Below are 922,236 nucleotides of genomic sequence, written 5' to 3'. Positions count from 1 at the left end.
CTCTTGATAATTCGTCATGGTGTTCCTTTTGTTAAGCAACGAGGAGCCAACTTCCAGATCCGTGAACCATTGTGGCACCAATTTAGATCTAGCTTCCCTACCCCTAAGTGCTTTGAAAGGTGTGATTCCAGTTGTGGAATGAGGCGTCGTTAGATAGGCCCATACTTTCTTTTGTAAGAAAGCACCTACCTCAACATTTGTTGCAATGGCCGTTTGTACCCCTTCCTTAATGAAACGATTAGCCCCCTCAACTAATCCATTAGATGAAGGACTATAAAGAGCTACGCAACAGTGTTTAATGTCAGCCCTCTCAAGAAAATTAGTGAACTGCTGTGAGGTTAAATGTTGGCCATTGTCAGTAATGACATAACTGGGAGTGCCCTCAATTTTAAAAATGTTTTGAAGAAACGAAACAGCATTGATGGAATTGGCTGCTTCAACAAATGAATAATATATCCATTTAGAATGGTAATCTATAGCCACTATGCAGTATCTTTTGACTGTGGGTAGTATGTTAAAAGGTCCTGAAAAATCTAATGCAATTTTATCCCAAGGGAATTCTGGAAAAGGAACAGTGATCAAAGGTTTTGTGTGAACTTTCCAATGTTTATCTGATACGACACAACTTGGACAATTGTCTACAAACAATGCTACTTGTTTGTCCTTGCATGGCCACCAGAATATGTCTTTAAGAGTCTTGCAAGTTGCAGAAATCCCTAAATGGCCTTTGTGTGCAATATCTATAATCTTATCTCTTAATGATATGGGAGGAACAAACAAACCATTTCTTACAAAAAACCCCATTTTCAAACGATATTTGTTCACTGATTTGAGCAAAACTTTTTAACTCATTGCTCAACCCCTTATTAGCTGGCCATTTGCTCTTGTTGAAAATTTCCACTTTCTTAAGCGTTTCGTCAAGTTCCATTGCAGCGGCCCACTCCTCTTGAGAAATACTTCCATTACATTTATCGACAGCATCTATAAGACCAACTACACAATCTTTGTGGAAATCATCCTCACCTTCACTACAATCAGGCAGGGGTATTCGAGACAAACAGTCAGCACGAATATTTTTACCTCCTTGAATGTACTTGATGTTAAGATTATATTCTTGCAGTTTGGATAGTAATCCAACTAGTCTTGCTGACAATTTCCCTAGACCATTGCCACATAATAAAGAGACTAAAGGTTTATGATCTGTGAAAATCTCGCAACGAATACCCCAAATGTACGTTTTGTATTTCTGTACCGCCCAAACAATAGCGAGTGCCTCACGCTCGATTGTGCTATAGTTGCACTCAGTTGGAGTTAAAGTGCGAGAAGCAAAGGCAATGGTTTGTTCTTTACCATTTATCCATTGCCCAAAAACTGCACCAAGGCCTTTATGACTGACGTCCACTGATATAAAGGAATTCGCATTTGAGACAAATGGGTGTAGTGCTGGGGCATTAATAACCAACAATTTCACTTTCCCAAAAACTTCATTTAGAGTGTCACTCCAATCAAATCTTATACCTTTCTTAAGGAGATGCCTTAATGGTTGAATCACTTGTGCATACCCTGGTACAAATCTAGCATAATATTCACACAGGCCCAGAAATGAGCGCAGAGGTGGTGCATCACGTATTGCTTCCACATTGCAAAATTTTGGTTTGATGCCTTCTCGTGAAATGTTGTGGCCTAAATATTCAACATCATTGACCAACAATTTACATTTATTAGCCTTGACTGTCATGCCCCTGTCTTGTAAAATGGACAATACTTTCTTTAAGATCAAAATGTGTTCCTCTTCAGTTTCAGTATGTATCAATACATCATCCTGATATGCTTGTACCTGTGAGATATCACCAAATAAACTATCCATCAGTTTTTGGAAAACGCTTGCCGCCGATGCTAATCCAAATGGCAACCTTAAATATTTATAGGCTCCAAAGGGAGTCACAAATGCAGTAAGAACTTGACAATTTGGGGTGAGTTTAATTTGGTGGTAAACGGAGTGTAAATCTATAGTGGAAAAGAACCTTGACTTCCCTATCTTTGCTAACATCTCGTGTATAAGGGGTAAAGGATGACAGTCTACTAGAATATTTTGATTCAAAGACCTTAAGTCTACACATAACCTAAGATCCCCATTCCTTTTTTTCCGTAAAACCACCGGAGAAATCCATTCTGAGGAGTCAATTGGCGCTATTATTCCTTCAGTTTCTAAATTATTCAGTAGAGCTTTTAGATCCTTTCTGATAGTAAGGGGCACCAGCCTGACCTTGTGTATTACTGGTACAGGACTCTTTTTAAGCCTTATGTTATGTTCATACCCTTTTACCACACCCACTGTATTTTTGAACACGTTAGGGAAAGACTTTATGATGTTTTCCACCTCCATATCAGATTGGATACTTGCTACCATGCTCGAAGGAAGATCACCAAGGACAATTGGAGGGTCTTGACCAGGCCGTAATATGATACCCAGTAAGGCAAGATCTTTCCAACCTATGATGTCTCTTCCTTTAACAGCCACATACATTTTTGTCCTAACAGCTCTTCCTAGACACTCTAGTTTATCTAGAAAATAACCCAAAAGCTCTATATCTTGCTCTCCAAAAGCTTTGGGGTTGATATCAGGAGCAAATAGTGACATATTATTAGGCCAAAACTGATAGAATGTGCAATCCGCAAGAATAGTGACAGGGGCTCCAGAATCAGCCATTGCTGGAATTGTCTTTCCACCTATACTCATATCAACTAATGGCCCTTTGATAGGTTTCCCAAGTGACTCCGGTACTTCAATAGTGACCACCATATTTTCAAATTTTGTCGTACAATCTTGAACATCTTGTTCTTCTAATGAAATATTGGATACCCTGACTCTATTTGAATTTAAGTTTGTGTTACTCTTGCAAGATCCTTGGAAATGACCAATCTTTTGGCATTTAGTGCACCTTTTACCCAAAGCAGGGCAACTGGGGTTGTTCCCGATGTGACTTCTTGAACCACATCGGAAGCAAACCAATTGACCTCTCGAAGGTTGATTCTTGTAAATCCTATTTTTGTTATATGACTGCCTGTTAGTGATAGCACACACAGCATTCTCATCAGAAACCAGACTTACATTGGAGGAACACACCGGTTGTACAGATGTGTGTAAGTTAGAACCTAACGTTTGATTTGACTGACCAGACAACACTTTAGATGTAACAATCGACCTCTCGATGCTTTTCGCTATGTCGATTTGTTTCAGCTAAATTAGGATTACGTGAAGTAAGTAACCGTTCTTGAACTTTCTTTGAAAAACAATGGAACACAAATTGATCCCTAATGTAAGTATCAATCTCAATCTCAATCTCCAAATTCACACTTTTCAGCTAGTACTCTAAAAGTCGCTATGTAATCTTCTACTGATTCTTCACTGGATTGTTTGCACATTGCGAAATTAAATCTTTCAAGGAGGACGCTTGGAGTGTCAGAATATTGTTTAGCCATGCGTAGTTTCCCTTCGGTGTAGACATTCCAAACTGTGTCTTCAGCCGTAGGGGCAGGATGCCTTGGTAAATTATCAAAGACTCTGCGACCTGCTGTACCTAAATAGTTGACCAAAAGAGCTAATTTCCTTTTTGGCGAGTAATTGTCTGCATCAATGGCTGTGAGGTAATTTTCAAAATCTCTGAGCCATTCTGCCCATTTTAGGTCAGGCTTGCCTGCTTTCGGTAGAAATGGCGCTGGTTGAATGACACCCTGACTTGACGCCATTGAAAAAAAATGAATGTCTAATTATTATTATAGACGACAGTTGAGTTGGTTATGTTTGGAATGAGGAGAGGAACTTTTAAGAACCCCCCCCCGTTTATGTAAATATAACGTGACTCACTGTACTTAATTCTTTGAATTGTGGTGTGTGAATCACCGTGTCACACTAGCAGGCGTTGTTTTCTCCGTGTAGTTTCTCTTGTTTCTTTAATTGAAGTCACTCTTGTTGAACCAACTGCTGAATAAACGAATAAAATTTCTCCCAATTCAAAATGGCCGCCAACGTGCGTATGACAGCGCGTCAACGCGTCTCCCAGAATGCACCGCAGTCAGACAGAAGGAGGAAGAGCGCTGGAACATGGAATTAAGAGCGCTGCTTGGTATCACCTCCTTCCGAAAGGTGTCACGAGGTGAGCAATGGTGTACTTTCAAAATTGCTTAGATTCAACGGTTCCTCGTAATACGATACACTCGGAGCGGGACAAAGTCTTAAAATTTGCGTAAAATAACACCTACTTAGTGTAGTTCACCGACATTAGAGTTGAAGCCCTTCGTCGTGTGAGTTGTAGCGGCAGCAGATCCACGTAGAGTTACGCAAAATAGTTTCCTTAAATAGAGTCACATCCAGTAGACATATCGGATCAAATACAAAGCGACTCCGTTCCCGAAAATTTGTTTAAAACACTGCTGTTTCACAAAGTGGGTAGTCCAATGAAGTTTTGAGGGTCAGTTCGCTGTACGACGTCCACCCCACTCCTGGTACCAAATTGTAACAAGGATCCTTGCCATACAAATTCCAAGTAGAAGTTGAGATAATTCCAAAGTAGATTTATTGGAGTTGCATTCAAAATGTAAGTAATATAGGGAAACAGGAGATGACAGAGAAACGTCCTGTTCAGATCCAAGTCAGTCGATAACTGCCTTCTCAGAACCCCACCAACCATGACCTAGGCATGGTTCTAACATAGAATCATGCAATTAAAGAGACAACACATATTACCATCTAACATGGAATACTACAGGCTGCTTTCATAACGAACACAGTGAGTGGTTTGCAGTCCTATACTGTGTGAATGCCCGCTTTGAAGAACAGACTCTCCTGGGGGCTGCACCCAGCCGTTATCGGGCGTGTTAACGTATTTAAGGAACGTATGTAAATCTCCAAAGATAACCGACAGTCTGAACAGATAATTCGTCAAACAGCATATCTGCTCAGTTCTCAACAGATCCTTAACTAAACGATGTCAGTCAGTCATTCACCGATGTTTAATGTTCCAGTACTCCTGGGTTCACCCCTTCCCTACCATGAAATCCACCTCCCTCAAACCGATCTCACCTGACCCGACCCTCCCTCAAGTGCTGAGATCCGACCAGACTCCCCTTGCTGGATGTCCTGCTTGCTTTAGCAGTTTACTCTGGTGTAGAGTGGTGAATATACATCAATATTTATTATCTAATAGGCCTAACCCTCGGAGTCTCAAAGGCAGGCTAGGCTTCTGAGGTCCCAGTTCATGGTATGGAGCACCGATGTCTAGAACTTGTGGCATATTTGCTCCTGGGAGGTCCTTATATGAGTGGTCTCTTCAGGGGATCTGATCAAAGCGATTCCTTTCCTGACTCTAACCCATCTCACACTTGCTGCTTTCATCGTATCCAGACCACAATTACGAGATGACCTCACAGACTCAGCAGCTCTGACTGCCCCTAGAATGTAAATGTGGCAATGCTAGATAGCACCTTGCCAAGGGTTGTTGAAATAGAAAGTGACAAAAAAGGCAGTTGTAGATTTAAGATCCTTTATTAACAGAAGATCCCAGCCATCCATCAGCAGAGCTGCTTCCAACTGACAGGTACATTCAAGTAATCACATTCCGTCACCATAGAAACCCACAGCATGTGACATCATAGTGACTCCCCCACAGCTGTGCCTGTTCAGGACACAGCTGTGATTACCAGAGAACCATGCTTATGAGGAATACCACAGTAAACCTCTGACATTCATACACTTACTGAGAGCTGTGGTTAAAACGCCAACTTCGGAGGAGAGCACTACATGGAAGACCTGCTCCGACTAAAGCAAACCCACGAGGATGAGCTGTCTCTAAATCTCACTATTGTCCAGTACCTGTCGTGCACACATGCACTGGCTGATGGTAGCTGTGTTCACTCATATTTGCCCACAAGCATTGCTGAGGAGAGAATTAAGTATATTAAGGTTTCACCACAGTTTTAGGAAAAGAAAATGGCCAAGGCGTGTATTTATCAATTATTGAAGGATGTGATGTGAGAGCGGCCCTGTGTGGTTTAAGAGACTGGAAAGGTGATTAGCATTAAGGCAAATATTTCTTCAAATGTCCAATCGTGGTTTAAAGGGAGCATACATCTGAAAAATATACGGACACTAATGGAGAGAGTGAAACTAGATGTTTTCAAATTCACCACCCCAAACATGAATAACCAATTCAAGAACTAAAGGGTTGGACTATTGGTCACTATTTTTTATCACACATTTTATTGATTTTGACAAGATCAATAACATTTACTTTTGCAGTTAATACATAAGTCAAGGTAAGGCCCAAGCAAACCACAAATTAATCTGTGCTCTCCCCCTGGTAGCCTTGGCACAGAGAGGTCAGGTTTAACTTAGAGGCAATGTGTAAGTATTTGCCCAGCACTTCAAATAGTAATAAAGTGAAAAACGCCACACCAAAAGCATCCCTCATCAAGTGAGGAAAAATAGAGTTACGTATAATAAAACAAGATCAAAATGGCAAAAATCCAATCAGTAGAACAAAAGTTATGAATTGTAATTTTTTTTTAGCAACCATAGTGCCAAAAAGCATAAAGCGCTAACTATGCATATCTGCTTGCGCTTGACTCAGTGTCACCCTTTCAGGCTAACCTCATTGTATGCAGGTCGATTACAGTCACCAGCTTAGGCTGCTGAAGTTTACTGTCTCAAAATCCATGCCAAGAGTCCTGTTTGCAGCTGAGGGGGCCACGAAAACCAAAATGTTTGATTTCAGCTCGCTGTGACACACCAAGGGACCAGGACCTGAGGAGCACCTCTTGGGGTCAGAAACTCAATTCAGTGGGGTCAGGGGCTGGTGCAGGGTGTTGGGGAGCCTTTTATGTCCCTGGGGCTCAGATCAAGAGGCCAGCAGACTAGCTCTTGGAGTCACTCTGGTGTCCTGGGCTCCAGAGTGAAGCTTCCAGTCCAGTTCTCCTTCCCCGTGCAGCAGGGCAGCACACAGCAGGTCGGTAGTTCCTTAAGACAAGCAGTCCAACAAAGTGGCAGTCCTTCCAGCAACAGAGCAGTGCTTCGCCCTAGCAGAGTGTAGCTGTTTAGGAGGAATACACAAAGCCCATCTGTCAACTACAGCAAGCCATGTAACACAAAGACCGGCTGCAGGCACGAAAAGGACTAAGGCAACAACAAAATTCCAATTTTCTAATAGTGACATTTTCAAAATGGCAACTTAAAATCCCACTTCACCATAAGTTGTGATTTTTTTTTATTTTTTTTTAATTTTTTTTTTATACAATTTCAGAGACACCAAACATGAACGGGGGATCTCTTCTCATTTGGCAATTACACTCAAAAAGTGTAATAAGGCAACTCCAATGTTAGCTTATGGGAGTGGTAGGCTTTACAGTAGTGAAAAGCAAATTTAAGAGTTTTTTTCACTACCACAACATGTAAAACTTAAACGTACATGTCTAAACTTTTAAAAACATTCCACCCTGCCATCTGGGCTGTTCAGGCCCTACCGTAGGATTTACTTTTATGTAATAAAAGGAAGGTTTGGGCCTGGCACAGGGTTTACTTTGCTAGGTCGAAATGGCAGTTTAAAACTGCATACACGCAGACTACAATGGCAGGCCTGAGACATGTTTAATAGTGCTACATAGGTGGATGGTACAATCGGTGCAGCAGGCACATTAATAGCATTTTATTTACAGGCCCTGGGCACAGGTAGTGCCACTTTACTAAGGACTTACAACTAAATTAAATATGCCAATTAGGTATAAGCCAATCCTACCAAGTTTTAAGGAAAGGGCACAAGCACTTTAGCACTGGTAAGCAGTGGTAAAGTGCTCAGAGTCCCAAGGCAAATAAACAAAAAAAAAACACACCCCATCCAGCCACAAGCCAGGGTAGACTAACCAATACCTTGATGGGCTTCCCTGCGTAGGCAATAGAACATGGACGAAGGCCCTGTTATGCAGGGACACTTGTCAGTTCTTTGCCTCTCTGAACTCCGTTGGATCGCTCTATCTATACCCTCCTGAGCCATTGAAATATCCCATGGGGAACCCTTCTCCTAATCTGTAGACCCCCCCTCATCTGTGAAGCACCTAACCTTCACTTGCTCACAATTTCCTCCCAGTAGGCGGACAGTACCACCATGGCCAACAAAGTGAGGTGGCCCCTTTCTACCCCTTGGGTCAGACTTCTATCCCCAACCTAAGGAAAATTCTGCCCATAAGTACAGCAACCAACAGAGGCTACTGACAGCTGCCCGTGTCAAGAGCCAGACCATATGCCATCAAGGGTTCTCAGACTTCTGAGGTTTCTCAGTTGGAGGCAGTAGCCCCGGTGTCTTGCACACTACTTCCACTCTACCTTCCACTAGTTCAGTGGTGGCATTCTGAGACTGGCCATTCAGCCCAAGGTCTGTACCCTGAGGCTAAACAGGGGATAGGGCGAGTCCTCCCTCACAATGCCCCTCCATCTGGGCTCTCATGACCACCGCTTCGGAGTAGTACCCTGTAAACTGGATTGTCCCGTCGCCCTGGGCTGCCAACCCTCTCAGTTCTCCTGACACCGGGGGCAGCTAATTTCCCAGAAAGAAAATCCTGCCTTTTATCCCCATAAATACAAGAAAACAGTACTGACCTCCCTTGTCTTATCCAAATTGGTTTACTGCAATGGGTTGTATATTAACTTACAATCCAATTTACTTAGAAGGTTGCAGGCAGTACAAAACGCCACGACTAGACTGGTCTTGGATGTTCCTAAATGTCAGTCTATCAGAGCAGGCATTCGGGAATTGCACTGGTTACCAGTTGGTTAGCGGATCAAATTTAAGGCTCTTTGCACTGCATACAAGGCATTGCATAGAGAAGGACCACGATTTCTGTTGGATCTTTTTAGCTGGTATTCTCCCAACAGATCACTTCGTTCAGCAAATGCCTACCTGATGCCCACCCCTAGAATCAAAAGGACTAACGGGGGGGGGGAAGGAGTTTCAGCTATAACACTATAAAGGAATGGAACGCCCTTCCACTCTCCCTTAGGAAGACTTCATCCCTACTTGAGTTAAGGAAACTGCTCAAGACCTGCTTTTTAGAAATGAGCTTTTGCTGACACAGCATGGCAGACCGCAAGCGCCTAGACCCTCCGGGTAGTAGTGCGCATAATAAATTGTTGTAACATAACAGAATGCGGTCTATGGGGATCTGGGGACTAACTATTCCCCCTCCTCTGTGTCTCCTCCCACCCCACAACCAGGATACAAGAGCCATACGGTGGATATTGTTCTGCCCATTGGCTTGAGTTACCCTGCTCAGTGTACTGTTCTGGAGAAACTAGCCATTCCACTATTGTGGTCTTGCTAGTCTCTCACAGCAATGACTGGGACCCCATTCACTTTCACCTGTTGGAAGTGACGACTCTCACCTTTAGGGATCACAAGCTCACCCTCTGAGTCTATCCCCCAGAGATCATGGCTTGGTCTATAACCTGCACCTGCAGACTACTTACCCTTAAGGCCACATTGGTCAATCCTGTAACTGTCTAACCTGTGGGTGGTTTATTTGGACAGATAACGCTTCCCAGCTCGTGCCCTTACTAGGAGCACTCAAAGCAGTGGGTTTGGAAATGGGGTGCCCTGGGCCACTGCCCACCAGAAACTTCTCACTGTTTATCAGCATGGCAAAATGGTCTTCCTTCCCTCGCTATGTATGTGCTTCCACAGACTAGTTGCCCCATCTTCCGAAGGAATCTTGTGAATCTGTAATGCAACCTCATAAGCCTAGAACCACTTGTTGATATCATACCCCCGCACCAGACCTTTAGGGATATGGACCCTCTTATCTCCAGAGGGCACCACAGGTATGCTGTCACCATCACTGCTGGACCCTGCCTGTCTGGCCTTGATGTCCAGTTAATTTAGATTCAGTTCAACAAGATTTTCTTTTCCTTTAAGACTGAGCCTTCTTTCCCTTTAAGGCCAATTTCTTTTCCTTTGCCTCCATGACCAGTTTCTTTTCTTCCATCTTCAACTGGGCCATCTGCAGCTTGAATTCCCTCTCTGCCTTCCTTTCCATCAGCTCCTCTGGGGATAGGTTGTGAGAGGACACACTGCTTCCTGAACAGGTAAAGGATTTCTAGTCCTGGGGGTAAGTAATCCTTCCTCCTCAACATGATGCATTCCAAGATTCTCCTGCAGGTGGTGCTCTGATCCCTCCACATCATCCTCTCCCTCCTGGTCATCTGTTGTAACTGTCAATTAGTGAGGCTCCTCCCAAGCCCTTAAGTCCTTTTGGACGTGTGCCTTCCTGGTGCTCCTTTAGGCAGGTATCCCCCTATCCAGTCAAAACTCCTTAAACTTAGCCACTGCATAGCTCTCCAGATTGGAAGCTCATACTCCATCCTTGCAGGTGGGGCCATGGGCAAAAACAGTCGGGTAAGGTAGGAATTCATTTAGAAAAAAATAGCAAAAAGACCAATTGAGGAAAATTTAAAACTCTAATTAGTCTTGGATATGGGATGGTAGTGTACACAAAATCAATGCATGGCACTGCACAAACAAGTCCTACTCTCACTGCTGGTCACCAATATGAGAAATCCGGTTGTTGGTTTGCTGGGGTGTGAACCCTAGTCAAGCGGAAACCACAATCCTCGTCAGGGTAAGGCGCAAGCAAACCCCAAATTAACCTGTGCTCACCATCTGGTAGCTAGGTACAGAGCAGTCCAGCTTAACTTGGAGGCAAAGTGAAAGTATTTGTGCAACACTTCAGTAATAAAGTGAAAAACACCACACAAAAAGGATCCCACATCAAGTTAGAAAAAAAATAGTAAAATGTAATAAATGGAACAAGACTAAAATGAAATCCGAGCTGGAGATCTAAATTTTTAAAGATTTAGCAAAAATAGCGCCACAAAACATAGTGCCAACTTGAGATATTTGATCATGCTGTACCGGGTCAAAGTCACACTTTCAGGCTGATCGCAATGGTGCACAGGTCTACTACATAGACCAGGTTAGGACACCCGTAGTTTGCCTTCTCAAAACCCATGCCAACAGTCCAATTTGCGGTGGAGCAGGGAAAGCACTGTGGGAGGCTGTCAACATGGCACGAAGAGCAGGCCAGGCGTCGCAGATGGGAGTTGCATTGGATGTCCCCACTGCAGTCAGTGCTGTAGTGGGAAGGGTCGGGCTGGCGGTGCTTCGAGTTGAATCCCGGGGCGAGGTCTCGGTGCGAAGTGGTTATTAATTGTAAAGTGCATGGACTACTAAGGCCAACAAAAGTAAATTTAGCAAAACTAGGAAGAATGAAGGAAAAAAGTTCGGGGATAATCCTTCAGAAAGGGACAAGTCCAACATGGTGTATTTCAGAGGGCATCCTCAGGCTAAATATAGTGATTTCTCCATGCCCATGCAGTGATCCAGGCCCCTCTCAGGCTCCAGCAACACAGGAGGTGGGTTCCTATGTTCATTGAGATTGAGCTGCCCTCATCAAGTTTGAGGCCAGTATCCCTTGTGGGACTGCATAACCTAAACCCCTGCACACTGCATACTTTTGCAAGTGCATATGCTTGTTGGTGTTTACCGAACAAGTGAATTGGGCTACGAATAGCCCCAACTTCTGGGCACATTTCCACCAAAGAACTTTGGCCTCCTTGCATTGAGTGCTCCATGGTCCGTTGCTTTGTTAATCTGCTTGAGGTCCCCTCACGACTCCTGTGCCTCCAGCCTGTGGGTCGTCTTGAGGGTCAATACTATTTTTCCTGGGCTCCTCTGGTTGCTCCAGCCCTGCCCTGACTCCCCTTGCTGTGGTGAGTCCCCTGGTCCTTGCTGGGACAGACCGTAACCTTCCTTGACCTTCTTCATGAGTTGCCACTGCCAAGGCTTGTTGGTGCTACCACCAGACACAGACCCCACTGCAATTGACATCCATCATGGGACAGCTCTTATCCGGCTCCTGGTCATTCTCAACATCTCCTTGTCCCTGCAGCTGTAGAGTGAAGGTCTCCATCATCACACCTGAAGCACCCACATCGGTGGGTATTGTCTACCAAGCTCCTGGTCACTCCTGAGTGACCCAGACTCTGTCCCCTTTGCTTTCAGGTACTCTTCGACAAGAATCCACCTTTGGATTCCAACGGACACTTTTATTCTTTCCCGCAGTGACCTTTCCTTGAAGTCCTCCATTGAGATTGCCGGTTTCCTACACCACTTCAGCCCTATGTACCCGGCTTCCCTGGGATAGGTAACTCTGGTTTTACAATATCCACAGGTGGAGTGGCTCTCCAACCTCCTATGATCCAAAGGGCTTCCTCATAATCTACTGGGAAGAGTTCTTGAACTTGAAAACTGCAACCGCGACTCTCCCATTGAATTGTACGTAGCACGCGGTTGTGTTCTCACACTGCACCCGTCCGCCATTGGGTCTCTACTTACTCACCTTGGGTGGTCGTTGGGGTCCCAGTGATTTTACACCCTCTAGATACTGCCTTGAGTCGAGTCGTGGTTCTTATACCACTATTTTAGTATATGGTTTGATCTCCACCTGGAGCCCACTATATTAGTGTTACTTACGATTGTTTCTGTGCTACAGTATTGTGCTTTGTGTTTATCTACCTGTAGCAGATACTGTAAGGTATTTAGAGTGTGTTATAATAATAAATACATGTTTTTATAACCAATGCAATATGGTTGCATTCTGGAAAAACAAGCTGCTTAACATTCCTTCAAGACTAAGCCTGAAGGCTGCTTTCCACAGCTACCACTTGGATAGCTTTCTAAGGTTATCTTAGACCTCTTAAATCACCGTTAAGGTTGTTTGGACTGATGCAAGGTGCCCACTTTAATTAGTGGACATCATATACCAGGCCAACTTCTCACACTAGTGAACATACGAGAACATTATTTGAGAAATATTGTTACAAATAGATCTTATAGTACCAAACGATTCCCAGATAATAGCTGAAGTTAAATATTGCACACTTGCATCCCTATTTAGGGTTCAAAGCTCTTCTCCACAGAGATTAGCTTCTAGACTCTGGACTACCAAATGGCTGTAAACTACAATTATTTTACAAATATTTTCTAGCATAAGCAGAGGGATGCACCTTTATTAATATCCATATTGGAGACTGTATGTGCCCAAAATCCTTATGCATTTATTTGAAAGGAATTCTGTGGCAGACTAAGTTGAGATTTCTGTATGCTTTATTTTATTTCAGATTTACAACCAAATGCTATCAGGCTTCCTTTTTCCCAACAAAATGTCGCCAGCCAACATGTTTTATTTCAATGAACTGCAATTTCTTGTTATAAATTTCTCTTTGGACATCGATGTATGGTGATCACTTAATATAAATTACATTTATCCCACTGTAGGCTTCAGTTCTCGTACTAACACATATTCATTTGTTCTCAATAGTGGGGTTTATATTAACTGGGCTCCGCTGTGTCTGTTTAGTGCTTTTCAATTTCTGAACTAAATACTGGTGAACATTTGTAGCACAATGTTTAGCCTTTATAATCTATTGGTTCATATGCATACCAGTCTGGTCTCCATGTATATCTTAATGCTGTTCATGCAAATAACGACGGTCCCGAGATGTAATATTTTGGTTTAGGTGTCATTATATTGTCTTTTTCTCGTAAAGTTTGGGTAAAATACAACTACCAGGAATTTGTATTTTATTTATTTATATATATTCACTGGAAAAAAACGCAAAGGTTACATTGATGTTATAGTTAGGTTAGTTAGATTAATGTCAGTAACAACATTAACGTTTTGGTCTAAAAAAAAATAATAAGTTCCCAGTTATAGTCAGCAGGGCTAACTATGACTTGCTCCCCTGCCAGGCATTATGACCTCACATATTACGTCACTCATGACTTGTTCTATGACACTTAAGACATCACTGATGGCATCTCAAATGACATCACTAATGACTTCACTGATGACATCATGTTAAGAGTGTTAGTTTGTTTTACAGTTTACATAGTGGTGGGTAACAATCAAATTACTTTTCTACCTAAACTTGTACAGCCTGTGTACAGCTTATGGGCGTATGTGCTCCTAGTGCATCATAGGCGTGTACAGGTATGGAACATGTTACAAATCTTTGTATTAAAGAGTTTGTGTCCAGATGGCAGTTGATGACGTGTCCTGCGTGCTCCACACAAGTTGTTTTTTGCTTCTGCAGAAGGTTTCCAACATGGCAAAGATTTTACATAGTAGATACTGAGATATTGTAAGCAGCTTTGAGTTACCAGACAGGTCTGGTCTCAGAATGACAATTTCTACATAATATAGAAGACTGTGTGCACTAGGTTCAAACCTATGCACAGGTGCTTCTTTTGGTTGAGAAGATGGGCTATCTGTAAAGATTTCATGACCGCATGAAGGCTGCAGGTAGTTTGAATTTTAGCACCTTCAGACCTGGGTTATTTTTAGAGAATAGTTTCTTTTTTGACAAGTGTTGCCTAGAGTGAACACTGTTCTTAGTAGATACTTTGTAATAGTCCACTCCTTAATTTGTGCCAGTGGTTTCCGGCGCTTGGTTCCAGCACTTAATTGTCAACACAGGGGCTTGGGACAGTCTGCCACAGGATGCGCTGTTTGGCTAATTTAGAGATGACCACAAAAACAGCGAATTATTAAATGAATATACATTAAAAATTACTATTACATGCTGCCCAAGCCCCCCTTATAGCATTGGGGGCCTTGAAAAGTCCGAAAATTTGTAGGAGTGAGATGGTTGGGAGTTGTGTTGTTACTATCTTTGGCAGCTTGGCAGGGGCAATGTGTGAAGCAAACTGCAGTGGCCTTCTGACGAGAACCCTGGTACTTCTAATTTTTTACAAATTCAGCACTAGTTGCTGGCACCAGCTTCCTCTGGTTTCACACTTGGGAGCTGTTGCTCAAAGTTCACAGTGCAGAGCCAGGAACAGAAAGTAAGCAGCACTTAAACATCTGTGGTTCCCATGCCTTGTCCCTTTACTAGCCATTCAGCAAGCACCTGTTTGGTGTTGTATTTCTCATGAGAGGTTCACTGTCTGCAAACCTAGTGGTACAGAGTAAACTGGCCATGCAGTAAACACGTTTTACAGTACCCACTTTTCTACTCATATCAACTTTATTTCCTAATGTAGGATTGGTGACTGTGAGGGGTTTGAGACATATAAAAGCGGTCTGTAGTAGGGCACTAATTTTGAAACAGACATTGAGTATCTTGAGGAGCTTGACTTTCTTTTATCAATTGTATACCTATTGCACACTGTGTGCAATGAGGTTTCGCATATATCTGTGGTTGATTGTTAATCTATACTAGGCTTTTCAAGATAGCTCAGCAGTTCTCTAATCCTAGCTCCTCAGCAGTGTCAAGTACCTACAACAAACTGTAGCTTCCACAGGAGCCGATGCGTATTCCTCAATTCCCGACTACCCTAATTGCGAGTTTTGACACTCACAAGTAGGAGAGAGGGGGAAAGGGGAGTTGGAATGAGAAAGAGGGACTGCACTGCTTCTTCTTCTTCTGTCTGGATTCTAATCTTCTTGGTGTAGAACCCTGTAACAAATAATATCATGTAACACAGTTGTTTTCCATCTACCCACTATTTATTCCTCTACCACTCTTATGTTACATGTCTTTCCACAGTGATTTGCTGCTCTCTTAATAGTGCTAATCAATGCTTCTTGTTCTAGCTCTATTCTACTCTGGTTAGGTGTTGTGATGTCTTGTCGGATTCTGTAAGACAAACTGTATGTACTTTCTGTCAACTAACAATTCCCAACCTCAGCTTATCCCTTGGTTACCTTTCTTACACCTTAACCTGATGTTAGTTTTCCTTCTATACTTGTACTTTCTTGTCCTAACTGCCAGATGTAGTAGTACAGTTCTGATATACTTTCTCTTCTAGTAGTTCAGCAATTACGTCGAGGATGAGTGAAGGTAAGTACAATTTTATATATATATATATATATATATATATATATATATATATATATATATACATGCCTTTCTATTGTTCAGTCTTGTCTCTTTATACAATTATTTTCCATCTCCACAGTTGACTGGCAAAATAACCTTATGCAAATTGCCAATTGCCTCCTTGACTGAGAGGTATTTTGTAGTTTCAATATATCAAACTAATGCGGAAATTCTATCTCTTAGTAAGAGATTTCTTCTGAAGCCTCCACCAACCAGTTCTCTCAATTGTAAGCTTAATAGCATTAACAGTTCATACAAGAATTATTGCATGGAAAAATAGTATTAGCACTCTAGGGCGCCCAAGTATCGTCGAACTTCTCAGGAAGGCAGCGCTCTGCTCTAAAACTGCCTTTTCTCACAGGAATTCAGTTGAATTGCGCAACGGTACTCGCGAGCGGGCGCTTTCACAGCTGCGGTCGCTCACGAGTAAAAGACTAGACCGATAAACTCTGCATCGATCGAGTGCAGCCATCTTGGAATTCTGCGACCGCGTCCCTAATAGAATTCTCATCAATAGGGAGACCAGAGTCAGGGGAATGACTCAGCGCAGCCTACCATAGAGGGGAAGTGAGTGCTGAGGTCTGATCTGGCGTCTTTCTTGCCTAGGTACCCTTCTGAACCTTTCACTCCTGACACATAGTCCCTAGAGGCCTCCCCTAAATTATGCATGCAACTTGCTAATTTTTTTTACTACAAAATCAAAGTTATTGTAGAGGCCTTAAATGTCTCAGGTCTTGGTAATATCTCGGATACTAAGTGGCTGGATAGCCAGCTATCGATAGATGCCACAACAGTCTTGCTTCTTGACTGAATTAAACACCATCTCTCCGGAGGACTCCGCTAAATCTCTAAAATCCTTCAAAATCTGGTTCTCCAGATGATCCTTGGCCTCCTCATATCTTGGTGGCCAATCATGTGGATTTTAATCCTACTCTCAGCTCCCTCTTAAATGACTCCCTACGTCAATCCACTGTGCCCAGCTTCTGGACAAAAGGTAAGTTTATTCCACTCTTGAAAAAGCCTTCTGCCCACAAGGCAAATATTACTACATTTGTATGCACATTAAGGATTTTCTTTGGCTGCCAAGCCGTGAAAAAGTTCATTTCAAGGTGGTTTGTGATGGCTCATAGAGATTTTTAGAAGTCAGGCCCCCAATTTTTGGCCAATAGACTCCTACACTACCTTCCATCGAGATCTCTGCATTCCTCAGATGCCTTGTGCCAGGTGCCAAAAACTAGGAGGAAGACATAGTGTGGCTCTTCTTGCTCGGCCCTTGCTGCTTCTAGCCGGAATGAATTTCCTCTCCATCTATGGGCCACTAAAGATGAGTATCTTCAAACAGAGTCTAAAAAGCTGGTTGTTTGACCTTCTAATTAATCAATCTTCTGCTGACTAGTGGTTACTGGACCTTACTGCTGGGACACTCATTCGAGTAGCCATGTGCTCTACAAAAAGAAAAGGAAAAAAACTAAATAGGCTACCAGTAAACTTTATGATCGGGTTAATGCTACACATAATACATGCTTGCTGCAGCTAAGGGAGTTGTATCTGTTTTGGCATTAATGATGCTTTATATTATTCTGAGATACTTTCAGGCCTCTAAAGCCATGCTAGTTTATACAGTAATGTGTACAAAAGAAGCTTGGATGATGTCATGTGTGATGTCATCAATGATCCTACTTGAGATGTCATCAGTGATGTCATATACAATACCATAGATCATGCCATGAGTGAGTTAATATGTGAGCTCATAAGCAGTGCATAGCGGTGGCGCAAGTTATATTTAGCTCTACTAACTATAACTGGTGAATTTTTGTGTTTGTTCAAAAACTTAATTTTGCGACTGACATTCACCAGACTATAATTCGCTTTAACTTTTTCAGTGAATTTCTATATTTTTTTTTAACAAAACAGATCTTTTTATCACACCTAACGTTACTTTAACCTTTTGGTTCGTTCAGTGAATTTCTGTTTTTTTTTAAACATAGTTTTATTTTATTACTGCAATAAAGCAAACCTCCCTCTGTGCATGGTCTTCATCTTATCTTCAAAGATGTCCATTAATTCTAGAAAATAAGCCGGCTGGGCTCAATAGATGTTTGCACAACAAATACCTATTCCTAAATGAGCAATCAGAGGGTGGTAACTCCATTGAATAATGGATGGCACTAGTGTTCTAGTCTTCGAAATGTGTTTTTACAGGTGTGTCTCAACTCTTGCAAGGTGCTCATGAGATGCTCGTGAGATCGTACATTTATAAATGTTGTTCTAGTTTCTAAACACAGGTCGTTAATGTATGTCTTTTTATTTAAGTATTAAAATAAGGTGTAATTGAAATGACTATATTACATTTTTATTATAATATATAATTTACGCGATAAGCTCGCAAGTGTCAGGCGCACAGTCCCCAGAGTGCTGTCAGAAATGCCGGTTTCAGTCTCACGAGTACATACTCATGAATTTCATTTAAAAATCTTGTATACACAGATCAATTCAGTTGTATGTGTTTTATATAAATGAAAATTGTCATTCAAGACTATTTGCTTATTTTTTTATACCATAAACTCCCTTGAGACGGAAACACACACTCCCTGCATGCAGTCAGAGGGTTAAACTTCCTGTTTTGATTTCACAGACCGCTTGCAAGATCGTATTTTCGAAGTTAAGCTTATAATAATATCTTCTGGTAATGGTTATAATAATATCTTCTGGTAATGGTGAGGGAACTCTGTTTTTACAGATTTTCCCAGAGAGTCATCTAATGTCTGTTGATGAAAACATTCCAAACCTACAATACATTGTTCTTACCTTTTACAATAGGACGATACTCCCATAAGCCACTTGACGGAGCTGTGCGAGAGTAAAGAGACACCCATTAAAGAGTTTGATTGGTTAACCTCTATGTGATCACTTGTAAAAGAAAGAAGACACCCAGCTTCACCTATTTGTGATTTGGATCTTCAAGTGGAGAGATCTACTGAAAACTGTGTTCATTTTGTTATCAGGTCCTATTATTGTAGGAAAACTACTGCCATGTCTTCCGACTCTGATAAACAGGAAGCAGTTGTACCACCTCATCCTGCAAAGCCACTAAAAAAGTCTATTATTTGGCAGTTTTTTTTAGATGCGTCCAGGAGGAACGAAAGTTTCTGAAAAGTATGCAACTTGCAAAAAAAGAATTCAGCAGATGAAGGAGAAAACAAAACCCCATGGGGGCAACTGGCATGTTGCTCCACTTAAAATCTATGCATCCCCATAGACTTGCCCGTGCAGAGATGGAAAGAGGTTCTGAGATGGATAGCAGCTCAAGAGCATCTACATCCTTTGTCCCTGGGCAAACAGTCCCAGCTCAAGTTTTGTCTAGTCAGGCTGATTACAATCTAGCCTACTTAAGCAAGGCTTTGTTTTACTGCCTCTGCAAACAGATTATGTTTACATCAGAGGTCAGTAAAGCTGCTCAGGACAAGCTAGCTCAAGAACATGAATGCTCCCCCAGGCATTATTTTTTGTTGTTGATTTGTTTTATACATTTTCTTAATTTTTTTTTTTTTGAGTGGCAAAATGTTTTCTTGCCTCCATTTGTTATGAGGTAATATTTGTTATTGAAATGTTTTTCATCTTCTCCCTAAAAAAAAAAGTAACACATTTAAAAAAGAAAATAATGTTTGAAAATATAAAAAAGTGTATACAAACTATCATATATATATAAATATCACTATTTTTTAATACAAGTCACCACTAGAAAAAAGTCTTGCGAGAGTACTGAAACAACACCAACCCTTTCATTTATTTTCAGTCTCTCATGAGAGACTGTCCTCTGATATCTCTTTTGGATGACAGGTGTCTGTACTTTAGTGTTGAAAACAGTTGTAATCTCTGCTCAGACCTACGTCTGGGGTGATAGGTGTGCATAGTAGAATAAGAATAGAAATTTATCTCTCAGTTCGTAGCTGTCCTCGAAGTGATCAGTGTATATCGTAGCATGCGGAGAGAGACTGACATATGTATGGTAACCTCTAGGAGGGATAATGGGAGTTCTTAGTACAGGGTGGGGAGGGACTGGCCTCTTTGCCAAGACTTCTCTTTTGGATAATAGATGTGCATAGTAGAGAGAAAACAGGGACTGGTCTCTCTAGTGAGATCTCTTTCTTATATGATGAGTTAGCATACAAGGGTGTAGAAAAAAAACGGGCTTGTCCACTAACACGTCTGTCTGCCATAAGAGCTGTGCATAGTAGTATGGAGACACACTACCCTGAGTGAGATGTTTATATTGAGATGTTTCTGTTTTATTACAAGTCTGTGTAGTAAACTGTATTGAGAGCATATCCTCTCTGCTAAGACCTGTTTTTTTGGTGCTGAATACACTTTGGTCCTGATTTCGATGTCGTTAGGAAAGGCTCCGAACGGGATCCGGTTTAAGCGAATCCGATTCGGTGCCTATGTTTCCAACCAAATCATCCACTTTTTCGGACGACCAAGTATGATGCAAGGAAGCCGTCTGGGCTGACTGAATCAGTTCAGAACGCGATTCAAGCAGTCAAACTCATTCGGAGCCGAATTGTGCAGCTCAATGGGGACAGGTTCCGAACGAGGGAGTACGATGACCGATTCTGACAGCCGTACCGACTTTGTTTATCCGAGATGAAACTCCTGTGGGAATCTGACCTTGGGGGCCTGTAGTAGGCCCCCTTTCACCCAGGGCCCTCTGTATTGGTTGTGTGGGGAGGGGGGGGGGGGGTTTACCCATTGGTCCCCCTTTCCATGCATGCACAGTGTGGCTGGCACCATGGTGCCTGTAAGAGGGTGCACTCTTTTCCCCACCCACCCTTTTTTTCAATGAGTCTGTGTTCACTTTGGGTACACAGGCTCCCGTTTAATTCAATGAGTCCGCCTAAACCGATGCCGTAAACAAACGGACACATCATACTCAGTCTGTGGGGTTCCGGGATTGTGATTCGTACGGAAAGCTTTCCAGAACCAACTTGTCGGTTAGGCTTTCCTAACGATATCAAAATCAGGCCCTTAATCGGATTTGTTAAGGGTCTTATCTTGCTATTGAACCTTTTATTTTGAATAGCCACTGTGTGTAGTTGATTGTGTAAAGAGTCTTATCGGTCTCTCAAAATTCACTTTTCTGTCAGCAGTGTATATATTACAATTGTATTACTAGTGGTCTCTAACCAACGACATCTTCTGAGATTTATGGGTATATGACAACTTACTTAGCTTTCTCTTTAGACTGTTTTCAACACTAATAGATTATGATGTTCGTGTATATGGAAAACTACCCTCTTTAGTGAAATTCATACACACTAAAATAAATGTGTGTACTACACTGCATGAGATTACCCTCTCCAGTAAAAACCGCAGCAGGATTATAAAACACAATTCTTGTATACAGATAGAATAGCCTCTTGCGTGATAGTTCTCCCCAGGGTGATGAATGAATATATTAGACTATTATGAAAAACTTCAGTGTTCACAGAAATGTCCCTCTTGAATGATGAGTTGTACAAAAGAACTACATTCTCCTGATTTCTCTGTAAAGAGTAAAGCATGTATGTAGTAGGGTGTGGGGCGAGACTCCCCATTCAATAAAGACTTACACAATGAGTGTTTTCTTCATGTACATGAAAAGTCCATGACCGCCCAGATCAATAGATCTGGTACACTTTGCACCAGCAAACACAAGGAGATGATGGACGGAGCGCTGAAACTTTTCAGACAGTCACCACCCAGTTACAGATCTGGGTTGAATCCATCATAATTCTTTAGCTCACTTCGCCACCTCAGTTCAGACCCAGTCCTATGCAAATCAGTCTTGACCCTGTGCCTCATGGGAACAGTCCAGCCCAAACCGCCAAGCCAGGTCTTCCCTGAATCGGAAATAAGCATCCTGGGACCGGTTTCGTGCTATCAGCCAGGCTAGCTTGAATCTAGTGGCAAAGTGAGCAAGGGACCCACGTCTGGCCATACCCTGCCAACTTAGGGCGAACAAAGCAAACACAAGGAGATGATGGACGGAGCGCTAAAACTTTTCAGACACTCACTCCCAATCACAGATCTGGGTTGAATCCATCATCATTCTTTAGCTCCACCAGCACCCTCGGGCCCAGCTTGGAAGATCGGCATGTGCATGAAACCAAGGCAGGGATTACTTCCTCACACGTTACAGGCAGAGTCCACATGTTATGAAACGTTTTCAGCCTGAGCTCATATGTTATGAAACGTTTCCAGCCTGTTCCCATGTCTTGGATTCACACACATAAAAACTCACGTTAACAGAACGGTTTTTTCCCTCCATATGTAATCCAATTATCAGTGTTTGCGGGACATAACACGAATGAAGTGAACTATATATCTGTGTCTTTCATGACAAAATAGGAAACAGTACTGCAAGGTGGCATAACAGAACACAAAATATGTTTGCACAACATCACGTAGGTAGAAGCCAGTATATAGGGTAGATGCATCCAAGTCCAGCCTCATACATTCACCTCACAGGTGGAGACCTTGGCCCATTTCTCAGATTTTTACAGATGAGCATTAAAGTCCTGGAGCATTTTCAAAATTTCGTGCTTCAGTGAATATTTAATGTATTTAAATGTTTCAAGAGTATACATTCAAAATTGCTTTGATAACCCTTCTAGCTTTCCTACGAAATTCAATTGTCTGTAGTAGACTCTGGGAGGAAAATACCTTGCCTAGTAAGAGAAGGCACTACTGCAATACCTCAAAATAGTACCACACACTCATCTCTTCAAGGAGAATCCTGCTCAGGATTATAGATATGTATAATAGAGTGTATTAAACGACTGAGACCTTCACACAGACCGACTTGTTGGATGATAAATGTTAATAGGATATAGAGAAGAAGTGTTCTCTGCTGAATACTTTCAAAAGTATAACCGGTGTATGTAGTTGGAAAAACCGACCCTATTCAAGAATACTGTTCTCCAGCCTACTATGTGTATTTAGTATGGTGTACAAAAATACACAACTATACTACATCATCTCGTCTTAACATTATGGATATTTGCAGTAGAGACTATAGAAGAAGTTAAATGTTTAATAGGAAGTGTCACTATAGACTTACAATGATGAATGTAAGTAGAGAGGTAGCGACATCCCCACTAATAATGATAATAATAATGACACTTATAAAGCGCATGGTTACACTAAAATAGCGTGTCCCCCTGCTGAGCAGAACTCTACCTGGAAAGAGGATAGAGAGAGGAGCTATACCTGGAACAGCCATGTTTTCAGTTTTTTCTGGAAGAGAACCTCGGAAGATTCCGAAGGGAGAAAAAGAGAGAGCGTTCCAGTTCTTCGCTGCCAGGTAGCGGAAGGACTGAGCCCCCATTCTGACTTTGTGTGTCCAAGGTTTGTTGCCAAAAGAGGAAAAGACCGACCGCATCCCCATAATCGTTTAACAATTGGCACACAGACCACAAAAGGCAGAGAAGAGTAAAGAGATGTACTAGGTCCTTAAGTAATGATATACTGTTGTATAAAAAGTGTTTTTTTCCTTCTATGGAGAGTGATGGCACATATATATTGTCATAAAGATAAAAGATCTTTTAGCTGCTGGCGACCAATGTAAGGAGTGTCAATGCAGAGCTGCCGAGGTACATGTGTGTTGGTATAATATAGTGGACATGAACATAGGTAGAGCTGAAAATAAGGAACTACAGTAGTGGAGGCATGACCTAATAGTGGCTTAAAGAACTGTTTCCCAACAGTCTGCCGAAGAAGAGGGATGACCTTGCATGAATTTCTGAAGTAATAAAAGCAGCTAGAGGGGACCATGTCGATCTTGGCAGGAAAGGAGAGAAAGATGTCCAAAATCACTCCAGCACGCCTTACTGACTGGGCTGGGAACTATACCCAGCTGCGAAGGCCGCTAATTTGAGTTCCTCACATTAGCAGTCTCTCATATTAAGGACAACAGTCTTATGCCTGTTGAGCTTCAGAGTTGTTTTTTAATCTCAAGAATAACTGATGACATCCATGATGGAACATCTGCTGCATGGTGATCCAGATAGTCTTCAAGATCGAAGGTGATCTGGGTATAGTCTGCATATAACATCATTAAGAGCAATATGACTCAATAGGTGCAGAAAAGGAGTAATGTATAGATTGAAAAGGTATGCCTTAAAAATAAGATTGAGATACCCCTCACAAAAAAGGAAGACACAAATAATAGTTTGAGTACTTTTCCGAAGAAAGCATAAAAGCCAATAAAGACCTTTGTCACAGATTCCAAGATCATAAAGGTGATTGGGTATAAGCAAACCCAGTGTAGAAAAGTAACCCTGAGATCCAACCGAATCTTCACTCCTCATCCACCACACATCCCCAGAAACCTACAGAAGCACAGATTATCTGCCGTGAAATGACCTAAGGCTTGGTTGGCACTTGTCTAAAATATTGTGAGATTCTATGAAGGAGAAAGCTGCCTGTAGCAATGTTTCAATTTTTCTTAGAACATTTGAAATTATAATTTAAGAAAGAAAAAAAGTACACATACAGTATTTCAGAGGTCTGATGTTTGGCTTTTGTTTTTTGCTGAGAAAAGAAAAATGTTTTCCTAGAGGACATTTTGTGAGGTAAACCATTAGCTCCCACAATACTGATGTAGCTTGCTTAATCAGAACTACATGGTTTGTTAGGTTAATTGCTGTCACTTTAAAAAGCAAAGTAGTGGACTGTGTTGTAGAATCTAGTTGTCATTGAAAGGAGTTACTGGACTATAACGAGTCACCAGAAGATTGTAAGAGCAAGATAAGTATCACTGAAATCCCATTGGAGTAACAGGTGTTTGTGACCATTTTATGTACCCTGCAAGTATTTTATTATCACAGGTGCTGCAGACGCTTGTACGTATTCTTCTGAGATACAGATTGTGCTGGGGACACATTCCAGGCCCACGCAATCTCAACTGGGTAGCCTTTTATTTGCATGGAAACCGAACATAATAAATAAGTGAATGCCTTTGCCCCTGTGGCGTATTACAGGCATGGGTGATGAGGCTAACCAGTGCCTGGGAGACTCAATGGCTGTGTGGCACATAGGAAGTGGTGCACAGTCTGTCTGTCTAGATTAGAACAATGATCCCTCTTACAGGCAGCAATGTTTGTGATAGGACACCCCCCCCCCCTCCTCATAGACCCTCCATAAGGCAGGGCCAATGACACACTGTCTCTGCCTGTGGGATGTCCCTATGTTCTCTGGACACCCTGCAGTCCACTGCTTGCTGTGACCTATGTAACGGTGGTCTGAAATTGCTGCATCCTAAGTCAATGCAGCAGTCTCCACAACTCAGGCAAGCCTTGCACCTATGCACTTTTTTTTGGTCAGGTCACTTGTGTAGATTGGAATTTGAACAACTGTGTAATTGATGCTAGCAGAACAATATCAAAAACATATAATGTTTAATACAATTTCTTTTTTTTCTTTGCAGGCTAAAACGTTCAGTGGAGTATGACTGATATGCTGCTGATTAACAAAACACGTCTTGATATATTTAACTATTGAAAGTCATTACTGTTTCTGTAAATAAAACTATATAATGTGTCTTACAAATCTGTAAACTATATAGACAAATGCCATTATCTATGGAAATGTATGATTTTTAATGCTGGATCATTGATTTTTTTTCAACATTAATTTTCTGTACTGTTCCGAACCACATCCTAGGTTCCTCACGTTATTTTCGTGATACACTTAGGAATTCTTTCCAAGGACCAAGGAATTATGAGACTAGTTTATTGAGGCAAAAGTTATCACTTTTACTTGGTCCTTTCATCAGTATATTACTTTTTCAGGAATATGTAGAGCACTAACAAGGTGAGCGTCAAAATTGGGACAAATAATGTAATCAATGTTATTCTGTTTTGGCAAAGCAGCTGCAATATTGATTCCCCAAAATGTGAAAGGTAAAGACCTTTGGGTATGCAGATATTGAGTACAGCAGGTGTGTCCTTAATTGGCTCAAATGAGTAGTCGCATCCTTTTTTTTCCAAGTATCAATTGTTTTACAGTTCCCACTCAGTCACTAATTATACATTTAACTCATGTGGCCGTCCTGGTATTCTGTTATGGTTCCCACCCATGTTGACTAGCATTTGTCAATCTAAAATTAGAATGTGTTTCACAAGTACCAACTACCCCCCTGCCCCTTTTTCTCACTGATTCTCTTTCCTACCACCCTAAACCCCCACCTCATGGGTGCACCTCAGCAATCCATCAGAGTGAAAACAGATTATAAGAAAGATTGCCCAAAAAATAGAAGTACTAAGCTTCCTAGGTTTATTGTCACTAACAGTAAGAACATCTCACACCATTGGACTGGAGGAAATTGTATATACATTTTCAGTCCTTTACCCCCTTGTAGAAACTGCAGAACAGTATGTCAACTACAATGGAGGCTTTTTGTGAGGTGCATGGAAATTTGGGTAGTAAGACATTAAAAAGGAGCCACTGGATCTCGTCTCAGTAGTCGGGCAACTGAAAAATCATGCATTGACATAGTGATTGTTAGAATCCGGGTTCTCTGGTTGGCACAGGTAGGTACTTGTGACAAGCAGGGAACCTTTCCTCTAGTCAGGGTAAGGGGTTACACTACTAAAACAACTCCTTGCTCACCCTCTAGGTAGCTTGGCGCGAGCAGACAAGGCTTATCTCAGAGCGTTATAGGTTAAGCATTTGTGAACATATACCGTAACCAAGTGACAACACTACAAATGGACACCACACAGGTATTTATATTAAAAAGAAGGGTTCTTTATATAGGATTATCACAAGACCATTAAACGATTAAAAATACACAATACGGTTGCTTAGTTGGTAGAAGATTGCTTAGTTTCTCTTAAGTTCTTAAATGCGACACTTTAAGTCAATGTACCTTAGATGCGACACGCAGGGCAACAAAAGTGTTGCAGCGATGCAGATGCGTTGAAGTTCTTGGTGCAAAAGAAATAGACGGGATCTTCCAGATGCGTTACGCTTCTCCGATGTTGCGAGAAGACTTGACTCGATGCGTCAGCTACAGCGGCGTCACCCTTGACGAGATGCGACGTCAGCGGCCTTGGCAGCGGCACTCTTCTCCGACGTTGCGAGACGCTTCTGCTCGATGCGATGCTGCTGCGGCGACATCCCTTCTGCGAGATGCGACAACAGCGGCTCCGAAGGCGGCACGCTTCTCCGTGGATGCAAGGCGCTTTTCTGGATGCGGTGCAATGTGACAACTACGATGGCTGCGATGGTAACACGCTTCCTCCTCGATGCGAGACTCTTCTCTCGATGCGGTGCAATGTGATGGCTGCGATGGCGACACGCTTCTTCGGCCTTGCGAGACACTTCCGGAATGATGCGAGACGCTTCCGCTCGATGCGATGCTGCAGCGGCGACACTCTCTGCGAGATGCGATGACAGCGGCTCCGACGGCGGCACGCTTCTCTTCCTTGCGTCGCGCTTCCAGCTCCTTGCGACACGCAGTCCCTCAGAAGGCCCAAAAACAACAGCAGCAGTCACTTCCAAAAGACTCTGGGGAGCTGGGGGTGAAGTCCACTGGTCCTGGGACTTCGTTCAGGGGGCAAGCTCAGTTCAAGCCCTTGGAGATCTTTTTCAAAGCACAAGTTGAAGTAAAGTCTTTAGCCGTCTTTCTCCTCTCCTTCAGCAGCAAGGCAACCACTGCAGGCCAATCCCCCAGGTCAGGGACAGTTACTCCTCCTACAGCTTTCCCAGTTCCTTCTCTTCTGGCAGAGGTTCTTCTTGTTTCAGCAGGATCTAATTTCTTGGGAGCAGGGTCCCAATACTTATACCCCTAATTCCTTTGTTCCTCTGGGGTTGAGGGGCCTTTGCCCAGTCCAAACCAGTTCTTGAGCACTCTGTTGACATGACTCTGCCTTTCTATTCAGGGTGCAGGGCAGAGACATCAGCCGCTCCGCAGGAGGTGGAGCCAGTATTGTGGTAACAGAGCACAACCCTATTCAGAGCCCAGGTGTACTCCTCCCACCCATCTGACTGCCAATCTTCCTATTCACCACCAGGCTGCCTAGCCCTGCCCCTCTGGGTTTCCCCAGCCCTGTCACTCACGCAACCAGACAGGCAGCTACACATCATAGCAGAGGCGGGCTGAAATGGTCAAGCAAGCAAATACCAACTTTCTAAAAGTGGTATTTGCAAACACAGAATATTAAAATAAACTTTACTAAAAGATGTATTTTATTATTCTGAGTTCAGGCATACTAAACTCGAATTTCTACCATGTTCCCTGGGTCTGTTAGGATCATAGGATGTAACAATTCTAACAGCCCATTCTGGCCTATGGAGAACAGGTAGACTTACAATAGTGAAAAACGAAAATGGCTGCAATTCACTATTAGGACATGCCACACACATCAGGGCTTGTCCTACCTTATGCTTACAATGCACCCTGCCCTTGGGCCTACCATAGGGGTGACTGATATGAAGTTAAGGGAAGGTTTAGGGACTGGCAAGTGGGTGCACTTGCCCAGTCAGCATGACAGTACCAGACTGCATGCAGGTTCTGCAATGGCAGACCTTAGATACATTTTACCAGGCCGCTTCTGTGGGTGGCACAACCAGTGCTGCAAGCCCACCAGCAGCATTTGTATTTACAAGCCCTGGGCACTCCTGGTGCACTTTACTGGGGTCTGGCAGTAAACCAAATAAGGCAATCATGGAATCCAACCAACATATACATTTTACAGTAGGGAGAGCATATGCACTTTAGCACTGATCAGCAGTGGTAAAGTGCCCAGAGGCATAGAATAGCCAACAGGTCAGAAAAAGTACAGGTGGAAGGCGGAAAGTCTAGGGACCATCCGGCCAAAAGGGCCAGGTCCAACAGTGATGCTGTACCACTGGTGTCAAGTGGCGATGTATTTATCGGTTGAAGAGTTGGTTATCTCCCCGAATATGATCACTAGCTAAACTTTAGGGTGGTGATGACTGAGAATCCACCTAGTCTTGTATTACTTGATTTTACACTAATGAGTGTTGCAGGGATTCTGCACACACACAGAACTATGCGCAGGAAAACAGGGCCTCGGTGTATAGGGGTTGTACATTGCTACCACCTTAGTACCCAAAACCGACTAGCTTTAGTGTCTCATTTCCGTTTCACAACAAACAGGATTAAGAAGGAGGTGGATAATCCATCAAAGTACGTGAACCTAAGAATGCAATTCGTTCCAAAAGGTCATCCATATTGTTAGTAGAAAAAATGTATACCATCCGATCAAGTAGGCCGAAGGAACAGACGTGCTCCTCGTAATCTAATGCTTCCAAGATCATTTCTGGGCAACTTGCGTGATATTCGATGAAACTCCATCGCAAGAGGTTCTGCGCGGCCGCACAGATGTTCCACTCAGCCATGACTCCATGTGCAGCTGCACGCGCCATACAGCCATTGCCAGAACAGGCCTGCTCATTGGCCACTAAGGGACCCCTTAACTGGTCATAATCCAGGTCTGAACATGATGTATTGGAGAGGCATAAATCCGAAGCCCAATAGAAGGGGCAGCACTGACAGTAGAACACAGGTTGCATGCAAGTGAAGTAGGCACAGCGAAAAGTTAGTCAACTCATGCTAAGCATTGCTAATGGCAAGCATCCAAAAAGTTGTTACATTCGGAGACTGTACAGTTGCAATTAGTCTGGTCTGTGCATTACCACAAGATGCCAACCGCCATTGCGTAGCAGGAGCAGATGAATCAGGATTCCACCAGCTAGCGCCAGTAACAAAGGGAACCCTCCGAAGACGTTAGAAAAAATAGAATGAATAAAAGTCGGTATTATTCCAAAAATCTTCTGAATAGAAGTCACAAGGCCGGATCCAACATGTTTAAAAAAAAAAATGGTGTCAGTCACATTAAATATTTGATGTATAAGCTCCCCAAAATGAAGTGGGAGGTTCATGTTCAGAAGTGACTGAATCTCGCTAGATGTTCTAGCCACCTGCAATTCGAAGGTCTCTCGGGCCGAAGTGAGAGCCACTTTTTGTTGAAACAATAGTGCTTTGAGTTTGCTTAATTTGTTGAAATCTGTTTTCAAAGTTGGAATGGAAGGCAAAATGGAACTATCTACTTTCCCATGCATGGGCAGAAAAAGCATATTGCTACAACAAGTAACCCGTTGTGAAACTGTTACTATATAAGGGAATCCTGCCCGTAAACCACAGCAGTAGCGGGTGTTCAGAATAAGATAACTGCCATTAGTAAGCAAGGTAAAAGCAGGAATTATTGCTGGGACAGGAGTTTCTTTAAAAAAACAAGCAAGATTAGGTGCAGATACATTACAAGCGCCGTGCAACTTAATGTGTTTACAAACCAGGGAATGTCCTACTGTGGAATCGCAGTCCTCCCCTGTTAGGAAAACTTCTGTATCCTCCAGTTGACCTTTGTAAGTGAATGGTAACGACCACAATTCATGGAGAAATGCACTACCCAGGGGTTCAAAGCGGCCTATCTGGTAATGTTTCATACATGATTTAAATTGAAACAGTGAAAATGGGGGAGAGATAACCCCATGAATTACACATATAGCTGAATCTGTCTCCGCCACAGAAAATGGCAAGTGTTCTAATTGTTCAATGTGTAATAGCGTGTATGTAGCATCTTTCATGGACATAAATCTCTGTTTATCAGTTAGATTCAATGGTAAAAACAAAGCAGACGCATTCAAATAATCCCAAGGGACTTTTCCCATTTTGAGAGTCTGTAACGTCCATGCAAACTGCATCACTGATTGTAATTGATTTTGACCATGATATAACACTGATACAGCATTGTGAACAATATCAATAACAGATGAAACAATATTATCCAAGGTATAAATGCGTGAAGACATTGTATTGATACTATTGTCGATCACTGCAAGGACTTTTTGTCAATTTGCTGCAGACGAAGTGCAGCGTCAATCTGCGAAAGTTTCCAAACTTTATTGTAAGCTACATAGATAAACCTCTTTGTTCTAGGAATCCTGGGACCTTAGATAAAATCAGCCAAATTGATGTCCCTCGACAAGAGTGACAGGTGTTGTTTTTACTGACGACAAGGTGGAATGTTCCAACCATTGTTGGCACAATTTACCCACAGAGTATGTGGTGACCGAATGTGAATTTGGAAAATGAGGATCCGGTCCAGTCTGTGTGAAACCAGGCATTTCATTATAAAAACGCAGTTGGCATGCATTTGAATTGGTTTGCCACACTACTCATCCAGACGGGTCAACATCCGAGATAGTGTCATTTCGAAACAAAGCTTGTAATACATCGATCGAATAATTTGTTTGTGTACACCAATTGTCAAATTCCGCTAAAGATGGAATGGAGGGGATATTCACATTTTTGGCAGTTGCCAAGCCAAAGCAAGTAGTTTGGTGCACTGTATCATTTAAATATAATATTTGAGTTGGGAGTAGGCAAGCACGATGCAAAGCTTCAGTTCCCTGAACCTGCCAAGCCTTGGTGCCATAAATTGATTTCAAATCAATGGTATCTCTTCAGTGATCATAGCCCTGTTTGACCAATTCATTTCTGAAGGAATTGGAATAGATTAATTTAGTTTGGTTTAGAATAAATTTGGGCTGAGATGACAACTGCAGTTTAAAGAAATAGGATTCCGGACTGGACATGTTCTAGTCTGTGAAATAGGCGAACTTATCCCTGAGGGTTTTAGTACTCCCCTGAATGGGAATCCATGTTCCCATTGTGTGTAATTCAAAACTTCTTTTAACGTGTTTGTTTTGTGTAAGAAATGATGCCCAGAGTGTTGATAACAGAATAAATCAACATAATTGGCAGAATTTAAATATAAATCTTCAGCATCAAAAGCAGCAAAATACTTTAGATCAGAAAACAATGAATGTACTGCTTGTACATCCCAATCATCAGAATATGTGTCCTGTGTTACCACATTTCCTAAGGACACGTGAAACATGTATGGTATCTTGAGGACTTCTGTCGGGCCGTGAATTTTGAAAGCTACTCTATCCAAAATTATGCCATCAACAACCGGGAAAGCTGAAATATTCAAAAGAATTTGATCACGTTACATGATATGGAACGATTTATGAGGGCCAGAATTCCATTGACCCAGTCCACCCCAGAGCGTTCTGGCAAATAATGACCATTGATGAGCAAGAAAAATACTGTCACAAATCCAATCGACATGAAGAGGAAAATCAGGATAAGTACCAACCAGATGTAGGCACATAGGGGGACCAGTTAAGTCTTTTTGAACTAAGAGATGAAAATACAATTTTTTTGTCGAGGGAAGTGCCAAAGTGGAAGACGAGGATGAAGAGTCATAAGAGAAGCTCACTCGGTCCCCAAAATAACCGCTGGCACCCTTGTTCATTAAAGGTGGTAGGGCCGCATCAACTTGATGTGGTCGAGGACTGTTCAGCTCTTCACTTTGGGACTCATCCACAGGGTAAGTATACTCAGCTTCTGCGTTGGAAGAGGATGGAGGCAGAACAGGCAAAAGGACAATAGCAGTTTCCATCTCGCCCTCAGCTATACGGGCATTAGTCGAAGAGGATAAAATCACTGGATTCAAAGAGATAGCGTTGCATGAAACTGCATGTGTTACACTATTCAGATATGGCCAGACAGTGTAGCTCGACATTGTCCACTGAGATGTATCTGTTGTCTTTGCGACCAGGTAAAGGTGATAAAATGACTGTACGAGTACCCTTCAATCCAAGTACTGGAACCGGTGTACGATAAGAGGGAGCAAATTCCTTGTTGTTCTCCAGCTTTTCTCTTACCAGATCTCCAATCTTAGGAAGCCAGCCAGCAACCAGAATCAACAGTGCTGCATCATTGGAAGAGGGTAAATATTCAGTCGCATAGTTGTCACAGGTCTTTTGTACGTCTTATAATTTAGTAGAATGATTATCTACGTCAAAGGTTGTGGCAGCTGCCACAACGTCTAGATCATCAAGGTCTGGCACAAACATTTTAATGCCAAAGAGCATTTTGTATGGGGTCTGCCCACCCAGAGATCTTCTAGGGAGATTGAGTGCACGTTGAACTCTATACAAATGGGCCAGCCAGTTCCTGCTAGTACCCAAGACCCTAGCTGTCAAAGATTGCTTTAAGTCATGGTTCATTCACTCCACTATAGAGTTGGCCTCAGGCCTGTATGGAGATGAAAACTGCACCAGCACCCCCATCGCGTCCTTGTCCGCCTTAGAGGCGAATGCTGGACCTTGGTCCGAATGGAAGGTGCCACAGGCAAACATCCCGACGAAGACACGCAAATCTGTAATGACCTTTTATGCATCAGCACTGCGTTGTGGCCAAACCCAAAGGAATCTAGTGCACAAATCAACTGCAACAAAAATGTATTCATATGCAGTATCAGAAGAGAATGGACCGCAGTAATCAAGATATACACAGCCAAATGGCTGATTGGAAATACATCGTTGTGTTTGTGGTGGGCGTGAGACCGTAGACAGTTTGATTTGCTGACAAATGTCACATGAGAGTACGTAATTACGGGTCTGTTTATATAAACAATGTCATCAGTAACGTTACTGTAAAATAGAGACTGTCGCAGACACCCCGGCATGGGCAGGAGCCATGCCTTCATGTGAGGCAATGATCAAAGCAAGTCTGTGGTCCATGTTGGGAATCAGCCTATCCCCAACTGATGGTATTTTTGCATAAGGAACTTGTTCGGAAGATAAATGATAAGAATACTTTGAAGGCAAGCCCTGCAGATAAGCAGTTCCATCCTTCGTAGCAGCTATAGCTGCCAAAATGTCATTATCTATCTTAGTCATGGACCTTGTAACTGCTGCAACGAAACAAGTGGCTACTGCAGATTTGCCTGCCTCATCAGCCAAAGAATTACCAACAGCATGTGCTCCCACACGCTGATGGCCAAGACTATGTATAACCTAGGTCAGTGGCAGATGTTTAAGTTCCGCCACTCGAACCCAAAACATTTTATGCTTTATTGCGCTGCCTTTAGAGTCTCGATATTCATTCTGAGACCAAAAGAATAAGTTGTCATTAAAAGACTGAACACAGTAGTAAGAATCGCATACAATAAGAGTCTTAACATTAGGATCAGCAAACTCGATAGCTAGAACAAGAGCACGTAGCTCCACCAATTGTGCTGTACAGTCTCCAAGTGCCTGTGTATGCACTATGGAAGACTTCAATTCTCCATTAACAATTGTACCAGCCACAATAGCGCAAGCTGCTGAATAAGCGTGTTTGGAACCGATGGCTGGTTGAGCCGAGCCATCGGTATAAATAATACATTTGTACTCATCCAAAGGAAGCAACAACAACAGAGGAACATGTTTCCCCACCGAAACCAGAAAGACGGTCACCCAGGCCCTCGTCACCAGCCGACTGGACTACGGGAACGCCCTTTACGCCGGAACCACAGCCAAACTTCAGAAACGTCTTCAGCGCATACAGAACGCCTCCACACGACTCATCCTTGACATCCCTCGCCACAGCCACATATCTGCCCACCTGAGAAACCTGTACTGGCTCCCCGTCAGCAAGAGGATCACGTTCAGGCTCCTCACCCACGCACACAAAGCACTCCATGACATGGGCCCCGAATACCTCAACAACCGCCTCTCATTCTACACTCCTACCCACCAGCTCCGCCCCGCCAGCCTCACCTTCGCCACCGTCCCACGGATTCGCAGAACCACCACAGGAGGAAGACCTTTCTCCTACCTGGCCGCCAAGACCTGGAGCTCCCTTCCCGCACACCTACGACTGACCCAGGACCATCTCACCTTCAGGAAACACCTCAAGACCTGGCTATTCGAGCAGTAGCGGCCCCCCCCCTCCCTTCAGCGCCTTGAGACCCTCGCGGGTGAGTAGCGTGCTTTTTAAATGTATTGATTGATTGATTGATTGGTTCATACTGTAAAAAATCCTGTGTCTGAAGAGCTGGATCAAAGATAAATGTGACATCAGCCGATGTCAAAGAAGTAGCCCATTGTATCCAACAGGGATGTAATGCCTTAGAGTTGGGTACACTTGCCTTAGTCACTGCTTCTAAAGCAGGGAGAGGTGTGACCATAAGAATGCATTTTCCCTGTGCCAGTGAGCGCTCTTTCAGAATCGCCATTTGGACCGCCATCAAAACCTTTTCAACATTCAAAAATCGAATTTCAGCCGCAGTGTGCAAATGTGATTTGTATGCAATAGGTACTGTAACTCCCTCATTTAAAGTTTAAGTAAGTGAAACCCACCGTCCCCGGTACTATACGTATCACCAGGTTTGTGATATTATCATGCGTCAACAAGAAGTTAGTCGCAAGCAGATCTGACTGCAAAGATTGCAGAATAGGGATATGTTCCAGAAGCCAGCTGGCAGAAAAATATGTTGGTTGTATCAACGCGTAGAGCGGTTTGATACGCTGTGCATAATCCGGGATGTAAGTCCTCCCGGAATTCAAAAATTCCAGTAAAGACACAGGTTTCTTTAGCATAAACGGAGGTTGCAGTTGTGCACACTTCTCCAGAAAGTGGTGGCTAAGCCCCTGCCTTCATTATTTAGCTCTTCGCCCAAAAAAAGCACCACAAAACAAGCAATGTGGGATTTAGCAACATTGAATTTGTATCCATAGTCATCAAACTACAGAATAATGCGATCGACTCGGACAAGATAATGTGTAACAAAGAGACAACACGTTCAGCGAAAGCCCCGTGGCTATTCTTTTACCCCATAGGCAAACAGGTAAATCTTTTCTGATTTCCAAATGCTGTCAAGTCACGGCTCTCAGGAGCCAAGTTGCGACCATAAAAAACATTGGATATATCCAATGTAGTTTTGTATTGCTTACGAATAAGGCTGTTCACTAGCACAGAGCTTTTTGTGTTCTGTACCGCAAATGTACGACAATGACTATTCAAATTTCGAAAATCTAATGCAATGCTATATGACCCGTCAGGTTTTGATACGGGAAAAACAGGAGTATTCAACGGTGATACGCAGGATTCAATCACTCCGTGATACACCAACTGAGTTAGAATGTCACAAATGGGCTCTTTAGCATCTCGTCTGATTGGATATTACGGCTGTGGCTGTGGCATAGACCGTAACTGTATTTCATGTGCCGGTGAATCTCTATCCCAACCTACCTGATTACGGTACACCCCCGGGGCAAGGGCCAGAGCCCACTCGGATGCGTATGCCTTTGCATGTTCCTCAGGAATGTAACTGGGAAAAAAAGGAAGAATCGCCTTCTCCCCTCTAGAAGCGGTTAGCACAAATGGTGCAGGCCAATCTGCCTCTACCAACAACATGTCGTATGAAGAGGTGAGATTTTCTCAAAAAACTGCTGTGATTGTACACTGTAAATTGCGTTGAATTTGGAAGACAATTTCATAGAGTCAATCCGGGGGGGCAACTCTTGTATCTGCTGGTTCTACTGTAATGAATGTATCAGTTCCTCTCGCCTCCAGACAGGGGCACAGTGCCTCCCGCACTATGGTAACCTCCGCTGAGCTGTCGAGCAGAGTCACCACTCATGCCCCGTCTAGAAGTTGCATTCTCACCGTCTGAGGCATACTTCGCTCTTAAAACTGTTACTTTTTTCTTCTGATATGGGGGTCTAAAACGAGGCAGATCCACTTGTTTGGCTTTAACGTCAAACTGTCGAGGTTGATACGGTCTATGTTGTGGGGTCGCACCTCTGCTACGATCCTGGCGTTCCCCACCACTGATTTGAGAGTCCGATGTGTCCTGTAAAGAACGAGGAGAGCGCTGATCAGGAACTTAAAATCTATCAGGAGTATTGATTTTTGCGCGGTCCCGCAAGTCATAAGTATGCTCAGAAGACTGGTGTCGGTGAACCAGCACAAGAACCCTGCTTCTGTTGTTGATGCCCCTGTTTTTCATTTCTCCAGTTCGTTTTAGGAAAGAATTGGCGCCCCTCTTTATCAGTCTGGGCTTTTTGTTGAGTTTGAGCCTGAGTTTTTGGTTGAGTAAAAGGCCTAATTCCCAGACTATTGTGCCCTAAGGTTTTATAAGCTTTAGCAAAAATCTTTGGCAATTTGCGCTGTTTGTCTGCGTCAGCCACAGCCTCCAAGTGTTGCGCCACTTGTAGGCTCACAGCATCACCCTTAACATTAGCAAGGGTCATATCCCAAACAATATAGAACACTCCCACCAGTGTCATTCCCAACTGCAGGGCCGCTTCGGCCCCATGTTCATCTTGAACACGTTTAATCATGGAAGGGAGAACGGTCATTGAGGGGGTGCTGAAACACATTGAATATACCGCTGCCAACACTCTATCCCAAGTGCTCCAATCGGCTAATTCACGAACCAGGCCTTTAGGCAGACTCATGCTCAATATCCTGTGTTTCTCCACAGGCGTGGTATTTGGAAAAACAGCTTGAGTTGTCCAAACTTTTCAGCAAGCCAATAAGGAAGTTCATCCTTATTTGCCGACGGTTGCCCATCACAGAATTAATCATTAATGGACTGATGAGTACACCACCAGGTGCAGGTGGTTGCACAGCAACGCTAGGTGGTCCCACCTGGAAGTTGCGCTACATGAACTTAATAACAGCTCTATGTATACGTATTAAGGAAGTATGTAATATGCATAACTCTGCAACTGTAGTATTAAGATAATTTGGGTGTGGGGTATACCCAGCCAAAACGGGCCATGTGGCCCCATCTATTGATAAGTGGCCTAAACGGACCGGCTTAAGAGTATGAGGAGGGGAGCCATTAAACTATATTTGGTGTTGCCAAGCCGTTAGCGGAACTTCAAGAGATCTATAAGGTCTACATTCCCACGGTGCCGCTGTGTCAGTATACTCCTGAAATAAATTATCTGTTCCATCGATTGCCGGAAGGTGACTCAAGAATAAAATTCCTTGAAGCGGAATGCTGCATCCGCTTCAGCAACAAAAATAAGAGCAACACCAGCATCAGGGACTCCAAATTGAGCCAAATAAGCTTTGACTGTTGCGCAGTTAGGAGGAGCTATGACATCTGCCATAATCAATAGTAGAGTAGAACTACCTATTTGTGGCAGCGCAATAACCGGGTAATAAGAAAGACCTTTTAAAATTCAAGCTTGAAAAACCTATAAAATATCACAATATAGGAGGCTACACCGTCACAGCCATCTCCGGAAACAGAAGTGAGGGGATTGTGGACAAGCACAAGCACTACTCAGGAGTCTCGCAGGTAAGAACCAGACCAAACATTGGCGGCACCATGTTGCAGGGATTGTGCACATACACAAAACTATACGCAGGAAAACAGGACTTCTGTGTATAGGCGTTGTACCTTCCTACCATTTAGTACCCCAAATCCGACTATCTATAGTGTCTCATTCGTTCTTCTACATAAACCTGAAGCTACAAATGATTAGACAACCCAGAACACAACACTCCTGACTCTCTCAGGAATCACAGTAGCAAGACATACCCTTTTGCTCACTCACTCGTCCACAATAAGAATTGTCAGAGTCACTGCTATAGTTCAAAATTTTATTTATACTGTTGTGCTCTGTAATGCAGTATACGAGCCACTAACAGAAGTGAAATGCATTACCCTAATACAGTTAGAATTGTTACAATTCCATAGAATATAAAGGGGAATGTCATCATATACAGACAGTGGAAAAAGCACTTTAAGGCCTGCCCACCCTCTCCTTGGTAAGATGAAGTTTATTATATAAAGGAAGATCTCTGGGCTTTGTCAGCAGACCCCATACCTTAGTGCCTAGATGGAGGTTTTACATCATAGGAACAGCATAGCTCTTTTCCCTGGAAAGGTCTCTCTCCAAGTGTGTGTGAACAACATGCATCCCCGTAATATTAAAGCACGAGTTTCCAGCAGTGCAGCTGTGTTAGCATGTTTTGTCTAGGTGCTAGGGACTGACCAGAACAGAATAACAAGGGGCATTGTTTATCGACCTTGCACATCGTGTTCAGACTAAACTACAGGAATCAACAGAGAACGCAGAAAGCAGACAGTTCTCATGTGAAAGGCTCAAACAAGTCTTGCAAAATAAAGTCATGTAGTTATGTGCGCAAAAGCAGCATCATGGCTGCAGGGATCAGGCTAATTTAGCAATGCCGACAATTACCATAATGACCATATAACAAGAGCATGTGTCAAAATTCTTTAACACCCTTGATTAGGGGCTGTGGACTATGCTTCTATTTGAAGAAATACAAATACCTTTAATGTTTTTATAACTGCAAGACAGATTTAGTGAGGCAATACATTGTATTTAAAAAGAAGGATTAACAAAGCCAATAGGTCTGGTGATGACTGCCAGACGTTTGGCTTGGACAAAACCAGTTTTAGTTTGTAAAAATGTATTAAAAACATTATAAATGCATTTAACTACGGATGCACAGTGGTGGGCTGTCTTGCCTAGTAATAAAAACAGACATTTACCCCGCTTTTTTTTCCTAACCCCTTTTTTTAATGTAAAAAAAACCCAACACTATACTAAATACTAAATACAAATACACTACCCTACACATCACAAACTCTAAAACTACTCAAACCCTCAAACACTACACTACCCTAAACCCTAAATCACTACCCCAGCACGACACTGCCCCTACCCCCATCCCTGTCCCTGCTCCCAAACACTACCCTGCATGCACCCTTGACACTACCCTAAAGCACTACCCTACACTACACTATCACCACAACACTACCCTAAACCCTAAAACACTACTCTACACTAACACCACAACACTACCCTAAACCACTACCCCCAGCACAACACTGCCCCTACCCTAGACCCTTAAATACTACACAGCCCCTCTTACCTCTCTCTCCTCGGTTCCTGTGTTCTCCGGCTTCCTGCGTCGTCAGTGTTGCACGTCGTTGTGATGAAACGGAAGCGCGTCCATTTCCACACAACGATGTGGATAGCCTTTACTTCACAAGCGTTACAACGCATGCTATGTATCAACTTGCGTAGTAAAGGCTACGCGTTGTATCATCGCATGCGTTGTAATGCTTGTGAAGTAATGGTACACGGTGTGACAGCCGCGTACTAATGAATGTTTACCTTATGGTAGATCTACAGTATTGTCTTAGGATGCTAAAAATGGGCACTATAATAGCCCACCACAAGGCATTGTCCAACCATAATAATACAGCAACTAAACTATCAGGACGCACCTGCAGACTCCTGTGACCTGTAACCTGGATGTAGCTATAGATAAGTATTTTGTCGATCTGTAATCTTGTAGCGATGTTGTGTGACAACCAAAAGGCTGCTTCTATCTCACACACAACTTCTGGGGAGAAGAGTAGCACCTGTTTGTGTGTACCATATTGTACCTCTCTTGAGGTTGTGTGTTTGGAAGTCAGAAGGATGTGAAGAGATGGGAGAGAGACAGTACACCCGGCATCACCAGCAACAAAGATGTGATATTTCTTATGGCAGGTTTCTGTTCTAAATGTACTACAACATTTATACATACATGTATTGACTATTAGGGGATTGTGTGTCAATTATGTTGTAATGAAAGTATGTTTGAGATGCAACCCTCCAGATTCACAAGCAAAATATTATAATTTACCTATGAGCCACATGCAATCAACAGATGTGCAAGAGATGACTTAACCCCTTCGCTGCTAGGCCTTTCCCCCCTGTGCTAAGCCTTTTTTAGGCTATTTGGGGTCATTTGCGCTTAGGCCCCTGTAACTTTTTGACCACCTAAGGTATCCATGCCAAATTTGTGTCCTTTTTTTTCCAACATCATGGGGATTCTAAAGGTACCCAGGGTTTGTGGATTCCCCTGGAGGGGACCCAGAAATTAGCCAAAATGCAGGTAAATGTTTTTTTTTTTTGGGGGGGGGGATGAGAAAAAAGGGCTACAGATGAAAGCATCTGTTTTTTTCCCCCTGCAAATGGTATCAAAAAAGGATTTGTGGTGCTGAAATCACCATCTTCCCAGCTTTCAGGGACAACCAGACTTTTGTCAGAAAACAAACATATTTTACACAGTTTGGGCATTCTGGGACATAGCCTATTTTTGCTATTTTTTATGCTTTCAACCTCTTTCCAGCTAATGGTAGAAATGGGTATGAAAGCGATAATGGATCCTGGAAAACTATACATTTTAGAAAAGTAGACAAAATTCTGAATTCAGAAAGGGGTCATTTGTGTAGATCCTTCAAGGTTTCTTTACAGAAACTAACCGTTGAATATAGAAAAAATTGAAAATTAGTTGAAAAAACAGCCATTTGTGTCAACGTTTTCACCTGAAACTTCTTCCAGTTATGACAGCTGTTTGAAAGCAATATACCGTAAAATTTGCTGGACCTTTCTGGTTGTGGGGATATATAGGACTTGTGTGTTCACCAAGAATCCGACGCACCCAGAGCCAATAACTGAGCAGCGTCTTGCTATGGTTTTTATTATGTACTGGGTATATAGCAATTAATTTGGGAAAATATATACATGGAAAAATCGGTATGAAAGACACCTATGTATTTCTGAAATTGGAACAAAATATAGAGTTTAGAAACAGTAGATATTTGCACATTTCCGAAATTGTGAGTACCCATCCTAGCATGAGAATTATTGGTTATTTTTCAAAATGACTTATTTTTTATACAATGTCTTTCATTTGGAAGGCAGAAAAGCATCGAAAATCAATAGGTAATAACAGTTGCTCTACAATCCTGTATTACCCTAAGTCTCCCGATAAAAATGGTACCTCACCTATGTGGGTAGGCCTAGTGACCGCGACAGGAAACGGCCCAAAACGCCACGTGGACACACCACATTTTCACAGTGAAAACGGACCCTTTTTTTGAAAAGTGCCTAGCTGTAGATTTTCAACCCAAGCTCTGCCGCCACCTAGGGAAATGTAGCAAACCTATACATTTTTTAAAACTAGACACCTAGGGGAATCCAGGATGGGGTGACTTGTCTGGCTCTCACTAGGTTCTGTTACCCAGAATCCCTTCCAAACCTAAAAATTTGTAAAAAAAACAAAACGCATTTTCCTCACCTTTCTGTGGTGGAAAGTTCTGGAATCAGCGTGAATCCACAAAATTCCACCCACCCTACATTCCCCAAAGTCTTCCCAGAAAAATGGTACCTCACTTGTGTGGGTAGGCCTAGTGCCCGCAACAGGAAGCGGCCCAAAACGCAACGTGGACACAACACATTTTCACAGTGAAAACTGACCCTTTTTTTTACAAAGTGCCTAGCTGTAGATTTTGAACCCTAGCTCTGCCGGCACCTAGGGAAATCTAGCAAACCTATACATTTTTGAAACCTAGACACCCAGGGGAATCCAGGATGGGGTGACTTGTCTGCCTCTCACCAGGTTCTGGTACCCAGAATCCTATGCAAACCTCAAAATTTGTCACAAAAAAAACATTTTCCTCACCTTTCTGTGGTGGAAAGTTCTGGAATCTATGTGGATCCACAAAATTCCACTCAGCCCGCTTTCCCCAAAGTCTTCAGCAAAAAATGGTACCTCACTTCTGTGGGTGGGTCAAGTACCCGCGACAGGCAACGCCCAAAACCTATTGAGGCTACTTCAAAATTACCTATCCCAAAACAACCTGGTTTTGCAAGGGGGGTCCCATGAGTTTTTGGCCCCGAGCTCGGCGGCCATCTAGGGAAACCTACCAAATCCACACATTTCTGAAATCTAGACACCCGAGGGAGTCCAGCAAGGTATGGCTTGCGTGGGTCCCCCAACAGTTCCCTACCCAGAATCCCCTGCAAACCTCAAATTTTGTTGAAAAAAATCTATTTTTTCTCACATTTCTGTGTGGGAAAGTTGTAGGATTACCAGCCTGACACAAATTTCCTAACACCCAGCATTCCCCCAGGTCTCCCAATTAAAAATGGTACTTCACTTGTGTGGGTAGGCATAGTGGCTGCAACAGGAAATGGCCCAAATCGTACTGTGGAGACTTCAAAATTACCTATAACAAAACTACCTGGTTTTGGGGGGGGCACCTGGAGTTTTGGCCCCGGGCTCGCGGCCATCTAGGGAAACCTACCAAACCCAAACATTTCTGAAAACTAGACACCCTGGGGAGTCCAATGAGGTATGGCTTGCGTGGATCTCGCAAAGTTTCTCTACCCAGAATCCCCTGCAAACTGCAAATTTAGCTGCAAAAAACACTTTATCCAGATATTTTTGTGTGGAATCACCGTGGCGGCACAAATGTCCTACCCCACAGTGTTCTCCTTAGTGTCCCGAGTAAAATGATACCTCACTTGTGTGGGTGTCCAATGCAGAATTAACAAAAACGTTTTTTTTTTTTTTTTTAATGTAGCTTTTAGAATTCTTGGTGCTATACCCTTATTCCCTAAGTTTTGGCTCTTCCCAGTCACAGGCCCTTGCCCCACCCACACAAGTGAGTTATCATGTTACTCGGAAGACTGAGGGGAATGCTGTGGGGTAGGACATTTGTGCCGGCACTGTGATTCCACCCAAAAATATGTGAAAATGTTGTGGGGTTTTTTCAGCTAAATTTCAGATTTGCAGGGCATTCTAGGTAGGAAAATGTTGGGGGATCCATGCAAGCCATACCTCGCTGGTCTCACCCAGGTGTCTAGTTTTAAGAAATGTGTGGGTTTGGTAGTTTTCCAAGATGGCCGCCGAGGCTGGGGCCAAAAACCCAGGTGACTCCTCTTCCAAAACCAGGTTGTTTTGTGATAGGTCATTTTGATGTCTCCTCAATAGGTTTTAGGCCCTTGCCTGTCGCGGGTACTTGACCCACCCACATGAGTGAGGTATCATTTTTATCGGGAGACCTGGTAAAACGCTGGGTGGTAGGAAATTTGTGGATTCCAGAACTTTCCCACACAGAAATGTGAGAAAGTGATTTTTTTCAGGTGAATTTGAGATTTGCAGGGCATTCTGGGTAGGAAAACGTAGGGGGACCCACGAAAGCCATACCTCACTGGACTCCCCCGGGTGCCTAGTTTTCAGAAATGTGTGGGTTTGGTATTTTTCCAAGATGGCCACCGAACCTGGGGCCAAAAACCCAGGTGACTCCTCTTCCAAAACCGGGTTGTTTTGTGATAGGTCATTTTGATGTCTCCTCAATACATTTTGGGCCCTTACCTGTCGCGGGTACTTGACCCACCCACGTGAGTGAGATATCATTTTTATAGGGAGACCTGAGGGAACTCTGGGTGGTAGGAAATTTGTGGATCCACATAGATTCCAGAACTTGAGAAAAAAGTGATTGTTTCATCAAAATTTGAGGTTTGCAGGGGATTCTGGGTAGGAACACGTTGGGGGACCCACGCAAGCCATACCTCCCTGGACTCCCCTGGGTCTCTAGTTTTCAGAAATGTGTGGGGGCACCTGTAGTGTTGGCCCTGGGCTTGCCGCCATCTAAGGAAACCTACCAAACCCACACATTTCTGAAATCTAGAAACCCGCGGGAGTCCAGCGAGGTATGGCTTGCGTGGATCCCCCAACGTTTTCCTACCCAGAATGTCCTGAAAACCTGAAATTTAGCTGAAAAAAACACATTTTCCACATATTTTTGTGTGGAATCACTGTGGCGGCACAAATGTCCTACCCCCACAGCGTTCTCCTTAGTGTCCCGAGTAAATTGATACCCCATGCATAAAAAAGCTAGTGTAATAGCTGGCGCCTAGTGGGCTTTCTGCCCCCCGGGGGCAGATCAGGGGCCACTGCCCTTATCCGCCCCTCGGGGGGGGGGGGGGGGGGGGGAATGTAGCATTTTTGGGGGGAGGTGTGGGCATTGGCATGCCCATTCTGGGCTGACCTCAACCCTGCATAAAAAAAGAAAATCCTGAGGCCTAGAGGGCTTTCTGCTCCCCTAGGGGGGCAGATAAGGCGCTATTGCCCCAATATGCCTCTGGGGAGGGGCAGAAAGATTGTGGTAATTGGTTTTGGGGTGGGGCATTATTATGCCCATTCTGGGCAGCCTCCACCCCTATATTATATTTAAAAAAAAATCCCTGGTGCCTAGAGGGTTTTTTGCCCCCCGGGGGCAGATCAGGGGTTATTGCCCCCATCTGCCCCTGGGGGATGCAGAAAGACTGTTGCATTTTTTCGGGGGGGCATCTGCCTGCCCATCTTGGGCAGCCCCCACCCCTATCTCAATAAAAAAAACTGATTTCTAATGGGCTTTCTGTCCCCGGGGGCAGATTTGGGCTACTGCGCCATATGCCCTCCGGGGGGGCAGAAACAGTATAATTATACTGGGTGTGGGGGCATTGTCATGCACATTTTGGGCAGCCCCCACCCCAACATCAATTTAAAAAAATACCTGGTTTCTATTGGGCTTTCTGACACCCGGGGGCAGATTGGGGTCTACTGCCCCGTCTGCTCCCTGGCGGGCAGAAAGACTGACATTTCTCTGGGGGGGGGGGGCATTGCCATGCCCTTTTTGGGCAGCCCCCACCCCAGCGTTAATTAAAAAAAATCCCTGGTTTCTAGTGGGCATTCTGCCCCTTCGGGGGAGGGGGGGCAAAAGACTGACATTTCTCTGGGGTGGTGGGGGCATTGTCGTGCCCTTTTTAAGCAGCCCCCACCCCAATGTCAATAAAAAAAAAATCCCTGGTTTCTAGTGGGCTTTCTGCCCCCCGGGTGGCAGATTGGAGGCTACTGCCCCCATCTGCGCCCCAGGGGTGGCAGAAAGACTCTTGCAACCAAACAAATATGGGGGGAGCAAAGGTCCTTGCCCAAGGGGCCGCTTCCCCCTCCCTGGTGCTAGTGGGTGGATCCCTGCTTGGGGATCGCCCTACTGGGGTGATCCCCAAGCAGGGTAGGGTACCATTAGAAAGAGGAGATTCTCCCCTTTCCAACGATACCTCTCCAATCTTTTTTGGTGCTTGGGGGGCTGAGATAGCCCCACAAGCACCGAAACTAAGAAACCAAAACCGTTTCAGTTTCGATTTTCTTGCAATGACGATAGCGCGCCATGCACGCGATCGTCATTACAATGAAATCCAAAAATAGGCCTGGGGAGGTTGGAGAAGCTGTTCCCACCTCCCCAGGTAAACAAAAAAATGGGAGATTGCTCTGCTGTATGCAGCAGAGGGATTTCCTGAGCATGTGCTCATGACGTAATGGTTCCGTCATGAGCACACTAGAACTTGTGCTTGTGACCGAACCATTCTGTCATGAGCATGGAAGGGGAAGAGATTGCTGCTGTGTGTGCTTCCAGGAAAGGCAGCGTACACATCAATAAAGCTGCTACTGGAATTGCAGACCACTTGCATGTTGTTCGAGTTCCAGAGGTGGGTGTTGCAGAAAAGGTGTTTCCTTTGGGAGTTGGCTGAAGTGAAACATGGGTGCAATTGATGGAACCTTATAAATGGGTAAAAGTATAGAGTTCCTTAAATGCTTTGCCTTACCTCCAGCCATGGTAGCATGGTGATAAACTTTGCCAGTGTTGCATCTCAGTGCCTGCTGCCAGCATCATGATAGGTTTGCTTTTGAGATACCTAAGTTGTCAGAAGTGACCCGCTGTAAAGACACACTGGTCATGAAATTGAGACAAGCCCATATTTTGACATGGGCAAGCATAGAGTAGGAACAAGATCACCCGCAGGGACCGCGCCAATGGCATCGGAGGAGGAATAGCCATCGTCTACAAGTCCACCCTCAAGGTCACCACCCACGCAGACAACACCCTCAACACCGCCGAACACCTGCACTTCCGGATCCACACCGACCCCAACACCCCCCTCCGAGGAACCCTCATCTACAGACCCCCCCCCGGACCACGAGCACAGTTCAGCGACTCCATTGCTGACCTCACCAGCACCCACGCACTCGCCTCCACGAACTACATCCTCCTCGGGGACCTGAATTTCCACCTCGAGAACAACAACGATGCCAAATCCGCCACTCTGAACGAAAACCTCGCCAACCTCGGCCTCAGACAACTCGTCACCGCACCCACCCACGCCGCAGGCCACACGCTGGACGCTGTCTTTTCCACAACCACCCACGTCGCCTTCGACCACACCTCCGAACCCCACTGGACAGACCACCCCTGCATCCACTTCACCTTCAAAAAACCAACCACGCACCATTGCACCCAACAGCTGCCGCGCCACTGCTGAAACAATGTCACCGAAGACCAGCTGACCACCACCCTCGCCCAGAACCCACCTATCAACCCCACCTGCCCTGACGCCACAGCCCACAACCTCAGACAGTGGATCGACGACTGCGCCAACACCCTCGCCCCACTCAAGAGACCATCCTACAGCCACGCCAGCAGGAGAGCCACCTGGTACACCGACGAGCTCCTGACCTCCAAACGCGCCTGCCGGAAGTTGGAGAAGAAATGGCTCCACAAACGAATGCCAGAAAACCACGCAGCCCACAAGGACGCCACCCGCAGACATCACCACCTCATCAGACTTGCCAAGAGATCCTCCTTCAAAGACCGCCTGGATAACCACGCACACGATAGCAAAGAGCTCTTCTGCATCGTGAAAGAACTCTCCAATCCCGACGCCAACGACATCCCGCCCTCACAAGAACTGTGCGACTCACTGGCCGTCTTCTTCCACCGCAAGATCGCTGACATCGACGACCGCTTCAACTCCACGACCGCACCAACGATGCACGACTCCTCCCGCCCCGCGATCACCAACAGCGCCAACCGCCTGACCTACTGGGCCAACACCAACGACGACGAGACATGCAAGATCATGAACTCCATCCACTCAGGATCTCCGTCAGACCCATGCCCACACCACGTATTCAACAAAGCAGACGCGGCCATCGCACCCCAACTACAGAAGGTCATCAACATCTCCTTCGAAAAAGCGACGTTTCCGGAAAGCTGGAAGCACGCTGAAATCAACGCCCTCCTCAAAAAGCCCAAGGCGAACCCCACGGACCTCAAGAACTTCCGACCCATCTCCCTGCTCCCGTTCCCGGCAAAGGTCATCGAGAAAATCGTCAACATCCAACTGACCCGCCACCTCGAAGACCACAACATCCTGGACCTGTCCCAATCCGGATTCAGACATAACCACAGCACCGAGACAGCCCTCATCGCCGCCACAGATGACATCAGAAGCCAACTGGACAACGGCAAAATATCAGCCCTCATCCTCCTGGACCTGTCAGCCGCATTCGACAGGGTCTGCCACCGCACCCTAAAGACACGCCTCCAAGAAGCCGGAATCCAAGAGAAGGCCCTTGACTGGACCACGTCCTTCCTCTCCGGCAGAACCCAGAGCGTCCGTCTCCCACCTTTCCGGTCAGAAGCCACAGACATCATCTGCGGCGTCCCCCAGGGCTCATCCCTCAGCCCGACGCTGTTCAACATCTACATGGCCCCCCCCTCGCACAAGTGGCCCGCCACCACAACCTCAACATCATCTCCTACGCCGACGACACCCAGCTCATCCTCTCCTTCACCAAGGACCCTCACACCGCCAAAACCAACATTCACGAGGGCATGAAGGCCATCGCCGACTGGATGAGGAGCAGCCGTCTGAAACTGAACTCCAACAAGATGGAGGTCCTCATCCTCGGACCCACCCCCTCAGTCTGGGACGACTCCTGGTGGCCGACCGCTCTGGGGACAGCACCGACACCAACCGACCACGCACGCAACCTAGGATTCATCCTAGACTCCTCCCTCTCCATGTCCAAGCAAGTCAACGCCGTCTCCTCCTCCTGCTACAACACCCTACGCATGCTCCGCCGGATCTACAAATGGATCCCGACCGAAACAAGAAGAACAGTGACACAGGCCCTCGTCAACAGAAGACTGGACTACGGCGACGCACTCTACGCAGGAATCCCAGCCAAATACCAACGGCGGCTACAACGCATCCAAAACGCCTCCGCCTGACTGATCGTCAACGCCCTCCGCCGCAGCCACATCACCCCTGTCCTGAGAGACCTGCACTGGCTCCCCATCGACAAGAGGATCACCTTCAAGCTCCTCACCCACGCACACAAAGCACTCCACAACGCCGGACCAGCCTACCTGAACAGCAGACTCCGCTTCTACACCCCCACCCGCCAGCTCCGCTCCGCCAACCTCACCCTCGCAGATGTCCCCCGCATCCAACGTACGACCGTCGGCGGCAGATCCTTCTCTTACCTCGCCGCCAAAACCTGGAACACCCTCCCAACCCACCTACGACAGACCCAAGACCTACTCGCCTTCAGAAGACTCCTCAAGACCTGGCTCTTCGAGCAGTAGTGGCACCCGCCCCCCCCCCCCCCCCCCCCACCCCTCAGCGCCTTGAGACCCTCACGGGTAAGTAGCGCGCTTTACAAGTACCTTGATTGTTTGATTGATTGATTGAACAGGCCGGAGAGGAACAAACATCCTGCTCCCAGGGTGCAACCCTGTCTAGGATCACTTCAGGTGAAAAGTGGCATCTGGCAATTACTGCTTCACAGACCACCAATGATGTTGATCCTTTGCCTTTAAAATCTCTTCCTCCTCCTCAAATAACTGTTCTTGAAAATGACGGGTAAAGACATCCACTGGCTGCAACCCCAAAAAGTTGTTTGGTGTGTGTTTCTTTCCTTATGTGGTCAGCCTGCATGCGAGTGTTGAATGTTTCACTTGTTGATGGGTGGAGAAGTCACCCATTTTGTTGTAATTTTCCATCTTCCAGCCACTGCCCCACCCCTGCGTGTCTCCTACATATAACACAAAAACATATATCAAAATGTGCATCTCCACACAAGTAGAAGAGATGGGCATCTCTAGGTCACAACAGATCCCTATCACCTCTTGAATTCCCTAGTACATCATACTGTCTCATTTCATCTTCAACCTTTACATGGAGCCGCTTGGTGCTCTACTCACAGATACCAGCATCAGGATTCACCAATATACTGATACAATTCTACTTGTAAGTGTCCTCTACTTCAGCAATCCAACGCCTCAAACACTACCTGCACATCATACAGATCTGGATGTCCAGAGCCTATCTGAAGCTCAACCAAACAAAGACTGAATTCCTGTTATTTGCCAAGAACAATAGGGAGAGGATGTAGCCTTACGGCTAGAGCGGTCGACCTCGAAGCTGGGGAACCGGATTTGAGTCTCAGCAACAACGCTAAACATCCTGTGAGTCTGGGCAAATCACTTAATCTCCCCGTGCCTAACAAAAAAATTCATGTGTCCTTCTGTAATGAAATTGGTGCTCATGGAAAGCACTCTGGTACCCGAAGTCTCGGGACTAGTTCACGCTATATAAAACTCCCGAAAAAAACACACACCAAAAAAAAAACAATAAACAGCATACAGTACAAACCTGGCTCAATGACATGAGCATTGAAGCTTTGTACCCCAAACTTCATGAATGCCCAATCAATTGAATACACCCTGGGCACCAACTTCGCCCTCAAGGAACACACTGCCAAAAAAACAAAGATGGCCTAGTACCAGCTGTCTTTTCTAAAGAAAGTGTAAACATTTCTTCCACAAATCAACTGCAGAACCGATGTTCAAGCTCTTATACTCTCGCATCTGGATGATGGTGATGCCCTACTCCATGGCCTCCCAGGCTGCAGACTTCCACCCCTTAGGGGCATCCTACATGCCGCAGTACACCTCATCCAAGGACTAAAGAGATTTGATCACATCATCCCCTCTTAATGGAAATTAATTGGCTCCCTTTGCTGGCCTGCACCATCTTTAAAACAAGAAGCATAATTTACAAAGATATCATAACCAACACCCCTGCTTATCTTGCAGACAAGTTCACAATCTCTGGTGAATCTCTGCACAGCCGCAGCCAGGACACCATCAGTATGCAGATCAAGAAGTGTAAAAAGCAAGGCAGCAGGCCTTTTCCATCCATCAACTAGGATCTGGAAAATAATCCCTGTATCCACCAGGACCACCCCAATGCACCTCCAATTTAGGAAACAGTTGAAGACTACTGTGTTAAAATACATTGACCGTCCACATCTCAGCTTCCTATCATTGACGTTATGCTTGTTTTTGATTATGTACAGTCCTCTGCTTCCTTTTGTCTAGGTTTGCGATACACAAATACAATACCCATACATATCTGGTATGCCTATATCGCAGAAAAGATTGGAATGGCGAGATGTCAAGCAAGTGGTTTAAGAATTGCATCTTGTAGTAAGTAAATAGTAGTATTGGAGTACTACTTTAGGTACTCCAAAATGAAGTTTGTGAGATAGGTTCTATGTACCACATGTTTGTTATGGACTGCCTCCATCAATAATCTACTTGAAGGAAATAAATGAGGTGGTCAAAAGAAGTTCCAATCATCTCTCTAGATACAAGAGAAAGAAAAATGTATTGGCATCATAGAGTAAAGCAGCAATTATGATGGATGATCATCTATTGACTTTCAAAAGTGCAAAAGTTCAATCAAATCAATTCAATTCAAAACTTTATTCAGCAGCATTGTGGCAGCCATAAAAGTTATTTACGAACAGAAAATGTTAAAAACATTTTGCAGTAATGTGAGAACATGTGTTGAAACATATACACAGTCTGTACTGTAGGTGATTTTGTGTTCAGAGCTTGGTATTCGTTTAAGTGAAGTAGTTGGCTACTATAACAAAGCATCTATGTAACAAAATGCCCCTTTTGCATGATCAACCCCAGGTTTTTGGACTGATGATGATGTTTTTTTTTTACTTTGAAAGTGCGCTGAGGCCTGCTAACCTGACCTCTGTGCCAGTGCTTTGACCCTTAAAAGTATATGTTTGGTTGGTTATACTCAATGGTCATAAATTAACTTACTTATACGTCTCTGGTATATGGTACTAGGATTACTCCGAGTCTATAAGTTAAAGTGTCCCTCATGGATTGCAGCAATATGTGTACCACCACGATTGTGGCAAAGCATGGCTCTCTATCTAACATTGCTGGCAGGCAGAGCAGTTGCTGAACTGCTAACTGGACCTTGCCATCGAAAATCATGACTAAGCCCAGCCCTTCCTTTTAATATATAAATATTTCCTACTGGTTGGCCATCAGTAGGAAGTTATTGATAAGACCTAGGTCCTGTAGACAAAGATTTTATGTTTTGCTAATACATTGGGCACCTTTTGATGATTCTTCTCAAGATTTTCAAAACTAGTTTGCCACTCACTTGAGCTGCTGTCTGGAACGTTTTGGGGTGATCTGTTGAGCAGGGGCTGAGAAAAAGGGGGCGTCCCAAAACTTGTTTTCCCATGCAATTTCCCCTAGGGACTTTAGACATCACTACAGCCCGAACCGCTGAACGGGAATTGCACCAAATTTGGCAGAAAGCTATATCTTGGTTCACAGATTGTGCTTTTTTGTGATTTGGCATAAATCCGTTCATTAGTTTTGGAATTATTAAAGAAAAAAGAAATATAGATATCTAGGGAGGCGAATCCTCTGTGGATCTGACAGATCTCTTACTGAGAACTGATTGGCAGCCAACACTTCAACTAGGAAGTGTTGGCAGCCACCTTGGGACTCTCACTCAGCCAAGTCCCAAGAAAAAAGGTGAAAAAACTCATAAGGGGGCAGGGCACGAATACCCTGAACCCCTAGGCCTGCTGGTGAGGGTCCCAAAGGGACCCCACTTGGGGCCAAAAACGTTTTTTCTGATTTCCCCACTCTTGTTTTCTATATACCACTGGGTGAGTCAGGTTCCAGAGGGTGCAGTTAATATTCTAAAATGGGGAAGGTGGCTCATGAGGCCCCCCTCTCCAGGCCCATTTCGGCTCCGGACTATCTCCCCCCGCGGGCCTGGCCGAATTAATTAAGGGGACGGGGCTGTGCCATCCCCCTCTTGGGCCATATTCTGTCCCGGGGACCACCACCTTCCCAGGGGCCCGGAGGTGTATTTGGAAGGGGGGCCATACAGATCCCCTCCCCAGGTCGCAATCAACCACAGGGACCCCAACACCCAGGGCCTGGCCATGCATTTGAAAATGATGGGCCCGTATGGCCCTCTTCCTGGAGCCATTAATGGTCCTGGAGACCCCATCACCCAGGGCCAGGCTCAGCTATGCCCTGGGTGCCCCCCCCGAGTCATAGCGGTTTATTTGCCCACACTCTGGAGCAATTTAAGGCTCCTGCCAAGCGAGAGCACAGTCTGCTCCCAGCTGGGGGGGAACTTTAAAAATGCTCCCGCCAGCTAGGATAAGACTTTTCAAACAGATGAAAAAATTGCTTCCACACACAGTGTGTGTGGGAGCAATGCCTGCTCCCACTGGATGCGGGGAGCCGCTAAGGCCTTGGGGGGATTGGATCCCCCGCGGCCTCTTTGTAGTCTTGCCGTCTTTTCTATAGCCAGGTTCAGATTTTACACGCACAAAACCACAGAAATTCTGCAGTTATCGTTATACTTATCTCAGAAAACTATAGCTCGTGCCCAAAGGTACCAATAACTTGTGCCCTTGCCATGCACTGCTAAGTACCCCACATATTACATCACTGATCTCTCCTATGAAATAATTATTATCACTGCAACTTCTGCAGTAAAATTATTGGTGAGAAAACAGTGCATGGAGGGGGTGCGAGTTATAGTTTTGTAAGAGAAGTGTAACTGCTGAATATGGTTTTGTATGTGTAAAGTCTGAACCAAATAGAACGTCCCTGTTAATTTAGTTTTTTACTGAATTTCTGTGGTTTTTTAATTAATCGTATTTCCTAACTATAAAGTCCCTGTAACCTTTGTTTTTTTCCAGAGAATAGATATATACATATGTCATGCCAAAGATAAGCTTTTCAAACCTTAAGGCAGGGTGCTATATATTAAAAAGCAGAACATGTGTTTAGTATGTTCATGCAGTAAAAACCCTTAAATTGACGTTTTTACTGTAGAAAGGCCAAGTAGCCCCACTAGCGAGTATAGCGTTACACGCTGACAACTCAGCTATGCTAACGTCTGTATGGGACTTCCTATGTTGGTGCTTCAAATTATGAAAAAGGTTGTTACATTAAACCAGAATTGATGACTAGGGCAGATTTAATGTAGCTTTTATGTAAATTGCAACTTTAGATAGTGGCCTCTCTGTTTCCCAAAGATTTATAGTGACTGTTTATGGTTTTTAAATCAACAAAGGAGAGGGTGGACCAGGAGCCCGTTTAGTTGGAGTGTCCCCGTTGTTCCCAGACAAAGTTGTCTAGAGTTAGTGTTTTCGTCTGGGTAGTGGTGGAGCAGGCGTTGCAGTTACCACACGGGTAATGCCCTGAGACCGGTGGTAGGTTCCAGAGCCTGGTGTTCTGGGGGTTCTTCATTTTGTTCAGTGGGCGTGTGTTGACTAAGGTATCCCGTAAGTTAGACGTCCTTTTGAAAGCAAAACATAGTTGTTACAGGTTTAGTGAGTCAGTATTTAGGGTCTTCCAGTTCCGTCTAATGATGTTTTTAAGTTTGTTGGATAGGGGTGTGAAGGTGGTGACACACGTGATGATCTTACTCGGTTCTTTCTCTTTTGTTTCGAGGAGGGCATGTCTGTTATTATTCCTTGCTCGTTTTCTTGCCTTTTCTACTACCCTTTTCGGGTAGTGTCTGTTCCGAAGGTTCTTCACAAGGTGGTTGGCCTCTGTGTCAAAGTCCTGGGTAGTGGTACAGTTATGTCGTATCCACAGACACTGGCCATACGTAAGGTTCTCACGTAAGGCCTTAGGATGGTGGCTCTTGAAGTCTAACAGACTGTCACAATCGGTGGCCTTCCTGTGGAGTGTTGTCTTGAGTTCGCCCTCATCAAGGATGATTTTCAGGTCCAGGAATGGGATGGTTGATTCGCTTATTGTACCGGTGAATCGGAGGTGTGGATTGAGTCCATTGATCCATTCTAGAAATGAGTTACAGATGGTCCTAGATCCTTTCCACAGTATCAGTATGTCATCTATGTACCTCTACCATGTAATGAGGTTGTCTTTGTACGGGTTGTCGTCACAGAATATGTTCCTGGCCTCAAAAGATGCAATATACAGGCCCGCCAGGCTCGGCACAAAAGTGCTGCCCATGCTGGTACCTTGCATCTGATGGAAGATTGATCTTTGTACATAAAGAAGTTTTGTTTCAGAGCTATGGTGATCAGATCGCTGATGAAATCCGCCAGGGTGTTGGACTGTAGGTCTGATTCCTGGAGTAGGTGACCCACGACCTCGATGGTAGCATCCTGGGGGATATTTGTGTAGAGTGCTTCCACATCCAGGGTTAGAAGTAGGTCGATGGGTTCGATATTCTCCTCATTGATGACCTCTATTAAGTTGAGAACATCTCGTGTGTCCTTGAGGTACGCGGTGGTTGCCTGGTTCAAGGGGCGAAGGAAGTGGTTACTAATTTGGCTCAAGGGTTCCAGGAGTGAATCGATCCCGGATATTATCGGTCGTCCTGGCGGTGGGGTAACCCCTTTATGGATTTTTGGGAGGACATAGAAGTACGGCATCCTAGGGTTATCATTCACCAAAAACGCTGCCTCTTGAGGGGAAATCCAGCCCTCTACGCTCGCCTCGTTCACCAAAATGCCGATCTGCTTGAAAAGTTGTTTTGTTTTGTTGGGTCCTCGTTCAGTTTCCGATATTATTTGGTATTGTTCAGTTGTTTGTCACATTCAGCTTCATAGTCATTGATGTCCAGGAGAACCATGATGCCCCCTTTGTCCGCTGTTTTGATAATGATGGTTTCATCCTCCTTCAGTGAGTTCACAGCCCGACGTACTCTGTTCGGAAGATTGTTGAAGGTTGTGCCCTGTTCCAAACTGTTGGCCTCCTTCAGTACTGCCTTCCCGAATGTTATGATCTCACTTGGGACCATTGCGGTAGTCGGTGTGAACTTAGACGAATGTCTAAGTCCTAAATCTTGTTGTTCCGGTGTGGGTCTCCCCAGAAAGAACGCTTGTAATCGTATCTTCCTGAATAGTTGATGGAGTTCCTGGTTCATTCTGAATTTGTCCTCCTTTGGCGTGGGAACGAAGCCTAGTCCTAGTTGCAGGGCTGAGGTCTCGTCTTCGCTCAGTACTTTTTTCGAGAGGTTGACAATTAGGGTCTTGGGTGTGTCAGGCTCCTGGTTTGTCTCTGATGTTGTTGCCTGGCGTCCTGCCACTGCACTTGCTTCTGACCTCTTCTTTTTCTTCTGCCTCGCCCCCTGCCACTGTACTGAAAAGGAGGTGGTGGGTTTTGGAAAAAGGGTTGTGGGTAGCCAGGTTGTGGGTAACCTGGTCGTGGTCCTTGGAACGCTGGGTACCACATGGGAGCCTGTGGTGGATATGGTGTGTGATGGAATCCATACACCAGGGGTGGTATTGGGGGTGGAGGAGGAAGTAGACCAGGTTTGTTCTGGTTTCTACCCCCAACGTCTGTCACTCAAGTTGCTGTAGGCTGATTGTCCCGAGTTGTTTGAAGTCGTCGAGCCGTCATCAGAAAGGGCATCCGTGTCTGTGGTCTGGTAATCATCTTTTATATATGGATAAACCCTCTCTCTGTCGAATTTTTTCACATCCTTCTGGAGTTTGGATATCTTCTGTTGGAGGAGGTAATCCCGAAGCCCGGTCATCTTGGTGTTAATCTCTGCCAGGCGGGATTTGAATGCTGATATGTTGATACCTGCCATCAGACCGTCCTCGGCAATCTTAATCTTAATGATCAATGCTTCCGAGAGGTGTTTAGCTGTGCTGATGATTAACCCTGGGCAAAGCACTACGCTACGCCCTTTAGTTTGTGCTACTTCGCACTACTCAAATTGCACGTTACACAGTGCAAACACGCGTAGCATAGTGCAGCGGTTATTTTTTGCTTGCTCACGGTCCTCAACGTCAAGTTGGCGACCGCGAGCAAGCAAAATTACATCCCAGCGAGACTTTTTCCTCGTTCGCGATCAGCAACATCAAGTTGCCGATCGCGAGAGTGGAAAATAAACCTCCCGGCGAGATTCTCAATGCGGGGAGGTCAGGTTTCTCATTGCGAGTGGTCGCGTAAGCTCGCGACCGCTCGCGATGAGAAACTATCAGTCCGCGTTGAGAAAGCTGCAGCTTGAGAAAAAATCTACTCAAGCGGCAGAAAACTACAGCTCGCACTGTGCAAGATGCCGTTTTCAATGATTGCAGGATGCCGATGCTTGTCCGCACTGTCCAATCATTGAAAACGGCATCTTGCACAGTGCGAACAGGGTACTACGCTGTTCGCGAAGTGATACGCGTAGCTCGCGTAGTGCGAAGTGCACTTTGCGTAGCTACGCGTAGCGCTACTTCGCGAATTACGCCCAGGGTTACTGATGATCAGGATGAGCCAGTTGCGGGTGCACTTCCACGCGATCTGGCTCCATTCTCTCCTGAACACCGGGTCATCAAGGAAGATGCGTGGCGCAGTACGGATGATCAGTCCATTGGGTGCTGCATTGGCTCTAAGGTATTCAGTCATTATCTGGCCATGTAACGCTACCTTAACTTGGGCTTTTTTAAGAGAGGCCAGTGAGTTCCAATCCCCCTGAAGGCTTGTACCTGCCATGTTACCATCCGTGACTAGTAATGATGGGGTCTTTAAGATTTCTGAGACAATATCTTTGCCATAGGCGAGGTCTAGATTGTCCCCCATGTTGGAGGTGGTCATGTTCAAATGTGTAGGTGGAAGAGAAAGAAAAAGAGGGAGAAAGGGATCAAGAGTGGACAGAAGGTCCCTCGGCTGGGCCGCCGTGCTAATGCTAAATCAATAAAGAAGAGGGGGGACCAGGAGCCAGGTCACCACACCGAAAACTATGAATACTGTGCGGAGGCCACACTCACTTAATGCAGGCAGTCGCTGGTAGAGGGTAGGTGCTAATGAGCCGGCACCCGACGCAACTGTGAGTAGGAACCACCACAACGGTGGAGGAATGTACTTAATATACTCTATGCAACAGGCTTCAATAATCTGTTCCGCAATACCGCAGCTTATAGTCACTATTACTTTGTCCGTTTTTGGACTCTCTCCCCTGTTTATAGCCAATAGGGTGCGGGCATCCAGCAGACACTAGCCGTGGGACACTCCTCCCGTTTACGTGAGGGTAAGCCGGGCACTGCCTTTCACTTTGTTCTGTATGTGGTTCCGAGAGTATGTTTTTAACTTGTGTGGCTCCCACCAACATCTGTAACAACTGAAGATTTAACGATACATAGATGTTCCAATACTGGTTGCGCGACATACCATCGGTGGTGTTTCGTATTTCAATTTTCCCGGGAATGTCACGTACCATGCGTTACACCTGTACGTTTCGTTGAATTATTCTCTGCTTTTACAGACTACAACTACGGCAATCCCCCTCGGGGAACAAGCGGGATACCTAAAACGTAATAGCCAGACTCTGTGACCATTCCTCATGGCCTAACGCTTTAAAGGGATCTCCACATGTACCTTCGGGAAATTGTCTGATGACTGTTACTAGCTTCAAACTTAATCACTATGAGTTTGAACCATCATGTTCTAATATCCATTGGTGTAGTTATGTTGTTTGCAGACTCTACCCCGTTTAATGTGCAAGGTACTTCTTTGTCGAGATTTACACTACATAATAGGGAACATAGCCCTGTGGTTACCCCCAAGCCACTTCTCACTTATGTGGGTTACCATTTGTCACTCCGGAACCCCATTCTTGCGTGCACTACTATCACATCAGTTAGGTCCTGAAGATACGCCATTGATCATTTAGACATACCAGGCGTGAAACATGTTGACCTTTTGACAGTTACACGAGCACATTAAGCCTTACAGTAACTCAGAAACCTTTTGGTTTTTTAATCTACCAGGGGTACCACGAAAATTAAAGGGTCTCCTGTGGACACTCCTAGGTAGTTTTATTTATTTATTTTTGAACATCTTTCACTGCACGCACTTCACCATTTTTGCTACTGGACCCACCCCACACACCCACACTCACCTAATGGCTTTTCTTTTAAAAGATCTCCGTGAAAGTGACCCTTCGGGGGACCCGTCGGGCATTGCAGCGCCGGCCCGACGATGAGCAAAAGTCCGATGATGAAGCATGACATCCATCGGGGTGTGTGAGGGCAACTAAGAGGCAAGACTCCGCCCTCCCCTTCAGGATTGGATCCTTGATACTGGGGATGAACCTCTGCCTCTCTCTCTTTCCTCCTCCTCTCACCATCTACTCTATTCTCAATATTTCTCTTTGTTGATTGGGTGACACTTTGCACCCTCAATTCAGAACAGTGTCCCCTATGATTTAACGGTGTTTATGGTTTCTGACATTCTGTCCTCCTGGGAGGAGGTGTGAATGACTCTCTGGGGGGGATACAAAGGACCTGTCCTGAGAAGAGGTGTTACCTCTTTCTGGCAGGAAAGCCAAAAGGGGTGTGAGCTCAAAAGGCAAGCCTGAAAGGGGAAGCCAACTATGAAGGGAAAATTGTGGACACACACTAGAGGGGCTGCTCTTTTGTTCTAGTAGTCAGGCTGGTCCTGGGGACAGAGAGGGGGAAACAGTTGTCAAATCAGTTTTCTTGTGGGCATGTAGCCCTCAGGTAGCCACATGCCTAGGGTGGGCTACCAAGCTCCATTAACTCAGAGAGGGGTTCTGCCATCTTAGGTGTGGGCAGAATATTGCATTCTCGAATAGCTAGATTCCACACTTTGGTAGAGCTCATCATCCGGCGGGAGGGGACCTGGTAGCACATTGACTAGTAGTCACTGATGGCAAGTTGTGGGCATAAAAGTGGCACCCAGACATCAGAACATGTCTGCTTTGGAGAGAGGATCAAAGAAGGACTGCCCTGCTCTTCCCTGTACCTGGCAAAGAGGGGCTGCACCAAAGACTGGAATGATCCCGCTGATGCTTGGGCAAGCAAAGAGAGGTCTGTGCCTGTAGTGCCTTCTCGAGGAAAAGTCGTCCCTGAGCACAGACAGAAGAGGTGACTCCAAGAGTCATCAGCTAGTGTACGTTTTGGAACAGGGGGGGAATGTACAGCTGACTTTCCCGTTAGAAGGGGGTGAGGCAGGGCCTCGTGCTGGCCCCCTTTCTTTTTAATTTATATACTAACGGGCTAGGAGAAGCATTAGTTAGAACAACACATGACTTTCCCCACGTTGCCGGCCGACCCATCCCGGTACTTCTTTATGCGGATGACGCAGTCATGTTGGCAAGAACTCAAATTGCTCTCCAAAGGGTCCTTAATGGTTTCTGTGTCTTTATGAAGGATCTAGGCCTCAGCATCAATATCTCAAAGACATATGTAATGAGATGTGACCGTGGACCTATGCGAGCGAAGGATATCTTTGTAGAGGGGCAGAAATTAAGTTCAACGAACAGTTTTTCATATTTGGGCGTTATGTTTAATAATAACGAATCGTGGGCCCAAACTACAACTGCCAAAAAACTGATGCTTATCCGGACAATGAACGCCTTGCTGGGGTTCTCTAAGAAACTGGTGCGGAAACCTCCGGCAGAGCTGATACAAATCTACAGGGCAAGGTGTATCAGCTCCACAATGTACGGAGCTGGGGTTTGGGGACTAGTAAACACTACGCAGCTGCAACAAGTGGAGAATTCGTTTTTAAGATTTATATTATCCGTCCCCCCCCCCGAGTACATCAACTTTTGTATGTCATGAAGAGCTGGGTGTCCCTTTTTTATCTGATCTAATTAAAATAGAACCAATACTATTGTGGCATAGTATCTGGATCAAGGAGCAGACACAGTTAAACCGGGATATCCTCGCTGATTGTCTTAAACTAGATGGAGCCTTAAAAATACCGTGGATCAACTTTGTTTGTGATTTTATGACTAACCTAGGGCACCCAGAGTATTTTATAAACCCGAGCTCCTTGCAGAAGATTTCATGGGAAACATTAAAAAGAGAGGGGCTTTGCATGTTAGAAGAGGCCAGACTGTCTAGCGAACTCACTAAGCCCACTGTTAACCATCATCAAATGATTTTAACTACTTTTGGAATGGAGCCATACCGGTCGTATGTAACTGTTACCTTTGATAGAATGTTATTGGCTAGATGTAGGCTAAACACATTCCATAGAATGGTGTCGTGGCCCAGGATGAATGATTGGTCGAGACAACTTTCATCGTGTTCCTGCGTTAACCAATCACGCCAGTCTACAATCCACACCGTTCTCTTTTGTAAATTTTACTGTGAATTAGGAAAAGTTTGGCTGATCCCGCTCCTAAAATTTTACGGGCTAAGACAATGTCGTCCTTCTTTTTTAAAACTCCAATTATTGGATAATGATCATGTAGTATGGAGACTCTTTGTTCTTAAAGAGAGTATTTTTTTTTTAGGAAAAGTTTAACTACCACTGACGAATTATAATCTTTGATCGAATGGTTTTTAACTCTTTATTCAATAATATTGTACACTGTATAAAAGCATTTTGCACAACACGATAACTGCTAGTTTGCAATCTCTATTTTATTGAATATAATGTAAAAATGATTTTTAAATTGTGCTTTTATGATTGTAAATTTGTAACAATCGAATAAAGCTTTATGACCTGAACTGACTCCAAGAGTCAATTGGCTGACTTCCTGTTACAGCTCCAGGGCCACAAAAGGTGAATAATTCTGCCTTCACAAGTTGGGAGCCTCAATCGCTTGATCACCACATAAGCACAGGCTGGGAGACACACTCTTGATGCTTAAACATTCTTCCAGAGTCTGCTGGACCAGGGAGCATCAGCAGAGTGCACATTGGTTGTCAAGACGGACACTAGTCTCAGTTAAAAGGAACTGCTGGATTTGCTGTAACTGCAGAACAGTGGCAACTGTTTTTTAGCTGGATTCCAATCTGTCTTCGAGGGACATAGACATCTGTGGCCAAAGTCGACCCACCATGTTCGTGAACCGAGGGGTGGCCCCAGAAAGACCGCTGTCACCGGATCAGCATCCCCAGCATCCTATATCCCTTGGATCAGGGCCCTTCCATTGATTTCTATAGCAGTTCACCCATGGAGCCTGGAACTGGACTGGAGACTGCTTTGACTGCAGGGTAACTGTCCTGCTAAGCATTATTGGCCCCTGTGACTTGCCCGCTGCTAGAGATGGTCAACCAAAGTGGGCCCAGAGTAACTAAACTCACCTTTTCAAAAGTGTTTAAAAATTCTCCGCTAACCATGTTAGTTGCCAATTCTTGTTTGTAATTTCAATGAAAAGTAGTGATTTATTATTTGCTTAATAATTTATCTCCAGAATTCTCTGGAGGGTTTTTTCATTTTGATGTCTAAAAATCCATAAAAATAAGATCTATTTTCCTAAATTGGTGTCAGATTTTCCTTGTGTCATGTGTCTTCCTTATTAAAATGTTTTGGTACATCTAACTGCTTTGCACTTGTTCCTGTGAAAAAGCCTGACTTATTGAAGCCACAACTACCTCGGGTTGAGCCAAGGTTTTGCAAACAAGCCTGACAGGACCTAAGATAGAGTTGTGAGTGTATTACATGGTGAGGTTTGCACGGTCGCACAATATAATAGAACACTTTCCTCACAATCTGCTAACATCCATTAAGTGATGGATAGTAGTATTTGAAATGAGTGTTATATCATGATTGTCAATGAGCAAAATGCTCAAACCTCATAAAGAATAGAATAATGAACCAGGGAGAGAACTTGGGGAGAAACTAGGAATAGAGGGATAAAATCAAGGCAACGGTAGAACATACACCTGGTTTAGAGAAGGAAGGTTAAAGTATAGTTCAAGACCTACTGAAAGGGAATAAATGACCTGCTCAGACTCTGTTCCATCGCAACTTGGAATTAAATTCATTCAAGTGAAAGATGTTGATGAAACAGTTTTATGAAGTGCACAAATGCTCCAAGGAGTGTCCCCGCGCTAGTCCAAGAGCAAGCTAGATTACATAGTGAATAACCATGGTTTTAATCCCTTCCTAAAAATAGGTTCTGACATTTCTCGTCTCAGATGTATCTGGAGAGAGTTCCATGCAGAAGGCCCTAACAAGGAAAAAGGAGTGCCCTCCAATCCTTGACAGTCTCATTATCGGCACTCTAGCTAGAGCCAGATGAGAGGACCATAGGCTCCTCGCTGGATTGTAGAAAAGAATACGAGATGCCAGGTATCCCAGACCACAATTGTGAAGAGCCCGAAACATCATTACCAAGGCTTTAAACAGGCCCTCACAGGATCTGTGCGACTCACTGGCCACCTTTTTCCATCGCAAGATCGCCGACATCCACGACAGCTTCAACTCCTCACCCACCCCGACCACATCAGACAACTCCCTGAACGCCACCTGTACCAACAAGCTGTCCTCCTGGACACACGTCAACGACGAAGAGACACGCAAGATCATGAACTCCATCCACTCAGGATCTCCATCAGACCCCTGCCCACACCACGTTTTCAACAAAGCTGACACAACCATCGCGCCCCAGCCGCGAAAGATCATCAACATCTCCTTCGACAATGCAACATTCCCGGAAAGCTGGAAGAACGCCGAAATCAACACCCTCCTCAAGAAGCCCAAGGCAGACCCCAAAGACCTCAAGAACTTCCGACCCATCTCCATGCTCCCCTTCCCGGCGAAGGTCATCGAGAAAATCACTAACATGCAGCTGACCCACCACCTCGAGGACAACAGCATCCTAGACCCATCCCAGTCCGGATTCAGACGCAACCACAGCACCGAGACAGCCCTCATCGCCGCCACAGACGACATCAGACGCCAACTGGACAACGGCGAAACATCAGCCCTCATCCTCCTGGACCTGTCAGCCGCATTTGACACGGTCTGCCACCGCACCCTAAACACACGCCTCCAAGAAGCCGGAATCCAAGAGAAGGCCCTTGACTGGACCACGTCCTTCCTCTCCACCAGAACCCAGAGCGTCCGTCTCTCACCTTTCCGGTCAGAAGCCACCGACATCATCTGCGGCGTCCCCCAGGGCTCATCCCTCAGCCCGACATGGCCCCCCTCGCACAAGTGGCCCGCCAGCACAACCTGAACATCATCTCCTACGCCGACGACACCCAGCTCATCCTCTCCCTCACCAAGGACCCGCACACCGCCAAAACCAACCTCCACGAGGGAATGAAGGCCGTCACCGAGTGGATGAGGAGCAGCCGTCTGAAACTGAACTCGGACAAGACGGAAGTCCTCATCCTAGGTCCCGCCCTATGGAGAATGGGAAATGGAGAAAGCACAAACTAACAAGGGACATATTTCAAAGAAACTAATATATAGTCAGACCTACCATATATTGTGATGCATAGACCAAACTGACAAGAGAAGTTTTTTGAAGCTCTCCAAGACAGACACCATTCCACAGACAGACAACATCACTCCCCATCTTCGCAAGAAACCTCAAAACCTGGCTCTTCGACAGACCCCCTCCTTGATGGACTGGAACCTGTAATCGGGCCGGAAAACCGACGCAAATTTCACCAACCGACACGAACCCGGAATGAACCCGACTGACCCGCACCCGCGATGTCCGATCCACGCAGTACGATGCAATGCGTGTAAAACCAGACCGACTCACACAGAGACCATGCCGCATGACCGACACACACAGACAACCGGGCCCACAAGCAATAAAGACGTTCGCGACCGACGCGTATGAAACACAGAAGATAGGCAGTGTGAACGAGGCGGAGAAGCCCGCACGAGCCAACATCAGCGTCTGTTTCTGTCAGATGAACGTCTCCTTCATGCCTACAAAACCCAAAGGAAAAAAGACAAAAAAAGGACCAAACAAGCAATGACAAAGCCAATAAATATCAAATAAAAAAAACTGGGACAAAGACACACCCACAACTCCAACTATATAAAGGACTACAATCACTACCATCATCCCTTGCAAACAGGAGACACAGCCAGCAGCAAACAGCATTACACAGCAACCACAGACACACTCACAACTCGCCCATCACACAACCCACACACCACCAGCACCTCATCCAAAAGCCCACACACATACAGCCAGCAAAACCAACACCAACCCACCCTCACTTGCAACCTCACACACACATCCCTCACCACCACCACCCATCACCATACCCCCAAAGAAGAATCCAAAGTTCACAGATAGTGAGTTAGAAGTGCTGGTAGACGAGATCATCAGAGTAGAGCCACATTTATTTGGTACATTGGTCCAAAGGACCCCCATGTCACAGTAAACAAAGATATGGGTGAGGATTGTGGACAAGGTGAACGCTCAAGCACCAGCAAGGCGCACAAAGGACGATATCCAGAACAGGTGGTATGACGTGTGCAGGAGGGTAAAGAAACTCATCGAAAAAGATCACGCCCTGAGTCAGTGCACCGGCGGTGGCCCTCCTGTCAAACCAGTCTACTTCAGGACCTGGGAGGAGAAGGTGCAGGACATCCTACCACCAGAGAGCGTCCATGGGCTAACAGACATACCAGAGCCTGGTGAGTACACAAACAACATACGCAAGATTGTGTGGCAAGGGGACAGTGAAACCATGCACCGCAAGCAAAGCTACACTAACCAATAGATAATCATTCCAAGATGTGTATGCCAGTCAGACAAACACAATACCTGCCATCTCATAGTGACTTGGAACTGTGTCATGACATGCACCAACCTACAAAAAAATAGAGCAAGGCAGTGGCACAAAGCTAAATAGACACTGCCAGACAGTTTGCCACCACAAACACACTACCTCACAGTGCAGCTGACTGACAGGAAGGAATTGTGGGGTTGCAGGTGAAGTGAGTGTATCCAAAAGCATGATGGGGCCTGTAGTCACAGATAATGCTCCCCCTCCTGATTGGCACATCAAGACCTCTCTGAAACATGCCCACATCACAGGGAGTGGAAAATGACTGACAACATGGCTGACACTGGTCCTGCTGTGGGTAGCACAAGGCCCTGCTAGGGCATGTGCACAAATCAGAAGCAGGACACCGCTGACTGACATCCTGAAAGACAACTTGCACGCCCCACAATGGAAGCACGTTTCATGGTGAGATGTCTGGCTGGGTGGGAAGGAGGACTGACAGCTCTGACCATACTCACCAGCATGTGGAGACACACACACCCCTCAACACAAACTCCACATAACTCACCGGGTAGATTGCATTGACCCACACCTCTGTGAAATATCAGCAAAAGATACACCATACTGGGTGCTGCTGTGTGAAGCACAGTGCTCTCTTTGGACTTGTAACCAAACAAACACCAGGATTTCACAATCGGCCATCTTGCCATTGCTGTCACACCCCCTCACAGGGAAGCAGAGTCAAGAGGAAGGAAGTATGGGCATGCTGGGAAGGGGGGTGTAGCCAAGAGTATGATGGGAGTCGCAGTCACAGACAATCTACACCCACCCACATGGCCCAGTAAGCATACACTGAACCATGCTCGCCTCACAGGAAGAGGTAAGGGACTGACAAGATGTCTGACACTGGGCTCTGTTGTGGGGAGCACAAGGCCATGCTGAGAAATGGGCACCAACAAACACCAGGACTACACAGTCAGCCATCTTGCCATTGCTGTCACACCCCCTCACAGGGAAGCAGAGTCAAGAGGAAGGAAGTATGGGCATACTGGGAAGGGGGGGTGTAGCCAGGAGCATGATGGGAGTTGCAGTCACAGACAATCTACACCCATCCACATGGCCCAGCAAGTTCTAACTGAACCATACTCGACCCACAGGGAGTGGGAAGGGACTGATAGGATGTCTGACACTGGGCTCTGTTGTGGGGAGCACAAGGCCATGCTGGGAAATGGGCAGCAACAATATCAAACTCTGTCGTTGACAAGCTGGGAAAAAGCAGTGTACAGGCAGGCATCTGTTTGTAAAGTAGAAAATGTCATGTTTGTGAACCATTGATGCATGTAGAATCACATCGTGTGTCTCTTACAAACGCAGGTGGTGCTGGGCACCCAGCACCAAATGAAGAGGATTCCCAGTCCCAGACTCTGGCGGACACTGAGCTCTCTCTGGTTTGACTCTGTCTCTGTCCTCTTCGGATGACGACGCCCAACCTGGCCCCTCCGGTGTGAGTCATCATACAGCTCCAGCAGCATCAACATCTGCACCCCCTGTACCCACGCCTCCAGCATCTGGAAACCGACAGGGCACCCCCGCCAACACGGACAGACCAAGGCCACTGAACACCCACAGCAGAGGGACACAGGATTCCCCGGAAGCTACAGCAAACACCACCAGCAACACCACCCAAGGGGTCCCAGTGTCACCTGTGCGTGCCGCCGCTGGTCCTGCCCGTGTGGATAGGGGTGCTGGGAGGGGTGGGAGGCAGAGGGCGCGCCTTGCAGAGGGGTCTGGACTGCATGATGACTCCCACCTGGCACGCATCATAGATGCGTACCAGGATCGCACCGGAGGATTTGGCCAGGTAGTGGGGATCCTCAAGGACATGCAACAGGAGCAGGCTGCCCACCATGCCCGCATGGAGGCCAAGTGGGATGCCCTTACTGCGGTGCATCAGGACATACTCCAATGCCTCCGCCAGATCAACACAAACCTGTCCACACCTCCCTGTGTGGCCACAACATCTGTTGCAACACCATCTGCCAGCGCCACAGGGAGGGAGGGAGGAGGACTCTGGCGGAGAGTCCCTTGCACCGCAGAGGCCTGCACCTGATGATCCCCCCCCCCCCCCCAGGAAGAAGAGGGGTCATCCGAAGAAGGACATGTGAGAGGCAGATGTCCCAGCACATCCCCCAGGGCCTCTAAACCTGTTCTGGACAATGTTCTTTGTGCGCAACACGTTCACCTTGTCCAATCGCACACAACTCGCCCACATGACATGGAGGGTTCATGTTGGGCCAATGTAGCAGATGACTGTGGACTTTACTCTGGACATTTCATCTACCAGCACATCCAACTCTAATGTGAACTGGATTCCAAAACCAATGTACAGCACCCACCATCCTTTGCACTTTCCTCACACATGTTTGAAAATAAACTCACCAGTACACCATACTTGCCTTGTCATGTGTCATGGAGATGTCGATCTGCTACACAACACAGTGCATGCCAAATACTGCAACAATGTGACCAACGTAACGTGAGTCATGGTGATGTGACACATGTGAGGGAGACACACCACTATGGCACCACAACACATACTCACCATGGCCATGTTACTCATCCCACAAAATGATGGTGACCTGAAACACATTGGCATGCACAGACACAACCCCAACCCCAGTCAGTGGTAACAAGTCCACAGGTGAGGTAAGCAGATGTCAGTCAGATGTGGGAAGACAGACAACGCACATAACAAAGTGTAGCACAGGTTCATTACACACCAGCAACATGTTTATTCCACAATAGTTGCACGGTAATTCTACGTAACAGTGGACACACGCTCACAAAGTGTTGGAGAATTGAAGTCAAGGGATTTGTGGTAGATCAGTTGATGGGAATTGACAACTTCCACACTGGTGTTGGATTCTGGGTGTTGGGGGTCAGTGTTGACCAAACAACAGGCAAAGTACCCTGGGAAGGACAGACACAATACACAGTCAAAAGCACAGCAGAACAGGAGGGAAATGCAATACACATGCACAAAACATGTCGCAAGAAACCTACACAAAAACAAGTTAGCAGTACTACCCTATTGTGGAGTACACACCACCTGAATGGACACATCACTGCACGCATCCAGTCAAGTGGCACACAGACCCACTCAGACAGCAACAGAGCAGCCACAACACATTCCAGGCTACCTCCACACATTGACATAACAACCCTGGAAACTCACATTCAGGTGAAGAAGTTGTTGATGAGCTGTGAGCGGACGTCACCCTCATCCTCATCATCACTGGCATCTTGGCCCAGGCCGGGATCCTCCACAGATGCCGGAGGTTGGTCATCGTCATCCTGGATGAGAGGCACCTCCTTCCGCACTGCCATGTTGTGTAGCATGCAGCATACAAGGATTATTTTGCACGCCTTTGCAGGCTCATATGGTAGGGCCCCTCCGGTCTTGTCCAGGCAGCGAAAGCGGCATTTCAGGAGGTCGAATGTCCGCTCAATCACCCTCCTGCTTCGACCATGTGCCTCATTGTAGCACATCTCAGCTGGTGTCACAGGGTTCCGGAGGGGTGTCAGCAACCACGGCATGTTCGGGTTTCCGGAGTCACCTACACACACAAAAACAAGTAGCTGAGTTTTGTAGGAGTGCGGAATACAACATTGACAAACACACACAATGAGAAACAGTCAGTACACACCGACAAGCCAGGCATGCTGAGCTGGCATCTGTGACATCAGCGTTGCAATGCGACTACTCCTCATTATGTAGGCATTGTGCACCGAACCAGGGAACCGTGCACACATGTGTGATAGACATGTCAGCAAGACATACCACCAGAGCATTGATGGAGTGGTAGTGCTTCCTGTTCCGGTATGCCTGCCATGTGCCTGTGGTGGTATCAGGGCCACATGTGTCCCATCAATAGATCCGATGACGTTTGGCATCCTCCCCAGTGTATAAAAGGCATCCTTGATTTCAAGGAGTTCAGCTGGGCTAGGGAACTTGATGTACAGGGCTAGGAAATGCAACATCCCCTCCAAGACATCGCGTAGCACCCGACTAAACATCATTTGCGACATACCACCAGCAGTAGCCACAGTGTACTGGAAGGTACCAGTAGCAAAGAAGTGCAGGGCTGCCATCACCTTCACCTCTGGGGTCAGTGCTGTACGGTATGTCCGGCCAGATAGCAGATGTGGCGCCAACTGCTCCACCAACTCCTCAATCAGTGGCCTGGTGAAGCGGTACCCTCTGATGCAGTTGCGTTCCTGTATGGTCTCAAGGTCTGGGAATGGTCTATGGACAGCTGGTGCCCTGCAGCACAGAGATGCACAAAGGAAGATTGTCAGTTCATCCACCCATGTGGCCGTGACCAGGCTCAATATCACATGATATATCATGACATTACACAATGTACTGAGGTGTGTGCTGTTGGGCATGGACACATATGTCACCTACATGACCATCACCTCACATCTCAATTCCACATGTCCACATGAGTCTGATGCAGTGCAATGGCCAATCATCTGGTTGTGCCACCCAACCTATGTACTACTGTGACGTTCCAAACACACACCACAGTGACAAGTGAGACCTGATGTCTCCCAGGCATCACAGATCTTTGCCATGCAGAAACCCAGGGTCCCTGTATTGCCACATCGACACTGGCATGGACATAGCGTATCACGTACACACCACAAGGCAAGCGTAAGTCCCACAGGTAGTGGCCACTGTTGTTCCAGCAGGCTCCACATGTACATCTCTTAGACACACACACACCATCAAGGTTGATGCATATACCACATGGATGTGGAGACTGTCACCCATTGGGCACATTTGATCAGACACATCTGAGACACAACATGCACACAGACTGTGGGTGCACATCAGTATTTTGGCTACAGGTCTCACTTTGACGTACATGCCATCACCCCCTGGACTCAGGGTGTATGTGACATGTCCCAAACATATCCAACATAAAACTGTGTCCGTGACCCATGCCCATCACTGTACAATTGCACATCACAGTGGTAATGTGCATGACACACAAAGGATTCTGCACCCATGTACACGTGCACAGCCTGGGAGTGGCAGCACAAAAGTGCCACCCAACAAACCAAATGTGCCCCCCCCCAAACACCCAGGGAATGCAGCCTTACATGACATGGGGCACTGTGTGGCCAATGCTGTAGTGTGGTAGGTGTGCACAGGTGTCCCTGGCTAGTAATTGTGTGTTGAATCCGTAGAATAGTCACACCAATGAGGTCCGACGCGGGTGACATTGCGTACGCATTGCATGGTTCATGACCGAGCCGTGCGTACGCTTTGCCATTGAATACAATGAGGTCCGACACGGGTGACGGATGCTGATTCAAAACTTGTACGGGTTGTACACTGGAAATTCAGTTGGATGCCTACAACAATGTTGCAATTTCAAGTGTTTCATGAGGTGAAGATTTGAACGATGCGGAAGGTGTGTACGAATCGTACATTTCCATGGATTCGCCAGATTCATAGAATGCAACCGTGGTGGACCTATCACTTGGGACACATGGCACAGATTCTGCCTCTGCAGCACAGATATAAGGCTGGCTGGCCCCCAGGGAGCTCACTTGCCTGCACTACATGCTACTGGACCACATCCCTGCTACCACTGCTGCTGTCTCTCCATTCTCTGTCTCTTGCTATGGCACGTACTCTAGAGAGGGCCCCAGCCTTCACTGAGGAGGAGAACCAGGCCCTGCTGGACGGGCTCCTTCCACAGTACAGCAAGCTGTATGGGAAACCAGGGGAGCAGGTGAGTGTGCAGTCCACTGCCTTCCTAATTGTGCATGTTGTCTGACTAGCAGTACTAGCAGTGTGTACACCAGTGGCAAGCATTCTCACTGACTACTTTCATCCCCCAAAGTGTGTAGGTACATGTAATGAACAGGTGTCCTGCTGCTAAAGTGCATTAGTGCAAGCTTAAACTATCCAAACATTGTTAACATGTCAGACATGCAGGTGATTTGTCCTTCCCCATGGTTGCACTACCTGTGTAACTCATTTCCCTTTGTGATGATGACATGTATATCCAAATGTGTGCAGCACAAATCTGGGGCATGTGTGTTAATGTACTTTTAACCTAGTCATCCTCACAGGTTGATGTCCACCAGAAGCAGGAGATATGGCTGACCATCGCCCAGGCTGTTTGTTCGGTGGGGGTCTACAAGAGCCGGATCTGCAACTGCCAGAAGAGGTGGCAGGACCTTCGGGGCTGAACCCGGAGGATAGCTAGAGTCCAGCTGAAGTTGTCACCTCCGCGCAGGAGGGGCGAACACCGGATCCTGACCTCCCACATGCTCCGGATACTGGCGGTGGTCTTCCCGGACCTGGATAGGCAGCTGAAGGCCAGACAGCAGCAGGAAGGGGGTAAGTCCGTGCCTAATCTGTGTACTATGTCTGACATGCTAATTGCAGTCTTTTGGCCTGGTCACACTTCCACATTACGTAGGTCTTGTAGTCCAATACTCAGGTCCCTCAATTGTGTGATGAACCCTCCTCATCTGTTCCACAGGTGTGGCCCCTACAGTCTGTTGCTTGTATCACTAGGGCACTGTGTCCCTGCAGTCAGCTATGCTTCATCTACCGGACAGCATCTGTTCCCGTCACTCTGTTGTGTGTTTCATGGGTGGGTCAATTGTTTGCCCAATGCCTGAGATCTGACATGTGATCTGTGTGTGCCCTTGAGATGTGTTCCAATTGCTGGTCTTACTCGCCACATGTGGCTGGGGTTTTCCAAACAAACCCATGCAGCAGGGGACTCCAATTTTGGGGCCTCAGGAGTATGTATATCAAGTATGTCACACTTGCTTAACCACCTGACTACTGTCCAGGGCCAAACACTGTTTCATGGAGACCTGGGCAGTCATGCCTCCTCAAGCGCATTTAGAAACACTCTGTAATCCCACTCCTGTGTATTAAATTACAGGTTGTGCTTAGTGACATGTGCCCTCAGGTGTCTGCCTCTGTGTCATTAGGGTGTGGCTTGTTGTTACGTACAACTGGGGTGTCCATGATTCAGAGGGTCAGCAGGACATCTGAGATGTGACTGAGAGACAAGACCTGTGTGACATATAGGTGTGTGATCATCTGACAGCGCACAATGGTGTATGAAACTGTGTCCTTCATGCAGCTGGGTTACATGCATGGCAGACTGTGATGTGTTAATGTACAGGGAGTTGTGTTTGCAGAGACTCATATGTCTGATTTGCCTGATGTGGGGTCTTCTGGGTCCTGTATATGTTGTTTGCAGGGGATGGGCAAATGCGCCGGTCATCTGTAGAGTTAGCTTTACCCCTGAGCTAGGATTGTGAGTCAGTGCATATTGTTGTTGTCTGGATGCCCTGCCCCTGTGACAGAAGACAGTGTTGACTGACTTTCAGGGCATCCCAGTGCCATGACATTTAACTTGCTATGAGTGATCCTGCATTGTGTTCAAGTGTGCACCATGCACCCCATTGTGGTATTGCCCATCAGGACATGAGAACATCATAGTGTGTGTTGCTGGCATGTATCACAAACATGTGAAATGAGTCTCTGCCCATCCCTTCATCCGGACACCTGTACTGAGTCAGTAGCAAGAGATCTGCTGTGTGTATAGTGACATACTCCTACATGTTCACTTGCATGTCCAAATAATGTGTGGGTGGTGCATGTCGGCACATTGGGGTATTAGCATCCAACATGCAACAGACATATGTGTGCAAGTCAAGGAGGGATATGTGTGCCATGGTTGATGTTGAGAATGACAATTGGCCTATTCTAAACAGTGTTGGCACTTTGAGCTGTGTTCAGCTGATGATTGCCAGGGCTTGCCCTGTGATGTGATGTACTCACTGCGGTGTGTGCAGTCAGTGCAGGTGACTGATGTTCTCTTACTTCCTATTCCTATACAGATACATCCACGGCCACAGGAGGGGACAGCTCCACTGACCAGGAGGAGCCACAGAGCCTGACATCGACAGAAAGAAAGGAGTCGGGGGGGACCCTGTGGAATGGAGGGCGAGTGGAGCCACACAGAGGAGTCATCAGCACCATCCCCCAGCTGAGGGCCACAGCAGCTCTGATGATGACTCCCTTGTGGAGGCGGGTGTCAGCAGCCACCAAAGCCCAGCTAGTGAGGCTGTCCCCGCCACCGCCACCACCACCACCACCACCACCATCACCAACCTCCCATCGTCTCCCATCCCAGAGGTCCCTGTAGGCTCACATGTTCGTGAGCATGTCTCCTTTGTGCCAGGTACTGCACCCCCTGCCCCTGTGTCTCCTGCTGCTCTGAGTGAGGAGTCTGTGGACTTACTTAGACAGATCCATGTAGAGCAGACGTTGATTCTGAAGGTCCTCCATGCACACACAAGTCTGTTGACACAACTGGTGTCGTTCATGGAGGGCATTTATTCGGGCATGTCTGCCCTACAGAGGACCAATCAGTCCATGGCCTCCTCCCTGATGACAGCAGTGTCCCTCCTCCAACAGTCCCGCACCCCTCCTACTCCTGCACCACCCACAATTCCTAGCAGCCTACCTGTCCCAAGCACACAAACACCTGCACATTCTCACAGAGCCACAGACGGGCAGCACACAAACACCCAAACCAAGGTCTAGACGTGCACACAAGCAAGCGCAGGGGACTGATACCACACTCACAGGGGCTGGTTTTCAGACACACACACAGCCATCCAGAACTACTCCGCAGTCCTCCGAATCCTCTCCCTCCCAGCCCCCTTCCCTTGCCTCACCTGCAACCCCATCTCTCCAGAAGCTCTTCCTCTGTGACCTTGGCCTCTTCCCCACCGACCCAGCAGATCCTGATTACAAGGGGAAGAGGAAGTCCCCACACACAGAGGGGAGTGCCCCTCACACCCGGACACCCTCCCCCAGGCGCAGTCAGACTGAGACCCCCACCCGCAAGTCCCCCCGGAGCCGTAAGAGCAAGACCACCACGCAGCTCCAAGGCAAAGTCTCTGTCCTCCATCCCCCAGGCCACCACTCCAGAGGTTCCCCCGCCACTCCCTGCCCCAGGTTCCCCCACCCACATATACACCATCCCCAAAATGCTAAGGCCCTCCCCTCCTACCACTTGCTCCTCCACACCTGGTCAGACGGTTAGCGCCACTGATGTGGGGACCGTGTCTCCCCCCCCCGTCCTGCCCACCTCACCTGCACCCCAATCCGCTCCCATGGATGTAGGCACTGCAGTGGAGTCCACGACTACCCGTCTGACTTGGGCACTGCAGTGGGGACCCAATCCACTCCATCTGACCTGCCCACTGGAGTTGTGCCGGCACCCACCCCATCTGACTTGTGCCCCACAGTTGTAACTGCACCCACCACTTCAGTCAGCTCCACTGCAGTTGCAAGTGTCTCGCCTGCATCCACCCCCTCTTCACTGCCTCCTTCTGCAGCACCCTGATCCTGTCCCTGTGGTGCCTGGCCTGCTCCCATGTATGCCCCTCCGAGGGGATGACCCCGGTCCTTAGCAGTGCAGGCAAGCAACGTGTGACAGTTGTCACTCTAGTTCACTCCTTGGCATTTGGACATGGACTGGGCATTGGCCATTTGTTTGAACGAACGTTTAACTTTTAATATGCTGAATAAAGCTTTTTTCTCTATCCCTGTGAACTTGATTTAGCTGTTCATTATGTTGATGATGTTTAACATGCCCTTGCACCTGTAATGCTTGGTTTCCAATGTAGAATACTGATGAGTTGATGTGAGGTACTCCATGTGGTCCATGAAATATGTATCCTATTCTGGTGGGTATCCATGTCATCCTTTGCAGCTACCTGGGTGTGTCATGAGCAACTATTTGTGGACATCTCTGTGAACATTTCATTTGCATGGTCACATCTCTGGCTTGCATCCATGCACATATGATGTGCTTCCCATTGTCCAATTTGTCAATTTCACAGACTTTGTGCGCATCACCACTGGACCTACAGGTGTGGGCATCATTGGTATAGGAGCAACTGGGTCCTCTGTGCAACTTGCTGTACATATGTATTGAGTATGTGCAGATGACTTAGCGGAGACTCACGTACCCAGGCTGTTGTGACCAGAACCTTCATTGTGTGGTAACTGATGGCTAACTGACCAAGTGTTCTGCTGACATGAGTGAGACGTGCTGTGAATATGTTTGGCACAACTGGGCTTCCACAGGAGTTGGGTCCCCTCAAGTAAGTGTATTGTCCCGTGACATAGCCTGGGCCCATGGTGTGTGTTGTATGAGCATGTGTGTGTGTCCACATCCCTTTTCATACACAGGCAGTGTTCCCTTGATATGTGCCTGTTGTTGATGCTTGCTGAGTGGTACTGGGTTCATCCCACTACTTTGCCATGGGCTACCTGATGTGTGGGTGCATGACACACTACTGTTAATTGGTGTATCATCATTGGGATTTGTCAGTTCTGAGTGGTGATGATGTTGTCAGACACAGATGGGACACAGTCAGGGTTCCCCAAGGCACTTGTTTATTTGCAATGTCCTGTAGTTGCCCCTAGGTGGTACCTTTCAGTGACTGAGACATGTGGTTGTGTGTGTGACTGCTCCCACTTGTCGGGTTCAGGGCTGCAATGTTGGCAGATGTCAGCATGTGTGCCTTGTGGTTCTCCTTGGCTTCTGCATTGTCCTGGGACTGTGGCAGGTATTCTGAAGATTACGTGAGCTTTGACGTCATGGCCATGTACCGCATACTATGCAGTATGTCTGTTATTCCCCAGGGTTGTAAACTGTCCTTGTGTGATGAGTCTATGCACCTTAGTTCCTATCAACATTCCTGTGTTTGTCATGGGTGCATGTGCAATGTCACCTGTCCATGTGGGCTTCACAGATGCACATTGTTGCAGTTCAGGGTGTGTGGTGTTGAGGGTGGACTGATGTAAATGTTTGCATGGATGGTCCCCTAGCTCCCGTTTGTCCATGGATGAGGGACCATGCTGAGTGATTTGTGTTTGTGTGATGTACGTTTGTGGAACAGGACACATGTCTGGGTTTCCCAGTTTGTACGACATCTGCCTTTGTCATCACAGTGGAGGTGTCATGCATGCTTGTGTCACCCCAATGCCCGGTCACTGGGGGTAGTGCTGTTGTGTGTCAGTCTCTTGCTGTGTTAGTTGGTGTTCATTCTAGCTTGTGTCACATGTGTCTGTTGTGCTCCCTCTCATCTCACAATGCCCGATTGCCCACTAAGGGTGTCCCAATGATGGTTTACTTTTGTATGGCACTGTGTCCTCTTCTGTGTGTTCAACCCCCCTCATGTGTTGTGTAGTTGCCTGGGGATACTGAGACACACACACACATGTTGTGTCAGATGTGCAGTGTGAGGTTGCCTGTTTGTGATTGTGCATCTGCATCAGTGCATTGGTATTGCTGTCATAGGCCATTGTCTGGATGCTGTTTCTGTGATTTTCCTGCTGTCCCTGTGAGTCATATCACATCATTGTGCACATTCATCCTGGTTGTTAGGTGCCATTGCTGTCATGGAATGGGAGTTTATGAGCTGACACCTACAGTCTACACAGGTTGTTTTGATTAGTGTGTCTATTTTTGAGATGTGTGTATGCTGTGTGATGGTCACTTCTGCTCTTGTGTCATTCTACACTGTATGCATTGTCAGCCCTCATGTGTGGTGCCTGTCTGCACATGGCCGAGAGTGTGTTATGTTTTCAAAGCACTGTTAGCCTCACCACATCTCTGTGGGAATGGGACACAACCACTACCTTTTGGTCACTGTGATGAGGAGGGGTTTATACCCCATCACCACAATGCTCAACATCCGTCCCGGCCAAGAGGGCAGGGATAATTGATTATCTCAGTTCACGTAGTTGTAGTATCATCAGTTATTAGTGTATCCGCTCGTCTGTCCTTGACAATTATGACCAAATAAATTCCGAAGTTCAATTATGTGGAAGACGCACTTTAGTTCTTGGACGTGTTTCCGCGTCCCTCACCGGAACCAGTATGGCCAACTTCGGAATTTATTTGGTCATAATTGTCAAGGACAGACGAGCGGATACACTAATAACTGATGATACTACAACTACGTGAACTGAGATAATCAATTATCCCTGCCCTCTTGGCCGGGACGGTAGTATAACCGGTCCAAAGGTTGACCGTTCACCGTTGAAGTGCATTAGCCCTGAGGAAGTCGTGGGTTACTCCCGGGCGACAAAACACGTGTTGGCTGGACCAACAGAAGAAAGAACATTAAAAGACAAACAATTTTACTCTGTTGTGTTTCATTATATTGCTTTGCTTAATTTTGCCTGATATTGGATGTGTGCTTGGGCCTGTAGAAATGAATTGTGTGATACCTGTGATCACTATTGCTGAGGGGTGGATGATCCCTCTTCCCTGAGCACCGACAGATAGATGTACTTTAGTTACCTTATACCTAAATTAGTAAGCGCCACAGCCACACGGGGATAATTTCATCCTGTTAGTGATCATACCTCTTTAGGGTAATGCAGTTTGTCTACTGCGGCAACATGGGGGATGAGGGAGCATATATAACAACTGGTGTTAGATGTAGATGTGCCTATATTGTGCATGTGTTGGCACCTGGTACCACATATCTTCAAACAAAGCAGTCTGGAGAGGATGATGGTCAGTATCATTATCAGAAGTTCTGTGCATGTGTATAATAGTTGATGTAGCATAAAAGACAAGTGCTATAAGCATCAGTATTGCTGCACCAAGAAGAAAAAATAAAACTAAGGTACATAACTTTTCTCTTGTTGAAGCGGTGGAGGGAGCCTTTACTCTGATTGCTTCTCCTGTTCTCCCCCCTCTTTTTCCTGCTCGGTGTCCGAAGGGATGGATGGCACAGCTGGGGCCAAGTAGATGTTGGAGAAAGAGATCCATGGCTTGTAGCTGAGACTTTTTCACTCCAGTGACTGTGCTGTCAGAATCTGTCCGCTGGTGTGAACGTTCTTAAAGCAATTGGAGTTCCCAATGGCAAGGGTGACTGTTGGCCATGCACTGGAGGGGTGTTGACACACGTGTCAGCTACAGTGTATGCTGGTTAGAGATAAACGTTGACACTTGTGTTAGCTGAGACAAATAAACAGACATTTCAGGTTGTACTACTTCAGGTGCACTCCCAGTCTGCCACTTACGTCTAGTTAGTGACAGAACGGCATTCATCATTCTCCCTGTCACTATCTGATATGGGGTCAAATGGTGGTCTGACCCTGGGGTGCTTCTCAAAGTGAACAGTGCTAGTGGGAGACAGTACAACCATTTATTTTCCAATGTTTCACACATTTTACTTGTTTTATTTTTAGGAGGCTGTTGAAACACATCAGGATGTTATTATTTGGGGTTGGTAAGCTAATAAGAGTTTGTGTGTCATTCCTAGCAAAGTGGTGAGGTGAGAAAAGATATTATTGAGAGAAGTCTGTATGCCAATGTCGAATCTAATCACCCCAGGAATGCCCCACCAGGGCCTTACCCCACAGACCAGAAAAGTAACAGCAAACTTGGCATCACAATGGGCACAAGGTTTGACTTTATCAATGATGGCACCCAGTTCAAAAATGTTTGCCGACAGTCCCCAATGACCACCTCTGCCACTGATTCCCCCACTCCCACCCTTTAACAGTGCCCCTCAAGTCTCCATAAACACTCTCTCTCAGATTCATTTAATTCATTCTGTAGCATCACTCATATGAGGGTAGGGTGTAAAAACACTTCACACCACACCTACATTACATATAGACAATCAATTCCACACGTGTAAATCAATATATAAGAAATGTTCATGAGAAAGAGAACTACAAGGTGTAGGAGTCACAAGTCATCCATACTGATCGGCAGAATAGTTTAAGAGTGCATGATCTGGAGAACCACAAACTCAGCATTTAAACCGTTACACCATGGTTAGGAGTTCTCTTCATTAATAAGAATTTCTTTTGCAACATCAGAATAATGAAAGACAGGAAAACATATATCACTCTAATGTATACCTTGTAGTATTTCTACAGCTCTTTGCTGACAGTAACTTACTGCTATATATTATGAGTTAAAACTAAAAAAACTGTAACAAACAAAATGATCTTGCTGAAAAAACAGGAACCCATTGACCTATTTACATTGTATGCACTTTGTGATTTGCTGGAGGCAAGGAATGCTAGCAAATGCTTTAAAATCTATTATATACTTGGAAACGGCACCCTCCACCCAAAGTCCAGTGCCCGGTGTGGTAGCACCGGTCACACTACCCTAGAGCCGACCCTGATCCCAATGGAGGGCCCTCGGTGTCAAAGTATTGTGAAAACTATTACCTAGAAGGTGGAGTTGAATGAACCCTGCTGGCATACAGTAAAGCTGTGTACATACATTGTGGTCATCTCATGCCAGTTGGGAACAAACCAATCCTGGTGCATTTGGAGAGACATGTTGTCTTTAGCAGTGTGTAAAGGGGAATGTAGCTGGTTTAGGGCTGGTTTAGGGCCATAAGCAACAATGCTTGAATATATCTCTCTCTATATCAAATCTCTTCTTTTCCAGCCATCTCAGTTTCCATTAGTACCATACAGAAAGAGGCACTTTCAAAGTCAAGGGTGAATCACAACACATTTGTAAGCTTAATTTTTGTCACATGCATCACCCTTTTAATACCTTTTTTGTCCCTGAATTTTGCTCTGTGAAGTTAGAACGCTCTACAAAATGCCTCTTCTCAATACCTTTTCATTACTCTTGTCTCCTTTCTGATGTTTGCAGGAGTTTGGTGCCTTGCTATTCTCTTTGGTACTAATTTTCATCTTCAGTCAGACCTGCCAAAGAGGATTTTTGAACCCTTCGTGAACGATTTTCTCTTAGTTGGGGTAATTTCAAGAAGACACTTGTCACCTTTCAAGTATATTAGATCTGCTGTGCAGTGAGGCAATGACGCTACTGAGAGGAGTCGCCCTTTCTTCAGGCAGTCAGCAAGCAGACACACCAGACCTTCTAAGCGACTCCTCATTGAGCACTTACTTAGCCAAGCAATTGTATAGAAACAATAGGATGCAGGCACATCCTTTTATGAGGGCAGAGAACTCAGAGGTGACTTGAACTAATGGGGCATAACATTGTCACATGGCTGAACTGGCCATTGCGCTACTCTAGCATATTACACTTGGCCTCTGGGATAGAGGGGCTGCTTTAAAAGTTGGATGCTCTGATCCAACAATGAAAGCCTCAGTGGACACATTTGAGTGTTGGACTACTACTGCAGTGTGGAGAAGGGCTCTTCCGGTACTTTGTATTTCTTACAACACACGGGTCCCTGCCTCACTTCGCTTGAATGTCACTTTTGTCGACTTCCTCCCCTCCTTCCATTGCTGTCAAGAGACCCATAAATGCAAAAATGTAATAAATAAATCAACACATTTTCTAAAAATTTCCTTTTACCGCGTTCTTAGTTAATCAATCAATCCATCGCAGAACGCATGTCACCAGGGCTTTTCGCTGCGCCGTGGTGTACTTACCAGCTGGGCACAAAGCAGACACACAGGGCGAGCAGGCACAGCACTGTGCAGGTCTCCATGCAAACATTCGGTGACTCCCTGGACTTTACAGACACCGGCGAACACGTCTCCTACCCTGCCTTTGCAGCCTCTCTTTGCTGTTCTGCCTTCGCGTCCTCATTTGACTAAGGGGACGTTGCTTTCTTCCTCTGTTTCACATCATTAGAAATTTTTAGGTCTCGCATAGGGCAGCGCATGCGCTGCCTCTCCGAGGCATTAAGTAATTTGTAAATGTGTTGAATCTCCGCCTACTGCAGCTCTTTGTCAGTAATTGGTTCCTGAGCTTGTCTGTTTTAGTGTGTTGGTTTCTGACAGGCTAATGCCCTTTGTCGATCAGCCTTTACTTTTTTAAGAACGCCCACGCAGCACCGCCTAACTACAGTAAACATGCTTTATGTGGCATGAAGTGTTTCAGTTGGAACTCTTTTGTTTCTTTTCGTGGCTATTGCTGAAAGAGTTTAGCTGTGTTTAGTTTGAGGCATTGGAATGAAGTGAATTGGGTCAGTAGCGTGTTTTATTATTATAGCTGTGTTTACTTTGAATTGGGTCCATAGCGTGTTTTATTAGCTGTGTTTTCTTTGAGGCATTGGAATGGAGTGAATTGGTTCCGTACTTTTAGTGTACGATGGTCCGTTTCTGCTATTTATTTTGTTTTCATTTTTTTTTTCAGAACAGTTGCACTGTTATTTAGCGCGTTTTACTTATGTAACTAGAAGGGTTTAGCTGTGTTATTTTGCTGCATTGGAATGGAGTGATTTGGCTCGTAATTTTAGTGTACGATTTTCCTTTTTCTGCTTTTTTGCTTATTTATTTTCCCGGGAGAGTTGCATTGCTATTTAGCGCGTTTTGATTTATTTTCCCGGGAGTTTGGCTGTCTTTACTTTGTGGCATTGGAATGGAAAAGACCTTTCGCATCACTCTGTGTCTTCATTTGCATCTCTTTGAGGCTGGGAACGAAGAGATTACAATCTATACTGCCCATCTTAATGTACTTCATTATCTTGGCCTGGTTTCGGTTCTCAGCTGTCACAAACAAGTTGACGCTTGACACCATACCAGACTTTCTGTCTTCCGATTTTTTTACCCTTTTCACACATTATTCCCAATTGAAGGGCACTGCGAAGTGGCTGTGTGCGCGTAGCGTGGATGCGGGTAGGAAACCCTTGAATAATAGTGTACATGGGCGCAATGCTTCAGGCTCTTTTATAGTTGTCCCTTGTGCCTTTATGAATATATAACAAATGGCACACCATGTACTGACTTCGTAAGGATAGCAGGATGATTTGATGTGTGAATGAAGTCCCGTAAATATACGATCATACTTGATATCAGCAGCGAGCGTGAAGCGTGTTGATGTGTAAAATGGTATACATTTGCTGAAAACAAACGTTTCTTATTTACAACTGTGCTCGTGTTATAAGGAACATCAGTTTAGCCTTTGGTGCTGTTTTGTTGTTGTAACCACATGGGCTCACTGTTTTCGGGTGTTTTATACTTGCAAGCTCTAACTTTATTAATCCCTCTCGAATCTCATCCCATGTTCTAAGTATGTAAAGACGGCAGGATGATTTCATGTTACAATTTCGTGCTGTAACTATACTATCGCAGCTGATGTTAGCAGCGAGCGTGAAAATTCATCATTTTGTAGACAAGCACGCCGTCATGCATAAAACTAAACATTTGTATTTGAAACTATGCTTGTTTTATAGTGTATATGGGCTCAGTGCTGCAGGCATTTTTTTTAGTTGTAACTTCTGCCCTTATTAATTCACAATAAATGTCACATTATATTCCAAGTGTGTAAGGATAGCAGGATGAGCTGAGATAACAATTACGTGCTGACATTATACTATCACACCTGCTGTAATCTGCGAGTTTTGCGAGCATTGGAATGGAGTGATTTGGGTAGTAATTACTATCGCAGCTGATGTTAGCAGCGAGCGTGAAAATTCCTGTTTTTGTAGACAAGCACGCCGTCGTGCTTAAAACTCAGCATTTGTATTTGAAAATATGTTTGTCTTATAGTGTATATGGGCTCAGTGCTGCAGGCAGCTTTTTTAGTTGTAAGTTCTGCCCTTATTAATTCTCAATAAATGTCACATTATATTCCAAGTGTGTAAGGATAGCAGGATGAGCTGAGATAACAATTACGTGCTGACATTATACTATCACACCTGATGTAATCTGCGAGTTTTGCGAGCATTGGAATAGAGTTATTTGGGTCGTAATTACTATCGCAGCTGATGTTAGCAGCGAGCGTGAAAATTCCTGATTTTGTAGACAAGCACGCCGGCGTGCTCAAAACTCAGCATTTGTATTTGAAAATATGCTCGTCTTATAGTGTATATGTGCTCAGTGCTGCAGGCAGTTTTTTTAGTTGTAACTTCTGCCCTTATTAATTCTCAATAAATGTCACATTATATTCCAAGTGTGTAAGGATAGCAGGATGAGCTGAGATAACAATTACGTGCTGACATTATACTATCACACCTGATGTAATCTGCGAGATTTGCGAGCATTGGAATGGAGTGATTTGGCTCGTAATTACTGTCGCAGCTGATGTTAGCAGCGAGCGTGAAAATTCCTGATTTTGTAGACAAGCACGGCGTCGTGCTTAAAACTCAGCATTTGTATCTGCAAATATGCTCGTCTTATAGTGTATATGGGCTCAGTGCTGCAGGCAGTTTTTTTAGTTGTAACTTCTGCTCTTATTAATTCTCAATAAATGTCACATTATATTCCAAGTGTGTAAGGATAGCAGGATGAGCTGAGATAACAATTACGTGCTGACATTATACTATCACACCTGAAGTAATCTGCGAGTTTTGCGAGCATTGGAATGGAGTGATTTGGGTCGTAATTACTATCGCAGCTGATGTTAGCAGCGAGCGTGAAAGTTCCTGATTTTGTGGACAAGCACGCCGTCGTGCTTAAAACTCAGCATTTGTATTTGAAAATATGCTCGTCTTATAGTGTATATGTGCTCAGTGCTGCAGGCAGTTTTTTTAGTTGTAACTTCTGCCCTTATTAATTCTGAATAAATGTTACATTATATTCCAAGTGTGTAAGGATAGCAGGATGAGCTAAGATAACAAATACGTGCTGACATTACATTATCACACCTGATGTAATCTTGGAGTCTTGCGAGCATTGGAATGGAGTGATTTGGGTCCGTAGTTTTAGTGTACGATGGTCCATTTCTGCTATTTATTTTGTTTTAATTTATTTTTCCGGAAGAATTGTACTGCTATTTAGGTCGTTGTATTTATTTTACTAGAAGGGTTTAGCTGTCTTTATTTTGCGGCATTGGATTGGAGTGATTTGGCTCGTAATTACTATCGCAGCTGATGTTAGCAGCGAGCGTGAAAATTCCTGATTTTGTAGACAAGCACGCCGTCGTACTTAAAACTCAGCATTTGTATTTGAAAATATGCTCGTCTTATAGTGTATATGGGCTCAGTGCTGCAGGCAGTTTTTTTAGTTTTAACTTCTGCCCTTACTAATTCTGAATAAATGTCACACTATATTCCAAGTGTGTAAGGATAGCAGGATGAGCTAAGATAACAAATACGTGCTGACATTACATTATCACACCTGATGTAACCTTGGAGTCTTGCGAGCATTGGAATGGAGTGATTTGGGTCCGTAGTTTTAGTGTACGATGGTCCATTTCTGCTATTTATTTTGTTTTAATTTATTTTTCCGGAAGAGTTGTTCTGCTATTTAGGTCGTTGTATTTATTTTACTAGAAGGGTTTAGCTGTCTTTATTTTGCGGCATTGGATTGGAGTGATTTGGCTCGTAATTACTATCGCAGCTGATGTTAGCAGCGAGCGTGAAAATTCCTGATTTTGTAGACAAGCACGCCGTCGTACTTAAAACTCAGCATTTGTATTTGAAAATATGCTCGTCTTATAGTGTATATGGGCTCAGTGCTGCAGGCAGTTTTTTCAGTTGTAACTTCTGCTTTTATTAATTCTCAATAAATGTCACATTATATTCCAAGTGTGTAAGGATAGCAGGATGAGCTGAGATAACAATTACGTGCTGACATTATACTATCACATCTGATGTAATCTGCGAGTTTTGCGAGCATTGGAATGGAGTGATTTGGGTAGTAATTACTATCGCAGCTGATGTTAGCAGCGAGCGTGAAAATTCCTGATTTTGTAGACGAGCACGCCGTCGTGCTTAAAACTCAGCATTTGTATTTGAAAATATGCTCGTCTTATAGTGTATATGGGCTCAATGCTGCAGGCAGTTTTTTTAGTTGTAACTTGTGCTCTTATTAATTTGAAATAAATGTCACATTATATTCCAAGTGTGTAAGGATAGCAGGATGAGCTGAGATCACAATTACGTGCTGACATTACACTATCACACCTGCTGTAATCTGCGAGTCTTGCGAGCATTGGAATGGAGTGATTTGGGTCCGTAGTTTTAATGTGCGATGGTCCGTTTCTGCTATTTATTTTGTTTTAATTTATTTTTCCGGAAGAGTTGTACTGCTATTCAGGTCGTCGTATTTATTTTACTGGAAGGGTTTAGCTGTCTTTATTTTGCGGCATTGGAATGGAGTGATTTGGGTCGTAATTTTAGTGTACGATGGTCCGTTTCTGCTTTTGGGCTTATTTTTATTTATTTTCCCGGGAGTTTGGCTGTTTTTACTTTGCGGCATTGGAATGGAAAAGACCTTTCGCATCACTCTGTGTCTTCATTTGCATGTCTTTGAAGCTGGGAACGAAGAGATTACAATCTATACTGCCCATCTCAATGTACTTAATTATCTTGGCCTGGTTTCGTTTTTTAGCTGCCACAAACAAGCTGACACTTCACACCATACCAGACTTTCTGTCTTCCGATTTTTTTACCCTTTTCACACATTATTCCCAATTGAAGGGCACTGCGAAGTGGCTGTGTGCGCGTAGCGTGGATGCGGGTAGGAAACCCTTGAATAATAGTGTACATGGGCACAATGCTTCAGGCTCTTTTATAGTTGTGCCTTGTGCCTTTATGAATATATAACAAATGGCACACCATGTACTGACTTCGTAAGGATAGCAGGATGATTTGATGTGTGAATGAAGTCCCGTAAATATACGATCATACTTGATATCAGCAGCGAGCGTGAAGCGTGTTGATGTGTAAAATGGTATACATTTGCCCAAAACAAACGTTTCTTATTTACAACTGTGCTCGTGTTATAAGGAACATCAGTTTAGCCTTTGGTGCTGTTTTGTTGTTGTAACCACATGGGCTCACTGTTTTCGGGTGTTTTATACTTGCAAGCTCTAACTTTATTAATCCCTCTCGAATCTCATCCCATGTTCTAAGTATGTAAAGACGGCAGGATGATTTCATGTTACAATTTCGTGCTGTAACTATACTATCGCAGCTGATGTTAGCAGTGAGCGTGAAAATGCATCATTTTGTAGACAAGCACGCCGTCGTGCATAAAACTAAACATTTGTATTTGAAACTATGCTTGTCTTATAGTGTATATGGGCTCAGTGCTGCAGGCATTTTTTTTAGTTGTAACTTCTGCCCTTATTAATTCTCAATAAATGTCACATTATATTCCAAGTGTGTAAGGATAGCAGGATGAGCTGAGATAACAATTACGTGCTGACATTATACTATCACACCTGATGTAATCTGCGAGTTTTGCGAGCATTGGAATGGAGTGATTTGGGTCCGTAGTTTTAGTGTACGATGGTCCATTTCTGCTATTTATTTTGTTTTAATTTATTTTTCGGGAAGAGTTGTACTGCTATTTAGGTCGTTGTATTTATTTTACTAGAAGGGTTTAGCTGTCTTTATTTTGCGGCATTGGAATGGAGTGATTTGGCTCGTAATTACTATCGCAGCTGATGTTAGCAGCGAGCGTGAAAATTTCTGATTTTGTAGACAAGCACGCCGTCGTGCTTAAAACTCAGCATTTGTATTTGAAAATATGTTTGTCTTATAGTGTATATGGGCTCAGTGCTGCAGGCAGTTTTTTTAGTTGTAACTTGTGCCCTTATTAATTCTCAATAAATGTCACATTATATTCCAAGTGTGTAAGGATAGCAGGATGAGCTGAGATAACAATTACGTGCTGACATTATACTATCACACCTGATGTAATCTGAGAGTTTTGCGAGCATTGGAATGGAGTGATTTGGGTCGTAATTACTATTGCAGCTGATGTTAGCAGCGAGCGTGAAAATTCCTGATTTTGTAGACAAGCACGCCGTCGTGCTTAAAACTCAGCATTTGTATTTGAAAATATGCTCGTCTTATAGTGTATATGGGCTCAGTGCTGCAGGCAGTTTTTTTAGTTGTAACTTCTGCCCTTATTAATTCTGAATAAATGTCACATTATATTCCAAGTGTGTAAGGATAGCAGGATGAGCTAAGATAACAAATACGTGCTGACATTACATTATCACACCTGATGTAATCTTGGAGTCTTGCGAGCATTGGAATGGAGTGATTTGGGTCCGTAGTTTTAGTGTACGATAGCTCTAAAATTTACAAATGCGAGACCTGTTGCATTGTAAATGCTTGTTAAAAGTTGTAGACAGAACGGAGCGGTGGTGTGCAAGGAATGCTGTGTCTCGAAAAAGCCATTTAACTCAAGTCTCAAAGGTGGTTGAGCGCCCAACAGGTCTGCCTCGGTTCAGCGTGCTGCAGACCGAGGGGTAAAGGTGGGTGTGAGCTGCAGGGTGTTGATGGTGGCATGCATTGCTTGCTGCGGCTGCAAACCCAACAGGAGGTTTACTAAATTTCGGGACTCCAGACGTGGGAGGCGGGGAAGTATAGGGTTGGGTGAGTGCGCCTGGTCCTGTGAAGTGTACGACAGCTCAAGAGGCCCACATTTTGCACACAAATCATTTTAGATTCCATTCAAAGGGTTTTCTTTTAAAAATAAGCGCCATGTCTGTAGTCTAGCTTTTCGGGGTGGGGGGTAGGTGGGTGAATCACCAGCATGCTTCTTTATGAACAGCTGCCGATAAACCCTGACACAGCTGGTGACAAGTCTTGTGTGTCTGCCTGCCACTTGCAGTGCTTGTAAATTGGGATGCAAAACAGCTGGAATTTACATCGCAGCTTAGGAAAGTTAAAAGAGAATCAAGGAAGTCTGTCGCATTATGATTGTAAGCCTCTGGCATTTCAATGTCCATACAGGATAAAATTGACGGGCCATCACATGCTGTACAGTGTGATGGCCAACCAAAATGTTCTCTGAGTGAAATCGCCGAAAAGAGAGCTAAGCACACAAAGGAGGGACATTTACAGAAATGCACAAATAACAAGCCATCATTTCTAAGTGCCACAGGAAACAACCAATGGCAATTGGTGGGTGGGCCGGACCCATAGAAGAGGATACAACAGGTCCATCGAGGCTCGACCTAAAAATAATCTAAAAAAGCATATGGTTGAAGGGGCTGACCCACAGACCACTCTGTTTATTGTAAACAAAACGTTTTGCAGCCAGCTGCGTTTTGAACTGAGACCTAAAAATGGGGGTAAATCCACTCTGATCGTGGTGCTTGACACAATTTTAAAAAATGGTCTCTCTGTGGAAGGAAAAGAATTAGGAACCAAAAGAGAAAAACATATGAATGCTGTTTACAAATGTGATATGCTTTTTTTTTCTTTTTCCATTTTTTGCTACACTCAGCATATGAAGAAACACATCAGAATGACAAAATAGTTATTCTAAAACATACAGTTTCCTTTCCAGCAGATAAGGCATAGTTAACACCGATTTTGATTTAAATTACTTCCATACAAACTGTACTCAGCAATGTCTTTTTGAAAAAGCATTTAACGTGTTTTACTGGATACTTGTTGCACATGGATTTATATCACACAAAAACATAGGAGACTGATATTTAAGCCTGGAACCTATACATTAGCAAGACAAGGAAAGAAATCTAACATTATTATATCAATGTATGTTGTCCTTAGACCTAAAGGTGATGTGGTGTCAATTCCTAGGTGCTCAAGAATTTCTCCCATAAAGGAATTATTAGGTGGTACTGGTAGTCTACTGGGTTCAGTGCCGTGGGAGAAAACCTACAACCTGACTGTTATAAAGATGTACAATTAATTTGGGGACCTTTTGGGATTGATCACTCAGGAATTCTTGAGAAATGTGCCTCACTCAGTCAGTTACTTACATTTCCTTTCCTAACATTCAACATCATTCCTCACAAAATAGAAAATCCTAAGTTTATACACTACATAACATAAACAACATAAAACAGCAACATGACATTCATCTGTGGCCACATTTCTGTTTACATTTACATAGACATACTTATATACTCTAAACTACATACTAGAGCAGAAAGACTACTGCTCACCTCTCCCGGACTCAGGGAGGACAACCTTTCCCTGATTATACCTACAAACTCTGACTTCCAGACTTTAGTGTTCTGCTTTTCAGAATGTACGCTGGCTGTTCAGCCTTAAGTCCTACCCTTCCCCTGACCACTTCCGGCTACTTTTAGCCAGGTCCCTAGTATCTTCCAGACTTACCACCGGGGTCCTTCAACATTGTGTCAATACACAATCATGCATGCATATCTCAACATATACATAATAACATATACCATATTTTACTGTCAAAATGTTGCTTGCAAAATTAAAGGAATGGAGTTCGCACTGTTCCCACCTTTAATTATTCGAACTCCCAAGTCCTACTGGTCCCATAGAAATGAGAAGACTTTGAAAAAACTGTGTCTTCCGACCTTCTTTTAAACTGTGCTGAATCATTCCAAGAGGACATACAGTATTCTGGATGTGGCAGCAGGCAAGAAGAAGTGGAACTACTGGCTGACCCACCAATATGTGGGAGGGAAAATCTATTGAGCAAACACCAAGGAAAACAAGTTGACACAGCAATATGGGTTTATACTGTAGTTAAGATCAGTCACTACAGAAGAGATCAGTTCACCACCGAGGAGATGAACTTGATGTCTGGAGTTTTAGCTCAGAAGCAGCCCTATTTATTCTTCCAAACCACAAAGGAAAAGGTTACAAGTTCATCACTGATGTAAGCAATATTCACACAGGACATACATGATAGCATCAGTAGATGTAGCAATTTATCGGAAACAGAAGCGCAGGTAGGTGGGCCTAGCCTCAGATGATGAGTGTGGAAACCCCCTATGTGGGTTTCAGTTCTCGGAATTTAAGCGGAGCAAAGATATATTTATGTACCTGCGCACTCCGTGGTTATGTCTTGCTCAACGCTGATTGGCCAAGTTTATCTGACCTTTTATATGTGGTTTCTTCCATCAAGCCATCTAGCCGGTTAGGTGTGAAGCTGTGGTTTCTTCAGAAGCAAGTGACCAGCTATCTGACTATTAGGTGGGATATTGGCAAAAGAGTGCACCTGTGAAACAGTATGTACCAAGGCAGGATGTGCACCTGGTATTTCTTCCTATGAATGTGTTCAAGTTAAAGGTGTAAGAAACCGCAGCGCTTCAGAGGAAGCTTGGCTCATTCCTCTAGCAGATGGAGATTGTGGTAACCTGTTTTTGGAGGCTCTTCGCTTAAGCACTGATGGTTTCCTGAGTCTGGAGGGAGATAAGATCTAAACTTCATGCAGTAGCTCAACTTGCTAATTGCAAGATTTTTCCTGACCTGTTTCCTAACAAACAATGTGACCTATTTATCTCAGCTAGACATATTCAGCCTCATGCATCAACCCAAAATCCAGTCGGTAAAATACCGATTCGCTAATAGCTCCCGGTATTAAGTTAAAAATACCCAATCCAATGCATCAACCCAAAAGCAAAAATCGCTATTTAAGGAATCCTTAAATAGCGATTCTTTAAATAGGGATTCCTTAAATACCGATTCCTTAAATAGCGATTGCATTTAAGGAATCCCAAAGTGAGATTCCTTAAATGCAATGCATCAAAGTTAAAAAAATAGCGATTTCGCTAATAGGGGGAGCAAATTACCATGAAGATGAACTGCATGGTAATTTGCAAAAACTTTGAAAAATGCACTTTTGTGCATTTTTCAAAGTTTCATGTTGTGCACACACATGCCCTTAGAGCATGTGTGTGTGCAACATATGTGCACATATCATTTTCAGGGGTGCTATAGGGTGTCATTTTGACACCCTTGCACCCTTGAAATTGCATGAGCAATTTGCGAGAACCTACTGGTACTCGCTATTTGCTCATGCAATCTCCGATTCATTCCTATGGGCCTGGAGGCCCATAGGAATGATTGGGACGGCATTCCTTAATTGCTACTCGCTATTTGCTAGTAGCAATTAAGGAAAGTTAAGGAATCGCTATTTGAATAGCGATTCCTACATGCATAGCCTTTTGCTATTCCTTATTAGCGAATCCTTATTTTTCGCTAATAAGGAATCGCAAATGCTAATGTTGATGCATATGCCCCATTGTTCTCCTAAGTCACTACTTATGTGCAGAGGACTGTATTGTCACAGGGACCTAAAACTGTCTCTAACCTGAAAACTTTGCCTGGATGTCTCAGGCCTCAGAACTGTGTGTGTCTGTGTGTAATGTATCTCATTTTCCCTATATCACTACCGATTTCAAGGCTAGTCATCCACCTCCCGATTCCTGCATGCAGTAAGCCGATTCCTTGGTGGGCTTCAGCCGACAGGGACTGATCTTGTATGATTCGGAGCATTCATACAAGCATTCACTGCCAGACACACTTTTGTCACACTCTCTCCATCTGTCATAGCTCTTTCTCGGGCTCCTGACAGAGAAAAACATATATTTGCATTTCTGATATCTGATCCTGCAGCAGCTTGCTTGCAAGTCCCATACATGTGGCCAATAGGGCGGATTCAGGCCTCAATATAAGTAAATAGGAGAAATACATTCTCTCGATTATTTTTGTTTTATATATCTCACTTTCCTCTTCTAAAATGTTGGCATATATGGGTGTGTGGTTGGGAGTGTGTTGTTTTTGTTTTGAGCCTAGACAGGAAGCATTTTCATGTTTTGTGTGAAGATCATGGATGTCTGGTGATCGAGCTGTGGAAGGCATTGCCTGGAGGTGTGATGGTGTGTGAAAGACAGACACACAAATTATTATAAGAACTAACCAGTGTTGCCACAACAGAAGTGAGATGATGTGTGTCTGTTAACCAAAGTAGGATAATCCGAGATGGCCCAGTAATTCATAGAGCGAGATGCTCTAGTCAGAGATGCTGTTGAATTGAGTATAAGGATACCCAAAGCGCAAGTATGGGAATTGGTGACATAAACATCAGACCTGCCGGCTCACAGGTGCAACCGTGTGCCACACGATTTCTGCTCACTTCACACGGTCACGGGCTGAAAACAACTGTAAACAGTGGGTTTCCAGCTCGCTTTGGAGGTTGTAAGCAGCCAAAGTCCCTAATAGGTGTGAAAACACCCCATGACATGATTGGTGACAGCCTTAATGACCCTTTTTGGGGTTTTTTAGGTCGAGCCTAGGGCAGCGTGCATGCGTTGCCCTAGGAGATGACCTTTAGAAATTGGTCATCTCTTTTCAAGCACTCGTGCTTGTAGCGGCATCCACCTTGCGGGAGCGAGCAGCGGCGCGCAGGGGCCATCTGCTTTTGTAATTAACATGGCCGCGCGCGCTTTACTGTCGCTCCCCTGCCTGTGCACCTTTCATCGCTAATTTGCACACGTCCTTGCACATCCTAGATATCACGCTGCACCCCCCCCCCCACCCCTTTTTGTTTTATAAAACTAAGCATTTCTACCAGGGGTATGCTGCATTATTATTTTAAAATACTTGTGATTTCTCTGTGAAATGTGTATGCATCTCTCAATGTTGAATGGTATTTACAATTGTTTAGGATATTGGTGAGCAGATGAATTGCATTGGCGCGCGTCTCTTTCACCACTGCAGGTTGGAACCACGCACGCCACCCTCACCCGGCTCGTTACCTGTGCTCTGAGCCATTGTTCCTCGGTAGAAGCATGTAAGAGGCCCGTTCGCCTGCCACCTAGCACCGCCTTCTCCCATTGCTGCTGCAGCTGCCGTTGGTACAGCAATGCACGGCCATAGCCTGCAGGGGGCGCGAGATGCTCTCCCGCACTGCACACCGGCTTCGGCAAACATCGTCTGTGTTCGGCTTTTGCTTACAGTTAACTTTTTTTGGTTCAAATATCTTTATTTAGATATTCATGCAGTACAGAGAATAACATGCACGTGGTCATTTAGGAAAGACACACACTTGCGCCTAGAGCTGCGCACAAGTGATGCTGTTATGCACATGATGGTACCAGCAGCGATTTACAGTAAATATTTAACAACTCTCTACTACCACCTATAAACCAGCTTAAAAACACTGGTGTACCTATTCCTTCAACCTACATATATGACGCTGTTAGGACAGTGTTTTTTAAATTTCAGAAAAGTTTATTGTTTTCCTTAGAAAGAGCAAGTATTACGAAATTACATGAGATGCATTGAACAAAGTATTGTAATTAAAGACCAGAACTTCTCAGTGGGTTATTCCAATAATAGGTCGCTTATGGAAAGATGGGTGGTAATTCTCAGAGTTAGTTTGACAAACTTCATGTTCTGATCCAATAGAGCTGCCATGTTTTCAGACTGATTATTTGGGATATTTGTATGATTTAAGTTGGAGTAGGAGTGCCATTCCAGTGTCAAATGTGTGACACTTTTTCACGAATAAATGAAAACAATGACAAGTTTTTGAGTCCCTCTCTGTGAATTATGTTACTGCATCCAGACATTTTACAGGATGAACATATGGTGAAATCAATCCAGACCTACTCACGTTACTAATGGTTCTTAGTCGCATCAGAGTCATAAATAAAAACAAGCATTGGCATAGCCAATTGGTCTCGCCTTTGGGACCTTATAAGTATTTAGTTATGCAGCACAATATTCTTGGTGCAACATCAACTGTTGCTTAGCTAAACACTTATAAAGTCCCAAAGGCGAGACCTATTGGCTATGCCAATGCATTTTTGGAAAGGGGTGGGGAAAGGGCTTGGTGAGGGCCAGAGTACCTTTTAGTTAGCTCTGGGCTCCAGGCCCCGCCCCCTTCTTACAATGTGAAAATATTTTGTAAGTTAGCAGGTATGAAACATGTACAGCAAGGCGTAAAGCAATATTCAATTACACGAGTTAAAATACTCAAGTGTTACTGTGAGATTTCCGTGTGCTTCTCGCACAAGAAGAGGACGAGTGGTGACTGCTATTCTGCAATTATTACAAAAAATTTAACCCTCCATGTCGTAAATGTTTTCAGTGACCCAGTTACAAGCATAAAGGCACTTATAACATTTGACAAAGTAAACTCCTAAACTAAAACACGTGCTACATACAGTTCATATTAAATGTTTTTCATTCACGCCCTTTACGTTTTACAACAGCAGTTTTTAAAATGCTGTACTCCGAAGTGTACCAAACTCGCATTAACATAGGTGTCAGGTGACAGGCATCATTCCTTCCCGTGAGCGCGCTACCTCCCGTCCTTTTTTTATGTCTCTGTCTTGTGTGTACTGTAGTCAAAGCAACAGCAGTGGAAAGAGAGGAAGGACTGTCCAGTGCTTTCTCCATTGGTTGCTTCCCGGTGTTTCTTTTCTCATGGCTGCGGTAGGGAAAGGGGCTCCTTGCTGTCCTTCATTCCCCGGCTCTAAATTACCAGGTCCGCTCTCTCTATTCACTGATGTTCCGGAGGATGTGGGCACAGCGGTGGAGAGGTTGCTAACTGAGAGCCGATCTGCTGTGCCGCCGCAAGGGACCTTTATTATGGGGAGAGGTAGGAGTCTCTGGGTAGTGAAGTTTGGAGGCAAGAATATAGGAGACACTGCCTAAATTAACTACAAAAGATTACGATACTGAACTGAGTAACATTTAATTAAAGTAAATAAAATTAAAACATGAAGCATTCAATAATATCCCATTCGATTGCAACGTTACCACGAGTTACCCAAAATGTGTCAGTTTGCTATGTATTTTATTTATATAGCCTGAATTGTTATTAAATTGGAAGCAAAATGATTATATATTGACCATGTATAAGTGAGAATTAAATAGAGTGCAGGTCATGTGCTGAATTACTTTATTGTTTTCTCATACAGGGTGGTTAAGGAAAATGATACCCAATGATGTAAAGCAATGACCCGCGGATCACACAATTTGGTCAAGGGTGGATGCTGGGATTTGAGTCCATGACTGCATATTGTACAGTTCAGAGACTAAGATTATATCTTTCTCTCTTCCGTTTGACACCAAAGGTCCATGTTTTTATGTTCGGTTATTCAAGTATTGTTAGTCAGTTAGTTTTAGTATTTGTAGTTCAAAAACTACATTTAGCACACCTTAAATCAACCTGACAGTATATACATGTGCTTAGTAAAGTTGTGCTTTTTTATTTGGCATGTTTCCACAGGCACTGATGATCAAACTGTGACACAACATGCCTGTCTGAAATCCTGCTGCAGGCGCAATCTCTGTGGGGGCTCTGAGATCTCTTCACTTTTGCTAATTTTTTAATTGTCGTCATTGAGGTGTGACAACAGTAACATTAACATGAAATAGGATCTTCTTCCTTCACTGCTGGCTCGTCTGGCTTGACAAACAGACCAAATTTCGAAGAAGCTGAATACCTCTGTGTTTGCAACTAAATAGTTAACAACCACAGAGGTCATAGATCCCCCACGTCTTGCTCATGAAGTTACAGTATTTCAAGGAGATAGGTGATGTGTAGCATGGCTTCAGAGAGACATGTCTGTCTGCCACTGTCCAATTTTCAGTTTTCACTTCAAAATCTGGAGGTTATTTTGTGCTCTGCACATCACCTCCACACTTCAAAAACTGGGAGAGGGGAGGATAAATTCTCCCTGTCCCCAACGGTTTCTATTCTCATGAATGAAGGGAATGGAATGGAGCCACCAGTCAAATCCCGTGCTGAATTCAAAATTTGCGAACATACGTGACAAGAATTTTCAATTCTATTAAGGACAAGGAGGCGAGGATTATGCTTTCTCATTTCTTTATTAGAAATACTCAGCAGCCAATCAGAAAACAGTAGATAACGAAAAAACTACAGTACCCATAAACACTAGGGTATCACGTGGCTAACCATAGAGACCCATACTACAAAAGGTCCTGAGGAAAGTATCATATCCTCTTTCTTTGGTGAGTAACAGTTCAAGTCAAAGCAGTAAGTCCCAGAAAACGAAGAACAGCAGGGATACAGTAGAAGTCCACTTCGAACCAAACAGGAATCTGCAGCCGAACATCCATGAAGACAGGAAAGCTGCAAATCGGACGAACCAGAAGGAGCAGCAGCCGCTACTTAGGATCGGAACCTGAAAAGAGACATACAGCCGTAATACACATCCAGTAAATGGAATGAAGTCAGAAATAGAGGGGGGGTAGAGAAAAGGTACATTGCATTAAACAATAATCATATGCAGAAAACACAATATAAATGCAGAACAATTGCAAAAGATAATCACGGGTGGGATAATCCTCGCCTCCTTGTCCTTAATAGAATTGAAAATTCTTGTCACGTATGTTCGCAAATTTTGAATTCTATGTCAGGACAGGAGGCTCCGATTATGCTTGTTCAAAGCTGATCCACCACTACAGAAGCAATATGATCAATAGGTTGAAAATAGTAAGTTTTAAACACTGAGTCAGAAGACCAATCTGCGGCCTTCATGATGTCAAACAAAGTAACACCCATGGAAAAAGCCTTAGAAGCCATAGCCCCACGTGCCGAAGGAGCACCAAAAATAGAGACATCAATGCCGGCCTCCGACATGAGCCATCTGAACCAGCGAGCTAGAGTAGCTGGGGTAACAGGACGAAAAGGCTTCTGCAAAGCAATTAGTAATTGACCATGCCTATCTGAATGAAAAGGGGCAGTACATACCTCATAATCCTTGACACATTGAACAACACAAAGGTTGGGATGATTGGGAAAAGACGGATAGGTAATTTCAGAAATATTAGTCTTGGTACGTCTGGAAAGGCGAAAAGTGACACCCTCAGGTGTAAAACTGCGACCCGCCAGATCCAAAGCACGCACATCCGAAATTCGTTTGCAAGAGACAAGACAAAGCAGCATGGTCAACTTAGCAGACAGTTGTTTACGAGAAAGTAAAGAATTGGAAGGCCATGACTCCAGAAATCGCAAAACAACAGAAACATCCCATAAAGACGCGTACTTGGGACTAGGAGGTTTCGAAAGACGAATGCCCCTAAGCAATTTGGTAATCAGAGGATGTTCACCCGCAGGTTTACCATCGATTGGAATGTGAGCTGCCGAAATGGCAGAACGAAAATTGTTTACCGTGCAATAAGCCAAACCAGAGGAGGCAAGAAAATTAAGGATTAAAGAGATATCCGCTGAAGAGGGATCAGCCTCCCGCTGAATACACCAGTCACACCATCGCTTCCATGACCCTCGGTATCGCTTATGAGTATTGGGGGACCAGGCGTCACTGATAAATTTGGAAGCGTCAAGAGAAAGGCCTGGGAGCGACCAGTGATCCCCGAAATTCGCCACGCTAGCAGAAGGAGAGTGCCCGACAGAATCAGGGGATGCGGATTGCCAAGAGGATCCAGCAACAGGTTCCACTTCTGGGGAAGAAGGAGAGGGACTGCGCAACACATTTCCAGGAGAACCGGGAACCACGCCTGAGCTCTCCACAGAGGAGCAATCAGGATCAACTCGGATTGAAACCGTTTCGCACAAGCCAGGACCCTGGGAATCATCATGAACGGGGGAAAGGCGTAGCACAGGACCGACGGCCAAGTCTGGAGAAACGCGTCCGTGGCCAGAGCCAGAGGGTCCGGTCTCCAGCTGAAAAACAGCGGAAGTTGAGTGTTCAGACGAGAGGCAAACAGGTCTAAGTGGCAATGACCCCAAATCCGTGTGAGAGAGCGGAAGATGCGGGGATGAAGACGCCAGTCGCTGAAATCCCGCAGATGGCGTGAATTCCAATCCGCAATCTGGTTTTGGCGACCAGAAAGGTATTCGGCAATAACCGTGATCTTTTGTTGCAGACAAAAGTGCCAAAAATCTTTGGCGATCTCCGCTAATAATTTGGACTTCTTGCCCCCTAACTTGTTGACATACCTGACCGCCGAAATATTGTCCATGCGGAGAAGGATGCAACAATTGGAACGAAGAGGCGAAAAGCAACGGATCGCAAACGATCCCGCCAGAAGTTCCAGGCAATTGATATGGAGAGACAACTCCTGGGAGGACCAACGACCCCCCGTCGAGACTGGACCGCAGCGGGCTCCCCAACCCCACAGGTTGGCATCGGACTCGATCACTAGATCCGGAGATGAACCGAACAGGGCTCGTCCATTCCAAGCCTCCATGTGGTCCAACCACCATTGCATCTCCGTCTTTGCCTCCTCTGAAAGAGGGATGAGATCGGAATAACGAAGACCCTTCTGGAGATGACGTATCTTCAAGCGTTGAAGAGCTCTGTAGTGCAGAGGGCCCGGGAAAATCGCTTGGATGGAGGATGCTAACAGACCGACAACTCGTGCTAACGATCTCAGTGACACAGTCTGTTTGGAAATAACTGAATTCAACTCCCTCTTGATGTACCGAATTTTTTGATTGGGCAAGAGAAGTTGACATGAAATCGAATTGATCTGAAAACCCAGAAAGTCTATTATCTGCGATGGAGTCAAGATTGACTTTTGAGGGTTGATCAGAAAACCCAGAGATTGCAAAAGATCTATGGCCCATTCTGGGTGAGTCACCACCTTGAGGGGACAGTCTGCCAGAATGAGAATGTCGTCCAGATATATTATTAAGCGGACTCCCCGAGCGCGCAAGCATTCCACGACGGGCCTCAGAAGTTTCGTGAAGCACCAAGGTGCTGACGAGAGGCCGAACGGGAGAACTTTGTACTCGTACCAAAGCCCCTGCCACCGAAATTGAAGGAATCGCCGATGAGGCTTGAAGATGGGGATCCACAAATACGCATCCTTGAGGTCTAGGCGAACCATCCGATCCCCCTCGTGAAGCAGATCGCTTAACAAGTGAATTCTCTCCATCTTGAAGTGTCTGTACACGACACCTCCGTTGAACTCCTTTATATTGAGAACAAGGCGAGAGCCGCCCCCTTTTTTCTGCACCAAAAAGACCGTGCTGACGAACCCCTGGGGATGGCGAACAGTCTGTCTGAGTGCCCCTTTTGCCAGGAGCGACTGAATTTCTGCGGAAATAAAATCCTGGTCTTGAAGAGAAAAATGCAGAGGAGAAGGAAGGAGGGTTTGATGCAGGGGCTGATAAAATTCTATGTGAAAACCCTGAACGGTTTGCAGCACCCAAGCATCTTTGGAGATCAAACGCCAATTGTGGAGAAAAGATTGAATTCGACCCCCCAGAACCACATTGGAAGCTGGAATCAAGCTCACCTGAAGTGTTGGAATCGTGGTATCCACCTTGATGTCCTCCGGAACGTCCCTATTTAAATTGCCCTCTCCCCTTACGAGAGGGATAGAATTGAGCACGGGAGCTGAAACCGGAATCTTGTCCACCGCCTCTGTGGGACTGGAATCCCCTTTGAGAATTCTGGGAGCCACGGCCAAACGATCGTCCCCGATGTCGTCCGGCCCTGGCAAAAACGGGTCGAAAGGCTCGTCGCAGGGAAGATTGAGCCTTATCTAGGCCACTGAAAGTTGCCACAAACTTAGTGAGCTCCTTCAAAAAAGGATGCCCAAAAAGAAGCCCCTGAGCTAAAGGGCCGGACTCGGAAGACGAAAGTTCCGCTAGCTGAGGGTCTAATTTGAGAAGAATAGAGCGACGGCGCTCACTTGAAATTGCACAATTTGCATTGCCCAATTGGCAAATAGCCCTTTGAGCCCACTCTATGAGTTCATCTGGGTTGACAAGGGCTGAAGACTCTTTAGCCAAGAATCCGAGGTCTAAAATTTTAGCAAGTGGCCCTAGTAAGTCTAGTAACTTATCCTGGCAGGAGCGCCAAGATCGATCCAGGCCCTTCTTGGGGTCTTTGGCATATTTTTTCAGATATCAAACCATTGTTGGGTCCAGCTCTGGAGTGTCAGCTAAATGGTCTGCAAGATCCGGACGCGGACACTCAGACCGAAGGCGGGCCCTAACATCTTTCTCAAAAGGTTGCCTGATGTGAGCCTGAATATACTCCGCCACCGCCGGGGACGGAAGCCAAGAAGAAGAGTGAGGGTGAACAATTTCGGAAGGCTCAAAAGTCAAAACAGGAGGACGAAAAGGGGCATCAACATAATGTTCCTTGCGCCACTTTTTGCACAGTGGAGGAACATCTGGATCAGTGGAAGCTGAGGAGTGGGTACCTTCAGTGTCCGAGACCAAGCTGGTGGAGGCCGAAGCACCCCGTGAGGATAATTTAGGGGATTGATCAGAGGCGAAAGACTTGGCCAGTTTCTTAAAGTCTGATTTATGAGGATTAGAATGAGTCTCAGAGGACGTACCTGAGGCGGGTAACCAGCCTTGTTTCTTGGCGTAATGTGTCAAGTGACGCTTCAATGGATTTATAGCACACACAAGTGCCTTATTCACCGAGTGTTGTACACCCTGGTCTAAAGCCTCCACTAAATCCTGTTCCGAAAAACCAGAGGCGTCATCCTCATAGTAATAGTCATCTTCGTCCAAAAAATCATTCATTGTAACACAAAGTGTGACAGTTAAGCCCACAAGATGACAAAGTTATTAAATGCCAAAGGCACAATGCAGGGGGAGTGCAAAAACCCCTCAGCAAGCCAACAGTACAGAAAATAAACTGTCTACACTGTTAAAAATATTTTAAATGTGGAGGGAGGGCTTGCTGCGAAAAAAACCACACTCTAGGCAGAGCTTATGCTTAATTGTACAGCCCAACACACTTTCATATGCAGATGGCGTCAAAACGGGGCCAAAAACGCGAGGCTGTGGGCAGTGGTGTGTGAAACAACCTTCTTCATAGCAAAATGCGTATAAAACATCATTAAAATGGCCGCCGCGCATGCGCGGTAACGGCCGCCTCCGTGAACATAGAAAGGAGGTCGCGCACAGCGCGAGTCCTCCCCGCTCCACAAATATTAAAAGCAGGCGCGAAGCGCCCGAACGCCGGGGGGTGAACACACGCCCCCGCTACAAAGCCGCTGCAGCGCGCGGCTCGAAGACACCAGAAAGGGTGAAGACAATGGAAAACAAAGCGCCGCTACGAGACCTCAGCGCGGCTCGTAACCACAGCAACCAGCAATGCGGAATACCAACAAAAGGCAAGCACAAATCGCTTACAAAGCACGCGGCGCGAGCGTTAACATTAGAAACAATAACAGCACCATATAGGAACAAAATAGTAAATATATAAGCACTTAACTGGCTGCGGAGCAGCAAAGAAAGAGGATATGATACTTTCCTCAGGACCTTTTATAGTATGGGTCTCTATGGTTAGCCACGTGATACCCTAGTGTTTATGGGTACTGTAGTTTTTTCGTTATCTACTGTTTTCTGATTGGCTGCTGAGCATTTCTAATAAAGAAATGAGAAAGCATAATCGGAGCCTCCTGTCCTGACATAGAATTTGAGGGCACAGAGTGTTGGCTGCATTACTGCCTAGGTGACTGTGATATCTAGCAGCATTACTTAATTTGTAGACCTGTATGCTTCATACATGACACTTCCTCTGATGATAAAAGGCAAACGTGAAATTCCTTAATACGTCTAAGAATGTATCCCATAAGCAGCAAACAACAAAGTAAAGGAACGAATGTTTGAACTAATCTCAACAATTGGTGATCACTCAGGGCTGCATTCCAGTCTGTTGTTTGTGAAGCCCACTAAGCGAATGTAGCCAGAGATCAGCAACATGCAAATCAGTAGTGGTCCTGGTTACCAGAGGGTGAGATTAATTTAATTTAAGCATTCCACTCGTCACTTTGTTTTTTTGGTTTCCACTTTACATGAGAAGGGTTTTTTTTCCAGTTAGTTGCGCCATCATGCACATTTGAAATGGAAATGTTCGTATTTTACTTCCAATTAGTTTAAAAGCTAAACACATAAGCAGGCATACCCCTCCTTAAAACATGGACTCCTCTCTGGCTTTCTCCTCCTTTTTGACTTTTGCTCTTTCACTTGCATTGTATTTCATTATTTATTCATACTGTGTTTTTCCAATCACCATAGATATCGTTATATTTTCATGTTGGATTACAGCATCCTACTTTTTCTTATTTGCTGAAATACGGTCTCGGGGAAACTGCAAGCTCCCTTTCAATTATATGTCCTGTAAATGGAGATTCGGCTGAGACTTTACAGCCATGTTCCCTTAAATAAATCTCCCAAGCTTTAAACTTCAAATTCTAGATTTATCTTGGTAGTGAGCCCTGACCTTTTAACTCATTTTTGGCTCTCTATATATTGCAAGAGGAAAGTATAATTTGCGTATGTGTGGGTGTAGACATCCAGATGTGGGTGACACCTGAAAATTGTGAGTAGATAGGTCTGTAAGTTGGTTCTCACTTTTCCTTAAAGTAAAATCCAGAGTTAAAGCCATGGCCACATGAGAGGAAGATAACCCTTTGTAGTATTTCTTTTGAACATGTATAGGTGCATAGATGTTAATACACACCTCTGTGCTTTTATTTCATATACCACTTCTTCCCATCTATTGTAGATAAGTCGCTTTTGTAATATGTTATGTTATGTTTTTATACAGTGCATGTCTCCTAATTGCTATTATATGTCTGTGGATTTGATGGTCATCTTTGTGGTTCTCCTTCAATAGACCATGCCCTATGTAGTGAGAGTTGTGTTTTCTTGAGTGTTGAGTATTCCCTGTGATTGAATTTCAAAAGGTAGCATGTCTTTGTGACCTGTGTTCTCAACCCATTTGAGGTTGAGACTTTTTTAGGGTTTTCTTTTGAGGGTGTATCACTGTAGGGGGGCAGGTCTCTTGGCTGCTCTACCTCTACATGTCCCGTTTCATTGGCTTTTGGGACCTGGGAGACATTGTGCTGTATAAAGTCCTGTTGTAGCTGTTTCCCAGTAATTTGCTGAAAATGTTTGTGTCCACATTCAGCATATGCCATGGTGACATGTCCTGAAGTCATAGATGCCCAGATTGGAGTTGGGATCATCACTATCCTAGAATACCTAATGGACTGAGGCAAAATATTTATGCACATTGCTTCCTCCAGATCTTCCAATATTCTGTCCCTCACGGTGTCACAATACGTTAACAAAACCTAATTTGGGAAATCATCACCCAGGTTTATTCTGTGGACAGTCCTTAATGACAGCAAGGATCTCCTTCCTATTTAATGAAGCATCCATAATTACCCATCGCTTCTCTGGGAGTTTCAATGCAAGGGTGACTATATGACTTGATGTTTAGTCATTGTCTGAATTTGCGGTTATAGCGGATTCAGGTTATCATTAAACCTCTTTATGATGCTCTCATCATTGTGCAACATATTTGAAATTTCAAGGATGATGGGTACCATGGGGAAGGTTCCCGCTCCAGGTAACAGGCCAAGAGTCTTCTCTGTTTGTTGACTTCCTGTGGCACCATTTGCCAATATGAACTGTTCTGCTACATGTCCAGAGTTTCCATCAGCGTCTTTAGCCTGTTTCACATCTACTATCCAATCTTGCCCCCCTTTTCAGCTTCAAATCTTTTTCTCAGTCTAAGTTATACGTCTCAGGCATATAATCACAAGTCGTACTGTGTAGTGAAAGTCAAAATATAAATCTTATGCTTCAATAATGATTAATCCATTTATATTGTATTGGATCTTCATGCATTATTACACATTCCATTGTGAACTTGTATTCCAAAAATAAATTGATTCCAATGATATTTGAAGAACAAGATTACATATCTTAATCTTCAAATCCATTCATGAAATGCCCAATGCATTTTGACCAGGTAGTCCTTCGTCAGAGTCAATATATCTACCATTCCAATGCAAAATCTGGAACCAAACATAACTTAAGTAAAAAACTATGTATACACCTTGTGGCTTTAATGACTAAATCTGTTCATGAATGTAACCCATTTTGAAAAAGAGATTCAAACAGTGCAAAACCACATTGGCTTCATGATCGTTCTATCCATAAAAAGCATAACAGGCAACAAGTGCCAATTTTTAGACACTATAAAATGGTTCGGTGTTCCAGTGTGTTGGAATGAAAAATAAGAAGTAATCAGTGGGAAAATAAACAATAGAACAAACCACACACATGAAAATAAGGCTATACAGTACCTAGGTCTTTCGGCGCCACAATGGATTTAATTACTTCTAATATTACAGTTTTTTAATTACAATGAACCATTGAACAGAAGGTGAAAAAAAGCATGTGAATGTCAAAAATACCAACAAAATGGCACAAGTAAATGTAGTGTCGAAATATTAAGACATTTGGTTATCTCACATGTTTGTGAGAGAATTTACCATCGGACCGAAGGTCTATCATTTCTTAGGCGCCAGGTTAGTGTCCGATAACCATTACAGACCAACTAAAGGGTAGGGTTCACATATGTTGCTGTGTGCAAAGCGACGCTAGCTTTTGTTAGTCGTATATGATCAACACCCTAGCAGCCATATTGAAAGTGTGTAAAACATTCTTCTAGACTATATGAAAACATGCTATTTTGAAATGCAAGCCGCGGTTTGTCACTGTCGAGATATATGGATATGTATTGCAAAGACGTAAAATCTAATGATTGGAGAATCAAGTGCAACTATGAAATTTGTTGATAAAATAAGGATTGGTCATAGTGTGCAGTGACAAAAATATTGTGGAATCACATGAAATTAAATATCAATTGTGTATGAACAAATCCCACGAGGTGTCATTAAATGTTAGGGCTCAATTGTCGATGTATGGTAACTTGTGTGGTGTGTTCTTCATTGTTGTTTAGTATACATATATTAATTCAGCAAAGAAAAATCATCTACTTTAGTATGTTGGGCTGCTCATAGGAGAACTACTTACAGGTAGCTGGAGAAGCCTGGTTTATAGCATGGTGTACTTCAGTGCTCTCATTTTATTAAATAAGAAAAGTCCATCTGCATAATGCTATAATTTATCTACTCTTAACGAGGAGCAAACATGAGGTAATTTTAAAATGTACTTAATCATCTAAAAAAACAAGCTATTTCTATGCGATCTTTAAGTCCTTTTGTTTGTACTGTATCTAATCTTCATATCCAGTATAATTCTCTTTGTAATCTTTTTTTTTCTTCTGGTGTTCATTTCTGGATTGCTTTCCACTTGATTCAAAATCTGACATCTAAGCTGTGAGACGTTTTACCCAATTAGTTGCTTACACCAATTGATCTTTTTTTTATTGCATAAGGTTACTTAATATTTTTCTACTGTGCCGGATCACCAATTCACATTTTATTCACAAACGTTACAGTTATGCTCCCTTCTCTTATCATTAGATTTCATATCTTGGAGCACTTATATAACATCTGCTGCCTCTTATACGCAATACATATCCGCATATCTTCACAAAGTGACAAACCGCCACTCGCATTTCAGAACAGCATTGTCTTGAAGAATGTTTTACACCCTTTCACTATGGCTGCTTCACTGAAATGCTCTAGCACCGTTATGCACACAACAACATATGCAAACACCACCCTTTAGCTGGTACCTAACGGTTATCGGACACAAACTTGATGCCTAAGAGATGATGGACCATTTGATCTGAGGGTAAGTTTTCTCACTTTAATGAGACACAACCAAATGTGTTATTATTTCGACACCACATTTACATGTGCCATTTTGACATTTGCATGCTTTTTTCACCTTTTGGTCACTCGATTGTTGTAATTACAATATTAGAAGAAAGGCCCTGGAACATCTAGGGAACTGTATAGGCCGATTTTCACATTTCACAGGTGTAGTTTGGTCTATTGTTTACTATTTCAATGCGTACTTCTCATTTTTCATTACAACAAATTGGAACACCAAAACATTTAAAGTGCCAAAAAACGGACACTTCTGGGGAGGTAGTGCTTTCTATGGATAGAGAGCCCATGAGGGCGATGTGATTTTGCACTCTTTGAATCTCCTTTTCAAATGGGTTAAAATTGTAATCAATTCATTCTTGAAATACAAGTTCACAATAGAGTGTGTAAGAATACATGAAGATACAAAAAAATATAAGTGGGTTAATCAGTATTGAAGCATAAGGCTAATATTTTGAAAGGCTCAGCCTTGACTACACTGTGAGACTTGGTATTATGTTGTCTGAGACATATAACCCATATTGAGCATTGTTCTAAGGCCCCAGGACAACATGCTTGACAAGTCAACACAAATTAACAAATTTTGATGAAAGCATTACTGATCAGCAATGCCATAAGAATCATACACATCTTATTATTCTCTACAAATCTTTTGTTTATTGTCCACAGCCTTCTTTTCTAGAACCCATGAGTGCTGGAACTCTTCCAGTGGTATGCCTTCTCCCTACCAAGTTCATCGCCTCCCACTCTATATGCCCTATGGAACCAGATTCCACATTGACCGTGAAATAATAGACACTTACCCCAGTTCACTTGTAAAGTTGGGGGTATAATAGAGAGTCATGGTTGTGCCACCTTGTAGGGATTTGAGTCTCACTTTCCCACAATTCCACATTAGTATCAGTGGGCAGTGGTTGATGTTAACAGGTGGCCAAAGTGATGCAGTAAACTGTCTGCTGCCTAAAGTCTGAAAAGGGACCGGGCAACTAAAACATGCAGGTGGTGAGGATTTAGAACCAAGTTCATTCTGGTGCTTATAAACATTCAGGTTTCCCATGGGAGGCTGAGCCAATTCTGCATGAGTTCAGATGGTCTCCATGGTGTTGGGTCAGATGTGGGCCACCAGTACATATGGAATTACCGGACAGACACCTCCTGAAGGTGCAGGGTGCAACCACTTACAAGGCTCGAAGATTGAATGGAGTCACAGAATTTCTGCCATCCAACCACAGTCTCGCTCTCCTCCCACTGTAAATTCTGTGTGCTGCCAGCCTTAAACAAATACAGCCATTAGCCACTCTAGGTGTAAAAAGTGCCTTGAAGTTGGTTTGTATTTTCTGCCATAGCTGAAGCCAAGAGTTGGCTGTGTTATCACGTTGTTATGTACCATAAGCGTTGGGTTTGTGCTGGTTAATTGGAATTACTTTCTTTTCTGCCTATTAAGGAATTTCTCTGGTTGTGTGGTGGTCTCCTATTCCTCTCACCCATAGATTTTAATCGGATAGTTATATTGGCACCTGACACTCCTATATTTGTTCTAAGAGAGTTTCCATTGTGCTCCTCCCTTTAGAATTCATAGCATCATGTATTCAATTATGATTATAGAAGTTTTGGATATATAAAATGATACAACTTTTAACATTGTTTCTTAAATAAATTGTACAAATTTGATATACCAAAACATTTTCTTTTATAGGGCTGTGGCAAGGTCAAATACCTATGAAAAGCAATGCAAGCAATGTGCTTATAGAGAAGGCTTATGCCTTTTTTTATAATAGTTACCTACTAAAAACATGCAAAAATAATAGTTTGAGGGTTTTGGAAAAAAGAAATGAATACCACTATTACTATTGTGACTTTGTTTCTTTCATTTTCCTATTGTGCATTATGTGAAATATTCTTTCTATTTTTCTGTGGCTAGGTTGTTTAAATCTGCCCTGTTAATATTGTTGAGCTGTACTGAAATGGTAAAAGATACTAATGTTTTTGTTAAATGGAGCTGAATATTTAATTTTTGTGTTTTGGAATTTTTTTAATTAAGGGCCTGATCACGAGTTCGGTGGTCCATCGGACTGCCAAACTCATGGTGGAGGTACGGTGGTGGTTGGGGACCGCTGCACCAGTGGTCCGACTGCTGTATTAAACTACGGTGGTCAGACCTCCAAGGCACTGCCGCAAACGGCCAGGGATCCACAATCCCTGGCGGTGGCGCTGTGTTGTGAGGCCGCAATTTGATTGGCAGGGCAGCTGCGGCCTGGCCAAGCATATTATGAGTTTTCCTCTCCGCCAGGATTTCATGGAGGTATTCACGCCATGATATTCTGGCAGTGAGGAAACAAAGGGGGCCCTGCAGGGGCCCCTGTTGCCTCTGGGCCATTGAGTGCATGCAGGGGTGCAAACGGTGTGCCCCCCTGTGTGCATGCACCCCCTTTCCTGCACGGCATGGACTTAACAGTCCATGCCGTGCAGGAAAGGGCTTTGGCGTCCCCATTGCAGTGCCTTTTTCAAAGATGCTGCTGTAGGAACGCCAAAGGACAGCCTGCGAGACCAGGAGAAAAACTCCTAATCTGGCAGCCAGTCACGTTTGGCGGTGCCGGAGCAATGGCGTGCTGCCCCGCTCCTGCACCGCCAAACTCGTAATCGGGCCCTAAATCAAAATTGTACATTTATTATTAGATTGGTTGTATATCCTATGCAGCTTAGTACATAGATAAAGCAGGTATATATATCACATTCCATATGTCCGAAATGGTATAGGACCCTAACTCTATAGTGGAAACCTTTTACATTTTAAATGGCTAACTGAGTCATGAATCACTTTTTTATAGACACTTTTTAGCAAAAATAAAAATTGCCAAACTCATGTAAAAAAATTCTAAAAACGTGATTTACATTATTATTTAGTTAATATACATCAGTTGATAAACTAATATTTATTCCCATCGGTCAAATTATAAAGGCCCAATGTCTTAGAACCTTTAAATGGTAGATTATCATATTGGAAAAACAATGAATTACTTGACTGGTGATTAACCTGTGCACACATAATAGTAAGTACAGTGTAATATCGTAATGTTTCTTTATAAATGTATTTTTCAGTACTTCTGTTTTCTAATACATTTTCTTTTTATTGTGACTGCCACGTGCCCTCCTATGCTTTTAAATTCATTTATCCAGAAAAAACTTTCTGAAACGAAAAAGATTTTCACCATCGGAGTGGTTTTAAAGTGTCAGCGTTAATATTACTATCTACTGAGGTACGGGCATGGTTCTCACTCTTTCTGAACAATTACCTGTGACACTGCATGCATGAAATCATTTATCACGCAAAGGATGCACTTTGGGAACTTTGCCTTTAATTCATTGTATTGCAATGGTTTATATAATTAATGTTCTGTAGAATTAAGTGGGTGACCTGCAGACAAAGAGAAAAAGGTAATAAAATCCTGGAACTGCATATTGAATTAAAGCTTTCAGAGTGAGAATTTAATGGAGCTTCCAATGGCAATTTACCACAATCATTTTTAAGTATGTGCATGCAGAAAGATTACTTGATTTGTGCACGTGTTTCAGAGTCAATCTTTTTACTAGTCTGATTAGTGTGTTTTAAGTTTTCTGTTTGAATTGTTTAAGACAATCATTGAGTGTTTCTTGTTAGTGCTTGTGGCCGACTTTATGTATAGAACTGTGGTTTGATGTAATAATTGTTTACATTATATGTATTATATTTACTTTTCTAACACGTACTTATAAATCATGTATCGGTTAATTTTCTGCTGTTAAAAAAAAAAAGTTTTCAATATTATTTCATGCTATTTTCAGAGAACACTAGTTTAAAGCCCTAATGGTGCATTTCAAGTATAATAAATATCAATGTGAAAAATTACATATAAAATATTCTGGGAGCTAGCAGAACTAACTGTAGTTTATCAAAATCACAGGACAACTTTGTTTCAAAGTCACTAAAAACGGTGTGCTGATATGAAAATACCTGAGCACATACAAGCAGTGGGACTGTAGGACTGAATTTCTCTCTTTAGAGAGAGAGAGCATATATACTTTTTTCTAGAGGACTGACCAGTATTTAATATTGAAAAAGATGACTAGGTATTGAGGAATAAGGAGAAGAAGTAATTTTCGTAAACCGGATATTGATGCCCATTCCTAGTTTATTTGCGACAAGAATCATGCTTCGATAGAGCTATTCACACAGGTGTACAACACAAGGGGAGTGCTGAAGAGTACCCAAATGCATTTTTGTAATAATTTAGTGATCTTATTTTTGTTGTTGAAACGATCATGTATGACTATGAAACTAAGCTGTAAGAGACACGTGGCTCGAGCATCCACTGTCAAGCGTCAATCCCTAGATTTTGGCATAAGATACTCCTTGTGCTCCTTCAAATCAAGTGAGTAGTTCTTGTCTCCACCGAACCGAGTCCGGCAGCATACGGCCGCATCGTACTCGCTCGGTGGGACTGCTGGACTTCGGCTTGGTTGGAAAACACTCCGGATCCGGCCCGGTCGGAGAGCTTTCCAACCCGGATCGGAATCGGCCCCTTAGAGTGCATTCCAGTTATCTTTGATATAACATTTGTATCAGCCCTTTCAGTAGAATGTAGACACTAATGCACCATGTGTTTATGCTTGGAACTGTTCTGACAATGTCTGTTAAGAATCTGTTGTGCTGGGTTGTCATCTATATTTTTCTTTTGTTTGTACCTTATAATGCGCTACCAAGGGTTATACCGATTGTTTAAGACCTCTGATCCCATATCATAGGCCCAAGCTACAGGCGAGGGCCTAGCACAAGGAAGAGGGCATTTAACAACGTGTCTAGCCAGAGGCAGAAGGGCTATAAGGCTATTAGAACATTACACCCACTAAGGGTGGAATGTTCTAAATTGAAAAGGGAGAAACAGAAAGACAAGCATTGTTGGAGCAGAAGACTTATACCAGCTATTATTGTCCCTGAGACACTCCATTGTGTTCAGTTGAGCTCCCAAAATTCTAATGTTCTTGTTTTAGACTAAAGTGAATAAATACTTGGGTTGTGCGAAGTTTGCATAATTTGTTTTCACGTAATTGTGCATAATTTTGGGTAAAGTTTGCAGATTTCCGTGTAATTACATAAAACGTGGAGCTGTCATTTACCACTATAATTCCCAAATTATGCAGACTTCATTTAAATTTCACCCAGGCCAAGTAAAGAAGTTATCTGAATATTTTAAATGGTGCATTGTGAAAAAAAGAGAAGGAGAATTTTGAATTATCGCCTTGATATTCAAACAACTGATTATTTTCAACTTGCAAAAGCAACATAATTTTGTAATCCTGATTGAGCTACATAATGGGTTGTAATGAAGAGCATATCTGATTGGAGAAATTGTGGCTTTGTAACCCCTATTTGGGATAACTATTTTTTGTAATGCATTATTTGCCAACATTAATATTTTTTTCGGGGGGAGGGCAATAGTTTCTTAACATCTTTAATAAATTATACCAGTACATCATCTGTACATAGAATCTTTGTTATTAACAGTGCCCTTATTCTAGTAAAGTAAATTCTCTTCTCTGGTATTTGATTTTGTCTACGTCTCTTGCCTCTGACTGGTTAGAATAAAGATCCTTACACTCATCACAAAACACTTCTGTTATTTTCATCAGTTTTACAAGATGCTTTATTAATTTTTACCATTCCTTATTTTTTTAAAATAATTGAATCTACATTTATTTTTGTTACCACATTCAAATATTTTGATCTGGTGGACTCTGCTTTTCTTAACTACTGTTACTTTACTTTTCTGTTACCAGTTCTTTTTCTGGGTGAGCGTGCTGAGCCGGTCTTGGCTGTCCAGCTTCCTGGGTGCCGCGGGTCCATCACGTTGCCGGTGATATCTCCCACCCGTGATTGTTGTGGAGCAACTGGGCACAGTTGCCTAGTGCTTGAGGTTGCAGTCTCTCCTCATCGATGGGCCTCTTCCTGTGCACCTGCGGTTGGAGGTTGGATGAGGCGGTGTCTGCTCGGTACAGGGAGCGCTGGGATCCGCCCGCCCCGCTTGTACTTTTTGGAGCCTGTCTATACTTGAGTTGAAGTGGGTCGTCTTGCTGTTTTTTTTTTACTTGGGTCACATGGTGCCTCTCGCCCATGCAGGGCTCGCTTGGGTGCTTTCTTTCTGCTCTGTTCTCTTTTTGACCATTGTATTTGACCCTGGAGGGGGGAGCGCTCTGTGTTGGGCCCTATCCTGCCCACCATTTTGAGAGCTTCCTATTCTTTTTAACTTTTGGGCTTCACAAGATGGCGATTCAGCAGGCCTAGTGAAAGGAAAAAAGGCTTCTTTCAAGCACAGGTTTCTATTAAAACTGAGGTAGGACTTTGCACATCGCATAGAAATAGAAGAAAGTCTTCCTACCCTTTGCACCAGTAAGAATTCCACTGAGTCTTTAACTGGTCGGCCATTATGGTGCAGTAATTTTGGTGTTCCCCCAACCCTTTACTCCCTAAACTCACAATACTATCCAACTAATTGTCACATCATCCATATTTAAAGAATCTTTCCTCTCCCCCTACCCTGTACTAACCCTAGACTGCTCCTTCCCTCTCCTCTGACTCTAGCTGTCTCCGATGTGCATCCCTGCAGAACCACTCCTTACCGTAACAGTGCGCATTATTGACCCTCCTTAAAGCATTGATATTACCTGTGTGGTTCTTGGATATTGTGGTGGCTCTCCCTATGTAGCATTTTCTAACAGAAATTCCCTGTCCATTGTTTTCTAATCAGAAACCTCCCAGTCTTAGACTGCAACTATTCTATTCTTGTAACGGATCTTGTCTCCAACAAAACCCCCTCAAAATCCCCCTGCTTTCGGTAGTCATGGCCCAAACATTCGGAGCATTATTTATCCGACTAACATCTCTAAGAATGCCAAGAAACATTTCAAACATAGACTATTGAAACTTCTCCCTGAAACGCTAATGGTGGATAACTACCACAGCCTGTTTAGTACCTCGAAAAAAACGTACATTATATTCTACTCCAAACGTCCGACTAAATGGAAAAACATCTTCCTTCTCCACCTTCCGATTACTTAAACAATCAAAATTCCGTATGGAATTAAACTGACGACTACCCCCTCCCTTTCATTCAATGGGCAAATTGTTATATCCATATACAGGACTGGGAATATTCTCATTCAAGCATCTGACCCGCACCTCAACATTTTTGACAGATATTTCAGCACTATGGCCACTTTGCTCTCACAACTGGGCCAAAAATCTAAATCACCCCAATGGCCTCTCTCCTACGTGACTCAACTCACTCTACCCGATCATTCTCCCGTTCCTCCTCCTAACCCGCTATCCTTATTAAGGCCCTGCCGGAATTGATCCATCAACTCAATCTCCCCTTCCGAATCACACTGCCATTCCTTGCCCTCCTTACCGACTTATCTGCCCTCACCAATGTTCAACCTCTCTTAACACTATCCTTCATAACTCACATGCCTTGCCTAGGTGCGTGGGCCCCTCTCACAGACTGGCTTCAGCAAATCCTAGAGCTGATGCCTTCCCTCCCAGCAGTACTCCCTCTCCACCCTTGCTGATGAGATTCAACCTCAGACATGGACTCACCTCGCAAAGTAGAACCCCCTGCCCCCCATCCCTAGATTGACCGCATACTCACCAGGTCAGGTGGTGATCTCCAACGCTCGATCACCACCTGACCCAACCAACTTCCCAGTTTCACCTTTGAACACTCATCCTATTTAAATTGCCTTCTTTATGGTCCCCTACTGCTCTCTCCTCAATGAGCAGTGACACTGCAACTAATGAAGTCAATTTCAACCAGCACAATGAGGCTTTTTCCCTGAGAACACCTTCTTACAATTACTCTTCCAACTCGAACCCCCCACTAATGGCAGACCCTAAGCAAATCACTCAGAACTTATTAAATCCTAGTCCAAATGTAATTGACCACCATACTGTTGTGGGGTTTCCCTCCCCCATCATTGACCACCCACCTATTGTGGGGTTCCCCCCATCTACACTTATCCTCCTGCATCTCCCCTCACCCTCACTATGGGGTACCCCTCAAAATCTCTTGCAAGCACGGATTCTTAACAGAATAGAACTCAAACTCAACTCCCTAGCTACAGAATTGACATATCTTAGACTGGATCTCTCTAACCAGAACACCCAGACCCGCCCCTACACTTATGATACTTCACCTACTAGTTCTCCCAACATCTCTCAATGTCCCCCCTTGGCCGACCATCCCCCTTTCCAGGCAGGCACACAAACCTTACCGAGCTCATTGCTCTCTCTCCACTTTGGAACTAAACGCCCTTAGCAAATTCTATCTCCCTAAGTTTGAGGCGACCGATCATTTCCCCTCCTCCAACATCTCAGTAATAGTGGGCTTAAATCAAATCGAGTCCCTGCAACTCACAACTCACCCAGACCTCCTGCGCAATACACCACCTTCCACACCCTCATCTTGGCTAAGGATAAGCCTAACCTTCTTTTTTACATGCTCGTTAACTGCAGATCTGCAGGTCGTCATACTATGGAGATTGCGGAAACCCTCCTCAGCGAGGTTATTGACATTTCTTTCCTCACAGAAACCTGGCTCAATTACCATTCGATGGCCATCCTTGACCTACTTACTCCGCCTGGCTACTCCATCATTAGACATGACAGACCTGATAGAATAGGTGGAGGTCTAGCCATAATCCACAAAACCAAATTTCAATTCTCCCTTCAAAAGAATGCTGAATACTCGAACTTTGAATACCTCGACATTAAACTCAATGTCGAAGACTCCCCACCTATCAAACTGCATAATATCTACCATCCTGGCGAGCTCCTACCCTTTGCCGAAGAGCTATCTGACCTCGTTACTCATTTCTCCCGTTCTGACTCGAAGAATGAGTTTTTAGGAGATTATAACATTCATTGGAATATTGCAGAAGATCCCACTGTCAGGAGCCTCGCTAACCTTCTTGAGATTAATGATTTAAAGCAACTCTGCAGCAAATCTACCCATATCACTACACTTGACGCCACCATCACTAGTAATGATCTGGTCTCCCTTACTGACATCATACCCATTGACTGGTCTGACCACCATCTCATTCTGTTCAACATCTTGACCATTGTCTCCCCCCACCCAGTCTAGATAACAAACCAATAGTGTGGACCAGAAACCTCAAACGAGTCCCTCCAACTGAACTCGAGTCAAAAAGTCATGCTCAACTACAACTTCTCCCACTCTCCCAAAATGCAAACAAGCTTACCAACCACTTTCACAAGGCAACAACTGATGTACTTGACCAAGTTGCACCACTTAAACTAAAACAACAAAGAGCAATCAAATCTAAATCTTGGTTAAATCCTGAGCTCAATATCAAAAGAAGACAACTTAGACTAGCGGAAAGAACTTGGAGACACCACCCCTAAACATTACATTTAGGTCTCCTTTGATCTGCAAGGTTAGCTTCTAAGAAGCACATTTTCAGAGAAAAAGCATCTTTCGTCCGTTCCCAACTTGATCGTGCTAAAAATAGGCCCAGAGAACTCTTTAACATTGTCAGAAGACAAACCTCATCTGCCTCTCCTGACTTAATGGCCACCAATGAAAGATGTGCGGAGATTGCCAGCTTCTTCAAAATTGACCAATCCTTCCCTCAAACCATGGCTTTTCCTACTTTCCAAATCTCTCTTAAAAACTTCCCTTTCTCCACTTCAACCCTTCTTCCTGATCCTTTCTTCAATCAATCTACTCCAGTTCATACTGGTGTCACCCTTTCCAACACGCAACTGAAAAACGACGCCACTTGGACTCATTTCAAACCCATGACCAAGCTTGAAGTCTTTAATATCATTGCGAAATTAAAGCCGACCCCTCACACCAAAGACCCACTCCCAGCAAATCAAGTACACAACCTAAACTACATCATTGCCCCTTGTTGGACAAAAATTATTCACACCTCCTTTGCCTCTGGGTGCGTCCCTGATTCCCTTCAACTTGGGCAAATCACTCCCATTCTTAAAAACCACAATGCAGACCCTAATGATTCCAACAACCACCGTCCCATCTCTAATCTACCACTCCTAGCTAAAACCATGGAAAAATGTTTCTTACAACCACTCGACAGACACATAGCCAAATACAACCTACTGGACTCCTTCCAATCCGGTTTCAGGAAAGGCTGTAGTACTGAAACTGCCATGCTTAACATTACTGATGACATTCATCATTCCTTAGAGAATGGTGATTCTTGCCTTATTATCCTACTAGACCTCCCAGCTGCTTTCGATACAGTCAACCATTCATCCTTTCTAGAATCTCTCAGGTCTCATTCTGGCCTCAATGGCACAGTCCTAAGCTGGTTTACTTCCTACCTCCAACAACGAACACAACAAATTAAAATCAACTCCTACCTCTCCAGTCCTACTCCTGTCTCTCTGGGTGTCCACCCAGGGCTTAATTTTCTCCCCCTCTCTCTTCAACCTCTTCATGGAACCCCTTACTATCATTTTGACACAAGCCGGGATCAATTCTCTCCTTTACGCGGATGACACACAACTCTACTACAAAATCAAATCACACCGCAACATCCTTCATCTCAACAACACTCTGATCAAGATTAAATCCTGGTTTTACTCCAACCATCTAAAATTGAACCCCAACAAAACGGAAATCATTCTTTTCTCCCACCAAAAGTAACCACCTCCCTATCCAAAGCTGGATCACAGACCTCATAGCCCTAAACTGTCCACTCACTCTAGCCAACACAGCTGAATCCTTAGGTTTCATCCTGGACAAAAAATTGTCACTGAAGGACCAAATCAACAACTCAGCCAAAAGAGCATTCTACACACTTAAACACCTAAAAAAAAAATCAAACCCTTTATCCCTTATGGCGATTTCAAATAGGTCGTTCAATTGCTAGTCCTTTCTAAACTTGACTGCGGTAACACTATACTCACTGGAGCCCCTAAAACTCACCTCGCTCCCCTCCGATCCGTGCTCACCATGGCTGCCCAGCTTATGACTGACTGCAAACGGTTTGATCACATCACGCCTGCCCTCAAGTCCCTGAACTGGCTCCCCATCGAAGGAAGATGCTTCTATAAGACCGCCTGCATCACCCACAAAGCACTTCACTCTTAATCCCTGGACTACTTAACCAATAAACTCACAAAAGCGGGCAGTTCCGGACCGATGAGAAGCTCCAATGCTTTTCTCCTCGTTCCCCCGCTTCTAAAAAAGAAATTTACCCAGACTCGCTCCTTCTCAGGGAATGCTCATAGCATATGCAGTGCCCTTCCGAGGGACCTTTGTTGCAACACCTCCTATCCTGGCTTCAAAAGAGACCCGAAACACCATCTCCTCAATAAATACTGGAGCCCATGAATCTTACAGAACCATATATCTTTTGGACTCCCGCTCAGGTCATCCCTCTGCCGATCCGATGGCCTTTCTTTTTCCCTGTGTTCTCAATATTTACACTTGCCTTGCTCTCCATGGTCCCTTATTTATTTTTTGCTCTAACTACATTTCTGTAATGTCCTTTACTGTGTTCTGTTAATGCTGGCTCTAACCTAGCCAGTACTTTACGTCCCCTAATTTTGTTAATTGTTTTGGCCTCATTTCAGTTACACCATCCCTCATACCACTACATATGTTTCCTTGTTATATTTAATTGTGATTTCCTCTGCCATTTTTTAGGTCTCGCTGAGTCAGCGCGCATGCGCTGCTCGGAGAGACATTTTGTATGTGAGTTTTCAAAGTGCTGCTGGCTGGCCTAGCGCTTGCGTGCATGTGAGCGTGCACGCGCGCAGCTGCCATGCGCCAGCCAGCAGCACTCAGGAACGCCTTTAGTGCGTCATCGCGATCACTTTCGCTTTCACAACGATCGTGATCGCGATGACTTTCGTGGCCAATGCTTGTTTCAAGCTCGCATCCTTGTTTTTTTAGAAAGCATTGGCCGCACGCGCACACAACTCCCGCTTCTCCCCCTCCCCCACCACATATCGCGTCTCGCTGCCGCGCGCGCGGCCAATGCTTGTTTAGATCAGCTGCTTTGCGCCTGCCCCAGCGAGGCACCTTCATTGTCCCGCAGCGATCACAGGATCACCCACTATACCCCCTCCCCCAACACTGCCCTTTGCTTTCCTTCATATCCTGTCAGTCTACCATCAAGTCCCCAGCCTCCTGTAATACTAACTGTGCAGCCAGGTAGTTTATTGTGCATATCTCTACTCCAAACCTGCACTGCTAGTCACTTGCATTTCTGAGCGGATGGGAGTCTGGTGCGGAAAAACGGACACAAAAGCACCCCCTGTGATTGAAACTCTCCCATTTGACACGCAGCGCATGACTGCTCACCCACCACCATGCCAAGTAGAGTTAGTTCAGATACAATACTACTGCCACTTGCTGTAAGAGTAGTGCCGGCTACGGTCCTCCGCCACGATGACTCCCTCCTGCACGAAAGGCTCGGCTGCGGCCGTGGTGGAAGGGGCCCACCACAGCATTCTTAGTTTATGGTTGCTTCACAGCCTCACAGTGCTGCTAGACTGCACTGTGAGGCACCACCACTGCGGCGGTCTGTGTTGGGCTTCCACTGCGGGCCGATACTGTCACAAATACTGATCTCACAAACAGACAAAATCGCCCAGACTGTGGTGTTAGCAGCGACGGGCACACGGACTAATTTAAACTAGTGTCTGCGGGGACCTGACAATTTTTCAATCCCACACGATTGTCTGCCGGCTCTGACCTGGCTGTCTCAGAAGTAACAATTGGCCATTTTGGATATGGCCCACTCGTCATGTGACATGAACAGTCACAGAGAATTGGAATGCCCCGGCAAGGCGCTGGTGGATCAACTGAGGGCAGGCCCCGCCCCGGGTCTCGATATAATTGACAGCCGTGCACTTGTCTTCGCCCTATTTCTGTCTCTCTACTGCCACTCTGATCTTATAACGTTGTCTCGCCAGTGACAATCACCACAATCTGCTGTATCGGCCACCATCACTGTATCCACAATCTGGCTGTCTACATAACCTCTCTGTAAGTGCCATTCCCACATATACCTACCACTGCATCTGCCTCCCACCATTGTTTGCCTCCGCTTTATCTGTCACCAAATGCCACTTTTCATACCCTCCCTCTGTACCTGGCACCTCCTGTAAATTTCAAATTATTTTTATCTGCAACTGTATCTGTCAACCCTCCATTGTATATATCATGCACCATAGTTTTCACAATCGCCTTTACGTCTTCCACAGTATTTACTGTCCCTAATACCACTTTATCTTCCCCATGTTTTTCAGAACCACTGTACTGTAAGCAGCCGCTCTGCCACTTTCTCACTTCATCTGTCATCCCTATATATCTGCTACCCCGATGCACTTCCTTTGTCACCACTCCGTTCCTGTCACTGACACTGTCGGTCACTTATGTCTGTCAGGCTTCGCTGCATCTATCCGTTGTTTACTTCGTCAGCTCGCTTGGGGGAAGCACACAACAGTCCAGGGGAGCGCTGCATGCTCCCTCAGGTGTAATTTTCGTGGTGCTAATATGTTTGTCTACCTTGCAGCCCCTGTTCTTTTAGGGAAACAGAACTGTATTGTCAGCTTCTTACAACAAGCATTGGCATAGCCAATAGGTCTCACCTTTGGGACCTTATAAGTATTTAGTTATGCAGCACAATATCCTTACTGCAACAACATTAACTGTTGCATGACTAAACACTTATAAGGTCCCAAAGGCGAGACCTATCAGCTATGCCAATGCTTGTTTTAACTGTATGTAACCTTTGATCCTAAGATTTTTTGCCTCACATCTGATTCGATGTCCTTCATTGTATTGTGTATGTATCCATTGTTCCATTGATATTTGCCTCGCTTCTTGCTTTTGTAAAGCACTCTGATACCTCTGGGTCTAACCCGCGCTATACAAAACCTTTAAAATAAATAAATATATATAAATACTGACATTTGGATATTGTGATTTAGATGTTTTACATGTGTTCAGTTAGGCTATCTTTGCCTTTGTATCTAGCAATTTCAACAGTAGATTTTTTTCCTATAAAAGTTGTGATTTCCAAGTATTTCTTCGCCTTTGCCTTGTTTGCTTCATTCTTCAATGATATAGAAACATTTCCCTAACAAATGATTTGTATACCACAAACTACTTGAGGGTTAGTTTTTCATTACTCTGCTAAAAATAGAGATTCAATTCTTCTGTTGCCTCATGAAGTATTGTACACAAGATCAAGGAGGTATCTAGCTAATGTCCTCTAAATATAGTTGGCCTTCTTTGTATATTTTCCATAAAAAAATTCAAATGCTGCTTGATAAAAAATGTATTTAGCTTTGCATACAGCCTACCCATCAATTCTCAAAATGTAATGTATTCTACTTGTCTGAATTTGTCAGATTAGAATGTATAGTTCCTTAGATTTGTATTTTTGTATTTTTCCCCATATGTCTTTTATGTTATTTGTACTGGTGTTTATCAAAATCATTGCAGCTCCAATTTCTCTTATTGGGTGGGAGCAGAGAGAGCAATAATGCACTAAGCTGAGTGGAACATTCTACATAATTGTTCAGCATTTTGTCTATTGAGCAAAGGCAGTTTTAATTCTGTAACTTTGCCCTTTAATTACTACAATTGGGCATTATTTTAAGAGTTCTAAAAGTGGCTTTCACTTTTTTTGCAACAAAACATCTGTTGCTTTTGTATTTGTAGTCTCCCATGATGAGAGTATTCATTTGGTGCAACAAGACATCACCCTTCACAAAGCTTTTCCTTCATAACATGAATTTCTTAAGGGGAAAAAAATATCCGTTGTTAAAAATTCAATGTGCTTCAGAATTAACTTTCATTTCTTGACATCCTAGCCACTATATTCTCAGGCAAATGTGTAAGTATGTGTTGAACCCTATTCCCTTATATTTTTGTTTGTGTGTTAGCTCTAAATTCTAGGCTGTTAAAGGTATTATCAAGGTTTTATCTACTTTTCCTTTATGAGTATTGATATGGTTATACATGTTTGTAGAATCCCAGTTTCCAAGTAAAGATTTTTTGTGTGTTTTATGTCCATATCTACACCTATCAGCCCTACTAGAATAGCCTTTGATAGGTGTTCCTGCAGTTTTCAGTAGCAAGGCAACTTTAACTCTCTCAGGGGTCCCATGGCACAAAGTTTGGATTTCAAGCTCACATTTTCTGATTTTTCGATTTTGAGACACAATTTTGTCTGCATTTGCTATTAAATACTGTAGTCTTGCTCTCTCTTTCATTTCTATCCTCCCACTTAACGTTCTGTGAATTTAAGTCCATAACTTGGCCTTTGATAGGAAAACCAGCAACTCCAAGTTGAGCAATAACTAAAGGCTTCAGAAGCAAATTGACATATGCTATATGTCAAGAGTTAAAATGAAGAACAAAATACCCTTTTAGGTTAGTTATGCATTGGTAAGTTCCTTATGCAGCACCTAAATGAATCTCAAGTCTCAGAAGTTCAGTGTGCATAGGTCCAGATCAGAGCACCTACACACAAAGTTGGTAATCATGGAGAAAATCAGCAGAATAACTGCCATTAATTACTGTACCTCTGAATAGTGCTTGCATATGTGTGACTTTCCCTGAACATAACCCCTCTCTTAGACCTGTCAGCCATAGGCTGAACTTCTACTAAACATTTGTCTTCTCCCTTCCTGCTTGCTGAAATTAGATTTTGTTGACTCAAGGACTCTGCATTTTACCACTGCTAATCAGTGCTAAAGTGTGTGTGCTCACTACTTAAAACATGGCATAATTAGACTACTCATGAGTGGTACATTTAATTTACCTAGGTCCCTAGTAAAGTGGTACATCATGTATCCAAGTCCTGTAAATTAAATACTACCAGTGGACCTGCAGCACTTACTATGCCACCCACATAAGTTGCCTTTTAAACACGTCTCTTGAACTGCTAATTCGGCCTGGTTAAATCTGTCTTTTGCCAGGCTTTTAACTCCCTTTCTGGACCATATAAGTCACCTCTAAGGTAGGCCCTAAACAGGACATAGGGTGCACTGTAATAAAAAAAAGTTGGATATTTGCTCCTAAGTTTTACATGCCCTGGTAGTGTAAAACACAAAAATGTGTTTTTCACTACTATTATGCCTACCTCTCCCGTAGGATAACATTGGGTTACCTCTTTGCATTTTGTAAGTGATAACTTTTGTTTTGGAACAGGTATTAATATCATGCTTAGTGTCTAAAGAATTGTAATTTAACATCCTCTTTAATGGTGAAGTTGGATTTTAAGTCACAGTTCTGAAAATGCCAATTTAGAAAGTTGTCATTTCTTCCCTAACCATTTGGTGCCTGCAGCCTGTGTCCTAGGTCACATGAAAAGGTGTGACTGGCAGTTGGCCTTTATTTATTCCTCCCAGACACTAACACAAAAGGGGATTAGTTGCTGGCAGGATGGGCCATTCTGACAGTATGGGACGGGGCTGTGCACAGCCCCACTTAATTTCACAGGACCTGCCTCAGCACACTCACAAAGAACTTCACACCAGCCTTTTGCGACCCCCCAGATCCTATGGAGCCTAGGCAGTGAGGCAGTGAGGCAGTGAGGAAGGAAATTCCAGAACAATCTCTGGGGAGAAAACTCCATACGTTTCTTCCACTTCAAAGCTGGCACCAGGTATAAAAATAGGACCCTCAGACCCTCTCTTCAGTTCACTCCTGGACCTGCAGAGGACACTCAGAAGGCCTGCCCTGCACTTTATAGGACTGCCTTCCTGCTTCAGGCCTGGTTTTAACTTCATAGGACTGCCCTGCTGCTTGAAGCCTGTCTTGAACCCTCAAAGGACTCTCCTCCCTCTCACCTCCCCTACTTATTGGCAGCCGCTGTGCGGTTGCGCAGCGGATGCGCTGCCGGTGCGCAGTAGGCCGCCATAGGCAAGCCCATCTGCACCCATCCGCAACCCGGCCACGGCCAGCGCCAGGAACCCTTGACCTCCCTGTACCCATCGCTACGACACCACCACCCTCCTCGCACTCAACCCTGGAAGACTTAGAGAATGCCAACAGGCCTCGCCGAACACGACCCACGGCCAGTTCTCCTGCCTCCACTGCTGCCAGACCCTCACCTCAGCCTCCAACACTGCCGACTCCAGCACCGGCGACACCCTAAAATGCATCCTCCTCAACGTACGCTCCATACACAAACACACCATGGAAATCTGGAACCTACTCGACTCTCTCTCGCCCGACATCGCCTTCTTCACAGTGACCTGGACCAACGCATACTCTGCCTCCGACATTAGCACCGCCAACCCAGATGGATACAAGATCCAGAGGAAAGACCGCCCCAACCACCCAGGAGGGGGCCTCCATCGCCCACAGGAGCCCCCTCCGCCTCACCACCTCCAGCGAAACCTTCCCCTCCACCGAACACCTGCACTTCCAGATCCAGACCACTCTCAAAGCCACACTCCGAGGAACCCTCGTCTACAGACCCCTGGGCCCTCGAACACCCTTTGCCACCACCATCACCGACTTCATCGCACCCCACGCCATCGCCTCAACAAACTACATACTCATTGGAGACCTGAACTTCCACCTCGACAACCCCAGCGACCCTGAGTCCACTTTCCTTTGTGACAACCTCGCCAGCATCGGTTTGAAACAACTCGTCAACACACCGACCAACAGAGCAGGACACACCTCCGACCCCATCTTCGCAGCAGGAAACAGCGTCCAATTCAGCCACATAATGCAGCCGCCATGGACCGACCACCACTGCGTACACTTCACCATCAACAAACCCAAGGCACCCAAACCAGCCCCACGCCCACCACAAAGGAACTGGAGCAAGGTTACCGACGAGCAACTTAACTCCACCCTCACCCGAGACAACCACAACTGGGCACCCGACACAAATGACGCAGCCAGAGAACTCCACACCTCGATCAGTAACTGCACAGACGAGCGCCCCGCTACGCAACCGCGACAGACAACGCCCCAAGCAAGCCGCCTGGTTCACCACCGCTCTCCAAGAAGCCAGACCCACCTGCAGACGCCTGGAGATGAACTGGAGAAACACCAAGACAACCGAAAATCACACCACCTACATTACGCCATGACAGACTACCACAACCAGATCAGAGCCACCAAGAGAAACTTCACCCAGAACAAAATCCTGGCCAACTCCACCAACTCCAAGGAACTTTTCAGTGTCATTCAAGAATTGACCAACCCACGCATCGAAGCCACAGACATCACCCCCTCCCAAGACCTCTGCGACAAGCTTGGAACCTATTTCCACCTCAAGATCAAAAACCTCTACGACAACTTAATCGACCATCCACCAGGCGCTACAGATGGCCCCCCGCCCCCCAGAAACACCAGCCAGCCCACCATCTCCAACTGGACACCGATCACTGCCGAAGACACCGCCTCAACGATGAAAAGCATCCAATCGGGGCCCCCACTGACCCCTTCCCCCTTACCACAGAGCCGCAGCCACCATCGCACCCGAACTACAACCCACCATCAACACCACCTTCAAAACAAGCACTTTCCCAGACGACTAGAAGCGCGCAGTCAGACCCCTGCTCAAGAAGCCCACAGCTGACCCACCGACCTCAAGAACTATGGGCCCATCTCGCTCCTCCCCTTCGCAGCCAAAGTTGCAGAGAAAACAGTCAACAGGAAACTGACATGATTCATTGAAGAGAACGCCGTCCTCGACCCGTCCCAATCCGTCTTCCGAAGCAACCACAGCACAGAGACTGCCTTACTCGCCGCCACAGTCCACATCCGCACCCTCCTGGACCAAGGCCACTCCGCAGCCCTCATCCTACTCGACCTATCAGCGGCCTTCGACACCGTCTCCCACTGCACACTAGTGGCCAGACTACATGACGCTAGCATACAAGGAACAGCCCTGGACTGGATCCGATCATTCCTCACCGGAAGAAGCCAAAGGATCAGACTCCCACCCTTCCTCTCCGAGCCCACGAAAATCACCTGCGGAGTCCCACAGGGTTCATCCCTGAGCCCCAACATCTTCAACGTCTACATGGCCCCCCTCGCAGCCATTGTCCGACAGCACGGCCTCAACATTGTATCCTACGCGGACGACACCCAGCTCATCCTCTCCCTCACCAAAGACCCCTCCACTGCCAGACTCAACTTCCAGAAAGGAATGCAAGACGTCATAATCTGGATGACCAACAGCTGCCTGATGCTCAACGCCGAGAAGACACAAGTCCTCGTCCTCGGTACCACCCCTTCTGCATGGGACAGCACCTGGTGGCCGACCGCCCTCAGAAGCCCACCTACCCCCCAGACCACGCCAAGAACCTCGGCATCGTACTCGACTCATCACTCACCATGAACCGACGGGTCAACGCCGTCACCTCCAGCTGCTTCAACACCCTCCGCATCCTCCCGGCAAGACCTTCAAGTGAATCCCCCCTGAGTCAAGGAAGACAGTCATCTACGCACCACTCATCACCAGCAGACTGGACTATGGAAACGCACTCTACCCCGGCATCAACAATTCCCTACTCCGCAAACTCCAGACAATACAGAACACCTCCGCCAGACTCGTCCTCGGCATCCCCCGACACGAACACATCAGCCAACACCTACGAAGTCTCCACTGGCTCCCCGTGGAGAAAAGAGTCACTTTCAAAATCCTCACTCGCGCCTACAAATGCTTACACAACAACTCACCCAAATACCTCAATGACAGAATCAACTTCCATGTACCCAAAAGAAACCTCCGATCTACTAACCTCGCACTGGCTGAAACCCCACGCATCCACAGAGCCGGAGCAGGCGGAAGATCCTTCTCTCACATTGCAGCCATAACCTGGAACGAGCTACCAACAGACATCAGATGCGCCCCCTCCCTGAACACCTTTAGGAAGACCCTCAAGACCTGGCTCCTTAGCTAAACAGATCTGCGGACCACCCCCCCTCAGCACCTTGAGACCCTCATGGGTGAGTAGCGCGCTTACAATTCTTTGGTTGGTTGATTGATTGATTGAAAGGACTGCCTTGCTGCTTGAACCTCAGAACTACCAGTGTGACAACTAGTTTGCTGGCCTCCTGTTCAGAGCTACAGGGATGTAACCAGCTCTAATGAATTGAACCCTGCCTCAGACCCTGCCTGAAAGAAGTCCTGCCCTCCAAGTGCTGCCGACTCAGTCCTGGATCCTTGGAAGTTCTGCTAAAGGTGCCCAAATAGCCAAACTTGGGACTTAGAACATTTCTGCCAAAAAGTGCAGAGAACAGACAGAAGAATGAGCCCTGCCTGCTTGCTGATCCACCCATGGTGCATCGCTGGTCGGCCTGACTTTACGGAAGCACCTGCTATGTTTCTCTCTGTAGCAGCAAATCCTGTTCAGCTGCTTCTCATTGGAAGGGTATCGTGGAGCCCTCGTCGGCTAAAGCATGCAGCTTCATCCCACTGGAGATTTTTGACTTACTAAAGCGGAAAAATTGTGTCACAAACTGCCAAGTTGCCCATGTGACGGCAAATCTATACAATCCACGATGCACTTTATTCTTTTTTGTAGTTTTTACAAGGGTATCCGGAAATCAGTCCTCAAACCCCCTTTCTGCTTTTTAATTATAAATACGCTTTTAACTCTGTATGTTGTCTTGAAAATGTGAAAATCATAAATTCTGTAATTTGCTTTGTACAACTTGCAATTAGGAAAAGAAAAGATTATTCACATCTGGATGTTTTGCTATATGAAAATCTAGAAAACCATCCTTATGACTGTTTTTAATTATGTTTCCTTGATAAGATGTGACGCTCTGCACTTTAGGTATTACTATGCACTTTTATGCACCAGCACTTTTTCTCCCAAGACTGAATGTAATGTCCCTTGATCAACTTCATTGCATCTAGCACCCTAAAAAAGGTTTAATGACTGCCCTGTGGATTTTAAACATTTGGCAAATGTGTTTTAATAAATCTTCTCTGTATTTATATGAATTAGAAATGATAATGTAAATGTAGGAATGTTTTTATAATAGCATGCTTTTATGGTGAGCTTTGTTGCACCGAATAAAGCTGATTTTGACTTTGACTTCCAAAGAAGAGACAAAGTCAGAACATAGAAATCTTCACCACGACTGCGGCCAGAGGAGTGGCTCTCCAGTGGCAGCTCCTCCTCCTTGGACTCTGCCGGCTGCCTTGCCCCACTGAACATTACCTTCTGTGACATTTTTACTTGAAATTTCTTCTAAGTCCAAAGGTAGGCGGAGACCGGGCCCAATCCACCTGGTGTATCTAGTGCACTCCATTGCAGTCAGTCAAAACTTTCGACTTTTTCTTGTCTTTTGACTAGTCTCGAGCGACTAGATGACCACAGTTGGTGCTTTGATCTTTTAGGTGCTAGGGTTTACTAAAAACATTAATAAATTAATAACTCTGGTTCTACTGATTGGATTTTTTTTTGGGGTGTCAAATAATTTATTACATTTTAGCTCTATTTTTGTAAATTGTTGTGGGAATGTTCTTGTGTTGTGTTTACACTTTATTAGTGTCTAAGTATTGCATAAATTCTTTACACATTACCGCTAAGTTAAAAGTGACTGCTTTTGGGCCAAGCTGCCTGAGGGTTAAGCACAGGTTCATTTTATAAATTTTTGTGGTTCACCCTAAGAGGGATTGTGGTTTCTGCTAGAGAAGGTTTCAATTTCTAACACCCTCAATGGCCCACCACAGTGTGGAGCCATAATCTTCCATGTCAGAGAGGGGGAGTGAAGGCAGATTGCTGTGAGATTGATTTTATACAGTAGCCACATGCTGTAGTTTAGGATTGTGGTCATCCCATTGCATCATCAGCAAAGACAGCCCTGGAGAAGTGGTTTGAGTGCTCTAATGTTAGCAAAGCATGCAAGATGTCCACATCACTGCAACAAATATTTTTCTTTGCAAAGCTACAGCAAACATATTAATATCATTAATTCATCTCTTCTTCAGTTTGTAAAGAATTCCTCCACTTCAGATAACATGTTGCATCTGATAAATAAAAGTGATAAAAGCTGGTAGTTAAAGTGGAAACCTCGAGAGTCAAATACCAAATAACACGCCCAGGTGTGAAAAAGTATTTAATAATATCTCATTCATAGTTATGACAAGTCTGTTTGGCTCTTTCCATGATTCCTTCACTTGTTTAAAGTTCAATATATGATTGCCGGAAGAATAGCAATGTTCTAAATGTTATGTCCTAAAAACTATCACTAATAGCGCAGATCAGAATCCTAAGAAAAAGCGTTTGAGAACTTCATCATCAACAGAAAAAACTGAAGCACAGTTTAGCCAGCTTAAACACAAACTGGGCTCTCCTTCAAAAGGCAATCCTGTTCTGTTTACTTCCCCAGAAGTGGGTGAACAAAGCAAAACCAAAGGGGATGATGGACGGAGTGTTGAACATTGCAAGCACACACCCCCAGTCAACTGATCTGGGTTTAATCCATCATCATTCTTTAGCTCACTCCGCCACCCCAGAATAGCAATGTTCTAAATGTTATGTACTAAAAAATATCACTAATAGCGCAGATCAGAATCCTAAGACAAGCATTTGCAATGCAATAGGTCTCGCATTTGCAAGAGTTTAAGCTATTGGCATTGTAAATGACAATGCCTTTTATTTATCTGTTTTGATAATTAACACATAAATAAAAGGCATTGTCATTTACAATGCCAATAGCTCAAGCTCTTGTAAATGCGAGACCTATTTCACTTCAAAGAAGCGGCCGTCATTGTCACAGGCTGCTTGGAAAGTAAAAGCGCGCATGGCGCACTGAATATTGCAGGAAAGCATGTTGAAGGAGGCGGAGTCAAAGCCAATTAGGGTATGTATAGAATACAATCAATAGCTTTGCCATAAAAGGTGAAAGGGCATTTACAAATCAAGCCTAATCACCCTAAATGGTACAAGTGCAATTATACGTCATACCCAATAACATCTATTCCACAACGGTGAGCTAGGAGTTTGCAAAGGCTTTGTATTTTTTTTTGCATTCTTAGCCAAGCTCTGTGGAAAACGTTTGTGAAGGTTGCAAAGACTTTCGCCTTGACACTTGTGCAAACAATTGTGTCTTTGATGACAACTTTCTTTTGCACATAAAATTATTTAATACTGACAAAATGGTTCTGCATTACATATATTTAGAGGTATTTGAAATTTGCGTAATGTGCTTTCATGTTATCATGAAAAATTCAGGCAATATTGCATACAATTATGTATAATAAAGCAAACTTCGCAATTATGCACATTTTTTTTGTTTAGCACAGAATGCATCCTCACATCATTTTTTGCAGCAAGGACGCATTAATCAAAAGCACTGCAAAAAATATCAACTCGCATTCTGGTGTTCATGTGGATTTACGGTCATTTTTTACAGTGAATGCCGCTTAATTATACAAAGGGGAATGAATAATGGCATGATTTCAGGAATTTTACGCAGAAGAGAAGTAGAAACCCACCTCCCCAACAATTTGGGAATTTAGTATAATAAATGTAATGCGAATATCTCAAATTACGCAAAATACACCTGCTTTTTTTTTTTTGAAACATGTTTTTATTGCAGAGTTATAAACAAGGCATCCATTAAGTCAACCTGTACACGCATGGCATCTCAAAGCACAGCCGTTGTTATAAAAATGCACACAGCCATTCAGCCCACATCCCGGGGGCCGGGCGGCGTACCAGTACAGTGACTCAGAGTATCATGGCAAACACCTCATAGAAATGTCAGGTCAACAGCATAATATAGTATCTGCTTTTATACCCATCAAACTCCCTCCCCAAAAACGCCGCCAAGTATAGTCAGCCACTCAGAGTGGTTGGCACCAGTATTGTTCGTGTCCACAACATCAGGTCCACAATAGTGCCCTCCCGTGGTAGCAGTTCCTAAGGCCTATCGGTAATCACATTATATGCAAAATACACCTGCATAATTTAAAATTGGCCCAGGACAACATATATTATGCAATGCCATTGTGCATAAAAAATTCAGGAAAAGGTAAAATTGCCCTTAAATGTTCTGACTATTTTTTACCAGCATGGCTTGTTTAGAGTGAAAAATATCTCGCAATGCACTGAACATCATCTCACAATAAAGCACAAATTTCCCTCAGGATAAACTAAAAGGGAAACCTTCAGAGCCTTTGGGATGGTTGAAAATTATGAACATCGCACAACTTTGCTGACGGGCACACAAGCGTCACAGACTCATCCTGTGTTCCCTATCATCCTTATCCAACATCTGCAACTTCTTACAGAGGGAAAGATCTCTTGCAGGGAAGTGAAGCAGAAGATTGAAAGACTAGGACACAAGTAACAAATGGAAGTTGGACACCAAAGGAAAGCCTGAGGTCTTGTACCAGGTCTTGGGGTAGACTCAAAGGTATTTTTGGTGTTTTATGAATGAGAAAGGTAGAATGACAACTCACAAGTCCAGAGTGGAACACACAACTCCGCGCGTGCGTCAAGAAGTGCCCCAATCATTGGGATAGTTAGGCAAAACAACTGTGACAAAGCAGTTTATGCGAAAGTTAACAGAGTTATTCCAGCAGTTGCTAAACGGTGGCGTGCAGAAGCAAGCATTAGCAAAACCAATAGCTCTGGGTTTAAAGTGCTAAGGTATTTAAAGACAGGCATGCATAAGTATCCATTTGTGCATGCGTTAGCAGCGAGCAGGTGATGGAGGCAGAGAGATGTAAAATACTTCTTGATAAATTGCAAAGCATACACTCCGCTGGAGGCGGAAGAATACATTCAAACTGCCAATATCATTAGAGAGGAGAGAATACTTCTCTGGTGCGGCGGAGCGAAAAAAGTCAAGGGTTGAAAGGGGTGGAGCCAAAGCCCACTCTAAGCATATTAGAAATAAAAGGTCTATTTAGAGAGGTGCATTGTCAAATCCAGGCCTAAAAATAGCCTTTCAGGGGAACAAAAAGCATAGGGAAATTGTGGTAGGAGATGATGTACGTTGCCAAACCGATACCAAATATAACTCTGGAACCTGACTGATCATGCACATTGATACTACCCAAAACAGTTTAATTAATTTTGATATTAGGAGACCTACATCCCAAAATGGCAACTGTGTCGACAAAGGTTGGTGTGAAGTCATCTTTCACATTGTACTGGAATAGAACGACTGCTTGAAAATCAGAGAGAACTTATGATAATAGGAAATGTGCAAACCAGGAGTAGGTGCAACTTCACCCAAAGCTGCACTGTGGAACGGTGCAAAACGAATCACGCAATAAGAAGTTGGTGAATCAGGATTTGAAGGTCTAAAGTCCATACTGGGGCGTCCATTTTTAGGTCTTGCCTGCGACGGCACTCGCAGCCCAGACCAGCCGGACGGCAGGGCACAATTGGACAGACAAGGTAGCAAGTTTGAGCCTAACAGCAGTGGGGAAGGTACTTCCCTCGTGGTTATAGGAAAACCCAACACAGAGAACTCTATTTACCTCCCAAATTGATATGTATGATTTATGGTTTATCAAGGACGTGTGACAAGCTGATTTATGACAGGTTCTGTCAGAATGATGTATGACCCCCTCATGTCAAGGGGGAGGAAGTGCTATGCATACATGCTAAATAAAATTGAGGCCTATAATCCCAACAGAACACATGCCTCATGTTTTTATGATGTAAGAAGGAGGTTAAAGTGGGCCAAGTGCAAGACTGAATACAAACAAATAACAGCGCTTGCTGTGAAGAACCAGTTTTGCTTTGCTGTTTTTTTAGTAATGTTTCATAATATTGTTGCAACTTTAAACATTATTTTCCACTGTTTAATCACACTATTTTGCAGATGGTTGATTGCATTTCTTCTGATTTTATTATCAAGCTGTCTCAGCTGGCACGTGTTACGCTGACGTGCCAACACGCATCCATACTGCAGGCTTTATCAAAGCTTGCTCCCTTATTTTGTTCCCTGTCCAATAACTTAAATAAAAAGCCAATCGCAGGGCGTAGTAACCCTAAAGCTGGCCAGTGTTCAAGATGGTCTTGTGAACTGAGATTGACAGTACCCCCAGACCGGAACTCCGGAAGACAAAATCACGCGATAGCCAGCTTAGGAGAGCCTTCAACTGGCGATAAGTGTTTCTACGGATGATGAACAAGCCGATTAGACGGTCGTAGCAACGCGAGCAAAACACGTGTCGGCTGCCAAGGTTGATAAAATCAGAATTGGACTCCACTATTTAGAAAAACGTTTCATTAAACAGGAATGGGTGAATAAGGTTGAAAACTAAACGCTGGCTATGCAACTAAACTGGCCCATCACAGCAAGAATTTTAACTAAGGAGAAACAAAGCAAGTTAGAACTAGGACCTGCCAATGGCAGCTGTTGCGGGACGCGCGCCCCCGGTTCCGCCCACAAATAATAGCGGTCCTCCTACCAAATTGAAGCGGGCCACAGCTTGCATCGCGCTCGTCCAAAACCCTGAAAAGCTGCCAAACTATCCTCGGCAGCAATTCTGGTATGACTTTATTTTTTTTGTAAAATACCAATAGGCATTGGGATCGAACCCTGCCTGCCACCGCTGACGCGCCAAACATTGCCACGATGCCTCAACCAGCGCAGTCAAACTGCAGTATACTACATGCAAGATACACAGGGCGACGATGACGTGCTCACCTGAGCCCCGCCCCCAACCCACGATACACAGCGCGGATGACCGATCACCCGATAGCTTAATAGGACAAAAGGAAAAGTCTATTAAGATGAGGGAACCTCTTCGAAATTTATACAATTAATTTAGTTTTCCCTTTTTTTTTTTTTTAAATGTGAGGATCGAACGCAACCCACTCTAGTGCCTTTCACTTCGGCGAGGGTGACTGAGGGAGCACCGATGGAGGACAGCAGAGTCAGGCTGGGAGTGGTGCGAGGGAGATAGAAGTAGTAAACAAGCCCGCGAGTGCCACAGCGAGGCATGTGCTTTCAATTATCGCGCCCGTGTCTGGGCATGATAATTGAAACCACATGACGGCCAGTGCACGTAATAGACACCAATAGGCCATGGGCGGAGCAATGCGCCCGCCTTTGGCCTATTGCGTGCTCTCCTAAGAAAAAGATGATCGCAAATGCCAATACTGTGGACCAAAAGGAATCGCACATGCACGAGCGTGTGCGATTCCAGGGTCCGTTTTGGAACCCTCCACAAAAGGACTCTCGCTGCGCGAGCAGTGCTACGCACTGCATCGCTAGGTGCGAGACCTAAAAAAGCGTCTGAGAACTTCATCATCAACAGAAAAAACTGAAGCACAGTTTAGCCAGCTTAAACACAAACTGGGCTCTCCTTCATAAGGCAATCCTGTACTGTTTACTTCCCCAGAAGTGGGTGTCAGAATGACTACTGAAAGTCTTCTTCCCCAATTCACTAAAGATTTCATGAGTACGGCAAGTAGTACAACAGGAGTACTCTTAAACGTTTTTGTGAATCTGCCATGAAACGTTCAACTCCCTATAGTAAAAGTGCAAGGTGGGCCAAATTATTTCTGTTTGCACTAATAGTATGACTGTTGTGTGAAAATTCCCATTTTCGATGTTTTTGAGCCACTTCACAAAGGCATGTAAGTTGATGTTAAAGAATACTACAGGTTACTAATTTATGTACTCCAAAACACCTTTGTGAATAAGCTTTTACATATTTTACATGTGTAAGTTGGAAGGTTTTTTTTATATTTTATTTTTAAAACTACACTTAATTTTCAGCCAGAGATAAGGGAAGTTTCATTTAGTCACTGGCACAAAATAGATTTACATTTTCTCTGATGTAGAATGTGATAGTGATTATAAGCTCCTTGGATAAATGCACCTAAGATAGCAAGATCGTTTCATAGCATCAAGAGCAGAGCTCTTAATCCTCACCAGAGGCAAAAGAGTTAATTTACAACCAGGTGGGTAGACCGCAAGCCAGCTGGGGCAGTAGAGGCCTGATTCTGCAACGTGTGGCAGACTGTGCCCGCCATATTTTAAGTTCCCTGCTAAATGGGACAGGCCTTGAAACGTTCACACACTGACTGGGGCTGCCAGTCAAAGGTATGAGACAGCTGAGTGAGTTGAGACTCAGCTCTTGAAATCATGGTGATTTCCCCACTTCAGAAGACCAGCTTGGAAATTTGGGAGAACTGCTGATTTACAGTCAATCCGTCAAAACTCTTTATTTCGGCTATATGCCATATAAGAGGTATACAAATAAAAACATTAAAAATACTAAGTCAATGTGACTGTATGCAATATACAAAAGCAATAAAAAAGGCTAGCAAACTTCATATAAATACATTAAAATTAGTTAAAACAATCGATAAAACTGTATCCACATCATGTATATACAAATGTAACACTGCATGTAGAAAAAGATTCTTTGATTTTCAGAGGCCAAACAGTAAATCTATCAACTTTATACAAGGCACCAGTGCCCTCAGCAAGCTAGTGGGTTAATTGGAGTGTCAGCCCAGACACTAGTCTCACATGTGAGGATCTCCTAACGACTTTACATCGTTATTGCCCTTTCAAATGGCCAGTAATAAAACTTTTTTCCTGATTCACCACATAGCAAATAAATACCTAGTGACTACAAATACAATGTGCTTCTAGTGTCCGTTTGTAAAATTCTGCAGGCCTCCGTGCACTGTGTGGTTCCCAAGTTCCTGCAAATTGGTATAATCCATTTGGCCCTGGCCCTACTATACTCAGGACAAAAAAACGGGGCGTGAGACACCGTTTCTTCACCGTGGCCACAGGATGGGCAGAACGTCTCAGCCAGACTATCTGAAGTCACGTGATTGTTCGAATTGGTAGTCACACATGTCTAAAGTGAACATACAGCTTTTTGGTCACATATGGTTCGGCTTCATCTAAGACCTGCTCAGTTTTTACCCTTAAAAATGAATCAGTCAAAGAGCCCAGGGCCAAGCTTGACACAAACATACCAGATTTGAGGTTCCTGAAATGCCTCTTAAGCTCCAATTTGCTTTTTAGTTAACCAGTTCCCCCTGGATATTTCCAAAGTTTAACTAACCCCATGCTTAAAAGTGTATCTCTAACATATTTAATCCAGGGAAGGTTGGCAGCCTCTGGGAGACTAAATATCTATTCTAGGCCATAGGGGTAGTGAAGCAGTTCAGGAGAGGTTTCTCCAGTGCATTAATGGCCTAAATGCAATTCTTTCTGAGATTGGCCTGAGCCCAAGCAGACCTTAACGGTACCAGGGGAGTGCTAACCGGAAGGCTGAGCACTTGCCTCAGGAACCTATTCTCAACTACTTCTAAGGGTTTTGTGGCCTTATATCCCCAGAGCTCGACTCTGGAAAAAGCCACACCCAGTGCTTGATAGGTATATATCTGCACTATCAGAGTGACTGGTTTGAAAAAGAAGCCCCGGTGAACCTTTAGCAACCCAGCGGCATATTGCTCCAGTTTAAGCCTTCGTTTTGAGATATGTGGTGCCCACTCTAACTTCTTGTTCAGAGTGATGCCTAGATACTCAGATGGACCTTCTGTAGTGGGGACCCATTCAAGGTGAGAATTGCTTGTGTTTTACGGCACAGGTTGAAAACCATATACTTTGTTTTGCTGACATTTATTACCAACCTTATTTGCTGACAGAAACTACTGAATTCATCCAGGATTCTTTAATATGCCCATGGCCGATTTAGATAGAAGTAATGTATGTTTTACGAACATTAACGCTAGAACCCTCATATCTACTAATCTAGGGGTGTCAATATCACAGGTGTTCAGGAGAGCAACCAAATCGTTGACATACAATGTAAAAAGTGTTGAAGCAAGAACACAGCCCTGCCTAACGCCTCTATTGACTGGAAAGGGTTTTTTAACTTCTCGTAGCCGGCCACAGTTGACCTGGGCAAAGTTCTGTTCATGGGGCCTTTCAGTGATTCGGCATAACTAAATTGGGACACCCATCTCAGCCAGCACCTTCCATAACATTTCTGAGAACCAAATCGAATGCAGATCTTAGATCGACAAATAAAATGTAATGTCTGCCTCTTTCAATAACATTGGATTTCCAATATATTAGCTGCAGCGTAAACACTTGGGGCCCGATTCTGATGCGGTTTGGAAAGCTTCCCGACTGAATCGGTTTGGAAATGGTTTCTGACCCACTCGGATCGGGAGAGTCCCACCGACCTCGTATGATGCATCCAGATGTTTCAGGATACGATTTGGTTGGACTCCCATTGGCTTCAATGGGAGCATTTGTTCCCAACCGCATCGTAATTGGGCCCTCGGTCGGGAAAACACATTCCCGATCCGATTTGGAAGGAGCAAATTCTGTTAGGAGGCCTTCCTGACCGCATCGTAATCGGGGAGCTAGGTGGGAATGCTTTCTTACCGCATCAAGAATCAGGCCCTTGGTCTATTGTTGATGTGCCATTGTGGAATCCTGCTTGCATATGGCTTAAAATGTTGTTAGCTTCTAGCCATTCTTTTAGTCTTAATAAAAATGTTTCTACTAAAAAGTTGCTGCGTGGTGTCGATCTTGCTGATAAGCCTGTAATTTGCTGGCACCAAGTAGGAGCCCTTTTTGTATATGAGGTTATTTCTGCCACCGCCCAGGTTTGAGGGGTTGGTAGCCCACTCATGATGGCATTAAAAACTACCATGAGATAGGGACCCCAAACATCAGTCTCTGCTAGAAACAGGTCACCTGGAATTTTGTCTAAGCCAGGGGCTTTGTGCGAACAATCTTCCTAATAGCTAGGACCGCTTCATTGCATGGGATAGTCACGTACTCGTTAGTGGCGATGACCCCCTCCATAGCTAACAGTTGGGGCCTCCTTTCGAGGAGTGGGAGTACGGTATCTCCCGGAATTGGGGAGTACAGGTTTGTAAAGTGTGCATTCCAGTCATCGGCGGCAGTGTTACTTTCGATGGTAACAATCCCCTCAGTGTTCCCTGTGGCTACTATATTCCAAAATGCCACTTGGTCTTTGTCCTTGGAGGCAGCATGGGGTGACTCCCACCTCCTTTGATCCCATTCCCTCTTGGCATTATAGATAGCCCTTCTAAAAGCTGCTCTTATTGCTTGAATTGCACGTCTATCCTGGGACTTAATTGCAGTAATCAGATTGAATTTGGCAGACCTACAGTGGCTGTTAAACCACAATGGTCCTCACTCCCACAAGCCTAGCTCGGCAAAGAGTTGGTTATGGACTTCCCCAATCCTTTCTGATGAAGTTTCCTGGCCTGAGCTAGAAACTATATTACATAGGTCTCCAAGACTCTTCGTCACTAGCTTTTAGATAGACTTGGCTGAGTCCTGTGAACACGCCACTACACACCAGTTTATCCTGCACCTATTTGTTGCAAGTTAATATCTACCATCAAAGGGTTGCGCTTGCTTGGCTGTGAACCTGGTGAGGGGGAGGCCCAAGACTAGTGCGAGCGCATTATGGTCGCTATCATGCTTTGTAATGACTATCATGTCAGTGATGAATAGCCATATTCTTTTTTTTTTTTAACAACAGTTTTTATTATGTCAATCGTCAAATACAATGCAGAGCTCTGTAACCCAGAGGCAGGCTGCCACATGATACACAGGAAGTATTGCGTTGACTTTTGGTATATATATTATACATAACTGAAGTAATAAAGAAACAAACCCCCCAATGCACTGTCTTTGCACCACAAAATTAATAACATATATTTGCCTGCCCTAAAATTACATAGTCCGCCGGACCCTATAGGTCCCATACCACAATTTCTACCCAATTAACCCTCAACCGCCACATCCCCCAAGGCTGGGGGCTCTAGGTCCAAGCCTCTATAGGTCGCCCACCTCTTCCAAGTCTTAAAATGCTTCAGCGGGCACCCTCGAGCTTTAAAAATAGGAACCTCCAAACCCATATTGAAATCCAAACCATTTTTCCATGCCGAAAGCAATGGCGGGGTCCCAGCCTTCCATTTACGAGCAATGTCTCGTTTAGCCAGCGTTAATCCCAGTAGCATCAGATGGAGCTTATAAATATTTCCCCCCGCCCCCTCCATTATATGTAACAGCACCAATTTTGGGGAACAGGGGAGCTCCCACCCCTAGACCTCAGCAAGACAAGACAAAACCTCCCGCCAGAACCTTTCGAGCACCGCACACTGCCAAATCGTGTGGAACAGGGTACCATTCGCATGGCCTCATCGCAGGCATTGCGGGGTTGCTATCAAGCCCCCCTTCCACAGCCTGATGTGTGTAGGTAATTAAATTGGATCAGCCGAAGGCGCATGGCTGTTGCCGTCCCTCGAGGGGAGGCAAGTGCTTCCGTCCAGTCCTCTCCATCCAGGGGACCAAGGTCTTCCTCCCACATTTCCCTGAGTTTATCTAATGTAGTGGGGCAGTTTGTCACCAGGGATTGGTATATCTTGGAGATTTTATGGTCCCGCAGGTCACCCATAAACAATTTAGCTTCAACAGGACTGAACTCGGGAAGAGACTCCAAATCTGCAGCACTGCAAGTATTTGTAAAACTGTGTTTTCGCATCTGAAATTCATACTGGAGATCCTGGAAAGATTTTAGGACCGTGCCGCGCATTACGTCCCCTAAGATAGAGATCCCAGTATTTACCAATCTCGGTGTTAGACCTGGCACATTGGCGTGGGTCTCCAAATGCTGCTGGTGGGCTTGCAGCACTGGTTGTGCCACCCACAGAAGCAGCCTGTAAAAGTGTGTCTAAGATCTGCCATTGCAGAGCCTGCGTGCAGTCTGCTACTGTCATGCTGACTGGGCAAGTGCACCCACTTGCCAGTCCCTAAACCTTCCCTTTTCTCCATATCAGACACCCCTATGGTAGGCCCAAGGGCAGGTTGCATTGTAAGGATAAGGTAGGACATTCCCTGGTGTGTGTGGCATGTTCTAATAGTGAATTACAGCCATTTTCGTTTTTCACTATTGCAAGGCTACCTGTTCTCCGTAGGCCAGAATGGGCAGTTTGGTTATTACATCTTATAATCCTAACTGACTCGGGGAACATGGTAGAAATTCGAATTTAGTATGCCTGAACTCAGAATGATAAAATATATCTTTTAGTAAAGTTGGTTTTAACATTCTGTGTTTGAAAATACCACTTTTAGAAAGTAGGTATTTTCTTGTCTAACCATTCAAACCTGCCTCTGCTAGGCTGTGTATTCCCTGTCTGGAGTTTGAGTGCCAGGGCTGGGGAATTCCAGGAGACAGGGTGAGGTGTCCCAGTGGTGAATAGAGAGATCTGCATCTAGATGGGAGGGAGGAGTTGCACCTGGGACCTGAATAGGGATGTGCCTTCCCTCCACAATGCTGGCTCCACCTCCTGTGGTGCGTCTGATATCTCTGCCCCACACTCTGAAAAGAAAGAAGGAGTCAGGTAAACAAAGTGCTCCAGGACGGATCAGAACCGGTTAGAACAAGGCAAAGGCCCCTCTGCCTTCAGAGGACAAAGGATTTTTGGGTATAAGTATTGGGACCCTGATCCCAAGAATTTAGATCACTTTGGGAAACAAGAAGAAACTCTGCTGAGGAGAGGAACCAAGAAGAAGCTGAGGAGGAACTATCCCTGAAACTGGGGGATTGGCCTGCAGTGGTTGCCTACTGCCAAAGAGAGGAGATAGGAACTTTGTGTGTACTTTTGCTCAACTTGTGAAGGATCTCCAAGGGCTTGGAAAAGAGCTTGCCTCCTGCTGAAGTCTTAGGAGCAACAGACTTCACCCCCCCAGCTCCCCTGAGTTCTTTGGAAGTGCCTGCTGCTGTTGTTGGGCCTTCTGAGGGACTGCGTGTCGCAAGGAGCTGGAAGCGCGACTCAAGAAGGAGAAGCGTGCCTTCGTCGGACCTGTTGCCGTCGCATCGCGTAAAGGGTGTCGCCTCTGCAGCTGTCGCATCGAGCGGAAGCGTGTTGCATCATCCAGGAAGTGTCTCGCAACTCCGAAGAAGCGTGTCGCCATCACAGCCATCGTAGCTGACGCATTGCACGGCATCAAGAGAAGAGTCTCGCATCGAGGAAGAAGCGTGTCGCCATCGCAACCATCGTAGTTGTCGCATTGCACCGCATCAAGAAAAGCACCTCGCATCCACGGATAAGCGTGCCGCCGTCAGAGCTGTTGTCGTCGCATCGCGTAAAGGGGTGTCGCCGCTGCAGCATCGCATCGAGCGGAAGCGTCTCGCAACGTCGGAGAAGAGTGCCGCTGCCAAGGCCGCTGTCGTCGCATCGCATAAAGGGTGTCGCCGCTGCAGCTGACGCATCGAATTGAGTCTTCTCGCAACATCGGAGAAGTGTGCCGCATCTGGAAGATCTTCACGTCTTTATTTCTTTGCACCAAAATCTTCAACGTATCAACATCGTTGCAACACTTTCGTTGCCCTGCGTGTCGCATCTAAAAGGTACATTGACTTAAAGTGTCGCATTTAAGAACTAAAGAGAACTAAGCAAACTTCTCCCATCTAAAGTAACAGTATTGTGTATTTTTGTCTTTTAATGGTCTTGTGGTAAATATATAAAGAATACTTATTTTTGATATAAAACCTGCGTGGTGTCCATTTGTAGTGTTGTCACTTGATTACTGTATGTGTTCACAAATGCTTTACACACTGCCTCTGAGATAAGCCTGGCTGCTCGTGCCAAGCTACCAAAGGGGTGAGCAGGGGTTATTTTAAGAGTGTACCCCCTTACCCTGACAAGAGGCGAGGGTCCCTATTTGTCACAAGTGCATACCTGTGCCAACTAGAGACCCCCAAGTCTAACACTCTGAAACCCTCCAAGCCAGCAACTTGTGGCAATCTACCATTGGACCAAAGGTGAGTCTCCCTTGTCAGCCTGCCCCACCACCCCATCCCTCGCAGGGCCTGCCTCCACACCTAGAAAACCACCCTCGTGGCGGATGGCAGTGTCCTACGTATGGGAGCCGAGTACAATACCGTGTGTAGGGAACAGGATCCCATATGGCTCCGCTCCACCGAATAAGCGGGGTCAGATCGATCCCCATTACCACCATTCGTTCAATATCAGGAAATGCGAGGCCACATAGTAGGAGTGGACATCTGAAGCGGCCAGCCCACCACAGTAGGTGGACTGAAAACACATCCGTAGCGCTACTCTAGGTGCCCTTCCTACCCAAAGAAACTGTCCAAGGACCAAGTTAACCTAGCGAAACCAAGAGGAATTAACGGGGAAGGGATAATTCTGTAGCTGGTAGAGCAGACGCGGCAACAAGACAATTTTAAAGATGGCCAACCGACCTGGAAGAGAAAGGGGCATTTGAGACCAGGTCCTCAACTCGTCATGCACATGCGCCCAAACCGGTACAACATTACGGTCCCAGGACACCCCAGACATGAATGGCCATATATTGGCATTGACTACTATATAGTCCATCAAGGTGGTACTTGCCAGTCTATTAAAAGTGTGCCTCCCTTCCTTGTCTGAGCGAGTTCTTACATTACAGGTGCGCATGCTGTGGTTCAAAGACAGGGCATTAGGTTGGAGGACCAGCGATGACCAATTCTTTATGGGGCGTATTGCTAGATTCGAAATGTACTCTTCATCACAAGGTCGCTACTGGTAATGTCCCGGGGCTCAAACTAGCAATTAAAATCGCTGCCTACTATTTTTAAAAGTCCTACCGGGAGACCCGGCATACGGGATGTGAGCTGATCAACTGTTGGAGATTCCTGTCTAGAATAGATGTAATAGATACAGATTGCTAAGCCTGACGAAAATGAAAGAGTGACACAAAATGTGATCTGATATTACGTCAGCCTTTTCTTCTTTACAACCCAGGTGGGTTCCCACCCATGCCAGCAACCCTCTAGAGGGTCTACCCTACCCCTGGCTATAGCTTCTACACTAAATGTTGCAAAGCCAGCTTCCTTTACCTTTGTGGTTAACCAGATCTTTTGGAAGAGACAAAAATCAAACTAGTTGATAAAAAGACCCCAATCTGTGCTAGCTAATTTAGTGCTTAAGCTTGTGACATTCCATGACAAGACCCTTAAAGTGAACTTGGAATCTGCATCTCCTGGCACCTTTATGTCACCTACTCGAGACACTGTTTCATTGGGATTTGGTATTACAGCTGCTGGAAAGAAGGCCCTGATACTATGTTCACCAATTCTACTTCATACTGTGAATTGATCTTGTCCAAAAAGGATATACGTTCTACTGTAATGACCTCACCACCCTCCACAGGATCTGGTTCAATGCCTTACGTGGCTACCGGGGGAAAGGGTGGACTATCAGGCAAGGGATCTACTGGGAGGCCACCCAAAGATGTGCTGTGCTTATTTCTGTTGATTTGTGAGGGGGTCTACCACACTCTCAACCCCCGTTTTTCGATGCCCAATATTAGAACAGCCATCTGTCGTTCTCGATGGAGTTGAGGTGCGTGAGTCCTCCTTGTAGGCTAGTCAATCTACTTGATCAAGAACATCAAACCGATTGAACACAGGGACATTATATGGCCCAGCAGACCAATGCAGTCCAATAGGGGGGTACACTTGACCAAGTATGTTGTTGTGGCGAGGAACGGGTGCAAGACCTATGCATAGTGCACCTATGCAAGATGGCGGCTTGTAAAAATATCCCACAAGAAGTAGAACGAGAGTAGATTGGCCTTCTCGTATGTGCGCCAGATCAGATAACAGCTTTTGAACCAGGGTGGGGTCTTTGATGTTGATAATAACACAATCCCCTGGTCGATCCTTCCGACTTTTACCTATTCACCACACTATACGAGTAAAACGTATATTATGAGCCAGTGAAGCAGGGAAATTCTTATTCTTCGTGAGCCATTTCAGACACTTATTAACCAGTTTGTCATGTGTTTCTTTCTGCTCTTCACCTAGTCCCGGGACTCCTGTCAAAATTGCCACATACGAGCATGCCGCAGGGGATAGATAACAGGAAGATACCTAGTCTCTTATGGCAGAGCAACAGCCCCATTGCGCCCAGTGCTGCTCCCCTATTGGTGGTTTTGCATTGGTCGTTGTCCCCTCTCTGAGTTCTCCCTGTTTTCATTGTCTTGGTACTGCTGGTTGTCATTGGGACGTAACGGTTGCATTTGCATTGGTATTGCTCGTCCTTTCATACCCTGTTTGTACAATTGGGCAGTTTAGGGGGGCTGGCACAGGGTCCCCTCTGTCAGTAGACTGACGGGAAGTGGCAGGGATTTGTTGATGTCTTTAAGTACTTGATCCATCAATGACAAACATGGCCGAATGGGTGATAGTTCCATTCTCAAAACCCCTTCAACCCTGCCAACTAGCTCTTCCACCAAATCTGCCGCCTAGCTTAGTTTTGTATTACAATCTGTACCAACCGCAGTGCAGTGGGGTTTGCAGGCGCATGGGAGACAAATGGAGAGTTAACATGAGAACTATTCTTTGGCTGTTTATTTTGAACAGTCCTCACTCTTTTGGTTGCTTGCTGGTGCTCCTCATGCAGGATCTAAGGGAGTGGTATCCTTTGCAAATGATCAGATATTTGATGGAAGGCCTCCTTGGACACACTACGCTCTACCTCGGGGGGCTGCTCCCAGTTGCTCCCGGTTGGGACAGCCTCACACGGGCCAGGCAGTGATTATGCAAGCTCTCCAGGACCAATAGAGAGTTTCCACTCGATCAGCTCGATTTCATTAGCTACAACCCTAATCGCCCTCTAGAGCATTACATCTATCGAAGTTGACCACGTCCAACACAATGCCTACTGCCCTACTCCTCACCCCGCCACTCTGCCATACCTGCCCGTCTCCACGAGCGAGTCCGGTACAGTGATGGCGAGCAGAGACAAAAAAGCGGGCGCATCGTTAACAGTGGCGGTAGCCTCAAGAACCATGAGAGCCTTAGGAGCTTCAGCAGGTCCCCAGAGAAAGCGACGAATTCTGGAAAAACAGAATGAGTGGACTGCAGCAGGATCAGGATGAACCAGAAAACCCTGGTAGGCACCGATGCGAAGAGGGATGGCCACCCAAGGGATTGGAGGACTTTTTTGGCACCTCACCGACCATCAAGCAGCAACCCGGCAGCTGCAGCCTTCCCTCCAGCTCTCTCCTGGCATATGGGCACATGTGGCCGGGCTCGAGCAAGGTTGATTTACTGTGATTTTCCTGGTCTGCCAAACCCTAAATTAATCCATATGTCTCACACTCAACAGCTTGTCCTCAGATTTATACTATTGTTTCCAGATGACCAAAGTAATGTTTGGGCCGATGAACTCTATGGGGAGCATTTAGCATTCTTGGAAATTGAATCTCAACACTTAAACTATTTTTCAGTTTTGTGTGCATTCCCATTTTACATTTCCTGGTGTCCTTGTAAAGATTGTTTATTGCAGCGGCTATATCTTTAACATTTGTGCTGTTGACATATTTTACTTTGTTTCTTTAGCTTACATTCTTGTAATTTTCAATGTGTATGCCTAGAAATGAGTATTTTATTTCTTACCTTTTTTAATAGTATAGTGAATGTCTTGAACAGACGTTTATGTCCGGCTTCCTAATGAAAGGTTAGCTATGATAATTGTAACAAACTATTGCTTTCTCTTTATGTGTGAATTTTTGGTTAGCATGTCCATGTCTCTACACAGTGATGTTGATAGAGGTCTGAGAAGCACCCACCCCCTACGACTTCCGAAAGGAGGTGAAGAGTCGCCCCTTCAAAGGAACATCTTGTCCATATAAGTAGTCAAGTTTACAGCACAGCTATGATACCTCGTGAAACAGAACTATTATATCTCACTCACTCTGCACAGGGCTCTTTTGCTTTATAACTAGGCATGGGCTATGCAAGCACGAATGCATGTGTTCATGTGTGCATGCAGGCATACATACATAAAGGTTTTGTCAGCTAATTACCTCGCTCACCTCATGTACTGCTGCTATCTCGTTCCCAGGATGAAGTCTACAGTCTGCCTGAAGTTTGTGCACGCTAGATGGCTAAAACCGACTTTATTTGCCATGTTCCTTGGACACTTCTGACAACAGGGACTCATCCCCTAGGCCTTTCCATAGTTGTATCATTGTAAATGAGCGAGAGATTCCATCAGCTGAACTTACACTAGTGTTGATTGATACCAGGACTATGATCCATTCTCCCTCTTAGCTCAGACCGTTCTTAAGCCATTGCAAGGCGGTCTGCAGTGCTTTACAAAAATCACAAATAAGCAACATTGAAATACCAACCGAAGCAGTATCTGCTTCCTACAACCCCAAACCAAACACACTCAAAAGCATATATGACTGTTATCCCTGCAGTTACAAGGCCTCTACAGAAAAAAGAAAAAAAAAAACAATTTGTTTCGGAAATATGTTTTCATTTCAGCAAATGAGAATGTGTGATTTTCTAATCTGTCGCAGTAAATGGCGTATGGCCTTGTAACGAGTTTGTCATATAAGACGCAAATGGTGTTTGCACTTGAGGACATTCCGAGTGCGACAATAATTTCAATCCCACCGTGCAATTTCTCCTCGTGCAAATTCATCTAGTTTCTTAGGCGGAATGGAGAACAGGCGTCTTTACCTTCTGAGAAACCCAAATTACATGTTATCCCCATTCAGACACGTGGCACTTGGCATGAGGAGGCAATGCACTGGGGAAAAATTGCAAGGTCTAGTACCTGGGGCAGTTTTATGACTCTGTATTCCCCACCAGCCCTCAGACCAAGAGCTGAAATGGTCTGCCTAAGACTTCTCTTGTATCACCATCATTCTAGGTCCTGCAATTATGAAGGTGGAGAAAAATCTGATCACAATACTCTAACCACACACTGCACGAGCGCCCCTTGGCTCCATAAAAACATCCATCCTCTTGAAATCCCTCTGTTTAGTTGGCAAATCTCTGGTCACAAAGAGGCCCTTCTACCTTGCAGACAAGTGCTCAATCTCTGCCGGTATAGTATATATTGAAAAGAAAAACCTGTCCCCTGACGTTGACGGAAACAACACCCACTACAAAATAGCGATGCCCTGACTCTTTCATTTGAAGGAGGAATTGAAAAGGTATTTCTTCGATTCATTCCTCCTTTACTGTGGCTAAGGAATAACCTTACCAAAATTCTGTGATGTCTTCAAAAACTTTCCACCAATACCTTAAGTAGTCTTCCCACACTGTTTAAGTGTAAATGCCCGCTAGACTGCACACTTGCCGCTCATCCCAAAATCTTAGTTTCCAAAAGATCTGTGTACGTCAGTACATAGTATTTTATGTCCATGGGCCATATTAGCGTTGTCATTTTTTGCACCTGGCGCAAACCATGACTATATTTATGCACTGCCCCGAGAGCAGCCGCGAACTCGCGCTGCCCCCAGGGCAGCGCATTCATGTGAAAATACAGCCGCTCCGTGTTTTCAAAGTGCAGGCGGCAACCTGCCTGCACTTTTAAAGGGGATTAGAGTTCCTCTTGCAGGCGGGTGCAGTCACTGACTGCATCCTCCTGCAAGGGGATGTCTGGGGGGTCCATAGGGCCACCTTTCTTCCCTCCAGAGGGCTGTCTCAGGGGGCGCGCTCACAGTGCAACATTCACAGTGAGTGCGCCCACTGAGAGCTTCTTTTTCCTTGTGCCTGCATCTGTAATATAGTGCGGATCAGAGGCGCAACTAGAGCCAAATTTCGGGGGGGCTGACCAAAAATTTCGGGGGGGGGGGCTGAACTTTAAGAAATAGGCAGAGTGGAGCTGCAGGGGCTCTTAGAAGGGGTGAAACAACAGCAAGGCCTCATTAACATGCAAATGGTCTTTTAAAGACCTGTGAAGTGCTCGGGTGCGGCTGCTTTTTTGCCCGGGAAGGTGTCTCATCCCGGGCTGCCACACACGACGGGGGGGGGGGGGGGGGGGGCTGAAGCCCTGTGAGTCCAATGGGTGTTGCGCGCCTGGTGCGGATACAGAGGCAAAGGAATTCCCTCATTTGCATAGGGCAGGCCCCTATGCAAATGAGTGAACACCCCCCTGAAGGTCGCGTGGATATCACTGAAGAGAACGCACATGAGTCTGCACCCCCTTCTGCAATACCAAAGTGCCCCGGGGGCGTGCAAAGTGGGCGCAAACGTCTGTTTTTTCCCGGGGGCCCTTATTGTAATGAGTCCCCTGGTGTCCATGCTATTCCTACTGCCATTTATGTACCTCAGCTACTTCACAAAGCTAGCTCTGTGCTTAATTAATGTTTGTGGTAACATTTAAACAAATAATTGTCCTTCCTCTTTGATAGGGTAGAGAAATAATGACCTAATTTAATTTAGTCAGATGCCAGGAAACTTTCAGTCTTTGTGCGGGCTACATGAAATAGTCTGTGTTCTGGTTTAATGCGCCCTGCACTCCTCCATATCAGTTCTCATTTGAAGATGCATCCTGACAGAGTGGCAGCATTGTTACCCGACTTGTCAAAGTGCCAGCATTTCTGTAACACAATTGACCTTACGATATACTTGTCCTTTTACAGCGGCTGTTGTTTGTCAGTGGCAGTGCTACGAGAACATCTGCTTTCTTTCGAACCCTGCACAATTTAACTTCTCTGTAGGCATAAGACTCGTTTGCCAAAAATAGCGTGCTGACTTTTTATAGTACTGAGAAGCCTAGAGAACTTTATTTGTTTTAGTTCAGTTATTTGAAGGAACCAAAGGATGTAGGTTGAATCTGTCACAGTGGAAAGGATGGCAAGATAAATCAAAGGATAAGATGTTTTATCCAGAAACCAGGATATATAGATTTCCCACATTTATATACGTAGAAATCCAGACCACAGGTTGCACACAATTGACAGCAAGGTATGCAGAAGAATTCTCTTTTCTACACACGCCTGTTTAAATGCCCGCATTGCTAACCTTTGTAAAATCAATGTCATACTCCAATAGCATTTCCGCCAGGATTCTCCACTAGGACTAGCCCTGGGCTAAAATTCCGTTCCGCTCGCGGAAATTGCGATAATTTGATATTTTGACAAAATTTCAAAATTTCCGCAATCCACATTTTACCGGAATTTTTTTGCTTGCTCGTGCTGTAAAATAATACATTCTCGTGTGCGCGCGATCGCCTTACCTGAATCCCCGCGTTCGCCGACAAGTTTTCCCGATCCGGTCGCGTTCTCCACGAGATGTTGGATTGTTGGTAGCCATTTGCGCTGTCTCGCGACAGTTCGTGCCCGCAGTAACGCCATTCGTCGCGTGATCACGTCTTTCTTCTCGCGATCATGCACCGCGAGACAAGTGAAAACAAGATGGCCGCGCCCGTGAGCAACAGCATGGGTAAGTTGGCGAGCCGCGACCGCGCCGAAAATACCGCGAACGGGCGGGAAAAAAACTTCCGCATCTTCGCGATATTTCCGCGTGTTAGCGGAGATTTTTAACATTTTCGCGATAATTTGCGAAAGTGAATTTCGCAAATTCCGCCCACCCCTAACTAGCACGGTGTTGTTACCTACGCCCATTTCCCCATATCATTTGTATTTCAATAAGATACCACTCACCATGTTCTCATGCAGTTTCTTGTGTATAACTCCTCCTCTGTGACATTACCCTGGACCCTGTGACCTCATCCTGCCTTCCACAGGTGAGACTCTCATACTCTCCACATTTCTCTGTTCTCAGTTTGCCAGGATGATGACGGTCAACCTTGGGTGCCAACTGTTGTGAAGAAAGCCTGGCTGCAGATCACAAATGACCCAACGCTGAACCACGAGTACCTTCCTGTGTTGGGCAACCCGGAGTTCTGCAGAGCAGCCTTGGAACTGGCAATTGGAAAGGATAGCACTGCTGTTCTGGAAAACCGGGTATAATGTTATTGTAGTCTTATAATACACAGTCATATCTTTGCTTGTGCTCCGAATCTGTTACAGTGGCTGGAGGGGGATAGTGACCGCTCAGATTCTTTTTGCAAACTACTCGTAACATTAGGTTAGTTTTGTGTAAGTATAAGGATTGGTATGTAAAATGAAGCGAATTAAAGAAGTTATGGGTAAGCAGAAGTAAAAGGCAGAGGTAAAGAGAAACAAATCAGTTGCTGTTTATTTCAATTGTTGGTGCTGAAAGTGGGAAAGTAAATATACCCCTTCATCAAAAAAGATCACCTCAGTTTGTCTTACCATGAGGACATTTCATGCTCCTAAAACAAGTCTGTGCAAAGGTGACCAGAGAAATGTGTAGATCTTGGTGCAGAGAAAAGGATAAATAACTAAGTTACAGCTTATGCTTGGAGACTGGATGGTAAATGTTTCAGTTCAGGCTGTTCCAGCAACCTGTTAACAGTTACTGCAAAACAGAATTTAGTATTACCCTGAAAGGTCTGCCTTTGCACCTGAATTCTAGGATTATTGGGACTAGGATGTGCCTATTGTGTCCACTGTGCACCTATTGTCTATAATCACTTAAACACTAGCGTCTTGGTTTTTACTCCTCCATGTCTGATAGAGACTTCTAGCCGCAGAATCCATACCTTAGACTATCCCCAGGTGTCACACTGGATCTGGAAATTTTTCATGAGCTGTACCCCTGTGCCACGGTAGGTGGCATCATTCAGATCCGCGTGGAGTCATCTGTGCTGGAAGTGACTTGCACAGTGTGTTGTGATCAGCTGTTGGAAAGAACGAGTGGGTCACGGGCTGCGAAAGTGCTTTTTTAACCATTTGGTCTCAATATACTTTTAACTTTGTGGTGTAACGTGTAATTTACTGCTTTTAATTTTACTCACCCTACCTAGACGCCTCAGTCGCCATCGCCAGGAGCACTTCTCCCGGCTCCACTTCCTGGTGTGCGGCGCCCGTCCATGCGAGCGGGCCCGCCCCCATCTTCCTGGCAGGAGTTAGTGGTTAGCGGTCTAGCGCTTATCACCCTGCTGCCTACATAACGCACGCTGGCGCGAGCGCGCAGCATGTGTTGAGATCAGCTGTTGGAAAGAACAAGTGGGTCACGGGCTGCGAAAGTGCTTTTTTAACCATTTAGTCTCAATATACTTTTAACTTTGTGGTGTAACGTGTAATTTACTGCTTTTAATTTTACTCACCCTACCTAGACGCCTCAGTCGCCATCGCCAGGAGCACTTCTCCCGGCTCCACTTCCTGGTGTGCGGCGCCCGTCCGTGCGAGCGGGCCCGCCCCCATCTTCCTGGCAGGAGTTAGTGGTTAGCGGTCTAGCGCTTATCATCCTGCTGCCTACATAACGCACGCTGGCGCGAGCGCGCCGCGTGTGTTGTGATCAGCTGTTGGAAAGAACGAGTGGGTCACGGGCTGCGAAAGTGCTTTTTTAACCATTTGGTCTCAATATACTTTTAACTTTGTGGTGTAACTTGTGTAATTTACTGCTTTTAATTTTACTCACCCTACCTAGACGCCTCAGTCGCCATCGCCAGGAGCACTTCTCCCGGCTCCACTTCCTGGTGTGCCGCGCCCGTCCGTGCGAGCGGGCCCGCCCCCATCTTCCTGGCAGGAGTTAGTGGTTAGTGGTCTAGCGCTTATCACCCTGCTGCCTACATAACGCACGCTGGCTCGAGCGCGCAGCCGACGCGCCGAAGGCGCCCCAAAGGCAAGCCCATCTGCGCCCTTCCGCGCCAGGTTCGAGCCAGCGGCCAGGTCCCCTGCTGTCACCGGGCGCATACACTATGCACGAGGGACGCTGATGGACCTGCGACTGGGGAAATCCACACACTGTATCCCTGTCTCCGGGGACGAGGATACACAAAGGTGTTCCTGCCTCGGTTGTCAATATTCAGTTTATAGGGAGGTCAGTGAAAATGGCGTAGGGACGGATGGTCCGTCCTCTACGACTGGGGCCAGTGAGGAGGCCGGGGATGGGTTTTATGCAGGTTCTTGTGACGCAGAGAGGCGAACTACAGTCCCGGAATTAGTGATGAGCCCAGTGAATTACTTGGCTGGCATCCTCCTTAATTCCCGTTCTGTGGCCAAACACAAATATGAACTAGAATTGCTCTTAAACACCTATTCCCCTGATATGGTCTTTATCACGGAAACGTGGACCAGTGCGGCCTCTTGCCCGGATTGGAACATTGCCCTGCCCCCTGGTTATGCGTTATATTGTCTTGATAGAAAGGATTGCAGAGGGGGAGGCCTAGCCATTATTTATCGGGATAACCTGAAGGTCCAGACTAGGGTTGTTGAAAATTTGCATGCAGAAGAGGTGCAATTTAGTATCTATTTAAAAGATACAAACGTTTCTCATGGTTGTGAGAAAGTGGCTCTGAATATACTGTTCCCTAATAGGTACAGGGTGTACAGAGTCCACAGTCCCCCAGGGGCTGATAGAGGTTAAAGTTAGGTATGACCTTACTCTCTAAAGTGGTAGCTTGGTCGAGCAGTAAGGCAGTACCAGAGGACAGTGTAAAGCATTTGTTGTACACACTCAGTCAGCAAATGGTCTCACACACTCAATAACTGAACTCTAGGCCAATGGTTTATATATATAAAATATATGCTTGTTTTATTTTTAGAACCACAAAGGGAATAAAAATATACTTTCTCAGAATGAGAGGTTGAATATAAATACTTTTGCAATAAGCAATGGATTTTTGTACATAGTCACAGTTCGTTGCAATAAACAATCCTATTTCCTAAACATAACAATGCATTGAGCTCAATGGTAAATTCAGGTTATTTGTAATAAATTACTTTTCAGATTACTTTTGGAATTCCAGGTCTGGTTCCTAGATCCAGCCCTGGGACAATATTCAGAATCAAGTGGTGAAAGTCGACTTAATTACTGTACTGATTTTTAAATAATATTTAGCTATTTCAAAAGTTGACACTTGGAAAATATTTCAAAGAAAACATTCAATGGATCTCTATGGCAAGAAATTCAAGTTGCAGGTAGAGTATTTTATCGTTACTTTTGTGATCCAGGTCTGGGTACCTAGACTCAGCACTGGGGTCTTTATCAGAAACAGGTAAGTAATTACGTTTGCAGAAATGGTACGATTTAAAAAGAATATTTCAAGATTGCAGAAATCAACACTTAGAAGAAATTTCACAGAAAAGCAGTCAATGGTTTCCTATGGGAGAAAATTGGGTTACTGGTAAGTAGAGATGCGAGTATTCTTCCGAGCTAGTGCTGGGCACCAAGATCCAGCACTGTGAGCCCACCTGAGAACAGGTGAGGTTTTGCGTTTTTGTCGCTCGGCTGATTTTTAGTGAATATTTGAAGATTTGAAAAGTCCACACTTAGACGAAATTTCAAGAAAAAGCCAGTCAATATTACCCTATGTAGAAAATAGAGTTAGCGGTTTTCAGGTAAGTTCTCGACTGGCAAAGGTGGGGTTCTGGGCATAGACTCAGGGGTCACCCAAGGTCAGATAGGCACAGTTAGTTCACCCTCAGCGGCTCTAGGGCAGCCGGGTGCAGAGAGAGTTAGGCCCAATGTTAGCCTATGAGGAATAGGGGGGCCTGGTTTGGTGGCTGCTGACTAGCGGGCCACGCGGCTGTGGGAGCTGGGCTCCTGGTCACTCACTCAGGGCAAGTGGGGAAGTAGGCTAGTGTAGAGATTGCACTGCCAGGGCCACTCGGGCGGCTGGGTGCAGGGTGCTTTTGAGCCGTCGGGCGCTCAATGGAAATCAATGGGAATGTTCCGGTTAGGAAAAAGGCTGCAAGCTCGGGGACGAGGATGCTTCAGGTGCCACCACCACTTCGAGAGGTAAGTTGGGTAGTTGTAGGTTAGGTGGGTACCCCAGGATTGGGCACAGGGGGCCGCAGGGCGCCGCGTGCAGGGGTGCCTTTTGGTGTCAGGAATCTTACCCTCTGATGATCGCGGTTGGGGGGGGCACCTTGTTCCGAGGCTGCAGGCTTCTTCCGGAATGTCGAGGTGGGTCCTTGGGTGCCGGACTCGGGGTCACAGTCGCCGTGGGGTCGTCCTCAGGGTCTTTGTCCACTCCTGCACTGGCCAGGCTTGGCTGGTGCAGAGTGTGCTGGGTTCGCGGTTCCGGGCTGCTGCCAGGGGTTAGAAATAGGTTTCTGAGTAGAGCCTCTACTCATGGGAGTCCCAGGGGCTTAGAGCCAAAAGGTAGCCAGGTCCTCCGATGTTTGGTGAGGTTGCTGGCCACGAGAGATGCCGCGCTGGTGCAGGTCCGGGAGTTGACAGGCCGGTAGGGCTGGGGCCATAGCAGTTGGTATCTTCTTCCCTTTTTAGCAGCTGCAGGGCAGGTCTTTGTTCTTCTTGCTCTTCTCCTAGTTTTTCGAATCTGGAATCTGGGGAAGGAAGGTTCAGGGTGCCCCTAAATACTAGATTTAGGGGCGTTATAGGTAGGTGAAGGCCAGGAACCAATGGGTCCTTGTCCTGGGGTGGGTACACCCCCTATCCTGCCTCTCTCCTGTGGGGGGGGGGCAGTAGCCTAATTCTGATAGGGTAGGGCCTCCCATCTTCAAGATGGCGAGAGCCCGGAGATGTGTTTCACCTCGCCTCCCCCACCTGAGGGGTGGGGTGGGCAGGCTGGCACATCCCCTGCCCTTGTATGGGGTTTCCGGCCAAGCTTCCCGCCAGAGTGGAGGGTTGCAGTGGCCTGGGGAAACTCCAAATGGCGGCATGCCTTTGAAGCTTCCCTTTGCTCATCCTGGGGGAGGAGATTTCTCACCTCACCCAGGATGTGCATTGTTGCAGGCCCGGGAGAGCAGGGGCTCTCCCACCCAGGGGTCCAGCAACGTGTCCGCTGTGTGGCAGCCTGGGCAGCCTCAGAGCAGACGTGGATTGTAGGTCAGCTGTAAGGGGGCATCTCTAAGATGCCCTCTGGGGTGCTTAGTACATTAAATCCCACACTGGCATCAGTGTGGGTTTAATGTGCTGAGAAGTTTGATACCAAACTTCCCAGTCTTCAGTGTTGCCATTATGGTGCTGTGGAGCTCGTGTTTGACGAGCTCTCAGCACTATGTACTCTTAAATGGCAGCACTGCACTTACAGTGCCCAGGAATGGACCCGGGTACTGTAGGGGCACAGGGCTCCTGTGCCCACACCATAGGCGTAAGGCACCCAGCTAGAGGGGTGACTGACATACGCCTTGGCAGTGTAGGTGATGGGCCTGGCACACAGAGATGTGTGCCATGTCGACTCTTTGTTTTGTCCTGCACCCAGACACTCAGCCTGCAAAGGCAGTGTGTGTGTGTGTAAAGGTACAGGGCCTCTAAGGGTGGCACAACGAGTGCTGCAGCCCCTAGAGGCCTTCCCTGGCCACAAGGCCCTGGGTACCTAGGGTACCATTTACCAGGGGCTGACATGTGGCTAGGGTTTGCCAATTTGGAGTTTGTGTGTTTTAAGGAAGGAACATAGGCCCTGGGCACCTGATTGGCAGGAGTCCAGGGTACACTTAATCAAAGTACATTCAGCAATTTAGCAAAAAGTGGGGGCATACCATGCAAGAAAGATGGCACTTTCTCACACAACCCCCCCCCCCCCACCCAAACGAAAGGTGATGAGACTAACCTTGTCCTATTGAGTCTTCATTGTCTAAGTGGAAGAACCTGGAAAGTCCATCTGCATTGGCATGGGCAGTCCCTGGTCTGTGTTCCACTTCAAAGTCCATTCCCTGTAGGGAGATGGACCACCTTAGTAGTTTTGGATTTTCCCCTTTCATCTGCATTAGCCATCTGAGAGGTCTGTGGTCAGTTTGAACTAGGAAGTGGGTGCCAAACAAATATGGCCTCAACTTCTTCAGGGACCAAACCACAGCAAAGGCCTCCCTCTCAATGGCACTCCAACGCTGCTCTCTGGGGAGTAGCCTCCTGCTTATAAAAGCAACAGGTTGGTCTTGGCCTTCATCATTGGTCTGGGATAGGACCGCTCCTATCCCTAGCTCAGAGGCATCAGTCTGCACTATGAACTGCTTGGCATAATCTGGAGCTTTTAGAATTGGTGCTGAGCACATTGCTTCTTTTAGGGTGTCAAAAGCCTTTCGACAACTAACTGTCCAGTTAACTTTCTTGGGCATTTTCTTGGAGGTGAGTTCTGTGAGGGGGGTCACAATGGACCCATACCCCTTCACAAACCTCCTGTAGTACCCAGTCAAGCCAAGGAATGCCCTGACTTGGGTCTGGGTTGTTGGAGCTATCCAGTCCATGATGGCCTGGATCTTGGGCTGTAAGTGCTGTACCTGGCTTCCACCTACAAGGTGGCCCAAGTACACCACAGTGCCCTGCCCTATCTGGCATTTGGATGCCTTGATAGTGAGACCTGCATTTTGCAGAGCCTCTAAAACCTTCCCAAGGTGGATCAGGTGATCCTGCCAGGTGGAGCTAAAGACAGCAATATCATCAAGATAAGCTGCACTAAAGGACTCCAACCCAGCTAGGACACGGTTCATCAACCTCTGGAAGGTGGCAGGGGCATTCTTTAACCCAAAGGGCATCACAGTAAACTGATAATGCCCATCAGGGGTGGAGAATGCTGTCTTTTCTTTTGCTCCTGGGGCCATGCCAATCTGCCAGTACCCTGCAGTTAAGTCAAAGGTACTGAGGAATTTGGCAGCCCCCAATTTATCTATCAGTTCATCTGCTCTTGGGATAGGGTGAGCATCTGTCTTGGTGACAGTGTTGAGCCCTCTATAATCCACACAGAACCTCATCTCTCTCTTTTCACCCTGTTGATGAGGTTTGGGGACCAGAACCACTGGGCTAGCCCAGGGGCTCTTAGAAGGCCCAATGACCCCTAACTCCAGCATCTTGCTGACCTCAGCTTTGATGCTTTCCTTGACTTGATCTGACTGTCGATAGATTTTGTTTTTGACAGGTGCACTGTTACCAGTGTCCACATCATGGGTACACCAGTTTGTCAGACCAGGGGTCAGGGAAAAGAGGCTAGCATATTGTTGCAAGACTTGCTTGCAGTCAGTCTTATGTTGGGCAGAGAGGGTGTCTGAGAAAATCACACCCTCTACTGACCCATCTTTTGGGCTGTAGGATAGGAGATCAGGGAGTGGTTCACTCTCTGCTTCCTGTTCTTCAACAGTCACCATCAGCATGGTGATGTCAGCCCTATCATTGTAGAGTTTAAGGCGGTTCACATGGATGACCCTTTTGGGTGTCCTGCTAGTGCCCAGGTCAACTAGATAGGTGACCTCACTCTTTCTTTCTAGGATAGGGTAAGGGCCACTCCATTTATCTTGGAGAGCCCTTGGTGCCACTGGCTCCAACACCCACACCTGTTGCCCAGGTTGAAATTCAACCAGTGCAGCTTTTTGGTCATACCAGTGCTTCTGGAGCTCCTGGCTGGCCTCAAGGTTCTTGGATGCCTTTTCCATGTACTCAGCCATTCTGGACCTTAGGCCAAGCACATAGTCCACTATGTCTTGTTTGGGTTCTTGAAGAGGCCTCTCCCAGCCCTCTTTTACAAGACAAAGTGGTCCCCTTACAGGATGACCAAACAGAAGTTCAAAGGGTGAGAAACCTACTCCCTTCTGTGGCACTTCTCTGTAAGCGAAAAGCAGGCATGGTAACAGGACATCCCATCTCCTTTTGAGTTTTCCCCATGATCATACCTTTCAATGTCTTGTTGAATCTCTCAACAAGACCATTGGTTTGTGGGTGGTAGGGGGTAGTAAACTTATACTGCACCCCACACTCCTTCCACATGTGTGTTAGGTAAGCAGACATGAAGTTGGAACCTCTGTCTGAAGCCACCTCCTTAGGAAAACCCACCCTGGTGAAGACACCCAGGAGGGCCTTGGCTACTGCAGGAGCTGTAGTAGTCCTAAGGGGAATTGCCTCAGGGTACCTAGTGGCATGATCCACTACCACTAGAATAAACTTGTTCCCTGAGGCTGTGGGTGGCTCAAGTGGACCCACAATGTCCACTCCTACCCTTTCAAAGGGGACCCCCACCACTGGTAGTGAAATGAGGGGGGCCTTTGGGTGGCCACCTGTCTTGCCACTGGCCTGACAGGTGACACAGGAGCTGACAAACTCCTTCACCTTTTGGTGCATCTGGGGCCAGTAGAAGTGACTCACCAGCCTTTCCCCAGTTTTGGATTGCCCCAGATGTCCAGCTAGGGGGATGTCATGAGCCAAAGTTAGGAGGAACTCCCTGTACTTCTGTGGCACTACCACCCTCCTGGTGGCTCCAGGAGTGGGGTTTCTTGCCTCAGCATACAGTAATCCCTCTTCCCAATAAGCTCTGTGGGTACCACTGACATCTCCCCTGGCTTCTGAAACAGCTTGCTGCCTCAGGCTTTCAAGAGTGGGACAGTCTCGCTGACCCTGGCACAGCTCTTCCCTAGAGGGTCCCCCTGGGCCCAAGAGTTCAACCTGGTAAGGGTCAAGCTCCATGTACTCAGTTCCCTCAGGGGTATCCAAATCCTCTCCCTGGGGAGAGGGGTCCTGAATGGTTTACTGTGTAGAAGCTGGTTCCCCAGTCTTCTTTCCCTTTCTCTTGGTTGGCTGGGCGATTATTCCAGACTCCAGACCTACTTTTTCACCCTTCCTCTTGCTCTGTGCTCTGGTTTGCACACACACCAGGGATGCCCAGCATGGCTGCATGGGCCTTCAGTTCAACCTCAGCCCAGGCTGAGGTTTCCAGATCATTTCCAAGCAGACAGGCAGCTGGCAACTTTGGAGAGACCACTACCTGTTTCAGGCCAGTAACCCCCCCCCCCCCCCCAGCCTAATGTTACCATGGCCATGGGATGACTAGTGGTGACACTGTCAGCGTTGGTGACTGGGTAAGACTTCCCAATCAAGTATTGCTCAGGGGAAACCAGTGTGTCTTTCACCATAGTGACACTGGCACATGTATCCCTCAGAGCTTCTACCCTAGTTCCATTCACCCAGGGGTACTGTAAGTATTTCTTTAAGTTGGGGGGCCACACAGCTACAGTGGCAAACTCCACTTCTCCCAAGGAGACTAAACTTGCTTCAGTGTGTTCCCAGATTTGCTCAGGGTACACCTCTGATCCCAGTTGTATGCTTGCTGCCCCAGGAGTAGCTGTACTGGGTGCCTTAGGGGCTTTGTTTTGGGGGCAAGCTACAGTTAGGTGTCCCTGCTTTTTACAGGTATTACACCAGGCCTTTAAGGGATCAAAGTTCTTCCCCCTATATGGTTGGGGCACATAGGGAATAGTTTGGGTCCCACCCACCTGAACAGGTTTTTGGGGCCCTTTGGAAGACTCAGACTTTTTATCTTGGGGATTCTCACCACCTTTCCCCTGGGGAGGTTTTGTGACCACTTTCTTTTGGTCACCCCCAGTGGTTGTCTTGGTCACCCTAGTCTTGACCCAGTGGTCTGCCTTCTTTCCCAATTCTTGGGGAGAAATTAGACCTAGGTCTACCAAATGCTGATGCAACTTTTCATTTGTGCAGTTACTCAAAATATGTTCCTTCATGAATAAATTGTACAATCCAGTAAAATCCTGCACACCATGTCCAGCTAACCAACCATCCAGTGTCTTCACTGAGAAATCTACAAAATCAATCCAGGACTGGGTCTGGGTTTTGTGAGCCCCCCTGAATCTAATTCTATACTCCTCAGTGGTGAATCCAAATCCCTCAATCAGAGCTTTCTTCATAAGGTCATAGGACCCTGCCTCTGGCCCAGAAAGGGTCAGAAGCCTGTCTCTGCAGTTACCAGAGAACAGTTCCCACAGGAGTGCCCCCCAGAGAGGTTTCTTCACTTTTCTGATATCACAAGCCCTCTCAAAGGCTGTGAACCATTTGGTGATATCATCACCTTCCTCAAATTTAGGGACAATCCCTTTGGGGATTTTAAGGTCAGAAGTTTCCTCCCTATCCTTATTTTCGTTATTGCTGCCACCATTGATGGGTGCTAAACCCATCTCTCTCCTTTCTTTTTCTAGAGCCAGGAGCCTGGACTCTAGCTCTAATCTCTTGGCCAGCCTCACAAGGCTGTCCTCTTCACTGGGGGGTCCCCCAGTGTTCTCTCTGGGACCAGAGCCACCTGTGTAGTCTCTAGGTTCCCAGATGCTAATTCTTGAGAGGGAGGGTATGGGTGCCCTCTCCTCCCTAGGGAATAGCCCAGGGGGGTTGTTGTCAACCTCTTCTGCTTCCCTTTCCTCATCTGACTGGCCATCACCATGTTCAGATGGGTGGTCCTTAGCATACTCAGCCAAGAGCTCCTGGAGCCCTAGTTTGGTTGGATGCAGACCCATTTGTAATTTTTTAAGTTTACATAAGGACCTCAATTCCTTGAAAGACAAGTGTAAGTAAGGTGTGAGGTCGAGCTCCTCCACCAGGTCCATGTTATTATTATCACTAATAGCTGGGTTTGTTTGAGACATTCTAACCTGACAGTTCTAACCCTCTACCCTGACTATAGTGACTTTTATTGTTCTAAATTCTAATGGGACTTAAGCAAGGCCCTAGCAAGACTTTTAGTAATTTTGGAAAGACCAATCAGAATTCTAAAGGCAATTTTTAAGAGTTCTGTTGTGTGATCAGATGGTAACCAAGTAGTCCAACAAATGCAAGTTTGTATCCCACCGCTGATCCACCAATGTGAGAAAGTGGCTCTGTATATACTGTTCCCTAATAGGTACAGGGTGTACAGAGTCCACAGTCCCCCAGGGGCTGATAGAGGTTAAAGTTAGGTATGACCTTACTCTCTAAAGTGGTAGCTTGGTCGAGCAGTAAGGCAGTACCAGAGGACAGTGTAAAGCATTTGTTGTACACACTCAGTCAGCAAATGGTCTCACACACTCAATAACTGAACTCTAGGCCAATGGTTTATATATATAAAATATATGCTTGTTTTATTTTTAGAACCACAAAGGGAATAAAAATATACTTTCTCAGAATGAGAGGTTGAATATAAATACTTTTGCAATAAGCAATGGATTTTTGTACATAGTCACAGTTGGTTGCAATAAACAATCCTATTTCCTAAACATAACAATGCATTGAGCTCAATAGTAAATTCAGGTTATTTGTAATAAATTACTTTTAAGATTACTTTTGGAATTCCAGGTCTGGTTCCTAGATCCAGCCCTGGGACAATATTCAGAATCAAGTGGTGAATGTCGACTTAATTACTGTACTGATTTTTAAATAATATTTAGCTATTTCAAAAGTTGACACTTGGAAAATATTTCAAAGAAAACATTCAATGGATCTCTATGGCAAGAAATTCAAGTTGCAGGTAGAGTATTTTATCGTTACTTTTGTGATCCAGGTCTGGGTACCTAGACTCAGCACTGGGGTCTTTATCAGAAACAGGTAAGTAATTACGTTTGCAGAAATGGTACGATTTTAAAAGAATATTTCAAGATTGCAGAAATCAACACTTAGAAGAAATTTCACAGAAAAGCAGTCAATGGTTTCCTATGGGAGAAAATTGGGTTACTGGTAAGTATAGATGCGAGTATTCTTCCGAGCTAGTGCTGGGCACCAAGATCCAGCACTGTGAGCCCACCTGAGAACAGGTGAGTTTTTGCGTTTTTGTCGCTCGGTTGATTTTTAGTGAATATTTGAAGATTTGAAAAGTCCACACTTAGACGAAATTTCAAGAAAAAGCCAGTCAATGTTACCCTATGTAGAAAATAGAGTTAGCGGTTTTCAGGTAAGTTCTCGACTGGCAAAGGTGGGGTTCTGGGCATAGACTCAGGGGTCCCCCAAGGTCAGATAGGCACAGTTAGTTCTCCCTCAGCGGCTCTAGGGCAGCCGGGTGCAGAGAGAGTTAGGCCCAATGTTAGCCTATGAGGAATAGGGGGGCCTGGTTTGGTGGCTGCTGACTAGCGGGCCACGCGGCTGTGGGAGCTGGGCTCCTGGTCACTCACTCAGGGCAAGTGGGGAAGTAGGCTAGTGTAGAGATTGCACTGCCAGGGCCACTCGGGCGGCTGGGTGCAGGGTGCTTTTGAGTCGTCGGGCGCTCAATGGAAATCAATGGGAATGTTCCGGTTAGGAAAAAGGCTGCAAGCTCGGGGACGAGGATGCTTCAGGTGCCACCACCACTTCGAGAGGTAAGTTGGGTAGTTGTAGGTTGGGTGGGTACCCCAGGATTGGGCACAGGGGGCCGCAGGGAGCCGCGTGCAGGGGTGCCTTTTGGTGTCGGGAATCTTACCCTCTGATGATCGCGGTTGGGGGGGGCACCTTGTTCCGAGGCTGCAGGCTTCTTCCGGAATGTCGAGGTGGGTCCTTGGGTGCCGGACTCGGGGTCACAGTCGCCGTGGGGTCGTCCTCAGGGTCTTTGTCCACTTCTGCACTGGCCAGGCTTGGCTGGTGCAGAGTGTGCTGGGTTCGCGGTTCCGGGCTGCTGCCAGGGCTTAGAAATAGGTTTCTGAGTAGAGCCTCTACTCATGGGAGTCCCAGGGGCTTAGCGCCAAAAGGTAGCCAGGTCCTCCGGGGTATGGTGAGGTTGCTGGCCACGAGAGATGCCGCGCTGGTGCAGGTCCGGGAGTCGACAGGCCGGAAGGGCTGGGGCCAAAGCAGGTTGTGTCTTCCTCCCTTTTTAGCAGCTGCAGGGCAGGTCTTTGTTCTTCTTGCTCTTCTTGTAGTTTTTCGAATCTGGAATCTGGGGAAGGAAGGTTCAGGTTGCCCCTAAATACTAGATTTAGGGGCGTTATAGGTAGGTGAAGGCCAGGGACCAATGGGTCCTTGTCCTGGGGTGGGTACACCCCCTATCCTGCCTCTCTCCTGTGGGAGGGGGGCAGTAGCCTAATCCTGATAGGGTAGGGCCTCCCATCTTCAAGATGGCGATAGCCCGGAGATGTGTTTCACCTCGACTCCCCCACCTGAGGGGTAGGGTGGGCAGGCTGGCACATCCCCTGCCCTTGTATGGGGTTTCCGGCCAAGCTGCCCGCCAGAGTGGGGGGTTGCAGTGGCCTGGGGAAACTCCAAATGGCGGCATGCCTTTGAAGCTTCCCTTTGCTCATCCTGGGGGAGGAGATTTCTCACCTCACCCAGGATGTGCATTGTTGCAGGCCCGGGAGAGCAGGGGCTCTCCCACCCAGGGGTCCAGCAACTTGTCTGCTGTGTGGCAGCATGGGCAGCCTCAGAGCAGACGTGGATTCTAGGTCAGCTGTAAGGGGGCATCTCTAAGATGCCCTCTGGGGTGCTTAGTACATTAAATCCCACACTGGCATCAGTGTGGGTTTAATGTGCTGAGAAGTTTGATACCAAACTTCCCAGTCTTCAGTGTTGCCATTATGGTGCTGTGGAGCTCGTGTTTGACGAGCTCTCAGCACCATGTACTCTTAAATGGCAGCACTGCACTTACAGTGCCCAGGAATGGACCCGGGTACTGTAGGGGCACAGGGCTCCTGCTCCTGTGCCCACACCATAGGCGTAAGGCACCCAGCTAGAGGGGTGACTGACATACGCCTTGGCAGTGTAGGTGATGGGCCTGGCACACAGAGATGTGTGCCATGTCGACTCTTTGTTTTGTCCTGCACCCAGACACTCAGCCTGCAAAGGCAGTGTGTGTGTGTAAGGGTACAGGGCCTCTAAGGGTGGCACAACGAGTGCTGCAGCCCCTAGAGGCCTTCCCTGGCCACAAGGCCCTGGGTACCTAGGGTACCATTTACCAGGGGCTGACATGTGGCTAGGGTTTGCCAATTTGGAGTTTGTGTGTTTTAAGGAAGGAACATAGGCCCTGGGCACCTGATTGGCAGGAGTCCAGGGTACACTTAATCAAAGTACATTCAGCAATTTAGCAAAAAGTGGGGGCATACCATGCAAGAAAGATGGCACTTTCTCACAATGGTCTTTTGGTCTATAGACCACCTGGACCTAGGGCTGCGTTTCTGGAGGCTCTTCAATGTCATCTAGAGTCCTGTACTGTGTTTGAGGCCTACACGATTCTTGGTGACTTTAACTTTCATCTGGAGGCCAAGAATAATCCGGACGCCACTAGACTTTTGGATAGCCTGGAGGCGTATGGGTTACAACAACTGGTTTCAGCCCCGACTCATAAAGGGTGCCATACTCTCGATGGTTTGTTTTCTAGCCACACAGATTTACTATACCTCAGGGCAGAACCCCTCCCGTGGACCGACCATAGTGTTGTGTTCTTCAGGGTAGGGGTAAAGATAAGGGCAATAGGCGCCCCTCATAAACCCACCAAGATTATGTTTAGGAGATGGAATAAGGTCACATACTCCTCCTTAATTGAGGCATTGGGCAACTCCCCTCCTATCTTCGACACCAATAATGATATGGCGGTCTCTCAGTTCCACGATTGGGTCACAGATGCAATTAATCAGGTTGCTCCCCTCCTAAATCCGTGTCCCTTTTGGCGAATCCTCAGCTGCCTAATCGATTTAGCCCTGATCAGTCATTTAGTGATCAGCTGGCTGGTTTTTTTTTCATAATAAGGTGTCCACTATCTATGATGAACTGCTAAATTCAGTAGGATTAAAAACTCTGCACTGTAAGCAAGAGACGCCGACAAGCAGCTTGACAGCCATTGATCCCTTATCTATAGATGAGGTTCGGGCGCTGTTAAGCTCTATAAAATCGGGTGCTGTTTCAGATCCCTGTCCTCCGCACATTATGCACCTGGTGGCTGATAGGATTACACCTAGCCTCACGGCCCTGATCAACCAGGTACTAGCTGCAGGCCCCTATCCAGCTACCTGGAAGACGGCGAGTGTCAAACCCCTTCTTAAAAAAGTCTCTCTGGATCCCACTGAGTTCAAAAACTATCGCCCCATCTCTGGCTTACCTTTGATGGCTAAGGTCATCGAGAAAGCTATAAATCGGAGTTTGACTGAGTATCTGGATAATAATTCCCTGCTGGACAGGTCCCAGCATGGCTTTCGACCTAAACATTCCACAGAATCTGTCCTTATCACGGCAGCAGAGGGCATCCGAGCTGCAGTTGATGGAGGGGGGAGGGCTATCCTTGTCCTCCTGGATCTGTCTGCTGCATTCGATACTGTGAACCATGCGGTGCTGTTTCAGCGTCTGAGGGATGTAGGGATTGTGGAACGGGCTTTGGCCCTACTTTCTTCCATCCTGGACAATCGAAGGCAAAGCTTAAATTGGGCCGGCTTACACTCGGCCGATTTTGCTATGCCATGTGGTGTTCCACAAGGTTCTGCTCTCTCCCCGACGCTTTTTAATATTTATGTTAGACCTCTGGCTAGTCTGGTCAGGAAACATGGTTTTATGTTGGTGTCCTATGCAGATGATTCACAATTAGTGATATCAGTGGTGGACAATCCTGATCAAATAGCGGCCAAATTCCATGCCTGTCTCATGGATGTGATGGAATGGATGCGCTTGAGTTTTTTAAAAATCAATACGGAAAAAACTGAAGTGATGGAGTTTGGAAGAGGAGCTTCAGTCTGGAACACCCTATGGTGGCCACCGGAGGCTGGGCAATGTCCCATTCCGGTCACTAAGGTGAGGAACCTGGGGGTAATCTTCGACGACAAGCTGAACATGTCAGCCCAAGTCAATAGCCTTACTTCCTCTTGTTTCCTCTTGTTAAAAACTCTGCGGAAAATCTTCCCATACATTCCTTCGGCGCTACAGAAAACGGTGATGGCCGCACTATTCATGTCCAGACTGGATTATTGTAATGCCATGTTCTTGGGTATTGACAAGTTCCAGGTCGGTAAGATCCAGTCTCTGCAGAATGCCGCAGTTCGTGTGATCTTGAACTTGCCCAGGGGCTGTTCCACCTCTATGGGCAGAAAATCTCTTCTATGGCTTCCGGTTCAACAGAGAATCGAGTTCAAGGGTCTCTGTCTGGTCCACCGGGCCCGCTTTGGTGGGGGTGCGAATGATGGAATAGACAGATTTAGACACTATATTCCGCCCCGGGCTCTGCGGTCGGCTAATCTTGGTCTTATCTGCACTTCCAGATTCAGAATGGCTAGATGGGGCGGCCGTTCTTTTGCCACCTGTGCAGCTAAGTTATACAATCTGTTACCAGTGGAGATGCGACTTCCACCTAGTTATGCCCTTTTCAGGAAGGCTCTGATGTATCCCCTATTCCAGATCCAACATTCATTCGTTCCTTTTTTGCTAATCATACACACTCTAGCGCCAAGACACCGTTTGGTATTCGAGCGCTTTACAAGCTTCTTTATACTTATACTTATACTTATATAGGTACCACCTCGTGCTGATGCCAGTTCTTTTCTTTCCATGCCAGGCAGCGCAGATCCGGGAAGAGTGACCCCCCAGTCATTTTTGACAGACCCTTTTTCGATATTTTGGGAAGCATTATTTCAAGACTTGTCTCTTGGTGTGCCGAGGATGTCAGCTAGTAAAGATAGTTTCAAGTTATATGGTGCCTGTCACCTATAGATATTGGTGATGGACCTGCATTTAGTGTGCCTCTGGTGTTTGGAGTGCGACCACGACCCCAACACCTGAGTCGATTGCCGCACGATGCACCCCAAGCCTTGAGGTAGGGGTTCCTCAAGCTGCTCGACATGTGACACTTACAATGTCCGTAGAAAGGGAGGTCCTAGGATCGGTCGCGGACCCACTTTAAGTGCTCGTATTTGCATTTGAGGTTGTTGGGGAAGTTCCACAGATGCAAGAAGTCAAAGATTCTTTGACTAAGCCACATCTGTCAAAGTTATCCGGTGAGACGAGGGCCGAGCTCTGTTGTGGAGCCCGCGTCTGGGCTGTCCCTGCTCCTACCAGTGTTTCTAGGAGCAGAGCGACCCCTGCCTGTTACGTGAATTTTATGAGGCCATGCACCTCATATTTGGGGAGGGGGGCCCGTCCCCGCTGGTGTGCCTTTGGGCCCCACAGGCTGGTCATCCCCCGGTAAGTTCACCCCAGCACCAGTTGAGCCCCTTCAGATCTGAGGATGGGTCTGAAGCAGTGCGGGTCAAGCCACCTCGGCCTTCCCCGGTTCTGCTCTAGTGCTGACACCCCCAGCTCCGCTGGCACTCGGCGCTATCCCCATTGTCATCCCCACTCCAAGGCAGAGCCCAACGAGCGTCGTCCAATGCGGACACGTGGCAGACTACCCATGACGGAGCCAGTGCCTTATTCCTACAATAGGCCTGGACTGGGAAATGAATTGAATGGGTCTGTGGACCCTTGTGGATACAATTTAGAGGAGCCTTAGGACAACTGCTATGAGGATCTGGCAGATTCCTGTGGTCTGGACATCTCTCCCCATACACTGGCCTGGTCTCTCCCGTGACCATAGCTATGGAGGAGGGTGCCTCTTTCGCAATGGTGGTGCAGAGGGCAGCTGAGGTCCTAGTCCTTAGGTACCCTTGGTGGCAGTCAGGATGAAGGTCTTGATGGAGGTGTGTTTCAGCCAAGGATTACAGATTTTGAACCATTACTCCCATTCAATGAAGCCATACTGAAGTCCAGCTGGGGGCCTAGTCCAAGGCCTGCACAGGGGCTCTTGTGCAAAGGATAATTGCCCGCTACCATTGCCCCACCCCAGGGGACCCCTGTTTCCTCATCCAGCACCCACCCTGGAGAGCTTGGTGGTCCAGGTCTCCACCATTAAAATTAGCCATGATCATTCTTTACCACTCCACCATACAGAGAATCAAAAGACTGAATACCGTCAGGAAGAAGATGCTCTCTTCCGTGAGCCTGGCAGTGTTGTCAGTGAACACAGTGTGCCTCTTGGGCCGATACTCCCATACCATCTCGGACTCGTTTGCACAAGTGTTGCCCTGGTCTCAAAGGAGGCCTGAGCCATACTCTCTCAAGCAGTTGCTGATAGGAGGGACACAGCCAATTTCACCATCCGATGTGTACTGGATATGACTGACTCACTGGACAGAGCAATTTCATCGTCAGTGGCCCTTATATGTCACACCTGGCTGAGAACCACTGGTTTTTCAGGGGATGTTGTAGTCTTGTTCGGTTGTTCAAACAGAAGGCGGACTCTGTACCTGAATGCTTACAGGATACCAGAGCAACAGCCGGGTCCTTAGGCCTATCCATGGCTCCATGCCAACCCCCTAGTCTGCCTTCCTATACATATATACATGGTTTCCACAGACCACGTGGGGCAGGTAGCCAGAGGTCGATCCAGTCCACCATCCCCTGCAGCCGCAACTCCAAACCGCTTTAGTTTGCCCTTCAACCATCAGGGGCATCCAGTGGGGGACAGAATACGCCATTTCCTGCACCACTCAATAACATTCGATCGTTGGGTTTTGAAGCTTCTCCAAAGGGACCACTCCCTCCCCTTTGTGACCACACACCCCCCATGTCACCTACTTATGACAAGCTGATGGAGGACCACATCTCCTTGCTTTGTCAGGAGGTGTTAGCTCTCTTGGTCAAGGGAGCTATACAGACTGTGCCGGCATCAGAAGTAATTCGGGGTTGCTATTCCTGCTCTTTCTGGTGCCCAAAAAGGAAGAAGGACTTTGCGCTATTTTAGACTTTCTCTGTCTCATTCTCTTCCTGAAAAAGGAGAAATTCTAAAGAAAGCTTATTTTCACATGCCCGCCCTGCCTGCCCACAGGCTTTACCTGTGGTTCACGGTAGATTAAGAGCACTTTCTGCATTAGCAGCACAACTAGTGTGTTCACTAAGGTGATGGCGGTGGTTGCAGCTCATCGGCGGAGGTCAGGGATTACAGTTTTTCGCTACCTCGATGATTGGCTGTTAAAGGCAGGCTCGCCCAGCCTGTTGTCTCCCACCTCCAGACTTTGATGAACCTTCTGCACTCACTGAGGTTCACTATTAATGTGCCAAAGTTACACCTGACTCCCTCTCTGATGCTCCCTTTCATCTGAGCTGTTCTGGACACAGTGCAGTTTCGGGCCTATAATCCTGATCAGTGAGTCTAGGATATTCATCCCATTATACCGATGTTTCAGCCCGTATCCTGGATTTTGGTGAGACTGACTGTGAGGCTGTTGGCATTATGCCCTCCTGCATCCTTCTTGTAACACATGCCTGCTGGCATATGAGGGCTCTGCAGTGGGACCTGAAGTTCCAGTGGGCACATGGCATAGTCCAGATCTCAGAAGGAACTGTAAAAGACCAGCAGTGGTGGCTAACCAACCGCAATTGGGTCAGTGGCGGACCCGTCTCCCTTCCTCACCCAGAGCTGACTTTGGTAACCAATGCATCACTTCTGCGCTAGGGCGGCCATCTGGGCGAGGTGGAGATCAGAGGACTCTGGTATCATGCAAAATTTTGACTTCACATCAACCTTTTAGAGCTCTGAGCGATCCCACTAGTATTGAAGGCCTTTCTTCCTTCAATAAAAGGAATGCTGGTTCAGGTATTCATGGACAACACCACCGCCATGTGGTATTGCAACAAACACGACAGGGTGTGGAGGTGGACCCTTTGTCAAGAGGCTCTGCGCCACTGGACATGGTTGGAACATTGGGGCATATCCCTAATGGTCCAACTTGTGGAGGACACTCTGAATGCAGGGCAGGCAGATTCAGCCGTCAATGCCTAGCGGATTACAAATGGCATCTCCATCTGGAGGTGGTGCAGTGTCTCTTCTAAGAATTGGGAGAGCCTTGGATTAATCTGTTTGCCTCCGTCAAGAATGTGCAATGTCAACAGTTTGCCCGCTGGAGTTTCCAATGCTGCTCTCGCTTGGAGATGCTTTTCATCTTGAGTGGAGCTCAGGCCTCCTGTACGCCTGTCTACCAATTCCAATCCTGCTCAAAGTTCTCACGAAGATCAGGAAGGACTGGGTCCAAGTCATTCTGGTGGCTGCGGATCGGGCACAGAGAGTCTGGTATCCAGAGCTGTTGAGCATGAGCATGGGTCCTCCAATAACGCTGCCTCGGGTGGATCTTATGTCACAACAACACGGCAGGGTTCTACACCTTAATCTGACAATGCTTCGCCTTCATGCATGGAGATTGAGCTGTGACAGTTGACAGCTTTCCACCTTCTTCCATAAGCCTGCTATGTTATCTTGGCAGCCAGGTGTCCCTCCACCAAGACGGTATACGCCTGCTGTGAAGCAATAAACATCTGTTATTCAGTGCCAAGAGACCTTTCTGGGTGAACGTGTGCTTTACAAATACACGTTATTTTATGTTAAGTTTGTGGCATGATGTACAGATAAACAAATTGTCTCCCTATCTGCACCCCTTTCCATTTTTTTTTTAGTTTATTCTTACTCTAGCCCAGCAGAGCTCTGCTTTGCGCATCTTTATGCATTTCTGCAGACCAGCCATCCTTGTTCAATTTCCCTATTGTACATAGGTGTTTGAGAGGTCTCCAACACTTGCTCCCACTTTCACCCTTCATTATGCTTCAGTGGGACCTCAATTTAGTCCTAACTTTTCTGATGTGCACTCCTTTCGAGCTATTACACAACCGCCCTATCAGGATCCTGACTATAAAAACAGCCTTTTTAGTGGTAGTAGCATTTGTCCTGAGAATCAGTGAGCTACAGGCTTTGGCATCTCAGCTTACGTACCTTAACATCTACCCAGACAAGCTGGTCCTTCGGACCAGAACATCCTTCCTAAAGAAGGTGTTCACTCCTTTTCATGTAGGCCAGTCCATCACCCTGCCTACCTTTTATGCTCCGCCTCACCCCTCTAAAGAAGCGGAGAAACTCCATTGCTTGGACCCAATAAGAGCTTTGTTGTTCTACCTTGACTGCACAAAAGAGTTCCGGGTGGACAATCAACTCTTTGTGGGCTATGGCGCAGAAACGGACGTTCACATGATGGATAATGCTCTGCACAAAAATGTGCTACTCATTGGCCAAAAAGCAGCCTCCTGAAAGTTTGGGAGCCCGTTCTACCAGAGCCAAGGCTGCAACCCCTGTGATTGCTCATGGAGTACCCGTACTGGATATGTGTCAGGCAGCAACGTGGGCTTCCCTACGCACGTTTACGAAGCACTACTGCCATGACAGTCTGGTCCGTCGAGACAAGCATTTTGCTCATTCGGTCCTACAGGACTTTCTAATATAATCCGCGTTGCAGCCCCACCTCCTGGGAGGTATCTATTCTAAGGTAAGGAATCTGCGGCTAGAAGTTTCTATCAAATGAACAAAATACTTACCTTTGGTACTGCCTTATCTGGTAAAGACTCTACCTAGCTGCAGATTCCTTACCGACCCACCCATCCTCGCCACTGTGTGAACGGATTTAGAGAAAATGGCTGTGCTGGGGTGGAGCCTATGTAGGTACAGCACACGTCACGTCCGGTGCAGGTGATGCCACGCGGAGCCGAACAATGCCCCCTACTCAGATGCAGGGGTAATACTCATTAAAAAAATCGTGCATCCAGTCTGACGCCTGGGAATGATTCGAAGATCATGACTCTGTAGCAATATAGTAAGTGCCTTGTTTGACAAGGAGTTGGTTTATGGTTCAAACATTTCACATATGTAAAGTTGTCACATGGGGCCACATGCATCAACGAGAAAACTGGTCGCAAACGGGCAGATTAGCAGAATCTGCCCCTTTGCCCCCGGTATTTTGGCATTTGGGATGCATCATCCCAAATGCAAAAATCGCAATTTAAGGAATCTCTAAATAGCGATTCCTTAAATTGCGATTGCATTTAAGGAATCCCAAATTGAGATTCCTTAAATGCAATGCATTACAGTTAAAAAATTAGCGATTTCGCTAATAGGGGGAGCAAATTACCATGAAGTTGAACTTCATGGTAATTTGCAAAAACTTTGAAAAATGCACTTTTGTGCATTTTTCAAAGTTTCATGTTGCGCACACACATGCCCTTAGAGCATGTGTGTGCAAGATGTACTCATATGCAGATTTCAGGGGTGCAACAGGGTGTCCTTTTGACACCCTGGCACCCTTGAAATTGCATGAGCAATTTGCGATTCTCTAATTGAGAATCGCAAATTGAGAAAGTCTTCCCATTCATTCCTATGGGCCTCTAGGCCCATAGGAATAAATGGGGAGGTATTCCTTAATTGCGACTCGCAATTTGCGAGTAGCAATTAAGGAATGTTTAGAAATCGCTATTTTGTAAGCGATTTCTACATGCATAGCCTTTTGTGCTATTCCTTATTAGCGAATCCTTATTTTTCGCTATTAAGGAATCGCAAATGGCATTGTTGATGCATGTGCCAGATTATTGTTTTTCCAGTCATGATTGCATTCTTGGTACTGATTTCAAAATCTGTTTATACATATTGTATATCCCTGTAATAAATGTAGAGAATTCCTAAAGGTACCTCAATTTTTCATTCCATGACACAGATTCTAGGCTAACATTGAGTTCTCGCTATATATTTTGTCCCCTTCTCCATTTTTGAGCATTTATGAGGAAAACCTGTTTCTCACGGCATAAAGTCATGATGAAATTCTGAATGACTAAAAGCAGAAATGAGGAATAGCAAAAATGACAAGGAAATTGAGCAGAAATCATGACTAACTGCAACATTCTTCCAAACCCCATTACCTTCACACTTTACAGCCAGCATATCAAATTAATCTTTACTATACGGAGGTGGAGGGAGCACACACTGCAGACTTATTAGCATCCCCATTGCATTCTTGTAATTGCAGATCGTAATAGTTTTATGAACTGACAACAGTGTAGCCTGTAAAAGTGCTCAGACGATCTCCTAAATTATCTTTTCCTCGCCTTGATAACAGTACCTGAGCAGCAATGATAAATTCTAGTGGGAAGTGCATGTGCCACTAACTAGACAACTGTACAAGCAAAATATACGATACAGCTCAAGCTCCAAACCTAGCTTAAATAAAAAGATATTTAATGATAATTCAGGAGCTAAAGCAATCATTTTGGAATCCGAGAACCAGTAGTTATTAATGACCAGAAGCTGACCCAAACTAAACTGAGGGCACAGTAAGGGAAAGAGTCAGTACATGATGAAACAAGAATCCAGGTCACCTCAAGATGATGTCGTATTCACACTCAGGTTGGTGGTTGTACTGGAGCTGTGCCCTGAAGAGTCTATGGAGAGAACAATGCAGACTGCTGATGCGAGGTTCAGATTTGGTTTAGAGTGTAGAAATGGCCAGGAAGTTGAACTTAGGTGGGTTAACCATACCTGTGTCTGTAATACCCGATCAAATGTCCTGTGAAAAATTTACAAATCCTTGTTGAGTTTATGGGTTGTCTTGGAGCTGAAAATCACCCAACCTTGCCAAAAAATGTCAGACTTATTTCTAAGTTATCCTAAATGTTCAGGTTCTTCTCAAAGGAGCTGACCTCATGATGAGCAGTAGAAGGGACTTTCCTTAATGGCAGTCAGGACAATGATAAAAAAAAACATACAAGTACCTTAGGGTCAATACTCTTCAAAAGCTCCACAGGAAACTTGCAGGTTATAGATACTTTTAGCAAATCATGCTTTTCTTCCTAAGAATCCAACAGGAGCTTTTCTCGTTACGTCTTTAAGTCCTTTCTTCCAAAGGTGATTTTGAGGAACTGGTAAGGCTATTTGAAAGTTGCAAGCCTATTCTATAGCTAAACTTGTGGAGCGGAGGTGGCCTAACAACTAGAGCTACCGACTTTGAATTTGAGGAAGCAGGTTTGCAAACCGGGTTCGAGCCTCTGCGTTGGCTCAAAATAATGTGATTCTGGACAAATCACTTAATCTCCTCGTGCCTACCAAAATGAATGTGTCCTTGTGTAATGTAACTGCTGCTCGTATAATGCACAACAAAAATCCTGTTTAGGTGGCGGGGATAATCTGAGTCAGAACTCCTTCCAGTTCTCAAGCAGTGGTGGCTGCCCCAAAACTGTAGTGGGCATGGGGTAGGGAGGATTGAACGAAGGATTAGGGAATTAATTATAACAAAAAAAGTACCTCTTTCAACTCTTCGGACCACCTTGGTGCACCTCTTCTCTCTTGATGGTGTCCCAGCAGTCCCTGGGACATGATCACAGGCTCCCCACCCAATCCTGGCGCTGCTCTCAGTAGCATGAGAGCAGCTCCAGGATTGGTCTGAGCGGCTTGGTTTGCCGTTCAGACAGTGCCTGGGAGTCTGTGCTATTTCTCCAACCCAGCTGTGCAACACAGCGAGTTGGAGCAACATAGGTATGCATGACGGCTTGGCTGGCCTAAGACATATGGCTAAACCGTCGTGCACACTTACAGTGTGCACTACTTCTCTCCTGCTGGCTGTGACGACAGCCAAACCCCACCCCGCCCAGACTTGGCTGACTCTAGTGGGAAACAGGAAAAAATAACATGATGATAAAAACAATTTATTATCATTTTACTGTGGGGGGGGGGGGGGGGGGGGGGGAATTCCTCCGCCACAGCGGCAGCCACGTGAAGAGCCCAGAAATCTAACATCTCTGTGAAAACACTTCCTGGGTTTGTGCTGTGCTCGTGGAGGTATATTGCCAGTAGCTTTAACAGAATATGCTGGAGAGGAAAGAAGTGCATTCCTTAGACTAAGCTCGCACATTGTCAGGCTGCTATTTTTGATGGTTCTTTCCGGGGAGAGGCCAATTGGCCCCCTTGAAGTGTTTGTATTTTGTAATTGTGTGCAATGATTGTCTATTATACTGTCAGGAGAGGTGGCCATACTTTGACCTGCCAGCCGTATCACACCAAAAACTGTGTATGTGACATTATGTATTGTGTAGATAGCTTGTCTTAGTCCTCCATACTTTAACTCTTACATTTATGGCTAGGCCTTTTATCCATGTGCAGTAAAAGTATAGTGATGACCGTTTTGTGCAGAAGGCCTGATCCATGTGCCAATGGCTGAAATGCAGATGCTTTACAGCTTTTAAACATAATATGCATTTCTAGGATATATAGCACAGTCAAATCTCAGTAGTAGGATGCCATCCCCGTGCCCTATAGTCAGCCCTCAGTTTGGTGTGCCCAGGACTGTCGGGGTCAGTGTCCAGGTGTACTGCCACTAGTAAAGTTGTACATTTATGCTCAGCAGTTTGACACCACTGGTCTGTCTTTTGAGGCAGATGGGCTCAAAGAACTTTGAGCAAAGGGTCATGGACCACCTGCCCCCCACACCCCGCAGATGTATGACTACTCCCACTTACATGGGATGCCTGGGGAGTTCCTAACACTCCTGTATCTCTATACGGCACCTTCAGGGAGGGAGTGCACTGACTGTGCACAACTTAATATATAGCACCCAATCCTGCATTCTGATGCCCTTTTGGCCACTCTGCCCATATTTTCAATACTATGCAAGGACAAAGGCTTTCCCTTATTTGAAGGGAGCCAAACCCCACATTCCTTGCAAAAGAGGGAAAGATGCGTTGGGATAGTGAGGGTGCAGCACGTCTTATGGTGTGATATATGTTAGACATGGATCGTCCCAGCGATTGTGGCCCTTTCTGTAATACCAAAACAGCAAAAATTGAAGCAGTCACCCATTGTGCCCCTTAAGTTACATCCTGTAGTAGGGTCCAAGCCATCCAATAAAAGCAACTGAAGGAGAAACATGCTAAGCAGTGGAGAGTTCTCACATCTCCCTTTAATAAAATCTGTGTCCCCTTGCCTCGTTTGTTTTGCCTTTATCATGTTTTTCCCCAGAGGCAAGTTTAAAACAGGGTCTTAATGTCTTGATTTTACAGTAGGTTTGTGAAGAATTGGTATGTACAGGGTTCTTACAAATCAAATTCATGACTGATTGGTGAATAAGGCCCGTAGTCTAGCCTTGGGATTAGGAACTCACAATATCTATACTTTTGATTGCAATGTCTACATAATCTGAGGCTTTTCACACAATACAGTAATAGTGTCTTGAAAACAATTGTGTGCCTCCATGTGTAATTTGTGCATGGTGTGTGCAACATGCCAATAACAAGTACATCGTACTAGCCCGGGATTCCTAGGTTGCCTGATCATTATATAGGTATGTAGGCGAATCCTGAAGTGTACTAGGGTGGAAGCAGAAGCTTTGCTGGTAGTTGTTGTTTTTGTAACCATGGTCTCAGAGGAATTTTGACTTCATCCCACACTCACTCAAAGAAAATGCTCAGTCTATCAGGGACGTTATTTTATTTATTTATGTATTGTGTGAAGAAAGCCCCTTCCATGTCTTTGGAAGAAGGAGCAAGTGCTGAAAGGTTTGCATGCCACCAATGCAGGGTGAACTTACCCCTGCTGTTCATTTTTTGTCATGCAAAGTACCACCATGAATGCAGGAGCTGCTTTTGAGGTGGCTAGTACGGGTGAAAAAACAGCAACCAATATAATGTGAAACTTAAAATTTGGCAGAATTAGCTTGTTGGACGTAGATCTTTCTGCAGAGTCACCACAGATTTTGGGCTCTCTTTTCCTTCCTTTGCTGAACTTGTTTTTGTTGGGTTTTAGGACTCTGCACATTTTCCCTGCTTATCAGTGGTAGAGTACTTGCGCCCTCCCTTATAAGCATGATTGGTGCATCATGATTGGTACATTTAATTTGCTTGCTATTCCCTAATAGATGGTACTACATGTAAATTCAATGCTACTAGTGGACTGCAGCCCTCATTGCGCCACTCACCAAAATTGCCTTTTAAAACATGTCTCAGGCTTGCCACTGCAGCCTGTATTGCAGTTATTAACTGCCATTTCGACCTGGCAAAATAAATCCTTTGCATGGCTAAACTTTCCTTTTTATTACTTAATGTCACCCTTAAGGTAGGCCCTAATGGCTTCTAGGGTAGGGTGCATACTATTTAAAAAGGAGGACACATGTACTTAAGTTTAAATGTCCTGGCAGTGAAAAACCTCTAAAGTCCTTTTTCACTGTTGTAAGGCCACTGTCTCCCATTGACTTATACTAAGTTACCTTATTACATTGAATAAGTGCTAACTATGGATTGGTAGCAGATATGTTGTTTACACTCAAATGTATTGTAATTTAAAATCCTTTCAAGGATAACATTGGATTTTAAATCACAATTCTTAAAATACCAGTTTTAAAAAGTTGGAGTTTTCTTGTCCCAAACATGTGTGCCTTCTGACAGTGCAGTGGATTACAGGACTGTAAATGGTTCTGCTGTTGGGGATTGGGGTTTATGTTTTCCTCCCAGACACTGAGGCAAATAAAACCTAGGTGTGAAGGCAGAGTGTCTTCCAGACAGGATAGCTGTGGAGGAGCTGTACTCTGCTTCGATTACACTTCAAAGGGCTATGCCTGTTCTACACTCAAAGGAACCTAACACCAGGCTTGCCCTTGCCATTGTCACCCTAGACAGTTTGGAGCCAGGGGAAGAACTGACCAGACAAGTTTGGAATGTAGACCAGGGTATCTCCATCCCTCTGCCGCCCCTGCCATAGGTTGGCACCAAATATAAATGTGGGACCTTCAGAACCTCATCAGAACACTCAAGTACCTGTAGAAGATTCAGTAGAAGGGCTGCCCTGCTGCTGGACAGACTGCCTTGCTGTCTGAAGAAAGGAAATTGGACCTGCTTGCCTTAATCCCATGCTACACAGAGTGACTCCAAGGGTCAGTTCGTCGACCTCCTGTGTGAGCTACAGGGACACAACAAGCTTTCAGAGGCCTCTCTGCTACTTCCCAGCTGACAAGCACCAACACGACCTGCCTGAACCCTGCTGCTGGCGTCTGCTGGAGTGAGTCCTGATCCCCCAAGAGGTGCCCCCAGTTCTTGGGCCCTAGGCTGCGATCAGTCAGAACTCCCCTGAAGAAAAGGTGAAGATTCAGAAATGTTGGTCTCCTCGTGACTGCAAAAGAACCTCTTCAGGCTAAAAATTGACCACCCATGACGACAATCCAACGGGATCTGCTCTTCGTGCCGACAACGACCGTTTGCAACGATTGGCAACCTGCTCTTCATGCTGATAGCGACTGTCCACGACTATTAACCAACGCAAGGCTCCAGTGACTACTGGCTCATTGTGCTATAGAAAATGCCACGTTCTACCCGCTCTACCTGCTTCTCATGCCGAAAGTCTCCTCCTTATGCCGAAAGCCTCCTCCTCGCGGCTCCCTCCAACTCAAACTGAACTCTACACATAAGATTTGAGAAGGTAACACTTCAGAGAGACTAACCGGGTCCCTTTATCTGACCCGCGCTCCAGTGCTGTCGGCCTAAACTTATGACTTATCCCAAGTCTAGGGTGGTCAGATACCCACGAGAGGCTGTTTGTGCTCCTTGCTGTTATTTTCACTAAAAACTTGCAAAATGAACAAGTCTGGTTCTACTGATTGGATTGGGTTCGTTTTGGTGTCCTTCTATTTATTAAAATGTACTCTATTTTTCCGAATAGTTTGGGGATTTTTCTTTTGTTGTGTCTTTAGTACTGTTTGTGTGCTGCATATATACTTTATATTTTGCCTCTAAGTTAAGCCTAACTACTTTTGTGCCTTATTTCCAGAGGGCTAAGCACAGGCTAAAGTAGTGACTTTTGTGGTTTACCCGTACACGGATTAAGGTTATTACTTGAGTGGGGCTTCCACCCCTCTCCTCCAATAACCTAATTTCTTACTGGGCTGTTAGAGGTGGTGTCTCTGGCTCACCAAAACTTATATGACTCCCTGTATTATTTTTACGGGGGAATATAATTAGCACAGGCTGTCATTGAGGGATGGATTTGGAACAGTAACTTGGATCAGTAATCCAACCATTGCTTACTCCATTCCTTCTGCTTTCGGGACTGCAGTAAAATATTCCTCCCCTTAGAATCAAATACCTTGAGCCAGTCAATGTTATGTTATGGTATTGGATTTGTAAAGCGCATGGCTGCCCCAGCAATGGGGCGTCCCAGCGCTATGACAGTGTCATATATTGTTAGATTATTAGAGATCAGCATTGACCTGTTACGCTCAAAGCACAAAACTGTATTCTTACCATTGTGCAGCTGACACCAGAAAAGGGGGGTCTCTGTGACTTATAAACAACTGCAGAGCACCATCACTGCACTTTATTTTCAGCTGGTTTAATAAAAGGTATTACAAACCTCTTTAGGAATTGTGGTTAGAATTTGAAAGGCAGAAGAATATGTGGTAGTAATGTGAAGGATTTTTATTGTTAGCTACAAACTTTGAAATCTGTACTTATTTTACACCTGCAGGAGCAATAGAATTGTGTGCAGGCACTCCTGGAGGTCCCGCTCAAATATGAGTAATTATCCTCCTTGTAATTTGTTTTTTTTCAAAAACACCCAGGAAAAAGATATGTTTTGGGATTTAAGTTCGTTTGTCCTTATTACTAGTGTAAACATACAACAGCATTTTGTTGTTAATACTATTAATACAAATTGACCTTCAAAAATGTAATTATGTTAAACACACAAAAATGACTGGCACAATATCAACACACACATTACTTTTATGACACATCTGATGCTGCCCCAGGAAATTCTTCACAAGTTTGCACCCAGTCCAGATAGTCACAAGGATAGGTCAGTAAGGGGCAAGTGGTTAAGCCTTGTCACTGCCAGCTCCTGAAAACCACTGATGGCCCACTCGCTTGTCTCTTGATCTGAAAGTGTGGCTCCTGAACTGTGTGGAAAGATCTTTGTCTGTTGATGTGCCTAGCCACTCCCAGGATCTTCACAGAGAGCACAGCGAGAGGGTGTTAAAGTGGAACCTGGCGAAAAAGAGCAGACTCATTTTAGAGTGGTAGGATAGCTGTGGAACTCCCAGTTTTAACAATCGTCAGGCTCAGGGTAGGCATGCTATCCAAGAGTTTGGCACAATGTGCAATGATGTAGCTAAACGACTGACCGGGAGAGCACAGCATAGGCAACCTCAGGAGGCCCGATGGTTCAACTCTGATTGCACCAGAGCCCATAAAGAATTAAAAAGGGCACTCAATGCTACTCCGCGCAATAGAGATTTGATTGAAGCTGCAAGGCACAAGTACAAACTCGTAATTGAGGAAAGGAAAGCTGACATGAGAAGCTCTGCATGGGATGATCTAGAGGGAACAGGAGCCTTAAAAGACACCCCAAAAAATTGGGAAGTCATTACCTGCCCATTTTGTACTGAAGAAGTAAGGCAGATAGACTCACTTATTTTGTCAGATGCTTGGGTAGCTAATTTTTCTATGATCTGTAACCCGCTAAGCAAGAAGGTAGAGAGTTTTTCAAGGGATCCGTCCGAAGATTTATCTACAGCCACCCAACTTAGTCTATGTATCGTAGTATTCAAGATGGAGGAGCCAATAGCACAGGGGATCTGTTTGAAAGTGCCAGGCCCAGACAGGGTGCCTCTCGATCTTTTCAAAAGCAATCCTAAATTGTGGGCGCCATTGTTGATGAATGTTTTTAAGTCAACTATCAATTGCCCCATGCCCACATCCTGGAAAGAGGCTCTAGTGGTCCCTGTGTTTAAAAAGGGCAATAGAAGTGACCCGGCATGCTACAGAACAATTTAACTTATTGACGCAATGGTTAAGGTGTTGGGCAGAGTCCTGCTTGCCTGTTTGGAGACCAGAGCATCCAATTTAGGGGTCATGTCTAAAACACAATATGGTTTTAGGAGGGGATTAGGCACGACTGAGCAATGCCTTAATCTCTCCCTAATTATTAACAAATACGTGAAGGGCAGGAAGGGTTCAATCCACTTGGCCTTCATGGATTTGTCCAGTGCCTTTGATACAGTTTTCTTATTTTTTTTAGGTTTTAAAACTTTATTTATATATTTTGCATCAAACACACATCACATAAGACATAGGAGGTATATGTCAGCATCACAAAGACCCTAAGGAATAGTAGGCAAGCAGGTGTTCTCAGAAATATAGACAGCAGTGCAGATTCACTATAAGTATGCAAATTGTGTAGTAAGATACATTTAACTATACAATAGGGCTTCATCCTATTATTAGACTGTGGGAAATAAGCTGGTGTGATTACAGGAGGTTAATCCCCCCTTCTTGATATCTGCAGCACGTGCCGCTCCAGTCCACTCTTGTGTATGGGTGCTGCGGGGGGGCTCTACGAGTAGTCCAATGAGCCAGTGAGGTCAGGCTAGGGCACAGGTGAAGGTGGTGTGGTGTTGTTGAGGTTTGTGAGGCCAGGTACGTGAGTTGTAGGGGTCGGTGGCATGTAGCGTGTAGCTGCCCATGTAATAAAACAGAGCCCAGATATCTTTGGACCTAGACTCCATGGGCATTAACTCCCAGTATGCCGCCAACATCTACTGGCAGTAAGAGATATCCTGTATCCACTTGTTTACGTTGGGTGCCCTTTGTGCTCCCCAGAGTATCGCAATGCGCCGCTTTGCCAGGAGGAGCATCATGGCCGACAGGCGGCCCGTGCCTGTGGGAGCCTCCACCACGTGGCCCAGTAAAGGTGTGAGGGGAGTGCGGCTAAGTTGAAATCCTGTCACTTATTGAATAAGATCAAAAACCTTGTGCCAGAATTGTGAGATGGGCCGGAATGTCCATGCTAAATGGAGGAAGGAAGCCTGCGCTGTAGTGCATCTCCAGCATGTGTCATCTGGTCTCAGTCCCATTTTGTGTAGTTGTATGGCCATGCATTACAGCCTATGTATGTATTTGAAGTGAACGAATCTGAGCTTATAGTTAGATGACAGACGCCGGAGCTGGGCACAGCAATAGGCCAATTGTTTCTCAGTAGGTGGTGGGGTTAGATGTCTGCTCCATTGCTCCAATGCCGAGGGTTTAGTGACCGGCGAGGTGCACTGTGTTGCGTTGTATATACGAGTAATGAGTTTCTTGGGTGACGGCTGAGTTAGAATGTTTTCAAGCGCATCTAATTGCGCCGGCGCAGATGGGAAAGTGGAGTGAAGTCAGCTGCAATGAGCTCTAAGTTGATAATATAAAAACAGTTCCAGAATTGGGGTCTGAGCGCTCGTTGGACTGTACGGATTATCCAGGAATTTGTTGTCTGGCTACAGATCATTAAACGTGTCTAGTCCCATCTGGCGTGCACGTTGAATAGAGCTAGTGTCTTGCATAGCAAGTATGCTGAGGTGATGTGCGAGCTGTATCGAGGGAGCATATAGTAATGGCAACTTTGCGCAGCATTGAAGTCCCTCCCACGCCCAACGCAATGTCTCCACTGTGCTGATTTCTTCCCTCGGTCTTTTGTTTGCAGAGTAAAGTGCTGCTGGTTATGGGACAGGGAAGGCCACATCTTTTTCGATAGCAACATGAGGCTGGAATGGAGTGGGGTGCGACCAAAAGTGTAGGTGCTGTGCCTGAGTGCATAGAGCTCAATGTCCGGTACTCAAAGTCCCTCCTGTTGGAGCGGTAGGGTCAGCACCTCCCAGGGAATGCGAGGTTGTTTCCCGTCCCAAGTGTGAGATATAAGGAGAGAGTGCAGTTGTCGGAAAAAGGTCTGTGTAAGTATGAGGAGTATATTAACGAACAAATACAGGAGTTCGGGCAAAATGATCATTTTTGCAATAGCAATTCTGCCGGCCAGTGACAGCGGCATCTTAGCCCATATGGCTATTTTAGTCTATAGCCAAGTGATCAACCTGCCATAGTTCAGGCGCCATATTTCTTGTAGGTCTTTACTGAGCCATATTCCTAGATACTTTACTACACCGTCCGCCCAGGTCAGGGGGAAGTCCAGTGCAAGCGTTATAGGGGTCGGCGTTAGGGCAAGGAGCGTCGATTTGGCCCAGTTTACCTGCATGCTCAACATACCACCGAACAGTAGGATCTCCCGCAGTACCGGGTTAAGGTTAGATTCCGGGTCACCTATATAGAGTGTGATGTCATCAGCATATATTGATATTATCAGGCCTCTGTCCGAGAACCTGAGTCCTCTAGCCTTGTGATGTTGTCTCAGCCGAGCTGCTAGAGGCTCCATCGCTATTGCAAATAGCAGGGGCGAAAGAGGACACGCTTACCTGGTGCCACGGGACACAGGGAACGGGTCGGATATTAGATCGTTTACCTTGAGCCTGGCTGTAGGGCGCGAGTAAAGTAGTTGGATAAGTTTAAAAAAAATTGTGCTTAAGCCAATTCTAGGTAGTATGGTAAAGAGAAACGACCATTCCAGGTAATCGAATGCTTAGGTAGTGTCCAGAAAAGCGGCTAAGGCATGGAGTTCTGGGTCAATTTGGTGGACGACTCAGAAAAAAGTGCGCAAATTATGTGAGGTAGTGCGCCCGGGTATAAACCCCGATTGGTCCGATCTGGCCACAGTCGGGAGAAGCGGTTGCAGTCTGTCTGTTTAGCAAGTATCTTTGCATTAATGTTTATCAGAGGTAAAGGATGATGAGCGTTACACATATTGGCTTGTTTGACCGGTTTTAGAAGTGTAATTATCACAGCCTCGTGCATTGTAGGGGGGAGGAAGCTGCTGTCAAGTGATTCCTGATAAACTGCTAATAAGTGGGGGGCCAGCTCTTCAGCGTATGTTTTATAGAAGGAGGGTGTCAGCCCATCAAGATCAGGAGCTTTGTCACCCGGCAGACCTCTGATCACCCGAGTGATATCTGCTATTGAGAAGGGTTCATCAAGGTATTCATGATGGGCATCGCTCAACCAAACTAGCTCGATGGAGTCCAGGTTGTCCTGTAGTTCAGGGTTCTGGCCAGAGTGTGTGGCAGTGTAGAGTGTTGTAAAAAAATCCTTCATTCTTCCTAGAGTAGCGACCTGTCCCCGGATTGGGTTGGAATCTACATCTGAGCAATTCAATTATGTATGAGCAGGGCTCGAAAAATCTGAAAAATGGTACTAGTCCTGCAGGACTAGTACCTTGAAAAATCTCCTCGCCCTAACAGTGACCTACTTGACCTCCGTCTCTGAAAGCGGAACAAAAGTGACAAGATAACAAGATTTAAAGGCATTTTTATTGCTCATTTGCTTTGTGAGCAACAAAAAGGCCTTTAAATCTTGTTATCTTGTCACATTTGCTCCGTTTTCAAAGACGAGGACAAGAGTTAGTATGTTTTCCTACTCGCCAGAAAGGGCGAGTAGGACCTAAAAATAGCTCGACCTCATAAAATTTACCTCGCAAATGCGAGCGGTCGAGTGGATTTGTCGAGCCCTGATGAGGTAGCGTATTGTGGTTTAAGTGAGCGTGCTAGGGCCCTACCCGGATGGTCCCCCTCTCCGTATCTGCGGGCGCGAGCACCTTTGCCCAGGAAATGTGTCTCACGAACCGCCTCCGCTTCATACTCGGATAGCTTTTTCCAGGTAGTGACTAAATGTGCAGGGATACCAGTGTGATAGTATAGTAGTTCTTTTTGGTGTATCTCTTCCTCTAGTTTCTCTAAGGTAGACTTTAATACCCGAGATTGTTTAGCTATACAGATTCCTCGAATGACAACTTTAAAGGCTTCCCACAGTGTGGAGGGTAAGTCTACCAATTTTTCATGGGTAGCAAAGTACCGTTGGAGTTCTTCGCGCACCTCTTCTCTAAAAGCTACGTCCTACAATGTGTGCGACGGTAGGCGCCAGCTAAAAGCACACGGTAGTGACAGAGGTATAGTCCAGGTGAATAACACCAGGGTGTGATCGGACAGGTTGCGTGGTAAGTGTTTGACGGCGGTAGTCCAAGTGGCTACATTCTTAGACATTAACTAGTAGTCTAGTCTGCACCATGCACTGTGGAAGGCGGTAATGCAGGTGCCTTCTCAGGCATGTGGATGCCAGGAGCGCCAGATATCTATGAGATCGTGTTCCTGAATTATAGTAGTGAGTATGTTGTTTGCTTTGGGGTGCAGTTCTCGGGTGCTGCCTACCCTATCTAAAGAGTCTTGCAAATCGACGTTAAAGTCTCCCCCCATATAACCGACTCTTCTTCTAGTGATATAATTTTAGACCAGATAGTCTCAAATAGGTCTGGGTTGTCAGTGTTGGGGCTATATACAGCAGCCAGAGTTACAGGTGTGGTGTGCAAGGTACCTTTCAGTAAGACATAGCGTTCCTCAGTATCAATAATCGAGCTAGCCGTGGTCCAGCCATTATTGTGCCTTATCAGGATTGCTGTTCCCCTCACATAGTTTGAATATACAGCTGGGTGCACCTCCCCCCAGTGTCTGCTTTGGAGTTTGGGATCGTTGGCACTTTGGAGAGGAGTTTCTTGCTGGAAACATATGTCAATCTTATGTGTTATCAAGTAGGCGTGAACCAGTCTGGCTTTTCTATGGTCATTATATATACTCCTTATATTTGGGAGCGCCCACAGCTACCCTGAGGAAACTCCAGGTTGCACAGAATTGTGCAGCTAGACTACTGCTGAGTGTACCAAAAAACAAGTCGGCCAAACAAGCCCTTAGAACTCTTCATTAGCTACTGGTCTCGGAGAGAGTTACATTTAAGGCCCTATGTATAGCTCATAGGACCTATTGGGGTTTAGTACCAGCCATTTACAGACCTCTCATCACCCCTTAACATCCTAGGAAATTCCTTCGCTCTTCCTACCTCCATCTGGCACTCACACTAAAAATGAAAAGGTCTAGAAGTGGAGGCAAATCATTTACCCACAATGTGGCCAGACTCTGGAACACGCAGCCCCCTTTTATCCGTGGCGAACCTCTTCATCTTCCATTCCTGAAACTGCTCAAGACCTGGTTATTCAATCAATCCACTTAATAATTTAACTGTTCTCTGTCTAGTCGCTAGTGTTGGGACGCCCTCAGGTAGCTATGCGCTATACAAAAAAACAATAATAATAATTAAGGTCGGGTATGTTCCATGTGATGCATGTAGCTTTCGTCATTGAGTATGGTCAGTGATGAGGCAGGCGTGTCTGAACCACCCCAATTTGTGCTTGTACAGGTTTACACGTGGCGTCTGTGCTTGAGCTGCAATGTGCGATGCAAATAACTGTTAGGCTCATATCTGCGCATGATGGAGCATATGTAGCCGATGTCCTAGTGACGAGATCCAACTTGCCATTTAACTTGTAGAACCCCGTGTCCATCCCCCCTCCCACACCAACCCCCCAAACAGGTTGTGAAAATCCCACTCCAACAATCCCGCAAACGAAGCAGTCAGTTGTAACCATGGGAGATCTCCCTGCGGAGGCATGAGTCACCGGCGAACTACCCCGCACATGAGGCAGGGTGACTGGGCTGGTCTGAACGCTCTGGGAGCATGTGTAGGATAGTCAGGTGAGCCATAAGGGCCGATTTGTTAAAGAACAGCGCCTAATAGCGATGCAAATTGCTAATCAAAGAATCAGTTCGGGCAGGGTGGCGTATTGCATTGCAGCGTGGTAGCAGTTTGCCATCAGTCATTGTCGTGAAGTCCTGCTTCTTTTTCGACGGTTTGTGAAGAGCGAGGTGAGCGTTGCCCAGAGCAAATATTTTTGGTGTATTTAAGGGTGGATTTGGCATCGGAGAAGTGGGCCTGGCCGTCGTGCGAGATCTTGAGCCTGGCTGCATAGAGCATTGCGTATGGGTTTTCGGCACGCTGCAGTAGGCGTTTAGTAGGGAGGAATTATTTTTCGTGCGGCCTGGACCATGGGGGTAAAATCAGGAAAGATGGAAATATTATTGCCCTGGTGATTGATGGGGCCATAGTCTATAGCTGCTTTTAAGACGGAGTCCCTGTCTCTGTAGTTCAAAGGACGCGCTATTATGGGCCTGGGCGTGCCGCCAACTGGTGGTCTAGGACCCAATGTTCTGTGCGCACGTTCTACCACGAACATGGCAGATAGTGCAGTCGGAAACAGTTCACACAGCAGAGATTCGTCGTATGGCTCCATTTTGGGTATGGCTGTGGTTTCCAGTATTCCAGCTATGCAGAGGTTGTTGCGCCTATAGCGCGCTTCCAAGTCCTCGTTCTTCGCTTGGATTACGGACAGGGCTTTTTCCATGTGGAGAAGGTGTTTCTTGGACTCAACTTGGAATTCGTGAGCTTCTGCCGCATGGTTTTCTAAGGCGTCTAATCTGGTGTTGTGCAAATCTACTTGATGCTTCACTGAGTCCAACATGGAGGTGAGCCCGTCGAGCTTAGTATCAATAGATTTTAGATTTGTGCGCACTTCCAGCATGATTGTGCGTAAGTCTTCGTCTTGAGGGTCTCCGCTAGGCTGGGATTCAAGTTCATGCTCAGAGTCCATAGTGCGGGTGTGACGCTTGTTCTCAAATGTGAGTTTGGGTTGTTTTGGGTCGCTTTTCCCCATGTTGTATGCCGACAATGTTGTACACGGCAATTACTCTTGTCCTAACTTCGCAGGGTGTCTTTAGCTGGCAGCACGAACAATCAGGGACTTCCCCAGCAGGGCCTCAAGTCGGGCAGACGCCAGCGCCAGGCTGTTAGGCAGAGTGTGATATGATAGCATTCAGGCCCCAGCCCCAGCAGGGATCGTGAGTGCACAGGAACCCGTTGCACCGCACCCTCTGTGCCCAGTTCCAGCACATACCTCGGCCCCCTCCAGTGTCCCGCAGCAACCCTGGGTACACAGGGCTCACAGCCCAGCGCTTAGGGCGCACTGCCCTCAGCTATCAGGAAGTGGCGCTAGCCCTGAGCCCCAATTTCGCCAAAGGGCCTGCCCGCATGCACACAGGCCTGCGAGGTCCCAGGGGGCTTAATGGGTACTCACTGTTGGTCGGGGAGGTCTATTGCCAAGTGTCTGAGATGATTTCTGGTGCCGACGCCACTCCTCCGTTCTCCGCCTCACAGCCATGCAGGTTTGCAGGTAAGGCCCAGCATCTGGCGAATAAGGTGCAGTGTCTCGCTCCTTCGACTTAAACAGCTTTTGTCAGGAGGTGCCCTGCTCGCCGGCAGGTCCCCGCTGAGGCAGGCCTCAGACACACTCCCAGTCGTTTAGCAGGCCTCCCAGGTCCACAGCGGCAACACGGAGCAGCACCTCCAGCGCGATCTCCGCCTCAGCTTCTCAGGTTGTTCCTACCTCTCCTCAGCGTGTTTGGGGCAAATAACTGCTCAGGTTTACCGGGGGAAGTGACGGCAGCACAGTACGTTGATGTTGTGGCTGCAGCTGCAGTGCCTCCGCAGACCGGCCAGGGCCCACACTAAGACGCCACGTGGCACCCTCCGCCGCCAGCTTCAGCTCGATCTCCCCACTGATAACAGGATTATGCAGGATAGAAAGCCCGGCCGTCAGAGCCTGCTTAACAAGCGCCATCTTGCTGCTCGGCTAAGCCCTGCCCCCGTGCCTTTGATACAGTTAATCGGTACAAATTGTGGGCCATGATGAAAGGTATGGGCGTAGAAGATGCACTGGTATCCCTTCTCCAGAGGTTATACTTTAACACCACGGTTGCCATAAGATATGGCACCCAATGGGAAAAAACGGAGTCGATCGCATCAACAGAGGGTGTTCGTCAAGGGTGTATCCTAGTCCCATTCTTGTTTTTAATATATTCTAATGGCTTGGAAGCTATTTTATTAAGCAGAGAGCTTGATTTCCCTAAAATTGGCAGCAAAAATGTTCCTTTATTAGCTAACGCAGATGAAACAGTGCTGATGGCAAAAACAGCTAATAGCCTTCAGAAACCCCTCGATATTGTTACAGATTTTATATCTTCACTCAACCTAAAAGTTAACTTTACTAAATCATATATAAATGTATGTGATCCTAAGTCTACAAGAACCAGGAACTTAGTCATACGGGGCAAGAAACTAGGAAAAGTAGACAATTTTATGTATTTGGGGAACTTGTATAACAATCAGTTGTATTGGGATCCACTTGTTACAGCAAGACCCCATCTTACAAACAGGGCTGTGGGTGGCCTGTTTTGTTTTGCACACAGATTAGGCTACAAGCCAGTGAGGGAATTCATTACTGTATTTAAAGCAAAATGTATTTCGATTGCAACATATGGGGCAGGGGTGTGGGGACACCACTCAGCCGCCAGCTACAAACACTGGAAATTAAATTTACCAAAAGGTTATTGATGACCCTAAATAGTGCTTTCAACCGCCTATGTCTTCAGGAATTGGGTCTATAGTTTGTAGAGGATCGTATTTCCAGTGGTCCCTTGTTTCTATGGGCAAAAATGTGGCTCTCAGAGAGTTAACATTCTCTTGTGAATTAATCACAGATTGCCAAAATTTGGCTTATGTCCCAAAAATTCCATGTCTTTGCTTTGTGAAGGACACGTATCATGAGATAGGATTGGGGCATTATTTTGATAACCCGGGAAACATTCTACTAAATGCTAAAGCCATTATTAAAGAGGCGTTTTTTTCTAGGGCCAATTTGCAACATTTTGCACAAGATAACTTGGGTCTACTACAGTTGTCCCTTGCCCGCTGCACTACTATTTAACTTTTACTACCGATTTTCAAACTAGATTTTATTTAACCAGATTTCTTTTACGCACTTTGCAGTTTTTACTGGCATTTCCATGCCAAAGTGGGTGGGCTGATAAGCTCGTACCTTGTCCGTGTGACAATTTAACAAGCCAAAGCACTATGTACTTTATCTTATTTTGCACTTTATATGAAACAGCGAGGATACAAATTTTATTCCCATTATTAAGAAAAATTTGCCCCTGCACACATTTGGATGGTTTTATTATTTTGTACTCACTGGCTGCCCCTGACATTTGTATTATGGTGGCCAATTACATAAAAGCTTCTGTGGCTATCAGAAAGCGATACGGAGGAAGTACCTCTGCATAGTGAATGGTTCTTATAGTATGCTGTTTTAAATTGTCTATTATAGATCAAGAACTTTTATCAATTTATATGATCCATATACTATTACACTGTTTTATTGTAATTATTGTATGTAAAGAATTTAATGAAATACTCTTCTTTTAATTTACCGTTTGCAATTGGTGGATACATTATGATGATCTTGTTTTGAACTTTTATGGTGCAGATGAACCGAATAAAGTTGTTCTCGACTCGGCATGGTGTACTTTTTAGGTGCCTAACGTAACACCTAAGTTCTGGTGGGCACTATAACGGGTGAAGGAGGCCGCTCTGGGAACCGGATGGTAAAAAACAAGGCCATATTTGGAGTGGTGTTTTAATTTAAAGTAATTAACAGACTTCACAGCTCGCAGGACAGTGGATAACCCTTGACTATCATTCCACACTCCATGTATGAAGCAAATTTTGCTTTGAAGAGGCCTATAGATTTCCTAGTTAGAATCAAGGTTAGAGCTGCTTCATGTGAGGGAGGCTGCTCTATGGAGCTGTCAGCAAATAACAAGCGAGCACAGAGTGCAAATGATACACGCAGAACTTACACTACCTCAAAACTGACAGGACAGCTGAAGAGCTATGCTTCTTCTTTATCATGCTGTGTACCCTTCTCAGATTTCCACAGAAATTATTGCAGGAATTTGGCACATGATGTCATCATTTATTTGCTTGGGCATTGACAAAGGTGAAGAGATGGAATCTCATTATGCCACCAAAACTTCAAAGTTATTTTCAACAATTCAGCTGGGTCTGGAAATTAAGCAACTAAGCAGGACTGGAAACAGCACGGGCAGACGTGGCTATTAGTGAAGTCTTTTCCGGAACTAATATATGTGTACTAATTAGGCATGGCCGGAGTTTGCGGAGTTCTGCTACACAGAACTCCGCGAAGTGTCAGGAAAACTCAGCGGAGTTCCACAAGTGGTGGAGTGCAGCGCGAACTGCAGTTTGTGCTAATCTTCCTGCCGCTCGAGTAAAGATTCTATTTGAATGGCAGCTCGAGCTCACCAACTTACCGCTGGCGAGCGCGAGCGGGAAAACACTCCGCTACACTATGCGGAGCGAGTTCTCCGCACTCCGTGAGCTCAACGGAGTGCTGACAACTCCACAAATGGAGTGGAGTTTACCGCCTAGTACTAATGGGTCTAAAGATTTGCATTCAGAGAACTCTAACGAAAAGCATTAATAATGGCAAAACCTTTTGGTCTATGTTATCCTTTGTTTTGGTCAGGGACTGAAATGGTGCAAACCCTCATTTCAATATGACCCACATTTTTGAGGATTCGCTTATGCTTCATGCACAAGGGTTTGGCTCTGGGGAACAACTGATGGGCTCTAAACAGAGCTACTGAACGTCGTTTATTTCCTGTGACTTCATTAGCCGACAACCAGCTTTGGAGACATACATCTTGTATTATTTGCATCCTGTTGAGCACTTACTATAAGCTCTGTTTTCTGTCTTTATTCAAATAAGGCAGCTGGATTTCAGACCCCTGGAGGGAGTGGAGCCATCTGGATTGGAGCTGTATTCCTCCACCACTGGTACAATGCAAGGGCCCCAAATGGAACAGCAGTTTACATCTCTGAGCTCACCTGGGGTAAGTCACTATGCAAGGTTTTGGGAGGGTGGTCTATGTTGATGGCTGCCATTAGAAAGGGATTACTATACCCCAGAGAAAAAGGTTTAGTATGTTGGAAGACTGTGGCATAGCTGGATTCAGCTTGAGTCTTCTAATTTGTTGTGGCTGAACCAGATTATTGAATGTGTAACTAAAGTGATTCTTATTAGATCTTCAGGTTGGGGTGACTCGTGGTGCTTGGGCTACTTGGAGTTGGGTCTTCTGCTGTGTTTTGTGGGGGTATATTATTATAAGAACTTGTTGATTTTGTTTGCCTCATCAGTTGCAATGATCTTGATACAGAGAGTCATCGGGCAGCTGAACCCCTGTTTTTCTGATGCGACAGTCCGCTTACTGTTCCGAAATTCATCTGAGTGAGTGTGGTAAGGAAGGAAAGGTGACTACTGCAAGATAAATGCACCTTGGGCTGTTGTAATAATAGCCATGCGGCACTGGAGGCTACCTGTTCTTAAAATTTCACCTAATGGATAGAGGCAATAATTTTCCTCAGGTATATTTATATCTTACTCTGAGAAGTCCTGAAGTTAGTCCAGTTAGGCAGCATTTCGCTACTGTTTGACCTCAACAATCATTGCAGCTTTGTTTGATTACTTGAGTTGCCATATGTTTGAAATGCCCATGCTACACACCAGTTCCTCTGGAGGCTTGTACTGAAGTGTGTGAAGCATGTACTTAGGCTGACATTCAAGGGTATTTGCATGCTTCTTTCAGGAAATATTTCCTTCTTACAGAAACCTATGCATTCAATGGTAATGTCAGTGTGACAACTCGTAGGCAACCTTGTTATTGTCTGAAGTGTTTATTTCAGTGCTGGGACCTTGTCCAATCTCTGTGTCCTCAGGTTAACTTCTCTACAAATAACTGAACTCCTAATTCCAATATCAACATTCTGTATGTGTGCATGTGGTTCATGACCACATGCCATTCTATCCATTACATGATATCCTTTACATCACTTCATGTTTCCCCCTTAATAAAAAGAACAAATAAATAAATAACAATAGCAAATAAATACATAAATGTATAAATCAATGATTCTTGTGGGTTTTTGGGAGTATTTTTGTTGTTCTTCTAAAAGGTCCAGTCATTTTTTTTTACATTATCTCCAATGTATTTGTTTTCTATTTCTTTCTGTTGTCTCTGTATTTGTATCTTTTGTTCTTGAATAGGTAAATACATTTTTGAAATGTGCTTTATTTCTCACTATTATGCTATTTTCCTTCTGTGCAGTTATTGCAGATTCTTTTATTTTTGTTATTTCTAGTATGGATGGATAAAATCTACTCGCAGATTCCCTCAATTGTCTTTGTTTTACTAATACAAGATCACCAACCTGATAGGTTTTTCCGTGAATGTTTTTCTTTTGATCCACATATTGTTTAATTGTTTTCCCTCATCTTAACTTTCTTTGCAATTTGTTCATGTTCTCTAGGGGGTTTCAACGGTAATTGTGGCAAACTTGTTTGTCTGGCTTTCCCAAATCACAAATTTGCAGGACATTCCCCTGTCAAACTGTGAACTGTGTTTCTATATTCACATAAAACCTGGCACACAGATTGATCTATTGCGATTTTTGATAGATTGGCTTTTTGAATAGATTATTCATAGTATCCATCAATCTTTCAACTATTCCATTAGCCTATGGCCAACATGGAGTAATTCTTTTATGTGTCACTCCCATCAATTCAAGACATTTACTGAATTTATTTCCATTAAAAGGTGGACCATTGTCTGTCTTCAAAATGTTTGGTATACCCCATGCAGAAAAAATGCATTCAGAATTGGAAGTATTACAAATTCAGAAGTAGATGATTCCATCTTTACAATTGGAAATCAAGAATATTCCTCAATTATGACAAATATTGTCCAGAATCAATGGTCCATAAAAATCACATGCTATTCAGACCACTCAGCATCTGGGAGTTTAGACATATGTAATTCTTCAACATTTTTCTTTTCTTTCATATTGCATTGGCAAATATGGCAAGCTTTTTTAATTTTTTTTTTATTGTCCTCATTAGCCCAGGTCTACAAAAGGTATAAATATCGATCTCCGGAGTCGCCCTGAAAATGGTACCATCCGGAGCTCTTTTGTCTGTTTGACCTAAGTTGAAACACTCTATACCTTGCTTCTCATACTCCGACCATAGGTAGCCTTGTCAACGGCCAGACCATCTCGTCAGCTACCACCGGGGTGAACAAGCAAAGATGGTATAAAGGCCTAATCATAGGACTATTATTGTATAATCACACCGGCATTTACCCACTTCTCAAAAGAGAGCCAGAACTCATTTCGCCAACACGTTAAAGCTCTGTCTAACGTAACTGTATATTTTATTGAGGATAACCATTCTGCTTTGTTTGGGGTATAGCTTTAATCCATTTTTTGCATATTTCCCTGCGAGCCAACAACACTAAATAGAAAATTAGTTTTTTAGTGTTTTGAGTGAGACAGTCATGGTTCTCCGGTAGCCCAAAGAATACAAGAGGTATGCTTACCTGGAGCTGCACTGCGAGTATTAGACACACTATATCTCTCACATCCCTCCAAAAGGCGTGTAGTGCCGGGCACTCCAAGAACATATGTTCATCATTACTTCTTTCCTCCCCACATTTGGGACATTTTGGTGTAACACCTTTCACAAATGTTGCCAACTTATATGGCGTCCAGTAGACCCTGTGGAGACAAAAAAGGTAGTTCCGCCTTAAATTTGCAGCACCGACTGTGGAGTATAGCATGTTACAAGATACTTGCCATAAATTTGTTGACTGCTCTCCCGGCAAGTTCTTTTCCCACAGTGTTGTTGGCAGAATGAAGTCCCCATCCGAGCCTTCCACTAGACTCCAATACCATCTTGCCATATCTTTTCTACTGGGTCCACCAGATATTATTAGGGTTTCTAACACATTTGATTGTCCCGCATGTCTCCCATCTGTGAGGCTCCAACTTTTCATTTGAATGTATTTAAATTTGGACAGTTTCCCATTGGCTATCTTCTGGGCCTCCTCCCAAGAGATCAGCACCCCTTCATCCATCAACTCCCCCTAGGTTTTTATCCCTGCCTCTTTCAAAGGACGTGCCAGACTATCTTTTGACCATTCTGGGGACCCCGGAGAATCCCAAACCGGGGCAAGTTCACTATAATAGCTTATGTTGACTTCTCTCCTGATGTTGAACCAAATTGTTGCAAAGCTCTGCAGGGTCTTTAATCGCACCTTTTTAAAATATCGTGGGTCTCCATATTTTTTTATGAACTCATGCTCACCCCCTTGTATCTCAGATAACATAACTTTAAACATCCTTCCAGTATCTGAGCTGTCTGGTTTACTTAATAGACATTTTCCTCCTTTTAATAAGAAAGCCCAGGCATAATAAGACAAATCTGGTAATCGTAGACCTCCTTTATCATGTTGCCATCTGAGTTTTTTCCAGGCAATTCTGGTCCCTTTCGACGCCTAAGTAAAGCTACTAATCTTTGATTGAGATTTTTTAAGCCAAATTTCTTTAAAAGCCATTGGGATATTTTGGAACAGAAAGGTAAACTTAGGCAGAATTGCCCTTTTCACTAGATTTACTCTGCCATAAACTGTTAATGGGAGGTGGGACCAGCTAAGTAAGAGTTTCCCTACTGCGTTATTCACCTTTTGATAATTAACTTCAGGGATTTGCTCTACTTTCTGCTCAATTTGAATTCCTAGGTACCTAATTTCTTCCTTCACACAGTTTAGTTGTGAGTTAATATTCCATTTCATTACCACCGTTTTGTTTTCATTAATCTCATACCCAGAGAGCTGCCCATACCGTGCTGCCAGGTCATAAACTGCTGGTAGTGCTGTATTAAGGTCCGAGGCGTACACTACTGCGTACAGACCTACTTTTCACCCAATCCCGATAGCTAAAAGGCTGTATGCCCTCATGACATCTTATCTTTTCGGCCAGCGGCTCGATATACAAGTTAAAAAGCAGAGGAGATAGAGGACATCCTTGCCTAGTCCCCCTATAGATATTAAAACTACTGGAGATATTTCCATTCACTAAAACTCTGGAAGTAGGATTCTTGTATATGAGAGCTATTGCTCTGCAAAAATTATCCCCTAAGTTAGAGAGTTCTAAAATTTCCTGCAAAAATGACCAGTTAACCCGGTCAAATGGTTTTGTTGCAGCCACGGTAATGGCTGCTAAAGGTATTTTAAAAGTGGTTGCTATGTCCACCGTGCCAATTAGGTTGTATGTTAGATCTTTAATTCCCCTGCCACACATAAAACCCTTCTGATCCTCGTTTAGTAGCACATCCAATACTCCACTCAGCCTATCTGCTAACATTTTCGTAAAGATTTTATAGTCTGAGTTTAATAATGAGATGGGTCTGTAGGAGTCACAACAGTTAAATGATTTATCTGGCTTGAGGATCAGAGTAATGATGGCGTCATTCCAAGATTGTGGGATCTCCTTACCACCCTCAAAAATCTCCGTGAACAATCTACCCATTAACGGGACTAAAAAGCTCTCCAACTTTTTATATATCTCAGCTGGGATACTATCTGGCCCTGCAGCTTTATTCATTTTCCCTGCTTTAATAGCATTCCTTATTTCAGAGTCTAGAATTGGACTATTTAAATCTTCCCTTTGAGGCTCGGAGAGCTTATGGGGAGCCTCTCGACCCAGCCACTCTTTCACTTTCTCTCCCTTTGTAACTAGGTTTTCAGAATACACTTCCCCAAAGTGACTAATTAGAGCCTCTTCAATCCCTTCACTTGATCTAACTAGAGGTTCTGGATTATTCGATTTTAACTCTTTTATAAAGTTCCTTGTTTGGTCGTTGTTTATCTTCCAGGCAAGTAACTTGCCGCAGCCTTCTCCATAATTAAAATGGGCCAGTCTACTCACTTTCCATCTCTCCTGTACTCTTCTTTCCAGGATACTGTTGTGTCCAAATAATTATCCCAAGGGCCACACTTACCATTGGCCCGCAATATTAGGTGAGAAGGAGCAGTTGGCAACGTGGAAGGTTCAAACGTTTATTAGCCACCACAGAACTCTATATAGAGGAGCCTCGTCGATCCTCACCCATCAGGTGCGCCGAGGAAGACTGCTGGCTCCTTGACAGTAACACACTTTTATACATTATCAGTACAGCATACAAAACCATATATGTGGAAAAGTACCAGTTAGTCCTGGCGCCCCTAATGAGCTCATGCCTATTTCTAGTTTCGGTTACACATACAAAGGGTTACTATCTTTACAGAGAAGGTCGAAAGGGTGACTCCCTTCTCGTCCCAGGCCTAGAGGAATTTGCCTGATACTCCCTTTTAGCAGATGTGACCTTGCTTCTCAGCAACTCAGCCTGTCTCCTAATTAAATGCAAGGAAAGGGGAAAGCAGAGGGTGTGCGGAAAAGACCACGTGACTCCCAAGCGAGAGAGAGAGCCGCAATCCAAGATGGAGGCGGTTCGGTTTCTCGGCCCTTTTTGTCGTACCAAACATAATCGGGGATTTCGAACCGTTTAATACACCATAACGAGGTAAACTATCATTAGATATACTGCGCTAATCATATCGTAATATCTTGAATACCTCAATACCCTTTAACTCCACTTTCAAGGCTTCAATAGCAGCCACCCCATCTTCCTCTATCCTTTCTTGGGTCTGCATCTGTTGTTCTAGTATTTTAATCTTCTCTTCGATGGAAGCTATTTCTGCCCTACGTTGTTTATATTTATAGGTCTGAATAGACATTATCCTTCCTCTTAGAAAGGCGTCCCATACTACACCTATTGAGGCACTATCTAGGTTCTGTTAAAAAAAACGCTGGGATTCTATCCCTAGTTCTTTCATTCTCTCCTCATCCGTCAGTATGGTACGATCGATAGTCCATCTTTTCTGGCATAATGTGTTTAATGGGGCCAAAAGAAGGGTTATAGCTGAGTGATCCGATAAATGAGATCCTATATGGCTAACATCCCTTACCTGGTCTTTTATAACTTGATCCATCAAGAAGAAATCTATTCTCGACTGATGCCTATATTTTTTGTTGTTAAACGTAAAACTCTTTAAAGATCCCTTCCTTTCCCACCACATGTCGCACCAGCCTAAATTTTTTATTGAATTTATGATTAGAGAGCGTGTTTTATTGTGAGTTGTAGCTCTACTCTTGGTGGAACGATCTAGCCTATCATCCAGCACTACTTTGAAATCTCCCGCCATTATGATAGGGTTAGGAAAGTCTAAGAGTTCTGGAAGTAAATTACTAAATGGGATGGGGTCATCTAAATTTGGTCCATAGTAGTCGGCCACTGTATAAATCTGGTTATAGCATCTCATTTTGGCTATTACCCATCTGTCTAGTTTATCAATTCTGCTACTTTCAATGACTATTTGGTGGTTAGTTTTAACAAGAATCGCCACACCTCTTAGGGTTAGTTAGTGGTCTGTACATATTACTTTCTGAATCCACCTTCTGGACTTAAAAATCTACATAGTTTCCTTGTTTGTTAAATGAGTCTCTTGTATAGGATTCTAATCTGAGCAGAGGCATCCTTTATATATTGTAAAATTATTTCCCTTCTCTGCTTCACACTAAGACCATTAACATTCCAAGTCAGTATCTCTATATGAACCTCCCTAGTGGTACTCATTTTCTAATCCTCACTCTCATCACTCCCCTATGGTCAGAGTTCCAGGGCATTAAAAGAGGACAACTAATTTTTTGTACTTTTTCCCTTTGCTCCCCCACCCGTGACTGTGCTCCCCCCTTTCCCTCCCTTGGAAAACCCTCCTCTTCTTTTTTCTTCATGGCCTACGCCCGAGGAAGCTTCCCGAGGTTCGTGATCTATAAAACAAACATTACTCGGGGCATGAAAAAATGTTAGAAAATAAATGTACTCAAAATAGACAACGCTACTTGTGGCCACAAATGAGATAAGAAAAGAAAAGGCAAAGCTATAGACCATATACCCATAAGTCTGTAGAGATATCAAATAGGGGGTAGAGATTATAGGGAAGATAACAAGCCGGAGCTAAAACCATTCTCTACTTCCTATTTTGTATTAGAGTCTGATATTGATTTGAGAAATGCTTCGGCTTCCTCTACATTTAGAAAGGTCTGCATTTTATTATTATGCATAACCCTCAAACTAGCAGGGAATCTTAATTGCCCCGTCGCCCCCCATTTCCTGAATGGCTCAATCAGTTTACCAAATTCCCATTGCTTACTGGCTGTTATTTGGGAGACATCATATCTGATATCAAAGACAATCCCATCTACTGATAAGCTTTTCTGCTTTAAAGCTTTTGAAAGTATTTCTTCCTTTATTTTATAGGTAAGAAAATTGACTAGTATTCTCCTGGGTTTTGATTTCTTTGCGTTTGAACTGAAGGGGTCTCTATGGCCTCTCTGTATATCTTTAATCAAGTCTTCTTCGGAGCATTCTACGTGTACACCTTGTTTAATTTATCGCGCCACAAAACCCTTGATATCTTCTCCTTCAGACCCTTCCGGAACTCTTAAAATTCGAAGATTGTTTCTTCTTTGATTGTTCTCCATTGATTCTAACTTTTCCTTTAGCATAGCCTCATTTCCCTTTAAAATTGTAATCTCCTTTGAATTTGCCTCAGACTTCTCTTCTAAGTCTCTTACTGCGCATTCCGGCTGCGACGTCCTAGCTGTCATATCATCCAGTTTTTTCTCCAAACTGTCTCAGGATGCTCTAATCTCTTTTTGATTTATTTCAGAAGTCTCAAATCTATTCTTCACCTCCATAGTTAGTATTTGAACGAGGTCTGTAACTGATTGCGGTTGTGTCTGCGGTTGTGTCTGTTCTTGAAAATTATGTTGCAGTTGAGTACCAGCTATGTCACCCGAGGGCTCCACATCTACGCTGGTCTGTGCTTCTGGTGAGATTTTACTACTTAGTGCCTCTGTTTGGGAGAGCTGCATATTCATTTTACCGGAGGGGAAGAGAGCTCGTACGTCTACCTGTACTGTTATTTGCTTTACTCGGAGGACTGAGAATAAAGGTCCCCCACCTTCAGGAGACTCACCTAATACCTAGAATCTATTAGGGCTCAAGATAGCTTCGTCTGCTCTCGGATCTACCAAAGTCAGCGTGTTTTTTTTTTATTCCACTACCTTGGGTGCTACTTTAAAGTAGGTCCTTAATGAGGAGGTAATTTTAACCTTAGATAGTGGGTCTCTCTTTCTCCCTCTCGGTTCTCTCTTTTTCAGTGTCACCCACTCCCCATCAGTTTGAAGAGAAAGAGCGGGTTCTAATTAAGTGGTTTTCTTACTGACTTTACTTTGAACACTAGAAGCGCACTTTATATTTTTTCTAACCTCCAACCTTCTCAGATTGTAGCCACTGGACGGGGCGACCTTCTCTCTTGCTTCTCTTGGTTCTCCCAGCTGTGCCACCCTGAAATCACTGTTAGCTTGTTTATTTAACCTGGTATTCCCCTGTTTCTCAGAAGGCGTAATCTCTAATCCAGCAACACCAAGATCCAATGACTTCCTCACCACAGCAGCATTAGTACCATTTGCGTTTCTCACCACAGCACCATTAGCACCATTAGCGTTTCTCTCCCCAGCAAGTTTTATCCCCACAAATTCCTTCCCTACCTGTGGCGCTGTGTGAAAAAAAGACCTCCCAGCCTCTGCCACCATCAGAACCTTTTGCTCCGACTCTGACTCCGACGGGGCCTGTGCTCTGCTGTAACCCGAGCTCCCGGCGCCTGTGCTGTCTCTGCCCAAGCCGATCCAAGAGCCTTGGCTGGAGCGCTGTGCGACCGCCCTCCGGCCCCTGCAGAGCTCCCGAGCAGCACGGGACCAGCAGGAGTCCTGGACAAACAGCTTCGGGGGCTCCACAGGATCACCTGCCCCCCCCCCCAAGGGGTCACACTCAAAGAGAGAACGTAAGGGCAACGGCAGACTCAAGGTAGGCGCCGCTTTTTCTTTTTGCCTCCGCCGATAACTCCTTACCTTCACGCGCTAATCTACTTTTTTTGTTCCGCCCGCAATCTGTACATTAAATATGACCACCGCTTCTATTCATCTGTCCAAAATCCACTGAGACTTTACAGGGAGGTTCGTTTACAACTCACTCCCTCTGGAACCTCCGCGACCGAGTTTCAACCGGCCGCCATGTTTTCCCTTCCCATCTGGAAGCTGTTCCCTGTGCAAATATAGCAAGCTTGTACATGAAAGTCATAGAGGGTTATTAGCGACAAAAAGTCTTCTGCAAGAAAAAGTGTGGTTTCCAAGACTTGATAATCAAGTTGAAGAAATTGTGCAAATATGGCAAGCTTGTACAATTTCTTCAACTTGATTATCAAGTCTTGGAAACCACACTTTTTCTTGCAGAAGACTTTTTGTCGCTAATAACCCTCTATGACTTTCATGTGCTAGATTAATCACTCATTTCCCTAAAGTATGTGGAATAACAATAACAAAGGCTTGATTATGTCAACTTTTCTGTTTTACCAAATACTCGTATGTCATCACTGTTGTTTATTGAGTTTTTCACAGGTCTGGTGACTTTCTTTATGATTTCTTGAAAAATGTTAGCCTCTGAACAAATTCCAAAGTTAAGTCTCTTATACCAGAATGACCCTAAATGTGTAGAGAAAGTAGTTATATATATGGAACATTTCTAAATTTCTAATTGATGATATCTATTGCAGAGATCTAATTTTGGAAAAACTGTTGCTCCATTCAAGATGCTAATCATATCATTCAGGTGTGACCCTGGGTGCCCTTTCCTCTTAGTTGCTGTGTTTGGTACCCTAATATCTACACAAATCCAAATTTGATCTGTATTCTTTTTAGGCACCACTACTATTGGGGCTACTAAAGGCGTTGCACCTATTGCTTACTCGATGATGTCTTGTTTAAGTAGCAAATTTATCTCTGCTTCCACCTTGTTTTGTAAATGAATCAGAACTCTCCTGTGCATGTGTGCCACAGGTATCACTGTTTTTTTATGTGCAGAGTAATGGTCCTATTCTTTAGTTTGCCTAGGCCTTCAATCAGAGCAGGATCTTCTCTTAATATAGGATGCACTGTTGCATTGAATGTCATTGCCAGTAGTCCCATTAACTGAGCAGTGGCATTACTCAGTAAGCAAGGACCAGTAACATCTCCTTTTAACGCATGCACTTCCTCTTTTAGAGACTTATATGTTACATTTTCTTCGAATTTTCCAAAACATGTAACAGGATGTTAACTTCCCCATTGAAATACATTGACATTAAAATAGACAAGCGAGGGTTTCCCATGCATCTTATCATATTCAGTAACGCACATAATATTACATGTTGCTCCACTGTCAAGAACAAAAGGTACTTTCTGAGATCCTACTATTATCTCAACAGATGCCATGGAAAGGGCTTGGAGCAGGGTTTCCTGAGTAAAAACGAATATGCGTTCTTGAACAAAGATCACCCTGTACTCTATACCCTACCCAAAATTCATAAAACTGGACAGCCCCCTGAGGAGACCCATTAAGTCAGGGTGTGGGTCCATTCTTGAGCCACTTTGCCAATATCTAGATGTATTCCTGAAGGCCTTTGTGCCCCTACTATTGCCTACGTCAGAGACATCATGCATTTCATCAACATGTATGAAGGGACGAGTTTTGATACCAATAAGGACATACTAGTCACCATGGATATACAATCCCTCTACACTAATATACCACAGATGGATGCGGTAAGCATAAGGACCGACATACTAAATAGACTGGACAAACCTGTTCAGGTTCCGACTCATTTCTTGATATCCCTGCAAGGATTGCCTTGGGCAAGCACTATTTTCAATTTGACAACTTTTTCTACTACCAAATTGAAGGAGTTGCCACAGGTGCAAGCTTCACTCCAAACTTAGCGAACCTTTTCGTGGCACATTACGAGACGGAGAGAAACTTAACAGATGAGAATCCATTTCGAGACAAAATATGAAAATGGTCTAGATATATAGACGAAGTGTTTATGGTTTGGACAAGCACACTGGAGGATTTACATCTTTTCCATACATGGCTCAATACCAGGTCAGATTACATACAATTCACTTTGGAGCATAGCAAGATCAGCATTCCATACCTTGACCTTACGGTAGGCTCTGATCAGGGCTCCATTTATGTATCATTATTAGGGTTCCCCAATGTTATGGTGTTTATGTTTTGCCATTCCATCTACATTCAACCATATTTCTTTTTTCCTAATTTTATCTGTAATTATCCATATTTATTTTTGGTGTTGTGGAAAAATTAAGCGGAAACTAGTATATTTCCACATTTATTTAACCAATAAATATGCACTCATGCTCAAATGACTGCCAGGTTTCAGTGCTGTGAACACCCACAAAAGATAAATCTGTGCACTTATATGAAAATATGCAAATTTCAGAATCAACTTTGTGCATAACTACTGCTGTTAAAGCCTCTTTACTAAAATTCCTTTCTTTTTTAACCCCCTTATCATTCAATCCACACATCTATTGGCTTGGCAGTCAAGGCAGGCAGTATTTAGAATTACTCAAAAAGCAACTCAATTTCCATTTTTATCCATATTTAAAAATAAATACAGACAAGAAAATCAATGTTTTCGGTCTGTATTTATCTGTAAAAATCAGTAAAAAGGGAAAACAGGAAGCCTTAATCATTATACAGGAAACCGACAGAGAGGAACACTCTGCTACATTATTCAAGCAGCCACCCAAGAAACCTAAGGGATAACTTACCCATCGGGCAATTCTTGCGTATTGGCATGAACTGCACCAGAAGATGTGATTACTTCAGGGAGTCAGATATCCTCATTGATAGTCTCCTTGACAAAGGATACCCTAGATGACTGGTCAAAAGGGCCAGAAAAAAAACATGGTACATGGTCGGGAGGACTTACTAGAAATCAACACGAGGGCAAACACCACTGATAGAATTGTCTGGGTTACCAGGCCCATTAGTAACTATATCAAAAAGATAGTAAGAAGACTTTGGGGTCTTGTCGAAGATCATCCTACCACTAAGGAGGAGCCATTGTTCTTCTTTAAAAAGGGAACAAATTTAAAGTGCTCGTTAGTCAGGGGGGCTCTTCTTGTACTACCAAAGGCCACCCTGAATACTCCATGGGGATTATCAGCAATTGTAGGCCACCTCAAATGTAACCAATGCGTAGCATGCCAGTTTTGCATCAGTACTAAAAAGTTTGCCCATCAAGATGTGAATGTGGTCCTAAATACATTTAGTAACTGTAATACGCAGGGTGTGATAGATGCTATATGGTGTCCAAGCAATTTAGTTTACATTGGACAAACAACGCAGAAAGTAAAATACAGAATCCTCCAACATAGGAGCAGGATCAAGTGCGGTAAGAGTGGAGCGCCACTGGTTGAACACTATCTAAGCCAATGACACAACAGCGAGCACATCAAATGGCAAGTGATTGAACAAGTCAAACTTGGAACAAGCAGTGGTGACTAGGCAAGCCTGCTCTGAAGAAGAGAATTTTACTGGATGGATAAATGTAAATCTATCGACTTGGGTTTAAATACCCTACAGGACTGGAGACAATCAACCTCTACATGAATATAGATTCATTGCATATGATTTGTTAAGATCTTCTATGGTTTTTCTAATTGCTCTAATGTGTCTTTTTCCTTATGGTCTACTGTGACAATGAGGCGGAAGCATTTTTTCCTTTAGGCACCTAGGAACTGTTAGACAAATATATTTTTCCAATGTATTATCTGCTTAATGCTTTTATATGAAATCTTTTACTCTATTATGGGTCCGAGTTGCTTCGTTTTCTTATCTTTTTCCTTAATTTCTTGGGCCACTGATACTTATAAGAACACATTTAGACTGGCACTCTCCTTTTAAGAATTAAGTCTAGTGAGCACCTCCTGACTGCATTCACTTCTGGGTTGCTTCCACCCGGCTGTATAGAAACTGCTTGTTTGTGAAGCGGCTCTTGCGGGACAGGTTTCCATCTTGGGTTCGAGCCAGACACACGGCACGGGAGATGCTACCACATGCCAAGTAAGTTGCCAGCGTTTGCCGACTGTCCATAGAATCTACGAAATTGGCTTTAATCAAGAATGCTCAAAGTTTTCATATACTTCCCGGGTGTCTGTTGTCTTAGGAGCCTGCTGTTAACCGACGCAGCCCCATCCCATCCGCGAGACACGTACGTGGCACTATGCAAGCAGCCGCAAAGGGAGCAAGTTTTGCTTAAATGCCGACCACGCACAATAATAGGCAGTCAACACTAGGAACGCATATTTTGGAAACACTTGGGTGGAGTCAATTGAGTTTTAGTTTCCTAGTGGATGAGTATAATCAGAAGCAGATAATTATGCACAGACTTTACGTTACCCATGGGCTTATGTTAACTACTCAACCTCCATCTGTTGTCACCATAACAATATCGGCACCCCATCAGATTACACTATGGCTTGTGTAATTTATAAGGAACATAGCACTAGGACATATGTACCCATCATATGAGTAGGCGCCCATTAGAAATACCTGTATAATTGGTTACACGTTTAGCTCACACCGTACTTAATACCAAATTATTTTACAGCTAACCCAATACAGCGTAGACGAACATTGGTTCCTGTTCAACATTAAATAATTGACACTTACAAGTCATTGACCCACATCCAACTGGTATGTACGACTCAATTGTAGCCAATATCATGACTTTTATGAATTAACATGTAGCATGGGCGATAAACATAAACCCATAGCTTACACTTTTTTCTTTACTTCTAGGTGTCTCCTTTCACTTTTCTGTCCTGATGATGACCCTATTTTAAATCATTATATTAAGGGGTCGAAACGTTGACCAGACTCAATGTGGACTGATTTTAAATTGTGATTGTGTCACGTGACGCTCATTTCAAGAGCCCTGTTTTTAACAACATATTGCCACAATCAGTCACATGTATATATTCTGTACATAACACAAGCCACCACTTAGTCACTATATTCACTTTCACTGCGCTGACAAATTATAGGAGCACCTTGTTTCTGTCAAATATTTTTGGAAAAATTCGGAATGAAAAATATTGAAAAGTAAGGTTTGAATACTATGCCGTCGCTGGCCAAATTGTATGAATCAATGAATATGCTTATCGTAGATTCAAAGGCAGAACTGTTTAAATTCTTGAGTATATCACTATTGCTGTGGAAGTCCAGGATTACACTTCCCCCTTGGAGACCACTTCTTTTGATCAACACCTAGTTGGACTGCCAGCTAGCTGGATTGTGCGACGACAGTGAGGCTAAAGAGAAGCCTTTTGTGAATTTGGGCTTATTTAATTGTCCTTGGGTCAGACCTAAGTCTACCTCCCGTCATCACTGGTTGTTGGTCACCTTTCAAGGTGAAGCCACTGCCCCGGGCCTCCCTTTGGGGCCCTCAAATAATGAAATGTCACCCTTTTCGGGAACAACGCCATTCATCCTAAACCCAGGAGGTATATTTACCTTCTGTGAGCCAGTTAATGAACCTTACAAATCATGGGGCATTGTTTCCTTCTTTTGCTAATTACCTGGTATGCTCGCCATCATTTGCAGTATTAAGAGCACTCATTTTCCAGTGTATTGATCATGATCCGCTTGTGGTTATGTGAAACAAAGGGAGCTCTAGTGGGATGGATATATATAGAATTCAAATTGGAGGTTGACTTATTATTTGTAACCTCTGGCGGTTTAACTCACCTCATAAGATTAAATCATTTTTGGTCAAATAATGTGAGTCACTGTCGATATAGAGGTGTTGCTGCACCACAGTCTCAAATGCACTGACTACAAATATTGTTTATCATATAAACGTGTACTTATTTTATTTCAAACATTTTTATTCGTGGTTTCCAAATAAGGCAATACATACAATATGAAAAAAGAGGAACATACGAAATAGACATACAAAAATAAACAATGAGGATGAAACAGTAATTAAATGGTCAGCAAAGTCATTAATAGCCAAAATGACATGGCGTTACATCACAGATTAAGCATATGTAGTATCAGTGTAATGCCTCATTGTAGGCCACTTCCAATGTAACCAATGCGGTGTACTTATTTTAATTGCCTTGGCAGCACAGTACAGTTATGATTGCTCCACCTGCTGCTCCGAGCCTCTTACTGCACAACGTTGGGCCCTACCTTGTAATAAGGACGTAGGAGGAAGATTCCCTTGAACGTCTGGTGTCAGACGCCCAGCTGTGCATCTTAACAGTACAACTAAAATACTAAGCTCAATAGCTTAGCATACATAACAACACGTTTAATATGCTAAGCTGGTTTTCATAATAATAAACAAATTACATAATAGCTTGTGGCAGTGTTTGCCACTGGATAGGGATTATTGTGATTAAGTATTGGGACAATTCACTGCATCGCTGTTGTATTATCTAGAGGTGGGCGAGCCAATAAATAATAGGAGAGCTAAGCCAGAGCAAGCGAAGGGCCTGGCTCGATTCTTGGACCCCGTGCATCAGCCAAGCCCTAAAAATGTTTACTATGTAAATTATATAACAAACATCACGTAAAATATTCTAAAGTCTACTCATAATTCCAAAAAGTGTATTTCTTTAACACATGGAGGTTTTCACATTAATACGTCACATTATAGCATTGCACTGAGAAGTACTTATTTAAAGTGATGTTTTTTAAACGTGAAACATTAGTGAACTAAGAGGCAAGAAAGATGTCCTGTAAACCCTGTATGTGACCCAAAAAAAAGCAACACTATAGCCCAATAAATCAAACACAATAGGTTTTTGTGCAAGTGGTATTCTGAACTCACAGATTTGAAGCTGCTTTCATACACCATAATGATGAATAGGGAGTTTTCGTAATATAAAATATTGGTCTAAGATCACACAATTTAAGTGGGGAAGCCTCGATTTATCAAGGTTTTGTGGTTGCACTTTGTGCAAATCATCCACAAAATGAGGATTGATTTTCTTTCCTTTTATTAAGGCATTATGTTTACCTCTGTGTGAATTTTTCTGCAGATTTTATATAGCGCAAACTCAACCGGAAGATTTTCAAGTGGTTTAGATGAGCACCAGTTGCATTGCACAAGGTCACATTCATTATTTTTATAGGCACAGAGATTAATGATTTGCCCAGAATCACAGGATTTTGAGCCAATGGTGAGATTCGAAACTAGTTTCCCAGTTCCAAAGTCTGCAGCCTTGACCATAACGCCACATCCTGGGTAGATGAAGGGTGGCAGACATAAGCCGCATGAAGCCTCGGTTTGTCATGAGCTTGCAATTTCAACAGAACCTTGAGCTGAGCCAGAGCCAGAGCCAGGCTTCCAACTTGCCCACATCTAGTATTATCTCACCATGAGTCAGTGTTAGTGGCTTGCACCCTGTCCAAGTAGGGACCCTTATTCTAGTCAGGTTATGGGAGTTACACACCCAAGAAACCCCTGCTCACCCCCTTGGTAGTTTGGCACAAGCAGTTAGACTTATCTCAGAGGCAATGTGTAAAGCATTTGTATGTACACATACAGTAACACAGTTAAAACACTGCAAATGGACACCACACCAGTTCAGAAAAATAACCAATATTTATCTGAATAAAACAAGACCAAAAGGACAAAAATCCAACATACACAAGTAAAGATATCACTTTTGAAGATTTAAAACAGTTCAGTTCATTGAAATCTATGGATGCGTCACTTTTAGCATAAAATACCTGGGATGCGTCAAAATCAAAGATAAAAACAGGGGCATGGCCGGTGATGTGCTGGAGAAGGAAAGTGATGTGTCGGTTCTCTACTCCCAGGGGAGGTGATACGTTGGTTCCTTACTGCCAGGGGAGATGATGTGTTGGTGCCTCACTGCAGCGCAGCATAGGGGATGCGTTGGTTCCTTACTGTCAGGGGAGGTGATGCGTTGGTTCCTTACTGTCAGGGGAGGTAATGTGTCAAAATGCAGACACGCAGCCTCGGTTCCTTACTTTTGGGTAACGCCGATGCAGAACTTGGCACACAGGTGCCAAAATCCAGACGCTCTGGGTCGATGCTGCAGCAGCGAAACAGGCGTTGCATCAATTTTCCAGCTACGGGGCAGGTGATGCATCGATTTCTTCAGCTGCACAACAGGGCCTGTGACTGAGTCGGGCAGGTGTCTTAGACGTCAGAGACATGGTGCTCAGGACTTGGGCTGCAGCAATCTGTTAGCCGCACAGCAGGTGCTGCTTCGTTTCTTCGCCCGCACCGTGGCAATGCGTTGATTTTTCAACCGCATGGCGGGCTGCATCAGAAAGAGCAGGTGGTGGAGTTCGATGTGTGGCATTTCAGGCTTCTTTGAAGCAACAGCCACCTCCAAGGGTCCAGGACTTGAATTGACAGCACTTGGCAGGTCAGAACTCCCAGCAGAGGAGTTTAGGGGGTGCAGATGAAGTATTTAATGGCCCTGAAACTTCTTAACAGGACTCAAACACACACAAGCCCTTGGAGAACCTTAGCAAGCAGGATACAGAAAGCAAAGTCCAGTTCTTTCACTGCCTAGGACACAAGCAGCAAGCAGTAGGCAAGCACAGCAAAGCAACAAGCAGAGTGGCAGTTCCCCTCCTTCTGCATCCAGCTCTTCTTCTTAGTAGAATCTCCTCTTAGTCCAGAAGCATTCTGAAGTTCTAGTGTCACAGATCTAGTACGTATGCCAAAAATGTCTTTGTAGTGCACAATACCCTGCCTTTCCCTGACCTGGCTCCAGACACACTACAGAGGGGTGGAGACAGTTTTGTGTGAGGACAGGCACAGCTCTATTCAGATGTCAGTGACAACTCCACCCATCACTCTAGCTCAGGAAGACAAATCAGCCTGGTGGTGGGCCATCAGGATATGCAGGTTACACCTCAGCTCCCTTTGTGAGACTGTCTAGAGTGATTTCACGAACAGCCCAACTGTACCCCTCCCTCTGACGTGGATTCCACAGGCAGGCAGAGGCTCAGAATGGTAAAGCAAGATAATGCTCACTTTTTAAAAGTGTCATTTTCAAACACACAATTTAAAAAACAACTTCACTAAAAGATGTATTTTTAAATGGTGAGTTCTGGACCCTAATCTCTAAATCTCTATCTCTTCCCAATTGGAAGTTATACTTGTAGGAGGTTACAAGGCAGCTCCAATGATAACCTATGGCAGAGATAGTCCATGCAACAGTGAACAACTAAATTAGCAGTATTTCACTGTCTGGACATGTAAAACACAGCAGTACATGTCCTACCTTTCACATATGCTGCACCCTGTCCATGGGCAGTAAAAGGGAAGGTTTGGGACTGGCAAGTGGGTACACTTGCCAGGTTGACATGGCAGTTTAAAGTTGCACTTACAGACACTGCAGTGGCAGGCCTGAAACATGTTTGCAGGGCTTCTCATGTGGGTGACACATTTAGTGCTGCAGGCCCTGGGCACACCTGGTGCACCTTACTAGGGACCTACTAGTGAATCAAATATGCCAATCCTGGATAAACCAATTACAGATGCATTTTAGATAGAGAGCATATGTAGTTTAGCACTGATCATCAGTGGTAAAGTGCACAGAGTCCTAAAGCCAATAAAACCAGGTCAGAAAAAATAAGAGGAAGAAGGCAAAACATTTGTGGATGACCCAGAAAAAAGGACCCGGTCCAACTGTCAAAAAAATAGGATTTTTCTCAAAGACAGTGCATGCTGCTTGCGGAACTGTTGGGTTTGCACTTCTATTAAGCCTATACCATTGAAAGGGTATTTAGGAAAAGAAACAGACTCCTGGTGCATACAGTTACACCTGATATGCTACTTTCAACTCAGCACCATAGTTTGAGCACCTGCCTGAACCTCTTTTAAATTACACCCACATGTAACCCCCTCAATGATTCAACTATATGACTGCTCTCTCAGCACAGTGCATTGAGGAGTGCACAGCAAATCTACACATTCACACCATATGCTTTTGCTACATATACGTTTACTGTCCTCAGCAAAACTTGCAGCTGTAGAAACACTCCAGTACTCATTCAATGTGAGAGTTTGACTCTGCGGGACTTAGAAGAAGGGAAGTGGGTGCAGCAGACTACACAGACCCCTTTGGTTGGAAAATATGGAAGACCGACCATTGGAGGCTGGACACTCATTCACAGACCTACAGATACAGACACTCCTGGGTCAGGAACAACAGAGGCCAGTAGTCATGGGCACGGTTTCCGAGTCCCTGTGTAGAGACAGAACCAGAATGATGGTGCTTGGCAACTTTTGTGCTATGTTTTGTTCCCACTCAGTTCTCCCCTGGCTTGGCGTTCTTCACATTAGTTATTTTGTATTCCTTTGTTTGGTTTTGCCTTACTTGTTCAATGACTTCTGATGTTATTTTCTGCATTACCTGCAAAGATTCTGAATGCTAAGACCACCTATTTGTGGTCTTTCGGGGTCTACAGTCACAGTCTTGTATTGCATGGCATTAAGGTTTCTTCAATGGTCAACAAATCCTTATGAGATTTGAGGTTTTGACTTCTTTGCAATAAGTAGCAGACACTACCCAAAGGGAAAACAGGATACCATCATTAAATTAAATATTTTCTGAGATGTGCCTCAAGTGATAGAAGACCGCAGAATATTTGTCTTTTTTCCAGGCAGGATCCTCCCTTGAGGTGTATGTATATATATCTAGCACTCTGGGGATGTTCGTTTGAGTAGATGTGGGATTAATTTCTGAATCTATACCTCCTCGATCCTCACACCAAATACCATTCCTTTGCTCCTCTGATTCACACATACAAGCTCCTGCATGCCTCCGCATACTATTCTCGAAGACACAAAATTGGCAGTGCCAGGACAATACCAATGGCAGTAATCAACTTATTCTTGAAAACAAAGAGGTGATTGATAAAATACTTCCATTTAGCATGGTGTTGCTGGATGGATCCTTTTCTCTGATTTGGTTAAATCCAATATGTCAAGCAACTATATTGTCAGATTTGGACAGGCTGTGCCTATTAAATAGGCGAAGGCAACATACAAACAACAAATCCACATCAGATCAGGAAGGGTTTAAACCTTATTCTGTGATGAAATTCAATTTAATACTTCAGCATGAAAATTTTGCTCGGCCTTTTCAATCTAGTTCTGCATCCCGAATTCAGTAACAAGAAAGCATTTGGATGCTTGTTTTCACCTTTCATTACTGTTAAAATCTTTACTTCACCATTTACTCTAACTGTAAAGCACCCACATGACCTAACCTTAAAGCCCAATGCACTATGGAGCCTCTGGGATAAAGCCTAGCTCCAGGAATGCTTTGCGATCAGAGACAATTCTCCCCATATCACTTTTCCCGGGGCTTGAGATACATATGGGGGACATAATGAAAGTGAAACAGATGTATCTTGTGGGGGCCTGCGACTCTTTGTGCAACTGCCTGAGCTATTATTTCCCATTAGTGGTGCCCCTGCTTCTTATGGGGTAGCAGTTCATCACAGTATGCAAAGTTTTATAGCCCTGTTAGTTTTATGGGTACACTGACCTGTCCGTGGCAAGCCATTGAGTTGGCTGACACAGACTGGTACATTTTTCTAGGGACACCATATGGACATTTCAATTGGCCATGTGGGAGCCTACGTTCATGTGGTTTGTCTGGTATCCCGCTACAATCCGGCTCCCAGTGAGGTAGCCAGCAGTTCTTGTTCTCCTCTCGCCTACCTACGTGGTTGTGCCACTTGGCTGTCCTGCCTCTGAACTGTTGAGTACAATGGAGTATTTTCAGCCCGGGGAAGCCCTTAGCAAAAGAGCTACTCTTAGTGACCATGGGCTTCCTGGATCTGATGTAATTGTCAGGATGTGACTCGCCCTTGATGGCTTTGCCCCCAGGACACTGGCACTCAATTGCAGATTATTACCGAAAACCACTGAATGTATTGCACATTTTCTTGGCTGGATGACCTTGTGGACTCTGCAACTCTTCAGCTAAGATGAGCAACAAATGTTATTTTTACTAGCCCCAATTGGCCAATTTCAGCCATTATTTTCTTTCCTCTCCTGGTAGAATACTCCAGCGTCCAGGAGAGTCAGAATAGGGTCTCTGGGTCTCTTAATGTTGTAGAGATATTTCCTGGAGCTGATTTTTGACTGCTTTTCTTCTGAAGAGGGAGTGATCATGGACTTGCCCTCCTGCCTCCATATCTCCTAATAGTCTTTTTAGTGATTCTAGGCTCTTTTTAAATCTCTAGAACCAAGCCCTACCTCCATCCAGCAGTGGGGACTTGTGAAAACCCCAGGAGATTCTCTCCTGTCTGGTATCTTGGAATTCTCCCCAACCTGCGATCTTCAGCAGCACCCTGTAGTCATCAAGGCAGGTTAAAATGCCTGCTAGCCAGCCTCCTGGTCACTTCCAGGGTACCTGTGTGATCCTCAAGAGGTAGCTCCCTTCAGTGGTACCCACCATAGGAACAGTCCACAGAAGACCAAGGGAACCCTTTCCTTCAGGGCCCCCAGCATGTACACCCTCTACTGTCTCTCAGACGAGTGGGGGAGTTAGTGTTACTTGCCCTGGTGACAAGAGACTTTATTTCTCTTCCAATGATTCTCTATGGAGAGTGAAGGGGGAACTCCTGCCCAGCGTCTCACATCATCGCTCCAGATCACTAGCAATGCCTGTGCTCAAGAAGCATAAGTAAGGTGTTGCCATTTCAATTTCCCTCCAAGCCTGATTTCTGCGAGTTCTGATGGCCTTGCAGCTCTTATTAGTGCACGTAGCCCTGCACCCTTCAGAGAATGAAAAATTGCATTTCTATGGCCAAAATAATAGTCAAAACAAATTCAACAAATCAACTCTATCTCTTAGCCAGTTGCTCAACCTGAAGTTAAGCTTAATGTTAGCTTTAGGCACAACCCTGAGTCTAACGCTAGTTCCGGTTATTCTTCCAAATCCTAAGGGACTCTGACATACTGGGTAATCCTTCTGACAAGTATTGACTGCTATCTTTATCTTCAGAAACTGAGTTCTGCTCTGCAATACCTTCCACAGATCTCCCTTCTGGGGTTTGACTCCTGGGAGGTAGCGTCAGTTCATCTGCCAAGAATAAATCTCAAAGTGTCAGTTAACTTTAGCAACTCAGACTGTTAAACTGTGAGTAACACAGAATAATTATATTGCTTAGGGAAAACTGTTTCTCAAAGTATATATTAAGAACATTTATTGTGCTTCATTAGAAGAGTAAGATACAGTAGCCCTCAAGCATATGTACTCAAAATGTGCAGATTAGGATGGTATAATGTAGCTCTCTTCTAACTTTGTGTGGCGCCTAGACTCAGAGGACCTATGACCTCAGTCTTCACTTCTCAAAAAGTCTGTGTTGTGTTTTGGGCTTGCACAGAATCAGGCTTATAGGTAGTTGTGTTTGTTTAGCCTTAGTTGCTTTGTTATGTATGCACAAGCAACCACCAAGGAAAGAAATGCGCTGACCCCGGCAGCACCCAGAAATTGAACCGCACATTAATCGGCAGGAGCCAGCGGATGGAGGACTCCACTGCAGCCTGACTTTCAAACTCCCGACTCGTTTGGTAGCATTCCAAGCAGACACGTACTTTGTTCTTCCGTAAGTCCTAAAGAGGCCTGAATGTTAGTGAGACCGAAACGCATTGACCATGCTCTGTGGAGGAGCCATCTAATCGTCAAAAATTTAATTATTTGAATGGACACATAATCAAAAAAGGTTTGGGGCAGGAACGCCCCTCTATGTAACACCATTTAAGGACTATCTCCTATGTAGATTGTGTACGAAATGAGTAGTGCAACCACACCTTGTCTTGGAAGAGGCCTCTCACGGAGGTCATCAGGTCCTCAAGAGAGGCTTTGTGGTACAAAAGGCTTCTGAAGTTAGTGATGGTTCTACACCTACAGCATTCTTCCTTTTCCTGGGTTCACATCATGAGCTGGTTTCCTATTTAGTCCTAGTGCTCATGATAGCTCTTGACTGTAGGGGGATTAGGGTGGAAAACATACCTGCCCCATTGATTCCCCCTTTCAGATGCTTGTAAATTTCACTTTGTCTAAGGTAAACTAAAATAACAGTTTCCAGCGCAAAGTTGTATCCCAAAGTTGGTGTTGTTTGTGACAAATCAGCCAGTCACTGAAGTACTGAATGGCACTGAAATACTTTGAGGAAACCAATCAAATGTGAGAGCAACCTTTTAGCCCCATAATATTTTAAGTGTTTCTGAAACCATGGTGATGTCACAAATCTTAGTAAGGTAAATGAGTTATGGATTCTTACCAGATTTGCTCCAGCCAGTCAGAGGCTCAGACCTCAGATGAACACAGATCACAGAATCAACCAAATATGAGCTCAGCTTTCCTGTGTGGTATCCAGTTCTGTGGTGAGGAGGAATCCTATAATGCATGCAGTCTTTCACGATCTGTGGTGATGGAAGACTTCATTCTGATGCTTGTGGGTTTTGTTGGTCTATCCCAGACACTTGCAATACTAGGCAACACTACCTCTCACACATAGGAAGTTTAAATTGGCAGCATCTCCAATATGCAATTGGAAGAGAAGTGAAGAGAACAGCTGTCATCAAGGTAAACTACTGAGATCAATTGAAACTCTCCTGTGAGACGTTGAGGAAGGAGTGGTCTGTCTCTTCATGAAGAATGTGAACACCCTCAAGCGAGTGGGGGCTCCCAGTTAAGAGTAATATGTACATTTTAGAATAGTGAAGAACGTGTATATTCTCCACACCAGTGTCTAGAACTATCATCATATACCGCCAACCACCAGTCTCCTCTTAGCCAGCTAAGCCTTCTTAAGAAAGGGTATGATGTTGCATACCTCTTCTCCAACAAATTCTAGCACTCTTTTGCAGAGCAGTATCCAACTTACTTTGTGTACCATGTAGAGGATCTCAGAGATAGGTTTCACTGATCACAAACGGCACCAGGTCTTTCAGAATTGTACAATCAAAACTGGCCCCAACTAACACTGTCCAAAAGTCCTGACCCTGTCCTTGTGTTAACCTTAAAGCTAACTGTAGTATTGTACCTAAGCGTAACTCTAACCCTAGGCCAAATGTGAGGGAAATGCTAAACTCTCAGCAAATATGGTAAAGCAGAATACAATTTGTGTATTTCAAGGTAAGAACAACCGTTAGATATTGAGAATTATGTCACCGTCATTGCATAGATCTAGTTTGGTTTATCCCACACAGTGGTCTTAAAACTACTGTAGCCACAAATCACTGGAAGTCGTGGAGCATCCTTGTTTCCTTATTGGTTGCTGCATTTTACAAACAGGAATCTCTGCAATGTGATTGCACTGGCTATCACTACAGTGGGTGCTGGTCTTTGCTTCTCTGCCTTCTTTCTCTTCCCAAAAAGCTATACTAGGTCGCTCAAGAACATGAGTTATTAATTACAGATTTTAACCAATGAGAAGCCCGTTTTTCCATGAAGTACTTCATACGGAGCACATTTATAATAGTCCAATAACTCCATCTTTGGTTCCTGGTGGTCTGCATTATGACTGCCCATGTGGTTGGAATAGTTCCCGAAGCCTCCATAGCTCCAAAGAGCCCCTCTGCACACAGCAGATTTTTCGAGAGGACTGCATTTAAAGTTTTGGTTCCAGCCTTCTTGTCACGTTTAGGACAGTTTGTAGATTTTAACAGTCAGGAGACTGCATCACTAACGTGGTGGATGCCCCATCCACTGCACTACAAGTGCATTATAGTTTATGGCAGTGGTTTGTAACCTTTTCCCTTCTGAGGACCCCACTAAATAGATACTGGAACCCGGGGACACCCACTGAATTATTATTGGATTCCAAGGACCCCCACTGAATCATTACAAGAAGCAGGGGACCCCGCTCTAAGCATTTTTAATGATTTGAAGCGCAAAACTATACACAAAAGAAAACATGTATTCATCATCAAACACGCATATTATGACATTTTATTTAAGTCACAAACAAAGATAAAAATCAGAGTTTAATAGGAAGATTGGAGCGTTTCTAAATTCAATTGAGGCCATTTACTGTCCATACTATATTCAGTTTGATGCACTTGACTGCTCCCACTATTCAATCCGAGGATATGTAATTTTTAGCTTCCATTTTCCTATTCCAGACATTTACAAGAAGTTTTAACATTTTCAACTGTACATTTTGCTTTTTCACTTGTGTGCATTTTATTATTCTGTTAATACTAATTTTCAAGGCCGTCATGGACCCCAGGGATCCCCAGAACACAGGTTAAATACCCCTGGTCTATGGCACTTGTAATATGATGGAAGGGATATCTGTCACGTATCCTGTCTGCCAAACTCTAGTCAAAACCCTTAGTCTTGTAAAAGTAAGGGCTCAAGCCAAGCACCAAATGTGTGAGTGTCGCTCTCAATAAGTGATATTTGAGGTGTTTGTTAGTCACATTTACAAAATGCTCTGCCTTCGACTTTATGGTTTATTTTCATGTCACTGGAACCCCTCACTTGCATTGTAGGAGTTTAATATATAATAACCCATTGTGATTGTTTGTGTGTATATGTATACAACTCTCAAGGATATCAAATATTCTTCTCTGATTAAGACCTTTGGTGGGATCCCCATCTTGAAATCCAGACTGATGAGTGCTGTAACTACATATGTTCAATGGGACGCCAAGTGTATTTTTTAGACCATATCTTAATGCATCAGCCGAGTGGCACACAATAAGGTGATATTTGAGTGACCTGTCACTGTTCTTCTTTCAGGGAGCCACCGCCACATATTTGAGGAAGCAGGGTTCACAGAGGTTCGCTCTTACCGCTATTGGGACAATGAGAAGCTGATGCCTGATATGAAAGGAATGATGGACGACCTTGAGGTACTTTGAAAATCTTGAAAAATATTTTTAATAGTTACTCTACAGTAGGCAGACAAAGCTTCCTTATTCTGTAGTTCACTTTGTGAACAGAGGTAATCGTGGACAAGTCACGCACACATTACCTAAGGATTTTAATTTAAAAAGGAACAAGGTTCAGACAGTGTGGAAATTAACATGTTGGCTGTTCATCTGGCCACCAGTGCAGGAGCACAGTGCACACGTTGAACCACTGCATAATTCTCCAAAATGAGTGTGTAGAACTACTCAGTAGTAAACCCTATACAAGAGGTAGAAATAGAGTGCAGAAAGGCGTGGTTAGCTGTTTTAATTTGCGGAAGCCGTCAAACTCATGAGTTTGTGGACATGCAAAAACTCCTACATGACACTTTCCCACCCTAGTAACGGTTGGAGTTTTACTTTGGCAAGGACTGGAATAACGTCTCTGGTAGGGTAAAAGGTGGGTTGGATCACCTCCAAACAGAGGTTCTTGAGATTGGAGGGAGAGAGTGGCAAGATATTTTCCCTCTGGAGGAAAAAAGAAATAAAATGTGCATTTGCACTTCAGGTTGCGTTTCTTCAGTGCTTGGATGCACGCAATGTATAGATTTGGAGAGATAGGAGAAAAAAAGCAAAGTCACACGACATTCGTAGTAGTACGTCTGGAAACCTGCCCCTTGTGCAGCCTTTTAGCGTACTATTGGCGTGTTTGCGAATAACCCAAAAGTAGTGAAAACTACACCCATTCGTGGATATCCTACTATTGGCACAGATTTACTACTGTTTTTTGTAAGTCAAGCCATGTCTCCATTGTGGATGTAGTCTGTCAGCGGAAGGATGTCTGTATTTTAAGGGCGCAAGTTCCTTTTAAAGACAGCCTTCTCTTTCTCCAGAACAGATGTCTTTAGAATGTGGCACAAGCCCACCTGGAGGCACATAATTAACCCTGGGCGTAGTTTGCGAAGTAGCTCTACGCGTAGCTACGCGAAGTGCACTTCGCACTACGCGAGCTACGCGTAGCTTCGCAAACTGCGTAGTGCACTGTGCAAGATGCTGTTCGCACTGATTGCACAGTGCCGGATGCTTGTCCGCACTGTGCAATCAGTGCAAAATGCATCTTGCACAGTGCAAGCGGTCGTTTTCTGCCGCTCGAGTAGATTTCTACTCGGGCGGCAGCTTTCTCAACGCGGACTGGTAGTTTCTCATCGCGAGCGGTCGCAAGCATACACGACCACTCGCAATGAGAAACCTAACCTCCCTGCGTTGAGAAGCTCGCGGGAGGTTTATTTTCCACGCTCGCGATCGGCAACCTGATGTTGCTGAGCGCGAACGAGAAAAAAGTCTCGCCGGGATGTCATTTTGCTTGCCCACGGTCGCCAACTTGACGTTGAGGACCGCGAGCAAGCAAAAAATGACCGCTGCACTACGCTGAGCTATGCTACGCGTGTTTGCACTGTGCTACGTGCAATTCGCGTAGTGCGAAGAAGCGCAAACTTCGCAAACCACGCGAGCGTAGCATAGTGCTTTGCCCAGACTTACCCTTAATGATCCCAGGAACGCCAGACTCCAGCCGAGTGGGCATTTATTATGCCCCTGAGAAACAGAAAGTAACTCTATGGCTTGGCCGGAAGTAGGTGTCAAAAGGGGTGGGCTTAGGCTCAAAACATCCCTCAAAGTTCCTCCCCCATATTTCTGATAAAACATCGCACTTTGGATAATTTTACACTTTTATGGAGATTTAGCTGCCAAAACAATGTTGATAATCTTGTATTTTAGTCCATTTTTAAAAAAGGTAAATGAACAGAAATGTAATGTTTGACTTGCTATCTTCAAAGCTAGCAGTTTTTAGTTGTGAGAAAATATATTTGACATTCCGGGGGCCCAGATTAGTTTTTTTTCTACTTATGGTGTGTGTGGAATTAATACGCTTGAAGACCATTGCGCTAGACGATAATAACAGTGGAATTAACACTAATGCCTGTGATCGTAAATTTCAAGAGAGATGGCCCAAGGCAGTTTAAAGATGATCTAGATTCATTTGGGTACTTCTGTAATCATCATTGAGGGCCCAATGATAATCTTATGTACCGTCTAAACTATAATCATTTATTGTTATTCTCTATAGGACTTCTCAATGTCCCAGGTGCCCTCTGTTGCCTCTCCTGCCCCCGGCCCCTACTTTACAAAACACTTGTCCCATCCAGGTTAATTTCTAGGAAACCAGTAACACAACATTGCCCAATTTTACTCGTTTCCAAGTATTAGTCGGTGAACCATGGCTTTGCGAGGTTTTTATGCTACTTTTTTGGCGCCTGCGCTAGAAACTCCTGGCACGTGTTTCTGAGGCCTGGTAAGGATTTTAAAGGCTGTGTTGTACTTGTTACTAACAGCTGTATTTCACATCTGTTTTAATGTATCAAGTTTGGAAAGTAGAAAGATTTACGTCGCTGAAACCTTCAAAGGAGACAGAGATAGAAGCAGGGCTGTATTCCACACTTATGTGGAAGCTTCCTTTCCCCTTTTTCTGGCATTTTAAAGTATTATTTTAACAACATATTTTTTCTTTTGTTTTAATGCGCAATGCGCAACAGACAATTGTTTTCTCTCCTTTGAAGAGTACAACGTACCTTCCTGGTCTGTAACTTTCTAAAATTACAAATGCAATGTACCATCTGATTTAAAGTTCAATGGACCCCTCCAGATCCAACCTGCAGTTTGCCAACCGGCAAGTGCTAATCTCTGCTCAATGAACTCTTCGAAAGTAATTTAGGGAATTAATTTTAATCAGAAAAAATGGTGTGCTGCAATTTGGAAAATGAGGAATACAGGAAGAGAACGTGGGTGAGGGTTAGCATACTTTTGGGATATTGTGTACATATTTGTTCAGGTTTTACCTTAAATACATTGCTAGTACAATGAATCCTACATACCGAATAAGAGTGAAAGGATCCTTAGGTTGGTGGTTATAATGGCCTTGCTTGTACAGCCTTTCATATACAGTTGTGTGTTTTTGGTTTATCATTGTTTCTTGATTCTGTAGTTGCAAGATAGGCCTTCAATAGGCTTCATTTACTAGGTAAACACCACAGGGAAAAGGATGGGTAATTTGGTTACTCCACAAGTCATTGGTCCCGTTAGGATTGGAGGTGACAGTTGGAGGTTGTTCACAGAGTGGAGAACAGCCTACAAAAAACAAAGGCATACAAAAATAAAAACAAGCAATGGCAAAACTGATAGGTTTGGCTTTCAGTGCTCATTTTGATTTGTCACTGGTTTTGTAAAACTCTGTTGTTGGAAGAGCTAACATATATATATATATATATATCGTATATATACATCATGAGTTATGCAATATGTGAGGTCATAAGCAGTGCATTGTGGGGGTGTAAGTTATAGTTAGCTCAGGTAACTATAACTGCTGAATTTCTATGGTTCTGTGTGAGTAAAATCTGAGCCAAACTATAACATCCCTGCAATCTTTGATTTATTTTTTTTGTGAATTACTGTTTTCCTTTTTATATTTTTATGAAACTATAGATGAATTATGTCTTTTTTATTTATTAACTCTTATAATCAGTAAACACAGCTCGAATGAAGTCTAGTGAATTACAACGTTTTGTCAAAATTCTGTTTCTTAACTATAACGCCCCTGTAACCTTTGGTTTTTTAAGTGAATTTCTAAAGTTTTTATTAAAACTTTACTTCCTAATTATAGCGTCCATGTAACCTATTTTTTTCAGTGAATTTCTATGGTTTTTAATGCTATTTCTGAACTATAACCAGGACCACTGAGATTATGCGATTGTGCGGCGATTTTCACGTAATGAAAGAGTTGCCGTATTTGCCACATAATCCACCATCTACCGCATAACCTTAAGATTTTCAACTGCACTCCAAATACGGCCACTTTTCACTTAATATCTGGTGAGCAAGGGAGTCCATTTCCCTGCTTGCAGTCGGCCCATGCCAATTTCCTGGGACTCTGTAAACTGCGTCCATAAGACCAACAGAGAACAGAAGACTCAAAATGCTCTGCGCCAATTGCAGAGTTTGTGCTGCCCTTTTGTTTAGAATTTCAAATCAAGCTAATTTAGTATCATTCCAAGTTTGATAAACTGAGTACCATACATTTAGTTAATGGAAGGCTCTGATATATTTACATAGCAGCAAATTGGTGACGAGGCGATACATGTAAACACCTGAACACATTAATAATATATATGTTATGTTTGAAAAGCGCACAGGCAGCTTCTACTCCTGTGCACCAGGTTTTTCTAAATGTGAGGTCGTGGGCAACCCTATCTGCATTTGCATGGCATGTAGGCTAATTATTTCTATGCAATGTTTGCAATTACAGGGCCAAGGCCCAGGGAGATCACCAGTAACCCAAAATAACACAATGCCTCTGGTCACTAGTGGAAGCAGGGAATAGAATGCCTGACTGGGGGATGACAGGGCAGATACAGACACCTAGTTGCCCTATGCCACGTGGACCATATTGTAGCCTGCCAGTCCTGTTTTTTTTTTAATAACAGTTTGTAAGCGTGCTCTTGTTGTCCACCAGTTTTGAAAATCAAAACAGCAAGTGTCAGAATGTACAGAAAACCACTCATTAAAACCTGCCGTGGATCGGTTTGAGGTCTCTGGTAAAGTGTCGCTCATGTGTGATGTTAACTTTCTGGGCTTAGTGTTCAAGCTATCGAGTATGCTGGAATGGCATATACAAAAGAAGTGCGGGTGCCCACGCTTGGTTTTCTTTTTTTCAATTTTGTTGTGAATTTGCCACAAAATAGTGCCAAAATTGAAAAGAAAATGCCTCTTGGCCCTAGCAGGGTCCCTAGGGGACGCCAGCACCAGGCCAAGTGGCTCAGAGTATTCAGACCGTGACCCCTTCTTTATTTTCTTTTTACGTTTTTGTTTGCGACTCAGCTCAGTCCGAGTCCCAAGAAGTCTGCAAACACTTCCTGGTTGAAGAGTTGGCAGCCAATCAGATCTCTGCACGAGATTGGTCAGATTTGCTGAGGATTTGCGCATCTAGATATACAAATTTGTTTTTTATTTAATGTTGCCAAAACTATCGACTGGATTTACACCAATCACAAAAAGGTCGCTTTCTGGACCAAGATCTACCATTTTGCCAAATGTAGTGTTATTCCGTACAGCGGTACGGGCTATAGTTAAGTCTAAAATCTCTATTGGAATTAACATGGGAAACACACTTTTTTTTTTACCCCTCCTTTTTCTTAGCCCTTGCTTGATGGATAACACTGAAACTTTACATGCATAACTTGACAGAGTACAGCACTTTTTGGGGAAAATTACATGACGATCCATAAAACCACACCAAAGTTATAAGCAACTCAAAAACTGCTTTTGCTATGGAAACTAGGTCCTAACTTTAAATGCCTACTGGCGACAACAACACACATACTGTTTGAAATTGGGTTACTAGTTGACTGGGGTTTGAGCCCTGGTCAAACCAGCAGCCGCAATCCAAGTCAGACACTAGCACCCTCCAAATGAACCTGTGCTCAGCCCTCTGGTAGCTTGGTACCGAGCTGTCAGGCTTAACTTAAAGGCAAGGTGTAAAGTATTTGTGCAACACTTAAAACATTGAAAATACTACACAAAAAGTTTGTACACCAGGTTAGAAAAATAGAAGATAATTCGATAAGTAAAACAAGACCAAAATGGCAAAAATCCAATCAGTAGAACCGAAGTTATGAATTTTCAAAGAATAAACTGCGATATAGCAACTAAAAGCATAAAGTTCAAACTGCAGCAATCTGGTTGCACTGGACATCGGATTCAAAAGTTCAGACTAACTGCGATGGGGTGCGGGTTGGATACAGTCCCAGATAAACCGCTTAAGTTTTACCTTCGCACGTTTTTGTGCCATGAGTCACGTTCGTATTGGAGAGGGTCGCGGGGAGCAAGGAGAACGCCACTGGCGGTGGTTGGCGTGGCGCGAAGAGCAGGCCGGGCATCATGGGTGGGCGGGCTGAAGCTTCGCATTGGCGGTCCACTGCGGGTGCTCGACGCTTACTGTATGCAAAGATCGGCTGGCGGTGACTTCTGCAGAGTTTCGGTGCGAGCGGTGCAAATGGGCCTTGTTCGCGGTCACAAAGAGCCCAAAAGCTTGATTTCAAGAGCTAAACTAGGGTCCAGGACTTGAGGGTTACCACTTTTGGGTCAGGAAGTTGCCGAAGAACGGTCCAGGAGCTTGTTGGGGAGCCTGTTATGGCTCTGAGGCTCAGGTCAGGAGGCCAGCAGCAGTGCTTAATTTGAGCCGGAGCTTTCCGGTGCTGAGCACCGGCACTTAATTGGTTTCCGGTGCTCGGTACCGGCACCTAATTGCCAACACCACACTTAGGGCAGTCTGCCACAAGGTGGTGCTGCTCGTGTAATTTAGAGGGGAAAAGTATAAGAGCTGTTTAGGGAACAAAATACATAAACAAAATCACTAATACCTGCCTCCCCAGACATTCCTTTAGCTTTGGGGACCTGGAATAACCTGAACTGACGCATTTACATGCGAGAGAGATGGTTAGTAGGTGTTTTGGCAGCGATAATAGGAGCGATGGATGGTCCAAGCTACAGTGGCCTCCTGGTCAGAGCTCCGGCACTTAATATTTTACAAATTAAGCACTGACCAGCAGACTACCACTTGGAGTCACTCTGGGCTCCAGGGTGCAAGACGATGTTGCAGGTCCAGTTCTTCTTCTCCAGGCAAGAGACCAGCAGGTCAGCACAACAGGGCAGCAGTTCCTTTGGAGCAACAAAACAGCAGAGTGTCAGTTCTTGAACCAGTAGGGCAGCCTTCTTCCTGGCAGAGTATCTGCTGGTCCAGAAGTGTACTGAGGAGCTGGTGTTTGAGGACCTTCTTTTATACATAGTTGTGCCTTTGAAGTGGAGGGTAGCTTCTAGTGGCAGGTGTTTGAAGTGGACATATGCTCTGCCTTCCTTGGCTCCAGACTAACTACAGCGCATGTGCAGCCTATTCAAGTGTAGGTGGGGCTGTTCCTAGCGCCTCCTTCCCATCCTGCCAGTTATGTCCCATCCAGTCAAAATCTAAGCTTCCATCATGTGTGTCTGTCTAAGAGGAATACACAAATCCTAGCTGCCAGCTACACCGAGTCATGTGACTAAAGACTGGCTGCAGGCACCAAATGGCTAAGGCAAGAATATGTCAGCTTTCTAAAAGTGGCATTTTCAGAATTGCAGTTTAAAATCCAACTTCACCATAAATTAGAATTTTACACATGAACCAGTTATCTCCTCCCATTTGGAAACTATGCTTACAAAAGTGTAGTAAGGCAGCCTTTATGTTTTTCTATGGGAGAGATTGGCCTTGTAGTTGGGAAAAACGAATTTAAGAGTCTTTCACTACCAGGACATGTGAAACTTAAAAGCACATGTCCTGCTTTTTAAACACATCGCACCCTGCCCTCTGGGCTGTCCAGGGCTTACCCAACTTTCATCACTCAAAATGGAGACAATGTGATAATACCACGCTTTCTTCTTTTACGCTTGAAAAACTCAGTGTTTCAGGTAATCCTTGCATAGATTACAGAGAACAAAAGTCTAAACTTTGTACACGTCTTAAAGTTCCATTTCTCCAACAGACTACTGTGTGTACCTGAATTGGGATTACCAGGGCTCTAAGAATGCAGATATATGTGGCTCTAATTTACCGGTCTTTGAAGGATGACAGTTGAGTAAAATTGCTCTTTTTTAATGTAGGACTTTAGGATTAGATGCATTTCTCCAGTCAATGTATTTATCCATCAAGCTTTTTAATAAGCTGTTAAACACACCTGGTTCAAAGGTTTTTGTGCGCGAGCGGGTGGAAACCCTGACGTTGCGCAGCTGCCCGTTTATTGGCATTTATTACTACGCAACATTGGCACGTGACTGCTCAGCTGCTTCAGACTACGTTAGTCGTACGTTGCATAATAATAAGTCCCTGTTTTCTTCTCTGATTCTGATGTCACGTCTCAGTTTGTTGTCAGGGCTCGTGGTTGGTCTGGGCCTAATCCATTCCAGACGCTTCTGTTCCTTTTATTTTTTTAATAGAGCGTGAACCTCAGATGATATACAATGGCGGTTTGGAAATGAAAATGTCCTCATTAAAAGTTGGGTGGAGTAGAGTGGGCTATTTTCCATATGTGGTAAATACCAATTCCTAAGGGTTGAGATGTTTAGCACGACGGGTAAATACTGCATATTCCAAGTTTTCAGCCTCACAGTGACGCATAGCATGCAGAATCTGTATCTAATATCATACATTCTATACGTATTTCCTTTTTATGGACTTTTTACCATAATAGATTCAGGCTGGGCAAACCTGCGTACATTTGTGACTGCGAGGGTCACACAACTCCTAATTCCGATCCCTTATGAATATACTACACTTGACTTAATACACGGTCAGAGTCATAATTTGCTTTTTCAAGAAAAAATATCTGTGCTGCAACATTCCAAGAGTTAATTGAAAAAATGCCTGCTTGGTGCTGCCCAGTGGCAAACACTTTCAAAGGTGAACTGGTCACCTTTTAATTGCGGATTCCTGTAATCAAGTGGTAATCTGGTACTAACGAGGTGAAACATTTGTCATGCTGGATTATTATGTGTTATAATGACAAAATCAAAGAATAACGGTTTCAATGTGCCACATTACACAGGAAATGTTTCCTTTCCTGCCTCATTAGTCAGTGAACCCCAGTGCATCATTTGCACCCCGTTGCCACATAATTCCAGTGGCCCCGCATATAACCACCAATTATATTTTATGTTCCAAATTTTCCATAATTTTCACAGCGGTACTAATGAGTGGATCCCGACTGGTATGTACAAATAGTATGGATTATTGATGCAAAGCAAAAATATAAGACACGACTAAGCGGAGTTTGACATCAATGCATTAGTCTTACACAACTCGGCAAAGCGTGCACTGTGAACTAGAAAACAGACGAGAAAGGGGAGATATTAGGGAGAAGTGAAACACACATTCAGGATTAAAATACTGTCGAAAGTGAGAGAATGTCAATTGTGGCTCCAGAGCTTGCAGTTCACATCCTTCTCTCCAGTGGCATTTACACATCACTGCCATCCAGACTCCTAGCCACTCCATGTAAATCAGAGGTCTTCAAAACGTTTTTGCTGTGAGCCCCACTAAGTAAAATGTTTTGAAGATGGGCGCCCATGCACCACTTTATGGTAGTACTTGGGAGAAAGGAAGGGGCATGGATGCGTGCAGAGAGCTGGGCTTATTTCAGGGTAACTTTTCTGTAGCTCATAATCCGCACTAAAAGTGAGACTTATATAAGAGAAATACAACAAAAAAATACAGAAATTGACCAAAAAGCACACAACTCCCCCCAGTTGGGATGTTGTGAGGCCCTCACACTACTGGGACCCAGTGCAGCTTTACGTGCTGCACAATTGACGGCTACAGCTCTGAGTGGCAGGCTGTGTCCTCTGCCTCTGTCACCCGTTTCCCACTATGCCTGGCCATCACACTAATCTTAAAACAGATACAGTCTCCCTTTTAGAAAAAGATGAGCTCTGTGTGTTGCCCGCCTCTTTGAAGCAAGGGTGCCCACAGCCCTAATGCTAGCAGGTAAAATGAGCCTCCATGCCTCCTTTGATTTGTAAGATAGTCATAATCATGATGCAGTGGGCACCTTAAACTCCTGGGCCCCAGTACCACTGCACCTGCTTCACTAATGACAGCGACTGCCTTGCAAAGCGGGTAGCTTCCCTTGCCTCTTGTTCAAAACATGGGCCTCCATCTTGTCCCATATCCCGCTCTCACCTCTCTCTGAGGCCTAAGCTAAGGCGTCTCCTCTGCTTCAATTTTCCCCTCTCTCTGCCCATTGGTCCGAGGCCCAAAGCAACACTGGCAAAGCAGTGGTGCACTGGGCCCTTATATAAGCAAGGAAGGACCATAAAACAACATTAATTGGGGTTTATTTGTCCCTTCACACCGCTACACCACTGTGTCACTACACCTGCAGCACAAATTATACCTACTCCACTGCCCACTCCACTGGACCATCACTCATTGGCCTCAAGTGGAAAGTAGGCTGTCTGCCCCTTTGGAAAAAAAAGGGGAAAAAGCTCCACCTCTCACCCGTGGTGCTTGGGACCCGTTCCCTACTCAGCATGCGTGACCTGAGCCATAATTCTATCAAGAAAAATTACTCCCCACCCACCTTTTTGCTACTAACACAGCCATCATTTGGTACAGTGTTCCCTCATGCCACTGCATCTGCTGCACTAATGGTAGTGATGGTCATTTAAAAAAACAAAACAACAAATGGCACAATTCTTTCTCCATCATCTTCAGAGCATCTCTCTGAGGAACCTGTCTCTGTCCATTTCTAAACGAATGTATGATCTTATCCCGCAGTCTTTTTCCCCGCAGGGAATTACAACGCGGTCATTACAACGACCGCGTTGTGATTCCGTATACCATTACTCCGCAAGTCGGAAAGTATCAAGGGAAAAAGATTCATGGTAAACGTTGTTTACCTTTCTAAACACACAGATTAGCTCCCATTTAGCTCCCCATTCTTTGGGCATCTTTATAAAGATATCCTGTGATCTCGCTCCTCTCTGCTTTCTCCCGGCACATGTTGCCGCACAGGTGAAGCCTGCACAGAGGTTGACTGGTCACCTTTCTGTTGCTTATTGCTATATGTGGGTATTCAACTGGTGCTAATATGGGGAAGCCTTTGCCTGGATCGTGTTAACATATGTAAAACTGATAGAATAATGAAGAAATGCTATCACAAAAAATGATACTTTAAGTTGCATATTTTGCCTTTTATTGCTGCATACTTTGGTCCACCCTGCCACATTATTTGATCCTCCCCATTCGGATAAGTCCTGTGGCACTGCTTATACTGTCTGTGATACAATGTTTAAATAATTACTTGCATATTCTGTTCATTGTGCTGCAGGCTGGAACTTCATAGCGTTATGAATTCAAGTCACTGTTCCACACTGCGCCAACCAGAATTACATTCTTTGACTTTCTAGTCTTACAAACAGACATCTGCAGTGATCACATTTACATATTCAGGTTTTAAAATGCAAAAGAGAGCTTTCCCAACGCTTAGGTTCCTTTGTATTTATTTTTCATTTGTTGTGTGCATTATTTTATATGCAACTGGCTAAAGGTGAAAAAATAAGAAAAATATTTCTAGAATATTTTGTTCTTTTAAGCCACAGCTTTGACCCCAGAATCACAATTGCCATACTTTTTTGTTCCCTTTAACTGCTAAAGGTGAATAAAGTCAGGCTGGAAATGCGATAAATAAACAAAGTTTATTTCCAGACCAGCTTCAGTTACAATTTCTCACAGAGGTATTTGCGCCCTCCTGGGAACACAGCCACGGACCACCATGCGGGAACACCCTACGGTCTACCCTGATAGAACCCTGAAGGAACTAGCATTCTATGTCGTTAGATTTGTTAGGGATTGGAGGGACAGTGAAACATTTCGAATGAAGACAAGTCTTGTGTGGAAAAAATAAATTTATCACCATTTTACCTTTAGTGATAAAAATGGATCAAGAGCTAATGCAACCTGCGCGTGCTCGGTTTCTCACATATACTTCCTCAACCACTTTGCTAAGTGCTGCAACAAGATAAAAGCACCACTCTGGTCACTCATGTACAACACCAAAACACATTGCACTCAGGGCCATAGCAAGTACAGCGCCCTTCTAAACAAGCATTTCCTCAGAGTGTAGCGTGCTACCTGCCTGATAATGGGGTTCAGTGGACTGCTCTGGGGTAGTAAGTGCTGAATAAATGCAATATAAATATATATTTATATTTTGCTATAAACTTTGAATCCCTCTGTTCAAAAGCTTAAAAATCTGGACACAAATGTGCCTTTCTCCTGAAACCAAGCAACAACATTGCCCTGGGTTGTATTAGGATGTGCTACAATTCCATCCCTGTATTCCCCTATTTATTCAGGAAAAACCTGCATAATGACAAAATATGCAACACCTACATGGGTGAGAGAAAAGGCGAGCAAGAGAGACCGATGGTGGACGTGCACACATGATGAATATTTCCAGTCTTCCACATATTCTCTTTTGTGTGCTATATCGTTTATATACGTAAAGCTGCATGTCTGTGTAAAATTAGTGGCAATTTTAGTGGGAAAGGAGCTGTCTGTGGATGACAGTGCATTACATTCACCAGGCTTTAATAATACATATTTGCCACTGTGCTCCAAAATGCACCACCGTCTACATGCCACACCCTTATAAATTTCCTGCTGAGTGGGTGTGGCTCATTTGCCTTTGTTGGTCTATGTGTGGCTCTTGAAGTTTTAAGAATCCCTATGACTTCAGTGATGCAACATTAACAGCTGCACCACCTCTCTGAAAATTGTTCCAGCACCACCATATCTACAGTGTGAACTGGAGATGCTGCTGCTGCAGATGTCCTCCAGGACATCAGTTAGGGGTTGTAATAGGTGCTGCAACTGCTTCATTTGAACTGGTGGGTTCCGGTGCTCGGCACCAGCACTTAATTGTCAACACCGGTGCTTGTGACAGTCTCCACAAGGTGGAGATGTCTGGCTAATTTAGGGATTACTACAACTACAGTCAATTATTAATTCAATCTAAATTAAAAATGACTATTACCTTCTGCCCAAGCCATTCTTAATAGCTTTGGGGGCCTCAAATAGCCCTAATTGTGATGGTTAGTAATTGTGTTGTTACTATCATTGGTAGCATGACAGGGGTAATGTGTGGTGCAAGCTGCAGTGGCGCCCTGACAAGAGCACTAGTATAGGATATATATATATATATATATATATATATATATATATATATATATATATATATATATATATATATATATATATTCGCTGAAAAAACCATAGGTTTCAGGCATGTTATAGTTAGGAATTAGCATTTAAAAAACCTTAGAAATTCACTGAAAAAACATAGGTTTCAGGGGTGTTATAGTTAGCTGGACATTTCACTCGTACAAAACCATTGAAATTCCCCCGTTATAGTTAGTTCAACTAACTATAACTCGCGCGCCCGCAATGCACTGCTGATGACTTCACATATTACATCACTCATGACATGGTCAGTGACATCACTGATGACCTCACTGATGACATCTCAAATGTCCAGCTAACTATAACGCCCCTGAAACCTATGGTTTTTTCAGTGAATATATATATATATATATATATATATATATATATATATATATATAGATCTAGATATAGATCTATATCTATAGATCTATATCTATCTCTCTCTCTCGATATATATATATATATATATATATCTATATTCACTTAAAAAAACCATAGGTTTCACACATGTTTCTGTGCCTGGCTCTGCCCTGTGACCTCTGAGCAACAGGTTCCAAGTGTGAAACTATGGGGAGCTGGTGCCAGCAGTGAATAATTAGTAAAATAAATAAATATATATATATATATATCACTTAAAAAACCATAGGTTTCACACATGTTATAGTTAGCTGGACATTTCCCTCGTAAAAAAAACAATGAAATTCCCCCGTTATAGTTAGTGCAGGCAACTATAACTCACGCGACCGCAATCCTCTGCTGATGACGTCAGATATTAGATCACTGTATTTAGACACTTATTTACCCATGTCTTCTTCCATTAATCTTTAGCTATACATATATTACAAATATTTATTTTTCATAAAGACACATATGTCATCAGTGATGTAATATCTGACGTCATCAGTAGAGGATTGCGGTCGCGTGAGTTATAGTTGCCTGCACTAACTATAACGGGGGAATTTCATTGGTTTTTTACGAGTGAAATGTCCAGCTAACTATAACATGTGTGAAACCTATGGTTTTTTAAGTGAATTTGCAAGGTTTTTTAAATGCTAATTCGTAACTATAACGTGTGTGAAACCTATGGTTTTTTCAGTGAATTTGTACGTTTTTTTAAATGCTAAGTTATGTATTTATGAACATTTTTTTTTTTCAGGTTTTTCACCGTGCGCGCGCTGAGGGCGCTCGGTCCGCTACGCGCACCGAGCACCCACGGTTCGCAGTGCGTGCCGCGCGCGCGCGATTTAAAAAAAAAAAAACATTGTTTTTTTATCCCTTGGGGGTCCTTCTGTGACCCCCTGACCAAGGCTAGGGGGTCAGGAACTGTCCACTCTGCCCCCTTTTCACGTTCTCCACCTTTTTTTTTTCACCCCCTCAGACTGCGAGAGACAAAATGGCGGCCGACACTTCCTGGTTTTGACCGATTCGAATGTTTACCGACATCTAACAACCAATCAGAATTGCGCTCGCGCACGGCAGGGTGCGCGCACAGTGCGCGCACGCTGCGCGCGTTTAGATATTGATATGCTTTTAAATGCTATTTTCTCAGGAAATACTGAACAGATTTACACCAGACCTGCAAAAGGCACTTCCTTGACCTTATGGCTACCTCTCTACCAAATTTCACGTAATTCTGTTCAGCCGTTCGGGCTGTAGCTGCGACTAAAGGTCCTATGGGAAAATGCATGGGGAAAACGTGTTTTGGGACCCCCCTTTTTCTCGGCCCCCGCTTGACGAATCACCCGAGACTTTCAGGGTAGGAGCTGAGCGGAGCGCCCCACTAGTTTTGAAAATTTCGGGAGGATTCGTCAACCGGTGCCAAAGTTATTCAAAATAGAATTTTGAGATTTCGTATGGAAACTAGGTTGTAACTATAACTATCTACCGGCGACCGCCAGTAGATTATATATATATATATATATATATTCACAGAAAAAACCATAGGTTTCAGGCACGTTATAGTTAGGAATTAGCATTTAAAAAACCTCAGAAATTCACTGAAAAAACCATAGGTTTCAGGGGTGTTATAGTTAGCTGGACTTTTCACTTGTACAAAACCATTGAAATTCCCCCGTTATAGTTAGTTCAGCTAACTATAACTCGCGCGCCCGCAATGCACTGCTGATGACGTCACATATTATATCACTCATGACATGGTCAGTGACATCACTCATGACATCACTGATGACATCTCAAATGACATCACTGATGACATCATCCAGTGAATGTGTGTTTTTCTGAAAATTAAATATGTTTTATATATGTATATCTCAAGGTCGATGGAAGAATAAATGGGTATATAAGTGTCTAAATGGATGATTTGTTTTTGAAAAATTGATTGTGTAACTGACTGATTAAGTGTATCATAGTGAATACATGGCTTAGTGAGTAATGTTTAAATATGTAAATATCTGTATCAGTCTCTCACTTTGTGTATAAGTGGCTGCATGGGTTGGTGAGTAGCTACATGGGTGTCTATATAGGTTATTAGTTGGTTTTTTGAGTATCAGTCTGAGTGTCTGCATGGTTCGGTGGGGGGTATTACGTAGTGCATAGGTGCATGAATGAGTGACTCACTGTTTGTATGTGTTGAACACAGCATGTGTGCAGGACTGTATGGGTGGATGAGTGTGTGTATGGGTGTGTTAGTGAGTGAATGACTGTCTCAATAGTGTCTTTATGAGTAACTACATATGTTTTAAACTAGTATATGTGACTATTGGTGTATATATGTGACTATATGTGAGAGTGAGAGATTGAAAGAGTTCCTGTATGAATAAGTATGTGTTTCTATAAGTGATTGTTTAAAACACTAAGTATGTGTAAGTTTCCGTAGAAGTAAGTATGGTGGTGTGTGTATAACTGTATATGCAAGTAAATGTATGTTTGATTCTTTATTAGCATGAGTGACTATGTGTGTGAGTAACTCTATGGATGAGTGGCATTGTGTAACAGGATGTATAGGTGTATGAGTACATATGATGAGTGAGTACATGTATGAGTGACTGTATAGGACTGTTGGTGAATGAGTGGATGTGTATGTGGATCTTAGAATTACTGAAGAGGTTGTTGTAACTGGTATTGGTATGTCCATTGTTTTGAAAATTTTAGTCTCTATTTTTGAATGTGTGTATCAAAGGTTATATTAGGGTGAGAGGAGGTGTGCCACTCTATCACAAGGATGATGTCATCAGTGATGTCATCAGTGATGTAATTTGAGATGTCATCAGTGATGTCATGAGTGATGTCACTGACCATGTCATGAGTGATGTAATATGTGACGTCATCAGCAGTGCATTGCGGGCGCGCGAGTTATAGTTAGCTGAACTAACTATAACGGGGGAATTTCAATGGTTTTGTACAAGTGAAAAGTCCAGCTAACTATAACACCCCTGAAACCTATGGTTTTTTCAGTGAATTTCTGAGGTTTTTTAAATGCTAATTCCTAACTATAACGTGCCTGAAACCTATGGTTTTTTCTGTGAATTTCAAAGGTTTTTTAAATGCTAATTTCTAACTATGCCTACAGAGATAGGACATGTGAAGAAAGAAGAAAAAATGCACAGAAAGAAACAAAAGAAGTGCAGAAAGAAGCAACAGAAGTCCTCAAATACGAAGATAAGTGCAGGAAGAAGGATAACGTGCAGAAAGAACAAAAAGAAGAGCAGAAAGAAGCCTTGTTGCAAAATCATCCTGTACCCTCAACTTTTTCAGACGGATACTGGTGGTAACTGAGTCTGACTAACCAGTCCTAGAGCCAGTGCTATGTTAAAAGACACTTAGAATACAGTGAAAATACCTACATACACTAGGGAACATTATGCGTTGGGGTCCCCCTGTGATTAGCATGACCTCCTCTGTAAGCCCCTAGTATATAATAGGGCATGGGGATTAAAACTACCTCTTAAAACAGGCCACAGGGCGTTTTTGCACACGTTAACTCAGGCCCCGTCCCCTCCCTTCACCACTGTGTAAACACGCCCTGTGTCCATTTTTAGTTGGGAGATTAAGTTCATTTGAATCCTGAGGGTCCCTAGGGTCCAACTAGCCCACTAGGTACCTCCAGTAAGTGCCACAGAGCTGCGTTGCAGAGAGGTGTAAAAAGTGACACGGCCTGGACCACCTCTCTGCAATGCAGCTCAGTGGCGCTTACTGGAAGCACTTGGTGGGCTAGTTAGCCCCCAGGGGCCCTCAGTATTGAAGGGAAATTATATCCCCAATTTAAAACGTGCCATAGTGCGTGTTTGCACACGTCACCTCAGGCCCCGTCCCCTCCCTTCACCACTGTGTAAACGCACCCTGTGGCTGTTCTAAGTTGAGAGATTAAGTCCCCTTGAATCCTAAGGGTCCCTAGGGTCAAACTAGACCACTAGGTACCTCCAGTAAGCGCCACAGAGCTGCGTTGCAGAGAGGTGTAAAAAGGGGCTTGGCCTCAGAACACCTGGCTGCAGCGCAGCTCCCTGGCGCATACTGGAGATGCCTGTTGGGGGCGCGTTTGCAGAGTGCTGCACGGAGGGGGCATGGCCTCCGGCACGATGCCAGTCTTTTATTTATTTTAGTTTTTTAAGAAGGGGGGCTGTTTGGTTCCCCTTCTTATTCTAATTTATTGGCCCTGATGACCCCATCCCCCAGGGCCAGTCTCCTAATTATATTTTTTTGACCCCAATCCCCAGGGCCGGCCACTGTTTTTTATAATTTTTAAAAAATATATATTTATAGACACACCTAGGACATGCTGGACAAACCGTACGTACCTATCACCATGACGATTTGCGTGATATTCATTAAAAGGCGACTATGCATGCAATGAATCCACGTGGAATGTATTTACACCACTAGTGAAGCTCTGACATGTCTGATGTCCTACGGTGCCTAATCCTGGTAGACACCCTTGTCGTTTATTTATACAAACATGGGTAGCTATTGACGGGCACATTTAATACACATGCACACCAAGCCATTCAAAGGGGATTCGAAAAAATTCGACCAAAACTATGCAAGAAACCCCCCTCACGGTTAATAAAACACACATCCACTGCCGGATGTGTAATACTTTTTATTTTACTCTCTGGAAAGGGGACGAACATCACTTGAGAGTCACAGCGTGCTCCTGACAGAGCCCAATGCTGTGTTACACCCACCATTGCCTGCCGAGTGCCACACACCTCTGTGTTGTATTCCACTAGCTAGTGCATATGCTATGACACTCTCTAGCCCATGTGCACTGTAACACAACCCCGTGAATATGTCATGCCACACTTGTCTTCGCACGGGTTATATTGCCCCATCTAACGTGCCTTGTTATAACGCACAGTGCTATGCCATACATATTACAATCTGGGATCCATATCTTTGTCACAGTGCATATGCAACGTTACACTCCCCAGCACATATTTTATATTACAACTTTAGAGACTAGTTAGTTTACACAACACTGCCCTGTGCATATTACACTCCAAGGCGCATATCGCATAGCACGCGCTAGTGCCTGTGCTATCTCGCGCTCTCCAATGAATCTGTCATTGCGCACAATGTATTGCATATTATATTTCACGCCCGGTTCATCTTATATCACACTTTTTGGTGCATAGTTTATACCATACACTATATCTAGTTTTCATTTTCAATCGTGCTCTCAGGACTATGTTCTATATAACACTGTGTTCACCTACCCTTTTCACGGGCATTACATTTTGCGATAGGGGGTGGAGGGTCAGGGGGTGTTTCTGCCAAGTGAGCCCGGAGTCACAGTCACAAACGTCCTCTTCTTCCTGAATAAAAGTGAGATTATGCTGCATACTTGTTCATATTTTAAGTAGTTCGCACAGACACAATGTTTTAAAAACAATAAAGTTCCTAATACCCGCCTTCTCTGAACAGTTAGCTTGCTGCCCCATCCTTCCTCCCTATCCTCTGTTGTGTGAATCCATGGACTAGCCTCCTCCCTCCTGCCATGCATGGTCTGATGTGCTGCCACTGCCCTCAATTTAGTATGATGTACCAGTCCACTCCTCCTGCCCTCCATTGCCCAATTCTATGCCCCATCATTGACCTCCTGCTTAAACTCTGTGCTTAGCTTGCTGCCCCTATTCTCCTTCCCCCTGCCCTTCGATGTCTTTGTGCATGCCCCTGCTCCATCCTTTTTGCCCACCATGTCCCATGGACCTGCCACTCCTATCTACTCTGAGTGTTCTGTTGAGCTGCCACTCCCCTCCCACCTGCCTAGCATTGTCAGATGACTGTAACCTGTCCCTGCCACCTCCACCCTGCCTGTCCACATGCCATGCCCCTATCCTCTTCCTCCTGTCCTACATGTTCCATTGTACTGCCACACCCTTCTGCCCTCCCTGGTCTGTTGTGCTGCAACTGCTCCTCCTGCCTGCCCCGTGTGGTCTGTTGTGAGGTCCCTTCCCCTGAACTTTTTGTCTGTGCACAGGTCCTGACCCTCCCTTCTATCCTCCATCGTCCTTTGTGCATGCCCCTCCACCCTCCTTCTTGCCCATCATAGCCATTGTGCTGCCACTAACTCTCCCACTTGCCATGCATGGTCTTCTGTGCTGCCATGGCCACTCCCACCTTCCCTGTGTGGTCAGTTAGCTGCCCCTGACCCCCTCCCACCTTCCCTCCATGGTCTGTGTGTATGCCATCACAGTCTCACTGTTGCTCTTCATGGTGTGTCTTGCTTCTAGTGCCCATCCTGCCTGACCTCCATGGCTATCTTGCTGCTCCTGCCCTGCCCCCTTGCCCCCAGCCCTACTCCCTCCCTCCTGGCTTGTCTGTTCCATTGTAATGCCCCTGATCCGTCCCTCCTGCCCTTTATGGTCTGTTATGCTGCAGCTTTCTCTCCTGTCTGTCCATTATGGTCAGCTAGCTACCATTGCCTCTTGCCCCTCTGTTCTCTGTTGTCCATGTGCATGATCCTGTCCCCTCCCTCTTGCTTTCTATGGATTGTTGTGCTGCACTCCCATCCTGCATGCCCTGTGTGGTGTATTGTGCTGCTGCAAACCCTGATGCCTGCCCTGCAGGGTCAGTTTGGTGCACCTCTCCATGTCCCTCCTGTCCTCTGTTATCCAAGTCCATGTCCCTATCCCATTTCCTTCCATGATCCAATGTACCATATTTGCGAACATTTTGAACTTGGTAAGAGGGAGATTTTGAAAAAAAACTGGGGTATTGATTTTCCCCTTTGAGTTACATTGAAAAAGAGGATATTGTAGACAGGAGACAGATCAAATAAAGACCATTTGAGCTTAAAACATTGGACGTTTCCTGGCTGAATCGGGTCTGTTGGCATGTCTGGTTGTACTACCATTGCCTCTTCCTTCTGCCCACAATGGTCTATTACATTGCCACAGCCTTGAAGGAGGGTAGATTTTGTATCACAGGGGGCCCCTGGCCCGTTCTGTCCACACCTGAAGTATGAGACCCTTGTCCTTGCCCTGCCAGCTGCATTTGTAGGCCGTATTAAATTGACCAGCGGGTCCTGTGTTGCTATATAATTATCCTGAGACATCCTTACCACTCAGCCAGCATAAAACCCCTGTGTAGGCCCTTCTGTTCAATATGTAGGCCTCTTTGTTAAATTGACCATAGCTCTGCAATTTTAGTGTATAGCAGTCTGAAGGCAGGTCTGCGAGGCCTTCTGATCCAAACTAGTAGCCCCCACCCTACCCGAGTGCTCCATGCTCGGTATCAAAGTTCAACATCCCCCTGAAGCTGTCGACATACAGTAGGCTGCATCCTGGACTGGTACTTGCTTCCTGGGCAGGTTTCCCGCTTTTAAGGAAGTGGCAACCGCAGAGCGTCAAGTTAGGAGAACTGAGGAGATTTTATACATGAATATATTGAATTCCCGTACAATACCCATTATTTTCTGCTTGCTCTATGGAACTTACGATAAGCGATTGGCCTGAGAGACTGACCTTTTCACCCAGTCCATTGTCAGCATTAAGTGGGTAAATGACGAAATGTCTGGTAAAATCTGCAGACGAAGCTTTTGGGTAGCATACGTAGGTAGATGTAGCGTGCAAAGGAGCCCACAAAATGATATAAAAAGGGAGCACCCACAGATATCGACGGACTACCTCGCCGTCTGTATGTAGGTTAACAGGCAGTGCAGGTTTTCCCCAAGAGCTGGGAGCTCTTGTCTTCCTTTGCTTAAAATGTCTTGCTCTGCTTTGCTTGAAGTATCTTATTCTATTTTACCTATATGAAATGTCATGTTATGTTTAACCATTGTTCTCTTTACTTTTGCATTTAAAAGATTTTGTATTGTAATTGCAGGAATGCTTGCTCTAAGAGTAAACGTGAGTGTTCCTAGGTAACATTTTCCTTGGTGTAACTTGTTTCTCATGATGCATTTATAGATGTGTTTTCTCTCTCTCTCTGTCAGTACATTAATTGAGATACAGAGAATATTATGACAGCTGTATGATTATCTGGATTCTGTATTTTGTACTTTATGTCTCTATTCTGCGGTTTCTTTGAAGTTGCATCTTCTCATTAAACTGCCATTGTATTCTGCCTCCAATTCCATGTCTCATATGTCTGTTTTCTTCATTTTTGGAGCAAGCGTTCCTAGGCACCCCGGCTCAAATTAAGGTGCCCCTTTTGTCCCTGACTCACTCTCCTGCTCAGTTCTGTGGTGGCTCCCGGGGATCTGGGGACCGCCCCTAGCTTCCTGGACCCGTAATAGATCTTCCCTCCAACAGCCTCTCTTGCAAGTCCTGTATTGTTGGTTTGTTGCCCCTGCCCCCCTTTCCACTGCCCTCCATAGTCTGTTGTGCTTCCACGGCCCTTCCTGCCTGCTCAGTGTGGTTAAATTGTTGCCTTTGCACCCTCCTACCTGCCTTCAATTTTCAGAGTCCGTGCCCCTGGCCTCTGCCTCTCAACAGTATCCTAATGAACAACTAGATTGCTAACATTCTATATTTATTACAAAAGTGTGGAACGCCTGACATCATCTTGATGTAATCAAAACTGTAATACCTAGAGCATTTCCTTTAGAAATTACATATATGAGAGGGTCTTATTGGCATCAAAATTATGGTTAGTGCTCTAAAAGACTAAAATAAGGACATATTTTCTGAGTTTTCAAATAGCGACAAAGCACTTTTAAATTATTTGTTATCTTTATGTTTTTTTATCCAGTTGACCACTTGATTAAATGTTGCACTTAGGGGAGAGGATGTGGTGTTACTTCCAGAACTGCAGACTTTGCAACTGGGGAACCAGGTTGAAGTTTCTGCTTCAGCTCGACATTCTGTGATTCTGGTCAAATCACTTAGTCTCCCCATGTCTACAACCAAAATGAATTTGTTCTTGTGTGATGTAACCAATGCTCATGTAAAGCACTCCAATACCTGACAAGTCTGCACTATATAACACTGCAAAAACACAAAATAATAAGTGTTTTGCACACTTCTGTCATTGGGCTATATTTGGGCTACATCTGGGTGATTTTGGGCTACATTTGGGCTCTTTTGTCTCCGGTGGCCATCTTGGGAGATTTATTTGTTATGAAGTTTCCTAATTTCCTCATGTACTGCAGTCTCCTCAGTAGGAAATGCTTTCAGTTTTTTACTTTGATTCCATCATGAAGGTATTCAGATATGTCACACATTTGCCATAAATTCTGAATGTTAGCACTCTAGTTGCTCATTAGATCACTGTAGTAAAACTACTGCACCATGGAAGTCTGCTCCTGGTATTAAAAGTGCATGTTTCAGTCTGCATGTCAGAATTTTTTAATGAAATAGAAGAGGATTTAAGAAGTCACTCAAAATGTGCCCTCATTTTCTTTCTTCAGCATTAATCATAATTTCTATGGCAAAATGAACCTCCTCATTGTGTTCCTTTTTAAATTAAATGTTTTAAGTGTTACCAGTTTATTCCAATCAAGATGGCTTCAGGTGTGCCATACTTTTGTCATAATGAAGACAGTAAGCGCTCTAGTTGTTTTTAAGAACATTCTGGGACATTCTGTCATTGGGCTATACTTGGGCTACATCTGGGTGATATTTGGGCTACATTTGGGCTCTTTTGTCTCTGGTGGCCATCTTGGGAGACTTATTTGTTATGAAGTTTCCTAATTTCCTCATTTACTGCAGTCTCCTCAGTAGGAAATACTTTCAGTTTTTTACTTTGATTCCATCAAGAAGGCATTCAGATGTGTCACACATTTGCCATAAATTCAGAATGTTAGCACTCTTTTTGCTCATTAGATCACTGTAGTAAAGCTACTGCTCACCAGGGAAAACTGCTGCTGGTATTGAAAGTGCATGTTTCAGTCTGCATGTCAGAATTTTTTAATGAAATAGAAGAGGATTTGAAAAGTCACTCAAAATGTGCCCTAATTTTTCTTTCTGCAGCACTAATCATACTTTTTATGGAAAAATGAACCCCCTCATTTTGTTCCTTTTTAAATTAAATGTTTTAAGAGTTACCACTTTAATCCAAGCAAGATGGATTCAGGTGTGCCATACGTTTATCATAAGTAGGACTGTTAGCGCTCTAGTAGTTCTTTGGAACACTCTGGGAAGCTGCAGTAGAACACAAAGGAATCAACTGACAGTCTCTGCCCTTGTTGGATGTACATGTTTTACTGAGAATGTCAGACTTCATTCTCACATGACTGAGAAAGATAATGTGAATTTACAGAAAATAAGCTCTCAGTTTAGCCTATAGATCACCTTCCAAACCTCTGTGGTAAAAGCATGAGAAAATATTTTTCTCTCAATCATGATATCTCAGCAGAAGGCTTTTTCACATGGTGAAATCACCTTAGAACATACCACAATTCCTAAAATGAGTATGGTACCATCAACAAATGATGTATAATGTAACTAAAGTCTTAAAACCTTCTATTAACTGCAATGCTTTTTAATGAGGTGCTATCATGTATATTGGTCCCAAGATGGCTGCCAACACTTCTTGGATGAAGTGCTGACAGCCAATCAGATCTCAGGATGAGATGTGTGGTTAGGCTCCGCCCACATATATATATGCTTTTAAATGCTATTTTCTCAGGAAATACTGAACAGATTTACACCAGACCTGCAAAAGGCACTTCCTTGACCTTATGGCTACCTCTCTGCCAAATTTCAAGTAATTCTGTTCAGCCGTTCGGGCTGTAGCTGTGTCTAAAGGTCCTATGGAAAAATGCATGGGGAAAACGCGTTTTGGGACCCCCCTTTTTTCTCGGCCCCTGCTTGACGAATCCCCCCGAGACTTTCAGGGTAGGAGCGGAACGTAGCGCCCCACCTATTTTGAAAATTTCGCGACGATTCGTCGACCGGCGCCAAAGTTATTCCAAATAGAATGTTGCGGATTTCCTATGGAAACAGGGTCCTAACTATAACTACCTACTGGCGACCGCCAGTAGGTAATATATATATATATATATATATATATATATATATATACGGCTGAACAGAATTACTTGAAATTTGGCAGAGAGGTAGTCCTCAGGTCAGGGATGTGCCTTTTGAATATATGGAGTCAATCTGTTCAGTAGTTCCTGAGAAAATTTCAGTTAAAAGTACATATATATCTATAAGCGCGCACCGTGCGAGCGCAATTCTGATTGGTTGTCAGATGTCGAAATCAGGAAGTGTCGGCCGCCATTTTGTCTCTCACAGTCTGAGGCAGTGAAAAACAAAGGTGGAGAACGTGAAAAGGGGGCAGGGTGGACAGTTCCTGACCCCCTAGCCTTTGTCAGGGGGGTCACTGAAGGACCCCCAAGGGTGAAAAAAACATTTATATTTTTGACGAAAAAAAGCGCGGGGTGCGCGCACGGCAAGCACAACGCATCGTGGGAGCTCGGTGCGCGAAGCGCACCCAGTGCCCACAGCGTGCGCAAGCGTGCGCAAGGTGCGCGAAGCGCACGGTGCGCGTGCGCAAGGTGCGCGCACGGTGAAAAACCTGGAAAAAAAATATATTAATAAATACATAACTTAGCATTTAAAAAAACGTACAAATTCACTTAAAAACCATAGGTTTCACACACGTTATAGTTAGGAATTAGCATTTAAAAAACCTTGCAAATTCACTTAAAAAACCATAGGTTTCACACATGTTATAGTTAGCTGGACATTTCCCTCGTAATAAACCAATGAAATTCCCCCGTTATAGTTAGTGCAGGCAACTATAACTCACGCGACCGCAATCCTCTGCTGAGGACGTCAGATATTACATCACTGATTACATATGTGTCTTTTTGAAAAATAAATATTTGTAATATATGTATAGCTAAAGATTAATGGAAGAAGACATGGGTAAATAGGTGTCTAAATACAGTGATCTAATATCTGACGTCATCAGCAGAGGATTGCGGTCGCGTGAGTTATAGTTGCCTGCACTAACTATAACGGGGGAATTTCATTGTTTTTTTTACGAGGGAAATGTCCAGCTAACTATAACATGTGTGAAACCTATGGTTTTTTAAGTGATATATATATATATATATTTATTTATTTTACTAATTATTCACTGCTGGCACCAGCTCCCCATAGTTTCACACTTGGAACCTGTTGCTCAGAGGTCACAGGGCAGAGCCAGGCACAGAAAGTAAGCAGCGCTCCCAAAAGACATCTGTGGCTCCCATGCCTTGCCCTTTTCCTAACCATTCAGCAAGCTCACATTTGGAATTGAGGCATTTTTCTCCTTCTCAAGCCTGTGTATGTTGCAGCAAACATTGCTGCACTCACCCTGTGGTCTGGCACAAATATTTGATGATAACGTTTTTTCCAGAATTTGAATTGCTTCACTGTGTCTGTTTTGTAACCAAGGTTAATTAATATACATTCTCATTTCTTAAAGAGATCCTTTTGCTTCTGTGAAACCGTTTTTTCTGCATAAACAAAAAATAATCTCCAACTCGTATGTAAACAGTTCCCTTATTTTCTTCCCAATGCATTTCGTGATAGAGAGAGTTTCCTCCGGGGAAAACCTGTAAACAGCAGGAGAATTTGTCAACGTTGAGAATCTTTCTGAAATGAAATGAGTAACCTAATTTCTATGTTAAAAAAATAATACATTATTTATTCAGTCTGTGTGCTACTTTCAAATTGCACATAATGATGTTTTTTCCTCTAAACCAAAGATGTTTGCCAATATTTTAATGGCAGTAATATTATTCTCTAGCTTAATAATTCAATGCATTCGAATGCACATAATGCCTTATACTGCTACTGTTAGAAATGGAGGTCTCTAGTTGGCATAGGTATGTACCTTTGTCCAAGTAGGGACCCTTGCTACTAGTTCAATTAAGAGGGATACACACTTTTGATAACCTCTGCCCACCCCCTTGGTAGCTTGGCATGAGCAGACAGGCTTGTCCCAAAGGCAATGTGTAAAGTATTTGTACTCCAAACACACAGTAGTACAGTGGAAACACCACAAATGGACACCACACCAGTTTAGAAAAATAAAGTATCTTTATCTAAACCAAACAAGACCAAAACAACCAAAATCTAACATGCATATATTAAAAATGCACTTAAAACAGTTACTTGCAGAAATAGCACTTGTGACAGGCTTAAATCCAAATTACGGCATCAACCGCAAGGTGCGAGGCATAGGGCACTGAGTCACATGAGTCACTAAACAAAAGTACTTTGGAAAACAAAGACTATGTACGAGGCACGGTATCATGGAGGTGAGGCAGCAGTGCCGACAGCGAGGCTGGTTGCCATGGGGGAGGCGAGGCGTCGTGCCCATGAGAATGCAATGTGTCGCGTCCAGGACAGGGGAAGACCGGGGCGTCGTGGGTGAGATGTCAGTTCAGGTGAGGCGGTGCGGAGTCCAAGAGTTCGTGAAGTCACCCTCTTCTGTTATTGGCTCTGCGATAGCGGTATGCAGGCGCTGGCAGTGCGTCTGCAGGCATCGAAGGACATCACTGCTGCGGTGCAGGTGGGGCTGTGCGTCATGCACTTCACGAGTGGTGCCCCTGGCCACGGTGCAGGTCGCGGCATCACTGACGGCCAGGCTGACAGCGTCAGAGTTGTTTTTATTCTTGCTTTGTTTAAGTTTCGTCTAGCTCCCAGAAGCAGGAAGAACCTCCAGAAGCCCAAAGCCGGAATAGGCATCTCCTGGCAGGTCAGAACTCACAGCAGTGGAGTTCAGGGGAGCTGGCATTGAAGTCTTTATGTCCCTGAGATTTCAGAGCAGGAGGCCAGCACCCAAGCCCTTGGAGATTCTTCTTCAAGCAGGTACTCAGCAAAGTTCTAGTCTTCGTCCTCTTCATTGGCAGAAGCAGCAACTGCAGGCCAACCCAGCAATTCACACAGTAAAGGGGCAGTACTCCTCCTTACAGCTCTCCAGCTCTCTTCATTGGCAAAGGGTTTCTCATGAGCCCAGAACTGATCTACTAACCAGGGGTTTAAGGTCCACTATCTATACCCCATTTTGTCTTTGTTCCCAGTCCAAACCTGATCTGTCCTCTCAGTGCAGCATTTCTACAGGAGGTGGAGACAGCATTGTGCAGAAGAGACACTGCCTATTCAGGTGTAAGTGAAACTACTCGCACCACTCAAAATGCAGCCAAGGTCTATTTGTCGGGGGAAGGTCCCTAGGCAGAAGAACCAATATCCACAGGAGCGAAGAGTGAGCCATTCCTCTCCCCTAGAGTATAGTCACCTCAGGCCAAACAAAGTAAACTGAAGGAGAGACTAATACCCCTAAGGAGAGAAGAGACACTGAAGGACCACCAGAAGAATCTTCGGGGAAGACCAGTAGGAGGGTGGGTGAATCTGTAGGTAGCGTAACCCTGCAGAAATATATAACACAAGACAAGAATGAGAAAGGTTAAATGAGACTTATCCTCATAAGCAAGAATATAAAACAGGACCATAGGTTAAGGCACTCAGGTTGTATACTTTCACATACTCACTTTGGCATTAGCTTGTATTCCAAATAAAGGGGTCTCTTCAGTGACTTTCGGGTGGTCGGAAAAGAAATCACAGCTCAGGCAACTAGCTTTTCAAAATAAATAGTTCAAGGCATACTTCTGCCCATCGTCACTCCATAGAAAATAAGATTGGAAGTATTGAGGCAGACTTCCAATGCTAACACGTGTCTTCTTATTTGAGTCCACAAGAGGGCAGTGTGGGGACACGTTCTGTTTCACTATAGACTGTCCAGGAATTGTAGCGTGACCTCGCTCTCACTAGTGAGAGGCAAAATCAACACAAATCAGGGGCGATATCAAAGTAAATCTTGAATCCTCTGTAGCTCACAATCAGAAGGCAGATCTCAGGAAATCACTGTAGTACAAAGTAGCCCAAGAGACTGCACTCAAGGAGAATCCAAACAATCAGGAAGGGCGCGGTCCTTACAGGGAAGAAAGCCATGCACCTGGGAATGGGAGCTGATAGCTTATAAGCTATCGAGGTCACATGACTTTAGAACAGTGCAGCATGAGAAAGCACACCACCTGACACCCGTCCCATTGCATTATGGGAATGGTAGTTTTGGCTATTGTGAAATAAAGACAGGGTACAGGAAGCCTGGTGGTTAACACTATTCAGCTCAGCTCTGGGTCACCCAGGAGAGACAGGACACACCTCTACCCCCCATGGCTGTCTACAGTAAATGCACACCCCCTGTCACTCCAAAACCAGACAGTCAATAAACAAACAGCAGTGCCTCACAGAATGGTTTCAATAAGAAAATGCCTACTTTCTAAAAGTGGCATTTTCAAACACACAATTTAAAAACCATCTCTCTAAAAATATGTTATTAAATTCTGAGTTCAGAGAGCCTAAACTCAATTTCTCTATCTTGTCCCAATGGAAAGTTATACTTGTACAACGGTGCAAAGTAACTCCCATGTTAACCTATAGGATAGATAGCCTTTAAACAGTAAAAAACAAAATACACAGTGTTTCACTATCAGGATATGTCCCACACACCAGTACATGTCCTGCCTTTCACATACACTGCACCTTCCCATGAGGGTACCTTGGGCCTACCTGAAGGGTGTCTTACGTGTAAGAAAAGGTAATGTTAGGGACCTGGCAAGTGGTGCACATGTCAGGTCGAAATGGCAGTTTAAAACTGCGCACAGATGCTGCAGTGGCAGGTCTGAGATACCTTTACAGAACTACTCATGTGGGTGGAACAATCAGTGCTGCAAGCCCACTAGTAGCATTTGATTTACAAGCCCAGACACACTCAGTGCAGTTTACTAGGGCATTACCAATAAATCAAATATGCCAATCATGGATACCAACCCTAATCCTAATTTACACAGGGAGTACTTGCACTTTGACACTGATCAGCAGTGGCAAAGGCCCAATGCATCTAAGCCAGCAAAAACGAAATAAATCCAGCACAGCATCAAAAATACAGGAGGTGGAGGCAAAGAATCAGGTGAAACCATACTAAGGATGCCAAGTCTAACAGCTTCCTACCATGAAAGCGTTCAGAACTATTAATCTTCGTTCCATATTACTGCGTCTCATGTCCGGTGTGAATTCATCCTCTGCTCATGTTTGCCAATATACTCCAAGCAAACATCTTTGGTTCTGCCCATAGTACATGTATAAATATGCTGGTTTGCTTTATACTCACTCTTGCTCCCTATTTTCAGAGTCTTTTGCCACAAACTGGTCCTCAGTTCATGAAGGAACTTTCGTTTCCTTACTTGGGGGAGATAGTGCCTGAGCCCTTTCTCCCCTTCCTATCACAGTTAGATTAGCTGCTCCATAAGGCACCTTCTGTCATTCTCATGTAGACAGGCACCTCTGGAAATGCTCCGGGTATTTCTTTCTTCACATAAAACAAACAATGTCTCACCTTTTTTGTCTTGAATTTTAGAAACAGACCATTTCTTCTCATTCCTTTCTAGTGTCCATCAGTAAGGCCTCCTGTGTATTTCTTTCAACCTGCCTAAGAGGCGATGTTGGTCTAACTTCATTTATTCAGTATTCAGAACTCACTGCTAAGGTGGATCTCTTTTAGCATTGGCCTAATATACTGCCTAGCTAGACAAATAATCTTGAACCTTTTCTTAAAGATGGTTAGTGATGATGAAAGTCTAATATCCAGAGGAAGCAAGTTCCAGATTCTGAGAGCCTCGAAAGAAAACAAACTACTGCCGCCTGTGCTTAGATTGAACTTGGGCACAATCAAAAGGACATATCCTTGCTGTACTGTCAGGTAAAGAATTACAATGAGGACAGGCAACCTGGTGCTAGAAGGTTTAAGAATTTGAATGTTAGGCAGGCTATCTTGATCGTGGAAGCTGTCCACGTCTGGAACCAAAGAAAAAACCCCAGGACAACTAAAAGTGTCCCCCTTTATAATGCCATACATTAGCCTTGTTTGCTACATTCTGTACTCTTTGGAGGCTCTGTTGTGTAGTCTATAGTTAAGGGTGTTACTGTAACTGAGAAGAGAATTAATTTATGTTCCTACTATCAAAGCTCCGTCTACCAAAGTTCATTTTTTCATGAGGAGAGGGAGAATAGACTCTTAATTTCTTAAGCTGGTGAAAAAAAACTTACAAAAAACCTAGATGATCTGAAAAGAAAAGGAAATATCAGCATCAAGCTCCTCTTCAAGATGTTTGACTTTCTCTGTTCTTTCTGGGTCAAGATCAAAGACTCTTGACCTTTCTTCCCCATCCCGTTCTCCTTTTTTTCTTTGTGTCCCTGATCTATGCTATTCCTATCTTTGCCTTTATCTTCAACTGAACATTTATTCTTTCTTTGAGCCAGGGACTCAGTAGTAGCTCCCCTTGTGGCATGACTACTCTCTGCCCACCAGCTGGCCAGCCACCTAAAACAACCTGTAAAACCAAACAATCTGCATGGATTAGTTCCAATCCGGCTCCAGAGATGGTCAAAGTATATAGATTACCATCTTTCAAATTACCGAAGATGATTTTAGAATTATGGACAATGAAGACTCTTGCCTGCTTATCCTTCTTGACCTTTCAGTGACCATTGATATGGTCAACTATGACATCCTGGTCTGTACCCAAAACGACCATATTGGCTTTGACGGTAAAGTCCTAGAGTGGTTTAAGTCTCACCTAGAGAATAGCTCACAATCAATTAAACTGAAACATTTTGGGTCTAACCCTTCAGCAGTCTTCCAAGGCGTCCCTCAGGATTCGGTTTTAGTCCCAGCTCTCTTCAACCCCTACCTGGAACCATTGGGTGATCTCACAAAGGACTCAGGTATTTTCTATCACCAATTCACAAATGACACTCAGCCCTACTTGAAGATCTCCTCCATCCGAATGACATCTTCTGACAAATCTCTACTCTGGACAAAATTCAATCCTAGATGACCTTGCACCATCTCAAACCTAATGCCCCTAAGAAAGAGTTCCTTCTCTTCTCACTGAATGTTTCTTCCACATCAGTCTAAGAATTATGTTCTACCAGCATCCTAGCTGCTCTGCTAGCATCTCCTAAGTACCACATTTCATGGTTTCACCCTAGACAAGAACCTTAACCTTATTAGCACCTCTACAAAACATGCAAATTATCATCTTAAACTTATCATACCCTTCTTACCTGCCCAAGAGTAGAATTTAGTGATTCAGGTCCTTGTCCTATTTAGGCTGGACTATGGAAATGCCATTCTAGCTGGAATCCCCAAGACACAATGCTCCAATGAAGGCATCACTAAATGCTGATGGTTGCCTGGCCTCCCTCAGGGTCTTGCCATTTTGACCGGGTACTGCTATCTTGCCTTCTCTTAATTGACTGCCTATTGAAGGAAGATCTATGCTTAAAGTTGGCTGCCTAGTTCACAAAATTGTCCACTCCGATCAATTGTGCTTTCTTGCTTAGAAACTGAAAGCCTGTGATGGGCACCGACAACTTCGTAGCACTCACTCCCTACTATTTGAAATCCTTCAGAAAAAAATGGAACTTGAGTAAATTCTTCTCTGGATGTACCCACAGAATTTGAAACTCAGTTTGAACCTTAAAATCTATACCAATTTTCAAAAAACAACTCAACAGTTTCTTCTTCAATGAGATTTACCCAAATGCGATCCATATCTAGATTGTTTTAATGCTCTATAGCATACCCAATTGCTCTTATGTCTTTTTTTATATTATCCTTCTCCTTGAATGGATATGAGGTTAGGTATTTACTTGTCCAGTGCCCCCATTTGGAAAAGCATAATTATTTATCTGATTCTGGATTAAGGTGTGCACTTGCCTCCCTCTACCTTCTGTGTGTGCATCCAGTCATGCTTAATTATTTTTGTTGGCGCCCCTAGATATGTCCTAGATTGTACGCCCCCAATACCTACTTACGTGCCCTCCTGTGGTACTATAACTTACAACTCTGGTGACTTGCCTTCATACAAGTTGTCAGTGTGCTGTCTTGCAATTCCTTTCCACACTCTCCCTTTTATTGCTGGCTATCTGTACAATGGTTGCTGTGTTCTGTAAACCACTCTGATGCTCTCAGCCCTTGTACTTGCTATTTAAAAGTTTATAAATAAATACTTACATTGACCCTCCTCTTTCCCTGCTGATATCTTAATACCCCTGCTCTTTTATCCTGTACTCTAGCCCATTCCAGCATCATCTCCAGTTTTTCCTTGACGATCAAGCACTCCTTGAGCTTCTCTTATTACTGTCCATAGCAATTTCCTTCAGCAACTCCACCCATTTCTTCTTCTTGTTCCTGCCATGCTCATCCACCACCGTTCTAGAGTGGGGGTGAGCTACATGCAGGACAACTGACAGTGCTAAAGCATTCTCTTTCCCTTGGCTTGGAGAACCTGCAGGGTTTTGGCTTCCTCATCCTCCAAAAAAGTGCTCCGACATGTTTGGCTTTTTCAGCCAGCGCGTAAGACTGAACACTGTGGGGTAGTGAGCGGTTGATTTAATTGTGCTGCATGATGGCCAGTTAGCTGACAAATCAGTGGTAATGAAAAGGAATGAGCATTCATTACCCACCTCATTTTAATCAAATGAAAGAGGTAGAGTTCTTGCTTCACTCTCCTGTCCAGCCCAGGTCCACTTCCCTTTTTCTGACAGGTCACTAGGCGGTCAACGTTTAATCTTCGTCAGTTTGTTTCTTTCTAGAAGAGAAAAAGGAAATTCCAAATTCTACAGCCCTTTGCACACCGTCTGCCACACAATTGTAAACACTGATTCCTTGGCGGAACATTTGGAGGGGCCCTGTGTCCTGTGGTACTTGAGGAAAAGCAAAAGATGTCAGATGGCATTTTCACTTGCATGTGCTGTAAGACTTAAGGCCCCTTGATGTCGGAGATCAAGCTCTGCATATTACACAACTATTGTTTTAGATGATGTTGAACCTGTGTTTAATAAATCACAATGTCACCCAGCAGTGGCTCCTTCGCTAAGGTGGAGGAGCGTCGCACCACACGAAAAAGAAAATGATCATAACAACATTTCATTGTATTTTTACGGTACTGGCCCAGTTTTGTTTAAGGGGCTAGGCTGGGAGCCAGCTGGGGAAGGAGTGGTATGTGCACTTAAGTGCGCATGACGATTTGACCGGCCGTTTCGGTACGGCTAAATCGTCATGCACACTTTGCATGTTCTCCACTCAGGCTGTATTACAGCCTGGGTGGAGAACAAGCCTTGGCTTCCACTGCCTGACTGAGCATGGAACCACAGCGCTCAGACTAATCAGGAAGCTGCTATCAGCAGTGTTGTGATTGGCTGGGATAGACTGGAGCCTAGGTGCTTCCTGTTCCTGGTCGTTGAAGGAAGAAGAACAGAGGAGAGGCGGCTGTCAGATAAGTGCAGTTTTCTTTCTTTTTTTAAACCCCCACCTGCCCTCCCGCCTCACCACCACTGCCCCATAGCAGCCACCACTGATGTCTCCTATGGTTTTCAGACAGATATAGTATGGCTTCTTTGCTACATAATTTGTGTTGACTCAGGCCAAGTGTCTGTGATTTTAAATGTTGGTACATTTGATGCACAACAAGGAGACTGAGGAGGAACATTTTCCATTTCATACAAAGTAAATATTTTATTGAGGAATCATTTACACATACGTGCTATTGTTATTTTTTAGTGCTGGTAAATATGTAAATTAAAGGGTACAAGCGAATAATTAATTGACAATGTTTCTGGCTTTGGTAAAAACATACTTACTTGGCGTACCTAAAAAGAAGAAAACATTGAAAATGCATCTACCATCAAGTTTTGGGTTTGCAGTACAAACCCAATGACTCCATCAGAAGAACTTTGCTGACATTTGAATAGACTATTTCCTGAACTGAAACCCAGTATTTCCATAGGAGAGCAGGTTTTAAGGGTGAAAAGAAATTAGGCGAACTAAAGGTTACCCTCAATTAAAACACACTCATTCTGTTTCTATCACTGCCAGGAAAAAAGGAACAATGGACATTCAATTAGAGTCCGTAACTGAGAACGCGCAGCATTAACTCAGAATCCCATACTGTACAAAAAGGTTCTGACGCATTCTGATGTAACGTCAGAATGGTAGTCTTCCTTTTAATAGTGTTTCTTTGCTGACTTTCGATGGAGTGGTACAAGAGTGCTAACCTACTCCCTTTGATTGGCGAGAGCACTATGGCTTTCTTATACTGTAATGTCAATTCCTGGTTGTGTTTGAAGGTTGAATTACTGTCCTCCAACCAGCAGAGGTCACTCAAGCAGGACTCACTATCACAACATGTGCCTGACAAGTTCTTCCACCATTTACATTCTGGAGTACCAATTTGTTGTCAAATAAATTATCCCACCTCTGAGGTCATCAGCAGAGAAACACATGCACACATGCCACGGATCAAGTTCCACCGACTCAAGAATAGGAAAACATAAGCCTAAATCCCACCAAATCCACCGGAAACGTGAAAAGCTTTGGTAAACTCTTCTTTATGTGTTCTACTAACCCAGGAGAAGCACAAGAATGTTGTTGTGCGGCCGAGGATTTGTGTGGTACTCTGTGTTCGTTGCTGGAATATAATGATCTGAGGTGGCCCCACATTGGTTGGGCGTTACAACAAACAAGTGATGGACGGAATGCTGACAATGCAGACATTCTCCCCCAGTCAAGAGATCTGGGTTAAATCCATCGTTCTTTTGCACACTACGCCACCCCAGTTTAGACATGGCCATATGCAAATCAGTCTTGACCCTGTGCCTCATGGGAACAGTTCAGCCCGAACTGCCAAGCCATGTCTTCCCTGGACCAGAATCAAGCATCCTAGGACCGGTTTCTGGCTATCAGCTGTCATCAGCCAGGATAGCTTGACTCCATTGGTTGGGAGCATTAGAATCATATTATTGTCTTTCTTCATGAATGGGGTGAGAGATTCCCTGAGGAATGCATGGAAGTTGTGCTGCTCCCTGGTTGGGTGCTGAGGTTTTGCCCGCAGTATAGAGTTGGCCAATAATTGTAAAAACATTGTCTATTGGAAAAAAAACAAATCGTCCGGTGTATTTGATGACATCGGAAATTGAGAACGAAGAGTTAACGATTAAATTAGAATAATAACAAGAAAAAGAGGCAAGTTTGGTAATAGTAAAAGTGGAAAATATTCAGGTTACGTTTGTGGTGTAATGGGAACAAGGAAATGGAGCAGCGTGTAGAAAATGAAATAAACCTAGCAGCTTTTGCCTGGTGAAAATATGAGAGGGATGTGATTTGCATAGAAGATCACCAAAGAAAATCTGTTCAATAGAACTGTTTAAATAGAAACAGATAGGGTGGGGGCTGGGGGGGGGTGATAATCTATCTTAGTCTGACAACAAGTCTATTAGATATAGTTTTTCGGAGGCCTTTCTGCTGCGTGTTGCCTACTGAAAGAGTAAAGCAGCTTTAGCAGCCGACAAAATATGTGCAGACACAATGCACAGGAGCAGAGGTACGGAGGGGGGCCTGTACCTCTGCTCGGGTACAGAGGACACCCCCATTAAGACAAAAACATGAGGGCACAAGGAAGACTACCTCACGCACCTAAACATAATAAAAATAGAAGAAAGGCGGACCGCGGAAGCAAGACTTCTCATCCAGGCTGCGGTTGGCCCCCCCAAAATTGAAACAAAAAAGCTGCCCTTCCCGTCGAAATACAGAAGAGTGGCAATAAATAAAAATAAAAGGTGCACAAGGCAATTGAGAGATTGTAAGCAGAAAGGGACCAGGAGGCCGGCATATCTCCACGGGGCAAACACCGACCAAAGAGTAAGTCATTATGAGTCCTGTAGTGAAAAATCTGCCATCTGTATGGTTTTGCCTCTCTATAGGTACATCAGTATTTCTGTTCAGATTGCTTTTCAGCTACTTTATTTAAGACTTGTAATGTCACAGCACGGCTAAGGTATATATGTTGATGAGAGGCAGCCTTTTCTTTGACGATTCTTGCCTTGACGTCCGCATCTGTGCTGTCCTGCTTGCTTATGACATTACCAAGGTAGGTGAAGGCCTCATCATCTTCCAGTGCATCACCTGCAAGAGTTACTACATTTGTGCTGGCTGTGTTAGCCTACAGGATGTTGGTTTACCCCTGAGGATGTTGAGGCCAAGTTGTAATGATGTGGCTGCCACTTTGTTGGTCTTCTCTTGCATCTGCAGATGGGTATGGGAGAGTAGGCCCAGGATTTCTGCAGAGTCTAGCTCATCGAGCTACATTCAAGGTGTCCACTGGATCCCATTCCTTCTCCTTGCTGTGAATGTCTTCATGATCCAGTCAATGGCCAGCAAGAAGAGAAAAGGCGAGAGCAAACAACCCTGGCAGACTCTGGTCCTCACTTTGAAGGCTTCCATGAGTCATCCTCCATGTACTATCTTGCAGGTCATTCCCTTGTAAGAGTTCCTGATGATTCTTGTGAGTTTATCAGGCACACTGTAGTGGCGAACGAGTTTCCATGGGGACTCTCGGTCCATGCTGTGTAATGCCTTTTCATATTCAATTACCTGCGCCCCCGGGGATCGATGGACAGCGTGCCTGCTATTTTCCAACCCCTGATTTAATCTGAGGCCGACTACGGCCCCTCCCGAGCTGCTAGTAAGGACTGCCGCTGATAGAGCCCAAGCAAATATGGCAATTGCACGGTTGAGCTACCTGTGTAGCTGAGAGGAGATGGGCTGGGGATCACCCCTCCGGCCGTCACCTACCTTCCGGGCATGGCCACAGTTGCTAGGCAGTTCCTCCTTTGACTTTCCCTTCACACGACTTCTGGGGCTGCTGCATGGATGCCCAAATCGCTTTTCCTCCGACTAAGAAGTTTGTGAATACTGCGATGCTGCTAACCCAGTGTTCCATGAAGGTCTTTCCTAAATGATCCGAGTGAGTATGGCGGTATCCTGTTTGTCTGCCCTCCGGACCCCGTGGCTGCCTCCCCCTTCCGGGGCTGCTGCTTGGTGCCCGAGTTGCTTTCCCCTGACAAAGCAGCGGGTGAAGACCAGGACGCTGCTGCCCCTGTTGGCCACGAGTGATTGCCCTGACGAGTCGAGTGAGTCTGTCGATTTTCCTGTCTTGCTCCCTCACTGCCCTGTGTCTGCCTCCCCCTTCCAGTCCAACTCCCAGGGGTTGCTCCGATTTTTTTGTTTGGGATTCTTGTTAGATCGGTGTTTCCTCCATTTTGTTCCAGAGGTATTGTAGGACCTCCATCTTGATGGCACCAACTGGTTTCTAAGTTTGCTGCATGCTGCCAGTCTGCGTCTTGTGTCGCCAGCCTGTCTCCTGCATCTTGTCGACCACTCCGGGACGCCTACACCCTTTTGGCGAGGAGGGTGACTGTGAGGCATCCTTCCTCCCCTTCCTTCTGGCCCTCTCTACAGCCAAGGTGCTCTGGCGCTGAGAGCGAGTCTGGCCCCGGTTGCTTTGGAATCCGTTACCCCAATTGGCCTCTGGGCTCTTTGACTTGGACTTTTGAAGGGTTCCCGGATATATTACCTTCTCCATTGCTGATAGGCCTGACTGGGACCAGTGTGCCAGCTTCTAGCTCATCTCCCCTCCCCCACCTCCCTCCATGCTCCATGGTGCTTATTTTTTTTTTTATTTGTTCCCTGTGTAACCGATGTAATTAAGTTCAACTGTAACTAATGTAATAAGTTCTACTGTTTTATTTCTCAACTTCCATGTAAAGCGCTCTGATGCCTCCGGGTCTAGCCAGCGCTTTATAAAACCCATCAAATAAATAAATAAATAAAAGTTGACATAGAAGGGGAAGTTCCATTCCATCGACTGTTCAATGATGATGCACAGTGTTGCATCCTGGTCTGTGCACGATCTATCTTTGCAGAACCAATTATACATTAGAGGGTCCCTGTAAAATCTGAATCACGGGGAAAATAGCAGGGAAACACAATCAATTAAACAACAACATGCCCCTTCATAGAATAGTGTTATCTCTTTTGTGGGACAGTTCCCTGTTGTAAATATTGTTTGAAGGGGCATGTTGTTGTTTAATCTATCTTTGCAGAAGCCAGCTTGCTGGACTTGCAACTGTGCTTTGACTTGTGCTTTCATTTTGTTCAGGATGAATGTTGAACACTTTGCCTGGGGTTGATAGAAGAGTTATCCCTCTATAGTTTGCGTAGTTTCTGAGGTCACCTTGCTTGGGGATCTTGATCAGATATCCCTTCTTCTAGTCTGACAGCACCTTTTCCTCTTCCCAGATCCTTCCAAACATGGAGTAGAACGTGTCTACTGATGTTTCAATGTCTGTCTTCAGTGCCTCTGCAAAAATGTTGTCAGGTCCTGCTGCATATTCCATTTGTCAGATGTTTGAAGGCTTGCCGTATTTCTTCCTTGGTTGGTCTGTTGCAGTCGATTGGCAAGTGCTTGTCAGCTGACTGTATGTCTGCTAGACAGTGTGGCCCGGGCTGGTTCAGCAGTTCTTCAAAGTGCCCCACCCATCTTCGTTGCTGGCCTTCGTTACCCATGATTGTCTTCACAGCTTTGTCTTTAACAGGTCTTACTGACTTGCTGTATGTGTTGGAGAGTTTCATTGTTATGTCATGGAGTTCTTTCAAGTTTCCATGGCGTGCTAGTTGTGTTTACATTCTTAGTGTGTTCTTAGTTCTTAATTCTGTATGATGACAGCTTAGTGTTCTTAGTAGAACGTGTTAGGTCATTACGGAATGTATCATTTGTATTGTGAGACAGTTACAGGACTTGAGGAGGACTGTTTGTATGCTGGTCTGCTCTTCGAGTTATTAAAGGATATTGCTACCTTTATCCTGATTCCTGCATCTTCATTACACTGGCGACGAGTTTCGAAGAGCGGATGAACCCACATTAACCTTGGAAGCACAATTAAGAAGATTGTCAAGCTGGGATCCGAAGTTACGAACTTATGCTGTTCGGGAGCATCGGAAGATAAAAGGGAACCGGAGCGAGCGGACAACGGAGCTGAATCTTCGAAGTAAAACAAAGGAAGTAAGACTGGGAAGTCAAGTAATTGACGTGAGAACCTACCTGAGTCCGTTGAGTCTCCAGCACGTCTTTGCCATTGCGGTGTCTTGAGCGCGCCCTTGCTGCCTGCATTTTGTGCGCGATCATCAAGCCGAGCGTGGAAGCGTCATAGCAACGTGCGTGCGTAACCCTGTGTACGCGTTGCTAGGATACCGTCACTCCGTGGCAGAACAAGGAAATAACGCGCAGAGCAACGTTTCAACACATTTAACACAGCGCAATACGTGATTCAGAGGAATTAGAAGTCAACGCTACGTTTGCACTGAATTTTTCAGCGGAAGGAGTAATCAAAAGCGTGGTGGATCCAGTTTAGAGTATTTCTTTTATATATATATACATTTTTTTTTTTTTGGTTGCTTCAAGGATATTCGATTACAATTGCTCCAGCACAAACAGCGTACGTACTTGCCGGTAATCAAACCGGGTTTCAACGAGGAGTATTATATACAATTTTAAAAGTTTTATCTTGAGACTAAGCAAGTAATAAACTAACACATTATGAGTCAACCCAATTATAATATTACGGCCCCACAAGCATTTTGGGTTTCAGGAACAGAACCTCCTTTGAAATGGTTGGAGTGGAAACCTTACTTTTGCAATTACATTGATGCATTGGATGAAGAAGGGAAAAGATTACTGTTACATGCATTGGGTCCAGTTGGGTTAAAAGTGTATGAAGGAATGTCTAAACCTTGTTTTCCAGTTGATATGAATGTATATGCTTTGACCTTACTACATTTGGAAACCTATTTTGCGCCTAAGGTCTGCATTGGCGTTACGAGGTATAAATTCTTTTCTAGGAAGCAAACTAAAGACGAAAGTATTGATCATTACTTAGCGGATTTAAAAAAAATGGTTTTAGATTGCAAATTTGGGGTGTTACAAGAGGATCTAATAAGGGACCAAATAGTAATGCATGCCTTTAACCCCACAATACAAGATAGACTATGGATAAATGGTGACGCACCTTTGGATGATATTCTGGCAATTGTGCGTAAAGCAGAAATTTCGGGCAGATGTGCTACTGTTCTCAAACAAGATAATAGTATTGCTGATGTAGTAAGTAAGGTTAATGTGAGTGAAAAAAAGAAAAGTAATTCGAATTTTAAACCTGCTTTTACTAAATATGCACCTCCTAATGGATCTAAACCTAAATGCTATAGATGCAACAGTTTGGAACATTTAGCAGATAACAAAATGTGCCCTGCACTTAAATTCAAATGTACTAATTGTGGACTTAAAGGTCATTTTGCTAAAGCCTGTAGAAGACGTAAAAACAGTGTAAGGTTTGTCAACAACTCGGATGAAAGCTATCAAGCTGCTAGTGAGACTGAAGGAAATGGTGATGAGGGGGATTTGGTCATGAATTTACATGATAAATTAGTACTAAATATTGATGAGGGAACCATAGTCAACAAACCAATGTGTTTGATGGATATTGGTGGGGTAGATATCAAAATCTACGCCGACTCAGGCTCACCTTTCACAATCATTAATGAAGAATTATGGAAATCTTCTTTTATACAAAAGGTGGGTGCACAGTTATTGGAACCTGACATTCACCCTGAAGGGTATGGTGGTGAAACCATTGATCTTCTGGGTTATCGTTGGTTTGTTTTTAAATTCAAAGGAAGAGAGTGCAGAGGGAAATTATATATTGCGAAAAAGGGACCACCAGTTCTCGGATGGTTTGACCAAAAACAATTACATATAATTTTGGACCCCAACAGTAGTGAACAAGTGTTGGTTGTTGATGACAGTAAGACAGTAAGACAGTGAGTAAGGAAATTTTAAAGGAATTTCCGAACTTTTTTAGTAGTGCTCTAGGTAATCTTAGAAAATTTGAGCACAAAATTATTCTAAAACAAGATGCGTCTCCCAAAGTACACAAATGCAGGAATAATTCTATTTTGGTTAGGGAGGAAGTTAGTAAGGAATTGGATAAATTGGTGTCTAATAATATTATCGAACCAATTGAGGCCTCAGATTGGGTTTCTCCGATCGTCGTAGCGAGACGTAGTAACGGAAAAATTCGGCTCTGTGTAGATTTGAGGTACCTGAACAGCAATATTGTTGTGGACAGGTTTCCGTTACCAAAAATTAATGAAATGGTTTCTAATTTAAACAATGCAAAGTGGTTTTCGACCATAGATCTGCCATCAGCGTATCATCAGATCTCCTTGTCCCCAGAATCAATGAAACTTACATCCTTTATCACCCCCTTCGGGTGTTTTCAATATAAACGCATGCCTTTCGGTTTGGCCTCAGCCGCTGCTGTTTTTCAACGGTTGATGTACCATCTTTTCAAGGAGGAACAAGGCGTTATGTTTTTTCAAGATGACATTCTTGTTTCTGGCTGTGATGAGGAAGAGCATATGGCTAGGTTAAAAAAAAGTGTTAAGCATTCTGCAAAGTAATGGTCTTACGGTCGAGCATTCGAAGTGTAAATTTGCACAAAAAAGTGTAACCTATTTAGGTCATATTATTGATGAAGAAGGGGTGAAACCTAAACCTTCTTTAGTTTCTGCCATTGCTGAAGCTCCTACACCGTCCAGTAAGGACGATGTTAGATCCTTTTTAGGCATGGCAGAGTTTTGTTCGAAATATGTGTTAAATTTGATAACAAAAACATACAATATTCGTCAACTTTAAAAAAAAAAACAGTACCTTTGTGTGGTCACAAGATTGTGACACTGATTTTAAGACCATTAAAGAAGCCATAGCAAAAGCTACTGCTCTTCATAGTTTTGATCCTTCGTTAAATAGTGTAGTTACTACAGATGCTAGTAACCAGGGCCTTGGAGCTGTTTTATCTCAAGTTGACAATCAGGGCAAGGACAACATTATAGCTTACGCATCCAGGTCATTGTCACCTTGTGAGGAGAAATATCCAATAATAGAAAGAGAAGCGTTAGCGTGTGCATGGGCGTTGGAGCATTTCAAATCTTTTATTTGGGGGAAACCATGTGTTCTTCGATGTGACCACAAGCCTTTGATTAAGATCTTAACTACAGAAGGTGCTATCACTGCTTCAGCAAGATTAGCTAGGATCTCTATGAGAATGCACATTTTTTTATATAAGGTGGTTTACGTACCGGGCAAAAGTAATGTGGTTGCAGATTTTCTATCAAGAATGCCCTTAATGTTGGAACAATGTGATAACAATGAATGGAATGAATTACATATTGCCTTTGTACAAGATCAGGGTTTTTCTGCAATTGATAGAGAAGAGTGGGATAAGCAATATTTGGATGACAACATTCTCCAAGCAGTAATTTCTTTTATCACTAATGGCTGGCCTAAGGATAAAACATTATTGAATGCAGACTATAGACCGTATTGGGAGGTTAGGTCTGAGTTGTCTATTTCTCATAAGTCTCTTCTGAGGGGGGAGAGGATAATTCCACCAGGGAATTTGCGTGAAGGAATTGTAGATTTATGTCACAAAGGTCATCCAGGAATTGTTAGGACGAAGTCACTGGTTAAAAGATTGTTTTGGTGGCCAAACTTTGATTCTCAAATTGAAAGAGTAGTAAGAGATTGCACCATCTGTGATTCTTCGGATAAAATTTTGCAAACTTTTCGTCCTCCAATGGCTACTGGTTTTGTATCTAAAAACCCGTGGGAGTGCATTGCAGTTGACATCATGGGACCTATTAGTAATAGAGATGGTTCTCATTGTTATTTGCTTGTCCTTATTGACTTATTTTCTAGGTGGCCAGTTGTTAAAATTGTGGAAAGTGCAGATACAGAGTCGGCTCTACTATTTTTGGATGAGACATTTGTGATTGAGGGTATTCCTTCATATATACTTACTGATAATGGGGTACAGTTTTTATCTTTAAAAGCTACCATGTATTTCAAAAAATTATGCATTACACATAAAACTACTTCACTCTATAACCCTAGTGGCAATGGAATGGTTGAAAGATTCAACAGGGTTCTTAAAAATACTATCCAACTTTCACTGAAGAGTAATCTTGATTGGCCAACTCAAGTGGGGAAAACAGTGTGGAATTATCGAATTACTGTAAATGACTCTACTGGATATTCTCCCTTTATACTTATGAAAGGGAGAAATCCTAGGTCTAAGGCTATTCCCACATGGTTATTTTCGAATGAGGTGCAACCTTGGTCTAGGGAAGAAGTGAGTGCTCGTATGGAACGTGTGCATGATAGGAACAAAGCTTATTATGACATGAAACCTAGTGCTAAAGAAGTTGTCATTGATTTTTTTTTTTTTTTTAAACAATTTTTATTCGTTTTTCCCAACGTAGAACAACATGAAGTCCACATTGCATTCAGTATTCCTGTGAAGGATAACCAGGCCAGTGGGAACAATATCAAAGACAATAAGCTCGCAACAAAACCAGTCTAAACCCCCCACCCCCCTCCCTCTCTACCCCCACCCCCCCTTGCCAGTGTGCCCGCCACGGGTTCTCCATCCAGTGGGGTGTAAGGTGCCCCACGCAACTAGGGAGCTAAACGCGGAATCAGAGGGCGAACCCCACCCACGTTTCCAAAAGTACCAAAGGCTGTACTCTACCCCTCACATGCATACCACCCCAAAGCCGGACCACCGTGCACAACATGATAAATTTGCACAAATAGCGATAGCCCCCGTGGAATATTCAGGCAGTCCCCTCCTGGGCAGTCTCCCCGGGAGTCCCAGCAGGTCCCTCCACACTCCTCCCAGGCCGGGCCGCGCCCGCCTGGTCCTCACCCCCCTCCTCTCGGTCCCCCAGGCGGCGAAGCTCCTCCACCAGCGCCCCCCACGCCCCGGCAGCCTCTTGCGCTTTGTCATTGGAAGTACGTCTAGCCAGCTGTAGGCGAAGCGTCCCTTCAGTCCCCGCCCAGGCCAGGAAGCTCACCCTCCACCTCCGAACACTCGGCCCCGTTCTTGCCTTCCAGTGCATGGTAAGCTCCCTCTTCGCCATTATCAGCCCCAGATCGATAAATTTGCTCGTGATTTTTGTACGGGGGGTATGTGGGAACCAAAGCAGAAGGCAAGTTCCCATGTCCACTGTCAACACTCGGTCAGTCACGCGATTCAGGCACGCCACCACATCCGTCCAGTAAGAGCCCAACCCCGGGCAGGACCAGAACATATGGCCGAAATCAGCCCCCTCCGCGTGGCACCGGGGGCAGCCCGACGAGGAGCCCCCAAAATATTGCAGAATCTTCACCGGGGTTAAGTAGGCCCTGTGAAGAGTATAGAATTGAACCAATTGAAATCTAGCGTTGCGCGTGCCCTTCCAAGGTCGTTGCAGCAACTGCGACCACGTCGTCTCCGAGATAGGCCTGGCAAGGTCTCCCTCCCACCGCTCCCGCAGGGTCGTCAGGGGCGCGAGCCTCTCCGTGGACAGCCGCCCATAGAGGCAGGTGATGGCCTTCACGGTACCCGCCGCCATCACGACGTATTGGCATCCCAGGGACGTCGGGGGTTCCGACAGCCCCGTCCGCCAGTGTTTCCGAATCCCAGCCACCAGAGCCGAGTGGAGGAGATAATCCCCCCTGGGCAAATCAAAATCCCTCTGCAACTCGTGGAACGGCAACAAAGCTCCGTCACGATAGAGATCGCCAAGCATGTGAACCCCTCGGTCCTCCCAACCTGCCAACGCCGACCAGTCTCCGCCATGAGGGAGAGCCGTGCACATGCCCAACGGAATCTCCGGGGCATATGGGGTCGCAAAGCCCGCTCGTCTCTGGCTACGGAGCCAGCAGAGCTGAAGCGTGCGCTCCTCTAGCGTGAGTTGATCCAACCGGAGCCTTTGCTGCAATAGTATGAATGACAGTACATGCCGAGGGATAATCCTACCCTGCGGGCCCTCCGGGCCTCTGAACTCGCGTGCCACAGCCTGTGTGAGGCACTGCAATTGCGCCGCCAGGTAGTACCATTCGAAGTCCGGGACCGCCAGCCCCCCCTCCACCCTCGGTCTCATCAAGGTGTTCAACGCCACCCGACGTCTGCCCGCGCCCCAAAGAAACCCCGTTATCAGCGCCCGAAGCGTCTTAAAAAAGGAGGCCGGGATCCAGATCGGCAAGGTGCGGAAGAAATAGAGCAATCGCGGTAGCGCCACCAGTTTCAGCAGCGCTATTCAGCCGGCCACCGACAACGGGAGGGTGCTCCAAAACGCCATACTCCCCTTGAGTCCCCTTAGCGCTCCACCCACATTGCCATCGAAGAGATCAGCAGGAGCGTGAAAGATGCGGACACCCAGGTAAGGCAGGCAAGCAGGTTCCCAGCGGAGGTCCGCAAGGGCCGCAGGGGCCCGGGTCCCAGGAGACAGAGGAAACAGGCAAGTCTTGGCCCAATTAACACGCAGCCCTGAAAAGGAGCCGAACTCCCGAAGCAGGAGTCTGGCGCCACGCAGAGAACCCCGCGCATCCGCCAAATACAGCAAGAGGTCATCCGCGTATAAGGAGATGTAGTGTGGCTCTCCACGCAACTGAACCCCCTCGTAAGACCGCCCCGACGGGCATGCGCTGCCAAGGGCTCTATCGCCAGGGCAAACAAAAGAGGGGATAACGAACAGCCCTGCCGAGTGCCTCTCTCCACCCGACAGGCAGCCGAGATGGTACGCCCCGTGCGGACTCTAGCCACGGCAGATCGGTATAACAATCTGGTCCAGCGCACGAAGTGGTCCCCCAGGCCGAACCCCCTCAGCACCCGAAACAGATACGGCCACTCCACGCTATCGAATGCCTTTTCGATATCCACCGACAGTACCACGGCGTCCGAAGAGCCCTCCCCCTGGTCACCCATGATCCGCACTAGCCTGCGAATACCCGCCGTGGTGTTCCTCGCGGGGATAAAACCAGATTGGTCCGGGTGCACCAGCGCGCCCATGTGGACCATGAGTCGTGTGGCCAAGATCTTACTAAGGATCTTATAATCCACCGAGAGCATTGAAAGCGGACGGTACGCCGATCTGGAGGTTGGGGCCCCACCTTTCTTCAGTAATGGTACTATGATCGCCTCACTCAAGGTACCCGGCAGCTCGCCCACGTCCCACGCCTCCCTGTACATCGCCTGCAGCCGCGGAGCCAAGACGTCCAAGTAAGCAGCATAGAACTCCACTGGGAGACCGTCCGCCCCCGGGGTCTTCTTCCGGGCCATGTGCTTAACCGCCACTCTGATCTCTCCAAGGGAGATCTCCGCCCCCAGCGCCGATCCCTGTTCTGGGTCCAATTGTGGCAACCCAGCAGCTTCTAAATAGGCGTCCAGCCCATCAGGCAGGTCCCGCATTCTGCTCCGATATAACTGCGAGTAATAGTCCCAGAATTGGCCATTGATCTCCCGTTGGGAATAAACCAAGTCCCCCGCGGGGGTAGCTAACGACAATATAGGGGTGCCCCTAAGAGCCGGATTTGCCAACCAGGCTAATAAGGACCCAACCTTATCTCGCTCAGCGTGCGCACGGACCAAATACTCTTTATAGTCATAGCAGCGAAGCCGCTCCACCTGTGCGGCCACCTCCTCCCGCGCCGCCAAGACCTCTCCCTGATCGTCCCCGGCAGCGTGACCGGCAAGTTCCGCCCGGCGTAGTCGCGTCTCCGCTCGGTCAACGTCCCGCGACAGCACCTGGCGTGTCCCAGCGACGGCCGAGATACAAATCCCCCGTACCACCGCCTTGAGCGCATCCCATTCGAGGGCCCTGCTTGTCGCCGTCCCCGCATTACCCGCAAAGTAGCGCTCCACACCCTCCCCAAGCTCCGCATGAAACACAGGATCCTCCAGCAGCGCCGGACTCAAACGCCAAGTCGGGATCGCCTGCCGCTGCCGGGACCAGAGGACCGATATCAAGCAGGGGTTATGGTCCGAGAGTGTCCTTGCCAAATATTCGCTATGACACGTCAGCTCCAGGGCTCCCGGGGTGCACAAGAAGCCATCCAGCCGAACATGGAGGTCGTGCGGCACAGAATAGAAGGAATAATCCCTATCCGACGGGTGGTGCACCCGCCACGCATCCACAAGTCCCCAGGCTGCCTGCCAATCGCGCCTCGCCTTGGCCACCCTGTGTACCGCCGATTGAGCTAGCGGGGGATGAGAGCGATCTAAGTCCACATCAGTGATCGAGTTAAAGTCCCCCCCTAGAAACACCGTGCCCACCAGAAAGGACGCCAGCTTCCCAGATAGTCGCGCAAAGAAAGCAGTGTAGTCAGAGTTCGGGGCGTAAATACTGCAGAAGGTCACATCCCTGCCGTCCAGTCGACCAGACACCGCCACAAACCTCCCCTCCGGGTCCACCAGCGTGGTCGTGGGTTGAAAAGGAACCCCGGATCGGACCCAGATCAAAGCCCCCCTAGCAAAAGCAGAAAAGGTAGTGTAAAACAGCTGTCCCCTCCATCGCTTCTGCAGCGCCAGCCCCTCAGCCCGATCCACATGTGTTTCCTGCAAGAAGGCCACCTGGATCCCCCTGCGAACCAAGTATGCATGTACCTTATAGCGTTTTCTCATGGAGTTCAGCCCCCGCACATTCCAAGTGATGCACTTCAATTCAGGGCGGGTCGCCATAGGAACATATACCATAAGTCACATCCCAAGGCAACCGAGCGGGCACACCGACACAACCCCCCCAAATTAACCACCCCCAACAAACCCAAATCCCTCCCAACCCCAGAACAGGCTCTAAACCACAGTTACCCATCCAAACAGCCCTTGAACAAAAGGAAAAGCACCCTGGTAGCCACCAGAGTCTCACAATACTTGTGAGAAAGAGGGGGTGACCCAACACCAGCACGGGCCGGACAGCAGTCCAAAAGGCCAGTCCGTGTATCGGCCTCAGGAATCAGAGTCCCCTCCGTCCAGCAGCGCCCCACCCTCAGCGGCTCCCCCAAAGCAAAGCGCCCCAGCCTCACACGGATCCCAGGAGTGACACCCCACAGCAATAGGAACAGGACCATAATCGCCCCTCACTGGTCCACAAGGCAGCTCCAGGCACGCCACTCGGCACAGCACACAGTTTCCAGGGGGGCTGTCTCAAGCGTCCAGCATTCCATCCGCCGTGGCCGGGGTGACCACCGGCAAGTGTCCACCGGCACTCTCCAAGTTCACCGACTCCTCCGACGTCCCCGACTCCTCCGCCGCAGAACCCCGCCGGGACCCCGAATCCGCAGGCGAGGCCGCAGCTGCCGCTCCAGAGGTGACGGAGATCGCCTTCAGAGCCGCCTGTCTCTCCAACTCCGTCTGTGAACGCGGGGGAGATCGGTGATCCCCCACATGCCTCCTGTGGCGGCGGACCCGACGGGGCCCCGGCGAGGTCCGGGTCTCCGAGTCCCGCCGTCCGGCACCACTCCGGCCCCCGCGGTGCCGCTCTAGCCAGCTCCATGCGTCATCGGGTGCATCGAAGAAATGAGCAGTCCCGTCCACCATCACCTTCAAGCGGGCCGGGAAGAACAGGGCATACTGGATCCCCTCCGCCCGAAGGGCCTTCTTAACTGCCATGAAAGAAAAGCGATTCCGCTGGACCTCCTGAGAATAATCGGGGTAAAGCGAGACGAGGGCATTGTCAACCTTGTACGGGCCAGATGTCCTGGCCTTCCGCAGAATGAGGTCGCGATCTTTGAAATGAAGCAGGCGTGCGACCACCGGTCGTGGGGGGCGACCTGCAGCCGGTGGGCGGGCCGGCACCCGGTGGGCCCTCTCAAGGGTGTAAAACTGCGACAGGCCCTCCGGTGCCACCACCTCCCGCATCCACTTTTCAAGGTAGCCGATCATGTCGTCCCCTTCAATTCTCTCGGGCAGGCCTACCACCCGAACATTGTTGCGTCTGTTGCGCCCTTCTGCCTCCTCGGCCCTCCTCTCGAGTAGGTGTACTCTACGCGATAAATCCCCCAGCGATGCCTCCGTCGCCTTCTGGGCCGGCTCCAACGCGACCAGCTTGAGTTCCGCGGATTCAACGCGGTCGGACAACTTGCCGTGGTCCGCTCGCAGGAGCCCGAGGCTAGTGGACACCTGCGCTATGTCCCGGCGTAGCGCCTCCCCCGAATCAGAAATGGCCTGGAGGATCCGGTCCATCTGCTGCTGTCGCAGTCCCGCCGCAAGTGCTCCAGCCGGGTCCTGGTCCTGCGGGTCCGGCGAGGGCTCCGCTCGTTCCAGCGGGGCCGCCCCCCCGCCGCGCCGCGGCTTCCCCATGCTCCAACCACCAGAGCACGCCCCGGTCGCGAGGAGCCTCTCACGTCGGCCTCGCGGGAGCCACCAGTCGTCCGCCTCAGTCAGGTCTCGGGCACCGCCACACCACTAGTAGTCGCCTCACCGGGCGCGCCTCGGTCCCCCACCAGGGCCCGTCGCCTCCACGGAGGAATCCAGCCAGCACCCAAATACCTCGCTCAGTGTTCTCCGTCGGGCAGCAGCACGGCCGGGGGACAGCCCTCACCCCGCCTCCAGAAAAGTCGCGGCGTCCCCGGGGCAGGCAGCACAGGGCACTCCGCAGGGGCCGGTCCCGCAAAGAAACGCGGGCCAGATGTCCCGTGATGCAGGATCCCCGCAGCAGCACACTCTCCAGCGCCAAATCGTTTCACAGCCAGGTCTCCCCCGAGGCCAGAACATCAGGAGCAGGGGGGCGAGGAGGGAGAAGCCCACAGAGCAGGAGCCCAGGCGCGCCCGCCGAGTACCTCCTGCGCCGGTCCCACAGCAGGCCGCCGTCCGCTCACCAGGGCAATCGGGCTTCCGCAGCCGGCACACGCAGCGGTGCCAACAGTCCGCCAGCAGCTCCCACCGGCCTCAGGCGTCCACCTCGGTCACTCCGCCGGTCTCCGCAGTTGGGCACCGCAGCGCGGGCCGGGCTCCATCACAGCCGGGGTAATGGTCACCCCCACCGGCCACCAATGTACGCAAGGCCGCGGCGTGCAGGCCTCACACAGGCCCAAAGCAAGATGGCCGGGTCTCTCCCAGCCGGACCCGCCTCCAGCGCCGATCGATTCCGCTTCCCGGGGCTGACACCCCGCGCGATCCGCAGGCGGGCGACCCACAGGCACATAGGAGCCGCCGCGGAGTCCTCAGCGCCGCCGGGGAGGAAGAAATACAGGAGAAATACCGAGGCCGACACGGAGCTCTCAGCTCACGCGTCCATGCTCGGCCGAGTCCAAGCCACGCCCCCCAAAGAAGTTGTCATTGATGTAGGTGATTGGGTACGTATTAAAAAACCGTTCAAGGTTCAAAAGGGGGTTTCTCAATTCTCTGAACCCATTAAAGTAATTGAAGTTCTACTTAACTCTGTGAGGGTTAGTGATGGTAGGGTTTGGAATTTAACCAGAGTTGCCAAGTGCAAGAATGACCTTGCTAATTATAATTGGATGCCAGATGATTTAGATGATTGTATTTCTGGAGAAGTTCCTTCCATCTATACTCAGGACAGTTGTTCAAATACTACCATGTCTGATGTTAATGTTAACACTGGGGTTTCTGCACAAGACTCGGATTTTACTGTTTCTGACTCCTCTTCTCCTATTGATGGATCGATTTCTCATCGTCGTTCGTCAAGAAAGAGGGTGGTGCCTTCCTGGTTAAAAGATTACATTGTCACCAATAAGTAGGTTTAGTATCGCTTAAGTTATTAAATGTTCATATCCATTTGATATTTTTTATGGTGTTAACTATTAGGGAATTTTAGTGTTTTTAAGTTTGTTTTTATGATTATTATTTTTATGGTTTTTTTTAGCTTTCATTTTTTGTTTTGGGAAAAAGGGGGATGTGTTGTGTTTACATTCTTAGTGTGTTCTTAGTTCTTAATTCTGTATGATGACAGCTTAGTGTTCTTAGTAGAACGTGTTAGGTCATTACGGAATGTATCATTTGTATTGTGAGACAGTTACAGGACTTGAGGAGGACTGTTTGTATGCTGGTCTGCTCTTCGAGTTATTAAAGGATATTGCTACCTTTATCCTGATTCCTGCATCTTCATTACACTGCTGCTTCCTGGGCTTCTGTGGCAAGACAATCAATAAATCTTTGTTAGTCTGCTCTTAAGCTACTCTTTGCTTCCTTGTTGGTGTATTAAGTTTGTTGTTTTCTTCGTTCTATAGATGTTGATGGCAGCTTTCTTTTCCTTTCTTGGTTTCATTTTGCAGAGAGTATCTGTGGAGCTCCATCCTTTATGCTGGTTTTTGTTGGGACCCAGTACCCTCCTGGCTTGGTGATGTGACTGTTTCTTTGATCTTCTCCCATTGGCTTTCTATTGGGTCTGTGTTGTCCTCTAGTTCTTGCAGAACTTGAAACTTGTTACTGAGGTTGACTGAGTATTCACTCAGTTTCTGTGCATTATTGGGAAGGGTGGTGTTATAGTGCTGTTGTTTTTTTGTTCCTTCCATGCTTTCTTCAACTTTAGCTTTAGCCATGACAAGGTGATGGTCTGACATCATGTCTGCTCCTCTCAACACTCTCACATCTTGCAGGGAATTTTAGAACTTCTTGGAAATGCTGACATAGTCGATCTGATCCTCTGTTGAAGTGTTGGGAGACACCCTCTTTGCCTTGTGTATTCTTTTTTGTGGGAATACACTACCGCCTATCACCAAACTGTTCAGGGCACAGAGATCTGCTAGCCTTTCACCATTCTCATTCACGTTGCCAAGGCCATGGTTGCCCATTACTTTTTTGTACCCAGTGTTACAATCTTGGCATTGAGGTCCCCCATCAGTATGGTGATGTCTTTCTCAAGGCATTTTTCCAGGATGGACTTGAGTCTGTTGTAAAACTGTTGTTACTCCTCTTCTTAGCTGTAATTTGTAGGTGCATAGCACTGGGTAACATTCATGTTGATCCTCTTTTTTGGTTTTTCTTTGCGAGGAAGATCCCATGTGATGATTCTGGGACCTTGGGCTTTCTATTCAATCAGAGCTCTGTTGGCTGCTTGCTTTAGCATCAGTGCTACTCCCGGAGTATGTGGGGCGGTCTCTTCCTCGTGTCCAGAATACAGCAGCATTCCTCCTGGAGCCAGTTTTTTCTGCCCGGACTGTGTCCATCAAGTCTCACTGATGCTAAACTGAGAAAGGTTGCATGTTTTCACCTCCACTGCCACTTTGGCTGTCTTGCCTGTCTCATACATGGTCCTCATGTTCCATGTCCAAATGGTGATGGTCTTGGTCGAAAGCAGGTGGATTGGGTTTGTGTTCTCCAGGGATCTATAGCTTTCACCACAAGGCGTGCTAGCTCTCAGTGAAGGAGATTCCTTTGTTCCCAAGGCCAGGATGTCTTTTGGTTGACGTTTGTTTAGCTAGGATTTTTTTACATGGTGGGGTAGCTAGTCCTATGCATAACCCTTCTCCTTTTGCAGCTGGGCTTGGCCATGGTGGAGTTGTGATAAGGAACAGTTAAAATAATTTATTTGACCGATAGCCAGATTTTTTAAAATTTGTACCATAATTACATTAAGCATGTGGAAGGCGAAAGCTACGGAAGGAAGAAAATACTTGGGAAAGATTTTAAAAAGCCATTATTGGGCTTAAACAAGGACCTCCTTTTGTCACATTTATTATAGATCTGCATAGTTGAATGCAGAACCATGGTGAATTTCATTGGGCAGGGTTATGGTGCTTGATTGACTAGTGTTGAGGTTGTCAAAGAGGAAAAGATTGGAAATGGCCTTATAAAATCTAGAATTATAATGATACACAGATAAGGAGTGCTGAAGGACAGTGTAACTGGCAGTGGTGCACAGATGTGTTATGAAGGAATGAAGGAGGTTTTGTAAAATATGATGTAATACATTGTACTATGCTGTACAATTCCAACACTAAATTTGCTGTTGGCTTAAACCTCATTCCTGCCAATGGTGACTGACAAGTTGTGGATCCTTGACAATAAGATAAAGATATCCAGTACAACTATGCACCTCTGCTCTGCTTGATCCTTCAAACAACTCTTTCCCTCCATTGACGCAGGCACAGCAAACATGATGTCTGCTTTTTAACTCCTGAGATGTTACATGTACTATTAAACATTCAGTTATCACCCACCCTTACACAAAACACAGCTAGAACTGATGACGTTGGCTAACTACTGGCCCACCTATAAATTGCACTTCTTCAGCCACATATAATCGAAACGGAGTCAACACGAATATAAAGAACATGGCCCATCATCTCTGGGGCCAGCCAACCTCCCCCCACATTGCAGTTATGCAGTCAATCTTTGCAGATGGGTGATGTACCTCCTATGTGGAAGAAGGCTATAGTTACCCCCTCTTAAAGAAATCTACAGCGGACCCTCTGTGTTGAGTAATTACATGCCCATATCGCTCCTTCCATTTCCAGTGAAAATATTGGAGTGATATATAAGCAGGAGGCTGTGCCAATATCTGGAAACCCACTCTCTCCTAGAGAATGAGCAATTTAGATTCAGACACCGACATGGCACTGAGTCTGCTCTACTCGTGGCTATGGATGATTTACGGTTGAGGGTTGACAGTGGCCAGTTGACAGTCTTGATTATGCTTGACTTGTCGGCTGCTTTCAACACGGTCAACCACAAAGTCCTTCTGGCCAGACTAGCTCTCTTACTGCTCCGAATTTCTGAGCCTGTGACATGTAGTCCCACAGGGCTCAGCACTCAGCTGAATCATGTTTTTTATTATCTATATGATGCCACTAACCACTCTTTTATAAAGACACATGGCATCAGGCTGTTCAATTATGCAGATGACACCCAGCTAATCCTGTCCCTCAGTAAATACCAGCAGGATGTAGTAGCGGAATTCCAGAACTGCCTGTTGGACATTGTTAATTGAATGAAATTAAATTCTCTCAAGCTAAATGGGGATACTTCCCTTTCAACAGGAGAGGAGTTGCGGCCGTTAGGCACATTCCTCAATCTTGGGTTCCTATTTGATGACAAGTTATCTATGGAGATTCTGGTCACTAAAGTCGCAGGCACTTGTTTTGCACTTCTTCGTAGCCTCAGGAAGGGGCTACCATTGCTACCTACCCAAGCTAAATCTCTTATCGTGAGCATTGTCATACTTTGTAGGTTGAACTACTCCAATGCCCTACTACTTGGAGCTCCTGAATACTTGATACATAGACTACATAGAGTCCAAGTAGCAGCAGCGAAACGTGCTTCAAACAGACCCCGTAGATCCTCTGCATCCAGTGCTCTGAAGGAGTTGCATTGGCTTCCTCGAAAGCAGAGGATCATCTTTAAAGCCATGGGCATTGTGTTTAAGGCATTACAGGGCAAGGGTCCTGTGCCTTTACAAGATAGACTAAAAGAATATACTCCTGGGAGATATCTTAGCTCGAAATACATTTCGTAAATCAAGACAAGGTGGTTGAGCCTTTGCAGTTGAAGCATCCCAGATGTAGAACAAACTGCCACCCTCCCTTAGGTCATCAACGGAATGGTTGCAATTTAGGAAAGCTCTGAAGACCTGGCTTTTCCCTAAATAACTCTGCCCCTGCTCATGTGCATTTTTCCTGTCTGCAGTATTGTGTCTGTACATGAGCTTAGCACCAGGATACCAGTTTGGTGACAGTTTTCGCTTTACAAATGCTATAAATAAATAATTGTAAAATCTTACAACTCTAAAACAAAATGGGTGGCGCTGACAAGAGCTCTAGTCATTTCAGTCTGGGCTATCTGGAACATAATGTATACTAGTCTGCCTGTGAAATTAATGTTGAGACTACATTGATTACAGAACCAGCTGCTGAATTGTTTCTAAAGCTCTACAAGCGCAAATGCATTATGCCTACAAAGAGAGCCCTCCACTAGCTCAGTTGCTGCAGTATTCAATTCCGGATTCTTTGCACTGTCGCTAGACCCTACTTAAGAAAAGGCCTAGATAGCTACAGACCTTAGCACCTCATTGAACATCTACCAGAAAACTCTGGTAGGAACTTAATGAGGTGGCAGCTACTACAGCTTTCTCTTTATTTGTGTTTAATGTCTTTTATAACCAGCTCTTGCACTCTGAAAAAACTAATGGCTATTGGTAGCCCTTTACAAATTTGCCTAATAAATAGACAAATACAACGGCCAATATGATGGTGAATTGGGTCAAATGACTGTTCAAGGGCAGAGTACAGCTAGTCTGGACTTAAAAACAAGATTGTCGGGTAAAAGAAGGACATAGTGAACCAGTCATTTTAATTTGATTTTTGAGGTGTTGTGCTCCTTAAGTGTAAGTTATAAAAAGTATTTGCAAAAAGTGCTTTTTATTCAGGAGTATTACAAAACCTATTACAATGCCAAAAAGGCAGTTGATGCGTGTTTTGTTGGCTATTAGTGCATTGGGTAATTCCACCATAAGGATGACCGACAATGCTAGCGAAGGAAGGGACCAGGAGAAAGGAGGTTACTAAATAGACAGAAGATGAGGTGCCTAAAAAGAATGAAGAAGAGTCATCGTCAGCCTCAAAGAATGGTGTAAGGTCACAACTAACAGCCACTGACCCTACTTCGAAGAGTGAAGTGAGCTGTTCTAGGTCCTCGCCTAATCTCTATCAACGATGCAAGTGGTCTACTGGCCAGTGTCCCTGTGTGTTATCTGACACCCCTAACAGAGTGTCTCTAATGCATCAGCCTACCTCATCAAAGGCCTTTGGAAGTTTAACTTGGTCACTTCAATTCTCAGAGAACTCCCTTGGCTCTTATTACCTTCAAGACCTGGTGTATCTTCTATTAGAAGAACAACAATGGCAATCATTGTGCCTGGCTATGACAATCGATCTTCTAAAGCGTTCACATGATGCACAGCAGGACCATCGCATGGGTATAATCCAGGAAATAAAAGGAAAAATACAGATGCCTGGTCTTCTCTTGCTCCTTGTCAGTGTTGTGGAGCTCCAACCCTGTGGTAATCCATTCTCAACTTTGGAATAGAGATCAAGACCCCACTCCTTGAGCTACTTCTCAGAGTGTCCTGGTATCTATTGCATTCATCTGAAGAGCTGCCCATTATAGTTGCAATCCCATCCCATTCCTGTGACCTTTCTTCTCTATCCCCTCGTCCCTCCCCTGTGCCACATGATGACATACCACCCACCACTGTTTGCGCCCTTTCTTGCTCCTGCATGTGTTCGCCATAACCTTATACTATCCCTATGCTGCCATACTAATCACATGTACTTGGGTAAACCACGGGTACTATACAGATGAGGTGATTTACTAACATCTTACTAACTCATTAAATGGGTTTAGGGAACCATACCAAGTTGGTATTTGGAAGGGGCTTGTTTGTGTGTACCTTCCAAATACCGATTCCTTATGGTATCTATTAAGGTTTTGCTATGCTTGCCGTCTAACCTTCATCTGGCATATGCCTACAACCTTTGCTCCTGCTTGCTTTCTTAACTCCCCTGCATTGTACCTCCCCCAATCCTTTAAGCATTGTATCCCTGCACTGTTTTGTATCTCGGTTTGCACTGTAGAAATCAATGTTAATGTTTAGTCGTGATTTAATTAATTAAAACCATTATATGATGGAAAAAAATACTGTTTAACTTGTGCACACTTAATTTAAAAAAAGAAAAGATAATAATTCTGAAACTGAAATCAATTCAATAAATATCTTAGTTGTATATATTTAAAATGCAAATGCCTTAACTCTTGCACCATTTAAAAAAGTTCTAATACATAAATGAAGCTATAAAAACACTTCCTCAAAAGGCCTGGTCATTCAAGTTATTCTCATTGTAAAGTGATGGTTCGTAAATCAGTTAATTAAATGTACTTTGAGCTCGTTATGTTAATAGAACTATCAATATTTTTCACGTGCATCAGTTATGAGTCAGATGGCGAAAAATGTTCTAATGTAAACTAGAAAAGAGTGAGGAAGTGCAGTCGAGGTAGATTGGGCCAAAATTAAGGTTTATTAAATGATTTACATTTAGGGAGACCCCAGTGAACCGACCGATGTGTTTCGGGGTTTCTTGGAGTAATAGTCTGTTATAATCTGTTTAACACTATGCAAAGATTGGAAGGTACCGCAAGAGAATCTTTGAGAACTTTGACAAATTTCCCGCATCTTGATAAGGAAGTTGAATCAGTTTGGGAAAAGCATGTGGAGGATGCACCACACATGTACGAATGCCCTTCATCAGAAATATTGGTTTCAGTAGGGCCCTGCTTGCATCGTTGAGCCCAGAAGGTGCAGCCATGATTCCCGCTTGAAGTTGCATAATCTACAGGGTCCTTCTTTGCCGGGTTGAAATCTACTGTTGGTAGGCCAAGCAAACGCACATACATAATGTCACTGCACACCCTGCTCTTAGTGGAGACTAAAAGGTATGGCTGGGGTCTCTCAACCAGGTATGATGAATTTAATGTGCGTAAGGTCTCCGAGTTCCTCAAAGAAGCAGAGTCTTGCAGGAACGAGGCTAGCTGTCCCTGCCTGTTAATTACCTTTTTCCACATCAAAAAGGTAATGGAGTCAAGAGTAAGCGCTGCTGGTTCAATTTGAAAAGATGCAACTGTGCTCTGTAGTTGCCTGTCCCAGGGGCTCCCTGAGTTCTCAAAAATAACTCTGCGACAGGCCTTAAGGGTGTGTATATTTAATATATAAGGAAATCTGACTCACAAGTTAAGGTTTGATTTAACAGGGCAAATTCCAACCGAGTTCATGATCTGTGAAGGTGCCTGGGCAGTTGAAAGATTCTCTCGAACCCAGAGCCCTGTGCCCTCTCAGGGAAGCCAGAACAGGCACCGGGGAAAGCCTGGTGGCGGTATTGTAGTGCTGGAAGAAGAGAGGCCTGATGAACTTTAATTATTGATGCAGCAGAGGGGCTGTTTAGGTTCTTATTAAGGCTGGCTAAGTCGTAGATAATGGTAGATGACTTCTTTTTCAGTGCACTTCTATTGGTTGAGGATTGAGTGGACTCTGTGAGCTCCCCCCCCCCCCCCCCCCCCCCAATAATTGTATTTCGCCTCCGTGGTGATGATCTTAGGCCCCATACTGCATGATAAGGGTTTCTTATTCTTGTAATGTTAGAAGATTACAATTTTGGTATTTTCTTGATTAATTGTAAGAAAACTCCTCTCGTAATGCATATGAAGGCTGGTCAGTGGTCACTGTAAGCCCACTTATGTGTGGTCCATAATTACTATGTCATCGGCATATTGTAAAATATGAAGAGACTTGTAGCCTAATCGAGGGAGAGCAAGGTTGTTGGTTGCCAGTGCTTTCCCCAGGTCTGCTGTATAGAAATTAAAGAATAGGGGAGCGAGCACACAGCCTTGCTTCAAACCCCCTTGCATGGTATTTTTGGGGAGATTGTGTAAGGGCTGGTTCTCAGCCGGACCCATGTTTCCTAGTACAGAGAAATTATCGCCCTTAAAAGGTTGGAAGGAATGCCCTGGAGTGACAGCTTCCTCCACAGCATCGGTCTGTGCACCTTGTTGAAAGCTGCGCTGTGATCAACAAAGCAGCAGATGAGTGGTAACTGATTGCTTTGTGCTCCTTGGTGGGTCAAGGCGGCAAGTGCAATGATTTTATCGATGGTAGACGCTCCTCTGCGAAAGCCTGTCTTAAAGACTGGCTGGAGTTCATTGTCCAAATCCCAGGCCTCTAGGTTTTTTAGTAGTAATCGGGCATATGCTTTGGACTCAAGGTCAATCGATAATTGGTCGGGATTGTTGGGTCTCCTTTCTTAAATATTGGGCATAAAATAGAACCTCTCCAAGCCTATGAATTTGCACCGAAATTAAAGCGTGGTTAAATAATGGGGTTAAGACCATTTCCCAGCCCTCCAGGGCCCATTTAAAAATTCCAGCTGGTGGTCCAATGGGACCTGGCGCCCTGTAAATTGTCATAGACTTGATAAGTTTTGGGCTGGTGAGGTTAGCTCCTGTTGGCCCCGTGGGAGAGGCCCCTGTTTGTCCATACAGCCTGATACTACCGGGAGGCTAGAGGTGTAGAGAATAGATCTGTTACGGGTCTCACCCATCCGCTTTCTGAGACTCCATTTCCCCTCCTTGAATTTGAAGGTTTTAGTTTGTTCACATAGTTGCAGATCCGGGGAAGAGTTCTGTCTTTCAGCATGTGATTTTTTTTAACCACTCCTTTTCTTCCAAGGCTTTCTTTGCATGCCATATGGCTTTTTTATATGCCTTACGCGATTCTGTCACAGCCCTCGCGCTTTTGATAGTAGAGTTGAACTTTCATTTGCCGTGGCTTCTCTTTAGCCTCTTCCACTTCTTAATGATTCCCTCATTTAACAACTGAAAATGCAGAGCCTTCCTTGTTGACTTTGAGGGATGTTGACGGCACCCAGTACCCGGTATGGAATCTGTCAATTCTGTGGTCAGTGTACCCCAGTTATTTTGAATCACCCCTGAATAATATTGGGGTTAGTGGTCGCCGTCTGTAGCCATTTGGAGACCTGAGCGGTGTCGGTAGGCCTCTATTTGATCCTCTTGACTATCTTTCTTGCTTCTGTACTTGTTGAGGTGCCCACTGCATGATATTTGGCCACCACTGGAATCCTAAGGTCCAATGTTAGGGTCAGGGGATTGTGATTACTTTCGACCCGGTGAGGGATTTCAAAATTAGATAAATGATTTGTCAGGCAATCAGACTTGAAGAGAGTCTATTCTAGATATTCCTTTAAAAGTGGCGCTGGGCTTGTGGTGAGGCTCCGAGCACGTTGGCACTTGTTCAGCAGAGATTAATTTGAAAGAGGCCAGTAGATCATTCATTTTTTCCTGTTCCTTGGTTATTCGGGTGGTGATTGGAGCTTTTCCTAAGGCTTTAGTATTGAAATCCCCTGCGAGCACAACTTCTTGAGACGGATGGGCCAGAAGTATACCTTCTAGACTGTTACAGAGGACATCGATTGCTCCTTGTTTAGGATTCTTCTGCGTGCTATGATAGCAGTTAATCAAGAGCAGGGAGAAATTCTTCTGACCTAGTGTTACCCCTGATATTGTTGCAACTTGCGTCTTCAAGTTTGCCAGTTTGCTTTATGAAGATTGAGAGGTCGCTCGAAGGCCATCCAAATAAGTTGATTCGTTTGGTAGGCTTTAGGAGCTCAAAGAAGACATACAAAACTGTGGGGTGAAGTGCCCACGTGTCCTGTAGGCAAATGATGTTGCTTTTATGCAAAAATGCCATTCCATGTTTAGATGACAGGGTTGTTTTCAATCCTGCCACGTTCCATGATGTAATTATAAATGTATTCTCCATTAACTTTCTGTGGATGGGAGCAAAATGGTTGAAGGGTGCTCGGAATAAATATGTTGGGTGTCACTCTAGGGGTTATCCCACTGGTTCCATCCGTCGGTATTGTGAGGCCTTGGCTAGTATCTTACATTTCTTTGGTTGTTGGCATATAGTACCTCTAAAGAGTTTACTTTTGAGGCCCTTGGTAGCCAGTCGTGGGTGGCACCACATGCACCTCTCAGTACACTACCGTGCCACACAATGGTTTCTTGTGGCAGTAGTACATGGGGACGTTTTGATGGATAAAGCTTTTGAAGTTCAATGCCCCATTCTTCAAAGATTGTTGATTTGCTCAGGATGGCGTGCCTATTGTCGGCCCTTTCCCATGTAGTGTTTGTAGCATCTGAGATTCCTTTTTCCGAGATTTGGGCGAACTTCACAGAGGTAAGCTTGGCTGATGCTAAATCCTTCAATGGTGGTACATGTTGGACTAGGTGGAAAAAGTTACCTCTGTATATATCATGGGACCCATTTGGAGGATAGTATGGAATGAAAGCCAGGCCGGCATAGTCTTTATGATCAATAGGTCTGGCTACCCCTCTTAAGGTGGCTTGCGGTTCCAGCCCATGTTGCGAATGTGTGAATGTAGATCTGGTTCCCCCTAAAGGACACCTTAGCTGTGTATATGTAAGCTTGCTGGCTTGGATAGATTGTTTCCAGATGCTGGGGCATTGATCTTGTTGTTGTGTGCATCTTCTTATTCCCCCCAGTATCATTCCAGCCACTGGACCTCTGGACTTGTTGTTGGTTTTTGTTAGCTATCTCCAGCTCTATTACCGTTGGATGGGGGGTGGGCCTGAAGTTTCCATGGGCCTGTTCCAAGTTGACATTTGATCTATTGTACACGGCTGCTCGGACTAAGCTGTTGATCGCAGTCAGCAAATGGGCATTTTGGCAGCTATCTGCAACCCGGGGGGGGGGGGAGAGGCAGTCAGGCTGTTGATAAGAATAACCATAGAAGTTGCATCGGTTTGAGAAGAGGCTACGTTTTCACATAGTTTCGCTGCATGTGACCTAGAGGCAGGTTCGACTAGTTGTTCCCTGGACCCCGGCTTGATTAAGGGGTGAGACCCTACAGTGGAAAGTTCCGTCGCAGCAGAGATGGTGTTTATTAAAGCAGCCTCAGGACACTGACCAACCTGCACTGTAGGGGGCGGCTGGGTTTTGGAATGGGTGCTATGCCGCCAACTGTTCTAGCGCCTTATATCCCAATTCTACCTCAGAGGCGGTTGTAGGTCTCAGTGAGACCCCGGGTATATTGGAGCATCCATTTAGTGCCTGTGAAGTGTTGGCCTTCTGGGCGGACATGTTTACATTTTCCGGGCTGTTAACTGAAATTGGGGCAGCAGCTATTTTTGAAGAGCCACCTGGCTCCAACTCCAGGCAGGACTCACAGCATGTTTTGCAGGCAGCTTGGAAGACTTGCAGACTTCGTGGGGCCACTGGTTGGTGTAGGGCCTGACCTGAATATCGAAAACAGCTTAGTGGCTCTGCCCTCTTGGTTCGTGCTGGGTGTGCTATTGGATCCAACATTCAAAGATCTTCATTTTATATGGTGGTATTTTTTTGACAATTTATTTTGTTTCTTTTTTGCCCATCCAGAAAGGTTAGAAGAGTTTGCAGGAGCTGATGGGCCCAGTGATTCAGAAGGCTGAATTGGCGCACACTTGCCAGTTGAAGTGTGGGAGGCATAGTCCTTATTGGAGCTAAAGGTGCATGTGCGCAGGTTTGTTGAAAGGGAAGCCCTCGCATCTGTACCTGGGGAAGACAGTGATTTCATGGCTAGAGGAGGGTTGACGATTGTATCGCTTAAATTGGGTGAAGGGATTCTGTCCGAGGGTGAGTCATGTTAACTTGTTCCTGGGATATGTGTTGCGCTTCTAACACGGTCCAACAGGGGCCATAATATTTCCGGTAGTGTGCTTAGTTTCTCAATCAATGGGAAGCATGAGCAGAATTGATCTGCCTCTGTCCACCCAAAAAGATTTTCCAATTACTTTAGCCTATCCCCTAGGTCCATTAAACTTGAAGCGTTAGATTGATTTAGGTCTATCTGAAGTTCCATCTTTTATGACTGCCAGAGGAGTGCCTTGGCTATTGTATCTTGCTTAAAGGTGAGAGAGGCCAGAGATGGGATTATGGGACTTGTGGGGAAAGGTGAAATTGGATCCTCTAGTTGGGTCAGAGTGACAGGCTTTGAATTTAGCTCATTTCTAAATACTGGAGTTTGTGCCAGTGATGGTTCCATTTGGGCTTCCAGTGTGGCAAGGAATTGATCTGATAGATTGCCAAGCTCCTGGTCGGATATGCTGTACCTGCAGGGATTCTTTGCATGTGATTGACAAACATTCGACTCGAAATGATTATTGGCAGGCTTCTGGTAAGGTTATCAAAGATGAAAGAAAGAGGGAGTTCTTGCTGCTGTGCACGTGAACTTGCACAGTTACTGTGACTGTCCCCTGGCACTGCTCCCTGGGATGTTCATTTATCAAGATTTTGTCTCCAGGATCCTGGTCATGTATGCCCTTGCTAGTCAGGGTCCCACTCCTGCTGCCTCCAGGACGGCAATTTCTAGAGCAGATTCCTGAGAGCTCGAGTGATTAAGAAAGAGGGGCTTATCATTGAGCTGGAGGTCCTGTTGTAGCCCTGGGCAGGAATTTGATCTGCGGGGCTTTTTTTGTTACTAATTGTTCCTCTGGACCTGCTCTGTATAAGGGCAATGGTAGCGTATTATGCTCCCCGGGACCCATTGAACCCCTTAAGGGTGGGGAGTGGAGGGCCTTGTAGGGGACCTTTGGGAAGTATTTGTTTATCAGGCCTTGAGCTGGGGATTGGGCTCCTTCGCCTGATGCCATTTTGAAGGAGCACTAATTGCCGCCCGAAGTTTGCTTGAGTCGCACTTGGTCAACATTGGTGGGGGCCACAGATGTGGCTGCCGGCTATAAATCCGTGGCCCCTTGATTCCCTGACTCGTTCAGAGGACCAATGCCAGTGCCAGAGTCAGAGTCCTGTGGTTGGTGCACCTTAGATGGTATGGAATCTGATTTCTGGAGCAAATTGCACCCCTTTCCATACAAGTGTAAATTTCACAGTAGGCCACCTTTTTTAAGGGATGGAGCCCCCCAGCTGAGGCCTCTTGGTATAGGGAAGCATTGTCCAAAGTAAGTCCAGAATGGCTGGATCCAAGCATGATTTTCCGGATAACCAGTGACAATGTATGTAAATGTGGATATCCTGGAAATTGGCCCTGAGACACAGCTTCCATGGTCTGTCTTGGCACCCTTTGCATAACATTTCTGCTGCAATTATGCAGCTGCTTTGATGTATTGACATGCAGAGCTGTTCCTGTTCCCTCCAAAAGGAATATCCAATGAGCATGAAGGAAAGTTGCATAAGGACAACCAAAATAATGAGTGTGCCGTGGTGATGATGTGGAAATGCAAAAGCAAAAAAAAAAATTCATTAAAGTGCAACAAAACACTTTTCAAATTTTCTTGCAAAATTCAGCAGTTCGTAGTGTTTCGAACTGGTTCGTTTGTGGGTAAAATCCCACCACAACTGCAAAATGTTGCTAAATTCGCCCAGTGGAACCTATTGGTGGAGAAGTGGTGGATTTGACGGTGGATTTCACAAATTTCGCATATGGGAGAAAAATGTCATCCATCACTAGACGAGAGCCAGTACTAGGGTTCGTTGTGGCGCAGACTGGGCAACTAGAATTGGCTACTGATTCCGGGAAGCAGCTCCATTGGCTTCTAGTCATTGATAGAGTGAGTGATCTTCAAATTACCTTTTTAGCTAAGTAAAACCATTGTTCTGCCTATGACAGTATATATAACCATCCTTGGAATTCTAAATAGGTAAAAAGGATTTGCTAATTATTTAAGTTCTTAAGGTTAGATGGTTCGCTTAGCAGTTTGTATGGAAATGCCTGATTTGCTACCGGTTAACTTTTTACTTTCTCTTCTTAGCACCCCTTGTGCTCATTATGTTTTTGAAACTAAATCTATGTTAAATCCCTCGGAGTTAAGTTAGCCCCTTGTCCCAGACTATAGGGCGTTCCCTCCAATGCGGTGCATGCCTAGTCTCTGGTGTAGTCTTCTACGATCTGGAGCAGGGTTCTCCAAAGTTGGTCCTGGAGGGCCGGATCCATCCCAGATTTTAAAGATAACTACATTTATCTAAATGGGGATATGCAAAAAATCTGGCATGGATTCGACCCTCCAGGAGCAACTTTGGAGAACCCTGATCTAGAGCAGTGGTTCTCAACCTTTTCGCTCCTGTGGTCCTGCACTGAATGACTGTTGGAAGAGAGGGACCCCAATCTAAGTAATATTCGCAAAAAACAGAAACGTCTTATACTACTGAATTTCTAAAAGTCTCCCATATCTTACGTATATTCCTTGCCCATGGGCAGAAGAGGGCCCCTTGAATGGTTGGGGCCTCCTGGAGGGCTGGGCCTCTGTCCTGTGCAGGGTCGGACAGGGACAGAAAATAGGCCCGGACAACAAAATAAAAGTAGTCCTCATTACTTAATCAGCTAAAACAAAAGTGGCCCATGCTTACAAAATGGGGTAGTTATTGAGTTTTTAAGGCACGCTTTATCAATGTTTTAAAAGGCATCGAAGGCTGAATGGACTTGAGTTTGACAGGGGCAATATTTGTTTTAGTGTCAGTAAAAACCGGCCTAGAAGATCATAAAACAGGCCCATTAACAGCCAAAAAGCCGGCCACGCACTGCCCTCAGCCAAAAAGCCGGCCACGCACTGCCCTCAGCCAAAAAGCGGGCCACGCACTGCCCTTTCAGACAAGCCCGGCGGCCACTGGCTGATTGCCCTATAGGCCTGCCCGACCCTTGGGGCTGAAGGGGCCTGTGGTACCCCCTGGGCCCCGGAGGTATGGTTACTTCCCGATCCCCAAGAGTCGGATTCAATCTGGTTTTATACACGAACCTCGTTTTCCTGCACACCACCACCATCTAGTGGTTTTAGATTCCATTGAAATGTAATGAAGTTAATCAGAAAATTACATTTTAGAATGACAATGCAATTCCCTTGGTATTCCACATACAGAGCAACATCAGTGATGAAATTCAACTCAAAATCAAGCTATAGCAATCAACCAAAACTTGAGCCATCGCAGTCAAACAAACAGTTATGTCTATTTGGGAAAAAACGTCAAACAAGAATACACATTTTTGTAAATTTCCAGCTTAAATGTACCAACAGATGCACGTCAGGTAAGTAGGAGAAATAGGACTTCCCAAAAGGGGCAGCATAACTTGAGGTCAGCCTCCGTTATACGTCACGGCTGTTCACTTGAGCGTCAGCAATTGAGCTCACATTGACAATAGGATAAATTAAGCAGGTGCAATAAGTAATAACACAAACTGAGATGGCCAATGTACAATATCGTAACAAGCATTGGAAATGCAATCAGTCCCGCATTTGTTTGAGTTCGAGCAGGGCACAAGACCTAAAAAAAGAAGTGGGGGGACGCTGACGTCACGACAGGTGGCTTGCACCAACAGACTCATTGCCTCCCCTCGCTCACCCCTTAGATGCGATTGCATCAGAGAAGCCAGCGCGTGAGCAGCGTTCTGAATGAGCTCTGATCTCGCCCCAGAGAGGCCAAAGAGTGAATGTGTGGCTCCATTTGCTCCAGTTATCGAGATCCCGGTAAAATAAGTGGTGGGACGCCGTCCACCCGCGTGGTACCCCGACTCGAGCCCTGAGTTAGAGTAATTGGCACTGTAAATGTTAATGTCTTTTACCTATGTATTATGGAGTGTATGTATGTTGTGTGTGGTGGAATTATGTGGGTTGGATTGGATTAGTAAATTGTGGAATTGTGTCGCATGGAATTGTGTGGTGTGAAGTGGATTTGTGGAGTTTAATTATATGGCCTGTTGTACTGTAGAATTTTGTGGATAGTAATCATGTGGTATTGAGTGTTCTGAAATTATGGGCATTGTGTGTTATGGAGTGTAATGGTATGTTGTGGAGTGGTATGTTTACAGCAACAAAGGATTTAATTACATATGAAACATTCACCTGCATAACATACACACATCTGCACAATCCAGCCTGTCTCTTGTTTCCTGTCCAGGGAGGACCTGGCTTAGCAGTTCGGTCTGGACTGTTCCCATGAGGCACAGGTTCAAAACGGATTTGCTTATGGCTGGGTCCGAACTGGGGTGGCATAGTGGGCAGAAGAACAATGGATTTAACCCAGATCTCTTGACTGGGGGAGAATGTTTGAATCATTCAGCATTCCGTCCATCAATTGTTGCAGTTGCACTTTTTGCCCTAAGTGGGATGGGTATGCCCAGACGTGGGTCCCTTGCTCACTGTGCCACTGGATTCGAGCTAGCTTGGCTGATGAAGGGTGACATACCCCGAAACTGGTCCCAGGAAGCTTGTTTCCGATCCAGGGAGGACCTGGCTTGGCAGTTCTATCTGAACTGTTCCCATGAGGCACAGGGTCAAGACTGATTTCCATATGGCTCTGTACAAACTGGGGTGGAGTAGTGGGCAAAAGAACGATGGATTTAACCCAGATCTCTTGACTGGGGGAGAATGTTTGACTCATTCAGCATTCCGTCCATCATTTGTTGCAGTTACACTGCTTATAAAAGATGGCCCACTAAATGAACGTCTCATAATGAATTATACTTGGACGAACCTACATAAAACAAGGCGACTTAAAACTTTTAAAAATGTGGGCAACCTTTTATTGCTGTTTGTCCAGTTAAAGGGAAGATTGCTATGACATCGGCCCTGGACAATGGAAGCATCCACTGCAATCTGTCCTACAGAAATAAAGTCTTTTCAGCCGTCTGACCTGTAAAAAGGGAGATTGTACTGCTGACTGCCTCTGCAAGGAAAGCTTCTAAAGCTGCCAGGCATGCGTAATGGAAGGTTGCACCGCTGTCTGTCCTGTCTAATGGAAGCTTGCTCTGCTGTCTGTACGGTGTAATGGAAGGTTGCACTACTGTCCTGTGTAAGGGAAGCTTCCACTGCTTTCAGAAGGGAAACTTGCATTGTTGTCTGTCCTTGAAAAATACATTTTCCACTACTGTGTGTCCTGTGTAACGGAAGCTTGAGTGTGTACCTGTCTTGCTGAAGTGAAACTAGCACTGCTCTCTGTCCTCATGAGAGCCTTGAATGCAATCAATCCAGCGCAAATGAAGCTTGTGCTCTCGTCTGTGCTGCGCAAGGAAAGTATGCACTGCTGTCTGTCCAGAGTAAGAGAAGCTGTGCTCTAGGGCGCAACATGTAAGTAGAGGATGGGGTGGGAGGGATGGTGAGAAGAAGAGAGACTGAGGCTGTTGGGAAAGACTCTAGGGAGACCGCAGGAAGCTAGAGATGAGAGAGAAGAAAGGAGCGTGGGGTTGGGGGGGCTCATGTGTTCAAGAGTTAACTTTTGGGGCCATAAGAGAGACCTCGAGGAGATGGCAGAATTCACAGAACCTTGGATAGGAGAAGACACCTGGGAATGTTGCCGTTATTTACAAAGAAACTAAATCCACTACTTGCAGTGGGCAGTGTGCACACAGGATCATCACTTCCGAGGAGACAGGCTAAGAGACGGGAAGGTACCTTGTAATATGGGACCTTCTAAACAACAAGCATTGAAAATGCAATAGGTCTCGCCTTTGATTAAGTTGAAGCCATTTGTTTTGCCAATGGTATTGTATAGCAAAGCAAATGGCTTTAACGTAATAAAAGGCGAGACCTATTGCATTTCCGATGCTTGTTTATTTTGTAATAAGTAATTCTTTCGTGCATTGGTCCCACGTCTTCCATGTCCACCACCTGCCCTGGGACGCCCAGCAGCAGCCCTCCTATGTGTTCCCTGCACCCCGAAGGGACCAGAGGCCAGGTCCACCCCCACATGCCCCACGCATGCGAGCAGCAGACACATTGAGTCTCTGATGGGGCACTCGCTGTAAAATGCTAATGGCACCTGCTTAGGACTTAAGAGGCCTAAACAGGCGCCTTGTCACCCGTTGTCAGGCACAGATGAGGGGGTTCAGCTATGTAAAGGGTTTTAGTATATAGGAAAAAACGGCGCACAGCAGATATGTGTACTGTAGGTTTGAGTAAACAAGTGAGTATGGTGCTAGACAGGAAGGGGAGACCCTATATAACCCCTCAGTGTGTAGGCATACCCTACAACCAATATGTACAACAAAGTCCTGTGCACACATACATAATACAATACATAAATGTAGCATAAAACACAAAAAAATGCGTTCAGAGTGCTTCAGAAAACTGGAATTCTTTATTCTTTAAGAGAAACGCAACCAGCCGACACGTGTTTCGTCGGGGACATGTAATCCCACGACTCTTCAGGGCTGGGAATGATACAAACATAGAGTATAAGCATATAACATGGGGTGACTGATGTTGAGAGCGTATATCATCCTAATTAACTAAGAGAAGGACACCCCAACATTAATGGAAGTAGGGTATCCCTACACACATTGAGGGGTTATATAGGGTCTCCCCTTCCTGTCTAGCACCATACTCACTTGTTTACTCAAACCTACTGTACGCATATCGGCTGAGCGCCGTTTTTTCCTATATACTAAAACCCTTTACATAGCTGTACTATTCATTGATTTAGGAAGGGCTGCCGCAGCGTTTGAACTATTGATTTTCTTTCTTGAATTTTCAACATGGATAGAGATAGAGAAGCCAATGAACTTTTTGGTAACTTGGCCAAGGGTACCAACACCAATACTCCCTCGACCAGTGGAAACTCTATACGTAATGAGGGTCTCAGAGACAAATTTCTTAGACTAGAAAGGCTCAAAAAAATGGAGAATGCTAGATGGTGGGATGCAGCTACCCTTAAACAATACTTAAGGTTAAACAGAGTTCCCAGAGGCTTACGTCCCCAAATCTTCCCCACATATGACGATCTTGATGAAGATCTTCTAGCTAAATGGGAAGAGGCACTTAACATTAATTCTAATACACTCATGCAGATCTTAATTGAAAGTGCCGAAAGGAAAATGAAAAATCTACAAGCAGAAATTGACACCCTTGAACAGGAGATTAGAGACCTGAATCTCAAAGAGGCTACTGACAAAAACTATTCTATTCTCAAAGATATATTACTCAATCATCAAAACGAAATTAAGGATAGAAAAGCTAGACAACTAAAACGTGATGAAATTGACTATAAAGTAGGCAGGGTTTTTACCTATGCCCGCAAATATGACTCCTTGGTCCCACCAGGTTCACAACAAGAGAGAACAGCTAGAGTAGATATAGTTTCTATGTCCTCCAGTACCTCTTTACTTAATGCTCCAATTTCTAGTGATAGTGAGTTAGATATTAATTCAGAAACCAGACGTATTGAATCATCTTTTTTTATGAGAGGTCAGAACCATATGAAGAGGGAACAGAACTCAAGGCACACGTGTAGTACACGACATAAAACCCGCAGAGGCCAGAGGGGCAGACAAAGAAGAATACAAAAAGAAACTACGGTCCGGCAACGAGCGGAACAGGTAGACGAGTCAGGTATGAATGTACAAGTAGTTAACCTCTCCTCTAAGGATCTCACTCAGGATATGATTTCTTTATTGAGCAAAGGTTTAAGTTTCAACCCACGTGAATCAGGTGACATCTGCAGACTAAAGGTAGACCTCTTCAAATTTATTAGAAGTCTGAAGTTAAAGAAATTCTTTGCTTGTAACCCTGTTGAGAATAAAAAAGTTTCAAACATTCCCTGTATTGATGTGTTTAGTGTTCCCACCATTCAAGACATACAAGCTACTAAACTCCTACTTTCCATAACTGACATAGAGGAATCACCTTACACTATGGCTCAATTATTGGAAGAACTTGACATTGACACCGATACTACCATATCTAGTTGTCTTAGGAACAAATCGAAATGGGTTCCCACCCTCCCTAGTGGTAATGTCATTGATACCTTTTACAAACGTGTGTTGGAAGATCTTAACATTTTTGAATCCAAAAGAATCAGGACTAGATTGAAATATCAAGACAACCTTAACCATGGTGAACGACTAGCACTTAAAACACTGGCTAACGACCATGACATCCTTATCAGAGAAGCAGATAAGGGTGGCAATGTCGTGATCATGAATCGTATTGATTACAACAATGAGATCATGTCCCAACACAACGACTTCACATGCTATGAACCTTTGACTTACAACCCGATGGGATCCCTGTCCATTCAGATTAACAAACATCTTTCAGAGTGGCACACTCAGGGCCTTCTTGATGATGATGAGTTCACTTACATGAAGGTTTTTAGACCTACCTTTCCCTGTCTGTACACGTTACCCAAGATCCATAAGCATCATGATTTTCCCCCTGGTAGACCTATTGTATCAGGGATTGGGGGTCCTACAGAGAAATTAGCTGAATATGTGGATCTTTTTTTAGGTCCTATGGTTCGCAATTTAGCCTCATACATTCAGGACACCAAACATATTCTCAGCATACTCTCTGATGTACAATGGCAACCTGACATGATCCTTGTCACGTTGGACGTGGTTTCTCTTTATACCAGCATCCAACCTGAACTAGGTCTACAAGCAGTAACGAGACTACTTAATAAGAGACCAGCAACACATTGGTTACATAATCAAATGCTCATCACCATGATGCACCTTATCTTGTATAATAACTTCTTTATTATGCGAATTTGTTTCTTCTGCCTTGCCCCCCTCCCCCCCTCTGTCTACCCGGGTTGGTCTACTCCTTCGATACGAGGAGCACATGTTACTGCCTTTAACTTCCTCTGCCTTGTGTGTTTGATGTTTTTTGTTTCTCAAAATATGAAACCTTTCTTGCTTGTTTATGGACTGCGGCTGCGGCCGACTGCGATGATTAGCACTCCAGTAACTTTTTTGTTGCTTCATTGATGTGAATGTTAAGTTGTGCCTAGGTTTACACTGCGTTTTAGCGGCCGGCCTGTTGGTTGTAGGCCCATACTTGTATCTCTCCGAAATTGTAATAAGGGTTTTTCAAAAAAATAAATAAATAAATAACTTCTTTATTTTTGATAATAAATGGTATAAACAGATAAGAGGTGTGGCAATGGGGTCCAAACTTTCACCCTCGTTTGCTAACCTGTTCATGGGTTCTTTAGAGAATGATTGGATCTGGGGCACCAGTGGTGCACCATGGATAGACTCTTTTTTGGGGTCGCTATATCGACGATTGCCTTCTATTATGGTCAGGTACCCAAGCAGAATTGGAACGGTTCAGTACCTACCTCAACATAAATAACTTTGGTATGCAATTCACCATGGAACATAGTCGCACTAACATTACTTTTTTGGACTTGGAATTGTATATCAAAAATGAGAAACTGAATAGTCGAATTTTTCGCAAGAGTACTGCTTGCAACTCCCATTTTACATGCAGAGAGTCACCATCCCATATACCAAATCAATGCAATCCCCTATGGTGAGTTTATAAGGGCCAGGAGGAATTGCAGTGAAGATTCTGAATTTAAAAACTGCATCAAAGACATGAAACAGAGATTTGAATGGAGGGGTTACTCTTCACGGACTCTTAAACGATCAGAAAACAGAATCTCTAAAGTAAAACGAGATGACACCTTATCACCCAAGAATAGAATATCCAATGACAACCAGAAGGTTCGCATGATTTCAGACTTTAATGATCTAAGTCACATCTTAAGGAGAAGTCTCAACAAACATTGGGGTATCTTACAGAGTGACAATTCTCTAACGAGTGTCATATCCGATCACCCCCAAATTACTTTCAGACGGGGCAACGCACTACGCACTAGATTAAGTCCTACTGTACCGAAAACTCCCAATACACAATCTTGGCTAACCCCAAATACCATTGGTTTCCACAAATGTGGTTGCTGTGGTATTTGCAAATGGGCCAAACACAAAACTAAAACTTTCAAGGGCCACAACAATCGTACCTATGAGATTAGATCTAACATTATCTGTACCACCAAATTTGTCGTCTACATCATTGAGTGTACCTGTGGCAAACAATACATAGGCAGCACTATCAGGGCACTGAAAGAGAGGATTGGTGAACATGTTAGGGCACTTCACCAACATGATGTGAGATATCCGGTAGCCATTCATGCAGCTACATGCCCCACACAGGGTTCACGCAAAGGTTTCAATTTTTTTTGGAATAAACACTATTGATCCTAATCCACTTGGTGGTAATAGGGAACTACGATTTAGAAGAACTGAAGCCACTTGGATTATGCGTCTCCAGACAGTGGAACATGGACTTAACTTTGATTCAGAGATGCAATATTTTCTAGGATAAAGATTTGTTAGATATTTTCTTGATATAGATACCTGTCCTCTTGTCTTCAATGATATATGATTTTATTTACTTTTATCTTTGTTCTTTTTCTACGGACAGTTATATATCTGTCTTACTTTATCATTTACAATATGTGCAATTTGCAATTTTACATAATGAGAGTTTACATCTTATTCATCATACTCTTTTTCACATGTCTTTTATGTATGATATTATGCTTTGCGTTTCCATTCACCCAGTCTTGGATATTCGAGTTTTTGATTCACAAACACTGTATGCTTGCACTCCATGTTTACCATCCATGTTAATTGTTCAAGCATTAATGTTATAAAAAATCTGTTTGCTCTTTCCTCTAAAGTAATTGTCCACCAATAACATTAGGCTGTATTTGTTAACTCGTTTTTTATCAGTATATTGTTACTTTTCCTTTTTAAAGAAAAGACTTACTTGAATTATGTTTCTGCACTTTGTCCTCATAATTTTAATCATATTCTACACCACTTTCCCCCTTTGTTTATATTCCGACGCACATTGCTTGTCTGTCCTTCTCTTTGTCTCCACGTGTTTCTTCGACTTACTTTCCTCAATTTTTATTCCTGTTATCATGTCATTAGGTTTCTGTTTACATGCCAACATTAGGATTAATACTTTTACCCTGACACGATTCGTTGCTCCCATTTCGTTTTTTTTTAACACTCACGCTACCCTTTTATGTCATAAACCATACTGGACCATACTAAACAATAAGCCTCCCGCTTTCTTCTTACTTCCGGCTTTTCACTTCATCTTCGGTACGCGTTCTAGTCGTTGGATATTCAGTTTCTACTTAATCACTTCCGGGTTTAGCTTTCACGCATACACGCGATTGGATTTGTGCCGCCAGGACGCGCTATGATTACTCTTTCAAGGTAAGAATCTTTTATGCCGCACTCTAGGAACATTTTTTCCTCAAACCCTTGGCATAGACATTATGGATTCTACAGAGAGATCATTTATTTTGACCACTTTACCTTACACGGTCCTTCCTTTTTCGTTTCCCTTTTAGATACTAATGGAGAACACACACCCGTGTTCCACTTACTTGATACGTTTCTGAATCTCAATTTCAACGTATTGGTTGGAATTCGTCTACATATGAATTTTAGTAAGTGATACGCTACTTCGCTTGCATGTATTCTTTAGATACTCTCTGCAGCACCTTGGTCCTTATACTACCCTCTTATCTAAATGCTTTTCGTTTTTAGGTACTGCTTTTGGAACTACTTCCCTTCTTACTTGCGGCATCATTTCCTAAGATACTCTACCTATGGTGAGCTTTGTTGTTCTGTTCACCGTTTTGCGTCATTTTGGATCTTTTCTCACGTATACCTGTGCCATGCAACTTTTCGACTCAACAACCCTCCCCCCCCTCCCCCCCTTTTTTTTCCATTCACCATAGATCCTTTGTGCTTTCTCAATCCATTTCACCATTACCTTGTACCCAGCCGGGTTGGAATGATCACCGGCCTTGGGGTAAGAGCAATTTTTTAGTTTATCGTCTGGATTTTCAACTGGTCACTTGCATTTAGGTTTGAATTTATTTCTTTTCTCAAGGTCTATTTTTTTTTTTAAACTTTCCTTAGACTACAATTCGCTTGCGCGACCGTGCAGAGGTACCTGTTTCTTAGTATTACACATCTTCTAGCGATTTTTGCCCCCTACTTTTCTACTTTTCCTGTTTATTCTGTTTTTCCACCCCTTTTCTTTCTTCCCGCCTTAGTTGTGTCTTGGTTTCATTCACTCAACTTCAACTTTTCACAGCATCTGTCACGGGTTCCTCCTTTTTTTCTTCCTTTCTCACTTTTATCACATTATTTCTCACTCATTGATTCACTTGCAATGATGTCCTGTTTTGTTTGGAATCAATGATAACAGTCACTACTTGAAGCTGTTTTGGATAACACAGTATGATGTATGGTACACCCTTTACTCCGTGACTAGGGTTTTTCTCCTTTGTTTGGTTTCTTTCAGTTGTGGGTTTCTATTAATGTTGGGGTGTCCTTCTCTTAGTTAATTAAGATGATATACGCTCTCAACATCAGTCACCCCATGTTATATGCTTATACTCTATGTTTGTATCATTCCCAGCCCTGAAGAGTCGTGGGATTACATGTCCCCGACGAAACACGTGTTGGCTGGTTGTGTTTCTCTTAAAGAATAAAGAATTCCAGTTTTCTGAAGCACTCTGAACGCATTTTTTTGTGTTTTATGCTACATTTATGTATTGTATTATGTATGTGTGCACAGGACTTTGTTGTACAGATGAGGGGGTTGGCTCCGGGGTCCCTTTGAAGAGGGGGCTGAGAGCTCATTACTTGCCCTAATGAGCCCCCTCACTCTGGGCCCTAATGACGGGGACTTTCTGGAGACATCTACACCTGAATGAGCGACCCTCGCGGGGGGAGTGCACCTGAATGGGTCTTGGCCTCTCGGCTGAGACAGTGACATCTGCTGGTTGGGGATATTTTCAGTTCCCTGCTGGGAGGCTGACTGGAGCACAGGCTTGGACCCAGGGAGGCGGGCGGCTCGTGGGCCTGGTTGGGGGTGAAAATCCCTGGGCTCGGCGGCCTTGGGCTGAGTTAGGCCCCGTGAGAACGCACAGCTAGAGCCACCGGGGAGCAACAAGCCTTGAAAACTGGAGGTGAGAGAACCCCCGGTGACCGATACCGGCCCACTGAAGGGAACACGATACTGGTACTGTGAGCCAAGGTTCCCTCGCTAATGAAACAAATTACGGTGACACGAGGTTGCAGATTTTTTATTTATGGTGAAATTAAGTGATCTGAGCACAATCACAGGACGTTGAGCCTCCCGTGGAGACTCGCACTGTCCCCAGCTTCAAAGTCGGCCGCTGTCTCTGTTCTGGCACATCCCCTTTCCTTGCATGCATCAAGAACCCCAGCCCCTCCTGCCTTGGAGTAGTACTACAGGCTGCCCTTGGGCTAGTTTTTGTAGCGTCCGGGCTTGGCTACCATGCAGCAGCGGTCCCTGGTTGTAAAGGAAGCGGAAGCAGAGTTCTACTAAGACCGAATGAGGAGATTACCGTGCTGCTGCACCGGAGTGTGTGCACACGGATCGACGAGGGGAAAAAGAACCAGCATTACGTTTAAAGCTGAGCGCAGCGCCGCTTCACGGACACCACGCTCGGTTTCTTTATATATTTCTTAACTTTAACACTGAGCGCCGTGTCCCTGAAACGGGCGCTGCGCTCAGTGTTAAAGTTAAGAAATATATAAATAATCCGAGAGCGGTGTCCGTGAAGCGGCGCCGCGCTCAGTTTCAAAGTTAAAAAATAAACACAAACCGAGCCCGTGCACTGTCACTAGTACCGTGCTGAAAATGAAAATAAAATAGTGCTTACTGTGTTATAAAGGGGGACGTGTAACTCTGCCAGTAAACGATCCAGTCCCGGTGGGCAGGGCCAAAAGTGGACAGGGTGGTAACTAGGATGGACTAAGAAGCCTCCTTTACAATAGAAAGCTAGCGTTTAGCCTGAAATATGAAGCTAGCCAATGGGAAGAGGGGGCGGGGCTTCAAGTCCTCTTCCTCAACCGTATTGATTGCAAGAAGCTCTCGAATGCCGAAAGCAGCGCATTTACGCTGCTATCACCAGCTGAAACATAAAAAGGAACAGTCTCAATGGCAGGATGAACCTTTAGAAAAAAAATTGGTGGTTTTCGCAGGGACTGGAACCAGTGTGCCTAATATTTTTCCTTATTCCTCTGTTGTCATGAAAGTAATGTTATTTAATATTTCCACGTTTCTTTGCTGGCCAAAGCAGCGCCAGGAGGTGCCTAAAGCCAACCAGGGCTCCCGCAGCACGGGAAGCCCCTTCAGCTTTTCAGCCCTTGCAGCCTCGGACCGGGGGAGCAGAAACCACAGGCCGCAGCCAGCACCGCGGCAGTGATACCGCCAACCCCACGTCAGGAGGTGCCTAAAGCCGACCAAGGCTCCCGCAGCGCGTGGATGAGCCCGCGCCTAGGGCAAGCCAGTCAAAGACCGGAAGAGGCTGGGCTGGGCCACCCCCCTGAGATCTGCCCCAGGATCCTTTGTGTCTTGCATTTGGCTGGGTCTTCAAGCTGCCACCACGACAAGAGGTACAGTGTTTATTTCCCCTAAACTTATTTCCTTGTTCTGAGAACAGTGGCTCAGGTCTGTTGGCTTCTTGTTGGTTCCTTGTATGCTTAGTTCATTTGTTTATTCAGCCTCATAACAATTTGCTCCACTTTAGTCCCTATGTATGGGTAAGAGGACGGGGACTCCCAGCGTGCCTAGTGTGCTACCCCCACCCCGCACCCGTTTGACTATCTATAATTACCTAACTCTGACAGTGGATATGGTTACTAATGAAATACAACTGGTTGAACAACGCCTTTCAATTACTGCTGAAGAAAATGTCGTAGTTGTACCCTTGCTTCAGCCCAACAACCAAAGCTTCTCTGAGCCGTCGCTGCTGAGTGTATCCATCTAAACAAGTCCACCTGCTCATTCATTGGGCCGTGTTTGTCCCGTTGAGACAGTACAAATTCCCGGTGTCACCACAGCTTGTTTGGGGGCTTGGTCCTCAGTGCCAGGAAGGGAAATTGAGCCTAGCCCTACTGGTAAGAAGGTTGGTGTCCAACATTGTGAATCTGATTTAGAGTGTGGGCCAAAGGCTAAGGGAGGAGGAAAACCGCTAAACCAACGAAAACCAGGAATCCTGCTGTAAACAGCAAAACGACTGTGTAATAGGGCCTGCATCGACGAAACGATTGGGTCACTGTCTGCGGCTAATTAAATTACTTGGAGCAAATTGAGTATGCATATGGGTGAACTCTTGGACTCCAAATTGCGTCCCATTATTGATTGACTAGTCCACATTGAAGTTAAATTAGTGAAGCCCTTGGCTCTCAGGATTTCCGCATGCACTCAGTATTCGGTCATTGATTTATCCCCTATCAAATCTGCTCAGTTCATTGAAGTGCATCACTCAAAGGTTAAATTACCTGAAAATCAATCTGTAACACCTGTCTCAAGCCAGGCTCCCTTACCCGTGATTGATCTCCCCCCTGCGCCTGATCCTTACGTTGTTGCCCTGACCAATGTCCCCAGGCTCGCAGCTGACAGTATGGAAACCATCAGGGGTTTAATTAACAAATCTATACACTGGTTGAACAGTAATGTCGCTGACAATTGGGACATATCAAAAGAGATCTTGCTGGCAAGACGTGTGGGGGGAAGAGGGTAAAATGGTGATGTCATTGTGGTTAATTTTCGTAATCCTATGGTTGTACAGGAAATACAGTGTAAAGCAAGTAAAGGAATGGTTAAAACTAGTCCTGTCAAGATATTGCCACTTGCCTTATTTTATCAGCATCTTGTTAACCCACCCTGTATTCCTGATGGTTTGACTACACAAATTAGTGTGTTGCATAGACTCCCCCCTCAAGCAATAATACTCCTGAATAATAGATTCTCAGCCTTGGCTGGGTTGGAGGACATCAATTGGCGGTTCAGTGAGGAGCAGAGCTAAAGGGGGATTGACTGCCTGGTTTAAAGTTAATATTGGTTGTTCAGTTTTACCGCTCTATCAAGAGCAGGGGGAGGTGCAGGCTTTCTGCCTTAGCTGGAATAATATCCATAAGATCTATCTGGTAAACGTCTATAACAATAATTTTTTGTGTAAGGTCAATTGTATTTTCCAAGGTCTCTTCGTGGTGATCGATATGCTTGTGGAGAAAGAGACATGGGCGGAATTCCCCCTTAAGCTTATGGTAGCAGGGGACTTCAATGCTAAACTGGGGCACCCACCGTCTCTATCTCCATCCACCTTTGACCTAATTGCTCGAGATTTTGATTGTAATGTGATGGACACTAGGGGGCGGGTCCTATTTTCCCTCCTGGCAGAACGGGGCCTGGTCAAAATGGTCCTCAACTTTACTGACCAACATATTCCAAATTTCATAGGGCGGGGTGCTAGGAGCATATTGGCTGCATCTTTACCTCCTGGATATGTCCCCAACTATTAATAATTGTGAGGTCCTTACCCAGATCTATAGCGACCATAACCCCATTTCTGCAAAGATACAGCTGCCACATGTGCAATATAAGTTTAAGTCTTTGCCTCCCCAGGTCCTATCTATTAAGGACGCAGGGCGGTATGACGATCTGACGATCCGCAAACTTGAAGAGCATTATGTCTCAGGTTGTATGCAATAGTACTGCCCTGACGTATAGCTGCAGTTTCATACCTCACGATCCGGCTCTCATTTTAACTGATTTCTCAAATCTTCTATTAAGGATAAAAGTGATGCTTTCTAGACCCATTGCCCAGCCATGTTGCTATGCCAAATCATGGTTTGACAAAGCATGTAGAGCAGCCAATGATTCATTACGCAGGGCCTTAAAGCAAATCCCCAGAGACCAGAGTGCGATCCTGGAAAGTAGAAAGACATATCAGCAAGCCATTAAAAGAAGGAAGTCGGTCATGAAGGAAGAGAAATGGGAGTCTATTGTGGGTGCCTGCCATTCTTAGGACCCACAAGCTTTTTGGAAAGCAGTGCGGTCAATTTTATCCCCCGTATTACCACCAGATAGAGTAACAGTCCATATCTCAGCCGAGGCATGGTTGGCGGACTTTGATGGGTTGTGTTCTAACGACTGCAAGGCTGACAATGCCTCAGTGTCGATGGTTCCAACGTGCTTAAAACTTGTTTTTAATGAGGAGGAGGTTTTTAAAGCAATTGTAGACAGGAGATGCAAGAAGGCTCCGGGTCCGGATGGCATTCCACTTGACTCACTCAGGGAAGATCCAGTGTTCTGGACCTCGGTCCACACTTCAGTTTTCAACTCTGCCTGCAGCCAGGGGGTGCAAGGTTGTGGCATTCATCTATAATCGTCCCCATATTAAAAAAAGGAAACATGCATGATGTTCAGTGCCATCGCTCAATATCCCTTTTCGATTCTTCAGCAAACATTATTGGGAGAGTTGTACTGGACCGCCTACTGAATTGGATTAATGCCAACGATATACTTGCTCCAAGCCAGTATGGGTTCAGAAAGGGGCTTGGGACAATTAAACAGGGCCTTAATCACCACCTCATTGTGGCAAAATATAAATACACCAAGGTTGTCTCCACCCATTTGACTTTTACGGACCTGTCCAGTGCCTTTGATTACGTCTCCCGCTCAAAGCTGTTGGTCATCTTAGAGAGCATGGGTGTTGATGTGGGGCTGGTTACATTCTTAAGGCACCTCCACCATGACCTTACAGCCTCAGTCAGGTTTGGGAGTGCTGGCGACTGCACAGAGCCGTTCAGCATTAAGCGTGTGGTGCACCAAGGTTGCGTCCTCACCCCAATCCTTTTTCTTCTCTATACGAACGACCTGGAGAAAACAGTGGTTTCTGTTGGGGCGGATGTTCCGTTTGTGGAGAAAAATGCTGTGCCCGCACTGCTATATGCTGACGATGCAGTTTTCCTAGCAAGGACTCCCAACGGCCTTAAAAAACTTATCGTTAGTTATGTCTGCTTCATTAAAGACCTGGAGCCAAATTTTAAGAAAACATTCACAATGATAGTTGGCCCAAAAAATACCAAAACCTGTACCCTAAATATTGAGGGAAAACCCCTAGAGAGGGTCAGTTCCTTCCCCTATTTAGGCTTGGAGTTTGATGAAGGATGTTCGTGTCTCACATGCATTAAAAATAGAATAACCCAATATACTCAAGCTGTAGGCACTACTTTCTCGCCTGCCATGTCTGTCGGTAAAAAGCCCATTGCTCCTATACTAGAGATATACAACCGGAAATGCCTGCGGATCTTAACATATGGAATGGGTATCTGGGGTTGTAGGGATGTACATGCAATGCAGATAGAGGAGAATAGATTCTGCCGCCAGTTATTAGGCGTCCCTCCCTCATCTCTGCATTTCTCCCTTCAACTGGAGTTAGGCATGGAGTATGTCCAAGACACCATTAATGCTGCCCGCTTGGCTCTTTGGTGCTCAATTTGGTCCAACGAAGAAGCCGATTTTAACCGGGCTGTTATTAGAGATTGTTTTACTTGCACCCATGGCTTGATCATTCCATGGCATCAATATATTAAAAACTGCTTTTCTCCACTTGGCTGTGCCTCATTGTTTGAGCACCCAGAGTCAATACAAAAAAAGAACAGAATGTGGTCCGGGATAGTTTTTGCAAGCACAAACAACTTTCTAGGGAACTATTGGAAGTGACTAAACCCTCAGTTAGAGATTATTGCTTTATTCCAGCGACTTCAACAATTGCTTTGTATTTATTATACATGACCAATGTTTATGAAAGAAATCTGTTGGTAAGATTTAGGCTGGGTTCTTTTTGCTGGATGATATATTTTCCCTTAGGACAGTACTCCTCTGACACTGTTGCCATTTGTCCATGTGATGAGCAATCTAGTCAAACTATTCTTCACTTTGTCTCTTTTTGTCAATTTTATCTGCCGTTTACTAGGAAGTTTTTAATACCGTTTCTGCGGAGACATAAGTTTTCCAAGTGTAAAGCGGCTCTCTTCTACTTACTGCAACTTAACTATTGTAATGTCTGCTATGAAGTTGCTAGTTTTCTGAAGTGTTCTCTAGCTAAGAGAATGAGTTTGCTGTATTAACAAAAAAGTATTTTATTGTTTTTTTATTAATCATTGACCTTGCATTGTTTCTTAAATGTCCATTGCTGATGTTCATTTTTAATCATCTGGCATACTGTTGATGTCCTTGGAACTAGAACTCTTGCACTGCCACTTTATTTAATGTTAAATCAGTCCTCTTGCGCTGTCACTTTATTCAGTGTAAAATAACACAAGGAGTTTGTTCGTTTAAAAATGTGGTAGTTTGTAACTAACAAGACATGACGCACATGGAACTCAATTTCTTCGGACTATTTTCCTTATACCTGTACTTGCACAAGGACCTGTTCTGTTTTTTAATATGTGGTTGTCATTTTTTAATATGTGTGTCTACAATGTAGTTTGTTTTTATTGTCTGTATCTTTTAAGATCTGTCCTTGGAAGATCGAATGAAGACAATTTGATTGATTGATTGGTGGTACCGGAAAACAACCATTACAACGTAGTCATTACAACGCACTATCTTTACAACGCAGTCATTACAATGCAACATTCTTTACATTGCATGCCATTACAACGCATGCCTTTACAACGCATCGCACTACAACGCATGCCATTACAACGCATTATAAGGTAAGTAATGGGAAACAGCAAATTTTACCCTTACACTATCCAACACTTACCCTACTGTTGCACTCACTGGAGTGGGAATTGTAATTTTTACCCCTACACTATCCAACACTTAACCTACTGTTGCACTCACTGGAGTGGGAATAGTAATTTGTACCCCTACACTATCCAACACTTACCCTACTGTTGTACTCACTGGAGTGTAATATTAATTTTTACCCCTACACTATCCAACAATTACACTACTGTTGCCCTAAAAGTATTATGCGTTGTAATGGTACGCGTTGTAATGGAATGTGTTGTAAGTGCAGTTTCTAAAAATGAGATGTGATGGCATGCGTTGTAAAATCATGCATTGTAATGGATGTTGCATTGTAAAAACTGCGTTGTAAAGGCATGCATTGTAAAAGTTTGCATTGTATTATGTCCTATTCGGTGGTACCACTGCTCCTGCTTCTGCTGAGTATTGGGGCGGGGAGAGGGGGTATTAAGTGAACCCGAGGACAGCGCATCCGCTACTGTAAAAAGTGAAGCGTGTATGGCGTGCTGTTCAAAAGTAAGAAATTAATGTCTCTATGTTTCTAAAGTTGTTTGTGGCAAAAGCGCAACCACTACTATGAAAGTGAAACCGGGTATTATTGGTCCGCTGTTAAAAAGTAATAAATTCATGTTTGTAAAGTTGTTTTTGGGGAGCCGCATAAGAAAACAAAAGAGCAGCTGCGGTGTGCACTGTACTATGTAAGTGCACTGTCAAAAATTAAAACAACGAACCTATGAAAAGCGTGGTATACATTTGTGCTGCGCTGGTTAAAAAAAAAAAGAAAAGAAGCGACGGGGGAGAGAAAGCCATTTAGGAAAATAGTGCTCGAAAGCTGTAATTAAAGCATAAGGAGTAACAACACATATATTAGGGGGTGTCCTCATGGGAGGTTATAAAAAGAGAAAAGGCCGTACTAAGGAGTGACTACTAAGCCTATTGACCAATGAAAAGCCACCATTTACAAAGGACAGTGACAGGAGCCAATAAAAAAAGTGGGCGGAAAGTGGACGGAGCTTTATGTCATAACCTAAATACGTTGTTATCAGAAATAGTGGTTCCTGTGGAATGATACTGTCAATCTTGATATTAAGATGCGCAATGGCAATTAAACGGGTTAGAGTAATGTCAGAGGTAGAAAAATCCCCATACACCAATGGTATGTTAATGGTTCGCTTTTTCTTTTGTGTCAACGACCCTCTGTGAAGTGCGGAGCCTCATCAGGACCTAAGGATGTAGGGACATCTGGTGATTAGACTGCCCAGCTGCGTGAGGAGTGTGTGCCACACGTGAGTGAACGAAAAGAAAAAATACACTATATATGTAAAGCTGCTGTTTACCCTGTATACATAGAAATTTGGAAACCTTGTAAAATTACACAAATTGAGCACCGACACAAAGAAAAAGCGAACCATTAACATGCTCATATCACTGTATATAGCTGCTGTTTACCCTGTATACATTTAGTGGTCGACTTTCATAGAAATTAAGAACCCTTTTAAAATTCCTGTCACAAATTGAGTACCAATATTTTAGGTTCATGTTTTCACAGGGGACACTACGCACTACTGTGTTTCAATTCTTTTGGGCATTGTATATATTTCACCCCCCCTTTTGTTTTGTGATATAAAATCAACTGTGATATACTATACCATTGGTGTATGTGGCTTCTTCTCCCTCTGACATTACTCTAACCCGTTTTATTGCGATTGCGCATCTTAATATCAAGTATCATTCCACAGGAACCACTGTTTCTGATAACAATTTAATTACCCTGGCTCCGTAGTGAGTAGGGTCCCCTTGTTCTGGTTCATAGCCTAAATACAGCATGTCTCGAAGAGACAGCGCAAGCGCTGCCTAGGCGAGACCTAAAAATGACACAGGCCACCCAGAACAAGCATCAGAGTTCGAGGATGATTGACAGGGGAAATAAAATATAGGCATACACGTAATAGTTTATGAAGTGGGCGTCTCCAGTAAACAGAGCCGAAAACTGAGTGTTAAGTGTGTGTGCATGTGCGTATGTGTATGTGCGTATGTGTATGTTTATCTATAATCACAGAGATAGGATACACTAGGGTGTGCATTGAGAAAGCCAAAGAGAAATCCAAAAATAAAGCCAGAGAACAGTTTCTATTTGATAGTAGGAAAACTACAATACATACCCAGACAGACCTGCACTTTAGAATAGGCACCACGTATAATGAGCAGGAAGGTGCAGTGAGATCCATTCTACAAAAACATTGCCTTCTTATCAAAAACGTTCCTGTTCTGAGGAGGGTGGCCCCTCTTTGACTAGGAGGGATGTTTAGGAAAGCCAAATCAATGTGACAGGAGCTGGTGAAAAGCAGTCCTGAAATTGCCCCTTCTGGCCAGACCACTTGGCTAGGATGCAACATGGGTTTCAGAAAATGTGGTCCCTGTAAACCATGCCAACATGGCATCAATACTCAGGAATACACGACACCATTTTGGAAAACCAGTAAAAGAATCCATGGAAGTTATCACTGCACGACAGATCATGCAGTTTACATTCTGCAGTGCCCCTGCAAGCTAATAAATGTGGGCAGTACAACACTCCCACTTCACAAAAGGATCCTACAACACTTAAGGGCGATAAACCAGGGCATCGCCTGGTATTTTAAGGAGCAGCATCAGAGGGACACCTAACACCCTTAAATATTTTGTGATAGCAGCAATCCCAGTGAACATAAGTGTAGGCAATCGGGAGAAGTCATTGAGTAGATTAGAATCCCGATATATAGTGGAGTTAAATTCCAAAACTCTGCATGGGCTCAACATGGAGGAAGACCTCCATACACATCTTTAGTCCTCAAATCCCTCTCATAGAACATGAGGTAAAATATATGACTGTTAAATCTATACACAGGTGTAGGGGTGGCATATTTGAAGGCAACAGGTGTTGACACCATAAGGTACAATAGTGAACACATAACACCCATGTTAGGGCTATATGATTGTAGACACTGAATCAGTTTGTCAGAGAATTATCATCAAACACTAGTGCAATGCTGTATGTTTAATATGAGAATGTAGAGCACCCTGTAGAAGCGTATTTTGGAATATCAGAATGAACTATGACTACTATTATTGCATAACAATGCCCAGGAAAATGTAATTTGCAACGATCAGTGTATGAAGGATTTAGTGCGCAATGTGATAGACATAAGCCCATTTGGTGTATAAAATGAAATTTAATTTAATTTAATTGCGGGTTTATATAGCGCTAGAATCGACTCCCGGAGGAGTATCTCCGCGCTTCGACCGCTGGGGAACCCGTCCTGGCTCACCCTGAGAGATGGTCCCTAATGGGTATCTCTAAGGTGCGACAAAGCATCCCCGGCGGTCTGGGGGGGCCGTTGTGAAGATGAGGCAAGCTAATGCCCAGAGTTGCCGAGTGTGGTCCCTGACTGGAGTAGGCACCGAGGCGAGAATTATCGAGCCCGCTGACCCTGGTCCACGACCCTGCCGTGTCGGGAATCGAACCCTGGTCCCGGGCCGTCCTCTGCTTACGGGTCTGCCGCCTCTAACCAGTGAGCCACACCGCTCCACAAATTAATTTGCCCGACTGAGTTTGCCCACTGGGCTGGATTTATGTTGCAAGGCAGCAATTTATAGACATATGTAAGCACACTTGGGGCCCAATATGCAATGAATTGGCCTGATCGAGATTGCGCACTGGGACTTGATGTATTTTTGGTTTGTGAAATCATGTTCATGTGTTCACATGTGTTTCAATAAGACATGAGACATATACATGCAACGTATTTAATATATAAATGAAATACAGTGATTGTAATAATGTGAATGACACAAACAACCCTATTGAAAGCATTGACCATGATGATGTCACATGCCACTTTTTGTAAATATGTTTGAAAAACAGTGCTCCACTATCAGTGAGCAAGGCTGCACGACAGCGGAAACGTTTCTGGTGGTTTCTTGGCAGCACACAATAAATTTGGAGCTATACAGTAATACCACATGACTGCAGTTTTCTTTGGCACAGGTTTGGCTACCTCACCGCAACAAGGAAAGGACAGGCAACAGTGTTAGGTGGAGATTGCTGACTCAACAGTTTGCCGATGCACCCTTTTATCCAGTGCACAACAAAAGCCAGCAGTGTTTGTAAGCATATCTTACATTCACCAGTGAGCTACTCATAAATTGTGTCCCTGCCATGCACTGCTTATTACCTCACACATTACATCACTAATGACTTGTTTATAAGGAAAGTGGTGTATTATATGGTGTGGTTGTGAGGCTTCACCATGTAATACCCTCACAGTACTGTCTTGGGTCCAGTCAGGCTCATTTTTAAAACCTTTAGCGCAACCCTAGTTTTCTATGGCTTCGAGCAATCAGGCTTAAACAAAGAAACAAGTGTAAAGCATTTAGAAGTACCGAACTACAAAATATGAAAGTCTCACAACAAGAAACAAAAATAACACCAATTTATAAAAATAGATCATATTTTTATGAATTTTTAGATACCATAGCAGACAAAACCCATCAGAGAGTTCCGGAGATATAGATTTCAAAGTAAAACATAAATCACTGTTTTCCAAACATAAATCACTGTTTTCCATCAAAATGTAAGCTTGGTAACTACCACGGATAGTGAAAACTTTGGAAATCTTTTATAGCTTTGTGATTGGGTACTCCAGCCCGGTTTGGGTTACCAGTTCTGGTAGGGAGCAGGTCAAGGCGGCCAGTAAGCATTTGTATGACAGTTACCTCGTCACCAAAACAGTCTCAAGTCCAGTTCCCGGCTATATGGGCGAATCACCATCAACATCAATGGAGTGGTCCTGATGCAAGGGACCGAGGATGCAGAAGATGCTGTAAGATGCTGAGGATGTTGTGTGGTCAACGGGGGACTTCCTGGGGCTACTCATCGGTCCATTGTCCAGGTAGGGCGACCTTGGCCACAGCGGTCAATGTCCCACGATGTCCTGGTGGGTCCCGCAAAAGTCCAGTTGACTGACTGCTGATTTCCAAAACAAGTGGGTCCCTTTGGTGGAGGCTAGTGTCCTCCATGGGTGACCAAACTGCAGTCTGACAGCTGTCCCCAGTCCGGTAGAATCTGGACCAACTTTTGACCTTTAGGACTTGGTCTCCTCAGCCTCATGTCTGCAGTCAGGGGTGAGCAAGCTTTTATGGCTACTGACTAGCCAAGGCGGCTTCTTCAGCTTTTGTTTACCTGGAGCTGTTACAGGAAGTCAGCCAACTGACTGTTGGAGTTCACCTCTTCACTCTGGGGCTCGGAAGTGACTTTTCCTTGAGCCAGGCACCACAGGCACAGTCCTCTCTTTGCTAGTCCAAGTATCAGCAGGCGCAATCCAGTCTTTAGTGCAGCATCTCTTGCCAGGTCCAGGGAACAGCAGGGCAGTCCTTCGGTCCTCTCTCCAGTCCAGATGTGGTCTGGGTACCAGGGGTGTCATATTTATTTCCAGAAAGTACCCTCCGTGATGCCGTGGTTACTAGCCAGTGGGCTACCAGGTCCCCTAACACCTGATGATAACTTCCTGCAGTGTTAAAATAACAAACTCGGAGACATTTATTTTGTTGGGGAAAAAAGCAATATTTCTTTAACTATTTATTTTAACATTTTTCTCTCACTATATGTAATAATAAAAACTATGTAATAAGAAAGAGTCATAGATATGTATTTTAATAAGAATTTATCAAATATTTTTCAAGTAATTACATTTGCAATTAAATTACTGTTCATGGCGGGGACACGAGTTAATGTTACCTTAGGGCATAGTTATGTAGTATGAAGCCACCATAAGTCATGAAGCCACCATAAGGCATATGTTTAACTTACCTTACGCTTACCTTTTATCTCTATTTTAACTACAATGTTGTATTTCTGATACCAGAAAAAATATGGTTAATACTGGTACATGAGCATTTTTCTTGGAGGTATTAAGTTAGTTCGGAAAAACCTTTCTGGAAGTTTTTTAAAAATTAAAGGTCAACATAACCATGGATCTGTGGATCCAAACGCAAACAGCAAGGTCTTGATTGGCTAGCCGCAACCTGAGACACAGGCACTCACACACCCACTCACACAGCCACGTATGCTGCATGTGGGTGGTTGGCCTGCTGCCAACCTCCTGCATGCAGCCAACCCCAAGCCGCGGATACATGCAGCATACTTGGCTGTGTGAGTGGGTGTGTGAGTGCTTGTGTCTCAGGTGGCGGCCAACCAATCATGGCATTGCCATGGCGGGTCTGCGTCTCTAGATATACATAAATCTTTTTTCTTTAATAACTTCAAAACTACTGAACAGATTTACACCAAATAAATGAAGCCCTCTTTCCTGACCAAGATCTGGCTTTCTGGTGCAATTCTGTTTAGTAGTTTGGGCTGTAGTCGTGTTAAAAATCTCATTGAGAAATTGCATGGGGAAAACGTTTTTGGGACCCTCCCCCCTTTTTTTTGGCCCCACTTGACGGATCACCCGGAAAGTTTCCAGACAGCAGCTGAAGTATGCCGCAAACTAGTCTTAAAATGCTGTGAAGATTCGGCAAACTGCACCAACGTTGTTAGCAAATAAAAAAAACTATTTTCCTATGGCAAAAAGGTACTAACTATAACTACCATATATATGCATGTATTACCTACTGGGATCACCAGTAAGTAGTTATAGTTAGGACCAAAGTTTCCATACAAAAATTTTTTTTGGTTTTGCCAATAACTTTGGGGATGCTTGACAAATCTTAATGAAATCTTCACAAATCTTCCCCTTTTTAGTTCAGCTGCTGTGCTGAATGTTTCGGGGTCATTTGTCATGCGGGGGCACCCACTCTACAACAGTGTTCCATGACACTACACTCAATGACACTACACTCTACGACACTCCACTCTATGCCACTCCAATCTACGGCAGTGTAGCCCACTCTAAATACAAGATATCACTGTAGCAGTCCATTATAAACTTACTATCTAAAATAACGTCACATAAGGCACATGTTTAACTTATCTTACACTTAACTTTTATCTCTATATCAATAAAAATGTTGTGTTTCTGATACTTAAAAAACTAAGGTTAATATTGGAACAAGCTCTTTATCTTTGGAGATATTTAGTTAGTTCTGAAAAGAACTTTTTAAAACATTTTTTCTGGAAGTTTTTTTTTAATCAAAGGTTGACATAACTAAAAAAAACAACATAAAAGCCTAAACAGAAAGACAACAAAGGCAAAAAACTACGGCTGTTGGGGAGTGTGTGTCTGTGTGTGTATATATATATATCTATATATATATATTCACTGAAAAAACCATAGGTTTCACACATGTTATAGTTAGCTGGACATTTCACTCGTAAAAAAACAATGAAATTCCCCCGTTATAGTTAGTTCAGCTAACTATAACTCGCGCGCCCGCAATCCACTGCTGATGACGTCACATATTACATCACTCATGACATGGTCAGTGACATCACTCATCACATCACTGATGACATCTCAAATGACATCACTGATGAAATCATCCATTGAGTATGTGTTTCTGAACAATTTTAATATGTTTAATATATATAGAGAAAGGCCTGTTGAAGAATGAGTGGGTGTATAAGTGTGTAAATGGATGATTTTCTGTGGTGCGTAACTAACTCTATAAGTGAGTCATTAACCCCTTCAGTGCCCGCCCCTTTCCCCGCCCTGTGCCGGCCGTTGAATTAGCGGGCGGGGTCTATGACGAGCTGGACTCGTCATGGGCACAGCGCCACCGCGGCCCATGACGAGTCCAGCTCGTCATGGGCACTGAAGGGGTTAAATGTATCTTACTGCAGACTAGTGACTAAACTGTGTAAATGTTTGTATGTGTCTGTATGTTGGTGTATAAGTGGCGGCATGGTTTTGTGAATACCTATATAAGTGTCTATATGAGTTATTGATTGCTTGTCTCAGTATCTGTATGGGTTCCTGAGTGTTTGTGTGGGTAGGGTGTGTGTGACTCTATGCATAGATGAGTGGGTGATTCTATGGGTGCATGGTTTTAAGAGTCCATCTGTGATGGACTGTATGGTTGAGTGAGTGTAGGTATGGGTGTGTTAGGGATTGAATGTATATCTCAGTGGTACATTTGTGACTAACTACATATGTGAAAGGCTGTATATATGCGTGTAAGAGTAGATAAGTGGGTAGATGTGAGAGTGTGTGATTGTGAGAGTGACTGTATGGATGAGTGTGTGCTTGTATCAATGATTCTATAAGAGCGTAAGAATGTGATACTATTTTTATGAGTAAGTGAACTTGAGTGTGTATAACCGCATAGGTGAGTAAATGGGAGTGTGATTATTTGCATGACTGAGTAGGTGTGAGAGTACCTCTATGGATGATTGGTAGTGTGTGAGTGTCTATATAGGTGTATAAATGCATATGATAGTTTTGTATGGAGTGACTGCAAGTATGAGTGACTGTACAGGTGAATGAGTGGAGGTGTATGTAGACCTAAGAGTTAATAAGTGGGTATGTAGTTATTGGTATTGCAGTATGTATGGTTTTGAGAATGGAACTCTTAAATTTTGAGTCGGTGTATCAAAGGTTATATTAGGGTGTGGGAAGATGTGGTAATTTATCACATGGATGACGTCATCAGTGATGTCATCAGTGATGTCATTTGAGATGTCATCAGTGATGTCATGAGTGATGTCACTGACCATGTCATGAGTGATGTAATATGTGACGTCATCAGCAGTGGATTGCGGGCGCGCGAGTTATAGTTAGCTGAACTAACTATAACGGGGGAATTTCATTGTTTTTTTACGAGTGAAATGTCCAGCTAACTATAACATGTGTGAAACCTATGGTTTTTTCAGTGAATTTGCACGGTTTTTTAAATGCTAATTCCTAACTATAACGTGTGTGAAACCTATGGTTTTTTCAGTGAATTTGCAAGGTTTTTTAAGTGCTAATTCCTAACTATAACGTGTGTGAAACCTATGTTTTTTTTAGTGAATTTGCAAGGTTTTTTAAATGCTAATTGCTAACTATAACATGTGTGAAACCTATGATTTTTTAAGTGAATTTGCAAGGTTTTTTAAATGCTAATTTATGAATGTATTATTATATTTTTTAAATATTTATTTTACAATAAGCTACCTATATATATAGTTATAGATTAACTTTATCCTGTAATATGGAATGGCTCAGTTCTTTTTTTTTTTAATTTGGATAGAGTTGAACAGCATAGTCAATATCTTCTATAAACTTATAAACACTTTTAATTTTTTTTTTTAAGTGTTTTTGACCGTGCGCGCACGGTGCGCCCACTGTGCTTGCATGCGTACGTGCTCCGTGTGCGCATGCTGACGTGCTCCACGTGCGCATGCGTATGTCGTGCGTGCTCCGTACGCGCATGCGTGTGTGCTCTGTGCGCGCACGGTGCGCGCACGGCAAGTCATGTGATTTAGAAACAACACTTTTCATTGGTTTATAGTAGTTTCAGGTCATGTGATTTAGAAACAACACTTTTCATTGGTTTATAGTTGTTTCAGTTCCAGAAACTTCCAACACCACACCCACTCCCCTCATTATTACTTCTGATTCCCTGGGAGAAGGAGCTGAGCAGCTTTTCCAGTACTCCAGTACTTGAGAATGGCAGAGCAGCAGTCATCTTCTGGGAGTGAGCAGGAGACCCTTGTGCCACAGAGACAGAGGAAACAGAAAAACTCTTTTATATGGCAATTTTTCACTTTTCCAGAGGGGCAGAAGAAGGTGAATGCTCCAAAAGTCACCTGCACTATTTGTAATGGTGTCTTATCAAGAGGAGATCCTAAAAGGAAACACTCTTTTAGTATCTTCACTATGATCAGGCACGTTAGAGATGTGCATCCTGTGGCTTATGCTCGAGCTGCTAGAGAAAACCCTCCAGCAGCTCAGCCCGCAGCAGCTCAGCCGAGCACATCATCGGCAGCTCAGCCGAGCACTTCATCTGCGGCGGCAGCTTCGCCTGCTTCTGTTCCTCTGGATATACACCCTCTGTTTAAGAGGGTGCATATACGGTGCAATGCATGCAATGCTCTTCTCTCTTATGGGGACACAAGCATTCCCCTAATAGAGAGCAAGATACAGCAGCACACGTGTGACACCCTATAATTTTTGTCATTTTTTTGTTCCTCAATTAACACAACGGCTCTTTTTAGAGCCACCTAACATCTAAACACTTAAATTTGATTTTTAATTCTATTTTTTTAATGATATTTTTTCCGCCGTGCGCGCACCCCGCGATTTAAAAAAAAAAAAAAAAATACATTTTTTTCACCCTTCATGGTCCTTCAGGGACCCCATGACAAAAGCTAGGGGGTCAGGAACTCTGTACCCTGCCCTCTTTTTACGTTCTCCACCTTTCTTTTTCACTGTCACACACAAAATGGCAGACAACACTTCCTGATTTTGACCGATTCGAATGTTGACTGACATGTAACCACCAATCAGAATTACGCTCGCGCACGTTATGGTGCGCGCACGGTGCGCGCCTATAGATATTTATGTACTTTTAACTGCAATTTTCTCAGGAACTACTGAACAGATTGACACCATATATGCAAAAGGCACATCCCTGACCTGAGGACTACCTCTTTGCCAAATTTCAAGTAATTCTGTTCAGCCGTTCGGGCTGTACCTTCGACTAAAGGTCCTATGGGAAAACGCATGGGGAAAACGCGTTTTGGGACCTCTCTTTTTTCTCAGCCCCCGCTTGACGAATCACCCTGAGACTTCCAGGGTAGGAGCTGAGCAGAGCGCCCCATTAGTTTTGAAAATTTCGCGAGGATCCGTCAACCGGCGCCAAAGTTATTCAAAATAGAATTTTCAGATTTCCTATGGAAACACGGTCCTAACTATAACTATCTACTGGCGACCGCCAGTAAATAATATATATATAGATATATAGATATATGCACAAAGGTAAGTCTGCACGTGTGTCGGAGGGGGCACGGGTAACCACTAACTGCCTGCCGTGTTAGCCCGCGATCTCCCTTATGTTGTTTGCACCTGGAGAAGGACTTCTAATATGAGTGGGTGTCTTCGAATGGATTGTCATACACTGGAGTGTCGTACAGTCGAGTCTTGTAGAGTGGAGCGTGGTGGAGTGGAGTGGCATAGAGTGGAGTAGAGTGTCATGGCATACAGTGGAACGGTTAGTAGAGTGGAGTGGCACAGAGTGTAGTAGAGTGCAGAAGCAAAGAGTAGCATAGAGTCGAGTGGCATCGAGTGAAGTAGTGGAGTATAGTGGGGTAGTGTGTCATAGAGTAAAAGTAGTGTTGAATGGCGTAGTGGAGTAGGGTGGGGTAGCATAGAGTGGAATACAGTATTGTAGAGTAGAGCTGCATATAGTGGCATAGAGTGGAGTAGAATGAAGTAATGTGTCATAGAGTAAAGCGGAGAAGAGAAAGTCACATAGAGTGTAGTAAAGTGTTGTAGAGTGGAGTGGCATGTCGTAAAGTATAGTGGAGTGGTGAGTCATAGACTGTCTTAGAGTGGAGTGGTGTATAGTGGAGTGGCATGTTGTAGCATGGAGTGGAGTGTCATAGAGTGGAGTATTATTATTATTATTATTAGAGTGGGATAGTGTTGTACAGGAGTGTGATGTATCAAAGGGTAGAGTGGAGTGGCATGTTTGAGTGTCTTAGGGTCGATGGATGTGGAGTGGAGTAATGTGTGGTAAAGTGGAGTGTAGTAGAATGGAGTGGCATAGAGTACCATAGGAAGGAGTGGCATTTCATGAGTAAAGTGGCATTGACTGGCATAGAGGGAGTTACGTGGACTGTTTTATTGTGGAGTAGAGTGTTGTACAGTGGAGTGGAGTGGAGTGAGAGTTGTCGGTCATGGTAGATGAAATCCTAAAAGTAGAACTAAAATTGTTTGTAGTACTAGTCCACAGTACTTCTATCAGTCAGAAAAGGGAATTGTGGGCCAGAATAGTATACAGATTGAATGCTGTAACTATCACCCAGTGCATACTTGAGGAAATGTGGAAGAGTAGAATGACCTGGGGGGGGCGGTGCTTTCCCTGACCTCCAAGCAACAACTGGCATCCCAGAGGACTGGTGGGAGTCATACCAGCAACCCAATACATCTTTTCACTGTGAGGACAAAGTCTTGCAGATCCTACATACTGAAGGCTTGGCAGGAAAACCTGGGGGAGTGGAGTCTGGTAAGTTACACCTCACTAACAGTCACAATGCCTCAATGTCCTGTTTGCTCTCAACTCAGCTTTTGCCGTTGTAATGTGTATATATTTACCTAACAAACAACGCTCAAAGTCTCAGATGTTGGATTGTCTGTGTGAATGTTTATTGTTGCATATAAGATCACATGTATCAATCTCCATTACATGGCACATGATGGAATGGTGTCTGTAATTTATGTTAAAAAAATTAATATTTTCTCATTGTCACAATGTAAATGTATGATCTTCCCCAGCTGCATATTGTCAACAGATATGTTACACTAACGATGTTGCTAGTGTTGGCAAGGTCTTTCAAATGACTACAACGACCATGATGCCCTGTTTCTGTAACTCAAAACCAGATGAAAATGTGATTTTGTCCATTGTCACTTGTCTGACATATCACAACAGATGTTCAGTTCTCATGGTCTGAGCAATCTACATTCATTGTTCTCCTCAGAGACGTCTGCCTACTTTCCTGTATGTTGTCTTGGTCTCCTCAACTGAAACAACTGATGGCATGAGTGACACCTTACCAAGTGTGTTGCTACAATATTTTTAAGGTATGAAGTTAACTCAGCTGACTAGAAGTGACAGGTGACCCATTGACTATGCATTGCTCACATGACGACTAATGCCAAATATGCAACCAAGTTGTGTCATCGCCTGTTTATACACAGCTATGCCTTGGAATGGTCAAATACACATCACCACTCCACTGTGTTGGCTTAAATGTTTGGGAGATGTCCTCATCCAAAATGCAACATCTCAGGACATCTAATGAGCTGCTTAATTCAAGCACATGTAATCTAAATATCGAAATGCCTGGTTAACAAGTTCAATATCACTGACATTTATCACATTAATAATCTCTACCTATTTTGTTTTTCCTAGGTTTCTACTTACTATGTCACAAAAGATTTGATGTAAATACCACACTTCCATTATTAACAATGTTCTCTATTTTACAACAGGTCTATCTGGCACAGCACGTGTTCAGAGCGCAGCCACAGAAAAGATGCCCACTCTACCCCAGGACCCAGACTTCAGTGATGACAACACTACTGTTGATCTGGATGAGGATGATGGTGCGGGTGCTTGCCCCTCTGGTCAGTCTGGGCAGACGGCAACAGTGAGTCTCACTGGGCCAACAACAACACTTCCCACCCCAGCTGCAACACCTCATCCAACATTAGTCCCCACAACCTGTGTACCTAGCACCGTAACACCGATCAAGTGCCCCCAGTCTTGGATCCTGATGTGAGAATCACCACCCCAGCTATAGAAAAGCCAAGACACAGTGGAATAGGGTACCCTGGGCCAAAGGCTCAGGCTCCTGGGGGTAGGTGTTGTTGGGGGGATAATCTGGGCTGGCAGATTGAGGTCATTGGGGCCACTTACACCCAGACCACCATTGACCAAGTCTTGGGAGCCTGTCATGAGTCCCAAGGCTTGATGGGCCAGTTACTCACCAAAATCCGGAAGATGAAGCAGTTGCAGAAGGACATACACTATCAGACAGAGGTCCATAACTCTAACATGGGCTCCCTAATTGTGGTGCTATATGGCATTCACACCCATCTGGTCAGGGCAATTCCATCACCTTCTATCTCAGGGATGAAAGTCCTGCCTGAGGAAGACACACCTGCAGACACCCTAGTCTGTGCAGCTGTGGATCCCCTGCACTAGCAGGTGGGGAAGTCCATGCAGATTTTCAGGAGGTACGGATGGCAAGACCACTACCTCCACCAGCAAGAAACATCAAACCTAAATTCCACCAGTGTGTGTAACACATTCACTCTGTGGACTATTTTTGATACATTTACCTTTTGACATCTACAATTATGGTTTCATTCACAATGACTGATGTCTTCACTTTTGTTTTTTTAATGTTTGCTTTTCCCAATGTGTCATATCTCCTTGTTCACTTAAATAAATCCTTTAGTCTGAAACTCATTGCCTGCTGTAGTATATCTTAAATCTAGCAATGTATACACGTACTGCTATTTGAGCTTTACAATGCCAATAAGATTAACTTGTGTCAGGATGAATATTTTGCATGTACATAATGTTTATCTGAGGTTCACAACCATGTCTCACGAAAACATACATACAAATGTGTTCTCAAAAACCATCTTTATTCCATCGTACCAACAATAGGCTGGCATTATGTCAGCAACATACCAAATCATACATGACACCAAAGTACTGTGTCAGTTATCACAATTTCAGTTCCAGAGCTTACTGACATGGAAGAAGGGGATACATCAGACAATTTCCCATTTATTAGCCAATTTATTATTGGTCAGTGTCATCAGCTGGAGCCATATCACTTAGCTCACAAAAGGAATCCCACACCTATAACAACAATAGACAACAAAATGTCAGTACAACACTTTGTGATCACAGGTTCATTCCAATCCATTGTTCCAGTATCTGGTGGAATGTCACCACCAAATTTCAGTGGTGTGCCACTAGATCTTTGGCCTACAATGAGGAGACACATCAACAGCTACATACACTTTACACACAATGAGGATTTAGCTTATGTGAAAGGAGATTAGCTTGATTTGCTCCACTACACATTTTGTTGGAACTTATGATGGCACCCATATTGCATTAGGACCAACACACTACAGGTAACAAGTCCAATGAATTCCTCAGAACTTCCATCCTATCACTACAAGCTGTCTTGAAACAGGATTTGTACACCCAAATTCTATCTCTCTCATTCCCAGTAACAACGCATGTCCCCTTTGTACTTCCAAACAGCACCATATACCCGCAAATGTCACACCTCTGTAATGTCCAAATGAAGATGACACGGCGAAGGTATCTAAACAGACCAAAACAAGGACATTAGCTATCAAACCACACGTATAAGACAATTCACATAGTCAACTTCTGGAGAACACAGTCTATGACAAAATTCAGAGCAGAACAATATATCAGAGTCCAAATAACCATGTGTCTATACCTTGTTCAACAAACACCTTTCAGCTGGATGTCCCAGATCTTGCCCTTCCTAAGATGTTACCTTAACGTACTCCTCTCATCATCACAGCAAGAGTAGCTGTAACATTCAAAGTTAAGACATTTGATTAACTACTTGCACTCATGAGAAGAAACTGTTGATGAGATGTTGACTCAACTCCTCCCTCTTCACCACTATCATCTTTATTTGCCATTTCAGGATCCTCACCCTGTGGCTCTTCATGGTCTCCATCCTCTGCAATATAACGGATGTTCTGTCTCAGTGCGATGTTGTGGTACATGCAGCAGGCCACAGTAATTTGACACACCTTCCCGATTGAGTTGAGGAGGGCTTCCCCAGTTTTGTCCAGACATCCAAATCTGGCCTTCAGGAGCCCAAAAGCCCACTCCACTGTGCACCCTGTCCTTCCATGGGCCTCGTTGAAGCAGACTTACCTTGGCGTTTTTGAATTCCTTACCAGTGCCAACAACCATGGACGGTTGGGATAGGCTGAGATTCCTTGATGGAAGACAGACATAAGCGCAACAATAAGTTACACACTTTCAGATTATAGTACTTGACATTACCCATACAAAGTTAGGACAGATCATACTTACCAACAAGCCAGGCCCTCTCCGGTAGGAGTTGTGACATCAGCTGGGATATGGTGCTGTTCTGTAGTATAAAGGAACCATGGGTTGATCCAGGGATCTGGGCTTAGATGTTTGAGATATAGAAATCGTGCAAGGAGACAACTTGCACGTTGATAGATTGGAAGTTCTTCCTGTTACAGTAAATTTGTTCCTTGGCGTACATTGGTACTAAGGCAATATGGAGGCCATCAATGGCTCCAACCACATACGGTAGGTGGGCAACTCCATAGAAGTCAAACTTTACATTGGCTAAATCCTCGCGTCTGGGGAACTGGATGTAGCTGTCAGTGTTTCTCATCATTGCCGAAAGCACATCTTGTAGAACACCACTGAAACCTGGTTGTGACATACCACCAGATATTGTCACAGTGTATTGAAAGGAACCTGTGGCTAAAAAATGCAGTTACTGCGATAAGTTTCACAACTGGTGTGATACATGTGGGGATTAGTGTTGTGAGGCACCAACTGAGGACATAAATCTAGTATGGTTTGCCTACTCAACTGAAACTTCATGGTGATATCCCTTTCTTCCATGGTCTGAAGGTCTGTCACAGTGTCCACTGTAGCATATGTGAAGTTAAGCAAAAAGTGTTGTGATAGTACATCACTGGATCAGAATGCGATAAGCATTTTTCACTGAGACACAGCATTATGTCCTTCATCCATCACTAATCCCAAAATTATGTAAAATAAATGTGTAAGTAATACATCTCAAATGTATTATTTACACCTTTTTAAAAAAATGTTTAATTTCCTGTATTACCATCAACTAAGCTGTATGCTACACCAAGCAAATATAGTGTTCGACAACAGTAACACACTACACAAAAGATAAGTCTACAAAATAAAATCTCAAAGCATGTGTCAATACATCAACTTGTTAGGCCTCAGGAGTGTTGGTGATGGTTAACAGTCTCCAACCCAGTAGTTTCAACCACTAAAATGGCAGCTGCCTAACCTCGCAGATTGGACATTCGTCATCAGACGCCGCCAGACCCAGCCATAGTCTTACGTTGGTGATTGTAATGGTAGAGGCCCTATGGCTGTATCCGTCTCAGGTGATGATCGTGTACATTTACGCCGCAGTTTCAAAAATAGCTCACTTTCCTCCTGACACTGCTGCTATCAAGACCTCCATTTTCCCTGCTGTTTGCCACTGCTAGGAGCAATCTTGCCAGTCCAATCAAGTCAGAGGGCCACTGCCTACTCAGCAGAGGAGCTGCTGATAGATTAGGACCTTTCCCTGTATGGCCAGCTCTATGGCTCTCCAGAGGAGCAGGTAATTGACATACATATGTTGGTCTGTTTGACTGCCACATTGCCATCTCCCCAGGATAAAATGTGCCTCTGAGTTCCATAGTTAAGTGTGGGTTTTGGTTTAACATATTATGGGCCTTACATAAGACACTCATTTTAGGGATTGTTGAGCACTATACATTGTGCAACTAACATCATCTGTGGAATGTGTGACATCTTGAAAGCGCTAGATTCTACTTGGGTTATATGTAGCCATCTATGCATGTATACATTTCATGGTACCTGTACTATTTGGACAACTCAGATAATGCTAAATGTGATGACAAGTCTATACCCCTTACAGCATGAGCCTTGTATGTACTCTGTCTAGTGCCAATGAGGATGATGTTAACAATATGTATATTCCCACATATAACTCACCCTAGATCAGAGCTGTCCAAACTGATGTCTGGGAGCTATCGGTAGCTCCCAGATGCTTTCAAAGTAGTACACAGCCTTGAGATCACGTATTGGATGGCCACATGCTTAACATTTTTATTTTAAACAGGTGAAAAAGTGCTTTTCATGTGAAACCATTATGCCCAGCCTGCAGAGAGCAAGGCCTGACAATGAGCTGTGCCCAGGTAGTACCATGGGCCATGCTGGGGATAAGTCTTTCTTAGCAGTGCAACTGATGCACTGAGTTACAACCCTATTAAACTCTATATCCTTGGCAGGATACAAATTGAGTTGTGACCAACTATTCTACCCCTGCATGCTTTCTGATGCACTACATTTGTAACGGTGAGTGAGGTAACCTCTTGAGGTGACACTTTATTCACCAACATTGTCAAAGTGTCTGCTTTCCTAAAAACAGGCCCCTTACTCCCACAGGTCAATTTTCACTGGTCCATAAGTCATGCTTGCACTGTGCAGCCATATCTCACATGTGATACTTTAACAGTGCAGAGATTTTGTTACTTAGTTTGAGGTGTTGTATAGGAGATTCATCTGAACATTCATAGTACCCCAATACAATGGACATACAATGGTATGTTATGTCATCTGTGTAACAGTGCCACATTTGGAAAAAGGTGTGTCGTGTGATGCTGCTACATACCACACACTCAATCAGCCATATTATGATATCCAGTTAATGGGTACACATGTCCACACATCCCCAGAGAGGAAGCTCTCACTCACACACATGGCAGCCCTTTCATAGTGCCCATAGTCATATGATGTAGTCTAATCTATGGTACCCACACCTATGGCCCTTAGGCAACAAGTTAGTTTGGCAGGCCGTGAAGGTGTCTGCTAAAAATGCACAAGTTGTTGAACCTTCAGTAGGTCACAATGTTTTGCTGTTTCGTAGTAGCTCTCATCACAGTAAATGTAGGACGCCCCTGGGATAGATGGTGTTACTGGGCTGGATTATTGAGTTTAGGACATGACAAGGTATGCGGATAGTTAGCAGCTTACCACAGAAGTGTGTATTTATGTATTTGTAGTGCTCTGCATGTGAAAACTACTCATGATTGGTAATCTAGGAGCTATGCTTGTGGTAGATGTAGTCAAATAGTGTAAAAACAAAACAGATACACAAAAAGTTACAGTAATATTCTTTTTCTTGCCTCTCTTGTATCCATACAGGTCAATGGCCTTCAGAAGTGGGACATTTGGAGGCCATCGCCAAGAATGTGTGGACCCTGAGGGTCTACAGGCGGTGCAGCGTCAATTGTCGGAAGAGGTAGGAGGACCTAAGGCGCTTGACCCGGAAGATGGCAGAGGCTGTCCTCCCAAAGTGTTCGAGGAGTGAGCCGCATCCTGACCCCTCCCCCCTAATGGCCCACATCCTTTCAGTGACCTATCCTGAGCTTGATTGGAAGTTGAGGGCCCAGTAGCAGCAACAAGATGGTAAGTCATGACCAGAGTTATACCTCTTGTGAGCCATGTCCAACGCACAAGAAGAACTCTTGAATGTGTAGCTCTAGTAGAAGGTGCATGATGATGTGCTTAGCCTGTTGTCTGCCCAGGAACTCAGCAGAATCCTTTCCACTATCAATGTACTGTATTGAGAAGACACATGGTTGACTAAAGGTCCTATGTCACCTCATCTTGTCTGATGTTATAGGTGACAGTTGTACAAAACAGGTCACTGCTCATTATTGTGTCTGGTTTGATTCTTCATACACAAGGAGATGATGGACGGAGCGCTGAAACTTTTCAAACACTCACCCCCAGTCACAGATCTGGGTTGAATCCATCATCGTTCTTTAGCTCATTTCGCCACCTCAGTTCAGACCCAGCCATATGCAAATCAGTTTTGACCCTGTGCCTCATGGGAACAGTCCAGCCCAAACTGCCAAGCAAGGCCTTCCCTGAACCAGAAACAAGCATCCTGGGACCGGTTTCTGAGTAACACCCTTCATCAGCCAGACCAGCTTGAATCCAGTGGCAAAGTGAGCAAGGGACCCACATCTGGGCATACCCTGCCAACTTAGGGTGAACAAACCAAACACAAGGAGTTGATGGACGGAGCGCTGAAACTTTTCAAACACTCCAACCCCCCCCCCCCCCAGTCACAGATCTGGGTTGAATCCATCATCGTTCTTTAGCTCACTTCGCCACCTCAGTTCAGACCCATCTATATGCAAATCAGTCTTGACCCTGTGCCTCATGGGAACAGTCCAGTCCGAACTGCCAAGTCAGGTCTTCCCTGAACCGGAAACGAGCATCCTGGGACCGGTTTCTGGGTAACACCCTTCATCAGCCAGGCTAGCTTGAATCCAGTGGCAAAGTGAGCAAGGGACCCACGTCTGGGCATACCCTGCCAACGTAGGGCAAACAAAGCAAACAGAAGGAGAATCCAGCTATATGCAAATCAGTCTTGACCCTGTGCCTCATGGGAACAGTTTGATTCTTCTGGTACATGTCGCATAGCATACATTGCACATTTGATGCACTGACTGGACAGCACTTCCCATTGGTAAGTTGGGATTCTACACAAACATGAGTGTGCATACATCACTGGTGCCACCAGTATTAGTGCCTACGTGTTGGTATGTCTAAATTTCACTGTTGTTGTTTCATCTGCAATACTGTTTCATACCTGATTGCAGTGTCTTTATAGGTTGAAGTCTCACTCCTTCACAAAGATGTATGTGTAGGCCATTCTGTATTCTCAGAAATAACTGTGATAGGTATACAGTTATTGTGAAAACACAGACAGGGCTGTTTACACATTGCTGAGTGTGTGACACATACCCTAAGGCATTACTCATGTCCAAATGATGAAGCAACAAAGGACACGACTGGTAGACTTACAGTGATTAGTCAATATTGAAAAAGTTACATGTGATTTATGTGGGAGTATTCACCAATGTGAACTTGATATCTTGATTTTTCCTTATTCATTACCTGACTGTTGGCATGCATCATGGTGACATGTAGAAATGTAGGAATCCTATGTGAGCGTTTACTCTCAGTATGAAATGACAGTTAGTGATAGAGTAAAAATGGTAGTGTGATGTGCCATTGCATTAGGACACAAGTGAAACCGTCTCTTTTTGTCATAGATATTCACTCAGACACAACAACCTTCAATAGTCTTTCACTGATTTGTCACAGAATGTGTCCAGGCTAGTTAACTATGCTGCATGTGAGACATAGCAAAGCTACTTAGGTCCAGCTTTCATTGGACTATTTTGACAGTGGACATATGAGGAGATGTTAACTACAAAGCGCCATCATTGTGAAATGCCCATTTGCAGGTTACCGGATTTTTGTTTCTGGACATATTTGAACAATAGTGCAGTATTAACTGACTCTCATTCCATCATGCTGTAGTTTAAGAGAAATTACACATTGCTAATTTCAGGGCCTTGTGTCAACACTGTCCAAATGTATTTTTCTCTACACATCGTATTTGTTGACATCAGTTCACTATTCTATACTACAAGGTTCAAAGTATGCAAGGTGATAGACTGTCATAGTGGATACGTAAGGATGGAGTGGAGGCAAGTTAATTTATGATATTTGAGCTATCTGGGTTGATGAGATCAGTTTGAGGCAGTGTTTTACGCATATGCAACATGTATGCATGTGCTCATGCTAATGGTGAAGCCAAATGCGATCAGATCACCTTGGTATTATCTGTACACTTTGAAAACGGTTTGTGTTCAAAGGTCATGAATAGTTGTGTTTAGGCAGATTCAGTAAACCTATTGTATATGTCATTTCAGCATCATCACGGGCAAGCGAAGGAGAAAGGGTCAACATCAGCAGGGAAGCAGCTGGCCACAGTGGTTCAGGTCCTGAGTCAACAGACAACAAGAGAACCAGTTGCCCAGAGTGTGAGGGGAGTGTCATGGAGGACAGAGGCTCAACATCATCAGAGTCATTAGAGTCATCCTCCAGTGGACAATCCCTAGTCGTGGAGGAACTGTGAGCCCATCATCCTTGTCTGTCACCCCCTTACCATCTCCACCTCCCTGTTGCTCACCTACCAGTTGGCCAGGCCCGCACCCCAAAGAGAGGTGCTGTCTTCTTTGCTCCAGGCACCTCATCCCCTGCCACCCTGCAGTGCTGAGTCAGGAGGTGATTGTGTTGAACTCTTGAGGAACATTTCTGTATGTCGGACTGCACTACTGAATGCCATCCAGGGGCAAGGCAGTCAACTGCAACAAATAGTGGCCTACCTGGAAGGCATTCACAGGGCAATGTTCTGCCTACATAGATCTTTTCAGGCTCTGGCCTCCTCCCTCACTGCAGCCCGCCATCTCTCCCAAACTTGTGGCCCTCCCCCGCCCAGTCCCCATCCCAATATCCTATCCCAATATCATATTCCCAATTCTGTCCCAAAAACATGTGCACGCACCCACCCAGGCAGACCCAAGAAGCACATTAACACATATACACAAACCATACAAGAAACAGTTACGCAGATCAAAACAGACAGACACAACACACACCACCACACCCAGAGGCCCAACCACCCCCATTACATCCACACCCAGCGAAGACAACATCACACCCACATACACACACCCCACCCCATCACACCCACACACAGCACAAAGAACATCACATACTCATGCTCACACCCCATCCTACCCCATCACATCCATGCACTGCACAGAGGACACCTCACCCATATGCACACACCTCACCCCATCACATCACATCCACACACAACACAGACAACACCACACCCACACACCCCACTCCCATCACATCCACACATAGCACAGACAACACCACAGACTCATGCATACTCCACACGACCACCATGACATCTACACCCAGCACACACATAACCACACCCACATGCACCCCAACCACCATCACATCCACACACACTGCACACAGAACCACACCTACAGTCCCCAATACATCAACTTGCACAACATCCACATCTTCACATCCACAGCAACACCCTCCACAGTCAAACCAATCTCACATTACACACCCAAGAAACAGAGACTCTTACAATCAAGCAACCTACAGACACATGAGACCCAAGACACACCCAGACTTGCAGTACATACACCAGACCCACAAGCAACTGCACCCTCAACAGTCAAAGGTACATCACACACTCTCACTTCCTATACCTCCAAGACCCCACCCCTTTCCTAACAGCCTACTAAGTTTCCCACTGTTGTTCCTAGACTTTCTCCTTGCCCTCACCCCTCAAAACCCCCAAACCACCTCTTCCAAACACTATCCTACCCCTCACACACCCAAGACCAACCCCTTCCACATCTAAATCCACCCCTATTACAGACCCACCCATCCCTTCTACTTCCCAACATATCCCTTTCAAGCCGCAATCAACACCTTCCGCTTCCAAAACTACCACTCCTAAACACAAGTCCACCTCTTCCTCTTCCAAAATCCCCCATCTAAACAGTAGTCCGCCTCTTCCTCTTCCCAAACCCCTCCTCCTAAAGAAAAAGCCACCTCTTCCTCTTCCCAACAGAATGACACCCCTCCCAAACTCAACCATCCCTCTACCAAATAACATCTTTGAGGTGCCTACCCTGCCCAATGGATGCCCCTTACTTAGGAGGTTTCTCTGGCAGTGCCCTTTGAGTCAAGATTGGCGGCACAACACTGTGCATAGCAGAAATGTTTATTTCAGAACTGGCTATTGGCCCTCAGTTCTGGACAGGAATTATCTTTTTTTGAAAATAAATGTTTTGTTCATATTTGAACACATTTGTCCTGGAATTACTTTAGCATATCTATTGTTGGGTACCTAGCAATGTTGCTGAGTTTAGATTGTGTAAAATATTTATTTGTTTGCACATTATAACATAATGTAACATAACGTGTTATCTGAATATGATAAATTGTACTCCTACTGGGAACATACCCATGCTGGGTAGGTGAAACCAATTTCTTAATCACGGCGGCTTGTCGATTTAAAAAAATCTTGGCATAAACCTTTACATCGCTATTAAATAACGTTATAGGCCGATAAGACCCCAGCTCCTTAACCGGTTTCCCTTTTTTGGGAAAGATCGCAATATTGGCCAAAACACATGAGTCGGTGCCATCTGTCCACACTGAGCTTGGAGAAAGATATCGACCATAAGTTCCAATAGGCAGGGAGCCAGTTTTTTTTATAAAATTCCCCTGGAATAGAATCTGTACCAGCCACCTTCCCGTTAGCCATGGAGCTGATGACATCCACAACTTCTTTAGCCGTAATGGGTACCTCCAGTGCTTCTCTTTCCTCCCTAGTTAGTTTCCCCCCTGAAGGCTCTGCTAGATAATCCTGAATTGGGTGATATTTTAAAAGGCAAAGTTTACAGCTTTTCTACAGCAAGATCAACATCATGTTTCATTGCACTTCTCCCTAAGATGTGTGTTGCATATGTGTTTAATGTGTACCAAGTTAGATATTTGTCTTTCCACAACTGAAGGGTGATTAATTATCCTACATTTTTCAATGCTCATTTGTGCATGTGGCTCTTTTTAGGTCGAGCATTCGAGACCTCTTGTATATACTTTAGTAAATACTTATTTGTGTATGTAATTTGTGGGCTCTGGAGATCAGCCCCAGAACTTGTCTGCTTCCGCTTAGGGACTTTTTTTATGTTCAACTGCCTCAATTTAACTGTTGATAGAAAACGACCAGTAGAGGTCAGTAAAGTACCAGAATTGCTTTCTGCTTGTTCTACTGCCTCTATTTAACTGTCATGATAGAAAATGACCAGTAGAGGTCAGCAAAATACCAGAATTGCTTTCTTCTGAGGGACTTTATTTTTTTAATTTTTCTGGCAACTGCCTCTATTTAACTTTCTTGATAGAAAACGACCAGCAGAGGTCAGTAAAATACCAGAATCACTTTAGCATTCTCTAGATTCCAGTCCATAGAAATTATCTTCCACGTGCGCCCGTAGACAATAATATTCTTTTCAAATCTTGTATTTTCAGTGATATGACCACCAAAGACCCTGATTTTATATTAAAAATAGAGCTTTGGACCATACCATTTCCAGCTGAAAGGCAATATTTCTCTCCATGTGTTCCCATACCTGGCGTGTCATGCAGTTTGGTTCTTACTTTTCCTCCATGTTAAAGAACAGTAATTGTTTCAGCACCCAGGCTAATGTGCTGCATAGCTAAATACATATAAGGTCCCAAAGGCGAGACCCATTGTATTGCAAATATTTGTTTAAAGGTAGGTTCCACCAACTTTCAATATGTGAATCGAGTGCATGTTACTTTTGATATCTTGCACTTCAAAATTAACCACATATGCATTGCAGTTTATGATGTTGGTTGTCCGAGATATTGAAAAAAAACACGAGTCCTGTACATCTGTTAACTGACACGTCAATGGAAATGGGCAAGTGTGGGGTTTACCGTTGGTTGCTTTGACAACGGTGTTGTTTTGGACGTCATCAAGCAGCAATGGCAGGACTTGAAAGATTGGTTCATGGCGGTACAGGATGTGTGAAGGTGAGTAATGGTCAGTTTGTGCCTTATATCCCTTCCATTCCGCCAACTCAAGTGTGGAGGGTTGACCCCCATGGTCATGTCGGCGGGAAGGCACATCGCAAGTGGGCCGGCGGGGAAAGAGGCGGTCCTCCCTACAGCAGCAGCTGTACCCTATCTCGCCAGGGCTGCAGTAGTCTTTCCTCTATGCAAACGTATGCTTCATAATAGGGCGAGTAGACCGCCAAGTAGGTGGTCAGGAAATACGATGCCATTTTGACAGCGGGACCATTTCCACCAAACTCATAATCAGGCCCTTAGTTTTTATATGAGTTGAAATAACATGGGTTGGTGAAAGAGCTTTGAAATGGAATCAGTTACACCCTCTACTTACCTCTGTTAGTAAATGTGACTATCCCTTTTTTATGGTCATCCACTGTGGTGGCAATAATATAAGACCGTTAACTGGAGTTAAGCTGGAAATTGAGATGGAGACATTTTCCATCTTATTGTCTGTTTCCGAACACACGTCTTGTGTTTTTAAATATTTGTCTGAGATAAAAGTGAGAAATATTCTACTGTAAATGCTGCTAAGCTTGAAAAGACTCAAAGACATGTCAGCAAGGTAGTGTTAGCATTTCTTTGAGATCATAAACGGTCTTCCATTTTTTATTTCAATATAAAATGTCCAATGCAGTGCTGTATCATCACGATGGTGTACATTTTACAACCTTTGGAAAAAAGCTTTTAATTTCAAACCTAAAAACTTGGTTGATAAACATATTTAAATATGATTAGTTAAAAAAAGGCTCTTTTAAGAGTCACCTTATATTATGTCTAATTGTAAATTGTCATATATAAATTATTTTTTTACATTTCAATAAGTACTTTCTAGATACTTTTATGTGAGTACCACGGTACTCAATAAACATTAAAAAAATATATAAATCAACAAAACTACTTTTCCCTACCTCTACAGAGTTTGCCAAACTGCCTCACCTTTTCCTCAACATTAAAAGAAAGGTAATATCCTTTATTTCAGATTAAAACACAGAACAACCGAAAAGTGTGGCTTCTACAGTATAGCTGCATTTTCATTTTGAAAGGGCTTTCATTAACCAGTCTTATTGTGTTGCGTCATCGACAGGTACCGCTGTATGCTCTGATGGTACTGCTGTATACAGTTGCCTGAAATGTATCTCTCTGTTTTTGCCCTTTATTACTTAAAAACTACTGAACCAATTCACATAAAATAACAAAAATGACCCTTTCCACACCATAATCTATATTCCTGCCAAATTGCATCAACATCAGTTCAGCCATTTTATCATTACACCGGTCTATAAAGTCAATGGAAAATGCATTGGTGGAAAAACATGTTTTGGGATCCCCCTTCTTTCTTTGTACCCCTTAACTAATCACCATAAAATGTTGCATCATTAGCCAAAGTAGGAAAAGGAGCAAGTCTGCCAAGTTTCGTAGAGATTCGTCAAATGGTGGCAACGTTATTACCAATCAAAAACCTGAGAATTTAGCTCATTTAATCCTAACTACTATAACTACAGAGTGGCTACGGAGTAGGCTTGTATGTGGGTAGATATGTGCATGATCACTGATTGCAGCGATCTGCTGTCTAGTGGATATCTCATCATCCTGGCCCTCTAACAGATTCTTGGCTTTTCTTTAAAACAAAAATGAAAAAGTGTGCAAGGGAAAATAATTAACTAAAGGTTTGAAGTGGAAGATGGCTCTTAGTAATGACTTGAAGATATTTTTGTATATATTGAAAAAATAGATGTGATTGCCAGAATCAGTCAAGTGACCACTTTCTTTTTTTAAAGTTATTTTGCACTTCAAATTAAGTATTATTGTGGAAGATTGGTGGCATACTATGAGCTTGCGAGTATGCTGTGACCGCCTTGCTAACACTGTCCTGAGCTTTTTCAAACTGAATTCAAAGCTTCGTAGTCCACAACCACTTTTGCCACTGTGTTATGTTTGAAAACATGATGGGTGTTGAAGGGTAAAGTGACTTTGTTTCCCTGAAAGTGACTTTCAAATAATTTGTTAGACTAACACCAGTACAGAGAACATTACACAACATCAACCCTATTATGCCTGTCAAGAAGTGAGAAAGTTATGCCTGTCGAAATAATGTGCCAATCCGGAAAGCCCAATTAGAAGCCACTATCAACATTGTCAACATAAATCCTCAATCAATGGATTTTCATGTCCGCAAGCAGACAAATCAATGTCTTCTTTTGACACACTGAAAATTAGAGAGCACTTTAAAGCCTCCTTCTGAGACTCAATGGTCCGGAAGTTGAAGCCGGAATATATTTGAAAAGGCTGTAAAAAAAGAGATGATTTGATTGGTGGATGGACAAGGTTATAAAGACTAGACAGCTGATGGGATTGATTTAAGTTCTGGAAGTGCTTTGCTGAGATGAAAAAGAGACTGTATTGTTGGGGAGCAAAGAAGGGACAGGTAGCATTGGGTTAAAGTAAAGGCAGTCAAACCGGGAGCAGTCACTCGCAGCAGTTACATAGCACTGAACCTGTGAGGTGACATGTATTCTCATACTTCAAACATAATTTTAAGAAAAGTGAAAGTAATTTTAAATCATTTCTGTTGAGAGACCAATGCCTACCTGAGTTTTTACAAGCAGAAGAAACTGATGAGCAAACCTGAAGAACGCTTACAGCAAAGATAAATTAATCTATTTCAGAATTTCCTTTTAAGTTTTCACAAGACAAAAAGAACACCAAACTCATAGTGTCTAATGAAAAGGTAGGAATTAAATCAGATCATTGGCTAAGGATGATATGAAGAGAAAAATCAGAATGTTAACTATGTGCGAAACTTGTTATATTGAGTGAAAAGGCTGTAAAAGCATGTAATAACAAAACATGTAAGAAGTACGTTTTATTTGAGGGGCGCAAAGCTGAAAAACATTTAAGTATTCCCAATTCTGACTAAATTGATTAGAGGTTTAAAAATTGAGTGACAGAGAAGTTTAAGACAAACGTGTTTGAAATGTTTAAATATATATACTGTTTTTTATGAAGTTGAAATAAAATTAAAGTAATGTTATAATGTAACAAATCAATAGACATTCATAGTTTGGTTGTATTAAAGGACCATGAGTTTCATAACTAAAAAGAGAACTTTTTCAAACATGTTAAGGCATTGGCAGTGGGTTATAATCCATAGAATAGCCTGTTGTGAGTTAGGATGTTAGACATTTATTGGCAAGAGAGATATATGTTGAAGTTGTAACTGAATATGTTATATTGAAAACAAATTATTTTCAAAAACTGGATGTTAAACGAGTGGAAATAAAGGTGAAGATGGTTTAGAAGTGAAGTCGGTAGTCTAATATTCTGTCTGTGACAAAATCATTACTTTACATGTTATTCAAACATTTGAATGTGGAGAGCTTCTTTGAAGACAAAAGAATAGCTGTGCCAATAATGTCTGGTCATGATGCACTGCTCCAAGTGTCTAATGATTGATTTTCTGTTATCTCCTGTTTATTTATAACAATCTATCCTCAGTGGGTGAATAGCAACTTTACCAACCACCTCAAGCTACGTAATTTGGTGAAGGCCTTGTCCCGCGTTAAAAACACTCACCTGTGGTTCTGGTCTATAACTCAACAGAGGGGCTTTAACAACTAACTGGTATTGCCCTCAACAGCAGGCCATTATGCTACAATAGATTAAGGAACTGATGGGAGATCCATTGAAGAAAAGCAGTTCACAGGGTCATAATGTCCAACATAACAACAATGCCGGACATAAAAGCCATAATAATGTTTGGTTAAGAGCTTTTGCGGGAAGGCTATATGGCTTGTCTTTACGTTTGCCCCGTTTAAGATATGGGATTTTAATGCCACTGGGTGCAGTGTGCTATTGCTGTAACAGTTGATCAGCCCCAGTTTATATTTGCTGGTAGATTTGTTCTTGCTATTGTACCTGACTTCCAGCTAAGGAGTATTCAATGGGAGAGAGCCTTCATTATCTGGGATAAAACTTGACAGTGGGCAATAATGATTTATTAAAACATTAGAATATTCAGAGCTCCACTGAAGAAAATGAAGTAGTTATAGGCCATTAAGGGCTGGTTTAAACTTTCTGCTCCAGTATTCCAATATTTATCTTTCTGTTTCTCACTTTTTAATTGAACACATATTGCAGTCAGTGGTTGGAATTTTGTAGGAGCACTGTAGCCCATCTGCCAGGTGATTAAAGGCACACCCCCTCATTATAGGCCCTTGCCTGCAACTTGGTCCTAAAACTTGGGTTCAGGGACTCCAAAAGGCAATATTGCCCACAACAGTAGGCTACAATTGTGTTAGAAACACTGGATGGTTGGAAGCTCCATGAACGACAGTGGCTTACGTTTAAAAATGAGTGACATAGAATGTCCTCTTTCCTAATACAATGTATTCATTATGTTTCTTCTTGTTTACTTTGGAAAAACTTTCATCAGATTATTCAGAGTTAAAATGGCATTGTTGCAGTTTCCCCAAGGGTTATATTGGTTATTAAAAGCAGTCACACTTTTTTAAAAGGTATCACCTCTGGCTTGGGCCTAAAACTGAATTTAGGGAGATGAATTTCTAGTTTAGCGCTTTGAAATGGGCTTAAAGTATTAAGTGTTTTTCTTTTGTGAATTAGGTAGCGGTAAACAATGAAAGTGGGACATATTATAAAACAATTAATAATGCAAAATTATGATACATCAAAAATGAAGTTGCAATGTTTTGAGTGCGGGAAAAGAAATCCGAAGGTACTTTTAAAGATAAGACAATACATGTGTGTTAAAAAAAGCAGCACAAAATCCAATAAGAAAAGCAATGAAGGAAGCACAGCGGAATAAAATGGGATGTTTTCTTCATATTTATTGTACAAAGTTCTATCCCTTAGTATGTGGAATATGCTATGACTATTATACACTAATGCTTAATGGTGAACTACTTATTAAAGTGATTCTCCTTTGTTGTATGATATCATTTGTGGTCAGGTCTATAAATACCATTGAAGAGGAGACCTGTGAAATACAGTACTGTTTTTGGCAGTGGGATATAATGCTACACATTAGTCTTATGATTTGTAAAATTACAGGTTTAGAGTGAAAGGCGAGAAATATGTTGAAGACCTATATAGATTTAATATTGTAAATGTAGCAACTCACTGCGAAAACTAGATGTAACTTGAAACTAGACAGGAGCATAACCCACAAAGGAGATTTTAGGAGTTGCAGCTTAAGATATACTTGAATATGGAATGAAATAGAAAAAGGAAGTAATTGCAGATAGGAGATCCAAAGAGGTTGTGTGTATTTTATAGCATATGAAAATTGGTAAGAAACATGCCAATGCCAATGCCAAAAGGTGACATATTAAAGACAGAAAAAACGAGAAACAAGAGCAATTAAAATATATAATAGAAGTTGACAAATAATGTGTTCACGACAAGGCAGATTAGTAAATCTCCAAAAACTAAAAGGATAGGAGAAAAAACTGATATAATTAGATTGGGTTATTTTTTTTAATTAACTGGGATTCAGCAGCTGGCACTGTAATACTTGTAATTAAACTTCACCGGACACAAAAAAAAAAATCCCTAACAAGAAAACAGCATCAAAACAGGTACTCAACAGTGCGGAATAGCAAATCAAAAGGGAACTCGGAAAAAACACAACAGCAGTAGAAGAAATGCTTACTCTAAGAGAATAACTAGAAAACTCAGTCTCACTGATGAAATCAGTGTAGGGTTGCTTATGTTTCCATCTGGAGGGGGTCTGGCCCTGGCAGTTGGGGCTGGACTGTTCCTATTGGAGCAGGACCTAAATTGATGTGCCTACGCAGGTTTCTGTCTATAATGGTGCAGTGGGCAATTCAAATGGGGGTTTGGAATGTGGCCCATAGTGATCGCCAGTGGCTGAGATTAATTCACACATCACGTCCATCACCTTGTTGGTTATTGTACTTCATTGTGCTGCAAATGAAGCTAGGGGTGCACCACGTATTTCTTTGTCACTGTGGATAAAATTGGCACCAACATTTGGAGAAGACAGTGATGAAGCTGTTATAGACTTCATTGAGCAGCACGTGATTTGTGCTCTCCAAACAAAATTTAAGAGCAAAGGATTGCAAGAGAAAGTATTGAGGTTCCAAAAGCTCAAGTGTGCAAAGTACTGCTACTTCTGCATAATACCCTGGTAAAGAAGCTTCAAAATTCATACATCATGACCATGTGGAATGCCAACATAGATGCGTAGCTTGTGGGAGACAGCTCAAATGCAGCAGCTAGCTATGTAACTTCACTCTTTACAAAGCCTTAGGATACAGAGATGAAGGCTCTCTGACATGACTTAGAAGATGCATGTCTATACCATTTGCATGCTTCCACATTGAGAATGTGTGACAGATGAGGCATGTGATCACATTGGTGGTTCCCAACTTTATAGGACGTCACAAAATATTGTTTGGCTAAAGCCTTTTGGTGTTATAGAAGCCAAGCCGGACTTGGACACTGACAACACAGACATTGTCAAGAAAGGTATGCCAAACACAAACTGTCGAACAGGGAGTCCTGCGTTAGAATATGCTGGTCCAATAGGGAGTCCTGTATTAGAAAATGCTTGTTTGTATGAGCTACTTCAGCACAGCACATACCAGAGAAGAGTGGCACCAATTGAATCAGCTAGGCACTTTGCTGTAGCTGACTGTGCAGGCATCTTGTTGAAGTACAGTAAATAAAGCCTATTCAGTCATTGTCAACTTTCATGTTAGCCTGCAGAAAAGAAAAACGTTTATTACTTCACTTTGTTACCTCTTTTCAAGGCATGGAATGAAGAAAGTGAGGTGCTGGTAGAGTACGAATTATGGAGCGTTTAAATCAGTGAAAGATCACATTCAAAATACAGCTATCCTGATATATCTGAAAACGGTGGAAGCTGAGATTAAACAAGAAGCAAGGGTAATTGAAAATATTGAAAATTTAAGACTCTAGGGGGCAGTCAAAGCTCCAGTCAAGAAATTGGAGTTCCACTCAGAGACCCAGGTATTCAGAACAAGGTATAAGGTAGCCATGAATGGGATTGAAGCAGCCATGACAAAAGCAATCAATGAAACTTGACTTCGATGCCATGGTAGTGAAATTGTATAAAGAACAAAATGTGAAAGTGGATAATGGAATTTTGTTTGAGAGTGCAAAATGAAATTGCTCAGCATTTAACCCACTGCTTCAGTATGTCGAGTATAAGCCAGGAAAGGCAAAAGCTTTGTCATCCAAGATACAATAGCTTATACTTCACCTGAGACCAGGCTCATAACTGTCATGCTGTCATGTTGACTGTTGAACATGACAATAAGTTACACTTCAACAAACTGTCACCTGAAGTGTTGCATGAACTGTATAATGTCTTTGTTATGCCAATGGGGAGGGATAAGAGGGAGGCACTGGGGGTTGCATTTCGTGTTGTTAGATTCATGGAGAGAGGATGGATATCGTTATATGACACTAGCAGGCCTGTTTATTGCAAAGGGACTCCGTTTGTTATTACGGCGATTCATACTTGGCAAACTCCTATGGAGTATAATTTCTTCTGCTGCACATGCTTGTCAGATATGTGTGGTAGTCCTCAGTTCTAATTCAATTTTATAACCTGCTACTGTGAATGTAACTGTACTTTGATATCGAATGCAATTGTTTTGTGTGGTATAAAACAATATAAATATATTTTTAAAAAATGAACTGTATAATGTCTTACGGAAAATTAAGGTGTTTATCATTGACAAGGTAGGGTGTTTAGTATGATGCTGGCCCTCTTACGGCTTATGCAGGGAGTTTTGAGAAACACCTATGAGGAGTAGTTTGACAGTAAACACATAGTTCTCTTAGGAAACATACTGCAACTTACATTGATATTTAAAATAGTTTGGCATGATTGGAAGTATAAATATTTTGTTGCATTTTCATTATGAAGAGTAATGGGAATAACATTCACCAGCCTGCAGACTTGTAGTGTGGAGAAATGCTGAATAAGATTTGAATCAGCGTTGTCAGTGAAGAAGCAAAGAAAGCTTTCTGCACCAGAGATGAAGAAAAATTGTATGGAGAATAGTTGACAGGACTAAACCTAATGCAGAAATTCCTGTCACAAGAGGAGACGCAGTGTGTAGAATGCCTGCTCTACAGTAATGTGCAAAGTTCACCTCTGTCATGCTGGAATCCTAAAATCAAACAATTACCAAACTAAAAGTTGCTGGTCAATTGGAATATGATAATTTATCATAGATAAGTACCTCTAAGACCATCAATCAAATATTGTCTCAATTGAAGAAACCAGACTATTGTTTCTTCAAGCATCAATGATTAAGCATGTTTTTACCTGACAAGTTATTCAATAGTGTACACTAAACTATATCACACCACAATCAATTAGTCAAAATAATTTTAGGGAAATAAACAAGGAGTACTCTTTCTCAATTCTATACAATTCTCAATACACCAATCACTAAATTAAGTGCTCCCGCGTCTACGTAGGTAGTAGCACGCCCCGTCCCGTATAGGGGTGGGAAGACCCCAATGATGAAGCATGACACTGAATCAGGTTTCAGTGTGTGAGGGGTATTTTACAATTTTTTAAACATTGCCCTTCCTACAAATAAGAGAAGGTCTTTTGTTTTTCCAGACACCATCATTTAAAACACCCTAAGTAAGATTAAGCACACACTTACACACATATATAGGTTTATGTAGATAATGGTAGAATCCCTTTGTTGAATTACGATACCAAGAGGAGGACGATTCTACTTTTTCCCTCTTCACTCCCCCCTTTGATATTTTTGATCACTCCCACAGGAACAACTGCTTATGCTTCTCCCCCATATTTTTGCAGTATCGTGCAAGCTTTCTGGCAAATGTGCATGATATCCATATGGGTGTGATGTTTGAGTGCCGGTATCACAGGACTATTGCAGTACCCATGAAATTGTCCTAAAAACAATACAAATGTGGGTTTTGCACCAATAGGATGTAGGACATCCGCACAGGATGGGTGCCCTATTTGGCCTCTGCTGTGCATGGCCAAATGCTGTGTGCTGCTGAGATAAGTGCCCATGGGGGGCAGTTGGGTGCAGCAGGAAGTTGGGCACTTGATGGTGTTTGGGTGCAGGTCCTGCACCATGGTAACCCTCCCTTCCATCCCCCCCTCCCTTCAGTGTGGACAGTTGGGCTTAGTTTGGGGTACAAGCTTTCTTTACTCTCCCAAAGGTTCCTTCATTCAAATTGATATGACAACTCCTGTGATTTTGCCCAAATAATGTCCTGTGCAGTGCACAGTCATGACATTAGGGTTCTCATAATTGGAAATGCTTTCCATCGTAGGCAGTAGTTGATGCAATGTCATCCCTCTATGGCCAATCCAAGTAATGTCCACTTTGGGAAACACAAGGTGCTTGTCAGTGCTGCAATTTGTTGCATAATCACACACCAAAAGGTCAAAGAAGTGACACACAATGTAGATGCAAACCATGATGGTGGCATCATAGTGTTACACAGAGGAGTCTGTACCAGAATGAGATGTGTTCTGGAAGAGTATGTAATTTGTGATACGTTGCTTTGATGAGTTAGAACAGTAGGTTACATGGCAAGTAACTGCCATCTGTATTGTGAATTGTAATCGAAAAGAGGGTGTTTAAAGTATGGGGTTTTCTACTATTGGTTTAAACTCAATTGTCGAATTAAAGAGCTATCAATTATAATATTTGAAGTCTTCTTTGGAGCACACTATACTTGTTGAACATTTGAACTGGAGACAAACTATTATCAAGATCTGATTTGGTTGCCTAGGAAACTGGTGTAGAGTAAAGGGCAGGGTTCAATGTGAATGATTTACTGCAGTTTAATGAGGTATTTTTATTCAAGTAGAAATGTAATGAAGCAATGCATACAGAGCAAGGGGAAGGCAATAAAGCCAATTCTTTTTCAGTGTCTCACAAAGTTTTGACACTTTGATTTTCAATAAGCCATTCATCCTCTCAACAATTCCATTACTCTCTGGGTGGTAAAATGAGGTAAATTGGTGTTTCACTCCTAATAGTGTAGTAATTTGCTGAAATACTGTGTTAGCAAAGTGTTTGCCATTATCGCTGCTTATTGCCGCTGGATCCCCCTACCAGGAATTTGGCTGCCTGGTCAGCATCACACCTGGAGCAGGGTCCTGCTTCAATCCATCGTGAAAATGGACACACCACTACTAACAAATACCTATATCCATTACATTTTTGTATCATATCTGCAAAGTCTATGTGTAATTCTATGAAAGGACCTATTGGTCTTGGAATGGAGGATGGAGGCATTTTTGGAGACCTCTTATTAGAGTACTGATAACACACATGACATGAAGCTAGAAATACATCAACTAATGGTCCTAGATTAGGTATAAACCAGCTTTTATTTAATTCATCCATCATTACTTTTTTAGAATTGTCTATTGGTAAATGAAGTTGTCGAAGGGCTGTTATAATAGTGACTGAGGCATTATAACTTTACCTGAAGTTGCTGATCTATAAAGAAGATCTGGAAATCCAGTCACTCCCCCCCCTTGATTTCCAGAGATCGTTCTCATGTTGTGGTGCTGCATTTTGAATGTCTAATAATACCTCTGTAGAAATATTCTCATAGTGTTGTATCTCAACCTCATCATCTGCATCTAAAGTGTGCATACTGCATGTTTTCATTGCATATAAACTAGCTTCCTTTGCTGCTGTATCAGCAGCTTCATTTCCCTAAGACACCAAATCTGTTCCTTTTGTGTGTGCCTGACACTTAACCACTGCTACTTGACATGGTATTTGCAATGCAGGAAAAAGGTCAGCTAAATGATGTTGGTGCGCTACTGGTGTCCCATCAGATTTAAAAAATCCTCGCCTTTCCCATCTCTTCAGCCCTGAGTGAACAGTGAAAGCTACATATGCTGAATCAGTGTATATTGCTACTGGCTGACCCTGACAAGCCTGTAGGGCCGTTATTAATGCTTTTAATTCAGCCACTTGGCCTGAGTCTTGGGATGCCAAGGGTAAGAGGTGCAATGTGTGTAAGGTATAATCAGTAAGTGTACCAATAGCCTCAACAACAACTGCACCTGTATGTCTTTTACCTGTCTCCTGGTCTATTCATGAGGAACCATCAATTAACAATTGTCGGCCATCAGACAAGGGGTCCTCATGTGCCAGGTTATCGTCCTCCTCCAATGTTGCACTACAGTCATGATCAGTGGGCTCTAGTGGGTGCACTAAAAAAGTTGCAGGATTGACCGAGTGCCCTCGCTCAATGCAGATAGAAGGGTTTGACAGTTTAAACTTCATAACCTGTCGCTCTATGAGTGGTCAGTGTACTTTTACTTTTCTGCAGCACAGCGAATGGAGAGTGCTCATCATACAATGTTACAGGACATTCTGCTGTAATAGTACTACTTTTTTCTACTGCAAAACCTGCTGCTGCAAGCACTCGCTCACAAGGAAAGTGACCTTTCATTACTGGATCTAATAGTCCACTACAATAGGTGACGGGTTTGTGACCCATCAGGTATTTTTGAGTAAGGACAGATATCATGGAATCCTCTGTGGCAGCAGAAAACAGAAACAATCTCTTTGTATAGTCTGGATTTGCTAGCACTGGGGCTGAAGCAATTGCTTCTTTCAATGTCTGAAATGCACTTTATACTGTCATCACTCCACTGTATGCTTGTGTTGTCAGTTTTAGCTTGCTTCATTGCATATAATAGTGGTTGTATTATGGTAGCATAATCAAATACCCACTGACGTACAAAATTACAAAGGCCTAGAAATTTCTGCATGTCTTTTACTATCTTGGGCTGAGGCTAATCATGTATAGTTTGTATTGTAGAACCTGCTATCTTTTTGCCTTCTGCAGACAACACTTGGCCCAAATACAGCACTTCTTTTTGCACAAACTCAAATTTTTTCCTGTCCACTTTGTATCCCTTAGAAGCAAGTAGCGTTAGGAGATTGACAGTGTCCAAAACACATTCAGATTCTGTTTTACTACATATTAATAAATCATCTACATATTGCAAGACTGTACTTTCTAACTGGAAATTTAACAAATCCTCTCTCAATACTCTATTAAGCACAGATGGAGACTCACAATAGCCTTGTAGGAGACTAGAGTACTAGATTTGTTCACCATCAAAACTGAAGGCTGTCAAATAATGACAGGATGTAAAGGTATGCTAAGAAAGCATTCTTTAAATCCACCACAGAAAACCATTTGCTGTCACTTGGTATATTAGTCAATATCACAGATGGGTCTGGCACTATGGGGTACTCTGCTAATACTATGGCATTAAGGGGGCAAAAATCCTGAACCATCCTCCAAGTATTACCTGTAGATTTGTTTACAGAATGAATTGCGATGTTACAAGGTGATGGACAGGAATACAGGACTCCCTTATCCTTCAGTCGTTGTATTGTCCCTCTAATACCTTATTTTGCTTCTTTAGACAGTGGATACTGTTTTACACGTGGCAATTGTGCACCTGGCTTCAACGTTATCTTTAATGGTTCTGCAGATAGTATCAGTCCTACCTCATCTGGAGCTGATGTCCAGAGATAAGGTGGGACAGCTGCAAGTGCTTCAATATTATGGGAGGGGGATGGCACAACTGGTAACGTGGTCTGTGCACGGTAAACACATACTAACAAGGGTGCAGTGTGTGTATAAACTATCTCAGTCCTGGTGGGATCATCTAAAAGGCGTTCTGAATCAGAAATTTCCCGTGGTCTCAGACCAGGCATAAGAAAAATCAGGTCCTTCCAAATTCCTCCATCATTATCTGATGCCACCAGAGCGCCCCACCTACTGGATATTTCCATGCACTCAAGATAAAGGTTATTCACCTGTCCCAGTTCATCACCATCAGCTTGTCTCCTGAAAATGAGTCTTGGTGACAATTCCATCCTTCTCCCTAAATGTATTTCCTATGTCTTCAGAACAGTAAGTACTGCATCTGCTAGCAATTTATAATGTACTGGCTCTACCCTTCCAACCACATTTGCCTCTGGTATTCTTAGTAGATGCACCCCACATTTCGCTTGCCCTGGTATTTCACATGTCATGGACCCATCAGAGGAAAACCTTATTCTCATGTTTAATTTAGACATGATATCCCTTCCTAATAAATTTGCTGGTGAATTTGGAGAATAAAGGAGATGTTCCGCGTTTGCACTCCTGCCACCTCTATGGTCACGTGTTGTGTATGGAATGCGCTGTACTTCTCCAGAGAAACCCTGCGTATCCATGGTGGCAGAGGACAATTGAACATTTCCTTCTGAGAGGCAAGATTTTGTTGCCCCTGTATCAACCAAAAAAGCATACCTCCTTCCCATTATAATCATTTCTACCATTGGTTCTTCCTCTGGGTCTATTGTCCTAGCTACCACATTACTATTGAGATTCCCTGGTGCATCCCATCAGGCTGTATGATAAAAGGGGTTACCACCTTGAACAATCACTCCCCCTTATCCTTGACTCCCTGTGCTCGACAAATGCAGTAGTCTTCACCTGATGCTGGCCTCCTGTCTGTACAACAGGTGCTGGTGCCCCTTGAACAGGTACATTAGCAAACTGCTGTTGTGGCATATAAATCTGTGGTAGTGGAGTTATTTGTTGTTGAGGATAGGGGGCATACTGATAAGGACCATATTGAGGCGCTGGCCCTGATGTGTTCACATTTTGTCTTTCCCTTCCTCTCCCCATTCCTATCACTCCCTGCGCTTCATCACTCTTCTTAAAGCGACATTCAGCAATAAAATGTCCAATGTTACCGCAGTAATGACATTTAAAATGTATTCTTCCTTGCATCTGTCTCCCCTCTCTTTGGCCCCTTCCTTGCTCCATGTTTGTAACAGGAACCTGCACAGTCATTTCTTTTCCAGTCTTTTCCTTCTCATTTTTCTGTATTTTTTGTGTCACCAGTTTAGCTTGGGCTCTGTCACTTTGGTCTTTATTTCTCCTCTCCTTTTCTTCCTTTTTTCTACAAAAATGTATAATATGTGCTTGAATTTCTGCCCAGGGTTTTACATCTAAGGCCACGACCTGATCTAAATGGTCTTGTATGTCTCCTGGTAGCCCCTGTTTTAAAACATTGTAGAATAATCTACAACTACCTCCCATGTCTAAAGGTCCTACATCTGCTTCCCACTTTTTATTCATCATTGTTATGTAGTCTGCACAGGTCTGTCCTGGAGACATAGTTTGTGAAATCAATGCCCCAATATCTAGTCGGTCTGGGTACCTATTCCTTAATTCAGTCCACACCCTAGAGCGCACTACTCCAAAAGCAGACCCATCATGTTTTCCTTTAGTAATAGTTACTCCTTGTATCCCTGCACTTCTCATTATACTATCCACCTCATCCCCTACTGTGGAGCTCAAAAGGCTCTTTACATCCCCAATAGCTAAAGGTATCCCAGCTGTTGAAGCTTCAAATGCTTTTATCCATTTCCCTGCTCTTTCATGTAATGGAGGTAGGCCTTTTTTTAGATTTTCTTTATCCATGTGTTGCCATGGAACATAGACAGGCTGTGCTCCCTGTGTCTTATACACCAGTGTCATCTGCATTACAGCGGTATTCCTGTCACCATGTTCCTCATAAGGTGTGTCAGACCTTAAAGCATATTTCTTCCACACACAGAGACTTTGTTGCATGTAATCATAATCCCACTCTGGGTCCCCATAACCTTGAACAATACATAAATCAGCCATATTTATCAATTCAGGGTCAAATGATCCTGCTCTTGGCCATACATTCATCTGTGGCCCCATACCTGCTGTCCATCCTGCAAGGTTATGAGTAAATGGGACAACATTCTACCAACTATTTTCTCCCTTTGCTACTATTTCATTGGGTCTCAAGTCACTGTTTCCTTTCCTTTCTTTTCTCTGTATAAAACTTGTCATTCCCTGCATATTTCGTACATGAAGGGATCTTACTTCAGCCGGAGGGGAACTTTTTCCCAACTCTATCATACCCACTGCTCGAAATGGACGCCCAGACCTTGTTGTACTACTGGGAAACACCTGCTCTCCTCTTATTTGTTCTCTAAAGGCGCTTTGTTCCTCTAATCTTCTTCTATTTATTTCAGCATTTCTGTTTTCAGCCTCTTGCCACAATTCCATGCGTTCCCAGTCAAGAACCCTTCTAATTTCACTCTCCACTGAGTTTATTTCTTCCTCATCTTTCTCATCTTTTCCTGTCACATTCTTGATTTCTAATTCATATCCTATGTACCTTACAACTGTCTTTGCATCTGATTTAAATTATATGGAATTACATATATTTGAACAGTCATCAGCAATAAGGCTTAATTTCTTAATTGTATTCTGTATTCCCTTTACACTGGTGGTCATGTCACGATAAACCTTATCCTCTTCCTGATATATTTTTGATCGTGCCCCTAAATTAAACTTCACCTGTGGGGTGCTAGTATAATATCAATTTCACTCACTTGAGTTTTGAGGAATCTTGCTAGCCCATTCTAATATGTCTTTTGACTTTTGTTCCAGCAATTTTCCATTGTTGTCTTGTCTTAATTTTACTGAAATGTCTCCTGTTAAGGACACTGTTCCCTCATATACTTTTCAGGTTCAAGAGGATCTTTATTAATTGTTTGAGCAAGATCAACCGCCCCCATTTTTAATGCCATCAACCTTTGGTGTAACTTTGTTTATGCCAGTCAAGGGTATTAATATCGGATCTGTATAGCCTAAAGCTGGAACATCAGTATCCACCGAGTCTACTGAGGTAGTGGATTCCTTATCTTCCACTGACAATGATGGATATATACCCTGATGGCATAAGGGCCCTTTAATTATCTCAGAATTTGTCGGGGTGGTGCTGTGGCTTCAACATGGGAATCCTGACTGAATATCTTCCACATGTCCACTGATGCTAATATTTTTGTTCTCTTATCTCCTTTATATGCTCCTAAAATATATGATATTACATGGGCTATCACTGTATTATCAAAAGAGCCATCTGGTGGCCATGGAACCAGGGAAGTCTTTGTGCCTTCTGCCCATTCCTGACAATGTCTTTTTATTCTATCAGAGTCTCCCGGAAATGTGGAAATAATATAGCCTAAAGGAGTCACTTTCTCTCCCTGCCTCCCCTGGGAAGATTTCTTAAAGAAAGGCATGACCTCACAATTTTCCTTTTAATCTACCAAAAAACTTTACTATTCTTAAAGGCTCCTGTCTTAATGTAGTCAACACTAAAAAAACAGTTGGTACCTCTGATAATGCAAGAGAACTTATAAGCTATTACACAATATAACAATCACACATCTACATCATATATATATATATATATATATATATATATATATATATATATATATATATATATATATATATATTAGAAAAACAACTCATAACATATTAATACAAAATGTCAACTTATTCTCTTTCTCTGACGTTTTCCTAATTCAAACTGTCATGATAAACTTCTTATATAATTCCTATTTCTCTAATAATTCCACAAGGGAAAGAAAAATAGTCTGCCCAGTTTAACTAAATAAACATCTATTTCTCTGACGATTCCTAAACAAAGGTCTGCCAGGATTAACAAAACACACATCTCCGTTTGTAACAGCTGTAGATCAATACACAAGGATTCGACGATCGCCCTTTTTTCCTATCTTATCTGGCCGCTGCAGACAACCCCCAGACTGGTACCGTTGTCGTCCAAAAAACAGTTCTTTCATCTAAACGGGCGTTTGTCATCCTCCTCAAATTGTACACAACTAAATTAGTTGTCCAAAGGGGAACCTACCCAGCGGCAGGCTGGAGCAAAGGGGATCTCTTGGCTGGCTCTGCCAAGATGTCAGGAAAAAATACTTTAAGCAGTGCAAATCATTTAATCACCACATCTGCAACAAAAGGGAGTACAAAAAAGTTTATTGTACATGCCAGACTAGTTCAGCTGGGAGATTGATGTGCTATGAGAGAAGCACAAGTCAGTCTCAATTTACATACACTTCAAGTCTACTCTTATAATACTAATTTTGGCCTAGATCCATACAATGTTCACAATAGAAAAAGCTTCCTGCTTTTCCGTTATGTCCCACCCAGATTACATACATTTATTTCAAGAACACCTCTTTCCTGTGTTCGTGACTTCTCACGCCAAACTTACAGACTACAATGGAAACATTCTTGCTGCTCTGAATTTCCTTTTAAATATTCTAGACAGGAGGTTTTTTAGCCTGAATACAATGGAAAGGAAAAAACACTTAAACCAGACCGCATTTAGACCTTTTTTTGAAAGCAGGCTGTAGGTTATTTCCAGATACAATTGTGCAACTTTAACAAGCACGTTTAAACAGCATTATACCGTTTTTCTGTCTTTACATAATATTTCACAGTTTGTGGGCAAGTGACTGGTAAAACAGAATAATAAGGTCCTAAATCTAAATTAGGGTTTTGATTCCTTTCAAAGGTCTTTAACTTCTTATTGAAAATTAAAGTTGAAAAATAGCATGAGGCTTGTATAAAGAGGTATTTAGACAAAATATCGGAAAAAAATATTGTGTGGGCAAAATTTCATATCACGCATATCAAGGACAAAAATATTGTTAAGATAAGTTTCTATGGTAAAGCAGAGATTTACTATATATAACTCCTTGACCTTACCTTGAAGATGTATATATCTTCAAGGTAAGTAGATGTGGAGTTGAGAATAGTAAACCTTCACTTACCTATTTGCCCTTAACCCGTAATTACCGCCGCGGTGCGGGGTGTTCTATTGAGTGGGCGGGGCCGCGTCGGGCCAACTGACATGCGCACTACCGAGGTAGTGCTCGCGAAGGCCGTTGGCCGACGGGCGCCACAAAGGGGTTAACTTCTCAATATTTTGGTTGACGATATTTTTGACACGATATTCTGTCCACACCATATGTTAGTTACCAGTATTCTGTCAGTGATCCATAGAAGGAATGAAAAAGGGTGAAATTATTGGACATTTGTGAACAGACAAGCAAAGACAATAGAGTCAACCAAAAGGACAGTCTCGTACGGCTTCTTTTTTTTAGATTTATTTTATTGATGTTTAGTCCACTCAAACAACAAAAGAGAGTAGCAAAACAACAGGTGCCTACAGATAAAAACAAGCGGTCACTGTTCAAGCTGACATCGTGTACAGTCATAACCATCTACATTGCGTGCATCTGGCATTCATTAAAGTCACTTTTGAGTGCTATCTAAGCAAACAAGTGGTCTAAAACTGCACAGTTGCACACAGAGTGGGTCTAACAAGTGTATTATTATAGGATGTGGTTCTGGAAATATGCTAGAAACTTTGAAGAGGCTCAAGCCTCCTCAATCATCTATATTAACCTCCATTGACTTTCAAGCTAGAGGTGATCATTCTACACCCCGCCCTCCCCCCACCAGCACACTCGCCCTGTCCATCCTCCTCCCATTCACCCACTATGTTTGAAATAGACAACTGTTCCTTGGTCTTACCTTGTTTTTTTCTGTTTAACATGAGTCCGAAATCTCCCAAAAATATATTTTGCTGTATGACCTGATGCACAGATTATGTCCTTGACATGTGGGCATTGTCCTTTCCACTTCCTGGCCTCGTTTGTGTTTTCATGCCTCAGTCAAATTCACATATAAAATTATTGATATAGTTCAATAGTTTCTTACAATCCATTTATCATTATATTAGTGCTTGACTCTTTATCCTTTTTCTTTACCAGTGTTTTAAATGAATTTCAGTATCCTTTTTAAATGTTTTCCTGTATTCAAATTGTGTAAAATTGAAATTTAAATAGTTGAATATATTTATATGCTTGCATAAAAGGCTCTGCGAAACCAACATCACTTACGAAACTTCATATTGTCTAATTTCCCTAATGTCACATAGAGGTCTTGATGTAACAAAGATACTCAAATTTGGGAATGTTTGCTAAAGGGAGCACAGTTAAAGAGAATGTTTGCAGAAATGTAACAAGGGATTGACCAACTTTGTAGCCACGTTATTTTTAATTTGTTTGTAGTTGATTAAAGAGAGATCTATAATTACGCCTGAAAGCAAATCTTCTACCAAAGATTTCAAAATATAGGCCCGATTTACTAAGGAGGGGTTTTGCAGCAGTCGGTATTTTTTATACATTGACTGCTTTGCGACCCCTGCCTTCATTTTGCACTCTGACTGATCATTTGCAGAGCCCCAAAAACTTCCGCCTCGCTAATAATCTGCAGTGAATGGCTGCAAATGCAGGGATGTATGCCACTGAATACCATATTATTTTTTCCAATAAGTATCTGTGACAGGAAAAGGGTCTGCAATCAAAAATAAAAGTTGCCAACCCATGAATGACATTGAGTGATCATGCAAAGGTCCTCTGGACCGCTTTCTGCTCCTCCTAATTCCAGTGGCCTCCAATCACAGGATGAAAGCTGTTCGTGTGGGACTGAAAGCAATTTTCCCCTTTGCCGCTGCCCAATCACCCTCTTTCGGGAGTCAGTAACAGTTTAATGTTTTGCAACCACAATTTTGGTTGTAAAGCATTGATACATTGCTTAGCGAATTCAAAATGGGAATCGGTGCCTGCTGCTTGCCTCCTTTGGTGTGTGGTTTGTTATGGGATGCAGAGTGCACTGTGCAAGTCAGAAAAACAATTGCAACTCACAACGTGCCTTTTGTACATTGCAACCTGCATTTTGTGGTTCCAAGGCCTGCGATTTTCCAAATCGCTGGTTTTAAACAGCATACATTCTTCAGACATGGGGCAATAAAATTCCTTAGGTGCTTGTGCTGCTTACTACCCTTACCTGGTCTTGTAAAGTGATATTCACGCTTTGAACCTGCAGTAAATCTTGCAATATACCTTGAAAAGGGACCATCAAATGGAATAACCTTGTTGTCAAAATCGTATATTGATTTTGCAGAGGAGTATGACAACAAGTTTCTAAGTGTGTCTTTGTTTCAGCGTTTCAGAACAATATCACATGTTGGGGGGTGGAGCTTGCTCATGACCAAGATGGCCATTTGAGCTGAGAACTCCGCAACAGCGTCAACCGATCCTGCATTTATCCGGCAACTGAGCTCCTCACGATCCACACAGAAGTGATCCCCTGATCTCTGACACCATGCGGCCCAAGCTGGGCGAAAAACGGAATTCCGAGCTGCTCCCTGGGTCCCATTACGGTCTCCGTCACTGCGGTGTTGGACGGGCCTCGATCCCCGAGCTTGGGTCGGAGCGCGAGCCAGCACGCGCCTGCTGGTGAGGCCGTGGTGAGGATAGAGGTGCACGGATCTTGTTGGCCCACGATCCCGCGGAGGCTTGGTGAGTTGAGCGACGCCACCCCTGACTGAAAATCTGTGAGGCAGCCGCCCTTGACGAACGGGGCTGGCGCTGCGGTGCAGATTGTTGGGCCGGACGGGCCTCGCTTGCTGAGGCCGCATTAGAGTGGAGGCCGGAGAGCTCCCGGGTGCGCTATTGTGGGAGTACGGTACCGAGTGAAGCCTGACGACACACAGCCCTGCGGAGTCCTGATACGGGGAGGGGCTCTTACCACTGCTGGGTCCCCCGAGGATCAGAGGTATGCTGCGGGTGCCCTAGGTGAGCGGGGCATCACTGACGGGGAACATTGTTGGCTGCAGTCGGGCAGCCCGAGGACTGGGCCTTCCTGCGCCCCTGCTGCCTTGCCTGGATCTCCGGGTGCATGAGAGGGTGCTGCCAGTGGTGCCTCTACCCCCTCCACGCAACGAGGCCCTGAGATCCCCTGGTGGTCTGACTGGACGGCGGTCGCTATTTTGAGATGGTGGGCTGCTTGATCTGCTAGCTGTATCTGAAGAGGTGAGGAGCTCGACTGGTGGTCGTTTGCTGAGATCCCTGGGGGCTGCCTCGTTGGCATTACGCAGAGCACCGGGAGTGGTGCAAGCTGACTGTGTGTTGTGTAGCAGCTACACGACTGACCCCTACTGCTTGCTGATTCTTGAACCCCAGTAGGGGCTGACGCTGGGTCTGGCTGGCTGGTACATCGGGGCGCTGCCCCCTACGCGGAGCATCGATGTTGCCCTGATGGAAAAGTGAGATTGCCTTACTGGATGTTCAGCGACGCAGGGGCTCACCCGATGAAGATTGCGACGGACGCCCCACTATAATATATGAGCCCGGAGGGTAGAGGTGGTGCACTCTCTGTGGGGTACGGATGATATGTGGTCCTAGTTGTGGCTGCCTCTGGCCGAAACAGGTTCTTGCCCCACGTCTGGTGACCGACCGCCTGTGTTGTAGCTGTTTCTTTTGAGTGAAGATACAGGGCTGCGAGAGAGTGGGTATCCGCTGGAGCCCAAGATGGGCAGGGTGGACAGAGCGCAGCCGAAACTGTTGTTTGACCAGAAGAGGTCTAAGTCCAGTGACGCTTCCTCCGAGGACGGCACCAGAGTGCAGGATCATGCTGACGCTGATACATGGCAGGACATTCGCGGACTGCTACTTACAATGTTGAAGAATCTACAGGGGGGTATCTTATCTCTTGGCTCCAAGATGGATGCGCTGTCCTATAGGATGGACCGCATGGCAGAAAGACTTGATAAGCACGCTAAGAGGCTTGCTATGTCAGAGTGCAGACTAACAGAAGCGGAGGAGGCGCAGACCGCTCTGGACACTGAACGTAGGCAGCTGGGCAAAGTTCTGAAGATCCTGCAGGACAAAACAGAAGACTTGGAGGCACGTTCTCGGCGCTGTAACCTTCGAATCACAGGCCTCCTGGAAACTACCCAGACGGGTAATATGGAACTCTTCGTTGAACAGCTCCTGATAACACTGCTTGGTGAGACATCCTTCTCCAATATGTTTGTGGTGGAGAGAGCGCATCGCTCTCTAGGGCCGCGACCACCTCCGGGTGCGGCTCCTCGGCCGATCATCGCCAAGTTACTTAACTATCGAGATCGGGATGTTGCGCTGAAACTGGCCCGTGAGAAACAACCACTATGATTTGAGGGGTCCACAATATCTCTGTTCCCGGACTTCACAGTGCGGGTCCAGGAGGTACGGCGTCTGTTCGCCCCACTGAAGAGACAGCTTCCTGATCTGGGGATAGACTACGCCATCACATACATGGCGAAACTTTGTGTTAACAGGCAGGGTCGATCCCACATCTTCACGGACCCGAAGGCCCTGCAGACTGCGCTGAAAGACTGATCGAGGGAGAAGCGTCATAGCCCGGAGAAGCACCTGCTTGCAGAGGCGATGGGTGGTCTTCAAGAGGAACAGGACTGATGACTTGTTGGTGTCATTGTGGGATAAGTATGTTCTGGTTGATGATAGAAGGGGGGAAGGGCAGTAGTGAGGGCCCTTGGAGTGGGAATTTGGCTCCTGCACTCTTGCCTATTGAAACCCACTGTGGCTGTTCTCCCATCTCGACTGCACCCACTGTCCAATTGTACCGAGCTGAGCCTTTGGCGGAGGTGTTGTAGCTGTGGGATGGTAAAGTGATAGCGCTCGGCCCTGATGCAGGACCTCCTTGAAGGGGGGGTTGCCCTGAATTGCTCGGACACCCTGGGTGGAACGCTTGGACAATGTATATCTTAGAGTTGCGGACTCATTTACTGTAATGCTCTTAGGGTAGTTATTGGGATCTTGTGGTGAATATTGACTTACAGTTTCATACTATACACCTGACGGTGCTTGGAGTGCGGCCTTACATAGGCCCAAAAAAAACTTCTGCTTGTCTGCTGAGCAACATCCACCCACGCGTGAATCACACTGGGGAGTGTTCTTTCTGGTTTTGGAGAGGGGGTGGGCACGTTCTATTGGTTTGAGGGGTTGTACCGCAGCCAAGTTAGGGCAGGTCTGACGTGGGTGGGGGATGAGGGGGGTTTGAGATTCAGATTGACGCATTTTGCTGATGATGTTTTTTGCCAAAATGAATATTATGGGGAATTGATTTGCATAGGCTCTGTTGGGGTGGGCCTGATGTGGGGGTGGGAGTGGGAATGTATTGAGACTGACATATGCAATATTCTCTGCTGTAACAACTTATGACGTGCGGTGCCGTGGTTATGTAGACCCGATAAAACTAGCGTCGTGGAGCCCATGCTGGCTACTCCCTCATGACGGATAGGGCTGATATGCGTGACGATAACTGCCCAGACATGATTGCAGTGCTTACGTGGAATGTGCGTGGCCTAAATGACTATAGGAAAGTCCAAAAGGTTTTGAGTTGCTTTCATAAGCACAATGTCGATATTGCCCTCCTGCAGGAGACACATCTCCCCCTAGACAGTCCCATCTTACGTACTAAAGGGCTCCTGGGCAATGTACACGCGGCCGGCTTCACCACACATGCTAGAGGGATCCTGACATGGGTGCACCTTAAGAAAGCGATCCAACTGTCACCTTTGGAGACGGATTGGGAGGGTCGGTATGTGCTTACTAAATGTAGTGGTAAAGGACTGGACTTGCTTTTACTAAATGTTTATGGCCCTAATTATGATAATCCGGACTTCTATCGCAGATTAACTGACCTCTCCTTACCACACATGCCTGGATAGCTCTTGTGGGAAGCGGACTTCAATTTTGTTAGAAACCCTGTTTTGGATAGGCCGGACGGCCCGGACAGGCGTGTGTCTGCTTCGGCTAGCGTTGTGGAGACCTCTCTGCTCCGATTGGACATGTGTGATGTTTGGCGCTCTATGCACCCGGGACAAGGAGGGTACACGCATTACTCTGCGCATCATAATGTCCACACTAGAATTGACTACTGGTTATCTGCCAGACAACTATTGTCGCGCATACAGTCTTGCTCGATCTTGCGACGTACCTCCTCTGATCATTCTCCCCTTCTAATGGTGCTCGCTACACCTAAGATGCAAATTTCCCCCTTCACGTGGCCCTTCCCGCCCTATTCCCTAACGGACACTGCGTTTAAGGAAGATATGGCAACTGCAATCGAGACGTTTTTCGAGATTAATGTGGGGTCAGTAGATTCCTTCCAAACAATATGGGAGGCTTTCAAACTGTATATCCGGGGGTGGCAATTTCTAAACTTGCGGGAGTCCTTAAATTGATTCGTAACAGACTAACAGCTCTGGAACGCAAGCTAAAGGGTTTGGAAGCCTCCTTGTTAGCTGGCCCGAATGATGCGCGTGGCCTAGAACTGACACAGTCTTTGCAGGAATACCACGAAGAGGCTGATGCTGAAATAAAGCATCTCGGGAGTATGCCACTGCTCGTACTTACGGTGAGGGCGAGCGACCGGTGGCGGTCCTTGCGCAGCTACAACGGCAGTGCAGAGGCGCCTCGACGATTCCGGAAATTAAAACGCCTTCTGGGGACATACTGTTGACGGACGCCCAAGTGGCGGAGCAATTCCACCGATACTACTCGGACCTATACGCTTCGAGAGGTTGCAGCCCAGACGAACAAATCCTATAATATTTAACGCATATAAAACTCCAGTGGCTGACTAATTGGCATCGGGAATTCCTGATGCGGCCGATTGAAAGGAATGAAATATTATTGGTCCTCTCTGCTATGAGGGCAGGCAGCGCGCCGAGAGGGGACGGCCTCACTGTCGCCTTTTACAAAGCGTTCATTGATCTATTGTTACCGCACCTGATCACACTGTACGAAGACATGTGTACCACAGGCGAGATGCCCCCTACGATGCGGGAGTCTATCATAGTTGCTATCCTTAAGCCGGGTAAGCCTCCTGACGAATGAGCCTCGTATCGCCCGCTGTCCTTGATGAATGTGGACACCAAAAGTTTTGCGAAACTGCTTGCTAATCGTTTGGTACCTCTTGTCACGACCTTGGTTGCTCCAGGGCAGGCCGGCTTCGTGCCCAGCAGGAATCTGACATATAATCTGCATACGGTCTTTGCTGCCTTAAGCACACTAGATCGGAAGTGCCAGCCATAGCGGTATTCTTGGACATGGAGAAGGCATTCGACTTCGTCGAGTGGTCCTTCTCATGACAGGTCCTCACTCGTATGGGGGTAGGAGAGTTGTTCCTACAACTTCTCGCAGTACTGTATCACTCTCCCACAGCACGTATTAAGATAGGCACCCTGGTTACTGACCCCATACGAATACACAGGGGCACGAGACAGGGCTGTCCCTTGTCTCCAATCCTCTACGCCCTGGTCGCGGAGCCCTTGGCATGCGCCCTTTGGGAGTATCATAGCCATAGAGGCGTGCACTTCCCGAACTATCGACTGATCGTCTCTACCTACGCGGACGACACACTGCTTTATGTACGTGACCCTGAGGCCAACCGCTCCCCGGTCTTAAGGGAGATAGTGCTCTTTGGCTCCTTATCTGGCCTGCGGGTCAATTGGCACAATTCCATCATGTTCCCCCTAACCCCTGCCATAAAGGCTTTCGAGAGGAAATATCCCCTACACTGGACTACAGAAGCTGTGTGCTATTTGGGGATCAAACTGCACATGGACTTGTAGTGAGGACGGGGGTTTATGTACACACATTGCTATGTTAGCATAAGCACTTTAGATGTAAAATGCCATCTTGCCGCTTTGCTGCTTTTGCCCACGACACTGCAGGTAGCTGTTATTACAAGAAAAACGGATTGCTTGCTTTTTCTTCACATGAGAACGGTCTGTTGTTCACATCCCTAGACGTACACCGCGACCTTAGTCTGAACACTGTGTGCAGAAGCTGTCAAGGTCAAATAACAATGTATGCTTTTGAATTCAGGTTGATCGGCCCACGCGCCAGACATAACACGCACACAGCTGCAAATATCTGAAACTCAGGTGCCTTTAATATTGCATTTGCATGCATAATTCAGACACTTGGAGAAAACCTTTCCAGACACAAAGAGCAGAGCTGATCCTGTGATGTGATTCACCTAAGCTGATATTTACGGTATGGGGTTCCCCATTCAAGCCTAGAGACCTTCTATGAGTTTCATAAAACTAGCTTACTAGTGAAGGGAGGCTGGTTGTTTTCCGCTATCATTTGTAATATGATTTCTCCCTTCATTTTTTATGGTATTGTAACAATGCTGATGGTTTTGTTTTTAATCATTTGTCTGCTTATGTTAGCCAAAGTACTGCACCTTAGAGCACGTAGTTAAAAATGAACATTTTAAACTTTACCGTGTCTCTGATTACTCTTGTTGTGGACTGATATGAGAATAATAACGAAAAGGTGTTTCTGATTCCCACCATTCCTGAGAGTACTCTAAGTCGCTTGTTCTGGGTGTCTAATCATTGGTAGCTTCGAAATGATACGGAGAACAAATGAGACACTGATGCTAGTCGGATAGGGGTTCTGGGTGCTGAGGCGAGTTTTTTGGTACACCACAATTCACTGAGGTCCTAGTTTCCTGCGCATAGTTCTGTGCATGAGCAGAATCCCTGCAACAGACTCCGAGGTGGTCCTAAAGGAGAATTATGGAGTTGCTATTACTAACCTGGAAGAGGACATTAACCTGCTGGGTGTGCCTCCCTTTATCTTTGATGGGCAGAGTGTCCTTTATGAAAATGATTGTATTGCCGAGCTTCCTTTTCCTCTTTACGAATATACCCATGGTGTTGCCCTATGTTTTTTTTCAATGCCTCCAGTCACTAATGGTTCACCTTGCTTGGGCGGGCAAACAACCGCGTGTAGCCTGGCAAATATTGACATTGCCGTACTCAATGGGAGGACTGGGAGCACCTGATTTGGACCTCTATTACAGAGCCGCCCAAAGTTCCCAAGCATATCACTGGATGCATGGCCCGTTCGACATATCGCATGTACGGTTAGAGACGATAGTCGCAGCCCCTAGACCACTTCCCGCCTTGCTGTTCACACCCCCTGATAGACGTACGGGTATATTGGCGTCACTTAACTCGGTTGCACATGCCTGGCATTATTTATTGACTATTCAGGCGGGTAACCTACTGTATTCCCCAGCTGCCCGCCTTGAGTGGTGCCACTGGCTAGCACCATGTAAAGATAGGGGGGTTATAGCTGCACTGCGGACGCTCAATGCCCAGGTTGTGCGGGATCTCTTCGCAGATGGGGCAGTACGCACATGGGACGATATGACGAGAGGGGAGGAAACACCTACACTCCTTGCGCAATTCCAGTTCCACAAACTCAGACATGCTCTCAAGGAATTATTGGGTGAAGATATGGCAGAACCCCCGGAGGTGCTGGCCCTGACAGCTGTCATTAGGGCACAAACACCTGCTAGGATGGTATCTAGGATCTACCACATCACAATGACTGCTAGGGGGAACAAGTACACTAAATCACGACTGGCCTGGCAGCATGATCTACAGATGGACCTTACTGACGACAAATGGTCCTACTGCTGCATGAGCACGAAGCAGATCTCACTGAACGGCCGGCATAGGTTGGTCCATTTTAAATTTCTAAATAGAGTTTATTACACTCCGGAACGTTTGCACCGATATGGGCTGTGCGACGAGTCCCAATGTGAAAGATGCGGTGAACAAGTTGCGGATTACTTCCACTTAGCCTGGACGTGCCCGGGAATTGCCCATTTCTTGGGTCTGGTCTTTGCAGAAATCAACCGAATCACAGAACTGATGCCTGCCCCAGACCTGCTCCTTGCACTGATTGGGTATTCCAATCCTCTCCCCAAAGCACTACGACGACTGATAGACATGGCGTTACTATTAGCAAAGAGATATGTGGCGGTATGCTGGCTCCGTGGCCCCACGCCTACAATAGCCCAGTGGTCTAAAGATATGATGTACTGCTGTACCCAGACGGAAAATTATAGTGAGATGCTACCACCTCGTAACTGACCGAACAACTTCTGGGCCCTGTATAAGAACCATGCGACGAACACGGTTGCCACTGACTTGGGCGCTGACTCTGTTGCGCAGCACTCTACACCTCCAGGCCATTAGATCCACTAATGTCAATAAACCTGTATAACACGACTTCCACTGTTCGTTCGGCTTAGCACATAGATCAAACAGGGAAGATGGTGTTCCGATGTTCGTTACTGAGGGTTTCGGGTCTTTCAAATGTTATATGGGATATTTTTTGATCGGCAACATGGTGCGGCACTGCTTACTTCTGATTGTCATATGTTATTAATGATATGCGCAATATGTCAACGTTTTTGGTTTGTTATGCATACATTTAATAAACATAATAATAAAAAAAAGAACAATATCACATGTAGCATAATTATTCACTAGCCTATAGAAATGTGTGTGTAATTGTAGTAGGGTAGTATGCCATGGAAGTGTTGCCACCAGGTCCCCTAAATGTTGTCTTATTTTTGTTGGGCATTCCCTGGCCTTGTAAACAGACTCTTTCACCGTAGCGCAGTAGTGCACGCCTCTAAGCCATTCCGCAAAGGGGGAGTAAGGGTTGCCATGTCTTTTCACCAGTGGCTTGCAATGTATCACTTAGCCACTACCTACCTACCTAATTCCACGAGTATACATGTATGACTAGGTCTTCCCGCCTCCTGTGTTGTCTCCAGGATAGCTGCCTTAGGGTCAAGTGCTATAGACCACCCCACCACTCTCCTAAGTGCATATTGTGTCTGTGACCAGTATTCTCTGATATTAAGGATGTTTCTGGACTAAGTTACAATGATTAACTACCTCCTCAAAAGCCCTAACTTTATCTACACCCAGCCTAGAGTGCAACTTGATAGTATCCATCTCTATGTCCGGGAAGGCAAGAGTGTTATGGGACACTTGCAATTCTTTGGCATAAATGGCACTCCATGGTTTTTGTCCATGGCCTGAAACATGCTCATCTGTACTCCGCATATCTTTGGTTCCTTTCTCCCTATAGCCCTACGAGCATAAAGCCAATCACAAAGTGTGCAATGCCGTGCAAACCACTCTCCTCTACTCAGCATTACTCCAGGAACATATGCAGTGCTCAAACATAGCGTGTAACTCGCACACTCTATGGACAGACACATATCAAAGTAGCACTTGCCGAAGTCCAGCAAATCATCAACTTTCCAAAATGCGTTTCCTGTCTGCTATTGCCGGCGGTGCAGTTTCAATCCTCTCTCTCGCCATAATCATGGCTTTATCAAATAATGGATGGGGCGCCACAAAATAGCCCCATCATATAAGGTGGCTCACTGAGTTCCAGGTATCACATGCAATGAATCAGCTTGCACTCTCCTGAACCCTTCTTTGACACCACAACCAAGCGAATATCTTAATATCTTCAAATAGAATGACCTTAAAAGAGGCTTGACCTATTTCTCAATTTCCTTTGTTAGAGTTAATGGCCTCATCCATGATGATTAGGGCTCCCAGTTTTATAGTATTTATTTTTTGCCATTTCCGTCTGTATTTATCCATATTTATTTTTTGCTAATTTTATCTACATTTATCCATATTTATTTTGGGTTTTGTGGAAAAATTAAGCTGACAGTATATTTCCACATTTATTTAATCGATAAATATGCATTCATACTTGAATGTCTGCCAGGTTTCAGTGCTGTGAACACCTGCAGAAGATAAATCAGTGCACTTCCATGAAAATATGCAAAGTTCAGTATCAAAATTGGGCAGATCTACGGCTGTTAAAGCTTCTTTACAAAAATGTCTTTCTTTTTTAACTTTCCTTATGTTATTAATCCCCACATCTATTGGTCTGGCAGTCATGGCAAACAGTATTTAGAAGTACTCAAAAAGCATCCCAATTTCCATATTTATCCGCATTTAAAAATAAATACACACAAGAAGATGAATGTTTTCTTTCTGTATTTAGCTGTAAAAATCAGTAAAAACGGAAAACAGGCAGCCTTAATGATGGTTAGTAGCTACAAAGGACACACGCATCCCTTTAGAAGGAATAAAGAGACCCTCTGTAAAACACTACTGTAGGTAAATTGAGTGTGCTTCATTCCCAAATCCCTCAATGACTTTTCCAGCTCACTGGTACTGATTGGGGTGGGAGTAACCCATGAGAGCTCTCTCTCCCCCTTACTTATGCCACTGTTATTCCTTAGTTTCTTGGTCCTGTTGTTGTTCCCTTTTACAGGAGCTCCGCAGCTATGGTGCAATGGGTAAGGAAAGGGTTTAGTCGTTATCTGCAGACTTAGGGGTCTATTATAATAGCCTGTGGATCGCCACCGCCTGTATAGCGGTGCCGATCTGCCCGCCATTACCTGCCGCCCACCTCCCATTTCCCCCCGCCATATTACGATGGCAGGGGGGACCCCGGCGGACGGAAAGACTGTCCCCCGGTTTTCCGCCCGTCGACGAGTCGACCGGGTGGAAAAAGGGCTGGATATGGTGGCGGTGTCTGCAAGACACCGCCAACCATATTACAATACAGGCGGAGTAGTGCAAAAGGCATGCGGTTCCTAAATTTGGGGGCCCGTTGCGGGCCCCCAGGGTGTTGGGTGAGTGGGGGGTGCACATGGAGGGTACCTATGGTACCCCCCTGCATTTGCATGCACAACGTGGCAGGCACCGCGCAGTGCCTGCCACGTTGTGCATGCAAATGCACAAGGTGCATCCACAGCATTGTGGCGGGCGGTGCTGTGAGTACCACCCGCCACAATGTTGTGGATGGGGATGCCACCGTGGCGGTAGCATCCTAATTGCCGGTGCGGGACCACCGCACCACTGGCAGCCGGTCCCAGCACCACTAGCCATCCTAATAGACCCCTTGATTATTATATTTATTGTCCTTTAGCCTGTATTGCCCTGCTTTAGAACTGACTATGCTCTGGATATTAAAGGTATCTCATCATAGTCTTTCTCCCAGTTTGGGACAAGCACTCATGCGTGGAATGCCATATATATTTTCTTCTCCTAAGTTTTGATAGAAAGTTGCCTTTTGTAAATGGGAAATATAAATAGTTTCGGGTGTTAGCCTTGTGTACCTGCCATGGGAATTGCTGGCAAAAAAGCCTTTGTTTATCTTTTATGTTTGGAGCAGAAAATAAATGTATACTGTGCAATAAAGTCATGATCCATTTTCGTATGATTTTTTCCAGAATGCTCCAGATTTCTCCATTGTTGTCTTAGATTGCTCAATGTACAACCCGACTGGGATAGGGCTGGCCTCCAATGAGTGGGAGTGGATCTCAGAAATGGCCATGGTAAGTACTTGTTTTTTTTCAATTTACAAACTACTTACTCAATCTTTCACCTTCTCCATTCATATTTCAACCTCAAGAACTATCCCAAACCCGGATGACTGCACGGTAGTTTTAACCCAAGTATAGCCCAACTTAATATATATATATATATATATGTGCTTGAAGCTCTGCTCTGGTTGTAACATCTGACCCATCATCCTAGATATTAACTCAAGATGCATTTCCGTTTTGAAGATGAAGTTCTGTCTCAGCAGTTCACGATGCGTTTACTCCAGAGCATTCTAATCTATTTCTCTTTGTGTGTTTCAGCGGAAGAATTTGTTACCCTTTTTTCACGTTCCTGCTCAGGGACTAATTTCTGGGGACCCAGAGCTGGATTCCGGGCCAGTTCAGTTCTTTGCTGAGAAAGGGTTGGAGTTCCTTTGTGCCCAGTCATTCTCCAGGAACTTTGGATTGTATGGTACTTCTTCTTTAATAATGTATATAATGTTGACAGGGAGTTACATTATGTTTTTTACACTGTTCAAACTGTGTTTATTCCTAATACAAAATTAGGCTCATGGGATGTTAAAAAAGTTATGATTATGGATTGGCAGGAAGCAGAGCCATACCTAAAAAATAATCAGGGATTTCTATTCAGTCAAACTCTCTTGGCAATGGCTTAAATAAGCATCAATGTGTCACTAATCCCTCACTAGTATATGCAGAGATTAGAACTAATGTCAAGGATTCTGAACTTCGCTTGGTGGCACCACTTTAAAACATATCAAACATCTTGTGTAAGAGAAAAGCAATTAGCAAAATACATATATCCTGAACTCCAGGCTTGTCCTCCAGCGACCAGAGTCCTGAGCATCTCACTCCTTATGAGTGGGACAGGGTTGCATTGAGAGAGAGAGAGAGAGAGAGAGAGAGAGAGAATGAATTCCATAATACTCAGTAATATCCGCACATCATCTTGATATAATTCTGATATGCACACCCGGAGGACAGTCCCAGTTCTCCATTTACATGACATTCAACAAAAAATGAATTTAAATAATTAAAGTTTGTCATGACTGTTTTCCAAAGTCTGTGTGAAAATGGGAGGAAAAGCTTACCTTCGAAGTGGGTGATTTCCAATTGGCCTTAAATTCCTCTGGTTTGTTCGGTTTAGATTTACTTTGGGCTTGATTTAGATTTCGGCAGAGGGGTTACTCGCGCTCAACTGTGACGGCTATCCCGTCCCCCAAAATATAAATCCCATAATATCTTATGGGATTCATATTTCGGCAGATGGGATATCTTTCACCGGTGTGACGGAGTAATCCATCTGCTGTAATCTAAAGCGGCCCTTTGTCTCCTGTTGCGCAGCAGTGATAATTCTGCATACTTCAGATACAATGCTGTACACAAGGCAGTTCAAAGTCAAGGGGTGATACTTGGATTGAAAGCAGGGATAAGATGGCAGACATTAGCATACAGATCTTTTCCAGGTTGGATTGCATGAATTTCCATTTGTAGTGCAACAGGGTAAGCAGGGACTACAGACATCTGCCCATGAACCAAGCCCTCTCTCTTTCTGTACTTGCTTTCTGGGACTGAAGACACATTTGAAGGGCATGCTTCCCATTATCTGAGCAGAGATTTCTTTGGTGAGCGAACTGGAGTCATCTAGCCAGAGTATTCCATCCTGCAATATCTAGCAGGGTACTATTACAGTAGCACACAAAGGTGCCAGAAGAAGACACCTGCCATACGCCACATGAGGCTAACATCAGGGGAGAATGAAACTGAGTAGAGCAAGGGAGGTGAGCTGGAGACTGCCATAAACGATGCAGTCCCATTAATTCAAGGGTTCAACACCTGGCGTCACTTCATTACAGTTGTTTTAAATCCAATTTCGTTGGGAATAACTCCATTGCTGAACCCATTTTTTGCAGATAAAAATATGCAATTATTAGTGTTCAAATATGTGGCTGGGTTCAAACTGGAATGGCATGGTGAGCAAAAAAACTATGGATTTAGGCCCAGATCTCTGTACTGGGGTGAATGTATGACATTGTTCTGCATTCTGTCCAACAACTGTTGTTTTTGCAAATATGTGTTTACACTTTTCAATTTTTCCGTGTGTGTGCGCACGCTTGTTTAACGCTGCATAGTTATTACTATTTCCTTTGCAATCCATACTTTGAGTCAGCGAGATGGGGCCTTCCGATGTGCTTTCTACATATATTTTTATCAAGAAATGCCTACGCCAAATGTTTATCTCCTTACACACAAGACAATGATTGTAAAAACACCCTGTTTGTGCGATTCCCTTTAGTTGTTTCATAAAACTAGTAAAAATAACATTTTATTTTTTCATGTGAAAAATAATTTTCCACAAACTATGTTTTTCTGTTTGACTTCACTGATCAATTTGTATCTGTGATATTATTCAAATACTTTATTCGACAATTAAGTCGTAAAAGTGACATATGACAGTCGCATACAAAACAGAATAAATCAACACATAATATCAATACAAAATTACATTTTTAAATCAGCATTATAAAATAGCATATAAATAAAATAATCAATACACAGGGATGCAACGATAGAACAACCCACAGAATATGACAAGCCTGCCAATGGCCTAATCGCAAGTCACTTTAGCATTGATCAATCTAGACCGAATTGCCCAGGCCCACTTTATGTATTTTGACATTTCAATTGAGATAATCGGACTTGGGTCAGTAGACAAGATTCTCATAGCCTCCTCATACCTTCGGGTACCCATTAATCGGCAGACAGGTAGTACCCATTTCTTACGTGGGATGGTATAGAGTGGGCAAAAAAGAACAAAGTGACTCATAGATTCATTCTTGTCACAGCACCTTGGGCATCTATCTTCAGACCCTACTGCCCAATTGGATGTGAATGATCGTATCGGGAGTGTACCTATCCTAAACTGGAAAAAGAGTTTACGATCAGACGGTACTTCAATTAGGCCCCAATATGGTTCCAGTCTGGCATAAACCTTAAATTCCAGATATCTGCCGGTTAAAAGGGATGAACACCCCTTGGTGAATAATTCTAAACCGGTCATCTCCCAATATCTGGTTTTCACAAAATCTTTTGAAGGGAAAACCGCATTATAAGGATCATCCCATAGTTCTCTCAGCCCCATACGATAAAGTAACAATTTTACGGACCTCAGCCAATCTATCTTGTGGAAGGAATCCTTTTCTATGATTTCCTTTAGGCCCAGGGCATAATGACTAAGCTCATTGGTTGTCCATACCCTTCACCAGTACAGCAAAGGACGCAGATAAGCTACATCCTGTAAAGATTTCAAACCAAGATCCCAGAAGAGGGGTAGCAAGGGAGTACTTTGCGGGACGCCAACAGCTTTCCGGATGAACTCGTTCTCCATGGCATTCAATCGCTGTGGGTTTTTGCCATGCCCCCACAGCTCAGACCCATACAGAGACGAGCTACGAATCTTCATCGTATAGATCTCTAGAAATGGTTCCATTGGTTGAGACTGCAAGGTTTTAAATCGTTTCAATAAGATACCAGTCTGTTGTTGGTATTTCAATAATGAGAGATCTATATGGCTATTCCAGCGCATGTTTTTCTGTAAAGTTACTCCCAAATATGTAAATGCATCAACCTGTTCTAGTGAAGATCCATTCATAAGAATTACACCTTTGAACGGTCTATACATTTTATTGGGTCTAGGGCCATTGAGCACCATAAACTTGGTCTTTGCGACATTAATTTCTAGTCCACGCAATAGGCAAAACTCCTCGAAGCGCCGCAAGGTAAGCTGGAGGCCCCTCGGAGTTTTCGAAATCAGCAAAGTATCATCCGCAAACATGAGGACTGGAACGCGAGCTCCAGCCATAGCTGGAGCATCTGTGGGGACCCGGGAGAGGAACTCGGCCAACCCGTTAACGAAGAGCGAGAACAGGGTAGGTGCCAAGACACAACCCTGCCGCACTCCCCGCTCCACGGGGAAGGAGTCCGTAACCTCTCCCGGCCTACCCCAACGTACCCGAGCGAAATTGTCCTCATGTAAGCGAATGACAAGTGCCAACAACTCCGGTGCCATCCCCAGTCCCTGAAGTACTTGCCACAGTTTGCCACGCGGGACTAGATCGAATGCCGCCCGCAGGTCAACAAACACTGCGTACAGGACGCCTTTTTCTAATACTACTGTCCTCCAATACAGTATCAAAAACCTAAAAACCTTGTCAATGGTGCTGGTCTTGGGACGAAAACCAGCCTGTAGAGGACTCAAGATATTACCATCTTCCATCCAGGACTGGATTTTGCCCAAGACCAGCCGTCCCATGACTTTTTGTATAGCATCTATTAGGCTGATGGGCCTGTAGTTGCTGGCCAAAGACTTGTCCCCTTTTTTGTATATCGGGACAATTTCAGCGCCTTTCCAGGATTGAGGGATGGCCATGCCCTGGGCAATAGCATTGGCCAAGTAAGTAATATAAAGGCGCCATCTCTGCCTGTCATATACAAACACATCTGCAGGAATTAGATCCATACCAGGTGCACGACCCGGGGTCACAGTGTCAAGCGCTCTGTCGACCTCCTTACTACTAAAAGTTGGCTCCTTATAGAAGCCCCATTCCTGGTAGGATGAACTAATATCCTCTGCATCCTTTGCATATTGGCATTTAAAAATAACTATCCAAGAGTCCTGGGGAACACAGTTGTGTGGACTTTCAATTATTTCCCCCCATGCTACCTTAAGATCTTGCCACTCACTTTCTTCCCAATCCTTTTTAGCTTTCCACTGTACCTTCTTGTAATTATTACGAGCTAATTTTATTTTATTCAGATCCTTTAACTTAAGCGCGACACCTAGCTCTTCCCGGGCTAGTTTACAGGTGGCATTAAACCAGTTCTCTAGCTTTCTTTTGTGAAACCGTTTTACTAAAGTTGGTCTGCAGAAATAAGTTTTAAGCTTAGCAAAAAAAATATTATGTATAATATCTACAGCTGAATAAGGTTGACTATTATTACAGCCAGCCCTCATTGATATTGTTGCAGGGATTCTGCTTATATACAGAACTATGCGTAGAACCCCAGGACCTCAGTGAATTGTGGTGTACCAGAAACTCACCTCAGAACCCAGAACCCAGTATCCGGCTAGCATAAGTGTCCCATTCGTTATCCGAGGTTTAGCTCGGCGATCCCAATGAAAAGACAACCCAGAACAAGCGACTCAGTATACTCTCAGAAATGGTGGGAATCGGAAATACCTGTTCGTTTATTATTCTCACATCAGTCCACAACAAGAATCAACAGAGACACGGTGAAAATAAAAAGAGTTTATTTTTATAGACCACGTGTCCTAAGATGCAGTACTTTGGCTAATACAAGCAGACAAATGATTAAAATCAAAACCATCAGCATCGTTACAATACCATAGAATATAAAAGGGGTGATCATGTTATAATGACAGTGGATACTACCACCTTCCCTTTACTAAGAAGCTAATATTATTATTATTAGGCTAATAGATGGTCTCTTAGGCTTGAATAGGGGACCCCATACCTCAAAGATCAGCTTAGTGAAATCACATCACAGGAGCATCAGGAGTCTTCTCGCAGGAAGGCTCGTCTTCGGTCTGAATATTAAACATGAGGGCTGCCATATTAAAAGCACCAACTTTCAGGTATTTTGCAGCTGCCTGTGTGTTATGGCTAAATAGTGGGTCGATCAACCTAGAGTGGAAAACATGCATTGTCTAACAACCCAGACTGTTTGTCACATCATGTACAGACCAAGGTCGCAGCGTAGAGCTTTGGATGGTAACAACAGATTGCTCTCGTGTGAGGCAAAGCTCGAGTCAGCAGTTTGTTTAAGCAATAACATGTGAACGCAGTGTCGTGCGCAAAAGCAGCAAGATGGCTTTCTAACATCTAACGTGGTTATGCTAACTTAACAATGTATGTACGTATTAAGGGAGTCCTTACTACATGCCCCCTTGATCGAAGCACTACTTAGTATGCAAGAAAAAGAGAGAACGCAGAGTTCAAGTGCGACAGAGCAGAACAAGGCGTATCCAATTTAAAAAACAAGTTTCAGTTTAGGCAAAGTCCAGGAATGAAAAAACCAAAAGTGGAAAGAAAAAACAAAAAACCGCAAACGTGCAGTGGGGGGTGAAAAAAAATGAAAAAACTCCTCACCGGGCAGAAGTGCAGACAAACAGGGACTGTTCAAGACACGTGAGGAAAAACACAGTGGACAACAGTTCACTCAATCCATGAATGTATATGCAGCATATGTGGCCACTGCTTCCAGCAGAAAATCATTGGCACGGCCACTGAAGGTTTCAGCCATCCAGTTAATCAAAGAAAAGGAACATACATGTTCTTCCATTAGCGGAGCCTCTAGCACCATCAGAGAGCAACCAGCGTGTACTTCCAAATAACTCATATCCAAGAAGTCATATGCCGCCCTCGCGATGTCCCAATTACCCAGGATACCATGCGCCGCACCGCAGGCCATAATCCGAACACCAGAACAGGCGAACTCGTGAGACACTAAGGGCCTCATCAGTCGATCATAATCCGGGTCCGGAGACACCATGTTGGTTAAGCACAAATCCAGAGGCCATTCAAAGGGACAATCTAGGCAGTGAAAGACAGGTTGCACGCAGGTGAAGTAGGAATACCGGAAAGATAATCCATATGCCAGGCTCAGAGTCGCCAATGGCAGGACGCCATATTATTCAAGCATCCTGGCACGAAGAAACTGCAGACGGGACAGGCTGTCGTGTGGCACAGAAAGAGCAGCCATTCCGTAGGATGAAAAGTAAAAGCAGCACACCTGCCACTAGCGCCAGAATCAACGGGACACCTCCAAAGACGCTCGAGAAAATAGAATGAAAAAACGCCAGAATCACACCAAAAATAGTTTGGAAAGAGGTCACGAGGCCCGATCCCACAAGTTTAAAAAAATGAGCCAGGCCGGTCGTGGACGAGGCATTGAAAATTGTTTGGATCAAAGCTCCAAAATGCAGGGGGAGGTCCGTATTCAAAAGCGCCTGTACCTCAGTGCGCGTATTTGCTACGTGAAGGACAAACGTTTCCCGGGAGGAAGTCTATGGCACCTTCTTTTGGGACAATAGCGCTCTTATTCTGCTCATCTTGTTGAACTCTGCTGTCAAGGTTGGAATCGAAGGCCAGATGGAAGCATCCAGCCGCCCATGCGGGGGAGGAAACAGAACATTATTGCAGCAGACAACCCTCTGCGATACAGTTACTATATATGGGATTCCGACTAACATCCCGCAGCAAGCTTCATTATTTAAAAGTAAATAACTACCGTTTGCAAGCAGCGTGAAAGATGGTGTAATCACTGGTACTGGGATACCTTTGAGGACGCAGGCCAAATTCGGGGCGTTCACATTACACGCACCGTGCAACTGAATGTGCCTACATACTACAGAATGATCAGGTGTCGTCGTACACTCCTCACCTTTCAGATAAACCTCAGTACCGTCTCTAGTACATCGATACGTAAAAGGGAGGGACCAGACCTCATGTATGAAAGCGGTACCCAGCTGTTCATATCTACCCAGAGCATAGTGTTTCATACAAGAGGTAAACTTAAAAAGGGCGAACGGGAGAGTTATCAACCCATGTAATAACCACACTGCAGAATCCAATTCCGCCACAGAGAAAGGTAACGGTTCCAACTTTTCAATATGTAACAAGGAATATGAAGAATGGGACAGTGTTCCCATTGGGTAAAATTTACAAAATTTCTTAATGTATTCGCTTTATGCAGGAAGTGATTGCCATAATGCTGAAAACAATACTGTTCTGCATAATTAGCCGCATTTTCATACAAATCCTCAGCATCAAAAGCGGCATAATATTTCAAATCTGAAAACAGTGCCTCAATGGCGTGTACATCCCAATCATCAGAACGTATGTTCTGTTTAACTACATCACCCATAGAAACACGAAATACATTAGGTACATTAATGACCTCTGTAGGCCCATGAATTTGAAATTTAAAAGCATCCCATGCGATTCCATCCATGACGGGCCAGGCAGTAATATTCACAAAAGTCTGGTCCCTTTTCATGATGTGGGACGAGGAGTGGGGGGCCAAAGTTCCATTGATAAGTCTAATTGTTGATCTCTCTTTGAGATAGTGACCATCCACCAGACGGAAAAACACTATTACAAATCCAATGGACATAAACAAAAAAATACCGAAAAGCATTAGCCAGATGTATGTCCAAGGGGCAACCAAAAAATGTCTTTTAAACCAACTAGCAAAAACAGCAATGTTCGAAGGGGGGGTGGAGGGCAATGAATTAGTGTCAAAGGAGAAACTGGACTGATCAAGCGCCGTAGATTGCAAAACAGGCGAGTGACCATTCGTAGGATAAGCATACTCAGTCTCGTCGGACAGACCACCAGCCGGTGGTATTAACAGGGGATCAGTAACTGACTGCATCTCGATGGCAACATCAGACAAGGTGGTAGAAGCTGGAACCAACGTTGAATTTCTTTGCATCGTCTGGCATGAAACTGCTGGAGTCAGACTAAGAAGTATCGGCCACTCGCTGAAGTTTGACAGTGTCAATAGAGATGTACCTGTTTTCTTTTCGACCAGGAAGTGGAGGTAAAATGACCGTTCTTGTACCCTGCACTCCAAGCACTGGAACCGGTGCACGATAAGAGGGGCCGAACTCCTTCTTGTTCTCCACCTTCTCACGGACCAGGTCTCCAACTCGGGGTAGCCAGCCGACTACCGGAATCTGAACCTCAGCTTCAGACGTGGAGGGCAAGTGTTCCTTCGAAAGAGTGTCTCTGGCTTCTTGTAGAGTCTGCAAAACAGCACAGTGATCATCTACGTCAAAGGGTGCGGTCGACGCCGCCATGTCTAGACCATCAAGGTCTGGAACAAACATTCTGATTCCGAAGAGCATCATGTATGGGGTCCGCCCACCCAGAGACCTTCTAGGGAGATTATTAAGTGCACGTTGGACGTTATACAAATGGGCTAGCCAGTTCCGGCCTGTGCCTAAAACACGTGCTGTCAATGATTGCTTTAAGTCACGGTTCATTCGCTCCACCACACTATTACCCTCAGGTCGGTAGGGGGACGAAAATTTGACTAGGACCCCCAAATTTCTCATAGCCTCCTTGTAAGCCTTAGAGGCGAACGCAGGGCCCTGATCAGAATGGAAGGTACCACACGCAAAAGTTCCCACAAAGACACGCAAACCCCTGATGACAGTCCGTGAATCAGCACTCCTTTGTGGCCATACCCAGAGAAAACGTCTGCACGTATCCACTGCAACCAAGATATACTTGTACGCAGTATCAGAAGAAAAAGGACCGCAGTGATCTAAATAAACACAACCAAATGGCTTATTAGATATATACAACTGTGTTTGTGGTGGACGCGCAACAGTAGAAGGTTTAATCTGTTGGCAAATGTCACAATCAAGAACATACGCGCGCGCTTGTTTATATAAACCAAACCACCAGTAACGTTGTTGTAACAGAGATATAGTAGCGGACACCGGCGTGGGCTGACGCCAACCCCTCGTGTGCAGCTAGAATCAGTGCTGGTCTGCAGTCCGCGTTGGGAATAATTCTGTCACCAACGTCGTTAATCCTCACTAACGGGACGTTATCAGGACTTAAATGATAAAAATAACGAGAAGGAAAACCCTTTGGGTAATCACTTCCCTTCTCTGTAGCAGCAATAGCTGCCAAGATGTCATCATCAATCTTACTTTTGGATCTCGTAACTGCTGCCACTAAGTATGTAGCCACTGCGGTTTTTTCCGCCTCGTCAGCCAAGCTGTTACCGACGGCATGGACACCAAGTCGTTGGTGACCAAGAGTGTGAATGACATTCACGAGTGGGAAACGCTCTTTAAAGTCCGCCACTCGAACCCAAAGCAGTTTATGCTTAATTGTGCTACCTTTGGTGTCTCGATAATCATTCTGAGACCAGAAGTGTAAGTTGTCATTGTATGACTGGACACAATAAAAAGAGTCACTAACTATTAAAGTCGTGACACGGGGATCAGCAAACTCCAGTGCAAGCACCAGAGCCCGAAGCTCCGCCAATTGCGCGGTACAATCACCCAATGACTGAGTATGCACTGCATCAGATTGGAACTCACCATTTACAAATGTACCTACGACAATTGCGCAAGCCGCAGAATAAGAGTGCTTTGATCCAATCGCGGGCTGCGCCGAGCCGTCAGTGTATATGACACAATGGTATTCTTCGAGCGGGCGCAAAGACAGAGGAGCCGGATGAACGAATTCATACTGCAAGTACTCCTGAGTCTGTAATGAGGCGTCAAAGATATAAGTGACATCTGGCGACGTCAGAGTTGTTGCCCATTGTATCCACCGTGGATGCAAAGCTTTAGAATTTGGTACACTTGCTTTAGTCACTGCCTCTAGGGCAGGATACGGTGTTACAACCAGAATCTGTTTCCCATGCGACAGTGCGCGTTCTTTAAGGATCGCCATCTGTACAGCAGTCAGAACTTTCTCGACCGTGGAAAAACGTAATTCAGCAGAGGTGTACAAGTGTGATTTATACGCAATGGGGACTGTATCGCCCTCATTAAACGTTAAATACGTGAAACCCACGGCGCCCGGTACAATTCTTATTACCAGGTTAGTGCGGTTATCACGCGTCAGCAAATATTGTGAAGCAAGAAGATCAGCCTGTAAAGACAGTAGAATAGCAGAGTGTTCTAGCTTCCAGCTAGACTTCGAAAAGGAAGGTTGTACCAAGGCATAAAGCGGTTTGATACGCTGGGCATAATCAGGAATATACGTACGTCCGAAATTCAGAAAGCCCAGAAGAGATTGTAATTTTTTCAGCGTTGTTGGAGCGCGCAAGCATGCGCACTTCTCCAGAAAGTGAGGAGCTAATCCCTTACCCTCATTGTTGAGCTCGTAGCCCAAAAACAACACTGTATATTCCGCGATGTGAGACTTCGCAAAATTAAATTTGTAGCCATAGTCAGCAAAACTCACTATAATATTGTCGACTCGAGACAGATGTGGCATCAGCTCATCATCCGTGAGGTAGATATCGTCAACGTAGGAGTATGTGTCGGGGTCTATTCTCTCTAAGAGAGAGACCACGCGAGCGGAAAAGACGCCAGGGCTATTTTTGTAGCCCATGGCCAATCTCGTAAACTGTTTTTGTTTGCCGCCCGAAGTAAACGCCGTCCACTGGCTACTCATTGTGGACAGGCTGTGGCTAAAAAAGCCATTGGAAATGTCAAGTGTCGTTTTAAATCTTTTACGCACGAGACTGTCGACAAGAGCCGAGCTGTGTGTATTCTGTACCGCGCAGGTCCGGCAATGGGAATTTAGGTGCCGGTAATCCAAAACTAAACGGTACGAGCCGTCAGGCTTCGTTACAGTTATTAAAGGGTTATTCATAGGGGACACACAAGTTTCAATAACACCCTGATATTCCAATTGCTCAAGGATTGCCGCAACGTGTGGCCTAGCTTCACGACGCATGGGATATTGGGGTTGAGGCTGGGGCATAGACCGCAATGGAATCTCATGGCAGGGGGACAACCGGTCCCATCCCACCTGAGTACGATATACCGCCGGCGCAAGCGCCAGCGCCAGCGCCCACTCCTCAGCGTACACTTCAGCCTGGTCCTTAGGCACCGTGTGCGCAAAGGACGGGAGGATTACCTCCTCCCCTCTAGGAGCTTCTAAAATGAAAGCTGGGGGCCAATCTGCCTCCGCTAGGAGGATATCATAGGTGGTAGTCAGATTATCCCAAAAAATCTCTTTTATTGTACGTTGTATGTCACCCTCAATTAATAAGACTATTTCATAAAGTCTGTCAGGGGGAGCCACTCTGGTGTCAGCTGTTTCAACAGTAACCATTATATCAGTTGCTGTCGCCGCCAGAAATGGACGCAGAGCTTGACGGACTATGGTAATTTCCGCTGCGCTGTCCAGTAGCGTCAGCGCCCATGTCCGGTTCCGAAGCTGTGTCCGCACTATCTGAGGCATACCTTGCCGTCAGAGCCGCCACTTTCTTCTTCTGAAACGGGGGTCTTTGTCGTGCAAATTCGTCCTGCTTGCCTTTACCCTCAGTCTGTCGGGGCTGGTCACGTGTTTGTGGTGCACCCCGACCTTTGCCACCGCCTCCGCCACTGGACTGTGAAGCCGATGTTTCCTGTGAAGAACGAGGAGAACGTTGTTCAGAAACCTGAAATCTATCAGGAGACTTAATAGTAGCACGATCTCGCAGATCATAAGTGCGTTCACTACTTGACTGAACGGGAGAGGCAGGCCGAGAGCCCCGTTTCTGCTGCTGCTTTCCCTGTTGTTTAGACCGCCAATTTTGTTTTGGAAAGTTTGGCCGGTCATCCTTACCAGAGGCTTCTGCCTTACCCTGCTGCTTAAAATCGGGAGTTTTGATCACAGGCTTAACTCCTAAAGAGCTACGACCTAAATCTCAGTATGCACCTGAGATTATTTTAGCAAATTCCTGCGGCTTATCCTCCTCAGCAACTTTCTTCAGTTCATTACGAACCTGGAATTGCAAAGCACCGCCTTAAGGTTACCCATTATCATGGTAGCCACCAGGTCAAACTCCCAGAGGAGCCGCATCCCTAATTCTATTGCAGACTCCGCACCGTGGTTCTCTTGAACACGTTTAATAACGGAGGGCAGCTGCAACATAGACGGAGTGCCATAGCACTGCGCGTACGTCGCTGCAAAGACCTTACCCCAGGTAACGCAATCATCTATGTGGGGGACCAAGTCTTTAGGCAAACTAATGGTGAGGATCCTGTGTTTCTCCACAGGAGACGTATTCGGGTATACCGCTTCTATTTGGTCAAATTTTTCAGCAAGCCAAAAGGGGAAATCATCCCTAGTTTGGGGGCGCTTGCCCATAACAGAATTAACCATAACAGGACTAATGACTACCGCGTGGTGGTCAGTAGGCTGTCCCGCAACAGCAGGTGCCCCCGCCTGCATATTGCGCGACACGTACTGCACTAACGCCCTATATACCGTAATAAGGGCAGTGTGTAGTACATGCAACTCAGCCACCGTCACCGTGAGGTAACGGGGATGAGGCGTAAATCCGGCTAGTACCGGCCAAGTGGCCCCTGCAATTGATAAAGGGCCCATTCTCGGCGGTATAACCACATGGGGAAGGGCGCCATTAAACCAAATATGATGCTGCCAAGCAGATATTGGTATTTCTTGTGTCCTATACGGTGTATAGTTCGCTGGCACGGCAGTGGCAATGTAAGAATGAAAGGTATTATCATCCTCACTCACCGCCGGAATCGTCACCCAAGAGTAGAACAACTCATAGAGATGAGCCGCATCGGCTCCCACCACAAAGATGACGTTCATACCAGTGTCCGGCACCCCATACTGCGTCAAATGACGTTTCAGAGCTGCACGGCTATGCGCCGCAATATCTACCGCCATAAGGACAAGCTACACTTAAAGTATTCAGTAGCACAAGGGTTCAATAACCTTTTTAATGATCAAGCTTGAAGAAACCTATATCAATAGAAATAGGTAGGTTTAAATCCGTCAGATTTGTTATCCGGAAACAAGAATGAGGGTGTTGTGGACTAAGATAAGCACTACTAAGGCGTTTCAACTCATAGACCAAACGTTAGGTGTGCCATGTTGCAGGGATTCTGCTTATATACAGAACTATGCGTAGAACCCCAGGACCTCAGTGAATTGTGGTGTACCAGAAACTCACCTCAGAACCCAGAACCGGCTAGCATAAGTGTCCCATTCGTTATCCGAGGTTTAGCTCGGCGATCCCAATGAAAAGACAACCCAGAACAAGCGACTCAGTATACTCTCAGAAATGGTGGGAATCGGAAATACCTGTTCGTTTATTATTCTCACATCAGTCCACAACAAGAATCAACAGAGACACGGTGAAAATAAAAAGAGTTTATTTTTATAGACCACGTGTCCTAAGATGCAGTACTTTGGCTAATACAAGCAGACAAATGATTAAAATCAAAACCATCAGCATCGTTACCATACCATAGAATATAAAAGGGGTGATCATGTTATAATGACAGTGGATACTACCACCTTCCCTTTACTAAGAAGCTAATATTATTATTATTAGGCTAATAGAAGGTCTCTTAGGCTTGAATAGGGGACCCCATACCTCAAAGATCAGCTTAGTGAAATCACATCACAGGAGCATCAGGAGTCTTCTCGCAGGAAGGCTCGTCTTCGGTCTGAATATTAAACATGAGGGCTGCCATATTAAAAGCACCAACTTTCAGGTATTTTGCAGCTGCCTGTGTGTTATGGCTAAATAGTGGGTCGATCAACCTAGAGTGGAAAACATGCATTGTCTAACAACCCAGACTGTTTGTCACATCATGTACAGACCAAGGTCGCAGCGCAGAGCTTTGGATGGTAACAACAGATTGCTCTCGTGTGAGGCAAAGCTCGAGTCAGCAGTTTGTTTAAGCAATAACATGTGAACGCAGTGTCGTGCGCAAAAGCAGCAAGATGGCTTTCTAACATCTAACGTGGTTATGCTAACTTAACAATGTATGTACGTATTAAGGGAGTCCTTACTACAATATCAGCGCCTCATCGAGATTGCTTTTAATGCTGTCCACAAGGTCGGGGTGCTCTAAAACTTTTTCCCACTTAAGGTGACGTTCATCATTTGATAGCCGAGTAGTCAGGTCTTTCATAGCAGGTGTCCCTTCCGATCCTTCCCCCATGCCCGATCTAAAATAGGCTACTAATGGGTTGTGATCGCTTTCAATTCGAGGTTTGACCATCATGTCCTCAAGACCATGCCACATCCCAAGATGGACCAAGATATAATCTATAGTGCTAGACCTAATACCATTGTCATAGGTTTTACACCGCGCCCTGTCAGAAGGGGTCCTGCCATTTGCCGCCCTCAATTGGTTGGTCAGGCAGAACCCCTTTAAATTCAGGGCAGCCTCTGTCCATTTGCTTGCTATCATTATCTCGAGTTGCGGAATGCCCCATCTTAGGTCCTCCTCCTTCGTTAAGAACAAGTCATGATGACCCAACGGTTCAAAGGTCGTGTTAAAATCACCTGCTACAAGTGGGAACGCATCGGTAGATCTTGACTCGACAAAGGAGTTTAATATTGATACCACCTCCGACTTTTTACCACCTGGTAAACCTCTAGCATAGACATTATAAATGTCTATGTACAAGTTTGATGGAAAATTTAGCCTAATTCCTAAGATGTCATTATTCTGATTTGGGATAGGTTGGATTTTGCACTTTATACATTGTTTAACCCATATAACCAGGCCTCCTACTGGCCGACCCTTTGGCCTTTTGACTGCAGGAGCATGAAAATTCAGATAGCCTAGCCTGAATACAGGCTCTACCGACCATGTCTCCTGGAAGAGGCAGATATCATGGTCGTCGATGAAATCTGACCATAGGGGTAACGCTAATTTAGATCCCATACCCGCCACATTCCAGGATAAAAACGTTGTGCAGCTGACAGTATTAAGAGTTCCTTTAGGTTGTCCTATGTTTACAGCCAAGGGTGTGATAGCAGATATTCTTTGTCCAGGCTCAGGGCAAGAGCCTTGCTCCACATCCCTAATAGTTTTTTTTGCGACAGACAGCGCCTTTACAACGCTGTCACCACCAGGGTTCGCTGTTATGGACATCCCACCCAGTTTTTTTCCTTTTTCTATCTCAGGGACTACATATTCCATTTCAAGGCTAGGGCATCCACTACTGTACTTCTGTCAATCACAGTCAGTCAATCCGGACAGTACATCAAATCGGTTAAAAGACCTAATGTCCCCCACTGGGTGACCCATTTGCATGACTCTCCCTCCAGGTATCCCAAACAAAGGCAAGGGGGCCGGTGCATAAAAGTAAGACAATGGTACAGTTCTAATTAGAGATGGAAAATCAACATCCTGGGATCATCCACAGATATAATCAACACAATGTCTATCCCTAAAGTTGATGATGACACAATCCCCCTTGGTTGTCTTAGGTTTACTGCCCACCCAATTTACCCTCCTAGCAAACAAGATTTCGGCTCGCATATTGGCCGGCAGGGGACGTTTAGTATTGAGCCAAAATATACATTTGTTTTTTAAGGCCCTATACGTTTCCCTAGTACCAGTTACCAGAGGTGGAACCCCGGTTAGAACAACCACATATGGGGCAGCCTCTGGGGGAAGATGTATATCGATCAGACCCGGAAGGGCCTGTCCCAGAGGTTGTGCCTGTGCGGGCTGTTCAACATTTCTTACTGCAACAGGCAAGATACTATTGGGTCCGCCACAGGCTGGATGATTTTTTCCGCTTTGCTGATTATCATTCTTCCCTGTACCATGTTGCTCATGGGAACCTAAGGAATTGATATTTACAGCAGCGTTAACTTGGTGATTCGTGGTAGATTTGACCTTACTACATTGGGTTTGCTCATTAGTGCATTCCAATTGGGAATTCAGTCCCCTTCCACCACCCCGTTGCTGTGCCGTGGCCAATGAAAGTTCCATACACACAAGTCTACTTTCAATAGACCCCAGCCTATCATAAATAGGAGCACATGCATTTTTTAAGATACTATCCAGTTTTTTCCAAAACGCTTTGTCCCCCTGTTTCGCAAGGTCATCTCCCTCGGATAGTGGTAGATTTGCCCTTTCTTCGCTTATAATAGTTTGGGGGCATAAAACAACGTCTTTTCCTGAACCAATCACGGGATCAGGATTCACATTTTTACCCATCACGGTCTGCTGGCCGCCTCTACGTTTTTTTTTCCAGGTTAATCCTGTGTGCTGTTTGACAGGACCCCCCTTGGTGCTACTAGCAGAACGGGTCTTAATAGTTGATAAAGGCTTAGATTGTAAGGCAATAGTACCTACTGACGACCGTTCTGCCGTTTCACCCAACATATCAGATAAAGGGGAGGTAGATAATATAACATCGTTATTACACACCTCCCTCAAGGAGGATTCCAGGCCTGTAGTTGCCTGCATGGCGGACTTATGGCACGGTGGAGATCTAGAGTTGACAATAGTTCCCAAGGAAGACCTCTTGTCACATAAGATATCTAATGACAGCCTTTTTTCAGTTAATTCTATGTCCTTAGCTAAAACTGATTGGACACGCACAAGGAAATTATCAAGGGTTCCCATTAGGGCTCCTCCAGTTGACAACGAGGATGTCCCTTCTCTATTTCCAGGCTTATTCATTATTCAATGTGTGAAATTGGACTCAAGGGATTCAAGGGTCAACTGTTGAACACGACTCGGGTCCCTCCTACAAGCTGGTCCTCACCATACAGACCTTACTCCGCAAATGTTAATAAGTGGGCCCGGCCCGGACTCTGTCGGTCTCGGACGGGCTCAGACGGGCCCGCCCTTGGCCCGGGCTTCGCCCGGCGCGCACCCACGCGCGTCCTGCGGAGCGGGGGCCGTGAGTTATTTTGTAGCGTCTGGGCGTGGCGGGAAGAGAACACAGCTGATGGTGATTGCAGGGCTGCTGATCCTCGCAGTCCCGTCGTTTATACCTTCCCAGCAATAGCATGCAAAACCAATATTCTCCTGAGGCAAGTGGAAAGTTCTATAGCGTCGGCACCAGGACTCTTAGGTATTCACAAGTAAAAGGGATCAGGCGCTCTGGCTCTCCTTCACGAACGGCACTGTGATATTGTTATCTTCTGACTTGCCCAAAAAACGGGTTGAGTCATACATTTATTTTCACCACTTTGTTAGAAATTTAGTAAAATTGTGTTGCCGTTTATCAACTTTTTATTTTATATTTTTACATGCTTGCACTTAGTCCTTAAAAATGGTGGAAAATCATTAACTGAACCTTGTACGAGGTCAGTTTCTAAAAACTAGATAACATTCTAAATTCATGAAAGGAATATTTCTATACACAGGCAAACATTTGCCTGCTTAGGATTTCCTACAAATTTCCCAACACATTTTTATTAAACAGTAGTTACTATATTAGTGAGTGTATCTGTAACTCTATTATAAATGTGTCCATGAAAGCAATATAAACGGACTTTCCCCTATTGATTATTATGACATACAATTGATTTTCTGCCTTACATGCAAAGCCTTTTTGCAATCGAAACACTGCAGTTTGCAAAAAACACACTTTTTTTAAGGAAGCTCTTCCACAAGTCGGAACATTATTTCCAAATTGCTAAAAGGGCTTTGTACCCTTTCCGAATCACACAGAGGAGGGGGCGTAAAAGGGACATCCCCCTCCTATTTACTCTGTGGAAAGGTATGTATCAATGGATTGTGATCACAGTTACGATCACAAACCATTGATCAGTTAACGACCCCCGAATTGGGGTGGACACTACAGGTGCTTCCCCAGATGCATTAAAAAAAATGGAAATATTATATTTAAAGCAGCACTTGTCCATTTAGTGGGCTTAAGTTGATTTTCAAAAATGTTTCCTGTTTGGGGGTGGAAATTAAGATTTAGAGGTCTGCCATGCCCTGGAGACCTGCGTCACTGCATTCAAAGCCATCCAAAGGGGACATGCCTAATTAATATTCATTAAGCAGGTTGTTGTGAGACCTTAAACCTTAAAAGCTCTGCATTTGTTAAAAGTCAGCTCGATAGTGACCTACCTAAAACAAACCCATAAAATGTTACCCATAAAATCATACTCCAGTAATGTGGTAACAAGAAATGTCACCACACTCGTATTTCCTCATTTCCCAATGAAATTTATACCTAACACGTGTGAGCTGAGAAGATTTAGAGGAAGGCTAAAACAGAATCTGCATCAGGTGTTTGGCCTAGTGCAACCCATACAGAAACCCTATCCTAGTCTGTCTCCTAAGAAATTCGACGAGGTGTAAATGGCGCTGATTGTGCAATTGCCTAATATCTGTACTCATAAACCAATTTCAGTAAGACCTTTAAAGACACCCTATTTTCTCAAGTTTACTTTCTGAACTCGACTGTCAACTGCAATTGTGATACCCCCTTATAATCCCAATCTCATTGTGATGAAAATGGTGCTATGCTGTGCTCTTCTTCCTCTTGTCCTACTAATTGAAATAGTCTGTGTTACAGACAGGATTGGAACATTTCTCTAAGAGAGACTATCTCTTTATCAATGGGTTCGAACTTATATTTAAATGTTATAAAGCAATAATTCAACCTAAAAGGGGGTTCAGTGATCCAAACAAAGAGTGATCTGTTACTCTCTCTAAGAAGAGTAGGAGAATAATAATGATGACTTTAGGGGCCAGATGTATGACCCTATTTTGCATGCGCAAACAGGTTTGCAACCCGTTTGCGCATGCAAAATCTAATAGGGCCATATACAATCCCTATTTAGCGAGTCGCAAGTTTTTTGTGACTTGCTAAATAGGAATTGCGAGTTGCTACTAGGAAGGGGCGTTCCAAGGGCTTCCCTTCCTAATAGCGAGTCAGAGGCCTATGTAAGAATGTTTTGTGACCGCAATTGCAGATGCAAAACACTCGCAATATACCGCCCTGTTCCAGAGGGTGGTAAAGTACTCACAAATATTTCCCTTTGCGAATGCAAATGAAAATATTTTTTAGGGGCAGGCAGTGATCCCAGGGACCACTAGCTGCCCTTAAAAAAAATCAAAACATTTAATTTTTCGTTTTTTAAATGCATCCCATTTTATTTGAAGAAAACGGGCTGCATTAAAAAAAACTGCTTTATTTAAAAGCCGTCCCAGACATGGAGGTCTGCTGAGGCGTTGAAGGAATGCCGTATGAAACTCCTCGTGGCGCGGGTGTCGAATGAATCGCACCATCGTTCATCTTCCCTGAAGTGGCCTTCGGGTGAGGCGCAACGTCGTTTGTCTTCGACTAGACCGGGAAACAGGTTGAGGAGTCGCTCAGGTGAGGAGCCATTGCCCACCCACAAGGCGCAGAAGATCCAGCATTCCAAACTTAAGTTGGACGTCGTCCCGCACCTTTCAGTTGTTTAGGCTTCTCAAGCGACTCCACGCCTTCTTGAATACCCTGGAGCCGGGGCAAGCCTGGAGCAGGTGAAAGAACATTTTCTTTCTCTTCACCGGGTCTTCGATCCCTACACTCCCTCTGGTGCGGTGTCCAACCCAAAAGAGGAATGAAGTATCCCGGCTGTCCATTTGCCGACGGCTTCGACCTTGGCCACAGCGGTGTCCCCTGAATCCGTTAGCAGATTCGACACGGCACGGGTACCCAGCCCTCCGAGGTTCACACCTTCGGCGTCGGTGCCTCTCCCGTCTGCGAAGTCAGCGGCACCGCTCGATGCGGACCCCAATGCCATCTCCGATGTTGAGTCGACCTCACAACGGTGGCGGCGCCGCTCATTGTAGATCCATCTACTTCGGATCTTATTCACCCTCTACTGGGTCTCCCTATGGGAATTGCTTGTTTTGCACGCAGAGAGGAGGATGCGGGGCAGACCCTACTTTGTGCTCTTGCTCCACTAGCCCTGGAAGAAAAATGGCTGACTGATCTGGGGGGTGCTAGCGTCCTCCAGTCTTCCCCAGCCTCAGACTTGTTCTCTCCTCTGGGCATTGCAACAAAGGATAGTTCCTCTTTGTCAGAGGTTCTGAGAAGAGCAGCTGCAATTTTGCATTGCTAATTTCCTTCTGTGCAGCTAACCACAGACCCCTTGATGCAGGTTCTCCGCCAAGGTGAGATGGGAGTTGTAATAAACCAAGAAATCCTAGGGTCTAATCACAAATCAATAGTAAGTGTGAACGAAAGTACTTCTAAATTGAGAATGTATCTATAAACAACAATGGAGGTGTGCTCATGGGGTTATCTAAGGGCAGATCCCTTTAAGGACGTAATCCCTCACTCACCATAGGTGACATGCTTCATCATAGGGACTCTCCTCCCAAAGGAAACACCTAGTTCCTTTGAGGGCTACAACCCCCTCACTGTGAGGGAGGAGCTCAGGGATGTTTTAATGGAGTATATTGGGTATCCTAAACCCACCTATGACGAGTCTGACGGGTGAGTGAGGACGCAGCGCAAATGATAAGCTAGAAAAGTGTAAGTGAATGTTAAAACTGACTACTAAGCAAAAAACAACAATTTTAATCAATATATGCCTAGTGTCAGGATTAAAATAGCAGTACACCAACGGTATAAATTTAAACCGCTAGGGTGTGATGACAAATGGTCGACATGTTTCAGCCGTATCAGGCTTTCATCAGGACCTACGCAAATAATGCTGCTGCTCTCAAAAAACGTGAAAAAATAAATAAATGATTATAACTTTAAAGGATATTTGAAACCAATCTCTGGTCTCTCAGTGGATAGATTTCTCCATACCTATAGGGGTGAAAAACATACACAATGAATTCCAACACAGTATATGTTATGAAGCACTTGAAAGACCACGGGACCTGACAGAAGTAAACCCACACAGTATAGAAACTCTTACCCGCAATTGCTGGGTATGAGACCTCACCTACACCTGGCAACCGCTCAGGAAGGGAGCACCGCTCTAAAAATGAACGAGAAAGGAAAGCAAACTAGGTTGAATGTCCCTGAATGTACCAACTATTGGCATGCACAGTTATGTACCATCGCTATATTGCATGCATGAGACCAAGCAACCTGTATAAATTCAAGGAGAAATGACTAAAAGGATAGTTACAGGAAACACAAAATGTAACATCAGCACTAGAGTGTGACCTGGAAGCGTAGCTAGACCAAGATAGGTGTTCTGAAGAGTCCTTCGGAGTAACAACTTTGTCTTTATATTCATACGCTATAGTCTTAGAACCCAGAGATATAATAAAACAGATGTGTAATGATCATCCTCATTCTCTTTGCCTCCAAAAATGAGGAATAAGGGATAAAGAACTCACACGTGTGGCCCAAGCAAGTAAGTGAGAAACGAGGCTGGAGATACAAAAGAGGAGAGACCATCATGGCGGTCTTACCTGTCCGTCGGTACTTCTTGGCAGAATGAGCCTGCTGCCGGAGGTAACCAGACGGTGTGAAACCCCGCCTTTAAATACCCAGTGTACCATTCCGTTAATAAATTACACCAGATTTTGCGGCCACAGACGGAGCCTTTGTGGAAGAGGCTCGCATGCTCTCAACCGAGAACACTTGAAAAGCAGACTGCGCATGTCCGTAATCGGACACTTAATATGCGCGCATGCGTCTACTCTGTAGCGAAGCCTAAGTTATGGACAAACAGACTACGCAGGTCCAGTGAGATGAACTGAACCCGCATGCATGCATGGAGTCATTTATGTAGCCGATAATGTGACAATCGGCATGAACAATGTAAAACGGGGACGCGAGCCGTACAGGTAAGTATAGTTCGGACTGCGTCCCCCGTATACACCAAAAGTAAAAACACACCCAAAACAATGTGTAGAAAGGTATAAAAACACATTTTGACAGTTTATAAAGCGTCTAACACACCACCAAGTATGCGATAAAGCATACAATAAAGAGATAGAACCAAGGACTCCCACACCTGCCCACATAGATTAATACAGTTATCAGGTCGCCAAGTGTAAATGAATTACAGTAGAACCAACCAGACAGACATAGGAAACAATAAGTCTGGATAGGAATATATCTTTGTAAAGCCATCATAGTAAAAGACAGTCAGCAATACCTTGTATAACATAGTACAATCAACGCCAAATTAATTGTGCACCAAACAGCTCAAGAGTTCAACCGCCATAGAGTGTTACTCATGACTTGTGTGTTAGTGACTCAAGTGGGTACTAAAGGGAAACCCAAGGAATATCATCATTGAGCCCTGACACAGAACTGTTGAGCTTATAACTACCCCGGTCTACCTCCTCAGGGACCTATGTTCCCGTTTCAGCCCCAGCCTCAATTCTATCCTAATCAGCCTTTTTTAGGCTCGGGCCGCAACAGGTCAAGAGGAAAACATCGGAACCAGAGAACACAAGTTCATTGGGCAGACAATCCACCGGCCCACTCGACCAGGAGCATGACGGAAATTAACTCCACCAACGGGATGCTATAGTTATCAATCTGAGTGGTCACACCCTCAATACAGATCAACAAGCACTTTTGAGCAAGGGTTTAGGGTTTGTCCCTACCTTTAGTGGTGATGCCTTCCAGATCAGACTAGAACTAGCACAGTTGGTGTACTGCTATTTTAATCCTGACACTAGGCATATATTGATTAAAATTGTTGTTTTTTGCTTAGTAGTCAGTTTTAACATTCACTTACACTTTTCTAGCTTATCATTTGCGCTGCGTCCTCACTCACACGTCAGACTCGTCATAGGTGGGTTTAGGATACCCAATATACTCCAATTAAAACATCCCTGAGCTCCTCCCTCACAGTGAGGGGGTTGTAGCCCTCAAAGGAACTAGGTGTTTCCTTTGGGAGGAGAGTCCCCAGATCAGACTAGAACTAGCACAGTTGGTGTACTGCTATTTTAATCCTGACACTAGGCATATATTGATTAAAATTGTTGTTTTTTGCTTAGTAGTCAGTTTTAACATTCACTTACACTTTTCTAGCTTATCATTTGCGCTGCGTCCTCACTCACACGTCAGACTCGTCATAGGTGGGTTTAGGATACCCAATATACTCCAATTAAAACATCCCTGAGCTCCTCCCTCACAGTGAGGGGGTTGTAGCCCTCAAAGGAACTAGGTGTTTCCTTTGGGAGGAGAGTCCCTATGATGAAGCATGTCACCTATGGTGAGTGAGGGATTACGTCCTTAAAGGGATCTGCCCTTAGATAACCCCATGAGCACACCTCCAGTGTTGTTTATAGATACATTCTCAATTTAGAAGTACTTTCGTTCACATTTACTATTGATTTGTGATTAGACCCTAGGATTTCTTGGTTTATTACATGTTTGATAGGGGATACAATTCGTAGTGGTCTCTAAATCTGTCCCTTGAACCCTCCCCCCTTGAACTGCTTTGTTGTTTGAGATGGGAGTTGTCCCATTACTCCCCTACAATGAGTCCCTCTTCAACATACTGTTGGGGACTTGGGCACAACCCGTTATGGGGCAGTGGGCCACAGTCATCGTCCTGCACCAGGAGACCCCCCTGCCACTTACACCATCTCAGCACTGGAGGTTTGGTGACACAGCTTGCTACCGCGTCGGCAGACCCGTCTGTCCTTCTGGTGGTTCACACTGGCAAGGACGCCCGATGATTAGATACTTGCGGTCGGGGTCTATTCTGTTCTGCCAGTGCATCCTTATGATCTTTAAATACTGCTTGCATTTTAGGCAGAATGTCTCATTCTCTATGGGACACTGTTGCACAGTTCTTGTCCTCGGGTCGGAGGAAGCTAAACAGGAGCTCCTCCAAGTAGTACAGGATGGTCGGGAAGCCACCAAGTTTGTTATTAAGTGTAGTATGGACATCACCCATTCTGTCGGTAGAGGTATGGCACAGGCTGTGGTGCTGCACAGGCATGCGTGGTTGCAGCAGTCGGGATTCTTGAAGCCTGTCAAAGACGTTCTTCAAAATATGCCTTTTGATGGTATTCATCTCTTTGGAGAGCAGGCTGATTTAGCCCTGCATCCGTTCAAGGCTGATAAATCGACCTCATAGGTTAGTAGTTATATTTTATGTCTGTCCTTCAGAGCGGTATGATACAAATCAGAGGTCAGACTGTTTTTGTTAGGTGTCACGAACACCATTTCGAGGTAACACAATTATGTTTTTTGTTACCCTGCACTCCTTTTAGGAAGTCCCTCTCATCCCACTTGCGAGCTCCAAGTGGGTGGGGCCGTATTTTCTTTCTCTGCTAGGTGCTGAATGGCCTTTGTACTATGCCCAGAATTGCCTCCTAAGCTGTATGCAGTGGGTTTAGCTGCTTTATTCGTAAGGATTTTCTTACGGCTTGTTGAGTTGTACTATACCCTATGTGGGGTATCTCAAGTATGCTTTCGTCAAGCGTTTCTGTTTATATCCATATACCTTTTGTATATGCGTGTCTATTCCCTGCATCCCTCCATGGGAATACGGGTTCTTCGCCTTGCGTAGGCGTGATGTATCTTGTTTACTCTGCTTCTTTAGATGTATATTACATGTAGGTATTGATATTGTTTGGAAATATATCTTATATCTGTCAATTGCTTGACATATTCAACTATATTTTCATGTATTTAGCCCGGTGGGCTTTCCTGATATGATATTTCTAGGCTCCTTCATCACACTCTTCCCATACGATTGTGGTCGTACTTCTGGTGGATACTGGCCTCTATCTACCCATATGGCCTTATGAGGCCATCTACCCCTATGTATATTGACCATACCGTAATGCTTTCTTATACATATATATATATACACATATATATATACACATATATTACACATTAACTACTGGCGGTCGCCAGTAGGTAGTTATAGTTAGGACCCTGTTTCCATAGGAAAACCGCAACATTCTATTTTGAATAACTTTGGCGCCGGTCGACGAATCCTCGCGAAATTTTTAAAATAGGTGGGGCGCTACGCTCCGCTCCTACCCTGAAAGTCTCGGGGGGATTCGTCAAGCGGGGGCTGAGATAAAAGGGGGGTCCCAAAACGCGTTTTTCCCATGCATTTTTCCATAGGACCTTTAGACACAGCTACAGCCCGAACGGCTGAACAGAGTTCCTTGAAATTTGGCAGAGAGGTAGTCTACAGGTCAAGGAAGTGCCTTTTGTAGGTTTGGTGTAAATCTGTTCAGTAGATTCTGAGAAAATAGCCTTTAAATCAATATATATATCTGAGCCAGCTTACGGTGCGCTTACCGTGCGCTTACCGTACGCGTACAGTGACGTGCGCGAGCGCGATTCTGATTGGCTGTTAGATCTTAGTAAACATTCGAATCGGTCGAAACCAGGAAGCGGCGGCCGCCATTTTCTCTCTCGCACTCTGAGGGGTGGAGGATTAACAAAGGGAAAAAACATGTAAAGGGGCTGTTTAGACAGCTCCTAATCACATAGCCTTGATGATGGTGTCCCCAATGAACCCCCAAGGCCAAAAAATCAATTTTAATTTTTTTCGAAAAATCGGCGATTACGCGTACGGTAAAAATTACCAAAATAAAAAAAAAAATCAACCACACTTTCCCCACCCCGTGTGCAAATGGTGCCCGAAGGGCAGCAATTATGCATGGCCAAAAACACACTGAATGAAAAGCAAAAAGATTTCCTTTCGCAACGAAGCGCATAATATGTCCTCCATGTGCGCACGGTGCGCGAAGCGCATCGTGCGTACATGGCCCATTTAGTGTAACGTGGGAACGCGGTGCGCGTAGCGCACCGCGTGCCCGTGCGTGCACGGCACTAACTGCGTAAAGTGGGCGCGCGGTGCGCGAAGCGCACCACGTGCTCACTGTTCGCGCACCGTGCGCGCACGGAACGAACTGCGTTAAGTGGGTGCGCACGCCACGAATGGAGTAAAGTAACTTAGCATTTAAAAAACCGTACAAATTCACTGAAAAAACCATAGGTTTCACACACGTTATAGTTAGGAAATAGCATTTAAAAAACCTTGCAAATTCACTGAAAAAACCATAGGTTTCACACATGTTATAGTTAGCTGGACATTTTACTGATAAAAAAACAATGAAATTCCCCCGTTATAGTTAGTGCAGGCAACTATAACTCACGCGACCGCAATCCTCTGCTGATGACATATGTGTCTTTATGAAAAAAAAATATTTGTAATATATGTATAGCTAAAATTTAATGGAAGAAGACATGGGCAAATAAGTGTCTAAATACAGTATTAGCATCAGCAGAGGATTGCGGTCGCGTGAGTTATAGTTGCCTGCACTAACTATAACGGGGGAATTTCATTGGTTTTTTATCAGTAAAATGTCCAGCTAACTATAACATGTGTGAAACCTATGGTTTTTTCAGTGAATTTGCAAGGTTTTTTAAATGCTATTCCCTAACTATAACGTGTGTGAAACTCATGGTTTTTTCAGTGAATATATATATATACACATATATATATATATATATATATATATATATATATATATATATATATAGATAGATATATATTCACTGAAAAAACCAAAGGTTTCACACACGTTATAGTTAGGAATTAGCATTTAAAAAACCTTGCAAATTCACTGAAAAAAACATAGGTTTCACACATGTTATAGTTAGCTGGATATTTCTCTCATACAAAACCAATGAAATTCCCCCGTTATAGTTAGTTCAGCTAACTATAACTCGCGCGCCCGCAATGCACTGCTGATGACGTCACATATGACATGGTCAGTGACATCACTCATGACATCACTGATGACATCTCAAATGACATCACTGATGACATCACTGATGACATCATCCAGTGAATGTGTGTTTTTCTGAAAATTAAATATGTTTTATATATGTATATCTCAAGGTTGATGGAAGAATAAATGGGTATATAAGTGTCTAAATGGATGATTTGTTTTTGAAAAATTGATTGTGTAACTGACTGATTAAGTGTATCATAGTGAATACATGGCTTAGTGAGTAATGTTTAAATATGTAAATATCTGTATCAGTCTCTCACTTTGTGTATAAGTGGCTGCATGGGTTGGTGAGTAGCTACATGGGTGTCTATATAGGTTATTAGTTGGTTTTTTGAGTATCAGTCTGAGTGTCTGCATGGTTCGGTGGGGGGTATTACGTAGTGCATAGGTGCATGAATGAGTGACTCACTGTTTGTATGTGTTGAACACAGCATGTGTGCAGGACTGTATGGGTGGATGAGTGTGTGTATGGTTGTGTTAGTGAGTGAATGACTGTTTCAATAGTGTCTTTATGAGTAACTACATATGTTTTAAACTAGTATATGTGACTATCGGTGTATAGAAGTGAGTATATGTGAGAGTGAGAGATTGAAAGAGTTCCTGTATGAATAAGTATGTGTTTCTATAAGTGATTGTTTAAAAGACTAAGTATGTGTAAGTTTCCATAGAAGTAAGTGTGGTGGTGTGTGTATAACTGTATATGCAAGTAAATGTATGTTTGATTCTTTATTAGCATGAGTGACTATGTGTGTGAGTAACTCTATGGATGAGTGGCATTGTGTAACAGGATGTATAGGTGTATAAGTACATATGATGAGTGAGTACATGTATGAGTGACTGTATATGACTGTTGGTGAATGAGTGGATGTGTATGTGGATCTTAGAATTACTGAAGAGGTTGTTGTAACTGGTATTGGTATGTCGATTGTTTTGAAAGTTTTAGTCTCTATTTTTGAATGCGTGTATCAAAGGTTATATTAGGGGGAGAGGAGGTCTGCCACTCTACCACAATGATGATGTCATCAGTGATGTCATGAGTGATGTCATTTGAGATGTCATCAGTGATGTCATGAGTGATGTCACTGACCATGTCATGAGTGATGTAATATGTGACGTCATCAGCAGTGCATTGCGGGCGCGCGAGTTATAGTTAGCTGAACTAACTATAACGGGGGAATTTCATTGGTTTTGTATGAGAGAAATGTCCAGCTAACATAACATGTGTGAAACCTATGGTTTTTTCAGTGAATTTGCAAGGTTTTTTAAATGCTAATTCCTAACTATAACGTGTGTGAAACCTTTGGTTTTTTCAGTGAATTTGTACGGTTTTTTAAATGCTAATTTTTGAATTATTAAATTAAATATATTTTTTTTATAATAAAAATAAAATTCCTATGTATTCATTTATATATTATCTGTATCCTTTTATTTGTTTTTGCTCTTTTTTTAAAATTTAAATTAGGATAAAGTTGAACAGTTTATTTAATTTTTGCAATTAATTTTTCTCCACTTTTTTTTTATATAAATTCTTTGGGTGCGCGCTCTGAGCGCGCTCCTAGTACGTTTTCGTAAGTTTTTTATGAATACCGTCGTACGTTATTTACGTACGCATACATACGTTATAGTGCGCGCTGGGAGCGCGCACCCAGTATGTATGCGTACGTACGTACGCATGCGTGCGTGCGTCGTACGCTCTCCACGCGGTTCACTTCCGCATACGCTTAAATTACGCGCAATAACGTTCGCGTATACGTATGACGTATGCACATGCGCTCCTACGCGTTTGCGCATGCGTAATCACAAGGTGCCCGCTCGGAGCTTGCGCAGTGCGCGCACCTCGGGTTATATGTTTAATAAAACAACACTTCTTATTGGTTATCATTACTTTCAGTTTCTGATTGTTTCAACACCACACCCAATCCCCTCATGGCAAGTCATGTGATCATGAATCATCACTTTTGATTGGTTTGAAGTACTTTCAGTTCCAGATTCTTCCCAAACCACACCTACTCCCCTCATTATTAGTTCTGATTCCTTTGGAGAAGGAGCTATTCTGTTGTTGAGAGACAATGGCTGAACAGCAACCATCTTCAGACAGTGACCAGGACACTCTTGAGAGGCAGAGGAGCAGGAAGCAGAAAGACAGCTTTATATGGCAGTTTTTCACTTTTCCAGAGGGACAAAAAAAGGTAAATGCACCTAAAGTTACTTGTGTACTTTGTCAAAAAGTCTTGTCACGTGGGAATCCTAACAAGAAGTATTATTTTAGCATTCACACTATGTTGAGGCATGTTGACAAAATGCATCCAGTGACTTTTCGTCGAGCTTCTGGAGCAAACCCTCCACCTGCTCAACCGACGACATCTGCAGCAGCTCAGCCGAGCACATCTTCGGCAGCTCAGGCGAGCACTTCTTCTGCAGTGGTGCCTTTGCCTTCTTCCACACCTCTTTTTGGACCACCTTGTTTTGCGAGGTTGTCCACACGCTGCACTGATTGTGGTCGACTTATTTCTGTGGGTGAGACCAGTCTTGATCTCATTCAGAGAAAATTTGATGCGCATCAGTGCAGTAGGCCATAGATGTTTTTTCTTTTTTTTCGTTTTTCTCTTCCTGTTTCCCTCCATTAACTCAAGGGCTCTTTTAAGAGCCACTTAAAAACTAAACCCCCAAAATTTTTGGGGGGATTTATTTATTTATTTATTTTGGGTGCGCGCACCCTGCGCGCACCCAAGGATGTTTTTTTAAAAAATTTAAAAAAAAAAAATGTAATGTACAAAAAGAGGTGAAGAAATGGAAGCATGAAAAGGGAGGATTGAGAAATACAAATATTTTTCACTTATTTTTTTAAAAAAATTAATTGTTTTGAAAAACATTTTTTTAGTATTTTGCAAGGGAACAGAATTTCTTTTTTTATTTTTTCTTTCTAGTTCTGCAAAAAAAGAAAAAAAGTATTAATATTCAATCATACATTACAAAAAGCATTACATGTTTTTACATATTTTACAAAGCAATTTTTTGCCCTTTTTTTTGCTGTTTTCAGAATTTTTTTATTTTCACTTAAAATAGTGAAAACAATTGTATTCATCATTTAACAGCGGGCAAAAAAAAACAATCTGAAAGATTGTTTAAAAAAAGCCCCAAAACTATCCTCACTAAAATATACCTTGTTAGAAATATTACATATATATTACAAGTACTTTTCTAGATGAATAACATTTTTCTAGATAAACCGTCTTTAAACCTTGTCGCAAAAGCACACATGCCAAAATAATTTCTGTCAAAGGAGTCCACAATTGTTTTTATTACTTTTCCTTTAGGCCAAATAGTAATTTCAAAATCCTTTTTAAGTGATATCTTCAATTATAATCCTTTAAAATTACAAAAAATGCTTTCTTCAGATGCAGTTTTTAGTTTTTAAAATTTAGGTTTCAGAAAAATTCAGTAAGAATTGGGTAAATCATAAGGCAAACGTTGCTGGAAAATCAATTGGGAATCATTACACAGTGTCCAGCCTTTTTCACATTTAAGATAAACTGTGTAATGTCCAGAAGTTACAGTAGGTCCTTCATGAAAAATTATTGCAACTGTAACAAAAGTTTTTCCAGAAATTGATAATTGTTGTCCTGTAAACGTCTTTATTAAAGTATCCAATTTTGAACCATCAGCTCTACAACGTTGCATCATTAAAATTACATACTGACCATATTTCTGTAAAAATAACGTGGAAAACATGTCAGATTTACATTCAGAACATTCCATGTTGTGATTGGCATCTTTAACTAATTTACTAAAAGTCACTGATTTACTTTGTGGTAATGGTAAAAATATGAACCTTTCTGAATCAACATTACTACTACATGTGTTCATACAGTTTTCACATGTTCCCATTTGTAAGAGACACCAAATAAGTTTTCTACTTCTACTCCTTCATCTTCAAGTACACTCAAAATATATATTAAGAATTCCTGTGCATCTTGCTGGACATTTTCTTTAAACTGTGTAGAACCACAACATACATCTAAAAGATTTCTAACATCAGTAGCACTTTCTATTTCAGTTTTATCATTACTCAGCTTCTCATAAAGGAGACTCAGCAGAGAACACAATCTTTTTCCATGATTTACTATTATCTGTTCTAGCAACTTTTCAAGATAAAATACAACATTCAGCACTACATTTGCATAGCATTTGACACAAGAGCTATTTTCAAAATGGCAACCAACAACCTCTTCAACACTGTCCTTTTTCTTTTTCCTTGCTATCACATCACTGTCCTTTTTTTTTTTTGTTCTGTTCATCCACATTACAGATATTTTCAAATCTCCTTTTCCGAGAAACAACATGTTTTTCAATCACAGGATACTGACCTAAATGAGGAGCATAGGTTCTTCTTAATCTATTATACTCCTTTACACAGTTTGTATCAGCACTAACTTTTCAGTCATCAAAGTCTATCATAAATAAACCAGATAATGTTTTCACTCGTGACAAAGCAACATATGCCATACCTTCTTTGAACACAGTAGAACCAATGTTTACAAAAGCACTATCTACAGTCAATCCTTGAGACTTGTGAATAGTTACAGCATATGCTAGAGAAAATGGAAACTGCTTCCTACGTACATATAAGTCTTTCACAAGCATGAAACGAACTGAACAACGACAAATGTCTTTAACTTCTTCTATCTGATCAAATTTTATTTTTAAACATTCAATTCCTTCTTTTTTCTGATAATTAATAAAACCCACAACTCTTCCCATAGCTCCATTCACTAAACCTTTTTCTACATCCAAATTTCTCCTTAAAATCACTCCACAATTCATGCAAACATATAGATTTTTTTCTAATCCAGCTGTTTTGGAAATGTTCTTCTCTAGTGAATCCAATTTATTTTTCAGTTTGCCTGTTAATGTAAAAGTAATTCTTTCATGCTGAATTTTGTCCTCTGCTTCCATTTTCTTAATCTCTTCCTTTTCCAATTTCAAAAGTTCCTCATTGAATATTGAGCACTCACGTAGTGTTGGCATTAAGCAGATTACAGTATTTTTTTCTGCAATGTTCTTGTATATTTTCTCTGCAACTATTTCTTCATTTGGAAATAAATTATGTAGCATCCTACTCTGTAATGCTTTTTTGCCAACTTCTGTGAGTAGTCCAATTCTGATATCTTTCAGAATACTTGCATAATCTTCGTCGTTTGCTTGTCTCATATTGGTAGTGAGTTCTTTGTACTCAAAGAACGACCAAATATTCGCATTACCAATGCTTCCTAATGACTTCTTCGTGTCTTCATGTGTCACAGTATTAAACACTGGTTGTCCTTTAACTGGAGTGAGCTGTAAAAGATCTCCAAAAACTATGACGTGTTTACCTTCAAATAACACGTCATAGTCTCTCTTAAGAATTTGTTGCATTCTTAAATGCACAAAGGCAAGCATTAAGTTTGAAACCATGCTCACCTCATCAATAATGAGAACTTGCATCTTCTTCAACACTCTTGAAACTTCGAAGCATGCTTCTCCAGTTATCTTGTGGTATTCTATTTTGTTCTCATGCTCCACTGGTAACATTAGCAAGCGATGTAAGGTAATTCCTTTTATGTTATAGGCTGCTAACCCAGTTGGAGCAGTTACCACACAAGACAAATTTGAAGCTGTTTTTTGCTGTAGGTAGCTTCTGATGACTTTTATTAAGAAACTTTTACCAGTTCCAGCTTGTCCACACACATACATCCTGATTGGTTCAAATGATGTGCATGAGCACTGTTTTTTTCATGTAGTAATCCATGATCAAATTTTTTGGTGACTTCTTCATAAATTTGTTTTTGTTCTTCATTCAGTTGTTGTTCCAGATTTAGTAAGTCGATTGAATCTTCCTGTGCTTGATTCATAGCCGTTTCTACTTCAGTCATGGCTACTGCAGCTTCATTTTCTACGATTGGTTGTCCTAGGGGATCTTGACTAAGTGTTCCTGAACTTTGGCTGTCTTGAGAACTGTTTCTAGCTACTTCAGCTGCAATTTTTGCTTCCTGTTCATTTTCTTCATTTAACATTTGGACATAAGTTGTGAAAGTACTGCATTCAATGCTGTCTTTGCTAGCATTGAAGGAATCTTCAAAACTCTGGAATTCTCCAAGTAGTTTGCCCTCTGCAACAGCTGCAAAAGTGCCACGTAGTAAAATTCCTTTTTGTCAGTAGTGTCGCAACTCAGCTTCCTGTGATTTATCAAACTTCCTTTTGTTTGCTTCACCAAACATCCTTCCTCACCAATGACTTTATATTTTCCATTGTTGATGTCTTCTGTGGCTTTCCGTGAAAAAATGTAGTTCTGCAGCACTTCATAGAGACACATGTTCTCAAGATGATGACTTCTTTTTGGGTAATATGTGTCCAACATGTTTGTTTTCAAAATATCTGTACTTTCTGGGTCATTCTCGGCCAAATATTCAATTTCTCCAACAGATTTCAGTACCCGATTTCTCATTCCTGCAAGGCCTAAGCTTACCCAAATTATTCTTCTGGATTTCGAGTAAAGACTTGCAGATGATAACCTATCTGAGCATTCGTAGGATCCAATTTCTCGATGCGATAACATCTTTAGACTGAAACTGTATAGCTTCTTACTGACAGTCTTCTTGTGAGAAATCTCTTCCCACATTTCCTTCAATTCTGTTTTCTCAGATTTAGTGATGTAAGATGTGACATACCGAGCAACAGCAATAGAATTGTCTGCCACATACTGAATATCCATGTTAGCATTCCACATGGATAAAATGACTGGGTTGAAGTCATTTATAAATTTTGACTCTTCTTTTCTTCTTAGGTTGTATGTATTTTTGGGAGATTTTCTGGTTATAGTATGTCGCACAGCTGACATAAAACTGTTGACTCTTCCTCTTGAAAGAACAGGTCTAGGAAATCCAAATCGACACTTTGTGTAGAATTTATCTTTGGTCTTGTACTTCCGTCGACAGTATTTTCCACACCGATGACTTTGGAAACGTAAAACTTGTTCTTTTAACTTTTTCTCTTCTGTGCTATTAGGTATAGCACATGTTGCATATTCTTCAATGAAAGATAACACTGCTTCATCAGCATCTGTTCCAAATTTTGGGGCATCCTTGATCCACAACAGCATATGAATATGAGGAGCACCTCTTGCCTGGTACTCTTTTCTCCAAAAGAAATCCACTACTTCTCCAAGAGGTGGATTTTTTTTATTGCAGATGAAGGACATCATAGCCTCAAATCTATGATTGAAATATCTGCAAACATTAACCGGATCCAATGAGCACAGTTCTACTGCTGTCTTGTATTCAATGTTTTTAATGTTTGAATTTGCCTCTCGTAGAAAATCCAATAAATCATCCCAAGCATACTCGGCACAGCTTAGGGTTACAAACCATGTAGGAGTTCCTAAATTCCGTAACATGCATTTTAACTCACCATGGCGTCGGTACCAATATTCATTTGTCCCACGCTGACAAGCCATCAGATTGATCAGTTGTGTTTCCAAATGATCATCTCGGTGCTGCACTTTCTCCATAAAATCCTTAGCAGACACATTATGTAGATGTACTCCACTTTTTAAAATGTGATTTACTGCATAAGATAATGCAGACAAGTCGCTTTCAAATAAAAGATGAAACAAATAAGGAATACTTTGACGAAATCTTGAATCTTCAGCATATAGTCTTGTAGTCCGATACTCAGAAGCTGGAATCTGTTCTGGGCGTTCATCGTATCGTCCACCTTTTCCTGTAGGAAACAGCTGAGGAAAACATCGAGCTTCCAAGCTCTTCTCCCATACACTCACGGGAGTTCCTTTTGCTTTCTTCATCTGAAACAGATCAATAGTGTCTCCCATAACTTCTTTTGAATGAAGAGGATGTATGCTAAAATGTTCATAAATTTCTTCTTCCTTTGACTTGTCCACTTTTTCAATTTGTCCAGTTGGTGTTTCTGTGTCTTCTTGTAAATCTTCTTCTTCTTCATCTATATAAATTGATTCATACCATTTATTATTCCTTTTCAAATATAAATTTGCTCTTTGTACTTTCTGTACATCTACCAGCTCCTGCCAAATCTTCCTATTCTTTGTAGGTACACCATTAACCAGAATAACTAATGGTTCAGTTTCCAAAGTATCTGCATCAATAGTTTCCATATTTGTTTTCAAATCCAAGGGCAAATACACCACTCTTCCTTTTAAACCTCTCAGTAAATCTGAAGGAGGTAATTTACCAGTTTTGGGCTCCATACGTACTATGGTCTGGAACGGATGAACACATTGTATGAGTATAGACTCATATGTATTTAAATCAGAAAGTTCGGCAGGAATAGCATCCAATTCTAAATTATTATGTACAGCTCTGGTCGGCATTCTATTTTCTTCTAACTTGTTATAACAGTATTTACAAATACGCTGATCTTCACCCAATTCAAAACAATTTTCCAGAAAAAATATATGTTGCAAAATCCTTCCACTTATAATTATCTTCATTTTCACTTTTTTTATACAGATCAACATTCCTTGTTTGAATTTTATAATGGCTTCTGCGGCAACAAATACAAGTAATATTTGGTCTTTCATTAGAGATGATAGTAAATTTTGTCATTTCTTCCTAAAATTTTTTAGTAATAATGAGTTCTACATTCTGTTCCTCATTTTCCTCATTAACTGTGTCCTTTTCTGCACTTTCTTGTTCTGGACCAAAGTAACAAAACTGAATCTCATCAGTAACCTTCACTACATCTGATACAGATCCACGGAACAGAGCATTATTCAACTCATTCAACTTTACTGCTGGACTTTTAGCAAAATACAATGTTCTCACAAACTTTCTCATTTCAGTATGATGAACAGCCAGCATCCTAAAATGATGAAAAACACTTTTACACACTTTTCTAGATAGACAAGCCAGAGAATGTCCTTGCAAACCAGTATTCTCTCTCACTCTGCATGGATCTAGTGTTTGAAGGACCTTCATCTTCTGTTTTACACTCTTTTTACTATATTCTCTTAGAAAGTCACGTAATTTATCAATAGATTCCTGACGCACAGTACAAATACTACTACAGTTCCAAGTGTACACTGGGGCTTTTGGACGTCTCTCCATAGCCTCAGCAGCCATTACTTCTTCCTCATTTCTTGGGACCATTTTCTCTTTTTCCATCACACAACCATCCTTAACTTCATATGCTCTACCATTGGTGTCAACTGCATGCAACAAACTATTACTTTGAAGATAACTCTCTTCATTAAAAAATGGTTCAATACTTGAACTGTGTTTCCATTCTCCCAAGAACACTTTACAAAAGTTACTTTTTTTCACTTCTCTTTTCCTTTTGCTTTGTGACTTCATTGCATTGACTAATTTATCTAATCTACACATCCTATTCAAAATTAGAATAAAAAGTTTTCTTTTTATTTCCAAAGCCTTACTTACAATATTTTCTATTAAAAAAAATTTCTTAATAAATTTTGATTTTTTCTTATATTTTTTCACATCCTTTAGCAAATTTAACATCACTCTTCTCTGAAACATTTTTCGACGAATGTTTTTAAAATCTAATTTTCGTGTTAAATCAGTTTTACATACTTCTGATTGTACATTATCTTTTTGTTTTTGCTGTTGACTCTGTTGTTGCTTTGTACATAAAACACTGTTTGTTTTACATTTATTTTTGCCATTTTTTTGTTTTTTGAAGATCTTTTTTAAGAAATCTCTACTCTGCTTACCAGTAGACTTTTTCTTTTTGCCATCACCAGCTTCTCCTCCTATTTTTTTTCCCCAGTTTTGCCCAGATATACTTGTTGTTGCTTTTCTTTCCTCTTTCTTGTCCTTAAAGGCATTTTTTTATTTTTTCACTGTTGCTCAGCAATACCTGCAAGAAACTTAAAAAAAAATCTTTTTTGTAATTATAATTCATTAAAATATTTTTTAAGCTTTTCATTAATTTCAAATGTTTTACCATTTGCCTCTCATTTGTGATTTACTATTTTGTGCACAGTGCTAACCACCACAGTTGAAAAAAACAAGCTGCCCCTTTCCTGCAAGTGCATGTTTTACAGAACAACTGCAACACAAATTATATCTCTGGCCACAATTCCTGTGCGCACACAGCCTCATGGTGTGATTCTAAGCAGAAAACAGAATTTGATTTGCAAATTCAAAGCACATTTACTACTGTGGTAGATCAAGTGATAATTACTGTTACAGCATGACACATTTTCCTTGTAGATCGCAGAGGCAGAAAAGAGCACGTGTCCTATCAGCTACTTCATACCATGAGCATCTGCAACCTGGGTGAGTGATTAGACTACAGCCAAGTAAATGAGGCCTTGATGATGTTTTTATGTGTTTGCGTTACACACTGCTATCTGAAACATCACACAGAACTGAGTACTACACATGGGAGTGTTGGAGAAGCTGCTGCGTGTGTGTCAAGAGTGTGTTTCTTGAGACTGTGTATTCTCTGGTGCAAGAGAGATGAGCAAGGAGACTTCCAGAACTGCATGAAGACTGCAGGGATGTATGTAACAGTACATGTGTGCTAAGGGATAATTTGTGTAAAGACAACAGGCTGCCCCTTTCCTGGGACTGCAATTCTTACTGAACAACAACTTCACAAATTTAATCTCTGCCCACAATTTCTGTGCGCACACAGACTCATGCCATCATTTTAGGAACATAACACAGGCTGCCCCTTTCCTGGGACTGCAATTCTTACTGAACAACAACTTCACAAATTAAATCTCTGCCCACAATTCCTGTGCGCACACAAACTCATGCCATCATTTTAGGAACATAACACAGGCTGCCCCTTTCCTGGGACTGCAATTCTTACTGAACAAAAACTTCATAAATTAAATCTCTGCCCACGATTCCTGTGTGCACACAGACTCATATCGTCATTTTAAGCACATAACACAGGCTGCCCCTTTCCTGGGACTGCATTTCTTTCAGAACAACAACTTCACAAATTAAATCTCTACCCACAATTCCTGTATACACACAGACTCATGCTATGTTTTTTGGAACAAAACAGTGTTCCTGAATAGTACCAAATTACTGTTACAGCCTGACACATTTTCCTTATCGTTTACAGAGGCAGAAAACAGCACATGTCCTAACAGCTCCTTGAGACCATGACCATGTGTTACAGGGTGAGTGATTAGACTAGATCAATAAAAATGAGGCCTTGGTGACGTTGAATGTGTTTGCATTACACAGTGCTATCTGAAACATCACACAGAGCTGAGTACTACACATGAGAGTGTTGGAGAAGGTGCTGCGTGTGTGCCAAGAGTGTGTTTCTGGAGACTGTGCATTGTCTGGTGCAAGACTGATGAGCAAAGAGACTTCAAAACTGCATGAAGACTGCTGGGATGTATGTAACAGTACATGTGTGCGAAAGGTTAGTTTCAGTTTTGTACATATGGCAACTACCTGTGCCTTTGCTATTTAGAAAGAGAAATCTACCCTGTTGGTTTCAAATGTTTTAGCTTTTGCCTCTCATTTGCGATTAAGTGATTTCTGCTGAGTGCTAACCACCACATTTGAAGAAAACAAGCTGTCCCTTTCCTGCAAGTGCATGTTTTACAAAACAACTGCAACACAAATGTCATCTCTGGCCACAATTCCTGTGCGCACACAGCCTCATAGTGTGCTTCTAAGCAGAAAACAGAATTTGATTTGCAATTTCAAAGCACATTTACTACTATGGTAGAGCAAGTGATAATTAGTGTTACAGCCTGACACATTTTCCTTGTAGATCACAGAGGCAGAAAAGAGCACATGTCCTAACAGCTCCTTGAGACCATGAGCATGTGCATTCTGGGTGAGTGACTACACTAGAGCAAAAGAAATGAGCCTTGTTGACGTTGAATGTGTTTGCGTTACACAGTGCTATCTGAAACACCACACAGACCTGAGTACTACACATGGGAGTGTGGGAGAAGCTGCTGCGTGTGTGCCAAGAGTGTGTTTCTGGAGTCTGTGTATTGTCTGGTGCAAGACAGATGAGCAAAGAGACTTCCAAAACTGCATGAAGACTGCTGGGATGTATGTAACAGTGCATGTGTGCTAAGGGTTATTTTCAGTTTTGAACATATGGCAACTACCTGTGCCTTTGATATTTTGAAAGGAAAATCTACCCTGCTGGTTTCAAATGTTTTAGCTTTTGCCTCTCATTTGCGATTTAGTGATTTCTGCTGAGTGCTAACCACCACATTTGAAGAAAACAAGCTGTCCCTTTCCTGCAAGTGCATGTTTTACAAAACAACTGCAACACAAATTACATCTCTGGCCACAATTCCTGTGCGCACACAGCCTCATAGTGTGCTTCTAAGCAGAAAACAGAATTTGATTTGCAATTTCAAAGCACATTTACTACTGTGGTAGAGCAAGTGATAATTACTGTTACAGCCTGACACATTTTCCTTCTAGATCACAGAGGCAGAAAAGACCGCATGTCCTAACAGCTACTTCATACCATGAGCATGTGCAACCTGGGTGAGTGACTACACTAGAGCAAAGGAAATGTGCCTTGATGATGTTGAATGTGTTTGCGTTACACAGTGCTATCTGAAACACCACACAGACCTGAGTACTACACATGGGAGTGTGGGAGAAGCTGCTGCGTGTGTGCCAAGAGTGTGTTTCTGGAGACTGTGTATTGTCTGGTGCAAGACAGATGAGCAAAGAGACTTCCAAAACTGCATGAAGACTGCTGGGATGTATGTAACAGTGCATGTGTGCTAAGGGTTATTTTCAGTTTTGAACATATGGCAACTACCTGTGCCTTTGCTATTTTGAAAGGGAAATCTACCCTGTTGGTTTCAAATGTTTTAGCTTTTGCCTCTCATTTGCGATTAAGTGATTTCTGCTGACTGCTAACCACCACATTAGAAGAAAACAAGCTGTCCCTTTCCTGCAAGTGCATGTTTTACAAAACAACTGCAACACAAAATACATCTCTGGCCACAATTCCTATATTCACACAGACTCATGCTGTGTTGGTAGGCACAAAACACAGGCTGCCCCTTTCCTGGGTCTGCAATCCTTACAGAACAACAACTTCACAAATTAAATCTCAGACAACAATTCCTATATGCACACAGACTCATGCTGTGTTGGTAGGCACAAAACACAGGCTGCCCCTTTCCTGGGTCACCAATTCTTACAGAACTAATGCTAATTTCAAATGTGCTGCCATTTTCCTCTCTTTTCTTTCAAAGTGATTTCTGCTAAATCCTAACCATCACAATTAAAAACAAGCTGTCCTTTCCTTTCAACTGCAACTCTTACTTTTCAACAGCAACGCAAATTAAATCTCTGTCAACAATTCTTCTCTGCACACAGACTCATGGTTTGATGGTAGGCACAAAACAGTATTCCTCATTCTTACCAGTACACATAAACTTATTGTGAAAACATACTCCATAATATCTTACAAGTTCAAAACAGTTAAATATCTCGCAAACCTCAAAATGTAAAACATAACTTTTGAAGAAGATTCACAATTCTAATTTTTATCTAAAAAATCACCACATACATCCCCTCTCAAACTCATAACTCACCTTTTAAAATAGTTAGTTGAGAAAGAAATGTGCCACTCAAACAGCAGACTATCAGAGTCAGAATATCAGAGCTCCACACCTCTCTCCTCTCTCCAGAACCAGTAAATGGCAATGTTTCCCTCTCTTTTTTCACACATATACATGTTAATTTCAAATCTCAGTGCTTCCCACTTTTTTTCAAATGAAATCACACATTTCTATTGGTTGAAAACTTCAACCCCTTTCCAAATGTACCCTTCCCCCAACTTGTCTCCTGTCTGCTACCATAGCAACAGGTCATGGAACACTGCTGTGAGGAGAGAGGTCAGAAGTTCAGCAGACAATGTTTCATATCCAAAGAGCAAGAGTGCTTGACTTTTCAAACCTAACAGCAAATCCATAGTAATGTTCTTTGGTTACACATTTTTCTGAACCAATACAAAACATGCTTTTTAAAATTTAAACATACAGCCTAGTTTTTAGTGTAGAATGGTTTGAAACAGCCAATGAGTTCTTTTTATAAAAAAAAACTATGTGTGCCTCCATTTTTCAACTGTCTTTCATTTCATATTGCCTTTCTATTGAAAGACACCTCCTGAGTGCATCCAGATCTCCTTGGAAGATGTTCACAGTGTGGATTGTAGGTCACAGCTATGTCTTCTGGAGTGAAAAATTTGCAGAAAAAAGAGGTATGGTGAGAGACCTTGCTTTGCCAAATGTAGACATTAAATGGATTGGTCAGAGAGGGTTAAAGTGGCACCAATTAATGCCTTTGGTGAAAACCTTTCTACATCTCCCACAGCCTAACCTTATTATTGTGCACTGTGGTGGAAATGACCTAGGCACTTTAACTGGGGTAGGTCTGGAAATGCTTATTAAGGACACCTTTGTGCAATTGATGTCGCTTTTTCCACAAACTGTCTTTGTATATTCTAACATATGCCAAAGGCAAAAGTGGAACTGGTCCAACCAATTTTGTCCGCAGATTGACAAAGCAAGGAAGCACGTTAACAAATCTATTTCTGCTTTCCTCAGAGACTATGGTATGGGTTCTATATACCACAACAACTTGCGTTACAACATGCAAGACATTTATAGAGGAGATGGTGTACACTTCACTGATGAAGGCAACAGAGTCTTCCTCTTGAACTTTAGACTGTGCATCAGTACTTACTTGTAGGTACCAAAAACACACACAATAAACACAAGGGCTCTTTTTAGAGCCACCTTATATCTTTTCACTTAATTGCAAATTTTTATTATTTTTTTGTTTGAAAAAAAATTTCGGGTGCGCGCTGGGTGCGCGCACTCGGCGATATTTTTTTTCAAAATATAAATCTTTTTTTTTGCCCTACAAGGTCCTACTGTGACCCCCTTACAATGCCTAGTGGGTCAATATCTCCCCACTCTGCCCCCTTTTCACGTTCTCCCCCTTTGTTTATCACCCCCTCTTTATGCGAGAGACAAAATGGCGGCCGCCGCTTTCTGATTTCCACCGATTTGAATGTTTACTGACATCTAACAACCAATCAGAAGTGCGCTCGCGCACGGCAGGGTGCGCGCACAGGACGTGCTCAGTGCGCGCACGCTGCGCGCGTACAGATATATATATTGATTTAAATGCTAATTTCTCAGGAAATACTGAACAGATTTACACCAAACCTGCAAAAGGCACTTCATGGACCTTATGGCTACCTCTCTGCCAAATTTCACATAATTCTGTTCAGCCGTTCGGGCTGTAGCTGCGACTAAAGTCCCTATGGAAAAATGCATGGGGAAAACGCGTTTTGGGACCCCCCTTTTTTCTCGGCCCCCGCTTGACAAATCACCCCGAAACTTTCAGGGTAGGAGCTGAGCGGAGCGCCCCATTAGTTTTGAAAATTTCGCGAGGATTCGTCAACCGGCGCCAAAGTTATTCAAAATAGAATTTTGAGATTTCCTATGGAAACACGGTCCTAACTATAACTACCTACTGGCGACCGCCAGTAGGTAATATATATATATATATATATATATATATATATATCACACCAACGAGTTGCCTGCTGAGAGAGGCCCACACACAGGTAAGTTTTCTTTGGTCACCATTTATTGAGCAAAGGCGATCCAGCCACGAACATCGCTCCACAACAAATAGTCCTCCTGACGCGTTTCGTGCATAAAGAGCACTTCTTCATGAGGTATGGACTCGCAAAGATTGGAACCAGCATTTTTTCAAGCGCGACATTTATGATAACTTCCCCGCCCTTTTGGGCGTGGCCACCCCTGTGGCCTGATGGTCAATGTAGGCTTGTCTTACTGCAGTGAGTTGCGGGTTCCACCCTCGTTAATTAAAATGAATTCCCAAGTGGGGTGTGCAGACAGCGTGCAGGTTTCAGGATTGCCGCTTCACTTTGCTCAATCACCCTTCCTGTTCCAAAGCTAAAATGCCGGTTGACACATCAGCGGAACTGCGCAAAGCGCAGCGGGGTCACTCTCGCGGCTCAGGCGCGGCCGCAAAACATCACACCAACGAGTTGCCTGCTGAGAGAGGACCACACACAGGTAAGTTTTCTTTGGTCACCATTTATTGAGCAAAGGCGATCCAGCCACGAACATCGCTCCACAACAAGTACTCCTCCTGACGCGTTTCGTGCATAGAGAGCACTTCTTCATGAGGTGTGGACTCGCAAGGATTGGAACCAGCATTTTTTCAAGCGCGGCATTTATGATAACTTCCCCGCCCTTTTGGGCGTGGCCACCCCTGTGGCCTGATGGTCAATGTAGGCTTGTCTTACTGCAGTGAGTTGCGGGTTCCACCCTCGTTGATTAAAATGAATTCCCAAGTGGGGTGTGCAGACAGCGTGCAGGTTTCAGGATTGCCGCTTCACTTTGCTCAATCACCCTTCCTGTTCCAAAGCTAAAATGCCGGTTGACACATCAGCGGAACTGCGCAAAGCGCAGCGGGGTCACTCTCGCGGCTCAGGCGGGGCCGCAAAACATCACACCAACGAATTGCCTGCTGAGAGAGGACCAGACACAGGTAAGTTTTCTTTGGTCACCATTTATTGAGCAAAGGCGATCCAGCCACGAACATCGCTCCACAACAAGTACTCCTCCTGACGCGTTTCGTGCATAGAGAGCACTTCTTCATGAGGTATGGACTCGCAAGGATTGGAACCAGCATTTTTTGAAGCGCGACATTTATGATAACTTCCCCGCCCTTTTACTTATACATATATATACAGAAAATGACGAAGAGCGGACCCAGAAGATGGTGCCAATCAGAATATTTTTATTTATTTACTTGCCCAGTCTGGCCGCCATTACGCGTTTCGACCCCCACTCGGGTCTTGATCACATCACGTGTTGCTATGGGAATAAGCGGCATTTAAAGGTATCACATCAGGAAATAACATCATCGTAATAACAAGTTGGGCATAGAAAGCAACGAGTTACTCTCTGCAGCCTGAGAAAGAAGTACTGTGCACATATTGAAAGTATCATTCAATAAATATACATAAATATACAAATAAATATGTATGTAAATATAAATATAAATATCAATAAATATACATATCTATACAAATTAAAAAACGATACTGTCAAAATACATAGCCAAATGCTACTATAGGTTGGAAACAATGCCATACCTAATTGTGCGCCTCTGGGATTTCTAAACAGAATTTCCTCAATACAGTACATTCATTGATATTCACAGTTCAACTCATAAGTATACCAACTTGTGCCCAAGTGGGCTTTTTCAACCAATGCCCATCATGTAATATCCTGTAATTATACCTTAAAAATATTGCTACAAAGAATAAGTGCAAAATAGTGCAAAATTATATGAAAAACACAGTGGATAGGGAGACCTGGTGCAGGTACTCCTTTTCCCCAATTAGTTCCCCGCAAAGAGAGTGTGCCTAATAACCATTCTTTAAAAAGATATGTGTAATTGTTCCTTAATGTTCCAACATGATAAGTCAAGTTTTTCTATTTATTATTTTTTCTCTTTTTTTCTATTTTTTAAAAACGTTAAAGATTTTTAAAAAAAAACTATTTTGTTATACGTAACTAGATTATTTACAAAGCAGCTATATTCCTTGTCCAATTCCAATGTGAGCCCACATTGGCATGCTCCAAATACTACTAAAAGGGAGACTACAAACAAGTATCGAAATCCTCACTAGCATTTAATCCCACCGGATTTTTAGTATCTAGCTCTAAGATGTAACGTGTTTCCAATAGGCGCAATTTCGCCTCCCGGTTGCCTCCACGTTTCATTGGTAACACCGTATCTATCACATAATAGTGAAGAAAATTCGGGTTACCATCATGCATCTGTTAAAAATGTCTAGTGACAGGATAAGCCTGATCTTTGCTTGTAATGGCCCTGATGTGCTGGAGTATCCTCTTGTGGGCAGGCAGCTTAGTACTACCAACATATTTAAGCCTACACGGACACTCCAACACATACACAGCAAACTCAGTTTTGCATGTCAACCTCTTATTGATCAGAGTTGGTTTAGATTTAAAAGGTCTAGAAAAGTGAGTCTTGCTGCAACCAAACTTACATGCTTTGCAGCTAGGGCACTTTTTGAAACCTTTAACTTGAGCCATCCAAGTAGTTGGAAGGGCTACCTCAGGACTGCCACTCACCAAACTGTTACTCATAGAGAATGATTTTCTAAAGGTTAGTGCTGGTTTCTTTGCTACTAAGCCCCCAATCACCGGATCCCCCCTGGACTAGGTTCCAGTTTCGATTAAAAATCGTCCTAAGTTCTTGATGTTGTCTACTAAAAGTTAAAACGACCCTGGATTGAATATTTAAAGCAGTGTCGTATAACGTACACTGCTTAGTTTTAGGGAGCAAAGTATCTGTTCTAGATAGAAGTCTTGTTTTCTTAATGGCACCATCAATCATGTTTAGTGGATAGCCCCTTGCCAAAAAACGAATTTTACTGGCTTCCTGGGCGATCTCACATTCCAAATCAGAGCTGCATATTCGCCTGATATGCAGCATCTCACCATATGGGATGCTGCGTATCAGATGCTGTGGATGATGACTGGAAGCATGGAGAATTTTGTTGCCTGCAGTAGATTTTCAATAAAGCCTTGTAGCGAATACATTATTATCAACATACACCTCCACATCCAAAAAACAAACTGACCTTTCATTTATAGTGGATGTAAAGTGTAAATTCAAGCAATCTACATTAAGCATATTCACAAATTCATGCGCGCCTTGCTCTGTGCCCTTCCAAATAAAAAACAAGTCATCAATGTATCTTAAATAGATAACGGCGGGTTCCTCCATAGTTGCCTTGAGACCACCCATCAGGACCTTATCCTCCCACAACCCCATGTGTAAACATGAGTAGCTAGGGGAGAAGCAGGCCCCCATTGCAACTCCCCTAACCTGATGGTAAATTTGATTATTAAGCAGGAAAAAATTCTGTTCAAGACATGCGGATACCATTGAAATCAAGATTTTTGTTATGGGCCGCACAATTCATTGGTCGCAAGTTCAGGTAGTGCTCAACTGCCTTTAGGCCATCACAATGTCTTATCGAAGTGTAGAGTGATGTCACATCAAGTGTCATTAGTAACATGTCTGAACTCCACACTACTTGTTCAATTTTATGTCGAAAATCAGATGTGTCTTGTACAAAGGAAGTCAATCCCCGAACCCACTCCTGAAGGAAGAAATCAATATATTTGAAGTATTTTCCATTATGCTGTTTATAGCTGAAATTATAGGTCTACCAGGCGGTGTTACAGTGCTCTTATGCACCTTTGGTATTAGGTAGAAAGTAGGGATAACTGGGTGTTCTTTCTTTAAAAATCGATATTCAGCCTCTGTTAGTAACCCCCCACTTTTCCAAGCAAGAAGTTTGAGGTAATGTTCGTTCCATGCAGCTTTAACGATACTAATGTTGCTTTTTCTGTAACAAGCGATGTCCCCAAGTTGTAATCCTGCTTCTTCCATATAAAGCTGGCGTGGCCATAGGACCACATTACCACCCTTGTCCGCCTGTCTTATAATGATGTTAGTGTCAGATTCCAACTTTCTCATGAGTTTCTGATAGCTAAGGTTTTGTTTATTTATCCCATGGTGGGATTTATTGGAGGAAATGTACAATTTTTTCAGATCTTGGGTCACAAGCTCATGGTAAACATCCAGATTATCGTGCAGCATAATAGGCTGGAAGACTGATTTAGGTTTAAAGGGTGTTTCAAAAGTACCTCTGTCTTCCGACTGCATTCGTTCATTATTCAATATATTTTTCCCTCTTGTTCGTGTGAACTGTGAATATCGGCATCATCCGCGCCAGAAGTGATGTCCATGTCACCTATTTAGGTGCCACTTCTGCGCTCTGACGTCAGTTCTTGTCATAAGCTACCTACCTGGATCCCAGGCGATTCCAGTGGGGTGACGATGCTAGTTCCCGAATCCTTCCAGGGAGAGACACTACTCCGGTGGCAAATCCCAGAGCGTGCAGAGTCAAAGATGCTGTGACATATCTACTCAACAGCAACACTGTAGCAGGCATTCACACCAGTCTGATAAATGGTACTAGCTGAATGGTACCTATAAACAAACAAATAATAAGGCTTTAGTCTAGTATTAACTCTGTCTCTTAAGGTATCATCTCACAAAAGCTTTTCAAATCTCAACCAACCTTTAGTTTGTTGTTCTTTTGTTTTCATTTAGATTGCCCTTAGAGGCCCCTTTATCAAAGTTCTCAAAACTGTAGTGAGTATGATTTCAGCATCGAACCCACAAACTAATTTTGACGGGGTTAGCTTCACCCAAGTCCTCTCTGGCAGAGCCCTCCTAACAGTATGTACACGTTGAACAAAAACACTGTTATCCCCTGTTTGCAGCACAAAGTTGTATCTGAACTCGGTGCATAGTACAATCAAGTGTGTTAATGCATCTCTCCTTTTCTTCTTGTTTTTTTTCCATCCAGGTGTAAGACTAATGCGGGACATTCCTTGCTGTGAGGTTGAGTCGGGAGGATCAAGGGAGCTGGCAAGACAGAGTCCTGGAAGCCAGGAAACAGGAAAGTAGCAGGCGAAGAGGAGGAGTGTGGACAGTCTTTAAATAAGACTGCTTTAGAACATTCATAAAGGTCACATTCTAATTGTTTGTAAAAAGGAACAGATTCAGATAATTAACTTGATGAGGTGCTTTAGAATGTTCACAAAGGTCTCATTCTAATTGCTTATAGCAAGAATAGGTTCGGATGATTAATTTGATAAGGCTGTCTTCTAGAAGGTGTTTTAGAATCTTCACAAAGGTTGCATTCTAATTGCTTATAGCAAGGAACAGGTGCATGGGGACTAATTTGATCAGGGTTGTCTTCTGGAAGGTTCATGTTGAGGTCATCTATGCCGGTTGCCTATTCTGGTGAATTTTCTGGATGTTTCCATGGCGCCTGAAACCTGATCTTGCATATGCATGGTAAAACATTTGTAAAAGCAATTTAGCCTTTTCAAACAAACCGGGGAACATCAACTGCAGATAGCTATTATCAACAGCATGTAATATGATCAAAAGTCAGGGTAGAAGACGTTTGTTCATTCATAAGTGTTGGGAGGAATGATATAAATCATGTCAGTATAATGTGATAGTCAAGAGAGGTGACCTGTGGCAGGAATCCTGACAGTAGCCCCTCCTAACAGGTCACAGTTTGGTGGGGTGGAGGGCATTAAATCGTCTCACCAGATGGGAGGCATGAACCGAGGAGGCAGGTTCCCAGGAATGCTTCGTAGGATCATAACCCTTCCAATGTTTAAGGTAATATAGTTTTCCCTGAGATCGTTTAGATTACAGGACACGGTGAACTTCGTACTCTTTTTGGCCATTAATCAGGACAGGTCAGTGTGGGGTATCGTTTCATGTGGCAGGGTGGTATGGCTTGATTAGTGAAACGTGAAACACTTGATGGACAGTGTATTCAGGGGGAAGCTGTAGCTTGACAGTGATTGGATTAATTATCTTGATACTTTCATAAGGACCTATAAACACAGACGTAGTTTCCTTTGGCCTTCTAGCTGTAGGTGTTGCGTTGATAACCATACTCTGTCTTATTCATTGTATATAGGTGCTGGAGTTCTATGCTTGTCAGCTACTGCTTTCATGACCAATTTGGCTTTTGCTACACTTGTCCTAGCGTGTTTTTGAATCTCATGCAGTTGTTCTAATCTTTGTGTGACTGAAGGTAGCGTAGTAGAAACTCCTGATATATCAATGGGAAGGGCCCGAGGATGTTGTCCTGACATGAAGAAGAATGGTGTGTAGTTTGTAGCTGAGTGGGTGCTGTTATTATAAGTGAATTCAGCTAGGGGTAAGTCCTGATCCCATTGTCATGTGTACGTGGATAGTAAGTATCTTAGTGTAGTTTTTAGGGATTGGTTGCCACGTTCAGTTTGCCCATCCATGTGTCAAAGGCAGATGACATGGCTACCTGTATCCCTAACTTATCACAGAGTGTGCTCCCAAATTTAGATGTGAACTGGAAACTGCGATCTGAGATGATTTTAGTTGGTAGACCATGCAGTCTTATGATATGATCGATCAATATTTGACTAAATTCTGCGGAGGTGGGTATCTGTTTGAGAGGAATGAAATGTGCCATTTTTTATAACATGTCAACAGTTACTAAAATGGTAGTGAAGGTATTGCTTACAGGATGGTTAGTAATAAAATCCAGACTAATGGTGTGCCAAGGAATTGAGGGTATAGGCAGAGGCTGTAATAAGTCTGCAAGCGTTGTGAGTTTTCTTGTTTCGTGTACAATTTGGGCAACAAGATATGTATTTTTGTATATCCTTCCTCATGTTGTTCCACCAGAAGGTTTTTTGTCAATTTCTTAGGGTTTTCAGTATGCCTGGTGCCCTGCTAGTGCTGTGTCGTGATTCCATTGAATTACCTGTCGTCTTAATTCTATAGTAGGGATGTACAGTTTCTGAGAATGAAGGAACAGCTTGTCTGTGATAGTATGATTAGGTGATTTGATCAATTCTTCGGCCTTTAGTTATTTTTATTCTTTATGTAAAGCCGCCATAATGGTGTCACCCTCGCTGACTGTGACTATCTTTTCCGGTGGAGTGATAGTCGGAGAGTCTGACATGGAATGGGAAGAGTGAACATACCCCAGTCTAGAAAGAACATCAGACTGTAACTGCTTGGTCCATGGGCGATAGGTAATGATGAAATCGAACCCACTAAAGAAATGCAGTCATCGCATTTGACAGGGGGCGAGAGCCCTAACAGAGCTAAAGAAGTGTATATTTTTATGATCTGAGAATATGTTGACTGTATGTTTAGCCCCGTGTAGGTAATGCCTCCATTCAGTGAACATCAGTTTGATGGCCAGAAGTTCTCTTTCAGCCACCATATAGTTTTGCTACACCCGTAGAGGTTTTTTGGAATAAAGGCTATGGGATATATGTGGCCAGTTCTTGGGTTCTTTTGAGATACTATTCCTCCTTCGGCTACCTACAAAGCATCAACTTTGATGTAATAGGGTTGGTCTGAATTGGAATGCTGAAGAATGGTTGCAGTGGTGAAATTAGTTGTTAACAGTTACAACGCCTGATTGGCTTCTGGAGACCACACAAATGATTGGCCCTTTTATAGCAGCTGTGTTATGGGTGCCACTATCTCATAAAATTGCGGGATGAAACTACGATATAAATTGGTGAAGCCAAGTATCTGTTGAATTTCCTTGACATTGTTGGAGTTAGCCATTTGGTAATGGCCTCTACCTTTTTGAGGTCCAAAGTGATGCCTGTTGGAGATAAATGATACCCCAGAAGCTCTACTGACTGTACATGGAACATTACCCTAATTTAGCAAAAAGAGTGTTTTCCCTAAAGCGCTGCAAGATATAGCGTACATGCTGTACATGTTCTTGTTCTGAGTTTGAGTAAATCAGAATGTCGTCTATTTAGACGATTGCACAAACATGCAAAAATTCCCTCAAGACCTCATTAATGAAATATTGAAATTCTGCTGAAGCATTACAAAGGCCGAAGGGCATAGCAGTATACTCAAACAGCTGAACTTAGTCCAAAAGGCGGTTTTCCATTCAACGCCTTCTCATACATGGATTAAGTGGTAAACTCCCCATAAATCTAGTTTTGTGTAAATGGTGAATTTCTGACCTGATCAAGTAGTACCGGAATTAAAGGTGGAAGATAGCGGTTCTTAATAGTTACCTTATTGACCTCCATATAATCCACACAACCACTCAACTCCCCATTCTTATTGGCTACAAAGACGAGTGGGGAATACATAGGTGGTGTGTAGTGGTGTATAAAACCTATAACTAGTATTTCATTCAGATATTTGCGTAGATATTGAGTTTCAGGTTCTGTCAACATGTAAACTCTACTGCAGGACTGCTTTGCTCCCGGGGGGAGATCTATGCTACAATCAAAGGCTCTCTGTGAGGGTAGTTGGGTGGCTTTCTCGTAGTCAAAAACATCTTGAAAGTCCTGATATTCTTTGGGAAGTTTAAGGTTTTCTGTTCCTTGGACCAAGGTGCAATGCAGAGATATTCCCACCTCTGGCGCCTCTTGGTAGCAGGTAGCCGTGCAGAATGTTCAGTCCAAGTTTACGATGCGGTGTACCCAAAGAATGTTTGGATTATGGCGTTCTAGCCAAGGCACTCCCAAAATTTCCCAAAAGGTGTTAGCGTCTATTAGATCCATAAACAAGTAATTCAGTATGCCACACACTAAAGTTAGAGCCTCTGTCTGAAAACAAATTAGTCCAAATGACATCACTAAACCATCTACTGCTCGCGAAGGCTCAGGTTTTTCTTTGGGAACTTTTGTGAGCCTGAGCTTGCCATCTAGGGTCAGATCAAAGAAATTGCTTGTGGCCCTAGAGTCAATAAGCACAGATATTATGTGCCTCTACTGTGGGGATAAGATTACTGTGACTCGTATAGTAAGGTGCTGCGGAATTCGTGTTCCTACACTGGTCAGATATTGTGAGATCTGTACGCCTTCTCTCGACGAGACAATCTCCCTTCTGGCCGAGAGCCTTAGTTTCCCCATTCTTGATCGACCTATTCATTAACAACAGCCTTAGTTTCTTTGGTTTTGCAGAACATTCCTTAGCAAAATGACCAGCTTTGCCACAATAAAGGCATATGTTTAATTTGCAGTGACATTTCCTCATTAGATAGTGAACCCCTTTTACCTCCTATTTGCATAGGTTCTGTATCAGGAATCTTACTGTCTGACTCCTTCGTCTCTGTTTTGATAACAATTACTCGGGTGACACTGCGAGATCAGTCACCCCCTTTCGCTTGCCCTATCAGTGATCTAGCTTAACCACAAGATCAATAAATTCTACACAATCGTTGGGCAGATCAGTGATGTGCAAGAGAGAATCTTTAAGGTCATCTCTTAACCCTCGATAGATAAGGATGTTCTTTTCTCTTCTGGCCAGCATGTTTCTGCCACCAGTCTATTGAAAGTAATGATATAAGTCAGTAGGTCCTTAGAACCTTGTTGTAGCTATAATAACTCATTGTCACTTGATTAAATAAAAACATGTTTTGCAAATACCTTATTCATGGCAGCCTAAAAAGCAGAATAGTTGTACAAAAGGAGATCCTTTGTTTCTATTAAAGGAATTGCCCAGTTAGTAGATACACCTTCCAAATAAGAGATTACAAATGCTACTTTAGCAGCTTCATGGGGGAATGCCTGAGGTTTGCATAGTAAATGTAATTGGCATTGACACATAAAGGCTGCAAATTTGGTACTGTCGCCATGAAAGCGTTTTGGAGCGGCTAAGGTCACAAGATTGAGTGTAGCGACAGATACATGCAGATTCTGATTAGTAGTTGTAGACACCCCTCTCTGAAATGGTTCTCCAAACACAGGCTGAGTTCAAACTGGGCGGTTATCCTTGGGTTTAGTTTCCCTTCATTGTGGAAATGTGTCCTCTCTCGTCGCAACTATTTACGTTCTAATTTCTTATAATAAGGAATAGGTGCATATGATTAATTTTATGAGGCTGTCTTCTAGAAGGTGTTTTAGAATGTTCCCAAAGGTCACATTCTAATTGCTTATAGCAAGAAACGGTGCAGATTATTAATTTGATGAGGCTGTCTTCTAGAAGGTGTTTTAGAATGTTCCCAAAGGTTGCGTTCTAATTGCTTATAGCAAGGAACAGGTGCAGGAGATTAATCTGATGAGGGCTCTCTTCCGGAAGGTTCATGTTGAGCTCATCTATGCCAGTTGCTTGATGCTTATTCTGGTGAATTTTCTGGATGTTTCTGTGGCGCCTGAAACCTGACCTCGCATATGCTTGGTAAAACATTTGTAAAAGCTATTAAGCCTTTTCAATCAAACCGGGGAACACCAGATGCAGCTAGATTTTACGAACAGCCTGTAATATGGTCACAAGTCAGGTTACAAATGTTCATTCATAAGTGTTGGGAGGAATGATATGAGTCATGCAGGTATATTGTGATAGGTGAGCTGTGGCATGAGTCCTGACAGTTCTTTTTTTTCCGCACCAGCCTGTGGAGATCTGTGAAAAGGACTACCCTCTGTCACTTATTGTCAGACTTTTTTCAACATTTTGTCAAACATGTTTTGGTGTGTAGGTTTTTTCGAACATGTCAAAGAAGACTTGTGGATTTAAACTTTGCGGTGCCCGCCACTTTGCCATGTCAGTGACAGATCCACACCTGATTTGTCTTTGGTGCTTGGAGCGCGACCACTACTCAAAGTAGTCCTCTGACTGCTGGGCCATGACTCCGAAAGCTTGTGAGGGAGCGGTCAATAAAGCTGCTTGCGGCCCGGCACTCGGCACCACGTCATTTGCCCTGGAGATCCTTTTCTTGATCCTGGTCGAGGGAAAGTTCTTGGCACCGCTCCTGAAATCCTAAGTCCTTGTCCTCCCGCTCGTAGTCGTAGAGGAGGTCAGGTAAGAGGCATAAGGAAACACAAGAATTCGAAGTGTGCTTCGACATCTCCAAGTCCGTCAGCTGACACGATAGAGGTGCCTCGGTGCTCTAGGACTCGTTCTGCAGAACCTATGTCTTGATCTGCTTCCCTGCTGTCCCGGGTGCCGGAGCGACCCCTGCCCAGCTCAAAGAATTTTATGATTACATATGCCTCATATTTGGGTGGGCTGACCCCTCCCGGCACAACTTCAGGCCCTGGAGGTTCAGAGGGGGCTCCATCATGTTCGGCAGCAGCGGCTGTAGCCCTGGCACCGATGACCCCCAATGTATCCGGTAATGGATCTGGACCGACACCAGTCAGCCACTTCGACCTTCTCCAGTGCCAGCCCCCATGTTGGTCCACTTGACACCGCCGTGGGGTGCGCAGCCTCATTCTTATCCCCGACGATCCGGAGCTGGATCGGCACCTACCAATGCCGATTCCAGTGCTGATACTGCCCTTGGATCATAAGTGGTTCCTCAGCCTTAGTTTAAAGGGCTAGGAATGGAGGAAAATTGGGAGGGGTCGCTGGACCCTTGCAAAGACCTGTCTCAATACGAAATGGATTGGTATGAGGAATTGGGTGAGGCAAGTGGACTGGATACCTCTCCAGATTCTGGCCTGCTTTCTCTCCCTACCGTTCTATGGAGGAGGGAACTTCATATACTGTGGTGGTGAGAAGGGCAGCTGAGATCCTGGACCTTCAGCTCCTTTCAGTGAAAGTCAAGATGAACATCTTGACGGAGGTCGTGCAGCCAGATGTCTTCTCTTCGAAACACCTTTGGCCATTCAGTGAGACTTTGACTGATGTCTTTCTGGGAACCTGGCCCAGCCCCAGCACATTGCCTTGCACTGGGCAACCCAAATTTCCTCAGAAGCTAACCGGTGGTCCAAGCCTCTACCTCTCAAGGTGTATTTTGTTCTGCACCCCCCCCCCCGGACAGGGACTCCAACAGTCGGTATATTTGGGGTAAGAAAATCTTTTCTTCCACCAGCCGTCAGTGAACACCGCATACCTATTGGGCCATTAATCCCACTACCTGTGGGAAACGGTTGCACAAGTGCTGCCGCAGGTCCCGGGGTAGGCCCAGGCCATCGTCTCCCAAGCAGTTTCAAATGATAGATATGCGCCAAAGTTCGCCATTTGTTGTGGGCTTGACATCACCGTCTCGCTGAGCAGAGCGATTTCATTGATGGTGGCTGTTAGGATGATGCCTGGCTGAGAACTTCTGGCTTTTCTGGGGATGTCCAGGCTTCCCTCATGGACATGCCCTCTGATGGCACCCGTCTCTTTGGAGACAAAGCAGACATGGCCCTGGAGTGCACCAAGGACTCACGGGCTATGGCCAAGTCCTTTGGTCTGTCACTGGACACTACCCCCCATTTGCTTTTTGCCCCTTTTGTGGCTACAGAAGGAGCTTTCAGACACTCCAGCCATATCCTAGCCACAAAGCTGCGCAAGTTCAGCAACCTTTACACGGCCATGGTCGCAGCTTATTCCAACCCTGTGGGTCGGACGCCAGAGGTCAAGTCAGTCCACCACCCCATCTGCCCCTTCAGCCTCCAAACCCTCCTAGTCCGGCCTTTCAAGATAAGGGGCGGCCAGTTGGTGGCAGGATCAGCCATCACCTCCATTACTGGCAAAACATCACGTTGGACAGAAGGTCCAAAGAGGCTTCCCTTCAAAACTGCCTTGCCTCCATGCCTCCAGCTTCCAACTGGCTGACAGACGATGATCTGACGTTGCTTAAGGAGGAAGTCTTGACACTCTCGGCCAAGGAAGCCAAAGAGAGGGTTCCGGCGCCAAAAATAGGCTGTGGTTGCTATTCCCACTAATTTCTGGTCCTGAAGAAAAAAAAGGGCCTGCGTCCTAACCTAGATGTGTGAGCCCTCAAGTACTTCCTCAAAAAGTAAAAGGTCAAAATGCTCACTCTAGCTCATGTCTGGTCCGCCCTGCACCTCGGAGATTGGATGGTAGCGATGGACATGCAGGATGTCTATTTTCACATTCCTCTCCTACTTGGCCATCGGCGCTACCTGCGGTTTATGGTAGGCCACGAGCACTTTCAGTTCACGGTGCTCCCTTTTGGCCTTACCAGTGCCTCTTGGGTGTTCATCAAGCTTATGTTCATCTGCGCAGATCGGGGTGCTAGTCTTCCCCTATCTCATAGATTGGCTGTTGAAGGTGAGTTCGCCCCAGGTTGTTGTCTCCCACCTCCAGACTATGGCGAGCCTTCTGGACTCACTGGGGTTATCTTATCTAAGTGCCGAAGTCACACCTGACTCCCTCTCAGATGCTCTTTTTCATCAGCGATGTTCTGGACACAGTGCAGTTTCGGGCTTATCCTCCCGAGCAGTGAATCCAGGCTATTCAGGCTATGATACAGATGTTTCAGCCTCTATCCTGGATATCAGTGAGAATGACTCTGAGGCTCCTGGGCCTCATGGCCTTATGCATCCTTCTAGTGACACATGCCAGATGGCATATGCGGGCGCTGCAGTTGGACTTGAAGCTCCAGTGGGCACAGCATCAGGGTAATCTCTCCGACATGATCCAGATCTCGGAGAGAACTGCACAGGACCTGCAGTGGTGGCTAGCAGACCACGGTTGGGTCAGAGACAGATCCCTCTCTCTTCCCTAACCAGACCTCACAGTAGTCACAGATGCGTCACTCCTTGGGTGGGACGGCCATCTGGGAGAGGTTGTGATCAGAGGACTCTAGTCTCCGGCGGAATCCAGACTCCATATCAACTTGCTGGAGCACCAAGCAATTCACTTGGCATTGAAAGCCTTTCTTCCTTCAATAAAGGGAAAGCTGGTTCAAGTGTTCATGGACAACACCACCACCATTTGGCTACTGCAACAAACAGGGTGGGTGGGGCCATGGACCCTTTGTCAAAAGGCCCTGCATCTCTGGACGTGGCTGGAACAGCAGAGCATTGAACTGAAGGCAAGATGGCCGCGGACGGGCTGTGCTGAGCGGTCGCTACCGAACCCTCTCCCATCTGAAATGAAGTCGACAGTTTGCTGGTTCCTGCTCCCCTGTGGATTTTGATATGAAGATGGATACGGTATCCAGATTCGCATATTCATCCACTGATGTATCCATCCATTACGAAGATTAAACACAACATACTGGCAGAGCTGGTCCGGCTCAAGGAAAGCTGGGGAAGATTTAGCAGGACAATTGACTGTATAAAGGCTCGTCATTTACAGTCGCGCAGAATGCCACCTCGCATTGCCAAAAATGACAAGCCAAAAGGAAAAGAAAAGGCGAAGGAGCAAGCAGAAATCAGTAAATACCCTTCAAAGGGTTCAAATGAAGAAGTAGCACTAAACGCCAGGGAGCCAGGGGCGAGACGGAAAGTGGTGCCGCAGTTAAACAAGAAGACGACGGAGACGCGAGGGGGGGGGAAGAGATGCTACAGTTGGAGCTACCGAGACGGGTAGCCAGTCAGGCAGCTTCGGTGAAGTAAGGAGCAAGCCGCTGGTGAAATACGCCGAGAAGGGTGAGAACATCGACGGAGGCAAATCAAAAATCAGAGAGACCCCCCTCAGGCAGCCTACCTTGGCAGAAGCATTTTCCGCTCACCCTATAGCACCAGGCGATCGATCGCCAAACGAAGGAAGCAGAAGCAGCCACAGATCTAGATCCAGCGATCTTGGAGGCGTCCTCGAGGATGCTGTAGGCACGTCAATCGCGGACGCTCCTGTCGCTAGGCAACAACAGCAGCAGGTTCAGCTGCCCGCTGGAGAGCACGAACGAGAGACGCTGCAGAATGAGTTGGGCTTGGCTTCTACAACAGGCTCCCCCCTGGTATGCATTGAGCAGGGTCAGACTCAGTCAGGGTTTGCAACACCAGGTGAGAGGGGAAATGTGGGGAATGTGGATACAGACATGTTGGGCGCCATCATGGTGCTGGAAGCAGAGATGCTAGCCTCCAAGGCCTCCAAAGCCTCCAAAACCCCCCTAAAAACACCCTGACTACTTGGGGAAGCTCTGTTAGCCTGACAGTAAAAGAGACGAATAAAGAGAAATTACCGGATTCCAGAGAGGAGGAGGAGGTAATTGGAAAGGGTGAGGTGGGCTCGGGTGAAGGAGAGAGATTTTTCTCTCTCAATGAAGACTCGGATTCAGTACACCCAAGCGACGAGTACTCAGAGGATGAAGATGATGATGAAGCAGAGGAGGTCTCGATTTCAGGCTTCAGCTCTTCTGGGGGGGATACAGGCACAGGTAAAGACTCGACCCTGAGGAAGAGGCAGTTAAAGCCAAAGCTAAGCGTCCGACAGACTGGATCATTGGGAGGCACTGAAAAGGGGCTGCTCTGGGACTATTCTGGCACTTCCCAGATATATCAGGTTGAGGATACCAATGGATCGCCAAAACAGTGTGCTCCCTTTGACATCCTGTTTAATATGTTGAAGCAGATGCAAGCAGAGGCTAGAGTCGTTAGTCGGAAAGCAAGGCTGGACGCTAAAAAAATACAATCTTCATTAAGGAAGACTAATAAACTGTATGATGACTTAGTGGGAAGAGTCACCGAGGTGGAAGAACGTACAAGCAAGCTTGAAGATGATCTCGGCAATTGGCAAAACTTTAAATCGGCGCAAGAAAAGATGACAGAGGACCTCCAATGGAAAATGGAGGATTTTGAAAATCGCCAAAGGCGTAACAACATCAGAATTCTGGGTGTGGCTGAGGGAGTGGAAGGGCAGGATATAAGGCGCTATGTGATCAATTTACTTAAAGGGGCATTCCCGGAGTCTCAGTGGCAGTGGGACAGGGAAGTTCAGAGAGCGCATAGATTTCCTTTTACACTCAAAAAAGTGCGTGGGGCTGACGGTGGAGGTAACACGGTTTTTCCACGAGCTATTTTAGTATATTTAGGAAACTTTCTCTTAAGGCAAGAAATAATCGAGAAAGCTAGACCTGACAGCAAGAGATCATTCGATGGTACCTCTTTCTTCACCAGGCCGGATTTCTGCCATGTGACAGTAGAACGAAGGTGGAGACTGAGGCAGCTGATATCAAAATTTCAGGAGCTGGGTTCAGAGGCCTATTTATTGTTCCCTGCTAAACTAAAAGTGATCACTAAAGGAAGAGCTATGATGTTTTTCTCAGAGATTAAAGCCCAGCAGTTTATGGATGACTTGTAAAAACAGGGTCCGTAAAGGGAAAGGCATCTGCAGTCTGACTAAAATGGGGGATGGGAGAGGGGTGCGACTGTTGCAGCCCAAGACCGGTCACATATAGGTCCTGCGGACCTATTTGCCTGTACAGGGGGGAGGGAGGGAGGGAGTGGGCGGGGGGGGGGTGCTGGGAGGGTTTGGGTGGGGGGTTCCACTGCATGGGGTAAAATTCTTTGACTTTTTTTTGATAAAGCACATTTTTTCTCCGGTGTGGGATATGGTACATTCACTTCAATTAGTGTAGACAGTATCAAAGGAGTGTAGGTTGTTGTAATTATATGCTAACTACTATCTGGTTGACTATGAGCAGGAATTTCTTGGATAACCCTTAATGCCTTGCAAGATCGCTTCAATTAATGTATGTGGCCTTAATGATTCTAGGAAGAGAGCAAAGGTAACAGGATTGCTGAGATCTTTACAGTTGGACCTGGTATGTCTCCAGGAGACACATATTGAAGTATCACAGTTATACCTCTTGAAACAACTGGGATTTGATGTATTAGCAGCAAGTAAGCAAAGCGCTAGAACTAGGGGTGTAGCAATATTAGGGAGAAATAGTGATTCAGTGGTATATAGGAAAAAGGAGGATCATTGGGGCAGGTGGGTCATTGTGGAATTATGTTTCAGAGGGACACGGTTTACACTAGTTACTATATATGGATCCACGGAAGATGATCCTGATGTCTGGCAGTTTATGGATATGGAACTTGCACAGTGGCCAGAACCTGTTATCTGTTGCGGGGATTTTAATATTCATGACCCTAGAAGCGCCTTTGCAGAACCAGGGGGGAGGTACTTAGGAAGAAAGAAAAAGTCACATAGAGCCCTTGCTGCTATGGTCCAACATAATTCTCTTGGGGATCCGTGGATGAAGTCTCATCCTCTTATAGACGGTAGTACCTTCTTTTCCGCCCCACATAAAGTACTGGTCAGGTTGGATTCTTTTTTAATCTCCAATTCTTTAATACCGCACTCAAAAATAGGAAAACAACCCAGAATTATCTCTGATCATAGTCCTCTTGTTTTAACCCTAAATACCTCTCAGGTAAATATTAAGAAATCCCAGTGGACCTTTGAGCGTATCCTACTTAAAGATGACGCCTATCGGAAACATTTGGAAGGTTGGTTAAAAATTTTTGGGGAAGTTAATAGAGGTACGGCGTCCCCTGGCGCGGTTTGGGATTGTTTTAAAGCTGGGGTTCGGGGGGAAACGATGAGCTATGTATTGTCAAGATGGAAAAGGGAAAGAAGGGAACTGGAAGAGATAAGGCTTAAGCTACTTATAGCAGAAGAAAATCTTGCTATAGCTATAACGCAGGGGATCCCACTTGACCCTTTTTTACTTAGGTTAGTTACCCTTAAAGGAGATGCTACGGAGGGTATTATCTCGAAGACCGCTGAGAAGTATCTTGCACATAAACAGGATACCTACGAGCTAAGTGAGAGAGTCGGACATATTCTCGCCGTTAGAACTAGGCAGCGTACAGCCATGGCTGATATCAAGGAGATTCAAGATTCCCAGGGAAACCTGGTCACTGATTCTGATCTCATTAGGGAAGTTTTCCACAAGTTTTATACTAAGCTTTATTCTTCGGAGGATATGAGGGGCCCAATTGAGGTAGGTAGGTACCTTAGTGACATTTTGCCTCCTGTCTTATTATCAGATGATAGAGAGTTGTTAGACGCCCCCTTTCAGCTGGGTGAACTTAGAGGCGCTCTGGAGAGTCTCCCCTCGGGGAAAGCTGCTGGGCCAGACCAAATCCCGGTGGAATTTTATAAATTGTTCCAGAATATTTTGCTCGTCGAGATGTTTGACATAATGCTACATACGCAACGGGGTGGATCTCCCCCGGAGTCTGGGGGGGGGGGGGAGGGCAGATATTATTGTTATTCCAAAAAAAGGGAAACCCCCGACACTCCCCGGCTCATACAGACCTATTACCCTGATGAACTCTGACGTTAAAATCTATTCAAAAATCCTTGCGACTAGGCTTGCAGGGTAGGCAAGGGAACTACCCAGCATGTAAGGACAGTTATTACAATGTTTGACGCCGCAGGAACCCTGGGTGACCCTATTGCAGCACTGTTCTTAGACGCCGAAAAGGCTTTTGATAGGGTCGCCTGGGAATACCTTTGGGCAGTCTTGAGATGGAGTGGTATAGGGGAAGGTTACATAACAGCTATCCAAGCCTTATATAAAGGATCCACAGCTAAAATTAGAGTGAACAGAGGGCACTCAGATGCAGTAAAAATTCTTAGGGGAACGAGACAGGGTTGTCCTTCATCCCCTCTACTATTCGTGCTATTTCTTGAGCCCCTACTACGACGACTGGAGAGAAATGGTGGGCTTTCTCCAATGGTTTTGAATGGTCGTGTAGTAAAAATTCTGGCATATGCCGACGATGTGGCTATACTAACCCCCAACACGGATCTGGTCATAATAGAGGTCGAACGGGAAGCTACTATATTTAGGCAATTTTCGGGTTATAGTTTGAATAAATTGAAGACCCTAATAGTTAAGAATAAATATGCCGTTTGTGCCGACCCTAGGGTGGTTACGTCAGCTATGTACTTAGGTATAGTAATAGTAGCTAACCTTGATGCTATTGTTGAGGTTAACATGACCCCTATTTTAGCCAAAATAAAAATAGATTTAGATAGAGTTAATTATTTACATCTTTCTTTAGTAGGCGTTACCAATGTGGTGAAAATGATGATCTTGCCAAAGTTTCTCTATCTATTTAGAGCAATACCACTATTTTTTGAAAATAAATGGTTTAACATATTGGAAGGTATCTTAAATAGGTTCATATGCGCGCATGGGAAAACGCGCAGAGCTTATAGATTTATGTCTCTACCTAGAGAAAGAGGAGGATGGGGAGCCCCCGATTTTAGATTATATTATTTGGCAACCGCCCTTCAATACATGCAGGGATTAATTGGAGGAGGAGGGATCCTGCAGAAAATTACCGCTTCATCTACAGATGCTTATGCAATCTTGTTAGGACAGGAGACAGAAAACTGTTTATTATACTATACTGATCTCGGGTGCCTCAGAAGGTAACAGTTTAGGACTCTAGCCGCGGCTATTAAAATATGGAATGCTTTTCTGAAAAAGATGGGGTTGGGCAGATTCAACAGATACATCAAATTATATAATAACAAGTCTTTTCCTTCTGAAATTGTTTCAGATCCAGTTATGGCCGCATGGGACCAAAAGGGAATTAAGCAAATTGGGGACTTAAGAGACTCTAGGGGTATAGTACAGTTTAGTGCACTCGTAAATACATTTGATTTAAGCAATAGGGACTTTTTCAAGTACCTACAGGTTAGGAGCTTTTTGGGCAATAAACAAGGCGGTTTAATAGGGTATAAAATTAATGATTTTCTAGAGACTTTAACTACTGGTGGTGCACACACGATTAGATCAGCGTATGCGTTATTAGTTAAAACTAAAGTGGATGACCTGGACAAGCATAGGCATAAGTGGGCTGAGAAACTTCAAGGAGAACTTGATGATTTTCAGGACTCTTTGGATTTGGGCTGTACTATACTATGTTCGGCTCCTCTGCAATCCCAGCATTATAAAACACTATTCTCACTGTACCATACGCCAGCCAGAATTGCTAAATGGGGGGGCACGAATGAGATCAGCTGCCCTCGTTGTAGCTCAACTGATGCAGATTTAATTCATATGTTTGCTGCTTGTCCTCAATTATACACGCTAATTAAGGACATTGAGAGTTTCCTGGCTAGGGCACTGGGGTTTCAGATATCACTAACCCCCTTGTGGATATTGCTGGGAATTGGACATGATGAGAATAACAGTAATTTAGATAAAGAATTTTTGTTCATGACTATGGCGGTCTATAGATTAACCTTAGCCAGGGCATGGCTCGATAAGATCCCCCCGTCCATGCAAACATGGTTGGCGAATCTAATTGCCACATTTAACTTGGAGAAACCCATATATGCTAGAAAGGGAAGAGCAGGGAAAGTTCGAGGTTTAAGAATTTGGAAACCATTAGCATGGTGGAGGGATGGGATAGGGTAGAGGGCAGAGGGATTTTGTGTCTTTGAGATGGGATTATGGATCGCTAATTATTATTTGCTCAATTATGTGTATGGTAGTTTTGTTGGAAAAAATGTATTGTGGAATTATCAATCAACTGATTGTTATAAAATGTGCGCTACGGAAAGTATAATAAAAAATATATTAAAAAAAAAAAAAAAAAGGAACAGCAGAGCATTTCCCTGGTGGTTCAACACCTGGCAGGTTCTCTGAACCACAGGGCGGACAAACTCAGCTACCAATGCCTAGCGGATCACGAATGGCGTCTCCATCCGGATGTGGCGCAAGGTCTCTTCCAGCAGTGTCGAGAGCCTTAGTGAGATCTGTTTGCCTCCGCCAAGAACGAGCAATGTCGGCAGTTTTGCGCGCTTCAGTTTCCAAGGCAGCACTCGCTCAATGATGCTTTTCATCTCGAGTGGAGCTCAGGCCTCCTGTGCACCTTTCCGTCAATACCACTCTGTCAAGAGTGCTTAAGAAGATCAGGGAGCGACCGGGACCAAGTCACTCTTGTGGCTCTGGACTTCGGACAGAGAGTCTGGTATCTCAAGCTTCTCCAAATGAGTATCGATTCTCCGATCAGGCTGCCCCTTCAGGAGGATCTTCTGTCGCAGCCGTAGGAGAGGGTCCTCCACTTGAGCCTGTCAACTCTACGCCTTTTTGCGTGGAGATTGAGCGGCAGCAGTTGACAGCATTCAGCCTTCCTCCCAAAGTCTGTAATGTTATTTTGGCAGTCAGGCATCCCTCTACCAAGACCGTGTACGCCTGCCGGCGGCACAAATTTGTAAAATATTGTTCAGAAAGCTCTATTGGTCCTCTTTCTGCTTACCTTTCTCAAGTCCTTCTCTATAATTTTGACCCTTGCCTAGCAGGGCTCTGCTCTGGGCACTCTCAAAGGGTTCCTTTTGGCCCTGTCTGCCTTCTTGAGGCTGCCAGACTGACCCTCCTTATTTAAATCCGCTGTTCTAAATAGATTTCTTAAGGGGATGCTAGACATGTTTTCTCCTGCCCTTTTCATCATGCCTCAGTGGGACCTTAATTTGGTTCTCACCTTTCTGATGTGTGCTCCGTTTGAACCTCTGCACAACTGCCCCCTCTGGCTGCTTAGCATCAAAACAGCCTCTCTAGTGGCCATAACTTCTGCCAGGAGGTTGAGCGAACTGCAGGCTCTGTCATCCAAGCCTCCTTACCTACCCATCTTCCCTGATAACTTGGTGCTTCGAACTAGGCCCTCTTTCTTACTGAAAGTAGCCACTCCATTCCACAAGGGGCAATCAATCACTGTGCCACTTTCTACGCTCCTCCGCATCCCTCTAAAGAAGAGAGGCGACTCCACTGTTAAGACCCAAAAAGAGCATTGTCATTCTACCTTGACCGCACAAAAGAGTTCCGGGTGGACGAACAACTCTTCGTGGGGTACGTTGGATCAAAGAAAGGTTGAGCAGTGCAGAAGAGGACTATCTCACGATGAGTTGTTCTCTACATCACAATTTGCTACATTCTGGCCAAAACACAGCCTCCTGAAGGCTTAAGGGACCATTTCACCAGAGCTAAGGCTGCTACCACTGCGTTGCAATGTGTTGTTCCAGTTCTCACCATTTGTCGGGCAGCAACGTGGGCATCCCTGCACATGTTTTCCAAGAACTGCTGCCTAGACAGTCAAGTCCGATGGGACGGCCTATTTTGCCGCTCTGCCCTTCAGGACTTCTTGGTCCAAACTTGTCCACAGTCTCTCCTCCAGGGATGGTATTGCTTGGATCTTCTAAGATCAGGAATCTGTGGCTAAATGTCTCTATCAGATGGACAAGTTACTTGCCTTTGATAACGCCTTATCAGTTAGAGTCATGATCTAGCTGCAGATTCCTTACCTCCCCACCCATCCTCCCCGCACTGCAGACAGGTTTTTGGGGTCTGGGCTGTTCCCTTTCAAGGCCCTAGTTGTTCTTAACACACCACTGTCAGTGCACTTCATGGCTCCGGTCTCATGGCGTGGAAAGTCGTGAAAAAGTAACACGTTAGCAAGCTGAGGTGGCGCCGTTATGGGTGACACGGACGTCACTTCTGGCGTGGACGATGCCGGCGACGTGACGTGGAGCAGACTGAAGCCACCTACTGTTACCCAAGGGTATTACTAGAGCCAAAATCTTCTGGATCCAGCCTGATGCCTGGGCAATTCTAACTTAAGGAATCTGCGGCTAGATCATGTCTCTACCAGATAAGGCATTACCAAAAGTAAGTAGCTTGTCCTTTCAGAAGAAGAATTAATTGCTGATGACTTCTCTGCTCCACTTGAACAGCTGATTGTCACAGCTAGGAGAGAGAAAAGATCACCTATACCTTCATTTTAATGTGATACTTTGTGTTTTTCATCACATTTCTTCAGAGTCCACATTACTTTGAACAGACTCCTCAGCCACCTCTATCGTTTACAGGTTTTCTAACAAATGCCAGGTACATAGATCGTTTGGTTATCAATATTTATCATCACATGGGTAATACCGATTCTTTTGTTCCTTTTGGGCCATCAGCTCCAAAACCAAAGAGTAATTCGATCTATCCAAAGTCTTCAAGAAAAGAAGAAATGCATAGTAATGGTGCAGAAAATATGGCAGAGTTGTACTGCTGCATTTATGACTTCTCTTTTATCAGACCAGTTTGTAAATTACGTGACAAATCATATTAAAATCAAAATCCTCATGTACAAGTTAGGTCGGGGTACAATAAGCGCACCCTCAGAAGCTAGATCTTTACCAAAACCTTAACCACTGCCTGTTGAAAATAAGTATTCCCATCTGACACTGCCAAAGAACCAGACGATGGGCACAGATACAGACTTTCCTTGGTTCTGCCAAAGAGAATATATGCATCCAACCAAGCAATCTCTCAATTGTAATGGAGGTGGTAAACCTTCTTCAGCCTTCTAGACATATTTCCTTAGTCTTTTTTTGTGTTTCATTTCAGCATCTCTAGTTTAAACCCTTATTAATCATGGACTCAGTGTGGGAAACAGTTGAAACACAGTGGTCTGAACCGCGCATGTTTCGACTACGCAAGCTCTACCACACTTACCTCAACCATGCATACGTGTGGTTAAGGCAGGTGCCCGATCTAGCTGCTGGAAGACGGAAGGAGGAAGACGCTGCGGTGAGGTAAGTGGGGCTGTTTTTTTGGGGGGGGGCTGGGAGGGGGTCGGAGTAGATTTTAGAGCAGTAGAATGGGTTGGGGTAGTTAGATGGACCACGCGGGGGCTGGGGTAGTGTAAGTTAGGGTGCAGGGTTTTAGGCCTTAGGGCAGTGGGGGGGGGGGGGTAATGGGTAGTTGGGTTAGTTTTTAGGGCACGGAGTCGGTGTAGGTTTGAGGACAGTGGAAGGGATTGGGATAGTTAAAAGGACGGCATGGGGGCAGGGTAGTGTAGGGTTTTAGGCTTTAGGGCAGTTGGAGAGGAATGGGCAGTTGGGGTAGTTTTTAGTGTTGGGGGGTTGGGGTTCATGCCTATACACAAAATGTTGTGGTAAAGGCATGCGTGGTTAAGACACATTCGTGGTTGGGCTGGGTGGTAGAAGCATGAGTGGTAAAACCATTTGTGCTTTTATCATACAACTAGTCAGTCTTAATGATAGAATCATTGTTTGCATGGAAGAGAGCTTATCAGAGCTGTTTGCTTCTAAAGCTTTGGCTACTAATTACAAATTGCCTAAAGATTAACTATTTGTCTTTTTGGGGAATTTTGCAGACAAACCTGGTGTGGTTACCATGACCCTGTGAAATGGTAAGGGAAAAGGTTCAGCTTCTCGGACTTAATCGATTCTGGAAAGAATGGCAGAGTAAAATATTTTGCCTCTTTTCCCTGTCTTTCCACTGACAGATTGGTGTCTATTCAATCAACCTTACTTCAGAGACAGCACTTATAAAATGTACACTGGGGGAAAGCGCAGGTATGTTTGCAAAATTCCTTTCCTCAGATGCTACAGAGAAATGTATCTTCTGCTAGCCCTACGGCAGTAGCAAACCTTGTAGACACAAGTGTGAATTCTGTGATTAGCTATGTGTAGGAAACTAGGTTTTTGGTTGAGCAGGGTGAAGACCCTTTTCAAACAGCAGCCACAATCCCTGTCCGGGTGAACCACAAAAAGTCACTAAATTAACCTGTGCTTAACCCCTCTGGTAGCTTGGCCCAAAAGCAGTCAGGCTTAACTTAGTGGCAAGGTGTGAAGTATTTTTGCAACACTCAAACAGTAATGAAGTGAATATACAACGCATGGAAAATCCCACACAATTTAGAAAATAGAATACATTTTAATAATACAAATGATACCAGATCCACAAATAACCAATCAGTAGAACCAGAGATATGCAATTTCAGTTTTAGGTAAGTATATAGCGTCTAAAAGCACAAAGCGCCATTCGTAGTCCTCTGGTCGTGCTAGACCCTTGGAAAGTCACAAGTTCAGGTAGAGTGCAGTGGAGGATAGGCTAGATACAGGGACCAGGTTAGTCGTGCTAAACAAGTTACCTTCTCAAAGTCCGTCATGAAGAGTCCAATTCGTAATGGAGGAGGTCGCAAGGAGAGCATCGCGGATTGCTGTAGTGCAAAGAGCAGGCCGGGGGTCGCGGACGGTCATCGCTGTAGCACATGAGGGACGGCTGTTGCTGGACCTTTGCGTTAGCGATCACCACAGGTTCTGTTGCAGCGTGCAGATCTTGAGTTACCGGTTGGTGCTGGAGGTCGCTGTAGCACAAAGAGTCGATTTCACTGGTGCTTCATATTATCGGTTGTCATGGTCGTGGTCATGAAGAACTCAAAATTTCTGAATTTCCCCTTTTCTATCAGAAGAATGCACTCTTATGCCAACAAATGGTCCAGGGTATGGAGAGGTACCTCATGGGGATCAGGGACTCACTCTAGCAGAGGCCAGTGGGGCTCAGGCAGGTTCAGTGGCAGGTCCAGGCACATCCAGTTGCACCAGGTTAGCTGGGTAGCTGCAGGAAGGCCTTTGGAGCTTGTTGTGTTCCTGTAGCTCAGAACAGGAGGCCAGTCAGCTAGCTCTTGAAGTCAATCTTGCAGACCTGGGTTTAAGGAATACGTCCAGGCTTCCTCCCTTAGGCAACAGGGCAGCAGGGTGGTCCTTCCAGCATCAGTACAAAAAGACGGACCCTCTTGTGAATCTTCCAAAGGTGCAGAGTGATCGAATGAGTGGTTGAAAAGGTCCAGTATTTATACGTGGTGCCGGACTTTGTGGTGGAAATTCCCTTCCTCCCGCTGCCCAGGCTCCAAAGGAGCTAGGGTGATAATAGGCTGTTGTATGTACTGGAGGCAGCCCCTTTGAAATGTAAGAGGGCAGGGAATAACTCCACCCCAACCATCCTGGCAGGATAGCCCATTCTTCCAACACCTACTCCTCTGGCAGAACTACACAAAAGCCAGCTGCCATCTGTTAGAAAGGCCAGCCTCCGGGAAGGACAGAATATGTACCTGACCGCCCTGCGACCCACCCTTCCCGGGAGATGTAGCCGAACAATGGCGGGAGACCCCCTCAGGGCTGGGTCTCGTATCTAGGATCGTACACGCTGATTTAGCACCATGCAACACAGAGACACCACACCGTAGATTCTGAAGCACGTATTCTTTATCTAGCAATATCGGGACCTTTATGATCCGCAGAGTCGTCTGTACAAGTAGAGCAAGGGCTCATAGAGTCTCGGTGGGGGTAGGGGTAGCGGGACAGTCTTAGAATCAGGGTCAATGTAGGTGCGTATCCGGCGCACGGCTCTCAATCCTCGAGCCGGGGGATAAGATACGGTCTTTGGGGTCCAGTCGGCCCAGAATAGCACTTGAGTTGCACCCAAGTCTGCAGGGCTCGAGTAAGGATGTTGGAGGCCTGACAATCTTCAAGGAGCCGCGAGTCGGTCAGCAGGGCTCAGAGTTCTCAAGGTTGCGAGGGGAACCGCGACCGCGTCAGCAGGGCTCAGATGATTTAGGCAGAAGTCCGTCTCTGCCAGGTGGAGCCGCGACGCTGTCTGCAGGGCTCACCGAGGTTCCAAGAGTTCCGTCGGATCTTGTGAGGATGTTCTTTCAGCCGCGACCACGTCAGCAGGGCTCTCTTCGTTCCAGGATTCAATCTGCCGATAGTCCCAGAGCGCCCCTTGTTATAGGCCGACTCCTCTTTGATGTCCGGAGTCCTCACAGGCAGGGGTCTTAGCGCCTGGGGGTCGGTTGTTGGGGGTTCCTGCCATGCGGCCCTTTCATCCTTTCAAGGCGGGGTCGGGAGGGATCCCAGACACGCAGCAGGCGTGGAGCCAGCCCTCAGGGTGGCCGGAGGGCGATCGAAACCATCTCTTGAGAGGAGGCCAGAGGTGTGAGTGAAACTACTCCTCCCTCTCCTGCTCACCGGGAGCTCTCTTCCCCCTCAGCCGGCATGGCGCGACTAGGCCGGGGTTGCGCTTGGGTCGAGGGCGGCCATCTGGGGTGCAGGGCCTGGTCACTGGAGGCCGCGAGGCCGATGGAGTTGGGAGGGGGCCCGGTGTCGGGAAGATGGAGGGAAGGACGGGGGTAGCCCCGGGTTCTGTGGGGGATCAGGTGTGGACTGGGTCGGGTAGGCTGTCGGGGTCAGTATGGTATCGCTACGGGTCGGGATGGGCCATGCCACGAGGCCGGGTCCAACATGCGTCCCCCCCAGCTGAAGGCCAAAGAGAACTACCCATCCTCTTGGGGGTTCTCTTCGCTGAGGCGGAAGAATCTGGAGAGGCCGTCAGCGTTGGCGTGGTCGGTGCCAGGGCGATGCTCTACTGTGAAGTCCATCCCCTGGAGGGAGATTGACCATCGTAGCAGTTTGGGGTTCTCTCCCCTCATCTGCATGAGCCACCGTAAAGGTCGATGATCTGTCTGGACTTGGAAGTGGTTTCCGAAGAGGTAGGGCCGCAGTTTCTTTAGACCCCAGACTACGGCGAACGCCTCGCGTTCAATGGTGCTCCATCATTGCTCTTGGGGCAGTAACCTTCGGCTAATGAAGGCCACGGGCTGATCCAGGCCCTTCTCATTGAGCTGGGATAGGACGGCTCCAATGCCATGCTCGGAAGCATCAGTTTGCACCACAAACTCTTTGGAGTAATCGGGGGCTTGGAGCACAGGGGCTGTACACATGTCGAGTTTCAGCGCGTCGAACGCCTCCTGGCAGGCAGGGGTCCACTGCACCTTCTTACACTGTCTTTAGGACGTGAGCTCAGTGAGGGGTCCTACGAGGCTGCCGTAACCTTGGATGAACCTCTGGTAGTAACCCGTGAGGCCCAGAAAGGCGCGGACCTCGGTTTGGGTGGTTGGGGGTTCCCAGGCCAGGATGGCGTCAATCTTAGGTTGGAGGGGGGTGACCTGCCCGCTTCTGACCTGGTGGCCCAGGTAGACCACCGATCCTTGCCCAATCTGGCATTTGCTGGCTTTCACTGTGAGGCCGGCTTGGCGCAGGGCCCTCAAGACCCTCCGGAGGTGCGGGAGGTGCTCACCCCAATCGGAACTGAATACCGCAATATCGTCCAGATAGGCGGCGCTGAACTCTTCCAGCCCGGCCAGGACTCTATTCACCAGTCTCTGAAAGGTGGCCGGGGCATTTTTCATCCCGAAGGGCATCACTCTGAAGCGATAGTGCCCATCCGGGGTGGAGAAGGCGGACCGCTCTTTGGCTCCTTCTGTGAGCGCAATTTGCCAGTATCCGCAGGTCAAATCGAAGGTGCTGAGAAAACGAGCAGACCCAAGGCGGTCAATGAGCTCATCCGCGCGGGGGATAGGGTGAGCGTTGGCTCGGGTGACCGCATTGAGCCCCCGGTAGTCCACGCAGAACCGTAGTTCGGGGGCAACACCAGGGGCAGCTGCTTTCGGGACTAGTACCACCGGGCAGGCCCAGGGACTGTCTGTGGGCTCGATCACCCCTAGAGATAACATCTTCAAGACCTCAGCCTGGATGCAGGCCCGGACTCGGTCGGGGTCGCGGTAGGCTCGGTGCCGTACCGGTGGGCTGTCTCCGGTGTCCACCTCGTGGACACACCAGTCGGTGACCTTGGGGACGAGAGAGAACAGGTCGGAGAACTGCCCCAAGAGCTGGCGGCAGTCCTCGTGTTGTTGGGGTGTGAGGGAGGGGGAGAGGTTCACTCCCTCCACGGAGCCATCCTTTTCTTTGGTCCGCAGGAGGTCAGGGAGAGGCTCCCTTTCCTCTTCCGCTCCGTCATCTGTGGCCAGGAGTAAACTCAACTCCGTCCGCACGAAGTGAGGCTTGAGGCGGTTCACGTGGAGGACCCGAAGGGGGTTCTGGGGGGACTGGACGTCCACCACGTATGTAACCTGACTTTTTCCTTCTACTCCTTTGAAGGGCCCGGTCCATTTGTCTTGGAGGGCGCAAGACTTCACTGGGGCCATCACCCAGACCTGCTGGCCTGGCTGGAACTCGACCAGAGTGGCATTCTGGTCGTACCAGCGCTTAATTTCTTCCTGGCTCGCCTCGAGGTTGGCCTCGACCAGCTCTCGGAACTTCCGAGTCTGATTTCGGAGAGTCAAAAGGTACCGGAACACATCCTGAGGTGGGTCCCGGTGTGCCGTCTCCCATCCCTCTCTGACCAAGCTCAGGGGACCTCTGACGGGGTGCCCATACAGTAATTCAAACGGGCTGAACCCCAAGGACTTCTGGGGGACTTCCCGGTAGGCGAACAGGAGGCAGGGGAGAAGGACGTCCCACTTACGCTGCAGGGGCTCCTCGAGACCCATGATCATCCCCTTCAGAGTTCGGTTAAACCGTTCCACTAGGCCATTGCCTTGGGGATGGTAAGGGGTAGTGAATTTATATGATACTCCACATTGTTGCCACAGGGATCTCATATATTTTGAGATAAAATTGGTGCCTCGGTCGCTCACGACCTCTCGGGGGAACCCTACCCGGGAGAAGATCCCCATTAATGTCTGGCCCACCACGGGGCCGTGACGGTGCGGAGGGGGATGGCCTCCGGGTATCGTGTGGCATGGTCCACTAGGACGAGCATAAAGCGGTGACCCTGGGCGGTCTTGGGGTCCAGGGGTCCCACGATGTCAATTCCGACCCGCTCGAAGGGAGTACTGATGACTGGGAAGGGTTGGAGGGGAGCCTTGCGCTTCCCTCTGCTTTTACCACTGGCCTGGCACGTGGAGCAGGACTTGCAGTGGGCCTTTACGTGGGCTCGCATTTTCGGCCAATAAAAGTGTGTTACTAAGCGGTGGTAGGTATTGTCCTGGCCCAAGTGGCCTGCCAGGGGTGCATCATGGGCCAAGCCCAGGAGGAAGTCTCGAAAGCGTAGGGGTACCACCAGCACCCGGGCTGACCCTAGCTCGGCAGACCGCTGTTCGCTGTACAGGAGGTCATTCTCCCAATATAGTAAGTGGGTTCCCGATTGGTCACCCGCGGCTTGGGCTTCGGCCTGCTGCCGGGTGTCCGACCAAGGAAGGACAGGTCGCTTGTTCTTGGCAGAACTCCTCTCGGGAGGGGCCCCCTTCGTGGCGCCACTGGGCCAACTCGGGCAGATCACCTAACTCCGTGATCTGCACGGGGTCGGGATGGACGGGTCCGTCGTCGGCGAGGGGCTCTCCTCCTGGGGATAGGTCATGGGGTTCAACGGGGTCGTCCCCGTCTTTGTCAACGGACGTGGTGCTGGGGGCTTCGTCCTCGACTCCCCTGCGGGGGGGTAGTTGGGCCGCCATGGATCGGGTGGTTGTGCACACCCGTTCTGGTAGACCCATCATCCCGAGGTGGGTCTTGCGCTCGACCTGTCTCGAGGGGGAATTTTCCAGGTCGTTTCCCAGGAGGCAGTCTACCGGTTGTGCGGTTCGGACAGCCACCCGCAATGTTCCGGTTACTCCCCCCCATTCGAATGGTACCAAGGCCACTTTACACAAACTCTCAGTGTTGTCGGAAGCTATCACAGGGCAAAAGACATTGGGGATGATCTGGTCCGCCTGGACTAAGTGGCTGAGAACACCAGTGATGCTCGCCCCGGTGTCACGAAGGGCCTCCACCCGGTGGCCGTTAACCGTTACGAGCTGGCGGTACTTCTTGGTGTTTGCGGGTAGGGGTGCTCCGGGAATCATATCTCGATCTCCTAGAGAGACTAGGGCCATGGCTGCAGGTTCCCATCCCTCGGGGTCCTCAAACTCCTCCCCTAGGGTTACGGTGGCCATGTGTCGGGCTGGGGGAGCTGTCGTGGGGGGTTTCTGGGCCATGGGGCACTGAGGGTCACTGGCATAATGCCCGAGCCGTTGACAGCGGAAACATGTGATATTCACCCGGGGCCCTTGTCTACCTGGGGGGCCGGTACTGCCTGGCGGAGGAGCTGGGAAGCCCGGGGGTGGGTTTCTCGAGGGGCTATGCGGGGGCCCGGATGGGAACTCCCTCTGTTTCCCTTGATTCCCCCCCCCCCTCTCTGACGGGGAGGTTCTTGATGGCTGCGGGGGTAGTCTCCTACGGGGCTCCGGGGGACCCGGGTGTTAACCCAGCAATCTGCTTCGACGGCCAGCTTCCTCGGGTCTGCGAGCTTGCTGTCGAGCAGGTGTTGGCGTAGTTCTACAAAACAATTTGTGGACAAGTGTTCCCAGGCAATGAGGTCGGTCAGTTCTTCGAAGGTGGTTACCTTGCTGCCCTTGATCCACCCTTCCAGCGCCCAGCTGTAAAAGTTTACGTATTCCACCCAGGTGGTGCCTGGGATCTTTCGGCAGTCCCGGAACCGCTGGCGATACATTTCGGGGGAGAGGCCGTATTTCGTGAGGAGGGCCTCCTTCATGTGGCTGTAGGAGGTTTGCGCAGAGGCCGGTAGGTCGAGGAGGGTGTCCCGTCCTTCGCTCAGGAATCGACCCCACAACCTGGCCCCCCAGTCCTTCTGTGGGACGCGGTGGGAGGTCATGGCTACCTCGTAGGCTTTGAACCACTGCTGGATGTCATCATTTCGATAGTACTCTTTGTCCACATCCTTGGGGATATGGACCTTCGGCTCTACCAGGGGGGCTGGTTCTTGGCCCCCCGGGGGTCGAGCTCCTTCGCTCCTTGCTCGGAGTTCTATTTCTTTCAAGCTGCGCTCGTGCTCCAGCTGAAGTTTTTTCTCCTTGTGCTCCCGTTGCAGCTTCTTTTCTTCTAGCTCCCCTTGAACTCGGAGTTGTTCCACCGCTAGCTTCTTTTCGGCTAGCCTTATCTCGCCTTCTATTTTCAATTTGGCCATTTCTAGTTCATGACTTCGGTCCCTTTCCCTGTCTGTGAAGTCTTCCGGGGACCGGCCCCCATCCGCGGCGTTGCTTTGTGCCTGGGGTTTATTGCTTGTTCTCGGGAAGTTCCTGAGCTCGTCCGGCTGCTCTGTCTCTTCACCGACTTCGTCCAGTCGGGGAAGGGGGGCTCTGGACTCTAACCAGGCTTCCAGGGCTTGTTGCATGTCTTCCTTGGTGTTTAGACCAGTGGTAGCGATCTTCCGTTGTCTGCAAAATTGTTTCAGCTCCTTGTGTGTGTATTCTCCTAACCGCTTTACACAAAACGTAGCACTCGCATCGGTTTCAGTGGTGCTCATGGTGTTTTCTTCTGCCGTCTTTGTTCGGTAGTGCGTCAGCCGTTCACTGTACGATCTCTGGATTGCGGGCTCGGATCCCGTCGCCTGCCACCAATGTTAGAAAGGCCAGCCTCAGGGAAGGACAGAATATGTACTTGACTGCCCTGCGACCCACCCTTGGCGGGAGATGTAGCCGAAAAATGGCGGGAGACCCCCTCAGGGCTGGGTCTCGTATCTAGGATCGTACACGCTGATTTAGCACCATGCAACACAGAGACACCACACCGTAGATTCTGAAGCACGTATTCTTTATCTAGCAATATCGGGACCTTTATGATCCGCAGAGTCGTCTGTACAAGTAGAGCAAGGGCTCATAGAGTCTCGGTGGGGGTAGGGGTAGCGGGACAGTCTTAGAATCAGGGTCAATGCAGGTGCGTATCCGGCGCACGGCTCTCAATCCTCGAGCCGGGGGATATGATACGGTCTTTGGGGTCCAGTCGGCCCAGAATAGCACTTGAGTTGCGCCCAAGTCTGCAGGGCTCGAGTAAGGATGTTGGAGGCCTGACAATCTTCAAGGAGCCGCGAGTCGGTCAGCAGGGCTCAGAGTTCTCAAGGTTGCGAGGGGAGCCGCGACCGCGTCAGCAGGGCTCAGATGATTTAGGCAGAAGTCCGTCTCTGTCAGGTGGAGCTGCGACGCTGTCTGCAGGGCTCACCGAGGTTCCAAGAGTTCCGTCGGATCTTGTGAGGATCTTCTTTCAGCCGCGACCACGTCAGCAGGGCTCTCTTCGTTTCAGGATTCAATCTGCCGATAGTCCCAGAGCGCCCCTTGTTATAGGTCGACTCCTCTTTGATGTCCGGAGTCCTCACAGGCAGGGGTCTTAGCGCCTGGGGGTCTGTTGTTGGGGGTTCCTGCCACGCGGCCCTTTGATCCTTTCAAGGCGGGTCGGGAGGGATCCCAGACACGCAGCAGGCATGGAGCCAGCCCTCAGGGTGGCCGGAGAGCGATCGAAACCATCTCTTGAGAGGAGGCCATAGGTGTGAGTGAAACTACTCCTCCCTCTCCTGCTCACCGGGAGCTCTCTTCCCCCTCAGCCGGCATGGCGCGACTAGGCCGGGGTTGCGCTTGGGTCGAGGGTGGCCATCTGGGGTGCAGGGCCTGGTCACTGGAGGCCGCGAGGCCGATGGAGTTGGGAGGGGGCCCGGTTTCGGGAAGATGGAGGGAAGGACGGGGGTAGCCCCGGGTTCTGTGGGGGATCAGGTGTGGACTGGGTCGGGTAGGCTGTCTGGGTCAGTATGGTATCGCTACGGGTCGGGATGGGCCACGCCACGAGGCCGGGTTCAACACCATCTATACCTAGTGTTAGACGGCGACCTCAGAGGAGCCCGGAAAGGGGTCCTGACTACCCTGAGACCCACCCTCGAAGTATCGTAGCCGGGCACTGGCGGGAGACTCCCCAGGGTGAGGAATCTCGTATCTAGGATCGTACTTCTGGCACCACACGACACAGAGTGACCACACCGTGTATTCTTAGAAATCAATCTTTATCAAGTAGGTTATCACTGCAAATATGTACAAGGAGAGCACGGGCTCAATAAGTCTCGGAAGGGGTAGGGGGTAGCGGGACAGTCTCTGGCAACGGTTCAAGGCAGGGACGTATCCGGCGCACAGCTCACAATCCTCGAGCTGGGGGATACGTTGGTGTAGTCGGGGTCCGGCGGGACCGTGAGAGTCTGTCGGAGCCGCGAGTCACTCAGCGGGCTCAGGTACAAGTTCGGAGGTCTTACGATCTTCAAGGAGCCGCGAGTCACTCAGCAGGCTCAGGTACAAGTTCGGAGGTTTTACGATCTTCAAGGAGCCGCGAGTCACTCAGCAGGCTCAGGTACGAGTTCGGAGGTCTTACGATCTTCAAGGAGCCGCGAGTCACTCAGCAGGCTCAGGTACAAGTTCGGAGGTCTTACGATCTTCGGGGAGCCGCGACTCACTCAGCAGGGCTCAGGAGGGTCCAAGTTCCAGGAGCCGCGACCACGTCGGCAGGCTCTCGTTGTTCCAGCGTCAAATCTGCCAGACAGACCCAGAGCACCCCTTGTTATAGGTCGACCCCTCTTTGATGTCCGGAGTCTGTGCAGGCAGGGGTCTTGTCACCTGGGGGTCGCTTGTCGGGATTTCCCGTCATTGTCTTTTGATCCTTTCAGGGCCGGGTCGGGAGGAGTCCCAGACACCCAGCAGGCATGGAGCCAGCCCTCAGGGAGGCCGGAGGGCAGATCGAAACCCATCGTCCCAGGGGAGTTCAGAGGTGCGATAGAAACTGCTCCTCCCTCTCTCATCCCCTGGAAGCGTGATGTCCTCCAGCCGGAGTGGCGCCTCTAGGCCCGGGTCGCGCTGGGGGCCGGGCGGCCATCTTGGTGCATGAAGTGGGTACGCGGGCCCGGGGTGGCCGAAAGGAGAGAGGCCATGGACGGGGATGTCCGGGTCGGGTGCGTGTGTCCTGGTGGGGAGGGTCGGCTGGGCCGTGTGCTTGGGGCTGCAGGTACCAGGTTTCGGTGGTGCGGGGGCACGTAGGGCCATACTACGAGGCTGGGTCCAACACGCGTCCCCCCCAGCTGAAAGCCGGAGAGAACTGCCCATCATCTTGGGGGGTTCTCTTCGCTGAGGCGGAAGAACCGGGAGAGGCCGTCAGCGTTGGCGTGGTCCGTACCAGGGCGATGTTCTACGGTGAAATCCATCCCCTGGAGGGAGATTGACCACCGCAGTAGCTTGGGGTTTTCTCCTCGCATCTGCATGAGCCATCGCAAGGGCCGATGGTCAGTTTGGACTCTGAAATGGGTGCCGAACAGGTAGGGTCGTAGTTTTTTGAGTGCCCAGACCACGGCAAAGGCTTCGCGCTCTATGGTGCTCCATCTCTGTTCCCGGGACAACAGCCGCCGACTGAGGAAGGCGACGGGCTGGTCTAGGCCTTGGTCATTCACTTGGGACAGGACGGCCCCAATGCCATGCTCGGAGGCATCAGTCTGGACTATAAACTCCTTGGAGTAGTCGGGAGCCTGGAGGACGGGGGCAGTACACATGGCTTTCTTTAGGGCATCGAAAGCTTCCTGGCAGGCAGCCGTCCACTGCACTTTCTTTGGCTGTTTTTTAGACGTGAGTTCTGTGAGGGGGCCGACAAGGCTGCCATACCCCCGAATGAATCTTCAGTAGTAGCCAGTGAGTCCCAGAAAGGCTCGGACCTCCGTTTGGGTGAGGGGTGGTTCCCAGGCCAGGATGGCGTCGATCTTTGGCTGTAGAGGGGCGACCTGGCCGCTCCCGACCTGGTGCCCCAGGTAGACTACGGAGCCTTGCCCGATCTGGCACTTGCTGGCTTTTACTGTGAGGCCTGCCTGGCGCAGGGCGGTTAGCACCCTCCGGAGGTGCTGGAGGTGCTCACTCCATTCTGAACTGAAAACAGCGATGTCGTCCAGATATGCCGCGCTGAACTGCTCTAGCCCGGCCAGGACTCTATTCACCAGACGCTGGAAAGTGGCCGGGGCATTTTTCATTCCGAAGGGCATTACGCGGAAGTGGTAGTGCCCATCGGGGGTGGAGAAAGCGGACCGCTCCTTGGCCCCCTCGGTGAGCGCAATCTGCCAGTATCCGCAGGTGAGGTCGAATGTGCTGAGGAACCGGGCTGCCCCTAGTCGGTCAATGAGTTCGTCGGCTCGTGGAATGGGGTGGGCATCAGCTCGGGTAACATCATTGAGCCCCCGGTAGTCCACGCAGAATCGGAGCGCGGGGGCGACACCGGGGGCCGCTGCCTTCGGGACCAGGACCACGGGGCTGGCCCAGGGACTGTCAGATGGCTCGATCACCCCCAGGGTCAACATCTTCGAGACTTCCGCTTGAATGCAGGACCGGACCCGATCAGGAACTCGGTAGGCTCGGTGTCTCACCGGCGGGCTGTCCCCGGTGTCCACGTCATGAACACACCAGTCGGTGACCCGGGGGGTCAGGGAGAAGAGGTCGGAAAATTGTCTTAGGAGCTGGCGGCAGTCCGCTTGTTGCTGGGCAGTGAGGGCTGGGGAGAGGTTCACTCCTTCCACGGAGCCATCCTGCTCCTTGACACACAGGAGGTCCGGGAGGGGATCAGACTCATCTTCGGCCCCGTCATCGGTGGCCAGCAGGAGGCTCAGTTCTGTCCGCACGAAGTGAGGCTTGAGGCGGTTCACGTGAAGGACCCTGAGGGGATCCCAAGGCGACTGGACGTCCACCAAGTATGTGACTTGACTCTTCCGCTCAACCACTTTGTAGGGCCCAGTCCACCTGTCCTGGAGGGCGCCAGGCTTCACGGGGGCCATGACCCACACCTGCTGGCCCGGCTGGAACTCAACCAGAGTGGCATTCTGGTCGTACCAGCGCTTCATCTCTTCTTGGCTTGCCTCCAGGTTGGCCTCGGCCAGCTCTCGGAACTTCCTGGTCTGGTTCCGGAGGGCCAGGACGTACTGGAACACATCTCGGGGGGTGGTCTGGGGTGCTGCCTCCCACCCTTCCTTAACCAAACTGAGGGGACCTCGGACGGGGTCTGTTCTGGTCTCTTCGATCGGGGTGCTTTCGACTTCTCTCCGGGGAGTGAGTCGGGCTGACATAGATCGGGTGGTGGTGCACACCCACTCGGGGAGTCCCATCATCCCTAGGTGGGCCTTGCGCTCGACGTGCTTCCAGGGAGAACTCTCCAGGTCGTTCCCTAAGAGGCAGTCGACCGGCTGGGAGGTTCTTACGGCAACCTTGAGTTTACCTATCACCCCTCCCCACTCAAACGGCACCAGGGCTACCTGACACATACTTTCTCTATTGTCTGCGGAAATTACGGGGCAAAAGACGTTGGGGAGGATCTGCTCCTCGGGGACTAGGTGCCTGAGGACACCGGTGATACTGGCCCCGGTGTCCCGCAGGGCCTCTATTTGGTGGCCATTGATCTTGACGAGCTGCCCGTATTTCTTCGTGTTGGAGGGTAGGAGGCTACCAGGGATCATCTCCCTATCTCCCAGGGATACTAGGGCCATCGCTGCGGGTTCCCACTCCTCGGTTTCCTCAACCTCCTCCCCCAGGGCTACGTTGGCTATCTGTCTCGCAGGGGTGGTAGGGGAGACTTGGGTGGCCATGGGGCACTCTGGGTCATTGGCGTAGTGCCCGGGTTTCTGGCAACGGAAGCACGTGACGGTCACCCGGTGTCCCCGTCTCCCAGGAGGCCCTGTCACTGGTGGGGGGGGCGCCGGGAAGGGTGGAGGTTGTGTTTTCGGGGGGCTAGGCTGGGACTCTCTCGGCCCTCCCTGGTTCCCTCCCCCTCTCTGGCGGGGTGGTCCCTGACTGGCTCGGGGGTACTCTCCTACCATGCCCCGGGAGACCCGGGTGTTGGTCCAGCGGTCGGCCTCCACAGCCAGCTTCCGGGGATCTGTGAGCTTGCTGTCAAGCAGTTCGCAGCCAGGTGTTCCCACAACATGAGGTCGGTGAGTTCGGCCAGGGTGGTGACTTTGCTGCCCTTGATCCACCCATCGAAGGCCCGACTGAAAAAGTTTACATACTCCACCCAGGTGGTGCCCGGGATCTTCCTGCAGTCCCGGAATCGCTGACGGTACATTTCTGGGGTGAGGCCGTATCGTGTGAGTAGAGCCTCTTTCATGTGGCTGTAGGAGGTCTGCAGGGAGAGGGGTAGGTCGAGCAGGGTGTCCCTTCCTTCGCTCAGAAACCGCCCCCACAACCCCGCCCCCCAGTCCTTCTGCGGGACCCGATGGGAGGTCATGGCGACCTCGTAGGCCCTGAACCACTGTTGAATGTCATCGTTTTTATAATATTCTTTGACCACGTCCTTGGGGATGTGGACCTTCTGTTCCGCTGGGGAGGCCGTCTCTCGGTTTCCCGGGGGCCTCCCTTCCTCGTTTCTGGCCTTGAGCTCGAGTTCCTTCAAGCTGCGTTCGTGCTCCAGTTGGAGCTTCCTTCCTTCGTGCTCCCGTTGGAGCTTCTTTTCTTCCAGTTCGCCTTGTACACGCATTTGCTCTACTGCTAGCTTTTTTTCCGCTAACTTCAATTCGCCTTCGATTTTGAGTTTGGCTAACTCGAGTTCATGATTGCGACTTCTCTCTCTGTCCGCGAGTTCTTCCAGGGATAGGCCCCCGTCTGGTACGATGCCTCGCACCTGATTGCTGCTGCTTTCACTTTGGGGGGGTTCGGCTTCGTCGGGGCGCTCCCCCGTGCCTTCCGGGCGGGAGGCCCCGGTATCCACCCAAGTTTTCAGTGCTTTCTGCAAATCTTCTTTAGTGTTGACACCGGTGGTAGTGATTTTAAGTTCTTTGCAAAATTGCTTTAGCTCTTTGTGTGTGTATTCTTCTAGATGCTCCACCTGGAACACCCTGTTGGCGTTGGTTTCTGCGGGGCTCATGGCGCTTCCTTCTGCCATTTTTGTCGGTAGTGCGTCCGTCGTTCACGGTACGATCTCTAGGTGATGGGCCCGAATCCCGTCGCTTGCCACCAATGTTAGACGGCGACCTCAGAGGAGCCCGGAAAGGGGTCCTGACTACCCTGAGACCCACCCTCGAAGTATCGTAGCCGGGCACTGGCGGGAGACTCCCCAGGGGGAGGAATCTCGTATCTAGGATCGTACTTCTGGCACCACACGACACAGAGTGACCACACCGTGTATTCTTAGAAATCAATCTTTATCAAGTAGGTTATCACTGCAAATATGTACAAGGAGAGCACGGGCTCAATAAGTCTCGGAAGGGGTAGGGGGTAGCGGGACAGTCTCTGGCAACGGTTCAAGGCAGGGACGTATCCGGCGCACAGCTCACAATCCTCGAGCTGGGGGATACGTTGGTGTAGTCGGGGTCCGGCGGGACCGTGAGAGTCTGTCGGAGCCGCGAGTCACTCAGCGGGCTCAGGTACAAGTTCGGAGGTCTTACGATCTTCAAGGAGCCGCGAGTCACTCAGCAGGCTCAGGTACAAGTTCGGAGGTTTTACGATCTTCAAGGAGCCGCGAGTCACTCAGCAGGCTCAGGTACGAGTTCGGAGGTCTTCCGATCTTCAAGGAGCCGCGAGTCACTCAGCAGGCTCAGGTACAAGTTCGGAGGTCTTACGATCCTCGGAGAGCCGCGAGTCACTCAGCAGGGCTCAGGAGGGTCCAAGTTCCAGGAGCCGCGACCACGTCGGCAGGCTCTCGTTGTTCCAGCGTCGAATCTGCCAGACAGACCCAGAGCACCCCTTGTTATAGGTCGACCCCTCTTTGATGTCCGGAGTCTGTGCAGGCAGGGGTCTTGTCACCTGGGGGTCGCTTGTCGGGATTTCCCGTCATTGTCTTTTGATCCTTTCAGGGCCGGGTCGGGAGGAGTCCCAGACACCCAGCAGGCATGGAGCCAGCCATCAGGGAGGCCGGAGGGCCGATCGAAACCCATCGTCCCAGGGGAGTTCAGAGGTGCGATAGAAACTGCTCCTCCCTCTCTCATCCCCTGGAAGCGTGATGTCCTCCAGCCAGAGTGGCGCCTCTAGGCCCGGGTCGCGCTGGGGGCCGGGCGGCCATCTTGGTGCATGAAGTGGGCACGCGGGCCCGGGGTGGCCGAAAGGAGAGAGGCCATGGACGGGGATGTCCGGGTCGGGTGCGTGTGTCCTGGTGGGGAGGGTCGGCTGGGCCGTGTGCTTGGGGCTGCAGGTACCAGGTTTCGGTGGTGCGGGGGCACGTAGGGCCATACTACGAGGCCGGGTCCAACACCTAGTCATGTGACCCAGGACGCAGGCTGCAGGCACCAAATGGTTAGGACAAGAAAATGCCACCTTCTAAAAGTGGCATTTTCAGAACTGTGACTTAAAATTCGACTTTACCATTAAAGAGGGTTTTACATTTCAATTAATTTGAGTGTAAACATCATTTTCGTATCTGCTAAACTTAGGTTATCACTTATTAAGTGTAATGAGGTAATCCAACGTTATCCTGCAGGAGAGATAGGACATGCAATAATGAAAAACGACTTTAGGAGTTTTTCACTACCAGGAAATGTATCACTCTAACTCACATGTCCCATTTCTTAAGTAGAATGCACCCTTCCCTTATGAGCCTTTAGTGTCTACTTTAAGGATGACTTAAATGTAATAAAAAAGAAGGTTTAGGTTTGGCGAAAGGTTTATTTTGCCAGGTCAAAATGGCAGTGGCAGGCCTGAGACATGTTTCAAAAGGCTACTTTGGTGTGTGGCACAATGAGTGCTGCAGTCCCACTGGTAGCGTTTAATTTACAGGCCCCGGGTGCATGGAGTACCATTAACAAGCATTTGCAATGCAATAGGTCTCGCATTTATGAGAGTTCGAGCTATTGACATTGTAAATCACAATGCTTTTTATTTATGTTTTGTTTTTAAAACAGATAAATAAAAGTCATTGTCATTTACAATACCAATAGCTTAAACTCTCGCAAATGCAAGACCTATTGCATTGCAAATGCGTGCTATAAAATGTTTAAAAGGTGTTAGGAGACAGTGTGTCCTGCCTGCAAAAGCAGGCTGGGCAAAGCTATATGAGAAATTAGTGCTTGGCTGCTGTAATTAAAGCCTACTGAGCAACAACACACGCAACAGGGGGTGTCTCCATGGGAGGTTGCAAAAGGAGAAAAGCTGGTTCTAAGGAGGGACTACTAAGCCTTTTGACCAATGAACAGCCACAGTTTACAGTGGACAATGACGCAAGCCAATGAAAAAAGTGAGCGGCGAGTAGGCCAAGCTTCAAATCCCTACCTCAATACAGCATACATCGCAGAGCAGTGCATGCGCTTCCAAGGCTCGAGCTAAAAAACTTACAGGTAAAGTAATTCAGCAAACAGGAGGTGGGTAGGCAAAATTTTTGGGTATACCAGAGAAGGGTGTCAGGTCTAACACTATGTTTATAAGTAGGGCACATAGTTGCAGACTGTACATTTATACAATAATATTGAAGATTATGTCACAAATTTGCCAATTGATGGTAAGACCTTTCTTTCAATGATAAGACCTTGCTTTTTCCTCACAATGATGTATTGGTGAAATGCAAGACTCTTGTTAATGCTAGGCCTGGAATTTATTTTTAATTAGACCAGGACATTTTGCATAATTTCTGGATTTTGCATTACATAAAATTTGTGAATTGTCTCAGAATTTTGCATTAGGCAGTTTCACTTAATTTTGTGCTTGCGGTTTGCTCACACAGAAAATGTTTTTCAGCTTGAACCAATCTCCTACTAGTGTCTCGCAAGACTTTTCTACAGAATATAAGCTTATGCAAATTAAATAAAACTTTCCTGTGAAGCACCAGAATATGATGCCTTTCTCAGCATTTGGTATTATAGAAGGGGCCACAGTCATAGTATAGTGCACCTGACACACAATTCAGCACATAATTTATGTTAGACGGCGACCTCAGAGGAGCCTGGAAGGGGTCCTGACTACCCTGAGACCCACCCTCAAAGTATCGTAGCCGGGCACTGGCGGGAGACTCCCCAGGGGGAGGAATCTCGTATCTAGGATCGTACTTCTGGCACCACACGACACAGAGTGACCACACCGGGTATTCTGAGAAAACAATCTTTATCAAGTAGGTTATCACTGCAAATATGTACAAGGTGAGCACGGGCTCAAGAGTCTCGGAAGGGGTAGGGGGTAGCGGGACAGTCTCTGGTAAAGGTTCAAGCAGGGACGTATCCGGCGCACAGCTCACAATCCTCGAGCTGGGGGATACGATGTTGTAGTCGGGGTCCGGCGGGACCGTGAGAGTCGGTTGGAGCCGCGAGTCACTCAGCAGGGCTCAGGTACAAGTTCGGAGGTCTTACGATCTTCAGGGAGCCGCGAGTCACTCAGCAGGGCCCAGGTACAAGTTCGGAGGTCTTACGATCTTCAGGGAGCCGCGAGTCACTCAGCAGGGCTCAGGTACAAGTTCGGAGGTCTTACGATCTTCAGGGAGCCGCGAGTCACTCAGCAGGGCTCAGGTACAAGTTCGGAGGTCTTACGATCTTCAGGGAGCCGCGAGTCACTCAGCAGGGCTCAGGTACAAGTTCGGAGGTCTTACGATCTTCAGGGAGCCGCGAGTCACTCAGCAGGGCTCAGGTGGGTCCAAGTTCCAGGAGCCGCGACCGCGTCGGCAGGCTCTCGTTGTTCCAGCGTCGAATCTGCCGGACAGACCCAGAGCACCCCTTGTTATAGGTCGACCCCTCTTTGATGTCCGGAGTCTGTGCAGGCAGGGGTCTTGTCACCTGGGGGTCGCTTGTCGGGACTTCCTGCTATAGTCTTTTGATCCTTTCAGGGCCGGGTCGGGAGGAGTCCCAGACACCCAGCAGGCGTGGAGCCAGCCCTCAGGGAGGCCGGAGGGCCGATCGAAACCCATCGTCCCGGGGGAGTTCAGAGGTGCGATAGAAACTGCTCCTCCCTCTCTCATCCCCTGGAAGCGTGATGTCCTCCAGCCGGAGTGGCGCCTCTAGGCCCGGGTCGCGCTGGGGCCGGGCGGCCATCTTGGTGCATGAAGTGGGCACGCGGGCCCGGGGTGGCCGAAAGGAGAGAGGCCAGGGACGGGGATGTCCGGGTCGGTGCGTGTGTCCTGGTGGGGAGGTTCGGCTGGGCCGGGTGCTTGGGCTGTAGGTACCAGGTTTCGGTGGTGCGGGGGCACGGAGGGCCATTCTACGAGGCCGGGTCCAACAATTTAGCGCTGTTTTCCGCCCCAAAGGCACAACATCTAGTGGGTGGAGAGAGGGATTGTTATGAATGTAACATCTGCATCGCAATACAATTCAAATGAAACTTTATTTTGGAGAGTAAAAATTAACACTTGGCAGTTAAGCCAAAGACAGTCTACAAAAATGATAAGCACGTGAATTTACAGACCCATATTTTAGTGCCCTATTACGTCTTCCATTATTATGCACTGAGCTCAGCTGATCCATTTTAAGCTGAACTTCAACCAGCACCCTTTCCACATATTTATCCCATAAGCCCAGTTCAAATATGGGTGGTACAGGACCTTGACAGTGCCTTGAGGAGGTAATATAAATTATACATATTGGTGGGCTACTTACTCGACCATCAAGATAACGCGTTTTGCCTCTCAGGAGGTTTGATTGCACTGTGCAAATACTCATTCTACTCTATGAGCCTTTCAAGGGATTAGTAAGCGTTATATAAATACTAATACTGTACAGTATATTGAAACACAACACTTTTAAAAAGGAAGCCTTGAAAATGAAAATGTGCGAAATTGCATATTATATCTAATAATATATGTGGAAAAAATAAAAAAAACTATTATACGGAGCACCTTGTATTTTCAGCTTACCTATATTACCTTGTCTTGTGCATAAAAGAGTAAGGTAACTCTGCCTTTAAGCTTCACGACTCATAATTTACAATATACTCATATTTTCGCAAGTTTTCCCACAAGTTATACATGTACCCCTCATCTTCATGAACAAAGGTCACAGATATTTCAGTCCTTGTCCTTGTCATAAAATGGCTAGCAGGATTCACAAAATCAAAAATGGAAAGGAGCAACTGTGCTCCCATTGAAATACTTCTTTATGATTGTTTAAATAACTTCTCAATTTTTTTCAACAAACTATTCAGCCCTAGCCAAATGGCGAATTTTACAACATCTGTTGGGGCCTCAATACAATGGCCTTGTTATCGCCCAGGTAAATACATCCTTCAGAGTTACCAGTACGGGGGGTATCAGTAACCTCAATGGTTCCTTTTTGAAGTTAGCAATCAGTAACTCCAGTCCCTATTGCTATGCTAATTCTTCTTTTCCAAGGTATTTCAACCAGAGACTCCCCAGGGCGGCTAATTCAGTAGTGATGGACCTTGCCTCAATTCCTACCTCTTATTTTTTTCAAGTTTTACGGTTTTTAGAGATTATGTGTGAGGGTCAGGCAAAATCAGGCACTTTCGAAAGGCACATGCACTAGTGTGCACATGTCTGCTGTCACTTCCGACCCACCCACCCTCTGTTGCTTTCCCCCTCCGGCCCACCCACCCTCTGTTGCTTCCCACCCGCCCTCTGTTGCTTCCCCCCTACACCCACCCACCCTCTGTCGCTTCTCCCTTCCAATCTGTTGCTACCCCCTCCTGCCCACCCACCCTCTGTTGCTTCACCCTAACGCCCACCCACCCTCTGTTGCTTCCCCCTACCGCCCACCCACCCTCTGTTGCTTTCCCTCTCCCACCCAGCAACCATATGTTGCTTTCCCCTCCCAGCCACCAACCCTCTGTTGGTTCCCCCTCCCGCACACCCACCCTCTGTTGCCTTTCCCCTCCTGCCCACCCACCCTCTGTTGCTATCCCTTCCCTTCCACCCACCCTCTGTTGCTTTCCACTCCCACCCACCCTCTGTTACTTTCCCCCTCCTGTCCACCTACCCTCTGTGACTTTTCCCTCCCACACCCCAACCCTCTGTTGCTTTCCCCTACCGCCCACCCACCCTCTGTTACTTTCCCCTGAACTGTTGCTTTTCCCCTCCTGCCCAGCCACCCTCTGTTGCTTTCCCCTAACGCCCACCCACCCTCTCATGCTTCCCCCACCTGCCCACCCACCCGTTCTTGCTTCCTTCCACCCACCCACCCACCCTCTGTTGCTTTCCACTCCCACTCCCACCCACCCTCTGTTACTTCCCCCCTCCCGTCCACCTACCCTCTGTGACTTCCCCTCCCACACCCCCACCCTCTGTTGCTTTCCCCTACTGCCCACTCACCCTCTGTTACTTTCCCCCGAACTGTTGCTTTCCCCCTCCTGCCCAGCCACCCTCTGTTGCTTTACGCCCACCCACCCACCCTCTGTTGCTTCCCCCCCGCCCACCCACCCGCTGTTGCTTTCCCCATGCTGTTGCTTTCCCTCCCGCCCACCAACCCGCTGTTGCTTTCCCCTCTCGCCCACCCACCCTCTGTTCATTTCCCCCTCCGGCCCACCCACCCTCTGTTGCTTTCCACCCGCCCTCTGTGGCTTCCCCCCTACACCCACCCACCCTCTGTCGCTTCTCCCTTCCAATCTGTTGCTACCCCCTCCTGCCCACCCACCCTCTGTTGCTTCACCCTAACGCCCACCCACCCTCTGTTGCTTCCCCCTACCGCCCACCCACCCTCTGTTGCTTTCCCTCTCCCGCCCAGCAACCATATGTTGCTTTCCCCTCCCAGCCACCAACCCTCTGTTGGTTCCCCCTCCCGCACACCCACCCTCTGTTGCCTTTCCCCTCCTGCCCACCCACCCTCTGTTGCTATCCCTTCCCTTCCACCCACCCTCTGTTGCTTTCCACTCCCACCCACCCTCTGTTACTTTCCCCCTCCTGTCCACCTACCCTCTGTGACTTTTCCCTCCCACACCCCAACCCTCTGTTGCTTTCCCCTACCGCCCACCCACCCTCTGTTACTTTCCCCTGAACTGTTGCTTTCCCCCTCCTGCCCAGCCACCCTCTGTTGCTTTCCCCCTAACGCCCACCCACCCTCTCATGCTTCCCCCACCTGCCCACCCACCCTTTCTTGCTTCCTTCCACCCACCCACCCACCCTCTGTTGCTTTCCACTCCCACCCACCCTCTGTTACTTCCCCCCTCCCGTCCACCTACCCTCTGTGACTTCCCCTCCCACACCCCCACCCTCTGTTGCTTTCCCCTACTGCCCACTCACCCTCTGTTACTTTCCCCCGAACTGTTGCTTTCCCCCTCCTGCCCAGCCACCCTCTGTTGCTTTACGCCCACCCACCCACCCTCTGTTGCTTCCCCCCCGCCCACCCACCCGCTGTTGCTTTCCCCATGCTGTTGCTTTCCCCTCCCGCCCACCAACCCGCTGTTGCTTTCCCCTCTCGCCCACCCACCCTCTGTTCATTTCCCCCTCCCACCCACCCACCCTCTGTTGCTTTCCCCCTCCTGCCCACCCACCCTCTGTTGCTATCCCTTCCCTTCCACCCACCCTCTTTTGCTTTCCCCTCCCTCCCTCCCTCCCTCCCTCCCACCGTTACTTTCCCCCTCCTGCCCACCTACCCTCTGTGACTTTCCCCTTCCACACACCCACCCTCTGCTGATTTCCCCTCCCACCCACCCACCCTCTGTTGCTTTCCCCTCCCACCCACCCACCCTCTGTTGCTTTCCCCTGAACTGTTGCTTTCCCCCTCTTGCCCACCCACCCTCTGTTGCTTTCCCCTAATGCCCAACCACCCTCTGTTGCTTTAACCCTCCCGCCCACCCACCCTATATTACTTCCCCCTACTGCCTACCCACCCTCTCATGCTTCCCCCACCTGCCCACCCACCCTTTCTTGCTTCCTTACACCCACCCACCCTCTCTTGCTTCCCCCCTCCCTCCCACCCACCCTCTCTTGCTTCCCCCCTCCCTCCCACCCACCGACCCTCTCTTGCTTCCCCCTCCCGCCCACCCAACCTCTCTTGCTTCCCCCTCCCGCCCACTCACCCTCTCTTGCTTCCCCCTCCTGCCCACCCACCCTCTCTTGCTTCCCCTACCACCCACCTTCCTGCTCTTGCCTCCCACCTTCCACCCACGTACCCACTCGTGTTCCCCCACTAACCCACACTCTCTTGCTCCTCCCTCTCTTGCTTCCCCCTTCCCGCCCAACCACCCTCTCTTGCTTCCCCCCACCCACCAACCCTCTCTTGCTTCCCCCACCCACCCACCCTCTCTGGCTTCCCCCCTCCCACCCACCCACCCACCCTCTCTTGCTACTCCCCTCCCACCCACCCACCCACCCTCTCTTGCTACTCCCCCTCCCGCCCAACCACCCTCTCTTGCTTCTTCACCCAATCTCACACACCCACCCTCTCTTGCTTCCCCCCTCCGGCCCACCCTCCCTCTCTTGCTTCCCCCCTCCCGCTCACCCACCCTCTCTTGCTTCCCCCCTCCCACCCACCCACCCTCTCTTGCTTCCCCCCTCCCACCCACCCACCCTCTCTTGCTTCCCCCCTCCCACCCACCCACCCTCTCTTGCTTCCCCCCTTCCACCCACCCACCCTCTCTTGCTTCCCCCCTTCCCGCCCACCCACCCTCTCTTGCTTCCTCCTCCTGCCCACCCACCGTCTCTTGCTTCCCCCCTCCCGCCCGCCCACCCTCTGTTGTTCACACACACTTCTCCGAAAACGCGGTCTCCTGCACCTGCTTTTGAAATATTCCCCTGACGAAGGACACTACCGATGCCCGAAATGCATCGGGAGATATGTTAAAGAGGATTTATCTTTATGTATATATTTCGCAATACTGAATCGATATGAATTGAATAATATTGATACAAGAATAAAAGAAGACCTGGATATACCAGTTTATTGCATTTGAAAAAACATTTTCTTTGTTATATATAGACTATAAGTGCTCAGACTCCACAGCAGTGTCACTGGTTTCTTTCCGCCTCCTTCCAACCCACCCTCCCTCTGTTGCTTTACCCCTAAATGTTGCTTCCCCCCCCTCTCATCCTCTGTTGCTTTCCCCCTCCCAACCACACTTTGTTGCTTTTCCCCTCCCTCCCACCCACCCTGTGTTGCTTTTCCCCTATGTGTTGCTTTTCTCCTCCCACCCACCCACAGTCTGTTGCTGTCTCCTTCCCTCCCTCTAACCCTATGTTGCTTCCCCCTCCTCACCCACCCTCTGTTGCTTTCTGCTCCTGCCCACCCACCCTCTGTTGCTGCCTTTCCCCCTCCCACCCACCCTAACTCTGTTGCTTGCCCCTACCACCCACCCTAACTCTGTTGCTTACCCCTCCCACCCACCCTACCTCCGTTGCTTACCCCTCCCACCCATCCTAACTCTGTTGCTTGCCCCTCCCACCCACCCTAACTCCGTTGCTTGCCCCTCCCACCCACCCTAACTCCGTTGCTTGCCCCTCCCACCCACCCTAACTCCGTTGCTTGCCCCTCCCACCCACCCTAACTCCGTTGCTTGCCCCTCCCACCCACCCTAACTCCGTTGCTTGCCCCGACCACCCACCCTAACTCCGTTGCTTGCCCCTCCCACCCACCCTAACTCCGTTGCTTGCCCCTCCCACCCACCCTAACTCCGTTGCTTGCCCCTCCCACCCACCCTAACTCTGTTGATTGCGCCTCCCACCCACCCTAACTCTGTTGATTGCCCCTCCCACCCACCCTAACTCTGTTGCTTGCCCCTCCCACCCACCCTAACTCTGTTGCTTGCCCCTCCCACCCACCCGAACTCTGTTGCTTGCCCCTCCCACCCACCCGAACTCCGTTGCTTGGCCCTCCCACCCACCCGAACTCCGTTGCTTGCCCCTCCCACCCACCCGAACTCCATTGCTTCCCCCCTCCCACCCACCCGAACTCCGTTGCTTCCCCCCTCCCACCCACCCGAACTCCGTTGCTTCCCCCCCTCCCACCCACCCGAACTCCATTGCTTCCCCCCCTCCCACCCTAACTCCGTTGCTTCCCCCTTCCCCCTTCCCACCCACCCTAACTCCGTTGCTTCCCCCCTCCCACCCACCCTAACTCCGTTGCTTCCCCCCTCCCACCCACCCTAACTCCGTTGCTTCCCCCCTCCCACCCACCCTAACTCCGTTGCTTCCCCCTCCCACCCACCCTAACTCCGTTGCTTCCCCCCTCCCACCCACCCTAACTCCGTTGCTTCCCCCCTCCCACCCACCCTAACTCCGTTGCTTCCCCCCTCCCACCCACCCTAACTCCGTTGCTTCCCCCCTCCCACCCACCCTAACTCCGTTCCTTCCCCCCTCCCACCCACCCTAACTCCGTTCCTTCCCCCCTCCCACCCACCCTAACACCGTTCCTTCCCCCCTCCCACCCACCCTAACACCGTTCCTTCCCCCCTCCCACCCACCCTAACTCCGTTCCTTCCCCCCTCCCACCCACCCGAACTCCGTTGCTTCCCCCCTCCCACCCACCCGAACTCCGTTGCTTCCCCCCTCCCACCCACCCGAACTCCGTTGCTTCCCCCCCTCCCACCCACCCGAACTCCATTGCTTCCCCCCCTCCCACCCTAACTCCGTTGCTTCCCCCTTCCCCCTTCCCACCCACCCTAACTCCGTTGCTTCCCCCCTCCCACCCACCCGAACTCCGTTGCTTGCCCCTCCCACCCACCCGAACTCCATTGCTTCCCCCCTCCCACCCACCCGAACTCCGTTGCTTCCCCCCTCCCACCCACCCGAACTCCGTTGCTTCCCCCCCTCCCACCCACCCGAACTCCATTGCTTCCCCCCCTCCCACCCTAACTCCGTTGCTTCCCCCTTCCCCCTTCCCACCCACCCTAACTCCGTTGCTTCCCCCCTCCCACCCACCCTAACTCCGTTGCTTCCCCCCTCCCACCCACCCTAACTCCGTTGCTTCCCCCCTCCCACCCACCCTAACTCCGTTGCTTCCCCCCTCCCACCCACCCTAACTCCGTTGCTTCCCCCTCCCACCCACCCTAACTCCGTTGCTTCCCCCCTCCCACCCACCCTAACTCCGTTGCTTCCCCCCTCCCACCCACCCTAACTCCGTTGCTTCCCCCCTCCCACCCACCCTAACTCCGTTGCTTCCCCCCTCCCACCCACCCTAACTCCGTTGCTTCCCCCCTCCCACCCACCCTAACTCCGTTCCTTCCCCCCTCCCACCCACCCTAACACCGTTCCTTCCCCCCTCCCACCCACCCTAACACCGTTCCTTCCCCCCTCCCACCCACCCTAACACCGTTCCTTCCCCCCTCCCACCCACCCTAACACCGTTCCTTCCCCCCTCCCACCCACCCTAACTCCGTTCCTTCCCCCCCTCCGACCCACCCAAACTCCGTGGCTTTCCCCCTCCCGCCCACCCAAACTCCGTGGCTTTCCCCCTCCCGCCCACCCAAACTCCGTGGCTTTCCCCCTCCCGCCCACCAAAACTCAGTGGCTTTCCCCCTCCTGCCCACCCAAACTCCGTGGATTTCCCCCTCCCGCCCGCCCAAACTCCGTTGATTTCCCCCTCCCACCTACCCAAACTCCGTTGATTTCCCCCTCCCACCCACCCAAACTCCGTTGATTTCCCCCTCCCAACCACCCAACTCCGTTGATTTCCCCCTCCCCCCACCCGAACTCCGTTGATTTCCCCCTCCCCCACCTGAACTCCGTTGATTTCCCCCTCCCACCCACCCGAACTCTGTTGCTTTCCCCCTCCCACCCACCCGAACTCTGTTGCTTTCCCCCTCCCACCCACCCGAACTCTGTTGCTTTCCCCCTCCCACCCACCCGAACTCTGTTGCTTCCCCCCTCCCCCCCACCCGAACTCCGTTGATTTCCCCCTCCCACCCTCCCGAACTCCGTTGCTTTCCCCCTCCCACCCACCCGAACTCTGTTGCTTTCCCCCTCCCACCCACCCGAACTCTGTTGCTTTCCCCCTCCCACCCACCCGAACTCTGTTGCTTTCCCCCTCCCACCCACCCGAACTCTGTTGCTTTCCCCCTCCCACCCACCCGAACTCTGTTGCTTTCCCCCTCCCACCCACCCGAACTCTGTTGCTTCCCCCTCCCACCCACCCGAACTCTGTTGCTTCCCCCTCCCACCCACCCGAACTCTGTTGCTTCCCCCTCCCACCCACCCGAACTCTGTTGCTTCCCCCCTCCCACCCACCCGAACTCTGTTGCTTCCCCCCTCCCACCCACCCGAACTCTGTTGCTTCCCCCCTCCCACCCACCCGAACTCTGTTGCTTCCCCCTCCCACGCACCCACCCAAACTCCGATGCTTCCCCCTCCCTCCCACCCACCCAAACTCTGATGCTTCCCCCTCCCACCCACCCAAACTCTGATGCTTCCCCCTCCCTCCCACCCACCCAAACTCTGATGCTTCCCCCTCCCTCCCACCCACCCAAACTCTGATGCTTACCCCTCCCACCCACCCAAACTCTGATGCTTACCCCTCCCACCCACCCAAACTCCGATGCTTTCCCCTCCCACCCACCCAAACTCCGATGCTTTCCCCTCCCACCCACCCAAACTCCGATGCTTTCCCCTCCCACCCACCCAAACTCCGATGCTTTCCCCTCCCACCCACCCAAACTCCGATGCTTTCCCCTCCCACCCACCCAAACTCCGATGCTTTCCCCTCCCACCCACCCAAACTCTGATGCTTCCCGCTCCCTCCCACCCACCCAAACGCTGATGCTTCCCCCTCCCACCCACCCAAACTCTGATGCTTCCCCCCTCCCACCCACCCAAACTCTGATGCTTCCCCCCTCCCACCCACCCAAACTCTGATGCTTCCCCCCTCCCACCCACCCAAACTCTGATGCTTCCCCCCTCCCACCCACCCAAACTCTGATGCTTCCCCCCTCCCACCCACCCAAACTCTGATGCTTCCCCCCTCCCACCCACCCAAACTCTGATGCTTCCCCCCTCCCACCCGCCCAAACTCTGATGCTTCCCCCCCTCCCACCCACCCAAACTCTGATGCTTCCCCCCTCCCACCCACCCAAACTCTGATGCTTCCCCCGTCCCACCCACCCAAACTCTGATGCTTCCCCGTCCCACCCACCCAAACTCTGATGCTTCCCCCCTCCCATCCTCCCATCCACCCAAACTCTGATGCTTCCCCCTCCCACCCACCCAAACTCTGATGCTTCCCCCTCCCACCCACCCAAATGTCGTACTTTAATATTTGGGACCGCGTGGGAGGCAGGGCCCTACCCCTGTCTATCCCGGTATTAGCGAACCGCGAATGGTCAATGCGGTATGTACAAGTGCTTTGTGTAACGTTTTAGCTATGAATGCACTGTGTATACGTTAAGATACATCACTACGTGGGTTCCATCTTAGAGCGGTGGCCATCTTATGGTTGCCCTCACATAGGCTACATATCATGAAGCAAATACGGGCCTTTTAGAGCACATGTGCCTTCCTTTGACTTCTCTTTGACCTGGGCAGCTTGGCTCCGCTGCCCCAGGTCAGTCCGGTCCCACGAGCTCCCCGTCCTTCGGCCACCTGTGATTAGCATCAGGGCTTGACACGCCATAAAGCCTTTTCATCCTACACAAGCCTCCAGCTAATCTCTTTCGCACCTGACTGTTCTTGCTTTATGGCTTGTTTTCCAAACAGGAGATGCTCATGTTTATTGGGGCCTATCGATATCTGATGTGGGATCTGAGCCTTGCTGGGTAAATAATTGCGGGCTGGCTTAACTGGAATGTGGGATGGTCATCATGACTCTGCTTTTTCGTTTGTAATGTATATCTTTATATGGCCATATCGTAAACCAAGGAATGTGTGCCTGAAGCATGATATTTTGTATTTAAGGAGAAGCCCGTTTCTGTGATTTTTAGCAGTCTCCTGAGAACATACACGCTGTTGTACTTCTAGGACGCCTGCAATTGGTCTGCATCCAATAAACTGATTTTTGACTTCACCCAGAAGACTCTGTGTTTCTGTAGGTCTGAAACAGGAAGAACCCGAAGTCATAGGGTGTGTTCCCCTGCACCGCTGGGCTGAAAATTCCCAGTACTTCAGTTGGCGCCCAACTCGGCGCGATTTCAGCGGTACCGGTCCAAGCCAGAGGTTCGTGAGGAGCTTCGTGTGGAAATTCTGGAGGAAGGCCGCCACTTCATCGACCCCTGCATGTCGACGTGGTCCGAAAGTCTTTTCTGCGAGGTTCTCCGCGTCCCGACGGCTACGAAGGACTGCTGCCCTGATTAATCGCCCTGTTTTGGACCCTTGACGATTTTGGTAGAGCGAAACAATCGAGAGAGTCTTCTGGTGACGCCATTGATCATCGATATTCAGTTAAGTATAAGTGGAGCGTCTCCCAATTTGTTTGGTATCCTTCGGGATAATTTTGGTTTATTTGGAGTTTGCAAACCCCAAAGCCAGAGGACTCGTGTATTCACGAGACTATCGTAATCGATAATCCTTTGAAGTTTGGAACTAGACTAGTGAGCAAAGATGCCTGGTGCTAGTGTATTTGAAAGACTAGTTTGTTTGGGTTGTGGAAGGGATTTCCAGTTAGAGGATTCATGTCCGGTTCCTCCAATTGGAACTCCAACTTATGAGCTTTATGTAAAACATGGCGTGGGCCCCATTGCATATAATGAAATATGGATCCGATACACCAGAAAGGACGGTGTTTTAAAATGGCCCCAAAATGGTAGTTTCGATACAGATATCTTAGATAATTTGGAAGTTAAATTGTTTAAAAAGAAAGCCCGGCCGGCGATGTTTGATTCTTTCCGCCTATGGCGAAAGGAAGCCAAACAGAAGGAAATTAAGCTAGCGAAAAGGAATAAGAGAGAAAGAGGTATGTCTGTGATGCAAGCAGCTGTGCAATTTAAAGATAATGAGGAGGAACAAATGAATGAGCAATGGCACAGACAGCGCAAACTAGGGATTGATAAATGTTACCCTGTTTTGTCACCCCTTGTGCAAGATGAGACAAAAGAGAAAGAGAAAGATTCCCTAATGTCCCATTTGCTAAGTTCGCCACCCCCATATGTGCAAAATGCCACAGCACCTCCACAGCTTGTAAATGCGCAGCCTCCAGTAAATATGCCGCAAGCCTTCCCACAGCCGCCAGCTCCTCCTCAGCTGGCTCCTATCCCTGCAGTGCAGCCCTCTCAAGGGCTGCCAGTTTTGTTACCTGTTACCCCCGCGCTTCCTGCGACTTTGCCTAGCACGCCAGCGGCTTCCCCTGGCGCTCCTTCTTACACTACCCAGGTACCTGTATCTGACTCCGCTTTTCTTCCCTCTGTTTATCCCCCCGTTCTCGCCTCAACCTCTCCTTCAGCACAACAACGACTAGCGAATGTAGTTACTAGTTTAATGTCGCCTCTCTTTGGATCATCTAGTGCGACTCCTGGCTTACAGCGTAAGCAATTGCGCAGTCAGCTGCCTGGTCCCGACGAGAAAGAGGTGTTAGATCACCTGGCGCGTAGGTGGATTGGTTTCCCTTTACTCTATAATGTGGAATCAGTTGTTACCGTTTTTCACCAATGGGATGCCCCAACACAGAGGTATGTCTTTGACAAAATGTGTGAATTCCTCTGTGAGGAATTGGAGGATAATGGTGCAAACCCAAACCCACAGGAATTGTGTCGAGTGCGATTTGATTTTGAAACAGGTATAATTGTGGGTCCCAATGTAGATAAAGCAGTTGCAATTTTACTGTCCTTCAGAAATGGTGATTGTCAGTAATCGTTGTTTGAGCAGGATTTCCCTGTGGGGAAGAAGGTAAAAGCACGCCAATATCCAATGCGTGAGGTTCCTCCAGTTTGGAGACCTGGTGATTTAGCTGCTAACCCACCTGTTCAGCCATATTTTCAGCGTGTTTGGGTGCATGTCCCTTGGAAGCGTTCTGAGGTCTTAGCGCTTAAGCAGACATTGCCTGACCCCCATAAAAACCCTACCGGATATTACAAGGAGTTATCACAAACTGCAGAATCATGTGTAATGAATTTGGCTGACATAGATATGCTGTTTGGGAATGTGGTTCCACAGCCTTTATGGGGATCCATCCGTAATGTGGATCATGCTGCAGAATTGGGTAACACATGGGCTAATATCATTGCTGCAGATGCTGGCCAAGTTGGTGGCGCAAAACCTGACCCTTTGGTAGCAGAACTCCCTGGTAGAATTATCACATACATGAAGACTATAATGCCCGCGATGCGCGTAAATTGGGATAAACTATCCGCATGTAAGCAGAAGAAAGATGAGACAGTTTCCGATTTCTTCACCAGGTTTGAAGAAACGTTTATCGACCACAGTGGTCAAGACATGAGCACTGAAGGTGGCCAACGGTTATTTGTTGATAAATTTGTGCAGAATCTACCTCCCGAGTTGTGTAAGAAATTAAAAGACTCAGAAAGTTCCTGGGCTGTTTCCTCTTCAGCGCAAATACTGGCTACTGCACAGTATTATGAGAATAGAGACAAAGATGAGAAGGATAGAACAGATAAGAAAACGAAAGAACTAAAAACAAAGGTCCTCTTGCAGCAGGCTTATCCACCACGTGGAGGACAGAATAATTATAGGCAAACACAAGGTATCTATCAGCAACCCCAACAATTTCAGAATAGTCAGCAAATGAATGGGTATTATCAACCACGAATCCCTGTAGGTCCCAACCAATGTTCATATTACAAAGAGGAAGGTCATTTTTAATATAGTTGCCCTAAATTAATGCAGCGTAACAGTAATGCGTATGGCGCAAGAGGTAGAGGTGGTCAGCAAGCTCCTAGGGGCAGAGGGCGTGGAAATTTTCCCCAGAACGCGCGTCCTCTTCCACCTCAAAGTACCATAAATAGCTTTGATCAGCAAGCCAACGCGACTGGTAATACAGCTCAGTACTACAATAATGATTATTATGCAGAAGACGACAACGTAGAAGATAACGATTACTAGGACAGCCATAGACAGAGAGAGGGAGTTGTTTCAGTGCCAGTGGGTCAGAGCGGACCTTATGTTAAAGTAACTACAGCAAATGTAACGGAGCCCTTTTTGCTGGATACTGGTGCTGCAAAGAGTTCAATCATGCATTCAAAACTCCCTGGCGCGGCTTTGTCTGGCGAAATGAATGTCTCAGTAGGTTTTTCTGGCGCCCCAGTTAGGAACCCGATTTCTAGTCCTATGTCACTTTCTGTTGGACCTTGTGAGCTAAAAGCACCCCTCATCCTAACGACAGGTTGTGGTGAAAATTTGCTAGGATTAGATTTGCTAAAAAGATTGCATGCAACGCTATATTGTTCTCCCTCAGGAGTACAACTCACATTAGGCAAGAAAATGATTTCCCCAATGTATTTGTCTAAAAATGCAATGCTACCTGAATTGTCACCCCTTCCGGATGTCCTTTGGGCTACTGGTCCCAATGATGTGGGTCTTTTGGAAATACTGCCATATGTGGTCACTTTAAAAGCCAATGTCAGATTGCCACGTATTCCCCAGTACAAGATCTCCAATGAAGGTCAGAAAGCATTGTTAGCAATTGTTAGTGATTTGATTAAAAAGGATGTCATTGAAGAGACAAGAGGCAACGTTTGCAATAGTCCTGTTTTACCTGTCTTAAAACGAACGGACCCTTCACAGCCACCTGTTTACAGATTTGTGATTGATCTTAGAGAGGTTAATAAGATTGTTGTGCCACAGTTTCCAGTTGTCCCTGATATAACTGCCTTGTTAACCATGATTCCAGCATCCGCTGCATGGTTCTCAGTGATCGATTTAAAGAATGCCTTCTTTAGCATCCCAATTGCAGAGGAGAGCAGAGACATTTTTGGCTTTAGTTTAGGAGGTCGCAGCTTCCGCTTTAAACGCGCTCCCCAGGGCTACTGTGAGAGTCCATCAATATACAGTCAGGCTTTAAAAGCGCAGCTTGATGCACTGGTTTTACCTAGTGGCGCCATCCTCATTCAGTACGTCGACGATTTACTAATCGCCGCGGATACTGAAAAGATTTGCAAAAACGTTACCTTGTCATTGTTGCGTCATTTGTCTGCCTTCCATCACAAAGTGTCTCTCTCAAAGCTGCAATATTGTCGACAAGAAGTGACCTACTTAAGTCATCTCTTATCGAAGGAGGGAAGGAAACTGACCCCAGAAAGAATTCAAGCCATTGCACAGTTGAGTGTGCCAAGAACACAGAGAGAAGTGCGTGCTTTCTTGGGCATTACTTCATACTGTAGGCATTGGATTCCCAATTTTTCCTTGTTGGCAAAACCTTTGTTAGCATTAACATGCAAAGACACACCGAATCCTATCCCATGGTCTGAAGAGTGTCAGAAAAGTTTTTGGGAATTGCGTAAAGCATTGTGTTCAGCTCCTGTGTTGGGTACCCCTGACTACAGCAAGCCTTTTACATTGTATGTTCATGAGAAAGATGGTTGCGCATTATCAGTGTTAACACAGCCTTTTGGCGACAGACCGCGTCCGTGCGCGCATTTTTCTTCAACCTTGGACCCGGTAGCGAGGGCATTGCCAAGTTGTCTGAGAGCCACAGCCGCTGCAGCTATGTCTATTCGACAGTCTGCTGGACTAGTAATGGATAATACATTGATTGTTATGGTTCCACATGCTGTGGACACATTGTTAAACAGGACCAAGACACAGCACTTAACTAGTGCGCGATTATCTGGTTATGAGCTGACACTGTTAGCAAACCATATACACATAAAGAGATGCAACACGTTGAATCCAGATACACTATTACCAATCCCAGCAGACCTAGATGAGATTGAGCAACATGATTGTCTGTTCAGAACAGAAGAAGAGACAAAAGGGAGAGTAGATCTTAAAGATACTCCCCTGACTGAGTGTGATGGTACTTTATGGGTGGATGGTTCGTGTTTCAAGCTTCGGAATGGTGATACAACTGCTGCATATGCTATCACGACTTTGCACACGATTGTTGAAACTGCACGTGTGCCACAAAATTCGGCTCAAGCAACAGAATTGATTGCCCTTACGAGAGCATGCGTGTTGTCTGAAGGAATGAAAGTGAACATATATACGGATAGCCAGTACGCCTTTGGCGTGGCTCATAGTTTTGGGCGATTGTGGAAGGAACGTGGGTTCCTGACTTCGCATGGAGCTAAGATTCAGAATGGCAAGTTGGTGAATGATCTCCTTGAGTCGCTGACCCTACCATCACAAGTTGCGATTATGAAATGCAGTGCGCACAAGAAAATCACTGATGACGTTGGTCGTGGTAACGCGTTTGCTGATGAAGTCACGAAAGAAACAGCAAAAGATGTAAAGACTCGAATGTATGTTGCAGGCCCTGCCAGATGGGTTGGTGATGTTGGAATGTGTGAAAACACAATAGAGAGTGTGAAGTCCCTTCAAGCTGAAGCCACAGAGAAAGAGTTAAGCAAGTGGAGAGAAAGTATGGGTAAGTTGGATGAGAATGGTTGTTGGATTGATTTGTCAGAACATAGGCGATGGTTGTTACCTGATGCATATGTGCTTCCAGTGGTTACTATGGCACATGGAATGGCACATATCAGTACGAAAGGAATCTGTAAGTTGTTGGCTCCAGTATGGCAGAATGCTGGAATTCCTAAGTGTGCAGAGAATGTGGTCAAGAATTGTATGGTATGCTTGAAGTACAACCCAGGTAGGGGAACCCCAACTCCAGCTGGTCATTTTGCGCCTCCATCATATCCATTTGAAGTTTTGCAGTTGGATTTTATCCACATGGAAAGATGCAACAACCTGAAATATGTATTGGTGGTTGTTTGCGCTTTCTCAAAATGGATAGAGGCCTATCCTCTAAAAGATAACACTGCTCTGTCCACAGCCAAAGCCCTTGTGAAGGAATTTTTCCCTAGGTTTGGAATGCCAAGAATGGTGTGGAGTGATAATGGAAGTGAGTTTGTGGGTAAAGTGATGAAGAATGTGTGTGAGGGACTAGGTATAAAGCATAAGTTTCACGCTGCAAATCACCTCCAATCAGCTGGATTAGTAGAGCGCTACAACGGCACTCTAAAACTTAAATTGGCCAAAATCCAGGCGAGCACCGGTCTTAAATGGCCTGACGCTCTGCCTTTAGCACTCCTATCCACAAGAATGACCGTACACTCACGAGTGGGACTTAGTCCTTATGAGGTCGTTTTTGGCCGCCCGGCCAATGTATGGGGTGTGCCAAGACCTACGAAATTCAGTGAAATCGAGCATCCAGTACTGCTTGATTACTTGTATGATTTGACGGTTAAACTGCGTGTTTTACACCAACAGGTGCATGATACTCTCCCCCCGGCCTCTGAAGCTCCTGGACACCCTATCGAACCTGGCACGTGGGTCCACGTGAAAAACTTCCAGCGGAAAGGCAACGATGAGCCTCGTTGGATCGGCCCTCATCTCGTACTTCTATCTACAAGATCAGCTGTTCGAGTAAAGGGGAAGAAGAACTGGATCCACGGCGCCCACGTGAAAAGGATCCCTTTGCCTCTGCCGTATGACCAGTGGGTCCAGGAGGGTATCGCAGACTCTGAAACAGACACTGTACCTCGTTTTGTGCCGTTCAGTGATGCACGCATAAAAGGCACAACTTCAGCACAACAGAGTGATGATATTTTGCAAGAAGCTGTGCCGCCGTCAATTCGATTTGACACTACAGAGCCTGAACTTTTGTTTCAAGATCAAACAGTACCTGGCCGTCTCCATTATAATCTAAGACCAAGGCCTATGGACAAATAAATATTCTTTTTCCTTACCCTTTTGTTTTTGATACCATAGCTCTCCCATCTGAAGGACTTTCTTGATTTTTGTTTTTCGAACCACCATCCGGGTTCAGCCGCAGGGTCGCGGTGCCAAGACTTTGGGGTACAGGCCGAAGACGTTAGGTCAACGGTTCTGGTTGGTCTAGGGCGTTCCCTGGACTGACAGGCGTACTCCTTAGCAGAAGATACTCACCCGCCGCGAGCGGCACGATTAGAGGATGGAGTTTTTTAAGATGGAGAGACTCACTGAGGAAATGAACTTTAAAGCAAGAATGTGTAAAATAATGAAGAGCAAACGTTTTGTATTTTTATGCCTATGTATTATGTAGTATGGTAGTGTTTACTGTAGGATTTGTATTCTTCTCCTCTCAAGAGCCCATTGCACCCACTGTACAGCCTATGCCTCCTTCTACTGTCTCCTCACACTCTTTTCACCCTCTGCCTGAACACGAACAAGCTAGACGATCAGAATTTGTAAACAACTCGTTTATCCAGCTCCTGCACCAGCACCAACTAGTTATGAATACAACCAATTACTGGGTGTGTGGTTTAATGCCACATACCATTAATAAGGGTTTTCCTTATCTAGTGCTGCCGTATAGTTACAATGGATCGTCATGGGCATTCCAGACCATGTTTCTCTTTGCACTAGACGCCTACTCCCCGCGACAACCGCGTTCCATCAGACCTAGCACCAATAACAAAGCTTTAATGAAAGGAGTTGCCGATATGAGCAGAGATATCGACGCATACTCATCTATTCCCAAAGAAGAATTGAGAGCTTATGTAGGGTGGAACGCGACGGGGTATAGTATTAGTCTGGGTGAAAGACAGCGAAAAATCTCATCCCCAATCTGGGTCGTACCCCACATAGGTCGGTTCTGTTTGCAAGGTAATGGTCAGAATCCAAGAGCTCAACTGGGAAGAAGTGACTATACTGAAACGTACACTTTTCCGTCACAGTTTTCCCCAGCATTTTTGGCTGCCAAGGGTACATATTTTGTCTGCAATGCCCGAGCATATACATGGTTGCCCCCTGACTTCTCGGGCACATGTTATATTGCAAATCTGCTACCGCCAACATTTACTGCCGCCTCTGACTATCACAAGACCAGAGTTGTGAGAGGCGTGATTAGTAAGGAGGATACTGCCGGTCAGGAAGCGGGAGATTTCTTTTTGGGTTTCCTGCCGTTTTGGGGACCTATGGTCAATAGTAGGAACCTGAGACAACTGACTCGTGTGGTTGAATCCACTGTTAATGTTACGGCTGGTGCCCTTGGTAATTTGACAGCTGAGCTCCAGGCGGATCGCCTCATGACTTTGCAGAACCGCATGGTTCTAGACGTCATACTTGCAGACCGCGGTGGGGTATGTAAGGTTATCCAATCTAGTTGTTGCATTTTCATACCAGACAACGCTCCAACAGTTTATCAAGCCATCTCCAAACTACATAAAATATCTGAGTCCATACACGTGGATAAAGGAGATTGGTCACTGGTGGGATGGTTCTGGGAACTGATATCTGCCTGGGGTTGGAAAGTTCTGATGGTCATTGGAATTATCTTAGCCATCCTTTTCCTGTTCTGTCTGTGCATACAGTGTGCTCCTGCGATATGTAGCCTCTGTGCTACATTATGTGTAAGGAAACCTGTATCGAGGGACGAGCTAAGTAATAGAATGATGCTACAGCAACATCTCCATGACTTCGTGAATATTGACCTAGACTCTGATTGAAATGAGTATAGTTATTGCCTATGTAAGGGCAAAAGGAGGGTCTGTCGTACTTTAATATTTGGGACCGCGTGGGAGGCAGGGCCCTACCCCTGTCTATCCCGGTATTAGCGAACCGCGAATGGTCAATGCGGTATGTACAAGTGCTTTGTGTAACGTTTTAGCTATGAATGCACTGTGTATACGTTATTATACATCACTACGTGGGTTCCATCTTAGAGCGGTGGCCATCTTATGGTTGCCCTCACATAGGCTACATAACATGAAGCAAATACGGGCCTTTTAGAGCACATGTGCCTTCCTTTGACTTCTCTGTGACCTGGGCAGCTTGGCTCCGCTGCCCCAGGTCAGTCCGGTCCCACGAGCTCCCCGTCCTTCGGCCACCTGTGATTAGCATCAGGGCTTGACACGCCATAAAGCCTTTTCATCCTACACAAGCCTCCAGCTAATCTCTTTCGCACCTGACTGTTCTTGCTTTATGGCTTGTTTTCCAAACAGGAGATGCTCATGTTTATTGGGGCCTATCGATATCTGATGTGGGATCTGAGCCTTGCTGGGTAAATAATTGCGGGCTGGCTTAACTGGAATGTGGGATGGTCATCATGACTCTGCTTTTTCGTTTGTAATGCATATCTTTATATGGCCATATCGTAAACCAAGGAATGTGTGCCTGAAGCATGATATTTTGTATTTAAGGAGAAGCCCGTTTCTGTGATTTTTAGCAGTCTCCTGAGAACATACATGCTGTTGTACTTCTAGGACGCCTGCAATTGGTCTGCAGCCAATAAACTGGTCTTTGACTTCACCCAGAAGACTCTGTGTTTCTGTAGGTCTGAAACAGGAAGAACCCGAAGTCATAGGGTGTGTTCCCCTGCACCGCTGGGCTTAACATTCCCAGTACTTAACAAACTCTGATGCTTCCCCCCTCCCACCCACCCAAACTCTGATGCTTCCCCCCTCCCACCCACCCAAACTCTGATGCTTCCCCCCTCCCACCCACCCAAACTCTGATGCTTCCCCCCTCCCACCCACCCAAACTCTGATGCTTCCCCCCTCCCACCCACCCACCCAAACTCCGATGCTTCCCCCTCCCACCCACCCAAACTCCGATGCTTCCCCCCTCCCACCCACCCAAACTCCGATGCTTCCCCCCTCCCACCCACCCAAACTCCGATGCTTCCCCCCTCCCACCCACCCAAACTCCGATGCTTCCCCCCTCCCACCCACCCAAACTCTGATGCTTCCCCCCTCCCACCCACCCAAACTCTGATGCTTCCCCCCTCCCACCCACCCAAACTCTGATGCTTCCCCCCTCCCACCCACCCAAACTCTGATGCTTCCCCCCTCCCACCCACCCAAACTCTGATGCTTCCCCCCTCCCACCCACCCAAACTATGATGCTTCCCCCCTCCCACCCACCCAAACTCTGATGCTTCCCCCCTCCCACCCACCCAAACTCTGATGCTTCCCCCTCCCACCCACCCAAACTCTGATGCTTCCCCCTCCCACCCACCCAAACTCTGATGCTTCCCCCCTCCCACCCACCCAAACTCTGATGCTTCCCCCCTCCCACCCACCCAAACTCTGATGCTTCCCCCCTCCCACCCACCCAAACTCTGATGCTTCCCCCCTCCCACCCACCCAAACTCCGATGCTTCCCCCCTCCCACCCACCCAAACTCCGATGCTTCCCCCCTCCCACCCACCCAAACTCCGATGCTTCCCCCCTCCCACCCACCCAAACTCCGATGCTTCCCCCCTCCCACCCACCCAAACTCCGATGCTTCCACCCACCCAAACTCCGATGCTTCCACCCACCCAAACTCCGATGCTTCCACCCACCCAAACTCCGATGCTTCCACCCACCCAAACTCCGATGCTTCCCCCCTCCCAAACTCCGATGCTTCCCCCTCCCACCCACCCAAACTCCGATGCTTCCACCCACCCAAACTCCGATGCTTCCCCCTCCCAAACTCTGATGCTTCCACCCTCCCACCCACCTGAACACCAATACCACCCCACCCACCCGAATTCCGATGCTTCCCCCACCCACCCAAACTCTGATGCTTCCCTCCTCCCAACCACCTGAACTCTGATGTTTCTGCCATCCCACCCACCGACCTCCCTTGTTTCCCCCACCCAACCTCTCATGCTTCCCCCTCCCACCCACCGACCTCCCTTGCTACCCTCTCCCACCCACCCGAACTCCGATGCTTCCTCCACTCACCTGACCTCCGAAGCTTCCCCCTTCCACCCATCAGAACTTTGATGCTTCCGCCATCCCACCCACTGAATTCCCTTGCTTCCCCCACCCAACCTCCCTTGCTTCCCTCTCCCACCCACACCTCCCTTGCTTCCCTCTCCCACCAACCCAACCTCCCTTGCTTCCCTCCTCCCACTCACCTGACCTACCTTGCTTCCCCCCTCCCACCCATCCAACCTTCCTTTCTTCCCCCTCCAGCCCACTGACCTCCCTTGATTCCCCCTCGCACCCACCCAAACTTCCTTGCTTCCCCCTCCCACCCACACAACTTCCCTTGCTTCCCCCTCCCTCCCACACACCCTCCCTGGCTGCCCCCTCCCAACCACACGACCTCCCTTGCTTTCCCCCTCCCCACCCACCCGACGTCCCTTGCTTCCCCCTTCCCACCCGGCCTACCTTGCTTCCCTTTTCCCACCCGGCCTCCCTTGCTTTCCCCTCCCACCCATCCAACCTCCCTTGCTTTGCCCCTCCCACCCATGCAACCTCCCTTGATTTCCGCTCCCACCCACCTGAACCCAATGCTTCCCCCACCCACCTGAACTCCGATGCCGCCCACCCACCCAAAATCTGTAGCTTCCACCTACCCCATCGAACTCCACTTCCCCCTCCCACCCACACAAACTGCGATGCTCCCCCCTCCCACCCACCCAAACTCCGATGCTTCCCCCTCCCACCCACCCAAACTCCGATGCTTCCCCCCTCCCTCCCACCCACCCAAATTCCGATGCTTCCCCCTCCCACCCACCCAAACTCTGATGCTTCCCCCTCCCACCCACCCAAACTCCGATGCTCCCCCCTCCCACCCACCCAAACTCCGATGCTCCCCCCTCCCACCCACCCAAACTCCGATGCTCCCCCCTCCCACCCACCCAAACTCCGATGCTCCCCCCTCCCACCCACCCAAACTCTGATGCTTCCCCCTCCCACCCACCCAAACTCTGATGCTTCCCCCTCCCACCCACCCAAACTCTGATGCTTCCCCCTCCCACCCACCCAAACTCTGATGCTTCCCCCTACCACCCACCCAAACTCTGATGCTTCCCCCTACCACCCACCCAAACTCTGATGCTTCCCCCTCCCACCCACCCAAACTCTGATGCTTCCCCCTCCCACCCACCCAAACTATGATGCTTCCCCCTCCCACCCACCCAAACTCCGATGCTTCCCCCTCCCACCCACCCAAACTCCGATGCTTCCCCCTCCCACCCACCCAAACTCCGATGCTTCCCATCCCACCCACCCAAACTCCGATGCTTCCCCCCTCCCACCCACCCAAACGCCGATGCTTCCCCCCTCCCACCCACCCAAACGCCGATGCTTCCCCCCTCCCACCCACCCAAACGCCGATGCTTCCCCCTCCCAAACTCTGATGCTTCCCCCCTCCCGCCCATCCAACCTTCCTTTCTTCCCCCTCCCACCCACTAACCTCCCTTGATTCCCTCTCCCACTCACCCAAACTTTCTTGCTTCCCCCTCCCACCCGCACAACTTCCCTTGCTTCCCCCTCCCTCCCACACAACTTCCCTGGATGCCCCCTCCCACCCACACGACCTCCCTTGCTTTCCCCCTCCCCACCCACCTGGCCTGCCTTGCTTCCCTCTTCCCACCTGGCCTGCCTTGCTTCCCCCTTCCCACCTGGCCTCCCTTGCTTCCCCCTCCCACCCATCCAACCTACCCTGCTTCGCCCCTCCCACCCATGCGACCTACCTTGATTTCCCCTCCCACCCACCTGAACGCCAATGCTTCCCCCACCCACCCGAACTCTGATGCTTCCCCCCACCCACCCGAACTCTGATGCTTGCCCCCACCCACCCGAACTCCGATGCCTCCCACCCACCCAAAATCTGTAGCTTCCACGTACCCCATCGAACTCCATTACTTCCCACCACCCACCCAAACTGCAATGCTCCCCCCTCCCACCCACCCAAACTCCGATGCTTCCCCCGTCCCACCCACCCAAACCGAGATGCTTCCCCCTCCCTCCCACCCACCCAAACTCCGATGCTTCCCAATCCCACCCACCCAAACTCCGATGCTTCCCCCCTCCCACCCACCCAAACTCTGATGCTTCCCCCCTCCCACCCACCCAAACTCTGATGCTTCCCCCCTCCCACCCACCCAAACTCTGATGCTTCCCCCCTCCCACCCACCCAAACTCTGATGCTTCCCCCTCCCACCCACCCACCCAAACTCTGATGCTTCCCCCTCCCACCCACCCACCCAAACTCTGATGCTTCCCCCTCCCACCCACCCAAACTCTGATGCTTCCCCCTCCCACCCACCCAAACTCTGATGCTTCCCCCTCCCACCCACCCAAACTCTGATGCTTCCCCCCTCCCACCCACCCAAACTCTGATGCTTCCCCCCTCCCACCCACCCAAACTCTGATGCTTCCCCCCTCCCACCCACCCAAACTCTGATGCTTCCCCCGTCCCACCCAAACTCCGTTACTTCCCCATCCCACCCAAACTCCGATGCTTCCCCCTCCCTCCCACCCACCCAAACTCCGATGCTAACTCCGATGCTTCTCCCCTCCAACCCACCCAAACTCCGATGCTTCTCCCCTCCCACCCACCCAAACTCCGATGCTTCTCCCCTCCCACCCACCCAAACTCCGATGCTTCTCCCCTCCTACCCACCCAAACTCCGATGCTTCTCCCCTCCCACCCACCCAAACTCCGATGCTTCTCCCCTCCCACCCACACTCTGATGCTTCCCCCCTCCCACCCACCCAAACTCCGATGCTTCCCCCCTCCCACCCACCCAAACTCTGATGCTTCCCCCCTCCCACCCACCCAAACTCTGATGCTTCCCCCCTCCCACCCACCCAAACTCTGATGCTTCCCCCCTCCCACCCACCCAAACTCTGATGCTTCCCCCTCCCACCCACCCAAACTCTGATGCTTCCCCCCTCCCACCCACCCAAACTCTGATGCTTCCTTCATCCCACCCACCCACCCAAACTCCGATGCTTCCCTCATCCCACCCACCCACCCAAACTCCGATGCTTCCCCCATCCCACCCACCCAAACTCTGATGCTTCCCCCATCCCACCCACCCAAACTCTGATGCTTCCCCCATCCCACCCACCCACCCAAACTCTGATGCTTCCCCCATCCCACCCACCCAAACTCTGATGCTTCCCCCCTCCCACCCACCCAAACTCCAATGCTTCCCCCCTCCCACCCACCCAAACTCCGATGCTTCCCCCCTCCCACCCACCCAAACTCCGATGCTTCCCCCCTCCCACCCACCCAAACTCCGATGCTTCCCCCCTCCCTCCCACCCACCCAAACTCCGATGCTTCCCCCCTCCCACCCACCCAAACTCCGATGCTTCCCCCCTCCCACCCACCCAAATTCCGATGCTTCCCCCTCCCACCCACCCACCCAAACTCCGATGCTTCCCCCCTCCCACCCACCCACCCAAACTCTGATGCTTCCCCCCACCCACCCAAACTCCGATGCTTCCCCCCTCCCACCCACCCAAACTCCGATGCTTCCACCCACCCAAACTCCGATGCTTCCACCCACCCAAACTCCGATGCTTCCACCCACCCAAACTCCGATGCTTCCCCCCTCCCACCCACCCAAACTCCGATGCTTCCCCCTCCCACCCACCCAAACTCCGATGCTTCCCCCTCCCACCCACCCAAACTCCAATGCTTCCCCCCTCCTACCCACCCAAATTCCGATGCTTCCCCCCTCCCACCCACCCAAATTCCGATGCTTCCCCCCTCCCACCCACCCAAATTCCGATGCTTTCCCCCTCCCACCCACCCAAATTCCGATGCTTTCCCCCTCCCACCCACCCAAATTCCGATGCTTTCCCCCTCCCACCCACCCAAATTCCGATGCTTTCCCCCTCCCACCCTCCCAAATACCGATGCTTCCCCCCTCCCACCCACCCAAATTCCGATGCTTCCCCCCTCCCACCCACCCAAATTCCGATGCTTCCCCCCTCCCACCCACCCAAATTCCGATGCTTCCCCCCTCCCACCCACCCAAATTCCGATGCTTCCCTCCTCCCACCCACCCAAACTCCGATGCTTCCCCCTCCCAAACTCTGATGCTTCCACCCTCCCACCCACCTGAACACCAATACCACCCCACCCACCCGAATTCCGATGCTTCCCCCACCCACCCAAACTCTGATGCTTCCCTCCTCCCAACCACCTGAACTCTGATGTTTCTTCCATCCCACCCACCGACCTCCCTTGTTTCCCCCACCCAACCTCTCATGCTTCCCCCTCCCACCCACCGACCTCCCTTGCTACCCTCTCCCACCCACCCGAACTCCGATGCTTCCTCCACTCACCTGACCTCCGAAGCTTCCCCCTTCCACCCATCAGAACTTTGATGCTTCCGCCATCCCACCCACTGAATTCCCTTGCTTCCCCCACCCAACCTCCCTTGCTTCCCTCTCCCACCCACACCTCCCTTGCTTCCCTCTCCCACCAACCCAACCTCCCTTGCTTCCCTCCTCCCACTCACCTGACCTACCTTGCTTCCCCCCTCCCACCCATCCAACCTTCCTTTCTTCCCCCTCCAGCCCACTGACCTCCCTTGATTCCCCCTCGCACCCACCCAAACTTCCTTGCTTCCCCCTCCCACCCACACAACTTCCCTTGCTTCCCCCTCCCTCCCACACACCCTCCCTGGCTGCCCCCTCCCAACCACACGACCTCCCTTGCTTTCCCCCTCCCCACCCACCCGACGTCCCTTGCTTCCCCCTTCCCACCCGGCCTACCTTGCTTCCCTTTTCCCACCCGGCCTCCCTTGCTTTCCCCTCCCACCCATCCAACCTCCCTTGCTTTGCCCCTCCCACCCATGCAACCTCCCTTGATTTCCGCTCCCACCCACCTGAACGCCAATGCTTCCCCCACCCACCTGAACTCCGATGCTGCCCACCCACCCAAAATCTGTAGCTTCCACCTACCCCATCGAACTCCACTTCCCCCTCCCACCCACACAAACTGCGATGCTCCCCCTCCCACCCACCCAAACTCCGATGCTTCCCCCTCCCACCCACCCAAACTCCGATGCTTCCCCCTCCCACCCACCCAAACTCCGATGCTTCCCCCCTCCCTCCCACCCACCCAAATTCCGATGCTTCCCCCTCCCACCCACCCAAACTCTGATGCTTCCCCCTCCCACCCACCCAAACTCCGATGCTCCCCCCTCCCACCCACCCAAACTCTGATGCTTCCCCCTCCCACCCACCCAAACTCTGATGCTTCCCCCTCCCACCCACCCAAACTCTGATGCTTCCCCCTCCCACCCACCCAAACTCTGATGCTTCCCCCTCCCACCCACCCAAACTCTGATGCTTCCCCCTCCCACCCACCCAAACTCTGATGCTTCCCCCTCCCACCCACCCAAACTCTGATGCTTCCCCCTCCCACCCACCCAAACTCTGATGCTTCCCCCTCCCACCCACCCAAACTCCGATGCTTCCCATCCCACCCACCCAAACTCCGATGCTTCCCCCCTCCCACCCACCCAAACGCCGATGCTTCCCCCTCCCAAACTCTGATGCTTCCCCCCTCCCGCCCATCCAACCTTCCTTTCTTCCCCCTCCCACCCACTAACCTCCCTTGATTCCCTCTCCCACTCACCCAAACTTTCTTGCTTCCCCCTCCCACCCGCACAACTTCCCTTGCTTCCCCCTCCCTCCCACACAACTTCCCTGGCTGCCCCCTCCCACCCACACGACCTCCCTTGCTTTCCCCCTCCCCACCCACCCGACCTCCCTTGTTCCCCCTTCCCACCTGGCCTGCCTTGCTTCCCCCTTCCCACCTGGCCTCCCTTGCTTCCCCCTCCCACCCATCCAACCTACCCTGCTTCGCCCCTCCCACCCATGCGACCTACCTTGATTTCCCCTCCCACCCACCTGAACACCAATGCTTCCCCCACCCACCCGAACTCTGATGCTTCCCCCCACCCACCCGAACTCTGATGCTTGCCCCCACCCACCCGAACTCCGATTCCTCCCACCCACCCAAAATCTGTAGCTTCCACGTACCCCATCGAACTCCGTTACTTCCCACCACCCACCCAAACTGCAATGCTCCCCCCTCCCACCCACCCAAACTCCGATGCTTCCCCCGTCCCACCCACCCAAACCGAGATGCTTCCCCCTCCCTCCCACCCACCCAAACTCCGATGCTTCCCAATCCCACCCACCCAAACTCCGATGCTTCCCCCCTCCCACCCACCCAAACTCTGATGCTTCCCCCTCCCACCCACCCAAACTCTGATGCTTCCCCCTCCCACCCACCCAAACTCTGATGCTTCCCCCTACCACCCACCCACCCAAACTCTGATGCTTCCCCCTCCCACCCACCCAAACTCTGATGCTTCCCCCTCCCACCCACCCAAACTCTGATGCTTCCCCCTACCACCCACCCACCCAAACTCTGATGCTTCCCCCTCCCACCCACCCAAACTCTGATGCTTCCCCCTCCCACCCACCCAAACTCTGATGCTTCCCCCTCCCACCCACCCAAACTCTGATGCTTCCCCCCTCCCACCCACCCAAACTCTGATGCTTCCCCCCTCCCACCCACCCAAACTCTGATGCTTCCCCCCTCCCACCCACCCAAACTCTGATGCTTCCCCCCTCCCACCCAAACTCCGTTACTTCCCCATCCCACCCAAACTCCGATGCTTCCCCCTCCCTCCCACCCACCCAAACTCCGATGCTAACTCCGATGCTTCTCCCCTCCAACCCACCCAAACTCCGATGCTTCTCCCCTCCCACCCACCCAAACTCCGATGCTTCTCCCCTCCCACCCACCCAAACTCCGATGCTTCTCCCCTCCCACCCACCCAAACTCCGATGCTTCTCCCCTCCCACCCACCCAAACTCCGATGCTTCTCCCCTCCCACCCACCCAAACTCCGATGCTTCTCCCCTCCCACCCACACTCCGATGCTTCCCCCCTCCCACCCACCCAAACTCCGATGCTTCCCCCCTCCCACCCACCCAAACTCCGATGCTTCCCCCCTCCCACCCACCCAAACTCCGATGCTTCCCCCCTCCCACCCACCCAAACTCTGATGCTTCCCCCCTCCCACCCACCCAAACTCTGATGCTTCCCCCCTCCCACCCACCCAAACTCTGATGCTTCCCCCCTCCCACCCACCCAAACTCTGATGCTTCCCCCCTCCCACCCACCCAAACTCTGATGCTTCCCCCCTCCCACCCACCCAAACTCTGATGCTTCCCCCCTCCCACCCACCCAAACTCTGATGCTTCCCCCATCCCACCCACCCAAATTCCGATGCTTCCCCTCTCCCACCCACCCACCCAAACTCCGATGCTTCCCCCCTCCCACCCACCCACCCAAACTCAGATGCTTCCCCCCTCCCACCCACCCACCCAAACTCTGATGCTTCCCCCCTCCCACCCAAACTCTGATGCTTCCCCCATCCCACCCACCCACCCAAACTCTGATGCTTCCCCATCCCACCCACCCACCCAAACTCTGATGCTTCCCCCATCCCACCCACCCACCCAAACTCTGATGCTTCCCCCCTCCCACCCACCCAAACTCCAATGCTTCCCCCATCCCACCCACCCAAACTCCAATGCTTCCCCCCTCCCACCCACCCAAACTCCGATGCTTCCCCCCTCCCACCCACCCAAACTCCGATGCTTCCCCCCTCCCACCCACCCAAACTCCAATGCTTCCCCCCTCCCACCCACCCAAACTCCGATTCTTCCCCCCTCCCACCCACCCAAACTCCGATTCTTCCCCCCTCCCACCCACCCAAACTCCGATGCTTCCCCCCTCCCACCCACCCAAACTCCGATGCTTCCCCCCTCCCACCCACCCAAACTCCGATGCTTCCCCCCTCCCACCCACCCAAACTCTGATGCTTCCCCCCTCCCACCCACCCAAATTCCGATGCTTCCCCCCTCCCACCCACCCACCCAAATTCCGATGCTTCCCCTCTCCCACCCACCCACCCAAATTCCGATGCTTCCCCTCTCCCACCCACCCACCCAAACTCCGATGCTTCCCCCCTCCCACCCACCCACCCAAACTCAGATGCTTCCCCCCTCCCACCCACCCACCCAAACTCTGATGCTTCCCCCCTCCCACCCAAACTCTGATGCTTCCCCCCTCCCACCCACCCACCCAAACTCTGATGCTTCCCCCCTCCCACCCACCCACCCAAACTCTGATGCTTCCCCCCTCCCACCCACCCACCCAAACTCTGATGCTTCCCTCCTCCCACCCACCCAAACTCTGATGCTTCCCCCCTCCCACCCACCCACCCAAACTCTGATGCTTCCCCCCTCCCACCCACCCAAACTCTGATGCTTCCCCCCTCCCACCCACCCAAACTCTGATGCTTCCCCCCTCCCACCCACCCAAACTCTGATGCTTCCCCCCTCCCATCCACCCAAACTCTGATGCTTCCCCCCTCCCATCCACCCAAACACCGATGCTTCCCCCCTCCCACCCACCCAAACTCCGATGCTTCCCCCCTCCCACCCACCCAAACTCCGATGCTTCCCCCCTCCCACCCACCCAAACTCCGATGCTTCCCCCCTCCCACCCACCCAAACTCCGATGCTTCCCCCCTCCCACCCACCCAAACTCCGATGCTTCCCCCCTCCCACCCACCCAAACTCCGATGCTTCCCCCCTCCCACCCACCCAAACTCCGATGCTTCCCCCCTCCCACCCACCCAAACTCCGATGCTTCCCCCCTCCCACCCACCCAAACTCCGATGCTTCCCCCCTCCCACCCACCCAAACTCCGATGCTTCCCCCTCCCACCCACCCAAACTCCGATGCTTCCCCCTCCCACCCACCCAAACTCCGATGCTTCCCCCCACCCAGCCGAACTCCGATGCTTCCCTCCTCCCACCCACCTGAACTCTGATGCTTCTGCCATCCCACCCACCAACCTCCATTGCTTCCCCCACCCGACCTCCCTTGCTTCCTCTGACCTCTCTTGCTTCCCCCTCCAGCCCACCCAACCTCCCATGCTTCCCCCTCCCACCCACCCAACCTGCCATGCTTCCCCCTCCCACCCACCCAGCCTCCCTTGCTTCCCCCTTCCCCCACCCAACCTCCCTTGCCTCCCCCACCCAACCTCCCTTTCTTCCCTCCTCCCATTCATCTCACCTCCAATGCTTCCCCCTCCCATCCACCTGAACTCTGATGCTTCCCCCCTCCCACCCACCCAAACTCTGATGCTTCCCCCCTCCCACCCACCCAAACTCTGATGCTTCCCCCCTCCCACCCAAACTCCGTTACTTCCCCATCCCACCCAAACTCCGATGCTTCCCCCTCCCTCCCACCCACCCAAACTCCGATGCTAACTCCGATGCTTCTCCCCTCCAACCCACCCAAACTCCGATGCTTCTCCCCTCCCACCCACCCAAACTCCGATGCTTCTCCCCTCCCACCCACCCAAACTCCGATGCTTCTCCCCTCCCACCCACCCAAACTCCGATGCTTCTCCCCTCCCACCCACCCAAACTCCGATGCTTCTCCCCTCCCACCCACCCAAACTCCGATGCTTCTCCCCTCCCACCCACCCAAACTCCGATGCTTCTCCCCTCCCACCCACCCAAACTCCGATGCTTCTCCCCTCCCACCCACCCAAACTCCGATGCTTCTCCCCTCCCACCCACCCAAACTCCGATGCTTCCCCCCTCCCACCCACCCAAACTCCGATGCTTCCCCCCTCCCACCCACCCAAACTCCGATGCTTCCCCCCTCCCACCCACCCAAACTCTGATGCTTCCCCCTCCCACCCACCCAAACTCTGATGCTTCCCCCCTCCCACCCACCCAAACTCTGATGCTTCCCCCCTCCCACCCACCCAAACTCTGATGCTTCCCCCATCCCACCCACCCAAACTCCGATGCTTCCCCATCCCACCCACCCACCCAAACTCCGATGCTTCCCCATCCCACCCACCCACCCAAACTCCGATGCTTCCCCCATCCCACCCACCCAAACTCTGATGCTTCCCCCATCCCACCCACCCAAACTCTGATGCTTCCCCCATCCCACCCACCCACCCAAACTCTGATGCTTCCCCCCTCCCACCCACCCAAACTCCGATGCTTCCCCCCTCCCACCCACCCAAACTCCAATGCTTCCCCCCTCCCACCCACCCAAACTCCGATGCTTCCCCCCTCCCACCCACCCAAACTCCGATGCTTCCCCCCTCCCACCCACCCAAACTCCGATGCTTCCCCCCTCCCACCCACCCAAACTCCGATGCTTCCCCCCTCCCACCCACCCAAACTCCGATGCTTCCCCCCTCCCACCCACCCAAACTCCGATGCTTCCCCCCTCCCACCCACCCAAATTCCGATGCTTCCCCCCTCCCACCCACCCAAATTCCGATGCTTCCCCCCTCCCACCCACCCACCCAAACTCCGATGCTTCCCCCCTCCCACCCACCCACCCAAACTCCGATGCTTCCCCCTCCCACCCACCCACCCAAACTCCGATGCTTCCCCCCTCCCACCCACCCACCCAAACTCCGATGCTTCCCCCCTCCCACCCACCCACCCAAACTCCGATGCTTCCCCCCTCCCACCCACCCACCCAAACTCTGATGCTTCCCCCCTCCCACCCACCCACCCAAACTCTGATGATTCCCCCCTCCCACCCACCCACCCAAACTCTGATGATTCCCCCCTCCCACCCACCCACCCAAACTCTGATGCTTCCCCCCTCCCACCCACCCACCCAAACTCTGATGCTTCCCCCCTCCCACCCACCCACCCAAACTCTGATGCTTCCCCCCTCCCACCCACCCACCCAAACTCTGATGCTTCCCCCCTCCCACCCACCCAAACTCTGATGCTTCCCCCCTCCCACCCACCCAAACTCTGATGCTTCCCCCCTCCCACCCACCCAAACTCTGATGCTTCCCCCCTCCCACCCACCCAAACACCGATGCTTCCCCCCTCCCACCCACCCAAACACCGATGCTTCCCCCCTCCCACCCACCCAAACACCGATGCTTCCCCCCTCCCACCCACCCAAACTCCGATGCTTCCCCCCTCCCACCCACCCAAACTCCGATGCTTCCCCCCTCCCACCCACCCAAACTCCGATGCTTCCCCCCTCCCACCCACCCAAACTCCGATGCTTCCCCCCTCCCACCCACCCAAACTCCGATGCTTCCCCCCTCCCACCCACCCAAACTCCGATGCTTCCCCCCTCCCACCCACCCAAACTCCGATGCTTCCCCCTCCCACCCACCCAAACTCCGATGCTTCCCCCTCCCAGCCGAACTCCGATGCTTCCCTCCTCCCACCCACCTGAACTCTGATGCTTCTGCCATCCCACCCACCAACCTCCATTGCTTCCCCCACCCGACCTCCCTTGCTTCCTCTGACCTCTCTTGCTTCCCCCTCCAGCCCACCCAACCTCCCATGCTTCCCCCTCCCACCCACCCAACCTGCCATGCTTCCCCCTCCCACCCACCCAGCCTCCCTTGCTTCCCCCTTCCCCCACCCAACCTCCCTTGCCTCCCCCACCCAACCTCCCTTTCTTCCCTCCTCCCATTCATCTCACCTCCAATGCTTCCCCCTCCCATCCACCTGAACTTTGATGCTTCTGCCATCCCACCCACCAACCTCCCTTGCTTCCCCCCACCGACCTCCCTTGCTTCCTCCGACCTCTCTTGCTTCCCCCTCCGGCTCACCCAACCTCCCATGCTTCCCTTCCCACCCACCCAACCTCCCATGCTTCCCCCTCCCACCCACCCAACCTCCCATGCTTCCCCCTCCCACCCACCCAACCTCCCATGCTTCCCCCTCCCACCCACCCAACCTCCCATGCTTGCCCCTCCCACCCACCTGACCTCCCTTGCTTCCCCCTCCCACCCACCCAACCTCTTCCTTCCCTCTCCCACCTACCCAACCTCTCTTGCTTCCCTCCTCCCACTCACCTGACCTCCCTTGGTCTCTCCCACCCACCCAAACTTCCTTGCTTCCCCCTCGCACCCACCTGACTTCCCTTGCTTCCCCCTCCCACATGACCTCCCTATATGCCCCCACCCACCCACATGACCTCCCTTGCCCCCCTCCCCACCCACCCAACCTCCCTTGCTTCCCCTTCCCACCCAGCCTACCTTGCTTCCCCCTTCCCACCCGGCCTCCCTTCCTTCCCCCTCCCACCCATCCAACCTCCCTTGCTTCCCCCCTCCCACCCACACAACCTCCCTTGCTTCCCCCTCTCACCCACTGACTTCCCTTGCTTCCTCCTCCCTCCCACCCAAACAACCTCCCTTGCTTCCCCCTCCCACCCACACAACCTCCTTTGCATCCCCCTCCCATCCACCCAAACTCCAATGCTTCCCCTCCCACACACCCAAACTCCGATGCTTCTCCTCCCACCCACCTGACCTCCCTTGCTTCCCCTTTCCCATTTGGCCTCCCTTGCTTCCCCTTCCCACCCAGCCTCCCTTGCTTCCCCCTCCCACCCATCCGACCTCCCTTGCTTCCCACCACCCACCCGACCTCCCTTGATTTCCCCTTCCCACCCACCCAAACTCCCTTGCTTCCCCCTCCCACCCACTGACTTCCCTTGCTTCCTCCTCCCAGCCACTCGACCTCCCTTGCTTCCCCCTTCCCACCCAGCCTCCCTTGCTTCCCCCTCACACCCATCCGACCTCCCTTGCTTCCCACCACTCATCCAAACTCCCTTGCTTTTCCCCTCCCACTCACCAAAACTCTGATGCTTCCCCCTCCCACCCATCCAAACTCTGATGCTTCTCCCTCCCACCCACCCAAACTCTGATGCTTCTCCCTCCCACCCACCCAAACTCCGATGCTTCTCCCTCCCACCCACCCAAACTCCGATGCTTCTCCCTCCCACCCACCCAAACTCCGATGCTTCTCCCTCCCACCCACCCAAACTCCGATGCTTCTCCCTCCCACCCACCCAAACTCCGATGCTTCTCCCTCCCACCCACCCAAACTCTGATGCTTCTCCCACCCACCCAAACTCCGTTGCTTCTCCCTTAAACTCCAATGCTTCTCTCTACCACCCACCCACCCAAACTCCAATGCTTCTCCTTCCCACCCACCCACCCAAACTCCAATGGTTCTCCCTCCCACCCACCCACCCAAACTCCAATGGTTCTCCCTCTCACGCACCTGAACTCCAATGCTTCCCACCCACCTGAACTCCGATGCTTCCCCCACCCACCTGAACTCCTATGCTTCCCCACCTGAATTCCGATGCTTCCCCCTCCCACCCACCTGAACCCTGATGCTTCCCCCTTCTACCCACCCAAACTCCGATGCTTCCCCCCTCCCACCCACCTGAACTCCGATGCTTCCCCATCCCACCCATCCAACCTCCCTTGCTTTGCCCCTCCCACCCATGCAACCTCCCTTGATTTCCGCTCCCACCCACCTGAACGCCAATGCTTCCCCCACCCACCCAAACTCTGATGCTTCCCCCACCCACCTGAACTCCGATGCCGCCCACCCACCCAAAATCTGTAGCTTCCACCTACCCCATCGAACTCCACTTCCCCCTCCCACCCACACAAACTGTGATGCTCCCCCCTCCCACCCACCCAAACTCCGATGCTTCCCCCCTCCCTCCCACCCACCCAAATTCCGATGCTTCCCCCTCCCACCCACCCAAACTCTGATGCTTCCCCCTCCCACCCACCCAAACTCTGATGCTTCCCCCTCCCACCCACCCAAACTCTGATGCTTCCCCCTCCCACCCACCCAAACTCTGATGCTTCCCCCTCCCACCCACCCAAACTCTGATGCTTCCCCCTCCCACCCACCCAAACTCTGATGCTTTCCCCTCCCACCCACCCAAACTCTGATGCTTCCACCTCCCACCCACCCAAACTCTGATGCTTCCCCCTCCCACCCACCCAAACTCTGATGCTTCCCCCTCCCACCCACCCAAACTCTGATGCTTCCCCCTCCCACCCACCCAAACTCCGATGCTTCCCCCTCCCACCCACCCAAACTCCGATGCTTCCCATCCCACCCACCCAAACTCCGATGCTTCCCCCCTCCCACCCACCCAAACGCCGATGCTTCCCCCCTCCCACCCACCCAAACGCCGATGCTTCCCCCCTCCCACCCACCCAAACGCCGATGCTTCCCCCCTCCCACCCACCCAAACGCCGATGCTTCCCCCTCCCACCCACCCAAACGCCGATGCTTCCCCCTCCCAAACTCTGATGCTTCCCCCCTCCCGCCCATCCAACCTTCCTTTCTTCCCCCTCCCACCCACTAACCTCCCTTGATTCCCTCTCCCACTCACCCAAACTTTCTTGCTTCCCCCTCCCACCTACACAACTTCCCTTGCTTCCCCCTCCCTCCCACACAACCTCCCTGGCTGCCCCCTCCCACCCACACGACCTCCCTTGCTTTCCCCCTCCCCACCCACCCGACCTCCCTTGTTCCCCCTTCCCACCTGGCCTGCCTTGCTTCCCCCTTCCCACCTGGCCTCCCTTGCTTCCCCCTCCCACCCATCCAACCTACCCTGCTTCGCCCCTCCCACCCATGCGACCTCCCTTGATTTCCCCTCCCACCCACCTGAACGCCAATGCTTCCCCCACCCACCCGAACTCTGATGCTTCCCCCCACCCACCCGAACTCTGATGCTTGCCCCCACCCACCCGAACTCCGATGCCTCCCACCCACCCAAAATCTGTAGCTTCCACCTACCCCATCGAACTCCGTTACTTCCCACCACCCACCCAAACTCCAATGCTTCCCCCCTCCCACCCACCCAAACTCCGATGCTTCCCCCCTCCCACCCACCCAAACTCCGATGCTTCCCCCCTCCCACCCACCCAAACTCCGATGCTTCCCCCCTCCCACCCACCCAAACTCCGATGCTTCCCCCCCACCCAAACTCCGATGCTTCCCCCCTCCCACCCACCCAAACTCCGATGCTTCCCCCCTCCCACCCACCCAAACTCCGATGCTTCCCCCCTCCCACCCACCCAAACTCCGATGCTTCCCCCCTCCCACCCACCCAAACTCTGATGCTTCCCCCCTCCCACCCACCCAAACTCTGATGCTTCCCCCCTCCCACCCACCCAAACTCTGACCCAAACTCTGATGCTTCCCCCCTCCCACCCACCCAAACTCTGATGCTTCCCCCCTCCCACCCACCCAAACTCTGATGCTTCCCCCCTCCCACCCACCCAAACTCTGATGCTTCCCCCCTCCCACCCACCCAAACTCTGATGCTTCCCCCCTCCCACCCACCCAAACTCCGATGCTTCCCCCCTCCCACCCACCCAAACTCCGATGCTTCCCCCTCCCACCCACCCAAACTCCGATGCTTCCCCCTCCCACCCACCCAAACTCCGATGCTTCCCCCTCCCACCCACCCAAACTCCGATGCTTCCCCCTCCCACCCACCCAAACTCCGATGCTTCCCCCCACCCAGCCGAACTCCGATGCTTCCCTCCTCCCACCCACCTGAACTCTGATGCTTCTGCCATCCCACCCACCAACCTCCATTGCTTCCCCCACCCGACCTCCCTTGCTTCCTCTGACCTCTCTTGCTTCCCCCTCCAGCCCACCCAACCTCCCATGCTTCCCCCTCCCACCCACCCAACCTGCCATGCTTCCCCCTCCCACCCATCCAGCCTCCTTGCTTCCCCCTTCCCCCACCCAACCTCCCTTGCCTCCCCCACCCAACCTCCCTTTCTTCCCTCCTCCCATTCATCTCACCTCCAATGCTTCCCCCTCCCATCCACCTGAACTTTGATGCTTCTGCCATCCCACCCACCAACCTCCCTTGCTTCCCCCCACCGACCTCCCTTGCTTCCTCCGACCTCTCTTGCTTCCCCCTCCGGCTCACCCAACCTCCCATGCTTCCCCTCCCACCCACCCAACCTCCCATGCTTCCCCCTCCCACCCACCCAACCTCCCATGCTTCCCCCTCCCACCCACCCAACCTCCCATGCTTCCCCCTCCCACCCACCCAACCTCCCATGCTTCCCCCTCCCACCCACCAACCTCCCATGCTTGCCCCTCCCACCCACCTGACCTCCCTTGCTTCCCACTCCCACCCACCCAACCTCTTCCTTCCCTGTCCCACCTACCCAACCTCTCTTGCTTCCCTCCTCCCACTCACCTGACCTCCCTTGGTCTCTCCCACCCACCCAAACTTCCTTGCTTCCCCCTCGCACCCACCTGACTTCCCTTGCTTCCCCCTCCCACATGACCTCCCTATATGCCCCCACCCACCCACATGACCTCCCTTACCCCCCTCCCCACCTACCCAACCTCCCTTGCTTCCCCTTCCCACCCAGCCTACCTTGCTTCCCCCTTCCCACCCGGCCTCCCTTCCTTCCCCCTCCCACCCATCCAACCTCCCTTGCTTCCCCCCTCCCACCCACACAACCTCCCTTGCTTCCCCCTCTCACCCACTGACTTCCCTTGCTTCCTCCTCCCTCCCACCCAAACAACCTCCCTTGCTTCCCCCTCCCACCCACACAACCTCCTTTGCATCCCCCTCCCATCCACCCAAACTCCAATACTTCCCCTCCCACACACCCAAACTCTGATGCTTCTCCTCCCACCCACCTGACCTCCCTTGCTTCCCCTTTCCCATTTGGCCTCCCTTGCTTCCCCTTCCCACCCAGCCTCCCTTGCTTCCCCCTCCCACCCATCCGACCTCCCTTGCTTCCCACCACCCACCCGACCTCCCTTGATTTCCCCTTCCCACCCACCCAAACTCCCTTGCTTCCCCCTCCCACCCACTGACTTCCCTTGCTTCCTCCTCCCACCCACTCGACCTCCCTTGCTTCCCCTTTCCCACTTGGCCTCCCTTGCTTCCCCCTTCCCACCCAGCCTCCCTTGCTTCCCCCTCACACCCATCCGACCTCCCTTGCTTCCCACCACTCACCCAAACTCCCTTGCTTTTCCCCTCCCACTCACCAAAACTCTGATGCTTCCCCCTCCCACCCACCCAAACTCTGATGCTTCTCCCTCCCACCCACCCAAACTCTGATGCTTCTCCCTCCCACCCACCCAAACTCTGATGCTTCTCCCTCCCACCCACCCAAACTCCGATGCTTCTCCCTCCCACCCACCCAAACTCCGATGCTTCTCCCTCCCACCCACCCAAACTCCGATGCTTCTCCCTCCCACCCACCCAAACTCCGATGCTTCTCCCACCCACCCAAACTCCGATGCTTCTCCCTTAAACTCCAATGCTTCTCTCTACCACCCACCCACCCAAACTCCAATGCTTCTCCTTCCCACCCACCCACCCAAACTCCAATGGTTCTCCCTCTCACGCACCTGAACTCCAATGCTTCCCACCCACCTGAACTCCGATGCTTCCCCCACCCACCTGAACTCCTATGCTTCCCCCACCTGAATTCCGATGCTTCCCCCTCCCACCCACCTGAACCCTGATGCTTCCCCATCCCACCCATCCAACCTCCCTTGCTTTGCCCCTCCCACCCATGCAACCTCCCTTGATTTCCGCTCCCACCCACCTGAACGCCAATGCTTCCCCCACCCACCCAAACTCTGATGCTTCCCCCACCCACCTGAACTCCGATGCCGCCCACCCACCCAAAATCTGTAGCTTCCACCTACCCCATCGAACTCCACTTCCCCCTCCCACCCACACAAACTGCGATGCTCCCCCCTCCCACCCACCCAAACTCCGATGCTTCCCCCCTCCCTCCCACCCACCCAAACTCTGATGCTTCCCCCTCCCACCCACCCAAACTCTGATGCTTCCCCCTCCCACCCACCCAACCTCCCATGCTGCCCCTCCCACCCACCTGACCTCCCTTGCTTCCCCCTCCCACCCACCCAACCTCCTTTGCTTCCCTCTCCCACCCACCCAACCTCCTTTGCTTCCCTCCTCCCACTCGTCCGACCTCCCTTGCTTTCTCCCTCCCACCCACAAGACCTCCCTTGCTTCCCCTCCCTCCCACAAGACCTCCCTTGCTTCCCCCTCCTACCCTCCTGACCTCCATTGCTTCCCACTCCCACCTTCCCGACCTCTGTTGCCTCCCACTCCCACCATCCTGACCTCCATTGCTTCCCCCACCCTTCCAGCTTCCGTTGCTTCCCCCTCCCACCCTTCCGAACGCCTTTGCTTGACCCAACCTCTGTTGCTTCGCCCCTAATACCCCACCCCGTTGCTTCCCTCTGCCACCCACCTTCGGTTTCTTCCCACTCTTACACCCACCCACCCTCTGTTTCTTCCCACTTAACACCCAACCAACCCTCTGTTGCTTCCCCCTTCTGTTGCTTCCCCATACCATGTGTTCCTTCCTCATCCCACCCATTAACCCTCTGTTGCTTTCCCCATCCCTTATACCCACCCTCTGTTGCTTTCTCCATCCCTTATACCCACCCACCCTCTGTTCCTTTCCCCTTATGTTGCTTCCTCCCTCCCTAAACTATTGTTTTCATCCTCCCTTTGTATCTTCTACCCACCCAGCCTGCGTTGCTTCCCCTCTCCCACCCACTCTCTATTGCTTACCCACCCTTCGTTGCTTCTGCCTGAACTGCATTGGCAAAATGCATCAGCAAAGCCAGTGGAGTAAGAAGGGACACACATTGGCTTTGTTAATGTTTCTTTTGTTAGTTGTCAGGTTAGTTAACCACCGTTGGGTCATTTTGGCTTGCGGTAGTTGTCCTGTAAAACACACACTCCTGTTATCAGTGGTCGAAGAGGGCGGATCTGAGGGGCACGACCTGCTCATACATTTTTATATGAAGAAAAACCATTCCCCTGCTTTTTGTGAAAAGACAACTGTCCTTGGATGGTTAATTCCGAGAGGTGAAATGCTTCAGCAGAAAAGTAAGGCAGGGAGACTCATGTGCTGTGAACCTGAGGGAGGGGCAGGCAGTTAATTCTTGCCAGGGTGCCTGCTGCTTGAAAGAAATGTAAATGTGCCCAACTGGTTAATTTGCAAATGTAAACGGTGCTTGGAAGCCAGTATTGGCTTTAATTGATGGAATCACTTGAAGCTTACTGGTGAGACAGATTTATTTTTTGTGAGAGGCAGTGAAAGGGAGTCACTAGCTAAGCTGTGAAGTGCATGCTAGGGAGAGTTATAAAAAATGCACTCTGTACATTCTGTTTATTACTAAAATGTATGTTTTATAAACACTTTATCTTAAACCTTTTTGCATATCTTGTAGGATCCTATCTTATACTGTGTGAAATGCAACTTTAAAATGATGAAATCGATATTCACTGTGCTCTAGACTGGGAACACGCAGCACTAAACATACACAAGTCAATATCCTCCACTTCTCCAACCCGGATTCAGTTCTATGGCTGTCTGTTAAACACATAGATCTCTTCTGTGCATTAACTAATAGAGGTTTCAGTGTTTACGATCAAGCTTTTTCCACAGATGAACTTGTATTTATTTTTCCATTAAGCTGTGTGTCATTTTATATGTAAATACCAGAACGTGAAAGACCAAAAAAGTTACAGAATATTTTGTTTTTTAGCCAATCTTTTGACCCGGCCCCCATTGCACGCAGCATACCAGTTCCAATTCTTTTTTTAATGCATTTCAACCACAGTCTGTTATGCACATAGACAATCCCCATGTATCCCATAATACACCCGAGGGTCTCAGGTCGCCCATGCTCTGTCCCTTTACTGTGACATTAGCTCACAATAAAAGTTACAGACACTCTCAGTATGAGTCCGCAGGGACCTTTTGTCTCTCACACTGTCCCTGTTTCCCTGTGACCTCACTGACAGTCATGAATATGTTGGAACACATAGTACAAAAAAGGAACAAAATGGGGAGTAGAGAGGTACCACTCAACATGAGTAGTGGAGGTGGACACATCCTCCCAAGATTAAGTCAATAAACATAGTGATCCACCCACAAGTATGTATGTATGTCAGGTCCTCCCAGAATAAGTATGTATCCCCACAATGGTGGAAAGTGCACACTAGTTGTTTAAATACCCCTCACACACCAAAAGGGCCCTTGGTGTCATGCTTCATCATAGGGGTCTTCTCGCCCCTCTACGGGATGGGGCGTGCTGCGACCTACGTTTGCGTGGGAGCACTGTTGTTGTGAGACAACTATGTGTTGTGTAGGGGTGTGAGAGGAAGGGTCAGGGGTGAATGGGAGAGTGAGATAAAAAACACCTGGCTCGTTGGTCTAAAAAATGTTAATATACCTTTGAGCTGATATTAGTAAAAGGTGGGGGGGGAGGTGTGTATGCCTCAATGAACTGCGCCTCCTATGTCTGCCGACATGTTTCAACGCTCCCCAGGCTTCTTCTTCAGGACCTTAAGGATCACTTCCTATACTCACAGTGATATGTTGTATTGTGACAAATTTATGGTGTAGAAGAAAAAATGTTGTTATGCAGGAGAAATGGCTGCATGAAATTATAATGCCTCAATAGGTCTTTGTAGTCAATACACTTGAAGTTGTAAGGTTAAAGCATCATGAGCCTTTGAACGGGTGGAGGGAGAGCCTAATAGGCTATGACTCCCGGGAGCACTGCCCCGCTTAGTACAACCTCCCCAATCGGCTATCCCTGCCTTGTAATGTGACCATGGGTCCATGTTCCATCATCCTGGCTCCTTCTCTCCTCCACTACTGTTCAATGTCCTGTTTCCTTTATTCCCCCTCCCCAGTCCCTCAGTGTGCCCTGATTACATTTCCAAACTCCTAGCAGTGTGTAATGATCGGATTTAGCACCATGTTGGCTACGAATAGTATATCCAGTATTTCATTAGATATCTGGACCTGTTTTTTATTTTTATTTGTTCATTGTAAAACAGCATGTATGGGTTTAGGATATGTCAAAAAACGGAAATGGGCTTGACTTCCTTGGAATATTAGTGCCAGCTGAACCATATTTGAAGGCAGCCTTATCATCAGAGCTTGCTGGACACTATAATTGTTAGACGGCGACCTCAGAGGAGCCTGGAAGGGGTCCTGACTACCCTGAGTCCCACCCTCAAGGTATCGTAGCCGGGCACTGGCGGGAGACTCCCCAGGGGGAGGAATCTCGTATCTAGGATCGTACCTCTGGCACCACACGACACAGAGTGACCACACCGGGTATTCTGAGAAAACAATCTTTATCAAGTAGGTTATCACTGCAAATATGTACACGGTGAGCACGGGCTCAAGAGTCTCGGAAGGGGTAGGGGGTAGCGGGACAGTCTCTGGTAAAGGTTCAAGCAGGGACGTATCCGGCGCACAGCTCACAATCCTCGAGCTGGGGGATACGATGTTGTAGTCGGGGTCCGGCGGGACCGTGAGAGTCGGTTGGAGCCGCGAGTCACTCAGCAGGGCACAGGTACAAGTTCGGAGGTCTTACGATCTTCAGGGAGCCGCGAGTCACTCAGCAGGGCTCAGGTACAAGTTCGGAGGTCTTACGATCTTCAGGGAGCCGCGAGTCACTCAGCAGGGCTCAGGTACAAGTTCGGAGGTCTTACGATCTTCAGGGAGCCGCGAGTCACTCAGCAGGGCTCAGGTGGGTTTCAAGTTCCAGGAGCCGTGACCACGTCGGCAGGCTCTCGTTGTTCCAGCGTCGAATCTGCCGGACAGACCCAGAGCACCCCTTGTTATAGGTCGACCCCTCTTTGATGTCCGGAGTCTGTGCAGGCAGGGGTCTTGTCACCTGGGGGTCGCTTGTCGGGATTTCCTGCTATAGTCTTTTGATCCTTTCAGGGCCGGGTCGGGAGGAGTCCCAGACACCCAGCAGGCATGGAGCCAGCCCTCAGGGAGGCCGGAGGGCCGATCGAAACCCATCGTCCCGGGGGAGTTCAGAGGTGCGATAGAAACTGCTCCTCCCTCTCTCATCCCCTGGAAGCGTGATGTCCTCCAGCCGGAGTGGCGCCTCTAGGCCCGGGTCGCGCTGGGGCCGGGCGGCCATCTTGGTGCATGAAGTGGGCACGCGGGCCCGGGGTGGCCGAAAGGAGAGAGGCCAGGGACGGGGATGTCCGGGTCGGTGCGTGTGTCCTGGTGGGGAGGTTCGGCTGGGCCGTGGGCTTGGGCTGTAGGTACCAGGTTTCGGTGGTGCGGGGGCACGGAGGGCCATTCTACGAGGCCGGGTCCAACACGCGTCCCCCCCAGCTGAAAGCCGGAGAGAACTGCCCATCAGCTTGGGGGGTTCTCTTCGCTGAGGCGGAAGAACCGGGAGAGGCCGTCAGCATTGGCGTGGTCCGAACCAGGGCGGTGTTCCACGGTGAAATCCATCCCCTGGAGGGAGATTGACCACCGCAGTAGCTTGGGGTTTTCTCCTCGCATCTGCATGAGCCATCGCAAGGGCCGATGGTCAGTTTGGACTCTGAAATGGGTGCCGAACAGGTAGGGTCGTAGCTTTTTGAGTGCCCAGACCACGGCAAAGGCTTCGCGCTCTATGGTGCTCCATCTCTGTTCTCGGGGCAACAGCCGCCGACTGAGGAAGGCGACGGGCTGGTCTAGGCCTTGGTCATTTACTTGGGACAGGACGGCCCCAATGCCATGCTCGGAGGCATCGGTCTGGACTATGAACTCCTTGGCGTAGTCGGGAGCCTGGAGGACGGGGGCAGTACACATGGCCTTTTTTAGGGCATCGAAAGCTTCCTGGCAGGCAGCCGTCCACTGCACTTTCTTTGGCTGTCTTTTAGACGTGAGTTCTGTGAGAGGGCCGACAAGGCTGCCATACCCCCGAATGAATCTTCGGTAGTAGCCCGTGAGTCCCAGAAAGGCTCGGACCTCCGTCTGGGTGATGGGTGGTTCCCAGGCCAGGATGGCGTCGATCTTTGGCTGTAGAGGGGCGACCTGGCCACTCCCGACCTGGTGCCCCAAGTAGACCACGGATCCTTGCCCGATCTGGCACTTGCTGGCTTTTACTGTGAGGCCTGCCTGGCGCAGGGCGGTTAGCACCGTCCGGAGGTGCTGGAGGGGCTCACTCCACTCTGAACTGAAGACAGCGATGTCGTCCAGATATGCCGCGCTGAACTGTTCTAGCCCGGCCAGGACCCTATTCACCAGTCGCTGGAAAGTGGCCGGGGCATTTTTCATCCCGAAGGGCATTACGCGGAAGCGGTAGTGCCCATCGGGGGTGGAGAAAGCGGACCGCTCCTTGGCCCCTTCGGTGAGCGCAATCTGCCAGTATCCGCAGGTGAGGTCGAATGTGCTGAGGAACCGGGCTGCCCCTAGTCGGTCAATGAGTTCGTCGGCTCGTGGAATGGGGTGGGCATCGGCTCGGGTAACGTCATTGAGCCCCAGGTAGTCCACGCAGAATCGGAGCTCGGGGGCGACACCGGGGTCCGCTGCCTTCGGGACCAGGACCACGGGGCTGGCCCAGGGACTGTCAGAGGGCTCGATCACCCCCAGGGTCAACATCTTCGAGACTTCCGCTTGAATGCAGGACCGGACCCGGTCAGGAACCCGGTAGGCCCGGTGTCTCACCGGTGGGCTGTCCCCGGTGTCCACGTCATGAACACACCAGTTGGTGACACGGGGGGTCAGGGAGAAGAGGTCGGAAAATTGTCTCAGGAGCTGGCGGCAGTCCGCTTGTTGCTGGGCAGTGAGGGCTGGGGAGAGGTTCACTCCTTCCACGGAGCCATCCTGCTCCTGGACACACAGGAGGTCCGGGAGGGGATCCGACTCATCTTCGGCCCCGTCATCGGTGGCCAGCAGGAGGCTCAGTTCTGTCCGCTGGAAGTGAGGCTTGAGGCGGTTCACGTGCAGGACCCGGAGGGGATCCCGAGGTGACTGGACGTCCACCAAGTATGTGACTTCGCTCTTCCGCTCAACCACTTTGTAGGGCCCAGTCCATTGGTCCTGGAGGGCGCCAGGCTTCACGGGGGCCATGACCCACACCTGCTGGCCCGGCTGGAACTCGACCAGAGTGGCATTCTGGTCGTACCAGCGCTTCATCTCCTCTTGACTTGCCTCCAGGTTGGCCTCGGCCAGTTCTTGGAACTTCCTGGTCTGGTTTCGGAGGGCCAGGACGTATTGGAACACATCTCGGGGGGTGGTCTGGGGTGCTGCCTCCCACCCTTCCTTAACCAAACTGAGGGGACCTCGGACGGGGTGTCCATAGAGTAATTAAAACGGGCTGAACCCTAAGGACTTCTGGGGGACCTCTCGGTAAGCGAACAAGAGGCAGGGGAGCAGGACGTCCCACTTACGCCGGAGGGGCTCTTCTAGGCCAGCGATCATCCCTTTCAAAGTCCTATTAAACCTTTCTACTAGGCCGTTCCCTTGGGGATGGTACGGGGTGGTGAACTTATAGGACACCCCACATTGTTGCCACAGGGACGTCATATACTTCGAGATAAAATTAGTGCCGCGATCGCTCACGACCTCGCGGGGAAAACCCACCCTGGAAAAGATTCCCATCAGGGCCCGGCCCACCACGGGGGCCGTAATGGTGCGTAGGGGAATAGCCTCAGGATAGCGGGTGGCGTGGTCCACGAGGACCAAGATGAAACGGTGGCCTTGGGAGGTGGGGGGATCCAGTGGTCCCACGATGTCGATTCCGACTCGTTCAAAAGGGGTACTGACGACCGGGAAGGGTTGGAGGGGAGCCTTGCACTTCCCCCCACTCTTCCCACTAGCCTGGCACGTGGGGCAGGACTTGCAGTGGGCCTCTACCGCTGCTCTCATTCTAGGCCAGTAAAAATGGGTCACGAGTCGGCTGTAGGTCTTGTCCTGACCCAGGTGGCCGGCGAGGGGGACGTCGTGGGCTAAGCCCAGGAGGAAATCTCGGAAGCGGAGGGGTACCACCAGTACCCGTCCGGATCCCAACTCCACCGACTTCTGCTCACTGTACAAGATGCTATTTTCCCAATAGATTTGGTGTGTCCCGGTCTGGTCACCTGCGGCTTGGCCCTCGGCCTGGCGCCGCAGTCCGACCAGGGAAGGACAAGTGGCTTGCTCCCGGCAAAACTCTTCCCGAGTGGGCCCGCCCTCGTGGCGCCAATGGGCCAACTCGGGTAGATCTCCCAACTCGGGGACCGGGGCGGGGTCGGATGGTGCGGGTTCGTCGCGGGCGACGGACCCTTCTGCTGGGGGGACGGGAGGACCCTCGGCGGGGACTGTACTGGTCTCTTCGATCGGGGTGTTATCGACTTCTCTCCGGGGAGTGAGCCGGGCTGACATAGATCGGGTGGTGGCGCACACCCACTCGGGGAGTCCCATCATTCCTAGGTGGGCCTTGCGCTCGACGTGCTTCCAGGGAGAACTCTCTAGGTCGTTCCCTAAGAGGCAGTCGACCGGCTGGGAGGTTCTTACGGCCACCTTGAGTTTACCTATCACCCCTCCCCACTCAAACGGCACCAGGGCTACCTGACACATACTTTCTCTATTGTCTGCGGATATTACGGGGCAAAAGACGTTGGGGAGGATCTGCTCCTCGGGGACTAGGTGCCTGTGGACACCGGTGATACTGGCCCCGGTGTCCCGCAGGGCCTCTACCTGGTGGCCATTGATTTTGACGAGCTGCCCGTACTTCTGTGTGTTGGAGGGTAGGAGGCTACCAGGGATCATCTCTCTATCTCCCAGGGATACAAGGGCCATTGCTGCGGGTTCCCACTCCTCGGCTTCCTCAACCTCCTCCCCCAGAGCTACGTTGGCTATCTGTCTCGCAGGGGTGGTAGGGGAGACTTGGGTGGCCATGGGGCACTCTGGGTCATTGGCGTAGTGCCCGGGTTTCTGGCAACGGAAACATGTGACGGTCACCCGGTGTCCCCGTCTCCCAGGGGGCCCTGTCACCGGTGGGGGGGGCGCCGGGAAAGGTGGAGGTTGTGTCTTCGGGGGGCTAGGCTGGGACTCTCTCGGCCCTCCCTGGTTCCCTCCCCCTCTCTGGCGGGGTGGTCCCTGACCGGCTCGGGGGTACTCTCCTACCATGCCCCGGGAGACCCGGGTGTTGGTCCAGCGGTCGGCCTCCACAGCCAGCTTCCGGGGATCTGTGAGCTTGCTGTCAAGCAGATGCTGACGTAGTTCTATGAAGCAGTTCGCAGCCAGATGTTCCCACAACATGAGGTCAGTGAGTTCGGCAAGGGTGGTGACTTTGCTGCCCTTGATCCACCCATCGAAGGCCCGACTGAAAAAGTTTACATACTCCACCCAGGTGGTGCCCGGGATCTTCCGGCAGTCCCGGAATCGCTGACGGTACATTTCTGGGGTGAGGCCGTATCTTGTGAGTAGAGCCTCTTTCATGTGGCTGTAGGAGGTCTGCAGGGAGAGGGGTAGGTCGAGCAGGGTGTCCCTTCCTTCGCTCAGAAACCGCCCCCACAACCCCGCCCCCCAATCCTTCTGCGGGATCCGATGGGAGGTCATGGCGACCTCGTAGGCCCTGAACCATTGCTGAATGTCATCGTTTTTATAATATTCCTTGACCACATCCTTGGGGATGTGGACCTTCTGTTCCGCTGGGGAGGCCGTCTCTCGGTTTCCCGGGGGCCTTCCTTCCTCGCTTCTGGCCTTGAGCTCGATTTCTTTCAAGCTGCGTTCGTGCTCTAGTTGGAGCTTCCTTCCTTCGTGCTCCCGTTGGAGCTTCTTTTCTTCTAGTTCGCCTTGTACACGCATTTGCTCTACTGCTAGCTTTTTTTCCGCTAACTTCAATTCGCCCTCGATTTTGAGTTTGGCTAACTCGAGTTCATGATTGCGGCTTCTCTCTCTGTCCGCGAGCTCTTCTGGGGATAGGCCCCCGTCCGGTACGATGCCTCGCACCTGATTGCTACTGCTTCCACTTTGGGGGGGTTCGGCTTCGTCGGGGCGCTCCCCCGTGCCTTCCGGGCGGGAGGCCCCGGTCTCCACCCAAGTTTTCAGTGCTTTCTGCAAATCCTCTTTAGTGTTGAGACCAGTGGTAGCGATTTTAAGTTCTTTGCAGAATTGCTTTAGCTCCTTGTGTGTGTATTCTTCTAGCTGCTCCACCTGGAACACCCTGTTGGCGCTGGTTTCTGCAGGGCTCATGGCGCTTCCTTCTGCCATTTTTGTCGGTAGTGCTTCCGTTGTTCACGGTACGATCTCTAAGTGATGGGCCCGAATCCCGTCGCTTGCCACCAATGTTAGACGGCGACCTCAGAGGAGCCTGGAAGGGGTCCTGACTACCCTGAGTCCCACCCTCAAGGTATCGTAGCCGGGCACTGGCGGGAGACTCCCCAGGGGGAGGAATCTCGTATCTAGGATCGTACCTCTGGCACCACACGACACAGAGTGACCACACCGGGTATTCTGAGAAAACAATCTTTATCAAGTAGGTTATCACTGCAAATATGTACACGGTGAGCACGGGCTCAAGAGTCTCGGAAGGGGTAGGGGGTAGCGGGACAGTCTCTGGTAAAGGTTCAAGCAGGGACGTATCCGGCGCACAGCTCACAATCCTCGAGCTGGGGGATACGATGTTGTAGTCGGGGTCCGGCGGGACCGTGAGAGTCGGTTGGAGCCGCGAGTCACTCAGCAGGGCTCAGGTACAAGTTCGGAGGTCTTACGATCTTCAGGGAGCCGCGAGTCACTCAGCAGGGCTCAGGTACAAGTTCGGAGGTCTTACGATCTTCAGGGAGCCGCGAGTCACTCAGCAGGGCTCAGGTACAAGTTCGGAGGTCTTACGATCTTCAGGGAGCCGCGAGTCACTCAGCAGGGCTCAGGTGGGTTTCAAGTTCCAGGAGCCGCGACCACGTCGGCAGGCTCTCGTTGTTCCAGCGTCGAATCTGCCGGACAGACCCAGAGCACCCCTTGTTATAGGTCGACCCCTCTTTGATGTCCGGAGTCTGTGCAGGCAGGGGTCTTGTCACCTGGGGGTCGCTTGTCGGGATTTCCTGCTATAGTCTTTTGATCCTTTCAGGGCCGGGTCGGGAGAAGTCCCAGACACCCAGCAGGCATGGAGCCAGCCCTCAGGGAGGCCGGAGGGCCGATCGAAACCCATCGTCCCGGGGGAGTTCAGAGGTGCGATAGAAACTGCTCCTCCCTCTCTCATCCCCTGGAAGCGTGATGTCCTCCAGCCGGAGTGGCGCCTCTAGGCCCGGGTCGCGCTGGGGCCGGGCGGCCATCTTGGTGCATGAAGTGGGCACGCGGGCCCGGGGTGGCCGAAAGGAGAGAGGCCAGGGACGGGGATGTCCGGGTCGGTGCGTTTGTCCTGGTGGGGAGGTTCGGCTGGGCCGTGGGCTTGGGCTGTAGGTACCAGGTTTCGGTGGTGCGGGGGCACGGAGGGCCATTCTACGAGTCCGGGTCCAACAATAATCATGTGTAAATATGAAACATTACAGGTTGAACAAGGAGAGCGTAATGAAAAAGTAACAATTGATGCCACCTGAGATACCAAAACTCTGAGAAGGCAAAACTAGAAGGGAGGCCCCCTGTTGAGGTCCTTCAGTCCTGTCAGATTCTTCTGCATGAAGCTCTCACTGCTGGAGTTTTACAGGGCTAAGAAGGCACCGCTGAAGGAAAGAAGCCACATTGGTGGTTCCGCTGGCATTGAGATATCACTGTTGCATGAAACTCATACTGCTGAGGGCCTAGCACTTTGAGAAGGCACCTCTGAGAGAATCATCACACTGCTGGGGGCCTAGAATACTAAGACACTGGTGGGAGAAGCTCAACCTGTGGTTTCCTCTAGCAGGGGCGACAATCTTGGTGGAGCCACTCTCAAAGCCTGCAGGGGCCTTCTAATGGACAGACAAGGCACTTTTGAGAAAGCATACACTGCGCGAGCCATCCATCAATGAGAAAGAACTCCTCACGAAAGTAGAGAAAGGTCACGTTGTGGTGGTGCAATGGCACTGGAAATACATCTCTGTACGAAGCTCGCACTGTTAAGGTTCCTTGTATTTCGAAAAACAAAGCACTGCTTAACGGAACGAGAAGCCTCTGTGAATCAAAATGTCTTACTATTACCTTCTTAGCAGCCATAAAATATTTATATTACATCACTCGTGGCCTGTGACACAGTATGGTGAGGCTGCACGCATGCCTCTCCTGCCTCTGGTAGTTTGGTAGTTAGCAGAAATGAATAGTGATTTTTGTACAGGTCTTGCTGGACACTTTTATCATGACCTTTCCCTCAGTCAGGCTGCTCTGAAGGATGGTGCTCGGCATCGACCTGTTTTTTGGCCTAGAGTGGTTGTGCTTTGGAGACGGTTCTAGCTTAGGGCTTTATGGAGCTGGCTGGCAAAGAGAAATGGAGGTCCACGGCCTGTCGCTCGACCAACCTGATTTATTTGTATGAGTCACTTCACTTGATATTGAGTGCACTATAGCACCACATACCTCTCTGCCGTTGTGGTCAACTTATGTGTGCAGTGGATTACCCAACTCTGGCTCCCTCTTGAATCAAGTTATGAGAGGGGTCACAGATGTTCCATCTGGAAATAGCTGAGCTCAGTTTAAATAATTAACAATTACTTCTTATTAGGCAGCTAAGTGCCAGTTAGGTGAAAGCCACTTGCACTAAATTGCTTGTTCTGCATTCTTGCTAGCTTTTTACTTAAAGAACCTTTTAAGAATTACTTTGGCGTTTTAAAAACGGTTGTGTGTTAAACTTTTGTTTTTACCAAATCAGTTTGCCGCATTAGCTCCTTGGGGGAACCAATCTAAGCTAATCTAAGATCCGTAGACCAATCATAACACTGCCTTTCATTTCTTATCGGCAGTGCTATCTGCCACAAATGACCAAAGCAGCGCGGATGCCAATGATGCGCCGAAGGTATGCCAAAGACAATCTCGTCCGACCGGGGCCAAGGGCTAGCCACTATGCCCTAAATACCCATAATCTCACTTATTCATCTGTCGACATTAAAAACCTTCACACAATAGAGTATAAAACAGACCCCTCACACCTGCAAAAATTAGATAAATTAGGAGTCTTAAAAGGCATTGCCACAGCACCCAGACTCACAGAAACCAAATAATTTGCGCCGCCCATTAAAACCACCAACATCAGCTTCAGAACCCATGGTCCCAAAACTTATCAATTAACATTTATCTACCTGAATACTCGATTTATGGAGAAACATCAAATAGAGATCTACAACTTACTCGACACCTAAGCTCAGGACATTCTACTACTCACAGAAACTTGGCCAGGGCCGGACTGGGAGCCGTAACTGGCCCTGGCAAACAGCTCGCCGGCCCCCTTTGGGATTTTCCTAGTGCAGGTTATGGCTGATTTTGTTACCCGTGGCCGATATTGCCAGCTCCCGGTAACAAAAACGGCCTTCAGGGGCCCAAAACTGGCCCCCTCCCTCGTGGCCCACCGGGGAAACGCCCAGTGCCTGCTACGGCCAGTCCGGCCTTGAACTTGACTCACTGATGAGTCCACTCCTGACATCCTCGACACTCTGCCCAACAATAATTACATCCTGTATATGACCCGACCTGCTGGTAAAACAGGTGGCGGCATAGCCACTGTGATAAAAAAAAGAAAAATTTGGTATACCAAGCTTACAGCATTAGATATGCGGGCACTAGATAGCCTCATAATCATAATGAAGTTTCAAACCTCTTCCCTCTTATGCTTCCTCACTTATAGACCAGACTATATGCAACGCTTTCCTCAGCTTTATTGTGAACTAATTTCCCGTTTTTCCTTGACCATGCAAACATTCTTTAGGTCGTCAATTTCAATTATTGGGTTAATGATGATGAGGGAGGACATTTAACCATTGAGTTTGATGATCACCTTAGCAATTTAAATTTCAAACAACATGTGTACTGTCCCACACACATCAAAGGCCATACATTAGATTAAGTCTGAACCATTCAACTATCTCTATCCAATCTTACAGTTTGTTCATTTGCATGTTCCGACCATAGTTCCATTAAATTCTCATTGACAGAACTGTTCCCCCCAAAACCTCCCCCTCTCCTGAAAACACTCACTAGGAGCTAGTCAGTGGTTGATCGGAGTCTGCTTCTAAATGATACACAGACAAACTGAAACAATCTGATACGAACAAAAATGGTGAAAGAACGACTCATTAGAAGCAAAGGAAATATGCGTAAAATATCTCATAGAATACATAATCCTTATCCTTCAAATCAAATCCACCTTCTTTAGCAATACAATTATCTCATCCATCAATAAATCCAAAGAGATTTTCAGAATTGTTTCCGAATTATCAATTCCAGTTAGATGCATAACCTAATACTCCATCCCAGTCTCTTTGTTACTCACTTAACATTTTGTTTATCGAAAAAATAAAGACTATCAAAGAAAACATACCGAAAAGCTTCCTTGAAGCCAAGTTGACACACGCAGACATAAACCCCATCACCCTTTCTTCATTTCCTGTTATCGGCAAGGACTGCTTTAAGGACCTGCTAATTAAAGTGAAATCAGGATCCCCTAACAACATTTGTCCACCAAAAATTCCAACAACAGTATACTGAAAATTTCTGGACCCAGTCCTCTCACTCCTCAATCACTCTATTAGCACTGGGACATTACTGAGCACATTCAAAGTAGCTATTGTGGTATCCCTACAGAAGAAAATAGGAGAGGACCCATTAACATTGAAAATCTTCTGCCCTATATCCCTGTTGCCATTTTTGATGAAAGTATTAGATGTGCATATGGCAAAAAATCTCTGTACCTTCCTAGAAGAAACCAAATTCTTGGACCCTTGCCAGGCAGGAAATCTGCCATCCTTTCTGTGATCGATGATCTGCACAGAAAATACGATAAAGAGGCCACCCAGGCACTGATTCTCCTGGACCTGTCCTCGGCCTTCGACATGGTAGACGACAACCTTTTAAAGGAGTGTGGAGGCTCCAGGACATCGGGGCACAGCATTGGACTGGATCGTCTCCTTTCTAAATAACCTCACTCAGTCGGTATGCCTAACCCCTTATAACTTGTCTGAAGTTCATTTGGACTGTGGAGTCCCTCAGGGCTCATCTTTTTACCCTCACCTCTTCAACCTTTACATCTACCCATGAATCCACTCTCTCAAAGAGAGAAATTGCATGATCTACAACTATGAGGATGATATGCAGTTATTGTTCAGAATTGATAGCTCCTCAAGAATTTTTTAAAATCACGATGCTGTTTATCCACAACTCTATGAGCAGCAATCACCTGAAACTGAATTTGGATAAAACCGAAATTTTCAATTCTGAAAGTAAGATTAATTGCTGGACAGCCTCATTCTGGCCCTCCAAGATGGGATTTCTCCCTAACCCTATGAAATCAGTAAAGAGCCTTGAAGTGATTATTGATGACGATCTATCTATGAAGCCATAAATTGGTGTGGTAATCTCGGCATCCTTGATCCTCCGGCGAATCAGGAAAATAGCAAACTTTCTAACCTCAGAGGACCTCATTTAAGCTGCCACCGCAAGGATTGCCTACACCAATTCCTTATACGCTTGCTTACCTAAATCGCCTTCCATTTTAGAAGTACACCATAGCCACACTCTGTGCTCCACATATATTAATTACCTGTCGGTACCCAAATTTAAAAAGAAAAAGACTGGTGGAGCCAGATTCTTAGTTATCGCACCCAATATCTTGAAATCTTTCTCCCCAGAGATCATATCTGTCACTTGATATCAGAAATTTAGCAAACTGCAGACAACCAGGCTGTTCATTCAAAACATATAACTAAACCCTTGCCTACGGCACTCTTACCGTACTGGCCCCATTTAAGTGCTATGAAACAGACTGGTGTACGTGTGCTCTACAAATATTGCTATTATAACGTATGTGCTTGACCCAGCGTCAAAGTGATATATGAGAGTATTGACCTGACAACAGTGTGCTTGGTATACAGTGAGTTCCACATGTCTGCCCCCCCCCCCCACAAGTACACTTTTTCTTTGTAATGTTGCATGCACTGAAAGCCTAAGATCACAAATATTGTAGACTATTGTAATTCTTGTACATGGTTTTCGAATTCAAGTGACCCACACATTACCTCTCATATACACTAACCATGCCCTTTGTAATTTATTTGCAGATGCTAGAGTTGGTAACCTTATCATCGTAACAAAGCAAAAGGAAGCCATCCTAAGCAGTCGTTCACAGCTGGAGAAGCTTGTAAGGGGGGCATGGGGAAGTCCACCTGCCCTTGGAGCGCGGATTGTAGCCACCATTCTGAATAACCCCACTCTTTATGCTGAATGGTGAGCAAATTACATAAATGAATGTTGTGCTGTCTTAAGTGGAATATTGGCCAGTGGACCAAATTATTTCATCTGGTGCTCAGGAACCGGCAAACAAAAGCCCTACAATATCTAGCAGCAGTGACATAGGAAAGTCATATTCTGTAACTTTGCCTTAAAAAAATTTAATTGGACAAAGGTAGAGTTTCAGAATTTCCTCTTGACCGTAAACAGGAGGAAAACATTCAAGGATTTAGAAAAAGTCTAAAGGTGTCAATTTTCAATCCGTTCCAGCAAAATATAACAGATCAATGGCTCATCACATCAACCACCAAAACCCCTTGTGCCTATGCCACCAACAATATTAGATTGCTGCAGCCCTTGCCGGTATGGCATTTTCTATAAAAAATCCTCCACACGTCACCTGGTTGATTGCAGTGAAGGGATAACTGTAAGATTGAATTGTAATTCTTTTTGATACATTTTGCCCCACACTCTAAAAAAGGAGAAACCAAACAGCACAACTGATTTGACATTCTGCCCTTTGCCTTGCCTTATACCACACAGCACTGCTCTACACGATTCTTCTACCGTGTCACCCCAATTGTTCCAAAAATACTTCTACTTCCTTTTTCTACTGCTGTTACCTGGTGGGCTAAAACTGTAAAACATAGTAGCTTCCATTATTTAAATTAAAGGGTACGTCTAATTATTTCAGTCCGCTTAGAGCAGATAACCTTGACCAAAGACTGATTTAGACAAAAAATACCCCTAGTTTACCTACTGGGTGCCCTTTCATAGCAACTACAGCCAAAGGGTGAAAGCTCTACTGACCACAAGAGTTTATTTACCTTCAGTTAATGCTGCTCGGGGCAAAGGAGTGAATTCTGGGTCGGTGGAGGTAAGGAGGAGCTGAATTAGAATCATTTCAGGAAGCTTGATGCCGCGTAAAGACTTTTGTGGCTGATCCGGACTCTTAAAGAAATTGGTACCCTTCTGTCCAGGTATTAATATTGCAAACTTGCCAGTGCCTGCCTGTGTATCACACAGAGTGACATAGGGGGTTCACTGCATAGTGTTGCATTATCATGCATAAACCCTCCCTGCCTGGCTGGGCTTTCAAAGGATCACATTAGCTAGGTAACTGGTTGACTCCATCCCTATTCACCCCTCCTTCTAGTGAGGTATTTTCTGGGGTGGCCGTTAGATATTTGTCCAGTTCCCACCTCTGACCTTGCTCTTTTGTGGTGCTAGCATAACACATTGTTCTAGGCATGTGTGGATGTAGATACACATGCTCTGCATACTTCCACCATCTAGTGTTGAGGCCGGATGTGTGCAAGTTTTTTTTCTTCGAAGAAGTCTTTCATGTCACAAGACAAAGTGACTTCTCCTCTTGGTGATAATGTGGATGGGCATCGCCTTCCTTGTTAGATTGTTTTCGGTCCGCCGTCGGATTTGGATGTGTTTAGTGGTGCTCCGGTTCGAGTCCGGCTCATTTCAGTTCACTGTTCATTTCCACCCTCGTCTGTATTGTTTTGGGTCATGTTTTCCATCGCCATGTCCTGAAAACCAGTGAACTTTAACTCATCTATTCAGCGTGCTCACATCGCGGCCTTCGGGCCTCGCCAATTTATGCCTACTCTTTCTTTCAACCAGCTTTGACAGAGAATGAGTTGGTAATGGAACGAATTCCATTGAGCTTCTGCCCCAGGTGCCATGCAAAGTACCCGAGAACCGACCTCCATCAGGTTTGCAATTTATACCCGACATCTTCGGTCAAGATGACGAGCAGGAACCGGAAAAGCTTCATGAGGCCTCTGCAGCTGAGGAAGGGGCCTTTTCCATCTATCACTCTTGATCGGGCTTCGCCTCTGACCTCAATACACTGGTCTCCAGATTTACCATCTTCCTTTGGGCCAGCGTACATTGAGTACCCATGCCCCTGTTCCACCTCCCAAGAAACATTTAGTTTTAGCTGACTTTTCGGCACTGGGCCACCACTGCCAGGGGTCATGGTAAGCACTGACCATCTGCTACGGATGCCCTGCCCTCGGGTTCAGCGCCAAAAGCCAAGCCGAAACAGCTGCCTCCTGCACCAAGCCTATTGGACTCGACACTGAGCTGACAACCTGCCTCTTCGGTTTTGAGCACTGTGCTCCCAGCCCCTTCAGCTCTGACCACCTCGGATTGGAAAAAGAAAAGTGCTTCGGTACCGAAACCTTCAGGTTCGATATCCAAGTTGCCTCCAGTACCAATCCTCCAAATCATGAGGAAGCGGCTCGATCCATAGCAGAACAAAACTACATATACAGCCTTGCACTTGACGTATTTTAGCTCAGTCTTTGCACTCGGCGTCCAAGTCATCCAAGCACCAGCTTTCCTTTGCGGAGGCCCTAGATGTACCAGTGCCTGCTAAAAAGAAAGACATTGAAACCAGCCCTTTGCATCCTCCTCTTCCCCATTCTCCACCACCTCCACCCTCTTCTCCACCACCTCCACCCTCTTCTCCACCACCTCCACCCTCTTCACCACCACCTCCTCCCTCTTAACCACCACCACCTTCACCACAGCACCCACATGGTGAACCAGATCTCTTCACACCACAAGGGTCTCCACAGTCTCCCACTGATGATCAGGGGGGAGGAGAGGATTCATATCCACAGCCCATAGATCCATGAGATAATTATGATTCCCCAGGTGATACTGTCCCAGATCTCTACCCAGCCAGACCATCACCCCCTGATGATTCTTCATCTTTTCAAGACCTTATCACTATGGCAGCATCATATCACCAGATTCCCCTGCACAAAGACCCTGTTGCTGATTATTTCCTTTTTGAAACATTATCCAATGTGCATAGATCATGTCAGTACCTTCCTATGCTTAAAGGTATGCTTAGACGCACTGAGGACATTTTCAAAGACCCAGAGTGTGCATGTATAATTACACCTAGGGCCAATAAGAAAAATAAGCCTGCACCCTCAGACCCTATTTACATTGAAGGTCAGCTCTCTTCAGACTCAGTTGTTTCTAGTGCCCGTAAAAGAGATAATTCTCATTACTCAGCAGATGCTCCTCCACCTGAAAAGGAATCCAAACTCATTGATGCTTTAGGGAAAGGGGTGGCAGCACAATCCTCCAGTCATTGGTGGATCGCTAATACTCAAGCCTTGTTAGCAAAATACAACAGGGCACATTGGGATGAGGTGGAAGAGCTCCTCCAACATTTCCATCAGGAGTATAAAAAAAGGGGACATGCAATTTAAATGAGCAAAAGTTAATCTTTAATAATTCCATTAAATGTCCCCTAGAGACAGCGGACACATCAACCAGGGAAGTCAACACTAGTGCATTATTGTGCAAACATGCTTGGCTACGTCTATCTGTGTTCAAGCCAGAGGTGCAACAAACACTATTAAATCTGCCTTTTGATAAAGAGCATCCCTTTGGTCCCCAGTTGGACCAAGCATTAGAAGAAATGAAGAAGGACAGCAGAGTAGCTAAATCAGTGGGGTGCTACAAACTCCTGCTTCACATGCATCCTTTCGGCATCTCTTCTACAAACAGGGCACCAAAACTACCACACCTGATGCCTCTACCTCCACCTATAGGCAACAACAAACCTCTATCTCAAGGGGGTACTACATGGGCACATATACAGGAAATAAATCAAAAGGTACCGGTAGGGGTGCCTCAACACGTTTTGCCCACTCCACCTCCAATCAGTGACTCTGCTCATTCCCCCGACCACTTAACACCTGTTGGGAGATGAATAAAACATTTCTTTGTTGCCTGGAAAACAATAACATCAGACCAATGGGTGTTGGTGTTGCAAAGTCCTCCTCTGCCCTGGGCACCCCCATTTTTGGCTGACTGGTACTGGTGGTAAATTACTCTGACTGTCCCGGGCTCTGCCTAACCAGGTCCAGGCCCAGTGCTATGGTGAAAACACAGTGAAAACACACACACATTATGGTACACTATTGGTTAGTGTACACCTATGATTGGCATGACCTACCCTATACTCCCTAGTTCATAATAGAGCAGGGGGATTAAAACTACCCTTATGTCCCTAATATATAATAGGACATGGCAGTTTAAGGGCCAGCATGCATGTGTGCACTGGTGAAAGCATGAGGTCATTATAAAAGCAGCCCTGTGTTGCAGGACTGCTTTTACATGTAAATTGTGCGCAAACTCGACTTTGGTAGTAGGGGAAATTGAAAGATTGATAAACTACAATATTTTGGCATATTAGGTACCCCCAGTCAGGTAATTTTATGGAGGACCCTTATAAAAGAGGTTTTTCTATTCCCTGGGGCTAGAAAAATTGCCATTTTCCCGTCCTTCATTGTAGTAATGTGCTTCCAAAAATCGAGTTTTGTGCTAGGAGCGCTTTGGAGTGAGGATCTACATTATATTTGCATATTCAGGACCCCTAAAGTCTCCCTTAGGTGTCCCAGGGGTGAGAGGTATTGTATCTATAAGCAGGGTCCTTATAAAAATGAATTAATTTTATTGTTCAGTTAATAAAAACTTAAAATATGACGCATTTGTACACATTTCATACGTAATATCACAGTTGAACAACTTTGTAAAAGCACAATTAAAATAAGGGTTTTTCCCATAATAAAAACAATTATTCATCGAGTTAAAAAAACACCTAAAAAAAAACTACTGACAAAATGCATTTACAAGAGACTTGATCCACCTACTATTATCGCTATGCCTAAAGTGCCCTGTTTCCTCTGTTGGTTATTAATCCTGCTACACACAATGAGTAATCCCATTCACTTCTATGGTGTGGCCTACAGGGAGTCTTAGAAAGCTTATTATTAGCCCCTGGCATTAAATAAAGTAAGCTTACATCATATAAAGTTTTAAAGTGCAATGTGCCTTTTGTAAAATCATCTCAAAGCTTTGACAGGTGCTATGCCCTAATTTTTCCACCTTATTCAAGATGCTGATATAATAAGGACACAGCTCAACTCTTACAATGTTTATCTGTCCTTCAGGCGGTTTGTTCCTAAATTTTATAGGATAATAAGAAGTGAAAGCCCTTTCCCCTTTGCAATATCTACAAACTTTGAATATCTTCCGGTAAATTGTAAATCTTCTCCCTGCAGGACGGCATGTACTATAGCATATTGTTTAAAATCCTGTCTCAGCAGACTTCATCGTTCAGCAGTTAAGGCTTGGCAACTACAAACTATATGGCAAATATCTTCTCTGTTATAATTACAGAGATGGCATGACGTTATGTTACTCAATTTTTTCCAGGCAGGAACTTCACTGCGAAATTGAAAATTGGCAAGCCGTAGTCTCAAAATCTTTAGCTTTGCATTTAATCCGTTCAGTCCCCCAGATAATTCTGGGGTTTTAGTTGCTCATATGTTGCAATTACCATCCATGTGTGGGATCGTTTCGCCAGCATCTCTCTATCCAACAGTGATTGCATTTTCTTACTACTCCTATTAATAACTCTATTAAATGCAGACTGTGAAAGGGGTAAGGCCTATAATTGTTTTGCCTTAAACGTGGACATAGCCAAATTAAAAAATATTCATGAGCCTTCGTGTGTTTACGATCGCTTATTGCCTCCCAAACAACTAACATAAGATTGGAATTAGTATTGTTTCAGTTTGTGACAACATTTCAAATATGCCCCTAAGCTATTTAAATATTGTCGTCTGAGGCCAAACTCTAATCTGGTTTGTGCCGGCGAGGACTGCTGTGGCAGATTGAACAGGCGACTGTAAGTCCCTGTCACCAGCTTTATATTATTATCAGCCTCTCTCTCAAAATCTCCATGCCATATTTCAAAGATGGAACATGTTTGGCTGTCATAATGTGTAGTAATGGCTTGAGGGACAAACCTTTTAAGGCATTCCGTAGGGAAGCAATTGCTACAATTAAAGAGCTATTCCTTCTTTGTATTGCAGCGCACTGGTTCTTAAATGAGCCCCTCACATCTAGTATTACCCCCAAATATTTGTATTCTAGGACTGACTCCACCCGGATCCCTTCTATACTGACTTTTGGGCAGGCTGCTATGCCCTTTGTCACTAGTGTAGTTCTTGTTTTACTTAAGTTAACCTTTAATCCATGGGACGAGGCATGCAAAGCAGTTTTACTAATTTACCGCTGAAGCCCCACCTTTGTGAAACTCAGCAGAACATTATCATCAGTATACAAAGGATGGGAGACCTTATAACTGGCCATAGAATGTGAGTGAAAATTAATGTTACTCAAACCAGAAGAAATATCAGCAAGAAACAAATTGAACAAGAGCGGGGCCAAGACACAGCCTTGTTTTAGGCCATTTGTTGTTGGTATTTTTTTGGAAATGGTTGTGCCTTGGTCCAACCTAACTCTTGTCCATGTATCTGTATACAATAATTGAATTGCTCTGAGAAGAATAGGGGAAATTCAATTTTTTTTTAGCTTATCCCAGAGGATATTCCTCTGCACCGCATCAAAAGCAGATAAAAAATCAATAAAACACAAATGAAGGTTATGAGAGACGCCTGGCTAATTCAATTGTAAGTGCTATCATTTGGATGTTAATAGATGTACCCAGGCCTTTAATAAACCCAGTCTGGTTTCTCGGCAACAGATTTTTTGAGTCCACCCAAGTCATTAGATCTACCAGCAAACATTTGGCAAAAAACTTGGCCTCACAGTCCATTAGGACTATTAACCAATAATTGGCAGGGTCCGATGTTTTTCCAGCTTTGTAGATGGGGCCAGGATTGATCCCCACCAATTATCCGGTATTTCTTTGCTCACCAGGATGTGATTAAATAAAGTTGTCAGATTCATCGCTCAGTGTTGAGGGTTTTCTTTATAAAGTGCTTCATTGAGGCTGTTCGGCCCGGGCCCCATCCCAACGGCTATTGCTGAAGATTGTCTTCACTGTTCTGGATTGTATCACAATAGGCAGGTTTTCCTTAGTATTAATTCAGATGACTGTTTTTAAAGAGCCGTTTACAGTGTCTATACCCCCTTACATAATGCCTAGGTGTTTACTCCAAGCTTCTTCAGAGATATATTTATATATATTTTTACTTTATTTTTATTGAGAAAGGTTCATGACAGACAATCCAAGTTGTTGACAGATATTCTCAGTGGTTGCATTCATCCGTAGATACATTACATGGGTAATAAACAACATTTTCAAGAAATCAGATCCCTGTCCCTGCTTCCACGCATTTCCAATTCCACCATGGGTGATACACAAATCTCTCCCTTGTAAGTATTCCATTTGGACCATTTTTTATCCCATTTCTTTGGGCACCCCCTAGTTATGAACACCTTCTTTTCCGCAATCATGCACTTGTCCAATTCCTTCAGCCACACCGATACAGCAGGTGGAGTCACTCCACCCCAGCCCCGAGCCAGCTCTCTTTTCACCAAAGTGTACCCCAACGTCACCAATTGCTGTTCAATCTCTGTCAGGTCCGAGTCCACGCATATGTTTAAGAGGCCTAGGCGGGCCGTCAGGTCCACTGTCTTCCCCAGTGCAGACTGCATATAAGTCGTGGCCCTCTCCCAGAGATTACGCACCAGCGGACATTCCCACAGCTTGTGGTAGAACGTAGCCTGGTGTTTGCAACCCTTCAAACATAGGTCATCCTGCCTCGCCCCAATTTTAGCTAGAGTTATCCCCGTCATATATGACCGATGCAGAATCCTAAGTTGGATCAGTCTGAATCGAAGCGTGATGGCTGCCTCCCTAGGTGACATGAGAGCCAGTTGCCAATCATCCTCTTCAATCAGCCCCAGGTCTTTCTCCCACTGCTCCTTGAGCTTGCCAAAGTTGTCCGGTAAATTGTTACTGAGTTTTTTATGTCAGGGAGATCGCTTTAGACTGCAATGGCCCATCAAGTAATCGATCCTCCAGAGGCGATGAATCCGGTATGCCCTCGCAGCTCGGTAATGCCGCACTCAAGGCATGTGTGATCTGCAGATACCTGAAGACCTCCCCTGGAGCCATCTGGTATGTCTGCCGGAGATCATCAAATTTAAGTATTGCCCCCTTTTTAATCATGTCTTTCACTGACGAGATGCCTATCATATCCCACCCGTCAAACCCTGGTTGATAGCATATCATGCCTAGTTTCTGAGTGTACCATAAGGGCATTGCCTTTGTGTGAACATTAGCCCATCCCAGCCTTGAGTTTGCCAGATGCCGGATTTGTATCGTGTGCAGTTTTGGGCCAACAAACTTTTGTCTCTTGGTTCGGGAATACAGGGCACCCAAATAGCCCGAACGGTCCATCTGGTACCTGTCCTGGGCGTATGCCGGGACGGTCGGCAGAGCGTACATCCAATGATTAACTGCCACCAATTGAGAGGCCCAGTAGTACAACCTAAGGTCGGGCAATGCTATCCCTCCGTCGTACCATCCCTTTGTTAATTTCTGAAGAGCGATTCTAGGGGCCCTACCATCCCACAACAGCATGCGTATCTCCCCTTCGATCGCTGCGAAATATGCATCCGGAATACGGTGTGGGCAATTCTGAAGGACATACAAAAATCGCAGGAGCGCCAGCATTTTGAAGAGGGCGGCACGTCCCACCAAGGACAAAGGGAGCGATCTCCAGTGTTTAACGTCTGCCCGTAGTCTGGTCAGTGGGGTCGCCATATTATGGCTATAAAGGAGTGCCGGGTCTGACGTAATGAAGATTCCCAAATATTGAAAACCGTCCACTGCGACCACCAACGCACAGTCCCTGGGGAGGCGCGGAACTTTCCCATGTAACACAAACAGCACCGACTTGCCCCAGTTGATGGCATACCCGGAATATTTCCCAAAGCTTTTAAAAATATCAAGGACAGTACACATGGACATGTATGGGGATGCAAGGTATAGCAGTATGTCATCAGCATACAAGGATATTCTATCTTCGCATTCCAAATTCCATCGGAGGCCCCGTATCATAACATCACGACGGATCCAAGCCGCGAGTGACTCCAGCATAAGGGAAAACAGCAGTGGGGAGAGTGGGCATCCCTGTCTTGTGCCCCTCCTAAGCATAAAAACCCGGGAAGTATGTCTGTTAACTCTGACCTGCCCCTGTATGTCAGTGTAGAGTAGTTTCACCCACCGAATAAATTTAGGGCCAAGCCCAACCATTTTGAGAATTTCAAACAAATATGGCCATTCGATAGAATCGAAAGCCATCATCTAAGGACAGTATAACTGCATCTTCCTCTAGGAAGGCCCTGCGCGCCATCACATTATGCAGTTGGCGAATGTTAAGAGCCGTATTTCCTCCTGGCATAAAGCCCGACTGATCTGGGTGTACCAGGGAGGAGATCACTGTTCCAAGGCGAAGCAAGTACTTTCGCCAAAACCTTAGCTTCCGCATTTATCAACAAGATTGGCCTGTAAGAGCTACAGTCATCCACTCCTTTCCCGACTTATGAATAACTACTATACTAGCAATACGCTGGTCTACCGGCAGACACCCCTTGTCATAAGTTTCCTCATACATTGCCCACAAGTGTGGGACGATCTGAGAGGCCATGACCTTAAGGAACTCTATGGGGGTGCCATTTGGCCCCATCGCCTTCCCTGACTTAATGTGACCGACAGCTTTTTGGATTTCCTCATCAGTCAGGTCCGCGTCTAGTGCATCTCTATCCAGCTCTGAGCGAGCCGGCACATCACTATCTGCCAGAAGTTGGCATGAGTCCTCCTCCGTATATGTTGTGGAAGGGGAATAGACTCTTTCAAAGTGACCCGCGAAAGCCTCTGCGACATCTTTGGGGTGATGGAGAACCTTTCCATCGGGCAATGAGAGTCGGGGCACCCATCTTGTGCCCCGCTCCCTCTTCTCCAACCACGCCAGAGTCCTCCCGGCCCGATCTCCCATTTCATATAACCTATGGTGAGTAGCACTATGGGTGGCCATCATGTGTTCACGCGCCTTGAACCTGTATTCATCCTGTTTAAGGGTCAGTCTATGATGTGCATCCCCAGAGGGGTCCCTTGCATATTCCGCCTCAAGCTCTTGGAGTTCGTCCTCTAATTGAACCAAAATTTGACGCCTTTTCGCGACATACGTCGTTTTTAATGACAAGGCATACCCCTTTAGGACCACCTTGTATGCTCCCAAATGATCTGTACAAAGTCTATCAATTCCAAATTTTCAGCCAGATAGTTCCTTGTTTGTACACAGAGTTCTTCTTTAATATCTGGTATTTTTATCAGCCAAGGGTTAATAACTATAGTATTACGGGCCTGACGTTCTCCATGCGTGAACTCAATTCCCACTGGGGAGTGATCCGAGATTCCTCTGGGCAGCGTTCGCGGGTGTCTAAAGCTACCGATAGAGGCCGTGTGTGTTAGGAAGTAGTCAATCCGGGAAACACTGCCATGCACACTAGAATAGTACGTGTACCCAGGACCCGCTATTTGTAGCTCCCGCCCCACATCTGAAAGGCCTAGTGCCGCGGTGAATTCCGCCATAGGGTCATTGGGTCTGGCCCCCCGCCTCTGTGGGTATCTGTCGATCATATCGTCCATAGTCAAATTGTAGTCACCCCCCATTATCAGTGTGCCCTCAGGGAGTCCCGTCAATATTCTACCCAGGTCCGCCAGGGCCACCCTACCTAGCGCTGGTGGCAGGTAAACAGAAACAATGTAAAACTTGTAATATCGGTCGCACTCCTTGCTAATCCTAGTAATTAGACTAATGTCCTTTAAAACACTTTGGGTGCTGTGGGATCCTATCTCCTGATCAAAGAGGTGTCCATGTACATGAAAAGATGATCCTTCACCACTGGAAGGTATATTCCATATAGCACTCCACTCCGCCTTCGTTTCCTTCAATAAACGTAGTCAAATTTAGATGTTCAAGCGTAGCTATCTAATCTTACGGTATACAATTGCATTTCGGGGCGTGCCCTTCTTCAGGGGTTCCTCCCTGTAAACAGAAATGCGGGCTCTTAAAATCGTCAGAGCTAAAATGCGTGAACTTAAAGTAAAAAGGACTGTAGTGTATTAGACATGTAGTAGGTGAACTAGTACGTATTATATATGTGTTGTTATCGCATCAGATTCGCTTGCTGTGTACAATGAGTGAAGTAGCTAAATACGCGGCTGCTGTGTCGTAAAGGTAAAACTTCACTCAATTATTTACACTGAAGTAAAATAAAACCTATGGTGAGTAGCACTATGGGTGGCCATCATGTGTTCACGCGCCTTGAACCTGTATTCATCCTGTTTAAGGGTCAGTCTATGATGTGCATCCCCAGAGGGGTCCCTTGCATATTCCGCCTCAAGCTCTTGGAGTTCGTCCTCTAATTGAACCAAAATTTGACGCCTTTTCGCGACATACGTCGTTTTTAATGACAAGGCATACCCCTTTAGGACCACCTTGTATGCTCCCAAATGATCTGTGCAGAGTCTACCAATTCCAAATTTTCGGCCAGATAGTTCCTTGTTTGTACACAGAGTTCTTCTTTAATATCTGGTATTTTTATCAGCCAAGGGTTAATAACTATAGTATTACGGGCCTGACGTTCTCCATGCGTGAACTCAATTCCCACTGGGGAGTGATCCGAGATTCCTCTGGGCAGCGTTCGCGGGTGTCTAAAGCTACCGATAGAGGCCGTGTGTGTTAGGAAGTAGTCAATCCGGGAAACACTGCCATGCACACTAGAATAGTACGTGTACCCAGGACCCGCTATTTGTAGCTCCCGCCCCACATCTGAAAGGCCTAGTGCCGCGGTGAATTCCGCCATAAGGTCATTGGGTCTGGCCCCCCGCCTCTGTGGGTATCTGTCGATCATATCGTCCACAGTCAAATTGTAGTCACCCCCCATTATCAGTGTGCCCTCAGGGAGTCCCGTCAATATTCTACCCAGGTCCGCCAGGGCCACCCTACCTAGCGCTGGTGGCAGGTAAACAGAAACAATGTAAAACTTGTAATATCGGTCGCACTCCTTGCTAATCCTAGTAATTAGACTAATGTCCTTTAAAACACTTTGGGTGCTGTGGGATCCTATCTCCTGATCAAAGAGGTGTCCATGTACATGAAAAGATGATCCTTCACCACTGGAAGGTATATTCCATATAGCACTCCACTCCGCCTTCGTTTCCTTCAATAAACGTAGTCAAATTTAGATGTTCAAGCGTAGCTATTTAATCTTACGGTATACAATTGCATTTCGGGGCGTGCCCTTCTTCAGGGGGTTCTCCCTGTAAACAGAAATGCGGGCTCTTAAAATCGTCAGAGCTAAAATGCGTGAACTTAAAAGTAAAAAGGACTGTAGTGTATTAGACATGTAGTAGGTGAACTAGTACGTATTATATATGTGTTGTTATCGCATCAGATTCGCTTGCTGTGTACAATGAGTGAAGTAGCTAAATACGCGGCTGCTGTGTCGTAAAGGTAAAACTTCACTCAATTATTTACACTGAAGTAAAATAAAACAGTGGTTTGTGCCAACTTATCCGATTGCGTTTACGTGCTCAAATATCCAAAATAAAACGCGAAAAACCCGAACGTGAAACTGTGGTGCCAAATTATCAAACATCCGTGAATAATTGGAGTGCAATTCTTAAGGTATTCCCCAACGCATATTATTGTGAAATAGTGAGAACGGCTCGGCTTCCATCAGTGGGGGAAAGTCAGTTTAAAAACGTGAACCCGAGCGTGTTGTGCAACAATCGTTCACAGTAGTGGTTCAATCATGCTGAACTGCGGCTGCAAATAGCCTAAAAAAAGATTAAAATGGTCTAAACAATCAAACCTGATTCCACCCGCCAAACGGCAATCTCTATCCCGCGGATGTTCAGTCTTCGGAAGTGAAGACTATCAAACCCGGAAGTGCATGAAATAGCGTTTGTGAACCCAAATCGTAAACATGAAAGAAAGACCCTAAAATGAGTGCTTGGTTTCTAACTGCAAGTAAATCACCGTACAGCGAAGTCAATATGACAAAAGAACTGTCATCAATGGTTAACACACTACATTAATACTTATCGCTAATGTGGATAAAAGCCTGTAAATAAAATCTTGTTTGTTACATAAATTACATGATTTGTTATGGGCATGATAGTAAACATAATATTTACTAAAAGAAACTACATGTCAACACATGTCTCATGGTATACATGATAGCACAGAGGTACGAAATGGGGTAACTGCGAAAACAATATACTTAATTAAAGGTAGCAATTAAATTCCACACGGTCATTCAGACCTTTTTGCATCACGCAAACAACGACAACAATTTGGCAATTGATTTGCCGACGATACATCATCGTCAGAGGATTCTCAGCAAAGACCACAATCTAATTTACAACCTAAAGGCCCAACATCTAGAAATCTTAATACCGAACAAGACAACCCACCCACAACGTCTAAAAATGGGAGCACAACATCTTCTGCCACAGGTTCTTTTTTAGGAAGATGCCAAGGCCCACCCGGCGATCCAGACGGTCAAAACATAACCAACCCCACAATACCGATCGCAAAATCAACCAGGAGTCAGAAAACTTGGTAATAAATATCTCTAAAACAGAGTTACCCAACTTTCAAATTCAGACACTTCAGAAGGGCTTGTCATATGTAACTACTTACCAGAGCAATGAATTAGAAACACAAGTTTGTTTGTTCAAGTTTATGAGAACCTTACGTTTAAAACATTTTTTTAAGAATGTTAGTATATTTACAGAACCGGCAAACCAAGGCACACTGATGGTCCTCAAACCAGATAGTACATTTCAAGCACCTGTGAGCCACAAAATATTAGATACATTTGAGACAATTGTACAATAAGAACTACATAATGTATTCAAACTTAAGACATCGGAAACCAGCAACTTGAATACTAAAGAACGCATCGCAATTTCTAATCTTGCTAATAACAAGAATATTACATGCTGTAAGGCAGATAAAGGAGGTGCGCTTGTAATTCTCGATACCTCATTTTATCTGGATAACGTCCACTTGCATGTTTCAGATGAGAAAGTATACATGCAACTACTTTCTAATCCCACCACAGCTTTTAAAGAAGTTCTAGTTTCTATAATTGACAAAGCTTTACAATCTGGAACAATTAATGAGAGAGACAAAAAACTTCTTATCAAGCAAAATCCCAGTGTACCCTATCTGTACATGATACCAAAGATTCATAAAAACTTACATAATCCACCATTCAGACCAATTGTGAGCACTCGAAATTCTATACATGAACCAATAGGAAAATACATTGATCGCCATTTACAACCAATTGTGCGACAAATGACTACATATCTACAGGACACGACTGATTTCTTAATAAAGCTAGACAAATTCAAATTGGAAGAAAACATTGAATACATCCTATGTACAATAGACGTGAAGTAATTATATACCTCAATTCCACACAATTTGGGCCCCCAGGCACTGGAATATTTCCTTTTAAGAAGTGATAAAAACAACAATCTAAACATCTTCTTAATGGAATTGATGCACTTCACTTTATATCATAGCTATTTTACATGGAATAACCAATTCTTTACCCAACTGAACGGCACTTCAATGGGCAATTGCGCAGCTCCTGCATATGCAAATTTGTTCAGGCACCCAATTTTGAATTAATACACATCCTTTCTCAAAAAAATTGGACAGACAACACTATCATATTCTTACGATATATAGATGACATATTCCTAATTTGGAAAGGCTTACAAAAGGAACTACTGGAAGCAATCCAGATGTTGAATAACATTGATGACCGCATTCAATTTACACACCCAATGGATAAACAAAAGATCGCCTTCTTAGATGTTGAAGTTAAGATTGTAGAACAAAAGTTGGTTACCTCAGTTTACACTAAAAGCACAGATAGGAACAATCTTCTTCACTTTTCAAGTTTCCACCAAATGAGCTTGAAGCAACATCTACCATATTCACAATTGCTCAGAATTAGGAGAATATCGTCTAATGAAGAACTGTACCAGGAAAACAAAGATTAAGTGATGACTAAATTTAGACAACAAGCATATCCAGATGCTATTTTACATCAAGCCAATGAAAGAGCCGCCAAAAAAAACAGACATGAATTGTTAAAAGTTAAAAACCCAGATGTACAACAAGAACGAAATGTATTCGTGTCAAAATATTCAACTAAAAGCCAAAAAATTAAACAAACAATCAAAAATTATTGGCCAATGCTACAAGCTGAAACAGACTTTAACGGCATCTTCGATCAAAGTCCAATATTTGCATACCAACGTACTGTGAACCTGCAACAATTGTTGAAGCGAAAAAAGGCAACTCTAAAAGACGCATATAAGGGCCCTATACCATGTTTGAATTGCGGAAGTTGCAACAATATCATAAAAGGTACCACCTTGAGACATCCGACACAGGGTATTCCTATCAATTTATATGTTACAGCAACTTGTGATACCAGCTTTGTGGTGTACCTACTAAAATGCCCTTGTGGACTCACTTATGTGGGAAAAACTGAACGCAAAATGAAAACTCGTATGACAGAACACAAAAGCAACATAAGACTAAACAATCCCAAATCGGTCATCGCAACACATTTCAATAAACTCAAACACAATATCAGTCAGCTCCGGTTCTTAATTTTGGAACAAGTCCAACTTCAAGAAGGACGAGATAACAGGAAATTCCTTCTACAAAGAGAACTATTTTGGATTTATAAATTGGATTTGTTACATCCAAAAGGTCTGAATGACCGTGTGGAATTTAATTGCTACCTTTAATTAAGTATATTGTTTTCGCAGTTACCCCATTTTGTTCCTCTGTGCTATCATGTATACCATGAGACATGTGTTGACATGTAGTTTCTTTTAGTAAATATTATGTTTACTATCATGCCCATAACAAATCATGTAATTTATGTAACAAACGAGATTTTATTTACAGGCTTTTATCCACATTAGCGATATGTATTAATGTAGTGTGTTAACCATTGATAACAGTTCTTTTGTCATATTGACTTCGCTGTACGGTGATTTACTTGCAGTTAGAAACCAAGCACTTATTTTAGGGTCTTTCTTTCATGTTTACGATTTGGGTTCACAAACGCTATTTCATGCACTTCCGGGTTAGATAGTCTTCACTTACGAAGACTGAACAGGGTACGCGGGATAGAGATTACCGTTTGGCGGGTGGAATCAGGTTTGATTGTTTAGACCATTTTAATCTTTGTTTAGGCTATTTGCAGCCGCAGTTCAGCATGATTGAACCACTACTGTGAACGATCGTAGCACAACACGCTCGGGTTCACGTTTTTAAACCGACTGTCCCCTACTGATGAAAGCCGAGCCGTTCTCACTATTTCACAATAATATGCGTTGGGGAATACCTTAAGAATTGCACTCCAATTATTCACGGACGTTTGATTATTTGGCACCACAGTTTCACGTTCGGGTTTTGTGCGTTTTATTTTGGATATTTGAGCACGTAAACGCAATCGGATAAGTTGGCACAAACCACTGTTTTATTTTACTTCAGTGTAAATAATTGAGTGAAGTTTTACCCTTATGACACATCAGCCGCGTATTTAGCTACTTCACGCATTGTACACAACAAGCAAATCTGATGCAATAACAACACATAGCTAATAGGTACTAGTTCACCTACTGCATGTCTAATACACTACAGTCCTTTTTACCTTTAAGTTCACGCAGTCTAGCTCTGACGATATTAAGAGCCCGCATTTCTGTTTACAGGGAGAACCCCCTGAAGAAGGGCACGCCCCGAAATTAATTGGGGACTAATAACCCTGTGACCTCAGTACAACGTACCACTAATGGGTTCAATTACGAAGTGTGAAAATTGAAGATTTTGTTTCAATTAATCTGTTCATGAAATTGTATAATGTAAGATTAAATAGCTACGCTTGAACATCTAAATTTGACTACGTTTATTGAAGGAAACGAAGGCGGAGTGGAGTGCTATATGGGATATACCTTCCAGTGGTGAAGGATCATCTTTTCAGGTAAACAGAAACCACATTAAGGGCTCCTCCCTCCCATTGGGCTTCCACCACAGCAAATCGTCCTCCCGGGTCTGCCCATGTCCTATGGATAATCAGGGACTTGCTTTTTTTAACCAGGACACACGTACCTCTGGAGCCAGTGGTATAGTCAGCATGGACCAAGAGCTTATATCCCCATCTAGTAAGGGCCTTGCTTTTGTTACCCACCAGGTGAGTTTCCTGCAGTAGCACCAGATCAGGGGACTGCCTCTTGAGATGCTGTTGTACAATCCCCCTCTTTATTTTGTCACCCAGGCCATTCACATTCCAAGATAGGACTGAGAGTACTAATTCCCCATCAACCCCCATCCCATAGTACGTTAGTATCGACCACCTCACAGGTCAATAGTACAGCATAAATGTCATAATGCACCATACACACGAGAGCAACTTCATCATTTTGGTGTCTGTCACTACCGGAACCAACATGAATACCATCACATATCAAAACCATACAGTTACGTTTCAACTGACTACGATAACCTTCCCTCCTCCCCCCAACACTGCCCCCCTCCCTGCCCCCTGCCCGTGGATTTAAAACTACCCACCCCCAAACATGGCAGAGTGCCTCTCTCCCTCCCCGAAATGCTGAAAATGCGTGGGGTCAACGAGTCCCGTCCCCACATCTACATATCACAATTTATGAGTCATTGCCATCCACAATATGCAATCCCTTAAGTCTTGGGCGAACCGTATCTTTAAGTTCACAATACTTTACCCGGTAACCATCGCCCATCCTTCAGTGTCTTATGTGAGGTTGCAGCTGGAGCCATGGCCCCGCTTTACCACTCTTACTCTGCGGGCGGGGTCCGGCGCCGTCTAGGCTCCTCGATGGGCGTCTCATTCCTGCTCCAGAGCAGATTCTCCAGTGCCCGCCGAGTCGCCATCCCGCACCTCTGCACGGCTGTTTCTTTGCAGGCCCGGTCTACTCGCCCGGTCTCTCCTTTGGCTTCCAGCCTTGCTCCAGCCCTCTATCCAGTCCCATGCGTCCTCCGACGACTCGAAGAACCACGTTTTGCCTTCCGATTCCACTCTCAACCTCGCCAGAAAGAGCATTGCATACTTCACTTCACGGTCACGGAGTTCTTTTTTCACTGCCTGGAAACTTCAACGTTGGGCCTGGACCTTGGCCGTGAAGTCCAGAAAGAAGGCAACTTCATAATTATCTACCTGCAAGGGAGGACCAGACCTCGCCGTCTGTAGGATAATGTCTCTGTCCCGAAAATTGAAGACTCTGGCTATCAGGGGTCTTGGGGGGGCACCCGGCTTGGGCCTTCCTCCCGGCACTCTGTTAGCCCATTCTATCGAAAAATAGCTGGACAATGTCTTGGGCTTGAGCTGCGCGGTGATTAGTTCTTCAACATAAAGGTCAGCGGCAGGCCCCTCCGCCCATTCCGGAATCCCCAAAATGCGTACATTATTGCGGCGGGCGCGGCCTTCATAATCATCCGGTTGTTGCGCCATTCGATCCTGCTTCTTTTGCATCTCAACCATCTGCGACTGGAGCTCTGACGTATCCATTTGCAGGGCTGTAGTAGCTATCTTCAGCTCCTTCACCCGGTCGTCCATCTTCCTAAAGTCCGCCCTGATGAGGGAGACTTCCACAGTAACCCAGTCCAGTGATGTGTGCACTCCGCTAATCGCCGCCATGACATCGTGCAGCGTCGGCTATGGTCCCTGTTTAGGGACAGCAGGTCCCTCTTCTTTCCCCATGTGTGGCGGCTCACCCTTATCTCCTGCCTTAGACCAGGCGAACTTGGCCAGTTGCTTCTGGGCGTTCGCTTTAGGGTCTTTGCCGCCCGTCGCCATGCGTGTGGCGCCTGGGTCTACCGCAACTATCGCCAGCCGTCGATGTTGCCAATGAGCGGTCCAGCACCTATCTGAGCAGATTCTTTCAAGGCTGTTGCCTCCGTCTCCCAGCCCGCCACCCGCTTTGCCAGCGAGAATGGCCGCCAGCTCCGATGCACCGCCACACCGGGGCGTGGGGGAAGTCCAATTATACCTCTCTTCCGAGGTGTTCCGGGCCCATAGACAACCGATATGCCCGTGTTCTCAGCACAATGCACTACAGGGTCTCCCCCAGGGGGGGCATGGGTCACTGCTGTAAGGCACGTCTAGTCCCCTTGGGGGCCGAGAGCCGGCCCCTCACGCAATGTTCAGAATGATCACCACTTCACACACCAGGCCCTGTCACACGTACCTCCGGCACTTCAATCACTGCCCGCTGCTAGGGCCTACAAGCCCCTCACGTCCGTGTGTCGTGGCGCAGGCTCTGATCTTCAGGGTGTAATTTGCATTATCGCCCCCCCCAGGAGGACATCTCGCATACTGGCTGAAGAGGGGGTGGGGGGGAGGGGGTTTCTGGGTACCAAATCCAGCCTGGAGTGCAGGCTGTATGTAAGCAAGTAGAGCCAGGCCTCTAGCCCCCTCCAATCTCCCAGACGCTGTATGGCTCCACCAAATTCAATCTAGGCCCCACAGGCCGCACAACCGGGGCCTCGCGTAGCAGGGCTCGCCGCCGTATCTCGTCCGTGCCCCACACTCTCTTCTGCCGGCAGGCAGCACAATTCACCAAACCTCTATGCAGTGCGTGATCCCCGATCGCAGCCGGAGTACCGGGCCCGCCCCCAGGGCCTCCCCGGCGCTGCCTCCCATCCGGACCTCACCCCGTGCCTCCGGGGGAGTGCGATTAGCGGGCCGCCACTCTGGGACCCCAGGCCACAGCGTATGCCGCCCAGCTTTCACTGCCACAGCCCCGGCTCACTTGTGGTGCGACCATCGGGTGCTTCCCTCACCGCCATCAGGGCTTCGCTGGGGACGTCGGGACCTCCCCTCGCCGCAAGAGACTGCCTCCAGCTCTAGCAGTCCGCCATTGCTGCCACCGTTGGAGCTCCCGTGAGAGGGTCACCAACGTCCGCTGTCTGCCCCCAGGTCCCGCCAGCCTCAATCCACCAGGTAGGGAGTGCTACGCCACATCTCCGCCGTTACGTTTCGTCCGGGGATGGCACAGGATATACTGTTAAGTCATGCGGGGATCGCGAGCTCCGTTAGGCAGCGGCCATTCTCGACGGCTGCTAGCCACGCCCCACCTCTTCAGATATATTTGACGTTAAACGTTGGTATTTCCAACTGGTGGATTGATTTACTAATTTCCAGAATTCTTTTGCATCTTTGCGTTTAGAGGTATAGAGAATTTTGCACCAGTACTGGTCAAACTCCATTTTTGTTTGAGACCAAACTGCTTTTTAGTAAAGCATCCTTAGTTTTGGTAAAATCTCAGACCGGATGCCAGAGGATGGGTTGTTTCTTAAGACCCTCAGAGCGTGGTTCAATTTACTTTTGGTTGTTACAAGTTGCACTGAAATTTTCCTAGGAAAATAATTTGCCATTGTTGTTCTGGCTGTTTGACGAACCAATGGAATGGAAGGGATGGATTTACCTTTTTATTATGAGTTTTCCAAGTCTTTTGTGCTGTTGTTTTGAAAGTTTGGCCGGTTCCCCTTGCTCTCCTGACTGGGGGGCCGTCACTACTACTACTACTACTACTACTACACCCATTGCAGAAAGACCAAAACACTAGTAGAGTGTGGCATAGGGTGTAAGCTGGATCTAGGAGGGGATAAGTTATAAATTGGCTGGCACAAACGGATAAGAGTATACAGAAGGCCTTCTTACCTCCCAGCTCAGTGAAATACTTGGGGTTCTTACTGCATAGCCTGGAGTAATGCCGTTTGCGACTGGAATATAGCAGTATAATAGCAGGAAAAAAAAGTGTAGGCTAAAGCCTTGAGCTGGTCTGGAGCTGTCCTTTTTCTTTTCACCGCGGGTTGAAGCTTCTAGCTCCTCTATGGGTTGGAGCTTCTGGCTCTTCCTACACTGAGCCGTTATGACCGTTGCACCAGCTGGACGAGTGGGGCCCCCAAGGCGAGACTGCTGGCTGCACCTGAACCTAGTTGAGCTACTTCCGTGGACTGCCTGTGGCCCTCTCCCTGCGGCCGCCAACTACCGCATCCACACTCGTCTGTGAGCTACTCCACACAGAAGAATGCGGCGAGCTGCAGGTGGGCACAGTGTGACACGCGGATCTGCAACAAGTCTAGGGTTGTCCACAGGGGGGAGTGTAGGAACACAAGCCATTCATCTTTCCTGTCCTTGGCTCGCTCCACCCCTCACATCTCGCAGCTTGTGGCTTGAGTCGCATGTCCTCGAGAACCACCAATCAGTCTGCCACTACGTTGATCACCAGATGCCAGACTACGTTCTGTGAAAGAAATGGGCCCTTAAAAAATATGTTTTCTCGGCCTTGATGTTGGGGAAATTGGACAATTAATTTTCACCATTGTAGATCCCCAGCCACATAGGTTAACATTGCAATAGTTTATGAACTCATAACTGTTGCTAAGAATGGAAGAAAATATCATTCAAGGACTTAGGAGAATGGCATTGATAAATCCAATAATATGCTGTTGTTGAAATTATCCTGAAATATACAGAAAATAAGTTATAAGACTTTCTTGTCTGTAAGCCAAAATTCAGCCTTCCCGTGGGCTCCCCTGATTGGTCAGTGTTAAGCGGATTAGCCAGTCTGATTTGATGAAGTGATAAGTGGCACCCAGGGTGAAGGGCTATCTGGGAGGAGAGGGTTCTGCTACACAGGAACGCCAGAGCAGGGGGAGGGGTCGTAAACCATGAGCTTCAAAGGAGGAAGGAGACAGGCAGAAAAGGCCAGGCCCATCTACAACCATGCCCTCTGAATCCAACCAGATGGCAGGCTTAAGCAATGAATTTGCAGATGTCAGGGGTGGAGAGCCATGCAAATGAGCCATACTGGAGGTTGGTTTAACTAGTTCCTGGTCCTCTGCTGAGATTTCAGCCATATTGAATTCTGGAATACTGCTTTCTTGAATGCCATTATGCCACACTTTGGAGGAACTGGCCATGTTCTGGGGTGCTGCCCCGCACCTCATTGGAGAGGAGTGCTCTCCTGCTTGAACCCTGAACACACTGAATAAATATCTGAGAGGGGCAGAGCCTCTCAGATCTGCTGCTTGAAACTAAGTGAAGAAGAAGGAAGGGTCCATGCTGGACGTTTGATTTGCACCAATCAGGCCCTGCACTCTGACTGAATGCGTCTGCTGCAAAATCTGGAACTTCAGCCCTGTGGACCTACCTTGCTTCAAGAGGAATAAAGAGTGGACTCCCTGTAAGCCACAGGTTAACAGAGGTCAACTGGATGATCACCATCAAGTATCCCCAGCCTGGGGCGTTCCAGTGGATTTGTAAGGGGTTTTTCCAAGTGGATTGTGGGAACTGAAGTCCCAAAATTTCAAGGACCATCTTGGAGATTTCAGACCCCAAGATTGTGTGTTGGACACTTTGGAACCCCCCAGAGAAACTTCAGATAGAAGTTCCAGATGTTTTGAGCAACTTTGGAAAAAAGCTCCATAAGTGGACTGACCCAAGCCCGCGACCCTCAACCGCGAGCCGGCCTGCCCTGCTGGTCTTCCCCGCTGAAAAGCTCAGGAGGCCTGACTTCTAGAGTTTGCCCGGGAGCTCGTCGAAGGTCAAGCTGGCGAACCCTCACCAATCCCAGCCTGTGGAAGAGCATCGAGGGACCTCGGTGGAAAAAGCTCCAGAAAAGTTTCTAAGTCCCAAGATAAAATCTTGACCTGCTCCACCATGAAAGTCAAGCCGCCCACCTTCAACCTCGAGCCAGCCTGGGTCCCTCGTTCGTCCTGCTGAAAAGCTGCGCAGGTCTGACTTCCAGAGTTTTTCGGGGACCTCCTCGAGAGTCAAGCTAGCAAACCCACACCGAACCCGGACTGGTTGAGCACATTGAGGGCCCGGCATAAAAAGCGACAGGAAAGTTTCTAAGTCAGAAGGTAAAAACTTTGAGCGAGTGGTAGCTGTGCAGGGCTCCATCGCGGTCGGCATAAAACATCGACTTTGTCCCGTTCTAGCGCAACTAGATGTCCCAGTAGGTGCTAAAGGTTTCTAGATGCTATATAGTGCTAAATCTTAAAAAATTCCTATCTCCGGTCTCCTACATTGGATTGTTTTCATTTGGGTGTCATTTTAAAGATATTTCCTATTTTTATAAATTGGTGTTGGATTTTTATTTTGTATTGTGTTTTAATTATGTACAAAATTTGTGTTTTTAAATGCTTTACATGTTCTTGAAGTTAAGTCTGCAGCAGCCATGCTACCAAGGGTTGAGTAAGGGAATAATTTTCTGAGATCTATTCTGAGCCCTAGACTGTGTTAGTGGCCTTATTGCCAGGGGTAGATGCATATTTACCACTACTTCTAATCCACTTTCCAACAGTTCAACACTATCCAACATGGTTTTTGTCTGGAGCACATAACTACACCCCCAAACATTCCACCTCGCAGACACAATCTCTCCATAGAACATCAAAACCTGCTCAAACAGGAAGTAGAGGCTCTTTTGCTCGAAGGAGCCATTGAGCCCGTCCCTCTTCAACATCAAGCTTGAGTAGCGTACTCCTTATACTTTCTAATCTCCAAAAAAGATGACTTACTACGGCCCATGTTAGAGCTCAGGTCCATAAATCATTACATACTATCAAAACACTTCCATATGGTCAGTCTTCAGGATGTGATCATACTGCTTCAGCAAGGTGACTTTATGTCTGCACTAGACGTAAAGAATGCTTACATCCACATTATTATCTATCCAGCTCACCGCAAATAACTCCGATTTATTATAGCTGGACGGCAATATAAGTTCAAAGTTCTCCCATTTTTGGTCACTACCGCATCCCGTGTGTTCACTAGATGTCTACCAGTGGTAGCAGAACATTTACACACACAGAACATTCATGTATTCCTATATCTAGATGACTGGCTCATCGGAGGCAGTACACATCTCATGTGTCAACAACACACACACAGACTACTCTTCATCTTCTACATCAACTGGGGTTTACTGTCAGGATACAGAAATCACACCACCAACCTTCACAGATTCAGCCGTATTTAGAGGCTATACTCAACACAGTTGGGTTTGGCTGACCAAACTGTGGTTAGGATTCAAAATACCCAGACACTGCTACAACAGTTTCAACCCAATCAACACATGATAGTCTAAACACTTATGAGACTCTTGGGCATGATAGCATCTTGCATTGTAATAGTGCCACATTCTCAACTTCATAAGAGATCGCTACAAGAGCGTCTGGTACAACAATCGTGTCACTCACAGGGCCAGATACAAGATCTAGTGTCGGTAGGCAGCTCTCTGCAGTGGTGGAACACACAAAACCTATTGAAGGGGCAGCCATCTCTCGACCCTGTTCCCCAGATCATTCTCACAGCGGATGCATCTCTTGCAGGGTGGGGTACTCACCTTCAGAATTTCACATATCAGGGTCTATGAGATACCAAATACCATGTGTAGGAGGCTGGCTCAGTATATAGTGTCCACCTATGGTAAGGCACTGTGCATTGAGTCCAGGCAACCCTTGATGATAGTGTTTAGGTCCCTGAAAACCAAAGCTTTCAAGGGGTAGCTGTGGAGAGCAGCTGAGGCTCATCTAGGAGGGTGTAAATTGCATGTACCACTATGTTGGTCAGTAATCTTTTCACACAAGAAAGAACCACACCAGGTGAGTAGAAAAATACTTCATATTTATTACTACGCACTGTACACTAACTTGGTATATCTCCTACCCGGAGATATCAATTACACACAAAGAATACTTAGAAACGAGGAAAGTAGCCTAGAAAAACACATAGGTCCGAACCAGGCGGCCAAACCATATACTAAAATAGTGGAATGCGAGGTGACTACCAACACGGGACTAGTATCCAAGGTTGGAAGACCCCAGGGGAAACCCCCAAGATAAGTAGCCAGGGACCCCAAGGTACACGGGTGCAGACTGATTACACCAAGTCAAACGTCCATAGAACAACACAGGGTAAGTCGCGGTTAGAAAGTTTGAGGACCCTTCACTAAGGACCCCGAAGGAACCACTCGGATCAAGGAAGGTTGGAGAGTCACCTCACCTATGGATACCCAGAAGTGACAGATGCCTGCATCAGGGAACCCAGGTCCATAGGGGAGAAATGGTGTCGGAAATATTCATAGATGCCAATAGAGGATTGTGGAAGTACAGCAGCTACAGCGTCTGGTGGACCAGTTCAGTGGAACCAGGACGAAGATTCCAGACAAGAAAAACCTGAAACCAGAGGGGACAGAGTCAAAACCACCCGTAGATGACCAGGAGACACAGGAGCAGAATACCAGCCCTGGTTGAAGGTTCTTGGTGTAGCACGGAGTAGAGGAAACAGCAGACCAGGCGACGTTCTAGGAGCCTTTCAGGAGCTGTTTCACCCCGGTCTACGAGTGCAGGAAGGTCAGTGGCTAGCAGGGTCACCAACAGGTCTTGGCAAACACAAATAACGGTTCGCAGGAGAAGTTGCTTGGTTGCTGACCAGCAAGGTCTGTGGGACCAAACCAGCAGGGGTAAGTTTGGGCTAGCCCTCAGCACACAGAAGAACCAGCAGGAATCGATGGAACCCCCTCAAGGACCCTCTGGCAGCAGGCACAGGAGCTCACCAGGAAGCCCCAGCAGCACATAGGCAACGAAGGCCCATGATGCAGAGGATGCAGGCAGGATGATGTGCCTGGAGCTGTGCAGTGCTGGAGGCAGGGGCTGCTTGGAGCTTGAAGATCTTCCGTGGAAGGAGCCAATAAGCCTTGGTAATGCCAAACAGACGTGGTGCACAGGGAGGCGGTCTGCGTTGGCTGGAGAGGGATTACAGTCTCCCAGGGAGGACTAGTCATGCCTTTAGAGAACCAACAAACCATCACCTGTGTTGCAGAGCCAGCCAATGTCCCTGAGACAACAGGATCAGCAAAGGTGAACGTGCCTGCAGATGCAGGGAAGTGACTCCTTCACTTTAGGTGCGATTCCTCAGGCTAGGATGCAGGCTGAGACCTTGGTGAATCGGAGGATGCATGGCCACGGAGTTGCAGATATTTGGGAAAGCACAGGGACGAAGATGTAGCAGGATTCTTCCTTCCGGGGGCAGTCTTGTCATTGGTCCTGGCTTGAAGAACAGGAGAGTTCCAGCATCCACCAGCAGAAGAGTCTTTGAACAATCATCAGCAACAGGCAGTCATGTCCAGAAGTTGTTGTTGGGATGAACCTAAGGACCCACCCTCAGGGGAGCTCATAAGTAACCCTAAAAAGAGGAAGGACCTTCTCCGGTGACCCACCTATCAAAGGAGGTGAGGGACGCTACTCAGATGTCCTAGCCAGCCAGATGCACCCAGGGGCCCAGATTCAACATGGCAGAGGCAAGTGGGCACCTGGAGAAGCTCTGGACACCTCCCTAGGAAGGAGCTGGGCAGGTAAGTGGTCACTTCCCTGTACTCTATGTAGTTTTGTGCCAGAGCTGGAGCCAAGGTATCCTGAACTGTACAAAACTGGTTTATGCATGGAGAGCACCAATTGTGTCCTTCAATGCAGTCTAGTGGCACTTGGAATCACCCTCACCCTACCTAATTCTAAAGGAAAGATGTTCACACCTCTCCCTTGCAGCATATGCTTTGTTCAGCTTCTCCTGCCCGAGTGAAGCTCATCAGCAGGGGGGCAGAACACTGTCTAGGATCGGCAGCAGTGCGGGCTGGCAGTCAGACCCTGCAAGGCTACACAGGTAGATATTGGGGTTCCTCTAGGCACTAACACTGGAATTGGTGTAGCTGCATGATTCCAACATGTTTGATACTAAGCATGACCAGGTTCGGGGCAGCCATTATGTATTCAGACATCTCGACTTGGCAGTGTCCACTACATGCCTTATAATGGCTGTCCCACACTTGCAAAGCCCAGAAAATGAAGTCTGGGTGGTTTGTAGGGGCACCTCCGAATGTGCAGGGGTATCCACACACTTAGAACACCACTATGCTCTTGGACTGAAGGGCCTCCCTGAGAAGTGACTTATGGGTTTTAAGTGCAGTGACCGGGATATAAGGGAAACCTTAGATCTGCAGTGAAGGGTGCATGTACCCTGTCATGCAGACTGCAATGGCAGCTCTGCAGTCACAGTTTGCATGCGCTCCTGTGTGTGGCACAATACATGCTGCAGCCCATAGGAGACCCCTGGTGTACCAATGCCCTGGGTACCTCAGTACCATATGCTAGGGACTTAATATGATACCCCAGTATACCAATTGTGGGGTGTACAAAGTAGTCAACTCAAATTGCTTGTTTTAGTTAATTAAAACCATAACAATATGTACGAAACACAGTATATTACTATACATTTGCTAAAATAACTCTAAAAGCATATGTTCGGTATTACAAATAAAATTCTTATAAACATGTATCGGTTGACAATATTAACAAGATGTTTCTGATTTTAAAGCAAATATTAAAACATTACAATATTTATACAACCATCAAATAGTTTCCATTTTCCAGACTTTTTGCAGTGTCCAATGTTATCACCGACATGATTGTGTGTGCTGTCTCATACTTCCATCAGCAGATGAGGGGAATTTACATTTTAGCTGAGGATCCCCGGGAATAAAACAAGCTATTACAGCTTCCCTGCAGGTGAGCATGTTTCTGTTATTAAAACAGCGCTGTAGGTATCGTCGTCTGATTGCTTTTAGACCTGGACAGGTACAGATCAGTGCTTAATTTGTGCCGGTGTTTTCCGGTGCTTAGCACCGGCACTTATTTAACAGGCTATTGAATTTTGCTCCCCTGTGCGATATGCCCAGTAATTATTAAAAAATAAATGTACCTACCTGTCCTGGTTCGATTGCATATCTGCCTGGTAGGTCCAGACACAATCTAGGGTGTGAGACTAGATAGTGACATTTGAATGTGCGATGTGCAGTAGCATACCAACAATTTGCCATCACTGTCACACGTGGTGAGATCGGGCACCCCGCCGGAGTTTGTTTTTTGTCACAGCGTTGCTATGCTTTGTAACGGCCGGGGACATGTAGTGGGCAATATCGTCCATGCCTGCAGCAGAGAGAGAGGGCGAGGATCACTCGATGACGCCTCTGTCCATAGAAAGATGTTTGCGCAGAACGTCGACAAGTTTCACTTTCGCTCTGTGAATCCTGGAGTTCAGGGCTTTCTGAAGTCTTGCAACACAGCGTCCTTCTGTACCAACGCTGCAATCTGTCGAAAAACGGTCATGCGTTTCATCAAAATTTCCTTTCAAATTCTGCTGCAGCTGTCATCAGTAGAGCTGAAAGGGTAGGAGAATATCGTTTTTTTTTGTTTTGCAGGCTTATATAGTGCAAACTCGACCCGAAAGTTACGTTTAGATAAGGACGCATTCATTATTTGGTGGCCGTGGGGAGATTAAGTGATTTACCCTGAAACACAGGATATTGAGCTGACACAAAGACTCGCACCTGGTTCCCCAGCACAAAGGGCGGCAGCGCTGGCGGTTAGGCCCCACCCTTTCCCCAGTTGATATTTCTATCAGCCCAGGCGTACCTAAAAATGAAGATATTATCACACCAATTAAGCTAAAACGAGAATGTCACTTCTTCCAACAACATACACCCATTGTGAACATTTTTACCGTTGCCATCATTCCTTCTTGTATTTATTCTGTATGTGGCCACGACCTACCACTGGTTTGTAAAAGGCAGTAAATATTTCTTTTTAATGACTTGTGCAATTTAATGTCGAAACTGTTTTCATTAGTGACGTTATATTCCTAAGCACCATGGTTGCAAGGAGCTGCTGTTTTATGACGTCCAGGTTACCTAAATGACAAAAGGGCGTGTTTAACGTGTCCGACAAAACACCGAGCCTCCCAGCTGCATTCAACTTGACACACACGTAATACTTACACAAATGACACAAATGACGGGAGAAGGTTTGAGTTTTAGGAAGGACAAATCAGGAACATTATACGGATTTTGCGGTCCCTGGGCCAAACTCATTTTGTGGGACCCTGTTCAGAACAGGATTGGATTTTATTATCCAGTTTCAGCTCTTTCATGCCCTCCTCAGCCAAGTTACAGACAGGGGCCCAAGCACTCTCCTCCAAATTCTTAAATGTGTTTTCATCTAATATTCAGGGATAGTGAGGTATGTTTTCAATATTGTAATACAGAAGCTGACTAATATTATTGTAAATAATCTCTGTGACCCTTTCCTGTTTTGAATATGTAAGGTCTTGTTTCACTCTAAAAAAAACTTTATAGATGCTACATGGTGTGTATGATCAAAGTCCCGCAGGGCCAATGGGCACGTGATTAATCCCTCCAGTAAAGGTCTTGTTTAAGAAACACGTGTGTGAAAAGCTGACACATGCCAGTGTGGCAAAGTTTCCAGTGGAAGGATGAAGTTCCATCCATGTGGTAAAGAGCCTGACGTGTGGTAAATGTCTGTGTTGTACAATAAGTCACTGAGTTAAGATGATCCTGCGTCACAATTGTGTGTTAAAAGGCCAAGTACCATGTATTAAAAATGTCTTGTGTGATGCATGGTTCCTTCCATGTGATAACTTTTCATGTGGATAAACGGTCCCCCTTGTGCTGTAGGGTCAGTCCCACTTGGTAAAAGTGTGTTTCAAGTATTGTGAAGTGTTACTTACTGCATCGGAGCACTACATGCACTTATCTGTACATTGATATTACGTCTGGCTTTTAGCAGTGCCAGTTGAGGATGTGTGTGGAGCCAATAGAGTAAGTCGGTGGTGCCAGTGGAGGAAGTGGGTGGATTTGGGCAAAGTGGGTGTGGCCTCCTTAAAACATTTGAGCACCTGGACTTAATGTTTTACAAATTAAGCACTGGTACAGATCAGATGTATTAGACCTTCTCTCTTATTATTACAGTGCCTGCATGCTGTAGGTCTGTTATATTTCCATGTTGGCAATGCTGCTGATGCTGGTATGTTTCCCATGCATAGGAAAAGAAATCTGCGTTTTATACGTGCCGAAAATAGGATGGTCATGTACGAGGCCGCAGAGAAGTCTGTGTAGTGTTTTATTACCATCCATGCGTGTGAACGGGTACTACACTTGTTTTTGTCTGCCAGCGTGGGGATCACTTTTGTGGTTTTGTTTGTTACCCTTCTAAAGGTGTCATAGGAAACGCCTAATATCCATAGCTCCGTCAGATCTAATTGTTTGATGGAGGCTTGTGGTATTTGGTGTTCTGATAACCGGCTATGTTGAAGTGCGGACCATAAGGCTTGGTTTAAACACTTGGCTGAACGGCTGATTTTGTCAAATGTTATACTGCTGTCGCTCTTCTAGATAGATCTGCCTTACAAAGCCAAACTGGAGGCAGATTTGTGCAGGAGGGGAACTCTGCTGTAGATTGAATACTCACTTAAGGCACTTATGTGTATCCTGTCCAGCACTTCGCCATCTCGGCCTTTCATCGCCATGCTTGCATAAGTGATTGTTGGTATTAGTTTAGAGCCCATTACTGTTACTGAAAAGACGGGCCGGTCAGTTTCCATGCCAAGGAGATAAAAGCGTGAATTCGGGCGGTCCCGTTCTATTGATGTACTGTTTTTGCCTTGTAAACCTTCCTCTCGAGTGTAAGTGTAGGCCTAGGCATTTATGTTGCACTTCTGCTTAGACGTGCGATTCATTCAAAAAGAAGCTGGGGCGCGGCTCAGGGGAGTGTTGAGTGACATGGTTTTTGTTCTTGCTATATTCATCTCCAGGTCGTTGTTTCTTGCGTAGCTGGCAAGTGCGTTAAATGATTTCTGTAATCCCACTCTGGTTTGACTAAATAAGATCATATCATTGGCATATGATAAGTAGGTGAGTCGAACCGGGCCCAGACTCGGGGGTAGGAATTGATCTGGGCTAGCGCAGGTGTGAGATCTGGCACAAGAGATTGAAAAGATGCTGGGCCAAAACGCACCCTTGCTTCGGAGCTTGGTCAGTGGGTATCCTTCTAGATAAAGTTGAACCATCGCCTAGTTTTACTTGCACCCACGTAACAAGTGCAGAGAAGTGCATCTGGTAGTCCCCATCTTTTCAATTTGAGCCACAGTAGCTGGCAGTTAATGTGATCAAAGGTGCCTTTAAAATCAATAAAGGCCAAATGTTAATTGTGTTTAAATTACTTGCTTTGATCTCAAATCATAACAGCTGATACATTTTTTTTTATTGTACCTACTCACTTCTTGAAACCAGTCTGATTCAGTGAATGACGTTGTTTTTGTCGGACCAGATGATTAAGTCTTCAACTCCAGGGATCCGTAATGCTCAGCCTCTGAGTCAAGGAGGGCAATCAGGCCATAGTTTGCTGGGTTTGCTGTGTCTCCTGCTTTATAAATAGGATTTATTATTGAGCCGCACCAATTTTCTAGGATTGCTCCGTTTAACTATATTTTGCTGAATAATAGGGCCAAGGAGCTAGACAAAAATTCGATGTCTTCCTTGAAGATTGCCTGTGGCAGGCTGTTTGGGCTGGGGACCTTGTTGCGATGTCCCTTGGCTGGAATTCTCCTAACTTGTACCGAGGAATATGAATTTTCATCTTTGCTTGAGTCAGAGGAATTAAATATAAGTGAGGTTTTGGGTCGCCCATTGCTAAACTGCTGTTGGGTTGTGCAGAAAGTGGTGGTGATGCAAGAGATCCATGTTGATTCTGAAATATTGGAGTTAAAGGGTCTTGTTGTTATAAAAAGACAGTTTATTATTTCCCAGACATTTCCTGGGATTGCGATGCCTTGCAGCGTGTATGGTTTTCAACCAGAATTCGTCCATGGCAGCCCTTTGATCTTTCCATAATTGGTTTTTGTATGTTTTCCTAAGCTTCTTTACATTTTCTGTGAGCTGATGGTCAAAGGGGCGAGCTTTGAGATGTCTAGAAGATTTCTTTTGCACTCTTTTCCGCTGTTTTCATTGCTTGGATAAGTTGGCTCTTGCTATTCCCTTGCTCTGATGCCTGCTAGATTTTGCGCTGGTGTTTTTTCAGAATTGCATTAGGAACATTTCTTGAAAAGCTAGGCATGCAGTCATGCAGTGTCCCATAGACCCGATACATTAGATCATGAGCTACTTGCTGTGCATCGCGAGGTCCGCTATATTTTCTGTTGTCTGGCATATTCATTTTAGGTTTTTAGTCAAGATCAATCCCACTTCTGAATCTACTGGTTCATGCATACTCAGAACTGTTTCCAGCAGCAAGATCTGACACGAGTGGTCACTGCGTGTGCTATATTTGATTGAATAATGTTTAATTAATGGGCTTAGAGGGAGTGAAACTATTGTGTAATCAATTAACGATTGTGAAGTGGGACCATGATATGAGTAGCTTGAGGATGCGTCTCCTGGAAATCTCCCATTAACTACCCGCATGCTAAGGAACTCCAGCGCTCTAGTGAATTTTTCGCCTGTTTGGTCATGTGTTGGTGCAACCTGGAACGGGACATTCCAGAAGGTGTCATCAGAGTCAAGTATGTCCTTGTCTTCTGAGGTGTAAATTCGATTTGGATTGAAATCACCGGTTAATATTATATCCCTTGTGGGGGTAGTTTGTTTGTGACTAGAAATAAGGGATAGTATCTTCTTTGCCAGAATTTATTTTTTGCCATACTGGGACGTATGTACACATTCATCATCAGTAGGATTGGGGGTCTGTTTGCCTGCGACCAATTACTTATTTTTAGGATTTGTAAGTCTGTGTCTGTCTGCAGTAACTCTTCAGTGTTGATGTTTAAATGTATTGATATGTAAACTGCAAGGCCTCCGTTGGTTGCGTCTCCCCTGATTCTTTGGTTTGGTGGCTGGAAGGACAGGAAACCCTCTGTAGGTAAGGTTGACTGTGACCAAGTTTCTTGTAGAATGATTATGTCTGTGTTTAGCCAGGATTGTGGGGGTAGACCATCTTTTAGCAACTGTTTCGCTCCTGCTATGTTCCATGACAGAATTTTCATAACTTCTTGATTTACTGTCTTGGTCTGGTTGCACATTCAAGACCAATCCCATCCAGGTGCCGTTGAGGTGATTGCAGGTGCGTTTGAGAAGTTATTTTCTGTGGGGAGCGGTGAGTAACTTCTGGCACCTTTCAGTATTGATTTTGCTGCCTTAGGTGATGATGGTGGTAAAGCTGGTGAGTGACTTTTCTGTAGAAGTGGGTAGAGATATTTGAGAGGTTGAAGTCTTTTTAGGAGATTCCCCAGTTTTAAAATGTCGTGGTGAACGAATATATTAGAGCAACAATTTAGTTTGATCTCCAGGTAGGTACTGTAATTTATGTTTGGTTATGGGCCTCTGATGTTTTGAATTCTACTGCCGGGAGATCTGGAGATTTGACACCTCTTAGCTGCAGGATTTCCCCAAATTGCTTTAGAATGTTCCCTCTGTTGAGGGTGTCCTCTTTGCCTCTGGATGTACAAAGTATTTACCAGTAAATGTGGAGGAGAGAGCACAGTCACTGGAGTCCTAGTTAGCAGTGGGGGTTTCCACAGATGGACCTGTTTCAACTGCAGACTACGCAAAATGCCCACAGTTCACCTCCAGGTTCCCACACCCACTATCCTAGGCCAATGCTGTATGGATGAATTAGTCAGGGATATTTGCCTACGCTTTTCCACCTCTCCATCTTCTTCATTTCGGATTTGAATGCACAGGCAATTGTCTCTCACGCTCATTCTAGTTGCTCCCACTTGAGCTTGCCAACGATAGTTCGCTACACCGCTCAAACTCTCTGTAGTTCCCCACGAGTAGCTTTCCCTCAACCTGGAGTTTCTCACTCAGAACCATGGAAAAATCAGGCACCCAAATCCAAAGGAGCTCAACCTTGCAATTTGACTCCTGAGGTCATAGAATTTGGTTACCTTAAACTTCCTCCTGAATGTAGGACCATTCTTAAAGAAGTTTGTAGGCCTACAACAAGAGCATGTTATGCAGCAAAAGTGGAAAATATTTGTTATTTATTGCCATAGTAACCAAATAAATCCTTTGCATGCAACTGTACAAAACATTGTTTCCTACCTTCTTTATTTACAGACCTCTGGTCTCGCTTACACATCCATACGTCTACATTTTGCTGTGATTGCTGCCTTTCTTCAAAACAGGCAACAGCTATACTTGTTCAAGGTACTAGTTATTAAGGCATTCATGGAAGGCTTAAAAGAGTAATTCCACCTAGAATTCTACCTGCACGTGCATGGAATGTCAACATTGTATTTACCAGACTAATCGGTCCACAATTTGAACCAATGCATAACTGTTCCCTACAATGTTTGTCTTGGAAAGTTGCCTTTTTAGTGGGCATTACCTCACTCAGGCACGTCAGTAAGCTCCAGGCACTAACCTTGGAAGAACCTTTCTTCCAACTACACAGGGATAGGGTGGTCCTTCAAACCTACCCAAAATTCCTTCCAAAAGTGGTTTCATCTTTCCACCTCAATCAGTCAGTTGAGTTACCTGCCTTCATTCCATAACCGAATTGAGTTGCAGAAAGAGCCCTCCATACCCTTGATGTTAAAAGTGTTCTAATGTATTATATTGACAGAACTAAAGAGTTCTGTAAAACTGAACAACTCTTTGTTTCTTTTTCACCTCCTCACACAGGAAAGTCATTATCTAAAACAGGCATTGTAGGTGGCTAATTCAATGCATTCAAACATGGTATGCTGAAGCTAAAAGGACTTTGCCTACACCCCATAGGTCTCACTCCACTCGTAAAATAGTGGCTTCATGGCTTTCCTCAATAATATCCCAATAACTGACATTTTTAAAGGCAGCTATGTGGTCTACACCACATACTTTCACCAAACATTATTGTGTGGATGTTTTAGCATGCCAACAAGCCAATGTAGGGCATGCTGTGCTACATACTCTCTTTCAAACCACTGCAACACCCACAGGCTAGCCACCGCTTTTCGTGAGGGACTGCTTTACAGTCCATGCAAGGCATGTTTATCTACAGCCACACATGCCTCGAATGGAATATGTTACTTACCCTGTAAGCATCTGTTTGTGACATATACTGCTGAAGATTCACATGCCTGAAAATGTGCATGAAAAACCACCAGGTGATTCACTGGTATGTAAATGTGCCATGTGCCATATGCACATGCAGAGATTCTCCAATGCTTGCAGATATCCCCTACTCGTAATTGGCCACTAGCATAGTAGATTTGTTCTGTGTTTTCAATGACGTATTTAGGAAAATGCAGGGCAAACCCCAAAAGTTACAACTTTGTTGGTATGTGCACAGTTCTCTGCCAATATATGTTTTACAGCAATATTGCCTGACATAAATATTGTATCCTGTTGTTTACACACATATCATCTCATTGGCTATTTGTTTTCTATTCTTACCTCCTTTGTAGGAGATATTTAAGAGGCAATCTTTTTTTCATATACAATTCTGAAAAAGATATTCTGTTACTCCATCTCTGCAAACCCTTGCCCATACTGCATGCCAAACATACAGATCAATGATAGAGATGTAAGTTCTGTAGTAACTGTTGGGGGGGGGGGGGGGGGGGGGGAGGGGAATCCATGTTTCATCTTTTCAGTGTGTGAAAGGAGAAAAAAACGTTCTGATGGAAAACTAGTTTCTGTGAGGAGAAACAAGGGAAATGTAAGAATTTTTTTATACTTTTCCATTTCCGAGCTTATAAATTCTCTGCAATTAGGGAACTTCTCAAATTTGAGTGAGGTAAAAGTGATAAATACCAGTTATGTTTGTGCAAGTATGTTCCGAAAACTATATCCACGTATATCTGGGATTTCTGTGAAACAAGCAATTAGTGGCATGCACTAAAGCAGCTTCTAAATGTACAAATCCTTGTAACTCAGATAATTAATCTTCAAATCTGAATCTCACCCCTAATAAATTATTAATATACCCCCAAAAAAATATTGGAGGTTCTTCCATGTGTGCTATTGAGATACTTTTCACTGCCTCGTTTATAATTAAGTTTCATTTTCGGATACTTTATTGCATGTTACTTTGAATATTGTGCTGAATTACCCCTACTTTTGGGTGTATTATCGAATCCTTATTTTGCATTCCTAATTAGTAATATTCATTTATGTTCAGTGTACGTAATGAGGAATCTAAATTTGGGTTCGTGTGTCTATTAAGGATTATTCATGTTCTCTGTATGCTTTAAGAATGTGGATTCGTTTCAGATTTGTGTGCATAACAACATGTATCAATAAAAGTTGATACATATTCTAAGAACATGCACATAGCATGAGGGTACATAGGAAAGACGGTGTACTACTTGTCCACGCATACAATGAATGTTCATTCACTTTTTGTAGTAATGAGGATATAGTATTTGCCTGGTATATATTAATCCTACGAAGACCGATTTAACTGTACCCTATTTACTCTATTTGTGTTTTTTACACATCTTTTGGGTGCCAGCGGCTTTTCCCAGTGGGGCAGTTCCCTGTATTTGGTTTCATAAAATACTCCTCATGCTGCCTGTTCTGTCTTTAGGAAAGAAGACCTGAGGGCGAAGGTTGAGCACACAATGCTGGTCAGAGAGAAAATAAAAGAGGAATTGAGAATTAGTGGAGCTCTGGGGAACTGGGATCACATCACTGAGCAGGCTGGAATCTACAACTTCCTGGGGCTGACTCGTGAGTAACATGTCCTTGCCGCATATTCTGTTGGGTGTGTCTTGAGACGCAACAAGATCTTCAGACCGGAATCTTTAGCATTGCTAAATTATACAGTCATATGTGGTTGCACCATCTGTACTTATATATTTAAATATTTGCAAGAGTTTTTTAAAGGATATTTTTAGCGCAAGGAAACAATTTACTATGTTATGAGCTCTATAGTAATGTTGCTTCTCATTCTCTCATGGTTCTCTTGAAACGTAATTTTAAAACAAATAGCTCCATGTCATGGCTCTATATTTTTAGCACAAATTTCCGCAACCACAGCAGTTCCAGCTGCGGTTTATTGCAATTTTTTCACAGCTGAGGAATGAAAGCAAATGATAGATTCTCATCATACTTTGCACTGTGGTACCTTAATGAAAACAGCCACCAACAGACCCACAAAAGGCAATACTTTGTCTGACTAATGGGTTTTCTGGTAGTTTCTGCTCTTCAGGGAAGGCCCAACTCTTCGGATCCAACCAAGACTAAAGGCAAACTGCTTCTGTGGTCAGTTGTGTGCCTTTCAGGGGCTGAGGGTGCACCTCAGAACTCATTCATTCCTAAAAGGAGCACAGCCCAAAAATATTCTTCCCATGGTTAAGTTCTACCTTCCTTCCGAATAGTGTTGTGCCCTCCAGTTAGTGTTTAATCTTGACTTGGAACCAGCCTTCAGAGTTGCTAGAGATTGTTCCTTTCTCTATTCAGTGATTGGTTCAGCAAAGGTGCAGGACAGGTGCATAGAGCAGGTGTCTCACCAGAGTTAAGCTTCCCTTTTGGAACAACACTGGGACACTGCTAAAACATCGCACTTTGTTGGTGTTTACAGTAGGTTGTGTATTGGATGCACGTCTAGTCTCAAGAATGCATTTAGATAGCAGTCCACTGGAAAACCTAGGGCAGAAGAGGAATTATCAGGGCTGAGATCCCCACGAGCAAAGGAGCCTGCACAGAAATAAAACAAAATATATGTGAATCAAAGATAGTAGACACTCCCAGGGGCCATTTTCCCATTATGAGGACTGATGGATTTGATCAGAATGATGGACAAATAACTTCCTAGCCAAAAGCTCCAGAAAAAACTTCCAACCTCCCGGTCGAGAAAATGGGCCTCCTCAGGTGGAGAGTATCAAACTAGACACCAAGATATTGCCAGGCTGGAGATGAAAATTTGCAAGAAGCAAAAAAACGAAAGGCATGCTTTCTCTGTGTACACTTCTGTTTAATGGAACCCCATCCCACACAACATCAGAACTGGTCCAACTCTTGTTGAACCCCCTCTCAGTAGGAACTAACTTAGCCCCTTGGCACAGCTAAAACCTTTGATGTATTGGATACGTATTTGGTCAACTCCAGAGTTACTAGAGTATAGAGATGCATTGGGGAACTTGATGAAGATGAACGGTGCCACAAATATCCCTTGTGAAATACATCTTGACGTGGTGTTTGAGACCTGTGCTGACCAGATTGTAGGACAATCCTGGGAAAATTTGTAAGCCCAAGGCTGCTGCTCTAAAAACAAGATATTGGGCATTTGTGTATGATCAGTATTACATAAGGGTAACTTCAGGACTCCTGACCAATCAGTTTCTAGGTTTTAAGTCAAGTCCAAAGTTTGAATTATTTTTTAGATATGATTACACCACCTTTGGCAAACAATGTGTATGTACGATTTCGCCTGGGCAGTCTACCCTTAAGAACCTTCTCCAAGAAATGGGCAAAAGACCGTAAATCGGATAATTGTCCTGCCTGCGAGTTGGTTCCTGAGACGGAGGAACATGTTTTGTTTTCTGTCCTGAATACAGAGGCCATCGCAGGAAGTGGATATGCCCAGTATGCTTGAACTTGAGATAATTACTCGCTATTTAATCACACATAGAATTTTAAAAACTGATAACTCTGGACCAATAGTCTATTCTGTAAGTCGATTTCAAGTAAATGTTTGGTTCAAGCATTCGAAGATTGCACTTTAGTTACGAGGATGAACACATTATTAATATACTATCTGTTAATCTGAGAACATATCTGGGCGCATGGCAGACTTAATTGGACAATTGTTCTTGTATCCTTCTTTTCCTCCTTTTGCACGTAGCACTTTTTGCACTGCACATGACCTAAGAGTTTACTGTTGCATCTATGATATAGTGGCACCTTATAAAATTTGCATTTGCTATAGGCCATGTTGCACAGAAATGAAAATTTGTTTTGATATTAAGTGATAGCAAATTTTAATGCATATTTTATACACGTTGTTATATTTTTATGATCATTGTACTGTATATTGCATGAATGCAATTTTATATTTTTAATGACCATTATCTGTGTTTTACTGTACGCTTTGATGGTTTTTGGCAAACCGAATTAAGCTCTTTCATTTGAACTTAGCCCCTTTTCACAAAACGTCAGGAATACTCCCTTCATCTCTCACCATCTTTTTTACAGCTTTGTCTCTTCCCAGCTAGTTTTGCACTATATAAATATTCATAAATACACACATAAATACAAGATGCATTTGGACTTCTCCAACTCTTCAATGGATTTAATTCATGATCTTCTTCCGCCAGCGAGAAATCGTCCTATTGGTCTTTATTCATGGCTGACCAGACAAGAGACAATTGCACCCTGTTACAGAATATGATGGAACTTTAAGTAGGCTATCCTTCTGATTTTATTTTGACACTTTTGTAGTGGCAGCTGCCCGACCTTCAGTGGCATCAAGAAGACCCCTTCACTTAAGGCCTGCTGAGGTAATGCTTTTAGGTTTTACCTTCTGCATTGTAGTTGTCTCATGACCAGCTGGATAAGTTAATGAAAAAATATTTGAGGATCAGAAATCAACATTTCCCTTCCCATGGAAAGGCATTTTGTCCAATTTGATGTGATCCAGGAATTGCACTTTGTGAAGCAAGATGCTGCTTTTCAGTGAAACGTGTCCACAATGGTAGAGGTATATTCAAAGTCAAGCTGTAGTCATAGTTATTTTCCATTAGTAAAGCCTTGCAATTTTATGGGTACTTACAAGCACCTATTGGTTCTGGTTATTGTCTGGATCTGGTAATTCAGCTACTAGTTGCTTGCTTTAATTTCAGGGGTTTTGGTCATTGGCGTAGTTTGTATTTGATATCTGGAATAATTATTGCTCTGCTCCCCGAGTCAAGAGTACTACAGATGTCGCTCCTAAAACACTTGGTGGAGCATCAGTAACTTCTGAATGGTGTGCAGTAGCTCATTCATAAAAGAACCAGGATGGAAATCCCCAGAGTAGAACAGTTGTTTATATTTTCTTCACATTCCAGACCTAGAATATCTCTGACAGCTTTAAACCATCTGTTGTCCTAGCCATAGTGCATCACAGCTTTTCATAGTTGAAACCCTTCCACAGACAATTCCATTGTAGAAGCTAATTCATAACAATACTGAATCTGTAAGAAACCTATCTTCATATCTTTGATTATGAAGGTCGCAGTGATGGATCAGCACTTCCTGTTTGCGGTGTTATCGTGGAAGCCGTCTTATGGAGACTAGACCCTCGCCATTTAGAAGATGGAGTATTCAGGGACACACTGGCTTCCACCATTACAAATTACTTTTCTGAAATCACCAGTACAGCTTCCTCTGTGGGAATGGAGTGGGAAGCATTTAAAGTAGTTCTACGCGGCAATGCAATCAGCACCGTCACAGGAGTTCGCCAACTGGTCAATAGGGACCTAAAGCAAGTGAAAGACACATTAGGCATACTCAAGAACACAGCAGCCCTAAACCTTACTACAAACCAGAGCTCCAAGAGGCCTGCATAAAATACGCAAAGCTTCTGGAGCAACTGAGTGTCATAGATCACTGAACCTACATGCACAAAGTACATACAGAAGCAGACAGACCAGGCACACTACTAGCCTGTATCCATAAAAACGCCCCCCCTCCGACACCAATAATAGAGATCATGACGCCTCAACACACCTGAGCAACCACACAAGCGGATATCAATAAGGCTTTCTATGATCACTACAAAGCATTATACACCGCTCCACAAAAAGCGAACCCACAGGAGCTCCACTCCCTCTTGGACCCAATTCACTTATCTCAAATAACGGTAGAGGCCCGGAAGACATTGGCTCCTTCCATTACATCGGCCGAAATAGGTGCAGCAATCAAAGGGCATCCTAAAAACATAACTCCAGGCATAGACGGCCTGCCAGCAGAGCTATGCATCACCTATGCACAACAATTGACCCCTCAACTTAAGAAACTCTACAATGAAGCTTACAAGACCGGTGCCTTGCCCCCCACCACAGTGCAAGCCTTAATAACCTCATTTCCCAAACCCGGCAGAGACCACACTAAGCTAGCTGCATATCGTCCACTCTCTTTACTGAACACAGAATACAAAATTCTCAGTAAAATTCTAGCTAGCTATTTACAACCCCTTTTGTTGACACTAGTACACATTGATCAATGCGGTTGCATCCCGGCATGAAACACATCCCTCAACATACGCAGGCTATGCAACATAATGTTCGCCTGCGCCGCAGAAACACCCGAAGCGGGATGCATCTCACTAGATATCTCCCAAGCATTTGATACTCTAAGCTGGGATTACATGCTGACTGCCCTGCAGAAATTTGGGATCCCCTGTGAATACACACGATGGATCCACATACTCTATCACCTCCCAACAGCCAGGGTACGCACTGGATCACACATCACAAAGATACCTAATACAAAGGGGCACAAGGCAAGGCTGTCCCCTTTCGCCCATATTATTTGTGCTTGAACTTGAACCTTTAGCCCACGGAATACGCGCGGTGGCCAATGGCTGAGATATTACCATTAATCGTACCCACCACGCATTATCACTTTATGCAGACGATATAATCTAAACCAGAATTTTGAAGGACAATTTTAAATCTGTAGCGTAAATCTTCACTCAATTTGAATCCATTGCTGGCCTGGCCAAAAATTTCGAGAAATCATATTCATTCCCCTTTGGAAACGAGATCGATAGACAAACTATCCCTTTCGGACACCGAACTATAACAATGGCCCACACTGTAGTGTAGTTCCTATATCCCTGATAGGCTCTGCGCATTGGAATAATATACACTATAGTTTTGACATAAGACTGAGGTCAGTATGTCTCTATCGAGTACATTAAACTTAATTACTTGTGTGTGCCAGCTAACTCAGAGGTCACTAGAAACTTCTTGAATAAACCAGAAGGAATTAGTTTCTGACAACCGCATAAACATGACAACTTTGTTTCCCTTAGAATCGGAACAATCTCAGACTCGTGGAAACAATAGATAATAGTTTCACTCAGTCAAACGTGCAAGCTTAGTTTCTACAGAGTTACACAGAAATAGTGAGACGGGCGTTTCAAAAAAAGGGGTTTATTGAACAGTCTTATTTCTCGTGCAAGAGATATGAACTGCTACAATCGTAAGACAGAATGCGAAGTATAATACGCACAGCGTCAGCAGTAAGATAAAATAATACTGCAATAGCATGGTTTATTGCTTTGACAGATATTCATAAAAATACATACATAAATAACACAAGCTAAAATGTTAATACTCATCTGATGCTTCTAGAAAGTTCTACCCCAGTTTACCTAACCTAAGTGTAGTACGAGGTAAGAAGTAGGGGCTGTTTGTCTATAGTCTAGTTTAGCTATAGTTGCCAAGATTTGCCAAAAGTCCCTCTAGGTTCAAGTCCGCTCCATACCTTAGAATGAGTGAGGTTGGAATCTCTTTCCGAGTCTCGATCTCTAACACCCCGCAAGGGGAGCCAGAAACACTGGAGCTGGATTCTCTGCGAGGAGGATGACAGCGTCTGGTCAGTGCATCAGGCGGGGACTTGACTTCCTTCTGAACTTGCCGTGGTGAGCCGCGTCGTGCAAGTAGACAGCCGAACCGTGGTTTGCCATGGTAAGTGAAAGTATATTTATACCTGGAAGGTGTTTAGGAATGCCAGTATTGACGTAAAAGTCGGGCAGAAGAACGTCATGAATGAACCCCTAAGGAATAGATATTCATGCATAACAAATGAGTTCTTGGAGAAATCAATATCCAAGCAAGTAGAAGTCCTAAAGGCTTAAGAGTCTGGTTTTCCAAGAACTCGTTGTGACGTAGATGAACGGATGTCGGTGGCCATGCCTGTATTTGGTTAGCATGGATAATGCCTAAATAAGGGTAGGATTCCTATGCCTAAATATAGGCAATGTGAATTGTGTCTATATAAGGACATAAATCGGGAAACCTATATACAGTATCTAAATCGATACACAACACCCACTCCACTTTCGTATGAATGACATTACTAAATTCTAAACATGCTAAACATATCTAAAATATAGCTACATATAGGATGGCTAATATATGTCTAAAATGGTGCTGTACATACTAAAGCAATGTTTCATTCCAAGCATATATTTACATCGAATGCTAAATGAATGAACATACATATATATACACAGTATGAAATGGTTTGTAAATACAGAAGAAAAAAAGGCTCGAAACCATTTCATGTCAAGTCACAGAAATCAATTGTCATTGACAAGGGGACATATTGTCTCTGAAGGTGTATCAAAGAATTCTGTTCTCTATGAATAGTTCTACTAAAAGCAGATTACTGTGCCATAAAAAGAAAAAATTCAAATTTGGAGAAAAGAAAAAAAAAATTAATCAGAGGACAAAGTTCCAAGTTTAGTCTTTGTTTTGAAAAAATAAAGGCCAAATTCAGAGTCCTCCCGGTACACTGTGTGCTGAATCAAAAGTCAGTGTATGAGGATGGAGAAAACATGAAATATTTGGCAACGAGAAACATGGCGGCCGCCAGCTAGAGCGGTTCGCGCGCTCCTACCAGCCTCCTGAGACCCCTGCTGCTTTAGTGAGAAATGCCGACATACAAACGGGCTTGGAATACCTGTGTAGTCCGTTAATATTCCGACGATCATAGGCACTGACGGATGTGTCTACCGGGGTCTTTTCAAGAACCGGCGTCTGTTCCGGTGCTCCTCCCGAACTGGAGACGGGCAGCCGTGGAGCTCAGGCGCGGCCGCGCGGCCGCTGCTCGGGGGATTTTCACGGCGTCTTCCCTTGGCAGGGGAGCAGGAGCAGGGATCTCTCCGGTAACGAAACCGAGGGACGCAGTGCTGCAGAGGTTCCGTCTCGTCGGGGAGACCTTGGAATCGGAGGCGGATCAAGTAGCGGCAGATCCGGAGGAACCAGCGGGAGATACAGCCTTGGCTGAAAGTAAGGTCTCCGCTCTTAGTGGAGGGGTGAGCAAGACGGGGTCAAACAAGAGTAGGAAAAATACTGTTAATCCTCGTCTAGGGTGTATAAGAAGAAGGAATAAGAGTCAGGGTAGGGAGCCCTGGCTGGATGGGAACAAACTACAGCTCCCAGAGTGCACCTTGGGGCAGGTCTCTAAATTAACTTCGGGGGAGACTACAGGGGGGTCAATCAACAAAAAAAATAACATTAAACAAAAAAAAACTAAAAACAGGAATTTGAGAGCACCTGGGGATATAGCCCCCTCATTGCGCTCCTATTTTAAAGTATCACCCCAGATACTAGAGGTCACGCAGGAAATGGCTACTTCTCAGGGAGGCAATAGGCAATCCAATAAACAACAGACTGTTCCCAACGTTACCCCTAGCGTAAGTCCCTCTTCGGGGCCTCCTGCTAAGGTGGCACTGCCTGAGTGTCCATCAGAAGCTTTTTCATCGGACCTGGCTGTGGTCATCAGTTCGGAGATCGCTATTTCTAATGAACCATCTAACCAACAAGCTGAGGTGCTATCTGAAGGATCGCCAGGGTCAACTGTAACGGAGGTGAGGACAGAGGATGGAATGGATCGGGGTCATGAATCTTTGAAGGGGGGAGACACGTTGGAGGTTCTAGTTAGCTCAATTAATGCAATGAGGGAAGAAATAAGGCATGACTTTGCAGTGTCGAAGTCTAACCAGAATGACATAAGGGCAACTTGTGAGCTCCTAGGTCAAAAGGTAGAGGGCCTATGCGAAAGGACTGGCGTATTGGAAAGCTCAGTTGGTGTTCTTACAACTGATTTAGAGGCTGCCAAGTCCAAAATACAAGCCCTTCAAAGAGACGGGGACGACATGAGAGAGAGGGTCGAGGTCTTGGAAAATTACTCAAGGCGCAATAATATCCGACTCTTAAAAATCCCAGAAGGGAAAGAAGGAGCAGATCTCAAAGGCTTCATAATCCGATCTCTGAAGGATTCCCTTAACTTAGTAGAAACAGCGGAAGAATTAGATAAGGACATTCAGCGAATACACAGAGACCCTTTCCGTTTAAATCCGGCGAGATCCAAACCCAGGAAGGTGTTAATCAACTTCTTGACCTACGCACTTAAGGAAAAGATCTTAAACCTTGCTCTAAAGGCTAGAGTATTGAAGTGCGCAGACTTCTCCTTCGAAATTCGTTCTGATTTGTCCAAAACCACACTGGACAGACAGTGGGAGTTGGGGCAACGCATGGATAAGTTCAAATCCTTAGGAGCCACAGTGCAGATGAGGTTTCCGGCTTCTTTACGGATTATGCATAATAACAAAATGCACAATATTCGCTCTGTACGTGACGCTGATGAACTACTAAATCTCATTAGGGAACAGGCCCAGAATACAAAATGATGGGTTGAGAGAATTTCCTTTCTTGCTTTCCCGGGTTTTTCACACATAAGTGTTAACGGTGATGCCTCCAATTCAACTTCTGGCCTCTCCCCTCTATGGAGCTTAGAATAAGATATACTTCTACACATGGGGGTGGTTTTCTTTTTTTTTTTTTTCTCATACTTAGAAAGTAAGTTTAACAGATCCTTCGGTGTCACTTATTTTTTTTTTTTTTTTTAGGATTTTTAGGATTTTGGAGTCTTCCTTTGCATTTACAATAGTTGGCACAGGTAGTTTACCAGTATATAATATAAGCAGCAGGGGGGGGGGGTGTAGGGTAAGGCTGTAGGTGAGCGTAATTTGGCCAGTCATCAGGCCAGAATAGTTAGGGGTGGGTTTCTCCAGGGGGGTGGGTTGGGACTGGGGGTGGTGGGGGGGGGGATGGGTATCGCATCCAAAACTCTCATTTGTCTAGCGTCTTTATTTTCTCAGGCCAAGCTCTGTTTATATAAGACTCTCCAATTTATAAATCTAAGTACTAAACATATGGAGGAGCGAAACAACGAAGGTGTTGGATTAAATAATATAAAATGACATCAACACATTACATCTCCTGGAATGTTAATGGCCTGCGTGGGAGAGGTAGACGTGACTGTATTTTACAATATCGGAGAGACTCTCAGGCGCAGGTGATAGCTCTCCAGGAGACACATCTTCTTAAAACAGAGGCCACAGCTTTGTTAAAGAAACATAAGTGGGTTGACAAATTTTGCTCAACAGATCATAATGCCAATATTAGGGGGGTCATATTTATTTTTAAAAAATCTGCCAAAGCCCAAATTTTGGAATGTAGAGAAGATCACTCAGGGAGATGGCTATTAGTGAGAGTTGCGCTGGACGCTCAAACGTTTACTTTAGTTGGCTATTATGGCCCCAACGCTGATGACCCTTCATATTTGGAAGTGATCAGGAACCATCTAACATTAATTCAAGATCCAGTAATTTGGATGGGGGATTTTAATATTGTTCTCAATCCTAGGTTGGACAAATCGGTGAAATCTAGAGTTTGTAGTTCTGTCAAATCCAGGTGCACCATCCTATCAATTATGACACAACTTGGGTTGGCGGACGTATGGAGAGAGAGGGCGGGTAATAAATTAGGGGTGTCCCTTCGGAATAGCCGTTTTAAACATAAGTCACGAATTGATTACGCACTTTTTAGCTATTGCCTAAGGGACACTCTTGTTACGATAGATTATCTTCCCTCGCACCTCTCAGACCACTCTGCAATGGTATTTTCTTTAAAACAGGGAAACTCTACAAAACACTCATCCTGGTCCTTTGACCGGACTCTCTTGCTTGACGATGAAGAGGTTAAATTTTTAATAACCGAGTCCTTAATTTTCTTTGATATTAATAGGGACTCGGCCGGCTCTACCGCTGTATGGGAAACTTTTAAGGCCTTTTTAAGAGGTCAGATTACCAACAGAGCGTCTTTTAGGCAGAAGACATATAGAGAGCAGGTCGCCAGTCTTGAACAAGAGATGAAACATCTAGTGTCAAGGATTGACTCTCCCCTAGGAACAATACAGGATCAAGATAAACTGGCCGTTTTAAATTCACAACTTAATAACATCTTACAGGAGAGAGTAAATAAAAGATGGGAATCATTTAAAACCTCCCAATTTGAATTTGGTGAAGCCGCCGGAAAAGTATTAGCTTGGAAAATAAAAGCAGATCAAGCTAATAAATTCATCAAAGAAATTAGGATAGAAGGTGAGGTTGTGACAAGATCCACCCAATTAGAAATTGGGAGAGCCTTCTTTGAATTTTTCGAAGAGATATACAAGGAGGCTCTCCCCAATGACCAGCAAGCAAGAGACAGCTGGCTGGAAGCCATTACCCTCCCATCTCTCTCGATAATTCAAAGTAAGGCCTTGGAGTCCGATATCACAGAGGCGGAGGTAATTAAAGCCATACATCAACAAAAAAAAGGGAAAGCGGCTGGTCCAGATGGGCTACCAGGGGAGATATATAGATCCTTGGAGAATGTCTTAGCCCCCGTATTGATGTCCCTATTTAATGGCATCTTAATAGATGGGGAGTCGCCGCCCAAATCTTGGGGGGAGGCCACAATTATACTTATCCCGAAGCCGGGGAAATCTCCCCTCGAGTGCGGGTCATATAGACCGATATCACTACTGAATAACGATTATAAAATCTTTACAACAATCATGTCAGCTAGATTGGCGAGTGTTATTGGTACTATAGTCCATCAGGATCAAAAAGGGTTCATCAAAGGTCGACAATTAGCCGACTTAACACACCAACTAATCGGAGCTATTGATATCGCTACTGCCTTCTCCCTACCTATGGCCACTTTAACTCTGGATGCAACTAAAGCATTTGACAGAGTCAACTGGCTCTACCTCATAGACGTACTCAAAAAATTTAATTGTGGGGAAGGTTTTTGTAGAACTATAAAGCAGCTTTATACCACTCCTTCGGCCAGACTATTGATCAATGGGGTTCTGACGGACTCCTTTAATATAACCAGAGGTACGAGGCAGGGCTGCCCGCTTTCCCCTCTCCTATTCAATCTATACATAGAACCATTTGCCCAACTTTTGCGTGAGGAGGCTAATATTCCATCTTTTAGCTTTGGAGAGTGGGAAAGACGGGTGGCTCTCTATGCGGATGACATTTTGATCTTTACTTCAGACCCAGTAAAGGCTTTTCCCGTAGTCCTCAAACGAGCAGAAGAGTTTGGTCTCATCTCTGGTTACGACATTAACTCCAGTAAGAGCGAAATAATGGTCTGGAACCTACCGGATATACAGCTGGGGGTAAATGTTTCCACATCTATGCGATATCTTGGCATAAGAATTACTCAAGAAATGGACAGTATAGGACAAACCAATCTAAATAGATTATATATCGAGACTAAAAAACTTTTAAAATCTTGGTCTCATCTGCCACTTTCTATAACGGGTAGGGTGAACCTGGTAAAAATGTCCATACTCCCTAAGTTTACGTTTATTTTTAATGCGATCCCTCTGGCATTTGATCTCAAATTAATTGAAAAATGTCAACAAGAGATAAACTCCTTCATATGGAACTATAAATCAACCAGAATAGCTTGGAAGAAGTTGAGGAGAAGAAGGGAGAAGGGTGGGCTTGCCTTGCCAGATCTACTGTATTACGCCTGGGCATTCATGTTGGCACATTCTAGGATGCTTTTAAAAATGCCATCTAACCTTCAATCTGGGTCGATATACAAAGCAATGTTAATGGGGGTGAATTTGTCGGCAGAGGGGTTTTTGTTCAAATTTGGGAACCAGAAATTCTTCAAAAAAATCAAGCTAAAAATTTTACACTCATGGGCTAAAACATGGTTCAGCATCAGGAAGAGAATAGGGCTGTCTTACTACTCGGATTTTTCTCCAATCTGGGACTCGCCGGGCCTCCCTCTATGCCTAAAGGATAGTCTGTCTTCCATAATACAACAAGCAGGTATCAGGAGATGGGGTCAGCTATTTAAGGAAGGGGCTTTAATAACTTGGCCCCAACTATATGAATGTGTAGGACCCGGGCTTTCCAGATTCAAATTTATTCAATTGGAAAGTTGGGCTAGATCCCAAAAGCGTACTGACCCTCACCTAGGGAAGGTAAGCATCCTAGAACAACAACTAGTGGAACTTCCAGTGGGAGGGAAAGAAGTAGCCAAATGGTATTGGCAGTTGTTGGAGGAAAGTGACGGAGAGTTCCTTCTCCCAGACCAGCTATGGGGGGGGGGTGCCTGGCCTACACTGTGAAGAGTTCTGGCTAAAATCCTTTGATTTACTTCATAAATTAGTAAAACCATCATGGCTAAAACGAAATCATCTATTTTCAGTACATCGTGCATATATAACCCCGCTGAGACTCTCCAAATTTCTCCCAGATAAAAAGTGCAACAAATGTAATTACAGCGAGGCCTGCGATGTACATATGTTCTTGGACTGCCCGGTCATCGCCGGCTTCTGGGAAGAAGTGAAGAACACCCTAAATTCCATATTAAACGCATCCTTGTCAATAACTTTACCACTCGTCATCTTTGGTTTGGATGACAACATCACTGGCAAGGCACGGTCCTTCCTCTTCTATGCAATGCTATTGGCTAGAAGACAAATCTGTATTCACTGGACGGAGAAAACAGCTCCACTACATTCAGGGTGGCTTTCATCTCTATACGAAACATCTAGAGCGGACCTTAATAGATCATGCAGTAAACACAATCTAATTTTTTGGAACTTGCTGATCGAATGGCGATAGTGTCCGGGGTTTTTTTTTTTTTTTTTTTTTTTTTTTTTTTTTTTCCCCCGGGTCCTATGATTATGCCTTGAACACTCCCTGGACCGGGCTCTTGTGTGTCTTGGTCCACTAATGGTCCGGCAGGCTTTAACATGCCTAGTTGGAGTTGGTGAAAGCCCCTCGTATGTTGGAGTTGGTAGGCCACCACTACACTAATCTGTGTTCGAGTGGGGCGGTCGGCCTGTCCATTATTGAGGGTTAGGCAAATGAGGACAAAAAAAAAAAAAAAAAAAAAAAACATGAAATATTCAAACCCTGTAGCCAAAAAGTCGTCTACCGTTGTAGGTGAAAGTTGGATTACCTCGTTTAGAAGATTAACCGCACATAGATGAGAAGCATCGCCGTCAGCATTGGTCGCATCAGCAATGTTCCTATCGGATGTTACCTGCGTGCCTGTTGTTTCTTCTCGTACCTCAGCAGTAGCAATTTGCGTCTGTGAGATCTCAATGAATGCCGTCATCAGGATTGATAGCCGCTGGGGACAACACACAGCATGGGCCGTTACCTGGTCCAGCAGAGTATCTATATATCCCTAGGCATGACTGATGGGAGTGTTAGACAGATGTCTAGCACGCATTATTCACCGCAAAGCAGGCAACGTAGAACAGGTAAGATTCAATCTTGCCAGATTGGTCTGAATGACAGAAACCATGTGATATTTAATTCTCGTAGACGAGGTAAACTCAAAAGTTGGACGATGCGCTCCCAACACTTCATTTCTAATAGAGCTCTCTCTATGGTGATGGGTGTGACGCTGGTGAGTTGGCTTGCCATATCGGAGCAGTAGGAGCAAAAATAGGATCCCTGCAACGAGTCCAAAATGTAGTGGCAGTCCGCCAACCACAGAGTGCACGAAGTTGGGAATTATTCCGAAGACTGCTTGAAAAGGTGCTAACAGTCCTGAACACACGGTCTTAAATACATGTACAATACCACTCGTATCAGACAAGTTTAAGATACGTTCTAATATTTCTGAGAAATGTATAGGGCAGTTTTTTTTTTTTTTTTTTTGTTTTTTTTTTAAACCGTTTATTGCAATCTCAAATATATACAAGTATGGGCCTACAACCTTCCGGCCGGCCGCTAGAGTGACAGGAGCATATGACATACATACAAAAAGGGCTCTTGGCGTTGCAGAGAGGTAAATCAGGAGGTATCAACGACGTGGGCCACATGACTCCGAGCCCGCCATACGGTTTCATTTTATAAGAACACAACAACACAAAAAAAAAAAAAACCACACCCGCAAGGCAACCCGCAATCCGAAGTGACAGCACGTGCTCCTTAAGTGGGGGACCCCAACCATCCACAAGAATCTAAAGAGGGGAACGGGAAGAGAGCAGGGACTGGGGGACCCTGTGCCCGGGGCCGGGGGAGGGGGTCAACTAGGGGGACGGAGCTGGCGAGGCAGCCGGCAGCAGTGGTGGCTCACAAATACCCCCGCGGTAGGCGTTCCAGGGGCCCCAAACTTTCACCCACGCCCCAGGCTTACCTCTCGCCACGTACACCACCTTTTCTCGGAACATGCACCAATCCATGTGTTCTTTCCAGGCCGACACCGCCGGGGGCCTCTGGGATCCCCACAGCTGCGCGATGTCACGCTTAGCTATCATATATCCCAGAGTCACCCATCGTGTCTGCGGAACCGAGTAGTCAGTTGGTTCCCACACATTCAGCAAGCATCTCCTCGCTTCAGGCAACAGCGTGATACGCGTAACCACTCGCAGGACCTCATGCACACCACGCCAGAATCGCTCCACCTTCGGGCATTCCCACAGAATATGCAAAAAAGTCGCCAAAGCACCACACCCACGCTTACACAGCCCATCCTCGGCATAGCCCATACGCAGAAGCCTTGGCCCCGTCATGTAAACCCGGTGGAGGATCTTTAGCTGGACGAAGCGAAGGCGAGCCGTTATGGCCACCTCCTTCGGAGAGGCCACCGCGGAAATCCAGTCCTCGTCGTCCAACTCCAGCCCATCGGCAACCCAGGCCTCGCGGAGGCCAGTCAGCAAGCCCGAGCGATCATTAATCAGTTTTTTGTATATGAGGGAGATCGTGCTGTCCGGAACATGGCCATCCAGCACTCTATCCTCCAGGGGGGATGACTCCGGAATGGAGGCGACGTCTGGGAAGACGGAGCCCAGTGCGTGGCGGACCTGCAAGTACCGAAAGTATTCACTGCCCTGCAGCTGAAACTCCGTCTGCAGCATCTCGAATGTTTTAAATCCCCCCCTCGTCCAGAGGTCCCCCACTGTACTGATGCCGATCGTGTCCCACTTCTCGAAGCCCTTCGAGGTCCACAGGGAGCCCAACCTCTCAGACGCATATAGCGGTGACGCCCGGGTCAAACGGTCCTTCCACCCCATAGCTGCGTTAGCCGCGTGCCATACTCGCACCATGACACGCGTAGGTCCCGTCAGGCGGGGGTCGGGCGCGCCAGAGTAGAGCGCTCGATTGTAGTCGCCACCAGGCAGGAGCATCTTGTCCATTTCAAATGCCGGGTTTAAGGCGGGCCCGTAAAGGCCATGATTAATTGCAGCTAACTGGGAGGCCCAGTAATACCGTTTAATATCCGGGAGGGCAATCCCCCCGTCGTACCACGGGAGCGTCAACTTCGCCAAGGCAATACGCGGCCTCCCGTGCCAGAACAAGCGAAGCTGTAGACTCTCCACCTCACGGAAGTAGCGCGCCGGGACCAAGTCCATAGTGTTCTGGAGAGCGTACAGGAAGCGTGGCAACGACATCATCTTAAACAATGCCGCCCGGCCGAGCGGCGAAAGCGGCAGGCGCCGCCAACGCGCGACGTCCTCCTTCAAGCGCTGGAGGGGGGGAAGCAAATTCCGCTCGTAGCGGGCCTCCGGGTCCAGAGTGATATAGATACCCAGGTACCGGAACCCCTGAGAGGCAATCTGGATCGGACAGTCCCGCGGGAGGACGGGAGCCTCCCCGGAAAGCACATACACACATGATTTAGCCCAGTTGATGACAAGGCCTGAGTTGCGGCCGAATGAGCGCAAAACATCAACCAGGACAATCAGTGATTTACGCGGGGAGGCGAGGTACAAAAGGATATCGTCAGCGTATAGGGACACGCGGTCCTCATACTCGGGGGTCCAACGGAGACCAAGGATGGAAGGGTGCCACCGCAGCCACTCCGCCAGGGGCTCCAAGGCCAGTGCAAACAGGAGAGGCGACAAGGGGCAACCCTGTCGCGTGCCTCGTCCCAGCGCGAATGGGGCCGAGACTCGTCCATTCACCACCACCTGCGCCAATGGGCCCGAATACAACAATTTGACCCAGCTGATGAATCCCGGTCCAAATCCAAATTTCGCCAGCATCGCCCAAATGTATGGCCACTCGAGTGTATCAAACGCCATGGTGGCGTCTAAGGATGCCAAGATGGCCGGCTCCCGCACAAACGGAACACGCGCGAGCACCCCGTGCAGGCGCCGCAGATTAAGGGCCGTGTTGCGATGGGGTATAAAGCCAGACTGGTCTTGGTGGACCAGATCGCCCACCACGCCGACCAGCCGGTTGGCGAGCACCTTGGCGAGGATTTTGGGCTCCGCATTCAAGAGCGAGATAGGCCTATAGGATGTGACCCGTTCTCGGGGTCTCCCCTCCTTGTGGATCACTACGATTGTATAAACACTACAACCTGGATAAAGGGTCAAAGGGAGATATATTTAAAGACCAGCCCAAATTCTAATCCCCTTGAAACAAGACTGTATAAACACAACAGAATAGGGGGTCTATTGATAGACAGCACAAGATTAAAGAAAAGAAAAAGTAGTGTGTGGAATATCAAACCCAAACAATGTCAGAGCAGAGCACGGAAAACCATCAAACCGACTCAACCAAAGAGACCAAAGTTGAGAGCAAAGTCACCTCTCACAATCAGTTTATATCATGTGGTCTCCACTAAGAGCCGAGGTATGCCTCCTCGTCATAGAGACTACCTCGTTAGTGTAAGGCTCTCTTGCTCATGTGGGTTGATAAAGAAAAGAAAAGTCCAAAAGTCACGTGAAAAACTGTGACCCCCAGACAGAAGGAGTGCAGTGCAAAGAAAAGTGAAATTTAAAAAGAGATTGTGTAAAGAGTACGATATGCTTCACTCATTTCTGCACATCTCTATTAAAAAAGTGTGTAAACAAAAAATATATATAACAAGCAGTGCCAACTAGTCACTGTTGAATGAGGGTCAACATGTTTCAGCCTTCACGGGATAGTGACCCAAGGCTTTCATCAGGACCTATAAAGATTAGTGCTACTGCATTCAAATAAATGGATTCAAAAACGGTGAAAATATAAAATGTGAAGATTTAGCATTGGAAGAAGTAATAAATACAACCTCACTTGTGTCCTAATCCTCTATATCACAGGGTGCTAGCATCACCCAACGTGATTAGGGATTGCACCTCACCTACCCTGGAACCTGGCTCAGGTTAATGAGGCCCCGCTCTATCCGTCGTTGCCCCTGGCTTTCCTAAGCAGGGTGGGAGGCCCCCACCCTGCTTAGGAAAGCCAGGGGCAACGACGGATAGAGCGGGGCCTCATTAACCTGAGCCAGGTTCCAGGGTAGGTGAGGTGCAATCCCTAATCACGTTGGGTGATGCTAGCACCCTGTGATATAGAGGATTAGGACACAAGTGAGGTTGTATTTATTACTTCTTCCAATGCTAAATCTTCACATTTTATATTTTCACCGTTTTTGAATCCATTTATTTGAATGCAGTAGCACTAATCTTTATAGGTCCTGATGAAAGCCTTGGGTCACTATCCCGTGAAGGCTGAAACATGTTGACCCTCATTCAACAGTGACTAGTTGGCACTGCTTGTTATATATATTTTTTGTTTACACACTTTTTTAATAGAGATGTGCAGAAATGAGTGAAGCATATCGTACTCTTTACACAATCTCTTTTTAAATTTCACTTTTCTTTGCACTGCACTCCTTCTGTCTGGGGGTCACAGTTTTTCACGTGACTTTTGGACTTTTCTTTTCTTTATCAACCCACATGAGCAAGAGAGCCTTACACTAACGAGGTAGTCTCTATGACGAGGAGGCATACCTCGGCTCTTAGTGGAGACCACATGATATAAACTTATTGTGAGAGGTGACTTTGCTCTCAACTTTGGTCTCTTTGGTTGAGTCGGTTTGATGGTTTTCCGTGCTCTGCTCTGACATTGTTTGGGTTTGATATTCCACACACTACTTTTTCTTTTCTTTAATCTTGTGCTGTCTATCAATAGACCCCCTATTCTGTTGTGTTCACTACGATTGTAGCCAGACGCTGGTCCGGCGGGAGGGAGCCCCGCGAGTGGGCCGCCAGGAACATCGCGCGAAGGTGGGGTGCCAGCACATCCGGTCGCAGCTTATACAGCTCGATAGGGATACCGTTTGGGCCCATGGCCTTGCCAGATGCGACCGAGCGTATGGCAAGGGCAATTTCATCCGAGGTGGGAGCAGCCTCCAACGACTCCCTGTCCTCCACCGAAAGGGAGGGCAGCGCGATGTCCCGAAGCAGGGCATGGGAATCCTCCTCCGAGCAGGGAGAAACCGGGGAATACACCTCGCGGAAATAATCCGCGAAGCAAGAGACAATGTCTTCTGGCTCGGTGACACGTACACCATCCATTCTCTCGATCAGCGGGACCACACGATTCGCTCTCTCCTTTTTATCCAACCACGCAATCAATTTACCCGCCTTATCACCCACATCATACAGTCGCCCCTGTTGCTCTCTACTGAGGCCCCTGGCCGCCTCCGTGACGAGGGCCCTATAGGCCGCCTGCTTAAGGTGTAGAACATGTAGTGCGGCATCCGTCACCCCACTCCCCAGGTCACCCTCTAGTTCAGTAATTTCGGCTTCCACCCGGGTCACCTCCTCCTGTTCGCGCCTCCGGGCATGGGAGATAAAGGAGAGGGCCTCCCCTCTAAGAACTGTCTTGAAGGCTTCCCACAGGGAGATAGCCGAAGGGACAGACCCCACATTCTCCTCAAAATACCGCTGCAAGGATTTAATCAAGTCGGCACGAATGGTGGGGTCGCGCAGGTACCATGCATTGATTGGAGCTACCCTGCCCTCCCCCCTCGGGAAGACATCAAAATGCAACAGGAGCGGGGAGTGATCTGAAATACCCCGCGCCAGATGGCGCACCTCTCCCACTCTCCCAGCATAGGCCGCAGGGACAAGGACATGATCAAGCCGCGAGAGGCTACCATGGGCACCCGAATGAAAGGTGTACTGCAGCTGCGCGGGATGTTTTAGTCGCCAGCAGTCTACCAATCCCAATGTATCTAAGAGGCCGGGCAGCCACGCCTGTGCCCGGGGGAGGTCCCTAGGGGGGTAACGATCCATAGTCCCAGAAGCCACCGCATTGAAGTCTCCCCCAACCACCAGAAGCCCCCCCGGGAGGTCAAGGAGGAGGCGCCCCAGGTCCGCAAAAGTGGTAGATTGTAACCCCGGTGGGACGTACACTGATACAAAAACGACTACTTTGCCCTCCATTCTCCCCACCAAGACCGTGTAACGTCCCCTCTCATCATGGCGCACCTCATCTATTTCCAGCGGGAGCGAGTTCTTAACCATGATGCCCACCCCCCGCGAGCCCGACGTGAAGCCCGAGTGGGCCACCAAGCGATAGCCCCGCCGATTCATGGCATAAAAGGAATTACCAATAAGGTGTGTCTCCTGCAGAAAGACCACATCTGAAGAAATTCGTTTCAGATACTGCAGGACCACACCTCGCTTAATCCTATCCCCCAGTCCATTAACGTTCCATGACAACAGAGTCAAATCCCTACCCCCCATCACATACAGAAGCCATCATTTGTCCCCCCAAGAGCACCTCAAAAACACCAACACAGTAAAGGGTTTGCCTTGCGGTAAAAACGAACAACACCCCACCCCAACCCACCCGTCCCAACAGAACTCCCCCCTCCCTGCACCCCTGCATGAGCCCAGACAGCCCCCCCAAAGTGCGTATAGGGCAGTTTGTATTCAAAAGGGCATGTATCTCGGCAGAAGTCCATGCGACTTGTAGATCATAGGTTTCTTTGGCCGAGGTCAGTGGCACAGTTTGTTGTAAAAGAATGGTTTTCATTCTGCTTAGAGTATCAATTCGTATAGAAGAGATGTTCAGTGAAGGCCATAGAGGCGACTCTCTGACTGTCTGTATTTGTGGAAACAAGACTTGCATACAGCAAGTGACCCTGGATGTAACCGTTACTAGAAATGGGATACCTGTCAACATGCCACAGAAGCTGTGATCATTCAACATGAGGTAACTTCCTTTCGAAAGTAGTCCAAAAATTGGATTAATCAGTGCAGCTGGTGAGCCTTGCAGGTGATAGGATAAGTTTGTAGTGGAACCATCGCAGGCCCTGTGTAAATTAATACCTTGACAAAGGAGAGAACCGCTTAATGCGTTTTCACGGTTTGTACCGCTAAGAAACACTTCACGCCCCCACTCCAACATCTATGTGTGTAAGGTAAATCCCAAGATGTCTTGATGTATTCTTTACCCAACCTTTCATATTTGCCTGCTATTATATGTTTTAGGCAATACTTCAAATGGAAAGTTGTAACAGGCAGAGTAATTTTGCCATGTATGATCCACTCAGTAGTTGGTATTTCTGCCACCGTGAATGGTAATTTTTCCTGTTTTTCAATGCTCAGCACCGTATAGTCTGCTCCCCTTTGTGCCAGTCTGATCTGTTTATGAGTGAGATTGAATTCTGAAAACAGTGACGTAGAGTTGATTAAACGCCAAGGCACATAGCCTGGACGCAGGTTTTGTAGCGTCCAGCCTAATAGCATGATAGAACGTAGTTGAGACTGACCATGTTGCAACATGACCAAGTCTTGTTCCATAATGTCTATGGCAGAGGATACAATGCTGTCCAATGAATATATCCTGGACGACAGAGTTGTTAACCCATTGTCTACTACAGAGAGAGATTTCTCTAAATTAATACGATCAATTTCTCGTATTCGTTCTGCAATCTCTGCTTGGGTAATCTTCCATATTTCATTATAAGCAGCGTAGATAATGGCATATATGAAACATTTTTGACGCGGTTTTCTTGGTCCTAGCAAGAATTCCCTAAGGTCTGCGCCTTCTTTAAGTAAAGATAAGTGTTGTTTTACATCCTTCAGTGTAGCTTTCTGTAGCCAATCAAGGCAGAGTTTCCCTACACTGTATGTTGTTACTACCCCTGGATGCTGTCTTTGAATATAGCATGGGTCTGGTCTATTGATAGTGAAACCCTGTGTTTTGTTCAGGAATCGATCTTGACAGTTGTTTGTGTCTGTGGGCAGGAGCAACCATTTTTTCCATTCTGGATCTGATCTGTTGTGATGCAAAATATTATGTATGTCGACCTCCCCCCGTGTAGTGCTATTACTTGTAGGTATAGGTATGGTCGGTGTGTTCATGTCTTTGATCTTGGCTAATACAAGGCAAGACATTTGTTGGACAGTGTCATTCAAAAACATAATTTGCTCAGGGATGATACAGGCTCTAAACAAAGCTTCTACCCCCTGCGCTTGCCAATGTTTTGTATCCCAGACAGATTTTGTCTCAATGTTGTCTTTCCAAAAGTCGAAACCCTGTCTAGACAGTTGGGCAATAAAGGCTGCAGAATAAATCTGTTTCGTATTGGTTAACATATTTTTTGTTCCTGTCTTGTTCATATTCTTAAAATAAAACGATTCTGGATTTGATAAGTTGAACCCTGAAAAATATGGAAATGTAATTGCAAAAGTTTTTGAGCTACCCTTTGGAGGTGTTGGACAATGTTCCCCTTGGTTATACTTAAATACATTTCTAGGTGATGCAGTTTAATGCAAGAAATGATGACCATAGTAGTCATAACAATACATTTGTTCATAGTCTGGTGAACCTTCTAAATATTCATGATTTGTGAATACAGCAGACATTTCTAGATCAGACATCATGTTATTAACAGTCTCGAAGTCCCAATCATCAGAAAAGGTACTAGAGGTAATAAAGTCACTTAATGAAATATTGAATAAGTGTGGAATCTTCAAATGTTCTGACGGGCCAAAAATGTCATATTCAGTTCTGTCCCAAACTATACCATCTGGTATAGGAACGGCTGTGATGTTCACTGCTGACAAGTCTCTTGCTTCACGATGGGATGATTTGTGTGTCTGGAGAAGTAAGTTCACTCTTTTACTTGCTGTGTCCATTTGAATATATCTTCCATTTATCAGCATACCCAGAGTTATTACCAGAGCTAACCAAAGTAGAAAGAAGAATATTCCCAAAACAATCCATAGTTCAATCCATGGTGAAACCAGATAAGTCTTTTTCAGGAGTTGAAAAAAGTCTGTTGCTTGTTCTTTGAAAGTTCTTTGTGCTGGCATCGTTTCAGGTTCACTGGGATCCTCAGAAAACGTATCAAAGTTAATGAAATAGCCAGAGGCAGTTCTGTCAGTGGTTTGAATTGCATCAGGATTCGTAGAAATCGCTGTAACCACTTGATCACTTGTTACTTCGTTGTAGACAGGTGTATCAGGACGAACTGTTATTTGGGCCTCAAGAGGGACGAGTTCCATAGCTTTGTTGCTTAGTCCTTCATTTCTCACTGTAGAATCTTCAAAGGTGATGAGTCTCTCAGTTTGAACCTCTTCGATTGTAGCTAGCGGAGTGTGCCTGCTACATTGTCGGAGTCCACTTAGTATCGGCCACATAGTGTGGTTTGATCAGGTCGATGGACACAAATCTTTTCTCTTTTTTACCAGCAAGGGGCGGCAGTAGTACTGTTCTCGATCCGTTGATTACTAGGACAGGTACTGGTTGTCTATAAGAAGGCCCAAATTCCTTCCTGTCTGCGATCTTTTCTCTAACTAGATCACCAAGCTTTGGGATCCAGACAGGCCTTGCTGGGACGGTTGTTTTTTCCCCAGTGGTGGTTGCCTTCAGGAACACGTTGCTTTGTTTCGATCTTAGTTCATTTAAGTCCTGTAAAACAGCCAAACGATCTTTGATATCAAACTTTTTATTTTACACCACTGTGCCTTTCATGTCAAGGTCCGGAATCAACATTCTAGTTTCAAATAGGACTTCATATGGAGTGACATTCCCTAGAGAACTTCTTGGCAAATGGTTTAATGAGCGTTGTACCCCATAAAGATGTTTTACCCACCCATCACCCAAACCTAACACCCTAGCTGTTATAGACTGCTTTTTGTCCCAGTTTTTTCTTTCCGCAACAGAATTTCCCTCAGGATGGAATGGAGAAGAATACCGCAATGCTACGCCTAAACTGGCCATGGCTTCTTTGTAAGCTCGAGAGCTAAAAGCAGGACCCTGGTCAGAATGTAATGTACCAATTGCGTATGTGCCAGTAAAGACTCGCAAATCTTTTATAACAGTTCGAGCGTCAGCCGAGCGCTGAGGCCACATCCAAAGGAACCTTGAACACTAATCCACTGCGACCATGATATATTTATAGTTACCATCCCTTTGTAAGGAACCGCAGTGGTCCAGGTAAACACATGCTAATGGTTTATCTGAAATTAACAGGGGCGTCTGCACAGGACGTTTCACAGTAGAGACTTTCATCTTCTGGCATATTTCGCAGTCCAAAACATAATTCCTGGTAAGTTTCCTAATGCCTGGCCACCAGTATATCTGTTTTAATAACAATTCTGTGGCGGAAACACCTGCATGGGCAGAGGTGATCCCTTCATGTACTGCTAGGATTAGTCCTAATCTATGTTCCATGTTTGGTATTACCCCATCCCCCACTCCAGGGATTCGAGCAAACGGACCATTATTCGCATCAATTATATATGAGTATTTGAGTGGAAACGTTTTAGGTAACGCTGCACCGCTGCCTTTGCTTGAAGCATTGACACCCACTGTCTATTTTTGTTTTCGAATGAGTGATTGCAGCTACGGAAGCCGTTTGCACAGCCCCTTTCGCGGCTTTATCAGCCAATGAATTCCCTTCAACGTGAACGCCATCACGTTGATGACTCAGCGTGTGTATCACGTGAGTGTTTTGTAGTACGTTTGCAACTGAACTACTTGTTCCCAAAGCGCTTTATGCTTGCTTGTGCCACCTTTTGCTTCTTTGAAACCATTTTGAAGCCAATTCTGTAAATAATCATTGTATGATTGAACACAATGTAAAGAATCGCACACTATCAGTGTGGGGAATTCGCGATCCGTATTTTCAAGTGCCATTTTTAATGCTTGTAGTTCAGCTCACTGAGCTGTACAATCTCCTAGAGACTGTGTTTTTGTGACCATTGGTCTAAATTTGCCATCGAGCATACGACCTTTAACGATCGAGCAGGCTGCACTGTAAGCTTGCTTACCCCCCGTAGCGGGTTGTGCAGATCCGTCAGTATAAATTATAAATTCGTACTGGTCAAGAGGGAGAATTTTAGTAGGCAGAGGAAATTCGTGTTCGTATTGCAGGAATGCTTGTGTTTTTAAATAAGGATCAAAAACATATTCAACATCAGTTGCAGCAAGAGAATTAACCCACTGTATCCATCGTGGATGTAAAGCTTTTGCATTCGGAATACTCGCTTTTGTAACTGCCTTTAAGGCTGGTACAGGGGTTACAACCATAATGCGTTTCCCCTGTGCTAGGGCTCTCTCTTTCGCTACAGCCGTTTGAACTGCTGTCAGAATTTTTTCTGTCAATGTGCCTTTCATTTCTGCTTGTGTATACAAATGTGATTTGTATGCAATTGGTACTTTTTCACCTTCATTAAAAGTTAAGTAGGTGAATCCGCATTGACCCGGAATGATTCGGATCACTAAGTTGTGTACATTTACGCGTGTTTGTAAGTGTTTTGTTGCTAACATGTCAGCTTGAAGTGAACGCAGATAATCTGTGTTTTCCTGTGTCCAATGTGTGATTCTAAAATCAGGTTTGATTAATTCGTAGAGAGGTTTAACCCTTTCTGCGCAGTATAGAATGTATGTTCTTCCAAAATTTAGGAAACCTAGAATCAACTAAGTTTTTCATTGTTTTTGGAGGTTGGAGCAGCGCACACTTTTCTAAAAAGTTGGCTGCCAGGCTTTTGCCTTCACTTGATAGTTCATATCCTAGGAAAAGAACGTTGAGATGGGCAATTCTTGATTTTTTTAAATTGAATTTATAACCTTCAGAGGTGAAGCCCAGTATAATGGTATTCACTCTGTTCAAGTGCCTGTTCAGGTCATCGTCTGTCAGATAGATATCATCGACATATGACAATGCCTCATCATTATAAATTTGTAGTAACTCTGTTACCCTTGCTGAGAATAACACTGGACTATTCTTGAATCCCTGAGGGAGACGACAGAATTGACGCTGAGTCCCCATTATTGAGAAAGCTGTCAAATACCTACTTTCAGGTGCTATGTTTTGACAAAAGAATCCGTTAGAAATATCTAATGTGGTTTTGTATTTTTTGCGCACAATGTTATTCATTAATGCTGTACTATGTGCGTTTTGTGCTGCAAATGTTTTACAACAAGAGTTTGGTGTCTGTAATCCAAAACTAGACAATATGTATTGTCTGGTTTGGAAACAGGAAACAAAGGATTGTTCATTGATGAGGTGCATGTTTCAATCACCCCTTGGTATTCAGGTTGATCTGAGATCTCCCTGACCTGTTTTTTAGCTTCTTGCTTAACTGGATACTGCCTTTGTGCAGTAGGTTGATTTTTTAACAGGATCTTATGGGGAGGTGAGTCCTCATCCCATCCTACATGATTTTTGTATAATGCTGGGGCTTGGGCCACTGCCCATTTCCTGGCATAGGTATATTTTAAATGTACTGGAACATGGTTAGAGATGGCTGGCATAATGATGTCTTCGCCATGTGGGCACTCTCTGACAAATTCTGGTGGTCAGTCCCGTTCTGCTAGAAGTATAGCATAACCCCTTGAAAGATGCTCCCAAAAGAGTGCTTTCACTTTTCTTGGTATGTCTCCCTCCATCCGGAGTGTTATTTCATATAACCTATTTTGAGAACTAACCCTGGTATCTACAGTTTCAATCTGAATGTCCTCATTCAAGTCCACTATCTCCAGAAGTCCCTTCAGGTTCTGGCGAGCTATTGTTACTTCTGCTGCGCTGTCCAACATTGTCTGAGCCCATTCTTCGTTCTTGAGTTGTGTTCTCAGAATCCTCGGCATGTCTGATCTTCAGACCTGCTACTTTCTTCTTGGAGAATTTAGGTTTTGGTTTGTTTTTCTGAACGCGTTGATCGTCTTTGGACTTCACGCGTTCTTCTTTTTCATCTGACCGTCCTCTTCTTTCGGATGTCTGTGACGATATCTGAAAGGTACGAGAGGAACGTGTATCAGTATCTTGATACCTGTCAGGTCTTCGCAAATTATCCCTATCCCTGAGGTTATACCTCCTTTCAGAGGGCTCCTTTTGAGGAGACCTACCTCGGGATTGAGAATCTTTCTCTTTTGAATGTTGTTTGTTATTTTCCCACTTCTTTTTAGAAGAGGTAGGATATTTTTTAGTAAAGGCCTTTTCAGGACTTTCAGACGGTTGCGGTTAAACTGGTTTCCCTCCCAAACTGTCTCGGCCTAATTCTTCATAGGATTTTTCAATTATTCTGGCTAGTTCTTGTGGTTGTTCTGTTACATCAAATTCCCTTAATTTCTGGCAGATTGCCACTGATGCTGCTTCTCCTTTAATATTAGATATTATTATTGTTGAGACCTGGTCGAAAGTTTTCAGTATCTTCATACCTAAATTCAGGGCAGGCTCTGCCCCGTATTCATTTTGAATTTGTTTCAGGACATCCGGTATTACCGCCATAGACGGAATACCATGTGTTTTAGTGTAGATAGCAGCAAAGACTGTGCCCCAAGAGGTGCAGTCTTCCAGATGTGGTGTTATCCCCATTGGTAAACAGATTGTTAGAATTCTATGTTTCTCTTAAGGGCTGGTATTAGGAAATACCGCTTCGATATGAGTAATTTTTTTAGCTATCCAGAACGGAATTTGTTCACGTTTTGTGGGCATTTTACCCATGACTGTGTGCAACGTCTGTGGAGTAATTTTTTGTGTATTCCCCTGATGAGGGGTTGGATTTTGAATGGTTAATGGTGGTTGGACTGTGAAAGTCCGCATGACATATTGAACTAATTGTCTGTAGATTTTTATTAACTCTTTGAGTTGAGTAAGCAATTCATCGTTTGACATTTCTTCGATGTCAGGATGAGATGTATAGCCGGCTAAAATCTGCCATGTTGCTCCTGGTCTACCTAGTGGACCGAGCCTGGTAATGTGGTTGTGATGTTTTAGGGCGCCTTTAAACCAGAGATCATGCTCCTGGTATGTGAGTGGAATTTCAATATCCTCGAAAGGAATATATTCCTCAGGTGGTTCATCTTCTTTGAAGAAGGGAAACAAGTGTGTTACTGGATTTGATTCTGGGAATGTAATCAATGAGTAGAATACCTCTGTCTGGTGAGATTCATGTGCCTCTATCACAAAAACTGCTCTACCACCTCTCGGTGTTAGGCCATGTTTTATAAGTTTTATTGTGATGGTGGGATGTGTACAACACCCGCATCGGTTTCATTTAACCCTGTATGGTTGAGACCTTTTTTACGACCGGATCAGGCGTAACGTCTTCACCTGCCATTATTTTATTTTTTTTAACTTTTTTTTTTTATTATTAAACAATTTTTATGATCAAATAAAAAAACAGAATGTCGGCACATTACATGAATCATCAGTTTGAATTCAATACCCACACATTGCGATCAGCGCTCTATATTCCATACATTTCCCACACGTTATCAAACTATGTAGACCCACCGGCCCCAGCCCACAGCACCCGGGGCACTTTACTAGGGGAGGGCGTCAGGACAGAGACAACATAAACTTGTTTGGGCTGTGTACGGTAAATCTCTACTCTGGAGTGGGTGACGCCACAACCTCAGCCGCCAACTGGTCCAATCTCCTCAACCGCTCGCGCCGCAGCTCTATCGTAGGGGAGACACAAATCCCACCTCGGTATCTGTTCCACTTGCCCCACCGGTGGTCCCACTTCCCAGGGCTGCCCCGCCCCTTGTATACCGTTTTTTCAGCGATCATAGCAGCGTCCATATCATTTGCCCATTCTCGTACCGCCGGGGCCCCATCGACCCCCCACTTCTGTGCAATGTTGCGTTTTGCGATAGCAAAGCCCATTGTAGCTCATGCCTGTTCTGCCAGGGAGAGGTCAGTTTCCGGCCATATATTTAGCAGGCAGAGCCGGGGGGACGCCCAAAGCGATTTATCGCACGCTCTCGACATTTGACGAGTGACTGCATCCCAATAGTGTTGTATGTGTGGGCATTCCCATATGATGTGGAAAAAGGTACCAACTAGATTACAATGGCGCAGGCAGAGCGTGTCCGGACGTCTACCCAGCCGGTGCAAGAGCTTGGCGTCAAAGTAGACTCTATGGAGGATCTTCAGCTGGACCAGCCGGAGCCGCATGGGAATAGCTACTTCCCTAGGTGAGGCCAATGCGTCACGCCAATCTTCCTCCTCCAGGATGCCCAGCTCCATTTCCCACCCCTCTTTCAGCTTCTGCATAGGATCAGGGCGGTTATTGATGAGTTTTTTGTACATGAATGAGATGGCCTTGCGGTCCATGGGGTCCAGTAGCAACCTATCTTCCAGGGGGGATGAGTCTGGAACAATGGTTCCACTCGGTATCACTGTCGAAATGGAATGCCTAATTTGAAGGTACCGAAATGCCTCCGAGGGCGCAAGCTGGAATTTGTTCTGCAGTTCACCAAAGGAAGCCATCCTCCCCGCCACCCACACATCCCCAACCGTGGAAATACCTATTGTGTCCCATTTATAAAATCCGGGGCATTGACTGAGTCGACCCAGCCTATCAGGCACCCAAAGTGGTGTCGCCTTAGTCATGCGATTGAACCACCCCATTTGTCGTGTAGCTTTATGCCAGGTCTCCACCGTGCGTGCGGTGAGGCCAGTTAGCTGCAGTTTGCGGGGACTCGTGTACAGCGCCCTATTGTAACCACCTTTCCCCATGAGCCAGTGATCAGTTCGGAAGCTGGGGTCATCATATCGGCCAAACACCCAGCAGTTAATGGCGACTAATTGGGAGGCCTGATAATAGAGTCGTAAATTTGGCAATCCTATTCCCCCATCGTACCAACCCATCGTGAGCTTGGATAACGAGATGCGTGGGGCTCTGTCTTCCCATAGGAGGCCCCGCACCTGCCATTATTTAATGAAAAATGTAGAACAAGTTTCCAGGAAACAAAGATAAGGTGCACAATATTTTGGAACACTGTATCCTTCAACGTTGAACAAACCAAACAGCTAATACATAGGATTGTGTCCTACTCAGCTATGGCGGATATTATCCCTACCCACTCCACACGTCTTATGGAGTATTATGAGTAGGGGTCTCTGAGAAAAGCACGACTGAGTTACTTCAGTATCTAGCGTTAAATTAGTGCCTTACCAAACCGTTGGGTGCGATGTAGTGTAGTTCCTATATCCCTGATAGGCTCTGCGCATTGGAATAATATACACTATAGTTTTGACATAGGACTGAGGTCAGTATGTCTCTGTCGAGTACATTAAACTTAATTACTTGTGTGTGCCAGCTAACTCAGAGGTCACTAGGAACTTCTCGAATAAACAAGAAGGGATTAGTTTCTGACAACCGCATAAACATGACAACTTTGTTTCCCTTAGAATCGGAACAATCTCAGACTCGTGGAAACAATGGATAATAGTTTCACTGAGTCAATCGTGCATGCTTAGTTTCTACAGAGTTACACTGAAATAGAGAGACGGGCGTTTCAATAAAAGGGGTTTATTGAACAGTCTTATTTCTCGTGCAAGAGATGTGAACTGCTACAATCGTAAGACAGAATGCGAAGTATTATACGTACAGCGTCAGCAGTAGGATAAAATAATACTGCAAAAGCATGGTTTATTGCTATGACAGATATTCATAAAAATACATACATAAATAACACAGGCTAAAATGTTAATACTCATCTGATGCTTCTAGCTAGTTCTACCCCAGTGTACCTAACCTAAGTGTCGTACGAGGTAAGAAGTAGGTGCTGTTTGTCTATAGTCTAGTTTAGCTATAGTTGCCAAGATTTGCCAAAAGTCCCTCTAGGTTCTAGTCCGCTCAATACCTTAGAATGAGTGAGGTTGGAATCTCTTTTCTAGTCTCGATCTCTAACACTCCGCAAGGGGAGCCGGAAACACTGGAGCTGGATTCTCTGCGAGGAGGATGACAGCGTCTGGTCAGTGCGTCAGGCGGGGACTTGACTTCCTTCCGAACTTGCTGTGGCAAGCCGCGTTGTGCAAGTAGACAGCCGAACCATGGTTTGCCATGGTAAGTGAAGGTATATTTATACCTTGAAGGTGTTTAGGAATGCCAGTATTGACGTACATGTCGGGCAGAAGAACGTCATGAATTAACCCCTAAGGAATAGATGTTCATGCATAATAAATGAGTTCTTGTAGATATCAATAGCCAAGCAAGGGGAAGTCCTAAAGGCTTAAAAGTCTGGTTTTGCAAGAACTTGTTGTGACGTAGATGAACGGATGTAGGTGGCCATGCCTGTATTTGGTTAGCATGGATAATGCCTAAATAAGGGTAGGATTCCTATGCCTAAATATGGGCAATGCGAATTGTGTCTATATAAGGACATAAATCGGGAAACCTATATACGGTATCTAAATCGACACACAACAACACCACCTTTCGGCACTTAGGGATACAAATATACAGAAACCAGCAGGACCTCATCAAAGGGAATTTGCAAAAAGCAATAGGATCATTAAAGGCTCAGATCACCTTCTGAACATTCCCTCCCCTCTAAATTGAATTGGAAGACTAGCAATATCTATAATGGTGATGCTTCCACGTCTACTCTATTTCTTTACGAACCTGCCAGTGGTGATTCCCAAAGCCATCTTCAAAACACTGAGCATTTTACTAACTAATCTAATATGGGGCACAGGCCGTCAACGCATTAACCTAGCGAAGCGGCAACTCCCGTCAGATGCCGGAGGGATGAGGGCACCTGACTTTTACGCCTACTGCCTAGCATCACAACTGCAGAGGCTCCCATACTGGTTATCTGGCCGAAATTTACACGAGATAACCTACACAAACCAAATGATCACACAGGGTACACTGCACAGGTTGCTATGCCCAGGTAGTACTGTTCCACCCTCTGCTCAAACGCTACTCAGATCTGCAATCGTTTACTGGAAACAAGCATTGAAATACACGATTAACACTCCAACATACGCTCCTAACATACCACTCCTGGGCATCCCCACCAATATGGGAACTCTCACTAGTCGCAAACTAGATCCCTGGACGCAGGTAGGAGTTACTACGGTGGGAGACCTCTTTGGAGAGGGGATGCTGCTGTCACACACAGATTTAACAAATGAACGAGGGGGTCACAGGAGCACTATTTTCAATTCACACCAACCTGGTACGATACATTAAAAGGCAGTGGGCACGCCAAGGATTGGATCCCACCATGAACTAAATAGTTCATTTATTATACCTTATGGGATACGCACTCGTCAACCGTCCCCTTTGACCCTGATACGTACTAAGTGAGAACAAGATATCAACAAACCACTCTCAGACGGAGAGTGGAAAACAATACTGATATATCCCAAATGAGTATCTCGCAATACACAATTTAAATTTATCCAATATATGATAACTCAATGGGTATACCTAACACCACACAAGTTGCACTCTTTCTACCCTAGCGTTACGGCTGCTTGCCATTGGTGTACTGAGCAGGACACAGACCTAATCCACATGATATGGACCTGCAATGGATTGCAAGAGTATTGAGGAAAGATAATTGCTACCCTGGAAGAGGTGGTGGGAGACATGGGTTGGCAAACAGTAGAAACGTGCATACTAGGTCTCTACCAGTGACAAAAGGGACTCGAGGTACAAGCCAAATTCGCAGACCTAGCTCTTATCCTAGAGAAAAGAGGTATCATGAAGAGATGGAAAGCATCATCACCCCCAAGATACAATACTGGAAGGAAGAAGTCGAAAAGTGGGGTTTAGTGGAAAGTGTAGCTAAACGTAGAGAGGAGCGCAGAGGACTGCGGAAGAGGCCCATAGCCATGAGCTGGGATGCCCTCTTAGAAACATTCAAAGTACCTGATATATTCAACCCCTAGCAGTAGCGTTGCAACCCTGCGTGAGTCCCCCATGATCAAAACTGAGATCTTCCCCTATAGGCGTCAGTAGTAGGTTCTCTACAGACTCTGTACATGTTGACGCAAGACACCATCTCCACATTCACTATCAACCCAAAACCTATATACCGAAATACGGTGAATACTAAGTACCTGGCTCCTTCAAAGACTGCGATACATGTAACTACAAGGTCACCCTAGCATGCAATAACCAGTCAGTATAAAATTGTCCATTCTGCGCCCGTCAGCAGGGGAGGTGGGAGGGATGTTCTGTTACTTTATTGTTTCATTCGTTCTCAATGTCACTTAAATAGAATACTCTGATGTAATTATAGGATGGATAATAAGTGGTCACCTAAATTAATGCTAAGTCAGGTCTTGTCTTGTATGTGCTGATACCTGACAAGAATAATGTAAAATTGTAAAAATTGAGCTGCCACAGCATGTAAGACTACCACCATGCTGTATATACTGAGTGTGTTATAATCTGCTGAAAACGTATAAAATTTGTTTAATAAAAAGAAAAATCATGGAAGCCGTCTTCAGCTCTTCACACATGCAGGAAGGTCATGGCGTCTCTGCTGTTTCTCCTCCACATTCTGAGATTCCAGATACTTCCGTACTTGGATGACTACATGAGTCTTTTTGCCTCTCTCCAGCAAGTCTTTTGTACACACATTACTGTAGTAGCAGCTAAAGGTCATCTTCAGCATTTGCAGCAGTGGAATAGCATTCATGGTTTGTCCCAAAGTGTGTAAGTCAGTAGTAATGTATTTGATGTCTTCTGCATGATTGGCAGGCTTTGGCTTGTCGACAGCGAAGAGTAAAAAGTATATAACCTAATGTAGTTTTCTCCCTTGGCTGATTTTAATGTAGGACCTGAGCTGCCATGATTATCAATTCCCAAATTAGTAAAAGTTCTTTACAGTTCCATGGCGTGTTGGCTGGTTTCGCCTGATTTGGAATCCGGGTGGTGTTATCACTACATCCAGCCTATGCTGACCATGTACACATACCAGAAACGTTCAATTATGACCTTCGTGTCCTAGAATAGCAGGTGATTATGATTTACAACAGACTTGTAAACACTTCCACTTGAAAGGAACTCTGTTCCTTACAGTGGTATTAGAAGGTCTACTGCGAGAGGCTGAGCTGCTGCGCAAGTCATACAGTTAGGTAAAAACTACATAAATCAACCTTCAGATGGGGCACATGAATTTGATTACCAGGTCTGACACGTGCACCTGCAGCCACTTTCAGTGTCATATTTTGCAGGGTTGGGCAATAATGAAGCAGATAATACAAGAATGTCCTCATCCTCTTCAGGTATTAAAGAAAGAATATTCTTGTGTCCGTGCAGACTCTTGAACACTTCATTTTGCACCGATTGTGCATGTCCATAGGAGAAGCAAAGCTGTAATTTTTAAAATGCAAACAAAAACCTCCAATGCCTTAAAAGACTAGATAGTGTTTTGCCCTAAATTATTTCTTTAACTCTCAAATGTGCTGCAACAAAGAATCAAATGTGTACATTTAGAAGTAGGTTAAAGGAGATCTCTGCTTGATAGGCTTAATTTCTAGTGAAGTGAAACTATCACTACTCCTTTGAGTAGACAGCAGCTTCCATATCCCAGCGTGCCTTGTACTGGCATTTGCCTCACAGGTCCAGTTCTATTTTTTCCGCCTCATGGTCATGGTCACGCATGAGATAGGCATCCAAGGACCCGCTCTCTGCTGGATCTGCTCCTTCTTAACAGATAGAACACAAGCTGTAAGCCTGGCATCTTACCCCTCAGAAGCCTGTAAACTCATCTGTGGACTGCCCTAAGGTTTCTCACTCAGCCTCTACCTCTTCGACGCATACATGATTGGCCAACATCATCCGTGCAAACAGCAGCAACATCCTATCCTACACCGACGACACACAACTCATAGTCTCCCTCTCGGACAAGACCCACAACACAATAAACACATTCACCACCTGCATTACAGAAGTCGCTTACTGGATGAAAGTCAATTGTTTCAAGCTCAGTACCAACAAGACGGATATAGTGATCTACGGCAAAAATATCTCAACATGACACTCCTACTGGTGGCTAGCTGAACTCGGATCCACACCCACACACAGAACCCATGCCAGAAACCTCGAAATAATCACCAATAGCAAACTGGACTTGAATGCACAAGTCAACGGCATAACTGCATCCTGCATCAACACCTGAAGATGGTGAGGAAGATCTTCAAATTGCTCCCAGGCAACAATAGAAAAACTGTCACTCATGCCCTAGTCACCAGCAAGTTGGACTATGGGAACCTCCTTTACACAGGATCACCACGCAGCTCACTAGAAGACTACAGACCATCCAGAACTCAGCAGCCAGACTCACCCTCAACCTCCCACACAGAACTTGTTTCACACCACACCTCAGGGAACTACACTGGCTCCCAATACACAAGCATGCTCAATTCAAGCTCCTCGCGCATACATTGAGGCACTAAACAACAGGCCCCACCTATCTGAACAGTTGCATCTCCTTCGCCAACCACCCAGACAGTTCCACTATGCAGGACTCCTACTTGCACACATCCCATGAATACAGAGAACTAGATCAGGCGGACGGTTGTTCTCGTACATCGCTCCTTAGCATGGAATGAACTCTCCACATCTGAGCCTTCTCCTCTCTTCTTGAATTACGCAAGAAGCTTAGGACCTGGCTTTTCAAATAACCAATTTACCCTTGGCAGGGCTAGTCACACATACTTGTTCAGTTCAGAACCAGGATACCCTCACTGGTGACTGTGCACTTTATAACACACTAAAAATAACCTAACAAGGTGAGGCTCGCTGATCCTATTTTGTGAGGTTTTTACCCTGTTTTTTTATTTTTATAAAATAGTCTTCATTCAACATTGCTTGCTTAGCTTTAGCTTTTCCACTTTCTTTTTGAAAATTTGAAAAGCAATTTTTGGGCTATGTCTTCACTATTTCTGAAGTGTGCTGTTTTTGAAATGAAGAATGCTAACTCTGAGCCACATCATTTATTTGTGATGTGTTTACCACCTTCGTATTTGACCAAGGATTATGAGTTTTGTAGGAAAATCTACAAAAGGACACTTAAAGATAGAGATGTTATCTGCCTCAGAGGCAAGATCGAAGAACTCAAGGTGATGAAGAAGAAAAAAAGACGACACCGGATTGCCAGGAAACTAAACATTTCCATTGAAACGGACTCTGTCAATAGGCTCCCATAAAGGTAGACCTAGGGAGCAGAAGAGGCGTTGTTTTCATTATCATCATTATCGTCATAATTATCACCATTTAAGGGCATTTCTGCCACTCCAATGATCATCAACATTGTACCTCTTGCTGTCGAAGCTCAGCAAATACCAAGATTTACACTGTTGAAGACCAACAATACTGCAGAGTCAACAATAGCGCTGAGATGTAAAGACTTCGAAGGAGGTGTCCCATCAGCTATAGGCATCAAAGCACTCAGCATCATCTCAATCAAGGAGAAGGAACAACACAATTAAATGACAATAATATCTATATTAGAATTAAGTCCTCAAAACAAAACGAAGTCATTAGGCAGATCGTTCATGATTCAGAGCCAATCTTCTTTATTGTAATTCAAGTCAAGTTTTGAAAAGTCATTCTTTCTTGCATAAATCAGATCACTCTTTGTTGCAATATTTAATTCAGCCAACGCGTTTCGTCTTAAAAAGACATCATCAGGGCTGAAATATTAGAAAAAACAAATATAACTATTCAATTGTAACTTCAAAATAGAAACATAATCCTTAAAAAGTATAACTCTGCCTATATCCATTCTAATATTGAGGCAGTATCAGATGGAGGTACTATATTTCAAAAAATATAGTTTTGGATTATTTCAGTGTGTACACCATCTTTACATGACGATTAGTTTGTTGCCTAAACACATTATCTATATTCATTACACCATAGAGAAGGGCCTGTATTAAAAGATAAAACATTCCTATACAGTTGACACAAATCCCAATTTCTATAAATTAAAAAGGTATTATTTATCTAATCAAATGATGACTATAGAGTAAGTCTATCATTTTGAGGCATACAGTGGTTTAAGAACCAGTAATCACTATTAAATTGAAACCAATTCGTACCTTAAGTAATTTTAAGGTGAATCTCCTCATTAAAACGTTCAAAGGCACCGCATGAATCAAAATATTAAGTGTACTAGTATTCTTAGTGGAGTTTCTTCTAAGATGTAGGGGGAGAAAGAAGAAAACATGGCAAATCTTTAGGACTGTGGTCAAGTTAAGCCAATATGGTTGCAGTTTAGAGGTCTTTATTATATGATGCTTACCTATTTAATATCCGTTAATTTTGCACGTGTATTTTTCAAACAAGTAATCTTATTCAAATCTTGTTACGTATGAAGTTCTTGAAAAAAAAAATATGGAGTATTTTAGTGATAATATTTATAAAATGTAAACCATTATTAAAAGTTATATGTTAACTTATAGCTAAGTTTTGGTGCAATTCAAAAATAGCTGAATACAGCTCGAAAAATTAATGCAAACCTAATTAAAAGTGACCCAAACAACATTAGCCACATTATATAAGGCAAAGTCGCCTCGTAAACCCCCAATTGTGCTAACACTCACCTCAGTGGTTGTAATTGACCATCGTCGACAGCGTGGCCCGATAAATCCCGCTGTAACCGTTTGGTCAAAGCTAACATCTTAAATACCTCCCATCATCCAATGTCTGTTTAGATGCAAAATGTAGAATAGCCAATCGTAAAGTTGGTTATTCTATTCTTAATTTAAATAAACTGTTCCCTTTCTGGTCCGCTAAATATGTAGTGACCAACCGAACAAGTGACTTCTTTTCGTTTTGAGTATTTAATTCTAAAATAGATATTATTGTAATTTAATTGTGTTGTTCCTTCTCCTTGATTGAGTATTAGTTAGTGTGGTTGTTTAGCGGTAAAACCACGAGAAGTGAGCATTCAAACTACGAATTTTTCTTTATTACTGAATTATTTGTTTCTTTTTTATATATGTAAACGCTTAGTGCGCCAGTGCTTGAAGCCCTACCGCTTGAGTTCTGCACTCAGCATCATCCCAGCATTCCACATTGTGGAATTCCTCTTCTTATTGCGTGATGACAAAAATATTATCAAGACATTCGACATCCAGGATATTGTTGGTGTATCCATGTGATAGCAATATTTCTATCGCTGTCGCCACTGGTAGATTGTCTTTTTATGCATCTCCGGCTCCATTACCGTTGTGACTGTCTTTTATTGTTAAACCAGCAGAAGACCCAGTGCAGGAGTTGTTTCAACCTGTGCACCTTCCTCAAAGATGCATATGGTGCAAAGGCATATCACCATGCCGCTAGTATGAAAAATAACTCCTGCCTTTTCTACCTTGACTAACGGGGGAGGAAATATTTTCTGTGGTTTCTCCACAAAGACGCAAGAGGTAAAAAGAAAGTACCATTTTTATCTCCAAGTGGGACGGATTGGTCTGATACAGCATCATCATACTCATTCTGTGCTCCTCCATCACCAACAAGCTTTTCAACAAGCTTGTCACTTATCGATGACATCATCCTTCAGGATATTTTGCTGAGGCAAGCAGCAAAATTATTCACAACAGATAAGTTACCTCACCCCTCAGTTTCGAGAATTATGGAGACAATGTAGCCTCACTCATTTCCTAGACCACTTTTGCCTTTGGTGTTGGGGCTCACCAAAAAGATCCTGACATTTGCAATGACTAAAATCACACTACTGTGATTGCAAAAATGTAAAGCACCAGAGTAGGACCCAATGTTCCTCCAATAGGAGCCAAAACAGGACTCCGTTATAGAGCCAGCAGTAAGGAGGAAACATGCAACAGCAGCAAGATATCTATTCTGCCTGACAGGAAGAGCAAACAGGTTGATGTGACGGGAAAGAAGGTTGGTAGCACAGCATAAACAGATTTCAAGATAGGCAGCATTATGGCACTTCTGATAGAGCCTTCTAACCACAGATTTTTCACCTTGCGAACGTCCCCAGAAACCAGACCAGGTCTGGAAGATTTTCATAGCAATTCCCTTGAGCGCTGGTAGGCGCATTGTGTGGCTCCTCACCTGGTCCGTCCCGCCCCGGTTATGATGTTGGGGACACTATATCTGTGCCACCTCTGTGCTTTGATGTCAGTTTCTTTCTTACTGTACCTTCTGATGCAGATCTGAGCTTACTCCCTCTAGTCAAAGTTAACAGAATTTTTGTACCCTCAAAGGTTTTCCTGTGTGCAAGGGTCGTGTATACTCCTAAGATTTAAACCATGTAAGGATTGCCGCAAGCAGATGTCTGTGACAGACCCACAGGAGGTCTGTCTCTGGTGTCTGAACTCTGAAGTACCATTCGGGTCGTGTGACAAGTGTGCCAAGATGAACCCTAATGGATTTGGCAATTGCAAAGCCAAGCTGTATGTCACGGAACGTCAACGGAAGTTGAACGTCCCAGTCAAGTTTGCGGATGCGCTCCCTCTCCTGGGGTCCATCTCGTAATCAGTCTTCCGCAAAGTCGAAGCCATCAGGTAAATCTAAAAATAGTAAACAACATTAGCATTAGAAGCCGAAATAGAGCTCTCCCTCATCCCGCCATTCCCATCACTCTGAGTTGCGCAACACCGCCGCCTTAGATCAATCCCCAACCCTGGAACCAAGTCTGACTCTTATGCCTTTTTGTCCTGACTTCCTGCGCCCCTGGGCAACGCTGCAACAGCTTTGAGACTTTAAATAGGCTGTGGAACAAATTTTAGGTACCCAACTGGACGTGCCTGGTGCGCCTTTGGGCACCAAGTATTTATGGTGACCTCCTTTCAAGACCACCGCCGGCAGTTCTGCCTCCGATGCCAATTGTGGTGGGAAACATCCATTACAAAGCAGTCATTACAACGACCTAACTTTACAGCGCAACTGTTACAATGCAGCTGACTTTACATCGCATGCCATTACAACGCATGTCACTACAACGCATGCCATTACAACCCATACCATTACTACGCATTATAAGTCAAGTAATGGAGATTTTTTTAGTATTAGGATGGGTATGGATTTTAGGGTACATGGGAATAGTAATTTTTACCCCTACACTATCCAACACTTCCCCTACTGTTGCACTCACTCTAGCAATCCCATGTCTCCTTCAGCAGTGTGCAAAGTATTTTTCCATGTGCTAAGCCTTGCGGAGATACCAATAACTCGCAGACCAGATTGCAGAGTCTTTTGTTTTACCTACATTATATCCTGGTGTAGTTTATCTGCACAGACTGGCAATAATTTCGTGTTGGTTCATCAAGGTGTATTTATTTTCTTGTCTATATAAACGTTGGAGCGATTTTCTCCAAAAAAGACTTTTAGGCGGTCCACCTCTTTAGCCAAGGCACACTTTTGAATACCACATATTAAAAGTGATTTGGGCGGTGAGCTTTGTGCAGTGACTCGGAGAGCATAAGTCCTGAGGCAGGGCAGCGCTTCCGCTGTTGCCAGTTGCTGTAACTCTCTGACAGCTGAACACCCCAGATAGTTTAATACACGGAGCATGGTGCACACACTACCTCATTTTGTAGATTTTTTTCCTTACCTGTCTCTATATATAGATTAGTTAAAGTTTACAAAATGGTGACTGTCATAGGATCCCAAGACTGCAGTGGACGAATTATGGTAATGTTGATTAAGGCTACTTTGACCTTCAGGACAAAAACTTCATTAGAAGCTCATAGTAAATCAAAAAGCAGGCCATAAATGCTGAAAATGCTTGGTTATGCCCAATGTGATCAAACAAAGAATCCACACATTCTCATACCTTTCCTCCGACGATACCCTCCATGACCCTTTAAGATCAAGAAAGTGCTAAAGCAGTAGAACACCTTAACAAACAATCCCTCATAACAACGAGAGACATATTCCCCTAGAAAGTCACTACCCATGTATCTTTCAGAAACAAACACATAACAGTATGATCCATGAAAACCCTATTGTTTGTCCATGCCTCAAAATCTAAACAGGCCACTATCCACATTCCCCATATTTTTTATCCCACAACATTTATTGTTTTCCAAAAAGAAAATAACATAAGAGAGAAACATAAACAGATGCCATAACATACATACCCCACATTAAAAAACAAAAGAACAAAGTCTGGAAATTACAGTGATGTTTAATATCTGTATGGAAGAGAAAGGACGGTGTTAGCGCCATTGGGGTCAAGTGGAGCAACCTGAGACAGTACAACATATATCAACCTCCCACAGGTTATCAACTTTCAGCTTTTGTTTCTACTCTTTATAGCTCTTCAGATTGTGTCCTACCTCAACATTCCAAAAAAACTGCATGAAAATAATCGTGATTTACAGCAAGGGATTATTCTTTTTCCTGCCTTCCTGTTAAAATAATACTCTTCTTACACTCCATCCTCTGCATACCTTAGTGCCTCTAAATTTACTCTACGCGTGCACATGCCTGCCACCTTATACACTACCAAATATTAGTAAAATAAGCATGCCCCTCCTTACAATCCATAAACTTTCTTCCAGAATAACCATTCCTGCCACACCAAATCTGTCTATCCTGTATACTCATCCCGCTTTCATAAATCACAGTGCCTCATTCTGTTTAACTTCTCCTTGTTATCTCACAATTGTTAATCTCCTTCACCCTATTCCCTCAGCACTCTTTTCTACTTGCATTAACGCTAATATTTACATCTAATTCCTATTAACGTAATACATCACCGCTTAAAAAAAGCAAGAGATTCCTCAGTTTCATTGGAGTACAATTGAACTTAATAATCAACACATCTTCTACAAAAGTTAATAATCACTGGATTAACCACTAACTTTGGCCTACGGAGTAGCGTCCTACCCCCTATAAAGTGCTTTATTACCTCATCAGAGATAGTAAGCGCTATATAAATGTAAATACAATACAATTGCAATACCTCTTATAATTAAGTTTATCACAAATTTTAGGCATTTTGTGCCATGAATTTTTTCTGTTCAAACTGTTTATGTTTGCAAAAAAGACAGAAGTAGACTGCTCGTGGACACAACGTTTCGTCTACAACCCTATGGTAGGGGCCGGCCGCGTAGGATAGATAAGCTGTCGATAGGCAGCAGTAAGAAGCAGAGCTGAACAGTATGTCATGTAAGTAACACAGCAAGTCGCCTACAACCCAATGTGTGTCGGACGCGTCAAAGAGCAGTTGACAATACATATCATACGTATGAAGAGAGCAGATGGCAAGTCAAAAGGGGGAAGAGAAGATGGAGAAGGAGAGGAGAAGTACGAGAGACAAAAATGGAAGGTGGGCAAGGGGGGGGAGGAGAAAAAACGCTAAGCCCCTGGGGGTGGCGAACAGCGTGCAGGATGGGACTACTCTGGATCCGGGGGGTAGACTGCATCCTCGAAGAGGTGTAGGGCGTGGAGTTTAGGGGGCTGAAAGCGGGCGTGTTCTAATTTGCAGAGAGGGGTAACAAGTGGCTGCCACAATTTAGTGTACTGGGAATCGTGAGACTGTAGGTGAGCAGTGAGCAATTCCATTGAGACAGTGTGCCATAGGCACGTGAACCAGACAGTGATTGGGGGGGTCTCCGACTTTTTCCAGTACCGGGCAATGAGCTGTTTGGCAGCGACTAGCATGTGGAGAGAGATATGCCAGTCATTGCATGTGAGTGCTGAGGTTCCGTATGAGACGGGACGGCAGTTTTTGAGTAATGACGAATATGGATGAGTTTGGTATCCCCGAACCGCAAATGACGAGTATAGTGGGTGTACGTAGTTTCGCTATGCAGCCACGTATGGTTCGTCTCATTTTTGGGTTTGTTCATCCGAACCCTCGGGTTCCATTTTAGATACGGCATCCATTTTGTTTCTTGCCCTCAGGTAGCCAGCGAACGGGTTTTTGTCCGCTTCGTGACCCTGGGACTTTCAAGCTTGCACGAAGGACACGTGTTTCTTTGAGGTGACTTTTACGATGGGGGAAATGACACGAGTAAGGCAGATGGCCCCGCTCAAGGCTCATCTTGCCGCTCCGGTCTATTGTTTCAGCCACGCATACATTAGACACGAGGTCTTTGACCCTTCTATCGAGTTTCCTTTATTGCCCCTGACACTCTTTTCTAACCTTTTGTGTATTCTTGTCCTTTCCTTGCATCTGTTTTTCGTCCTTCCTCTTAATGTGTTTATGGTTAGGATGGAATGTGTTTATTGCGGAGGGAATATGTTTTTACAGTTGAGAACCGGCAAGACTGTTGTAATTATGTTCCGGCCTCCTGAAACATGAACACGACCCTTTTGAAGTTTATTGTGGGAACTGAGTAGTAACCTTTGTTCGCCATACTGTGCTATGGCAAAAACCTGTATAAAAAGAGCGATCCACTTCTACGAATTTGAAGCAGTCTCCGAGAACCTACACGTTGTGTACTTCTTGTGACCTCTGTATCCCTGCAGTAAATAAACGCTGATCTCTGACGTCGCTGGAAGTGTCCCGTGTCTCTGTGTTTGTTACGCCAGAACAGGTAACCCACGAAGGTTTCAGGTGTTGTTCCCTGGCACCGCTGGGTCTTAAGAATAACCCAGTCCTTCAGTGCGCGCAAATTGTCAGGTTTGAGGCCTAGAACAGCTGTGGCAGGAGTGGCAGGCAGGGGAAAGTCAAGCACCTCTTTGATATGGCTGAGGATCTCCTTCCAGTATGAGGTCAAGAAGGGACAGGACCACCAAATATGCAGGAAGTCCAGCACAGCGGGGATGTCGCAGGGAAAAACTTGAAACTTGTGCAGTCGGGAAGACGTATAGTACCATTGGGTCATGGTCTTGTAGGCGGTCTCCCGCTGGGAGAGACAGCGGTAGACCTTCGGGATATCCCGCCACAGACGAGTCCACTGGGCAGAGGCTATGTCCGGGGTAATGGTCGATTGCCATTTGCGCTGGTAGAGGTGGGGAGGAGTGAGTGGAGGATGTTGCAATATGTGATAGGTGCGGGATATAAGCCCTATAGAGTCATCGAAGGCGCGCACTAGGCGCTCAAAAGGCGTAGGAGGTCGAGTGTCTGCCTGCGCCCAGGAGGAGGTATGTATCCAATGTCGCAGTTGGATATATTGTAATCGTGCTCCCTCCGAGAGTTGGAAGTTCGCCTTGCACTGACCGAAAGTTTTAAAGGTGTCACCCAGGAAGAGGTCTCTAATGGTCCGGCACCCACCGTCAAGCCAATCTGAGAACGCTAGGGGACACACTGCCGGTGGAAAGTGGAGATTCCCAGCGATTGGGGTGAAGGGGGACGGAAATGTGGTGAGGCCCTTAGGGACTGCAATTTTATCCCAAATCTCTAGTACCCTCTGGGTAGGGGGGGCAAAGTAGGCACTGCGCGACCGTGAGGCCCGGTGACTGCCATGAAAGGTCCCAAATGGATCTCCCAGTCACCGCTCTATCCATATGGAACCATACCTTTTCGCTTTGCCAAGCCATCCACTCCGAAATAAAGCGGAGGTGAGAGGCCCTATAGTACTCCAAAAGATTGGGGCAAGCCAGCCCGCCCCTATCACGAGGAGACATGAGAATTTTGTTGGAGAAACGCGGCCTGCGTCCGCCCCAGATGAACCTAGTGATATCTCGTTGAAGGCTATCGATCTGGTGAAGCGGGATGGGGTCGGGAGAGATTTAAATAGGTACAGAATTTTAAGGAGCACTGACATCTTGACTGCATGTAGTCGCCCCAGCCAGGAGAGAGTGAGTGGTTTCCATGTCCTTAGGTCCCCGAGGACAGATTTCCAGCATTCCTGCCAATTAATTTGGGACCAAGAAGCGAGAGAGGGGGTTAATTGGAGACCGAGGTATCGAATGGAGCGGGAGGCCCATTGTTAGGGGACTAAGGCCTGAAGTGTAGGGATCTCGTCTCGGGGGATCGTAAGGTTAAGGGCCCAGGATTTCTCGTGATTAATTTTAAGCCCAGACGCCAAATCAAAGGATCAAATGAGAGCCAGGAGGGCTGGGAGGGAGGTGTGAGGCTGTGAGAGTGTAAGCAGGAGGTCGTCTGCAAAAAGGGCCAAAAAATGGCAAGGGGCTCCACTACAAGAGCAAAAAGTAGGGGTGACAAGGTACACCCCTGCCGGGTACCTCTGCCGATCGAGATAGGGGAGGATAGCCGGCCGTTGACCTGTACCTGGGCCGTCGGGGAGGAGTAAGGGGCATTATCCGAGCTATCATTAACGGGCTGAGCCTGATTTTATGTAGCCAATCAACAGAAAAGGGGCCCCCAAAGAAGCAAAAATAGAGGTAGAGACGACGGGGAAACTAATTCAAAACAAACGGAGGAGAACTCTACCCTATTTATCAAAAAGGTACACAGTATCCAAAAATATCTTAAGATGCCAGCTAGAGACACACAAGGAGAAAAGAACATAAAACCAGTAATGATATACAAACATTTATTTCATTACTTTAAATGAGTGTTATGGATAAATATAATACATTAATGGCTATTTAATAAGACAAATTCAGGGAGACAAAACAAATATAAATACAAAAATGGCAAATATCAAAAAGCACACACAGGTTCCCACTGAAAGGAAGCAAATTCTACTCATATACACCTTCATTCATACCCAATCACACACATTCATCAAGGTATATATAACACAGTGCTATTAATGCAGAAACTGAATAAGTGGTAAACACCAAGGACCCAGCCCTCAGGGAGGTCTTCACAAAGATACTCAAGGACACAAATAAGTATGGAAATTATAGATGGAATATAAATTTCAGGGGAAGACGATGTCTCTGAATATTAAGTCCAAGCTCAACAATCAAGGGGGCGGGGCTCTTGGGAAAAACGCCGACGCGCGTTTCGGTGAAACAGCTCCGAGGAGCGGAGAACCACCTTCTTCAGGGCGAAAAAACCACACAAATCAAGAACGGGACCTGATTTGATAAAAGTAACCAAAAAATCCAGGAAGTGACTTTCACAAGATTTGGGATGATTTCACCAATTTGCAGGCGAGAAGAAATACAGATCCAGGGAAGCCCAGGGATAGTGGCGTCAGATAGTCTACATTCCAGGAATTAAAGAAAATCGATGCAAACAAGAAGTGCTGCAGCGAAGAAAACTGGTGTTTTTCAGATCGCCGCTATATTCAAAACACACTAGTGAGTGTCTTTGTATTCCGTGCGGGCGAAGACAGAAATACTGCATGGAATAGACCAGATTCCACGATGGATGTGTGAAGCTGGTAACAAGCAGCCGAAAATCGATAATAAACTCAGTCATTCGGCGGGCGTTGCACACGGATAGAGCAACGTCTCTGAAACGGCGTCCGGAACCATGCAGTCACTAACGAGCCCGAAAGAAGGCCCAGTCCACCCGGTTGAACGCCTTCTCCAGCGACAGAAGGGAAGCCGGGATGCTCCAATGGTGGGCCTTACTCACCAGGTGTGCGATGCGGCGCACATTATCCGCGCCTTTGCGATGTCGGATGAATCCAACTTGGTCAGGTTCTATAAGGCTAGGGAGAAGTGGATCACGTCGTTTAGCTAATATTTTCGTGTAGATCTTCAGGTCCGTGTTAAGCAGGGCTATGGGACGGTAGGACGGGCAAAGTTCAGGGTCCTTGCCCGGTTTAGGAATAAGAGCGATTTCCGCCAGCCCCATAGACTGGGACGGACCATCGTCGGTGGCAAAGGAATTAAAAAGACGAACAAGGTGTTTACGAAGCTCTGGCAGGAACATGCGGTAAAAAGATTGGGGGAAGACCGTCCGGCCCCGGAGACTTTCCGATGGGGAGGTCCTTCAGGGCCCCAGCGAGCTCTTCGCAAGTGATTGGGTCCTCCAGTTGCTGGGCTTGGTAGGTACTGAGTGGGGTCCAGGGGCAGGCATCAAGCAGAATCCGCACCAGGTCTGGGGAGGGCGAAGCTGGGGCATATAGGGAGGAGTAATATGAATGGAAAGCGGCGCATTTAGAGTCTTCTGTAGTCGCGCGAGTGCCGTCTCCAAGTTGGATGTTGGCTATATGTGCCTTGGCTGCACGTTTCCGCAAGCGCCGAGCCAGGACTGTGCCCACCTTGTCTCCCCCCTCGTAATAGCGCTGTTTCAGCGCTAGCAGATCGCTCTCAGCCTTGTTAGTGCGGTGGGCCCGCAGCTGGCCACGGAGGGCAGCCAGCCTCTGTTTATGAGCAAGTGAGGGGCGTTCCTGGTCGAGCTTTTCAAGGGCATTCAGGTCCTTAGTGAGATTGGCTTCGAAGAGACACTCTTCCCATGATCGCGCAATCGCGATGGAGGTGATATGACCGCGGAGGGTGGCCTTGAATGCGTCCCACACAACAGGAAAGGGGGTTTCGGGGATATCGTTGAGCTCAAAATAGGAGTCGATAGCCATTCGCAATTCCGCCATGTCCACAGGGTCCCGGAGGATGTGTGGAGGAAGGCGCCAGCGAGGCGGGAGTGGGGCGCGCACAGAGCTATGGTGATGGAGAAGTTCCACGTGAGCGTGGTCAGAGACCGATATGTCGGACATGGAAGCAGAGACCGTCTCACCGATAAGGGAATGCGAGACAAGGATATGGTCTATACGTGAGTACGAGCGATGCACATGGGAGTAACATGAATGGTCACGAGCTTCGGGGTAGTGATACCGCCAAGAGTCAAGCAGCGTGAGATCCGCCAATTGCCTCTTTAAGGCAGAGGACATAGCCACAGCACCCTGGAAGGAGCCGTTGCTTCGATCCAAACCGGAGTCCCGGACCAAGTTAAAATCGCCCCCTATAATAAGTGAAGGGTCGTCGTGCGGCACTTGTTCCCTCAAGAGGGCTCGAAGGTAAGGATCCTGCGCCTGGTTAGGGGCATAAATACTGCACAGCGTGAGAGACCGGTGTCCGATCAAGACCTCGACTTTAAGGAAGCGTCCATCGGGGCAGCAGGAGATTTTGGATTTCCCCTGCCGAATGCCAGGACCACAGAGTATTGCCACACCAGCTGTTTTGGAGGAGGCCGAAGCCCAGAATTGGAGGGGGTACCGGGGGTGGGCCATGCGAGGGACATTAACTTTCTTCAGGTGGGTCTCCTGTAAAAGGATTATATCCGGGTGCTGCTGAAGGAGACACCTGGGACCAGGACGGCTTGGCCGGTTCACGGGCACGGGAGGATGCATGAGCTGGGCTGGGCAGCGGAGAGAGGGGAATGTGCAAAAGCCGGGCCACTTCTTGGAGGGATCGCACCATCCGACGCTTAGAGTCCCACTGGAAGAGGAGCGCGAACGGGTGACCCCATTGGTACTGGAAGTTGAGGCTCCGCAGCTTGTCCGTCACCGGTTTGAAGTCCTGACGCCTGCGCAACGTGGTGGGAGCAAGATCCTGGAAGATCTGTATGGTGGCGCCCTGGTAGGTGATCTCCGGTTTGGAGCGCACGGCCTTAAGGATTGCCTCCTTCTCGGTAAAAAAGTGGACCCGGGTCAAGATGTCGGGAATGAGGCCCACTTGGGCGGAGGGGCCGGAGACTCGGTGTGCCCGGTCAAGGGCCGGTGGGGAGGCGTCGTCATCATCCCATATTTCATGTAGTAGTTTCGCCACAAACGTCATAATGTCTGACCCCTCTGAACCAATCGGAACCCCCCTCATGCGGAGGTTGTTGCGACGGCTCCCGTTTTCCAGATCCTCCTGTTTCAACTGCAGGTTGAGATGTTGGTCTTCCAGGGTAAAATGTACGAGCATGCACACCTTTCCTTTCATTTTAACCTCGTACTTCAAGTAATTTTGTTTAAGTGCGTGCAGCCAGTGTCCGTGGATCGCCCCAACCACAGTTCATACAATAATGTCCCAAAAGAGCACTCTCGTGTTCTACACTGCCTCAAAGAGCTGATGCACCCCACTGTTATAACGAACGCATGCGAAACGAAGATTAAGGAAACTAAACGAGTTTGTCATTACGGAGACGGCACAAATGGAATGGAGTTTTTAAGCATCAAAGGACACGTACTTTCAACAATCATAGTTCAGATCACACGATTGATGCAATTTGAAAATTGCTATATTTGATATTCTTAATTTTTATCTATTCATATTGACATCTATCATTCAAATTTATGTATGTGGTTTTCACGATTAGCAGTTTTCACAACAATCTGTTCGTAATATTGAGTTTTTGATATTTGTTTTATTGAATGCTGTTTTATCAGTTATAATTATGATTTCTCAACACGGTTTGAGGGTGGGGTTGTAGTGCTGTTAGAGGGTTTTGGCACGAATCATTACACGCAAAAGATTTAGTGTAGAACAACTGGTGGGTTGCTTTGAATTGTTGGGAGTGTAGTGAATTATGGGAGCACGAGTCTTTCAGGTAGAATAGTGGAGATAATTGAATACAGCTGGTGGGGAGATGAGTCACGTGATATAGGCCTGGGAATATACGGCGCTTACATTTAAAACGTGAGAGCGAGCGTAGCGGATTATTCAACTAACGGTCAGATTGAGAAAGTAGTGTAGCAATGGTGAACAGCATGAGGAGACCAGAGCGCTCTAGAAGGTAAAAGCAAGAGACAGGGAGATGGAGGGGGAGAGAGCTGAAGAGAAGGGGGTGGATGATAAGGGTGAACTACACGGGGTGCACTGAGTCTTTCGCGGAATGTTTTCTATTGTGCGTGTTTAAGTTTCAAAATATTTTCAAGGCAATTACAGGTTTTTAGTGGTGGTGGGGTCAGATAGTAATAGTCGTTAAATTTGATTTCACTTCCGTTTGGCACACCGATGATTTATGCATTTGTATAATTGATGTTGGGTCTTTACATAATTTATCATGTCTATAATGATCTGAGGCTAAGCTGTTTATTGTATTTGTTCTAGCTATCCCTGATGAAGAGCCAAATGGGCTCGAAATGCATTGGATTTTTGCACAAGGTGTTTACTTCATACCATGAGCGATCTGTTCGTACCATTGTTAAAAGCCTGGAGTGGCAAGCAGTTGGTATTGGAAGAGTTTAATAAAGATTACAGATTCAATCAGGCTGTCTCCGTCGTGATGAAGTTAAAGTGTTAATGGAAGCAATACCGGACAACAAAAATATGGTGAAAGTGTTTACATGGGAGTACTTGGATGATTGGAATACAAATGTTGGGTAATGAGTCCCATGCTTTGCAGTGCGCCAGTGTAGAACACGAGAGTGCTCTTTTGGGTCTTCCAGGGTAGCCATTCGCTGCCTGAGTTGCTCCTGGTCTTCTGTTCAGGCGTCCACTGTCTTTTCAAGACCGTCCACTCTCTCCCCAAGGTCGGAGACCTCTTTTCTAAGTTCCCGGACACAGGAGTGTACTTCCTAGCGCAGGGAGCCTATTTCGGACTTGAACTCCGCCATGAAGGTCGCCATAAAGGATTGTGTGATGGGCGCCGAATCGTCCCCGGGTATGGACGCCATTGCTCCAGCGGCAGCGGATCCCGGTTTGTTCCAAAGCGCCGCAACCGAATTGTCCTTCTGGGGCGCCGCAGGCTCCTTCCCCTGCTTGGTGCGCGTCATCGTCTTCCCGGTTCATTCACCCTCGAGACCCCAACCAGGTGGCGGAAGCGAGCGGGAAGGAGGCGTTTAAGAGTCAACCACGGTCCGCCGGTTATTGAGGAGAGAAGTGGGCAGTCAATGTGGCAGAAGGCAACACTATGGGGGTCCTGTCACCGTGTGGGCCAGGTACCCAAGAGCCAGAACGAAATGTCCAGGGCCACCGTGATCCACCCCAAGGGCAGGCTGTAACGAGAGTGGCCAGGAGTCCGAAGTCCACTTCAAGTCCCTGCATGTGAGATGGCAGGCGGTAGCGACAGGGCCACCAAAGCGTTGGTAAGCAGCAGAAACACTCACAGCCGGGTAGCTCAGACCTCCAAGAAGGGTAGAGTTGCAGAGAGGGTTGTCCCAAGCGTGATGTGCGCCAGTGGGGGAGCCCCGCAGGCCCGGCTTCCCCCTCGCAAGCTGAGGATCCACCAGGTGGACAGCCCAGCGTCAGGGAGGCGCGCAGCTGCCCAAGAGAGTCCAGCCCCAAGGGGCTACAACTGGAGGTGGTCCCACTGGCGGGGGACACTGTCACTGTGGGCCCCTCGCCGCCGAGGGTAGTCAAGATGCAAGGCGCAGGGGGAGTGCTCCACAGTGGGGACCAGGGTGTCGCCGCAGTAGGGCTCAGGTGTTGCCCACGTGGCAGTAGGGCGTGCAGGGGGTCAGAGGCAGGGTCCGAGGGGAGAAACACAGAGTCCAGCTCCCTCAAGTCTGTCCAGGCGGGCCACAGTGCGCAGGGACTCCCCTGCCCCCACACCTCACCTGATCAGCGGGGAGCCACCCCAAGGGCCTGCACGAAGATGGCACGGGTGAAGCAGGAAGCCAGACAGCGTCGCGCCCAGGCGCGGGTCCGTCAAGTCAGGGGAGCCGCCGCTTGCGGGCTGTGGCTGGCCCTTCCAAGGGCTAGATGACTCCAGTTCTCCCACTAAGGATCCGGCAGGCTCCCCCAGGTTCACAAGTCTATGTGGGTTAGGGCCCCATTAGCAGGCGTAGACTGGGCCTAAAATGGCGGCCATCGCGGGCAGTGATGTCGTAGGGATCCCCTGCCAGGTGTAAGGAGGCTCCACGCAGGGTCCGATGCTCGCCGCTGGGTCTCGGCTCCCCCCTGGGGGGCTAGGGTGGGGCAGATGGCAGCACGCAGAGGCTCGGGTGCACCGGGGTCACGGGAATCAAGATGGCGGCGGCCGCCACCGAGTGCAGCCGAGAGAGGTAGCGGAGCCGCTCCTCTGCGTAGTTCTGCGTGTCCAAACTGGAATGGCATGGTGAGCAAAAAAACTATGGATTTAGGCCCAGATCTCTGTACTGGGGTGAATGTATGACATTGTTCTGCATTCTGTCCATCAACTGTTGTTTTTGCATTTGTCACCCCGAGTGGGACGGGTATGCTCAGACGTGAGTCCCGTGCTCTCCATACCACTGGAATCAAGCTATCCTGGCTGAAGAAGGGTGAAACCCCGAAACCGGTCCTAGGATGCTTGGTTCCAGTCCATGGAGGACCTGGCTTGGCAGTTCGGGCTGGACTGTTCCCATGAGGCACAGGGTCAAGACTGATTTGCATATGGCTGGGTTCAAACTGGATTGGCATGGTGAGCAAATAAACGATGGATTTAGGCCCAGATCTCTGTACTGGGGTGAATGTATGACATTGTTCTGCATTCTGTCCATCAACTGTTGTTTTTGCATTTGTCACCCCGAGTGGGACGGGTATGCTCAGACGTGAGTCCCGTGCTCTCCATGCCACTGGAATCAAGCTATCCTGGCTGAAGAGGGGTGAAACACCAAAACCGGTCCTAGGATGCTTGGTTCCAGTCCAGGGAGGACCTGGCTTGGCAGTTCGGGCTGGACTGTTCCCATGAGGCACAGTGTCAAGACTGATTTGCATATGGCTGGGTTCAAACTGGAATGATGGTGAGCAAAAAAACGAGGGATTTAGGCCCAGATCACTGTACTGGGGTGAATGTATGACATTGTTCTGCATTCTGTCCATCAACTGTTGTTTTTGCATTTGTCACCCCGAGTGGGACGGGTATGCTCAGACGTGAGTCCCGTGCTCTCCATGCCACTGGAATCAAGCTATCCTGGCTGAAGAGGGGTGAAACCCCGAAACCGGTCCTAGTATGCTTGGTTCCAGTCCAGGGAGGACCTGGCTTGGCAGTTCGGGCTGGACTGTTCCCATGAGGCACAGGGTCAAGAATGATTTGCATATGGCTGGATTCAAACTGGAATGGCATGGTGAGCAAAAAAACGATGGATTTAGGCCCAGATCTCTGTACTGGGGTCAATGTATGACATTGTTCTGCATTCTGTCCATCAACTGTTGTTTTTGTATTCCTCTGCGTAGCAGCAGCCCTGGTCTGTGCCCGCTTGCCAAAAGGTGCCCCAGCTGATCCAACGCCCCCCGCACCCCGATTTGCGACGCCGATTTTGCCCCGGTTCCGCTTTTCTGGTGGCTGAAGGCGTCGGTTTGCGGGAGCTCTCCCTAGGCGCGTCTCACGCCATTCGCGTCGAGACCATGCCCCCGCCATGAATATTTTAATTTATGTTTGTGTGTTTGAGAGAGAGAGAGAGATGTTGAGAATTTGGGAATTGTACTGGTTCTCAAAATAATTATTATTTTAGATAGCATTTGAAATGTGAGTATATAAATGTGTTTTTTTCTGCAACATGTTTCAAATGTATTGTGTTTATGGATGGGAGCTCTATTGTAAGCAGATATAAAATGATAAATTAAGAGTTTCTTAAAGTGCTTGAACTAATAGTTTGTAATGCTATGAACTTTAAACGGAATCTGCATCTCAGTTGCAGTATATCGAAGTGATTAATGTGTGTAAAACATTTTGTTGAAAAATAATTTAGAAAATGTATCAACATTAATGTGAAGGTCTATGAGGTCAAAAACAATACAATTTGATAATACAGTGTTCTGTTTAATTATAATACATGTTTTATTTCGGCAGGAGGTGTTAACTGCGTCAAAGATTTGCGGCTGGATAAATCCCCGCCAAGAGAGGGCCTTGCGCCCCGCATCGAACAGGCACTTACGGAGGTCTAAGCTGCCATGTAACTGTCAGATTTTTGGAGACATCACCACCCAAAGGCCATGGTTTTCTCATAACCCCCGCACTGCGCCCAACCGGTGGTACATATTCTCTAGCCCCCAGCCCCACTGGCATCCCAAGAACTCAGCCAACAAGGATGGTAATTTTTTGTGGTCGTTGTTGGCCGCAGATTTTATTATGGTTACACACAAACTGGTTATCCGTCACATTGGGGTTATTTGCGAACTGCCATGTCTTTGGTCACAAAGCCTTGTCCACATTGCATTAGCAGCTCCTGTTGTGGTACATCCAGTTCGCCCAACCAGTTCTGTTGTTAGTCCTTGGTAGTCCTCTTTTGTCCTGTTACCACTGGGACCACCATTTGGTTGGTCACCCACGCCCTTTGCGTGTATGGAGGGGTAGCTTCTCCCCCGGAGTTAGGCCCCCAACTCGCTACCTTTTGTGCTCTGCCGACAGGCCGAGTCTGGGCCGCGAGCGCCGTCTCCGTTTGCTACCCTCCTCGTTGGCCCGGCCACCTCAGCCTGCCGTGCGGCATCCCAAGGTGAGAGGGCCTTCTTCTACACACCGCCCTGTCGGTGTGTCTCCTTAGCCAACCATTGTACAGTTTTTCCGCTAACGCTCGTGTTGCTGTCCAGCACTGCGACACTGCTGCTTCGTAGGTGTGGGTGGGTGGGTTCCGAAAATTCTTCCTGGTGCGCCGCTCTCCCTGCTCCATGAAGGTAGGAGCTACCTGGGAGAGCGGCTGCTTATATCCCCCCCACGTTTCCCGCCGTTTGTGCAACACACCCCCATTGGGGGGTTCGTACCTCGCTTCGCCCCCCCATTGGACGAGGTGGGGGGAGTTCGTCGCCACCGCGATGGCCCGGGGGCTCCCACCTGCTGCTTCTGGTCGCCGTAGGCGCCCAGAACCGGTTTCTCGCCACCTTTGGCGCGGCGTGGGTTATGGCGCCGGCCCCTGAGCCTCTCTCCCCCTTTGGGGGAGCCCGGCGGCCTCTGCAATAACCCCAGCACTGCGCCCAACCGGAGGTACATATTCTCTAGCCCCCAGCCCCACTGGCATCCCAAGAACTCAGCCAACAAGGATGGTAATTTTTTGTGGTCGTTGTTGGCCGCAGATTTTATTATGGTTACACACAAACTGGTTATCCGTCACATTGGGGTTATTTGCGAACTGCCATGTCTTTGGTCACAAAGCCTTGTCCACATTGCATTAGCAGCTCCTGTTGTGGTACATCCAGTTCGCCCAACCAGTTCTGTTGTTAGTCCTTGGTAGTCCTCTTTTGTCCTGTTACCACTGGGACCACCATTTGGTTGGTCACCCACGCCCTTTGCGTGTATGGAGGGGTAGCTTCTCCCCCGGAGTTAGGCCCCCAACTCGCTACCTTTTGTGCTCTGCCGACAGGCCGAGTCTGGGCCGCGAGCGCCGTCTCCGTTTGCTACCCTCCTTGTTGGCCCGGCCACCTCACCCTGCCGTGCGGCATCCCAAGGTGAGAGGGCCTTCTTCTACACACCGCCCTGTCGGTGTGTCTCCTTAGCCAACCATTGTACAGTTTTTCCGCCACGCCGTAGGGAGGCTCACGTCTTCTTGCGGCTCCCCCCTTTGCTGTTGTGGGCTTTTTTAAAAAAAATTTTATCTGCAACCTGCCAGAGCCATTGCGCCCCAAAGGTTGTACCAAAATACTTGCAACCCTTCCTCTGACAGATGGACCCCGTCCTTGCCATACAACTCTTGGCGCCCGGGGTGGATCAGACCGTGTCTGATGGATTCCATGCCGTTGATTTTGCAAAAATTGTGCGTCGCGATGTTCAATTTCCTTCTGGCATTTTCTACTGCTTTGTGCGATTCTGCACCCCTCCATTGACTCCTGCTGATTATCTCGGACCATATAATGGTCGTGCCACCAAGGTCTGCAGATGCCCTCGTGAGGTCATCCTGGATGGCGTGACCTAAACCTTTCCTTCCCATCTGGGTCAAGTCGTTGCCCCGAGGTGGATGATCAGGATGTCTGGGTGCCATGCTGCGTCCGCCTGCAGGTTTTCAAGTGTCGCCCTCAGCTGGCTCCATTTCATCCCTGGCTGGCCCAGCCACCGGATGCACGTGTCTTTGGGCTTGCCCGCCATCCTGTGGCCCGTCTGCTGCCACCATGTCCGCATCCTGGACACGAATGAATGGCCTACTACCCACACCAGCCGGGGGCGGATGTATGACGTTACAACGCATGCTATTACAACGCATACCTTTACATCGCATTTTTTACAACGCTACTACTATTACAACGCAGTACTTTACAACGAATTCTGTTACATCGCCAAACCTATTAAAATACTGAAAAGTGCTGTAACAACGAAGTATATTACAACGCATACCATTACAACGCGATTTTTTTTTTTTTTAAATAAAAAGTACAATAAAATCTGGCACGGGATGCAGGGAAATTAGGGGTTTTAGGGTGGGGAAGTGTATTAAAACGTGGAGAAGAACTGTACGTAAATCGACTGAAACGCATTACCAAATTAATACTCGGGTATTAAAATTAATACTCGAGTATTAAAATTAATACTCAAACTTCCCCATAAAAATCCGTTTTCACACATTACTAAGTTTTTAAAAAATAACGAAAAATTAAATAACAGATCAAACACATTTGTAACATGATTAGATCGCAAAGTAAGTAAACCAACTAAAACATAACACACATACACATAGGCGCCATTTTAACCATCTCACTTGTAAAACTTGTCCTACCACAGTTTCTATGTAAACAATACCAAAAGACATGTTCCAAAATGGATGCCAAAACGGAGCAAATGAATGAAAACAATATTTGTTAAAAAGCATTTTTAAATTATCATTTTCCACAGTAAAACAAAGCATTAAAAAAAACACAACGAACGCAGTTTTTTAAAAAATTATTAGTGACACACAGTAAAACTTATAAATACAAGTGAGACACCATTTTGCACTCAGTTGATTATCAACTAGCAGAGAGAGCAGACGTAATAAGCTGACCCTCTGTCACCTGCACTGCGACCTCCTCAGAGAGAGAACGGAATTCACAACAGAGCAACTACTAGTAAGTTATTAATATATTTGAAAACAATAGTTTTTAGAAAAATATATTTTCTTAAACCACAAAAAATATTTTTTCACTTAGTAATAAAAACTTAAGAAATGAACTGTTTAAAATATATTATAAATAAAATAAAACACAAAATTAAAACAAGTAATTTATTTCCCTCAACCAGAAAATCGGAAGACTGTTACATTCCACATCAGCTGAACCTATTTGGACATCCCCACCACGTAAACGACTGACAAACTCAATTGTTTAGGTAAATGTAATTTTTGTGTCATGGTTTTACTTGTAAAATGTATTTGTAAAAATTTCATTAAGTTATGTATGCCAATGGTGTTTTTTTTTAATACTCAATCACACCGCATAAAAATCAAAAGTTACAGTTTATAACCAACGTTGACAAAGGAACAATATTATTTTTTTTTTTCTCCAACAGTGAACATCTTTTCCCAAAAACCTATTAACCTCCAGCAAACATCAGGATAAAGGCACGTTAACCAAAAACCTACTAGAAAAGGTATGTTTTCTTTCCCATTTTATTTTAACGATACATTATTAATCCTTACTTTTGCATTTATTCCTCCTGTATCGTACCTAATTTGAAAACTAATGGATAGTTTTGAGAAACAATATTCAATTTCTTCTGTAGGAAAGAACACCATCAGTGATAATTTTTTTGTAGGGTAGGGGTACATATCTCTATTTCTACTACAGTAATGTGTTTTAATTATGACAGTATCATGTAGTACTAGTTATATTGTATGTCTGTTTAATTTTAAAGATACTCAAGTACTACATTTCTACCCACCGTTAATTATTTTTTTATCGCCTTTTCTTCAGAACAGAAAAGTTTTTTTTTCTCAAAACTAAAATTTTGAGTCAACAAAGAAAAACATCCTCTACCACCTCATCCACAAAAACGAATTCTCAAAAACAAGGTATTTTTTTCCTGCACGCATTCTTTACCTGCAATATATTTGACTAACTATCACATAGCTAAATGTCAAAGAAATAATCAATGCAATTATGATTATATTTTCAAATTTTAGATTTATATTTCATGTCTAAAGAATGGTTTTTCATTACGGAAATAGTTATGTGCAGCAACTTTTATCACATGTGCAATTTTTGTAGAATAATTTTACTAAACACATTTCTCAACATCGTTCTGTGTTCAAATTTTTTTCTTTTTTCACTTTTCCAGACATTTATTTATCCATTCCCCAACAAATCACCTCAAAAGTGTCTACACAAACCGACTCACCAATACCACTGAACAAGAGTCTGCCAGAAAACCAATTCGGAACAAAAGGTAATTTAGACCAACATTGTAAGTTGCAACAATTTTTAAAATGTACCATGCTGTAGAGGTAACAATTTTCTTTTCCAAAATCTGTAAGGTGCAGCAGTAGGGTAAGTGTTGGATAGTGTAGGGGTATTAATTTACTATTCTAACTCCAGGAAGGTGCAACAGTAGGGAAAGTGTGGGATAGTGTAGGGGTATTAATTTACTATTCTAACTCCAGGAAGGTGCAGCAGTAGGGAAAGTGTGGGATAGTGTAGGGGTATCAATTTAGTATTCTAACTCCAGGAAGGTGCAGCAGTAGGGTAAGTGTGGGATAGTGTAGGGGTATTAATTTACTATTCTAACTCCATGAAGGTGCTGCAGTAGGGAAAGTGTGGGATAGTGTAGGGGTATCAATTTACTATTCTAACTCCAGGAAGGTGCTACAGTAGGGAAAGTGTGGGATAGTGTAGGGGTATTAATTTACTATTCTAACTCCAGGAAGGTGCAGCAGTAGGGTAAGTGTTGGATAGTGTAAGGGGAATAAATTTACTATTCTAACTCCAGGAAGGTGCAGCAGTAGGGTAAGTGTTGGATAGTGTAGGAGTATTAATTTACTATTCTAACTCGAGGAAGGTGCAGCAGTAGGGAAAGTGTGGGATAGTGTAGAGGTATTAATTTACTATTCTAACTCCTGGAAGGTGCAGCAGTAGGGTAAGTGTTGGATAGTGTAGGGGTATTAATTTACTAATCTAACTCCAGGAAGGTGCATCAGTAGGGAAAGTGTGGGATAGTGTAGGGGTATTAATTTACTATTCTAACTCCAGGAAGGTGCAGCAGTAGGGTAAGTGTTGGATAGTGTAGGGGTATTAATTTACTATTCTAACTCCAGGAAGGTGCAGCAGTAGGGTAAGTGTGGGATAGTGTAGGAGTATTAATTTACTATTCTAACTCCAGGAAGGTGCTACAGTAGGGAAAGTGTGGGATAGTGTAGGGGTAATAATTTACTATTCTAACTCCTGGAAGGTGCAGCAGTAGGGTAAGTGTTGGATAGTGTAGGGGTATTAATTTACTATTCTAACTCCAGGAAGGTGCATCAGTAGGGAAAGTGTGGGATAGTGTAGGGGTATTAATTTACTATTCTAACTCCAGGAAGGTGCAGCAGTAGGGTAAGTGTTGGATAGTGTAGGGGTATTAATTTACTATTCTAACTCCAGGAAGGTGCAGCAGTAGGGTAAGTGTGGGATAGTGTAGGAGTATTAATTTACTATTCTAACTCCAGGAAGGTGCTACAGTAGGGAAAGTGTGGGATAGTGTAGGGGTATTAATTTACTATTCTAACTCCAGGAAGGTGCAGCAGTAGGGAAAGTGTGGGATAGTGTAGGGGTATTAATTTACTATTCTAACTCCAGGAAGGTGCATCAGTAGGGAAAGTGTGGGATAGTGTAGGGGTATTAATTTACTATTCTAACTCCAGGAAGGTGCAGCAGTAGGGTAAGTGTTGGATAGTGTAAGGGGAATAAATTTACTATTCTAACTCCAGGAAGGTGCATCAGTAGGGAAAGTGTGGGATAGTGTAGGGGTATTAATTTACTATTCTAACTCCAGGAAGGTGCTACAGTAGGGAAAGTGTGGGGTAGTGTAGGGGTATTAATTTACTATTCTAACTCCAGGAAGGTGCATCAGTAGGGAAAGTGTGGGATAGTGTAGGGGTATTTATGTACTATTCTAACTCCAGGAAGGTGCATCAGTAGGGAAAGTGTGGGATAGTGTAGGGGTATTAATTTACTATTCTAACTCCAGGAAGGTGCAGCAGTAGGGTAACTGTGGGATAGTGTAGGGGTATCAATTTACTATTCTATCTCCAGGAAGGTGCATCAGTAGGGAAAGTGTGGGATAGTGTAGGGGTATAAATTTACTATTCTAACTGCATGAAGGTGCTACAGTAGGGAAAGTGTTGGATAGTGTAGGGGTATTAATTTACTATTCTAACTCCAGGAAGGTGCATCAGTAGGGAAAGTGTGGGATAGTGTAGGGGTATTAATTTACTATTCTAACTCCAGGAAGGTACTGCAGTAGGGAAAGTGTTGGATAGTGTAGGGGTATCAATTTACTATTCTAACTCCAGGAAGGTGCAGCAGTAGGGTAAGTGTTGGATACTGTAGGGGTAACAATTTGCTATTCTTACTCCATGAAGATGCATCAGTAGACAAAAGAAAGGATTGAGTACATGTTATGTTTTGTATACAAATATTTAAAAATATCAAGCTAAATGTTTTATCTTTTCTCCTTTTTTCAGATAATGTCTAGCCTTGGAGCAGCCAACTTCATAAAATCCAGGAAGGGCAAAAATCTGTTAAACCATGCTGGATACATATATAGTAAGGAAAGAATAAGTTTAACTAGAAATCATTGGAGGTGCGTGCAATACTACACTACCCATTGCAGTGGCAGAGCGGTTACTGTTGATAATTTGGTTGTGAAAACCACAGAACATAACCACTCTGCCTCTGCAATGGATGTAGAAATCAGAGAGACAATTAATGAGATGAAAGCTATTGCAAGCACCTCCAATGATTCTACAGGATCCATTTTAAGGGAGGTTGCACAGCATGTCCCCAGTCATGTTGCTAGCAACATGCCTATAATACCCAATTTGAGAAGAATTATTCAGAGACAAAAGCAGGCAAGTAATATTCAATTGTCTACACCACATACATTCTCTGACATTAGAATTCCTCATGATCTTTCTATTTCTTTTTCTGATGAACCTTTCCTTCTGCATGACAACGAAAACCCTCAGAAACGTATTTTAATTTTTAGTACCCCCCGTAACCTTGCTAAGTTAGAAAGTAGTGAAATTTGGATGATGGATGGGACGTTTAAAAGTACACCCCATCCTTTCACTCAAATTTACACTATACATGCTAAGATTAACAATAGTGTAATTCCCTTAGTGTATAGTTTGCTACCTGATAAGACTTTTGCAACATACACTGAACTTTTATCAGTGATTAAAAGCAAAACATCTGCAAGTCCTCGAAAAATAATAATCGATTTCGAATTGAGCATGATCAATGTGATCACCAAAACGTACACGGATACCCAAATTCAGGGATGTTTCTTCCATTTTTCGCAGGCATTTTGGCGTAAACTACAAAAAACATCCCTAGTTGCAGAATATTCTCGGGATAGCAAATTACAGTTTGAACTAAAAAAATTAACTGCACTTTGTTTTGTTCCTCCCGAAAGTGTGGACGAGTACTACACTGCAATTATAGAATCTGTTTATTATACGAGTAATGAGGAAAAATTGGCACCCATTCTAAATTACTTTGAGGACACATGGATTGGACACCTAAGCAGATCGGGTCGCAGGAGGAAGCCACGATTCCATGTGGAGTGGTGGAACTGCTACACGAGTTGTTTAGAGGGAGAGGCCAAAACAAACAATGCCATTGAGGGGTGGCATAACTCCTTCAATCATACAATTGGAAAACCACATCCTAACTTCTACTCATTTTTGGAAACTTTGAAGAAGGAGCAAAGTTTCCAAGAAATGAGAATAGCACAAACACTCGCAGGTAGTCTAAACCCACGAGTAACAGTCAAAACAAGGGAAATGTCTGAGAGACTATTGGCAATTTTACAACAGTTTTCGTTGTGTGTGGCTATAGACTACCTCGAAAATCTTTCTAACATTCTTTCTTTTTAAAACAATGAATTTGCTTACTTTCCTGCTTTGCTAAAAATTATTGTAATTACAATGATTCAATTGGCATACAAAGATTTTTTTTGTTAAAATTTTTTTCAAATTAACAAGTCGGGTTTTTTGCATTTTTTCAAACAAATCTTCATTTCATCAAAAATAAACCAATGCTGCAAAATTTACTGTTCCATAGTATTCGAACCATTTATCATTATCGGTACGCCATTTTTCAAATTTTCAACAAAAATCCTATTTAAATTCCGTCAAAACCAATCACCAAAACTCAATTCGAACTATAAAATAGAAATAAAACCATATTCCTTAATACACATTGCAGCTGAATTTTCATTTGTATTTCAATTGTACATTTACAAAATATTAAAGTACGCACAATTTTTGTACAAAGAAATGAAGATCGACAGTACATTTTTATCTTCGGAAACAAAGAAAACAACTGTCTGAACCGTAACTTTTCATTTAGAAAGAGTTACATACTTTTTTGAAATAACTAACTTACTTTCAGCAACCCGACATAGGCATGTATTAATGACATTAATGTGGACATGTTTAACAACTTTTAAAACATCTATTAGTTTTCCAGCAACCTCCCCTTATTCTTTCCTTACTATATATGTATCCCTTAAAAAGGTTTAATCTATAATATCAACAGAAAATATTTCCTACCTGGACGCAGATCAGCTTCCTGCTGCTTCCTCCTCCGATGCTCTGCAAAATGGCGTATTACGTCGACGCACACGTCCTTACGTCATCGCGTGCTTCTCTATTTATGGCGGACTACTTTTTTACATTCAACTGTAAATAAATGTTAATATATGTAAATAAAATATTTATATTTTGTTTAAAAATTAAAACTTACTTTGAAAAATTAATGAAAAATATGTTTATTTTTTTCATGTTTAATAAAGCAAATAAAATTGTGAAATAAATAATTTTTTCCTGTCATTATTTTTAATTAAGTTTTTAAATCTCCAATACTGTAATTATATAAATGTTAAATTACTTAATATGTTCCTTACCTTGGCTCTATTCTCTATTCCTTGCAAAACTTCCTCTTACTTCACTTTCTGTACCTTATTTTCTTGTTCCGCGGGCTGTATATGCTGAGGCTGCCAAAATAAATAAAGGACAAACACGCTCATAGACTTCAATTGAAAACCGTGGGAAATAAATTCAAAAAGTAAGTTATAATTGTTATTTCTGATTTATAAATTTTTTAAAAGTTAAATTGGTATAATTATTACTGTAAATATTTTTTAATGTTGATATTAATATTTTAAATATATTATTAATTTATTTATATAATAAATTATTCATAAATACACTTCCATTTATTTATAAAAGGACACTTTCTTTTAAACATATAAATACTCTTGTCTTTTCATATATGATAAAAATACTCTAGTATTTAAAAATAGGTACTCAATCATTTTTCTATATATTTAAATATTATATACTCTTTAATGTTTAAGAAAACTAATTTTTATGTAGATAAATACACAACATTTAAAATAATTTTTTATGAAGTATCTATTTTTTATATTTTAAAACACTATACTAAATGTTCAAGTATTAAATTTAAAAAAACTCAAGTATTAAAAATTTATACATAATAAAATACACATGCATTAATAATTTGATTATCTACTCACTTTTTTGAAACTACTATAGAAACTAAAAATACTAAAGTATTATTTTATCACCAAACAAACCAAACTTTTCTACTAGTCACAATACTCAAGTATTATTATTTTTATTATTATTTTTATAAACTACTCACTTATTTCAAATAAATATTGCATTTTTTTAAATTATTTTAATACTGAAGTATTTATTTTACTGCTAACCAACCAAACCTTTCTACCAGAAATAATACACAAGTATTAATTTTTTAATTAACTACTGCCCTTTTTTTAATTAGAATTGCTATATTAAAAAAAAAAAAATACTCAAGTATTAAATTTAATGCTACCCAAGTAATAATATTTTAAAAAAAACAAGATAAATATTTTGCAAAAAAAAATGCGTTGTAATAGTATATGCGTTGTAAAAGTACTTACAATATAACATCTTGCGTTGTAAACACATGCATTGTAAATACATGCGTTGTAAAAGCATTTCCACAAAATGCGTTGTAAAGGTATATGCGTTGTAAAGGTACTTACCATATAATGGAACGCGTTGTAAAAGCATGCGTTGTAAAAGTTTTAGCGTTGTAAAAAAAGCGTTGTAATAGCACAGCGTTGTAAAAGTTGCGTTGTAAAGGTAGTTCCCCGCCGGGGGCGCTCTCCTGCTGGAGAAAGGATTCGCACATCAGACAGTCATTATGCAGCTCAGGAGCACCGGCTCTCCCCATGGTTTTTTTTTTTGTTTTGTTTTTTTTTGGTTCTTTCGTGGCCCCTGCCGTGCGGCATCCCAAGGTGCCACGCTGTGCCACTCACCCTGCCGTGCGGCATCCCAAAGTGAGTGGTACTGACCCTTCCCTGGTGTGGCCTAAAGCAGTTGTGGCCTGATGTATGCTTTGTACGCCCTGGACCGCCACCGGCCCACTTCCTGGATTCTTGCCTCCGGCATACCGTGCTGTGACGCCGCTGTTGGTGCGCCGATCCTGAAAGAGTGAGGGGCAAATGCTCGCGGGGGCAGCCCGGCTTTGGTGAGGGCCTGTCGCATCAGGGTCGTAAATTGGAATCTACTCAGGTTGCTTCCGTCCTGATGTTTGAAAAGTGCCCCCTCCCCCGCCGGGCGTGCTTCCATGTATCTGCGCAAGCAGCACACCGCGCAAGACTTGCTCCCCCGGATGCATTGCAGCTGTATCACAGCGCCCTTTCCGGCCTGGTCTATTTTCGATCTACGCAGCACTATTTCCACCGAGGCGGCCCTGGGTCTGATGTCCCCGGCCTGAAGGCATCGCCCCGCTGACCCCGGCCTCCTGGGTGCCACCAGTTCGCTGATGCGAAAGGCGCCAAAGAATGCTGTGGAAAAGGCAGCTTGGAAGAGGAGAAGCTCAAAACTATCCTTTGTACACCATACCAGGGCCTCCAGCAGCTGGCCAAGCCTCTCAAAGTCTATGAGCCGCCTGCCATCGGCTGTCCTCCCCTCAGCGCGCCTCCGCCCCTTCATAGCTGCTTTGAGATACAGGGATGCTGTCGGATCCTCTCCTGCATTAGATTTCGGAATTAATGTCCGCTTTTCCTTGACTCCTGCACTGGGTCCTTAACTGCCCACTCCACTCTTGGATTGTTCCTTTCACCCACAGGAGACATGCCGCTTTACCTGGGCACCAGCTGCATTACAGCGGGCAAATTCCTATTCCTGAGCTGGCGCTGCCGGTGGTGCAGAGGACAACACCTACGTGTTTGTAAAGTTTCCCTTACGCCCAAGGGCGCAGCTGTTTATTGTTGCCCCAACTCCATGGTACAGATGTTTTACATCGCTGTATTCCCTTACTACGTTTACCACCTGCCTCAGACATCTGCCTTCTGGTCAGCTACAGGTATTTAAAGCTGGTCTAGATAGTTTTGGTGCATTTTGTATTATCATGTCAGAAATTTTCGTTTACATAGCGCCATGCTAAACTGTACATATTTCTTACTTTGGGAGGATGAGATCACGTATTGGCACAACTGGGCTCGCAGGGAACCTGACCCCTCTATTTGTAAAGCGAATGTACACCCCATCTGGCACTGGGTAACAGATGTTTATTGTCACCCAACTCAGTTTACTTTCCTCCCTTACAAACGGAGATAACCAGACACAGCACGAATGCCTGGGGTCCCCAGCCTTGGATGCCTTACTGACCGGGTAATATTATTGTCCACTTATTTACTTGACTGCCAGCAAGGCTGTCTTTGAAAACTTGCTTCATTGATCTTCATTGTTGTACCCGGACGTAGCCCAGCGGTACACGTGCGTGCGTATTATACAATTAGCCTTGTATTACAGGTAGCTGAGCTACCGACGGACGTGGTTCCCCAGTCAGATGTACTGTCCCAATTACAGTCCCCTTCTATCCCGTTTGTGCCACATTCCAGACTTGGATACCTATCCTTCTGCATTCTATTCTACAAATTGCACCTGCTGGCACAGGCGCTATACATAAAACCTAACGTAAGCTTCTCCCAGTAACTCCGCACTACCTAGAACTATAAATAAGGGCTACTGAAGACATTCGATAGTAACATAATTATCAAATGGACTTTTATTCTGAGGGTTTTTAGTTCTTCTACAGCTTCACCGCAGGCTGAACCTGTATATGTCCATGCACCATGATAGCTTTAACCGCAAAGAGGGAGATGCGATTTGGAACATCTAACTCCTGTGCTCATCTAGTAGTTTGAGCGTTATGTTTTCCCTTTCAGTTACAGCAACGTTTCATTTATACATCTGCGCATCTTCCTCACAGCTTAGGCTGTGCAACACTGACCTATCGTGGTAGGCCTCGGGGTACCGCTTTTCCACTTTGGTGTTCTTGATTATTCAGTGCGCGTTCTATTTCAAGGCAGTAGCATAACCACTATATTGATTACCCCTTTTTCCAATGCTCCACATCTGGCATAATTCTATGAATACCTGCCGATCGTTTACTCAGTGTAAATGCTACTAAAGTTTCACGGAGCTACGTGAAAATTACCCAAGAGTAGCCATCTGAGAATGTTGAAATGCTGGCATGTAGATGCAAAATGGCCAATAATTACAATGGATGGTTTCAGTTCCTATGGGTTAAGGGGAACACAGCCACTAATTACGTGGTGTTATAGAGAAGAGGGGTAGTCTCCTGGGATAGGTGAGTGTGCACAGAAAGAGGAAGGTACTCCTTAGTTTGGTACGTAGTGCCCTCACACACCCTTTCGAGTGTATAGCATCATCATCGGGCAAGGTTGCTCCTCGTGGGGGTGGCGCTGCAGTCCCTCACGGGCCCCAAGGGGCTCTCTGGCGGAGATCTTTTAGGAGTTTGCCACAGTGGTGAGTGCGGGTATGTGGGAAGGAAGTGTCAGTGAGTGTGAGTTAAAATGGAACAGAAGGCCCTGTAAATTTTATTTGTAGGACCCCTGCTCCAAAATAAAAGTCAACGGGGATGGAGATGCACATTTGTGCCGTTGCGAGAGGGGAAACAGAACCAAATAAGTTCCCACTTCTCTCAACCCGAGTGTTGTGTGATAAGGTGCGGTTTTAAAAGGGGGTCGACATGTTTCGCGCTACAGATTGGTCCCTAAAGGATCCTTCAGCGCTTCATCAGGACCAGTTGGAGAAAGAAACCAGGGATCAGGAAAAGACACACTGTATCCCTAGAAAAACCTGGTTAAGGTATGTAACGGTAATAATTATAAGGACCCGTTCTTATACTAATGTCCTAGTTCACAGCCTAAAAGGAGACAAAAGGAGGGGGGGGGGGAAAAAAAGAGAAAAAAGAAAAAAGGGTATTCAGAGCCCAGTGACATATTAATTACATATGTTCCTGTAGAAAGAGAGCTCGAAGTCACAAGTGCACGGGTTGTGCCCAAGTGCCAGATGCATGAAACTAGTGAAGCGTCAGTGCGTCTTCGATGTAACATGCATTGTAAAAAGAAAATACTGTGGAGTGGGTTCTACCTGGGTAACGGCGAGCGGCAGTACCTACAAAGTACAGCTGTGACGGAAGTGCACAGAGTGAACTACGCTGCATCATAGATTTACATTGTGACGCCGAATGGTGATGGTGTAATGTATGGGTGGTACACCTCTACCACCCGGTGCCATATTTTGATATTCGGTGGCCACAGGTTTTGTGATAAAAAAGTGAGAAAAGGAAGTGACGCTGGTTAAAATCTAGACCCCGTGCGGAGTCGCTAAGGACGAGACATGCCTGGAGAACATAGAACTAGCTTAGGTACAGCTGAAAGGACTCGTGTGGGGTCGGGAGCGAAATTACACCGGACCCAGAGTTAAATGTGGCAGTGGTGCATATACATTGGAAAAAAATTTTTAATTGGAAAAAATTATATACTGAGAGATACAAATTCCCGCCTACCCTCCCATGGTCTGAGAAGGGCTCCGTCGGATGTACCGCGATGTGAAGCTGAGAAAAACAAACAAGAAGAGGGACTCAGTTACATCAGGTGAACCCAGCGGATTTGTCAGGAACCAGCACAGCATCCTTAATACAGACAGAGAGTTACTTACTTCTGATATGGCCTCACGGAACCGGAAACCTACCCGTCCAACGGTACTGCCGGTAGCATACCTGGTCGGGAAGCGGACCTCCCTAAATACGGGAATCAACGCGGCGGAAGGTTGTGGCCGTGGCGTCATCACGTAGCGTGAAGGGGGCTCGTCAGTGACTATCCGAGAGGTGGCGGCCATGTTGGAATGGGAAACGCGAGTCTCGAAATGGTATCAATATTGGTACTCTGTTCGGTCAAGACGAAGATCAAGCCCGGGTTAGATTGCAGAGACCATAATTAATCAGTGTCTCTGTACCCTGTTTGATAGAGAACCAGTGTGGTAAGTCTATGTAGGGATTAGGGATACACCCTGTGTTCTGTATATGAGTACGATGCTGGGCGAAGTTCAGGAGAAGAGGGGGCGGCCATCTTGGAGCGGTGAAGGGGAGATATGTCACCTGAGTAAAACTTCATGTGGATAAGTGTCGATGTCATTGATACCACGACCCACTTGAGTGTATTACCCACTACGAAAATCGATCAGACATGGCAATAGGGTCGGGATCGATGGAGGTCAAAATGATTGGTTTAGTGTGACAATAAGATGGTCAAAATGATAACAAAGGAACTAGATACATCAGGAGGTGTTCTGGTATACTTCCTGGTTCTGTTTTAAGGATTAGGTGTTGATGGTATATCATACAAAGGACTATGATTGATAAACTGATTAAGGGTTCTTAAGAGAGTATATAACGATGGGATGTATGGGTTGTAGCAAGCATCTTAATAAAACTGTCCATGGTGTCAGGGTTTAGTGTGATAGGTCTACCCAGGGTATATCTTCGTTCAGTCCTTTTTTGTTGCTACTGAGTTTGAACACCCATCGTTGTTCTTGTCTGAATAATGTGGTTGCTGACCACTGGGAGTTGGATTCGATTATTGTCCAATGCAAACTTTCTGGTGGATGGTTCTTGTCCAGAAAGTGACTTTGTAGTCTGGTGGCTGCGCGTTTGCGACGGATTGTACTTTTATGCTCCCCTATTCGGACCTTCACTGGTCTGGTGGTCATGCCAATGTACTGTAGGCTACAGGGACAGGTAATTAAGTACACGCAGTTCTTGGTATTGCAGTTCGTGTGCCGTGTCTGTTTCCAGAGCCTTGGAAGTCCCAAGTCTAGTTCCTTGGTAGTGCTTGTCTGGGGGCATGCTGCACATGAGCCACATGGATAATGACCAACCACTGGAGGTAGATTCCATAGTGTGGGTTGTGTCTGAATAGTCTTCTTGGGACGTGTGTGCACGAGCATGTCCCTGAGATTCTGGGTTCTTTTGAAAGAAAAGAGTGGTTGAGGACCCGGTTGGAACTGTCCGGTTTCAAGGATCTTCCAATTCTTCTTGATGATTTTTTGAATCTTATTGGAATTGGGTGTGTAAGATGTGACACAGGTCAGGACATCTGTGGTCGGTTTATCTTTTATTTCAAGTAGTGCTCCTCTGTGATTGTTCCTGGCTCGTTTTCGGGCTTGATTCACGATTTTCTTAGGGTACTCCCTTTGAATCAGGTTTTTTGTTAGGGTGTCCGCCTCTTTTTCATATTCTGTGATGGTATTGCAGTTGCGTCGTAACCGTAGAAACTGACCCACTGGTAAATTGTTCCTTAAAGATTTAGGATGGTGGCTATTGAACAGGAGGAGACTGTTCCTCTCAGTCGGTTTTTTGTAGTTAGTGGTCATCAGAGACCCGTCTTTCAAAGATATGAGGAGGTCTAGGAAAGGGATGGACTCCGATGACATGGTGCCCACAAAATTGAGGAATGGGTTAAGAGTGTTAATCCATGTTACAAAGGTTCGACACAACTCTTCGTCCCCTTTCCAGAAGATGATGATATCGTCGATGTACCTTCGCCATAGTAGAATGTTGGTCTTGTAGGGGTTGGCGTCTGTGAGGATGTGTTCTTCTTCAAAGTCCGCCATATACAAACAGGCCAGACTCGGCGCAAAGGTGCTCCCCATGCTGGTCCCCTGGACCTGATGGTAAAGTTGTTCTTCAAAAGCAAAGTAATTCTCTTTCAATGCTATGGTAGCACAGTCACAGATGAAAGTGATAGGTGTCTCGGATGGCCATGGGTCCACGTTACGGAGCACCTTGTCCAAGACTATGAGTGTCGCATCTTGAGGAATGTTCGTGTATAAAGCCTCAACGTCTAAGGTGACTAGGAGGGTAATCGATTCTGGTGTTTCAAATTGTTCAATAAGGTTCAGAACTTCTGTTGTGTCCCTCAGATAGGTAGGGGTCTTAGTAACCAAAGGGCGTAGGAATACATCGCAGAACTTACTGAGTGGTTCTAACAGGGAATCGATCCCAGAGACAATGGGCCTTCCAGGTGGGGGGGTGACCCCTTTGTGGATTTTTGGTAGACAATAGAAGTACGGAGTACGGGGGTACTTGTTCATAAGGAATGAAGCCTCGTCCTTCGTTATCCAGCCTTCTGCCTCCGCTTCCACAGTCAAGTGCTGTATCTGGGTGGAGAGACGTGTGGTTGGGTCTTCTTCAATTGGTTCGTAGTACCTAGTGTTGGAAAGTTGTCGTAGGCATTCATCATCATAGACGACCTTATCCTGAATGACTATGGCACCTCCTTTGTCCGCTGGCTTCAGAACGATGGTTTTGTCCTCTGTCAGATTTTTCAGAAGAAGCCTGTCTTTTTTGGAAAGATTGTTGAAGGGGCGGGTAGCGGTTATATTCTCTACCTCTTTCAAAACAGCCTGTTCAAAAGTCAGTACCTCATGCAGGGTCATTGCTGCAGTGGGGGTAAATCTGGATTTATTCTTGAGACCTGAGCCGACAGATGTGGTCTCTGGTTTGTCTTGAAAAAATGCTTTAAGGCGCACCTTGCGAAAGAATTGATGGAGTTCTTGATGTAAGATAAAATCGTCTTCCTTAGGTGTTGGTACAAACCCTAAGCCTTTTTCCAGAAGGCTATTTTCACCGTCAGTGATGGGTCTCGAGGATAGGTTCACCACTAGGGTCTTGTTGTCTTGCTTCGCAAGATCATCGGTTCCGGATCCTGCCAATGGACGGACTTGTTGCCTCCTCTTCTTTTGCCTCTGCCTCTGCCCCTCCCTCTGTTGAAAAAAGGGGGGGGAGGGTTCTGGTATTGTTGGTAGTTCTGTATCGGGTTCTGTCCCATGGGGCCATTCCATACGGGTTGGGGACCCATCCATGGTCCTTGATACATTGGTGTAGAGAATGGATGTGCGGGGAAGCCGTGAAACAATGGTGGTGGTGGATGCTGGTGTCTGTATCCTCCTCTTGGTTTCTGATTTCTATTTTCATAGTTGGATTCGTTGCTCGAAGAGCCAGAGCTGCCTGAATAATTGCTGCCCGTCTCTTCTGTCGAGGTGTCCATACTTGGGAAGACATAGTCGTCTTTTGTATATGGGTAGATCTTTTCTTTGTCGAACCTCTTGACATCCTTTTGTAGCTGATTGATTTTTTGTTTTGTGAGATATTCTTTGTGTTCATTCATTTCCAGATTTATCTCGGAGAGTTTCGATTTGAATGCTGTAATTGAAATGCCTGTCTTGAGTCTGTTCTCCGACAGGTTGATCTGGATCAGTAATTCATCAGAAAGGCGCTTTGCTGTATTAATGATCAGTATCAGCCAATCACGTGTACACTTCCAGGATATTCTTGACCATTCACGCCGGAATGTCAGATCTTCCAAGAATATCCTTGGGGCCAAAGTTATCAATAGGCCATTGGGGGCGATATTAGCTCTGAGATATTCCGTCATAATCGTTCCATGTAAAGCTGTTTTGATCTGGAGTTTGCGCAGATTTTGAAGCGACCTCCAGTCATCATTGCCACTGCCCGATGGTGCGCTGCCATCTTCTGCTAGGAGTGATGGTGCTCTTAAGATCTCAGCTACCATCTCGTCATCAAAACTTAGGCCTGGGTTATCCATCGTATCCCAAGGATGTAAGATGTCAGTCTAGACCGTCACAATAAACCACAGGTAGAAGGGGAATGAAATATGTGTGCAAAAGTAGGAAGATAGGGGGTTGTCCCACGGCCAACAGCCGTACTAATTGCAAGTCAAAAAATGGAGAGGGGGGACTAGGAGCTATTCAGAGAAGGTCCTGAACCAATGCTCCCAAAATTATTACTAATAATTACAATGGATGGTTTCAGTTCCTATGGGTTAAGGGGAACACAGCCACTAATTACGTGGTGTTATAGAGAAGAGGGGTAGTCTCCTGGGATAGGTGAGTGTGCACAGAAAGAGGAAGGTACTCCTTAGTTTGGTACGTAGTGCCCTCACACACCCTTTCGAGTGTATAGCATCATCATCGGGCAAGGTTGCTCCTCGTGGGGGTGGCGCTGCAGTCCCTCACGGGCCCCAAGGGGCTCTCTGGCGGAGATCTTTTAGGAGTTTGCCACAGTGGTGAGTGCGGGTATGTGGGAAGGAAGTGTCAGTGAGTGTGAGTTAAAATGGAACAGAAGGCCCTGTAAATTTTATTTGTAGGACCCCTGCTCCAAAATAAAAGTCAACGGGGATGGAGATGCACATTTGTGCCGTTGCGAGAGGGGAAACAGAACCAAATAAGTTCCCACTTCTCTCAACCCGAGTGTTGTGTGATAAGGTGCGGTTTTAAAAGGGGGTCGACATGTTTCGCGCTACAGATTGGTCCCTAAAGGATCCTTCAGCGCTTCATCAGGACCAGTTGGAGAAAGAAACCAGGGATCAGGAAAAGACACACTGTATCCCTAGAAAAACCTGGTTAAGGTATGTAACGGTAATAATTATAAGGACCCGTTCTTATACTAATGTCCTAGTTCACAGCCTAAAAGGAGACAAAAGGAGGGGGGGGGGGAAAAAAAGAGAAAAAAGAAAAAAGGGTATTCAGAGCCCAGTGACATATTAATTACATATGTTCCTGTAGAAAGAGAGCTCGAAGTCACAAGTGCACGGGTTGTGCCCAAGTGCCAGATGCATGAAACTAGTGAAGCGTCAGTGCGTCTTCGATGTAACATGCATTGTAAAAAGAAAATACTGTGGAGTGGGTTCTACCTGGGTAACGGCGAGCGGCAGTACCTACAAAGTACAGCTGTGACGGAAGTGCACAGAGTGAACTACGCTGCATCATAGATTTACATTGTGACGCCGAATGGTGATGGTGTAATGTATGGGTGGTACACCTCTACCACCCGGTGCCATATTTTGATATTCGGTGGCCACAGGTTTTGTGATAAAAAAGTGAGAAAAGGAAGTGACGCTGGTTAAAATCTAGACCCCGTGCGGAGTCGCTAAGGACGAGACATGCCTGGAGAACATAGAACTAGCTTAGGTACAGCTGAAAGGACTCGTGTGGGGTCGGGAGCGAAATTACACCGGACCCAGAGTTAAATGTGGCAGTGGTGCATATACATTGGAAAAAATTTTTTAATTGGAAAAAATTATATACTGAGAGATACAAATTCCCGCCTACCCTCCCATGGTCTGAGAAGGGCTCCGTCGGATGTACCGCGATGTGAAGCTGAGAAAAACAAACAAGAAGAGGGACTCAGTTACATCAGGTGAACCCAGCGGATTTGTCAGGAACCAGCACAGCATCCTTAATACAGACAGAGAGTTACTTACTTCTGATATGGCCTCACGGAACCGGAAACCTACCCGTCCAACGGTACTGCCGGTAGCATACCTGGTCGGGAAGCGGACCTCCCTAAATACGGGAATCAACGCGGCGGAAGGTTGTGGCCGTGGCGTCATCACGTAGCGTGAAGGGGGCTCGTCAGTGACTATCCGAGAGGTGGCGGCCATGTTGGAATGGGAAACGCGAGTCTCGAAATGGTATCAATATTGGTACTCTGTTCGGTCAAGACGAAGATCAAGCCCGGGTTAGATTGCAGAGACCATAATTAATCAGTGTCTCTGTACCCTGTTTGATAGAGAACCAGTGTGGTAAGTCTATGTAGGGATTAGGGATACACCCTGTGTTCTGTATATGAGTACGATGCTGGGCGAAGTTCAGGAGAAGAGGGGGCGGCCATCTTGGAGCGGTGAAGGGGAGATATGTCACCTGAGTAAAACTTCATGTGGATAAGTGTCGATGTCATTGATACCACGACCCACTTGAGTGTATTACCCACTACGAAAATCGATCAGACATGGCAATAGGGTCGGGATCGATGGAGGTCAAAATGATTGGTTTAGTGTGACAATAAGATGGTCAAAATGATAACAAAGGAACTAGATACATCAGGAGGTGTTCTGGTATACTTCCTGGTTCTGTTTTAAGGATTAGGTGTTGATGGTATATCATACAAAGGACTATGATTGATAAACTGATTAAGGGTTCTTAAGAGAGTATATAACGATGGGATGTATGGGTTGTAGCAAGCATCTTAATAAAACTGTCCATGGTGTCAGGGTTTAGTGTGATAGGTCTACCCAGGGTATATCTTCGTTCAGTCCTTTTTTGTTGCTACTGAGTTTGAACACCCATCGTTGTTCTTGTCTGAATAATGTGGTTGCTGACCACTGGGAGTTGGATTCGATTATTGTCCAATGCAAACTTTCTGGTGGATGGTTCTTGTCCAGAAAGTGACTTTGTAGTCTGGTGGCTGCGCGTTTGCGACGGATTGTACTTTTATGCTCCCCTATTCGGACCTTCACTGGTCTGGTGGTCATGCCAATGTACTGTAGGCTACAGGGACAGGTAATTAAGTACACGCAGTTCTTGGTATTGCAGTTCGTGTGCCGTGTCTGTTTCCAGAGCCTTGGAAGTCCCAAGTCTAGTTCCTTGGTAGTGCTTGTCTGGGGGCATGCTGCACATGAGCCACATGGATAATGACCAACCACTGGAGGTAGATTCCATAGTGTGGGTTGTGTCTGAATAGTCTTCTTGGGACGTGTGTGCACGAGCATGTCCCTGAGATTCTGGGTTCTTTTGAAAGAAAAGAGTGGTTGAGGACCCGGTTGGAACTGTCCGGTTTCAAGGATCTTCCAATTCTTCTTGATGATTTTTTGAATCTTATTGGAATTGGGTGTGTAAGATGTGACACAGGTCAGGACATCTGTGGTCGGTTTATCTTTTATTTCAAGTAGTGCTCCTCTGTGATTGTTCCTGGCTCGTTTTCGGGCTTGATTCACGATTTTCTTAGGGTACTCCCTTTGAATCAGGTTTTTTGTTAGGGTGTCCGCCTCTTTTTCATATTCTGTGATGGTATTGCAGTTGCGTCGTAACCGTAGAAACTGACCCACTGGTAAATTGTTCCTTAAAGATTTAGGATGGTGGCTATTGAACAGGAGGAGACTGTTCCTGTCAGTCGGTTTTTTGTAGTTAGTGGTCATCAGAGACCCGTCTTTCAAAGATATGAGGAGGTCTAGGAAAGGGATGGACTCCGATGACAAAATGGCCCCCATATCTCGAGTTGCACCTCACCCAGCCCCTGGTCAACGCCACTCTATACACTAGGTCTAGCCGACCCGCCCTTAAAAGGGGAAAAGAAAATCTGCCCTGTCAAGAATCCCAGGTGCTTCTGGCTAAGTCAGGCTTAACCGGGGGTGGCCGTCATGACATGGGATTAGCCTACAGTTAGCTGCCGCTAATTCGAATGCTATGGTTAGAGGCTCGACCTGGCCCTCCGCACCTGGCGCATTAAACCACTGCGCTATCTAAGCTGATTCCCAGACCGACTTTGGGAGCCAAGGTCATCCATGAAGCGTGACATTAATCGTGTCCTACAAAGACCAGACTCATTTCACGAGTACCCTGGGTAATATCCTACCTAAAAAGGGTTTTTCAAATCTGCCGCTGTCCGCCACCTCGCGATGTTACATCTTTGTTGCGAGCGTGTAAAAGGAGGTTTCACTGCGTGGATGTGTGTTATTAGTTTATCGCTCTCCGCACTGCGGTGTTTCAGCAGCTTCTCAATTTTCACTTTCCACATTCTCCAGAGCGAGCCATGGGCCGGTCACCGGCCTGCACACACTTCAAAACATTCTGGGCACTAGGCGCGTGCAGCACCGCTCGCGCTCTGTACTGGAAGTATTAAAATTACCGTTGTGGCTCGGCTGGGGTGCGCGGGGCTGGGCTGAAAAATGGCACAATGACCGTAAGCGCTGTATGTGACCAGTTACTTATGCCCCATGATGGTGGCTCCTCCACCCCGTCCGCTTTATCGAGTTTCAAAGGCGAGCATGGCGCTCGGCGACAACCTTACCAGCGTTAACTAGCTGGGAATATTCAAATGGGCACCGTCTCTTTTCGAATTCTTAACAAATACCCAATTACACACGTTCGGTGCTAACCGGCAATACCCTCTAAATACCATGCTCCCCGTTAAACGATTAGAATTTTACCAGAGCCTTATTCACACTTCCGGGCCGCGCTCACCTTAACGGGCTGTGGTAAATATTTCATTACCGGTACTATTTTTTATGCGGTAAAGTCTATCAAAAATAACTCAGGGGGCGTGGCCAAGCCGAGCATGGAGTAGGACGCGAGCTGTCGGGGCTCCGGGCTGCCGCCGGCTAAAACAAGCTTCGTAAAGCACCTTTGACTGCCGGTACACGGCTTCCCCTGGTGCGAGAGGCCATCGGAGCTGGAGGGGGCTGCCGCTGCCTGGTGTGCCGGGCCCGGGGAGCACGACTGGCGACATCGGAGGCCGGACACTGGGGGCTCCCGGGCACAGAAGAGACGGCCGCCATCTTGCGCGCCCTGCGCCGGTGAACGCTGCTGGGTCCCGCGGACCACCCGATAGCTGGAGCCCGCTGCGAGGCCGTCCGAGAGGCCGTCTGGCCGGCCTGAGGCGATTGGAGGCGGCGGAGAGCGGGGGCCGAGACCCCCTGGTGCCGGTCGAGGACAGCAGAGCTGGGGTGTCTGCCCCGGCGGGCGAGGCCGCCATTTTGGGACCCTGCATCGCTGAAGCTGCGGCCGCTGCCTGCGAGCGCCGGATCCTGCTGCGCTGGACTGCGCCCGAGGTGAGGAGGTCGGCGGGAGGCATCGGCCCGCGGGGCGGTTCACCCTGGTTGGGTAAAGCCTGTAGCCGCGGAGGGTGCCCTGACAGCGGTGGTCCCGGACGCTGGGGGGCTCCTGAGAGCGCTGTCCGTGTGGTGGCGACGGCTGCGGTGGGGGCGCTTGAAGGCCTAGAGCGGAGGAGGTCGCTGCGGCCCTGGATCTGAGCTTTGGACTGGAGGCGGCTGGGCTGGCTGGACCTTGCGGGCGGCGGCTGTGGGCCTGGAGGCTGGACCGAGCCCTGGATATTAGCTCGCCCCTCCTGCTGGACCCGACGGAGGAGCGGGGCTGAGGGGTGCGGTGGCAGCGGGACCCGGGACGGTGGGACTGCTTGGCTACCGGCCCCCCCCAGGTGGTTGCTGAGCTGCGAGGACAGCGCGCTTTCCTGGAGCGCCGGACGCTGTGCTGCTTGCTCCCTGTGTGAGTGGGGAGGGCCCTGAGTCGGACTCTGGTGGGCCCGGCGACCTGGTGGCCTCCGTACCCTGAAGACGACGCGTTTCGGCGTGGGCCGTGAGGCCTTGGTTACCTACTGCACCTGAGGCGCGTCCGCGGCGGCGCTGCGACAGGCCCGCGACCTGGGGAGTGGAGCAGCCCTACGCTGGACGTGACTCGACCTGGCCTGTACACCCTTCGGCGCGGGCTGGCCCCCCAGGGGCGCTGAGTGGACGAGCCGTCCTGTGGCTGGGGTCTCCCTGTAGAGGCGGCATATACCGGCACGATGACGCGCACCAAGTCAGGAAAGGACCCATCGGCGCCCGCGAAAGATGCCACAGTAAAGGACCTTTGGAGTAAGCCTGGAGGGGCGCCGACGGGCTCGCAGGCGGTTGGAGCCGGTGGATCGGCGGAGCCAGTGACACAGTCCTTCATGGCGGTCTTCATGCAGGACCTCAAGTCCGAAATCGGCTCGCTGCGCACGGAGGTCCAGGCTTGCGTCAAGGAGCTCCGGAAAGATGTGGGGGAGCTGGGGGACAGGGTCGACGACATGGAGAAAACCCTGGACGCCCGCTCGGAGGATCAGGAGCGCCTGTGGCAGAGGATAGCGGCCCTGGAGGAGCAGAATGTGGAGCTGCAGATCAGGCAGGAGGACTTGGAAAATAGGGGGGCGCCGCAATAACATCCGCATTAGGGGCGTCCCGATTGGCGCGGAGGGGACGGATATCATGACCTTCGTGGCGGACCTCCTGCATGAACTCCGGGGGGACGACGATGCTTCTCCACCGGCTTTGGACAGGGCCCATAGAGTGTCGGGCCCACCCGGAAGGCCAGGTTTGATTCCCGATATCCTGACGAGGGTCCACTTCTTTGTCGAAAAAGAGGCCATTATCAAGGCGACAAGAGACAGGACGGACATCAAATTCAACGGGGCCCCGATACAGCTATTCCAGGACCTGGCTCCCACGACCCTCCGGCGCAGGCGGGCCTTCCGACCGGTTACTGACAAGTTGCGAGACCTCAACATTCGATATCAATGGGGACACCCCTTCGCCCTCATCTTCAACTGGGAGTCCAGACGACGGGTGCTGCGGTCCTACAGGGAAGCCGCGCAGCTACTCCAGATCCCGGACTCCCCTCCGGCCAGCCCGGTGCGCGGTGCCGCGGGGCCTCGAGCCTCGCTTAAGCCTAGCTGGTCCAGGGTGCGCCGGGCGGGGCGCTCTCCTTCCCCTGCCGCTAGTCGCTCCTCGAAGGACAAGCAAGACATCATACGCCACATTCGGTCGCTGGAGGCCGGAACCTCGCCGGCGGGGTCACAGGAGCCTGCTCCCTAGTAGCCTTCCGGGCATGCGATTTGGGCTCCTTCTCCCTTGGGTAACTGAGATGGCCCGCTTTGTGGCTCCCGGCTGCTGGTGCGGGAGGAGACGGCGGCCCTCTCGCTGTTGTCGCTGCTGCAGCTCCTGATGCCGGGCGGCGGCCCGGGGCTCCTTCGAACTTGGAGAATGGCGGTAGTGCCGACGGACCCCCACCACTATTCCTGGGAGAGTGACTTCTCTGGGATAACCTGTGCCGAAGTGCCTGGCCACTCCCTAGACTGGAATAGTCCTTGTTGGCCATGTTGGCCGTTTTGTGCCTCTAACTCTTTCGTTTATCTTTGTTTCTTTGCTTTCTTCCTCGTTCTTTCCTTACCCTCTGGCGGGGGGGCTCTGTGGGGGGGCTGGGGGTGGCCGGGGGGGATATCTGCACATGCTGACCCATGTCTGTGACTACTGTACCCTCCTGGAAGGTCGTCTCTTTGAACGTGCAGGGGCTTAACTCGCCTAGCAAACGCCATCAGATCTGGAGGTACCTGCTCCAACAGGGGGCAGACGTGGTATTCCTGCAGGAGACGCACCTTCTGCGGGTTGATGTGGGCCGTATGGCCCATCCGCGCTTCCCTCACAGATTTTGGGCCTCCGCGGCCACCAAGACAGCGGGGGTTGCTATTTTCTGCCGGGCGGGATTCTGTCACGGGGACACACAGGTGCGTAGAGACACTGCGGGCCGGGTCCTGAGGGTGGAGCTCACGAGGGGGCACCGTAGGCTCACGCTTTGCAATCTTTACGCCCCTAATCAGGGGCAGGATACCTTTTTGCGCGGGGTCATCCGGGAGTATCTCGACCCGGTGGATTCGGACCTCATAGTGGGGGGGGACTTCAACCTGGTTTGGGACGCGGAGTTAGACCGCTGTGGGGGAGGCTTCCGAGGCGTGGGGGCCCTGTCGGCTACTGTGAAAAAATCCCTTACCGCTCTGACCTTGGTGGATGTGTGGCGTTACCACTCCCCGGGGCTGAAAGACTTCACTTTTTACTCGCACGTCCACCGCTCCTACTCCCGCATCGACATGCTCTTTGTCTCCCACTCTTTGCTCTCTGACACTATATCGGTTTCGCACTCGAGCATCTCGGTCTCCGACCATGCCCATGTGGAGCTGCTACTCCACGAGCGCTCCACTCGCGCCCCCGGTCAGCGCCGCTGGCGGTTCCCAGATCACGCCCTACGGGACCCGAGAGACAGGGAGGAAATAAAGACGGCCATCTTAGACTACTTCGAGCACAACGAGTTGCCGGAGACCCCCCTCCCCCTCCTATGGGACGCTTTCAAGGCCACGATACGGGGTACCCTCACGGCTATCTCTGCCGCGCGGACACGGGAGGCCCAACTGTATGAAACCAGACTCACCCGCGAACTCCAGACGCTGGAGAAGATGGACCAGACCCGCCCTTCGGCGGCCCATAAGCGGCGCCTGGCGGTCCTTAGAGGTCAGCTACGGGCACACCGGACGAATAAGGCGGAACGGGCACTTCTTGCGCTCCGGCAGCGCTTTTACATCGGTGGGGATAAGGTGGGAAAGGTGCTGGCAAGGCGGCTGCGCGCTAGGACGGCAAAGGCCCACATTGCGAAGTTACAGGGAGGGGGAGGTACATGGGTGACCACCGAGGCGGCTAAACTTCGGGCGTTCCATGGATATTATTCCTCCCTGTACGAGAGAGAGCCGCCAGATCCTGCGCTGATCACAGAGACACTGGATAGTTGTGAATGGGAACCACTGAGTAAACACCACTCTGAGCTCCTAGAGGAGCCCATCACGCTGGAAGAAATAGCGGGAGCCCTGGGAGATCTTCCGCTTGGCAAGACACCTGGACCAGACGGGCTACCGGTGGCATTCTTCCGTGCCTTTCTGCCGCAGCTGCAACCCTACCTACACCGTCTCTTTAACTCCTTCGCGGATTCGGGGGGGCCGTCCCCGGACATGGCGATGGCCGAGATTGCCCTCATCCCAAAGCCAGGGAAAGACCACACCCTCTGCTCCTCATACCGGCCCATAGCCCTGTTGAACTCGGATCTTAAACTTTATACTAAAATCCTTGCCAAACGGCTTAGTGCTCATCTCCCACACCTCGTGGACCCGGATCAGGTGGGGTTCATCCACCAACGCCAGGGGGCAGATAATGTTCGCCGCATTGCCCACATAGTGGGAAAGGCCAGGCATTGGGATATCCCGGCTTGCTTGTTGTCCCTAGACGCTGAAAAAGCGTTCGACCGGGTGGATTGGGAGTTCCTTCGAGCAGTTCTGCGGAAAGTAGGGATTGGACCCAAAATGGAGGCACGCATCATGGCCCCATACGCTGCCCCGGCAGCCCGGGTGCGCGTGAATGGCCAACTCACACAGCCTTTCCCCATCTGCAGGGGCACGCGGCAGGGTTGCCCCCTATCGCCTCTGCTTTTCGCCCTGGTGGTAGAACCCTTAGCTATTCTCATTCGCCAGTCACCGGACATCAAGGGTATCTCCCTTCGGGGACGTGACCATAAAGTTGCGCTCTTCGCTGACGACCTCCTCCTCACGCTGTCTTCGCCCTCAGCCTCGCTCCCAGCTGCGCACTCGTTGCTGCATACCTATGAGCGGGCCTCCGGGCTTAAAATTAACCACGCCAAGTCTTGGGTGCTCAATCTCACGATCCCGGAGACGGAGGCAGCGACGTTGCGGACGAGCACCCCATATCAATGGGCGAGCGACTCCGTGAGATACCTTGGTCTCAACCTGACGCCGGACCTAGCCACCTGGACGCAGGCCAATTGGCAGGAGTGCAGGCGCTCTGTCCTAGACGACTTGCGCGCCTGGAAGGCACTGCCGCTTTCCTGGCTTGGTCGCCTCAACGCGATTAAGATGTCCGTGCTGCCAAAGATTCTCTACTTGTTTCAGACCCTGCCGACCCCCATCCCGGAACATTACATCCAGGGGCTACAACGGGATTTGATCTCCTTTATTTGGGGAGGTAAGAAGCCGCGATTCTCTAACAAAATATTAAAGCTTCCTCGGGATAGAGGCGGCCTTGCTTGTCCCAATCTACTTGAGTACTACTGGGCGTCACACCTCCGTTATGTCCTGGAGTGGGGGGCGTGGGAAAGCGAGAAAATCTGGTTCCACATGGACAGGGCAGTTACCTGTCGCCCGATTTGGGATCACGCTTGGCTGCCCCGGGCGGCGCGTCACCGTAGTGCGTACATGGCGATCCCCACTAGGACGGTCTTAGAGATTTGGGATAAAGTGGCGGTCCGCAGGGGCCTCACCACCTTCCCCTCACCGCACACCCCTCTAGCTCGCAATCCCCAGTTCCCGCCGGCCTGCTGCGCGCCATACTTCGAGAACTGGACGGAGAGTGGCTGCCGGACGATCCGAGACCTCTTCGAGGGAGGGACCTTCAAATCCTTCCAGCAATGTCAAAGGGACTTTGGGCTGGCAGACGGGGACAAGTTCCAATACGCTCAGCTTCGGCATTGGGTGCAGGGCTCTTCGCTGATGCAGGCGGCCACGAGACCTCTCACCCAGTTTGAACACTTGGCGCGTACGTTTGGCTCATACAAGGGCCTAGTCTCTCGAGTCTATAAAGTGCTTCAACATTCCCAGCGGCCAGGCCTACACCCGTACCAAGAGCACTGGCAGAATCTTTCGGGCTCCGAGATTAATCCCGCCCAATGGACGAGGCTCTGGAGCGATATCCCCAAAACCTTCCGCAGCATTCCCCAACAGGAATCGGCCTACAAGGTGATGACCCAGTGGTACTACACCCCTGTCCGATTGCAGAAGATGTTCCCCAAGGTGTCCCCGCTGTGCTGGCGCTGTGCTCAAGCACCAGGAGACTTTATCCACATTTGGTGGACGTGCCCGAGTCTGACTACCTATTGGAAGGAAGTCCTCAGCCACATCAAGAAGGTGCTTGGCTACCCCCTGCCAGAGGACCCCCTCACGATTATTTTGGGCCTTCGGCCGACGTCGCGAAGGGCAATGACAGGCCGCGATTGGCACCTGAGCCTTCATATGTTAGGCGCTGCAAAGCAAACGGTGGCGGTGTACTGGAAGAAGGCGGAGCCACCGTCCGTCAACGTGTGGCTCACTCGTCTTTGGCAGGTACTGGCGATGGAACTGCTTACAGCCCGCCTTCAGTTTAGAGACACCAGGTTTACGACCCTCTGGTCTCCCTTGGTGGCCCATTTGGGCAGGATGGAACACGCGCGAATGAAACCGCCGAGACTGCGGGCCTTGAAACTGTTCGAGGACGAGATATCTCAGACGCGCTCTGAGGTTCTCACACGGCCGGGGGCATTGACACCCTCGACGTTGGGGGGTTCCTAGCTGCGGGTGGGCTCGCCGGGGCCGGACCCTACCACGATACAGACATGCTTCCCCACATGCTGCGTCCCTTAGACCTGGGCCTCCCCCTCCACACCGCTGCGAGGACTGCCGTTTTGCTTCCCCCTCCCCCGCCGCCCTCCCCCGTTCCCCCGCCACTTCCCCCCCCCGCTTTCTGTTTACTTAAGTTTGTCCTGCTTTCAGGACGTGTAGAGGTTAAGTGCGTTAATAGGGCCTTGATAACCCAACGCGGTGGCGCGACGCGCCTCTATCCAACCCCTTCCGACCCTGCGCGCTTACATCGGGGCGCTACACCGCCACACACGAGCTCCCTCACACATTGTGTACCCGCGCAGCACGCTGCAGCCCCGGCTTAGCGACAGGGTTGCCCTCAGCTGCGGGATTCGTGTCGGAGACTACCGGGCACCACCAGGTACACCTGCCTTATCCGCCCCCGCTTCGGGCATACACGCGGCTTTGGGTGGGATGTGGGGTGGTGGGCCTCCGGAGTATGACACGCTGAAGGCAGTGAATTGGAAGGGGGAAAATATGCGATATGTTAGGCTGTACGGCCTTTATAAAATGGAATTTGATATTGTTCGCTGCCGGCCAAGATGGTTGTAGGCACACAGCTGTGTACTTTGAGCCCACCTCTTTTTCTAAATAAAAACAAAGTTGGATATAAAACAAAAATAACTCAGTAAATATAAGAGGCAGAATCCGTGGTATTAGAGGTTTTAAAAGGCTTTATTCCTATACAAAGGAATACAATTCGAATTGTAGGCATTCTATTCCATCACCATGAAAGTTCAGGAAGGAAGGGCATATATTATTGACAGGTAATCATTTTTATAGAAAAGGCATTACAGTGAAACAGATGTAGTAGGCGTAACAACTGATAAAACAAAATAAAATATGCATGCGTAACTAGAATAGGCGTAACTAGAAAACGTCATTATACATGATGTCACAAGTGGGTGGATCCATAAGGGAATCCTGCAATGTCAGCAGAAATATTTGGCAGAGATGCGCGCGCAGCCGCATGACGTGTGATTGACGTGCAACTAGAGGGTGAAGGGGACTTGACATTTAGCTCTACATGTGGAGACAGAAGTCTGGGGTTATGTCAACCTAATCCCAAATCATATCTAATATCCTATGTTTGAAGAACTGTGTTATCCAAAAAGAGAGGTCTCTTAGGATAGAATCTTATTCTATACTGACTATACTGACTGTTAGTGCGTGTACAAGCGTCTAAGTGTCTACACTAGATGCGAGGGGGTAGGAATATTCCATGGTAACAGGGCTATGAATTACTTGCATGAGGACAGCGAGGCCTGGCCCTTTGCACGGTAGCTGGAGGAATGTTTACCTAAACAGCTAGACAGGAATGCATCGGATGAGGGGCGGAGGAGATAATCTTGAAGGTGAAATACAGTTTTTGGCAGGCGACGGGCTGGATCAGGCACCGTTAGCCGCGCAGGGAGTAAGACAAAGTTCATGGTCACAGATGCAGGCTCAGACTGGAGCTTTCAGAGGCAGAAGGCAGGAAAAGGCTTGATGACAGAATTCGGGCCTACTCGCCTGAATCTGTAAAATGTGGAAAGTGAACCACATAAAGTCGGTGGCCTTTCATACTTAGGAAAGGAATATCCGACCCATTCATGGTGGACGTAAAAGAGGACATGTTGATGGTGGACGCACATATATTTGCGTCTTCAAAACTGGAGCAGGAGGGAACATACATGTACTTATAGCATGTACATGGAGCCGTTGGGGTCTACGATAGGGGACATAACTGATCACAAAATTCATATTTCCTCATTCCCTCCTTGTCCCCTACGGACCCTCAGGAGATATCGATCTTCATCAATCCATCGATCTGTTCATATAGCATCATTTGTTCTTCTTTCTTCTTCCGGGATCTCGAACGAAAACTTGGATGTGGGATACACGAGGTGGCACACAGACCACAAATCGCTGGCCCACATTGTAGACATAAGCAGCAACTGAATAGTATGAGAAAGCCAATACCTAGGAAGGAGAGCATTCTCCATCCCCAGGCTGACAACACGCCCCAGAACCAACCGGACCAAGTCCAGGTGCCTGGACTCTGGTGTATCTGGCTTACAATCTTATGAAGGCGGGTTATGGCTTTATATACTGACGGCGAATTTTCTGGTATGAAAATGCAACAACTTGATCCGATGACCCTACAAGCTCCGCCCCTATCGGCCAGGATGACGTCAAGGACAAGACGATTTTGAAGCACAACAATCCGCATAGCAGACTGCTCTTCTGTTAAATTGCCTAAGGCGGAAATAGTTTCGTTCACTACTGCTTCAAGGGTTCTGGTTAGTCTACGTATCAGCTTACTATTAGTGACTGTACCTATATAGGGAAAGAAACCTTTATTGAAATCTGTGTATTTTTCCCATGCTGTTTCAGTGTAATCGACAATTGGGAGATCTCTCTGCTGTCTATTGTGTACTAAATGGGTATTTCTGTGATAATCAGGAGGGGCTAGGAAAACAGGTGGTAGAAGGAATGCTATGTAACAGGTACCATCCCAATCTAAAGGTAGACGTATATATGCGGTCTGGCCACATATAAAGTAGGAATGACGGGAAGCTCTAAATGTAGACTTGCCTTGATCACTGAATTTTATTACAGTGGTGCATTTACTATGGCCCATGTGTATGGAACCATTCTTTCTTATACATAATTCCCCTTTTACTGGGAATACTGACATGGCGGGCAAGATTGGTGTAGCTTCAGATTCAACGTTCAAGATCATGAGGTTAAGTGTAAAATTACCTAATCCATATACTTCATTTTCTAGATCAGTTCCTGTTCTTTTGGGAAGTCCCTCCTTGTTAGGGTAGCAGACTTTAAGCAAAACTAAGTTCAGGTTTCCCCATACCCAGTTGTCTTGATAAACTGCGGAATTTGAATCTAGGGAATTAATCAAACTAAACCATGCTCCACAGGAGCCATTGTGTGTGAACAGATAGGGAAAGAGGGGCAAAACTCCCTTATAGTTCTGATAGGGAGGGAGTCGGCCACATATCCAACAATTTGTGGCATTGCTCGTTTGATGGGAATGATGTAGCATACTAATGAAAGTGTTATTGCGCAGCGCAAATCTATAAGACAATTCATGTGGAGGTAATTCACTAAAAGAATGTTCTGCAGTTATATTATAAGCACGCTTAGGAATAGGGTAATACATGTGCAATAGGATGCTGACAATGATGATCAGAAGACTTAGAAAAAACAAAATTAATAATGTTACTGTGCAGTGACTACGAAATGATTTACAATACGCATGCTTCTTGAGCAGCATTTGATGATTTCTTTCTCTATTCCGGTCTAGAGGATACATGTCAGAGACAAATTCAACCGATTCACCTTGGAGAGGACTTAAACAATCAAATTGTCTGACTTACTAGACCTCAATTTTAGTTTATAAAGTTCTGGTTTTGTTAATTCAGCCAAGGGAAGCTTTGAGTCTGTCTGTGAGGGAATACAGGGTTGAGTATCTACACTGGATGGTAGTCCATAAAATTTCTTGATATGACTCGAGTGCAACCACCCTTTCCTTCCCTCGATTTTCACAGCTGTCCTTGTGGTGAGTAGAACCAACTTCGGTGACTTCCACCTAGGATCCAGTTGGGTCTTCCGGTCAAAATTCCTGACCAGCACCAGGTCCCCAGGAACCACGTCATGGGGTTTCACCTCAGTATTGTCGGGAAAAGCTGCGGATACCTGTGAACGACAAGATTGTAGTGCAGACATCAAGAAAGCCAGGTAATCTGTCAGCATATTACAGTCAACATCAGTGATTTTACGAGGTATAGGCGTCCCCCACATATTTGGTGGTCTACCGAAGATCACCTCATACGGGGATAGCCCTGTTCGAGAATGTGCTACCATTCTCATGTAAAAGAGCGCAACTGGTAAGGCTACTATCCAATCAACTCCTTTTTCTCTACATATTTTGGACAATCTAATTTTCAAAGTTTGATTATTACGTTCCACGAGACCTGCCGCCTCGGGATGTCGGACACAGTGGAATTTCCATTGGTAGCCTAATAGAAGGGAAACGTGTTTCATTAGTTCGGATGAGAACGGCTGACCGTTATCTGAGTAGACAACACGTGGTAAACCGTACCGTGGGAAGAATTCTCGAACTAACTGTTTGGCAGTAGTCGGGGCAGTGTAATCTGAAACCGGGTATGCTTCTGTCCAACGGGAAAGAGCACAGACAACTACGAGAACATATTTGAATCCTCGACATCGTTCCATCTGGATATAATCCATCTGGAGGACTTCAAAAGCATGATCGGGAGTTTGGAATCCACCCTGTTCTACGGGGATGCTTTTACCTGGATTAAACTGACAACATATCATACAGGTACGAACTTTTTGTTTCGCTGCGGCTCGCAAGTGTTTGTTGAACCAAATGTGTTGAATGCTGTCTAGCATAGCTTTTTCTCCTAGGTGCGCTGGACTATGTATAGTGTTAGTGATGACTTGGACCATTGAGTCGGGAAGAAACCATATAGATTTTTCCTTCGTCGTCCATCCTTGATCTGTTTGGATCCCTCCTAATTCAGTCCATTTCTTTATTTCTTCTGGTGTAGCATGTGTCTGTATGTCAATTACATCAAGGGCGGGATCCTTAACTGTCATGCAATGTGTTGGTGTCAGGACTATTGTCTTTGTCATGTCAGTTGTGTGAGTCTGATTCTGAGCAGTCTGTTTAGCTGTTCTGTCAGCTAGGTCATTACCCTGAGAAATGATATCGGTAACTTTTGTGTGGGCTTTGCATTTCATAATCGATATTGCAGTAGGTAAATGAATGGCGTCTAATAGGGCTTGAATGAGGGGTCCGTGTTGGATGTGGGCACCGTGAGAAGTTAAATAACCTCTCTCTCGCCACAGTACGCCGAAGTCATGGACGACTCCGAATGCATAACGTGAATCTGTGTATATGTTGACTTTTTTATTTGTGGCTTGAATACAGGCTTGTGTCAGAGCGATGAGCTCTGCTGCTTGATTTGACAAAGTGTTAATACAATTTGTTTCAATGACTTCAGTGTCTGTTGTGACTGCGTAAGCGGCCACTAACTCTCCTGTACTTGTTCTCATACATGACCCATCTACATATAATGTCAAGTCTGGATCTGACAAAGGGATGTCTGTCAAGTCTTGTCTGGGTTTCGTCGTGATAGTAATGACTTCGACACAATCATGTGCCAATGGATCTGTTCCGCCTACTGGTAACAGTGTGGCAGGATTTAACGTATTACAACGTCTGATTTCTATGTGTGGCTGAAACAATGTTAATTCGTAACCGGTGAGTCTTGCTATAGTCAAGTGTTGTGTTTGTGTGCGGTTCAAGAGAACCTCTACTGCGTGTGGTACTTGTACTGTCAATTGATGTCCTAACACTATGGCATCGCTTTGTCTGATTGCTAAAGCTGTTGCTGCCACTGATTTCAGGCACGCTGGTAGAGCCTGAGCTACTGGATCTAATGTACTAGAGAAATAAGCACATGGTTTGTGTGATCCTGCTTGTTCCTGAGTGAGTACTGACAAAGCAGTACCTTCGCGTTCTGTAACAAAGAGTGTAAACTGTTTACTGTAACATGGTGTTGCTAGGACAGGTGCTTGACATAAAGCTTTCTTTAAGCTTTCAAAGGCATGTGTATGTTCTGGAGTCCAAGGGAGGACAGTCGATGTGGCTGCCTCCTGTGTTGTCAACTGGATGAGTGGTTTTGCTATAAATGCATATTGAGGGATCCACTGCCTACAGTATGAAGTGAGGCCTATAAAAGCCCGCACCTCCTTTTGTGTCTTGGGTGGTGGCATGTTAGCAATTAACTGGATGCGATCGGGTGTAAGCTGCCTTCCCTCCTTGGACAGCGAGTGCCCAAGATAAACAACTCGTTGGACACAGAATTGCAGCTTGGAAGGGGACACCTTGTGCCCCTTGTCAGCCAGAAATTTCAAAACCGTCAGTGACGCTGTTTCACATTCATGTTCGCTTCGGGCGGTGATCAGCAGATCATCGACATATTGAAGCAAGGCAGTGTTAGCTGGCATGTGTATACTGTCAAGTTCTCGTTTCAGTGCTTGGCTATAGATGCTGGGGCTTTCTGTAAATCCTTGAGGTGCGCGGGTGAATTTAAAACTTCGTCCATTTAAACTAAAACCGAAAAGATATTGACTTTCCGGATCAATTGGGACACTAAAGAAAGCATTCTTGAGATCAATTACAGTGAAAAACGTTGCTTCTGAGTCAATAGCTGTGAGTAATGAGGAGATATCTGGGACCACAGGGTATTGTGGTACAATACATTTATTTAATTTGCGCAGATCAATAACTAATCGATATACTGGTGGTGCTTTTGGATCCGTTCTTTTAAGGATCGGAATTATCGGGGAATTACATACATTGGAGTCAGTTTCCACAACCACTCCTTGGGCAATAAGCTCGTCAATGATTTGCAGTAAAGCCACTACAGCATCTGGAGGTAACTTGTATTGTCGCATTCGTGGTAGTACCACTCCTGTCTTTAGTGTGACTCGATATGGTGTAATGTTCATGCAACCAACATCAGTGGGGCCTTGTGCCCATAAATGTGTAGGTAAATTCTGCAGCCGGTAATCTATGTCTCTGGATACGTAGTGACCTTTAAAGTCACGTAAAAATAGTCGTACTCCTTCCGGAGAGCAACATATTATGGCTCCTAGAGCTTTCAATGTTTTTATACCTAACAAGTTTTCTGGACATGCTTTAGTAAGCAATAAATCTGTAGTACGTGTTAATGGACCGACTGTAAGTGGAAGAGGTTGTGTTACGTCATTTATTATCGGTTTTCCTGAGAATCCAAGGGAAATATTTTGTGAGCCTGAGAGGGGTGCCCCTGGAACTTCACTGCGTCTTATAGTTGTTCTGCTTGCCCCTGTATCAAGTAAAAACTTTCTGTCTTCCCCTAATAGTTCACTATGTACATAAGGTCCCTCTTGGTCTACAGGAACCTCTATAAGGGGTAAGCCAACTTCCCTCTCTAGGCTATCTCATGAGTATCGCTGATAATCGGGATAATCTGTTTGTGCATACTGATACATTTGTTGTGTTGTTGCTTGAGTTGCAGCAATAGGCTGCGCTTGTGGTGGTGCTACGATCTGTTGTGGAGCTGCCTGTTGCGGAGCTAATTGTTGCGGAGCTAACCTAGGTTGTGCATTCTGAGGGATTTGTTGTTGATTCTGATCCTGTCTAGGTGGACGTGGTCTCTCATGCGTTCTACCTGTGGCAATATTATGTTTCAGGACTGGACAATCGTGTATATAATGACCTGGTTGTTTACAATAGTTGCATGTCCCTTTCGCAGGACTTGCGGGATCACCCTTTTGATGACTATCGGCTGGAACTGATTGTGCAACAAGCATTTTCATTTTCGTATCTTTCATACGTCTTTGTTCGTGTTCTTGTTCTTCTCTAATTCTATTGTGGTGATATTGTAACATCTGTAGCATCTGTGATGGGGTATTACCTTGCCAGGTACTTTCGAATTTCAATACTCTATTCTTGACTTGTAGCAGAGAATTTTCAACTAATTTTGTCACAAACAGATGTGGATATGACTCACTACTGGCTTTTATGCCACTATTTATACTAAAACATTTTTCAAATCGGGAATAGAAATCACTAGTGTCTTCATCTGGTTTTTGTTTACAGGCTGAGATTGCACCCCAGTCTTCCTTTTTCGTAGTTAATAAACGTGGCAGTACCTGTATTAGTAATCCTGCTAGTGCTGTAGTCTTTTCCCCAAGCCCTGCTCCTGCAGCTCGGGCCTTTTCTTCGTTTTCTAATGCTGTCCAACCTATCTTTTGGTCTCCCACCTCCCATTCTTTTTCTTTGAGTTTCTCATAAACACCGGCGGGTAATAGGACTTTTAATATTTTCATAATATCGGGGTAGGTATACTCTCCCATCAGTAACATGTCTTTTATCTCACGGTGGAAACCTGCTGGGTCCTTGTCATGGCTGGGTACTACTTTCTTCATTTCTAATAATTCCAGTTTAGTTATAGGCGTGTACACAAACACGCGTGTAAAATTATCACCGGCACCTCTAATTGGGTGTACTTCGCGTAACGGGTTCTGTCTATCTATGTGATACATTTTTCTTCCCATGATGGGAACTGGAACGTGTTCTGGGCATACGAAATTTAAATATTGGTTTCGGGATTCTAGAATTTCCTTAATCAAATCAGTACCTGACCCTCTCCATATATTCGTGAGTAGTTCTGTCAATATGTCAGGTAAGGGTCCTGGATCGGAGTGTTGGCCTTTATATAATATAAGGAGGTGTTGAATCATGTATATACTAGCTAAACGCTGTTCATATGGGTCTAAAATTCAGAAACGTGTGTGCAAGTACATCGTCATTGTATTCGCCGGGACTGTCAGCCCATTGTACTGCTGACCTGGCTAATTCTTGTTCGTCCATGGAATCGAGCACGTGGTACCCCCTTCGATCTCGGAGTAATTTATCAGCGGCTTGGAATAAGTGTTCGGGGGAGTTTGTATTTAGCATAGGGTTTGGAAAATGTCTATTATATTCCGGACGTATTAGACGTATTGGGTCGTTAAAACCTCTGGTATTATTATGGGATCTTCCTTTACCTACATAAGCTATCGTGTCTAATTGCTCTGATTCTTGCTCCTCCTCCTCTCTGTTTAGGTCAGTGGCGTCTACCTCTAATCTTTCTTCGTGTATTCGTTCTACTTCTTTGCGGATCTTTCGGTACATAGCTACTATACATAACTGTTTATCATGTCTCCCTTCTGATATATTCTGGCCCCAAGTGACAAGTTTTTGCATTTCTTCCGGATTTACCCCAGGCCGGTCTTGATTTCTGATTACACAGTTTATGAGGAAACGTAACAGTTGTCCCTGTACCTCCGCTTTCTGGTACTCCATGGCTCTGCTAATACTTTCAGGACCTCGTCCTGACTGGACAAAATGATATATATTTTCTAAATGTGTAGCCATTCCTGGTAGCTTCGTTAAATATATTGCAGCTCGTCGAATACGTAATGATGACAGCAGCATTTCGTCCCGTTTACCGGGCACAGGATCATATCTACAATCTACTAGAAGTTCCTTGAGCATGTCGGGAGTTGCTAGTTTGGGCGTACGTTGGTGTGCTAATTCTCTAAGGGAAAATTTATTTCCTCTGGGTGGCGTAGAAAAAATGTCTGTCGTACCTCCTGTAGCACCGTCTGGGGTGCTGGACGTGAAAGGATTTGTTGAAGGTGAGACAGCAACCGTCGCTGCGGGAAAAGCTGTAGAAACAGATGTGCTTGTCGGAATGTGTGTCGGAGCTTGTTGTTGTGGAGGTACAGACGGAGGGTCTTGGCGATGAGCACCATCGGTAAGCGGTCTATGTGGTGCGGTATTAGCATACTCGGGAGCTGCGTCGTCTAAATAAGAGGAAAGGAAAACATCTTCTGCGGTTCTGGGATGCCCCTTGGGATGTGCTTTTATCGGAAACAATGGAGGTGGCAAGTCTTTTGGTATTTCCGGAGTAGCCTTAGGTAACCCTTCGGCCAGAAGCGGATACATACCATTCATAAGGGCGTTTCTTTGCCTGTCTATTTGTTCTGATTTTACTCGGGTACCTTCCTCAAGTAATAGATTTTCTCGGGTTTTATTGGAATTCTCTCTACCTTTCTCTTCCTGTCTGAGTGCTTTTTCCGTACGTCTATATGATTCTTTACGCCATAATTCAATGGCATCTTTCTGTGACTGTCTGGCTTTCTTTTTCCATAATTCTTCTTCTACTTGCATGATGCAATCTGCATCCCAGGTCCCCGCTGCGGGCCATCTCTGACTCTCTGGTAATTCTTTGGTGTAGTCCACCCATAAATCAAGAAATAATACGGCATCTAGGCCATGCTTATGATACATAAAGTACCCTGGAGTGTCCCTTGGTGGGATGGGAACAGCTTCTTCGAGTACACCTTTTCTAGTTTTGATCTGTCTTAGTTTCGAAAAGAGTGGCATTTTTAGACCTTATTACTAGAACACACTTTATAAAAACACAATAATGAACAGTCATTCACACCACAGTATATAGAACGTATTTCAAAACATTTAACACTTAACAGTTTTACGAACAATGATAACTAATAGAAAACTAATTACTGACATAATACTGACACTAGATAATACTTATTTATATTTATTTATATGCAAAACATACTATATATACTGCTAAACAGTACAGATACACTGCTAAAACAGTGCAGACCGGGTTTGTGTACCCAAACCCGTCTTGACCGGCACAGACTATGTGCACGTTAAATGCCTCCCCGGTAATGGTACTCACCGGGTAGCTCGGAACGGAAGGCCTCGGAACGGAACTGAAACTGGACCGGACTGGACTCGACTCGACTGGACTCGGAACTTCGGAACCTGGCGGGTCTCTGTATACCTCGGATCTTGCTCTCTCAGCTAGGCTCTGGTCGGGATACTTCGCACTTCTCACCGCCTCGTCTGGGTGTTGATCGCAGCCTCAGTCGTCCCCGCTTGGCCGGAGGGAGATACAGGAAATCCTGCAGGTACGCGTTTTTGTCCGTTCAGCTGTGGCAGGAGACCGGGCCTGCAACGCACCACCGGCGCGTGAGATGAGAAAGTGTCCCTATTCGGGCGCCAATTTATGTGGTAAATATTTCATTACCGGTACTATTTTTTATGCGGTAAAGTCTATCAAAAATAACTCAGTAAATATAAGAGGCAGAATCCGTGGTATTAGAGGTTTTAAAAGGCTTTATTCCTATACAAAGGAATACAATTCGAATTGTAGGCATTCTATTCCATCACCATGAAAGTTCAGGAAGGAAGGGCATATATTGTTGACAGGTAATCATTTTTATAGAAAAGGCATTACAGTGAAACAGATGTAGTAGGCGTAACAACTGATAAAACAAAATAAAATATGCATGCGTAACTAGAATAGGCGTAACTAGAAAACGTCATTATACATGATGTCACAAGTGGGTGGATCCATAAGGGAATCCTGCAATGTCAGCAGAAATATTTGGCAGAGATGCGCGCGCAGCCGCATGACGTGTGATTGACGTGCAACTAGAGGGTGAAGGGGACTTGACATTTAGCTCTACATGTGGAGACAGAAGTCTGGGGTTATGTCAACCTAATCCCAAATCATATCTAATATCCTATGTTTGAAGAACTGTGTTATCCAAAAAGAGAGGTCTCTTAGGATAGAATCTTATTCTATACTGACTATACTGACTGTTAGTGCGTGTACAAGCGTCTAAGTGTCTACACTAGATGCGAGGGGGTAGGAATATTCCATGGTAACAGGGCTATGAATTACTTGCATGAGGACAGCGAGGCCTGGCCCTTTGCACGGTAGCTGGAGGAATGTTTACCTAAACAGCTAGACAGGAATGCATCGGATGAGGGGCGGAGGAGATAATCTTGAAGGTGAAATACAGTTTTTGGCAGGCGACGGGCTGGATCAGGCACCGTTAGCCGCGCAGGGAGTAAGACAAAGTTCATGGTCACAGATGCAGGCTCAGACTGGAGCTTTCAGAGGCAGAAGGCAGGAAAAGGCTTGATGACAGAATTCGGGCCTACTCGCCTGAATCTGTAAAATGTGGAAAGTGAACCACATAAAGTCGGTGGCCTTTCATACTTAGGAAAGGAATATCCGACCCATTCATGGTGGACGTAAAAGAGGACATGTTGATGGTGGACGCACATATATTTGCGTCTTCAAAACAGGAGCAGGAGGGAACATACATGTACTTATAGCATGTACATGGAGCCGTTGGGGTCTACGATAGGGGACATAACTGATCACAAAATTCATATTTCCTCATTGCCGAAGCCTCCCAGTAACCTCCTCAGGCCCTCTAAGTGTTGCGAAGACGTGGGCCTCGACGATGCTTGTCGCGTCCATATCCCTGCGACGCAGGCGTCAACCCCAAATCTGGATGCCACTGGGTATCGTGCAGTTGCTGGGGCCAGAACCCGGTTCCTCAGTTCCCCGATCGCTATCTCCGGCTGTAAACCGACATCCTCGCTTCTTCCACTCCTCTGCTGAGGTATCTTAAGCCGTGTTTTGGGGAACCCAGCCATCAGCTTCCTGGGTCACGCAGTAAGAGCGCTTCCCTCTCTGTGCTGCAAACCGAGCTGGCGAAGTTCAGCAGTTCTGCTGACCCGGCTCAGGTGGTTGCTCCTGCTGGGGATTGATGGCCTTGACTCGTTGAGGCCCGCCGTTGAGCCCCCTGGCAGGTACACAGCCTGCGGCGCGTATGTGAGGAGGAGCGAAAGAACGCGCTCCGCCTCCGGCCCCCAGGTGTGATTGCGGCTCCGGCCGCAGTAACGAGGGTGAGCGTGGAGCCCAGTGCCGGAATGCACTCTCTGGTGCTGGCGTCAGCAGAACCAGGCCTGCGGCGCACCACGTTGTGCGGGCTCGGTCATGATGCTTGCCGCTCCGGCCGCGATAGGCGTTGTTATCGCCCTGTGAACCAGTCTTCTCCGCCGGCTCCTACGATATCGGCACGGTAGGCAGGGGCTATAGTGTCGGCGCCGATCGGCTGGGAAGCGGGGGATCACCAACAGTGAGCGGGCTCAAGGCCAAAGCAAAGGCACTCAGCTCCCGCCTTAAAGTTACACGCAGTGGTGGTAACACGAACCCACTCCTCCCGCTCCACGCAGTCGCTCGGCCTCTGCTACCCCGGGCAGCGCTTCGTCCCGTGTCGATCCTTCCTCCTTTCCTTCCTTCCGAAAATTCTTCCTGGTGCGCCGCTCTCCCTGCTCCACGAAGGTAGGAGCTACCTGGGAGAGCGGCTGCTTATATCCCCCCCACGTTTCCCGCCGTTTGTGCAACGCACCCCCATTGGGGGGTTCGTACCTCGCTTCGCCCCCCATTGGACGAGGTGGGGGGAGTTTGTCGCCACCGCGATGGCCCGGGGGCTCCCACCTGCTGCTTCTGGTCGCCATAGGCGCCCAGAACTGGTTTCTCGCCACCTTTGGCGCGGCGTGGGTTATGGCGCCGGCCCCTGAGCCTCTGTCCCCCTTTGGGGGAGCCCGGCGGCCTCTGCAATACTATTCGCCTGTACACAGGGTCAGGACCGGTTCTAGGATTTTTGGTGCCCGAAAGGGCATGTGCGAGGCCACTCTAATTTGCTTAAGTGACACCTTCTGGGCAGAGAAGCTTCTCTGTGAAGACTCTTCCTGGCCGCAGTTCCTCCTCTCAGCGTCCTACAAGCAGCTCTTTTACAGCCCATTTCGGGCTGAAGGTGTGAGAATTGCTTGGGGCTGAGATTTAAACCTGTGGGGCGCTAAAGTGCGACAATGGGCGATCCACAGTTCCTGTGAATAGGCAACCAGGCACCTGCAAAATGCGTCTCCTTACAACTGGGATACTATCCCTAAAAGGCCCAGGGGGCCCCCTCCTTCTCAAGGGCCCAGTTGCAAAGAGATGCGTTTCTTTCAATTGAATCGGACGGAGTACACATGGGCTGGTGGTGTGTTAAACTGGTGCGGGGCCCCATTCTGGTGGGCTGAATGCGAGGCCCTGGGCTGCTGTCCACACTGCCCATGCCTAGCGCCGGCCCTGCGCACGGTATATGGTCGTATAGATTATGTGTTGGGGATAACAGAGGAGTTGGACGTGTATACGTCTTCAGCTTATTTAGATAGATAACTGTCTGACCACTTACCTTTACTCCTGACTGTCTGGTCTGGATGGATTGGACCGAAAATCCCATTTTGGAGATTGAGAATGGATGTGCTGACGGACTGTGCTTTTATCACGAACATTAGAGAGTACACCCTCCAATTTATGCTGTGAAACTGGGACACTGTGGAAAGTAGAGCAGTGGAATATGAGGCTTACACGTTTGCATCGAGAAGGGGGTTATGGCTCAGGGTTTGTTGTACGCAGACAGCTAACTGAGAACTAACAGCTCTAGAGACGGAAGAGGCAAGGCTGGGGAATCACCCTGTGGCTGAGCCAGATGAATTACGACGACTATTGGACATCACTTGTCAGGTAGAGGAGATATGGACAAGACTGAAATAAAAACACACATGCAAAGTACAGACTGAGATTGTTCCAAGAGGACGACAATGGCAGTAGACTGCTGTCATGGTGGGTGAGCAGAGGAAGTCCCATACGCATATGTTGTCTCTCCAGGGAGAGAGCGGGCTACCCTGATATCTAGGGACCAGATTAGTGAGATTTGTCATGCCTACTTGCAGGAGTGTTATTATGCACTGCATTTAGCATGATGCATTGGGGCAAATTGTGTTCTGGGATGTGAGGCAGTATGCTCCCACCCTCTTTTTGTTTTTCTAAGCAGAGTAGGTGTTTACCAGCACTCAAGAGTCATCAGGGAACGCCTTGGAGCAGTTCCTAAGTGGAATGGAGTTGATGAGACTGATAGAGGACCATAAGGGCAGCTGATAGCTCACTTGAGATAGGGGAATTTGAGGAGGCACTTTCGGAGATGAAGTGAGGGAGAACGCCGGGAACTGATAGGCTGCCAGCGAGCTGTGGCAGCCACTACCGGATTCCATCATTGAGACACTCCTGGAGGTGTTTATGGAGGCATGGGAAAGAGAGTGCCCCCCTGACTATGAGGGAAGTGTTGATGGTCCTGATTCCCGAGGGAGGCAGAGACCCGACACACCTCACCTCCTATAGACCATTATCTATGTTAAATGCAGGTGTCAAGCTTCTGCATGAAGTTTTGGCAAATAGACTGCTGTGGGAGGTACGCAAGTTGGTCCGCTCAGACCAGACAGGTTTTTTCCCAGGATGAAGCACAATGTATAATATTAGATGACTTTCCCATGTCATGCACAAGGTTGCAGAATTGGGGACGACTTGGCATTGGTTGCCATGGATTTGGAGCATGCATTTGACATGGTGGATTGGAATTATCTGTGGGCGATTATGCACCGAATGGGGTTTGGTCCAGGGTTTGTAAGATGGGTGAAGTTATTGTGTACTGAGCTGGGGGCTGGAGACCGAACAAGAAACTTGATTTCTGAACCATGGCGCGCAGAGAGGGGGACTGGACAGGTCTGCCCTCTGTCCCTAGTGCTCTTGGCGCTAGCGATGGAACCACTGGCCTGCCGCCTTCGGGAGTCATTAGGACCGTGGGGCATACGGACTGTGAATGGGGTCCATGTAGTATTAATTTATGCAGATGGCACATTGGCACATCTCTGGAGTGACCCGGGCCCGATAGGGGCAACATGATCTGATTGTTGGAAGGGTGATAGATGGGCTGACAAAGTCCAATGACTTCTGGAAAATACTCCTCTTGTCTCTAATGGGAATGGGTTGCCCTGACAAAGGACGGTGTTCATGCTACAGTACTTGTATGTTCTGCAAAACGTGATGCGCCCGGTGCCGGCGGCCCGGTTTGCTCAGTTGGACCGGTTGCGGACTGATTTAGGGGGGGGGGGAGAAGTTGGGTGTGATTTTCTACATTGAAACCCGGTGTCTGAAGGTAGGATGAGGCTGCCAGATATGTTCCTCTAATATGATGCAGCACAGTTGAACATGCAGTGCATTGGCTGGACTACAGCCCAAACTGGGAAGGGCGCTCGTGACAGGTGCACACGGCCCTTACACGCTCTCTGAGGTGCTTTAAATGGGTGTGGGAGTCCCGAAAGAATCTCCATATCTGCTCTGGCACATGGTGGCGGTGTGGTACAAGAGTGTTAATGAGATCTTCCGCAGGGCCCCCTTTGTGGAGGAGCTTCCCATGTGGGTGCTGAGGCCCTTTTGCAAAATGAATTAGGACACATCGTGTGCAGCATGACGGGGGGGGCAGCACCTTAGTCGGGGACACATGTTTCAATTCTTTTACCAAGGCCCAGGAGTTGTTTGGTGTGAGGCCGGGATAGTTACTGTTTTTTTGTTATGATGGCACACACTGCACGAGTTATCTAGCCCTTGTCCCAGACAAGCCACAGGACCATGTCACAATGAGACAGCTGGTCGCACTGGCTGGTGTATAAAGTTAATAACTTATCTATAGTAGCAGTTTGGGGGGACACAGAATGCGCTTGGGCCTGCTGGGATGGGGAATGCCCTGATGATCTGACAATGACAGACTGGAAAAATGCTTATGCTCAGGTTAAACAAGTGTCACCTAATACACGGTTCAAGCTTTATACATTTTCATTACTTGCATAGGAGGTACATGACCCCACAATATCCTACTAAAAGATATCCAGAGACCCCAGTGGCATGTGGCCAATGCAGCCATGTCGCTGCGGACATCTTGCACATGACTTGGGTATGCCTGCATAGAGTGGGGTTCTGTAGAGAGGTTGTACTGTACCTGACAAGGATTTTGGGGTTGGCACTGGGGCTGTCGGTTAAACTGTTCCTCTTGGGCATTGTCCCAAAGAGGCAGCAGATGAAGATGGAAGCCAGGCTGTTTGCTTTGGGTGTGATTTTGGGCAGCGCTGGATAGCTATACAATGGTAGTCAGCAGGACCCCCAGTGGTGGCACAGTGTAAGAAGGATGTGACGGAACGGGCAATAGCAGATGAAATGAATATTCGGCAAGATGAGGCAGCGAAGGACGCCTTAGTAATTTGGGGTGAGATGATTAATAGAATGACAGAGCCCTCTGACGACAGGTCCCCGAGGGGACAGAATGGGAACGGTGGAGACTCTGGGAGAGCTGGACTTAGAATCTTCTGTACATTATTCCAAGTAAGATGTGGATTGAAATATGATAATGGATATTTATGTATATGAGGTACCACTGTTTTTTTGCAGAGTTTTATATAGCGCTTTACATAGCACCAGTTACGTTACATGAGGACACACATTAATTTTTTGTTCGGCACGGGGAGTTTAAATGATTTGCCCAGAATCACAGGAAGTTCAGCGTCATTACCGAGACTCGAACCCAGTTCCCCAGGTCCGAGGTCGAGCGCCCTAGCCGTTAGGCCAACTCCTCACGCGCTACACATTCACCTTCAAACGCCGTGAGGGGAACGGCTTGGTCATACCTTGGTGCCTCAGACTTGCTGCATTCCGCAGTGTTGCCTGCCTTCTTCGCGCCACTCGCACCACTGCCGTGAGGGGAACGGCTTGGCCCTGAAATACATCTCCCAGGGGGCTGTGCGCTGAATGCGCTGAGTGCAATTAGTGGGCGCCTGAGGCCCATTTAAGCGACCAGCGCCTCCCGCTGCACGGGACGCGCTACACATTAACCTTCAAACGCCGTGAGGGGAACGGCTTGGTCATACCTTGGTGCCTCGGACTTGCTGCATTCCGCAGTGTTGCCTGCCTTCTTCACGCCACTCGCACCACTGTCGTGAGGGGAACGGCTTAGCCCTGAACTACATCTCCCAGGGGGATGTGCGCTGAATGCGCTGAGTGCAATTAGTGGGCGCCTGAGGCCCATTTAAGCGACCAGTGCCTCCCGGTGCACGGGACGCGCGCGGGCTCGCCCGGGCCAAGGGCGGGCCCGTCCTTGCCCGTCAGCGCCCGGAGGAGACTGGACTTGGCCACTACTCTAACGTTGTGAACATTCCTGAGGCTATTGTACAGGTGAGCTAAAGCAACTGCCCCTCATTTATTTCTGTTGTGTGGCTTTTTGTAGTATCATCATAGCAACTATGGGGAGGCGCACTATTCCACCAGTTACTAAATCGGCCACAACGAGTATTGAGAATATGTTGGAAAGAGCTGTCAGCATTGTTAGTAATGAGATTGAGCTCACTGAGAGGCGTCTATCTCTTGGCTTAGGGCAATCTATGCAATCTTTAGGAGCAATTGTTGAAACAAATGACTTAATTATAAGCGTCCCGGATGCTCCTGTTTTGGCTTGTGAAGAAGTTTGTGATATAATTACTCCAGTCTTACCTGAACCAAATTTTGAAAGACCTAATGACTCGCTTTTGGGGGCAAAACGAAAAAGAAAACCGGGAAAGTCAATTTGCGCGAAAAGAAAGCAACCAGTTCGCCCATGTTCCACCCGTACAACTCTAAATTCATGGATTCGTTCATCCACTAACCAAACATCTGTCGAGGCTCTTGTGCATGCCCCACCGATCGAACCATGTCTTCACTTAATTGGAATTCAGACTGAGATTGACTCTCTGCTTCCTATCAGGGATAACGATAATCATATTAGGGCAATTGATATTAATGATTTAATTAACATTATTACTGATTGTGTTAAGCCTTTACTTAGTAATTTTCTTTCTACTTTGAAAGGTTGTATTCATGATGTTCAGTCCGTACAAAATGAACAGTCTGCATCACAGACTATGAATGCTGGCATCCAATGTTGATCCTACGGTACCTGACCCTACCAGTGTTAGACAGTCGGCTCAAAATGTACCCATTATTAATATCGCTACCACCCATCAAAATACTCTTGCCCCATCTAATCCAAACTTGAGAGTTATCGATTGTGTGACATGCAATAAAATCCGTTCATGCCTTGATAGGAAGGGTACTATGGGGGCTAAAAGCCCACTGGAACATATTACTAGAATTAATAATGGTAATTTGACAAATAATATGACAACCCGAGCCAATGCATCTATTCCCTCACACTATGGTGATAGTATGGTTAATATACAAGAAGATGTTGACACTGATTTAATCCCTAAAATTCTCACCGAGGGTAATAATGTGGTATTAAACCTACGCCCGGAGGCCTGCCCGTATGTTGTGGTTTTAGCTGGAGTCCCCCCCTTAAGGAAAGATCAGATTGAATCCTGGGAGCAACTACGCTGTAAATGCGTCGACTGGCTCTCTAAACATAAGAGATTCAGGCCATCCCTGATTGAGAACATTATTATGGTACGGCGCGTGGGTTGGCTGGGAACATCTCCTAAATCTATCAAAGGAGACTGTACAATCATTAACTTCCGCAGGCAATCAGTGGCAAAAACCATATTATCACCACAGATAGAGCAGAGCAATCATAGCACTAGTATATGGGCATTACCCCTAGGCTACTTTTACAAACCCACATTTGAAGCAGCTTGTTCCAACTCACATAATCTTACTTTAACTTCCAACAGATTTACACTTTTATCAGGTTTGGATTGTCAAGATTGACTGCCCACTCTGTTAATGAGTCAAGTATTGAGTGATGCATCAGTATTGGCCCCGACTGATAAATGCTTCCAACCCAGTAAATCGGGCACATCAATTATTATGAATAACGATCTGACACTTAAAATTCTAAGCTGGAATGTTGCCGGTCTGGCATCTAAGTTAAATTTACCAGACTGGAAGGAGCTAATAAGTAGCCAGACCATTGTAATGTTCCAAGAGACCTGGGCGACCCAGGAGTTGTCTATGGAGGGTTTTGAATGTTTTAATACCTTGTCCCCCATTACTATTTTAGGAAGGCCCGTTGGCGGCCTCTCCACTTGGATAAACATCAAGGCAGGCGGTCGTACTAGAATTGTACACACAAACAGCGATACATTCCAAGTATCCCTCTATACACGGGGGGCTTCATTGTATTTGATTAATTTCTATAACAACGATTTTAAAACTGTTCCCAATATGAACTTTTCCAAGTTGTTCGATTTTATTTCATAATTAGAAAAAGATTGTGGTGCCCTAACCAAAAGTATATGTTTAGGTGGTGATTTCAATGTTAAAATTCCAAGAGATATTAATTCGGCTATTTGTCCTACTACTATCGGCCCACTAAGTAAGAGAGGAGAGCAGCTAGTGAATCTCCTGAGTCTGCATAGTTTCCTAGATGTTATGGAGATTGCAGCTGCCACCCCCACTGATGGATATATAGTTCCAACTTATAGAAGTCGAGGTTCAACCTCTATTATTGATTATGTCTTTATAACTGCTCCCCTTGTAAGCCACGTGCTAAAGGCTGAGGTAATCCCAACAACATTAGGTGACCACAACCCTATTAGCACTATTTTAAGCTTTACACGCCGTCCAACGTACGATTGCACGTATGGGGCACGTGATCTAACGATAACAACTGATAATCTCCGATTTGTGTGGCGTGGTATTGATAATAATGCATTATTTCAAACAATGATTAAGCTCCACCCAAATTTGATCAATACCTGTTTGACACACATTGAATATAATACAGAGGTAGTCGACGCCTTCTTAGAACTCTGTTCTGGTATCAAAAACATACTGTCCAAGCCAATTAGGAATATTAAACTGGACCCAGGCTGGTTTAACGCAGATTGTTCTGCGGCTAACAGAGCACTAAGAAAGGCACTCGTAAGTAAACCCAGAGATAGCTCCCTCATGTCGCTACTGAGGAGAAGCTACAAGAAGGCTATCGCATGTAGGAAGGAGGAGATCATTAATGATCACTGGACTAACCTCGTGCGTGCAAACGCACTAAAAAACGGTAAGAACTTTTGGAGGGCTGATAAAGAGGTGAAACTTGTAGGAAACACATCTACACCAATCAGCTGTAATATCTCTAGTGAGTCCTGGGAGGCTCATTTTAGTAAAATCTATGCCACCCCTGACAGTTGTGAACCCAATAAGGAGTTTATATATACCGCCGAGATTCAGATTGAATTATCTGAAGTTGAAGAAGCTATTACTCAAAGTCTGGGAGGTAAAGCTCCCGGTCCAGATGGTCTTCCGATTGACCTCATTAAGAGTCATCCTGAGTTCTGGGCACCATTACTAACAAATGTTTTTAATAATCTGACGAATTCATCTATCCCTGAAACTTGGTCTTGTAGCACCATAGTCCCAATTTTCAAGAAGGGTGATCGGTCAAATCCGAGTTGTTACAGGCCAATATCGTTGATCGACAACACTCTGAAAATTTTGGGAAGGGTGCTGTTTAATAGAATTAAGTCATGGGCTGAGGAATGCCAGGTTTTACACCCATGTCAGCTGGGATTCAGGAGTAAGGTCAGCACTGTGGAGCAGTGCCTTAACCTTAATCTGATTATTAGTAAATATAATGTAGCCAAGAAAGCTCCTGTGTACCTGGCTTTCATGGATCTTACATCGGCCTTTGACTTTGTAAATAAATCATGGCTGTGGCTAACCCTGTTGACTCTCGGGTTAGATGATTCGTTAGTTTCTTTTTTGGCATACCTGCACAGAGACCTGAAAGCTAGGGTGCGCATCAGCACGAATGGTGAGATCTCCAAAGCCATCAAAGTAGGGAGGGGGGTTAGACAGGGTTGTGTACTGGCGCCCCTCCTATTCATCCTGTATATTAATGACTTAACTAAATCTTTGCTAATCTCGACTAAAGACGTCCCAACTATTGGTGGAAATAAAATTCCTGCATTGTTATATGCTGACGACGCAGTCTTAATGGGGCGTACTCCTAAAGCTCTACGTGACTTGGTTCAGGACTTTGTAAAGTTTATGGCAACTTTGGATTTATGCACTTATTTTAGAAAATCATTTTTAATGTCGTGTGGGTCCAATAAATATTCAAATTTTACAATTGTCACAAACTCTAATCAACTATTAAGCACTCGCACTTTTCCGTATCTCGTCCTGACATTTGCATCTAATGGATCATGGAATGACCATGTAGCCCATTGTAATCGAAAGTTTACTAACTCTATTAATACTATACTTAGGCTACCCAAGCCAAGGAATATAGAGGTAGTGTCTTCTATTATCAAAATTTATAGATTGCAATGTACACCAACTGCAACATATGGGGCAGAGGTTTGGGGGAATACGGCCAGCACGCCTATCCAGCGTGAAGAGAACAGATTCTGCCGCAAAATTTTGGGCGCACCATTTTTTTCCTCTACATATGCTGGCCATAGAGAACTTCATTTACCCTACGTAGAGGACTTTATCAAGGCCCGCCCAACTTTGTTTTGGTTAAGAATTTGGAAAAATCCGGCCGCACACTTGACAAGGGAGATAACTTCAGATTGCTTAAAATGTGATAAAGGGATGGACATACCATGGTTGGCAGGGGTCCACAAAAGTTTAAGTAGCCTGAACATGGAACATCTTTTCCTAAACCCACTAGATCATAGCTCAGTCAGTATTAAAACACTGGAAAAGAGTCTCTATGCTTCATTTAAAGAAGTAAGACTAGCAACCTCAGTTGCTAGATATATGCAGATAGAGAATGTGTTCCCTGCTTTGCCAATATATCTTGTAAAACCAATTAGTTGTTGGGAAAGGGGTTTATTCTTCAGGCTAAGGACAGACACAATGAAATATTTGTTGTCATTTCCCATTGGTTTTACTTCCAATTCTGACCTCCCATTGTGTCCTTGTAACAACACCCAAAAGCAATCTATGTTACACTTCTTATTCTTCTGTGATTATTACTCAACCCCCACTAAGAAATTCCTGATCCCATATTTCAAAACTCAACAAATTATTGATTATAAGGTGGCTTATGAGATGGTGCTAGCTGTAACTGATGTTGATTTATGTTTGCGAGTTGGAACATTTTTAAAAACGGTGGTGCGTTTGCGAAACTCTATGCACCCTGGTTAATTGAATAACTTTTATAATGTATAAAATGTCTGTATTTTTATTAATTTTTGAATGATATTTTATCTGTACTTTTATGGATATGTTGTTTTTATCTGAATAAATTTCATATTTATTGATTGATTGAACTCCTCTCCTCTCACCACTTAATGGTGGGTGGCTCAATTGTTCATGTTTGTTCATAAATGTCAATTAAGATTTTTTTTTAAACAACGCCTTTCCGATTGCCAGGCGGTGGTCAAATCAAAATGCGGCGGTCGGACCGCTGCGTGCTAGTCGGACAGTCACAATAGCGACTGGCGGTCCGACCGCCCGACATCAGCATCAGACCCATAATTTTCATGGAAATCTTATTGATGCATCCAGATGAAAATATTCCAATTTGTGAGGTATATATTTATTTCTTAGTAGTTGTTATAAGTTAACAAAGTAATTTCATAAAAGCAGCGCTGGGCGTCTATCTACACCCTTTCAACTATAGCCTTCATTTTCAGCATTCATTTTCTGAGTAGTGATCTTGTATATAGCCTTGCTATCTGCTTTTTCAAGAAATCACATATTTGTATGTGTTTAACAAACATCTTAATTTGCACCTAAAGAAATATCACAGTTTTTATGTATTTCATCTCTTTTGGCTATTTAGGATGACTTTCATAAAAAGTGATTTAGAATTATCCTGAAAATTCAGTTTTTCCCCCAATGTTTCAAGTGGATTCTTTTTGTTTTTAGTTTTATTGTGTGGCAATTTTGAGTGCAGTTGTGCATCTACATTCTACAGAGGGATTATGAAATCTTTCATGACTGTTTTTAATTATAGATCACACATTCACACTGACGTCTATTATTGAAGACCCAGTGACATTCTAAGTATTTGAATGTATAGTAGCTACACAAATAAAACTATTGGTGCTACGCGTAGGTCATTTTCTTTAGCAATCCTAGAAAGATTGTATGCTCACAAATTGATAAGGCAGTAATAAATCACAGGTAGGGAATGCATGATATTTGGTCCCCTCATGTTCAGTTGTGTTGATTACTGTCTTCATAGTGCCATGAAACCTCAACCGTTAAGCATTTTGTAATACAATTAACAAAGAAAGACATTGAATTTTGGATTTGACAAAAAATGGTCTTACCAGTCGGCTAGCTGTTTATTAGACTTTTACAGGGAAGATTTGTATTTCTAATGATTTGAAGATAAACTGTATGACGTTTGATATATCCATATGTCTTCAGCTTCACAGGTTGAATTTCTGATTCAGCAAAGAAGCATCTACCTATATAGCAATGGGCAATTTAACATCTCGTGGCTGAACCATGGCAACCTTGATTATGTGCTACACAGCATTAAAGAGGCAGTAGCTGAAAACGACCAGAACCATTGACGTCAAAGTGACTGTGACCATTGTTTTTAGACTCAATTGTTTTGAATGGTAACCATTTTTGTAAATTACTCCAGTGTACGTTAATATAATGTTTATTTACTTGAACACCTGTTAATCTTCCTTCTTGAAGGAAGGTTTGTGCCCATTTATTTAAAAAAAAAACCTGTGGATTCCTACAGCTCATGCCATGATCATCTTCGCTCCTTTTTTATTCAATTGTTGTATGTTTGTATCATTGTCAATTAAAGTGGTATAACACTATTTTATTGTATAATCTCAGGTATGTTATCAAAAGTACAGTCAAATCTTTTTTATTATTTTTAAAAATTATTTTTAGACTATGTAATTTGCCCAGCGTCAAAGGATGTTGAGCGTCCGGGGACTCGAACTTGGTTCCCCAGTTGTATTCTGGCCGCTAGGCAGCATTTGCTCTACTGTGTAGAGCAGAAATGCAGGCTTTGCCTGTGTATAGCAGTGCAGACACTCATCCATGACCCATTTCACATCCAACAGGAGTTTTCCTACAACTGGAGCTTTCGGAGATCTAGGACCACTGCAACTGAAAATCCCTGAGAGTGAAAGACGGGGGGTAGCTCTGGTGATTGAAGTAGATGATTTATGTACTGTAAGTTCCAGAGTACGATTCCAAGGGATGGATACAGGGCATGCAACTGGTGGCATTGTGTGAGCCGGGCAAGTGGGGCTAGTAAGTGACCAGGGCATGTATCCCCAAAGCTCGGTGATCCCGACAGAATAATCCCTACCTCAATTTGATCCAATTCCCTCGCAATAAATCGATCAAAATTGTTGAATTGTAAGCACGCTACTCACCCTTGAGGGTCTCAAGGCGCTGGGGGGGAGGAGGTAAGCAGCTCCGTTCAGTCAAAGAGCCAGGTCTTGAGTGTCTTCCTGAAGATGTTAAGGGAGGGGGCGCGTCTGATGTCGGTCGGGAGCTCTTTCCAGGTCTTGGCCGCGATGTAGGAGAAGGCCCTTTCACCTGTTCTGGCTTTGCGGATTCGTGGGGTTTTGGCAAGGGCGAGGTCAGAGGATCGAAGTTTTCTCTTGGGTACGTGGAAAGAGATTCTCTCGTTGAGGTATTGGGGTCCGGTGTTGTGGAGGCATTTGTAGGCGTGGATGAGTATCTTGAAAGTGACTCTCTTCTCGACGGGGAGCCAGTGGAGGTTGCGCAGGTGCTGGGTGATGTGTTCTTGTCGGGGATGCTGAGGACGAGTCTGGCTGCGGTGTTTAGTATGGTCTGGAGTTTGTGGAGCAGCGACTTGTTGATTCCTGTGTAGAGGGCATTTCTGTAGTCCAGTCTGCTGGTTATGAGTGCGTGGGTGATGGTTTTCCTTGATTCGGGGGGGATCCATTTGAAGATCTTTCAGAGGATGCGGAGCGTGATGAAGCAGCTAGCGGCGATAGGGTTGACCTGTCAGATTATGGAGAGGAAGGAGTCGAGTATGATGCCGAGGTTTCAGGCATAATCTGTGGGGGGCTGCCGAGGGCTGTGGGCCACCAGGTGTTGTCCCATGTGGAGGGGGAGGGTCAGAGGACGAGGACCTCTGTCTTCTCCGAGGTGAGCTTCAGGCAGCTGCTGCTCATCCGTGATGCAACATCCTTCATTCCTTCCTGGAAGTTGAGTCTGGTGGTGATGGGGTCCTTGGTGAGGGAGAGGATGAGCTGGGTGTCGTCTGTGTAGGATACTATGCTGAGTCTGTGGTGTCTGATGATGGCGGCGAGGGGGGCCATGTAGATCTCCGCTGTTGATTTCCGTGGGTTCTGAGAGGAAGGGTGGAAGTCTGATTCTTTGGGTTCTGCCGGTGGGGAAGGAGCGGATCCAGTCGAGGGCGGTTCCCTGTATGCTGGCGTCGTGGAGTCTGGCGGTGAGTGTGCGGTGGGAGATGGTGTTGAACGCTGCTGAGAGGTCGCGCAGGATCAGGGCTGTGGTGTGTCCTTGGTTGAGGAGGGTGCGAGTGTCGTCTGTGGTGGCGAGTAGCGCAGTCTCGGTGCTGTGGTTGCTGTGGAAGCCAGATTGGGAGGGATCGAGGATGGAGTTTTCTTCAATGAATTTAGTTATCTTGGCGTTGACGATCTTCTCTGTGACTTTGGCCGTGAAAGGGAGGAGGAAGATGGGGCGGTAGTTCTTGATGTCCGTGGGGTCTGCTGTGGTCTTCTTTAGCAGGGGTCTGACTTCTGCGCATTTCCAGTCATTGGGGAAGGTGCCCGTCTTGAAGGTAGTGTTGATGGTGCGTCATAGTTCTGAGGTGACGGCTCTGTGGTAGATGTGCGGCGGGCAGGGGTCCGTGGGGCCCCAGAGTGGATGCCCTTCATGGTCGAAGTGGTGTCTTCGTGTTGACTGGGGTCCAGGAGGAGATGGTAGTCTGGCTGGCATTGTTTGGGAGGGTGTCAGTTTCGGTGTCAGGTGTCTGGTCATTGATATGGTCATAGAGGTCCATGATTTTCAGGTGGAAGTAGGATCCGAGCTTGTCGCAGAGGTCCTGGGAGGGGATGACGTCCGTGGTTTCGCTGGGGGGATTGGTGAATTCCTGGATGACGTTGAAGAGTTCTTTGTAGTTACTGGAGTCTTTCGAGGATCTTATTTTGGATGAAGGTCCTTTTGGTGGATCTGATGCGTTGGTGGTATTCTGTCATGGCATTCTTGTAGGTGGTGCGGTCTTCTTGTGTTTTGCTGTTTCTCCAGTTCTTCTCGAGATGTCTGTGGGTGCGTCTGGATTCTTGGAGGTCGACGGTGAACCAGGTGGCTTTCCTTTGGCGCTGTCTGTCAGAGTTGCGTAGGGGTGTGAGCTTGTTTGTGCAGTTGGAGATCCATCTGTGGAGTTCTTTGGCTGCACTGTTGGGGTCGGTTGAGATGGTGGGGGGACTTAGTTGAGGGTGGAGTTGAGCTGTTCCTCTGTGATTTTGCTCCAGTTCCTTCGTGGGGGTTGCAGTGCCGGTTTGGGGATGGTGGGTTTGTCGACGTTGAAGTGCACGCAGTGGTGATCCGTCCAGAGGGGTTGCGTGGTGTGGCTGAAGTGGATGCTGTTACCTACAGCGAAGATGGGGTCGAGAGTGTATTCTGCCTTGTGGGTGGGCGTGGTGACGAGCTGTTTCAGGCCAAGGTTGGTTAGGTTGTTCAGGAGGGTGGTGGAGTTGGGGTCATTGAGGTTGTCGAGGTGGATGTTCAGGTCTCCGATGAGTATGTAGTCCATGGAGGTGATGACGTGGGGTGCAATGAGGTCGGCGATGGTCATGACGACTGAAGCGCGAGGTACGGGGGTTCTGTAAGCGAGGGTGCCGTGCAGAGTGGTTCTAGGGCTGGTCTGGATCTGGAAGTGAAGGTGTTCAGTGGTGGAGATGGAGTCGGTGGTGGAGATGGAGAGTCGGAGGGAGCTCTTGTGTGCGATGGCGAGTCCTCCACCTGGGCGGTTGAGGCGGTCTTTCCTCTGGATCTTGTATCCATCGGGGATGGCGGGGCGGATGTTGGGGATGGCTAAGGCATTGGTCCAGGTTTCTGTGAAGAAGGCGACGTCTGGTGAGAGGGTGTCGAGGAGGTCGCAGATCTCAACTGTGTGTTTGTGCAGGGAGCGCACATTGAGGAGGATGCACCTGAGGGCTTCAGAGGTGTTGGCGTTCGGTGCGGGGGTGGTGGCTGTGGGGGTGCTGATGGTGTTGAAAGTCTGGCGGCAGTGGTGGCAGGAGAACTGGATGTGGATGTTGTTCGGCATGGACAGCTGGCAGTTGTTCCTCCTGGGGTTGAGTGCGAGGGGGTAGCTGAGTCGGAGCAGTGGATGGTTGGAGATCCAGAGTCCCTGGCGCTGGTCGCGGTCGGGTCGCGAACGAGTGCAGATGGGCTTGCCTTTGGCGCGCCAGCGGTGCGGCCACCATTAAATAGGGGAGGAGGGCGGGAAGCTCAACTGGGAGAGGAGGGCGGGAAGCTCAACTGGGAGATGGGAGCATGAGAGGCAGGGGGGAGAGGCCGCGGGGGAGCAGCGGCGGGATAACGAGCAGGATGTGACAACAGTGGCAATTACCGGTGTAAGGCAATACTTGCACCGAAACGCCTAAAGATAAAATGACCGCACGGTCCTCATCAGGACGAAGAATGGGAAACACCTACATAGGAGAAAATACATATCATTTGGCTTGTGATGTCTTACATACATAGAATAATGCTGTGAGAGGAAAAGCAACCTACCCAGTGGATGGTATTCATGTAATTAATGTCAATTAGCACAGTCCAGAATGGATCCGCCACATCTGTCTGATGCAAGTCAGTGAATTGATTTCTAAGTATAAGATGAATAATGTGTGAATTACAAGCTACACTTAGCGATGAAGCCAAGCTTAAATGTTAAACAGGAACAATTATCTGAATAAATAGTTTTGCAGCAAGGGACTCACCTTGTGTGTGTGGCCCCCTTCAACTAATAATACATTTAATGGATGTCTTATATTTAAGGTCTGTAATGCTTGAAACAAGTAAGGCTTAAGGCATGTGTCTTCCTGGTGGTACTAATGCAAAAAGAGGAAAGGGGCATAAATGAATGGGAGCTCCCTTCCACAAAAGCAGGAGCAGATATGATGGGAGTATGTATTCACTGCGTTGTATGTGAAACACTGTAGAAATAATGGTGTGCCTGTAAGCACTAGATTTCAGTCAGTGCCACAGAGAATGGTAACCCTTAATGAGAAAGGAAGATATAATGAGACTTAACCACATCAAATGTGTGACCAACAATGCAATATATGTGTGTGTAAAAATCTCACCCAATTATAAGCGCCACTGTGAGGAAACGTACTGTAAACCCAGGCCAAAAACTCCTAAGATGAGGGGAGAACAAAGGTTTCTAACATAGTGCTTGCAAAAGCTTTATAGTTGTGTTGTATTAGATATTTGAAAATATGGAAGAGCTCTCTTGTCTGGTTGATAGGATCTGCACTCTTGTTGCCCCTTTCCTGGATACAACCTAGGAGTTTGTCATGGGTTAACAGGAGGAGCACTTTCACTATTGCCTTTTTGTGGCTATGCTTTTGTTACCACCCCAGCAGGAACCAGTTGTTTTCAACCAGCCGTAAATGAGATACCTCCCTGCACGATTAAGAGTTGACCAGGTGCTAACTTGCACCCGGTCGCAAGGCCTACTAGTACTCATATAGTTATACTAATATGTTGTTCATGACTCGTTCTGAGTTTTCCCAGGACCCTGCACCATTAACATCATCTTGATGGATCAAGTAGCCGTGGAAATAAATCAGAATTGGCAATGCATATACCAGCTCTTTAGTTCAAGCTGACAGTGGATAAACAGCAATATTATGGTTACCTAGATCGCCAACAGTCCTTCATTCCTTTGTGTTCTGTTTTTCTTTTTAGGTCTGGTTTTTGAGACAACTTTGGCCGTCTCACAAGACCATTGTTCTCTACAAAGAATCCATGCATATTTACTCAGTAGAGGAGTTTTTGGTCACCAGATCAGTGACAAATGTAGTCAACCAGAATGTGGGGCCGGTCAATGCTTGGTTAACAGGGGCAGCGGTCATGCTGGCTTCTCTCCAAGAGCTGAAGAAGAGGAAGGGTAGACTTCTGGCGCCCTGGTTCTCTGCTTCGCTGGCCGAGGAACGTAAATCTTGCAAAAAGTTAAAACGTATTTGGCGTAAGAACTATTCATCTGATAGTAAAGGCAATTACAAATCCACTTTTAGAGCCTGTCGTGTCTCCTTGAAACAAGCTCAGATCTTGTTTTTCGCAGATAAAATTAATTCTGCTGAGCAGAGCTCCCATTCGATCTTTCAGATCGTGAAGTCTTTCATCTCTCCGCAGTCCTACCAGAGGGCTATTGGTCCTTTCCAAGAGCTGTGCAAGGGGCTTGCAATGTACTTTGAAACAATAACTGCTGGCCCTTCAGGAGACACTCCCCTCTGCCTGTCAGGCTGGTCCTGATAGCCTTAGTAACAGGCTTACCCAGTTCAGGTACCCTCTTTGGAACAATCCAGGAAAGCTATCATGAAGTGTAAATGTGGCTCCCCTCGTGATGCCTGCCCACTTCTCTGTTAGCTGCGGCAGTAGATATCATCAATCCTGTGACCAACCCTATTTTTAACCTTTCTCTCTTTTCTGGAGTTATGCTTGCTGACTGAAAACTGGCCAAAGTGATCCCCTTACTCAAGAAGCCTGCACTTGACCCCCGCATCTTTTGTAACTACAGACCCATTTCGCTCCTCACAAAAATGCCGGAGAAACTGAACACTGCTCAGCTCTCTGAGCATCTTGAACAAGGCAAGTTGTTACATCCCTGTCAGTCTGGCTTTCGCCCCATCACAGTATGGAATCTGCAGTACTAGAGATCGCGGACCATATTAAATGGGCACTAGAGTCAGGGAAAAATGCAAATCGACGTGTCTGCCACATTCAACACGTCCCACACTCTATTCTCCTACACCGACTGTCCACCGTAGGTGTGTGGAACTGCTGTAAGTCTTTTTTGGTCTCCAGAGGTCAATGAATTTGGCTTGCCCTTTTCGCCTCAGAGGTTAAAAGAGTCAACCAAGGGATGGCTCTTCGTTAAGCTCTACCCTCTTTAACATCTTCATGTCCATTTTGGCCTCTGTAGTTGAGGTGTTTGGATGTAAAGTCATTTCATATGCCAACGATACCCCGTTGATCTTTGCTTTCCATGGCTCCCATGCCTCTCTTGCAGCATCTTTTACAGATTGTCATCTTTGATTATATGTAGGGTAGCCAACTCAAATACACAGCGGAGAAGACAGAAATCATTCCATTTGGATCACATGGGTCAAGCTGATGGGAAGATCTTTGGTCCCTGCATTGCCGGCTCTATCCCTTACATCTGTAGTGGTTAAAAACATAGGGGTAACGCTGGACACCACCTTCTCCATGAGGCTGCAGATCACAACGGTGGTGGGCCAATGCTTTGCATTGCTCTGCACTCTTAAGGATTTTCTGCTCCTCCTTCATCTCGAGGCTAGGAGAGTGGTGATCCATGCGCTGGATTATGCTAACACCCTTTAACTTGGAGTGGCGGAAGCTCTGAATCCCCTTCAGGTGGTCCAAAATGCGGCGGCTAGGCTTCTCCTGCATTTACCTAGGCGTTCTTCAATCTTGTTGGCCTTCAAAGTTCTCCACTGGCTACCCATCAGCAAATGAATCCTATTCAAAGCCCTCGTTTTGGGAATCTGCCGAAGAGATTTGCCCAGTACCTCCCGTCCTGAGCGCTCCACTCTGCCTTTGCCTCTCTCCTGTCAATCCTTTGCTTTAAGCACGTCCGAAGGGGTGGCAAAGCTTTCTTCTTTCATGCTGCTAAAGCATGGAATGAGCTCCTGCGCGAACTGCGTCTGATCCACTCCGAGAAAATATTTCACAGAAAACGTAAAACTTGGCTCTTTTCATTGGGGCATTAAGGTCTTGTATCCTGGGCATGTACCATAGAACACTTGCGTTAGTGCTGGGACACTCCTCGGAGTAGCCGGGTACTCTGTAAATCCTCAATTTATTCATTCAGGCTTCATTCCCTGGTCTGTTTAATTGTCATTCACTTTTTGCTTTGATCCGCCACCTCCTACTGCTTGGAGCAATGGGTCAGTCCACTTTATCCATTGGTTCCCTTCTCTTTGAGTGACTTGACCAAAGCGTGTGCACTTTGTTCATATCCCCTTAAGATGAGTTCCTTTCTCTTCAATGACAAAGGTCCTTCCATGTTTGTGTTTTCTAATTTTAATTTTGTAAAAGCGGCTATTTATTTTCCTTGCAATTCAGATGCCTTAATTAGATGATGATTTTTTTTCCTGTCTACCTTTTAAACTTTCTGTTATAAAGTATTGAAGAGACAGACATTGTGGCATTGTAGCTGCCTGCTATTTGAGTGTGTTTTTGGGGTGATGATTGCTTCTTGACGCCTTCAAAAAGTAATGGTAAAATGTAAGGCACAATTTAAAGTCTTTAAAAAGACAGTAAAACAGCCACCTCAGTGAATGTTTTTTAAATCTATTATTTTCGTTGCAAGCTTATTGTGGCCTCTTTTTTGTGGTGTCCAGTTTTCTTCCCTTTGTTCTTTGCGGTATATGTTTTAAATAAAAAATGTCAATTACAGGTAACTAATGCATCAGCATGCCCAGGCTAGAACTTGTAGCTTTGCCAATATTTGTTTAAATACTTTTGTCTTGTTTCTGTGCGTTTATCGTAATGCATTGTCTTTTGTGCTACAATCTAGGTAATGTTCCTTTTTGTTTTACGACTTGATGCATCCAAACTTATTTCTTTAAATCCCTATGTACAGTATTTTTGTACATTGTTGCTTCGACAGGTTTTCGTCTTCAGCTCCACCACTATCTATGGTTCTCATAATGAAGAAGTAATAGCACCACAACATTGTGGCATCCGCATTCAATGTGAATCTGAATAAGAGTACGCCGCTCCCTAAATCAATGCAAGGACAAGCGCCTGGATGTCTCCCTTCCCTTTCACCAAACACAATAAGCAGCAATTGTAATTCAGTGTCTAGATGGCAAATGCAATTGGCACATACTAGAAGTTGATTATGCTTTTTGCCCATTGTGTCTGTGTATGGAGTCAAGTAGATATCTGTGGGGCATTTAAACTAGTGAGTGGGTACGACTAGATTGAGACCCTCGAAGATGACAGGATTAGGAGTTGTAGCTTTGGTGCTTGCAGCAGGTGCATGGTTGTGTCTGTATCACATTGTGTTTATTAGTCAACTCTTTAGTATTAGGAAGAATGGGACTGTTGGAATGAGATAGGATCTTGTGGTTTTGTACTGAAGAGAGAATGGTTGTTGAGAAACAGTACTGATACACATGTGAGGCTAGCAATGTGGGAAAAGATAAGGAGTATGAACCAGTATGAAGAATAGTTATCAGTGGGAGTAGTTGATAGAAACCTTTGGTCAAGAAGGCCAGAGTAAAAGAAATCAAAGATATTAAGCCACATATGTGTGTACAGTAAAAGAGACAAGTAAATGAGTAGGAAATCAAATTGGACAGGATAAAGGGTAAGCTCGGAAGATGCTAGTATGTAGAATGAGAGAAATATGGGGCTAACATACCACAGATATGGATAGAAAGTTTCAGATCATTGAACGAGAACTGAAAGCTAAAGTAACTTCATAACTACCATCGTAGGAGGTGGAAAAGTGCAGAGATTTCAATGACAGATCAATTAATAGAGCTAAACTTCACTTTATATCTAAAGCAGCATGTTAATTTTGAAGAGGATCTCCCACTCGGTGATGTCTGTTTCTTGCTGCTAAGATTACATTTAACCTGAGATGAAAGTTAATTTGATACATGCATGGAATGATCTGATTTGCAAGTGCAGAAAAACTGTTCCTGAATATCACACAGACTGAAAGATGATAGGCGGGGCCAAGTCCTATACCAATAAAACGTTTTTTCTTCATTTCTAAATCTCAGAAGTTCTCTTTGAGTGTAAGGTGAAGTGAGACGGATTTCCAAATGGTGGAGCCATGGGACTGGAGTGTTCAGCCACCAAACAACATGGCAAGTAGCTATAGACGCCTGCTGGCTAGTATTGCTGGAAGACCTTGGTTAGGCAGATCAAGTTCATCCAACGTAAGGGCATCCGATGGCCAGTACACAAAGTTTTGAACCGAGTTTGCTGTTTCATCAGTACTGAGAGTACATTGGTAATATGTTCTGTTCAGTGCAGACACAGGTTAAGGTATGCTGCTTAATTCTGTGCCTTATCTAGTTTTCTGATGGTTTTAAATGTGCATCTAATTAAGTTGTTGTTGATGTAATCCATCAAACACTCAAAAGGTGATGTGAGGATGCTTTGCAATCAGTCTACCCACTGGCAGTCGCTCTAGGTAGTATTCCAACCCATCAACTTTTTGCCCCCTATGCCACTTAAGTTTGGACTCAGCCATATGCAAATCAGTCTTGATCCTGCGCCAATAGGAACAGTCAAGCCCGAACTGCCAGGCCAGGTCCTCCCTCAACTGGAACACAAGCAAACTAGAGACCGGTGTCACCCTGATTGGGGCTTGTCAGTTGGTGTAGCTTAGTTCCACTAAGGCAAGAGTATGCCTAGACATGGGTCTTGTGCTCACTGTGCCACTGGAACCAAGCTACACCTGACTGAAGAACCCCAATCAGGGCAAAACCGGTCTTGGGTTGCTTGTGTTCCGGTTCATGGAGGACCTGGGCTGGACTATTCCTGTTGGAGCAGGGTCAAGCCTGATTGGCAAATGGCTGCGTCCAAACTGAGGTGGCATGGTGGACAAAAGAACGATGAGTTGGAAGGAAGCCCCTAGTAACTGCAAGTAGTTACACTTCTAGACTTTTTGCAAGCATCCTCCCATCATCTTTTCTGTGTTTCATTGAAGTAATCCAGTCGGAAGTGGGCTGCTGTTAAGACAAGTGCAATCCAATGTGGAGTGTCAGAAAGGGTAAGATGCTCCCTAGTAGGCTTAAATGGTTGAAGACGCCATTGGCCACATTGTTAACTTGAGAGATAAAGGAAGATCTGAGCCACAGATCATCTCAAAGTCTCAAACGTCTTGAATAAGATGAAGATGGTGGCTGACAAAACACACCCAGCTGAAAGGGGATTTGGATGATATAGTGGGGCCCACATGTAATTCCTCAGGCTTTGAAATGTGGGGAATGTTTATTTGTTGCATATCAAGCAACAAAACAAGTCAATTATAGTAATTTCCTCATTTTGTAATGCACCATCAACAAGCAGCGTCCTCAAAGCCCTACTATGTAAATTTCTATGCTCAGGCCTTTATCCACAATGACTAATGCCCACTGTATACAAAGCATTATACTCATGCCAGCAAGAAACAAGGCTAGTATCTTCATTGCCATAGTAGGTGAAGCATTACCCACAAGGCAGTATGAGTAATGCATCAACTTGGAACTTCAAAATACCGGCCAGTATGTGTAATCTAGAAGTAAAACCCTGACTTTAATACCCCAGTACCTGAAGTAATATCCCTTGGTCAGTAAGCAATATCCGCAAAGTCCCCAGAATGGAAAGCACAACAGCAAGCCAGTATTTCCTCAGTATGTGCTTCTCAGAACCTAGAACAGTATCAACAGTACTCAATGAAACAACCTTAGACCAGTATTAGTATTCACCCAGAATGATTGCATTCTGGGAGAATACTAATACTGGCCTTGGGATGTTTCATTGACTTTCTTCTGACCAGAGCCAAGGATACCCTAGTCCTTTGCATAAGGAGCATCAACAAGCCAGTGAGTGCAGTGCCTCAGTCTGTAAAACACTACTCCAGGGCAGTATCAGTAATGATACAGCATGCTAAGTAACAAAACTAGGCCAGTATATTCTGTTCCCCTGTAATCAATGCACCATCCCAAGATCAGTTAGTAAAGTGCCTCAGCAAGTAAAATAAAATCCCCAGGCCAGTGTCCTGATTTTCAAAGAATGTATAAAAAACAAAACATGTGTCAGGATGTAAAGTAATAAAATGATGCCAGTATGTGTAAAGGTCCAGCATGTAAAGCACCATTTCTAGGCCAATATCCTCTGTGCCCCATTATCACGAGTAATTCATTTGAGCCTGAAATATCCAAAAAGTCCCAGTATGTAAAGCGCTATCCAAATGCCAGTATTATTAATGTCTCAACATTTAAATCAACAAAACTAGGCCAGTATTACTGTTACCTCAGTACTGCACTATTCCAAGGCCAGTATAAAATGGACTAACCCCTTCCTTCACTGACACAAATGATCGTAGCAGAGTACGGGAGTCCCACTCCATATAGCTTCTGGCTGCTGCCGCTGCCCACCGGTACACAATAGCAGGTCACACCCGGAATATCTTAAGCTTTGTGGTTGCCTTGCCTGGTGCTGGCATCTGCATGCTGGAAGCCTGCTTGAAGATGCATCACCACAGAACCTACCTATGTACTGACAGTTTGGTTTGCAAATTATTGTTTCCTAGTGGGTAGCAATTCGACCTACCTCATGACTGTTAATGAGGTACATCGCACATTGTGACCCACTCAGAATCACAGCCATCACAGGAATGGTGGACTCCTGAGATCAGCAGACCACCGTCTGTATTTGCTTTTGAATAAAGCAAATTTTTTGTAAAATGCAATCCCTGTTTTTTTAAAGGAAAACGCAGTCTGTTTGGAAAAAAAATTGGGAACAAAAGCACTCAGTATGACCAAACCCTTGCAATGTATCGTTCTCTTTTTGTCTTTCTCCTTTCCCTTCTTTCACTGTTACATCTATTCTCCAGCCTTTACCCACCTTTTTCTCTATATCTGTTTATTTTAGCTTTATTCTTCATTTCCCATCCCTCCTGATGTGACCACAAGTACCATGCCTTAAGCAGGTCCATGCCTGCATCTTTCTTGTATAGGAAGGAAGCTGAATGTTTCAGTAGTCTACTAGTGAGACCGCTTTGCTTCCTTTTTTTGTGTCCATCTCATCTGCTCCACTCGGAGTATCAGAGCAATAGTTCCCTCGTTCAACCTTGCTGTGATGCTGTAAGGGATCCTCACGCTGACCACATACCAACATTTTAGGTGGAAGCTGTGAGGGGAGCGTAATACGATAAAGGAGAATCTGCTCCCACAGAGTGACTTTGTAAACTGATTAGGGACCACTCCCCAGCCCTTACCCCACTTACAACTTACCAGGAAATCCCCTTGTATCCCAGTGCCCCAGGCCACGATTGAAGAGGTCTTATTTTAGACCCCATTTGCTTCCATGGTCATCTCAGATATTGTAGACCTAAGATTTCTATCAACTATTGTGCTACAGTTTGCACCGTTTAGACCTATATTATCTCAGTTTCTCCTTAGATATGATTGTGGGGAGTGGACAGTAACCCAGTGTAAAGGGTGAAATTTGCTTGTCAGGGTGGCTCACACTGTGCAGTGAGATGTTTTAACAGGCCTGCTTTAGGTCCTTAAGTTAGCTTTTCCACTGATCAAATATAGATAGAAAGTCAAACTGACAATTATTATTCTTAGCAAATTATCTTTGTATATGATGGGGAAATAAAGGAGACCAGATACAGTGTAGTTATACAATCAACCTGAGCCACAACCTGTTTAATAAAAAATATATTCCACACCTCTGGATCTTGTTTCTTTCTTGTTTTTTACACATCATTCTTTTAAAGAATCGCATAAGCAGACTTTTTTGCAGAACACGTTTTTTTCAATACTGTAATATTTGTAAAAAAAACATTAGTACTTCACAACCAATCATTTTTCCTACATGCTACTGTAGTCGATATCACATTTATACGATTACCTGATTCATATTTACAAGCCACATTTCATAACTCTATCGTGTATTTGGTTTAATCGGCTTAATCACTCTAACATTCTAGTGTGATTCTTCTTGGGGGTCTTTTTTTTTAGGTCTCGCCTAGCGTTGCTGCGCACATGTGTAGCTCGCTCGCAGAGATTTATTGTTAAAGAGGAGTTTGAGAAGAGGGCTTGAAGCCGCACCCCTCCTTCCCATTGGCTGGCGTCACCGTTTATGCTAAATGGTGGCCTGCCATTGGAAATTAGGGTTTTGGGTTCACGCCCTTTTGCCTCCGATCCTGACTCCGTGGCCTGCTTTGCTGCTGTCGCAAAGCACTTTCTTATCTTTATGGGGCCATGTGTTTCTAATTAGAAACACATGGCCCCATAAAGACAAGAGATTGATGCTTGTTCTAGCTCAGTCATCAAGTGTTTTCCCATGAGCGCTGTCCCACGTGCTACCTCTGTTCCCCTAAGATGCCTTCCCTTAAGCGCATTTAAAAGGCGGGGGTCCTGTAATGACCATGTAGTCCTTGTGTGCTGCACGATAGGCGATACCCGCCACTCTCGATGCTCCCCTCTGCCCCCCTTCCCCCCACACACACACTCAAACAGCCGCAGCCCCAGAAAAAACACTCTTGCCTCACAAGACTTGCAAGTTGCACTGCTGTCAAGACCTATGTCGAATATTCCTACAATGGACACAATGTTTGCACGTGCTGAGCACAGGCCATTCCAATCACACGACTCACGGATAGCTGCTTACAAACAGGCAAACACAGACATATCTGGACTCGCACAAAGCGCGGGCTATCCAAGCACCTGCAGGGCACTTGTGAATTATTGTAGGCGTTAAACCGTGTGACTTAGATTACCAACAGCCCGCCTGACTACGGCATACATAATAGAGTTTTGTTTTTGTGGAGCACGCACACACACACACACACACGGAGACGCACACACGCCTCCTACTTCTGCGCTGGAGCCATTGGCTGTCCCCCCACCATATGCTAGTCTACACACTGGCGGCTCCGCGCTGCTTTGATTGTTGAGCAAACAGCCTCTCAATTTTCTTAATTCTTAAAGGAAAACCCATCCCTTCCACCCTCACCCCAGAATCCCCCTCCACCACTGGCAAAGTGCGCCCGGGAGGAAAAGGAGAGAGAACCGGCCCTCCCCTGGCTACCCGGCACCTCACCCCTTCACAGGTTCATTTAGCTGTGTTTTTTATTATTAAATGAAGATTACCGCAATTAACTGGAATTCTGCATTTTCTGACTTCCCAATCGGCCTACTGTTATGCTTGATTTTGGGTGTAACTGTATTTGTTATAGTTATTTGCCTACACATCTCAAAGCCAACAAAGTAATTTTATCGGGTTGCATGGAAGCAGTTCACAACTCCATTCAGTCGATCGAGGTTAATTCACCTCGAGCTGAGCATGAAAATCTATAAAACTCAGCTATTTACTGGCTCCTTTTTTTATCGCACTGACTTCGAAGTCGTCTCTAGGCACTCTACGACGGGCGTGCGAGATTTCGAACAGGTAGTAATGTCTTTACGGCATTTGCTGAGGACCGCGGATTAAAATATGCCAGATTAAAATATGCCAATCGCACTGATGATGAATACAACACACTGTTACAATAATTTGTATAGCGCTCAGTACCTCAGAAATGTGGCTTTGTGGCAGAGGGGTAGCTATATATAGTGTACCAAGTGCAGTGCCACCGGGCAGAGGGGATGGAGGTATTAGAGACCAGTTTTTGAGGGCCTAGTGGTGCCGCTGGTTCGTCAAAAACAGTCAAGCTGCCTGGGGCTTAGGGTGCAAGCACACCAGGTGTGAGAAGGGGGAGAGAAGAAAGAAAGAAAGATTAAAAAATAAGTCTTGGGTGGCTGTGAACATTTCTCTACAGCTGCTTTTGGTTGGTTTACTCCTGTGTGGGAAGTGTGACCAAGTGGTGCAACTATCATGTTACGGACGCAGCGCTTAGAAGTGCGGCAAATGAAGACATGTGAGAGATAGACATTCAGTCTATGGTTTTAAGGATGCCGGCAGATTCAATGAGGAAGGAATGTGAGTCTCTCACTCGACTGATGTTGTCTGGTGATGGAGGGTTCGAGTTTACGACTGCTTTAAGATCCCGCTCACTCAGACGGGTGAAGGCATTACACATCCGGGGCCTGGAGCATGAGGCGCTTAGGGAACGGGTTCTGCTAGAAGCGCTTTGCCCTGTGCCTCACTTTCACTCCCGGGGCCTGGAGCATGAGGCGCTTGGGGAACGGGTTCTGCTAGAAGCGCTTTGCCCTGCGCATCACTTTCACATATGGGGCCTGGAGCATGAGGCGCTTGGGGAAAGGGTTCTGATAGAAGCGCTTTGCCCTGCGCCTCACTTTCACATCCGGGGGCTGGAGCATGAGGCGCTTGGGGAACGGGTTCTGATAGAAGCGCTTTGCCCTGCTCCTCACTTTCACATCCGGTGCGTGGAGCATGAGGCGCTTGAGGAACGGGTTCCGCTAAAAGCGCTTTACCCTGCACCTCACTTTCACATCTATTCGCAGCCTTTACAGCTCGCCCACTGCATTTCTAGGTAACCGATTCCTGCTGCTAGAGCGGGGAGTTTGACTAAGGAATAGATATGAATTCAGCCTACGGTAGAGGGAAATAAAGGTTTTAACCGTAATTAGACAATTGTTTTTCCACGTGGGCGCAGCCCGCAGGGTCCATAGTTCAGAAGCTGGCCACTAATCCACATCTCTCTCTCTCTCTCTCTATTCCTGGCACTCTCTCCCTCCCTGTCCCCTCAATCACACTGTCTTTGTTCCCTTTGGAGTCCTATCGCCTCGGTGCTATTCCTCCCCCCTCTCTTTCTTCCTCTCTGTCCCACATTCCCTCCCACTTGCTCTCTCTTCTTCCTTCATCTCTCCCTACTTCTCGGTCTCTCTTTCCCCATGGTTATTCTCTCTTACTTCTCTCTCTCTCTCTCTCCCCTCTTCATTCTCACTTCCCACTGTATCCGTCTCCCTGCCCCCCACCAAGTCTTCCTCTGTCTCCTCTCTCTCTTCTTCCTCCTCCTCATCTCGGGGCGGTGATAGGGAACCCCGAGGCCCTCCCTGAAAATGCGAACTTGAGGTGACGTTTAGTGTGAAAGCACCAAGGTGTGAACCCGGAGAAAAGGTGGGGCGGGGTGGGCGGCTGGTAGAGGGTCAAAGGGGTCACTGGTTCTCAGAGAGATGAGAAGGGGCGGGGAGCAGTCTGAGCACAAAAACAACACCAGAGCAAGAGGCAGAAGCTCCGCGGGGAGCCTGGTGTAAACCGAAGAAACGTACACTTCTTAGCACTACAAACGAGCCAAAGTGCGCCTTTCACTAGAGCCAACAAGCGGCTGCCATTGCCGGCTTAACAGACGGGGAGCAAAGAAATACAAGCATTTGCAATGCAATAGGTCTCGATTTACGCGATTTTGAGCTATTCACATTGCAAATAACAATGCCTTTTATTTTTGTTTTCGTTTTTAAAACATAAATAAAAGGCATTATCATTTACAATGCCAATAGCTTAAACTCGCGTAAATGTGAGACCTATTGCATTGCAAATGCTTGTTCTCATCTTTTTCTGGGATGCTATAAGTAGCCTCAGTCAATCACCACACTAAGGGTAAGGGTCAGAGGTGAATTATGGGGCCTGGGGTGTGTGGGGTGGGTTAAGATGATGCTTGTGGCTGGCCAGGGACTTAAGGGGGATAGGGAGAGGCCATTTAGGGTCAAGGGGGAAGGGGATGGGAGGGTTCACGGGTGAGGGGTAGACATGAGGGCACAAATGGAAAAAAGCAGCAGATAAGGAGAAACAGATACAGATAGCGCAATGTCACATAATAGGTTGACAATTATATCATGCAATGTTAACGGGCTAAACAATAGACTTAAAATGAAGGGAATGCTAGCCTGGTTTAGATCTTTGAAGTCAGATATAATATTGTTGTACGAAATGCATTTAAAAAACAAGCATTGGCATAGCCAATAGGTCTCGCCTTTGGGACCTTATAAGTGTTTAGCCATGCAACAGTTGCATAACTAAATACTTATAAGGTCCCAGAAGCGAGACCTATTGGCTATGCAAAGCGACCGTGCGGCCGCGAAAGTAAAAGTGATCGCGATGGCGATCACGATTAAACATCAAAGCTGCCATACGGCAGCGAAAGTGAAAGTAATTGCGGTAAAGCACGACACGCGTGCCCACGCACATGCACTGTAGCTCTAGGCTGGCCTGGTAGCACTTTTTGGAGCCCTCTCAATAAGTCTCGCCAGACCAGCGCATGCGCTGGGTAAGGCGAGACCTAATGATAGTTCACAACCTCGGATCCCCCCTTCAGGTTCAACTAGCATTTTTGCTTCATTTCATGCCTCGATCAGAGTGACAGTATTGATAATGCATACAGTTCAACCGTAAGTTCTTAAAATAGTACAGGACGCAGTGGCCATGAGGATTTTAGTTAAAATACAAATCAATAGGGAAATATATGTGATGAGTTTATGCGGTACTATTGAAGACTCACCCGTGGCTTCACAAGAGCTGCACTCTCTTCGGCAAGATGAAGCAGGTTGCATTATAATAGGTGGGGATTTTAATTTAATTCATAATTTAGCAATAGATACATCACGTTCTAATAGGCAAAAAAAACAATCCAAAATCCATAAGTGCCCTGCGAGCTTTAGTTCATGATTTTGCTCTTGTATACCCCTGGCGCACGCTGAATGAGGTATAGCAACAATGTACTTGTTACTCTAAGTGCTATGATACTGCGTCTCGTATAGATTTCTTTTTAATATCGTATGTATTGGCATTCGAGCATGAAAATATTTTAAATAACGTGTTTTCAGATCACTCGTTGACCAGTTTAACTATTCCATTGGTGCATCTTCTCGTTCACGAGCAAGATGGAGTTTCAATAAGGCATTACTAGCAGAGGAGGACTGTGTGGACCAGATAAAAAGTAAGATGGAGGAGTTCTTAAATTTTAATATCAGTTTGGCATCAGATTTCACGGGCTGGGTAGCATTAAAAGCATTTTTAGAGGACAAGTTATTGTTTTTTCTGCCACTCTTAGACAGGAGGAGAAAATACATTTTAACTTGAGTAGGTTGATAATGCCACAGTGGCATATACCCTGGCCCCAAGCACTAAGATGCAGAAAATATTAGCAGAAGCTAAGCAGAGGTTTTGTGAATTCTTTTTGGCAAACAAAGCAGTGAGCATTCATCAATGATATGAGGAAAGTGAATTTGTAGGTAGGTTTCTGGCTTGGTCAGCAAAACGTAGAATTAAATTCCAACTGTATTAAAGCACTAAAAGACCCTTCTAACAATATTAGAATACATCCATCAGAAGTGGCTCAGGCATTCTACCAACATTATGAAAAAATGTATGCTGTCGCTTTGGGCAGCTCTCACGAGGCAATTGAGGAATGGTTGGGGGAAACAACCTTTACAACGCGGTCATTAGACCGCGATACCTTTACAACGCGGTTGTTACAACGACGTGCAGTAGATGGCGCTCTAACATAAGGAATAGTATAATTTACTATTCCAACACCTTCCCTACTTTTGCGTAGGCTGGAGTTGGGAATAGTAAATTATACTATTCCTAATGTTAGAGCGCCATCTACTGCACGTCGATGTAATGACTTGCGTTGTAATGACATCGCTTTCTAACAACGCAGTCATTGTAACGACTGCGTTGTTAAGGAACACGATGTGATTGCATGCGTTGTAACATGCTATATTCGGTTAGGGGCTATTCAACTCCCGATCCTGACGGCAGCCCAGGCTGATTCAATTATAGTATTAATAACTTTAGCCGTGAACAACAAATGATTAAATCGCTTCCTAATGCTAAAGCATGCCGTAATGATAGATTACCCGCTGAAAGTAACAAAGCTTTTTCTCAGCAATTAGCACCTTTTTTGGTCCGCTTATTCAATCACATTTTACAAGGATGCGGTAATCCCAGTTCATTTCCAGAGTCTATAGTGATCAGTTTTTTTTTAAAGGACAAATTGGAGATTGATCCAAACTCATAAAGCCACCCTTAGGCTTCTTACTAGTGACTATAAGTTGTTTACCAAAATCATCTCTAATAGGGGCCGCAGCAGTCGAACCACGCCGGGACACCTCCTGCGGGAGGTAGCTGTTTTTGCGCTCTATAAATGGACGTATTATTATTATTATTATTATTATTATTATTATTATTATTATTATTATTATATCATCCATAGAGATCAAAATGTTGTCTCCCTGAGAGATTTATAACTTTCAATACAAATTTTGTTGATACAAGCTATAGATTTTTTTTTTGATTCAGAATATCAAGGCCGCTGCCAATATGCTTAATGCTGAAAAAGCATTTGATTATGTTGAATGGGAAGTCCTTTTTGCAATCCATTGCAGATCTGCAGTTCCAGTAAGCTTTTTGCATATGCTATGAATGCTATATTCAGGGGCGAAGGCAACTATAGTCATTAATAATTCACCAGCAGGGGACATAAATATTAATAGCGGTACTCGTTGGGGATGCCCTATGTCACCGATCTTGTTGGCGCTATTTATAGAACCATTGGCACTCTTCGTCAAGGTCAAGCTATTAAACCACCTGTTAGTAGCGCGCCTAAATTTAAACTATGTGTGAATGATATTGGTTTATATTTAGAGGCAGATAAGGATAATGTTCAAGGAGTTTTTAATAAGATCGCTGAATTTATGGCAGTTGGTGGATATAAAAATAATCACGCAAAATCTGAAGCCTTAATTTTTAACAGCTACTCTGAGATACTACTGACACCTATGAAGATGTCCTTTTGGGCTACACACCCTGTTAAATATCTTGGGATTGTGGGATTAAGGTGACTACAAACTATAGCGATTTATATACTCTAAACCCAAGGTCTCCAACCTTTTGTGTAGTGAGAGCTACTTCTGGTTATTGAAAATCATTGTGAGCTACTAAACCCCAAGCAACTCGCGCATTTTTCCGAGAGACCTCCCACGCCCAGTTTCATTGACATTAAGCCTAATTTCTTCAGAGCCCATACTGTGGTTTGAACACAATACTTAAGAGTTCTCTAGAAACACTGAAAGGAATGACTTTGGATTTGTGTTGTCAAACCGCTTTACGACCTTTCAATTAATATCTTCAAAATCAGGACCTTCCAATAGCTGTCACTGAAATAATCATTGTAATGCAGCTCAATTAACAAACTAAGAGGAAAAGCAATCTTACCTTCAATGTGGAAATGTATGATGTCCTCTAATGCTGTGTAATCTGGTAGCCTGGCGGGGGCAGTTCCGAAGAAGTCATTATAGTAGTGAAGTAGTCACAGTGCGTGGCAGTCAGCCTGTGCAAAGCTTTGTTGAATCACAATTGCAGATGGATTCTTCTACTGTAGCTTCAACAAGGTCACTGTGTTGTTCAGTTACCAGATAAGCTGAACTTCAGCTTTGTTTGGATTGGAAAGTACCGATTTTGTCCTCCACTCTGAATTCTTCAGAGGGTTCCGTTTTGACTTTAATGTTTTTATGGCACCAGTCATGTTCGCAGTTGTATTCTCATTGCTCCGACTGCAGTACAAATTGCTTTGTTCGTATTCAACTAAAAAGAACTTTGAAAGATGCTGAAGATTCTTCTCTTTAGCTCTTTTTTTTATCTTGATGTCAATACATCAGGCCTCCAGTAAACACTGTTTTTTTCTTATCTTGTGCAGCAAATAAGCATTTGGAAAGGTGCTGAAGATTCTTCTGTCCAAGTACTTTTTTCTTGTTGTCTGAAACCCAGGCCTGAAGTACACATTGCTTTGTTCTTGTTCAACTACTGTTACTAACAAAAGGAATTTTGAAAAATGTTAAAGATTCTTCTCTATAGCTATCTTTTTTCCTTGTTCTCAATAAACCAGGCCTCCAGCAAACATTGCTTTGTTCTTGTGCAGCAAATAAGAAATTGGAAAGGTGCTGAAGATTCTTCTTTTCAGCTACTTTTTCTTGTGTTTGTAAAACAGGCCTGCAGTACACATTCCTTTGTTTTTGTTCAACTAATACAAAAACTGGGCACGGAAGATTCTTCTCTGCAGCGACTTTAATCTTGGTGTTCGTAATGAAACAGATACCTAGATTTGGGATTTCACCGGGAAGTGTCATTGAACAAGTATTGATTCCGAATGCATTCAAATTATTTCAGTGAGAAACTGGACACTGCATGGTGTCCACTAATCCCTTGTAATCTGGGGTGTAGCTTGAGAGGGCAACTTTTATGGAGTAATTTATATGTTCGTTAGTCAGACCTGTTCGTAACTTAGATTTTACACAGTTCATATCAGAAAATGCTGATTCACAAAGATAGGTAGAGCCAAATAGGGAAAAATGTTTGTGTGGATGATCTTAAACGTTTCAGCATCCACAAGACTCCAGAAATTAATGTCAGATTGGCTTGATTTCAATTCAATGTCATTTTGAAGTGTGACAATCTCCATTTCCATGGTGGCTGAGTCAAGGTTCAAAAGCACACTAATTTTCTCTGAAATGTCACTAACATCCACTTCCATGAAGGGGTTTGAAGTGAACATCACACAGGGCTCCAGTTGCTCCAAATCACTAAATCTGTCACTGAACTCTTGATTATGCCTCATGAGGAGGCTACTGTATTTTTCTATGTCCAGGAGCTCAGCCTCAGCTTTTTTTTCTGAAAGGATTTGGAGCACACAGGGAAAGTGCTGCATCTTTCTTTTCTGTACATGCTGTATGAAAAGGTTAAGTTTTGATTTGAATGTTTTGACAGAACTTACCATGTTGCTTATTGTCTTGTTTTTTCCTTGCAACTCGTAGTTCAATACATTAAATGTTTCTGTCACATCTGTCAAAAAAGCTAAATCGAGCAACCATTGAGTGTTTGATAACAGTGTGGTATCTTCATTTCTAGACTCCATAAAAGCTTTGACTTCTGGCAATAGCAAAAGGAATCTTTGCAGTATTTTTCCCCTGCTAAGCCATCGGATCTGAGTGTGCAGTAAAAGGTCACCATACTCGGCTGATAGTTCTTCAAGGAACAATTTGAAGGTTCGGTGCTGATTGGCCTTTGCACAAATTGAATTAATAATTTTAACAACAGGAGTCATCACATGATCAAACCCCATTACCTTGGCACATATTGCCTGTTGATGTATAATGCAATGGTAGTTAAATAAGGGAGGGGAATCTGGATCTGCTTTACAATTGGCAATGAAGCCAGAATGACGCCCTATCATTGCGGGTGCACCATCAGTGGTTATTGCCACTAACTTTTTCAATCGGACATTTTGTTTCACAAAATAATTTTTCACCTCATTGTGGATGTCAGATCCTCTGGTTGTGGTTTTCAGAGGCAACAAAGTTAAAAATTCCTCTTTATCAGTAAAATCTTCAAAAACCATTCTAACGAACATTGCCAACTGTGCAATATCGCTTGCATAAACAGATTCATCACATTGAAGAAAACAATATTTGACCCTTACTGCATATCTGAAATGGCAGACATAATTTCAGGGCTAATTTTAAAGTCTTTGAATAAAGAGTTGGCCATTAGAAGCATTGCTTCCTTCACAATGGCTCCATCTGAAAATGTTGCTTTGTGCTTAATCAAGTGATGAGTATCTATGAAGGATGCTTCAGTTGCCGCAGTGGCTTTCTTCGTGGGCTTTGTAAAAAAGATTGCTGTGTCTGCAATGCAGATTTCAGTTTGTGTACTTTTTTGTGACCTCAGGCTGCTTCCTTTAGGGAACTTCCTCTCAAAATGCATGTGCTTTGTTGAAAAATGTCTCTCAACATTGCCCTTTTTTCCCACTGCAACTTTTGCTCCATAGATCAAATATACACAGTTGTCTTTAATTTGTGTAAATAAAAATGTGTTCTCCCACTCTTGATGGAAATAGTATGTCTTACTCTTTGCCCTTTTGGAGGGACCTGGCTCTTCATCCATGATTAGTTGATAAGGCTGTAAGCAAGAGTAAAAATGTTGATGAAGTCAACATCCAATCCATAACAAGCAAGAATACCACGTGGACACCTTTAATAAGGTTGTATTGCAAACCATTTGTGAGTAGCAGCCATGCTGGCACAGTTGGAAAGTGAGATAACTAACTCACCTTAGCTATGTTTAATTATGAACATGGGAGGACTGCTTTTCACAAATGACCTGAGATTTGATTAATTGTGACCAAAGCATAGTTCTGGGCTTGTATGGTCTTTAGTCGTCTGCTCCCACTCCCCCCTCCCTTCTCTATAGCTTTCTTTCACTTTAGCCGCTTTGACCCTTGCATTCCCCCCTCCCTTCTCACCCAGCCCTTTGATGCTCTGCTCAATTACTTTCACTTTCGCCGCTTTGATGTTTGATTTTTATTGCCTTTGTTTATGTGACGGAGATAAATTGCATTTGGCAGAACATTTCTGGGGCCGTATTGTATGAAATACACCAGGTGGCGCTAACGTGTTTTACAGAGCACCATACAGCATTTTGTTCTGCGTTAAAAAAAAGACGCTTTAGGAGCGGAAAGGAGCTATCCCTTTTACTTGTATTAAAATGTATTTTTAAAGGTGTCTCAAAGGATCCTGAACATAGTTTATACTAGCATGCTCCAATACTGTCCGTATTTCACTCCTGATTGCACTAGCCTTCCAGGTCCTAAGACTCAGACTCATGATTTTACTGTATTTCAAAACCAATCTAACATTTGTTTTGTTTTAGGTATTACCTTAGTAAAGCATACCTATGTGATCTTACTCTCCTTGGTCAGTGTTTTATTATGGATGACAAGATGTTTTCTCATTAGGACTCGCACCATAAGCCTCTTTCATTCCAAACATCTGGAAACGCATTCGTCTCTGTAACTATATAGTAATGGCTTTCAGTTACAGCTGGCGGAAATTATGCTACACACCTATTTATTGCCTTCACCAAACGATTCTGCTTTCACTGGTGTGACCATAACTTGCCAAAATATTTTACTGATGCTTTCGGCAGTGTCTCCACTTCTGTCTGATCACTCCTCAAATGACACCTTCCTTAATCCCACCCACAAGCAAGGTAAGCCACTGAACTTTATGCTAATTTCAAACACTTTATCCAAATCTAAACCCATCATCGCTCCATCTGACATCACACATTTCACATGCAAATCAGTTTGCCTCCTTGTAGATCGCTCTCTCATGTACCCATCTGCTGTAGAAAACAGGACCCCACTGCTCTCACTGCTTTCGTCGTGATCTTCATAAAGACCTCACTTCAGTCTTGTACTACAGCTCATACAACTGCTTCATTATCCACCTTGTACCAAAGATAGGCCTCAGCCATGAATTACACTTGAAATAAGAGCGCATAACAGTAAATGAGGGCAGCAGTTCATAAATGGCGAAAGCACATATTCACTGCTAACTTCTTGGTTAATAAGCAAGCTCTTCATACACTACATAATGATCTAGGAGGTGTCAAATCTATCTATTTCCAGGACCTCATTACCTCACCATCCACAAGCGCTCTGTGCAAACCTTCAGCTCTTTACTCTCTCCATCATCTTCAATTATCAGTATTCTATTGTTCATCCTTACCTGCTCATGACTTCACCCTGCTACATCTGCTCCAAGATTAACACTATAATTAGTCCACAGTACTCAAGTCCTCACTCGCCTCAACCCTGTGCAGTTACATTATTACGATTTAACACAACATCCTCGTAACAAACGTTTCCTCTTATGAAAGTAGCTAATCCACCCTGTGCCCCCCCCTGTAACCATTTCGTCCTTCCTTCATCAAATCTTTGCCTCTTTCATCCAACAGTTTCCCCTGCGTTTCCCTTCGCACTGACTGCCTGTCCTGTAACCGACTACTCAACCCTCTCCTGTTTTCGGGACCCTTCATTCCACTATCCTATCCTCTCCTCTGTTCTTGTCTATGCTCATACTCTTAGATCGTTCTGCCTCTCCTTTGATATTGCTGGTCACCCCACACTTTTCTCAATGAGCGCACAGGGCATTAGCTGGGTACCAGCCCTTATGCTCCTCAATAAGCAGCAGCAATCGTTGCAGTTTCACCAAGGTGAGTTTAGTAAAAGTTTATTTTACTACTTTCGATAACTGGTGCCTTTCGCAAACAGAAAAGGTAATGACAATGTATGGCACATTACAAGATGGCATGTTTTAATACTAGGGCTTCTGATTATATGCATAACGTTTGATCTAGCAGACATGATTGAACATATGGTGAGACCCTTAAATGAAGGCTTAGGGCTCAAATCACAAAGGTACTAATATGCAATAAAGTTACGTGTCTCTTCACTCATGGCAGAATCTCCGCACTGCACTCACTGCAGTGCGCTGGACAGAGAGGCTGCCCATAGTGCAGAGACTCCACACTTGTACCTTTACTGCACGTAAGTCCCTTTGCAAATCAGACCCTTAACCTCTACTTCTTTGTGATTTTTCTAATAAAGAGAGGGAAGCATTTATAGTAAAAATGGAAAACTCGTGTCTCTATTTACAATGCAGTTATTGGTGGTTTTTAACTTTCAAGAAAATAACACATTTGTTCTTAAACGACATCCATACCTTAAATCACACATTTTATGATTTTGACAATTGGAATTTCATGTCATACCCTTCACTTGTGCCCATTCCCGACTTCTTATACCCTTGTTATCTAGCAGTGCTTTCAACACCACAGGCCATCAAATTCTGGACGAAACGGCCCTAAACGGTTTCGCCCATACCTCTATAATCACACTCAAATGCTAACAAGCATTGGCATAGCCAATAGGTCTCGCCTTTGGGACCGTTTAAGTGTTTAGTTATCCAGCACAATATCCTTGGTGCAGTAACATTAACTGTTGCATGGCTAAACGCTTATAAGGTCCCAAAGGCGAGACCTATTGGCTATGCCAATGCTTGTTTTTATATGTCACTTGAAAGCAAAAATTACAATATACAAGATGTCCTGAGTTTTACACCAAACATTACTTCATTGGGTGAAGTGCAACCTATGCCATATGCATACTCCATCCATGTATTGCACACAGCTGGCGGAGGCAGGGAATAATGTTATCTGATTATCACAATATACTTAAGAGTGAAAATTACTCAGTATAATGATGAACAGTTCTTTGACTGGCCCTGTTGCGAAGAGCCAGGTTGTTGAGCACTGCTACTCTAAACTGCCCTGGTGCTCTGCTCATGTGTAATCTTCTATAGGCCACAAGTCACAACTCACCCAATGAAGCACTAAAAGTGGCCACGCCATCTAGACAGAAGAAGATACCCAGCAGGTGAACTTTACAACATGAAACCAGAAAACTTGGAACCAATCACGGCTCCTCTCTTCAACAAACAGTGAGATCCTGACCTCGGTAGTAACCAGATAAGGCTGCTAGTAGATGACTACAATCACAAGAAATACCAATGGGGCCTATAGAGCTGTTCAAAGCAGTCAGCAGACTGAAAAATCATAAGTTGTAACTGCATATCTGGCTCACATCTCATCATTCACCACACTCCTCCACGGTGTGTCCCATAACATGATAACACATATTATGTTATTATTATCAGATAGGTAAGCAATTGGTGTTCATCAGACAAGCCTTGGAAAAACTTTCCACATAAGATCACAAACCAAGGAAAATATTTTCAACCACACAGCCTACATGGCACAGCGTGCTGCCCATGTAGGTAAGTGCTTCAGGGCCACACATTGGGTTAGTATGTGCTAATAATGCTGCAACCCAATGCTTTCCCTTTCTTTGTTATCACACATGACAGCACCTTGAAATGCATAAGATGAGTGTGCACTGTACAACATCTATGAGGCCATGCATAGCCACCCTGCGTGGCCTTGAATGGCCTCATAGATATGGAGGCAAGGCAGCACAAATTGATGTGTTGTGTTACTCTGCCCCAGGGAGGTGGTCCATGAGTGGAGCATGGGTTTAACCACGCATCCACCCATAGATTTTGTCACATTCTCAGAGTCACTATTAGTGGTGGACCAGGGAATGCGTCAAAATGCTACGCCACCACAGTTGAGGCGTAACATGAAGAAATACCTTTATTGCTCCTCTTTTTTTCTCTTTTTAATATGTGCTACATTCTGTAGCACACATAGAAAGAGGAAAATGGCTCAGAGGATTTTTTGTGTGTCTGAATATTTTCTGCATAAACTCCAAACGTGCACAGTTGAGGTCCATCTTGTTTTGGATATGTATTTGCTGAATTAAAAAGCTGGAATGGTACTGAAGCACCTTTTGTGATAATATCCGTAGATCACAGGTGTGAGAAGTTGGCCTGGTATATGCTGTCCACTAGTTATAGTGGGCACCTTGCGCCAGTCCAAACGACCCTTATTGATGATTAGGTGAAAGACAACCTTTATTGAAAGCTATCCTAGTGGTAGCTATGAAGAGCAGTATTCAGGTTAAGTCTCGAAGGAATGTAAAGCAGCTTGGTTTACCAGATTATAACCTCCTGAATGACCTAATGAAAGGAGAATCACACACTATCTACTAACCTCTTTATGAGATTAGAGAACAAGGCACACAATATTAATACACTAGAATGACAGTAAATAGCACAATACACAGTGGGCCCCAGGAGGAAACCAAACCATTTATTAAGAAAGTGGTATAACAACCACGACTTGACTAGACAGAGTGCCTAGAGTACGTAGAATTGCTGGGACTTCAAGGAACCACCCAAGGTAGTCCCGTGGGGACGCGTGCAGTGTGAGAACACAGCAGTGAGCTCCGTACAATCCTATGGGAAAGTCGCGGTTGGAATTTTAAAGATTAAGGACACTTAGGAGAGGACTTTGAGCAAACCCTTTCAAACTTAGAGGGTTCTAAGGCCAGCACCCATGTGAGCACCGGAGTACTCATGTTACCTAACCCGGGGAAGCCGGGTGCATAGGTGTCAAATGGTGTCGGGAATCTTCGTTGTTTTCAATGGCGTGATGCTGCAATGTGTTGCTTCCGGGAAGATGAGAAGTGTCCGTGTGATCCAATCCTGGATCAGAGCTGAGAAGAACCTGAAAGCAGAGGGGACAGAGTCTGGGTCCCTTCAGGGTGACCAGGGGCACGATAGACCAATGCCCACCAATGGGTGTTTCAGGTGAGATGAGGTGAAGCTTGACTCTGCAGCCACGGGGAAAAGGAGATGTCAATGATCACCAAAGTCCGTAGGCGAGCTGTCCCACGAAGGATGTCCAGTGCTGGGGGGTCAGTGTCCGGATTGGAGACCAACAAGCCTTGGCAACTGCAACCCATGCGGTCAGAGAAAAGATGCTTTGGTGTGGACCAGCAAGGTCCTGGGGACTCCCCAAGTGATGGAGAGTCAGGGCAGGTCTAGAGCAACCAGGGAAGCCCACTGAAAGTTAAAGTTCCCTTCTCAGGGACCCACAGGTCAACGGACCAGGGATCGTGAAGGGTTCTCAAGAGAAATCACAAAATACCAGCCCACGGAACACTTGTGGAGTGTAGGCTGGTAATCTTCAGTGGAATCACTGCTCAGGGTCTGTACTACAAGTAGCCCAAAGCACAGCCTCAGGGATTGCCAAAAAGCATAAGCTGCTGCAAATGTGCACTGTGTCCAGGGGTACGGGTTGCACGGTCCCCACGAGGGCTGCGGGTCTCAGGTTTGCTGAGAGCACTGGTCGGCCTCAAGGAAGCTTGCTAGCCTACCTCCTGTGTTGCAAAATCTTTGGAGTCCTGCAGGAGCTGCGTAAATGCAAACCGGTCAGATGCGTTTCAGGTGCCTGCCTTGCAGGGACATAACTTGTTTACTCCAAGGGAGATTCTTTGGTCATCCAACGTAGTGTAGATAGTTGAAGTACTTGGTTTCTGTTGCAGAGTTTTGTCCAGTTAAATCTAAAGTCCTGTATCTAGGGGTTCCTACTTTATACCCAAGGAAGGGGTGGGACAAACTCTGAAGACCCACCTATGGGAGGGTCAGGACAGAGGGGTGGCTACACCCATGTCCTTTGTCCAGTTTCGAACCAGAGCAGGGGCTGATAGCCGCTGCAACCGGTTTGAGCTGGACTATGCACAGGGACACCAAATGTGCCCCCAGTGCAGACATCAAAGCACTCTCAGAGTGCAACCACCCAGCCCCAATACACTAAAGCCTTTCTGGGAGGTGGTCACACCTCCCTGTGACAGGAAACCTATTGTCCAGCCTTCCCCTGCCGGAGTTTCGTCCAGCAGCAGGAGGGCAGACTCGTGTCTGTGGCTGGCAGCATCCATTTTGTGATGCCAGGGTCTGTGAAGTTGGTACCGGGGTACCAGTGCTTTCATATTTCTCCCTCTAGTAGGGTGGAATCATACCTCCCACACCAGTTACTGGTGTAGTGGTATGATTCCAAGGTGGTTGACACCAAACACGACAGGTAGTATTTACCGCAAGGTTATAATGCACTTAAGTATATATGGTTGGCTGCATCACAAACAACCCCAGAATATAGGTTCCAAAAGCTTCAGAGGGGCTCTGCTCATGCATGGGCACCCTCTCACATAAAACCCAGCACCCTGCCTTCAGGATTGATAAGGCCTGCCATAGGGACTGATAAGGGTACCCCAGAATCCAATCTGGAGGGTACCTAAAGTACATGAACAACCAATTTAGGGAGAAAGCAGATAGACTGGGGTCCTGGTTAGCAGGATCTCAGTCAAACTAATTAGAAAACCAGCAAGACACCAGGCAAAAAGTGGGAGTAACCATGCAGTCAGATTCCACCTTCCTACAACAGGTGCTTAAAATCTCTTGGGTCAAATATATCAAGAATCTTTAATAGATATTGCACTGAGTGGATATTCGTCTAACATTCCATATATCTCTTCAGTCACTTATGTTAGAGATTTTGGCAATATCAGATGGAGAAGCACAGTTCTCAGTATTTGGACAAAATATCGGAAACAAGTATCGTGCAACAGAATATCATGTCAAAAATATCAAGGACAAGAATATTGTGTATGTCATTTTCTATGGGTAAGTAAAGTTTTACTATATACAACTCAACATATATGTACCTTGATGGTATATATATATATATATATATATATATATATATCTTCAAGGTACGTCAATCTGGAGTTAAGAATAGTAAATGTATACTTACCTATTTGCACTTACCTTCTGGATAGTCTTGTCCTCAATATTTTTTACACATTTTTTTGCCCACACGATATTTGTGTTTCTGATATTCGGTCACTGATCCCAGTTATCAATAACCCTGCTTAGTATGGCCAATTCTTTTCTAGCATTAAAGTTTGAATTCAAGTTTGATTACATTAATCTTGTTTCAACCAGGACCCTGTACATATCATTCAGATTGGGGGTCCTTCCACTAGCTCCCTTTACTAATAAGTGGAAGGCTTCCGTATTGGAAAACAATCTGTGACCTGCCTTGACTCACCCTGAAGAATCTGAGGAACATTTCCTCTTCTTTTGCACAGCTTATTCACACCCAAGAGGCAGATGGGTCACACTGATGATTCACTCTTCGGGAATCAAGCACTACCAAACATCATTGAGAATCTGTAAAGCAGATACTGGTGTCCTTGTGGAATATGCAGTTTTGATGTTTGTGCAATCAGCTGGGTACCTAAGATATTTTGAGATTAGGTGCATCGCAATAGAATTCACAATTTAAAATATTGTATGTTAATGATGAATTGATAGGTACTAGTTTTAATTTATTTTATGTTAAGCATTTTTTTTTACCTTAAAATGTACATTGTGTTGTTTATGCTTGTGATTTGTTGATGGGTGTTTTTATCCGATGAGACCATTAAATAAAGAATAAAACTGGCACCTCGTATACAATCATTCTGGTTGCTGTGACTCGCTGTGTTACAGCGCCTCAGCTCCAGTCATTCAGTTTGAGCTGCTTTGTTGGCCAGGTGAGCAGAGGACTAAACAGGAATTTAACACCCCCCCACACACACACACACACCTCTAAAAAGGCAAAGCAGGTACGGGTTCAAAGTCAATTCACCTAAGCTACCCCGACTCCCCAAACATTTCTACCTCTTGAAACCAGTTTAATTATGAGCAACAGCTTTAGCAACTGATTCTGCCCAACACCCTGCACCAATGAATTGTGATCTCCATCACTGATGATATCATCTTTCACTGCAAACATGACTTGTATACAGCTACTGATTCAAAGGCAGTTTCAATAATAATTTTAGATTACTATTTTGCTGCTTGAAAAGTGGAACCCATTATACTCATAATTATCATTGGGGCTGTTTTTGATGAATAACAACTGTTGCACCACTGATTCAATTTTCATATTCTTTGCCCCTCGTTTTATTTTTAAATCAAATTTTAGCTGCACCTGGATTGGGGTTTAAGGCTCTACGTGGCATATTTACAAGGGCTTTATCTCCGGTTTTTTGGCTTAAAAAGCCAAAAAAGCTGAGATAAAACTATCGCCCTATTTACAAGAGGGTGCAAACATGCATAATCGCATTTTAGCACCCTTTTTCCCAGCGCCTCCCTTTGCATCTCTAATGAGATGCAAAGTGGGCATCACTGGGCATACCTCGGATGGACTACCTTGCAAATAACGCTGATGTTCACAGGATTTTAGCAGACGTTAGATTTTGGCGAAAACGGCCATTTCGCCAAAATCTAACGTTTGCTAAAATCCTGACTTACCTATGTTTGACATAGGGGGTGGATTATGCAGATACGACCACAGGGTCGTATCAGCAAGGTTATCACCATTTTGCAAGGAACATCGCTGGAAAACGAGCGATGTTTCCTGCAAAACGGCGATAACCTCGCTATCTCTGGAATTTTTATCGCCCTGGAGACACGCCTTGTTAATAACGCACTACCAGGGCGTTAAATTCCAGAGATAGTCTGCGATAAGAAATGTATCCCTAAGCACGGCCAGCGATAATTATCGCTGGCCGTTGATAATATGCCCCTACATTATTTGCCTGCTCTTGTGCTTTCACTTTTATTTTTTTAAATGATGACCACATATTCTTTTCCCTTGTGTGTTACAGTCATTTAAAAAAAAGGTTAGCCAAGGTTATCTCACAGGAAAATGTGTTCATGTTTGTTCGTAGACCTGATGATTGAGCTGGGGTATAGTTCACATCATGACTCAGTCTTCTTTCCCACGTAGCCATGCAAGCCGATTTCCAGCAGTATTTGTTACCAATGGAAAGTGTATTTTGCCCTGCTATTTTGCCTTATGTCAATAATTGGAAGGTATATTTTTCATTGAATGTCAGTCGTTACTTTGCATACAGTTAGTACATCTGGAGTAGCTTTACATCACAGTCCTACACATTGTGATAGCTTGGACTGCCAGTGTTTTCTTCCATGGGGAGTATTTTTATAATATTTGATGGGATCAATATCCCCAACAAATATGTAATAATTTAAAATGTATAATTTTATTTATTTGTAATAAATGAACTCATTTTTAATGTAAAAGTAAGTAATATATATTAAACATTTATATTATTATTACTTTTAATTATATTTAATTGCATTTTTCTTATTGTAATGTATTTTGGACTACTTTTCCCTGACCCTTAAAAACATCTTACTACCCATATTCACTACTCTAAAAACCCTTTACTACCCTATACACTACCCATTTCTGAACCCTAAAAACCGCACCCCTATAGCCTGCCCATCCCTCAATTCTGAAAAAAAATTAATACACCTAAACACTTACTATGAGAAGCTGGCTTAGTATATGGTGCACACTTATGTAAGTGGGCACCCTTAGTAATCCAGACAACCTTTATGGTGATTTAGTGGTCTTAGATAACATTAGAAAGCACTCTTAGTAGTAGCTGTGGAGAGCAGCCTTCAGGCTTAGTCCAAAAGGAGTGTAAAGCAGCTTGATTTACCAGAACATAATCTTATTGGTATAGATTAAGTGAAAAGGAACCATTCAGTGTATTTATAAAAATATGTATTTATTATAAGACACTCACTAACACAATGCACACAATACTTTGTGAATAAAACAGGTAAGTAGCACGGATACAGAGTGGTCACCAGGGGGAGACCAAACCATATACTCAAATAGTGGTATGCGAACCACGACTCAAGTCAAGACTATACCCAGAAGACGTAGAAGTGCCGGAGACTCAAGGAACCACCCGAGGTAAGTAACCAGGAACCCCACAGAGACCGTGTGCAAAGTGGAAGCATGACCACGGGCTCAATACAAGTCAATTGGTAAGTCGCAGTTGCAATTTCAAAGAAGAAGGACCCTCCCCAGTGGACAAAGAAACCCTGTGGAAGACAGAAAGTTGGAGTGCCACCCCACTCTTGGACACCCTAGGAACCAGGATACCTACACCAGTGAAGCCGGGCGCAAAGGTGTGAAGTGGTGTCGGAAACCGCCGTCGAACTCAATGGAGGACTTCAGGAAGATGCCGCTGCTGGAGAAGTTGAAAGTGTCCAGTGGAACCCAAAGGTGGATTGAAGAAGAGAAGTACCTGCAAGCAGAGGGTACAGAGTCTATGCCACTCAGGAGTGACCAATAGGCACGGAAGACAAATGCCCACTGATGTCGGGTGTGGAAGGAGAGTTGATGGTGACCTTGGAGCTGCAGCTGTGCAGAACAGGAGACTCTGTGGAAGACCAGGAGCTGTTCATGAGCTGTCCCACGTCGGATGTCAAGAGTTAAGGGGTCGGGGTTCGTCAGGAGCACAAACAAGCCTTGGCAACTGCATCCAACATGGAAAGCGAAAAATGTGCAATGTTGGAACCCGCAAAGTCCAGGTGACTCACCATAAGCAGGGGAGTGAGAGCAGGCCCCGAGTGAGCAATCCCGGGACTCCACTGAATTCAAAGAAGACCCTCAAGAGGACCCACAGGCCGGAAGCAGTGGAGTTGCAAGAGGACCTTGAGCAGCTCACCAATGATGCAGGACCACGGTGCAAGTGATGCAGTGAGGATGAAGATCTTGATCACAGGAGATGCTTGAGGTTGGGGCTACATGGAGCCATAAGATCTCGGAGGAAGGAAGCCAACAAGCTTATGCAATGGAAAGTCGACACTTTGTACAGGGGTTTGGTTCCTGTGGCTCTGACAATGGACACTGGCCTCCAACTTCATGTGAGGATAGGGCAGGCCTCGAGGGATGTGAAGAACCACCACCTGTGTTGCAGAGCCTTTCGGAGTCCGTGGGAGCCCAGGATCAGCAGGCTGGTCAGCTTCGTTGTGGTGCCTGCAGATGCAGGGAAGTGATTCCTTCACTTTAAGGGAGATTCCTTCAGGTGTCTTGCATGTCCACAGGCCTTTGGTAGGTTACTGTATGGAGCACAGGCACAGATGTTGCAGCAGACTTCCCAGTTGCCGTCTCAGAGCCCAGAGCAAGGTCCAGCGAAGTCCAGAATGCCGATACGGTCGAAGAAGAAGTGGTGTCTTGATATGAATCTTGTCCTATGATGAATCTAGAGATCCACCTACAGGTAAGCCCTTAAGTACCCTAAGAAAAGGGTTGGGACGATTCAGGGTTCCCTCCCAGGGGGGGGGTCAGAGAGTGGGGAGGATACTCCCATGTCCTTTGTCCCGTTTTGCACCAGAGCAGGCGCCAACGGCTCCCTTAGCTGGGTTGAACTGTTGAACCAATGTTCCTCTGAAGCAGACTGAGTGGCGCTGGCAAGCACTCCCACCCGGCCCCATTATACTAAACCCTGTCTAGGAGGTGGCCACACCTCCTGTGACAGGATACCAATTGTTCTGCCATCCCCTGCTCCAGCTTAGCTCAGCAGCAGGAGGGCAGAATCGTGTCTATGGTCTGCAACAGCCATGTTGTGCTGTCCGGCTCTAGAAGACTGGTACCTGGAGCACTGAGGGCTTCCCAGAGGAGCTTTACAGTACATGGAATCATACCTCACACACCGTTTACGGTGTGGGGGATGATTCCAACATGTTTGACACCAAATATGACAGGGTTCATTACATCCAGTTTAGATATGGTCATCAAGTAATGATGCATGGCCACTTTATGTATCATAATGGCTGATGCACTTACAACCCAAGAGAATGGACTCCGAAGGTTGTCTCACCCTGCTTTTCCCTACCTTGTGGCGTTCCTCAGGGATCTTCCCATAGCCCAACACTTTTCAATTTCTGTCATCCCCCGGCTAAACTGATAAAAAAGCTATGGCTTTGCACTAGTATCATTTACAGACGACACTCAGATAATTGTCGCGGTGAGCAGGTCATCCAGCTCCACAGCCACCAGATTTCATGACTGTATGAGTCAATCAATCAATCAATCAAGACATTTGTAAAGCGTGCTACTCACCCGGAGGGTCTCAAGGCGCTAGGGGGAGGGGGTCCGCTACTGCTCGAACAGCCAGGTCTTGAGTTGCTTCCTGAAGGAGAGGTGGTTTTGGGTCAGACGGAGGTGGATGGGGAGGGAGTTCCAAGTCTTGGCTGCCAGGTAGGAGAAGGATCTTCCTCCCATGGTGGCTCTTCGGATGCGTGGAACGGCGGCGAGGGCGTGGCTGGTCTTTCAGAAGTGGCTGGGTTTTTGTGCTTTAAACATTTCTGTGTGTCTCTGCCTGGTTGTGGATTGACTGGCTGGATTTGAAAGCTGACCTGCATCTGGAGTGTAGGGGGAGGAGATGCCCCTAGAGGTGAAGAGGCCTGGGCTGGTACTATAAAACAATTGTCCCATCATCCAGACCCTCACTAATCAAAGTAATTAGAGTTCAACATTGAGGCATTGCTTACCTACAAAGTTGTTCAGTTGAGGCAATTCTGCAGAGCTTTGTGGTGTCCCATGAAAAGTCGCGCTAAGAAGGAGGATCTGCGGGTGGCCTTGAGGGCCTGGTGGGAAGCCAAAGGGACTCAGGAGGCGAGTGATGTTGAGGTGGATGGAGATGACCCAGTGAACCCGTGTTAGGGTGCGAGCTCTTTGATTCCCAGGAGCTGGCACAAGAGCCAGACCCCTGGTCATGGGTCCAAGAGCCTGATAGGGCCCTAGAGAGGGAAGAGAGGCGAAGTAGAACTGGTAGGTCCCAGAGTAGTGGGTGGGGCCATACGGGCTAGCGCCCTGTCTCAAAGGAGAGGCAGGGATTGTGCGCTGTGTCCCCAGGGGTTTACCATCCCAACCCAGGGACTGGGGGGTTCCTTAGAGGAGCACCCAGTGGGAGGCCTAGCGCCTACTTGCCCAGTGTGCGAGGAAGAACACAGAGAATCAGGAGTGTGTGAAGCGTCTGTCATCAGAGCTCCCGCGGTCCTCAAGTTTGTGGGAGCAATTCCTAAATGGCAGGCACATAAATCTAAATGGAGGGTTAAGGGAGGACGGTGTCTCCCCGTAGGAAGACCCGTGGGACCGTGTCCAGCCAGTAGGGCTGGTTCCCCTAGGAGTGACAGGGTCCACCCACAGCTAACCTGAACGACAGGATAACTGGGAACAGTGTTGTTAAATGGTAGCGGCAGTTTCAGTCGATAATCTTTCAAGTATTTGCCCGGCGGTAATCGCCTCTCATACCACTCGATGATTTACCAATAAAAGAGGCAGGCGCCGGAGACTGGAAGGCAGGAAACAAAGTTTTATTCCGTCGGAGCAGAACACATCAGATCAGACAGCAAGGTATCGTCACGAGGTGCTCTAACTGCATCTCTGAGACCTGGTCTCTTATATACTGGTTTATTGCTTTATTACAAATAGTACATTCTTGAGATTCCCTTGATGCCTGAAAGAACATCCCCTGAAGCCCCGGCTCAGATCCGATCCCACACATAGATACAGTAGAAGTTCCCACCCTACCCGCAGTGGGAGATGGCTATCGCGCAGCAGGGAATTCCGCTAATTCCCGGGGGTGTGTGCAACTGGCCGGGTCTCAGGGGGTAGGGGCTTTGATCTACTGTAATCCCTTTGATGTGGGGTGTTTCCCTTACAGTAGGGGCAGTAAACTGCATCCGCAGGGCTAGGTGATGGCCTGGGACCAGTTCAGACAATGGGGCGCAGAGGAAGGGGGTTATCAAAGGAGAGGCATGACCATGTATGGGTTGTCGGTTGGGAGTGGTTCCGTAGCAGGGTCGCGCAGAAGGAGAGGGTTTATGGCCTGTATGAGAGAGCGGGGGTGGCCGGCGCGCGGGGGATGCTTGCAGCGCCAGGGGAAAGCGCTGGCGGTCGAGAGTGAGCGGGGAGAGAGTGGGGTGCCTAAAATGGCGGCCGTGCATTCGTTGTGCGTGGCGCTGGGGAGAGGCAAGATGGCGCAGATGATGTTCAGTTTGCACGCTAAATTTCCACAGTCCTCCCTTTTAACATATCTCGCCAGCTTGCCTAGTTTGGATCTATCCCCATAATACCCCGCACCTCCACCTCGTTCAGAGCTCTCATCCGCTCAGTTTCAAAGTCCAAAGTCTTAGGGCAGATGCGGTTCATAAAAAGCGAACATAAAGGTGGCAGACACTGAATCCCCAAGCAACATCCACATAGTATCACAATTGGTATCAGGATAAATGAAAACAGCCTCCATCCCCAACCTTTAATAGTGTCCCAAAACCAACTCCCCAGCGACCATTCTTCTTGTTCTTGATGGACCTCTGCGGACAGTCTGTGGAGGTGTTCAATTGCTTTGTAGACTGAGGGTGAGTTATCCGGTACGTAGGTACAACAGCTGGACCCAATGATGCGGCATGCTCCTCCACGATCTGCCAGAACCACGTCTAGAACAAGGCGGTTCTGGAGAGCCACCAGGCGGACGGCCTGAAGCTCAGCGGTGTTGTTGGCGAGGGCGCCAGCTGTAATGTTCATTGCCGTTTCGACTGCCTGGGTTAAGTGGCGGATGGCACGGCTGTTTGCCATTGGACCCCAGAGTGGAACAAGGCCTTTGACTGCGTCCATGAACTGTGCTCCGGTGGAGTCGGCCTGTACAATGTCTTTGGCCCGTTTCTGTCGGTGATGGTTTGCTGGAGCCACATACGTCGGAGGAAGGACAAAGGCGATGTAGCAGGTGCCTCCCCAACCTTTCGGAAGCCAGGTGTAGGCCTTAGTACCACAGATGAAGTACATATTCGGGGAGGCAACAAAGGAGGGTGGGTCAACTGAGTCCAATGTTCGGGTGATGAGGCAGGAGCTGTGGCCCACCAGCTGTGCCCCCAGGCCTTCGAGGCATACAGACCCAGTGATGTTGATGACGGACAGGGCCACTGTTAGGGTGGCGGCCGTCCGTTTCCGGAGGTAAGAGAAGGTGGGTCTGGCTGGATTGTTGAACACTTGCATTTCAACTCGTTCTTTGGCAGGGATGTCCATGTGAAAGGAAGTGTTCGATCTCAGAGGGCAGAAGAGGGCAGAGGTTCTTCCAGTTTTGTTCAGCCAGAACCCATGGTAGAAGTGTGACATGGTTCTGCCGGAAGTGGCATTGTCCTTGTAGCTTTCTTGCAGGAGGATTAGCCAGGCGAGGCAGGAGCCATGGACAGAAAAAGGTGAAGGGATGAAAGGGATAGAGTGTCCAGTGGCATGTGGTAGCAGTCCACAGATCCAGCAATTAGTGGCGTTGGTAGCAAGATTGTGTTGGTGGAGCAACTGTACAAAAGAGTTATTCCAGAACTCCTTACGCCTTTCTCGGAGTTGGGGTGAAAGCGAGATCAGATGATGTTCTTTCGTGGTGGTAGGTTGAACGGTGGCCAGTAATGTCTTATGAGCGGGTGTGCTCTCCTCATGATCCAGAAGGTGACCATGAGGAGAAGGCAAAAGAGAAGGGTAATGAAAAGTGCAATAGTCTTTAAGCTGTGCATTCGGTCAGTCTTTGGGTTTCTGTAGTGGATCTTCGGACGTCCCATTGCTTCCATCATCTTCATGTTGGGTGCTTCCATCACCTTCAAGAGACTCGGTAGCGGGCAGAACCACAGACTTTGTTTGGTTTCTCTTCTGGTGGCCTTCGAGGTGACTAGGCTACTGCTTTGAGATTTCCACCTAGCTTGTGGTCTGCTTAGCTGAAGTTCTCTCCTTTCGTCGCAAGTTATACCCTTCTTTGGATGGCACAGTGGGATCAGGATATCTCACTAACTCGAGTGTCTCTGTATCTGGGCAGTGGCTCAGGGGTGGTCGGTCTTTGTCCAGAAGTTCCTCTTGGGCGGTGATGTTGTCCGTGGTTGTCAGGGTCGGTGATACCATCTTGCAGTGGCGTGCATGCAGCCAATTGCGTTTCCCCTCCACTCGAAGAGCTGTTCGGGTGGTGATCAGGACTTGCAGGGGACCCGTCCACCGGGGCTCCAGACTCTTGGTGCGCTGGAAGTTACGCACTAGAACGAAGTCGCCGGGTTGGATGTCGTGTCCCGGGCCCCTGGAAACATCGGGAATGGCGTGCAGCACCTGCTGATGGATAACAGACAACGTCTTAGTTAGGTTATACAAATAGTCAGACATGAGGACGTCCGGGACGTCGTGGATGGACGATGGTTTTGGTGCAGTCCAAAGGTTCATGGGCCGCCCGAAGACGACCTCGTAGGGGGTTAAGTGGTGTTTGGTGGGGGTGGAACGCATTGATAGCAATGCTAGTGGGAGAGCGTCTGGCCATCTTAGCCCTGTGGTGGCGACTATTTTTGCTATCTTAAGCTTCAATGTGGCATTGTGTCGCTCAACCAAGCCTGCAGATTGGGGATGGAAGACCGCGTGGAACTTCTGTTTTACACCCAACCCTTTTAAGATGAGTTGGATAACTTCGGCTACGAAGTGGGGGCCATTGTCGCTCCACAAAATTCGACAAAGGCCGTATCGGGGGAAGAATTCCTTCAGTAGTACTTTTGCGGTAGTCATAGCGGTGTTGTCGTGGGTTGGGTAGGCTTCCACCCACTTGCTGAAGGCACACACAACGACAAGCACATACTTTAAACCTTGGCACCTTTCTAGCTGGACGTAGTCCATTTGTAGGACCTCAAAGGGGTGATTGGGGACCCCAAACCCTCCCCGGGGTACAGCAGTTCCTTTCCCAGGGTTGTGTTGGAGGCATACTAGGCATTGTTGGACCAGTCGTTTGGCTGAGTCTGGTATTCTGTCGTTGTGCCAGACTTTGGAGATGAGTTCGATCATGGGGGCAGACCCTATGTGTGCGGGGGAGTGTGCCATGGTCAGCATGGGGATCAAGTATGAGTCGGGCAGCAGCCATTTGTTCGAGTCTTTAGTTCGCCAACAACCGTCATCGTCCTTCAATCCTACCCGGGCCCAATCAGTTAATTCGTGTGGTGTGCTGGCTAGTTGGATATCCCTAATCGTTTCCCTAGCATCCTTCCAATTCTCAGTTTGTGACCTGGTCACGTACATGCGGGTCGTGGACCTATTCTCGGCTGTGGTTCGGGCAGTAATGTCAGCTAGTGCGTTTCCCTGACCTATAATGTCTGTCATCTTCTTGTGTGCCTGGCATTTGATCACGGCTATCCGTGTGGGGAGGAGGATTGCTTCGGTCAGGGCAGAGACTAGATCTCCATGCAGGATGGGTGTGCCATGCGAGGTCAAGAATCCCCTCTCTTTCCATAAGAGCCCGAAGTGGTGAACTACCCCAAAGGCGTATTGGCTGTCTGTGTAAATGTTTGCGGTTGTCCCTGCTGCCAGGATGCAGGCTCGTGTGAGGGCAATTAGTTCAGCCGCCTGTGCGGATCGCTGGGGGATGCGGGCTGTCTCAACAACGGTTCGGGCCGTGGTGACTGCATAGGCAGCTGAGGTGGTGCCATCGGGGAGCTTGATACATGAGCCATCCACCCACAGTTCTCCGTCAGGGTTCGGGAAGGCAGTATCCCGGAGGTCAACCCTACTCTTGGTCTGTTCGTCGGTGAGGGTCACGCAGTCATGTATAGGGGACGCATTGGGGTCAGTGTCAGGGAGAGGTAGTAGAGTGGCTGGATTCAGAGTGGTGCATCGTTTCAATGTGATGTGGGGTGCAAGCAGAGTCAGTTCGTACCCAGTCAGTCGTGCGCTAGTCAGGTGTTGAGTTTTGGTTTGGTTCAGGAGGGTATCAACAGCATGGGGCACCAATACAGTGAGGGGGTTCGAGAGCACAATCCCCTCACTTTGTCGGATAGAGACAGCAGCGGCGGCTACTGCTCGAAGGCAGGCGGGCAAGGCTCTGGCTACGGGGTCGAGAGTGGCAGAGAAGTAGGCACAAGGGCGTTGTTTAGGGCCTATGGACTGGGTTAGGACAGACAATGCGCATCCCTCCCTTTCGTGGGTGTAGAGGGAGAAAGGTTTAGTGTAGTTTGGGGTTCCTAGGACTGGGGCTGAGCAGAGGGCGTCCCGTAATTCTTTGAAGGAGGATTGGCATTCGGGTGTCCAGGGGAGGGGGAAGGGGGTATCTTTAGCCAGCAGGGAAAGCAGAGGTTTTACGATAAGACTGAAATTTGGCAACCACTGACGACAGAAGGAGGTGAGGCCCACTAGGGACCGCACTTGCTTCTGAGTTTTGGGAACAGGGGTTTCTAGGATGGTTTGAATTCGGTCAGGGGTAAGTTTCCTCCCGTCTTTGGATAGTAGGTGGCCTAGATACGTTACTTGGGGCTGGCAGAATTGCAATTTCTTTCTGGAGACCTTGTGACCGTTCTCCGCAAGGAAGCGGAGGAGGTGAATGGTGGCTGTGACGGCAAGTGGAGTGGTGTCGGCCGCCAAAAGAATGTCATCGACGTACTGTATCAACGCCACTCCATCGGGTAGTTGGACTGCATCTAGTTGCCTCTTGAGGGCCTGGCTGTAAATACTGGGACTCTCAGTGTAGCCTTGGGGTGCCCTACAGAATCTGTACGAACGGGCTTTTAAAGTGAAGCCGAACAGGTAGCGGCTGTCTGGGTGGATGGGGATGGAAAAGAATGCGTTCTTGAGGTCAATAACAGTAAAGATGGTGGCGGTGGATGGAATCAGGGTGAGGATGGTGGTGATGTCTGAGACTACGGGGTACTGGGGTATGACTACTTTGTTAACCTCTCGCAAGTCAACAATGAAACGGTAGGCTTTCTCATCCCCCTCGCCTTGCTTCTTTACAATGGGTAGGATAGGGCTGTTGCAAACATTACTCGCTACTTCTTCTACCACTCCTGCCTCGACCAGGGACTCGATTTCCACCAATGCCTTCTCGCCTTCGGGGGATATCCGATACTGAGGAAGCTTTGGGAGCATTGCGTCCGGTCGGACGGTTATGTGTACCGGGTCGATCACCATGCGCCCTACATCTGAGTCGGTTTTAGCCCATAGATGTGAAGGTAATGTGTCGAGTAGGGACATATCGGCATCGGTTATAGAGAGCATACGCCGAGTGTGACAGGGTCTGGACAGATCTGGGTTATCGTGTAGGATGACTCGAACTCCGTCTGGGGAGCATCTGATAGTGGCTCGAAAATGTTTTAGCAAATCAAGTCCCATAATAGCATCGGGGGTGTTGGAGGAGAGCAGAAAGGTCGTGTCAGTGGTGTTATCTTCTAAATCAAAGGGGATTGGTGCTGATAAGGGGTTAGTGGAGGGCGTTCCGTCAAAGCCTATTGAGGTTACGTGTGAGCCAGACAAGGGTGCCCTAGGAATCAGTCGTTTAGATAACGCACTACGTGTCGCCCCAGTATCTACCAGGAATGGAGATTTTGTGCCCAAGACCTTAGCGGTGACGTAAGGACCTTGCTGGTCAACACGGAGTTCGACTGGATCCCTCCCTTGCCCCTGGCGGTCCTATGCGAAGTCATGAGTGCTTTCATAGTCGGACTGCTGACACTGGTTTTGTCGGGGGCGATCAACGGTGTTTGGTCTACCTGGCCTGTCGTTGATGGCGTCGTTCGTGTGCCCTCGTCCCCGTCCTCTATTTCTGGGGTCATATGCTGTGTCTCTGGGGTTCCTATTTTTATTCATTTCCAGAAGGACCGGGCACTGGGATTTCCAGTGTCCGAACCCTCTACAGAACGCACATTGGTTCCCATCTAAGTCTCTCCGTCCGTTGTAGGGTGTAGGTGTATGGTCTCTAGGGGGTAGCTTTCCAGGGGCGGTTGGTTGGTAGTTCTCTTTCGGGGGTTCCCTTCCTATGGTCACCCCTTGCAACTGAGCTATCATCACCCTCTCCTTTAATTCCTTTTTCTTCTTCTCTGACGCTCTATCGTTCTCGTTTTTCTGGTTTTCGTAGTATTGGGCCATCTGGAGAATTGCTGCGGGTTTGGAGGCTGCCCAACTGCTCTCGCTGGTCTGTAGCTTCTGGGAAACTTCTTGAGACAGACCCTTTACATAATTCTGGACAAAGAGGTGGTGTCCGGTTACGGTGGTCATGTCTTGGCCACTGTAATCGGAAAACACAGTCTCGAATCGGGAGAAGTATTCAGACACGTCTTCCTGGGGTTTCTGGCGGCAAGCCGTCACTATCGACCAGTCTACCTTTCTTTCCGGGATTAGAGTCTTCAGCTTTTGTACAATCTTGTCTGGGAGCTCTAAGATGGCTTTCGGGGGTTTCTGTCCTGGCTCTCGCTGTTTATCTATGGTATCGAGTTGTACCCAGGTATATCCGAACGGCTCAGCGTGGTCAACTTTCCGGATTTGTTTCCACACATCAGCCGGCAGGCATAGCCCAAAGAACAAGTCGATATCTGCTAACGTCATTATCGTTGAGCCTAAGGCTGTGCCTAATTCAGTGTAGAAGGCAGTCGGGTTCTTTCTCAAGTCGGGTAGGGTCTTTCTAAAGGTCAAAATATCTTGCCGGTCCCACGGCTGGTAGACCCAGTTATATACAACCCTTCCCTTCGCATCTTGGTGGTTGATGTCGTCGTGTGTTCCCTGACCCCGTGGGGGGACCCAGTAGGGGGCAGCTTCTTTAATGGGCATCATGGCATCGGCCCTTCCTCCCTGGGGCTTAGTTGCTATGGGGGTTTCCGTTTTGGTGGTCTGTCCATGTTCTTTAAGGTGTCGGTAGACCTCGAGTGTACGAGTGAAGAGGTTCGTTACATCGCCCTCTCTTTCTTCCCCAATGTCTACCTTCCTATATAGGGCCGCTAGGCCTTCGGGACCTTTATCGTGGTACCTATCCTCATATGTATTCAGGGTGTGATAACAGAGCCGTACGACGAAGTGTCGTCTGCGGCTGTCGGCATACGATTTATACACGTCCGTTATATACTCCTCACTTTCTTTTCGCTCCACCAGCGTCCCTACTATCTTGTCAATTCCTGCTCGTTCATCTTTAGTTAACCGATTCATTCTGGTGGACTCTTTCTTTCCTATCTCATGGTCGTCTAGCGTTGTAGTCGACGTTAGGTTCAGTACAAGAGGCTCAGCCGGCGCGGAGGCCGTGAGGGCCGAGGCCCCTGTACTGCTTTCGTTCGTGTTCGGGGGTTGTGGGTGTTGCACTACCGATTGGGAGGGTGCATACGGAGGGGGCATGTAAATGATCGGGGGACCTAACAGTAATTCGTCATTCGTTCGCTGCTTGGAGGACAACTCAGGGTAGAGCAAAGAAGGGGTCCTAACAGCGTACTGGCCTGAGGTTTCGGGCTCCTGTCTTAGTTTAGTTTCCCTTCTCTCCTTTATGTCTTCTTCTAACTTTTTAGCGGCAAGGTGAGCTGCCTTTCGTAATTCCTTTTCTGCTTTTACTTCTTCCCTCTTTTTCCGTTGCGTCGCTTCTTTGCGCCACATGCCAATACTGTCAAGCATAGTAGGCGTCGTCTTATTGCTACGCAGAGCTACTTCTAGCGCTTCTATCTTGCGGTCGTCGAAGGATCCCATCAGTGGCCACTGACTTTCGGGGTCCTTCTTGGTATATTTATGCCACAGCTTGCTATAAGCCACGGCGACTAGTCCGTATTTAGTGAACATGTCCTTATTAGGGGTGCCTTCCAGTGGAGCCGGGTGGTTCACCTCTAATAAGCGGTCCGGGCAGAACCAACTACCAATCAGTGGGGAGAAGATAGGCATGACGGGTTTCAACGGGGACAAAAGTCAGCACTACCTATCTTTTCACTGCTTGCAAAGACTAGACAGAATATCTCTATTCCTCGTTATTTGTAAGCAGAGAATACCTCCAAAGAACCAATATCGAACAACTAGTGTTCGGACAATCAATCAATCAATCAATGGGGAGATAAAGATAGGCACGACGGGTTTCAACGGGGACAAAAGTCTGCGTTACCTACCCTTCACTATTTGCAAAGACTAGACAGAATATTCCTATTCTACGTTATTTGCAAACAGAGAATATCTCAAAAAGTACTATTCTTCAAAACAATCAATGTTCGGACAATCAATCAATGGGGAGATAAAGATAGGCACGACGGGTTTCAACGGGGACAAAAGTCTGCGTTACCTACCCTTCACTATCTGCAAAGGGAGAGAGAGAGAGTATTCCTACTCCTCCCCGTTTGTAGACAGCGAATATCTCAAAAAGAACAATCAATGAGCAATACTAGTATTCAAACAATCAATCAATTATTTCGCACTTTTGTCGTATTTCACGACCTTACCCGGACCGCGTGGACAGTTTCTCGTCTTCCGCCTCCAGCGCCCGATCGTCCTCTATTCTCCGTATTTGCCGCGGCACTCCTGATGGTTCCCAGTCAGGACCGTAGATCACTCGAGAGAGGTCTGCTCGGAACCAGTGAAGTTCGGATGATCGGCTGCCAGACGAGGGTCTATTGGGCAGGAGCTCTCCCGATCGTTGCAGTCGTTCACTCTGTCGTCGGGACCTCTCCCACTGGATCCACGTGTCGCTGATGGGCCCCACGTTGGGCGCCAATTGTTAAATGGTAGCGGCAGTTTCAGTCGATAATCTTTCAAGTATTTGCCCGGCGGTAATCGCCTCTCATACCACTCGATGATTTACCAATAAAAGAGGCAGGCGCCGGAGACTGGAAGGCAGGAAACAAAGTTTTATTCCGTCGGAGCAGAACACATCAGATCAGACAGCAAGGTATCGTCACGAGGTGCTCTAACTGCATCTCTGAGACCTGGTCTCTTATACACTGGTTTATTGCTTTATTACAAATAGTACATTCTTGAGATTCCCTTGATGCCTGAAAGAACATCCCCTGAAGCCCCGGCTCAGATCCGATCCCACACATAGATACAGTAGAAGTTCCCACCCTACCCGCAGTGGGAGATGGCTATCGCGCAGCAGGGAATTCCGCTAATTCCCGGGGGTGTGTGCAACTGGCCGGGTCTCAGGGGGTAGGGGCTTTGATCTACTGTAATCCCTTTGATGTGGGGTGTTTCCCTTACAGTAGGGGCAGTAAACTGCATCCGCAGGGCTAGGTGATGGCCTGGGACCAGTTCAGACAATGGGGCGCAGAGGAAGGGGGTTATCAAAGGAGAGGCATGACCATGTATGGGTTGTCGGTTGGGAGTGGTTCCGTAGCAGGGTCGCGCAGAAGGAGAGGGTTTATGGCCTGTATGAGAGAGCGGGGGTGGCCGGCGCGCGGGGGATGCTTGCAGCGCCAGGGGAAAGCGCTGGCGGTCGAGAGTGAGCGGGGAGAGAGTGGGGTGCCTAAAATGGCGGCCGTGCATTCGTTGTGCGTGGCGCTGGGGAGAGGCAAGATGGCGCAGATGATGTTCAGTTTGCACGCTAAATTTCCACAGTGTCCTGACTGAGGGGTCTTCCAGGGATACCGCTTTAGGGGTTGGCAAGGGGCCAGCACCCTAGAGAGGCCCCACACACTGGAAGTGCCCATATAGCGGCATAGTTGGCCCAGAGAGTAGTGACCAAGAGAATCCCCTGGGGTCAGGAAGGCAGAGAACCGGAGGGTGTCCTTGTGGTTGAGGGCCTGCTTCTGCGTTCTATCGCCCTAAACAGGGAAGTCCATCAAGGTAGTTGATTGGTCTACCCTAGCTTTTGGCTGGGAGAGGGTTGTGTGGGACTTGGCCCTTTTTGGCTAAAGTTCCCTAAACTTTTTGCTTTTCCCCTAGACCTTTTTTCTGACATGTGTTGCCAACTTAGATGTTTTGGACACTTTGCCACTGCTGAAGAGTGTCAAAGTGCAAGTTCTCCCTGTGTACAGTGTAATGGTAATTGGTTGTCCAAAATTGGTATGTTGCATTACTAGTGAAGTCCCTAGTAAAATGCACTATGTGTGCCAGGGCTAATAATGCAACCTTTCCCTTTCTGTGCACCTAAGACACCCCTATGGTAGGTCTAGGGTCACCCCTGGACAGAGTGTAGTGCATGTGAAAGGTAGGACATGTACTACAGTGTGTGTCATGTCCTGACAGTGAAATAATCACCATTTTGTTGTTCACTGTTGAAAGGCCATCTTGCCCATTAGAATAGAATAGGAAGGCTGTGTAATATGTTTTCCAGCCTATCTTCCTAAAGGCTCAAGATGGAAAGGTGAACTTTAGTATGCCTGAACTCACCCTACAATAACACATCTTTTTATGAAGATGGTTTTTGCATTATGTGTTTGTAAGTCACTCTTTCAGAAGTGGCTGGGTTGTTGTGCTTTAAACATTTCTGTGTGTCTCTGCCTGGTTGTGGATTGACTGGCTGGATTTCAAAGCGATAGGATCTGGGGAATGTCTTGACCCAGGGGAGGAGGTGAGACAGCACAGGCTGACCTGCATCTGGAGTGTAGGGGAGGAGAGGTCCCTAGAGGTGAAGAGGCCTGGGCTGGTGCTATAAAACAATTGTCCCATCATCCAGACCCTCACTAATCAAAGTAATAAGGTGTCACTGGTAGGGAGGCACCCAGAACTGGTTTGGGCAGGGGTCAGTGCCCCCTGTAACACAAAGACTTCAAAGACATTGAGGGGTATAACTATGCGAGCTGAAGCCCCTGACCTTTGGAAAATGGCTTGATCAAGTGTGAACAAGACTGGAGCTACTTCATGGTCAAGAGGACCTTTGCCAAGGAAAAAACAACTGAGGAGACTGATGGATAGGACTGCTCTTGCTGTGTGATCTGGGGCTGGCCTGCAGTTTGCTGTTTCAACCAAAGAAAGGCAAAAGGGATTTTGCTGTGTGCTGTGTCCCCCTGCTTGAAGGACTTTGCAGTGTGCTGTGTCCTGAAGTAACTGTCCCCAAGGGCCTGAGGTGAGCTGGCTTCCTGTTCGGAAACACAGGAACAGAAAAGTTTTCAGAGAAGACTCTCAGAGATGCTGTGTGCGTGTGCTCTGTCTAGCCTGAGACCTTCGTAAGTTGTGCCCTGTGATCTTGGGCATGTGGAGTTCCAAACGAGACTCAGCAACGCAGTGTCCAAGTGCTAGGTGCAACCTGAGTCCTTCGAGAGGATCGGCTGTGAATGTGTGCACCGGGAAGCCAAGTAAGTGTCAGCGACGCAGTGTGCGTGTGCTTGGTACAGCCAGAGACTTTCGTGTGAATTGGCCCGTGATCGTGCACACCAGAAGGGCAAGTGTGTCTCGAGCGATGCTGTGTGCATGTGCTTTCAACGCCAGAGACCTGCGCAAGTTGTGTCCTGTGATCGTGGTCACCAGAAGATCAAGGGGTACTCAGTGACGCTGCGTGCGTGTGTCGTGTGCAGCCTGAGACCCTCGTGAGGAGATGTCTGGGTATCGTGCATCTGGAGTCCAGTGAGTCTCATTGACTCTGAGTGTGGGTGTAGTGTACAACCAGGGATCTGGGGATTCTAACAATCATCCTGCTTATGCAGGGGCACACTCACACTTAGAACCGAGCATCCTGCCTTCAGGATTGAAAGGCCTGCCTTAGGGGTGACATAGGTTTTAAGTGCGATAACCCCAGATATAGGGAAACCTATATCTGTCGCAAGTGGTGCTAGAAACAGCTTACACAGGCTGCAATGGCAGGCCCGTAGTCACAACATGAATGGTCTCTCATGGGTGGCATATTACATGCAGCAGCCCATGGGAGACCCCCGGTGTACCTATGCACTGGGTAACTCAGTGCCATATACTAGGGAGTTATAATGGTACCCCAGCAGTCAATCTGGGATGTACCCAAGTACTCACCACAGTCAATTTAAGGGAGAAAGCACAGAGACTGGGGTCCTGGTTAGCAGGATCCCAGTCAGACTAGTCAGAAACACCATAGCACCAGGCAAAAAGTGGGGGTAACCATAAAAGCAGAACCTACTTTCCTACACTCACCATCGCTGAAAAACAAAAAACCCATACTACACATAAAATCTACTAAACACTAAAAACTATTGGCTACCCATATACACCACCCGTCCCTGAAGGATTAAAAAGTCTAACTAAACCATATAAACTCTTTATTACCCCCTATATACTACCATAGCTGAACCCTAAAAATTCCTACGACCCTTGCAAAAGACTTATAAAAATGTAAAAATAATGAAAAATATAACCTAAAGTAAAATTTTCAGATATTTAAATCAATTTGGCCCAGGTGAGGAATTGGTAGCCCTCGACAAAGGCCTCACCTTCCCGTGGTTCAAACACCCACCAATTGTTCGCAAGATTGGACCTTGGATCCTTCTGGTCATAGGCCCCCTCGCAGGTGGCAACTTCTACACTACAGCTAAAAAAACATTATTGGCAGTATATCCAAACCAGTCTCTAGTGTAGTTCCTCCCGTGGTAGGCTGACAGACCAATTCCTGCTCACTAAGAATCATCCCTCTTATGAATCTTTTCTCCCACTCCAACAATTAGAAAAAACGTTTAAATATTGTATTCTAATGTTTGTTTTATTATCTGTTTATATACTCAAATAAATTTGTAGTTAAAAAATAAATAATCCTATTTTATTATTGGCATTTCATTTATTTATTTTTTATTTATACTTTTTAAACTAAAATTAATTTACTTTTACCCTTGTTTTTAATAAAAATATATGACTAAATGGTGACATAAATTAATATATAATAATATATTTAGACATAAGTTACTTTTTGTTGTTGTTCTAAGGAAAAACATATCTGCGTTGTAGACTCTAGATGTGATGCAAACGAAGCAATGGTGAATCCTGCTAACATTAGACTCATAAATCAGGATAATTAATATTCCCTTGCTTTGAGTTCCGTTATTGATGCTCGCCGATAAGAAAAACACTGCGTAAAATTACCGAGTTTTGTTAGGAATTGAACAACGCGTCTTATTTCCCTTTAGTAAACAGACATCTACGAGGCAGTGAGGCGGCACTGAGTTATGTCAACGAAGAATCCCCGATTTACAAAAAACGTATGAAACACACTTATTTTAGTAAACCGCAAGGAATGCAAATTTGTTGGAATGGTATCATAGGGATATAAAATAGTTTTGCCAGGATATCGTTACGTCTGTCGCAGGGACAACGCATTTACAACAACCATCTCGAATGGAGTCCCTCTATCGAACCATTTAAAAGTAGAAGAAAAATAAATTTAGAATCCTCTGTCGCATTCTCGTAAGAAAGCTGCAGTACCTAAAAATGTCCACTAGATGGTGGAAAGCAAACATTTTTAACAGCGATAGCCATCAGAGTTGCATTTCTGTATTCCCCTCTCAGTCCTTCAAGCTTACAATATAGATACTCCTGTATTCTGCTGTAGGTATACTGATGGTATGATTTGCATTGATGTGATTATTTTTTGCACTTGTCTCTGGAATGTGTGTTCTTTGATCAATGTTTCTGGCGTCAGTATAACTTTTTTTTGGTATACATATCCTCCCACCACAGTAATCATAAAACGATTGCCATTGGTGGAGGCAACCTTAAAGTCCAGAGGCACAGCGATTAAAATAGTGTTTCTTGTCTTTAGTGGCATGTCATAATTGATCATTTTAGTTTGTCAGATACTTAAAATTCCGAACAATCTCCACAGTGTAACCCAGTAAAAATTCAAACAGCTGCAGCTAAATTTATCAAGGTTTTGTATTGCCTTTACGCCATGCATGAGGACGTATGCCAGTGCAAATTCTAGAATGAGATTTACCAAGGCACGTGGCCCTGCGAAGCTTCTTAAATCTAGAGTAAGGCAAGGCAGCTTGCGCTACCTTATGTTACCCTGCCCCGAGAAGGCATTCCATGGATTGAGCGTGATTGTTCCCATGCACCCACCCATGGATTTTGGCACATTTCCAGATTTAGTGAACCTTGGAATGAATTAACATACTGCGCCATCCCAGGGGAGGCTCAAAGAGGACAAACATCTTTAGAAAGAGGAAAATGCCTCTGAGGATGGTTTTTGTGTAGGAAGGTGCTTATAATGTAGGAACCTTTGCACGACGGTGCAAGGGTGCCTGCATTGGCGCAACACAGCGGAAGGAGAGGACAGGAGTGTGCTAAATAATGTTAAATATGGCTCAACCTTGCCCTCTCTCTTTAACGCAGCGCAGCACAACAAGGTGTCTTGCTGCGTTACATTGTGTGAAAGTATGATCAATCTATCCCCCAGTCTTAAATATGCATGTTTTGTATGTGCATGCATATGCCTGTCAATTAGGTGCATGCTGAGACACTGCACATTCACAGTATTTCCACGCAATCAAGGCATTCTTGCGTGAAACTCATTCACATGCAGAATTCCCATCAGGCACTACTGTATATGCTACAATACTCCCTGCATCATCTGCATATTTCTCAGGGTTGAACATTGCTAACTAATATACAACCTGTGCACTACCATATAGTAAATCTATATTAAAAGGCTGGAGGGGCAAATTTACTAATATTTCACACAGTGCAGCTACCAATGTTGTTGTGCTACATTGCATGAGAGGTAGAGCGCAGGGCAGCACCATAGCTAATAAGAAATGGCACTACATCTCCCCAATATTAGGCTGCCTAGCGCCATACTTATAGGAAGGCACACACACTTTTGCACCATAGTGCAGAAGTGTTTGCGTGATGACTGTTATAGGTTGTGCACTGTAAGGTACTCTTCCAGTTCAAAATACTATGTTCAGACTTACTTTGAATCTTCACACATATGTGTGCTGTATAGTCCTGCATGCATGCAAAGTTTAAAGAAGAAAACTTTTCTCCTACTTATTTGCACATTTTTTTGGCCAAATCCCTTTCTATAAATTTTAGAGGATAGAGACTTGCAACAAAAACCATCGGTGAGCGGCCATCTACAACCCATGGAGTACCCCCATGACGCAGCTTTATCTGCGTTACGTTTATGTAAATTTCCAGACGAAAAACTTTTGTGTGGAAAATAAAATAGTTTATCAAGACTTTGCATTGACTTCACACCAGCCTTGGTAAATCTGCCCCAAAGTGTTTATCCTTCTTTTGTAGGTGCAGAGAGAATAGAAACAAAATGGCACAGTGAAAAACACATTGTGCCTGGATCTAACAAACTGTGCCTCCACATATCTCATTTACTTAAAGCACCTGAAAAGACCTTGGAGGACAACTTTATTCTTTCATGATAGCCCATGCAACATTCCTTCAAGAAATGGTGAAGCAAAACCTTTGAATCTGATAAGACTGTGCAGCCATAATGCTAGCATAAACCTTTCATGTAATGGTGTATGGCAAACTAGCAGGAATCCCAAAAGAACCAGCAGGCCTTGAGGGGAGCACCTAGGTTCGAAAGCTATAAAGCAAACGAGCCAGCATGAGAAGTGGTTGGAGGAGGACTTTGCAGACTGTAGAACTAACCCGGAAACTTAGTCACAGGAAAAAGTTTGTGCCCCATTTATATCGAAAATCCAACCAAGGGGTCACTGGTTAAGAGTATTTGGTATCTCTTTCTTGGGCAATGAAAAGGAGAACATTTGTTGCCCTTTTCGACCATGCATGAAGTGTAACTCGGCCTATCTACTGGTAGCTACTTGGATTTAACTCAAGGAGATATTTTTATCAAGAGACAACAGGAGAAATGATGAAAGCTTGTGAACTTGAAAGGGAAAAGGCCTACATTTCAGGAAAGCACCACTATAATAGCAAATGATTGACTTCTGTACTCACAGGGGTCCCTTTTTGCAACAAATCTAGGGGCATATCAGCAACAACCGGCGATAATTATCGCTCAGCGCTCTTAGCGTGAGGATAATCATTGCCGGGTAACGTGGATTTTTATCGCTGAGATAGCGTGCTATTAGCAACGCTTATCTCCTCAGCGATAAAAATCCTCACGCTAACTGCCTAATGTGAGATTATTGCTGGAAACCCAGCGATAATCTCACGCAATGTGGCATTAGCTTGCTGATAGGGACTCACAAACTTAGCCAGGATATCCACCTTCCAAAGGATATCATTGCTAAGTCAGTCCTGAAGCAGGCGTAAGGAAAGTAGCGATAACAGGGGTTATCACTACTTTTCCTGATGCTATGCTTCATAGAATGGGGCTTGATGATAGGAGAAATGTCGCTTAGCGACATTTCTCCTGTTATGTTAGGTCAGGAATGCCCACTTTGCATCTCATTAGAGATGCCAAGCTGGGCGTTCGGAATCCCCACGCTAAAGCAAGGTTTCACGCGTTAGCGTGGCCTTGCTAATTAGGCGATAAAATTATCGCCGCTTTTCGTCCGAAAACGACCGCAAAAGCAGCGATAATTGTTTATCGCCAGCTTGTAAAAATGCCCCCTAGTGTCCCCTGAAGTGATGATCCTGTTGTCCTGGTTTATACTTTTATTGCAGAAGTGACCTTGTGGGATCTGGCCCTCGGGACCGTATGGCACTAGAATATCTTGACCAAAATATTTTCTGACAGAAGTTTTGTATGCTAAATACCAATTACATATTTATCACCCTATTGGAGTTAATAATGCAAAGTCTACAATTAATGGGACCATATTGTTGTAAACGATGTTTAGGACACCAACAACATTTTGATATAGCTAGTCTGACATACAAACTCCTTGGGATGCCATCGTCAACTCTAGAATTGCACGTTCTGGTGAAAATCTACGATCTCTGCTCAGCGCAGATGGCTATTATAAATTACTGTTTTTTCCATTTCTTTTTTATTAGGAAAGTTCATCAATATTCAAAATTCATTGAAATATAACAGACAAGGTCAGCAGAATTTAACACAATGTCACCGCTCCCAACATCTCTAAAGTTCAAGACATACCAACAGAACATGATAAAATATGATCATTTTAAACAATCAATCCCGTAATTACCTTTAACATTTCTAGATACTTTAAATTTATCAACTCATTACACCATAAAACCCCTTCTTAGTCAACTATTTGCCACAGCCTAAGAAATTTCCTATGTGACCCAGATCTTAATGCGTATCTTTTTTCCAATTCCTTATTCCAATTTATTTAGAATCTAAAATTGTTGGATGTAGAAATTTCCTCAGATCGCCATTTTTGGAGAATTCAAGATCTAGCTATTAAAGTCACAATGTACAGTTGTTTTCTCAGTGGCAAATCTGCTTTTAGGTCGGGTGAATATCCAAAAACAGCTCTCAGTGTCTCTAATGGTTGTTGCAATTGCAATGTGTGGCTGCAAAATTGGCTAATCTCATACCAGAATTTACTCAACTTTGGACAGGTCTATACCATTTGTGTCCAACTGCCCCCTTTTCTCTAAATCACATTATTATGAACATTTTTGACATGAAGATTAATGCAGAGCTCTCACTAAATTCACAGGAAGGTGAGTAAAGTGGCAGGCTCTTATTTTAGTTATCTATTTTTTAAAGTTGCTTTTATTAAGTTTTGGAACAGAGACAAGCACAGTATTACATTATTGTCAGACTCCTGGCCCAGTGATATTATTGACATGTACAGTGTATTAAACCAATAGATATACAATAGGCGCAGGTCCATTCGGTCAACATGATAACGTTATCATCAATCCCTTTCAAGGTGATCCCCCATGTGGTGGGTCCATAACCTTCGCAAGCATTTCACACTAGCTCACCAGGTACTCCTGTTTCACAAGTTAAAAAATCTTCTGTGAAACTTTCCATAGGCACCCAGATTTCTATTGTTGCCACTTTTCTTTTTTATCTCTTTGATTTAAGTAATTTCTTACACTTGACTGTATCAGGCACCCCTTTCAGAGAACCACAGTGAATTCAAAACACAGCTATTACTGTCTGAGTGAGGTTTATCCCCTTGAAACAGATCTTTCCTAGTATGAAAATGATTTGCACGCTCCTTCATGCCCAACACATCAGCTTCAGGAGGTGGTACATTGTTCATTAAGCCTAGTAAATGCCCACACCTGATCTGGAATCCACCCAGCAATGACTAATCGCAGTTTCCACCTTTGTCCAAATTGCCAATTGGCAGCAGAGACTTCCTGTTCAGTCTTCCAACATATGGAACTGGCTTCCCACCATTAAACAAATGACTGAGGATCATATAGCATTAGCCTTTACACAGAGAAATGAAAACCTGTATCCAGTCTTATGCACCTCTCATTCTTTCACAGCAGATTGCGATTGCAAACCAAAATGCCTTGTCAAAAATGTTCAAATCAGCCCCACAATGCAGAAGACGAAGACTAGACCAAGAGCCACCATACCTCAGATTTCTTACCGCACATCGTGTGATAGGGAGTCTCCCTGAGCTCTGCGCAGTTACAGTATTTCTTCTCAACTTTTGACCTCCAGTCTCAGCGTTAGCTCCTCTCAATGTATTTCTTGGACTGTATACTTTTGACCTTCCTGCTTTTGAGATACCAGAGCCTAAAAAGGGGCTGTTTAGACCCTGTAAGACCTGTGGGAAGTGTAGGCTGTTCTCTGAAGACCCTCACAAACAGTGCCTATATTGCCTCTACCCTGACCACAAACCCAGGGAATGCAATTGCCACACTTTTCTAGCTAAAACCCTCAAGGGTAGGCTGTTACTTTAGCTACAGAAGAGAAAGGCTACTTCAGACTCAGACTCTGAACCTGAGGAAAAGGCCCATTCTCCCTCAAGTAAAAGAAAGGAGGACAGTCCCTCCTCACAACATGGGGACTCTAAGAGATCTAAGTCCCAGGACAAATCTGAGCCTAAATACCACAAGAAACCTCAGTCAGAGGCTTCAAAACACTCCTCAGCTCCTGCGTCTGCTTCTCTGACTCCTCTCAGAGACCAATCTTCTTGACCGTCGATGGCGTTGTCATCGAAGATTCCACTCTCCTCAAGAAAACCAGAGGTTCCTGCACCGTCGACCGCTTCGTCGGCTACGACGACAACGGTCAAGACGTCGATGGCAGCAATGGCGACGGGAGCTTTGACGACAGTAGCAACGTCATCATCAACAAGGCCTTCACCATCGACGAGAATTTCACCGTCGACCACAGGTTCATCGACTATTTCAGCGACGACGTTCCCGCAGTCAAAGGCTGTCCACGCACCGTTGACGGTATCACAGGCGAACACTTTGGCGGGTGCACCGTCTTCGAGCCCGTCGACCGAGGGAAAAATCAGTCTCCTTCAGCCCAGGCAGTTCAGGATTTCTCCACAATATCTAATTTACCTCCTGCTCGCCGTCTGGACTTCCAAGAGTCAGAGGATGAAGGTATGTTTGGCCCTGCATACAGTCCATCACAGTTAAGGGTTAAGTGCCAAGATTCTGATGATGGGGACATTGAGTGCCATGATCCATCTTTTTATCTGGCAGGGGAATTTTCTTTTGCGGAAAGAGACACATCCGTCATGCAGAGGCAGGATTCCTTCCAGGAACGTTATCCTTACGATGACAGAGGGGAGGAGCGTCATCAGTTTAGGAAACCATCAATGAATGTTTCAGTGTCTCTAGTGTCTGATCTTCGTCACATGTTTAATGACTATTACAGGTGTTTTGCGGACAAAAATGCCCCTCAGAGGCCCTTACCTCGCCAAGAGGTTCCTACTATTCTTCTGGGCCAAAGTACTCATTACGGAGGATATTCAGGATGCTCAGACAGAAGAAGGTTAGATACATACGGACACAGATGCCCATGATGAATGGGATGACGACAAAGCCCCTATACCTCCATCTCCTAATCCTCCTGCTGCGGATTCCCCTCCGGCAGATGTCAGAGGATTTCATGATCTTCTAGAGCGTGCCTCCAAACATTTTGATTTGCCAATGCCAACTAAACAAACCGAGTATTTTCTATATGATTTTAAGCCAGGCACTCAATGTTCAGTGAGAGCAATTCCTATATTTGACTTTCAATAGCGAGAAGGGCTACAGTTAATGAAAACACCTGCCTCCGTTCCAGCTGTTATTCCAAAACTGGACAAAAAATACAAGCCTCCTGACAACTCGCCTGCATGCCTCATTAGCCATCCTAGGCCGGACTCTGTGATCATGCAAGCAGCACAGAGAAGAGCCAAGAATCCAGCATCTCCCTGCACTGCTCCACCGGACAAGGAGAGCCGTTGGCTCGTCAATATTGGAAATAGGTTCTCGGCTCTGGTGGCTTCATCTATTAAAGCCTCTAATGCCATGGCCGTTTTAGGGAGATATGACCGGCAATGTGGTCGAACATCTCTACTCTGTTGGAGTATTTCCCGGAAGATAAAAAGATAGAGGCAAAAGATATTCTTTTGGAGGGAGAAAGAGCGTCTTCCGAGCACATTGAGATAGCTATAGACTTTTAATCCATTGCATTTTGACAAATGGCAGGACCGGCGGTTCTGCGTCACCAGGGATGGCTAAAACCCCGAAACGACCCTACAGGCCCACTCATGGCAAGAATCAAAAACATGGTAGAAGAAGCACTTAGCAACGACTGGATCACAAGACAAGAGGCAGGCTTCCTTGTGAGCGAGGACCCCAGGATGCCCAGATTCTATATACTCCCAAAGATCCATAAGAACCGGACGCCCCTGCCTGGTAGACCAATTGTGTCGGGATTGGGTCAGTTCTAGAGCCTTTGTTGCAAGTTTGTGACTGGTTCCTACGACCAATTGTGAAGAAATCACAGTCTTACCTCAGGGATACGAAGGGCGTTCTTTGCCTCCTCCGAGACCTGGAGGTGGATGTAACAAATGACTGGTTCATAACGATGGATATAGAAGCTCTATATACGAGCATACCACAAAGACGGACCTTGGAAGTCGTGGAAACCATCATCCTGAACATGGAGTGGGATTTCATCACCCCACAACACTTTGTGATGGAATGTGCCGAACTGGCCCTCACAGAGAATTTCTTTGAATTTGAGAGTGTCATATATCACCAAATCACAGGAACTTCGATGGGCAGCATGGCCTGCCTCTATGTCCAACAATTCGGGGAGGACTATATCCAGAATCCACACAACACATTTTTGAAACATCTGAAGATATGGAAGCGCTACATAGATGACGTGCTGATAGTGTGGAATGGAACAGAGGAGGATGCAACAAAGTTTGTCCAGTGGGTTAATACCAAAGACAATCACCTTAGATTCACACACACGATTTGCAAGGATCATGCAGTTCTCCTAGACCTGGATATCACTCTGAGTGATGAAGGAGTAGCTACCAAAGTACATAACAAACCCACCGATAAGAACAGCTTACTCCTGTATGAGAACTACCACCCGAAGGCCCTGAGACAAAATCTGCCCGGTGGGTCAGTTCCTTCGAGTTCGAAGAAACTGATCCAATACAGAGACCTTTGAGGAACAGGCAAAACAACTAGAAGAGAAACTCCTAGAATGTCATTACCCAAAAACTATGGTGAAGAGAGCGAGGAACAACCCAAGGGATGCACTACTAGAGGATGTGACAAAAGAGGACACCAAGAGAATGGTATGCGTTACCACATATACCCCAGCCTCCAATACAGTACAAAAAATAATTAGGAAGAACTGGCACATCCTCAACAGTGCTGGAAAACAGTGGGAACCACCATTGTTTTCCTTTAAACGCAACAAGAGTCTGCGCGACGAACTGGTACATGCAAAAATGATGACACCTGAAGGAGAAGAACAGCAGAGACTTTGGAGCCAACCACGAGTAGTGGGCCAATTTTCCTGTGGCGGATGTACGTCCTGCAACCTCACGACTAATACAAAAGAGGTAGACATAGGCACCGGAAGACCCTGGCAACTACGAGAATTCAGCAACTGTAACACCGAAAACGTTGTGTATCTCATTACATGCCCATGCGACCTTCAATACGTGGGTATGACCACCAGGAAAATAAAGGTCCGCATTAACGAACACCGAAGCACCATTAGGTATAAGAAGATGAATACTAAACTGACACGTCACTTCATGGAGAAAAACCATAATGATACGGACCTCAGGTGGACCATCCTTGAGGTCATGAAGAAAAGCAAATTCGATCTTACGAAAGCCCTACATGTTAGGGAACAAAGATGGGTCTAACGCCTGCGGTCCTGGGAGAAGGGCCTTAACAATGAAATTCCATGGCTGCAGATGGGACGCTGAAAAATTATGATATAACTACTACATAACCAACCCGACCCTGGCCCTTAAAACGTTTAAAATTTTAAAAATTGATAGCAGGATCCACCACTCAGACTGATTACCCCTGTGGGTTCACTGACCCATGTGTGATCACCATATTCATCACATCAAAGTGATATAATGATTGGGATATTAATTGACTCCCATTCGGAAGGGTTGGGGACACAAACATCACTGCCCCCTTATTATACTTGTCTTACACATGCAAACCAGCAGCATGGCGATGCCAACTTCATCGGCAATTCTCTTTATGACATGACACATTCATCACTGTGCCCATAGAATAGATATTATTATCTCTTGTGCAAGCAGTGTTTGCCAGCAGCATGGCAATTTCAACTTCACCCGCAATTATTTAAGTAATATGTACTTCGCTCCCTGCGGCCAGCATGCACCACTGAGTCTGTGTCATATTCATTTAAAAACAGCGCCTATTTAAAAACAGCGCCTATTTAATCACACACACTGCCCCCGTGGTTGTGTTCACCCATAACATTGTACGCTGGATGCTTCACCATGGTGACAACAAGTACCTCTGTGCTTTCCTCACACGCACGCACGTCAACGCTAGACTACAATTGCGCCCACACTGGGGTGGCACTTGACTTCATCTTGCATAAACATCCATGCGCAAGCCTTTAGCCACTGATGGAGGGCGTTTACATGACTTTGCCTGCCATCTGCCACTTCACCCCACCCCGGACGCCCCTTACAAGGGCATGTCTGACTTCCATTTACCCAATTAGCCTGCGTGCACCGCACCCATTTCTTAATCAGGCACTCGCCGGCACGATTGGGTTTAAGACTACGGGGACACCGGAAACCACACACCGGTGGATACTTTTGGCTAACATCAACCTAATTAACAACAATTACCGGAATGGGCTGTACTATAAATTTGGCAGCACTCCTCCCTCACTCTAACATTCGGGAGGACGGCGGCAGCCGTATAGGACGAGCGAGGAAGACTTTCCTGAGGCAGTAAGAGTGTGTTTGAGCAGAGAATGTCTTGTTTTCTGCTTGTAAGCCTTTTAAATGCATGATTGTGTTGATGGGGGTTTTTTCCCTCAAACTTTAAACTACCGCTCACGCAGAATGCGGTCTGTATTTTTTCCTTTCAGGGCTGACAACAGGAGCTTTCCCTCCTCCTCCCATGGGGCAAGTAGTTGTTGCATTTAGGGTAAGGAAAGTGAGATTCTTCTCACTTTACTAATTTTCTGTAACTGTGTACACATATAGAGTGTCACATGTCACATGAGTAGTCACTCACTTTTAACTGAACCGATGCATGCATTGTTTCATAAAAATATATAGATTTTCTCGTGACCCAAGTTTGTTGTTAAAGCTCTGTATATAATTGATTGCACTTTTAAAATCTAGGCTTGACATTTGCCAGCCGTTTTGGAAGTGGAGAATGGCACAGGCCACACCCGCACAGTGGTATCTTCTTGCCACCAGTTGGTAAGAACGGAGCCCCCTTCATAATACTTAGGTCCTGATGAATGCCCTGGACCCACTTGGGCCAACACGGCAGAAACATGTTGACCACCTACACAATGGTTAGGGGACAATAAATTCCCCACACACCGCCCACTGATTTTAATATCATATAGTTATTAGTCACATTAAAATGTATTTAAAATAACTATAATGATTTTTATCTTCATGGGCCCCCACTTAGTTTAGAAGTACATCCCTGTCGTCAGGTGTATGCCCGCCCTCTATCAAACCAAGGTTTTAGAGGGCGAGGACTGGTCAATGATGAAGCATGACACCAGGTGGTGTGTGAGACCAGCCCGTCACATTTTGTGATACGCCCTTACTCACAATGTAATCGTAACCTCAACAAGGTCACTACACTAGGAGCTGCTCTTTTTGAGGTAAACAGTTAGTATTGGAGGCTGCTAGCTCCTAGAACCCTGCACCTCTTGTTCCCTTCTCCACACATCGTTGAGTTTGTCTGTGATTACAACATGGCTAAAAGTAACCACCTTTCGTCCAGAGGTCCAAGCCAAGGTCTTAGACATACCTTTTGATTAGGAGTGCTTGTTTGGTAAACACATAGAGGAGGAGCTACAATCTATTAAGAAAGACACGGATACAGTCAAAGCCTTAGGCAATCTCCAGCAGCGCCGCCTTCAGTCCTTTTTGACTAGATGTCGGGGGCAATTCTTATTGCGTCCACAGTTTCAACAGCGGTACCAGCCATATACGCAGAGTACCTACCAGCCATTCAAGCGATCCTTCCAGTCCAACACCGCTCAGACTTATTCAAGACTGGCAGGAAGCAAGAAGTAGCAATCTGCTGGAAAGTCCCAAGACTCCAATAGGATACAATGAAGCTCATCAGGCCCCTGCTACCATAGTCCCACACCACGATCACGTCTTCTCCGCATCCTATCATGAATGGAACTCTTCTTCTTTCTTCAGACAGATGGGTTCTAGATATCTTCCAGCATCGCCACATGCTAGAATTCATTCAGCATCCTCTAAATGTTCCAGCGTGCAAAATTCTGCTCCATCACCTTCCAGATCTCAAAAAGGAAATAAATGTGATTCTTCTCAAACAGGCCATAGAGAAGTACCCCTTAACCAGCAAAACCAAGGGTTTTATTCCCACTTCTTTCTCCTCAAAAAGAAAAATAGAAATTGGAGGCAGGTCATGGACCTCAGAATGCTGAACAAGTTCATTAAGAGTCAATCTTTCAGGATGCTCTCTCTTCAGGCGATTCTTCTTCTCATGGAAAAAGGGGATTTTCTGGGTTCTCTTGATCTTCTCGACGCCTATTTTCATATTCCCATCCACCCTCAACATCGAAAATTCCTCAGGTTCCAAGTGGCAGGGAGCCGTTACCAATTCAAAGTGCTTCCATTTGGTTTGAGGTCCACTCCCAGGGTGTTCACAAAGTGCATGGCACTGATAGCAGCCTTCTTAAGATGTTCAGGTCACCAGGTGTTCCCAGACCTGGACGATTGGCTCATAAAGGCTCGGTCTTTTCAAGCAGCAGAAATTTCAACAAGAGTCTGTCGGGTTCTCTTCCAGTCTCTAGGTCTTCGCATCAATCTGGAAAAATTGTCCATTATCCCAGCCAAATTGTTAGTCTTTCTGGGTGCACGTCTCGACACAGAGCTGGGCAAGGCCCTTCCCACTCAAGAAAGAATAATGTGGATTCTAGATACAACATAGCGTCTTTCAAAAAAAAGGTTTGTTTCTGTGAAGCAGTATAAGTCCATGCTGGGTATGATATCCTCTTGCATCCCGCTCATTCCCAATTGCCAACTTCGCATGCGACCACTGCAGGAACAGCTCGATGCGCAGTGGGTTCAGTCTCAAGGCTCATTCAACGACAAAATTTGCATTTCAGCATCAATGATGGCCGCTATGGCCTGGTGGATGGTCAAGGACAACCTGTCGCAAGGCCTCTCTTTCATTCACTCTGTGCCACAGCTGGTGATGACCTTGGATGCGTTGATGGATGGATGGATGGGGGGCTCACCTACAGGAATTGCAGGTTCACGGCAAGTGGTTCAAACAGGAATCGGAGTATCATATAAACATTCTGGAGCTCAAAGAAGAGTTTCTAGGTCTGAAGGCCTTCCTGCCTCGGATCAAAGGTGCGTCAGTGCTTGTCAGGGTGGACAACACTACGACAATGTTGTACCTCCGAAACCAAGGCTGTAATAGATCACAAGCACTTTCCCTTCTTGCTCAACAGAAATGGGAATGGCTCCTTGTCAACCACATCTCCTTGCAAGTGGAGCACGTGCCAGGGATTCACAACGAGAAGGCCAACTCTCTCAGCAAGGCCTCCAAACAGTGCTACGAATGGGAGCTCAACGACCAGCATTTGAAGAAGGTTTTATAATCCTGGGGTTACCCAACATTAGATCTGTTCGCAACGTTCCTCAACAAAAAGTGTCCCCTTTTTTCAAGCAGACATCCTCATCAAAATTAATGGGGAGATGCCTTCCAGATTCCTTAGACAGGGTTGTTCGCCTACGCATTTCTCTCATTTCCACTCATTCCTCGAGTACTTCAGAAAATGAAGCAAGAGCCTTGTTGGATCATTCTCATTGCTCCAGGTTGGGCAAGACAGTTCTCGTACACCGAGCTGCATCACCTATCAGAATGTACTTCTATACATGAACCACAGCCAAGTGGTTCATCCACAAATTCCCTCTCTTGTCGTCTTGGATCTTCACCATGCTGAATTTGGGGAATTGGGGCTTTACAAGGAGAGTACTAAGATATTACAGAAGTCTCAAGCTACGTCTATGTTGAAATGTTACACAGCTTAATGGAAGAGATTCTGTGCTTGGTGTGTCTCGCAAGCATTGCATCCATTCTCATCGTCTCCGCTACATGTGCTGTCTTATCACTTACACCTAGCAAAATCAGGACTTTCTCACTCTTCCATAACAGTTCACGTTGCTTCAATTTCTAGGTATTGAAGACGCTCAAATAAAATTCCTCTGTGGTCTAAGCGACTCCTCAAAGAATTTATGAAGGGACTTTTTAGAGCTTTTCCACCTGTTAAGCCTCCTACAGTTCTGTGGCAATTAAACACCGTTCTGTCACAACTGATGCATCCTCCCTTTGAACCAATAGACAAATGCGAATTGAAGTTCCTTTCCTGGAAAGTTGATTTTCTCTTTGCCATTACGTCAGCCAGATGTATCAGTGACATCCAAGCTCTCACTATAAAAGAACCGTTTCTCAAATTTTTACCAGATAGGTAATCCTATGAACTAACCCTTCTTTTATACCTAAGGTGCCTTCAACTTAACACCTCAATTGTTAGACGGCGACCTCAGAGGAGCCCGGAAAGGGGGTCCTGACTACCCTGAGACCCACCCTCAAAGTATCGTAGCCGGGCACTGGCGGGAGACTCCTCAGGAGGAGAAATCTCGTATCGAGGATCGTACTTCTGGCACCACACGACACAGAAACACCACACCGTGTGTCCTTAGGAATCAATCTTTATCAAACAGGTTAGCACTGCAAATATGTGCAAGGAGAGCACGGGCTCAATGAGTCTCGGAAGGGATAGGGGGTAGCGGGACAGTCTCTGGTAAAAGGTTCAAGGCAAGGACGTACCCGGCGCACAGCTCACAATCCTCGAGCTGGGGGGTAGGCTGGTTGTCGTGGGGTCCGGCGGGACCGGTGGAGTCTGTGGAAGCCGCGAGTCACTCAGCGGGCTCAGGTACTAGTTCGGAGGTCTTACGATCTTCAGGGAGCCGCGAGTCACTCAGCAGGGCTCAAGTACAAGTTCGGAGGTCTTACGATCTTCAGGGAGCCGCGAGTCACTCAGCAGGGCTCAGGTACGAGTTCGGAGGTCTTACGATCTTCAGGGAGCCGCGAGTCACTCAGCAGGGCTCAGGTGGTTCTAAGTTCCAGGAGCCGCGACCGCGTCAGCAGGCTCTCGTTGTTCCAGCATCGAATCTGCCGGACAGTCCCAGAGCACCCCTGGTTATAGGTCGACCCCTCTTTGATGTCCGGAGTCTGTGCAGGCAGGGGTCTTGTCACCTGGGGGTCGCTTGTCGGGGTTTCCTGCCATTGTCTTGTGATCTTTTCAGGGCCGGGTCGGGAGGAGTCCCAGACACCCAGCAGGCGTGGAGCCAGCTCTCAGGGAGGCCGGAGGGCCGATCGAAACCCATCGTCCCAGGGGAGTTCAGAGGTGCGACAGAAACTGCTCCTCCCTCTCTCATCCCCTGGAAGCGTGATGTCCTCCAGCCGGAGTGGCGCCTCTAGGCCCGGGTCGCGCTGGGGCCGGGCGGCCATCTTGGTGCATGAAGTGGGCACGCGGGCCCGGGGTGGCCGAAGGGGGAGAGGCCATGGATGAGGATGTCCGGGTCGGGTGCGTGTGTTCTGGTGGAAAGGATCGGTTTGGCCGTGAGCTCGGGGCTGCAGTTACCAGGTGAGGTGGTGCGGGGACCAGTAGAGCCATGCTACGAGGCCGGGTCCAACACAATGAACCAATTGTTTTACCAACGTTCTTTCCTAATCCATCCTCCGCAGCGGAAAGGGCGCTGCATTCTCTGAACATTAAACATTGTTTAAAGTTTTATCTGCAAAGAACAGAGATCTTCCATAAATCCTCTCAACTACTGATCTCTTTCGCTGCACCTAGGAAAGAACAAGCCTTGACATGCAACAGCATTTCTTGTTGGGTCACCTCCGCAATTTCCTTCTGTCATGAAAGAGCTGGCCGTCCTCTTCTTGCGAAAGCAGAAGCTCACTCCACTAGGAAAGTGGCTAATTCCTCGGCCCTGTTTGCTCAAGCATCACTCCTGGACATATGAAGGGCAGCTACATGGGCGAACACTCACACATTCACAAAACATTACTGTCTTGATGGTTGGAAAAAGACAGATATCGTTGTTGGACAAGCTACACTCCAATGTCTCTTTGCCTAAGGTAGGCGGATTTTAGCCTTCTATGTTCTTTACAGGCTGTTTGTAAATTTGTATGCTTAATATTCTATTTTTGGTGCCTGATGCTACAAGTTTACGTCATGGTGGGATGGTTCGCCTGCCCATCACCTTTCTTTTTCTCCTATTGAGTGTTTATTGCTTACTAGTCAGATTCAAGCATGTGAATCTATAAAAGATTCAATACTGGAGAAAAAAACAACAAGTTACTTACCTGTACACTGTGGTTCTCCAGTATTTATATATTTTATAGATTCACATGCAACCCACCCTCCTCCCCGATTGGGCTCACCAATTACCTCAGAGTTTTTGTATACCTATACTCTTGTGTTCAAAATCTGAGGTGCGGTGGCTCTGAGGAGAAGGGAACTCTAAGGTCTCAGCTGTGATTAGCTGAAGTTTGGATGTTTTAAAATGAGACTGAAAAATTACTTAAGTGAGTTTTCTGTTCTATGGAGGTCTATGGTGATGTTGTATTACTGCTATTTCTTATGTTGCTGTGGGACTCCCACCATGTTGACGGGGAAGATTCAAGCCTGTGAATCTATAAAAGATATCAATACTAGAGAACCACAGTGTACAGGTAAGTAACTTGTTTTTTCTGAGTGACATCACACAGACAACAAGAGTGAAGCACTAAATGAACTAATTTGGAATCTGATATTCATGCTGGTGCCCCTCAGTGAGAGCAGTACACAACAGACTTTAATCCCCATGACGTCAGAGCACATTTTATTCAAAAGGCTCCATTCACATTCCTTCTCACCTATGCCCTTTTATTTCTCCTGGCTCTGTCTTTTGACCCGTGCCCCCTTGCGCTTTGGAGTGGTCTTATGGTGGCATAAAGGACTTTAAAACCAACCAACCCACGAATACGCAACGGTCCCTTTCTGTGGCAGTTTGATTGCGACGCACATTTGAGCACGGACCGATAACTTTATTTTGTTTTTACTTCTTAGGTTGTTTTTCCCTCAAACTTAATCTTTCTTTTCTTTTTCAATGAGAAGTACAAAGCGGAATTGCTCAATCCTCAATCAAAGAAAAGACATCTGGGTTATTTCTGGCCAGTCAGGCATTCAACAGTATTTTTCTTTCAAGCACTCACACCACCAACTGGTGTAGTACATCACTCAGCCAGCGTCCAGATGTTATCCCGCCAAGCTGTGATTACTTTGAATTTCATTGCTGCTGTTCTCATGAATTCTTAATAACTCTCTTCTGGCGGGTATTTCGTTGTTGTTGTTGTTCTGGTGACTGCTACACAGATTTATATGCTCTGCCTCTCAAGCACAAACCAATTTCAGCGAGGGTAGTATGTCAGAGGATGGGCTGTATGTCAATGTGCCTGCACAGGAGTGTGCTGCAGGCTCGGTGGGAGGCAGGGAGGCCTCTGACCTGCCACCTCTACAGTCGCTATTTTCCACTTCAGGCAATCTCCTCTCACAAAGGAACACAGATTTTTAAGTCTGGGGGAGGGGTTGATATCAAAGGAATGGGCTTTTGAGAGCGACTGGTTTGGAGTTACACTCCCTCACTATAACAGACCTCATTTTGAAAGAATCGATAAAATGTGCTGCATTTTCAACATTACAGTAGATGTTTATTGGCTGTTAAGATGTTAGTATACATAGCCTAACATTTAAAACTACTTTTTGTGTGTCATATATTGTGCAAATCTGTATTCCAATATTAGGTTAGCATTGCCAGAGATTCGGGTGGACAGTGCGATATATACATTTATAATGTTACTCCTCACTGAGAGTGTCTTGAAAGCACTGCTTTGCTGAAAACTTTTGCAGTGTGGACTTTTCCTCTTCTATACTGGCCTGGGACTGGGAAGGTGTTTGGCAACATATACTACCAATAGTTCGGAGTTATTACACCGGGGAGATTATATTGCAGTTTGTCATTACATCGAGGGTAATATTTACTACTTTTTGGGAGTCTTCTACTTATCAGGTAAGTAATTTTTGTAATGTTTAAATGTAGATAAAAATAGATAGATAGATGTTCAAATTAATGATTTTAATTACAATTTTAATGGCAGTCAAATAGTAAAACACATTTATGTATATGTGCAGGATATTCATATATATATATAAATTCACTGAAAAAACCATAGGTTTCAGGGACGTTATAGTTAGTTGGAGATTTCACTCGTACAAAACCAGAGAAATTCCGCGTTATAGTTAGTACCGTTAACTGTAACTCGCGCCCCCGCAATGCACAGCTGATATTCACTCATGACATGCTCAGTGACATCACTGATGACTTCACTGATGACATCTCAAATGACATCTCTGATGACATCATCCAGTGAATGTATGTTTCTGTAAAGTATAAAAATATGTTTTATGAATATATATGCCAAGATGTATTGAAGAATTAGTGAGTGTATAAGTGTATGAATGGATGATTTAGTAGGTGCATGGCTGACTGTATAAGTGACTGATTAAGCGTATCTTACTGAATGCATGGGTTAGTAGGTAACTGTGTAAATGTCTGTATCAGTCTGTCTATTGGTGTATAAGTGGCTGCAAGGGTTGGTGAGTAGCTACATGACTGTCTTGGGTTATTGATTGGTTGGTTGTCTGAGTATGTGTACGGGTGCCTGAGTGTGTTTGTGGGTGGGTGGGGATGTGTGCATAGATATGTTAGTGATTGATTCACTGGGTGTATGGGTTCAAGAGTGCATGTGGAAACAGCTGTATGGGCGGGTGAGTGTGTGTATTGGTGTGTTGGTGAGTGAATGGATGTTTCAGTGGTGCATGTGTGAGTAACTACATATGTTTTAAAGCAATATATGTGAGTGTTGGAGTATATAAATGACTATATGTGTATATGTGAGAGTGAGTGATTACAAGAGTAGCAGTATGCATGAGTGTGTGTTTCTATGAGTGATTGTTTAAGAGAGTAAGTATGCGTTGTTATCTGCATAAATGAGTATGGTGGTGTGTGTATGACTGTATAGGAAAGTAAATTGGTGTATGATAGTTTCTTTGCATGACTGACTAGGTGTGTCAGTAACTCTTTGGGTGAGTGGTGGTGTGTGAGTGTCTATATGGGTGTATGAGTGGATATATCAGTGGCTGTATTGATGAATGACTGTGTGTATGAGTGACTGTATGGGTTAGTGGGTGGATGTGTGTGTAGACGTATGAATGAGTGAGCGGTTATGTGCTAACTACTATTGATCTGTCTATGGTTTCGATCTTGGTGGTCTGTATTTTAGAGTGGGTGTATGAAAGGTTTTATTAGGGTGTGAGGAGGTGCATCAGATTATCACGTGGATGTCATCAGTGATGTCATCAGGGATGTCATTTGAGATGTCATCAGTGATGTCACTGAGCATGTCGTTATCTCCTTAGCTCGTTCACCTGCATACCTCCCGTTTATCAAACATCCCACATTGAAGTCACGAGCCATCTTTTCCCAGTAAGGGTTCTGGTGACAGGCAGGAGGGAGGCCTCGCGTTTATCTAATGTAAAACACGTTGGAATGCACAGATGACCAGGTGGCTGCGGTCTTCCCGAACCCCATGCTTGAAGGGGCTCTGGCAAGAGATAGGAGTGAGGCCTCCTTGGTCATTTAATGTAAAAACACGGGAATGCACAGATGACCACGTTCGCTGCTGTCGTCCTGCACCCCGTGCTTCAAGGGGGCTCTCGTAAAAGACAGGAGTGAGGCCTCCGTGGTCCTTTAATGTAAAAACGTGGGAATGCACAGATGACCAGCCTGGCCTTATTCCACGTTCATCCCACACTCACACTCACGAGGCACCTGCAAACTTGCCCCCCTTTTTTTAAAGAAATAAAAACGTCAATGTCCGAAAGAGGAGCCACTTGGGTTTGTATAGTTATGCCGAACACAAATACATTGTAATACAGCATACCGCCTTATATACTAATTCATATTGTTATTGCTGTTACATGATTTAATAGCGCACTTGCGACTTTAATGCGTTTAAGTTGGTCCTGCTAAGTTTCTACGCAGTGGCTTGCAGGTAGCTGGTAGGTCTGAGCAGGTCACAGGTTTCGAATTCGGACAGGGCTATCTTATGTCTAGAAAGTGGATAACATGAGGATCGTTGTGTTGAATAACTGTGTCACCTGTGATAAGAGACGGATTTAAAAACATCTAATAATAATAATAATAATATCTTTTTACATATTACAACATTAAATGCTACATTTCCCAGCGTGCACCTTGCCATGTCCAGATATCGCCACATCTGCTGCGGACGCCACGGAGGCATCTGTATTTCTCCTGCCAACGGTGTGCTCCTCTGCATTATATCAGTGCCCATTATTAGCTCGACACCACCAATGAATAACAGATAACGAGTCTCACAGCAGAGGGCGCCCTGCTAGGCCCTGGGTGGTGGGGGTATGTATGCAGACCCCTGCAGCTCCCCTGCGGACAGGGAGGCTTTACCAGGAGGTCTCCACAATAAACACGCGCCTTACAATACCCCAAGCACAGGGCACTCTGAGCCCCAGAACTGCCCACATTTCAGATTTGGGGCAAACCAGCCCACAACTAAAAACTCTGTTAAAAACACCCAGTGCCCGTTTAGTGCCAGCCGGCGCTGTAGTGCCTAGGGAGGGGCACCATGAGAAGTGGAGGACATATTTGGCTTGAGCCTCGCTTGCACTTTATTTTCCTCACCTGTGTAAAGCTTGGAGCTCTTAGAAACAGGAAGCATGCGTTTTGGAGCTTCACAGAGCACATTTCGGCCACCCTGTTCAGCGTGGAAGCATTCAGTGGCTTAAGTTCAGGGAAGTGCACCACAACGCGGCACCCCTCACTCGGGGGTCTGTGCGATAAAGCCTAGAGATTTCAATGAAAATACCGAAGTGCTGGTATCCAATGTTTAAAGTACCTGTTTGGCTCTGAGAAGTGTGGTTACTATCCCAATAAATATATTGCAGGAATGCTGAGAAGAGCAGGTACTCTCCCTTTCAAATTAAAGAAGTGCAGGTACGCAGTACCGGACAGCACCTGCCCATTTAAAGCACCGGATAAAGGTATGTTGCTAACCAAGGTATTAACAGCCAGAGCAGGGAGCTAACGCCTGGCGCTAACTGCGACCCGGGTCTTCAAAAACACACATAAACGCGGACAACCAATACAGGATTCAGATGAAAATAGCACGCCTCTCACTAGGACTCTCTGCTAGGCTGTGGTTGCCACAGCGGCTCACATTCCATCCTCTTCCTCCTACGGGATGTTCAAGTCTGGGATTACCACAGTGCCCCCACAGTCCCTCCTCTCCCTGTCACTCGATGTTTAAGTCGGGGATTACCAGAGCGCCCCCACAGTCCCTTCTCTTCCTGTCACTCGATGTTCAAGTCTGGGATTACCACAGCGCCCCCACAGTCCCTTCTCTTCCTGTCACTGGATGTTCAAATCTGGGATTACCACAGCGCCCCACAGTCCCTTCTCTTCCTCCTACGGGATGTTCTAGTCTGGAATTACCACAGCACCCCCAAGTCTGAAATTACCACAGTGCCCCCACAGTCTCTTCTCTTCCTCCTACAGGATGTTCAAGTATGGGATTACCACAGTGCCCCCAAGTCTGGGATTACCACAGCCCCCCACAGTCTCTTCTCTTCCTGTCAGTGGATGTTCAAGTCTGGGATTACCACAGCGCCCCACAGTCCCTTCTCTTCCTCCTACGGGATGTTCTAGTCTGGAATTACCACAGCACCCCCAAGTCTGGAATTACCATAGTGCCCCCACAGTCTATTCTCTTCCTCCTACAGGATGTTCAAGTATGGGATTACCACAGTGCCCCCAAGTCTGGGATTACCACAGCGGCCCCCACAGTCCCTTCTCTTTCTCCTACAGGATGTTCAAGTATGGGATTACCACAGTGCCCCTAAATCTGGGATTACCACAGCCCCCCACAGTCTCTTCTCTTCCTGTCAGTGGATGTTCAAGTCTGGGATTACCACAGCGCCCCCACAGTTTTGCCGCCTTCTTTAGTTTTTACCGGATGTTCACAAACTCGCATGTTTTCCCATCATAAACTGCAGACAAAACCAGTCTGTACCTGTGAGCACCCCAGGGAAGAGCAGAGCGCATCACCGACTCAAACACCACTCCGAGGGACCCTGGACAGGGCACACCCCTCTGCAGCCGCAGCGCAACCCACTCCTCTAACTCAGGGAACCCCCTCCCCCCCCATATTACTAACTATCCTAGAGGGTCATAAGCTTTACGCACAGCCTCTTTCCCCGTTTCCCCGGGTCTTATCAAGACATCAAATTGAATGCACAGCCCTGAATATTCTGTTCCTTTGTCAGGGACTCTGCTTTTTATTGAATACCCCCTGTCTTATGCTATATAATAAGTTACATTGTTAGGCTGTGTGAAGGGGGCACCATACCTCTATAAATGCATGCATTTTTTCACAACTGGTGGTGGGGTACAAAGAACAATACTTAACTCCGTAAAAGTTATAACATGCACGTTAAATTGTTATTAAAATGATAGGATATTTTAAATAATTTATTTCCAACACCCATTCATGCAGATGTTGTTCGTATACACCAACATACTGTTGACAATATGTTAAAGACAACAGGAAGAGCCCTTCGCTCACTGAGGCGTGAGGGGGAATAGTTTGGGGCGTCCCTATCATATGGATCAAGGGCGCACATGCGCTTCGCCTGGCAAACATAACGTGTCAAACTGATGAGGTTCGTCGCTTTGAGAGACATTGGAAGTGTGGCATGGGGTGGGGGGAGGGGGTGAAATAATGTTTTAGAGAAAGACAAGGAGTGTCCGAATTATGGGGAACCTTGAAGGCCCTGACTGACCAGCGGGAAGGATGCAGATAAACAAGCATTGGAGGCGCTAACCGCCGCTGGAGGAACAACAATTACAATATAGCGCCAGGCCACCTCATTCATAGCCTGGTAACTCTGCCTGCATCTTTGGTCCTTTAGCTGAGATGCCCCCCCCCCCACCACCACCACCCTGCAGTATTTACGCCCCACCCCCCATTAAATCCCTATATTATAACTAGATGGAAATGGCAGGCAGGGGAACACAAGGCTTTGCTGCAGCTCAGTGGGTTGTGCGGCAGTACAGACCTAAGCTTTCAGAGGTGAAATGCCTCCCTGCTTGCCCCCGTCTATTTCTCGCCGATAGTTCTATTTTGCAGAACATCTCGTGTGCCTGTGTCTCGGTGAGCACATTTCAACAACAATTTAAAAAAAAAGGTTGCCACAATTGAGTTATTTAAATAATACAATAACCCACATCCGTGAGGTGTACTCTAAACCATGCTGATTCCAACGATAGCGCCCCTGGTAATTCTATCGGTGCCACGGGGCAGCGCTATCCATAGAACACCAGGTGCAGTGGCACCGGGCCCAGGGTTTATGAGGGGCCAATATACCTAAATTATGGCTGTCTTTTATTGCCCAACCAAGGTGGGGGGGGGGCATTTCCATTGCTTGCTTTTAGTTTTACTGAACCCGTGCTGCGTCACTGGTGCCACTTCCGGGCTGTGCAATGTGTCTTTTTCCCATATGTGCACTACTCTTCTTCTCCCAGGCTGTGCCAGCCTGGAGGCGCTCATGTGGGGGGTCTGCCCCTCTACCCTTTTCCTGTGCTCAGTGCACTATCCTCTAATCTCTTTCCTTCCCAAGAACACCTGCTCCAGCGCTGAATACCAAAAATCCCCTCGCTACATCACAGACCATAGATCTTCTTCAACAACCACATTCATTCACTCATTCACTTCATACCCACTCAAATCCACATTACGCCTTTTCTCTGTGCATTTTCTCCCTTCATTCTCTCCTACCATTCTCACAGGATACATACCCTCAGTCAAACTTGCATTCCGCCACCTTTTCCTTCTGTCATCATGTGTCTCATGTCTGTATGATCTACCGAACATGTATCGATAACCCCTACCACTTCTCTGTTTTTCTCGTTCATGCATTTCGTCTTCCCATTCCATCAATGCCTCAAACTGCGTCGGTCTAGGTCTTGGTTCTAAATCCATCATTTTGTCTTGGAGATTTCTCAAAACAGCCAAATTAAACAAACCATGTTCTGGAAACGCCAGGACTCCATCGTCCTTGGTGTATTTTACCCAATTATCCAACCAAATACAAGTATGATACCCATATTTCGCAATCATTGTAGATGCGGGTGTTTTCGGTGGAGGAAGTAACTGTCCTTCCCTAGTGTCAACTATTTTATCTTTCTTGAACCATCTTTTAATTTTCCCAAACCACGATTTCTTCTTTTCTGGTGGTTGGTAATACATTTTCTCGATTTTCGTGTACCGTTTAGGCTTCTTACAATGGTACCGCTATTCTGTCCACTCACAGCGCGACTCTTACTAACGCACCGATCAGGAGCGTCTACGTCAATATCACAATCCTCCAGTCTCAGCGAGACTCACACTAATGCACCAATCAGGGAGCGTTTACGTCACTCTGTATTTCTCCACTCTTAGCGCGGCTTTACCTAACGCACCAATCCGGAGCGTTTTACGCCTTCGATCTACTGTCCAATCCCAGCACGGTCCTTCTGACATCAGCAGCCGCTGCAGCAGCTCTGCTCTGCTCTCGTCTACCCCTCCTTTACAAGACCGCTCCGTGAACTCTCACTGTAACTTTTATGATTCGATTAGTAACAACACTAAAACATCTCCATTGTCTGATTCGCTAGCCAAAGAACAGAAAAAGACCTTTCTCACGAGAATTCCGTCTTTCTCGAGAACAGCGCTTACCTCTGTCCTACTACGGAAATAATACTTTCGTTGATAAAGTAGCACATCCCTCTACTTCACCCTTCTAACAAGCATTAGCTAATTGTTTCTCTGGTATTTTAGAAATAACCTAGAGTTTCGCAATCAACCCGAATGCCTTTTCATTCACTCTCGTTCATACAAGAAAATGTAGTACATACGCACAGAATCCTGTCTTTCCCGTGAACAGCGAACAGTCTGTCCTACTACAGAATTATGACACTCGTTAACAAAGCAGCGCTTCCCTCTACTTTGTCCTACTAACAAGCTCAGAGAACACCTGCTACCTTTTCAGTGATAAGCGTTATCGGTATTCCAATTGGTTTCCTGGTACTTAAAGACCGAAATTTCACAGGTAACCTTCGCTATCATGCACACTTCTCTTACACCAAAAATATTTCTAATAGCAACACACGACGATGTCGCCGAATCGAACTCAGACAATGCGCCATGCGACTTCACTTGTCACACGTTTCCCCTGTGTACCGACAGGGCTACAACAATCCCGTCTTTCCCGAGAACAGCATCTACCTCTGCTCTACTACGGAACTGTTAGAAACTTCCGACTTCCTACATCCCAGAAGCCGTGCAAACAACATATAACTCGACGCGACTCAACATAGAGTGTTAGTACATAAACCAATATCAATCAATAATCAATAAGCTATTTACAAGCAATCGTCGCTAAACCCAAAACAATAGCTAACCATCATTCTGCTACCAGAAAACTGCTCCAGCGCTGAATACCAAAAATCCCCTTGCTACATCACAGACCATAGATCTTCTTCAACAACCGCATTCATTCACTCATTCACTGGTGGGGCCCATAACACCAATCATTCATTCTTACTTTTCAGATCAATGGTCCTCGAGAGAAAGAGAGGGGAAATTTCTTTCCTCTCTTATTCCATGCGCTGGAAACTATGGGAGGAAGATTTCACCGATCACCTGATGAGTAAAAACAAATCACCTATTCATCCCTACCTCACCAGGGTCTCAAAACCTTTATAACCTAGCAATTCCTCCCATACTATTGGCCATGGATCAGCTTAGTTGCTGGGAAAAGCGACACTTAATTCTTCTAAACAATATACATCAGAACACTTCAAATAATAACCCGACACAGTTCTTAAATGAATTAAAATGTTTATCTAATTAAAGCATAAGTAAATCATAAAGCATTCAATATTTTGGTTCGCATATTTACCTAATCTGGCTAAATGGTGTCCTCTATGTCAAATTCAAATCTTTCGTCTTTTTGCCCATAAATCGATCAATCAGTTCTCAAAGTAATTGGGCATCTAATCAGTTCGTCAGAGTCTCTGGCAAGCAGCTGTCCAGCAGTGTCACCATCCTCTCCGTCAGCATAACGTCAGGAAATCAGGTAAAGCACGACAAGAGGTACCTACCCCCTCTAGTCTACTTCTTTTATAGTAAAATCAACAACAAAATGTTACGATACATGTTTTAGAACGAATCCAATTGGTGGAACCAGGATCATTCTTCCTGATTCTCATACATTCAATGTTTCATTAGATGTGGTCTCAATTTATTAATAAAATTGCAACAGTTTCTAGTCCATTCAGCGCATGTTTATTCCCATGCGGGTTTGTGTCCATGGTGTCATCAATTATAACAGTTCTTAGTTTAGGGAAGTTCATTGTTTGAGGATTGGCACTCCTCCCGGTGCAACCTTCACTAGTACAGTCTGCCTGGGGTCAGGACGAGGTTATTGTTGCTCATCTTTCAGCGCAGGCGCACTTCACTCAGTGACTTTTGTATCTCGCCTGTCCGTCAAAATAGGGATGGCAGCCATTTTGTGGCCACTCCAAAAAGGTCAACTTAAGCAAAGAGACACAAAACGTAATTAATACATGGAAATGACTATAAAAATGTTATTCCCTCACTAAACCCTTTATGTGTGTGTATTTATCTAGCAAAAGCAACACGCATTGCGGTTTATACTCACAATTTAAAGCATGATTCACAAATCACATCACAAAAGCAACATATAACATGCAAATTCTAAATATCTGACATTAGTATGCGTACGAAAATTAGTTTACGACTCAATCAGGCCATGCAAATGCGATTCCCACGTGTATTTTCTAATTAGTAATGTTGATTAATCAAACACAGCAAACCATTAATACTATTAATGTTAATCAGTTATTCGTTTTAACTAAAAATCATAAAATGGAGGAGGTATACGATTCTTAGGGAAAACCTCACTCCAGCACACCTCGGAGCCTATTCCCAGAGTCTCGTCTCTCAGACACGGTTAGACTGGACCAGGACCACCTAGTAGTGCCGGACAGGCAGGTCTCATATGTCAGTGTGTGGGCCGCTTTTTGTAGCTGCCTATTGCCTGTTTGAAGGCTGAAGGGCCGGTTTATACTGTTGGTGGCCTGCCTGAAGCAAGCACAAATAAGTACAGTCTCCCATACTTCGCATAACATCTGTACAGTGCGACTTTACAAGTTCAAAACGCCCCCAATTAGCAAATGTGGAACACTTGTTCTTAGCACTTTTATTTTGGTACTCGGGTCTATTTTCTGCCCTATCTGACCTTGTTCTCAGGTACGCCTACCCTGGGTCATACTTCCATAATACGCCCCTCCCCCGCTCCGTCCAGAATTGCCCCCTCTCGCCTGTGCTCAGTGGACCCGTCCGAGTGGTGCCCCAGTCTTGTAATGCGCGCTTCTTCACAAAACGGTGCCCACTGCCCCCCAGGGTATAATGGTCCTACTCCCAGAGCGATGCCCCTCCACATCTGTACATGTAGCCACACAATAAACCAAGACTATGACCCCTCCCAGGAGTTCGCTATGCTCTGCCCCAATAGTTATACCCCCCTCAATTATCTCCGTAGCTGTGCCATATGTATTTACAGATACACAGAGATGTATTTACACGGCTGCGCCTTTGCCCCAGTGTGCCATTTTTTAGGTCTCGCCTGACCCAGCGCATGCGCTGGTCTGGCGAGACTTATTGAGAGGGCTCCAAAAAGTGCTACCAGGCCAGCCTAGAGCCACAGTGCATGTGTGCGGGCGCGCGCGCCACGCTTTACCGTGATTACTTTCACTTTAGCAGCCGCAGGGCATAGCCAATAGGTCTCGCTTTTGGGACCTTATAAGCATTTAGTTATGCACTTATAAGGTCCCAAAGGCGAGACCTATTGGCTATGCCAATGCTTGTTTTTATTGTTGTCTGATTATATAGCGCGAACTCGACCCGATGGTACTGGAAAGCTTTACACAAGACCAGTTACGTTACGCAAGGACACGTTAATTTTTTGGCAGGCACAGGGAGATGAATTGATTTGCCCAGAATCACAGGATGCTGAGTCACTCCGAGACTCGAAAGTCGGCAGCTCTAGTCATGAGGCGACATCCGCTCCCGATGCCCTACTCGAAGAAATGTATCTCTCCCCTGCCCCCAGTGCCCAATACCACCCTTGCCCCCTCCAACAGCGTGCCTAGTAATGCACTCCAGGATTGTGTCCTCTATCTTCCCCCCTGCTGTGACCCTCCAGGAGGCCCGTGCTGGCTCCCAGTGTGCTCTTGTTTACTCTGCTGTGACTCCGTCTTCTTCCTCTCTCTCTTTGTACCCCAGGCTTTTTGCCCCCTGCCCTCTGCGCCCTCATCACCCCCCCCACAAGATACCCCAGCGTTGCTTACCTGCTGGCGGTGCCTTGGGAGGGAGGTCTTGGTGTCTCGGCAGGTCCCCCCAGCACATGGGCTCCTGCTCGGGGTGCGGGTCCCTGGGGGTCATCAGGCTGTCCAGACTCTCGGTGGCCTACTGTCGACGTAGCGCTACCTGCTCGGCCATGACCCGTTGGCGCTCGATGATCAGGATACACTTGTCACGGGTGCAGTCATTGAAGCGGCAGTAACACTTGTGGCCCTTCAGCCACGACAGCACCCCGTGGTTCCGGCAGTGCATGCACTTAGGGGTCCGCTGCAGGGGGGCCTCAGTGGCACCACGGGCCCACCCATGTACAAGTAGGGGGGTCCATAGCCATTTACTCCAGGGATTAGGAGAATTGGCGTGAAACCTGTGGGTGTCAATCGTCCCTTAGTGCCCGGGGCTGGAGGAGGGCGAGTGTGAAATCACTGAAGCATCTGTGGTGGGCACTGCCACTCAGGGAAGGATGGCCCTGCTCATATTCAAAGAGACACTGAACTACAGCGAGGGAGAGCAAGAGAGACTTCAAAATAATGCTAGACCGCGATAATCGACCATCCCACTGCTGTGGGTAAACAGATGTATCTATGTATGTAAAGGGGTGAGTATGTAGATACATGTGGGTAAACGGATGTATGTATGCACGTTAAGAGGTGATTGTGTAGATATAAGTGGTTAGACAGAGGGATGGATGGATGGATTAATGAATTCTCCTCAGTGAGTTTCACTTAATATGGAGGTGAGACGCGAGCGGCCTCCTTCCTCGCCCCCTTCACTTGCAGCCTCTGCATAGGGGGTACTGTATGAACAGGAGGCGCCTTTCGGAGTGCGGACCAGCTCGAGACTCTGTAGACATGCACTGGGGCACGAGGAGGGCCCGCTCCGGGCGTCAGGGGTGGGGACATATGTTTGACAAACAGGGACTGAAGAGTCCAGCGCTCGGGCCTGTCTGGGTGTAATATGTTCATTTATTGCATCAAGGGCGGCGAGCTGAGAGGGGACGTGCTCTGGCGCGAGGTGAAGGAGTACAGGAGGTTTGTGGGGGGGCTGATCTCAGGTTGTTTCTGAAGGGAGGGGCCAACCGAACAAGGGTTAACAAAGGGATCTAGAGCAGAGAAAGCCCGGTGTGCAGGATGTCAGAGGGCAGCAGACACAAAGCCTGCAGCCTGAAAAGGGGAGGGGGAAAGGGGAGGGCAGTAAGTGGTGGGGGGCAGACACAGCAGGTCAGGTTGGCAGAGCGAGAAGCAAGGGGGCAGAGAGAGGTGAGGGCAGGTAGGAGCAGATTGGCCAAGTGGAATTAGAGCGCAGGTGGCATCGAGGCAGAAGGAGGCAGCCGCCAACAGTACCTCCTGCACTGGCAGGCAGCGCTGGGAGAGTATCGGGCAAAAGCAGTTCACCTAAAGAGGGGGCCCGGACAGAGGAGAGACAGGGACCCCTCAAGTACTCCTCACCTGAGCCCCTCTCACCACCCACTCTGACTCCCTCCACTGCTGCACTTGGACTCCTCGGTCCGCCCACCACCCGGGATCAGCACCATATCTCCTAACTTCACTACGGCGCTTTGGTGATGCCTCTTGAAGGATCGTGGTACACAGGTGAGCGGGTTACCCTAACACCCTCACCTGAGTCCTGCACAACTTCCAGAGGCGCCGATAAGCCTGTGCTGCAAAGTCAAAGCATCATATGTGCAGGGAAGGACAAAGAAAACCCCACGCAGGCGCCCGTACAGCACTCATGACCTTACGTGACTCGAGGCAGACATTTTATTCTTCTAGCATACAGGCATGACGCCTTATTTAAGCATAAGCATGTAGCTTCTGAACAATATAATATACTTTGCCAGCCAGCAGCGGAAGTGGGCCTGAGAAGATGAGGCAGCCGCAGTGTGCTGACCCCAGAAGCTGCAGAGTGCTAAGCCCACTGGACACGGTCCCAGCTTGCGGTGGGGGGAGGGGGGGACGGGGGTTGAGGGGGTCCTCCCTTGAAGGGCACAGACATATTCCTTAAGGGGACCCTACTAAACAAAAAATGAGCATAGCCCTGGCGAGTTGTGGGTCCCGGGGCTGCGGGGGCCCCTGCTATTAGTTTTTGGCAATGTCCCCGGGACCTGGCCCACGAGCTTCATTTTTTAAATAATTTCGGCGGGATTCACGACCCCAACGTGAATTTCGTTGAAATTATAACAAAATATGCTTTTTTGGGCACTGGGGGTCCTTGTGGGACCCTGAGCATGTAATGAATGATATAATATGTGACGTCATCAGCAGTGCATTGCGGGAGCGCAAGTTATAGTTAGCTGAACTAACTATAACGGCAGAATTTCTCTGGTTTTGTACGAGTGAAATGTCCAACTAACTATAACGTCCCTGAAATCTATGGTTTTTCCAGTGAATTTTAAAGGTTTTTTAACTGCTAATTTCTAACTATAACGTGCCTGAAACCTATGTTTTTTTCAGTGAATATATATATATATATATATATATAGATATATGTTAGACTTGGCACCATTGGCGTTCCATTCAATTTTTTCACTGTTGCCTCCTATGTGTTTGCTGGTCTAGATGCTTTGGGCACTTTGCCACTGCTATTCAGTGCCAAAGTGCAAGTGCTCCCTATTGTAATTGTTGTATTGGCTTAGTGACTCCGTGATTGACTTATTTGATTTACTTGTCAGACCCTAGTACAGTGCACCTTGTGTGCCCAGGGCCTGTAAATCAAATGCTGCTGGTGGGCTTGCAGCACTGGGTGTGCCACCCACAGAAGCGGCTTGTAAAGTATGGCTCAGGCCTGCCATTGCAGAGCCTGTGTGCAGTCTGGGACTGCCATGTTGACTTGGCTAGTGCACCCACTTGCCGGTCCCTAAATCTTCCCTTTTCTACATATTAGTCACCCCTAAGGTAGGCCCAAGGGCAGGGTGCATTGTATGTAAAAGGTAGGACATGGCTTGGTGTGTGTGGCATGGCCTGATAGTGAATTACAGCCAATTTTGTTTCTCACTATTACAAGGCTATCTGTTCCCATGAGCCAGAATGGGCAGTTTGATTATAACATCTTATAATCATAACTGACCCAGGTAACAAGATATGAAAATAAAGTTTAGTATGTCTGAACTCGGAATGTTGAAATACATCTATTAGTGTGGGTGATTTTTACATTCTGTGTTTGAAAATACCACTTTTAGAAAGTAGGTATTTTCTTGCCTAACGATCCAGCATGCCTCTGCTAGGTTTGTGTATTTCATGTCTGGTTTGTGAGTGACAGGGAGCTGGAGAGGGCTTTGGCTCCAGCAGTCTGATGGGTCAGGGCTGGGCTGAATAGGACCTGCATTGAATAGAGAGTAGGGGAGGAGATTTCCTATCACTGACCTGAGCCCTCATAGAATAGAGAGTAGGGGGAGGAGATTTCCTTTCAGCTACCTGGGCCAGGTCTGCTTTCAACAATGCTGTCGCCACCTCCTGCCAGGAAGCTGCACCAGGGAGGACAGAACTGGTTTTGGCTGGGCTCAGACACTCTTTGCCTCCAGAGGACAAATGATTTTGCAGTATAAATATTGGGGCCCAGACCCCAGAACTTTAGATCATTCTGGGAATCAAGATGGACCTTTGCCAAGGAGAGAAACCAAGGAAGCTGAAGGAGGAGACTGCCCCAGTGCTGGTTGCTGTCTGGGTTGGCCTGCAGTGGTTAATCATTTCCAAGAAAAGGGAAAAGGAACTTTGTGTACTTTATCATCTTGAGGAAGATCTCCAAAGGCTTGAAGCTGAGCTTGCCTCCTGTTCAGAAGTCTCAGGGCCACAAAGACCTCACCACCAGCTCACCCTGAATTTCCTTGCTGGGAATTCTGCCAGCAGAGAGGTGCTTGCTGTTGTTTTGGGCCCTCTGGAGACTGCGTGTCGCTGGGAGCTGGAAGCGTGACGCATCAAGGAAGAAGCATGTCGCCGTCACGGCAGTTGCCGTCGCATCGCCGAAGAAGCGTATCACTGCAGCAGCTGTTCGCCGTCGCATCACCGATGAAGCGCAACGCATCACCGGAGGAGCGTGTCGCCGTAGAGGTTGCCGTCGCATCACTGGAGAAAGCGTGTCACAAGGCCTGTCGCGGCTCAAGAATTCACTGAGCCGCCGCACGGCCGTGGGGTGTGCATGCATCGCATCCACATTGTCGCATCGCATCAAAGATGCGATTTTGTCGCGTCGCACCGGATCGGCATATCGCATCGAGGAGCCATCTTGTCGCACCGTCACCGGGCCACCGTAAGAAACAACGCATCAATTCTCCACACAGTAAGGAACCGACACATCCACTCCCCTGAGTGTAAGGAACAGCGCAACAACTTCCCTACGACCCTTTTGTTTGTATTGCGTGATGCATCCCAGGTACTTTGAGAGTAAAGTGTTGCATTTACCATCTACATTGAAATAAGCTATTTCTACCATTTTGAAGTCATATTCTTATTACAGTATTGTGGATTATTTTTTGTCATTTGGTCTTGTGTCAAGTCTTGTAAAGATTACTTATTTTTCTAAACTGGTGTAGTGTCCATTTTTAGTGTTTTCACTGTATTACTGTATGTGTTCACAAATGCTTTACACACTGCCTCTGAGATAAGCCTGTCTGCTCGTGCCAAGCTACCAAGGGGATGAGCAGGGTTTATCCAGGAGTGCACCCCCCTTCCCTGGCTAGAAGCAAAGGCTCCTACTTGGTCAAAGGTACCTACCTCTGCCAACTAGAGACCCCATTTCCCCGCGTTTGGGGCGGACCCTCTGTTTCATTTTGGTGAACAAGAATAAACAATGGAAACTTGAACCCATGTTTCTTTGAATCATTGGAGTATTAAGCTGGTCCGTACCTGCTGTGTTTCCCTCTCGCTGGAGTAGGAGGGACAGGACTTTGGTTTGAAAAAAAAAAAAATATATATATATATATATATATATTCACTGAAAAAACCATAGGTTTCAGGGGCGTTATAGTTAGCTGGACATTTCCCTCGTACAAAACCCTAGAAATTCCCCCGTTATAGTTAGTTCAGCTAACTATAACTCGCGCCCCCACAATGCACGGCTGATGACGTCACATATTACATCACTCATGACATGGTCAGTGACATCACTCATGACATCACTGATGACATCTGAAATGACATCACTGATGACATCACTGATGATGTCATCCATGTGATAAATTAGTGCATCTTCTCACACCCTTTGATATACTCAATCAAAATTTCAGACGTCCATTCTCAAAACCATAGATACTCCAATACCAATAACTACATACCCACTCATTGACTCTTAGATCTACACACACATCCACTCACTCACCTGTACAGTCACCCATACTTACAGTCACTCAGTACAGGACTATCATATGCATTTATACACCTACATAGACACTCACACACCACCAATCATCCATAGAGGTACTCTCACACCTAGTCAGTCATGCAAATAATTAATCCCACTCCCATTTACTCAGCTATGCAGTTATACACACACAAGTTCACTTACTCATAAAAATAGTACCACATTCTTACGCTCTCATACAATCACTGATACAAGCACACACTCATCCATACAGCCACTCTCACAATCAAACACTCTCACATATACCCACTTATATACTCTTACACACATATATACTGCCTTTCACATATGTAGTTCCTCACACATGTACCACTGAGATACATTCAATCACTAACACACCCATACATACACTCACCCAACCATACAGTCCATCACAAATGCACTCTTAAAACCATGCACCCATAGAATCACCCACTTACACATGTATGCACAGAGTCACACACAACCCACCCACACAAACACTCAGGCACCCATACAGATACTCAGACAACCAATCAATAACCCATAGAGACATAGCAGTGGATTGCGGTCGCGCGAGTTATAGTTAGCTGAACTAACTATAACGGGGGAATTTCAATGGTTTTTTACGAGTGAAATGTCCAGCTAACTATAGCATGTGTGAAACCTATGGTTTTTTCAGTGAATATATATATACATATATATACACATAGATGTGTATGTGTAAAGGCATTATTGGCAAATGTGTAAACATATATGTTATTCATTTTCCCAAAATTACAACCTTACCCCGAGGTTGACTTTGCACAGCTATTATGTTGCTATTTTTTTTAAGAGCGCAGCCGGTTGTTGCTTTTTAAATTCTTTGCTAAATTTCAATAAAGAAAAGCAATTTAAAAAACACTGACGATCCTGTAAATATAATGTCTAACATAAATTATTTAAAGGTTCGCTGAAGGCCATCAATGGTCATGCAGTTTCCATCATTGATGATCTACTGCTCTTTCAGAAGCCACAGAAACATGCTTGTAAATTTGCAGTCCTCTGTTTCCTCACCCTTATACTCCTTGTCATTTGCAAATATGCCTTCTACATGGCTCAATTCTTCATGATGTGGTGATTCACGTTCTTTCTTTTCCAAAATCACAGTTTCTACGGTGCTATTGTTTCTTTAGAGCAGGCTCTTTGCATCCTTCTAAAAACACTTTCAAGTAAGCCTTTTTATGATGTCCCCAATTGATTGCCCATGATTCACGTGGTCGACTGTCAACTCTTTCTTATAAGTACACTAAGACCTATAATAAAGCCAGTGATATTTACCAAGTGCAAACAGCCCCACAACCCATTCCAAAACACTGTTTTCTGGACATTAGCAGGATCAAGAAAACCCTTTTAAAAGTGTGTTTCCATGTACATCTCAGTCCTTTGTTAAAATTATTAGAAGCATATCTTAATCCTCTTTTACTTGAAACATTATAATACTTCATGCTTGGTATTTTAGAAAAAAAGGAATCGGCAATGTTTCTTTTAAAAAAAGCTGATAATATTTTTCTGTCAAATCCCCAGCGTCACGCATCCCAGCCAATGCAAGCACTGCTCTTATACTGTATACACTAGTAAAAAACATGAGAGCAGTGTGAGGATTGGCTATGACAGACGAACACAGCGCTCCATATGAGACTTATGGGGCTGTGCCTCTGCTTCTCGGCTCTCTGACATCAGTCATTGGGGAAGCCTGAACTGTGCATGTTAGGTTGGCCACAAGTAAAATACTGGACAATCTGACATTTGCTGTTCAGTTACACAGCCCCAGCTGTGAGGCACCCTTGCCTACAGACCTCGAACCACGTTCACCACTGCCATCGCCGACCTCGTTGCGCCCCATGCCATCGCCTCCATGGACTACATACTGCTGGGATACCTCAACTTCCACCTCGACACCCTCAGCGACCCCAGCTCCGCCACCCTCCTGGACAACCTCACCAACCTTGGACTGAAACAACTCGTCACCACCCCCACCAACAAGGCAGGACACAACCTCAACCCCATCTTCACAGGAGGTAACAACATCGACTTTAGCCACACCACACAACCCCCTGGACAGACCACCACTGCGTACACTCCCAACTTGACAAACCCACCTCCCCCAAACCTGCACCCCACCCTCAGTGAAGGAACTGGAACAAGGTCCCCGATGAGCAGCTCAACTCCACCCTCAATCGCAACACCACCTCAACCAACGCCAGCCTCACAGCCAAAGAACTCCACAGATGGGTCAACAACTGCAAAGACGAGTTTGTACCCCTGCGTAACCCCGACAGACAGCGCACCAGAAAAGCCACCTGGTTCACTGCCCACCTCCAAGATTCAAGACGCACCTGCAGACGTCTCGAGAAGAACTGGAGAAACAGCAAATCCCCGGAAGACTGCACCACCTACAAGAACGCCATGACAGAATACCACCAATGCATCAGATCCACCTGACGGACCTTCATCCAGAGCAAAATCCTTGCCAACTCCAGCAACTCAAAGGAACTCTTCAACAACATCCAGGAATTCACCAAACCCCCCAGCGAAACCACGGACATCACCCTCTTCCCAGGACCTCTGCAACAAGCTTCCATCTGAAAATCAAGTCCCTCTATGACAACTTCAATGAACAGAAACCTGACTCCAAAACCACTCCCTCCTCCAGCAATGCCAGCCAGCCCACCATCTCTTCCAGGACCCCAGTGACCACCAAAAACACCGCATCGACCATGAAAGACATTTACTCAGGAGCGCCACAGAGCCATGCCCTCCGCACATCGTCCACAGCACCGCTGCCATCGCACCGGAACCACAACGCACCATCAATGCCACCTTCAAAACCGGAACATTCCCCGACGACCGGAAACGCGCAGAAGTCAAGCCCCTACTCAAGAAGCCCTCAGCAGATCCTACTGACCTTAAGAACTACCGATCCATCTCCCTCCTCCCCTTTGTGGCCAAAGTCACAGAGAAGACCGTCAACGTCCAACTAATGAAATTCATCGAAGAAAATTCCATCCTCGACCTCTCCCAATCCGGATTCCGCAGCAACCACAACACTGAGACCGCTCTACTCTCTGCTACAGACAACATCCACACCCTCCTCGACCAAGGACACAACGCGGCCCTGATCCTACTCGACCTATCCTCAGCCTTCGACATTGTCCCCCACTGCACACATACCGCTAGACTCCACCATGCCGGCATGCAGGGACCCGCCCTCGACTGGCTCTACTCCTTCCTTTCCCGCAAAACCCAAAGAATCAGACTTCCACCCTTCCTCTCCGAACTCACAGATATCAACTGTGGAGTAACCGTAGAATAGTCGCTCAGCCCTACGCTCTTCAACATCTACAAGGCTTTCCTTGACGCCATCGTCAGACAGCACAGTCTTGGCATAGTATCCTACTCCGACGACACCTAGCTCATCCTTTCCCTCACCAAGGAACCCATCACCACCAGACTCAGCTTTCAGTAAGGAATGAAGGATGTCACATCCTGGATGAGCAGCAGCTGCCTGAAACTAGACTCGGGGACGACAGAGGTCCTCGTCCTCGGACCCTCGTCCTCTGCATGGGACAACACCTGGTGGCTCACTGCTCTTGGCATCCCCCTCACCCCCAGGGACCATGCCCAGAACCTCGGCATCATACTCAACTCCTCCTTCTCCATGATCCAACAGATCAACGCTGTCGCCTCCACCTGTTTCAACACCCTCTTCATCCCTCGGAAGACCTTCAAATGGATCTCCACCGAATCAAGAAAGATCGTCACCCACGCACTCATAACCAGAAGACTGGACTACGGAATCGCCCTCTACACCGGGATCAACAAGTCTCTGCTCCACAAACTCCAGACCATACAGAACACAGCAGCCAGACTCGTCCTCTGCATCCCTTGACACAAATACATCACACAACACCTGAGAAACCTCCACTGGCTCGAGAAGAGAGTAACTTTCAAGATACTCACCCACGCCTACAAATGCCTCCACAACACTGGACCCCAATATCTCAGCGAAAGAATCTCCTTCCACGTACCGAAGAGTAACCTCTGATCCGCCAACCTCGCCCTTGCCGATTCCCCGCACAACCGCAGAGCAAGAACGGGTGGAAGAACCTTTTCACACATCGCGGCTAAGACCTACCTCAAATGAGCTCCCAGTCGACATCAGATGTGCCCCCACTCTGCACATCTTCAGGAAGACCCTCAAGAGCTGGCTCTTCAACTGACCGGAGCTGCTCCTCCCCCCGCCCCAGCACCTTGAGACCCTCACGGGTAAGTAGAGCACTTCAAAACCCCTTTGATTGATTGATTGATTGATTGATTGATTGAAGCCTCACTCTAGTGACAGAGGGTAAACATGACCTGTTCCCTACTCCTGTTCACTACACAGTATGCTGCCACCACTGCACTTGTGCTGCTTAACTCCTGAAGTTAAGGCAGTAGCCTTTTACCACTATGATGCAGTGCTTTAGGTGCCTCTCCCTGGACCAACAAGACCACAATCTGTGAGAAAGGCCTATGTCATGGAGCACACACATGATCCATGTTTACCTATGACAAAAAATGAACTTTAGGGATCCAGACAGCAGAACAGTTGGGCACCCAGGACAGGGGCACATGTCTTTAACCATGCAGAGGACTTTTCTGTCTCAACAGTATGATTTTAACAAATTGATCAGGAGGGAGGGAGAGAGGGAGAGAGGGAGGAGGGAGGGGGGAGATAGAGTGAGAGAGAGAGAGAGAGAGAGAGAGAGAGAGATTGTGTGTGTTCATGTTTATCAGCACTGAACAGCAGGAACGGCACCGAGTGCCATGTTGGCAGAGATATTTGTAAGTCTTAGCACTCATTGTTGTCCATCGCAGTAGCTCTGCCTCTCAGATTGACTGTCTAATTGATAACAATATACTGGCAATCTGTCTTTTACGTTTTTGCTTAATGAAGTACACCGGAGTATTCGTTCATGCCAAATCATTTGGAGATATAATAACAAGAATCCAAGTGAATCTGCTGCTGGCGGAATTGCTGGCTGTGTAACTGGAAGAGTGAGAGAAGAATGCAAGGGTCATCCCTCAGGGATGGAGTGTAGCAGCTGGAAACAGAGGTTTTCTGCCTAATGTTCATAAAATGTTTTTGCAGCTGTAACAGCCTGTGCGCACTTTTAATCTTGGTGCACTACAGTGCTAGGACAGTAACACAAACATCTCATGCCCCATTTAAAAAGAGTTTTGCAGGAGACACATTGTCCAATGTGAATGTAAACAAGGACGAGGCTTTTTCAAATTGTATTCATCTTTCTGAGCGTGCATTTTTGGACAGCTTAGATGGCATTTTATGCAACTACACTTTGCATTATGGAACGTTTTCCTTACAAGTAAAAATGTAAACATTTTAGCATGAAAAATGCATCCAAACAAGGGCCTAGGTGTAACTGATGGTGTCCTACATGACATTGCTGCTCCTAGCAGCTATGCCAGTCCCCCTGCCTTCTCTCTAATATTGAGGCATTTGGTGTCCACCAATTGATCTTGAGTCTCACCCACTGCATTTGCCCCAATAGGTTCAATCTTGATCACAGGAAATACCCCCTTTCATGGAGCAATTATCACATCGACCATTTCTCACCGAACATTCTTTCCACAGCAGCCAAACCTTATACTGTCCCTAATACAACTACGGCTATCAGACTTCCCTAGAAGAAATTCATTGCAATCTCAATCTAGGAATCGCTTTCAACCTCCCAACACCCAGGCGCAGAAAGGTATGTAAAACAGTTCCATGGATGGCTAAATGGGACCATTAACTTGATAGTCCTGCAGGTTAACAGAAGAAGTGCCAGATGGTTCATATTGGTTCTAAAACTAAGAGAAATAAAAGCCGGAACCCTTGAAAAGTCTTAAAGGAAAACACTCACCCTCAAAGCTAAAAGCAGCTTCAAAGGCAATTCAGATTCTACAAAATCTTCATCAATAAAGGCCAAGAGTTGTCACTATGCCCAATGCATCTCAGAGGGTGACCTCACCACTCTTTTTTGTTCCAAAAATGAATGGGGAACTTAGTCCCAACAAAACCCCAAGGGCCATATCTATGACCCTTGCGGCACAGGGCAGCGCAGCAAGTCACCTTCCTGCGCTGCCCTATGTCACAGGGAAAGGTCAGGAATGTGACATATTTATCTAATAAGGAGCCTTCCTGTCTTTTCCCCTTGCGCTGGTGCCATTTTGGCAGCCAAAGCACGTACCCTTGCACCATGGTGCAAGGATGCCTATGTTGTAGGCAGAATTGTTTTTCTGCGGGAAGGGGCACCTTCCTGCATAAGAACAATCCTGAGAGTCTTTTTCCTCTTTCTATGTTTGCTGCTGAATGCAGCACACATAGAAAGAGGTAAAAAACGAGAAGAAATAAAGATGTTTCCCCTCACCTGGGGAGGCATATCTTTTTGGCGCATTCCCGGGTTTACCATGTTTGTCAATGCATCAAAAACCATGAAAATTGTGTGGAGACACTCACACAACACCAATGGAACACCTTCTTTATGTAGAGTAATGCATTGCAGCTATTTGCGATGCCTTTTATTATTCTATATTTTTGAAGCCATTCAAAGCCACACAAAGTGGCTTTGCGTGTTTTCAAAAATATGACTTTAGGTTTGTATCGCTCTCGTACCACCTTGCGTGATGCAAGAATGACTCAAGCCAGATCACAAATATGTCCCTAAGCCTGGAAAACGTAATCCATTTCTCAAAAAAACTGCTCCCCTCTGAGTACAATTGTATCATTATGGAAAAGGAGATATTAGCCAATAAAGCAGCCTTCCAGGAATGGAGATATTCCCTCCTACCCTCTGCCATACCGTGACCATTTTGCCCAAGTAGAAAAACCTGTAATTTCTGTGTTTAGTGAGAGCACTGTCTCCCAGACAAATGCACTGAATTTTGTTTTTTCAGTGAACCTGAATTTGGCATCGCATATCCATCAGTAACAAAAAACACGCAAATGCTGATGTTTTTTCCAGTATTAGAACAAGGTCTACTGCCCATTCAGGATCGCTGAGGATGGGGCATCCAATAATCATGAATAAACATATACCTAAGTTAGCCTTCAATCAATCAACTCAGATCCTGGGTTGTGTTGTGTTTTAATTATTGCAGAAATCAAGGGATCACTCATGCAGGCACTTGCATTAAGTCCATGTGCGTGACATAGCAATGAGTAATTGACTGACCGATGGCTTCCTATTCATGAGGCTTGAGGCCTCAGATGATGAAACGCAAAACATAACTTCCTTGACCATCCTCCAGGAAGGAACTGTGATAGGTGCAATATACTTCAAAACATGTCTTGATGCTGTCTTCTCGGCTTCTGTTCACATAGATCCCACAGAGTAGCTGCAAGATCCTGAAAATACCATATAAGATGGTCTGTACTTCAAAAAAGGAGCCTTGTATGCACCTACCCCAGACATCCAGGACATAGTAAAACTCTTCTTTCCAATTAACATTGGTTTTGTTGGAACCTCAGACTATGGATTCTCCGGTGTTTGTCCAGAACTGCATGACCTAGGGCTGTAATTAAAGCACACATTGCCATTTCACTGGACTGTCACAGCATTCACTGCCACAGCCTTTATCTTAGCTACTTTCCCATGGGCATGCTGTCAGTGTGGACTTTGTAACTGATTTTCCCCAGTCCATAGCAGAGCACCATCTTGGTCATAGTGGGACTATTAACCAAACATTTTGTTCACCTCCGTAAGTTACCTAGTGCCAAGGATTTGACAAATATTTCCATTTAGCACATTCTTTGAGTACATGGGGTTCCTGCTGCCATAAACTATGAGTCTTGGCCCCAGTTGTGTGCCAAGTTCTTGCATGTGTTATGTGCATCTTTAGACATTCGACAACGCAATAGCAAAAGGAAATATGTACACTAAATGATGGAATAATTCCTATGATGCTTACTGGCCTCCTCGAACAAAGAATGCTCATAAGCCCTCATTCTTAATGAGTTTGCCTATGACTCAACTTATTTGTTTACAGGGTTTCACCCTTGTTTTGCCTTTTTGGGTACAACCTGAAATCTATTCCTTTGCAAGTAGAGGTTCAGAGTCAGGTGCCTTTGCCATAGAATATGTGATTAACCTAGTGGCAGCTAGGTTAGTTCTGCTCCCTGATCTCCCATTTCATGCTATTTTTAATTTTTCACTGACCAAGTCTTATAATAAATACAGTAGACCTGATCCATTTCCTCCTCTAGTACACATGGTTATCACAATGAAACATGTTCTGAAAGCTATTTTGGACTCCAGGTGGATCAGAGGACTATTTTTTACTTGGTAGACTGGAAAGGATAGGTCACGGGAACCAGCTCGGCATGTCTATGCTCCATGTTTGATTTGCCAACTCCACTCTTGTCATCTTGAAAAATAATGGCCTTAGGGATGGCATATTAAGGTGGGCTAAAAGGGGGTCCTGTCAATGCTTGTCCCAAGGGCTCACCCCCACCCAACCCACCTCTGTTCCTGGATATTACTGGCCAGGTTACTGCCCCCAGGTTGTCATTGCAGAAGCATGACAGAAGGGGAGACAGTGTTTACCATGCATCCATTTCAACGTGGTACAATTACATTGTGGTTTTCACTACGCAAGTCGATACATTCCCTCTGCAGCTTCACCTCAAAAACTTTCCTTGCATCCTTCAAATTTATAAATCTCTCCCAGCACTTTCTACAGAGGTTAGTGGTCGCTAGGGAGAGTTAGATATTGCATGTTTGAATTGTGAGACTCCTACTGGACCCCGTACTGTATCCTGCACCTACGTCCTGGGATTCTGTCATGCCCACACAGTTGTGCTGTATCAACTATCTCTTAGGCCTCCTTCGAGGTATATGCAGATCCTATGTGAACCTTAGATTCTGATTGGTGCCTCAAGTTGTGGAGACTGGTCTCATTCTATTTATTTTGGCTCTTGCAAGATATCGGCACTGTGTCGCTGAATGGTGAGTGTTTTCCTCAGTGCATCTGTTACAAGAGTAAATCTTGTGTATATCTAATTTCCTGTAGAATTTTACTATTTAGGGGAAGTTCATGTAAGTTAAAAAACAGTGTGTAATTTAAGTTGATGTAACAAAAAAAGCAACAGACGTTTAACATAGAAAATCCATCTCTCAAGAGAGACTGAAGAAAAACCAAGAAGCCCTCAATCTGATGAGACAAGCTGTGTAACCACAAACTGGCAGTGTCTCTTGGACACCTTCTCTCATGTTCCTATCTTCCTGGTACTCCCTGCGCCATCAGTGCCGAGCGCTTTGACGTGTTCGGCACTGTCCACGAGGAAGGAGACTACGCCAGGGGCATGGATACCATTGGTGCAGCTGGTGCAGTGGCACCAGGGCTCAGAGGAGTGACGGGTCCCAGCCTACTCTGCACTATGAGCAATTATTTAAAAAAGCTGTCATTTCCAAACTTCTTTTTGAGTTAGTTTTTCTTTCATTTTCTTTTTCTGTGCCTGCATGGGACTTCTGTGTTTACAAGATGCTTTGTGATTGGATGACTACATCACCAGTCATCCAGTTACAAAGCTGCTCAACTGTAGCGCGCGCAGAGCACCACTGACAAGGGGGCCAAATCAGTCTGCTGGCGCTTGTGAAAGGGTATTCTGAGGGTGGCTGATCTGCACGAGCACAGGTGAGTGGCAGGAGTTCTAGTCACACTGGCAAACTAACCCATTCAGCTATCTTGGTGGTCCTCGCTCCCTTACTGTTCCATTTAAATTCCATTTCATTATTTTCACTTTCAGTGGAACACAATTTGTATTATTATTGTTTCATATAAAAATAATAATTTTTCCCTCTACGAAATTAGCCATGCTTCTTTTTGAGGTGTACTTCAGGATTTTATAGATTTAGAGCCCACTGTGGGCAGAGCAAGAGCAAGCTGTGCAATCCTTAAGTAGTTAGATAGCTCAGCGACATAAGCACCTCCTGTTGAGCTTTGTGTGTGAACCCAACAGTACAAAGATTTGAACCTGGACTGGAACAACTCTGTCTTTCATATTTGCCACTGTGATAAAACAATTACCAATAAACTGAACAATATCTACACTTTATTTAAACAGCAAGAGGCATTTTTGCTGTTGTTTCTAATGTGTGCTATACACAGTCTGTGAATTTGGGCTCAGATCCCCACAGAAGCCAGACTGACCTACCTCCTTGTGAGACTAAGGGGAATCTAAAAAATGTAGATACCAAGAAAGTCATTAAGTCACAATATCTAATTAGGCAATGCAGGCTGAGGGGAGCCCATTCTAATACCTGCCTTAGGAGTGCTTTGCTAATTGCTGATCCCAACACACTTATCTGTTTGCACAGGCACTGCAATTACAAGTGGTGCCATCCTTATGGCACTTTTAATTATTGGGTGCGATAAGGACAGCATCACTGGATTTTTCTTCTGAAAACTTTTGGCAGGTCATGCCTGCTGAAATTTAATAAGGGAAAAGGCCAGTAAATGCCAGGACATGTAGCTTTGTTCTGCAAAAGCCTCAAAATTCTGCATTTTCTAGGGGACCATTTATAATAGATGTCATGTATCATACTTGTTAAACTCCACACCCTGGAGTATTGGGTGTGATAAATCGCACAGCATCCTCAGCATCAGAACATTGTTAATTGAGGCCAGGATCAGCTAGGTACATACATTACTTTCCAATTAGTTCAGTTGCCATTGGTTTTCGCCTACGTAATAACAATAATATGGTAACAATTTGGTAAGTTTTAAAAACTTTTTTTCTGTATTAGGTGAGATTGCACATGAGGCATGCTTTCAACTTAGCGAGGACTATATGTCAAAAGTGGGCAAACACAGTTATCACGGTGAATGTTTAAAAAGTCACATTCAGTCTGAAATGTCATGAAATGCTAAACTCAGGGTAGAAATTTAGCACTTCCAAGACGTCCAAAACATCTACCTTACCTAAAGTAACTATAATGCATGATCATTAATGCAGTCTCAATTTATGTGTAGTTGAGTAGTTAAAATAACCTAATGTTGCAATTGTGTACAACTCTCACAAGTGCAGAGTCCCCTAAGCTGTGTCACTATGAGATGCATGTTGCACTTGGATTGTTAAATTACTGACCTACATGACCATTTTACAGTCTGACTGTGCTGGTATGAAGTGATAAACAGCTCATGTGTTTCCAGCATAGGTCCAGGAATCCCAGACATGGGTCAGGTTTTCATGGTAAACACGAACAATCAAATAGTTCTAATTATATCTGTTGTCTGTATATTTTGTGTATGGGTAACATGGACGTCTGGCACAGATCTGGCACTACTGGACAGATGTTGGACACTTACATGACACATCAAAAGGAGAATCTTCACACATTTTAAGGGTGGGGGTTTATTGATCACAGCCCAAGCAGTTCTTTCCACTTCTTCCAACCATTCAATAACCTGCGGGGATGTAGCAGGCCTTCAAGTGCAGATGGCATCAGCAGTGATGTCTTCATCTGGGATGTCTTTGCCACTACAGAGATCCAGAGTGAGCAGATGAACCATACTTGTTCTTATTTGCATTCTTCTGCTATGCTGTCCAGGGGCTCAGCTATCATTTGCACAGCAGGTGCAATGCCAAAGTGGCCCTAAGGTATTGGGGTACTACTAAATGACAACAGCGATTGTACCTGCTTGCATTTGGGCCCATGGCACCCTAGCCATGCCACTGTGTTCCACATTAGTCCTGCAGCAAACAGTCAGATCCCACAAGTTAGTGGTGGCTAGAGTCTGAGTTAACATGTGTATCTCTCTGTGTGTTATGTTTTCCTATATGTTTTGTCTTTGTGCATGTTCTATGTAAAGCAGTGGCTGTATATTTGTTGCCTGTCTCAATGTGTTCCTAAATGTGTGTTGTTCCTGTTTATAGGTGCCTGCATGGGGGTTTCTCAATGTGTACATTGAAGCTTGTCTCCCTCTGTCCCAATGTGTTCATGTGCTACTGCATGGTATTTGTCTTTTGTCTACACATGAATAAAGTCAGGAGCGCTGGCGTCGGCAGACATGGGGGTTGCGGTGAGAAGTGGAGCGGTGTGGAGTGTGGTGCCCTCAGGTCACGGTGCAGGCAGCCGCTTGGTGACAGCATCCAGCGGCATTGATGAGGCCAGGGCAGTGGTGCGAAGTGGGGCTCGTCGCAGATCTTGGCAGGTCCCTGTACAAGCAGCCGCGTCATTGTTGTTGAAGTGCCATCGTCAATAGACGATCTGGAGTCAATGGCATCAGCGTCGGTGGGCCAAGGCTGCACCAAGTAACTTATTAACGGTGCCCCCCAGGCCACGGTGCAGGCAGCAGCATTGATGTCAGTGTGGAGCGTCGTCGTCGGGGATACCGGGGCGGCGATGTGAAGTGAGGTGGTACGAAGTGCTGCACCCTCAGGTCACGGTGGAAGCAGCATCTTGGTGCAAGCAGCAGCGCCTGTGGGATGACATTGTCAGTGAGACCAGGGCTGCAGTGCAAAGTGAGGCAGTGCTCTCTGCTGTGCCAACAGGTCTAAGAACAGGCAGCGGCGTCGTTGATGGTGTTGGGTTGGTTTTTCCTCTGTGGCAGCTGGTACACGCAGTTCCAGATGCAGGTACCCAGAAGATGGTGAAGTCTTTGGTGTGCCTGAGACTTCCAACAAGATGCAAGCTCTATTTCAAGTCCTGGGAGAAACTTTAACAGCAGGATTCAAAGAAAGTTCAGTCCAGTCCATCCAGTTCTTTCACTGCCCAAGACAGAAGTAGCAACTGCAGACCAACCCAACAAAGCAACAAATAGCAAAGGGGCATTACTCCTCCTAGCAGTTCTTCCACCTCTTCTTCTTGGCAGGGTCCTTAGTCCAGAAGTATTCTAAAGTTCTGGGGTCAGGGCCCAAATATTTATACGATTTTTCCCTTTGACGTTTTAGGCAGCAAGTCCCTCTTGTTCAGTAGAAACCAGTTCTGTCCTCTTATTAGAAATGAGGTTCTAGTTGGCAGGTTGTTACCCTGTCTAAGTAGGGACCCTGATTTCCTAGTTAGGAGAAGGGGATACACTTCTAAAACAACCTCTGCACACACCCTTGGTAGCTTGGCATGATCAGTCAGGCTTATCTCAGAGACAGTGTGTGAAGCATTTACACAAAGCTAACAGTAATACAGTGAAAACACTACAAAAGGACACCACACCAGTTTTAGAAAAATATCCAACCTTTTATTTGTGCAAATAAGTCCAAAAGGGATTAAAAAACAAATCCACCATACAGTTCTTAGAAATATCAATAGGCAAAAACAGACTCGAAATACATTTCCTTGAAGTCGATAGCTCGGTCCGTAGCTATCACAGCATCATGAACAACAAATACAAACACATTGGCTGACCGCAGCATCGAGGGCCAGCTATGGTGTCAGGAAGACCCGCAAAGCAGTACCTTTGGGAATGCAGGGCATCGGCGACCTCTCACTCAGCTCCGAAGAGCCGGCGTTGGCAGGTGTCAGTTCTAGAGGTCGGCGCAGGAGTTGTCGGGCCTAGAGGTCGGTGCAGGAGTCGTCGGGCCTAGAGGTCGGTGCAGGAGTCGTCGGACCCTTGAAGTCACACACTGTGCAAATCAAACTCCTCGTGGTTGAAGTCGGGAGCGCCAGCAGGCATCAAGGCTGCAGTGCAAAGTGCAGCGATGAGGCGTGCGGTGCCCTCAGATCGCAGTGCAGGCAGTGGCTCGGTGATGGTCATCCAGAGGCGCCGGTGAGACCAGGGCTGTGGTGCAAAGTGATGCTGGTTGTCACGGTGCTGGCACATCACGGTGCAAGCGGAGGCGTCGTTGTTGCTGAAGTGCTGTCATCGGCTGACAAACTGGAGTCGATGACACCGGCGTTGGTAGGCCAAGGCTGCAGTGTGGGATGAGGGCGCTGCTTAGTGTAGCTTACCAACAGTGCCCTCAAACAATGGTGCAAGCAGCGGCTCCGATGTCGGCATGGTACAGTGGCATCGTGGATACCAGTGTGGCGATGTGAAGTGAGGCGGTGCGGAGTGCGGTGCCCACAGGTCGCGGAGCCGTCTTTGGCGTCGTTGATTGCATTGGGTTGCTTTTTCTTCTGTTGCAGCACAAAACACACAGTTCCCAGTGCTGGTAGCAGATGAACATTAAGTATTTGCTGCTCCTGAGACTTCTTGAACAGGGGTAAGTTCTACCTCAAGCCCTCAGAGAAACTCAAAGAAGAAGTTGCAAAAAGGTCAGTCCAATCCTTTCTCTGCCCAAGACAGAAGCAGCCACTGTAGGCCAACGCAGCAAAGCACACGGCAAAGTGGCAGTTCCTCCTCATAGTTTCTCCAGCTCTTCTTGGCAGGTTCCTTGATCTAAAAGAGTTCTAAAGTTATGGGGTTGAGCCCCAATATTTATATCACATTTCCCTTTGTTCTCTCATGGCAGAGAGTCTCTGTTCTTAGACAAAACCAGTTCTGTCCTCTCTGGCACAGCTTCCTGGCAGGATGTGGAGACAGCATTGTGTAAGGCAGACGAGGCCTATTCAGGTGCTCTGAAATCTCCACCCACCACTCTAAATGCAGCCCAAACCTATTCGACCCAACCTTGACTTATTCAGGAAAGGCAGGACACACCTCAACCTCGCGCCCCCAGTGGCTGTCTACAGTGAATGTACATTCCCAGCCCATACACTCCAAAGCCAGACTGTCAATCCACAAACAAGCATATGCACACAGGATGGATAAGCAAAGGAATGCCTACTTTCTAAAAGTAAAAGACACACAATTGATGGATGGCATGCAGAACAAATCATAACATTCTCCCCCAGTCAAGAGATCTGGGTTAAATCCATCATTCTTTTGCTCACCATGCCACCCCAGTTTAGACCTGGCCATATGCCAATCAGTCTTGACCCTGCGCCTCATGGGCACAGTCCAGCCCGAACTGCCAAGCCAGGTCCTCCTTGTACCGGAAACAAGCATCCTAGGACTGGTTTCGGGGTTTCACCCTTCTTCAGCCAGGATAGCTTGATTTTGAGCAAAAGAATGATGGATTTAACCCAGATCTCTTGACTGGGGGTAAATGTTTTGTTCTGCATTCCGTCCATCACTTGTGTGTCTTTTGCTTTCTCGCCCTAAGTGTGCCAGGTATGCCCAGACGTGGGTCCTGGGTTCACTGTGCCACTGGAATCAAGCTATCCTGGCTGAAGAGGGGTAGAACCCCGGAACCAGTCCTAGGATGCTTGGTTCTGGTCCAGAGAGGACCTGGCTTGGCAGTTCTGGCAGGACTGTTCCCATGAGGCACAGGATCAAGACTGATTTGCATATGGCCAGGTCTCAACTGGGGTGGCATGGTGAGAAAAAGAATTATGGATTTAACCCAGATCTCTTGACTGGGGGTGAATGTTTTGATTTGTTCTGCATTCTGTCCATCACTTGTGTGTCTTTTGCTTTCTCGCCCTAAGTGCGCAAGGTATGCCCAGACGTGGGTCCTGGGCTCACTGTGCCACTAGAATCAAGCTATCCTGGCTGAAGAGGGGTAGAACCCCGGAACCAGTCCTAGGATGCTCGGTTCTGGTCCAGGGAGGACCTGGCTTGGCAGTTCGGGCAGGACTGTTCCCATGAGGCACAGGGTCAAGACTGATTTGCATATGGCCAGGTCTAAACTGGGGTGGCATGGTGAGCAAAAGAATTATGGATTTAACCCAGATCTCTTGACTGGGAGTGAATGTTTTGATTTGTTCTGCATTCTCTCCATCACTTGTGTGTCTTTTGCTTTCTCGCCCTAAGTGCGCAAGGTATGCCCAGACGTGGGTCCTGGGCTCATTGTGCCACTAGAATAAAGCTATCCTGGCTGAAGAGGGTTGAAACCCTGAAACCGGTCCTAGGATGCTTGTTTCCAGTCCAGGGAGGACCTGGCTTGGCAGTTCGGGCTGGACTGTTCCCATGAGGCACAGAGTCAAGACTGATTTGCATATGGCCAGGTCTAAACTGGGGTGGCATGGTGAGCAAAAGAATGATGGATTTAATCTAGATCTCTTGACTGGGGGTGAATTTTTGATTTGTTCTGCATTCTATCCATAACTTGTGTGTCTTTTGCTTTCTCGCCCTAAGTGCGCCAGGTATGCCCAGACGTGGGTCCTGGGCTCACTGTGCCACTGGAATCAAGCTATACTGGCTGAAGAGGGGTGGAACCCCGAAACCGGTCCTAGGATGCTTGGTTCTGGTCCAGGGAGGACCTGGCTTGGCAGTTCGGGCTGGACTGTTCCCATGAGGCACAGGGTCAAGACTGATTTGCATATGGCCAGGTCTAAACTAGGGTGGCATGGTGTGCAAAAAAATGATGGATTTAACCAGATCTCTTGACTGGGGGTGAATGTTTTGATTTGTTCTGCATTCCGTCCATCACTTGTGTGTCTTTTGCTTTCTCGCCCTAAGTGCGCCAGGTATGCCCAGACGTGGGTCCTGGGCTCACTGTGCCACTGGAATCAAGCTATCCTGGCTGAAGAGGGGTGAAACCCCAAAACCGGCCCTAGGATGCTTGTTTCAGGTCCAGGGAGGACCTGGCTTGGCAGTTCAGGCTGGACTGTTCCAATGAGGCACAGGGTCAAGACTGATTTGCATATTGCCAGGTCTAAACTGGGGTGGCATGGAGAGCAAAAGAATGATGGATTTAACCCAGATCTCTTGACTGGGGGTGAATGTTTTGATTTGTTCTGCATTCTGTCCATCACTTGTGTGTCTTTTGCTTTCTCGCCCTAAGTGCGCCAGGTATGGCCAGACGTGGGTCCTGAGCTCACTGTGCCACTGGAATCAAGCTATCCTGGCTGAAGAGGGGTGAAACCCCGAAACTGGTCCTAGGATGCTTGTTTCCAGTCCACGGAGGACCTGGCTTGGCAGTTCAGGCTGGACTGTTCCCATGAGGCACAGGGTCAAGACTGATTTGCATATGGCCAGGTCTAAACTGGGGCGGCATGGTGAGCAAAAGAATGATGGATTTAACCCAGATCTCTTGACTGGAGGTGAATGTTTTGATTTGTTCTGCATTTCGTCCATCACTTGTGTGTCTTTTGCTTTCTCGCCCTAAGTGCACCAGGTATGTCCAGACGTGGGTCCTGGGCTCACTGTGCCACTGGAATCAAGCTATCCTGGCTGAAGAGGGGTGAAACACTGAAACCGGTCCTAGGATGCTTGGTTCTGGTCCAGGGAGGACCTGGCTTGGCAGTTTGGGCTGGACTGTTCCCATGAGGCAAAGGGTCAAGACTGATTTGCATATGGCCAGGTCTAAACTGGGGTGGCATGGTGAGCAAAAGAATGATGGATTTAACCAGATCTCTTGACTGGGGGTGAATGTTTTGATGTGTTCTGCATTCCGTACATCACTTGTGTGTCTTTTGCTTTCTCGCCCTAAGTGCGCCAGGTATGCCCAGACGTGGGTCCTGGGCTCACTGTGCCACTGGAATCAAGCTATTCTGGCTGAAGAGGGGTGAAACCCTGAAACCGGCCCTAGGATGCTTATTTCAGGTCCATGGAGGACCTGGCTTGGCAGTTCGGGCTGGACTGTTCCCATGAGGCACAGGGGTCAAGACTGATTTGCATATTGCCAGGTCTAAACTGGGGTGGCATGGTAAGCAAAAGAATGATGGATTTAACCCAGATCTCTTGACTGGGGGTGAATGTTTTGATTTGTTCTGCATTCTGTCCATCATTTGTGTGTCTTTTGCTTTCTCGCCCTAAGTGCGCCAGGTATGCCCAGACGTGGGTCCTGGGCTCACTGTGCCACTGGAATCAAGCTATCGTGGCTGAAGAGGGGTGAAACCCCGAAACTGGTCCTAGGATGCTTGTTTCCAGTCCAGGGAGGACCTGGCTTGGCAGTTCAGGCTGGACTGTTCCCATGAGGCACAGGGTCAAGACTGATTTGCATATGGCCAGGTCTAAACTGGGGTGGCATGGTGAGCAAAAGAATGATGGATTTAACCCAGATCTCTTGACTGGGGGTGAATGTTTTGATTTGTTCTGCATTCCGTCCATCACTTGTGTGTTTTTTGCATTCTCGCCCTAAATGCGCCAGGTATACCCAGACGTGGGTCCTGGGCTCACTGTGCCACTGGAATCAAGCTATCCTGGCTGAAGAGGTTGAAACTCCGAAACCTGTCCTTAGATGCTTGTTTCCGGTCCAGGGAGGACCTGGCTTGGCAGTTCGGGCTGGACTGTTCCCACAGGCACAGGGTCAAGACTGATTTGCATATGGCCAGGTCTAAACTGGGGTGGCATGGTGAGCAAAAGAATGATGGATTTAATCCAGATCTCTTGACTGGGGGTGAATTTTTGATTTGTTCTGCATTACATCCATCACTTGTGTGTCTTTTGCTTTCTCGCCCTAAGTGCGCCAGGTATGCCTAGATGTGGGTCCTGAGCTCACTTTGCCACTGGAATCAAGCTATCCTGGCTGAAGAGATTGAAACCCCGAACCGGTCCTAGGATGCTTGTTTCCGGTCCAGGGAGGACCTGGCTTGGCAGTTTGGGCAGGACTGTTCCCATGAGGCACAGGGTCAAGACTGATTTGCATATGGCCAGGTCTAAACTGGGGTGGCAGGGTGAGCAAAAGAATGATGGATTTAACCCAGATCTCTTGACTGGGGGTGAATGTTTTGATTTGTTCTGCATTCCGTCCATCACTTTTGTGTCTTTTACTTTCTAAAAGTGGCATTTTCAAACTCACCATTTAAAAACCATCTTTACTAAAAGATGTATTTTTAAATTCTGAGTTCAGGCATACTAAACTCCTTTCTCACATCTTGTCCCAATGGAAAGTTATGCTTTCTAAGATGTTGCAAAGCAACTCCCATTCATTCCTATGAGACAGATAGGTTGTAAATAGTGAAAAATTTAATATACTGTATTTCACTATCAGGACATGTCAAACAACCAGGACATGGCCTACCTTTCACATACACTGCACTCTGCCCATGAGGGTTCCCTGGGCCAACCTGAGGGGTGCCTTACATGTAAGGAAAGGGAAGGTTAGGGCCTGGCAAGTGGGTGCACTTGCCAGATCGACATGGGAGTTAAAAACTGCACGCAGACACTGTAGTGGAAGGTCAGAGATACACTTACATGCCTATTTTTGTGGGTGGCACAACCAGTGCTGGAGGCCCACTAATAGCATTTGATATACAGGACCTGGGTTCACCTAGTGCACTGCACAAGGGACTTAGCAGTACATCAAATTGCATTCATGGAAGGACCAATCCATAACACAATTTACGTTAGGAGAACTTGCACTTTAACACTAATCAGGAGAGGGAAAGTGCGCAGAGACACTAAACCAGCAAAAACAGTCAAAACCAGGATGTCAGAAAGCAAAAAGACAGGGGAAACACGCCAAAAGATGCCAGGTCTACCACCTCTCTAGTCCAGCTCAACACAGGCAGTGGAAACAGCATTGTGCAGCGCTGCCACAGCCCATTCAGGTGCTTGTGAAAATGCCTCCTACCACTCTAAATGCAACAAGGTCTATTCAGCCTGGCTCTGAGTCACCCAGGAAATGCAGGACACACCTCAACACCCACTTGTGACTGTCTAAAGAGAATGCACATCCCCAGCTCCTGTCACTCCTAAACCAGACAGTGAATACACAAACAGACAGCGGTACACAGGATGGTTAAGCAAGAAAATGCCCACTTCCTAAAAGTGACATTTTTAAACACACAATTTAAAAACCACCTTTACTAAAAGATGTGTTATAAAATTCCGAGTTCAAAGAGCCTAAACTCAATTTCTCTATCTTGTACCAATGGAAAGTTACACTTGTAAGATGTTACAAGGCAGCTCCAGTATTCACCTATGGGAAAGACAGCCTTTCACTAGTGAAAAAATTCACAGTATTTCACTATCGGGACATGTAAAACACACTACCACATGTGCTACCTTTCACATACACTGCACTCTGCCCTTGGGCCTACCCTGGGCCTACCTTAGGGGTGGCTTACATGTAAGAAAAGGGAAGGGTAGGGCCTGGGAAGTGGGTGCACTAGCAAGGTCGACATGGCAGTAAAAAGGGTGCACAGACACTGCAGGGTAGGTGTAGGTATTGTATAACGAGGCAAAATACTTTTATTTCTCCTTGTTTTGTTCTCTTACGCATACAAAGAGGAATATGCTATTAATGATTATTTTTGTGCAGAAAGGTGCCCCTTCCTGCACAAAAGCAATCATTCCCACAGCGCAGGTATCCTTTGCAAAATTACAGAAGTCTGCCTGTGCTGGCTCATGGCAGACAATTATGCGCCAGCGCAGGGGAAAGCACAATGATGTATCATATTGCTGTTAATACGACGCATCCCTGTACTTTGAAAATGACGCAGCACGGCCCAGCTAAATGGCTTGCGGCACCACGACATTTTCTTGTAGATGAGTCCCTCCATTTCTACATCACCACCAATACTTCTACCTCATATAGCATACAAAGTCAAACATCATAGTTTGAATGACAAAGTAAACTAAACTAATGTAGCTGTCGCATTCTATCCAAAAGATATAAATATGAAGTCATTTTGGGAACACAAGCTGTTCCACCAATTCTTTGTAAAAGATTGAATCCCTTATTATGTGGTGCCGTCTATTAGCCACAAAATCTCGTTTAGGGCTATTCATATAGAAGCGGTGCCCTCCTCAGCTACCTGCACGGTGCCAGCTTTAGCATCCAAAAAGCCATTAGCTAGCGTGCAGCGAAAAGGATCCTCTTCTACATTTAAATTGCATCTGCTCCCTGAATATACTTGGTGAATGGCATGTTCTAGTAATGAAAGGAGTAAGCATGCAATTTTAGCAATCGGACCCTATGAATCGATGCTGCTATAGTCTGATCTGATGTCTGACATTGTCTCGCGGCTAGCTGCTGTGTCTCATTTCCTGCAAGTCGGCCTGGTGGAGTGCACGCTCTCTCATCCCACAACAAGGCTCTCTGATAAGAGGCAGGTGGCACTGATGCACCGCAGATTCCGCTTCTACTGCACTGTAGGGATTTTAAATTGTTGCATAGTCTGTTTTACTGTATTGGCTTGTGCTGGGACACCCCCTTAACTTAGCGCACAGGTCACAGACCAGGGCAGCACCCACGATCACACTTTAATAATGTGACATCCTCAGTGAAGGCATGGCTGTCATGCCTGCGCCCAGGAGAGTTAATTACTAAAAGGCATAGCTACCGTTTAAAACCATAGCTCCGTCTTTCACTGACATCTTTCTGCAGGCAGGTGCAGTGCACGATTGCACCCAAGGGAGAAGTCAAAACATTAAAATACCCCCCACTTCGAACCAAAGCTCTTATGGCCACCTGAAAACGCACCTATGCTCTACCACCAGCGAAACCTTTTAGCAGCGCTTTGATCTTCTGATATAATCTTTTAAAAATAACCTCGTTAGATATTTATTTTCGTATTTGATTTGTTTTCCCCTGTTTTTAAGTGCTGCCCGCAGACTCGCACTCACCTCAGTACACCCGCACTGTAAAATTGCCTAACCACCGCGTTTTGCGGGTCCTTCTGCCCCGACTCGTGATTGGCGGCCATCTTAGGTGAGGGAAGCGCGCTCAGTGCTTGTTGTGTGTTTGTAGCGGTCCACGGTCACAAGGACACGTGACCACTACAAAAGGCGGCCACACCAACGCGCAGCGGTCACGCGCAGCGGGACGCCGGACTTTAGCCGGAGTTTACGCCAGAGTTTAGCCCGTCTGCGCCCGTCCGCGTCTGTACGGGTCCAGGGTCCACTCATCTTACTCTAAACATGACAGCTAGCCATTCATCTGCAGGAATCTGCTCATATACAGGTGAGGCACTAAAACATTTGCGCCCCCCTCTCCATGTCACCTGTATTCCTTGCATTTTACCGATTCATAATTTTAAATGCTCTGGCTGCAATTTCTACACATGTAAAATGACTAAATGTAAAGCGTCGACTCACACTCGAACCCGTGGGAGCCGACGAGCTGCCAAAACTTTACCTACTCGTCCTCCACTCCAATTTTGGAATATTAATTGTAGGTCTCTCTTGAAACATAAATTCCATATTTATGATTTTATTATTGATGAGAGGCCGGATGCAATATTTTGTACGGAAGCGTGGCTTCAGGACAGTTCTGGCCCGGATGTAGCCATTGCTGTTCCTAGCAACTATATCATAGTAACGCAAGATAGACTTTCCGGAATGGGAGGGGGTATCGCTATAATTTGTAAATCTAGCTATGTGTGTAAGCTTGAAGCCTTTCCTTTACCTGGTTGCGAAGCTGCCTTATTTAAATTGGCAATCAATCCTCAATTTACTTTTTCAGGTCTTTTGATTTATCGCCCCCCTGGCAATGCGAGTACATGGACGTCGTCTTTTGCCGATTCCATAGCTCCTCTGCTTCTTAAAGCGGCAAATTTCACCATTTTAGGCGATCTCAACTTAGACCTTGAAGATCCTCACTGTACTCTTAGTACGCACTTCTTAAATGATCTCGAAGCCCTGAATCTATTACTACGGAACTCTGGGCCCACTCATTCTGCCGGTCACTTGTTGGACCCTATTTTTTCTAATTTACACTTTGATTGTTCTCAGAGCGCTCGTCCGTTGGAGTGGTCTGACCACTTCGCAGTTCATTTTTCCCTGTCCCTTTTTAAGAGTCCAGCCAAGGGTAGCCGTGGTAAGGATGAACTGATTCATCAGTGGGGAAAGCTTGATATTGTAGAGTTCAATCAGTACCTCTCCAATACTTGTCCTGACACGGATGCTTCTGTTTCAGAGCTTAATATGGCAATTTCTCACTGGTTCACGAGTGCTATAACTACTCTACTGCCTCTAACACCTAAACGCATTAGATTACATCATCCTCCTGCACCTTGGTTCTCAGAAGACTTGAAGATCTTAAGAGCCAAGTGTAAGGCACTTGAAAGGAAATGGAGGCATTCCTACTCTGCTTCTTGTAAGGCCGAATACAAAGAAGCCCTGAAGGGGTATCGTTCCCAATGTAAAAAAGCCAGGGCCACGTACACTGCGAGTACATTGACGCAAGCTCAGAATTGCCCACGTACTCTTTTTTCTGTTGTAAAAAAGCTAACAGGAGCAGACACTGCCCCGATCCCTCCAGCTTTGGAGGAAGATCAATGTATAGCCATTGCTGAGTATTTTGTGCCAAGGTTGAACGCATATATGACTCTATGAGTTCCCCCTTGACAGCAATGGACCCTCACCTGACACAATTGAGTGTGCCTGATTTATCTTCCCCTCTGTTGAAGGTTACTAACTGGCAACCGTTTGATGACATCTCCTTCCTCACTTGTTTGAATAGTGTCAGATCCGGATCTCCCCGTGATCTAATTCCAGTAAGAGTTCTAAAGTCATTGGATCTTGAATCCCGTCGGGTTCTAATGAGACTTCTTAATGCGTCCCTGTCTGAGTCTCATGTGTTACCAGAATGGAAGCATGCAATGGTTGTCCCTCTCTTAAAGAAGGCCGGTGCAGACACCTCGAACTTGTCCAATTTCAGACCCATATCCTTGTTGCCTCTTTTCTCAAAGGTGCTGGAAAGACATATTAATTCTCAGTTAAATCAACTAGTGGAAATCTCGGAATTTCTACATCCTTTTCAATCCGGCTTCCGAGCACACTACTCTACTGAGACCGCTCTCCTTGGGGTTACGGAGAGGCTGCGGCACGGTATTGATCGAGGGGAAACATCTGCACTCATCCTATTGGATTTGAGTGCGGCCTTCGATACCGTGTCCCATTCTATTCTTTTAAATTCTCTCCGGTCCCTAGGAGTAGATGGCCCTGCACTTGCCTGGATTGCCTCATTTTTGAGTGAGCGCACTTTTCAGGTTTTCTCGGCGAAAGCCTCCTCGGCCATCTGTTCATCGGCACATGGCGTTCCCCAGGGGTCTATACTTAGCCCTCTGCTATTCAACATCTATGTTAGACCCCTGGCTACCATCGTAGAGGACGCTGGGTTGACAATCTTTTCATACGCCGATGACACCCAGATTGTCTTTTCTCTTTCCAGCAGTGAAGGCAACTGTGAATCTGTTTTGAAGAATGGATTATTGCGTGTCGCCGAGTGGATGCAAATGCATCTCCTTAAGCTGAATGGCGACAAGACGGAGGTCGTCATTTTGGGAAAGAACACAAGAGTTATGGGGCCCCCAGCACTGGCCAAGTAATATGAGACCCCTTCCACAACCGGTCTCTGTAGTTCGTAACTTGGGTTTTCTTATAGATGACAAGTTATCCATGAGACAGCAAGCCACCAAGGTTGCCTCTACTTGTTTTGCCATCCTAAGATGGCTTCAGAAAATTTTGTGGATGCTTTCTCATTCCACTCAGAGAACTGTCGTACAAGCGTTAGTTATATCTCGCCTTGATTACAGCAATGTTCTCTATCTTGGTGCCGACATTTCTACCTTGAATAAACTCCAGTTGGTACAAAACTCGGCGGCACGACTTCTCTGCAATCTACCGCGGAGATCCTCGGCTGCACAGGCCCTTCGCGATCTGCATTGGCTGAGAATCCCTAGCCGCATATAATTTAAGGCCCTGTGCTATCTTTTTAAGATCAAACATGGCGTGGCCCCAAAATATTTAAAGAGTCTTGTTCAAGCCTATAAACCTAACCGCTTGCTACGATCCTCGGCAAACGGCGATTTTGTTGTCCCAAGATTTAAACTTGTAAGAATGGGTGGTCGGTCCTTCTCCCATCTGGGACCCAAATTTTGGAACACACTGCCTACTGCTCTTAAGTTGGAAGCCAATTTGTTTGGTTTCCGGAAAAAACTGAAGACCCTGCTTTTTTAAATAGCTTTTTTTTTGTTGTTTTAGCTGGTGCTGACATAGTACTGTGTTCTCTTTTCTTCTTTAGTCTATCCCTGGCGCCGGGAAACCCATTGCGGGTAGCTGTTGCGCATTATAAGTTCTATAAATAAATAAATAAATAAATGGCGCCAAGCAAACAAAGCAACGTCTCTACAATGGATTACCTCCCAGACCATAAATTACCATAATTTGTAGAGCCAGGATCTAAAGCAGTATCCCTACTCAGGTTCTGTCATTGAACTCTTCCTACTTTGATACACTTTGATACACTTTCTACAAATCCAAGTTTCCAAATTATTGATTACAACCCAACTTAATTAATAAATACTGTTACACTAGGTCTTTGTTTGATTTCTTATTATCATCATGTTTTTTTAAAATCATCATTACACAATCTCACATAGACAAATGCAAACATATATATATATATATATATATATATATATATATATATATATATATATATATATATATACATATATATATATATATTCACTGAAAAAACCATAGGTTTCACACACGTTATAGTTAGGAATTAGCATTTAAAAAACCTTGCAAATTCAATGAAAAAACCATAGGTTTCACAAATGTTATAGTTAGCTGGACATTTCGCTCGTAAAAAACCAATGAAATTCCCCCGTTATAGTTAGTTCAGCTAACTATAACTCGCGCACCCGCAATCCACTGCTGATGACGTCACATATTACATCACTCATGACATGGTCAGTGACATCACTCATGACATCACTGATGACATCTAAAATTACATCACTGATGACATCACTGAGGACGTCAACAATGTGATAAATTACAACATCTTTTCACACCCTTATAAGACCTTTGATAAACCAACTCAAAATTATAGAGTTCCATTCTCATATCCATAAATAATGCAATACCAATAACTGCATACCCACATATTAACTTTTAGGTCTTCATACACCTACACACACTCACGTGAAAAGTCACTCATAGTTACAGTCACTCCATAAAAAATTATCGTATTAATTTATACACGCACCTATATAGACACTCACACACTAACAATTATCCATAGAGGTACTGTCAAACCTAGTCATACATAAAAATTATCACACTGCCATTTACTCACCTATACAGTTATACACAATCAAGTTCCCTTGCTCACAAAAATAGTATCACATTTTTATGCTCCATTAGAATCATTGACAAAAGCACACACTCATCCATACAGTCACTGTCACAATCACACATTCTCACAGCTAGCCACTTATATACTCTTACACACATATATACTACCTTTCAAATATGTAGTTAGTTGCAATTGTACCACTGAGATATACATTGAATCCCTAACACACCCATACATACACTCGCTCAAACGTACAGTCCATCACAGATGCAATCTTAAAACCATGCACCCATAGAATCACTCACTCACACATCTATGCACAGAGTCACACACAGGCTACCCACAATAACACTCAGGCACCCATACAGATACTCAGACAACCAATCGATAACCCACATAGACACACATATAAATATTCACAAAACAATGCAGCCACTTATACACCAACAGACAGAAACATACAGACATTCACATAGATTAGTGACTAGTCTGCAGTAACATACATTTAATGACTCACTTATAGAGTCAGTCACGCACCAAAGAAACTCATCCATTTACACACGTGTACACCCACTCATTCTTCAAGAGGCCTTTCCATATATATATTAAACATATTAAAATTGTTAAGAAACACAGACTCAATGGATGACGTCCTCAGTGATGGCATCAGTGATGTAATTTTAGATGTCATCAGTGATGTCATGAGTGATGTCACTGACCATGTCATGAGTGATGTAATATGTGACGTCATCAGCAGTGGATTGCGGGTGCGCGAGTTATAGTTAGCTGAACTAACTATAACGGGGGTATTTCATTGGTTTTTTACGAGCGAAATGTCCAGCTAACTATAACATTTGTGAAACCTATGGTTTTTTCATTGAATTTGCAAGGTTTTTTAAATGCTAATTCCTAACTATAACATGTGTGAAACCTATGGTTTTTTCAGTGAATATATATATATGTATATATATATATATATATATATATAAATATATATATATATATATATATATATATATATATATATATATTCACTGAAAAAACCATAGGTTTTACACATGTTATAGTTAGCTGGACATTTCACTCGTGAAAAACCAATGAAATTCCCCCGTTATAGTTAGTTCAGCTAACTATAACTCGCGCCCCCGCAATGCACTGCTGATGACGTCACATATTACATCACTCATGACATGGTCAGTGACATCACTCATGACATCACTGATGACATCTCAAATGACATCACTGATGACATCATCTAGTGAATGTCTGTTTTTCTGAAAATTAAATATGTTTTATATATGTATATCTCAAGGTCGATGGAAGAATAAATGGGTATATAAGTGTCTAAATGGATGATTTGTTTTTGAAAAATTGATTGTGTGACTCATTAAGTGTATCATAGTGAATACATGGCTTAGTGAGTAATGTTTACATGTGTAAATATCTGTATCAGTCTCTCACTTTGTGTATAAGTGGCTGCATGGGTTGGTGAGTAGCTACATGGGTGTCTATATAGGTTATTAGTTGGTTTTTTGAGTATCAGTCTGAGTGTCTGCATGGTTCGGTGGGGGGTATTACGTAGTGCATAGGTGCATGAATGAGTGACTCACTGTTTGTATGTGTTGAACACAGCATGTGTGCAGGACTGTATGGGTGGATGAGTGTGTGTATGGGTGTGTTAGTGAGTGAATGACTGTCTCAATAGTGTCTCTATGAGTAACTTCATATGTTTTAAACTAGTATATGTGACTATTGGTGTATATAAGTGAGTATATGTAAGAGTGAGAGATTGAAAGAGTTCATGTATGAATAAGTATGTGTTTCTATAAGTGATTGTTTAAAAGACTAAGTATGTGTAAGTTTCCGTAGAAGTAAGTGTGGTGGTGTGTGTTTAACTGTATATGCAAGTAAATGTATGTTTGCTTCTTTATTAGCATGAGTGACTATGTGTGTGAGTAACTCTATGGATGAGTGGCATTGTGTAACAGGATGTATAGGTGTATGAGTACATATGATGAGTGAGTACATGTATGTGTGACTGTATAGGACTGTTGGTGAATGAGTGGATGTGTATGTGGATCTTACAATTACTGAAGAGGTTGTTGTAACTGGTATTGGTATGTCCATTGTTTTGAAAATTTTAGTCTCTAGTTTTGAATGTGTGTATCAAAGGTTATATTAGGGTGAGAGGAGGTCTGCCACTCAATCTCAAGGATGATGTCATCAGTGATGTAATCAGTGATGTCATTTGAGATGTCATCAGTGATGTCATGAGTGATGTCACTGACCATGTCATGAGTGATGTGATATGTGACGTCATCAGCAGTGCATTGCGGGGGCGCGAGTTATAGTTAGCTGAACTAACTATAACGGGGGAATTTCATTGGTTTTTCACGAGTGAAATGTCCAGCTAACTATAACATGTGTGAAACCTATGGTTTTTTCAGTGAATTTGCAAGGTTTTTTAAATGCTAATTCCTAACTGTAACGTGTGTGAAACCTTTGTTTTTTTCAGTGAATTTGTACGGTTTTTTAAATGCTAATTTTTGTATTATTTAATTATAAAAAAAATTTTTTATTAAAAATAAAATTCCTATGTATTCATTTATTTATTATCTGTATCTTTTTATTTGTTTTTGTTTTTTTTAAAAAATTTAAATTAGGATAAAGTTGAACAGTTTTTTTTATTTTTGCAATTAATTTTCTCCACTTTTTTTTTTTATATATAAATTCTTGGGGTGCGCGCTCTGGGCGCGCTCCTAGTACAATTTCGTAAGTTTTTTATGAGTACCGTCGTACGTTATTTACGTACGCATACATACGTCATAGTGCGCGCTGGGAGCGCGCACCCAGTACGTATGCGTACGTACGTACGTATGCGTGCGTGCGTCCTACGCGCTCCACGCGGTTTACTTCCGCATACGCTAAAATTACGCGCAATAACCGTCGCGTATACGCGTGTTCAACGTATGCGCGCTAGGTACGCGCATATGACGTATGCACATGCGCTCCTACGCGTTCGCGCATACGTAATCACGAGGTGCGCGCTCGGAGATTGCGCAGTGCGCGCACCTCAAGTTTATGCATAATAAAACAGCACTTCTTATTGGTTATCATTACTTTCAGTTTCTAATTGTTTCAACACCACACCCAATCCCCTCATGGCAAGTCATGTGATCAAGAATCATCACTTTTGATTGGTTTGAAGTACTTTCAGTTCCAGATTCTTCCCAAACCACACCTACTCCCCTCATTATTAGTTCTGATTCCTTTGGAGAAGGAGCTATTCTGTTGTTGAGAGACAATGGCTGAACAGCAACCATCTTCAGACAGTGACCAGGACACTCTTGAGAGGCAGAGGAACAGGAAGCAGAAAGACAGCTTTATATGGCAGTTTTTCACTTTTCCAGAGGGACAAAAAAAGGTAAATGCACCTAAAGTTACATGTGTACTTTGTGATAAAGTCTTATCACGTGGGAATCCTAACAAGAAATATTCTTTTAGCATTCACACTATGTTGAGACATGTTAACAAAATGCATCCAGTAACTTTTCGTCGAGCTTCTGGAGCAAACCCTCCACCTGCTCTACCGACGACATCTGCAGCAGCTCAGCCGAGCACATCTTCGGCAGCTCAGCCGAGCACTTCTTCTGCAGTGGTGCCTTTGCCTTCTTTCACACCTCGTTTTGGACCACCTTGTTTTGCTAGGTTGTCCACACGCTGCACTGATTGCGGTAAACTTATTTCTGTGTGTGAGACCAGTCTTGATCTCATTCAGAGAAAATTTGATGCCCATGAGTACAGTAGGCCATAGATGTTTTTTCTTTTTTTTCGTTTTTCTCTTCCTGTTTCCCTCCATTAACTCAAGGGCTCTTTTAAGAGCCACTTATAAACTTAACCCCAAAAATTTTTTTTGAGGGATTTTTTTAAATTTTTTTTTTGAGGTGCGCGCACCCTGCGCGCACCCAAGGTTTTTTTAAATTTTTTTTTTTTTTTTTTTTAATTTAATGTACAAAAAGAGGTGAAGAAATGGAAGCATGAAAAGGGAGGATTGAGTAATACTAATATTTTTCACTTATTTTTTAAAAAAAATAAAATTTTTCCATAAAATTTTTTTTTAAAGTATTGTGCAAGGGAACAGAATTTTTTTTAAATTTTTTTTTTTCCAGTTCTGCAAAAAAAGAAAAAAAGTATTAATATTCAATCATACATTACAAAAAGCATTACATGTTTTTACATATTTTACAAAGCAATTTTTTGCCCTTTTTTTGCTGTTTTCAGAATTTTTTATTTTTCACTTAAAATAGTGAAAACAATTGTATTCATCATTTAACAGCGGGCAAAAAAAAAAAACAATCTGAAAGATTGTTTAAAAAAAGCCCTAAAACTTTCCTCACTAAAATATACCTTGTTAGAAATATTACATATATATTACAAGTACTTTTCTAGATGAGTACAACTTTTCTAGACAAACCGTCTTTAAACCTTGTCGCAAAAGCACACATGCCAAAATAATTTCTGTCAAAGGAGTCCACAATTGTTTTTATTACTTTTCCTTTAGGCCAAATAGTAATTTCAAAATCCTTTTTAAGTGATATCTTCAATTATAATCCTTTAAAATTACAAAAAATGCTTCATTCAGATGCAGTTTTTAATTTTCAAAATTTAGGTTTCAGAAAAATTAAGTAAGAATTGGGTAAATCATAAGGCAAACGTTGCTTGAAAATCAATTGGGAATCATTACACAGTGTCCAGCCTTTTTCACATTTAAGATAAACTGTGTAATGTCCAGAAGTTACAGTAGGTCCTTCATGAAAAATTATTGCAACTGTAACAAAAGTTTTTCCAGAAATTGATAATTGCTGTCCTGTAAACTTCTTTATTAAAGTATCCAATTTTGAACCATCAGCTCTACAACGTTGCATCATTAAAATTACATACTGACCATATTTCTGTAAAAAATAACGTGGAAAACATGTCAGATTTACATTCAGAACATTCCATGTTGTGATTGGCATCTTTAACTAATTTACTAAAAGTCACTGATTTTCTTTGTGGTAATGGTAAAAATATGAACCTTTCTGAATCAACATTACTACTACATGTGTTCATACAGTTTTCACAGCAATGTTCCCATTTGTAAGAGACACCAAATAAGTTTTCTACTTCTACTCCTTCATCTTCTAGTACACTCAAAATATATATTAAGAATTCCTGAGCATCTTGCTGGACATTTTCTTTAAACTGTGTAGAACCACAACATACATCTAAAAGATTTCTAACATCAGTAGCACTTTCTATTTCAGTTTTATCAGTACTCAGCTTCTCAAAAAGGAGACTCAGCAGAGAACACAATCTTTTTCCATGATTTACTATTATCTGTTCTAGCAACTTATCAAGATAAAATACAACATTCAGCACTACATTTGCATAGCAGTTGACACCAGAGCTATTTTCAAAATGGCAACCAACAACCTCTTCAACACTGTCCTTTTTCTTTTTCCTTGCTATCACATCACTGTCCTTTTTTTTTTGTTCTGTTCATCCACATTACAGATATTCTCAAATCTCCTTTTCCGACAAACAACATGTTTTTCAATCACAGGATACTGACCTAAATGAGGAGCATAGGTTCTTCTTAATCTGTTATACTCCTTTACACAGTTTGCATCAGCACTAACTTTTGAGTCATCAAAGTCTATCATAAATAAACCAGATAATGTTTTCACTCATGACAAAGCAACATATGCCATACCTTCTTTGAACACAGTAGAACCAATGTTTACAAAAGCACTATCTACAGTCAATCCTTGAGACTTGTGAATAGTTACAGCATATGCTAGAGAAAATGGAAACTGCTTCCTACGTACATATAAGTCTTTCACAAGCATGAAACGAACTGAACAACGACAAATGTCTTTAACTTCTTCTATCTGATCAAATTTTATTTTTAAACATTCAATCCCATCTTTTTTCTGGTAATTAATAAAACCCACAACTCTTCCCATAGCTCCATTCACTAAACCTTTTTCTACATCCAAATTTCTCCTTAAAATCACTCGACAATTCATGCAAACATATAGATTTTTTTCTAATCCAGCTGTTTTGGAAATATTCTTCTCTAGTGAATCCAATTTATTTTTCAGTTTGCCTGTTAATGTAAAAGTAATTCTTTCATGCTGAATTTTGTCCTCTGCTTCCATTTTCTTAATCTCTTCGTTTTCCAATTTCAAAAGTTCCTCATTGAATATTGAGCACTCACGTAGTGTTGGCATTAAGCAGATTACAGTATTTTTTTCTGCAATGTTCTGGTATATTTTCTCTGCAACTATTTCTTCATTTGGAAATAAGTTATGTAGCAACCGACTCTGTAATGCTTTTTTGCCAACTTCTGTGAGTAGTCCAATTCTGATATCTTTCAGAATACTTGCATAATCTTCGTCGTTTGCTTGTCTCATATTGGTAGTGAGTTCTTTGTACTCAAAGAACGACCAAATATTCGCATTACCAACGCTTCCTAATGACTTCTTCGTGTCTTCATGTGTCACAGTATTAAACACTGGTTGTCCTTTAACTGGAGTGAGCTGCAGAAGATCCCCAAAAACAATGACGTGTTTACCTCCAAATAACACGTCATAGTCTCTCTTAAGTATTTGTTGCATTCTTAAATGCACAAAGGCAAGCATTAAATTTGAAACCATGCTCACCTCATCAATAATGAGAACTTGCATCTTCTTCAACACTCTTGAAACTTCGAGGCATGCTTCTCCAGTTAGCTTGTGGTATTCTATTTTGTTCTCATGCTCCACTGGTAACATTAGCAAGCGATGTAAGGTAATTCCTTTTATGTTATAGGCTGCTAACCCAGTTGGAGCAGTTACCACACAAGACAAATTTGAAGCTGTTTTTTGCTGTAGGTAGCTTCTGATGACTTTTATTAAGAAACTTTTACCAGTTCCTGCTTGTCCACTCACATACATCCTGATTGGTTCAAATGATGTGCATGAGCACTCTTTCTTTTCATGTAGTAATCCATGATCAATTTTTTTGATGACTTCTGCATAAATTTCTTTTTGTTCTTCATTCAGTTGTTCTTCCAGATTTAGTAAGTCGATTGAATCTTCCTGTGCTTTATTCATAGCCGTTTCTACTTCAGTCATGGCTACTGCAGCTTCATTTTCTATGATCGGTTGTCCTAGGGGATCTTGACTAAGTGTTACTGAACTTTGGCTGTCTTGAGAACTGTCTCTAGCTACTTCAGCTGCAATTTTTGCTTCCTGTTCATTTTCTTCATTTAACATTTGGACATAAGTTGTGAAAGTACTGCATTCTATTCTGTCTTTGCTAGCATTAAAAGAATCTTCATAGTTTTGAAATTCTCCCAGTAGTTTGTCCTTTGAACGCCATGGTTTAAATAGCTGTAAAAGAGCCAAGTAGTAAAATTCCTTTTTGTCAGTAGTTTCGCAACTGAGCTTCCTGTGATTTATCAAACTTCCTTTTGTTTGCTTCACCAAACATCCTTCCTCACCAATGACTTTATATTTTCCATTGTTGATGTCTTCTGTGGCTTTCCGTGAATAAATGTAGTTCTGCAGCACTTCATAGAGACACATGTTCTCAAGATGATGACTTCTCTTTGGGTAATATGTGTCCAACATGTTTGATTTCAAAATATCTGTACTTTCTGGGTCATTCTCGGCCAAATATTCAATTTCTCCAACAGATTTCAGTACCCGATTTCTCATTCCTGCAAGGCCTAAGCTTACCCAAATTATTCTTCTGGATTTCGAGTAAAGACTTGCAGATGATAACCTATCTGAGCATTCGTAGGATCCAATTTCTCGATGCGATAACATCTTTAAACTGAAACTGTACAGCTTCTTACTGACAGTCTTCTCGTGAGAAATCTCTTCCCACATTTCCTTCAATTCTGTTTTCTCAGATTTAGTGATGTAAGATGTGACATACCGAGCAACAGCGATAGAATTGTCTGCCACATACTGAATATCCATGTTAGCATTCCACAAGGATAAAATCACTGGGTTGAAGTCATTTATACATTTTGACTCTTCATTTCTTTTTAGGTTGTAGGTATTTTTGGGAGATTTTCTGGTTATAGTATGTCGCACAGCTGACATAAAACTGTTGACTCTTCCTTTTGAAAGAACAGGTCTAGGAAATCCAAATCGACACTTTGTGTAGAATTTATCTTTCGTCTTGTACTTCCGTCGACAGTATTTTCCACACCGATGACTTTGGAAACGTAAAACTTGCTCTTTTAACTTTTTCTCTTCTGTGCTTTTAGGTATAGCACATGTTGCATATTCTTCAATGAAAGATAACACTGCTTCATCAGTATCTGTTCCAAACTTTGGGGCATCCTTGATCCACAACAGCATATGAATATGAGGAGCACCTCTTGCCTGGTACTCTTTTCTCCAAAAGAAATCCACTATTTCTCCAAGAGGTGGATTTTTTTTATTGCAGATAAAGGACATCATAGCCTCAAATCTATGATTGAAATATCTGCAAACATTAACTGGATCCAAAGAGCACAATTCTCCAGCTGTCTTGTATTCAATGTTTTTAATGTTTGAATTTGCCTCTCTTAGAAAATCCAGTAAATCATCCCAAGCGTACTCGGCACAGCTTAGGGTAAGGAACCATGTTGGAGTTCCTAAATTCCGTAACATGCATTTTAATTCACCATGGCGTCGGTACCAATATTCATTTGTCCCATGCTGACAAGCCATCAGATTGATCAGTTGTGTTTCCAAATGATCATCTCGGTGCTGCACTTTCTCCATAAAATCCTTAGCAGACACATTTTGTAAATGTACTCCACTTTTTAAAATGTGATTTACTGCATAAGATAATGCAGACAAGTCGCTTTCAAATAAAAGATGGAACAAATAAGGAATACTTTGACGAAATCTTGGATCTTCTGCATATAGTCTTGTAGTCGGATACTCAGAAGCTGGAATCTGTTCTGGACGTTCATCGTATCGTCCTCCTTTTCCTGTAGGAAACAGCTGGGGAAAACATCGAGCTTCCAAGCTCTCCTCCCATACACTCACGGGAGTTCCTTTTGCTTTCTTCATCTGAAACAGATCAATAGTGTCTCCCATAACTTCTTTTGAATGAAGAGGATGTATGCTAAAATGTTCATAAATTTCTTCTTCCTTTGACTTGTCCACTTTTTCAATTTGACCAGTTGGTGTTTCTGTGTCTTCTTGTAAATCTTCTTCTTCTTCTTCTATATAAATTGATTCATACCATTTATTATTTTTTTTCAAATACAAATTTGCTCTTTGTACTTTTCGTACATCCACCAGCTCTTGCCAAATCTTCTTATTCTTTGTAGGTACACCATTAACCAGAATTACTAATGGTTCAGTTTCCAAAGTATCTGCATCAATAGTTTCCATATTTTTTTTCAAATCCAAGGGCAAATACACCACTCTTCCTTTTAAACCTCTCAGTAAATCAGAAGGAGGTAATTTACCAGTTTTGGGCTTCATACGCACTATAGTCTGGAACGGATGAACACATTGAATGAGTGTAGACTCATATGTATTTAATTCAGAAAGTTCGGCAGGAATAGCATCCAATTCTAAATTATTATGTACAGCTCTGGTCGGCATTCTATTTTCTTCTAACTTATTATAACAGTATTTACAAATACGCTGATCTTCACCCAATTCAAAACAATTTTCCAGAAATATATATGTTGCAAAATCCTTCCACTTATAATTATCTTCATTTTCACTTTTTTTATAGAGATCAACATTCCTTGTTTGAATATTATAATGACTTCTGCGGCAACAAATACAAGTAATATTTGGTGTTTCATTAGAGGTGATAGTAAATTTTGTCATTTCATCCTCAAAATTTTTAGTAATAATGAGTTCTACATTCTGTTCCTCATTTTCCTCATTTACTGTGTCCTTTTCTGCACTTTCTTTTTCTGGACCAAACTTAACAAAACTGAATCTCATCAGTAACCTTCACTACATCTGATACAGAGCATTATTCAACTCATTCAACTTTACTGCTGGACTTTTAGCAAAATACAATGTTCTCACAAACTTTCTCATTTCAGTATGATGAACAGCCAGCATCCTAAAATGATGAAAAACACTTTTACACACTTTTCTAGATAGACAAGCCAGAGAATGTCCCTGCAAACCAGTATTTTCTCTCACTCTGCATGGATCTAGTGTTTGAAGCACCTTCATCTTCTGTTTTACACTCTTTTTACTATATTCTCTTAGAAAGTCACGTAATTTATCAATAGATTCCTGACGCACAGTACAAATACTACTACAGTTCCAAGTGTACACTGGGGCTTTTGGACGTCTCCCCATAGCCTCAGCAGCCATTACTTCTTCCTCATTTCTAGGGACCATTTTCTCTTTTTGCATCACACAACCATCCTTAACTTCATATGCTCTACCATTGGTGTCAACTGCATGCAACAAACTATTACTTTGAAGATAACTCTCTTCATTAAAAAATGGTTCAGTACTTGAACTGTGTTCCCATTCTCCCAAGAACACTTTACAAAAGTTACTTTTTTTCACTTCTCTTTTCCTTTTGCTTTGTGACTTCATTGCATTCACTAATTTTTCTAATCTACGCATCTACGCATCCTATTCAAAATTAGAATAAAAAGTTTTCTTTTTATTTCCAAAGCCTTACTTACAATATTTTCTATAAATTTTTTTTCTTAATAAATTTAGATTTTTTCTTATATTTATTCACATCCTTTAGCAAATTTAACATCACTCTTCTCTGAAACATTTTTCGACGAATGTTTTTAAAATCTAATTTTTGTGTTAAATCTGTTTGACATACTTCTGATTGTACATTAGCTTTTTTTTTTGCTGTTGACTGTGTTGTTGCTTTGTACATAAAACTCTCTTTGTTTTACAGTTATTTTTGCCATTTTTTGAAAATCTTTTTTAAGAAATCTCTGCTCTGCTTACCAGTAGACTTTTTCTTTTTGCCATCACCAGCTTCTCCTGCTATTTTTTTTTCCCAGTTTTATCCAGATATACTTGTTGTTGCTTTTCTTTCCTAAAAAAAAATCCTTTTTGTAATTATAATTCATTTAAATATTTTTTTTACTTTTCATTTATTTCAAATGTTTTTCCATTTGTATCTCATTTGTGATTTACTAATTTGTGCACAGTACTAACCACCACAGTTGAAAAAAAACAAGCTGCCCCTTTCCTGCAAGTGCATTTTTTAACAGAACAACTGCAACACAAATTATATCTGTGGCCACAATTCCTGTGCGCACACACAGCCTCATGGTGTGCTTCTAAGCAGAAAACAGAATTTGATTTGCAAATTCAAAGCACATTTACTACTCTGGTAGATCAAGTGATAATTGCTGTTACAGCCTTACACATTTTACCTGGAAAATCACAGAGGCAGAAAAGAGCACATTTCCTAACAGCTACTTCATACCATAAGTATCTGCAACCTGGCTGAGTGTTTAGAGTAGGGCAAAGAAAAAGAGGCCTTGGTGACGTTGAATGTGTTTGCATTACACACAGACCTGAGTAGTACGCATGGGAGTGTTGGAGAAGCTGCTGCGTGTGTCCCAAGAGTGTGTTTCTGCAGACTATGTATTGTCAGCTGCAAGAGACATGAGCAAGGAGATTTCCAGAACTGCATGAAGACTACAGGGATGTACGTAACAGTGCATGTGTGCTAAGGGATAATTTGTGTAAACACAACAGGCTGCCCCTTTCCAGGGACTGCATTTCTTACTGAACAACATCTTCACAAATTAAATCTCTGCCCACAATTCCTGTGTGCACACAGACTCATGCCATCTTTTTACGCACATAACACAGGCTGCCCCTTTCCTGGGACTGCATTTCTTACTGAACAACATCTTCACAAATTAAATCTCTGCCCACAATTCCTGTGCACACACAGACTCATGCTATGTTTTTTGGAACAAAACAGTGTCCCTGAATAGTACCAAATTACTGTTACAGCCTGATACATTTCCCTTATCATTTACAGAAGCAGAAAACAGCACATGTCCTAACAGCTCCTTAAGACCATGTCCATGTGTTACAGGGTGAGTAATTAGACTAGATCAATTTAAATGAGGCCTTGCTGACGTTGAATGTGTTTGCATTACACAGTGCTATCTGAAACAGCACACAGAGCTGAGTACTACACATGAGAGTGTTGGAGAAGCTGCTGCGTGTGTGCCAAGAGTGTGTTTCTGAACACTGTGTATTGTCTGGTGCAAGACAGATGAGCAAAGAGACTTCCAGAACTGCATGAAGACTGCAGGGATGTATGTAACAGTGCATGTGTGCTAAGGGATAATTTGTGTAAACACAACAGGCTGCCCCTTTCCTAGGACTGCATTTCTTACTGAACAACATCTTCACAAATTAAATCTCTGCCCACAATTCCTGTGTGCACACAGACTCATGCCATCTTTTTACGCACATAACACAGGCTGCCCCTTTCCTGAGACTGCATTTCTTACTGAACAACATTTTCACAAATTAAATCTCTGCCCACAATTCCTGTGCGCACACAGACTCATGCTATGTTTTTTGGAACAAAACAGTGTCCCTGAATAGTACCAAATTACTGTTACAGCCTGATACATTTCCCTTATCATTTACAGAAGCAGAAAACAGCACATGTCCTAACAGCTCCTTAAGACAATGACCATGTGTTACAGGGTGAGTGATTAGACTAGATCAATTTAAATGAGGCCTTGCTGACATTGAATGTGTTTGCATTACACAGTGCTATCTGAAACAGCACACAGAGCTGAGTACTACGCATGAGAGTGTTGGAGAAGCTGCTGCGTGTGTCCCAAGAGTGTGTTTCTAAACACTGTGTATTGTCTGGTGCAAGACAGATGAGCAAAGAGACTTCCAGAACTGCATGAAGACTGTAGGGATGTATGTAACAGTGCATGTGTGCTATGGGATAATTTGTGTAAACACAACAGGCTGCCTTTTTCCAGAGACTGCATTTCTTACTGAACAACATCTTCACAAATTAAATCTCTGCCCACAATTCCTGTGTGCACACAGACTCATGCCATCTTTTTACACACATAACACAGGCTGCCCCTTTCCTGGGACTGCATTTCTTACTGAACAACATCTTCACAAATTAAATCTCTGCCCACAATTCCTGTGCGCACACAGACTCATGCTATGTTTTTTGGAACAAAACAGTGTCCCTGAATAGTACCAAATTACTGTTACAGCCTGATACATTTCCCTTATCATTTACAGAAGCAGAAAACAGCACATGTCCTAACAGCTCCTTAAGACAATGACCATGTGTTACAGGGTGAGTGATTAGACTAGATCAATTTAAATGAGGCCTTGCTGACATTGAATGTGTTTGCATTACACAGTGCTATCTGAAACAGCACACAGAGCTGAGTACTACACATGAGAGTGTTGGAGAAGCTGCTGCGTGTGTCCCAAGAGTGTGTTTCTGAACACTGTGTATTGTCTGGTGCAAGACAGATGAGCAAAGAGACTTCCAGAACTGCATGAAGACTGCAGGGATGTATGTAACAGTGCATGTGTGCTAAGGGATAATTTGTGTAAACACAACAGGCTGCCCCTTTCCAGAGACTGCATTTCTTACTGAACAACATCTTCACAAATTAAATCTCTGCCCACAATTCCTGTGTGCACACAGACTCATGCCATCTGTTTACACACATAACACAGGCTGCCCCTTTCCTGGGACTGCATTTCTTACTGAACAACATCTTCACAAATTAAATCTCTGCCCACAATTCCTGTGTGCACACAGACTCATGCCATCTTTTTACACACATAACACAGGCTGCCCCTTTCCAGGGACTGCATTTCTTACTGAACAACATCTTCACAAATTAAATCTCTGCCCACAATTCCTGTGTGCACACAGACTCATGCCATCTTTTTACGCACATAACACAGGCTGCCCCTTTCCTGGGACTGCATTTCTTACTGAACAACATCTTCACAAATTAAATCTCTGCCCACAATTCCTGTGCACACACAGACTCATGCTATGTTTTTTGGAACAAAACAGTGTCCCTGAATAGTACCAAATTACTGTTACAGCCTGATACATTTCCCTTATCATTTACAGAAGCAGAAAACAGCACATGTCCTAACAGCTCCTTAAGACCATGTCCATGTGTTACAGGGTGAGTAATTAGACTAGATCAATTTAAATGAGGCCTTGCTGACGTTGAATGTGTTTGCATTACACAGTGCTATCTGAAACAGCACACAGAGCTGAGTACTACACATGAGAGTGTTGGAGAAGCTGCTGCGTGTGTGCCAAGAGTGTGTTTCTGAACACTGTGTATTGTCTGGTGCAAGACAGATGAGCAAAGAGACTTCCAGAACTGCATGACGACTGCAGGGATGTATGTAACAGTGCATGTGTGCTAAGGGATAATTTGTGTAAACACAACAGGCTGCCCCTTTCCTAGGACTGCATTTCTTACTGAACAACATCTTCACAAATTAAATCTCTGCCCACAATTCCTGTGTGCACACAGACTCATGCCATCTTTTTACGCACATAACACAGGCTGCCCCTTTCCTGAGACTGCATTTCTTACTGAACAACATTTTCACAAATTAAATCTCTGCCCACAATTCCTGTGCGCACACAGACTCATGCTATGTTTTTTGGAACAAAACAGTGTCCCTGAATAGTACCAAATTACTGTTACAGCCTGATACATTTCCCTTATCATTTACAGAAGCAGAAAACAGCACATGTCCTAACAGCTCCTTAAGACAATGACCATGTGTTACAGGGTGAGTGATTAGACTAGATCAATTTAAATGAGGCCTTGCTGACATTGAATGTGTTTGCATTACACAGTGCTATCTGAAACAGCACACAGAGCTGAGTACTACACATGAGAGTGTTGGAGAAGCTGCTGCGTGTGTCCCAAGAGTGTGTTTCTGAACACTGTGTATTGTCTGGTGCAAGACAGATGAGCAAAGAGACTTCCAGAACTGCATGAAGACTGTAGGGATGTATGTAACAGTGCATGTGTGCTATGGGATAATTTGTGTAAACACAACAGGCTGCCTTTTTCCAGAGACTGCATTTCTTACTGAACAACATCTTCACAAATTAAATCTCTGCCCACAATTCCTGTGTGCACACAGACTCATGCCATCTTTTTACACACATAACACAGGCTGCCCCTTTCCTGGGACTGCATTTCTTACTGAACAACATCTTCACAAATTAAATCTCTGCCCACAATTCCTGTGCGCACACAGACTCATGCTATGTTTTTTGGAACAAAACAGTGTCCCTGAATAGTACCAAATTACTGTTACAGCCTGATACATTTCCCTTATCATTTACAGAAGCAGAAAACAGCACATGTCCTAACAGCTCCTTAAGACAATGACCATGTGTTACAGGGTGAGTGATTAGACTAGATCAATTTAAATGAGGCCTTGCTGACATTGAATGTGTTTGCATTACACAGTGCTATCTGAAACAGCACACAGAGCTGAGTACTACACATGAGAGTGTTGGAGAAGCTGCTGCGTGTGTCCCAAGAGTGTGTTTCTGAACACTGTGTATTGTCTGGTGCAAGACAGATGAGCAAAGAGACTTCCAGAACTGCATGAAGACTGCAGGGATGTATGTAACAGTGCATGTGTGCTAAGGGATAATTTGTGTAAACACAACAGGCTGCCCCTTTCCAGAGACTGCATTTCTTACTGAACAACATCTTCACAAATTAAATCTCTGCCCACAATTCCTGTGTGCACACAGACTCATGCCATCTGTTTACACACATAACACAGGCTGCCCCTTTCCTGGGACTGCATTTCTTACTGAACAACATCTTCACAAATTAAATCTCTGCCCACAATTCCTGTGTGCACACAGACTCATGCCATCTTTTTACACACATAACACAGGCTGCCCCTTTCCAGGGACTGCATTTCTTACTGAACAACATCTTCACAAATTAAATCTCTGCCCACAATTCCTGTGTGCACACAGACTCATGCCATCTTTTTACGCACATAACACAGGCTGCCCCTTTCCTGGGACTGCATTTCTTACTGAACAACATCTTCACAAATTAAATCTCTGCCCACAATTCCTGTGCACACACAGACTCATGCTATGTTTTTTGGAACAAAACAGTGTCCCTGAATAGTACCAAATTACTGTTACAGCCTGATACATTTCCCTTATCATTTACAGAAGCAGAAAACAGCACATGTCCTAACAGCTCCTTAAGACCATGTCCATGTGTTACAGGGTGAGTAATTAGACTAGATCAATTTAAATGAGGCCTTGCTGACGTTGAATGTGTTTGCATTACACAGTGCTATCTGAAACAGCACACAGAGCTGAGTACTACACATGAGAGTGTTGGAGAAGCTGCTGCATGTGTGCCAAGAGTGTGTTTCTGAACACTGTGTATTGTCTGGTGCAAGACAGATGAGCAAAGAGACTTCCAGAACTGCATGACGACTGCAGGGATGTATGTAACAGTGCATGTGTGCTAAGGGATAATTTGTGTAAACACAACAGGCTGCCCCTTTCCTAGGACTGCATTTCTTACTGAACAACATCTTCACAAATTAAATCTCTGCCCACAATTCCTGTGTGCACACAGACTCATGCCATCTTTTTACGCACATAACACAGGCTGCCCCTTTCCTGAGACTGCATTTCTTACTGAACAACATTTTCACAAATTAAATCTCTGCCCACAATTCCTGTGCGCACACAGACTCATGCTATGTTTTTTGGAACAAAACAGTGTCCCTGAATAGTACCAAATTACTGTTACAGCCTGATATATTTCCCTTATCATTTACAGAAGCAGAAAACAGCACATGTCCTAACAGCTCCTTAAGACAATGACCATGTGTTACAGGGTGAGTGATTAGACTAGATCAATTTAAATGAGGCCTTGCTGACATTGAATGTGTTTGCATTACACAGTGCTATCTGAAACAGCACACAGAGCTGAGTACTACACATGAGAGTGTTGGAGAAGCTGCTGCGTGTGTCCCAAGAGTGTGTTTCTGAACACTGTGTATTGTCTGGTGCAAGACAGATGAGCAAAGAGACTTCCAGAACTGCATGAAGACTGTAGGGATGTATGTAACAGTGCATGTGTGCTATGGGATAATTTGTGTAAACACAACAGGCTGCCTTTTTCCAGAGACTGCATTTCTTACTGAACAACATCTTCACAAATTAAATCTCTGCCCACAATTCCTGTGTGCACACAGACTCATGCCATCTTTTTACACACATAACACAGGCTGCCCCTTTCCTGGGACTGCATTTCTTACTGAACAACATCTTCACAAATTAAATCTCTGCCCACAATTCCTGTGCGCACACAGACTCATGCTATGTTTTTTGGAACAAAACAGTGTCCCTGAATAGTACCAAATTACTGTTACAGCCTGATACATTTCCCTTATCATTTACAGAAGCAGAAAACAGCACATGTCCTAACAGCTCCTTAAGACAATGACCATGTGTTACAGGGTGAGTGATTAGACTAGATCAATTTAAATGAGGCCTTGCTGACATTGAATGTGTTTGCATTACACAGTGCTATCTGAAACAGCACACAGAGCTGAGTACTACACATGAGAGTGTTGGAGAAGCTGCTGCGTGTGTCCCAAGAGTGTGTTTCTGAACACTGTGTATTGTCTGGTGCAAGACAGATGAGCAAAGAGACTTCCAGAACTGCATGGAGACTGCAGGGATGTATGTAACAGTGCATGTGTGCTAAGGGGTAATTTGTGTAAACACAACAGGCTGCCCCTTTCCAGAGACTGCATTTCTTACTGAACAACATCTTCACAAATTAAATCTCTGCCCACAATTCCTGTGTGCACACAGACTCATGCCATCTGTTTACACACATAACACAGGCTGCCCCTTTCCTGGGACTGCATTTCTTACTGAACAACATCTTCACAAATTAAATCTCTGCCCACAATTCCTGTGTGCACACAGACTCATGCCATCTTTTTACACACATAACACAGGCTGCCCCTTTCCAGGGACTGCATTTCTTACTGAACAACATCTTCACAAATTAAATCTCTGCCCACAATTCCTGTGTGCACACAGACTCATGCCATCTTTTTACGCACATAACACAGGCTGCCCCTTTCCTGGGACTGCATTTCTTACTGAACAACATCTTCACAAATTAAATCTCTGCCCACAATTCCTGTGCACACACAGACTCATGCTATGTTTTTTGGAACAAAACAGTGTCCCTGAATAGTACCAAATTACTGTTACAGCCTGATACATTTCCCTTATCATTTACAGAAGCAGAAAACAGCACATGTCCTAACAGCTCCTTAAGACAATGACCATGTGTTACAGGGTGAGTGATTAGACTAGATCAATTTAAATGAGGCCTTGCTGACATTGAATGTGTTTGCATTACACAGTGCTATCTGAAACAGCACACAGAGCTGAGTACTACACATGAGAGTGTTGGAGAAGCTGCTGCGTGTGTCCCAAGAGTGTGTTTCTGAACACTGTGTATTGTCTGGTGCAAGACAGATGAGCAAAGAGACTTCCAGAACTGCATGAAGACTGTAGGGATGTATGTAACAGTGCATGTGTGCTATGGGATAATTTGTGTAAACACAACAGGCTGCCTTTTTCCAGAGACTGCATTTCTTACTGAACAACATCTTCACAAATTAAATCTCTGCCCACAATTCCTGTGTGCACACAGACTCATGCATCTTTTTACACACATAACACAGGCTGCCCCTTTCCTGGGACTGCATTTCTTACTGAACAACATCTTCACAAATTAAATCTCTGCCCACAATTCCTGTGCGCACACAGACTTATGCTATGTTTTTTGGAACAAAACAGTGTCCCTGAATAGTACCAAATTACTGTTACAGCCTGATACATTTCCCTTATCATTTACAGAAGCAGAAAACAGCACATGTCCTAACAGCTCCTTAAGACAATGACCATGTGTTACAGGGTGAGTGATTAGACTAGATCAATTTAAATGAGGCCTTGCTGACATTGAATGTGTTTGCATTACACAGTGCTATCTGAAACAGCACACAGAGCTGAGTACTACACATGAGAGTGTTGGAGAAGCTGCTGCGTGTGTCCCAAGAGTGTGTTTCTGAACACTGTGTATTGTCTGGTGCAAGACAGATGAGCAAAGAGACTTCCAGAACTGCATGAAGACTGCAGGGATGTATGTAACAGTGCATGTGTGCTAAGGGATAATTTGTGTAAACACAACAGGCTGCCCCTTTCCAGAGACTGCATTTCTTACTGAACAACATCTTCACAAATTAAATCTCTGCCCACAATTCCTGTGTGCACACAGACTCATGCCATCTGTTTACACACATAACACAGGCTGCCCCTTTCCTGGGACTGCATTTCTTACTGAACAACATCTTCACAAATTAAATCTCTGCCCACAATTCCTGTGTGCACACAGACTCATGCCATCTTTTTACACACATAACACAGGCTGCCCCTTTCCAGGGACTGCATTTCTTACTGAACAACATCTTCACAAATTAAATCTCTGCCCACAATTCCTGTGTGCACACAGACTCATGCCATCTTTTTACGCACATAACACAGGCTGCCCCTTTCCTGGGACTGCATTTCTTACTGAACAACATCTTCACAAATTAAATCTCTGCCCACAATTCCTGTGCACACACAGACTCATGCTATGTTTTTTGGAACAAAACAGTGTCCCTGAATAGTACCAAATTACTGTTACAGCCTGATACATTTCCCTTATCATTTACAGAAGCAGAAAACAGCACATGTCCTAACAGCTCCTTAAGACCATGTCCATGTGTTACAGGGTGAGTAATTAGACTAGATCAATTTAAATGAGGCCTTGCTGACGTTGAATGTGTTTGCATTACACAGTGCTATCTGAAACAGCACACAGAGCTGAGTACTACACATGAGAGTGTTGGAGAAGCTGCTGCGTGTGTGCCAAGAGTGTGTTTCTGAACACTGTGTATTGTCTGGTGCAAGACAGATGAGCAAAGAGACTTCCAGAACTGCATGACGACTGCAGGGATGTATGTAACAGTGCATGTGTGCTAAGGGATAATTTGTGTAAACACAACAGGCTGCCCCTTTCCTAGGACTGCATTTCTTACTGAACAACATCTTCACAAATTAAATCTCTGCCCACAATTCCTGTGTGCACACAGACTCATGCCATCTTTTTACGCACATAACACAGGCTGCCCCTTTCCTGAGACTGCATTTCTTACTGAACAACATTTTCACAAATTAAATCTCTGCCCACAATTCCTGTGCGCACACAGACTCATGCTATGTTTTTTGGAACAAAACAGTGTCCCTGAATAGTACCAAATTACTGTTACAGCCTGATATATTTCCCTTATCATTTACAGAAGCAGAAAACAGCACATGTCCTAACAGCTCCTTAAGACAATGACCATGTGTTACAGGGTGAGTGATTAGACTAGATCAATTTAAATGAGGCCTTGCTGACATTGAATGTGTTTGCATTACACAGTGCTATCTGAAACAGCACACAGAGCTGAGTACTACACATGAGAGTGTTGGAGAAGCTGCTGCGTGTGTCCCAAGAGTGTGTTTCTGAACACTGTGTATTGTCTGGTGCAAGACAGATGAGCAAAGAGACTTCCAGAACTGCATGAAGACTGTAGGGATGTATGTAACAGTGCATGTGTGCTATGGGATAATTTGTGTAAACACAACAGGCTGCCTTTTTCCAGAGACTGCATTTCTTACTGAACAACATCTTCACAAATTAAATCTCTGCCCACAATTCCTGTGTGCACACAGACTCATGCCATCTTTTTACACACATAACACAGGCTGCCCCTTTCCTGGGACTGCATTTCTTACTGAACAACATCTTCACAAATTAAATCTCTGCCCACAATTCCTGTGCGCACACAGACTCATGCTATGTTTTTTGGAACAAAACAGTGTCCCTGAATAGTACCAAATTACTGTTACAGCCTGATACATTTCCCTTATCATTTACAGAAGCAGAAAACAGCACATGTCCTAACAGCTCCTTAAGACAATGACCATGTGTTACAGGGTGAGTGATTAGACTAGATCAATTTAAATGAGGCCTTGCTGACATTGAATGTGTTTGCATTACACAGTGCTATCTGAAACAGCACACAGAGCTGAGTACTACACATGAGAGTGTTGGAGAAGCTGCTGCGTGTGTCCCAAGAGTGTGTTTCTGAACACTGTGTATTGTCTGGTGCAAGACAGATGAGCAAAGAGACTTCCAGAACTGCATGGAGACTGCAGGGATGTATGTAACAGTGCATGTGTGCTAAGGGGTAATGTGTGTAAACACAACAGGCTGCCCCTTTCCAGAGACTGCATTTCTTACTGAACAACATCTTCACAAATTAAATCTCTGCCCACAATTCCTGTGTGCACACAGACTCATGCCATCTGTTTACACACATAACACAGGCTGCCCCTTTCCTGGGACTGCATTTCTTACTGAACAACATCTTCACAAATTAAATCTCTGCCCACAATTCCTGTCTGCACACAGACTCATGCCATCTTTTTACACACATAACACAGGCTGCCCCTTTCCAGGGACTGCATTTCTTACTGAACAACATCTTCACAAATTAAATCTCTGCCCACAATTCCTGTGTGCACACAGACTCATGCCATCTTTTTACGCACATAACACAGGCTGCCCCTTTCCTGGGACTGCATTTCTTACTGAACAACATCTTCACAAATTAAATCTCTGCCCACAATTCCTGTGCACACACAGACTCATGCTATGTTTTTTGGAACAAAACAGTGTCCCTGAATAGTACCAAATTACTGTTACAGCCTGATACATTTCCCTTATCATTTACAGAAGCAGAAAACAGCACATGTCCTAACAGCTCCTTAAGACCATGTCCATGTGTTACAGGGTGAGTAATTAGACTAGATCAATTTAAATGAGGCCTTGCTGACGTTGAATGTGTTTGCATTACACAGTGCTATCTGAAACAGCACACAGAGCTGAGTACTACACATGAGAGTGTTGGAGAAGCTGCTGCGTGTGTGCCAAGAGTGTGTTTCTGAACACTGTGTATTGTCTGGTGCAAGACAGATGAGCAAAGAGACTTCCAGAACTGCATGACGACTGCAGGGATGTATGTAACAGTGCATGTGTGCTAAGGGATAATTTGTGTAAACACAACAGGCTGCCCCTTTCCTAGGACTGCATTTCTTACTGAACAACATCTTCACAAATTAAATCTCTGCCCACAATTCCTGTGTGCACACAGACTCATGCCATCTTTTTACGCACATAACACAGGCTGCCCCTTTCCTGAGACTGCATTTCTTACTGAACAACATTTTCACAAATTAAATCTCTGCCCACAATTCCTGTGCGCACACAGACTCATGCTATGTTTTTTGGAACAAAACAGTGTCCCTGAATAGTACCAAATTACTGTTACAGCCTGATACATTTCCCTTATCATTTACAGAAGCAGAAAACAGCACATGTCCTAACAGCTCCTTAAGACAATGACCATGTGTTACAGGGTGAGTGATTAGACTAGATCAATTTAAATGAGGCCTTGCTGACATTGAATGTGTTTGCATTACACAGTGCTATCTGAAACAGCACACAGAGCTGAGTACTACACATGAGAGTGTTGGAGAAGCTGCTGCGTGTGTCCCAAGAGTGTGTTTCTGAACACTGTGTATTGTCTGGTGCAAGACAGATGAGCAAAGAGACTTCCAGAACTGCATGAAGACTGTAGGGATGTATGTAACAGTGCATGTGTGCTATGGGATAATTTGTGTAAACACAACAGGCTGCCTTTTTCCAGAGACTGCATTTCTTACTGAACAACATCTTCACAAATTAAATCTCTGCCCACAATTCCTGTGTGCACACAGACTCATGCCATCTTTTTACACACATAACACAGGCTGCCCCTTTCCTGGGACTGCATTTCTTACTGAACAACATCTTCACAAATTAAATCTCTGCCCACAATTCCTGTGCGCACACAGACTCATGCTATGTTTTTTGGAACAAAACAGTGTCCCTGAATAGTACCAAATTACTGTTACAGCCTGATACATTTCCCTTATCATTTACAGAAGCAGAAAACAGCACATGTCCTAACAGCTCCTTAAGACAATGACCATGTGTTACAGGGTGAGTGATTAAACTAGATCAATTTAAATGAGGCCTTGCTGACATTGAATGTGTTTGCATTACACAGTGCTATCTGAAACAGCACACAGAGCTGAGTACTACACATGAGAGTGTTGGAGAAGCTGCTGCGTGTGTCCCAAGAGTGTGTTTCTGAACACTGTGTATTGTCTGGTGCAAGACAGATGAGCAAAGAGACTTCCAGAACTGCATGAAGACTGCAGGGATGTATGTAACAGTGCATGTGTGCTAAGGGATAATTTGTGTAAACACAACAGGCTGCCCCTTTCCAGAGACTGCATTTCTTACTGAACAACATCTTCACAAATTAAATCTCTGCCCACAATTCCTGTGTGCACACAGACTCATGCCATCTGTTTACACACATAACACAGGCTGCCCCTTTCCTGGGACTGCATTTCTTACTGAACAACATCTTCACAAATTAAATCTCTGCCCACAATTCCTGTGTGCACACAGACTCATGCCATCTCTTTACACACATAACACAGGCTGCCCCTTTCCAGGGACTGCATTTCTTACTGAACAACATCTTCACAAATTAAATCTCTGCCCACAATTCCTGTGTGCACACAGACTCATTCCATCTTTTTACGCACATAACACAGGCTGCCCCTTTCCTGGGACTGCATTTCTTACTGAACAACATCTTCACAAATTAAATCTCTGCCCACAATTCCTGTGCACACACAGACTCATGCTATGTTTTTTGGAACAAAACAATGTCCCTGAATAGTACCAAATTACTGTTACAGCCTGATACATTTCCCTTATCATTTACAGAAGCAGAAAACAGCACATGTCCTAACAGCTCCTTAAGACCATGTCCATGTGTTACAGGGTGAGTAATTAGACTAGATCAATTTAAATGAGGCCTTGCTGACGTTGAATGTGTTTGCATTACACAGTGCTATCTGAAACAGCACACAGAGCTGAGTACTACACATGAGAGTGTTGGAGAAGCTGCTGCGTGTGTGCCAAGAGTGTGTTTCTGAACACTGTGTATTGTCTGGTGCAAGACAGATGAGCAAAGAGACTTCCAGAACTGCATGAAGACTGCAGGGATGTATGTAACAGTGCATGTGTGCTAAGGGATAATTTGTGTAAACACAACAGGCTGCCCCTTTCCTAGGACTGCATTTCTTACTGAACAACATCTTCACAAATTAAATCTCTGCCCACAATTCCTGTGTGCATACAGACTCATGCCATCTTTTTACGCACATAACACAGGCTGCCCCTTTCCTGAGACTGCATTTCTTACTGAACAACATTTTCACAAATTAAATCTCTGCCCACAATTCCTGTGCGCACACAGACTCATGCTATGTTTTTGGAACAAAACAGTGTCCCTGAATAGTACCAAATTACTGTTACAGCCTGATACATTTCCCTTATCATTTACAGAAGCAGAAAACAGCACATGTCCTAACAGCTCCTTAAGACAATGACCATGTGTTACAGGGTGAGTGATTAGACTAGATCAATTTAAATGAGGCCTTGCTGACATTGAATGTGTTTGCATTACACAGTGCTATCTGAAACAGCACACAGAGCTGAGTACTACACATGAGAGTGTTGGAGAAGCTGCTGCGTGTGTCCCAAGAGTGTGTTTCTGAACACTGTGTATTGTCTGGTGCAAGACAGATGAGCAAAGAGACTTCCAGAACTGCATGAAGACTGTAGGGATGTATGTAACAGTGCATGTGTGCTATGGGATAATTTGTGTAAACACAACAGGCTGCCTTTTTCCAGAGACTGCATTTCTTACTGAACAACATCTTCACAAATTAAATCTCTGCCCACAATTCCTGTGTGCACACAGACTCATGCCATCTTTTTACACACATAACACAGGCTGCCCCTTTCCTGGGACTGCATTTCTTACTGAACAACATCTTCACAAATTAAATCTCTGCCCACAATTCCTGTGCGCACACAGACTCATGCTATGTTTTTTGGAACAAAACAGTGTCCCTGAATAGTACCAAATTACTGTTACAGCCTGATACATTTCCCTTATCATTTACAGAAGCAGAAAACAGCACATGTCCTAACAGCTCCTTAAGACAATGACCATGTGTTACAGGGTGAGTGATTAGACTAGATCAATTTAAATGAGGCCTTGCTGACATTGAATGTGTTTGCATTACACAGTGCTATCTGAAACAGCACACAGAGCTGAGTACTACACATGAGAGTGTTGGAGAAGCTGCTGCGTGTGTCCCAAGAGTGTGTTTCTGAACACTGTGTATTGTCTGGTGCAAGACAGATGAGCAAAGAGACTTCCAGAACTGCATGAAGACTGCAGGGATATATGTAACAGTGCATGTGTGCTAAGGGATAATTTGTGTAAACACAACAGGCTGCCCCTTTCCAGAGACTGCATTTCTTACTGAACAACATCTTCACAAATTAAATCTCTGCCCACAATTCCTGTGTGCACACAGACTCATGCCATCTGTTTACACACATAACACAGGCTGCCCCTTTCCTGGGACTGCATTTCTTACTGAACAACATCTTCACAAATTAAATCTCTGCCCACAATTCCTGTGTGCACACAGACTCATGCCATCTTTTTACACACATAACACAGGCTGCCCCTTTCCAGGGACTGCATTTCTTACTGAACAACATCTTCACAAATTAAATCTCTGCCCACAATTCCTGTGTGCACACAGACTCATGCCATCTTTTTACGCACATAACACAGGCTGCCCCTTTCCTGGGACTGCATTTCTTACTGAACAACATCTTCACAAATTAAATCTCTGCCCACAATTCCTGTGCACACACAGACTCATGCTATGTTGTTTGGAACAAAACAGTGTCCCTGAATAGTACCAAATTACTGTTACAGCCTGATACATTTCCCTTATCATTTACAGAAGCAGAAAACAGCACATGTCCTAACAGCTCCTTAAGACAATGACCATGTGTTACAGGGTGAGTGATTAGACTAGATCAATTTAAATGAGGCCTTGCTGACGTTGAATGTGTTTGCATTACACAGTGCTATCTGAAACAGCACACAGAGCTGAGTACTACACATGAGAGTGTTGGAGAAGCTGCTGCGTGTGTGCCAAGAGTGTGTTTCTGAACACTGTGTATTGTCTGGTGCAAGACAGATGAGCAAAGAGACTTCCAGAACTGCATGAAGACTGTAGGGATGTATGTAACAGTGCATGTGTGCTATGGGATAATTTGTGTAAACACAACAGGCTGCCTTTTTCCAGAGACTGCATTTCTTACTGAACAACATCTTCACAAATTAAATCTCTGCCCACAATTCCTGTGTGCACACAGACTCATGCCATCTTTTTACGCACATAACACAGGCTGCCCCTTTCCTGGAACTGCATTTCTTACTGAACAACATCTTCACAAATTAAATCTCTGCCCACAATTCCTATGTGCACACAGACTCATGTCATCATTTTAAGCACATAACACAGGCTGCCCCTTTCCTAGGACTGCATTTCTTACTGAACAACAACTTCTCAAATTAAATCTCAGACAACAATTCCTATATAAACACAGACTCATGCTGTGTTGGTAGGCACAAAACACAGGCTGCCCCTTTCCTGAGTTATCAATTCTTACAGAACTAATGCTTTTTGTGCTGCCATTTTCCTCTCTTTTCTTTCAAAGTGATTTCTGCCTAATGCTAACCATCACAAATAAAAAGAAGCTGTCCTTTTCTTTCAACTGCAAGTCTTACATTTCAACAGCAACACAAATTAAATCTCTGTCAACAATTCTTCTCTGCACACAGACTCATGGTTTGATGGTAGGCACAAAACAGTATTCCTCATTGTTACCAGTACACATTAACTTATGGTGAAAACATACTCCATAATATTTTACATATTCAAAACAGTTAAATATCTCGCAAAACAGAAAATGTAAATCACAACTTTAAACAAATAATCATAATTCTTTTTTTTATATCAAAATTAAACACAAACACCCCCTCTCAAACTCATAACTCACCTTTAAAATTAGTTAGTTGTGAAAGAAATGTGGCAGTCACACAGCAGTTTATCAGACCAGAATCTCTGAGCTGAACACCTCTCTCCTCTCAGCAGAACCAGTTAATGGCACAGTTTCCCTCTCTTTTTTCACACATATACATGTTAATTTCAAATCTCAGTGCTTCCCACATTTTTTCAAATGAAATCACACATTTCTATTGGTTGAAAACTTCAACCCCTTTCCAAATGTACCCTTCCCCCAACTTGACTTCTGCCTGCTACCATAGCAACAGGTCATGGAACACAGGTGTGAGCAGAGAGGTCAGAAGTTCAGCAGACAATGTTTCATTTCCAAAGAGCAAGAGTGCTTGACTTTTCAAACCTAACAGCAAATCCAAACTAATATTCTTTGTTCACACATTTTTCTGAACCAATACAATACATGCTTTTTAAAATTTAAACATACAGCCTAGTTTTTAGTGTAGAATGGTTTGAAACAGCCAATGAGTTCTTTTTATAAAAAAAAGTATGTGTGCCCCCATTTTTCAACTGTCTTTCATTTCTTTTTGCCTTTCTACTGAAAGACACCTCCTGAGTGCATCCAGATCTCCTTTGAAGATGTTCACAGTGTGGATTGTAGGACACAGCTATGTCTTCTGGAGTGAAAAATTTGCAGAAAAAAGAGGTATGGTGAGAGACCTTGCTTTGCCAAATGTAGACATCAAATGGATTGGTCAGAGAGGGTTAAAGTGGCACCAATTAATGCCTTTGGTGAAAACCTTTCTACATCTCCCACAGCCTAACCTTATTATTGTGCACTGTGGTGGAAATGACCTAGGCACTTTAACTGGGGTAGGTCTGGAAATGCTTATTAAGGACACCTTTGTGCAATTGATGGCACTTTTTCCACAAACTGCCTTTGTATATTCTAACATATGCCAAAGGCAAAAGTGGAACTGGTCCAACCAATTTTGTCTGCAGATTGACAAAGCAAGGAAGCACGTCAACAAATCTATTTCTGCTTTCCTCAGAGACTATGGTATGGGATCTATATACCACAACAACTTGCGTTACAACATGCAAGACATTTATAGAGGAGATGGTGTACACTTCACTGATGAAGGGAACAGAGTCTTCCTCTTGAACTTCAGACTCTGCATCGGTACTTACTTGTAGGTACCAAAAAACAAACAATAAACACAAGGGCTCTTTTTAGAGCCACCTTATATCTAAACACTTAAATGCGATTTTTTATTATTTTTTTTAAAAAGTTTTTTTTCGGGTGCGCGCTGGGTGCGCGCACTCGGCGTTATTTTTTTTCAAAATATAAATCTATTTTTTTGCCCTACAAGGTCCTACTGTGACCCCCTTACAATGCCTAGTGGGTCAATATCTCCCCACTCTGCCCCCTTTTCAAGTTCTCCCCCTTTGTTTATCACCCCCTCTTTATGCGAGAGACAAAATGGCGGCCGCCGCTTCCTGATTTCTACCGATTCGAATGTTTACTGACATCTAACAACCAATCAGAAGTGCGCTCGCGCACGGCAAGGTGCGCGCACAGTACTTGCTCAGTGCGCGCACGCTGCGCGCTTACAGATATATATATTGATTTAAATGCTAATTTCTCAGGAAATACTGAACAGATTTACACCAAACCTGCAAAAGGCACTTCATGGACCTTATGGCTACCTCTCTGCCAAATTTCACATAATTCTGTTCAGCCGTTCGGGCTGTAGCTGCGACTAAAGTCCCTATGGAAAAATGCATGGGGAAAACGCGTTTTGGGACCCCCCTTTTTTCTCGGCCCCCGCTTGACGAATCACCCCGAAACTTTCAGGGTAGGAGCTGAGCGGAGCGCCCCATTAGTTTTGAAAATTTCACGTGGATTTGTCTACCGGCGCCAAAGTTATTCAAAATAGAATTTTGAGATTTCCTATGGAAACACGGTCCTAACTATAACTACCTACTGGCGACCGCCAGTAGGTAATATATATATATATATATATATATATATATATATATATATATATATATATATATATATATATATATATATATATTTCCAAGAGTTCGCTGTGAAAGCCCCGCTCTCCTCCCTCGCGACGCCGGTGCCAGCAACGGTCACAACTCCGCCTCAATATTTAAACACAGGACAACATCCGGGTGTAACTCCGAAATAAATCCAGCGGCACGCCAAGGACAACACAATATACCTTTATTGTGTCACACAAACAGAACTACGCGTTTCGGCGAAGCCTTTGTCAAGTTACTGACCTGTGCCCAAATTCCCCTAGAAATACAGGTCACGGTTCATAGACATAGAAGAAAACAAACTTTACGAACGCTCTGTTCGAAATGAAAAAATTGTCAAATACATTCATAAATCGTGACGTTTCGTCTATATACAATTGGAATTACCATTTCATAATAATACTGTGCAAATTTAGTACCGATTAACACAATAAACCTAAATTTAAATTATAATTGTTTCAAGGCAAGTGCCTGAGCCATTCATTATTGCACATATTTTTTAAGGAGACACAGAGCCATTTCGTGATCCATTTGATTATAGGAATAATTCGAGATGAACCTAAATGTAAGGCACCAAGGAATTCATGTCAAATACAGAACTATAGACAAATAAATAATTGTTATTATCAGTAATGGTAATGTACCCACAATAGACAAATGTCTATATTCAGTAACAGCCAACAAATCCTGAGGGTAATGTACCCATACAATATGCTTACAATCAAAGCGATCATGGTGCATCGGGCTATTAACAAGTTCAAGTATAGGCCCAAACTCCAATTAATAGGACGTAAGGACGCGTACATAAAATTTAGGTGCCAAACAAGTTCATATAATTTCCCAAGTTATATCGGGGGAAAGTACAAGTGGGTATATATGTCAGTTGCTGTTGGTGAAGTGTGAGGGACGACCCTAGTTAACCCAATAACTAATAAAAGAAACTAAGTGAGAAAATTAAAATAATAATAGAAATAAAATAAAATAGAGATAGGTACAGATGGTCTCTACTGCTATGCTAAGCCTAGCTAATAGTCAAGAGAGACTGCCAGTATTCATCGATCAGGACACTATTCTCGTGCCATCCTAAATCTGTTTACTCTATGATATCAACTTAAAATGATAGTGATGTTAAAAAAGAACACTCAGTGTGGTAGTACAGAGAGGAACCGAATAGCACTATACTGAATCAATTAACCTATATGGGTTGCTAATTCCTCCCCATAATTCATCCCGTTAGGAATTTTTGCATTAAGTTCAATAATGTACTTTGACTCGGTAATCCTTAAGAGTTTTTCCCGATCCCCTCCTCTAGGAAGGGGTAGGACTCTATCAATACCAAAGAATTTAATCAAGTCAGCATTGCTTTGATGTTTTTCCTGATAGTGCCTCGCTACGGGATAGTTCAGATCCATATTGGTTACAGCCCTCATATGCTGTAATATACGGGTTTTTAGCTGCAGTTTGGTACTGCCCACGTAGTTTAACCCGCAAGGGTATATTGTGTTGTCCTTGGCGTGCCGCTGGATTTATTTCGGAGTTACACCCGGATGTTGTCCTGTGTTTAAATATATATATATATATATATATATATATATATATATTTTATCTACTGGCGGTCGCCAGTAGATAGTTATAGTTAGGATCGTGTTTCCATAGGAAATCCGCAAAATTCTATTTTGAATAACTTTTGCGCCGATTGACGAATCCTCGCGAAATTCTCAAAATAGGTGGGGCGCTCCGCTCCGCTCCTTCCCTGAAAGTCTCGGTGGGATTCGTCAAGCGGGGGCTGAGAAAAAGGGGGGTCCCAAAACACATTTTCCCCATGCATTTTTCCATAGGACCTTTAGTCCGAGCTACAGCCCGAACGGCTGAACAGAATTACTTGAAATTTGGCAGAGAGGTAGCCCTCAGGTCAGGGATGTGCCTTTTGAAGGTCTCGTGTAAATCTGTTCAGTATTTCCTGCGAAAATAGCATTTAAATCAATATATATATCTATAGGCGCGCTCCGAGCGCGTACCGTAAGCTTACCGTACGCGCACGCCGCCTTGCGCGAGGGCGATTCTGATTGGTTGTTAGATCTTAGTTAACATTCGAATCGGTCGAAACCAGGAAGTGTCGGCCGCCATTTTGTCTCTCGCAGTCTGAGGGGGTGAAAAACAAAGGTGGATAACGTGTAAAGGGGGCAGGCTGGACAGTTCCTGACCCCCTAGCCTTGGTCAGGGGGTCCCAGAAGGACCCCCAAGGGCAAAAATGTATTTTAAATTTTTTATGAAAAATCGCGGAGTGCGCGTAGTGTACGCGCACGGTAGAAACGGAAAAATTACGCGCCCACAGTGCACGCACGGTGAAAAACCTTAAAAATAAATAAATAAATACATAACTTAGCATTTAAAACACCGTACAAATTCACTGAAAAACCATAGGTTTCACACACGTTATAGTTAGGAATTAGCATTTAAAAAACCTTGTAAATTCACTGAAAAAAACCATAGGTTTCACACATGTTACAGTTAGCTGGGCATTTCACTCGTGAAAAACCAATGAAATTCCCCCTTTATAGTTAGTGCAGGCAACTATAACTCACGCGACCGCAATCCTCTGCTGATGACGTCAGATATTACATCACTGATGACATATGTGTTTTTCTGAAAAAAAAATATTTGTAATATATATATAGCTAAAAATTAATGGAAGACGACATGGGTAAATAAGTGTCTAAATACAGTATTAGCATCAACAGAGGATTGCGGTCGCGTGAGTTATAGTTGCCTGCACTAACTATAACGGGGGAATTTCATTGGTTTTTCACGAGTGAAATGCCCAGCTAACTATAACATGTGTGAAACCTATGGTTTTTTAAGTGAATTTGTATATATATATATATTACCTACTGGCGGTCGCCAGTAGGTAGTTATAGTTAGGACCACGTTTCCATAGGAAAACCTCAACATTCTATTTTGAATAACTTTGGCGCCGGTCGACGAATCCTCGCGAATTTCTCAAAATAGGTGGGGCGCTACGCTCCGCTCCTACCCTGAAAGTCTCGGGGGGATTCGTCAAGCGGGGGCTGAGATAAAAGGGGGGTCCCAAAACGCGTTTTTCCCATGCATTTTTCCATAGGACCTTTAGAACGAGCTACAGCCCGAACGGCTGAACAGAATTACTAGAAATTTGGCAGAGAGGTAGTCCCTAGGTCAAGGAAGTGCCTTTTGTAGGTTTGGTATAAATCTGTTCAGTAGATTCTGAGAAAATAGCCTTTAAATCAATATATATATCTGAGCCCGCTTACGGTACGCTTACCGTACGCTTACCGTACGCTTACCGTAAGCTTACGGTGGCGTGCGCGAGCGCGATTCTGATTGGCTCTTAGATCTTTGTAAACATTCGAATCGGCCGAAACCAGGAAGCGGCATCCGCCATTTTGTCTCTCGCACTGAGTGTTGTTTATCAAACATGATGGCCAAAAACATGTTACGGGGCTGTTTTGACAACTCCCTCCCACATAGTCATGTTGAGGGAGTCCCCAAACATCCCCCAAGAGCAAAAACGGTTTTATTTTTTTTTCGGCAATTTCGCGGGGTACGCTTACCGTACGCTTACCGTATGCTTACCGTAAGCTTACCGTACGCTTACGGTAAAAAAATAAAAATAAAAAAAACACTATCCACACTTACCCCACCCCCTGTGCTTTTGGTGGCCGCAAGCCACCAAATGTGCAGGGCTTATTAATAGAGAAAAAAAACGTAATTTTGGCAACATGAAATTATAAAATCGAAATAAAAAAAACACTATCCACATTGACCTCACCCCCTGTGCTTTTGGTGGCCGAAGGCCACCAAATGTACAGGGCTTATTAAAGTTGATAAAAACCGTGCACGGAACGAACTGCGTTAAGTGGGCGCATACGCCACAAATGGCGTAAAGTAACTTAGCATTTAAAAAACCGTACAAATTCACTGAAAAAACCATAGGTTTCACACACATTATAGTTAGGAAATAGCATTTAAAAAACCTTGCTAATTCACTGAAAAAACCATAGGTTTCACACATGTTATAGTTAGCTGGACATTTTACTGATAAAAAACCAATGAAATTCCCCCGTTATAGTTACTGTAGGCAACTATAACTCACGCGACCGTAATCCTCTGCTGATGACATATGTGTCTTTATGAAAAAAAAATATTTGTAATATATGTATAGCTAAAATTTAATGGAAGAAGATATGGGCAAATAAGTGTCTAAATACAGTATTAGCATCAGCAGAGGATTGCGGTCGCGTGAGTTATAGTTGCCTACAGTAACTATAACGGGGGAATTTCATTGGTTTTTTATCAGTAAAATGTCCAGCTAACTATAACATGTGTGAAACCTATGGTTTTTTCAGTGAATATATATATATATATTCACTTAAAAAACCATAGGTTTCACACATGTTATAGTTAGCTGGACATTTCACTCGTGAAAAACCATTGAAATTCCCCCGTTATAGTTAGTGCAGGCAACTATAACTCACGCGACCGCAATCCTCTGCTGATGACGTCAGATATTACATCACTGTATTTAGACACTTATTTACCCATGTCTTCTTCCATTAATTTTTAGCTATACATATATTACAAATATTTTTTTTTCAGAAAGACACATATGTCATCAGTGATGTAATATCTGACGTCCTCAGCAGAGGATTGCGGTCGCGTGAGTTATAGTTGCCTGCACTAACTATAACGGGGGAATTTCAATGGTTTTTCACGAGTGAAATGTCCAGCTAACTATAACATGTGTGAAACCTATGGTTTTTTAAGTGAATTTGCAAGGTTTTTTAAATGCTAATTCCTAACTATAACGTGTGTGAAACCTATATTTTTTTCAGTGAATTTGTACGTTTTTTTAAATGCTAAGTTATGTATTTTTTTTTTAAGGATTTTCTCCGTGCGCGCACCGTGCGCTCCCACGTTACGCAGTTCGCGGGATTTTTCCATTTCTACCGTACGCGCACGCTACACGTACTCCGTGATTTTTCGCAAAAAAATTAAAGGAAATTTTGGCCTTTGGTGGTCCTTCTGGGATCCCGTGACAAAGGCTAGGGGGGCAGGAATTGTCCACCCTGGCCCCTTTTCACGTTCTCCACCTTTGTTTTTCACCCCCTCAGACTGCGAGAGACAAAATGGCGGCCGACACTTCCTGGTTTCGACCGATTCGAATGTTTACTAAGATCTAACAACCAATCAGAATCGCGCTCGCGCACGGCAGCGTGCGCGTACGGTAAGTTTTACCGTACGCGCACGGTGCGCGCTTATAGATATATATATGCTTTTAAATGCTATTTTCTCAGGAAATACTTAACAGATTTACACCAGACCTGCAAAAGGCACATCCCTGACCTGAGGACTACCTCTCTGCCAAATTTCAAGTAATTCTGTTCAGCCGTTCGGGCTGTAGCTTGGACTAAAGGTCCTATGGAAAAATGCATGGGGAAAACGCGTTTTGGGACCCCTCCTTTTTCTCAGCCCTCGCTTAACGAATCCCCCCGAGACTTTCGGGGAAGGAGCGCCCCACCTATTTTGAAAATTTCGCGAGGATTCGTCAATCGGTGCCAAAGTTATTCCAAATAGAATGTTGCGGATTTCCTATGGAAACACGATCCTAACTATAACTACCTTTCTTGACTGGAGGGGTTTGGTGCATATATATAGATATATGTTAGATCTGGGGGTCTCTAGTTGGCAAAGGTATTCACCTGAGACCAAATAGGGACCCTTGCTTCTAGTCAGGGTACAGGGACACACACGGTAGATAACCCCTGCTCACCCCCTAGGTAGCTTGGCTCGAGCAGACAGGCTTATCCCCAAGGCAATGTGTAAGGTATTTGCACGTAGACACCACAATGACCCCTCCTCCGCACACCACAAACTTAGACCACACAGGTGAGTTATATCAAAAATAATATATCTTTATCTATTTTCCGCAGTTGAAATCAAGCATCACAGGTTTACACAATAATCGCTTTCTTGGTTGGTCGGGATCGTCGGACGATAGTCTCTAGTCTCTTGAGTGATTAGATACTCACTGAGAATGAATCAGTTTGTAGGCTCTCGATGTTTTAGGCAGTTACGTTGCTCCGGCGGTGTCACTGCGCTCGTTGCACGAGCGCTCCTCGGGCTGTTCGATGCAGGGATTCCACAACTCCCTCGACGAGCCCCCAGTGACGATGTCGACGTCACCGGCGTCAGCCACTCACTGCGCGGCTTCGTAGAGCAGGGAAATACGACTCTCGGTCTGCTTCAGGCCTCCGGGTCGCGGCAAGGCACGTGCCGATGAGCACGTCGATCTTCTTGATGCGGCAACCGGTGTCAGGCCCGGCTCGGTGCGGTACTCTCCAGCAAGACAGAGAGCAGCCAGCCCACCTCACAGGCAGATGTCGAGAAGCTTGGTGGAACAGTCCCCGGTCCCTGCGGCACACAGCAGCGCAGGTGGGACACAGCAGAGTCTTGAGTTCTTGGCAACCTTTCTATCCCTGGGTTGCGAAACAGGAGGCCAGCTCTTCTCAGGCCCTTGGAGATTCAGTTGAAGACACAGCACACAGCAAAGTCTTGTTTGGTCAAGTGGATAGGGTCAGCACACAGCAAGACCCCTTCTCCTCCTCAGCTTCAGTTGCACAGCAGAACAGGTCAGCCTTTAGAGCACACAGCACGGCAATCTTCCTTTAGTTCTTCAGCGGTCCGTCTTTCAGCAGAGGTTCCTCTTGATGGTCGAATCTAAAAATCTGTTGTCAGGGGTCTTGTACTTATACCCCTAAAAGTCTTTGAAGTCTTTGTGCAAGTGGGTCCTGAGCCCGGTCTGATCCAGTTCTGGGTGTTGTTGGAGCACTTTGTTTTCCTGGTCTCTACATTCTTTTCAGAGTGAGGGGCAGAGTCGTCAGCCGCCCAGCAGGAGGTGGAGCCAGCGGAGTGGCAGGCAGGCACAGCCCTATTCAATCCCAGGTGCTATCTCCTCCCTCCACTCTCCTTGCGATTGTCGCCATTCAGCAGAGGGCTGACTCGGCCAACCTCCCGGGGGATCCCCAGCCCCTGTCACTCTCAAACCAGACAGTCAATCCACAAGCGCGCCCAGGCACACGGAAGGGTCAGACAAGAGAACAGCTACTCTCTAAAAAGTACTGTTCTCCAACTCAGGATTTAAAAACAATCTCTCCTAAAAGATGTGTTATTAAATGCTGAGCTCAGGGATATCAAACACTCATGTCTTATCTTGTTCGTATGAGAAGATAGGCGGATAGCCATCGGCACCCGCCTCCCTCATGTTAGCCTATGGAACAAGATAGCCTTGCAGTAGTGAACACACAAAATGGCCGGTGTTCACTACCAGAACATGTTACCTGCACTAGTACATGCTCTACCTTCTACATACACTGCACCCTGCCCAGGGGGGTACCTTGGGCCTTCCATAGGGATGACTGACGTGTATGAAAAGGGAAGGGTTAGGCCCGGCCAGTGTGGACACTGGCCAGGGGGACATGGCAGTCCGGGGACTGCAGGCAGGCCTGCGGCGGCAGGCCTGAGACACTGTTTTTAGGGCTACACAGGTGGGTGGCGCAATCAGCGCTGCAGACCCCCTAGTAGCATCCGTCATCACCAGCCCTGGCACACACAGTGCACTTTACTAGGGACTTCATGGTGATACAGATGTGTCAATCAGGTATATCCAATCAATGCGATATTTTACACAGGGAGCACTTACACTCTGGCACTGATTAGCAGTGACAGAGTGTCCAAAGCATCTAAACCAGCATATCGAAATCCAGCACAGCATCAAAAATCCAGGTAACAGAGGCAAAAGATAGGGGAAAAACCCACGCCAAGGATGTCAGGTCTAACAATATATATATATATATATATATATATATATATATATATATATATATATATATATATATATATATTACTATATTACCTACTGGCAGTCGCCAGTAGGTAGTTATAGTTAGGACCTATTTTCCATAGGAAATCCGCAACATTCTATTTGGAATAACGTTGGTGCCGATTGCGAATCTTCGTGAAATTTTCCAAACTTTTGGCCAGCTCCGGTCCGCTCCTATCCTGAAAATTTCACAGTGATTTGTCAAGCGGGGGCCAAGAAAAAAAGGGGGTCCCAAAACACGTTTCCCCATGCATTTTCCCATAGGACCTGTTGACGCAGCTACAGCCTGAACTGCTGAACGGTATTACACAAAATTTGGCAAAGAGGTAGTCCTTAGTTCAGACTCGTGCCTTGTGCTTAAATGGTGGTAAATCCGTTCAGTAGTTCCTGAGAATATTAGAGTTAAAAAGATAGATATATCTGGGCGGAGCCTAATCACACATCTCATCGTGAGATCTGATTGGCTGTCAGTACTTCATCCAAGAAGTGTTGGCAGCCATCTTGGGACCAATATACATGATAGCACCTCATTAAAAAGCATTGCAGTTAATAGAAGGTTTTAAGACTTTAGTTACATTATAAATCATTTGTTGATGGTACCATACTCATTTTAGGAATTGTGGTGTGTTCTAAGGTGATTTTACCATGTGAAAAAGCCTTCTGCTGTGATATCATGAATCATGTTTGAGAAAAAACTATTTTCTCATGCTTTTCCCACAGAGGTTTGGAAGGTGATCTATAAGCTAAACTGAGAGCATATTTTCTGTAAATTCACATTATCTTTCTCAGTCATGTGAGAATGAAGTCTGACATTCTCAGTAAAACATGTACATCCAACAAGGGCAGAGACTGTCAGTTGATTCCTTTGTGTTCTATTGCAGCTTCCCAGAGTGTTCTAAAGAACAACTAGAGCGCTAACAGCCCTACTTATGACAAACGTATTGCACACCTGAAGCCATCTTGATTGGAATAAAGTGGTAACTCTTAAAACATTTAATTTAAAAAGGAACAAAATGAGGGAGTTCAGTTTTGCCATAGAAAGTATGATTAGTGCTGCAGAAAGAACATTTAGGGCACATTTTTTCATTAAAAAAATTCTGACATGCAGACTGAAACATGCCCTTTCAATACCAGCAGCAGACTTCCCTGGTGAGCAGTAGCTTTACTACAGTGATCTAATAAGCAACTAGAGTGCCAACATTCTGAATTTATGGCAAATGTGTGACACATCTGAATTTCTTCTTGATGGAACCAAAGTAAAAAACTGAAAGTATTTTCTACTGAAGAGACTGCAGTAAATGAGGAAATTAGGAAACTTCATAACAAATAAATCTCCCAAGATGGCCACCAGAGACAAAAGAGCCCAAATGTAGCCCAAATATCACCCAGATGTAGCCCAAGTATAGCCCAATGACAGAATGTCCCAGAGTGTTCTAATGAACAACTAGAGCGCTAACAGGCTTACTTATGACAAAAGTATGGCACACCTGAAGCCATCTTGATTGGAATAAAGTGGTAACAATTAAAACATTTAATTTACAAAGGAACAAAATGAGGGTTTCATTTTGCTATAGAAAATATGATTAGTGCTGAAGAAAGAAAAATGAGGGCACATTTTGAGTGACTTCTCGAATCCTCTTCTATTTCATTAAAAGATTCTGATATGCAGACTGAAACATGCACTTTTAATACCAGCAGCAGACTTCCGTGGTGAGCAGTAGCTTTACTACAGTGATCTAATGAGCAACTAGAGTGCTAACATTCTGAATTTATGGCAAATGTGTGACATATCTGAATACCTTCTTGATGGAATCAAAGTAAAAAAACTGAAAGCATTTCCTACTGAGGAAACTGCAGTAAATGAGGAAATTAGGAAACTTCATAACAAATAAATCTCCCAAGATGGCCACCAGAGACAAAAGAGCCCAAATGCAGCACAAATATCACCCAGATGTAGCCCACATGTAGCCCAATGACAGAAGTGTGCAAAACACTTATTTTTTGTGTATTTGCAGTTTTACATAGTGCAGACTTGGCAGGTATTGGAGTGCTTTACATGAGCATTGGTTACATCACACAAGATCAAATTCATTTTGGTTGTAGCCATGGGGAGATTAAGTGATTTGACCAGAATCACAGAATGTTGAGCTGAAGCACAAACTCCAACCTGGTTCCCCAGTTGCAAAGTCTGCAGCTTTGGAAGTAACACCACATCCTCTCCCCTAAGTGCAACATTTAATCAAGTGGTCAACTGGATAAAAACACATAAAGATCACAAATAATTTTAAAGTTCTTTGTCGCTATTTGAAAGCTCAGAAAATATGTCCTCATTTTAGTTTTTTAGAGCACTAACCATAATTTTAATGCAAAAGCTCTAGGTATTACAGTTTTGATTACATCAAGATGACGTCAGGCGTTCCACAGTTTTGTAATAAATATAGAATGTTAGCAATCTAGTTGTTCATTGGGATACTGTTGAGAAGCAGAGGCCAGGGGCACGGACTCTGAAAATTGAAGGCAGGTAGGAAAGTGCAGATGCAACAATTTGACCACACTGGGCAGGCAGGAAGGGCAGTGACAGCACAACAGACTATGAAGGGCAGTGGAAAGGGGGGCAGGGGCAACAAACCAACAATACAGGACTGGCAAGAGAGGCTGTGGCAATATAATAGACCATTGTGGGCAGAAGGAAGAGGCAGTGGTAGTACAACCATACATGCCAACAGACCCGTTTCAGCCAGGAAACGTCCAATGTTTTTAAGCTCAAATGGGCTTTATTTTATCTGTCTCCTGTCTACAATCTCCTCTTTTTCAATGTAACTCAAAGGGGAAAATCAATACCCCAGTTTTTTTTCAAAATCTCCCTCTTACTAAGTTCAAAATGTTTGCAAGTATGGTACATTGCATCATGGTAGGCAGGGGGAATTGGGGTAGGGACATGGACTCGGATAACAGAGGACAGAAGGGACATGGAGAGGTGCACCAAACTGACCCTACAGGGAAGGCATCAAGGTTTGCAGCAGCACAATACACCACACAGGGCATGCGGGACGGGAGTGCAGCACAATAATCCATAGAAAGCAATAGGGAGGGGACAGGACCATGCACATGGATAACAGAGAACAGAGGGGAAAGAGGCAATGGTAGCTAGCTGACCATAATGGACAGACAGGAGAGAAAGCTGCAGCATAACAGACCATAGAGGGCAGGAGGGACGGATCAGGGGCATTACAATGGAACAGACAAGCCAGGAGGGAGGGAATAGGGGTCTGCACATGGAAACAGAGGGCTGGGGGCAACGGGCAGGGCAGGAGCAGCAAGATGACCATGGAGGTCAGGCAGAATGGGCACTAGAAACAAGACACACCATGGAGAGCAACAGTGAGACTATGATGGCATACACACAGACCATGGAGGGAAGGTGGGAGGGGGTCAGTGGCAGCTAGCTGACCACACAGGGAAGGTGGGAGGGGCCATGGCAGCACAGAAGACCATGCATGGCAAGCGGGAGGGTTAGTGGCAGCACAATGGCTATGATGGGCAAGAAGGAGGGTGCAGGGGCATGCACAAAGGACCGTGGAGGATAGAAGGGAGGGCCAGGACCTGGGTACAGACAAGAGAGTTCAGGGGAAGGGGCCTCACAACAGACCGCGCAGGGCAGGCAGGAGGAGCAGTTGCAGCACAACAGACCAGGGAGGGCAGAAGGGTGTGGCAGTAAAATGGACCATGGAGGACAGGAGGAAGGGGATAGGGGCATGGCAGGGTGGAGGTGGCAGGGACAGGTTACAGTCATCTGACAATGCTAGGCAGGTGGGAGGGGAGTGGCAGCTCAACAGAACACTCAGAGTAGATAGGAGTGGCAGGTCCATGGAACATGGTGGGCAAAAAGGATGGAGCAGGGGCATGCACAAAGACACCGGAGAGCAGGGGGAAGGAGAATAGGGGCAGCAAGCTAAGCACAGAGGCAAAGCAGGAGGTCAATGATGGGCCATAGAATTGGGCAATGGAGGGCAGGAGGAGTGGACTGGTACATTATGCTAAATGGAGGGCAGTGGTAGCTCATCAGACCATGCATGGCAGGAGGAAGGAGGCTAGTCCATGGATTCAGACAACAGAGGATAGGGAGGAGGTGGATGGGGCAGCAAGGTAACTGTTCATAGAAGGTGGGTATTAGGAACTTTATTGTTTTTAAAATGTGTGTCTGTGCGAACTACTTAAAATATGAACAAGCATGCAGCATAATCTCACTTTTATTCAGGAAGAAGAGGACGTTTGTGACTGTGACTCCGGGCTCACTTGGCAGAAACACCCCCTGACCCTCCACGCCCCATCGCAAAATGTAATGCCCGTGAAAAGGGTAGGTGGACGCAGTGGTATATAGAACATAGTCCTGAGAGCACGATTGAAAATGAAAACTAGATATAGTATATGGTATAAACTATGCACCAAAAAGTGTGATATGAGATGAACCGGGGTGTGAAATATAATATGCAATACATTGTGCGCAATGACAGATTCATTAGAGAGCGTGAGATAGCACAGACACTAGCGCGTGCTGTGCGATATGCGCCTTGGAGTGTAATATGCACAGGGCAGTGTTGTGTAACCTAACTAGTCTCTAAAGTTGTAATATAAAATATGTGCTGGGGAGTGTAACGTTGCATATGCACTGTGACAAAGATATGGATCCCAGATTGTAATATGTATGGCATAGCGCTGTGCGTTATAACATAGGCATCGAGGAAGGCACGTTAGATGCGGCAATATAACCCGTGCGAAGGCAAGTGTGGCATGACATATTCACGGGGTGGTGTTACAGTGCACATGGGCTAGAGAGTGTCATAGCATACGCACTAGCTGGTGGAATACAACACAGAGGTGTATGGCACTCAGCGGGCACTGGTGGGTGTAACACAGCATTGGGCTCTGCCAGGAGCATGCTGTGACTCTCAAGTGAGGTTCGTCTCCTTTCCAGAGAGTAAAATAAAAAGTATTACGCATCCGGCAGTGGATGTGTGTTTTATTAACCGTGAGGGGGGTTTCTTGCATCGTTTGGTAGAATTTTTGTCGAATCCTCTTTGAATGGCTTGGTGTGCGTGTGTATTAAATGTGCCCGTCAATAGCTGCCCATGTTTGTATAAATAAACGACAAGGGTGTCTACTTGGAGAGTACCCACCGGCGGGGGCGCCAGGATTAGGCACGGTCAGGCGTCAGACACGTCAGAGCTTCACTAGCGGTGTAAATACATTCCACGTGGATTCATTGTATGCATAGTCGCCTTTTAATGAATATCACACAAATCGTCATGGTGATAGGTACATACGGTTTGTCCAGCATGTCCTAGGTGTTTCTATAAATATATATTTTTTTTAAATAATAAAAAACAAAGGCCGGCCCCGGGGGATGGGGTCCCCAGGGCCGTAAGTGGCCTGAGGAGGGGGGCAACGCAGCCCCCCTCCTAAAGAATTAAAAAAAAAAAAAGGCCATGGCCCGGGGGTTGGGGTCCCCGGGGCCGATTAAGGCCTTGGGAGGGGTGCCACGCGGCCCCCTTCCAAATGTATTTTTTTTATTAAAAAAACTAGGGTGCAGGCCCTGGGGGATGGGGTCCCCTGGGCCAATAAATTAGAAAAAGAAGGGGGGCCACACAGCCCTCCTTCTTAAAAAAATAAAATAAATAAAAGACCAGCATCGTGCCGGAGGCCACGCCCCCTCCTTGCTGCACTCTGCAAACGCGCCCCCTGGCCAGTTGTAAGTTGGGGAATTAATTCCCCTTCAATACTGAGGGTCCCTGAGGGCCAACTAGCCCAACAGGTATCTCCAGTATGCACCAGGGAGCTGCGTTGCAGACAGGTGTTCTGAGGCCACGCCCCTTTTTACACCTCTATGCAACGCAGCTCTGTGGCGCTTACTGGAGGTACCTAGTGGGCTAGTTTGACCCTAGGGACCCTTAGGGGACTTAATCTCTCAACTTAGAATGGCCACACACAGTGGTGAAGGGAGGGGACGGGGCCTGAGGTGACGTGTGCAAACACGCCCTGTGGCGCTGTTAGACGGACCGGGAGGGTCGGCCGAGGACAAGGGGAGAGGTCTCCGGGGAGAGCCGTCTCCAGCGATCGTACAGATAAATAACTTCCCCCCCACAGACAGACACCACACAAGGAGAAGATTTAGCGTTCTTTATAGGCAAATTCTTACGGTACGATGGAAGGTACAAGGAGGTCTGGACTCAGGGGTCCCCTCGATTCAAGTCTCTCAAGATGGGGAAAGGGGGGTAGCGGGACAGTCTGGTTACCAGTCTGGTAGTTGAGGTGGTATGGTGGATAGCTCACAATCCTCGAGCTCGGTGTTCTAGCTGGGACGGGCCGCGGCAGCGCCAGCAGGTCCCGGTGAAGATGGTGGATACACGGTCCGCGGCAGCGCCAGCAGGTCCCGGAGAGATGGTCGATGCACGGTCCGCGGCAGCGCCAGCAGGTCCCGGTGAGGATGGTCGTTACAACGGGCCGCGGCAGCGCCAGCAGGTCCCGACGAGGATGGATGTTGCAGAAGGCCGCGGCAGCGCCAGCAGGCAGGACGATAGTTCACAAGATAGGGCTACGGCAGCGCCAGTAGTCCGTCAAGGCTGAGTTCTCTCGGTGTCTCTCGACTCCAGGATACAACTGCCGTCCTGCTCCGGAGCTGCCCTAGTTATAGGTCTGGCGCCCTTTGATGTCCGGACCCTCGCACTTGGAGGTCGGAGGGTCCGGGATGAAGGTGTCCAGACACCCAGCAGGGGGTGGAGCCAGCGCCTGGGGGAGCTGGAGGCGATCGGCACCTGGCGGGGGAGAGCCCTTGACGCTTCGTTCTCCCATTGACCTGCCAAGTGGTCCGCTCACCTCCTGGGTGGATGGTGGTGCCGGGATGCCGGGGTCGGCCAGGTCCAGGGTTAGGGTCGGGTGGAGGCCACGCGGCCTCGTGGCGCAGGGCCCAAGATGGCGGCTTGATCCGGCCGGGGGAGCCGGTGGTGGCTCGGTCCCGTGATACATGGAGGTCCGGGGGCAGGAGTTCCGTCGGGAGACGGAGTGCGGGTGATTCGTGTGGGTCACGCCTGGCGGGCCGGGGCTTAGGCCCTGTCATGTGGGGGGGGGGAGCAAGCCCTTCGTGTGGCCTGTCCAACATGCGTCCCCCCCAGCTGAAGGCGGGGAGAGTCACCCATCTTCCTGGGGACTCTCCTCGTCGAGGCGGAAGAAGCGTGACAGGCCATCTGCGTTGGCGTGGTCTTGGCCCGGTCGGTGTTCCACGGTGAAGTCCATTCCCTGCAGGGAGATGGACCAGCGCAATAGTTTTGGGTTCTCCCCCCGCATCTGCATCAGCCACTGCAGGGGTCGATGGTCGGTTTGTACCCGGAAGTGGGTACCGAAGAGATAGGGCCGGAGCTTTTTGAGGGCCCACACCACTGCGAAGGCCTCCCTCTCGATTGTGCTCCAGCGCTGTTCTCGGGCCAGGAGACGTCTGCTGATGAAGGCCACCGGCTGGTCATGGCCCTCGGGGTTCAGTTGGGAAAGAACCGCTCCGATGCCGTGGTCGGAGGCGTCTGTCTGTACAATGAATTCCCGACTGTAATCGGGGGCCTGGAGCACAGGGGCGGTGCACAGGGCGGCCTTCAGCTTTTCGAAGGCCGCTTGACAGTCGGCGGTCCAGTTAATCCGCTTCGGCTGGTTTTTGGACGTGAGACCCGTGAGGGGCCCCACAATGCTGCCGTAGTCCCTCACGAACCGCCGGTAGTAGCCGGTGAGTCCCAAGAAGGCTCGGACCTCGGTCTGGGTGACGGGGGGCTGCCAGGACTGGATGGCAGCAATTTTAGGTTGCAGCGGGGCCACCAGCCCGCTTCCCACCTGGTGCCCGAGGTAGGTCACGGACCCTTGACCAATTTGGCATTTGCCAGCCTTAATCGTGAGGCCGGCCCGCTGGAGGGCCTGCAGGACCTCTTGGAGGTGGAGGAGGTGGTCGGACCAGTGGCGGCTGTACACCGCGATGTCGTCCAGGTAGGCAGCGCTGAACTCCTCGAGCCCCGCCAAGACCTGGTTCACTAGACGTTGAAAAGTAGCGGGGGCATTCTTCATGCCGAAGGGCATGACCTTGAAGTGGTAGTGGCCATCGGGGGTAGAGAAGGCAGACCGTTCCTGAGCCCGGGGTGTGAGACCGATCTGCCAGTAGCCCGCTGTTAGGTCGAAGATGCTGAGATAGCGGGCGGCCCCCAGCCGGTCGATCAATTCATCTGCTCGGGGGATCGGATGAGCGTCGGTCCGGGTGACAGCGTTCAAGCCCCGGTAGTCGACGCAGAATCTCAGTTCAGGCGTGGTGCCGGGGGCAGCGGCTTTGGGGACCAGTACAACTGGGCTGGCCCAGGGGCTGTCCGAGGGCTCGATGACCCCGATCGTGAGCATTTTGGCCACTTCCTCTTGGATGCAGGCCCGTACCCGATCTGGCACGCGGTAGGCCCGGTGTCGGACAGGGGGACTGTCCCCGCTGTCCACGTCATGCAAGCACCAAGGGGTGATCCCGGGGGTGAGGGAGAACAGTGTAGCGAACCGCAGTAGGAGGTCCCGGCAGCCCTGGCGTTGCTCTGGGGTGAGGGCATCGGAGAGCCGGACCCCGTCCACGGAACCGTCGTTCTCCTGAGTCTTCAGGAGATCCGGGAGGGGTTCGGAGTCTTCCTCCGCCCCACTGTCCGTAGCCATCAGGAGGCTGAATTCTGAGCGCACAAAGTGTGGTTTGAGTCTGTTGGTGTGGAGGACCCGAAGGGGGTTCCGGGGGGTCCCCATGTCGATGAGGTAAGTGACGGGGCTTTTGCGCTTGACCACTTTGAAGGGCCCCGTCCACTTATCTTGCAAGGCACATGGTTCGGTGGGGGACATCACCCACACTTGTTGACCAGGTTTGAACTCGACGGAGGAGGCATTGTGATCGTACCATTTTTTCATGTCCTCCTGACTGGCCTCGAGGTTCGCTTTTGCCATCTCCCTGAAGCGTCGGGTCTGGTTGCGGAGGGCCAGGAGGTACTTGAAGACGTCTGGAGGGGTCTTTAGGGGGGCCATCTCCCAACCTTCTTTGACTAGGCTGAGGGGCCCTCGCACAGGGTGCCCGTACAGGAGTTCGAAAGGGCTAAAGCCGAGGGACTTCTGGGGAACTTCTCGATAGGCGAAGAGGAGGCACGGGAGTAGTACATCCCACTGGCGACGGAGGGGCTCTTCCAATCCCCCAATCATCCCCTTGAGGGTGCGGTTGAATCGCTCCACTAGTCCGTTCCCTTGTGGGTGATAGGGGGTCGTGAATCGGTAGGTGACCCCGCACTGTTGCCAGAGGGACTTCATATATTTCGAGATAAAGTTCGTGCCTCGGTCGCTGACGACTTCTCGGGGGAAGCCCACTCGGGAGAAGATCCCCATTAGGGCCCGGCCAACCACCGGGGCTGTTACAGTTCGCAGGGGCACCGCCTCGGGGTAGCGGGTGGCGTGGTCCACCAGTACCAGGATGAACCTATGTCCTTGTGCCGTGCGGGGGTCCAGGGGCCCCACAATGTCTATTCCTACCCTCTCGAACGGGGTGGTGACCACTGGGAAGGGTTGCAGTGGGGCTTTCAGCTTTCGGCCGCTCTTCCCACTGGCTTGGCACGTGGGGCAGGACCGGCAGTGGTTAAGGACGTCGTTCCGCATCTTCGGCCAGAAAAAGTGAGTCACTAGGCGACTGTAGGTTTTGTCCTGGCCCAGGTGTCCAGCCAGGGGGACATCGTGGGCCAGAGTTAGTAGGAAGTCTCTGAAGCGGAGAGGCACCACCAGCACTCGACTGGCCCCTAGTTCTCCGATTCTTCGTTCGCTGTATAGCAGGTCGTTATCCCAATAGACCCAATGAGTTCCGGTGGAGTCCCCTGCGCTCTGGGCGCTGGCTTGCTGGCGGAGCCCCTCGAGGGAGGGGCAGGTCTTTTGCTCCTGGCGGAACTGCTCTTGGGTGGGCCCCCCTTCTTGACGCCACTGAGCCAGGCCGGGAAGGTCCTGGGGTTGCGCGACCCCTTCGGCCGTTGGTTCTGGGGGGTTGATCTCGTCGTGGTCCTCTACTGGGGCGACCGGGGGCGGAGGTGCTGGCCATTCTGGATCTTCTGATCGGGGGACGGCACGGGCGGCCATGGACCGGGTGGTTACGCAGGCCCAGTCCGGGAGGCCCAGCATCCCCAGGTGCTCTCTTCTTTCGACGGTGGCCCACGGGGAACTCTCAAGGTCATTCCCCAGGAGGCAGTCCACGGGCGCATCATCCCGGACCGTCACCTTCAACAGGCCGGAGACCCCTCCCCATTCGAAGGGGACGCAGGCCATTTGACACAGACTCTCGGAATTGTCGGCTGAGCGGACGGGGCAGAGAATGTTCGGCAGGATCTGCTCGGGCTTCACCAGGTGACAGCGGACGGCCGTCACACTGGCGCCTGTGTCACGTAAGGCCTCGGCCCGTCGTCCATTAATGGTCACCCATTGGCTATATTTCCGGGTGTTGGCGGGTAGGGGGGCCCGCGGAACCATGTCCTTTCCCCCTAGGCATGCTAGAACCATGGCGGCCGGTTCCCACTCTTGCTGGGCCGGCTCATATTCTTCCTGTTCCTCTGATAGTCGTTCTTCCCCCAGGGCGGCGGCCGCTACCTGGCGGGGCTTCGGTGTTTGGTTCTGCGGGCAGCTCGGGTCATTGGCGTAGTGGCCGACTCGCTGGCATCGGTGGCACGTGACGTTGGCTCTGAACCCCGGGCGCATCGGGGGGTTGCTCCGCCCGGCCGGGGGCGGGGTGCTGGCCACGGGTGTTGCCGGGATGGCGTCTCTCCCTCGCCCCTGGCCTCCTCCTCCTCCCCGGGGACGGTGCTGGCCTTGGTTGTTTCGGTTTTGCTCTTGCGGTCCTCTCCGGCCCACTCGGGTGCTTTCCCATCGGTCAGCTTCGGCGGCGAGTTGCCGGGGGTCAGTCAATTTACTGTCGAGGAGGTGCTGCCTGAGCTCGACGAAACAGTTGTTCGACAGGTGCTCCCATACCATAAGGTTAAAGAGTTGCTCGTAGGTCGTTACATGGCTCCCCTTGATCCAACCCTCGAAGGCTCGGCTGAAATAGTTAACGTACTCCACCCAAGTTGTACCCGGGATCCGGGTGCAGTCTCTGAAACTCTGGCGGTACATCTCGGGCGTGAGGCCGTAGCGGGTGAGGAGGGCAGCCTTCATGTGGTCGTAGGACGACATCTGGTGATCTGGGAGCTGCAATAGGGCATCGCGGCCTTCGTTGACGAACCTCCCCCATAGTCCGGCTCCCCAATCACTCCGGTCGATCTGGTGGGAGGTCATGGCGATCTCGTAGGCTTTGAACCACTGTTGTATGTCGTCCTCTCGGACATATTCTCGGACAACATCCTTGGGGATGTGGACTTTTCTCTCGGTTGCTCCCGGGGTGTGCGGTCGCTCAGGCACCCCCGGTTCTTTATTCTGTTTCCGGAGTTCTATTTCCGCCAGTTTGCGCTCGTGTTCGAGTGTTATTCTTTTTTCCTCGAGCTCTCACTGTCTCTGTTTTTCTTCTCGCTCTTCTCGGAGCCGCAGATGTTCTAGATTTAGTTTCTGCTTGGCTAACTTTAGTTCACCGTCCATCTTGAGTCGTGCCATTTCCAACTCATGTAATCTGGTTCTTTCTCTTTCTTGGATCTCCTCCTGCGAGAGGCCCGTTCCCCGCTCCTCGGGAGCCGTGGCGTTCCCCTCTGGTGCGACACTGTTTTGGTCGGGGGATCCGGTGACCCCAGTTTCCGCCCACGACTCAAGGGCGCGCTTTAAATCGTCTTTGGTACTCAGGCCGGTGGTAGCAATGCCTAGTTCCATGCAGAATTGTTTAAGTTCGCGGTGGCTATATTCTTCCAACTTATCCATTTGGAACTTTTCAGTGGAACCGCTATCTTTGGTTGACATCGTGGTTTTGTCGTGGGGTGAGCTACTCTCTGTACGATTACGCGTTGATTCGGATCGCGCCGCTGGCCACCAATGTTAGACGGACCGGGAGGGTCGGCCGACACCACACAAGGAGAAGATTTAGCGTTCTTTATAGGCAAATTCTTACGGTACGATGGAAGGTACAAGGAGGTCTGGACTCAGGGGTCCCCTCGATTCAAGTCTCTCAAGATGGGGAAAGGGGGGTAGCGGGACAGTCTGGTTACCAGTCTGGTAGTTGAGGTGGTATGGTGGATAGCTCACAATCCTCGAGCTCGATGTTCTAGCTGGGACGGGCCGCGGCAGCGCCAGCAGGTCCCGGTGAAGATGGTGGATACACGGTCCACGGCAGCGCCAGCAGGTCCCGGAGAGATGGTCGATGCACGGTCCGCGGCAGCGCCAGCAGGTCCCGGTGAGGATGGTCGTTACAACGGGCCGCGGCAGCGCCAGCAGGTCCCGACGAGGATGGATGTTGCAGAAGGCCGTGGCAGCACCAGCAGGCAGGACGATAGTTCACAAGATAGGGCTACGGCAGCGCCAGTAGTCCGTCAAGGCTGAGTTCTCTCGGTGTCTCTCGACTCCAGGATACAACTGCCGTCCTGCTCCGGAGCTGCCCTAGTTATAGGTCTGGCGCCCTTTGATGTCCGGACCCTCGCACTTGGAGGTCGGAGGGTCCGGGATGAAGGTGTCCAGACACCCAGCAGGGGGTGGAGCCAGCGCCTGGGGGAGCTGGAGGCGATCGGCACCTGGCGGGGGAGAGCCCTTGACGCTTCGTTCTCCCATTGACCTGCCAAGTGGTCCGCTCACCTCCTGGGTGGATGGTGGTGCCGGGATGCCGGGGTCGGCCAGGCCCAGGGTTAGGATCGGGTGGAGGCCACGCGGCCTCGTGGCGCAGGGCCCAAGATGGCGGCTTGATCCGGCCGGGGGAGCCGGTGGTGGCTCGGTCCCGTGATACATGGAGGTCCGGGGGCAGGAGTTCCGTCGGGAGACGGAGTGCGGGTGATTCGTGTGGGTCACGCCTGGCGGGCCGGGGCTTAGGCCCTGTCATGCGGGGGGGGGAGCAAGCCCTTCGTGTGGCCTGTCCAACAGGCGCATTTTAAGTTGGAGAAATAATTCCCTTTCAATCCTGAGGGACCCTGGGGGCCAACTAGCCCACCAGGTGCTTCCAGTAAGCGCCACTGCTCTGCGTTGCAGAGAGGTGGTGCAGGCCGTGCCCTTTTTTACACCTCTCTGCAATGGGGCTTACTGGACATACATAGTGGGCTATTTTGCCCCTAGGGACCCTCAGGATTCAAGGGGACATAATCTCCCAACTTACAATGGCCACAGGGCGTGTTTACATAGTGGGGAAGGGAGGGGACGGGGCCTGAGGTGACGTGTGCAAACACGCCCTATGGCGCGTTTTAAGTTGGGGAAATAATTACCCTTCAATCCTGAGGGAACCTGGGGGCCAACTAGCCCACCAAGTTCTTCCATTAAGCGCCACTGTGCTGCGTGGCAGAGAGGTGGTCTACGCCGTGCCCCTTTTTACATCTCTCTGCAACGCAGCTCTGTGGCGCTTACTGGAGGTACCTAGTGGTCTAGTACGACCCTAGGGACCCTCAGAATTCAAGGGGACTTAATCTCCCAACTTAAAATGGCCACAGGGCGTGTTTACACAGTGGGAAAGGGAGGGGACGGGGCCTGAGGTGATGTGTGCAAACATGCCCTGTGGCACGTTTTAAGAGGTAGTTTTAATCCCCTGCCCTATTATATACTAGGGGCTTACAGAGGAGGTCATGCTCATCACAGGGGGACCCCAACGCATAGTGTTCCCTAGTGTATGTAGGTGTTTTCACTGTATTCTGAGTGTCTTTTAACATAGCACTGGCTCTAGGACTGGTTAGTCAGACTCAGTTACCACCAGTATCCGTCTGAAAAAGTTGAGGGTACAGGATGATTTTGCAACAAGGCTTCTTTCTGCTCTTCTGTTTGTTCTTTCTGCACGTTATCCTTCTTCCTGCACTTTTCTTCGTCTTTGAGGACTTCTGTTGCTTCTTTCTGCATTTCTTTTTTTTCTTTCTGTGCGTTTTTTCTTCTTTCTTCACATGTCCTATCTCTGTAGGCATAGGTAGAAATTAGCATTTCAAAAACCTTTGAAATTCACTGAAAAAACCATAGGTTTCAGGCACGTTATATTTAGGAATAAGCATTTAAAAAACCTTAAAAATTCACTGAAAAAACCATAGGTTTCAGGGGCGTTATAGTTAGCTGGACTTTTCACTCGTACAAAACCATTAAAATTCCCCCATTATAGTTAGTTCAGCTAACTATAACTCGCTCGCCCGCAATGCACTGCTGATGACGTCACATATTACATCACTCATGACATGGTCAGTGACATCACTCATGACATCACTCATGACATCTCAAATGACATCACTGATGACATCACTGATGACATCATCCTTGTGATAGAGTGGCAGACCTCCTCTCCCCTAATATAACCTTTGAAACACACATTCAAAAATAGAAACTAAAATTTTCAAAACAATGGACATACCAATACCAGATACAACAACCTATTCAGTAATTCTAAGATCCACATACACATCCACTCATTCACCAACAGTCCTATACAGTCACTCATACATGCACTCACTCATCATATGTACTCATACACCTATACATCCTGTTACACAACGCCACTCATCCATAGTTACTCACACACATAGTCACTCATGCTAATAACGAATCAAACATCCATTTACTTGCATATACAGTTATACACACACCACTACACTTACTTCTACGGAAACTTACACATACTTAGTCTTTTAAACAATCACTTATAGAAACACATACTTATTCATACAGGAACTATTCCAATCTCTCACTCTCACATATACTCACTTATATACACCAATAGTCACGTATACTAGTTTAAAACATATGTAGTTACTCATAAAGACACTATTGAGACAGTCATTCACTCACTAACACACCCATGCACACACTCATCCACCCATACAGTCCTGCACACATGCTATCTTCAACACATGCAAACAGTGAGTCACTCATTCATGCACCTATGCACTACGTAATACCCCCCACCGAACCATACAGACACTCAGACACTCATTCTGATACTCAAAAAACCAACTAATAACCTATATAGACACTCAAGTAGCTACTCACCAACCCATGCAGCCACTTATACACAAAGTGGGAGATTGATACAGATATTTACATATTTAAACATTACTCACTAAGCCATGTATTCACTAAGATACACTTAATCAGTCAGTTATACAATCAATTTTTCAAAAACAAATCATCCGTTTAGACACTTATATACCCATTTATTCTTCCATCGACCTTGAGATATACATATATATGAAACATATGTAATTTTCAGAAAAACACACATTCACTGGATGATGCCATCAGTGATGTCATCAGTGATGTCATTTGAGATGTCATCAGTGATGTCATGAGTGATGTCACTGACCATGTCATGAATGATGTAATATGTGACGTCATCAGCAGTGCATTGCGGGCGCGCGAGTTATAGTTAGCTGAACTAACTATAACGGGGGAATTTCATTGGTTTTTTACGAGTAAAATGTCCAGCTAACTATAACATGTGTGAAACCTATGGTTTTTTCAGTGAATATATATATATATATATATATAGTTAACTGTGACAATGAGCGCAGACTCAAGACGAATTATCAATTCCAACATTAACTAACATTGTGTGGCGACATGACTAACGTGAAAACATTTCCATATCCCGTGCAACATGTCATAGTGCATAATACAGGTGTGACTTATATTGACAAGTGTTACTATTGAACTTTACTTCGAAATTTTGCAAATTGTAGGATTGCCTTTGCGAAGTATCGTGTGTCCTATTTTTCTTTAGTACTGGGACCGGTTAACATTGTATCCTCTCACGTTTTCGTGTACTAATGTTATTTTAAGGTCCTGGTAAGGTCAGAGTTTTTAGTGGTTAGTTTATTGTGGTGCCCTTCCTTGCACTTTCTACTAGGTGCTTTGTGTGCACTTGTGGATTGTTCAACTGGACTCTTGACCTTTAGATGTAATACGCCAACGCGTTTTGACCTTCAGGTGTGAATCTTAGTGGTGTTTTGGTGGAAGGTCTTCTTCAGGGCCAAACGTTCTTTGTGTGGACACGTGTTTTCTGGAGGTGTTGACCTAACAACTGGTGTCTCTGCTAGACCCTGCACGGAAGGGAGTCTTCCATGTTCTACTCGGGAGGATAAGCACCTCTTTTTCTTTTTCTTGGAATCAATCAACTAGGTTTTCGAGGTGGCAGTGTTCCTGGCTCCTTCCTTCTAGCGGCTTACTGCTCGTCTTGAAACAAAGCAAGTCATCACGATCCTCCCCTGATGAGCTCTCTTGTCTCTTTCATCCAAGCATCTATCCATTCATTCTTTCATCCACCTGCTGATTTCTACCATTTCACCTTTACATTCTGTCATCAATTCACTCTTTCATCCATCATTCAGATTTTCAGCATCATGTCCGTCCACTCATCTAAATCCAAACCTATCCATCAATCTTCAAACCTATCCATTAAACCTATCTATCATCAACCTATCCACCCTTTCACTTAAACATCTCTCCATCCACCCTTTTAGTCATCCATCCATCCTTTCAGTTATTCATTCATCCATCCTTTCGCTCATCCATCCATCCATCCAAGACTTTTACTCCATCCATCCTCTCTTTCACTCATCCATCCATTCACCCTTTCACTCAGGCATCCATTCATTCACTAATCCATCCACCTTTCCACCCATCCAACTACATGCCCGTGCATCGATTTACCCTTTCACTCATCCTTCCATCATTTCACTCACTTATCCATCCATACTTTCACTTATCTGTCAATCCCTTTCACTCATTCATCCATTCTTTCACTCATACTTCCATTCTTTTATCCATCCGTTCATCCACCGTATTTCACTTATCCATCCATTATTTCACTCATCCAATAAGTCTTTCACTCATCCATCCTCTCTCATTCATCCATCCACCCTTTCACTCCATTCATTCATTCATCCTTCCTTTCATTCTTCTAATTCATAATTTCACACACTCATCCGTCCATCCTTTATCTCATCACCCATCTGTCCACCCTTTCATCCATCCATCAATCCATCCAACAACCCTCTTTCACTCAGCCATACATTCTTTCTCTCATCTATCCATCTACCATTTCGTTCATCCATGTATCTACCCTTTCACTCACCTATCCATTCTTTCACTCATTCATCCACCTACCCATCCATCCTTTCACTCAACCACCCATTAATCCATCTTTTCACTCACATCAATCCATCCATCCTATCACTCACTCACCTTTGTCTGCCAAGTTGCAGACAGAAGGGGCCCATCTAGAGCCTCAGTGTCACTGTAGCTGCTCAAGTTAAGGGTTTAGGACTCCCCACTTCCACTCTTTTACTCATGTATCCATCCATTCCTTTGCTCATATATCTATCCACCCTTTCACTTCATCCATCCTCCCATTCATTCTTTACCTCAGCCATCCATGCTTTCACTCACTCTTTCATCCATACTTTCTCTCATCATCCATTCACCCTTTCACTCATCCACCCTTTCATCCATTCATCCACCCACACTCCCTTTCACTTGTTCATCCATTCTTTCTCTCTCATTGATCCATCCAGAGTGTTTGCATGCATGTATAGAGAGTTATGTAAACACTCTTTTTTTCCGCATTTCTATAATCGGACTTTACAGAGGGAAAAACGGCAATAGGGTACACCAATCAGTACAGGCCAGGAAACACAAGGGGCCACATAACATGTATTTGTAAAGCGCATGTTAACCCTTAGGCATCTTGGAGCTGAATAACAGCTGTTTAATGTTAACAAATGGTACTCTTTTTTTTTAAACAGATTTTATTGAAGTTGTCAGGCCTGTACAAACACATTCTATGTAAAGTTTCATATCAAGATACATACAAAGGGTTGAGCAATGACGCGATCATGAAAGACACAACTATGCTAACTATTCTGTGCATGTTATTGCCCCTCCCACCCGCAACCCAAAATAAAAAGAACAATTGAAAAGAACAAATCCCACATTGTGTTGCAATCGTGCGGCACTCATTCCCATCTTATTTCAAATCTTAACTCTATTGTAAAGTCCCATAACTACCCCCCACCCACCTCGCTCCCCAGGCATGTCACATACAACTCTCCTTGTAGACTGCAGTTTAGGTCTGCTGTGCTGTAATTTCACTAATATATCAAGAATAGCATTGCAATGGTGAATTCACAGCAGATGCAGGGTCACGCTGCATGTTGTTTCTAGGGTCTCCATGTCATGACGAGCTTAGGGGCAATCTACCTAGTCCGCTAATTCAGGAGTGGCAATCACAGGATCTTCATCACTATCACTCTCGGGGAACTTTAGGAGCACCACTAATGTTTCCCATGCCTTTGCCGCTTCTAGTGCCCTCTCACTTCCCGCCCTCTTCGCTAATTGCATCCTAACTATTCCGTCACACTCTGCCCATTTAATGAATTCCTTCTTCCATTTGGTTATGTTGGGGCCCCTCTGTGTTTTCCAATGCATAGTGATTTCCCGTTAAGCCAATAAGAGACCCATGTCTAAGACTTTGCTGGTAATCTTATTTTTGGCCGTGTGGGGAAACCAATGTAGTATACATGGCCCTATAGCCGGTTCCAATTCCCTGTCAGTGATCTCGTTTAGTAAGGTCAATATGTTTGACCAATAGGTATCTAAGTGTGAGCTCCCCCAGAACATATGATAGATGTCTGCTCCCTCCCTGTGACTGCGGCGACACGCAGCCGAGCTGGTGTCAAAGTATTTATTAATTTTCGCTGGGGTGAGGTAGCCTCTTTGTAATATGTAAAAGTGCACTAATTGAAAGTGGGCATTCCTGGAGCTCTCCCACGCCCTTTCCACAATTTCGCCCCAGGATTTTTTGTGGGATCTCTGCCCCCATATCTTCCTCCCACTTGAGTTGCAGTGCCTTTAGGGGCTGCAACATCTCCTGCGTCATATGTCTATAGAGGCATGTGACCGCTTTAAAGGTTCCTGCCTTTGTCCCTATGTATTGACACCCCAGCGACGTCTGCGGTTCAATGAGGCTCCCCCTCCAATGCTTACGGGTAGCCGCAGTGAGTGCAGAGTGTAACAAAAAGTCCCCCCCAGCAAGTCATAACGGTCCTGTAAGTCGTTAAAGGGAAGCAGAGTGCCATATTCATATAAATCTCCGATAGTGGTCAGGCCTTTCTCTCCCCAACTCGCCAGCCCCCTCCAGATACCTCCATGAGGTAATACGTCACACAAGGATAGAGGGATGTCAGGCGCATATGGAACCTCAATCCTCACCCGTTTCAAGCTCCTATTCTAACACTGCCTTGCTGTATTGAGGTCCCCAGGGAGGTCGTAGGTTCTAACAGGTAGCTTCAGTACAATTTAGGAGAGTACTCGCAGTGCCGGACCTCTTTCCCTTATCTGCTCTGTCCCTCGAATCCTAGCCGCTATCTTTTGTGTGAGCCATTGTAATTGGGCTGCTAGGTAATAAGCCTCAAAATCAGGCACTGCAAACACCCCTCTGACCGTGATCGCATTAAAACAGTCAACACTACTCTCCTTCCTACGGGAACCCCATAGGAATCCTGTAACCATGGTGTTAAGTTGACTAAAGGATCGTGCTGGGATCCAAACCGGTAAGGTCCCAAAATAGTACAATAGTCTCGGGAGGGCCACCATTTAAATAATGCCACTCGTCCAGCTACTGACAGCGGAAGCGTCCCCCAAAAGTCAAAACTACCCTTCAGTCCTCTGATTGCTCTGCCTATATTGCCATCCAAGAGATCTCCCTGTACATGATATATCCATGCCCCTAAATATGTCAGGCATCTATACTCCCATTTCACCCCGTCAGTTTCTTGCGGACCGTCTTTATCACCAATGGTCGGGAATAAACATGACTTTTCCCAATTTACCTGAAGCCCCGCCACCATGCCAAGGTCACAGAGCAATTATTTCGCCCCATGGAGCGCTTCTCTCGAATTCGCCAGGAACATTAGCAAGTTGTCTGCATATAGGGCAATATGGTGAATCTGTCCGTGTACATGTAGGCCTTGGTAATGCTGTCTTATCCTGGCCTTGGCCGCCAGCGGTTTCACAGCCAAAGCAAACAAGAGGGGGAATAGCGTACATCCCTGCCTTGTTGCCCGGGTTATGTCACAGATGTCAGATATCAGTCCACCTGTTTTAGCCATCGTTGTGGAGTGTTTGTATAATAGGGCCGTCCACTCTATAAATGTATCCTCAAGCCCAAATGTATACATTACTTGGAACAAGTAAGGCCACTCAAGACTATGAAATGCTTTTTCAATGTCTGCTGCAAAGATAGTGGCCATGTCCTTCGAATAGGAATCAGCTTCCAGGATCTGCAATAAGCGTCGAACATTAATAGCCGTATTCCTGGTTAGGATGAACCCAGATTGGTCTATATGCACTAGCGTCGACATATAGGGCAGGAGACGGGTGGCTAAAATACGGCTTAGGAGCCTGTAAACCATATTAAGCATAGATAGTGGACGATACACGGACGTGTCCCAAGATGGTTTGAGGAGCGGGATGATAACGGCCTCCTGTGTCATTGGGGGGAGTTGACCTATCCGCTGTGCATCATTATATAGCGTCACAAATCTAGGCACCAACTGGTCAATGTACGTTAGATAAAATTCAAACAGGAGCCCATTTGTCACTGGCATCTTATTCCTAGCCATATGCTTAATATCTCCCCTCACCTCCCGATGTCAATATCTCGCCCCAACGCATCCGCTTTTTCTCTATCCAAACGCGGTAAGCTAACTGCATGTGTAAACCTATCGAAGTCGTTCCCCGCCAGGGCCGATTTACTTTTGTACAAATCTGTATAATACGCATGAAATTACTCATTAATACCCTCTTGAGTGCAACAAACCACTCCATGGTGGTCCCTGAGCTCCAAAATCATTGTGCCTCTTCGTGTCGGGTTAGCTAGCCATGCCAGGAGAGTCCCAGATTTGTCTCTTTCTGCGTGGGCACGCATCTTATATTTTTTATAAACAAAGCAGCGTAGCCATTCTACTTGCGCCGCTACAGCCCCCTTGCTTATCTGGTCTCTCGGGGCGATCCCGCTCTACCTCTCGAAGGCGGTGGTCTGCCCCCTGCACATCCCATAAGAGCACTTTACCCTAACAACTGTTTTAAAAGCATCCCATTCTATTGAGGAAGATGTCGCTGTGCCAGTGTTTTCTTGGAAATATTGAGCTATGTCAGTGCCCACTGTTTCACAAAAGTCTTGGTCTTCTAAGGCTTCAGGACGTAGGCACCATGTGGGTATCTTAGCCCTTGCGCGAGACCACTGTACTCGGATTAGGATATGGTTATGATCTGATAATGTTCTAATGGGATTTTCACCTCACTGCACTGTGGCATGCATGTCCGGCGAGCATAAAATCGCATCCAGACGAATGTGGAGATCATGTAGAGCAGAGAAAAAGGAATAGTCCTGGTCCCCAAGGTGTTGAGCCCTCCAAGAGTCCACCAACCCCCAACGCTGCTGCCAGTTGCGCCTTGCCTCCGCTATTTTATAAATAGGTGCATTAGGGAGAGGAGGGTGTGAACGATCCAGGACAACATCAGAAAGGCACTTGAAATGCCCCCAACCGATACCGATCTTGTGAGAATGGGTGCCAACCTCCCAGACAGCTGTGAGAAAAAGGCAGGTTGCTCTGTGTTAGGAGCGTATATGTTCCCCAAGACTATGTCTCTTCCATCTAGCCTCCCAGTGACCACCACATATCTGCATTCTGGGTCTGTAATTTGTTTAGCGCATTGAAAAGGCACACCAGCCCGCACCCAAATCAGTACTCCCCTGGCGAAAGCTGAGTAAGTAGTATAAAACACTTGGCCTCGCCATCGGTGTTGTAAAGCCGCTCCTTCCTGCGCTTGTAAGTGAGACTCCTGAAATAGTGCAATCTGAACCCCTCTACAGACTAAGTATGCATGTATTTCATGACGCCGCCAGATTGAATGCATTCCCTGCACATTCCATGAAATACATTTTAAGTCACTTGAGGTACCCATCTCGATAATCCAAATAGCCCTCCAGGAAGACCTTCTCTAGTGACATGCCTGGCCCCAACAAACCCTGTGAGTAACCAAAATCCCCAACTCCCCCTCCTCAGGACAGTTACTGTGAAACTAGCACCCAATCAAACTATTGTAAAATACACAAAATCCTCTGGTAGTTACAGAGATGCAAGGGAGCGCAGCTGTCTCGAGGCGCTTTCACTAACCATGGCGCATCAGCCTCAAATGAAAAAAAAGGTAGCCCAGGGCCAATTACAGTCTCTGTGAGGCCAGCTCCCCTCTAAACATCCTAGCCATTCTAGCTTACCATGTATGTTCAAATAATATCGTCTGCAGTATTAGGTGTCACTACCGGCATCTTCACACTATCACTATGGGAAGTGTCCGTGTCATTGTCTACCAATTCTCTGGAAGACCCGGCCTCCTCTTCTGGAGTAGGGCCCCCGACCCTGCGCCAGTGCTGCCCATGCCCGCAAAGCCTTGGCACTCTCTTTCTTCATCTGAGATGAGGAAGGTTTCTTCGGGGTCCTCCTGCGGGGTCGTCATCTCAAACGTTTTCCAGAGTCCATGGGTCTCTGTCCGGCGACACCAAGACTCCTATCCTGCGGCGTCTCACCCTTCTAAGTCTCCACCCAGTCTCAGGCATCCCTGGGAGAATCAAAGTAGTGAGTGTTTCCCTCCAGAATAATATGCAATCGGTCCGGAAACATCAGAGAGTATTGGAGGCCCTCGCCTCTCAATGCTTTCTTGACCTCCACATAGGAGGCCCACTTCCTCTGTACCTCCAATGTGTAATCCAGAAAAAGGGTAACCTTGCTGTTATCCACAGTGAATAGGCCCTCAGCTCTCGCTCTTTGCAGGAGTAAGTCTCTATCAAGGAAGTGAAGCAGGCAGGCCACCACGGGTCTCGGATGCCCCCCCGGGGCAAACAGCTTGGCAGGCACCCTATGAGCTCTCCCCAGGGTATAGAAGGCAGACAGACCCTCTGGGGCTACTACTCTCCTGAACCAATTTTCTAAAAAGGACACCATATCACCCCCTTCTGTTCCCTCCGGCAGGCCCACGACCCTGACATTGTTTTTTCGATTGTGCCCTTCCGCGTATTCAGCCCTGGGTTCTAATAAGCTTACCCTGTCCGTGAGGGCCCCCATCTGCTGTTCCACAGCCTTTTACGCCGGTGTCAGTTCTGCAACGCTAGTCTCAGTGTCCTTAACCCTCTCCGATAGCTTCTTATGCTCTTCCCACAGCAGGCCTAGCCCGACCGCGACAGTACTGATGTCCTGATGGAGGGTAGCCTTTGTGTCCGCTAGGGGCTCCAGTATTTTATTATGTTGCTGTATCGGATCTTCCAGTGTAGTATGCAACTGTTCCAGGGCACTATCTTCTGGGTCCTGGGGGGCCCCGGCATGACGGCCCCTAAGTTTGCCCATGATGGTGAGATATCACTAGGCGAAAGCAGCCTTGCCCCAAAAGAGCCTCCTTCAACTCGCAACGCAGTGCCACGTAGGTAGTGTTCCACAGTGTACTGGCATCCCGCCAGGCAAGCACCAGTACCCCTCTCAGTGTGTTCTCCTGCGTCAATTGGGCTCCCCCACGACACCCAGGTCAAGTACGGGCACACCGCAAACCAGTGTCACAGTTCAGCTCGTGGGGGGGGGGGGGGCAGTTCCACTCTGCGGCCGAGGGACCACCAGATATGCCACTTGGTACAGCTACCATTCGTGTTGGCCCAGCCGAGCAGGTCACGCTACAATCATGGGCCTTTCTGCAGTGCACTTGAAATAATTATTCACTGAGGGGCCCAAGTTCAAGGCTCTTTCCAGGAGCTAAGCCGCTTCCGACTGCAGGCCCCTGGGCCGAACACCGCCTCTTGCTGTTCCAGTTGCACTTGCAGTCTCCGCCGTGTAGCCTCATGTAGCTGCATTCAGGTCCCCCATTGCAGCCCGTTTCAATGTAGGCTGCCACTCTTGGTAAGGGCCAGGGAAGCTTTGTTATGTCCACTCTGGTATACAGGCCTGCTCCGGTAGCGCACCGCACGTCACAGGGCCCAGCTGTGTACCTTGCTCAGCCTCAATCCTCCTTCAGGCAGGGTTCGAGGCTACCACTCCACACCGTGATCAGCAGCATGATCCAGGGGGCCCCCCAGACTCAGGTGTATTCGTTAATACTGCTGCCCGACTAGGTGATTCTTACATAGTGACCACACCGTCATCCGCTCCACTCAACACGCACGCACAGACGTCACCCAAGGATTACACTGACACATTCGTTATGGGTGAAGAACTGCTGCAGGTTTATTTCATACAACATAAGTATGACGATAGAGTGGGTTATCTTACGGGCGATCCAGGGCAAGCAGCCCCTCGCTGCTCCGCCCGCCTTACGAGCCAGCACGCACGGTGGGTCGATGCCCGACAGCGCGGCACATTCTTTTCAGATCCTCCTTTGGATCACGTGATCTGTCTAATACTCCCGCCCCCTTTTTACGGGGGGCGGAGCGTGTTATGGCACACCCCCGGTTGGTCAGGCCCCCCAACCGCCCGAAGGACTAACGGGGCGCCGTCGCGGTCTTCCCAGAACCTCCTTCGGCTCCCGGACCTTGGCTCGGGCACCCTTACTGTGCCGGACAGGGGTACCCTTACTGTACCGACTGTCGCAGAGGTACCCTTACTGTACCCTTCTGCCTCCAGATCGCCCTGTAACTCCGCCTGCAACGCAAGAAAAAACATAACAACATTCCAATAACGCGCTGCCTCTGCCGCGCAGGGTAAGCGGAAAGGGTGGGATCTCGCGCGGCCAGGAGAGAAACAGGAAGCAGAGGGCGATCTACGGAGGCGGGAGGCATAAATAGGCCTGGCCCCACCCAGCCCAGTGGCCCGCCTCCCCCAGCAGGGCCATTGATTGGGGCCTCCCCTCCCAAGGCGCGGCCTCACGAGAGAGGAGGAACAAAGGGGGGGGGAGGCTTCGACGGGTGGCCACTAGAGGGCTGACCTGCTAATGTCCCCCTGCGTGGGACGCAGCCAGCGGCATAGTGACCACACCGTCATCCGCTCCACTCAACACGCACGCACAGACGTCACCCAAGGATTACACTGACACATTCGTTATGGGTGAAGAACTGCTGCAGGTTTATTTCATACAACATAAGTATGACGATAGAGTGGGTTATCTTACGGCCGATCCAGGGCAAGCAGCCCCTCGCTGCTCCGCCCGCCTTACGAGCCAGCACGCACGGTGGGTCGATGCCCGACAGCGCGGCACATTCTTTTCAGATCCTCCTTTGGATCACGTGATCTGTCTAATACTCCCACCCCCTTTTTACGGGGGGCGGAGCGTGTTATGGCACACCCCCGGTTGGTCAGGCCCCCCAACCGCCCGAAGGACTAACGGGGCGCCGTCGCGGTCTTCCCAGAACCTCCTTCGGCTCCCGGACCTTGGCTCGGGCACCCTTACTGTGCCGGACAGGGGTACCCTTACTGTACCGACTGTCGCAGACGTACCCTTACTGTACCCTTCTGCCTCCAGATCGCCCTGTAACTCCGCCACAGCTCTGGGGAGGCTCCCGTCGCTGCCAGAGCCCCCCCTTCCTCCCTTCGCTGTTATAGGTGCCCTGCCCTTGTGAGTTAGCTTTAGTGGGCTAAATTATGGATCCTGTTCTGTAACCCGTAAATAACATCAATAATTTGCAACTTTACTCAGAACACCAGAGCAGACTACAAAGGGGGTTTCCACCAAAAGCGAATCGACGCAAGGATGTCATTTGGGCCCACTGCTGTTCAGCTTATACGTGACACCTATACCCTTCGTTCCTTGAACATAATTTCATAAACAATGGAAGAATATGTTCTCTGCAGGAGAAGGTGGATGTATTTACTGAAAACAGAGTATCTTTCCTGGCACGAAGAAGGTTTCATTTTCCACTTTGTCTAAACAGGTGATGTACTGATAGTGTTTCTGGTTCCCGCAATGCAGCTGCTTCGGGGTTTGCATGATTTCTAGGCAGGGCAAAATATTTAAAGCCGACTGCTACAGATGAGAATTTGCTTCTGAAGGATACATATCTTTCAGCTCGAGGACCAACTTTGCGAACGTTTCAAACCCCTGGGCTACAGGGAAAGACTGAGCGAAGAAGAGCAACACCTAACTCTGTTTCTCAGGCTGGAAAATATGACATGGGCAACAAGGCATTGAGGAGGAACAAAGGGGGGGGGGAGGCTCCGACGGGTGGCCACTAGAGGGCTGACCTGCTAATGTCCCCCTGCGTGGGACACGGCCAGCGGCATGCTTTGCACTGCACTCCTCCGGTGCCGCCCACCTGAGAAGAAAGTAGGCACACCCATCACGCTCCTCTCACGCCCGGGGCTCGCTTTCGACCACGGCCTCGCTGTTGTGGGCACCGTCCATGGAGGCTGTCATCGCTCCACACGCCTCTGCCTTGCGCAATCCTCAGCGGACCCTAGGAGCAGTTTCAGTTGCCTTCTTAGGGTCCTCCTCGACAGTCAGGCCAGGTATCAAGTTTCATGTAGACCGTCTCCACCAGCATTGTTACGGCCTCCGCTGTTTGCTTCACGCTGCAGGGCCCAGCTCCCAGTTTTCGCCATTCGCTGCCGTCAGCTCTCTACTGGGTACACCCCGCACTACTCTGATCTCCATGAGGGTTCTGAGAAGGCCCAAAACGGCCCGGCTGTTTGATTCCGAGGAGAAATTGCGGACTGATGCGGAGCTCTCTGCTCACGCGTCCGCCATTCTCCTTGGCCAAGCCACGCCCCCTCTAACAAATGGTACTCATTTTATCGATCTCAGAAAGATGAAAGGCTGAATGGACTGCCAAGCTTTGAACCTATGACCATGAGGTCAAACATAGGGTCCTACAGTAGACGCTTTAGTCCACTAAGCCACCAGACCCAATATGGTACCTAGCTAGGACACAGCGCAGCAGTTGCATCCGGGCCCAGGACAACCAGTTATAAGCAGGCAATCTGAGGGCAAAGGGAAAACAGGTGGGGGGTGCGTTGCGCAGGAGAGAGAGGGAGTGAAGAGAGAAGCGTGAGGAGGGGAGGGGAATAGAAAGGAAGGAAAGAGGAAGAGAAGAGATCCCCCAGGGGCGGAGGCAGGGGCAGGGGCGGGAGGAGACAGAGGAGAGGAAGGGAGGAATGGAACAGGAGGGGAGAAGAAAGAGGAAGAGGAAGAAGAGGGCGGGAAGAGGGGGTGAGGCTACAGAGGAAAGTAGAAAAGCAGAAGTGGGAAAGAGGGTAAGGGAAGTGCACAATGAGCAACGTGGACCCGACGAAACGCCTGATGACTAAAATACAGAACATCACCACTGAGGCCGAAGCTGAAGATTGGATTTCACATGATGAAGCTGCATTTCTCAATCAAACCAATCCACGCACTCCATTCTTCTACTGTCTCCCCAAAATCCACAAGGGTACCAACCCCCCCCCGGGCCGCCCTATAGTGTCAGGGATCAATTCTGTATTAGAACCACTAAGTAAATTCTGTGATTTCTTCCTACGACCTCTCGTAGAAAAAACCCCTACCTATTTGAAAGATACCATGGAAGTACTTAATCTGATACAACAGTTCAGTTCCCCTGACACGATCGATCTTCTGGTTACCCTAGACGTAGTAGCATTATATACCAATATACCCCAGGACGACACTCTGATGGTCCTAGAAGATGCTCTACACTCTCTCGATCCATGGCCATATACTACTCCCATACCGTTCATCTGCGAATGTGCCCAACTCGCGCTTAAAGAAAACTTTTTCGAGTTCAACAACAAACTGTACCATCAAATACAGGGCACATGCATGGGGAGCACATTTGCGCCGAGCCTGGCCTGTCTATACATGGCCAAGCTGGAGGAAGACAAAATTCAAAATCCTACCAACCCCTTCCAAGACAACATCCTTCTTTGGCGGCGATATATTGATGACATCCTTGTATTCTGGAGGGGGAGTACAGACGAATGCGCTGCCTTTTTTGCATGGATGAATACGATCGACCCTTTCCTCAAATTCACAGGTACCCACTCTCACGAGTCGATCCCCTTCCTGGATCTCTCTATATCCTTGAAAGATGGCTGCTTACTAACCACGAACTACAAGAAACCATCTGATAGGAACAGCCTCCTACTTTATCAGAGCCACCACCCGAAAGCTTTGAGGGACAACCTCCCAGTAGGACAGTTCCTCAGATTGAGAAGGAACTGTAACACCCTCAATGAGTTCGAAGCTCAAGCTGCCATCCTGAAAAAGAATCTTGTAACCAGGAAATATCCCACCAGCATCATTAAAACAGCTCACAAAAGGGCTAGGAATAACAACCGTGATGCACTTTTAGAAACAAGGACCAAATCAGAGAACACGGCACTGACATGTGTGACATCTTTCACCCCTCTCTCAAACAACATCCAGAGGATAGTGAAACGTCATTGGAAAATACTCAAAACTGGTTCCTTTGACCCCGGTCCCTGCCCCCTCTTTTCGTTCAAACGCACTCAGAACCTAAGAGATATCCTGGTGCATACCCGCCCCAGAAAGAACAGGAAACCACGAGAAACCCTGTGGGCACTACCCCCGGTTGTAGGCCATTTCCCATGTGGTTCTTGTACTACCTGCCACCAGACAAAACCTGTGAAAGAGCTGGATCTGGGACTTCCCAGACCTTGGCAATTAAGACACCACACCAACTGCATTTATCTGATTACTTGCCCGTGCGGACTCCGATACATAGGCATGACAACAAGACCTGTCAAAACCCGCATCGGAGAACATAAGAGTACAATACGGTGCAAGAAAACACAGACTAAACTGCAGAATCATTTCCTGGAACACAACCATTCCCCTGACAGTCTCAAATGGACTGTGATTGACCACAATCCCTCATGGACACCAACCAACCTGTTCATAACAGAACAACGCTGGGTCTTCAGACTTCGCACTGATGTCACAGGTCTCAACGACGACATCCCATGGAGTTCTCTCAATCCATAATACCAGCTATCATAACCTTACTCCACCACCCACTGCAGACCTGACACCTACCTGCTTTGACTGTAGCTCCATCCCTGTGTTCCATCTCCAGACTACTATTGCGGTCCTCTAATCATTTGGATCTAGATTACTGCAGTTTAATGTATGGACACTTGAGAGGGTTTGTGTACTGACACCTGTACCCAACGGACAGTCACTATATGTGTTTCTATCTCCTGACGATAACAGCGGGTCTCTTCCCGTTTACAATTAGATTACTGCAGCTTTTAATTGTATGGACACATGAGAGTTTTTGTGCACAGATATCTGTAGTCTACGGACCCTTATTAATTGTGGATCCCCACCTCCAGCACTGAGTGTCAGATCACTTGTACCTCTCAGGTCAATCACACTCAGACACCACCATATCTATGTATGACCTAACTTATCCAGTCATTCTGCTGACACACACACACATGAACAGTGTCCCGTACCCACCAGGGCCGACGCTCCCATCCCAGAAGTGTATGGGATGATAGTACCTCACTCTACTGCCCGGCTTTTGGGACCACCACACGGTTGCTGTATTTATGCATCACCATGTCCACACATGTCTTCTAAGATCTTTGACACAGAGACACCCTTACGATGACACGTAAATTTGGAACGGACACAATTGTACCAACCCATGTGCCTGTATCCAGACCATGCAATCTTTCAATAATATACACACTTTGGGATATCTTCCAGACCCGTTCCAATATGGCCGACGTGCTAACCACAGTAGCTAGAGGTGCTACCAGTCAACCAACTCACTGCGTGACCCTGAGGCACTTTTATTATTATTTTATATTTTATATTTTTTATTTTTGGGTCCATACGCCACGCACACCCTCGAGACACACTCATGTGTTCCCCCCTTCTAAATCGTCGATACGGAGACTCTTACTCCTTGACATTTCTAGACCATTCAAACATGGCCGCCATCCACAACTTCGTGAAACACAGTCCCGCCTCTGTTTCCACGACACTCGCAGCTGTTCCGGGTTGAACACCCAATCAACTTTGGACATAAATAGTGCCTCCAAAACCGTGTCAACTACCGGCGATCCTGGAGGCACGTAGGTGTTCAGAGCAGAATACCCGGGGCGTGAGTAAGTACCTGTTTGCAGCCACTTTATTAGTCCTGTTTGAATTATCCTTACTCTGCCCAGTTAGCCCAACTGGCCTGGTTTACTATTTGTTTGTTTGTGTTATCTCTACTCTACCAAGATTAGCCTTACTGGCGTTTTTAACAATTTCCCGCTCCCCTTGAAGTGTTTATTGTAAAACTACGCTGGTTGTCTTTTTTAGCTGGCGCCCTCCGCCCCAGCCGATCCTTATCCGGTATAGCCTGGACCCATTAAACATTGGGTAGGTTTACCAGTTTGTCTATAAACAGTATATTGCCACACCACCACTATGTAGAATAGTCGTGATCACGGGATTCTGCTGAATAATTTCACCGGCTCCGTTATCCTCACTCACCAGATAGACCTCTAGACATGTCGTTAATAAGCTATCACACTCGACACAAAGTCAATTTTCAGATACCGATCCTATCATACCTCAATCTGAAACCCTGCATGACTCACCATGTACTAGGGCAGACCACGAGGCATGTCGTCAAGAAGTAGTCTCACTGGTCACTAGTCAACTTTGAGACACCAGCTCAACGGATGCAGTTATGCCCCCTGATACCCTGCATGAACTTTACACTGTAGAGCTGTCTACTATGCATGTGTCCCGCACTGATTTATCTTGCGTGACCCGTATACCGACAGAGTTGATAGAACCACTAGTCTTTCTTGCACCCGCCCCCCTCCCCTGGCATGTGGCACAACCATGATGCGAGTATTTCTCCGCACCGACTCGTTTTGATACCAGGGACATGTATTACGCCCCCTGGAGATGTTGTTGACCACTTCATTTTGCCTCCCCTTTTTTGTCTCCCTGTCCCCTTTTTCTCCTCCCTTTCCTTTTAGGTTCGCTCATAGGGACTCGAATAAAACGTGATCCCTATACTATGGACATATAGGATACATTCTGACCTATATCAAATTTTGTTACCACTTTCCTTTTGGTCCTGACGAAGCGCTACGGATCCGTTAGGGACCGCTGGGAAGCGCGAAACATGTTGACCACCCACCTCACGTTCTCACTCTCACTCTAACTTTATCACATACGGGTCGAGAGTAACAGAACTATCTACCTTTCCCCTACCTTTTTAGAGTGCTATTTAGGCACCACTCCCCGTTAGATTTTAACCAGACCCGCAGGACCCATTAATAAACCGTTTGGGGTTCCTACAGGTCTTTTTAGCCTCACCACACCACCCACCATCCCCACACACCCGCACGCACAACTACGGCTACTCCAGTAAAAAGATCTCCGACAGAGAGCCCTCCTGAAGGGCCCGTGAGGGACTGCAGCGCCACCCCCACGAGGAGCAACGCCCGATGATGATGCTTTGCACCCGCAAGGGTGTGTGAGGGCACTTGGAAATCCACCCAGGAGTATCTGGCCTACACGTTAGACATCACCGCGAACCTTCACAATCACCATTATTTTCCCAACCCCCCAGCAGTTCACCACTTTGGGACTGCCCACCATAGGAACTGGTACCATTTTGTGTATTTAAGTGCACAATGAGGCCAGGAGGGGCCCGGAATGGGAAAGAGGCCCACAGTGCAGCGGCGGCGGCCCAAGAAGAGGTCCATAGACGCAGTGCCAAATCTCGTGGAACCCCCCCAACTCAGCGGGTCCACCCGCCATGCTGCCATTGTAGGGCGCATTCATACACTCTTCACCCACCCGCCATGCTGCCATTGTAGGGCGCATTCATACACTCTTCACTTTGTTACTGCGTGATCACCTTTCAGCACTGAATACTTTACACACTTTCATTCGTCAATGCTATTAACAAATGACTTCAACATCTTCCATCACTTACCTGCTAGGTTCACCTTTACATGTGGCATTCAATTCTTCATTACGAATGACCTATGAAGGTCCCCCTTATTTTTCCACCCCCGGTAATTCGGAGTGGGGAAATAATGTGGCTCGCGTTTTTGAGGTACAGTATGCGAGAATAGGTGTTTCCGTGCCAATTTCTGTATGTTTTACCTCAGTTTCACAGAGAATTTGCCTGCTTCAAAGCATAATTCAATTTATGTTAGAAAGTTTAGACAAGCTTTAAATGAGTCAGTCGTTAGTGAAGGATGGTGCTTGCAGATAATGTAAACATGGTACACAATAAAGACTGGACGTGTATGCAAAAAAATGGGTTGTACAGAATAGTCAATGTTAGATGGCACATTCAAAATAATCCACAGCAGAAGCTGCAAACACATTTGTTTATGTAGCATTATATCTTAAAGACAGCATGCCTAGCAAACCAAGAGGAGCCAGGGTGCAAATAGCACACCACAGGCAAAGCTGGGGCCCTTCTACTCTCACCCTAGGAATCCCTCATGGGTCCACTGTTTCCCCAGCATTATTTAACAACTAGTCACATCCTGTATTTGGCCTTCCCCACCATCAGCTCTTCTTAGAACGAGTCTGAGGTTAACATTCGGTCATCACATTTCTAAATCCATGCTTTATTTATGCCAGCATAATTCATGAACTTCACAATGCATGAAACTCACAAAAGTTCTCATTGTGCCATTCATGTATTATTCACCCAGAAGGAGACTAGATCACACAGGAAATCTGCTGTAAAAGTAAAAGTGCACCCAAACACATTTTCTCTTCCAACCAGTTTCATGGATCTCCTTTACCATTTGTATGTTTGGTGTGGGATATTGAGCAACATTTTTATTCTCCACATTTCCTGTTTTTTCATCCAATTTTGCATATGTTTCAGGAAATTTCACAGAAAAAATTCTCAATTTCACATATCCATGGTTGTGACACACAACTTTGCCTCGGTCAGTCAAAAACTCTTTATTCAAATCATAAAAGATAACATTCAAAGTATAAAATCATACATGATATACAATAAAACAATACGAAGCTGGTTGGCTAAAAATATTGGGCCTGATTCACAAAAGTAATCTGAGGCAAAATCCTAACTTTATGACTTTCGGTATTCACAGAAGGCATTTAGGAGTACTAAAGTTAGGATTTTGTCTCAGCCAATCTTAAGTTTTGGTCTTAAATTAAACTTAAGACAAACTTAAATTTAGCTGAGACAAAAAGAAACAAAATCCTAACTTTAGGACTCGGATTTTGTCTCAGATTACTTTTGTGAATCATTTGCCGGTAAAACACAGCTGTCACTAAAACACACATCACTATTTGGCAATAATTATAAAAATCTGAGGGAAATTCTGCACTGTTCAAAATTGTGAGCTTTAAAACGGGGTAATAAATATTGCACCCTAAAAAACGTATACAGTGTGCAAAATATCGTAAAGTGCAGCAAAGATTGAGTCGAAACATTGTCACAGGCACATTTCTTGTTTACTAAGCTACCAAAATGGAAGCATATCAAATGGAAAATGGTGCCGGCTCTTAATTTCAGTAGAAGAACTCTTTCCCGATTGTTGGTCACATATAAAAGGTAAGGTTTTGGGGAGGTACTATCTTTCAAAACAATGTAGCTCTTGACGAGTGGCTTGCTCCTTTCCAGGCGTTCCCTCTCAGCATGCCGGGGCATATTATCAAGAACGGCGTTAATAATTATCGCCGGTTTAGTGGCAGAAAACTGCCTCTAAAGCGGCGATAATGGGCTTGATAGTATGCCCTTGAGACTTCCCATAGAAGCCCATGTTCTGGTGTCAACATGGGCTTCTATTGGAATTCTCCAGGGCGTATTATCAAGCACATTATGGCCGCTTTAGCGGCGGTTTTCTGCCGCTAAACCGGCGATAATTTTAATGCCCCGCCATTCGTCAATAAACAACTGTTTCATGATGACCTTATCGCACTTACATATAGGATTGTTGAACAAGGTATACTTATCCAGAGCAATTCCGTTTTTCATAGGTGAGCCAAGGGATATCCAGACTCCGAGCACAACGCATGCAATCATTAATAATGTTGTGGGTAAAAGATGCCTTTTTGATGTTCCAGACTAAGAGCCACATCAAAAGAAGCCCAAGCTTGATGGAGCCCTCAAGATAAGGCAGAGCCAGCTCTTCATGACAGATGAAATGGGGTGTAGAACGTGGGAGGGAAAGAAGACATCTGCAGAAGTTTCTCTCTTCCACTTGTAGCATACTTCAGTCACTATAGCCCCATATTCGGCATGCATAAGTGGCAAGTGGTACACATTTCTTAGTATAAATTACCAATGAGGGAGGCTATAGGCTTACCCCCCCCCCCACCACAAATTTACAAACCTTGAAGAGTGAGCATATAAATTGCTTGGATTCAGTGTTTCTGAAACACACATTCTCAGCACAGGAGCCATTTTAATCGAACCATAGCCAAGATATCGGAACCATAAAAACACTCTCCAGACTGTTCTCGTTAACCTGCAAAGTGTGCAGAAAACAGCGTTTAGGACCACAAGCCATGGTGTGTGATTTAGTATACTTAGTGAGCAAGTCTAAGTTAAGCATAAATTCTGAGAAAGCTTGGACAAGACACCTCATGGTATTGGGTGTCCACTCTATAAGCTCGGCATCATCGGCATACAACAGTACGGGAAACGGAACAGAATGGACATAAGGAACATCATGAGTGACAGAGTTTAAAAAGGCATTACGTTTGATTTATTCAGCATTCCATCCATCATTTGTTGCCGCAGCATTTTTTGCCCTAAGTGAGATGGGTATGCCCAGATGTGGGTCCCTGGCTCTCTGCCGCTGGAATCAAGCTAGCCTAGCTGATGAGTGATTATACACCAACATAGGTCCCAAGATGCTTGTTTCCAGTCCTGGGAGGGCCCAACTTGGCAGTTCGTGCTGGACTGTTCCCATGAGGAACATGGTCAAGACTGATTTGCATATGGCTGAGTCCAAACTGGGGTGGCGTAGTGGAAAAAATAACAATGGGTTTAATCCAGATCTCTTGACTGGGGGGTGAATGTTTGATTTATTCATCATTCCGTCCATCATTTGTTGCGGTAGCATTTTTTGCCTGATGTGAGATGGGTATGCTCAGATGTAGGCCCTTAGCTTGCAGTGCCACTGGATTCAAGTTAGGCTTGCGATGAGGGGTGATACCCTGAAAACACTCCCAGGATGCTGGTTTCTGGTCCAGGGAGGACCCGGCTTTGCAGTTCAGGCTGGACTGTTTCCATGAGAAGCAGGGTCAGGACTGATTTGCATACGGCTGGGTCCAAACTGGGGTGGCGTAGTGAGCAAAAGAACAATGGTTTTAACACACATCTCTTGACTGAGGGACGAATGTTTGATTTATTCAGCATACTGTCCATCATTTGTTGCCACAGCATTATTTAAAATGAAGGCACTACACCGTTTTCTCTACACATTCCAGAATACAACCTACCCAGTACCAACATCCTATTTCCAGGCGATCATAAGTGAAACCTGTACACTATTCTAGGATGGGGGACCCGCGAGGATAGTCACTAAAAATTTGATGAGGAGGTGATATGACAGCAAAATTCCCCTACCGGACATACAGAAATATTATTGGGTAGCACAGCTCATAGACATCAACCACTGGGCCATTTCCTGAAGGGGAGCCAGCTTACCACATGGATAGGCAGTTCGTGCACCGGGGTTTACCTTAGGGCCATTTATGGAGGTGCACATAACACATCCTTCATGAACACAACAGCAGTCACACTTACCCTCTGGCACACAACACTGAATGCCCTGGGCTGGTGAGGTAGGATTACATGGGCCACTCCCCTGTGGGACACTGCGCAACTGATCACACTGGGGACACAGTGGATTTGACAAATGGAGCCTTTTTGGCCTCTCCAGGGTGGGAGACCTGTGGGCACAAGGGGGAGTGATTCTTTTACCGATATCAACTGGCACTCACTGAGACCTACCTTTACCTGCAAATACGTCATGCATTGCAGAGAACACTGACAAAGGGAGAGGAGCTCCCGGAATCATCACTCCTTGAGGACAGATTATTCAATGACTACATGCCCAAAAAGGCAATCTCCCTTACATATTGTTGAATTGCTTAATAACTCACCTGACACCCTAGCTCAGCTACGGTAACAATGGGAGTGTGACCTTGAGGTCCTTTAGGATGATGAGTGACCTGAGACTTTGGCATTCCCGGGATGTAGCTATATGATCCAGGTTCCACCTAGTGCAACTGAAAAATCTCCATAGATGCTACTATGCCTTCACAACCATGGTAAATCTGGGCAGGGCAACAACTGCATCGAGTCTTAGAAACTGCGGCGAAGTAGGAACGTCTTTCCACTTGATATGGAGCTACCCGGTCATTCAACGATGCTGGGAGACAGTGTTAGCTTGCCTGAATTATATTTGTGGGAGCATTGTGTTGGCCTCCTGTGAGAAGTTGGCCTGGTATATGCTGTCCACTAATTAAGTGGGCACCTTGTACCAGTCCAAACAACCCTTATGGTGATTAGGTCAAAGATAACCTTTATAGAAAGCTATCCTAGTGGTAGCTAAGGAGAGCAGCCGTCAGGCTAAGTCTTGAAGGAATGTTAAGCACCTTGTATTACCAGAATGCAACCTTATAGTATTGGTTAAATGAACGAGAAACCACACAGTAGTTATAAAAATATGTATTTATTATATTTAACACTCTCTAATAGCCTCTACACGAGGGTAGAACACAAATCAAATAATACAGTTGCAAAGAATCAAACGTAAGTAGCACAATAAACAGTGGGGTCCCGGGGGAGCCCAAACCATATACTAAATAAGTGGTATAAGAACCACTACTCGGGACTAGACCTAGTCTAGTAGGTGTATAATTGCTGGGACCCCAAGGAACCACCCAAGGTGAGTGAGTAGGGACCCCATGGAGGACGGGTGCAGAGTGAGAACACAACCGCATGCTTTGTACTATTCAATGGGAAAGTTGCGGTTGCAAAATTAGAGATTAAGGATCCTTCCCAGCATATTACGAAGCCAACCTTTGGAATTTAAGAGGTTGGAGAGCCACCCCACCCGTGGATACCTTTGTACCAGAGTTACCTATCCCAGAGGAGCCGGGTGCATAGGCACGAAGTGGGTTCGGAAACCCTTGTTATTCTTTACGGATGTCGACAAAGAATTGCTGCTGCTGGAAGTATGAAAAGTATCCGGTGGAACCCAAATGTGGATTCTAGATGAGAAGAACCTGAAAGCAGAGGGGACAGAGTCTGGGCCACTTTGGAGCGACCAGGGGCTCGGTAGACAAATGCCCACCGATGTCGGGTACTTCAGGTGTGTTGACGGTGATCTTGACTCTTCAGCTGTGTGGACCAGGAGATGTCTTGGATGACCAGGAGCCAGATACCAGCTGTCCCACAAAGGATGTCGAGTGCTGAGGGGTCGGTGTCCGGCTGGAGCACCAACAAGCCTTGGCAGCAGCAAACAACGTAGATGGTCAAATTCAGTGTCGATCTGGCCCAGCAAGGACCAGGAGACTCACCACAGCAAGGGGAGTCAGGGCAAGCCTGAGCAACCAGGGGAGCCCAAATAAAGAAAAGTTGGCCCTCAAGTGGACCCACAGGCCGAAGTCACAGGAGTTGCAAGGGGACCTCAGGCAGTTTCACAGGATGCTATCTAGCAGAGCACAGAGTGCAAGGATGCCGGAGTCCTTCTTTGAAAAGATGTGCTGGGGTCAGGGCTACAAATGGCCCAATGCACAGAATTGTTGCATGAAAGCAAGCATGTGCAGCTGCAAATGCACGTAATGCACAGGGGTACGGGTTTTACGGTCTCCGCGAGGGATATTCGCCTCAAACTTAATAAAAGGGCAGCTCAACCTCAGAGACCTTCAGAAATCTACCTCTTGTGTGGCTGAAGCCTTCAGAGTCCGCAGGAGCTTGGGATCAGCAAACCGTTCAGATGCATTACGGTGCCTGCATTTGCAGGGGAGTGACTCCTTCACTCCAAGGGAGATTCTTCTGTTGTCTTGGAGGTCCACGGGGTCCTGCATGGAGCCTGTATGGATCACGGACAGTGGGGAGACTGGGGACGGCAAGGGAAGACAAAGTCGAGCCAGGGGAGGTCCAGCGAAGTCCAGCGTGTCCAGACGGTCAAAGTGTAGTGGTATCTTCTTGCAGTATCTTGTCCATGTAAAATCTAATGTCCTGTAGCCAGGTAGCCCATTTTATACCCATGGGAGAGGGTTGGACAGATTCTAGGGACCCTCCTAGGGGAGGGACAGGACATAGGGGAGGCTACTCCCATGTCCTTTGTCCAGTTTCGCACCAGAGCAGGAGCAAATGGCTCCCAGAACTGGTTTGAGCTGGACTATGCACAGGGACACCAAACGTGCCCCTGAGGCAGACTTTCTGGCACTGTGACAGTGCACCCACCAAGCCCCAATACACTAAATCCTGTCTGGGAAGATGCCTATTGTGCTGCCTTCCCCTGCTTGAGCTTGGCTCAGCAGTAGGAGGGCAGACTCGTGTTTGTGGCTGGCATCATCCATTTTGTGCTGTAAGGCTCGAGAAAGTTGGAACCGGTAGACTTAGGTACCCCCAGGAACTCAGTTCTGGGTAGGAACCATACCTCTCAGTATGATTCCAAGGTGTTTGACACCAAACACGACATACTTTGTTGCAGTCGTTTTCGAGATAGCATTTACCGCGAGGTTATAATGCACCTCTACCTATATGTCTGGTAGTATCACGTACAGCCCGGGAGAATGGCCTCCGAAGACTGCAGAGGGGCCCTGCTCATGCAGGAGCACCCTCTCATGTAAAACCCAGTATCATGCTTTCAGGATTGTTAAGGCCTGCTATAGGGGTGACTTATAAAGTTTAAAGTGTAGTGATATATATAGATATAGTGAACCTATATCTCTCGTACACAGGCTGCAGTAGCAGACCTAGGGATCCATTTTGCATGGCCTCTCAGGGCTTGCATAATACATGCTTCAGCCCATTGGAGGCCTCTGGGGTACCTATGCCCTGGGTACTTGTGTACCATATACTAGGGAGTCCCTAGTACCCCAGTATCCAATCTGTAGTTGTACCAAAGTACATACATGTCAATTTAAGGGAGAAAGCAGATAGGCTGGGGTCCTGAAAGCAGTATCCCAGCAAGACTAGTCAAAACAGTGGGTGCAAAAAGAAAAAAGTGGGCGTAACCATAAGAAGCTGATCCTACTTTTCTACACCTCCCCAAAGTGGTGCCTCCTGAATGCATGGCAATAAACTGACTTACTAGAATGTACCAGATCTGGGTGACATTGATGTAAATGTTGGCTAAGCGCAATATTGCATGTGTGGAGGGCAGAATTGATGCCACACCTGAGTGATTGGAAGTGGGACATAGATTGGTGCATGCAAGCCTAGAGTGTAGTCTATAAGGGAAGTGGCTGTCCAAAGTATGGAGGAAATGGAATGATCATGGGGATGGATTGGGTGCCCCTTTTGAGAGTACCAGTATTGATGCTCTGTGCTTGGAAGCCCAGCCTCTAATACTGCCATGTGAATTGTTGAGGAGTGGGTGCTGGGGCGCAGGTTTCTGGAGGCTGAAGGAAGATCTTTTTTAAATGTCTGACTTGGTGCTACAGTGTTTTATGTTTATTTTCCCTATTCTGTTGTTTTCTTTACCCGCAATAAAAAGATTTAAAACTAAATTGCAATGGGGTAAGATTAAGGATTTGGCTATATTTGTCCTGAGTCCCGTTAGTTTCCCAAATCTCAGAAATGCTGACATCAAGATCCTTACTGCTTGTTCCGGGTGCTGCAGAAACACCAGGGCATCATCAACATACAAAGAATTGATATGTTCTTTATTTACCACCCTAGATGCTCATGAGTGTATTTCTGTTGGGAATAAAACCCCATTGGTCTTCGGGCACCTGTTGTGCAATTACCACCTACAGTATGTTGGCTATTATTTTGGAGAGAATTTTCCCATCTACATTAATCAAGGACAGTGGGTGGTAGGACACGATCTTCCCCTGATCCTGATCTAGTTTGGGGAGCATTACTATTAGTGCCTTTCTCATGGTTTGTGGAAGCACTCATGTATCTCTACCGTCATTGTATACTTACAGCAGTTCCTCTGAAAGCACTACTGCATATGTGGCGTAAAACTCTTTTGGCCGCCCATCAGTGCCTGGTGTTTTGAACCGGGGATGTCCCTTATTCCTGTGAGAAGTTGGCCTGATACATGCTGTTCACTAGTTATAGTGGGCACCCTGTATCAGTCCAAACAACCCCTTATTGGTTATAGGTGAAATACAACCTTTATTGAAAGCTATCCTAGTGGTAGCTATGGAGAGCAGCCTTCAGGCTAAGTCTTCAAGGAATGTAAAGCAGCTTGTTTTACCAGTCTATAATTTCTTGAGTCACTAAATGAAAGATATCCACACCAGGTATATATATAAAATATATGTATTTACTACTAAACACAATCTACTAGTTGCTTTATGAGACTAGAGGTCAAAACACATAAGTTACACTTCAATAATCGCAGTAAAATAGCACAAATACACGTCAGGCCCTAGGGGCGAGACAAACCATATACTAAAATAGTGGTATAAGAACCATGACTTAACTAGACACAAGGCCTAGAGCCTGTAGAATCGCTGGGACCCCAAGGAACCCCCCAAGGTAGTGACACAGGGGACCCACGGGGACCGTGTGCAGTGTGTGAACACAGCCACGAGCTCCTGTTAGCGTCTATGGGGAAAGTTGTGGTTAGATTTTTAAAGATTAGAGACACTTAGAAATGAGTCAGGACCAAACCCTTTTGGACTTAGGAAGTTCTAGGGCTAGCACCCACGGGAGCACCGGAGTACTCGTGTTACCTCACCCAGGGAAGCCGGGTGCATAGGTGTCTTTTGGTATTGGGTCGCGTCGTCGATTTCAATTGGAGCTGGCGAAGAAGTGCTGCTGCCGTGAAGATGCGAAGTGTCCGAAGAGATCCAAGCCTGGATCAAAGATGAGAAGAACCTGAAAGCAGAGGGGACAGAGTCTGGGTCACTAGCCAGTGACCAGGAAGGCAATGAGCAGATGCCCACCGATGTCGGGTGATTTCAGGTGAAAGAGGTGAAGCTTGACTCTTCAGCCACGAGGACCAGGAAGCGTCGAGGATGACCAGGAGCTGGATTTGAGCTGTCCCACAAAGGATGTCGAGTGCTGCAGTGTCGGTGCCCGGATTGGACACAACAAGCCTTGGCAACAACAACCCACGCAGAAACAAGAAAGATGCTTCGGTGCAGACCAGCAAGGTCTGTGGGACTCACCACTTGGCTGGGGGTCATGGCACATCTGGAGCAACCAGGGAAGTTCAAGGAAATACAAAGTTACGCCCTCAGGGACCCACCAGTCAATGGACCAGGGATCGCAAAGGGACCTCGAGACGAAACACAAAGTGGCGGCCCACGGGTCACTCGGAATGACCAGGCTGACAATCTTCAGTGGATTCAGTGCTCGAGGTGGGGGCTACAAGTTAGCACAAGCACTACTTCAACAGGCGTCGAGAAGTTAATGCACTTGAAAAAGTGCACGGTGACCAGGAGTTCCGGTTCCACGCTACTCACGAGGGCTGTGGGTCTCAGCTTTACTGGGGACTCGGGTTGGCCTCTGAGATTTCTGGAAATCCTCTTCCTGGGCTGCAAATACTTCGGAGTCCGGCGGGAGCTTCGGTAATGCAGACCGGCAAATTGCTTCTTTGGTGCCTGTCAAGCAGGGGAGTCACTCCTTGACCCCAAGGGAGATTTCTTCAGTCCTCTGGTCTTGAGCAGAGCGTCGAAAGTCCAGGATTTGGCTGCAGAGTTTCGTCCAGGGTAATCTAAAGTTCTGGTTACAGAGGTTCCTTACTTATACCTAAGGAAGGGGTTGGACTAGCTCTGGGGACCCACCTATGGGAGGGTTTGGAAAGAGGGGTGGTTACACCCATTTCCTTTGCCCAGTTTCATGCCAGAGCAGGGGATGGAAGCCCCTGAACCGGTTTGAGCTGGACTATGCACAGGGACACCAAATTTTCCCCCAGTGTAGGACTTCAAAGCACTCAGAAAGTGCTCTCACCCAGCCCCAATACACATAAGCCTGTCTGGGAGGTGGTTACACCTCCCTGTGACAGGAAACCTATTGTCCAGGCCTCCCCTGCCGGAGTTTCGGTCAGCAGCAGGAGGCCAGACCCGTGTCTGTGGCTGCAGCATTCATTTTGTGATGCCAGGGCTCTATTAAGTTTCTACCGGGTATACCAGTGCTGTCATGTCTCTCCCTCTAGAAGGGTGGGATCATACTCCCACACCAGTTACTGGTGTGGGAGTATGATTCCAAGGTGTTTGACACCAAACATGTTTCTGTGCAGCCAGTCCAAGGTTAGCATTTACCATTTGGTTATAATGCACTTAAGAGTATATGGTCAGGCTGAACTACTGACAACCCCGGAGAAGAGATTCCGAAGGCTGCAGAGGGGCTCAGCTCATGCCTGGGCAGCCCCTCACATATAACCAAGAACCCTGCCTTCAGGATTGATAAGGCCTGCCATAGGGGTGACTGATCGGTTTGTATGTGCAATATATGGTGAGATATAGTGAACCTATATCTCAGTAAGGGGTGCATGCACCACCTTACTCAGGCTGCAGTAGCAGACCTGTGGTGTCATTTTGGGTGGCTTTCCAGGGGTGGCATAATACATGCTTCAGCCCCTGGTAGGCCTCTGGGGGACCTATGGCCTGGGTACATAGTATACCATATACTAGGCACTTATAAGGGCACCTCAGATCCAATCTGTAATATACCTAAAGTACATGGAATCATTTTAGAGAGGAAGCAGCTAGGCTGGGGCCCTGAATAGCAGGGTCCCAGCCAGACTAAAGTTGAAAAACAGTGAAACACCAGCAAAAAGTGGGGGTAAACATGTGAAGCAGATCCTACTCTCCTACAATCCCCACCAATATCTCCTCTTAGTAGGAGCCAAATCTAACTCCTCCCTTTGTGCATTCGCTTGCCTAGGTAGAAACAGTCCACCCCCGAAGTCTCCCACTTTGATACTGCCGCTGTCATCTCGTCACTGGTACAGTGTCTCCAGGTATCCTTGGAGTTCCCCGTTTATTGTGGCCTGTCATCGGTTTACTCTCATCTGTCTTAAGGGACAGGTTTCTTGGTCTCTCCCTCTGGAGGAGCCAAACTAATGACTAATAGTCTCCCGGGTCTGTCCCCTTCCTTATGCAAAAATTGCCTGTACTCTTTCAGAATAAATCCATCCAAACTATCCCATGTCTCCCCCACTGTGCGTTTAACGTCTTCTTTTTAACCCTCAAATTTAGGGCCATCCTGGTCCCCCTGTTAGAGTTGTGCCAGATTATACTCCTTGTGAAGGAACAGTCCTCGATTTCCCCTACTTTCTAAGGGTGGGCGGAGCAGGCGTAGTTCCTCGATGTGAAGTTCCACAGAGTTGGAAAACAACTCAGTGGAACTTCGCTTCGCTCCGCTCCGCGCCCTCCCCCCTCCCAAAGTAATTATAAAGTAATATGAAAGGCACTTACCTGCCGTGGCTGCCTCCTCCTCGCCATGGCAGCTCTCCTTCATCGTCCTTGCCGTCCTTCTTCTCAGATAACCCCTATGTTCTACGTCTTGCGCATGCACACTCTCAAGATGTACAACGTAGGGGTTATCAGTGAAGAAGGAGGGCGAGGAGGAGGAAGGAAAGCGGCCATGGCGAGGAGGAGGCAGCCACCGCAGGTAAGTGCCTTTTTAATTTCTTTATAATTCCTTTAAGAGGGTGGAGGGGCTGGCTAACTATGCTCCGCCACGGAGTCATAGTTTTGCCTAAACTCCGCGTTCGCAAGGGAACGCGAAGTAGGCAAAACTACATAAACTATGCTGGCGGAGCGTAGTTACCTGCCCGGGGTTACTACTTACCCCATTCTCACCAGCGGCTCCTGTAGTTCCTTGCTGATGCTGGACCTGTCAAAAAAAAGAAAGGACTATTAAAAGGAAAACAGACAGAACATTAACAAAGGACTATGATTGTCTCAAACAGAGGCGAAATTTCAGGAATTACCCACCAATCCCTGGATCCTGAAGAAGGTGAAAGATCCCTCGAAGCAGGAAGGAAAGAGAGGACAGACAGCACGGAAGTGAGGAAGGAAGGAGAACCCAATCCAGAGAAGAGGATGGCAATCACATTCCGCGACCGAAGAAAGGAAGACACTGACTCTGGCTAGGGTCTTAACTCTTGGAGCGCGGAGTGGTGGAATTCCACTGAGGGATCAGATGAGCTTGCTGCGTAGCGGGTAAGTTAAAAGGAAAATGGCAGAACTGTACTGCAGGAGGTCAGGAAGAACAAAGATAACGGTGACAGGGAGCATAGTGGGTGATTAAATACAGACATCATATATTTCGGGAGAAAATGCCGCAGGGCCCTGATCGAGTTACAGCCACAGCGGAAAGTACTATTGTAAGGAGACCAATTTAAAGGGCCAGTAATACAGGAGGAGTGGTAGTACTCCTATAGTTTCCAAACTTTGAAGTTGATTTGGAATTTCAAAAAGGAACATTGGGACAAAGAGAGAGAAAGAAGGCATGTCTAATCCCCTCAACCACCTGGTTATAGTTCATTAGTGGCACATTCTTTCTTTTGTGGAATTTTCCCTTTTCACACTTTTTTCACCCCCCTTTTTAGGTCTCGCCTGACATTAGCAGCGCATCGCTGCTTTCGCCATGCAAGAGCCTATTGTAATCGATTCGGCCAAAGCTGAATATGCACGCGTACCGATGGACAGAGATGTGCACGCGCACGCCGATGTGGAAAGGCCGACTCCATTTTGTTTAAATTCCGGCCCAGAGTTTACGCTTAACTTATGATGTGCTGCCCTCTAGTGGTGTATGCTTTTGCAGGCGTTATTCAGTTGGACGCCCTATGAAGTTTACTCCTCTGCGATTTATACCATTCACTGGTAAGCACAAGACATTCCACCAGTGACTGGAGCCCATGGGCAACGAGGTCAGCAGAAGGCTCTGCAGGGGCATCCAGGAAAGAGACAGGGTCATAGCTATTTTGAATTAGCCTTACTAATTGACAGGGACTCATTCCAATGGCAGTTCTGAGAAACCTTGCATGATAGGGGATTCATTCAGTCTCAGATTGTTGCTGATGTGCCTGCTCCTGGCTCGATGTCACAAGTTCTCACTGAAGGATTTATCAAGATTTATTGCAGGCATTGTAAGAGATGATCAGAACATCTCAAGGTCAGAATGTACATCTTTGGCGTGCTCTTCAAAGCCATTGTGGAGAAGATAATGCAATGCATGATTGAAATACTAATTCCCAAGTAAAGCATTGCAAAGCTACTCCAGTGCGCCTGGAAGAAGCACTGAGCATCCCAGAGCGGCAGTGGGCATCACAGAGAGGCACTGGGCATCCCAGAGCGGCAGTGGGCATCACAGAGAGGCACTGAGCATCCCAGAGCGGCAGTGGGCATCACAGAGAGGCACTGGGCACCCCAGAGCGGCAGTGGGCATCACAGAGAGGCACTGAGCATCCCAGAGCGGCAGTGGGCATCACAGAGAGGCACTGGGCATCCCAGAGCGGCAGTGGGCATCACAGCGAGGCACTGAGCATCCCAGAGCGGCAGTGGGCATCACAGAGAGGCACTGGGCATCCCAGAGCGGCAGTGGGCATCACAGAGAGGCACTGAGCATCCCAGAGCGGCAGTGGGCATCACAGAGAGGCACTGGGCATCCCAGAGCGGCAGTGGGCATCACAGAGAGGCACTGAGCATCCCAGAGCGGCAGTGGGCATCACAGAGAGGCACTGGGCATCCCAGAGCGGCAGTGGGCATCACAGAGAGGCACTGGGCATCCCAGAGCGGCAGTGGGCATCACAGAGAGGCACTGAGCATCCCAGAGCGGCAGTGGGCATCACAGAGAGGCACTGGGCATCATCAGCTCTATCCCATGCACATTTGGTGCATGGCATCACTATTTAAACCCCTCTGCCTCAAGCAAAAACGGCCTGATTACTTATCAACAATCAAATTCCTCGGATTCCTCTCTTTGTCCCAGTATTTACTGCCCGTTATTGCGCCCATTGTCTGTGCTTAGACAGCGCCACACCGGTTCTTGGAGGCGGGTGGCCTTATGTAGGGATAATGGGTAAGGCCAGGGGGAGCGAGGGGCATTTGGAAGGTTTTCTGGTTTTTCAGCGGGGCACAAGGTGGGCAAGCTATCCAATGAGTAGGGAGAGCTGAGCCTTAGCAGAGCCCAGAGTCAGGCTTGTCTCCAAGAATTCGAGCATGCGTCAGGTCATCAAAATATTTGGCATGTGAATCGTACAGGAAACGTGATATAAACATACAACAAGTGTATTGTTTTAACATTTAGAAGTGTTTCACTTTAGTACATTAGATGATGTCCCTGCGTTGAGTGGCATTTATAAGAAGTGATAGTTTCTAAACGTGAACTTATAAACATTCCCGAAACGCCCTCCTCCTTCCCTGATGATGACGCCATTAGTGACCCAAGAGGCAGGTCAGTTGCCATGTGCTCCTCTTTATGGCGCAACACTACAAAAAAAGGTTTTTCTTTAGATCACACACCCTGAATTTTTTCAAGATGCACTCGAATGGGATGATCAGAAAAAAGTAGGCTCAGACAAATACAATAGTTTAATACGGCAACACAGTTAGGTCAAGTAGCGAAGTGGGGACTGCAGCCAGCTCTCCCAGTTAAACTTACTTGTGCTGTTCAGCCACTGGATGGGCTCCTCCCGCTTTCTTCTGCTCATCACCACAGGGCAATGCTTTGTGTTTAATTTCATGAAGTGCTAAAGGAATATACTGAGTTAAATACATTTATTGCATGGTAAATCTATATGACGACGTTTTTCTAGAAAATAATTACTAAGTAAAGGGAACAAAGGGCAATCTGTTTTATTTTGATATCACCCACTTCCCTGACTCACCAAAGAGAGGAGTTCAAGAGAGGCTGAACATCTCAATAAAACTAAATGACTCATATTGGCAGAAGAAAGAGGTTTGTGTAGTCTCTCAGACAAAAGTGAAGCTCAGAGCTTAGCTGCAGGCAGACTTTCACGTAGTGTTCACCCCCCCCCCCCCACACATGTGTCTGCAGGCCTTTTGCACTTTTAATTACCCTTTGGTAGGGAGCGACAGTGCAGGATGGCTGATCCTCAAGACGCCCTGGAGTGTTGTGGAGATACAGTCCTCAAATTGCAACTCATAGCGCTTAAATAAGTATCGGCAAAACAAAAGGGTTTGGCTTTAACAGGCATTCACAAATGCTGTTTACGTGTGTTACATGCACAAATGCTGTTTATCACAGTAATTACTCCCCTATTGGTTTTGCCTCTGCTACAAAAAATGTAGCAAAATGATTGTTTTATCTATAAAATCATTTAGGACATAAAGATTGGAATGTGACATTCATTGTGATGATTGAGTGTACATTCCAGTTGTAAATTAGTCCCAATGCATTCCAATAGAAGTATACCCTGGAAAATGGAACAATACACCAAATAGCCAATACCATGAGGTGAAAAATAAATTGTAATTGTAGTTGTGTTTATAGTGCTTACTACTCCTGACGAAGTGTTGAAGCACCTTTCAGCAAGTAGCACGCTACTCCGGAACCCACAAAGGATTAGCTGTGGATTAGTATAGGGAAATAAAAGTTGTTAATTTGAGCAGTGGATATGTTAGTCTTTTACTTTGATTGAATAGGATAGAGGAGGGATAGAGGATGGGAGAGTATAGAAAGGGATTACGGAGATCATAATAGCAAAATGAGGTTTAGGATTGGGACACATGAAGGAAGAGTCTGGAAACTGTTATTTGGGAGGTCATAGTAGTAAAATAAGGTTGGGTGTGTGCCAATGACGGAAGAGTCTTGAAAGGGTTATTTGGGAGATCACAGAAGTACAATGAGGTTTGGGATGAGTCACAGAGTGGAGTTGAAGGATATATTGCGAGATTGAGACAGGTATAGCATGAGACATACAGCATTGCATTGGAGAGAGTCAAAGTTTCCCCCTACAGTAGGAGTAAAGAAATAAATATATAGATACATAACTACATAGAAAGGTATACATGTCTGAGGAAAATAATCAAATGTGTGGAATTGTCACCTTCTGGTACATCTCTGCAAGTATGCTATCATTAGATCTGTTTTGCAACTACTGACATATGTAATGTCCGGGAAACCCAGTGTACAGGGACTTGCAAGCATATTAATATAGATGTCTCCCATGTGGTTTGCGGTTGTATATGGCTCATCAGTAACAATTGTATTGATTGATGTTGCAAATCAAATTATATGGAGTTTTTAAAGAAAGAGAAGCTTATTTTGGTTCCAAATCCAATAAAGTTTGCAAAGCGCATCGCTGCTTTCGCCATGCGAGAGCCTTTTGTAATCGATTCAGCCAAAGCTGAATATGCACGCGTACCGATGGAAAGACATGTGCACGCGCACGCCGATGTGGACAGGCCGACTCCATTTTGTTTAAATTCCGGCCCAGAGTTCACGCTTAACTTGTGATGTGCTGCCCTCTAGTGGACTCATGACAATCTTCAGGGCTGCAGTAGCACCTGACTTAATCAACAACATTTTCAATGCTTGTCTTCGCGCTGTCTCTTCCATCTCGTCTGTCTCCCTGTTCTCGTTATCTGCCTCTTTCTCATATCCTTTGCCTCTCAATCTTCCTATCTACTCTCCCTTTCAACAGCTGTCAATGTCTCCCTTCTTTCCCTTCCCGTTCGTGTCCGGGTCTCCTCCCTTCACCCTTTCTCTACTCTTGCTTGCCGTCGCATCTTACCCTCCCGCTTGGAGTCTCTCTTCCGTGGTCTCCTTTCCCCCCCCACCCCACCCCCCCCCCCTTTGGGATCTCAGCGTTCCCAAGTCTCTGTCTCCCTCTCTCAATAAAAACTCCATGCTTGTTATAAAAGTTAACGTAGAGGAACACATGAATAGTTCAGGAAGTTCAGCGGCCAATCTCCATATCTGGCTTCAGCTTAGAACTTTACAGCTGGTGCATGGCGGGTTTTAGTACAACTTAAAACAATTCATCGTTTAGTTCAGCTGTTTTGCACCTGTTGATAATTTACAGATCGTTGTCATATATTTTTTATAAACCTGGTATTACAAATTCTGTCGATACCCTTTGCAGATGCCATTCATTCCTTTGGAATATTTGTCCAAATGGCTAGCACACTTTGTTCTACAATCAAGTGAACCCGTGTACTGAGAACCCGAACATTTCACCTTAAAGTATCCTTCTTAAAAGATTAAGCTAGCAAAGCTGGAAGTAATGGCTAAAGCTGTGTTTCACCTGACAGCAACGTGTAAAGTGAAAACAAAGGGTCTCCTGGAACTCGGCGACCCTCCAGTTTTGTAAGACAGTAGTAGACAGACACAAACACACACACAAACACACATACACGTGTTACCATCCTTGTGGGGACTATGTGTGAACACCTGCCTTGTGGGGACTAACCTGTCCCAATCTTTTAAAAACATACCAATGACAGAAAAATGTTAAGAAAAAATTCATTATATAGGATCCTGCTTCAAATCTGCAAATATATTGCTATTTAATCGCGTGCACAGAACCATCTTTGTGGGGACTTGAACATGTGTTACCATCCTTGTGGGGACTTACTCAATAATTATCATTTCTGAATGAATACATTCACAAACAAATGGCTAAATGTTGTTTTTCTTTGCTTCATGATAGTGTCAACATATGTGAATGCTTCTTTGTGTTCAAGGAGCATCCAGCAAATGATTTTAATGATAATGCATTTCTCAGTAGAAAAATATAGTGTATAAAGTCCACGTAAAGGGATTTACAGATATCTAGTCTTTTGCTGAGTTCTCACAAGCATTGAGGGATAAGAAAACAATGAATAGTTAAATTCCAGTATAGGCCAAAAAGCATGCAGTGTGGTCAGTTCGGAAAACCAAGTTGAGATTACCCTTTTGTTTTTGCCTCTACTTCATCATTACCTTGGAATAGCTGTACAATAATAGTCCCCCAAGATATGGTGTGCAAAATGTTCTAGAGCTGACAGAGGTAGTGTGTTATAGTCATTTTCAAGCCCCCACAGAGATAGTGCATGATTATATTGATGCCCTGGTCTCTCTCATTATAGTCATGCTCGAATCATCCAAAAGATAGTGTCTGAATATTATAGTCATGTCCAGGTTCCTAGAGATATAGTATTTACCTATAATCGGTCTCAAATTCCCATAGAGAAAGAGTGTGATTATATTCATATTCAAGTTCCCCTCATTGATAGTGTATAGTTGTAGTTATGTTCAAGTCTTCAGAGAGTGGGTGGTTACAATCATATTCAAGTCCCCATATAAAAAGTGTTATGATAGTCATGTTCAACTCACTAAATAAAGCGAGTTATGATAGAAAGATTCAGGTTCCTGGAGAAATTGTGTATTATATTAGTCATGCTCAGATTCCATCAAAAATGGTGATTATAGTGATGATGAGGTGGAGTCACAGATATACGTGTGATTATAGTAATGCTCAAGTCCTGCAGAGGTATTGTGGGATTGTAGTGAAGCACAGGTCCCCACAGAGATAGTGTGTGATAGCACTCATGCTTATTTCCCCACAATGAATAGTGTGCCAAGGATTATATTTGATGTCCAGGTCGCCACAGAGATAGTGTGTGATTATAGCATTACCACTGTCCCTAAAGAGATAGTGTGTGATTTCCAGGTCCCCACAGAGGTAGTGTGTGATTATAGGGATGTCCAGGTCCCCACAGAGATAGTGTGTGATTATACTATTATCATGGTCATTAAAGAGAATGTGTGTTATTATAGACATGCCCAGGTTCTTGCAGAGATGGTGTGTGAATAAAGACATTCCCAGGTCTCCACGGAGATAGTGTGTGATTAAAGATATACCCAGGTCCTCACAGAGACAGTGTGTGAATATAGGGATGTCCAGGTCCCCACAGAGATAGTGTGTGATTATTGACATGTCCAGGTCCCCACAGAGATAGTGTGTGATTATAGATATGTCCATGTCCCCAAAGAGATGGTGTTTAACTATAGTATTACTATGGTCGTCAAAGAGAAGGTGTGTGATTATAGACATGCCCAGGTTCCCGCAGAGATAGTGTGTGATTAAATACTTGCCCAGGTTCCCGCAGAGCTAGTGTGTGATTAAAGACTTCCCCCAGGTCCCAACGGAGATAGAGTGTGATCAAAGATATACCCAGGTCCTCACACAGATAGTGTGTGGTTACAATCATTTTCAGGTCCCCATATAAAAAGTATTATGATAGTCATGCTCAACTCACTTGATAAAGCGGGTTATGATAGAAAGATTCAGGTTTCTGGAGAAATTGTGTATTATATTAGTCATGCTCAGATTCCTGCAAAAATGGTCTGCGATTATAGTGATGCTGAGGTGGAGTCACAGATATGTGTGTGATTATAGTCATGCTCAAGTCCTGCAGAGGTATTGTGGGATTATAGTGAAGCACAGGTCCCCACAGAGATAGTGTGTGATAGCACTCATGTTTATTTCCCCACAATGAATAGTGTGCCATGGATTATATTTGATGTCCAGGTCCCCGTAGAGGTAGTGTGTGATTATAGCATTACCACTGTCCCTAAAGAGATAGTGTGTGATTATAGGGATGTCCAGGTCCCCACAGAGATAGTGTGTGATTACAGACATGCCCCGGTCCCCACAGAGATAGTGTGTGATTATACACATGCCCAGGTCCCCACAGAGATGGTGTGTGACTATACTATTATCATGGTCATTAAAGAGAATGTGTGTGATGATAGACATGCCCAGGTTCTTGCAGAGATGGTGTGTGATTAAAGACATGCCCAGGTCCCCACGGAGATAGTGTGTGATTTAAGATATACCCAGGTCCTCACAGAGACAGTGTGTGATTATAGGTATGTCCAGGTCCCCACAGAGATAGTGTGTGATTATAGACATGCCCTGGTCCCCACAAGATATTGTGTGATTATACACATGCCCAGGCAGTAGTGGCCCATCGTGGGAGTGCTAACGGGTGCTGACGTGGGGCGGGGAGGGGCAAGGTGGGGGTAGTAAAGTATGGAGTACGGACGTTTAGAGTTAAGTAAACATATAAATAAATAAAACGAATTTTGTTGCACGTGCTGCATCGCCAAATGCGATGCGGCGCGTGCAACAAAATTTGTTTTATTTTTTATGTTTACTTACCTCTAAAAGTCCGTACTCCATACTTACCACCCACCCTGCCCCTCCCCCGCCCCATATCAGCGCCCGTTAGTACTCCCACAACGGGCCACTACTGTGCCCAGGTTCCCACAGAGATAGTGTGTGATTATATGTCCATGTCCCCACAGAGATGGTGTTTAACTATAGTATTACCATGGTTGTCAAAGAGAAGGTGTGTGATTATAGACATGCCCAGGTTCCCGCAGAGATAGTGTGCGATTAAAGACATGCCCCGGTCCCATGGAGATAGAGTGTGATCAAAGATATACCCAGGTCCTCAGAGATAGTGTGTGGTTACAATCATTTTCAGGTCCCCATATAAAAAGTGTTATGATAGTCATGCTCAACTCCCTATATAAAGAGGGTTATGATAGATATATTCAGGTTCCTCGAGAAATGGTGTTTTATATAAGTCATGCTCAGATCCCTGCAAAAATGATCTGTGATTATAGTGAGTCACAGATAGTGTGTGATTATAGTCATGCTCAAGTCCTGCAGAGATATTGTGGGATTATAGCGAAGCACAGGTCCCCACAGAGCTAGTGTGTGATAGCACTCATATTTAATTTCCCACAAAGACAGTGTGTAATGGATTATAATGATGTCCTGGTCCCCAGAGATAGTGTGTGCTTATAGCATTTCCACTGTCCCCAAAGGGATAGTGCGTGATTATTAACATGCTCAGGTCCCCACAGAGATAGTGTGTGATTATAGAGATGTCCAGGTCCCCACAGAGATGGTGTGTGACTATAGTATTACCATGGTCGTCAAAGAGAATGTGTGTGAATATAGATATGTCCAAGATCCCACAGAAATAGTGTGTGATTATAAACATGCCCCGGTCCCCACAGAGATAGTGTGTGATTATACACATGCCTAGGTTCCCACAGATATAGTGTGTGATTATAGGGATGTACAAGCCCCCACAGAGATAGAATGTGATTATAGACATGTCAAGGTCCCCACAGAGAAAGTGTGTTATTATGGACAACCCCAGGTCCCCACAGAGATAGTGTGTGATTATAGGGATGCACAGATCCCCGCAGAGATAGTGTGTGATTGTAGGTGTGCACAGAGAGATTACACAGACAGTGTGCGATTATAGTTATGCTCAAGTCTCCACAGTGATGTGTGTAATGATAGGGATGTTGAAGAACCCACACGGATCATATTGGTCTGGCGGCTTATTAAACGAATGAATCTTCCTGACTGATACGTGTTTGACCTCTCTCTCACAGGTTAGGATTCTCGTGTTTCCACTTAGCCTTTCATACTTGCAAGGTTCATACAATAAGTACCATTTACTTGAATATCAATAAACATATGGTAGTCAGCACCAAGATATCCATAGGTGTGATTGTGTACTTTATATATACACATGAGATTATGTGATGTGATAATAGTGGTACTTAAGCAACCACCAGAGATAGACTGGAACTATCCCATATCTATCAATCCCAATTCAAGCACAGCATTTACTGATTTAAACTGTGTACCTCCAGGAAGGTCCACACTTCCTTAAAACTCAAAGTATCTGAATTCTCATTCTCTTTTCTAGCTGCCATATTATGAAATCTAGGGCCTCATGTAGGTAGCATACCAGTTACCACTTCTAAAATACCGAACGTTACCGAATCGGTATTTAAGAAGTGGTAACTCGTATGTAGGTAATGAGTCGGTATTTTTTACCGATTCGTTACAATTCGGTAATTACCGAATCGGTATTTACCGATTCGGTAATGAGGCATACCTTCCCATTGAGGGGAAGGTATGCCTCATTACCGAATCGGTAAATACCGATTCGGTAATGGTGGAGAACATGCAAGGGTGGCAGGGTGTCACATTGACACCCTGTTGCACCCCTGATTCGGCCATGTGTGCACATGTGGCACACATACATGCCCTAAGGGCATGTATGTCTGCCACATTGCACACTGCTAAGCGCTTCAAAATGCATACACACATACATTAATTATTTACCACCAACTATAAGTTGGTGGTAAATACCGACTCCTAAACACACCCACACACTCCCCCTACATATCATTTCTGGAATCGGAATTTACCGATTCGGTAAAATTACCGATTCGGTAAAATTACCGATTCGGTAAAATTACCGAATCGGTAACGTTACCGATTCGGTAATTTTACCGATTCGGTAGTTTTACCGATTCGGTAAATTCCGATTCCAGAAATTGACCCCCTACATACCAATAGCCAAAATACCGGTCGGTAACGGTATAATTACCGAAAATCGGCCGTTACCGACCGGTATTTGGCTACCTACATGAGGCCCCTAGTCTCCATCAGGACGATAAAACTGTATTTCTGATTGCAATAAACTCCCCATCCTGATTCATTCCGACCCTTTAAGGATTATTCCAATTGAGAAATAGATTTAAGAACTACCACATCTTTATAATTTCGGTCTCTATAATTCAAGAATGTGATGGTCCTCTCCTCGTGAAGCTCTTGTTTCTCTCAAAGAATTTCTTCTACCAGCACTTGGGGCTCTTTCTATCTACCCAGGCTCACACTCAACAAGTATGTATATATGTTCATAAACCTTGTTTAACAAACTTAAAATATTTAATGTGTTTGGAACCATGAAATCTGTAAGTGGGTTTCCAGAATGGGGTGCCCTGTCCTTTGTGCAAGAGTAGAAAAACGTCACATTGGCAGTGCTACATCCGCCTTTTTATGGTAAAAGACACATTCTCAAAATGTGCCCCGGTGAAACATGGGAAACTTTCACAAAGTTGAAACATCCATTTGAGGACCAACCTTTTATATTTGGAGTGTAGAATAGAAATTATCAAACCAGGCTTGTGTTTTTTGTACCAGAGTAGAGAAAGGTAGTTTGGCCGCGTGGTGCAACAGACTTCTTCATGGAAAAAGGCACCTTCTCAGAAGTGCCCAAGTCAACTACAACAGAGATTCTCAGTGTGTAAGGTCTTGTTTGAAGGGCAAATCATATACAAGAGTCTTACAAATTGTTTTCCTGAACTGAACTTGTATGCTCCTTGTGTAAGTGTACAGAAAGTTACTTTGGCTGATGTACAGCTGTCTTTTTCATTGGAATATAAACCTCAGAATACTCCTACTTTAGTTATAGGAGTCTTTTGCAATGTTAACAAAAACATTTTTGAGGGGTGAGGCCAAATGTTGTACATCGGGGTGTGTGGGGTATACAACTAGTTTTCCTAAAAGGGGCTGGTGAATCCTTTGTTCAGGAAAAGAGAAACATGATTTGATAGTCATGCACTAGCTGTTTTTGTGCAAAAAGAATCCTTAAAATGTGCCCATGTTAAAGATAGGAGTCCTTCACAAAGTTGAAAAACATGTTTTCAGCAGTGTGTATTTTGTACATAGTCTTAAACACACAATTTTTCAGTTAGGTTTGTGATTTCTTTTTACCGGAGTAGATAAATTCACTTATAGTTGTATAACTATACTTTTTATGTGAAAAGGGACATTTTCAAAATGGGCGCATGTTAAATCTGGTCAATGAAACACATATTGATTCCAAAATATGTGACATAAACATGCTGTCAAAAATATCACCTCTGTAAAAATATAGTGGGACAGAATATCAAAAGTAAGAATACAGGTTTTATCATACCATTATACAATACTGTTATGAAGAAAGTTGTAATTAATATTATATTTGTAATAAACACTGATTTTAATTGAATATGTATATACTAATAATATTAGTATAACTGGTTTTTTTTAATATCGTTTGTAATTTTCGTTGAGTAATGTAATTTTTTAATGTAATTAGTAGTTTGTAATTTAGTAGCGGTTATTTAGTTTGTAGGGTAATCTGGTGGTAAGTTAAATACATTTTATATAATTGCTTTTTAATGTTAAGTAATATAAGGTAAATTAAATACTTAATTGGTTCTTATGTAAATGTTTACATTTTTTAATTGTTCTTTCATATATTTGGGTTTAATTTTGGATTTATAATTTAAATTTTGTATAGTAGGATTAGTCATCCATAATTTAGTAGAATGTTGTATGGTTTGTAGGGGAATAGAGTGAGATAATATTTAAATTAAAATAGTTTTCTTTGTTTTATGTTATATAAATATTTAATTTATAAATCATTATATAATTATTTCCTTGATTATTTAATATGTAAAATTGTCGTTTTACTTTATAAGAAATATGTAATAATATTAATAAACAAGTCCATATTGTATCTATCATTTATTATTTTTATATGTTTCTTTTATGTTAATTGTATTCTTGTTTTATTTATATTTCAATTTATCTTTTTGGTGTTTGCTGTATTTTTTCAGTGGTGGCAAAATAAGTGAATTCTATGTATGTTTATTTCAATATTTCATTTATTTATACATTTATTTTGTATATTTATAATACATTTTGCATCTTATTTAAATTTGACAAATATATATTTTTTAGTTTAAATATGGTTAATCATGTTATGTTTTTAGATATATATTTCCCCTCCCTAAATCCAAAACCTTCCCTACGTTTGCCTAGACCAGAGTGGGAATAGTAATTCCAACCCTTCTGAAGTCCAATACTTTCCGTACTGTTGCTTAGATTGGAGTGGTAAACGTAGCCTCTCTGAAGTCCAAAATGTTTTCTTGGGTTGCTTAAATATGAGTGGGAATACTAAATTCAACCTCTCCGAAATCCAAACATTTCTTTACTGTTGCTTAGATCGGAGTTCGAAGTCCAATATTTTCAATGGGTTTGTTTATGTTGAGTAGGAATAATAAATGTAACACCTTTCAAGCGAAACACTTTTCATACTTTTATTTGAATTTGAGTTGGCTAATTTATTTTTGCTGTTTCTTTGACTTGCTGTTACATGTTTTACATTATATATCTCTTTCTAGGTTTGTTATTGTTTAAATAATCTATTTTTGTATGTGTTATTTTTATTTATGTACCTAATTCTGTTATGTTTTTAATGTTTTCTACAATTATTTTCATTAATGTTAATATTATTCATGTACCTGAAAATTTTTGCACTACTTAAAAAAACGTTCAGTTCACCCTAAACTCCTATAGAATATATAGAAATGTCTAAAGAAATCTCCATCTATTACCAGTTAAATAAAGTGGTAATAGATAGTGAACATGAATAAAACCTAATACTTACCTATAAGTAACACCCTAACCTAGAATGCAGTGAAACACAGACTGCAGAAACCAGCAAAACTATAATAAAAACTACATGACTGCTTTTTACCTTTGGTAAACACAGAAATTAGCAAATCACATATGCACTTCAAAGCCCCTGTACTGTTGTATTCCGTGAACATACCACGGTATAACGCGGCACAATATATAAGTAAATTTTTTTAAAGTTATAAGTTTAGCGCTATATACACAATTTACACTATTCCAATTTATGTCAGTCTATTATACACCACTACACTGTATGCTAATCCTCTATACACCACTCCACTGTACTCCACCCCACTCTAGGCCGCTACCAAAAATGAACATTTACACATTAAAATGTATATTCCTGCCACGTGACATTTACATTCATTCACACACTTTCACACTACGTCTGTTCCAATTAACACACTCCACTCTGACACCTCACTTTACACCACTCCACTCTACACTATTCCACTCTACACCATTCCACTTTATATCAGATCATTATACACCACTACACTGTACGCTAATCCTCTGTATGCCACTCTTTTAAACTCCACCTCACTCCACTCTAGGCCACTCCATGCTACTCTGCTCTTCTTTATGCTATTATACTATACACCCCATTATTCTATTATACTCCAATCTATGCCACTTTACTGTACCCCCTCCACTGTACACCTCTCCATTGTCCGCCATTCCCCTGTATGCTACTCCACTCTGACAGTACATTCTATCATGCTACTCTATGCCATTCCACACTGTGCTACTTCATGGTACATCACTTTACGCTATTCTACTAGATGCCACGGCACTCAACTATACTCAACAGCACTATACCCCCCTCCACTATGCCACAATCCACTGTATACTACTACACTGTACAACACTACATTGTACGCCACCTCACTGTATGTCACTACACTCTAAGCTACTACAGTCTAAGCTATTCCACTGTATGAACCTGTACTCTATGCTATTCCACTATATGCCACTCCACTGTACATCACTGGACTTAATGCCTCTAAACAAAACACTACTCCACTGTACAGCACTCCACTCTATGCTACTTCACTATACTCAACAGTAGTCTACGCTATTCCACTCTTCCACACTCCAGTGTATACTATTCTGCTGTATGCCATTCCACTGCACGCCACTCTATGCTACTCGACTTTATGCCACTACACTGTACCTCACCCCACTCTATGCAAGTCCACTCTACACTACTCGACTGTACGCCTTGCCACTCTATGCCACTCCACTCTACGCTATTCCAGTCTACGCCACTACACTGTATGTGGGTCTACTCAATCATACTTCAGTGTACGCTAATGCACTGTATGGCATTCCAGTATATGCTATTTCAATGTATGCCACTACACTGTACAACACTCCAATCTATGGCACTCCACTGTACGCAAACCCACTCTACACTATTCCACTGTATGCAACTCCACTGTACCACTCTCCACTGTATGCTATCCCACCCTATACCACTCCACTCCACTATATGCCACTCTACATATTCGCTGTTCCTTTGTACATCAGTCCACTATATGCCACTCTGCTGTCTGCCACTCTACCCCACTTCACTGTTTGCCACTCCACGCCACTATGCTCTATGCCACTTTAGTGTACCTCATTCCACTCTACTCCACTCTACGACACTATACTGTACAAAAGTATACTTTACAACACTATCCTCCACTGTTCTGTACCACACTCCATTTAATGAAACACAGGTTAAAGATAAGATATAGTTAGGAGAACTTGATTTTTTTGCACACAAACCAAACAAACTACACAAACATTAGAAATTCTAAAGTTAGAGTTATAACTTCAATTTGTAATTTGCGCACCACGTTCCAATTACTATACATCATAGTTATAACTCGCATTTATACTTACGCACCAACTTCAAATTTCTAGAAGTCATGCACTCTGTCTTGTCACCTCATTCAGACTAATGCACAAAAAAAGCCCTGAACACCACATGCATACTCAATGCCAGTACCATGTACTGGACTTTACAATGGAACTTTACATGATAGGGATTAGTAAACTGAGCGCTCTCTGAATCAAAAAAAGGTCTGGATACACTATAGTGAAAAATATGGCATGTGCCACCACTGCTTTATGTGATGCACCCTTGACAGGGACAGTAGTCCGCTGTTTATGAGGCCAAGCGCCTCTTCAGAGGGCAGAATATGTTCCTCATATTATCAGGCACAGGCCTAAGCCTCTGCCATGACACCAGGACCGGAAGACAAGTCAGGATACCAGTTTCTTCTTCAACTGGGCACTCAGGCAGGAGATATCACCTGTGCACGATTCAAGGGGCCTTCTCGTCCCAGCACCCACACTCAGAACCACCTCACACTGGAACACTTGTCTATCTCAGTAGAAAGCCTAGAAGTGAATGAGAGACCACCAGATGTCACTGCCTCCTTCCAGACGAGGTTTTATGTGCAATGTTGGTAGCATAACACCCCACGCCTTCCATCCCCTCAAGTTCTAGGACATTCATTATGACTGCTTTGATTCCTTTCAACAACTTCACATTGGTAAAAGTGGTTAGAGCCATTCACTTTTACAATGCATACTTTATATTAAAAAAATGCCATATCTCTTGTCATGTGTTATGATGCCTGCAGTAATGTAGTAATGTTAACCCTGGGTGTAGTTGGCGTAGCGGGGCTATGCGGAGGTCCACGGAGTTGCGAACAAACTCTGTGGAACTCCGCTCCGCTCTACCACCCGCCCCCACCCCCCCCCAATTAACAATGAATTCTATATTAATTAAAAGTAAATTAAAAACCATTTACCTGTACTGTGGTGTCCCCGGCCTGCCCTCCTCCTCTTCCTTGCCATCTCTGGTGATCCTTGAGAAAACTGTGAATGCTCGTGCACCCGCGCATTTCTTGCGAGAAATGCGCAAGAGTGGGCGTGTGCGCATGTGCAGTTTTTGTAAGGATTACCAGAGACGGCGAGGAAGAGGAGGAGGGCAGCCTGGGGACGCTGCAGTACAGGTAAGTGGTTTTTAATTTACTTTTAATTAATTTAGAATTAATTGTTAATAGGTGGGGTGGAGACGGGGGCTAGCCAACTCCGCTCCGCTGCCGAGTGTGCAGAGATGTGCCTTCTCCGTGGAACGCGGAGTAGGCAAATCTCGGCACACTCCGCTAGCTAAGGTGACATGGGCCCTAGTGCAAAGAAGAAAATAGATCCACAGGATGCTACTTGAATGATAAAGTAGCACAAAAATCAAGGTTATCGATCTGACTGCTAGATTAAAATACCGATGGTCGGAGCAATTTGGGCAGGGAGGAAGTCCCCCACATCCGACAGGCTGGAGGAGCACGTCGGGGCCACGGCAGTCAGATCTTAATCCTTACAATGAAGGCATGCCTGCAGAGGCACCGCCGTAGCAATTGAGATGTCAGTGTCCGACAGCCTTTTCATGGACTTTCTACTGGCATACAAAGGCTGTCAGAAATGGATTCTGGCGGCACCTAGCACAGCCTCAGTGTGCCTCCACTATGTGGGCAGACTGGTACAGTTGATGCCCCCTGAAACATCCATGCACCGTGCATGGATGTTTTAAAAAAATCCTTTTACTACTTTGGCTTGTGCTGCAGCCCTTTTCCAGGCCTCAGCACATGCCACAATAGTAAAAGTCATGTTTCTTACCGCCTACATGATGGTCGTATCACAATTGGGCTTTTGAAACTGATGACTCCTTGTCGGACGGTCTCTTGCTAGAAAGGATGGCAGTCAAATGCTTGCCCGACTGCCATCGTAATGAGTCCCATAATTATTAATCAAATATATATTTATTTTATAGTAAAAATAATATTCAACATAAAAATTAAATTAATTATAATTTAACTAACAGCCCACTGCTATAGTATTAATTACTAACATCAATGTAAAAATTAAAATATCCATTAAATTTAACAAATGAAACTTAAATAAAATAACAATTAAACATACACAATTGATGATGCATTAAATATTACATAAACATTTTATTAAAATTAAAGTAATTACAAGTGAATTTACTTCCCACCCTATTTATCTGTACCACAATATTTTTGCCCATTATTTATGGTACATGATAATTTTAATCTGATGTTTGTGTAATTTACCCAGCAGAATTTAAGATACATTAGGACTACCGTGCTGAGAATACCTTCAGCGATATGAAGCCAGAGAGAAGCTACTAAATTAGCTTGGCAACGTTTCATTGCTGTGATGTGGAGACATACACTGAAAAGAAACTCTAAACTGTGATGCACGGTACTTGGTAGGGCTAATTGTTTCATTTTTAAAATATTTTCTCTTAATAAAAAATATCATGTTAAAAAGGCAAACATGCAAAACGTCCTTAACTGCCTGGCTTTGGAGTCAACCTCGGTGGTCCTCGGAAAAAGCTCTTGTCAAAGGAAGATCTGAAAAACTGCAAAAATAAAAAAGAGAAACGGCTGCTCTGTGATTTACACACTCACATCAAAGACCATCTCCTCCTGCTAAAAAGAAACAGCAAAATTGATCTCCATCTGAACTCCGAGAAGACTGCGCCTACCATCGCTGAGTGCTCTTTTATACACAGGGCGTCCTCATACCTTTTCCATGTCAGGCCTTCAAATAAGCCCTCAGACTCTAGAAACATTCTTGCTCCAATGACCTACAGAGTAGAAGAAGAAGCAGTACCGACCAGCAAGGCATCAAGCCACTGACTTAGATCAATGTCAGCCCGTGGACCACCTGAATGAAGTATTGTCTGCAGGACCTACTAGAAGGAGGCGGGCGGAATGGAAAAGAATACCATCCTGGCCTATCAACTCTGCTATAATTCCTGGCATCAGGTTATGAGGTAGAGGTGGTTAAGGCAGTGGATAAAATAAGGAAAACATACAAAGTACAACAATGTGCAAAAGAGGTTGCATGATTAAATCTATACATGTGAAGCTGTCCCTCAGTTTGAGATGCTACATATTTTATATATGTGCTAGACCTGGGTACAAAATACAACTTGGCGATGGCTGGAATACCTGAATTGATCCCAACCAATAATAACACCGGGCTGTATTCTAGTCCATTGCTTTTACCCACCGTACCTTTCTAGATAGAGGACCCTTTATCCAAATCAGTATTGACCCTGCTCCACATGGGAACAGTATATTCCAAACTGGAAGGCAGGGTCCCCTACAGAATGGAACACAAGCAACCCCTACACTGGGTTCAGCCTATTTCAGCAGGGTGCAGCTTGAGTCTCATGGTGCAGTGAGCATGGGATCCATTTCTGGGCATACCTGTCAAACTTGGGGTGTCAACTACAAAAAACAGTACAGTGATGAATGGAATCTCTGAATTAATTTCAGCCACTGGTGATCGCTCAGGGTAGCATTCTGGTCTATTAATCACCTGGGCATGAAGCATAATAACACCACTGAAACCTGTAAGATTCTGCCTAGGCCTGCAAGGCTGTATATGGCATACGATGGCAGCTTTCCACATGACAATATATTAGCTTACGCAAATGCATGTTTCTCATGCCAATTTGCTGCATTCTATCAAAAGAAAGCAGGCATGATCAATGTACAGTTGTCCCCTACCACTTTTTAATGTCAGCCATAGCTATTCCATCTTTTTTTACTAACTACTGCTCTGCCAAACCAAACTTACAAATTATGGGCCAAGTTGGGGTGAGATGCTGCTAAAGGGATTTTTTTTTAATTCATCTTTTATTTGCTCCCTATTGTTGCTGCAATAGGGCTAACACTTTCTGCTATCATTGCAGTCTTCAAGTACCCATCATCTGTTCATATTTAGCTCTTTTGCAATGATTTGTATGCTTAACATCCACTTAATAGATCAATGTAACAAGAGCTAACCTGCAGAGTCTTTTCCTTTCATCTTCCATCATATCTTTGTAAAATTGCACCTATATGTGGAATTATACCACACACTTCTATCAACCTAATGGATTGATGTACAAAACCATTCAGTGGTTGCAAATCTTGCAATTTGCATGGTGGGCAACCGCTAAGGGATTTTTTGAGAGGTTGAACTGAACCCTAAAAGGTATGATTATGGGTGTACCAAAACCCATGGGGAGTTAAGTGGGATGCCCTCCTGCCATGCCTTTTGTTTGCATACAAAGAGGAACTGCAGAAAGGGGTTAAACATCTGTATGGGCACACTGGAAGAGAGCTTCTCGGTTTGGTAAATGAGGGCTGGGAGCAAGCTCCTGGGAGAGCCCCCCAGGATGTGGTCAGCTACATCCTACCCCTTTGCAACCTAATAGACTGGTTCCGTAAACTTGTCCAGGAAAATCTGAAAACTAGCCAGGAGACATGAAACACTGGTATGGCCATAATGCGACTGGTTGGGTTTCAGACTAGCCAAAAGTGTGGGTAATGGAGACTGCGGAGCCCTGTGCTCTGCAAGACCACTGGTCTGGGCCCTGTGAGGTGAATGAGCGCATGAGCGATGTCACCTACTTGGGTGACCTTAAAACTCCTAGGAACCCCTTTAGGTTCCTGAATGTTAATTGCCATATGACCCACTTTGAGAGGTCTGAGATCACCATGCTCTTGGTAACGGATGATGGAGCAAGATGGGCCAGTGGAGGGTGTCAGCCTCTCCCCAACACTGACCCTAGATCAACAGGAAGACTTCCGCCAGCTGCTGGGGCAGTTTGCCTCGTTTGTTCTCCCTTACCCCAAGACTCACTTAATGGCGTCCCCATGATATTGATCCTGGGGACAGCACACATGTACAGAACAAACTTTACAGGTTGTCTGATAAGGTGAGAGTGAGCATTAAGGAGTAAGTCTACAAGATGCTGGCATTAGAGGCAATTGAGCCCTCAAAGAGCCCATGGTCCAGCCCAGTGGTGTTGGTTCCCAAGGCTGCCCCTCCAGGTGTTACACCTGAACTTAGGCTCTGTGTGGACTACCATGGGCTCAATGTGTTCACTAAGACTGATGCACTCCACATCCCCAGAGCTGATGATCTCATAGATCGGCTTGAAGTTGCCAAGTTCCTCAGCACATTTTATCTGAAATTGGGGTATTGGCAGATTGCCTTGACCAATGGGGCTAAAGAGAGATCTGCATTCTTTACACCAGAAGGTATCTTCCAGTTCGGGGTCATGCCCCTCTGGTTGTAGAATGCCCCTGCCACCTTTCAGAGGTTGGTGAATCAGGTCCTGGCTGGTTTGGAGAACGTCTATGCCGCTATCCAGATGACATTGCGGTCTTCAGCTCTAGCTGAGAGGAACACCTGTGCAACCTCAGAGAAGTGCTTCATGCTCTGCAGAGTCCAGGCCTGACTATGAGGGTCAGAAAGCACTAGATTTGACAGGGTTCTATGGTCCACTTGGGTCACAAAGTGGGAGATGGCAAGATTGGGCCATTCTCGCTTGGGAACCACCCCAAGAGCCAGACGGAAGTGAGAGCCTTCTTAGGCCTCACTGGTTAGTACAGGAGATTCATCAAGGGGTATGGCACCATTGTAAACCCCCCTTGACAGAGCTGACTTCTAGGAAGCAGCCACATCATGTGATCTGGAAAGAGTCATGCCAAAACGCTTTTCACACCCTGAAGGAGGTCATGTGCATGGCACCTGTGCTCAAGGCTCCAGACTTCTCCAAAGAATTAATTGTTAAGACAGACACCCCACAGAATGGTGTAGGGGGCGTGCTCTCACAGCTAAATGAAGAGGGCTGGAACAGCCTGTAGCCTTCATTAGTAGGAGGCTACTTCCCAGGGAACAGAGGTGGAGCGCAATAGAAAGGGAAGCCTTTGCTTTGGTCTGGACGCTAAAGAAGTTAAGACCATACCTGTTTGACACTCACTTCTGGGTTCAGACAGACCACAGTGCCCTCAGAATGTTAGTGCAGTTGAGGGGTGAGAATCCCAACTATGGAGGTGGTCCATTTCTCTACAGGGAATGGACTTTATGGTGGAACATCGTTCTGGAACAGACCATGCCATTGCTGATGGACTCTCTGGGTTCTTTGCCCTTAGTGAATAGAACTCCCAAGGGGTGAAGTAGCTCTCCAACATTCAGCTGAGAGAACACGTGTTAGACCTGGCATCCTTAGGAAAGGTTTCTTCAGACTCTTTTGCCCTCTGACCTCCTGTTTTACTAATTTCATTTTTGCTGGCCTTAGTGCGCTCAGATTACAAAAAGAAATTATGACACAGAAAAAAGGTCACTTGGATTTGAACATAATACCTACTTTATCACATCTCTTTGAAAGGATTTACGGTTTCACTGTCATGGTGCCTCCTAGCGAAACACCTAAATATGTAATAGTAATATTTCGTAATGGAAAAAGGTGCATCCAACGGCTGTATAACATGAACACAGGATAAACTCGAGACACATTTTTAAACAGAAATAAGCACACATTTTATCACCGGTATGTATTTTCACGTAGGCATGTTTCCATGTGCAACATAAATGTTTTACAGAAACTATTGTAATCTAAGAGGTAGAAAGAACGGCATTAATAAAATGGTGTGCATGTATTAAACGGTGTTTGTGTATCACATATAAGAACATCCATTATTGTGAACAGAATTGGCTGAGTATCCTGTGGATTTTCTATATACACTGTATTGTGAGTCACAATGTCAAAATTGCTCAATAAGTTGCTGCATAGTTTGCTTTGATTTGCATAAGATGCCTCATTTTTGTTGCTGCATTATTAGTCTATTCATGGTGCAAAATTTGGTGAACCCTGACGGGAATCTTTCCTCCACAGTTCCTTTCCTTCGGTGGCCCTGTTTATATGCTCTTTACACTGTGTTCATTAGTTCAGCATGCAGTTCTGTCTAATGCTGCTCTGATAGATGAGCTCCTTATTGGACACGTGGAGCATCACATCAGGCCTTCTACACATCTTATTAATTATAAGGCAGAATATATAACAAGTCCTGACTGCCCCACGTCTAGCGACTAGCTAATATTGTGTGATTGTACTGTAAATACAGCACAAAATAAAAATTCAATGTTTTTTTCATTTTAATGAACATTTTATTGGCTAGGAATTGGTAGAGAGGGACCCGAGAAGCAAAAGCACAAGAGAAGGCTACAACTAATCCAGCAAATATCCTGCAATTATTTTTGTGATAAGCAACAGAAAATGTTCTTTGCGACAATTTCACATCACATGATGCCCTGACCAATATTGGGTGCGTTAGGACTTCTGACAATACTACGGACGTGTCCCAAGAGTTCTCCCAGTGATAAGAAGAGTATGTAACTCAGAAATGTGTCAATGTCTGCAGTAAAGAAATACAAATTTTAAAGCAAAGAGGCTTACAAGCTGGAAAAATAAGAAGACATTCTGGCTTCTGAAGAATCTGAGGTAACAAGGGACTTCTTGACAAGTGTCACTGGGCTTGTGAGAAGCTGCACCAGGAACTGGAGAACCTGAGCTTAGGGGGACTGTCAGTTAGCCAGAAGAGCACTGAAAGTCTGAAACAGACTGATGCTCTGGTTTGGCATCTGAGACTTTGCCCTTCCCAGAGCATGAGTTTGATTTCAGATTACCCAGAAGGACCTGCTACTTTTTAGGTCTCTCCTGACCCAGCGCATGCGCTGGTCTGGCGAGACTTATTGAGAGGGCTCGAAAAAGTGCTACCACGCCAGCCTAGAGCTACAGTGCATGTGCACGGGCGCGTGCGCGCCGCACTTTACCGCGATTACTTTCACTTTCGCGGCCGCACGGCCAATTTGATGTTTGATCGCGATCACTTTCGCAGGGCCTCATTGCATTGCCAATATGTCTCGCTTTTGGGACCTTATAAGTATTTAGTTATGCAACTGTTGCATGGCTAAACACTTATAAGGTCCCAAAGGCGAGACCTATTGGCTATGCCAATGCTTGTTACGATTCCAACACATTTGCAATAAGTCTACTGTGCCTTCCATCACACTCCTTAAATAGTCTTTTCCTCTTGCCTCAGCCCAACCATTGAATGAAAATTGTAACTGAAGTATGCACTGGTTATGAAATTCTTCTGCACCTGTTATTGAGTGTCGCACATTCCTGTTTTCTGCTGGTGGGGAAATACGACTTTGCTAAGTTTTCTGATTTCAATAGCTTTGAGAAAAAGGAGAATATTTCCTCAAAACATTTGTAGAGACATATTTATCTTGGGAATCATTTTTCCCAATGAGAAGGCTTACATAAAAACAATTTTGGCGTCAACTTCTCCAGCTAAAGTAGGTTTCTAATGGATACTGCTCAGTAGATCCCTTAAGTGAACACCCCCAGACACCAGAGTGGATTTCTATTTTTTTTTGTTGCGGTTCAGAGACACCAATATCAGTTAGGGCACTCGGTGTTCCAAACAAAGTCTTGTGACCCAATGGAAAGTGACATATTGGGTATGAAAGGCACTCGGCCGTTGGTGACAATAGGCCTTTTTTCCATGTCTCCATTGACTTAGGTTCCAATGGAACCAATATTTCTTCATTCCTATTTTTTGTCTTTACTTCAAATTTGGGGAAATGTCCAATTTGATGTCTTTGGACTTCAAGGCCTGTGCAGCCGCTCCTCGTTTATGGATCCGCAGTAGGGGGGAGATTCATCATTTTTTCAATTTACACAATGGAGCAAGACACCTTGCTGCGCTGCACTGTGTGAAAGGCAGAGGGCAGGAATGTGCCATATCTATCAGGATATGGTGCATTCCTGTCCTCTTCTTGCACTGGTGCACTCAGTGGTGCCTATCACTAAAGTAGGCACGCTTGCACCATAGTGCAAGGGTTCCTGCTTTATAGGCAGGGGTGTTTTTGTGTAGGAAAGGACACCTTCTTGCACAAAAAGAAATCCTTAGAGACCATTTCCTCTTCCTAAGTGTGCTGCAGAACACTTAGAAAGAGGAAACAATGAGGAGAAAAAAGGAGTAGTTTCTTACCTGTAACTCCAGTTCTGTAGTAGGGGTATCTCTGTTATAGTCATAATCTATGAATAATCCCCGCCCATGTGCGGGGACCCCGGAGCAATCAAAAATATCTCTTAAGCTGTCCCGCATTTGCAAACCTGCAAAGACACTTAAGAGACAGACAAAATAATACAGCCTAATCACCACAAGGCTGCACTGGCCAGCACTTCCTCTGAAGTGAACACAAAAGCCAAAATAAAGTTGAAATGTCATTTTTATTCACATTTGACATGTTCCTTTATTATCACACACTCCCTTCACCAAAATCCCTTTAAACAATAGAGAGGAAGGGGTGGACAGACAAGCCCTATAGGCTGTCATTATGTGTCTGCTAAAGGGATACCGTGCCTTTAAGAAACTCTCCAGAGACCCCCGGTATCCCAGGATGCACAGCCAACACAAGTTACTTTCAGTTCTTTTTGAAGGTGTATAACAACAGGCCTGATACCGTCAGGTTACTCCACCGGGGAGGAGGGAGGGTCGCTTATGACTATAACAGAGATACCCCTACTACAGAACTGGAGTTACAGGTAAGAAACTACTCCTTCTGTAGTAGGGGATCTCTGTGTATAGTCATAATCTATGAATAGAATGGCAAGCCCATCCCAACCAACAAGAAGCGGTGGAGTAAGACCAACCACCAACAAATCACTGTGCAAACAAATTCCTTAGCGAAGCCTGTCCAACCTGCGCATCTGCCCTAGCATCAGAGTCCAGGCAGTAATGCTTTGTAAACGTATGGACTGACTTCCAGGTGGCAGCCTTACAAATGTCAGCAATGGGAACATTCCTAAGCAAAGCGGTGGTAGCCGCCTTTCCTCTAGTCGAATGTGCTGTAGGCTTACCCCCTAATGTTTTATTAGCTTTTTGGTAACAAAGCTGAATACAGGAAACAATCCATCTGGAAATGGACTGCTTTGAGGTAGCTAAACCAGTTCTTACCGAACCATAATTAACAAACAGTTGATCCGACCTGCGGATATCTTTTGTCTTATCCAGGTAGAATTTCAACACCCTACGCACATCAAGTGAATGCAGAGACCTCTCCGCCGGAGAGGAAGGATGCTGAAAAAACGTAGGCAAAGTTATCATCTGATTCACATGGAAATCTGATATCACCTTAGGCAAAAATTTAGGATGGGTACGCATCACTACTTTAGAAGCATGGAAAACAGTATACGGCTCTTGGCAACACAGAGCCTGAATCTCACTCACCCTCCTGGCCGATGTAATGGCTACAAGGAAGGCCGCCTTCCAAGACAAATGCTGCAGAGAAGCCTTATGGATAGGTTCAAAAGGCTCCCTCATCAATCTAGATAACACCACATTCAATTCCCAAGGTGGAGAAGGCCTTCTAACAGGGGGAAACACCTTACGCAAACCCTCCAAAAAATCCTTAATCACAGGGATTTGAAAAAATGAGGTTTGAGAAGGGCCCTTCCTATACGCAGTCAGAGCTGCGAGATGAACCTTAATAGATTGGAAATTAAGCCCAGACTGAGCTAACTGCAGCAGATAAGGCAAAATAACGTCTTCTTTACAGGATGTAGGGTCAAAGTCCTTCGCCTTGCACCATAAGCAGAATCTCTTCCACTTATAGGCGTAGGAGGTCCTCGTAGACGGTCTCTTAGCCTCTTTTAAGATCTCCATACAGTCCTGAGGCAGGTTCAAGTGTCCATACTGCACTAGCTCAGGAGCCATGCTGCCAAACTCAAGGACGAGAGATTGGGGTGAACCATCTGCCCTCCGAACTTCGTGAGGCGGTCCGGCCGGCACGGCAGGCGCCGGTGTGGCAGAACAGACCGGTGAAGAAGGTCGGTGAACCACCATTGTCTCGGCCACTCCGGAGCAATCAGGATCATTCTGGCTCTGGATTGCGACAGCTTGATCAGCACCGCCGGAATCAGGGGAATGGGTGGAAAGGCGTAGAGAAAGCTGTTGGACCAGCTGATCCATAGTGCATTCCCCAGCGTCCCTGGCTGGTAGTACCTGGACGCGAAGTCGCGGCATTTGCTGTTTTCTGCCGTGGCGAACAGATCTATATCCGGAGTGCCCCATTCTGCGAAGACGTCTCTTAGCACGTCGTCGTTTAGCACCCACTCGTGGTTCTCTTGAACGAGTCTGCTGAGCGCATCTGCTTGGGCATTCTGCACTCCCGGCAGGTGGGTCGCCGTGATTGTCAGATTCCTGGCCACCAGCCAGTTCCAGATCGCCTGTGCCTCCCGAGACAGGGTGCGTGACCGGGAGCCCCCCTGCTTGTTGAGGTAATACATGGTCGTAGTATTGTCCGTCTGAACCAGCAGGGAGGACGTCCTGAAGGAAGGATGGAACGCCTTCAAGGCCAAGTGTACTGCTCTGAGTTCCAAAAAGTTGATATGGTATGTCGTCTCCATCTGCGACCATATCCCCTGAATCTGAAGAGGGCCCGAATGCGCTCCCCAGCCCCGGAGAGACGCATCGGTCACTATGGTCTGGGCCGGAATGTCCTTGTGAAAAGGGGTCCCCTTGCAGACGTTCTCTGGGGAACACCACCATTTCAGAGACTGCCGAGCGTGCTGAGACAACTGGATCTTGTCCTCCCAACGCCCCCTCCTCTGGTCCCATTGATCCTCCAGACATTCCTGCAGGGGCCTCATATGCAGACGTGCATTGGGGGTGAGGAAGATGCAAGAAGCCATCGACCCCAGTAATGAAGACACCGTCCTCACCGTAGGAGAGCGGGCTGAGATGAGATGCAGAGCCTTCCCACGGATCGATAAGCGTCTCTCCTCCGAAGGACACACGCTTGCGGTCAAGGTATTGACTGAAGCCCCCAAGTACTGGAGACACTGCACAGGGATCGGCACTGACTTCGTCATGTTGATGTGCAGCCCCAGACGGTGAAGCAAAGCCGCCGTCCTGTTGAAATGGCACTGGGCTTCCTGGTAAGTGGACGCTTTGATCAACCAGTCGTCCAGGTAAGGGTACACAAACACCTTGGTCTTCCGCAGGTGTGCCGCGACCACTGCCATGCACTTGGAGAACGTCCGTGGCGCAGACTTCAGGCCAAACGGGAGTACGGAATACTGGTAATGGTTGTTGCCTACCAGAAACCTCAGGAACTTGCGATGCTTCGGTGCGATCGGCACATGAAAGTAAGCGTCCTGCAGATCTATGGCGCACAGCCAGTCTCCTCGATGCAACTGAGGGTAAATCTGATGCCGGGACAACATACGGAACTTTTCTCGGCGGATCCACCTGTTTGCTTGACGCAGATCCAGAATAGGCCTGAACTCGTTCTTGTCTTTTTTTCTTACGAGAAAGAACCGTGAGTAGAGACCTTTTCCTTTTTGCCTCAAAGGAACAGCTTCTATCGCCTTCTTTTTTAATAAAACGTCCGCCTCCCGCTGGAGCTCCCGCACCATGTAAAGGGAGCGCACTGGTGGAATCTGTGGAGGCGAACTGGTGAAACGAAGACAGTAGCCATTGCAAACAATATTCAGCACCCACTTGTCCTGTGTTATTGTCCTCCACTCTGCCAGGTAGTGTTGAATACTTCCCCCCACCGGAGCGGGTAACGGATGAGGGGGAAGTAACTTTTCAGGGCTTCGACCCGGACGGGCCTTTGTTCCCCGCCGAGGACTGATGCTGGCCTCTGCCCCTCTGGCGCTTCTGAAAGGGCTGCCTCTGGTACTGCTGCTGTTGCTGGGGCTGTTGCTGGGGGCCCGACTGACGCCCTTGGCCCCTCTGCTTGGTGTAGCGCCTGCCCGAGGAACGGAAGGACCTCCTCTGCTCCTTAGGCCGCTCCAGCCCCACCGCCTTCAGAGTCTCCGCCTCAGCCTTCATGCGGGCCATCTCGTCATCCGCATGCGACCCGAATAACGTCGTGCCAGAGAATGGTAGATTGGCGATCTTCTGCTGCGCTTCCGGCTTGAGCGGAGTCAGCCGCAGCCAGGAATGCCTCCTCATATGTATGCCGTGGCAGTACCCATGGGCCGCCAGCAACGACACATCCCCCGCCGCACTGATGATCTGATTAGAGACCATCATGCCCTCGTTCAGCACCTCTTGAAAATCCTCCCTCTTGTCTCTGGGCAGGGAGGCCGCGAACTGTTGCAGGGAGTCCCAAAGAGACCTGTCATAGCGCCCCAACAGAGCGGAGGCGCTAGCGGCCTTCATTGTAGTAGCCGACGTGGAGCACATCCTCCTCCCCAAGGAGTCCATTTTGCGACTCTCCTTATCCGGGGGAGCCGTGGAGGAAGGCGTCGTAGAGTGTTGCTTACGAGCCGCCACCACGATAACAGAATCCGGTGGGGGGTCCACTCTGAGGAACGCCGGATCCGAGTCAGGGGCCCTGTACTTCTTTGACAGTCTCGAGGGCGCCGGCTTCACCACAGCCGGCGTTAAGAACACCTCCATCGCAGGTTCCTCCAGTCCTGGGACCAGCGGGAGGAGGGAGCGCGACAGATGTACTTTATGCAAAGTCTCAAAAATCACAGACGTAGTGGGAATAGGGGTAGTCACTGATATCCCCAACTTCGCAGCCCCTCTCAGCAACACCTCCTGGAACGTGGCAATGTGATCCACTGGAGAGACGCGGGTAGGAGGCGTCTCTGACAGCGAGGGCGAATACTTGCCAGCCCCCGGAGAGTACGTGCCCCTCGACCCTCTGGAACGGGACCGATACCTCCGTCGACCATGTCCAGAGCGAGTGGAGGATCTGCGCCTACTCCGTGATCGCCTGCGAGGGCGAGAGCGAGATCTCTGCCGGTGAGGGACCCTCGGGGGAGGAGGCGGTGGCTGCGGTGGTGAGGCAGGCAGCTGAGGCACGGGCAGAGGCAGCGGAGGAGGTGGAGGAGGAGGAAGCGGAGGAGGAGGAAGAGGAGGAGGCTGAGGAGGAGGAGGCAGTGCAGGCACCGGTGGAGGCGCCGGTGGAAGGTCGGGCACCGGAGGCAAAGGAGGCCGCTGGGTACGCAGCGGGGTCAGATGGTCTGAAGCCCCATCACTTCTAGCCGGAGAGCCCCCATCATCATTGTCCGGGCTCGCGGCCACTCTCCTCTTCTTGGCGGGCCTGTCCCGCGGGGAAGCCACCGAAGGCGAACGTCCGCGCCTCCCCGATCCCCGACTGGAGATCGTAATCACCGAGGACGTATTCCCCGATGTCTGGGACGTCGAACTGTACCTTGACCTCGAACGGCGTCTCTTCGCCCTCGACGACGAGTGCCGCCCCGCAGTCGATCGTCCTCTCGACGTCGAACCAAGTCTCCTCGACGTCGACCCATGCCTCCTCGGAGTCGAGCCCCGCCTTGATCGCCGTCGCCGGGGTGTCTGCCTCGACGTCGACTGTCTCCTCGACGTCGACTTCTGCCGTCTCGACGTCGACCGCCGGTGCCTCGGCGTCGACTGCTGCGATCTTGACGTCGATCGTTGGTATCTTGACGTCGATCGTTGATGTCTCGACGTCGATCGTTGGTATCTCGACGTCGATCGTTGATGTCTCGACGTCGATCGTTGGTGTCTCGACGTCGACCTGCGTCTCGGCGTCGACCGCCTCCGCCTCGACGGCGGGCGCCGGGATCTCGGCGTCGACTCCGTCAGCGTCGAGCCGTGGGTAGACGGCGGCGAGTGCAGTCCATGGGGCTCGGTACGACGTCGATGTGTTGTCGACGTCGACCGTGACACCTGCGACGGCGACCCGGTCCCGGGTCTCGCCGGCCCCTCCCTCGACGTCGAACGCCGAGGCTGCCGCGACCCAGAGCCCTGGATCGACGGCGAACATACCGGTGCCTTCTCTCTCGCCGTCGACGTCGTCGCCTTCGACGTCGAACGCGACCTACCAGCCGGTAGGCGTCGTTTCTGCTCCTTTTTCTGCCCGGAGGTCCCTCCAGGGGCTGAAGCATGGGCGGAGGAGGGGGAATGGGACCCTCCATGCCCTGAAGTCTCACCGGTCCTCTGCTTCTCCTGTCCCTGAAGGCGAGTCTTCTCCCGGTCCCTCAGGGTCCTTTTCGAAAAGGTGCTGCAGATGTCACAGGCAGCTGGGACATGTGAGGGCGACAAGCAGAGGATACACACCTCATGTGGGTCCGTCTTAGCCTTCTTCCTCCCACACTCAGGGCATTTATCGAATAAAGCCATGCTGAGAGTGGGCCAAAACTGCTCCAGATTGCAGGCAGTAGTAGACAAAGGCTTTAGACGTCGAATGAAACCACTTTTAATCCAAAAAATCCGATTTTAATCAATTAAACCACCCAAAAGGGTAGAGCTCAAGCTCCAGGGTCCTGCTAGCAGGAGCCGGAAAAAAGAACTGAAAGTAACTTGTGTTGGCTGTGCATCCTGGGATACCGGGGGTCTCTGGAGAGTTTCTTAAAGGCACGGTATCCCTTTAGCAGACACATAATGACAGCCTATAGGGCTTGTCTGTCCACCCCTTCCTCTCTATTGTTTAAAGGGATTTTGGTGAAGGGAGTGTGTGATAATAAAGGAACATGTCAAATGTGAATAAAAATGACATTTCAACTTTATTTTGGCTTTTGTGTTCACTTCAGAGGAAGTGCTGGCCAGTGCAGCCTTGTGGTGATTAGGCTGTATTATTTTGTCTGTCTCTTAAGTGTCTTTGCAGGTTTGCAAATGCGGGACAGCTTAAGAGATATTTTTGATTGCTCCGGGGTCCCCGCACATGGGCGGGGATTATTCATAGATTATGACTATACACAGAGATCCCCTACTACAGAATTATATTTCTCCTTTTTAAGCCTCTGGTGGGAAGGCGTACAATTCTGATGCTTTCCTAGGTCTACCTGAGAATTCATCAGCCTGAATCGTGGATGCATGCGAATACCCACGACCCACTCATGTAATGCCTCCACTACACAGTGTAAAACAAGGCAGGGTGCCCTAGCATGGCTTTGAATTTAGGTTTTGTGTTGCCCTGTGTCACCACGCTGGGGCAAAGCAAAACATTTATATATCTGGATCAAGGAGTGGATTCGACATCTTGAGTACTATTGCCTCAACTGTTCTTTCAGATCAGATCAAATTTAACTTTATTTATTTTGGGTTGCAACCCAAGCCTAGCAACACCATATATTCTCTATAAAATCAAATTCAATCAAAATGGAATTAAAAGCAGTTGTTTACATGACATTCTGATAGGCTTTGATTTCCGAAGTGAAAAAGATTATTAATCGCCATTGATAATTAAAAATATACAAAATTCATTAATAATGTAAAAGCAAAAATATGTTTTTGCTGCCAGCCATGCTAGTAAAATATGACATACATACTGATTTTAAATAGGGGTGGGCCTAGATGGCATAACCCAGCATAATTACCCGTAATTACCACAAAATTACTCATAATTATGAGTAAATATGCAAGAAGCATAATCCAGCACTAAATGCTACTTGACACAAACAGCAGTAGCCACTCACTCTGTCTTAGTTTGCTATTCCTGTGCTCCTGGGGTAGACGTGTTGCCCAAAATTACGCAAGCTAACATAATGGCGTGATTTTGCATCACAAGAATAATGCACAATTACTGAAATTACTCTGGCGTAATTAAAATTTTGCTCAGGCCTAATTTGAAACAGAAACCTTTATACAGAACAATCCATTTCTTTCCTTTTTAACTGCTAAATTCATACATTGCAGAATATATGTTAGTATCCGTGGATGTAGGAACAGAAACAGTGCATTCAGTGGGAAGGAAATCCTAGTAAATGAAGAAAACATATTCTTAAAGCTGGCAGAACACACACACCTACAATTTGGGGTTAGCCAGGTTACACTCTTCCAGGTTCTAGGTCCACAACCTTGGTGAAGAGAAGGCAGTAACAATAGTTATTAGGATTACGTAACGTCTAGCGGATTCGCTTTTGCTTGATAGTCCTCATAGGCCTCTGACTTACTTTGAGGGACATTGAACCAAAGTCTGCTTCTTGTGTGAGTCAAAGCAGGCAATAAACCTCCCAAATGGAAGAGGACAGAAGGAAGCCTAATTCTAGGAATAATCAAAGCGAGCAATGACTTCCCTTTCTCCATTACTTTTTAGTTTTATAAATAGAGCCCCTAGCAGAACACATATATAGTAGGCATTCCTTTCGAGTGTGAACATAAGATTAGCTTATTCTCAGGTGACATGCAAATTAACTCTGAGGCAGACCAAAAGAGGATGAAGTACAGAGACTGTCCTTCTCAATTATAATCCTCGAATGCATCCAAGACAACAAACGTAGCAATAATGGCCAAACCTACCTTTTTTTACGGCAGGCACCTGGAAGGTAAGTAAACGCTCAGCATATATGCTGATAATATAGGACAGAACCCATTCATAAATCGTCCCCCCACTACCCCACTTGTTAGGGAAGAGGTGTGGCGCAGCGGCCAGGGCGACTGACACCGGACGCTGGGGATCACGGTTCAATCCCTGGCACCGGCGGCAGGTCAGACCAGCACCATGTGACTCTGGGCGATAGCTCCCTTAATCTTCCCGACGGCCCCCAGCACTGGGATGTCTATGGGTAGCTGGCACTTTACAAATACTGGATTTATATTTTCGTTACACCATTCCCCTCCCCTGTGTTGCTTTGCCATTTCCCCGCACTCCCCAGTGTTGCTTCTGTTCATCCTGCCCGCCTGCTTTAAAAAAAATACTTTTGGGTGTTTTATTGTCTATTTAGTTACCGATTCAACTTGGATTGTTAACTAAAAAGACAGAAAATTGTCGGAATCATTTTATAGGCTAGTTCAGCTACAAACCACTGGAAAAGTCAATAGGTTACAAATGTGAGACCTATTGACTTTGCCAATGCTTGTTATACAGTGCCACCATACCACCTTACAGAACACTCAGAGGACATAGACACGTCTGTCTACAGGACGCAGTCAGTACAATTTTATATGGAGCACTTACACTCCCTTGAAAACACAGCTTTCCCAGTGTTCGGACATGGCTCACTTTAAAATGTAATAGTGATGTTTAAAAGTTTGATTACAATAGAAATTCTATCTGCGTTGAAGAAAAATATAAGCCTACATTTTAAAAGAAAGTGCCTCTATTGATTCAAACCGAAGCACGAAGAACAAATTAGGCCTCTTAACCTGTTATCATTGGTGTGGAACTTTATTCACTGATTGTTTTAGGAGTTACTGGGATGGGAAAGTTTTGGATATAATAGATGAAAATTAGCTTCCGACGGGCTCAGAAACATTGAAAGACATCACACGTATGTATCCTCACTCATTGCAACCTCCTTATATAGATGCAGCTGGTAAAGACACATTCTTTAATTCTAAAATAACTTCTGCTACAGCAATAACGTCTTCGGAAGCGTTTGCTACTTGCACTTCTAAACGGATATGTTGTTTTATTTGGGAAATAATTCTGACCAGAAGCCTTGGATCAGAGAAAGCCCCTGCTTGGGCGCTTCAGCCTTCAGGCTGCTCCTCTGCAGAAAGGTGAGCTCTTTGATGAGGGGCCCATCCCCCAGGGTGAAAGAGGAATGAACTCCAGCAGCCGTCAGCGCGCAGGTCTCTTGTCCTGCTAATGCGCCTTTTGTTATGCACAATTGCGCATTTGCAAGTCTGTGGCCCATCCTGAAGCCTTGCCTTGAGTTTGTTTGCAGGCAGGCAAGTGTATTCGTCCCCTCTCCAGACACAGAGGAAAGGGCGAGGTAAAAAAGAGAGGATTCATTTCCTGTCATGGAATTGTTTTTTCGTTTTTGCACAGTGGTGTTTACACTTACACCACCTGCATTGTTCTCAAAGGAGTAGCTATTAACAGGCCCGAATTTCAAAGCAAGGATTTCAAGTTCGAAAGAATCCTGAACATCATGCATCTCCTTTTAATGACCGGTGTGAATGTTAAAATGTTTTTTAATCAGACTCGCATAGATATCACACGCACATTGAAGTAAAGTGTGCAATAATGTTCTGCAGGGTTGTTTAGAAAAGATGGAGGTGCTTCCAGAGGCCCTACAGTACAGACACTCGGAAATTGATAGACTGGTTGATTTTGATGGCAAGGTTACACAACTAGGATGCGCATGTACTGTATTATATTGTAATTGCATATATGTGGCGCTTACTACCCCTAACGAGGCGTCGAAGCGCTGGGTGCACTTACAATCATGTTCATTACCTTCTTTTTAATTCAGCATAGATTGCAGTAGATTCACACAAGCTGCAGGTGCATTAAAAAAAACACATGGGAGAGTTTTATCACAGATGTTTAATGAGTGCGTGCATTTGCCAATCCTAGTAGAAACATAGCACAACACTACAATCCCACCACTGTAAAACTGTAATGTTCTAGTGTTTGCTTGAAAGGCGTTTCTATGCTCAAATACCTATATTTACATATGTCTAAAAAGGACATCACTTATTTATTTGCTTTGTTTTCAGCTCATGGCCTACTCTCTAAATATAAAGACAAATGGTAGTCAAGTGCACTTTTAGCAGGCTCATTCTTATAGAATTTTGATGAGGTAATAATTTATTTGCTATGGCGTAGCAAAGTTGTCCTGAGCCCTGATGCAGGCAAGAAAAACATCTTCCACTTATCAATGGTTGGGTTGGAAAACAGCCATAATCTGAGCCGCTGGAATTATGTGGCAGGGAGCACCAAATTATGCGGCAGGGTTGGTTAAATTATGCTGCCAGAAAAGGCAACGTATGTGGTAAAGTGCCACATTTTTAATAGCACTACATTATTTTGTAATTTTTACACATGGTAATGCTGATTCAGCAAGGATTTCACCACATTAGTACCAGTTTAACAACCAAATACATTAATAAGAAACTGAAAGATGACCAATTAACCTTTGTGAAGGGTTTTGCAAGATGTGCAGATAGTAAATTTGGATCCGTCTGTGCTAGAAATAAATTGGTTTGTTAAAATATGCACAATATGCAGCTGATGATGGATTGTGTGGCAAATGCAGCAGATCCTTAATTATGCGGGGAAAAAGCTGAAGCTGAGGAATTGCATAATTTTCGTGTCCTTTGCCATAGTTGACAAACAGTGAATATTTCACACCACAGGGCCTTGGTACCATAGCATGTGCTGCACTAATAGTAGCTCCGCCCTTGTTTATTTGGTTATGTGGATTATGTTAAAGTTCTGCCATGTACAGTTTATTTAATATGTTGCTTTCACATTGGCCTCTATAAATGTACCATACTTTAATTTCACAAGATGGTCTCTGGCAATGTTAAGTCTTGAACCCCTGCTTACACAGAAGCTGTGTTACATTCGGCCTGTGCAGTGATTTGCATCATGAGATGATGCCACTCGGAGCACCCATCAGGCATCACTGCTTATTACTGCCTCCCCCTGGAGTCATTTAGTAGAGTGCAGATGGTCACAGGTGAGCCAGTTAGCCACTGCAGGTTTTAACCTCACAGGTCCAGCAAACACACTGCACAAATGAAGAGACCAGCCCCCACTCACATGTTCTTGCAGCCAGTAACAGAAATCTATTTTAAGATTAACATTGGTTTTAGAATTTGGGCTTGTGTATCCACGGCAAACACAACAGCGAGGGTCTGATATGACAGGTGCACTTGCAAGTGCGAAGTGCAGTTCAGTCCCAGAATAGAACTGCAGGATGTGGGTTAGTGTTTCTTGGTGTAGCAATCCTTAGGGCTCAGATAGGACCTGCAACAGGTGAAGAACAAACCATACATTCTAGGTCCAGTGCAGTTCCTGCAAGCATCCCCACGGATCACTCCAATGTCAAGAAGGGGAAAGAGGATCACCTAAAAGCTCAGGAGAGACAACCAGGCATGCACACTCATAGACAGAGGCACAGGGTTAAGCCCAGAGTCCTGCAGGTCTGCTCCTTCCAAAGGCGTTGCTGAGCAATCATAGCTGCTAGGCTAACTTAGTCCATTTCTTTCTGGGCAGCAACTCCACAGGGCTAGAGCTAGATTCTCCTCTGGGCAGACTCCTCTGGCAGGGACACCTTCAATGTGTCTCTCATCCAACAGGGTGACTCCCCATACAAATAGGTCCTCAGTTTCTCCAGAAGCAGATCTCAGGATGTTGCCTTATATGACGGGGAAGCTGGTTAACAGTGTCACTAGCTGTGGTCTTCAACAATGCCTCCAGTGTTTTGTGGGGAAACGCTTCCACTTGTCAGCAAGACGTCCTGGAATGCATGCTTCCGTTCTCTTCTTACACTCATACTTCAGATGGATATTGTGCAAGGGCGGGCAAGAAAAGTAAGAGAACAAGGGCAAGCAAGAGAAGGAAGAGTGCAAGGGCAGGCGAGAGAAGGAAGAGTGCAAAGGCAGGCAAAAGAAGGAAGAGTGCAAGGGCAGGCGAGAGAAGGAAGAGTGCAAGGGCCGGCGAGAGAAGGAAGAGTGCAAGGGCAGGCGAGAGAAGGAAGAGTGCAAGGGCAGGCGAGAGAAGGAAGAGTGCAAGGGCAGGCGTGAGAAGGAAGAGTGCAAGGGCAGGCGCGAGAAGGAAGAGTGCAAGGGCAGGCGCGAGAAGGAAGAGTGGAAGGGCAGGCGAGAGAAGGAAGAGTGGAAGGGCAGGCGAGAGAAGGAAGAGTGGAAGGGCGTGGGAAAGAAGGAATAGTGTAAAAGTAAAGTAAAGAACGAAGTGTGTTAGCATGGACACTAGGTAGAAAGCAAGTGTGGGGCGGAAGATAGCATTTGTGAAGTAGTACGAGTTCGAGGGAGGTGGAAAGAAGACCGAGATGGTAAAAGAATAAAGTAGGTGTGTTAAATGATTGAAGGCATGGGGAAATATGCAAGAAGTAGGGCAGTGGGAAGGTGTAGAATAGGATGAACCTTATGGGACAAAGTGGGCCAGCAGTACTAGAAGAATGTATAAATAGCATGATCTTAGATACACAGTACTAGAGCTGCCCTCACCTCATCTTAGGAAGGTCGACATGGAGCTTAATCAAGAGGGGATTCTGAAGCATTCCCAGATTCACCATTACTGGTAGACCTGAGAATGCATCACAATGCATCAGAATGATACACCTTCCCAAGAGAGGCGTAACGAGGAGAAACATATTTGTTTCTCCTCACTACTTCCTCTTTATGTGTGTGCTGCATTCTCCAGCACACACAGACAGAGGAATATGCCTCAGGGAACTGTTTTTGAACAGGAAGGTGTCCCAATCCATAATATAGCGCAGGCACTCTTGCATCATGGTGCAAGGGCGACTGCGTTGGTGCTAGGCAGCCTGTTGGGCGTCAGCACTGAGAAAAGAAAGGAATACGCAGTATTATGTTTAATACGGTGCATTCCTGCCCTAGCCATGCAGCGCAGCATGGTGACTTGCTGTGCTGCGTGACGTTTTGTTAAATATGCCCCTATATCTGTATGTTGGGGGCAATAGGTAGAATGCTATAATAAAACCTAGAAAGTAAAACTGGGGATTGCATGCGACCTATGTTTTTATAAGTTGTCCATGTTTTCTTTCTTTTTCCTCTCAATGGTGCTGGCATTTTCATTCAAGGAGAATGTGCGTAATTATAAAGATTACAAATATTTTAATTTTTTAAACAGTTTAGGGGTTAGACATAGATTTGAATTAAAACCGAAGTAGCTTTTGTGTATTACAATAATTTGAAACGCAGTGGCTTGCAATATATATTCTTAGCTGGCATGTTAACGTATTTCTGATTGCACCATCAATTAAACAAATATTTGCCTACAGTTACAAAATCATTGCGACTTTGTTCAGAGCAGTAATATTAGTTGAAGCATACTGAAGAGGTCACTGTTTTAAAATGAAATTTTCGTCACACTGCAGTAGCAAAATGCATTTTTAACTGCTTGTTAGGCTAAAATACAAATAGTAATGTTTGCAAACATGTGTGTACCTGAAAATTATCTGCCTACAGCCCTTATTTCCGACAGGATATATACACCTACCAGACCTCTCTGTGGAGCTCGCTTTACACCGCTCCAGAGAGGCCAAAGGCACAGTGCATCTTCCTGTCAATGCTTGGAGATTCTGGTGGGGCCTGGGGGATGGGAGCAGTTGCTCAGCAACTATAGATATGTTAATGAAATCGATTACATTTTGTTTTGTGCTACTGCTGAAGGAATGGTGTGCCTCACAGCTCAGGACAGGTGAAGGAATGTGCTAGTTGCCTTTGTTGAGTGTAGCTGTCTCGTGCTGTGCACTGGGGTGCTCAGTCATAATGGGGTCGCTTTCAAACCAATTGCAATTTCAAGGAAACCTAGCATTTTAAAAGTCACATACTCCCAGAAAGGCCAGCCCCATTCAGGAACATACCTGGAACATTTAAAATATGTTAACCATATATCTTTCTGCATTATATTTCCTTTAAGGTATTAGAGCATCTCAACAGCAAATTATTAAAATAATTCCGGTTTATTGACATAATATGTGTAAACACTTGCAGAATGTTTAAGGGCACCTTATGAGGGGAGTCCATTATAATTGTAAGATTTTATGCTGTCTTCCTACATGCAAGAAATCCCGCCATTATAAAGTGGGGAGTACCCAGATGAAGGGAGATAGCATAATTATGTAACATTTAATTTTAAAAATGACAGATAATTAAAAAAGTCAGCCCATTTTTGCCAGTTAAAAATAGTGTGTACAGTACCCTGTTGCACTCGTATGGGTTTATGGACACCCACTGAACGGCTGCAGAGAACATTTGCTTTGATTTCATTTGTGTCTTGCAACTGATCGACATCTAAATCTAGTTTATTTTATAAACTGACAATCTAGCTAAACTAAGCTTAATTTTTTTTTTTCTAAAAGCAATAAGCTGTGTTTGCTTCCCTGTTTTGCTGCTCTGTTTTGGTCTGACGTTGATGTGTCCGTTGAATGTGAAGCAAGCTGATGAAGATAGGGATATTGTTGACCCAGTTCAGTGGTAACCGTTGGTTTGTACTGAATGGTCGGCAATGTTGAGAGGGCAACATTGAGGATGTGGCCTTTGGAATAGCATTGCTCGGTGAAAACTGAATAACCATGAATTTCCCAAAGCGGTTCACAATGGTGTCAAATGCTTTCTTTGTGCTTTGACTGGGAGTTTGAAGTCACTGAAGAAGATGGCACAGTGTGTTGACTGGATGAATTAGTGAGAAGGTCATGTTTTTTCCTCTATCGGAGAGATCTTTGGGTGAGATAAAAGGTGCTGAATTGGGTTGTGTACACTGGGAAGTGGTGTGTTAAGAGCATTCATTATTTCATTTTGGTTTTTTACTAAGTGGTAGGGCCAGGCAGGGTTTGTTGATGTCCTCAAGGCTTCCTCCTTTGTAATGTGCATGATGGGTATGTTGAATATTTTAATCTCTAAGTAAGAGGATGCATAGGATGTGTGAGAATGGGGCCAGGTTTCAAGGATGAAGAATGTACCGAAAATGTGGCCTGTGATAAGGTCTGCAATGTCTGGAGCTTGGTGGGCAACATAATGTGCTTTAATGAGCATGAGTTGAGATATGTGTTTGGTCATTTTTGGGTGTGTGGTGTTTAGTAAGATGTATATTTGGTTGGAATTAAGTGCTATGTCTATGATGTCTTGATCTGGATGTGATAAGAGGGGATGAGTAGTGTACATCAGGTAGGCGCTTGCCGTTGTTGAGTTTGGGGCAGTGACTATGGACCAGGAAGCCTGGTTGAAGGGAGACTGGGAAGTGTTTATGGTTTCAGTGTTCCTATGAATGGCATTGTAATGCCAAACATATGACACATTGAATGATAACACTTCATAGTGAATAAAACAAAGCAATGAAGTGCATGTAAAGAGATACATATCAGAAATGAGCCACTTTTGAGCATTGAAAAGCTCTAAAAGGACGTTGCAATTAGTGAACCTCTGCCCCAAAAAAGAAGGTCATTAACCCACTTCCCCTTTCTAAGATGATAATACTGAAAACAATTTGCCATGTTGCCAATGAACACTGAGAATTTTACATAAATTCTTTCTCACCTACAGCTTTTGACCTTGCAGAATGGCAAAACAAATGGCTGCTTTTTTTCTGCTAAACCTGGGTGGCAGTGAACCCTAGAGTTGACCACAGGTGTATTTCAGCATTTCACAAGTCAGTGACAGGGCCCTAGCTGGGTGCACTAAAAAAACTTTACTTCTTGTCTGTTTTATAAAATCTGTGCATGATTCAGTTAGCTGTGAGTATGAGAACACCTCGGTACATGGGTCTCTGGGGGATATATCTGGATGTCAGTGTCCTTACTGCTACAGGTGACCACTTCTGTCATCTCTAGTGATACTGTGTGTACTTGTAAGTGTCGGGCTTGCCTGGTAGTGCTGATGTTAATTGAACTGGCCTCAGCTGGCCTAGATAGCCCTAGGCCGGTCATAGTAACTGGGAAAGATACTTACATGTCTGGATGAAGAGATGAAGGCCACACACAATCTCACTGTCAGACCACCAGTAAGAAATATGTAACACAAATATCCTGCACGTCGTGACTGCCCTGACTGCATGATCAAGTGTTCTGCAGCAGGGGGATATGGCTGTCTGTATGGAGTTACTGCCACAATGTTTGTTATTATGATCCAATGGCTGTGTCACAACATCCTATGGGTGGCAAAAATGCTGTACTGCCCTCCGTTGCATGACACGAAAGGAGCAGGAGAGCACCATATCTACAGCGAAATGGCTCTCTCCTCCACTCTACCTAGCGCCGGCACAGAATTTTGCTGTTGTGCGTCACCTTTGCACCAAAATGCAAGGGTGCATCGAGAGTCTAGCATAAGCTTTGTACTGGAAGGATTCCCTTCCAGTACAAAATACTATACTCAGACCAGTTTTTAAACTTTTACTTCCTTGTATGTGTGCTGTACAGTGCAGCACACATGAAAAGTCGGAAAAGAGAATTGAAAGGAAAATATTTCTCCTTTTAACACCTGCTTTCAAACAATATTAATTTTTGATGCACAATACTGTCTCACATTTTTGGTGAATAGGGTTTTTGTCAAAAAGCATGGGTGATTCCATGTAATGCCCCTTTACAATAAGTAATGCAATGCAGTGCATGACATTACTTTAAGGCAATTTTGAACACAAAACTTGAAAGTAAATATTAATAAAAACATTGTGCTGGTTTGCGTCACTTTTGTGATGAAAACAAATTGTTAAATGTTGGTTAATATGCTCCTAAATGTGCACAGTAGCAAGTGCAAGAAATTAAGGCCCTTATTTATGGGGATTTGGTGTACGGCAGCAAAGCAAGTCAGCTTGCTGCACTGCTCTACGTCAAAGCGAAAGGGTAGGAATGTACCGTATGTATGCAATACAGTGCATTCCCGTCCTTCCCACCTGCACTGGCACCATTTTGGCAGTCTATCTCCAATGCATGCGCCCTTGCACCATGGTGTAAGGGTGCTTGTGTTGTAAGCAGAATTGTTTTTCTGCCGGAAGGGGCACAATTCTGCACAGAAATAATCCTAAGTGGAGGAAAAAATCAGGCGCAATAAAGTTATTTCTCCTTGTTACGTCTCACCTCAGGAGGCGTAAGGTTTTGGCACTTCCCCAGGTTTACGTGCTCTCGTAAATCTGGGAAAATTCTGCAAAACCGATGGAACGCCTCCTGAGTGCAGAGTAAGACAACTCAACGATTTGTGCTGCCTTGCCTTACTCCATAGCTATGAGGCCATTCAAAGCCACACATTGTGGGTTTGTGTGGCCTCATAAATATGATATTGTTATTTGCACCACTAGGGAGTCACAAAAAAGTGACAGTCCGGTGACACAAGGGGCTTGTAAATATCCCCCTAAGTAAACAAGTCCAGGCCTATGCTGACAGGGCTGTACCCATAGCAACCAGTCAAATCTCCACCAACTGGGCCCGTCTCAGACATTTAACGTTTACCATGATTTTCTTTTTACCCGGCATGACAATTACCTATCACTATTTACCACACAAATAAGTAATACGCAGGTAAATGATGCTAATAGATGTTTACTCTTACCATGAATCCTTTACCACTCAGTACTTTACTTCACAGGTAAGTATATTTTTTTTAAATAGCGTTATGTTATTTTAAAGAACGAAACAGGGTCAAGGTGTAAGTAGAGGTAAAGGGGTTATGAGTGATTTTATGGTTACAAGGTGCATAGTGGAAAAGGAGGCTAAAGGTGTTTTTAGGGTTACTGAGTAGGTATAGATATTGAGGGTAAAGGTGATTTTAGGGTTAATGTGTCATTGGAGGTAAGGGTGATTTTAGAGTTAATGTGTAAGTGTAGTGTGAAGAGGTTGGAAGCGGTATAGAGAGGTGAGTGATTTTAGGGTTAGGGCTGGTAGAAGTAATTGGAGGTAAGGTTAAGCTTAGGGTGAATGGGTTGGAAGAGGTAAAGCAAGGTAAGGAGGATTTTAGGGTTAAGGGATAAGGGATAAGGTCTAGGGAGGTAATGGTGATTTTAGGATCAAGGGATGGATAGAGGTGAAGGAAGATAAGGGTGATTTTAGGATTCGGGCGCAGTTAGGGATAAAGGTAGGTTTTGTCTTAAAAAGGGGGACTTGGGATTACCCCCAGAACATACCAAAAAAGGAAAGAGGGCTAGGGCCTAACCTCCCAAAAAACAGCAAAATTTGATAGATATAGATATATACATCTAGATATAAATTTCAGAGTGCCAGTGGCCACTTTGTAGTTCCAGTTAGGAATCCCAGAGATAGGAATTCCTTGGAGTTTTGCTTTCTAATAACTTTGCTCCCATTTGATGAATCTCCACAATACTTTCCTAGCCTATAGCTAAATTGACTGTTGATGGCAAGTTTTGTTGTAATTCATTAAGAGGGTGCAGAAAAAAAAACAGGGTCCCAAAACAGGTTATTCCACCAATGTAATTTCCATAGACTTTGGTGTTGCATGTAGCACAAAATCGTCTGCACTGACGTGGCTGGAGTAAAGATTATGGTGTTTAGATGATCCTTTTGGGTAGTACAAATAAGCAGGGTAACTATTTCTCAAATTTATAAGGCATTTTAACTTTGTGATAACAGTGGCTGTTGTAGTTACGCAAAAGTTTGCGAAAGTACTGTGGTGAATGCTAATGTCTGCCTTTACAAAATTTAAAGGCAACCATGTTGTTTTTACGTACACTTCAGCTTTTCTGATTTATGCCTTAGATATAGGTAAGTATTAGGTTTTATATATTTTCCCTACCAATTACCACTTTAACAAAGTGGTAATAGGTAGGGAAAATTATTTATAAGTTACACAATATTTTAAAAAATATCACAGCACCGCAGTCCTACCTAGGCATACCTGCAGTAATTTTTTTTCTTTTATTAAATATGTAACAAACTTTACAATACACTGTAGTATACTATATTTTGCAAATATAGTGTACTACAGTGCACTTTAACATGCTACTTAAAAATAAAAGATTTGGTAGTAAATTTTAAACACACTGTACTGCATTATATTTCACCAATATAGTGTACTACATTGTATTTTTTTTTAATGTTGTAATTTTTTTCCTGAACTACCGTGGTACTTTGTTTGTTCTAGCATAGTTCTCTATAAACTGTTTTAAAAATATAGCAAAAAATATAAATTAATTTTCACTACTTTTTACTACTCAAATACATTGGTAATAGGTAGGGTACAACAATAAAAAACACTACTTATCTATATCTAAGGCCCTAATCCAGAATGGAACAAAAGTGGGCTAAAAACTACAGAGCTGCCTGTTATGTTTTGTAAACACAGTTGCTAGCCAGTCATATGCTACCTTGTTATTGGTATTTAACGCATTATACTGCAATGTTACCATAGTATACCAAGGCACAGTATATAAGTAAGTATTGTCAGATCCATAACTTTAACACTACTTAAACTATTTATATCTACTACCAAAAATTACCATTTACACTGCCACATTATATCTACATCCATTCACACACTTTCACGCTACGTTTAAAGTAACGTGCCGTACTCTCTGCCACTCCACTGTATGCTATTCCACTCTACTCTAATGCACTGTACATCGGTCCACTCTACCCCATTTCACTGTACTTCACTCCACACTATTACAATCTAATCCATTCCATTCTATGACACTCTAGTCTATGCCACTCCGCTGTACCCCCCTCCACTCTATGCTATTACACTTTACCCAATTCCACTGCATGCCACTCCACTCTATGCCACTTCAGTATATGCCATCCCTCTCTACACTATTCCACTGTACGCTATTCCACTGTATGCTAGTACAGTGTATGCCGCTCCACTGTATGCCACTAAACTGTATGCCACTACACTATATGCTATACCTCCCCAAGCAATTCCACTCCATGCTACTCCACTCTACAGCACTCCACTCTATGCTATTATACTCAACGCATAGGATTGCTTTGCTTAAAATGGTGGCGCTCCCCCGGTTGCTATATTATTTCCGGACACTACCGATCTGGGTCCCACCGACCACGTTTCGACTTTTACGATCCATGATTGTCGGATACCTTTGGGGGTCGGGCCGCCGGCGGGTGGCCCTCAAGACCCTACTGAGGCCGAAGGAGGAGGGTGGGCTTGCGGTGCCGGACTTCGAAAAGTATTATTTAGCGGCGCAGCTCCAGGCCTTCACCCAGGAGATCGCCCGGGAGTTCCGGGGCCCCGAAGAAAAGAGGGGAACGGGCATGGCCAGGCATGTTCTCTCCTTCATAGCGATGAGACAACGGTTGGCCTTGCAGGACTTGTCAATGGAGGAGCGGACTCTCCGCCTGTGCTGGAACCGAGCTCACGCCCGGGGCCACCTGCGAACACCGTACGCGCCCGAAATACCGCTGGGGATGCTAACGGCTCTGCCCCATGGGGGTGATTGGTCGCGGCTGGCGATCTGGGAGGACGCCGGTTTGCAGCTAATCGGGGATCTATACGAGGACGGGTCGCTCTTGCCTTTTCAGGAGCTCATCGAGCGCTTCGGGATTCCCCGCGGCGACTTTTTGCTGCACTCGGCCCTTGTTCGAGCGATCCAGGCGCACTGGAGACGCGGGCAGAAGGAACCTCCTTTATCCCCAGTATGCCAATACGTGATGATGTCTGCGGGCACGGTGAAGGCGGTCACTTGCCTTTACGGCAGACTGATCAATGAGGGGATAGCTCCCCTCACCACTTTGAGAAACCGCTGGGAGGAGGACATTGGCAGGGAGATCCCGGAGACGACCTGGGCCTAGCTAGTGCGGAGGGCCTGGAAGGGCACACGCCACGCCCGCTTTCAATTGGTCCACTACTACGTGCTCCATAGAGCCTTTTTGACCCCGGTGAAAATCAGGCGATATTTTGGTACGACTTCGGCGGAATGCCCCAGGTGCCCGGCCCAGGAGGCGGACCTCCTCCATATGCTGTGGACCTGCCCGGGATTGTCATCCTATTGGGAGGAAGTGGGGAAGACCCTGGAGGAGACGACGGGGAGATCTTTATCGCTTGACGCGGCGGTGGGTCTCCTGCACTGGTTCCCTCATACCCCCAAAAATAAAATTTCTAGCAAGTTCATTGATCTGGGGCTGCTCCTTGCTAAACGGGAGGTGACCAGGAACTGGAAGGCACGAGCTGGTCCGACGGGAAGCCGGTGGCGCAGCGAATTTTTGAAGTGGGCGGCGGGGGAGAGTACGCTCAGATACCAGCTAGCTTGGAGGCAGCGTAATGAGAAGGCACAGGAGGCAGCGCTGGAATGGGAGATGTTAGTGCAGGCCCTTAGGGATTATGGCGCCCCCAGCGACCCTGAGCTTGAGGAAGAGGCTCGCCCTGAGTCCCGATAGACGATTGCACTTTTCAGATCAATTGCTTTCCCTGTGGGTCCTTTTGGAGATCCTGTGGCGGTTGGTGCCGCGCGCTGATGGCGGGGGGGGGGGGGGGGGGAGGGTTTACTTGGGTTTGGGGTGTTTTAAGAGTGGGGTGTTATTTTGGGTTTATGGGTTTGTTTGGAAAAGCAGATGACGGACAGCGGGTTCTCCGGGCCAGCTTCGACATCCTCCTGAGCCCCCATTGAATTTCGCCGCCCGACCCTAGGGTTGTGGGCTGAATGGCTGTGTAAGTAACTTACGGTGGGGGAACGGAGGGTTGCATCTCATTGATCGGGCGTGATATATAATGTTGGCCGATTATGTAACGATTTACTAATTCCTGCAATAAAAATATTTTAAACAAAAAAATTATACTCAACGCATTCCATTCCATTTCACTCCACTATATGATACTCTACTCTGCGCTAATCCACTGTACGCTATTAAACTCTATTCTATGACACTCCACTGTATGCCAGTTCACTCTATACTCCTCCACTCTACGCCTATCCACTCTACGCTATTACACTGTAACCAGCAGCTCCACTCTAAGGCACTCAACTCTGTGCTATTCTACTCTGTCGCTACACTCAATGCCACTCTACTCTAAGCCACTCCAGTTTATGCCACTCCACTGTACGCTATTCCACAGTATGCCACTCCACAATAAGCCACACCACTGTACCATAAACATACGTACATTTAGACAATGAAGTTTAAATGATTTTATTTGAGAAGACTGCAAAAGTTGAAAATCGGTCCTCAGAATTAAATCTGTCGTGCTATACCTATGATGATGAAAACTGTTGTAATCTTCCTTTTGAAAAGTATATATATATATATGTGTGTATATATATATATTCACTTAAAAAACCATAGGTTTCACACATGTTATAGTTAGGTGGATATTTCACTCATAAAAAAACAATGAAATTCCCCCGTTATAGTTAGTTCAGATAACTATAACTCGCGCGACCGCCACTCTATCACAAGGATGATGTCATGAGTGATGCCACTGACCATGTCATAAGTGATGTAATATGTGACGTCATGAGCAGGGGATTGCGGGAGCGCGAGTTATAGTTATCTGAACTAACTATAACGGGGGAATTTCATTGGTTTTTTACGAGTGAAATATCCACCTAGCTATAACATGTGTGAAACCTATGGTTTTTTAAGTGAATATATATATATATATATATATATATATATATATATATATATATATATATATATATATATATATATATATATATATATATATATATATATATATATTCACTGAAAAAACCATAGGTTTCAGACATGTTATAGTTAGCGGAAATTTTACTGATAAAAAACCAATGAAATTCCCCCGTTATAGTTAGTGCAGGCAACTATAACTCACGCGACCGCAATCCTCTGCTGATGCTAATACTGTATTTAGACACTTATTTGCCCATGTCTTCTTCCATAAATTTTTAGCTATACATATATTAGAAATATTTTTTTTTCATAAAGACACATATGTCATCAGCAGAAGATTGCGGTCGCGTGAGTTATAGTTGCCTGCACTAACTATAACGGGGGAATTTCATTGGTTTTTTATCAGTAAAATTTCCGCTAACTATAACATGTCTGAAACCTATGGTTTTTTCAGTGAATTTGCAAGGTTTTTTAAATGCTAATTCCTAACTATAACGTGTGTGAAACCTATGGTTTTTTCAGTGAATTTGTACGGTTTTTTAAATGCTAAGTTACTTTACGCCATTCGTGGCGTGCACGCCCACTTAACGCAGTTCGTTCCGTGCGCGCACGGTGCGCTTCGCGCACCGTGCGCGCACAGTGAGCACGCGGTACGCTTCGCGCACCGCGCGCCCACTTTACGCAGTTAGTGCCGTACACGCAAGGTGGGCACGCAGTGCGCTACGCGCACCGCGTGCCCAAGTTACGCACCGTGCGCACATGGAGGACATATTATGCGCTTCCTTGTGATAGGTAATCTGTTAAATTTAATTTGTAAGTGATGTCAATAATATGCCATGCACAGAGAGTTTTTTTTTTTTTATTAAAATTTTTAGCGTAAGCGCACCGTACGCGTACGGTAAGCGTAATCGGCGAAATTTTCAAAAAATAAAAATTTACCGTTTTTGGCCTTTGAGGACTCAACTAACATGGCTATGTGCATGGGCGCTGTCTAAACAGCCCCTTTATATGTTTTTTGCCTTTATTTACAGCCCCCCCCCTCAGAGTGCGAGAGAGAAAATGGCGGCCGCCGCTTCCTGGTTTCGACCGATTCGAATGTTTACTTAGATGTAACAGCCAATCAGAATCGTGCTCGCGCACGCCACCGTACGCGAACGGTAAGCTTACGGTAAGCGTACCGTAAGCTGGCTCAGATATATATATTGATTTAAAGGCTATTTTCTCAGAATCTACTGAACAGATTTACACCAAACCTACAAAAGGCACTTCCTTGACCTAGGGACTACCTCTCTGCCAAATTTCTAGTAATTCTGTTCAGCCGTTCGGGCTGTAGCCCTGTCTAAAGGTCCTATGGAAAAATGCATGGGAAAAACGCGTTTTGGGACCCCCCTTTTATCTCAGCCCCCGCTTGACGAATCCCCCCGAGACTTTCAGGGTAGGAGCGGAGCGTAGCGCCCCACCTATTTTGAAAAATTCGCGAGGATTCGTCGACCGGCGCCAAAGTTATTCAAAATAGAATGTTGCGGATTTCCTATGGAAAAGGGGTCCTAACTATAACTACCTACTGGCGACCGCCAGTAGGTAATATATATATATATATATATATATATATATATATATATATATATCACACACCTTCCTGTACCTCCGAACGGCGAACAAGAAATGCAACGTCCCACACGAAAGCTCGTCAATCACAGGTGATTTATTTTCTCATAACATCGCCTCTCGCTCCTCACGACGCGTTTCGGGCATCCAGTGCCCTTGATCACATAATGAAATGGCGGTACAATTCAGGTATATATACTCTTTCTTTTTTTCTTTCTTAGTGTTTTTTTTTTTACGTTTGCACCATGTGATAATAGAAAGTGACAACATACTATACATGTAGGCTTTTTTTCTTTCTTTTCTGGCTTTTTTAACTGCTCACTCGTTTTCAAATCACTGGTGTAAATACCAATGCGTTATCTTATTGCATGACAATATTAAGCGTCACAAATATTAAATGTTTCCAAACAAAACTAATTCAACAACAAAAGTAAATAAATATGCAATGAGTAATTTAAATAACTTTGAATGTGCAAAGTATGCATGTGCAATATTGCGCTGTAAACAACTAATAATGATGCATTTACATTTTGATAATTGCCATAATATGTCTAAATACAAATATATATGCAATTTATAAACATTATTTATAATGTATAAAATGATGTCACATTATATGTGTGCAAAATACGCAAGTGCAAACTGAGCTATCATTAGTGCAAGTTCTTTTAGGATGTGCAAATCACCACATAAATGTGGATCCGCTTGTGCAAAATAATGCTGTTGTAAGTGAAGCTAACTGTCAATATTAAAAACATGAGTTAAATATTAAGAAGTGTCCTTAGATGTTTATAAAAGCCTAGATGTATATAAAAAATTGTTGTTCCTAGTGAATTAAAATATCAAGTGCAAATGTGGTTAAACCAAGAAAAACTCTATTGTCAATAAGAATTATTGATTGGGAACAAAATCAATATTCAACAAATATTGTTCAGAAGCAAATGGCACAGATTCAGAATGAGGAAATACGAGTAATGACAGCCAATATAAATATAAATATAAATATGAATATAAAAGAACCTGATGATGTTATGATCATATTTCCAATTGCAGCTACATAAAATATTATGAGATACAACAGGGTTTGCAAGGGTCTAATGATATCATGCATAGTTTAAAACTGAGCCCAGTTAAAAACTATAAAAAGGTATGCATGTCCTCTGTATTATTAAGACCGTTCGGAAATTTACTATCAAGTTCTAAAATATATTTTGTTTCTCGCTGCCTTAGTATTTTTTCTCGATTTCCTCCTCTGCGTGAGGCTAACACTGAGTCAATCACAAAATAAGAAAGGCAATTAATATCTTTATTGTGTACTTCTTTGAAGTGACGAGCGACCGGATATGCCGGATCGCTGTTGATGATAGCACGAAGATGTTGTAGGATTCTCACATGCACCTGGAGCTTGGTACTTCCCACATACCGAAGCCCACAGGTGCATGTGAGTACATAAATCGCGAAATCAGTACGGCAGTTGTAATTGCCGTTGATTTGTGCCTTATTTTCTCTAAATGGAGAATGGTATTTGGTAGTGTTTACACCAAATTTACATGCACGACAACTTGTGCATTTAAAAAAACCTTTTCTGGGTTTTAGCCATGATATGGACTGTGCAAGTTCGGGACAGTTTTTAGAAAGTCTGCCTGCTGTTGACTGTTTTTTTCTAAAAGTGATAGTCGGTTTATCTGGCAGTGTGTTTTTGAGGACATTATCGGTAAGAACAATGGGCCAATTTTTATTGTTTTACTGTTTTTTCAACTCCCTCCCACCCCTGTTTTTTCAACCCCCCCCCCCCCCCCCTCTTTTTGTTATGTCTCCTCTTAGGCTGTGAATATGAATTTCGTATAATAACGGACTCTGAACACGAATTGTCAAGCGTACCAGACCTAGGTAACGGATGGGATTACGGGCTGTCTTTTCCCGAACCCGTCCTTGATATTTCCTTCTCTTGGTCCTGACGAAGCGTTCCTGGATCCAATAGGGACCATCAGTAAGCGCGAAACATGTTGACCTAACCTTTTTTACAGCACTTTTGTTAATACACTATACGGGTTGAGAGAAGTGGGACATTATTTGGTTAAGTTTCCCCTCTCATTATAGCACTACCGTGCATCTCCATCCCGCCAAGATTTTAATTTGAACCAGGGACCTCCCAATTAAACTATTTTTGGACCCTGTCTCAATTTTATTACCTGCACTCACTAGCACACCCCTACTCACACACCCACACTCACAAATGCGGCAACTCCTAAAAGAACTCCAACAGAGAGCCCCTAACCAAGGGCCCGTGAGGGACTGCAGCGCCACCCCCACGAGGAGCAATTGTGCCCAATGATGATGCTAAACATCCGCAAGGGTGTGTGAGGGCACCAAGTATCACGACAAGGAGTATTCTCTCCTCACTCTACACACTCACTTTGACCTTGGAGACATCCCCTACTCTCCACAGCCTATTCTTTGGCTATTACTATCCCTTTTTTTATATAGGAACTGTAAACCATCCATGGAATAATTAGTAAATATGGCAACTTTTTGCTTTCTTCCTCTAATGCAATGCAGTGCAATGCAGCAACTTTGGTTGCTGTGCTGCCTTGCATTACATTTTCACAAATCTGGGCCCAGGTCTGCCATCCTTCCTACTTCAGTAAATTGAGTATCATGAACTGGGTAATAAATCTTAACAGCATTTATTTCTGCCTTTACACGTGTTATGAACTGTTCTAAATGCTTTTATTGCCACTAGTTAATACAAATTGATTATAGTAACATCCAATTATGGGAAATACAATGATTTCTGAATGTGATTACATTAATACAGTATCAGGGATAATGTCTTTGATTTTTGCACGCACCAATAGAGCCTTTCATTTTGCTTGCATATTTTGTTTCTAACAAGGGGAATGTCAATTTAGTTAGTAACAAGGGCCTGATTTAGATCTTGGCAGATGGGTTACTTCATCACAACGGTGACGGACGTAACGTCCGCCGAAAAATAAATCCCAATATATCCTATGGGATTTATATTTCAGCCATTGTGATATCTGTCACTGTTGGGATAGAGTAACCCATCTGCCAAGAACTAAGGGGGTTATTAGGATGGCGGGTGGACTTTAGTCTGCCCGCCACCCTGGCGGTGCTGGGACTGGCTGCCAGACTTGCGGCGGTCCGCACCGTTAATTATGATGCATAGCATGACATGACATGACATAGCGGTGGGTGCTGCTGTAAGTAACACCCGCTGCAATGCCAAAGTGCCATGTTGTGCATTGCCTGCCACCTTGTGCATGTCAATGTAGGGGGGTACCATAGGTACCCCCGAAGTGCATCCCCCCACCGCCCCCGGGGGTCAGCAATGGGCCCCCAGAGCAATTCCCCACCAGCCTTTCCATGGTAGCATTCTCTGACACAAAATGCATGTGCTGAGTGTGCAGTTGATATGTTTGTGTATTGGGTATCCCACGCAACATGTATGTATATAATCTGGGAGTATTCTTTTGAAAGATGATAACACGCTCATCCAGTAAAATCCACCTTCCATACAGTCTCCGCTGAAATTTAGGCTTCACCGTGCCATGACGCATCTGCCTTTCATCTCGCTGTAGTCCCACTGAGCTGCAGTGGGGCCCGCTATTGCTTCCTCCCATCATTACTCCGCTAACGATCGGAAGTTAATGTGGCAGGTGGAGCCGGTGCGCTCGAGGCTTGACGGCATTCAACGTGCGCCACTGACCGTTCCTTGGCGCGAGTGCAATTTCAGGAGTCTCAGGACAGCGCACAGCAGCAGAACGAACGGCGCGCGCCACAAACCAAGCACCAGGGCATGTTGGGCCCAACTACGCGTGGCAACAACGAATGTTCGAGAGTGAGGAACACAGGTCACCGAGAGCCCGGCTGGAGAACTCAGGACCTGTTCTCACTGCAATAAAATAAGCAACAAACCCAGCAAATGAACACACTCACACTGAAGACACACGTCGAGGGGGATAAGCGTGGGAGGGAGACAATTTAGAAAATTGATAAATGACTCGAAACGAATAGAAGTAGGCAGGATTGCCTTCTTAGCTAGGACTGGAAGTGCAGCAAGGGTAAGAGATGCACGAGGTCGGTGGCTGTACAGCTGTTACTAGGAACGGAATCACCTCTGTGCTCTTCAGTGAATTTAAGGGGCATCCATGTTGCCCATGATCAGCTAAGATCGACACAACAGTGCAAACCTGCCTGCCCGGTTTACATTTCCATCTCAAAAGAAATTAAGGTGACTCCGACATTATGGAACCTGGGCGTATCAAACATGCTCAAGCAGTAAGAGATAGGTTGGATTGTGTACTCTATCAATGTTAATAACGCCAACAAGGGAGACAAAGTACCAGTTGTTATGGAGATTTTGATGACGCATTAAATAAAGGGCACATGACATCGAGGCAAATTCAAGAGCCGTCTGAGAACAGTCACCGCTGGGGCCCATACAGCAGAATCCAGGTTAGTCCACGTGGAAACCTAGAAACATGAGATGTGATGGCAGGTGACGAAATACTGAATATCCAGCATTATCCAAGAGATGCATTGCAGCGGAGACACCACCAACTGACACCCACAGCCCACACAGATTACAAAGAGCACTAGCAGAAAAGTCAGGCAGGAAAAATACATTAACAAGACAAGCCGGCCGCGCGCGCTTGGCGGGGGAGCGCATTCCAGGCGGGGGAGCGGACCCTTTGAAGTGCGATGCCAAATGGATTGCATGGTGGCACGATGCGCGTGATTGTGTGCGTGCTTGACATGCAATCCGCTTTTGGGAGCCCCTTACAATAGTCTCGCTTTGCGATCGCTTACGCGATAGCAAGGCGAGACCGAAAAACAACAGTTGATGGACAGAATGCAGAACAATGTCATACATTCACCCCAGTACAGAGATCTGGGCCTAAATCCATCGTTTTTTTGCTCACCATGCCGTTCCAGTTTGAACCCAGCCATATGCAAATCAGTCTTGACCCTGTGCCTCATGGGAACAGTCCAGCCCGCACTGCCAAGCCAGGTCCTCCCTGGACTAGAAACAAGCATCCTAGGACCGGTTTCGGGGTTTCACCCCTCTTCAGCCAGGATAGCTTGATTCCAGTGGCATGGAAAGCAAGGGACCCACGTTTGGGCATACCCTTCCCACTCGGGGTGACAAATGCAAAAACAACAGTTGATGGACAGAATGCAGAACAATGTTATACATTCACCCCAGTACAGAGATCTGGGCCTAAATCCATAGTTTTTGGTTGCTCAGACGTGAGTCCCTTGCTCACGTTGCCACTGGATTCAAGCAAGCCTGGCTGAAGACGGCTGAAATGCCAGAAACCGGTCCTAGGAAGCTTGTTTCCGGTCCAGGGAAGGCATGGCTTGGCAGTTCGGGCTGGACTGTTCCCATGAGTCACAGGGTCAGACTGATTTGCATATGGCCATGTCTGAACTGGAGTGGCAGAGTGGGCTAAAGAACGGTGATGGATCAAACCCAGATCTGTTGACTGGGTGTGAGTGTTTGATTGGTTCTGATGCTCCGTCCATCACCACCCCATTTTGTACCATCATTCTTTTATTGCAGATACAGATCAAAAGACAATTGTGAAGTATCCTGGAGCTAGAAACTGACCCTAATTGCCTTTAGCAATATTTATAAAACCAAAAACAATTTTCAGACACAAAAAGTCTAAATTAAATTGCTTCATGTAAATAAAAAATGTATTTTATTAAATAGAAAAATTGTTAATTTTCATTAAAATATTTGAATAATCACATGGCTATGCAGCTTTCCCTTTGAAATATCTGCCCTTTCTGCTGCTAGCATGAGATTCTGGTGAGCAAAGTGTGTTTATATGCAAAGTGTGTTTAAGACTGCAGTACCATCTCCAGTCTATAGGGGCAGAGCTGAGCACAAATATAAACACACTTGATGAAACACAGGTCCCCACAAGGCAATTTTTTCAAAAGTTGTAAAAATCGACACAGATGTTCCTGAAGCCATTTTTTATCATTTAGAAGACATTGCCTTGTGGGGACCTGGGTTCAGGTCCCCACAGTGCACTCAAGTCCCCACAGCGTGAGTGTGTTATCACACCCAAGTCCCCACAAGGATAGTAACACAAACCCACCTCCTCACACACACACACCTCCTTACACACACACTCCCTCACACACATACCCCTCCTCATACACACACCCATCCTAACACACACACACCTCCACACACCTCCTTACACACACACACACACAGACACATCTCCTCACACACACACAAACTCCACACTCCTCCTCACACACAACTCCACACACTTCACAGACAGGTAGCTCTCACACACACACACACACACCCACTCCACATATCGCACACATACAGCACTCTCTCTTTCTCTCTCTCTGTCACATCCTCCCCACCTTCCACATATCTCACACCCATGACTTACGCTCCCTTTTTTATCTGGAAAATAAAAATATATTATCACACAACTGATTTTGGCGGCATTTATCAAGAAGTGGGCTTGGGACGCAAGATAGTGACAAAACAAACAAGAATTGGCAATGCAATAGGTCTCGCATTATTAAAGTTTGAGCTATTGGAATTGCTAAATAATGCTAAATAATGCAACACCAATACCTCAAACTTTAATTATGCTTGAAAATGCACAATTTGTGCACTCTTTTTTCCAAAACGTTTTGCTCGCTCGCCGCGGTGCACTACGACAATAATTTTACGCTCACCGCTTTCAAATGTCACCAGCCGCCACCGGCCACTTAGCTGGGGATGCCTTACAGCAGGGTGAATATACCAACAGGGGGAGTAAGCAGAGCATGGCACTCGCAGCCCAGACTCACCAGACGGCAGGGCTCAAAATGGACTGACAAGGTAGTGAGTTGGGCCGAACAGTGATGAGAGTCTACCCCCCAACGCGATCAGAGAAAAATCCACAAGAAACTTTATGACCCCAACAACTAAAGGCATCATAAATATGACAAGCAAATGACAGGACTGGATTGATATATGGCAAAGGTGATTTATGACCTGTCATCTACTTGTGACATATGGCCTGTCATGCATATGGTCCCTGTCAGATAAAGTTTTATGGCCTGCAGAATGATTTATGGGCCTGTCATAATGATTTATGACTGGCCATTGTGAGTTATGAAGGCATCACGCAAAGTATATCATACATGTTAAATACAAACCGCGACTAAGATTTATCACAAGAAAAACAAATGCACACATCTGATGTAACTTTATTAAAAAAATTATGCAAGTTATGACATGCGTGTACAGGTTGGAGTGGGCCTAATGCGGGGGTTATAATGCAGGCAGGCCTGGCCCTGGGCCCAGCTCGTCCATGCCTTGTCTACATTTTTTCCTAGAAACTATTATTTCTAATATATGTCCTTTACTGTAGTAATATTCTAATGTCCTAAAGTAAAATGATACTTTTTCTTTTTTTTTGAAGAGTTGTTATCGTATTTTTAGCCTTGTTGTTCTCGCACGATGCACATGCCAGGTAGCTGGATGGCGCGGCCCGTTCTCAGGCTCCTAGAACAAAGAGACTCTTGGCTCTGCTCTGGCTCAGCACGACCTGTTAACTTGCTGGCTTGCCCGTCTCTAATATTTTCAAGTCCTGCGGCACTCCGGAGCTCATGAATGTCTCAATGTCAAGGTCCCACGGAGATCCCACGTGGAGAATCAGCTCTCCAATTCTGGAGTTCAGGAAATACAATTTTCATTCATAATCTTTCTGACATGCTTGCCTTTGCAAGACACCGGATGCTGTTTTACACCTTGGAGCACAGACATCTGACTCTTTGGTAGTCCGATCACACGTCGTTAATGAAAAAAAGGAAAACAAAATCCTTCCTGTACAATGTTCGCTGTCTGTAATTCATTTTATTAAAGTTTTTTTTCCAGGCTGATGGAATCATTAAGCTGAACAGAAGTATCCTGCAGACACCAATCAAACAGCATAGTAGACAACGTTTATTTATGCGTATTTGTAGCCTTTTTCTGATTAAGCAGACACCTGCTGCCCCACGTGAATTCTCCTGAATAAAGACCCGTTTTGTATTGTCACTATGGCGGAATTGCTTTTCGTTCTTTTCTGTAAATAGCACCAGAGCCCGCATTTCACATCTCCCACAGGAGTACCTGTTGGTGCTTGCTCACGCTGTAACTGGGGCAGGGGTGCATGTGATTCACGCATGGGAAAAAACACACAAAAAACACGTCGGCTTGCTCCAGAGCAGGGAGGGCTCCGACGCCGTAGAAATAATAACAAGCAAAAGAGAAAGCAGCTCCATATCCGGGCCGGGTAGGAGACCTGCGAGGGAGGGGGCTGCCCGCGCATGCGCCGTACCTGTAACTTTCGCGTGTTCTGCGGCTCGGGGCTCCTGTGAGCAAAACGGAGCCTCACGTGTTGCTGCAGTGACCGGCAGGAACAGCAGAGGAGCAGCGCAGAGTCCCAACAGGTGCCGGTAAGTGCTTGGAGCGCGTGTGCGCATTTAAAAAAAATAATGAAATTGCATGAGGCTGCTCAGGACGGAAGAGGACAGGAGATGTGCACACCGCGTGGCTGTACGTGCGCGTACACCAACTCAAATCCGCCAAAGCCTGCGCGTGCCCATCTCCTGTCCCACTTCCAACGCGAGTCAGCAACAATAGATCTCGCTGGCGACAGCAGCGCTTCGCGCTGCGTTCGCCAGGTGAGACCTAAAAATTGCATCTGTGGCTTTTAGTATTTCAGTATAAGAGGCTGACATAACTTTGCTCAATATCTTATTAGTCACAATTGAGTATTTTTCTGTGGCTTCTGTACCACTGTCTTGGTGGTTTATACTGAGATTCATGTGCTTGAAACCACTTATTTAGTCGTTGTTTGAGTATCACACTCCCCTGAAACAAAGGAGGCCATCTTTGGATGAAACAATTTTGTTGTGTATTAGAGGAACCTACCTTGTCTGCTTTTTATACTCGTTGCTCCAGGACAGGGGTCTCCAACCTTTTCTGTAGTGAGAGCTACTTGCGTTCAATGAAAATCCTCCTGAGCTACTTATATTTTTAGAGATGTAGTAGTAACCACTACAACAAACAAATGATGGACGGAATGCTGACAATGCAGACATTCTCCCCCAGTCAAGAGATCTGGGTTAAATCCATCGTTCTTTTGCCCACTACACCACCCCAGTTTAGACATGGCCATATGCAAATCAGTCTTGACCCTGTGCCTCATGGGAACAGTCCAGCCCGAACTGCCAAGCCATGTCTTCCCTGGACCGGAATCAAGCATCCTAGGACCGGTTTCTGGCTATCAGCCGTCATCAGCCAGGATAGCTTGACTCCAGTGGCGTAGTGAGCACGGGTCCCACGTCTGGGAATACCCATCCCACTTAGGGCGAAAAGCGTTACAACAAACAAATGATGGACGGAATGCTGACAATGCAGACATTCTCCCCCAGTCAAGAGATCTGGGTTAAATCCATCGTTCTTTTGCCCACTACACCACCCCAGTTTAGACATGGCCATATGCAAATCAGTCTTGACCCTGTGCCTCATGGGAACAGTCCAGCCCGAACTGCCAAGCCATGTCTTCCCTGGACCGGAATCAAGCATCCTAGGACCGGTTTCTGGCTATCAGCCGTCATCAGCCAGGATAGCTTGACTCCAGTGGCGTAGTGAGCACGGGTCCCACGTCTGGGAATACCCATCCCACTTAGGGCGAAAAGCGTTACAACAAACAAATGATGGACGGAATGCTGACAATGCAGACATTCTCCCCCAGTCAAGAGATCTGGGTTAAATCCATCGTTCTTTTGCCCACTACACCACCCCAGTTTAGACATGGCCATATGCAAATCAGTCTTGACCCTGTGCCTCATGGGAACAGTCCAGCCCGAACTGCCAAGCCATGTCTTCCCTGGACCGGAATCAAGCATCCTATGACCGGTTTCTGGCTATCAGCCGTCATCAACCAGGATAGCTTGACTCCAGTGGCGTAGTGAGCACGGGTCCCACGTCTGGGAATACCCATCCCACTTAGGGCAAAAAGCGTTACAACAAACAAATGATGGACGGAATGCTGACAATGCAGACATTCTCCCCCAGTCAAGAGATTTGGCTTAAATCCATCGTTCTTTTGCCCACTACACCACCCCAGTTTAGACATGGCCATATGCAAATCAGTCTTGACCCTGTGCCTCATGGGAACAGTCCAGCCCGAACTGCCAAGCCATGTCTTCCCTGGACCGGAATCAAGCATCCTAGGACCGGTTTCTGGCTATCAGCCGTCATCAGCCAGGATAGCTTGACTCCAGTGGCGTAGTGAGCACGGGTCCCACGTCTGGGAATACCCATCCCACTTAGGGCGAAAAGCGTTACAACAAACAAATGATGGACGGAATGCTGACAATGCAGACATTCTCCCCCAGTCAAGAGATCTGGGTTAAATCCATCGTTCTTTTGCCCACTACACCACCCCAGTTTAGACATGACCATATGCAAATCAGTCTTGACCCTGTGCCTCATGGGAACAGTCCAGCCCGAACTGCCAAGCCATGTCTTCCCTGGACCGGAATCAAGCATCCTAGGACCGGTTTCTGGCTATCAGCCGTCATCAGTCAGGATAGCTTGACTCCAGTGGCGTAGTGAGCACGGGTCCCACGTCTGGGAATACCCATCCCACTTAGGGCGAAAAGCGTTACAACAAACAAATGATGGACGGAATGCTGACAATGCAGACATTCTCCCCCAGTCAAGAGATCTGGGTTAAATCCATCGTTCTTTTGCCCACTACACCACCCCAGTTTAGACATGGCCATATGCAAATCAGTCTTGACCCTGTGCCTCATGGGAACAGTCCAGCCCGAACTGCCAAGCCCTGTCTTCCCTGGACCGGAATCAAGCATCCTAGGACCGGTTTCTTGCTATCAGCCGTCATCAGCCAGGATAGCTTGACTCCAGTGGCATAGTGAGCACGGGTCCCACGTCTGGGAATACCCATCCCACTTAGGGCGAAAAGCGTTACAACAAACAAATGATGGACGGAATGCTGACAATGCAGACATTCTCCCCCAGTCAAGAGATCTGGGTTAAATCCATCGTTCTTTTGCCCACTACACCACCCCAGTTTAGACATGGCCATATGCAAATCAGTCTTGACCCTGTGCCTCATGGGAACAGTCCAGCCCGAACTGCCAAGCCATGTCTTCCCTGGACCGGAATCAAGCATCCTAGGACCGGTTTCTGGCTATCAGCCGTCATCAGCCAAGATAGCTTGACTCCAGTGGCGTAGTGAGCACGGGTCCCACGTCTGGGAATACCCATCCCACTTAGGGCGAAAAGCGTTACAACAAACAAATGATGGACGGAATGCTGACAATGCAGACATTCTCCCCCAGTCAAGAGATTTGGCTTAAATCCATCGTTCTTTTGCCCACTACACCACCCCAGTTTAGACATGGCCATATGCAAATCAGTCTTGACCCTGTGCCTCATGGGAACAGTCCAGCCCGAACTGCCAAGCCATGTCTTCCCTGGACCGGAATCAAGCATCCTAGGACCGGTTTCTGGCTATCAGCCGTCATCAGCCAGGATAGCTTGACTCCAGTGGCGTAGTGAGCACGGGTCCCACGTCTGGGAATACCCATCCCACTTAGGGCGAAAAGCGTTACAACAAACAAATGATGGACGGAATGCTGACAATGCAGACATTCTCCCCCAGTCAAGAGATCTGGGTTAAATCCATCGTTCTTTTGCCCACTACACCACCCCAGTTTAGACATGGCCATATGCAAATCAGTCTTGACCCTGTGCCTCATGGGAACAGTCCAGCCCGAACTGCCAAGCCATGTCTTCCCTGGACCGGAATCAAGCATCCTAGGACCGTTTCTGGCTATCAGCCGTCATCAGCCAGGATAGCTTGACTCCAGTGGCGTAGTGAGCACGGGTCCCACGTCTGGGAATACCCATCCCACTTAGGGCGAAAAGCGTTACAACAAACAAATGATGGACGGAATGCTGACAATGCAGACATTCTCCCCCAGTCAAGAGATCTGGGTTAAATCCATCGTTCTTTTGCCCACTACACCACCCCAGTTTAGACATGGCCATATGCAAATCAGTCTTGACCCTGTGCCTCATGGGAACAGTCCAGCCCGAACTGCCAAGCCATGTCTTCCCTGGACCGGAATCAAGCATCCTAGGACCGGTTTCTGGCTATCAGCCGTCATCAGCCAGGATAGCTTGACTCCAGTGGCGTAGTGAGCACGGGTCCCACGTCTGGGAATACCCATCCCACTTAGGGCGAAAAGCGTTACAACAAACAAATGATGGACGGAATGCTGACAATGCAGACATTCTCCCCCAGTCAAGAGATCTGGGTTAAATCCATCGTTCTTTTGCCCACTACACCACCCCAGTTTAGACATGGCCATATGCAAATCAGTCTTGACCCTGTGCCTCATGGGAACAGTCCAGCCCGAACTGCCAAGCCATGTCTTCCCTGGACCGGAATCAAGCATCCTAGGACCGGTTTCTGGCTATCAGCCGTCATCAGTCAGGATAGCTTGACTCCAGTGGCGTAGTGAGCACGGGTCCCACGTCTGGGAATACCCATCCCACTTAGGGCGAAAAGCGTTACAACAAACAAATGATGGACGGAATGCTGACAATGCAGACATTCTCCCCCAGTCAAGAGATCTGGGTTAAATCCATCGTTCTTTTGCCCACTACACCACCCCAGTTTAGACATGGCCATATGCAAATCAGTCTTGACCCTGTGCCTCATGGGAACAGTCCAGCCCGAACTGCCAAGCCATGTCTTCCCTGGACCAGAATCAAGCATCCTAGGACCGGTTTCTGGCTATCAGCCGTCATCAGCCAGGATAGCTTGACTCCAGTGGCGTAGTGAGCACGGGTCCCACGTCTGGGAATACCCATCCCACTTAGGGCGAAAAGCGTTACAACAAACAAATGATGGACGGAATGCTGACAATGCAGACATTCTCCCTCAGTCAAGAGATCTGGGTTAAATCCATCGTTCTTTTGCCCACTACACCACCCCAGTTTAGACAGGGCCATATGCAAATCAGTCTTGACCCTGTGCCTCATGGGAACAGTCCAGCCCGAATTGCCAAGCCATGTCTTCCCTGGACCGGAATCAAGCATCCTAGGACCGGTTTCTGGCTATCAGCCGTCATCAGCCAGGATAACTTGACTCCAGTGGCGTAGTGAGCACAGGTCCCACGTCTGGGAATACCCATCCCACTTAGGGCGAAAAGCGTTACAACAAACAAATGATGGACGGAATGCTGACAATGCAGACATTCTCCCCCAGTCAAGCGATCTGGGTTAAATCCATCGTTCTTTTGCCCACTACACCACCCCAGTTTAGACATGGCCATATGCAAATCAGTCTTGACCCTGTGCCTCATGGGAACAGTCCAGCTCGAACTGCCAAGCCATGTCTTCCCTGGACCGGAATCAAGCATCCTAGGACCGGTTTCTGGCTATCAACCGTCATCAGCCAGGATAGCTTGACTCCAGTGGCGTAGTGAGCACGGGTCCCACGTCTGGGAATACCCATCCCACTAAGTGTTCCCATGAGGCACAGGGTCAAGACTGATTTGCATATGGCCATGTCTAAACTGGGGTGGTGTAGTGGGCAAAAGAACGATGGATTTAACCCAGATCTCTTGACTGGGGGAGAATGTCTGCATTGTCAGCATTCCGTCCATCAATTGTTTGTTGTAATGCTTTTCGCCCTAAGTGGGATGGGTATTCCCAGACGTGGGACCCGTGCTCACTACGCCACTGGAGTCAAGCTATCCTGGCTGATGACGGCTGATAGCCAGAAACCGGTCCTAGGATGCTTGATTCTGGTCCAGTGAAGACATGGCTTGGCAGTTCGGGCTGGACTGTTCCCATGAGGCACAGGGTCAAGACTGATTTGCATATGGCCATGTCTAAACTGGGGTGGTGTAGTGGGCAAAAGAACGATGGATTTAACCCAGATCTCTTGACTGGGGGAGAATGTCTGCATTGTCAGCATTCCGTCCATCAATTGTTTGTTGTAACACTTTTCGCTCTAAGTGGGATGGGTATTCCCAGACGTGGGACCCGTGCTCACTACGCCACTGGAGTCAAGCTATCCTGGCTGATGACGGCTGATAGCCAGAAACCGGTCCTAGGATGCTTGATTCTGGTCCAGTGAAGACATGGCTTGGCAGTTCGGGCTGGACTGTTCCCATGAGGCACAGGGTCAAGACTGATTTGCATATGGCCATGTCTAAACTGGGGTTGTGTAGTGGGCAAAAGAACGATGGATTTAACCCAGATCTCTTGACTGGGGGAGAATGTCTGCATTGTCAGCATTCCGTCCATCAATTGTTTGTTGTAACGCTTTTCGCCCTAAGTGGGATGGGTATTCCCAGACGTGGGACCCGTGCTCACTACGCCACTGGAGTCAAGCTATCCTGGCTGATGACGGCTGATAGCCAGAAACCGGTCCTAGGATGCTTGATTCTGGTCCAGTGAAGACATGGCTTGGCAGTTCGGGCTGGACTGTTCCCATGAGGCACAGGGTCAAGACTGATTTGCATATGGCCATGTCTAAACTGGGGTGGTGTAGTGGGCAAAAGAACGATGGATTTAACCCAGATCTCTTGACTGGGGGAGAATGTCTGCATTGTCAGCATTCCGTCCATCAATTGTTTGTTGTAACGCTTTTCGACCTAAGTGGGATGGGTATTCCCGGACGTGGGACCCGTGCTCACTACGCCACTGGAGTCAAGCTATCCTGGCTGATGACGGCTGATAGCCAGAAACCGGTCCTAGGATGCTTGATTCTGGTCCAGTGAAGACATGGCTTGGCAGTTCGGGCTGGACTGTTCCCATGAGGCACAGGGTCAAGACTGATTTGCATATGGCCATGTCTAAACTGGGGTGGTGTAGTGGGCAAAAGAACAATGGATTTAACCCAGATCTCTTGACTGGGGGAGAATGTCTGCATTGTCAGCATTCCGTCCATCAATTGTTTGTTGTAACGCTTTTCGCCCTAAGTGGGATGGGTATTCCCAGACGTGGGACCCGTGCTCACTACGCCACTGGAGTCAAGCTATCCTGGCTGATGACGGCTGATAGCCAGAAACCGGTCCTAGGATGCTTGATTCTGGTCCAGTGAAGACATGGCTTGGCAGTTCGGGCTGGACTGTTCCCATGAGGCACAGGGTCAAGACTGATTTGCATATGGCCATGTCTAAACTGGGGTGGTGTAGTGGGCAAAAGAACGATGGATTTAACCCAGATCTCTTGACTGGGGGAGAATGTCTGCATTGTCAGCATTCCGTCCATCAATTGTTTGTTGTAACGCGTAGTAGTAACCACATCAGACAAGATTACTGGCCACCATATGCAAGATTACTAGCAGTGATGATCTTCATGCTTCGGCCTGCAGCAATGTAAACAAGCATTGAAAATGCAACAGGTCTCGCCTTTGGTTAAGTTAAAGCCATTGCTTTGCTGATTGGTATTGTATAGCAAAGCAAATGGCTTTAACTTAATAAAAGGCAAGACCTATTGCATTTTTAATGCTTGTTTTATTTTCCCTCAAACACTGGACTACAGAATGTGATGGTAGTTCTGTAAGAAAACTATTGCAGAACTTTTACTTTATGCTGCTCTTTCTTTTCTTGAGCCTCCAGGTGACCCTCTCTTAACGGACTGGGAAACTGAAGGGAGATAGAAAAGAAGAATTGTGAAAACAGTTGGATTCCAATTAGACCGAGAGGGTCGTGTTACAAAACTATTTATTTTGAGGACAAATCAATAAAATCTTCGCCATTAAGAAATATATACAGCCTATATATGGACCCAGCCCTACCACTCTCCTAAACCTACAATTTCCTCCATAGCTGATTTGTTATGCCCACATAGGAAGGCTTTAAGTGTGTGCCTCATGTTAGCTCTGGTTGTAGTAGACCCCCAGTTATGTACATAGAATTTTCCAGGACTCCTTCTATGCCGGCACGAAATGCTATATCCTGCAGTGTCTCTGGATGTATGCACCATGTAGGGATGGGAGGGATATCACGAAACCACACAAAGGTAAGTAGTACTGGAACTTGATTGGATAGGAATCTACCCAGGTGTTCTGCTGTAACCACTTGTTCGCCCAGTGATCGTGCCAACAGTATTCTGTCAAGTCTACTGTGCATGTTGTGTGTGATCGAGTGGTAGTTGAATTCCCTTCCTGGAGGATGTAATGCCCCCCAAGCATCTAGACAGTCCACACATGATATCACCTCTGCCATCTCCCCATCATGCCCATTCTTGTGCTTAGGCGGGTGATCTGCCTATATCTCCATCTAGAATCCAGTTAACGTCCCCTGCCCAGAGTAGGGGTGTCTCTATATGTTGAGTCAGTATGTAGAGCACCTTCTATAAAATTGACTTATCATCGCAGTTGGGGAATACATATTTAACAAGCATAGACCCATACCGTCAAAATTAACAGAAATCGAACCTCTACATCTGCATGGGCTTCCTGGAACCTGATTGTCACTCCGGTGCCAGGACTCAGGCCTCCTGTTCTATAACCTAGAACAGGTTTTAGACGTTTTGATGCATGTCTTGTATGAATATATACTCTCTCTTTTGAGAGGATCCCTTACTTCACACTGGTATTTTTCAGAATAGCCAGGTTGCACATTATCCACACTTCCTTTCACCTATAGTTCAAAAATAGCATCATCAGAACCAGACCTCGCTTGGCTTACTGTTCCTGATCGGTAACCACGCCCCCCTCTCCTTTCTGTGCCCGGATAATTGCCTGTTTAGTTGATGAGGAGAAACATTGTATCTCAACTTCTTTGGTAAAACTATTTTGCAGCCGCGTTTGTTTCCTATACGCGAGCGGCGTAGAATTTGAATCACAGTAAACTCAGTGGACTTACACGGTCACCGTCGGAACAACAGTTAGCTATTAAGGTTTGCCGCTTTCTCGAACTCTGCTCCTCCTTCGGGAAGCCAAATCTCTGTGTACCGCTACCGGCGCCCTGCCTCCTCCAGTTTTGTTGATTACAAAGTATCCTTTATTACAGACTTTGTTCTCAAACGTCAAAGAAGCTTGAAGCCTGCCATAATCTTTTTTTCTGTTGACCTTGAGAAACCATTTTTTAGGTCTCGCCTACGCAGTGCGCATGCGCTGCATAGGAGGACCTTTAGCCATCGCTCTGCTCATTTTCAAGCACACACTCGTGCTTGTGGCGGCATCCACCTTGCGGGAGCGCGCAGGGGCGCGACACAAGCACGAGTGCAGTGCTTGAAAATGAGCAGACTGATAGTGGCCACTCGCGGCTGTACTCCTCCACCTCTCTCTCCCTCTCTGACGCCCCTCCTGCTGCAGCCGCACGCCTTTTTATTTTAAGTTTCAACGTGAGGCGTGCGCGCTTATTTTACTAATCCTCCTTTTCCTCTCTTACCTTTCCCTCTCATGTATACTTTTTCTACTTCTTCCTCTCTCTGTGTTATCCCATATTTTCATTATTCCTTCATTCCTGTTTTTCGCTTTCCTTTGCTCTGCATTTCAGCCCACCACCCACACCCGCATGCATTGTATTACCCAAATGTCATTTATTAGCGTTTTGTCTGAAGACAGAAGAAGCCCACATATCTCTCCTCAATGTTTTATTGGGAGTATGACACAGTCCATAAGCCTCTCAGTCCCAGGGACAGCCCTCGCTTATTATGTTGGTTTCAGTGTTTACTTTTCGCCATAATTCACCGTACTTTCCAGAGCCCTGCTGTTTGTTATGTTGTTTGGAGGTTGGAAGATTTCTCTTTCTCTTTCGCTTTCTGCGCGGTACATTCCTGACAGCAGGGTATAAATAAGGCTGTGCCTCGAGCTGTCACACTCAAAGCACGACTGGAAGCTAAGGACACTCAGCCCTCTATCCGGAAGTGATCTCTTGACCCCCGAGGACCACCGTCTACCAAGCGGAAGTGATGGTCTGTGCCCCTGCCTTGAAGAACGAGGTGAGTGGCAGAGATCAGCCGGCAAGGCTCGAAGTAATAATCAATATGCAGGAAATATGTGATCTTGGATGTGAGTGGTGGGGGGCACCAGGGGCGATGTTAAACAGGGAAGACTAAACACCTTGCAAGTATTTTGCTGACCAGTCATCTATATAAAAATGCTGGCTGAAACGGCATACTTACGGATAGTTAAACATGTATTTATGTTTTTTAAAACACAGATTTCCGACATTGAATCACTTACGTATCATTTAGGAAGCTCCCATTTTGTATCACCAGTCTGTTGTTTCATTCTTGAGATGGGGCTATATCATAAATACTGCAACCCGTAACATACACCTTGCAGACGAATCACTGCAGCAGGTGCATTAACCCACTGCTTGAAGTCCCCCCGACTGGATTCTGTGGTCAATAGATTATGTACAAATCTCTGCAATAGGTACCCTAACACACTTAGCCAAACTCTCTTTCGATCTCTCTCTCTTTCTATCTCTTGATCTCTCTCTCGCTCTTGATCTCTCTCTCTCGATCTCTCTCTCTCTTGATCTCTCTCTCGCTCTTGACTCATTCTCTCTCTCCCCCCTCTCCCTCTTCCTCTGTCTCCCTCCCTCTCTCTTTCCCTCTCTCTCTCTCTTTCTCTTCCTCTCTCTCGCTCCCTTGATCTCTTTCTCAATCTCTCTCTCTCTCTTTCTTGATCTCTCTCTCTCTCTTTCTTGATCTCTCTCTCTCTCTCTCTCTCTCTCTCTCTCTCTCTCTCTCTCCCACCACCCACACCCGCATGCATTGTATTACCCAAATGTCATTTATTAGCGTTTTGTCTGAAGACAGAAGAAGCCCACATATCTCTCCTCAATGTTTTATTGGGAGTATGACACAGTCCATAAGCCTCTCAGTCCCAGGGACAGCCCTCGCTTATTATGTTGGTTTCAGTGTTTACTTTTCGCCATAATTCACCGTACTTTCCAGAGCCCTGCTGTTTGTTATGTTGTTTGGAGGTTGGAAGATTTCTCTTTCTCTTTCGCTTTCTGCGCGGTACATTCCTGACAGCAGGGTATAAATAAGGCTGTGCCTCGAGCTGTCACACTCAAAGCACGACTGGAAGCTAAGGACACTCAGCCCTCTATCCGGAAGTGATCTCTTGACCCCCGAGGACCACCGTCTACCAAGCGGAAGTGATGGTCTGTGCCCCTGCCTTGAAGAACGAGGTGAGTGGCAGAGATCAGCCGGCAAGGCTCGAAGTAATAATCAATATGCAGGAAATATGTGATCTTGGATGTGAGTGGTGGGGGGCACCAGGGGCGATGTTAAACAGGGAAGACTAAACACCTTGCAAGTATTTTGCTGACCAGTCATCTATATAAAAATGCTGGCTGAAACGGCATACTTACGGATAGTTAAACATGTATTTATGTTTTTTAAAACACAGATTTCCGACATTGAATCACTTACGTATCATTTAGGAAGCTCCCATTTTGTATCACCAGTCTGTTGTTTCATTCTTGAGATGGGGCTATATCATAAATACTGCAACCCGTAACATACACCTTGCAGACGAATCACTGCAGCAGGTGCATTAACCCACTGCTTGAAGTCCCCCCGACTGGATTCTGTGGTCAATAGATTATGTACAAATCTCTGCAATAGGTACCCTAACACACTTAGCCAAACTCTCTTTCGATCTCTCTCTCTTTCTATCTCTTGATCTCTCTCTCGCTCTTGATCTCTCTCTCTCGATCTCTCTCTCTCTTGATCTCTCTCTCGCTCTTGACTCATTCTCTCTCTCCCCCCTCTCCCTCTTCCTCTGTCTCCCTCCCTCTCTCTTTCCCTCTCTCTCTCTCTTTCTCTTCCTCTCTCTCGCTCCCTTGATCTCTTTCTCAATCTCTCTCTCTCTCTTTCTTGATCTCTCTTTCTCTCTTTCTTGATCTCTCTCTCTCTCTCTCTCTCTCTCTCTCTCTCTCTCTCTCTCTCTCTCTCTCTCTCTGGCTCTCTCTCTCTGGCTCTCTCTCTCTTGATCTTTCTCTCTCTCTGAATTTCTCAATTAGGATTGGAACCCATGAGCTGTATGTGTCTCTACAGTTAATATACAATCTCACTGAAATACTGCAAATCATGTAACCAGTGACCTGCAGATTACACACAGTGCTTTAATCTATACAGCTTGTCTATTTTGATCTCATTTGCCCTTTTCATAAATTTTCTATTTTCTTTTTGCTGTTGTGTCTCTTGTGATTTTCCTGGCTAGGCAGCGCTTGTGCTGTCTCTTCGACACATGTTGTTTACAATTCATAGGCTTGCCATTTGTTCGCTTGAATGCCGCTCGTGTTTGCCCCCCCTTCCTCCTTAGAACATGGACCAAGTACCCGTGTCCATCCACTGCTCCTGTTTTTGGAGCTACTTTTTTATTTGTATTTAAGCATCCCATATCAGTGTTCATGTTTTCACTTGCTCCATCCCCTCCCACCCGCCCGCTCTGAACCCTCTCACCCTCCCACTTCCCTGTTGTTTGAACCAGGTTCAAGTCTCGATAATGGATATGAGTGGAGGTTCACTCACGGTCCGGTCTTACAGGGTCTAGGGTTAGAACCCCAGAGACAAGAGCATCGCGTAGCCAATAAGTCTCGCCTTTGGGACCTTATAAGTGTTTAGCCATGCAACAGTTGATGTTTTTGCAGGAAGGATATTGTGCTACATAATTAAATACTTCTAAGGACCCAAAGGCGAGACCTACTGGCTTTGCCAATGCTTGTTTTATGAACTACAACTCCACACCAATGTGACTACGTTACAAAGTATTGATTCACTTCCTGAAATTGTGCACCGTTACAGACTTCAGGAAAAGGGGGAAAAGTGTATATTTAAAGATGAACTTGCACCCTGCATTATTAAGGACTGTTTTCTTTTTGGATAATCGTATCTTTGACATTTTTTTGTGAGGAGTCAATAAAGAAATTACCAGCAAGTTATCTAGGAGTAATGTTAACTCCAAATGTTCTTCATCTTAAATAAAGAATGGGAGAGTGATAATTTGGTAAGTGGATTTTTCTCTTATGCAGGACATGCGTTAGAACTGTCTTACTATTTTACTGCAGGGAGGTAGTGAGGAAATACTAATAGGTTTCCTTGTTCCCTTTCAGTTCCCAACGCCTCCTGTCCTCCTTCCTGATGTAAAATTGTAAATTGATACTTGTATAGCGCACTACTCACCCGCAAGGGTCTCAAGGCGCTTGTATGAATACCGCTGTGGAACCCATCCTGGCTTTCCCTGTGAGGCGTCCACTTCTGGGCACCCCCAAGGTGGAGGCCAGGCATCCTTAGTATTGTGGGGGCCGTTGTGGAGATTAAGTAAGCTATTGCCCAGAGTTGCAGAGTGGGACTCCATGATTGGAATAGGCACCGAGGCAAGAATAATCAGGTCCGTGGAATTTTTGAGCCCAAGACCCGCCGAGGCAGGGAATTGAACCCTGGTCCCGGGCTAGACATCTGAATCAGGGTCTGCTGCTCTAATCATTGAGCCACACTTCTCCACTGACCTGTCTCGCTCTGCTTGGGAAGAGTGGTGGGGCCATTTTCTGAATCTTTCCTCATATCTCCCCTAAGAGGGTTATTTTTGAATGAGTGTTGATTTTAACTAATCAAGACACTGTTTTGTGGGTGTGTGGGGAATTACTCTTTGTTCCTGTGGAATCAGACCGGACCCAAGTTAGTGGTGGCTCTGCTCTTGACACCCGGGGGGAATTCAGATGGCCAGTCCTCTTGCATATGAGGAGTATGTGCATGTATATAACTGTCCCCTCCGTTTTATTTTTTAGCCTTATCCACTTCAGAGTCAGCTAGATGAGTCTTTTGAAGGAAGGATATCTCAACCTTGTAGTATGTGTAGACTCTGTGGCATTTAGTATAGCCATGAAAGCCTCTGATATTGGAACTATTAAACATCACTTTTCCAGCCAGGGATAATTGTGTCCCCCCTGCTCCAACTGTGGTATGCCCAGTTCAGCTGATGCCCGTCACCACTCAGGGCTCCTAAATGGGGATGCCAGCATATCTCTGACCCGTGGTCCTCATTCTCCCAAGATTCTGTGTGTGTGTACTCCACCTTTAAGTTATTATTGCCCTGCAGTAAGCTCTGAACCATAAAACCATTGTAACGTGTAACGCCCCCTTCCCCCAGGGTAAACACCTAAACTTCTGAACATGAGATGTTTCCCCATATGTGATGATACTGAGCATCCTCTCTCACCAACAACTCAGCTTGACATCTATGTCTCCATATGGCCTATAACCAACCAACATACAACATATGAAATAATATGTGGAAGGTCCTGATGTTCTACAAGTCAATCACTAGTGTAAACCTGCCATGACCACACATTGCACAGCTTCCCGACCACTGGGGTATATGTATAAGAACTGCCGCTTACTAGCGTTAGCGTTAGTTAGCAGCAGTTTTCTTAACACGGCCTATCACCAAAAACCATCGCTACATGGAGATAGTAACAGCTGGCCGCTGTAAAAACTGCTGCTAACACTAGCATCAAGGCGATAACATTTTTGACGTTAGAGAGAGAAAAGTAACAAAAGGGCAATTAGCGGCAAAAAAACTCACGTTAGTCCGCCCATCTTGACTTTTTTTACCTCTAGAGGCAAAAATAGCCTATAGGTCCACCTCCAAGGGAAAACAGGAAATAAAACCAATGGAATGCAGAATGGAGCAGCCAGGGCCAAGTGCAGCACAGGACAACAACTCACCCCAAACCCCGCAGCATCCAGGATGACCAGCCAGAGTCCCAGGTGAAGAGGAAATGCAGATTCAGGGCTACAGTTATGAAACTAGGTGCATCGCTGGGAAGAACCAGTGATGCATCACTTTTCATAGTCCTTGCAACACCATGGCAGCCAAAACCTCCTGCTGGCTGAGTCACAGATTTGAAGAGAGTGCAGCGCATTGAGCCCTGTTGTCAATGTCTAGGTGAGGAGAAGGTGGAGCACGGAGCGAAGGAGGCCTGGGGGCCAGTCAGGCCCAGGCCTAACGCCTGTGGGTGATGCACACCGTGCCCTGAGCAATCCCTGCGCTGTGGCTGACCTCCATCACCAAGGGTACTGCACAAGACTGGTGGGGGACTCAACTAACTGGCTCAAGTCGTTGAGATCGGCCATTGGTGGCAGTAAGTGCCAGGGGCACGGGGGCCAGTTCTGGCCCAGGCTCTTGGGTATGCAGCTTGATCCTCCGTTACTTGCTGGGGAACTAGGGAACTGGGGAACCCGGAACCTGGTTGCCACTGTTAGATTGGAAGATGCAACCGGTTGGTGCTGCCTTTCCTTGCCCCCTGTTAGTTTGCTTTTGGGTGTACGGGGCACTAACCCTCAGTGGACTTCCTCTTCCCACAGCGCTGCGCCGTCTGGTTGCTGCTGCTGCTGTCCCCATCTGCTGCTGCTGGTTCCTCTGACCCGGAGGTCAGGTGTCCAAGTCCATCCTCCACCTGCAGGCTCCTGCCTGCGCCTCATCACTGGTGGTCCATTGGTAGAGCGTCACTGCTCTGCAGCTTGACTGCCCTCCTGTCCCTCTTTTCGCTGTTCCTGTTCATCTTTATGTTCTTCTCTGTTGCTTTTATACCTTTGTCTTTTTTTATCTTTGCTTTGTTTTTCCTATACTTTTTTACAGTTCCTTTTTGCCTATCCTCTCCCTCGTTTCCTCTGCGATCGCCTGTGTCATCCCTCCAGTACCCTTTCCCGCGTTTCCCTACTCCCAGCTGTCCAGCCCCCCTGCAGTACTACTTAATGGCGGACGCTGTGCAGCCATGCACAGTTGGCATGCCACTGGTGCTCCAAAGGCAAGCCCATCTGCATCCGTCCACCCCTGGACCGTGCCCAGTACCTCTCGGACACTCCACTGCTACGACGCCAACACCCTCCTCACCCTCAAGACTGGATGCCATGCCGCCTGCCATCTAGCATCACCAAAGAATACCCTTGCACCCTATGCCTGCGGAAACTGTAAACACACCTCCTGCCACATCAGCACACCAGAGCCTTTTGCCGACCAGCCGACCAACAGCGCACCCAACCGGCTCAACTGCATCCTCCTCAATGTGCGGTCCCTCTACAACTAACCCACAGAAATCTGGTACCTCCTTGACACCACCTCTTCAGACATCACCTTCTTCCCGGAAACCTGGACCAACCTCTGCTGCGGACTGGACATCGCCATTGCCATCCCTGATGGCTACAAAATCACCCTCAAGGACCACCCTGACCGTCCAGGAGGAGGTATTGCCACCATCTCCAAAAGCACACTCCGACTGACCACTCACTCAAATGACCCAATGGTGACCATGGAACACCTCCACTTCCAGATCCGGACCAACTCCAACACTACCCTCCATCGCACCCTCATCTACAGGACCCCGGGCCATGAACCGCCATTCACCGGTGCCATAGTAGACCTCATCGTACCCCAGCCCCTCCCATCCACCGACTACATCCTACTCGGAGATCTCAAGTTCTACATGGACAACCCAAGTGGCCAGAACATCACCCCCCTCCTGCGGAACCTCACCAACAACAGACTCAAGAAGCTAGTCACCGCACCAACCCACATAGCCGGACACACGCTCAAGCCCATCTTCTCCACCAGTGGGAACTTCAACTACAGCCACACCACAGAACTCTCCTAGACCGACCATCATTGTATACAGCACGCCTTCACCACGTCCGCCATACACCACCACCATCATCGTCCCCCCATCACAGCTGGATCAAGGCCACTGAAGAACTTCTCATCAACTCCCTTAGCACCACCACTTCGCCAACGCTTACAGACTCTGACACCGCAGGGCACAACCTCCTCCAACTTTGCCGACCCCCTGGCACCACTCAAGAAAAAACCAGGCAAACAACACTCCAAGAAGGCCAGCTGGTTCACAGCTGCCCTGCACTGGTTCAGACACACCTGCAGACTTCTGGAGAAGAGATAGAGCCACAGCAATACCCCTGAAACTCACACAACCTTCAAATCCGCCATCAACGCACACCACACAGAGGAAGAGGAAATACCCTGGATTGATGGGTTTTGTGCAGGTAAGTGTCCCTTCCTGCACAACATCAATCAACTTAGCAACACCATGACGCAAGGGTGCCTACGTTGGTGCATGGCTGCCATTGTGCATCATTGAGCTGTTTGCTGTCTGGGGTTGGCCTGCAGTGGCTGCTTGCTGCCAAGGAAAGGAGAAGAAGGACATTGCTGTTTGCTTTGGGCCCTATGTTTGAAGAAAATATCTCCAAGGGTTTGAAACTGAGCTTGCCTCCTGCTATGAAGTCTCAGGGACACAAAGACTTCACCACCAGCTCCCCTGAATTTCCTTGCTGGGAATTCTAACCTGCAAAGAGTTGCCTGCTGCTGTTTAGGATCTGTAGCGACTGTTCGTCGCTGGGAGCTGAAAGAGCAACGTAACGAGGAAGAAGCGTGTTGCATCCACACCGATTCCCGACGCACCGCCGAGCCACGGGGAAGAAGCGGGCCGAATCCGCACTTGGTTCAGACGCCTTGCTCAGCAACCTGGAAGAAGCGCGCCGCATCCACACCGGGACCTGGCGCATCGCCGAGAAATCCGTTGCAGCACTTGCCGTGCGGCTGCAACATGCATCGTACTGGATCATCGCATCGAGCCACCATTTTGTCACATTGCACCGGATTGTCACCACGCATCGAGGCTCCATCTTGTCGCATCGTAACCGGAATGCAGAAAGAAACAGACACATCCCCACCTCTCCAGTAGGGAACAGACGCATCACCTGCCCTGCACTGGATAAAGGAACCGATGCATCACCTCCCCCGAAGCAAGGAACTGACGCATCACCTTCCCTGCGACCCTTTTGTTTGTTTTGCATAACGCATTTAAGGTACTTTGTGGGAAAAGTGTCTCATTTACAACTTGCGTTGAACTGAACTATTTCAACCATTTGAAAGTCTTATTTTTTACTGTATTGTGTTTTTTTTTCGTTTAGTCTTGTGTTAAGTCTAGATAAAGATTGTTTATTTTTCTAAACTGGTGTGGTGTTCATTTGTAGTGTTTTCACTGTGTTACTGTATGTGTTCACAAATGCTTTACACACTGCCTCTGAGATAAGCCTGTCTGCTCGTGCCAAGCTGCTAAGGGGGTGAGCAGGGGTTATTTTAGGAATGTATCCCCCTTACCCTGACTAGAAGCAAGGGTCCCTATTTGGACAAAGGTGCAAACCATTGCCAACTTGAGAATTGGAAGAATAGGGCTATTGGATACATTGGCAGCCATCTCCTCAACCACCCCATTCTCAATCAAGTCCTGCACAATCTGCAATAAAGCTCGCTCACCAGCCCCCAGTATTTTGTACTGAGGGATATGAGGCAAAATAGCATTGTCCTTAACCGTGATGGAAACGGGCAATATTTGTAACAATCCCACATCTATGTCGCATATAGCCCACAGAGTGGGTGGCACATCTTTAAATTCAAGGGGAAGGGGTGCATCTTGGGACAAACACTGTTTGGCGCGCACTGCGTCCGGACCAATCATCATGTAAACACCTTCCTGAGAACAATAACTGGTGGCATGTAACTTCTTCAACAAGTCTAAACCCATCAAATTGTCTCCGCAATTGCTTGTCTTTTTTTTTAAATAATATTTTTATTGACAACACAAGCAAGTCAAAAACCCAAAATTAGCTGATAATAATAGCATATACATTTGATATCGAAAAGGTCGTACAAATAGGTAAACAAAAGGCTTAAAGGAAAGTTCCCCAAATTCTATCAAACTTTTTCATTGACTTCAATCCCCTCATTTTGGCAATAGCACCCTCCTTGTGTAGATTTCATTAATCAAGAACCACCATTCCAGAATATGAGGAGGTTTCTGGGAGATCCAAGCCCTAGCAATTGTCAATCGGGCACAAGAAAATAATATTGTTAATAAATCTTTATGTAGGCAATTCAGAGATTGTATGTCTAATAGTACAGACAATGGCGAGAGTGAACCCAAGACAATTTGTTTTTGCGATAAGATTTTTTCGAAACCAGACCAAAACTCAGACAAGGCTGGACATGAAAAAAATATATGAGTAATATCGGCCGCCACAAGATCGCATTTGGGGCACTTAGAGCGTAAACTTGATGAAGAGTTTTGAGACCAGTTAGAAATTCTGAACGGAGTATAGTATAAAAAACAAATAATTTTATATAACTGAATCCTCAAACTTGAAGATTGTACCACTTTATTTATATTACAGAGTGACGCCGAAATTTTAATGGGGGTAATGTTAATCTCTAGTCTAGATGTCCATTTCAAAGCAATCTTTGAGCAGTTGTCCTCTTTGAAATTATTCAAACATTTATAACCCCTGCTAATTAGTGATTTTTGATTTTCAGAGTAGAAACAGGTCCATAAATCCGAGTCCGAAATTTGATTAATTTTCATCTTGCAAACCAGATAATCTCTAATTTGCATATATTTAAATCGCATAGCTTCAGTTAAATTGAAAAGAAGTTTGAGCGTTGTGAAATTTAAAAATCCCTGATTGCCATAAAGGTCCCCCAACAAATTAATTCCCAAATTAGCCCAGACGGTCCCAAATCCATCATTAAATATTCCTGGTAACCCAGGGTCCCCCACAAAGAAAGTTTTGAATGAAAAAAAGAAGTCTTGCATATAGTTAGTAGAGATTTCCAAATTGCAACAATATCTCTCGCAGTCTTAAACTTGACCCTTTTGAAATAGTTAGGGTCATTTACTCTTGCGAGAAATCGATTAGAATCAGTGCCCAACATAAATTGGTGGTAATAGTATTGACTATTAGGATTAGATAAACTACGAAGACGGCCAAAAAAGGTTGCCATAAAATATAAATTGAAGTCAGGGAAATTTAAACCGCCTTTGTTAATAGGTAGTTGAAGCAGGGCAAGGGATCTTCTAGCTTTCTTATACCCCCAGATATAACTACTTAAAATCCCATCTAGTTTCTTAAAAAAGGAATAGTTAACACGTAAGGGTATAGACCTAAATAGGTACAAGAATTTAGGCATAATCTTCATTTCAATTAAGTTAATACGGCCTATGAAGCTTAAAGGTATTTTATGCCATTTCTTGAGTAGGCCAGCTATTTCTTTCAATAATGCATCATAGTTGAGAGTATTTATGTCGCTTACTTTAGCTGATATTTTAACACCTAGATACGTCGCCACCCGACAAGTACCTTGAACAAAAGTCAGTGGTTTATAGTTTAGTATTACCTGTGTTTTACTTAGATTTAATTTGTACCCCGAAATAGATCCAAAAGCGTTAGATTCTTCAGTTATCAGTATAAGAGCTTTTTCTACGTCAGTAGAGTATATGGCAATGTCGTCGGCATAGGCAGTAATTTTCTGAGAATTAGGGCCGAATTCAATTGGGGTGATGTGGGGATTCGTTAACAATGAGTTAATAAACGGTTCCATAGAGAGCGCGAACAACAGGGGTGAAAGCGGACACCCCTGTCTCGTACCCCTAAGTATTTTAAAAGCTGGGGAGATCACACCTGCATAGCTAATTTTTGCAGTTGGGGAGTCATAAAGGGCCTGTATCCATCTTAAATATTGGCCTTTGAAACCGAAGGCCCTCATTACAGCCCAAAGGTAATCCCACCCGACTCGATCAAATGCTTTTTCAGCATCCAAAAGTATCATACCGAGTCGGGTGGAATTAACCGTTGCTACGTCAAAAGCAGTAATCGCCATGTTAACATGGGCTGTAGTGTCCCGGCCAGTGATGAATCCATGTTGTTGTGGGTTTACTAGCTTAAGCATATATGGAGCCAATCGAAGTGCTAGGATTTTAGAAAATATTTTGGCGTCTGCATTAATAAGTGAAATAGGCCTATAAGAGCCACATTCCTCAGCAGGTTTGGTTTTTTTTAGAAAAAAAACAATTTTAGCAGAATTCCAAGAATTTGGAACCTTTCCTGTTTGACCAATCGAGTTAATTACTGAACAGAAAAGGGGAAGTATTTCATCAATACAAATTTTATAAAGTTCTATAGGAAGTGTATCTTCCCCTGCAGCTTTACCAGACGGGAGAGAAGTAATAGCCGTTCTAATTTCAGTGATGGTGACATTCTCCCCTAATTGCCTGTTATGATCAATTTCTATGTTATTGGTCACGTTTTTACCGATGTAAGCTTGAATATTATGTAAAGTAGGGTTATTTTCCGGAGTGTATAAATAACTATAATACTTAACGAATTGTGCTATTATCTGTGTAGTTTGGTCATAGATAGCATTATTGGGTCCCTTAATAAATTTAATTATTGTATTTGCTTTGTCATCCGCAAGTCTATAAGCTAGAATCTTGCCAATTTTATCACCACTCTCATATTGAGAGATTTTATATTTATGTAATTTTACACTAGCTCGTTCGCTAAGAACATTTCTAGTAGCAGATCAGAGACTAATCAATTCTAATCCTAGTTTGTCCGCCTCTAATGAACCTTGTATAAGAGCGTCTGCCAATTGATTTTCTAGCAACAAAATTTTGGAAGTAATAATCTTGTCCTCTTTGCGGAGTTTGGAGTTTTGTGTAAAGATGTATTGTTGGGTAAATCCGCTTATACTAGCCTTACAAGCATCCCATACATAAATTGGAGAGGTAGAGTGAAGATTTATCTGGATGAATTCAGAGATATATTTTTTGAACTGTAATGTAAATTCTAGATCTGAAAGAAGGTATCTGGGAAATGAAAATAATCTAATATCTTGTCTTCTTGAAACTGTACTGAAAATAAAAAGAATGGGATTATGGTCAGAAGTAAGTCTTGGGCAAATGTCAATCATACTAAATTCTAAAATCTTATCTGAACCCCAGATCATGTCTATGCGAGAGCATAGTTTATGAGGTGCGGAATAGTACGTATATCCTGGTATTTTGGGATGAAGAGTTCGCCAAGCATCTTTTAAGTTGTGTAAACGAGCTAGTTCCAATATGGCCGCACGTGTCTTCCGCATACGTTGAAACCCCCTATGTTTAGTAGTATCTATATCGTAGTCAATTATGCAGTTAAAATCCCCCCCAATTAAAAGTTCTCCTTCCCATGCCAATAACTCAATGCTTAACCAATCAAAAATATAAGGATCGTCAGAGTTAGACCCATATACAGAACATATGACATATTTACAACTTTCCAGATCAACTTGAATGATTATCCATCGGCCCCTCTTGTCTACTGCCGTTTTAATAATATTTAGTTTCAATTGTCTTAACTTTAAGATAGCAACCCCTCTAATAGTGGCGTTTAAAGTAGTACAAGCGACAATCTCGTACCCTAATAGCCTTTTTTGTTTAGTCTTGTGTTAAGTCTAGATAAAGATTGTTTATTTTTCTAAACTGGTGTGGTGTCCATTTGTAGTGTTTTCACTGTGTTACTGTATGTGTTCACAAATGCTTTACACACTGCCTCTGAGATAAGCCTGTCTGCTCGTGCCAAGCTGCTAAGGGGGTGAGCAGGGGTTATTTTAGGAATGTATCCCCCTTACCCTGACTAGAAGCAAGGGTCCCTATTTGGACAAAGGTGCAAACCATTGCCAACTTGAGAATTGGAAGAATAGGGCTATTGGATACATTGGCAGCCATCTCCTCAACCACCCCATTCTCAATTAAGTCCTGCACAATCTGCAATAAAGCTCGCTCACCAGCCCCCAGTATTTTGTACTGAGGGATATGAGGCAAAATAGCATTGTCCTTAACCGTGATGGAAACGGGCAATATTTGTAACAATCGCACATCTATGTCGCATATAGCCCACAGAGTGGGTGGCACAGCTTTAAATTCAAGGGGAAGGGGTGCATCTTTGGACAAACACTGTTTGGCGCGCACTGCGTCCGGACCAATCATCATGTAAACACCTTCCTGAGAACAATAACTGGTGGCATGTAACTTCTTCAACAAGTCTAAACCCATCAAATTGTCTCCGCAATTGCTTGTCAACAAGAATGGTGAGTCCACAGTGAAAGTGCCAATAGTCAGAGCAAGGGGCTTCGAAATGGAGCTCACAACCGATACACCAGAAAAACCTACAGAAACGTTATTCTGGCCAGACAGAGCCGCCCCAGGGACCAAGGAACTAGAAATAGAACTTTTAGTTGCACCTGTATCCACCAGAAACTCCTTAGTCAATCCAAACACGTCTGCACTAACATACGGACCAAGTTGATCCACAGGTATGGCAACTGGTCACTCACTCTGTCCCTGGCTGTCCTGGCTGCATGACACCCCTGTCCATGTCATAATCATCATGATAATACTGCCTACCTCGGGGGTCATTAAAATAATTTTGGTCCAAGTTACCCTGTGACGTCTCACCATTCTGAGCCCTATCCTGGCCACCAGCCACACGACCCGGTCCGCGAGAACCACGCCCTCTGGGGACCGCTACCTTCTGCAAAAGCACGGGACACTTGCTATGCCAGTGCCCCTCCTCTTTGCAATATGCACAGTGATTCGGACCCAGAGGCGTAGTGCTCTTCGGCCTACTAGTGCGTGGGAGCTGTCGGGCCACACCTCCACATCCTCTACCATTTCCTCTAGCAGCCTGCTGTAAAAACACCTTTGTCTTCGACTCTTTGTTCTTCTTCTCTGTCTTTTCCTTTCCCTCATTCTCCCTGTGCTCATAATACTGTGCCATATTCAAAATAACAGAAGGGGAAGATGTGGACCAAGTGCTTTCGGAAGCCTGCAATCTATTCGAAATTTCAGGAAGCAAATTGGAAACGAACCTGTTATTGAACAACCGGATACCTCCCTCAACAGACAAATCCTGTCTACTGTAATCCAGAAACACTCCCTCAAACCGAGTGAAAACATGTGACACACTAATCTTTCTTCTGCCGGCAAGCCGATAACTTGTCCCAATCAACCTTCCTCTGTGGAGTAAGAGAATGCATCTACGTGATAATACGACCTGGCACGGCAAGTATCTCTGCTCTAGGCTTTTCACCTGGCTTTCTATCCTGATCCCAAGCCTTAATTTGAGCCCAGGTACCACCCAATTCCACTACATAATCCTGGGTGTGCACCTGCTGCCAAATATCAACCGGAACGAGTAAACCAAAAAACATTTCAACATCAGCAAGTATCATCACTGTAGAAGAAGCATCTTCAGTCAATTCCTTATAGTAAGCAGTGGGATTTTTCCTAGGGTCGGGCAACTGATTTTTAAGTGCCAGAACTTCACTCCTCTTCCAAGGAGTATAGACCCAGGGCTCTTCTTAAGCAGTCTACCTCGATAAGCAACTACTTTTGCAACATTACTGAAAACATGACCGGGCGCCATATCAAAAGCGTATACATTGTCCTTGATATCATATAGAATCTGCGGTGCCACATCCAAGAAACACTGCTCCCAAAGACCGATCAAAGTAGCCGAAATATACTTAAGGGCATGCTGTTGTACAAAAGGCTCATAATCTTTCATCACACATCTTCTACACCATAGATGGGGTTTCGGGCCCACTGCGCAGCCTGATCAGCCACCACCTGTTTTTTCGCATCTCCTATATCAGATCGGGTTAATGTACGCCCCAAACGTTCCCTAACTTTTGTCCAGTCTCTATTAACAAACCCACGCATGGCAGCATTCTGTAAAGTCGTGGGATGAAAAAACACAGAAGTAATAACTGAGGTAGCAGGCACCAGCGTCGCAGCTGACTGCGTCCCAGGCGTAAGGGCTGGCGAAAGAGACGTCGAAGTAATAGGCCTTGCAGAAGGACCAACAGTCACAGTTGCCACAGACGCGAGGACATAGAGAGGGCAAGAGGTGCTGTAGCCAAAGTAGTCTGATCAACAGTAACACAAACAGAAATAGCAGGGACAGAAGAATCAGGTAGCGGAAGATGGGGATATATCCTCTGCGGGCGTAAGGAGGTGGGGGTGGGTATCCAGCAATTCCTCCATGAAAGTATCTTTCTCTTCCTGGGCTACATAAGACTTATCAACGTTCAATCGAAACCTCCTAGCTGCACATCCAATTCCTATCTCTTGCTTCTCCTTATCATATGTTCAGGTTTCTGAGTTAATGTTTTCATTATTCCCTTTCGGGACTCTTTATCTGCTTTCATTCGCCTCTGTTTAACCTCTTTTTGCCATGTTCTGAGAGAATCAAACATAGCAAACAACTTCTCTTGTAAAAAGGCAATTTTCTGTTTGTCAAAAGTGCCAGTTAGTGGCCGCTGCAACTCGGCATTGTCCCTCGTATATTTGTTCCATAACTTACTAAACATAATAGGGCCAAGACCAAGCTTCACATACATGTCGAAATTCGGGGTGCCTTCTGGAGGCGCTAGCCGACTCTCTTCCAACCGAGCATCAGCAGAACATCAACGGCAGCAAGAAACCCAAAACTTGCTGCAGCCAGGCATTTTCAAAAGTAAGCCAAATTCATTAAGTTTCCCAGTAAAGTGTCCAGAGACACTTTGCACTAAAAGCGGTCCGCAAAACAGCATCAAATCTAAAAGCGGTCTCAAAACCGCTCCAAACACAAAGGCAGTCCTCAAACCGCACCAAACACAAACCAAAATGGTACCATATCCAAGTACAAACCAAAACAAACTCACCTGGTGCACACAGGTCAAACAAATGTATTCTCCACTGCTGACTCTTCGGACCAAGCGGTCAGATCCAAGAGTTTCGCCGTTCTGGACCCTAACAGGTATGATCACCGGGTGAGGCACCGAACGGTCAGACAGACAGGGCAGCTGCAAGTTCAGGAACTCTCTCGTGCAGGGATCCCTGGTCTGCCCGTCCGACCCGATGATGGCCCAGACCTCCTCACCCGTCCACGGGCGAGGATGGCTCACCCGATGGGGTCCCTGTTCGGACGCCAACTGAAGGAAGTAACCCGATTAGGGCCACCAGGATCACTCACGACCACCTCTCAGCCTTCCAAACAAATGAAGAGTCGCTCGGACAGTAGAGAATCCAAACAAAGCATATATTTATTCAGGTACACTATAGTGGAGTCCCATCTGCCCAGTCGCTTGGGGTGCTGCAGAGAGGACAGACTTCAGGACACAAGTAGAAACATTATGTACAATTCTGGATCAGTAAAACACCCCCAAACTGGAAATTTCCAGTTGGGACCAGCTACACAATGAAGATACAGTAGAAGAGGTTTTCTATCCTGATAGTGGACACACACTATCTGTGCGCCAAGGTCACTCTGCCTGCGCCCGTAGCCAGGCTGGTGGGAGCAGGCTTCTATCTTGTGGGAAAGGTATGCAGCAACGAAAACAGTGTATTCATTAGTATAGCGAGACCCGACCTTGAGAGACACACAGGATTCAGCACAGATTCTTCTAGCAGAGTCAGAGAACAGTTAATTGCGATCATGGCCCAAAATGGCGGCTGAATATAAAATGGTGCCGCAAACGCTAACTTAAGCAAAGCCACATATAGTAACACAAACAGGCATTTTTATTAAATTCCAACAATAATGTAGAGAAGTCCCAACCCAACAGCTGAGCCATGCAGCCCAATCAGAGCCAGAGCTTCACTGCTGCGCTGCCATCTTGGTCCCCGCTGTGGCTATGTTCCCCGTTCAAGATCAAATCTAAAAACAGTTATCAACAGGCACCCAAAACCAAAATTAATACATTAATAATTTAACATCAATATATTATAATATTGCCCAATTTATAATGTCAAATAAAAACACCAACCTCATACATTAAAACAACAATGAGTTACGAAGGCTAATAGCAAATCTTAAAAAGTAGCCAACCCTAAAACATACTTCTTATGTGAATAAGGATGGCAAATAAATCAGTGCTGCTCTGCATTTTTTGATCTGTAGCTTCTTTAAAATTGGAATCAAAAGGCCACTTGTCAATTGTTTATAATATTTACAAAAATACAAAATGGAGCAAAGTTTGGTGGGAGGTTTCGTCATATGGACAACAGCGTACAGTAGCAACATCGTACTGGCCGAGGGAAAAGCAAAGTTTCCACCTAATTGACCCCAAACGCAACTTAGGAGAGTAATATGCTTTCTCAGGGATGGCTAATCCCTTCCTGGTATGACTCCAAACCAGGTCTGATTTGAATCAATGCAAATTCCTTAAAAGAGTGCTTTGCAGACTCGATCAGTTCCCTATCCCACACCCTGTCATCAGAAAATTATTCTTGATCCATACTTTATCCTATATTCTAATGGATCACAGGTTTAAAAAGATTGGGTCTGCCTATCTTCAGAAAATTTTCTGGATATATTTGAGCCAGGGTCTTGTGGAGTCCAGAGCACACACCATGCTGTCCTCAATAATATCTCTATTAAGAGTTTGATTACAACTTTGGCGTTGCGGGAGTGGACCGCCACGCAGATGGCCCGCTCCCGCACTGCCAAACCTGTGTGCACACCGCCCACCAGATTAGAGTTTCATTGTGTCTGCAGGCCTTTTTTTGGCAGTGCCTCTGAAAATGGACCCCGCAATGGGAACGCCCAAAAATGTTCCTGCCCGGCATGGACTGTAATGCCCATGCCGTTCAGGAACTGGGGTGCATGCACTCACGGGGGCTCATATTGTGTCCCTCTGTATACATTCCCATACAAATGAGCAACAGGGGGCTCTATAGGGCCCCCTTTGTTTCAGGACCGTCAGCCTTTTCATGGAGTAAAGACCTCCATGACACAGTGGTTCCCTGGCTGCTGCACTAGTGCAATGAAGGTCTGACTGCCAAAGTTGTGATATGGGGGTTGGACCACCGGTGCGGCGGTGGCTAGACCACCACCGCCGAGCCACAGAGAGGACTCTTAATTAGGCCCTAAGTGTGGCATGCTCATTATTCCAAATATTATGGGTCACCCTGTTATTTCATAATCATTATTCCAAATAGAGCACCAAAGAAACAAAGGTGCCAATTTAATATAATCCTCTACATAATCCAGGCCTAATTTTTCATGCACCCAAAAATTGTGACTACTTGGAAGGCCCTCAAAAATTCTTCTAAGCACCCTGTTATGCTTAGTCTGCAGGTCTGTAACATTACAGCAGCCAATACCCCTGCACCAAAACGGAGATACATCATTGATGCTCTCGAGATTACAGTGGATGGATTAGTCATGTAGGTTTAATACTGCTGTTAATAGTTGTTCATGGTTGAAACATAGGTTCCTTGTCCCTGCCAGAGTTGCCAATGTCCTTACAAAACGATTTGTACTCTGGTTCTCTTCACGGTCACCATCCAATCAGGACAGTAAGGATCAGGCCGGTTTAATGAATTCTACTATTCGTGAATGTGCAGATGTACTAGCACAGCATTGCAAACATAATCTGTAACTTGAATCCCATTCTTCAAAAATAAATGACGGCACATTGGGCTAGATGTAGGTAAAAACAAATTTGCTAGTTCTTAATAGCGATTTCTACCGAATAGCTATTAAGAACTCGCAAACCGCAATGTAGGAAAAAAATTGCAAAATGTCAGCGATTCGGTAAAAATCGCAAACCCCTGTTCGATTCAGAATTAGCAAAATCGCAAATTAAAAAAATCGCAAATTAGCGAATCTGCCATTCAGGTGCACCCTGATGACATCACACACAGGAAGTGGCCACACCCATGTTGTTTCTCAGTGCCTGAGGCTGCGGGAGAGGCAGAGAGCAGGAGCACACACCCAGGAGCTGCACAGGAGTTACCAGGCAGACAACAAATACCAGGATGGAGACACAGGAGAAGGGAAAGGAGCCTGCAGAGAGGAAGAGGAAGCAGAAATTTTGTGAAAAGGAGTTGGAGGTGTCAATTGAAGAGGTTGGGAAGACTCACAACCAACTTTTTGGAAAGAAATCTCTGCATGTTCCAGAATCCAAGAAAAGGAAGATCTGGCTTGAAATCCAAGGCAAAATGAATGCCATTGGTGTCACCCAGCGCTCCATCGACGAGCTGAAGAAGCGCTGGTATGATCTGAGCTCACGTGCAAAGGAGATGGTGGCTGACAGGCTTAAACAAGCCTAGAAGACAGGTGGCGGACCATCCACAGCGCCTGCAAGCACACCCCTGGATGAATTGGTGGAGTCCACCCTCCAGCCTGAGACCATCAGTGGGATAGGAGATGTGGACAGCTCAGCCAGAGACAACAACAGACAAGGTAAGATGCATGCACAGCATGGCCTGACCCCCCCACCCCCCAATTCCCAATCCCCCATGAGTAAGTCAGAATTCCACTCCAGTCCATATTTTGTAAACATCCAGCAATGCATCATGGGAGATATAGTCCTGAAACCCATATAGCATATCAGTCAGTTAAATAAACACATGTGCAGGGCTCAAACATCTGTCAATAAGCAAGCGGAGGACTGTTATTGTGAATAGTAACATATGTAATTTAATGTAACACAAATGCTGTCAGGCAAGTCAGTAATTGGATATTCTGTATCCCCAGGTGAACCTGCGCCACAGACTGCTGAGAGGCAGACACAAGAGGCACCTGTGGAACACCATGCTCAGGAGGAAGAGACCCTGTCACCCACAGACGTCACACCACCACCACCCCCCAGACTCAGGAGGTACATAGTGGGTAGCCTGCAGGAAATGGAGGGGTCAGAGGAGGAGGGCACAGGAGCCCCACAGACCCTGCACGACGAGCAAGCACAGTCCCCGGAGACACAGTCACCCATGCAGCGTAGCCACACCAGTGGTCCCAGACGCAGAGCAAGGGCACACAGTCCAGATGCGCAGGGTGGAGGATCCAGTGTCTTCGCAGGTCTGGAGGGCACAATGGTGAAGGTGCAGCGGCTGCAAGGAAAGACAATGTGGTCAATGCAACAACAGATGGTGTCCATGAACAGGAACCTTAAGGACATCAAGGAGGGCATCAATGGCTTGAACCAAACTGTTGCAGAGGGCATGCGGGACATGGCTGAGGCAGTCAGGCTGTTGTGCATATTTCATAATGAAATTTTGTGAGTTGGTAGATATATTCAAAATTCATGCCATTATGGCCTCTTCAATCAACAAATGTAAGGAATAAGTGAGCAGCAACAAGGTCACACAAATTAAGAGCAGTATCTTACCAAGTCATTAGATGTTCACAACTTTGGCTGTTTTACCAGGTCAGTATTAATCTAGACATGATAAAGTATTTCTTCATAAAATTACCTCATATTTTTTCCTCTTGATTGTTTATAATCATAATAGACGTACTTGTCAAATATTTTTCAGCACTTAAGAATAAAATGATTGAAATATGAAATATGAAAGAAAGGAATGTTTGAATAGATAATGCAACTTTCAAGATTCCCTAAAAAGTGTGCTTTCTCCCTCACGAATGGGATTTACGAGTATGGAAATTCTGCCAACAGTGTAAAATTTAATATTTCTAAATTTCAAGTTAAGTGAAGACTTTGTAAGAGTTCCTGGTTGGTTCCACCTGCAAAGGTTGAGGAACACTCACGAACTCGTAGTAACTTGGGTATTTACCAACAATCTGCCATTAGCGCACCACCTTTGATATCCATGCAGAATTTTTCCCGGCCAAGACCGGTTTAAAAGTATTTCCAGGTGGAAAGAAGAAGAGAACACAGACCGGAAATAATGATGTTTAGTGGAAGAGGTTTTTAACAGGGAAAAGCATTTCCCAGTGGAGAAAGAAAGTTTAAAGTTCAGCTGCACATTTGTGTTATATTTTTCCTTGAGATTATGTAACCTTTGTGAAGAAATACACATTTCACCACCCTTTCGCAAATGTCACAGATTTCCAAGACTTCTGAAAGTCTTTGTGAATTTCAGAAAAATTAGATACCTGTCCCAAACATAGGAGCATCCCTATGGCAACATATTTTTAAATCTATGTTTTTTTTTACTTTTGGAAATCGTCGCTTGGTTGCAAAGTTAAACTCTGAACGCCGAATCCACTTCGGTTGTTCTTGCAACTTCCCCAGTGACTTTAGAAGAAGGCAGGGGCATATTATCAAGAAACTGCGTTAAAATTATCGCCGCTTTAGTGGCAGAAAACTACCGCTAATGCGGCGGATAATGAGCTTGATAATATGCCCTTGAGAATTCCCATAGAAGCCCATGTTCTGGTGTCAACATGGGCTTCTATTGGAATTCTCTGCTGCATATTATCAAGCCCATTATCGCTGCATTGTTTTGGAGTAGGTATAACCACCTGCGTTAATTTTTATATCACAAAGTAGTGAATTAATTATAATAGTGGATTAACCGCACGCATGGTCCACCTACAGAGAGCAGAAGCAATCCATTCCTTGTTTCATTATTTTCAATCCACTTTTCCTGAAGCTGCACGTATGCTTGCTATGAGAGGCTGCTTCAGTAGATGCTGTTTTTTTTTCTCTCACTCATGCCACCCACCACATGGTGTTAACCTTCGATTTGCTCCAGCGGGAATCTGCGGTGATGCCAACAGCAGGTGGCAGAGCGGACAAGGATCCGACAAAAAATTAATTTAAAATTCCCAGCAGGATGCAAGTCAGTGAGAGCTAAACAACATCAGCTCGCTTTCGATTCGTTGCCTACATAGACACAGACACTGAACGTTACCATCAATTTCATTCCCGTTTGTCAATGCTTAATTTGTTTACAAAAATAAATTAAAAAAAAGTAAGTGCTGGGGTCCAAAGTTTTTCTTAGGAGCCGTTTGCCGGCGCCACTGCTGAGTCTAGGAGTTGCTGAATAGCTGCTGAATGCTGCTGTTGTTGAGTACCAAGCCTGCCTAGTCTTGATTCAGCCCCTTTCTTCCACTTTCCAACACTTCCTGTCACTTTCCTTCAGTCCTGCAGGCTCTTTTTCAACCCTGCTTTCACCTTTAGTCACTATTTGTCTGTCATTCTCTTCTTCTGTTCTTCCCTCTGCCTTTCTCTCTCATGCTCTGGGTCAAAATCTGTTCATGAAGGCTACATCCCTTTCCTCTAAAATGAGTGCAGGTCCTGACCACATGCAAACAGTTAGTACTAGTGTTTGGATGTATGTGTCATATCCAAAGCATGGTACATGCATTTTAATGTATGCCCTTCTGATGAGTAGATCTTTGGGCTACTTCCTACACGGAGGAGGCTGCGCAGCTCTGTCCCACTGAACACAGAGCGAGCCGGATCATATCTATACTTGTTCATGCTGCCTTATCTCAAGTGGATGTCCCGGTATTTTGATGTATACCAAAAGGAGGTCGAGAATTGCTGAGATGAACAGTGAACACTTTTAGAGAAGACAAGTGGGTGGAAGGGTGCTTCATAAAGATGGCAAATTCTTTGGTCTAAGGCAGCGGCGTCACTAGGGTTGGTGTCACTCATGGTGACGTGCGGTCCGCACCCCCTGCACCCTCCTAGTGACGCCACTGCCAGGCTGAGTGGTCAGAGACAGGGTCATGAACATGCAGGAAGTGGCTGGAAAGACGTCTGCACATATGTACTTGTTACATTTGAACCAGGGGCTGCAGGACGAACCGCATTCAGAGTTCTGGAAACTAAAAGAAAAGAGTCCCTGCTGAGTGAAGCCGCCTCTTTCCACAGTAAACAGCTGTTCCGGGTGGAGGCAAGTCGAGGGTGGATTCACCTCTTTGTGGAATGAACTCCACTGTAACAGCCTTCCTGCGCGCGCCACCCTCCCCTGCCTCTCAAACCAATCGGATTAGTGGCACCTTCCATCCTGCTGAAGGTCAACGGACCACTTCAGCGCCTCTTCATCCCTGCACCAGACCTCGAGGCGCTTTACATTCAGTGACAGGCAGGCGCTCTCAGAGCAGCAGACCGCGGGCCTGAGAGTTGGGCTTTTACAGGACACCTGTCAGTCTTTGTAGCTGATGGTCACACACGGAGAGGGTGACACGGAAAGGATCCTACCAGCTGAGAAGTGTGAGGGGGAAACCCCTCTGCAGTGTTATTCGATGGGAAAACAAACATTACTCAACAACCGGCAACAAATATTAGCTCTTAGTCGCAGACGTGTACCATGTTATTGAAAGGCCCACTTTCTACAGGCAGGTGAAGCATTCGCTGGCAGCCAAAGCTACATCCGTTTGTTCCAGGTTAATACCAGGTGAACAGCAGACTAAACAGAGCCATTCTGTGACCTGAAGCCACAGAGGAGGAAAGGAAAGCGAGGCACACCTCAACAAGATCTCCGAGCAGATGTTAATATCCACACCGACGAAGCTGACGCACTCTTCGCACTCCTCCATGCCCTGTACCCTGCCTCTGCACTCCCTACCTCCACATTTTCCTTGTGTCCCACGGTGTCACCCCATGTGATGGTGTCACCCGGTGCAGTCCGCACCCCCCTAGTGACGCCACTGGTCTAAGGACAAGTCTGAAGTTACACAGTTGAGCGTCCCGGTGGTTTTAACTGAACATTAAAGTTAAATCATTCCAGTGATTGATGGAACAATGCTACAAGCTTTGACATGGAATTTTCCTGCTGATTTGAGCTCACCCACCTAGGTTATGTCCGTATGATGACCTCATGGCCATGTAATCTGCTTTCTCCTCTAAATGAACCTTTTCATGCCTTGTACCACTCCAAATCTTACCACTTTTAATATGACTTATATCCCCAGTACTGACTTGTTTTCATTTTCCAGTTAATGTTCTTTTGTCCTGACAATCATCTACCTGTCTTTCCTTTTGTATGCATGCCTAGCGCGCCCTGTGAATCTATAATACTTTGTGGCCAGAAGTATCATTACACTGGTCACAAAAACTGGCCGCATATTCACAGTATTGAATTTGGAAACCGGTCTACGTACTAATAGGTCAATTTGTAAAATTCCAAATTGAAGTTGTCCGCAATCCCACCTACTTAATTAATATTCATTAGGGAGGCCACAAACTGCAACTCACTCTGATTAGATAGAATCACTGGGGTAGTCCCAGCAAGGGTCAACAGACCACCATAAATGTGATTGCATTTAAATAAAGATTTTTTTTAAGCAGCCCAATTCCCTAAATGAGACTGGGATGCTTTGAAAACCCCCCAAAGTTTTCTATTTTTTTTAAAGTTTCTCTTTGATTTGGCAGTAGTGTCCTGGACCACAGCCTACTCCCCAAGAATCTTTCTCCACAATTCACAATTGGGGAAGGGTTCCACAGTGGACTGGGGTTAGTAACTTTTCAATTGTTTGCGACCGGAAATACTGTTACAAATCACTGATGTATTCGGTGCAGATTCATTATTTGAAAAGGACGCCCTGAAACGGCACCTTCCAAGTTTCAAATTGGTATGCAGTCTCAATCCCATTTTAAGAGTCTATAAAACCACACTGACTTCTACATAGGACTGATAAATAGGAAACCCTTTTCTGTGGTCGCAAACTCTGATTCAACTTCTAAATGGGACTGATAAATAGGAAACCCTTATATGTGGTCGCGAAATCTGATTCAGAGCGTTCAGAACTATAAAAAATGTTATCACACCTGGCCCAAAATCCTGTTTCAGGTGTAGTCCACACATTCTCTTTTGTCTGTCCATACTTGACTTTTCCTCTTTCTACTCGGAGATGACCTCAGTGTCCATATTAGTCCCTTTTTCTGACAAGCCGCACTCTAGCTTGACTTGGGCTGTTTTGTCCCATCTTACCCAGGGCCGGACTGGGAACCAAAACCGGCCCGGGCAAAGTGCTCGGATGCCTTGTGCAGCACACATGGAAAAAGCAACATGCCATGGTTTGTTTATGTACAGGAAGATGACCCTTCCTGTATATAAACAAACCTTTTAAAAAAATGCCGTTTTGCAGCTTACACGTGTGCTGCACGAAGCAGCACACATGTAAGTTACAAACTGGCATTTTAGGTTTGTTTATATGCAGGAAGGGACACCTTCCTATACATAAACAAACCTCCCTGCTTTGCAGACACCCTTGCACTCTGGTGCAAGGGTGCCTGCGTTAGGCGCTAAGTTGTGGAACTTAGCGCCATTGCAGGTGGAAATGCGAGGCTGCACCATATCTTTGAGAATAGGGTGCAGCCTTGCGTTTCTGAAGTGGCGGAGAGAGCCGTTAAGCCAAGAAGGCTGACGCCTCTCTCCGCCACTTCATTGAGAATATGGCCCTTAAAGTTTTTCTTCCTCTTTTATTCTGGCTCGACAGTGCCACTGACAGGAATTTCACAACCTTAAATTTTAAAGTTGTAAATATTATTTTTACTGTTTCGACTACTACTAATTTATTAATCCTCTGATTTTTCTCTACATATCTAATGTTTTCCAACCTGATAGTGTAGAGGTGAGTAGCATTACCCAATTTCAGGGCAGACAGACTTGCCAGTTGTGGTTGTTTTCCCGTGGGAAAATAGGCCTCGAACGGTGACAATACTAAAAGGTTAGTGGGCGAAAACGTTATTTGATCTCAGCCACTGGTAAATGCTAAAATTTGGGCCCCAAACCATGATGAGCTTGTTTTCTGCATCTGTACACACCTCTTCCTCTAAAGGGGACATTAAAGCAAAGGATGGATGAATATGTTTTCCTTCGCCAAAGAGATTTCTTCTAGGCAGCATTCCATTCCATTGTTGCTTGACAATTGACAAGGTATATTTCGAGTAGCATTACATTATTTTACCTTGTCTGTAAATGTATTCCCTGAATTTGAGCAACCATAGACAAATCGGTCTTGACCCAGCCCCTGAATAGCAGTCCAGTCCAACATGGTAGACTACGCCACTCTAACTGGACACACATACTGACACCTTCTGTTTTTTCTGGGCTTCACTGTCGACTTGCATCAGGAGATCCAGGTCCACCGAGCTCAGGGCCCTTGTCTGGACCTGTCTCCAACTTATAGACTCATTAAGACAAATTAAGTGATGGATGGAAATTCTATAGGCACCGCTTCATAAGCACTGCAACTTCTTGTTAACATTCCAGTTCTTCATTTCGCACTCATTTATACCGTAACACAAGGGGCCTATTGCTTAGCAATCAGCTGTAGCCTTAGCCTGAAGAAGCAACCCGGTACAAATTGCTAGCCATTGTCCACTATGGTGGTGGCTACAAGCAACCACAGAGGCATTTTGATCTTACTGCGTCTTATAAACGGGGAGTAGGTTTAGTCTGTAGGCACATGCATCAAAAGAAAAAACGGTCGCAAACAGACAGATTCTCAGAATCTGCCCCTTTGCGACCGGTATTTTTGCATTTGGGATGCATCGTCCCAAATGCAAAATTCGCAATTTAAGTAATCTCTAAATTGCGATTACTTAAATTGTGATTGCATTTAAGGAATCACAAATTGAGATTCCTTAAATGCAATGCATTAAATTAATAAAATTAGCGATTTCGCTAATAGGGGGCGCAAATTACCATGAAGTTGAACTTCATGGTAATTTGCAAAACCTTTGAAAAATGCACTTTTGTGCATTTTTCAAAGTTTCATGTTGCGCACACACATGGCCTTAGGGCATGTGTGTGCGCAACATATGTGCACAGGTCAATTCCAGGGGTGCAAAAGGGTGCCCTTTTGACACCCTTGCACCCTGAAATTGCATGCGCAATTTGCGAGTACCAGCTAAACGTATCCCCAACTGAAACATCAGAGATTTTGTAGCTTTTCCAGAAGCCCACTAACACTTTGAACCCATCAACAGTAGCTGATCTTCTGGAAAATCTTTGATAACAATACATGCTCATGTCCATCTTTACATGTTTAGGGGCTGAAAAGCTTGGACACTAACGCTCCCATTCTCTATCCAACAAAGTGGAAATATGGGTATCAGAAAATTATATCTGTCTTATTTGCATAAGTTCTTCATTAATAGAAAGTATTCATGCTGCCATGACCTATTGGGATTGCCAGTGCTTGTTATTCTTAGACTGAAAGAGCACAAAAATCCCTGATGGAAAAAAACTTACTGTTTTGGATTAATATAACCAGTATAAGGGTTATACATCACCCTACGTGAAAATTGGATATTCATGAACTAGTTCTCGGGTAAGAACCGCCACATATTCACCACATTGTTTGATTCTCTGAACGCCCTAACACTTTTTACCAGCGACACTGTTACAATGGTTTACATCTTTTCAGGCTACAACACCACCAACTTACCATGCTCACTCAAACGCTCTTCGGGACAAAAAACCCGGACAACTTCATATAAACATAAATTAAGATAGCTGGACAATAACAGGAATCCAACTGACATGGATCAAAACCCTGCTAAAGACCAAAACCAAAGCCACTCTGATAGCCACCAATGCCCCTAGATACAGACTTCTTCAATTAACCACAATACCAGTCTAGGCCAATCACACCAAAAACAACACAAACTGATTCTCCACAGAAGAAACCCAGCACAAAGCATAATTCACATGATAAGCATGATTTTGCACCTCATACTTCATTGCAGCCACTTACAAGAATGATGATGGATTAAACCCAGACCAGTTGACTGGGGGTGAGTGCTTGTATTGTTCAACACTCCGTCCATCATCCCCTTTGGTTTTGCTTTGTTCGCCCTAAGTTGGAAGGGTCTGTCCAGACGTGGGTCCCTTGCTCACTTTGCCACTGGATTCAAGCTAGCCTGGCTGATGATGGCTGATTAGCCAGAAACCGGTCCTTGGATGCTTGTTTCCCGTCTCGGGAGGAAATGGCCTGGCAGTTCGTACTGGACTGTTCCCATTGGGCAAAGGGTTAAGACTGATTTGCATATGGCTGGTTCCAAACCGGAATGGCATAGTGAGCAAAACAATGATGGATTTAGGCCCAGATGTTTGATTAGCTCAAGCGCTCCGTCCATCATCCCCTTTGGTATCACTCACAGGCCACAGCACAAATCTATTATCTGCTCCCAAAAGTGAAAGGCTGACCTGTGCAGGGGTAGCGATGATAGGTCTTCCTTTGTTTATAAAACCTGAGGCTCTCGTCATGGCAGCTTCGGCATCTCTCTGCACGGTCAGCGACATACAGCGTTTTGGCCCCAGAGTCAGAGGGCATTGGTAGCGGCTTTGGCAGCATTGTCAACGCAGCATTGCTGCAAATTTGGAGTTTCTTTGTGCAGCCAGTGGCCGGTGGCCGGAGGAGTGGTACACAGTGATACGCAGCAGAAGCAATCAGCCGTTTGGAGGGACTGGACTGTTCTGGAGGGGAAAGATGCCAGAGGCAGATATGGTGAGCGCTCTGTGGGGCCGGCTGTGGCTTTAAAACTGTTTAACATTGTGGTTTGAGCAGAAAGATAAAACATGAGCCCAGCGGTATCTTGCAATATGTTTATGTTTATGTTTATATGTTTCTAAAGTTCTCGAATGCTGAGGCGTCTTGGCGCTGAAAGGTGCTGAAAGGTGCTGTGGCAGGGGAAGGCGGAGTTTAGCAGCCTGTGTCTGCAAAGAGCTTTGTTTTTAGATTTTTTCTAAACATCTGAAGGTTAGATTGGAGCCTCATGGACTGGGGCAGCTTGTTCCAAAGTCTGGCTGCACAGTATGTAATTGTGCGGCCCCCCAGCCTTCTCTTTTGATCTTTGGTACTCTGACCAAGCTTTGGTTGGCTGATCTTAGGGCGCGCAAAGGGACATATGGTGTGAAGAAGCTTTCACGGTCTTCAGCCGCTCCACCATAGATTGCCTTATGCACGTATGTGAGTGCTTTAAAATCTATACGTTGTTTTATAGGCAACCAGTGTAGGGAACCTATCCCATCGGAAATGGGTTGCCCTTTGTGTAAACCCAAGGTCAGCCTTGCTGCCGCATTCTGCAGGGATTATAATTTCAACAGTTGGAATAGAACAGAAACAGACTTATCTGATTCCTCCTTGGAGACTGGCTGGGGCTGAAACTTAACTGGAGTTCCACCGGGACCAGAGGCCCCTGGACTGGGATCCCAGCGGGGTGGGAGCTACTGGGACTGAGCCAGGAGGACTGGAGAGCTGTTAGTTCCTGCTGCACTTGGTGAAGTGAGTGCCTCAGACACGGCAGGTTCCTGTTCCT

The 922,236-nt window shown here is 45.8% G+C and overlaps 2 protein-coding genes across 2 annotated transcripts; one reads left to right on the top strand and one right to left on the bottom strand.

Moving 5' to 3' along the window:
- The first annotated feature begins 94,562 nt into the window (after positions 1–94,562).
- LOC146785727 (aspartate aminotransferase, cytoplasmic-like) lies at positions 94,563–635,497 on the top strand. The gene is made up of 9 exons (XM_085633572.1): positions 94,563–94,737; positions 148,323–148,504; positions 189,511–189,634; positions 215,412–215,524; positions 353,594–353,698; positions 354,008–354,158; positions 492,332–492,497; positions 528,938–529,080; positions 635,088–635,497. Exons 1-9 carry the CDS (start codon positions 94,563–94,565, stop codon positions 635,234–635,236), a joined length of 1,308 nt encoding a protein of 435 aa, XP_085489698.1. The 3' UTR covers positions 635,237–635,497.
- A 21,389-nt stretch (positions 635,498–656,886) lies between these two features.
- LOC146785726 (general transcription factor II-I repeat domain-containing protein 2B-like) lies at positions 656,887–657,819 on the bottom strand. The gene has a single exon (XM_085633097.1). It carries the CDS (start codon positions 657,817–657,819, stop codon positions 656,887–656,889), a length of 933 nt encoding a protein of 310 aa, XP_085489223.1.
- Positions 657,820–922,236: the final 264,417 nt, after the last annotated feature.

Source organism: Triturus cristatus, chromosome 11, assembly GCF_964204655.1.
Source record: "Triturus cristatus chromosome 11, aTriCri1.1, whole genome shotgun sequence".
Taxonomy (NCBI): domain Eukaryota; kingdom Metazoa; phylum Chordata; class Amphibia; order Caudata; family Salamandridae; genus Triturus; species Triturus cristatus.
This window is presented reverse-complemented; position numbering and strand designations above follow the sequence as displayed.

Excerpts from the sequence above, each read along its gene's own strand:
- LOC146785727 (XM_085633572.1), top strand. The coding sequence starts at position 94,563 with ATGGCTGCGGTAGGGAAAGGGGCTCCTTGCTGTCCTTCATTCCCCGGC. Across the intron at positions 215,525-353,593 it reads GAATGATGGACGACCTTGAG|AATGCTCCAGATTTCTCCAT; the intron begins GTACTTTGAAAA and ends GATTTTTTCCAG. Across the intron at positions 353,699-354,007 it reads GGATCTCAGAAATGGCCATG|CGGAAGAATTTGTTACCCTT; the intron begins GTAAGTACTTGT and ends TGTGTGTTTCAG.
- LOC146785726 (XM_085633097.1), bottom strand. The coding sequence starts at position 657,819 with ATGATAGGGCGTCATTCTGGCTTCATTGCCAATTGTAAAGCAGATCCA.